Here is a 1,153,433-nt window from a genome sequence, read left to right as displayed (position 1 = left end):
ACTAAGTAGTCAGCTGTACGCAGAAACCAGATTTCCCAAACACCAGTTTCGAAATCGCTTCGGATAAATGAGGTAATTTTGTATCATCCGCTTATTTTCGTGGAGTTATCTTTGAGTCCCGAGATTTACATAGCGGTAATCTGTAACGGACGGCCAAAAAGTTTTCGTTCTAAGGCTATACAGTCCAGAAACGGTACATCAATAAAGCAAAATCTCTGTGAGTAGTGAGGCAATCATGCCTCCGACGCACCAAGCTGAAGATACCGTGTCCTGCTGTGTGAAGAAACCCATAACTGCCTGCAGCACATTCTTGTCCGACAGAAATCGTCAACCCTTCAAGATATTTTTTGAGGGACCGAAGGCGTCATGTGGAGAGATCGGCACTATAGGGCGGGTGCTCGAGTGTCTCCCGTTTGAGTTGGCGTAACTTCTGCGTTACATTTACGATATGGGGACGGGCATTATCATGAAGTGCAGCACCTCTTGTCGGCAGTTTTCATTCCACACCACTTCAAATCGTTCCGCACGCATACTCCCAGATATTTTACAGAAGTAACTGCTACCAGTGTTTGTTCCGCTATCATATAATCATACAATAAAGGATCCTTCTTTCTATGTATTCGCAATACATTACATTTGTCTATGTTAAGGGACAGTTGCCACTCCCTGCACCAAGTGCCTATCCGCTGCAGATCTTCCTGCATTTCGCTACAATTTTCTAGTGCTGCAACTTCTCTGTATACTACAGCATCATCCGCGAAAAGCCGCATGGAACTTCCGACACTATCTACTAGGTCATTTATATATATTGTGAAAAGCAATGGTCCCATAACACTCCCCTGTGGCACGCCAGAGGTTACTTAACGTCTGTAGACGTCTCTCCATTGATAACAACATGCTGTGTTCTATTTGCTAAAAACTCTTCAATCCAGCCACACAGCTGGTCTGATATTCCGTAGGCTCTTACTTTGTTTATCAGGCGACAGTGCGGAACTGTATCGAACGCCTTCCGGAAGTCAAGAAAAATAGCATCTACCTGGGAGCCTGTATCTAATATTTTCTGGGTCTCATGAACAAATAAAGCGAGTTGGGTCTCACACGATCGCTGTTTCCGGAATCCATGTTGATTCCTACATAGTAGATTCTGGGTTTCCAAAAACGACATGATACTCAAGCAAAAAACATGTTCTAAAATTCTACAACAGATCGACGTCAGAGATATAGGTCTATAGTTTTGCGCATCTGCTCGACGACCCTTCTTGAAGACTGGGACTACCTGTGCTCTTTTCCAATCATTTGGAACCCTCCGTTCCTCTAGAGACTTGCGGTACACGGCTGTTAGAAGGGGGGCAAGTTCTTTCGCGTACTCTGTGTAGAATCGAATTGGTATCCCGTCAGGTCCAGTGGACTTCCCTCTGTTGAGTGACTCCAGTTGCTTTTCTATTCCTTGGACACTTATTTCGATGTCAGCCAGTTTTTCGTTTGTGCGAGGATTTAGAGAAGGAACTGCAGTGCGGTCTTCCTCTGTGAAACAGCTTTGGAAAAAGGTGTTTAGTATTTCAGCTTTACGCGTGTCATCCTCTGTTTCAATGCCATGATCATCCCGGAGTGTCTGAATATGCTGTTTCAAGCCACTTACTGATTTAACGTAAGACCAGAACTTCCTAGGATTTTCTGTCAAGTCGGTACATAGAATTTTACTTTCGAATTCACTGAACGCTTCACGCATAGCCCTCCTTACGCTAACTTTGACATCGTTTAGCTTCTGTTTGTCTAAGAGGTTTTGGCTGCGTTTAAACTTTGAGTGAAGCTCTCTTTGCTTTCGCAGTAGTTTCCTAACTTTGTTGTTGTACCACGGTGGGTTTTTCCCGTCCCTCACAGTTTTACTCGGCACGTACCTGTCTAAAACGCATTTTACGATTGCCTTGAACTTTTTCCATAAACACTCAACATTGTCAATGTCGGAACAGAAATTTTCGTTTTGATCTGTTAGGTAGTCTGAAATCTGCCTTCTATTACTCTTGCTAAACAGATAAATTCTAACAGAGGACGAACGAGTGTAGTGTAAGCTGTCTCTTTAGTGGACTTGTTGCATCTTCTAAGTGTCCTGCCCATGAATCGCAACCTTTGGCTCGCCTTCCCCACAATATTATCTATGTGGTCTTTCCAACTGAAGTTGTTCGTGAATTTAACACCCAGATACTTAGTTGAATTGACAGCCTTGAGAATTGTACTATTTATCGAGTAATCGAATTCCAACTGATTTCTTTTGGAACTCATGTGGATCACCTCACACTTTTCGTTATTTAGCGTCAACCGCCACCTGACACATCATATAGCAATCTTTTCTAAATCTCTTTGCAACTGATACTGGTCTTCGGATGACCTTACTAGACGGTAAATTACAGCATCATCTGCGAACAACCTAAGAGAACTGCTCAGATTGTCACCCAGGTCATTTATATAGATTAGGAACAGCAGAGGTCCCAGGACGCTTCCCAGGGGAACACCTGATATCACTTCAGTTTTACTCGATGATTTGCCGTCTATTACTACGAACTGCGACCTTCCTGACAGGAAATCACGAATCCAGTCGCACAACTGAGACGATACCCCATAGGCCCGCAGCTTGATTAGAAGTCGCTTGTGAGGAACGGTGTCAAAAGCTTTCCGGAAATCCAGAAATACGGAATCAACCTGAGATCCCCTGTCGATAGTGGCCATTACTTCGTGCGAATAAAGAGCTAGCTGCGTTGCACAAGAACGATGTTTTCTGAAACCATGCTGATTACGTATTAACAGATCGTTCCCTTCGAGGTGATTCATAATATGTGAATACAGTGTATGCTCCAAAACCCTACTGCAAACCGACGTCAATGATATAGGTCTGTAGTTCGATGGATTACCCCTACTACCCTTCTTAAACACTGGAGCGACCTGCGCAATTTTCCAATCTGTAGTTACAGATCTATCGGTGAGCGAGCGGTTGTATATGATTGCTAAGTAGGGAGTTATTGTACCAGCGCAATCTGAAAGGAACCTAATCGGTATACAATCTGGACCTGAAGACTTGCCTGTATAAAGCTATTTGAGTTGCTTCGCAACCCCTAAGGTATCTACTTCTAAGTAACTCATGCTAGCAGCTGTTCGTGTTTAAAATTCTGGAATATTCCATTCGTCTTCCCTGGTGAAGGAATTTCAGAAACTGCGATCAATAACTCCGCTTTAGCGGCACAGTCGTCGGTAACAGTACCATCGGCACTGCGCAGCAAAGGTATTGACTGCGTCTTGCCGCTTGTGTACTTTACATACGACCAGAATTTCTTCGAATTTTCTACCAAATTTCGAGACAATGTTTCGTTGTGAAACCTATTAAAGGCATCTCGCATTGAAGTCCGTGCCAAATTTCGTGCGTCTGTAGCGTAGCAGCAGCGCGGCTCCGGTCTGGAGAGCCTAGAACCGCTCGGCCACCGCGGCCGGCACTTTCTGAAAACATATGGACATGGCCTTTTGTAAAAGTGGTTTATTTGTTATAAATATTTTAGTTATGATAATCCATTGATAATGTGCTGTTTTTTATCCACTTGAAAACCTGGTGTGAGGTTCAGCGTAAAATGATCACGCTTTACAACAAAAAGATTAAGGTATGTAAATGTTCAGTTCCCCTTCCGATTTCATAATGCCAAATTAAAACTCTTGTCTCAAATGTCAGGCTTAACTCATGTTATGGGACACTGGAAGGTAGGAGACCAGGTACTGGCAGAATTGAAGCTGTGAGGAGGAGTCGTGTGCCGTGCTTGGGTAGCTCAGTTGTCAGACGCGCGCCCACTACTGCTTGCCAACACGGTAGCTCAGCGTGTTCGGTCAGAGGGTTAGCTGCCCTCTGTAATAAAAACGGATTAAATGGATCAACAATGAACTTCAACGGGCTTCATGGGACATCCGCCCCGAACAAACGCTACGAACCATACCGAACAAAATAAGATAAAAAAAAAAAAAATGTAGAGCACTTGCCTGCGAAAGGCAAAGGTCCCGAGTTCGAGTCTCGATCCGGCACACAGTTTCAATCTGCCAGGAAGTTACAAGTACTCTGTTACAGACCTGAAAATAACAGCAATGTCTGTCGAAACTGATTGCCTTAGAGAAAACCGAGCGAGGTGGCGCAGTGTTTAGCACACTGGACTCGTATTCGGGAGGACGACGGTTCAATCCCGCGTCCGGCCATCTTGATTTAGGTTTTCCGAGATTTCCCTAAATCGCTCCAGGCAAATGCCGGGATGATTCTTTCAAAGGGCACGGCCGACTTCCTTCCCTCTCCGTCCCTAATCCGATGAGACCGGTGACCTCGCTGTTTGGTCTCTGCCCCCAAACAACGCAACCCAACCCCTTAGAGAAATATTTTATGCGATCTAGGCTGTTGAATGTTTTTTTTATCAAGTTCCACGTTTACCACATGCACGCCGGAAAGACACAAATGGCACACTGATCTCTTGCCCGCATGTTGATGCTTATATAACCACACCGGAGTTGCACATCGTTGCATCTACGGTGCAGCGACGCCCTCAAATGGGAACTTCTTGATTGCCCTCGTATCTACATTATAAGCTTAAAAGAATTATTCTATGTATTCATGTATGTACATTGCACTGGATCGACTTCATCCAAACTTGGTACAAGTATCATTTACTATCTGGGAAGAAACACCATAGGAGTAGGAACTCAATACTACCTCATGGGGAGGGGGTGGAGAAGCGTAACTCAGAAACTTCTGGACGAGTTTCGACCAAATTTTGTAAATACATGACTTATTATTTGTATCGTTTGTACAAATATGTGAAGAAAAATACTGGAGATGTAATATACTCTTACCACCCCTACTACATCTAAGGGTGGGACATGGGGTGAGAAGCCATGACATGTAAAAATATTCGATAACGATTGATATTAGTGTCGAATCCATATGATTCCCATACCGCTAGGCTCCTTGGTGAGAGCCCCGACGACGTTTCAGCGTTATGCGTGTGGGGTGGACCGGTGGGGTGGGCTGAGGTGGGAGAAGGAAGCGCTGCAAAGACAGAGACATAAAGACGAGGACAGTATATCTCTGTAACGCCTGAAGTCACTTGCTACCTGGAAAGAAAACGGTAAGACTCCCGTAGCAGCAATATGCCTGACGATGGGCTAGGGATCGTACACTTTATAATCGAACTATTCGGTAAGAATTTAGAATAATTCAGCCGCTGGTTTACGTCTCACGAGCAGCGTAATATATTATAAAAGTAGAGGAACTATACTTGCACCTAACAACTGATATTTGTGACATTGCTTGGCAGAACAGCGCAACAGCAGAAAATACTGGATTGCAGCTGGTTTATAGCTGTAATAAATCGCCACCGCATTAGTACCGCTCCCAACTGTGCCAAATTAAGTGAGCCGCAATTCTGAAGAGAAAAAAACGCAATGTGGTAACCGAAATTTGAAATTAGACACTATTCTAACATCCCCCCTCTACTTACGCGTGCCTTCATGCCATAGCAACTCTGATTCTTCATGAAATAAAAAACAGAAAAGCTACTGGCCTCGATGGTATTAACGCTGAATTAATCAAGTACGGAGAAACCATTTTAGGATTTTGCTTCCTCCATTTCCAAGTTGTGTTGGAAGAACTGTTCCGCACGTGAAAATGAAACACAGTCACGGCAACAGAAAAGACACAGAAAATTATAGAGGAATAAGTTTACTAGCTGCAGGATATAAAATTTTACCGAAAAGTCTTAATGAAAGACTGCAAACCATTGCTGATGCAGTAATCTCAGAAGAACAATCAGGCTTCAGGAATGGAAGTTTATGTAATGGTAATATATTTATAACAAGACAGATTATTGGAAAACATCTCGAAATTGGCTAAGAAACGCGTTTAGCATTTATTGATCATGAGAAAGCCTTTGATAAGATAAAAAGACCCCTTTTGTGGAAAATACTGGAAATAAAAGGTTTCCGTAAGCACATTATTAATACTGTAGAGAGTCTATGAATACAAAAGTAGTTACAAGTTCAGGTTCGAAAATGTCAGATGAAGTTTTAGTAAATCAGGGTGCTCGACAAGGATGCAGTCTATCACATACGTTATTTAATTTATGTATTGACGACCTAGTTACGAAGTGAAGAATGAAATACATTTAGGAATCAAAATAGAATCCAACGTACCATTGAATACTCTGTTATACGCTGATGACCAAATAATTATACAGGAAACAGAAAATAGGTTAAAAAGAGTAACATATAGATTGAGGAAAAATGAGGTATATTACAACTTAGCTATATCTGCAATTAAAGACACAGATAATGGCTTTCAAAGGAAAGAATCCGGTTAGATAGAAAATAATTATAAATGAGAAAATTTTAGAACAAGTATTCCACTTCAGTTATCTAGGATCTGATATTTGTTTTAACTATGACAAAGACATTGAGAAGAAATTTAATAAATATCAAGCTATCTGCGGAACGACTCCAAAATCGTGAAAAGAAAAAGAAGGAAAGAAACACAATGAAATTCTATTAAGTTATGGGTGCACCTATACTTGTGTATGGTTCCGAATCATGGACAATAACAAAAAATGAAAAATCACGCACACAGGCAGCAGAGGTGAAGTTCATGGGATACGTAAGAGGCTGTAGTAAAATGGGTAAAATAAAGAATGAAAAAATAAGATCATATTTAAAAATCTTTTCAGTTAATGACAAGACAAAAGAGAACAAAATGAAATGGAAGAATGACGTTGACACACTAACAGAAAACAGATTGCCTAAAAATATAATGAATTATGGGCCGGCTGGAAAGCGAGAACTAGGTAGGCCTCGAAAGAAATGGGTGGAGTGATGGATGGGTGACAGAGACAGGAACAGGTGACTACAATGCCTAATCCTAGAAAGCAGATGATGGCGAGGAACTGTGACTTTATAACTTGTTTGTGTATTAACATACTTTGTTTTCCATTCGATATTTGCAGTACAACCAATTATGCTCAATGTTTTTCCCGTCTTCACATACGGAAGTAATATTTTCTCTGCCAAATTACATGTTCGCTTTGAGAGCACGAAGTAGATAAGAAAAACCGATTGCAGAGCATCCTGAAAAACAGTGTGTTGTAGCAGTGAACGTATTTTTGAGTGGGTATAGTGGAGTTTCACGAAATATTTAGTGCAGTTCGGAGTGTAATAGGTCTCTCACCGAAACAAAATGTGTTGGAGCAGAACAGAGGAATATAATACACTACTGGTCACTAAATGGCAACATGAAGAGGATGGCGTGCAACAAACGTCAAACTGGCACGAAGTCAGTTACATGCTTGGATATACAACTGATTAGCACTTCAGGCAACTTCACAAAGTACCTATGGGTAACGGCACCTTCATTATGTATGTAAGGGGCGGAGTTTCTGATTCAAAATACCATTACGATATTGTTTGTTAGTGGGAAGATCGTGTTATGCGTCATGTAAGAAGAAGAAACCTCTATAACTTGTGGCTGTTCATCTATCAGGCGGTCTTGTAGTCTGCTTCAGGAGTAGTTGCTCTGTCCACTATCCGAGCTACTTGAAACCTGAGGGCTTCTAGCTGTAATTATCGCGTTAGTGGGAGCCCACACAACCAGGCACTCAACTGCCGAAATACAATCTCCTGCACCTAGCCGATGTTTTGCTAGTCGTGAACAGGTACTGACAAAGTCTGTCTAATCTGTTGAGTATAAAACGTCACTATCCTAACCACGACTAAGGAAAAAACCAGAAAAGTCAAGGAATAGCTCATTTTCGCAGAATAAACCAAATACAATTCGTGAACTGATTACTAATTCATTTATCATGGGTCATTTCATTAGCATCATACTGAAAAACCCTGATGTACTATGTCGCCCATCTCATATGGCTACATCACTATGGTGTAAACTACTAGGTCACGTTCAAAGGCGGTTTATAATAACACCGTTGTTCAGGGCGTTGGGAAATTCCCGTGAAAAACTTACAGAACTTGTAGAGTGGATCGAGCATATAATACTTTGAATAAGAACCCGTGTAAACGTACCGTTTCTGTTCAACGGCGGTTTCAGTTCAGATGTTCATCTCATCCACTTCTCCTTCAGGAATTAGGCGTGACATAGTACAATTATCAGGTAACACTTCGAAAGGAAACACAACAAAACATCCATTTATCACTTAAGCACGTTTGTGTGTAGTAACACTCGAACATTACCAACTGTACGTACAGTACGCGTTTGGAATAACGTAAACACGTTATAAATACTTGTTTTGTAAATAAAACTGCCTTTTCCTGCTGCTAGTTACTTTATTTATTCCATACGAGTTTCGCCTTCTCCTGTTCTAGGGCATCACCAGTGGGATCTATAACGATACAGTTTTTTTTATTTCGCGATTTTTTTTTGTAGAAAAAGTAATTAATTACGATTTGCTGATCTGCGTTTCCTCACATCTAGTCGGCAGGTCGCACTACCACTTTTATCACTGCCATATAATCACATCTTTCTGTTCTCGCCTTCCACACACTGTTCACCATGTTTCTCACTCTTTTTTGTTGTGGACTATTGTTCTTTTGTCACTCGATACAACTATTTCGTCGTACACTGTTTTTCATAACGTAAATATTGCGACTCCATTACGTGTTTTATCTTCTTTGGTATGTTTACCTATTTGTTGCCAACCTACCCAAGCATATGTTCGAGACTAGCTTCTATTTATGATCCCAGAATGACATTCTCACTCTGCAGCGGAGTGTGTGCTGATATGAAACTTCACAGAAGCTCTCCTGCAGGAGAAGGTAGGAGACGAGGTACTGGCAGAAGTAAAGCTGTGAGGAGGGGCTGTGAGTCGTGCTTGGGTAGCTCAGTTGGTAGAGCACTTGCCCGCGAAAGGCAAAGGTCCCAAGTTCGAGTCTCGGTCCGGCACACTGTTTTAATCTGCGAGGAAGTTTCAGATCAGCACACACTCCGCTGCAGAGTGAATATCTCATTCTGGAAACACCCCCCCGGCTGTGGCTAAGCCATGTCACTCTTCCAGGAGTGCTTGTCATGCAAGGTTCGCAGGAGAGCTTCTGTAAAGTTTGGAAGGCAGGAGACGAGGTACTGGCAGAAGTAAAGCTGTGAGGACGCGGCGTGAGTCGTGCTTGGGTAGCTCAGTTTGGTAAGTCGGCCCTCGGCGGTCGTGGCGAGCGGACGCGCGCTGGTGTTTACATCTCTGCTGCTGCCGCCTGGGCGCTGTTTACGGTGAGTTGACGCAATTGTAGCGTACACAGTTAAGGGTTATTGTGTGAAAAATGTCACGAATTGACTATGAATGAACTAGCACGAAAATATACTTTGAAATTAAGTTTCGATCCGAAATATGCACGACCTAAAGCTTACAAACTCGAAGCATGGATTGAGAATTTTTTGAAACGATCTTTTGATGAAATAATTGGTGTACATCTTTCGATCGTTAGCAGTACTGAGCACATAAAGTTTAAAACTGCTGAAATATGCGATCAAATTTTTCAGTCATGCGGTGGTAGTCTTAAATTTACTCACAGCGGTGGTAATATTTGTTGTGGACTGACAAGACAGCCAGTCCACAGTGACGGGTAACCGAAAGGCACGCGCTTAAACTCACGCAGGCTGGCGTGAGGTCTGAAACAGGATACGCAATGAATGCTATAAAGAAAAGTACGTAGCTGCTGGAATACTTAACTTTAATCCACAACTGGTGAACATTGGTCTTGTTACTGTACATGCTTCATTAGATACATAGCAAAGGATTATAGCGCCTTGCTAGGTCGTAGCAATTGTAGCTGAAGGCTATGCTAACTATCGTCTCGGCAAATGAGAGCGTATTTGTCAGTGAACTGTAGCTATGAACGTCGGCTGTACAACTGGGCGAGTGCTAGTAAGTCTCTCTAGACCTGCCGTGTGGCGGCGCTCGGTCTGCAATTACTGACAATGGCGACACGCGGATCCGTCGTATACCAGCGGACCGCGGCCGATTTAAAAGCTACCACCTAGCAAGTGTGGTGTCTGGCGGTGACACCACAATATTGGCCAAGTTCAGGTATCTCGTGCAGGATTTAGTGTCCGCACAGTTAGAATTTTCGAACTACCTTTTGAAGTTCCTGCCGACGAAATAAATGCAGTTTTGAAAAATTATGGCACGGTTATCAGCAATATTGCGGAAAAGTGGATGTCCTTCAAAGTTCATGTCTTGAACGGTGTTCGACAGGTGAAAATGGAACTGGAGAAACACATTCCATCATATATTACGATCTGTGGATACAGGGCCATTGTTATATACGATGGACAGCCTCGCACTTGCTCTGGGTGTGGTGCAACTGATCATGTTCGCGCACAATGCGTACAGAGACGAGTGACACAGTTGCCACCAGGCGAAAGTGTTCCTAGTAACAAGATGTCATCAATGCCTCTAACTTATGTGGCGGCAATACGTTCGACCATGGCAGCGATGGAGGTCACTCACATGGACACAACTGTCAACACCACCGAAGCTGAGCAGACACCAATGGAGACTGCCACCCCAGAGGGAAACGCTGACACCACCCCCGACGTGACGATGAAACTGAACGATCCGGAGGCTACGTGTTTGGTTAGCGCCCAGGTTGGCGAGAAAACCCAAGATGTTGAGAATGATCCACGCACCGACAAAGGAGCGGATTCTAAATCAATGGGAAGCAACGACAACTCCGGATTACCAATCTGCAGCTCTTCCTCAGTGACTGTGGCAAATGAAAGGGCTGACGTTTCTCCTAAAAAACACAAAAAGCGACGGATCGCTCACAAAGATGCTGAGAAAACAGGTCCACTGCTGCGCGAGAAAGGTGCGCAAATTGCCCGCGAATTAACGGACGCAACTCTTGGCAGGACAGATGCGAAGCAATCGAGAGGCCACGACCAGGCGATAACAGAGACCACGCGGAACTCTGGGTTTGGAAACCACGCTGCAGCAGACGAGGATCGGGTCTCTCAGCAGCTTCTCAGTGAGGGGCGAAAAGAACAGTGTCCAACGGGAAAGGGCTCAGAACCACCAAAGAAGGCATTGCTAGCCGGGAGAGCGGAATTACTTGTGACACGACAGCTTTCAACGAACCTGAGAAAGGATGATGATTCGGATACCTATTAATTTCCTCACCGACATCATGCTTGTGCTGACTGGTCAGCGACTTTTAACATAGAGAACTTCATGCCTCCTTTTCAGGCTACAAGATAGTCACTGTAAACACAAACAAAATAACTTCAGAGCAGAAGATACACAGTCTCCGCGATTATTTGTATAGCTGTGATGCAGACATGGCGATGCTGCAAGAGGTGGCTCACCATTTCCTACCTGACTTCCTGGGTATGACGTACTGACAAATACCATCTCAGATAGCTCCTCAGGCACAGCTCTGTTATTCAAAGAGGGTATTATTGTCTCGGACGTGGAAACACTAGAGTCTGGCAGAGGAATCTCGTGCCTTATTAATGGAGTTCGATTGATAAACATCTATGCTCCCTCGGGGAATCAAAATAGAGCTGCCAGAGCACATTTTTACGTTACTGACTTATTGTATCTTTTACGGAGGAATGTGGAGGACGTGATCGTCGGCGGGGATTTTAATTGTATTTTAAAGCCTAAAGACCAGTGGCCGAATTTTAACGGTTGTGCGACACTTGCCGAAACTGTTCGACTGATGGACCTAGAAGATACCTGGGAAATCCTGAACGGGGACCGACAGTGTTTTACGTGTTTTACCGCTCAAACTGCCAGCCGAATAGACAGAATTTATGTAGGAAAACGCCTGCGGGACAAGATCTCTGCAACGGAGACGTGGCCGTTGTACTTCTCCGACCACGACGCATATCACTGTACAGTCCGAATGGTACGGCAGGGAACGTACCGTGGCAGAGCAGGTTGGAAGCTGAATGTTTCAATACTCAATGATCAAGGTTTAAGAGAACGGGTGCAGAAGTATGGGATCTCTGCTCACGCCGCCAACAAACTTTCCCGTCGGTCACGCTGTGGTGGTGCCGCTGCGCAGAGCCCAAACTTATTAATTGCCTGAAAGGTTACAGCTATGAAAGGACCCGGCAGCAGAAAGAGCTTTTCGAATTTTATTTTCGATGTCTCCGTGAGCTGTATTCTGCTCCTCGTGTCTCACAGGAGAACTTTGTACACATCAAAAGGATTAAGGCGAAGCTAACACTATTGAAACGAAGACAACTGGAAGGAATTAAAATACGTTCTCGCGATGGTAACAGCGCCTATGACGAAAGCCCATCCTCCTTCCATCTTGCGAAAGAGAAACGCCGCGCAAGACAGAAATTGATTCACAGATTAAAAACAGAAGATGGCAGTGTCACCACAACCCAGAATGAGATAAAGGAATATATAACCGACTATTACCGACGGCTGTACATGTCAGAGCCCATGAATGACGAGGCAATTACAACCATGAAAAACTACCTTACAGCGACCCTCGACGAGACGGACAGACAACCATTACTTAGTGATGTCACTGAGGAAGAACTTCGGGAAGCTTTGAGGAAGGCTCAGGGTAATAAATCGCCCGGGGAAGATGGACTACCCATTGAATTCTACAAACAATTCTGATACTTACTCGAACATTGCTTTCTGAACATATGTAATGAATTGAAGCAGGTCGACAACTACCAGCAGGATTCAATGATAGTCTAATTGTACTCGTCCCCAAAGAATACCCACCAGATGATGCCAATAAATTTCGTCCTATTTCCCTCCTCAACTCCGATTACAAAACTGTGGCTAGCAGCGAGAATTATCTTTTAAATAAAATCATACATGATAGCCAGACAGCAGCCGTCCCTGGTCGAACGATCTTTAAAAGTCTCGCAGATTATAGGGAGATCATCTCCTTTAGTGCTATTACCCAACCGGAGGCTGCAATTTTAGCTCTAGATCAATGCAAAGCCTTTGACAGGATCTCGCACAGCTACCTTTTCCAAACTATGAACCATTTAGGTTTTGGTGACGGTTTTATTACGATGGTCAAAAATATGTACACCTCTGCTTGCTCTAGGATCGTCATCGATGGGCAACTCTCCCGCCAAATAACTATTGAGCGATCTGTACGACAAGGGTGCCCCATGTCAATGCCTCTTTTTGTCATTGCCATTGAGCCACTTGTCCGTTTGCTGAACTGTACACTTGAGGGCTTAACCCTGTATTCGACGACTGTGAAATGTGTGGCATACGCGGATGACGTAAGTGTCATCATACGTTCGGAGCGAGACCTACAAGAAGTCACTAATAGTGTACGGGAGTATGAACGAGCCTCATGCTCAAAGCTCAACTATCAAAAGACTAAACTAATGCCGATCGGCAGAGAGTTTAGAATCGATGATAACTGTCCATATGTAGTACACGAGAGTATCAAGCTGTTGGGAATACGAATGAGTCGCTGCCCTCTGAAAACTACTACGGACAAGTGGAAAGAGCTTCTGGCTATGACGAGAGGTTGTCTCCAGCAAAATAAAGGCAGAGAACAGGACCTCATACAAAGAACACAGTTTATGAATAAAATGATACTTTCGAAAATATGGTATATAGGGCAGACAATCCCTGTGGTCAACAGCATTTCCAAGCAAATAATGACGGAAATTGGTTGGTATATTTGGAGGGGCGAAATATTCAAAGTGGGAATTAATGTTATTACTCTCCCACGAGAGAAAGGGGGCCTAGGGCTAATAGATGTTGAAATTAAATGCAAGGCTCTTCTTATATGGAGAACTATTCAGCTGTTTGCAGACTACCCAGACAGCGCACTACATATGGCCCTACGGATGTATACACCTACTAATATGGCAATACCGATAAACCTGGGGGAAACCCACTACAAAGCCAACCACATCAGGATGTTTCTGCTCCAAGTTAGTTACTTCCGAGCGAAACTGAGCGCACCACTACAGGACCTTACAACCTCCCAACAATACCGGATAATGAACACTAGTGGAAGAGTAAACCGCATGGAAACGAAATATCCACTACGGGATTGGGCTCAAATCTGGAAGAACATCTACAACAAAGTACTCGGAACAAATATCAGATCAACATGGTATAAAGTAGTTAATGTGACCATACCTACGAAAGAAAAATTACACAGAATACGATTGTCGGCAACTGACAGATGTGGGGAGTGTGCCCTCATAGACAACTTGCAACACAGATGTGTCTGCGGAGAAAATAAATTGGTCTGGGAATGGTGCAGAATGAACCTTGCCTCTATCTGCAGGACAGCTAGACAGACATTCTCCATCACATCGGTGTTGCAACCTGATGGCACTTACTACCCCATGACGAAGAAAAATATATGGACATTGCATGGGGGCTTAATTATTTAGTTTGAAAATATTTTTTGGTAGCTGTTTGTCCGATTACGCTGTTTCGTAAACGGTTGGCCATGACTAGTATTATTACGCTATCTGACTGCAAAGAACAACAACAAAGAATGAAATGAAAATTTTCGTTAACACAATTAATTAATTAAGTCCCCAGCAACTATGAAACCTACGAAACCAAGCACAAGTATAACTGTTCTGTATGTGGAAGTATGACTCAACGCACATCTGGCACGGTTCTTCTTCAACAAGACAAGAATTTTTAAATACCAATTTTACTGACGTGATAAAAGAAAATTAGAAATACTATAATTGCGTAAGGAAAGCAGAATTAAACTCTAATACAAGAACACAAGCCAGATGCTTTGTTGACTGAACCTGTAATGACGCATTATTCAGGACATTGAAATAATGAAAAAAAAAAGAAATGGAGTTTGTTACCTCATTTATATTGATGAAAATCGCTCTAATCCTTACAATATATCTCCACACCGACTCTCTACTACCACATCTCAACAAGACTCGTCAGTATCACATCTCAGCAAGCACTGCCTACTAGCACATCTCAACAAACACTCTCTGCTACGAGTTCTTAACAGGCACTGACTATTACGAGTCCTCGACAGGCACTGACTACTACGAGCTCTTCCCAAGCACTGTGTAGGCGGCTTAATAATACTCTTTGGCGCAGTGGCTCAGTGTAGCCACCTTTCATATGCCCCTCCTCCACAGGCCAGAATTTGATGGTATTTTTGCCACCATTGGTGGTGAAAATACGACCAAATTCGTCCACAAAAATACAGACAAAACAAAAGACAATATTAATACCTAAATATCACATAATTAGTTAAAATTTTGGCTTTGCACTGACCTTTCAATAACCTAATATATAAAATACAGTAGGCAATACAAATTCATTCATAAATGTGGCTTTACATAATTCTTTACACAATACACAAAAAATCAGTTTATACAAATGTTCACATACAATGCTTTCAATGATTAGTTCCAGTAGTAGCACCCAGCGATGGTCAACAGGTGCAAACACCAAGTGACATCATTTTAGTAAAAGCAGTTTCATCAGTGGCACCCAGTAAAGTTGAGCAGGTACACACAGCAACAAGTGACATTATTTCAGTAGAAGCAGTTCATCAGTGGCACCCAGTAAAGTTGAGCAGGTACACACAGCAACAAGTCACATTTCTCAGCAGAAGCAGTTCCATTAGTGGCACCCAGCAATGTTGAGGAGGTGCAGACACCAACAAGTGACATCATTTCAGTAGAAGCAGTCCATCAGTGGCACCCAGCAATGTTGAGCAGGTGCAGACACCAACAAGTGACATTATCTCAGTAGAAACAGTTCCATCTGTTGCACCTAGTGGTGTTGAGCAGGTACACACAGCAACAAGTCACATTATTTCAGTAGAAGCAGTTCATCAGTGGCACTCAGTAAAGTTGGGCAGGTGCAGACACCGACAAGTGACATTATCTCAGTAGAAACAGTTCCATCTGTGGCACCCAGCAATGTTGAGGAGGTGCACACACCGACAAGTGACATCATTTCCATAGAAGTAGCTCCATCTGTGCACCCAGTAATGTTGAGCAGGTGCAGACACCAACAAGTGACATCATTTCCATAGAAGTAGCTCCATTTGTGCACCCAGTAATGTTGAGCAGGTGCAGACACCAACAAGTGACATCATTTCAGCAGAAGCAGTTCATCAGTGGCACCCAGCAATGTTGAGCAGGTGCAGACACCAACAAGTGACATCATTTCAGTAGAAGCAGTTCCATCTGTGGCACCCAGTAAAGTTGAGCAGGTACACACAGCAACAAGTCACATTTCTCAGCAGAAGCAGTTCCATTAGTGGCACCCAGCAATGTTGAATAGGTGCAGACACCAACAAGTGACATTATCTCAGTAGAAACAGTTCCATCTGTGGCACCCAGCAATGTTGAGGAGGTGCAGACACCAACAAGTGACATCATTTCCATAGAAGTAGCTCCATTTGTGCACCCAGTAATGTTGAGCAGGTGCAGACACCAACAAGTGACATCATTTCAGCAGAAGCAGTTCATCAGTGGCACCCAGCAATGTTGAGCAGGTGCAGACACCAACAAGTGACATCATTTCAGTAGAAGCAGTTCCATCTGTGGCACCCAGTAAAGTTGAGCAGGTACACACAGCAACAAGTCACATTTCTCAGCAGAAGCAGTTCCATTAGTGGCACCCAGCAATGTTGAATAGGTGCAGACACCAACAAGTGACATTATCTCAGTAGAAACAGTTCCATCTGTGGCACCCAGCAATGTTGAGGAGGTGCAGACACCAACAAGTGACATCATTTCCATAGAAGTAGCTCCATTTGTGCACCCAGTAATGTTGAGCAGGTGCAGACACCAACAAGTGACATCATTTCAGCAGAAGCAGTTCATCAGTGGCACCCAGCAATGTTGAGCAGGTGCAGACACCAACAAGTGACATCATTTCAGTAGAAGCAGTTCCATCTGTGGCACCCAGTAAAGTTGAGCAGGTACACACAGCAACAAGTCACATTTCTCAGCAGAAGCAGTTCCATTAGTGGCACCCAGCAATGTTGAATAGGTGCAGACACCAACAAGTGACATTATCTCAGTAGAAACAGTTCCATCTGTGGCACCCAGCAATGTTGAGGAGGTGCACACACCAACAAGTGACATCATTTCCATAGAAGTAACTCCATTTGTGCACCCAGTAATGTTGAGCAGGTGCAGACACCAACAAGTGACATCATTTCCATAGAAGTAGCTCCATTTGTGCACCCAGTAATGTTGAGCAGGTGCAGACACCAACAAGTGACATCATTTCATCAGAAGCAGTTCATCAGTGGCACCCAGCAATGTTGAGCAGGTGCAGACACCAACAAGTGACATCATTTCAGTAGAATCAGTCCATTAGTGGCACCTAGCAATGATGAGTAGGTCCAGAGAGCAGTCTATAATATTCACTATCACTAATCACACTGTTCATCAGCAGAAATTAAACATGTCCTAGTGGCACCAATCATGTAGAAAAAGTACAAGTAACAGTCCATAATATTTACTGTCACTGATCACACAGTTCATCAGCAGAAATTAAACATTTCTAAGTGTCACACATCATGTTGAAAAGTGCAGGTAACAGTCCATAATATTCACCATCACTAATCAGACAGTTCAGGCATGAACAATAGTTTGAATACACATACAAATGCTTTTACACACTAAACATATAAATTCTAATAAACACACAAATGATATCAGATAATTGTCATATTAACTATTACAAATACACAAATACCAGTAAACCTATAATATCTATGGGTGTCAGTGCAAGCCACTACAAAGAAATAAAATAATATTTAGGAGATAGGTGGGTAGGATTAGGAAAGGAAAACACACAAAACACACTCACTCATCTTTCATCCACATTAAGTACTACTGTGTAATTGAATAGTGTTAACTGTGTAAATGTAACTCTGTCCAAGATTTGATGTTCATCATGTGTATCAAGTAGTAGTGGCAGCAATGTATAACAGTCAATAATAGTTAAGTCAACGTCATAGTCATCAGGTCAAGACCAATGTATGCCAAGCCAGATCAAAATGTACGGTTGCTGAACAACTGTCAGTGAGCCAAGATATGCAATTACTTCCTCTCTCCAAAAAAAGTATATACCGCTTAGCGATTTAACAAAGTGTATGTAGACAATCTTCCTTCCACTTTAGTATTCTAGTCTGCAATCTTCATCTTCCTTGTTCCATATAGACCAACAAAAAAAATATGCACCTCACTTACTTCACCTCTTATACACCAAAACTCCAATAATCATTAGCATCACATAATCTCAATACTTCAATAATACCTCTTACGTCGATACACATAAACCTTATCATTAATAGCATTTACCTTACCTCTTGTCCACCAAAACTCCAATAATCATCAACTTCACATAATCTCAATAATACCTCAATAATACCTCTTCAATACGTCGATACATATAAACCTTATTACCAATATCATTTCACTTCCATAACAACTCTCTCCTCTAGTCAGTCTCCTCGAACAAGTACAGATAAAATCCTAATGCAAACCTCATCATCCCATACAATCCGAAGACACATTGTCAACACACAACCTCTGTGTAATCCATCTAACCCAAATCTTCTACTCATTATGAATTATAAACAAAGAAATGCATACATGACCTCTAACAGACTTAGTTCGGATAACTCTCAGTAATTAAGTACGATTACGGAGTGTGAATGATCATAATATTTCACAGTGTGTACATCACTTCAAGAATTATGGCAAACAGAAGCAAACATTTGGACTATTTTTTGTGTCAAGTGTCACTTACTATTTCAATTGCTCACGAAAAATGCAGTGTAATGACTGTCAATGGTCTAAACCTAGTGTTGGTATGTCATGTCGTTAGCTTCCTTCCTATTAGCATAAATTTATACAGCTTCCATAAAACCTCCAGCTCATGTGACTTCTATGAAGTTTCTTGTACTAATGTTGTTCGTCGAATTATAGCAGTTCATTTTCTTATCTTAAAAATATAAGGCACTGAGCGTAATCAAAACGTGCAATAACGAGTAAATATACCAGTAGAGAACAGAATGTCAACTAGTGGATGCAGCACAATTCTTACAACGAGGCTCTGCCAAGCGAACAATCTATAATTAATCCAATAGTGTGACCTAAACTCTCTGTTTGTACACAGTATATCAGCATTTCTATATACTAAATTAAAGAGTAGTTGTGACGACAAACAGAAATGTATAAATATGCAATCCATACGCATAGCACCAAACAGGTCATTAGCATCATATCAGCAAAAGCAAATAAATGTTCATATGTAATCTTAATAAGTAAACATGAAGGCGCAAGCAGATAAATCACAAAGTATAACTTACATACCTAACCACATCAGCACAATTAATCAGGTTACAATTATAATTTAAATAAATAAGCACAGCAGCCACATAATAGAAAAATATGACATCAGTGAAAAAGCAGTGCAGCCAAGCGATGCATAACATACACAAGTTACAACCCAGTTCATTAATAATCATTGTCAAAATCAGTTAACGTACGCAAGCACGTCGCTTCACAAGTAAATTCATAGAACATGAAATTAGCACAAAGTATGAATCACGTAATTGCGAGCAGCAAATTACGTCTAAAGTACGTACCTAAGTGGAAATATGTTACCTGAAAAATAAACTCAATTAATAGTTACCTTTTTAGTTTATTAGTTTCTTCTTCGAAATTACATTCTTCCTGAAAATTTCTCGATAGCAAGTCGTCTTAACGTCGGACACGCACAGAATTTACCTGAAGTTCTTAAATATTTTATACAACCGTATCCTGAAAAATACTGAATGTTAATAACATAATTCATCAAGTCACTATAGCTTTATACTGAATTTAATCGGAGAAATTAAACTGTATATTTGTTTACAGCTGTCAGTGCATTCGCACTGAGCGCTCGATCAGCTGTAGGCGCGTGACGTAGGAAGCAATTGTTTTCGGTCAACGACTGCCTTGTGCGGCGCGCAGACTTGACTGTTGCTTTGAGTATATGCCGCCGCCAAAACACAGCGCGGTATCCTTGTACTCTCTGCGTGTTTACATGTAGCTGTTAGTTTCTCAAAAGTATGTCATTCCACAAAAATTTTGACGTTAGATATATGATGTATTCCCTTAGAGCGTCGAGATTTAAGAGTTTCTACTTCAACAATGTTATCATGAATAATTTTACGAATTCTATATGGACCGTTATAAAGCAGAAAAAATTTGCGACACAAGCCTTTTCCTTTGTGAGACAAACGATGAGACTTAATTAATACCTTTTGACCAACTGACAAGATTTTTAAACGACCAGGACGCTTAGCTGATTTCTCTCTTCTAGCAGCCGCAGATGCAATATTTTGCAGAGCCATGTTGACAACTTCAGAATGCCGTAGTTTCCGTGAAGGCGGAAAAGGAACGATTTCAGAAATGCGATTTGTCGGTGCTTTGTTTTTTAATATCAATATAGGCGGTAAAGAAGTTGAGTCATTAGGAAGTTCATTCAGGATGTTTTGAAAAATATGAAGATACTGATCCCACGTTCTGTGATTCTGATGACAATAAAGACGACACAATTTATTGATTTCCTTCATCCATCTCTCTGAAGCGTTAGATTGAGGGTGAAAAAGTGAAATGAAAATTGGTTTAATTTTACGACGCCGTAGAGTATGAAGCCAAATTTTAGAACGAAACTGTGATCCATTATCTGATATAACCTTATCAACATGACCAACTTCTTTAAGAAAATGTTTGATGAAAGCATTAGATACTGAACGAGCTGTTGCTTTGCGTAACGGTGTAAGACACACATATTTTGACGTCAGTTCCACTGCTACGAAAATGTACGCAAAACCATTAGTAGAACGAACCACTGGACCGAACAAATCGACTGCAGCCATGTCCTTTAATTTCGCTGGAATGATAGGAAACAACGGTGCTCTGTGAGAAACTGTTGGCGGCTTAGCCTTTTGACATAATTTGCATTTGGCCAGAACAGATCGAATACGTTTTTCCATATTACTGAAGTAGCAATTTTCTCGTAATTTATGAAAGCATTTTCTGGGACCAAAGTGTGCATAACTGAAATGCGTATACCAAATCAGCTTATTAACCCACTCATCAGGAATGCAAACTAACCAAACAGAGTTGTCGACCGATTTTCGTTTAAAAAGAAGTTTCCAGATAGTTCGCAAAAACGAGGTGTGGCCAAATCGTCCAATTTAACAAAGCGTCGAAGAAAATTACAGACACCAAGGAAACTACGAACATCACGTTTTGTAGTAGGAACAGCATAATTACGAATAGCGTCTAATTTTTCTGGATCAGGGAGAATACCTTCTGTAGAAATAATGTGACCGAGAAATTTCACCTGAGAACGACCAAATTCAGATTTTTCCAAGTTCACAGTAATGCCAACTCTTGCAAAAATACGTAATAATGAATCCAAAATTTTGTTGTGCTCACTCCAAGAACGTTTAGCAATAAGAATGTCGTCAACATATGAAGTAATATTGTTACGAAGATAAACAGGTAAAATTTCGTTTAAACTAGGAATGAATGCTGCTGAAGGTACAGTAAGTCCAAATGGTAATTTCCGAAATCACTTTTAGGTAAAATAGTCATATCAGGTTATTGTTTACTTACTCACTAGATAGACTGATAGTCGAAGAGTTGTTTTGACAGATGCAAAGAATAGTAAAAGAGTAGGCAGCGGTACAGAAAAATAAAAGAGAAATAGCACCACTACAGTTCGGGGCCCTATGCTCGCTACGGCACATATTCACTTAGAGTAGTGAATCCCCTGAGGACATTAATAGCTGCACATAATTTCTAGTTTGTGACTTTGTGGCACAACTGGCGGAAGTGCGTACGTAAATTGATCTAACCATGCACATTCAGAACAGTTAAGAAGTGTGTATAGTCAATGTTTTCGCCTCGTGGCGACAAAGACCTACCGCGTCTGTCCCAGTCACAATGACGATTATTGTTAAATTCACGCGCCTGGCGCTCTCTTGTTGCATCCCGTAAATGAAACAAATTATTTTCTTCAAACCCCTCTGGTATCTCTGATTCTAAATTTCTTTTGCCGTCTTTTTCTACGATTTCGCCTTCAATTTGCTTGACTTGCTTTCGTAATGCCTCAACTTCCCTTTTAACGCGTTCACTAAATTTTCCCTGGTTTTCAACATGCTTATTTATGTTCTGATACTCTTCGGTTTCTGCAAATGGCAATGGTGCTGTATCATCCGAATCTCTGTCCCCATGTAAACTAAGATTTGTCAATTTGTCTGAAATCTCCTCAACTCTTTCCGATAAGTCACCTATTTGTTCTTTCTGTTTATTTACGTCTTCCGTAAGTGTCGCGACTCGGGTTTCAGTATTAACACATTTAGTAGTTAACTGTTCATACTGTTGTGTTAGGTTATTTAATCTGTCATTTGGTACGGATTCCTCAATTCTCTCAAATATTTCTTCCTTATCTTTTGCACGTTGTAAATTTAACTCTGAAAATTTCTGTACTATCACGCGATCTCTTTGTTCCTGTTCTCTATCCTGTTCCCTTTGTCTAATCTCTACTGCAACTAATCTATTATTGTGAGCATTCAAAATCGGTTGTGCTTCTTCTCGAATTTCTTTCTTTAATTCATCTTTCATGTTTTTGAAACATGTCTCTATTCGTGAGTCTAACCGTGTTTCCATTGTTTCCATCTGTGTTTTTAATTCAGATCGAAACTGTGCTTCCATTGTTCCCATATCAGTTTTTAATTCAGATCCCAAAGCTCCCATCTCGGTTTTAATTGTTCCTATTTGTGATCCCAGTGAGTCTAACCGTGTTTCCATTGTTCCCTTTTGTGAGTCTAACCGAGATCCCAAATTTAATATTGCACTCATCAACTGCTCCATATCTTCTGTCGTTAATCTCGGATTCTGTGAATTTTCTGATTGAGAAAAATTTTGAAATGGTTCCGGACTATTTTCCCGACTTATTACATTGTTTTCCACTTCATTATTCATGATACTGTTTTCCTTTGTTGGCGAGTTCGCCATGTTAACAATTTCGTCATTCTCACTATTCATCATTTTCGCCTTCTTCATCGATCGCGTAATCATTTACAAAACATACAAAACTCGTCACTGTACGAAAATTACACACAATGACTCCTTATCTCTAACAATACCATTCACACGAGATGTTTCCCTCAAACACGATTAACGAACAATTGAAATAATTGCATTAGATTGTCAAACGCGTATACAAGACAACAAAATTAAATTATGAAATACCATTAGAAGAATGACAATTACCAAATCTACACATGCAATATAGACTACAATTACTAAACTACAAATTACTACAACAATACTACTGTCTACTATTTTTACAATCAGAATAATTCCAAGGGACGATCCGAAGCAGCGGTCGCCACGTGCATGGGGGTTTAATTATTTATAATGCAAATATTTTTGGTAGCTGTTTCTCCGATTACGCTGTTTCGTAATCGGTTGGCCCTGACTAGTATTATAACGCTATCTGACTGCAAAGAACAACAACAAAGAATGAAATGAAAATTTTCGTTAACACAATTAATTAATTAAGTCCCCAGCAACTATGAAACCTACGAAACCAAGCACAAGTATAACTGTTCTGTATGTGGAAGTATGACTCAACGCACATCTGGCACGGTTCTTCTTCAACAAGACAAGAATTTTTAAATACCAATTTTACTGACGTGATAAAAGAAAATTAGAAATACTATAACTGCGTAAGGAAAGCAGAATTAAACTCTAATACAAGAACACAAGCCAGATGCTTTGTTGACTGAACCTGTAATGACGCATTATTCAGGACACTGAAATAATGAAAAAAAAAAGAAACGGAGTTTGTTACCTCATTTATATTGATGAAAATCACTCTAATCCTTACAATATATCTCCACACCGACTCTCTACTACCACATCTCAACAAGACTCTTCAGTATCACATCTCAGCAAGCACTGCCTACTAGCACATCTCAACAAACACTCTCTGCTACGAGTCCTCGACAGGCACTGACTACTACGAGCTCTCCCCAAGCACTGTGTAGGCGGCTTAATAATACTCTTTGGCGCAGTGGCTCAGTGTAGCCACCTTTCAACATGGCTGACAGGACATACTCTGCATTACCTAATTCAAGCCGAAGATGCGCCGTCTTACCAGGGCTACACAGTATATCTAGCCACACAAGCTGATGAAGGATGACAAATATAGACAAAAGTTCGCGAACTATATACCAGCATTGAGAATAACGACACTATGAACGACAAAGACGATGAAAAAAAAAAACGAACAAGGAACGACGAAGTAGATGTATGCACTGCGTCCGACTGTTAATAAAGTTGATGGCAGTGTTTTTTTTTCCCACGTCCGTATACTCCACATCACAACCAGTGTGTGGCGCCCGGCAATTGGGCACTCAGTGCTAAGAGAAGACAACTGCCGACATAAGAGATCACATACAAACGGGGAAAAAGAAACGACACCAAGCTATATGCTTGGGGTATACCATAATAGGCAACCCTCGAGAAGACGAGCGTTGAGTGCCGTCAAAAAGCCGAGACGTCTCACGCAAAGAATAGTGGAAACAAGCAATTAGAAAAAAACCTTTTTGCATACTAAAAAAGTTAAAAAATAAAAAAAACAAAAAAAAAACAACAAAACAAGATGAAAATAAAAGTTTTGCAGCAATGAGTCATCAACAGCAATGAAATGTTTCCTTTGCTGCAGAAGCAACGCACCTTGAACATTCCACTGCAGTGACAACACGTTTTCTTTTCTTGATGCAGAAGAAGCATCCTTTGTGTTAAACGTTCTTTTAATGGCATAGAAGCCAAGCCGAGAAGGCAGAAATTGGTGAGCGCAAGGATGGGTTGAAGGGGAGGAAGGAGACCCAACAAAATTAAAAATAAAAAAAGGTAGCTCAGTTGGTAGAGCACTTGCCCGCGAAAGGCAAAGGTCCCGAGTTCGAGTCTCGGTGCGGCACACTGTTTTAATCTGCGAGGAAGTTTCATATCAGCACACACTCCGCTGCAGAGTGAAATATCATTCTGGAAACATCCCCTATGCTGTGGCTAAGCCATGTCACTCTTTCAGGAGTGCTAGTTCTGCAAGGTTCGCAGGAGAGCTTCTGTAAAGTTTGGAAGGTAGGAGACGAGGTACTGCCAGAAGTAAAGCTGTGAGGACGGGGCGTGAGTCGTGCTTGGGTAGAGCACTTGCCCGCGAAAGGTAAAGGTCCCGAGTTCGAGTCTCGGTCCGGCACACAGGTTTAATCTGCCAGGAAGTTTCTATTTATGATGTTTATACCGTGTGCATGTGGGTGGTTCGAGGATTTGGGAACGATAATGTCCGTTGTTGTGGGTTTTATTTACAAGAAGATGGATTGCCAATGGGGTCCCCAGTTTCAGGAGCCTTAGCAAATTTTTGCAAACCACATTGAACAGATCATTTTCACAAAAATAGTAGCAAAAGAAAACAACGTATTATATTGGTTCAGGTATACGGATGACATCCTTTGCTTACTAGATGAACCAAAAACAAAAATTGAAAAACTACATACTGACATCAACAAGGTACATAATAATATAAAATTCACCATTGAAAGAGAACTGAATAACCAAATTAACTTTCTGGATATAACAATCAAAAAACAAAACAATAAGCATATGTTTGAAATTAACCGTAAACCTACAGCAACGGACATTATCATTTCTCAGTCCTCGAACCAGATACTGCACATGCTGTTCTGACCAACCATGATGGGGAGCATGTTCGATTGTTCTCCAGATTCTTACCCAGCGAGACAATCTGGTCGTGGGGTGCCGAGAGACTGGAACTCACCTCACGCTAGCTCACTGCAATTGATGAACTCTGATATACCCTTACGACAAGATGGAATGACACGCCCAAATCTGTCACCGAAGCTCAGTTCAAGTGGATGCCCAGCAGAGGTAGAGGCATTTTCGCTAAAAGCGGTGGCAGCTCTCTATATTAAATTACCCCAAAACCACCTACAAATTTAACATGTGTCCTTCCTACTATACTGAATGCGCACAATAAGTAAAATTTGGTTATCTGCTTTCCTTCCTGAAGTAATTTCAATAGCCAGCATTGTGACACGAATACGCAGTTCACTTAAATGTTTGCAAAACCGTTTACGATATTGTAAGTTTTCTTTCTTATTTCGGAAAAATTGTGAGAAATTCCTCAGTAAACGTCGTATACTCTCTTTTCACGTTTACATTAACTGCAGAGATATCAGTATCAATTTTACTTTTCAAAACAGAGCTATAATAATGTATGTAGCCTGCTTTGGTGCTGATAGAGACATACCCAATGACGTGACATGCTTCAAAATCCGGTTTCTACTTAGTTTCGAAAAAAATAAACTATTAGAGCTTAGGCTTTATCTGATTTCAATATAAAACAGATTGCTGTCTTATGCAGAAGTTCTTATGATTTCGTACCCAAATAAGAAAATGTGTCACATCTGATACCGAGGAAAGAGTGTTGCTGTTATGAGGAAGTTTATTGCCAAACTGTCGTGTAAACTATTTTATAATGTAACATGCACATCCCAGTAGTCAGTATAGTCGATTCTTTAACGTACTACAGACAGTATTCACTACTGCCAATGACTGCACAGCTAATTATTTCTCCATTTTCTTTCCCTTTATTGCAGTGAGATTGAGCTGAAATTTTCTGCAGCCTTGGCAATTTTCTTTAGCTCGGTTGTGGAAGACTTAGAAGACCAGAGTCCCATAAACTTGTTCAACATTGAACGCCGCCTCTAATCAGGTAAAGAATAGGGAAGTAATAGTCCCCATCTCCGCACAGCAGATATAGGAGGGTACCTGCATTCCATGAAACTGCATTGTGTGAGACACTAGAAGGAATCCTTTTTCACGAGATAAAAATGTGAAAGCCAAGTGAAGCACTCCAAACTTGACAATGTAGAGTGGGCCATCGTCTGCAGCTGCACCATGAAGGAATGTTCATTTAAATCCGAATAAGGGCTCTGAATGGCTCACAATAGTTATTTCTGTAGATGCATTTCTTCCCGTGACTGCGTGCAAATCTAAAGGCTGCCTTGGATTTGAAACTTTCATGTATTGGGGAGAGACTTTCTGTTTTGCTTCGTATACCAATGAATTATTGTTTAACTATGACAAAACCTGTGAGAGTAGGAATTTGTTGCAATTGTTTATAAAATTATTATTAGTTGGAACTCACAAGGTGCGCTGCAGTGGGCAGCGAGATTCATCCCTTGGCAAAACCATCTAACTTTTGGAGACTAAAATCAAAAACCACTTGCTGTAGGGACATCGAAGAGTTGACTTGCTTCAGATCATTGCAGAGTAGTGCGGAGATTGATGTTTCCGATTTAGAGCAGGATACAGGGCTTGAGCTGAGCTTAGAATTTCCAGCTCCTGCTGCACCCGCCTTCCACACTTGTTTCGTCTAACGGCCCCTACAAACGACCAAGGTGTTTGAGAAAATCGCTGTTGTACAGCCACGTGATAGGTGTCATGTATGATTTTGGTATATGAATTTTTGGTCTCTGAATAGATTGTGAGCGAGCAGCTATGTTGTAAGCTGTACCGCAGAAGTTAAGTGAGATCTTTGAGTTGCACGAGGGAGCAGTGGCGCAGACAAGGTTTAGGTTTGGTAGAGACAGAGTCGAAGTTCAGCTGTGTTAAAGGTAGCGTGGTAATGTTAACCAGTGTCAGTGAGGAAGCTATGGCAATATTATGACTCAAATTTAATGTCTCAGTTTATCATTTTGTTCTATCAACTTGATTATGAAACTGATTTCTGAAGGAAGAAATCTAATGGAAAGTCAGGTAAATACAATAATAATTCTGTTATTTTTTTCACAACTGCAGCGCTATCTACATCTACATCTACATCTACATTTGTACTCTGCAAATCACATGTAAGTGCCTGGCAGAGGGTTCATCGAACCTCCTTCACAATTCTCTATTATTCCAATCTCGTATAGCCTGCGGAAAGAATGAACACCTATATATTCCCGCACGAGCTCTCATTTCCTTTATTTTATCGTGGAAGTCGTTCCTCCCTATGTAGGTCGGTGTCAATAAAATATTTTCGCATTCGGAGGAGAAAGTTGGGGATTTGAATTTTGTGAGAAGATTCCGTCGCAACGAAAAACGCCTTTCTTTTAATGATGTCCAGCCAAAATCCTGTATCATTTCTGAGACACTCTTTCCCATATTCCACGTTAATACAAAACGTGCTGCCTTTCTCTGAACTTTTTAAATGTACTCCGTCAGTCCTATCTGGTAAGGATCCCACACCGCGCAGCAGTATTCTAAAATAGGAAGGACAAGCGTAGTGTAGGCAGTCTCCTTAGCAAGTCTGTTACATTTTCTAAGTGTCTTGCCAATAAAACGCAATCTTTGGTTAGCCTTCCCTACAACATCTATGTGTTCCTATCAATTTAAGTTGTTCTTAATTGTAATACCTAGGTATTTAGTTGAATTTACGGCTTTTAAATTAGACTGATTTATCGTGTAACCGAAGTTCCTTTTAGCACTCATGTAGATGACCTCGCACTTTTCGTTATTTAGGGCCAACTGCCACTCTTCCCACCACTCAGACATTTTTTCCAAATCGTTTTGCAGTTTGTTTTGATCTTTTGATGACTTTATTAGTCGATAAACGACAGCGTCATCTGCAAACAACCGAAGACGGCTGCTCAGATTATCTCCCAAATCGTTTATTTAGATAAGGAACAGCAAAGGGCCTATAACACTACCTTGGGGAACGCCAGAAATCACTTCTGTCTTACTCGATGACTTTCCGCCAACTGCTACGAACTGTGACCTCTCAGACTGGAAATCACAAATCCAGTCACATAAGTGAGACGATATTCCATAAGCACGCAATTTCTCTACGAGCCGCTTGTATGGTTCAGTGTCAAAAGCCTTCCAGAAATCCAGAAATACGGAATCGATCTGAAATCCCTTGCCAATAGCACTCAACACTTCATGTGAATAAAGAGCTAGCTGTGTTTCACAGGAACGATGTTTTCTAAACCCATATTCAAATGGTTCAAATGGCTCTGAGCACTATGGGACTTAACATCTAAGGTCATCAGTCCCCTAGAACTTAGAACTATTTAAACCTAACTAACCTAAGGACATCACGCACATCCATGCCCGAGGCAGGATTCGAACCTGCGACCGTAGCGGTTGCGCGGTTCCAGACTGAAGCGCCTAGAACCGCTCGGCCACACCGGCCGGCCAACCCATGTTGACTGTGTGTCAATAGACCGTTTTCTTCGAGGTAATTCATAATGTTCGAACACAATATATGTTCCAAAATCCTGCTGCATATCGACGTTAACGATGTGGACCTGTAATTTAGTGGATTACTCCTACTACCTTTCTTGAATATTGGTGTGTCCTCTGCCACTTTCCAGTCTTTAACTACGGATCTTTCGTCGAGCGAACGGTTGTATATGATTGTTAAGTATGGAGCTAATGCATCAGCGTACTCCGAAAGGAACCTAGTTGGTATAGTCTGGACCAGAAGACTTGCTTTTATTAAGCGATTTAAGATGCTTCGCTACTCCGAGGATATTTACTTCTACGTTACTCATGTTGGCAGCTGTTCTTGATTCGGATTCTGTAATATTTACTTCGTCTTCTTTCGTGAAGGCATTTCGGAAGACTGTGTTTAGTAACTCTGCTTTGGAAGCGCTGTCTTCGATAGTATTTCCATTGCTATCGCGCAAAGAAGGCATTGATTGTTTTTTGCCGCTAACATACTTCATATACGAGCAGAATCTCTTTGGATTTCCTGCCAGGTTTCGAGACAAAGTTTCGATGTAGAAACCGTTATAAGCCTCTCGCATTAAAGTCCGCGCTAAATTTCGAGGCTCTGTAAAAGATCGCCAATCTTGGGGATTTTGCGTCTGTTTAAATTTGGCATGTTTGTTTCGGTGTTTCTGCAACAGTGTTCTAACACGTTTTGAGTACCAAGGAGGATCAGCTCCGTCGTTTTTTAATTTATTTAGTATAAATCTCTCAATTGCTGCTGATACTATTTCTTTGAATTTAAGCCACATCTTATATTATTAATTTGGATTGAGTGGAGATTGTCTCTCAAGAAGGCGTCAAGTGAATTTTTATCTGCTTTTTTGAACAGATATATTTTTCGTTTATTTTTCGAGGATTTGGGGATTACAATATTCAGTCTCGCTACGAGCAGACCTGTGTTCACTAATCCCTGAATCGGTTTTCATTCTCGTTATTAACTCAGGATTATTTGTTGCTAAGAGGTCAAGTGTGTTTTCACAACCGTTTACTAATCGCGTGTGCTCATGAACTAACTGCTCGAAGTAATTTTGAGAGAATGCGTTTAGCACCATTTCGAATGACATTTTATACGTACCTCCGGAATTAAACATGTGTTTTCGCCAACATGTCGAGGGTAAGTTAAAGTCACCACCAACTATTATCGCATGAGTTTTCCTTGAATCTTTCAGCAACTGTATTATCTGAAATGGGAGGTCGGTAAAAGGATCCAATTAGTATTTTATTCCAAACTAACTTGGTTATTGTACTGAAAGTTGTTAGATTTGAGGGTTTGGAAAGCGTATTGTTTGGATGTTGAGAAGTTCATTAAATTTAAAATCCGCCTTGAGCACTTTTTCTCAATAAACTAAAGACAGAGCAGTACTGCAACGCGTCATCCAGATTTGCGCAGAATGGAGGTAAAGAAAAAGTTTATGATGTTTTTTTATTAATTCAATCAGGGCCAACTTACGTTATTCAGAGACAGTTTTTGTGATCAAATTTTGGAAAGCCAATTACTCTAGGTTTCATGTCCAAGTTATTCAGGCAGTTTATACTGTTCAAAATTCTTGCAGTCAGATTGCTAAATTTTACTGTGTTTAAAACTTCCCTTTTCATTACGACAATTAATTATTTTTCCAGTGCTGCCTGTCTTTCACATTACAAGAATACAAGCTCAATTACGACACTTCATTTATCATCACAGCGCTGGCTTACAATCTGAAACAGAGTGCTTTAGACACATTTTTATTTATTTAGATAACTTTCACAATATTTTTATTTATTTAGATAACTTTCACATGGATCTGCCAAGCAAGCCCATACACATTCTAACAATGAGACTTTCTGGCAGATTAAAACTGTGTGCCGGACCGAGACTCGAACTCGGGACCTTTGCCTTTCGCGGGCAAGTGCTCTTCCATCTGAGCTACCCAAGCACGACTCACGACCCGTCCTCACAGCTTCAATTTCGCCAGTACCTCGTTTCCTAAGAGCACTTGCCCGCGAAAGGCAAAGGTCCCGAGTTCTAGTCTAGGTCCGGCACACAGTTTTAATCTGCCAGAATGTTATATCTCAGCGCACACTCCGCTACAGAGTGAAAATATCATTTTGGAAACATTCTAACAACGTTCGTCAGTTTAACCTCACCTTGAACCAGACACTAATCGTGTTAGTGTGTATTTTGAGATTAGTGAGAATTGTCACAAATGCAGCGAAAGCAGTCCTGCCATTGACTTCGGCACTGTGTTCGAAGAAGCAGAAGAAGGAAACAAGAATCTGGTGTAGGTAGTTGCTTGAAATGAGAGCTTCACCCATGAAAACAAAGGAAAAAATTACTCTCAGAACCCGATTATTACCTCAAGTTTCTTCGAATGAATGTTGTAACTTTTTAAAACTTATTAAGTCTCTCCTAAAAGAGCAAACTTGCCTGTCCAGTTTGCACTTATCTAGCCATGCGTGTGTCGAACAAGCCCGTACACGTTCTAAGAAAGCTTGTCAATTTAACGTTACTTTTTACGAAGACGCTTTCCGTGTATAATGTGTATTTTGGTACTAGTGGGAATGGCAACAAATGGAGATAAGGCATTTGTAACATTGCCTCTATTGCCCTGTTTAAAGAAGAACAAGAAGACGCTGGTCCAGGAACTGGTTTAAAATGACAATTATGCAAGTGAAAACCTGTTATTGGAAGTGTTTCACTCTGAACCTGATGATTACATCAGTTTTTTGCGGATGGATGGCGAAACATTTAATAACTTGTTTAGGGTTACTTCACCCTCACATTTAAAAAGAATACACAAGTATGTGAAAATTTATCCTCTTCTACTTGGTCCTCTAATGACAGCATAGCCCACATCGTCCTTGGAAGAACCGGAGAAATTCGATTTCTTTTATTTCATTCTACTCCACTTTTATGCCATTGTATGCCTAAAATGCCGGCCGCGGTGGTCTCGCGGTTAAGGCGCTCAGTCCGGAACCGCGCGACTGCTACGGTCGCAGGTTCGAATCCTGCGTCGGGCATGGATGTGTGTGATCTCCTTAGGTTAGTTAGGTTTAAGTAGTTCTAAGTTCTAGGGGACTGATGACCACAGATGTTAAGTCCCATAGTGCTCAGAGCCATTTCAACCCCCCACTTCGTATGCCTAATATATTGATTTTTGTTCGTAATGGGAAAGATGTGGTACCTCTATCATTTTGATAATTGTTAGTGCTATTATGTTTTTATACTTGATCGTAGTTTCCATAGTAGTGGAAGCTCACAATACAGTGAGATAAATTGTAATAAAACAATTTTTCACTAACCATAGGCGGCGAAACGTCGACACAAACAAAGTCCACCATTTTGTCAAACTTTTATGTCAATCAAAATTTCTCGCAAACACGATCTGTGTTTGACAAACACGTCAAACAGCACTGTACACAGTCAAATATTTGGCAGGCATAGTTAAGTTTGACAAAATGTTTGATCGTTTACGGGGGTATTAAGAGGGCTAAGCACGAGCTATCGATGCAATCGTCGAACCGAGGCAACGGACGCTATACCCAGATCAGGGTAACAAAGTGACTCAAAAGCGAAACACAGTGGAGTGTCGAAGAGGGCGATGTTGTCTTTCGCCAGTGCATGCGCGCACAGTTTAGCTGCAGCAGCAACAGCTGTCCAGTTCCTTACTACCTTCTCAAGGCGCCTTTTAACATGCGGTATTGAGTTCGCTTGTAAAGCATCGTAACATCCTTGTGTCTTAACAAACGCACTCCTCTGTGTAAAATGACTTCGTGTTCCTATGATTTGTATATCTCGACAAATGCAACAGGAAATGCACTCACTTCAGTTGTCGTATTCGATACAAAAAGGATGCCAAAATGTATTTGGATCGTTCATGTAAATACAATAGCTAACAACATTGAAAGAAACATAAACTGATTCAGTACTTAACAACCACTTTAGTGCGCATGTAGACTATCATTCCTGTCCAGAGCAGTATTCCTTAATAACGAGATGAGATTTTTTGTACAAATGCAGTACACGCCATTCAGTCAATAATATGAAACTCAGAGACAAAAATATAGGCGAACTATGGCAAAGGGTAGATGTCACTTGGTTCGGAATCATTTTATTCCTTGACTCTGCCGTTATCTGAACTCTGGTCCGTGGGAGGGTCACTGGAGTTGCTCAACGACTTGATGATATATTCAGTTTTAAACAGACTTCACTCTTCCCTGCTTCCTTAGCAACCGTTTTGTGGCCTACAACATTACTCCACTTTTCTGGCTCTATTTGTGCCTCTACTTCCTCTAAGAGTTTTTAATTTCTGCAATAGCAGAGCTTTTGTCATTTATTGCCACATAATGTTTTATCTGCACCCAAATTATTTCGATGATGTTGAAGTGGAAGTGATATGGTGGAAGCCTAAGAACCCTGTGGACATGTTATTTAGCTATCTCGTCCACAATATACTGTTGAAACAGTGGCTTTTTTTTTTTCACTGTTTCCATTAGGTCCGCCTTACATAAATCTTACTGAATTTTCACATTATGGAGTTTCAAACATTCAACAATGTCGGATTTTTTCGTTTCCATAGTCAGAGCTTTATCTTGAATAAGTGAATGATCTGTGGAATTATCCATTACAATGACAGACGGTCGATTTAAGTTTTCCAGTAGTTCCCTCTCAGACCAATTCATAAAACTATCGTGCTTCATCTCGCCGTGGTAGTCGCTTGGTTTCCTCGATTTGTAAACGAGGAGATAGGTACGAAACCAGATGCAGCTCCAGCATGCAAGGCAATCATTCTTGCGTCCTTTACTACGGGAACAACAGAATTTCAACATACGGCGTCATCTGTCCAGTCTTTCCTGGATGAGTTACCGGCTTTTATCCAGGTTTTATCGGGACGCACAGTCTCTTCGAACAGCACTTTAATTAAATTTCTTAAAAATCTACAACACTACGCTACAATGTACTTACCTCGATTATAACTTTCCGTTCACTATTTTTTTTTTTTTGCATCGAAAACCGAGGGCTCTGTTAAATGTTAACAAAGACGTCTTTCTGGCACTGAATTATACTGCCTCGCGGAGAGTAAAGCACAGGTTTGTTTTAATCTTTTTATGGTTGCATATCCATGTAAGTGGAGACAAACAGCACCTGGCTGAAAAGAGTAAAAGTTTGTTACTCGTGATTATGTTCTCTTTCTAGCGAGTCTCCGTAGCGTAGATGAACCACGGTCTTCTCCTTCTGCGTGGTATTTTTCCCTACAAACTCTGACGACGGTGTTTTTATATGTTTTCAAAGCGTCTGGAGGCAGTAGAATCGCACTATTGTCTCTTTCCTTCTCGAAATGTTCCTGCACTGAGCACAAAAGCACACGTGTCTGACCCGGCAAAACATGAGCAGATCGCTGAACTTTCCGTTTACCAACCACACTTTTTGCACATCTCCGGTGCAAGTTTCAGACATTCCGTAGGGCAAAATAAACTCGCCGCATAGAGAAATAATGCACGCAACGAAACGGACCACAATTGTTTATGTTACCGGCCGTTAGTGTCGTCGTCAGCAACTGGCTACAATAGCCGCTACCTGCAGCAGCAGAGATATTTGACAACGGTGAAAGGAATAGAACGCGCGACGAAGAGCGTTCTCTGATTGGCTGTTGCTATGGTAGCAGCCGTGTAAACAGCTAGACATCAATCACTTTGTCACAAACGTGTAAGTACGTGGCATCACGTAACATTCCGCCAGTGCGGACGGTAGTTGCTTCTTGATACATTATCCATGTTAAAATGGACCGTTTAACAATTGCGGAAAAGGTCGATATGGTGTTGATGTATAGCTGTTGTGATCAAAATACCCAACGGGCGTGTGCTATGTATGCTGGTCGGTATCCTGGACGACATCATCCAAGTGTCCGGACCGTTCGCCGGATACTTACGTTATTTAAGGAAACAGGAAGTGTTCAGCCACATGTGAAACGTCAGCCACGACCTGCAACAAATGATGATGCCCAAGAAGGTGTTTTAGCTGCTGTCGCGGCTAATACGCACGTCAGTAGCACACAAATTGCGCGAGAATAGGGAATCTCAAAAACGTCGGTATTGAGAATACTACAACATCGATAGCAACCGTTCCATATTTCTATGCATCAGGAATTGCATGGCGACGACTTTGAGCGTCGAGTACAGTTCTGCCACTGGGCACAAGAGAAAGTACGGGACGATGACAGATTTTTTGCACGCGTTCTATTTAGTGACGAAGCGTCATTCACCAACAGCGGTAACGCAAACCGTTATAATATGCACTATTGGGCAACGGAAAATCCACGATGGCTGCGACAAGTGGACCATCAGCGACCTTGGCAGGTTAATGTATGGTGCGGCATTACGGGAGGAAGGATAATTCGCCCCCATTTTATCGATGGCAATCTAAATGGTGCAATGTATGCTGATTTCCTAGATAATATTCTACCGATGTTACTAGAAGATGTTTCACTGCATCACAGAATGGCGATGTACTTCCAACATGATACATGTCCGGCACATAGCTCGCATGCGGTTGAAGCGGTATTGAATAGCATATTTCATGACAGGTGGATTGGTCGTCGGAGCACCATATCGTGGCCCGCATGTTCACCGGATCTGACGTCCCCGGATTTCTGTCTGTGGGGAAAGTTGAAGGGTATTTGCTATCGTGATCCACCGACAACGCCTGACAACATGAGTCAGCGCATTGTCAACGGATGTGCGAACATTACGGAAGGCGAACTACTCGCTGTTGAGAGGAATGTAGTTACACGTATTGCAAAATGCATTGAGGTTGACGGACATAATTCTGATCATTTATTGCATTAATGTTGTATTTACAGGTAATCACGCTGTAATAGCATGCGTTCTCAGAAATCATAAGTCCACAAAGGTACATGTATCACATTGGAACAACCGAAATAAAATGTTCAAACGTACCTACGTTCTGTGTTTTAATTTAAAAACGTACCTGTTACGAACTGTTCGTCTACAATTGTGAGCCGTATGTTTGTGACTATGACAGCGCCATCTATCACAAAGCGAAAAAAGTGGTCCAACTAAAACATTCATATTTCTTTACGTAGTGCACGAATATTTTATAAAAATGAGGCTTCCTATTTTAAAAAAAAACCAGCTGATATCCGTTTGACCTACGGCAGCTCCATCTAGCGGGCCAACCATAGCGCCGTCTGCTTTCCCCCTTCAAGCTAGACAAGTTTCGTTCTTTGTAGTTTTTTCGTTTGACGCTTATTTCGTGAGATATTTGGCCCTGTGACGATCAATGGACCACCCTGTGTAGGTGGCTGTAGTATTATGTAGGCCTACACAAGGTATAAAAGGGCAGTGCATTGGCAGAGCTGTCATTTGTATTCAGGTGATTCTTGTGGAAATGTTTGCAACGTGATTATGGCCGCAGGACGAGAATTAACAGACTTTGAACGCGGATTGATTCTTGAATCGAGACGCATGGGATATTCCAGTTCGGAAATCGTTAGAGGTTCAATATTCTGAAATCCATAGTGTGAGGAGTGTACCGAGAACACAAGATTTCAGGCATTGCCTCTCACCACGGACAACGCAGAGGGCGACGGGCTTCACGTAACGACTGAGAGCAGCTTCGCTTGCGTAGAGAAGTTCAGCGTTAACTGAGAAGCAACACTGCACGAAATAACCGCAGAAATTAATGTGGGACGTACGACGAACACATCAGTTAGGACAGTGTGGTGAATTTTGGCATTAATGGGCTATTGCAACAGACGGATTACGCGAGTGCCATTGCTAACAGCACAGCATCGCCTGCATCCCCTATCCTGAGTTCGTGTCCATATCGATTGGACCATAGACGACTGGACGAGTCCCGGTTTCGAATGGCAAAAGCTGATGGTAGGCTTTGAGTGGGGCGCGGACCCCACAAAGCCAAGGATCCAAGTTGTTAGGAAGGCACTGTGCAGGCTGCTGGTGGCTCCATAATGATATGAGCTGTGTTTACGTGGAATCAGTTGGGTCCTTTGGATGTTCGGCTGCTTCAAGACCACTTGAAGCCAATCATGGACGTCATGTGCCTAAACAACGATGAATGTCACTAGGCCACAGTTGTTTGTGATTGATTTGAAGAACGTTCTTGACAACTCGAGCGAGTTGTTTGGCCACCCCGATCACCCGACAAAATCCCATTGGTCATGTACGGAGCATAATAGAGAGGTCAGTTCGTGTACAGAATGCTGCACCGTCAACACTTTCGCAATTATGGACGGCTAGAGAGGCAGCGTGGCTCAATATTTCTGCAGGGGACATCCATCGGCCTGTTGAGTCCACGCCATGTCGAGCTACTGCATTACGTCGGGCAAGAGAAAGTCCGACACGATATTAGAAAGTATACCATGGCTTTAAATCATCTTGAGGTTGAAGCTCCTTTGTCCATGTCTGCTTTAACAATACATATGTTTTTGGATGGGGTCCGCCTTTAGCAAAACACAAATTTTTTAATCCGAAACACATTTCACTGCAGTTGCAGCATCATCAGTGTGCTTTTATTTTATGGGCGGCTAGGCAGTTCCAATGCAGTCCTCATTGCGTGTTCCATTGTTGAAGCTGCCATTAACAAAACGATATAAAGCGTACACGCCTTTTGCATCGTAGCATATTAATGCCCTTTATAGATAAATGAATACTAAGGTAGTTCCTCCAAACTGTAAGAAGGAGAGATTTTGATGGTAAGCAAGCCAACAAGTTGTCTCCTGAGTGATATCGTATAGTTTTAACATTCACAGCCATCATGAACTTTGATCGGTCTATTGGTGTTTGTACTTGTTTTCCCTGGGTTCTTCTTTCAAATCACTTACCCATTATGCTGTCATTCACTGTATCTGAGATAGAGTTGCACAGTACCTCCTCGTGTGTCCACTTAGCCGTGCGAAGGCTACATTTCTTCCATTGTGTTTTGCTAAAGGCGGACTCCATCCAAAAACATTACAATCTTTTTTCCATGTACCAAATGTTTATATAATTAATTTAGTGGAGATATCATTTTATGTGATATGATAGATATAGATATTCAGCGATCACAGGCCCTGCAGACTACGCGCTGCTTCCACAAACTGCCTCCATTCCTTCTTGTTTTGGGCCCGGTTCCTCCAGGTGTCTAATTCCCAGAGCTGCTAGGTCCTTCACCAGGTCGTTTATCCAGCGCTGCCTTGGTCGTCCAGTGGGGCGTTTGGTGTTTGGTTTCCTCGCTAGTGCCATCTTCCCCTGTCTTCCATCTGGCATACGGGCTACATGGCCCTCCCATTGCATTCTTTTGTTCTTTACCTTCTGTAGGACAGTTGGTTGTCGCATCAGAAGGTAGGTTTCCTCGTTTTTGCTCCTCCTCCATTCTCCGTTATCTAAAACTGGTCCCCATAACTTCCTCATTACTCTTCTTTCAAATATTAATAAGTGATATTAATATTAATATGTAATATGTGATATGATAAAAAACCAAAATATTACAGTGACTGCTAGTTTCCTTTGGTAGTTAGATTCCGTCATTAATGTATCCGTGTGAGGTGCGGAAGACATTTTATGCTTAAATTGGCCACCCCTGGTAATTTTCATGCAATAAGACGTTATTCGTTGCGTGACATTGTTCCTTTTAAATTAGCGTAGCTTTATAGGGAACTTCCTCTCGCTGTACGCTACCGAGCATCAGGCCTGCAGTATATTAGGGGTACGCCGAACAACTCAATTGACACCGCACGTTACACCAACGCGATACCGACATTTCTTTTTCATGTGTTACTTCACCAACGGATTAACCCGTGGCCTCGTAGAAGACGAATGAAATCCTGTCGCTCGGTTGTCGTGCGAAATCAGGACAATAAGTTCTTTCTTCAAAGAATTCTCGTTACTGATAAAGCTATCTTTAAAAATCATGGAAAGCTGATTGTAAGACATATGCATTATTGGGCTCCCGAGAATTCTCGGTGGTTGAGACAGGTTGAACATAAGAAGCAGTAGAGTCGTATGTTTGTTGTGGGATTAGTCGAGACCATGTAATTGTGCTTCGGTCACTGAAGGAGCCGTGTTGGGTAAAGGACACGAAACATTTCTTACCGAAGTGCTACTTGTAGTTGATGTGGAGATCTAACCACGTATGTAGCCATGTGTGATTAGTATCAGTTTCAAGTTAAATTTTGTCCACTATTCGCCTTTCCAACATTGACCCTCGTGGCTGCGTCGAGCTGGAGCACGCCATCAGTCTGGCGAGACAACTCCGCATAACAACACGAATCTATGCGTAATACAGCATGCTTCATAGCAGTTACTTTGTAGCAGGGATGGAATCCCAGTGGTTGTAAGTGGTGCTAAGTTGAGAGTGACTACACCAAAATTTAGACATCACTAAAATCATTTATTAAAATGCGTCCATTAGCATAATGGAATATACATAAAGCTCCAACAACAGGTCTGTTGCGTTTGTATCTTTCTGTGCCGAACTTCGTTACTTATACGTGCGTGAGAAACTTTACATTCATTCAGATTCCTCAAAAACTTAAATAGGTGACACTAGAGCAGAAGCAGCTAGGACAGAGAACATTTCTTTCACATTTAGTTAAAGTAACAACTACTGGACCTTGTCATCCAACAAACACACCTAGTCCTTTCCCTTACCGACAACAAGTCGCAAGAATTCAGCTAACGGGCACGACTAGTGACACCAGACTACTTCAGATCGCACTTAGCATAGTCAAGAAAGCAATGGACTGTCGCCCGTAAACGAAGAACAGGTAACCAGTTACATATCGACTGACAGGAAAGTTATGAAACCGCCATAAGCAACCTACGATTTTTAAGAAGCAACGATGGCAATATACGAGGGCAGTTCAATAAGTAATGCAACACATTTTTTTCTGAAACAGGGGTTGTTTTATTCAGCATTGAAATACACCAGGTTATTCCCCAATCTTTTAGCTGCACAACACTATTTTTCAACGTAATCTCTATTCAGTGCTACGGCCTTACGCCACCTTGAAATGAGGGCCTGTATGCCTGCACGGTACCATTCCACTGGTCGATGTCGGAGCCAACGTCGTACTGCATCAATAACTTCTTCATCATCCGCGTAGTGCCTCCCACGGATTGCGTCCTTCATTGGGCCAAACATATGGAAATCCGACGGTGCGAAATCGGGGCTGTAAGGTGCATGAGGAAGAACACTCCACTGAAGTTTTGTGAGCTCCTCTCGGGTGCGAAGTCTTGTGTGAGGTCTTGCGTTGTCATGAAGAAGGAGAAGTTCGTTCAGATTTTTGTGCCTACGAACACGCTGAAGTCGTTTCTTCAATTTCTGAAGAGTAGCACAATACATTTCAGAGTTGATCGTTCGACCATGGGGAAGGACATCGAACAGAATAACCCCTTCAGCGTCCCAGAAGACTGTAACCATGACTTTACCGGCTGAGGGTATGGCTTTAAACTTTTTCTTGGTAGGGGAGTGGGTGTGGCGCCACTCCATTGATTGCCGTTTTGTTTCAGGTTCGAAGTGATGAACCCATGTTTCATCGCCTGTAACAATCTTTGACAAGAAATTGTCACCCTCAGCCACATGACGAGCAAGCAATTCCGCACAGATGGTTCTCCTTTGCTCTTTATGGTGTTCGGTTAGACAACGAGGGACCCAGCGGGAACAAACCTTTGAATGTCCCAACTGGTGAACAATTGTGACAGCACTACCAACAGAGATCTCAAGTTGAGCACTGAGTTGTTTGATGGTGATCCGTCGATCATCTCGAACAAGTGTGTTCGCACGCTCCGCCATTGCAGGAGTCACAGGTGTGCACGGCCGGCCCGCACGCGGGAGAACAGACAGTCTTGCTTGACCTTGCGGCGATGATGACACACGCTTTGCCCAACGACTCACCGTGCTTTTGTCCACTGCCAGATCACCGTAGACATTCTGCAAGCGCCTATGAATATCTGAGATGCCCTGGTTTTCCGCCAAAAGAAACTCGATCACTGCCCGTTGTTTGCAACGCACATCCGTTACAGACGCCATTTTAACAGCTCCGTACAGCGCTGCCACCTGTCGGAAGTCAATGAAACTATACGAGACGAAGCGAGAATGTTTGAAACTATTCCACAAGTAATTTCCGGTTTTTTCAACCAAAATTGGCCGAGAAAAAAAAATGTGTTGCATTACTTATTGAACTGCCCTCGTATATTTGTCAAGAATTTAGCTTATGGTGTCAAGCCGCACAATTACAAGCAATTTCTAGCTCACACTGAGGCTCTGTGGGCTCAAAATTTAAATACAACTCCTTAAACTAAACTAGTTATAAGAAAATGACAAGCAGTAAAGATCCATGAAAACCGCGTGCCTAGACTGATTCCTTGCCTGGAATTTACTTGCACAAGACAAGCCATCCGTCAAATTCAGTTAGCCTTCCGCTTATTCAGTTTCCTGTGCCATATGTAAGTACATAAATTCCTCAAACTCCGCAATTCCTATTCCACACAGTCTTTCCTTCACTCCTGCCAATTGTCTACTAATACTGATCAAAAGCACGGTGTAGATTCCACCACAGCACCACGGCCGTGTACCCGTGACCATCTCCCCTTCACTCTGTGGTAAAAACTCAAGACGAAGACCTCTCCAGATTCCCACTTAGTTCCACCGCTGGCCACCGCAACGCCCTCATTCAGACGCGGACGGGGCGGCCTCGTGGAGCAGAGTTGCGGTGCTGTGCAGCCGCCCACTGCACCAGGAAATATAAGCGGGGACGTGGAGGGCGACGTTGATAACGCCACTTGCTCATGAATTTTCAGCTGTTAATACTGTAGTCACTCCGAAACTAGTAATCCCATTTTGAATAGTGAAACTCTGTCGAATTCGGCTCTTCTAGAAGGTCGACCTATAGCTTGAGCGGGTTGTTGTATGTCCTCGTAACGAATATTGTACCAAATTCTGTCGAACTGGCGAGTTAGATTGCGAAATCCCTGAGATGGTTGGGAGACCCTGTCCACACTGCTTGAAGTGTTGTGGATTGGTGAGATACCCGGTGACCTTGCTGGTCAAGGTAAGATTTGACGAGCGCGAAGGCAAGCAGTGGAAGCCCTGGCCGAGTGAGGGCGGGCATTATCTTGCTGAAATGTAAGCGCAGGAGGGCTCCTACGAAGGGCAACAAAACGTGGTGCAGAATATCTCAACGTACCACTGCAAGGATGCTGCGGATGACAGCCAAAAGGGAAAATTTGGAAATTTTTGGTAAGCTCTTACGGGGCCAAATTGCTGAGGTCATCGGTCCCTAAGCTTACGCACTACTTAATCTAACTTAAACTAACTTACGCTAAGGACAACACACACACCCATGCCCGAGGAAGGACTCGAACACTGGACTCGCATTCGGGAGGACGACGGTTCAATCCCGCGTCCGACTATCCTGATTTAGGTCCTCCGTGATATCTCTAAATCACTCCAGGCTAATTCCGGGATCATTCCTTTGAAAGGGCACGGCGACTTCCTTCCCCATCCTTACCTAATCCGATGAGACCGATGACCTCGCTGTTTGGTCTCTTCCCCCAAACAACCCACCCACCCCAGGACTCTAACATCTGACGAGGGTATCCGCGCGGACAGCCAAAGGGGTCCTGCTATGAACAGGAATAGCAACTCAGTCCGTCAGTCCTGGCTGTCGGACCGTACGGCGGGCGAGAGTCAGGCTGGTTTTATCCCACCGCTGTCCAGAGCGCCTCCAGTCCCGTCTTCGCTGGTCATTGTGTCTCACACGTAACCCCTTCAGTGCGAGGACGCAAGTTCAGTCATTAGTAACTCTCGATTGGAAGTTATCGTATGCACTGAAACTGGTCAGGTGCACTTCATAATAGGTATATATTCTTGACATGGTTTCTGAATTTCCGGAAATACCATTTTGACTATCTTTTACGACGATTTGAAAATGGGTCCCGGCCCGAAATTAGTGAAAGTAAATAAAAAAAAGGAGACGAGATACTGGCAGAAGTAAAGCTGTGAGTACCGGGCGTGAGTCGTGCTTCGGTAGCTCAGATGGTAGAGCACTTGCCCGCGAAAGGCAAAGGTCCCGAGTTCGAGTCTCGGTCGGGCACACAGTTTTAATCTGCCAGGAAGTTTCAAAAAAAGTGAAATTTGCAACCTTAGCTGGTTTTTCATTGAACTCATTTGAAACTATTGTGTTAACAAATATGACGGGAGAAATATTAGCTGCTAAGACTCACCGCGTTCATCAGGAGGGCGACAGAAAATGAGTGCAGAGCTTAACCCTCTATGGGATGTACGTATTTCATTCGCAAAATGGACATCGTCGACACTCAAGAAATGTTCAAAACAAACCATTGACTTGCACCATGAACACCGAATGGAAAAATGGGGTGCCTCAGTGGTCACAAAGGTTCCCACCATCGAGATCGAAGGCGGACTCCTTGGGAGTTACAAACCGTGCACGACGTTCAGCTAGGTATCTGCTGTTAAAATATTCGTTGCAAATATTACAATCACCTTGTCTCTCGTGCAGTTTACTATTTTTATTGAGAAAAATGTCAAATTTAAATTCATCCCATACAGTAATCATATTTATAAGATTAAAAAATTTAAGAGATTATTAAAATTTTATTTTGTGTTAATGGATACTCTGCTCAAGAATCTAAATAATGCTAGTAATTCTAATTTAAAAAAAATTAGTGAGCTAAAAATAAATAAATGGTATTACATTAGAGGTTGTGAACGTTTAAAAACTAGATATGGGGAGAAAACTTGTATGGAGCTTGATGATAGATTTAAAATTATTTTGCCAGACTAATTTAGTAAAATAATAACTAACTGGGACATTCAATTTTATAAAGAGTGTGATATGAAACTAAGGAATAAAGGTAAGAAGAGAACTAAAAATAATGATAATGAATTTCACGATCTAGAATTCATTATGTGATTAATTTTTTATTGATTTAATTTTGTAATTTAATTTTTTATATCTTATCTTAAGTGAGCAAACAATTTGATAAATCCGGCGTGTGATGGTGTGCGACGGGGAGCTTTTATTTTTTAGTACAATACGATTTTGGGCTAAATTTAAATATAAATTTTTAGGTGCGCCAGCAACCCCATTCTCCTACTATCTTATTGTATCTTTTTATATCCTATTTTTGTGGGTGGGCTGGGTTTGCTCACTGAATTATCCCCAATTGCATCCAACATACCCACTTACTACTCAAGTGCTGGTGGCATGAGAGTTTTTGTTTTCAGCTTTTTGTCTTTGCTATTTCTGTCTCATGTGGGATTAGTTTTGAGTCACCTGTTCAAACTTTTATTGAATTTATTGAACTGAAAGTAAAAATAAAATTTGCGTTACGAATATTCATTTAGTGGAAAGGATATAATCTCTACTTAAATTATTTATGCAACTTCTTTTGAAAAAAGAAAAAAAAGAGATAATTTTATTTGCAAGGTATTCAAAAGCGACAATCGCAAAGATAAGTCATTTTTCAGTAGTGCCAGAGATGACAAAACAAGGAGAGTTATTATTGTAGTTATATTAAACTATGGGAAATGTTAATTAAATACTGGAAAACATTTTAATAAAAATTTAAATTGAGTGACATAAGAAAAATAATAACTCTGCTAAGTAAAATGTTATTCCAAAAGTTTAAAAAAATAATGACCATAAGTTTACAAATGTACAATAGGAGTAAATATTATATCAGTGGTAGCCAACTCGCCATCGCTGACTGCATCGGTCGGAATTCACGTGATAAAATACGAGTTTTGGATTTCATGTTTGAATATTCTATTTAAATGGCAGTAAACATCAGTTATATTAGCAGCATCTATGTTTAATATTTAGAAAGTGTGTTAATATGTGCTGAGTTTAATAAACTAATTTAACGCGCTCTGTTGTATCTCAACGATCGCTAACATTTGTCTGTGATAAAAGACCAGCAGTAGACGAACTTATTTCGCACAGAGAAGTTAAGAAATATTTTATTGTATTGGAAACTTCAGTTGTCCTAGTTGAGAGTTTGCATAGTACTGTGTGAAAATAATTCCAATACTGTTTGTTGATATGACAATTACCATAACAATGTTCTGAATAACTGAAGTAGAGTTCGTGATTAAGATTCATTTAACGAGTGGCAGGGCACAAGTTTTGTTTAAAACATATTTATTATCAGAGAATATACTAGTTCCAACGTGTAATACCTGTATACCTCTTCCAATCTGCCTCAATTTTACTGACAGAAACAGTTAATTGCATTCATAGTAGTTTGACGTTTCATGCACATACTGGCGGCTCATGCCTGTGTTCTTCTGTATTGCTATAGCACAGGCGTTAATTACGTGCAGCCACCAGGACATAAACGTAATAAACAATCCTGGATTAAAATTTAAGTTTCCGTTTGTAGTTGGAATGAAGTGTTGCTAATCATAAAGAGAAGGATAAAGTCTTATTGACAGGGTAGCATAGCATCAAATGTTCAAATGTGCGTGAAATCGTATGGGACTTAACTGCTAAGGTCATCAGCCCCTAAGCTTACACACTACTTAACCTAAATTATCCTAAGGACAAACAGACACACCCATGCCCGAGGGAGGACTCGAACCTCCGCCGGGATCAGCCGCACAGTCCATGACTGCAGCGCCTTAGACCGCTCGGCTAATCCCACGCGGCCGTAGCATCTTGCCACGACACAGTAAAGACATGATGTATATGTATATTTAGCGAGAAGGCTAGTTCTACAAAACAGTGGGGAATTAGGTCAGAATCAACAGGGTCAAATGAAACAATAGCCCAAAATAATGCAACCATTCGTCGTTTCCTAATGTGAGCGAAGAAATAGGCATGAAACACCGTAAGCAAAAATCAACATCTTATAATAAACTATTTTTGGAACTAGAATATAAGATATGTTGTAAGTATCTTATGTTACAGACAACGATGTTTTATTCCAGTAAAAGGAAACTTGTTTGGTGACAAAATACGCATTTTCTTGTAATTGTACAGAATTCAGATACCCCCAATACTTGTAGTTCTGTTATAACTGAATGCATAATACTATTATATGATGTGATCTCCTATTCCTTCAATCCTGAATTTTCTATTTGCCAATTCTTTGTATGAAATTCTCTCCATTGACCTTCAGTAATTATATTTAGTTCTGCAGTATGTTTCTCTGTTTTATTTAAGGGGGTAGACCAGAGTAGAAATTCTATTAACCCAATTACTTAATTGGCTTAAAACGGTCTTAAGAGTATCTATATTCAAGATTCATTCAGACAAAGTGCGCCATAAACGTTAAAATATGTTAAAACCGTGATTTACTGCATGCAGGTCTGATGCATCAGAGCGCTAGAATGTAACCGATGTTATACTATATAATAGCTACCGAAAGAATAGGGATGCTGTTAGTTTTGGATAGTACCACGGAGGGCATTAGTATCAACTAAAATACTATTCTTAACAAGATTTCTCTTTGTAATATGATTTGTTTGTGGTAAGCTGTCTGAAAGCATGTACTTGTCTCGCGTCTGCTTAACTTATCATTTCACTTGTTTTTTTATACTAAGAAAAACGTGAATGCTTGAGAACGACAGACAAATGTATTCGCGTGGATGGAAAAGATTCGAAAATTAATCCCAATCGTGAAAAAACGCTTCTGTTGGTAAGCAGAAGCGAGTTAATCGATAATATTGGAACGTTAAAATAAGAGTGTTTAAAATTGGCGAAAAGAAGGCCAACTGTACCCTGCTGACACTGCCGACTGAAGATTTGTTCAATTTCAATAAAGACACAAGCTGAAGAACATTTTACAAGTTGGCGGGAGCTGTAGCTCATGAAATATACATGGAATTACGTTATACCTTTTTCTAGCCTGTGAGTCGGCATTTTTTCTACTGAACTACGTAGGATTTTTGCGATACATTTTAATTTCCATTTTTGGTACATCTTTTTCTAACGGCTTTTTTGTCTAAAACGTTGACTTTTGTTTCAGTGTGTCCCCATATTGTGAAAAAACATTTTTTAAAAAAATATCCGTTCTTATACATAACACAATATCATCAGTTTTTGAAATTGTGTTCTAGGTTGAAAATTGTGCCACTCAGAGCTCCTACCAACCGACCTCGCACTCGGCGAAGGCCTTTCGTCGATGTCGTGTAGTGTCCTCTGTATAAAAGATTTTTACGTAACAGAATCTTAAGGGTGTACAATAACGGTCTAAAGTCAGTTTTGTAATTTGCTTGTTAGTTAACTGAGAAACAAACCACGGATATCGGTTCGAAAATCGAGCGTCACCTTGGTCCACCCCATTAAGTGACCGGTAGTTTAAAAGCAAAAGTTTGTCTCCTACGACTGTCCTGTTCTACTTTAGTTATAAAACGATCCCACGACTTGGTATGCTATCCTGGTTGTTTATTTGCTATGGTTACGTTTTTACTTATACTCGTCATCAGTTTCTGTGTGTGGGGAAATGTAAGGGGGACCAATGCTTGACTACAGTAAACTGTAACAAATGGAAGTAGCTTACATATAGTCCTTATTTGACAGGTGAACAGACTTGTACAGGATACACTAGTGAGGTGAGCTACATCGTACCAGTTCTGGAGTGAAGACCACAACAACGAACAAGTGAATTTCACAGCCATGGCTGAGTGTGCGGCCCGTGCAGCCGACCCCCTGCAGTGTGGATTACTGCCGGACCAGCGGGTGAGTTGGACGCGGGGAGAGGAGGGGGAATGGGCCTGCGCGCCCTAAGCGCTTTATCGCCTTTCGGAGCGCTCGTTTGGTCTTTATTGGAGTATCGGTAGGCAGCGGCGAAGCGTGCCTGGAAGCACCACACCGACCCCCTTCTCCTCTCTCCACTGACCCCTCGGTAGCTCTGCCTGCTGTCTGACGGCTGCAGGGGTGTCCTATACCATCGGAGTATCGATACCTACTCAGCAAATGGTACTCGAAGTATCGATACCTACTCATATCGATACACTTTTTAATTATTTCATAGAAATGAAGTAATGCTGAGTTTATACTATGGTATTTCACTTGATTGCTTATTCTATGTGTGGTGTCACCGCCAGACACCACATTTGCTAGGTGGTAGCCTTTATATCAGTCGCGGTCCGTTAGTATACGTCGGACCCGCGTGTCGCCACTATCAGTGATTGCAGACCGAGCGCCGCCACACGGCAGGTCTAGTCTAGAGGGACTCCCTAGCACTCGCCCCAGTTGTACAGCCGACTTTGCTAGCGATGGTTCACTGCCTACATACGCTCTCATTTGCAGAGCCGACAGTTTAGCATAGCCTTCAGCTACGTCATTTGCTACGACCTAGCAAGGCACCGTATTCAGTTACTGTAATCTGAACAGATAATATTGTGAATCATGTACCGTCAAGAGTGACGTTCATCATTAATGGATTAAAGTTAAGTATCAAACTAATTACTTCCGCTTTCTGAATTCTCATTCCTTGTAATGTTCCAGACCTCATGTCAGTATAGTTCATCCCTCCTCACGCCAGCCTGCGTGAGCTAAAACGCGTGCATTTCGGCCACCACTAGTAACACGGTGTCGGCTCTTCTGCCAACACAACACTATGAACCCTAATAAAACATTCCTTTATTAATGATAACCCTTAAACAAAAAAATCACATTTCAGAAGGTTTTGCAAAAGGAGCAATCGCTGTAAATATTTGGAAGACACCATACTTCTATTCTGTGTCTTAGTTGCACTGGCTTTTAAAATGAACATTTGCTTGGCACATATGTAGGACAAACAATAAGATATTATGGAGCATATTTGTACAAACAAATAAAAGCAGCTTTCAAATCTTCCATTGTGCAAATGGGTTGCATTTTAAAGATATTACAAGGTCAACAAATAAAGAGATACTTCTCGTTTTCGCAGGCGCGCACTAGCTGCCTATGACGTTTCCAAAAGTCAAATTCCGGTGTTCCAATAGATGAAACAGTATCTTCCCCTGATTCATTTCGGCTACTTTGTTGCTCATGAACCATACTTTTGAGTTATTTCACTGCTCGTCAGCTTGCCGTCGGTCTTGAAACTTTAGGTTTTTAAATTTTAGATCCGTGGCTGCATGGCCATTTCATTCAGTTAACCCATACCTTTTCTTCAACTCTCTCAATAAAATCTTGCATTGTTTTACAGTTGGTGAGACTGGTGTGATATTGTTCAAGTTCTGCTGAAAAACAGATGTTCATTGGTATAATTCCAGATACTGTAACGAATGTGCAATTGGTTCAATACAAATACTTTCCTTTCGATGCCGAGTAAGTATCGAAAGAATTATTCAATTCTAAAAGTACTCACTATTGAAACAAATATATCGAATACTTTCTTGTATCTACTTGCACCAGAACAATCCTGAGCTTGCACTGAAGTCGCTCTGCAGTGTTAGTATAGTGGGCAGTGAACACAACGGACAAACATTATCGATGATATGCAAGTCGTGGATACTCAGTGACGTATGAAGTTTTGGTCGGTCCTGGAGGAGAGCTCAGATAGCCAAAGTGCATGGGCGTCCGCTTGTGTAAAGCGGGGAATCTGAGATCGAGTCACTGCGCAGCACAAATTTTTATTTGTCACCAACACATTGTGCAGCTACAATCTAATTATATTCGCAGTTCTGGATTCATTTCTTCAATTTCATATACCTGTCGATCGTGGCAGTGTCTGTTACTTCAGACATGCTTCCAAGTCAATAGGACACAGTAAAACACAGCAAATGAGACAAACATTAGTCGGCTCCATATGGTGGCTACACACGTAACTGCGTACTTAATAAAGCACGTATCGTCAAGTGGTTTGCGCAGGCGTGCTTGAGTGTCTGTAGAACAAATCTGTATAAGCGTCGGACTGTACAAGCTCAAGATGCTTGATCAGTTTCAGTTATGTAGGCTTGTGCAAGCATACTATCCTGAGCGTGCTTGGGCGTGTTTACTAACAGTAGGGAGGCTTGTACAAGAATACGTCAGTTGCAAGTTTTCATAGCAATCAAGTCAGAAACCTGAAACTTATCAGTCGCGAATTGTTGAAACATTTTGTCCGTGCTAATGAAAGTCAGCCTTCCCTTTAGAATACCCGATCACAGGCGTATCATGATAAAACAGGAAGAAAGATTACAGTTTAACGTCAGTCGTTAACGAGGTAATTAGTGACGAAGCAAAGGCTCGGGTCAGGGAAAGATCCGGAACGAAATCGGTGGCCTCCTTTCAAAGAAACCATCCCAGAATTTGTCTTAAGCGATGTAGAGAAATCACAGAAATCTAAAACTGGATGACTGAATCGTCGTCCTCCCGAATGCGAGTCTTGTGTGCTAAACACTGCATCACCTCGCTTGGTTCGTGTAATGACAGAGCATAAACGGACTCTGTGTGTGATGCCCAGCTTATTAAATTTAAACCAATTTACCCTGCAGAAAATAATGATGCAATAATAAAAAACTGGCTTGGCGCGAGCAGGACTCGCAAACTAAGGGCTCCGTACAAACTTTATTACGTATACAGAGAGTTTTTCCATTCCTGTAATGGAAGATATTGACGATTTTTTCCTGTTATCGACATTGATACTGGCAAGATATGGCACCAGAGCTTCCAAGATTTTCGGGAAGGTTTCAATTTCAAGTTTGGAGTCGGATAAAAATGAGAGAAGAAATATTTCCTTTATCATGTCATGTAATTAAAAGTTAACAATTTAGGATTTTTTCCTTTACTTGTAGTACGAAACCTTGCTCCTCGCCAAAAAAAAAAAAAAAAAAAAAAAAAAAAAAATCATGATTCTGGGTCAACTTGTAGTACCCTATAGGTTCTTATCAGAGTTTTCGAGTATCAAGATATGCGACTTAAAAGGTCGCATCTTGTGATGGCACTGACTTAGAAGCTTAAACTTTTTACGCCGGCAAGGGACCATACACCTTAGTATGTGACAGAAATTTGAACGTGATACGTCTACTCATTCCCCAGAGAAGGGATTCTTAATAGTCGAACAGGCAGATAAACAGGCAGACCGACGAATTGACGCCAAAGCGATCCTACAGGGGTTTCGTTTGTACAGACAGAAGCACAGAGCATAAAAAAAGAAATTCACCGAGACCGAATTATGCAGGGGAAAGAAGAAAATGAAAAGTGGTTATAAATTAGAGACTGCTGCACGTCAGGTGTGTAAACCACTGCTATGGTATTTTCATTTGGTTAGCTTCCTCAAAGAATAGGAGACATCAAGAAATTTTACAACTACGTTAAATCAAAGAAAGTAATGATATAAGGTTTCAAGAACACTGGCAGTTAGTTACCATACTACTTTTACATTAAAGATATTTTCCTTGTTTCGTTGGCAGTGAACTTCCATACATACAGTTTTATTTTACTTATTCTGATTTTCTTTTAGTGAGCAAGGAGCTTGTCCTTGATTTACAAAGTAGTTAATGAAATTGTTATTAAGATCTTCAGCACCGAGCGGGGTGGCGCAGTGGTTAGACACTGGACTCGCATTCGGGAGGACGACGGTTCAATCCCGCGTCCGGCCATCCTGATTTAGGTTTTCCGTGATTTCCCTAAATCGCTCCAGGCAAATGCCGGGATGGTTCCTCTGAAAGGGCACGGCCGACTTCCTTCCCCATCCTTCCCTAATCCGATGAGACCGATGACCACGCTGTCTGGTCTCCTTCCCCAAAACCAACCAACCAATCTTCAGCATCTGCTACGGCAAGTACTCGTAGAACCATATTGTTGGCATGTTTGTAATTAAAATAAAATGCGAGCACATCGTCGTCTGAGCTCAACATATTTCAGGTACGTTGTGATGGTTGTACAACCGTGCTTGAGATGTGTGTGGAGGCATGAGAGATCTGTGCATGCCTGTGAAAAACGCTTGATCATGCGTGGCTGTCAAGCATGCAGTTACAGGAATTCGACAAAAATATGTAAGGACCAGAACCACAACACATTACGATGCCGTTGTGCCCCAGCGGTTCTAGTCGCTTCAGTCCGGATCCTCGCTGCTGCTACGGTCGCAGGTTCGAATCCTTTCCCCGGTTGTCCTTAGGTTAGTTTAAGTAGTTCTACGTCTAGGGGACTGATGACCTCAGATGTTAAGTCCCATAGTGCTCAGAGCAGTTTGAACCATTTGATGCCTAATGCAATGTAGGGAAGCCTCTGACATTCAAGATAGCTCCCAATCGCAGATTCCAATCTTAATGGATATATACAGGTCCTATATGGTTTTCAAGGGAATCTTACACTATTCTTCTTGCAAAATAGTGTCACGTTCGAGTAACGATGATGGAGGTGAGTAACGATCATGCACGCTTTTCTCCAAAACAGAGACTCAATAATATTGAGATCTGGTGACTGTAGTGGCTGGGGAAGATGCGACCATTCATCCTCGTGATGACAACACCAGTCCTGGATACTGACCCAAATCATCACCAACAATGAATCCCCTCCCCCCCTCCACCCCCCCCCCCCAAATCCCGCATCCCATATGTTCCACTCTTGTTGGCACATAAAGTGGGCCAGAAGTTTGAAACCGTGGGCAACAAGCAAAATACCCACTCAAACAAATGACATCCTTCCTTTGGCCCATATTCTAGTTTTTATAGCTTCAACATCACGTTTTTCTAACATGGGTATTTGCATCACTGACGAGTGGTTTTGGAATTAAAACTAGCTCTTGAACTTCCTGCTTTGGAGCTCTTTTCGTGTGTTTTGATGCTGACAGGCTTCGCCAGTTCGACATTCTGCTCTGCAGTGACTTTTGTACCTGTCGTCCTCTTATTTTTCGTCACAGTCCTCTTCGATGGTCGTCGGTCACACACCCTTTGGTACGCATTGTGTCACAGCGGATGATGTTTTCCCTCTTCTGAATGCGCTCTAAATCTTCGATACGGTGCCTCTTGATGCACCAAACCCTTTGGCTCCCTTGGCTACAGAAGCAACCACCATTCGAGCACCAACAATTTGCCCAAGTTTGAATTCACTTAGTTCCGACGTAATACACTTAACAACTAAACAGAGCTCTGTTCCGACTACTATTGACACTTGCAAAGAAAGCCTATTGAGGACATTACATAGGTTCCATTGGTGGTCAAACACATCAGTGTGTATCTCGTGATGCCTAACTATCTTGTCTAAACCCTGTACGTATGTATCCAGCTTTAAAGAGTACACTGCCCCTTTTGGAAGCTGTGAATGGTTTAGAACTAGTACCAGGCAGTCATGCAAGCTTCCATCACCGATGCATCTCATCACAGTGAAGTCCTAGCCAGTCGGTAGTATGGAATCAAAGCAATAACATAGGTCGACATAACGAAGTGACAAAATGCCAGATAGGATTGCGAGCCGGTGTGGCCATGCGGTTCTAGGCGCTTCAGTCTGGAACCGCGTGACCGCTACGGTCGTAGGTTCGAATCTTGCCTCGGGCAAGGATGTGTGTGATGTCCTTAGGTTAGTTAGGTTTAAGTAGTTCTAAGTTCTAGGGGACTGATGACCACAGATGTTAAGTCCCATAGTGCTCAGAGCCATTCGAACTATTTTTGAACCAGATAGAAATTATCGAGTTTGGACGTGCCCATGACCACACCGGGAAAGAAGTTGTCCGATTTGTTGGTACGAGGACATCAGTGCGGTCTGTACAACGTGCCCGCAAGGAATGTTCTACAGATAGCAACCAAGTAACTGCGTTAAGACCAATGGGCGCAGGAAAGGTCGCAGTTGACAAGGACGACAGACGAAAATCACGAATTGTCAGTGACTCTTTCAATCCCGACAGGAGACGCTGTTGTCTATGAATGCACAGTGTTCTGAACTAGTTTTCGAAAGAAAGCTGTAATAGGAATTCTTTATAATTAGCGATGGATGGTGAAAGCCATTTCTCAAATCGCATAAAGCCTCACGTCCGTAACAGACAGTTTGTCCCAGAGTTAAGTCATTAGCTAAGACGTCAGAAATTTATTTTCTGTCCTGAAATATGTGTGCAGCATCATATACATTCTGAACAGACATATTCCCACCGTTTATCTGCGGTGGTAACATCGCCGTTAGGTAGGTCTGCGCCTCCCGATGCAATAATATTATGTTATTCACTGCGCTTTCTCGGTTTGAGGCCGTGTACAGCTTAGGGAAAAGAATGTTCCCGAAACAAGCAATTGAATGTGCCGTTTTCTAGAAACTAAAGAGGAATCGGTTCCGCATAAATAGAGCAGTAGCCGAAATGAAAGGAATATAACATTAGAACAAATTTTCAAACGACAACTGGTCTAACTAAGGAAGAAATAGTCGCTACGTACTTCCAGTCTCCTCCTTGACCCTGTGGCAGTAGTAGTAATGGTAATAGTAGTAGTAGTAGTAGTAGTAGTAGTAGTAGTAGTAGCAGCAAGTTATTCGTGTAACGATCATTTCAAAATGATAAAGGATTGTCAGTTTTTAATACAAGGAAGACACAGTGAGACGTGGTATTTACTGGTATTAAGGAAAACGTGGAAGGGAGGAGGCACCAATGTAACTTTCTTTTCGCACAACGTGTTTATTTAACAATATATATTCATACATTTGTTTCCTTTAGAAATTAAAAAATTTGTGAAATGAACAAGCTTTTATAAGAGAAAACAAGAACAACATGACAATAATTACAAGGCCCCGGACCTGCAGCCCGCTCGTTACCGGCCAAAACAGCAGTGTTTACTATCGCGCTGGACACAATTTCTCTTATAAAATGTCCTTCGGCAACGGATGAAAACATATAAGTAATATTGATGACAAGAGTGTTTCCATTACTCAAACAGATGACGTATTTTTTTTTAAATTTGGAAACTGTGTGACGAAAGGTTCGGGGATAAGATACGCACCTATGCTCAAGAGTTAAGCAAATTAGGAAACTATTAAGACAATGATAAGGCTCACTTAAAAGCAAGCAACCTTTTCATTTCATTCAGCAAACAAGGTGCTACTGGATCCCAACCCGTCCCTTTTGAGAATCTTATTCTGACTAAATCCCTGGTGACAGTTGGCTGTTAATATGTCAAAAGTTAAACTGCTTCTGAGCTATGAAGGAACGTTTTAAAACATTACGTATGAGCACATATTACAAGAGAACTCACTCGGCGGAACTACGAGATCCAGTTAAAAATACACCAGTAATGACCCGGTCTTTCAAAGACTGGAACGCACAGCTTAGTACAACAGGTAGTTTAGATTATGTCAAATATAATTACAATCAAGGAATTGAACCGGTTAACATAACCACAAAACCCATGTTCGTTTAATGGCAAATTGTGCCTCGGTACAATTGTTTCGACAGTATTTCCGACCAGGTGTTGAGTCATTACAACATTAATGATCGTTTATTATCTAGAAAGGAACGCCAATATAATATCAGAACAAATTTGCAAACGAGAACTAGTGTCTAGTACAATACTACGGCCTGTATTTACGACCAAAGAGCCGACCGAGTAAAACTCTGAGGGTCGGGTACAATCTAGAAAATAATTAGGAGGTCAGATAGACACTTACACCAATCACCACGAGGATTACAGAAAGTTACTCCCCTTTATGAGCAAGCAGCTCCATGGAACCAGGGTGCGTCGCGGCGATTACTGAGTGGTGCCGATGACAGCCAGGTAGAAGGGGGCAGCCATGCCACGAGCGGTCGTCCGACACAAATGTTGCCAACCAACCGACGGGATGTTGGCCTGCTGCTTGTAGTCGGCGCTGACCCCGATGGAGTACTTCAGTATCGTTACTCTGAGCAGGCCCTCCTTGCGTAGCTCGTGGCATTGGCCACTCGGACCTCGTGATCGCCTCTTGTCGCGACGCTACCGCCAAGCCCCAAATTTGGTGCCCAGGACTCGGGTTTTTTTTTTTTTTTTTACTTTATTGTTATTTTAAAACCTGTACAATTCAGGTAGGCTGGCAGCGGCACACTACGCCGCTCTTCAGCCATAGCGTTTTACAAGAGTATGAAACATGGTGAATGACAATGAACAAAGTGACGGGCAAAAGAGAGAGGTCACAGAGACATAAAAAACACGGAGTCGTTCACAGGTGACGATAACAACACTGAAAACACGTTGGCACGGCGCACAAAACACTGGTGAGTCCGACGGCACAAGTGAACGTAGGAGTGGGACGGCGGACACCAAAAACACTATATGACGACACACACACGAAGCACAAAAGGCGACGATCTCCGGCGCGCGAATGTTCACTATACGTGTGCGAGTCCGGGGACCTGCCAAGAGAGGAGGAGGAGGGAGGGGAGTGGGAGAGCGAGAGGGGAGAGCAGAGATGCCACGGGCAGGGGAGATAGGGGGAGGGAGGAAGGGGGAGAGGAAGCCCGGGGGAAGAGGGGGAAGGGAGGGGACAGGGAGATGGGAAAAGAAGGGAAGAGAAGAGAAGGGAGGGAGGGTGCCGAAAGGAAAGGACACGGGAAGTGGGGGGTGGGGCAGGGTCAAAGTGGATAGGAGGGGTAGATGGAGGGGACGAGGACATCATCAGGGAGAGGGAGCCGGCGGAAGCCACCTTGGGAGAGGGCATGGAGGGTGGAGAGATGGAGACCGGGTGGGACGTGCGAATACAGGCGCGGCAGCGGGCGGGGGTGGGAGAGGAGTGGGGAAACGAGCGGGTGAGGAGGATCAAGTTTACGTGAGGTGTACAGGATACGAATCCTTTCAAGGAAAAGGAGGAGGTGGGGGAAGGGGATGAGATCATACAGGATCCGCGTGGGGGAGGGGAGACGGATGCGATAGGCAAGGCGGAGAGCATGGCGTTCAAGGATTTGGAGGGATTTATAGAAGGTAGGGGGGGCGGAGATCCAGGCTGGATGGGCGTAACAAAGGATAGGACGGATGAGGGATTTATAGGTGTGGAGGATTGTGGAGGGGTCCAGACCCCACGTGCGGCCGGAAAGGAGCTTGAGGAGACGGAGTCGGGAACGTGCCTTGGCTTGGATTGTCTGGAGATGGGGAGTCCAGGAGAGGCGACGGTCGAGGGTGACGCCAAGGTACTTAAGGGTGGGAGTGAGGGCGATAGGACGGCCATAGACGGTGAGATAGAAATCAAGGAGGCGGAAGGAAGGGGTGGTTTTGCCTACAATGATCGCCTGGGTTTTGGAGGGATTGACCTTGAGCAACCACTGGTTGCACCAAGCGGTGAACCGGTCAAGATGGGATTGGAGAAGGCGTTGGGAGCGTTGCAGGGTGGGGGCAAGGGCGAGGAAGGCGGTGTCATCGGCAAACTGGAGGAGGTGGACGGGGGGCGACGGCGGCGGCATGTCCGCCGTGTACAAAAGGTACAGAAGGGGGGAGAGGACGGAGCCTTGGGGCACACCGGCGGAGGGGAAAAAGGTGTAGGAATCGGTGTTATGGATGGTGACATAGGAAGGACGGCGGGAGAGAAAGGAACCGATCAGACGGACGTAGTTAATGGGAAGGGCAAAGGTTTGGAGCTTGAAGAGGAGACCGGAATGCCAGACGCGGTCATAAGCGCGTTCGAGGTCAAGTGAGAGGAAGATGGCGGAGCGACGGGAATTAAGCTGTTCGGAAAGGAGATGAGTGAGGTGAAGGAGAAGATCGTCGGAAGAGAAGGATGGCCGAAAGCCACACTGGGTGACGGGAAGGAGGCGGTGCTGGCGGAGATGCTGGTGGATGCGGCGGGTGAGAATAGATTCTAGGACCTTGCTGAAGACCGAGGTAAGGCTGATGGGACGGTAGGAGGAGACTGCGGACGGCGGTTGGCCAGGTTTTAGGAACATGAGGATACGGGAGGTTTTCCACAGGTCGGGGTAGTAACCGGTGGACAGGACTACATTGTAGAGCCTGGCCAGGGTGGAGAGGAAAGAGACAGGAGCTTCACGAAGGTGACGGTAGGTGGCACGATCGTGACCAGGAGCGGTGTTGCGTTTTGTGCGGAGTGTATCAATGAGATCCTGTGTAGTGATAGGGGCATTGAGTTCCGTGTGTGTAATGTTGTCCAAGTACTGGAAGCTAGGAGCGAGGGGAGGGGAAGAGGTGTCAGTTCGATCGCGGACATCGGGGAAGAGGGAGTAATCGAACTGGGGATCATCGGGGACGGAAAATACATCGGAGAGGTAGGAGGCAAAGTGATTGGCCTTACTAAGGGAGTCAGGGAAAGGGTGATCATCATGGAGAAGAGGATAATAGGGGGAGGGTTTAGTTCCGGTAAGGCGACGGAAGGCCGACCAGAACTTGGACGAGTTGATTGGTAGGGTTGCATTTAAACGGGTGCATGTCTGTCGCCAGTCCCGGCGTTTCTTAGCCGCGAGCAAATTACGAACGTGTCGCTGGAGTTGCCGGTGGCGTCGTAGTGTGTCCGGGTCACGCGTGCGGAGGAAGGCACGGTAGAGACGACGGGATTCACGGAGGAGGAGAACGGCCTGTGGGGGTAAGGGAGGACGGTGGGGTTGGATGGCGACAGTAGGAACGTGGGCCTCCACGGCCTCAGACAAGGTCCGCTGGAGAAAGGAGGCGGCATGGGTGACATCGTCAGGGTGGTGGTAGGTGAGAGGGTGGCTATCGACCTGGGTGGAAAGGGTATCCCGGTAGGCATTCCAGTCGGCTCGGGAATAGTCGTGGACATACTTAGGGGGAGGGTCAGTACGAGGGTCGGGGCGAGGGCGACGACCGTCTGAAACGGTGAGGAGGACAGGGAGATGGTCGCTACCAATAGGCTCCAGGACATCCACCGTGATGCGGCCAAGGAGGTTGGGGGAGGAGAGGATAACATCAGGAGTGGAGTTGGATTCAGGACGGGTATGCCGGGGGATGGGGACGAGGTCACCTTGAAGGGTGGAGAGGAACCGATGCCATCGCCGTAACTGGGCAGCGGAACGACTATGGATGTTGAGGTCGGCGGCGATCACGTAGGAGGAAAAGGTACGATCGACGTGGGAGAGGAAGTCGAAGGGAATAGGAGCGTTGGGGCGGACATAGATGGTGGCGCAGGTAACGGTAAGGCCGGGGAAGAAGAGACTAAGGATCAGGTGTTCGGTGGGGTCGGGAAGGAGAGGTTGGAGCCGAACGGGGATCTGGCGGTGGTGACCAATGGCAACTCCGCCACGCGCAATCGGGAGGGGATTATCGAAGCGGTGGAGGAGGTAGGGCGAAGTGTGGACTGTGTGTTGGGGTTGCAGGAAGGTTTCATTGAGGAGGAAGGCATCCACGCGGTGGGTGGCAAGGGTGTGCAGGAACAGGTTTTTGTTGGCAGGAAGGGAGCGTATGTTGTTGAAAAGGATACGTTGCTGTCGCGCCATGACTGGGATTTAAACGAGGGTGTCAAGACGGGAGAAGGTGAAATGGGCCTGGTTGTTGGAGTAGGTGGCGTACATCTTGAGTTGGAAGATGGAACGGGCAGCAAGGGAGATCTGCTGGAGGGTGTGAGGGCGCTGAAAGGGATGAACATTCTGGAGGACGATGGTGAGGAACCTGATGATGTCCTCAGCGGTGGGTGGGGGACGAAGGGAATTGCCAAGGGGGGTGGGGGCGTCCAGAGGACGGACAGGTACGGTGAGTTCAGGAGTGGTTGGAGGGGGTCGGGCTTTACACTTTTGGGAGTAGGTGGGATGAGGGAGATTGCAGGTATTACAGGAGGGAGGGGATTGGAGGTTAGGGCACTGCCGGAGGAAGTGCGCCTGCCGACAATGCGGGCAGGTGGGGGCCTCGCGGCACTCAGCTGTGGGGTGCGCATTATAGCGCAGACATCTCTGGCAGCGCAGGGATTGAGGAGGGGAACGGGAAGGGTCGACCTTGTACCGCTGGTGGAAGAGGAGGGCACCCTCCTTCAGGAGACGGTCAATGGAGGGGGCGTCCTCAGAGAAAACCCGCATAAGGCGGGTGGGGCCGGCCGAGTTGAAAATGCGGCGGACCGCCCGCACCTCCAGCGTGGGATGGGCCTGGAGCTCCGCCAACACCTCCTCCTCCGTGATCGACGGACTGAGCCGCGTGATCACGGCGGTGAGGGTCGGCGGGCGACGCGGGGGTTGGGGTTGGCGGGTAGGAGATGGAGAAGGAGCAGGGGTAAGGGAGGCGTTGGGACCAAAACGGGTGATGGGGAGACGGGAGAGGATGTCAGTATGGAGGGTTGGGCTGGGGGAGGAGATGAGAACAGAATCTCGGCGAGGAGTGAGGAGGGAGATGGGGGCACCAGGACAATGCTGGCGAAGGAAGAGGGTGAGGTTCCGGGCTTCAAGGAGAGAGGGATCAGGACGGGAGAGGAGGTAGCGGTAGGAGGAAGGGAGAGAGGAGGAGGATGAGGGGGCAGGGACAGGCGGGGAGACTTCCATGGCATCAAGGGTGGGGGAAGGAGGACGAGGTGCAGCCTTTTTGGAAGCAGAGGAAGCAGGGGTGCCACCGGGGCGCTTGACGGCGGTGGAGGAGGTGTGGGGGATGGGAACAACGGGAATGTGGCGGGGAGGGGCAGGTCCCGGGGCCGGAGTCGGCGCCGGAGATGGTGACGGTGACGGTGAAGGCGACGATGACGATGACGGCGGCAGAGGCGGCGGTGATGGCGAAGGTGACGGGGAGAGCTGGGCGTGGGCAGTGGCCCGACGGGCCACCACCCGAGCTGGAGCTGCAGTGACAGGCTGGGGGAGTGGGGGGAAGGGATCAGAACGAGAGGAGCGGGAGGAAGAAGCGGGAGAGGGGGCGACAAAGATAGAGGGTGAAGGGAGAGTGAGGAGAGGTGGAATGGAAGGAGGGAGGTGGGACTGGGCACACCAAGTTATAGTGGTGGAGGCGGCGGAAGGGGAGGTATAGACAATCAGGACTCGGGCCAGCGAACCCGTATATGTACTGGCAAGCAAAGAGCTTCTGAGGACACAACCCACAGATACCAACTCTTCCTCATAGATATTGGCGAGAGGGATAGTCGATACTACCCTTGAGCTAGTGGCGCCAGACAGAACATTTTACCAACTTAATGGCGCCACGGTTCACATAGTCATCAGATATAGGGCGTTCCATATATACTGCAAGAATCGATATTAGAAAAATGGATGTACAAATATTTGTATGTATGTTCCACACAGCCTTCTAAACCACTGGATCGATTTCAAACAAACTTGGTAAACATATCACTTAACTCTCTGAAAATAATCGCTCTGAGGGTAAGAACCACCTACCTGTCAAACGGTTGGGATGGAGGTGAAACAGTAGTTCTGTCACAATGCGCGAATAGCCATACTTTAGTTGTCCAGTATTTGTGAATGAGAGCACCTAGTGACTTGGAACAAATTTTGCACACAATTTCAAACCTTTAAGAAACTTTTTCTCCCTCACAGCCCCTAAAAATATTGAAAGGAAAAAAGGCTTATCGCACACCACATTTTCGCTGTTCATGCAGCAAAACTGCTGCGCGAGGCATGACGTTTTAATTGGTTACTTCTTCACTACCATCTGTATTTGCGACAGATTTTGTAAACAGTATTTGCATATATCTCTGAATGTACCAGAAAAATTATGTCAGTGGACAACACACAGTTCACGAGACATCACGTCATAGACACTCAGATGCGCGAAAAACTTCCGCATCATCAATGGCGTTTAAACATATTACTTCTTTACTACTGATTATATTCGCAACACATTTCACAGAAAGTATCCACATATGTCGCTGAATCTACCTACAAAAATAGACTCATGCGCCAAAGAAACTGGTATAGGCTTGCGTATTCAAATACAGAGATACGTAAACAGGCCGAATACGGCGCTGAGGTCGGCAACGCCTGTATAAGACAACAGGAGCCTGGCGCAGTTGTTAGGTCCGTTACTGCTGCTACAATGGCAGGTTACCAAGATTAAAGGGAGTTTGAATGTGGTGTTGTAGTCGGCGCATGAGCGATAGGACGTAGCTTCACCGAGGTGGCGATGAAGTGAGGATTTTCCCGCACGACTATTTCACGAGTGTACCGTGAATATCAGGAATCCGCTAAAACATCAAATCTCCAACATCGCTGCGGCCGGAATAAGATCCTGCAAGAACGGGACCAACGACGACTGAACTGAATCGTTCAATTTGACAGAAGTGCAACTCTTCGGCAAACTGCTGCAGATTTCAGTGCTGGGCGATCAACAAGTGTCAGCATGCGAACCATTCAAAGAAACAGCATCGACTGGGCTTTCGGAGCCGAAGGCCAATTCGTGTACCCTTGATGAGTCCACGACACAAAGCCTTACGCGTCGCCTGGGCCCGTCGACACCGACATTGGACTACTGATGACTGGAAACGTTGCCTGGTCGGACGAATCTCGTATCAAATTGTATCGAGCGGATGGACGTGTACAGGTATGGAGACACGAATCCATGGAGCCTGCATGTTAGCAGGGGACTGTTCAAGCTGGTGGAGGCTCTGTAATGGTGTTGGGCGTATGCATTTGGAGTGATATGGGACCTCTGATACGTCTAGATACGACTCTGACAGGTGACCGTATGTAAGCATCCTGTCTCATCACCTGCATCCATTCATGTCCATTGTGTATTTAGACGAACTTGGGCAATTCCAGCAGGACAACGCGACACCCCACACGTCCAGAATTGCTGCAGAGTGCCTCCAGCAACACTCTTCTGAGTATCAACACTTCCGCTGGCGACCAAACTCCCCATACATTAACATTATGTTGCATATCTGGGATGCCTTGTTAAGTGCTGTTCAGAAGTGATCTCTACCTCTTCGTACTATTACGGATTTACAGACAGCCCTGCAGGATTCATGGTGTCAGTTCCCTCCACCACTATTTCAGTCGTTAGTAGAGTCCATGCCACGTCGTGTTGCGGCACATCTGCGTGCTCGCGGGGGCCCTACAGGGGATTAGGCAGGTGTACCAGTTTCTTTCTGTCTTCAGTGTATATCATTGGCCGTCCGACATATAATTGAGGAGATGCGACGTCAAACACTGAGATGCGTGGAAAACTGCGCATCATGAGCACCTGAATACTTATTGCCCCTCTGTATGTAGGCCTTCTTACGACACTCTTTTGTTTTCACTAGTATAACCGTATTTCTCAGCTTCCATAGTGTCACTATAGTTCGCTTGGGTGCTCAGTCGGTCGCCCATGCTGCAATAACTTCCGTGTTTGCCGCAACGCGTTCAGAATTTTCCCCTACTGGTCATTGACACAGATGGTTTGACGTCTGGGAGCTGCCAAGGTAGAACTTGGACGTATTTTTTGTGTGCGCTGGGGAGACCATTCTCAAGCGTAACATCTTCCCCTTCCTTCAGAAAATTCGTCCCGAATTTTTCGGTTTCTAGCACTTGTAATAACCCCGTCCCACGTATTTTGCACCAGTAGTTAAGTATTAGACAACTTTAGTTATTCTTCCATTACCTCCCAGCTAATTTACACGATTTTCGGGATATTATATCGATGCTATAACGTAGATCCTTACAGAAGTCATTTCTTACTCACTAACACAATAATTCATATACTTATAGATTCATCTATCAGTTTCATGTAATGACCGTACTCTGTCTGAGCTTTATTTACACCCCAATCAACAGGTATCTGATGTATAGTAACCCTCAACAGTACGGTCTCTTTCGTTTAAAACGGAAGTAGTTAACGCAAATAGCTATCAGAACTACTAAAACTCTGGTAGATGGAACACTGTGATGTTGTCTATCGCGGTATACTTGTACATGCTGAAATATTTTTTCGGCTAAACACAAGTGATGAAAAATGCATGCTGACGCTGACAGTTTGAACAGAGGAATTGCATCTCTACAGACTGTTGATGCTGACTGTCGACTATTCAAGTCACTATGTCGGTTTGTCATGCACAACAGCTGGCTGTGCAGAACAACAAAATGCAGACTACAAATGGTAGTACCTGCAGCTTTCTGAAACAAACTCTTGGGACAAGCACATGACCATTGCCGGCCGGAGTGGCCGTGCGGTTCTAGGCGCTACATTCTGGAACCGAGCGACCGCTACGGCCGCAGGATCGAATACTGCCTCGGGCATGGATATGTGTGATGTCCTTAGGTTAGTTAGGTTTAATTAGTCCTAAGTTCTAGCGGACTAATGACCTCAGTAGTTGAGTTGCATAGTGCTCAGAGCCATTTGAACCATTTGAACATGACCATTTACTGTCAGACCATGGTAGGTGAAGGCCAAATGACAGATGAATTGCTGAAAAATTTAGGAGGAGGACAAAAAAACGAGGTGTCGAGCAATTCATTAAGAACTGCATACATCGTGTGCAATGAGCTGATCCTAGCCACTGACCGATTCCATTACGATATCTACTGGCTATTGGAAGCATCTAAACTGTTTGAAATGCTTGGGATGAACATTTTAGGTCCTCTTAATAGAACACCAGCAGGAAATAAATACATATTACCTATAATTAACCATTTCACGCGTTATATAGCATTTGTTGCATTACTGGCCAAGAAAAGGGTACAGTTGCTCAAGTGTTAGTAAGTAACTGATTGCCCTCATTTGGTAGTCTTGACATATTACTTACAGGGCAGGGTACAAATATCATACTCGATCTTATGAGGCAATTGTGTCGATTTCTCTGAATTCACAAGTTGCAAACAAGCTCCTTCCAACCGCAAGCTAATGGGAAAAAAGACAGAGTGCATCGCATGATTTCGAAAATGTTGAGTATTTCGTTAGCAGTGATTATAAAAATTTTGATGTATATTTAAATTTCATAACCGCTGCATACAATTCTAAAGTCTACATTGTTACATCCATATGCTTACCTGTCGTTCGACATACTAGGTAATATATGAGAGAAAAATGCTTTCACCTTTTGAAGAGATTAAGCTGAAGCTAGGATCCGAAGTGGAATCAGGCAAAAAGTTTGCTAAGATATTACGAGATATTTGGCAACAAGTAAAATACGCAAATACATAAGCCTGTGGATGACAAAAGCAGACAGAAAATAGTGTAGGGAAGAAACCACAATACAGGGTAGGCCAGTGGGTGTTAGTGACGATTTCTTATACGCCAAAAGTCAAAACAAAGAAATTGTTGACCCGATATCATGGACCATACGAAAAAGTGGAAATGATATCACCTGTCAATGTTAAAATACAGATGCCAACGAAGATTTCGATTATTTACCTTGGATTATTTGTCCGCAGCTTGTGGTCTCACAGTAGTGTTCTCGCTTCTCGAGCATGGGGTCCCAGGTTCGATTCCCGGTGGGGTCAGGGATTTTCACCTACCCTGAGATGACTGAATGTTGTTGTGTCGTCTTCATCATCATCATTCATCCCAATTGCGGTCGGAGGAAGGCAACAGCAAACCACCTCCATTAGGACCTTGCCTAGTATGGCGGTGCAGGTCTCCTGCATCATTCCACTATGCTCTGTCGACAAGCATGGGACTTCATTTCCATTTTTCCATCTGGGATGTTTTAGGCCTTTTAAGGCAGGTGATAGTTAAAGTAATCACTATAGCAAGTATCTACTAATACCAGTAACGCTGGCCCCTGTTTAGATCACAACGAGGTAGATTCTTCCTACACGTCAGTCAGGGGCCTGAAGATGGCTTAGTATAACGCTGAAACTGGTTGCCAAATAAAATAAGGTGGGAAATTTGACAGCTGAAAGGTGTTTAATTTGACATCCTCTATCGAACAGTCGAGTGCCTCAACCATCTCTAAAAAGATGGAGATACAGAGACTTTTAAGGGAGCTGTTGATGCATTGTCACATGTCTACATCTACATCTACATGATTACTCTGCTTTCCACAATAAAGTGCCTGACAGAGGGTTCAATTAACCACCTTCAAGCTGTCTGTCTCCCGTTACACTCTCGAATGGCTTGGGGGGAAAAAGAGCACTTAAATTTTTCTGTGCATTTCCTGATTTCTCTTATTTTATCGTGATGATCATTTCTGCCTGTGTAGGTGGACGGCAACAGAATGTTTCGTAATCGGAGGAGAAGACTGGTGACTGAAATTTCTCACCATACCTACTGAAAAGCTGTACAGTGCTGTTCACAACATTGTCCCTCAACTAAAGGTATTGTTGATGAATGACGGCCGACATGCTGAGCATGTGTTGCAAAAAAACATCGTCTTTGCTACAGCCTAATGGTGACGCTACTCATTTCTTTTGTACCATATGAAGTGTTATCAGTTGGTCATTTTGATCACTTTTTTTCTTTCAGTAAAATCACATGTCATTCCAAACATGTGTGTCAATTTTTAGCTCTCTACCTACATTATTCCTTGAAGTACTGATTTTTCAAATGTTAATGGTTTATTGGGTCACCCTGTAAACGCGACAGCACCACAGAGGGTGAAGACGCTCCATAGCCATTGCTTTGCCGCTACCCTGTGCTCACGCTTCTTCCATCAAATATGCACATGTATCAAACAAAGAGAGCCCAGTGGTAAGTTCTCTGCTTAAATACTATATAATTAACATTTTTATATCAACATCTTTCATTGGCTTGAGAGTAGAAAGTGTAACATGTTACTCTCAATCAACAACATGTAACACCTCACTCCACATTTCCGCGACATTAACCCCACTTTATGCCATTTTCACATTTATATAATGACTGAGATATTACAAATAGTTCAGTTGGCGAAACACAGCAGTTGCTGCGACGAGTTTTTAGCTAACCATATCCATTCTCTTTCGATCTATCTAATCATCAGTCTGCATAAAAGAAACTGCAACTCAATGGTCTCTAAGGAATAAGCCGATAGTTCTCAAAGACGACGAGAAGGCCGTGGCAACGGACAGACATATATATTGGTATCTAGAACGTGAAAGGAAGTTTTAATGGTTCAAATGGCTCTGAGCACTATGGGACTTCACATCTGAGGTCATCAGTCCCCTAGAACTTAGAACTACTTAAACCTAACTAACCTAAGGACATCACACACATCCATGCCCGAGGCAGGATTCGAACCTGCGACCGTAGCTGTCTCGCGGTTCCGGACTGAAGTGCCTAGAACCTTTCGGCCACCGCAACCGGCAAGGAAGTTTTAATACAAAGGAATAAGAGAGTATTGAAAATCTGAAACAAAGATATTTAAATATCGCCATAGCAGCAGCAACATAGAAAAAACTTAGAGGAACAAAATATTTAAACAATTTCACAATAATTTACAGTGGAGGCGGACAAACACAATGGGCAGTAAGTGTAGTAGGTATTCTTACAGATGAAAACTGGAAAAGGATAGATTCTTATTACTATATAAATGAAAGCATAATGGAAATTCCAGGTAGGAAGATCAACAATGGAGGAAAAGACAGATTGCTAATTACTATAAAGAAGACATGTTAAGCTGCAGACAGGCACAATTAAGAGATACTTTTAATTGTGCCTGTCTCCAACTTAATATATCTTCTTAACAGTAAGTAGCAATCTGTCTTTTCCTATATTGTTAAATGAAAGGATAGTAAGCGCTAGATTTAGTACTGACAGAGGACATTTATGTGTCATAGGAATACATGCACCTTGTAATCTTTCCCCTCCTTCCATCTCCCATCTATTGTCCACATTAAACAATGCCCAGTCTAAGTAATTAATAAGCAAAATCTTTTATGAAGATTTGACAGGAGTGAAGATTACAATAATCTTTCAAGTTTATTTAGCTTGTCATGTTGAGATGGTTCCAGTTCTTCTTGTCTAGGGGTCTGATTCTTGAAGCTGAAAATCTAACATCAGGTCCTCACAGTTGGTTTGACTCAAATAAATTGGAAGATTGTTGTTGCAGAATTTTTTACCTAAATATATTTTCCACTGATTTTCTCACGTTTTTGTATATCACAAAGTATTTTGATTTTTCGCATTAACAAAGTCGAAATTACATTGTTCGCACCTATTATACAAAAATACGTCCGATCACATCAGAGTCAAACTTACGACTCTCACACTCTGCGGAAATGACAATATTCCAAAGGGTTTAAAATTTTTCTTAACAAATGAATTCCTACTAGTTTTCGTTAAATTTCGATTATTATTTCATAAATGAATCCAGAAATAAATATGGTAAACAGTACAGGATTGCGTAATTAATAATCGAAATCTGAAGTGTGCAATAATTCGTGATTTCAAAGGTTAAAAAAAATAATTTTAACTGTACATTCAGAACTAGTACTTATCGATTTTAACATCCAAACTAAAATATTTTATAAAGTAATTCCTTCTCATAAATTTTAGGTTGAAATACAACACTGTGTATAAAATTATATGAAAGTTTTCAGAAAAGCAACTGAGATAATACTGAACTGTCAAAAAATTGAAAAATAATACTGGTATCGACAACTACTGTTGAGGAAAAGTAATGCTAGAGGAGGATGTCCTGTTACAATCTGAAGAAGGAAAATGTGAAGATTCTAAATCTTTTTTTGAAAAATTGAAAGAAACTAAATAAGTCCGATAAAACTGGTCAAGTCCATTCTACAAGACTTAAATACAATAATAGCAAAAGTACCAATAGCATATACATTAGGAAAATCTGATAAAATAAGTTTAAAGGAAAATGGTAAGACATTAAGAGATTTTGTTACATCTAATCACTTAAAAATTACAAATACTTATTCAGAAGGAAATAAATAAAGAAATGTACTTTGTATGAAAGAGGTTCACGATCAATAATTGAGTATGTAACATCTGATAAAAAAATAAGGTGTTAAGTTTGAGATATTCATGTATTTATTGTACAATATTGTGTTTAGTTTGAACTATTTGCATTTCATTTGCATGTCTTTGTTGATATAAATTACTTATGCTTTCTTCCTGTACATTTGTTTATTTCCTCGATTTTGTCCACATTTAATCTTTCAAATTACTAGGAAGTGATCAGAGAATATAGTCTCTGATCAATGAGTGTAGTGCCACGTTTATTTGTATGACTAATATAAAGTTAATTTTTGGAATCCCTAAAGACCCTTGAGAAACGAGCCATTGGAGACTTAAAATATGTTTGTGTTTTTATTGTTATTTCTGTGTTTTCTGCTGTATTTATTTTATTAGGTTAAATGTAATTTTTCACTTTTCTTTCCTACTGTGTTTTTCATGAGTTACATCATGTTCATATGTGTACTGGGATAAAAGGTCACTCTCATCTAAAATGTAAGATAGAGAAAAGATCACACACAATGAATACATTATTATTCAAACCACTTTTTGAAACTGACACGTTTTTATTTTGTGTTTGTGATTTGTGTAATGTCTCACTATGTTTAACATGCCATTTAAATGTTGCTTATTTTCTGTTAACGTCATTTACATTCTTGAACTAAAAGAACAGAAAGACACCTTACTGTGAAATAAGGTAAATAGATGACACATTTCACAAGAACACACACTTGACTTACCTAGATTTGCTGAACGCTTGGATAGAATTTGTCGTGTTATTTAGAGTCAGGAGTCCACAGGAACAATTTTAACACCCAGCAAATCACAACTTTTGCAGTCATGCAGGAGTAATTGTGTGTATAATTCCTGGTTGAATGAGGTCAAGACTGGGTGTGGTATTTTTGGTTGGCAAAGCTGTGATGGTCCAGCATTTTGTTCTCAACGACCCAGTTAAAGAGTCATAATTTCTTCTGTTTGTATTGAAGTATGACACCACCCATGCAGAAATTATTGGGTAACGGAGAGGTAGTGAGAGATGGCACACCACTCTCTCACTTTAACAAAATTGTCAGTCAGATTAACATTCATATTTTAAGTCATGATCTCGGTGCTCCCTGGCACTACATTTGCTATGTGTGGTTAATGATTTTTTCTACGTAAGGAAAACATGTGGGCAGAATGTTCTTGTAACTGCATGTGTAATCTGTTGAGAGCGGGAGGGGGGGGGGGGGGTTGGGGGGGGGGGTGGCAGTAGCGCGGAGGCGATCAAGGACAGGGAGCGAGATGAGTTGGGGGTCATAAAGCTTAGCAGAGCGACCAGCTGTGCTAGTAATTCTGGGAAACATTGTGCTGTGGTTCTTACATTCAGAGGGACTTCTGGCTGTAGCTTTCTCCTCGTTCCACTTAGAGTCAGAGAGAAGGGCTCCAGTTCGCCAAACATTTTACCTGGGCCAGGCGCCAGTCTGTCATGGAAGACAGCCAGATTGGCTGTAAGTGGGAGGAGGAAGCCATTTAAAAGAGCCTGCTGTAAACTGAGCTTTAGTGCAAATGGTGATAAGATCTTAAAACTCAGTGCATTTATGTCTAGTGGAGGCAGGACTGTTGACTCCCCCCCCCCCCCCCCCCCTCTGATACCATGAAGTCGCCAGGTTCTCAGGTTCTTTTAGTAAGTAGCAAAAATATGTATTTCAGGGTATGTTGACAGCCTTCTTTCAGAAATTGGAAAGATAAGATCACTCGGTGAATTAGGGACTGTGGTCTCATCCAGATAGATGGTTGTTGCCAAAATATGGCCCTGTTTACCGTGAGAACGAGGCATCTTCTTTTTTCAGACAAGAGAGATCTTGAGTCGCTGATTCGCCCCTCTCAGGATACCGTGGGAGCCCCAACGCTGTGTTGATATTGGCTATCAGGCCAACAGAATAGTCAAGAAGGGAGATTCAAGGAGTAGAGGATAGTTCTATTGGTTTTTGAAATGTGGCGGCGGTTTCATTTTGCTAAATCGCTTCCTGTACCGAGGCCTGGTGGAAAGTGGTGGTGATTCTTCGAAGCCTTCTTCTTCTGATCCTCCCATGGTGGAGAACTTCAGGTCTTTACGTAGTGGGTGAGACTTGGGGCCTGTATTTTGTGGCGGACTAAGAGCCTGTGACAGTTTCCAACTGTACCGAAAAAGGAACTGCATATCATCTCAGACATATCGTGTATCACGCGGGTGAACTTATTTGTCCTGAATCGCCGGTCTGACGTTTGACAATTTCAATACGCACAGTGTCTGTGAGTCAAATTGGTTTGGCCAGGCGAGCAAACGGGTGCACCTGACACTGAAATCTGCCGAGATTTCGGGGCTCCGATAGGGAAATTCCTGCATTCTGATAATGAGAACGCCAGACCGCGTAGTTCTAATATTTTCGTGGACACGTCAGAACATTACAGCTCCTGCAGCGGTTCCTCTTTGTCCTCAGCACGCCGTTTTCTGCTGCCGTTTGAATCAGGGTGAAAGGGTAAAGTACTGCTGCAGAGGAGTAGGGTTGTTAACTCATACTCACAGCTCCCTGTTCGCAAGTGAACCATAGTTGATTCCATTTGAATAGAGTTGGGTCTCAGTAGATGCATATAAACAAAGTCATAATGATTGTAAAAGCATTTAATTCAGGGGAGAATTTGTATAGGTTCCACCACAATGTGTGCTTTGCCTATCAAACACGTTCCTTATCCGGTTTCTGTTTGTTAGTCTTGTGTAAGATTTATCAGCTAGTTGTAGTTTCTAAAGGTTTAATAAAACTTGTTATTATTTTGTAAACTTAAATACGCCACTATTCTCATTCATACTCCTTTTACTGTTCACTGTTTTTATTTTATTGTGGTAGCACACAAGTAGCTTTACACAGACATATATTTATAATTAAAACAAGCGACGGCTTGCAAAGTTGCTAACATCGAAAGAAACCATCTTGGCCCTAGGGGAGATCTGCATGTCTTTTAACTTGGTCACTAAGTCGACTGAATTAAGGGTCCCATGACTGAGTTTGAACTTGGTTTTGATCTTGATCAGGTCATTTAACACTCTGGCTAACTTATAACATGGAACGGAGGAAGAAGACACCACAGGACGCATTGGGATATTATCTTTATGGAGTCTGGGGATGCCATAAAGTCTGGAAGCTATAGGATTCATGTTCATGAGGGAGTAGCCATCTGAGTCTCATATTGTACTATTATATGGTTTGATATTTCTAATTTTATTATTATACGATTGTGTGAGGTCTGTTAGTTGGATGGTCTAGGTAAGGGATCCCCTCTCAGTCTAGTCTTTACTGAAACCTTCATGGCCAATTCTGAAACAAAGTTTTTGGAAAATAATCCAATCTCTTCCTAGGCTGGATACACCTTTAGGTATGTTGATGATGTGATGTTCTTATGAATAGGTATTACTAGACAACTCCAAAAATTCCTCTAGCAACTAAATTCCAAACACAACGGTAATCCACAATTGAGTTTGGAGGTAACTGCATACATTATATTTAGATCTAACTATAGATATCAGTGACCCTACTCATACTTTCAAGATTTGTAGGAAACCTACCACCACAGGTATAGTGATAAGAGGCCAATTCTCAACACCCAGGGACCCATAAATCTGCTGCCTTTCATTTTATCATGAATTGCCTAATATCCATCCCCATGAGTGAAGGTAAAACAAATAGCATCAAACAATGGCTAGCCGCCTATTTTAGTGGATTCCATAATGCACAAAAAGCAGAAATAACAGCTGTACGCTCTTCTTTACCCTGTCCTTAATCCACAAGCTCAAGAGTGCAACAAATGGTGCACAATATGATATTTAGAAGTATCATTGGATGTCTCCAGAAAGTTTAAATCCAGGAGCATAAAAACATCATTTTAGGCGCACAACACTGTTGTTACCTGATTATAAAGACAGGAACACTGCTTTGGAAAAGAGGGGAATATATGAAATCACTTGTAACTGTGGCAAGTTCTATATATATGTCAGTATGGCAGGGCAATTATTTACCGGCTTAAGGGAACAGCACAGAAGTTGTAAACTAAGAAAAAGAGACTCTGCCTTTGCAGACCACATGCTTAAAGAAGGCCATAGTTAAAATCTGAAACATGAAGTGTTTCATCATTTCCATAAATGAATAAAGATGAAATATCATGAAGTAAGGGAAATGTATAAACACATGTGACTGCAGATACTAAGCATAATCCCATTCAGGCTGACTTGTAAATTACCCTTTTACTGGCATTTCAGATACTATAATTTCACTCTTTGCGTTAAAAGATTTTTACCTTGCGTAATCACAACTGCTTCAATCACTTGCTTAATATCACTATTATATCTTATTGTTTGTTATTTAGGACCTATTAAAGAAAGATTATTTTGTTCAGCCACATCTTTAGGATATGTCAAAAATGGCTCTGAGCACTATGGGACTTAACTGCTGAGGTCATCAGTCCCCTAGAACTTAGAACTACTTAAACTTAACTAACCTAATGACATGACACACATCCATGCCCGAGGCAGGATTTGAACCTGCGACGTAGCGGTAGCGCAGTTGCAGACTGTAGTGCCTAGAACCGTTTAGGATATTTCGACGAAGTTTATAGTTCAATTATGTTCTTCTAGATACAACTGCTGTAATTTTTCTGCAGTTCATTAGTTAATCTGTCACAAATTTTGTCTTAGCTAAATAATCTTACGTTACATGTACACTGAAACAATCTAGCATTATTCGTAATTCTAACATAAACAGTTTCCATTCTGGAAATGAAGATACTTTGTACATTCAATAGTTTAAAATCTTTGAGCCAACAAAATTTTACTGCACCACATATTTACCTTTGTACCTGATGTTGGCGTAACAGCCGAAACCAGTTCGTGTATGAAATTTGGAAATTCGTGGTAAGGTCTTACGGCACTAAACTGCTGAGATCATCGGTCCCCAATCCTACACACTAGTTAATCTAACTTAAACTAACTTACGCTAAGGAAGACACACACACACACCCATGCCCGAGGGAAGATTCGAACCTCCGACGGGGGAAGCCGTGCGGGCCGTGACAAGACGCCTAAGATCGCTCGGCTACCCCGCGCGGTAGGGTACTGTGGCAAATAATGAATATTGTAGTGTATTAAAGAATTGTTGTGTGTATTTCATTCATAATGTACCAGATGTTCTGCCAAGAAGTGACGAAACATTCAATCAATGCAATTATCTTAATAAATTTCTGTATCATTCCAAAGTTGTAAAGCCCCTTTTGACTCACCTTGGCTAGTGGTCCATTTAGGAACTTGCAAATGGCCAGCGAGGAGTCTTGCAGTGACGGTAATCGTATACAAATATCCTTTATCTGTATTGTTACATATCATTTCAATAAAACAAATGGTTCAAATTATATGTGGAACATGTAACTAAGTAACCATAATAAAACTGTGATCTGGAATGTGTCGTTGAGGCAATGTTTTTTTTCTTTTTTTTTTTTACCTCTACTACAGCAATTAGAAGAGGTCACTAGGATTCCTGGCGGGTGCCACAGCCGAATACACTGCGCGACAGAGACGTCGATGCGTAGGCAGTCTTGCCGAGACCCTCCTCCTCCTGCTACGCTTCTGAGGCTGCTTCCGGGAACGGCTCTACACGGAACCACGTCCGCCGATTGTACAGAAACTCTGCCAGCCGATTATACTCTCTCTGCTTTTACCTCTGCTGACCTTTGGATTATCCAGTGTATAATATTTGGCGTGTTATTCTGCGTGGGAAGCCCTTATGGAAGCGTCGGTAATGTCAAGCACTCACTAACTGTAAGTAGCTTACAGTTAGTGGATACAAAAGATATGGACGGGCGATATTGTAGCAAACGTGGGTGGCTCCCAGAAAATACCTGCTGAAGCTGGTCTGAGAGGTCGGCTACTTTATTCCATCAATAGATTTCTTTGAAATTTTCATTTTTCTCCAGCTTGATATTCCAAATTTCGATGAATCAGTTTTTGTTGTGTGTAAGAATATGTTTTAGTGTTACGGATTTGGTGGACGCAACTAAAAATGTTTGGTCTTCCACGTCACTTACTAGTGATTACTCAAAGTTCTGCTAAGATTTGCAATTTTATCAACAATTCTATAAGTTACAAGGTTGTGTATAAAACATACAAGGTTAACTTGCTAAGTCAAATTTGGGTAAAAATAACGATCTTTCGACGAAATCTTCCATCGTGTTCGTCAGAAACAGCTCAACAACTGACTGTCGTGGCTGATGCTGTTGTGGTGACAATTTTAGCCCATAGATGGCTTGTGGCTGGTCAGCGTGTGTCTTCATTACTTCATGTTGCAGGAGACTGTGCCCATATCTGCACTGGTGGCGCCTCTGCTCACGTAGGAACGTAAACAACTCGGTGCATTTCTCTGTCTCTTTCCAGCGTCAGCATCAAGGGCTTGTTTCCATGCCCCACGAACATTACCAGCGCTGTCGGTCTCCTTAGCTGAGTGGTCAGCGTGCCTGCCTGCCAGCCATGCAGTGTATCTGGGTTCGATTGCTGTCCGGATCGAGGACTTTCTCCACTAGGAGGCGCGGTGTTAGGGTGTTGTGTGTGAAATCTTATGGGACTTAACTGCTAAGGTCATCAGTCCCTAAGCTTACACACTACTTAACCTAAATTATCCTAAGGACAAACACACACACCCATGCCCGAGGGAGGACTCGAACCTCTGCCGGGACCAGCTGCACAGTCCATGATTGCAGCACCTTTAGATCGCTCGGCTAATCCCGCGCGGCTGTTAGGTTGTTCTTCTCATCATTTTATCATCACTGACACATAAGTCACCCAGTGTGCCGCCAACTGAAAAGACATGCAACTTGCCGACCGAACTTCCCCCAGATGGGGACTCCCGGCCATCAGTGTCATTGTGTTGTATTGTATGGAACTGGGGACCTAGAAACGACGGAGAGGCTTCGTCCTCGCCGTAGCCTCAGTGTTACACAACCCCACAACAGGCTACAGCAGTCCACTCACCGCTCCGCCGACCCACAACGAACCTAGGGTTATTGTACGGTTCGGCCCCCAGTGGATACCCATCGGGAACGTTACACACCAGACGAGTGTAACCCCAATGTTTGCGTGGTGGTGTACGCGTACGTGGAGAAAGTGTTCTCGCAGCTATCGCCGACGTACTGTAACTGAGGCAGAATAAGGGGAACCAGCCCGCATTCTCCGAGGCGGAAGGAAAACCGCCTAAAAACTATCCACAGTCTGGCCGGCACACCGGACCTCGACACTAATCCGCCGGTTGGATTCGTGCCAGGGACCGGCGCGCCTTCCCGTCCGGAAAGCAGTGAGTTAGACGGCACGGCTAACTGGGTGGGCTATCAGTACGATACGATAATTTCATTTCATTTCTTTGCAGGCGCTGTACTGGATGAAGTTATTCTAGCACATTACCATTTCTACTGCTTCTTTAATAACGGAATTCCAGGATGTGGAAAAGAGCGACGAAATTTTATTTGTGTTAAACACTGTTCTGTATTTACTTGCAGCACTCTTCAGCAACTGGCAATTTCTCGATTTCTCAAGTTCTCGACACGACAGGTAACGATAGTATTTTAGCACGCAATACAAATGAATTCTGGATAGTTAAGTTGGTTACTGAATCAAACACAAGACGGCTCCGAAAACCACAACTGGGAAGCAGTAACCGGAGGCAATATCAAGCCAGTAGCAACTTTCTAGCCAAGCGTACCGTTGCTGATATGTAGCGTAACCAAGAGAGAAGTCCAAAGAGCTTGGCGTACCCAAAGCTCGGGTACAGCCAGATAGGATAACAGGGAACAGCACGACGAAGAATGATGATTCCATCAATAGTCTGAATATACTTATTCCTTGCTGCATCACCACAGTAACATTAAGTCCCACATAAGAAAATAACCAAATAACCAACCCCCCCCCCCCCATGAAGTAGGTGCAACCACAATAGAGGGGTATCTGTTGAGAAGCCAGACTAACGTGTGGTTCTTGAAGAGGGGCAGCAGCCTTTTCAAAAGTTGCAGGGGCAACACTCTGGATGATTGACTGATCTAGCCTTGTAACATCAATCAAAACGGCCTCGCTGTGCTGGTACTGCGAACGGCTGAAAGCAAGGGGAAACTACAGCCGTAATTTTTCCCAAGGGCATGCAACGTTACTGTATGGTTAAATGATGATGGCGTCCTCTTGGGTAAAATATTACAGAGGAAAATAGTCCCCCATTCGGATCGCCGGGTGGGGACTACTCAGAAGGACATCGTTATCAGGAAAAACAAAACTGACGTTCAACGGATGGGAGCGTGGAATGTCAGATCCCTTAATCGGGTAGATAGGTTAGAAAATTTAAAACGGGAAATGGATTGGTTTAAAGTTAGATATAGTGGGAATTAGTGAAGTTCGGTGTCAGGAGGAACAAGACTTTTGGTCATGTGAATGCAGGGTAATAAATACAAAATTAAATAGGGGTAATGCAGGGGTAGGTTTAATAATTAATAAAAAAAAACAGGAATGCGGGTAGGCTACTACGAACTACACACTCAACGCATTATTGCAGCCAAGATAGACACGAAGCCCACGACTATCACAGTAGTACAAGTTTATATGCCAACTAGCTCCGCAGATGACGAAGAGAGTGATGGAATTTATTATGAGATAAAATAAATTATTCAGATAGTGAAAGGAGACGAAAATTTAATAGTCATTTGGGACTGGGAAAGGAAGAGATGGAAAAGTAGTAGGAGAATATGGACTGGGAATAAGGAATGAAAGATTAAGCCGCCTGGTAGAATTTTCCAAAGAGCGTAACTTAATCATAGCTAACAGTTGATTTAAGAATCATGGAAGAAGGTTGTGTACATGGAAGTGGCCTGGAGACACTGGAAGGTATCAGATAGTTTATATAATGATAAGACAGAGATTTAGGAACCAGGTTTTAAATTGTAAGACATTTCCAGGGGCAGATGTGGTCTCTGACCACAATTTATTGGCTATGAACTGTAGATTAAGATGAAGAAACTGCGAAAGGTTGGGATTTAAGAAGATGGGACCTGAATAAACTGAAAGAACCAGAGGTTTCAAAGAGCTTCAGAGAGAGCATTAGGAAACGGTTGACTGGAACAAGGGAAAGAAATACAGTAGAAGAAGAATGGGTAGCTTTGAGAGATGAAATAGTGAAGGCACCAGAGGATCAATAGGTGAAAAGACGAGGGGTAGAAGAAATCCTTGGGTAACAAAAGAGATATTGAATTTAACTGACGAAAGGAGAAAATATAAGAAAGTAGTAAATGAAGCAGGCGAAAAAGAATACAAACGTCTCAAAAATGTGATCGACGGGAAGTGCAAGATGGCTAAGCAGGGATGACCAGAGGGCAGATGTAAGAATGTAGAAGCATATATCACTAGGAGTAAGATAGATACTACTTACTGGAAAATTAAAGAGACATTTGAAAAAAAAAGGGAACGCCCTGCATGAATACCAAGAGTTCAGATGGAAAACCAATCCTAAACACCCACAGACGGGAAAGCAGAAAGGTGGAAGGAGTATATAGAGGGTCTATACAAGGGCGATGTACTTGAGGGCAATATTATGGAAATGAAAGAGGACGTAGATTAATATGAAATGGGAGATATGATACTGCGTGAAGAATTTGACAGAGCACTGAAAGACGTAAGTAGAAACAAAGCCCCGGGAGTAGATAACATTCCATTTCTCGTTGGGGGACCCAGTCTTCCATCTGGTGAGCAAGATGTATGAGACAGGTGACATACCTTCAGTCTTCAAGAAGAATATAATTCCAATCCCAAAGAAATCAGGTGTTAGCAGGTGTGAAAATTAGCGAACTATCAGTTTTATAAGTCATGGCTGCAAAATACGATAGCGAATTCTTTACAAACAAATGGATAAACGGGTAGAAGCGGACCTCGGGGAAGATCAGTTTGGATTCCGTAGAAATGTTGGAACACGCGAGACAATTCCGACCCTCCGACTTATGTTAGAAGATAGGTTAAGGAAGGGCAAATCTACTTTTCTGGCATTTGTAGATTTAGTGAAGGCTTTTGACAATGTTGACTGGAATACTCTCTTTCAAATTCTGAAGGCAGTAGGTATAAAATACAGGGAGCGAAGGACTATTTACAATTTTTACAGAAACCAGATGGGTGTTATAAGAGTCGAGGGGCATGAAAGGGAAGCAGTGGTTGGGAAGGGAGTGAGACAGGGTTGTAGCCTATCCCCGATGTTATTCAATCTGTATATCGAGTAATCAGTAAAGGAAACAAAAGAAAAATTTGGAGTAGGAATTAAAATCCGTGGAGAAGAAATAAAAGCTTTGAGGTTTGCCGACGACATTGTGATTCTGTCAGAGACAGTGAGGGACCTGGAAGAGCATCTGAACGAAACGAACAGTGTGTTGAAAGAAGGATATAAGATGAACATCAACAAAAGCAAAACGAGGATGATGGAATGTAGTCTAATTAAATCGGGTGATTCTGAGGGAATTAGATTAGGAAATGAGACATTTAAAATAGAAAGTAAGTTTTGCTATTTAGGAAGAAAATAGCTGACGATGGTCGAAGTAGAGAGGGTATAGAATGTAGACTAGCAATGGCAAGGAAAGAGTTTCTGAAGAAGAGAAATTTGTTAACATCGAGTATAGATTTAAGTGTTAGGAAGTCTTTTCTGAAAGTCTTTGTATGGTGTGTAGCCATGTATGCAAGAGAAAAATGGACGATAAACAGTGTAGACAGAAAGAGAACAGAAGCTTTCGAAATGTGGTGCTACAGAAGAATATTGAAGATTAGATCACGTAACTAATGAGGTGGTAATGAATAGAATTTGAGGTGGTACTGAATGGAATTGGGAGAAGAGGAATTTGTGGCACAACTTGACTAGAAGAAGAGATCTGTTGGTAGGACACGTTCTGAGGCATCAAGGGATTACCAGTTTAGTATTTGAGGGCAGCATGGAGGGTAAAAATCATAGAGAGGGCTCCAAGCGCTTTGGGACTTAACATCTGAGACATAGAACTACTTAAACTTAACTAACCTAAAGACATCACACACATCCATGCCCAGGGCAGGATTCGAACCTGCGATCGTACCAGCAGCGCGGCTCCGCCACCGGAACTCAGCCACAGCTGCCGGCCGTAGAGAGGGACCAACAGATGAATGCACTAAACAGACTCAGAAGGATGTAGTTATTCGTAGATTAAGAGGCTTGCACAGGATAGAGTAGCATGGAGGGTTGCCTCAAACCAGCCTCTGCACTGAAGATCACAACAGCAGCAAGACAGTAACCACAGAAGCCATCGTTCTTGATAAGAAATAAGTATAAATCAAAGTCCCAAGAAACGTCTGTCCACTAATTACCGTAGCATAACTACACGTTCGTACTGAGTCACCAGCGCGATTGTTGGTTGCTGCTAGGCGACAGAGTTGCGCGATGTGATGTGGTGGGGTGCAGACACTGTTGAAGCTGCAGTGAATGGAATACCATAGACAGCCGGCACAAATGGGATGTATAAGAGCTGCGACTACAACTGCTTTGTTCATTGTTTTTACACTACTGGCCATTAAAATTGCTACACCAAGAAGAAATGCAGATGATAAACGGGTATTCATTGGACAAATATATTTACTAGAAATGACATGTGATTACATTTTCAATCAATTTGGGTGCATAGATCCTGAGAAATCAGTATCCAGAACAACCACCTCTGGCCGTAATAATGGCCTCGGTACGCCTGGGCATTTAGTCAAACGGAGCTTGGATGGCGTGTACACGTACAGCTGCCCATACAGCTTCAACACGATACCACAGTTCATCAAGAGTAGTGACTGGCGTATTGTGACGAGCCAGTTGCTCGGCCACCATTGACTGGACGTTTTCAGTTGGTGAGAGATCTGGAGAATGTGCTGGCCAGGACAGCAGTCGAACATTCTCGGTATCCAGAAAGGCCCGTACTGGACCTGCAACATGCGGTCGTACATTATCTTGCTGAAATGTAGGGTTTCGCAGTGATAGAATGAAGGGTAGAGACACGGGTCGTAACACATCTGAAATGTAATGTCAACTGTTCAAAGTGCCGCCAATGCGAACAAGAGGTGACCGAGACGTGTAACCAATGGTACCCCATAGCATCACGCCGGGTGATACGCCAGTACGGCGATGACGAATACACGCTTCCATTGTGCGTTCACCGCGATGTCGCCAAACTCGGATGCGACCATCATGATGCTGTAAACAGAACCTGGATTCATCCGAAAAAATGACGTTTTGCCATTCGTGCACCCAGGTTCGTCGTGGAGTACACCATCGCAGGCGCTCCTGTCTGTGATACAGCGTCAAGGGTAACCGCAGTCATGTTCTCAGAGCTGGTAGTCCATGCTGCTGCAAACGTCGTCGAACTGTTCGTGCAGATGGTTGTTGTCTAGCAAACGTCGCCATCTGTTGGCTCAGGGATCGAGACGTGGGTGCACGATCCGTTACAGCCATGCGGATAAGATGCCTGTCATCTCGACTGCTAGTGATACGAGGCCGTTGGGATCCAGCACGGCGTTGCGTATTACCCTCCTGAACCCACCGATTCCATATTCTGCCAACAGTCATTGGATCTCGACCAACGCGAGCACCAATTTCGCGATACGATAAACCGCAATCGCGATAGGCTACAATCCGACCTTTATCAAAGTCGTAAACGTGATGGTACGCATTTCACCTCCTTACACGAGGCATCACAACAACGTTTCACCAGGCAATGCCGGTCAATTGCTGTTTGTGTATGAGAAATCGGTTAGAAACTTTCCTCATGTTAGCAGTTTGTAGGTGTCGCCACCGGCACCAACCTTATGTGAATGCTCTGAAAAGCTAATCATTTGCATATGATAGCATCTTCTTCCTGTCGGTTAAATTTCGCGTCGGTAGCACGTCATCTTCGTGGCGTAGCAATTTTATTGGCCAGTAGTATACAACATGCACAAGAGCCAGCAGTGAATAAGAAGGGTGGAAGACCAAGAACGTAGTGCTCGGATTAAAAGCGATGTAAGACATGGATGCAGTCTTTCGCTCCTACTGTTCAATCTTTAAACATAGAAGATGCAATGGTGGAAACAAGAGAAAGGTTCAAGACAGGAATTAAAATTCAACGTGAAAGGGTATCAATGTTAAGATTCGCTGATGACATTGCTACCCTTAGGGAAAGTGAAGAAGAAGTAGATGACCTGTTGAATGGAATGAACAGTCTAACGAGACCGATGAGTGAAGTCTCAGAGCAAATCGAAGAAAGACGAAAGTAATGAGAACTAGCAGAAATGAGAACAGTAAGAAACTTAACATCAGGAATGATGGTCACGAAGTAGATTAAGTTAACGAATTCTACAGCTAGGCAGCAAAATAACCCACGACAGACGGAGCAAGCAGGACATCAAAAGCAGACTAGCAATGGGAGAAAGGGCATTCTTGGGCAAGACAAGTCTACTAGGATCTACGAACATAAAAAAAAGTTTCGCATCACCACGGTTCACCCACGAACTCCTGAAGACAGACGTTGACCATGGATATTGTATCACAGACACAGTCCCTTTGACTGTTCAGAGATGTCACTAAATACGCTTGAAGATGTAAACAACCATGCATGTGCAGTGTCTATTAGACGGAGTTCCAGTCCACCAGGAAGGAGGTACACGGCTCGTGTTGTCTGTAGTTCAACCATGTCTAGACGGTCAACACCGCGGTTCGATCGCGTCCGCATTGTTACTTTGTGCCAGGAAGGGCTTTCAACAAGAGAAGTGTCCAGGCGTCTCGGAGTGAACCAAAGCGATGATGTCCGGACATGGAGGAGATACAGAGAGACAGGAACTGTCGATGACATGCCTCGCTCAGGCCGCTGAAGACCTACTATTGCAGTAGTTGACTGCTACGTACGAATTATGGCTCGGAGGAACCCTGACAGCAACGCCACCAAGTTGAATAACTCTTTTCGTGCAGCCACCGGACGTCGTGTTATGACTCAAACTGTGCTCAATAGGCTGCATGATGCGCAACTTCACTCCCGATGTCCGTGGCTAGGTCCATCTTTGCAACCACGACACCATGCAGCGCAGCACAGATGGGCCCAACAACGTGCCGAATGTACCGCTCAGTACTGGCATCGCGTTCTCTTCACCGATGAGTGAAGTCCAGACAATCATCGGAGACTTTTTTGGGGGCAATCCGGTCAGGCCGAAAGCCTTAGAGACAGTGTCCAACGAGTGCAGAAAGGTTGAGATCCCCTGATTTTTTGGGGTGGCGTTATGTGGGGCCGACGTACGCCGCTGGTGGTCATGGAAGGCGCCGTAACGGCTGTATCATACGTGAATGCCATCCTTCGACCGATAGTGCAACCATATCGGCAGCATATTGGCGATGCTTTCGTTTTCATGGAGCACAACTGGTGCCCCCATCGTACACATCTTGTGGATGACTTGCTTTAGGATAATGTCATCGCTCGACTAGAGCGGCCAGCATGTTCTCCAGACATGAACCCTATCGAACATGCCTGGGATCGATTGAAAAGGACTGTTTATGGACGACGTGACCCACCAACCACTCTGAGGGATCTACGCCGAATCGCCGTTGAGGAGTGGGACAATCTAGACCAACAGTGCCTTGAGGAACTTATGTATAGTATGCCATGACGAATACAGGCATGCATCAATACAAGAGGAAGTGCTACTGGGTATTAGAGGCACCGGTGTGTACAGCAATCGGGACCACCACCTCTGAAGATCTCGCTGTGGTTCAACATGCGGCGGAAATGATGTTTATGTTAATCTCTATCCCAGTTTTCTTTACATGTTCTGGAACCGAGGCGATGCAAAACTTTTTTTGATGTGTGTAACATAGGCCTTAATTTGAGGAAGAAATTTCTGAGACTGTGCGTTTGGAGCACAGCTTTGTATAGTAGTGTAACATGCAATGTAAGAAAACGGGAACAGAAGAGAATCAAAGCATATGAGGTGTGGTGCTACAGACGGATGTTGAAAATTAAGTGGAGTGGTAAGGAATGATGAGGTTTTGCGCGGAATCAGATAGGAAATCAATATATGGAAAACACTAACAAGGAGAAGGGACAGGGTGATAAGACATCATTTAAGACATCAGGGAATGACTTCCATGGTACTAGAAGGAGCTTTACAGAGCAAAAACTGTAAAGGAAGACAGAGATTAGAATACATCCAGCAAATAATTGAGGATGTATGTTGCAAGTACTACTCTGAGATGAAGTGGTAGGCACAAGAGAAGAATTCGTGGTGGGCCCATCAAACCAATCACAAGACAGATGGCACAAAACAAAAAGAAAGTAGGACTGGGACATAGCATCGATGGTGTAAGAGTGGCTTTTGGGACAGAAGAGGTGATGGAGTGGAGGAATTATTGGTGAGACTAAAAGTTGTTGGGAAAAGGGTGGTGGGGAAAGAAAGGCAGACAGGGAGAAATTGGTAAGGAAATGTGGGAAGGGCAGGGAGAAGTAGCCCTGATGATTTGGAGTGGGTGGGTTGGACTTACAGCTGATAGGATGGGTAAATACGAGGGCGAAGTTCATGTCCTGGGACAGAGAGACGATGGAAGTTTCTTTGGGAGAGTATGTGGAGGGTGTGTAGATGTAGGTTCGGTGGGTTTGTGTTGGTGAAGGCTCAGCAGCATACAAGGATTGGTAAACGGAGGGCAAACTGCAGGATTATTCGAGTTGATTTTGCGGATGGTATAGATTGTCCGGAGGTGTTTAATGTGAGATAGGAGATGTGGGAGTTTGATGAGTTGCTGAAGGATCCTTGTGGGGGAAGGTAACCGGATGCAGAAAGCGAGGTGGAGTGTATGGTGTTTGAAGACCTGGAGGGATAGGTGGGGAAGTGTTAAAGTTGTCAGGAAGGATAAATACCGGGGTGGATGTCATTGTCTTGAAGAGGGAATTGGTTGAAGTTGCGTTAAGATAGGATATGCAATGTGTGTAGACGCAGGGATGTGTTTGTGAAGGCGCGGCAGCATACCAGGGCTGATGATGAGAGGCGAGGCAATGGATTATTTGCGGATAGGTAGGAGATGCGGAGGTGTTGGAGGTGTAGGTCGGAAGGGGTTAGAGTTTGGTGGGATAGTAGAGGATCATTTTGGGGAAGCCTCCTGGACGCTGCAACATGGCTTAAATACAGCGCAGGCAGAACATGGCTCCCCTCCCACCTCCCCCTCTCCCTCCCCCCCCCTCCCCCGACAGCAGGCAGCGTCACCGTGGATGCAGAACGCTTGCCTATGAGCTATGATGGTGGATCCTTGTGGTGTGGTGTCTGTTAACATTAAGCCTGTGTGTATAATGTTTGTAATCAGCATCGAATCCAAACATGCGATCTAATAGCAGGGCGCGTGAACAATCTCCCAAGGAGGAGCACCTACGGATGAAGAACGGGCAACCCGCAGGACGCAGACGTCATGCCGGAAACAGGAGTGGCCGAATATGCGTGGGTCCAGCTCTGCATACTCTTTGCATGTAGTTATACTGGGCATTTTAGTTACTTCCCTAGTCAAAACGAATCCTGGTAATTCCAGGGAACCTGATAACGGGACTGTTATTAACTGGGCACAGCTTGACGTAATCAGATGTAGACGGCCAGTTACAAGGCGTCTATGGCCCCTAAACGGTCACCCCAACAGCAGCCATTACACGCCGTTGTTCCTAACGGAGACGTTGTAGGATTTCACCGAAAGATGGAGGTTTTACACGTATTCGACGCGACAGCTAAAACGAGACTGCTTTGTATGAGATGGTCGTGACGAGTAACTTCTCGTCGCCCCTGCAATTCCATCTTCACTCTCGTCCGTCATCATTCTGTGCAATGCCGTGTCTTTGTGTGATAACCTCAGTTACATGAGAAATCCTATCTGGAACACGATTCGCACTGTTGTCACTGCGTTGTAATATCAATAGACTTCGACAGAAACGACGCATCATGTTGTAGACGGAATTTAAAAATGTAATCAATGAAGCTCCTGTGGGATTAAGACGAACGAGAGATGGGTAAGCTAGCAATGAAGAGAAATAGTGGAGCATGTTTGCGTGTTGCGTATCCTGTAGGCCGCAGCATCTCGTAGTGTCGTGCCGACGGTGGGTGGTGGTTTTCCATGAGATCTTCTGTGACGGTTATGGACGCTACATGTTGTCTGCTCCAGGACGCCGTGAGTGATCCTGCTGGTTTTTTTTAAAAACTCCTTCCCAGCAAGAAAACAGTTGACTGTCAGATTAGGTAGCATTTTCTACTGCCACCCTAAACGGTGTTCACGCAATGGACATTGGAGGATGACATTGCGACAAAGTCGGCAAAGTAACATTTTGCATCGAAATTAGTAAAAAAGATCCGAAGCCTCAGCCACAGTGCTGATCTACAAAACATATATATTCACATATTCGTAGGTGAACCAAAGAAATATAACCACCAGCTTAATAACGTAATGGTCTACTTTTCAATGACAATACACCAGCGAATCTACAAGTCCTTGATAGGTCACGGTAAGTATGTGGCACTAAATCTCTACTAACAGCTCACGCAATTCCCATAAATTACGGGCCGGTGATTTGTGGACCGGGAGCTGGCGCCCGATACGTCCCAGATATGTTCGTATGGATCATATGAGGTATTTTGGTGGTCAAAACATCAGTGTGAGTTCACTATCCTATTCCTCAAACCATTGTGGCACGATTCTGACCTTGTGACATGGACAGATTGTGGTGCCACATTATTTCGTTAGGGAATTCAGTTATATTTAATATAAAAAATAATAAAAATAAACAATGCTTCCCCGTTTTCTGAGCGTCCCCGAGACGAGAGTGAGACGGATATTTAATATCATCTTTCCCTTTGTAGACGAGTAATTTTGGGCAAAGTCAATTTTAAGGTAACGCCTTTCCAACCATAAGGCTTCGTGTCCATCAAGATGGTGGTAATCGTTGGAAAATCTTCTTGATTTGAAGAAGGCACCAAGAGAGCATGGATACATTTTTGGGAAACAGTCGGCAGTGAGGATGTGTCAGGTAGCATTATTATTTTCTTATTCAGGACAATACACTACACTTATTTACAAATTCAGTACATATCTACAACATATACACTATACTTTGTACATGCGAATCTGATTCTAACGCCCAAAATTCAGCAGTCTTGATTACTGGAACATTTGCTGAAATTGGGTACAGCCTGAAGGCAGCCGGCCGGGGTGGCCGAGCGGTTCTAGGCCCTTCAGTCCGGAACCGCCCGACTGCTACGGTCGTAGGTTCCAAACTTGCCTCGGGCATGGGTCATTCGCAGGTTACATTTTCAGTAATGTAGCCACACAGCTTCAAGTTTTGTTTGCACCGTGTCACTTCAGTTCGTAGTCTGTTCAAAGTCTTCGACGTCTGGTAGGGTAGCTGGAAACCAGCAGTGGGCTCTTCGTTTAAAAATATAAGAAAGGCCATGAAGGCCGCATAAAATATTTTATTTTAGAAAACGGTGACCGGTTTAGATCAATGTATGCTCATTCTCGGACCGTTACATAATCCTTGCTGACTGCTGGGGCTGGTGATATAGAGTAGCAGCTGCGCTAGGCTGGCCTAAAGAGCAACTGATGTTAGTGCACATGACTGGACTTCAACAGTCAGTATTTTCATTTCTCCTTCGGCCGTTAAATCCATGGGTAGGATATGAAGGTCCGGTTTGAGAAATATTTCACTTCCATTTTGAGCGTTTGGTCTTTCAGTGATGTTTCATTCCATTTACCTTTGATTTCCAATAATCAGAGTTTCTACGGGTCTCTTATATCATCAGAACGTCACAGTTTGTGTGTTTGAAGACATATGATAGCAGAGCTTCTGACTCATAAGGTATTTCTACAGTATTGATGGAGATTTCTTTCAGAGCTGGCTTTGAGTAAAGTCTTTTGGAGTCATTATTGTCGTTATCTTGGTGGTGGAAGTTTCTGCCGCTAGGATAATTCATAGCGTTGCCCAGGATGCGCACGAACGACTGTGGTGGTATATTATTAGCGGAACAATCTTCTGAGAGGCACCTTCCTTGTACCCCAGTCAGGAAATGGCAGCCCAACAGATGGAGAGGGTATCCTCGGCAATTGCTAGTTAGACAGGCAAGGGTTTTATACGAACGGCCGTTTGGGGTGGCAGTAGAAAATGCTACCTAATCTGACAGTCAACTGTTTTCTTGCTGGGAAGGAGTTTTTAAAAACAACCCAGCAGGATCACTCACGGTGTCCTGGAGCAGACAACATGTAGCGTCCATATCCGTCACAGAAGATCTCGTGGAAAACCACCACCCACCGTCGGCACGACACTACGAGATGCTGCGGCCTACAGGATACGCAACACGCCAGCATGCTCCACTATTTCTCTTCATTGCTAGCTTACCCATCTCTGGTTCGTCTTAACCCCACAGGAGCTTCATTGATTACATTTTTAAATTTACATCTTAATTGATACCTACAACATGTGAACTTGATATTGAACGCTAGTGTACTCTTTCTTGCCGGTTTCAGCTCATAACATTCGCTCACGTTGTTTTTTAAATTTTGAAAGCAGGAAATATCGCAATTCAGGAGCAAATTTGGGCTTTAATTGTTATGACTGTGGAACTGTCCTTCCTATTTGCCTACATCTCCCCCATTAGCTTCAATTAATCAGTGGTCAAGCTGAGTTCTTGATTCACACTTGCAAGTACTGTAGAGTTAGGTACTCCAAAGGCCACATGGAATGGTACCAATTTCATTGGGTTCCATTTGTTAGCGGAAGCGGCGGACAGGTGAGATGTAACACCACAAGCGACCCCGCTGGAAGATGACATTGCTGTCGTGGAAAACATCAAACATGAAGTAATGGAGTTGGTCCATAATAATGTCCACGTAATCCACAACGATCACAGTGCCTTCGATTACTACCACAGATCCTATAGAAGCCCAGGTAAGTGACTCACTTTGCATAATACTGCTATCACCAGCCTGTGTCCGTGGCTCAACGTACTCTCCTAGCAGCTGTTCACCTGGATGACGACTAACCAGTAAATAAAGATTGACCTGATATAACAAGAAACGTGGTTTATCTGACCAGCGGCATGTTTCCATTGGTCCACGATCCAATCTCGTTGATCCCGTACCCACTGAAATCGTAGCTCTGCATAAAAACACGAAGGATTTATCTGCTGCGGAGCTCCATTTTCAACACTGTATGCTGAACCGTGTGCCCAGGAATCTGCCTGAACCAAGCGTCAAATCTGCAACAGATCGTCGCCTATCGTACTTGACAGAGCAGGCAAAGCTCCGACGTCTAAGTTCTGTGATGAGACGTGGACTTCCAACACTTTGTCGCCTACGCGTGGTTTCACAACAGCTAACCAGCTCGCGCTCTTTCCCAGGCACCAGGCCAACACAATCTGCCCTTTGTCAAAGTCGATTCTATGGGTGGATTTCCACATTTTCGGCCAGTACTGTCTCCAAAATGAGTCCTCATTCGTATCTGTTCCCAGTACTGTCTCCAAAATGAGTCCCCATTCGTATCTGTTCCGCTCGTATTCTGCCATTATCACGTGATTTGGTCGTAACCTCCAGGCGGCATTAGATGGCGCCGGGGGCAGCGTTCGTAATGTCTTGGTTGGTTAGTGTAGATCAGTTTTTACATACTGTGTATTGTGAGTTAACGAGCATTTCGCTCCCATTTAAGTATATGGCCGAAAGAGTCAACCTTCAGGAATTGTGAAACGAACCCCGTCGTCCAGGACTGGATGCTACAAAGAGCGTAGATTCACCAACAGATGGGGAAACTCACGGGCGTCTATTGAGGCCTGAGCGCTGTATAGTGCGAATAAGACAGACGAGAACCTACGTCATAGGGAAACCCAGTAGAAGACGGACCTAAGATCGGCTATAAAGGCAAACATTTATGGAAACTATTTAATTCTGTAGTAATGCAGGGAATTGAGCCACAGTTATTTTAATCTACCATCCTTCATAAATTTTCATGGTGGTCCCAATAAAACTATAATATTGATCATATCTATAATAGTTTAGGATTTACTGTTAAAGTGAAATTTACAAGTTTTGTAACAAAGACCATAATGCTAAAATCTGAACGCTTTGGCCGACCTTAACGATCGACGTTTCATCTAGAAGCGCATCATTACAATGAAAAACTTTGTAAATATCAACACTGTAACTTCATTTATTTAAAAGGTATAGTAAATTTAAACTATCAGTATTTTCAGTTAAGCATCAGATCATCATTTCCTCCACACAAAACACATTGAACGATGACAGCACGACACCTTATTGAACCATTAGGTAATAGAATATTTGTTGTGAAGTTTAGTGCATAATAGTTACTTTTTTTCTTATTTATTTATCAGAAACCACATTGGTGAAAGGCTACTGGCCGTGACATTCAAAGTTAAGAAGGAAATTGTATTGGTATTATTTAAAAGAATTTAATGTTTATTATGCAATGGATATTATTATTACTTTATTTAGAACGTGAATACGGTCAAGCTTTGATTATTTAAATATGTTAAAATGTAAAATATTGTAGAATAAGCTGTAGCCGATCAGATGGACGGCTTCAGGAAAGGGAACTGCCTTAGTCAGTAGAGTGACGATGTTCGGCGCGAGGGAAAACGCAGCCGGAGACGGGCAGAGACGGACAAAAAAATGGTTCAAATGGCTCTGAGCACTATGGACTTAACATCAGAGTTCATCAGTCCCCTGGACTTAGAACTACTTAAACCTTACTAACCTAAGGACATCACACACATCCATGCCCAAGGCAGGATTCGAACCTGCGACCGTAGCAGCAGAGCGGTTCCGGACTGAAGCGCCTAGAACCGCTCGGCCACAGTCGCCGTCTCAGAGAGGGACAGTTCTGGTCGAGACACCAAAGGAGAGACGCGAAAACGAACAATTCGGCTGGAGACACTAAAGTGTACAATTCGGATTGAGAAGCGAAAGCGGACAGTCGGTCTTTAGGCAGCTAGGAAGTGAAACGACTTAGAAAATTTCACGTTGTGTGGTATCGCGGGATTAGTCTCTGAGCGGTGAGCAGCCGAGCGCCTGGGGTGAACTCTAAATTTTCGCGCAGATTACCTTTATTTCGCGAAGAGATTGTGAAAGATCGAACTGTGTCAAATGGATATGCGTTCGAGTGTAACAGTAACTATAAATGCGACCACTTTCGCTATTAGTTTGCTTTCTGAATAAATATTATTTGAACCAAAGTGAAATTGTGTGGCCTACATCATTTATGGGTCGTTAATTTAGTTCCCGATATTATTATTACTGTTGTTATATGTTATGTTAACTTTATATTTCGCAAACGTGCCATAGCCAGGCAATTTAACCAAAGGGTCACAAGTGTCGAATTTAGGGCGTGTAACGCAACACGTGCGGTTCAACTCCTAGATGAGTTTGAGCCAAGACATTTTAAACGAAGAGGAACCGCATGTGATCCTAAACATCTATGGGATATTAGCACGCAGTATAAAATGAAGAGCCGGCCGGAGTGGCCGAGCGGTTCTAGGCGCTACAGTCTGGAACCGCGCGACCGCTACGGTCGCAGGTTTGGATCCTGCCTCGGGCATGGATGTGTGTGATGTCCTTAGGTTAGCTAGGTTTAAGTTGTTCTAAGTTCTAGGGGACTGATGACCTTAGAAGTTGTCCCATAGTGCTCAGAGCCATTTGAACCATATAAAATTAAGAAATGCCTCCTTTGCTTTTGTATGACTAAACAATTCATAGCTACGTTACAAATTTTCTCACTCACTCCGTGCACCAAAAGCGCATGCCATGTAAAACAGACCTGAGCCAAACAACCCACAGAAAATAATAATTCCAGAGGTCAGCGAGCGCTCTGGAGGCTGCCGATATCAAGCGACAAACATTACAAAAATTTAGTACCGCTTGTAACAATACCACCACTTGGAAAGTAGGTTAGAAATCAGATTAATAATGTTGCTCACGCAGCATATATTCGGTTTATCGGGCAACGACAAAGTTATTGACTGTGGATGGTATCGTCAGAAAGGAAATAATGAAGTCACTGTAAAAAAGTCATTAATTTTGGCACTTGTCTTGAATGGATTCCCACGTAGATTTCGTCGAAGTTGTTGTGGCACATCTGGCTGATTCTAGGGTGATTCCACTTTGACTGCTAGAAGGTCCAGATCTGCATTTTAGCAATATTTGAAGACCTAACAAATGCGTTTTTCAGGAGAGTCTTAATGATCAAACAATCCCAGATCAGAACAATGGTATGGTAGAAATAATTTTTGACTTGGTTTTCACGATCCACATTTTTATTAAACTTCTTCTAAATTCACATATACTTCTTCTTAATTGTCCCATCATCAAGAAAACAGTTTTGTATCAATCTTCATATACTTAATTTCCACTTTAACCAAACACAAGACTTGGCTGTTCTTTTACAAAGCGAAATAACAACTTAACTTCTGCAAAGTGAAACAAAGACTGCTCTGTGCGCATTCGCGCCAAAACGGTTACAAGTAAGTCAAAGATTATGACAGTCTCATAGAAAAGAATACACACAAGAACCATATCACTGTAATTTATCGGTACCTTGAAGTACCTATACATTAATAAAACCAAATGCGAATATAGTCAACAAATATGTCTGTTACTTCGCAGAAAAGTAGTACGACATTACTGGTATCGAGAACTGGGGCTGGAGTGCCGTAATGGTCACGTAAATAAAGAACCATTACACGCTCTTCACCTTCTTTTTTACGTGACTCTACAAACAATTGTTTCCGAATCAGAATCTCAGAGTTTTGTACAAGATGGCGCAGAACATTTCTTTCCGTCAATGAGCATTCGTACTCAGTCCGGAGTCTCTTAGAATTCCCTGAATTGTCCTGACTTCTGCAATAAATTTAATATCCAGATAAATTTCCACCCTGCTCTGTGAAATACACAGGACCTTTCCGTGATGATGATGATACCTGAAAAGACGATGGAGAAAGACAGGCCTATTGCTTTAGAATAGGGAAGCGTGCTCTGGAAATGACTTATACGGAACGTCCAGTCACATTAACGTGACCAGTTACTCGTCAGAAGTCTGAATGACGATCTTTTGCAGCGCGGAGCGTTGCGAGACATGAAGGAAGAGTGTCGGAGAGATACCAACTGCGGTACTGGCTTGCAAATTGCAGTCTTCGTCGTCGATGCCTGCTGTGGAGCCGATATGCAGCAACATTCGCCGAACGGTCGTTGAGGAAGCATGGTTCGTAGATCCTTGGTTCATTGGGCGGTCAGTTCCTCAACAACCGAATGTCTATTCGCCGGTACACATCTCTGCAGCTATTGTTCACCTATGTTATCTATGGCCTGTGGTGTACCACAGTTACTTCGGCAACGGTTTCGATAGCTCCAGTCTGCCATGCACGGCATACTTTAATCACGGCGGGACGCGAACAGTTCACAAACTAAGCCGTTTCGGAAATGCTTCCACCCTTGGACGTCTGATAAATCGCTCAGTTTCCACATTACAACGGCTGAGCTGTTTTCCACGCCCCCCCCCCCCCCCCACCCCCCTCCCAGGCACGCTTTAAATTCCAGCGGCTGGCCGGGGTGGCCGAGCCGTTCTAGGTGCTACAGTCTGGAACCGCACGGCCGCTACGGTGGCAGGTTCGAATCCTGCCTCGGGCATGGATGTGTGTGATGATGTCCTTAGGTTAGTTAGGTTTAAGTACTTCTAAGTTCTAGGGGACTGATGACCTTAGAAGTTAAGTCCCATAGTGCTCAGAGCCATTTGAACCATAAATTCCAGCCACTGATAGTGCTACTGACTGCCGTTTGTGAGTGATTACTGCACGCTGACGTCGAAAATAGGCGGTGGTCACATTAACTCGTAATCAACTGATTTCATACGTCTTAAGACTGTGTAACACTGCTGGTTGGGAGAACTACACAAAAAAATGAGTAAATGATAGAGGAGAATGTTTCGCATTTCTTTATGCACAGTTCGACAAAATAAGTGGAGCACCCAGAAGACGTGGTCGAATTGAGCGTAACTTCGCAAACGTGCACTCCATCGACACGCAAGCAAATCATTAAAGTTGTAATTTTCTGTGACTGAGTACATTACTGTTGTCCGTGTTTAGTGTCAAGGTATTTGGTCAGTACCAGATACTGAGCAATCACTCTGAAGAACACGAAGATCTCGTATTCTCGTGTGAGTCTTGCGTTTGTGGGTCTACATTTGACCGGCTGGTCGAGTCGTGCAATATCTAGATTTATGGGGCAATCGGATGTGGCACTGTATTGGACTGCACTGAACTGTGAGGGCAGGCAGACACATCGACAAGATTCCGATAGCCAAAAAGGAGGACCGCAGTATTGTGCACCAAGCGCTGCGGTAACCCCTTTACATTTTGTGCCGCCATCCGAGAACAAGTAACTGTGCCCCTGAAACATTCTGCGTCATCCTATACCATTGGTCGGAGACTAGCAGCAGCCGGGTATCGAACCACGCATAGGCTGCTGGTAACACCACAACACACACGGCTGCGTTTGGAGAGGTGTCGCGATCAGAAAGTTTGGATGGCCTCGCATTGTGTTCAGCGAAGAGTCGCGGTTCTGCACTAAGCTGGATGACCATTGTCGGCGAGTATGGCGGTGATCTTGGGATGGGTCTCATTCTTCCAGTTGTTGGGGAAGGCACAACGCTGCTACCCCTAATGTGAGGAACCATCGAGTATGCCTTCTGATCGCAGCTGGTAGTGATTGCGGGAACTCTGAGAGTACAACAGTACTTGATGGATATCCTGAGTACTCATATTCCTACTTCTGATGCGACAGTGACGTAATGTCATTTTTCAATAGGATAACAACTTGGATGTCAACTCCGGCCAAATGTCTGTACCCAGAACACCAACCACAAGATTTATGGGTTAATTTTCCTTAGGAGAGACTGCAACGATTTTATGACAGCCTTCCAAACGAATTAGTGCACACACCCAGGCCCTGAACTTTCATTTAGTTTCCTCCTCCCCTTGTGAATGCTACATTTTTTTAGTCATGCAGTGCATTATGAGATATTTTGATTTACGCTTCCCCTTGTATCAGCTATCGAGATCACGTCAACGACCTGGGGGCAGCAGTGTCCTGTACATAAAATCATCATAATCATCATTTTGACGGTGAAAACAGGGGATCTCCCTTCTTCCAGCTTAAAAGAAGCATTTACAGAGGAAATTACGAGGCATGTTCAGAAAGTAAGTGTACAAGATTTTTGTATGATTTTAAAAAAAAGTGTATCTGAAAAAAAATTCAGGATATTGTTGAAACACTTGTTGACTATTTTTCCACGTCTTCATCCATTTCATTGCATGTGGTGAGCTGTGGTACAAGCTTCTTTGTGCCCTCCTTGAGGAACTCTTCCGCCAGCCTCTTGCCCCACTTTACAGCCTTTTTGTACAACTGCTCGCAGGTCGAAAATTTAATTCCACTCATGTGAGCCTTCAGGGAGGTGAAAAGATTATAATCTGAAGGCGCCAAGTCAGGGTAATGTGGAAGGTGGTTTCAAACATCCGAACCACATGAATCCAAGTGAGTCCTAGTGCGCCTTGGTGGCTAAGAATTCTCGTCACCATTCCCCTCATTTTGTAACGCTCGCTTTGAATTCTTTTAGGATATCACAATAACTTTGTTCATTGATGATTTCCTCCTGAGTCGGAAATTCTACTAACATGATTGGTTTTTCCCTTCCAAACCATTAAGTCTAGGATTTTTTTGCCTGTGACAGATTGGTAACTGGTATGACATCACCGTGACGACTGTCTTTTCGTCTCGGGCTTGTAATGAGCCACTCAAGTTTCATCTCCACAGTAGAGCTATCCCTACCTTCCAATTCAAGTCGCTCAAGGAACTCTAGGGCCCTACTGACCAGATTTTTCTTGTGCTGCTCTGTCGGCTGTTTAGGTAACCATCTTGCGCACAGTTTCCGGTATCCCAGAGGTTCTATGATCATTAGGTGTAAGGTAGTTGTGGGAATATGACTAAAATTTCATCACTGTCAGTCAGCGTTCTTCACGAACAGTTTCCTTGATTTTTTTGCACCAATTCGTCAAAATGGAATGTCTTCCACTCCTCTGTTCGTCATTTACTTTTCCTCCACTAATCTCCCTACACCACTTAGACACACTCGTTCTGTTCATAACGTCTTCACCGCAAACCGTTTGATTCGCGAAAAAATTCTATGTTATTCCTTCCGCGAGTGGGAAGCCGATCACAGAAGGCGGTTCGCCCTTGGCGTGATTTGTTACCGACATCTTTCATGCAACTGGACACCGAGACGTGAGTTCACGAACTATCGTGTACCTGCGACGCTCGCTCTTATCAAGATATCCCCTCTACCAATCAGTGTTGCCAACCCTCAAAAAGCAAAATAAAAAAAATAAAAAAAAAAATTAAAAAAAAGACAGAGACATTTATAGAAATTCTTCCAGTCCATATGTGGCATAACAGCAAACCAGTGCTTAACAGTGTTCGTTAAAAACAGTCTTGGTTGCAATTTTACTTTTGTTATTTTTCAAACTGAGTTTAACGAAGCCAATGTTGGCCTGATATATTCGACAATGCCCTTTGGCTGCACCGACTAAAGGATTCTTACGAAATACCAAATTAAGATAACTTGAAGATGCCTAAATAAGGCGAAACGCGTCGTTGAAAAGTAAAAAAAAAGTAAAATTGCAACCAAGACTGTTTTTAACCAATAGATACATTTATTGTCATAGTGCACTTCATTTCTGAACATGCCTCATAATAGCGAGCACCTTGAGTAGAAAAAGGAGCATAGTAGCTGGTACAATAAATAAACTATTGACATTTAGCGTGGTAACTGGGGTGCAAGGTATGGAAAGACAAACTCCGTCTACATTACGTTTTTATTTTGTTGGGTAACCGGCTGTGACCTTATTTGGGTAATCCTAAGAAACATTAATTAGGAATTACAGCGAAGCGTGGATCGTGAGTTGTCGAAGATTTACGACTGCCGATCTTTGCCGTGCAGTAACTCGCAATTCATGTATTTGAAGGATAATCTAAAAAGGGATCGAAACGTGTTATAGAATAAAATAAAAATACGACCTAGTCACTGCCCGCCTTCTTATACATTGGAAATGGTCACAGATCCCAGTGGAGATTATGTCTTTAGTAATGTGTCCTGTGTTGAGCGGCACGGGCGTTTTCCTTGGCAGCAGAGATCATGGTCATTGGTGTGCGTGGTACTGGTTGCACCAGAGGGCGACTGCGCCAGACACGTGATGGATGCGAGCGTTGCCGTGGCTGAGCTGTATCCACTGAGAAGAGCAACATCTCCCGGAGAACAGCGCCAATGTGCATGGCCAATGCTCGTAGCGTGTGGTCGACGGTTAGTCGACGGCTAGTGTGGGGCTCAGGCTCGGCTTGGCTATGCGTGGACGATTGGAGTCAGTTCCTAAAGCCCTAGAGTAAGAGGGAAGGAGACAGGGAGACAGTTGTTTTGGAGCCAAGTCCAAGAGCCTGAAGGAACTTCTTTTTTTTTTGGGGTGGGGGGGGAGGGGGAGGGGGGGGCGCTGAGCCATGGCAATTCTTCAGTTCTTCTTTATTTTCGCGTTGTCCCACGACCTTGTACATGCTACTATTTAAGTAAAACCGTTTTGTGAGTCAGCTGGTAGCTCTGGAGTTTGACAAAAATAAATTAATAATTGAAAAATAGGATCATCACTGTGCTTTAACACCTAAAAAAAGAAAGAATTAAGTTCTGCTGCCCTTCATGTCTACGTTGCAGCTGCAATCAACTTTCTTGATCATATGTAACGATGACACATTCGTACTACACATCCACATTTAATTTAAATACGTTTACTACTACGTGTTGACAAAGAGAAAAGTTAAGTTGCTGCTCTGATGTAGACACGAAAAGCAGCACAACTTACTACTTTATTTTGTAGGTGTTAAATACGAATGGCGGCCCTGTTGTTCAACAATTAATTTATTTTTAACATATTCCAGAACTACCAGCTCACTCGCAGCAGGGCTTTACTTCAATAGAATCACGTACAAAGAGAAAAAAATATCTTAGGTAACATACAACACGTGAATAAATAAATAGCTAATCTGGAGTTTCATCCATGTGTGCTACCACACTTCCATGGAGCTTACAACGAGGCAGACCCACAGAGCCCCTAGTGCATGCCTTCACTCTGTCAGATCCGATACCATTTGCGTGACATAATCTGGTTTACTGACAAGCCGAAAACAGACGAAGCTGCCGTAGCCGGGGTGTAATTGTTGCAGCCAGGACTGGACAGCACTATCTCTCTAGCGAAGTTGGCTGCGATATTTCAGGTGGAGACATTTGCTATGAATCTGCGGAGCAAGTATCGTAGCATCTACATTAATTCAGACAGTCAAGTATGTCTGAAATTGCTATCAGTCCCTACAATGAGATCAGAGTTCGTTGCATAATGTTCTTAAACTTTTCTGAAGATAGCGGCAAGCAACATGGTAAGCCTGCTGTGGGTCTCTGGTCACTCAGGAATTAGTGGTAAGAAACAGGGAGTACAGAGCTGGGAAGCTTCTACCGGAATCCTTTCTATCCGTCACCAAGGCGATGGTAAAATCTAAATTACGTATCTGGATCCTTAGGCAGCACATAGAACAACGAGTAAAAACCGAGAAACAGAAACATGGCAAGCTAATAATGCTGAAACCATGTTTTAAGTGAAGTTCTTTAATATTGGGCTTGAACAGTAGGGACATGAAACTACTGATAGGTCTAATGACTGGCCATAGTAACTTTAATGGTTTAAATGGGCCTGAGCAGACTTAACATCTGAGGTCATCAGTCCCCTAGAACTTAGAACTACTTAAACCTAACTAACCTAAGGACATCACACACATCCATGCCCGAGGCAGGATTCGAACCTGCGACCGTAGCAGTCGCACTCGCAGGTTTTAATCCTGCCTTTTGCATGGATGTGTGTGTTGTCCTTAGGTTAGTTAGGTTTAAGTAGTTCTAAGTTCTAGGGGACTGATGACCACAGCTGTTAAGTCCCATAGTGCTCAGAGCCATTTTTTAAAACCTGCGACCATAGCAGCAGACCGGTTCAGGACTGAAACGCCTAGAACCGCTGGACCACAGCGGCCGGCCATCGAAACTTCAAAAAACACCTGCACACAACGGGTGTAGAGGAGTGCAGACTATCTGGTCTGGAGGATGAAATCATACCATATTAATATTCCAATGCGAGGCACCGGACGCTAAAAGACACAAAGTAGGGTTATCAATTCCTGAATAAACTGTGGCTAGCGGGGATCTAGCAAAGGGACTCGTACTGCTCCTTGAGGGTACTGTTTGGCTTTTCTAGTATGATGACGTTTGGCGGACAAGAAATGTTCACATTTATTTGGCAGAATAAAGATTATTTAACAAGAGAGGATCTGTCTGCTCCAGTATATGTTAAGTACAAAATAGGAATTAATCACTTGTAGAAGACTGCACAGTAGATATCGAGAAGCCTTTTGACACCCTTCCTGACAAAAGACGTCTAATCAGTACCGTTGCAGTTGCATCACTGGATTCGTGGTTTTCTATTTGAAAGGTCACAGTAGTAATTGACGGAAAGTCGTCGAGTAAAACAGAAGTGATATCTGGCGTTCTCCACCGAAGTGTTATGAGCTCCATGCTGTTCCTAATACATATGAACGATTTAAGAGACAATGCGCCCAGCCCTCTTTGATTTTTTTGTAGATGATGCTGTCAACTATCATTTAGCAAGGTCGTTACAAGATAAAAACCAATTCTAGAATGACTTAGACGCAATATCTATACAGTGCGAAAAGCGACACTCGACTCTAAATAATGTGAAGTCATCGACACAAGTTGTAAATAGATTTTATTAAATTTAGATTTCACGATAAATGATAAAAAAGTCTAAAGACTATCATTTCAAGTAAACACTTAGCGACTACAGTTACAAATAACTGAAACTGGAACGATCACTTACACAGCGTTGTGGGGAAAGCGAAGCAAAGATAGCGTTTTATAGGTGGAACACCTAGAAGATGCAACAGGTCTAACAAAGAGACAGCTTACACTACTTGTCCGTCCTCTTCCCGAGTACTGCTGCGCTGTATGGGAATCGCATCAGATAGGATTGACTGAGAACTTCGAAATGGTGGAACCGTGGAAACATTGGAAGCTGGCAGCTAGCTTTCTACTATCGCGAAATAGGGAAGTGTGTTGTTGCCGCCTGGTTTGGTGGACATTAAATGTTCATATAGATTTGGAGAACAAAGTTTATTTAACAAGAGAGAAAATGTTTGCTTCGACATGTGTTAAGTACAATTTGAGAATAAGTCACTTGACAAAAACAATTGCTTCTTGAATAAGAAATAAACAGTACTGAAAAGAAAAACTCTTCTCAAGTGTTGAAATAACAGCGATATTTATGGGAAAGCCGAAGGCCAGATCAAACAGTCTCTTCTTGTAGAAGAACGAATAAACAATATTTTCTAGGGCTGAGGACCACAAGGATGAAAACTAACACTGTTAGAAATGTCACCGACTAAGAAATATGCAATGCACTAAGCTAGCTAAGGCTCAAGTTCTGAGGGGACAGTCCTCAAGTAAGGTTTTGTGCTCTTCGACATAGTGCGAGGTAAAGTCCCAAAAGGACAGTTTCAAGTTCCAGTATAAAACACAGTCATCCTGGGTAGAATCAAAGACAAGAAATCTTACAAGTCTGCTACTTGATAACTAGCACAAAAAACAGCGCCGTCCTTGTGGCGTCTCCAAAGTGACTTGCTGAATGGTAGAATGGCGCTCGGCCCAGGAAGCCCACTCGGAGTGAACTGGTCGCCGTGGCTCGAGCACCGGCCTAAATAGGGCCCGGGCACCAGGGTACCGTATGCACTACTTTCAGTCACGTGGCGCAAGGAGGAGATTATGTCAGTGAGGCCACTGACCTCTGTCGGCTCCTGAGATACGGTCTGGTGGTCAGGCGGGTCATGATTGGATTGTGTCTGTCTGCGGGAACGCTGGCCCCAGTGTATTGTCACCGCTGCCCTCAGGTGTATTGTTGGTTGCCGGCTCGGTAGGCGTAAGAAGTACTCATAGTAGAGAGCGTCTCACAGACACGACACCCGACTTGCCGTGCCAGTCATTAAAACCAAGACGTCGAAACGCGATCTTTCCGCGAAATTTCAGCTACTAATATACTCCCAGCAATTTGAAAGTATATTAATGGCACCAACCCACGTAGGGAGAAATGATCATCGTAATAGAATCAGAGAAATCAGGAAGATTTAATTGTTGAATTTTAACACGCACTGTTGGAGAGTGGAACGGTGTGGAGGTGGTTCGAAGAACGCTCTGCCAGGCACAAGTGTGAGCCGCGGACCTGTCTTGTATATGAAATTGTAGTTAAAGTTAGTTTCAGTATTGGCATCAAGGAGCTAGGACCACTGTAATTTGGTCTACCTTGTTAAATCAAATCAGATCAAAATCAAACACGTCACAGCAAGGAGTGGTGTCCTGCCTCGCACTTAATAACACGATTTTGAAGTGAGCCAATTGGCATTCGCCATATTCCCCACCGCGACTCATTCTCCCTCTACTTGTTGCAAATAGTGTCTTACACTACTGGGCATTAAAATTGCTACACCAAGAAGAAATGCAGATGATAAACGGGTATTCATTGGACAAATATATTATACTAGAACTGACATGTGATTACATTTTCACGCAATTTGGGTGCATAGATCCTGAGAAATCAGTACCCAGAACAACCACCTCTGGCCGTAATAACGGCCGTGATACGCCAGGGCATTGAGTCAAACAGAGCTCGGATGGCGTGTACAGGTACAGCTGCCCATGCAGCTCCAACACGATACCACAGTTCATCAAGAGTGGTGACTGGCGTATTGTGACGAGCCAGTTGCTTGGCCACCATTGACCAGACGTTTTTAATTGGTGAGGGCAGGGCAGCAGTCGAACATTTTCTGTATCCAGAAAGGCCCGTACAGGACCTGCAACATGCGGTCGTGAATTATCCTGATGAAATGTAAGGTTTCGCAGGGATCGAATGAAGGGTAGAGCCACGGGTCGTAACACATCTGAAATGTAACATCCACTGTTCAAAGTGCCGTCAATGCGAACAAGAGTGACCGAGACGTGTAACCAATGACACCCCATACCATCACGCCGGATGATACGCCAGTATGGCGATGACAAATACACGCTTACATTGTGCGTTCACCGCGATGTCGCCAAACACGGATGCGACCATCATGATGCTGTAAACAGAACCTGGATTCATCCGAAAAAATGACGTTTTGCCATTGGTGCACCCAGGTTCGTCGTTGAGTACACCATCGCAGGCGCTCCTGTCTGTGACACAGCGTCAAGGGTAACCGCAGCCATGGTCTCCGATCTGATAGTCCATGCTGCTGCAAACGACATCGAACTGTTCGTGCAGATGGTTGTTGTCTTACAAACGTTCCCATCTGTTGACTCAGGGATCGAGACGTGGCTGCACGATCCGTTACAGCCATGCGGATAAGATGCCTGTAATCTCGACTGCTACTGTTACGAGTCCGTTGGGATCCAGCACGGCGTTCCGTATTACCCTCCTGAATCCACCGATTCCATATTCTGCTAACAGTCATTGGATCTCGACCAACGCGAGCAGCAATGTCACGATACGATAAACCGCAATTGTGATATGCTACAATCCAACTTTTATCAAAGTCGGAAACGTGATGGAACGCATTTCTACTCCTTACACGAGGCATCACAACAAAGTTCACCAAGCAACGCCAGTCTACTGCTGTTTGTGTATGAGAAATCGGTTGGAAACTTTCCTCATGTGAGCACGTTGTAGGTGTCGCCACCGGCGCCAACCTTTTGTGAATGCTCTGAAAAGCTATTCATTTGCATATGACAGCATCTTCTTCCTGTCGGTTAAATTTCGCGTCTGTAGCACGTCGTCTTCGTGGTGTAGCAATTTTAATGGCCAGTAGTGTACTAAGTAATATTGTAGTACTTGTAAAATGTTCCTTTCCCTCTGATATGAGTCCTCCTAGCTTTGGAATTTCTTATTACGTTAGATCGCTCACTGTGCTTATAGTTCGTATTACAGAATTCGTTATTTCCCACCAAAGTCGGGGGAAGAGTGACGCCCGTTCTTCAGCAGCTATTTCGAAGATTGGTGATTGTCATTTCAACCATCAGTGTTCTGACTGATTTGGTACAACTAGCCACGAATTGCTCTCCTGTGCCAGCCCAGTATCTTAATCTCAGAGTAGCGCTTGCAACACACTTCCTCAATTATTTGATAGATGAATTAAAATCTGTGTATCTGCGTATTCCCCTACAGTTTTCACCCTTTACAGCTCCCTCAAGTCCCTTCTTCTCATCAGTGTTTTCCGTACTTCCTTTCCTTCTCCTGTTCTGCCGAGTAACTCTTCATTTCTTATCAGCCCTCCATATTTTCATCTTCCCTCTATAGCATGTGAGGTAACAGGCGAGTTGTGTCGCCCTGGAAATATTCCAAGTTCGGAGTTGGCTTGGCCGCGCTGGGGCCTCTCGGTGGGTCGCGGCCAGGCAGCAACCACGTGGAGCCGAACGTTAGCTGAGCATAAGGGGTAGCCCCAGTGCGTGGTGCTGCCACGTGGCTGGGAATTCCGTACTGACGCTGTGTCGATGAAGGAGACATGCCGAGAGTGCCAAAGATGGTGGACTTTGTGAAATCATCATGGCAGACATTTCACAGTTCATATAGAAATTAATAGTAGTCAGGTGAATAATGACATCTCAAAAAGAAAAATGTACAGTACCATTGTTTGCACGACGATTCTGATGGTGTAATCAGATTTCCAATATCTTTATTAGTTTAAAGTTTAGTATCTGAAGATAAATTACACAAGTAACATCGAGCAACGAATTTCCAAAATCTGAATGCTTCATCCGATTTCGTCAATCAACGTGTCTTTGGAAAGCTATTAGTGTAAACCTAAATTGGTATGAATTAGGCATGTAACTTGAATAGTACATGAGTTGTTGGAGGTCAAAGTGGCCGATTACTACCGATCGCGTCAGGCCGTAAGTACTGCACAGTTACACGAAAAAACGGTAGCAGCATGATTATAAATATATTGATTCATCTATGTCTTTGTTTATATGTGATATACGCTATTCATGAAGAAAGTGGTCAATTATTTATTGTGTTTTAGAAAGCACAGAGACGTTAGGCTACTGGCCTACTTTTTCTTGTTATTCCTTTGATATATGTCTATTTAATTTGTTTGTTTATTTATTTAATAATGTGTGTCAGAGCGTGTTTATGGTCAAGCCGTAGAAAAATTTATTTAATTTCAAGTTATTTAAATGTAAATCCAGTATTTCTAATATGTTTAAAAATGTTTGCGAGTGTGCGTTGGCTTGAAGACATGGCGCGAGCGCTGTCGCCAATCACAGCGCTTGTTACTAAGGGAGGCGACTACTGAAGTGAATGGCGGGGAGTTCAGAACAGTGCGGCGTTAGGGGGAGTACGGCGCAGGACACGGGAAGTGCTGGGCGCAACGGCACGTGGGACGCAGAGTCGCAGGAAAGACTTGGAATGGAGCAGTTTGCGCGTGGTCGCGGAGATAGAAACATTTCGTAGTGCCGACTTGTGTACTTGTGTGATTTCTGTGGCTTCTGTAGTGAAGACGTAGTACGTGTTTAGAAGTGAATATCTCACGAACAGCAGCGCGGGATTAGCCGAGCGGTCTAGGGCGCTACAGTCATGGACTGTGCGGCTGGTCCTGGCGGAGGTCCGAGTCCTCCCTCGGGCACGGATGTGTGTGTTTGCCCTTAGGATAATTTAGGTTACGTAGTGTGTGATCTTAGGGACTGATGACCTTAGCAGTTAAGTCCCAAAAGATTTCGCACACATTTGAACATCTCACGAACTATGTTGTTGTTCATAATTAATTACGTGAAGTAAGAATCTATTGTTTTCCTGTTATTCAACTTGTATTTTATTTAACTGCTGGACCATCGACACCAATAAGTGTTTTGCAGAAATATAACACATTCCCAAAAGTACTTCTACTATTGTACTCATCATTTGAAGTCGTTAAGATAGTACCCGCAGATTTTATTTAATTGCAATCCTCCATTTATAAATCCCTACATTATATTCACAATTGCCGAGTGGTAGGAACCTTTGATCATTCGATTCACGTGTATATTGATATCGTATAGTACAGACTCAGCAGTATTTGGCTTGTAATGCGGCAACTACGTATCCCAGCCCCTAGACAACGAAACCAGCCAAAACTTTTAATATTTAAACTCTGAGGGTAAATAGTGGAGGGCCACACCACTCATCAATTCATTATTATTTGAAAGCCCGCAAGCACCACATCTCAAACGCTACGAATCTTTTCTTTCCACAACCTGCGATTGACTATCACACAATTCTGTGTCCCTATGTACATGCTTTGAAATTTCTCTAGAAGTAGAGGCTTATCAAGCTTTTCTTTCATATAGGGGGTGTTAGCCCTTCTACGGGCCCTCCTCTACCTATTCCCTCGCCGTCCATCCCCCCCCCCCTCCCCCGCCACTCCTCTAGAATTCGCTCTCGTTGCACTCAGCCATTTTGAGGCAAACTGAGAAGCTACTTCTTGAAGAGGAGGCGAGGTACTGGCAGAAGTAAAGCTGTGAAGACGGGACGTGAGTCGTGCTTGGGTAGCTCAGTTGGTAGAGCACTTGCCCGCGATAGGCAAAGGTCCCGAGTTCGAGTCTCGGTCCGGCACACAGTTTTAATCTGCCAAGAAGTTTCGAGCTACTTCTTGATTGAGAAGTAACGGCTCCAGTCTTGTAAACTGACAAACAGCAGGGAGAGCAGTGTGCTGACCACATACCCCTCCATAGCCGAATCAAGTGACGCCTGTGGACTGAGGATGAAACGGCGGCCGGTCGGTGCCGCGATCTTTCATGGCCTGTTCTGGGGAAAGTTTTTCTTTTCCTTTTTTGTGTTATTGTTCCCTTCTCTTTGGTTGTTACACAGACGATGAATTAGGACTGATCTATTTGAAGGACCTAAAGATTATCACCTCCATGATGAGTTAGTTCCTCTCAGTTCTTCTGTAGTATCAGCTTGCTACTGTTATTGCCACTGACCGACCATGAATACAATACTTTAACATATTCCGCCTGTCCGGAACAACATCCGTTGCCAGGAACTGTCTAGTTGATAGCCATTAACAGTGCCACACCTTTTATTAACTGATTTCCCCCCCCCCCCCCCCCACCCTCCGCGGCCGCGTAATGAGTAGCCTCCAGGCCAATAATCGCTGATATTCTGTTATTCACAACCTTCTCCCTGACCTTAATCATATGAGCGGCTCACTTTTTCTGGGTGCAAAGTGATGTGGGGGTGTTGGAGAGTGGACATCCTGATTAGATAAGCAGTTATTCGCCCAAAAATTTGCTTTTAACATCCTAGCTGTGGGTTTGCGTCGGCAGATAAAATCTCTACTGATTCAGAGATGGAACAACTTCTGCCCCCCCCCCTCCCCCCTCCTAACAGAAACCTCGCCATCAAGGAGATTCGGCTACGCAACGTCCCTTCTTCAGTTTCTCTCAGAAGCAATCTATCTTCCCGTCTGCATAGGTCATTCCAGATTAACTCGTCATTTTATTTTATGTGATGAATCACCTCCACGTTCTGGTTCCTGGGCCTTACGGACAATATCACACATTCTAAAGGAATTCTTTCTGTCCCGTCCAGCCCCCCTCCCTCCCCCCCCCCCCCCCTAACACACACACAGAAACAAGGTCGTCCGTGATCTTTTCCTCTAACCCTGGAGGACGAGAAAGTGCTTCTTATTGCACTTCCAACTTTCTGCATTCGATGCGGGATCGAAGTGGTTGGAATTGGTGTGGGCGCAGGGAGCACTCGAATGTACCTCCGTGTCCCGTCCTGGTCACCCCTCTTTCAATCTGTTTTTAATTACACTTAGTCTTTTTTCCACCGCACCCTATTTCACTTCTTTAGGAGTGCCCCTTCAGACGTCACTTCATTGAAGACAAAACTTCAAAGATTCCTTTACTCTTGACACTAGCTGAGAGAGTGGATTGAATTCCCATTTTTAACACTCTGATTACTGTTAACTGTGGATGGCTATGGGAGGAACGGCGTCGCATCGTTGATGAATCCTAAACTAACAACATAACAGTTTTCACTACGTCCTGCGAGCGATTTCAAGATGCCAGCAAATAGATGTCGGATCATTTAGCAGAGGCTAAAACGCAGAAGACTAAAGCTAGAATTTTCACATGATGAGAACTCGGATGGAAAAATAGGAGATTTTGAATGTAATGCAAGAGAAGAACTAGTTTTGATACAAAAAATCTTAATATACCGAATAATGATCACACTTAGGTTCTCTTATGTAGGGACCGGTTCTACTCATTTTCATAGATTTCGTCCACATTCATTCAGGACGTGGTCAGAAATGAAAGTGATATGAATGGGAGCTAGAAACTGTAAAGCGTTTAGAAAATATGGTGTTTTTGGCGCGGGTCGGGCAAGGCATGAGCAGTTTATGTTGGCACAGTGTCAGGCAGCAGTTAGCGCAGAGACAAGAATCCCGAATGGTAACCAGAGGGTCGTTGGATCGAATCCACCCGCGGAATGTTTTTTTTATTTTTTTTATCTTCAGTTTGTAGTTACTCTGCAAATGATCCGAAATAATGCTCATTATGTTTTATTTATTGGTAATTCCGTAAAAGATGCGAAAAGGAATGGCAAAGTAAAATTTGGGATCGCAAATATATTTCCTGGAAGGGATTGTAAGATGTATCATACGAGGCCTTCGTATTCAAAATTAGATATTTCTATGATCTGGCATTTGGCGATTTACACGTGCTGGGATAACATTCATTGTAAAGACAGGGGAACCAGTCGTTATTTGTGTGTCTTTCACCTATCAGGATGTCTTGCACACATTATAACCGCCGCACTTTTAGTATTACATGGTAGTTTCTGTACAAACACAAACTTGGTTTAGATTCATGAAAGTTTCTCTCTGATGATACACTTTGGCAGCAAACAACGTGAGACGTATTATATCGTCCAGTACTGGTGAGGATAGCTGGTAATGTACAGTGGAATGACTTTTGACTTAGTGTTCTCAGTATGGAAATGTTTTCTCCTCTTACGATGGCATAAGAGCAGTTTTGAATTTTTTGTTCAAATTATTTACCTGACGACAAAAGTAGACATTATACGTAAATTGAAGGTGGAGGGGATAAGGAAGGAAAGGAAAGGTAGGGATAACTGCTGTCAGCTGCATTTGGGCATTACGCGGAATCAGCGGCGACGAGTGAAAATGTGTACCGGACCGGGATTCAAACCAGAGATCACATGCATACTAGCAGACGCGGTAACCAATACGTCATCCTGGGCACAGCGTTACCGCAACTGCGCGGACTATGTCGGCACGCCTCACGGCCGATCCACTCTCCCATCGAGTGCCACCTACCATAGTGTCTGCGGATTCTGCGAGGTGTCTATTCTGTCGGACATCGCAGGGTTGCACTAGAGGAGTGTATTTGAGGAGACAAACTGTAATACTGCTCAATGGTAGCCCTTCTTCATCTTCAAGAACTCCGCCATCAGTTGTGCTTTTGTTTGTTCCTCAAAGGTAATTTAACAAACATACTTCGAATAGTTGTTCTGTACTCTTTCCTCTTCGCTAACGTAAATGGCTCCTGCCTCGCCCAGCCCTCCTTTTTCTGAACGCTTGGCCATATGGGGCTCCCACTTCTCTCTTTCGTTTCTAGCCATACAATATCATAAATGTGGACGAAATCGGTGATGACGAGCAGTCGAGGTCACCTTATTAGTCGACCTATGACTAAGTCAAAAACTTAAGCGAAGAGTGAATACAGTCACATACGTAATACGGCTGAGACTATCATCTTGAGGCTGAAATAAACTCTTGTGTCTCTGTTTGAAAATAAATAATATTTTTTGAGTGGGTTCCACCTTCGGCAAACACACAGTCTGTTCCCACACATATTTTGCTGAAGTTCCAGCACCATCAGTGGGCTTTTAATTTCTTTCCTTGTATCACATGTTGTGTTTTTACTTGTACTTTGTCTTATAGCAGTTTTTGTTATAAAAATTTGTAATGTCAAGAATAAAATTTTAAATCTACTTTGAATAAAATTTTAAATCTGCTTTGAATCTGCAGTTTGCCTTCTGTCGTCAAATGGCCAGCCGTGATGAATTTCCCCTAAAACTCCAAAATTAATTCTGGGCAGTTCACCTGCTTAAGAACTAACCTTTAAATGCTTACGACTCTAGGCATAGCTTAAAGTAGGAAATTTGCGAAAGAAATATCTCACCCTGACTACTGCTATCTATCTAGAGTAATATGTTGGAGATGATTTTGAGCTATTACTAATATCTTCCAGAGTACAGATCAGAAGCCTTAATGTGTGTGAAAGGGTCGAAGACAAACAATTATTAAGCTTATGTTATTCATCAACACAATTATGACATAAACATATTAATGAATAATCAAAACCTGTAATAATTAGCTCTATCCAAATTTATATAAAGATTGAAAGGAAAGCAGTGTCGTTCCTCTATCGTTATTCCTCCTAAGAACTCACTCTCTGTCGACGTTCATTGTTAACGTACAACTGTTAAATCCCGTAATGCTTGATCAGAACAGTGACTGGAAGTTTGTGACTAAAATCCAGAAGCCCGCACATACATTACCAGTGCAAAAGAGAGGAGAGATCGTCCAGGATTCTGCAAGTGTGAAATCAATTCAACTGCTTCGTCGGTGCTGTCAGTTATGCTCACCAGTGGTACGACTTGTAAGTTTTCTATAAAATATGGTCTGTATGTGAGAAAACTGAGTACATTGATTTAAAAAGTTTCTCCACACGTAACGTGAACTTTAGATACCGTATTCTACTGCTGAGCAAAACTGACGTTTGGTTGGCCTGTGTTGTGCATGTGAATAGTGTCGTGAAATAAAATTTTAAACTTCATGAAATAAAAAAAAACTGAAATAAGGAAAATGAACCTAATTAAATGCAAAAGGGAACAAATTGTGTGCTCAGTGACATTTATATAATTAAAACTCAGTTCCGAAGTATATTATTAGCGTTGCGTGATATGAAGTGCAAAATTCGACTTGTAATATCCACAAAAATAAATTACTGCTCTATCTGGAAGAAAATAACTCTTTGAAATTACCAATACTGAGCAATGAAAATTGATCTGCTTGCAAGCACGACACGTGACAGTCCCGACTACACACTGTTTGCTCAAGAATGCAAGGTGAGATCTGCCCTGGAATAAAAGTGACTTACTTCTTGCTCGGCATATTGGTTGTTGTGTCTGGAGAACTGACGTTCTCGAAAGAAAAGACGGATCAGCAGATGCAGCAGCTAAAGATAAATGATCTACTTTACATTTCTTTGTCAGACACAATGTGCAACGCATACACGACAAAAATCTTAACAACTTCAGTATGAGTCATGGAAGTGGATTTTACTCTAAGGAACATCGTTCTTGAGCAATCGACCTCTGGTAATTTTGAGAAAGACCAAACATTGAGAAAGACCGCACAACATTAGAAGACTCTAACAATTACAAAATTATCTCATGACAAAAATTACAAACATAACTTTAAAATACCCCCAAAATTTTGTCCATCAATATAAAGAACAAGAAAGTATTGCAAATGAGTTTTTATGTCCGTAATAAAGTATTCCAAATAGTTTCTCCCAGATTCACAAATAACAAATCTCTCTCTCTGAAAACTCAGCTGTTTGCTACTATGCCTCAAACAAGAATGCATCAGCGCTGCACAACTGACAGACTAGCAAGTGAACCGCAGATAAAACTAAACAAAGAGTGAAGGATGTTATTCACTACTCATGCAGTACAATCATAGATGTTTGTCCCAGTACAGTAAAGGTGAATTATTTGTAATAGCCGAAAACATGAGAGAATCTTACAATCTGTGATGCACCGAGTTGCACAGTGCAGGCGTGCAGTCCCCTTCGAAAAGACGAAGCGTCAGCACCTGAGTAGGTCTCCAAGATGTGGCACCTTCTACCGCGCTGCTACGCCAAATCTATTCGGACACTTTCGCATCCTGCCCGCAAGAGCTTCTCCGATGCGGACACCTTCACGTCCTAGCGTCAAGTACTTCTCATGTGACGCTCACTCACGCCCTGTATATTTCTTGCCCCCAAAATGGACCAGTCGTCAATCGCAAAATCATGAACCACTGCAGTCCAGCCATAAGAAATCCCTCATATAGAGAATCCCGCCAAAAATAGCTTGTCTCCGATGACAACATCAACACTGCCCCCTACCACCAAAAGGCACTCGTTTCAAAGTTAACATCTGAAGTCACACTTCATTACATGACCTGCACTTTCTCCCGCGAATGTCCATAGCCTCACAACAGGATTCGATAAATTTCAGAGGACCTCTGCGAGGCTTGGGTTTGCTACCAACAGCCTGCGCCTTTTACGAGTGGCATCTATTGACCCTTAACAGAAGTCAGAAGAGATGGGATAGCGCACCCGATACCTGCACGCGGCGACGTGTCGCCTGTGCCATGAATTTTGCTGCCAGCAGTCTTTGTGGGAGGACAGTGCTTGCCGCCCCTTGGGAGTTATAGCCAGTCCGCACTTCCCGGAGTCTAACGCCATCCGGCTGCTGTCCCAACCACTGGTCACTGATCTTCTCGCGGAAGCGTTTCCTGTCATTCATTCACGAGTCCAATACTCTGCACATTCCCACGCGCCCCAGACATTCATAATCCATTAAAAACCGTCACCGAGTTAAATGAGAGCCATGCACATTACATAGGGCACCCTACTGCCAGTCACAATTTTTTTTTCTTTCTTGTGTCATCAGTCTTCTGACGTTTGACGCTGCCCGCCACGACTTCTTCATCCTGTTCCTTCTCCCTGTCAGTGTTTTCCATACATTCCTTTCCTCTCTGGTACTGTGCAGAACCTCCTTATTCTTTACTTCAGCAGTCCACTTAGCTTTCAAGATTCGCCTGTAGTACCACATCTCAAATGCTTCGATTCTCTTCTGTTATGGTTTTCCCACAGTCCATGTTTTACTACCATACAATCCTGTGCTCCAGACGCACATTCTCAGAAATTTCTTCCTCAAATTAAGGCCTTTGTTTGATACTAGTAGACTTCTCTTGGACAAGAATGCTCTTTTTGCCAGTGATGTCCTCCTTACTCATTGGTTATTTCGTTGCCCAGGTAGCACACTTCTTGAACTTCATCTACTTCGTGACCATCAATCCGATGTTAAGTTTATGACTGTTCTCATTTCTGCTACTTCTCATTACTTCAGTCTTTCTTCGATTTACTCTCAATCCACATTCTGTACTCGTTACATTGTTGATTCCATTCAGAATGTCACATAATTCTTCTTCACTTTCATTCGGGGTAACATTGTCATCAGCGCATCGTATCATTGATATATTTCACCTTGAATTTTAATTCCACTTCTGAACGTATCTGTTATTTCAAACATTGCTTCTTCGATGTACAGATTCAACACTAGCGGGAAGCACTACATGCCTGTCTTACATTCTTTTTAATCCGAGCACTTCCTTCTTGGTTGTCCACTCTTATTATTCCCTCTTGCCTCTTGTACGTATTGTATATTATCCGTCTCCCCCTCTCCCTTACCCCTATTTTACTGAAAATTTCGAACATCTAGTACTATTTTACATTGTCGAACGCTTTTTCCTGGTCGACGAATCCTACGAACGTGTCTTGATTTTTCTTTAGTCTTGCTTCCACTATCAGCCCTGTAGGCATTCAAATAATAAAAAATGATGTGATGTGGTGTGGTCCTCATCTACGTAAACTCAGAGTCAGAGTTGAAACATTAAAAGGTTTTGGCTGGTTTCGTTGTCTAGGGCTGGGATATGTAGTTTCCGCATTACAAGCCAAATACTCCTGAGTCTACAGTATACAATATGAATATACACATGAATCACATAGTCGAAGGTTGCTATCACTCGGCAAATGCGAAATTTAACGTAACATAGACATTTATACATGAAAGATTGCAACTAAATAAATTCTGCAGGTACTATTTTAACAACTATAAATGATGAGTACGTTAGCAGAAGTACCTTTAATAATGCCCTTTATTACTGTAAAACACTTACTGGTGTCGATGGCCCAGCAATTAAGTAAAATATAAGTTGAATAACAGGGAAACAATAGATTCCTACTTCACGTAATTAATTATTAACAACAACATAGCTCGCGAGATATTCACTTCTAAACGCATACTATGTCTTCACTGCAGAAGCCACGGAAATCTCACAAGTGTACAAGTCGGCACTACGAAATATCTCCTGCGATCGTCCGTCACGCCTTCGCGTCCAGCACTCCCCCGTGTCCCGTCGACCCGATGCTTCTCTCCCTCGTACCGCACTCTTCAGAACTGCCTCGTGTTCTCTCCTGAAACGATGCCCCTCCCCAACCTCCATACAGTCTCTCCACGTGTCCTTCTTGGAACGATTGCTGTGATTGGCTAGAGCGCTCCCCCCCCCCCCCCCCCCCCCCCCCCCTGTCTCCAAGCCAACACTAACTCACAAACATAATGAATCACCTTCGAAATACAGGATTTACATTTAAATAACTTGAAAGTAAATAACACACATTATTAAATACATAAACAAATAAAATAAACATATATCAAAGGAATAGAACAGAAGTAAGCCAGTAGCCTAATGTCTCTGTGCTTTGTAAGACACAGTAAATAATTGACCAATTTCTTCATGAATAGTATATATCGGATATAAACAAAGACACAGACGAATAAATATATTTATAAGCATGGTACTACCGTTGATTCGTGTAACTGTGGAGTACTTACGGCCTGACGCGATCGATAGTAATCGGCCACTTTTGACCTCCAATACCTCATGTACTATTCAAGTTAGATGCCTGTAATTTATACCAATTTAGATTTACACTAATAGCATTCTAAAGGAATGTCGATCGACAAAATCGGATGAACAGTTTATATTTTGGAAATTCGTTCCTGGGTGTTACTTGTCTAATTTATCATCAAATACTAAAGTTTCAAGTAATAAAGATACTGAAAATCTGATTACACCATCAGAACCGTCATGCAAATAAAGGTAACGCATATTTTTCATTTTAAGTTATCATGATTCCTCTGGCTATTATTAATTTCTATATGAACTGTGAAATGTCTGCCATTAAGGTTTCACAAAGTCTTCCGTCTTTGGCATTCCCGGCGTACAAGTCTGTTTCATCGACACAGCGTCACCAAGGAATTCCCAGCCATGCAGTCGGCTATCAACCACGTGGTCCAGCTATTGTGCGGCATCACGCGGTTGCTAAACGAGTCCCGGTTTGCCGAGCGGCCCGTGCGGCCACGCCAACTCCGAACTTAGAGTACACTCCTGGAAATTGAAAAAAGAACACCGTGAATTCATTGTCCCAGGAAGGGGAAACTTTATTGACACATTCCTGGGGTCAGATACATCACATGATCCAGTCCCAAACATGCTCAATGGGGGACAGATCCGGAGATCTTGCTGGCCAGGGTAGTTGACTTACACCTTCTAGAGCACGTTGGGTGGCACGGGATACATGCGGACGTGCATTGTCCTGTTGGAACAGCAAGTTCCCTTGCCGGTCTAGGAATGGTAGAACGATGGGTTCGATGACGGTTTGGATGTACCGTGCACTATTCAGTGTCCCCTCGACGATCACCAGTGGTGTACGGCCAGTGTAGGAGATCGCTCCCCACACCATGATGCCGGGTGTTGGCCCTGTGTGCCTCGGTCGTATGCAGTCCTGATTGTGGCGCTCACCTGCACGGCGCCAAACACGCATACGACCATCATTGGCACCAAGGCAGAAGCGACTCTTATCGCTGAAGACGACACGTCTCCATTCGTCCCTCCATTCACGCCTGTCGCGACACCACTGGAGGCGGGCTGCACGATGTTGGGGCGTGAGCGGAAGACGGCCTAACGGTGTGCGGGACCGTAGCCCAGCTTCATGGAGACGGTTGCGAATGGTCCTCGCCGATACCCCAGGAGCAACAGTGTCCCTAATTTGCTGGGAAGTGGCGGTGCTGTCCCCTACGGCACTGCGTAGGATCCTACGGTCTTGGCGTGCATCCGTGCGTCGCTGCGGTCCGGTTCCAGGTCGACGGGCACGTGCACCTTCCGCCGACCACTGGCGACAACATCGGTGTACTGTGGAGACCTCACGCCCCACGTGTTGAGCAATTCGGCGGTACGTCCACCCGGCCTCCCGCATGCCCACTATACGCCCTCGCTCAAAGTCCGTCAACTGCACATACGGTTCACGTCCACGCTGTCGCGGCATGCTACCAGTGTTAAAGACTGCGATGGAGCTCCGTATGCCACGGCAAACTGGCTGACACTGACGGCGGCGGTGCACAAATGCTGCGCAGCTAGCGCCATTCGACGGCCAACACCGCGGTTCCTGGTGTGTCCGCTGTGCCGTGCGTGTGATCATTGCTTGTACAGCCCTCTCGCAGTGTCCGGAGCAAGTATGGTGGGTCTGACACACCGGTGTCAATGTGTTCTTTTTTCCATTTCCAGGAGTGTATATGAACTGTGAAATGTCTGCCATTAAGGTTTCACAAAGTCTGCCGTCTTTGGCATTCCCGGCGTACAAGTCTCTTTCGTCGACACAGCGTCACCAAGGAATTCCCAGCCATGCAGTCGGCTATCAACCACGTGGTCCAGCTATTGTGCGGCATCACGCGGTTGCTAAACGAGCCCCGGTTTGCCGAGCGGCCCGTGCGGCCACGCCAACTCCCAACTTGGAGTATTTTCAGGGCGCCACGACTCGCCCGTTACCTCACAGCCGCAACGTCAAAATTTCCCCTCTGGTGCCTCTGCCTTTCCTAAAGCCAAACTGATCGTCATCTAACACATCTTCAATTTTCTTTTCTATTTTTCTGTTTATTATTCTTGTCAGCTACTTGGATGCGTGAGCTGTTGAGCTTGATTGTGTGATAATTCTCGTACTTGTCAGCTCTAGCAGTCTTCGGAACTGTGTGGATAATTTGTTTGCGAAAGTCGGATGGTATGTCGCCTGACTCATACGTTCTGCACACCAACGTGAATAGCACTTTTGTTGCCACTTGCCGGCCGCGGTGGCCGTGCGGTTCTAGGCGCTCCAGTCCGGAGCCGCGCTGCTGCTACAGTCGCAGGTTCGAATCCTGCCTCATGCATGGGTGTGTGTGATGTCCTTAGGTTGGTTAGGTTTAAGTCGTTCTAAGTTCTAGGGGACTGATGACCACAGCAGTTGAGTCCCATAGTGCTCAGAGCCATTTCAACCATTTTGTTGCCACTTCCTCGAATGATTTTTAGAAATTCTGATGGAATGTTATCTATCCGTGGTATCTTATTTGATCTTAACTCCTCCAAAGGTCTCTTAAATTCTGATTCAAATATTGGATCCCCTGTCTCATCTAAATCGACTCCTGCTTCTTCGTCTATCACATCAGATAGTTCTTCCCCCACATAAAGGCCTTCAATGTACTCTTTCCACCTATCCGCTCTCTCCTCTGCATTGAACGCTGGAGTTCCCCTTGTTCTCTTAATGTTACCTCTCTCGCTTTTCATTTCATCGAGGGTCGTTTGGTCCTTCCCATTTGCTGAGTCAGTCTTTCCGACAGTCATTTCCTTCACAAGCTGCGACACTGTCGCGAATAAAACAGTGACGTGAATATAGAATAAATTTCCTTTACTTTACGTTTATGGTCACAGATTTTTTTTGTAATTAGATTACCGGTTTCGGTCTATAATGACCATCTTCCGATGTAGAATGAGATTTTCACTCTGCAGTGGAGTGTGCGCTGATATGAAACTTCCCGGCAGATTAAAAGTGTGTACCGGACCGAGACTCGAACTCGGGACCCTTGCTTTCGCGGGCAAGTGCTCTACCATCTGAGCTACCGAAGCACGACTCACGCTCCGTCCTCACAGCTTTACTTCTGCCAGTACCTCGTCTCCTACCTTCCAAACTTAACAGAAGCTCTCCTGCGAACCTTGCAGAACTATCAAAATGGTTCAAATGGCTCCGAGCACTATGGGACTTAACATCTACGGTCATCAGTCCCCTAGAACGTAGAACTACTTAAACCTAACTAACCTAAGGACATCACACAACACCCAGTCATCACGAGGCAGAGAAAATCCCTGACCCCGGCGGGAATCGAACCCGGGAACCCGGGCGTGTGAAGCGAGAACGCTACCGCACGACCACGAGATGCGGGCAGCAGAACTAGCACTCCTGAAAGAAACGATATTGCGGAGAAATGGCTTAGCCACAGCCTGGGGGATGTTTCCAGAACGAGATTTTTACTCTGCAGCGGAGTATGCGCTGATATGAAACTTCCTGGCTGATTAAAACTGTGTGCTTGACCGAGACTCGAGCTCGGCACCTTTGCCTTTCGCAGTCACAGCTTCTGTAAAGTTTGGAAGGTAGGAGACGAGGTACTGGCGGAAGTGAAGCTGTGAGGATAACGTGTGAGTCGTGCTTGGGTAGCTCAGTTGGTAGAGCACTTGCCCGCGAAAGGGAAAGGTCCCGAGTTCGAGTCTCGGTCCGGCACACAGTTTTAATCTGCCAGGAAGTTTCATATCAGCGCACACTCTGCTGCAGAGTGAAAAACTCATTCTGTTGCCGGTGGAGTATTGGAGCCATAGCGGCAACGTCAAATGTTAAACACAAAATTAGCACCAGCATCGTCAAGCATATATAAATAACAGCATATGCAAAAGTCATCTTGCCAGCGGCACTACACAAAAAATTTGTAACCATAGACGTAAAGTAAAGGAAATTTAGACATTTCCTTTTCGACTTCATCGCGTTTACCATGCAGCCATTTCGTCTTGTATTCCCTGCACTTCCTATTTATTTCGTCCCTAAGCGACTTATACTTCTGCGTTCCTGACTTTCAATGAACATTTTTGTACTTCCTTCTTTCATCGATCAACTGACGTATTTTATGATATCAACAACGTTTTCCGTACCGAATTTCCTTCATGTCAGCTTAAGTATGATACATACAGTCAAATTATTAATGAAACCGATATGGAAATGCTTCGCCTCGTTCCACGTGTAAGGCTTGTAGACCGGTGCAGCGTTCCACCGGGGCCGTCCCCCTTGAGCGGCTACCCAGCGCGGCTGCCAGCGGCTGACGTCGCCTGGCGAACTCGCCGAAGGGCACGACAGCGCCGGCCCGCTGAGTGCCACCCGTCACGAGGCGGTTCTTTCCCGGAGGCCGAGGTTCCGCACCATTTCAGTCCCCGTTTGCGTCTTCCTGCGGTTGACAAGGGAGCAATAAATCTTCACACAGACAGTCTGCTTCGTACTGCGGTGGTGCCGCTTTCTCTAGCACCTAGGGTGACAAGACTTACGGATAAATCAGGCCATGTCCTCTTTTTACCTCTCCGTCCGGGGTCCGGGCGGATTTTTACATTGTCCTCCTTTCTCGCAAAGTTGACCGTAAAAATAAATATATTTGCAACCACCCCCGTTCTATTGCTCTTTTCTGAAATACGTTATCTACAGATGGCAGCAGGATCGTCGATTTTATCGATTTTCCACTACTGATTACGATTAGATCCATAAGCAAGTGCAAATATCTATTATTTAAAATTTCCGTTCCGTACTTTCAGTTCAGTATTCATGCTCTCTTGGCTTGGCATTATACACTACTGGCCATTAAAATTCCTACACCACGAAGATGACGTGCTACAGACGCGAAATTTAACCGACAGGAAGAAGATGCTGTGACATGCAAATGATTAGCTTCTCAGAGCATTCACACAAGGTTGGCGCCGGTGGCAACACCTACAACGTGCTGACATGAGGAAAGTTTCCAACCGATTTCTCATACACAAACAGCAGTTGACCGGCGTTGCCTGGTGAAACGTTGTTGTGATGCCTCGTGTAAGGAGGAGAAATGCGTACCATCACGTTTCCGACTTTGATAAAGGTCGGATTGTAGCCTACCGCGATTGTGGTTTACCGTATCGCGAAACTGCTGCTCGTGTTGGTCGAGATCCAATGACTGTTAGCAGAATACTGAATCGGTGGGTTGAGGAGGGCAATACTGTACGCCGTACTGGATCCCAACGGCCTCGTATCACTAGCAGTCGAGATGACAGGCATCTTATCTGCATGGCTGTAACAGATCGTGCAGCCACGTCTCGATTCCTGAGTCAACAGATGGGGACGTTTGCAAGACAACAACAATCTGCACGAACATTTCGACGACGTTTGCAGCAGCATGGACTATTAGTTCGGAGACCATGGCTGCGGTTACCCTTAACGCTGCACCACAGACAGGAGCGTCTGCGACGGTGTACTCAACGACGAACCTGGGTGCACCAATGGCAAAACGTCAATTTTTCGGATGAATCCAGGTTCTGTTTACACCATCATGATGGTCGCATCCGTATTTGGCGACATCGCGGTGAACGCACATTCGAAGCGTGTATTCGTCATCGCCATACTGGCGTATCACCCGGCGCGATGGTATGGGTTGCCATAGGTTACACGTCTCGGTCACCTCTTGTTCGCGTTGACGGAACTTTGAACAGTGGACGTTACATTTCAGATGTGTTACGACCTGTGGCTCTACCCTTCATTCGATCCCTGCGAAATCCCACATTTCATCAGGATAATGCACGCCCGCATGTTGCAGGTCCTGTACGGGCCTTTCTGGATACAGAAAATGTTCGACTGCTGCCCTGGCCAGCACATTCTCCAGATATCTCACCAATTGAAAACGTCTGATCAATGGTGGCCGAGCAACTGGCTCGTCACAATACGCCAGTCACTACTCTTGATGAACTGTGGTATCGTGTTGAATCTGCATGGGCAGCTGTACCTGTACACGCCATCCAAGCTCTGTTTGACTCAATGTCCAGGCGTATCAAGGCCGTTATTACGGCTAGAGGTGGTTGTTCTGGGTACTGATTTCTCAGGATCTATGCACCCAAATTGCGTGAAAATGTAAGCACATGTCAGTTCTAGTATAATATATTTATCCAATGAATACCCGTTTATCATCTGCATATCTTATTGGTGTAGCAGTGTAGGTTACATGTCATGTACTCAGTACTCATGTCCGAGTGTGATATGCTGTTTATTGTAACCGAGTGAGTTCTGCAAAATATCCGACATTGTGGCGATCATTATTCCTTTTTCTACTTACGCTGTTAGAAAGGAATAGCATGTGAAAACTAGGTTGTTGCCTATTTTCCCAGGCATTGAAAGGCTACTGGAAATGTATCCTGCTCTAAAATTTTAATTTCTGTCTGAAACCAAGCCAAAGGGTTTCTTTTTAAAAAATTTTTTTGAGAATAGGTTAAATGAAGCATACCTTGGTACTTGCATTCATTGATGTGTGTGTTCAGTTCAAATATTCTGCAAGTAAACAGAGATGGCAATTCTGTGCTTGATGTGACTGTATATAAGGTGCTTGAGAACCGATTAAATAAAACATTCATTTGCCTAAAGGTTAAACAGATGCTGCAAATTGCAACAGAAGAAGGCTTTGATAAAGAAGTTAAACTTTTTATGGAGGAAGCATATGTCGCCACGAACATTTAAAAGGCAGGTTCTGTACGTTTGACGACTTCTCCTGTTTCAACTGGATTTCTATTAAAAAAGATTCTAACTAAAATGATGTTAAAAAAGCCTTTTTTGTGTTTACAAAATAAATGTAAAGCTTTTGTTATTGAAGGTGTAAAATGTTTTGACGAATTTAGTAATTTTAGGCAATTTCTGAAACAAAATGGTAATGATACTCAATTTAGTGGATTATCTCGCAGCTAAAAATGAGCCAAGTATTTTTGTAAAAGTAAGTCTGTTGACTGTCATTCAGAATTGTTAAAACTTGCCGAATACTTTTTCTGTATCAGGGCACAACGCATATGCTGAACAAGCATTTCGCTCACTGCGACACTGCGGACTGATGACTGGAATAGGCTGAACGTTGACTCTGTTAAACGTGTTTGATGAACCAGTATAATATAAAAGAATGAACCAGTATAATATAAAAGAATTTTCCTGTGTATCTTTTACAATTATCTGCTGAGCAAGCCTAAACTTATACAGAAAGTTGGATCTTCAGAGAGGTACCATTAAAAGTTAAGGAACGTATGTCATACCTAATTTTTTCGAACTGTGTCCTCCTTTTTGAAGCTGTTTGTCCTCTTTTTAGTACGTCTGCATATGGTCACCCTACTAATACCGTACATGGGGTGACACGTCTCTCTTATCTGAGATACATTTCCTTACATCATATACACTGTTAATCATAAGTTCAGCGATCAGTACGATTCCATAAATTTCTTAACCACCGACACCCAGCAAGCAAAACAAGTTTTTTTAAATATTTTTCCGGGGAAAATCTGTGGCACTAGACCGTTAACGGAGCAATTGGTCTGATTGCAGGTTGAGTGGAGCTTTTCTTCGCCACAGGACGAGGAGGTGGAGAGTGACGGTCCCAGTGCAACCGGCCACCTTTATACCCGAGAAATATCCCCAGTGCTCATTTGGTAGCAGGCTGAGTGGACATCGGGCAGTCCTGAAGGGACTGGAACGAGGAAAGTTTCTACTCCTTTCGGTGATTGGACCTGGGACCTTCAAGATAGGGTCTAGTGCTCTAACCGCCAGACCACTGCGGCCAACCGGTAAGACATATAAATTATTAACAGTTCGACAGGACACTTAAAACTGCGTAGCTGACCGACAGTCGAACCTGGGATATTTGCTTTCCGCAGGCAAGCGCCCTACCAAATGAACTACAGAGCACGACTCACGAGTCTTCCTCACAGCTTTACTTCCTCCAGTACCCCGTCTCCCACTTTACAGAATTCGCAGAAGCTCTGCGAAACTTACAGGACTAGCGCTCCTGGAAGATAGCATATTGCGGATTGTTTCCAGAACGAATTTTCACTCTGCAGCTGAGTGTGCGATGGTACGAAACTTCCCGGCGGCAGATTGTGTGCCAGATCAGGACTCGAAACTAGGACCTTCACTTCTCGCGGGCAAGGAAGTAAAGCTATGAGGACAACTCTTAGAGTTGTTTTCGATCAGATTAGTTGGTAGAACACATGACCACTAAAGTCAAACGTCTCAGGGTCGAGTCCTGGTCACACACTCAGTTTTGATGTCCCAGGAAGATTCGTACCTGCGCACACCTCGCTGCACAGTGAAAATTCGTTCTCGAACCTATTCAACAATTTATTTTGCAGGCAGCAAAAAGTAATATAACTTGGGTATATTTCCCAATGCCACTGATTTTATTCTAACTTTGATCCTACCCTACTTCATTCAAATATTAAGACGGTTAATACATTATTAACAGAACATTTCCGTCTTTGGTGAAGAACTTTACTGTTGGGCGAGCATAAAATTCCCTATGGTGTACCATTGATTCTCCTAGAAGAACATCAGAAAACGCTAATTTAACTTCTATTTTTACTTCATAATACCATCCCACATATACGAAATACATCGCTCAGTTCACGTACTGTACGACTCAGAGAAATGGGAAGATTTGGAATACCGTTAAAAACAATGACGCAGCGTTAGAAAACTTTGTCACGTAGAAAATACGTTGGACTGAAAATTTCATTAGCTATAAGTTTTGAAATTTACATGAGTCAAATGCTATCCATTTTGCCACACACATACTGTACGTCGTTACCTCAAGTTTCGCATAGTGCGGCACAATGTGCCATTTTGGATGTTTGCAACGGGCTGCGCTGCCGTTCTTCGTCTAGTTTAGTACACTGGTACACCAAACTCTTCGTATGTCCCCACTGAAAGCAGTCACATACTAAAACATGTGGATATCGGGTGATGAAGCGATGTTAGTATTCCCTGAAACTGTCTGAAACTGGCGCAAGACATGTTCAGTATTCTTTCCACCGTTTTCTGCCACAAATTGAAATCGAGAAACTGCATGTTCCACAGCAGGTCGAAGTGTCTCGGGGGTCACGTTCAGAATGCGTTCCTCTGCCCTTCAGCAGTGTTTGTGGTTAGAGTACCGAACATAACGTCTTTCAGATAGCCCCACAGTTAGGAGTCACACGGATTAAGATTAGGTTATTTTGGGGGGCCGGGCTGTAGGGAAATGACTGCTGATAATTCTAGCATTTCCGAAATGCCTCTGCAGCAGCTGCTGCATTAATTGCGCAAAATATGGAGAAGCGCCCTCTTTCACTCTATTTGCTCATCCATTTTTTTGGAGGGTTGGAATGACGTTTGTGCGAAAAAGACTCTCATAGCCTTTACAAGCGACTGTACACACTGCATTACAAGTAATAATAATAATACGGCCATACGGTAAATGATGCCGTCAACTCGCACCACACAGTCATCTTTGCAGAGTGAACTGGTACCAGTTGATGTGAGTGTGCAATTTTGGTTGGCCATATTCTTCAATTCTGTGTGCTGATATGTCCTTGAAAATAGAAATGAGGTTCGTCCGTCCAGAGAATGTTCCATAGCCACTCGTTGTCCTCTTCCATGAGAGCAAGAACTTCCAGAGCGAACATTTTTCTTGCTGGCAGGTCGGCAGGTAGCAACATCTGAACGTGGGTGGTTTTCTACGGATAACAATGCAGGATGTTTCGTAGTATTTTATGCACCGTGCTCGCAGCCATGTCCAACGTTCGGGCAATTCCCTCTACACTGCATGTTTCCAAACCACCGTTCGAGCCCTCCTGCAATGCTGTGGTCACATCTTTCGCAGATGTTCGGCCAACTGCTTTTCTTCCCCTGCCACATTCCACTTCGAAGGAACCTGTCTTCTAGTATTTGAAATGGGTTTGTCCAGACTCTTCGCAGACATCAGACCAATTCCTTTTTCACACCTGCGAGTGTCCGGAATTTCTGCAGCGCTACTGGCACACAGTCATCGTTCATGTAAGAGCTTTACCAGCAATGCGCGATCTTTTATGGAGGCAACTATGTTCGGCGTCTCGAACGCAAATTGAGAAACAGTGGTGTGCTGCGCCTCTGTTGGTGGCATTTTCTAAAGCTTAAAGTTCCATCTGTTGATCAAATTTTCGTCAATTTTTTTTTCATGACGTTTTCCCTTGCTGTTCAAATTTGACGTCATTTCGAGCAGTGTTTCTAAAGCGTTGTGAAACTGGAGCTTTAATTATGGGTATTGTATTGTATTGTATGTTAACCGGGGCCTAGAAACGACTGTGAGGCTCCGTCCCAGCCGCAGTGGTCCACAACCCCACGACGACTACCGCAGTCCACTTCACCCCTCCGCCACCCCTCACCGAATCACATTTTCAGGGTTATTGTGCGATTCGGCCCCCGGTGGAACCCCCCAAGGACGTCTCACACCAGACGAGTATAACCCCTGTGTGTGCGTGGTGGAGTAATCGTGGTATACGCGTACGTGGAGAACTTGTTTGCGCAGCAATCGCCGACATAGTGTAGCTGAGGTGGAATAAGGGGAACCATCCCTCATTCGCCGAGACAGATGGAAAACCGACTAAAACCATCCACAGACTGGCCGGCTCACCGAACCTCGACACAAGTCCAGGCGGATTCGTGCCGGGAACCAGTCGCTCCTTCCCAATGCGGAAAGCCGTGCCTTAGACCGCACGGCTAACTGGGCGGGCTATGTACCGGGTAAACGTCACTGATAAACTTTCTGAGACCGCTCAGGGATACTTTTGATATGAGGGACCCACGGCCTCCGGTACATGGATATTCTGTTAACTTGCCTATTGTACGTTGAACAGTCTTCATTGCAATTACTTTGTTTGCTGTGGCTGATCCAAACACGCATGCTTGACTGTTAGTCAACCACTTACGAATACGGATGGTTTGAAAATGGACACAATGTCCGAAACTAGTCAATACCAATAAATACTGGCTACTTCTCTAATGCAGGTTACGACAGTATTCCAACTATTTTTTTCAACAAAGGAAACGTTGCGGTCCATTTCCACTCCACAGGTTCGTAAGTAAAGACTCTGTTTACTGTACTCACATATCTCAAATGATGACAGAATCTAACGAGAACAGTTTATCACTTTGTAATTTACCCATCACATGCGTTGCGGAGTTTCGAAATAAACGTAGCCATTAGTAACATTCGCATGGCTGCATTTGCGCATATGTAATACCAGGGAAACCAGTATTTTCCGGAACTATGTTTGTTTATGGGATTCGATACGTTTGCATCGCTATATTTCGGGAGCTGGCGGCGATGCTTTGACTTGGATTTCTTTATCAGCCCGCAACAGCATGCTGTTTCTGGATGGACGGTCTGGAGACGCCGCGCAAACGCAAGAGAGAGAGAGAGAGAGAGAGAGAGAGAGAGAGAGAGAAGGGCTCCTTAGGTGGTAAATCTGAAGCAGTCAGCCAGGAGCGTCTAGGACAGAGGCGAGTGTAGCCTTGTATGACAGACAGGATGTCCTGTTTGGAGCTGGCGAAGTGATGTGTACTCACGTATGGACCCTCGGTAGCTGAGTGGCATTTACTTGTTGGTTTGGAGCTTTTGCATGGGAAAGGCTGCTTCTGTTTCCACAGTGAGATTACGTCACTGAGATGTACTTGCTGTGATACCATTGTGATAGTTACCATCACAATGTTGACTGGAATACTCTCTTTCAAATTCTAAAGGTGGCAGGGGTAAAATACAGGGAGCGAAAGGCTATTTACAATTTGTACAGAAACCAGATGGCAGTTATAAGAGTCGAGGGACATGAAAGGGAAGCAGTGGTTGGGAAGGGAGTAAGACAGGGTTGTAGCCTCTCCCCGATGTTGTTCAATCTGTATATTGAGCAAGCAGTAAAGGAAACAAAAGAAAAATTCGGAGTAGATATTAAAATTCATGGAGAAGAAATAAAAACTTTGAGGTTCGCCGATGACATTGTAATTCTGTCAGAGACAGCAAAGGACTTGGAAGAGCAGTTGAATGGAATGGACAGTGTCTTGAAAGGAGGATATAAGATGAACATCAACAAAAGCAAAACAAGGATAATGGAATGTAGTCGAATTAAGTCGGGTGATGCTGAGGGAATTAGGTTAGGAAATGAGGCACTTAAAGTAGTAAAGGAGTTTTGCTATTTGGGGAGCAAAATAACTGATGATGGTCGAAGTAGAGAGGATATAAAATGTAGGCTGGCAATGGCAAGGAAAGCGTTTCTGAAGAAGAGAAATTTGTTAACATCCAGTATTGATTTAAGTGTCAGGAAGTCATTTCTGAAAGTATTCGTATGGAGTGTAGCCATGTATGGAAGTGAAACATGGACGATAAATAGTTTGGACAAGAAGAGAATAGAAGCTTTCGAAATGTGGTGCTACAGAAGAATGCTGAAGATTAGATGGGTAGATCACATAACTAATGGGGAAGTATTGAATAGGATTGGGGAGAAGAGAAGTTTGTGGCACAACTTGACCAGAAGAAGGGATCGGTTGGTAGGACATGTTCTGAGGCATCAAGGGATCACCAATTTAGTATTGGAGGGCAGCGTGGAGGGTACAAATCGTAGAGGGAGACCAAGAGATGAATACACTAAGCAGATTCAGAAGGATGTAGGTTGCAGTAGGTACGGGGAGATGAAGAAGCTTGCACAGGATAGAGTAGCATGGAGAGCTGCATCAAACCAGTCTCAGGACTGAAGACCACAACAACAACAACAACAGTTACCATCATACAATGGAAGGTAATGGTGAGCTCCCGTCTGCAGTATTACGTCTTACAAGGGGTTTAGACGCCAACCGCATTTTTGTAATTTTTTGTTTATGGTACAAGAAGTTCTGAACTGAAATATTATTCTTACAGAATGGTTCGAGGCAACTCTCAAAAATACTTGAGAAAACTCTGAAGTTTTCCGACCGTCGTTAATATGTTAAAGCAAGGTGCGAGGTGTGAGTGTGTTAGAATACTCAGCTGCCAAGAGGGAGTTTTAGGTTCGATTCCCGGCTGATACAAATTTTTAAACAGAGGAGTATGTTCTACTAGCAATTCTGTGAAGGTTAAAATAGGTACAGATGGGAAAATAGTCAGTAGCACTCGAGAATATTAGCCGCTGGTTGGAATCTCGTTTCCTTCATTATTATTTAATTTTTTATAGTTCGAATTACTACGTTATTAAAATATAAAACGTATCAAATAATCACTAATTAACAGATATTTAACTGATTCTTATGTGAAAAATGTACCTCTTTTTATTTCTAATTACATATCTCACACAAATATCTACTTTTTTTGTTGCAAATGTCTTTTGTAAAATATCTTTTATAAAAGACTGTGTAAGTTTAAAATATCACAAATTAAATTCTTATTCATACTTACGTATTTTACGGTTCAGGAATACGGTATGGAACATGTAACTTCGTTCAAAAATTTGCTAGGGCTGGGTAATTAATCCTCGTTGCACACGTGGTAGGTGAGCATTCTGCCACACAGCCACATACCCTGCTCATAGAAGTCGACCATTTTTAGCATATTCTGCGTTTGAAAATGTAATAATATTCCCAAATAATGCACGTTTGCAGTAAATATTCGCGAATCTCTATAAACTTCAACATGTCTGATTCGCCGTATGAGATGCGAAGGACACTGGAACACAGAGTGTCAAAGTACGTTCTTTGTCTTTCGTCAAATGACTGCATCATCGGTTTTCAGACCGCGTCCCATGACAGTACTGAAGCTAACAGGAAGAAGTGCACCAGTCGAAAACTTTGATTTAGCCGCCAGGTAACAGCGCCATCTGTTTCCTACAGAAAGTCCCCAGTTTGCTCGTCGTCTACGAAGGCACTTGAGCTAATAGGCGGCAGCACTCTATCGGAAACTTTACGTTACTCGCCAGTGAACCGGATAAGTTAACAAGCGCTAACACCGACTCTTCGTCTCCGCTACTCATCCAGCAGGATATACAGCAGTCTAGAGACAAGCCGGCCTTACGCGCTTCATACTCTAGTGAGACAAAACACTAATACCAATGTCCACCAGGTGTCTGAAAGTTGCCTAGTGGCGTCGCAGGCACGTCACGCGGTAAGGAAAGTATACAGGTTGTCCTTCCTAAGATGTTTCGACAGAAATTTGCAATTTAGTTTCTGCAATGTGGAACCTGACTCAGCCGAAACAAATACAGCTCATCACCTCTTTCATGCGACGCACAGCATCGACGTAAAGCGTGGGTTTGTTTCCCGTTACAAGCAAAATTATTATTAAAGTGGAATATTACGGGACCATTCGATAGATCTGTCCCAATTAATGCGATATTAATTTTCTCGATATGTTTGAATAGGGACAGTAAAGCACGAGAATAACCACTACTCCAGAAGCGTCTCGTGTGCTGTCCTGGCCCGCGATGCCTGCTACCGCCATGCGACAGCACTCCGGCGTGGTGGTCAGACGTGGTCGGTTGGAACCTTGACGAGAAGCATGGCTACCCTCACCTTGCCATGCTGTCCAAAATTGGATCTCTGTCACATTCGAATGCCCCATAAAACTGTATACTGCACGATTTGGTCACCTGATCAAATATGAGGGGTGTTTGAAAAGTCCGTGCGAAATCCGAGAGATGGCACCACCGGCGCGTATCGAGGTCATGTTTAGTTAGTAGCATCTTTGGAAAGAACGCACACCAAGTTTCAGACATTTTGGTCAATTTCTTTGTGCTTGACATTCATGTGAATCAAGGAAGTCGAGTGATTGCCAAAAAAATGGACGAAAAGGAATTTCGTGTGGTGATTAAGCATTACTTTATGAAAGGCAAAACGCCTCAGGAGACTAAAGAGAAGCTTGATAGACATTACTGTGACTCTGCACCTTCGATTAGAACAGTTTATAAGTGGTTGCAAAATTTTCGGAGTGGCGATATGGGCACAAGTGCTGCTGAACTTTCTGGACGCCCTGTGGAGGTTACGACTCCAGAAATCATTGATAAAATCCATGATATGGTGAAGGATGACAGAAGAGTTAAGGAGCATGTGATTGCTAGTGCTGTGGGCATTTTCAGTGAACGGGTACATAATATTTTGCATAAATATTCGGACATGAGAAAGCTACCCGCAAGATGGGTTCCGCGATTGCTCACGCTTGACCAAAAACGGAATCGTGTGAAGTGTTGCAAGGATGGTTTGCAGCTGTTCAGGAAGAATCCGCAGGATTTTAAGCGTCGTTTCGTCACTGTGGATGAAACATGGATACATTACTATACTCCTGTGGCCAAACAACAATCTAAACAATGGGTTACCAAGGGAGAATCTGCACCAAAAAAGGCGAAGACCATTCGTTCGGCCCCAAAGGTTATGGCGGCTATCTTTTGGGATTCGAAAGGGATAATCCTCATCGACTATCTGGAAAAGAGTAAAACTATTACAAGTGCATAACATTCATCGTTATTGGACCGTTTGAAAACTGAGCTACAAGAAAATTTTCAACTCGTTTCACTTCCCCCCCCCCCCCCTCCCCCTATTCTCCAGACTTGGCTCCCTCGGACTACGATTTGTTCGCCAATTAGAAGAAATGACTGGCGGGACAAAGATTTTATTCAAACGAGGAGGTGATTGCAGCAACTAATAGCTATTTTGCAGACATGGACAAATCCTATTATTCGGAAGGGATCAACAAATTAGAACAGCGTTGGACGAAGTGTATAAGTCTAAAAGGAGACTATGTCGAAATATAAAAAAGGTTAACCCCAAACACGTAAGTAGTTTTTATTTTTGCATGGACTTTTCAAATGCCCCTCGTAGAGACCCAAAATGACTATTTCAAATTCCTTCAGGTGCTGTTAACGCGGCTATGCGGCGACTCCCTGTCGTTCACAGTGATCGCTCCACATCTGACGCTGTTCACGCCCATTATATAATCTACCAAACCTCTCTTTTACATAACCGCCAATGAAGTGCGAAGTTACGAGAAATCTTAGCGACTTCCTTTTGCACCATTATAGTGTTTAATGTCGCGGACTATTTTCCACTGAATTCTTATACCGTAAAGACAGGGTTTGTCTCCTTCATGCTAAAAATGGTGCATAATCGTCTCTGGGAACTATGTGTTAATGCGTCACCCAACTAACACCCTACTAGATACTCTATAAAAGACATCATATTCGCCATTGATTGCAGAAATATTTTATCTTCCGGTCTTAAGATCATTATCAAGTGGAGCACTATAGACGCCTGCCCTTCAGCACATGTCAAACACCAAAATCCTCCTAGCTGTATGTGTGATATTCGATGACATGTGTACGCCTCGAAGGACTTTAATGTTTGACATGTGCTAAAGGAGCGTCGTCTGCACTACACGGCTTGGTTCAAATGGCTCTAAGCACTATGGAACATAACATCTGAGGTCATCAGTCCCCTAGACTTAGCGCTACTTAAACCTAACCAACCTAAGGACATCACACACACCCATGCCCGAGGCAGGATTTATACCTGCGACCGTATCAGCACCGCGATTCCAGACTGAAGCGCCTAGAACTACACGGCTTAATAATGGCTTTAAGACCAGAGCTGCAATTGGGAAAACAAAAACTTCTACAGTCAATGGCGAATATAATATCTTTCAAGAATTACTACATGTATGTGAATCCCAGCCATGAGAATCTGTCACTCCACTAGAGGACGCCCCAAACATTTAAGATGTAAAATGTGTGGTATCGATAGCTAGGATGCCACTACGTAGGTGCGCTCTGCTGGGTTGGCACTACGGCACAGACACCGACGACAGCGCCCTCTGGCTGGCGCTGTGAAGATGTAAGAACTGCGCTGCAGATTTTGCCCATTTGATCAAGAGCAGACGGCCGGGACACTTCGCTTCATATACTTTGCTCTACTTACGACAGGTTTAAGGCTTGCTCATCATTACAAACTTATGTATGCTCTGTATATATTCATGCACCAGTAAACCACTTTTACTTTCTTGCAGTACCGACGTGTGCTACTTTTTCCTGCTCCTACTCACTTCTTTCATTCGGCCAACCTTTCAGTTTTCAGGAGCAGACCCCACAAAAAAATGTGTCGAAGAAATTCTTGAAGTGAAGAAACGCAATATCAACATGCCCTTAGATATTATCTTCTGGATCTGATGAATAAACAGTGCAAGCTGTGTTTCACACGGTCTGCGTTGGAGTATTCCGTGGTTTCTTGAATGAAAAGTGTTTGGGTACTAGGCCGTGTCATTTTGAAATAGAAATTATAACCAACTATAAAACCTACGGTTCCAATGTTCTTGCAATTATTCACGTTGGGGAGACTCAACACAACGTAGCAACAAAGACAGTCGGGAAGTCAGTTTTGTTGTTTTGCCTCTGTTTCAAAGTGATGTAGCGCAATACCCAATACGACTACCACTGGTCGTGGAAGCCTATGCACGTTTATTCCTACGTCGGAAGGACGATGAAAAGAATTGTAGGGTTCAACGTCCCATCGACGAGCAGGTCATTACAGCCGGAACATAAGCCTACACTGAGTAAGTATGGGGATGAAACTCGACCGTGTGGTTTTAAAGGAACGGTTCCGGCAATCGCCTTAAACGAAACAGGAAATTCACGAAAAACACAAATCTGGATGGCCTAAACGGAGATTTAAATCGCCGTCCTTCAGAATTCGAGTCCGAGGCCTTAACACAGTGTTACCTTGTTCAATCCCTACGTAGTTGTTCGGTCTCCAGAAAAGTTAACAAACGCGAGCACGGTATAAAGTGTGTTTCAAAATAGAGTGATATACATTCCTACAGGAGGACAAGTTACTCTAATGCTACTTGAAGAAAACCAATACCCAGAGGTGATCCTCTCATTCCCAACTCTCTGTTATCTGGAAGCAGACTGTATAGGCACCGCTGCATGTGGTTACCACGCACGCTGACTCATCTATCAGCCATTCTTCGCAGTGAACCATGTGCTCTATCAAATGCACCTGGCTCCATTCGGATCGTGGTACATGCATTGGACATATGATCCTGCAACGTCTGAACGTTGTCGATAGTTTGGGTATACACCAATGACTTCAAATGGTTACATATCGAGAATTTAACGGATTCAAGACAGGTGAACGGGGAGTTCGAGCTATCGGACATCGACAAATCCATAGGCCATGCCAAGTTGCCGTGAGGTACTGTTGCACGACCCGTAGAAAATGAGGTGATTCCCCAACGTGAATAAACCACGGTTCTCCTCCTTCAAGGCTAACGTTCTCCGAGCTTTGGTATTCTAGTCGCAGAAATCGGTCATACACAGCACTTGCTAATTTGTTTGGTAAAGAACAACGACGCAAAACACATCGCAACACCAAGAAAGAGTTGTGGAAGGGAAACGAAAGTTGGTGGGAGCGTTGCTATATCCGAAACATGATGTCTTTCAAATTTCGCGCCAGTCGCTTAACAGTAGCGGTTGTATCGCTCCTGTGAGAATGCGAATCAGGTTTGTTTTAAATACACACTGCAACGGTCGTGAGCGTTAGTTTCCTTTGAGATACGACTTGGTGAATTGATGTTATTCAAAACCGCCTTTAAGGTTACACAGACGCCATTAACAACGCCTCACTGAGTTTGAACGAGATTGTGTAATGCGGCTACGAAAAGCTGGTTGTTCCTTCTGCAATACTGCAGAAACACTTGGCAGGAATGTGGCCACCGTACATGATTGCTGTCAGAGGTGGTCGCGGGAATGCCGAGCCAGACGCCCTATAGCGTGCATCCCACCGACTCTAAACCACCGTCATTAGCGACTTAGTCCGCCCTGGTAGCTGAGTAGTCAGCACGGCGGAATGTCATACCTAACGGCCCGGGTTCTATCCCCGGCTGGGTCGGAGATTTTCTCCGCTCAGGGACTGGGCGTTGTGTTGTCCTTATCATCATCATTTCATCTCCATCGACGCGCAAGTCGCCGAAGTGGCGTCAACTTGACGCACCAGGCGAACGGCCTACCCGACGGGTGGCCCTAGCCACACGGCATTTCCATTTCCATTTCCGACTTCAGTGGTGTCAAGCGAGAGCTCATCGGAGGGCAGTGTGGAGATCTGTTGTGTTTTTTGATGACAGCTGTTTCTGCCTCGGTGCCAGTGACTGCCGTGTCTTGGTTAGAAGGAGGCCAGCTGAATACCTTGTATGTAGGCTGTTTAGGTTTTTATGTTGGTAACGCCACGTAGCGCTCTGTATGAAAAGTGCTGTGTACAGTCTGTGGCTGGTTGGACTCATGGTTGGATTATTCGCTACTGTAGCGTTGGGCAGTTGGATGTGAACAGCGTGTAGCGTTGGGCAGTTGGAGGTGAGCCGCCAGCAGTGGTGGATGTGGGGAGAGAGATGCAGGAGTTTTGAGACGTTACCATGAGCGGACGATCTGGACGTGTGTCCGTCAGAAACAGGAAATTTGTAAGATGGATTTCATGAAATGATATATGTATTATGACTTTTGAACTCTATTAAGGTAAATACATTGTTTGTTCTCTATCAAAATCTTTCATTTACTAACCATGCATATCAGTCGCTTGTGCCTTCAGTAGTTAGAATCTTTTATGTAGCTGGCTTTATCGCAGTAGTTGGAGTAACGAAGATTTATGTGAGGTAAGTGATTCATGAAAGGTATAGGTTATTGTCAGTCAGGGCCATTCTTTTGTAGGGATTTTTGAAAGTCAGACTGCGTTGCGCAAGAAATATTGTGTGTCATTTTAGTGATGATCAGAATAAGTAAAGAGAGAACTGTCTGAGTACGTTCAGTTTTGCTCAGCTGTTTGAAGATCAAATAACGTAAGAGTTTTTCCAGCGTTGTCATTCTTTACATACAAGGGGGAAGTTTCAACTTGCAACCAACCGTCTGCATGCTAGATATACTGGATTTACACCTGGTCTTATGGTCTGGGTGCGATTTCGTACGACAGTAGGACCACTCTTGTGATCATCCCTAGCACCCTCACAAATTTCCGCATCAGTCTGGTGATTCGACCTGTTGTGCTGCCTCTCATGTACAGCATTCCAGGGCTGTCTTCCAAGAGAATAACGCTCGCCACATACCACTGTTGCAACCCAATAAGCTCTACAGAGCGTCGACATGTTACTTCGACCTGCGTGATGACCAGATCTGTCTCCAATAGAGCATTTGTGGGGTGTCATCGGATGACAACCGCAACGTCATCCACAAACAGCATTAATGGCCCCTGTATTGATAATGAAGTGCAACATGCATGGAAGTCCATCCCAGAAACTGACCTCTGGCACCTGTACAACGCAACAATGCACGTTCCATGCATTCAACTTTTGGCGGTTACACCGGTTGTTAATGTACCAGCATTTCAAATTTTCAATGTCATACCACGCCCTTCCATTAACCTGTGGTCTTGCAATATTAACCGCTTAAATATATTTCCCAGACAACTGTGGTCCCAAAACTTCATTATTCTCTACATTTATTATTTGTAGGGTTGCGAACTTTTTCCGTCAGCACATCTGTAAATGCTGCACTTTAGTCGTCGCAGGTAAAAGGGTCCATACACCGATACGTATTTGTTTCTGGACTTTCTTCCAGATTCCCTCAGTACTACCTCGTGTAGGAATATGTGATACTTTTTTAAACACTCAACATATTTGTACAGGTATTCACCATGAGCTGGCAGTTCTATGTATCCTTTCTATAGATTGGCAAGGTCAGCAAGTTTTTCCAGTTCGGCACGTTTATCACGCTATGTCCTATGGGTCCACAACCGACAATTTTTACACCTACATTGATGCCTCACCTCCACAATTGTTCAATGATTTGCATCTGCCCACATTTGCATATTGTGTTAATTTATTCTTGTGAATCCTTCCTGATCTGTAAATGCTGCACTTAAGTCGTCGCAAGTAAAAGGGTCCATACACAAATACGGATTCGTTTCTGGACCTTCTTCCAATTTTCGTCAGTACTACTTTGTGTAGGAGTATGTGATACTTTTTTAAACACTCAGTATATTTGTACAGCTATTCACAATGAGCTGGCAGTTCTGTGAATCCTTCCTATAGATTGGAAAGGTCACCAAATTTTTTTCCAGTTCGGCACGTTTATCACGCTATTCGCGGAAGGTGTTGTTATTGTGACTTACCAGGCAGCGTGGGTGGCGCGGGAGGCGCGCCCCCGTGACCGCGTCTCGTCCCGGGCCGAGTTGTGGCTGCCCACGTATGACCTGGCCGCGACACGTGCACGACTACAAAGGTCATGAGCCAGCTGCCAGCCGTGGGCCGTGAGCCGTGGGACGAAGGCCGTGGGACGCTGGCCGCGTGGAACCGTTCGCAGGGGGGAGGCCGCCCCGTGGTCAGCGATACTGAGGCGAGGCGGTGGCGCTGCTTGCACAGCCAGCCAAAGTCTACTTGTCTCTCCAGTCTGTAATCGTTACCCACTCGCCACGATATGCAGCAAGTAACTCTCAGAGAGAAATCGGAATAAACTCAGTGAAGAACAACTCAGAATAGACTGACAAGGGCAGGCCACGACGTTTGAAACGCGTTATTGAGAAAATCGCAAGACAATTTCGGTCGTCAAATATATACCTGTGCGTGGCCATTCTTACAAGGGAACCTCCCCATCGCACCACCCTCACATTTAGTTATAAGATGGCACAGTGGATAGGCCTCGAAAAACTGAACACAGATCAATCGAGAAAACAGGAAGAAGTTGTGTGGAACTATGAAAAAATAAGCAAAATATACAAACTGAATATCCCATGCGCAAGATAGCCAACATCAAGGATAGTGTGAACTCAGGAGCGCCGTGGTCCCGTGGGTAGCGTGTGCAGCTACGAAACGAAAGGTCCTGGGTTCAAGTCTTCTCTCGAGTGAAAGTTTTATTTTCGCAAAGTTATGATCTGTCCGTTCGTTCATTGACGTCTCTGTCCCCTGTAATGAGTTTAGTGTCTGTGTTTTGCGACCGCACCGCAGTACTGTGCGATTAGTAAACGAAAGGACGTGCCTCTCCAATGGGAACCGAAAACATTTGATCGCAAGGTCATAGGTCAACCGATTCCTCCACAGGAAAACACGTCTGATATATTCTATACGACACTGGTGACGGCATGTGCGCCACACGACAGGAATATGTTGTTGACCAACCTAACTTACACACTTCGCGAATGGGTAAAAAGATTCTTCTACCCTGCCCGATTTAGGTTTTCTTGTGGATGTGATAGTCACTCCCAAAAAAGTGATGAAAACATAAGAGTTTGTCATGTAAACCGAAAATAAAAAATTAAAATTTTCACTCGAGTTAGGGCTTGAACCAATGACCTTTTGTTCCGCAGCTGCTCACGCAAACCACGGGACGACGGCGCTCCTCTGTTCATATTTGCCTAGATATTGCCTATCTTGCACATGGACTACTCGGTTTGTATATTTTGCTTATTTTTTCATAGTTCCACACAACTTCTTCCTGTTTTCTCGATCGATCTGTGTTCAGTTTTTCAAGGCCTATCCACTGTGCCAACTTATAACTAAATCTGAGGGGGGTGCGATGGGGAGGTTCCCTTGTTAGCAGGAAGCGCCGGTAGGCGAGTGGTTAGCGTTCGAGTCCTCTAATCGCTGGGTCGCTGGATCGAGACCCGCTCGTAAGTTTTTTTTTATTTCTAACACATTCACTATCTTTACTATTTATATTACAATTTATGTAATGGGAAAAATACGTGTAATCAGATGAACTTTTATTTAATTTACAATGTTATTTGACAGTCTACAAACTTTTATTATCACAAATAATATAATATTCATAAGTACGTACTATGAAGAACCAAACGCATAAAGTGATACTGAAAATGTATGCTTGTCCGTGTCTTCAAAATTGTTCGTATTTAATCGAAAGAGAACGAGAAATTGCTTCTCCTGAAGACGCTATTAAAATACACTTCATACTGCATGACCACTGATCAACGCCGCTATTTAATTAAATGCCCCGTTATGCATGGTTTGCTTCCAAATTATCGGCAGAACGAGAGGCTTTTGAAAATGTTAACGAGGTTTGTTTTTCCACGGAAAACCTCAAAAGACCTTGCGTGTGCGGAAACATAGCATTTATTCAATGCAGCTGGTGCCGTTTAACTTTGTTTTTCATGTTTTTACGAAATATACCATTCCGCGACGATTAATTGTACATCTTTCGAAAGCCGCCTGTGCCGGTCAAAACTTGGAGGTAACAAGTCGTTTCGGGCTTCTTCCAGCTATAAGGGATTTCTCAAATGACGGAGAAGCATACATTTTCAGTATCACTTTATACGTTTGGCCGTTTAATAGTCGGTAGTTATGAATGTTATACACTCCTGGAAATGGAAAAAAGAACACATTGACACCGGTGTGTCAGACCCACCATACTTGCTCCGGACACTGCGAGAGGGCTGTACAAGCAATGATCACACGCACGGCACAGCGGACACACCAGGAACCACGGTGTTGGCCGTCGAATGGCGCTAGCTGCGCAGCATTTGTGCACCGCCGCCGTCAGTGTCAGCCAGTTTGCCGTGGCATACGGAGCTCCATCGCAGTCTTTTAACACTGGTAGCATGCCGCGACAGCGTGGACGTGAACCGTATGTGCAGTTGACGGACTTTGAGCGAGGGCGTATAGTGGGCATGCGGGAGGCCGGGTGGACGTACCGCCGAATTGCTCAACACGTGGGGCGTGAGGTCTCCACAGTACATCGATGTTGTCGCCAGTGGTCGGCGGAAGGTGCACGTGCCCGTCGACCTGGGACCGGACCGTAGCGACGCACGGATGCACGCCAAGACCGTAGGATCCTACGCAGTGCCGTAGGGGACCGCACCGCCACTTCCCAGCAAATTAGGGACACTGTTGCTCCTGGGGTATCGGCGAGGACCATTCGCAACCGTCTCCATGAAGCTGGGCTACGATCCCGCACACCGTTAGGCCGTCTTCCGCTCACGCCCCAACATCGTGCAGCCCGCCTCCAGTGGTGTCGCGACAGGCGTGAATGGAGGGACGAATGGAGACGTGTCGTCTTCAGCGATGAGAGTCGCTTCTGCCTTGGTGCCAATGATGGTCGTATGCGTGTTTGGCGCCGTGCAGGTGAGCGCCACAATCAGGACTGCATACGACCGAGGCACACAGGGCCAACACCCGGCATCATGGTGTGGGGAGCGATCTGCTACACTGGCCGTACACCACTGGTGATCGTCGAGGGGACACTGAATAGTGCACGGTACATCCAAACCGTCATCGAACCCATCGTTCTACCATTCCTAGACCGGCAAGGGAACTTGCTGTTCCAACAGGACAATGCACGTCCGCATGTATCCCGTGCCACCCAACGTGCTCTAGAAGGTGTAAGTCAACTACCCTGGCCAGCAAGATCTCCGGATCTGTCCCCCATTGAGCATGTTTGGGACTGGATGAAGCGTCGTCTCACGCGGTCTGCACGTCCAGCACGAACGCTGGTCCAACTGAGGCGCCAGGTGGAAATGGCATGGCAAGCCGTTCCACAGCACTACATACAGCATCTCTACGATCGTCTCCATGGGAGAATAGCAGCCTGCATTGCTGCGAAAGGTGGATATACACTGTACTAGTGCCGACATTGTGCATGCTCTGTTGCCTGTGTCTATGTGCCTGTGGTTCTGTCAGTGTGATCATGTGATGTATCTGACCCCAGGAATGTGTCAATAAAGTTTCCCCTTCCTGGGACAATGAATTCACGGTGTTCTTATTTCAATTTCCAGGAGTGTATAATAAAAGTCCATCCAATTACACGTATTTTTCCCATTACATAAATTGTGATATGTACAGTAAAGAAAATGACTGTGTTAGAAAAAAAAAAACTGACGAGCGGGACTCGAGCCAGCGACCCAGCGATTACAGGGCTGCCGGCGCTTCGTGGTAAAAATGGCACTCACAGGTATATATTTGACGACCGAAATTATCTTGCGATTTTTTTAATAACACTTGAGAACTACGCACTACTGCTTACACAATTTGTTGTCCCCGTGGAGTACTACGAGTGTACGAAGTTTGCAGTAAATCCGCGTTCCAAACGTCGTGGCCTCTCCTTGTGAGTTCACAAAAGAGACGTGGTACAACGACATGCACGTATACATGCACACAAGGTATAAAAGGACAGTGCAGTGGTGGCGCCGTCATTTCTGCTTCGGCGATTCATGTAAAAATGTCTTCCACTTGATTATGGCAAATCGATGGAAATTAACAGACTTTGAACGCGGAATGGTAGTTGGAGCCAGACGTGTCGGACATTCCATTTCGGAAATCGTTATGGGATTTAATATTTTGAGATCCACAGTGTCAAGAGTGTGCCGGGCATTATCTCTCACCACGGACAACGCTGACGGCCTTCATTTAACGTCCGAGAGTAGCGTCGTTTGCGTAAAGTTGTCAGTGCTAAAAGACAATCGCCGCTGCGTGAAATAGCTGCCGAAATCAATGTGGGACTTACGATGGGGCGAAATTTGGCGTTAATGGGTTATAGCAAAGACGACCGACTTGAGTGCCTCTGCAAACAGCGTGATATCGCCTGTAACGCCTCTTTTGGCCTCGTGACCGTATCAGTTGGACCCTAGACGACTGAAAAACTGTGGCCTGGTGAGATGAGACCTGATTTGAGTTGACAAGAGCCGACGGCAGGGCTCGAGGGTTGCGCAGACCTCACGAAGCAATGGACTCAAGTTGTCAACAAGGCACTGTGCAAGTTCGTTGTGGCTCCATAATGGTGTGGGCTGTGTTAACGTGGAACAGACTGGGTCCTCTTGTCCAACTGAAACGATCATCTACTGGAAACTGTTATGTTCGGCTATTTGGAGACCATTTGCAGTTATTCATTGGCTTCAAATTCCCAAACAACCATGGGATTTTTACAGATAACAATGCGCCATGTCACCGAGTCACAATAGCTCGCGATTGGTTTCAAGAACGTTGTGGACAATTAGAGTGAATAATTGGGCCACCGAGATCTCACGACATGAGCCCCATCAAACATTTATGGGCTACAATCGAGAGGCCAATTCATACACGATATCCTGCACAGGCAACACTGTCGCAATTATGGACGGCTGTAGAGAGAGCATGGCTCAATACTTCTGCAGGGGATTTCAAACGACTTTTTGAGTCCATGAAACGGCGAGTTGGTGCACTAAGAAGGGCAAAATGAGGTCCGACGCGATATTAGGAGGTAAGACATGACTTCTCTCGCCTCAGTCTATGACACACACCACCTACATACCTTTAAGGAGAAGGGACTTGGTTAAACTGACTAAACCAGAGGTTGTAGAGAGTTTCAGGGAGAGCATAAGGGAAAAATTGATAGGAATGGGTGAAAGAAATACAGTAGAAGAACAATGGGTAGCTCTGAGGAATGATGTAGTGAAGGCAGCAGAGGATCAAGTAGGTAAAAAGACGAGAGCTAGTAGAAATCCTTGGGTAACAGAAGAAATATTGAATTTAATTGATGAAAGGAGAAAATATAAAAATGTAGTAAATGAAGCAGGCAAAAAGGAATACAAACGTCTCAAAAATGAGATTGACAGGAAGTGCAAAATGGCTAAGCAGGCATGGCTAGAGGGCAAATGTAAGGATGTAGAGGATTACCTCACTAGGGGTAAGATAGCTAGTGCCTACAGGAAAATTAAAGATACCTTTGGAGAAAACAGAGCCACTTGTATGAATATCAAGATGGAAACCCAATTCTAAGCAAAGAAGGGAAAGCTGAAAGGTGGAAGGAGTATATAGAGGGTCTATACAAGGGCGATGTTATATTATGGAAATGGAAGAGGATGTAGATAAAGATGAAATGGGAGGTACGATACCGCGTGAAGATTTTGACAGAGCACTGAAAGACCTAAGCCGAAACAAGGCCCCAGGAGTAGACAGCATTCCATTAGAACTACTGACAGCTTTGGGAGAGCCAGTCCTGACAAAACTCTACCATCTGGTGAGCAAGATGTATGAGACAGGCGAAATTACCTCAGACTTCAAGAAGAATATAATAATTCCAATCCCAAAGAAAGCAGGTGTTGACAGATGTGAAAATTACCGATCTATCAGTTTAATAAGTCACAGCTGCAAAATAAAAACGTGAATTCTTTACAGACGAATGGAAAAACTGGTAGAAGCCGACCACGGGGAAGATCATTTTGGATTCCGTAGAAATGTTGGAACACGTGAGGCAATACAAGGAGCGAAAAGCTATTTACAGTTTGTACAGAAACCAGATGGCAGTTACAAGAGTTGAGGGACATGAAAGGGAAGCAGTGGTTGGGAAGGGAGTGAGACAGGGTTGTAGCCTCTCCCCGATGTTATTCTATCTCTGTATTGAGCAAGCAGTAAAGGAAACAAATGAAAAATTCGGAGTAGGTATTAAAATCCATGGAGAAGAAATAAAAACTTTGAGGTTCGCCGATGACATTGTATTTCTGTCAGAGACAGCAAAGGACTTGGAAGAGCAGCTGAACGGAATGGACAGTGTCTTGAAACGAGGATATAAGATGAACATCAATAAAAGCAAAACGAGGATAATGGAATGTAGTCGAATTAAGTCGGGTGATGCTTAGGGGATTAGATTAGGAAATGAGACACTTTAAAGTAGTAAAGGAGTTTTCCTATTTGGGGAGCAAAATAACTGATGATGGTCGAAGTAGAGAGGATATAAAATGTAGACTGGCAATGGCAAGGAAAGCGTTTCTGAAGAAGAAAAATTTGTTAACATGGAGTGTAGATTTAAGTGTCAGGAAGTCGTTTCTGAAAGTATTTGTAAGAGTGTAGCCATGTATGGAATTGAAACATGGACGATAAATAGTTTGGACAAGAAGAGAATAGAAGCTTTCGAAATGTGGTGCTGCAGAAGGATGCTGAAGATTAGATGGGTATATCACATCGTTAATGAGGAGGTATTGAAGAGAATTGGGGAGAAGAGGAGTTTGTGGCACAACTTGACATGAACAAGGGACAGGTTGGTAGGACATGTTCTGAGGCATCAAGGGATCACAAATTTAGCATTGGAGGGCTGCGTGGAGGGTAAAAATCGTAGAGGGAGACCAAGAGATGAATACACGAAGTAGATTCAGAAGGATGTAGGTTGCAGTAAGTACTGGGAGATGAAGAAGCTTGGACAGGATAGAGTAGTGTGGAGAGCTGCATCAAACCAGTCTCAGGACTGAAGACCACAACAACACATACATTGGAAGACAAAAAAAAAAAAATGGAACGCCGAGAAGGTGTGATCCGATGCCAATATAGATTCGTGCACGTACACACCTCGGTGTGTATGGAAATGTTTACAACTGCAATTCTCCGTGACAGGTGGAACGACCAACAGAATGCATTAGGGTTACTCGTATTTAGGGTTGTTAGAAGGTCATGCAGAATAGATAGTGCCTAAAGAGAATGAGGCGTCCAGTGATCATTGTGGGGAACAAGGCAATGCCGCGTAGTCGTTCGAGACAGCATTCTCAGGTCCCGACAGATTCTCGCTGCTCTCATTTCTGCTACATCTCATTACTTTCGTCTTTCTTTGATTCACCCTCAATCCATACTCTGTGCTCAATAGAGCAACTCCAGTGAACAGATCCTGTAATGCTTCTTTACTTTCACTGAGGACGGCAATGCCAGCAGCGAATCATCACCCATACCCTTTCACCTTCTATTTTAATCCCACTCTTGAACCTTTCTTATATTTCCGTCATTGTTTCTTCGATGTAAAGATTGAACAGTAGAGGCGAAAGACTACACCCTGCCTTACAGCCTTTTTAATAGCAGTTCGTTCTTGGTCTCCCGGTCTTATCGTTTCCTCTTGGTTCTTGTACATACTATATATTACTCGTCTTTCCTATAGATTACCCCTATTTTTCCTACAACTTCGAACACATTACATTTTACATCATTTTCGCTGTTGATTCCTATTTCTTCATTCACCACATCATCAGGCAAGTCCTCACCCCCATATACCTCTGATGTACTCTTTCCACATACCAGATCTCTTCTCTCCATTCAACAGTGGAATTCCCATTCCACTCCAAATGTTAACGCCCTTGCTTTTAATTTCGCCAGGTGCTGTTTTGACTTATGTTTATGCTGAGTCAGTCCCTGTGAGAATCGTTTCTTTCTTGATTTCTCCACATTTTGCAGGTAGCCGTTTCACTTGCGCTTCCCTACACTTTTTTTTTTCATTCCTATGTGACTCGTAGTTCTATACTCTCGAATTTCCGTGAACATTTTTGTACTTCCTTCTTTCATCGATCACCTCAAGTATTTCTTGTGCTACCCATGGTCTCTTCTTAATTACCTTCCTTCTACCTAAGCTTTTTTTCCATCTTCTGTGACTACCCTTTTTGGATGTGTTCATTCCTCTTCAGCTGAACTGCCTACTGAGCTGTTAATCGTGGCAGTATCTATAGCCTAGGAGAACTTCAAGAGGATCTCTTCATTCCATAGTACTTCTTTGCGCATTGATTCTTCCTGATTGCTCTCTTAAAATTCAGCCTACTCTGCAGCATTATTACATTGTGATCTTAGTCTATATCTGCTCCTGGGCTTACCTTACAATCCAGTATGTGATTTCGGAATTCCTGCCTGACCGTGATGTGATCTAATTGAAATCTTCCGGTATTTCCCGGCCTTATACAAATGTACCACGTCCTCTTGTGATTCTTGGACAGAGTATTCACTATTAATAGCTGAAATTTATTCCAGAATTCAATTAGTCTTTGTTCTCTCTCATTCCTTGTCCCTAACCCTTTCTTCTACTCTTTCCCCTCGCTCTATTTGCGAGTGGAAGGGGAAACGAAATGACTAGCAGTGGTACACGGTACCCTCCGCCAAGCTGCGTACGATGGCTTGCAGAGTATGATGTAGATGTAGAAACAGGTATCAGATTGAAGAGAAAACAAACCACTCACTACGCAAGTAATGGGAGCAGTTCATATTACTTTCTATCTCTTGGCTTAAACATCGTCGTCAGTGTTAGTTAATTTTGGTTACGAAAAACTATAAACATTGATGAGCAAAAGCGGTATCACCACTTGCTCAATAGCGTATTGATCCATCTTTGGAGCGCAATTCAGCAGCGAGCCTCCGTGAAGTGTATTATAAAGGTCCTTGGTAAATTTTCCGGAGATATGTGGTACCAGATGACTACGCTCAGTCACACTATTCCAGCATGTAACGGACCGTTGGCGTGTGGGTGCGGAATTGGTGCCCGATAGCGTCCCAGATGTGTTCCATCGGGGTCGGATCTGGCGAATTTGGTGGCGAACCGAAGAACTTGAGTTCACTATCATGCAGCTCAAATAAATTGTAACCCGAGTCTGGCCTTGTGACACGGAAAGTTGCCCCTTGAAACTGCTATCGCTCCCGGGAAAGGACATCTGAGACGAAGGAATGCACTGTGTCCGCAATGACGTTCACTTAGTCCACAATTGCCGTGGTGCCTTCGATTACTACCACAGATCCGATGAAGGCCCAAGTGAATATCCCCACCGACCTACGTCCGTGGCGTGGTGCATGTTACGAGGAAGCGTTCCCTCGAATGGTGATATATCCAGAAATGATTATCGAAATGATGTAACAAGAAACATTACTCTTACGACCAGGTGATACGTGTCCTTCGCATCACGGTCCAATCTCAATGATCCCGTACCCACAGCAATGACGATGTTATTTCAGCAAGGGAGCCTGTAGGTGTTCTAAGCTGTGGAGTCTCGTGTTCAGCATTGTACGCTGAACGGTGTGATATGAAACACTTATGCTTGCACCGGCATTGTACTCTATCGTCCTATCTGCCACATGTCGTCAACTATCTTGCTGTACTCTACCGTTATATCTGCCACATGTCGTCAACTATCTTGCTTTACAGAAAGAGCAAGCGTCCGACCTGCGCGTCCTGTGACGAGACGTAGACGTCCATCACCTTGTTGCCTCGTCGTCTGTTAACATTCGGCAAGTGATAGTCGAAGGATCGACATCTAAAAAGTCTACAGATGTCAGTCACTGAATGCTGCCCCCTATTTTGACTGGACCACAGGTAGGGTTCTTCCTACAAATCAGTCAGAGGGCTTGAAGTTCGTGTAATGTGGCGCTGAAACTGGTTGCTCAAATAAAATAACAATTGGAAATTTAGACAGTTGAAGGTGTTTTGATTCGAAATTTTATACTAACCAACAGAGGTCCCTTAGTTATCAGTATAAAGATGGACTCACAGACTTTCTATAGATGTTCACGATAACAGCACGCGAACAGGCAACAAGCTTCGCCGTTTCCAAGATAATCATTCTCGGGCGCCGGACAGCAACAATCTGCCCTTTCTGAAAGTACGTGATGACAGTGGATCCATCAGTTTAGAGCGCATATCGTAGCGCGAATCATTCGCTTTTGTCCCACTCTGCATATGCTTCACTTACCGCAAGGCGTGCCCGCAACGCCACAGCGCGGCGTTCACTGCCAGTGGTCGTAATGTTGTGGCTCATCAGTGTCCTTTTGTCAGGATAACTGCCTTGGCTTGACGAAACAACTCTTCGAAGGAAGCACTTGGAATACGAATACACGATATCCAGATACTGATGGCTCCACTATACCACTATCGACACAGTTGAATGTCTATACATGAGATGCATATGAAGCCTAAGGATGGCATACTGAATTGCCGAAACTGATTGTGAAAACAAAATAAAATAACTTCTCAAATCTAACGGCTGTTTGGCTATTTTCCTTGTTGAATATTTGAGCTGCCGCTGTCTAACGTCCACAATGGATTAATAACGACTGGTACTAAGGGCGTTCAAAAAGTTTTGCACAGTCGTCTCTAATTTTTTTTAATTTTTTCCAAGAGGAGAATGAAATTTTTTGTGAACATACTTAGAACATTTAGCTATAAGTTGGTATATAAAAGTATTTTCTTTTATTTACAGGTGAGCCATAATGGACCATAAAGTAGATATCACGTTGCGACAACGGTCGGTGATGGAGTTCCTCTTCAAGCCCGGCGATGACTCTGCCACATCGATTCACAGGAAATTGCTCCCTGTTTATGGGGAGTACACAGTGGATTGCAGCAGTATCTGGCGGTGGTTGCAGGGGTTTAAAGAAGGTGACTTTCACGAACAGCAGGCCGAAAGGGGATGGCCTCCTTCTTCTGGGATCAGTGCAGTGTCATTTTCATTGACGTTTTGGAACCTGGCTCCACAATTAACCGGGACCATTACTGTTTATCATTGGACAATCTACGACGTGCCATCAAGACCCACAGCTTCAGGGTCAGGTCATCAGACTACCCCATGACATTGCCAAACCACATACAGCTCTCATGACGCAAGACAAAATCAGGAAAATGGGTTGGAAAATTTTCCCTCGTCCTCCTTACAGTCCGGACTTGGCTCCGTTTGATTTTTACCTCTTTGGTCGTCTGAAGGCCCACCTGCGCGGTAAAACATTTGAAAGTGAGAAATACCTTATTTCATGTGTCAAGCGATGGAGTAAGAGTCAATCCCCAGAATTTTACCAAAGTGCATTTACATCATGGAAAGATCGCTGGGCCAGATGCGTCACAGCTGGTGGAGGCTACATTGAGTGGCTCAATCTATAGCAAAATTTTCCAAGCATGTGCACAAAAAATTTCATTCTCCTGTCGCAAAAAATAAAAAAATTAGAGACGACTGTGCAAAACTTTTTGAACGCCCTTTGTATATAATTGGTTATCACCAGCCATCACTGATTCGACGATGACGTCTCACCCGACATTTTTTAGATTTCAGATGGCACTTAACAATGGTTATGAATCCGAAATCACAATTGTGTGAAATAAATTGGTACAAACCTATAGTCAAACGGTCAGAAATTTCTTTCAAAAAAAGGTACAAAGTCCATTGATATTTTCCAACTCGCACATGTGGAAAAATAATTTCTCTGGAATATATCCCGCCTCTCTTGTGTCCGTTCCATGACGAGGCTGTGACAACTGCACGCGAGGACTCTACATGCTGAGCTGTCAGAGAGACTATTTACACTTCTGTAAAAACATAGTTTGTTTAATTGCTAAATTCTCTAGACTCTACGTTTCATTACGGCTGCCAACGATTCAAAGAAGTATTCGATTGTGAGGCGTTCGTGTAACAGGACATTTATGCCACTATTTATGCTGTCACGTGACTGCGTTCTCTGGAACAACAAATGGTTTGGAATGTACGGGAGGTAATGGAATAATTCAGAATTAGGTGGGATTGTGGAAGGCATCTAAAAAAAAAAAAAAAAAAACTGACTGAGGACAGGAAACCATCCACACACTACGCGTGTGAAGTCGTGGGGGATCACCGCCTGCTGCTAAGCAACCCGGTTGCCAGCAATGGTGCGTCTGTACACTTCGCGACAGTCGACGAAAGACACAAGGAACACAGAAAACACACCGCACTTAAGCAACCAACAACATCGGCGGGTTGCAGGGCATTGTGTGGCTACAAGGGACTCAGGAGGTATGAAGAAACGGAAGTGTCATTCATGATCAGCCTTTTCTAAAAGCATTTTCTTCTCTGAGTAACAGGGCGTCAGCTATTCCTTTCAGTCTGTCATTAATTATTTGTGCAGATAATTTGTTGCGGATGTTCAACAATCTTATTCCCCTGTATTTTTACAAACATTTCTAGTTCCTTTTTTGTAGAATGGTATTACTTTCGTCACTCTCCAAGACTCGAATATCATATTCAATTTCCGACATCAATTTAATATATGCAACAGCCTCAGTTCTAACATTAATTCTCCACGTTTGATAATTTCCGCATTAATATTGTCTGGCACTGCTCCTTTCTGTTCTTCATTTGCTTTAATGGTCGTTGTATTTCCTCAAGTGTATATTTCATCATCTTGTTCTTTTTCTTGCACTATTGTCATTAATTCTGTTTTATCGTTATCTACCAATGATATCGTTTTATCCAAGTTTGTTTGACTATTATGCGTAATCGTGCAGAATGTTTTTCCTGTGTATTACGTTCTTTTAGGAGTTCGTAAGCTATCTACCCTATAGATCGTTTTCAATGTTTAATATCATTCTGTCCCAGAATTTTTGACGGACTTCTCTCACTATTCTCTTGGCATACGTTTTTTTTATATTTCTTTATACATTTTGTAATGTAAGATTTGATCTTTTTTAATTGCATTTGATGTACCTTCATTCCATATTTTGACATTCTTTCTCCTCCTAAATTTATTATTCTTCCCTACTGCCACCAGAACCGCTGGATCACACATGCTTTTATGTTTTCTCGAGCTGTAATTATATTATTATATGAAAATTTTATTTTGTCAATAACGTGCGAGTCGCAGTTGAAATTGACTTCTTACGCTATCTTGTTGGAGAAGGTGGATTTAGAAATTTCATTTTCCAGTTAACTCCTCGTAATAGTTGGTTTCTTTCATCGATTAATCAAGTCTACATTGACAATCACGAGGAAGTGATCGACTCTATGCCACTACATCTTGTACTAGTTCTCCGAGATTTCTGTTCACTATGAAATTTTCAATAATCGATCTATAGTCCGCTGCACTCCATGTGAATGTATGAATATCCTTTTTTCTAAAGAAACTTGTTAATTTTAGTTTCGTGATATGTTGTAAAGTGACGTAATTCATGTGGTATCGATAGCTACGATGCCACAACGTGGTTCCTCTCTGCTAGGCTGGCACTACGAGAGACACCGACAACAGCACCCTCTAGCCGGCGCTGTTGAGGTCTACGCGCTCCGCGACTGCTTCAGCCCATTTTGATCAGGTGCAGCCAGCCAGGACACTTCGCTTCAACTTCGCACCACTTTGCAAGTTATGGAATATGTTTGCATATGTTATCCGCTAGTAAAGGTGCTTAACTGTATCTGCAGTACCGAGAGATTAGTACCTTTTCCTGTTCCTTACCCACGCGCCGCCTCCCAGGCGGGATAAAAAATTTCATATCCATTGTTATTTACTACCTGCTCTCCAAATGTTCCTATTGTCTCCGCTTACAATATTTCTTGTTTTACTCCTCATTGAATACTTGTCTCTTCTCATCTTCATTCTTCAAGGGCACATGGACGGATTATTGTGTGTGAAGAGACTCTCTGTTTTCTAGCCTTACTGGCACTGCGATTCTTGTTCTTCCATCTGTTGTCAGTTTGCTCCAGTTGGTGGACTGACTCCACTAAAAGCCTTATGTAATCATCTAAATTCTTTATCGCTTTTAGTTTCTTTTACTTTTTAGTTATTGCTGCCACGCTGATGTTTCTGGCCTTTAATTGATTGTTGAGTTGTTGCTCTTTTTGTCTCAGACCTCGTACTTTCCAGGGTCCTATTTTTATCCATTTAGAGATTTCATATAGCTTGTCTCTGCAGTGCTTTGGCTGTTTCCTTTGAGATACTTCCGGTTTTCTTTTGTGAAGATTGCCAGTGTGTTCAAGTTACTCCTAGAACAGAATACCATTCTACTGCTAGCGTAGTCAGATGGTGTGGGTGCAACTTTGAGGCCTCCACACCAGTCTGTTTTCTGTTTAAGTTTTCTCCCTCACTCGAAGGTCCCTGTTTTAAGGCGATAGGAACTCGTCTTTCGCCCTCTCCCGTCTACTGGAGACCTAATGAGCGAGTGCACTGCGTAGGGGCTACGCGGTTTTCGCCTTCGTGGACGTTGGAACAGTGTTCACTGGTAGAGCTGATAAGTGATTGCAAAGGCCTTACCCGAGGCTTTACTTTCTCAGCCTATTCGGCATCCGAGACCGTGTCAACTTTTATCAAAAATGGTTCAAATGGCTCTGAGCACTATGGGACTTAACATCTGAGGTCATCAGTCCCCTAGAACTTAGAACTACTTAAACCTAACTAACCTAAGGACATCACACATATCCATGCCCGAGGCAGGATTCGAACCTGCGGCCGTAACGGTCGCACGGTTCCAGACTGAAGCGCCTAGAACCGCTCGGCCACCACGGCCGGCCACCTTTTATAATTTTGGTATAATGCACCTTATTGAAATTTAGTAATACCTGCTACTGATTGCCGCGCCAATAATAGCTTATAGTTCAAGCAACCTTTTTGTTTTCATGTTTGTTGCTGCTTAACTATTCAGGCCGTACTACTTCTTGGTTGTTAGCGAATCAACAAATTCTAAAATTAAAAAAGTCCGCTATACAACAGGATTCGGTAATATATGAGGGTTATTCGGAAAGTAAGGAACGATTGTTCGCGAAATGGAAAATGCATTGCTTTGCACAGATGCCTCGGGCACTTTGTGTAGTATGCCCATCGATCGCATCACGTCGCTCTTTTGCATTCTGAGCTCACAGTGACAACGTAAAGGTGTCTAGAAATTAGCGTCTCCCGGCAAGTATGAGGGCCTGGCGAAAGATTTCGCCTGAAGCTATGCAAACCACATAACATAACTGTCACGCGGTTCGCTCTACACGACAATTCTCGGCTGCTCTCTGCAGGGGCAATGAAGAAGCTCCTGCAGCGTTTTCGATGTTGAAGTGTTTGCTCACCCACAATAGAGCCCGTAATTGGCTATCCCTGAGGTTCATCTCTGCTCAAATGAACTGCTGGCTATGAAGACAATATTTTGACACAGACAACGAGCTGCAGTCCAGAGTAGAGAAGTGTCGAAAAGCACTGGCGGCTGTCTTCTATAACGACTGAATTGAAAAGTTGGTACAACGCTACGGCAGATATCTAAATCTGAGCGGCGACTGTGTGGAGAAGTAGCTAGAAGGTGTAGTAGCTAACCGTTGCAAATAAAACAGTTTGGATTTTCACTGTGGTTTCCATTTCGCGACCTATAGTTCCTTACTTTCCGAATAGACCTCGTATGAGATCGTGGTGAAGAGTAATCCCTCTGAATTTTTAATGTAAAAACAACTAAAGCTTTTTAAATGAAGCAAATGTTATTAAGATCCGATACAGCAGACTCACAAACGGTAAGTTTACGTATCAATCATATCCAAGTCATGACGACTCATCGTAAATAAAATCTCACGTGGTAACACATTGACATTACGGATAACAAACAGTTAAAATGAGCTTGCTGCTTACATTCCCATGTAGTTAATCTCGATATGTGACGACAGTAGCAACTAGCGCCCTCTTCATTACAGCCATTTGTATACTACATTTTTCAAAAAATTGTTTAAAAAATGAGGTGTAGTACCTTTACATTAAATTACTACAGCATTCTTAAATACTAAAATTCATTCAGTAATCTTGCGCCAGATATATGTGGAGTTTTACTTATGGTTTTGTATGGAGGCAATTCGGAAAAGAAGATCCGTTTGGTCGCGAAATGGAAACCACGGTGAAAATCAACAGTTAGCTACACCCTCCAGCTACTTCTCTGCATAGTCGTCTCTCTTACTTAGACATTTGTCGTAGCGTTGTACCAACTTTCCAATACCTTCCTCACAGAAGGCAGTCGCCTGCGTCTTCCACCAACTCTCTAAGCTGGTTTACAATTCGCTGTCTGCGCCGAAATGTTGTCTTAATAGCAAGAGGTTAATGTGAACAGCGTTGAAACTCAGAGGGAGTCAATTGTGGCTGATCAAATTCCCATCAAAAACGCTGCACGAGCATCTACGTTGCCCCCGCAGACTGTGGCTGAGAATTGTCCTGAAGAAGAAGCCGCGTGAAAATTATGTTATGTGAGCTGCCAGACGTCAGGCGAAATCCCTCACCACACCCTCATACCTGGCAGGAGACAATTACTTTCTATGTGCCTTTACAGTGCTCACGGAGCGCTCAAAACTGAAAGGAGCGAAGTGACACGATCGACGGGCATGGTAGAGACACTACCAAACACACCTGCTCAAAGCTTCAAACGGATTTTAACTGTGGTTTCCATTTCGCACCCGATTGGATCTTACTTTCCGAATAGCCCTAATTTCTTAGTATTAAAGGATGCTATTGTAATTTTATGTAAAGCTACTACATTTTATTTTCTTAAATAATTTAAAAAAATGTAGTATACAAATAACAGCAGTCAAGAGGCTACTAATCACTATTGACGTCACATACCCAGGTTAATTACACGGAAACGTAAGCAGCAAGCTAAGTTTAACTGTTTGCTACCCGTAATGTCAATGTGACATCATAGTCGATTTTATTTACGATGAGTCATCGAGGCTTCGATATAACTGGTATGTAAATTTACGGTCTACGAGCTGATGTATTTGTGATCTGGTTTTAATTTATTTCTTAACGCCTGATTCTCATTATGTTCCTCTATTCATGAAGCACTGAAGATAACTACGCAGTAGATGAAATTGATCGACAGTAAGCAGATGAAAAATTTACGGTCGATGCTGCCCTTCCTCTCGTTTTGGATCTCGTTAATACAGCCGTGGAGCACACTGTTCCTAATGGAGACAAACCTGAAGAAAGATATTAACGTTCTACAACTTTATTCTTCATGACTATATAATTATTTCTCAACATAGTCATAATGACGACGAACACACTTCCCCCAATGAGAGACCGGTTTGTTGATACCACGATTGTAGAATGTTCGACTTTGTTGATAGAACCACAACCTCACCTCTACTTGCACCGCTTCATCTTCTTTTTTTTTATTTATTGAGTTCCGATTCCTCCCCTAAGGGGGCGGGTTGGAAGCAGCTTAGTACGCCTTTCTCCAGCCTACAGAATTTGTTTTAAAATGATGAAGATAATAAATAATAAAAGCTGGCGATAAAATCGGTGACTTAAATAGTAAAATGCCGGAAAATTGTGGCACTTAAAACATAAAACAAAGGGTTGATTATGCTAATAAAATACACAGGAAGCAGAAAAATAATAGTCAGACAATTAAAAAACACGGCGACAGTCTGGTTTCTGTTCCCAAGAGGTATAAAATTCACACCCAGCGACAGCATGATTTCTGTTCGTAACACTTTGGAAAGACGCACAACACTGAACACACTCTTGAACACTGCACTAAAAATTTGACACAAATATGACATACCACAGCAGAGGGCAAACGGGGGGGGGGGGGGGGGGAACTGGACAGATGATGGGAAATAAAAGGGGGAAAGGAGAGGAAAGAAACGAATTGGGGGGGGGGGAATAGCCGATGGAGGACGAGGACCCAGAAGAGACGGGGGGGGGGGGGGGGGCTTGGCAGACGGAACAGGGAGTGGGGAAAGGCAGAGGAAGGGAATGCAAAAGGACTCAAAGGGGGGGGGGGCAGAAGGGAGACAGAGAGAGGTTAGGCAGGGAGAAAACAGGATGGAAGGGGGGGGAGAGGGAGTCTGTGGAAAAGACAGAGGAAAGGAGGGGGAGGATCAGAGTCGATAGGAGGGTATCATTTGGGAGGGGAAGAAGATGGAAGTTACCTTCGGAAAAAAACCCGCGGATGAGGGGGATCAAGGCGGCGGGAGGTGTAGAGTATGTGGATATGTTCGAGGAATAGGGGCAGATGGGGGAAAGGAATCAGGTCATAGAGGATCCACGTGGGGAACAGGCCACTTCGTCACTATCAGAGTTAAGTCCTAGAAGATTTTCTTTAACTTTTAACAACAGAGGAAAACCAGATGGGGCTAAGTCGGAACTGTGTGGAGGATGATCGATGACAGTGAACACAAGGCGTCGGACTGTTGCAGCTCTGGCAGAGTTCGTGTTCGGTGTGGTTTTGTCATGATGTGCATACCTTACAATTCGTGTTTCCAGTTTACTGAGCGTTTTCTCACACACTGATACAGTTACATTACACACCGCCATGCTACACGCTACAATTCAGAGTCCTCTAGCGGCAGAGGGTTGCAACTTGCGTCAGCGAAGCAGGAAAGTCGACCGAGTATTATGCGTGACATATAATACCTCAACCGATATCGAGAACCGAGTAAAATATTCAGTGCCATTACTTTTCAGCACGCTCTCGTATGTCTCTGTAAGACTTGTAAAATCAAGAGACATCTTGTAATGTAGACAGCACAGAATGACTGGGCGGTATTGCGACGCAACCAGACTATGTTCAGTATGTGATAGTAACACTTTGTACTGCCATGGGGCCTTTTACAATTGCACAAACGGTACTAGGAAAGATTTGCAAGACAAAGTTATTCATTTAATTATTTCGAAGTAATTTCCGTCACATTGATAACACTTTTCTATCCTCCGAAACCAATCCTTAATCCAGGTCTCCGAAGATTCTGGGGGGAGTAAGGCACAAACGTTGTCCCAAGCCCTCGGGAGGACCTCATCACTTGACAACTGCACTCCTTTCAGCTTCTTTTTCACATGCAGGAACACAAGGAGCAAAGCCTGGACTGTAAGGAGGGTACTCAAGGTATTTCATTCCTGTACCCCGCAAATATTCGATGCATGCTGTGGTGCGGTGAGTTGGAGTGTTGCTGTGATGGAGGAACCAAGTGTCCATTCTTGACTTCGGTTGCAGTTTCTTAAAAGACTGGATGACTTGCTACAGGCACTGCTCAGTGTACCACTTACCCGTGACTGTCTTCTGTGTGTCCAAAACAACATGCTCCACAGTCCCTTTCGATTTGAAACAAAAAATGCTATCATTTTCTTCTTTATTGATCGGGATTTTCTGACAGCTACTGGTGTGTCGTTACCTTCAAAGACCCAGACTTTGTTTTGAGTCGTCGTCGGCACGTCATAACTACTTGTGGCAGATTAATCTACCAAGTCCCGTACGAATTGGGGCATAGCACATGCGTTCGCACAAGAAGGTCAATGGCCCGGTAGCCATATTTTATCTATGTATGAAGGTTCCCGAAAGAACAGATACAATAGGTGACCGTGCAGCTTCTCCAGAATGAGATGATAATTAAATCGACACTCTAGCTGCAAACAGGCGTTGATATACATCATTAGGGACATGTTGAAAATGTGTGCCCCGACCGGGACTCGAACCCAGGATCCCCTGCTTACATGGCAGACGGTCTACCCATTTGAGCCACCGAGTGCACAGAGGATAGTGAGCTTGTAGGGACTTATCCCTTGCAGACTCCCCTGAAATCCACATTCCCAACATGTCCACACCACTATATTCATAGTGCGCCTAATAGAGTAATGAAAGTGCTCAAAGAAATGTTCAAATGTGTGTGAAATCTTATGGGACTTAGCTGCTAAGGTCATCAGTCCCTAAATTATCCTAAGGACAAACACACACACCCATGCCCGAGGGAAGGCTCGAACCTCCGCCAGGATCAGCCGTACAGTCCATGACTGCAGCGCCCCGACCGCTCGGCTAATCCCGCGCGGCTAATGAATGTGATGGGCAAACATCTATTAGGCGCACTACGAATGCAGTGGTGTAGACATGTTGGGGATGTGGGTATCATGGGGAGTGTGCAAGGGATAAGTCCCTGCAGGCGCACTATCCTCTGTGCCCTCGGTGGCTGAGATGGATAGAGCGTCTGCCATGTAAGCAGGAGATCCCGGGTTCGAGTCCCGGTCGGGGCACACATTATTAACATGTCCCCAATCATGTATATAAACGCCTGTTTGCAGCTAGGGTGTCGATTTAATTATCATTTCATTCTGATTCATTACTTCAGCTTCTGTCTTTGATTGCGTGATCCTGAGGTTCTACCATAGCCAGTAAGATCTCCAGACCCGTCCCCGACAGAACATTTACGAGACTAGCTCAGACGTGATACTGTCGCAGTGCCAATATCCAGGATATCAATGACCAGTTACAAGAGTCGTATGGTAGCATGTCTCAAGAGAGGATGTCCATCCAGGCAATACATAGTGCAGTTTCGTACCGAGAAAGAGGCTCATACCACCAAGCGCTTTGTTAATTTTGTGGTGTGGGATGACGGAACGAGCAGATATTGGCTAGGGTTGTGTAGGTATAGACTCTTAATCAAATGTAATTGAGCAGTATAATAAATCAGTGGGTGTGGATCAAGGGTCAAACCAGGAAATAGAGGTCAATTACCAAACGACCTTGATATTTATTATAATAAAGTCAAACTCTATAAAACTCCTGCCCCACGAGAATAATCAGTTTGCAAAAGGGGCACAAACAAACAGAATGAGAAAATCTAAACCTAATGCATGGGATCAAATACCAATATTCCGCCACACTCAGATTAAAACTTACAATAAAGGGGACACATATTGTCGCGTAAAACACCAACATACGTATCAACAGGAGAACATAAGGGCAGCCAACCAAAGACCTTGTTCCAGAACTTAATAATAAAATACACCCAACCAAGACTAGCACTTTAAGCAGACACAACAGAAACAGAAACAACCTAGAATAATACATAAATCAACTAACTTCGTATAATAAGGACGCAAAGGAAAGCAAGATCAGTAACTGGCAAACTTATCCCTGAAATATAAAGGGAGTGAAGCAACACTTTTTTTCTGGAAGCAAGTTCATTTTATTCAGGATTTCAATACAGCATATTATTCCTCAACTCTTTTGGCTACAAAACCCTATTTTTCAACATAATCTGTATTGAATGCGACGGCCTTACGCCACATTGCTGGGACGACTTACATGCCCGTGTGGTACCACTCTACTGCTCGTAGTCCGAGACAACGTCTTGTTGTATTAATAACCTCCCCGTCATTCTCCTAACGCTTCCTGCGGAGTGCAACCCTCATTGAGCCAAACAGATGAAAGTCGGAAGGTGCGAGATCCGGGCTGCAGGGTGAGTGAGGAAGGACAGTCCAGTTAAGTATTACGAGCTCTTCTCGGGGCACAGACTTAAATGAGTTCTTGCGTTGTTATGGAGAAGAAATTCGTGTGCATCTTTGTGGAAACGAACACGCCGAAGTCGTTTTTCCAATTTCGTTAAAGCATCAGAGTTGAGCCGGCCGATGTAGCCGAGAGGTTCTAGGCGCTTCAGTCTGGAACCGCACGAACGCTCCAGTCGCAGGTTCGAATCCTGCCTCGGGCATGGATGTGTGTGATGTCCTTAGGTTGGTTAGGTTTAAGTAGTTCTAAGTTCTAGGGGACTGATGACCTTAGCAGTTAAGTCCCATAGTGCTCAGAGCCATTTCAACCATTTGAACCTCAGATGTTGAGTCCCATAGTGCTTAAAGCCATTTGAACCATCTTGAAGCTGAGTTTATTGTTACTTCATGGGGGAATATATTAAACAGAACACCACCGTTGCCATGACTAGGTGTTTGACTGATCCATCGTCAGTCACCTAGAACGAGAATGTCAGCACGTTCCAACATTCCAGGAAACACAGCTGTGTGCGCCCGGCTTGTACGCGGGAAATGGGACAGGTTTGCCGACCTCGTTGCGATGATGACAAAGCCCTCACCCAACGACTCATCGTGCTTTTGTTTACTGCCAGATCTCCGTAGACATTCTGCAGTACCCTAAGAATACATGTGATGCTCTGGTCTGCCAAAAGAAAATGACTGCTCTCTTGGTGCAACGCATCTCCGTTGCAGACACTATTTTGAAGACTACGTATAGCGCCGTCACCTATCGCAACTTCATTAACTATAGGGGCTGAAGTGGGCATAGTACACGATGTCCTACAACAAATTCTGCATTTTTAACCGAAATTGGAGGAGAAAAAAACTGTTGCATTATTTGCCGAATGCTCCTGTTAGAACTCAATCGCGTAAGACAACGGTCCACAAATTCCGGACCTAACAGCTGCCTCCACTTGTTTCACTAGCGGAAGCTTCTGATTATTTAATTATGCTAGCACTGGTTTAGCTGTATGCAAAATATGATAGCTCAAATTACCACTACACAGTAACAGCCACTTTTTGCTAAGGAAATCAAACATAAGCTAGCACTCTTCCAGCTGTATTGCGTCCCCTGGACTTAGGAGGGCCAACACTGTCCGCTGCCCCAGCCGAAACGACGCCTTGTGTTGACAGCAAACAACTGCGAGCCTTGGCTGTTCGACAGCCCGACAGATTCGCTACGTTGTCGCCCTTCTACCTCTGTCTATAGGTGGCCACCTTCGAGCTCCAGCTTGCTGGCTGTTTCCACTGTAGCTTGCCGAATCTAACTGCTCTCTGCACCACTGCAGCTCCCCCATACCAGTGGTCACAAAAGCCGACTGTCTATAGTGAACAGTGCCGACACGGCCATTCCCTCTATCAGCCACATCGATATCCCAACTAGCTCAGCGTTTGCTTCTTGCTTAGCGATGCAGCGAAGACTTGTCAGCTTTTCAAATTCTTACTAGCCATGAGGCATCCTGCACAAAGGACATCTATTAATACCTAATACCGCTTCATTGGTATGTAACCATCATAGAGCTCACATGTATTATTTGACAACAAATACTTTTTAACGGAAATCTACACCGGTGTTCGATATTTATACACCTATCAAGATTTGTGTAACCGGATTGCGAAGATATATAATTTGTCTCTCATTTTATTAGATGTAGCAAATTGCGAAGTCTGAGTAAATGTACATTATGATGTATATAAGTTGTTATCTTCGAACAGTTTGAAAGTTTTCCTTCTGGAGGCGTTCAGGACGTAATAACTGCTTCAAAGGCTCCCAGACGTTGCGTCGGATGGTATTGTCTACACTGCACAATAGTTCTGTGAAGCAGCTGCTCGTCGACTTTAGCTGCAACAGCCGCGTAGAAATATTGTGCAGTTTAGCCAATACCATAAGAAGCAATGCCCTAGCACCTGTCAAGCAACTGGAAAGCTTTTATCCATTACAAAGTTATTGTGTTACCCTTATAATACCATTCATTAGCAGCAGTGCATATAAGTAAAGTAACACTGTGATATCTCGCGCAATAAAGCAACATAAGCGGAAATATTACTTTGATGTTCTAATGTCATTTTTTCGCATGTCTCGATTTACGTTTACGCTGAGGATGCCTCCCAGCAACAGCATGTAGCCTTGATGACGAATTTATGCTTCGGAATGAACAGTGGAGAACAAAACAAAACATTAATTTATATTAGTAATATAATGAATTATTTAACCAGAAAGTCATGTACCGATCCTGTCTCGTCCATATTTAAGTACTCAGCTTTACTTCGTTTGTTTAAAACAACGGTACAATACGCAATACGACATTTTCATGTAGCAGTATAGATTTCAAAACAATATTACAGAATTATCAGATATTTGTAGTGAATAGCACAGACAAATGTTTGAAACTTAAACTATATCCGGCATCACATACTACATACAGCAATAACGAGGAGATGACTACGCTACCGCCTGTACTGTAGGGTTAGCGTTTTCGTCCAGTAATCAAAACATCTTCGGTTCCGGGTTCGAACTCCACGAATGTTTCCATGTTAAATAAAATTAATCAGCTATGGTGACCGAAGACATCCGGCTTAAGAAATTATTCTCAATTTCACAATGTCCTTCTCAAAGTGGGAGGAGGAGCGGATGCCGTTTCAGGGAGCTCTCTTGTCTCCCGGGACGGAAAACTGCCCGTAAAAGGCGGAAGAATCAGCAGTGATGTATGAGGATGTAGAAGGCAATGGAAACCACTGCATTGAAGTCACATAATGTATACACAGGACATGTGGCCTGCAATTGAAAAAGTGTCATGATGATCTCTCCATTCACAAAAGATTCCGGAATGAAAACTTCCTGGCAGATTAAAACTGTGTGCCGGACCGAGATTCGAACTCGGGACCTTTGCCTTTCGCAGGCAAGAGCTCTACCAACTGAGCTACCCAAGCTTCTGTAAAGTTATGAAGGTAAGAGACGAGGTACTGGCGGAAGTAAAGCTGTGAGGACGGGGCGTGAGTCGTGCTTGGGTAGCTCAGTTGGTAGAGCACTTGCCCGCGAAAGGCAAAGGTTCCGAGTTCGAGTCTCGGTCCGGCACACAGTTTTAATCTTCCAGGAAGTTTCATATCAGCGCACACTCCGCTGCAGAGTGAAAATCTCATTCTGGATTCCGGAATAGTTCCCCATTCGGATCTCCGGGAGCGGACTGCCAAGTGGGAGATGACCATGTGAAAAATATTGGATAGCCAAAGAAAGGATAACATTCTCCGAGTCGGAAAGTGGAATATCGGAAGCTGAACCTGCCAAGGAAACTAAGAAAATCTGAAGAAGGAAATGGTAAGGCTCTGTCTAGATGTAATGGGGGTCAGTGAAACGAAATGGAAACAAGAGAAGGATTTCTGGTCAGATGAGTGTAGGAGAATATCAACAGCGACAGAAAATGGTATATGGGCAGTAAGATATCCTATGAATATAAAGGCAGGCAGAGAGTGAGTCAATGTGAAGGGGCAAGTGTTAGGTTTGTTCTCATCAGAACAGACAGAAAACCAGCACCGATAACCATAGTTCAGCTATATATGCCGACGTCGCAAACTGAAGATATAGGGAAAATATATGAGGATATTGGATGGGTAATTTAGCACGTAAAGGGAGGTGAAAATCAAGTAATGGGGGACTGGAATGAGGTTTCAGAGGTGGGAGGAGAAGAAGAAGAAGAATATGGGCTAGGTGCTAGGAATGAGTGAAGGACTAATTGAGTTCTATAATAAATTTGAGCTAGTATTAGCGAATACTCTGTACAAGAATCCCAGGAGAAGGAGGCATATTTGGAATAGGCCGAGAAATAAGGGAAAATTTCAGTTAGATTACATCATGGTCAGGCAGAGATTCCGAATTCAGATACTGGATGGTGAGGCATGCACACGAGCATATATAGACTGAGATCACAAATGAGTAATGATGAAGAGTAAGCTGAAGTTTAAGAGACCAGTCACGAAGAATCAATGCGCAAGGAAGTGGGATATGGAAATATTAAAGAAGGAAGAGATGCTCTTGGAGTTCTCTAAGGCTATAGATACTGTGATAATAAATAGCTCAGTGTGCAGTGAAGACACGATACAGTATTAGAATCACAATTTAAAAGGGCTTTGGTCGACTTAAGATCCAATAAGGTAGAAGAGATAGGTAACATTCCATAGAAATTTCTAAAATCATAAGAAGGAGTGGCAACAAAACGACTATTCACTTTTGTGTGCAGAACGTATGAGACGTACAATCAGAATTTCGGAACATATCATCCACACAACTCCGTAGACTGCAGGTGCAGATAAGTTGAAAAATGGTTCAAATGGCTCTGAGCACTATGGGACTTAACTGCTAAGGTCATCAGTCCCCTAGAACTTAGAACTACTTAAACCTAACTAACCTAAGGACATCACACACATCCATGCCCGAGGCAGGATTCGAACCTGCGACCGTAGCGGCCGCGCGGTTCCAGACTGTAGCGCCTTTAACCGCTTGGCCACCACGGCCGGCGAGCAGATAAGTGAAAGAATTATTGCACAGTCAGCGTAACACCTCATGAATCCAAGTTGCTCACAAGAATAATGTACAGTAGAATGAAAAAGGAGATTTAGGGTCTGTCAGACGATAATCAGGAAAAGTGAAGGCACCAGAGGGGCATTTCTGATGTGGTTGATAAAGGAAGCAAGAGCGAAGAAAAAGAAAGTCACTTTCATTCGATTTGTCGACCTATAAAGAGCGTTCGACAGCGAAATAATTGTGCAAGGTGTTCAAAATTCTGAGGAAAATAAGGGTAAGCTATAGAGAACGACAGGTAACACAATATATATAATAACCGAGAGGATATGATTTCGGAGTAGATCGAAAGAAGGCTAAAATAATGAGAAATAACAGAAAGGAGAACAGCGAGAAACTTAGAATCAGAATAGGTGATTACGAAGTAGAAAAGTTAAAGAATTCTGCTACCGAGAGAGCAAAATAACACGTAACGTACGGGGAAACGAGGACATAAAAAACAGACTGGCACTAGGAAAAAGGGTATTCAAGGCCAAGAAAAGTCTACTAGTATCAAACATTGGCCTTAATTTTAGGAAAAAAATTCTGAGAAAGCACGTTTGGAGCGCAGAACTGTGTTCTAGTGAAACATGCACTGTGGGGAAAGCAGAACGTAAGATTATCAAAGTATTTGAGATCTGGTACTACAGAAGAATGTTGAAAATTAGGCGGACTGACAAGGTAAGGAATAAGGCGGTTCTCCCGTAGAATCGGGGAGGAAAGGAATATGTGGGAAACACTAACAAGAAGAAGGGATAGGGTGGAAGGACATCTGGTAAGACATCAGGAAATAGGAAAAAAGCAACACCCATCGCAGTTTTTTATTGAAGCTGGAAGTACAGGGCTATTACAAATGATTGAAGCGATTTCATAAATTCACTGTAGCTCCATTCATTGACGTACGGTCACGACACACTACAGATACGTAGAAAAACTCATAACGTTTTGTTCGGCTGAAGCCGCACTTCAGGTTTCTGCCGCCAGAGCGCTCGAGAGCGCAGTGAGACAAAATGGCGACAGGAGCCGAGAAAGCGTATGTCGTGCTTGAAATGCACTCACATCAGTCAGTCGTAACAGTGCAACGACATTTCAGGACGAAGTTCAACAAAGATCCACCAACTGCTAACTCCATTCGGCGATTGTATGCGCAGTTTAAAGCTTCTGGATGCCTCTGTAAGCGGAAATCAACGGGTCGGCCTGCAGTGAGCGAAGAAACGGTTGAACACGTGTATCTGGACGTGCTGGAAAATTGGCTCGTGCCACAACTGGAGACCGACAGCACCGACTTCATCTTTCAACAGGATGGTGCTCCACCGCACTTCCATCATGATGTTCCGCATTTCTTAAACAGGAGATTGGAAAACCGTTGGATCGGTAGTGGTGGAGATCATGATCAGCAATTCATGTCATGGCCTCCACGCTCTCCCGACTTAACCCCATGCGATTTCTTTCTGTGGGGTTATGTGAAAGATTCAGTGTTTAAACCTCCTTTACCAAGAATCGTGCCAGAACTGCGAGCTCGCATCAACGATGGTTTCGAAGTCATTGATGGGGACATGCTGCGCCGAGTGTGGGAGGAACTTGATTATCGGCTTTATGTCTGCCGAATCACTAAAGGGGCACATATCGAACATTTGTGAATACCTAAAAAAACTTTTTGAGTTTTTGTATGTGTGTGCAAAGCATTGTGAAAATATCTCAAATAATAAAGTTATTGTAGAGCTGTGAAATCGCTTCAATCATTTGTAATAACCCTGTATACAGCTGTATCATTCACAGTTTTGGTAAACTTAAAAGTTTCTGCCAACTTTTACTTATTTTCGTACAATTTGCCGTAAACTTTATTTTATATTATTCGTATGATCTCGGAACAAACCGCCAAACGAGAAATTTTAATTACGTATGCACAAGTTCTGTTCCATTATTAATTTGATAGTTCTTTGGAAAATAAAAATTTTGTGTTTCTGTGGGTACGTTAAAATTTACCAAATTTTCTCATTTTATTCACTTACAAGGTAGTGTTTTCTGAAATCCAGTTAATCTTCCTGAAACTCCTTGCAGTGCTACGTATATTTCCATAGGAAGCACTACCATGGGGCAGTGGTGTAACTTCGCTTTTGTCGTTATTGTGGAACATTGAAAGACATCTACAAGAAGGGAATGCGAATGTGTAAATACGTCTCTTCAGGAAGGTAAACAGCACCTACCTGTGAGATCCGTCGCTCTAAATGTGGTGGTATCGCACGAAAATAAATTTGCTGTATGGAGCAATCCACAGTTTCAAAGAAACTGCCCTTTTTGTGATGTTCGCTGATACCTTGGGGTTTCAGATCGATTCCGTATTTCTGGATTTCCGGAAGGCTTTTGACACTGTACCACACAAGCGGCTCGTAGTGAAATTGCGTGCTTATGGAATATCGTCTCACTTATGTGACTGGATTTGTGATTTCCTGTCAGAGAGTTCACAGTTCGTAGTAACTGACAGAAAGTCATCGAGTAAAACAGAAGTGATTTCTGGCGTTCCCCAAGGTAGTGTTAAAGGCCCTTTGCTGTTCCTTATCTAAATAAACGATTTGGGAGACAATCTGAGCAGCCGTCTTCGGTTGTTTGCAGATGACGCTGTCGTTTATCGACTAATAAAGTCATCAGAAGATCAAGACAAATTGCAAAACGATTTATAAAAGATATCGGAATTGTGCGAAAAGTGGCAGCTGACCCTAAATAATGAAAAGTGTGAGGTCATCCACATGAGTCCTAAAAGAAATCCATTAAACTTTGGTTACACTGTAAATCAATCAAATATAAAGGCCGTACATTCAACTAAATACCTAGGAATTACAATTACGAACAGCTTAAATTGGAAGGAAGACATAGAAAATGTTGTGGGGAAGGCTAACCAAAGACTGCGTTTTATTGGCAGGACACTTAGCAAAAGTAACAGATCTGCAAGAAAACTGCCTGCACTACGCTTGTCCGTCCTCTTTTAGATTACTGCTGCGCGGTGTGGGATCCTTACCGGATAGCACTGACGGAGTATATCGAAAAAGTTCAGAGAAAGGTAGCACGTTTTGTACTATTGCGAAATGTGGGAGAGAGTGTCACAGAAATGATGCAGGATTTGGGATGGACATCATTAAAAGATAGGCGATTTTCGTTGCGACGGAATCTTCTCACGAAATTCCAATCACCAACGTTCTCCTCCGAATGCGGAAATATTTTGTTGACACCGACCTACATAGGGAGGAACGATCACCACTATAAAATAAGGGAAACCAGAGCTCGTACGGGAAGATATAGGTGTTCATTCTTTCCGCGCGCTATACGAGATTGCAATATTTGAAGGTGGTTCGAGGAACCCTCTGCAGGCATTTAAATGTGATTTTCAGAGTATCCATTTAGATGTAGCTCTAGAAAGTTTTTCGTGATGATCCATCATTTGAGAGAAGACTGTTGTTTTCCATTTATGACATTTTTCATAAAATTCAGCAGAACTTAAGTGACCGTAGATTATGTGAGGCAGGTTGCAACAGCTTATAAAATTCGACTCATTTAAGAAAGCTGAAATTATCTTTCGCTCCTCCATTGAATACCATCGAATCTATTTAAGCTCTAGGGATTACGTGAGGGACATAGAGATAGAGAGGGAGAGAGAAAGTCTGTTGGTGGTGGGTCGGACCGACACGAGAAAGGACGTTGTTACCGCACAATTGGTCCATGTCTATCCGTGTGTAAATGTTAGCAAATATCTGTATGCAACGGTATCTGAATTCTATCGGCCCTAAGCGTGGGCTTACGTAATCTGTTTTCCGATAAAACTCATAACACCAAACAAATCGAATCACAGATTTTATGACTTGTAGAGGCGATCGACCTTGAACTGCCCGAAACGATAACAGTCACGTCTGGATGGAGAGATGGTGGTTATCGTTGAAACAACCGGTTTTAGGCTATATCATTTTTTTCATAAACAGTCCAACCTGAGTGTTAAAGACGCTCAAAATAATCAGTTTCTGAAATAACCGATTTTCGGTTTTTTTATTGCTACTATTTTCAGTAATAAACGTTCACATCGAACAAAAACTGAAAAATTCGAAGACTCACTCAGGATTACACATTTCAAGACACATAAAAAAACATCAGTAATGAGGGAAGAAAGCTTAATTTATCCGCCGTTTGCTACTCTTCTCGAAAAGTAATGAGGGGTTGAATACTATAAAAAATTACCAGCATATATTGACCGTCTGTTGAGGTATTTTACTGTATCATAGCACTATTTGGGCGATGCAAATAGTCATTGCAAAAGGGCTAAAACTGAGGACGGAAACCGATGTTTCGAATTAAGTTGTCAGTTTCCAAGGGCTTCAAGAAGATGAAGGCGTGTCATGTAGACACAAGCCGTAGATCAGTTACTTTTTGTTTTTATTGTAATATATGAACTGCTGAGTTTTTAATTTATTACTATTGCCATAATATCCCTTTCCATTCGTTATTCTCTAAAAATGGTAGACAAACAATAAGCTTTTATGAAACTTTTGTAGTATTCTTTTTCATTAATTATTTCGAATGAAAAACCCGCTTTGTTGTTAAATATACTGTATTTCAGATAATTGTAGACCTGGTGGGGTAAGTCTTGCACACAGCACGGACGTTACCACTGATCGCTTTTCCCATTTTCTGTAATACCAGAACATTTGATAAAAATAGAAATTTTAGGAATAAAGATTCCTCTTTCTTTTAAAAAAGTTTTATTTAATTAAAATACTTCAGCACTGACGCTATGAGAAATTGGTATGTTGTTGTTGTTGTGGTCTTCAGTCCTGAGACTGGTTTGATGCAGCTCTCCATGCTACTCTATCCTGTGCAAGCCTCTTCATCTTCCAGTTCCTACTGCAACCTACATCCTTCTGAATCTGTTTAGTGTATTCATCCCTTGGTCTCCCTCTACGATTTTTACCCTCCACGCTGCCCTCCAATACTAAATTGGTGATCCCTCGATGTCTCAGAACATGACCTACCAACCGATCCCTTCTAGTCAAGTTGTGCAACGAGCTCCTCTTCTCTCCAGTTCTATTCAATACTTCCTCATTAGTTATGTGATCTACCTATCTAAACCTCAGCATTCTGTAGCACCACATTTCGAAAGCTTCTATTCTCTTCTTGTCTAAGATATTTATCGTCCATGTTCCACTTCCATACATGGCTACACTCCATACAAATACTTTGAGAAACGACTTCCTGACACTAAAATCAATACTTGATGTTAACAAATTTCTCTTCTTAAGAAACGCTTTCCTTGCCATTGCCAGTCGACATTTTATATCCTCTCTACTTCGACCATCATCAGTTATTTTGCTCCCCAAATAGGAAAACTCCTTTACTACTTTAAGTGTCTCATTTCCTAATCTAATTCCCTCAGCATCACCCGACTTAATTCGACTACGTTCCATTATCCTCGTTTTGCTTTTGTTGATGTTTATCTTATATCCTCCTTTCAAGACACTATTCATTCCGTTCAACTGATCTTCCAAGTCCTTTGCTGTCTCTGACAGAATTACAATGTCATCAGCGAAACTCAAATTTTTTATTTCTTCTCCATGGATTTTAATACCTACTCCAAATTTTTCTTTTGTTTCCTTCACTGCTTGCTCAATATAGAGATAGAATAACATCGGGGAGAGGCTACAACCCTGTCTCACTCCCTTCCCAACCACTGCTTCCCTTTCATGTCCCTCAACTCTTATAACTGCCATCTGGTTTCTGTACAAACTGTAAATAGCTTTTCGCTCCCTGTATTTTACCCCTGCCACCTTCAGAATTTGAAAGAGAATATTCCAGTCAACATTGTCAAAAGCTTTCTCTAAGTCTACAAATGCTAGAAACGTAGGTTTGCCTTTCCTTAATTTAGCTTCTAAGATAAGTCGTAGGGTCAGTATTGCCTCACGTGTTCCAACATTTCTACGGAATCCAAACTGATCTTCCCCGAGGTCGGCTTCTATCTGTTTTTCCATTCGCCTGTAAAGAATTCGCGTTAGTATTTTGCAGCAGTCACTTATTAAACTAATAGTTCGGTAATTTTCACATCTGTCAACACCTGCTTTCTTTGGGATTGGGATTATTATATTCTTCTTGAAGTCTGAGGGCATTTCGCCTGTCTCATACATCTTGCTCACCAGATGGTAGAGTTTTGTCAGGACTGGCTCTCCCAAGGCCGTCAGTAGTTCTAATGGAATGTTGTCAACTCCGGGAGCCTTGTTTCGACTCAGGTCTTTCAGTGCTCTGTCAAACTATTCACGCAATATCATATCTCCCATTTCATCTTCATCTACATCCTCTTCCACTTCCATAATATTGTCCTCAAGTACATCGCCCTTCTATATACACCTTCCACCTTTCTGCTTTCCCTTCTTTGCTTAGAACTGGGTTTCCATCAAAGCTCTTGATATTCATGCAAGTGGTTCTCCTTTCTCCAAAGGTCTCTTTAATTTTCCTGTAGGCAGTATCTATCTTATCCCTAGTGGGATAAGCCTCTACATCCTTACATTTGTCCTCTAGCCATCCCTGCTTAGCCATTTTGCACTTCCTGTCGATATCATTTTTGAGACATTTGTATTCCTTTTTGCCTGCTTCATTTACTGCATTTTTATATTTTCTCCTTTCATCAATTAAATTCAATATTCCTTTTGTTACCCAAGGGTTTCTACTAGCCCTCGTCTTTTTACCTATTTGATCCTCTGCTGCCTTCGCTATTTCATCCCTCAAAGCTATCCATTCTTCTTCTACTGTATTTCTTTCCCCCATTCCTGTCAATTGTTCCCTTAATCTCTCCCTGAAACTCTGTACAATCTATGGTTCTTTCAGTTTATCTAGGTCCCATCTCCTAAAATTCCCACCTTTTTGCAGTTTCTTCAGTTTTAATCTACAGTTCATAACCAATAGATTGTGGTCAGAGTCCACATCTGCCCCTGGAAATGTCTTACAATTTAAAACCTGGTTCCTAAATCTCTGTCTTACCATTATATGTCTATCTGAAACCTTCTAGTATCTCCAGGGTTCTTCCATGTATACAACCTTCTTTTCTGTTTCTCAAACCAAGTATTAGCTATGATTAACTTATGCTCTGCGCAAAATTCTACCAGGCGGTTCCCTTTTTCATTTCTTAGCCCCAATCCATATTCACCTACTATGTTTCCTTCTCTCCCTTTTAGTACACTCGAATTCCAGTCACCCATGACTATTAAATTTTCGTCTCCCTTCACTACCTGAATAATTTCCTTTATCTCATCATACATTTCATCAATTTCTTCTTCATCTGCAGAGCTAGTTGGCATGTAAACTTGTACTACTGTAGTAGGTGTGGGCTTCGTGTCTATCTTGGCCACAATAATGCGTTCACTATGCTGTTTGTAGTAGCTTACCCGTACGCCTATTTTTTTATTCATTATTAAACCTACTCCTGCATTACCCCTATCTGATTTTGTATTTATAAGCCTGTATTCACCTGACCAGAAGTCTTGTTCCTCGTGCCACCGAACTTCGCTAATTCGCACTATATCTAACTTTAACCTATCCATTTCCCTTTTTAGATATTCTAACCTACCTGCCCGATTAAGGGATCTGACATTCCACGCTCCGATCCGTAGAACGCCAGTTTTCTTTCTCCTGATAACAACGTCCTCTTCAGTAGTCCCCGCCCGGAGATCCGAATGGGGAACTATTTTACCTCCGGAATATTTTACCCAAGAGGACGCCATCATAATTTAATGATACAGTAAAGCTGCATACCCTCGGGAAAAATTACGGCTGTAGTTTCCCCTTGCTTTCAGCCGTTCGCAGAACCAGAACAGCAAGGCCATTTTGGTTAATGTTACAAGGCCAGATCAGCCAATCATCCAGACTGTTGCCCCTGCAACTACTGAAAAGGCTGCTGCCCCTCTTCAAGAACCACACGTTTGTCTGGCCTCTCAACAGATACTCCTCCGTTGTGGTTGCACCTACGGTACGGCTATCTGTATCGTTGAGGCACACAAGCCTCCCCACCAACGGCAAGGTCCTTGGTTCACGGGGGGGGGGAAATTGGTATATTGGTAACTTTACCCGGTTGTTAGTAAAAAATAAAAAGGTAACTATTATAACCAAAACTAAGAAAACGCCGAAAAATGTTGGTTAAACAGGAATAAAATACCGGTATTGGTTTTAACCGGCCCGTTTTTGACATGTCTGTCTGTCGGTACGGTTGTGGGAGGTGCCAGAGTTTCAAGTCGTTCAGAAACAGTAATCTATGACGACTAATGATTTATCTCATACACAACTGGCCATTAAAATTGCTGCACCAAGAAGAAATGCAGATGAAAAACGGGTATTCATTGGACAAATATATTAACTAGAACTGACATGTCATTACATTTTCACTCAATTTGGTTGCATAGATCCTGAGAAATCAGTACCCAAAACAACCACCTCTGGTCGTAATAACGGCCTTGATACGCCTGGGTATTGAGTCATACAGAGTTCGGATGGCGTGTAAAGGTACAGCTGCCCATGCAGCTTCAACGCGATACCACAGTTCATCAGGAGTAGTGACTGGCGTATTGTGTCGAGTCAGTTGCTCGGCCATCAGTGACCAAACCTTTTAAATTGGTGAGATATCTGGCGAATGTGCTGGCCAGGGCAGCAGTCGAACACTTTCTGTATCCAGAAAGGCCCGTGCAGGACCTGGAACATGCGGTCGTGCATTATCCTGCTGACCTGTAGGGTTTCGCAGGGATCGAATGAAGGGTGGAGCCACGGGTCGTAACACATCTAAAATGTAACGTGCACTGATCAAAGTGCTGTCATTGCGAACAAGAGATGACCGAGACGTGTAACCAATGGCACCCCATACCATCACGCCGGGTGATATGCCAGTATGGCGATGACGGATGCACGCTTTCAATATGAGTTCACCGCGATGTCGCCAAACACGGATGTGACCATCATGATGCTGTAAACAGAACCTGGATTAATCCGAAAAATTGACGTTTTGCCATTCGTGCACCCAGGTTTGTGTTTGAGTACACCATCGCAGGCGCTCCTGTCTGTGATGCAGCGTCAAGGGTAACCGCCGCCATAGTCTCCGACCTGATAGTCCATGCTGCTGCAAACGTCGTCGGACTGTTCGCGCAGATGGTTGTTGTCTTGCAAACGTCTCCATTTGTTGACTCAGGGATCGAGACGTGGCTGCACGATCCGTTACAGCCATGCGGATAAGATGCCTGTCATCTCGACTGTTAATGATACGAGGCCGTTGGGATCCAGCACGGCGTTCCGTATTACCCTCCTGAACCCACCGATTCCATATTCTGCTAACAGTCATTGGATCTCGGCCAACGCGGGCATCAATGTCGCGAACCGCAATCGCAGTAGGCTACAATCCGACGTTTATCAAAGGCGGAAACGTGATGGTACGCATTTCTTCTCCTTACACGAGGCGTCACATCAACGTTTCACCAGGTAACGCCGGTCAACTGCTATTTGTGTATGAGAAATCGGTTGGAAAGGTTCCTCATGTCAGCACGTTGTAGGTGTCGCCATCGGCGCCAACCCTGTGTGAATGCTCTGAAAAGCTAATCATTTGCATATCACAGCATATTCTTTCTGTCGGTTAAATTTCGCGTCTGTAGCACGTCATCTTCGTGGTGTAGGAATTTTAATGGCCAGTAGTGTAGTTCAGAAACGATCAACAGCTGTACGAGAGTCAACTTCAGTACCACATCTATTAATAAATGACTGCACTTCAAATATGGGACGAGTTTGACTGTCGTCTGGATGTATCTCGATCGTTAGGTGGACTGCACATTGAACTTTAGTGAGTGGCAAATAAGAACTGTAACTGTGAACGTAATTGTAAAATGTACCTGAGGTTGTATGTGCATCCAAGTAAAATATTTTCCTTGCGTACGCGGGTATTCTTTGGAGAATAAAAATTTTGTAGTCTTACGGGTAAGTTAAAATCAATACTTAGTTTTCATTTATATTTATGTACAAGACATTGATTAGAGAAGATAAATATCTTTGGGAAGATCGCTAATAATAGCCTTTATTCTCGAAAAACAGCTTCGGTAATTAGCGTTACCAACTACAGATCTCTACAGACAGTTTGTTGCATATCTATTAAAAGGGCACTAAGAGTAGTCTTTCTCAAGGATTGGCAGCTACGTAACAGACTAGAAGACTGATGCATCGGCATGTCAAAAGTAAACCAGCAATACACACAGTTGTTCACCACGTAACATCTGTCTTATACCACTCACAACAAAGGATATCATTGCAGCCAGGGCGCAGATAGGCTAGCTGCAGTGATGTGTTCTGTTGTTGCTCTGTTGTGAGTGGTGAAAGACACATGTTATATGGTGAATAACTGTATATATAGTTGTTTTAATTTTTACATCAGTCTTCTAGTCTGTTCCATACCTGCCAATTCTTGAGAAAGAGTGGTCTTACGGCTCTTTTAAGAAATATGTAACGAACTGTGTGTCGAGATCTGAAGATGGTAACACTAATTACCGAAGCTGTTTTTCCAGAATGAAGGCTATTATTAGCGATCTTGGTAAAGACGTTTATATTCTGTAATCTACTATCGCAGATCGTCCCTTGCGGCTCCAAATGGGTAAACCAAAAAATACAAGATACAGTTTTGCGAAATCAAATTAATTTTTTCGAAACTCCTAGAACATTATTACGTTGTAACATGAAATGAAGTTGAACGTGATACTACTTACAGAAATAGCTGCAGAGGATTTACAATGCATATGTAAAAAGATTTACTAAATAAGAGACAACCATAAAAGTTGAACAGCTCTAAGGATATAAGATAGAAACACCAAATTTTTGTGAACCATAAAGAAGGTACGCGAAAACTGCACCTATACCTGCCGCGCTGAGCTGTAAATCAGGAAAATAAAAATCAGCATCACCAGAATTTTTTTGTTGTAAGGTTTTTGACTACAAGGGCAAGGGTAAGTCCATATGCTGTAGCTATAGACTTAGTCCTTGCCCATAGCACAAGGATATTTGTGTTTATTTTATCTTCCGTTAGTAAGCCACCTAAAACAGCGATAAGTGTACAGACATTATGACAGTTATTCTCGATTTTTGTTTTTCTCGTTTAAGCCAGATGTTTTTTCAGCAGTACGCTGGGTCTGCAGCATGGTGTTCATCCGACAATTTAGCGCCCGTTGTTCGTTTAACGTGTCGGAATGCCTCAAACGTCAGTACAGCTGTTCTGAAAATGTTTCAATGGCGTGTCTTTTGGTTGTATACTTACACTGTGTACATCTTTTTTGACGATCGTGTACCACGCCGTTCTCATGTTCGGTGTAGCGTCAGTTTCGTCCGTTTGCAGATAACTCATCCTTTCTACGTAGCCATAAACCCTGATTTCGTGTTTTTGCATTGTATCCGTAATCTTTCTGCTTTAGAATATATATTTATTACATTTTATGTAGATCTAGTTTTTAAAATTTTACTGCACTATATGGACTCCTGTATGGAGAAATATACACATAAAAGAACTCCCCATAGATGTGCCCATTGAATGGTATGAGGAGCAGGGGACACTATCGTTATTAGGAATAAGAGGTTTAAAATATACCTAGCAGTCACGCCTTACTGGAAGGAATGTCAGGTCGTGGATTCAGTCACACATCGTTTTACCTGCAAAGAACAGTTTCCATCCCGAAATTGGAATAGGCTCACATAATGGACAGAAGTCACAAACGTTGTTTCCGTAGAAGAAATAAGGATACCGGATTAGTGATCATTAATGTACACAATAAACAACAGTCGTGCGTGCTTATTGAATATTTAGTATCCCATATTTGTAAAAGCAACAAGCCATCGAAAGAAGACTGGGTAGATTATCTGCTCTGACGGAAAGAATCTCGGCAAGAAGGAGTTGTGCGACGTAAATGAAAGTTAGTAGGCGTGTTTCTACAGCTGAAAGATAATGTCTATTCAAATTTCGCGCCAGTCGCATAGAAATGGCGCTAGTAACGCCACCATGGGGATGCAAATCAGGTTTGCCTTAAATACATTCTGTAGCGGTTGTGAGCGTTAGTTTCCTTCGAGGCTGAACTAGTGAGTTGATGTTATCCAAGAATGTCTTTAGGGCGACGAAGATCCCAGTATCAGCATCTCATTGAGTTTGAATGGAGTCGTGTAATAGGACTATGAGAAGCCGGATGTTCCTTCTGCGATAATGCAGATAGACTTGGCAGAAATGTAGCCACTGTAGATGGTTGCTGATAGCTGTGGTCACGAGAATGTACAGTAGCAAGATGACCGGGCTCCGGACGGCTACGTGGCACTACCGAGAGGGAAGACCATCGTGCTCAGCGTATAGCTCTGGCGCATCGTAGTGCATCTGAAACAGCAATTTGAGCAACATTTACCGCAATAGCGACACAACGAACTGTTGCAAATCGGTTACTTCAAGGAAATCTCCGAGCCAGACGCCCTGTAGCGTGCATTCCACTGACCCCCAACCGCCGACATTTTCGACTTCAGTGGTGGCAAGCTAGAGCTCATTGGAGGGCAGGATGGAGTTCTGCCGTGTTTTCCGATGAACGTCAGTTCTGTCTCGGTGCCAGGGATGGCCGTGTGTTGGTTAGAAGGATGCTAGTTGAAAGCCTGCAACCAGCCTGTCTGCGTGGTAAACACTCTGTTACTGCATCTGAAGCTGTGGTCTGAGTTGTGATTTCGTACGACAGCAGGAGCACTATCGTGGCTATCCCACGCACCGCGACTGCAAAATTTATAGGTCAGTCTGGTTATTCGACATGTTGCGCTACCGTTCATGAACAGTATTCCAGTGAGCGTTTTCCAATGGCATAACGCTCGCCTACATACCGCTGTTGTAACTGTCGCGTCCGTCGGCCGTCGTAATTTAATAACAGGAATTGATTGGTAATGTTGATTGTTGCCGTCTTACGTTGTGGGCCTTAATCAAAATGATATTTCATTCAATTTTGATTTGCAATTAAATGCTTTTGTGAAGTTCTCTTTTTTTTTAACAATATTAAACTTAGTCAAAATATCCACGGGTGTGCTGCCGGTCTACAGTGTCCAACGGGCACAATATTTCGGCGATCATACATGTCGCCATCATCAGGTGAACTGACGAACTGAGCTCCTGTGAACGTGCCGGCACGGAGATCCGTACGCTATGGCTGCTCAGAGGGAACTGGGTTCGGTCGCGGCGGCGGCCGATTTAAATACCCTCTGCCCGCGGCGCGCTCCCTCCGCCGTCCGCGCTCCGCGCCACGGTCGCGCGGTGGAACAGATTGCGACGGCGTCTGAGATGACGTCGGAGTGATGGCTCTGTCCGCCGTGGTCGTCACAACTATACGTTTGCTCGATTTACTCTTGATTAACCCGATCGCTGGTTCCCAAGCCTTGCTAAGATTATAGCCACAGTCACGGTTTATGAGGTCGTCATTGGTGCGAATTTCGATGGCCTCTCTAACAACGCTGCCCCAATATCTCGACGTCTGTACCAGAATCCTCGTGCGGTCATATTCCATGGCGTGATTTTCCGACAAACAATGTTCAGCGACCGCCGACTTGCTCGGATACATCAGACGAGTGTGCCTCTGGTGTTCACGGCATCGATCCTCGACGGTACGCATCGTCTGACCAATATACGACTTGCCACATTGGCACGGAATCTGGTACACGCCGGCCTTCCTCAAACCGAGGTCATCTTTGGCACTCCCCACCAGTGCACGAGTTTTATTTGGAGGACAAAACACAGTTCCGACCCGGTGTTTCTTCAGAATGCGAGCGATTTTCCCCGAGAGTGCGCCTGTGTAAGGAATAAATGCAGTGCCTACCTCCTCCCTCGTGACTTCATCCATCTCAAGAGGTTGTGCTGCAGTGGTTGGGCGGAGAGCACGTTGAATCTGCCACTCTGAGTACCCATTTTTTCGAAATACAGTTCTCAGATGTTCCAATTCCTGGGGTAGACTCTCTGCGTCAGAGATAGTGCGCGCCCTATGTACTAGAGTTTTAAGTACCCCATTCCTCTGTGAAGGGTGGTGGCAGCTGTCTGCGTGCAAATACAGATCAGTGTGCGTAGTCTTCCGATACACCCCATGACCTAGGGTGCCGTCAGCCCTTCTCTTGACCAAGACGTCAAGGAAAGGTAATTTACCCTTCGTTTCAGTCTCCATAGTGAATTTGATGTTGGGGTGTATGGAGTTTAGATGTGTAAGGAAGTCAAGGAGTTTATCCATACCATGTGGCCAGATGACGAACGTGTCGTCCACGTAACGGAAAAAGCAAGTAGGTTTCCATACGGATGACGACAGGGCTTCCTCCTCGAAGTTCTCCATGTACAAATTCGTTACCACCGGTGAGAGTGGGCTACCCATGGCGACTCCCTCCGTTTGTTCGTAGTATTCTCCATTAAAAAGAAAATACGTGGAAGTCAAGACATGCCTAAAAAGTTCAGTGGTCTTCTCGTCAAACTTCTGACTAATCAATTCTAGTGACTCTCGCAGGGGTACCCTCGTAAACAAGGAAACGACGTCAAAACTCACCATGATATCTGACTCATCCAACCTGAAGCTGTCAAGGCGTTTAACAAAATCCACGGAATTACGGATGTGATGAGGGCATTTACCCACATAAGGACTTAATATTCCCGTCAGGTATTTGGCCAACAAATATGTAGGTGCCCTGATGTTGCTGACAATGGGGCGTAATGGTATCCCCTCTTTGTGAACCTTCGGGAGTCCATATAGTCTAGGCGGTACCGGACCTTGGGGTAACAATTTCTTAGCGTCACCCTCCGGTAAATCTGCGTCCTTGAGAAGCGCCCTCGTCTTGTTCTCCACCTTCTTTGTAGGGTCAACGCTGATCTTCCGGTAGGAATCGTCATTTAGCAGGCTCTGCATCTTATCAGTGTAGTCCTTATGGGAGACAACAACTGTAGCATTGCCTTTGTCAGCCGGTAAGACAACAATTTCAGAGCGCTCCCTCAGATCACGGATGGCCGCCCTCTCTTTACTGCTGATATTTGACTTCATCGGCTTGGATTTCGTCAACGCACGACAAGTTTCACGACGTATTTCCTCGGCTGATTCTGGCGGAAGTCGAGCTGCAACCTGTTCAACAGCACTAACAATTTCTGCGACCGGAGTGAACTTGGGGGTGGGAGCGAAGTTGAGAAGAAATTTGAAAAGTTGCGCCACCGTAGATGTCGTTTGCTAAGTACTCTTGCCTTTCTAAAGAGATGTCGTTCCGAGAATGTTGTTCCAAATTTTGCTAAGGTTATGCATCACATCGATTCTGCAGCAGCTAAGAGAATCAAGAAACGAGCCAGCCTCGCATTGGTACGTGAGTGAGTGCAATTCACCCGCCGGAGCCTTGAGTTTATCTCACAGGAATTACTCAAACTACATTTGCAACTGGCTAGTAAGTTTACTTCTTGTTCCTGGGATTGGATTGATGGTGTCACCTGGGTGTCAGCTGATTCCGCCCATAAGAAGGCTACGGGACGTCAAACAGCTAAGTTCTCACGTCTCCTTGACAAACCATCTCTACAGGTTCCGTGCAAGACTGTCATCAATTTGAGTGGCATGGTGTTGAGTGAGGATGCAGTCTCGGTTTTGCAGAAAGGTCTCAACTTCGCTCCCACCCCCAAGTTCACTCCGGTCGCAGAAATTGTTAGTGCTGTTGAACAGGTTGCAGCTCGACTTCCGCCAGAATCAGCCGAGGAAATACGTCGTGAAAGTTGTCGTGCGTTGACGAAATCCAAGCCGATGAAGTCAAATATCAGCAGTAAAGAGAGGGCGGCCATTCGTGATCTGAGGGAGCGCTCTGAAATTGTTGTCTTACCGGCTGACAAAGGCAATGCTACAGTTGTTGTCTCCCATAAGGACTACACTGATAAGATGCAGAGCCTGCTAAATGACGATTCCTACCGGAAGATCAGCGTTGACCCTACAAAGAAGGTGGAGAACAAGACGAGGGCGCTTCTCAAGGACGCAGATTTACCGGAGGGTGACGCTAAGAAATTGTTACCCCAAGGTCCGGTACCGCCTAGACTATATGGACTCCCGAAGGTTCACAAAGAGGGGATACCATTACGCCCCATTGTCAGCAACATCAGGGCACCTACATATTTGTTGGCCAAATACCTGACGGGAATATTAAGTCCTTATGTGGGTAAATGCCCTCATCACATCCGTAATTCCGTGGATTTTGTTAAACGCCTTGACAGCTTCAGGTTGGATGAGTCAGATATCATGGTGAGTTTTGACGTCGTTTCCTTGTTTACGAGGGTACCCCTGCGAGAGTCACTAGAATTGATTAGTCAGAAGTTTGACGAGAAGACCACTGAACTTTTTAGGCATGTCTTGACTTCCACGTATTTTCTTTTTAATGGAGAATACTACGAACAAACGGAGGGAGTCGCCATGGGTAGCCCACTCTCACCGGTGGTAACGAATTTGTACATGGAGAACTTCGAGGAGGAAGCCCTGTCGTCATCCGTATGGAAACCTACTTGCTTTTTCCGTTACGTGGACGACACGTTCGTCATCTGGCCACATGGTATGGATAAACTCCTTGACTTCCTTACACATCTAAACTCCATACACCCCAACATCAAATTCACTATGGAGACTGAAACGAAGGGTAAATTACCTTTCCTTGACGTCTTGGTCAAGAGAAGGGCTGACGGCACCCTAGGTCATGGGGTGTATCGGAAGACTACGCACACTGATCTGTATTTGCACGCAGACAGCTGCCATCACCCTTCACAGAGGAATGGGGTACTTAAAACTCTAGTACATAGGGCGCGCACTATCTCTGACGCAGAGAGTCTACCCCAGGAATTGGAACATCTGAGAACTGTATTTCGAAAAAATGGGTACTCAGAGTGGCAGATTCAACGTGCTCTCCGCCCAACCACTGCAGCACAACCTCTTGAGATGGATGAAGTCACGAGGGAGGAGGTAGGCACTGCATTTATTCCTTACACAGGCGCACTCTCGGGGAAAATCGCTCGCATTCTGAAGAAACACCGGGTCGGAACTGTGTTTTGTCCTCCAAATAAAACTCGTGCACTGGTGGGGAGTGCCAAAGATGACCTCGGTTTGAGGAAGGCCGGCGTGTACCAGATTCCGTGCCAATGTGGCAAGTCGTATATTGGTCAGACGATGCGTACCGTCGAGGATCGATGCCGTGAACACCAGAGGCACACTCGTCTGATGTATCCGAGCAAGTCGGCGGTCGCTGAACATTGTTTGTCGGAAAATCACGCCATGGAATATGACCGCACGAGGATTCTGGTACAGACGTCGAGATATTGGGACAGCGTTGTTAGAGAGGCCATCGAAATTCGCACCAATGACGACCTCATAAACCGTGACTGTGGCTGTAATCTTAGTAAGGCTTGGGAACCAGCGATCGGGTTAATCAAGAGTAAATCGAGCAAACGTATAGTTGTGACGACCACGGCGGACAGAGCCATCACTCCGACGTCATCTCAGACGCCGTCGCAATCTGTTCCACCGCGCGACCGTGGCGCGGAGCGCGGACGGCGGAGGGAGCGCGCCGCGGGCAGAGGGTATTTAAATCGGCCGCCGCCGCGACCGAACCCAGTTCCCTCTGAGCAGCCATAGCGTACGGATCTCCGTGCCGGCACGTTCACAGGAGCTCAGTCCGTCAGTTCACCTGATGATGGCGACATGTATGATCGCCGAAATATTGTGCCCGTTGGACACTGTAGACCGGCAGCACACCCGTGGATATTTTGACTATCAAATACGCCGGGAGAAACTCAAGAATCACAATATTAAACTTGAGTGAAAATTATTTTTTTACGTTAACGAACGTTAGACTCACTGAATCTTAAAGATTGAACATGTTGTTGTTGTTGTGGTCTTCAGTCCTGAGACTGGTTTGATGCAGCTCTCCATGCTACTCTATCCTGTGCAAGCTTTTTCATCTCCCAGTACCTACTGCAACCTACATCCTTCTGAATCTGCTTAGTGTATTCATCTCTTGGTCTCCCTCTACGATTTTTACCCTCCACGCTGCCCTCCAATACTAAATTGGTGATCCCGTGATGCCTCAGAACATGTCCTACCAACCGATCCCTTCTTCTGGTCAAGTTGTGCCACAAACTTCTCTTGTCCCCAATCCTATTCAATACTTCCTCATTAGTTATGTGATCTACCCATCTAATCTTCAGCATTCTTCTCTAGCACCACATTTTGAAAGCTTCTATTCTCTTCTTGTCCAAACTATTTATCGTCCATGTTTCACTTCCATACATGGCTACACTCCATACGAATACTTTCAGAAATGACTTCCTGACACTTAAATCAATACTGGATGTTAACAAATTTCTCTTCTTCAGAAACGCTTTCCTTGCCATTGCCAGCCTACATTTTATATCCTCTCTACTTCGACCATCATCAGTTATTTTGCTCCCCATATAGCAAAACTCCTTTACTACTTTAAGTGCCTCATTTCCTAATCTAATTCCCTCAGCATCACCCGACTTAATTAGACTACATTCCATTATCCTTGTTTTGCTTTTGTTGATGTTCATCTTATATCCTCCTTTCAAGACACTGTCCATTCCATTCAACTGCTCTTCCAAGTCCTTTGCTGTCTCTGACAGAATTACAATGTCATCGGCGAACCTCAAAGTTTTTATTTCTTCTCCATGAATTTTAATACCTACTCCGAATTTTTCTTTTGTTTCCTTTACTGCTTGCTCAATATACAGATTGAACAACATCGGGGAGAGGCTACAACCCTGTCTTACTCCCTTCCCAACCACTACTTCCCTTTCATGTCCCTCGACTCTTATAACTGCCATCTGGTTTCTGTACAAATTGTAAATAGCCTTTCGCTCCCTGTATTTTACCCCTGCCACCTTTAGAATTTGAAAGAGAGTATTCCAGTCAACATTGTCAAAAGCTTTCTCTAAGTCTACAAATGCTAGAAACGTAGGTTTGCCTTTCCTTAATCTTTCTTCTAAGATAAGTCGTAAGGTCAGTATTGCCTCACGTGTTCCAGTGTTTCTACGGAATCCAAACTGATCTTCCCCGAGGTTGGCTTCTACTTTCCATTCGACTGTAAAGAATTCGTGTTAGTATTTTGCAGCTGTGACTTATTAAGCTGATAGTTCGGTAATTTTCACATCTGTCAACACCTGCTTTCTTTGGGATTGAAATTATTATATTCTTCTTGAAGTCTGAGGGTATTTCGCCTGTCTCATACATCTTCCTCACCAGATGGTAGAGTTTTGTCAGGACTGGCTCTCCGACGGCCGTCAGTAGTTCCAATGGAATATTGTCTACTCCGGGGGCTTTGTTTCGACTCAGGTCTTTCAGTGCTCTGTCAAACTCTTCACGCAGTATCATATCTCCCATTTCATCTTCATCTACATCCTCTTCCATTTCCATAATATTGTCCTCAAGTACATCGCCCTTGTATAGACCCTCTATATACTGCTTCCACCTTTCTGCTTTCCCTTCTTTGCTTAGAACTGGGTTTCCATCTGAGCTCTTGATATTCATACAAGTCGTTCTCTTATCTCCAAAGGTCTCTTTAATTTTCCTGTAGGCGGTATCTATCTTACCCCTAGTGAGATAGGCCTCTACATCCTTACATTTGTCCTCTAGCCATCCCTGCTTAGCCATTTTGCACTTCCTGTCAATCTCATTTTTAAGACGCATGTACATATAAGTTGAATAATGGAATAAACTTTTCATATCGATTTCCTCGGCTAGTCAGTTCCGTTTAAAGCAAAAAAACTTTAGTTATTAATTACAATTGCGGCCCACACACGCGAGAGACTATTCCTTCTTACCTCCGTTAACCACTGCATTGTAGTCGGAGTCCTGGCTCTGGCTCTCGGCTGTGGTACTGAAAATAAGAACCTTAAAGCTACGTATTTTCTGCAACGTCGGGCGGCTGTGGAGAAAAATGTATATTATGTTAATAGCGGGCGAGTTTTTCGTTTCCGCTAATTTTTATAAGTTAGAATCGCCACGTAATGGCGTCGTTGGCTGCATCGACGGCTGCTATTCTTGCACTGTACATTACTCGAACGCAGGTTAATTCAAGGAAGGCGAACATGAAATCGGGATCACCTTTTACAAATTAAAAGTGCACAATAATATTAAATCAATATATTACTTGCTTAATTAGTACAAATATGCTTACATTTGCCAGCACTCGCATGATGTCCGTCTACACACAACCAAGACAAGAAAAGAAGACGACTAAAATATTAACAAAAGAGCGTATCTTGTCGTCTCTTTAGATCATTTTGTTATATTTCTTTGCCTTCGAAACTTACACATAGAAATTATTATAATAGGGAGAAAAATGTACGTTCGCCTGAGCGGCTAGTGTCCACTCATTATTCAAATTTTAAATGTCTCTTCTTTAAAAATACTGTTTTAATAAGTATTTCCTTATTATTTCTCTGGGGACGCTATATAACCCAACAAGCTTTAAAGAGTGTAGAGATGTTGCTTTGGCCTGATCGATCACCAGATCTGTCTCCTGCCGAACACATATGGGACATAATTGAACGACAACTCCAGTGTCATTCACAAACAGCGTAAACTGTCCCTGTATTGACTGACAAAGTGCAACAAGCATGGAACTCCATCCCACAAACTGACATCTGGCACCTGCAAAATACAATGCATGCACTTTTACATGCTTGCAGTAAAAATTCTGGCGATTGCACCAGTTATTTATGTATCATTATTTAATATTTGCTATGGCTTATATCGCACTTGCATTAACCCGCGATCTTGCAGTGTTAGTCACTTAAGTATGTTATCTGGACAAATCTGTTCAAGAAATTTCATAACATTAATTATTTTTTCTTGTTGCGAATTTTTTTCATCAATGTATTTTAGCAGCACTGATAATGTAAACAAAGTTTAGAACGCAAATACAGCAAAATCTTTAAATAATTTCTATCACTTGCACTCAGCATTTTGGATAGACACTGAATTCAATTCGAAGAAGCGCATAGGGGCCTCTAATAGAAAATATATGATTAATTGATATTACTCCGCTTTTAACAGGATGTGCGATACCAACATTTTGACATAGGGCCGGGATACTGCGACTCACATTTTTTTTATATATGGTTTTACTTGAATGCTTGTGCAACAGGGGTAAAATTTTGGAGACAATAGCACTCAATACAAGTTAATTTTATTTTGTTTGCTGCTTCTTGTTTGGATCCGGCAATGGTGTGTCATTGTTGTTACGCATATATGTGTATGTGTATGGCCGTAGAATCAGTTTTCCTTAACTAAAGTGCATGTTCGTTTGACCGGAAATTTAGAAGTTGCCACATCTATTACTTTTTTGTTTGGGTATTTTAATCATTATATCACTGAGGTCCAAAGGAAAAATTCCTAGAGGAAAGCAAAAACGAATTACTATTGGTTAATGGAAACCTGATTGGCAATAATAATGCATGGCCTTAGAGGAAGATTGATGATACTTCCTCCATCCTTTTCCAGGAAAAGTACTGTCCATGATCAATGACCAAAGCGTCCTTGCTTCTAGGTTCGATCCCAGCCATAGCTTAAATTTTGAGTAAAAACCATCAGCAATGGCGGCCGTAAGATTTTTGATACAGGCCCTCACTCCCGTTTTGCCAAAAGACTTGTAAAAGAGGGCAGAGGAATGGACAGAGGTTGGTGGCACGCAGGGCACGAAACTGTCCCTGAAGGCGGAAGAATCAACTACGACCAACCACGAGGATGCAGAAGGCACTGGGAACCACCACACGAAAAATACTTACTGTGATTTTTGAATAGTGTATTCGCTATTATTTATGAAACGTATTGGACAACTCCATCTTTCCTATTTCTCATTTCTTCTGCCGATCCTGTATTCTCAAGTAACTCTTTCTATTCCTTCCCATACTACGAAGTTCCAGTCACCTACAAACTGATGTGCACAGTGAACATCGTCATATACTTTCTCCATCTCTTCATCTTTTTCTTGTGACGTAGGCATAGTTTGCCGTATGTTCTACTGAGAATCACAAAACTACCCTACTTTTCTAGTCATAACGAATCCTAACACTGTTGTACCAATATCTGCTTCTGCTGGTATCACCCTATATTCTTCCGACCTCAAATGCTCATCTTCTTTCAAATTTACTACACTGACCCCCACAGTATTTAGAGTGAGCATTTGCATTCCCCTTTTCACTTTTTCTAGCTTCTGTACAACATTAGGACTACTGACACTTAAGCACCGATTCGGAGAATGTTACTTCATCGTCTGTCATTCATTCTTTTTTCATGGTCACATCCTCCTTAGCAGTACTCTCTCAGAAATCAGAACGAAGAACTGGTCCAAAATACTGTCTGGACTTCTTTCTCAATGGAGAAATCATGGTGACGCATTTTAAGTTACGGGCCCCATGTGTAACTTTTATGAATATAAATAAATGTTGTGAACTGTAACTCTACTGCACTGAACCGGTTTCCTGTCCTAACATTCGTGTGTATGTTTACTCTGTAGTCCTCAACAATGCAAGTAGTGTAATTATGAAACGCTATCTAATATAACGAATCGCCAAATTTCCTGAAATTTTATAACTGTATTTGAATAACCCAAAAGTTCTCAAAAATAGTGCAAATCATGAAATGTAAAAAACAATAAACGACGAAAAATATACAGAATTCTTACAATAATATTAGCCAGCAAAGCACAGCGTGCTCAAGGTTTTTATACAATGTGGTTGTTGTAGCCTCGCTATCGAGACAAGACCTTCATCTGACTACTTCGCCATCGAGACAATACGTTCATCTGACTACAAAATTGCAGAGTTCCTATAACCTCGTATCCTGGGCAAAGGGTTCGCCAAGTGTAATTTTCTGACTGGTTTTCTGAACCATAACTGTGCTGAACTGAACAGGTTACCTACTTTATTTCGTGTGTACGTCTGCGCTGTAATCCTGCGCAATGCAAGCGGTGTACTTACAAAACGGTATCTGATGAAATTATATTTACATACCATATGGTACTCTAGTAGGTATATAAAATAACGCATGTATTCGAATGTAACTTTGTGTCAAAATTTCAGAGCAGTCGATGAAGAACTTGCGAAGGTTTTAGATTTAGAACAAACGAACATGAAGTTTTGCTAACAAAGTGTTCCTTCAGATATTACGCACGTACATTTATGTACTATAAAGCGCTAGACTTACTAAGTACAAAAACTCTAGTATTTGAATGCAACGTTGTGTCAAAATTTCAGACCAATCGGTGAAGAACTTTCGAAGATATACGATTTTGAACATTTGCATTTTTACTGGCTGGGGTCAAATACAATACCCATGACGTTTTGATTACTTGTCAACGACGGTACACCTGCACCACGGTTTCTTTACGACGTGTTTTACGGAGTTCAAAGGCAACGAATTTACGTCGTTGTACAAATGTTGATGCAAAACTTACGCACAACCAACATATTCAAATTACTACATTCAGCAAGGAATTAAAAAAAAGGGAACACCAGAAAACATTTCTTTTCGTGACATTATTAATTGATGTTTCACTTCTTCTGGAAGAACATTTCCTCTGAGCTATGTTGATGTATACTTTGAACTGGTTTTAGATGTGCGCTACAGAAAGTAATGAGCGGAATTGTAAAACTACCACCGAATATTTGTTTTTTTCCTAAAATAAGAATTTCACATGAATTACAAGAAAATGAACACTTATTATTTATGTTAATGATACAAATGTTTTGTTAAGATTTGTTGTAGATTGAAGTTCTTTGTTTATATGTTTTTAAATATGTTATACACTTCATAAAATTACACATTAAATGCAAAACATATAATTTGCTTCACTTTTGCTGAAAATAAAGATCCATAGTTGCATCCAACAATAATTCGTTTCTATATGTGTAGTCGCGAACATCTGCATTTTAATCTGGTTTCTTTGTATTTTTACATGATTTTCCCAAATGTGTTGTCCCCTTAGGTGATCGTATAGCTGGCTGAAATGCAGAATTTTTATTGCAATATTCAGTTCTTAAACCGTCGCCAGAATCAAACGTAGATAATTGTCCACTGACAGTCGATATATGGATCCTAGATGAGATTGGAGACTCCAGTGTCGCTATAACAAACGGTCGACAAATTGAGACCTATCAGTGTCGTTGAGTTTCGCGAGAAAAAAGTCATACGACCGACAAGTCAGACAAAGACATTGCGTTCAGCAGAAGAGAAACATTTTCAGACTGTTCGCAAAACTTGGTAAGAGTTTAACATATCTATGTGGTTCTTCCGATTGTAGAGAGTTTCCTTCTCACCCAACCTTAAATGTTAATCAGTTTCTTGCATACATATATATGTGCCATATTCGCTTAAACACTACACACTTCGCATAAAAATGAGTGGATCATTTGATTTCATGTTTTTCAGGAAAGGCTGGGTAGGTTTTAGAAACACCGTCTCGCAAAATAGATCTAATATTTGTGGGTAAAGTTATTGCCTGGACATTTGTCTATGTACGTGACTAGCTCGTATGAGTATATTCGAAATGTAGGGAGGTAAAATCTGGGAGTGTTAAGATGATGAGCATAAAGAAAATAATTGCTTGAACACCCTTATTTACCACAGAGGCGAGATTAACCGTCCACAAGAATGAGCAATACTTATTCACCATGGAGGCCAAAATTTGAATTACAGTTTCTATAACGGTACAGAGAAATTAAAAAAAACACTGTGTACTCTGTAATATTAGAAAATCTCCTCAGGCGCACTTACTGGGCCACACAATAGTTTTGGCTGCAAAGAGCACAATCTGCATACACTTTAATCAGTAAGGGGGAAAAAAAACTTTCAAGATAATTGATTGTCCAAGATAGGAAACACTATTTTGTTACTTTACACTAAAAAATTTAATTAGATTCGCTTCAATATTCATTAGATTCTCAGTTCATATGTTTCTTGAAATATTCCCCAAGGATTTTTCAGTTTTCTTCATTTGTCGTTGTTAATGTTTTACCTGTTGTTTGAAAACAAAGGAGGGAAGTTCGTATAGGTAAAGTTTCTTTTTCAGATACAGGTAATGTTCCCAGGACTCATTTCGTTGATAATTTTGTTCTATCTTGTTCAACAGTTTCATTTTATAACTTCGCTCCTCGATGCTTACTTCCTTTGCTATTTCCGTTCGCCAGAATTGAAGTGTGTCCTGCCTTTTTCTTTCTCGGACTTGTGGTATTTTCTACGAGCAGTTAAACGACCCTTCAAAGCTCGACCTCACTTACTACTCAACTACGAGTGTTTATTTCTGTTTTTGTTCCCAACCGTTCCTTTTGCGGCCTGCACTAACTGTATTTTTGTATTTCTCTGCTGGTCGAGCTTTGAATTAATTTGCTTATTCTTTTTTGTTCTTGGTATCGAATTCAGAGACAGCTATTAAGCTATTCTTTCTATTAGAGAGGTACAGGTTTGAACTTCATTAGTGAAACACAGACATCAGTGTTTATATCTTTCCCCATTTTTCTAAAATTATCATTATTACTAAGCCTCACAAGCCACAAGGTGTCTTCCATGCAGAATAAACATTTTGGTCTCCACTTTTCCAAATCAATTTTGATGTTAACAATTAAAAACATAGTCGCATTGCTATGGTACGAATGATCCACCGAAACTTATGTCAAAATTACCATTTGACGGTGAAAAGGAGCTGGTGAGGCCAAAAGGCAGAAAGACTTGTCTAAAACGAGCTTACCGAATTACTATTAGACTTCCGATTTCAGACAGCCCAAAAGCTGGGACATAATACACTAGACATCAGAACTGTGAAGGAAGAGAAAGTGTGGATCGTTGACATTGCCATCCCAAGTGATAGGAAGATCGACAAGAAGCAACTTGGAAAACTTGGCAGATACGATCGCCTTAAAACGTAACTACACCGACTCTGGCGTCAACCAGTGACACTGATCCCAGTGGTTCTCAGCACACTGGGAGCAATGTTAGAAGATTTAACACAAATTGCATTAGTGCAATATCCATCTGTCAACTACAAAAGGCCACTACACTGAGATTTGACGAATTATTTGGTGAAAAATCACGCAATAGTAGAAGATTTTTTGGTGCGCGAATAGCGATAAAATACGAAATCCATCATGGTGGCGTCATTTTCTGTATACTGGTAATAGTGATTATGATTATTATTATTATTATTATTATTATTATTATTATTATTATACTGATTACCAGTGTTGCTGGCTTGTTTAATGTCAACACATTCCCAGTCTTGCTATTCCATTAGGGATGAAATGTCATCGAAACTCTCAGCAATCAGCCTATGGATATGACACTAAGATCAATCATATAGCTTTTATTCCACCTCTCCACCTTAAAACCTCCGACGTCACCCCCATAAAATTATAAAACTGTTATCCACGGTGTCTTTCAGGTAGTAAGTCGTATTCGTGCAAATTTTGGTTGAAATTGCTCCAAACGTTCAAGGGTAAAGCGTGCATGTCAACATTTTCCCAATACTTCCCCCCACAAATAAAGGTATCAGTATTGACTTACATCTACGTATTTTTTTTCTATACAATAATCCAGCATGAACTAAGTTTGGTTGAAATTTCCCCATGTGTTACAGAGTTATGCCGACATAAGCCTCGGTTTCCTCCTCTACCCCCGCACTATCCGTTGAAGACTATGGTTGTCCCAACACCATAGCTTTTTATGAACAAATTTTAAACTAAAATACAGGGTTGTTTCCAGTACCGGAGTCAGCTGTATGCGTCGTTTCATCTCACATTGACTTTTTCCGTCTAGTAAGTCACATTCGTGCCAATTTTGAAATTTCTCCGGGTGTTCCAGAGTTGAGTATTCGTGTCACCACTTTCCCACTCCTCACAACTTGTAGAGGTCCTAGGGACATCTAAGCCACACCCCTCCAGCCTATGCGGTAGTTTCCTCCTTGCAATAAGGCATATATATCTGAAGGCTTATTTAGCCTTGAAGGGTCTTAATTCGGAGCACAGAAATTACGTTCACTCTCACAATATAAAATAAGGTTCGCACAGAAATACTTCAAAAGAGCACGGTAAAGAGGATTAAGTCATTTATGAAATGTACGACTAATATTTTTAAGCTGATATTGAATAGAAAGATTGCTGGACACATATCCAGCCATGCGCTGTTCGTTTACTTTGCATGGTGGTCATCGCGCTTCGAGCAGTTTGAAACTACAGATCTCCCACAACGCATTATAATTGCAGGAGGAAAGCTGGTTTTATGTGAGAGAGAGCAAAGCCTGATCTGGCAGAGCGCAGCCACTACGTTGAAAAGATTAGCTGGGCGTTTGCAGGAGAATTCATCCGGAGTGTGCTTCATCTCCCGTCTCAGTGGCCCTGATATTACGCGCGGCAATGAGAATTACGGCCAGCTAATTTCATCAGAGACGACTAAGCTATCTCTGGCAGTGTGGCTCGCTACATGAATTTGACGAGATCAACATAACTGCTGAGGTCCGCGTTACGTAGACCCTGGCTACATTCGAGAGAGGAACTATAACAAGATTTAGGGTGAATGACACCAGAGATTCGAATGAAAGAAATACATTTTTGTTGATCTTATGAGTACATTTGGCCCAGAGCAAAAACACGACACAGATAGAAAAAATTCCATTTCTATAGCCAACGTGATCAATTGTTACTAAAAATGTTTAGTCCCTATCAAGTAACGAGCTTCAAGAAAACGGCAAAACGCAGCCAGATTACCACCCTCCGTCAGATTCAGACCACAGAAACGTCTCTGATATGACGCCTTCCAGCACCAGGCGGAACAGAGGCACACAAAGACTGCTTCCTGTACTTATTATCTGTCATCGTAACAAATTGTATCAGAATATGATACATACTGTGAGCAGTAAAAGTAGCGGCCCCGGGAGGTAGATCAGTTCTCTCACACTTGGCTGCCCTCAATTTGTATGCAAGGTGCTAACGTGCAGCCTTCGGCCTTGTCTCACATGGTCGACGCACTGTTGCCAATGTGTTCTTTTTCCTACAGGTGTCGTCTGGGTATCATCGCAAGAAGCAATGACTACCAAACAGAAGAAGCGTGGCTATAGCAGCTCTGGTGCCCTTTGCAGTAAAATCACCTTGAAAAGTGCAGGTGCTACTGCAGGTTAGATACATTCTGTAGAGAATCGTTACATTTCACTATGTCCGATATAGATCCATTCTACCTGAAACAGAGCTTATCTCTGAGTGATGAATTAATATCCTTTTCCTAATGTATCCATTTAAAAAAAGAGGAAAAGAAAGAACAAACCACTAAAGTCTTCTTCCTCTATCTAACCATTTTTTCTTCCGGCTGCCATGCAGTAAGGTCACATATGTTTTTTTATTCTGCAATCTTAATTGAATAATGTCAGATTTGAGCATTACTGTGTTCTTATTCTCTAGTATTGCGATTGATACTTTTTGCTAATAATGTTTAAAGCTTGTGTTAATGTTTCAGTTTCTTAAATTCCTTGGAAGCTGCTCGTTTGGTGACACAATCATCGCGCGCCATTGCAATTTCATTTCTGGAAGTCGAACTGGAATCTAATATTCTTCATGAAGTCTAATTATCATTGTTGTTACCATGAAAAGCATTTCCTTTCATTTAAACTAAACACAGTTTTGAGTCAGCAATCTTTTCCGCTATCCAACAACGACTTCTGGGCCTGATGAGTCATTTATGTCAAGATAACAGGTATTTTATCATTTAAACGGATTATACGTAGCAGGAGAACTTGATTCTGATTCATGAATTCTAAAACTTTCGTAATTTCAATATTCTCTTGTTGTCATCAATGTGATGTGGCCTTGGCGCGCAATCATTTTATTTCTAATTTAAAAATCGTTAAAAAATGTCATACCTGTCGAAACAAAAGCAGTGTTACACTATCGACACCATGACAGGACCAACATCTGGTAAAGATATATAACTTTATTTTCATTACATTATCACAGATTTTCTTATGCTTGTTTCATGAACCATAAAAAATCGACAAGTAATAGGCAAATGAATGAGCAGCCAAACGTCAAGATGATTATAAAAAGGAAATTACTATTATAACAGTGATTGCAAACAGTAAAGAAAACAAATTTATGAAAAATTATGGACATATTAGATTAGGCTATATTAATACTTGTTTTGTAGATTATGAGTACAACTCGGTGTAATGGTGTGGAACATGTCAGTATAACAAAAGTTTCTTGTCATGTCATAATTAAAAGGTGTTTTTCCGAATTGTATGATTGCTATATTACATCAGAAAATTCGTATACTTAGTAGAATGAGTTGTCGTTGAGAAATTCCTTTAATTTATTTTTAAATGTCGCCTGGGTATATGTCAGTCTTTTGATGCTATTTGGTAAGTGACCAAAGACTGATGTCACAGCATAATTCACTCCTTTCCGTGCCAAAGTTAGACATAACGCAGAATAGTGGAGATTGACCTTTCTCCTAGTGTTGCAGCTATGCACGTTGCTGTTGCTGTTGATTTAGAGTTGTGATGGGTTATTAATAACAAATTTCATAAGTGAATGCACAGTATACTGTATATTCACTTGTGTTCTGTGCGTGCTCTTGTATGTGCAAGTGCTGAATAAGCCTTCGTTAAGTGAAGTGGTGTTCGTCATTAATCTAATTACACCTTCTTCTATATATATATACACATACAAGAGCGTGGACCAAAATGCCTCCGGCCAGAACACATACGGTATATATACAGTTACAGAACATTCCAGTACACTGATTCTTGATATTTGTGAATACTTCTAGAATGTACTCGAACCGAATATAGAAATTAAAATTTTACGCTTCAGGTGAGAATGTACTCGAACCGAATATAGAAATTAAAATTTTACGCTTCAGGTGAGTTATGAACTCCAAAATATGATGTGATAAGAAAGCAGTGAATGAAAATAGGCATAGTAAATTAATCAACTGGTATGTTTATGACAAAAATTTCCTGTAACTCTGATAGCATAAGTAGCTGAACTCAAAACGTGTCCTCCAACATCAAAGTGCACACCCAAAAATGTGGAATATTCTGCCTTAGTGACAACATGTACTAGAAGCCACCAGTGCCTCCACAAGCATTGAAAAGAGGATTTGTTCGTAGATTGTGTACATTCTGCGCGATAAAGGCATATGCTTTGCGTTGATCTCGAGCTAATTTTGTAAGGTTGCTACTAATGTATTCTCGAAGCTCGTTAATGTTGTATCAATTTTGTGAACGTGATAACATAGAGGTTTCCATTACGCTAGATATCACGTACCGGCATTGGTATTCCAAAATCATACAAGTATTTTTCACCAAGACGTCGAACTTTGTCTTCAGTTTCAATAAGAGCCTTATTAAAAATATATCGTAAATAGGCAATACCATCATTATTATTGTGACATCAAGATTCATAAACGAAATCCTCACTACAGTATGTTTTTACAACTCGCAAAAAGCAATTAGTTGACATGGATGGCAAATACGAAAATGGCGGCGAATAAATTCCTAAATTTTGATGGAATCTGTGAAATTGCCACACCTGCTAAAGTATCATTCCCATGATCATCATTCTTTATGAGACTTAATCCACTGCAAGCTACTTGGATAAACAATGCACCAGTCAGAATGAAATGTTCAGTCTGCAGCAAAATGTGGCCTGTTATGAAACTTCCTGGCAGATTAAATCAGCTTTCTGGATGTTGATAATTTTTATTTGTTTTATGTAAATTGTGTTAGAAATTATTGATTATATCTTGAATCGAAGTTGCACAAGCCACGCGAAAACCGGAAATACGAGGGCATTCGCAGTTGCGAGGTAACAGAATTTGCTGGACGGGCCTTGTTCTACGAGAAAGTAAAGGACGCACATGCCTCGAAACTGTGTCAAATTGATTGCGAGGAAGGAAACGAAACACCACGTTTTCACAGCACATCGGTAGTGTTATGTGGTAGAAGTTAGTGAAAGTCCACATACAATTGACAATGTAAAATTATTCTGATCATAAATTTATTCCAACGTATCTGAGTGTCCGATCTTGAATCTTCTTTATTGTTACTGCAGATGAAACCTTGATTTGTTTAAACTGAGTGGTAAATCGCTTGGGATCTTTGATATACTGGGTAAGAGCGAGTAGTTCTGAAAATTCGGATTGCGAAATAGTATTCTTAACATACGCCGACAAGCCATAAATACAACCTTCGTAGTATACAGGTTTCCTGTCGAAACCGAAAATGTACCACAAGGTTGTGTATACAATTTTCGTTTAAAATTATACATACGGAGAAACAATTTGTGTAATGGGTTAAAAGTTCCGTCATCTTTGTTAAAATTGACTATGAAAAAGAAAATGAAGAGCACACTTTCACAGCACAACACACCACAGGATTTACTTTCTCGCAGTCGGTTTAAAAATATAATCTGTACCTTCTAGTCTCAAAAACAAAAAGATATTTGACATTGTGACGATCATAATTGCTTTTCTGCTTGCGCTGTTAGAAAGGAACAGCATGTGAAAATTAGGTTGTTGCCTGTATTCCCAGACGATGAAAGGCTACTGGAAAAAAAGGCTAAAAGTGGGCCAAGTATTTTTGTGAAAGTAAGTCCGTTGATTGTCATTCAGAATTGTTAAAACGTGAATACTTTTTCTATATCAGGGCACAATGCATATGCTGAACAAGCATTTTCGCTCGCTGCAACACAGCGGACTGATGACGGGAATATGCTGAACTTTGAATCTGTTGAACGTGTTTGATCAACCAGTATAATACAAAAGAATTTTCCTGTAAATCCTTCCACAGTTATCTGCTGAGCAAGCCTATACTTATACAGAAAGTTGGATCTTGAGAGAAGTACCATTAAAAGTTAAGGAACGTATGTTGTATATAATAATTAATTAATTAATGTACTTTGAACGTATATTTGTGTGTCCTCTTTTTTCTAACATTGTCCTCCTTTTTGAAGCTGTTTGTCCTATTTTTAATACGTCTGCATATGGTCACCCTACTCATGGTCCATATCGGTCCGAATGTTTATACGAGGGCAAATAAAAAATTCTTTGCCCGAATTTTTTACTAACCAAAATAAGGTACATACAGGGAATGACAAATATACATCCTAATCTACGTACTCTACTTTTCCAGACAGTCCCCACACACCGGTTCAGACATTTGTACCATCGCAGTGCTAGATTTGAGATGCACCTGGGGTAGAATTCGGCCGGCTGCCTATCGAACCGCCGTCGGACTGCTGTCTTGGTTTCATCGTAAACTGTGAATCACTGTCCTGCCATGAACTTCTTCGGTGGTCCAAAGACGTGGAAATCACACGCCGATCTCCTTCCACCACGCATCCAGGCGGCAAATGATGTCTTCAGTCAGCGACGAACGCAGCATCCCCGATTGTTCATTGTCAAATAGTTCAAATGGCTCTGAGCACTATGGGACTTAACATCTTAGGTCATCAGTCCCCTAGAACTTAGAACTACTTAAACCTAACTAACCTAAGGACATCACACACATCCATACCCGAGGCAGGATTCGAACCTGCGACCGTAGCAATCCCGCGGTTCCGGACTGCAGCGCCTAGAACCGCACGACCACCGCGGCCGGCTGTTCATTGTCATGCAGTTCTTAAACCGAGTCAGTTATCGCCATATGTGGGCTGCATTTCCCTGTAGATCTCGATGGGCGTTCGTCCCTTGTACCATAGAAAACGAATCACACTTCGTTGGTCTAACGCCGTGGACGTGTGGAGCTCAACCTTAATAATTGACACCAGCGCCGAGCGGCTGAGCTACCGGCAGATGAAGCCAGCGCTGGGAATGGATATGCTGACTTCGCATTTACACCGTATTTTGACTAAAAAAATAGGAGCAAAGACGTTCTGATTTGTCCGAGCAAAAATACCGTGCAAACATTTGAAGTAAGTCGATCAAGAACTTTTCGAGGATTTTGCTGCTAACGTTTCGCACAGTATCTACGAATTGTTTTTGAAAATGTTTTATAGGTTGAATTTAGGAGGCTAAGAGTAGTTACAAGTAAAATATGGCCTTTCTGATTTTCTGAACTGGGAACGACAAAGTGGAAGTGAACGCAAGCAGCAACGTAACGAGATTAATGGTTCAAATGGCTCTGAGCACTATGCGACTTAACATCTGAGGTCATCAGTCGCCTAGAACTTAGAACTAATTAAACCTAACTAACCTAAGGACATCACACACATCCATACCCGAGGCAGGATTCGAACCTGCGACCGTAGCAATCCCGCGGTTCCAGACTGCAGCGCCTAGAACCGCACGACCACCGCGGCCGGCTGTTCATTGTCATGCAGTTCTTAAACCGAGTCAGTTATCGCCATATGTGGGCTGCATTTCCCTGTAGATCTCGATGGGCGTTCGTCCCTTGTACCATAGAAAACGAATCACACTTCGTTGGTCTAACGCCGTGGACGTGTGGAGCTCAACCTTAATAATTGACACCAGCGCCGAGCGGCTGAGCTACCGGCAGATGAAGCCAGCGCTGGGAATGGATATGCTGACTTCGCATTTACACCGTATTTTGACTAAAAAAATAGGAGCAAAGACGTTCTGATTTGTCCGAGCAAAAATACCGTGCAAACATTTGAAGTAAGTCGATCAAGAACTTTTCGAGGATTTTGCTGCTAACGTTTCGCACAGTATCTACGAATTGTTTTTGAAAATGTTTTATAGGTTGAATTTAGGAGGCTAAGAGTAGTTACAAGTAAAATATGGCCTTTCTGATTTTCTGAACTGGGAACGACAAAGTGGAAGTGAACGCAAGCAGCAACGTAACGAGATTAATGGTTCAAATGGCTCTGAGCACTATGCGACTTAGCATCTGAGGTCATCAGTCGCCTAGAACTTAGAACTAATTAAACCTAACTAACCTAAGGACATCACACACATCCATGCCCGAGGCAGGATTCGAACCTGCGAGCGTAGCGGCCACGCGGTTCCAGACTGAAGCGCCTTTAACCGCACGGCCACACCGGCCGGCGTAACGAGATTAAGGCAGCCGTGGCGGTGAGCCATGTGCGCCGTTTCCGTGAGGGCGCGGTATTTTCACGGCCGTAAGAAAGTAAGACACGACCAGCGAAAAATGGATGAAGGAATGCTAAGAAGAAAAAAAGAAGAAAAACGGGAATGACTGGAGAGCAATAAAATGAGAAGGGGTGGAGATACATGAAAGGGACTCAAGAGGAGCTTCGGATTGGATTCTGCCGAGCAGAATTTCTGCAACTGCTGCCTCTCCCTTTTATGGAGTTGAGACGTTCGATGATCATCACTATTTACAAAATAAAGATGAGAAAATATCGATCACCGGTGTTGGTAGAAAAATAGGCAACTTGTTACCACTTTCAACGATTTTCTTGTCATGTAGAGGGATCTTTTTTGAACGTATATCATAATGACATCTATGGCAGCGGTTAAAGGTGTAGAAATAGCATTTGAAAGACAAAGTAAAATATCGTGTTTCGCCAACACACCCAGTTTGTAAGGAAAAAGTCTATTGAAAATACTGACAAACTGCCTGAGTCGATAACATCTGTGACAGGGATTGTGATGCGTAAATCAAGTGGAGCAGCAAGTGATCAGACAAGAAAACAGTCAAACATCAAAATAATTAAAAAAGAATGAACTAAATGGATCTCAACAATCTATATGACTGAAACATTTTTGCATTTGTGTTCAGTTTTTAATAATATCATTCAGTGGGTTCCAGCTACACTGTCCCTTCTAGCAAAATGACTCTAAGCACTGTGGGACTTAACTGCTGAGGTCATCAGTCCCCTAAACTTAGAGCTACTTAGACCTAACTAATCTAAGGACATCACACACATCCATGCCCGAGGCAGGATTCGAGCCTGCGAATGTAGCGGTCGCGCGGTTCCAGACTGTAGCGCCTAGAACCACTCGGCCACACCAGCCGGCCCCGCCTAACACTTGCGGGTATTGTATATCTGGCAGGTAACTGTGACATTTTGCGGCCTATACAAGTGGATACGGCTGAAATTTGCGTAGAAAAGTACGTTGCAAAAAGTAAAGTAATCCCAGTAACTAGTACGTTGAACATCAAAGTATCTATCCTGCAAACAATACAGGTTATTGAAGACAATCTGAAAAGTAGTATCGTAACAGACAACAAAAATCGCTTACCATCGACTGTAGCCTTATCAGCATTGTTCGATCCTAGATTCAAGTATATACCCCATCAAGATGCTTTATCATGTTCGAAGGCAACGAAGACCATCAAGGATGCGAAATACGTTATTACATTACACGAAAATAGGAGAGCCAAATTTTATTAATGGAGTAAACGTTGTAAAGTTACGCAAGAAGAGAATAATTTGGAAATTGAAGTAGGAACTGACCTATCATCACTGTTCATTTATTATCTGAATCTTCGTCTCCTAGATGTTGAATAAGATCCAATAGAAGTATGTAATGACGTTGTTGGCACTACCTCTCCGAAATGTTGAAAAATACACTGAAGGAATTAACCTGTATAGCTACACTCTTAGCTTCCGAAAGACTGTTCTCAAAAGCAGTTTATCTTCTCTGTCAACCTGGTGGCGTCGGCGTGGTAAAGAAAGTACATTAGTGGAGCAGAGGTGAATGGGAAATCATTTTAGTGACGCTACTGACAAAAAATGGAAAAATTCATAGAGACAACCAAGTCTGACAAAGGGCAGATTCCTACGGACCGGCGCCTAGAAACGAACACCTCGGAAACTGCAAACCTGGTCGACGTTTCGTGGTGTACAGCCGTGAGCATTTACGAAAAGTTTTTGAAGGACTGCGAAACCACGAGTATGCGACAAGGACTTGGACGTCCACTCCTTATCCAGGGTTGCCACAAATTTCCCCAAGGGAAATTCCCTGATATCTCCCTGATCTCCAGACAAGTTTTAGCATTTTCCCCTGACAAATTCTGATATCTCAAGGGTAAGTAAAGACACAAGTTGACAAAAAATGTAAGGCCTTCTGTATTTCTAAACGTATGAGTAAAAATCTTAAGTACTGTCATTACAATCTTTTGTCATGAACTGTTTTTAGATGGAGAAAGCAAGCCAAATGGTATATATGTTTCGTTAAGACCACTGATATTATTTTATTTCAATTAAACGAAACGCATTTGGCGACAAAAATACGTATTTCATTGGAGCTGCAAGACATATTTGAAATACCTTCACTGATTTCAGAAATAACCTTCGAAAAAAAAGAGGCACTTGAAAGAAGTGTATAATGCAGAGAAGAGTTGTGTAAACCGACCTGCGAGGCTTAACGACGGAGGCCAGTGTGCCAGCCAGCCTGGATGTGGTTTTTAGGCGGTTTTCCACATCCCCCTAGGTGAATACCGGGATGGTCCCCACGTTCCGCCTCAGTTACACGGCTCGCAGACATCTGAACACATTCGCTCTATTCCATGGATTACACTAGACACAGACAATTGGGGTGCACTAATTCCGTGCCAGGGGGTGCGGGGTGGCGGCAGGAAGGGCATCCGGCCACCCCTTAAATTAGCCTTGCCAATTCCTATTAACCATACTGACCCTGCATTATTGTGGGAATAAGGCACAAGCAAAAGAAAGAGAGAAAAGAAAGTTTTGTAAACCAACACCATAGGTGCCTGCAGTGAAATGTTGGTAGGACCATGTTTGTTAGTGTCGGTTATTACCTGTTATGTCTATTATTTTACAGGTATTGTGTGGTTTCAAGACATACGCGTGTACATAGTGTACAAAGTGCCAGCGAATGCCACAATTTTCTTCTTCTTATTGTCCATACTTTCTAATACATAAACTACTTTCAAAGTGCCAAGATGTACCAGAATAAATAAAATGTCTACAAAACGCCGCACTGTACAATGTACTTGGTGTGTGACATCCATCGCCTTTGCGCCCGTGGCCTCTGGTCTGCCGAGGAACGCCGCAGTCTTCGCTCCACGGAAAAACTACGAAAATTCCTACACTACGTCACACACAAACATACCAGGCCTGTGGGCAGATCGGTGAGACTAGATCCGATGGGCAGGGCCTGCACATTAATGGGAAACGATGGGCTTCAGAACGGCAGACCCTATCCGTTAGAGATACTCACAGAAACGGCCTGCGGTTTTGGCCCGTCACGGAAGCCCACTCACAAGGCCAGCTATTCACGTGTCAGAGACACCTTATCGACGAAATGAGATCGCCGTGATCAATCCATGTGCAAATACTCTCAGAATCAATACTAATGAGGATAGGTAGCAACTTAAAGACGATCGCTGAGCCGCAGACAGGCACACAGAAAAGACAATCACACTCTCACAACTAAATTTTGGGCCATAGCCTTTGTCAGAAAACTAGAGAACACACACATTCACACAATCACTCATACGCAACTCACGCGTACAAGATCGGCGTCTCCGGCAGTTGCGTCTACAGCCAGAAGGCAAATACTTGTTTATAAAGAATGATTAATGTGGTGGAATTTCCTAAATAATGTAATTCGTCGTCTTTGGACGGCAACATAAACAGAAGAATACGGATAGATATGGGATCCTTCACTTTTTTGTTCGCTTGAGAACAAATGAAGCCTTGAGCGCTGAACATTTGTATTGTTTTTCTTAAGTAAGACGGACGTAGATTTGTGGCGGTCTGATCTAATTTTTTGCTAGATGTATAAAAACGTGTTCCGTCTAAGTTTTAGTGAAGTGTAAAAAGAAGAACTGCTATAACTCATCGTGACGACGCGCGAGCGACTCAAGAGGACAATGGCTATATAAAAGAGCGCTCAATGGACATGTAACGGACATAAAAATCTACCGTCATTGTAGTACTAACCATAAGGTACGATATATGTTTTAGTTATAATAAATGTTCTGGAAATATTGAATCAGTTATCGCTGCTCATTCCTATCATCTCCTCAGTATTATTTTCATTTTAATTATGGGGGTTGGGTTGTTTTGGGGAAGGAGACCAGACAGCGAGGTCATCGGTCTCATTGGATTAGGGAAGGACGGGGATGGAAATCGGCCGTGCCCCTTCAAAGGAACCATCCCGGCATTTGCCTGGAGGATTTAGGGAAATCACGGAAAACCTAAATCAGGATGGCCGGACGCGGGATTGAACCGTCGTCCTCCCGAATGCGAGTCCAGTGTCTAACCACTGCGCCACCTCGCTCGGTTTTTAATTATGCATTTTGCTAAGATTATAGACACCAAGATCAGCAGTCCAATGTACGTGTTACATTGACAAAAAGAAAACTGTTTTATCGTCTTCTTGCATCAGCTTTAATATTGAATTTCCCTTTTATGTGATGTTACAGTTGTTTTTGCGCCCTTAAGAATTTTCTGGTCCCTTAGGAAATTGTTTTGTCATAACAATAACTTCACGACCGGGTATGATCGTATCTACGATCATGAAGTAATTAGAAAGATGATAATAAAATTTCTTAATCAACAGCACGCTAGCTGTGACTGCTTCAAGCCACGCGAAACTGCAAGTAAAGACTATTAACATTTCATAATGCAATAGTTTATGACAATGGTCAATCCATGGTTCTTACGCCAATTGTGACTGATAAAACAGTAAGCGAAATCTCAATTTCCAACTTTTCCATTGAATAACAACATCACTTTTATTTTTTTACATCACAAGCTGCACCCAGCCAGCGACGATACATGACACTCAGTAAACAAACCATTTCATCTACTGAGACAAAAACGAGATTTTTCCAGTATTTTTTTAAAAATTTCCCTGATGTTTCCTGATTTCCCTGACACGTTTGAAATTCCCTGATATTCCCTGTCCACCCCGATTTCCAGAACTTCTGGCAACCCTCTTATCACAGAACATGGAGATCGGAGGCTTGTGGGCTCTGTACAGCACGTTAGGCAGTAATTTGTGTCAGGTTTCTCGATGGAGTACAGCAGTGGTACAAGCTCATCTGTTTCGGAGCACAGTCAATACACATAGCAGACGACCTCATCGTGTTCCAAAGCTGATCCACCGATATTGTCAGTTACGACGGCAGTGGGCACGGGGTCATCGAGACTGAAATTTGGTCGGATGAATCACGTTTCTTGTTATAGTGGGTCGATACTCGTGTACGGATACGCCGGTATTTAGGCGAATAGATGCTCGAGATGCACAAGGCCACAGATGCAGGCTGGTGCGAGCAGTATTAATAACTGATGGGGAACATTCACTTGGGCTTCTTGGGAAATTGTGGTACTAATTGTAGGCCTCATGGCAGATGTCGATCCCTTCATGCTTGATGTCTTCCTTGCTAGTGATTCTACACTCCTGGAAATTGAAATAAGAACACCGTGAATTCATTGTCCCAGGAAGGGGAAACTTTATTGACACATTCCTGGGGTCAGATACATCACATGATCACACTGACAGAACCACAGGCACATAGACACAGGCAACAGAGCATGCACAATGTCGGCACTAGTACAGTTTATATCCACCTTTCGCAGCAATGCAGTCTGCTATTCTCCCATGGAGACGATCGTAGAGATGCTGGATGTAGTCCTGTGGAACGGCTTGCCATGCCATTTCCACCTGGCGCCTCAGTTGGACCAGCGTTCGTGCTGAACGTGCAGACCGCGTGAGACGACGCTTCATCCAGTCCTAAACATGCTCAATGGGGGACAGATCCGGAAATCTTGCTGGCCAGGGTAGTTGACTTACACCTTCTAGAGCACGTTGGGTGGCACGGGATACATGCGGACGTGCATTGTCCTGTTGGAACAGCAAGTTCCCTTGCCGGTCTAGGAATGGTAGAACGATGGGTTCGATGACGGTTTGGATGTACCGTGCACTATTCAGTGTCCTCTCGACGATCACCAGTGGTGTACGGCCAGTGTAGGAGATCGCTCCCCACACCATGATGCCGGGTGTTGGCCCTGTGTGCCTCGGTCGTATGCAGTCCTGATTGTGGCGCTCACCTGCACGGCGCCAAACACGCATACGACCATCATTGGCACCAAGGCAGAAGCGACTCTCATCGCTGAAGACGACACGTCTCCATTCGTCCCTCCATTCACGCCTGTCGCGACACCACTGGAGGCGGGCTGCACGATGTTGGGGCGTGAGCGGAAGACGGCCTAACGGTGTGCGGGACCGTAGCCCAGCTTCATGGAGACGGTTGCGAATGGTCCTCGCCGATACCCCAGGAGCAACAGTGTCCCTAATTTGCTGGGAAGTGGCGGTGCGGTCCCCTACGGCACTGCGTAGGATCCTACGGTCTTGGCGTGCATCCGTGCGTTGCTGCGGTCCGGTCCCAGGTCGACGGGCACGTGCACCTTTCGCCGACCACTGGCGACAACATCGATGTACTGTGGAGACCTCACGCCCCACGTGTTGAGCAATTCGGCGGTAGTCCACCCGGCCTCCCGCATGCCCACTATACGCCCTCGCTCAAAGTCCGTCAACTGCACATACGGTTCACGTCCACGCTGTCGCGGCATGCTACCAGTGTTAAAGACTGCGATGGAGCTCCGTATGCCACGGCAAACTGGCTGACACTGACGGCGGCGGTGCACAAATGCTACGCAGCTAGCGCCATTCGACGGCCAACACCGCGGTTCCTGGTGTGTCCGCTGTTCCGTGCGTGTGATCATTGCTTGTACAGCCCTCTCGCAGTGTCCGGAGCAAGTATGGTGGGTCTGACACACCGGTGTCAATGTGTTCTTTTTTCCATTTCCAGGAGTGTATATTTCAACCGTATAACTGTCCGTGTCACAAAGCCAGGAGCACGATTTGAAGAGCAAGACAGCGGATTCACGATGGTGTCGTGGCCACCATTTCACCAGGTCTGAACCTAATGGAACACATTTAGGACACTATCTGGCACCAGTCCCGCATCTACAAACCATCAACCCATAATTTACGGGGACAGAGCAATCTGTATGTAGACATGTGTCGCCCTACAAAGGTATTGTGAGGTCCATGCCACGCAGAATCGCTGCCTTATTGCGTTCAGAAGTGGATCAACACGCCATTAGGTTGTCATAGTGTTTAGGATTTGCATTGTACATAAATAACGTAACTTATAAAGTCCGTGCAACTTAAAGACGATCAATGGGGCAATAACAGCTGATTCTATTGTATATGATGAAGTAGCATCGCTAGAATGACCAGCAGAAGGCGGACACTGTCTAGGTGTCAACGGATGTCCTTCAACACAAACAAATATAATATGCTGTGCTAAAATAGTTGTTGTTTGATTACGCCATACCAAGTAATCTTTGGTAACACCTTCGTTAAGTACGAGGGTGAATCAAATGAAAACCTTAAATACTTTTTTTAATATTATTTATTGTTCAGAAGTGGTACAAAGCCGTATGACTTTTCAACATAATCTCCCCCACGCTCAAATCAAGTCCTCCAGCGCTTACAAAGTGCATAAATTCCTTTAGAAAAGAATTCTTTTAGTAGTCCGCACAACCATTCATGCACCGCGTGGCACACCTCTTTCCTCCCATTGCGTCTTTGAGTGGGCCAGACATATGGAAATCACTCGGGGCAAGGTCTGGTGAGTATGGTGGATGAGGAATACACTCAAAATGCAGGTCTGTGATTGTTGCAACTGTTGCAACGTCGCTTTGATTTGATTGCTGTAGATGATTTTTTAGGAGATCTGTGTATGATGCACTGGTGACAGTTGTCCCTCTAGGCATGTAATGCTCCAAAATGACGACTTTTTCGAACCAAAGGAGAGTCAGCATAACCTTCCCTGCTGATGGTTCTGTTTTAAACTTCTTTGGTTTTGGCTATGAGGAATGACGCCATTCCTTGCTCGCTCTCTTCGTTTCCAGTTGGCGGAAGTGAACACAGGTTTCGTCCCCAGTAACGATTCTTGCAAGGAAGCCATCATCCTCTCGTAGAAAGCGCCGAAGAAGTTGTTCACAAGCATCAACACGTCGTTCTCTCATTTCAGGAGTCAGCTGCTGTGGCACCCATCTTGCAGACATTTTGTGAAACTGGAGCACATCTTGCACAATGTGGTGTGCTGTCCCATGACTAATGTGTAAACACGCTGCAATGTCATTCAGTGTCACTCGACGTTTTTCCTTCTCTATGGCTTCAACTGCTGCAATGTTCTGTGGAGTCACAACTCGTTGTGCCTGACCTGGACGAGGAGCATCTTCCACTGAAGTCACATCATTTGCGAACTTCCTACTCCATTCGTAGACTTGGTGCTGTGACAAACATGCATCACCGTACTGAACCTTCATTCGTCGATGAATTTCAATAGGTTTCACACCTTCACAACGCAAAAACCGAATAACAGAACGCTGTTCTTCCCTGGTGTAAGTAGCAAGTGGGGCGGCCATCTTTATACTGATACTGCAACGGTATGTGTGCATCTGTACTATGCTGCCACCTGCAGGCCATTCTGCACGCTCTTTGCAGCACGCTTACCAACTTACAGGATAACGGCGTAGTGATGTTTGCCAACGTCTTACTTCCTTCGCACCATTCACGACTTATAATAAATGGGGGAGGGAGGATTGTGGTGGTACGGGAGTATCCTGAGCCACATGACTGTAAGGTGCCCAGCACACTGTATATACAGATGTAGGAGAGAGGAAGAGGACAACAGAGTATTCCCATAAGACCTGTAACTAATCTCAGGAATAAAGGGCGATGTTTTTCGAGTCAAACAAAGAGCAGAATGAAAACTTCTTGGCTGATTAATACTGTGTGTCGGACTGGGACTGGAACTGAGATGCATGCCTTTCACGGTCAACTGATGTACTGACTAATCTATCCAAGCATAACCCGCCCTCACATCGTTATTTCCGCCTGAACCTCTTCTCTTACCATCCAGACTTCACAGAGGTTCCTCTGCATAACTTGTGGTACATGCATTTCTGGAAATCATTTGTCCACAATATCCTTTCTTCCAAGAGTGTTAGACAAAGTATGCAGGATAATTTCTGTGAAATATATGAGTAGGAGAGAAGGCAATGGTGGAATTGAAACTGATGGCAGGTTGTGAGTCATATTTAGATAGCTTTGTCGGTGGAGCCCTTGTCCACGGGATGGAAACGTCTGGGGTTCGAGTCCGGTCGGGCATACAGTTTGCTAGAAAGTTCAAAATCACCACGCACTCTGCTGCAGAGTGAAAATTCATTATGAAGATTACAATGGGCTTAATGATGGCCTCTCCTTCAGTGTTTATTTTAGTAATATGGTATAGCTTTTAGTAATGTTCAGCATGGTATTCATGGCCATCAACAAATGGCATATAAAGCTCTAAAAATAATAAATAAAATAGAAAACGATACAATTCTTTTGAACAACATAAAAAAGAGTGAATTATATAATATAAATGTCTATGATATGATACTAACATCGAAGAGAAGGAAGTAAAAGAACTAGAAATGGAAGTAAAAGCTCTGGATGATATAACAATAAACTCAATGCAGCTCAGGAAGACATCAGATTTAGATGTAATTCATTAAATTACACTAAACCTTAAATTGTTCCATTTGTTTAACATGAACTGGAAGAAAAAAGACTGTCACGCAACTGAAAAAAGAAGAAATAATATCGATGTATATGAAAGGAAAAAGAGGAGAGGGAGATAAGCTTGCTTGATAAACCACATAAAATTCACGCAAGAATTTTAAACACAACACTGAAAACAATACCAGCCTGTTTAATGTTGGAAGAACAGGTTGGGTTTGGAAATGGTGCGATCATCGACTGATGCAGTTTTTTATTTTACAACAGGTTATTGAAAACCAGCGAGTTATTTTACGACAGCTTCTTGAAAAGCAGAGAAAGTTTAATAAAAATACACGTATTGCTTTTTTAGATTTTGAGAGGGTTTTTATTAATGTGGCTAGAGAAACGTTATGGAGAATAATCGAGCACGGAACTTACCCTTGAAGCTAGTATAAGATATAGAAAATCAGTATGAAAGCCAGTAATGTTAGATACAGAAGGCACAAATACAGAGCCGATACAAATAAATTAAAGAGTGAGACAAGGTTGTAGTTTACCTCATACACTCTTAGGTATTTGCAAAGAGGATGTAGTTTGCAGATGTAATTCTAAGATCAAAAGTTTGGTACAACTAGACAATTTGGTAAAACTGTACGCTAGTGATTTTACACAGATTTTTTCAAGAGAGGATGATGTACAAAAAGGAGTGTATGAACTAAACAATATACGTTCAGAAATACGAAAATATCCTCTAGTAAATCTAAGTAAAGGGTCTTTTGTGGAAAATATTCTGTAAGAGCTTAGGCAGTAGTTACTGAAAAAAATTATTTAACAGGAAAATCGATTCAACTACGTTGACTGTAAACTATCGTATATCGTATGAATAAGAAGGGAAGATATGCAGATAAAGTTAGATTTGAATGTATCTGTGGGATAATTAACAGAACTTTAAAGTATAAAACAACGTAAGAAACACTACCGAAATTTTATAAAAGTCTCATCCACAAATCTAATACATGAAAATTGATCGTAGCTTTTGAATAAAAGACAAGAAAAGCAAATACAAGGAATAGAGATGAGTGCTCTTAGAGAGGTGAAGGTATGTAAGAGAATAGATAAAATACGAAATGAGGATATTCGTAAGCAGCTGAAAATCTGGAGTGTGGAAGTTAAACTGGGTGAAAAAAAAAAATGGAACGAATATCTACAAACAATGAATCCAGAGAAATTATCACGTCAAAAATGATTCAAATGACTCTGAGCACAATGGGACTTAACTTCTGATGTCATCAGTCTCATAGAACTTAGAACTAATTAAACCTAACTAATCTAAGGAAGTCACACACATCCATGCCCGAGGCAGGATTCGAACCTGCGACCGTAGCGGTCGCGCCGTTCCAGGCTGTAGCTCCTAGAACCGCTCGGTCACTGCGGCCGGCTATCACGTCAGCTAAAGAACTTTAAGCCGAAAAGTGAAAAAGATCCTGGCAGACAGAGAAGAAGATGCGAAAAAATTGCAGAAAAGAAAAGAAAGTGTAATACGTAAAAAAGATTCTCGGCGCAAACCAGGCAAGGGGAGAAAAAACAAAACTGAACATCCGACAGATAAGGAACTTGTCAGTTTGAAATGGGTAACAGTGCTGTTTGTTTTCAATAAAGAGATTTATTAACTGTTGCTGCTGCTGATTTTGTAAGAAGTAAGCAGTAGATTATCAAGGACGTGGTGAAAAATTAGCGCAAGTAGATAGACATAGAGCTCAACGCCAGAAATTTAAACCAAAAGGGAAAAGATAACCTGACAGACAGGGAAAAAGATGGGAAGAGTAGCAGGCCGCAGTAAGCCTAATACGTCAAATGAAAAGAAAAAAAGGAAGGGATGGTGAACAGGTAGTTGCTTGTGTTGTGTCTGCAGCGCCGTCGTGTATGACAAGAGAGCAGTAACCGGCGCGCGATATGAGGTAACGGGCCGTGGGCCGGCTGCGACCCCACAGCTATATTTGTCAGCTCTCTCCTCTGTTCCTCTCCTCTCCCCCAGTCCTCTCGCCCTCGCATCAGCGTCATGCAGCAGCAGCAGCAACAGCGGCAGCATCCTCGGCGCAGGCGCAATACTTGCCCCGGCCTGACGACATCGATTACCTGCCGCAGCGGACTCCAGGGCTGCCAACCTCCGTCCCTCGCTGCCCGCCGCCGTGACGTCAGGGGGGCTGCGCGCATGAGCAGTAGCACTTCGCTGAGCGTACTCGAGGGCCTCCGCAAATCAGCGCGTATTCTCCCCCGAGACCGTCCAGGTCGTCGTCGTTTCCCGTACCTCTGGCAACCGAGATGGTCGCCTTGACTTTGACCCCGTCTGCCTCCCTTACTCCCGTGAGGCTCAACATTCTGTGCGTCACGGTACCTCACGGTTCCAGGGTTAGTTTCTGGAGTGGGGGAGCCGGGCGATGGAGGGAGAGAGACACACTTTCTTACTTTCTCTTGCCCACCCTTCTTCAAATATAATTTTCTGTCACTTCCATTTTTAAAGTAGCACAGTCTCTTCACTTCTGCATATACATCTACATCTACATTTATACTCCGCAAGCGACCCATCGGTGTGTGGCGGAGGGCACTTTACGTACCACTGTCATTACCTCCCTTTCCTGTTCCAGTCGCGTATGGTTTGCGGGAAGAACGACTCTCGGAAAGCCTCCGTGCGCCTCGAATCTCTCTAATTTTACATTCGTGATCTCCTCGGGAGGTATAAGTAGGGGGAAGCAATATATTCGTACCTCATCCAGAAACGCACTCTCTCGAAACCTGGTCAGCAAGCTACACCGCGATGCAGAGCGCCTCTCTTGCAGAGTCTGCCACTTGAGTTTGCTAAACATCTCCGTAACGCTATCACGCTTACCAAATAACCCTGTGACGAAACGCGCTGCTCTTCTTTGGATCTTTTCTATCTCCTCCGTCAACCCGACCTGGTATGGATCCCACACTGATGAGCAATACTCAAGTATAGGTCGAATGAGAGTTTTGTAAGCCACCTCCTTTGTTGATGGACTATATTTTCTAAGGACTCTCCCAATGAATCTCAACCTGGGACCCGCCTTACCAACAATTAATTTTATGTGATCATTCCACTTCAAATCATTCCGTACACATACTCACAGATATTTTACAAAAGTAACTGCTACCAGTGTTTGTTCCGCTATCATATAATCAAACAATAAACGATCCTTCTTTCTATCCATCCATACGTTGGCGTCCACAACGGTGCTGCTTTGGGAAGTAAACCAACTTTCACGCGTAGAACAGGTCTCGCAAGCTTCAGTATTCTTTCAGTAAAGCTTTTGTGCAGGCTGCGTAGATCTCTTCTTCTCAGCACATTATTTCACACATGTTCTCGCTAACTGATCGTCAAAATTTGCCTCGCGCAATCTTGGTGAATAACATTTGGCTTGTATGCACATTTTGCAGAGGGTTTCGATGTTTGACGTGCATATTTAGCTATGGATAGGATAGAGGCGGAGTACAGCCGAAGCTTTGTGGATATACGGAATCTAACTGCCATTTGGATCGAATTCGTCGGAAGACTGCAGAAGCGCTGAATAAGAAGGCCCGCTGCTACTGTTTAAAATCATTATTCAAAGGTACGGCAGGTTTTGCAAACTATATTTGCATCATCAGGTTCAAGAATGGTTCTAAGCACTAGGGGACTCAACATCTGAGGTTATCAGTCCCCTAGATTTAGAACTGCTTAATCCTAACTAACTTAAGGACAAAATGGTTCAAATTGCTCTGAGCAATATGGGACTTAACATCTGAAGTCATCAGTCGCCTAGAACTTAGAACTACTTAAATCTAACTAACCTAAGGACATCACACACATCCATGCCCGAGGCGCCAGCCAGAGACGAATCGACTGCTTTGACTGGATGACAACGTCTGGAGTGAAAGGCACCATATTCTCTTACAGTGCACGACACAGTTGCTGCGGCGTGTTCTTCCATCTGCCTACAGGAACGTGCCTGTAGCCATACTCAATGAGCCGGCCGGGGTGGCCGAGCGGTTCGAGGCGCTACAGTCTGGAACCGTGTGACCGCTACGGTCGCAGGTTCGAATCCTGCCTCGGGCATGGTTCAAATGGTTCAAATGGCTCTGACCACTATGCGACTTAACTTCTGAGGTCATCAGTCGCCTAGAACTTAGAACTAATAAACCTAACTAACCTAAGCACATCACACACATCCATGCCCGAGGCAGGATTCGAACCTGCGACCGTAGCGGTAGCGCGGTTCCAGACTGTAGCGCCTAGAACCGCTCGGCCACTACGGCCGGCCCATCCACACTGAAGTGAGACGTTGCACCGTCATGTTGTATCCACAATCGCTCGCGAGCAGCCAAGAGTTCGTCCTCTTAACAATTCATGTAGAGCTCTCTGGGCGAACCTCAAGAACAGGTGGCCTTTCAGACGACTCGGTAGAACATATGATCCAATGAGACTGTCCCCTATAATGCCGACGCAGAAATTCACAGCAAAAAGTACTTGATGGTGCGACTATTACAGCATGAGGGTTTTCCTCACCCCACACAAGGCTATTCCTTCTGTTCGAAATACAGTCACGATCAAACACGCCTCGTCTCTAAACAGCACAATTTGGAGGAAATCTGGTCGATCAATCCATTGTTGGAGAAACCAATGACACAGTGCTGCCGTTGGTGCAAAGTCAGTCACAAGCATTGCAGGGACTATTCGGGGGTGATATGTGTGTAATTGTTGTTGCTAGTATGTGCAGCGTCCATTTCACGTGCAATTATCGACGAGTACTTGCTGTGGGGTCCGCATCTTATTTCTCTGTGCTGCAGAAATATTTATACAGCATTCGATAGTAAATTTATACGAGTTTGAATTCCTATTCTATTTTCCTTAAAGCACTGCGACTGTTCAAAAATGGTTCAAATGGCTCTGAGCACTATGGCACTTAACTTCTGTGGTCATCAGTCCCCTAGAACTTCTTAAACCTAACTAACCTAAGGACATCACGCACATCCACGCCCGAGGCAGGATTCGAACTTGCGACCGTAGCGGTCGCGCGGTTCCAGACTGTAGCGCCTAGAACCGCCTGGCCACTCCGGCCGACACTGCGACAGTAAAATGGTTAAAATAGCTCTAAGCACTATATGACTTTGGGACTTAAATCTGATGTTATCAGTCCCCTAGAACTTAGAACTACTTAAACCTAACTAAGGACATCACACACATCCATGCCGGAGGCAGGATTCGAACCTGCGTCCGTACAGCAACGCTGTTCCGGACTGAAGTGCCTAGAACCGCTCGGCCACAGCTGCTGGCACATCATCATGTGTTTATTTGTATATAAATGTATAAAACAGTTTATTACAATTTTGGCAGTGGCAGGTATTGGAAAATAAAAGCGATTAAGTTTGTGCCTAATCCATAAAAGCTATTTGTTTAACAGTCGGAAAAAATTTAATAAATTGTTTTATACATTTAAATACAGAAAGCATCTAGTGATACAAATATAGTTTGCGGAACTGGTTGTGTCTTTGAATAAAGACTTTAAACAGTCACAGGGAGCCATATTATTCAACATGGAATATTTCGAGTGTGAGGGTCCTACATACAATGGGTTAACAGTGTAATGGTCTGGAATTCGGTATAGCCTTACAATACTCCTCAATGTTTCCCGGTGTATACTGCCGAAAGCGTTTTCAACAACAAAGTTTAGGTGCAGTGGACAGTTGAATCGTATGCGCTGTTCTGTTATGTTTCGCACAATAAGTATTTCTTCAGAGCAGGGTCTCCCAGTTCGAAGGTCACGCTAGCTATTCTCGTAGTCTACAATCTCTTGCTTCTTAAATCCTTCTCAGATGATTACTCGCAAACTGAACGGGGTCAGAAACGAATCAAACTAAAACAAAATTTTAAAAGGACCTCCTTTCCTTGAAAGTAATCCTGAACCAGTGAAAGCACTGGAATGATGAAGCAATAAGCACAATTAACGCAAAGTCTTCATCGAACAAGTTCTTCCAGAAATGTTAGAGGATGTAGCACTTAACACGAGTCGTCAGATGTGGATGCAACTAGACGGAGTACCTAGACTGTTTTCCGTGCCAGAACTTATCGTACTCAAACCCCCAGTCCGCAGCTCCTGGTCTAGTGGCTAGCGTTGTTGCCTCTGGACCAAGGGGTCCCGAGTTCGATTCCCTGCCTGGTTGAGGATTTTCTTTGCTCAGGGACTGGGTATTTGTGTTGTCCTCATTATTTCATCATCATCATTCGTGATAGTGGCTCTTGGACTCTGAAAGAATTAGGACTTCGTACGGGTGCTGATGACCGCACAGTTGATCCCCCCATAAACAAAACATCATCATCAACGCCCCAAATACCGGAGTTGGATCAGAAGGTCCATTTGGTTGGCTATCTCGCTCCCCTGATCTGACACCTTTTTATTTTGTGGGAACTATTTCTATGACCATTCACATTAATTTCTTACGTCCTCTGCACCTTTGATAAACAGAAATTCTTTTTCGTTCACCAATGAAAATGAACAAACACAGTTTTTCTTTGCTTCATCCGAGTCGTAGACTTCAAGGTATATGTACAAAAACTGCCTCAGCTGCTGCTATAGTTTCACTTTACAATGCTGTAAATACTTCTTATCTAAAGACGTTCATTGGACGTAATCGGTAGTGAAAGTTACAGTATTTTTTTAAATGTTGTAGTACCATGCAGAACATCCATCAAATTATTTAGTGTTTTAGATTCATTCATCGATACTGTACTTCGCAAAAGGTTTCAAATTGGAAATTTGTGGTAAGTTCTATGGGGACCAAGCTTCTGAGGCCATCAGTCCCTAGACTTATACACTACGTAACCTGTCTTATTCTAAGGATAACACACACACTGGTTTAAAAATTAATGTATTTATAATGTGGCATACATGCCATAATAGTTGCTCGGTCTGTGTCTGCTTTCCCGATAGGTAGTTCTAAGTGGTTGTTACCGTGTGATTGTTACAGTGTGACAATATTTTCGAGCATACTGCCGCCTTTGCCGACTAAGTGACGCTAGGTAAATACTTCTTCATATGACATATTTAATGAATTTTAAGATGTATCATTTGGGAAATAATTACAAAGTATTTATTTTTTATGTTTCTTGTTGAATGAACGAGGATCGGAGCAACGCGGTTTTGAATGCAGTTACATTCGGAGTGGAAAATCGCCGGGCCTACCAGAGCGACACTTCTAGCCGACGGCCATTTCATGCAGTCATTATTACTGCAATTGAAACTGATAGATAAAGAAAAATGACATGAAAACAATGTGAATTTAACCTTGTAATGTTCAGTTTCATCTTGTATCTGGTAACAGAAAGTTGTCAATCTTGTAATTTATCGGGAAAACTTATAACGTTAATCACGATAGTACTTCATTCATAAATGTGAATAGATATCACTCGAAGGTGTAAAAATATATGGCCGTGCGGTTAAAGGCGCTGCAGTCTGGAACCGCAAGACCGCTACGGTCGCAGGTTCGAATCCTGCCTCGGGCGTGGATGTTTGTGATGTCCTTAGGTTAGTTAGGTTTAAGTAGTTCTAAGTTCTAGGGGACTGATGACCTCAGAAGTTAAGTCCCATAGTGCTCAGAGCCATTTTTTTGTAAAAATATATATATTAAATGCTAAAGTCTTCAAATAAATTGCGCTGTGTAGAGAATTTATTTTGACAGACGTCCCATGTTGTATTGGTTCCTTTAAAGGACAGACGAAGAGAAAAACGTATTTCATACAGTACGAGATATGAAACTTGTGTTAGCAGAAGAGCCAACACCGTGTTACGAGTGGAAGCCGAAATGCACGCGTTTTAACTCACGCAGGCTGGCGTGAGGAGGACATAATTAGTTTGATGCTTAACTTTAATCCATTAATGATGAACATCGCTCTTGACGGTCATGAGTCACAATATTATCTGTTCAGAATACATGACGTAGCTGAAGGCTATGCTAAACCGTCGTCTCTGCAAATTAGAGCGTATGGAGACAGTGAATCATCGCTAGCAAAGTCGGCTGTACAACTGGGTCGAGTGCTAGGGACTCTCTTCTAGACTGGACCTGCCGTGTGGTGGCGCTCGGTCTGCAATCACTGATAGTGGCGACAAGCGGGTTCGACGTATACTAACGGACCGCGGACGATTTAAAGGCTACCACCTAGCAAGTGTGGTGTCTGGCGGTGACACCACAGAAACAGTCAACGATAATTTATTGCTGAACTACTAATGTGTAAAACTTTACCGCCGAAAAGACTTACAATGATTCAGATATTTAAAAGCCTATTTAAAAGATAGCGAGAAGGATATGCAAGCACTGAATGTACGAGAGGTCTCCAATAAGTAACGCAACACGTTAGTTTCGAGGCCAGTTTCGGTAGAAAAATGCGGAATTTATGTAGGAAATATTCCTGTTTCAGTACCTATAGTTTCATGAAGTTCCGATACGTGGCGGCGCTACAGATAGCCTTCAAAGAGGTGACTGTAACGGAGGTGTGTTAAAGTAGAGAACTGACTTTCTATTGGCGACCAATCAGAGCATCGCAGATATTCATAGGCACTACCAGAGTGTCTACAGACACCTCTCTACAAAAGCACGGTGAATCGTTGGGCAGGGAGTCGTCGCCGTCGTCGTCGTCATCGTCGTCGTCGTCGTCGTCTCGTCGTCGTCGTCGTAAGGCCGCGCAAACCTGTACGATATCCGGCGTGCCAGACGGCTGCACACAGCTGTGACTCCTGCAATGCTGGAACGTGCGGACACTCTCATTTGAGGTGATCGACGAATCACAATCAGACAGCTCGCTGCTTAACTGGACGTCTCTGATGTAGAGCTGACGCACTCGTCCACCAGGTCAGATACTCAAAAGTGGGTGCGCGCTATATTCCTTGCCTCCTAAAAGAAGACCATAAAGAGCAACGAAGGACCATCTGTGCGGATTTGCTTACACGTTACGAGGCTGATCGTGACAATTTTTTGTCGAACATCGTTGCAGGTGATAAAGGGTGGGTTCATCACTTCGAAACGGAAACAAAAAATCAATCCATCGAGTTGTGCCACACCACTTCTCCAACGAAGAACAAGTTCAAAGCCGCATTCTCAGCCCGCAAAGTCATTCCGATGGTCTTCTGGGACTCTGAAGAGGTTATGCTGTTTGATGTTCTCCCTTATGGTGCAACAATCAGCTCTGAAGCGTATTGTGCTATCCTCAGGAACTTAAAGGAACGACTTTGGCGTGATCGTCGCCACAAAATGCAAACGCACTTCTCCGTCTGTGGCAATAGAAGGCCTGACACAATTCTGCGCATCCCATAGGTGCGCACAAAACTTCACTGGACTTTTCTCCTCATCTACGCTACAACTGGGTTGGGGAGGTTGATGCAGCAAGACGTTGGATCCGAGGTCGACTAGTAGAGTGGTACCATACAGGCATACAGATCCTTCTAGTAAGGAAGCCTTAGTCCGTCGCATTGAATGGAAATTATGTTGAAAAATGCGGTTTGTAGCCGAAAGTCTAAGGAATAAGATGGTGTGTTGGAATCCCGAAGAAGACCAACATGCTTTCAGAAAAAAATGTGTTGCATTACTTATTGAACGCCCTTCGTATTAAAGATTACGAAACTGCTTTCAGAAAGTAACACAAGTGTCCAGTTAAAACGTTCATCTCTAGATCACAACAGCAACTGGGGAAAAAATCCAACAAACGATGACACGTCGCCGAACAAATTGTAATAACATCCAGACGATAACAAAGTATTCATGGTTCAAATGCTTCAAATGGCTCTGAGCACTATGGGACTTAACTTCTGAGGTCATCAGTCCCCTAGAACTTAGAACTACTTAAACCTAACTAACCTAAGGACATCACGCACATCCATGCCCGAGGCAGGATTCGAACCTGCGACCATAGCGGTCGCGCAGTTCCAGACTGTAGCGCCTAGAACCGCTCGGCCAATGAGGCCGACAAAAGTATTTATGGCAAGTACCTGCCACTACAGAGAAAATACATCGGGTCCTCTCGGGTCCATTCACCTTGTCGTGGTCATTATCATGCGATTCTCCGTGTTCCAGAAATGCGCCAATACTACGTTTCCTTAGGACAGAGGAGGAGAGTTTCAGGCGATGTGACGTGTTAGAACGCAGAGCAAGCCTTTCAGTTTGTGTGACATCGAGCGAGAGCTGTGTACTGCAATGTTGCCTAGAGAAGCAGCGCTCAGGGTACGGAATTGTAAGGTTTAGGCACCTGTAGCGCTGTCGATTACAATAACATGGCGAGCGGAAGTAAAACGGCGCAGCCGGTTTTTCTGTCTGTATACGAAATCCTTTTCTATTTGTGCGATGCGACGAAGTTGGAAGGTGTTCACTATGTAATAAAAAAGTGTGCAGTATTAAGAAACGTAATTTACAACGTCATTCTTCTGCGTACAATGCAAATGAATATGAGAAATGCGAAGAAGAAGAATATGACGCAGTAATATCGGAAGTGAAGGAACATGCTTATGTGGAGGGCTATCAAAGTAGCGACGCATCTGTCAATCTGTTCTACGGAAAAGCTCTTCATATAGCCAAGTAACTAAGGCCAATTATTGAACGAGGCGTTGTGAAGGATGTCATTATGATGCCCACTGAAGACATGTGTCCACATGCGGTAGAATGCTTTGAAAGGGTACGTTTGCCTCCTAAAACTATTATGCGATGTATTCAGGAAATGGGTGCAAACGTCCAAGAGGAACTAAGTTTGCACACTATTCTTTATCTGTCGATGACAGTGGTGCCAAGTACTGCGCAATTAGTTCTTTTCATTAAGGGCTTCGATGAAAAGTTGAATGTCGAAGAGGAATTTTTTGATTTAGTTCCCCTTCAGGACACCACCACGGGTTTGGACATTTTCAAAGTTATTAAAAGAGTTCTTGAAAACGCCGGACTGATTTGGAATAAGCTTGTGACTGGCGTAACATAAGGAGCTCCGTCTATGGTGGAAGTCAGTCTTGGATTAATAGCACGAATAAAATAACACATGGAAGCTGTTGCTGATGCAACGTATGATCTCACTGCAATCCACTGCATTCTTCATCAAAATGCTCTTTGCGCCAAATTCATTAAACTTAAACATGTTACGGATACCGGGTTACGAATTACAATTCCATCTGGTCAAGATGCCTTAGAGACAAACAGTTGAGAACGTTTCTTGAAGACTGTGAAAGTCAATATGGTACACCTCCCTAATTGTAGCGTGCGCTGGTTGAGCGCGCGTAGGGTGTTGGATCCTTTCTTTAAGAGACGAAAAACTATTGTTTGTGATTGATCAAAATCATTCTGATCCTCAGTTGCAGAAAAAAAACCTGAATTTGCGATTTAGCTTTCCTTGCAGATTTAACAGCTCACTTGATTTAAGTACCTCCTTCCAAGTCAAGGGCATCATCATAACAGATACGTGCTACAGAATCAAAGCCGTCAAAATTACATTGGGTCTGTGGAGGAATCGATTGGTGGCTGGAAAAACTGTGCATTTTCCCAAGTTATCCCACGTGCGTACTACAAGTATTAGTCTCTCTGAATAACAGAAGCAGATATTACAAAACTGTAACCAGTTTGAGCCCAGGTTTCAATATATAGAAACATTGTCTGTTACGTCTGAGCTCTTTGCAACCTTGTATTCAGTGGTTATCAGAAACCTTCCTACGAGGTACCAAATGAAACTGTTATTTTTTTTTTTTGTCATCAGTCTACTGACTGGTTTGATGCGGCCCGTCACAAATTCCTTTCCAGTGCTAACCTCTTCATCTCAGAGTAGCACTTGCAACCTACGTCCTCAATTATTTGCTTGACGTATTCCAATCTCTGTCTTCCTCTACAGTTTTTGCCCTCTACAGCTCTCTCTAGTACCATGAAGTCATTCCCTCATGTCTTAGCAGATGACCTATCATCCTGTCCCTTCTCTTTATCAGTGTTTTCCACATATTCCTTGTCCGCAGCTCGTGGTCGTGCGGTAGCGTTCTCGCTTCCCGCGCCCTGGTTCGATTCCCGGCGGGGTCAGGGATTTTCTCTGCCTCGTGATGACTGGGTGCTGTGTGATGTCCTTACGTTAGTTAGGTTTAAGTAGTTCTAAGTTCTAGGCTACTGATGACCATAGATGTTAAGTCCCACAGTGCTCAGAGCCACATATTCCTTTCCTCTCCGATTCTGCGTAGAACCTCCTCATTCCTTACCTTATCAGTCCACCTAATTTTCAACATTCGTCTACAGCACCACATCTCAAATTCTTCGATTCTCTTCTGTTTTGGTTTTCCCACAATCCATGTTTCACTACCATACAATGCTGTACTCCAGACGTACATCCTCAGAAAGTTCTTCCTCAAATTAAGGCCGGTATTTGATATTAGTAGACTTCTCTTGGCCAGAAATGCCTTTTTTGCCATAGCGAGTCTGCTTTTGATGTCCTCCTTGCTCCATCCGTCATTGGTTATTTTACTGCCTAGGTAGCAAGATTCCTTAACTTCATTGACTTCGTGACCATCAATCCTGATGTTAAGTTTCTCGCTGTTCTCATTTCTACTACTTCTCATTACCTTCGTCTTGCTCCGATTTACTCTCAAACCATACTGTGTACTCATTAGACTGTTCATTCCGTTCAGCAGATCATTTAATTCTTCTTCACTTTCACTCAGGATAGCAATGTCATCAGCGAATCGTATCATTGATATCCTTTAACCTTGTATTTTAATTCCACTCCTGAAACTTTCTTTTATTTCCATCATTGCTTCCTCGATGTACAGATTGAAGAATAGGGGCGAAAGACTACAGCCTTGTCTTACACCCTTCTTAATACGAGCACTTCGTTCTTGATCGTCCACTCTTATTATTCCCTCTTGGTTGCTGTACATATTGTATATGACCCGTCTCTCCCTATAGCTTACCCCTACTTTTTCAGAATCTCGAACAGCTCGCACCATTTTATATTGTCGAACGCTTTTTCCAGGTCGACAAATCCTATGAAAGTGTCTTGATTTTTCTTTAGCCTTTAGCCTTGCTTCCATTATTAGCCTTAACGTCAGAATTGCCTCTCTCGTCCCTTTACTTTTCCTAAAGCCAAACTGATCGTCACCTAGCGCATTCTCAATTTTCTTTTCCATTCTTCTGTATATTATTCTTGTAAGCAGCTTCGATGCATGAGTTGTTAAGCTGATTGTGCGATAATTCTCGCACTTGTCAGCTCTTGCCGTCTTCGGAATTGTGTGGATGATGCTTTTCCGAAAGTCAGATGGTATATCGCCAGACTCATATATTCTACACACCAGCGTGAATAGCCGTTTTGTTGCCACTTCCCCCAATGATTTTAAAAATTCTGATGGAATGTTATCTATCCCTTCTGCCTTATTTGACCGTAAGTCCTCCAAAGCTGTTTTAAATTCCGATTCTAATACTGGATCCCCTATCTCTTCTAAATCGACTCCTGTTTCTTCTTCTATCACATCAGACAAATCTTCACCCTCATAGAGGCTTTCAATGTATTCTTTCCACCTATCTGCTCTCTCCTCTGCATTTAACAGTGGAATTCCCGTTGCACTCTTAATGTTAACACCGTTGGTTTTAATGTCATCAAAGGTTGTTTTGTCTTACCTGTATGCTGAGTCTGTCCTTCCGACAATCATATCTTTTTCGATGTCTTCACATTTTTCCTGCAGCCATTTCGTCTTAGCTTCCCTGCACTTCCTGTTTATTTCATTCCTCAGCGACTTGTATTTCTGTATTCCTGATTTTCCCGGAACATGTTTGTACTTCCTCCTTTCATCAATCAACTGAAGTATTTCTTCCGTTACCCATGGTTTCTTCGCAGTTACCTTCTTTGTACCTATGTTTTCCTTCCCAACTTCTGTGATGGCCCTTTTTAGAGATGTCTATTCCTCTTCAACTGTACTGCCTACTACGCTATTCCTTATTGCTGTATCTATAGCGTTAGAGAACTTCAAACGTATCTCGTCATTCCTTAGTACTTCCGTATCCCACTTCTTTGCGTATTGATTCTTCCTGACTAATGTCTTGAACTTCAGCCTACTTTTCATCACTACTATATTGTGATACGAGTCTATATCTGCTCCTGGGTACGCCTTACAATCCAGTATCTGATTTCGGAATCTCTGTCTGACCATGATGTAATATAATTGAAATCTTCCCGTATCTCCCGGCCTTTTCCAAGTATACCTCCTCCTCTTGTGATTCTTGAACAGGGTATTCGCTATTACTAGCTGAAACTTGTTACAGAACTCAATTAGTCTTTCTCCTCTTTCATTCCTTGTCCCAAGCCCATATTCTCCTGTAACATTTTCTTCTACCCATTCCCCTACAACTGCATTCCAGTCGCCCATGACTATTAGATCTTCGTCCCCCCTTACATACTGCATTACCCTTTCAATATCCTCATCCCGTTATATTTACAAACTGACTATTTGTTGAAGGACAAATTTATGATTTCTACAACAATATTCCCCATAGCAGGTTTCCGAGGTTAGGTGCACATTATGCACAGAGTTGTGTGTGTTCGGTTCAACATTTGCATGTGAACAATTTTTTTGTGTTATGAGATTAGCAAAGTCCAAATCCCCAGCCACCTTGTCGTATCACAACCTAACACGTAGTCTTCGATTACAAACATCCCAAACATTAGTTCTAACGCTGATAAACTATTTAAAAAAAACGATACACAACATGACAGAAAAACGGCATAGGAGGAGTATATGCACGACCACAGCAGTGAAAGGGCTAAGGTCTCACACACCTCTAATATTTGTGAGAGCATCTGAAAATCGAGTATGATGTATAGGATTAGCGAGGCGTGAATTGTCTACGTGATTCGCGTCATCGAAAGACAACTCCCGGGCACATGGAAATGGAAAAAAAGAACACATTGACACCGGTGTGTCAGACCCACCATACTTGCTCCGGACACTGCTAGAGGGCTGTACAAGCAAGGATCACACGCACGGCACAGCGGACACACCAGGAACCGCGGTGTTGGCCGTCGAATGGCGCTAGCTGCGCAGCATTTGTGCACCGCCGCCGTCAGTGTCAGCCAGTTTGCCGTGGCATACGGAGCTCCATCGCAGTCTTTAACACTGGTAGCATGCCGCGACAGCGTGGACGTGAACCGTATGTGCAGTTGACGGACTTTGAGCGAGGGCGTATAGTGGGCATGCGGGAGGCCGGGTGGACGTACCGCCGAATTGCTCAACACGCGGGGCGTGAGGTCTCCACAGTACATCGATGTTGTCGCCAGTGGTCGGCGGAAGGTGCACGTGCCCATCGACCTGGGACCGGACCGCAGCGACGCATGGATGCACGCCAAGACCGTAGGATCCTACGCAGTGCCGTAGGGGACCGCACCGCCACTTCCCAGCAAATTAGGGACACTGTTGCTCCTGGGGTATCGGCGAGGACCATTCGCAACCGTCGCCATGAAGCTGGGCTACGGTCCCGCACACCGTTAGGCCGTCTTCCGCTCACGCCCCAACATCGTGCAGCCCGCCTCCAGTGGTGTCGCGACAGGCGTGAATGGAGGGACGAATGGAGACGTGTCGTCTTCAGCGATGAGAGTCGCTTCTGCCTTGGTGCCAATGATGGTCGTATGCGTGTTTGGCGCCGTGCAGGTGAGCGCCACAATCAGGACTGCATACGACCGAGGCACACAGGGCCAACGCCCGGCATCATGGTGTGGGGAGCAATCTCCTACACTGGCCGTACACCACTGGTGATCGTCGAGGGGACACTGAATAGTGCACGGTACATCCAAACCGTCATCGAACCCATCGTTCTACCATTCCTAGACCGGCAAGGGAACTTGCTGTTCCAACAGGACAATGCACGTCCGCATGTATCCCGTGCCACCCAACGTGCTCTAGAAGGTGTAAGTCAACTACCCTGGCCAGCAAGATCTCCGGATCTGTCCCCCATTGAGCATGTTTGGGACTGGATGAAGCGTCGTCTCACGCGGTCTGCACGTCCAGCACGAACGCTGGTCCAACTGAGGCGCCAGGTGGAAATGGCATGGCAAGCCGTTCCACAGGACTACATCCAGCATCTCTACGATCGTCTCCATGGGAGAATAGCAGCCTGCATTGCTGCGAAAGGTGGATATACACTGTACTAGTGCCGACATTGTGCATGCTCTGTTGCCTGTGTATATGTGCCTGTGGTTCTGTCAGTGTGATCATGTGATGTATCTGACCCCAGGAATGTGTCAATAAAGTTTCCCCTTCCTGGGACAATGAATTCACGGTGTTCTTATTTCAATTTCCAGGAGTGTATTTCTCTATATTTCAGTCAGTCCTATAGTGACTTCTTTGATATCATTTAATAACTTTCATTTTCAAGTAACGCTTGACTACATGTGAAAGCCGCTATTGAATACTCGTGCACTCTTTAACCTAAATGTCAGCGATTAAAATTCGTTATTTCTATGTAAATATTAAATGGATAATACCGATCAATAAGTCAAATTCGATCTCCTCCCATTGTTATAATTCTACAAGGCTTGTTCAACAAGCAGTGCAACACTTCTTTTTCCTTGGACAGTTTCGGCTGAAAAAAATGCCGAATTTACTATGGGACATCGTGGAATATTCCCACTTCAGCCCCTATAGATCCATTGGTGGCTATAGTGTACAAAGTCTTCAAAATGGCATCTGTAAAGGATGTGCGTTCCAAGCAGTGAGCTACAATTGGGTTTGTTTTCGCGGAAAACAAGAGCATTGCAGATGTTCATACGCACTTGCAAATTGAGGCTGATCGTGACAACTTTTTGTCGAACATTATCACAGGCGATGAAATATGGGTTCATCACTTCGAATCTTAAACGAAACGGCAATCCATGGAGTGGTGACACACTACCTCTCCTCCGGAGAAAAAGTTTAAAGCCGCACCCTTCGCTGTTTAGTTATGATGACAGTCTTCTACGCCTCTGAAGGGTTTATTCTGGGTGTGTCATGGTGAACGATCAATTCTGAAATGTTTTGTGCTACCCTCAGGAAACTGAAGAAAGAACTTCAGGGCGGTGTCTCCATAAAAATGCAAACGAACTTCTCCTTTTTCACGACAATTCAAAGTATCGCACAACACTGTACACCTGAGAGGCGCTCACAAAACTTCACTGGCTGTTCTCCTGATCCACCCAACATCGCGGATCTTTCACGTTTCGAATTCCATCTGTTTGGCCCAATGACGGAAGTACTACGCGGGAAGCAATATGTAAATGATGGGAAGCTATCGATACAGCAAGACTTTGGCTCCGACTCGACCAGTAGAGTGATAAGACCGTCGCACTTACAAGAAATTATGTTCAAAAATAGGGTTTTGTAGCCAAAAGAGTGAGAAATAATGCAGTGTATTGGAATCCTGAATAAAACCGATCTGAGTTCAGAAAAAATATGTTTCATTACTTACTAGCGCCACTTGTAGTTGCCACTCCCAGTTGACGTACACTACCATGACAAACTTTTTATTAATTGATCTTGAAGCTGACTACTTGATTCACGCCTGTCAGCACGATCGAGTCAGATACTTCCAACACCACGCGGTAATACATCACCTTCTTTGTGTTTCATGTGTTACAGGTAGTGCTGGCCAAGCGAGGTATATGATCACGATCTTGACCATATAGGATTAGTTCTGTATACTAGACACTGTCTTCATTTACGTCAGCTTATTGTCTGGTACTCCGTGTTAACAAATTTAACTGATCTGACGCGATAAAGGGCAATTCTTCCGAAAAAGACTATATGGGTTAGCAATCTGTGAGTATCTGAGATGATGTGTGTCTCATCGCAGTTCTGGAATCATGCATCGCTTCCCAAGTTAATGACCCATAAAGTATAATTAAAAAAATTGCGTGATGTGTACAAAGATTGTTCCTAGATGTCGTGAGGTTCTTACTGAATGAGTACGTAATGTGCCCCGCAGAGTAAATCGACCTTACGACGGACAGGAAGGCGCTGCTGGCCGAACGAAGCCTACTGATGTGCGCCTCGCGTCGCTCAGAAGCAGCCTTCGTGGTTAGGCTACCCGCACAACACATCACAGCTGAATGTTACAGTAAAAGTTGCTCAAAACGGAATCGCCTGGAACTAAAATAATTTTCCAAATTGGATAAGTTTCCGGATTACACACACTCACTGGGCTACGTAAAATTTGTAAGGTATCTTGGACAAAAGTATGGTAAAAATTTTTAATTATGCATATTGATCCGTGGTAAAAATTTGCTGTTTTGAAGAATGCGCCGCAGCGCGTTGTGTGAAGCAGTCGCCATCCGTTTCTGGCGGTGGCGCCGCTGTAGCAATCGCAGCTTTGGTGTTTCCCTCCGGTGGGAAAGGTTGCCTGTTCACGTGCATTTAAGGGGCGCTATCAGCTCGGTGGTTAGGACGACCTTCTCCTTCACCTCACACATCTCCTTTCCGAACAGCTTAATTCCCGTCGCTCCGCAATCTTCCTCTCCCTGGACCTCGAACGTGCTCATGACCGCGTATGGCATTCCGGTCTCCTCTTCAAGCTCCAAACCTCCGCCTTTCCCATTAACTACGTCCGTCTGATCGGCTCCTTTCTCTCCCACCGTCCTTCCTACGTCACCATCCATAACACGGATTCCTACACCTTTTTCCCTCCGCCGGTGTGCCCCAAGGCTCCGTCCTCTCCCCCCGTCTGTACCTTTTGTATACGGCGGACATGCCGCCGCCGTCACCCCCCGTCCACCTTCTCCAGTTTGCCGATGACACCGCCTTCTTTGCCCTTGCCCCTACCCTGCAGCGCTCCCAACACCTTCTCCAATCCCATCTTGACCGATTCACCACTTGGTGCAACCAGTGGTTGCTTAAGGTCAATCCCTCCAAAACCCAGACTATCATCGTAGGCAAAACCACCCCTTCCTTCCGCCTCCTTGATTTTTATTTCACCATCTATGGCCGTCCTATCGCCCTCACCCCCACCCTTAAGTACCTCGGCGTCATCCTCGACTGTCGCCTCTCCTGGATACCCCATCTCCGGACAATCCAAGCCAAGGCACGCTCCCGACTCCTTCTCCTCAAGCTCCTTTCCGGCCGTACGTGGGGTCTGGACCCCTCCACCATACTCCACACACATAAATCCCTCATCAGCCCTATCTTTTGTTACGCCCATCCGGTCTGGATCTCCGCCGCCCCTACCTTTTATAAATCCCTTCAAATCCTCGGATGCCATGCTCTACGCCTCGCATATCACATCCATCTCCCCTCCCCCATGCGGATCCTGTATGATCTCATTCCGTTCCCCCACCTCCTCCTTTTCCTTGAAAGGATACGGATCCTGTACACTTCCTGTAAACTCGATCCTCCTCACCTGCTTGTCTCGCCCATCCTCTCCCATCCCCGCCCGCTGCTGCACCTGTATTCCCACATCCCACCCGGTCTCCATCTCTCCACCCTCCTTACCCTCTCCCAAGGTGGCTTCTGCCAGCTCCCCCTCCCTGATGATGTCCTCCTCCCCTCCATCTACCTCTCCTCTCAAATTTGATCCTCCCCCACTTCCAGTGTCTTTTCCTTTAGGCACCCTCCCTCCCTTCTCTCTCCTTTTCCCCCCCCATCCCCCTTCCTCCATCCCTCTTCCCCTGGGCTTCCCCTCCCCCTTCCTTCCCTCCCCCTATCACCCCTTCCAGTGGCATCTCTGCTCTCCCTCTCCCACCCCCCTCCTCCTCTCTTGGCAGGTCCCCGGACTCGCACACGCTCAGTGAACATTCGCGCGCCAGAGATCATCGCCATCAGTGTCTTGTGTGTGTGCCTTCGTTTTGTGTTTAGTGTTCTTTCGCCATCACGCCACCACTGTTCACGTGTGCCGTCGCCGTCATCCATGTTATGTGTGCCGTGTCAACTAGTGTTAGTGACTTTTCTCGTCCAGCGTGAACGGTTCGAAGTTTTTTGTTTTTCGTGTCTACAATTTTTGCCCACCGTTTTTATTGTATTATCTGTGCCACCTATATGTAATACTTATTGTACCACTCAAGGCTGAAGAGCGGGGTAATATGCTGCTGACAGCCCGCCTTTGTATAAGGTGATCAAAATAACAATAAAGAAAAAAAAAACTCGGTGGTTAGTGAGTCCGAGTGAGGCTGGGTCAGTCTCGCGTCACCAGTTGCTGGTCTGTCTCTCGTTCGCATGTGTGCGGCATAACAGAAGTCAGCTAGTGGTGGCCCGGTCGGGGCTGTGTTCCTGCATCTGAGTCTGCGCGCTAGGCCGCCAGTCCGCTCGAGTCGCTTGGGCAACAGTTATTGCTGGTTGGATCGTTCGGTTCGTCGGTCTCACACTGAGACACAAGATGGTTGGTCCGCCTTGAGCGTCGGCGCATGTGAGGTCGCCACGGCAGTCCAGTGGGCCGCGCCGTATAGCGAAGGGTAGTGGCTTCGCTGCCCATACGAGAGCAACAGGAGTCAACACACGACATCGGGCTGGCCGGGATGAGCTGCGACGCCGTGAGACGGGAGATCGGCGCGCCTTTCTGTGTCCGTTGGAGCGGCTGGCAGCGGACGGTTCGGGAGAACGTTGGGGGTGCTGCGCCAGGTCTTCGCCAGAAATCGCAGTGTATTAGAAGTTAAGTGATTCTTTATGTTTTTCAGTTACTTGTCAAATTCTACTTGTTTTCTTGATCAGTCTCTCGTCCCCAGCTTGCTCGTTTGTCTCTCGTCCGCATTTGTTAGGCAGTTAGTTTCTGTCTGTCGGTCTGCCATACGTTAGTAGCTGCCTCTGTCATGTTTGTCGGATTCGGTGTTAACGAACATATTGCTTAAAGTGCAAAGGCCGAATTCCTAAAATATGTTTTTATCTCATCTATGTGTAACGTAGAGGATGTTGGTACATTTTATGTAAACTGCATTTCATGGATTTTATTTAAATGGTCACTTTAGTATTAGTATATAAAGTGCCACCCTTCCACCGTAAGAGTTCTTTTAAAAACAAGTTGCACTTTCGGTGGCAAATAATTTTTAATGTGACTGTTTTGTACCATGTCCATCCCTCTTACGGGGTGCATAGTTTATTTGTTTGGGTGAGTTGTTAAATTTTTTTTAGTTTAAAGTAATCTGGTGTGTTGCGGATTTGCACCAGTGTAGTCTTTCAGAGGTGGTTGTGAGCGGTCGTGACTACGGCCGTGTTGAAAGGGAGCGGCAAGGTTCTCAGCCCGAAAGCTCATACTATAAAAAAAGTTATTTCTGCCTCTGAATAAATTGTAACTTGATATTTACAGGATGCTTTACGATTATAACTTTAAATTTGTTTAAATAAAAAGGGGGGCTTTTAGGAATAAAATTTCCATTTATTGAAAAAAAAATTGTTCCATCAGTTACCCATTGGCAACTACTTCCACGCTTACATAGTGTGATTAAATGTGTTAATATTCTTGATGAATCGCTAGTAACTTAAGTAAATTCTTTAAGAAAAGGTTTTGAAAGTAAATTCACGGAAACATATACTGTACTTACGTACCTTCACTCCAGCACAGTAGATTTCATTTACTGTATATTGGACAGTAGAACACTGGACTATTACACTAATTCATAATTAACTTGGCATTTCTATAATTTACTCGAAACTTTAAATTCGATTATTGTACGTACATACATATTATTCCCATGTTAATTTGTTTTACATTTCATTTTTTTCGTCACATATCAATGAGGGAAACTTGTTTTAATTTCCTGTTCAAAATTGTTTCTTCTGAGCAATGTTTTTGCACCATACAATAGTTTCAACAAGTTGGAAGAATTTGTGTGTGCTGCAAATTGCACAACATCGTTTATGCATGCATTGGCTTCTTCAGGCGTATTAATTTTTCTAGCGACATCATTTTGCTCCTCTTCTTTTCCCATTGTTTCTTCATCATCATTATCCTCTGTGTTTCGGATTTCTATTAACTCTGTTGCTGAAGTGGAGTGAGATGACAAAAAGTCATCACTTCGAATGTAATCATCTGCACCACATTAAATGTTTCGCATTTTCATTAATTCAGCAATTGCTGCTGCATTTTCTTGAACTTCGATGGCCACAAAAGCGCCTTGTTCTTGAGCCCCAAACCCTGCTTTGTTGGAGCACTTGGTGACAGTTTCGGGTTTTATTTACTGCCAAGCCAATCCAATTTACTGCATCAAGGACAGAAACCGACAGTGCAAGAGCAAATGTACTTTCGGCTTCTTCAACACTAAGAAAAAGAGACTGAATCAGTAATCGCCTATAATGACATTTGAACCTGGAGGGAACGAAGCCAATTTCACGTTTGATAACGTTACTTTCGGTGGCAGTTTGCATTTTCTAAGAAAAGGAGAACTTCGCGATTTCCTTTTTTTCATTTTGGCATTCAAAGTGCCCAGCCATTCTTCCATAAGACCACTCACCATCCAACGCCTTTTTATTGCTTTCCCATGTGACTGGACGCTCACTGACGTCTACGTTTTTGAAACAACGTGGTTCTGCAGCCTTTCCAATCACCAGTGTCTTCGCCATTTCACCGAACATGTTTCCACGTAGCTGTACAGGGAATCTTTCCTTGTAGATTTTTCCTCCAGTGCACTTTTCACCTCGAATTGCTAGCGATTTTGAAGATAGCAAGCGCTAAAACAGTCCCGTTTCATCGGCACTAAACATTTCCTTCGGGTCATAATTCACAATTAAATTGAACAAGTATTGTCTTCCATTCTGTTGCTTTACTTTCCCACACATCCTTAGCTTCCCTGCACACTGCATTCATCACAATGCTTTTAAACTATCCACCTATCCTGTGGATGCCTTAAACTCCGTAATTCCAAGCTCTTTAGCGGCATTTAGAGCCTCACTCTCCAACATGGGTCCAGATAAAGTTTTTTGTCCGCACACTTACGAACCATTCCCACACTATTTCGCTAATCTCTTCGTTCCCAGTCTACTTCGCCTTTCTTTTCACTTGCCCGTTCCCTTTCATCCACTCGTCCCTAATCTTAGCATTGTTTCTTAAAGTCTCATAAATTTGTGTTTTACCGTATTTGAAACGCAACATAATTTCGCGCACAGAGAGTTTATCTTTGTCACTCGCCCGGATTACATTAATCTTTTCGTTAAGTGTTAACGACACATACCGTTTGTTCGACATCATGTTACTATTCCTCTTAAAGTGCTACTAGTCAACTGAAACTGGCAAAAATATTGACCTTGCCGGATAAAACCATTGTTTAACGGAACAATACCCACCTCTCCCACTGCGCAGATTGCAGCTGTTTTAGTAGATGCGCAACAATGTTGCTGTATGCGCCGGAGTGCGTCAATAATGAGGAAAACGAGAAAGTCCACAGACAGGGCGCTGAAACTAACTGTATCCTTTGATGTACTGTACACAACTTACGCGTTGTTGCACAGATCGGCGCGCTTTTAGGTCCATACCAGCAGCGCCGCTCTGCGCTGGACCTCTTTTCTTGGTTTTGCGCCGCTTAACAGAGGTGTTGAAAGTAATGCACTTGTAGAGTCGTGAATTACTAATGAACTGTAATACAGTAGCACTGTATAGGCTCTTTTCCGCTTTACACAATGAATTGTTAAGAATGTTCTAAGATTTGCTTTCCGTTTCCGCGTTAGGCACGTTCCGCTTTTCGCAAAAAAATCTGCATATAAAAGTGCACTGAATGCGTCGGGACTGAAATATTTGTATGGTTTGGGCCGATTTCCGAACCACACACGTACCGATCTGAGCAAGTTTTACTGTAGCTCCAGTCATCCTAGTAGTCAGAATGTCTACTCTGTGTGTCCGCACACAACTGGAGATGCATCCGCTAGCAGAGGCAACGGAAAATTTCTCAATCTCTACGAACGAGTTTCTACTGAGAGTTAATCAAAGAAAGACAAAATTACTGAATAGTGAGAGATATAGGATTAACAACAAACTTGACACGAATATTGGAACTCAAGTAGTAGACAATCTGAAGAAATTCTACTACACTGTAAGCAAAGTAACGCACGACGGACGAGGCAAGGAGGACGTGATAATAAGACTAGCACAGACAGAGAACGTATTCTCGATAAACTACATCTACCCGTATCAAACATGGACCATAATTTGAAAAAAGAAATATCTGAGAACCCCGTGTCTATAGCACAACATTCTACGTAAGTGCATCATGGACTTTGGCAAAACCGGAGAAGAAGCGAATCAAAGCACTTGAGTTGTCATGTAGCTGAAGAGTGTTGAATGTTAAAGCGATTGAGAAGGAATGATGGTTCAAATGGCTCTGAGCACTATGGGACTTAACATCTGAGGTCATCAGTCCGCTAGAACTTAGAACTACTTAAACCTAACTAACCTGAGGACATCACATACACCCATGCCCGAGGCAGGATTCGAACCTGCGACCGTAGCGGTCGCGCGGTTCCAGACTGAAGCGCCTAGAACCACTCGGCCACTCCGGCCGGCGAGAAGGAATGAGAAGCCTCTTCTAACAATCGACAAGGAAAGGAGACGTGTGCTTTGCCACAAACTGCCTAGCTCAACTTCTAGTGTACTCCTACAAGTCGTAATTTTCTGTCATTTCAAATGTTAAAAGCCATTGAGTACCCCAGCTGACTGGTGAGGCTTTAATCCCCAGTGTTTGGTGGGCAAAAATTTAGCTCGAAAAGGTTCTGTGATGTTTTGGAGATATTGATTGCACTATAGTGAGTCCACTGAATGAAGTTACAAATGACGCGCTAAATCATCCGCTCTTAATCCCATAGAAAACGTCTGCAGCAGCGGGTGAAAGGTTGCAATCAACCTCCCCTAATTTGGTAGCTCTGCCGAGATCTACTCATCAATAAGTGGCTTCCGCCTGACGTAGCACACCTGAGGAAGATTGAAACTGACTTCCTAGCCCAACTGAGGCCTTTATCGAGGCTACACAGACGTGTGCTTAATAATAAAGGAATGTAACTGAAAACAACTTTTCTTCAAGAGTATGTGTGATGCGTGGGAGCTAGATGGTTTTGTTGGACTATCACGACTGCAATGGCCCCTTAGTGACAAAGAATTTGGCTGTTACGTTTCAACTACGATCAAAAATGTTCACTTTTCTTGAAGAATAAATGCTTGAACATGTCAAAGCTTTATGAAAATGGATTAAGATGTAATGTAGAGGCACTAAAGTAACAAAGAAAATTTGATAAATTCGTTTTTGCTAGCAAAGGCTGTACTCGTAAAAAAATCGTATCGGCAGAAGCAGAACAATGTCGTTAAGTTTTTAATACACAAACCGAAATCAGTAATTTCAGACAGCCTAGCCAAGTAAATTCAATGTTACTTTGTAGTAGTAAGGATAATATTCTGGCACTTCATTCTGTTACTGACATGGATACATATGTCACTAAGTTAAAAAAAAAAGTTAATGTGCCACTTTTTGGATCTTTGGTGGAGTTTTTTTTTCCAAACTAGCATTATTAAGCGAGATCTTTGAAAAGTTAAGTACGTAACATTTCATGTTATAAGCACACAAAGCGCATATTAAAAAATTAACTGAGAATATTCCAGCTTCCAGAAAATAGTTTCTCCTATAGAAATGAAAACTTAATGAATATGTACATATCAATGGTTGTTTTTCCTGTTATCATAAATGTGCAATCTCCAAATGTGTTGATTTGTCTTGAAACATAAAATAAGTCTGAAGGTTACTTTTCGGAGCTTATCAGATGATTCAACAATACTATCAAGCAGACAATAACGACATATACGATCTCTTTCCCTTGCTTGGCGAGTTGAATTACATAGTTCTCATGTTTCCAAGCGAATACTTCGTACTAATATCGATGGATTTACTTATTTAATTGTTTTGCAACAGTAAAATAACAGCAGTTTGCTGCATAGAACTCCATGGTTATTGGATATTAGTAGAAGATGTATATCCGCTGCTTAGTTCTAATGTCAGGTGAACACTGATACCATCAGCAACACCATCTTTCCGCAAAGCTGTGTTTCCAGCAGTCTATGAACAAAGGGTAATTATGTTGGAATTTTAGCATGGAACATAAAACGAGGTTAAACACATCCAGTTTAGCACAACATTTGAGGAGCTGTTTAGTAAACAATAAAATCAACCGTCGCAATACCATGTTAATGATGAATTTGTTCAATAAGCTGTTTGTAGGTTTGAAATACATGTTTTGATTATCGTTACACTTCGAAAGTAACTGTTGTGTCGATAGTGGAGGGCAGTAAATAAACACAGACATCTACAAAAATGGCTCAAATGGCTCTGAGCACTATGAGACTTAACTTCTAAGGTCATCAGTCCCCTAGAACTTAGAACTACTTAAACCTAAGTAACCTAAGGACATCACACACATCCACGCCCGAGGCAGGATTCGAACTTGCGACCGTAGCGGTCGCGCGGTTCCAGACTGTAACGCCTAGAACCGCTCAGCCACCACGGCCGGCAGACATCTACAAAACGAGAACATATTAATAAGTTTATTAGTTTGCTAGTTAATTTCATGTTCCATGTATCATTTTGCGCAATAAATCGTTTTTATGTGCAAAGAGTCATTTTCCATCCATACTGAAAAGTAATTTGTACATCTATTTGTTCTCTAAACATCACCATATAATAATTTTTTCCCCAAAATGAAAACAAGATATACAGATTGAGTTAGTAATTCCAACCCACCACCTTTTCACATTATAAACATAGCAATTCTTCTACAGAGTAGAAGGAGTTGTCAAGGAGGAACTTTTTCAATTTGTTTTCAAATTTTACCTTCCTGTCAGACATTTTATATCACTGGGTAAGTGGTCAAACTTTTTTGTTGCAGCGTTGTGCACCTCTTTCTGTGCTAAAGACAACCTTAATGTTGAGTAATGAACGCCATTTTTTTTTCTTCTAGTGTTGCACTGTAATGGATTATTTACAACAAACTTCATGAGGGAATAAATATACTGTGAATCAGTAGTCAGAATGCCCAACTCCTTAAACAGATGTCTACAAGATGATGGCAGTGCACACCAAATATTATTCTTAAAACACGTTTTTGGGCAATGAAGACCTCCTTTCTTAAAGATGAGTTACCCCAGAACATTATTCCAAATGACATTACTGAATGAAAATAAGCAAAATATGTCAACTTAATGATTTCTCTCTCGCCAAAATTTGTTATGATTCTAAGTGCAAATTTCGCTGAAAATAAGTTGTTTTAGGAGTTCCAAAATGTGTTTTTTCCAGTTTAAATTCTCAGCAAGAATTTTGAAGTTTCCACCCTATGTATTATTTCATCACCATGTGTTACACTTATCACTTGTGCAGTACCCCTAGAAGTGCTGAACTGAATATGATGTGTCTTTGTGAAATTCAGGGTGAGATTATTTGCAGAAAACCAGTCAACGATACTTTTGAGAATTTTGTTCACTATTTCTTCAATTTCTGTCTGTATACTGGGAGTGATTACAATACTGGTGTCATGCGCAAAAAGGAACCAATTCTGCTTGTTGTACATTAGACAGTAGATCATTAACATATATAAGAAACAGTAGTGGACCTAATATTGAGCCGTGGGGAGCTCCATACGTGATTTATACCTAGTCAGAATTATGTCCCTGGATTTTGTTGGTTGAACTACTAGTAAGTACAACTGTCTGCATACTTTTAACCAAAAATTTATCTAGGAGTATACTATGATTCACCCAATCAAATGGCTTGGATAGGTCACAGAAAATACCTACCAGTGCTATTTTGTTATTTAATGGTTGTAATATCTGACGTGTGAACATGTAAATGGCATTCGCAATAAAGCAAACCTTCTGAAACCCAAATTGTGATTTGCTGAGGATATTATTGTTTCCAAGGTGAGATACCATTCTACATTACATCACCTTCTCAAAAAATTTTGGAAAATGATGCCATCAGTGAAATAGGTCATTGTTACTGACGTCTTTCTTATCACCTTTCTTAAAGAGGGGGTTAACAATGGCATATTTTATTCTCTCTGAAAAAATGCATTGAGTTAATGATGCATTACGTATTTCGGACAATACTGGACTTATTACATGGAAACAATACTTTAGTACTCTGTTGAAAATACCATCGAAACCAGAATAGCTCTTATTCTTGAGAGAATGTATGAGCCTCTTAATTTCAGAAGTAGAAGTTGATGGTACATTCATATGATGTAATTCTATGATAGTTAATTCTTCAACATATTGCTGTGATCTTTTTCTTAAAGTGTTGGTCCCCATGACTTCTACTATGTTTAAGAGGGGCTTATTAAATACATTTGCTACCTGTGACTTGTCATTTATAACCCGTCCATTCAATTCAATAGTAATGTTATCCTCCTATTTGGTTGGTTGTCCTGTCTCTTGCTTCACTATATTCCATATTGCCTTAACTCTGTTGTCAGATGTACCGATTTCTGACATTATGTGCATGTTTCTTCATTTTCCAATAACCTTTATTAGTTTAGTAGTTTTTGTGCTGTAAAACTACTGTGGGATCTCTACTTGTTCTTGCCAAAAGACACATTTCCCTTTTCCTTTCAAAAGATACTTTTATTCCCTTAGTGATCCACGGTTTTTTACATGGCTGTTTAATTTCCCTTCTGATTACCTCATGCGGAAAGCTATTTTGAAATACTGATATGAATTTATCATGGAACAGATTAAATTTTATATTGCATTTGTTTTTTTATAAATTTCATCCCAAGTTGTTTCTTGTAAATTACTCTAAAAACATTTGCCCTGTAGTCATTAATGATTGTAACTTCCACTGAGGTGTATCCACAGTGTAAGGCACTATGTCATTTATCCTTACTGACTGTGCATCATGATCAGTGAAAGCATTTGTCACTGGCTAAACAGTTTTTTTTTTTGCTTTGGGCCTCATTAAAGAAAACATCAGGTACCTACTGTCTTTATCCACCTGTGCTGGGAAGTTAACTACTGAGAGCAAATTGTAGGATCCAAATAAGATTTTCATATCATTTTTCCTATCAGAATCCTTTAGAAAGTATACTTAATTGCTGGTTGCAAATGGAACTTACTATTTTTAGCGTCGTACGAAGAATTAATCAAAGTCCCTTGGTTTTGGAGGCCAGTGAATGGTCTCAACCAGAAGGTTCCATCTTGGCTGCAGATTTTTGAACCTGCTTTAGGTTGGAAGATTTGTTGGAATCACCTAGACGGATCTGAGTGCACTATATAGAGGAAGCAGCTACTCTGCTACCAAAATACATGTGGAGTGCAAACGGTTTGTTTTTCTTTACGCTAGGCAATAGTCTGTAGTCCTCTCATGAACACTCCCACACAATATACAGGGATCGAAATCAGATTTCGAACAAGGCAGAGACACTTGAAATGCCAAGATTTTAACAGTAAACTGCCTAAGTATTTGTAACAAAGTTCCTACGTTTACGCACTACAAGAAAACTGTCGCATTCCAGTTATACTCGAGATTGAGAGCTGGATGGAAGCCGGGACAGAAAGCTCCAAAATATTTAACGGGTAATGAAACGTGTATCGAAAAGACAGTTTATACGCCGTGTAGGGGAGAGTGTTCATTGCAGTCTCCAAAAATATTATCTCTATGGAAATCAAAACTGAGAGTGACTGCAAAGTTATATGCACGCGGTTAAAAGGTGTAGGTATGGATTTACTGGGCACCTAACTTCCCTTGACAGCGTTCTTGCTGCAGTGGTCCCGTCAAATCACCGAAGTTAAGCGCTGTCGGGCGTGGCTAGAGCTTGAATTGGTGACCGCGTCTGCTGAGCGCTGTTGGCAAACGGGGTGCACTCACATTTGCGAGGCCAAAAGAGGAGCTACTTGAATGAGAAGTACAGGCTCTGATCACGAAAACTGACAATGGCCGGGAGAACGGTGTGCTGGCCGCATGTCCCTCCACATACGCGTCCGGTGACGCCAGCAATTTGAAGTTGACACGACCGTCGGTCAATACCGTTGGGCCTTCTGGCGCATGTTCGGACCGGGTTTAGTTTCTAATTCCCCTGCTACAGTTGCGGAATCTCTCAAAGAATGTCTTTAGTTAGTTGCGCTGAAGCACCCCGATCAGGCAATATTAGTTGGGGCGATTTAAGCTACGGAGTGTAGACTGATGCGTCTATGGAGTCGTTGGTGGTAGTACAGACAGACACTCTTGCGAATTAGCTCTGAACACCTACGCCAAAAATTGTCTTAAGCAAGTAGTTCAGCAACCCATATATATGCAATGGAAGTATATTAGACCTCGTAGCTACCATCAGGCCTGACCTTATCGACAGTGTTAGCAAAGAGACGGACAAGCGATCGCAACGTCTTTTTTGTGAATAAAACCGTCTAGACCGCTTCATACAGTTCTTTGCTTATTATGCTGCAGATCAAAACTTAGAACTTGCGAAAGAAGTTTCAGCGTCAGTATACAAGACCTATGCATGATCGAGCCATCTGCAGTTGTAGTTAACAGCTGAGGCCATGAGTAGACGTAGCTTGTACATACTGACACTGAAACTTGTTTTGCAAGTTCTAAGTTCTGATACGTTGATGACAGTAGACGAAACGGAGTAATACATGAATATATTAAGCCACCCAGACGGTTTTATCCATAATATATTCACGACGATCCCGGACTTAATCATGGAGGTCGCTAAATTCAATAAATCCATCACGAAAGCTAGAAGAAATTTAATGCTAGAAATAGATAATAAGCACCTGTCAGTATTCCTCTCAGAACGTGAATGGATATCATTTCCTTCCAATGTGTAGAGGAGTTAAGGGATCGAAGTCTGAGTTAATAATAAATCGCCCTTTGGAGAAGTATGTGCCAAGTAAGTTGATTAAGGACGAAAAAGCCTCACGGTGGTTTAATGCAAAAATTCGAAAAACCCTAAGAGAACTAACATTGTCGCAATCCCGCTTCTAAAAGTTACGCCGAAACGTCGATAGGCGAAAAATACTACAAATTTGTGGGGCTATAGAAAGATCTATGCGCAAAGCAATCAAAAACTTCAGCCTTCACATGTCAGCGAAAGATGTTGAGAATTCTAGGAAATTCTGGTCCCACGTACGATGGTGAGTCAAATGAAAACCTGAACTTTGTAATAACAAATCGAAATTTCTCGCCGTTATCCTGTAAGTTGGTAAGCGTGCTACAAACAGCGTGCAGAATGGCCTGTAGGTGGCAGCACAGTGCAGATGCACACATATGGTCGCAGTATCAGTACAAAGATGGCCGCCCCACTTGCGACTTGCACCAGGGAAGAACAGCGTTCTGTTATTCGGTTTTTGCGTAGTGAAGGTGTGAAACCTATTGAAATTCATCGACGAATGAAGGTTCAGTACGGTGATGCATGTTTGTCACAGCAGCAAGTCTATGAATGAAGTTTGCAAATGGTGTGACTTCAGAGGAAGACGCTCCTCGTCCAGGTCAGGCACAATGAGTTGTGACTCCAGAAAACATAGCAGCAGTTGAAGCCATAGTGAAGGAAAACCGCCGAGTGACACTGAATGACATTGCAGCAAATGGCTTGGTTCAAATGGCTCTGAGCACTATGGGACTTAACTTCTAAGGTCATCAGTCTCCTAGAACTTAGAACTAATTAAACCCAACTAACCTAAGGACATCACACACATCCATGCCGGAGGCAGGATTCGAACCTGCGACCATGGCGATCGCGCGGTTCCAGACTGTGCGCCTAGAACCCCTCGGCCACCCGGCCGGCCATTGCAGCATGTTTACACATTAGTCATGGGTGAGCACCCCACATTGTGCACGATATGCTCCAGTCTCACCAAGTGTCTGCAAGATGGGTGCCACGGCAGCTGACTCCTGAAATGAGAGAACGACGTGTTGATGCTTGTGAAGAACTTCTTCGGGGCTTTGAACGAGAAGGTGATGGCTTCCTTGCAAGAATCGTTACTGGGGACGAAACCTGAGTTCACTTCCACCAACCGGAAACATAGAGAGCGAGCATGGAATGGCGCCATTCCTCATCACCAAAACCAAAGAAGTTTAGAACAAAACTATCAGCAGGGAAGGTTATGTTGACTCTCTTTTGGGACGAAAAAGGCGTCATTTTGGAGCATTACATGCTTAGAGGGACAACTGTCACCAGTGCACCATACACAGATCTCCTAAAAAAATCATCTGCAGCCTGCAATCAAATCAAAGCGACGTGGATTGTTGTCAGCAGGTGTCCTTTTGCAGCATGTCAATGCAAGGCCCCACACTGCCCGTACAACAGTTGCAACAACCACAGACCTGCATTTTGAGTGTATTCCTCGTCCACCATACTCACCAGACCTTGCCCCAAGTGTTTTCCATATATCTGGACCACTCAAAGACGCAATGGGAGGAAAGAAGTTCCGTTCTGATGAAGAGGTACGCCACGCGGTGCATGAGTGGTTGTGCGAGCTACCAAAAAAATTTTTTTCTAAAGGAATTTATGCACTTTGTAAGCGCTGGAGGACTTGCATTGAGCGTGGGGGAGATTATGTTGAAAAGTGATACAACTTTGTACCACTTCTGCACAATGAATAATATTTAAAAAAATATTTAAGGTTTTCATTTGACTCACCCTCGTAAAATCGCTAAGCGAGCGAAGGCTTTTACTCAGTTACTCGTGGACCAGTCTGGAGTGTTAAAAGCAGACAGCAAAAGGAAAACTGATGGTTTAAATTTCACGTTTAAAAAGAAATCATTCACGCAGGAAGATCGTAGAGACAATTCGTCACTTGATCGCCCGATAGACAACCATATGGAAGACGTAGAAACCGTGATTCCTGGCGATGAAAAGCAGCTGAAAGATCTGAAAACAAATAAGTAGCCAGGCTCGGGTTTAGGGAGAGGAATTGGTCCCACACATAGCTTGCATTTATCGCAAATCGCTCGCCTAACTGAAAGTCCCGAACGATTGAAAATAAGTGCAAGTGACTCGCTTATATGAGAAGGATGAAAGAACGGATCCGTAAAATTACAAACCAATATCCTTAACGTCGATTTGCTGCAGAATTCGTTATCATATTCTGAAGTCCGAATAAAATAAGTAAGACTCTAGAGAGCATTACTCTTGCGAAACTTAACTTGCAGTTTTCTCGCACGAAATCCGGCGAACCATGTGTTAAGCCCAAAAAGACAGATTCCACATTCACATATTTCCCGAAAATGACGTTCCCCACTGCAGACTGTTAACGCGGGCCAGAAAAGACGGAATAGGTTTTCGGATTTTTAAGTGGCTCGAAGACTCCTTCAGTATTGAAACCTAGTAAGCTGTTCTGGATGGAGAATGTTCACCGGAGACAAAGATATCGTCAGAAGCGTTCCAGGAAATTGTTTTCCGCGTACATATTCGGCCTCACGAACAGGATTATAAACGATCTGCGAATGTTTGATGATGACGCTGTGGTGCGGGGAAAAATGTTGTTAGGTGGCTGTGGGAGGATACAAGATGACTTGGATAGAATTTTTATTCAGTGCGATAAGAGGCAGTTTTCTCTGAATGTGAAAAAATGTAAGTTAATGCAGACAAGTACGTAATAAAACCTTATAATGTTTGTATTGTGACGTCTCCTGGCAAAACATTTACGAAATCATTAGAATACATGAAAAAATAAAAAAAAACATTTATCTGTATTATTATTATTATTATTATTTCATTACTGTATGAATGGTTGTAGATTATGTATAAAAGGAAATAATTTTTCACTTTTTATGTTTGTGCAATATTTATGTACCTACATTTCACAAATAACGTCTGTGGTCGGCGAATGTACGTATCAAAGCAGATAATGAAAAATAATTACAAAGATGCTTATTAAACTCCCTATAAATAGTGGAGGTTAAAACATTACTCTCTCTGTCTTCTTGTAGCCGTTAAAGTTGTTAAGAGCCTGTGGTGCTCGCTTGAATGCGTAGGTAGCCTTCGTTTGTCCTTTGATCGAGAAAGACGCCATTGGAGGTTGATACTTGTAAAAAGTGTGTACTTTCAATTTATGTTGATTTTTTGAATATAGAAATTGTTAAAATTATTACCTGTAATAATATATTGCTAGCTTGCCCAAGATTTAATTCCACATTCTTAGCAGTTTTCAGCATTCTAGGAATTTTTCATGACGCAGAGCCGTGCACCGATCGCGAGAACCGCTGCCGCGGAAAATTCAAATTAAACTGAAAGAAAGCAGTTCTCCCGCAATATAGCGGGCACGTAACGGTACATTAAAATTCTCTCTTTCAGCTTCCTGGAGACTTCAGACAGAAATTGTGGATTTTATTATGTCATTTTCAGGTGGATATGGGCAGCTATTATGTTATCAGTTACGCAAATAACTCATGAGTGATAAAATGTTACTTGTGTGTGATCAAAGACTGCTGTGCAAAACCTGTTCTGGCTAATAACAAAATAATCAAATTTCATTTTTTTTTAGTTTCATGCTCTCACGTTAGTCGTGGTAGTTAATAGGGTCCATATATTTAAAAAAAAATTCCACTGCAGCTTTTATGTTTAGTGAACATAACATACTGTAACTTCCGTACAGGTAATAAGAGTAATTTTCTGTGCATTCAAGAGATGAAAGTAGTGAAGAGCATTTCTTTAATCCATAATTAGTTACAATAATGATACCATGTTCCATATCTAACAAGCCAGATCAGTGTTATATAAAAATAGTTTGAAAATTAAAGATCGCACGTCCACAGCAGGAAATCTTTCACTGTTGTGCGTATCCCCACATAATAGGTCAAAGCGCATAAAGTTAAAATATTTTCAACTGCAGAAACTAATAGTGAGAATCGTATTTTATCAGTCGTGCCCGCAACAATAAGCAATATAACATTAATTAAAATGTTATGCCATATAAACTGCATATAAAGTAAAAAGAAGTGCTGTGGGGATTACGCGACAGTGTACATTATTAATCGTTACTGCTTCACAACCATACCTAGAAACAGCGTTGCAAAGCGACATGAAACTGAAGTACCATATCAGGACACTTATAGGGAAGGCGAATGGTCGACATGGGTTAATTGGAAGAATTATCATCTGTAAAGAAGACACTTGTGCAACCCATTCTTGAGTACTGCTCGAGTGTTTGGGATCCCCATTACGTCGCATTGAAGAAAGACTTCAAAACTACTCAGTTGCTTACTGTTACAGTTGTTGTCGATAAGTTAGAGTATTACGGAAATGCTCCGCGAACTCAACTGAAAATCTGTGAAGGCAAGATGATGTTCTTCCGCGAAACACTGTTGGGAAAATTTAGAGATCCGGCGTTTGCGACTGACCGCAGAACAATCCTACTGCCACCAACATACATCTCGCATAACGACCGCGAGAATAAGACAATGGAAATATAAGTGCACATAAACTACCGTTTTTCCCTCGCTCCATTTGCGATTGGATCAGGAAATGATATAATTAGCAGTGTTACAATATACCCTTCGCCATGCACAGTATGTCCGCTTGCGAGATATGTATATTTTTGTAGGTCCGACCTCCAACATGATGCTAGTCACTTCACTGTACCATTAATGTTTCGTAAGTTGTCTTGATTCCACGTGTAGTTTAGTGCACGCATCCCAGTCAAGTGACTAGGGACTTCCGGAAAATCAGTTACGTCGCTCTCTCACTGCACACGGGCTGGGCTCGGATACTTCAGCTCTATACAGACTCCGGACCTCCTACGCTACCATGTCCACGCTAGTCATGTTACCAACTTCAGCGTCTCCTGATACTCCCAAAAGCCTTCTCAGAATCTAAACAGAGCAGCTTGAGCGTTGAGTGGGATTCTTTAGCTAGTTTTAGAAAAATGCTAAATTTGGTGATCGGATCTGAACACCTGTGGTTGCCTATGTAACGTTTTTCAAATCTTTTTTTACAAACTGGTGTGCACAAGTTGTCAAAATTTGAATTGTGCTCACCAGTGATTACAGGTACACCGTAATACTCCCACGTGTCTCCTCGTAAATCCTTTCTGAATCAATTGGCTGCACTCTGACCGGTATGGCGAGTAGCTGGTGAACATGTATTTAGTGTCGTGGTACCAGGAGTTTGTGGTTTTGCGATGGCTGACCTGAAGGAGCAGAGTGTCCGTATGAATTTTAAAACCAAACTTGCGAAATTCGCAGGACAACGCACCAAGTGATGGAGCAAACTCCTGTAGATGGGTCTAGGTATTTCAAAAACGGACCAAGAGAGAATGATAATGGCAACCGCACCGGTCGACCATCAGCTGCCATCAAAGCAGAAAACTTCCAGAAAGAGAGAATTCTGATTCTTGCGTGCTAACATCCCATAGACGTTCGGGCTCACATGCGGTTCCTCGTCGATGAAATGTCTTCGCTCAAACTCGTCTAGGGGTTGAACCGCATGTGTCTCATTACAGGCCCTAAATTACACTACTGGCCATTATAATTGCTACACCAAAAAGAAATACAGATGATAAACGGGTATTCATTGGACAAATATGTTATACTAGAACTGACATGTGATTACATTTTCAAGCAATTTGGGTGCATAGATCCTGAGAAATCAGTACCCAGAGCAACCACCTCTGGCCGTAATAACGGCCTTGATACGCCTGGACATTGAGTCAAACAGAGCTTGGATGGCGTGTACAGGTACAGCTGCCCATGCAGCTTCAACGCGATACTACAGTTCATCAAGAGTAGTGACCGGTGTATTGTGACGAGCCAGTTGCTCGGCTAGCATTGACCAGACGTTTTCAGTTAGTGAGCTATCTGGAGAATGTGTTGGCCAGGGCAGCAGTCGAACATTTTCTGTATCCAGAAAGGCCCGTACAGGACCTGCGACATGCGGTCGTGCATTAGCGTGCTGAAATGTAGGGTTTCGCAGGGATCGAATGAAGGGTAGACCCGCGGGTTGTAACACATCTGAAATGAAACTTCCACTGTTTAAACTGCTGTCAATGCGAACAAGAGGTGACCGAGACCTGTAACCAATGGCACCCCATACATCACACCGGGTGATACGCCAGTATGGAGATGACGAATACACGCTTCCAATGTGCGTTCACCGCGATGTCGCCAAACACGGATGAGACCATCATGATGCTGTAAACAGAACCTGGATTCATCCGACAAAATAACATTTTTGCCATTCGTGCACCCAGGTTCGTCGTTGAGTACACCATCACATGTGCTCCTGTCTGTGATGCAGCGTCGAGGGTAACCGCAGCCATGGTCTCCGAGCTGATAGTCCATGCTGCTGGAGACGTCGTCGAACTGTTCATGCAGATGGTTGTTGTCTGGGAAACGTCCCCATCTGTTGACTCAGGGATCGAGACGTGGCTGCACAATCCGTTACAGCCATGAGGATAAGATGCCTGTCATCTCGACTGTTACTGATACGAGGCGGCCGTTGGGATCCAGCACGGCGTTCCGTATTACCGTTCTGAACCCACCAACTACATATTCTGCTAACAGTCATTGGATCTGGACCAATGCGAGCAGCAATGTCGCGATACGATAAACCGCAATCGTGTTAGGCTACAATACGATCTTTATCAAAGTCGGAAACGTGATGGTACGCATTTCTCCTCCTTACACAAGGAATCACAACATGGTCGGCGCGCGGGTAACGCGGTCTGAGACGGGCACAGGGCAGTTCTGGTCTAGACACCAAAGAGTATAGTTCGGCTGGAGGCACCAAAGGGTACAGTTCGGATTGAGACGCGAAAGCGGACAGTCGGTCTTTAGGCAGCTAGAAAGTGAAACAACTTAGAAAATTTCGCGTTGTGTGGTATCGCGGGACTTGGTCTCTGAGCGGTGAGCAGCCGCGCACCTGGTGTGAACCCTTAACCTTCCACGTAGTCAAGGAGGGGGAGTATTGGACTTGTGTTTCGCGATGAGATTGTGAATGAACTAACTATATAAAATGGATATGGGCTCGAGTGTAAGAATAACTCTAAATACGATCACTTTCGCTATTAGCTTGTTTTCTGAATAAACATTATTCTAACCAAATCGCAACTGTGTGGCTTACATCATTTATAGGTCGTTAATTTAGTTCCCGATATTATTGTTATAGTTGTTATATGTTATATTAACTTTGTATTCCGCAAATTCGCCATCAGCCAGGCAACTTAACCAAAGCGTCACAAGTGTAATTAAAATTAATACACCACGCAGTTGACGCGCTACAGACGCGAAATTTAACCGACAGGAAGAAAATGCTGTGATATGCAAATGATTACTTTTCACAGCATTCATACAAGGTTGGCGCCGGTGGCGACACCTACAACATGCTAACATGAGGAAAGTTTCCAACCGACTTCTCAGACTGCCTGGTGAAACGTTGTTGTGATGCCTCGTGTAAGGAGGGGAAATGCGTACCATCATGTTCCCGACTTTGATACAAGTCGGAGTGTATCCTATCGCGATTTCGATTTATCGTATCGCGACGTTGCTGCTCGCGTTGGTCAAGATCCAATGACTTTTAGCAGAATATGGAGTCGGTGGGTTCAGGAGGGTAATACGGAACGCCGTGCTGGATCCCAACAGCCTCGTATCAGTAGCAGTCGAAATGACAGGCATCTTATCCGCAGGGCCGTAGCAAACCGCGTACAGCAGTGGATTTCCACTTTTGCAGCCCCTATGTTCGCTGTAGTGATTGCCCATTCGTCTCTCTTCCGCTTACATTCTTTCTTTACAGCATCACGTGCCAGCAACATCGCCGGAAGGCATTTAACTTCGGGGTTGGCAGTGGTTATAATGGCATGACTATGTACTCATCAGTGTACATAGTCCAACATTACACTCTCTGCAACCATTTGTTCGGATTTCTTTCCTGATTTACCTGCCAGAGAATCCTTCATTAACTACGAAAATAATTCGATAAACGTGTAATCTGACACATCATCAAATGTTTCGTTTTCGTCATCTGCATAATCGTCAAAAACTTTGTAAATCATTTGCTCTAGACGTTTCCCCTCTACGCTGCAGATTTTGAACACAAAATCAGCGCTAAGGCACACATACGCATGAAACACAGACAGCCTGAACGCCAGGTAAGGCTTATGAAACAAGAGAAGGTAACAAAGCTTTCAAAAACGACGAATTTTTCCAACGATACTGTTTCTACCATCTAACAGAAACTAAAAGCCTGCAGATCTGACAGACATTTGCGGGAGCCGTAAATATAGGCCTACACTACTGGCCATTAAAATTGCTACACCAAGAAGAAATGCAGATGATAAACGGGTATTCATTGGACAAATATATTATACTAGAACTGACATGTCATTACATTTTCACGCAATTTATGTGCACAGACCTTAGAAATCAGTACCCAGAACAACCACCTCTGGCCGTAATAACGGTCTTGATACGCCTGGGTATTGAGTCAAACAGAGCTTGGATGGCGTGTACAGGTACAGATACAGCTGACCACAGTTCATCAACAGTAGTGACTGGCGTATTGTGACAAGACAGTTGCTCGGCCACCATTGACCAGTCGTTTTCAGTTGGTGAGAGATCTGGAGAATGTGTTGGCCAGGGCAGCAGTCGAACATTTTTTGTATCCAGAAAGGTCCGTACAGACCTGCAACTTGTGGGCGTGCATTATCCTGCTGAAACGTAGGGTTTCGCAGGGATCGAATGAAGGATAGAGCCACGGGTTGTAACACATCTGAAATGTAACGTCCACTGTTTAAAGTGCTGTCAATGCGAACTAGAGGTGACCGAGACGTGTAACCAATGGTACCCCATACCATCACACCAGGTGATACGCCAGTGTGGCGATGACGAATACACGCTTCCAATGTGCGTTCACCGCGATGTCGCCAAACATGGATGCGACCATCATGATGCTGTAAACAGAACCTGGATTCATCCCAAAAAATAACGTTTTGCAATTCGTGCACCCAGGTTCGTCGTTCACTACACCATCGCAGGCGCTCCTGTCTGTGATGCAGCGTCAAGGGTAACCGCAGCCATGGTCTCCGAGCTGATAGTCCATGCTCCTGCAAACGTCGACCAACCGTTCGTGCAGATGGTTGTTGTCTTGCAAACGTCCCCATCTGTTGACTCAGGGACCGAGACGTGGCTGCACGATCCGTTACTGATACGAGGCAGTTGGGATGCCGTACGGCGTTCCGTATTACCCTCCTGAACCCACAGATTCCATATTCTGCTAACAGTCATTTGATCCCGTCCAATGCGAGCAGCAATGTCGCGATATGTTAATCCGCAATCGCGATAGGCTATAATCCGACCTTTATCAAAGTCGGAAACGTGATGGTACGCATTTCTCCTCCTTACACGAGGCATCACGACAACGTTTCACCAGGCAACGCTGGTCAAATGCTGTTTGTGTATGAGAAGTCGGTAGGAAACTTTCCTCATGTCAGCACGTTGTAGGTGTCGCCAGCGGCGCCAATCTAGTGTGAATGCTCTGAAAAGCTAATCATTTGGATATCACAGCATCTTCTTCCTCTCGGTTAAATTTCGCGTCTGTAGCACGTAATCTTCGTGGTGTAGCAATTTTAATGGCTAGTAGTGTACATTTGACACCACTGAAAATCGCCGTAACTGGGGTGACGTAATATTACGTGTAGCACATTCCCATTTCTCAAAAGTGCCGTAATATTATGTCAGCCGCCCGTTAAGAGTTAAGAGACAAAGTTTTTTGTTATTTGATAGAGATCGTTGAAACAAATAATCTAAAGAAATAACAGCGTGGCAGCGGGCATCAGCGTTTCACGTCACAGTCATTTCTAGGTAGCTGCCGGAATTACTGGGCAAGTACTGTCCTATTTCCGTCCCTGCCCGGATTTTTACGTATGAACCGTCACCTATTGTAACATCGGTTGTCGTTTTGCCTTCAGTAATGCCACTACGTCGACAAACAATGTTCTGCACCAGATACCTATTAGTTGTGTTTGTTTGTTAGTCGTTTATATGCACCTTTCACAATTACTTAGTATATTTTTCGGAATTTATCTCATCCACAACTTCTTTTGGGAATCTGGTGCTCAATGCAGGAAAAGACGAGAAACAGAAGGGGAACAGCTTGCTAAACTAGCTGGAAGCCTTCACAGATTTATTGTGGAAAATTACTGATACCTCCACCTCTGTACAAACATCATGATTTACATGTTCACATAATCCAGAGTCCGTAAGCTATTCGGTATGTACAGTGCAAGCACAGACACGTTTGCCTGAAAATACTTTGTCTGCTCACGAAATTACTCTCTCTGAGCAGACTGATTTGAAAGTTTCCACTAATATTAGTTCTAGGCCGGAAAAGGTAAGCGAGGCTTTGAAATATTTCCTTCTGAACTTGTTAAGAGAGAGAGAGAGAGAGAGAGAGAGAGAGAGAGAGAGAGACATGTGAACTACTGTACAACGATGCATTTTTTCTACAGATAACACTGACAGATCATTTTCTAAGGACTGGTGTGAAGTTAGAAAAAGGTGAGAAAGTTTTTAGGACAATGTGATTGTATTCTCCTGTGAAATGTGCTACATATTGTTTTACTTTCATGCTTTAAAAAATACACTCCTGGAAATGGAAAAAAGAACACATTGACACCAGTGTGTCAGACCCACCATACTTGCTCCGGACACTGCGAGAGGGCTGTACAAGCAATGATCACACGCACGGCACAGCGGACACACCAGGAACCGCGGTGTTGGCCGTCGAATGGCGCTAGCTGCGCAGCATTTGTGCACCGCCGCCGTCAGTGTCAGCCAGTTTGCCGTGGCATACGGAGCTCCATCGCAGTCTTTAACACTGGTAGCATGCCGCGACAGCGTGGACGTGAACCGTATGTGCAGTTGACGGACTTTGAGCGAGGGCGTATAGTGGGCATGCGGGAGGCCGGGTGGACGTACCGCCGAATTGCTCAACACGTGGGGCGTGAGGTCTCCACAGTACATCGATGTTGTCGCCAGTGGTCGGCGGAAGGTGCACGTGCCCGTCGACCTGGGACCGGACCGCAGCGACGCACGGATGCACGCCAAGACCGTAGGATCCTACGCAGTGCCGTAGGGGACCGCACCGCCACTTCCCAGCAAATTAGGGACACTGTTGCTCCTGGGGTATCGGCGAGGACCATTCGCAACCGTCTCCATGAAGCTGGGCTACGGTCCCGCACACCGTTAGGCCGTCTTCCGCTCACGCCCCAACATCGTGCAGCCCGCTTCCAGTGGTGTCGCGACAGGCGTGAATGGAGGGACGAATGGAGACGAGTCGTCTTCAGGGATGAGAGTCGCTTCTGCCTTGGTGCCAATGACGGTCGTATGCGTGTTTGGCGCCGTGCAGGTGAGCGCCACAATCAGGACTGCATACGACCGAGGCACACAGGGCCAACACCCGGCATCATGGTGTGGGGAGCGATCTCCTACACTGGCCGTACACCACTGGTGATCGTCGAGGGGACACTGACTAGTGCACGGTACATCCAAACCGTAATCGAACCCATCGTTCTACCATTCCTAGACCGGCAAGAGAACTTGCTGTTCCAACAGGACAATGCACGTCCGCATGTATCCCGTGCCACCCAACGTGCTCTAGAAGGTGTAAGTCAACTACCCTGGCCGGCAAGATCTCCGGATCTGTCCCCCATTGAGCATGTTTGGGACTGGATGAAGCGTCGTCTCACGCGGTCTGCACGTCCAGCACGAACGCTGGTCCAACTGAGGCGCCAGGTGGAAATGGCATGGCAAGCCGTTCCACAGGACTACATCCAGCATCTCTACGATCGTCTCCATGGGAGAATAGCAGCCTGCATTGCTGCGAAAGGTGGATATACACTGTACTAGTGCCGACATTGTGCATGCTCTGTTGCCTGTGTCTATGTGCCTGTGGTTCTGTCAGTGTGATCATGTGATGTATCTGACCCCAGGAATGTGTCAATAAAGTTTCCCCTTCCTGGGACAATGAATTCACGGTGTTCTTATTTCAATTTCCAGGAGTGTAGTTCTTTTGCAAAGCAACATGCTCTCAAAACGTGGAAAAAGCTTAACCCCAGTGTATTTGATCATGAAAAAGTAGTCCTCACGTTGAAGGACTTCAGAACTGGAAAGAGCTTGAAAGGGGATTTAAAAAATGTGAAACGAACGATGGGGCTGTTCATTTAAAACAACATAAGTCATTTGCTAAAAGGAAGACTATATAACAAGAATTATTCTTGACTGTGTATTGCGTTTAGCTAGACAATCCGTACTCTTGCGTGAACACTAAGGAGATCTTCGTGAAAGTGATAAACGTGGACATTTTCTTCAAACTGCCCAGTTTGACCCAACTGCGTATCATCATCTACACAAATTTCAGCAAGCAGGCGATGATGTTGCGTCTTATCTTTCTCCACGAAGCCAAAATGAATTCATCAAACTGGTGGTGATTATTTCAGAATATAAACATTTGAGAAAATTTCTAAAGCTAAGTATTTCTCCATCTTGTTTAATAGTACACCTTATACATCGCATATCGACAAATGTCTTACGTTATTTGCTTATATATAAATATTGAAAGTTCACAGTAGAGGAATCCTTTATTGACTTCATTCTATTACATGGGAAATCAGCAAATTAAATTACGGAACAAATTTGTTACAAGTTACTGGAGCACCACGGTATGATAACGCTGCGGCCATGGATGGACGAATTAGTGATGTTCGAAGAAGTATTTTGAATATAGAAGCCAAATCAGTGTTTGCGCCATGTAACAATCACTCAATGTTGCTGGAGTACAAGCAGTTACTGTTGCAACAAAGTCGGTGACCTTTTTGGCACTGTGCGAAATGTGCACACATTTTTCTCAAGCAGTAAGTTCCAATTACTATGAAGAGAGACTGCAAGAAACCGCAGAAAGCAAAGGAGAAGCAGACAGTTTGTTGGTTTGCATTATGACTTATTTCTTTGCATTCCTTTATTTTTGAATGAATGATACTCGAATATGTCTCCAACAAAGAGGATCCGTGAAACTGCCTTAAGTCACAAAAGCAGTTGAGAGAGAGATGGAGATATGCAGTATATTTGATATTTTAACAGAAAGAAGAACCACAAGACGAAATAATTTGTCTGGTCAGAAAAGTATCGACTCTGGCTTCAATTTAATTCAAGAAACTTGTGGGGAATAGTTTAAGGCAGTACATAAGCTAACATCAGAATTTAAAGAAAACTGCCATTATAAAAAAAAGCCTTCATGAGCTGTTCGCCTGCCTTCAAATTCAGATGCCATTGTATGCAGAAAATATGAATGTATTGTTCGTAACATTCAGAATTAATGCAAAAAATTTCCGAATTGATTGGTTCAGCTATGATTGCTGAAGTATGTCGTATTAGGGGTCCCGTTTCTTTATCTACAGAAATTCATCCAGACGAGAAGATATTTGCAAGGACATTTTTAGAATCATTAACCTAAATAATTAAATGGAATATTCAAGAGGATTTAATTAACATTGTTGTAGCAATAAGAATTTTTTTAACAACCAATGTATCAATGCAACTTGTAAACGAAGTTTTCCAAATTAAAGCTGATAAAAACCTGTCAAAAGATGGACTACGAGCCATGAAGGGTCAAGTAATCTTGCAATTTTATCAATTGGAAGAGAAATAAATGCCAGCATTAATGTTTTAATTGAATAAATTGCAAGGATAAAATCCAGAAGTGTTTAAATAAATGCAATTTGTGTACTGAAATTTCTCATATTTATTGCTTTCTGTTTCCCTACGTTGTTATACTGGCTTGTTGCATAAGTTCGTGGCGTTTCTGTTTTGGATGTTGCTATTCCGTTTCCTATGGCCTTATTTATCGATTCTCATTCTTTTATTTGTAGACCAGTGTTGCTATTTGCGTTTTCATATTGTCTATTTGTCAGTTGGAAATAGTGACTGGAGCTGTGGATGTTAGAAAATGGAGTATGAGTGGAGAAATTGGAATACTTCCAACATATTCTTCTGCCTCAGTTCAGCAGAGGGTTGACAGCAGCAGGGTAACCAGAAACAGTTGCACCGTGTATGGGGATAACGTCACTGGTCAAAGCACGGCAGGAAAAGGGTTTTCTCGTTTTACGGAGACCCATTTTGACATCAGGAAGACATTCGGCGGTTGACGAAAATCGTTTAACAGCATTAATCCAAAATGGTCCCTGTCAGTGTACTCGAGAACTGGCAAATATGATGAACTGTGTTAATTTCACCAGTTGTCAACATTTTAGTGCAGTGAGGAATGTTAAAAAATCGGATGTACGGGTACCGCATCCTCTAAGTAAAAATCACAAAAATCAGCGGGTGGCCGAGTGTGCATCTCTGCTTGCTCGTCATGAACTGGCTCGTTACTGACGACGAGAAATGGTGTCCTTTTGCCATCATAAGAAAATGAAAAGTGTGGTTGAGCCCAAACAAAGAAGCAACTCTCCATACAGAGACCTACATGCATCCACGAAAGATAATGGATACAAAGATAATGGATAATAATGGATAATAAGGTAATAGATAATAAGATAATCTGGTGGAACAGCGACGGTGTGGTGTACCACGAACTGCTTCCTCGAGGTAACCATCACTGCTGACATTTACTGTCAAGAATGAGACATGTTGCGGACGCAATCCAAGGTCAGCGACCCAATGAGACCGTCGCTACTGTACTATAAAGCCTGCCCGCATTCTGCTACATTGAAACATAAGGCTATACAGGAGTGAGGTTTTCAAGTGATTTTGCACACATATTATTCACCTGACCTTGCTCCCTCATATTTTCGCCTTTTCCGCTATCTACCGAAAAACCTTCAAGGAACTTCCTTTTCAGATGAAAACGCTCATCCGAACGCGGCTAGACGAGTTTTTCGCCTTTGCAGTCGCGGAAACTGAAAGTTAATCGGCTTTGGTACACTGTTGTAGGCGAAGGAGAATATGTTATTGATGAGTAAAGTCTCTGTTAATAGTGAAGGCGAACATGTTGTTGATGACTAAAGTCTCTGTTTTGTGCACCTTTTCTCCTTATTAAACTTATGTAAAAAAGCTAATGACTTATACACGGATGTATTAGTAGATACGTTTTGATATTTGACAGCAAAATAACTCACAATGGCTGAAGAAATGATGGTATAATGGAAACCAACAAACTGGCTGCATCTCCTTTGGTTTCTGGTTGTTGTTTCTTTCTTTCTTTCTTTTCTGATCCATCCCTGACGATATCCAATCTTCTACCATGCCTTCAATGTGCTCAGCAAACAAGTAGAGATTCATGGTTCGAATTCCGTTTTTGTCGCAGTATCGCTTCACAGTAATTGGAACATGTTTGAGGACACCCACCTATGTGTAGAACTTGAGAAAAATGTGTACAAGGCGCTTCAAATGGTTCAAATGGCTCTGAGCACTATGGGACTCAACTGCTGTGGTCATCAGTCCCATAGAACTTAGAACTACTTAAACCTAACTAACCTAAGGAAATCACACACATCCATGCCCGAGGCAGGATTCGAACCTGCAACCGTCGCAGCAGCACGGCTCCGGACTGGAGCGCCTAGAACCGCACGGCCACCGCGGCCGGCTAGGCGCTTCAGTCTGGAACTGCACGACCGCTACGGTGGCAGGTTCGAATCCTGCCTCGGGCATGGGTGTGTGTGATGTCCTTAGGTTAGTTAGGTTTAAGTAGTTCTAAGTTCTAGGGGACTGATGACCTCAGATGATAAGTCCCATAATGCTCAGAGCCCAGAGAAACCCCCAATGCAAAAATGTGTACACAGTTTACACAGTGAAAAAAAAGATCACTTATTTTGTTACAACAGCAGGTGCATGTACTCCAGCGTTATTTCACTTAGGACGGTGAAAGCAACTAGGTACCTGTCGTGCACCGCACTCTCAGAAGATATCTGATCAGTGATACGACAGCTGTGGTAACTCAGGAGGAGGTTGATATGAATATTCAATAATTGTACTTTTTACATGTTATCTCATGTCATAAGGAAGCTTGTGGAGTATAGATGTAGATGTACAGATACACGCTGCAGGCCTCTGTTTAATGTATAGCGGAGCCTACGAAGTGTTCAAACATTATTTTCGTCTTTTACTGTTCCGTACACGTGTTATTTTCTTGCATCATCAGTTCTGAATGCTTTAAGGTGACTTGCCACTAGTCAACCTCTTCGTCTCAGCGTAACACTAGTGCCCAACTTTCTTTCTTTCTTTCTTTCTTTCTTTCTTTGTCCTCGCCTTTTTCCGTTACTCGAGGTCGAATCAATCATGTGACACCATCTAACCCAATGACAGACGTCGCCTTCACTAAGGCTCAATTTCTTCATATAACTTTGGATATTCATTAACTAACTAGTTTGAGGTCTTCATCTCCTACATCTGTTTGTAACCAAGGAAAGGCACTTTCTCATGACAAGTTCAGGTCTTCCTTTTCTCAGGCCTGAAGCTCAGAATTTTTTATTTGGGAAGTGGTGGGCGACTTTAAAACTATCTCTTAAAATTCATTGTGGACTTTGGCTTTTAGTGTTACTCCTCTTAACGATCATAACATGTGTATATATGTTGTAGTATGTAGTATGTCTATTTTTGATGCTACAATTGTTTACATGGGTGCTTTTGCGTCGCACAGGACCTATAAAACACACACCTCTCGTCCCACACACCTCTCGTCCAAATCAGGTGTTATCCTATTGCCTAAGCCTGCTTCGATTGATCTGTCCCCTGGTACTAGTGATCCCAGATATTTATAATTTTCAGGTCTTGGAAGTGCGATGCTATCAAGTTCGTTATTTGCAATTTTTGTGGTCTTCACTGAATGTATTCCAAAGTCTCTCGCTATAGTTTTTACGCTCTAATATACCATGGAAGTTGTTTCAACAGATAGTCGTTTCTGCGGAGAACATCCTCACTTTTACCTTATCAGTCAGCCTAATTTGCATCCTTCTAAAGCGTGGGCAAAATAAAAACTTGCTAGGAAAATATTACATCATATGCCCTAGCTGCGTATTTGTGTAATATGAGTTGCCTGTCTTAAGGGGCACTAAATTTTCCCAGGAAATTTTATTTTGCTCATTCTGTGTGTCACAATTCCTCAAACCCTTCGATTCTTTTCTTTCCACTTGCGGATGGAATGCGGAAATAAAATACTGTCGATGTCCCTCTATATGAGCTCGAATTTCTCTAATATTTTCGTTGTGGTCATTAAGAGAAATATATGTTGGAGAAGTTTTGGAACGTGGGCTCTTGGAATTTTGGAAGGCTCTCCGTGATACCCGTCATCTTTCTAGTAACGCTACCATTACAGTAGTTGAGAATCTGTGCGAAAGTCTCCTACCGCCTAAAGCCATGACCAGTGGTGCAGCCTCCGTTGAATCTTTCTTGTCTCTTCTGCTAATCTGCTTCCCAAAGAGTTCGAGAAAGATGAACAGTGTGAAAGGCTGTCGAGTGAAGGCTTTGTAAGAGGCCTTAGGATACTTCCATTAAATATTATCCGTTCATCTGCCTCCACAACAGCTTGAATTGTACTTCTGTTACACCTTAAATTGGTTGAGATCCTTTCTTTTAATTTCTATACTTTTCGAGACTTTTACATGGCCTTATTGAGACAACTACCACGTTTTCCTTAGCTTGGGAATATTATAAATGACAATGCCACTGTTAAATTTTTATAAATGGGATCTGACCCGTGGTCGGCTCGCGTTAATGCCGTTTTTCCTTTTTGTGCACTTTATCCCCATCGCGTGGCGTCTTATTCCTCCCTCAGTTACTATCTGAACGAGTTGCTCACTTGCCTCCATCACTGGCAGCAGCAGCGTTTATCGATACTAGTAGTGCTGTAACTTCTTTGGTGTGGCAGTTATTAGTCCATGTCTTGGTGTGTGTGGCAATTGGTCGGTTGCGGTGGAGCAGCGAGGAAGTTTCTGCCGTATGTGATCAGTCCGGGTCCGCTGGCGGCAAGCATGCGTGGTTAGAGTTGTGTGGCACTTGCTGCGAGAACTGCTACGTTCGTCGCCCAACACACCTGCATACTGGAGTTGAGTAACAAGTGAACCTGTCATGAAAGCTCAACCGTTGTGACATCTCTTCCTTGATTGCTGGTTGTTGCATCCTGGGCTGTCCCCGCAAGCAGCAACGTGATGGTGTGTTGGGGTTGGTAAAAGTTTGCAGCCGTCTTCCTGTATGGTGTTTAATCTTTGAAATGATTATAATTTATTAATGAACTGCACCAGCGGTATCTTCGGCCTTGTGGACGTTAACGTTCCGGTTACGTGCCATGATCGTTTGCATAGTTTTGTGGCAGTGTGTTTTCCTCGCCGTGTTGATGCTGTCTAAAATGGTTCAAATGGCTCTGAGCACTATGGGACTTAACATCTCAGGTCATCAGTGCCCTAGAACTTAGAAATACTTAAACCTAACTAACCTAAGGACGTTACACACATCCATGCCTGAGGCAATATTCGAACCTGCGGCCGTAGTGGTCGCGCAGTTCCAGACTGAAGCGCCTAGAAACACTCGGCCACCAGCGGCCGGCTTGATGCTGTCTGGCAAGGCGGATATTTCAACAGCTTGGTGTTGTTCTCCTTTTATCTTAGAGTATTTATTGTGCCTGGACTGTGTTTATATACCAATTATTAATACATAATCCTGCTGCGATCCTCTTCTTTGCTGATACTTTTGGTTGTCGTGCTGGTGGACAGATGGAAGGGAATTGATTGGTCGGTTGGTTGGTTCCTCAGCCGTCCGTAGGTCGTACTGCAACCCGATTGTTTAGTGTTACGCTTGACTGTCTGTCCCACCAAAACTGTGGTTAGAGTTTCCTTCCCAGGCCGACCCTTGGAACACTTCTGAGCACCACTGGTTGTTGTTTGTGATTGTCATTTTATTCGGTCGCAGGTACTGTGCCAGGCCTTCAGCCGTGTGTTAATATTGTCTGTTTTATGTTTAGTATATGGCCTTCAGCCGAACTTCATAACAACTTTAAGATTAGGCCTTCAGACGTGTTCCATTTAAAATTCTTGTTGCTCTGCATTTAGGCCTTCAGCAGCGTTTGTTTCCGAATCTGTGGATTTAGTATGTAAATCCTTGTCTGTAAGGTTTCTCTTTAATTGTCTTGAATTCTTGAAACGGCCTTCAGCCGTGTTCTGTAAATATTGATCTTAAGGTTGTCTTTAATTATTCTTGAGTAATTGTTTGGGCCTTCAGCGGACGAGATACTTCAAGTTTTCTTAAGATGTTTTTCTGTTGTACTGTGTAAAGGCCTATCTTTAAAGTCTCTCTTTTATTATGTAAAGGAATCTTTTTTTTAACTTGAATTTTCCTTAATATGACCTTTAGCCGGAATTCGTAAATACTTGACTTTAAAGAATTTCCTTAGCTGATCTGAAATATTATTTCGACCTTTGGCCGCGAAGATATTGTAATTTTACTTAAGTAAGGCCTTCAGCCGTTACTCTAATTCCCAGTGTTTTAAAAACAATTGTTTAAACTTATCCTGGAGGAGTTACTTGGGCCCTCAGCCGTGAACTGATCTTTGTTGTTTTAAAGAGAAAACTGTGCATAGGTTTGAGAAATAAAGTTGTGTGTGTTCTTGTATAACTAACAGTAATTGACCTTGGTCCCTTTCCACGACCTGATCCGCTCTGTCCTGCGAAACCAGATTTCAGGGTCACAATCGCTTTTGTAAAAGTTACACTGCCTGAGAAGAAAAGCGAATCACCCAGTAGGTATGGTCAGAAATACATTTACACAGCGTCAATGGGTATGTGAATAATTAGTTACAAATCTCTATAGCCGGCTGGATTGGCCGAGTGGTTCTAGCCGCTTCAGTCTGGAACTGCGCGACCGCTACGGTCCCCGGTTCGAATCCTGCCTCGGGCATGGATGTGTGTGATGTCCTTAGGTTAGTTAGGTTTAAGTAGTTCTAAGTTATAGGAGACTGATGACCTCAGCTGTTAAGTCCCTTAGTGCTGAGATAGATTTTGAACAAATCTCTATAACCAGTAGAACTGCTATTAAAGGGCATTATTTTGTTCATGTTTAGTGTTGTTACCAAGCCTGGTAGGGTATATAAGCGGTGTGAACAGCGTCAGATGTTCGGAGGTCAGGAGAAGATTTGAAGATGTGACACAGCATTATCAGCATGTGACAGCTTTTGAAAAGCGGTCTCGTTATGGGTCTCCGTTTTGTCGGTCAGTAGAAACCGTAGTATCTGGTATGCAGGGCATTCGGTGATGACAGTGGACCAATACTGGACTGCATAGTGTGAGGTGTCAGTTGAGCTGTTTAGTATACCACTAATATGCTTCAGCTCTTATCCCCAGTCACCTACAGGGAAGGGAAGCTCCGCATACGATCATGCAAATTCACAACAAAGGAGGTCACACAGTAGCTAACATCTAACAAAGGTGAGGGTACCACATCTCACGAGGACCTATTAATGAAGGGAACTAGTGGTCACTCCAACAATTTGGTCTATTGCCTTAAGGGGAGTACGTATCGCGGAACTGGTCAAAAAGTGACATTTTTGGATTGTTATCTCTTATTAATATTTGATCTCTCCTGAATAATTTGATGCATTGTTTGTGGAAAAATTCCAATTGGAAGTGTAGTTTTTATCATTTGGTTCAAATGGCTCTGAGCACTATGGGACTTAACATCTGAGGTTATCAGTCCCCTAGAACTTAGAACTACTTAAACCTAACTAACCTAAGAACATCACACATCGATGCCCAAGGCAGGATTCGAACCTGCGACCGTAGCGATCGCGTGGTTCCAGACTGAAGCGCCTAGAACCGCTCTGTCACACCAGCCGGCCCTTTTATCATTTCAAAGTTAATAGTGCGTGTGTAAAATTATCTGGTCGTTCTGCACTGACTTGCCTAAGTATCTCTATCTCTTGAACTATTCAATCTAGAAGGCTGTGGTTTTCAGCTATTTATTCCTTGAAATCATGTTAATGCTCGTGTTAAGAGGTTGGATGCACTGTGTAAACAGAAATGGCAGTATAGCACATGCATTTTGTTTATTTATTTTGTGGTTGTCGTGTTTCATAAGTTTTGAACTGAAAACATAGCGGTTTGGTGTGTTATTATACGCTCTTATACATCTTTTCAACATGACGAAAAGAAAAGGTTGTTTTAAGAAGCGACGTTTCCATGGAAAGCAGCATATCACAAAAATCTGAATCCAATGTTGATCCTGAAATAGATTTTTGACAGACCCGTGATAAGGACACGCCTAGTAGTGCTTCGAAGAGTAATCTTGGAGACCATGAGGATTTATTTATTGGCAAAGATCAAAACAGTTTAGGTTATGTTCTTTTAAATTTGAGTGTGTTAGGACAAGTTTTGCAAGATGCTGTGTCATGTAAGGTTTGTGGTGGGCAAATTAGCATCTCTGAGGACTCATCTGCAAGGACTGGACTGACTAACAAACTTGATATTCAGTGCGAAGTTTGCAGGCTCTCGACATCATTTTGGACTTCTGAAAAGTGCAAGAATGACGAGCAATGTTAGGTTCCTGTATGGAATGAGGTGCATTGGGAAAGGATTGACTACAGCTGAAGTATTATGTGCAACGCTGAACTTGCCAAACCCACCAACCAGATCAAGTAAGTACACAGAAGTAATTGGCGAATGTGTCAGATCTGTTGCTGTTGCTTCTATGAAAGCTGCTGCTAAAGAAGCAGTAGAATTAAATAACACAACAGATCTATCTGTGGCAGTTGATGGCACATGGCAGAAGAGAGGTCACACATCAAAAAATGCGGTTGCCACTGTCACTAGTGTTGACACGGGTAAAGTTTTACACATTGAAGTGCTAACTATCAAAATACTGTCATCAGTGTAAATAAGTTGATGAAACAAGTGAAAGCCATAAAACAAATTGTGCTAAGAATTGTGAGGAAACTAGTGGGGGTATGGAGGCTGCTGCAGTTGTTTCTATGTTCAGACGTTAACAACAGGAGAGAGGTGTGTGTTACACTGAGTACTTCGGGGATGGTGATTAAAAAGCTTACAAATCAGTAGTGGAAAGCCAACCTTATGGTAATAAGCAGATTGTTAAGATTGAATGTGTGGGCCACGTTCAAAAACGGATGGGAACACGTCTCCGAAAACTGAAGCAGACAAAAGGAAAAGAGAAGTTATCAGATGGAAAGACTCTAAATGGTAAAGGAAGACTTACAGACTAAAACGTTGATGAACTCCAGCATTATTATGGAATGGCAATAAGAAACAATACACATGACCTACAAGGGATGAAACGAGCAGTGTGGGCTGCATTCTTCCACAAATCTTCCACTGATGATACACCTATACATGGTCTTTGTCCACCTGGTGCTGATTCATGGTGCAAGTACCGCAAAGCTCAGGCAGGGGGTAGCGATGAACCATTTAGGCACAAAAATAGCATACCATCTGCAGTGATGGAAGCTATTAAACCAATATATAGAGAATTAGCTCATCCTAATCTTCTTTCCAAATGTCTCCACGGTCGAACACAAAACCCGAATGAGTCTTTCAATAATGTAATTTGGACTCGTATACCAAAAAATATCTTTGTAGGAAGGAAAACTCTATGCCTGGGTGTTTGTGATACTGTGATAACGTTTAATGGTGGTATAAAGGGAAGAATTAGGATACTAGTGGAACTTTGTAGCACCCCAGGTGCCAACACACTGCAAGCCTTTCAGCGAATGGATCGACTTAGGATCATGAAAGCCCAGCGTGCAGCAGAGGAAATGACTAAAGAAGCAAGAGGCAGGAAAAGAAAGAAGCTTCTAGGTTTGCTGGATAGTCAAGAACAGGATCCAGATAATGCTGATTATGGGCCTGGCTGTTTCAAGAAGCAGGCATGCCTCCATGTGTAAGTTAATATCAAATAAAATGTTTGAACTTGATTTGCTGGAAATGACATTTTTAAAATTATTTGACTTATTATCTCAGGAACTATTGCAGATACATATATTTAATTTTACACTGTTACCACTTAGTATACTGCAGCTATTGAACCTCCCAAAACATCTCTACCTCTGACGGTTTTTTACTTACGAAAGAAAAAGTGGACTTTTAAAAGAAAATATTGAACAACATTTTAAAAAAATCATAACTAGCTAATTATTTCTCTGTAAATTTTGATTCTGGTTCAGTAATCAGAAAAGGAGTGATACTATACATCCCACAAATTTCAGATCTCTATCTGTCACAGGTTCTGAGATAATGGGTCATCAATATTGCAAATTTAACACTGTGGGTATAGGACGTAATTACTCCCCTTAAAACAGCGAACAAAATGTTTTATACATTGAATCAAGTATACTACCGTTTAACAGGTGGATAAGGCATTTATAATACGATATGTAGCCTTTGCATGTATGGGTGGTGCATAGAAGAACAGAATAAAAACAATGTTGCTAATATGGCCAATGATAACAAAAAACAAGGTTGGTGATTTAAAGAAAAGGTCCAAGAAAGTAAAAACGACCATCGATACTTTCGCTGATACACATGATGGGGTAAATAGCTGGTTGTGAAATTAGATGCATAAAATGAAACTCAGGTGTAAATTAATTAACTTTGCTCTCCTTCCGCATTGGTGATGGCAACGACGATGCATGCTTACAATTCTCAAGCTGTGTAAGTGTAGAAGACGGCTGTAATAGTGGCCTCTGCGCTCTGCTCTAAGCTGGAGACTTCTCTCTCTCTCTCTCTCTCTCTCTCTCTGTCTCTCTGTCTCTCTCTCTCTGTCCCTTTCTATCGCTCTGTTTCTCTAGTTTACTAAAGCTCTGCTTCAAGCCATGAAACAAGTACCATTTGCGGTGTACCCAAAGGAAGTACGTGCTCAGTGGAATCCTTAAGTGAATTGTCCTATGACTTTACTCCCCAAAACATAACTGGTTCTGCCAGCGTGGGAATCTCGCCAGCATGTTGCAGCACACCTTGTTAGTTTTGATAATTTTATAATCAAGTTTAACAATTTCCTAATCTTCTAGACTGTGTAATTGCTAACTAGTAAGGTGTGGTACAATAAAGAAGGCAAAAATATCTCTCCACTACATGACAGATTTTCAGTCATGGTCAACCAAAAGCCTTGCATGTCCACGTCCATAGGAACTCGCCCCTTCTACTGAAATAATAACTAAAAACCACTCACAGATTCCCTTACTATAATTTGAACAATCATTCTAGCAAGAAATGCCAGAGCTCAACGACTCCCCCCGCATTAAGAAAAAAATGGTTCAAATGGCTCTGAGCACTATGGGACTCAACTTCTGAGGTCATCAGTCCCCTAGAACTTAGAACTAGTTGAACCTAACTAACCTAAGGACATCACGCACGTCCATGCCCGAGGCAGGATTCGAACCTGCGACCGCAGCGGTCTCACGGTTCCAGACTGCAGCGCCTAGAACCGCACGGCCACTTCGGCCCGCCCGCACTAGATGGATCATTTTTTTCACCTGGTCTTCATACTCTTAACTACCTAAAATGAATTCCTTTTCTCTTCCTGTATAATACAGATCTTATGGCGAACTGCCTAGCCATCTGGATGCTCCAGGTCTGCAGACACGGCAGACTATTTTCCCCTGTTCTATACCTGTGTTAAAAATGGCTTTCATGCCAAACAACTTTATGACTACTGTTAATTTCCCTTCTGTGAGCCAGCTAAAAGCCCATACAAGCCTGCCAAAATAATAAGACTCCATCGCCTTACCCATAGGGAAGCAGAAGTAAAAGTATTTTACAATGCAATCATTGGCAGTAATAAATATTGCTTGCAGTTTTCATACAGCGTAAACGATATGACTATTCTGACAATATGGGTCTGCATATTATAAATCAGGTTACATGACAATTTGGCGTAAACTGCTTCATAACAACGGGAGCATGAGTGCAGGTACACTATTCGTCAAGGTTCTGGTCGACCACATTTGACTACCACAAGGATAGATCAATACATTCTGTGTCGTTCCCCACCATTAGTTGGAGACCAACAGCAAGTGGACTAAATTACCAACCCATGCCTAGGCTACCATTAATACCACAGACATACGGCTGTGTTTAGAGTGGTGCTGTGGCCAAGATGCACGGACTGTTGATGACTGGCACTGTATTGTATTCAGCGATCAAACGTGGGTCTACATTATCGTAGATGAACATCATTGGAGAGTAAGCTGATCATCATTGCAAAGCATGGTGATGAGCTGGAGAAAAGTTAGATTCCTCCAACGTTTTGGAGGGGTACAGCAGTGATGCTAGTGGCATCATTATGTGGAAAGCCATGAGGTCATGGCTGGTAGAGACTGAAGGAAATCTGATGGCCAGCAATATGTCACAGATATCTTGTGTCCTGATGTGTTACGTTTCACTTGACATTATTGTGTGTCATTTTTCAAAGTATAACGCTCATACAAACATGGTGTGTGTGTGCTGTGTGCTGTGTGCTGTGTGCTGTGTGCTGTGTGTGTGTGTGTGTGTGTGTGTGTGTGTGTGTGTGTGTGTGTGTGTGTGCTGTGAGTGTGTGTGCGTCTCCCTAATTTTCAACATTCGTCTATAGAACCACGTATCAAATGCTTCGATTATCTTCTGTTCCGGTTTTCCCCTAGTCCATGTTTCACTATCATACAATGCTCTGCTCCAAACTTACAATCTCAGAAATTTCTTCCTCAAATTAAAGCCTATGTTTAATACTAGCAGACATCTCTTGGCCAGGAATGCCCTTTTTCCCAGTGCTAGTCTGCTTTTGATATCGTCCTTGTTCCGTCCATCAATGGTTATTTTACTGCCTAGATGGTATAATTCCTTAACTTCATCTACTTCGTGTCCATCAACCATGATTTTAAGTTTCTTGCTGCTCTCATTTTTTCTACTTCTCGTTACTTTAGTCTTTCTTCGATTTACTCTCAATTTATATTCTGTACTCATTAGACCGTTCATTCCATCCAGTAGATCATGTAATTCTTCTTCACTTACACTCAGTGAATCTTATCATTTATATCCTTCCACCATGAATTTTAATTCCAGTCCTGAACATTTCTTTTATTTCCATAATTGCTTTTTCGTCTTACAGATTAAACAGTAGGGGCGAAAGACTGCATCACTGTCTTACAGCCTTTTTAATCAGTGCACTTCGTTCTTGGTTCTTCCACTCTTACTATTCCCTCTTGGCTCTTGTACATATTGTATTTTACCTATCTATGTCGAGCGCTTTTTTCAGATCGACAAACCTATGGTCATGTCTTGATTTTCCTTTAGTCTTGCTTCCATCATCAACCCCAACGTCAGAATTGCCTGTCTCGTGCCTTTACGTTTCCTAAAGCCAAACTGACCATCATTTAACACAATCTCAATTTTTTCCATTATTTTATATGTGATTCTTATAAGCAACTTGGATGAATAAGATGTTAAGCCGATTGTGCGATAATTCCCGCACTTGTCGGCTCTTGCAGTCTTCGAAATTGTGTGGATGATAATTTTCTGAAAGTCACATGGTATGTCGCTGAGTTCATACATTCTACGCACCAACGTGAAAAGACATTTTGTTGCAGCTTCCCACAAAGATTTTAGAAATTCTGATGAAATATTATCTATCCCTTCTGCCTTACTTCATCTTATGTCCCCCAAAGCTCTCTTAATTTCTGATTCTAATACTGGATCGCCTATCTCTTATATAACGACTCCTGTTTCTTCTATTTCATCAGACAAGTCTACCCCCTCACACAGGCCTTCAGTGTAGTCTTTTCACCTGTCTGGTCTCTCCTCTGCATTTAACGATGGAATTCCCTTTGCGCTCTTATTGTTAGCACCCTTGCTTTTAGTTTCACCGATGGCTTTTGATGCAGCTTTTAACTGAATCAGTGCTTGCATTGAGGACAGAAGGAGTGCAATCTCATACTGATAAATGGGCTCATTCTGCCAAGTTCTTTCTAAATTTAACTTGACCTTGTGATCACTGAAAACCATCACCTACCCTCTTAACTCATGATGTTTCATTTCGCTTTCTCCTCTCCTTCTCAGTGCTTCACATTTTTTGTCAACCTCAATTGTAGTTCCGTCTGTATGGCCATTATCAGGAGGTAAAACTGTCCTTTTGCGTATAAAAAAATCTGAAAATATTTGAACATGCAAGCATGCAACCATGGGAACTTTCAGGTTCTCTCTTCTTTTCCAGTTGTCAGTCATGTCTAGTTTAGTTGTCACTCGATTTCATCTGATGACTGAACCTCAACTACGAAAATCTAATGAATTATTATACGATGCGAGTACCAAGTTCTTGCGGGACGTTCAAAACCTTCAATATTCATGGTTAAAATTTCATATTTTGTAGCATTGAGACTTGCTGTACTCTTCCAAATACAGATGGCTAGAGAGTATATTTCGTTCCATCTATGGCATAGGAAACTCACCATGTACTTTTCTACTAAGCAGCAGCTGGAGCGTAATTTGCTTGCTGTCACGGTGAGGCTGTGTTTCGCAAGTGATAAATCTCCTATGAACTTCTTTACTAGATCTAAAGCGATTTTGATGTTATGAATCGTGTCTAATTTAACAGCATTTGGCTGTTCGTCATTTTGTTTAGCTCATAGCTATTACCCTGAGTTGCTTCCACAAATGTGGAAGTTGCTATTTATCAAAGGGCCTCTGACAATTCAAGTAACGATTATGATAGGCTGGAGGTTCTAAAACTTCCTAATTGGATGTTTAGGTGCCTTGGCGCCAACATATGAATTAGAATATGGTTTCATCAACTCTGTCTCAATTTAAAAGCTTTTTTTAAACCAATCTCGGAAAATGATTACTTATCGTTAGATGTACCCGCATAAATCGTAGTATTGGTTCTGGGAAACCTTTGATATCAAATTTGTATGCTGATTAATTAAATTGATGATGTATCCCTTAACCTATTGTTGTGTTAATTGATTTATGAGTCTCTGGGGATACCTATTGTTGTGCTAATTGATTTATGAACCCCTGACGATAATCTATACTTCTCAGAAATCCCCCTCCCCATCCTCTTCCTCCTTCCACAATTCTCTGGGAAAAGGGATACGTTTTTTTGTCACCCCTCCACAGTTCAGTTCTGAGACACATTTTCCCATCTTAAGAAATCCCCCCAGCCCTCCTCCGACCCTCATTCCTCCTCTCCCACTTACTCCCCCCCCCCACTTGTGAAATGGTGGGAGAAAGACTGTGCTGTAGAGGAAGGATGTTACACCAAGGAAATTCAAAAACCGTCTATAATATAGCGTTCAATTCAGTTTGCACATTCTTTATTTAATCAGTTTGTGGGAGACTGGGTTCCCCCCACCTAGGTAGAGCTCATGTTTGCACCCCCTCCATGCCCCACTTACCATGAGGGAAGGAATGGAGTGCAATACGTTCGCTGCCATTTTGGGTCACTCAAGCATTTGTCTGTGATCTAGGTGCCGTCACAGAGATCTAAAACCACGCAATGACCTATTTACAGATCACAATACTAAATACCACTCACCGCTAACTGGAAGTCGGCGTCCTTTGATATTAGATACCCAGAAAAGTCGTCTGTACGCCTCTCCTGTCTCTCATGTGGCTACCCCCTGTTGCAACACCTGTGTCTCAAACCTGTAGAGCAAGATAGGTGCCTCACCACCCAAGGGAATTCCATTTGCTCTCACAGCCCCTGCACAAAGCATCAGATAGCAGCATTCCTTTGATCAGACTCGCTTCCTGTTTCTACCCCTTTCAAGTGTAACTTCCTGTTTGTGTGAACACATGCATGAATCAAAGAGTCGAAACATGCAGATGCAGGTTTCCATCCCTCCTCAGCATACTGTGCGCCTATTGGCTAATGCTGGGGACGACGGAAGAGCTGACGCAATTATGATAGCAAAAATGGCAGGAAATAATCCATTTCCTCTACCCTATTAAATGAATTGTTTAACAGTTTGCAGGAGTCAAACAGGTCAGCTAAAACATTCATCATCACCTTGTGATAAAGTGTTAGAGAATAACATGCTAACATTTCGCAAATCAACGAATTCCCACAACAAATAGATATTAGCACTAGAAATATGAGGTCTTATATGCAATGACGTTTGAGAAAACAAGAATCTTTCTGCACCACAACATTCCCACCATACACTATACATCTCTGGCGCAAAAAAAATTTCCAGTTGCACACACTCGCAATCGAGACGCATGCACTGTCTGCTGACAGCTGGGGAGCCGTGGCTGCACCGGCCAGGCCGGCAGTGGCAACCCCCATCTCCAAATATGCTCACTCTAGTCATACTACATGTAGAGGGCCTGGTGAGACTGTCACAGTGGCAGCCCAGCTGCCAAACAATCAGCTTGCATGGAAAAGAATAATCGCACACTGCAAACACTTGTCATATTGAATATTCTCAAATTTCCAAATAAAAATCGGAGAAGTCACACAACCCACACATCAGCTTCTGTCACCACTCCACCACCATATTGGCTAGGTCACTATTCAACTATTCAGAGGGCGCTCGAGGGCCATCGCTGGAACTTGCTGCTGAATCTTTCTTTTTACCCGCTGGCTGTGCCAGGCTGCCACGACTTCCGATCGGCTGCTGGCAATAGACACAGTGAGACAATCAGGTGTGGCTGGGACATGCAGTTCTAACTACAAAAAATGGCTCTGAGCACTATGCGGCTTAACTTCTGAGGTCATCAGTCGCCTAGAACTTACAGCTAATTAAACCTAACTAACCTGACATCACACACATCCATTCCCGAGGCAGGATTCGAACCTGCGACCGGAGCGGTCGCTCGGCTCCAGACTGTAGCGCCTAGAACTGCACGGCCATTCCGGCCGGAAGTTCTAACTACAACTCCACCCTGACATAAGCTAACGAGTTTACAAAAATAAAGTTTACCCAATCAAAAACTGGCATGATGTCGTTTGTACACTCGAATTTCTCACTCAGAATGTCGATTCCTCCCTTTTATACAAGTTATTTCTGAAGACAGAAGAAATCGGACAATACATGCGTTACCACATCGTTAAGGTCTCCTTACTTGCTGTGAAAATCCTGAACAACAATATGGCACAGGCTATATTTCCTCCAACTATTTTCTCATATGGTAAAAAAATCTGTTCTTATCAGCTTAAGATGCGGTACATCCTGCATCACATGACTAGAATACTAAACTCGTTTTCGGCTCATGACATAATGATAAAGCATGCCCTACTATTAGGTTAATACTACGCATCACTTTATAAATACGGTATTATAGTTGACCATCTCTTCCTGTGTAGGTGGGAGATTGCAATTTCGTTGAGAGATCTCACCACAACGAAAAAACGCCTGGCTACCGCTCCATCTCGCGAATCAAACGCGTGATACTATCGCACTCGCTTCCAACTGCCTGGCAGTACGCCACTGATGTGAAATTGATTGACTAATTAATTAAATTGGTCCTGAGAGCCCCTTTGCATGGTGAGTAATATATTTTCCTGCACTCGGATTACAGTCGCCGGGTAACTCAAATGGAAACCTCTGGAAGGTAGAGAATATTTTTTCCAAGGAACACTGTGAGAACTGACATTTGAAGCTGACTGCAAAAGAATTCTACCGCCGCCAACGTACATTTCATGTAACGACCACAAAGATAAGATATGAGAAACTAACACTCATATGCAGCGATATAGACAGTCTTTCTCTCCGTCGCTACATTTCCGAATGAAACAGGAGAGCAAATGAAAATGGTGGTTCAGAGTATCCTCCAACACGCACTACACAATGACTTGCAAAGTATGTACTATCCATGCTCTATGGGAATAGAGTTAATGTCGGTTTAGCACCTGGTACAGACCTCAGCGTCCTGGTAGGAAACAGACTGTACGGCTGTGTAAAAAAGCTGTAGTTACACACTGCTTCGATGTGTTACAGCAAAAAAATACAATGCATCAAACGTCTTATGAGACAACAACACAATAACGCCCTGTTGTGATTGACAGTCTGTGGAATATGGTATTCCTCCAATATAAGCAACATAACTTTACACAGGTCCATGAAAGTAGCTTCGATCTCTGGCCATCTGCTCCAGTAGATGAATATGTGTATATTAAACAAAATCACCACGTATGGTCGATGCCAACACGCAGACAGTATTTGGTTTTGATGTACTGGAAGAAAGAGATATGGTATAATCTTATCAAGTTCTCTACCAGGTGGAGTTGGCGAAGTTTTTATAGTTCGTAGTTTTACTCCACTGGATGTTGTAAAAATTACTGAGAGAGAGAGGGGGGGAGAGAGAGAGGGGGGGGGGAGAGAGAGAGAGAGAGAGAGAGAGAGAGAGAGAGAGAGAGAGAGAGAGAGAGACTGTGCTGTCAATGAAGACTCTGACACCCTTACACTGTCGTATTTCTAGTGTAGTAATCGTAGGAATACGATAAAATAGATTAGGACATATGCAGGGGGATATTTACAGACCATCATTAGAACATGATGGTGTTTCGAGAGAATTAGCAGAGATCTATGACTTGCTGTGGGACATCTCCAGCTCATCTAAATCAGGTGGGTTCAAATCATAGTCATTTACTTTCCTATTCCACTCGCAAATACACCGACGGAAAAAATACTATCATTATATCTCCATATGAGCGTTAATGCGTCGTACGTTACGCAAAATGTATCTTGGCGGTGGTAGAATCCTTCTCCAATCGGCTTCAAATGTCGTTTCTTATAGGATCCTCGAAAAGAATATCGTCTTCCCTTCAGCAATTCCCATTTGAGGTACCTGGTAATTGTAAACCGACTGCAGTAAAAAATTTTACTCACCATGCAAGGAGGTGCTCATGATCAATCCAATTAATTACTCAATCAATTTGATATCAATGATGTACCACAGAGCAAGTGGAAGCGGGGACGAGAGTACCATGCATATGATTCGCGAATTGGAGAAGTAATCAGGTGGTTTTTCGATGCACCGAAATCTTTAAATTTCAGTCTCCCATCTACAAAGAAAGAGATAGTCATAGACTATATTACCGAATTGTAAAGTGAAATATAGTATTAACCTGATAACAGAGCATACTCTTAGCACTCTGTCATGAGCCAAAAATAGTTTAATATTTTAGTCCTGCGATGTAGGTCGTAACAGATCTTAAGCTGATAAGTAGAAGTAGGCTGTTTAGGTTTTTATGTTGGTAACGCCACGTAGCGCTCTGTATGAAAATCACTGGCTGTGCTGTGTGCAGTCTGTGGCTGGTTGGCATTCTTGGAATATTCGCTATTGTAGTGTTGGGCAGTTGGATGTGAACAGCGCGTAGCGTTGTGCAGTTGGAGGTGAGCCGCCAGCAGTGGTGGATGTGGGGAGAGAGATGGCAGAGTTTTGAGAGCGGACGATCTGAACGTGTGTCCGTCAGAAAAACGAAATTTGTAAGACTGGATGTCATGAACTGATATATATAATATGACTTTTGAACAATATTAAGGTAAATACAATGTTTGTTCTGTCAAAATCTTTCTTTTGCTAACTGTGCCTATCAGTAGTCAGTGCCTTCAGTAGTTAGAATCATTTATTTAGCTGGCAGTATTGGCGCTCGCTGTATTGCAGTAGGTCGAGTAACGAAGATTTCTGTCAGGTAAGTGATTCATGAAAGGTATAGGTTATTGTTAGCAAAGGCCATTCTTTTGTAGGGATTATTGAAAGTCAGATTGTGTTGAGCTAAAAAAAATATTGTGTGTCAGTTTAGTGTTGATCAGAATAAGTAAAGACAGAAATCTCTGAGTACGTTCAGTTCTGCTCAGCTATTTGAAAATCAAATAACGTAAGAGGTAAACCAGTACAATCGTTCATAAAATTTTTCTAAGGTGATGTTTCATAATAACAAATTGTTTTACCATATGAGAAAGTGTAGCGTGTGCCATACTGTTGTACAGGATTTTCACAAGAAGGAACGATACTTAAGCAATGTGTCTGTCATCGAAAATAGCTTGTACAAAAGGAAGGAAACTATTTTATGGGAGACATTAGAGGTGTATGAACAACAACATCTGTTTTTTGGGGGAAAGCGAGTTTTTTCATCTGAAGCTTCTATATCGGGTGTAACTGCAGTTAGAACTAAACATCCCAGGCGCATCTGCTTGTCTCGCTGTGCCTGGGTTCAGCAGCCAACCAGAAGCCGTGGATTAGCCAATTTGCAACCGGTAGTACAAAGAAAGATGGCACCCTCTGAATGGCGCACGCTGGAAGGGATGCGACGGAAGCAGACGTGTTTTGCATATGTTCTCTGATTTTTACGTGGAAATTTGAGAAGGATCAATATGGTGAGTGTTGTGTTGGCTGAAGAGCCAACACCGTGTTACTAGAGGAGGCCGAAATGCACGCGTTTTAGCTCACGCAGGCTGGCGTGAGGAGGGAAGGACTATAACGACGTGAGGTCTGGAACATGACAAGGAATTAGAATTCAGGAATCGGACGTAATTAGTTTGATACTTAACTTTAATCCATTAATGATGAACGTCGCCCTTCACGGTACATGGTTCACAATATTGTCTGTTCAGAATTCATTCTAATTACTGAATACGGCGCCTTGCTAGGTCGTAGCAAATGACGTAGCTGAAGGCTATGCTAAACTATCGTCTCTGCAAATGAGAGCGTATGTTGGCAGTGAACCATCGCTAGCAAAGTCGGCTGTACAACTGTGGCGAGTGCTAGGGAGTCTCTCTAGACTAGACCTGCCGTGTGGCGGCGCTCGGTCTGCAATTACTGATAGTGGCGACACGCGGATCCGACGTATACTAACGGACCGCGGCCAATTTAAAGGCTACCACCTAGCAAGTGTGGTGTCTGGCGGTGACACCACAGTGAGTGTTTGCGCTGGACGATTATTCTCCCTCATGTAAATTGATCGGTTGATGGCTGGGTGGCCAAGGTAACAGTCCTTCTGGCCCCTGAGCGTCTTGTATGGCTGGCGCGTGGATGTCTGGAGATGGGCTCTCAACTGTCAGTATGGCTGGCGCGCTCGCGGCTCCCCGGCAGTTGAAAAAAAAAGGGTTCAAATGTGTGTGAAGTCTTATGGGACTTAAGTGCTAAGGTCATCAGTCCCTAATTTTACACACTACTTAACCTAAATTATCCTAAGGACAAATACACACACCTATGCGCGAGGGAGGACTCGAACCTTCGCCGGGATCAGTGGCACAGTCCATGACTGAAGCGCCTGAGACCGCTCGCCTAATCCCGCGCGGCGACAGTTGGAAGAATGCGCACACTTCGCGATAGCAAGTGTGTGTATTCAGAAGGTTTTCTTTTTGCGCCAGAGATGTTTAGTGTAAGGTAGAAACGTTGTGGAGGGAGAGATGCTTGTGTTCTCAAACATCGGTTCATGCAACCCCTCAGATATATTTTGTGTAACGATCTACTTGTGGCGGGAAATTTAATTAATTGATTTGCAAAGTTTTTGGAGGATGTCCTCAAACATTGAAAATGTGTTTTATTACACAGAAAAATCATCGTAAGGTGGTGGTGAGTGTTATAACCAATCTATTTGACTTCTGCAATTTGTTAAACAATTAATTTTATATGGTAGTGCAAATGGACTATTTCCCACCATTTTTGATATCTCAATTGCATCAGCTCTCCCTTTGTTCCCAGCATCGGCTGGTAGGAACACAGTATTCTGAGGACGGATGAAAAACTGCGTCTACATATTTGGACATGTTGGTTCATGCATGTGTTCATGCAAACCGGAAGTTACCACTTGGGAGAGACAGAGACAGGAAGTGGGTCTGGAATTTCCCGATCAAAGAAATGCCGCAACCTGGTACTTTGTTCAGGGGCCATGTGAATAAATGGAGGTCCCTTGGTTAAGTAGTCACCTCACCAAGGTCTACAGGTTTGAGGCACAGGTGTTACAACAGGAAGTAGCCACCTGAGTGTGTGGAGGTGGTTTCTCACGTATCGAATATCAAAGGACGCCGACTTCCGGTTAGCGGTCAGTGATATTTAGTATTGTGATTTGCAATTAGGACATGGGGGGGGGGGGTCGGCCTGTATGGCGGCGCCTGGACGACACATACTTGTGGGACAACCCAAAACAGTGACTGATATACTGCAGTTCATTCCATTCCTCGGTGCTTACATTTATCACATCATGGGAAATGGGGACAGGATGGTGTAGACATGAGCTCTATCCAAGTGCAGGACCCCTCTCTCCCATAAACTAATTAAATATAGAATTTGCTAACTGAATTGAACAATATATTATGGACATTGATTTGAAATTCGTGGAGTGAGATTCTTTACCTCCAGCACAGGGGAAGTGGTGGAGGGGAAGGGGATTGGGGGATAGGAAATGAAGGTTTGTGTAGTATTTTCTAGGAGGGGGAAAAATGGCTGAGAAGTGAACTAGGCAGGAGTAGCAAAAAAAGAATTCCCTCTATTCCCACAGGGGTGGGGAAGGAGAATGGCTTTGGGGAGGGGGAGAGATGGGGATTTCTGAGAAGGGGATCATAAATCAATTAGCTTAGAAATAGGTGTCCCCAGGGAGTTATAAATCAATTAACATAACTATAGGTTAAGGGATTACATGATTAATTTAATTAAGTAACAAACCAATCCGATATGAAAAGTGACCCAGGACCGGCCTTATCCCAAGACATGCATTTAGTATTGAGCTAAATGCAACACTATCTACTTAGGTGTATATGCAGCTAGATTAACCTTCTGGACAACTGCAATAACACTGATAATCACGTTGCGGCAAAGATGGAGTTGGGTAACTTGTTCCACGTTTTAAACCTCTTCTTTACCCATATTGTAAATGGTATTTATTCACACATCATGCGTGAGTACCAGAATGAACTACTCCATTTACCAACAACTGTGCTATGTGGACACCATGTCGACTATATCTCAAGCTGTTGATAATCAGTTTACTTCCACAAAAGATGTATAAAACTGCTATTATGACTGCTTATAAGGTGTACAAACACATTAAGAGTCAAAGTATTCAGAATCCTTCATACTGATGATCTTGAATAGGGTCTTATTTCGAATTCAGTCTACTCCACTTCCTGCTGGATGCTGTAAGGGGTACACTATTTTAATACAGACCACGAAATGTCAGAATTGTGTCTTTTCTTGTAGGTAATGGAGGGCATAGTGTGTACACTGTGTCTTGTGTTAATAAAACCAGCCCAGTCATTTAGAATAGTTTCACTTAATTTAGCAAATTTTATCATGTTCCAATTACTGTTATATTTGATTTAAATCCTGCTAGCCGATATTTGTCTACTACAGTTCCTGACGTTTTTGTTTGTGTTTTATTGTAGGAAATACATGTTTAACAGCACCATCTCTTCATGATAAGTGGATAGAGAAGCTTGTATTTGCCTACTAAGGCACGTGAAAGACACTTGCAAGAGACGTAACGTTTTATGACACTATTCGCTAGGACATACTATGCTACGAGGGGTTTTGTGGCATATGGGGTTGATCCGTACTGCTGATAATGAAGATTGGAGAAGCGAGAGCGCGAAAACAAATCCACCAACGAATGAACTCAGGAATGTAATACCTTTAGTTTTATATCTACGGCGTCAGTTTAATCAGCTGGCAGCGTGATTATTGTGGACTTTTTAAATGTATCATACACTACATTTTCCCAGTTCTTACCGATGAAGTAATAGATTTCATGGAAGCCGTAATTTGTTGTGAAACGATATCACTTCGAGCTCGCAATATGCCTTAACACCTGGCGAGACAATGTTGTTGCGCCTGTGTAAGCAGAACCGGTTTACGCCTCTGCTCGCACGCACGAGGCCAGAAATATACGACAATTCGTGTGTACTCATTACGTCTCGGGCAGAGCTCATTTTCTACAAACTGCTCTAATTAGCGCTTAATTCAACGTACGGCGGATAATTTATTGAGTAAATGAAGGAATTATCTTCATTAGCGGCTCTGCGTCGCGTTATTAGTGAGCTGAGCAGTGTGCGCTGTGATCCATTATTATTTAATTTGTCGGAGTGTCGTACAGGAAAAAACAAAAATGCTGGTCATATAGCATTTTAACACAGTCTAGAATAGAAGCATTGCAGAAAAACACCGATTTATAGACTGTGATAACACACTCCAAGGGGAAAAAGAAGACTCACCACTAAGGAATTATTCACACGGGACCGAAGTCGGTAGATGTGATGTACATGTGTAGACGAACAAATGATTACAGTTACAGAAATAAAGGACGGTTTATTCACGATAAAGAGCTTTATAAATTGAGCAAATACATTAGTGGCCATTAAAATTGCTACACCAAGAAGAAATGCAGATGATAAACGGATATTAATTGGACAAATATATTACACCAGAACTGACATGTGATTACATTTTCATGCAATTTGGGTGCATTGATCATGAGAAATCAGTACCCAGAACAACCACCTCTGGCCGTAATAACTGCCTTGATACGCCTGGGCATTGAGTCAAACAGAGCTTGGATGGCGTGTACAGGTACAGCTGCCCATGCAGCTTCAACACCGTACCACAGTGCATCTAGAGTAGTGACTGGCATGTTGTGACGAGCCAGCTGCTCGGCCACCGTTGACCAGACGTTTTCAATTGGTGACCCGTACAGGACCTGCAACATACGGTCGTGCATTATCGAGCTGAAATGTAGAGTTTCGCAGGGATCAAATGAAGGGTAGAGCAACGGGTCGTAACACATCTGAAATGTAACGTCCATTTTTCAAGGTGCCGTCAATACGAACAATAAGTGACAGAGACGTGTAACCAATGGCACCCCATACCATCACGCTGGGTGAGACGCCAGTAAGGCGATGACGAATACACGCTTCCAATGTGGGTTCACGGCGATGTCGTCAAGCACGGATGCGACCATCGTGATGCTGTAAACAGAACCAGGATTCATCCGAAAAAATGACGTTTCCCCATTCGTGCACCCAGGTTCGTCGTTGAGTACACAATCGCTGGCGCTCCTGTCTGTGATGCAGCGTCAAGGGTATCCGCAGCCATGGTCTCAGACCTGATAGTCCATGCTGCTGCAAACGTCGTCGAACTGTTCGTGCAGACGGTTGTTGTCATGCAAATGTCCCCATTTGTTGACTCAGGGATCGAGACACGGCTGCACGATCCGTAACAGCCATGCGGATAAGATGCCTGTCATCTCGCTTGCTAGTGATAAGAGGCCGTTGGGATCAAACACGGCATTCCGTATTACCCTCCTGAACCCACCGATTCCATATTCTGTCAACAGTCATTGGATCTCGACCAACGCGAACAGCAATGTCGCGATACGATAAACCACAATCGCGATAGGCTATAATCTGACCTTTATCAAAGCCGGAAACGTGATGGTACGCATTTCTCCTCCTTACACGAGGCATCACAACAACGTTTCACCAGGCAACCCCGGTCAACCGCTGTTTGTGTATGAGAAATCGGTTAGATACTTTCCTCATGTCAGCACGTTGTAGGTGTCGCCACCGGCGCCAACCTTCTGTGAATGCTCTGAAAAGCTAATCATTTGCATATCACAGCATCTTCTTCCTGTCGGTTAAATTTCGCGTCTGTAGCACGTCATCTCCGTGGTGTAGCAATTTTAATGGCCAGTAGTGCAAATAACGTGTTGGTAAGTTGAATAAATCAGTAACGTGTTGGTCCACCGCTGGCCCTTATGCAAGCAGTTATTCGGCTTGGCATTCATTTATAGAATTTTTTGGTCTCCTCCTGAGAGATATCGTGCCAAATTCTGTCCAATTGGCACGTTAGATCGTCAAAATCCCGAGCTGGTTGGAGGGCCTATAATTCTCCTTAACTTCTCAATTAGATCCAGCAAACTTGCTGCACAATATAGGTTTTGACAAGCGCGTTGACAAGCTGTTATCCTGTTAAAATTTCAAGCCTCGGATGGCTTCTCATGAAGGGTAACAAAACGGGGTGTAGAATATCGTTGCCGGACCGCTGTGCTGTAAGGAAGCAGCGGATGACAACCAAAGCGATAGTGCTATGAAAAGCACTTCTGGTTGTCAAGCCACATGGTGAGCCACAGGCAGGCTGGTCTCCCACCACTGACCAGGGCATCTCCAGTCGCATCGTCGCTGGTCATCGAGGCTTAATTCGAAGCAAGACTTACCACTGAAGACAGTTCTACTCCAGTAAATGATATTCCAGGCTGAACGCGTCCGACATCAGTGCAAACGGGATTGTTGGTGTACAGAAGTCATTGGTTGTCAGTGAAAAGGACGCCATGAGCTCAGCTCCCGTTCTGTGAACCGCTTGTCAATGGTTTTTGTTGGAACTGAAATACCAGATGATTAATCTTTGGCTCTAAGTGATGCTCTGGTCTCGGAGGAGGTTCGAGTCCTCCCTCGGGATGTGTGTGTGTGTTTGTCCTTAGGATAATTTAGGTTAAGTAGTGTGTCAGTTTAGCGACTGATGCCCTTAGCAGATTTCACAAACATTTGAACATTTTTTTATGCTCTGACGAATGCTCGGTCGCCACATTCTGCCGTCTCTCTATGTCAACCTCTTCCTTCTTGCTGCTTTGTTGAGCCATGGTTCACCCAGTCCTGCCAACAGCGTCACTACTCCTGTTCAAATGTCAGGCGTTTCACCGACCGCTCCAACCGGCTTCTTTGAGCTCATGTCCTCTCTCAAATGCAAACATCTGCGTAAATTGTTCGCTAGCCTGTTTGCAAGCATAGTTTCTGTTCAACTGAGTACCCGGGATGAAATTTGCAAGGAATTTACGCCCTGGTGTCGACATGAACCCTGTTTACTATCCTTGCCTGGTGTGTGGTAATATGCTGTAGCGTCACACATTGATCTATAGGCTGCCAAAGTTTACCGTTTTGCATTTTCTATTAATATTCGTATGTTTTTTTTCCATGATATATTCCGATTCAGTAGCAGAATAGCTGCAGTGTGTAACAGTGTCGAAGACATTATAAAATGACTTTTATCTTAATAATAGGAATATTTATATATGTGTTTGGAGAGAAAGAGATTGATTTTTGATTGTGACTTTACTTTAAGTCGTAACTGGTACCTGAATTTTGGTCGCTGCCTTCTTAAATGATACGGCTTCTGCACCAGTTGGTGACGTATTATAATTTGGAGGAAGTTATTGCTCTTTAAGATTTAAAGTAAGACTCTGTTGGTTACTTGGCCGTATTGCGGATAGCTTTGAGCCCAAGTTTTCTTAGCTTTTGATACCTAAGGGACCACTGTTGTAAGTACATAAGATCAAACAACAATGTACTTTTCGTGAGAAAAGGAGATTGCTTGGCACACAAACTTCTTTCAAACTACACGTCCTGCTACATCAAAATTGGTCAGTGGAGTTCAGCACCGTACTGTTATACAAGAACATAATCCAGTTACTGTAATTAAGAACTTATGAGAGATCGTTACGTATTGAATGACAATTTTGTCGACTGATAGCCGGCGACGACAATGAAGTTCACCTCTTTTTCCAAAAAGAAGTATTTCTATTCTTCACTTCCAGAAAATTTGTATTATGAAACGTCCTCTTTGAACAATTATACATGACTGTGCTTAAACTGACACACAATATTTTTAGCGCAACGCAATCTGACTTTCAAAAATCCCTACAAAAGAATGGCCCTGACTAACATTAAACTATACGTTTCACAAATCACCTCACAAAAGTCTTCGTTACTCGAACTACTGCAATACAGCGAGCGCCACTACTGCCAGCTAAATAAAAGATTCAAACTACTGAAGGCACTAACTACTGATAGGCACAGTTAGCAAAAGAAAGATTTTGATAGAGAACAAACAATGTATTTACCTTAATATTGTTCAAAAGTCATATTACATATATCAGTTCATGACATCCAGTCTTGCAAATGTACTGTCTCTGATGGACACACGTCCAGATCAGCCGCTCTCAAAAATGCGCCATCTCACTTCCCACATCCACCACTGCTGGCGGCTCACCTCCAACTGCACAACGCTACGCGCTGTTCACATCCAACTGCCCAACACTACAATGGCAGACAACAATGCAAACTAGCCACAGACTGCACACATCACAGCCAGTGATTTGCATACAGAGCGCTACGTGGCGTTACCAATAAGAAAACCTAAACAGCCTACTTACAGTATAATAAATGTTTGGCAACTCTGACACATACTCTACTCAGTTTTATCACTAAAATAGCAATTTTCATTAAATGTAACAATACGTTCTGAGCGACGGCCTAGCAACACGCCCTCTTTCCACAAGATACAGATTAACAGCCTTATTTTTTTAATAAATCGTCTTTTTTTTAGAGTCCATGCTGAAAGAGTCACAACTACTATCGTTTCGGGGATTACGCGCTTAACAGTTTCTTGCTGTCCAGCTGCGCTTCACTTGGTATTTACACACATTACTGAGCTTCTCAGAATAAAATTAGGCACAATTTAGTTTCATTTTGGGATTGTTGAAGTTGCCTCTGTACCTGAAACTTTCGTTTCGTTTACAACAATGCGTTGGGCGTCAACTTCTAGGAAATCCAGATACAGTCATAAAATCGGTCTAGTATTTTGTAAGCTCTGATTTTGTTCACTAAGCTGTAGAATGAAATTGTATAGAATGCCTCCCAGAAGAAAAGAACACTGCATTCAGTCTGGTCGCCAATGTCGACGGCTCTATGGACCTCACGAATGGCGATAGCGATACTAGTTTCATAAGATCTAAGTTTGCGAAACCTATTTTGATTTTTACAAGGAGTAGGAGGGAAATGCTGATTAAAGTTACAGTATGACCTTGAACACTGCCATTGAACTTGGACACATGCAGGGGCATTCCAATGAACCTGAACCGTCGTCTTGACCTTGAACTCAGGATGTCATCACGCACGTCCCTTCCCCAATCACAGCCCTGAGTCTTAAGAGCCATTTAAACGAAACAGGGATGTGTTTACCATACCTCCTGCTTGGCAATAAGTGAGGTTCGATATTTGTACCCCACTTGGTGCATGGCAGAATGGACCATCAAATTTAGTATTTGCCACTGAAATTGTCTGTATTATTTATCAAAACACACATGTCTCATTTATTAGCAATTTTGATCTAACTTTCGGGTTAAGGTGCACATGGTGTCAACAATAGTACAATATGTCTACCCCAGTTGGTGCACGGTACAATGCATCACAATGTTATACTCATACGAGAAGCTGACAGCCAAAATCTGACAGGAGTTGTAAGGTACTGAGAGAGTGCAGTTGCTGTGTAACGTTCAGGTTAAGATGTACTTGGCACGTAAAACATTACTGTGGATTCACAGATTAAGTTGTTTGCTCTGCATTCTATGACTGGGAGGCCTTTTCCGGCAGTTCGGTCTCATCCTGTTCTTAAAATTATGTATTTGATCCAAGCTCTGTATCATCATACGATAAATAATAAACAGATTAAGTGCTAAATGTTACTTCCACATCTAAATTTGCTGTATTGTTATTCCATAACAGTACATAACACCTGTGGCTAAAACAATATGCTAATCAGACAAACCAGTAATAGTTGAAAGTTCATCATAGGCTTATATGAGGCTATGGTACTATGGTGATTCCCCTTGTCTAAAGTTATTTCTTAAGTCACTTTAAGCAAATACTGTTGTGAACAATCAGTTGATTTTTAAGGCATTACTTTTGATTACAGAGTTTCTTTTGAATTTTTTCAGAAGTTATTTCTTATCAGTTAAAATTTCCAATCTTCATTTAGTTTATTATATACATACGAACGTTGCACTTAGTGATACGGAATTTTCGGTCGTAGTTTTTAATGTTGTTTTGTTGCCGTATACTGTACGTTGCCTTAGAGAAATCTGTGAAGATATTTTTCAAGAAAATGGTTCAAATGGCTCTGAGCACTATGGGACTCAACTGCTGAGGTCATTAGTCCCCTAGAACTTAGAACTAGTTAAACCTAACTAACCTAAGGACATCACAAACATCCATGCCCGAGGCAGGATTCGAACCGGCGACCGTAGCGGTCCTGCGGTTCCAGGCTGCAGCGCCTTTAACCGCACGGCCACTTCGGCCGGCCTATTTTTCAAGACGTGAGATAAGTGGAAACACAGTTTAAGACCAGGAATTTCTTTGTAAGTTCAGTTGCGTATTTATTTCAGAAGTCAGGATATATTCGGGGTAGCGTTACATTTTTTATAGAAACGGCTTCAATTTGTAGACAGTGTTGATCAAATATAAGTCTGCTCCGCTAACTGCTCCCTTAAGCATTGTTTCTCGCAGCAGTGAAATAAAGCGTAATCTCTTTGGACCGAGAGCACACACTTATAACTTTACATTTCGCTTTGCATTTGCACTTCCAACTACGTGACGCGGATTAATTAGCAGCATTTATCGATTTAGTTGCCTAACAGTACAAAGAAACTTACAAAAGTCAAACAGGATATAATTTCACAGTTCACACAGTGTCGCTTTTTATCTTTTTCACTGTTCATACATTATTGATTCTGGCGTTTTATGATAATCATTACAGTTCACTGTTCCCACTATGATTTTCACATCTCACGCTGTTCACAGCTCTCGTTAATGGATAGTAGCTTCTTCTTTAATTACACGTTCCCCAACAGGGATGCCATGTGTTAAATTATGCGCTGTTGTGTTGGAAGTCAGATCTGGAGGCAGGAGACATCTGTAGAGACTGAATAAGAGTCCCAAACCGTTCTTTACACCGACCTGTCATGTTCACAAGTTGTGTCCCCAGCGCAGAAGACAGCTCGTCAGTCGTAGGATCTTCTTCGGCGAAGGCTGCAATGAAGTCATCTCGAACTTGAAGTTGAGTTTGTGCTTTTTTTTTTGTGGGATGCCACTTGCCCAAGTTAGTCTCTGTATCTACAGAGGGCAAGATCTGTAGTGCGTGTAGTAACCACAACCAACAGAGGGAACGCCTTGGGCTGCGGATGGGAGCCGCCAGGCGGGGAAGCCGCCGGCGGTGGAGCACACACCACCGGGTAAACACAGGACGAGTCGGACGACAGACCAACGACAACTGACAACAACCGACCACGACCGACTATGAGCGACACAACGAGGAAGAGATAAACAACGGAGGCTTGTGGAAACCACAACACCAAACTTAAACCCACTCGGAACCAGAGCCAGGCAAATGTCAACAACGAGCAACGACCAGAACGCAGTACCGCCGAGATAGAAACGAAATCCAGAGCGAGTACCAGACTGTCTGGACTAGGCTTTCTTTTCCCTTTATTGTTATTTTGAAACCTGTATTACAGGCAGGCCTGCAGCAGCATACTACGCCGCTCTTTGGCCGCAGAGAAACACAAATATACAAATGATGACATTTAGAGAAAAAACATGGTGGACATAGAAACGGAGACAAACACTGTTTAAAATACAAGGTGCCGTTCACGGGCGTAGAGTCCGAAATAAAATTGTTCAGACACTTGGACACAGACAGAGACGAAAATTGTCGCACGTGAACGTAGGTGCACAAAACGAATAACACTTAAGCACAAAACGACGGCACACACAGAACACGAGGCGTTGATCTCCGGCGCGCGAATGTTCACTAACCGTGTACGAGTCCGGAGACCTGCCAAGAGAGGAGGAGGGGGGTGGGAGAGGGAGAGGGGAGAGCAGATGCCATGGGCAGGGGAGATAGGGGGAAGGGAGGAAGGTGGAGGGGAAGCCTGGGGGAAGAGGGAAGGAGGGAAGGGATAGGGGAAGAGGAAAGAGAAGGGAGGGAGGGTGCCTAAAGGAAAGGACACAGGAAGTGGGGGCGAGGATCAAAGTTGATAGGAGGGGTAGATGGAGGGGAGGAGGACATCATCAGGGAGGGAGAGCTGGCGGAAGCCACCTTGGGAGAGGGTGAGGGGGGTGGAGAGATGGAGACCGGGTGGGACGTGGGAATACAGGCGCGGCAGCGGGCGGGGGTGGGAGAGGATGGGTGAGACAAGTGGATGAGGAGGATCGAGTTTGCCGGAGGTGTACAGGATCCGTATCCTTTCAAGGAAGAGGAGGAGGTGGGGGAAGGGGATGAGATCATACAGGATCCGCGTGGGGGAGGGGAGACGGATGCGATAGGCGTGGCGGAGAGCATGGCGTTGAAGGATTTGGAGGGATTTATAAAAGGTAGGGGGATCTGGACTAGGGCAGAGCGGGTCCCTATATACGAAACCGGAGGGAGCGGCTATTGGCCGCTGTCTGCACGTGGCTTAGCGGTGGCGCCGTCGCTGCGCGAGAGCCGCTGCACGGAATAGCCGCCGCGGAGGCGGAGCCCTCTATGGGCTGACCACGTCCATTTGTTCTGCCGCGTGTCCGACTTCCGCGGCGAAAGGTACTAGAGTACTGACAATGATGGTAGGCACACCTCTCATTATGGTATCCTGTTCGTTTATATTTTAAAATATCACTTTTTACACTGTCTTCTACAACACTCGACATAGCCTTCTTAATAGTACGGTTACTTTTCTGGCAGCTTCTGTCGTAGAGTACGACATCTCCATCTGAAACAGATATACACGTCCGGCTCTGAAGAACGCCAGAAACAGTGACTAGCACAGCCCCAAAGTGATCCGAAAGTGTTCGAAACACTTCAGTTGTAATATCATTACTCTTAGTTTCTCAAAAACTAGTTAAATTTAATAAGCAAAAATTGTAGACTCGTAGGGTAACCATGAGAGACTGGCATACTGAAAACTGGGTTAAATGCGATGAAAAGTATATTAATAATTAATAAGAGAAGTTAGGCGTTTTGGCACCTAATACCCGAATGTGCCGACCAGTGAGAAGCAAGTTCAGTACAATTGGCGGACTCTCCCACGGGAATAGTACTTTCTGTACCATCTGCTGCTTGTACACCACTCGACTTTTGTACCATATGCTACTTCGCGTGTTTCAAACTGCATCAAGGCGAGTTTCTAGCAAGATAAAATACTGGCGGCCACAACCAGGAATATCACAATAGTCAGAGTTTTGCACAGTTTAATTTAGGCATTAGTTTTGAGTAGCTTTGGTAGACAATTTTAGGAAGATTCAATGAGGTAAAGAAAAGCAGACAAGAGGTTAAGTCACAAACAAGTCTCAAAAATGGTTCAAATGGCTCTGAGCACTATGGGACTTAACTTCTCAGGTCATCAGTCCCCTAGAACTTAGAACTACTTAAACCTAACTAACCCAAGAACATCACACACATCCATGCCTGAGACAGGATTCGAACCTGCGACTGTAGCGGTCGCGCGGTCCCAGACTGTAGTGCCTAGAACTGCTCGGCCCCCTCGGCCGGCAACAAGTCTCAACTTCTCTGAGAAAGTGTATGTGCATTTATGTCGACTAGGTGGAATATGAGGGTCAAAGGACTTCTCGCAGTGGTACCAGCGGTTCCCGTCAAATCACCGAAGTTGAGGGCTGTCGGGCTGGACTAGCACTTAGATGAGTGACCATCTAGTCTGCCGTGCGCTGTTAGCAAGCCTGGTACACTTAGCCCCTGTCAGGCAAACTGAGGAGCTACTTGATTCAGAAGTAGCGGCTCTGGTCTTGTAAACTGACATACGTTCGGGAGAGCGGTGTGCTGACCATGTGCCCCTCCGTATCCACATCCAGTAACGCCTGTGGTCCGAGGATGACACGGCGGCCGGTCAGTACGGTTGGGCCTTCCAAGGCCTGTTCGGGTGGAGTTGTTTTAAGTGGAATATGACATGCGTGGAGATTGTGTCAATGCGCATGTGCAGGCAGCAACAAGTGACTTCTGGTTATGCCTCATAAATTAAAACTCGACGCATTTGAGGGATTGCGGGCTAAGCATATTGTGACATAGTCGCATATGCCTATTCAATGTTTTTTTAGTTATTTTCCATTTCCGTATTTTCTTAGCTATGGTGGCAGAGTATGCCACTTGTTAGCTCAAGAATAAAGTTTGATGGAGATGAGCTGGTCCAAGTGTGCATTTCTTCTCTAGGTGGCTGTTTGCCAGGCTCTCTGAGCACGGGAAATACCTCCCAAGGGACTGCTCTTGTTGACACAAGCGGTGTTAGCCTTTATATCATATGCTACGCCACCGCAGTTCAGAGAATCATTGAGTATGGTTCAAATGGCTCTGAGCAGATTGGGACTTAACTTCTGAGGTCATCAGTCCCCTAGAACTTAGAACTACTTAAACCTAACTAAGATATGGACATCACACACATCCATGCCCGAGGCGCCAGCCGGAGTGGCCGTGCGGTTCTAGGCGCTACAGTCTGGAGCCGAGCGAGCGTTACGGTCGCAGGTTCGAATCCTGCCTCGGGCATGGATGTGTGTGATGTGCTTAGGTTAGTTAGGTTTATTAGTTCTAAGTTCTAGGCGACTGATGACCTCAGAAGTTAAGTCGCATAGTGGTCAGAGCCATTTGAACCATTTGAACCATGCCCGAGGCAGGATTCGAACCTGCGACCGTAGCGGTCACACGGTTCCAGACTGTAGCGCCTAGAACCGCTCGGCCACCCCGGCCGGCTCATTGAGTATGGCTACAGGCACGTTCCTGTAGGCAGATGGAAGAACACGCCGCAGCAACTGTGTCGTGCACTGTAAGAGAATATGGTGCCTTTCACTCCAGACGTTGTCATCCAGTCAAAGCAGTCGATTCGTCTCTGCGCTGTGGCACGAATGGCAAAACCAGTGGGCCACTGCTATTAACCAGTATTAAGCTCTTGCATGTTTGCGTATTAAGTCACGTTCTTTAATCGATGGGTGGGACACTTCGTCAGGGTTCTCGTGCAGTTATGTGAATTTAGGGAAATTCTCGCTATCGCTGTGGTAAAAGGTGGGATTCCTCCCATCCATGTAGGGTGTTTTTGGCGTCTGGTCCAGCTTCGATCCGGAGCGCTTGCTGAATTTTCGAGTAAGTTCGTGCTGACTCTCACCGCTTTCTAAGCATCCCTTCGCGTGATATACTACGCACCTTGTGTTGCCTCATTAAGTATATTGCTCCATGAATCTTGAAGCTGTTTACTTCGCAACTGCGAGCTGTACAGATTAGGAAAGCTTATTGCATTTCCCAAACAGTCTTCCAGTATCCTCCAAAGTGTTAGCGGTACATTCAGTATGCATTTGAGCTGCGGTACAGTCAATATGCAACTGAGCTTCTAGTGAGCCAACCTTTGCTGCAGATTATGGGGGGATTAATGTTCTTTTCACTAATTACCAACCATTTTCATCGTGGCTCATGTCGAACGTTAAGTCAGTAAATCAAAACTGTTAACTGGAGACTTGTTTTGCATTTCCAACCTAATTGTTCTACAACTGATCCTGATTAGGCGACCCTTAAATAATGAATATTGGTGCATAAGTTCGGTGCGTGTTTCCAAAAGCTTAACAAACACAACAGACACATATAACAAAGAATTTAGTCGTCAAAAACATATTCTCTTTCACTATTTGCCAACGCTGGGGTAGCTTTTAGATTCCGAGACTGCAGGAATCATTTGGTTTTGAGGAGAAAAATTCATCGAGTCATGTTGGGAGCGCATTTTCATCAGGAAAGGGAGTTCCATGAAGGTTGTTTGAAAGGGAACGGAAAAGATGAAAATCTGAGGGCACAACATCAGGTGAATAAGGTGGGTGCGGAATGACTTCCCAACCCAGCTGTTGTATGGTGATTTTTGTTAGTCTAGCAGAATGCGGGCGGGCATTATCGTGGGGTAGCATCACTTCACACAGCCTTCTTGGTCGTTGTTCTTGGACTGCGTCTGCAAGACATCTCAGTTGTTGACAATAAATGTCAGCACTGATGGTTACACTTCCGGGAAGCAATTCGTAGTACACCACACTTACACTGTTCCACCAGCTGCATATCTTTTCTGGATGCGTGCAGGTCTTTTTACGGGGAGTTGCTGCTTTTTTTTGCCTCAACTATTCCTACCTGTCCTCCTTTTTAGCATAAAGGCGCTATTTCTCGTCATCAGTAACGATACAGGATAGGAATGGTTGGCGTTGTTCACAGGTCAGTTGATGAGGAGCAAGCGAAGATGCACATATTGCCACTCCCTGATTTTTGTGATTGTAATCTAGAGCGTACGGCACCCACACGCCCCCTTTTTGAACGTCCAACATTGCTTGCAGATGTCGCACGATCGTGAAATGATTCAGAACATCACATTTAGCAGTTCTGGAGTACTTTCACCTGGATCATTGTGGATTAATGCGTTAAAAACGATCCTCATAAAACCCCGAACTGCCTGAGCGTGGGATGTTACCTTACGGCAAATCGATACTCTTCAAAACGAGAAACACCATTTTCTTGCCGTGTTCTGCCCATTGGCGTTATCCCCATAAACGGCGCAAATATTTCTCTCTGCATCCGCTGTTCTAACCTCTCTATTGAACTCAAGAGTATCTCTTGTTCCGAATTCTCAGTGTGGCACTCCATTTCTTAGCGTCTACAGCTCCGCTCACCCTCTAGAAGTGATAAAATGACAATATTTAAACTCAAATAGCAACAGTGAACTAGGAGTAAAAAACAACAATTGACAAATAAACCCATAGCAACCTCAATACCAGCATTCAAAACAAAAACGCTAAATCTTCTCTGGTTAATAGCCGAATCAATGCTTTATTCTCCGGTAATGATTCAGCAAGTTTCTTACTTCCATCTTCAGGCGAAGTATCGGGTTCACGGAGCGGCTTCACCTTTTACTTTCCCCTCCTTGGGGAAATGTATGGAGGAGTCTGTAGCCTGTTGGCTTTTACTCCACATTGTATGCTTGTGTATGTGATTACCTTGGATAATTTTGGCTGTCTCTGTATTGTGATGGCGTTCTGATTATGTTTTGTACTTGCCTGAGGTGGGCGAGATGCTGAGTATTTTTAGGATTAAGGATTGGTATTAGGACTTGGAGATTTTGTGATTTTTCTCTTCGACTTAGTTGTCTAAGAACGTCATAGATTGTGCTTATTGCGGGACGTGTCATACCGACCTAGGGAGTGGATGATATTTCCAGATCTGGAAGGGCTCTCATAGAAAGCCCTTGCTAGATCTTGGATTATTTATTTGAGGAGGAGGATTTCAGCAGCAGCGTGCAAGTCGTCTGTTGGAAACCCACGGGGGAAATGCAAAGCCCTCCTGACGGCGCGGTTCTGCAGCCTCTGGAGCTTGTCCAGGTGCTGCTTCGCCGCATATCCCCTGGCAGTCCACGCATATTCCATTATTCAACGTATGAGTGATACGTATACATTCACCCCTATCGAGCAGGAGAGGGAGCTGGTTGTGTTGTGGATTGGGTATAGAATGGACTTTCTGGCACAGACCTTCCTATGGACCTCATCTATGTGGGGCTTTCACGTTAGTCTAGAGTTCAAAATTACGCCGAGATACTTGGCAGATCTGCGCCAGGGGAGTCGGGATCCATGTAGGTATAGGTGAAACGGGGGGGGGGGGGGGGGTGTTCGTTGACGGGGGTCCGCATCTCTCGAGCCTCCGGGTGATCAGCACAGCCTGTGTCTTTTCAGGGTTTATGGTGGTGCGCCAGCGACGGGCCCAGGTTGCTGTGTCACCTAAATGCTTTGTAGCCTATGAATGACCAGGTCCTTATTCGCGTTATGAGTGTAAAAGGCTGTGTCGTCAGCATACTGTGCACCAGGGGGGGGGGGGGGGAGGAGGGGGGGGGCGTGGGAATGTCCGCAGTGTACAGACTGTACAGAACGCCTCAGGACCGATCTCTGTGGCGCCCCAGAACGAATACCCCTTTTGGTGGAGCTGGCTGTTTCTACCTTGATAGAGAAAGTTCTGTTTGTGAGATAGCTTTAAACCTGACTAAGCTCCCGTGGAATCCCTCTGTGTATAACTTGTATAATAGCCCTTTATACCATACTGAATCGAAGGCTTTGGCTATATCAGCTAGCACTGTCCCGCAGTAGCCTCTGCGGTTGAAGCCCTCTGTGGCTGCTTCCACCACTATCATGATCTGTTGTGGGGTGGAGTGCTTCTGTCGGAATCCAAACTGGAAATCCGGCAGAAGTCGCTCGTTGACGATTTGATCTCGTATGGGTATTAGCAGGAGGGGCTCATAGAACTTGCTGAGAACTGGCAGGAGGCTAATCAGCCTGTAGTGCTGCGGAAATAAAGGGTCTTTCTCTGGTTTGTGTATCGCAACAACCTCCGCGTGTTTCCAGTGAGCTGGGAACTCGCGGGTACGAGTAATCTCGTTGAAGATGTTCGCGAGGTGTTCGATAGCCGAGGGCGGAAGGTTTTTAACTAGGTGGTTGGTGACACTGTCGTGTGCTGGCGCCTTTTTTGTAGGGAGGGACCTAATTACTTTTGTCACATCCGCGGGGGCGAAAAGTGGGGGTTCGTCCTCTGGGTCATCATCAGCATTGAAGAAGACAGCTAGTTGACGACGGACTAACTCTTCATGTTCGTCATCCTGCGGTTCTGGCTCTTGAAACTACTTCTCAGAGGAGTCGGCGAGGGCGTTGACCTTTTCAGCATGGCTGTAGGCTAGACCCCGCTTGCTGTGCAGTGGAGGCATCCTAAAGCGTCTTTTGGTGAATTGCTTGGTTGCTTGCCAAAATGTGTGATCGTGTACTTCGAGAGCTGTGAGGCGGTTTTGCCATTGTTGGTTTCTGTACTGATTGAGCGCTACCTTCAGACCTCTCTGTAGACGATTGAGCAGTTTCCTGGTGGCCTGATTTTTGGCGATCTTCCACTCTTTTGCCCTTTGTGTTATTGTGTTGGATTTGGGCTAGCAAATGTTTCGGGAGTTGTACTAGCGGGGGCGGGCCGTCCCTTTGTGCGTGTGTGTGGGGGGGGGGGGGGGGGGGGTAGGGGGGGGCATCTTTCGCTGCCTGCAAGGTCTTGCAGCGCTTGTTCTACTGTTTCGGCAATAGGTGGCGGAGCGCGAGCGGTATCAGAGGCGACAGATTCTCGGTATCGCTCCCAGTCTGTACGTCTGTAAGAAGTCTGGTACCGAGGGAGTCCTACCCATTCTCCCACATCGACCTCTAGAATCACTGAGTTGTGATCGGAGGACATTCTGTTGGTTGTCGATGCGGCCACAAACCTTGTGATCCTCCTAATGAGTGAGGGCTATGTCTAACACGTCGGGCCTACCTCCATTTTTTGGAAAATGTGTGGTCTCGACCAGATCCAGTGTTTCGATGTGGTTGTCGCGCGATAGTTGTTGCAGTTTGGCGCCAGCTCTGGAGGCTATTCTAGATTTCCAATCGGGGTTTTCGGCACTGAAGTCGCCTCCCATTAGGAGTTTGTCTTCAATTTGCCCTAAAGCAGCTACGTCTCCCTCGTCTATCTCGTCTTGTGGGTGTTGGTGGATTGCAACAATTGTTAGGGGTCTAGTGGCAGTGATTACTTCGACTGCCACTGCTTCGATTTTATTGGTAGATGGTAAGTATACCTGGAGGTGGGGGATCCCTCTTTTTGTGTATATGGCAAATCCTCCACCTTGGGTTGGCCTGTATTTACGGTAGCTAATGTAGTTGGGAACTGTCGCTTTTATTCCCGGTTTTAGGTGGGTTTCCCACATCATGCGTATATCGATGGAGAACTCCTTCATTAGTTCTCTGAACTCGACCTCCTTATTAACAATGCCGTCTGCGTTAAAGACGCACACTGTCAGGCCTTGGATATTTTGTCGTTTATCCATGAGGGGGTTTTGAAACTACTGAGGAAGTCGCAGAGGGGAGCAACTGTTGGACTGCTGCCTGAAGGCCAACGAGGATCTGAGTGTTCTGCCTCAGGGCCTCCCTGAATTCTTTCATCATTTCCATGACAAAGTTCATGGTCTGGACCATAATGCCTAACAACTGATCCGATGGGGTCAGCTGAGTGTGGGGGTCCCTAGAACTTCCTCAGTCCTGGTGGACCTGGTCGTTGTTGTGTTTTTCCCAGTGTTGTTCTTGCGTGTGTATCTGGTGTTGTGGTGACTGGGCTTGCTTCGATTTCTCGACGTTTCCGTGACTTTTTGGTGGAGAAACCACTTACGCATATGTTGCCCTTGGTGTCTCGGGCCTTGGTTTTCTCTGTGTGTATTGTCCTATTTTGTCTCTCTGTGTGGTTTGATGGGGTGGTGCAGTCTTGTTTTCTTGTGTGGGGGGCGGCCTTCGCACCCTTTACCTTCTGTGTATGTTTGATCTGGACCTCACAACCTTGGTATCCTTCCATTGGTTTTTCCTATACAGCACGCACCTTATATGCGGGTCCATGTGTTTCATTGTGCAAGTTCTGGTGTCATAGGGTTCGATGAATTTTCTGCAGCGCACGGGCATCTGGCAATGGGCGGCTATGTGATCCAGTCTCTGACACATGACGCATTGCACCACCTTGTTCTTGCAGTGGAGTGGCTCTGTGGTGACAGGGACTGCCAGAACAACGTTGATCTCACGCCTGTTCTGGGGCATTTCTGGCAGAGTGACTTGAACAATGGCCACTTACTCTCTGCCCCATTTGAGCCCATCTGCTCAACGGTTTTTACAACATATCCCTGGGTAGTCAGGTCTGTCTTGACTGCCTGGAGGTAGAGCCGTCTGGGGAGGTCCCAAATAACGATGTTTTTGTTTCTTGTCTTGGTGATGGGGAAAGTGTAGTGTGGTATATTTTTGTCAGTGAGGGCCTTCTTTATGGTGTTGTAGTCTTTTATGCTGTGTAATGTCATTTTGACTTTTATAGCCGCTGGACCAAGGGCTTCTCTGCATCCTCGGCGCCGCTCGGGCCAATCAGGCGCGAGGGGAATCTGCGCTGCGGCGCGTGATGATGGGGAGGGGGGGCGGGGGGGGGGGGGGGGGGGAGAGCCGTGGGCCCCGGGTCCTCGCGTCTCTTCTCGGTTCGGCCTGTTTATTCCATCCACCTCCACCGACCTGCCTCCATCGGTGCGCTCTCGTCTTATTCTTGATAATGTTGTGTTCCACGCGGTGCTGAGTTGGAAACCGCTATCACAGTTCACCACGTTAACACTGACCCGTATCTCCACTTCCAACACTGCTGTTTTTGAGGCCCTCCTTGCTCCGTCCATCACGGGTTACATTACTGCCTAATGAACGGAACTTCTTAACTGCATCTCTTCCGTGACCATCAGTCCTGATCTTCAGTTTCTCACTGTTTTCATTTCTGCCATTTTCGTTACTTTCGCCCTCTTCTTCGATTTACTGTCAATCCATATTCTGTACTCATTAGACTGTCCAGTCCATTCAGCAGATCAAGTAATTCCTTTCCTCTTTCACTCAGCATTGCAACGTCAGGTGAGCGAATCGTATCATTGATATCGTCTCACCTTGTATTTTAATTCCACTACTGAATTATTCTTTTATTCCCTTCATTGCTTTTTCGGCGTACAGATTGAACGGTGGGGGCGAAAGACTACATCCCTGCCTTACAGTCTTTTTAATCTGAGCACTTCGTTCTTGGTGGTCCACTCTTATTATTCCCTCTTGGCTCTTGTACGTACTGTATATTACCCGTCGCTCCATATGTCTTACCCCTATTTTTCTCAGAATTTCGAACATTGAACCATTTCACATCGTAGAATGCTCTTTCCAGGTCGACAAATTCTATGAGACTGGTCCCACCTGATGGAGGTAACGAGCTACGTTACCGTAACATCGTGCAAATACGACGCTGATATCCGGGAGAACACCCGACAGCCCAAGATGTCAATAATAACATTGTTTCATGAAAAAATCTGTAGTCGCTTGAATATCGAGGTATATATGGAGGTTTCGTATACCGGGTGATCAAAAAGTCAGTATAAATTTGAAAACTGAATAAATCACGGAATAATGTAGATAGAGAGGTACAAATTGACACACATGCTTGGAATGACATGGGGATTTATTAGAACCAAAAAAATACAAACGTTCAAAAAATGTCCGACAGATGGCGCTTCATCTGATCAGAATAGCAATAATTAGCAAAGCAAAGTAAGACAAAGCAAAGATGATGTTGTTTACAGTGAATGCCTAATATGTCCACCATCATTCCTCAATAATAGCTGTAGTCGAGGAATAATGTTGTGAACAGCACTGTAAAGCATGTCCGGAGTTATGGTGAGGCATTGGAGTCGGATGTTGCTTTCAGCATCCCTAGAGATGTCGGTCGACCACGATACACTTGCGACTTCAGGTATCCCCAAAGCCAATAATCGCACGGACTGAGGTCTGGGGACCTGGGAGGCCAAGTATGACGAAAGTGGCGGTTGAGCACACGATCATCACCAAACGACGCGCGCAAGAGATCTTTCACGCGTCTAGCAATACTTTGTTCTTTTTTTGTTCTAATAAAACCCCATGTCATTCCAAGCATGTGTGTCAATTTTTACCTCTCTATCTAATTATTACGAGGTTTATTAAGTTTTCAAATTTATACTGATTTTTTGATGACCCGGTATTTATAAAATGGCAAAACACTCTAATCTTTGCGCGCTATCATTTGCCAAAATCTTGTTTCGAAATCTAAAACTATTTAGAGATACGAGGAATCATGAATATTTCATTCTAGTTTTTTCACTGATGCAAGAGTTCATGGGGGAGTGCTTTACATACATTCCATTTTCTCGAGATTGGAAACATATAACGATATCCTTCCAATCTCAAAGAATAATTCAGTACATTATCTACATTTAATACGCAGCAGCATGCAACCTACCACACATCAAACACAAATTCATAGCGACGCCTGTTTTTCACTGCAAACTAAGAATTTGTTGCAGTAATTTATCTACTATAGATAACAGTAACTACGACCATTAACGAAATGACAGGCAGAATCAGAGTTTATTCCGACTAGTGTCTTTAAAATCTTTTGAGAAAGTTCTCAGATCGGCCGACTTGCTGTTCCGCGCCGAGAAGTCAAATACCAATTTTCTCGGATATAGCTTTACAAATTCTTCACTGTGTTTTTAATAAATATTTATTTTCAAATAACTTTTCATCCACTGTTTCCGCCCATAGGGGTTAAATTTCCAAAACTGCTGACACACGTATTTCTTTATTTCTAACCGGGAAACAAATACCAATTTTTGTAGGTCTTTCCTGAATACCGTCTTAATAGAGACATATTACCAAAAACATTTCATCCTCCATTTCACAACCTTAAGTGTGGAATTTCAAAAATCCCTCCTTAAACGATGCCTACAATATAAGGTCAACACCCTCTGAAAATTTCAAATGTCTGGACTTAATGGTTTCGCCTCAGAGATGATGAGTCAGTGAGTTAGTGAGTCAGTCAGTTGGGACGTTACCCTGCATGTGCAGAGATGAAGTAATAATCACTGCCGATGATGTGAGCAATGAGATAGCAGACAGTTACACTTCCAGCGATTGTGATGCACATGTTAGCATCCATATACTATACTAGCTAACCAAAGCAAATGTCTGCCCCGGGTCCGTTCTCCATGAAGTGAGCAGGCTTAGGGCGCTATGAACGTTCCTTCACTCTTGTATAAGGTCGATTTGTTGTGGTCAATGTGCGGCCTAACTCGGTGACGGTCGTTCAAACTCCTAAAGTAGTGGACGCCGATTCGCACGCAATTCGCGTTCTTGCATCGTTCGAACGAATCGCTTTAAGACGCGAGCATCCACGTCTCAGTGGTATGTGGAAGGGGTTCCTTTGCGTGCCAAATGGGCGTGACCATTTCTAGAAGGCCTGTGTCTTGCTAAAATCTTGCGCCTCTTCCCACTACAGTACAGTCCTGTTGTTGCAGTTCAATTAATAAAACATTTGACACTCATAACCCTCTTGTCTCTAATAGTCCACAAGCATGTTTTCCAACAAATCTTCATCACACCATCTCGTCGTCTTCTCAAAGTTCAATAGTGCCAATTAATTTGACGCATTATGCGTTTTTCTCGGTAAGTCTCTCAAATTCCATTGCTGGTATAGAGGCCGGGGCAGCTAAAACAGAGAGAACAAGGAAATACACGTTAAAAAAAAGTTCGCACCACGAAGGAATTATCCGAATGACACGAAAAATTTCAGGCGCTCTGGCTGAGCTGTTCTTAGCGCTTCAGTCCGGAACCACGCGGCTGCTACAGTCGCAGGTTCGAATCCTGCCTCGGGCATGGATGTGTGTGATGTCCTTAGGTAAGTTATGTTTACGTAGTTCTAAGTCAAGGGGACTGATGACCTCAGAAGTTAAGTCCCATAGTGCTTAGAGCCATTTGATTTGAGTGTTTAGGATCCATACCAGATCGGATTGAAGGAAAACATCGAATCAATTCAGAGGAGGGCTCCTAGATGTGTTGCAGGTAGGTTCGAACAACACTCACGTGTTATGGAGATGCTTCGGGAACTCAAATGGGAATCCATGGAAGGAAGGCGACACTCTTTTCAAGACAACGCTATTGAGAAAATTTAGAGAAAAGGCATTTGAAGTTGACTGCCGTACGATTATACTGCCGCTAGCATACATTGCGGGTAAGGACCGAGAAGTTAAGGTTCGAGAAATTAGGGCTCACATGGAGACATATAGACAGTCATTTTTCTCTCGCTCTATTTGCAAGTGGAACAGGGGAGTGAATGACTTTTAATGTACAGAGGCCTGCGCATTATCTATATAGACGTAAAATGGAAGAATTCTCAGGAAATGCAGCCAATCTACAAAGGAAGTAGCTCAATAAAGAACTGTTCGACCAATAATTGAATGTTTCTAATCCGTGTGGTATTCATAACAGACAGGATTAATGCAGGAAATAGAGAAGATTCGAAGAATAGCAGCACGTTTCATTACACATTCATTTCGATAGCGTTACGGAGATGATCAACGAACTACAGTGGTAAACTCTGTAAAAGTGGCGTTCTGCATCAAGGTATGCTTTCCTGTTTAAGTTCCGAGAATATACGTTCCTAGAAGGGTTAAGAGAGACATTGCTTCCTCCCATGCAATTTGAAGAGGTTCGGGCCCACCATGGGGCTTCCCAGCGAATAATTCGCGACTGCAACAGAAAAGGGGGAAGCTACAGTGGTAGAGAAAGTACCCTCGGCCATGCACCCCAAGGTGGCTCCCGGAGTATGGATGTAGATAAACATGTAGATGTTTTCACATTGCATAATCCATATACGGATAAGGATAGTTACTGCTATTGAGAAATTAATCATCCACAAACGGACAGCGCTATACTTCGTTAAATAATTAGTGTCACAAGTTTTGGGTTGTTGCTGAGGGTGGCAGAAATCTTGAAAAGAGAATAGCTGACACGAGTGTTCTGAATGTTGCCTACTTTTAAAGGTCAGTACTTGGTGGCTGGAGGCCAACAGTTACTGTAGCCAGTCAATTGGCGTCTCATAACTTATTAATTTATGTAGATTACCAGTTTATTACAAGATCGATGTATATGCGGCCTGACGTGCCAGCCCACACAGCCAGTATTACTCTTGAGCAAAGAGGTTTGACGACTACTATCTCAACCCATCTTCTACGGCAGGGGCGGCCATAGCGCTCAGCTTCGTTGCACATTGCGCCCCCCCCCCGCCACACACACACACACACACACACACACACACACACACACACACACACACACACACACACACACACATCACCACCATCCCTCCCCCGTCATGCCACCACCAACAGGTCACACTCTCTGAGCGGGAGGAAGTGGGATATGGGAAATCTGCGAACGCACTGCATTTAAATGGCAATGCAGTCGCACTGCATGCGATTTGGCTTTATACTTCACATTTCTCAATAAAATTGATCACAAGCAAATGTTCGATATTATTTAATTACTTTTGCCGCGCTGAAGACATAATTTTTATCTGGTGCAAACTGTCGACACACGGACAAATGCCGATATTCGTACTCAGGTTGCCACGTAATCGTGACTTATTTTGTATCGTAATCGAAAGAAGGGTCTATCACACAAATATTGAGAGGCACCCACATGCCTTGCTCATACTGTGGCATCAAGCAGTCAGGCCTGCAAGATGAGTGGTCTGCCAAGTGAGTGGATTCATTCTTATTTGTAGAGTAACATGAACTCTACTACAATTAAGTTACAAATTATTCTCCTGTATGAATATTACGCAACGAAAACGCACTTCTGACTATTGGTAATCTACACTACTCTGACTGTTCACTACGCACTGGCAATACCACATTTTCTTTTTTTTTATTTAACGGCTTTTACCAACACGCGGCCATCGCACTGAATATGAATGGCGCACATATTATAAATTCTGGATATCATGACAACATACAATTCGAAGGAAAAGGCCACCAATCTTTTTCTTTTCACTATCTTATTTATTCCGATAAATTCTATAACCTAAACACACAATTCTATAACCTACAACAATAACACATGAGAAATTCCGCCCAGTGGGCATGGCTTTACATTGGTGATTCTCTATCTTATGGTCTCGTAATTATTTAATGCTACAGTGCACTTTCTGGATAGGATGGTGGATATTTTTTTTTTATATCTCACACTTCGACTCTCACAACCATCATCACGAAACTTTCCTCCAGACCAAGCGGTAGAAGAGGAACATGCATAACCCACTACCTCTGAAACTACCTTGCTACTCTCCCATGCAAACCACACATACTTAAATTACATGACATACATCACACTGCAACATGGAATACCACATGAGGAATAGTCACAACATTATAATCACATCACTTTCAGCTTTCCCACTTCAATTAGTATTCATCCCAGTTTCACACGACACTGCCCCACTTCGTAACTTTTCTTTCCTACTACGAACTCTGGACGATATACGCACGTCTTCCTGTGCAATGCAAACCAAGTGGCGTTGCTGGATAGACGGCTGACTCACCTTGCTTCTCTCTCAGAGTATTATAGTTTGAATCAAGCGTCACACGGAAACATAACACGCAAAGTAAAATTTAGAACATATTCATCACACACGCGAGTCCTCAACTGATACCATAGACGAGTACTTCTCTTTATCCTTTGTCACATACACAGATTGAGACTCACACAGTACTCACCACGTGGAAGTACTCATCTCTAATTTCAAGTCCTGCACACGCCATTTCTTAAATATTTCCAACTTATAGTACACACGCTAGTAATTTCAGCTTAACTTAAGCACTCGGAAGTATTTCAACTTATTGCTACACATGGTTTCATTGTGACCGTTGGTCACTTCCGAAGATTACTACGATCCCCTTAATATTACCTGCCTGACATTTAATTCTCCCCACAAAAGTTCCTGAAATAGAGAAATTATTATTCTAAACTACTCTTAAGTATTTCACATGCATACCATGTCTCCGCTCTTTTGTCCTTACGGAGCACGCCTAAGACAGGTCTTACCAACACTAGATCCAGCGGCAGAGTGCTGAAACATGGTCGTTCTTCACGTCCTCTCGCACCTCTGCCGAAGTGGGGGAGCACCTTGCTACCGTATTGGTCAGCCACATTTCAGGCGCTCAAAGCTCAGGTAAATTTCATCTCTTTGGTCCCACCAAAGGTGACCCAAGTACCGTCTCAAAGATGATCATATATTCACATTCACTATCTGCAGTTAGCAGACGACCATACATTCATTCATTTCACAGATCTCACCAAACTGGATGTAGGGATTTATTTTATGGGAGTGCACATGTGATCAATTAAATAAATAAATTGTCATTCTTGCCCACACTGGTATCCGGCTTCGCTGTATTAATTGAAATTGAGTTATTATTAGAAAAAATATGTTGTTCTGACAAGAATAATGAAGTATGTTGTACCTATTTTCAATGTCGGGCGGTACTGTACCCTTTCAATATGTCGATCGAAATAATGTAGCACTTGTGCAACTTCATCATGGAGACGAGGAAACTCTACCTGAGGAAAGCACTGGAAACATCCTGGACAGTTTTTGATGTAGCAGAATGTGCCATTAAGCTGGAATTTCCTTGCAGGTCAATCGGTTTCATCTGCACATGCGCAGGAGCGCTCTCAACTGAAACGGCAAACAGTCTCGAAAATAGATGTAGGACTGACAGTGTCCTTAAAACGTTTAGGAAGCTAAGAGTATCTTTGAGCTTATGGAACGGGACTGTGTTTGTCGAAATACAGCTCTTCCATAACACGATTTTCTTTTTAAATGCATCCCTGTCAAATCAGGAAGAAGTTATTCCTCGCCGTTCCGTGCCTTACTGTGGACTGTGTGTCAGCAGCTCGTGGTCGTGCGGTAGCGTTCTCGCTTCCCACACCCGGGTTCCCAGGTTCGATTCCCGGCGGGGTCAGGGATTTTCTCTGCCTCGTGATGACTGGGTGTTGTGTGCCTAGATGTTAAGTCCCATAGTGCTCAGAGCCATTTGTGGACAGTGTGCATTCAGCTCCACTTAAAATGGGAGGTCTGCAATCCATTCCAGATGTTCTAATTTTCGTTCCTGCACTCCTTTTTGCTTCATAAATTTAACAACAGTGGGTTTCAGATCGAAAAATTGCTCCAAGCTTTCCCATTAACTTAGGCATCGTGCTTTGCTGTAATATATAAACTATCCATACTCTTCGTTAAGTTCCATCAGAAACAGTTGCAGCTGACAGTGGAAAATAATGCGGGGAACGTCAGAAATTTTGCTTTCATACTATCAGTATCTTCACAAGCTGCATGCCTGGCAATTTAGCGTAAAGTGCTTCTTGATGTACTGTAGAACGAGTCCCGTCTGTCGATCGTTGTAATTCTTTGTTCTTTCAGTGTCAACCAAATCTTTAAATTCTTTCTGCGCGGTATTGTAACAAGCTACTGCGTGATATGTATTGAGAACTCTCATCCCTCTCTTCTGTCATTTCCACTCATTTTTAAAGGCTCGTGAAGATAGATCATTGGGTTGTTGTAACTAACCTGTTTCTACGGGTTATTACGTTAAGATTAGGGTCGCCACAGACTCTAACCATACAACCAATCAAAGGTTTGGCCGGATCGGAAAATAAATTGATTTGATCACAGACCAAAAACTCATAAAAATGCATACATTGCGATGTCGCTCATAGGGGATGCGATGTAATTAATAGTATTGCACGTGAACTGTTCACGAGAATCAAACATTTAAAATATAATAGAAAATGCATGAACACTGTGCATAAGATCAGCTCCCAGCAACACACCTGAAAATAAGACTTAATCTAAAGCATTTGTTTTAAAATAAAAGGGGAAACTAATCACTGGACCTGTGCCTAAGGAAACACATTGGTGTGCTAACGGGAAAGATATGAGGTCAGTGCTTAGGTGCAAAAACGTAACCTCGGAATACAAGATAAAATTGTGGATAAAATCATTTATTCCTAAGATATGGATGTGAGGCATGTACACAATTCCTGATAATATCAATTCCTAAAACATTAAAGAAAAGCATCGATACATTCACCGTTATAATCTACACCTAAAAGTATTGGTGTGAATCATTCATACAACAGCTGTTGCCTGATAACTGATCGCAATAATTCGTGAAACGGTACACGTTTCGCAGTACACCCGCGTGCCCACGTGGTTTGAGGAGACGCAATTTCTAGGTATCGTGGCCAAGTTGCAACAATACCACATCACACAATCATGAACAGTTAACATTCTTTAAAACAAACATGAGATCGGACAGTTAGTGATGACGGTAGCCCAACAAACTCTAATGTTCAACCACGTGGTTGACTCTCCACGGACAAAAGATACATAAAGGGAGGAACATTTAGAGAAGGCAAAGCTATTAATATTTAGAAAAATGAAAGCTTATACAGGCACAGCTGAAGGCAAACAGACATTCATACAGAAGCGACTGCTCACTTCTTATCGACACCTTTGTGTGGCGCTCTTCCGGTGGATCCAAGTCTGCTATAGAAATTTACTAAAAGAAAAATCTGCCAAAGTTTTGCATTCCTTGCTGCGACAAGGCAAAGCAATATTTCAGAGTTGAAAAGCGAGATCAAAAGCTAACAGCTCTCCTCTCGCCAAGTAACAATGAGCCACGCGGTCAGTCTAACTGACCTTTCTTCGACTGGGGCACAGCTGTTGACGCTGCCCGTACCGGCGGCAGACTGCCTCCCTTTTTCTTCTCCAGCCTCTTTCACACTCCACGTGGACCGGAAAACCCAAAGATGCCATTTCCGCCACCAACCTAACGCAGGTGGATTTCTCACAAGTAGCGCAAACCTCTTTGCCTACTTGACCACTACGAGAGTTGGGTATTCTGTACAACTGTTGCTGAATCCGTATGACTATCGCAGACTTTCTGCAGCAGACTACGCCACCGTCTAGCAACGTGACACACAACTACATTCATTCAATCACACCACTATGAGAGTTATGAGAAAAGAGAAAAAAATGGAAAGAAAGAGAAATGCTAGTGAAAATGGGCTATCGGACTAATGAAAGGTGGCTACAGGACTCTTTCATCGTCTCCTTTTGTGCAAACATCTACTGGACATGTAAACGCCATTCGCACAACGAACTAACCGCGAATTGTAAACAGCTCTGACACCAGGATTCTGAGGAACTGGAGAGAATTGTGACGACCGAAAAATGCCACACCGCAATACTAAATGCAATGGCGAGCTGTCCTGGGTACTTCCGCGAAGTAATGAGCATGCTAATACAAGCGGAGCGTTGACCCGCCCGTGGCGCACACTATCGACTCGCGTGAAGTTTAGCACGCCGTGGCCGGCCCTGTTCTAAGGTAAGTCGTAGGGTCAGCATTGCCTTGACCTTTCATACATTTCTCAGGAACCCAAACTGACCTTCCCCGAGATCGGCTTCTGCCAAATTTTTCCATTTTTCTTACTAACAAGCCGGCCGGAGTGGCCGAGCGGTTCTAGGCGCTACAGTACGGAACCGTGCGACCGCTACGGTCGCAGGTTCGAATCCTGCCTCGGGCATGGATGTGTGTGATGTCCTTAGGTTATTTAGGTTTAAGTAGTTCTAAGTTCTAGGGGACTGATGACCTCAGAAGTTAAGTCCCATAGTGCTCAGAACCGTTTGACCCATTTTTTCTTACTAACAGCTGCGACAAACGTGCAGCTACATAAACGTGATCATTACCATTTCGAAAAGAGTTGCTGTTAAATTTGTCAAGCATCACCTCTGGAATCACTAGAAACCAAAAGGTGTGAAAGGACGAGACATTTCTAAAATAAGTTAAAGTTATTTTCCCAAACAGCAATTCTGGAAGAACTATCTTTTCTATCCTCACATTAAAAATGAGACGAAGTCCTACCCCGATGAACGCGACGCGTTGACAGTTTTCGCCAGTTCACTACCCCGGCTCTCCTTTATGGGCGCTAGTGAAAGCCCCTCTGTTCGGGTGCTCATTCCGAGGGAACTAAAGCCCCTTTCGTCAGCGGCGGCGGCGGCGGCAGCGGCAGCTCGGAGCAGCAAGATGTATGGCGCGACTGAACAATAGCCGTTGTGTTCTGTCCGTGTGCCCCACAGATGACAGCCAGCTCGCAGAAATCTGTCCGCCCTATCTGCGCCCCTGCTGCCTCTCCTTTCATTCTCGTAATTACGCATCAGCCCCGAACACTCTTCGACTGGAATCTTTTGCAGGGGCGTCTAATGACATAGGGTTTCACTGAGTTTTGCTGCCAGCGTAGTGGGCCAACTTTCATCATCCTCAAATACAGAAAAATTTGACAGGTGCACAGATTTCCCATGTTCACCCGTTCATTACAGAAAACTCAAAAACGAATTATATGTTGCAAACAGAGCCCCGGAGAAGTTTGTAAATCACAAATATTCATTTACTTTTTCAGTCATTGTGATTATTACATAATGTGAAGGACAATCAAATAATTTAAAATCAGAGGTGGTAAAATAGCCTATATTAAAATGAGTGAAAGTTCAAATCCGCAATGGCTCTATATCGTATTTTCACTGGACGACTATCGGTGTGCGACTAGCGTCGTAACTTGCAGTTCTATTTGACGCCTGCCAATATACTGTAGTATAGTGACCACTCCTAGGGACTGAGTGTCTTTACCCGCGGACTTTGACGATGGTTTCACTCTGTCATACGTGGATTGTCACGAGCTGTCTGGGATCATCTTTTGACTGTGTTTTGGAAATGTATTACTGATCATGCGTGACTCGGATCGGATACCCATCTTCCGTTTTATTCATGGTTTTACCGAGGAGTGACATGTTTCTACGAATAATTGTACCTTGGAAGTCGTGGTACATCAAGTGTAGCTGTATATGACATAAAGATAAACCTCCATGGAATGAAACCGATCGTCATACGCTGGAAATAGAATAAACAGCTATTGCGGATTTCGACTTTCACTCGTTTTAATATAGAATATTTTACTATCTCTGAGTTTAAATTGTTTGGTTGCTATTCACATTATGTGCTTGTTTTTAGCTGTGGTTGCCTAACGTATAAGGTTATTTACTGCCAATATTGTCACCGAATTAATACTAGCTCTACGCCGTCAAAAGTGCGAATCAATGAAAAGAACTGTCGGTGTGTGAGTTACGTTCTTGTTATCTATTTCAGTCCACCCTTTAAATGTCGTTGAGACTAAATTTTACGCTGGAAAGGATTTATATACACCATTTAAAGGGGGGGCAATCTGAATTGGGCTCCTAGTAATCATCAATTTAAATCAATCCTTAATGTTCCTCTTGCGCTCTTTTTATTGGTTGTGTTAAGGTTAAGTATAAGTCTCGATCAATTGCTTCCTGCTAACTTGTTGATTAGTAGACTACCCATTGTTAATTCCTGCTTAGTCTGTTCAGGTCGACTCAACCTATTTGTGTAACACTGCTGAAGTTACTACATGCGTAGCCCGGTGTCTAGGTCGATTAAGCAGAGCAGCACGCGATCAACATGTTATACATTGTTCTAATATGGTGAGGAGTTGCCTCACATCTAAATTTTGAGTAAAGTTGTGCATGTATGTGCATATAATTTTGAAGGATCTCAGTTTTCCTCATTATTATTGGCTTGAGAATTTTTAGTTAAATTCCGTTTTAAGTAAGCTATGTTTGCCCATCCCGCTAGCCGCCCAATCTAACCCGCTGCTTCCTGAGCGGAAAAGCGTGACGGTGCCCAGCACGAATCCGATTAGTGTCAAGATCATGTGTGCCGGCCAGCCTGTGGATGGTTTTTAAGGCGATTTTCCATCTACCTCGGAGAATGCGGACTGGTTCCCCTTATTCCGCCTCGGTTACACTATGCCGGCAACTGCTGTACGAACACTGTCTCTACGTACAAACACACCACCATTACTCTGCCACGAGGGGTTACTCTCGTCTGATATGAGGCGTTCCCGGAGGGTGTGGGGGGGATGGGGGAGGGGGTCCACTGGGGGCCGAACCACACAATAACCCTGGGTTCGGTGTGGGGCGGCGGTGGGGTGGGTGGACTGCTGTGGCCTGTCGTTGGGTTGTAAACCACTGATGGTTACGGCCGCTCTCCATCGTTTCTAGGTCCCCGGTTTAAATACACAATACACAAGCTATGTTTAAAAATCGGACAGGACTCTGCTTTGCTATTGAGATTGCCGAGCTTGCCTGTCAAATCAAATTTTGCTTAATTGTTTCAAATAAATTTTGCTTTACTTAATGCGCCTAAAAATTTGTTCAGATTGCTGAGTTTGTAAACAACACAGCTACTCTAACGGCCCATGTCCTGCTATCCTGCCATATAAGAATGTAATCTGGCAACGTTCATCCTCTTCGATCCTTAGGTACGCGTCCATCGCGGTGCTGCACGCAAAAGCCTCACCGTCGCGAAATGACGACATAATGAGAACCCTGAGTCCAGCGCTATCAATGGCTGCACGAATGTTGCGAACCTCTTTCTGCTGCCAAGCCAAGGGACACCGCAACGGTTGTCGCCATTGTGAGCGTCCATGGTTATACAAGTGTTGTTACACTGTGCCTGCAGTTGTACGTCTTCGCCTGCCGAAGTGGCCGAGCGGTTCTGGGCGCTACAGTCTGGAACCGCGCGACCGCTACGGTCGCAGGTTCGAATCCTGCCTCGGGCATGGATGCGTGTGATGTCTTTAGGTTAGTTAGGTTTAAGCAGTTCTAAGTTCTAGGGGACTTATGACCCCAGCAGTTGAGTCCCATAGTGCTCAGAGCCATTTTGAGCCATTTGCACGTCTTCCTGTAAGCAAGCCCATTTCCTGATTCAGAAAACCGTAAATTTCTGCATGTCAGAACCAAAAATACGCGGCCGGCCAAAGTGGCCGTGCGGTTAAAGGCGCTGCAGTCTGGAACCGCAAGACCGCTACGGTCGCAGGTTCGAATCCTGCCTCGGGCATGGATGTTTGTGATGTCCTTAGGTTAGTTAGGTTAGTTAGGTTTAACTAGTTCTAAGTTCTAGGGGACTAATGACCTCAGCAGTTGAGTCCCATAGTGCTCAGAGCCATTTTGAACCAAAAATACGCGTGCTTTCTAAGAAGCTATCTACCCATATAATATACTTAATGCCAGTTCGACATCATGCTGTGGCAAGCAATGTAATAATCCCTGTTGTTTATAACCTATGTCGACGAAACAAACGGAGAAAGCAAAACAGAAAATTCAAAGCAGGAATTTGTATTGTGTGCTGCGCCGTATTTGTTTTCCCCGTCACCGGTGGGGTATGTTCGCTTTGATTCTGTGGAGGGCACACATCCCCAAGTCGCCAGCAATTATCAGTGAGCGCTGCAAGCGACTTCTCTAGTCAGACCGGAAAATTACAACATTTATGAAAACTGTTAATAAACAACTACAAATTACTTTAGATGCAGAACTAGAGCGAAGCCGTAGCCTGCTGAACCTGCTGCATGACTCCCTTTCTCCCTCCACAGCATATGCTACTGGAACAGGAAAAATAATACAGTGTGTTTGAAAAGGATTCCCTAGCTTTAATGTGTCCTAGAATCTGTACAAAGTTAAATACACTATTCTAGTTTGTGGTGTTTGATCCAAAACTCTCCAAGTTTGGCTCTCCTGCAGTTGGCAGGTCTGCTTGACCTTAAGAGGGCACTAGTGCTGTCTCCCCTCCCCCCCCCCCCCCCCCCCCCCCCTCCTCTGTTCCTTCGGTTCAGTCCGGGCGTGCGTGCAGCGCAGTGCAGAGCAACTCAGCAACAATGTGTACTCTGCAACAGAAAGCGCTGTGTGTTATTTGGCTTCTGAAAACTGAGTCAGTTATAACAGTGCAACGTAATTTTAGACGTCAGTACGGTGATGAACCACCTACAGCAAAAACTACCTGCCCTTTGCTAAAGTATATCAAGGAAACTGATAGTAGACAGAGAACGTCTGGAGATGTTGTTGAAAAGATCAGTGTTTCGTGTGTTCGGAGCCCAAACACGTCATTAGCCAGACGTAGACTAAAATTAGGAGTGCCTAAGGGTACTGTGTATGAAGTTGTGCATACAAAGGTTACGTGCCTACAAATTGCAGCTGTTACATATGAAAAAAAACTACTGATAAAATCGAAAGATATGAGTTTGCTGTTGACTTTCTACACAGAACTGATGATGATGTCAATTTCTTAAAAAAGATTCTCTTTTCTGATGAGGCTACATTTCATGCCAGTGGAACAGTTAACGGTCATAAATTCAGAATTTGGGGGGCAGAGCCCCCACATGAAGTTATTGAGCATCAACGTGACTCACGCAAAGTTAACGTCTGGTTCGGTTTGAGGGAAGATCGTGTGCTTGGTCCTTCCATTTTTGTATAAAAAACAATAAACGGGGACGTTTACTGCGACATGTTGACAGAGTACGTCTTTCCCCAAATGGACGATATTGAGGTGGAAAACGGGCTTGTGTTTTTCCAACAAGATAGCGCTCCACTTCATTATAGCTACTATTTGTGTACGGCTCTCGCTTTCCAGGAAGGTGGATAGGCAGGGCTGGCCCATTACCTTGGCCACCACGCAGCCCAGGCTTAACCCCACTAGACTTTTTCTTTTGGGGCCACATAAGAAATCTTGTGTACAATGAAAAGATCAGAGATATCAATCATTTACGGTAAAGAATCGTCGCAGCGCTTGGGACAGTTACACCTGAAATGTTGGTGAACACGTGGCGAGAAGGGGAATATCGTCTCGGCGTGTGCAGACAACAAATAGATTCCACATTGAAGTCTCATAACATTAAACAAAACTTGAAGATATTCTCTTCCCATGATATGTACTCATTGATGTAATTTTTCATTAATTTCCCCACTAAATTTATACGTAAAACTAAGAGTTCTTTTCAAACACCCTGTACATGTAGTACCCTCCGCCACACTTCGTAATGTGGACGTCAAACAGATGAAGCAACAAGAAGATGCCATTGAGTGGCAGTGTCAACAGATCTGCACAACATCCACAGGATCTCCCAGTCGCGATCCAAACATACAGATACCTTGTCTGACGCTGGTTCGACACTCATGCCAACCAACATGAGTAATCCAGGTGAGCAATCTGCTAATCGCCTTCGTTCTATTGATGTTGGAAGAAATAGTGGCTGCAGTACACACAGCTGTCAGGGCAAACACCAGTGCACAGTCTCCAGAATCAATGGACTGGCTTTCAACACGTTGTTTGGAAACAACAGGACCATGCAGGATACACATTTCAGACATTTTTTTCGCAACATGTCTCTGCAGTGTGATACGCACTTCAAACAATGAGTCAACATGTGATCAGCTAATTAAAATTGTTATCCCACTAAATGAATGACTTGTAGGTGGTGCAAAACCCTAACTTCGCAACGGTCTACACTACCACCAGTTGCATCCTCCTGTATTAGAGATGCTGAGGAGACATCACATGAGCGAATTACATTAGTTATTAATGGACTATTGTGACACATCTACAGAAGAACGGCCAATGACTTTCGATGACGATTTGGTGTGTCAAGTGTGAAGCTTACAGGGCAAGAAGAAAGCTAGGAACGAAGAAGCACGACATATAATTAAAATGATAATACGTTTAGCCGAGGTAACATCGCCACCATCTAAACAGGCACATCATGTCCACTCATGGCTACTATCATCATACCTATTAGATGCCATGGACCACAAACTTCGAAATTATTGCGAATGGTAGCCAACTCGAAATCATGTGATAAGGTGGTTGCTGTAGCTCGAATGATACAAAATTAAAGACATTGTTGATGAGCACCCGATTCTGAAAGTGGTTACCAAGGTCTCTATACTGAAGAGGACAACACAGCCCGGCAGACGAAAGAATCCATCCTCCACCGACATGAGGTCACCGTCTCCCGTTGGTGAAGATTCTTTAGCGAGCCAGGTCTGAAGGTTATTGCACTAGTGGACATGGCCCTCGCAAATTCCTCTCCAGTCGACCAGCCAGGTTGCCGACTGCATACCGCCAGTCAAGAGTGCCAGCGACGTTTTCTGGTTGCGCATCACACCGACGACATTATCGAGACGATTACTGTAGGCGAAACATCAGCTTCGCCGCCTTGATACTAGAAAGGCACCATTGGCTGGTCATCTCACTAAACGACCACTGTTTGTTGAAACGGCAACATCCAGAAGAAATTTATGAAACATTGCAGGGATGAAGAGTATCTGACCACAAAGCTATATCAAAAAATTTGGCAGAATTTGAGTACAGCACTGCCTGTATGAGGATCGTTCAATAACTATTGAAGCACGTTTTTTCCTGTCCAGTTGCGGTCTAAAAAATGCGTAATTTGCTGTGGGGCATAGTGGAATATTCCAGATTCACCCTCTATAGTTCCATGAAGTTCCAGTAGGTGGTGGCGCGATAGGCAGCCATCATAATGGCGTTTGTAACGAAGGTACGTTCCAAGCAGAGAGCTGTCATTGAGTTTCTCCTGGTGGAAAAGCAGAGCATTGCAGGAATTCACAGGTGCCTGCAGAATGTCTGCGAAGACGTAGCCATGAACAAAAGCATGATGAGCCCTCGGTCGAGGCGTCTGTCAGGATCGCAACGAAGTCTTGCAAACCTGTCCGATCTCCGCATGTCAGCCGGTCACACGCACCTGTGATTCCTGCAATGTTGCAACGTGTGGACACTCTCACTCAAGGTGATCGACAGCTCACAATGAAACACCTCGCTACTCAACTGGGCATCTCTGCTGGACGTGCTGACACAATCATCCACTTGTCGGGGTACTGAAAGGTAGGTGTTGCGCTGCGTTCCTCACCGCCTAACAGAAGACCATAAAGAGCAAGAAAGAACCATCTGTGCGGAACTGCTTGAGCGTTACGCGGCTGATAGTGACAATTTTTTGTCTAACGTTGTAACAGGGAATGAAACACGAGTTCATCACTTCGAACCGGAAACCAAACGGCAATCCATGGAGAGGTGCCACACGACCCGAAGAAGAATTTGAAGGCCGCAGCATCAGCTGGTTATGATGGCGAAGGGCCTCTGGGACTCTGAAATAGTTACTCTGTCTGATGTCCTTCCGCATGGCGCGACGATTAAATCTGAAGTGTATCGCGCTACGCTCACGTGATTGAAGAAACGATTTCAGTGTGTTCATCGCCACAAAAATGCAAACGAACTTCTCCTCACACAAGTCTGTGCACCCGAGATGGGCTCATAACATTTCAGTGGACTGTACGTCCTTACCCACACTACAGCTCGGATCTCGCGCGTCCCGACTTCAATCTGTTTGGCCCAATGAAGGAAGCACTGCTGTGGGAAGCAGTACATGGATGATGGGGAGATCTTTGCTGCAGCAAGACATTGGCTCTTCCGACTTCGATCACTTGGGTGGTAACAAGAGAGCGCAAAGGCATTCCCCGTAAGGTTGCTTAAGACCATCGCATTGAACGGAGAATGTAGCCAAAGAAGTGGGGAATAATACGATGTATCGGAATCCTGAATAAAACCAACCTGTTTTCAGAAGAAAATGAGTTGTATTATTTATGGAATGGGCTACCTGCTTATGAAAAGAATAATAAGCGTCCTATTTAGCAACATTGTCACTCCTCTAATTTCTTGCCCCTTTTTAGTAAGTAATATTTCCTTCTGTTGCATGTGATCTACCTGGTTTGAGGTGTCAGGTCAGAGGGGTGTTCTGAACACAATTTCGACACAAATCAGCTCAATAGGCTGTGGAGTGGAAGGGATAGGCTAGCAATAGAACAGTGCATCACCATTGACTAGATACTCATTTATTGAACACATAAGTCAGGTATTACCCAAAAGGAACAATCATTCCAAATTACAAAATAATATTCTTTTCCTTTAAGTCGCTCAAACATTTAAACAGGCAAATAGCAATCATTTAACTGAAAGCCTTTTAAGAAAGCAAGACTAGAAAATTTGAATGATGAGTTAAAATCATATTTAAATAGGCTCTGACCGAGCACATATTTTAAATCGAAATACTTCCTTTAAGGAACCAGCGATCAAAATTAATTACATAATCCTCAACAACCATATTACATCCGAGACATTTAAGATTCAACAGTAATATGTAACGTCAGAGAGCTGCAGTCCCAAGTTTTAAGCAGCATGTTTCAGATGGACTGCACTGGAACAGTACAATACAAGTCCCTCAGAGGATCTCCCCACACAGGAAGTTATTGCCGCAATCGACAAAATATGAACATCATTCCATGTACAGATCTAAAACAAACTAAACGCTCTCTTAAGTTTGGTACAGTTAATTCCCTTGCAACATAACATACATCACAAGTCTAGCCCTAGGACGGCACCGACACCCCGCAATTTAGCACGCGAAAAACTACAGCGATGCACTCATCACGTATCCTTACAAAATCCAAGAACATCTAGCCAGCTCCCCAATAGCGCAACATTTAACCACGCGCAGCGTGCGGGTTTGCGGGATGCTGATCTCGCCGTTAACCTCAACACCAGTTCAAATACTAGTCAGCCTACAATCTTGAACCACCATATACATTCCTTCAGTTACTGCGTAGAAAGCCAATGAGACAGGCGAACAGACCAGCATATGATAAAAGCTTGAACAATTTCCTTACTAGACAACCCTTACGAATAGTAGCCGTAATTTTTTTTAGACGTGTGCACACCCACAATCAAAAGACAAACAATGCCAATCACAAGGACAGTAGCACATAAGCAAGAAGCAATGGTAACTTCTGCTTAGATTGGTTACAAATCAGCGCGTGATTTAACACGCCAGAGAACAGTCTTTACAACATAAGCATCAATACGATAGCAAATTACTCACACGTGTACTCTCCACGATTTTGATTCGCAAAGCCATAGACAAAACGTGGAGAACGTATCACTTAGACCAAGATAATGGTGCTCCCTCAGTTACCCCAAATAACTGACTCCCTTAGTTGCACAGCAAAGAACCAGACCTAATGAAACCACCGCAGTTTTCGCCTCTAAATTGTCGCAGTACAAGTGAGACTCAATCACAAATGTAATTTCACATCACCAGTTCCCGTATAGTCAATACAAGGGCCTGATTTTCACCCGTTTATAACGGCAGGCGGCAACATCGTACGGAAAAGAGCGTAGATACAAGCTCCTACCAATTCTCCTCTCCGAAAGCAGCCACCGCAACTCTCGGGAACCACTGGGACATCCAATGCAAAAATCGTTACTCCTTCACACAAATTACAGGACGCCTGCTTCCCGCTGCTTGCTACGGCGCCTTCCGTTCAGAGCCAACTTGTATATCTCCATGCGATAGGTCCGGTCCCACACTCGCTGCGTCAACCCGACAGCCCTCTTCCACCACGTACCGGTGCACCTCCCCCACAGGACCTCGCCTCGTTACACGTCGCGTAGGCCCCAGAGGGCGCTGCTTACCACCCTGACGACCGCGGCAGGAAAGATAAACCACCAGAGTGTCACTATCGATATGAGCCACCACGGCTCATGGTTTTGCTTTGGTTATTTATTTCTTTAAGCAACTACTTCTTTGTTGGTCCTCCATTGAGAAACTGTTGACTCTGAACGTCTGTTTGTCGAATTATTGGTCGTACTGGCATAATGTCTTAATTGGATAGAATGTAGACTCTGTTTGTTCCCCTTACAAGTTGTGGATTTTATGTCTAGGCTTTAGTAATCGAATTGCTTCCCCCAAGCATGAGGCAGCGTCTCACAATCTATGTTTTTAACAACATCACAGTGGATGATACATTATGCTACCTGTTTGATCAGAAATGGGATAGACAGCATGGTTGTCGAAATGCGCAGTTGCATGCTTCGTATCCAAGGAATGTGATTTCAGTGGTTTGATCTGTCCTAACAGTATCATTCACTGACAGTTTATAGCAAATTTATTGACGTTAGCCGAAGTGAGCGTCGCCAACGGAGATTTGGTTGAAGCCTATGAAAGATATTTTGTTCGTATCTTCCGATATCTTCGTTTTATGATACAATTCACTGTTCAGACACACTGCACCTTGTGGAATAGTTTAGATAGAAGCGTTAATCACTTTTCCCAAATCAATCGACATAATTTTTTTAAAATCTGATATCCGGTGATGATGTATGTAGAAAGCAAAGCAATGCGGCAAACAACTGAGGTGGCACAGTGGTTAAGATATTAAACTCGCACTTAGAAGGCCCGAGGCTTAATTTCCCTTCCAGACCCACCGATATACTTTTCCGAACGTTCCCCTAAATCTGTCAACGCTAATTTAAAATTCTTTGAATAGGTTGCAACTGATTTCCTTTGTCAAGAAAGAAATATCGCAGTTAACCGTAGCAATACCAAAGCCTTTTCCGCAACGCGTGTTGCGAAAGGATGGGGGAGAGGGGGGGGGGGGGGGGGTAGGGACTTTGTGGCCAAATTAAAAAAATTTTAAAAAATGAAAGTCGTCAATTGTTGTTAAATTGGAGTAACAACACTGGCGCGGGGTGACAGCTCTATGTATATCGACGTTTGCCCTCTGTTCAGATCTTCGGACGTCGGTTGCGACTTGAGCGCGAAATGGCGTACTCAGATGAAGAGAGGTGAGGCCAGTACCAGCCTAGCAAGTGCCTCCGTATGTGTTCGTCGATCTTCCGGGCGTCGGCAGTGCTTTGTGTGTTGTGGACTAGCCGCGGTACCTTGGCACTTGGGGGCCGTTGACGGCTGTTGCTATGTGGACCTGGATTGCTCATCCGCCAATTGGAGAATTTATTCTGTTAGACATGGGCCCTTGCAAATGTTTTAAGGTGATTTTCCTTTGCTGCATCGTTTAATCTGTACATATTTCCTGGTCCCTATATCTCCAGATGTGTGTACCCTGAAATTGTTTTAAATGCCGTTTGCTGTTTGCTCCTGAACTCTGAATTCATATTCATGTCTTATTGCGTGGACTGATGTTACAATGAGTTAAGATCAGAGTAGTTCTGAACAGAAATTCATGTTATACTCGAGATGGCTTACTGAAATTGTTAGCCTAAAAATCTTGATCATTGTGGGTATTTGTTGTTTTACCCTCTCTCAGTGCTGGCATTTAATCTGTTCCAGGCAGCGCCAAGTATTGTGGAGCAGAGGTTGTATTTAAAAGCCTTGTTATTCCGTCAAATACTTTCTGGGGAGTTTTCGTGTTGCCTTTGCACCGGATAAGCAATGACTGCAAGGCAGATTTATAACTGGATAATTTCTGAACTATTTTTACGGCAATTTTGATGTGGTTTTGACCGCAGCGTTTTAAGATTTAAATTTCTTGGTCACTTGATTTGGCTATAGCCCCCTGTGTGTTCTTAATTTATATTTTGTACTCTTAGTTGAAACTGTGGGACCCCATAAAGGCTCCTTGAGGATTTCTGGACTTGGTTGTGTCAAATTTGATTTGATGTCTACGCGGTTGGGAGGTCTGTAATTTAATGTGTACTAATACATATGTAGTAATGCAGCTATACTAAAATTGATTGTTTGTGGTTTTTATACTGCTGTGCACGGGCGGGAGCGCTGGTTAGAATTTTGCACGTGGTATTTACTGGGCGTCTCTTATCCCCGGTAATAGCGATTATCACGTATTGTTTAAAATTATTTTAATGAGCAGAGGTTGTGATCCCCTTACTTTTCTGGACCGAGTTCTTGTATTACCGTCATTTGGTTCTTTCTAGGGGAAAACTACTATTCGTATCGTTGGCGCCCATTGGTTCAAATGGTTCAAATGGCTCTGAGCACTATTGCACTTAACATCTGAGGTCATCAGTCCCTACACTTAGAACTACTTAAACGTAACCAACGTAAGGACATCACACACATCCATGCCCCAGGCAGGATTCGAACCTGCGACTGTAGCAACAGCGCGGTTCCGAGCTGAAGTGCCTAGAACCACTAGGTCACAGCGGCCGGCACGCCCGTTGGGACTCGTTTCATGTTGTAAATAAATTTTGGGAATTATCATTCTTTCGACCATTTGTTAGTTCTTAAAATTGTTATTGATTGGTTCATGTGAATTGAAATGTCACTAACTGATCTCTTACCCACTATGGGGCAGTTTTTAAAGTCAATCAAACAAAATTTGAATTTCCTTGAAGTTAAATCATAAAATTAAATCATCTGAAAGTTTTATATTGCCGAATTCTTGTTTTGAAATCGTAAACTTTGAGTTTAGAAAAACTTTATATTTTCAAGTAAAGTTCATTGTTTTAATTCTGAAACTTTTTTTGAGTAAATCATTGTGTGTGCAATAAATAGTGTACGATTTTCCAAAACCCTGGGGTCTAGTTCTTCCATTAAAATCCTTACTGGCGACTTTGGGAAGCCGAGACTTTCCCCATTAAAAACATTATTTTTAGAGATATGATACATGATTTTTTATTTTTATTTTTTATTTTTATTTTTAGAGATATGACGTGTGATCAGGTTCCAGAACCAGAAAATATCTTTTAACGCACTGTTAGCGATACTAACATACTTTCAATAACGTTTACTACCGACGTAATGACCACCACAAAAAATTATAAAAAAGGACATTTCGTTCATTGTTGTTGCCTTTTACTCTAAAAACAATTTCTAAAGAGATACTGATGAGCAATTAAGGCCTTGACCTGGAAATATGAATGACATTTACTGGGGAAACTGACAACTGCTACCGAGACTTAAATTCTTGGGTTGAGTTTAACTGAAAATTTTAAAACATGTATGGAATGTGATAGAAGAATTCATTAAAAACAATAAATATTTTTTTTAAAATTTTAAAGTATAAAGAAACTGGCTAGATTATTAAAGTACTTCCAAAAAGTGGGCCGGAGGGCCCCCCCCCCTTTCCTTGCGTGGGTGAATCTTTATTGCTCATTAATATATAGTGCTGGCCATCAAAATAGAAATCCAAGAAGGATAGCAAATAACGAAATTTTAGTTGTACATAAACAGTATAGTAAGAAAGATACGTAGTTAAATTTGTAAGTGATTGAAGGGCATACAGGGTGGAAAATTTAGTACATATAGCTTTGGAGGACTTAAGATCAATTATGGCAGAAGGGATAAATAACATTCCATCAGACTTTCTAAAACCATTGGGAGAAGTGGCAATAAAAAGATAATTCACGTCGGTGCGTGCACTGTACGAGTCTGGTGACAGACACACCATCTGACTTTCGGAAAAGCATCTATCCACTCAATTCCGAAGACTGCGAGAGCTGACAAGTGCGAGAATTATGACACAATCAGCTTAAAAGCTCATGCATCCAAGTTACTGACAAGAATAATATACAGAAGAACGGAAAAGAAAATTGAGGACGTGTTAGATGACGATCAGGTTTGCTTTAGGAAAGGTAAAGGCACGTGAGCGACAATTCTGACGTTTCGGTTGCGATTGAAAAGTCGAGTTCGTAGGATTTGTCGATCTGAAAAAAGCGTTTGACAATGTAAAAATGGTGTAGGATGTTCGAAATTCTGAGAAAAGTAGGGGTGAGCTGTGGGAAGAGATGGGTAATATACCATATGTACAAGAGCCAAAAGGAAATAATGAGAGTCGACGACTAGTAACGAAGTGCTCGCATTAAAAAGTTGGTAAGACAGGGATGTGGTCATTCAACCCTGATGTTCAATCTGTACATCGAAGAAGCAATGCTGGAAATAAAAGAAGGATTCAGGAGCGGAATTTAAATTCAATGCGAAGGTATATCAATTATAAGATTCTCTGATGACGTTGGTATCCTGAGTGAAAGTGAAGAAGAATTACATGATCTGCTGAATGGGATGAACAATATAATGAGTGTCGAATATGGATTGAGAGCAAATTGAAGAAAAACGAAAGTAATGAGAAGCAGCTGAAATGAGAACAGCAAGAAACTTCACATCAGGATTGATTGCTATGAAGAGTAATGTACTGGTATCAAGACTAAGCCTTAATTTGAGTAAGAAATTTCTGAGAATTGTGTGGCAATGAAACATAGACTGTGGGAAAACCGGAACAGAGGAGAATCGAAGCATTTGAGACGTATTGCTGCAGAAGAATGTTGAAAATTAGTAGGACTGATAAGGTAAGGGATGAGGAAGCTCTGCCCAGAATCGGACAGGAAAGGAATATATGGAAAATGCTGACAAGGAGAAGGGACAGGATGATAGGACATCTGTTAAGACATCTGGTAATGACTTCTGTGGTGCTAGATTGAGCTGTTGAGAGCAAACACTGTAGAGGAAGATAGAGACTGGAATACATCCAGCAAATAATTGAGGATGTATTACAAGTGCTACTCTGTGATGAAGAGGTTAGCACAGGAGAGGAATTCTTGGCAGGCCGCATCATACCAGGCAGAAGACTGATGAACCAAAAAAAAAAAAAAAAAAAATAAATAAATAAATAAAATAAAAATCGTTGCCACCTGGGCAATATCAGTGACATCATGAGCAAAGAGTCGAACACAGCTGGAGAGCGGATGCGTTAACGCCTTTCGAGGCTGCTCCAACTCTGTGCCAGAGCCCGTTATCTGTACTGGCTGGCGGGATGTGGTGTCGCAGCCACTCGGCAGGCCGTAACAATCTTTTTCAGTGGCTGGGACACTACTGGAAACAGGCGGTATCTTTTTGAAGGATAACGTCGATGTAACGACGAAAATAGGGTACAGCCATCAGCCTTGTTGTTGTTGTTGTGGTCTTCAGTCCTGAGACTGGTTTGATGCAGCTCTCCATGCTACTCTATCCTGTGCAAGCTTCTTCATCTCCCAGTGCTAAATTTGTGATCCCCTGATGCCTCAGAAAATGTCCTACCAACCGATCCCTTCCTCTTTTCAAGTTGTGCCACAAACTCCTCCCCAATTCTGTTCAATAACTCCTCATTAATTATGTGATCTACCCATCTAATATTCAGCATTCTTCTGTAGCAGCGCATTTCGAAAGCTTCTATTCTCTTCTTGTCTGAACTATTTATCGTCCATGTTTCACTTCCATACATGGCTACACTCCATACAAATACTTTCAGAAACGACTTCCTGACACTTAAATCTACACTCGATATTAACAAATTTCTATTCTTCAGAAACGCTTTCCTTGCCATTGCCAGTCTACATTTTATATCCTCTCTACTTCGACCATCATCAGTTATTTTGCTCCTCAAATAGCAAAACTCCTTTACTACTTTAAATGTCTCATTTCCTAATCTAATTCCCTCAGCATCACCCGACTTAATTTGACTACATTATCCTAGTTCTGCTTTTGTTGATGTTCATCTTATATCCTCCTTTCAAGACACTGTCCATGCCGTTCAACTGCTCTTCCAAGTCTTTTGCTGTCCCTGACAGAATTACAATGTCATCGGCGAACCTCAAAGTTTTTATTTCTTCTCCATGGATTTTAATACCTACTCGGAATTTTTCTTTTGTTTCCTTCACTGCTTGCTCAATATACAGATTGAATAACGTCGGGGAGAGGCTACAACCCTGTCTCACTCGATTCCCAACCACTGCTTCCCTTTCGTGCCCCTCGACTCTTGTAACTGCCATCTGGTTTCTGTACAAATTGTAAATAGCCTTTCGCTCCCTGTATTTTACCCCTGCCACCTTCAGAATTTGAAAGAGAGTATTCCAGTCAACATTATCAAAAGCTTTCTCTAAGTCTACAAATGCTAGAAACGTAGGTTTGCCTTTCCTTAATCTTTCTTCTAAGATTAGTCGTAAGGTCAGTATCGCCTCACGTGTTCCAACATTTCTATGGAATCCAAACTGACAAATTTCTTCCCCCGAGGTCGGCTTCTACCAGTTTTTCCATTCGCGTTAGTATTTTGCAGCTGTGACTTATTAAACTGATAGTTCGTTAATTTTCACAGCTGTCAACACCTGCTTTCTTTGGTATTGGAATTATTATATTCTTCTTGAAGTCTGAGGGTATTTCGCCTGTCTCATACATCTTGCTCACCAGATGGTAGAGTTTTGTCAGGACTGGCTCTCCCAAGGCCATCAGTAGTTCTAATGGAATGTTCCTACTCCCAGGGCCTTGTTTCGACTCAGGTCTTTCTGTGCTCTGTCAAACTCTTCACGCAGTATCGTATTTCCCATTTCATCTTCATCTGCATCCTCTTCCATTTCCATAATATTGTTCTCAAGTACTTCGCCCTTGTATAGACCCTCTATATACTCCTTCCACCTTTCTGCTTTCCCTTCTTTGCTTAGAACTGTGTTTCCACCTGAGCTCTTGATATTCATACAAGTGGCTCTCTTTTCTCCGAAGGTCTCTTTAATTTTCCTGTAGGCAGTATCTATCTTGCCCCTAGTGAGATAAGCCTCTACATCCTTACATTTGTCTTCTAGCCATCCCTGCCTATCTATTTTGCACTTCCTGTCGATCTCATTTTTGAGACGTTTGTATTCCTTTTTGACTGCTTCATTTAAGACGTCGTAAATGTAACACTCGCAGTCCAGATTATCGGATATGCGCACCAGACGTGGTCTTGTTGCATACCCAGTGGCATTCCAAAGCATCGTGGGAAATGCTGGACCCGTATCAAAATGACGGGTTCTGTCCTCCTCGAGCCTGCACAAAGGAGTATGTCCATCGTGAAGCTTTATGCAGAAACGCGGCGAAGTGGCTCCACTCCTGTGGCCAGTACTGCCTTTGGGCGTACCACTACCAAAGTGCTTCTCTCAGCATCCACATCAAAGGAAGCTGCGGTAATTGTTGCTGGCTGACAGTGTGCTCCAAATGTCATCACGCCGTCCATACGGATACTTGTCTTGCTGTGAACAGACCCATTTCGCGGCTCAAGGTACATGACGTGATTGTAGGATCCTGCTCTGCTGAGCGAACAATATGTCTGTCCACTCGGACCCTGGCCGCAGTGAGACCGTTTCGATTCTGCATGGCGTAGTCCTCACTTTGGCTCTCCTGTACTTCTCGACCTCATATTCGCATAACGGTCGTGGGACCCCGACTAACGCGAGTAGCAATATTCCGTATCGATTAACAGCAGTCTCGATAGGCTACGATACTGCTGCTGTCGAATTCCGACACGTGGCGGTAGACGTTCTACTTCACAAACAGACAACACTCAAATACGATTTCAGAATTAGAAACGTGCTGCATAGCTTCGCTTACAAAGGGTGATTGAGCTGCCCCTAGCGATGTCGTTTTATGCAACCCGCAATGTTATATCCGGCTTTCGAAACGACACGCGAGATTTCCATATTCTCCCCCTCACTATATGCTATTAGTCCTACACATAAAGAATTAACAGGAACTCTTTGTCGGAAATTTGATGTAGTTAAATTTTTAACGTTTTCTCCAGAGGCCGTAGTTTTTGAGTTACTCAAGAAAAACATCCAAAATGACCTTCAAACGCACCCCCACTCCCACACTCATACCCACCGGTCAGTGTTTCTAATATGTTGCTCGTTACAGTCCCTCCTACCGCTACACAGAAATTTGCGACTGAACGAGTTGTTTCCCATATTCGTCCTTTCCTTGATCTTCGCTGTTAGCCTTATTGCCACAGGCTTATTCGAGCACATAAAAACTGTAAGATTAACATTCGTGTGAATTTTACCTCATTTACCTAAGTGAATTTTTACACCATAAAATAAACAATTGCGTCATTGTATTCGTTAAGCCTGCTGACTACGAAACTACTGTGTTTGTAGGGTTTAAGTTTGAATAGGATTTTCAAATTTTCAACGTAATTAGTTTCAGTGTAACGTTTACAATAGTCATTTCTCTTTCATTACCCTCACGGGCACGTTTAAATTAATTATGTTAAGGAAATGGGCGACTATGCTGGTGGCATAACAGCCAACAGAGGTCAAAAAACGGCCGAATATCGGCAATACTTAGTGTAGTCGGAAATTTTTGTTCATTGGCAGGAATGAGGAATATGGAGAGCATTGTTGATTGTGTATTGAACCGGAGACATAGAAACGACGGAGAGGCTTCGTCCCGCCGTAGCCCTCAGAGGTTCACAACCCCACAGCAGGCGACAGAAGTCCACCCGCCCCACCGCGCCCCATACCGCACCCAGGGTTATATGAACAGCATACTACACATATTGTCTGGTGAGGGATGCTTGTGTGAGTGGAGGAGCATTTGTAGGTCAGCTTTGTACGATTTCTTGAATTACTCGAAGCTGATTCTTGTTGTATTGTTGATTACGTTTACCTAAACTTATGGAGTGACTTTTTTCGAATTCATTTTATTTTTATGTGTTATTGCTTTTATGCTGTATTTTAATGTACTGACACAGTCTATGACCTTGGAGGGCATTGCTCCTCAATTTTGTCTTGCAGAACGTGACGTGCAAATAAATAAATAAAAACACCTTGGCCTCTGGTGAAACCGTCTCTCAGTACAAGGGACTGTGAAAATCTCACCCCTGGTTTTTAAAAGTCAGATAGAACATTGCAGGTTGCTTGAAATGACATAGATGTATATCGAATCCAGTTGAAATGCTAATCATTTACACAGTGGCAAATGTAGTACACTTCATGACAAATTTCACACTTGTTGCACGCCGCCCTCGCAGACCTTCAGTTTTAAATATCAGCAGTGCAGTTCCAGTCTTCATTGAATCTTGCTAAAGTGGGCAAGCTAAACAAAATTACAATGATCCACTTTGTTAGTGAGATCGTAAACAGCATCCTGCAGTTATTTCCATTGTGCACAACATTCCTCAATACAAATGCTTAGTTACACACGGCTCTTTTGGTGTTCGACACGAGTATAGCTGCTTTTCCAAGCAGTGCCATCGAGAATGATCGACTTGTGGCCACAAGTATCTTATATTTGTGTAACAGTTGAATCTTTATTCCTGAAATGTATTTGCTTGCAGGATAGTTTACAAAAATTCGTGTGCTGACCACATTTGAAGGAAGAAGTGAAATTATACAAGCAGCGCGTTTGAGGGGTTACGGAAGAGATTACCAAAGACGCGATACTGGGGGAACAGTAGCTCGCTGTGTGTCGGAGGGTGCCCTCAGATCAATGGCGTACTGCAGCAGTGAGTTACCACGCACGGGTTTCACCCAAGTCAGTGCGTCCCGTGTATGGAAGCTGATAGCTGTTTGTCCCGAGTGTCATATGCACATCATACTAAATGGTACTGTAGCAAAAGTGTTGAAAATTAAAATCTGGTGATAAAAAGTGCACACACACACACACACACACACACACACACACACACACACACACACGCACACACAAATGAAGCGTTCAATTGGCGTTTTATGCCAATAGAGGGGATTTAGATTTGACACGAAAAGTTAATACAATGTATTGTTGGCCTAACTGGGAGCGTATGAAAGAGTGGACAGAAATGATTAACATTTAGTTCACATTTTGTTCTAATCAATAAACAATTAAATATACAGTGTAATAGAACAGAATTATAACGAAAGAATCTCCATTTTTAAAATCCGCGAAGCATTGTGATAAGAGTTAATGAACCAAATGCCAAGTGAATCTACAGGGTGACAACGAACTATATGAAATGAAATCGTCATAACTTCTGAACTTGGCCGCGGGACATTATGGGAATTAGTATGCGCATGCATGGTTTGGTTTAGCGACGAAGCCCACTTTCACTAGGATGGGTTCGTCAATAAGCCAAATTGGGGCATATGGGGTTCTGAGAATCTCGTGATTGATGGTACAGTGATTACCGAACGCTACGTGAAGCGTTTGGAGGATGATTTCATCCCCATTATCCAGTGACCGTGATTTCGACAAGATATGATTCGTGCAAGACGGGGCTCCATTCCATCGAAGCAGGAGAGTGTTTGATGTCCTGGAGGAGCACTTTGGGGACTGCATTCTGGCTCCGGGGTACCAGGAGGCGTCTGGAATGGGCCTCGATTAGCCGCCATATTCTCCAGATCTTTTTTGTGGTCCTATATTGGAGACAAGGTGCACAGCAATAACCACAAAACCTGAAAACAGCCATTTAGGAAGTCATCGACATCATCATGTTCCGACTCATCAGTACGTCATGCAGAAATTCGCTATTCGTCTGGCCATATCATCGCCAATTATTGTAGGCATATCATACATGTCATAACCTAAATCTGAAAACATGTAATGACATTTACATGTTGAATAAAGTGTGAGCTCGCCGTAGTTTCTAACTAATTTACGTTTTTTTTTTCATATAGTTCATTAATTTTCACCGTGTAGATGTGAGAAACGGAACTGCATGAAAAACGGAAAAGAAGGATTGTATGACATAATGCATGCGTCTCAAAGGCTGGTCAATAAATGACTAAGCCGCACTGCTTCTCCGACAAAAATGCATACGTAATATAAAAAATCATTTGGAAAAGAATAAATATCTTGCACTACTTTCCCAACCCGTCAGTATTTGATCTATTCATTGATCTGCAGCTGTTCTGGTTTATACCAGAATGTATTTCTTCCCTGGCTACGTTACAACAGTCGAAGATAAGAATGCAAGGATATGCAGATGAACCTCTCAGATTAGACAAAATCTCTCTTAAGGGGGCTGTCGACGCGGTCAAAGTCTGAAAAAAACAGAAAAGCAGCAGGATTGGACGGGATTAATGCGGAGTGCAGGAAATATGGTGGAAGCTTCTTTCTGATTACCGATGCAACAGCTGAATATGTGCTGGAGACAAGGAAGAACACCCGAGACTTCGTTAAATGCCATCATCATTCCTGTTTACAAAGAAGGTGACAGGAGTCAATGCGAAAATTATAGCAGCTTTAACTTGCTGGGCAGTGCGTGTAAAATGTACTCTAGAATAAGCAACAGTGGGCTTAAGGGCATAGCACACACTATCAACAGCGAAGAACTCATGAGTTTAGACGGGGGCCGCTCTGCAGTAGATGGAATTTATATAGTCAAACAAATGATTAAGAAAAGAAGGGAATTAATTCTGGAAACTCATGGATGAGATTAATGTTTAACATGCAGTCGACAAAAGGTCGTTAGAGAGGGAGCAAAAGCTCGTATTAGGGAAGGATGAAGATTGAAAGCGGCCTTTCCGCCGTTTCTAGTGAGTCATCCTGGCATTTGTATTAAGTGATTTAGGAACTCACGGAAACCTAAATCAGGATGGTCAGATGCGGTTTCGAACCGTCATCCTCCCGAATGAAAGTCCAGTGTGCTAACATATGCGCTACCCCACTCGGTTTCGAAACTCAGATCGCCTTCGTCGAATTTCGAAAAGGCGTTTCACAAAAAAATGTTCAAATATGTGTGAAATCTTATGGGACTTAACTGCCAAGGTCATCAGTCTCTAAGCTTACACACTACTTAACCTAAATTATCCTAAGGACAAACACACACACACCCATGCCCGAGGGAGGACTCGAACCTCCGCCGGGACCAGCCGCATAGTCCATGACTGCAGCGCCTTGGACCGCTCGGCTAATCCCGCGCGGCAGGCATTTCACGACCTTAATAGAGACGTGCTGCGGTAAATTTTGATCACATAAGTTTTACCAGATAGTCTAGCAATAGCATCACATCTGTGTTTATTGACACAGGAAGGCAAATAACAGTAATAGTGAAAACAAAAATGATATAGGCGAGGATATTCTCTCCCCCCCAACGCTTTCTAATATCTATGTGGACGAAGTCCTAGTAAAATGGAAACGATTTTTCAAGCTGGTATAATCCTCTCGCCGGAATATAGTTTAAGTACTCTTTTATATGCAGACAACATTGTTATTGTGCAACAGACAAGCCAGTTGACAAAGAGGGTCATATCTACATATCTCTTCAGATGTATAGCAGAAGAATATAGATTGATAATATCTCCACGTAAATCAAAAGATGTTGCATTTCTAGGGAAAAACGTAATAAGTTCCAAATGGCAAAATATTGGAGCGGGTACCATCCTTTAACTATCTTGGATGTGGAATATCCCCATAAATGTATCACGACATAGAAATAAGACTTTGAAAATTTAAACATATATAGGTGGAAGAATTCACAGAACTATGAAACAGCAAACCGGAAAAAAAAACTGAACAGAAACTTTATAAAGCAGTGGCGTTTCCGGTAGTATTATACGGAAATGAGACGTGGGTATTCTCAAAGAAAGGCAGAAGGAAAATTATGTCAGCTGAGATGAAATTTCTCAGGCTGTCAAAGAGTGCAGACAGATGCACAAAACACGGAACACAGAAATAAGACAGGAGCTACAGATTTTTGATTTCGAAAGCAAGATTGAGATCGTTTGCCCCGGAATCACCGTGGACTACAAGCGCACTCGAGAGCGAAAATCGGACGTCCGAGAACAAAATTGTTTCCGAACAGGTTGTGCAGCCTACTTCATGAAGGTGATAATGATGATCTTATATTGTCACAATTTTGCACTAGTTCTTCTCTTCTATTGAAGAAGTGCGCTCCAGACACTGTGGAAATATGTTGCGGTCCTTTTCAGTACATACATGTTGCTCTGAAATCAATATTCTAAAACTTTTAAATTTGATTACATGAGTAAGTATTACTCCACGCAGTTTGTTCACATTTAATGCTTTTCAGGCTCATTGCAAAAGGAGTCAATTGAGCGAGTAATCTATATTTGATAACCTAAAATTACAGAGTGTTTGTGTAAAGAATAGGTAAAATGAAGATTACCCTCCAGCAATGTATCATTACAATCCTCCTGATAACTTTGTAAAGACATCTGATGCGTACGAATGAATTTAAAATTAGTGAATTTAATATTATTACACAACAATAAGGATGTAATGAAATGAATGCCTGTAACTTTAATGTCAGTTAAAGTGTATGATATAAATACGGTGCGAAGAAAATTTTATACCTACACAAAAAGCTGTAATCAAATTGCATTCTACTTTCGATGGCAAAATATTTAATAATAATGAAGCGTACGTGATTAAATATAGAAAGAAGTATTTTACGAGGGCGTACTGAAAAGTAAGCCTCTGAATTTCTATGTGGAAAACGTCTAAGGCTTTCTAAATAAAACAAATTTTATTACAATTCTACATTTTTATTCTTCATGTCTGTATATTTGCAACCCTGTACCACTAGAGGATCCGAACTGTAGAGTGTACCATGTCAGTGTGTAACATAACTATATCTGTGAGTGAGAAACAGCCTGCTCTAATAGAGTTTCAAATTCGAAGAGTTCATACACACACTGAGCACTCCCTCCTTCAACATGATAATTCCAGACCACACATGAGTGCTGCGACATCCGTAACAATCCGACGTCTTGGGTTCGCTACCCTGCATCGCTCTCTATACAGTCCCGTCCTGGCCCCCATTCGATTTTCATCTGTTTCCAAAACATAAAGAAAACTTTCAAGGACCTAACTTTGATAGTGAAGAAACGGAGCAAGCGGAGGTGAGGTTGTGGCTGCATCAACCAACGTTCTATATTGACGGTATCAGCAAGCTGGTCTCTCGTTCAGGGAAATGTTTTAGAAGCCGGGAGGATGACGTTGAGAACTAGATACGTACACGTGAAGAATAAAGAAGTTGAATGTAAATAACGTTTGTTTTATTCAAAAAGCTTTTAGAGTTTTCACACAAAAAATTCAGCGGCATCGCTTTTCAGCACTACTTCGTACATACGATGCACTCTACTAAATATTAATTGCAAATTCGCGATTTTTATGTTATAGTAACTGTATATTACTCTACTGTATGAGTAAATAAATTTTATAATTCATTTCCTTAACCCTACATATTGCCTTTAAGAACCTGTTTATATCTCTCCACCTTGTAATTACTGTAACTTTTTACAGTTGTAATGCTTTAAGGGAAATAGAATAGGAATTCAGACTCGTATAAATTTACTATGGGATTCTGTATAAATATTTCTGCGGCACTGAGATATAAGATGTTTTGGGTTTCTTAAATATGATTTCGCTTTGGAATATTCATGAACTCGTATCAAACGTTTGCTGCTTACAAACTAGTTCACGCGGTGTTTAGAGTCACTCTAATATCTAAATCTATAAGATCCTGTATTTCTAAATTTCCATCACATACTTTTTCTTCAGCTTAGGATCTATCAGGTAAAAATAGGAACCAGCCTGGAAACGCACAACTTCCATACCGTTGGAGCAAACTTAGAGACAGGTGAAATAGTGATGACGGCTTTCAACAATCCTGATAAGTCATACATGGCTGCCTAGCTCTTTCAGTACAAATGTCAAATCCCAGTATTTAAGTAATAGTGGAACAGATTGCAGACAGTCTGTTGAAGAAAAAATGCCAAGTGTATAATCTGAGGCACGAATACCATACATTTTGTTTGTCCCTCACCATCAAGAATTCTTACCATGTTAGTAAGTTGGTTTACTAAATGCCATAAGTTACAGACTCATAACGAGGTATCACCGGTCATACAACCAGCGGAGAAAGAGGAATATGTTGTTTTACATGAGTGCTCCTGTAGCGCAGAAATGATGTCGTGTGCTGACATAGGTGGAGAGGGAGAAAAAGGGTTACTGGTCAGTCTGCGCTCCCGAGAGGTATAGAGCAGAAGGCAGAAGGACAATACACAGTGAATGTTTTCTTCTATCTGAGGCACCACTGGTACAGGCAGGCATTTACTAGAAACGCAGGTGGTGGGACTCGGTAGGGAACTCGTTGTGGAGACTCTTGGACAAACAGGGTTTTGAAATATTTATTCCAGACAGGACTAACTAATACACTGGAGGCTAGTTCTAGGGTTAGAAAATTACATGTTAATTCCTTGAAGATTAACTAGCGTCCTGGGACCGCGTGTGGGGGCGTCTGAATTTTCGCAGGGCTCTCCCCTTACGGTTTACTTCACGTAACAATATCTCTCCTAGTTTCGTCTGCCCTCAGCATCGCCTCTGCTCCTGCGCCTTGGAGTGCCTGTCCTCCTTTCTCACAGCTTCAAGATAACACTACAGTAGCAAGGAATAATCAATATACAGGGTGATTCAAAAAGAATACCACAACTTTAGGAATTTAAAACTCTGCAATGACAAGAGGCAGAGCTAAGCACTATCTGTCGGCGAATTAAGGGAGCTATAAAGTTTCATTTAGTTGTACATTTGTTCGCTTGAGGCGCTGTTGACTAGGCGTCAACGTCAGTTGATACTAAGATGGCGACCGCTCAACAGAAAGCTTTTTGTGTTATTGAGTACGGCAGAAGTGAATCGACGACAGTTGTTCAGCGTGCATTTCGAACGAAGTATGGTGTTAAACCTCCTGATAGGTGGTGTATTAAACGTTGGTGTAAACAGTTTACAGAGAATGGGTGTTTATGCAAAGGGAAAAGTTCTGGACGGCCGAGAACGAGTGATGAAAATGTAGCACGCATCCAGCAAGCATTTGCTCGCAGCCCAGGAAAATCGACTCGCAGAGCTAGCAGAGAGCTGCAAATTCCACAATCAACTGTATGGAGAGTCCTACGAAAAAGGTTAGTTATGAAACCTTATAGTCTGAAATTGGTTCAAGCACTGTCTGCAGCTGATAAGATTAAAAGAATCGATTTCTGTGATTTTATCCTTGCTCAAATGGAAACAGATGAATCTTTCGTTTCAAAGATTGTGTTTAGTGATGAAGCAACTTTCCACACTAACGGGAAAGTCAACCGTCACAATGTCTGTATATGGGGCACTGAGAATCCGCGGGAAACAACTCAGTATGAACGTGACTCGCCTGAGGTGAACGTTTTCTGTGCCATTTCAGCCAATAAAGTTTTTGGTCCCTTTTTCTTCGAAGGTGCTACTGTAACTGGACTACAGTATCTGGAGATGTTAGAGAATTGGCTGTTCCCTCAGCTCGAACAAGAAGCACAACAATTCATATTTCAGCAGGATGGAGCGCCACCACATTGGCACTTATCTGTCCGTAACTACCTGAACGTCAACTACCCGAGGCGATGGATCGGCCGCCAGGCAGCCCGTGACAGAGCACTTCATCACTGGCCTCCAAGAAGCCCTGATCTTATCCCCTGCGATTTTTTCTTATGGGGGTATGTTAAGGATGTGGTGTTTCGGCCACCTCTCCCAGCCACCATTGATGATTTGAAACGAGAAATAACAGCAGCTATCCAAACTGTTACGCCTGATATGCTACAGAGAGTGTGGAACAAGCTGGAGTATCGGGTTGATATTTCTCAAGTGTCTGGAGGGGGCCATATTGAACATCTCTGAACTTGTTTTTGAGTGAAAAAAATCCTTTTTAAATACTCTTTGTAATGATGTATAACAGAAGGTTATATTATGTTTCTCTCATTAAATACACATTTTTAAAGTTGTGGTATTATTTTTGAATCACCCTGTATTACAGTGATACGTTTATGAACTTAAGCTCCTATTCAAAATGATACCTAGTTGCTATTCATTAGAAGTACTGAAAATATGTTCTGGGAACTTTAAACACCGTCGCCATACATGGTGACGAAGGAGGATATCTTCGAGCCAAGTATGTATTAACGATTAACGTATTAAGTATGTATTTAAGTGTAACAACTACCTCTTACTGTTCTAACTGGTTCACGTTTTGGACACCTTTGTCGTGTTGTTGCAGTTTTCACAAACAATAGTACGTCACTAAACTCTATGATAGCGTCCATGTGTAATGTACGTATTTTGTATAACAAATATTACGCAGCCCGTACCAAGCGTTTGAACCCTGAACGCAGATGGAGACTGTCGCTGTGCGTTGTTGCTGTAATATCTTCTCGAGTTACCAGCCGCATCAATTTATACGCATAGCCTGTCAACTGAGACGACTGAAATCCGAGAACCATCTGTTCAGGTATTCAGTCATGCAAACATGGAAACGGTAACCTTTTGTAATATGAGACTTTAATTACGCCAATTACGAGCCTTTCGGGCGGAATATTGACTACGGCATTGATGAAAGCGTAGGTAAAAATTAAATGTGGTATGGAAGCGTTTCCGTTACGTTGCTGCAGAGAAACGTTGCAAAACTGACTCACTGTTTGCAAAATTTTGCTAAATACTGTTTCGACGGTTCCTTCAGAATATATGTCTCGTTTTGCAGTTGGTATGTCCTTACTTTTTTTTGTCAGCGCTTCTTGACTTCTGTGAGAGACAAGAGTGGATTTTTGTGGTGTGTGGAGGAGAGGCAATAACAGCTGTGAAGCACAGGTCGATTCATTGACTGGATTGGTTGTGTGTATGACGTGAAACCAAATGCGCACACGCCACATTCTAATTGGTGTCACGAAACAATGCAGAACTTTGATAATATGGAAATATATTCTACCACTCTCGCAGAAATAATTTTGTTCTTCTAGTACGAGCAGGCAGACACTAGTTGTAGAGAATGTGCGACGCGTCATAGTTAAATTTTGTGACTCACGTAAGGTCTTCGGTGTATTTGAGTGTCACCTTAAAGTAAAGACTGACCTAATTCTTTTTTAATTTGTTTGGTATCGCCGGCCGGAGTGGCCGTGCGGTACTAGGCGCTACAGTCTGGAACCGAGCGACCGCTACTGTCGCAGGTTCGAATCCTGACTCGGGAATGGATGTGTGTGACGTCCTTAGGTTAGTTAGGTTTAATTAGTTCTAAGTTCTAGGCGACTGATGACCTCAGAAGTTAAGTCGCACAGTGCTCAGAGCCATTTGAACCATTTGTTTGGTATCATATTTTCTGTTCAACAGAGATCAAGAATTTTCATTTCGTTGATAGTAGAGCTTTATTGTAATTATCGGAGGCCTCTGATGTCAACTAGACTCTGCCATAGTGTAACCGAGACAGCGATGTAAGGGCTACAGTATTACCATCAGCTTCAGTACTAACAAGGAACATCTCGCATACCTACCTATTTTCTGATAATGTTTTACCCCCTGCTCGTTACAATTACATCGAATGTGTTTAACAGAAGGTTAAACAGCGAAAGGGAAAATCGTCAGGGAAAACAAGGAAAGCCGATAACATAGATGGATCTGCATTAGTCAGAAAAACATTTAAAAAAATTAATTAGATCGGCTCTGATGCATCTCAATTTCAGTGTACGTTAGATGTACGATCAAAGACTGTACAGCGTGGTAAACAATACGATAGAAGTTGCAACTCCTTGTGCAATATATTAAGTACTTTGTCTATTTTACACTCCTGGAAATTGAAATAAGAACACCGTGAATTCATTGTTCCAGGAAGGGGAAACTTTATTGACACATTCCTGGGGTCAGATACATCACATGATCACACTGACAGAACCACAGGCACATAGACACAGGCAACAGAGCATGCACAATGTCGGCACTAGTACAGTGCATATCCACCTTTCGCAGCAATGCAGGCTGCTATTCTCCCATGGAGACGATCGTAGAGATGCTGGATGTAGTCCTGTGGAACGGCTTGCCATGCCATTTCCACCTGGCGCCTCAGTTGGACCAGCGTTCGTGCTGGACGTGAAGACCGCGTGAGACGACGCTTCATCCAGTCCCAAACATGCTCAATGGGGAACAGATCCGGAGATCTTGCTGGCCAGGGTAGTTGACTTACACCTTCTAGAGCACGTTGGGTGGCACGGGATACATGCGGACGTGCATTGTCCTGTTGGAACAGCAAGTTCCCTTGCCGGTCTAGGAATGGTAGAACGATGGGTTCGATGACGGTTTGGATGTACCGTGCACTATTCAGTGTCCCCTCGACGATCACCAGTGGTGTACGGCCAGTGTAGGAGATCGCTCCCCACACCATGATGCCGGGTGTTGGCCCTGTGTGCCTCGGTCGTATGCAGTCCTGATTGTGGCGCTCACCTGCACGGCGCCAAACACGCATACGACCATCATTGGCACCAAGGCAGAAGCGACTCTCATCGCTGAAGACGACACGTCTCCATTCGTCCCTCCATTCACGCCTGTCGCGACACCACTAGAGGCGGGCTGCACGATGTTGGGGCGTGAGCGGAAGACGGCCTAACGGTGTGCGGGACCGTAGCCCAGCTTCATGGAGACGGTTGCGAATGGTCCTCGCCGATACCCCAGGAGCAACAGTGTCCCTAATTTGCTGGGAAGTGGCGGTGCGGTCCCCTACGGCACTGCGTAGGATCCTACGGTCTTGGCGTGCATCCGTGCGTCGCTGCGGTCCGGTCCCAGGTCGACGGGCACGTACACCTTCCGCCGACCACTGGCGACAACATCGATGTACTGTGGAGACCTCACGCCCCACGTGTTGAGCAATTCGGCGGTACGTCCACCCGGCCTCCCGCATGCCCACTATACGCCCTCGCTCAAAGTCCGTCAACTGCACATACGGTTCACGTCCACGCTGTCGCGGCATGCTACCAGTGTTAAAGACTGCGATGGAGCTCCGTATGCCACGGCAAACTGGCTGACACTGACGGCGGCGGTGCACAAATGCTGCGCAGCTAGCGCCATTCGACGGCCAACACCGCGGTTCCTGGTGTGTCCGCTGTGCCGTGCGTGTGATCATTGCTTGTACAGCCCTCTCGCAGTGTCCGGAGCAAGTATGGTGGGTCTGACACACCGGTGTCAATGTGTTCTTTTTTCCATTTCCAGGAGTGTATTTCACAGTGTAGCTTAGGACGAGTGCATCGGTACAAGCTACTTTTTGTCAGTTCTAATCTGTCTAAGGCAGATGTATGAAACGCGATGCTCTTCTTTGGATTTACTTTGTGGATTACATTTAATAGAGATCCAGACGGACGAGCAATACTTACGTATTGGCCGAAGAAGACTTTTGTGAGCTACCTGCTTCATGTGTGGACTATGCATCCTTAGGATTTTTCTGCCATTCCTACGATTACTTTTAAGTGCTCCTTCTATTGTAAATCGTTCCATGGACATACTACCAGATATTTTATGGACGTGGCTGCTTCCAGTAGCTGCTCGGCAATCGTTTAATCATAAAATGTTGAGAATTTACGCAATATCTCACGTTTGTTTGATAATAAAGAAAATAAATTTCCTGACTGAGTCTACTGTTATTGTGGATATTTTGTGCCTAGATCGTTTACTATATTTCTTTATTATAAAATTCCATTAGAACTACTGGCGGCCTTGGGAGAGCCAGTCCTGACAAAACTCTACCATCTGGTGAGCAAGATGTATGAGACAGGCGAAATACCCTCAGACTTCAAGAAGAATATAATAATTCCAATCCCAAAGAAAGCAGGTGTTGACAGATGTAAAAATTACCAAACTATCAGTTTAATAAGTCACAGCTGCTAAATACTAACGCATATTCTTTACAGACGAATGGAAAAACTGGTAGAAGGCGATCTCGGTGAAGATCAGTTCCGATTCCGTAGAAATGTTGGAACACGTGAGGCAATACTGAGCTTAGGACTTATTTTAGAAGAAAGATTAAGGAAAGGCAAACCTACGTTTCTAGTATTTGTAGCTTAGAGAAAGCTTTTGACAATGTTGACTGGAATACTCTCTTTCAAATTCTAAAGATGGTAAAACGCAGGGAGCGAAAGGCTATTTACAATTTGTACAGAAACCAGATGGCAGTTATAAGAGTCGAGGGGCACGAAAGGGAAGCAGTGGTTGGGAATCGAGTGAGACAGGGTTGTAGCCTCTCCCCGATGTTATTCAATCCGTATATTAAGCATGCAGTAAAGCAAACAGAAGAAAAATTCGGGGTAGGTATTAAAATCCATGGATAAGAAATAAAAACTTTGAGGTTCGCCGATGACATTGCAATTGTGTCAGAGACAGAAAAGGACTTGGAAGAGCAGTTCAGCAGAATGGACAGTGTCTTGAAAGGAACATATAAGATGAACATCAACAATAGCAAAACGAGGATAATGGAGTGTAGTCAATTAAGTCGGGTGATGCTGAGAGAATTAGATTAGGAAATGAGACACTGAAGGTAGTAAAGGAGTTTTGTTATTTGGGGAGCAAAATAACTGATGATGGTCGAAGTAGAGAGGATAAAAAATGTAGACTGGCAATGGCAAGGAAAGCCTTTCTGAAGAAGAGAAATTTTTCAACTTCGAGTGTAGATGTGTCAGGAAGTCGTTACTGAAAGTATTTGTTTGGAGTGTAGCCATGTATGGAAGTGAAACATGGGCGATAAACAGTTTGGACAAGAAGAGAATGGCTTTCGAAATGTGGCGCTACAGAATAATGCTGAAGATTAGATGGGTAGATCACATAACTAATGAGGAGCTATTGAATAGAATTGGGGAGACGAGGAGTTTGTGGCACAACTTGAAAAGAAGAAGGGATCGATTGGTAGGACATGTTCTGAGGCATCAAGCGATCACCAGTTTAGCATATTCATAAAATGTAGGTTGCAGTAAGCACTGGGAGATGAAGAAGCTTGCACTGGATAGAGTAGCACGGAGAGCTGCATCAAACCAGTCTCAGGACTGAAGACCACAACAACAATAACAACATCATTTCGGCTACTGCCGTAATCACATTTGTAGGTTCTGTTAAAGGAACGTGCCAACTGCCTTGCCTCTGTGGTAACACCAGTTTCCGTCAGATCACCGAGTTAACAGCTGTCGGACTTTGCTAGGACTTGGATAGGTCACCATCTGGTCTACCGAGCGCTGTTGGCAAGCGGGATCCACTCAGCCCTTGTGATGCAAACTGAGGAGCTACTTGGCTGAGAAGTAGCGTTCCGGTCTCGTAAACAGACGAAACGTCCGGGAGAGTGGTGTGCTGACCACATGCCCCTCCATATATGCATCCAATGACGTCTGTGGGCTGAGGATGACACGGCGGCCGGTCCGTACCGTTGGATCTTCATGGCATGTTCGGGCGGAGTTTAGTTTGTTAAAGGAACATTCGAGAGGCGTTTGTTATACACTATGCGATCAAAACTATCTGGAAACCTGTTAGCGGACGTTAATATGGAATGAGTCCACCCTTCGCCCTTATGATGGATTGAGCTCTGCTGGGGACACTAGCAATGAGGTGCCTGAAAGTCTGAGGAGATATGACGGCCCATTCTTCCTCAAGGAACGAAACCAGAAATGGTGGTGATGTTGAACGCTAGGGTCTAGAGCAAAGTCGCCGTTCTAACTCAACCCAAAGGTGTTCCTTTAGGGTCAGGTCGGGGCTCTCAGGTCATTCCAGGAATGTTATTGCCCGGAAACATTGTATCACAGATGCTGCTTTATGACAAGGCGATTATCATACTGATACAATCGACGTCGCCGAATTGTTCCTCTACTGTACGCAGTCCACAATGCTGCATTCAGCGTTTTCTTAAGCGCAGTGAAGAAGCCACATCTTAACCACGTAGAACACCCATACATCGTAACTTTATCTCCGCTGTACTTCACTGTTAGCACTATTCATGTTGGCAAAGTAACTCTCTCACGGCATCTGTCAAACCGAAACCGTTACACTGGATTGCCACAGGGTATAATAAAATCACTCGTTTATAGTTATCCACGGTCCAATGACGTCGCTCTTTACACCAACCCAAGGGTCGTTTAGTATTTATTGAATATTGTGACTTACGAGAAGCTGCTAGACCCCTGCACCCCATTATTTTTACATCCGAGTCATTCTGCTTACTAGACTGTCGGTAGCACGATGGAACTCATAAATGATTTCTTCCGCTGACCTTATGTCATTTTTCACAATCACCATCTGGATTCCTCGACGATGCCTGCCAATACCAATTGGCAAGCAGTCTGCCTTGTCTTGATTTACATCTACATCTACATCTACATCCACACTCCGCAAGCCACCTGACGGTGTGTGGCGGAGGGTACCTTGAGTACCTCTATCGGTTCTCCCTTCTATTCCAGTCTCGTATTGTTCGTGGAAAGAAGGATTCTCGGTATGCTTCTGTGTGGGCTCTAATCTCTCTGATTTTATCCTCATGGTCTCTTCGCGAGATATACGTAGGAGGGAGCAATAACTGCTTGACTCTTCGGTGAAGGTATATTTTCGAAACTTCAGCAAAAGCCCGTACCGTGCTACTGAGCGTCTCTCCTGCAGAGTCTTCCACTGGAGTTTATCTATCATCTCCATAACGCTTTCGCGATTACTAAATGATCCTGTAACGAAGCGCGCTGCTGTCCGTTGGATCTTCTCTATCTCTTCTACCAACCCTATCTGCTACGGATCCCACCCTGCTGAGCAGTATTCAAGCAGTGGCCGAACAAGCGTACTGTAACCTACTTCCTTTGTTTTCGGATTGCATTTCCTTAGGATTCTTCCAATAAATCTCAGTCTGGCATCTGCTTTACCAACGATCAACTTTATATGATCATTCCATTTTAAATCACTCCTAATGCCTACTCCCAGATAATTTATGGAATTAACTGCTTCCAGTTGCTAACCTGCTATTTTGTAGCTAAATGATAAAGGATCTATCTTTCTATGTATTCGCAGCACATTACACTTGTCTACATTGAGATTCAATTGCCATTCCCTGCACCATGCATTTACGTATGCCTATTCCCTCCAGTTTCTGTTTTTTACATCACCAACAGTCGACTTGGGCAGCTTTATAATGGTTGAAATGTCTTTCGTGGATTTTTAACTCAGGTGACACCCAATGGCTGGTCTACGTTCGGAGTCATTGAGTTCTCCTGTCCGGCCCGTTCCTGTATGACCGTTTTTCTCCTGATAGTACCACTTTTATACTGGTGGGTCCATCTCTCGTGGCATCCAGTGGCCAAATCCCCATTCTATACGAGTTCCGGGATACTTTTTATGAGCTGGTCTACATATCAGATACAAAAGTGCTGTGTCGTCCGAACAAGACGCAGCCAGGACAAAAGCACCACAGGCGCAAAGATGCGAGCTGGTGCCGGTGCCACAGAGCCTCGCCACTTGCGAGAGTTCCACCAGCGCCACGGGCGGCGATGAGGATAAAGATATCGACTTCGTCTCGGCCAGTTTCCGGCCGAGTACAATCCGCCAATGACAGGACGACAATGGACAGAAGCCTTCTCGGAAGACAGAAGAGCAGCTGTCTCCCACTTATACACTCATGCTCATAAATTAAGGATAACTGCAGAATGTGGTGCCACACAACGTGGCGCTAGTAGTATACATACATAGGGAACACAAACAACACAGATCTGTAAGTCTACAGTATTGGTGATAACTTGAGAAAACCGTCCCGAAATACATGTGCTACAAAACGCCACTGTTACCTGCGCATGTACCCTGACATCAATATGGGATATGATCACCATGCACACGTACACAGGCCGTACAACGGGTTGGTATACTCTGGATCAGGTGGTCGAGCAGCTGCTGGGGTGTAGCCTCGCATTCTTGTACCAGTGCCTGTCGGAGCTCCTGAAGTGTCCTAGGGGTTTGAAGACGTGCAGCAATGCGTCAATCGAAAGCATGCCAGACGTGCTGGATAGGATTCAAGTCTGGAGAACAGGCAGGTCACTCCATTCGCCTGATATGTTCTGTTTCAAGATACTCCTCCACAATGGCAGCTCGGTGGGGCCGTGCATTGTCATCCATCAGGAGGAAGGTGGCACCCACTGCACCCCTGAAAAGGCGGACACACTGGTGCAAAACGACGTCCCGATACACACCTGTTACAGTTCCTCTGTCAAAGACATGCAGGAGTGTACGTGCACCAACCATAATCCCACCACACACCATCAAACCACAACCTCCATACAGGTCCCTTTCAAGGACATTAAGGGGTTGGTATCTGGTTCCTGGTCCACATCAGATGAAAACCCGGTGAGAATCACTGTTCAGACTATACCCGGACACGTCTGTGAAGATAACCTGGGACCACTGTTCCAATGACCATGTACTGTGTTCTTGACACCAGGGTTTACGGGCTCTCCTATGACCAGGAGTCAGTGGAATGTACCTTACAGGTCTCCGGGCGAATAAATCATGTCTGTTCAGTCGTCTGTAGACTGTGTGTCTGGAGACAACTGTTCCAGTGGTTTCGGTAAGGTCCCGAGCAAGGCTACTTCCAGTACTCCGTCGCAGTCTGCGGGCACTGATTGTGAGATATCGGTCTTCTTGTGGTGTTGTACACTGTGGACGTCCCGTACTGTAGCGCCTGGACACGTTTCCTGTCTGATGGAATAGTTGCTATAATCTTGAGATCACACTTTGTGGCACACGGTGGGCCCGTGCTACGACCTGCTGTGTTTGATTTCAAATGGTTCAAATGGCTCTGAGCACTATGGGACTTAACATCTGATGTCATCAATCCCCTAGAACTTAGAACTGCTTAAACCTAACTAACCTAAGGACATCACACACATCCATGACCTAGGCAGGATTCGAACCTGCGACCGTAGCGGTCGCGCGGTTCCAGACTGTAGCGCCTAGAACCGCTCGGCCACTTCGGCCGGCTGCTGTGTAGTACCTGCCTCCAATCGCCCCAGTATTATACCCCTCATAACGTCATAAATATGTGTTCTTTGAGCCATTTTAAACACACAGTCACCATTAGCACATCTGAAGACGTCTGCACACTCACTCGCAGCACCGTACTAACACACCTCTGCGTATGTGGCCTGCTGCCAGTGCCACCGTGCGACGACAGTAGGTCAAATGCACCGCATGGTCACACCCTGACGTGGTTTAAGGCCGCAAACCTCCCACCAGAGCGTTGTTTCACCATGTATCAGCATTATCCTTAATTTATGAGCATGGCTGTAGATCATCGTCCAGGGCTGACTTAGACGGGGAATGTCGTTTAGTGAACTCTTAGAAGTGAACAACCAGTTGCTGTAAATTGCATTTGCTATGTACTGTGAAGTTTACCTACGATCATTTGCACTTAGCCCTTGAGGACCTATTATGTGTTATATTAAAAGCAGAGTTGCAGACTTCATTATTCAACAAGTCACAAAGATAAGTAAACCTTTTAACTCATTTGTGTCACTTGATTACTAATTTGTCGGAGAGTTGTAGAACCTTTGTTCTCCTATCCCGTTACCTGACCCTGAGACATAGCTATGCAATAGTGGCAGGGAGAAATTGTCTCAGCGGTGTACCGCACCAGAAGCCTTTTCATGAACTCACAAACTCGGCCTGCCGTAACTACAGTGGCAGCTCGGCCTCCACAGCAGTACCTCTACATCTACATTGATACTCCGCAAGCCACCCAACGGTGTGTGGCGGAGGGCACTTTACGTGCCACTGTCATTACCTCCCTTTCCTGTTCCAGTCGCGTATCGTTCGCGGGAAGAACGACTGTCTGAAAGCCTCCGTGCGCGCTCGAATCTCTCTAATTTTACATTCGTGATCTCCTCGGGAGGTATAAGTAGGGGGAAGCAATATATTCGATACCTCATCCAGAAACGCACCCTCTCGAACCCTGGCGAGCAAGCTACACCGCGATGCAGAGCGCCTCACTTGCAGAGTCTGCCACTTGAGTTTGTTAAACATCTCCGTAACGCTATCACGGTTACCAAATAACCCTGTGACGAAACGCGCCTCTCTTCTTTGGATCTTCTCTATCTCCTCCGTCAGATCGATCTGGTACGGATCCCACACTGATGAGCAATACTCAAGTATAGGTCGAACGAGTGTTTTGTAAGCCACCTCCTTTGTTGATGGACTACATTTTCTAAGCACTCTCCCAATGAATCTCAACCTGGTACCCGCCTTACCAACAATTAATTTTATATGATCATTCCACTTCAAATCGTTCCGCACGCATACTCCCAGATATTTTACAGAATTAACTGCTACCAGTGTTTGTTCCGCTATCATATAATCATACAATAAAGGATCCTTCTTTCTATGTATTCGCAATACATTACACTTGTCTATGTTAAGGGTCAGTTGCCACTCCCTGCACCAAGTGCCTATCCGCTGCAGATCTTCCTGCATTTCGCTACAATTTTCTAATGCTGCAACTTCTCTGTATACTACAGCATCATTAGCGAAAAGCCGCATGGAACTTCCGACACTATCTACTAAGTCATTTATATATATTGTGAAAAGCAATGGTCCCATAACACTCCCCTGTGGCACGCCAGAGGTCACTTTAACGTCTGTAGACGTCTCTCCATTGATAACAACATGCTGTGTTCTGTTTGCTAAAAACTCTTCAATCCAGCCACACAGCTGGTCTGATATTCCGTAGGCTCTTACTTTGTTTATCAGGCGACAGTGCGGAACTGTATCGAACGCCTTCCGGAAGTCAAGAAAAATAGCATCTACCTGGGAGCCTGTATCTAATATTTTCTGGGTCTCATGAACAAATAACGCGAGTTGGGTCTCACACGATCGCTGCTTCCGGAATCCATGTTGATTCCTACATAGTAGATTCTGGGTTTCCAGAAATGACATGATACGCGAGCAAAAAACATGTTCTAAAATTCTACAAGAGATCGACGTAAGAGATATAGGTCTATAGTTTTGCGCATCTGCTCGACGACCCTTCTTGAAGACTGGGACTATCTGTGCTCTTTTCCAATCATTTGGAACCCTCCGTTCCTCTAGAGACTTGCGGTACACGGCTGTTAGAAGGGGGGCAAGTTCTTTCGCGTACTCTGTGTAGAATCGAATTGGTATCCCGTCAGGTCCAGTGGACTTTCCTCTATTGAGTGATTCCAGTTGCTTTTCTATTCCTTGGACACTTATTTCGATGTCAGCCATTTTTTCGTTTGTGCGAGGATTTAGAGAAGGAACTGCAGTACGGTCTTCCTCTGTGAAACAGCTTTGGAAAAAGGTGTTTAGTATTTCAGCTTTACTGGCGACAAGGGTTTACAAATAAAGAAGAAAATTTTAAAATTAAAGAATATTAAAACACTGTTTCGCCAAAATGTAAAACTTGTCTGATCAATAAATTTTATGTGTAAGCTGTTCGTCAACTGCCAACTCGATTCAAAACATTTACAGACATTCGCCAGTAAATGTACGATACCTTCAGTTTTCAGCACAAAAACATGAAATGACAGCTTTTGAAATTATAAATGTTCTGTGTTAAATTGTAAAACATGATTTAAATGATTCGATTTTCACGTTCGTGAAATTAATGTCTCAGATGACAAATTCCTGTAATCAGAAGATCTAAGACTGACCTTGAACAGATCTCTCATTAACTGCTCAATTTCATTCATGGATAAAATATTTACAGTAGCTTTACACGATTCCCTGTTCCTACTAACTACCATAATTATGTGAGCCTTCTAGTCTACAGGTGATAGTTTGAAATCTTCGTGTAACCTTATAACGTGACCATGCAATCCATACTCAACTTGGTCCTAATTTTCCATGGAGTGGTCCGCCACTTCTGCTCTTGAGGCGTGGGCTGTATAAAAAGAATCGATTGTCAGTTTTTATCAACCTTTCATACTTATCTTCACCACTATCGTTTTACGTAAGATATTACCGAATTATTTGTGGCTCTAAATATGTACGTCTCCATCATATGCGTACATCATAAAGTGGCGATGTAGAGTGCTATTATCAGGATTTAAAATTTCATTGCCATTAACATCTTGTTTCCTAGTACTATGTGAGCATTATTACTGGTTAGAATCGAGACTAGTGCCAGGACATTTTCATATACGCTCCTGCAGTTAAATAATGTATCAACACTTTCTTTCTTTGATTTGCCTTGGCGAATGCTGTTGTAATTATTGACTCTAATGTTCTTCCACTCTGGAACCAGGAAGTAATTTATCGAGTCTGTTGAGGGATTTATCTACGCTAAAAACACATGTGCATGTCACATACATCCTGGTATCCTAGTATCCGCTTCCTGTGTCTAGTGCACTTACGAGCTACAGAGAGGGATTCTACAGTTCTCCATCCGATAGTGGAGGTCGATAACTCTCCAGAGAATAGGTTCTGGGAACGATGGTGCAAAACGCTAGGTCCCTTACACCAGAGTAGGGTCGATAGTAGAGTTCCAACAATGCCACGAGTCACGTCTAGGAACCGAGGATCATTTCTTAAACTAGGCATCATTTTTGTCACGGAGGTTCACGTTTTACAGTCTAGTGAACTCAATAACCACTGACATAGCCTCCTCCTCATTTCGGACGAGATCCTTCAGTAAGTGCACGGAGCAGATAGTGGCCCTCCTTCCCGATCTGCCTGCTACCTACTGCAAATCCACCCTGTGTAGAAAGTGAAGAGCAACTGTCGTTAAAAAAACGACGCCTTCCTCACCAGCGCAACGAAATCTGTCAGCCAGTACGAGGCAATACAATTCTTACTGTTTATAAATATAAAACTCATGCCGCAATATAACAACCAGAAAAGTAAAATGTTGGCCATTAAAACTGCAAAACCGAAAAGGAAATCATACAACAGATTTTACTTATTGTTCGTACGCAACATACTAGCAAGGATGCATTGTTAGATTTGTAGGTATTTAAGAGTGTACAGTCACGCGGGATTAGCCGCGCGGTCTTAGGCGCTGCAGTCATGGACTGTGCGGCTGCTCCCGGCGGAGGTTCGAGTCCTCCCTCGGGCATGGGTGTGTGTGTTTGTCCTTAGGATAATTTAGGGTAAGTAGTGTGTAAGCTTAGGGACTGATGACCTCAGCAGTTAAGTCCCATAAGATTTCACACACATTTGAACACTTTTTTTCAAGTGTGTACAACACGGGAAATTTATTACACCGTGCAGATACCTGCTGCTGTATCCACGGCACCGATAATCGGTCGCAGCCGGCTGGCTAAGAGGAGGTACGGATACGTCATCCCAAGGTGGCGTAACCATCCATATTACCAAACGAATAGCCCAGACTACAGCCCGAATTGCATGATGCCTATCTAATGGCTTTCAGGGACAACAGAAGCTTGATATTTAATATTTCATATAATTAACGGCTGAATTTAAAAATTTAAAGTGTCATGATCTACTCAAGAAATAGCAGAACGAGATTAGTGCTAAACATCCCATCGATGGGGAAGTCATTAGAGACGAAATCTACTCAATAAGAGATTATAATCTAATGTTTAAGGTTTAACACAGTACGACAAGAATTACTGTGTTTATGTTGCGAGGCAGAGTAACACATAGTGCACAAGTTTCCAGAATATATTCATCCAGTATTTGAGAACGAGAACACTTACCCACTTCCAGGAAACGTTACACATAAATTCAAACCTTTACGATACTTTGTCAAGGTAACACCCTCTCCTCCCCCAATCCCTGCACTGGTAAATTGACGACACATATCGTCGAGAGCAGTTGAGGCTTCGTCATCGACTGCATCTTTGACTGCTCGCAAAGAAAGAAATCAAGAGGAGTCAAACCGGGGGATCTCGGACGCCATTTGACAACAGAATTTCGTCGTATCCAATGTCCAGAAAATTCGCATTCAGTATTTGCGTTGTAACTCGGGAAGAGCGAGGTGCACAACCGCCGTGTTGTAGCCACATACCCTGTCGAATATCCAGTGTTACCTCTTGTAGAAGAACTAGCAAAATGCTCGTCGGAAAGTGTGAGTACGGATGTCCATTTCGAACGTCTGATATGAAGTGAGCCGCACCATGCGTTTATTCCTCGCGACCGTTAATGTTGAACCTGACGAAGAGTTTTGATACCCAGTAGTGTATGTTATGCAAGTTTACATTATCAAATGGTTCAAATGGCTCTGAGCACTATGGGACTCAACATCTTAGGTCATCAGTCCCCTAGAACTTAGAACTATTTAAACCTAACTAACCTAAGGACCTCACACAACACCCAGCCATCACGGGGCAGAGAAAATCCCTGACCCCGCCGGGAATCGAACCCGGGAACCCGGGCGTGGGAAGCGAGAACGCTACCGCACGACCACGAGATACGGGCTACATTATCGTGGTTAGTAAACGTCACTTCATTGGTATAGAGCACACAGCGGAAAAACGTAGAGTCGTCACTCAGCTGCTAGGCAAACCGACAACATTCTGTTCCACGTTCGAAATGAAGGTCGTCGAGTGCCTCATGTAGCTACAGATGATAGGGATGGCAATTCTGACGGAGCATGATACGCAACACACACGTCTGGCCCATTCCAAATTCCTTGGTAATATGTCTCGTATCACCGTGCGGATTCATTAGCGTCATAGCCAGGACAGCATCTTAGTGTTCCCTGTCAACTGGAGCCTTCTTTCGTGTCCTCTTTCTGTCGTTCAAACAGCCTGTCCGCATGAGCGTCTTAATACACTGAAGCGCCACAGAAACTCGTATAAGCATGCGTATTAAAATACAGAAATATGTAAACAGACGTAATACAGCGCTGCGGTCGGAAAAGTAACAAGTGTCTGGTGCAGTTGTTAGATCAGTTACTGCTGCTACAATTGCACGTTATCAAGATTTATGTGAGACTGAACGTGCTGTGATAGTCGGCTCACGAGCGTTGGCACACGGCATCTCCGAGGCACCAAGGAAGTGGCGATTTTCCCGTGCGGCCATATCACGAGTCTACCATGAATATCAGGAATCCGGTAAAACATCAAATCTCTGACATCACTGTGGCCAGAAAAAGATCCTGCAAGAGCGGGACCAAGGAATATTGAAGAGAATCGTTCAACGTGACGAAAGTGGAACCCTTCCGCAAATTTTTGCAGGTGAAAGGAAGAAATGTTTAACGCTTACTACTCTTTCGCTGTACATGTAGTCCAACTTTAGCATCAGACATGAGGTTTTAATTTATAAGGGGAGATCAAAAAGATTCCGTTCGAAGACAGTACGGTCCAGAACCGATAGCCAATCAGGCGAAATTGCCATGAGCGTTCAGGCAATTACCCCACCGACGCACCAGGTTGAAAAAGATCTCGTTTGGTAAAGCACCGTGTCTTCTGCTTTAAGAAGTCCTTAACTGCCTGCTGCACATCGTCGTCCGACAGGAATCCTTGACCCTTCAAGGCATATTAAGGGACCGAAGGCGTGATAATCGCATGGAGAAAGGTCAGGGTGGGTGCTGGAGCGTCTCCCACTTCAGCTGGCGTAACTTTTGCTTTAAGACACTTGCGATATTAGGAAGTGCTTTACCATGACGCAGCAGCACCCTTATCCCAGATTTCCCGGTTTGCGACAGACATGTTGCCCCAAACACATGCTTCCTTCTCCGTTGGTTGTCCAGCGGCGTTTGTCCTTCGGCGGCGAAGAAAAGAGTAACAACACGTTGGTCATGTTTTGACGCATTTCGTTGTAACTTTGCCAAGCTCATGCTTTTGCATTTACGGCAGGCACGTCAGAAAGAAACAAATGCAATGCTAATCCCCTGCCTACATGTCGCTGCTTATGTCGACATAGGAGTCACGCTACGTTGCCTATACGCTGTGGCAACGCCCTCAAACGGAAATTTTTTGATCGCCCGCTATATCACTTCTTTACTACTACTCGTAACTGTAGTCGCAGTTTCTATTTTGCAACTTATAGCACTGAATGTTTCTGCAGAATAGTATCATTACACAACACAGTTCAGGATATTTCACGTAATAAACAATAAGAACCGAGTAAAACTAGCTTTTCCTTAAGGATACAGGGTACTTTCCCTACTCAATATTATGTAGAAATCGAAATCTATTTCTTACAGGCACTGTTTCTAATGCATATGTTTTACAGATTTTTTGTTGATATCAGGTAATGCAACACACTTCCTAAACAAATCAGAAATATTTTGAATATTTTTGAACCTGCATAATGTTATTAAAAAATTACGAAGAACTGATGCAATTTTTTTTCCAAATTGCTTCCTCATATTGAGGTATCATTTAATTCAGTATTATACATTTGAAAGAGACCAACTTTTTACCAGATATAGATGACATGACGGCTGAGGTACTAGACCTAATTAATGCCACCTATTATGTATATTGCAAGGATAAAAAGTATCACATCTTAAATTTTAATTTTTATAATTTTTTCCTAAAAATGTTATTTTTTCTATAATTTAGTTGATTCTGCATAAAGCTTAGATCCACTACACAAGTATGAACTATTGCAAGTTACAGAAAAAATTAGAGCAATGCTTTATAAACTTTAGGAAATTTTTTGACCTTAATTCTGAAAATACAACTTATGGAAAATTGCGAATGAAGATAAGAGTTAAATTAAACTGTGCCTCAGAACATTCTTGAAGCATTTCTTCATCTTCAAGCTTACTCTTGACATTCCTTTTAGCACTTCTTGCTTCTTTGGTAACTTGAAGAGCGAATGTTTCAGCTTCATGCACCCGTTGTCAGTCACATGCAAGCAATTGATCTTCCATATTAGACCCACATTTTATGTCTAAATTTCCCAACACTTATAACCTTCCTATCACTCCATTACTGAAACATATCACTGCATCTTTTACACCAACTTTTAATGTATTTAATCCTATAAAAATTGTTGGGTAATCTTTCCCATATGCAATGGTTAAAACTTTCATGTGTATTCTGAGTGCCCCCATGAAGACATTTACTAAGCAAAACAGGGTCACTCAGGCCTCTAAAAATGAGTTTTATTTCATTCATAACAGAAAGTTCAGGTTTTTTTTTCGAAATAATAGTGGTTTCTGTAACAGTAGTAAAGGGGGCTTGGCGGCACACATGACCGTAACTTTAAAACTTTGTATATATAGGTCATTTTTTATTTGAAAGCCTATAATGTATATATCAATGTAATCAGGAAAGACTATAGAATTTAGTAAAGTCATAACAAAAATTTCGATTTTTTCACTGTTTATAAGTAGGCTACCCTGTATCCTTAAAGCGCAGTGCAAATTCCGCAGCTATATTGATCTACTGTTTGATAATGAAAGCCCTTCGAGACTTCCCACTAAAATTAATTTCAAACTTTTTCTTGCTTGCATGCATAACTTCAAATATTTAACACACACACTACTCATATGAAAAGTAATGAGACGTTTGAAGCTACGAGGAGCGTTCAATATGTAATACAATTTTTACTCGGCCAGTTCCTATTGAAAATATGTACAATTTGTTGCGGGACCTCGTGGAACATGTTTGTTTCAGACGCTATAGTTTCAAAAGTTGCATTAGGTGGCGGCGCTCTTTATAGCATTCAAAACGGCATCTGAAACGGAGGTGCGTTCCAAGCAGAGAGCCATCACTAATTTTATTTTTGTATAACAATAAACTGGTAGCCAAGATCGCAGGAATTCTTTTTATTCCATGATTACCATTTCCGGCGAAGCTAAAGCCGCCGTCATCGGATTTAGGGAGGACAGAAAACACTATAAAAGTAGGCTTAGATTCCACTTATGTAACATGTAATGCCGACCTCCCCCCAGAAAATTGATGAAATGGCTTTGCGTCTTCATCATTGCAAAAACGCAACCCATTCCTTCTCCATGGCCGGCCGCGGTTGTCGAGCGGCTCTAGGCGCTTCAGTCCGGAACCGAGCGACTGCTACGGTCGCAGGTTCGAATCCTGCCTCGGGCATGGCTGTGTGTGATGTCCTTAGGTTAGTTAGCTTTAAGTAGTTCTAAGTCCTAGGGGACTGATGACCTCAGATGTTAAGTCCCATAGTGCTCAGAGCCATTTGAACCTACTTCATGATGACGCAAGGCCTCCCACAGGAGTGTGCACTACAGAGGGGCTTAACTTCATTGGACTGTTCTTCCTTATCCATCCTACAGCCCGGATCTATGTTGATGAGGGGAAGGTAATTGGTGGAGGAAGACGTTGGCTCCGACGTCGATCAATAGAGTGGTACCATGCTGGCATACAGGCCATCCCAGTATGGTGGTACAATGCCGTCACGTTGAACGGAGATCATGTTGAAAAACAAGGTTTCTAGCCAGAAGGCTGGGGAATAATACCGTGTATTGGAATCCTGAATAAAAACAGGTGCTTTCAGAAATAAAGATGTGTTGAATTACTTATTGAAACCCTCTCGTATTTCGATAGTGGCAATCTCTTGACTTATTTGGTCGTCATTTCAACATAATCCATCCATTTTACATATGTTTCCGTGTAATGAAGTACCTGAAAGTGCCGCCTGAATTAGAAACGAAAGAAATAAATCGAGAACGAACATCAACCAAAGTGTGAACCAATGACACAAGTCAACTGTTTTGAATGTATAAAAATCAGTAAATGATCAGGATACAGCGGAAAACGTTCATGGTTTAACGATATTTAACAAGCAGAGAAAAATCACGGTACTAAATTCAAATCGACGGAGCTAAAGTGAAATTTCATGCAGTCACTGCGTGCGAAATTTTATAAAAGGAAAATGAAGTGCAGAGAAATCAAATTAAGATATGGGAAAAAGGACGTTTCTAGAAGCCAAAAAGTTGATTAATGACTGAAACAAATGTTTTCTTCGACCGCAACATCTGCAAATATTCCACGAGGTCACGCAACAAATTCTACATGTCTTCAATCGGAACTGGCCGAGAAAAAATTATATTGCATATTGAACGCTCCTCGTAGCTTCAGACGTCTCATTTCTTTCCATATGAGTGTTTGTGTTAAACATGTAAATGAGAAAAACTTTGAAATTAATTTTAAAGTTAGTGGGAAGTCGTTGAGGGCTTTCATTATCAAACAGTAGATCAGTATAGCTGCGGAATTTGCGCTGTGCTTTAAGCAAAAGCCAGTTTTACACGGTTCTCATTGTTTATGACGTGAAATATCCTGAGCTGTGTTGTGTAATAATACAATTCTGCAGAAACTTTGGATACTGGCTGCAAAATAGAAACCACACGACAAATAAGTTGTCTTCAAATCGTGTAAAACGTTGAATTGAGCTGTCTGAACAACAAGCAATGGAGAAATAAGTAAATACACGGATTTACTAACAGAAAGTATTTTATTTTGAATATTAGTAACAAATATCACTTTCATTGTACAAAAATCGGTGTCGTTATATACAACACGGTTAACTGTAAAATATATAAAAAACAGATACCGTCTTTGTCAGACTTCATTTTACAAAACTTCTTTGAAAACAATGTTATAATGTGATCCCCTTCCACCGGAGGTTCGAGTCCTCCTCGGGCGTGTGTGTGTGTGTGTGTGTGTGTGTGTGTGTGTGTGTGTGTGTGTGTGTTTGGTGTTGGTCTTAGCATTAGTTAGTTTAAGTTGAAGTTAGTTTACATAATGTATAAGTCTAAGGGCCGACGACCTCAGCAGTTTGGTCCCTTAGGAATACACAAACACTTGAACATTATGTGATCATCGTTTACTTTTTTGCTATATGTACAGCATCTTCAGAAAAATCATTAACATCATTGACTCCGCGAAATCGTGAAAAAGCCACATATAACTGTCCATGCAGAAAAACCGGTTCTGCTAAACACTATCTGCCCTTAGAAGCGTCTGGGCTAGCGTTTTATTAACAGTCATAGCGAAGGTTACTTCTATTGGGAACTTTTTCCTTATCATTTGGGGTAGGCGCGGTAGGATCAGAAGGCATGAGGCTAATGTGGGGTATTAACACAGATTTATCTGAGTCAGTGAATTTAACTTTAATAATGTACTCGCTTAAGTTTGTTACTATTAACCTTGCACCATTAATTAGTCCCTGATTTTCATTAAGATTAACGGGACGGTTTTAAAGAGTACAGGAATTCTACGGCGTACAATTGAACGTTGTTTATTAATCCAAGTTGAGCAGAAACATATTTGAAGTGACTCTTTGCCTCTCCACGTAACGAAGTGGAAATGACAATGACTGAATGTTGTACAATCTTCATTTTTTTGGACAAAGAATCGCCGTTGAATACAATGGCGAAACATTTTGTTCGTTGTTTTCTGTGGGATTGAATATGGTCAGACCGTTGTGCTTCTGGCAGTGTGGGAACACGAAGTACAGAAGGAAAGAGTTACTAGACATTTGAGAGTTTTTGCTTTGTAATTATTCATTCGTAAAGAAAAATTAATAAGAAACAAATATTCCTGGCAGTAAATGTTTGTTTTACCTTTGCTGATGATGCAGATTAATGACACTGACTTTAACAGAAATGTAACGCAACCACACAAAAACTGTAAAGTAGTGACAAATTAAATGTTAAATATATGAAGTTATAAATTAACTTATAAACGTAAACCGTAGTATCATGAGACGACAAACGGTGATATAGTTCGGTTCATTCGTGCAGTACTCTACGCTTGCTTATGGAAAGTTAAATAGCAACTTTTGTTATATATACTAGTAAAATTAGATGGTGAAAAGATGGAGCATGCTAAATTCTTTACACAGACTTGTATGACCAAACTCGCGTGATAGACTACACTTGCGTAAAGACTCTAAACAACTGCAACATCTGTAGTGCATTTTGGTTTAAGAGATTGTCGGCAGATGGCACCTGCTATAATGTTTTCATAACAATATTTTAAAAATAAATTTTAACGAAAATATCTTTAATCATTAGTGGAGAATTGTCTTGACAATGATGTCTCAGTCATTAATTTTGATTAAGTAACACGGGAGATACTGCGTACCGACAAAAGAACAGGGTTGAGAAATAATATGCAGTGTGATTCAAAAACATGTTTACAAACTGAATTGGCACAATAATCAGTAATCAATAGGAACCGGGGGTTGCGAACACCACTAGAGGGCGCTACGGTCACGAGACCGAAGCTTCGCAGCGAGTGTCCTCTTCACCGATGAGGCTGCATTCTCACTCGAGGGACTGATAAACGTTTACAACCTGCATACACTGGCGGATGTTAACCCATATGCTACACTTACTCATGCCACAGAGCAAATTTACCTTTAACATGTGGTCTTGCATCGTCGGAGACTGTTTAACTGGGCCGTACATTCTCCAAATGGTTCAAATGGCTCTGAGCACTATGGGACTTTACATCTGAGGTCATCCGTCCCCTAGATTTAGAACTACTTAAACCTCACTAACCTAAGGACAAAACACACATCCATGCCCGAGGCAGGATACGAACCTGCGACCGTAGCAGCAGCTCGGTTCCAGACTGAAGGGCCTAGAACGCTCGGCCACAACGGCCGACTTGATGGTCGTACGAATCTCGTAATCCTGCGAGAAGTTCTGCTGGACATGCTTATGTGAGGTCGCATTCGATTTCAGCACGACGGAGTACCCGTGCATTTTAGCAGACAGACGAGGACACACCTGCAGGCAACGTTTCCCGGTCGCTGGATTGGTGGCCGTGGGTCAGTGGCACGGCCGCCACGATCACCCGATCTGTCCTCAATCGATTTTTTCTGTGCTGGGTATCTGAAGAGCCTTCTGCGCGAAACATCTGTTACATCGCCAGAGGACCTAGTGGGCGGGATTGTTGCATCAGCAGGGTGTTTTCGAGATACACCAGGTATGTTTGAGGAGGTGCGCCGTTCAATGCAGCGTCGAAGTCAGGCGTGTCTCGATGCATCTGGACGAAACTTTGAGGAGATCCTGTAGAGGGCGTCCATTTGTAGCAATTAACTAAATAGCTGCAAGGCCATTTAGTAGCCCCGGATGGCCTTTGCGAACCCCGGTTCCTATTTGATTACGGATCCTTGTATGCCCAATGTGCCTGGTCAGTCTTCGAATCACCCTGTATATGACGGTGATAGTGGGCTTTCTTTGTTTTATTTGCTCTTGCTCCAATTCCAGTTCTTTTAAATAGAACGATGTTCCAAAAGTGGTTACAAGAACGAATTCACTGCTTGATACATGTTAAAGCAGATAAATCTGCAGTACCCATCCACTTCTAAAATAGAAGACACCCACTTTAGAGAAATGATCTCCAGACATTCTACATTATTCAAAAAGTGTGAAAGGCTGGACGTATTGTGGTAACAAGAAGCACAGCCGGAGCGCTATGCCCGTCCGCTTAACAGCGTGTATCACAGCTTCTGACAGATGGCAGCCTCCCGTAAAATTCTCTGCGGACCGCTCGTGCCCGAAGTTACGAGTAACTGTGCGCAGTCCCGCGTGTGCTCCCCACAGTCCGCAAAGATCTCCGGAAACTTCACACATTTCACGCCGTCAGTTTACTCCGGTAGAGACATCCTTATCGTAGCAAGTTCCTCGCGGCTGTTACTCTTCAGAGCACTGTGGTGTGGTGATTTTTTCACACGACTCTGTGCTCGCAGAGCAGTTTCATGTCTGAAGTACGCCACACAGCGGAGTAATGTTTTCGCTACAACAATCGTCCAAATACACCTATGGCTTGATGAGTCAGAACGTTACAATCACTTAATAGCGTGTTGGTCCAACTTCGGAAGGCAATGCAGCAACGATTCACCGTGGCATGTGCAAGATCCCCTCCTGCCAGCGAACCACAGTTTAGCCACGACTCCTTAGAAAGCGGTATAGGTGATGCACATACAACTGGTCATGCCTTCCCGCAGGAGACTGCGTGAGTTATGTTACCTCTATCCTGGATTATCTGAATGGATTGGCGAATAGGACTTCCTCCTACCTGTTCTCCGTAGATCTCTCGTTGATTTAGGTCAGCAAAGCAGTTCTGGAAGCACACTGCATTCGTTCGGAGATGCAAGCAGGCACCCTGTGTGTCTACAATTATGGTCTCATACAACTTTTTAATATGGGCCGCGACAGCCGTTCAAATTCGTGATAAATTGAACTTTCATAAACCACAAACAGCTGTAGGACATAGAGAATGCTGCACTGTGGTTGGAGAAGCCACCTTAAGGAGATATGGAGGAAAACTTTTCTACCTATTTGTCTAGCATTACTGTTCTCCAGCTTATCTGCAACTAGCGTGCGTTCAAGTTCACACGTTGTGTGCTGTTTATTTACATGCACATTATTATTTCCTGCAAGGAAACAAAAAGGACGAGCCTGATTCCTAGGAAGTTGTAATGCAGGTTTTGTTTCCTTTACTTATCCGTAAGTTGGCTGTGTTGTACCGTATTTACATCGTCCCACGACAGAACGTGCTATGAATCAACTACAGACCCATTCATTGCTCAGTGCTATTCAGAGATGTACAGTATAATGCGATAGAGCAGTACCGGCAAAGTTTCCCACAAGTCACTGATATGCGTCTTGTGTCTGGGTAAGTGAGGAAGTACACTGCAATGCTCTCGCTGCTAAAAGGCTGTACAGGAAATGATTTCCTAACAGGCATCTTCCGTCACGACCAGTGTTTATTTCTCTCGATCCACGAATGCGGGAGACTCGTTGATTGAAGAAACGAGAACATAGCAACAGGACGACCACTTGCACACCCGATTTTGAAGAGGTGGTGCTGGAATGCGTTTCAATGGACTCCATTATGAGCACTCGTCGTATTGCACGTGAAATGGGTGCTGCACATACCAGTGTGTGGCGAGTAGTCCAAGAACAATTACACACATATCACCCCCAACTAGTCCATGCAATGCTTGTGACTGACTTTGCACCAAGGGCAGCACTGTGTCAGTGGTTTCGCCAACAATGGATTGATCGACCAGATTTCCTCGAAATCGTGCAGTTTAGTGACGAGGCGTCGTTTGACCGTGGCTGTATTTCGAACAGAAGGCATAGTCTTGTGTGGGATGAGGAAGACCCTCACGCTGTAGTAGTCGCACCATCAAGTACGTTTTGCTGTGAATATTTCGGTCGGCACTGTAAGGGACAATCTCATTGGATCAAATGTTCTACCGAGTCGTCTGAAAGGCCACCTGTTCTTGAGGTTCGCGCAGAGAGTTCTACACGAATTGTTAGAGGACGAACTCTTGGCTGTTCGTGAGAGAATGTGGATACAACATGACGGTGCACAGCCTCACTTTAGTGTGGATGTCCGCAGCCATCTCAGTGCTCTGTTTCCTGGTCGCTGGACTGGAAGGGGAGGTCCTGTTCCATGGCCTGCGAGGTCACCTGACCTGAATCGCCTTGATTATTTCCTTTGGCGATATCAAGTCACTTGTGCATGAGACCCCAGTGAATACAGAGATGGAATTAGTTGCCAGAATTGTAGCCGCCTGTGATGTGATCCGAAACACACCAGGGATGTTTGTCAGAATCTTGTTCATCGATGTCATGCTTGCATTGAGGTTGACGGCTATCAGTTCCAGCACATTTTATAAGATACAGTACAAATTGTACGTTCATTGTGTGGCTGATGGCATTTGCAGTTATCTGTAACTAATGTAAATGAAAAAGTACCCAAAGACGTTATTTTTTCTTATTATCTTCTTACGCCGATTTCTCCGACCCAAGTTCTCTACGTCAGATTTTCTTTGAAACATCTTCTATGTCCTATTACATTTTTGCACGCTCTTACGGGAACACTTTGTATAGTGCTGTGGTGCAAACGAATAAAACGATGCACGAGGGAATCAATAGAATTACACTACTGGCCATTAAAATTGCTACACTAAGAAGAAATGCAGATGATAAACGGGTATTCATTGGACAAATATATTATACTAGAACTGACATGTGATTACATTTTCACGCAATTTGTGTGCGTAGATCCTGAGAAATCAGTACCCAGAACAACCACATCTGGACGTAATAACGGCCTTGATACGCCTGAGCATTGAGTCAAACAGAGCTTGGATGGCGTGTACAGGTACAGCTGCCCATGCAGCTTCAACACGATACCACAGTTCATCAAGAGTAGAGACTGGCGTATTGTGACGAGCCAGTTGCTCGCCCACCATTGACCAGACGTTTTCCATTGGTGAGAGATATGGAGAATGCGCTAGCCAGGGCAGCAGTCGAACATTTCCTGTATCCAGAAAGGCCCGTACAAGACCTGCAACATGCGGTCGTGCATTATCCTGCTGAAATGTAGGTTCTGCAGGGACCGAATGAAGGGTAGAGCCACGGGTCATAATACATGTGAAATGTAACGTCCACAGTTCAAACTGCCGTCAATGCGAGATGTGTAATCAATGGCACCCCATACCATCACGCTGGGTGATACGCCAGTATGGCGATGACGAATACACGCTTCCAATAATGCGTTCACCACGATGTCGCCAAACACTAATGCGACCATCATGATGCTGTAAACAGAACCTGAATTCATCCGAAAAAATGACGTTTTGCCATTCGTGCACCCAGGTTCGCGGTTGAGTACACCATCGCAGGCGCTCCTGTCTGTGATACAGCGACAAGGGTAGCCGCAGCCATGGTCTCTGAGCTGATAGTCTATGCTGCCGCAAACGTCGTAGAACTGTTCGTGCAGATGGTTGTTGTCTTGCAAACGTCCCATCTGTTGACTCAGGGATCGAGACGTGGCTGCACGATCCGTTACAGCCATGCGGATAAGATGGCTGTCATCTCGACTGCTAGTGATACGAGGCCGTTGGGATTCCGCACGGCGTTCCGTATTACCTTCCTGGACCCACCGACTCCATATTCTGCTAACAGTCTTTCGATATCGACCAACGCGAGCAGCAATGTCGCGATACGATAAACCGCAAGCGCGATAGGCTACAATCCGACCTTTATCAAAGTCGGAAACGTGATGGTGCGCATTTCTCCTCCTTACACGAGGCATCACAACAACGTTTCACCAGGCAACGCCGGTCAACTGCTGTTTGTGTATGAGAAATCGGCTGGAAACTTTCCTCATGTCAGTGCGTTGTAGGTGTCGCCACCGGCGCCAACCTTGTATGAATGCTCTGAAAAGCTAATCATTTGCATATCACAGCATCTTCTTCCTGTCGGTTAAATTTCGCGTCTGTAGCAAATCATCTTCGTTGTATAGCAATTTTAATGGCCAGTGGTGTAATTTTTCAGTGGGCGAGGCAGTTTTACTGCCCCTCCACTCAACATTAGTCCACAGAAGCCTCAAATAATGCCATATTATCGTTAGTAACCTCAGAAAATAAGACAGAAGCGATAATAGCCTATCTGGATAATAATGACTCACAATGAGTCACAATACACAGATGAACCAAAACATTATGACGACTGCCAACGCAGGGTTGTATGCTGCCTGGTGGTGCTAACGTTGCGTGACGCAGAAAGAGAACATTATGAACGGAGTAGAGATGAATGTGGAATCATTCTAGCCACAATCGGTGCCGCAAATTCGGAAATCCGCTAACTTCAGCGATATTGACAAACCCAGAGTGTTGTGGCGCATTGCTTGGGAGCGAGCATCTCAGAAACCACAGAGCTCGTCGGGTGTTCCCATGCTACTGTCGTGAGCATCTGTGGAAAGTGGTTGAAGAATCCTGAAACCACGAGTAGGCGACTAGAAGTTGGACGTCCATATCTCTTCACAGAAAATAGGGATCTGATGTTTGCTCATTCTCCAAAGCAGTATAGGCTGCAATCTGTGGTCCCATTTTGACCCAATAACATCGTCAGTTATGATTACAGTGGGCACGCGATCATCAAGAATGGAATCGTGTCACCTGGCCAGATGAATCCCGTTCATTGTTAAAGCAGGTCGATGATCGTGTACAGATACGCGTGTGCAGGAACGGCTCCGTTGGGAGCGGTCAAGGCGTATTGAAAGGCAGTGTTTTTTCTTGAAATGAGGCCATTTATTGGCAGACAAACCGACAGAATCGAATGTAAATGGGCAACATGAGTCAGTCCTGGGGAGGCGAGAGTGAGCCAAGATGTAGTGATGGGCAAAACATAGTTCACAGCAAACTTAGGCGAAGTTAAAGAAAAGCGGTGGCTGCCATTCGGACATGTCCGAATGGCATGGCAGCTACAGAAACAAAGTCCTCAGTGCCGCACTGGGAAGAGAATATGGTGTTCACAGATACAGGGCTAGGGTGGCAGAGAGAGAGTTTTGGCTGTTGGGCGGCAGGGTACCTCCAGCACAGCCACGTGGCTTCCACCGCCCTGATTGGTCAGGAGCCGAGATAACTGTGGGGGCAGCATGGAAAGTTCTGAAGCGTTGTCTGGTCATCTTCGTCTAAGCGGCGTTACCTCATCAGCACATGTGGGAGGCTCGTGATCGAGATTGCCCACCTCAGTGCTGATGTGCTGCTACCAGTTGGGTTGCGTTGTTTGGGGAAAGACCAGACAGCGAGGTCATCGGTCTCATTGGATTAGGCAAGGAAGGGGAAGGAAGTCGGCCGTGCCCTTTCAAAGGAACCATCCCGGCATTTGCCTGGAGTGATTTAGGGAAATCGCGGAAAACCTAAATCAGGATGGCCGGACGCGGGATTGAACCGTCGTCCTCCCGAATGCGAGTCCAGGGTCTAACCACTGCGCCACCCCGCTCGGTCGTGCTGCTACCAGCTCTTGGGACGCGAAAATTACAGGCAGCTGAAGCTACCTTCTAATGTTTGACCATAACAAGAACATGAAATAAACTTTTTGAAATGAAATAGAAACCCCTACTATCTGGCTCAGCCTTACACGCGTCATCCAGGTGAATGGTTGCTCGGAACACGCTGCATGCCATGGACACAGGTGGGTGTGAGCAGGATTATGTTATGTGAGGGGGCCTTCACTTGGGCTTCCACAAGATATGTGGTAGTAATCGAAGTTAATATCCAGAACATTATTAGGGACCACCTGTAACCCCTTGATGTCTTCCTCAACAGCGATGCTATTTTCCCGCATGATAACTGTCGGTGCCAGAATCGTGCTGCAATGGTTTGAGGAACGTTAAAGTGAACTCGCGTTGATGTCTTGACCATCAAAATTGGCTTATCCGAATCCGATGAGACCCAACAGGGTTGCTATCAGGCGCCAGCTCTGCGCTCACAAACCATCCGCCCGAAAATTGCGGAAAGTGTGTGACCTGCGCGTAGGCATCTGGTGCTACAAACCTCTGGAAACCTATCAAGTACTTTTAGAATCCGTGGTACGCAGAATCACTGCTAAATTGAATTCCAGAACTGGACCACCACACTTTTCAGTAGGCGGTCATACTGTTTGACTTCTCAGTGTATGACAACAAATTCACACTAATGAAACACACATGTCACAGTAATAAGTGTCCAAACAATCGCATCAATATAGATTGCACCCCTCCCGCCCCCCCCCCCCTCCTCTCTCTCTCTCTCTCTCTCTCTCTCTCTCTCTCTCTCTCTCTCTCTCTCTCTCTCTCTCTCCCTCTCTCTCTCTCTTGTGGCAGCGCAGGCGGTATATTCTCACATGCAAACGATCATCAAAGTTTTATAAAAGAAAACGTGGTCTGTTGTAGGTTGTACGTCACACGTCACTCCGTTCAGTAACACGAACAACATATACTCACTTCACACATACACAACAATTTAATGTTTGGCTACACATCGAAAGACGTTACCCATAAATAAATTCATATGATTCCAATCCTCTGGTTTCGAACAAGGTTTTCGAGAGATTTCCCTTGGCTGTTAGGTGTTTGCCGCAACCTGGAAAACCCCTCCCATTTACTCGCAGCTGGGATCCAGATTTTCCGATCAGTCTTTCTGATATTTGGCTGAATAGAATTGCGACTCTCCCATGGGCCAGGTATCGAACAGCCCGCTCCACTCCTAGGTGTGGAGACTGAAAGAGCGAAAATTAAACAAAAAAAGTTGAAATGTTGTAGACTGTAAGTAAATATTCTAATTAAATCGATCGATTAGCTAATTTCAACCATAAGTCATTTTGAAACCCTTCTGTGATTTCATGTATTATTACGTATTTAATATTGTAATTATCAGATTATTTTATTGTACACATATGAAACCAGACCCTTATAACTCTTTCGAAATTACCTAGTCGCAAAATTTCAATAAATAACGTTTACATACTGCCTTCAACGGACCATATTTTATTTTATAATTTAGAGAGTGTGGATACTAACAGCAACAAAAACTTTTTTAATCACAAAAGTATCGGATAACATTCTGCAACATATTTTCTCAAACATCTTACATGCTTTGTTGCACTTCGGAAATGGTTCTTACAGGCTCTGGAGAACAAATAAGTTCCCAGTTCATCATGTCCCATACGAGTTCAATTGGCGATAGATTTGATCTTGTTGGTCACGGCAGTTGTTGAACAATACCAATCAGACATTGCTTCGCAGCAGCGGTGTGCGGACGCACAATGACCTGCGAAAAAGCCCATCACCTTTCTGTCTAACAAATGACAGTAGCACGGAGATAACAACCGGCATAATGTTGCAAGTACTGATTACTTTATCCTGCAGAAACACCAATGTGACCGCAAGATGTAACATTTCACCTACACCATGAAGCCTGGGGTGGGATCTGTGTGTTGTGGGCGAATGCACTCGGGGAATAGGCGGCTCAGCGCACACGCATAAATCCATCACTCGCATAGATCAGAACACACTTTCATCACAGACGATAATAGTGAGCCATTCTACATTCCAATCGACTCCTTCACGACACTAAAGTAGCCGCGGTCCGCAGTGTCGAGATGTCAGTGGTACGCTGCACAGAGGCGCTTGTGATCTTAATCCTGCTGCAAACAGTCTATTCTCAGTAGTCCTTGGTAATGCAAGAGGTGCAAGATGTGGCCAGTTTGCTTCCTTGAATGCGTCGATCCTGATGTGCATCCACTCTACGTGGACGTCTAGAACCTGGTCTACGGTGTGCAGGTGTTCCACACGCCACTGCTGAAAGCAGTGACGCATTACCTATACACCGTGTAGCGACCCATCGATATGGTCATCGTGCTTTCCGCAGACGTACAATGCGACCACGTTCAAATGTGATGTGGGATACCAACACAAGTACAAGGATAGCGTACCAATAGGGACAAGAAAGAAGACATGAAGGGCGCCAAAAACAGAAATAACAATCATCCATTTATTGCACCATTACACACGAACGTCATGATATATGAGACATTACAATTGGCATACTCAAATCTATTATAACACAAATATGTATCACGAAGGGCACACACAATTACAAAGGGACATGACAAACAGTGTGCATAATGAAGGCCGCACAATTTTACCGATGTAAGAAATAAAAATATTAGCATAAAATTAACTAAAATGCCATGAAGGAAATGTTTATGAGAAGAACACGACGGGGCCGCATGGGAGGACGCAATACAATACTTAACTCAGGTGCATCGCCGGCCGGAGTGGCCGTGCGGTTCTAGGCGCTACAGTCTGGAACCGAGCAATCACTACGGTCGCAGGTTCGAATCGGGCCCCACTCGGCGTCCAGACGCAAACAACCCGAGCCGAACTGTCTCCACGCCAAGGCAGCCACCTCTTTCCTCCTCACACGCCTCCAGCGATCACATACGGAAACACACGCCTCCAGCGATCACACACGGAAACACACGCCTCCAGTGATCACACACGGAAACAACCGCCTAACGCCAAAGCGCCGTCTCAGTGAAAACTCAGAACTAAGATCGATGCGGACTTGGAAATAAGCGAGCACCGTAACGAAATGACTGGTGTTGTTCAGCAGGACTACCTAACTGTCGGCGGGGCATGGATGTACCCTAAAATGAATGCTGCAAACACTGTTCACCTCTCAACCCAGCACCGTCATTGTCCCAGATTCAAAACAGGAGGCATACAGACAGGCTTACTGAGCTCCATCTGATCTATGATGACCGCAAATCGCAAATAAAAAGGAAATATGTAATCACAAAAATAATTCGAGATATGAGTGGGCGGGCTGCCGTTACCAGGGAGAAGTGAACGCCTGACCTTAGGTTGCTTCCGCACCCACCGTCTTAGCCAGTAGATCCCAGTATGGGGTAATTACCCGTGAGGAGCAAAATGAAATTTTCTAAGGAGTAAAAACTAATCATTTCGATTCTGTTTCAGTATCGATACTAAATTATTTTCAAAAGATCCTTAGCTTTATCGTAGTTTTGTAAGACCCTTATATTGATTATTTAAGTTATCAATAATTACTTTTTCTCAGTTAGCAGCATTAATGTGGTGTAGGTCACAGATGCCTCGCATTATCCCCGCATTACAAATATCTGTTGTGCTTTGTTCTGTAAATCATTGACGGTAAAAGTGAGACATATACGTAACCAATGTTCAATATCTGAACAAAATGTCTTCATCAAGTCGTAGTTAGTACCTGCAGTAGTCCAGAAATTACTTCATTACTCGCTTCAAAACAGATAAATGAATTAATTGACAGCACGACAAAGCAGTAACTACTTAAGGGTTACTACAGTGCTGTATACAGTTATTATTATTATTATTATTATTATTATTATTATTATTATTAGAGTGGTTCGACGCAAAGCATTAACACCTGTAGTCGTCCAATTTCTGCCTGCTCGGAAGGAAGAAGTGCAACAGTGAATTGATTTACGAACAGTAAGTATAATGCACGCATCTGAACTTACTTGACTTTAAATAGGGTTGCTGTGCGCAGATCACGCAAGTGCCGCAAACGAGAGGAGTAATGCACGGGAAGCATGTTTTGTAACAAGTGTGTACCCTCGCTGTGGATAGTTAGCTTCTTTTTTAAAGAAGGAGTTGTGGGTAGCACTTGTGATGCTTCACGAATTTCTTCACCATTCGATATAACGGACACGCACAAACACAAAGACACACACACACACACACACACACACACACACACACACACACAAAATATCATTCATCTTTCATCATTTCAAAAACAAAATTCTTCCAAGAAATATCTTTCCTTCTACAAATTAGTTAGGTGATACAGTTGGTGGCAATGTAGGGGAGGGGGAGGGGCAACAGTTGGCAGGGGGAGGGAGAGGGGAGAGCCAGGGTACTAACAAATGTCTGATAGTACTCAGTATAAGAATCGTTGGGAACCACTGGTCCTACCAGTCTAAACAAAGCTACACTTCCAGCAATGGTGCATTCGAGCGGTTGCAGTTTTGTGCTATGCTACAAACTATTAAGTACAGTATACTGTACATTAATGTACAATAACCTTAATAATGTAATTTTAGCTTCGGTAAAGAATATAAGCGAAGCCTACAAAGAGATTTTTTATTCATTTGATCTTCACACCTTTCAAAAATACTTGCAATAGAAAATACTGTAGTACATATCAGATGTCTATGGCGTAACCGAAAAATTTATCATCAGAAAAGAATTCCCACCCCTTTTCAGTCAACCGCAGTGTACTATACTTCCTTCCATAAAAATCTCACGAAATCACTACAACGAGAAAATCTTTGAACTGGAACCCATTTGGAGGCTTACCGACAGTCATTCGTCCCACACGAATGGAACAGGAAAGGAGGGGGATGATAGAGGACCAGAAGTACCCTCCACCACACACTGTAACGTGGTTTACAGATTAAGAGGAGTAGGACGTCAAACAGGCCGACTTGGAGCAGGAGAGACACCACAGGACATTTTAATTTCCACTGTCTATACTTTTACAAATAAATTCTTAAAACTTTAACAGCATGACCAGGAAGGATTCAGGATTCATTCTCAGAACAGTGGAAGCTCAAAAACGTAACAAAACACATTTTTTTTACATGTGAAATTTCTTCATTTTTTCACTTACTGCTGGCTGCATTTGTTGCTATAAGTACACTTTTCTTCCTAAGTAAGAGAGATTCTTCGATGGTTTTTGCACAGCAATCAAACCATAGTTACAGGTGTATGAAACTCTAGAGGTTATTTAATTTATAAAAAAATGAATGAACTGTTACATTTTAAACTTCATGTTTAGAAGAAACTCAAGTTTTATAGTTAATTATCTCAATTCTTCCACAGTTTTTTAATAGATTTGGAAAATTCTAGAGTTTCATACACCTGTAACTACTGTTTGTATGCTATGAAAAATTCATCGAAGAATCTCTCTTACTTAGGAAGAATACTGTGCCTATAGCAACAAATGCAGCCAGTAATAAGGGAAAAAATGGTGAAATTTCACATGTAAAAAAAGATATTTTGCTACGTTTTTGAACTTCCACTGATATGAGTGTGAGTCCTCAATCCTTCCTGGTCATGGTGACAAAGTGTTATGAATTTATTTGTAAAAGTATAGACAGTAGAAATTAAAATGTCCTGTGGTGACTCTCCTGCTCCAAGTCGGCTCATTTGACGTTCTACCCCCCTTAAAGGTGTAGACGTAGGTATCAGAACAAGGATCGAGCAGACGGTTGCAACCGTCACGGGCTGTGACCTAGTAGCGTGGGCCGCTCGAAAGACAAGTAGGCGCTGCTCGCGAAATGCCGGTTGGCGCGACCGCGCGCCGGCGGCGGCGCGAGGTTGGCAGGCCTGCGCGGCGCACCGGTCGCGTGCCCGGCGGGCCTGTGCGCCGGCACTCGGTGTGCGCACGCCGGCCAGTGAGCACCCGCCAGCGCGCACCTGCCGCAGCGCCGCCAACTCCGCCGCACCGCTGCACCGGTTATTTCCGTCGCCGGCAGTTCGCGACTCTGCCACCGAGTCGCTTCAGGTCGCCTCCCCAGTGTTAAGTGTGGTCGCGCGCTCCGGATACAGACAGTGTTGGTTTGCGACGCTGAGCGGATCGTGACCGCTCTTTCTCCGGTACCGAGTTCGAGTCCAGTGACGGCATGACGGACTGCAGCGGCGGCGGTGACCGGTGAGCGACGAGTGGGCCCTGAGGCTCTCTGGCTGGCTGCGACCAATGCAAGTACTCCTCCTTGCAGGTACTAAACTGTTACTACTTTTAGTCCTGTCCTAGATGTTCTTCTATGATCTCAGTCGTTTATCCAAATGAAATCTGAAATGTAGGCCCAAACACTCACAATATAAAAGCACTAAACTATCGTGTTTGGAAAATATGCCCACAAAATAAACTACACTCCATGAAAAGGATTTACATATGTTAATGCATGCAAAGTCTTCACAGCGGTGTCAACACTGTATAAATATAAAGTGGTTAAACGCACAAACAAAAGTAAATAAAAGCTTCTTGGTTGCTTTAGTTGTAACCCTGTTCACTTCTTAAAACGGAGCTCAGAAGAGGATCTAGTTATAACGGAAGTGATCACGAAATTTTTATTTGTATTTGTGTGTGCTTTTATCTTCATACAATAACACAGCTATTAGGGGCTGCACGCATGGACATTCGTAAATGATTCAAATGTGATGCAGATTCTAGTGTGTAGATATTTATGATGAGGAAAGCATGTACCTTCGAAATGCGACAAATTAGATTTTTTGCACTGTGGGTCCGCTAGCCTACTTTTTCAGCTTTGAAGCTGAGTATAGCCACAGTCTCACATACAGTCATGGATAAAATAAAATTTTGTAGTCTGTAGAACGTCATATAAGGAATGCACTGAAGGGATTGGAGCGTTTCACGTGTATATATACAACAATATCTGTCAGAATGGGTGCTAGATTCTTGTAAGGTATTTTTTAAATATTTCTGTCAATTCTTCACACTGATCGGTTGACTTTTACGTCAAATACGTTCATGACATTTGCATAATTAGTGTTTCTGGAGTAATTTTTAATTGAATGGTAGTATAAGCTTTTTTCTTTTACATTAAACAGGATGTTTACAGCAATAACTTGCCATGTCTCAAGTTGGAAGGGACTATCAGAACATTTAATTAATATACTGGCTTTAAGGTTCTCCAAGTTTCGTAAGAAATATTGTCGTCTCAAAATTAACCTATATATCATTATCTAAATTTTTTGTACATCAATACTTTCAACTGTTCTCCCAATAGATAAAAAAGCTTCGCTGGAAACGAAAACAATTTTTTTGTGATTCCTGGTGACTGTACCGAATTTCATACTATCTTAGTTTCTGTTTGCATTCACTTGTCCATGAAGAAAAGTACAGAGACGAAGCATCATCAGTTTGCTTCAAAAAGGCGTGAAAACAAATCGTTGTAATAAGAACTGTTCCTTCCCCGAACATGACATAAAAATAAATGTGTGGTGAGGTGATAGTTCTGCTGTGTGAGCCGCGTTTTAATAGATTTCTCTGCAAATTAAACTTTTTGATGATGTCATTGGGGGCAATAATGTTTCTAAAGCATAATTTCTTACTTGATTTTACTTTCATTAATTTACTAATTATACAGCCTTCCCTCGGGAGGGGAAATCGGTTTTTTGTCGTTCCTCCAATATATGAAAAACTATTAGGAGTTAAATAGCTTTATGATTCGAAATAGATCTTTTTTTTCTTTTTTTTCTTCATTGGATGTCGGCGGTTCCCGAAAACTTTTGACGAAAGTCTAGTATCGTAGTAAATGATACTAGTGCACAAATCTTTCTCAGTCTTCCTTTTTATCAATATATATATATATATATATATATATATATATATTGCATGAAACACTGTTGTTCAAGCTGCGCCAAGTGTTTTGAATGGTGCAAATTTTAAGGTTCTGTGAAATGTCCAACCTGATCCCTAAAATATTAGGGTAAAAGCTTTCAACGTACCATCAGGGTCGCTGACTTATCCGTGCCTTCTTAAAAGGGAGCCAGCCAACCATTCGTATGTCACCATTTTATAATCCTTCGTGTATTACTCAGTACTAGAAAAAAGAAAAAAATCTTCGAACATTTGGCTGAATTTACAGGATTTTGCAGATTGTGTAAATGTGCAAAAGTGCGAGTTGACGCGATTGAGATTGAGAAGGATGGGTGCTGTTTTAAGCAACATTGGATATCATACCTTTTAATCTTGCACATATTTTAACCTCATTCGCCTCTAGTTTAGTAAGTATAATGGTAACTCCATAGTTGCAGCGTTCTAAATCACACACACACACCTTCTTTTGACAATTTTTTACTTTTACAGCAGGTAAGAAGTAACATTTCTCTGCTGATGTTTCTGTAATAATTTTCTATTCTAAATGTATCTTTTATTCGTTTTCATCTAGGTCATCAGCAGTAGTTCCTCGTAAAAAGTGGTGACAGTCCAGATCAAAAAACCTGTTAGTCTACAGGTCTGCGCCATTAGCTTTTACGACATTGTAAAACTTTCATCGTGTGCTGTCTTCTTTTAATCTCGGCGGCTGCTTTTCTCTATTAGTGACAGAAGTAGACGTGGACGAGCTGGACAAGCGCCAGCGGTTAACAAATACAAGATTTCTTCACTTTGCTAACGAAACGTGGAGAGGAAATATTGTTTCCGCGGTTCCGTACATTTCTCGTAATGCACGACTGTGGTACCTGCTGGCAGCAGAGAACGTACTACTGCGATGATACCTAGCCAGAATGCGCAGGTTCATGCCGACCTGTTTTATTTTATATCAAGTATTAAGGGGAGCAACATACCTGTTGAAATTCGTTCTATATTCCACAGGTATTCTTTCTCCTCCTCGGTCGATTTACATCCCATCCTCACTCCTAACAAGTTGAAAGAGCTTTTACGCTTGACGTAATGTTTATTTTTCCTTCCTGTGTGGTTCTGTGTGACACATCGGAGAGTTAATGCCTTTCAGCTCATCTTAAAGGGAAAGAGACTAACTAGATGGCAGAACTTTGCGCGAGGGGCAGAAGTGTTCATGAAATGTATATAACGTGACAGTTTTGTCGTTGCTAAGCTGAATAAATGACATTTAGAAAGTTACCTCATAGCTCCCGCTGAGAGATTAGTGGAGCAAAAGCACTTCTCCAAGGCAGATGAAAGAATTTTCTCAGCGAGTTAGGGAATGTTTTAAAGGAAAGGTACTCGAAAGGAGCACAAGGAATATAAAATAGCAACATCCAGCCGACGGAAATCACAAGAATAGGGACTGATGACAACGGAGATATCTGGCCGATCATCAGCCTGAAACAATCATCGTGTGTTGCCTACTGGGAGCCCCAGCGTCACTCTAAATAGAAATACGTTACATAATTTAAAGTATATACCGGGTGGTTGTAACGAACGTGCAGCTACTATCATAGATCCAGTGTGCGCTGTACTTATCGTATGCCAACGAAATTTGGTACATATGCTACTGCAGAGCCGATTTTCAATGGAAAAAATTCCTCCAATTTTGGCCACAGGTACAAACCTGGAGCTATACAGCATTTTGCTGACTTTTGCGGTGCTCATATTGAACAAACTGTTTTTAGTGGTTAATAATATCAACATTATGCATTTCACGTTTGTTGACCTTTACTGCCGACGTCCCGCTCCTAATTCATTACATTTGGAAACATCTCTATACGACTTTCTTGCATTCACAGCACCAGATTGGCACCTGGTGGCCAAAATTTAAACTGTTTCTTTTTTTTTTTTCAGCGTGAAGCATATCTACCAAGTTTCGCTGCCATATGATAATACAACACACACTGGACCTCTAAGAATAGCTGCACTTAAACTGTAATATACACACCTGTCATTATAGACACTTTTAGCTAGCTATACGCAACGAGCTAAAAAGCACAATCGACAGATAAGTATTCTTTTCTATTAAGTGCTCGTTAAGCTTTTATGTCACATCACAAGAAGGGGAGTACATACAAATGACGTCCATTTTCCACACACAAAAGTGATGTGCCATTACACTACTTCTGTCGTACATAAGGATGTTTCAAAATAGACCAGCTCGTTTAGTGTAAAGCACAGCGCACTAGCTTTCGAGACAGGGAAGTGAGCCAGACCGAGCTCGAATCCGCGAGGCAGATTAACGACGATGGTTTGGTACACCGGTCCACGCATGGTTTTAGTCAGTTCTTTTGTTCAAATACTAGGCTAATTTCCAAATTCCGTCTCAGAGAATACGAAACACTTAACAGTTAAATGCAGTGACGTACGGAACAACGTTCACTCGATTTACAAACTGCGCACTCGACTTCACTCACTTTGTTTGCCTGACGACTTTAGCGTCAGAAAGGGAATCTTACCACAAAAGTTACATAATAAAAATAGAATTTTCCAAACCCCGGAAAAACCGGACCCCGTACTAGACGGATAAAAACTATGAAATATCGTGTATATTATTCTTCTTTTTCATAGTGGTAACGAACAGCTCCACAATATATTGTAGAGAGCAGCTGCAAGGGAACGTCGTGCATGACAGTAATGACATAAATATCACGTTGAACGAAGGTACACACTGAAAACTCATGGGATAGCGATACGCACATATCCAGATGGCGGTAGTATGACGTACACAAGATAAAAAAGGGCAGTGTCATCTGTACTCATGTGAGTCATGTGAAAAGGTATCCGACGTGATTATGGCTGCACGACCGGGATCAACAGACTCTGAACACGGAATAGTAGATGGAGCTAGAACTATGGAACGTTTCATTTTGGAAATCGTTAGGGAATTCAATATTGCGAGATCCACGGTATCAACAGAGTGCCGAGAATAACAAATTTTAGGCATTGTAAGTAGGCTGTTTATGTTTTCGCTATGTAAGTAGGTTGTTTATGTTTTCTCTATGTAAGTAGGCTGTTTATGTTTTCTCTATGTAAGTAGGCTGTTTAGGTTTTTTATTGGTAACGCCACATCTGTATGACAATCACTGGCTGTGCTGTGGGCAGTCTGTGTCTGCTTTGCATTGTTGTAATACTCGCCATTGTAGTGTTAGGCAGCTGGCTGTGAACAGCGCGTAGCGTTGCGCAGTTGGAGGTGAGCCGCCAGCAGTGGTGGATGTGGGGAGAGAGATGGCGGAGGTTTGCAGTTTGTCATGAACTGATATATATATATTATGATTTGTGATGATATTAAGGTAAATACATTGTTTGCTCTCTATTAATATCTTTCATTTGCTAACTACCCCTATCAGTAGTTAGTGCCTTCAGTAGTTTGAATCTTTTATTTAGCTGGCAGTAGTGGCGCTCGCTGTATTGCAGTAGCTTGAGCAGCGAAGATTTTTGTGAGGTAAGTGATTTGTGAAAGGTATAGTTTAATGTTAGTCAAGGCCATTCTTTTGTAGGAAATTTTGAAAGTCAGATTGCGTTGCGCAACCGAGGGCAGAGAGGTAACACTGCGTGAAATAACCGCCGAAATCAGTATGGGGCGTACGATCAATGTATCCGTTAGGACAGTGCGGCGAAATGTGGCGTTAATGGGCTACGGCATCAGAGGAGCGTCCAGAGTGCTTTTGCTAACATCACGACATCGGTTGCAGCGACGCACCTGAGCTCGTGACCATATCGGTTGGACCATAGACGACTCGAAAATCTTGACCTGGTCAGATGAGTCCCAATGCAGTTGGTACAGTATGAGTATGATGCAGACCCTACGAAGCCATGGACCCAGGTTATCAACAAGGCACTGTGCAAGCTTGTGGTAGCTCCATAATGGGTTGGACTGTGTTTGCATGCAATGGAATGGGCCCTCGGTTATGTTCGGCAACTTTGAGACTATTTTCAGCCTTTCGTGGACTTCAAGTTCCCAAATGGATGACAAGGCGCCATGACACCGGGCCACAGTTGTTCGCGGTTGGTTTGCAGGACATTGTGGATAATTCGAGCGAATTGTTTGACCACGCAGATCGCTCGGCGTGAATCCCATCGAACATTTATGAGACACAAAATCCTGCACCGACAACAGTTATGGACGGCTACAGAGGCAGTATAGCTCTACATTTCTACAAGGGACTTCCAACGATTGCTTAGTCCATGCCACGTCGAGCTTCTTCATGACGCTGGGCTAAAGGAGGTCCGACATGTTATTAAGAAGTATCCCATGACTTTTGTCACCTCAGCCTGAATCAGGGAGTACTCTTATACTGGCCCAATGACATCGTATTTATATACATTACACTATCCGAACAGGCCTCCGAAGGCCTACCGGTACCGACCGACAATCGTATCAACCTCAGCCCAAAAGAATCATCGGGTGCCGATATGGAGGGGCATGGGGTCAGCACATCGGTCTGCCGCCCACTGTCGCTACTTCTCATTCAAAAAGCTCCTCAAGTTAGCACCCTTTGCTAAGAGGGCACGGCAGACCTAGACGGTTACCCATCGAAGTGTTGGTCACGTCATCTGGTGCTTAACTTCGATCAACAGATGGGAACCGCTGTATCCACGACTGCATGGCCGTTGGATAACTACGTCAGCTGGTTGCTGTGAAATCATTTTTAATACATATTAACTAGTATCGTTGTTTTGTATACCTGATGTTATGACTGTTGCGTACAGTGGAGGGTTAAATAAATGTAGAGCAACACCATGTTTTTTACACTGCCATGTACTTTCATTTATTTTTCCTCTGCGAGTGCAGCTTGTCATTTGATGTGAATGGATTAAGAGAAACGTCTATGGGCAGGCCTACCAACCCTGCTGTTCTTTCTCTGAGGCTGTTACAATGCTGTAGCTTCTGAAACAGAAGAGTCTGACAAGGACGTGGTTTGACAGGATACGCACATCTTTTAAAAATGTTCATGCAGTAAGGCATCTTCACATGTCCGCGTCAGTTGACTGTACACTAGTATCAGGATTACTACAAGGCTGGAACTGACAGGTCAAACACTACCAGAATTCTGTTTGTTCCTTTTACTGTGAACTTAATCAATAATATCTATTGAGACAAGCTTGTTTTTTGTGTCCTGGCAACAACAGCTTGTAATTTATGTCTCCATTATTTTACTTTTCTATTTGTGTTTCTTTTCTCTCCATTGAAGAACATTATCGACTACTTCAAAGCTGTATTATCACTTACGGATGTCAAGTAATTGTTGCCACGTCCTGTATGGACGATGGTGCCCCGTAACTGCACTCAATTTATTTCCACAGTTTTCCATAACATTTTGACGTGGCCTGTGTATTAGAGCGGGTGAGAGACTGGAGAGGAGGTTACGACAAAGTAACAACCCACTCATCCAGTACACTGAACACGTTTTTTCTGCTTTTCGAGACCACAAGAGGTAGGACTGTAGCTATAGCTACAGGAATAACGAGCTAGGAATATATAGGATGTCCCTCCTACGAGCCGTCGGGCTCATTTTCTCTGATATTTCGGCAGATGTTTGCACTTTCATGTTTGCAGTGTGTTAGGCAGCGGACGAGTTATGGCGCCTTGAAAATATTCTAAGTTCGGAGTTGGCGTGGCCGCACGAGCCGCTCGGCAATGCGGGGATCGTCAGCGGCTCATCAGCAACTGCGTGGCGCCGAACATTAGCCGGAGCAAGAGGAGTAGCCACAGCGCGTGGTCCAGGCCGACCGCTTGGCTGGGAATTCCACGTTGATGCTGTGTCGAGGAATGGGCTTTGCGTTGATGAAGGAGAGTTGTATGCAGGAAGTGCCCAAGATGGCAGACTTTGTGAAACCAGAATGGCAGACATTTCACAGTTCGTGTAGAAATTAATAATAGCCAGAGGAATCATGATACCTTAAAAAGGAACATGTATATTACCATTATTTGCACGACGCTTCTGATGGTGTAATCAGATTTTCAATATCTTTATTAGTTTAAAGCTTAGTATCTGACTGTAAATTATACAAGTAACACCGAGCAATGAATTCCGAAAATCTAAACAGTTCATCCGATTCTGTCGATCGACGTGTCTTTAGAAAGCTATTAGGGTAAACCTAAATTAGTATGAATTACAGGCATGTAACTTGAATAGTCATGAGTTATTGGAGATCAAAGTGGACGATTACTGTTGATTGCGTCAGGCCATAAGTAGTACACAGTTACACGAAGAAAAGGTAGCAGCATGCTTATAAATATATTTATTCGTCTATGTCTTTGTTTATATGCGATATATACTATTCGTGTGAAATAGGTCAAATATTAACTGTGTTTTAGAAAGCACAGAGACATTAGGCTACTGGCCTACTTTTGTTTCTGTTCCTTTGATATATGTTTATTTGATTTGTTTATGTATTTAATAATGTATGTTAGAGTGTGTTTATGGTCCAGCTATAGGAACATTTATTTAATTTCAAGATATTTAAATGTAAATCCAGTATTTTGTATGTGTTTCAATATGTTTGTGAGTGTACATTGGCTTGGAGACATGGCCGGAGCGCTCTAGCCAATCGTAGCACTTGTTACAACGGTAGGCGACTACCGAAGTCAATGGAGAGACTGGGTGGAAGCGGCGGAGGAGCAGCGGGTCGCACGGGACACGGGAGTGCTGGACGGGAAGGCGCGAAGGACGGCCGTAGGAAATACTTGGAGAGTGTTGAGCAGTTTGCGCGTGATCGCGAGAGATGGAAATATTTCGTAGTGCCGACTTGTGCACTTGTGAGATTTCTGTGGCTTCTGCAGTGAAGACGTAGTATGCGTTCAGAAGTGAAGATCTCGCGAGCTATGTTGTTTCTCACAACTAATTACGTGAAGTAGGAATCTATTGTTTCCCTGTTAAAATGGCTCTGAGCACTATGGGACTTAACATCTGTGGTCATCAGTCCCCTAGAACGTAGAACTACTTAAACCGAACCAACCTAAGGACATCACACACATCCATGCCCAAGGCAGGATTCGAATCTGCGACCGTAGCAGTCGCGCGGTTCCAGACTGAGCGCCGAGAACCGCTAGACCACCGCGGCCGGCGTTTCCCTGTTACTCGACTTATATTTTACCGGGTGATCAAAAAGTCAGTATAAATTTGAAAACTGAATAAATCACGGCATAATGTTGATAGAGAGATAAAAATTGACCCACACGCTTGGAATGACATGGGGTTTTATTAGAACAAAAAAAAAACAAAGTTCACAAAATGTCCGACAGATGGCGCTGGACAGCAAAACGTCAGTGACTGTTCATGTCAATCGTCATGCTTGACCTCCCACGTCCCCAGACCTCAGTTCGTGCGATTATTGGCTTTGGGGTTACCTGAAGTCGCAAGTGTATCGTGATCGACCGACATCTCTAGGGGTGCTGAAAGACACCATCCGACGGCAATGCCTCACAATAACTCCAGACATGCTTTACAGTGCTGTTGACAACATTACTGAGGAATGATGGTGAACATATTGAGCATTTCCTGTAAAGACCATCATCTTTGCTTTGTCTTACTTTGTTATGCTAATTATTGCTATTCTGAGCAGATGAAGCGCCATCTGTCAGACATTTCTTGAACTTCTGTATTTTTTTGATTCTAATAAAACCCCATGTCATTCCAAGCATGTGTGTCAATTTGTACCCTCTATCTACATTATTCCGTGATTTATTCAGTTTTCAAATTTATACTGACTTTTTGATCACCCGGTATTTAATAGCTGGACCATCGATACCAATAGGTGTTTTACAGTAATAAATGGCATTCTTAAAAGTACTTCTGCTATAGTACTCATAATTTAAAGTCGTTAAAATAGTACCTGTAGATTTCATTTAATTGCATTCTTTCATTTATAAATTTCGATGTTACATTCAACATTCGCGATTGCCGAGTGATAGGAAGCTTCGACCATTCAATTCATGTGTGTATTCATATTGTATATTCTACACTCAGCAGTATTTGGCATGTATTGCGGCAACTACGTATTCCAGCCCCTAGACAACGAAACCAGCCAAAACTTTCAATACTTCAACTATGAGTCTCAGGGTACGTAGTTGAGGGCCACCATTTCTATATTTGAAAGCCCGCAAGTGAGTAGCTGGAGTGATTCCAAAAGATTTCAGCTGATCACGTCTTTCATGCGACACCGAGTGTAGACGGAAAGCGTGGGTTTGTTTCCCGTTACAAATAAAATGGTTTTTAATGCGAAATTTTACGAGCCCATTCCATAGAGCGGTCCCATACTAGTCCAGCGCGACGTTCCTTTTTTGTATTAACAGGAGCAGTAAAACAGGAAGAACAACCACTACTCCAGTGCGACTGAACAATGCACAACGGTGGCAGTCTGTGCGACCCAGGGCGGTGTTGGAGTACTGGTTATTCTTCATCTCTTACTGTTGCTGGTAAAGGAAACGAATAACGCAGTAAACTAATTTGGTTTCACTCTATTGAATGGACACGTAAAATTCCACTGTAAAATCATTTTATTTGCAACGGGACGACAGTGGGCGCCGCACGAAAGACATGATGAGCAGTGTTTGCTTTGGGCTGACTCCAGCTACACATTACAAAAACGAAATTGCAAATATCTGCTGAAACACCTCAGAAAATGCGCCTGACGACTCTTAGCAGGGACACACGCTGTATTGAGTGGACCTCAGATTTTCAAATTCCTTTAAGTATTCAATGTTCCATCACATACAGAGATGTATCTCACTGTGGCAACGATAGCATAAGCAGTGATACAGTACTTAAAAGAAGATAAAAATCTAATAGTCTTGGGGGACTGGAATGCAGCTGTAGGGGAAGGAGTAGAAGAAAAGGTTACAGGAGAATATGAGCTTGGAACAAGGCACGAGAGAAGAATTGAGTTCTGCAATAAATTTCAGCTGGTAATAGCGAATACTCTACTCAAGAATCACACGAGGAGAAGATGTACTTGGAAAAGTCCGGGTGATTCAGGAAGATTTCAATTAGATTCCGTCATGGTCAGTCAGAGATTCCGAAATCAGGTACTGGATTGTAAGTTATAGCCAGGACCAGATCTCAGATCACAATATAATAGTGATGAAGAGTACGCTGACGTTAAAGAGATTAGTCGCGAAGAATCAATACGCAAAGAAGTGCGATACAGAAGTACTAAGAGATGACGAAATACTTTAAGGCTATAGTTACAAAAATAAAGAATAGTTCACTAGGCAGTACTGCTGAAGAGGAATGGACAAGACTAAAAAGGGCAGTCACAGAAGTTGGAAAGAAAAACATAGGTACAAAGAGGGTAACTGCGGAGAAACCTTGGGAAATAGAAGAAATACTTCGATGGAAAAAGGAAATACAAAAATGTTCACGCAAATTCAGGAATACAAAAATAGAAGTCCCTGAGAAATGAAATAAATAGGAAGTGCAGCGAAGCTAAGACGAAATGGCTGCATGAAAAATGTGAAGACATCGTAAAAAGAAATGATTGTCGGAAGGACTGACTCAGCACACAGGAAAGTCAAAATAATCTTCGGTATCAAGCGTGGTAACATTAAGAGTGCAACGGGAATTTTTCTGTTAAATGCAGGGTAGATTTGTCTGATGTGAAGAAGAGGGAACAGGGCTCGATTTAGAAGAGATAGGGGATCCAGTATTAGTCAGAATTTAAGAGAGCTCTGGAGGACTCAAGATCAAATAAGGCAGAAGGGACTATTCATCCTGGTGTGTAGAATGTATGAGTATGGCGACATACCATCTGACTTACTGCAAAATATCATCCACACAGTTCCGAAGACTGCAAGAGCTGACAAGTGCGAGAATTATTTCACAGTCAGCCTAACAACACATGCAGCCAAGTTGCTGACAAGAATAATGTACAGAAGACAGGAAAGAAAATTGAGAATGCGCCAGACCAGTTTGGCTCTAGATAAGGTAAAGCCACCAGAGAGGCAATTCTGACGTTGCGGTTGATAATGGAAGCAAGACTAAAGAAAAATGAAGACACGTTCGCAGGATTTGTCGACCTGGAAAAAAGGTTCAACAATGTAAAATGGTTCAAGATGTTCGAAATTCTGAGAAAAATAGGGGTAAGCTGTAGGGAGGGACGGGTAATATACAATCTGTACAAGAGCCAAGAGGGAATAACAACTGCGGAAGACCAAGAACGAAGTGCTCGGATTAAAAAGGGTGTAAGATATGGTGTAGTCTTTCCCTCCTGCTGTTCAATCTGTACAGCTTAAAAGCAATGATGCAAGTAAAAGGAGTGGGATTAAAATTCAAGGTGAATGGATATCAGTGATATGATTCGCTGATAACATTGCTATCCTGAGTGAAAGTGAAGAAGAATTGCATGATAAGCTGAAGGGAATGAACAATCTAATGAGTATTTCTGCTACCTAGGCAGCAAAATAACCAATGACGGACGAAGCAAAAAGCACTGCCAAAAAAGGCATTCGTGGCCAGGAGAAGTCTACTCGTATTAAACATATGCCTTAATTTGAGGAAAATAATTCTAAGACTGTACGCCTGTAGCACAGCATTGTACGGTAGTGAAACATGTACTGTTGGAAAATCAGAACGGGGGAGAATCGAAGCATTTGAACTGTGCTACTACAGGCGAATGTTGAAAATTAAGTGGACTGATAAGGTAAGGAATGAGGAGATTCTGCGCAGAATCAGAGAGGAAAGGAATATGCGGAAAACACTTACAAGGAGAAGGGACAGGATGATAGGACATCTGCTAAGACATCAGGGAATGATTTCCATAGTACTAGAGGGAGGTGTAGAGGGCAAAAACTGTAGAGGAAGACAGAGATTGGAAAACATCCAGCCAATAATTGAGGGCGTAGGTTGTAAGTGCTACTCTGAGATGAAGAGGTTGGCGCAGGAGAGGAATTCGTGGCGGGCCGCATCAAGCCAGTCAGAAGACTAATTAAATTATTGTGCGATTATTGTGCCTATGCCTGACTCCAATTACCGTTCCCGTGTGAATACTAGGTGGCAGGCCATGCACTCTACACTTCTTCATTTACAGACTACAATCCCTTAGTATTCTTCTTTCGTCAGTGGTGTCCATACAATGCGATCATCACGTTATGACATGACTGGTGGATAAAAAGAACTGTACCGGAAGGTATCGCAAGGACGGAAAGATTTCTGGACGGCAGCAGCTTCCCGAACGTGAGGTCTTCTGTGATAACTCCTCGTTTCATTATGGGAACTGTCCAGCCATCAGAACAATTATCGCATCGAACGACCTATCTGTCTGCGAAAATGAACACTAATGAGCCAAAACATGGTAACCACCTGTTTAATTCCAAATAAAACTAGTCATTTCCAGAAAGTTTTTCAAGTCTCAAATATGTGTCATGTATATGTGGAGACTAAAGAGACGAATGAAAATTTGTACCAAGACCAGGGTTCGAACATTGGTCTCATGCTCACTAGTGAGGTGTGCTAACCATTTACACCAGTGGGAGGCGGAAATAGGAATTTTGAGCCGGGGGAGGGGCGTCCTAGGGTAGCCAATGCAGTTGTGCAAGCTGTTCGGCTTTAGGGGGAATACCAAGTGGGCTGAGTGGTGAATGGAAATTTGGAGTACCGTATAATTGGAAAAGTGTCGCCAGTGCAGAATTTTTTGCACCAACTGACCTCTCAATTAGGTCTCATAAATGTTCGATAGGATTCATATGGGGCAATCTGGGTGGCCATATCATTGAATTGCACAGAATGTTCTTCATACCAAACGTGAACAACTTTGGCTATACTACATGGCGCACTGTCATCCCCAAAAATTCCATCGTTGTCTAGCAAGTCCATGAATGGCTGCAAATTGTCTCCAGGTAGCCGAACATAACCATTTCCATTCAATAATCGGTTCAGTTGGACCGGAGGAAAGTCAATTCCATGTAAACACTTTGGACACACCACCACCTTGCACAGTGGCTTGTTGACAACTTGGCTCGCTGCCTTCGTGGGATCTGCGCCATACCCGAACCATACCAGCTATGAAATTGGGACACATCTGAGTAGGCCACTGTTTTTCAGCCGTTTGCCGATATGCGATATGGACACGAGTCCAGTTGTGTTTACAGAGCTTTGAGCTGGGTGCAGAGCAGATGTGATCTATCGTTCGATTCTGGAGGGCGGGGGGGGGGGGGGGGGGGGGGGAGGAGGTGACATCATTCATGACATCAGTACTCAGTACATCGCTTTAGCAAAGCTTCCAACAAATAGTAATTTAGAGAAATTGTCTCTTGAAAAGCAGTTATCCAAAAATTTGAGAAGTCCTGTGCCACGCAGTTGATTTAAGAAAGAGCGAGTGGCCAACTGGAAGTCGTGCATTTTCATTTGAATACTATGAGGTTTAGCGTATACTTACGTTCATACACCTTACACACGACTGTTCTAGATAAACTGTCGTTACCTAAAAGTCAAATATAAGTTCATTTTTTAAAAAGTACATCAGACAGTTGGCTACCATCATTGCCGATGCTTTGCTGAAGACGATCACGGGAACTCCTCATCACGCTCTCAATCATTTCTTAAGGACTGGCGTTTATCCCTTCCCGAAATGCGGCTTTCAACTCATCAGTACTGTTGAGTCACTTGAAAAAACTTTGTTCTTGAGACCTGAGTTTCTCCTGGCTTACAAAATTTTCAAACATCTCACGGGAATTCAGCCAGGTAAAGTTTACAGCGACCTCCGGTATTTGTTCTTGAGGTTACCCCGTAAAAAATATCAGGACTGAGATATCAGGTGATCACGCCGCCCATGGGATATCAACCAATCGTGAGCGTATTCTATCTGGAAAGCTACACTTCACTGTAGACTTTGAATTGCGGGATGTTTGGGCTGTAGCCATATCGTGCTGAAACCACATTGCGTAACAATGCAATGTCTCTGCAGCTGTGGAATGAAGAAACAGTCGATCGTGGTCGCATACGACTCTAAACTCGAGCTGTCCAGCCGTTGTTGTCTTCAAAACAATATGGTCCAACGATTCTTCCAATGGACTGTTGAATAGCACACCACAATACGACCTTTGTGTTGAAGGTGCCCTTTTCATGAATGAGATGCAGCTTTGTATCTGAGTGAATCGCAAGTTGTATTTATTAACAGACCAATTCAGATGAAAGTTTGCCTCATCATACATTACAAGATTTGTCAGAGATGCGTCATTCTGATCAGCTCTGTCCAGTCACGTTGGGTCGAAGTTGCCCCTACCAACTTTATCTCTCGGCCGTAATTTTTAACGAATTTAGAGTTCATAGGAATGAAATTTTAAATCCTGTTTCACAATGTAAGGTGGCTTAATTATTCACGTATTGTAATCCTACATATTTTACTCATATTTTTTGGTCTAATACTACTCCCCAGGTCTAGTAATGTAATGAATGGGTAACTGAGATATTCATTTGATAATTCGTACTACTAGTTGCTAAATGCATATGTAATTCCACGTATTGCCTTCGGACAAGTTAGGAACTGAATTAGCTGTTCACTTTGATTTGTGAGAAGTTGTATCTTTCCGTATATTCGGCGCACTAGCCTAGCAGAGAGAAACGGTGGAGGGACGCAAGCATTCGTCCTTCGCCACAGCCATAAACAAGTATCTTTAACTGGTCCTCGGGGCAGAAGCCGCCTCCACCCTTGAAATTCCATCGACTTGAGGCTGGCCATGTTGACACGATGGGAGGTGCGCACCGGACGGCTTGAAAGTGCTCGTGCAAAGGCGGAATGCTAACTTGAAGGAAAGTCTCCTTTACTTAAAGAAAGCGACAGTCGGAAGTTTTCCATGGGATCCACAAAACACAGCATCTCAACGGCAGCTCTGGTACGTGGCTACAAAGACAGTTACCCTCTGCCCACAAAATAAACAAAAAGTCTCACTCTTGCTGGCGCTCTGTCGAAATCTTGAAATTTCATTGGGGACAGTGGTCGCAATCTCGGATGGCGTTCGGAATCATTACCGTCACGGTTGGATGACTTGGATGACCTGGAGTTTTTCCAAAAACTGAGAGAGAAGTTAGAATTTTTGTTTTTCACACTCTCTGCCTCCTGCCTCCTCGAACGACTGGCTTGCAGCACCTCTCGAGCCGCACACGCGAAGTTGTGTCCCGTACGCTATTAACTGTAGCTCACAGCCGGCGCGCACGCACCCAACTACTGGAAGTTTATTTGGTGCGATTCGGCCAACAATGCTTTTCCGGGGAATAGTTCAGGGAGCGCACTATTTGTTAACTTTGCGGAGTTAGTCGTTTCGGTAACTGATGACCGCAATTAGTAGTCTGATTTGCAAGATGCTGTTTGCATCTCTGAATGGTGTTTGTTTGTCCCTATTGACTTTTCATTTGCACTTTCTGATATTCTCTCCGCTTGACTATTGGAAATATTCTTTTAAAAGTATGCATTTTCATTCAGTAGTTAGATGCCTCCATTAACTAATGTGTTGACGTGGGGTGGCTGACCTGTGTGTTTCATGCATGACTAGAAACTTTCTGGTGTGATTACTCCTGTCATAAGACATTATCCGTTGCGGGACATGTTTCAGTACCTTTTTTTAAAAAAAATCGCATAATGGCAGAGGGTGCTTTAATTTTGCATCTAATGGGTACACAGACCACAACCGCAACCACCCCATCTCACAACAGTCCTCCGCAAAGGCGTATGAGGGACTCCTAACATTCTGAAGCGGCGACGGATAGATCGCTGTGGATATCGTTGATGACTGCAAGAAATCGTCGGATGCTTTCCGGCGCCATTTCAAGTCCCTTATGTTTCACTTTGTTTACGGAACCCCTCTCACTCATTGTTTTGTCCATCTGGAGATTGTTCTTCAGTCTGAAGTACGGAACTGACGCTCTCTTCCACGACACCTGTCGCTTTGGACAGCCGCAACGCTCTGGACAAGACAAAACTCCTCCACTTACTCCATTCGTTTCTACAACGGCCACAGTGGGCCACCCTGTACAAGAGCAAGACTCTTTTATAAATTAGCAAACTTCATCATTTATACGGTATACCAGTGAATTGTGCGCTCACTATTGTTAGTGCTCCTCTTAGCGCTACAATTCCTAACGAAGGTCTGCAGACTACGGCTCTATCAGCATGTAAACGCGGCAGTGGTGCGTCTTCGAATCTTTTCCGCCTGCATTAAGGAAGTTGATTTTATTTTAAATATCTTTCTCTTTCTGTCTTGCCTCACTGCTATAGTTTGTCTAATCTAATTGCAGCCTCACGAATTGCGATTACTTGTTAACAGCATGTTCAGTCAACATAAAAGCGAGCCCTTTCCTGACTGGAGAGTTCTTTGCCGCCGGTTAAGCCGCAAGCGCATACATGCGAGTTAGCCCTCAGGAAGTTCCTGTAATGTGTTTCAGAATCTCTTGCCAAGTTTCAAGACTTAGTTTTATGCTACTTTCTTCTTCGGAAATAAGCTGAAAAACTGGAAATTAATATACAATAAAATACAGAAACTTTTAATGTGAACATTTTTCGTTAGGCTTTGCCTTGAGTGTTACTGATATTGAATGAAACAAGTTTACTCTTGCCAGTCGCTGTTTAATTCCACAACGAGTTTCGTACGTTTAAACCTCCATCATCAGGTGGATTTATGTGGATTAGTATGAGAGGTTTGTGTTGTGTTCCAACAATGAGATAACCTGTGGCACTAACTAGTAAAAAAAAGGGGGGGGAAGGAAGATTAGAGTCATTTGAAACGTAGAACAACCTCGGATTACGAAAGGATGGGAAAAGAAATAGGCCATTCCGTTTCAGGGTAACCACACACGTATTTTCCTTAAGCAATTTTGGAAAATCACGGAAACCTAAATCTGCATAATGGGACAGGGATCTGAACCGTCGTCTCCCGAACATGTCTAGTGTGCTACCCAGTGGGCCATCCCTCTCGGTCACTATTTCAGTATACGTCTTATAGTTTTGTGGAAGTCTCTGAATGAAAGGGTGAGCGAAAATATCAATGTGAGATTAAAATAAATAAAAATAAAAAACCTCGAATTGTCACAGGTTTCTTTATCTGTTGTGCTACATCACAGACGACATTATACTCTCAGAGCACTGAAGGGCGCAAGGATAGCATCTAGCATCCCTGCAGTGTTTATGAAGTGTTATGGTGTATGTGATGTAACACGAAAAGATACGAACGTATGACCACTTGAGGAATTTTGATATTTATTTACGTTATTTTCGCGTATATATTTTTGCTCATCGTACCACTCAAAAACCTGCACAGAAGTAAGAACCGTGTATTGAAATAGTGTTTTCTTTTTCTCTCTTCTAGACATTGCCAAGTCTTAGCGCAAAATGTACATGCCATATTAATACACATAAATCCCCCTGGGGACAGAAGTTGAAACCTCCGAAGGGTGGTGTAGAAATAAATAGTGGCTGATGACAGTAAACTTCTTGTTTCCTTCGACAAACCAGTCAAACATTCTCTGAGGAAGGCGGAAGTGAGTATCGTAACCCCCTAGACTCCTCCTTATTCTTGGCATTTGTACCTGTAAACTACAATGGAAGTATAAGGATTATATTATCAAGGAAATAAGGAGACACAAAACATCAAACAGTGGGAAAAGGCGGGGAAGTATTTTTGAGGACAAGAGCTCTCCTGGCTTTGAATTATGCCATGATTTCCAGGAACATATGTGAATTTGAGAAAAGAATGGGCTACTAAGGGGTGTTAAACATGAATTATTTTATAGAAAAACGTAGGGAAAACGAATCCATTAAGATAGGATGGTCCTCAACAGTCCAAGAATAGACAAGCAGGAAATGGAATGAGCATTAGACCTAAAATATCACGTAAATGTGTGGCGTTGGCTACAGTGACATACAGAGATTAGTTCAGGATACGTTGAAAAGAAGAACGGCATCGAATCAATCGGAAGACTAACGACATAAGAAAAAGGAAGGAGAGTCTTTCACATCAGAGATCCATGGATCATTACAACATGCTCAAAAATGCGAGGCTTCATCCGTTTGTCACAATTGCGTATGATGCGTGTGAAAGATATCAAGGGGCATCAAGGAACTTCACACACAAGCAATGTAGTAAAACACACGTTCTGAGATAGCGGACATTTAATAAATTACTCCCTGCCAGAGCTTTTTCTGGGATGTGAAACAAATTATAGATTATGCTATATTACCTGCCAAGAAAATAACTAAACAGGCTGATGTTATGCAGCGAAGAGCTTTCGTGTGCAACACGAAAGAAAGACTGCAGAAACGTTGTACAAGAGGATGAACTCAATGCAGCTAATTACCCGTTATATTAGTCCTGCACGACATATATCGATGGTCTTGAAACATGTACCGGTATCATGCTGGGGGAAATATTGTGATGGTTCTGCCACTTGCAGTATGCAGGGCGGTCAGAAACAGACTGAAAAGCTTATAGGGATGTTGCAGGGTAGGTTGTGCTGAGAAATAATCGTTACGAAACAAACTCGATACGATGCTCCGTTTCCGAGTGAATTACCATTGAATTTACCCGATTAGGCCGTTGCGCGTAAATCCAAGCGGCCGGCAGCAGACGGTGTCGCCAAACGCGTACATCGTTTGGTTTCCTAAAACCCGACAAGAGAGTGATACAAAAATGGCACATGGGACAATAGTGGGGATAGAACTAGAGCCAAAAGCTGAGCAGTCTCGTGCACTGTCATCTACGCTACGAGAACAGCTGACACTAATAGTATCTGGCGTACCGCTTGGATTTGCGCGCGCAGCGTCCTGAATGGCCAATTTCAGCGCTAAACAACTCGCAAACAACGCAATGTGTGGAATTTGTTTCGTCACAGCTATTTCTCAAAATAGTGTAGCCTGCAACAACCTTACAACGTTTTCAGGCTGTTTCTGACCACTCTACATACCCACCGTCTACCTCGCCGTTATGATGTAGGTCCCCTGTAATAACGGACATCATTGCGAACTTGCACGCACGAAACATTTGTTGTAACTTCTATTGATATAAGCAAGGCAGCTTCGTTGACTTCTGCTAATATTTTCATTCGCACTTTTGGATCTCGTGCGAGTGGTTTCTTGGAAGTGGAATGCGCACGTCCGTCAGGTCACCTTTCGCGTCATGGCGTGGGCGGCAGCTTGCGTCATAGATTTCGATTATCAGAGTTCGCATCCCAAGGCTAGAACCGGTGCGCGAAAGTGACGCGTTAACAACTTTGCCCCTCCGCCGCTGCCATCAGTTTATTGCACATAACCTTATATGGTCTCATACACCGAACCATTTCACTTTCACAGAACCGCACGTAAAATAATCTGATTGCCTACACACCTGACTTTTGAATATGATTAAACAATGCGGGGACTGACCTAAGGGCCGATCAAAAAGTTTCAGTTTGAGGACGTTGCTGCAAAATATGTGCATCGTCTTCGACGCGGGTGTATAAGCACCGACTTTTTGGTAAGGGATTAGTGTGGCCTTCGTGTCTTTCCGACGTGTGAGCGGTAAATACGGGAACGTGAACTGTGGTGACGTTACCAAATGCGTCCAGACAGGACCAGCGTGCTGGTACCATTTCCTTGGCTGACAAATGGAAAGCACCGGCAGAAATCCATCGGAGAATCAAGAACGTATATGGGGCATCATGTCTATGAAAACCACGGTTGTGGAAAGGTGCGCCAATGGGTGCTGCTGTTTCAGGTAACGAACATTCCCATAGCGCGGATGTCGTAAAGGGGAAGTATAGCCACCCCAAGTGGGAGACACCGCAGCACCTTCGATTCCTTAGAAAAGGCGTTGAAGTGTCGATGATTCCTGTCGGACGAGGATGTGATGTGCAGCGGGCGATTTCGGACTCCTTCACGCTGCAACACACGGCCATTTTACTTGATTGGCATACAGATTCTGGACAGAACGGCATCCGGAAGTAAGCTTCTTGATCGTCCCTTACAGAAGGAGATGTGTTGAACGTGACCACGACTGATGCGTGAATGAATTACACGATTCGTTCGCGTATCAACACCAACTGTCCAACGCGCCTGCAAGGAATACACTACCACTCGAAATCATAAAACGAAGGAAGGAAGATAGAAGCTTGAAACCTGGCAGTTAAGGGAAGGCAGGATTCGGTTACGATTGTGGACAGGGCCGTAATCACTAACTATTGGTTGCCTTTTACAGTTACACACAATTTATTTTAAACCAGTAATTTCAGACTCAACAATAAATAAAAATATCACACGTTATTAATAAAGCCATAAATAACTTTGTAAATAAGTGTTTTCAGTGAGTTACAATTAACCAAATCACCATTAAATACAGATACAGCAGATAATGTTTTAAAAGAAAGCCACTGTGATCTGGGCAGAAGGCCTTACACGCCAAGAATGGCAATAAATGAAGAATTGTTTAAGAATTCGCTGCAATTTACAACTTATCGGAATTTAAATATTATAAGTAAGTCGCCACAAACACAGTAGAAGGAAGCAGATGCCAGGAATGACAGTAAATAAGGTTTTAAGGCTTACTGCTAAAATACAAATACTAGATGAGAATTTTAAGGCAAATGACCACAATCACGGCTGAAGGCCTTACACGCCGGGAACGGCAATAATATATAAAAAAAATTAGAAACCTGCTGTAAAACAGCAAATACCATAGCAAAGGTTAATTTAAAAAAAAAGAAGCAAGCAACTGATGACCAAACGGGTGAAATAAGATGATAGTAGCCTGCATCTCGTGGTCGTGCGGTAGCGTTCTCGCTTCCCACGCCCGGGTTCCCGGGTTCGATTCCCGGCGGGGTCAGGGATTTTCTCTGCCTCGTGATGGCTGGGTGTTGTGTGCTGTCCTTAGGTTAGTTAGGTTTAAGTAGTTCTAAGTTCTAGGGGACTTATGACCACAGCAGTTGAGTCCCATAGCGCTCAGAACCATTTGAACCATTTTTTTAAGATGATAGTAAACTCTGTAACATAACCCTTGACATCAACTGAACACTACACAGCTAGATTTATTCCATAAGGTGACCGTAACTATTAACTAGACATATATAACCTTCAATGTAGGCATTACAAGGTACTGTAATAAATAATACAATAATAAAACACACGAACCTGTACATAAGTTCCTTAAAGGGTACTGAGGCAGATTATACCCGCAGAAGGCGTGGACTGAACTACTGGCCATCAGACCTCCTTTTAGAACACACATGTCTTACAAGAACCAAGGGACCACAGACGGTGCTTCAGGAATCGACCTCTGAGAAGGTCCGGCAACAAACACTTTCCCGGCCGCGCGAGATTAGCCGAGCGGTCTCAGGCGCTGCAGTCATGGACTGTGCGGCTGGTTCCGGCGGAGATTAGAGTCCTCCCTTGGTCATGGGTATGTTTGTTTGTCCTTAGGATAATTTAGGTTAAGTAGTGTGTAAGCTTACGGACTGATGACCTTAGCAGTTAAGTCCCATAAGATTTCACACTTATTTTTATTAAACACTTTCGCGAGTGATGAGATAGGCAGCCAAGAGTTGCATTCACTTCATAAGATGGTAACTCAGACTAGTGGCAGTCTAACGAATGACCAATAATTATCTTGCTGAAGCTACCTTACGTCCTATAAACCAAATGCAATGATGGAACAATACGCCAAACCCGGAACCGTCGGTTTGCACTACGTCCCCAGAATACTGTCTTTAGAGCGCTCAGAACAAGAAAGAAATCTCTGCCACCAGAGTAGAAGAATCACCAACCGGCCTGCAATCAAGAAAGCTGTCAAAACTACACGCCTCACCAGACAGCAGCGGCAAGGCGAGGAAACGTACACTGCTATTACAGGGTGTTCCAAAAATGACCGGTATATTTGAAACGGCAATAAAAACTAAACGAGCAGTGATAGAAATACACCGTTTGTTGCAATATGCTTGGGACAACAGTACATTTTCGGGCGGACAAACTTTCGAAATTACAGTACTACTTAAACCTAACTAACCTAAGGACATCACACACATCCATGCCCGAGGCAGGATTCGAACCTGCGACCGTTGCGGTCGCAGACTGCAGCGCCTAGAACCGCTCGGCCACACCGGCCGGCTCCCGGACTTACTTTTCTGCATGATATTGCCATCCCGCACTGCTTGTATCATACTTTGGCCAGCAAGTCGCCGGATCTCTCCCCAGTTGAGAACACTTGCGGCATTATGGACAGGACCCTCCACAACCAACTCGGCACCGATCTAACACGTCAGTTGGATAGGATTTGTACGATATCCCTCAGAAGGACATACAATAACTATATCAATTAATGCCAAGCCGAATAACTGCTTGCAGAAGGGCCAGAGGTGGAGCAACGCGTTATTGACTTGATTAATTTGAGAAGCTCTTTCTCTTAAATAAATCATCCAGTTTTCTGAAAGTATAAACATTTGGTGTCTCTACATGTACATCGCATCTACCAATTTCCGTTCCATTCAGATGATTCCTTCCTGGTGCATCAGTCTTTTTTTTTCGTAGTGTATATTTGATATGAAAGATGCGACAGGTGTGCAATGTAACAGAAAGTAACTATAGTTGCACAGTGAGTCCAAATACCTTAGAGGTAAAAAGGTTCCTGGTGGCGAATGGCACTCTGTACGATATATGATTTCTTTTTGTAAAAATACGGAGATGCCATACATTGTGGATCAAACTGTAAATCAAAGTCTGCTAGACCAGTCCTCCTGCAGGACAATCTTCAATACTGGATTGACATGTGGTAGTTTGTACTCGACTGTGCTTTGCCAGTGGTAATATATACATGTTTTATTGGTCTAAAAAGTGTAGTGATCAATTGCATTCAGTACTAACGAACTAAAAAATTATCACCACTGCCAACCACTAGATTAATTGCCCCCTGGTGCCAACGTGAGCACGTGGCGCGGCAATGAAAATAGACAGGGTGATTCAGCTGGCTCAAACTATGGGTTTTATTCAACCTGCAGTGCCTTCAAAAACCACATGTGAGCTTTCCATATTCTCTCGTTAGATACGCGCCAGCTCCAGGCAAAATGAACAGAACGTCTTTGTAAGAAATTTAATACAGTTAAGTTTCACACTGGTATACGTTCTAGCTGGAGGCCACGTTTTTCGAGTACTCAAGAAAAACGCGTTTCAAGGTCACTTTTGTACGTTTTTCTTTAATAATTCGAAATCTACGGCCTCTAGCAAAGACGTATCTCGGTATGAAATCCAACTAGGTTATATTTCCTACAGAAAGATCCTGTTCATTTTCTTTTTTCAGGACTAACAGTTTGTAGGTACCGAGGAAGAGAATATGAAAATCTCGTTCGTGGCATTTGAAGGTGTTGCGGGTTGCATAAAATCTATAGGTAGGGGCAGGTGAATCTCCTGTATAAGCGGAGCAAAGACGAAGAGGGTATCATTGACGACACGGACTGCAACATAGGTGACTTTGACAAAGGGCGGACTGTCATGTGTGAGTGCCTGAAAGACTCTCGTGTACAGACGGAGATGGGGCGTTGTCGCGCCGTAAATACTGCATCTTTAGGCTGTGAAATTTTTCCTGACGTCCCAAACATTATTCTGACATGGCACTTTCCTCTGGTGAGTCTTGATTGCCAAAATGCGATCCTAATGATTAATTTCGCCCTCTTAATTCGTCATGTCGGGAGATTTGGCTGTGGCAGGATGTCCCTAAAGTGACAGATAACGGAGCTCAGTTCCTGCACTTCCTGGCGCTCTAACTTTTTTATCAACCGCCGAGCGGTATTCCTTTCAACTGCGTTATTAGCGTACAACATAGTACGTCAGGCTGGGATCCGCAGGAGATAGGGTTGATAGAGAAGATCCGAAGAAGAGCGGCACGTCTCGTTACAGGGTCACTTAGTAAGTGCGAAAGCCTCACAGAGGTGCTTAGAAACAGCTGCAGTGGCAGACGTTGCAAGGGAGGCGTTCTGCAACAGGGTGTGATGTAGTGTCCGAGAGTGTACTTTCCATGATGATTCAACTGGTATATTGCTTTCGCCTACGTATATCTCGTGAAAAGCCCATTAAGGTAATATTAGATAGATTCGAGCGCACAAATTGGATTACTTGCAATCGTTTTTCCCGCGAGCCGTTCACGAGTGGAACAGGAAAACGGGTAAGTGACAGCGGAACACAAAGTACCCTCTGCCACCTACCGTAAGGTGGTTTGTGGAGTACAGGCGAAGATACGCTGCACACAAACAGTTATGGATGGGTTCACCACCGTTTCTTTTTACGCAGTCAAAAATAACTTACAGCGCATTGTTTAAGACGAGTGTATTGCAGAGACGTCATTTTGATGCTTCAGTACGCCTCTGCCATCTGTCGGCATCGTTGTAAACTTTGCAGACGTGCAGAAGAAACATCAGATTTGAAGCACCTGAGAGGATTTTCTCATGTTTATTAAGGGCTGTAGAAAAACAGTTTGAGTCATCTTTTATTGAGCGATCCTCGTAATTAACTGATATCGTTTCTTTAGTATCCACTCGAAAGCTGGTAAATGTAGTGTATAGAAAGTAGTGTACCAAGTTCTTCGCGTTCTGCATAGAACGGTGAAAGTGATAACTACAACACGGTTTCCTCGAGAAGACACGCTACAATATCACGCTCCTCTATAATACTATATCAAGCGGAACAATCAAATCAGTTGTTTGACGAACTACATCAAAGAACCCAACTGATAGTGGGAGAGAACATTTTTGTGTAAGACATAAAAGTTGATCTGCTTTGGGCGTACGGAACAGCACAATACTGTGAAACGTAATGTCCACTCCTGAAAATGGAAAAAAGAACACATTGACACCGGTGTGTCAGACCCACCATACTTGCTCCGGACACTGCGAGACGGCTGTACAAGCAATGATCACACGCACGGCACAGCGGACACACCAGGAACCGCGGTGTTGGCCGTCGAATGGCGCTAGCTGCGCAGCATTTGTGCACCGCCGCCGTCAGTGTCAGCCAGTTTGCCGTGACATACGGAGCTCCATCGCAGTCTTTAACACTGGTAGCATGCCGCGACAGCGCGGACGTGAACCGTATGTGCAGTTGACGGACTTTGAGCGAGGGCGTATAGTGGGCATGCGGGAGGCCGGGTGGACGTACCGCCGAATTGCTCAACACGTGGGGCGTGAGGTCTCCACAGTACATCGATGTTGTCGCCAGTGGTCGGCGGAAGGTGCACGTGCCCGTCGACCTGGGACCGGACCGCAGCGACGCACGGATGCACGCCAAGACCGTAGGATCCTACCCAGTGCCGTAGGGGACCGCACCGCCACTTCCCAGCAAATTAGGGACACTGTTGCTCCTGGGGTATCGGCGAGGACCATTCGCAACCGTCTCCATGAAGCTGGGCTACGGTCCCGCACACCGTTAGGCCGTCTTCCGCTCACGCCCCAACATCGTGCAGCCCTCCTCCAGTGGTGTCGCGACAGGCGTGAATGGAGGGACGAATGGAGACGTGTCGTCTTCAGCGATGAGAGTCGCTTCTGCCTTGGTGCCAATGATGGTCGTATGCGTGTTTGGCGCCGTGCAGGTGAGCGCCACAATCAGGACTGCATACGACCGAGGCACACAGGGCCAACACCCGGCATCATGGTGTGGGGAGCGATCTCCTACACTGGCCGTACACCACTAGTGATCGTCGAGGGGACACTGAATAGTGCACGGTACATCCAAACCGTCATCGAACCCATCGTTCTACCATTCCTAGACCGGCAAGGGAACTTGCTGTTCCAACAGGACAATGCACGTCCGCATGTATCCCGTGCCACCCAACGTGCTCTAGAAGGTGTAAGTCAACTACCCTGGCCAGCAAGATCTCCGGATCTGACCCCCATTGAGCATGTTTGGGACTGGATGAAGCGTCGTCTCACGCGGTCTGCACGTCCAGCACGAACGCTGGTCCAACTGAGGCGCCAGGTGGAAATGGCATGGCAAGCCGTTCCACAGGACTACATCCAGCATCTCTACGATCGTCTCCATGGGAGAATAGCAGCCTGCATTGCTGCGAAAGGTGGATATACACTGTACTAGTGCCGACATTGTGCATGCTCTGTTGCCTGTGTCTATGTGCCTGTGGTTCTGTCAGTGTGATCATGTGATGTATCTGACCCCAGGAATGTGTCAATAAAGTTTCCCTTTCCTGGGACAATGAATTCACGGTGTTCTTATTTCAATTTCCAGGAGTGTATATAAAGTGCTAGAAAGTAATGGCGAATACGTGGTGGAAAGCAGCAGAGTGGTATGCGTACAAATGACAGGAAAAATCTCAACACAGATACTGGGAAGCCCTGAGAATAAAGAGCCAGACATCTGTTCAGACCTGATGGACAATACAACTTGTCGATACCGAATATGAAAGAGTGAAAGAATTATTAAAAAAGAAACCAGTCATCTTTAAGATATTACACGAAATAATTACGCCACTTGGAGAAGAGTTACCAAGAATCTACAAACAACTTCAATTATTAAGATACCAGAAATTACGCTGTGCAGTACTATACCACGAAAGGAAAAGGTAAGGACAAGCACAAGAGAGCTCCTACTCGACTGAACTGTCTGCCTTTCATTGATAAACTCTCCACTGCCGCGAGAAGAATAAGGACCGTGTAAGCTGCTTAGGACCAAAATAACCGACGTCACTGATGAAAGACGGACCCTCAAATCAATGAAAGATATTATTGTTTGGAAAATAAGACTACACTTCGAAGTTGCGGATCAATTCTACTAACATGCAAGAGAATTTTTGAGAGGTTTATATGTCCAACGAAAATTACAACTGTCACTTGGCACGATAAGTGGACTCCGGGTTGTATTAGATCAACCGACTGCTGAAACTGCTCATTCATAACAAACGTCACTTTTGGTTTTTCTTCAATGAATGTGCCGTCCGCGAATACCTTCGTGTTGCGTGACAGTTCAATGAAGCAGGAAATCGAGCAAAATATGCATGTAACTCATTTCAAATGTCGATGAACAGACGAGCCTACCATACGAACTCGTTTATATCATACACCATTAAAGATGTTAAGGCGATGACAAATGAGAAGCTAATTTGGTAGCACAGTAGATGTTGTACGATGGTAATAGCTGTGCTATGAATACATGCATTAATAAATAGATAAAGCGACGTGCAATTCTTTTTTGAACGGCATTTGACAGCTATTTAAGCACGACCTAAGTGGAAAGCTTTATACAGAGGCCCGTAAATTTGCAAAATACATTGATTAATTGTCTGTTGAACTGCATTCGCAACTAACATACAGTGGCAGTTGTTTATTTCACATTTTGTGGATATCTATAAACATTAGAACTGCAATTATCGGAGGTGGTCTGGGTCAACAGCCAGATAACCGGATAACTGGAAAATGAAGAAAATAGAAATGCAACGTACACATATACATACATACATACATACATACATATAAACAAGTATGTGAAACAAAAACCTTTAAATGTCTGAAAGAATTGATATCTGTGCATGTACTAATAATAATGAACCTTTAATGTCTGAAAGAATTGATATCTGTGTATGTACTAATAATAATGAACCTTTAATGTCTGAAAGAATTGATATCTATGTATGTACTAATAATAATGAACGATCATTAACTTAATAATAAATCGGTTAAATTCATACTTACATTATATGCATTAGTTACAAAAACTTGGTGAGCTAAACACAAAATTGTGAGTTAGAAACCTTTATTTTGCATGGGTAAATATCACTCAAGGAGGACGCGCCAAAAATATTCAAGCAGTCTCAAGTTCTTCAAAGCCTTTTTTGACGCAATCTTGTCTGCGGGAATATCGTCGTCTCTAGACTCCACATCAATCTTTGCTCCGCCATCATATACTATATCAAATATCTCCAGCAGCTATTCGGTGTTAATTGCGAAATCTACATCCTGTGTCCGAATTCAAGCAATGACGTCTTTCTGAGTGACATCTTCAAGTTCGAGAATATTGTTTTCCATATTAAAAAACAGGTTGTCTTACCATTGCCTGGTCTCGGGTTACATTATCCTCTTCAGGGATCAGCCAGTTATTTCACTATGATTTGCAGATGTTCCCCAAACTTCAGCTTCGCATTATATAGTGTGTTAGATCTCGATGGTGCGTATACGCTTTTGAAAAGTAGCCTACGTCATTGTGATTTAAAATCACTTCCTAAAAGGACATGTGAAGATCTGAGCAACTTCTTGAACCTTGGTCTGAATCAAGTTTGTAACGATGGTCGAAATAAACTTCGATATTGTTTTCCCATTTTGAAACTGTTTCCGCTGAGTCGGATGGGGCATTTTCTTTGAAATTTGGGGTAAGGTCTTATGTGACCAAACTGCTGAGGTCATTGGTCCTTAAGATTACACACTCCTTAATCTAACTTAGACTAAGGACAACACACACCCGTGCCCGAGGGAGGACTCGAACTTCCGCCGGGGGGGGGGGGGGGGGGGGGGGGAGCTGCACGATCCGTGACAAGGCACCTAAGACCTTGTTGAGGGCTACTCCGCACAGCTCATTTTCTTTGACAACCCCTTACATGACAGGTATTTTCCGACTCTTAGGACAAACTCACCGTGAAATGAATCACGAAAGAGGTCTGTAGACATCCACATACTTCGATTGCGAGACAGGACAACATTTCCAGAATTCTTGGCTTGTCATACATACCAGTGGCCATAGTTGGTAAGCAGTAAGTGCCTGGAGCCATAACATGCATCATAACAGACAATTGCTGTTCATTCACTGAATGGAAATGTTGGACTTTTGAAATCGATTCATAAGTAAATATTTAAGAGTGCATTTTAAGTATAAACATTGTACTTTATAGTGACAAAAGTCATGTATAGCGATATGTACAGGGTGACAGTTAACGAGCTGTCTGAAATAAAATCATCATAACTTTTGAACGATATGCGTTAGGACTTTCAAACTGCACTGTTGGTCGTGGAGCATGATAGGAATTAGTATGCCCACTTTCTTTGGGATGGGTTCGTCAATAAGCAAAATTGGCGCATTTGGGGGACTGAGAATCCGCATTTCTCTATCGAGACGGCTCTTCACCCTCAACGGGTGACTGTGTGGTGTGCAGTGTCCTGTCACGCAATACTCGGTGCGATATTCCTTGATGGCACGGTGACTACCGAACGGTAGGTGAAGGTTTTGGAAGATGATTTCTTCCCCATTATCCAAAGTGACCCTGATTGCGATACGATGTGGTTCATGCAAGACAGAGCTCGACCCCATCGTAGCAGGAGAGTGATGTCCTGGAGGAGTACTTTAGGCACCGCATTCTGGCTCTGGGGTATCCAGAGGCCACTGGAATGGGCCTCGATTGGCTAGCATATTCTCCGGATCTGAACACATGAGACTCCTTTTTTGTGGGGCTATATTAAAGACAAGGTGTACAGCAATAACACAAAAACCGCTGCTGAGCTAAAGACAGCCATTCAGTAGGTATCGACAACGTCGATATTCCGACACTTCAACGGGTCATGCAGAATTTTGCTATTTGTCTGCGCCCCATCATCGCCAAAGTTGGCAGGCACATCGAACATGTCATCTGTAGTAACATTTACATGTTGAATAAAGTGTGTGCACGCTGTAATTTCTAACTAATTTACGTTTTTTTTCATATAGATCAACAATTGTCACCATGTACATATACATATGGCGGGAGTATCGCCTATACAGGGAATAAAAGACCAGTGCATTGGCGCAGCTGTCATTTGTACTCAGCTGATTCACGTGAAAGGTCTTCCCACATCACTATGGGCGCACGCCGGAAATTAACAACTCTGAACGGTAGTTTGAGCTAGACGCATGGAACATTCCATTTCGGAAATCGTTAGGAAATTCAATATTCCGAGATCCACAGCGTCAAGAGTGTGCCAAGAATACTGGGCTCGTGGCCATATCGGTTGGGCCCAAGACGGTTGGAAAACCGCGGGCTAATCAGATGAGACCCATTTCAGTTGGTAAGAGCTGATGGTAGGGTTCGGGTAAGGAGCAGACCCAACGAAGCCATGGATCCAATTTTCAACATGGCACTGTACGAGCTGGTGGTGGCTCCATGACGGTATGGGCTGTGTTTACATGGAATGGACATGGTCCTCTGGTCCAAATGAACCGATTACTGAGTGAAAATGGTTATTTTCGGTTATTTGGAGACCATATGCAGCCATTCATGGACTTCATATTCCCAAACAACGAAGGAATTTTTGTGGATGACAACGCGCCATGACACCGGGCCACAGTTGTTCGCGTCTGACTGGTTTCAAGAACATTGTGGACAATTCAAGCAAATGATCTGGCCACCCAACTCGCTCGACTTGAATCCCATCGAACATTTGTAGCACATAATCGAAAGGTCACTACGTGCACAAAATCCTTCCACGATTATGGACGGCTATAGAGGCAGCCTGACACAACATTTCTGCAGGGGACTTTCATCTACCTGTTCAGTACATGCCACCTCGAGCTGGTGCACGATATTATGGGTATACCATGCCTTTCGTAACCTCAATGTAATACCATGACTTCAACTTATCAACAGTAATTTATTGACTACCAAGATAAAACAGCTGAAACATGTACGATTTTCGGTCATTATCTCTTAACCCTATTACTGTAAGATTTTAGCCGGAAATTTACTTTAACGTATGGAGCACAAGCTGTCCATTGCATCTATAAAAATGAATGAACGTCTGTAGAATTGACTGGCGACTCCATGGGGTGCTGTGTGCACAACGACCATATATACGTGAAATCAGAAGGAAGGTCAGCGTTGGCCGTAATATTGATGGTTTATTGATAGCGAAATCGATTTTCAATCACATAGTGATCATCTTCAGTGCTGGAAGTTAAAAATTTCCCATAGCGATCAGTGAATAAAAAACAAAAGACCATACCTGTGGGGTATAAATTAAACTCATAGGCACTGGTACCAAGATATTATCAGTAACAAAAGCTATGGAACGATCACAATAACTAAAGCCTCTGTTTACATTCATCTATACAGCAGACCTCGGTGTGACAGGCTCTTGGAACGCCCTCTATGTGGCGTGTGTCACGTGAAGATTTAACAATACTTCATTTGGCAAGAGATTACCACAAAATACAAAACTGCATTTGAAAATCATTAATCGAACGTTTCAAATTTAAAATTGTACATAAAAAACATAGCAAAAAAGAAAGGGTAAAATGCACATCTTGCCAACATACTCTGGCGTGTTATTTTCAAACAAGTTGAAAAACATGTAAGAATAAAAATCAAAAGGTAAAATTATATGGTGTCAGATTACAGGACTATTAAAGAAGAAAAATATGCAAATAACATGGCATCAAATATAACAGAATTTGCTATAGCACAGTAACCGCCATCTGGCGTAGGAAGTCAGAGATACAAAGTTCTTGGTTTCAATGTAATATTACACGTAAATTAAGAAGTCAAATACATAAATAGTGGTAATTATACAATGTATGTCACAATACAACAGGTCAAAATGCTATGAAACACAATACGTGTTATAAAATTTTTTTAGGGTGGTGCAAACTTGTTAGTGTGGCTAGGGTCTCCCGTCGGTTGATCGGTCGCCTGGTGCAAGTCTTCTTAGTTGACACCACTTCGGCGACTTGCATATCCATGGGGATGAAACGATGATGAAGACAACACTACACCCTGTCCGTGAGCGGAGAGAATCCCCGTCCCAGCCTGGAATCGAACCCGTGCTCCTTTGTATTGCATTATGCCGCACAGACCACTCACCTATCGAGGCGGACCTCTACTCATATAAACAGTTGTTTTCCACTGCAATGTGATTTAAGTTGCTTCACTACTCCGAAGACAGGTTACTCATGTTGGCAACTGTATTTAGCTTATCCTTCCGGAACACCGTTAGGTCGTTCGCAAAAATTTCGGCTGAGCTTATCTCCGGGTTTATCTAGCTTCCAGCGCATATAACGATTTGATCGTCAGTGCTTTTTATTAGCGCTTGGAGCTCCGGTACTTTCCCATAACAGCTACGACAATTTACTACTGTCACGACGATGGTTCCCAGATCTACCTTCTTCCTGTTTTCGACCTGCACCCTTTGAGACTGAAGCTCTTTTTGTGTTTCCACGAGGCCCTCTAATGTAAAAAAATCGCCCAGTCCACGCCACACAGCCCCCGCTACCCGAGCAGCCTCCTCCTGCGTGTCATGGACTCCTCACCTATTCAGCGGAACCCGAAACCCAACCACCGTATGGTGCAAACCGACTAATCTACAGCCTACACGTTCACAGAACCGACTGAGCCTCTGATTCAGACCACTCTGCTCTGTACCAGAGGTCTGCAATCGGTCCTATAGACTATGCTGCAAATTTTGAGCTCTGCTTTCATCTCGCAAGCAAGACTGGCAGTCTTTACCACTTCCGATAGCAGTTCTAAACCAGAGAGAATCTCTTTTGATCCAAAGCGACACACATCATTGGTACGGACATGAGGCATCACCTGCAGCTGGCAGCACCCTGTACTCTTCATGACATCAAGAAGGACCCGTTTCATGTATGGAATGACTCCACCTGTACACATGGAGTGTACATTGACTTCCTTCCCCTCCTTGGCCGCCATATTCCTAAGGGACCTCACAATGCGTCTAATATTGGAGCTCCCAGCTACCAATAATCCCATCCTCTGTGAGTGCCCAGATCTTTCAGACTGAGATGTTTCCTCTGAAACAGGACATGCGATTGCTTCTGGCTGAGGGACAGTGTCAGACACAGACAACGCCTGGAACTCTATTGTCAAACAAACTGGGGAGGCCTTACGTTTGGCCCAAGGAAGTCTTTCGCTCCGAGGCCGCCTCCCACTCGATCACGGATGAAGAGTCAACCTCAATGCAGGTAGTAACTTAGGTGGCCACTTCCTGTTAAGGAACCCGTAAAAGTCACAAAATCGTTTACTTCTCTGCTGTTGCTTGTACCTCTGCCGGCTGCTGCTACCTGACTGATTCTTTTTTTTCCATTCATTTTTTCTTAAGTGTGACTTCTCTCTTAACTCTGATATTCATGCCCTCGTCACGATATAAGTTCCCATATGCACTGAAGAGCCAAAGACATTGGTACACCCGCCTAATATCGTGTAAGGCCCCGCGAGTACGCAAAAGTACCGCTACACAACGTGGCAAGAACTCGACTAATGTCTGAAGTAGTGCTGGAGGGAAGCGACACCATGAATCCTGCAGGACTCTCCACAAATCTGTAAGACTACGAGGCGGTGGAGATCTCTTTTGAACAGTACGTTGCAAGTCATCCCAGATATATTCGATAATGTTCATGTCTGAGGAGTTTGGTGGCCAGCGGAGGTGTTTAATCTCAGAAGAGTGTTCCTGGGGCCACTCTGTAGCAATTCTTGACATGTCGGTTGTCGCATTGTCCTGCTGGAATTGCCCAAGACTGTCGGAATTCACAGTGGACATGAATGAATGCAGGTGATCAGACAGGATGCTTACGCACGTGTCGCCTCCCAGAGTAGTATCTAGACATATCAGTGGTCCCATATCACTCGAAGTGCACACGCCACACATCATTAAAGAGCCTCCACGAGACACGTCCGACTAGCCAACATGTTTCCAGTCATCAAAAGTCCAACGTTGGTGTTTAAGGGCCCAGGCGAAGCATAAAGCCTTGTGTTGAGTAGTCGTAAAGAGTACACGAGTGGGTCTTCGGTTCCGAAAGCCCATATCGATGACGTTTCGTTGAATGGTTCGCACGCTGACGCTTGTTGATCGCCCAGCATTGAAATATGCAGCAATTTGCGGAAGGGTTGCACCTCTATCACGTTGAAGGATTCTCTACAGTCGTCATTGGTCCCGTTCTTGCAGGGTGGTTTTCCTGCCGCGGCGATGTCGGAGATTTCATGTTTTACCGGATTCCTGAATTCAAGGTACACTCGTGAAATGGTCGTACGGGAAAATCCCCACTTCATCGCTCCCTCAGAGATGCTGTCCTATCTCTCGTGCGCCGACTATAACACCAAGTTCGAAGTCACTGAAATCCTGATAACCTGCCACTGTAGCAGCAGTAAGCTATCTTGTTAGACATTTTTTGGCTTATATAGGCGTTGCCGACTGCAGCGCCGCATTCTACCTGTTTACATATCTCTGTATTTGAATACGCATGCCTATACCAGTTTCTTTGGCGCTGCAGTGTATATCTGTCGCATCGAACCTGGTATCGATTCCTTTCCACTCACTAGGGCTCATCTTCGTTTTCCAGAAGCTACTTTGTATTTTATGATGAATTCTTCTCCTATATCCCACACCATTAAATCTGTCTTAATCCATTTTGTACGAGAGCCAGCCACAAGCAATCATCTTGAATAATAACCGCTTCGCAGCTCTTGTAAATAATTTATTTAACGACCGGTTTTGTAGCTTATAAGCCCCATCATCAAGTTAGCTCTGTTAAATTAGAAAAACTGTGTTCTACTATAATTACAACCAGTACTAAGAAACAGAGAAAATTACTTACATCTTAATTCATTACATTGAACTTGCAATATAGACGGGATCAAACATACCGTATGAATAAATGACGCAATTTGCAATTCGTCACGCAAGCAGAAAGCGTAAGTCCAAGATTCCTCGAGCGTGCCAGACAATTTTTTTAAAAACTATAAAAACTTTCAAGAAATATCCGCCCACCCTACTGTCACGTGAAACCGATAATTATCTGGAACACCCAGTCAAAATTAAAAATATCTAGCATGAATCCTGAAAGGAGGACATTAGGCCACAAAAAACCGGTTAACCATTAGATCGGGGGTCACAGTCCATCAAAAGTGCCTAGAAATTAATAAAACGTTTTTTTGCGATTTAACAGATCGACCCGGTGATTTATCTTCTAAGCTACGAAGCCAGTTGTTAAATTATTTAAGAGCCAAGAGGTTAAACCGAGCGAGGTGGCGCAGTGGTTAGCACACTGGACTCGCATTCGGGAGGACGACTGTTCAATCCCGTCTCCAGCCATCCTGATTTAGGTTTTCCGTGATTTCCCTAAATCGTTTCAGGCAAATGCCGGGATGGTTCCTTTGAAAGGGCACGGCCGATTTCCTTCCCAATCCTTCCCTAACCCGAGCTTGCGCTTCGTCTCTAATGACCTCGTTGTCGACGGGACGTTAAACACTAACCACCACCACCACCAAGAGGATAAGCTACTTCATCATATTCCACCTGTTCTCAAGGCGCCTTACTTCGCCTTTTCAAACAATTTATTCGCACAACAAGTCACGTTTGACCTAACAACAGCGCTACTCCTTCATCAGATATCGACAGTACAGGGCAGCACCGTCATTTACGCAGCTCGACTAACTAGCTCACCAGGTGACACCATCACAAACTGAAAATCGTGTGACATCACCATCACAAAGCACACACTATCTCACTATTTTTAAAATTAACACATTCCTTGTGTAGTATATACTTTTAATTATTTTTTATATGTCTGATGTCTTGCGGGAAGGAAAGTGAAGAAAAACGAACAGCAGACCCACGAAGGTCCATGCTTCCTGAGAGTAACGTGATGCTCGCGAGTCGTGATATCTATACGCACATGCAGATATAGGCCACGGATAAAACTCTTTCATCATTCGCAACGTCAACAGCGATCGATAAATTTGACATGTAACAGATCCATCATAATCTGTCCCCTAGCGCAGATGGAAGACATAATCATGATGCGAGGGTCCTTCTGCAGGGACACCCTCAGTCTTTCGCGTCAGTTTCCCACTCGAGAGCGTACAACAATATCCCCTGATCGCTCTCCCGGAGTAGCAGTCTTTGTGAACCTCAAGATGTGACCCCAAAAAAAAATCCATTTTAGAACTTCCAAGCTGCCTGTGGTTCTGAAGTTAACTTAGTGAACAATGAAATCCCACTGAAAATTGCTCTCATGAAAACACCCTCTTTTCTTCAAGAATATTGACCAACCAACAAAGGTACTATTATAAATCAGTCTGACTTCATCTCCATGAAAACTTTAACACAGACAAATACTTCACGTAACATTTAAAACGAGCTTCTGTATTAATTAGTTTCCCTGTAATAATTAAGTTTTGCATCAAAAGAGCTAACACTTTATCCTGCACATAATTTCATATGTCGTACTTTATAGGCAAAATACACTACTGGGCATTAAAATTGCTACACCAAGAAGAAATGCAGATGATAAGCGGGTATTCATTGGACAAATATATTATACTAGAACTGACATGTGATTACATTTTCACGCAATTTGTGTGCATAGATCCTGAGAAATCAGTACGCAGAACAACCACCTCTGGCCGTAATAACGGCCTTGATACGCCTGGGCATTGAGTCAAACAGAGCTTGGATGGCGTGTACAGGTACAGCTGCGCATGCAGCTTCAACACGATACCACAGTTCATCAAGAGCAGTGACTGGCGTATTGTGACGAGCCAGTTGCTCGGCCACCATTGACCAGACGTTTTCAATTGGTGAGATATCTGGAGAATGTGCTGGCCAGGGCAGCAGTCGAACATTTTCTGTATCCAGAAAGGCCCGTACAGGACCTGCAACATGCGGTCGTGCATTATCCTGATGAAATGTAGGTTTTCGCAGGGATCGAATGAAGGGTAGAGCCACGGGTCGTACCACATCTGAAATGTAACGTCCACTGTTCACAGTGCCGTCAATGCGAACAAGAGATGACCGAGACGTAACAAATGGCACCCCATACCATCACGCCGGGTGATACGCCAGTATGGCGATGACGAATACACGCTTCCAATGTGCGTTCACCGCGATGTCGCCAAACAAGGATATGACTATCATAATGCTGTAAACAGAACCTGGATTCATCGGAAAAAATGACGTTTTGCCATTTGTGACCCAGGTTCGTCGTTGAATACACCACCGCAGGCGCTCCTGTCTGTGATGCAGCGTCAAGGGTAACCGCAGCCATGGTCCCGGAGCTGATAGTCCATGCTGCTGCAAACGTCGTCGAACTGTTCGTGCAGATGGTTGATGTCTTGTAAACGTCCCCATCTGTTGACTCAGGGCCGTTGGGATCCAGCACGGCGTTCCTTATTACCCTCCTGAACCCACCGATTCCATATTCTGCTAACAGTCATTGATCTCCACCAATGCGAGCAGCAGTGTCGCGATACGATAAACCGCAATCGCGATAGGCTACAATCCGACCTTTATCAGAGTCAGAAACGTGATTTTACGCATTTCTGATCCTTACACGAAGCATCACAACAACGTTCCACCAGGTAACGCCGGTCAACTGCTGTTCGTGTATGAGAAATCGGTTGGAAACTTACCTTATGTCAGCACGTTGTAGGTGTTGTCACCGACGCCAACCTTGTGTGAATGCGCTGAAAAGCTATCATTTGCATGTCACAGCAACTTCTTCCTATCGGTTGAATTTCGCGTCTGTAGCACGGCATCTTCGTGGTGTAGCAATTTTAATGGCCAGTAGTGTACATGCAGTAAGCATACTTTTCTACAAAGGAATACAATATCGAATATTCGAAGAACATTGCGCGGAACATCACATAGTAAGTACAGATCCGAAGATGTCGACGGATGCCAACTAAAAATGTGTAGAAGCAAACTCACGCTATAGTAATCTCTTAATTCTCATTGAGGAGATAGCGGTCCTGATGGCAAAAGATCGCAGTAAAATCCCATTGCCCAGGGCATATGGCACCTTGACAATAACCAACATATTCCTATTTAACGAGGGGCAATATGTAAATAAGTGTAAGAGACTTCGTATGACCCGATAATTACTGAAAACCAAAATGTATAAAATTAATGTATATAAAACACGATATTAATGTTAAAAAAGCCACTTGGTAACCATGCCACTGAAACGGAAATACTTTGTTTATAAAAAGTTTTCGTGAAGACAACGAAAACGCAAAGAAAGTTTGGTGAATCAAGGACGTATTTACTCATTTCGGTTACGAAACGGATACAGCGTCTGGACAGAACAAGAAATGCACCACACTAATCGAAACTGCATGTCCCACTTCGTTACCCATAGTTCCTCAGTACAAACAAGTAGCTCTCGCCTGAATGTGGCTTGCTAAGGAAGCATTTGTAGCAACTGTTATGTTGTTTCCTTGCGGTCGTCCACAGAGAACCACTCTTCGCAATTCTCATAATAATGTCACACATACAAACCCCGGCTGCAGTCGTACATCACTCTGCTACCTTCTCAGTACAGTCCAGAACAGATATCATAGCACACATAAGAGCATATGAATCTTAGTTCGTTTCCAAAAACCACAAACCAAGCTAGCAACTCAACCGTTGGCTGTAGCTCCCATGCCATTCGGACTTGTCTGAATGGCAGCCACCACATTCGGGCGAGAGCTTCTTGTTTGTACTGAGGAATTATGGGCAACGAAGTGGGACATGCAGTCCCGAAGATCGTAGTTAACACAAACCAGCGTAAATGATACAGGAATGAGTAAACAGACATCTACTAGTGGGCACAAGATATCACAGCGAAGACTACTCGCGAGTAACAGATGCAAAAAACTTGATACCCTGGAAGTTAACGATTATGATAGTCAACTTTCAAATGCTGAGGATTAACTCATGGCGGCCGTTGTGGCCGAGCGGTTGTAGGCGATTCAGTTTGGAACCGCGCGACCTCTACGGTTGCAGGTTAGAATCCTGCCTCGGGCATGGATGTGTGTGATGTCCTTAGGTTAGTTAGGTTTAAGTAATTCTAAGTTCTGATGACCTCAGGTGTTAAGTCCCATAGTGCTCAAAGCCATTTGAACCATTTTGATTTGATTAACTCATTCCCAATATTGCTATTAGATGAGACGTGGATGACGGACAGTTAAAAGGTTGATATCGTAGATAATCGCTCACAGTATGACTTGCTCTTTTACTGGGAGGTACAGCAATACAATTGAGTAATATTCCAACATTGTGTTGATAGAAGGGTCAGCAACTGAAATCAGTCTTATTGTTTCTTTATATTTCTGTCTCGGTAGAATCGACAATTTTGGTTTATAGTGACTAGTTCCGAATGTGTCCGTTCATTATGGAACCTCTACCTGAGCGATTCTGAAATGATTAACGAAATAACATTTGTTTTCACTTTGAGCATTTTGAGCTATTCACAACGGTTTAACTTCGAACATACTGTGCCCTCAATGCTTGCTGTACACTCATCTGTCTGTGGACTTCCGCTCGCGTTACGCGTGTCCACAGCAAACACATTGTCTAGAGCAGCGTGTTGTGTACCGTCTCTCGTGAAGAGCTAACCACACATTTGATGTGGGACTAATTCCTTTAACAGGTGTCAATTTTATAGCGATCTCGAAGCATTAAGAACCCTGGAGAAATCTCGATTTTATCATTATTCCATATCTTCTTTGTTCTTCAAATGTATGCTTCAGCCGGCCGAGGTGGCCGAGCGGTTCTGGGCGCTACAGTCTGGAACCGCGCGACCGCTACGGTCTCAGGTTCGAATCCTGCCTCGGGCATGGGTGTGTGTGATGTCCTTAGGTTAGTTGGGTTTAAGTAGTTCTAAGTTCTAGGGGACTGATGACCTCAGAAGTTAAGGCCCATAGTGCTCAGAGCCTTTTGAACCTTTTTTTTTTGTATGCTTCACAACGGCGACAAGACTCATTCATTTCAATGTACAGCTTTACGTTTGACTTTATTATTTTCTGCGAATGTAAAGTAAATATGATGCATCTGGTCTACGCATCATGGTCACTGACGTTAAATTTTATTTATTTATTTATTCATCCAGTGAAAATGTTATAGTGAAATAGGGTTTTTCATCATAAGAAATGAAAATAAATAATTTTTTATGTACACAATGGATATAAGGGTATGTTTTCACAATGAGACAATTGGTCGGCCATGGCCTTGCTGAACGAACCATCCCATCATTTGTCTGAATTGGGTTAGAGAAACAACGGAAAACCTAAAAGGGAGTAGCCGGGTGGAGCAAACTCCATTCTCCTGAATATGAGGCCTTTTTGTTGACAATTGCACTGGCTCATTCGGTTGGTCTCTATTGCACGATGCTCTTTTGATCATATACAGTTCGTACCACATAACTTTTAATCTGAAACTAGGTGAATTTGCAGACTCATCAATCGTCAACATGCTGCTATGCCTCTTTGTATTCCTTCAATCTTCATCGTACTCTTATGCCTCTTTTACTTCCTTCAGTTTGTTCGGAAAACTAACTGCAGACCCGTAAATATGCTACTATGAACAATGAACGTCTCGTTCCAGTACGTCTAAAAAACTGAGACAGCATCCCCCCACAATGACAGAGATGTTGAGCTTAGGAGAATGACAGGACACTGCCGTGATCGAAATCCTTTTTGTTCCTCAAATTCACTCCGACGACAAGACATTCATGTCAATGCACGGTCTTACGTTAGATCTTGCCACATGATTTTCTTATCAAAGTGTCACACTATGATCAAGTAATGCAACGTGACATAGTATTGTGGTTGGCCTCTTTCGTTATTAACCTCTACTCGGAATCCTTTATCTTCAATTGTGCAATATGTATTACTTATGAAGAAGATTTAGCTTCATTTTTAAACAGAGGTAATTCAGTAATCATTTAATCTTTCTGGACAGCTTTATACAGTTCACTTCCTGAAAGAAAATAGTGTTTTTAGTTTTTTGTTTGTTTTTCAAATTTCCATTTGTTTTTCAAATTTCCATTTGTTTTTCAAATTTCCATTTGTTTTTAATTTCTATGTCTACACTTGTACCTCGAAAATGACGCAGGGTATGTGTTTTTCAGTGACAAGGGCAATATAGGTTCATCGTTGTATCAGGTTGCATTCATCTGGGCTGACTGAGATAACCCACGCAAAAAAAAACCGGCGTATGTACGACGAGACTTCTACTTGAACTCGATTTATCTTAGATACGAGTAACATTTATTTCTTAGCTTACTTCCTACCGTTTGAGTCTATGAGATGGAAATTCATCTACATCGTCGATGTACGGAGAAAGAAAACAATGAAGTCTGGTTACATCACGATTGTATACATTCATAGTACAGTATATGGTAGACGGCACTTCCTAAGGTTTTAGTCAAGTTGTTGCTCTAATCTAGTCCCTCTTACTTATGCGCGTCTTCTTGCCAACGAAACAGTTTGTTTTTCATTTTCGTGCACTAGTCTTCAACACTCCTTCAAATTCTGAAGGTAGTAGGTGTAAAATACAAGGAGAGAAAGGCTATTTACAATATGTACATAAACCACACTGCAGTTATTAATCGAAGCAGTAATTGAGACCGAAGTACCAGATAATTGTAGCCCATCAGCAATGTTGTTCGATCTGTACGTCTAGCAAACAGTAACAGAAACGATAGAGAAATCAAGAAAGCAAATTGAAGTTCAGAGAGACGTATTAAAATTTTAAAGATATGCCGATGATACTTAAATTCTGTCAGACACGCCAAGTGACTTGGAGGAGCAGTTGAACTGAATGGGTAATGCCTTTAGAAGAGAGTATAAAATGAATGTAATAAAATAAAACAATGGTAATGTCAAACTACAGGAATTAAATGAGGCAACGTTCAGGGAATTAGATTATAAAATCTGACAATAAAAGTTGTAGATTAGTTTCTCCGTTTAGACAGCAACTGACAATGGCTGAATTAGAGAGGATATAAAATGGAGACAGCCAACTTCAAGGAAAGCGTTTAAAAAAAAAGAGAAATTTGCTAAAGTGAAATATAAATTTAAACGCTAGGAAGCCTTTTCTGAAAATATTTGTCTGCGGTGTCGCCTTGTACGAAGTAAAACGACCCGATAAACAGCTCATACAGGAGAGAGTAGTCGCTTTTGATATGTTGCCAGACAGAAGAATGTTGAAGGTAAATGGGTGGATTGGATTACTGATGAGGAGGTACTGAATCGAACCGGAGAGGGAAGAAATTTATGGAGCAACTTGAGTGAAAGAAGAGCTCAATTATTAGGACACATCCCTAGGCATCAAAGAACAGTCAGTTTGGTAATGGAGGGAGGGAAAATTATATGGGTGGGATGGGGGTGGGAGGGGGGGGGGCAGAAAGAGAGGCGGGGAATTGGAGACAAGCCTTACTACAGCAAGCAGTTCCAAGTCATGTAGGCTGCAATACTTACGCTGAGATGAAACGCTTTGTACACTTTTATAACTGATTAGGTTTTATATTACGAAATTTGTCCCATATTCCAATATTGTGTTCAGATAAATGTCCTGTTTTAGCGTTGTTAAGTCACATAACTGTTCAGTATTTCTGAATGACAACCCCAATTATGTCAACAAGTAATTTCACATCATATCTGCTTAAATGAGATTTATCTCAAACCAAAAATTAAATGTAGTTTCGATCTATGATGCCTGTTTACCTGTACCATATTTATACATGTTGCCTTGACGTGACTGAAATACTGAAGGGGTCGGCGGCAAAAAGTACTAACCCACGATTTCATGGTTTTCGGTCATTGCGTGTTGTACGTTTGGTTACATCTCTAAATCGTAAAGCACAATGATCCTGCTTGTAATGTTTCCTATGAATTGATACAATATTTGTTGATCTATGTAATCTCTTAAATGAGAAATTCTTAGTAAGTCTTAAAAAATTGTTTACGTCAAACATTAGTGATTAGCACTGTCTTCATTGGAAAAGTTTTGAAAACAGCTATGTGACTTTTACCACCTAACATCAGAGAGTATTATACAATAGTCATTAAACATATTAGGCAGAAAGTTATTACCATAAGACCCTTAAGACAGTTGAGAGAGGACAAGTTACTCTCTCACCTATTTTTCGCATACAGAAAGTTATTAAACATTTTATTAGAAACTGAAGGACCTTGAGCGAGTCTCTAGAAAGTTAACGGCCTGAGCAGATGTTGATGGAGCCTGGTAGGGCGCTAAAAGTATGAGGTATTTATATGGTTCTTAGCTCATAGAAACAGCTTGTTGGGAGTTGAAAGCAATTAGCGACGAGCCCATCACTTAGTAAATATTGCTGGACAGGCCCATAGCCATACAGGGCAGACAGAACAGCCCCTCATTAAGACAGGACTCCAGCAGAACAATGCTGTGCTACCTGCTGTGACGCCAGTGTAAGCCTGAGCTGGGCGACAGTCTGAAGGAACGTGTCTACACAGTGGAGTCGAAACCGGGTATTGTGTGCAGAGCCACATGTAATAAAAGTTTACCTGTTTTTGTGTTCACCAATAGTGCAAGTAGGCCAGTGAACCACTTGCCCAGCCGTCTCGGTTGTATAAGAAGAATTTGGCGTCTGAAAAACGTTTGGGGACAGAATCTTTATTACACCTCATAGCTAGGACTAACAAGCTCCAAGGCACAGGCGATTTAGATAAAAATCTTTGAGATTATATTTGTTTGCTTGTTGCCTTGGGAAGAGATATGACTTTGGAACAAATTATCCTTTACCCCTCTGTGAAAACTTAAAAAAACAACAGTTATTGGCGTTTTCTTTTTTTCCCAGATATTCGGGTTTCTTAACTCTTGCCCTGGTTTGACATGAGTTTGTGTTGTCGTGTGGGAGGGGAAATTTAGCACCTCTAGAGCCCTGTGATTGGCTCAAGACATCGTGAAGGCAGCGTTGTTCATGCACTTTGCTGGAAAACGGAATTTTTTTCTGGAGAGGTATGAAGCACTGGGTTTGGTAAGCACTTCTGGTTGAAGCTCTGGCATGTGTGGTTGGTACTTGGGACCTGTCCTGATTGACTTCACTTGTGAGTAGTTTAGACTGGGGAGCCTGTGGTGAAGTTCTTACTGTACTGACAGTGTGATGTCCAATGTTGCGGTCTACTCATTTGGTGAGGGCACACTTATTCGTTTTTGGTTTACCAGTCTTGACGTTTGGTATCGTTGTGCGCTCTGTCGTATAAGTGAGCCAAATTGGTCCTTTGTACGACCAACGATCGGGTGTGTCACACGCTAAAATCTACTGAGAATTGCGATCCGTCAGCCTGATCGCTAGACCGTGAGATTTTTACTTTTCTTTCGCGGCAGCGATCGATTCACAGGTGCTGCCTCCACGTCTCACCTTCGCCACACACATCTCGCCAGTTGCAAGTCACATGGCTGCATGAAGTACACAGGGTAACGAACTGCCGCTCCGACATTGCCAGGGCGCACAGATTTCAGTCGCCACTTGCTTTCAGCTGCACCTATGTAGAGAAACGTCAATAGATTTGATCAGTCAAAGTCTGCTCAGATAAATTCAGTTTGCGTTATCCACATTTTTTAGGGCCAGATACTTCACTCATGTATCACCTAGTTAAACTGTCTCTTCTACTCAGGATCCTTGCCAGTGTGGTCTTAAATCACCTGTTAGTTGTTTACGGCATTCAATCAATAACTTGTTTAGCATAATCTGTCTGTTTTGGGAAAATAAGTGTTGTTAGTACAGTAACCTTTGCCTACATTCTCAATCATTTTATACAGTCCCTGCGGGGTTACCTTTCACAGTCACAAAGTAGTAGTGTCAGATTTTCTGTAGTGACTAAGTTAATACATAACGCGTTTTGAAACTTTCGTGTCTATTTTCTTTTGCATTTAAAAACAGAATATGAAGAGTTAAAACCTGTTCCACAAATAAACTGCAATTCAGTATTCGTAAAGCACTCAAGAAAGAAACTATGTGAATTTTTGTTAAGTACAGTTACGACGCTAATAAAGCAATTCTGAATCTTAATTTTCCTCTTTATTCATCTGAAGTCTTTCAAAACCATAATGAGTCAGAGGTGGTAACTGTTTATACAACATTCTTTTTCTTGATAGGGTAGTATAAGAGTCCCCATCACTTAAATGGCCGACTGCGGGCAAACACCGTAAATGCCGGACATATGGATCAAATCGCAGTATTTAACAGACAACAACACAAACTGTCGACGATGAGTTGGCCAATAAGGAAGTATGAAAAGTAGACCGTCTAACAATGCTTTCCACTGTTTTTCAAGGTAATTCAGTGAATTTTAATTAAGGTTTAATAAAATCTATGTAGGTTTGGTCAATCTAATTTCTCCAGACACAAAAAAGGTACTGGTTCACCACAGACAGTACATAAAATCTCCGCGGGATTCCCTCGGATGGCTTCAAAACTTGGAAAAAATTGGGGAAACCCGACATGTGGCAAACCTAAATAGGGGCCATCATATTTTCTCGCTAACTATAAGATGGTAGGAATTGGCTGTCTATTTCTTTTTTTGTAGTGAAACATTTAAAAAGTCTGCATTCACTTGGTGATTAACGCTCATTGGCATGGGCTTCATATGTTCTCGTTTAAGGCAAATATCATGTTTGATGTTGACACCATGGTCATCATCAGAGTGTTTCTTTGTTGTGCTCAAAAATGGCTCTGAGCACTATGGGTCTTAACATCTGAGGTCATCAGTCCCCTAGAACTTAGAACTACTTAAACCTAACTAACCTAAGGACATCATACACATTCATGCCCGAGGCAGGATTCGAACCTGCGATCGTAGTGGCCCCGCGGCTCCAGACTGTAGCGCCTAGAACCGCTCGGCCACCCCGGCCGGCTGTTTCGTTAACATGACCTCTACAGTCAGCTATTAAAATTCTATTATTACTTTGTCTTTAAGTTCTGTAATTTACAGTTACATTTGGTTGCAGTCGTTGCAAAAAGACTCTGCAGGAAGTACGGTGTGGCTGAGGAACGAGCACAAAAAGAAGTGCGGCTTCAACATTTCCGTCTGTTTCCTCCGCTGGCGTGCAAGAATGAGGCCCGCCGGAGCCTGAATGGAAGTTTCGAGGCCATGGCGCGCAGCTTGCCGCGCCAAGTCCGGAACTATCTCCGGAAGTTTCTTTGACGGGACGCAAGTAACTCGCGGCGCCGCCCCAACCCCCGCGCAGGCGCCGGAGCGTCTGGAAACTTTCACTTCATTACAGCCGAATCGATCTGCGAGTCCTCTATTATATCACGAGTAACGCCCTGTAGTCTGAATGGGACAGGTTAACTTATTTACTTCATTCTGAAATGGCAAGTGTAGCTACTGAGGAAGCGGGCAAAGTGCCGTAAAAGCACTAACAAACTAATAGTGGTGCATACTTTTCGCCTCTTGGCCGTACACTACCTGATCAAAAGAATACGGACAGTCTTAGAGGTCACAAGAGGCGGAGCAGCGAGTTTAAAGGGGAGCGTGAAGTAATATGTCGTCGGGAGTGAAGCAGTAAAATCAGAATGAGTCGGCCAGGAGAACTCTGTTATTTCTAACTTGGACTAGTCATTGGATGTCACATGACTAATACGTCTAGCAGGGACATTTCAACCCTCCTGAAGCTGCCCAAGTCGATTGTTGGTGATGTGATTGCGAAGTGGAGACGCAAAGGAACAATCACACCTAAACGAAGACCTCACGCATTGACAGACAGGGACCGTCAGCACTGCGAAGGGTACTTGTGTAAAAAAAGGTGTGGCGGATTGGGGAATGTGATTTGACAGGTAAGCATTGTGAAGCTTCGGGTAAAAGAATAGGATCTGTGTGTGTATGTTGTAGGGTTCGATTTCGGTAAGAGTGGAGACGCTGCATTTGGTAGGCATTTAGATGACATACGAGATGAGCTGCCAGTGTGATTTTTTTGGAAGATGTGAGGTCGGTGAAAAGGTGGACGTCTTGTGAGGACAGACCAGACAAAACGAATTTTATCTTCAATAGTGGGTGACAGGATGTAGAAAGTTGTTTGAATGACGTGTGGAGGGCGATGAATGTGGACTGTTGTTTTAGATTTTGTAGGAGGATGTGCGTTGCACTTGTAGGAGTATCTGCAGTGGGCCAAGAGAAAGAGATTACGCTGTGGTCGGGATTCCAGATTGGGATTAATTTTATGACATGATGGGAATTTACAATGCAGACAGGTGGGTGAGTAACTATGTTTTGGGATTAGACAGTCGTTTGATTCAAGGAAATTTTGGCATTAGCATGCGTGGGCTCCGGTACGGCAAGGTTCTACATACGGTCGATAGTGTCGAATGAGGATGCTATGTGTAATGAGACAATCAGAAATGATTCTCTGGAAACATTTGGTGTTTCACGAACCCCGCAAGCACCGTGTACGGTAACCAGTAAAGGGGATATGTATGTGGTGTCAGTTCTCTAGGACATGTCCGCCAAAAAGAACGGAAACCACATATAAACAGGTTCAACATTAATAAAACCAACAAAGTGCAGGGACAGATTCCTGACAGGAAATGGAGGAGGAAAGGTCCTACGAACATGGGTCCGGGAGTGCATCGTTGCCATGGTAGATGACCCTGGCCGATGAAAGTTCCTCTGACCAGGTGCCGCGTGTTATTTGTGCGCTGTAGGCTATGTGATAGACACAGCGAACGGTAAGCAGCAGAATGGCCCGGTGTTCTTCTCGGGAACAAGCCGAGGTGGAGTTTGTGTACGCTCAAGCAGATGGAAACGGTCGAGATGCAGCACGTTTATACCAAAACTAGTACCCTTTGAGCCGTGGTCGCCTCATGCTATGCATTGGATTAAACCTTCGTTGCGATTCTGTGTTTAGTCTCCGGCGGTTATCGTGATTATGCTGTTATCCTCTCCCTCCGCGGATGGCAGCAGCGGTGTGACTCGATATTCGCACCTTGGACTATATTTGACCTGGCGCTTATAGTTTCCGGCTGGCCGGTGTGCGACCAGTCGGTCGGTTGGCGTGGAGCAGCGAGGAATTCTCCGCGGTACGTAGTTTGGCAGCGGCCGCTGGCGGTCTCAACGCGGTGTCGGAGTGTGTGGTGCTGTTTCCATTGCTACGAGGTCCGTCGCTCACCGGCCCTGGACACGAAAGTTGAGTTTTGATTTAATCAACCGAGAAGTCAAGACTGTTCACATTATGTCGTTTGGCGTTCGTTGTCGCTGCTGGGATATTCCCGCGAGCAACAACGTGCTTTTCAAGTTGGAAAATTCTAGCCACCCTCCGGTGGAATTTCACTGTATTTGCTTATTTGAACTGAAGAGCACCAGCGGAATCTACTGCCCTGTGGCCGTTAACGTTCCTGTTACCTGCCCTGGTCGTTGACGTAAATTTCAGGCAGTGTAGTTTCCTCATCGTGTGGTTTTTGTCCAGCACGGTGTGTAGTTTGACAGATCCATGTATGATTGGTTGTGGGCTCCAGTATCTTGTGTTGAACTCCCTGTTGTCCCCTGGTCAGGTGAGGTAGAAGTTATTCTGTCGGTGGGTCTGTAGACTGTCGGTCGGTTGGGTTGTCGTCGGATCATGAATGGTTGGCCCGACTGCCTGTCTCACCTAAGCGAGCGTTAGTGTTCGAATTCCAGGCCGACCCTCGAACATCTGAGCACCCTTAGGTGCACTGCCTTTTTTAAAATTTGTTCTTGCTGTTTGCACTTGTATGGCTTCTAGCCGATTTTTAAAAATTGAAGGTTGTTTTGCCCTTAAAGCGTAAGATTCTTTAGGCCTTCAGCCTAATTTAAAGAACTGTTTCAAGTAAGACTGGCATTTTAAAGTTTTTAATGTTGTTGATTTTCAAATGTTGGGCCTTCAGCCGATATTGAGTTGAGTTGATTTGCTCTTAAGGCCTTCAACCTAAATTAAAGAACTGTGTAAAAAAAGGCCTCTGGTATTTAAAAAGAAATTAATATTATGCAGTTTTAAGTGTTAGGCCTTCAGCCGATTTGAATTTAACTTGTTTACTCTTGAAGTGTCTGGTTCTTTGGGCCTTCAGCCTAACTAGAAAACTATTTTAAGATAAGACATTGCCTTTTAAAATTCTGTTTTGGTTGAGTTTTGCCTAATTAAGAACTTTTACGTAAGGCCTTTGTTTTTTTTAGAAAAAAATTTAATGTCGTTTAGCCTTAAGTGTTGGGCTTTCAGCCGATTTTGAATTCAAATTATTTGCTCTGCTAATCTCAGATTCTTGGGGCCTTCACCATAAATAAAGAACTGTTGCAAGATAAGGCTTGCCTTTTAAATTTCTGATTATGCTTGCGTTTTAACTTATTGGCTTTCAGCCGTTTTTAAATTAAAGTGGTTTTCAGCCAGTAATTAAGTCCCAAAGATTAAAGCTGTGTGTTTTCAAAAAAATTGTTTTGGGGTCTTAGAATGTTTGAACAAATAATAAAGTGTAACTGAAAGCCCCTTGTTTCGGCCCCTTTCCACAATTTAAACTACCTGTCCTGCCCTGCGGGTTAAGCCGGGCGTCTCACCCTTACAGACACCAACCACATCACACATTTCAAGCCCTTTTGGGGCGTTTGTGTGGTCATGGGTCCCTTCAGACAGACGAACGTGCAAGGAGGCGGTGGAATGTGCGTACACCAGATTTGGAGGATCGAGTTCTACAGGATATTGAGATGAACCCTAGCTCCAGACAAATGGCCCACCAACTTGGTGTAAGCCAAAGTACGATTATATGTATCCTGTATGACAACCGCTATTTATCCCTATCACCTGAAATCGCATGGAGGCCACTTTGAACATCTGTTTTGATGCGATGCACGTCTGTACTATGTTTGGGGACGATTGGTTGTCGTTTCACGCACACAGTCTGTTTCCAGACACAAATTCATAGGACCTTGCTTCCTCCATTTTGAGTGAAGAATCCGTCCCTGCAGTTTGTCGGTTTTATTTATGTTCGCCCTATATAATCTGGGAAAGACAGCCAACGTTCTTTCAGTGCAGGTGCATTAAGAAGCGTTAATTTCTACGGGAATCAGAGATCGCTGCGAGTAGTGAAGGTCATGGACAGGGGCACCACCGTAGTGTGTGGGTAAAGTTGGGAATTTGGGTCAGTCAGGGACCGTGTCTGGATGACCGAAGCGGTCAAGGCGACCGTTCGAGATAAACAGAAAAATCCTTCTGGTTCGAGTCTCGGCTCAGCACTAATTTTCGACTTTCCCCATTGATTAATTCCAATCCCCAATAGCTGCTAAAGTCATTATTCCTTTGATTAATACAGTAATGGAGAGTCTGGCTGCGATCGCCAGTAACGCTGCGGTCCTTCCTCTGACACTGGCAGCTGGCTTATTGGTTTTGCTGAACTAAACGAGCTAGCATCAGCTTGGGAGAGCAGGAAAATCGTTGCGTTATTTATAAGGGTAGGCCAAAGAAAACCGAACATCCATCATAGTACACAGTCCGAGGAAAGGGTGTCGCCACTGTTGTTATGTTTTGATACTGTCACCGCTGTGGTAGCCGAACGGCATTGTGCTACATCACAAATGCACGAAATTGTTAGGTTATGACCCCTATTGTTGGCGGACTGGTCCAAAGTTCTCTTCCAGTCATGGGATTGGAAGCAAGCAAAGAAGAAGAGTGAGGTGTGGTTCACTTTCTGCTGGCTGAAGGTGGACTGCAAGACGAACGGCGCCCAGAACAGGCCCACCGAGCCATTGTCCCTGCTGTGCTGGGGCTGATAGATGGCCTTATCCGGGAGATCATGGAAGATGAAATTCGTGTTCAAGTCGACATTAGCCATGGCTCTATGCATGACATCATGAAAGACCATTACATTACAGCCTAATCACATGACGGAGGAACAAAACGATGGTCTTAATGGCGTGGAGCTGCGGTGTCACGTTGAAGGGCATGTGTTTCTGTCCTGTGTCGTCACAGGCAACGAAACGTGGTGCCACCATTTAGAGCCTTAGGGTAAGTGGCAAAGCCATCCCTGGAAACATTCCACACCTCATCCGCCAAAGAAATCCGAAGCTGTTCCTACACGTTCCGGTAAGGTCATGATGATCTCCTTCTTCGATTACTAAGGATCTCTGCTCGTCGAGTTCTGAGCACATTTTGTAGAAACTGCGACGCGCCATAAAGTCAAAACGCCAAGGAATAATCATCTTGTGGTGCAGGAATCATCGTGTTGCGATAACGCCCACCCTCACACTGTCAGTCGTACGAAGGCTAAGTTTCAACGTACAGCCCGGAGATTTTACGTGTGCTTCTCGCAACTCATTGCCCAGTCGGATAAATGTCCTTAGTCGTGTGCTGATTAGTTCTGAGTGGAACCATTCCATCGTCCGGTTGAGAGTGGCCGGTTTCCATATGACTACCTCTCATAGATCCAGACGCCAGTCTCGTTGATTACTACTTTGAATATGTCTGGAGCTACATCGTTTTCTGCTGTTGCTATATAGTTGCAGGTTGTTGGAAGAGGAGGCACAAATTCAGGGTCTTTCACAAACCTCCCAAAAAGGGTCACATACCGTGAGATCTGGTGAGTTGGAGGCCAATGGTGCAATCCGAAATCCATATTCCTGTTATGGCCGACTCATCGATTAGGCAACTGACGTAAGGACGCTCTTACGTGCAGGTATCGCTGTGGCTCCGTCCTTATGAAAAACGAAATTATCAGTATGGTCTTGCAATTATGGAGAAGCCATATCTTCAACAAATCCACTTTCGTGGTTCATGTAACATTGGGCCACAAGTCGTTTCTCCGGATGAGAAAACCAGATGAAACGTTGGACAATCTGTCTTCTGCTCGACAACGGTAATATGGCTGCTGGGTTTCCCATAATCTTACTTTGTCACGGATCACTTATCCACTTCAATGGAAGGTAGCTCCACCAACTAACACAAAATATGAAGAGAAATTGTTGCCTTCCACTATCACTTCTACAGTGAATTCACAAAACAGTACACGTTGTTGTTTATCACATCATCAAGGACATATAGCAGTTGAATCCGGCTGGTTTGAAACACAAACGTCGTCGCAAAACACACCACGTAAACACGTGATGAATGGCTGACTCGTGGCTAGCACAAGAAGCAGACTTACGTGGTCTACGTGCGAAACTCCGTTGAATGCGCTCTACGCTTTGAACGAGCACACAGTGGAAGCCTGTGAACATATCCTTACACAAACAACCAGCATCTTGAGACTGCTGGTATACAGTCGACTGCCTTAATCTGTAGGAGGTGCACTGCCGTTCTCTCAGTGAAAATCACTCGGCACAGTTGTAACTAAATCCTACCTGAAGAAACGTAGAAGAGAAAAAACCTTGTGTTGCTGTGCTATCTCCTTCACAACTCGATGCACATTGGGTAGCGGACGAGCGAATTGTTAGGGGGAGCCCTTCCGCCCACTGTATCATGTACCGGCGACTTACAGCTGACGCTGTATTATACTTTTAGTTACGACGTGTAAGGTAAAATTTATGCTTCGCTTCAGTCTTAATTTCCTTAGAATTGTAAATTAGGATGAATCATTTTAAACATCCTGTATTTTCTTGGAGACATTGACGGATGAGGTACCGGCCGCGGTGGTCTAGCGGTTCTAGGCGCTCAGTCCGGAACGGCGCGACTGCTACGGTCGCAGGTTCGAATCCTGCCTCGGGCATGGATGTGTGTAATGTCCTTAGGTTAGTTAGGTTTAAGTAGTTCTAAGTTCTAGGGGACTGATGACCACAGATGTTAAGTCCCATAGTGCTCAGAGCCATTTGAACCATTTTGAACGGATGAGGTAAAATGTAGAGTGGAAGATGAACTCAGCAAAATTAGAATGGATAGGAAACACAGAAGACGTCTCATTTCAGGGGAATGTCAGTATATAGATGTGGATATTAATGACATTGACAAAAAGGTTAAGGTAGGAAGAGAGTCGAGACGGAGTCTCCTCTTTTTCGAAGCCTGTTAAATTTGTTTGAAGGATATTCAACAGGCAGTGAGAAATAACCCAAGACGCAAAAAAGTATCGGTCAAAAAAGAGATTGTAATCGTGACATTCTCGAAAAAAACATGTACTGCATGTTACAGGTTTTGGTGGATATCCTAGCCAACTACAAGTCATAAACAGATAGACTGGAAATCAAAACTATGTTTATAGAAAAACTAAACAAGCATCTGTGAACGTACATCGGAATAGGAGACACACAGCTGAAACAGGTGGAGTAGTTCTGCTATTTGGGGGGGTACTTATGAAGATGGGAAACTACAAGATATGAAAAAACAAATCCCATAACCAAATAGACATTAAGAATCGAAAAGTATCCGTTGACGAACAGCCATCTTAATATGGGAACACTTAACGAATTGTAAAGTAGCTTATCCAGAGCGCTTTAAGCTGAGGCAGTGGATCGTAGATTCATGTGAACTTGGAAATGAAATAAATTAGTAAGTAGTTATGGAGGCGGGTAATGAAAACAACGCGAGTGAAGATCTAATAATACAGTATTAAGAAGACACTCATTAAGATAATATTAACATAATACAAAACAGAAGAGGAACATGAATAGGCACCTAATTTGACACGAAGATTTCCTAAACAACTTCGTCAAAGGAAACATCCTGGGAATAAAATCTTGCAGCAGATCGAGAATATTAATGCTGCAGAGTGTCGCCAGTGGAAAGAACTATAAAAACCTACCAAGAGTTACATATGTGCAAATAAATGAGGAAAATGCATGCACCAGGAAGGCATTGCCTTTAGTGGCTGATAATGATGATTCACGAGTGGGGCCGATAAACCAACAAACAATTTGTGAATGGGGTGACGCGATATTTGGTCACGATTGTTCTCGTATGCAGTAATAATAACTTCCGCAAATACAACGCAAGCGACTTCTACAGCACCTTCTTGCTTCCCACTGTTGAAGAGCAATTCGGGGATGGCGATTCCTTCTTTCAAAACGATCGAGCAACTGCTCAAAATGCACGCTCTGTGGTGGAGTGGTTACATGACAATAATATCCCTGTAACGGACAGTCCTGCACATACTCCTGACCTGAATTCTACAGAACAACTTTGGGATGTTTTGGAACGCCGACGTCGTGCCAGGCCTCACCGACCGACATATACGTCTCCTCAGTACAGCACTCCGTGAAGAATGGGGTACCATTCCCTAATAAACCTTCCAGCACCGAATTAAATGTATGCCTGCGAGAGTGGAAGCTGTCATAAAAGCTAAGGGTGGGCCAACTCCGTATTCATTCCGGAATTACCGATGGAGGGCGCCACGAATTTGTAAGTCATTTTCAGCCAGGCGTCCGGATACTTTTGATCACATAGTATATTTTCTGCTTGTCGCTGCAAAGAGCGCTTTCAGCAGGACACTATTTTTATACACCAGGTCACATGCCCTCTCAGCGCCACGCGTGTATCCATCCGCTCCCGACAATTTAAGCCACTGCTGGACTGTGCGGAGTGAGTTACGCCCTACGCCTCATCTCGCCACTACCAGCAGTTCTGTAGTTTCGTCTCAGCGTTCCGCGCCGGCAGACCCGATCCAGTTCGTCGTGGCCTCCACCATCAGTACGTCAGCAGCACCGGTCCAGTGAAGTCCTAAGTTTCCACGCCGCCGCCTACCGCAACCCTGGGGTTCATCGTGCAGGCAGACCACAGACGATGTCATAGGGGTAACATTTCTGTTTTATGTACACAGGTGTCCAAAATTGAAACAACAACTACTTGCCGGATCTTCACAACAGCTATACCTGGTTTTCGGGGGCTGAGTGGTTCACGGTGCTTGATCTCAACCAGGCTTATTATCAGATTCCTCTTACCGAGGAATCTAAACATGTCACCACATTCTGCACTGATTGGAACCTTTATGAGTTATTACGGGACCTGTTAGGTTTGTCCACGGGAGGGGGAGGCGAGGCGGGGTGGGGTGGTTTTGTCTCGTTTGTTGGACCCTCGGTGACTTGAAGTTTTCTTGTGTCTTTAATTACCTTGATGATGTTGTCTTTTTTACTCTGAGGACCATATTTCCCATCTTCGGGAGGTCCTCTCCAAGTTTCCGGATGCGGTGTTGACCGTTAAAGAGTCCAAGGTTACACTTGCTAGGAAACAAGTGTCCTTTCTGGGCCATTTAATTTCCGGGGACTGCATTAGGATTGACTAGGAACGAACTAAGGTGTTGAAGAAATTTCCTCAGTCTCGAAATAGGAAGGAGATTGCCAGATTTATTGGAATGTTGAATTATTTTCGCCATTTTGTCCCTGATTTTTCCCAGAAGACCGCTCCCCTGAATAAACTACGAAGGAAGGGGGAGAAATTTGTCTGGGCTGAGAGTCACCAGGCGGTTTTTGAAGCTATCAAGACCGCTATCACCGACCCGTCTGTCTTAGCCGTCCCGGATTTCGGTAAAATATTCAAACTGATGCCTCCATTGCCCAAATTGCTACAGTTCTGTTGGAGGAGGATAAAGGTATAAGACTGCTATTAGCTTTCGCTTGTAGAAGATTGCCTGGTCCCGAGGTGAATTACTCCGTTTATGAACGCGAGGCGCTAGCTATGCTTTTCGCCTTAAAGAAGTTTCAGTTATATCTTGAGCATAGGGAGTTTAATCTCGAGACGGACAACAGGCCCTAAGTTGAGTATTGACTCGACCCATAAAAACTGGTAGGATTTCGAGGTGGGCCGTCCGCATCTCCGCGTTTCACTTCAAGGTGCGACATATAATAGGATCTTACGACGTCAACGTGATTACTCTGCTATTCACAACAAAGTGCCTGGCAGAGTGTTCAATGAACCACCTTCAAGCTGTCTCTCTACCGTTCCACTCTCGAACGGCGCGCGGGATAAACGAGCACTTATTTTTTTCTGTGCGAGCCCTGGTTTCTCTTATTTTATCGTGATGATCATTTCTCCGTATGTACGTGGGTACCAACAGAATGTTTTCCCGATCGGAGGAGAAACCTGGTGATTGAAATTTCATGAGAAGATCCCGTCGCAACGAAAAACGCCTTTTTTTCATTATTGTCACTCCTGTTAACGTATCATGTCTGTGGCACTATCTCCCCTATTTCGCGATAATACAAAACGAGCTACTCTTCTTTGAACTTTTTCGATGTCATCCGTCAGTCCCATCTGATGCGGATCCCACATCGCACAGCAATACACCAGAATAGGGCGGACAAACGTGGAGTAAGCAGTCTCTTTGGTAGACCTGTTGCACCTTCTAAGTGTTCTGCCAATGAATCGCAGTCTTTGGTTGACTCTACCCACAACACTATGTCATCGTTCCAATTTAGGTTATTTGTAATTGTAATCCCTAAGTATTTAGTTGAATTTACAGCCTTCAGATTTGTGTGACTTATCGCGTAATCGAAATTTAGCGGATTTATTTTAGTACTCGTCTGAACTTCACACTTTTCTTTATTCAGGGTCAATTGCCACCTTTTCGCACCATACAGATATCTTACTTAAATCATTTTGCAATTCGTTTTGGTCATCTGATGACTTTACAAAAATGGTTCAAATGGCTCTGAGCACTATGGGACTTAACATCTATGGTCATCAGTCCCCTAGAACTTAGAACTACTTATACCTAACTAACCTAAGGACAGCACACAACACCCAGTCATCACATGACTCTACAAGACTGCAAATGACAGCATCATCTGCAAACAATCTGAGGGCTACTCAGATTTTCTCCTATGTCGTTAATACAGATCAGGAACAATAGAGAACCTCTAACACTTTCTTGAGGAACGCCGGATGTTACCTCTATTTTACTCGATGACTTTCCGTCTATTACTACGAACTGTGACTTTTCTGACAGGAAGTCACGAATCCTGTCCCACAACTGAGGCGATATTCCATAGGCACGCGGTTTGGTTAGAAGACTCTTGTGAGGAACGGCCCTCAGTCGCATGTTGCAGGAGGAGGGGACTGTTGCGAATAGCGGGCTGGTGTGGCCGTGCGGTTAAAGGCGCTTCAGTCTGGAACCGCGTGACCGCTACGGTCGCAGGTTCGAATCCTCCCTCTGGCATGGGTGTGTGTGATGTCCTTAGGTTAGTTAGGTTTAATTAGTTCTAAGTTCTAGGCGACTGATGACCTCAGAAGTTAAGTCGCATAGTGCTCAGAGCCATTTGAACCATTTTTTGTTGCGAATAAGGGCGTTAGCCTCGAATGCTTTTTTTCGTCGCTGACGCCCTCAGTCGCATGTTTCAGGAGGAGGGGACTGTTGCGAATAAGGGAGTTAGTGAGTTTCACTCAGTTGTGGATGCCGTTTTAGCTGAAGTTTCCCAGTTGTTTGTGGACCTTAAAACCAAACAGGATCAAGATCCGTTGTGGGGTCCATTAAGAAAGCAGCTCTTATCCGATGGTGAGGTTGGTGACTGCTCCATTAGAAATGGCGTACTATGTAAACGAGTTAATAAAGCCGGGGACTTTAAAATTTATTTGCCTCAGGAGCTGGTGCCTCCCGTTTGCTATTATTTTCATAATTCTCTAGTGAGAGGATATCAGGGCTTCTATAAAACCTTTGAAAAGGTTAAGGTTCACCTCACCTGGTCCACATTGCTTAAGGATATCAGGCGATCACTGGGTAAGTGTGAAGCCTCTAAGAAGGCTAAACCCAGAAATAGTCCTCTGAAGGAATTGTTACAATACGACCGCGAGGAGTACCCTGTGGACAAACTGTTTATCGATTACGTAGGACCCCTCCTCGTACCAAGAAGGGGAACCGATATACTCTGGTGGTTATTGACGCGTTTTCCAGATTTGTTTGGTTAAACCTAATCACGGCGGCCATTATCATTGCACATCTGACCAATATCTTAGACTAGTTTGGCCCCCCTAAGGCTCTTATTAGCGATTTTGCTTGGACGTTTGATTCCGAAAAGTTTAAGCAGTTTTGTTTTCATAACGCTGTTAAGCACGTAACCAACACGCCATATTATATTCAGGCATCTCCACGAGAGGGTGAATCGCAGCCTTCAGAGTTAGAGGGATACCACGTTGATTGGCTCAGTTTCGCATTTAACACAGCGCAGCACGAAGCTTCCAAGGCAGTTCCTACCTCTCTCTTGTTTGAGTGTCCCATCAATTCCCGATCCAACTTGTGGGATATCAACAACCTCATGCCTTCGTCTGTTACTCCTGAAAATTTTAGGGGAAATTCGGAACGGGCCAGGAATAACATTAGGTTAGCCCACCGCCGCCATACATAGCGCTATAACAAGAACAGACGCCCCTTTCAAAGAAAGCTGTGCCGGTCGGGTGAGGGGTGGTGCCAAGGTCGGGATGCTCACTCCTAGATTCATAGGCCAATGCTCTATCATCAAGTTCTGGGTCCTGTTAACTAGCTTGTCAGGCATCTGGCCACAGGTAAGGTGCTCTGGGTGCACCTTAATCAGCTTAAGCCCGTTAATTAACCTTCCTCTTCTTTCATAGGCTGGACTGGGGTCCATTGGTTTAACGGGGGGGGGGGGGTGAGGTTGAGCCATGGCGGGGTTTCAGGCGACGCCTTTCGAATTCCTTGCGCCACTAGCTCGATCTGTCGTGTGTTGTCCCTCTGGTTTGATGTCACTAAGATCTCTGCTCGAGTTTGTTGATGTGGACGGGGCGTGTTGTGGCGTGGCGAGTCGGTGAGTAGCAAGGGAGCGAGGTGGACGGAGTGAGAGGTCCGCCCGGCAAGTAGGGCGAGCACTTGAGCAAGTGTCTTCGGCACGGAGGCCGGCAAGTAGTTGCTGGGCATATTTGTAGGCCGATTTGAATCCGTGCCGTCTTCGTGCGTAGCCTGGCCAGCCAGCTCTGGGACATGGCACACCAATGAGAGAGTTGAAGTCAGTTTCGCTGTGCTGAATTGTGGGCCATCTTTGGAACCGGCAAGCTTCAGCTTCGATTTGTGAACTTCAGTTAAGTTTTTGATTTTGAGGTCTTCACTGTTATTTTCTTATTGATACCTATAGGTCTGTTGCTATGTTGCTATCATTGCGATTTCTTAGCTGATCTCTCGTGGTCGTGCGGTAGCGTTCTCGCTTCCCACGCCCGGGTTCCCGGGTTCGATTCCCGGCGGGGTCAGGGATTTTCTCTGCCTCGTGATGGCTGGGTGTTGTGTGCTGTCCTTAGGTTAGTTAGGTTTAAGTAGTTCTAAGTTCTAGGGGACTTATGACCACAGCAGTTGAGTCCCATAGTGCTCAGAGCCATTTGAACCATTTTTTTCTTAGCTGATCTGTTTCACCATCAGTTGGTTCCTTGAATTGTGGCTGTTGTTTTCTTTTCCTGAGTCGATACTGACTTGGTTGTTTGTTAAAGGATACCTTAAACTGCGTGAGCCAATGGTGTTTCCTTATCCGGAGTGACAACGTGTTTCTTCCATGCTGTGGAAGGACCCATATGCCCGCCCCCCCCCCCCCCCCCCCCCGCACGCACACACACACACACACACACACACACACACACACACACACATCCCTGTTATCATTGAAGGGCTGTGAAGGGCTGACTCCTTTGCGTATGGCAATTTCACTTAACTGAATTTAATTAAGTTAACAGCTATTTCATAATTTGGATTAGCTGAAACTCTTATTAATCAAGGCCTACCTGTTTTTATTGTCCTATTATTGAGACCTGGTATCTTACTCAATCTGTGTTGTAATTATCTAAAATTGTGACTGCCAAAGGCCTACCTGTTTCAGAGGTACTTTGTGTCAATAAGGTAGTAAATGGGAATGACACATGGCTGTGCATGAGCCGTAACCTTTCGCCTTACATCTCTTTATCCATAATTGTGGGTTTCACTGAGCACATTAGTTGTCGGAATGTGTGTCTAAGCTGGAAAAAACGACGAACATATTTGCCTACCGTTACGCATGTTGCAGTTGTTTACATTTTGAATCCTTTACATTGTTTCATCCTGTTTTCTGGCAAAATAAACGCAACTTCGCACATTTTCTGTATGTTGCTTTCATTTCGGACGCCATTGTAGTTGCGAGGACACTCATCCAAATATATTGTAATTGATACTTGTTTTGTAAATAAAACTGCCTTTTCGTGCTGCTAGTTCCTTTATTTATCCCATACGCGTTTCGCCTTCTCCTGTTCTAAGGCATCATCAATGGGATCGATAACGATACAGTTTTGTTAGTTATAGATTATCAAACAGTTCACTTCGCGATTTTTTGTAAGTAAATTAATTACTTACGATTTGCTGATCTGCGTTTCCTCACATCTGGTCTGGAGGTCACACTACCATTTTTATCACTACCACACAATCACATATTTGTGTTCTCGCCTTTCCCACGCTGTTCACCATGTTTCTCATTCTTTTTTGTGGTGGACTATTTTTCTTTTGTCACTTGATACAACTATTTCGTCGTACATTACTTTTCATAGCGTAAATATTGCGACTCCATTACGTGCTTCATCTTCTTTGGAATGTTTTCCTATTTGTTGCCAACCTAACGAAGTATATGTTCGAGACTAACTTCTATTTATGATATTTATACTGTGTGTGTGTGTGTGTGTGTGTGTGTGTGTGTGTGTGTGTGTGTGTGTGTGTGTGTGTGTGTGTGAATGAGTGGGGGAGAGAGGGGGATAGAGCCGACGAGTTTTTTTGTACTAGCTGTTGGTGAGTGGTTGAAAACTTTCGTGACAGCTGATTTGATTTTTCGTTTCAATATTCTGTGGAGGGGTTTATGGATGAGTGAGTGTAAAGCTGTTGGGTTGTATTATTACCACATTGGACAGTATTAATACTTTTTGCGAACGTTATTCTATTCTTTATCTATTAGTGTAAATAATGAATTGTTTGGCATGTGAACTTGGTTATTCAACAGGATTTTCCCCTCTGCTTTGGTTTTCTGTATGTGGTAATTTTCTTGCATGGTCAGGAGGTGTTTTTTATTTTTGATTCTAATTATTTTCATGTCATCTTCTCTAGTGGTTGGTTTGTGGTCATTTTCTCTTAGGTGTTCTGCAAATGTGGCCAGAGTGGCCGAGCGGTTCTAAGCGCTTCACTCTGGAACCGCGCGACCGCTACGGTCGCAGGTTCGAATCCTGCCCCGGGCATGGATGTGTGTGATGTCCTTAGGTGAATTAGGTTGAAGTAGTTCTAAGTTATAGGGGACTGATGACCTCAAATGTTAAGTCCCATAGTGCTCAGAGCCATTTTTTTGTCCCACATTTCCAGGCTCTCATGTGTTCCTTGTATCTGACATCAACTCTTGCTGCGGAGGATGGCCACACAAACAAACTTGTTATTGTAACTGAATTTCGTTTTGTTAATAAAGTTATTCTTTTAAAAGTATTTTCGATCACTACCTTTAAAGGATACGTTAAATAATAACACGTCTCCTAACGTTGGTAAAGAAGGAACGGACGAGAATAGCGCGAGGTGACAGAGAGGATGTGAGTGGGTGAAGATCCTGTGAGGAAACGGGTAATTAGGTGAGCAGACGGGGATTGCTACTGCGAAATCGGAGCATTTCATCCCCGGCTGAGGCGGCGGCAGGCCTTGATGGCGACCGAGATTAGGTGGCGGCTGCGCCGTCGGCAAATTGGCGCCCGGATGAGGAGGCGCTGGGCGCTGAGCTCGCAGGGGAAGGCCGGGCCGCGTAGGGGCGCAGCCACCCAATTAGGCCCTGCTCTGCTCTACCCTGCTCTCCGCCCCTTCCACTCTTCTCAACCTGTCTTTTTCCCTCCTCTTCTCTCCTATCCCCCCCGGATGCATCCTCCAAAGAGCCTCGCTCGTGCAGTGTTACACTTTCATCCAAAACGTTTCCTAACGTAATCAAATCAAACTATATGGTTCCAGAGACCTTTCCAAGTCTGTAAGATCTACGAGGTATTATGCTGACTGAAGCGATGAATGAAAATTTGTACCAAGACTGGAGTTCGAACACAGGTCTCCAGCTCACTAGCCAGATACGCTAACCACTACACCACCTGGCAGAGTAGCTTTGCACTACTGCACGGACTACCCTAGCATGTCTCCCGCCTCAGTTCAAATTCCCGCTCACGCCTCAGACCACTTGGCATCCCCCCCAAACTCAATAGTATTGCAGAGACTCTCCAGCTGTATTCCAATGGCATGTCAGCATTAAAAGAAGCGTGGAATCTTGCCTGCACCCTGGCATATATGCTTTAATCAACCTAAAACTATGTAGTTGCAGAGACCATTTCAGGTCTATCTATGATGTATACAAGGTGGTCCATTGATCGTGACTGGGCCAAATATCTCACGAAATAAGCGTCAAACGAAAAAACTACAAAGAACGAAACTCGTCTAGCTTGAAGGGGGAAACCAGATGGCGCTATGGTTGGCCTGTTAGATGGCGCTGCCATAGGTCAAACGGATATCAACTGCGTTTTTTTTAAATAGGAACCCCCATTTTTATTGCATATTCGTGTAGTACGTAAAGAAATATGAATGCTGAATATTGTCTTGATGTATGGCTATTGTGATCAAAATGCCCAACGGGCATGTGCTATGTATGCTGCTCGGTATCCTGGACGACATCATCCAAGTGTCCGGACCGTTCGCCGGATTGTTAAGTTATTTAAGGAAACAGGAAGTGTTCAGCCACATGTGAAACGTCAACCATGACCTGTAACAGATGATGATGCCCAAGTAGGTGTTTTACCTGCTGACGCGGCTAATCCGCACATCAGTTGCAGACTTACTGCGCGAGAATCGGGAATCTCAAAAACGTCGGTTTAGAGATTGCTACATCAACATCGATTGCACCCGTACAATATTTCTATCCACCAGGAACTGCATGACGACGACTTTGAACGTCTTGTACAGTTCAGCCACTGGGCACAAGAGAAATTACGGGACTATGACACATTTTTTGCACGCGTTCTATTTAGCGACGAAGCGTCATTCACCAACAGCGGTAACGTAAACCGGCTTAATGTGCACTATTGGGCAACGGAAAATCCACGATGGCTGCGACAAGTGGAACATCAGCGACCTTGGCGGGTTAATGTATGGTGCTCCATTATGGGAGGAAGGATAATTGCCCCCATTTTATCGATGGCAATCTAAATGGTGCAGTGTATGCTGATTTCCTACGTAATGTTCTACCGATGTTACTACAAGGTGTTTCACTGCATGACAGAATGGCGATGTACTTCCAACATGATGGATGTCCGGTACATAGCTCGCGCGCGGTTGAAGCGGTATTGAATAGCATATTTCATGACAGGTGGATTGGTCGTCGAAGCACCATACCATGCCCCGCATTATCGATGGACCACCCTGTATATGCAGACTGAGGCACTGAATGAACATTTGTACCAAGGTTACGATTCGAGCCCGTGTCTTCTACACTATAGCTTTGTTTGATTAAAGCACCTATGCCTGAGTTTCGTTCGATGGTGAGGTGCTATTCCAGTACAGTTGAGATCCTCTGGAATTCTATTCGAGTTTAGGGGGGATTCCAGTTGGGCTGAGGTGTGAATGGAAATTTGGACTGAGGAGGGAGGCATTTTATGGTAGTCCATTCAATTACACAAAGCCAGTGTGCCATGGTGCCGTAGTGGTTAGTGCATCTGTCTACTGAGCAGGAGATCCAGATTCGTATCCCGTCCTTGGTACAAATTTTCAATCGATGTGTCGGTCTGCATAATGTGACTCACATGGAAGACAGGGCCAACATGGCGTGACGATCCACCGAATTCGACAAGATTCGTCTTCTGCTTGGGGCCACACCAAAGAAATCCCCGTTAATAAGGTTTTACTACTGTGGTTCCGTTTCTCAAAAATAAAATCCAGGTAAAAAGCTATGACACAGGATCCGTTTCGGAACAGGCGGAATCGTCATAACATACGAAAGAAGGAATTTATTTACTAACCAGCTGAGAAACCGGCATTAATATTGGCAATTTTCTGTCAGAAACGAAAACAAAAAATCAACTCTGTCTGTAATGTAATACGGAAAACACTTTTGAATAGTCGTACAAGGAAATATGCGTGTTCTATAGAGGTATAAGTATAATATTCCGGACAGTTTCTGTACACTGGGCGCAGCTGCTTCTTGTGTCTACAAAGCGATTTTGTAAACGTCTGTATGGTAACGGCTCTTCATAGCTCTATACTCGTAGGCGACGAGTGTTTTCGCCTACAGCCGTTTGCTCTTCTTAGTTGAGAACTGTCAAAAGCGCCATTAGGTGTCACGAATTGTGAGAGAGTTTTAGCACAAAAGAAAAATGTATTACAACTTCATGCATGAACGCCGGCCGCGGTGGCCGAGCGGTTCTAGGCGCTTCAGTCCGGAACCGCGCGACTACTACGGTCGCAGGTTCGAATCCTGCCTCGGGCATGGATGTGTGTGATGTCCTTAGGTTAGTTAGGTTTAAGTAGTTCTAAGTTCTAGGGGACTGATGACCTCAGCTGTTAAGTCCCATAGTACTCAGAGCCATTTGAACCATTTGAGCCATTTCATGCATTATGGTGAATTTTTTCAGCATCTTTGTGTTCATGACGTCATCTCTCTTGAATGGTGTGTCGTACAATGATCTACTCGTATGTATGTAGGTATATTCAGCGGCACATGTGGACACTGTCTGTGAAAATGTTGCGTATGGAGTTGCTAGTAAAGAAGTAATAAATTTAAATGTCAAGCATGATGTAGCAGTTTTCCACGCATCTCGGGGTTTGACGTCATATCTATTGAACTGTGGTAGCTACGTACTTCTTACTCGCACAGCGGTTTGTGCTTGACAGAAAGAGGCATGTGTACCAAGTTTTGTTAAAATCGATCAAGTGATTTAACAGGAGCTGTGGAACATACATACATATACACACACACACACACACACACACACACACACACACACACACACACACACACACACACATTTTTATAATATGTACAGATACCTAGAATTACTGTATTCAGTTACGTGATATTGACCTTATTCTTGAACTACGCATCTGAGAGAACAAGTTCCCAGTTTTAAATTCATTGCACCGGGACAACGTTTGCGTCATCCGGTGTGGCCGAACGGTTCTAGGCGCTTCAGTCTGGAACCGCGTGACCGCTCCGGTCGCAGGTTCGAATCCTGCCTCGGGCATGGATGTGTGTGATGTCCTTAGGTTAGTTAGGTTTAAGTAGTTCTAAGTTCTAGCGGACTGATGACCTCAGGTGCTATTCCCGTAGTGCTCAGAACCATTTGAACCATTTGCGACAGCATTTATAGTCAGTGTCGACTGTCTTACGAACCATCTGTAACGGTGTCGTGTTTGTCTTGACTGCTACGCTATTTATCTGAAGACTGGTATGGTCCCGACGGTCATAGCCAGTACAGAACAAGCTGAGGCACCAGAAATCGGGATATGGCCTCTGCTATCGTTGTGCAGTTCCGCCAGCAAATTCTGCTCCCACGCCCACGGGCGTGAAACCCCCGTAGCTCGTGGGCAGTGCATTCTCTCGTTAGGAGTGTAGCACACAGGAGAGGGTGAAAGACGAGTTTCCGGCGCTCTCTGACTGGTTTGTTGCCGTCCGCCACGAGTTCAGTGAAGTCGAGTCTTCCGCCTACCTTCACTGTTACTGCAGTGAGTACCTGTTCAGAAAGAAGGTGAATATTACTGTTTTTCATGTCAATTTATTGTCCTAGGATTCTGGTTAATGTTTTTGCAGCTTAGTCTATTCGCTCCTCAGAAGACAACAGCGGCTTGAGCACTTTATGGTGCTAGTCGTATGGCGTGTGCTCAGTCATCGCAGATGCGAAAGTTACTACACTACTGGCCATTACAATTGTTACACCAAGAACAAATGCAGATGATAAACGAGTATAAATTGGACAAATATATTATACTAGAACTAACATGTGATTACATTTTCACGCAATTTGAGAAATCAGTACCCATAACAACCACCCCTGCCCGTAATAACGGCCTTTATACGACTGGGCATTGAGTCAAACAGAGCTTGGATGGCGTGTACAGGTACAGCTGCGCATGCAGCTTCAACACGATACCACAGTTAATCAAGAACAGTGACTGCCGTATTGTGACGAGCCAGTTGCTCGGCCACCATTGACCAGACGTTTTCAATTGGTGAGAGATCTGGAGACTGTGCTGGCCAGGGCAGCAGTCGAACATTTTCTCTATCCAGAAAGGCCCGTTCAGGACCTGCAACATGCGGTCGTGCATTATCCTGCTGAAATGTAGGGTTTCGGAGGGATGGAATGAAGGGTAGAGCCACGGGTCGTAACACATCTGAATTGTAACGTCCACTGTTCAAGTGCCGTCAATGCAAACAAGGGGTGACCGACACGTGGAACCCATACCATCACGCCGGGTGATACGCCAGTATGGCGACGACGCATACACGCTTCCAATATGCTTTCACAGCGATGTCACCATACACGGTTGCGACCATCATGATGCTGCAAACAGGACCTGGATTCATCCGACAAAATGAAGTTTTGCCATTCGTACACCCAGGTTCGTCGTTGAGTACACCATCGAAGGCGCTCCTGTCTGTGATGCAGCGTCAAGGGTAACCGCAGTCATGGTCTCCATGCTGCTGCAAACATCGTCGAACTGTTCGTGCAGATGGTTGTTGTCTTGCAAACGTCCCCGTCTGTTGACTCAGGGATCGTGACGTGGCTGCACGATCCGTTACAGCCGTGCGGATAAGATGCCTGTCATCTCGACTGCTAGTGATACGAGGCCGTTGGGATCCACCACGGCGTTTCGTATTACCCTCCTGAACCCACCGATTCCATATTCTGCTAACAGTCATTGGATCACGACCAACGCGAGCAGCAATGTCGCGATACGATAAACCGCAATCGCAATAGGCTACAATCCGACCTTTATCAAAGTCGGAACCGTGATGGTACGCATTTCTCCTCCTTACACGAGGCATTACAACAACGTTTCACCAGGCAACGCCGGTCAACTGCTGTTTGTGTATGTGAAATCGGTTGGAAACTTTCCTCATGTCAGCACGTTGTAGGTGTCGCCACCGGCGCCAACCTAGTGTGAATGCTCTGAAGTGCTAATCATTTGCATACCACAGCATATTCTTCCTGTCGGTTAAATTTCGCGTCTGTAGCACTTCATCTTCGTGGTGTAGCGATTTTAATGGCCAGTAGTGAACAAGTACCAACATGGCCCTGGGAAGTGCGTTGGGAACCTTGCTGTTCATGCTGAGCGTTAATGTCCTGGCAGACTATGTTCATGGCATACTCAGACTTTTTGTATATGACGCATTTATCTGTAATGAACTACTATCAGAAAAATTGTGCAAAGGATGTAAGCTCGCTTTAAATAATCAGAAACACATAACTGAACAATAATCGCTATTTCCGCATGAACAGATATCTGAGCAGTAATTATTATTATATTAGCAACGAGTAATAGGGCAGAGGCATTGTCTATGCTGACTCCCCTCTTTTATTGCTTATAACGACGAAAGAAACGTAAAAACTAAAACCAACTAATACAGTACAAATCTCTGGCTTGAAATCTCGTAGAGAAGAGGCGTATGTTTTTCGAACACCCAGATCCACATGTAATATTGTTATGCGAGCAACGCCGAATTAATACAAAGAAAAAAACTTGTCAGTTTCATAATTACGGGACGATTACATTATTTATTTTTATCTGATGTCTGATTATTGTGCTATATCTGTGGTGACCACGACAAGAACCTTTGTGTCAAACGATGCAGGGTAATTTTTTTCTTGGTTTTTTGCGTCATCATTCTTCTGATTGCTTTGATGCGGCCCGCTATGAATTCCTCTCCTGCGCAAACCTTTTCATCTCAGAAATAGCTCTTGCAACTTACGTCTTCAAATGTTCAAATGTGAGTGAAATCTTATGGACCTTACTGCTGAGGTCATAAGTCCCTAAGCTTACACATTACTTAACCTAAATTATCCTAAGGACAAACACACACAACCATGCCCGAGGGAGGACTCGAACTTCCGCCGGGACCAGCCGCACAGTCCATGACTGCAGCGCCGAGACCCCTCGGCTAATCCCGTGCTGCCTTACGTCTTCAATTATTGCAGTATGTATTCTAATCTCTGTCGTCCTCTCCAGTTTTTACCCTCTAGTACCATGGAAGTTACTCCCTGGTGTCTTAACACATCTCTTATGATTCTGTCCCTCCTTCTTGTCAGTCTTCTTACCTTATAAGTTTACATAATTTTCTACATTCTTATGTGTCACCACATTTCAAATGCTTCTATTCTGATCTGATTTTTCCCACACTCCACGTCTCAATTCTATACAATGCTGTACTCCAAACGTACACTCTGAAAAAAAATGTTTGATACTAGTAGACTTCTCGTAGCTAGGAAAGTCTCCTACGAAAATGCTAGACTGAATTTTATGTCCTCCTTGCTTTGTACGTCAAGCGTTTCTCTCCTCCCTAGGTCCTAGAATTTCGTAACTTAATCTACTTCGTGATAACCAGTTCTGCTATTGAGTTCCTCTCCCTCTCATTTATGCATCTCATCATTACTTTCGTCTTTCTTTGATTTACTCTGTCTATATTCTGTACTCATTAGACTGTTCATTCCGTTCAATACAAGCAGTAATACTTCTTCACTTTCAATGAGGATAGCCATGTCATAAGCGACTCCACGCTGAACAGTTCGAAGGCTGTACTCTACTCTCAAATTATGTGTCATGTAACTTGTAAGCTATATCTAGCTAGTCCGTAAACGAACATATTAACATGTTTTCTCAGCAGTACCAATAATTCGACAAATATAAATGTTCAATATTTTCCACCAAAACGAAATAGTCATGTAAAAAAAAAGAAGCAAGGTTCGTGTAAAACAAAGCACATGTGTAACCAGTTCAGCAATACTACCAAAAATTTAAAAAAATCTCTTCCTTCGTTCACATATTTCCAACACAGTGAAGCCTTGGAATGTACTTGCAGCTATGTTCCCTGTTTCCTGTTTCTTCTCTTTATCGAGTAGTCAGAATAGCTAGCAGTTGCCGCAACCTGTTGAGGCAAGGTTTTTAATGAGATTGTTGGTTCTTCGTATCCATTTTCCGGAAAAAAATTTAATAAAGTCAAAGAAAGCTTCTGATATAAAGCTTTTTATTGCCTTGAATGCGTGTATGCACACTGGATTACTAGTTTCAACAGGCTGTAAGTTGGCTTCCTCCTCCGCCAACTCAAATATTTTAGACTTTCGTTACCAGAATGTAGACTGTGGTACCTGAATGGTGTTGCGTGCGGCGCAACAGAGGGTGTGGACCGGTTGAAATCGAAACGGACTCAGCTTCATTTCATGACCTGTGCTCTGTGCATCTGAAGATGGCAGCTTGGTCATGTAGAAACTAGGAATTCAGTGCACATACACACGATCAGAGCAGTAGAAAACTTCTTATCAGAAGCTTTCTTTACACTGAATTAATTGACCGCTGTCCAGGCGACAGTGTCAGGTATTTATAAAAATTTAATAGCACTGCATGTAACATACATGCCTGAATACGAAAAACTTTCTCTGAACCTCTGAGACACGAAAAATGCGGTGCTATTCTATACAATAAAGAGACAGCAATGAGCACAATCGAGTTGTGCAGGTTAGTAGGTGACAGCCAGCAGAAGCGGCCGCCCTTCGGACCAGTGATATGGAATCGCCCAGCGCCCATGACGAGAATGCCTTTCTATGTCGGTGGCACGTTTGTTCTCTCCACGTATGTTACTCTTGACAGAGAGGGCATCCTTGCTTGATTACAGTACACAGTGGACGGAAAGTTTCTCCCCTTTTTTTAATTAACAGAGCCACCGAGTTTTAAAGCTCTTTGGAGATAGTACCATTGTGCACCGAAAAATGGTGTTGGTTGTATGAACTTTCTCATTACGTGGTGAATCACACTGAACAAACTGCCACAGTTATTTGTTTGCTGCAGGCAGGTGTTTCTGTGGAGGGCACATCTTAGCAGATCATTTTCATAAATTTAACACACCTGTGCTTTGTACGTTAACAAATATCGTCATTCACAATTATTTTTTTACATATTCTTGTGTTTTCAGCTGCTGAAAGAACAGAAAAATAAAATTAACTTATCTTTAAATTTTAAATAGGAAGATAAAGAGTGTTGTAAAAGTTAAATTTTCTTCAGTTTAATGGAATTACACATTTCTTATTTAAATTGATTTTAATTTTTCCTTTATACTGCTCTGTGGTTATCTGCGTTTTACATTTTTAAGGGTGTCCTTTACAAATGGGACCAAAGCGCGAACATTTTCGTTCCCTGATTCAAGACCTGCGTGCCAGTAGAATATCTAACACCAAAATTGCTCAATTAATGGGTATTGATCTAAAATGCCTTATACTTTGGATTAATTGAGATGATGGTGATGTGAGCGACAGGAACAGGTTGGACGACCGACAGAACTCATACCAAACACTAAAAATAAGATGTATGGTAAAGAATAAAATTACGCGGTAGTCGGGCAACTGACAGACGGCTCAGATGACTTCCAGCAGACTTTATTCATAGACAATTCTGGGAAAACATGCTTACGTCCAACCACCACTACCTCCATCGTTAGAAAAAATATTGTTGATCGTCAGGCGTTTTCTGAGAGAATAATACCTGAAGGTTCTTCGTTGCCAGCCCTGAAGGAAAGAGGAAAATGAGGCACATTTTGTTTACAGACGAGTCTTCAGTAGAACTTTATCCAGAGCTCAACAAACGAAATTCTCTAATCCGTTAAACTTTCCCCAGTACACAGACAAAAAGCTTCGATTGGAGATACTGGTCGCTGGTGATGTCTGTGGCTATGCAAAACTGAACTGTACGTAGTTAATGCAGCTCATACAACCAAAGAAACAACAGCACTTCTAATGAGAATATTCCCTGTTGTTTGGGATGACTCACCTAGAAACATTCCAGAGCTAAACACTGTATGGTACCTGTGGACCAAACTACAGGATGCAATCTTCAAAGAACCTCGCCCATGCAACAGTTTACTGCACGACTTCAGGAGGAAGCGAACTCAGTCACCTCTGAAGAGACAGCAGTACTCATGGACAACTTCGGTTCACGAGTTGATGAATGTCTTCATAACCAAGGGTTCTATATAAAATACGCGAAAGTGAATAGATTGCCCAATTCATTCATTCAAATGCAGAGATATATTTTTGTAAAAGAAGTCTGTGTAGCAAAACTATTCTAAAAAAACTTGAGAGAAATTTTCCATCCATTTTTGCGATACCCCATAACTCAAACAGTACGCGCAGCCCTGAAAATTCGAGATCTTGCTCGGACTCTCCGTATCAGCAACGTTACACATTTTTTCGACATTATTGCTACACCTTCTACTTCCTAACAGATGGACTGGAGCCCTCTGTTGGTGCGTAATTTAGGAAATACAAAGTGAGATACTGTAGTGTCCTTTGTCGTAGGATGCTAATGTTTCTCCCGGCGGCCAGTGCCTTTAGTTCTGACTGGTGGCTTCCCTGTATATCAGAATGCCTCGAAAACGCCAACCTCCGACACAAGCCTCTGCGGACCGCTAGTGGCCCAAGTTAGTAATAGCCATCTGCAGTCCCGTGTGACCTCTCCACAGTCCGCCGACGTCTGCGGAAAGTTCACACATTTCTCGCCGTCAGTTTACTCCGGCAGAGAGATCCTTATTGTGCCAAGTTCCCCACGGCTGTTACTCTTCAGGGCATTGTGGTGCGGTGATTCTTCCCGCAACTTCCTGAACTCACAGAGGAGTTTCATGTCTGAAGGACATCATATTACGGAGTTAATGTTTCGTTAAACAATTGGTCACTTATTTTCCATTACAAGTGGACAACACAGAAATTTTTATTCTTACTCTCCCATCCAATACGCCTTGGATGTAGAGAAGAATTGTTCCTACAGCATAAATGAAAACTGTTATACCATTCGGCCGTGTACGTTCCGGACAAGAGACTTGGAAGATAGTCGAAAGGTTTGAAGATATTTCTTTTCTGGGACAGCACGCCGAAACTTAATGGCTCAAACTACTCACACTGTCCGTCTAAAAATTAGAGAGATTAGAATTTTTCCTTAGGGGAAGGTCCGGAACGGGGTGCACTCAGCGTCGTGATGCCAGTTGAGGTGTTCGACCGTGTAGTAGCGGTCCCACATAACGAAAACAGACGACGACCAGAGAGCGGTGTGCTCACCCTACTTCCCTTCCAATCGCACCCAGTGATTCCTAGGCAAAGGATGACACGGCGATCTATCGGTAAACTTGGTCCCGCAGGGCCTGTGGAACGAAGTTTGGTAGTAGAGTTATGGCAGATGTTTGTGGTACCCTTTCTCCTGACGGCAGAAAGTGCTTTGGTGGCACTATGATCTTGCTACTATTTGATCAAGTTTCACTTACGTTACGCCACCAAAATTTGCTTCAAAGGGTCCTTCCCATGCCTGAGAAAAAGTATATAGTACGATAAAAAGAGTCGACGTCATAATGCAGCAGCTACAATCGTTAAAAAACGTTTTTGTATGTTACAAAATTCGTCCGCTGTCATTCAGTTAAAACAGCACCTGTATTTATTTACTCGTTTTTAACATATTTCGAGAGACTTTGGCTGCCATAGCTGTGTCAGCTTGCACATATCTTCAGGAAGGTACGAGTTGTATACTGAATGGTAGGCTATAGGAAACGTTTTATCATCCTTTCTACGTTCACTGCCGCACTAGTTCGCAAAAAACGTAAATACTGCACAACTTCCTGTATCCTCGTGACAATAGCGTGGTCCTGTGTTTATCGTCTTCAAAATATTCTCCCCTGACAGACCTTTCACAAAATCTTGAAAGAAATCTTGTTTCCGTCCCGTCTAGAGTCAGATGAAGTATTGGATTCGTACGTGTATCGATTGTTTCCTTCCCTTTTTCCGAAATGAGTTAAACATTCCTTTCAGTGTTCTTGTTTAATCATGAAGTAATTTATGATGGTATGATTAGTATTTCTTTGCAGATCTATCTGTGTACGTAAGATAAAAGAAAGAATGCTAGATTTTCACATCCTGTAAATACCGAGGATTTCATCAAACATACACAAAGCACTGGGTACCTGTTGGAGGAATTGTCTTAGCATCCGATTGAAGATGGAGAAAGTTCTGGAAAACGTTCTCAAAATGATAACATAGGATCTGAATAAAGTCCAACTTCTTATCCACCAGGCTACTTCGCTTGGTCGGTATGAGTAGAGGGATTATAGTGGCGTCCTTTAGGTAACCTGAGAATACAATAAAAGTAAAACGATCCAAGAAAGGATTAGAAATTTCAGAACTTGGGGGAGATTTTGAAAGACACTTCGAAGCTAGTGCGCCAGTTGCGCACTGTCCTAAAACACAGCACGTTTCGACAAACTAGCTGAAGTTGTACGACACACACAATTTCGACGAACTTCGTTCTATAATCTGCTGCAGCTGTTCAGGTACATACAGAAATCTACAGAATTACCGTGAAAATAGTAAAAATATTATGAACCGCTGAATATGCCTATAGTATGTAGCATCGTGTTGACAATGGACCTAGACTATGATAGTTGTTGCATATGACGCTTTTTCGTTTTGTTTGTATAGATTTTTATAGAATATGCCTCATACATATCTTAAATTCATACACCGTTTAGCTTGTTAGAATCCCCTCATGTAGTAAACGAAGCTTTACACAGAGTCGCAATGCGATAATTCTTAGATAAACAGATTTGAAATTGTTATAAGGCGCTACCCAGCAATCAATGTAATTAATGGCTATAAATATTATATTTGAATGCAACGGAGGAATAATATTCGTAGCTTAGTTGAAATTAAGTTCTTGCTCTATTAGACCCTCTATTGCATTAAACGATCAGTTAATACTGCAGAAATGACTTAATAATCAGTGCTTTCGACACAAGGAAATAGCTTAGTTTGACATTATCGGATCAGCTGTTTATGTTCACAATATCTTATCGATTTCACAGTTGTATTATTCTATCTTTAGACATCCAGATGACTGTGCGATCTACTTTACAATACAGCTAGCAAATCAAGTTGCATGCATATCACACACCTCTGAAATCGATATCATTTTTACATACAAGCAACAAATGTAAAGCGAGTTGAATGAACCGCGTAAATAAATATATATATATGTATAATTTCAGCTTTATTACGGTAAAAGGTGAGATAATCAGTGGTTAGTGACATATGTTGATACTGGTCCAAATGGCTGATAAGGTACCAATATTTGTAAAAAAAAGTGAAGCACAGTAAATACTTTCTTTCGAAAATGTAGCTCGCATATCGCTGCCTGTCTAGAAATAAATATTTGAATTTGCGGTCAATAGAGACTGACAGATAACTCAGGAAAATTTTAGTAATAACTTATGTTAGTGTGAGAAATTTTGTATTTTTCTTTTATCAGCTGAAAATAAGGCTGTGAAAAGGTCTATTAAGTTATTGACTGATTCCTCAGTTTGCCCTACTGCTACGAATATGAAGACGTCATGAGCATCTAGACCGAATGTGACACCTTGAGGTTAGCCATGTTAAATCCCATGGTGCTTAGATCTATTTGAACCATTTGAGAACCTAAAAACCATATCCAATGTAGCCGGTTCACCAGCCCTCATCGTTAATATGCGATTCGGATTCCATCAGGGCCGGTTGGCCTCCCCGTCCCCCGGAAGCTTGGGCATTGCCAGTTTTCTGTTAGCAAGAAGCCAATTTTAAAAAATCTTTATCAATTGTGCCCTCCTAGGGGCAAAGAAGTTATTTAAACAACGAAACCAAGATTAAAGCATGAATAAAACGTAAAGGCCGCCCTTCCGGTGGAACAAACATTAGACACTACACTCGCGGATCCTTCTAATCCGCCACTGGCGCCGGGCACAGTCTTCAGAAACAAAATATCCATATGGTTCTGTCATTTGATCCGGTCCATAAAATTGACATGCACATAAGGTTAACTTCTCATACCCGGCACACCCCAAGGGCGAGGAGGATCCAAGAAGACACTGCTCAGATAATTATCAAATCATTGGCGGTAGCTCGGGTAGCGTCAGAGACGAGTGAATCACTCCAATAGAAAGTTCCAAAAGTAAAGAAAGTTCTTGTCACCATCTCGGTGAAGATACAATACGGTCAAATCTATCATCCATAGCACTGCATATAAGTACATAGATAAAACGTCATATCCGTGATAAGAACGGATGTCGGAGTCACTGTAGTTGCAGTCGTGGGCTGAACGAGGGCCAGCGTAAATCTCATCAGCCTCCACAGGAGACCCACATTCCAGACAGTGTTCTTTCCGCATCAGGTAGATGGCACTGGAGACTTCATGGAGTATGTACTGAAACGCCTGCTTAAATCCGCACGACAGAACAGGTAGTTGGCATTGTGGAAAGGGGCCAAAAATGAGCGGCTGTCAGTTACACTCGAACACATATAACTTTATTTAGTTGCCCAAACATTACAGCGCAAATTTCCGAGCTTAACTATCGACTGAATACGTCAATATTATGGCTTAAGGGCACAATCTCTCTTAATTTTAAAACGACTGAAGGCCCATAATTTGAAAACACAACAATAATAAATTTTCTAAAGGCAGAAGGCCCAAGCTTTATCCTTAAATAATTTTTAAAAAGTGATCTGATGCCCAAACAATCTACGACTTAACAATAAGGAATTTTACTTTTAAAACGGCTGAAGGCTCATGATTCAAAACACAACTACAGTAAAATTTTACAAGTCAGAAAGCCCAAGGCTTAATCCTTAAATTTTTTTTTTAATGAGGCTGAGGACCCAAATAATCTAAGATTTAACAAGTAAGGAATTTTAATTTTAAGACGGCTGAAGGCCCATGATTGGAAAACACCACTACAATAAATTTTCAAAAGGCAGAAGGCCCAAAGCTTCATCCAGAAAAAAAATTTCTAAATGAAGCTGAAGCCCAAACAATGCAAGACTTGACAAGTAAGGAACTTTCAATTTTAAAACGGCTTAAGTCCCATTATTTAAAACCCAATAAAAAGCATACAAATTCAAACTATCGGCTACGAACCATTAAAATACGCAATCAAACATCAATGAGAAAAGGCAGCCAGTGGCGGTCAGAAGTTTCCTGGGATTGGTCTGCACTTGAAATATTAACGTTCGCTTAGGGGAGACAGGTAGTCTGCCCAACTATATCCGATCCGACCGCAACCCAACCAAGAAACAGTCAACGGACCCACCGACAAAACGACTTGCTTTCCACCCAACCATTACTCAAGAAACTCCAATGCCAAAACGTAAAAGGCGTAGCCGCCCACAACCAAGTATGCATAAGCTGTCAAAACTACACACATGTGTTGGACAGTCACAAGGCAGAAAATTCCGCTGGTGCACTTGGACTTCAAATAACCAAAATACAGTTAAACTCCACCGGATGGTGGCCAAACTTTCACCAACTCGAACATTCGCTGTTACTCATGGGGATACCCCCCCCCCCCCCCCCCCCAAAAGCGAACCATGCAACCATGAAAACCAACGGCACAATGTTAACAGACTGGCTACGGTAATTACATCACCACCCAACTTTGATGTCCTGGGTCAGTGAGCCACGAACCTCTTAGCAATCAGAACAGCTCCCACACACTCCGACACTGTGTAGAGACCGCCAGCAGGCCCGGCCCACTGCGCCGCGCGGAGATTTCCTGGCTGATCCACGCCAGCTGACTGGCTGCCGCACACCGGCTAGCCGGCAACTATAAGCACCAGACCAAAGGTAGTACGAGGTGCGAATATCGATACACACCGCTGCTGCCACACGTAGAAAGAGGAAGAACCACGGCATAACCGCAATAACCGCGGGAAACCAAATGCAGAGTCCGCCCCGGTAGCTGAGTGGACAGCGTGACACTGTCAATCCTAAGGGCCCGGGTTCGATTCCCGGCTGGGTCGGAGATTTTCTCCACTCGGGGACTGGGTGTTGTGTAGTCCTAATCACCATCATTTCATCCCCATTGACGCGCAGGTCGCCGAAGTGGCGTCAAATCGAAAGACCTGCACCAGGCGAACGGTCTACCCGACGGGAGGCCCTAGCCACACGACATTTCCATTTACCAAATGCAGAGTAACAGTCAAGGTTTAAACCAACGCACAAGCCGGGGCCAGCACAGCTCATCTGCCTTACGTATGGAATGGAATCTCTGGCGATTCATATATTAGTGGTTTACCACCAAATACCAGGCTGCTCGGGCGTCCTAACTGAGGAAAGCACCGCTCACTGGACACCAGACCACCGACCAAGTAACCAAGGGTAGAAGGCTTTCTCTCGGATTTCGGGGATGACCTCGCACCATCCAACAATAAACATCATGGGGCCTGCGCAAACGCTCACTCGGCGGGGCAGCTTTGATGTAACTGAAGTCCACAAAAAACCACTTAGGGGCAGATGTAGGAATAAATTGAGATAAATTCTGATTTTTTCTTAATTACGTAATTTATCAGACTGATTCTTTAAGAATAAACTCACATAGTTTCACAATCGAATTCTGGCTAGAAATCTGTTTTTAAAAAGATTTCAACGTCTGCTCCTGTCACTCCCCCTCTTTCTATGCTGTGATCCACACTTTCTTCACGATAGAAATTTTTGTGTGCTAATTTTTCGTTCACACAATCGAAACAAAACTGCAGATGAGTCTATAAGGCTGTGAGGAAGATTATCTTTGCTGGTTCCTTTGCTTACAAAGCATTTTTTAATAGTACGTGCTACAAGCTTATTTCATTTTTTAGTTTTGCATATATCAACGTGTTTTGCTCGAAATCGGTCCTAGCAGTGGATGCATATTCAAAATAGTGATGAAATATCGAATTTCACTTGTGAAAGGTACAGGAAATTTGATCAACCGTGTTGCAAATGCTGTTCCTAAGTGTAAAGAACAATGTTCGACAAAGCCACTGAGTTCATTGAAGAAGGAATTGATGACGCTATGTACACTGCCAAAGACGAGTTTTCCAGTGGACTTTGGTTAACTGACTTAGAAATACTTGCCCATATGATTAATATTTCACTTGCATGTAGTAATTGGTGGTCAAAGGGCCTTCGACTGTATGATGGAAGTGGCAGAATGGGCATTGTAACTAGTACACATATTTTGTGTACAGTTTGTAAATATGACGCTCAGCTCAAGAATTCTGCTCTCCATATCATGATGTGTGAAGCGAATACAAGACAGTGTTACGCCATGATATGCTTAGGTGTAGACAGAGAAGGCATAAATTTGGCTTGTGGCTCGATGAGCGTGCCTTCACCTGTGACTGGATTCAGTGATTACAACAGCACACTCCTCAGTACTCTTGAAATGGAGTGCAAGGATGACATGAAAGCAGCTGTTGAGAGAGCTGTAGAAAAATATGGTTCAAATGGCTCTGAGCACTATGGGACTTAACATCTGACGTCATCAGTCCCCTAGAACTTAGAACTACTTAAACCTAACTAACCCAAAGACATCACACACATCCATGCCCAAGGGAGGATTCGAACCTGCGACCGTAGTGGTCGCGCGGTTCCAGACTGTAGCGCCTTGAAACGCTCGGCCACTCCGTCGGCGGAGCTGTAGATATTAACAATGAAGTTGAAGGAGGACACTGTAGTGAAGACAGATCTGTGTATCTCTTGTGAGGGAACCTGGATAAAGATGGGCCATCCACCAATTCATGGTGCATCATCTGTCATTAGTGTGGGCACAGTCAAAATCTTAGACTTCCAAGTAATGAGCAAATATTGCTCTCAGTGTGACACAAGAAAGAACGATGATGGCAGTGAAGAAGAAATGAGGCAGTAGGAACACAAAGCGTGCGGCAACAATTACCAGGGCTCAAGTGGTTGGATGGAAGCAGCTGGGATGAAACTAATATTCCAAAGGTCAGTTGAACAATTTGTGTCAGAAATGTGAGGTGTCTACGTGATGGAGATTCTAGTGCTTTTAAGACGATTTTAGAGAGCAATCCTTATGGCTCACAAACAAAAATTGAAAAACTGGAATGTGTGGGGCATGTTCAAAAGCGAATGAAAGACTTCTCAGAACGAAGAAAGAAATGAAAGGCAGGAAATTAGAAGATGGGAAGCGAAAACGAAAATTTCTGTTCCGACACTGACAATGTTAAGTGTTTATGGAAAAAGTTCAAGGCAATCGTAAAATGCGTTTTAGACAGGTACGTGGCGAGTAAAACTGTGAGGGACGGGAAAAACCCACCGTGGTACAACAACAAAGTTAGGAAACTACTGCGAAAGCAAAGAGAGCTCCACTCCAAGTTTGAACGCAGCCAAAACCTCTCAGACAAACAGAAGCTAAACGATGTCAAAGTTAGCGTAAGGAGGGCTATGCGTGAAGCGTTCAGTGAATTCGAAAGTAAAATTCTATGTACCGACTTGACAGAAAATCCTAGGAAGTTCTGGTCTTACGTTAAATCAGTAAGTGGCTCGAAACAGCATATCCAGACACTACGGGATGATGATGGCATTGAAACAGAGGATGACACGCGTAAAGCTGAAATACTAAACACCTTTTTCCAAAGCTGTTTCACAGAGGAAGACCGCACTGCAGTTCCTTCTCTAAATCCTCGCACAAACGAAAAAATGGCTGACATCGAAATAAGTGTCCAAGGAATAGAAAAGCAACTGGAATCACTCAATAGAGGAAAGTCCACTGGACCTGACGGGATACCAATTCGATTCTACACAGAGTACGCGAAAGAGCTTGCCCCCCTTCTAACAGCCGTGTACCGCAAGTCTCTAGAGGAACGGAGGGTTCCAAATGATTGGAAAAGAGCACAGGTAGTCCCAGTCTTCAAGAAGGGTCGTCGAGCAGATGCGCAAAACTATAGACCTATATCTCTGACGTCGATCTGTTGTAGAATTTTAGAACATGTTTTTTGCTCGAGTATCATGTCGTTTTTGGAAACCCAGAATCTACTATGTAGGAATCAACATGGATTCCGGAAACAGCGATCGTGTGAGACCCAACTCGCTTTATTTGTTCATGAGATCCAGAAAATATTAGATACAGGCTCCCAGGTAGATGCTATTTTTCTTGACTTCCGGAAGGCGTTCGATACAGTTCCGCACTGTCGCCTGATAAACAAAGTAACGGAATATCAGACCAGCTGTGTGGCTGGATTGAAGAGTTTTTAGCAAACAGAACACAGCATGTTGTTATCAATGGAGAGACGTCTACAGACGTTAAAGTAACCTCTGGCGTGCCACAGGGGAGTGTTATGAGACCATTGCTTTTCACAATATATATAAATGACCTAGTAGATAGTGTCGGAAGTTCCATGCGGCTTTTCGCGGATGATGCTGTAGTATACAGAGAAGTTGCAGCATTAGAAAATTGTAGCGAAATGCAGGAAGATATGCAGCGGATAGGCACTTGGTGCAGGGAGTGGCAACTGACCCTTAACATAGACAAATGTAATGTATTGCGAATACATAGAAAGAAGGATCCTTTATTGTATGATTATATGATAGCGGAACAAACACTGGTAGCAGTTACTTCTGTAAAATATCTGGGAGTATGCGTGCGGAACGATTTGAAGTGGAATGATCATATAAAATTAATTGTTGGTAAGGCGGGTACCAGGTTGAGATTCATTGGGAGAGTGCTTAGAAAATGTAGTCCATCAACAAAGGAGGTGGCTTACAAAACACTCCTTCGACCTATACTTGAGTATTGCTCATCAGTGTGGGATCCGTACCAGATCGGTCTGACGGAGGAGATAGAGAAGATCCAAAGAAGAGCGGCGCGTTTCGTCACAGGGTTATTTGGTAACCGTGATAGTGTTACGGAGATGTTTAATAAACTCAAGTGGCAGACTCTGCAAGAGAGGCGCTCTGCATCGCGGTGTAGCTTGCTCGCCAGGTTTCGAGAGGGTGCGTTTCTGGATGAGGTATCGAATATATTGCTTCCCCCTACTTATACCTCGCGAGGAGATCACGAATGTAAAATTAGAGAGATTAGAGCGCGCACGGAGGCTTTCAGACAGTCGTTCTTCCCGCGAGCCATACGCGACTGGAACAGGAAAGGGAGGTAATGACAGTGGCACGTAAAGTGCCCTCCGCCACACACCGTTGGGTGGCTTGCGGAGTATAAATGTAGATGTAGATGCACTGGGAGGCTATAACAGACTGGCAGACAACGAAATTCACACTTTACAAATATATTATGGAAAGCTATCAGGGATAGCTTACACCGTGTGAAAACAATGCAGTAAGCTGTGTGGGCGACATTCATTCACAAACTTTCCACAGACAATAATTATCAACATTCCCTTTGCGACATACCATGGTGCAAATATCTTCAGGCAGAAGCCAGTGGAAAACCTACACCCACAAACATGGTTTGCCCGTTGCTCTTTTAGATGTTATAAAACCAACTTTCAGATACCTACTTAATCTTGAAACGTTCGAAAATATGTACGTGGGGAAATGCAGAATACAAGTGAGAGCTACAATCAACATATATGGATGCGTTGTCCACAAAAATTACTTGTGTCCTCAATTTTTGTGAACATAGATGCATGTGATCTCTGTCTGGCGTTCAGTAGTTGAAATGCATGTAGGATTAAGTACCTGCAGCAACTAGGCTTCCATCCTGGTGGATTCACCCTGAAGATACTCAGAAGCATCGATGAAGCGCGACTGGACAAAGCTCGGGCAGTAGAAGAAAAAACTGCAAAAGTTGGCTAGGCAAAGGAGGTAAGGGAAGAGAGAAGTCCAGGAAGGCGAGACAGAGAATAATGATTATGCATGTGGACAGCATTAGTCACTAAAGTTATAATAATATTACCGGCCGGTGTGGCCTAGCGGTTATAGGTGCTTCAGTCTGGAACCGCGCAACCGCTACGTCGCAGGTTCGAATCCTGCCTCGGGCATGGTTGTGTGTGATGTCCTTAGGTTAGTTAGATTTAAGTAGTTCTAAGTTCTAGGGGACTCATGACCTCAGATGCTAAGTCCCATAGTGCTCAGAGCCATTTGAGCCATTTTTTATAACAATGTTATCAAAAACTGAAATGAAAACTTTAAATTCGGATTGGCATAAATTGACTTTTTTACGCTATAACGTACCTTCTCTCAGGATCTTAAAAAGCTAACACCCTGAAATTTGGCATAGTTCTTAAGAATTACGTACAAAATAACCGTGTGCAGCCCTTACGAAAAAAGGTACATTACAGAAACAACGGTAATTTATAATTCAAATCCTTATAAAATGTATGTCGATGGATATTTTCAAACAAAAACTGCGCAGAATATAAAACGTTATGTTGTACACAACAGTCTCAAGTTATCTGTAATTTTTGGAGATACACTATGTGATCGAAAGTATCCGGACATCTGGCTGAAAATGACTGAAAAGTACGTGGTGCCCTCCATCGGTAATGCTGGAATTCAATATGATGTTGGCCCACCTTTAGCCTTGATGACAGCTTCCATTCTCGCAGGCGTACGTTCAATCAGGTGCTGGAAGGTTTGTTGGAGAATGGCAGCCCATTCTTCACGGAGTGCTGCACTGAGGAGAGGTATCGATATCGGTCAGTGAGGCTTGGCACGAAGTCGGCGTTCCAAAACATCCCAAAGGTGTTCTCTGGGATTCAGGTCAGCACACTGTGCAGGCCAGTCCATTACAGGGATAGTATGGTCGTTTAACGACTCAGCCCCAGGCCGTGCGTAATTAAGAGCTGATCGATCTTGTAGAAAGAAGCAATCGCCATCCCCGAATTGCTCTTCAGCACTGGGAAACCAGAAGGTACTTAAGACATCAATGTAGACCTGTGCTGTGATAGTGCAAATAACAAGGGGTGCAAGCCCCCTCCATGAAAAATACGACCACACCACAACACCACCGCCTCGGCTTTTACTGTTGGCACTACACACGCTGGCAGATGACGTTCACTGGACATTCGCCATACCCACACCCTGCCATCTGATCGCCACGTTGTGTACCATGATTCTTCACTCCACACAAATCCCTTAATGTCCTCAGAGTTCTTAGCGGTTCATCTTGGGGAGCGGATCGCACTGTCCTGCTTCGCTTGTATCGGTCCATAGTCCGATCGAAGCTGGATTATGGGAGCTTCGTCTACTCGTCCGCTCGGCCATCCCTCTTACGCCGGCTCAACTCCATCCACCATCGGGGGATACGTCTTGCGACCGGAGCCTTCTACACTAGTCCTGTCGAGAGTCTTTATGCTGAAGCTGCCGAGTTACCATTGACCTACCGGCGCGACATACTGCTGTGTCGGTATGCCTGCCGGCTGTTGTCTATGCCCAAACACCCCTCTTACAAGTCCTTCTTCGCCGATTCTCTCGACCGTCAGTACGGGTTGTATGTGTCTGCCCTGCTGCCCCCCGGAGTCCGCTTCCGTCGCCTGCTTCGACAATTGGATTTTGCCCTCCCTACCACCTTCAGAGAGGGTGAGAGCCCGACACCACCTTGGCTCCAGGCTCCGGTTCGTATTTATCTCGACCTCAGCTCACTCCCGAAGGAGGGTACTCCGGCTGCAGTGTATTGCTCACGGTTTGTCGAACTTCGTGCTCGACTTGCTGGTCACACCTTTATTTACACCGATGGCTCCAAAACTGACGATGGTGTCGGCTGTGCCTTTGTCGTCGGGACCGCCACCTTTAAATACCGGCTCCTTGACCAATGTTCCAGCTTTACGGCCGAGCTTTTTGCTCTCCATCAGGCCATTCAGTATGCCCGCCGCCACCGCCATTCATCGTATGTACTCTGCACTGACTCATTCAGTGCTCTTCAGAGCCTTGGGGCTCCCTATCCGGTCCATCCCTTGATTCAACGAATACAGCAGTCCCTCCATTCTTTCGCTGATAATGGCGGTTCTGTCAGCTTTCTGTGGGTCCCCGGACATGTGGGAGTGCCTGGGAATGAGGCTGCGGATGCTGCAGCCAAGGCTGCAGTCCTCCAGCCTCGGCCAGCCTCCCATTGTGTCCCGTCATCTGACGTTTGTGGGGATGTATGTAAGAGGCTTGTGTCCTTGTGGTGGGATGCTTGGTCATCCCTCCAAGGAAACAGGCTCCAGGCAGTAAAACCGCTCCCAACTGCTTGGACAACTTCCTCCCGACCATCTCGGCGCGAGGAGGTCCTTCTGACCAGGTTGCGGATTGGGCATTGCCGGTTTAGCCACCGCTACCTGCTCTCTGGTGACCCAGCCCCGCAGTGCCCTTGTGGTCAGGCATTAACGGTGCGCCATGTTTTATTGTCGTGTCCCCGTTTTAGTCAATTTCGTGTTGTCCTGTCCCTGCCATCTACCTTACCGGATGTTTTAGCTGATGACGCTCGAGCAGCTGCTCGTCTTCTGCGTTTTATAACTTTAACTGGCTTGACCAAAGACATTTAACCTTTTTACTTATTTAATCTGCATCTTTGTCAGGTCCTTTTGATGTCCCCCCATCCCCTTGAGTTTTAGCAGGTTCCTTGTGCTCTAACACCAGCGACTGGGCGCTAATGACCTCAGCAGTTGAGCGCCCTTAAACCCTACCAAAAAAAAAAAAAAAAAAATCACTCCACACAACGTCTTTCCACTGCTCAATCGTCCAATGTTAACGCTCCTTACATCAAGCGAGGCGTCGTTTGGCATTTACCGGCGTTATGTGAGGCTTATGAGCAGCTGTACGACCATGAAATCCAACTCTTCTCACCTTCCGCCTAACTGTCATAGTACTTGCAGTGGATCCTGACGCAGTTTAGAATTCCTGTGTGATGGTCTGGATAGATGTCTGCCTATTACTCATTACAACCCTCTTCAACCGTCGGCAGTCTGTCAGTCAACAGACGAGGTCGGCCTATACGCTTTTGTGCGGTACATGTCCCTTCACGTTACTACTTCACTAACAAATCGGAAACAGTGTATCTAGGGATATTTGGGAGTGTGGAAATCTCGCGTACAGACGAATGACAAGTGACACCCAGTCACCTGACCATGTTCCAAGAGAGGAGCGCCCCATTGTGGTCTCTCACGATGTCTAATGACTACTGAGGTCGCTGATATGGAGTACCTGGCAGCAGGTGGCAGCTCAATGCACCTAATATGAAAAACGTATGTTTTTTTTGGGAGGGGGGGGGGAGGGGGGCGGTCCGGATACTTTTGATCACATAGTGTATGTGTTTAAGTACAAGAATGCATTTTATCCTGCGTCTGTACTTACGGTGAGATAGTGTCGCGTTAATATGCACCACTGAAAATAAGGTGCGTGAGAGGCAGGGGCCAGTTCTTCGATCAAAGTTACTGTCAAGCAGCGTTGGAGAGGAGTTCATATCATCGTGATGACATATAAAGCAGCTGCCCTAAGCCGCACACTGCGCATTATGAGACAGCCCACGGTGGTAGGGAAGGTAAGCGTATCGTATCGTAACGTATCGCACGTTCATGATCATTCCCTTACTGGCAAAGTAATCAGAGACTGCCAGTAAGTTGCGTGCTATCGTCCTCGGCAGTGGCAGGACCGTAGCCAGAAGGAGTATCCTGGACACGAGATAGACGTTAAGATACGCCTCCCACGGGACACGCTCTCGGGTATCCAGGCGGGTTTAATCTAAATGACAATAACATGACGACAAAAAGCGTTTCGCGTTCTCTGTTCCAACAGCCGCACTCCCGTTTCAATTGTACAGCGCGATTTTGGTCGAGAGTACGGCACTGTACCCCAACACATTCGACGACGGCACCGGCTGGTTGAGGACAAAGGTTCTGAAGTAGATTCGCTTCATCTCACGATAAGTGATTTCTTTTCGGTTGGGAGGGGGAGGGAGGTGGTCGTGAAAGACCCCAGTATGTGCCTCCCTGTTAAACCATGGCCGAACTGCGACCGCGCATAACAGTGGTAACGCAGACATGCTCGCAAAAGTATGGGACGAGTCTGACAATCCTTAGTTTATTGTGCGTCTGCTGGATGGTGCATTGAACATGTGAGTGATAATGGAACATTTTATCCTTAACGTAGTTGTACAAAGTACCCCACTGGAAAGGTCTTTTGAAAATAAAAACTTAGTAGTCCTACGTAGCTTGAGTTCCTCTAATGTTCAAATGTGCCTAAATTCCTAAGGGACCAAACTGCTGAGGTCATCATCGATTCTTGGACTTAACACACTACTTAAAGCAACTTATACAACGAACAACACACACACCCATTCCCAATGGATGCCTCGAGCCTCCGGCTGGAGGGGCCGCGCAATTTGTGGATGGCGCCTCAAACCAGGCGGCCTTTCCATGCGGCTGAGTTCCTCTCTTCATTCATGTAGAATATATAGTCTCTTGAAATTCTATGCATCTTTTGGAAACTGCAGTCTTACTTTTTGTTTATTGGCTTCTGTTATTGTTTACTTTTCATCATTTTTATGTAACTTCGTTAGCTTCTTAAGCTTGTATGATTTTGTTAATACTGTTACCTAAAGTTATCGCCGTAGTTTCGAAGACTCACGTATTTCTATTCACTCATTTCTACTTGATTATTAAAAATACTCAGTCACTTTACGATCGTCTTGATGCTGTCGCCTAACCTACACTATATTTTGTACTCGATCGAGGATACGAGCCAACAATACATATATATACACACTACGTGATCAAAAGTAGCCGGACACCCAAAAAAACATACGTTTTTCGTATTAAATGCATTCTGCTGCCACCTACTGCCAGGTACTCCATATCAGCGACCACAGTAGTCATTAACATCGTGAGAGAGCAGGATGGGGTGCTACGCGAAACTCATGGATTTCGAACTTGGTCAGGTGACTGAGTGTCTGTACGAGAGATTTCCACGCCCCTAAATATCCCTAGGTTCACTGTTTCCGTTGAGTTAGTGAAGTAAAAACGTGAAGGGACACGTACAGCACAAAAGCATACAGGCCGACCTCGTCTGTTGACTGACAGAGACCGCCGATAGTTGAGAGGGTCGTAATGTGCACTAGGCAAACATCTACCCAGACCATCATACAGGAATTCCAAACTGCATCAGGATCCACTGCAAGTACTATGACAGGTAGGCGGGTGGTGAGAAAACTTGGATTTCATGGTCGAGCGGCTGCTCATAAGCCTCACATCACGCCGGTAAATGCCAAGCGACGCCTCGCTTGGTTAATGGAGCGTAAACAATGGACGATTGAACACTGCAAAAACGTTGTGTGGAGTAACGAATCACGGTACACAATGTGGCGATCAGATGGCAGGGTGTGGGTATGGCGAATATCCGATGAACGTCATCGGCCAGCGTGCCAACAGTAGAATTCGGAGGCGGTGATATTATGGTGCGGTCGTGTTTTTCATGTATGCTTGCACCCCTTGTGGTTTTGCGTGGCGCTATCACAGCACAGGACTACATTGATGTCTTAAGCAGCTTCTTGCTTCCCACTGTTGAAGAGTGACTTGGGAATGGCGATTGCATCTCTCAACATGCTCGATCACCTGTTCATTATGTACGGCCTGTGGCGGAGTGCTTACACGACAATAACATCCCCGTAATGGACTGGCCTGCACAGAGTCCTGACCTGCATCCTGTAGAACACCTTTGGGATGTTTTGGAACGCCGACTGCGTGCCAGGCCTCACCGACCGTCATCGATACCTCTCCTCAGTGCAACTCTCCTTAAAAAATGAGCTGCAGTTCTGCAAGAAACCTTGCAGCACTTGATTGAACATATGCCTGCGAGAGTGGAAGCTAAGGGAGTGCCAACAGCATACTGAATTCCAGCGTTTACTGATGGAGGGCGCCACGAACTTTCAAGTCATATTCAGCCAAATGTCTGGATACTTTTGATCATATAGTGTATATCTTATTCCGATGCCAAATCTTCTAATCATATTAGAATAATACGAGCATAATACTTAATCCGCTTTATTCAGGTATGTTTAGTCTATTTTTAAGGTTGTGTTTTCTATAAACCTTATATTAACAAATTTTCATTATTTTATAGTTGAGCACCTGCCATTGATTTTTATTCCAGTTCTATTAGTCCATATTCTCCTCCCGTCTCCGTCTGCCTCCTGCACCCCCCCCCCCTTCTCTCTGTCCACATCCTCCAACCACCACCCCTTTCCCATCTCCTACTGCCCCTCTCTTTGGTCATCTGCTAATCCCCTCCCCCCCCCCCTGTCTCTGCCCATCTGCTCCTCCCCACTCTGTCTATCTGCTACTCCCCTCTGCCTATCTCCTTCTTCCCTTCTACATCCTCATCCTCCTTACCCCTTCCTTCTCTTCCCCCTCTTCTCTCTGTTCATCTCTTCCTTCCCCTCTCTTTCTCCCCATCTTCCTTATCCTTCCTTTCTACACGTTTTCACCCATACTCCTATAGGAGACTGCTGGTTCTTACCCCCCACAGTATTACTCTCCACACAGTAAGTGATATATGTACCTAGTTCTATTTAAAGCGACCCAGGAGGAGTTTATTATCGACAGATTTTCTAATGTATAGACATGTAACACTATGTATTTTTATATTTGCTACACTAATATGTACACACGTCAGTTTGTTGGTTGTTTCTCTCTGTGTGTCAAACAATCTTCATACAAACAAGTCACAAACTTTATGACTGTTTTCTTGTGGCCTTACCTGGACCACCAAGTGAAAGACATATATATACATATATACTGAAAAACGACTGGCTCGCTGCTGTGCTTGTTCTTGCCATCTGGTTGACGCATTGAGCAACACGAAGAAGAGACAATCGTACTTCATACCCTTAAGGTATTCCTCGTTACTAAATACAAGAAAGAAACTAACAGGTCCTTTTAGAACGTTTTTACAGCCCACGCTACTGCTAGGGGGAGTAGAGCTATATTATTCCAACAGCATGCTTATAGAAATAATGAGTCATGTATAAACTTGAAATTGCTCCAGGCATTCCTGATTTAAGCCTTTATGCCACCACCTTTCATCCCCCACCACAGCTGTGGGGATGTTACGGATGTCTTACTGCCACAGTAATACGAGAGATACGAGTACCATGTTTGGTAGAAACTGTTTCAGTTAACACTGAGATTTTGTACGTCTTTGTAATTCCCCACCGCACTTGACCTCGCTCTTAGCGGTGCAAATTTCTCGGGACTGTCACAAATTAGCCTAGCGACTCCATAAACTATGGATTCGATACTAATACCGGTCGTTATCGGATTATTATTATTATTATATTATTATTATTATTATTATTATATTATTATTATTATTATTATTAGTAATAATAATAATAATAATAATAATAATAATATTTTACTTTTACACATCTTCTCACTCCAATACTCACCCATACAGATGGGACGGTTAGATTATTTCCACAGTAGTTTTATACAATTGATGAGTCCTCTATGATACTCCCGAGATATGTGGGTAGTTCTTACTCCCTCAGAATTCTTCCAGGACTTGCTCACGGGAATTCACCGAAGTTTCGTCTCAATCGAATGAATGGTACAGGAACGTATAGAAGACAAACAACCAAATATTCATTTTTGTATATTAGATTGTAGTAGGTTTTATGATCATCAAAAGTTTAGCAGTGGCAGTAATTGGTTTCCAACCGATTGATGATAGAATAGCGAATTGTTATAATAATATTTATAAAAGGTGGCAATTTTATTTACGCACTGTCTTTTAAATAGATATGATGGTATCTGATACTCAAGTACTAATGCAAAGAAACGTAATGATGCTAAAATGCTTTAAATTCTTGCTATGATTTAATATTTAACATTTAATAATTCTCTTCCTGTTAATATTTAATTAACTTACGTCGTTCAGATTTCGTAACGCTGACGGCGTCAAAATTCAAAGCTGTTCAGTCCCTGTTTTGTCTCTTTCAATTGTTGCGAGCCAGCGATGGTGCAATGCTGTTCGCTTTCAAGTCTACACATTTATAAAAATCAGGTCCAGGAAACACTTTTGTGATCACGGTTGCGATTTAGACGGTATTCGCGTAATTGCACTGATTAAGAGTTATCGTTTCCGAAAGATGCAGGTTCGATTGAAGCTGCGTGCACTTTTGCGCGTATAATGAAAATATTCCTAACACGTCGCGTAACAAAAAGTAACATGCGAATCACAACCGTGGTCAAACGAAGAAAATATATGATGACATAACTGTTCTTCACTGTTATTCAGGACAGGTTTAAATTAAACACCGCAATTTTCAGTCTTTAGAAATCACAAGACGATACACTTTAGAGATATTTGTTTTGAATAACTTGTATTTACCTTCTCTTATTCAATATGGTGATTGTCCGCAAGAATTCTCTCTCTCTCTCTCTCTCCTTTTTATAGCCTTTATACATTCACATTACATACATCGATTAAGAAACTTTTCTTTCTCTACCGACCAATACGAGAACAAAATACGCCCCGACAAAATGTCTTACATAGAATCAGTTCTCACTTAACAATCATATATAGTTTCTTAGTACAAACAATGCTAGTTTATTCCGTGCACTAGAAAGTCTTTGATTCACTGAGCACAAAAATTAAAATAATAAAATTATGATCACATTTTTAATATCGTCAATTCTTCTTTATATCATGAAAATAAGGTTTGAAATCGTCGTAATATTATTTTTGATCGTTGTAGCACTATAATAGCTGTCATGAAACTAAAAGGTAGATTCACAAATATAACAATAGTTGCACTGTATGTTTCGACCGAGGAAGCGGAGAACGAAAAGAAAGGCAGTGTTTATGAAATTCTCGAAGAGGTAATAGTAAGATACCAGGATATGATATGAAGCTCGTTGTGGGAGACCCCAACGCTGAAGCTGGAAGCGAAATCATCTGTAAAGGGATAGCTGGGACTGAAAGCCTATATGTTGAAAGTAACGATAATGGAGTGAGGCTACTAAGCTGTAAGTGCACCCAATCTAAGAGTTATGACTACACACTCCCACATTAGGACATCCACAAGGTAACTTGGGTATCACCAGACAGAAGAAGGAAAAAGCAAATAGACCATGTCCTGGTAGATCAAAGATATACGAACAGTGTAATGAATGTGAAAACCATAAGGGAAGCCGAGGCAGCCACAGACCATTATCTAGTCGTAGGAGAGATATTCCAAACAATAGCCATAGAAAAGCCATGGGGGGATGGGGGAGAGAGAATAAAAGACCATAACATTGTCATAGGCAGATTAAAGGATAATGGCAAAGCTCAGGAGTCTGTCATTAAGCTGCAAAACAACCTCGACATTGAAGACCACTGGGAAATGATAAAAACAAATGTGGAAGAAGCGGCACTCTAAGTCTGCGGAAAAAGAAAAAGCAGGAAGAGATCCATTGTTTATAGAAGAATGTGAGCAAAAAGTGAAAGAAAGAAGAGCAGGGAAGGACAAACCACTTATAAGAGGATTCCAACGAAAGTAAAGAAGCATATGAAAATGTTAACAGAGACACTAAAAATCTTCTCAGAAGGAAAAAGGGAGAAAATGTGGATAGTTTAATTAAAAAAGAGCACAGATTAAAACCGCAGGGAATGCAAGAGAGTTTTACAAATCAGTCAGGTTTTTCAGAAAAAGATATAAATCACGGATGTATGGCATCAGAGATAAAAGTGGCAATACAGTTCTGGGAAGAGTCAAAGGTATGGAAATTTGGAGAGAATATTTTGAGGAGCTTGTAAATGTTGAAGACAGAAGTGCAGAAATGGGGCAACAACATGATTATCAGAATGCAGATCTCTTCGTCGAACCGCCGACAGTGAAAGAGATAACAGAATAAATCAAAATACTAAAAACCAACAATGCTCCAGGGAAAGATGGCATTAACAGCTCAATTTTTTAAGAAGGAAGAAATAAAAGCTACAAAAAAATACACAAACTTGTTACGAACGTTGGGATGAAGAAAGAATGCCAGAGGAGTGGACAGAAGCGATAATAATACCAATTTATAAAAAAGGGTGACAAATAACAATGCTGTAAATACAGAGGCATCTCATTAGTTAGCTCTGCCTATAAAGTATTCCCCAAGATCCTCCAGAAAAAATTAGAATCTTATTTAAAAGAGATAGTAAATGAGAAACAAGAGGGCTTTACGAAGACTCGTTCAACTACTGACCAGATATTCGTACTGAAAGAAGTCATATCCAAATACTGGGGTATAGCGAGCAATTGCAATACTGTTTGTTGATTTTAAGAAAGACTATGACAGTATATTGAGAGATAAGTTGTGGGAGAAAATGCAGAAATTTGGAATACCGAAGAAGATTATGAATCTTGTGCAAGTCACATTAAAAGGCTCGAAAATGGTAGTGAAAATGGATGGAGAATACTCCAAGGCGTTTGACAAAAAACGGAGTCAGGCAAAGAGATGGAACATCACCCCTATTGTTCAACATTGTAACACAGGAAGCCCTGGACACAGGAAGTGGAGCAGAAAAGGGAACAAAAGTAAATGTGCTGGCCTTTGCAGATGACGTAGCACTAATAGCTGAAAACGCGGATGACCTTAAAATACTGGTAAACAGACTCTTTCAAAAAGCAAAGAAAAGTGGATTAGAAGCAAATGATAAGAAAACAAAACTCGTGAGAGTAGAAAGAAACTACAGAACAAAAAGACGGGAAGCTCTGCAGATCGATAACCACACGTTGAAGAAGTAGATGAGTTTAAATATCTGGGGCTAGAAGTAAGCACCAAAAAAGATGAGAAGCAAGAAATAGAGGTGAGGATCGAAGCTGAATCCAAAGCATCATACTCACTCAACAAACTACTATCATCTAATATTTTGTCAAGAGGAACCAAAGTAAGACTACATAAAGCCATAGTCGGACCATTATTACTATATGGGGCATAAATATGGAGAAATGATAAATACACGGACAGAAAGATAAGTTCAAATGGTTAAAATGGCTCTGAGCACTATGGGACTTAACATCTATGGTCATTAGTCCCCTAGAACTTAGAACTACTTAAACCTAACTAACCTAAGGACATCGCACAACACCCAGTCATCACACAACACCCAGTCATCACGAGGCAGAGAAAATCGCTGACCCCGCCGGGAATCGAACCCGGGAACCCGGGCGCGGGAAGCGAGAACGTTACAGAACGATAAGAGCTTCTGAAAACAAAATCCTGCGAAACATATATGGACATATCTATGAGGGCGGAGAATTGAGAAGAAGAAAGAACAGACAACTAAGGGAGCTATATATTGAACCAGATGTAGTTGCGGAAGTCAAGACAAGAAGACTAAGATGGGCCGGCCACGTCTATAGAAGAGAGCAGAGATTTTTACTGAGAAAGGTCTCAGAAACTAAACCGGAAGGACGAAGACCTGTAGGCAGGCTGCAAATAAGATGGAGAGACCAGGTTACCAAGGATCTCAAGGTACTGGGAGCAAGGAAAGAAGATGCCGAAGACAGAATACTGTGAATGAGGCAACTTGACGAGGCCGAAAACCGACTGCAGTTTGTGAGGCCAGGAAAGTAACAGTAAGTAAGATTCTAGAATGAAATTTTCACTCTACAGCGGAGTGTGCGCTGATATGAAACTTCCTGGCAGATTAAAACTGTGTGCCGGACCGAGACTCGAACTCGGGACCTTTGCCTTTCGCGGGCAAGTGCTCTATCAACTGAAATACCCAAGCACGACTCACGCCCCGTCCTCACAGCCTTAATTCCGCCAGTACCTCGTCTCCTACCTTCCAAACTTCACAGAAGCTCTCCTGCGAACCTTACAGAACTAGCACTCCTGAAAGAAAGGATGAGCTAGAGCACTTGCCCGCGAAAGGCAAAGATCCCGAGTTCGAATCTCGGTCCGGCACACAGTTTTAATCTGCCAGGAAGTTTCAGTAAATATGATTGTTTACAAGACACCATCCCTGACAGTTTGGGCACACGTATTCCATCCCAGGGGTAACGTGGTGGTGACAGAAAAGCTATTCCATTGCCCCTTCAATTAATCATCCCACTTCCGTTAATAACCATGTCGACCCTGCACTGATGCGTCAAAGATGCACAAAAAAGAAGAAGAAAAAGAATGTTTACAAGATGTTTATCGTCCAGTAGTTTTATTTGGTTTCCGTTCTCCCGGCAGATCTGAAGATGATATGAATCGGAATCTGTAGTCTGATGACAGTTTGTTTGTGATCACTGACTGTAATTAAGGGCACTTCTTTATTCGTGATTACTTGGTAGCTTGCAAAACGTTGGAATACGGTGGATGTTACACGGTTCTCGAAGTTTGCGTGGAGAACGTTCTGCTTTGTTCTAATGACAGCCGTCTCTGGTAACTTCATATGCAAAATTATTCTCGTGTAGTACTCAATTCATAATGCGGAGTCTTCTTAGTGCCTACAGACGAGCTTCATACACGTCCTCTGGTAGAAAAGGTTTCACTAGAAGACACCGAGCAAAGAGGTCGCCGAAACTGCAGCAAGACGACCCTCACGCTTTGCTGATAACTCGAGCAGATTTCGTCAACATTCTTCTGCTTCACCACAATAGCATCCACTGAGTCAGAATTTGGCAACACACACGCATCTCCGTTTGACGTCTGTGCCGGCGTTACGTCAGAGGTACGCACTTGGCACTGAAGCCGAGCGACAAGCGTCATCTTTATCCGAGTATTCCCGCCGACATCGTGACGTTCGAGGCCCGCCCCGTCAGTGCCAACCTGGCTGTTGAGCCAAGGCTGGTGCGACGTTTAGGAAGTGCTACACACATTTCCCGTCGGCATTGTTCCACCGTGTAAAACAGTGGCCTCCAAACTTTTTAAGGACCGCACTGGCTATTACCCTCAGTCCCCAGCGCCAAGACCTAGTTAAAGTATTCTTGAGGCTTGATACCGTAGTACTGCTCGGAACTACTCGGTACGATTCAGAAGTTTTCAGGACGCTTATCACTGCTGCCAATCTTTACGAGACGACGCTCAGTGGCTCTTCAGTAGTCACTGCGCAGTAAACCTCTTATTGTTTGCCGTTAATTTCATTTGACATACCCAGATACAAATAAATTCCACTCGCGATTGCGTTGTAACGCGCTTTCTCGAAAGCCTGTTGATTTCGTGCGTCATTAACATCACAGCAATTGGTTGGTTTCTATTAGAAATGAAACTCCTCCAGTTGTACTTAAGATTTTTTATTTATTTGGCTACTAGTTTCGACGTTGCGTCAACGCCATCTTCAGGCCCGTACACTTTGATGAAATCAACTGTGTGTGGCTGAGTACTAGAAATCCGCGTTGAGACCAACACGTGCTCCACATGGATGGCAGGTAGTAACTTATGGTTTCGGCGCTACGGGACAACTTCCCACCGCAACATTCTTCGCCATACGACGGCAATAGTAGTTACCTCTTCGTTCCCTGCGGTCAAATGTTCAAATGGCTCCAAGGACTATGGGACTTAACATCAATCCCCTAGACGTAGAACTGCTTAAACCTAACCAACCTAAGGACATCACACACATCTATGCCCGAGGCAGGATTCGAACCTGCGACCTTAGCAGCAGCGCGGGTCCGGACTGAAGGGCCTAGAACCGCTCGGCCACAGCGGCCGGTCCCGCTGACATGTCTCAGTAAAAGTTGGACGGACTATAATTCTTCATACCAACATACTGCAGTCTTGCATTATGCGCAATAGTAGTGTCGTCTTCCAGAGAGTCGAGAAGTTAAGTGCCGTAGTACAGCACCAGCTTGTGTGTAGCGGCAACATACGCGTTAAATAGTGGGACAGCGCGTTTTGTTACTACAATTTCTTACTAAGTGTGTTTAACTGTGAGTATTTAATTCGATTAATATCGCCTTAATGATAGATACGTTGCAATTCTTTACTCAGAACCCTTGCACTTTATTCTATTAACTGGCATCATTTTGATTTGCAGTTACTTTCCTTTTGTGCGTATTTGTACAAATGTGGAAAAGAAACGGAAGATAGTGAGAGCAGAAATTTTAAACAGTAATGGGGACATCACTATCTTGCAATTAAGACAAATAAAAAGGCAAAGAATAGAATTATGAGACTGGACATTCCCAGAGTTATCGCAGATTTACAAGAAGTAGAAGGCTGGAAATTAGTGCGTATTTGAAACGCGGTTTCAAATCTCAGCAAATGTTGTTTAAGGAAGTAAATACTGGAGAGGAAGCAGGAACTCATGCTAGATTCCGCATCACTCACTAAAGGGCAACACGTTCAAACCATTTACTGACAGCGAATTAATGAATGGTTGCACGATTATGTCCCTAAAAAGATAACTTTTTTTAAATCAATCTGTCGGCGAATACGGTGGTTCGAAGAGTAAATGATACTGCTGAAAATATATTAATTTAGTAAACTAGACAGAGTGGTTCTCTTTGGCTCTGGATGAGCCAACAGATGCCTCAGATACGGCACAGATGTTAACGTTTATTCGAGGAATGAAAGAATGAATTATATGAAAAGCTTCTTGAAGTTCAGAGCATTTCGGTACGGCCAAGGAAGAAGAAATTTTTCAAGGAGTAGAAAATGCTGTTTTTATAAAAACATCTGTGGAAAAACTTAAGGTGTATCACAGCTGATGGTAACAAAAACATGTGTGGAAAAAATATAGGTGTCATTGCTCTCGTGTCAAAGGCGGCAGAAAATGACGGTGGATCAAAGCAGTCTTTGTGCGGAAATTGCCTGAATATGTCGGAAGTACTAAAGCTAGTCATAATAGCAGTTAATTGTAAAAGATCACATGCTCTCAGTCATCGTCAGTTCCGCGAGTTAATTGAAGATATTGTAGGAAACGACTTACCATGTTATACATCAGTACGTTAGCTTAGCTGTTGACAAGCTCTGACTATTCTCGTCTATCATTTACAAAACAGTGAGTGCTTATGGAAGTTATCATTTTATACAGACTTAACCAAACATATGAAACTATAATTTAAAATTACTAGGAGAAAACCAGGTATTGCCTGATTTGTACACTCATATTAAATCCTTTCGACAAAAAATTGTTTTGTGAACAAAATATGACTCCCGAACTTTAATACATGCCAAACATTCATTCAGCAGTCAGAGACTCCATTTCCGGTAGTAGATTTCGCAACTGAAATTGAGTGCTTTAAAAATAAATTTGGACTCTCAATTTTCAGATTTTGATGCAGCTGAAAACGATATCACGATTTTTTAAAATCCTTTTAACACCAGTACAGAATGTCATGCCCGAAAAATCAAATAGAAATCTTTGATTTGCAATGTATCAATTTTTGTATAGGTAAATGTTTAAATTCATTATTGATAGAATTTGTAAGAGTTTTCTACTTTCACAATTTGATCCGTTTCATAAGTTTGATCGTGGCTTTTTTCCACTTTCGACATTACTTATGTGTGAAATAACGTTCTCAAAATGAAATATACAAAAGATATTTACAGATTTAAACTAACTGTTGGCATTTGAAGCCGTTGCTGATAATTTCCAGTAGCAAATTCGATGCACAGCTTCAAACAGTTGTAAGTGGGAAGTTACAACTACATAAATCTCATTAATCATAATTACAGGGCTTAATTCCATTAGGTGTTTTACCTACGCATGCCACTTATGTACAGTAAATTTCCAGGAAATCACATAATTAATAACAATTAAAATGTTTAGTTACATTATATATGTGAGTTAATGCGTATTAAAACAAGCGATTGTTGTACGCATTTCAAATCATTTATTTGCATTGTAAATTGTGCACTTTGGTGTTACTTCGCTTAATGAGCATTCGTTAGTGAGTCTTACTGATAATTAACATTCGTTAAGTGGGTCAGTTTTTTTTCCATAGGAATCCATGTAGAATAGGTCAGTGCGTTTTATGCCTGCGCATCAAAATTTGGCGAAAAAGGGACAAAGCGCTATCGTTAATTAAATCTGTAATGTGCATAGCTACTGCCTTATGAGCATCTTTAATGAATTCGTATCAGTTAACGACGACAAATCAGAATTGGGATTCATGGAGACATACTGCAAGGGAAAGGGTTACCATGCGCCGCCAAAGGCAAGATCTGCAACATCGTTACAGAGAATTTACTGACTGAGTACAGCTTCTAGTTTACAGACCGGTACTTTAAAGGAGTATGCGTGTGTTATTGTTCAGTTATAGTGGCCATAGAGACCGATCCAGGCCAGCAGGTGGTTTCTGAATTGGTTATTCAAGACTGAAAAAAGTAACACTAACAGATTCTTTACGCTGAACATCGTTCGTTAAACGGCTGTATTTCTAACATTTTCTTCTACACGTTGTGCGAATCACTCGTCGTGGGATATGCTCTAGAAGTAAGGTTCGACAGTAGCAAATCAAATTACGACGGGACGGATACCAAGTACATTGATGTGCCAAAACATTATGTCCACTTGCTTAATAGCTTGTTTGTCCGTCTTTGGAACGAAGTACATCACTTATTCTGCGTATCAGGTTTTCGACAACTTGTTGGTAGTTTTGTGAAAGAATGTGGCATCAGATGTCGATGCGCAGGTCACGTAATTCGCGTAAATATCGGGCCGCTGATGTGCGTACTCAATTACGGCGCCCGATAGCGACCCAGATGGCTTCCACAGGATTTACACAAGACAAATTTGGTGGCCGCGACATCAACATCAGTTCACTATAATGCTCCTCAAATTACTGTAGCTTAGTTCTGGCTCGGAGACACGGACAATTATACTGATGAAAGATAACATCGCCGTCGGGGAAGACATCAAGCATGAAGGGATGCAGCTGGTTTGCAGCTAAGCACATGAGCACGTCTCCCATAGCATAATAATGGTCCCATCAGCCTGCGTCTGCGGCGCGCAGCACGTTTCGTGCCGCCGTTCACCTTTATGGCGGCGTTTGTAGAAACGGCAATCGACTAGCGCAGCAAAAATGTGATTCCCCCGAAGAGCCGCACGTTTCCATTGATCGACGGTCGAATCCCTACGGTGTCGTGGCCGACGCAATAGTAATTGACGATGTCACTGGGCTAGCATGTGAATCCGTGGGGGCGCTCCGCCACAGAGCTCCATGTTCAACCGTGCACGATGAGCAGTGTGCGCTGAAACACTGGTGCGTGCACCAGCATTGTCCTCTTTCGGCAGAAATGCCACAGAACACCATCTGTTCTACCTTACAGAGCAGACAAGGTTCCGATCTCCATGTTCTGTGAAGAGTCGATGACTTCCAACCTTTTAGCGGCTTGTGGTAATTTTACTGTCTACCACTTTCCGTAGATGTTCACGACACTTCGCCGTTTTCGATATGCTCGTTCACAGGCTTTGCGTAATAATAATCTACCCTTTGTCAAAGTCGCTTATCTCAATGGATTTCTCCATTTACAGCAAACATCTTCAATAGGGTGATCCACCGTCCGTGTCTACTCCGCTTACATACTTTTGCTACCACGTCACGTGCCCGCAACGCCACCTCGCGGCATCCAACGTCGCGGTTGGTAATGGTCATAATGTTCTGGATAATCAGTGTATTGTCTGACCCGTTACCGTGGGCCGGATAGAGGGTGTTCGCGGGCACGTGTTGTCCCGCAGGCCGTAGTTTGGGAGGATCTTCGATAAAAGAAAGCATTTGGAACACACCCAGAACTCTGAACTATGAATATTTCTCTTGAGACTGAGTCCAGGAAGAAATCACATAGCAAAATTTTACTTAATGCGCATATACCATGTAGTAGTGGTAGTAGTATCCGGATCCAGCTCCAGCCATTGTCGGGTCTAGGTGCTGACGAGTCCTCTCCATTTGTCTCGGTCCTCCCACCACTTTTCTACCTCCACCTGCTGCCAGGGCACACCTCTCCTTCCCACAGATATTCTCCCGTTTTCCACCGAGTTCTTGGGCGCCCTCTAGGTCTTTTTCCATCCATCTTTAGTTCTTCCATAATTCTGGGAAGTCTCTACCCACGCATCCCCTTAACATGCCTGTGTGGTGTCACCGCCAGACACCGCACTTGCTAGGTGGTAGCCTTTAAATCGGCCGCGGTCCATTGGTATACGCCGGACCCGCGTGTCGCCACTGTCAGTAATTGCAGACCGAGCGCCACCACACGGCAGGTCTAGAGAGACGTCCTGGCACTCGCCCCAGTTGTACAGTCGACGTAGCTAGCTACAGTTCACTGACCAATACGCTCTCATTTGCCGAGACGATAGTTAGCATAGCCTTCAGCTACATTTGCTACGACCTAGCAAGGCGCCATATTCAACTGATATTGAGATTCTATTAATGTATCATCAAGAGCGATGTTCTAGAAATGTGGATTAAAGTTAAGTATTCCAGAAGCTACGTACTTTTCTTTATAGCATTCATTACGTATCCTGTTTCAGACCTCACGCCAGCCTGCGTGAGTTTAAGCGCGTGCCTTTCAGCTTCCTCGCATTGTGTCTAGGCTGTCTTGTCTAGACGCAACAGCCTGTACCATCTTAATCTCTGATTTTCGATTTCTTCTCTCATACTTTCTTGTATAAGTTCCTTTCTAATATCTACATTGCCGGCCGGAGTAGCCAAGCGGTTCTAGGAGCTACAGTCTGGAACCGCGCTATCGCTACGGTTGCAGGTTCGAATGCTGCCTCGCGCATGGACGTGTGTGATGTTCTTAGGTTAGTTAGGTTTAAGTAGTTCTAAGTTCTAGGGGACTGATGACCTCAGAAGTTATGTCCCATAGTGCTCAGAGCCATTTGAACCAACCAATATCTAAATTCCTTACTCTGTCCATTCTTGTTTTTCCCTTAACTGCTCTGAGGGGTTTAATTTCCCTTGCTTGCAGTCTACTCCAGTCCCTTTCTGTCACCGTCCATGTTTCTCCTCCATAGGTGACAATAAGGAAGTTCAAAAATGGCTCCAAGCACTATGGGACTTAACATCTGAGGTCATCAGTCCCCTAGAACTTAGAACTACTTAAACCTAACTAACCTAAGGACATCACACACATCCATGCCCGAGGAAGTATTCGAACCTGCGACCGTAGCGGTCGCGCGGTTCCAGACTGAAGCGCCTAGAACCGCTCGGCCACTGCAGCTGGCCAACAGGGAAGTAATAACTCTTATACACAAGGAGCTTTGCTTTTTCTGAAACTTCCTTATTCCAAATCCGATGTTTTATTGTTTGGTAGAAATTGCCTCCCTTCTGTAACGTCCTATTAATTTCGTTAGTTATTCTTCCATCACTAGATATTTCACTCCCTACATAAGTGAAACTGTGTACCACTCTCCATTCAAAGTAATATTTCCGTTGATCCCTTTATCTCTCCCAAATACCATTACTTCCCTCTTATCTTTATTTATTTTTAATCCATACCTTTTCATTATTTCCTTCCACGCATCAAGTTGTAACTATACATCTACCTCTTTATCGCCCCATATTATCATGTAGTGTGAAGAAAACACTATTGAGATTTGTGGCTATACAGGGTGAGAAATTCAGTATACAGAGCTGCCACTTCCGGCAACAACAATGGCGCTGAGCTGTCTGGGCACCTATTGAAACTGAGTTAGTATGACACGCCGGTACGTCTATCTGTATTGTGTCATTTCTGTGCTCAAGTTCATGAATAGTACTGGCTGACTAATGGGCAGTGTGTCAGTCTCTCAGCAACGAAAGGGTGAGAGATCTGGAGAGCTTGTTGACCAGTGAAACATGCCAAAATCCTTTGTCTCTCATGCATAAAAAGTAACATGCCGTCTTACGCTTTTGTGTTGAAAGATAATGTCACAGACACCTCGAAGACAAGGCGCAGTCACTGTCTCTAACACGTCTGAAATATAATGCCAACAGTGGTCGCCCTGCTGGCGGTCCACCGTGCTCCTCATGTCGTGTACTGCCCGTGTGGCTACTTGTCTTGTTACAAACAAGCCCAAAGCCTGACTAAAGGTCCATGACGAGGCTGTACAATCCTTAAACGTACAACGAACAATGTATCTGTCTTTTCGGGCGCTAGTCGCGAGTGGTCTTTGATGCAAAGTGTCCAGTGCGGCGCCCCTGATACCATCGATTCCATATTCGGATGACAACGTGAACAGCAATATTACAGAACGATAACCCCACACTCTATGACCGTGCAGGTGGCACAGTGATTGGTACACTGGACTCCCATTCGGGAGAACGACGGTTCCAATCCGAGTCCGGCCACCCTGATATAGGTTTTCCGTGATTTCCCTAAATCGCTTCAGGCAAATATCGGGATGGTTCATTTGAAAGCAGGCCGAAGTGGCCGTGCGGTTCTAGGCGCTACAGTTTGGAACTGCGGGATCGCTACGGTCGCAGGTTCGAATCCTGCCTCGGGCATGGATGTGTGTGATGTCCTTAGGTTACTTAGGTTTAAGTAGTTCTAAGTTCTAGGGGACTGATGATCGAAGAAGTTAAGTCCCATAGTGTTCAGAGCCATTTGAACCATTCATTTGAAAGGGTACGGCCGACTTCCTTCCCATCCTTCCCTAATCTGATAGGACCGATGACCTCGCTGTTTGGTACCCTCCCCCCCCCCCCCAAACCAATCAACCATCACTCTCCGCAAGAAAACCTCCTACCGCCGTGGAATTCCAAGATGTATTGGAAGACGTCTCTCCTTCTGACACAAGGAATAACACGATCTTCTTTCTCACAACTAATATTAAAATTCGATTTCTGAATAAGAAAACTGCTGCTTAAGCTTTTCTTGTATGCAATATGTAGATGACGTCACTCGTGCCTACTCTGTGTAGTTGCGCTGACATGCTGATCACATCCGAGCAAAATAAAATAAAATAAAAAGCGATTACTACGGCAGAGATACGACTGTAACGTTCTTTTATGCCATTCTAGCGCATATGCACATTTTTGTACAAATGCACAAACTTTTTTATGAGAGAGGACTGCGTCAACGTCAGGGCGTCACATGTGGCGTTACCTCCAGTCTCTCAATGATGCATTCTGTGGGAAGGATTCTCAAAGGGGCGACGTTAATTAATAGCTGACAATATACGAGTATATGACTGCGTAACTCGACAGTCGCGACCTGGAGGCAACCCATGTTGATGATGGACACACTCTTTTGGTAGCACCATGCAGTGCAACTGGTTGAAACTTCTCTTGCTTTAACTGAAACATCACCTTATTATGGTCCATCATCAGAACATTGTCTCGTAATTGGGACTGCATCAGCTCATGGAGCAGGAGGACCGGTGTCATTTTTTGAAGTCTGTAACCGAGCAGATCATTGCATATCTCACAATGACATATTACGTAAAGTAAGGGAAATGATCGGATAAAATGTGTCAGGAGACAGCGGGGTTCTTGCTTTCTATTGTAAAGCAGTTAACAAAAGAACGCGGAAAGTGTTCGATCGTCCGCCTCCGAACAACCGCCGTCAGCCTCTGCTCTTTTTCCACTGAAACACATTTGAAATAGATAGAATATAAATTGAGTAATTGCTATGGATACAGGATGGCTGTCCTTACAAAATTATGAACTCAACTAATTATGGCGAAACAATGATGTTAAAAAAATTAAAGTCAGTTCATATTATACTTGTCCTGTGCGAGCAACCATCAAGGGAAGAGAAAATGGAAGTGAGAAGACATGTGAAATCGTTTGTTTCCTTTCCTTAGTAACATTGGTTTAACTTATGCTACAGTTCTGAAAGATTGGCCCAGTAGGTATGTTCATTGGTTTTACAAAAGTGCTCATTGTTTTATAGTTAACGCCACATTTTATCCGATACGTTTAGTGGTACAATTGATCTTTACGGACATTAGATAGATATTAAGAATGAAAGGAAACGCTTCAAGTTCTGCGCACCTGCTCGCTTCGGGTACGTTTATTTTAATCGTCAGTCTCCTGACTGGTTTCAGGTGGCCCGCTACGAATTTCTTTCCTGTTCCAGCCCTTGCAATTGACATGGATTCATTTACATAAGTTTTATAGCACCGTCCTGCAAAGCTCTTTCCTGAGTGAAACGTTTTGGTTGTGTATCGATCTCCTGACTGAAATTAAGGAAATGGCCGACGAAAAATAAACAAACCTTCGCAACCGCCATGAATTGATTTCCGCCAAGATATCGCAAGTCCACAAACTTTTGTCCGAATACCGGGCCAACACGGTACTTTATCATTCACAATGACAGTTTTCACTACATCACAAAGTCACTTCTGAATTGTTCATGTTATTTGTGAACACAGAATAAGCGTTGTACTAAAATTGTCGCTACGTAAGAAGTCTGACATTGGTAAAACTATTAGAGGACACGATTGATTATGCCTTAATGGAAATCTTAACATCCGACAATCCGGCAACATCTCAGATGTAGCGAATGAAATAGTAAATCACTTAATCGTACGAAGTTACAGTTGGAGGAGACATGAAATGAATCTGAAATGAAATTATTGCATTAACTGAATGGTACGTTTTTGTTACTGAATAGGTCTCTACGGAACCAAACAGTTCCTCAGCGACACACATTCTTTTTCGCAGTCCTGTTTGCCAAAAAAATGAACCAACATCAAATCTCTTGCAGTAGCTCACTGTGCATCTTGTTTATCGTACAATATTTTCTGATACCTACTACTTGACTGTCAGATCCTCAAAGAAACACACACACAAACTTTTAAATTTTCAATGAGGCAGACGTCAGTGCTTAAATGTGAAAATACGGCCTCTTCATTTGACTAGGATCGAAAACGAAGAAAGGCTAGACCGATGGGGATTCGGCACAGCTCATTCGCTGGTGCAACACACAAATTTGTTTTGCGTAGAGTAATTACATTAAATAGAGTTAAGAAATTAATTAAACAACGATTATTTGACCACTGATAAATAATCAGTGTCGGCAGAAAATGTCAATTGTAACTCTCACGCAATCACTTGTTTGCCAAGCCATAAGTTACAAATTTCAATCAAAATTTATACGACCATAAAAATTACCAAAACTTCAAGAGTAGAAGATGCAAATAAAAAATTTAATAAAACGCAATAGGTCACATAATAGACCACAGCTAAACAATTTTCATACTAAAATACAGAGTCGCCAAAGAAGGAGAAAGAAGATTTAAAACCTCAACGCAGACATGATAGCATGGCTTACAGGGTTCCACAACAATATTCAGTTCAAATTTACATTAAATAAGAAAGACCGTTGAGGTCTCAACTACTAGTAAAAAGTTTCAATAACTTAAAGAAGCAGTAATGCTTTTAAAAGGGAACCTCTTTTCATTAACTAATAGAATTGCTCTAAAATTTTAACATTAAACAACAGCATTAAAACTCACGGCTGCGCCTAGAAGAAGTAACACAGTAGAAAACGGACAGCGCGAGCTTTCTCTTCAGCACAACTAAAGCTCAATTCTCAGCCGAGATTGTAATAAACAATGGTTAATGCAATTACTTACGGAGCTATACTCTAAATTTAAGCCTTCTAACAAGCTAGCGGAAAATTTAAGACACCACTTATAGTTGGCTTAAGGAAATCCCAGAACTATATAGTTATACCAAATCCTCCTGGAAGAATGGCTAAGCCTACCCCTAGCCAATTTCCTTAAATTCTGCGGCTCCTGGTCACGTAGACAGTCCAGGCCAAGTCCAGAAAGGGCAGTGTGTCCTAAAACGAAGAAAAATTTCCTTATAAATCACTTAAGTAAAATAAACACACTATATACATGACCTGAAGCAGAATGAGCAGTCCATTAGCTTCGATAAATAAGACACATTGGAACCAAGTCCAGAAAGACCGCTAATGTTCCGCCAAACAACAACTTCAAATTGAGCACGACATTTATCCAAAATGTTCAAATTAAACGTAAATTATACGTTTCTAACGCAATAACATCCGCACAATACCCAAGTCCACTTTCACACCAGGAATAGACAATCTGTGATACTATTAAACATCGACCAACACCTTGCGCCATAACTGCCACTTGCCGCAAGGAAGGCGAGAGTTAGTAACAGGCAAATAGAAGCACTTAAACGCATATGAATAGTACACTGCCAATGAAATTCACAAGCAGCTTCCTTGTAGGGGCACATACTACCACTAACCCAAATTAAAAGAACCAAGCATGGTTAACAAGTCACAGATCAAACTCCTAATAAGATGCAGTATACAAAGCTCTAATTAAAATATTTAACAGACAAATTAACACAAATTCTTGCTCATACGGTTCAGCCTGAAAATTCCATCGAGACGCGGACTTCTGTACCAATAAACAGAACCGGAGCATCCAGGAATTCTGGTAAACACGCCTCTGACAGCTCGACGGATTTTCAATGATTCCCTTCTGATGTTCCTCAGCACTGCAATTCGAACACAAGCCCGCATGTCCCATGCGTATCCTTCCCAGTTTACGTCACACAAAGAGGGATGGGGGTGGCGGCGAAGAGCCTTCTTCCCACTTGGTTGCTCTAATGATATTGCCTTTATCATACTGTCACACTCGATTGCTGGCCTATCAAGGCGGTTCTCCAGGCCTCGCCAGAGGGAGCTGTGCTCGCTGGGAAACATCTTAGAGCCAAAGAGAAGAGCATATCGATACAGTACGACGAGCTGTCACGGCTCTAATACAGACTCACAAATAATCCCAAATAAAGAGGTGTGGAAAATCTCGCCTCAGTGGCCGGACAGTCTGCATCAGGCAGTGGCGCGGTTCAGACGTCTTGTCCCGGCCGTGAGGGCGCATGTAAGAGGAAGTGTTTACGCCGCTGATACCAGCACGTGTTATTATCTTAATAGATCGCCATGGGACATAATTTCAGAAAGAATACGATCCAATTTAAGTTTGAATACGCCAAGCCTAAGGCTTTTGAATGTGTTCAAATGTGTGTGAATTCCTAAGGGACCAAACTGCTGAGGTCATCGGTCCCTAGACTTACACACTACATAAACTAGCTAAAACTAACTTATGCTAAGAACAACACCCACACCCATGCCCAAGGGAGGACTCAAACTTCCGGCGGGAGAGGCCACGCAATGCGTTACATGGCGCCTCAAACAGTGCTGCCATACCACGCGGCCCAGGCTTTTGAAATAGGGCATTTTTTTAGGGATGAAGTTCGTTTACCTGCTTCAGGCATAGTTGGGATGCATCTATCCATTGTAAGCAGCACGATGTAGGTTAAGAAGACAGATGAATCTGGATGTGAAAGAACTATCGCCGCTGCTCAAAGTGGACTTAAATTTCGACATTCTGAAGACCAAGTGAGCAATGTAACAGTGGCTCCTTCAGGCTTGGGAATGAGGCTCGTCTGGATCTCTGAACAGCCGTTGAGGTATCAGAATCGACGATTATTGAATCGCTGCGACCATCTGGGCGGTATTCAGTCACATGCCTGAATCCTGGGCGAGTTTTAGCACGTATCCCGTGTTAAATGGCGTTCGAAATTTTTCTTCATACTGTGATTTACGATATGTTCTCGCTGCAGTGGAGAAGGAAATATCTACTCGAAGTGCGTACAATGCCGCATCATGCAACTGCCAAGTGGAGAAGCGTCACAGAAAGGAGTTCCCACTAAACTGACAATGACATATGTGTCGGTGGGCCACCGGTAGGTGGTACAGAGTTGAGAGCATAACGCGGACATGTTGATGGAAGAGCGGACGCAGTTGGGGAGCAGAGAGGAGATGGCGAGAGAGGCAGATGTGGCAGGAACCTTACGTAGCCTCACAAGTTGCACGCGGCGTGCATGTGGAGGTCGAGAATGTGGCGGCAGCAATGGATCACCCAGCACCCGATGGAGGGCTTGAGGCGTCGCCCGCGGCCAAGGGCAGGGTGCGAAAACAACTCTAGCCGAAGCGTCGCAAGAAGCGCTGCTATATTTCAGGCGACACGACCCCCCCCCCCCCCTTCCCCCTAGCCTAGGGAGACACGGGAGAGAACTTCGATCCGAAGAGACATCTGACATGGAACACGTCGGAAAGATTTCTTCAGATGGTGACCAGATGTCCTACCTTTCAGACAGTCCCTCTTCACTGACGCCGACTGACGTGCTAAAACCGATGTGGCAGTCAGCTTTCCGGCAATCACATCTAAATGCAGCAGGGGGCGTTTCTGGTATTGATGACCAATGTGACTGGGCAGAGCAAGTCGATGAGGTACCAGAACTGGGACCCCCCCACTTGACGAGCGCTCCCTTACAGGACGCACACCACAGGACGAAAACAATGGAGGGAAACCCGATGGCGGGCAACCATCTGAGCACTAATAATGGACTATAGTCTTTGGATTTTATAATGACACGAGCATGACGACGACAACGAACCGAGCATATAACGAGGGGAACAGTGAACATTAATACCGTACGATCGCTTGCGAAGCTGCAACTTTTTCAGGACAGGATCTGCGCCACGGAGGTAGATATGCTGCTGGTGCAGGTAACCTGCAGTGCTGCCCTTGCAGACATGCGTTATTACAACACTTTTCTAGCGCTGACTCCAGACTTAGGACATGACACAATGATCTTCGACTGGGAAGGGATCTACATCTACATCTACATCCATAGCCCGCAAGCCACCTGACGGTGTGTGGCGGAGGGTACCTTGAGTACTTCTATCGGTTCTCCCTTCTATTCCAGTCTCGTATTGTTCGTGGAAAGAAGGACTGTCGGTATGCCTCTGTGTGGGCTCTAATCTCTCTGATTTTATCCTCATGGTCTCTTCGCGAGATATACGTAGGAGGGAGCAATATACTGCTTAACTCCCCGGTGAAGGTATGTTCTCGAAACTTCAACAAAAGCCCGTACCGAGCTACTGAGCGTCTCTTTTGCAGAGTTTATCATCTCCGTAACGCTTTCGCGATTTCTAAATGATCCTGTAAGGAAGCGCGCTGCTTTCCATTGGATCTTCTCTATCTCTTCTATCAACCCTATCTGGTACGAATCCCACACCGGTGAGCAGTATTCAAGCAGTGGGCGAACAAGTGTACTGTAAACTACTTCCTTTGTTTTCGGACTGCATTTCCATAGGATTCTTCCAATGGATCTCAGTCTGGTGTCTGCTTTACCGACGATTAGTTTTATTTGGTCATTCAATTTTAAATCACTCCTAATGCCTACTTTCAGATCATTTATGGAATAAACTGCTTCCAGTTGCTGACCTGCTATATTGTAGCTAAATGATAAAGGATCTTTCTTTCTATGTATTCGCAGCATATTACACTTGTCTACAATTAGATTCAATTGCCGTTCCCTGCACCATGCGTCAATCCGTTGCAGATCCTCCTGCATTTCAGTACAATTTTCCATTGTTACAACCTCTCGATATACTACAGCATCATCCACAAAAAGCCTTAGTGAACTTCCGATGTTATCCACAAGGCCATTTATATATATTGTGAATAGCATCGGTCCTACGACACTCCCCTGCGGCACACCTGAAATCACTCTTACTTCGGAAGACTTCTCTCCATTGAGAGTGACATGCTGCGTTCTGTTATCTAGGAACTCTTAAATCCAATCACATAATTGGTCTGATAGTCCATATGCTCTTACTTTGTTCATTAAACGACTGTGGGGAACGCCTTGTGGAAGTCAAGAAAAACGGCCTCTATCAGGGAACCCGTGTCTATGGCCCTCTGAGTCTCGTGGACGAATAGCGCGAGCTGGGTTTCACACGATCGTCTTTTTCGAAACCCATGCTGATTCCTACAGAGTGGATTTCTAGCCTCCAGAAAAGTCATTCTACTCGAACGTAATACGTATTCCAAAATTCTACAACTGATCGAAGTTAGAAATATAGGTCTATAGTTCTGCTCATCTGTTCGACGTCCCTTCTTGAAAATGGGGATGACCTGTGCCCTTTCCCAATCTTTTGGAACGCTACGCTCTTCTAGAGACCTACGGTACGTCGCTGCAAGAAGAGGGGCAAGTTCTACATCTACATCTACGTGGATACTCTGCAAATCACATTTAAGTGCCTGGCAGAGGGTTCATCGAACCACCTTCAGAATTCTCTATTATTCCAATCGGGTCTAGCGCACGGGAAGAATGAACACCTGTATCTTTTCGTACGAGCTCTGATTTCCCTTATTTTATCTTTGTGATCGTTCCTCCCTATGTAAGTCGGTGTCAAAAAAAATATTTTCACATTCGGAGGAGAAAGCTGGTGACTGGAATTTCGTGAGAAGATTCCGTCGCAACGAAAAACGCCTTTCTTTTAATGATGTCCATCCCAAATCCTGTATCATTTCCGTGACACTCTCTCCCACATTTCGCCATAATACAAAACGCGCTGCCTCTGTTTGAACTTTTTCGATGTAATCAGTCAGTCCTATCTGGTAAGGATCCCACACCGCTCAACAATAATCTAAAAGAGGACTTACAAGCATAGCGTAGGCAGCCTCCTTAGTAGGTCTGTTACATTTTCTAAGTGTCCTGCTAATGAAACGCAGTCTTTGGTTAGCCTCCCCCACAACATTTTTTGTGTGTTCCTTCCAATTTAAATTTTTAGTAATTGTAATTCCTAGATATTTAGTTGAATTTACGGCTTTTAGATTAGACTGATCTATCGCGTATGTGTAAAATCGAGCTGGTATCCCATCAGGTCCAGCGGCCTTTCCTCTTTTGTGACCTTGATTCAGCCCGGGATTTGGCGATGACCGTGAACGTTATTCGTATTGTAAATATCTATGTTAAATCCAGACATGTCAGTGAACGGGCGCATGCGCAGTTCTACTCGGAGGAGATTGCGCCCCTATTCCGTGGCAGATTTGATCACATCTTGGTAGGAGGAATTTTAATTGCGTTCTCATACCGTAGATTCAAACCCCAAATTTTAACTCGTGCTATGCACTGCGCTCTATCTGGCGAGACATGATATTAATGGACATACAGGAAAAGATCCATGGGTAGCGCGAGGGCTGCACGTTTTTTACTAGTCACGCGGCGATCAGACTGGATCGTATTTGTGCTTCTGACGTATTAAGAGACCATGTGATGGCTGCTGAACGTTGGTCCACACCTTGCATATTTATGCACATGAACCCTCTCACAGCAGCAGGTCTGTCAGAGCCGTAGTGCGTAGAAACTTAATTCATCCCGAATGTCGCTTGTGGATCGAAAAAGGTTGGCAGACCTGCACTCGCCATCTCCCAATGCACCTTACGGTACTTTCATGATGACTGCAATCTTCAAAAGTGGCGATACGAAGGGCTCTCATAAATTAGGGCAAGGAAATAGCGACGTGGCTCCGAAATACACATGAATATTGCTACACGGTGCTTCGAAACCTGTTCTTCAGTGCTCCATCACCCGAGCGTCAAGCGGAAGTCCATTGTATTCAGGCGTGCACTTCATCGATCGCGAGACGTCAATTGGAGGGACTTTAGATCCGCGCTCGGTGCTTGGAAAACGTCGACGGAGAACGTATTTCCATGCATCACGTGACCAGCGGACATGCACGTAATCGCCAATCGTTGATCACAGTATACCATGATGATCGGCCCTTGAAGTCACAAGAGGACATAGCTGCTGCATTTCTGAAGCATTACTGCCTCCTTTTCGCCGAGACGTCACTGGATGATTGAGTGGGAGAAGAGTTTTGCGATAGGTGCACGCGTGGGTGGATGGTTCGGATACAGCGGCGTTGCTGAAACCCGTAATGATGGCACTCGAGAAGGGTGAGGTACACAAATCCCCAGAGTCAAATGAGTTGACATCCGAATTTCATCGTCAATTTGCAGATCTAATGATGTCCCGATGGGTATTGGTATATAAAGAGTTACTGCGAACTGACATGGACGTCATGGCGGGATGCTTATACAAATACTGAAATCGGCAGGGAATGTCAGCGCCCATTAATTTCGACCGCTCGCGATGCTCAATACTGACAACAGAATCTTTGCGCGAACGTTGGCGGCAGACCAAGCTTGTCTAGGGGTTTGGAGATGAATAATGTGACATCATTGCCCTGATGGAAGCATGTCGCATAGGAGCGGCGATCGTAGCAGTGGATTCTGATCGTGGCTTTGAGAAGATCAACCATGATTTCCTTGATTCGACCATGCGACGAATGGCGATACCACAGGATTTCATTAACGTCTTCATGCGCCGCCTTCGCGGCGCCCCTTAGACGGTGAGATTCAATGGCAAGGAGGCAGGTACAATTCCTGTTCACGGCTCGGTTGGGCAAGGATGTCCTTTGTCAATGGTACTGTTTGCAGCAGCGCTCGAACCACTGAAGCGGAATTTTCGACGGACTCTTACAGGCGTCCGGCCGTGTACGAGCTCCGTTGTGTGTTGGGCACATGCCGATGAATTGACGATATTTGATTGATCGGAGAACGAAGTACGTCAAGTGGTTGCTCTTCTTACTAAATACTGCGTGGCAGCGAGTAGCAAGGTCAACATGAATAAAGCCAAAGATTATGCACATAGTACGACGGCTGCGGGCTCTGCACAGTCCGTTCACGACGGTGGACTTGAGGTTTTGTTCACTCAATCGCTATAGCAATCGGTGGCGGTGAGCTACCGGTGACTGCTCCAGCACGTCCGACCGCATATATGCAACAGTCTGCTCCGAACCCACAACCTGCTCCAAAGGATGGAATGTACTAATGTTAATCTTCACTCACGACTGCCCCATATGGCACAGGTACTGCCAATGCCATGTGGTATTGCTGACACGTTAATGGCAGCCTTAGGATACTGTCTCAGTCGAGGAATGCTGTTTAAGGTCAAATACGAGACTAACTCTCCCAGACTATTCTGGAGGTCTTAATCTCACGAATCTGCAGAACAAGGCTCTCGCTCTATACCTGCGAGCGATGGAGCGTACCTGGAACCAATGGCAACATGCCATCATACCGGCGATCCTAGACCTTATGCCCCCATCCTTTGAACGGCCCATGGCCGTAGGCACAATATCGACTTTTTAACCATGCCGCACAATTCTTAGTTCATTCTAGTTACTTTCAGTTACAAATAGCTCCCATGAGGATCCCCACAACCTGTGAGATATATCGATACATGAGGCGTCACTCACGACAGCAATTTTGTTGAACATAACTACCAAACGAGGGACTGGCAACAGATCTGGCGAGCTACGACAGCGAGATCGTCTTGATATAAACACATCAAAAAACATTTTGCATCACCTCGGTTCCCAGAACTCCCGGAGATAAACGTTGACTGTGGATATTGTACCACAGACAAAATCTCTTTGACTGTTCAGAGATGTCACTAAACCCGCACAAAGATGTAAACAGTCATGCATGAGCAGCGTCTTAGACGGAGGGGTCCGTCAGCGATCAGTTCCAGTCATTCCACCAGGAAGGAGGTAAACGGCTCGTGCTCTCTATAGTTCAACCAAGCCTAGATGATTAATACCGCGGTTCGATTGCGTCCGCATTGTTACTTTGTGCCAGGGAGGGCTCTCAGCAAGGGAAGTGTCTAGGTGTCTCGTAGTTAACCGAAGCGATGTTGTTCGAACATGGAGGAGATACAGAGAGACAGGAACTGCCGATTACATGCAACGCTCAGGCCGCCCAAGGGCAGTGGATGACCGCTACCTACGTATTATGGCTCGGAGGAACCCTGACAGCAACGCCACCATGTTGAATAATGATTTTCGTACAGCCACAGGAATTCGTGTTACGACTCAAACTGTGGGCAGTAGGCTGCTTGATGCGCAGCTTCACTCCAGAGTCCATGGCGAGGTCCATCTTTGCAACCACGACACCACGCAGCGCGGTACAGATGGGCCCAACAACATGCCGAATGGACCGCTCAGGATCAGCATCACGTCCTCTTCACCGATGAGTGTCGGATATACCTTCAACCAGACAATCGTCGTGTTTGGAGGAAACCCGGTCAGGCTGAATGCATTAGACGCACTGTCCAGCGAATGCAGCAAGGTGGATGTTCCCTGCTGTTTCGTGATGACATTATTTGGGGCCGACGTACGCCGCTGGTGGTCATGGAAGCTGCCGTAATGGCTGTACGTTACGTGAATGCCATCCTCCGACCGATAATCCAACCATATCGACAGCATATTGGCGAGGCATTCGTCTTCATGGACGACAATTCGCGCCCGCATAGTGAACCTCATCGGAATGACTTCCTTCAGGATATCGACTAGGGTAGGCAACATGTTCTCTAGACATGAACCCTATCGAACGTGCCTGGGATAAATTGAAAAGGGCTGTTTATGCATCACGTGACCCACCTACCACCCTAGGGATCTACGCCGAATCGCCGTTGAGGGAAGGGACAATGTGGACCAAGAGTGCTTTGATGAACTTGTGGGTCGTATGCCACGACGAATACAGGCATGCATCAATGCTAGATGACGTGCTACTGGGTATTAGAGATACCGGTGTGTACAGCCATCTGGACCACCACGTGTGAAGGTCTCGCTGTATGGTGGTACAACATGCAATGTGTGGTTTTCATGAGCAGTAAAAAGGGCGGAATTGTTGTTTATGTTGATCTCTATTCCAATTTTCTGTACAGGTTCCGGAACTCTCGGAACCGAGATGATGCAAAACTCTTTTTTACGTGTGTACATTCGTTAAACTCGTCTCTGTCCGCAAGCGTCGCCTAACTGAAGGACCAGCACAGGGGGAGGTTTAAAGACGACGAGCTGCGACTGATAATAAGCGTGCCGAATGACGGCACACTACAGTCCGATTAAAGTTACTTGATAGTCGGTGTCTGTAATTGCTGCTACAATGTTGCCACATCCGTTGCCGGCTACTGCTCGGTTATAGGCTACACACAGATACGGCCGGTCGCTTCACAAATACTGTTCCTGTGGAACACGAAGCAGCCGCCGCGAGGTGTGACTGTCGACAGCTGATTTTAACTGACCGGTACCTGCACTGCGACGGGTTTTGTAGCCCTGAATTAAAACCCATGTCCTAACCTAAACACAACGTCGTGATGCGCAGTGTACCCGAGAAAACGGTGATCAAGAAGCTGTGGTGGAACTAAAACCACGATCGGCTTTTAAAGCTTATCACTACGAGCACACTGAAGGCAGAAAAAGTTTCATTTTCAGTGCTAAAAGCAAATATTTCTGGTTGTCGTTAGTTACATCAAAGTGTTCTCCCAATGGCTACACTGGATCTTGCGTTACGAACCGATGGACAGTACTGGCTGGCACTTGGTTGTAGATTATAGGCAACACATGCAGATTCCACACGAAAATGAATGATAGAAAGAAAAATCAGAGAAAATAAAACAGACTGAAAATTACACAGTCAAGTATTCGAAATAAAAAATTACATTTAAACTATTTGAGGGGCTCCGGAACGCCCTATACTTGCAATGTTAAAATAACGCTTATAAATTACATCTTTCCTCACAAAGTATTTGAGGTAGGAAGTTGAACTTTTTACAGATTATTTATTGGAATATGGGCTACAACTTAACACAGGGATTTTACAAAATCTTTGTTCAGTTATTAAAGATGATTTTTTTTCAATTGTAATGAAAATTCACAACATTTTTTTGCAATTTTTTATTTATATATTCAAAAATATACAGTTTTTTGGAAAAAGGCTTTGTTAAATTATGCAGAAGGTACTGTGTAACATTTACTGAAAGTTTGAAACAAATATGTTTGGAAGAGCCTTAGAAAACATGTAATTAGTATGAGAAAATAAAAGTTTTGGGAATCGAGCCACAAAGATTGGATTAACTTTTTAGTGCATTCCAGGTCCATAGGATGGATTATCTTCATCCTCTGCAAACTCCGCCTCCAGCTTCCTCTTGTTCCTCCTCCTGTTTACTCTTGCTTGTATTTCTAGACTCTTTACAGCCCTGTCTGCAGCCCGAAGGCGTTCCTTGTCTAAAGCAAGCATCGCTCGTTGTTGTGTTCGTAGATTTTGCTACCATTTTCTTCAGTTGCAGTTACTGCAACACTGTTCCGAAAGGTGGTCATGTATGAACACTTATCACATTTCAGTTGTATTTCACTAGAAAGTCCTACGTGCTTTATTATGGAGAGTTCCAGACCAACTTCACTACAATGAATACATCTTACACAGTTTGAAAAAATTCCTTTGAGAACCGACATATCAAATATTTCATTCACATCCGATTCGCCCATAAAACATTCATAGTTTTCACTCATTGAACCAAGCTTCTTCTGTGAAGTATTTTCTTTCCCACTTTGACTGCTATGGGCAGGTGTACTTGAGAGGTTAGGTTCACTCACTTGGTTATCGTCTTTATTGTTTACAGTAATAACACATACCTTTGGCTTTCCAACATTTCTCCTTTTCTTAAAAGCCTTCAGAGGATTTCTAATAACTTTACTTTTACTCATTATTATACTTCAACAAAACAGAGACTCAAGAAACAGAATTAATTACGAATATTTTCGAGATAACGACAGAGTAAATAAACATGAAACAATCGACAATCACACCAGCGATGTATATTGAACCATCACAGGTTAGCCACAACACATACTTTATCTCACATCACTAAAATGTACCTGATGAACACGGACGTTAATAATAACACCATTTGACAGCAGTTTAACAGCGCCACAGTGGGTCACGCCCATGTAGAACACATTTAAAAAAAATAATTAAAAATAGTTGTAGTCTTCGGAATTGAATAAATTATATATCTATTAAAAGGTTCAGAAAACGCAAAAAAGTAAAAATTGAACTTTTCATGATTTTGAGCCTTTCCGGAGCCCCTTAACTGAACAAAATTAACTATCAAAGTCTTTTAGTTAGATTTAGAAAAGTTAAATAAATTAATTTCCAAACGTCACGTTTATATGCAAACCACTGCGATACGCCATTACACTGCGTAAGTCCATTATAATCATGACTCTGGAGACCCAGTCACAAACTTAATTGCAGCCTCCAAAAATTAGGCTTCATGCAATGTCCTACGAAGCTTACCTGAAGTTAGCCGAGCTTTATGATTATAATCACTGTGTATGTGACTCTGAATCGTGTCTGTTGAAGAAGGATCCAGAAGTGTTTGGTTAGTGCTGTGAATGAAACATTTATCCGTCCTTACCATCGTTGTGTGTGTTGTTTTGGAGCGGTTGTCATGTCTAATTAAATACGAAAGAAAATATCCAGTGTTTCGTGATACAAACATATCAAGAAAGAAAGCCAGACATGGATGTGGAAGTGAACTCACTAATTGTTGTGTCAATTTGACAACAGCAACCAGTTCGGGTGTGACGTTGAACGATGTGATTGGAGGAAACTAGCTACAGAGACTAAAGGGTCAACTATCAAGTAATTTTAATCAGACTATAGCAATAAAGTTATCCCTACTTTTTGCTTTACCCACAAGTGAGCCTTTGTGCTTATATCACTTTTTGCACCTGCTCTTTGTTACTAAATGGTAAATACGAGCGCTATTCGAAAAGTAAGGAACGATAGGTCGCGAAATGGAAACCACAGTGAAAATCAAAACTGTTTTATTTGCAACAGTTAGCTACAACTTCCAGCTGCTTATCTCCATAGTCGCCGATCCGACTTAGACGATTGTCGTAGCGTTGTACCAACTTTCCAATACCCTCGTTATAGAAGGCAGCCGCCAGTGCTTTCCGCCAATTCTCTACGCTGGCCTACAGCTCGGTGCCTATGCCAAAATGTTGTCTTCATAGCCAGCGGTTCATGTGAGCAGAGATGAAACTCAGAGGGAGACAACTGCGGGCTGTATTGTGGGTAATCAAACATTTCCAACAGAAAACGATGCTGGATCATCTTCATTGCCCCTGCAGAATGCGGCTGAGAATTGTCGTGAAGAAGAAAACGCATGACAGTTATGTAATGTTGGTTGCATAGCTTCAGGCGAAATTTCTCACCAGGCCTTCGTACTTGGCGGGAGACACTACTCTTCTAGGTACCTTTATGTGCTCCCTGTGTGCTCAGAATTAAAAAGAACGACGTAACGCGATCGATGGGCATACTAAAGACACTGCCCAACACACCTGCCCAACACACCTGCGCAAAACATCATCGGATTTTCACTGTGGTTTCCATTTCGAGACCGATCGTTCCTTACTTTCCGAATAATCCTCGTATCATAGGCCGTCTTTTGGAAATATTGTTAAAACGACAAATGCATGTTTTTCCAGTGGCGAGAGCAACGTGACACATCTGTTTCATTCTCGTGAAATTATTTAGGAAAGTGTCCGAAACTATGATTGGACTAGGATTCGAACCTTTCTTGAGCGAAGGAGGATCCAGTGGTTTAACAAGTAACAAACAACGTACCGCAGCGGTCTTCACGGATTCATCCAGACCTATTGGTGCTCACTTCGATGAATTTTTGATTGTTAATGTTCTTACTGAACCATTTTGCGCATTCTGCATGCGATCATATGTCCTCTCCAGGTGGAGCTTCACATTTAGCCACAAAACGGAACGCTAACCGTTACATGAGACCCTCTATTTTGCAAAGCCTTGCCACTGTGGTTAGAAGCTGTTCGACCTATTCAAGCTAATAGGCTTCTGTCCGCCATGTTAGCGGCGAGTCACATTACGTTAGGTAACCGTCGCGTTGCTAATGTAATACGCCATAGGCAGTGCGTAATCATTAATGGAGATTGGTCCTCCGGGATATCAAATTGCGGCTTCGCGGCCATGTCCGTGGCAGGCAGCATTAGGGACAGCCTATCCCATTAATTAGAGTACTGGAGAATTACGTTTGTAAAAAGCAGACGAGGACAAAGAGGACGAAATGTCAGCATTGGTAAATTTATTCCGGTCATGGTCGATTAACACTTGCTACAGCGCCTCTGAAAATCAATTGAAACAAAAGAAGTTTACAAGAAGTACTCGAAAAACAAATTTTACAAATTTAAGACATTTGAGACCTAGACCTAGAGGAACAAAAACAGAAAAACATAAAAGTAAGTCGGTCTCAAAATGCAGTTTCAGTAAAGTAAGCAGGATTTTCAAAACTAACTTTCGATGTGTCTGAAACGCATAGTATGCTATCAGTGAGTAGTATTACTTAAGACCTATACCAACGAGACATGGACATTTAATGCGAAACCATTCAAAACCTGATAATTGCTAAAAGGGAATGGAGAAATGCAGGTTCCTCAAATAGATCAAGCTACCAATTGGAATGGAAGCATTGAAAATGAAGTGGAGGTGGAGGGAAGATGCACCAAGGATGTACGAGGATGGTTTAAATGAAAATGTTAATTACAGAGTCATTTCAAAACTTCTGTACATTGTAAAATTATGGCTCAAAATTTTCATTTTGTTTCACATAATGTCTTTACAGATCTTCAATGTAATCTCTATTCTTCTCAATAACAGCGCCACAGTGCTTCAGAAAGCCTGAAATTATCTTTGTTGATCTGTCTGCTTACTCGGGTCACTGCATAAGAAGCGTCCTCAGTTCGCTGAAAAAGATTTCCTCGGGGTATTTCTTGATGTCTGGAAAGGAATCAAAGTCTGGTGGCCTCGTGTCAGGACTGTTGTGGGAATGAGGAAGGATTTCCCACCCATAATTCTCTAAAACCCTGCGTACTTGTTAGGCTATTTGCGGTCATGAATTATCATGCACAATGACTGATCTTTGGCCTCAAAACATTTCCCAGAAAGTCCATGTAGTATGACCCTATTACTATGGTTCCCTGGGACAGTCTGTTGCTATCATTTCATACTTATCATAAGACATAATCATCATAGGCCTGACATTGGAGTGTCAGCGGTGGCATTTACTTGCCTTCGCGGAAACGGAAGCCCACGGTGACATTGAGATTCGATCCTGTGCTCTATCACGGAAAACTTTGAACTCTGATGGAAGACTGCTGCTCGCTACGTGAGATTATACCTGAATTATTTTCTGCCTCCATTTCAATCAGAATATATCACTCAAACCACAAATTACCACACCAGAGAAAACATATGGCGATAACTAAAAGTCTGGCTCAAACTTACATTTCGCGTGCAGGAATCGTTACAGATGTACATGATGATGATGATGATGATGATGATGATGATGATGATGATGACGGTGTTTGGTTTGTGGGGCGCTCAACTGTGCGGTCATCAGCGCCCAAAGACAGACCCCTTTTTTCACACTCCAATTTTTTACGCAGTCCTATCTAGCCACTATCACGAATGATGATGAAATTATGAGGACAATACAAACACCCAATCCCCGGGCAGAGAAAATACCCAACCTGGCCGGGAATCGAACCCGGGACCCCATGATCCAGAGGCAGCAACACTAGCCACAGACCACGACCTGCAAACACGGATGTACAGGATCTCTGTGCAGAAGCTTAGAAATGGTCCCCATATTTATTATTACGCAAACGAAGTAATACAGGAAAACTACATATACACTCCTGGAAATGGAAAAAAGAACACATTGACACCGGTGTGTCAGACCCACCATACTTGCTCGGGACACTGCGAGAGGGCTGTACAAGCAATGATCACACGCACAGCACAGCGGACACACCAGGAACCGCGGTGTTGGCCGTCGAATGGCGCTAGCTGCGCAGCATTTGTGCACCGCCGCCGTCAGTGTCAGCCAGTTTGCCGTGGCATACGGAGCTCCATCGCAGTCTTTAACACTGGTAGCATGCCGCGACAGCGTGGACGTGAACCGTATGTGCAGTTGACGGACTTTGAGCGAGGGCGTACAGTGGGCATGCGGGAGGCCGGGTGGACGTACCGCCGAATTGCTCAACACGTGGGGCGTGAGGTCTCCACAGTACATCGATGTTGTCGCCAGTGGTCGGCGGAAGGTGCACGTGCCCGTCGACCTGGGACCGGACCGCAGCGACGCACGGATGCACGCCAAGACCGTAGGATCCTACGCAGTGCCGTAGGGGACCGCACCGCCACTTCCCAGCAAATTAGGGACACTGTTGCTCCTGGGGTATCGGCGAGGACCATTCGCAACCGTCTCCATGAAGCTGGGCTACGGTCCCGCACACCGTTAGGCCGTCTTCCGCTCACGCCCCAACATCGTGCAGCCCGCCTCCAGTGGTGTCGCGACAGGCGTGAATGGAGGGACGAATGGAGACGTGTCGTTATCAGCGATGAGAGTCGCTTCTGCCTTGGTGCCAATGATGGTCGTATGCGTGTTTGGCGCCGTGCAGGTGAGCGCCACAATCAGGACTGCATACGACCGAGGCACACAGGGCCAACACCCGGCATCATGGTGTGGGGAGCGATCTCCTACACTGGCCGTACACCACTGGTGATCGTCGAGGGGACACTGAATAGTGCACGGTACATCCAAACCGTCATCGAACCCATCGTTCTACCATTCCTAGACCGGCAAGGGAACTTGCTGTTCCAACAGGACAATGCACGTCCGCATGTATCCCGTGCCACCCAACGTGCTCTAGAAGGTGTAAGTCAACTACCTTGGCCAGCAAGATCTCCGGATCTGTCCCCCATTGAGCATGTTTGGGACTGGATGAAGCGTCGTCTCACGCGGTCTGCACGTCCAGCACGAACGCTGGTCCAACTGAGGCGCCAGGTGGAAATGGCATGGCAAGCCGTTCCACAGGACTACATCGAGCATCTCTACGATCGTCTCCATGGGAGAATAGCAGCCTGCATTGCTGCGAAAGGTGGATATACACTGTACTAGTGCCGACATTGTGCATGCTCTGTTGCCTGTGTCTATGTGCCTGTGGTTCTGTCAGTGTGATCATGTGATGTATCTGACCCCAGGAATGTGTCAATAAAGTTTCCCCTTCCTGAGACAATGAATTCACGGTGTTCTTATTTCAATTTCCAGGAGTGTATTTCATTTTCCAGTGTAATCCGCACACATGTAATACACGCACTCCATATCTCCGGAAGTCCACGGACACATCGTGGGAAGAATTCTTTTGGTTTTGTACGCAGCCATTCTTGCTCCACGGTTTTCATCTTTTCATTTTCTCTGTAATGCTTGCCACCGAGCGTTTCTACGAAGCTCCGAAAAAATGAAAATAATTCGGGACGAGGTCTGACGAGCAAGGTGGTTGTTCGAGACATTCAGATGTCATATCCTGTGTTGTTGTTACGGTTCAACGGACATACGCAGACGACCATTGACGTATTGGAACGAGAAACTTGCACCCGGGAGTCCTCATTGTTAACTCCTGACAACATAGTGAAAGTGATTTCGCAGTAGACTTGAGTACGAATTATTAGCAACTGTTAACCGTTTTCCATGTAATGCTCTGAAATTACCCCTTTTGATATCCCAAAAGAGGGTTATGATATCTTTCCCTGCCAAGGTTTAAGTGCGGAATTTTTTGTTTTGGTGAATAGCTATAGCGCAAGTCCTGCTCTATCTTTTCGTTTCACTTTAGTGATATTGCATCCAGGTTTCATCTGCAGCAATTCTGTACAAAAATCTATTACTTTCGATCAGGAAAAGGCGCGAAAGTTCCTCACACACTGTCGAGACAAACTTCCAGTTCTGCAGTCAGCTGACATGGCACCCATGAAGCGAACATTTTTATTTTCACTGCACAGTGTGTCTAGCCCGGGCGCTAAGCGTCTTGGACAAAAGTCACGTCTCTTTTAAAGTTTGTGTGTCACTCTTATCCTTCTGCAGGGACACACACGAATCACTGTGCTCTTCCTTCATCCTGAGATGCATTTCCACAAGTTGAACAGCTTCATTACTCGTAAAACGTACCACAGACACACAGTGGAAATTTGTGGTAAGATCTTATGGCACCAAACTGCTGAGGTCATCGATCCCTATGCTTACACACTACTTAGTCTAAAATAAACTAACTTACGCTAAGCACAACACACACACCCATGCCCGAGGGAGAACTCGAACCTCCGATGGGGGGAGCCGCGCGAACCGTGATAGGATGCCCAGACTGGGCGGTTACCCCGCGCCGCCACAGATACATCCGCCAGGTACACAGATCTGCAAGACAATCAGAAGTACAATCAGAATTTGGGTGGCAGTAGAAGTAGTACTGGCGGAAGTTAAGCTGTGATACGACTCCCACTCCATCACAGTTTCAATTTTCCCAGAAGCTTCAAATCAATGTACACCCCGTTGCAGAGTGAAAATTCATTTTGGACAGTTATAATTTTGTTTTTGATTCTCTATACAGGTCTGCCTTGTTGATTCCCTGACTCTGGGCAATAAGGACTTCAGCTGTAAATTACTTTGTTTTGACGCACACTGACTGTTTAAACATTGATTTTACACTCGGCTGTACTTTTTGCTTATTTACAATGGTTTCGGAAGCCTTTTACGGCAGTATATTCAGGCACTCAGGCATAGTTCAAATGGCTCTGAACACTATGGGACTTAACTTCTGAGGTCATCAGTCCCCTAGATCTTAGAACTACTTAAACCTAACTAACCTAAGGACATACACACATCCATGCCCGAGGCAGGATTCGAACCTGCGACCGTAGTGGTCGCGCGGTTACAGACTGTAGCGCCTAGAACCGCTCGGCCACCCCGACCGGCTCAGGCATAGTCATCGAACTGAAATACACTAGCAAGCGTATCTTTTGGTTTGGCGTAGCAACGTCTAAATGGTAACGACTCTTATATGTACTACATTAGATGATGTTATGGTTCAGCAGTAAGATACACTTGAAGGTGTAGTTAATTTCGGTGACTGTAATTAGGTGCCTGAGGTTGTTGCCATAGAAGGTTTCGAAGTAGAAAATAGAGTAAGCAACAAAGACAACTGAGTATAGAACGTATAAAAGTAGCCCATGTGTGTGCTAAAACATGTCTGTTCAATGTAAATCTTCATGTCAAGCGACTGTCGAGATATAACACTACATACTGAGGTGATACGTCATAGGGTGCCACCTGTTATCTTCTAGGACCTCCTTCGGCGTGGTGCAGCAACTCGACACGGTGTGGACTCAACAAGTCGTTAGAAGTCCCCTGCAGAAATTTTGAGGCATGCTGCCTCTTTTGCCGCCCATAACTGTGAAAGTGTTGTCCATGCAGGATTTTGTGCACGAAGTGACCCCTAGAGTACGTCCCAAAATGACCGACAGGACTCACGTCGGGCTATCTGGGTGGCCAAATCACTCGCTCTAATTTTCGAGAATGATCTTCAAACCAATTGAAAAAAAGTTGTGGCCCGGCGATAAGACGCATTTTCATCCATAAAAATGGCTGCAGATGGTCTCCAAGTAGCCGAACATGACAATTTGCAGTGAATGATCGGTTCAGTTGGACCAGAGGACCCAGTACCTTCCGTGCAAACAGATCCAACACCATTATGGAGCCACCACCAGCTTGCGAAGCGTCTTGTTGACAACTTGGGTTCATGGCTTCTTGGGATCTGCAGCACACTTTAAACGTACGTTTAGCTCTTACTGAAATCTGGATTCATCCGAGCATGCCACGGGTTTACAGTAGTCTAGGGACCAACGGATATGGCCACGAACCCGGGAAAGGTGCTACTGGTGACCTTGTGTTAGAAAAGGCACTCGCGTTGATCTCTGCCACCGTAACCCATTAAGGCAAAATTTCGCCACTCTGTCCTAACGGATACGTTCGTCGTACGTCCCACATTGAATTCTGTGGTTATATCACGCGTTGTTGCTTGTCTGTAATCACTGACAACTCTACACAAATGCCGTTGCTCTCGGTCATTAAGTGAAAGCCGTCGGCCACTGCGTTGGATGTGGTGAGAAGTAATGGCTGGAATATGGTATCCTCGGCACACTCTTGAAACTCTGGATCTCGTACTATGGAATTCCCTAACGGTTTCCGAAATGAAATGTCCCATGCGTCTAGCTCCAACCACCATTACGCGTTCAAAGTCTGTTATTTCCCATAGTGCAGCAGTAATCACGTCGGAAACCTTTTCACGCGAATCATCTGACTACAAATGACAGCTCGCCAATGACTTGCCGTTTTATACTTTGTCTACATAAGACCACTGCCATCTGTATATCTGCATATCTCTATCATTGTAAATCTTTTCCGTTACTGTTTTGAAACAGTGCTAACAAGGGAACCTCCCCATCGCACCCCCCTCAGATTTAGTTATAAGTTGGCACAGTGGATAGGCCTTGAAAAACTGAACACAGATCAATCGAGAAAACAGGAAGAAGTTGTATGGAACTATGAAAAAAATAAGCAAAATATACAAACTGAGTAGTCCATGTGCACGATAGGCAACATCTAGGAGAGTGTGAGCTCAGGAGCGCCGTGGTCCCGTGGTTGGCGTGAGCAGCTGCGGAACGAGACATCCTTGGTACAAGTCTTCCCTCGAGTGAAAAATTAATTTTTTTTATTTTCGCAAAGTTATGATCTGTCCGTTCGTTCATTGACGTCTCTGTTCGCTCTAATAAGTTTAGTGTCTGTTTTGCGACCGCACCGCAAAACTTTGCGATTATTAGACGAAAGGACGTGCCTCTCCAATGGGAACCGAGAACATTTGATCGCAAGGTCATAGGTCAACCGATTCCTCCACAGGAAAACACGTCTGATATATTCTATACGACACTGGTGACGGCATGTGCGTCACATGACAGGAATATGTTGTCGACCCACCTAACTTGTACACTTGGCGAATGGGTAAAAAGATTCTTCTACCTTGCCCGATTTAGGTTTTCTTGTGGATGTGATAATCACTCCAAAAAGACGAACAGATAATAATTATCTGAAAATAAAAAATTAAAATTTTCACCCGAGGGAAGACTTGAACCAAGGACCGCTCGTTCCGCAGCTGCTCACGCTAACCACGGGACCACGGCGCTCCTGAGCTCACATTATCCTAGATGTTGCCTATCGTGCACACGGACTACTCAGTTTGTATATTTTGTTTATTTTTTCATAGTTCCACACAACTTCTTCCTGTTTTCTCGATTGATCTGTGTTCAGTTTTTCAAGGCTTATCCACTGTGCCAACTTATTACTAAATCTGAGGGGGTGCGATGGAGAGGTTCCCTTGTAAGGAGTAACGTAAAGTAGCACTACTTGGGAAACGTAGACAAGCAGACAGGAATGGCAGTGGCCCACTGTCATCTGTGTTGCCGGCAGGAGTGCTGAGGTGTGTGTCGTTTGTTGCAGACGGTGATCATCTGAGCGAGCGGCAGCCGTAGCCATGGGCAGCAGCTGTTCCTCGGGCCAGGCGCACAAGGACAAGGACTCGGTGTCCACCCGCTCTGAGGAGTGAGTACCGCTCTCTTTTTCTGCCGGCATCGCTTCTGGATACCTAGACAATCTAGTACCAATGTGACTTCCCGATCCTCGAGCTGTGTGTTTACATCCCAGCGGCCATGCATATTTTCTTATAATTTCTCAAATAGAGTTATGATACAAAATAAAGGTAAATAGAACTATTGTTGCCGTGAAAACTGGTGAGCCAACAAAATTGAATTTTCAAACAGCTGTTGCTTTTTCCGCTGTTGTGAAACATATTTATCGTCGGGTGTGGAAAATATTTTCGGTAGATTTTTCATGTTCGTAGACTTTTTAGGTGCTTTTATAGAGGATGTTTCACAATGTTCTGGCGATTTCAAACGTGAATAGGCCGGCCGCTATGGCCGAGCGGTTCTAGGCGCTTCAGTCCGGAACCGCACGGCTGCTACGGTCAGAGGTTCGAAACCTGCATCTGCTATGGATGTGTGTGATGTCCTTCGATTAGTTAAGTTTATGTAGTTCAAAGTCTAGGGGACTGATGATCTCAGATGTTAAGTCCCATAGTGCTTAGAGCCAGTTGAACCAAACGTGAATATCACACAAATTAACCACGAAGCAAAGTTTAACATTTTACGAAAGGTACATTTATTCAAGTTTACTTATGAAATGCTACATCGGACAAATAACGACCATTCGCGGATATGCAATAGTCATGGCGTTTCACCCAGTTTTGGAACACATCTTTCGTAACTGCTGCGGGAATTCTGGAAATTTCATAGTGAATTCTGTCTTTTAACCGTTGGAAGCTTCTGGACACGTTTTCGTAACGGACGACAATGGCTTGACCGTGAACTGCTACGCACACATTCTCCTGAGTCCGGACGGTTTTCCGAGGGCCGATTCACTTTCAGTTCGATCCATTGGCAGTTGCACCGAAGTTTCTTACCTAGTTCAATATTGTTCCACGTGCAGGAATTGGATATCGCAGCTGAATATTGAAAGGTGCGTTGCACGCGCATGACAGATTCGCCGTAGTGGAAATAGTACTTCAGCGCGAACGCAAGATGTTGCTCCGACCAGTCCAACATGGTTATTGACCTGCATGTGGGATGAAACTTGACACTCCGCTCTGCTAACAGAGCGCCACCGTCACTCTGTTATTCAAATTTGAAATCGTCAAAACACTGTGAAATACACTTGTTGTAGCTGGGATTCACAGTCATAAAAATTTTTTCGAGGGATATCCATCATCTTTACGCCGGTGACTGCTATAAGTTTCTATTACACTACTGCAATTTCGGCCTTAGGCCATTATCAAGTGCTGATATTATGGCTTTAAGCCATGTCAGCGCAATGTAAGGTGACACATTTGTGTTTCGCTGTCGAAACTGCAAGAGTGTAATAAAAAATTATCACACTCACAGGCGTAAAGATGATGTCGTTCACTGTGAAATAGGTTTTAGAAAAACATATAACTTTGGTGCTACATTTAAAAAATGAATACGTTACCTTGTTTGTTAAAATCTGATATTACGATAAAGATACTACTGATTCAGTCTCCTTTGCGCAGCTGTACACGTATAGAATAACCCTGTAGCTTTTTCTTACTCCTATAGTCGCACAATGTGATGTTACTGTAGTTCCTGTCATCATATATGGTTAAACCACTCATTAGAAATTTTATATATATTGATCCTATCATCACATATGGTTAAACATCCATTAGAAACATTCACACATATGAATTTTTGACAATATGTGATAATAGGAACAACATGTAAATACAATTCGGAAATGGCGGTTTAATGTGGATAAGTAAATGTTTCACAGAGGTCAATGATTTTTCTTTTGTGTGGAGCCACATTCATATAAAACATTTAGAAAGATATAACCGCCATTTGAATGCACCGCCTGACCTTAGGCGATCATCAAGTGTCACAAGTACTGAAAATCATTAAACTTTAGTAAAACACCCGTCATCGTCAAAACATGTGTGTTCGGTTATATAAACTAATTTTGTCAAACGTAAATATAGAAGCAAATGTTGTAGTATTTACTTTTGGCAAAATTGGTTTATATAACCGAAGATACATGCTTTGACCATGAGTCGCGTTCTGCTCACATCTAATGACTTTTAATACTCGTAAAACTTGATAATGGCATAAGACCGAAATCTAGATTGTGGAATAAAACCACTGTTACAGTCATATGGCGGTTATATCTTTCGAAATGTTCACAGAAATATTTAGCACTGAGTATGAAGTTCGGTAAAGCCGATCAGATTTCATAGCACAGACGCTTGGACGGAGCACTCAATAATACTGAGAATAAAAAGAAACGAAAACGGGAGAAGAAAAACAAAACAGAAAAGAAACATACCGTAATACTAGACCACTACGTTGCTACACTTAGTCGTTATCGGAAACACCCGATGATGTCACAGTTAACAAATACAGCGGTGCCTAAGGTGACTGAGCTCTTATGTCAGTTGTGCATATGGTGTCAACCCCATTACATGTTGTCTCACGATAGGCTGACGGAAGCGCCTTCACTTCCAGGTGCAACAATACTGCGGTCGACTAACCACGGGCGTCACAGAGTACATATTCAAAGTCGTTGTCGAAGGAAGTGAAGTGTGAGAAAACCTCACGAGAACGCTATTGGACGTCGTAAAAATTCGTTTGGTTATACAGGGACTGCACGCCAGATGGTGACGCTGCTTCTCACGGTGTGGAACGCCCTGGTTATTGTGCGTCTTCAGGGGTTTCGGCCTTTTGTTCGAACCTCTGGTGATCAGCTGGAACTTCTGAAAGCACTACCACCGTCCAACACTTACCTACACTAATACTCGTGCGTGACATACGCCCTCATCTACATCTACATCTACATGGATACTCTGCAAATCACATTTAAGTGCCTGACAGAGGGTTCATCAAATCACCTTCACAATTATCTTTTATTCCAATCTCGTACAGCGAGCGGAAAGAATGAACACCTATATCTTTCCGTACGAGCTCTGATTTCCCTTGTTTTATCGTGGTGATCGTTCCTCCCTATGTAGGTCGGTGTCAACAAAATATTTTCGCTGGACAAGCAAAGTGTAGGTAGTCCCCTTAGTAGGTCTGTTACATTTTCTAAGCGTCCTGCCAATAAACGCGGTCTTTGGTTAGCCTTCCCCAAAACATTTTCTGTGTGTTCCTTCCAATTTAAGTTGTTCGTAACTGTAATACTTAGGCATTTAGTAGAATTTACGGCTTTTACATTAGACTGATTTGTCGTGTAACCGAAGTTTAACGCGTTCCTTTTAGCACTATGTGGATGACCTCACTCCTTTCGTTATTTACGGTCAAGTGCCACTTTTCGCATCATTCAGATGTCTCTTCGAAACCGTTTTGCAGTTTGTTTTGATTTTCTGATGACTTTATTAGCCGATAAACGACAGCGTCATCTGCAAACGACCGAAGACGGCTGCTCAGATTGTCTCCCTATTCGTTTATATAGATAAGGAACAGCAAAGGGCCTATAACACTACCTTGGGGGAAGCCAAAAAATCACTTCTGTTTTACTCGATAACTTTCCGTCAATTACTACGAACTGTGACCTCTCTGACAGGAAATCACAAATCCAGTCACAAACTGACACGATATGCCATAAGCACGCAAATTCACTACGAGCCGCTTGTGTGGTACAGTGTCAAAAGCCTTCCGAAAATCTAGAAATGCGGAATCGATCTGAAATCCCTTGTCAATAGCACTCAACACTTCATGGGAATGAAGAGCTAGTTGTGTTTCACAGGAACGATGTTTTCTAAACCCATGTTGACTGTGTGTCAGTAGACCGTTTTCTTCGAGGTAATTCATAATGTTTTAACACACTATATGTTCCAAAATCCTGCTGCATATCGACGTTAACGATATGGGCCTGCAATTTAGTGGATTACTCCTGCTACCTTTCTTGAATATTGGTGTGACCTGTGCAACTTCACAGTCTTTGGATAAGGATCTTTCATCGAGCGAACGGTTGTATATGATTGGTAAGTATGGAGCTAATGCATCAGCATACTCCGAAAAGAACCTAATTGCTATACAGTCTGGACCAGAAGATTTACTTTTACTGAGTGATTTAAGTTGCTTCACTACTCCGAGGATATTTACTTCCACGTTACTCATATTGGCAGCTGTTCTCGATTCGAATTCTGGAATATTTGAAGTCTTCTTTTGTGAAGGCATTTCAGAAGGTTGTGTTTAGTAACTCTGCTTCGGCAGCACTGTCTTCGATAGTAACTCCAGTGGTATCGCGCAGAGAAAGCATTGATTGTTTCTTGCCGCTAACATACTTCACGTACTTATTATCAGGCTTCACTTTGGAGAAGTCTTAATGCTTATTTTCAGCGATAATTAGCTACTATCTGAATTTGTTGTAAGCCAACGCACGACACATGACACTAATACCGTGTGAAATAGCCTCTTGCCTTGAGAGCTGCATGCCACATCCAGCTGAAGCCACTCACTGATGGATGGATCCTGCACAGCCACCAAATTACGAGGGTGTTGATTGCAGTTGCGAGCGCTATGTGACCATGATTCACAGTTTCCTAATTCTACATCTGCGTGAACATGGCCGCCTAAACGCGACGTGGCTTCAGAAAGACGGGACTGCAGCCCGTTGTTGTTGTTGTTGTTGTTGTTGTTGTGGTCTTCAGACCTGAGACTGGTTTGATGCAGCTCTCCATGCTAATCTATCCTGTGCAAGCTTCTTCATCTCCCAGTACCTACTGCAACCTACATCCTTCTGAATCTGCTTAGTGTATTCATCTCTTGGTCTCCCCCTACGATTTTTACCCTCCACGCTGCCCTCCAATACTAAATTGGTGATCCCTTGATGCCTCAGAACATGTCGTACCAACCGATCCCTTCTTCTAGTCAAGTTGTGCCACAAACTCCCCTTCTCCCCAATCCTATTCAGTACCTCCTCATTAGTTATCTGATCTACCCATCTAATCTTCAGCATTCTTCTGTAGCACCACATTTCGAAAGCTTCTATTCTCTTCTTGTCCAAACTATTTACCGTCCATGTTTCACTTCCATGCATGGCTACATTCCATACAAATACTTTCAGAAATGACTTCCTGACACTTAAATCTATACTCCATGTCAACAAATTTCTCTTCTTCAGAAACGCTTTCCTTGCCATTGCCAGTCTACATTTTATATCCTCTCTACTTCGACCATCATCAGTTATTTTGCTCCCCAAATAGCAAAACTCCTTCACTACTTTAAGTGCCTCATTTCCTAATCTAATACCCTCAACATCACCCGACTTAATTCGACTACATTCCATTATCCTCGTTTTGCTTTTGTTGATGTTCATCTTATATCCTCCCTTGAAGACACCATCCATTCCGTTCAACTGCTCTTCCAAGTCCTTTGCTGTCTCTGACAGAATTACAATGTCATCGGCGAACCTCAAAGTTTTTATTTCTTCTCCATGGATTTTAATACCTACTCCGAATTTTTCTTTTGTTTCCTTTACTGCTTGCTCAATATACAGATTGAATAACATCGGGGAGAGGCTACAACCCTGCCTTACTCCCTTCCCAACCACTGCTTCCCTTTCATGTCCCTCGACTCTTATAACTGCCATCTGGTTTCTGTACAAATTGTAAATAGCCTTTCGCTCCCTGTATTTTACCCCTGCCACCTTTAGAATTTGAAAGAGAGTATTCCAGTCAACATTATCAAAAGCTTTCTCTAAGTCTACAAATGCTAGAAACGTAGGTTTGCCTTTCCTTAATCTTTCTTCTAAGATAAGTCGTAAGGTCAGTATTGCCTCATGTGTTCCAGTATTTCTACGGAATCCAAACTGATCTTCCCCGAGGTCGGCTTCTACTAGTTTTTCCATTCGTCTGTAAAGAATTCGTGTTAGTATTTTGCAGCTGTGGCTTATTAAACTGATTGTTCGGTAATTCTCACATCTGTCAACACCTGCTTTCTTTGGGATTGGAATTATTATATTCTTCTTGAAGTCTGAGGGTATTTCGCCTGTTTCATACATCTTGCTCACCATATGGTAGAGTTTTGTCAGGACTGGCTCTCCCAAGGCCGTCAGTAGTTCCAATTGAATGTTGTCTACTCCGGGGGCCTTGTTTTGACTCAGGTCTTTTAGTGCTCTGTCAAACTCTTCACGCAGTATCGTATCTCCCATTTCATCTTCATCTACATCCTCTTCCATTTCCATAATCTTGTCCTCCAGTACATCGCCCTTGTATAGACCCTCTATATACTCCTTCCACCTTTCTGCTTTCCCTTCTTTGCTTAGAACTGGGTTTCCATCTGAGCTCTTGATGTTCATACAAGTGGTTCTCTTATCTCCAAAGGTCTCTTTAATTTTCCTGTAGGCAGTATCTATCTTACCCCTAGTGAGATAAGCCTCTACATCCTTACATTTGTCCTCTAGCCATCCCTGCTTAACCATTTTGCACTTCCTGTCGATCTCATTTTTGAGACGTTTGTATTCCTTTTTGCCTGCTTCATTTACTGCATTTTTATATTTTCTCCTTTCATCAATTAAATTCAATATTTCTTCTGTTACCCAATGATTTCTACCAGCCCTCGTCTTTTTACCTACTTGATCCTCTGCTGCCTTCACTACTTCATCCCTGAAAGCTACCCATTCTTCTTCTACTGTATTTCTTTCCCCCATTCCTGTCAATTGTTCCCTTATGCTCCCCCTGAAACTCTGTACAACCTCTGGTTCTTTCAGTTTATCCAGGTCCCATCTCCTTAAATTCCCACCTTTTTGCAGTTTCTTCAGTTTTAATCTACAGGTCATAACCAATAGATTGTGGTCAGAGTCCACATCTGCCCCTGGAAATGTCTTACAATTTAAAACCTGGTTCCTAAATCTCTGTCTTACCATTATATAATCTATCTGATACCTTTTAGTATCTCCAGGGTTCTTCCATGTATACAAACTTCTATCATGATTCTTAAACCAAGTGTTAGCTATGATTAAGTTGTGCTCTGTGCAAAATTCTACCAGGCGGCTTCCTCTTTCATTTCTTAGCCCCAATCCATATTCACCTACTATGTTTCCTTCTCTCCCTTTTCCTACGCTCGAGTTCCAGTCACCCATGACTATTAAATTTTCGTCTCCCTTCACAATCTGAATAATTTCTTTTATTTCATCATACATTTCTTCAATTTCTTCGTCATCTGCAGAGCTAGTTGGCATATAAACTTGTACTACTGTAGTAGGTGTGGCTTCGTATCTATCTTGGCCACAATAATGCGTTCACTAAGCTGTTTGTAGTAGCTTACCCGCGTTCCTATTTTCCTACTCATTATTAAACCTACTCCTGCATCACCCCTATTTGACTTTGTGTTTATAACCCTGTAGTCACCTGACCAGAAGTCTTGTTCCTCCTGCCACCGAACTTCACTAATTCCCACTATATCTAACTTTAACCTATCCATTTCCCTTTTCAAAATTTCTAACCTACCTGCCCGATTAAGGGACCTGACATTCCACGCTCCGATCCGTAGAACGCCAGTTTTCTTTCTCCTGATAACGACATCCTCTTGCAGCCCGTATAGCCCTTAATTCAGTGAGCACTCTGAGGCGCCGCTTTACACGTAGATTACTCTCACGACACAATGATATCACATGAAGGATATCCCATGGTCGGCGAGATCACCTCACCTTTCAACTCCTGATTTATTCTCTGGGAGCCGGCCTGTGTGGCCGAGCGGTTCTAGGCGCTACAGTCTGGAAGCGTTCGAATCCTGTCTCGGGCATGCATGTGTGTGATGTCCTTAGGTTAGTTAGGTTCAAGTGGTTCTAAGTTCTAGGGGACTGAAGACGTCAGAAGGTAAGTCCCATAGTGCTCAGAGCTATTTGAACAATTATTCTCGCGGGAGGTCACCTTAAGATTTTTTATTTCAACTCCGCAATATTGATTAGTGAAATCCACAATCCGAGGAGGCCATTCCTCAATAATTATTGGAAATTTGTGGTAAGTTCCTATGGGACCAAACTGCTGATGCCATCGGTCCATAGGCTTACACACTACTTCAGCTAACTTTAACTTTCGCTAAGGACAACACACACAGCCATGCTCGAGGGAGGGCTCGAACCTACGTGGGGGGGGGGGGGGGCAGTGCGAAAAGTGGCAAGCCGCGTAAGACCTAAGCGAAATACTGGAGAGCGAAATGAGGAACTTCCACAAACATCTTCATCGCTAATGAATTTGTGTAATGTTCTTTAAGACATAAAGTTGTTTTCGGCTTTTCAATAAAGGCAAAGTTTGTAGAACTATTACCTATAAGATATATTGGTGTGAATATACGCTAAACACAATAACAAAACAAAAATTTTCTGCTTGTCGTGGGCCACTCTATATAAGCAACATCTTCGACCAGCAGTGCTGGCTTCATTTGTAGCTTTCTGCACACAAATACCAACAGCACTAACGAACATGAACCAGTGAAAGTAATGTCGGTAGGCCGCTATACGTTACGCCCTAGTCACGAGAGCGACGCGATGGAGACATTCGCCATTTCTCAACTGTTGCGACGAATGGAGCGCCAGCGCTAAACTGGTCGGCCCTTGCCAACTGGGTTAATGGCGTCGCGTCGCCAGGCAGCGGTGGCGGGGAACTCAAGTGCAATACGACGACATCCACCGAGAGTGATCTGGAAGCACGGCAGTTAATTACTCCTGATGGCGACCTACAACTCATTCCAGTTACACCCCCGCGATCGAGAAATACGAGCCAAGGGACCAACGATACACTTCCTCCTGCCTTCATGTCTGTTGGTCTGTGCCTCTCGGAATGCCGGCCGGAGTGGGCGACCGGTTCTAGGCGCTACAGTCTGGGGCCGCGTGACCGCTACAGTCGCAGATACGAATCCTGCCTCGGGCATGGATGTGTGTGACGTCTTTAGGTTAGTTAGGTTTAAGTAGATCTAAGTTCTAGGGGACTGATGACCTCAGAAGTGAAGTCCCATAGTGCTCAGAGCCTTTTTTTTTTTTTTTTTTTTTTTTTTTAACGTCCCGGAATTCTGCCGCCGATAATCTGCAGCTATATCTAAACTCAGCAGACCACTGTTAAGTGAATAGCAGACAATACGTCCTATTGTACCAGTTATTCGTGCTTTTTCCCGTTCCATTCAGGTATGGAGCGCGGGAAGAATGCTTAAATGCCTCCGCGCGTGGTGTAATTAATCTAATCTTATCCTTACTATCCCTACGGGAGCGGTACGAAGGGGCTGCAGGACTATTTAGGGCTAGCTCTTGAAGCTTTGTAGATAACTAAGCTTTCTCGGGATAGCTTATGTCTGTCTTCAAGAGCCTGGCCAGTTCAGTTTCTTCAATATCTCTCTGACACTCTCACATTGGTCAATCAAACCTGTGACATTCGTTCTGTCCTCCTCGATGTACTTCACTATCCTCCGTTAGTCCTGCCGGAAAGGTGACGTCATGAACAGTTGTGAGATGGCGAGCCGCTAAGGCCTGCTCGTACTATGGACGAGTCTCGTTGCAACCCTTGTTCACAGTACGAGCAGCCCTTAGTAGCTCGCCATCTCACAACTGTTCATGACGTCGCTTTCCCGGCTCAGATCTTTCTTAATATGTGACTTGTAAGCACTGCATCTTTTCCAGTCAGTACAAACTTTAATTTTATTAATGTACTATATACCTAATATGTTTTAGAACAGTTAGTCTAATTCTGAAGACGACGCTCATACTAGCGTCGAAACCAGGTCAATTTTGACTTAATATTTGTGACCGAGGGCTTATTTGTTACAATATAATTCTGACACGGTCACTGAACCTTAGCAGCTATGTTCAAAGTGTTAGTAGACTGGTGTTATCTATTGGGACAGCAAAATAACTGATGATGGCCGAAATAGATTATTTGTTTAATTTTATGGCGGACTAGCAATAGTACGAAAATACTATTTAAAAATCGGAATTTGTTGAAGTCTAATACGAAATGAAGTATTAGCAAGTATTTTCTGAGGGTATTTGACACAGTGTTGCCTCGTACGAAAATCAAACGTGGAGGATAATGTGCTCAGACAAGAAGAGAATATATGCTTTTGAATTGTGGTGCTGTAGAGGAGTGCTGAAGATTAGTTGGTATATCGAATAACTAATGAGGAAGTACTGGAGAAAAAGAAACTCATGGCACAACTTGATTAAAAGAAGGGATAGGTTGACAGGACAGATCCGGAGGCATCAAGGAATAGTAAGATTGATAATGGAGGAAAGTCTTAAGAGGGGGAGGGGTAAAATTGTAGAGGGAGACGTAGGCTTGAAATATTGACCATATGCGAGTAGTATTTGCACATTGAGGGTTCCATATAAACTTAATTATGCATATAGAAAACCTATACAATCCGCGAATCGACAGTATCGACCTTTTTTGTCTATTATCGACAGGTACTCCAAGATTTTTGAGAATGCTTTAATTTCAAAAATGGTTCAAATGGCTCTGAGCACTATGGGACTCAACTGCTGTGGTCATCAGTCCCCTAGAACTTAGAACTACTTAAACCTAACCAACCTAAGGACATCACACACATCCATGCCCGAGGCAGGATTCGAACCTGCGACCGTAGCAGTCGCACGGTTCCGGACTGCGCGCCTAGAACCGCGAGACCACCGCGGCCGGCCTTTAATTTCAATAATATAAATGTGACAAAGTCATGCAGGATGCAGGCGACCATTGTTATAACGATCACTAGTTCTCCATTCAGGCTGACTGTACCTCAATGGTAAAAGTGAAACATCAGGCAAGGAATGACTTCGTTGCTCGCATAACGCGTTTCAGAATTTATCCATCATCAAATATCCAGGAGCGATTACTGCAAGCAGATATGGCGTTACAAGTTTTATGTGAAACGAGCGTTCGCAGACTAGTCATTCCTTGTCTGATGTATGACTTTTACCATTGCGACCCAGTCAGCCTGAATGTAGAACTATTGATTGTTTTAATTTCAAGTCTGACGTTGGATAACAGTTGACAAAAGAAATATTTCTTTTTCGTGTGATATAATTACATATTAACAATTTTCGAATTTTTTCTTTGCTTGTACTGTGAAACCTTACTTCCTGTCAAATTTCTTCGTTGTAGATCAATGGAAAGTACCCTATAGGTTTTGATGACTGAGATTGCGAGTATTAAAATGCGTCACATAATTGGCCGTATCTTTTGACTGCAATGACTTAGAAGCTTCAATTTTTGCGCCACCTCAGTAAGTGACAAATTTCAAGGTGATAATTACTGAGGAGGAGGTCTTCTAACAGTCTGGCAGACAGGCAGATAGATAGACAGACGGACAACAAAGCGACGCTGTAATCGTTCTGGGTTTGTTATATCAGTACCTTAACTGTTCTTTTAAGCTGCAAAGAAAAAAAATATTATTACTGTCGGTTAGATGTGGATCGAAAATGGCAGGGAAGGTTACAGTCGGACCGTGTCTATCAATAATACATCTAGAAGAATTGTGCGTTATTCTCGACAGTGAAATCTATTATTTTCTGTTCAGAAATATGCAGCGTGATTTACACGGACTGACTGCGTCAAAAACACGAATGTTGCATGTAAGTTTGATGGAGTGGTCTTTTTCCGCTGCAGCTATACACCTATTCGTGTTTAAACTAAACGTCCTTTTTTTGGTGCGACATTGATATTTAATTTCCCAGACCTGTTTCTCCTTTTGTACGAAATGTATCTTCAGTGTGTCTTCTTCAAAACTATACAGTTTTTTTAGTTATAGGTTTAACGCCATTAACCTCATGACGTTTTCGTATGAAATATGGAACTTGCCTATACTAGCAATGTCTGCGTTTCCTTTCATATCATCAGAAGTTAAAAGACGCGCTCGTACTTCACTTACGACACGCGTTCTCGAAGCGTCCTGCACGCAGACGCACGCACTCACGCGCTCACACACAGGACGAAAGGAAACCAAACTGCTAGACAGCAAGGTGGCAAACCAAACAGACGCCAACAGCCAGACACTTCTTACAGAAAAAGCAACGCAAATTTCATGTTGTCCACCGTGATTACCAAATTACCGCTGAAGTGCTTCACATGCTACCTTCTACTGGATATCCAGCAAGTAGTGATAGGTATATACCTCCAGAGGATCTCGATATGAAGGCGGAATCTTTTTCTCAGGTGGAGCGTGTACACTGAGCCGCGCAGAGGCAGAGGTCACCAGAAGATGAGGCTCATACAGGCCAATCCTTTGCTTTCTGGACCGCTTTAAAGAGAACGCTCGGTGGCGGGAAAACTCAAGCACTCCATTACGTGTCATCGTAGTACCGTGTTGCTTACTTCGCTGTGGACTCTGTAATCAAATACCAAGTTTGGTTTATTACGTACCATGCCCCAACAGAACAAATAGTCCTGTCACGGTCGCCACGTAAAACACTACCGTCTGCTATACCATAACCTTAAAGTTGGAGGCAGTTCATATGATAAAATTATTTTTATTTAAACAATTATGGAATAAGGAAACAGAGCAGTGTTACCCTCTGAGAGGAATTTCGTTATGTTGACCGTGTTGTACATAACGGAGGAAGTGAAAGTCGAAATTACGTAAATATTTACACAGTAACAAACAAATTTTACCTATCTACACTGTTCAAAGAATAACGAAAACTATAACCAGCCTAATTAGGCAAAATAATGATTGACATTCTTGTTCAAGAACATAGGTATGAGTAACTTGAACGGACAAACACAACGTATACTTGCCACACGCGAGTGCAATGAACTCTGGCACCTGAATACATTATGTTCACATTAAGGTTGGAGCTAACAGATCAGAACAAACTATTTGCGTAAATATAACAGATAACAAAACACACTGTTACCTTGAGGACTTAGTCAAACAGAATGGTCTCAATAACGTTACTATTAATATTCACTGTAGAATCGTAAATTGGACATAAGTTTAATATTACTTTTCAAACAAATTCCTATCTGATATGAAATATGGATATGGTCCACGCAAATTTAGTTACTGTGCATAGATTAAGTCTTTCACTACTAAACACCTTTCTACTTAGAATGAAAATTAAATGGAATTCACTAACAGATTACTTCTCACTGTCTTTTGAATAAAGAAGTTACTGTTTGCATAGATAGTTGTCTTTCTATTAATCGTTACGTAGCAGAGCACAATAGACAAACTATGGATCCTGTTACAATATTAATATGCACTTTTAATACACAAGAGGAACCCAATATTGTACAGAATTTGACTTGAATAGCAAGAGTAATTGGAACTTTCTATAATTAAGTATTTTTGTGTATTTGAACTACTTTCAATGGAGGGGGGCCTTAATCTTGACCACTGTAGCAGAGCAAACTAAACACACTTTCATTAAATCAGTGAAACAAGCACTTAGCAAGCATGAACATATAACTCAACAGTTTTAGTTCTGGACTTTTACTGCATTGAAACGCAAAATTGAGATATTTGTAAGATTCTTTCAACAAACAATATTAAATTTAGCACACTCTATTGCCATATTAATTTTAATATGCTTTCCATGAAGGACACTCGGTAATCACTTAAGTTCAAACGGAGAGGAACCTGAAAGGTGTTATGATAAGGAAAAAATCAAGGTAGGTACATAAATTCATTTATAAATTACCTTATATCTGAGTATACTATAACATCCTTTGAGCTGATCCTTTACTGTGCATTACCGTAGTGTTCCATTACAGTGATTGCGCAATGTGGTGGCAATTGCATATTGGTAGGTGGATTTGCAGGTAGAATTGCTGGACTCTGTCATTTCTTGGTGGTGATGATAGATACCAATTCCAGAATAGTTCCAGCTATTTATCCATCCGTCCGAGGTATTGTAAAGCGTCAGGAAAAGCCTCTCTCGGAACCAGCACAATACACAACTTTTACATGAGCAGTTGCTAGTTTAGTAGCTCGTCCCCGATTGGCTCTTGGTTGCACCTTTTCTATGTAAGCCAACCACAATTTGCGCGCGCTACACAGTTCCGTTCCTGAGGGGAACCACAACACCTTTTACATACAAAATAACTAAGAACCCTAAGTGAAGATCAGCTGTTTACATAACAGCAACCAAACATATTAAATAAAACAGAACATTTGCATATATTGGTAGTTCTACACAAAATTATTTATATAAAATTATTTAATTTTAAAGATAACCAAAGAGATTATATGAGGAAGACAAAACATATAATTTGCTCATATTGTACATATTAGGGGGATTACACGGCCTATACTCTAAAAGACATCTAAGTTTTTAACAGAAAAGAATAAACACTCTCATGGTATCGATTCAATCCAACAACATTTACAGAAACTCAACGATATAACACTAAACAAAACAAAAGGCAAAATAAATCAGTACAGCATTAGAGCTATGGTATTACAACTCCAGTATCGATTTGGATACAACTGGGATTGTTTGTACGTTGGTTACGAGTGAAAAGTTATCCGTTCTGGAATTTATCGAAGGCCGCTGTGGCCGATCGGTTCTAGGCGCTTTAGTTTGGAACAGTGCTGCTGGTGCGGTCGCAGGATCGAATCCTGCCTCGGGCATGGATGTGTGTCATTTCCTTAGGTTAGTTAGGTTTAAGTAGTTCTAAGTTCTAGGGGACTGATGACCTCAGAAGTGGGTAGAGCCATTTGGAATTTATCATCTTGCATCGTTTTCTTCTGACTTGTCACTTCGCCGTGTGTAAAACATCGCGAGGCTTCTTACGCAACTGGTCGAGAACCCATTGCTCCTCAGAACACTTGCCAGATGTTACATCTGGCATCTGGGCTGCTGCTGCTCATATATTCGTCTTGCGCGCGTTACGAGCGTATTAGTTATGGCCTTTTCCTGGCTCAGGTAATAATTTGGTCCTTTGTGCAGGTATCTGGCTTTACGCGTCGTTAGGAAGAATTCCGCTGGCAGGTGGTAAAATTGTTTTTTATCCCCTCCGGTTTTCAAGCCTAAAGCCGAATCATCGGGCACAACAACGTTAAGATTATAGGTATACCCATCGCTTCCTGTGAAAATTTACCAGTTTTGACTAGCAGCCATGGGTGTGCCTATGATCTTTCAACGTTTTTGCACCTGACAATATGGCTTTATGTCGTGAGAATCGGTTGTGTTTTAATAAATAACAATTGTATCAGTTGTCTGCGAAATTCTTCCTAATGTCATGCCGTTTCAACAGCTGAAGATTCCCGGAATATAAAATACTTTATGTGTCGGTTTTCCATACACGCCGTTCCCAGGTCTTACAATCCCTTGTAGTGAGCACGTCTAGAAAGGGTAGTTGTTGGTTCTTTTCTACCTCAGCAAGGAGACTGTTCAGGTGTCCTCACCATGGCTCCACGCGACGAACATCATCGACGTTCCTGCAACACATCTTTGGTTTACAAGGTGCCAAGTCCAGCGCAGGTCTTGCTTCTTGAAGAAATTGACCACCACTGGACTAATGTTCGCATAAATCGGCGTTCAGCTTTAAGTGGCTCGTGGTAAGACATCCACGTAAAGGAATGGTAATGTCATGCGCGAAAGAACGGAGCCGATGTGCTTCTGAGAATCACTGAGAACAGAGAAACAGCATCAAATCTGACCAGGCGGGACCGGTGCGTATGATCTCCGGCTCCGGCCTAAACTCCAGTCGGTACCAGCAATGGAGGATGAAGCTTTCACAGTGCCAGTCACTCGTGCTAGCGAAACGTCAGTCGAAGTACCCAAGACAGAAGGTAATAGGTAATAAATCAACAACCCACCACAAAACCTTCAATAATTTTGTTATATAGTATTAACCTTCGTCATGCTCGCGCTAATCCTACTCCTGGTGTTAACTTTCAAAAAAAAAGTTACAGCGACAATTTGCAGTTGTCTCTTAAACTAGTAATATAATCAAGAGCGAACGACTCACTGGTAACATTTCCCCACTAGACAGAAGATGAATACTTAATTACAGCTCTCTCTTGCAGTTTTATATCATCACAAGCGTGGATTTACAAGTATTTCGGCAAGAAATTTCACGATTCGATTGACCGTATCCTCGTAGGCCGAAGAATTACAACGTTCAAAAATTCGTTACTTCATCACGTGGATTTGTTTAGCCATGAAGAGACATGATGGTCCTTCGCGTAATGATTACTGCCGACAGACAACCATAATAAATGTATTATCTTCGTTTACATAAACAGTTGAAATAAAACATATTTTAATGACTTAGCGTTGTGAGGGAAGCCTAACAACCATATAGTTTATTTGTAGCAGCAAATCGAAACAGGTGTAGCGTCCAAAAACATTACTGCACACTGCAAATACCCGAGTATGTGCTGTTGTTTCGTGTGAGCCGTTGGTTTTAATAGATATACACCGAAGAGCCAAAGAAACTGGTACACCTGCCTAATATCGTCTAGCGCTACCGCGAGCACAGAAGTGCCGCAACACGACGTGGCATGGACTCGACTAGCGTCTGAAGTACTGCTGGAGGGAGTTGATACCATGAATCCTGCAGGACAGCACATAAATCCGTAATAGTACGAGGGGGTGGAGATGTCTTCTGACGTTGCAAGGCATCCCAGATGCGTTCAATAATGTTCACGTCTTGGGAGTTTGGCGGCCAGCGGAACTGTTTAAACACAGAAGAGTGTTCCTGGAGCCACTATGTAGCAATTCTGGGTGTGTGGGATGTCGTATTTTCCTGCTGCAATTGAACGTCGGGATGCACAATGGACATGGACGGATGCAGGTGATCATGCAGGATGCTTACGTACGTGTCACCTGTCAGAGTCGTATCTGTGGTATCGATAGCTACGACGCCAAGGCGTAGGTACAAGTTCTTAAGTTGGCACTACGAAAGCGGACGATCCACACCGACGATAGCGCCCTCTAGCCGGCGCTATGCAGCTCTACGAGCGCCGCTCCAGATTCAGCCCATTTGATCACGAGCAGACTACCGACCAACATTGTTTCATTTTCATAGTGGGCGAGCCACTACAGATTTTGCTGTGTAACTTCTGTTAGATTTTATACATCCGGCTTTGCACCTAAATGCTCATCATAGCCAAAGTTATGTAACCATATTTTATTACTTGTCTTACCTATAGTAAAAATCTTTTACATTACTTTACCGTATTTCTACTTCACCTGCTCCTCCTAGCTTCCTACATTCGGCCTACCCTCCAAATTACAGGAGCAGACCCAGGCACCGCCTTCCAGGCGGGATATAAAACAGTATCAATATGTATCAGGGGTCCCATACCACTCCAGCTGCACACGCCCCATACCATTGCAGAGACTCCACCAGTTTGAACAGTCTCCTGCTGACATGCAGGGTCCATGGATTCATGAAGTTGTCTCCATACCCGTACACGTCCATCCGCGCGATACAGTTTGAAACGAGACTCGTCCGACCAGTCAACATGTCTCCCGTCATCAGCAGTCCAGTGTCGGTGTTGAGGGGCCCAGGCGATGAGTAAAGTTTTGTGCCGTGCAGTCATCAAGGGTACACTAGTGGGCCTTAGTTTCTGAAAGCCCATATCGACGATGTTTCATTGAATGTTCCCAAGCTGACACTTGTTGATGGCCCAGCATTCAAATCAGCACCAATTCGCGGAAGGGTTGCACTTCTGTCACGTTGAAGGATTATCTTCAGTCGTCGCTTATCTCGTTCTTCAAGGTTCTTTTTCGGGCCATAGCGATGTCGGGGATTTGATGTTTTACCGGACTCCTGATATTGATAGTACACTCGTGGAATTGTCGTACATAAAAGACCCCACTTCATCGGTACATCGGAGATGCTGTGTCCCATCGTTCGTGAGCCGACTACAACACCACGGTCAAACTCACTTAAATCTTGATAACCTGCCGTTGTAGCAGCAGTAACCGCTGTAACAACTACGCCACACACTTGTTGGTTGCCGACCGCAGCACCGTATTCTGCCTGTTTACATATCTTTGTATTTGAATACGCATGCCTATACCAATTTCTTTAGCGCTTCAGTGTATTTCCGTTTACATAAATAGTTGAAATAAAACAAATTATAATGACTCACATTTGTGAGGGAATCATGACAACCATGTCATTTGTTTGTAGGTAACAGACAGTGATACGTGTTACAAACCGGACACAATAGGAAGGACCAGGCCCCTTTGCTTGTTTCATTTATCACTCGCTTATTACATCAGAGAAATGCACATTTTAAGACAATATTTAACTAAATGAAATATTGCTCCCAGTAAAGGTTAACATAAGCAGTGACAAAACTTAGTTCTCTTAAGGGTTTCTGCTGGCAACAAATTTTAAGTAGGCAATGTAAGGTTTATATCAATTTAGCTCAAACACGTAGCTAGTGATTGAATCACGACACAGACAGTTTAACAATTTCGGCAACAAATAAATAGCGTGAATTTGTACTCACAGCAACCAACTAATCAAAGCCTTGCCATTGAATAAGTATTAGGCTATTTAGAACGAATTAGCAACACCCAGCAACCAGGGGAGTTAATACCAACAGTCTTTAAATGTCTTGCTCCCCATTAAATAAACAAAATTACAGTAATTAAATGAATAACAAATCAAACACACTATGCTCCACTCAAACTCTTTAGTGGAAGCCAAGCCAAAATGAAGATTCCATCAACTGACTAGCACTGAAGTCACACTAAAGCTCATCTCTGTATTCCCAGACACACATGGGTCAAACTTATACAAGACAAGATTTTGAAGGGAGCACATCAGTAAAACCGGTAGTGGAGCTAACTTGTGACACTGAAAATTAAGGTACTAGACCGGGGCACAAGGTGGTATACAATGAGGTTGCCTTAGTGCTATACTGCGCTCCAAAATATTAATTCAAATGGCCAATTCAAAATTAAGTACACATAAACCAGCATTAATTAACGAGGAGTGACACCAGGTCGCTCTAAGGGATGACAACACTTAATTGAAAAGACGAATGCCGGAGGCGGCAGTAACATCAAACACCTTCTTCGAGTTTTAACCAAGAGTGACTTCCCGCTATACAAGTAAACATTTAACCAATCACAAGGAAGGAACCCCAAAGAGAAAATGAAAATAAAACCCCCAAAAGATTATAAAGGACAGGGAACCCCAACTATTTAAATTTAAAAGAATTAGCTCTCCCCAAAGGCAGTGTAACGCTAAGGCCACACTTAAGAGGCCACCAAAATTGGTTACAAAAGGTCTTCTACATTTGCTCCTTTTCTTTAAAAGAAACACAAGGCTGCTTAACTTCTGCTGGACGTCCGGTATGGCTCGTGTAGGATACACCAGACAGCAACCCAAGCTAGGTGGTCGCAAGGCATGGCGAGCAAAATCAGGAGAGCAGATAGGCAGGCAGCCAACACATATCCTCCATCCTGAACCGGCAGACCGCGTACAACCAACTCCACATATACTTGGTTGCTTCCCACCTCGTACCTCGAGGCGTCTCAGCAGGTAGCCCGAGCAAACGTCAACTGCCACTCGCCTCGCGAATGCGGAAAACAACAAGGCAAGCAAAGATAAGAAACATCGAAGGATCGATAATAGACATCCAAGAGACTGGCGCGCCAGTAACGAGCGCCACGGCTCAGACAGAATCAGACGTAACGTCGAAAACGATTAGTGTACATTCCAAATACCCGAGTATGTTCCGTTGTTTCGTGGGAACTGTTGGCAAATCAAGATGTTTCAAAAGCGGTAGCTGTTTCGGTAGTTCGCACGGAAGCGCAACATAGACCGACACAGGCGGACACGTGATACTTGAGGCCGGGCAGTTTGTGGCCTGTGGCCGGCCGCCGGCTGTGTGGTGAGCGCCGGCTCGCGTGACGAGGCCCTGTTGGCAAACCGCAGGCAGCTGTTTTCGCCAGCCGAGTAAGTATACTCACAGACGACTCGACGCCGGCCGGTGCTAAAAATACCGGAGCGTCCGCGGCTCTCAGCACAGATTTCCTCTCAGTCGCCGATGCTCCTAGATCAGAGGCCAAGTGTCCCAGGCTACTCGCGCTCGCCACTCAACTGAGAGGATTTGCGAGTAAATGTGCCCGCTTTACACTGAGGTGGCAAAATCTATGGGACACCTCTTGATATCGTGTCGGACCACCTTTTACCCAGCGCAGTGCAACAAGTCAACGTGACATGGACTCAACAAGTTTTTGGAAGTTCCTTGCAGGTCTATTGAACCACGCTGCCTCTATAACGGTACATAATTGTGAAAGTGTTGCTGGTGAAGGATTTTGCGCACAACCTCACCTCTCGATTATGTCTCATACATGTTCGATAGGATTCATTTCGAACGACCTGGGTGGTCAAACCATTTGCCTGAACTGTCAAAGAAAAAATGGTTCAAATGGATCTAAGCACTATGTGACTTAACATCTGAGGTCATCAGTGCCCTAGACTTAGAACTACCTACACCTAACTAACCTAAGGACATTACACACATCCATGCCCGAGGCAGGATTCGAACCTGCGACCGTAACAGCACCGCGGTTCCGGACTAAAGCGCCTAGAACCACTCGGACACAGCGGTCGGCTCTGAACTGTCCAGAAAGTTCCCAAGCCAATCGCGAACAGTTGCGGCCCAGTGACATAACGCATTTTCATTCATAAGAATTCAATCGTTTTGTCTGCAAATGCTCTCCAGCTAGCCGGACATAACAACTTCCAGTCAATGATCGATTCAGTTGGACCAAAGGACCCAGTCCATCCCATGTAAACACAGCCCACACCATTATTAAGCCACCACTAGCTTGCACAGTGCCTTGTTGACAATTTGGATCCCACGGCTTCGTAGGTGTGCGCCACACTTGAAACCTTCCATCAGCTCTTACGAACTGAAACCTAAACTCATCCGACCAGTCCACGGTTTTCCAGTCGTCTGGAGTCCAACCGACATGGCCACGAGCCCAGGAGAGACGGTGCAGCCGACGCGCTGTTAGTAAAGACAATCGCTTAGCCGGCCGGAGTGCCCGAGCGGTTCTAGGCGCTACCGTCTGGAACGGCGCGATCGCTACTGTCACAGGTTCGAGTCCTGCTTCGGGCATGGATGTGTGTGATGTCCTTAGGTTAGGTTTAAGTAGTTCTAAGTTCTAGGGGACTGATGACCTCATACGTTTAGTCTCATAGTGCTCAGAGCCATTTGAACCATTTTTGAACAATCGCTTTGGTCGTCTGGTGCCATAGCGCATTAAAGAAAAAATTTCGCCAGATTGTCCTAATGGATACGTTTGTCGTACGTTCCACACTGATTTCTGCGGCTATTTCACGCGGTGTTGCTTGCGTTTCAGCACTGTCAGTTCTACGCAAACTCCGCTGCTCTCGGTCGTTAAGTGGAGGCCGTCGCCCACTGCGTTGTTCGTGGTGAGAGGTAATGCCTGAAATTTGATGTTCTCGGTACACCCTTGATATTGCGGATCTCAGATTACTGAATTCTCTAACGGATTCCGAAATGAGATGTCCCATGCATCTAGCTCTGACTACCACCCCGAATTCAAAGTCTGTTGATTCCCGTCATGCGGCCATTATCATGTCGGGCACCTTTTCACACGAATCACCTGAGTACAAATGACAGCTCCGCGAACGCACTGCCCTTTTATACATTGTGTACGCAATATTTCACATGTGAATAAACCGGAAAAGAAATGATTGACGGCAGGACTGAATCAGCGTACAGAAAAGTCAAAAGAACCCTCGGTGAAATTAAAAGCACGGGTAGTAACATTAAGAGTGCAACGGGAATTGCACTGTTAAATGCAGAGGAGATAGCGGATAGGTGGGGAGATTTGTCTGATGTGATAGAAGAACAGAACTCGATTTAGGAGATGTAGGGTATCAAGTATTACAATCAGAATTTAAGAGATCGGTATTCGGTTGGGCCTGCCGCGGTGGCCGAGCGGTTCTAGGCGCTTCAGCCTGGAACCGTGCGACCACTATGGTCGCAGGTTCGAATCCTGCCTCGGGCATGGATGTGTGTGATGTCCTTAGGTTAGTTCGGTTTAAGTAGTTCTAAGTTCTAGGGGACTGATGACCTCAGAAGTCCCATAGTGATCAGAGCCATTTTTTTTTATTCGGTTGGAATGCTGTTCATGAATGACAGCACAACAGGTCGGATCACCAGACTGATGTACGGTTTTCCAGACAGGGTACATGGGATAGCCACGAGACTGCTCCAGCCGTCACAAGAAATGGTACTCGAGACCGTAACTTGTTGTTGGTTGTTTTTGGGGGGAAGGAGACCAGACAGCGAGGTCATCGGTCTCATCGGATTAGGGAAGGAAGTCGGCCGTGCCCTTTGAAAGGAACCATCCCGGCATTTGCCTGGAGCGATTTAGGGAAATCACGGAAAACCTAAATCAGGATGGCCGGACGCGGGATTGAACCGTCGTCCTTCCGAATACGAGTCCAGTGTCTAACCACTGCGAGACCGTAACTCCAGGTATAGGTTCAGCGTGGCTAGCACGCAGACAGACAGGTTTCAGGCTGTCAAATGGCCTTCTTCTAACCAACACACGGCCGTCACTGGCACTGATGAAGAATCAGCTTTTAAGAGGAAAAACAATTGATCTCTGTGGTATCAACAGCTACGATGCCACGACGTAGGTGCGCTCTGCTAGGATTGGCCCTACGACAGACACCGACGACAGCGCACTCTATCCGGAGCAGGAGGGCTCTAAGAGCTCCGCTCCAGATTCAGCCCATTTCATCAAGAGCTGACGGCTGGGACACTTCGCCTCAGCTTCGATTCAGATTGAGACTGTGTACTACCTCAGTGCAAAGTTATGTAACCATTTATTAACTTGTTTTTGCGTGTAGTAATCATCTATAATTTGACACGCAGTACCGACGAGCCTTACCTTTTCCTGCTCCTACTCACTTCCTACATTCGGCCTACCCTTCAGTTTACAGGAACAGACCCACGCGCCGCCTTCCAGGCGGGATACAAAAATCTCCATTCTACCCTCCAATAAGCTCTCACTTGACAACAAATGGCTGAGGTTTCCGATCAGTGGAATGGACGCTAAAGGCGTCTGTCTCGGAACTATCGAAGTAATCGTTTTGTAACAGTTATATGTATCATTGTAGTGCAACCTGCTCAAATTGCTGCTGCAGATCATGGACTGTGCGGCTGGTCCCGGCGGAAGTTCGAGTCCTCCCTCGGGCATGGGTGTATGTCCTTAGGATAATTTAGGTTAAGCTGTGTGTAAGCTTAGGGACTGATGACCTTAGCGGTTAAGTCCCATAAAATTTCACACACATTTGAACATTTGCTGCTCCAGATACAATATGATGTGCCAGAGCCATACGCCGAATATGATGCTCTTTCCTCTTGGTCGTGCCACTTGGCCGTCCAAAGCTCGGTCTTCTTGTGACTGTACATTCTACGGCGGCTGCATTTCTGCCAAGTCTTTCTGGAACATCGCAAAAGAAACGTCCAGCTTCTCACAGCCCTATTACTCGACCTCGTTTAAACTCAGTGAGGTGATGATAATGACGTCTTTGTCATCTTAAAGGCATTCTTGACTAACATCAACCCACCATGACCAATCTCAAAGGTCTTGTCACTGATGATAACATCTCGTAAGTCATTAGGCTGCGTCACATTCCTCTTTAAACTTCTCCACTGCTTGACGTTCCGCTCTCTCTGCTAGAAAATCATTCAGTATTCCACTGGTGTCGCTGGATGGCCTAACACTGTCGAAAGACAGTGTCCCATTCACTTATAAGAAGTTTATTTTGCCACTGTTTTTCAGACTAGTCTTAAAATCTTACGGCTGCCACCGGACGCCTACATAGTTCGGCGTCCGCGTCAACTAAAGTATGGAGAGAAATGCTCGACACCTCAATGGATCTTAGTTCTTGGTTGGAGCAAATTTCTATTCTCACTAGCGCGTAGCGCGGGTGTTGCCGCCATTTTCATGTTTGTGCGCACGTTTCCTGTACTTGGTACCAGTCAATGACCGCGTAGCTCGTGATAGTGCAGCTTTGGGCAGTACCACAGATGCGAATATTTCGGTTGTGATTTCACAGTGATGCAATTGTTAGCTTCCTGCTAGGTAGGCTTGATAAAGCTAAAAGGGCAAAGTTCGTACGCTTCTGTTGTAAACATACTTTCGTCTGCTGTCCCCGCGTGGGCTTCATTCATCTCAGTTCTCTTCGTTACTAACCATTTTATCTCTCTCTCTCTCTCTCTCTCTCTCTTTCTCTCTCTCTTTCTCTCCCCAAACAGGGGCTGGAAGAGTTACTCAGGCGCTCATTTATTATTCAGTTACAGTTACTTGTTTTATTTAACTTGACCTGCAGCAAGACATTTTCAAGCCAGTATTGATTACGTTGTGGGTCGAGTAACCGTTTTTATATTGTACCACGCTATCTCGCATTTCAGTTCTTCCAACAATATACTTAAATTCTTACCAAATCTGTCTGCCTTGTAATCTGTAGACATACCCTGCTGTCTCTCATAAATATACCTTATAGCTATCAGAAACCCCTGGTAGACGAAACGGCGTCTGTGGAAAGACCTATGCGCGAAAAATACTACAGCTATCACCGTCATACCTTAGAAAAAGATCTGGAAGAGAATCCGAGAAAATTCTGGTCTTCAGAACAATCGCTAAGCCGGTCTATGGCTTCCATCTGGTCACTCACCGACCAGTCTGGTGTGGCAGCTGAAGATAACAAAATGAAAGCCGAAGTTTTAACTTACGCGTTCAATAAATAGTTCACGCAGGACAATTTACAAAAACACCGTCGTTTGACCATCACGTAGAGCCCCGTAAGGATTATATAGCATCCCTGGCGTATAGAAACAACTGAAAGAATTGAATACAAATAAATCAGCAGGTCCGGATGGGATCCCAATTCCGTTTTACATGGCTCCTTACTTCGCTTGCATTTATCGCAAATGTCTCTCGCCCAGCGCTAAGTCCCAAACGCCTGGGAAAAAGTACAGACGACTCCTGTGTACTAGAAGGGTAAAAGAAAGGATCCGCAAAATTACAGACCAATACCCCTAACGTCGGTTCGTTGTTGAATTGTAGAGCATATTCTGAGTTGGAACAGAATACATGCGAGACATCGAAAAGCTGAAGTCCGGGGATCATCACGTTTTTGGAAAGCTTCGGTCGTGTGAAACTCAGCTTGCCCTTTTTTCCATGATGTACTGCGAACTATAGATATTGGTCAATAGGCAGATTATATATGCCTAGATTTCCGAAAAGCATTCGACACAGTAACCCACTGTACACTGATAAAAAAGGTACGAGATTATAGAATAGGCTCTCGTACATGTGAGGGGCTCAAAAACCTCTTAAGCAACAAAAACCAGTACGTAGTTCTCGACGGCGAGTGCTCATCAGAGATAAGGGTGTCGTCACGAGTGCCGCAGGGAAATGTAATAGGATCGCTATTACTTGCTATATACATAACTGACCTGACCGACAGAGTGGGCAGTAATCTGCAGTTGTTTGGTAATGATGCTGTGGTGTATGGGAAGGCGTCCTGGGATGAGTGAGTGTAGGATGATACAAGATGACTTAGACAAAATTTCTAGTTGCTGTGGCAAATGTCAGCCGGCTCTAAATGTAGAAAATTTTGAGTAAATGCGGATGGGCAGGAAAAGCAAACCCGTAATCTTCGGATACGGCATAAGTAGTGTCCCGCATGATACAGTGACATCGTTTATACACCTGGGCTTAACGCTTAAAAGCTATATCAAATGGAAGAAGCATGTGGAGATTATGGTAGGGATGGGAATGATCGACTTCGGTTTATTGGACGAACTTTAGAAAAGAGTGGTCCACATGTAAAGGAGTCCGCTTATACACTCCTGGAAATGGAAAAAAGGACACATTGACACCGGTGTGTCAGACCCACCATACTTGCTCCGGACACTGCGAGAGGGCTGTACAAGCAATGATCACACGCACGGCACAGCGGACACACCAGGAACCGCGGTGTTGGCCGTCGAATGGCGCTAGCTGCGCAGCATTTGTGCACCGCCGCCGTCAGTGTCAGCCAGTTTGCCGTGGCATACGGAGCTCCATCGCAGTCTTTAACACTGGTAGCATGCCGCGACAGCGTGGACGTGAACCGTATGTGCAGTTGACAGACTTTGAGCGAGGGCGTATAGTGGGCATGCGGGAGGCCGGGTGGACGTACCGCCGAATTGCTCAACACGTGGGGCGTGAGGTCTCCACAGTACATCGATGTTGTCGCCAGTGGTCGGCGGGAGGTGCACGTGCCCGTCGACCTGGGACCGGACCGCAGCGACGCACGGATGCACGCCAAGACCGTAGGATCCTACGCAGTGCCGTAGGGGACCGCACCGCCACTTCCCAGCAAATTAGGGACACTGTTGCTCCTGGGGTATCGGCGAGGACCATTCGCAACCGTCTCCATGAAGCTGGGCTACGGTCCCGCACACCGTTAGGCCGTCTTCCGCTCACGCCCCAACATCGTGCAGCCCGCCTCCAGTGGTGTCGCGACAGGCGTGAATGGAGGGACGAATGGAGACGTGTCGTCTTCAGCGATGAGAGTCGCTTCTGCCTTGGTGCCAATGATGGTCGTATGCGTGTTTGGCGCCGTGCAGGTGAGCGCCACAATCAGGACTGCATACGACCGAGGCACACAGGGCCAACACCCGGCATCATGGTGTGGGGAGCGATCTCCTACACTGGCCGTACACCACTGGTGATCGTCGAGGGGACACTGAATAGTGCACGGTACATCCAAACCGTCATCGAACCCATCGTTCTACCATTCCTAGACCGGCAAGGGAACTTGCTGTTCCAACAGGACAATGCACGTCCGCATGTATCCCGTGCCACCCAACGTGCTCTAGAAGGTGTACGTCAACTACCCTGGCCAGCAAGATCTCCGGATCTGTCCCCCATTGAGCATGTTTGGGACTGGATGAAGCGTCGTCTCACGCGGTCTGCACGTCCAGCACGAACGCTGGTCCAACTGAGGCGCCAGGTGGAAATGGCATGGCAAGCCGTTCCACAGGACTACATCCAGCATCTCTACGATCGTCTCCATGGGAGAATAGCAGCCTGCATTGCTGCGAAAGGTGGATATACACTGTTCTAGTGCCGACATTGTGCATGCTCTGTTGCCTGTGTCTATGTGCCTGTGGTTCTGTCAGTGTGATCATGTGATGTATCTGACCCCAGGAATGTGTCAATAAAGTTTCCCCTTCCTGGGACAATGAATTCACGGTGTTCTTATTTCAATTTCCAGGAGTGTAGGACGCTGGTGCGACCTATTCTTGAGAACTGCTCGAGTGTTTGGGATCCGTATGAGGTGGGATTGAAGGAAGACATCTGAAGTAATTCAGAGGCGGGCTATTAGATTTTCCGCTGGTAGGTTCGAACAACGCGCAGGTGTTACGGAGGTGCTTCTGGAACTCAAAAGGGGACTCCTGGAGGCAAAGTGACATTTTCTTCGAGGAACATTACTGAGAAAATTTAGAGAAAAAATGGCTCTGAGCACTATGGGACTCAACTGCTGAGGTCATTAGTCCCCTAGAACTTAGAACTAGTTAAACCTAACTAACCTAAGGACATCACAAACATCCATGCCCGAGGCAGGATTCGAACCTGCGACCGTAGCGGTCTTGCGGTTCCAGACTGCAGCGCCTTTAACCGCACGGCCACTTCGGCCGGCAATTTAGAGAACCGGCATCTGAAGGTGACTGGATAACGGTTATGCTGCCTCCAACATACAATGCCCGTAAAGACCACGCACCGTACGGTGTTTTGAAAAATATATACCGGGTGACCAAAAAGTCAGTATAAATTCGAATTTTATTAGAACCATCCCATATTGCTGGACGCACGAAAGATCTCTTGCGGGCCTCGTTTGGAGATGATCGTGTGTCAGCCGCCACTTTTGTCATGCTTGGCCTCCCAGGTCCCCAGACCTCAGTCCGTGCGATTATTGGCTTTGGGGTTACCTGAAGTAGCAAGTGTATCGTGATCGATCGACATCTCTAGGGGTGCTGAAAGATAACATCAGACGCCAATACCTCACAGTAACTCCGGACATGCTTTACAGTGCTGTTTACAACATTATTCCTCGACTACAGCTATTGTTGAGGAATGATGGTGAACATGTTGAGCATTTCCTGTAAAGAACATCATCTTTGCTTTGTCTTACTTTGTTACGCTAATTATTGCTATTCTGATCAGATGAAGCGCCATCTGTCGGACGTTTTTTGAACTTTTGTATTTTTTGGTTCTAATAAAACCCCATGTCATTCCAAGCATGTGTGTCAATTTGTACCTCTCTATCTACATTATTCCGTGATTTATTCAGTTTTCAAATTTATACTGACTTTTTGATCACGCGGTATGTAGACGCATGTGTAGACCAAGTGTTCCGGCTAATTCGGAATTAGAGGACAGTCTGCTTTAGTAATTCATCAATCTTATCGCCATGTTCGGCTAGCGAAAGTAACAGTATCTACAGCACATTGCGGGTCTAGCGTAGGTGAAACTGTACTTCAAATCGCTTGAGAATCGCAGCGCACATGGACTGCATTTATTACATCGAAGTATGTACTACAAACGCTCGAAAAATGAGAAGACTCGGAGAGCCGTTGCTTCCTACGTCAGTTAATTGTTACCTTTTTTTTGCGGGTGCTTCGTCGCACGCCAGGTGATTCTCCGCGCTTCAGTTTGCAGGAAGCCAGCCCCTAATAGAGGAGGCCTTCCCGTGGGACAACTCGGTCGGCTATCGGCGTGTCCGCTAGTAGGCCGTGTTGACAAGGGCAGCCGCTGCACTATCTCGGGCCGCACAGCTTATCTGGCGTTCCGTGCGAGCGCGCCGCGCGGCACCGCTGAGCGACGCTGCGCCCGCCAGATGGCGCCGTCACGCCCCACGCACTTCTCAAGGGTACAGCGCGCACTGCCAACAGACCAGCTTATTACGGCGCTCCCAGCCCAGGGGCAGCCCACAGAACAACAAGAAAAGAGAAGCGCAACTCCCGTGTTAAAAGATGGCAACACTGACCGATAGCAGCGCCTCTAGTGGTATGGAGATGAACTAAAAAAGGATAAACATTGCGGGTTGCATCCCTCTTAGCTTATGTACGCTGTTTTTTCCCCATTATCTCAGTTTTCTGGGCGTGCTATGTAATTATTTTGGCTAGCATCATAATAAAATAATATAAACACAGCTATAGCACACTGCAATACAGCAGTGACAACCTATTATTCAGGAATATTTGCAGTCCAATTTAGCTGCAACAATTTTATTTAGCTTCAGCTATTTAAGCTACAAGCTTGTTTAGACTTACTGTCAAGTGTTGTGTCTAGTTTTTATGACGCACAAAACATCCTGGAGCTCTTATATGTTGATAGAAATCAATATAAGTGTGTCAGTTTACAAGTCTATTCTTGACGTTTGCGTCTGACAGCCGCTGCTTCTATGATCTTTTCTTAAGCGCAAACATCAAGAATAGACTTGCAAACTGACACACTTATATTGATTTCTATCAACATATAAGAGCTCCAGGACGTTTTGTGCGTTACGAAAACTAGACGCAACACTTGAAACTAACAGTAAGTCGAAACAAGCTTGTAGTCTAAATAGCTGTTACAAGCGAAAAAAATTGTAGCATGTAAATTGGACCACAAATATCCCTGAATAATGTCATACTTTGACATCTTATAAGCTGTGGGGTCAATGGAAGAAAAAAACTATTATTAAGAGAATAATCGGCAGTTAAAGAGGTTCAATTAAGAAATCTTTGTCACTGTGTTAATGAATGAAGAACTCTAAAATTTGTTACAACTATGTTTCAGGACTGTAATTCCTGAGTAATTGCCCAGGAAACGTGAACTACTAACCATTAATTTCTTAAAAAGTTCCTACATGTTATAACTGTAAACGCTTCAACACAAAAAACGATACATCAATATTAAGTACCAAAAAAAGGAAAAGTAGATAAAAACAGTGAAATGAAAACAAAACTTACTTTTTATTTGTTAAGCACACTATAAAAATTTCACTATGAGCAACAGTTTCACCTGATTTACTACTGATATTAACAATTTCACATGGAACACCTACCACATGTTATGGAAATTCACTCCTGTTTAGCCTATGCCTAGTTTTATTCATAAAATCTTCCTCGAAAAAATGATCTTCACAAACAAAATAAGTAGCACTATTCACGTCAGGTCACAGTTTACAAACACTTTTCCGCTTCAGAAGCAATCCTTGAAGTAGTTTTAGAAACCTGTTGAAATGCTTGTTCCTAACTTTCTCCGTTGAACCGACGTAATATCCAAATGAACTGGAGCATTTCTATGTCAATTTGTTGTGTTGAATATTCTGAAAAAAATAAAATTCGTCATCAAATAAAACTACTACTGACATATCAAAGTTATTTAAGTAAGCAAACAGAAATCACACAGCTTCATTCACGACAGAAGAGAATACCTTTCATTTATAGGCTACGAGATTATTTACTGAAAATTAAATGTCTTCCTTAGGATTAATTGCGGACATTTTTTCTGCAGGAAATCTCTTCAGTTCCACAGCGAACTTCATGAAATTTAAAGTAATAAACCTGTTTATAATGAAGATGAGTAGTATGTAAATATGAAACATATACAAAGACGACTGTAACCGTGGACTTCAGTACAGAGCATGACGATATAATATCAATAACCGCCATTGGACAGTTCTCATTGGTCAATTGCAGCTTCGTTTGACCCATAGCGCCTCTAGTGGTCTGGAAGGAACTACCTGGCTTGTTGCCTCTTCTCCAATATAGCTTTCACCCCCGTGGGACAGCCGCCAGCCGTGCGACCGCGGGAGTGGGTGTAAAATTGTGTAGTCGACCAATTTTAAAAACGAAATGTGTGCAAGACTTAAGGCCGTGTCAGTGGCAAGTAAAACTGGGCGATGAAATTTGTATAACACATACGCTGACAGGAAAAAAAATTGCAACACTAACGAATAATTAATGTAGAGAAAAATATTTCAGGAATACATTGCTCTAGATAACAAGTGGATAACATGGCAAAATCACAGTTCAGTGTAAGCACGAGATAAGCCATTGCAAATGTAAAATGCTGGTACATTAGTGAGTGGTGTAACGGCGAGAATGCTGAATGCAGACGTGCATGCATTGCGTCTAACAGGTGTCGGATGTCAGTTTGTAGGATGGAGTTCCATACTGTTCGTGGAAGACAACATTTCGACATCCACAGAGCATGTTGAGGTACTGCAGCGGTATTTGGGCGAGCGTTATCCTGTTGGTAAACACTCTCTGGGATGATGTTCACGAATGGCAGTAAAACAGGTCGAATCACCAAAGTAACAAGCAAATTTTGAGTGGGGGTGCGTGAGATAACCACGACACTGCTCCTGCTGTCGTACGAAATCGCACCTCAGTCCATAACTCCAGGTGTAGGCCCAGTAGTACGCAGACAGGTTACTTGCTGGCCCTCGTCTGGCCTCATTCTAACCAACACACTGCCATCACTGGCACCGCGGGAGAAACAGCTTTCATCATACCTCCACGCTACCTTCCAATAAGCTCTCGCCTGATACCAATGAAGTCGCAAGCAGTGCTACTCTAAATCACCAGTGATCCAGTATTAACGGACTAAATACAGCCAAAGCGATTATTAACCCTTAGTTAGTAACATGTGAAAAATTGACGTTTACGGTAACATCCGCCTGGGAGACTAAGAAGACCAAATTTTTCAAAGAATGTCCACTGTGATGAATATCGTGGAAATGAAACAATGACGTCCACACAGTAGAAAGTTCAACTCGTGAATGAAGCATAGCTGAAATATCAGATCCAATGCATGTCTGTCAACGGTACATTGAAAGCTTGTATACCCACCTAAGAGATGGATGTTACCAACTGAGGGTTAATACCCAAGTTTCGCTAGTGACGGCCCAAACTGTTTTCCTGTCAGCCCTATGGATTCTCTCAGAGGTACCCTTGTAAACAGACCACCTTGAAGCTCAGCATGCGGTCTTCTTCGCCCAGTGGGAAGTTCTGGAGCTGATGCATGAAATGCGTCGAATTCCGTATGTGGTGCTGGTGCATTCCCACAAAGGCCCGGAACATCACTATCATACGTTGGTGTGACGATGTTGCTGACGACTGGGCGGAGTGGTATTCTTTCCTTGTGGGCTTTAGGTAGGTTACAGATTTTTGACTTTGGTGGAGGAACCCTGGTAAGTGTACAGCACGTTTCACGTCGTATTTCCTCTGCAGCGTCTCATGGAAGTGCAAGAGCAACCTGTTCCACCGCCTGATAAATACATTTGTTGGCAGGGTCGTCGGTGTGAGTGCAGTATTTGGCACCTTCCCTGGTGTAGATAAGTTAGTGTCGTCGATTATTCTTTCCGTGAAAATGATTGCAGTTCACAGAGGTTCTTCTTGCGGTAATTTAGCCGTAAGGCGTTCTTATTTAGCGGCTGGCCTGGAAGTGGCCTACTGCCATGCTTTGTTGGCATAAGACCAGCTACTGCGTCTGTCCACTACCACGAGTCAGGTGAGCGCGTTGACGTCAGCTGCAGGTGGAGTGCCAAGAGTTTGCTTGAGGTCAATGTTATTAAAATTAATTTGTGTGTAGCATGGAGACCATGCTAAATAGCCAATACACCAATAGAATAAAATTTTCTTGGATTTCCAATCGCGCCAATTGCTTAAAACTACACGAGCTTTCGGCCAAGCACTCTTTGGCCATTGTCAAGTGGTATGACCGCCAGTGGGGTGTTGGTGCGCCCTTATATACGCTAGCTGCCGGCTGTGACGTCACTGGTCCCCGTGACATTGCCACATACGGGCGTATTTTGAGTCGGCGTTCGATGTGCCCTCTTCAACCGTGCGATCGCTGGATCCCACGCAGGGCTGAGCTGCAAGCCACCGTCTCTATTCAGGGTGTATGCGGTAATTTTTATTTGAATAGCTTACTTTATTAAACTGTCCCAGAAGCCGTTAGTACGAGCCACACAGAGGTATCGTCAAATTTTATGTGGTGACCGTTCTCTAACGCATGCTCAGCTAACGCAGATGTCTCTGGATAGCGTAGGCGATAATACCTCTCATGTTCTTTCCTGCGTTGTTCCACAGTGCGCACTGTTTGTCCGATGTACTTCTGGCCACACTCACAAGGTATTTCGTAGACTCCAGGTGCTCTGAGACCTACTGCGTCTTTAACTGGTCTTAGTAATTGACGGATTTTCGTTGGAGGCCTGAAGATTGATTTGATCTTGTGTCTTTTCAACAGGCGGCTTATCTTGGCCGACACAAAGCCACAGAATGGCAGCAAAGCAAGTTTCTCTTCCTCCTCTTCGTCGGTGGTCTTATTCTGATATTTCCCAGAAATCACTTCTTTCACTTGATGGGCGCTGTAGCCGTTATTCTCGAAAACTGTGCTTAGGTGGCTCAGTTCATGGGCAGGTTATTGTCGTGCGATATTACTCTTGCACGATGCACCAATGTTTGCAATACTGTGCGCTTCTGTGCTGAATGGTGATGGCTGGTGGCGTACAGGTCTGTGTGGGTGGGTTTTCTGTACACGCTGTGGCCAAAGCACCCATTTCGTTTACGGTGGACAATGTAATCGCCGCGAGACTCTGCATTCATACAATATAATAATACGTGTCCCATTGTTACTGGCCTACACTCAAACAATCCCATAAAATTCCACCAGTAAATGTCCCATTTGCCTGAAGGAATTGAAGAACAGGAACACTCTGAGTCGAATATTAATATAATGGGCTCATTAGCGATTCCTTTCCTATGTATGACCAAAAGAGGTCCTTGTTTACCGCAAGTTTTAAGAGTAAATTCGATCACTTTATCTATGGTCCACAATAAAACATAAACTAATGAACCAAAACATTAATGAATGGCGATGATGGTGTTAAGGGTTCGTGAGGCAATAACGGAGCGGAGCACATGCAAATGGAGCATCATTGCAGCTGCTTTGGGCGGCAAGAGACTCTGATGAAGGGCAGTGTTTGGCAACAAGCATCCCGAAATGCGAAGCTAGTCGGCTGCAGTGAGCATCCATGGAAAATGATTGAAGGACAGTGAACCCACGAGAAGGCTACAGTACGTCAGATACCCTCACCGCGTAGAGGTGTTTGTTTGTGGTCCGTCGATCACCTCCAGTGAGAGTGTCCGCACGTTCCTACATTGCAGGAGTTACAGCTGTGTGCGGCACGCGGAAGATCGGACAGGTTTGCGTGACCCCGTTCCGATGATGGCATAGTCCTCGCCCAAATACTCTCCGTGCATTTCATCACTGCCTGGTCTCCGCCGACTTTGTGCAAGCGCCTACGAATATCAGCGAAGCCCTGGTTTTCCGCCAAAAGAAACTGTTTGGAATCCACCTCCGTTACAAACGCCATTTTGAACGCTACGTACAGCGTCTACACCTATCGAAACTTCATGACACTATAGGAACTGATGCGGGATATATTCCACGACGTCCCACGACAAATTCCGCAATTTTTTTACCGAAACTGGCCGAGAAAAAAAATATATGTTGCGCTACTTGTTCAATACACTTGGTATCTGGTACCACATACCTCCAGAAACCTACCAAGGACTTGCACGTAAAATAGCTACTGTACTGCGTTTCAAGGGTGCGTTAACACGTTGGTAAGTAGTTAGTCATAAAGTTCTGACTCATCAGCGTAGTTTGTGGAAATACAAGGAATAAAAATAGACTTTAATTACTTTCTTGCAGACGGGCACGTATTCTTTGCACACGATGATAGTGTCACACTCGTGTGCAACAGATTACAGCTAAAAAAATTTCGATTAACACACAAACACACATTAATTTCCCAAGCAGAGTAACATAATAAAATCCGTCACCACACTAATTAGGTTCTCAAAGTGTGCCTGACAATGTCATCGCTTCAAGTTCCAGCGCCAATTTTTGAAGACTCCGCTTTCAGTAGTTATATGGTAATGAAGGGAAATTTACGGAACCTACAGAAATGAAGGACGATACAAAATCAGTCAAATTAGCGCACCGTAAACTAGCGGTAAGCACGCCTACCCGACGCTTATCTCTTCTTCTACCCTGACGTAACTTCCAGCTAATTTTCAGAGCCACCAGAGGTTTCCGGTTGCCTTCCACATTTACTCCTCAGAGCTGTAGCAGCTGCGTCCTTGAAGACCTTCGGCGCGAAACGAGGCTTCACTGTTGACGTCTACTTGATCCCCCTGCTCTTAATTGACGACGCAAATTCGCGGAAACTGCGCGGCGTGCGCATATTTTGAGAATGTGCCGCTGGCATACGAGACGCGAACGTCTTCTGGGAACGAGGAAGTCGAGCCGTGACTGCTCTGATGAGTTGGAGGCTCCTGTTTTGCTCATCACGTTGTCACCTCCTCCTCTGTGAGCTTTTTCCTAAAAAGAAATGTTGTCCTCGTGAAGCATTTGGGACGCAGTTTTAGAGATTGTGAGCTTAACGAACACTGGTTAGCCCCTACTAATCATTCGAGTGTACTTTCAAGATAAAGATACTTCTGAAATACACGTATTCACTTTACCAATTGCTGGCAGAATGTTCTGTGAATCGGTTCGTGTGGTTGGGGTTGGATTGTTTGGGGGAAGAGACCAGACAGCGAGGTCATCGGTCCCATCGGATTAGGGAAGGACGGGGAAGCAAGTCGGCAGTGCCCTTTCAAAGGAACCATCCTGGCATTTGCCTGAAGCGATTGAGGGAAATCACGGAACACCTAGAACAGGATGGCCGGACGCGGGATTGAACCGTTGTCCTTCCGAATGCGAGTCCAGTGTGCTGACCACTGCGTCACCTCGCTCGGTGGTTCGTGTGGTGTGTGAGGGAGAGTGGCAGGACATTTGCCTGCGACTGAGCCTCTTCATTGACTTATGTAGTTCATTACTACTCCATAGAAAATTATTTACAAATGCTGTTTTTCTCTGTCGTATTGCAGATCCGAAGATGACAGCAAAGACTTGTTGAAACCGGTCATCAATCCAAAATAAATATTTAAGAGCGATCTTGGCTCTGAATTATTTCTTCTCTAGCAGTAAATGTTAGATAAGAAACGGCCCTTGCACGTCAACGTTGAGAGGACACTGGTAAGTCTCGAGTCAATTGTACATCTGAAGATATGCTACGTATCTATATGTATTCTCTAAGAAAATACACTACTGGCCATTAAAATTGCTACACCAAGAAGAAATGCAGATGATAAACGGGTATTGATTGGACAAATATATTATACTAGAACTGACATGTGATTACATTTTCACGTAGTTTGGGTGCATACAGTAGATCCTCAGAAATCAATACCCATAACAACCACCTCTGGCCGTAATAACGGCCTTGATTCGCCTGGGCATTGAGTCAAACAGAGCTTGGATGGCGTGTACAGGTACAGCTGCCCATGCAGCTTCAACACGATGCCACAGATCATCAAGAGTAGTGACTGGCGTATTGTGACGAGCCAGTTGCTAGGCCACCATTGACCAGACGTTTTCAATTGGTGAGAGATCTGGAGAATGTGCTGGCCAGGGCAGCAGTCGAACATTTTCAAGGCCCGTACAGGACCTGCAACATGCGGTCGTGTATTATCCTGCTGAAACGTAAGGTTTCGCAGGGCTCGAATGAAGGGTAGAGCCACGGGTCGTAACACATCTGAAATGTAACGTCCACTGTTCAAAGTGCCGTCAGTGCAAACAAGAGGTGACCGAGACGTGTAACCAATGGCACCCCATACCATCACACCGGGTGATACGTCAGTATGGCGATGACGAATAAAGACTTCGAATATGCGTGCACTTCGATGACGCCAAACTCGGATGCGACCATCATGATGCTGTAAACAGAACCTGGATTCATCCGAAAAAATGACGTTTTGCCATTCGTGCACCCAGGTTCGTCGTTGAGTATACCATCGCCGGCGCTCATGTCTGTGATGCAGCGTCAATGGTAACCACAGCCATGGTCTCCGAGCTGACAGTCCATGCTGCTGCAAACGTCGTCGATCTGTTCGTGCAGATGGTTGTTGTCGTGCAAACGTCCCCATCTGTTGACTCAGGGATCGAGACATGGCTGCACGATCCGTTACAGCCATGCGGATAAGATGCCTGTCATCTCGACTGCTAGTGATACGAGGCCGTTGGGATCCAGCACGACGTCCCGTATTACCCTCCTGAACCCACCGATTCCATATTCTGCTAACAGTCATTGGATCTCGACCAATGCGACCAGCAACGTCACGATACGATAAACCGCAATAGCGATAGGCTACAATCCGGCCTTTATCAAAGTCGGAAACGTGATGGTACGCGTTTCTCCTCCTTACACGAGGCATCACAACAACGTTTCACCAGTCAACGCCGGTCAACTGCTGTTTGTGTATGAGAAATCGGTTGGAAACTTTCCTAATGTCAGCACGTTGTAGGTGTCGCCACTGGCGCCAACCTTGTGTGAATGCTGTGAAAAGCTAATCATTTGCACATCACAGCATCTTCTTCCAGTCGGTTAAATTTCGCATCTGTAGCACGTCATCTTCTTGGTGTAGCAATTTTAACGGCCAGTAGCGTAAGATCAATATTTCAGAACTTAGACAATTAGGTGATGAAGACGATTGATTAGAAAGGAGGGGGGGGGGGGGATATAAATCGGCCTTCTTATTTCAGTGATACCATTCCCAAATTATTGTTGCGCAGGTTAAGGAAATCACTTCCCACATGTGAATCTACCAGGCTCGGTCAAAACGCTCCGTATAACCATTCTCGTTGCTTATAAACAGTACATAAAAAGTACACGTAATTATTAAATAGTAAGTTAGTAAATTGTTTAATAGTGCAGTAAATTCTGATTTAGACTTTTTGTGGCAACAAAAACGCGTCCAAGATTACAGGCCGCCTCTCGCAGAAGAGTTAAGGAACGCGCCCAGGAAATGAGGCGTGTTTCGGAGTATACCGAAGCTGCGTGATCCGCTAGTTTATTTTCCGCGGCCTTAATAATAGAGGTGGCTCGCGGTTGTACGGGCAGGCGGGCGCACGCAAGGCGGCTGTCTGCCCATAGCCGCTCCCGCCGCCACAGCACGAATTGTTATGACCGCAACGTAAGTCAGCTACGTATTCTCCTTCATAAACAGGCGCACTGTTTTCTGGCGAAGAAATAAATAAATTAAGACACTGTCCATTATTTCTCTTGGTAAAACACAGGAAACGAAAGCTTATCTACAACCAGTACAGAAACCAGACACATTATAACCCGAATGTTAATCAATCTGTACATAGAAACCAAAAACGATTTGAAGCTCAGGAAATTTGAGGAACCTACCTTTTAATTTATTTATTTACTTATTTATTGGCCCCTTGGCTATTCCTCAAGGCTGCATTCCTGCCAAGGATTATGTGAACATTTTGGCTGACGAGGTGCATCTCGGGACACAACATTTGTTTCCCAATGCTGACGCTATGTTCAAAGAGATAGGGCACCTTTTCAAACAGCTCAAACCGTCCACGACTAATGTTTTGAGCACGATGAGAAATTTTCCCATCTCCACTGGCCACTGTAGTCATCAGATGTCAATATTGTTGAGCCTTTGTTGTCTACTATGGAGAGAAGGGTGTCTGATCACTATCCACCTCCAATCATTGTTATCTATCTTGGAGGAACAATGGCATAAGATTCCCTTGAAAACCGTACAGGACCTGTATTTATCTATTACGAGACGACTAGAACCTGTTTTGAATACCAACGATTTCCTAAACTTTGTTAGACATGGCAGTGCGTTGTGGCTTTAGTTTTCCGAAATTATTGTCCAACCTCCGTATCTGTCATGGAAGTTCAGTCAGAGAAGCTGCCCGCCAACTTAGAGCCACCGGGAAAGCTCTGTGAGCTAAATTTCCCACCCAATTCTGCCCCTTTTTCAGTAGCCATCAGTCTTTTACTGGTTTGATGCAGTCCGATACGAATTTCGCTCCTGTGCCAACATCTTCATCTCAGAGTAGCACTTGCAATCTACGTCCACATTTAATTGCTGGATGTATCCCAATCTCTGTATCCTCTGCAGTTTTTAACCTCTACAAAATTTATCATCAATTTTTCCGACAGTACTATACAAGCACAGTAAATAAATCTTGTTACTTGCCATCCTTCCTCCTGCAGCAGTTTTAACGGTTAGCAGCGCAGTAATGATTCTAAAACTAACAGTTCAAATGATATTTTATACGCTGGACGGGATTGGGGATGTCAGACGCAAACAGTGAAGGATGATTTGTTATTATCCTAGACGGGAGATTGTGAACAGAACGAGCCACTTTCACAGTACTGAACACAAAATTGTATACTAGTAGAATTTAGCTAAGCGAGGTTTTTTTTTTTTTTTTTTTTTTTTTTTTTTTTTTTTTTTTTACAGCAACAGATTAACACCCGCCATCCGAATAGCTATCAACCTCCATTCTGTTAATCGCTGAATTAATATGTCGTTTACGCATCAAAATAAATATTCCTTTCAATTACTATTTTGCAAGTTATAGAGAAAAGCGCCTTATCTGAAAAGAACTGTATCTGCATCCGCGAGAATTTTTGTGACGTAACTGACTCTAGCTGTGGATCATTACTTCTGTACACAAATGATACTTAGTTTGCCAAGCATCCCAACTTTCCATTGCTGTATATTTGAGCTGTGAGTCTATGCTCCATGACGATGTTATACCGAGATATAACTGGACAGTACTGCAGATTCTATGAAACAGAATTTCATTACCACTAGCGAAATCCCTGAGACAGCCAATGATGCTACCCACAGAACCATAGACGAATAAATACTGCACTTACCTGGGGCACACCAGGTATTATTCCAATGTGCATGGATGATTCTTCATCCAGGATAAAGCACTTTGTTCTGGCTTTGGGAAATTGTTGATCAGTTGTAAACCTGGCTATAATCCTATTGGAAGGAATTTTGTTTGGAAGACGTCGAAGTGTTGGGTAATAAAAAGCTTTTCGGAAGCCTAAAAACACAGAACCAACTGGATTTTTAGGTTAATTCGAGTTATAACTCCTCAGACTTTTTTTTCTCAGGACTCGAAACAGATAGAAAGATGTGGTTTGTTTTATTTTAAAATACGCCTACACCCGTTGTGAATGTGTGACAGATGGCAGCACTGTACGGAAAATGGAACTCTAGCGACAGCAGCGATACTGAGGACTGTTTTTGATACTTAAAATGGCGACTTTCTCGTTACAAGATCAGCGTGAAATCATTCGTTTTCTCCATGTGCTTAGTGTGACACACGTTCTGAAATTCATCACCAGTTGAGTGAGACATGTTCTGATGACGTCAAGGATGTCTCTAATGTGCATTCGTGGATGCGACGATTCAAAGAAGGCGGATCATATCAAAACGATCCAAGACAATCACGGCCCCGAACAACCGGGATTGTTGGCATGATCGAGAAAGTGGAAAAAATTGTTGTCGAGGATCACCGGATGAATGTGGAATACATCGTTTCAGAAGTTGGGATTTCCTTGAGATGTTTGCACACAGTCCTGCATGAAGACCTCAAAATGCAAAAAGTGTCCTTCAGGTGGCTGCCACAAACGCTGTCGGACGACCACAAGACTGCGCGCGTGGCATATTGCCAGGTAATATTGACAGCTCAAAAATGTTCAAATGTGTGTGAAATCTTATGGGACTTAACTGCTAAGGTCATCAGTCCCTAAGCTTACACACTACTTAACCTAAATTATCCTAAGGACGAACACACACACACCCATGCCCGAGGGAGGACTCGAACCTCCGCCGGGACCAGCCGCACAGTCCATGACTGCAGTATTGACAGCTGATGACGGCACATATGGCACTTTCCTTTCATAGATAATGACAAGGTGTGAGACATGGATGCCGTTTTTCAATCCTGAAGCGAAGCTCCAGACTGCTCTATGGAAGCACGTAAACTCACCATCACCAAAAATACTTGGGGTAAGACAAGTGCAGTGGACATGTTCTGCGATGGTGATGGCGTAACCCTTGCTCAGTGCACTCCAAAGAGCACTTTGGTGACAAGCGCATCTTTCCAAGATAATCTGAAGAACAAGCTCCTAACAGTATTATGTGAGAGACTGTCGGAAAAGGCTGCACGTGTGCCCTTTCACGAAGACAACGCACCAGCGCATCGGGCCATCGTGAAGATGCAGTTCGTTCGTGAGAACCAGTCAGAAGTGATTTCTCACGCTCCCTACTCAACTGACCTAGCTCCCAGCGACTTCTGGCGGTTTTCAACGATGGAAGACACTCTGCGTGGTCGCACATTCACTACCCGTACCGCTATTGCATTAGCTGTTTCCCTGTGGTCAAACCAGACCCCTAAAGAAGCGTTCGCAGCGGCCGTGGAATAATTGCCTCGAATTTGTGAAAAATGTGTGCCATTGCAAGGAGATTACGCCGAGAAGTGACACAAGTTTCACAGACTACGGGTGATTAGTTTGTGAGAAAGAAAATCGGAAGTTGTCTAACTTGAATACACTTCCTACATACAGGGTGGGGCAAATAAAGGTGGCCCGTACGATGGATCCGAGTGGACGTGAATGTATGCATGTAACCACATCGCATGACGCGCAGCCACGTGTTCTCTCGCCACGTGATCCACACCGGTTCAGAGTGTAGTGCGGGCTGTGCTAGTGTGAGTGTAGCAGAGCAAAGGGACGATGGCATTCACAGTGGAGCGGCCGGTGCTCGTTGTGGAAAGTTACGTGAGAACAAAGTCATGGAAACGGTGTGGTCAATTGTTTGCTGAGAAGTTTAATGGTCTCAAAGTACCAGCAAAGAGCGACATGCAACGCTTGGGCCGAAACTGTCGTCAGACAGAATTTGTTCTGAACAAGTCAAGAAACGTGATTCTTCAGTTTGACCTTGTTTCACTATCCACCAGGGCGCCTCTTCAAGAGTCAGCTATGCTTATTGCACAGAAATTTGACGAGAAGACGAACGACCTTTTCAGCCACATTCTGACCTCCACGTATTTTCTCTTTAATGGAGAATACTGTGGAGAAAGAGAAGGAGTCGCAGTAGGAAGCCCACTCTCGCCTGTGGTCGCGAATTTCTATATGGAGTACTTCGAGGAGGAAGCTTTGGCGTCATCCAAATGGCAACCTACTTGTTTTCTCCGTTATGTGGATAACATGCTCATGATCTGGCCCCATGGAAGGAACATGCTCCTAGACTTCCTTACACACCTGAACTCCATACATATGAACATCAAATTCACTATGGAAGGAAGATTACCATTCCTGGACGTCATTGTGAAAAGAAGAGCGGATGGCACCCTGGACCACGGGGTGTACAGGAAGAAAACGTACACTGACCTGTATTTGCATGCTGCCACCACCCTTCGCAGAGGAATGGGGAACTAAAACCACTGTTGCACAAGGCACGCACCATCTGACGCAAAATAGTTCAAATGGCTCTGAGCACTATGGGACTTAACTTCTGAGGTCATCAGTCCCCTACAACTTAGAAATACGTAAACCTAACTAACCTAAGGACATCACACATCCATGCGCGAGGCAGGATTCGAACCTGCGACCGTAGCGGTCGCGCGGTTCCCGACTGTAGCGCATAGAACCGCTCGGCCACTCCGGCCGGCTCTCTGACGCAGAGAGTCTGCCCCAAAAGCTGGACCACCCCTAACTGTATTACAGAAAAATGGGTACTCGGAATGGCAGATCAGACGCGCTCTCTTCCCTACCTCTACAGTACAGCGTGTGGGGACGGAAGAAGTCACGGAGGAACAGATACGCACTGCCTATATACCTCATACTGGCGCACTATCGGGGAAATTAGGACGAATATTGAGGAAACACCGAGTAGGAACTTCTTTTGCTCACCCAATAAAACACGAGCATTATTGAGAAGTGTCAAAGACGATCTCGGTTTGCGGAAGGCCGGCATATACCAGATTCCGTGTCACTGCGTGAAGACTTATATTGGACAGACAGTGCACACCATCGAAGATCGTTGCTGAGAACATCAGAGGCACACTCGACTAAGGTACCCCAACAAGTCGGCTGTCACAGAGCATTGGTTGTCCGAAAATAACGAAATGGACTACCAACATACCAGGGTCTTGGCCCAGACTTCTAAATACTGGGACAGCGTCGTTAGAGAGGCTATCGAAATTCGTACCAGGAATGGACTCATCAATTGAGATTGCAGCTATAACCTCAGCAAGGCATGGGAACCAGCATTAAAAAGACGCTCAGCAAAGAAAACGAACGGGCGACCAGGGCGGACGAGGAATTACCCTAACGCCACCACATACGTCGACGCCAGCATCTCAGCGACCGCTGACGCGCGGCCGAAGGCGCGGACCTCAGCGAGAACGCCACGCAGGTGGCGAGGATTTAAGACGGCCGCCTGCCCTCAGGAGCTCAGTTCGCCAGCGTACTTGACGATGGCGACATGTCTGATCGCCGAAATATTGTGCCCGTTGGACGCTATGGGCCGGCAGTACGCCAGTGGACTGTTCGAGCAGGTCAAGAAACATTCCGAAAAGTGACCGCACACTAGAAAATGTTGCTGCAGTTCACCAGAAAAATGCTCGAGTCCTACCGACCCCTGTCGCCAGAGACCGGTACATCACATCGATCATGTATCCTAGAACTCTGTTCTCCGGACCATTTCTTTTTTTTTTTTGTCCCACCCCGTACAAGGTGTTTGCTTCAACTGGAGACAGCTAAACATCTCGAAAATACAAATAGGAAAAAAATGTTCTTGGTGAAAAGTTAGTATTAGTAAAGGGTACATCCGTCTGTGCTACAACTGCTCCCCTGCTAACCACCCTCCCGTGTGGGCGGGATCAAGTTTTTATTTTTTGACGGGAACCCCTCATTTTGTTGCATGTTCGGATTCTTCCCCAAAAAATGTGTACGGGTCACTCAGACCATTGTCTCTCATTAGTAGTAGATAGCGCTGTAATCTATTAATGTCAGCTGTACCACTTTTGGAATTAAGAAGCTACGCATCTGATTCTACATTTCATTTACAATGTTAATGTAAACTTTTGTGTTCTAGTGGTTGATACTGTTGTTTAAACGTTACTTGAGTGTTGCAAAATTGATTGTACAATACAAATAATATCGCTATACATTGATATTTCTGGCAAAAAAGCATCTTGTGAGGTAATGTAGTTTTCTGTTTCCTATGGCGTTGATTGTGGTGAGTTCCCAAACCATCGGAATGCTTGATTTCGGTGGCCGCCTTCGAACCTCGCCATCAGGGTTATCGATTACTGTGTGCGTTGTCATACGACCGCCTTAAATCTTGCACTGGCCGCTACTCGGCTACCGTGGCACCTGCCATGATGGATACACATCAAAATGAAGCGCTCTAGAAGTGGGAGACAAGGGTACTCATCGAAACAAGGCACCTCGGTGAACACAAAACTAATACAAACAGAATTAGAATTATATATTAATACCTTCAGCTGCTGACGGGCGTTGATATATATCAACGGGTATTATATCTCTTAAAAAATAATGTAACTATTTATTTAGAGGGAACACTCTCCTAGTAAATTTGTTTGTCCTTTGATTTATCGTGATCTGTTACTGATTTTTGGTGAAGTTAGTTTCTACGTTTAGCTTACAAAAGAGATGTAATAAGCAAAATAATGAATTTCGTAGGTTGCCAATTACGTATTACATCTGGTTTTATCGAGCGCCAGGCTCCCTACGAATTACTGTAAATGCAATAGCGTGGTATTACTCAGCTGCAGTTCACTGATCTGAAATTATTACTATCACAAAAAATAGACAAGTTTTAATAAAATTATTTCACTGGATTCCTTCAATTAATCTCACTGAACATTTTTACATAATTTCTTCCGCTCCGGCTATCAGACATTGTGCTGTGAAGAAATATTTTTAAATGTACCGCGTAATGGCGGCTAATTGTTAAGTCAGAGATCACTGTTACGCGTTCCGCAGCAGCTGGAAACATGCTAAATAATTTTCATTAAATATTCTTTTCATAAGATAAATGTGGCGTGAGTTCTTGAAATAGCACACGATCACTTTATACTAATATATTCTTACTAGGACACAGTTTACACCATTAAATATTTGCAATTACGTTAAGACAGAAACAAATGCTAGCGCAGCACAATAGCTTGCGTACCTTATTCCACCTAACACCAGAACGAATAGAACAAAAAAGACTAGACAGAAGAATGAGAATTACATTGTGTTTTATATTCATACAAAGATAATACTACTACTTTTAACTACTTACACATTATAATCTCATACAATAAAAATGTGTTTTCTGCATCTATCGATCTACACTCCTGGAAATGGAAAAAAGAACACATTGACACCCGTGTGACAGACCCACCATACTTGCTCCGGACACTGCGAGAGGGCTGTACAAGCAATGATCACACGCACGGCACAGCGGACACACCAGGAACCGCGGTGTTGGCCGTCGAATGGCGCTAGCTGCGCAGCATTTGTGCACCGCCGCCGTCAGTGTCAGCCAGTTTGCCGTGGCATACGGAGCTCCATCGCAGTCTCTAACACTGGTAGCATGCCGCGACAGCGTGGACGTGAACCGTATGTGCAGTTGACGGACTTTGAGCGAGGGCGTATAGTGGGCATGCGGGAGGCCGGATGGACGTACCGCCGAATTGCTCAACACGTGGGGTGTGAGGTCTCCACAGTACATCGATGTTGTCGCCAGTGGTCGGCGGAAGGTGCACGTGCCCGTCGACCTGGGACCGGACCGCAGCGACGCACGGATGCACGCCAAGACCGTAGGATCCTACGCAGTGCCGTAGGGGACCGCACCGCCACTTCCCAGCAAATTAGGGACACTGTTGCTCCTGGGGTATCGGCGAGGACCATTCGCAACCGTCTCCATGAAGCTGGGCTACGGTCCCGCGCACCGTTAGGCCGTCTTCCGCTCACGCCCCAACATCGTGCAGCCCGCCTCCAGTGGTGTCGCGACAGGCGTGAATGGAGGGACGAATGGAGACGTGTCGTCTTCAGCGATGAGAGTCGCTTCTGCCTTGGTGCCAATGATGGTCGTATGCGTGTTTGGCGCCGTGCAGGTGAGCGCCACAATCAGGACTGCATACGACCGAGGCACACAGGGCCAACACCCGGCATCATGGTGTGGGGAGCGATCTCCTACACTGGCCGTACACCACTGGTGATCGTCGAGGGGACACTGAATAGTGCACGGTACATCCAAACCGTCATCGAACCCATCGTTCTACCATTCCTAGACCGGCAAGGGAACTTGCTGTTCCAACAGGACAATGCACGTCCGCATGTATCCCGTACCACCCAACGTGCTTTAGAAGGTGTAAGTCAACTACCCTGGCCAGCAAGATCTCCGGATCTGTCCCCCATTGAGCATGTTTGGGACTGGATGAAGCGTCGTCTCACGCGGTCTGCACGTCCAGCACGAACGCTGTTCCAACTGAGGCGCCAGGTGGAAATGGCATGGCAAGCCGTTCCACAGGACTACATCCAGCATCTCTACGATCGTCTCCATGGGAGAATAGCAGCCTGCATTGCTGCGAAAGGTGGATATACACTGTACTAGTGCCGACATTGCGCATGCTCTGTTGCCTGTGTCTATGTGCCTGTGGTTCTGTCAGTGTGATCATGTGATGTATCTGACCCCAGGAATGTGTCAATAAAGTTTCCCCTTCCTGGGACAATGAATTCACGGTGTTCTTATTTCAATTTCCAGGAGTGTATATTGTATATTTTTACCGTTAGTGTTATTACCTTTCGCAGATAAATCAATGTTTGCAGTTCGTTTTGATTCACATACAGTCATTTTTATTTATGTTTCACCTCGATAATGGTGAATATTGCAAAAGTGACACTACACAGGGACAGAGCAAAATGTGTGCCCCGACCGGTACTCGAACCAGGTATCTCCTGCTTACATCACAGGCGCTCATGACATCCCTCATGAACGTCACATGTCATCCGTTAAAGTGCGTTTGGTGATCCTTCCACTCAGTTTTTTATTACAGAGGCCAACCAGCTCTCTGACCGAAGGATGGTAGATTAAAATTACTGTGGCTTCAGTCCCTGCATTACTACAGAATAAAATAGGCCATAAAGGGAAACATTTATGGAAACTATCTTAGGTGCGCCATATTTAACTCTGCTACGTCTCCTTGGCCACAAACGGCTTCTACTGTGTTTCCCTATGACATTGGTTCTTGTCTGTCTCACTCACACGCTACAGAGCTTAGACCTCAATAAACATTAGATGCCTGTGAGTTTCTTCATCTCGTGGTTAATCTGCGCTCTTTGTTGTAGTATCATTGCCACAGATACTACTACAACGCCGCGCCAACACAAGGTTGGCAGCCCGTCGTCTGCCGAGCACATCGCGCTCTAACCGGCTGTGCAGCTCAACGGAACTGGAGTGTGCTCGTTAACTTCTTAGCTAGATTTCAACCTAGGCAGACGCACTTTCATAATGGGCCCTCAGCCAGTTCTGTAATGTTTGCATTGATTCTCTGAGGAGGGCCCATCAGGCTTAGTCCCTGAAAATATGTTGTATTTGTTCATGGTATTCCATGTTACGAGATTGTCAGTTCATAGCCGCAGGTGCAGTCCTACAAACTACTGAAGATAAGTAATTTCATTGTACTATGTGTTTCTTGAATAATAATCCTTCTCTCCAACAGTGTGCCGTACCGCATTTTATTGCAACCTGAACTCCTTCAGCTCCTATCAACTCGGCCTCCAACTTAAATGCATTTAGTAACGAGCTGAAAACACCCACTCGTTTTGTGCCTCTAAACAGTGAGACACAATATTTGTAGCACACGGTCCTGGACGACAGGCATCGTTTCACAATTTCTGAAGGCTGACCATATATTTAAATGAGTGCGAAATGCTGATTAACTCACAATGTTTTCCTCTTGTGGTGGTGGCAGGATGATGTGTTTATGTCCAGAGCTGGTGACAGTGACGGTCTTAGTAGTGGAATGACTTCTTGTCCCCCTGCGTTAAGTGACCTGGTAACTGGGTCGCTGAAGTCTCCTACTGTACTGTGCGCATGCGCTCCCGGACAGGGGGAGTGGCTGCTGCCACGACCGCGTCGCTGTGAGCATGGCTGGCCATCGCGCTTGACAGCGCAAAGCTCTGGCGGATGAACTTTTCAGCGCCGCATAAAGGCGACCAAAATACGGACGTGCGCGAACTCTCGGGGGGAAAAAAAGCTACCAAGTAGGCACTGTGTGGACCTCACGTGCCGCGTGGGCGAGGACAGACTTAAAACAGATATCGTGATGGACGCAAAAACGTTCCAGTAACCAAGCCTCCGCAAATAAGCCGTTTGCGAGGTAACTACAAGCCGACACTGGTTTCAGCATGGGGTTTTGTCATAGGTATTAAATGTATTTTCTGTGTAAACGTTTCTACAAAGTTCTCATATAATTGGACTTAAATTTCACCCATGGCTCTTCGTTTGGAAACGTGGTAGATCCACGATGGGTCACCAGCACAATTTGTTGCTGATGTAAGATGATATTTAATGCGCCAGTATTGTACAAGATAGGGACGGGAAAACTGACCAGCTAAAACAGTTTAGGAGCTACAGTCTGGAACCGCGCGACCGCTACGTCAGCAGGTTCGAATCCTGCCTCAGGCATGGATGTGTGTGATGTCCTTAGGTTAGCTAGGTTTAAGTAGTTCTAAGTTCTAGGGGACTGATGACCTCAGAAGTTAAGTCCCATAGTGCTCAGAGCCATTTGAATCATTTGATAGTTTAGTTTCGAATAACCGGTGTTTTTCAATATTTGTTTGGTCCTAATAAATTTCCTAAATTTTTACTGGTAACTAAGTAAAGCAACCGGTGTATCAGTTTGTCATAACAAAGGTCCTAATTTTTTTAATAAGATATTTTTAAAACGAGTAATACTTATTCATAAGGATTAGGAAATGAGACGCTTAAAGTAGTAAATGAATTTTGCTACTTGGGGAGCGACGTAACTGATGATGGTCGGAGTAGAGAGGATATAAAATGTAGACTGGCAATGTTAAGGAAAGCATTTCTGTAGAAGAGAAATTTTTTAACATCGAGTACACATTTGTCAGGAAGTCTTTTCTGAAAGTATTTGCATGATGTGTATGTATGGAAGTGAAACGTGGTCAATAGTTTGGAAAAAACGAGAACAGAAGCTTTCGAAAGGTGGTGCTACAGAAGAATGCTGAAGATTAGATGGGTAGATCACATAACTAATGAGGAGGTATTGAATATAATTGGGGAGAAGAGAAATTTGTGGCACAACTTGACTAGAAGAAGAGATCGGTTGGTAGGACATATTCTGAGGCATCAAGGGATCACCAGTTTAGTATTGGAGGGCAGCGCGGAGGGTAAAAATCGAAGATGGAGACCAAGAGATGAGTACACTAAACAGATTCAGAAGGATGTAGGTTGCAGTAGGTACTGGGAGATGAAGAGGCTTGCACAGGGTAGAGTAGCATGGAGAGCTGCATCAAACCAGTCTTCGGACTGAAGACAACAATAACAACAAGATATCCATTGATTCGAAATATTGGGTTATTATAGCAATTGGGAAAGCGATCATCCCTATTTTAATAAGAAATCCGACTGCTACAAACGAGCTGCAAACGCATAACATACAGCGTTTCTGAGACAACCATGTACCCGTTAGTGCGTGCGTCGTCTGTTAGACGGTACGCTCATCCGTGCTGTGTGGTGTGTGCAATACCTCGTCTATACGGCAGTTTCTCGATAGAAATTAAGAAAAATCGAAATAAAAATGTATCAGTGGTATTGCAGAATGACACCATCCCTAGTCTGGACGTATTGAATTGCGCTGATTCGTTACCATAAATATTCGAAATTTTAATGTCCTTCGCCGAGGCCAGGAAGGAGTTTATAGAAGCGAGTACATTACAGGCAGTCTTGGTTTTCGTCCGGCGATCATTCTCGAAAATGTATTAAGAAATCACAATTGTAAACATATTGCAGCCAAAGTTTCACCTCATATTCTTCTAAGCAGCCTTGAAGACAGTCGTGCAAAAGTATTACAGAAGTCTCTGCTAAACAGCTCTATACTGTCAGGTCCACAGTTTAAAAAATCGTGAACCTCATTACCAGCAAAGCCGTTATAAATTTGACTGATGAGCTAAATAACTATTCGGACGAAATCGGTAAAGTTTCACCTACAGAAACGGTTACTTCGGTTAGCTACGAGTGATCTAGTGGAGCTGAAAGTTTATTTCCGAATGAAATTGAGTTTTCCTTACAGCACTCTTTACTACCGAGAAGCAATGATTGATCGTTTCTGTTTTGGAGAAAGAAGCAACAAAACGACTATTCACGTTGGTGAGTAGAATATATGAGACTGACGATATACCACTAAACTTTCGGAAAAACATCATGCAGACAATTCTGAGGATAGCAAGAGCCGACAAATGTGAGTATAATCGCACAGCAGCTTAACAGCTCATGTATCCGAGTTGCTCACAAGAATAACATACAGTAGAATGGGAAGGAAAGTGGGGTATAGATTAGATGAGATCAGTTTGGCTTGAGGAATAGTAAAGACACTATGGAGGCAGTTCAAACGTTGCAGTTGATAATGAAAGCAAGATTGAAGAAAAATCAAGGCACGTTCACAGGGTTTGTTGATCTGCAAAAAGTGCTCGCAAATGTCAAATGGTGATGATGATGGTGTTTGGTTTGTCGGGCGCTCAACTGCGTGGTCATCAGAGCCCAGACAAAGTCAGTTTTTACACAATCCAAGTTCTTTCACAGTCCATTGCCACAAATGAGTGTCAAATGATGCAAGATGCTCGAAAATCTCAGAAAAATAGGGGTAAGATGTAGGGAGAGACGGGTAATATAGGGAATTATATACAAGAGCGAAGAGGAAACAATGAAAGTGGGAGACCAAAACGAAGTGCTCGGATTAAAAAAGGTGTCAGATTGGAGTGTAGTCATTCGCCCCTACTGTTCAGTCTATACAACGACGAACCAATGACGGAAACAAAAGAAAGGCTCATGAATGAAATTAAAATTCAGGGTAAAAGAATACCAGTGATAAGACTCGCTGATGACATTGCTGTCCTCAGTGTACGTGAACAAGAATTACTGGATCTGCTGAATAGAATGAACAGTCTAATGAGCACAAAAAATGGTTCAAATGGCTCTGAGCACTATGGGACTTAACATCTGTGGTCATCAGTCCCCTAGAACTTAGAACAACTTAAACCGGACTAACCTAAGGACATCACAAACATCCATGCCCGAGGCAGGATTCGAACCTGCGACCGTAGCAGTCACGCGGTTCCGGACTGAGCGCCTAGAGCCGCTAGACCACCGCGGCCGGCTTAATGAGTGCAGAATATGGACTGATAGTAAGTCGAAGAGAGACGAAAGTAATGAAAACTAGCAGAAATGAGAACAGCGAAAAACGTAACATAAGGATTGAGGGTCAAGATGTAGATGAAGTTAAGGAATTCTGCTGCCTAGGCAGCAAAATAACCGATGATGGACGGAGCAAGGAGGGTATCAGAAGCAGACTAGCACTGACAAAGAGGGCATTCCTGGCCAAGAGAAGTCTACTATAAAATATAGCTGTTAATTTGAGGAAGAAATTTCTGACAATGTACGTTTGGAGCACAGAATTATATGGTAGTGAAACATGGACTGTGGAAAAACCAGAAAGGAAGGGCATCTAAGCATTTAGATGTGGTGCTACAGAATAATGTTGAAAGTTAGGTGAGCTGATAAGGTAAGTAACGGGGAGATTCTGCACCGAATCAGCTAGAAAAATGACCTATGGAAAATACGGACGAGAAGAAGAGAAGTAGGGACAGAATGGTAGGACAGCTGTTAAGACATCTTTTAATATCTTCCTTGGTACTAGAGGGAGCTGTATAGGGTAAAATCTGTAGAGGAAGGCGTGACCGGAATGCATCCAGCAAATAGCTGAGGATGTAAGTTGCAAGTGCTACTATGAAATGAAAATTTTGAGCTAGGAGAGGAATTCGTGGCTGGCCGCCTCAACCAGCCAGAAGACTGAAGACCAAATTAGTGTAATGGATTTGTCGTATGATAATGATCACAGAAGGTAGATAGTGAAATTAGGTGTGGGCAAATAGCGTATTCCTCTCGAATAGCACCAAGTGAACCTCCGAGCTTGACGAATCCGTCTGACGAACGGATGACCGTAAATAGTGTCACATGACACGCTGCGGTGGCGTTTGGAATTTAATCCACGATGCTGGCGCAGAGGCTGGTGATCAGAAACTCCGCGCCATCACCTCTACTCACCTTGCCGGCCAAATACTGGGACTCAAAATTTTTCTCCACCAGAATTCGTACCGGCTTATCTGCAACTCGAGCGCCTCAGCACAGACGTGTGTTAGCGATGGCAGCTGCGGAGGCAGTTAAAGGAACCCATAGAAACATGTAAGTATCTTGTCGCTCAATACTAAAGAAACGTTAGGAGACAATTTCTGTTCACTCATATTTTCCAGTTTTTATTAAAAAAAGTCTGCCGCATTTAGCTATGTATCGCTCTTGGCCAAGCCTTCGATCTCCTTCCGTAAATAAGGGATGAATTCGTATCTGTGTCGATCGAGAATTCCTCCCCACGAACTTAAGGCGGCACGATGTACAATCTGAAAACATTGCTCAGCTCGTAATGCTGCCACCAGGGGCTCGTGTGCTCGCAGAAATTGTTAGAAGGGGATTGCCGCCCGTTGTCCCTCGCCTGACGCGCCAGCATCTGCCCGTTCGACGAAGCAGAAAACGGAACTTAGCGGGAGGGGCAACGCTTCGCCAATCAGCGGATATCGAATTCCAATACCAACGTGCAAAACCAAAACCTTCTCTGCTAGGCGCCTTCATTAGCGTAGGAGCAGTTTCAGAGCTCGCACTCACCGCGACATTCGATGTGCAGTTGCCTCAGACTCGTTTCTGATAGCCCCAAGATATACATCGAAAAAATTTCATAGGTTTCTCAGGGATACCTTCTTAGTATTTTAATATAAGGCTCCCACGGTATCCAGCGACTCGTTGCAAAGTAAGACTGTAATCATTCCAATAACAGCCAAACAGTTGCAGGATAAAGACTTGCCGGCCGGTGTGGCCGTGCGGTTCTAGGCGCTAGAGTCTGGAACCGGGCGACAGCTACGGTCGCAGGTTCGGATCCTGCCTCGGGCATGGATGTGTGTGATGTCCTTAGGTTAGTTAGGTTTAATTAGTTCTAAGTTCTAGGCGACTGATGACCTCAGAAGTTAACCGCATAGTGCTCACGGCCATTTGATAAAGGCTTATTAAAATCCAAGACCACGGTTTCGGTATATCTAAATATACCTTCATCAGAAGTAAAATACACTAAAATCACATCCTGCAGTGGAGATACATAAAACAATCGCGCCAAAGGCGTCGTCTGTAGTTAAAACATCATTTACCGTGAAGAATTTCGACAGTTTCTGTTTCGGCCATGTTTAAAATCTTGAAATGTAATAATTATTAATTCAGTTAAACCTTTGGTGCATCAGTCAGACAAATTTTGCTTTTGTGTTATTTCTGATCTTTTCATTGCGTCTTATCGAAACTATTACAACTAGCAGCAAACATGATTATATAATTCCCAAGTGTGGGTGTATATGTGTGTGTGTTCTCATGATTTTTAGGTAAGTGGTATTATTTCATTTTTGTTGATTTTTGTAGCTTCACCACTCTGAACCAGCTTTGTCTCAACTCATAAACGTTTTATTACGGGCACTAACCACATGGTTATCGTGCATGCAAACTAAAATATCAAGTGCAAGTACATTAGTGATTTAAAGTGTTGTTGTTGTACAATGCTTGCTCTCGAATATTCCGTAACTTTTAACCTGTGATGATCAGTTGACAGAAATCTACTCCCCCCCCCCCCCCCCCAACCATCACCACCGCCGCCCCGTCCCCGTCCGCACCAATACATTAACCTCTTGGTCCTGATGCGCTAACAGTCGCATCCAACACACAGTATATTGCATTATGAACAACATCAGCAGAGACTAGTAAAACAACAATCTACTGGGTTCCCGAAACGAAACATGGAAAGCTAAGCCAGGATGAGACTGTTTTTATTGTGACTGGCATAGCCACTTACAACATATTTTCGCAGAAGCGCTATTTATGCCTTACACCACCAATATTTGCACTACAGCGGCTAGGCTACGAATTCTTTCTGGTTAGGGGAAACCAAACGTGTTTTATTGTTACCAGATCGTGATTGCCGCGAAAGGAAGAATGTCTGTACAGCCAATCATGGACCGATATTTCCTTCCAAGCTACTGTAGTTCTTAATGTAATTTTATATTAACTTCAGCTTTGAAGAAATAATTAATCTTTCAGGTTACTGTACTTACCTATACACAAACCGATCAAAAATACAGTACTGGCCATTAATATTGCTACACCAAGAAGAAATGCAGCTGATAAACGCGTATTCATTGGAGAAATGTATTATACTAGAACTGACATGTGATTACATTTTCACGCAATTTGGATGCATAGATCCTGAAAAATCAGTACCCAGAACAACCACCTCTGGCCCTAATAACGACCTTGACACGCCTGGGCATTGAGTCAAACAGAGCTTGGATGGCGTGTACAGGTACAGCTGCCCATGCAGCTTCAACACGATACCACAGTTCATCAAGAATAGTGACTGGCGTATTGTGACGAGCCAGTTGCTCGGCCACCATTGACCAGACGTTTACAATTGGTGAGAGATCTGGAGAATGTGCTGGCCAGGACAGCAATCGAACATTTTCTGTATATAAAAAGGCCCGTACAGGACCTGCAACATGCGGTCGTGCATTATCCTGATGAAATGTAGGTTTTCGCAGTGATGGAATGAAGGGTAGAGCCACGGGTCGTACCACATCTGAAATGTAACGCCCACTGTTCGAAGTGCCGTCAATGCGAACAAGAGGTGACCGAGACGTGTTACAAATGGCAGCCCCTCCCATCCCATCATGCCAGGATGGCGTTGACGAATGCACGCTTCCAATGTGCGTTCACCGCGATGTCACCAAACACGGATGCGATCATAATGATGCTGTAAACAGAACCTGGATTCATCCGAAAAAATGACGTTTTGCCATTCGTGCACCCACTTTCGTGATTGTACGCATTTCTCCTCCATACACGAGGCATCACAACAACGTTTCACCAGGCAACGCCGGTCAACTGCTGTTTGTGTATGTGAAATCGGTTGGAAACTTTCCTCATGTCAGCACGGTGTAAGTGTCGCCACCGGCGCCAACCTTGTGTGAATGCTCTGAAAAGCTAATCATTTGCATATCACAGCATCTTCTTCCAGTCGGTTAAATTTCGCTTCTGTAGCACGTCATCTTCGTGGTGTAGCAATTTTAATGGCCAGTAGTGTATATGGAAACATATTACTGAACAGTAACGTAGCAAATGTTCACTCTTTGCCTTTGTGGTGGCTTAAACTCTGCTGGGACACTTTCAGTGAGATTTCTGAACGTCTGTGGAGTAACGACAGCCTATGGTTCCTCAAGAGCCGAAAATAATCAGAGAAGGTAGTGCTTTTGGACGCTGGGCTGGGTCTGGAACAAAGACACGTTCAAACTCACCACAGTGCTGTTCCATTGGGTTGAAGAGTGCACTCTGGGCAAACCAGTCCATGTCAGGAATTTCATTATCCACAAAGCATTGCCTCATAGATGCTGCCTTGTGACAAGGTGCATTATCACGCTGATACAAAAATCATCGTCTCCCAATGTTCCTTTACTGTGTGTACTGGACAACGCCGTGATATCTGTTCATATCCTTCTGCATTTAGCGTTTTCTTAAGTGCAGTAAGAGGACCACATCTTAACTACGAAAAACACTTCCACTCTGTAATATCATCTCGTTCGTTGAACTATGCATTAAGACAGGTAACCCGGAATCTTCCGTCCGATTATCACAGGGTAAGATTAAAACTGTGTACCGGACAGAACTCGAGCCTGGAATCTTTGCGTTTCGCGGGCAAGTCTCTACCAACTGTGCTACCAAAGGGCCATTCATGACCCGACCTCGTAGCTTTACTCCAGCCAGTATCTCATCTCCTACTTTGCACACCGTTTTAATCAGCCAGCAAGTTTCATATCATCGCACACTCCGCAGCACAGTGAAATTTCATTGTGTATACTGTGACTCATCACTCTCAATCGCACGTTTCCAATCATCCACTGTCCAGTGGCGTCGCTCGTCACTCTGTACACCACCTCGACTGTTGTTAGCACTGACTGCAGAAATGTGTGGCTCATGAGGAGCTGCCTGACCACTGCAACGCCATTATCTATAATTGCCTACACTCAACCATCGTGACTGCTGGAAATTGTGGTAGCACTGTGAAACTGACAAGTGATACCTTTCGCTAATTTCATCGGTATTTTTATAACCATCCTCTGCAATGCTCGACCGTCCCTTTTCGTCAGTACATGTGGTTTGCCTGGTCCTGGGTTAGTTGCGTTATAAATATCAAAAAGGCCGTTAGCTCTAAGTTCATCTCCACTTCATTTCGTAGGCTACCCGTTTCGGAAGTATAATACGCCATCGTGACGCTCTGATCAACAAATGTACACCAGTATTAACAACAACAATTACATAGAATAAAGAAGGATATTACCTGTACCTTCATGAATCATTTTTGTCACTTGATAATTTTCTCATATTTTCGGGCCACAGTCATGTATAATATTTCAATAATATTTCCGCCATTTGACTGTACAAACTTCTTTATTTTACACAGTATGATCAAAAGTATCCGGTGACCCCCAAAATCATAAGTTTTTCATATAAGGTGCGTTGTGCTGCCAGGTACTCCATATCTGCGACCTCAGTTGTCATTAGACATCGTGAGAGAATAAACTCCGAGGGGAGCTAGTCATTGTTCGCTGGGAGGTGGTAATATCAGTTGCTCATAAGAGATTCTCCTCGATCGTTTAGCTACTGTTGGAATTTGCGCAATTTTTCAGCCTAGCTGAAACGCAAACGTTTTTCTGTTATAACTTTATTACTTCGTGTGACAAATTTCATTTTAGTATCGTGAGTTAGAATACCTTCAAATTAGGTGATTTCTTATGCATTGTTTGATTTCATTACTCATTTGGACACGTGGAAGTATAAAAGAATGGGTAACGCTTCAGTTCAATCAGCTTCTCATTTTTCTAATCCCGAGTGCATGTGCATTGTATGATACAACTTTCATTTAGCCAATGATTTTTCAATCCATTTTATACCGCACCTTCCAGTGTCCGTACTTGCTTTTTCCTTTACCGCCACGTGTTAGTGTTCACGTTTTAAGAACCTTCAGCTCTCACGTCTAGTTACTTTTGCGACAAGTTCAGTGTAGTTCTAATACGTTTATTCTGAAAATCGTATTGGTTAGGTACTTGCTCTGTTCGCTGTCACCACGTGCTCGTGTTCGTCTCAAAGAGCCTTAGCTGCTCTAGCTTTCGTAATCTCCATCTTACACGGTGCAATCAAATTAAACGTGTTTTTTAGTTCTTGTTTTGATCTTCATTTGTGTATTTCAACGGTAACTTTACGTATTTATTTCGCGTGTTAAAATCAACGGAGCAGCATCTCTTTGCTAACCACGTTTGGTCATGGTGGAGGGCCTTTGTTGTTTTCATGAACTGCTTGTGGGTGTTAAGTGCGTGTATGGTTAACCCAGTCTTTGATTACTCCCGTTCCATAAACCACAAATTTAACAGCGGACTTAGAACCGAGGCTTAAAGTTTATGAAAAATGGAGCTTAATATACAGGGTTATTACAAATGATTGAAGCGATTTCAGAGCTCTACAATAACTTTATTATTTGAGATATTTTCACAATGCTTTGCACACACATACAGAAACTCAAAAAGTTTTTTTAGGCATTCACAAATGTTCGATATGTGCCCCTTTAGTGATTCGGCAGACATCAAGCCGATAATCAAGTTCCTCCCATACTCGGCGCAGCATGTCCCCATCAATGAGTTCGAAAGCATCGTTGATGCGAGCTCGCAGTTCTGGCACGTTTCTTGGTAGAGGAGGTTTAAACACTGAATCTTTCACATAACCCCACAGAAAGAAATCGCATGGGGTTAAGTCGGGAGAGCGTGGAGGCCATGACATAACTGCTGATCATGATCTCCACCACGACCGATCCATCGGTTTTCCCTTACAGAGGCATCCAGAAGCTTGAAACTGCGCATACCATCGCTGAATGGAGTTAGCAGTTGGTGGATCTTTGTTGAACTTCGTCCTGAAGTGTCGTTGCACTGTTATGACTGATTGATGTGAGTGCATTTCAAGCACGACATACGCTTTCTCGGCTCCTGTCGCCATTTTGTCTCACTGCGCTCTCGAGCGCTCTGGCGGCAGAAACCTGAAGTGCGGCTTCAGCCGAACAAAACTTTATGAGTTTTTCTACGTATCTGTAGTGTGTCGTGACCATATGTCAATGAATGGAGCTACAGTGAATTTATGAAATCGCTTCAATCATTTGTAATAGCCCTGTATATCACACACCAACAATCATCACTTTTCATTAGGATCACAAGTATTTTTAGTTAAGTTATCAAGTCAATAAGTTTTCATATTTATATTCAGGTGTTTCATAACTGAAATTGAGCCCACGCCGTACGCACCCATGATCCAGGCCGCGTCCTGCAGCCTGAAGTGTACAAATTCGCATAAAAGCCTCCCTACCTTTATCTCTTCCGCAGTCATCACAGCAGCTCAAACTGCCGTAATGGACCCAAGAGTACATACGTACCGAAGTGCTGTGATTAAAAAATGGTTCAAATGGCTCTGAGCACTATGGGACTTAACATCTGAGGTCATCAGTCCCCTAGAACTACTTAAACCTAAGTTAACCTAAGGACATCACACACATCAATGCCCGAGGCAGGACTCGAACCTGCGACCGTAGCAGTCGCGCGGTTCCAGACTGAAGCGCCTAGAACCTCTCGGCCCCAAGAGCCGGCCTCTGCTGAGTAATTGAGGCAGCCTACCTACCCAGCCAACAGGCGAACATGAGCAGGTTGAAAGCGGAATGAGTTCACCTCTGCCTACAGCACTTCCTTCAGCAGTAGTAGAATACACTCCGTTGTTTTTCATGAATTATGAATTCTTTAAATTGGCCCGTGGTCAGATAGGTTGGATCTTACATTCTTAAGTGCACAGCTGTTGTGCCAAACCAGAGCCAAGACTTTACAGGCTACAGCCGCAATCTTTAAGTTGGCAAATTCTCGCGAAGAACGCAAGGTAGCGATAGGATCAGCGGTCCCTGTTTCTCTATGTAATACATCAACCCATTGCAAGTAACTTAGCAGTCTTTCAGCAGCGGAAAAATTTGGACTCGTCACCGCCGAAAAACATGAAAACCTAAACTCAAATGGGCAAGGTGCTGCTACTCGATTTTTCAGCGTTTTTTTTTTTTTCTTTTTCTTTCCAGAGCATACTACTGAAATTTCCTGACGAGTTTATGAGAGGCTGCCAAAACAAAGCGTCGGGGGGAACCTGCCCAAGGGGATATTTATGTTTCACGATAACGTAGTTCCGTTTGCATCGGCCATAGTCCCCTTTATTCTCGACTGGATTTAAATCCGTTGAGTTTGGTAGCCAGGGGTTCGGTACACTCATCCTGGTGTTCTTTGAACAACGCACGTACACTGAGAGCTGTGTAAAACATTGCATAATCCTGCTGCCAGGAGCCACCGTCCCGAGGAATATCAAACTGCGTATAGAGGTGGACATGGTCCCCAAGGATAGACGCCGATCTATCGTGCCTTCCTGAAGGTCGAAATCACGCAGGGAATTCGGCGAAAGCATTCCTCAGATCATAACGCTGCGTCCTCCGGCATGGATCCTTCGGCTGCAGACGTTCCACGCCGTACACGCCAGTGGCCATCTGTCCGATGGAGAATAAAACGTGATTCGTCCACTCAGCTGCGGCATTGGCGTGCAGATTCAAGCCTTTGTTGCCGATGAACAACAATCCGTATGGGTACACGAACCAGGTGCCTGCTGCCAAAGCCCATACGCAACGACGTTCGTTGAGGAAACACTGTTGGTAACCCCTTGGTTAATCTGGGGGGGGGGGGGGGGGGGGGGTCAGTTACTGAACATTGCACGTCTGTTCGCCCGTACACATCCTCGTAACCGTCGTTCAACCCTGCCATCTATGGCGTATGGTGCACCGCAGTTGGCCGGCCGGAGTGGCCGAGCGGTTCTAGGCGCTACAGTCTGGAACCTCGCGACCGCTACGGTCGCAGGTTCGAATCCTGCCTCGGGCATGGATGTGTGTGATGTCCTTAGGTTAGTTAGGTTTAAGTAGTTCTAAGTTCTAGGGGACTGATGACCACAGAAGTTAAGCCGAGCGGTCTAAGGCGCTGCAGTCACGGACTGTGCAGCTGGTCCCGGCGGAGGTTCGAGTCCTCCCTCGGGCATGTGTGTGTGTGTGTGTGTGTGTGTGTGTGTGTGTGTGTGTGTGTTTTTGTCCTTAGGATAATTTACGTTCAGTAGTGTGTAAGCTTAGGGACTGATGACCTTAGCTGTTAAGTCCCATAAGATTTCACACACATTTGAAGATTTGCACCACAGAAGTTAAGTCTCATAGTGCTCAGAGCCATTTGAACCATTTTATGCACCGGAGTTGACTCGCCGCTGGTTTTGTATCGCTCTATTTTGCCATCCACGGTGTACTTTCAACCACAGCGACACGCGAACGGTTTACAAACTATCCCGTTTCGGAAATGCTTCCCCCTTGGCCCGAAAACCAAAAATCATGCCATTTTCGACGTGGACTGTTTTCCGCATCTCCTCCATCGCCCCCTTCCGCCTCCCCCCCCCCCCTCTCTCTCTCTTACTATTCCCTCCCCTCCCACTCACCGCCCCCCACCCCCCAACTGCTCTACTACTGCCATCTGCCGACCGTGAGTGATTACTGCACGTTGACATCCAACATAGGCGATGGTCACTTTAATGTGACTGGACCGTGTTTTAGCATACGAATTTTAAGGCCTTCGGTCACCGCATACCGAAGTTCCTTGGGATAGCAAGATACTGCCGTTCGCGACTTGGGGCACAAAGCAGGCTTGCGTACTGCGTGCGGCCTCAGAGGGCTAGCGTGCGTGCGTGCGTAGCCTACATGCGTGCGTGCGTGAGACAGCGGGCAGTGTCGCGTTGCGGCTGCAAGCCGAGCGCGTCGGAACCACGGGCCGGCGTGCAGATCGATGGCGCAGCACGGCGTGCTGGCTGCGCAGCCTCCAGCCCACAGCTTCCAGAATCCCGCCACTGCACCGGCAGAGGGCACTTCCCACATGGCCGTGGCTGTACGCGTGTTTCTACCACTGTAGTGTTTCATTTCTGGAGAGCGCAACTTACCCACTCCTGTGTGGGGACCAGCCTAATCATAACATCTACATCCACACTCTACAAACCACTGCTAAGCGCGTGATAGGGGGTACTGTGTATTAAAGTCTTCCCAATTGCTTTCGCGTGTGGACTGTGGGAAGAATAACTGCTTATATGCCTTTCTGCTGGCTGTAACCAGTCTGATTTTCTATTCGTACTCACTATGGGAACGATAGGTAGAAGACTGTACTACAGTACGAAGCCATAAAGTATAGAAAACATCCAAAAAAATTGTAGTTCTTTTTTGTTTGTTTGTTTGTAAAGAACGTACGTGTGAATACTCATTATACACAATGAATTTCTTGCTCCAAAGTACCACAGATAGGCCCTAGAGGACTGAAAAAAAGTTTGGAAAAAAATGTTGTGTGACAGGACCTGTCTGAAAGCAAGAAATAAAAAAAGACTAGGGAAACATTTGGCGCACCTCTGAATGTTCAAATGCTCAAATGTGTGTGAAATCTTATGGGACTTAACTGCTAAGGTCATCAGTCCCTAAGCTTACACACTACTTAACCTAAATTATCCTAAGGACAAACACATACACCCATGCCCGAGGGAGGACTCGAACCTCTGAATGATGCTGAAAATCATGTACAGCAATTCAGCTACAGATTTACAAAACATTAGACTTTTGTTCGAAGCTTTATACGTTCGTCACTTTTATAACCCATTTGGACTTTCTCATTCTTCGTTTAGCTATGAAAATTCTGATAAAAATCCGTCGTAAAATTTTCCCTCAACTAAATACTTAACTTTTTAATATCCTAATGCTATAAAATCAGCGGCTGCACCAAAGTGAACGTGGAGAGGTTGAAAAATCAGCCAACCAGTGGCACATAAAGTTTCACTGGAACACTTGACACATGTTTCGACACTTTTAAAAATGCTATTGCCTTGTCCTGAAGAAGGTAATTTTAAAATTGTTGATATCAAGGATTCCAGTAACCCTTTATTAGAAACTATTTGGCAGATTTTTCAACCTATCCAGGTTTATTTAAGTTTTTTCTTAAATACGCACATTACTTTCCAGAAAGTAAATATTTTTCCGCAAAACTAGATCTCACGCGGCTCATTTGTTCATTTCCTGTTCTTCGTTTGGGTATGAAAATTCAGGCAAAAATACACTGTGTGCTTTCTAGGTAGTCGTGTTTTCGCACAACTAAACATTTGACCAATAAAAAGGGCCAGTTTATCTCCGCTTTAACAGCACACAACGCCATTTTTTTTATCTACTGTAGCGGGTTGTTGCGGTACTGTGATGTGGGGATGTCAGCGTGTACAAGGACTACGAACATGAACCTGAACACAGACTCAGAATTAAGTAATTTTACTTCTGAGATGTGATAATTTTATGCCTACGCCTCGTACACTCCTAGACTCCTCACTTAGTTCTAGAAACTTTCTAAGCATGCTTCCGCTGGATATTAGGCGGTTATCTTCAACTGTCTGTCAGCCAAAAATTTTCAGCGCTTCCATGACACTGTCCCGTCCCCTTCTCTGCATACGCTTAAAATTACATTTTATACAGGTCCCACACATTTGAGTAACATTCTATGACGTGTCGTACGAATGTTTCGTAAGCATTCTCCTAGGTAGAGTCGTTGGTGTTTTTCAAAATCCTACCTATGAAGCAAGCCTGTAATCTGCTGTGAGGCTATGTGACCATCCCACTTTATGTCCCCATAAATCATTACGCCCAGATATTTGCATGAGTTTGATTCAGTTGTGACTCAGTGATCCTAAAGTCACAGCACACTACGTATTTTAGTTTTGTGAAGTGTACAGTACTTCAGTTTTGAACTTTTTAAGCAAGTTGCCACTCCAAGCATCACTCTGAAATCTTACCAACCTCGGACGGAATAGCTGTGCAGGTTTTTTTTTTTTCATGTAGTTTCTGCTTCATTAATTGCGTTACCTGAAAAAAGTATCCAGTTACATTTTTATTATTGTCTGCCAAGATATTAATAGGCATATTTAATAGCGAGGACCCGAAAACGCTTATCTCCGCCAAGCCTAAAGCTACTTCTACTTCTGTCGATAAATCTCCATCTCAATCCATTCACAAATTTCGTTTCAGTCCCCAGTTTATTGTACCTTCCTTAATAGGAATTGATGTAATAGTGTGTGGCACATAGTTCGGAATCCTAGAAATACTACATTTATACTGTTGGCTATTGAAACTGCTACCCCAGAAAGGACAGCTAATAATGAAATTTTAATTATATCGCGTAAATCGTACAGTAGAAGTGATACATGATAAAATTGTAGGTGATCTTGGGGTGTAAAAGATATGAAATTTAGAACAGGCAGGTAGATTTCCAGAACGCTTTTGACACGGTACCTTACAGGCGGCTTGTACTCAAATTGCATGCTTATGGAATACCGTCTCAGTTATGCGACTGGATTCGTGATTTTCTGTCACAGAGATCATAGTTCGTAGTAACTGACGGAAAGTCATCGGTAAAAAAAGAAGTGATTTATGGCGTTCCCCAAGGCAGTGTTATAGGCCCTCTGCTGGTCCTTATCTACAGTATATAAATGATTTAGGAGACAATCTGAGCAGCCGTCTTAGGGTGTTTGCAGATGATGCTGTCGTTTATGGTCTGGTAAAATCATCAGATCATCAAAACAATTTCAAAACGGTTTAGAAAACATAACTGTATGGTGCGAAAATTGGCAGGTGACCCTATATAATGAATAGTGTGAGTGCTGAAAGGAATCCGTTAAACTTCGGTTACACGATAAATCAATCAAATCTAAGGCCGTAAATTCAACTAAATACTTAGGAATTGCAATGACGAACAACTTAAATTCGAAAGAATACTCTGAAAATGTTGTGGGGATAGCGAACCAAAACCTACGATTTATTGGCAAAAGAGAAGACGCAACGCATCTACTAAAGAGGCTGCCTACACTACGCTTGTCCGACGTCTTTTGGAGTACTGATGCGCAGTGTGGGATCCTTACCAGATAAGATTAACGGAGGACATCGAGAAAGTCAAAGAAGAGCAGCACGTTTTGTATTATTGAAAAATAGGAGAGAGCGTGTCACGAATATGATACAGAATTTGGTGCGGATACCATTAAAACATAGGCGCCGTGTTCTCCTCACGAAATTTCAATCACCAACTTTCTCCTCCGAATGCGAAAATATTTTGTTGACGCCGACATAAACAGGGATAAACGATCATCATAATAAAATAAGGGAAATCAGAGCTCGCACAGGCAGATGTAGGTGTTCGTTTTCTCCTCTGGCTGTTCGAGGGTGGAATAACAGAGAATTACTGTGAAGGTGGTTCTATGGACGCTCGGCCAGGCACTTCAGTGTGATTTGCAGAATACCAATGTAGATGCAGACATACCAGCCAGTATCAATGGTTCTAACCCGGCTACACATCGAGTCGGACTGAGCTTGGCATGATCAGATGTTTTCAATTGGGGAGAGGCCCGGTGAACATGTTGACCAGGCAACAGTAGAACGCCCTCGGTATCGCGGTAGTTCAGAACAGGACGGCCACAAGCGTTATGCTCTTGAATGGTAACATTACAGAGACAAAGAAACAGCACAGAGCCATCGGTCTTAAAACGTCAGAAATGTATTGCCGTTGTCCAAATTACCTCCATGAGGAAAACAACTGATAGTGTTGTGTTCCCAAAGGCACTCCATACTATCACGACATGTGTTGTGCCCGTCTGACGATGACGAATGCAATTTGGCAACGTTAGTTCTGTTCGGAGTCTCCACTCACGGTTACATCCACCGTGAGGTCTTGCTGGGCGCACCGGCGTCTGTGGGCCTCTTTTTCCACGTAAGTGATCTGTGCTTTCTGTTGAGCACAGGTTTTTCGTTCGCGAGATCTACTGTCTCTTGTCATTCAAGGAGCAACTAACTTAGGCACAAATTCTGTATAGAATGAGATAGGGATTCCACCTCCCAATCAGACTGAAAACATTGTAAAAAAAATTGAAGTTTATTCCTCTAATAGGTGTAAATCTACTACCTAAAACGACATATGAAAATTTTTGCCGGGTCGGAACTCGAACCTTATCGCAAGCGGTCGCCTTATCACATAGAATATCCAAGCACGCTCCTCGGACCGACCGTTACTTTCATCAAACATCTGTATATTTCTTCACATACATTATTAATTCATTTACCCCCACTCGTGTATCTCGTGATTTTCCGTGCAGTGTTAATAACCAATGGGAAGAAAAAGATAGGTGTGTGACATGTGGAAGTTTGGGTCGGTCCAGAGAGGGTGACTAAGTGATGATGCGACAGTTGGCAATATGCGGGAAATCCGGGTTCTAGTCCTGGTCTGGCACAAGTTTCCATGTGTCGCTTTATGTAGTAAATCCTTACCTATTGCTGATAAGTTGAATTTCAGGAATAACGTTTGGTAAGTGTAACTATAGTTCATCAGCTATAAACATATTTTAGGCGTAGACGGGCGTGCGACTAAAACGACGACTGACTGTGACTTCTCGCTGTCCTGATTCTAAAACTTGCACAGGAAGCAGTAAATGGAATTAGTAATCTACGATTAGATACATGTGTGAGATTTTGAAGTTTGAGTGGGTCTGGGGAGCGTGCCCAGGTGACGTAAGTGGCGAGGCGACCGCTGGCGATAACCGGGGAATCTGGATTCGAGTCTCGGTCCAGCACAAGTTTTCGTGTGTCTCTTTATGTAGTATATCCTTACAGTTAAGTTGAATGTCAGGAATTAATTTTTATACGTATTTAAAACTACAGTCCACCCTCAAACACAAAAAAATGAAAATATGTTTGTATAAATGTTCAAATGTGTGTGAAATCTTATGGGACTTAACTGCTAAGGTCATCAGTCCCTAAGCTTACACACTACTTAACCTAAATTATCCTAAGGACAAACACACACACCCATGCCCGAGGGAGGACTCGAACCTCTGCCGGGATCAGCCGCACAGTATGTTACTAGAGCTATTGCATATACAACTTAACTATCTTGGATGCCATACTGGTCGTTGGGAAGGATTGCACACTATTCCACTGTATTATTAGCCACCTTAATTTATCTAAGTCGGCTCGCCTGCCTACTGCATAGAAAATACCATATAATTTCAGTTATTAATAATAATAATAATAATAATATCAATAAAAATCTAAAAAAATATCAGTAAATTTTGTTCACAATATGAAGGATTACCTCCTAAAACAAAAAGTACGGCCGTAAATATACACTTGCTTAAAAGGAGGATTTTATTTCAACCTTCGGATGGAGCCAATATAACTATCAAACTTGAACTTAAAGAATCACGAGAATATCTTCAATATCATTCAATACATAATTTCATTTAGTGAGAGCCGGCCGATGGGGCCGAGCGGTTCTAGGCGCTTCAGTCCGGTACCGCGCGACCGCTACGGTCGCAGGTTCGAATCCTGTCTCGGGCATGGATGTGTGTGATGTCTTTAGATCAGTTAGGTTTAAGTAGTTCTAAGTTCTAGGTGACCGATGACCTCAGATGTTAAGTCCCATAGTGCTAAGAGCCATTTGAACCATTTAGTGAAATCTCAAAAAATGGTTCAAATGGCTCTGAGCAGATTGGGAGTTAACTTCTGAGGTCATCAGTCCCCTAGAACTTAGAAGCACTTAAACCTAACTAACCTAAGGACATCAAACACATCCATGCCCGAGGCAGGATTCGAATCTGCGACCGTAGCAGTCGCGCAGTTCCGGACTGAAGCGCCTAGAACCGCTCGGCCACTGCATTCGGCAGTGAAATCTCCATGGGAGGTATCGACGGTTTTAAGAAATAGCGTCACTGACAAAGGGGCAGTTCTTAATTTGTAAATTTTATTTCATTTTTCATTCTTTTGAAATACATATGCCCTCATGTCTCATAACATTGAAATATTCATGTGTCAATCGTTCTCTGGCCATTCCCGTTAGATACCTGAGTCCATTTTTGTCGATATTTAAGATTTAAAATATAAGGAACGTAGCTGAGTGAATTCCCTCTCGAGATCGTTTTCTGATTCTTGCATTACAATTTTGTTGTCCGTCAATAAAAGAACTGAGAGTCGTTTAAGATTTTTTGGGACTGTCCCGGCTTTAATCTGTTGACATACATAAGTAATGCGCCACTTATTTTATAATGACAACAAACACAAAACAATTCAAAATGATATTACTTCCATCCGATAATTTAAATGTTTGATGTATATTCATAATCATGTGTTTATTTTAATATAAACAAGCGAATGATACATTAGGAACCGTACAATCCCTTCACGTATTGATTTCCTCTTACATAAAGAAAAATTCATAAGAAAAACTGTGTCTATAATAATCAATTATTTCACCTCTATACATTTTTATTCCACGTATTTAAAATAATGATGAAGTTTTAAAATAAAATTCAGTTTTATTAACTTTGCTGAATATGGACCAGCAGTTGTTCCTAACAAAGGTGTAAACTCTTTGGCTTGTATAGAATCTCTGTTGTTCTTCAGTGTGTGGCGATTCGGTGGTAAGTGAAAGTCGAGTCATTTTGTGAAGCTACAGAAGGCAAATGTATTTTTTATTTTGTTTTTTTCAAATTTAGCTGTCATAATATGTTAAATGTTGGAGAATACAAACGTTTGAAGGTTCAGACACTTTACTTCATTTAGTATTTGGAGAGGTACCCGATTTTCGTAATCCTTACGTCAAATAATTTTCTCCGCACAAGAAGAAAACCTGCGAACGGCATCATGCTTTCAAAGGAGACAACGAAGCCAACTCAGTTTACTTTCTTTGTTTTACGTAGCGTGTGTTCCATTTGGTATCGGTTCGCGCGGCTGCCCCGTCGGAGGTTCGAGTCCTCCCTCGGGCAGGGGTGTTTGTGTTTTCCTTATCGTAAATTAGCTTAAGTAGTGTGTAAGCCTAGGAACCGATGACCTCAGCAGTTTGGTCCCACGTGAACGTACCACCACCACCATTTGGTTTACTGTCCGACTCTGTGACGATTCTTGTTGCCTCCTCTGTTTTATTTGTAGGAAGTCATATGGTGTCCACTGCCTCAAATAAACTGGTAACTGCGTATTCAGATTTTTTGTGATTATTGTGGCAAGAAAATAACCGAAGGTTTCAGCTGTATATTAAATGCACAACATGAAAATTAAAAATCATTCCTAAAATAAGCTTCTGTTGTTAATAATGTTTTACTCTGTCTTGGTATTTCTTTATTTTCTAAGTCCTTTTTTCTCGTTGTTTAAACAGCAGGTGAAGTAGTATTCCTGTTTTTGTGTTATTAGGCACAGGAGGTCCCTATTTACCAGACTAGTTTCCTGATTAATTTCCCCGTACTTCTCAATTTATACGCTTCAAATGGCTGATACTTTCACAATAATTCCTAAGATCCTGATCTCGCCATTTAAAATTTTCTTATTATCTTTATCGTCTCCAATAAACAGAAGTTAGAAGTTACCCTACTTGCACACGTAACATACACACGCAAAATCCGGTGTGAAACGAAATCGAAATAATAAGTAACCACAGCTCAATTTTCAACGATGTACTCTCGAGGCATTTATTTAGAGGTTCCCTCTCCCCGATTTCAAATATATTTTCCCCTTTTCAAAGAACAACACAAAGACTTGGTTTCTGGGTACCAAAACCGAGCCGCGCATACCAAGATGGCTATGCAAATACAATGGGTGTAATTTTCTTATTATATTCCTAACCTTGAAAATTTTCCTTATCTGTATGCGTTTCCGAGATACAGAAGTTCAAAGTTACCCTACTTGTACACGTAAAAACCGGTGTGAGGCGAAAACATAGTTTATAAAGTGACGCATCACGGAGAAATATGCTAAAAGTGTCTCCGTTATCATCCAAAAGGTTGCGTGGGGACCGCAATTGGTTGTAGTACTGAAGCACATGTAAAATTTTTCTGCACATAAAATCCGGTTTGAGGTGTGAAATTATATAGTTTTCCGTTATTTTAGTTTGACATCTTCATCTACAAGGATACTCTGCAAATCACTTTTAAGTGCCTGGCAGAGGTTTCATCGAACCACCTTCACAATTCTCTGTTATTCCAATCTCGTATAGTGCGCGGAAAGAACGAACACCTATATCTCTCCGTACGAGCTCTGATTTCTCTTATTTTATCGTGGTGATCGTTTCTCCCTGTGTAGGTCGGCGTCAACAAAATATATTCGCATTCGGAGGAGAAAGTTGGTGATTGGAATTTCGTGAGAAGATTCCGTCGCAAAGACAAACGCCCCCCTTTTAATGATGTCCAGCCCAAATCCTGTATCATTTCAGTGACACTCTCTCCAATATTTCGCGATAATACAAAAGGTGCTGCCCTTCTTTGCACTTTTTCGATGTACTCAGTCAGTCCTATCTGTAAGGATCCCACACAGCGCAGCAGTATTCTAAAACAGGACGGACAAGCGTAGTGTAGGCAGTTTCCTTAGTAGGTCTGTTACATTTTCTAAGTATCTTGTCAATAAAACGCAGTCTTTGGTTAGCCTTCCCTACAACGTTTTCTGTGTGTTCCTTCCAATTTAAATTGCTCGGAATTTTAATTCCTAGGTATTTAGTTGAATTTACGACCTTTATGTTTGACTGATTTATCGTGTAACCGAAGTTTAACGGATTCCTTTTAGCAATCATGTGGATGACCTCACACTTTTCGTTATTTAGGGTCAACTGCCAGTTTACGCACCATTCAGTTATGTTTTCTAAATCGTTTTGCAGTTTCTTTTGATCTTCTGATGACTTTATTAGTCGATAAACGACAGCGTCATCTGCAAACAACCTAAGACGGCTGCTCAGATTGTCTCCCAAATCATTTATATAGATAAGGAACAGCAAAGTTCCTTGGGGAACGCCAGAAATCACTTCTGTTTTACTCGATGACTTTCCGTCAATTACTACGAACTGTGACCTCTCTGACAGGAAGAGAGAAATCCAGTCACATAACTGAGACGATACTCCATATGCACGAAATTTCACTATAACCGGCCTTTGTGGTACAGTGTCAAAAGCCTTCTGGAAATCCAGAAATACGGAATCATATGAGTGACACCCCCCTCTGTAGCAGGGAACCAGCAGAAAAATGCTCGTATCAGAGCGCAAAAAATGCGAATGTGCTCCTGTTTATCAAAGGAGTCTGAGAAGTGGGGTACTAGCCGCCTATTTCTATCTTCGTTAGCAACTTTACAAATTTTCCCAAAAATTTTGTCATGTGAATGTATTCTCACGTTTTGAATCTAAGAGCGAAGAAGACAGGCGCAGTAGGAAAGAAACGGAAAAATAAATACCGGAAGATAGCAGACAGTATTTGTGGTATAGAAAGAGCGAAGGAATCAAAGACAATGTGGGAGAAAGAGGCGGACACACTGGCAATGGAACATAGTTGACAGTGATAGAACAGTGCTATAAAAAGAGCGAAGGAAGCAAAGTCAGTGGTACAGGAATAAGGAAGAAAAAGGGAAAATAGAAGTGAGTGAGAGCCAGGGATAATTAGAGAGAAAGTCTATGACAATGATAACGAGGAATATCGTGACAGCGAGAAGAGATAGCAGGAGTGGGAAGGAATGAATGAGCAGCAGAGGAAAGAGCATGACGGAGACAGTAGTAGTAGGACAGAACGAAGATGACTCTGGCTGTGAGACAGAGGACAGTGACAGAAAGACACAAAGAGATAATGGCAAAGAATTGGGCTGAATGAGTGACTGAGAGTAGACAAGTGGGAGTGGATGGTTATGAGCGACTTAGCGATGGATTAGTGGGTGTGAGCGAGTTGCAGTTCGGGGAGCTTGTTGGAGTGAGAGGGGAGTTGCGTGTTAATAAAAGCGTGAATATGTGGGCATGCCAAAATTTTGGAGAAAAGTTTTAAAGAAAAGTGCTGAGGAAGATAGAATGAGGCATGAGGTAGCCCACTTTTCAGTCAGAGTCTTTTAATATACAGGAGCATATTCACATATTTTCCGCTGGTTGATGTATAGCTGCTTTTCTGTTGTTCTGACAAATTAGTTGCGTAAGTTACTGGTGTAAAACTGCTGTTATGACTATAATCTAACCTATATTTTGCGAGGCCTAGTCTAGAAAATATTTCAACCTGAACAAAGGATGCAGCTCCACGTGTCTGAGGGTGCAGTCTAACTACCGCTAAGAAGTGAATGCGGCCGAATCTCCTCGTTTGCGTAACAGGCCGGCTCCTCGTGGCAAAGTAAAAATACTCTCTTTTAAGGGAGTGAAGGCAGGAAGCGGTGACGTCACCACGAGTCGCTGCAATTGGCGTAATTCGCGGCCGGATCGATGCGTCTGCAGGCTAAGCTAATGCTTCTGTTTACCCCGACGGGACGCCCGCTGCGCTAATCGCTGCCCGCTGTCCACTGCACCGCGTAACGCTGTCCCTTCGCCCTCCAATGAAAACCCGACTACTCCGCCTCATTCTCGCACGCTTTCTTCCGCCGCCGGTTGCACTGTTCTTTGCTGTAAAATGGCTCATCACCTCAACTTATTTTGATGTAAAGGCACCCGTAGACGATAAAGCAATTTGGCCAACTTCACGTGTGATCAAAGTATTTACCAGTGCGCTGCTTTGTTTCATTTGTTTGTCAAACTGTGTTTGACGCTTTTGAGAGAAATTTTGACCGACGACCGGTTACACTAGCAAGTCTATCCGTCTACGCATGCATTCGTCAAGCAACAGGCAGTAGCTTGCCGGACTGTTATCTATAACTTTGAGGTATCTGGCTGCTGGAGCAGATTTCGAAAATTTACTGTCGGTATCTTGCGTTGCACTTCGTACAAAGCCTCTCGTCCCGATACTCACAGCGTGGAACCAGCTCCAACACTGAGGTTAAATTTGACATGTATGGTTCGCTTGTTTGGTAAACCTGAGGACAGCGTACAGCAAATTTGACATAGAAGTTTGGTCGTTAACAGGCGGCTCAACATAGCTCCTTAGGAGCTCAAAATGGCTCTGAGCACTATGAGACTTAACATGTGAGGTCATTAGTCCTCTAGAACTTAGAACTACTGAAATATAACTAACCTAAGGACATCACGCACATCCATGCCCGAGGCAGGATTCGAACCTGCGACCGTAGGGGTCGCGCGGTTCGAGACTGAAGTGCCTAGATCCGCTCGGCCACAGCAGCCGGATCCTTAGGAGCTGAAGATTTCTATCACATGTCAGCTGTGACGAGTAATTATGCAATTACACCTCGTCTGTTCTCCACTTCCCCCTAGTAAGTGCATCCCAGAGGAGGTGAAAGTACAATTTACATGCCCAAAGGTAAAAATATATAAAATTGTTGTTGTTATTTTCTACTCAATAGAACGTTCTTCATCACAATCAAAACCAGAGTTTCCTGTTATTACTGATAAATACGAAAGTTGTTTGTGAACAACATAACCAGGTTAGTATGTAAGCCTGACGAAGTGCTGAAGCGATGTTTATATATTTTTGTTCTGTTTTTTTTTTCTTTTTTTTTACGATAAATCTCTATTATTTCCTTTATTTTTACTATAAAATGTCTCTGTGTAACATTGCAAACCAACAATTTTCGAACAACACTTGAAAACAAACGGTATTTACAGCAAAATTGAGATTGTCAATGTTTAATTCAAGTACCAGACAGAAGGATAACTGCGTAGGACAAAACTGTTCTGTAGGCTACCCACCCCTTTACGTATCCTCACTCAGTTTCCAGACGCTTCACCGGTTCTGATTTTTTAGAGGACTCCAGAAAGACACTGATCGCATAAGAAAGAAAGCCATCACTGTAAGATTACACCCGACAGGTAGGCAACACACCTAACGTACAGGTAATGCGGGTACCACCTTAATTCATCAAAGCTACTATGAAAACTACCTTCGCCTACTCTTACTTGTGATAGCCTGCAACTGCCAACAGTAGTTTTATATCTCTAATCATGGGTAAATAGTGTGACTGTTCGTGGCTGAATAGAGTAACTGTTGATGGCTAAATAATGTACTCTCTCTGGAGACCAGAGAAAAATAAGAAAATCTTGGAGACGTGCAGGGGTGGGGCCGTTCGCGCTGAGAGCCGCAGCTCCGCGCGACACGTGACGCGAGGCCACTCGGAGCACTGGTCGACCTGGCGTCGCGCCCGTGTGACGTGTTCCACCAACATCGAGCGGCCCGCCCGCGATGACACGTTATTCGAGTGCCGCCACAGCGCCTCGATCGATCAACAGGTCATCGCAGCGTCGCACTGCCAAGAGTCTTTTGTCTTTCTGTTCTGACACGAACCTCTGACACGAGTCCTCCGTTCTTTTCGCAAATTAAAGATTGAACGCTAGCATTCGATCTATACCTGATCAATTTCAAGCAAGACCCTTTGCTTATTGTTTTGTTGTTGTGAAGGCTGATTTGATGCAGCTCTCCTTGCTATCTGACGCCAGCCTCTTCATCTAGTGGTCCAACTAAAACATTCATACTTCTTTACGTACTACACGAATATGTAATAAAAAATGGAGGTTGCTATTTTTAAAAAACGCAGTTGATATCCGTTTGACCTATGGCAGCGCCATCTAGCGGGCCAACCATAGCGCCATCTGGTTTCCCCCTTCAGTCCCGCGGGGGTTCCCGAGCGGTCTAGGGCGCTGCAGTCATGGACTGTGCGGCTGATCCCGGCAGAGGTTCGAGCCCTCCCTCGGGCATAGGTGTGTCTGTTTGTCCTTAGGATAATTTAGGTTAAGTAGTGTGTAAGCGTAGGGACTCATGACCTTAGTAGTTAAGTCCCATAAGATTTCACACGCATTTGAACTTTTTTTCCCCTTCAAACTAGACGAGTTTCGTTCCTTGTAGTTTTTCCATTTGATTCTTATTTCGTGAGATAATTGGCCCGGTCGCTATCAATGGACCACCCTGTATATTGACGAAACTGTGAGCAAGTTAATCACATCTAAAGATGACAATCAAATTCTGATATCGGTAATGTGAACATATTATGTTTCAAGTTTTCTTGGATGTAATAAATTACTGTAAAAATTATATCTGACAATATGTCATATTTTAAGTGCTGTTGGAACAGCTCAACATAGCACTGTTGTTCCATCCTTCCACTGCATCAGAGAATCAATACAAGAGGTTGACATCAGCCACCGCCTCATCAGTAAACCTATCCATACTGTTATCTATCACTGCGTGTAAAATTAAAACCTTTGCTGAAACAATAAACGTAAGACAGCACTGAATGGAAACCTTGAAAGTGAAGAGTAACGTGGGACTCTGTTTCAACAGTGCCGGCCGCGGTGGTCTCGCGGTTAAGACGCTCAGTCCGGAACCGCGCGCCTGCTACGGTCGCAGGTTCGAATCCTGCCTCGGGCATGGATGTGTGTGATGTCCTTAGGTTAGTTAGGTTTAAGTAGTTCTAAGTTCTAGGGGACTGATGACCGCAGATGTTAAGTCCCATAGTGCTCAGAGCCATTTGAACCATTTTTTTTTGTTTCAACAGCAAGTTGTAATGTTGTGTGTGCCTCACTGCTTTTTTTAAAACTAATTTGTGCCTGATTTTATTGTCAGAAGCTCAGTAATGTATCTAAATACCGTGATTGATAATGTGATTCAAAAAGTAGTTGAAGTGAAATGAAGCGCAGCTGGGCAGCAAGAAACTCTTTAGCGCGAAATCCCCGCAAGGATAGTATTAGAGAACCTTTGAGTGTGGACTCTAAAAAAAAGACGATTGATTTATTTTAAAAAAAAAAGAGAACTGTTAATCTATCTTGTGAAAAGAGGGCGTGTTGCTAGGCCGTCGCTCAGAATGTATTGTTACATTTAATGAAAATTGATATTTTAGTGATAAAACCAAGTAAAGTCTGTAAGAGTTGCCAAACATACAAATTTTCTGGAACTGACGAATAGAAATATCTTGTTTTTGGAAAAGGAGGTTGACTTCATTGTCGTCGCTGTCTAAAAATCGACAGAATTGTAAATGTACAAAGTTCACTAAAATACAGGAAAAGAAATGCATTCTCTATAGTTTTCATTCAATAAGTAACAACCTCTCATAATATCTTAATTACAGTAATTGGATTATGTTCTTGTACAATAGTATGGTGCTCAACTCCACTGACCAATTTTGATGTAGCGGAACGTGTAGTTTGAAGGAAGTTTGTGTGCTAAGCAATCTCCTTTTCTTACGAAAAGCAGATTGCTGTTTGATCTTATTTACTTACAACAGTGGTCCCTTAGGTATGAAAAGCTACGAAAATTTGGGCTCAAAAGTATCCGCAATACGGCCAAGTAACAGAGATGTATTTTAAACCTTAAGAACAATAACTTCCTCCAAATTGTAATACGTCACAAACTGCTGCAGAAGCTAGCTGATCATTCAAGGAGGCATCAACCAAAATTCATGTACCAGTTACGACTCAAAGTAAAAATCTCAATCAAAAATCAATCAATCAATCTCTCTCTCTCTCTCTCTCTCTCTCTCTCTCTCTCTCTCTCTCTCTCTCTCTCTCTCTCTCTCTCTCTCTCTCCAAACACATATATAAATATTCATATTATTAAAAAAAAGTCATTTCATAAAGTACCCTAAGTCAATGGCTAAAGTTTGTTTACACACAAGACACACAATGCATAACATCGACTTTTGCACTTATGTGCTGATATTTTGAGTGTATTACAGATACAAGGATAGATGTAGGTAAAAACCCAACCGAAATACAATTACTCTGTGACGAGCCACTGGAGACCACAGATATATTGCACAAAAATTCTCAGAAAATAATAATGCTGAACAGCCCCCCAAATATTATCGGTAGAGTTTCGTTTCAGCCTGTGTATCATATCCAACATGCGACCGGACAAAACAAATATACGATAAAATAGAATCTGAGGTCAAGATAATGTGACAAGTTATGGAGAATACAACCTCACGGAATAAGGGGGAAACGCTACAGAAATAGGCGTACTGGTAGTTGGTAAGTGTGACGTTGCTTTGTTATTGAATCCGCAGACATCGTGTGTCTTAGGTGCCTTTTGTTCACATCGAAACAAATCTCGATGGTGAAAAGTTATTGAGGCGAACGTTTGGTAGGAGAGAAGGCGGTCGCTCACAGCGTAACGTAACACGTGCTGTGCGAGTGCTTCGAAGCGTATTTTCACGACTGTGCACCCGCTTTCAAACAATGGCAGCCATTTGAAGAAGATCAAAGGTGGGCCGTTCGCAAACAACTACAGCCAGTGGCGTTCGTTACCAGCTCCTCCCAACCCGACCGAAGAGGCGACCGTCTGAATTTCATGTAGAGTGATCGTTGTAAACAGCCATTGGACGCAGTATATCAACCCAAACTGTATCTACCAGTGGACCAATAAGTGCTCGGTGATACGGAAACGGAGTCCTGCAATATTTTATTTTACTTTATGGTGATACCATTGGCGATTATTAACCTCTACCAACCACAAAATCTGTTGACATACTTGAACGAAGTACAAACCCCAGTTCCGGACTATAACGTCAATACAAGAGCATTTAACAAAATTACACATAGATAATAAAATTGTTCTTTACACTCTTGGAATATGATGTGTTCATCCTGCTGAGAAAGAGAAGGGGAATTTCTCGTAATTATTAAGAGAGAAATATTTAAATAATCTTTCAGTTTCTTCATATGAAATGGCTGTGTCCTTGTGGCGTGTTAGTTACTTCAATTGCTGTAGCTTCTCGGACTGTGTTAACCACTCTTCATAAACTCGCAAAGGACATTTAAAACACGACATCACCATCAACTCTACTGTGCAGAAGAATCTAGATGGCGGTCAAAACGGAGCTTGTTTTGATTTAACTTTAGATGTTTCAATGCTGGTGTTATTTGTTAATTGCAATGTCTTCTGGATATCTTGCTGCTGCATCTCCGATATTGGTGGACGAAATATATTACATTAAGAGAGTCTGTCACAATTTGATGTTATAAATGACAAAGATACTGCCAGTGAATACATTACACGTATTCTTAATCGTTACGCAATTTCTATTTTAACTGTACTGAACTGAAGTTGGTGAAGGTATATGAGAACTTGAAACGTGTCATCCTCAAAGACGTCCATTTTACTACTGTAAAGTATGCAGTACTTTAAGATCGTTGTCTATTGCAATAACGTGCCCTGTGTCGTCTATATGCTTCGCTATAGCTGATTTGTTAGGTTTATCAAGTCTGAAATAGTCAATACGCTCTCAGAAAGAGTATTAAGATTTCTAGACGTTTGGCCATTGTCGTGTTTATTGCTATGACTGCATGTTACTTCGTAAATTCCTGATTTTCTCGATTTATTACCTGGTTGTGAACTGTCATGCACCAGTTTCTTCCTTGATTCGTTAGTGGTAGCAAAAATGATTCTGATGCCTGTGTTTTTAAACAGTTTGACTATTTTGTCTGAAATGACTCCTCATTGTGGTGTAGTTACATAGTACGTTTTTATTTACTGTTGTGAGTGGTAGCCTTGTCAGTTTGTTTGCTTTTTCTTCTTGTTATGTTTTGTGAAAGGGCATCTATTTTATGTTTATGATATTCATATATTTTAAACAGTGGCGCTTGACTAACAGCTAGTATGGCTTTAAATTGCTAAGAAACTAAACTATCATATTACAGTACGAGGGGTATTCGGAAAGTAAGGAACGATCGGTCGCGAAATGGAAAATACAGTGAAAATCTGACGAAGCTTTGCACAGATGGTTGGCCACTGTGTCTAGTACGCCTGCCGATCGCATCATGTCGCTGTTTTCAGTTATGAGCTCACAGTGAGAACGTAAAGATGGCTAGAAATTAGCGTCTCCCGCCAAGTATGAAGGCCTGGTGAAAGATTTCGCCTGAAGCTTTGCAGTCCACGTAACGTAACTGTCATGCAGTTCGTTCTAAGCGACAATTCTCGGCCACACTCTGCAGGGGCAATAAAAATGCTCCTACAGCGTTTTCGATGGGAATTGTTTGATCACCCGCAATACAGCCTATAATTGGCTATCCCTAAGGTTCCTTTCTGCTCAAATGAACCGCTGGTTATGAAGGCAATATTTTGACATAGACAACGAGCTGCAGTCCAGAGTAGAAAATTGTCGGAAAACATTGGCGGCTGTATTCTATAACGAGGGAATTTAAAACTTGGTACAACGCTATGACATATGTCTAAGTCTGAGCGGCGGTTGTGTAGAGAAGTAGCTGGAAGGTGTAGCTAACCGTTGCAAATAAAACAGATTTGTTTTTACCTGTGGTTCCCATTTCGCGACCTATCGCTCCTTACTTTCTGAATAGCTCACGTATATCACAGAGCCTCTAAAAGTTATTCTGCTATCTATAAATCATATTGAGAGATCTTCTCCCCCTTACCGACGTCTTTGGATAACGGTTCTGGTCGGTCAAGAAATGGAAACCACTGTGAAAATCTAATAAAGCTTTGCACATATGTGTTTGACAGTGTTTCGTGTATGCCTGTCAGTTGCATGACTTTCAGTCCTGAACGCATGGTAAGCACATAAAGCTGCATAGAAAGTAGTGTCTCCTGCCAAGTATGAGGGCCTGGCGAAAGCTTTCGCCTGAAGCTATGCAATCCACATAACATAGCTGTTATGCAGTTCGTTCTACGCGACAATTCTCGGTCGCAATCTGCAGGGGCGATGAAAATGCTCCTGCAGCGTTTTCGATGGGAAGTGTTTAATCACCTGCACTACAGCCCGTAATTGGCTCCTTCTGTGTTTCATCTCTGCTCACATTAACTAATGGCTATGAAGACAACATTTTCGCACAAACAATGAGCTATAGATGAGCGTAGAGAATTGGCGGGAAGCACAGGCGTCTGTCTTCTATGTCGAGGGTATTGGAAAGTCTGAGTGGTGACTATGTAAAGCAGTAACTGGAAGCTGTAGCTAACTGTTGCAGATAAAATATTTCTGATTATCACAGTGGTTTCCATTTCGCAATCAATCGGAACTTATTTTCCGAATAGCACTAGTAGTTCGTTACGTTAGATACGCAGTGTGCTATTAAACTGAACCGTGAGCTTGAATCAACATGCATGCTTAAAAAAAAAAAAGGTTCAAATGGCTCCAAGCACTATGGGACGTAACATCTGAGATCATCAGTCCGCTCGACTTAGAACTAAGTAAACCTCCCAGAGGCAGGATTCGAGCCTGCGACCGTAGTAGCCGCGTGATTCCGGACTGAAGCGCCTAGAACCGCTCGGCCACAGCGGCCGACCTGCGTGCTTCATCTTATATGTGTAGGGCGCTATATTAATGACTGTTCTGAGTAATAAACCACAGTTTATTTGTTCATTTGTAGCAAGTTCATGGCCCCTCATCAGTCTCTTATTCTAACATTGCTCCTACTGTTTAGCACATAATTTAGTTTCTTTCAACTACATCACAGAATGAACATTTCAGTGCTTTAGTTACTTAACCCAGATTTATTCAAGACTGCGTCTTATACGAAATTTTGTACACTGTCGCCTAAGGAATTGTTCTGCCATGTGCCACTAATGGCAGCCACACACATGTCATTCTACGATTTTCATACTGCTCAAAATTCACGGTTCTATACACTTATCGCTTCATAAAATTAGTTCCCATGAATATTCAATCACTAACACTACTGTAACACATCTCCTTATCACTTCAAGACTTATCGTTCTTCAACATTAAACTTTCCAAGTACCTGAGCCGCAGGGAGACCGTCATCATTAACCACTTACCTAGCAGTCTACTCGGATTCATCGACCTACAGTGCCTAACTATATCTTCCAGAAGCTTATAGCATATCAGCGATATGTCACCAGGAATTAGCGTCTAATAGCGATCTTTAGGAACGATATCATAGTAGAATGTACTATATCGTATCTCCTCTGGTTCTAAATGTGATGCACTGAGATCCATGAGGACCCAAAGCACAGTCAAAAAGTTTCGAGAGAGATAGAATTTTCGAAAATTAAATTTTTAGACAAATCAACAGACTCATAGGTCACACATTATTTTTAGCTGAGTCTCAACATTGTATGTTTCCCATGAAAAAATAATAATAATAATTAATTTTAAGATTATACTTATTATTAACGTTAATTTACACAATTTTAGTACATATGCTAACGATAGTGTCTTTTGGAAATTGTTTAAGTTTCTAACTGATGTGAACCTAGGATCATAACGTAACGAATACGTACTAAAAGCAAAACACACACACACTTTTACGACCTACTCCAACACTTCATGGTCCTCATTATCATCATTTTCATTAAGCACATTTTGTAGCTTGAGTTTCAGATACAGTTGCTGATATATCTCTGATTACAAAGTATTGTTATCACGTACGTGATGCAGACACTAAACTACGTTGCTAATCCTACATAACAATTCAGTAGTGCAGAGCAACAAAATTGTGGTCTGTGCTTTGGGCCCATATGGAGATAAAAATCCATAAATCGGTGAGACAGCTTCTTATGAATGTTCATATATACAATGTGGGCCTATAGATATAGGTAAAGGCGGTTCAACAGAAATTAAACAGACGACAGGAGCATGCACAGGCCTATCGATGACCGTGTGCTTTAGGCCTTAGGATTCCCGGTTACTCTATTGCTTAAGATGCGTTATTTGTGTCTGTCAGAAGATAACATGCATCGTTTCAAAGTTGCGATTGTTACAGTGCATCATTCCAGCATATAATAAGGACTGTGCTAAGTCCAGTTGCTTACAAATTATATAGGGTGTTGCCGTAAGAGCGTGCAAAAATTTAACAGGACGTAGAGGATGCTCCAGTGAACAATTTGAGGGATCGGAGAAGCCAGGTTAAGTGTATAACAAGAATAGAATCACATTACTGTGAAGTTTTTTTATTTACATTAGTTACAATTAACCGTAAATACAATCACTGACACAATGAACGTACCATTTCTACCATATCTTACAAAATTTGCTGAAACTGACGGCCATCAGCCTCAATGTTAGCATAACATCGACGAACAAGATTCCGACGCACCTTGACAAATACTCCTGATGTGTTTCGAATCATATCACACAAGGTTACAATTCTGGCAACTCCGTATCCATTGGGATCTCATACACAAGTGACTTTGTACATCCCCATAGGAAATAATCAAGGCCATGAATAGGAGCTCCCTTTACGATCCAGCGACCAGGAAATACAAGGCTGAGATGGTTGTCGACATCCACACTAAAGTGAGGCGGTCCACCGTCATGTCGCACCCACATTCTCTCACAAACAGCGTACGTTCTCCAACAACCCAGGTAGAACTTCTGCACGAACCTCTAGTACAGTTGGCCATTCAGACGGCCAGGTAAAAGATACGACTCGGCCTCATTTTCTGGCAGGAAATAAGGAATGTACATAAAAATAAACAGCACAGTAAGTGTGAACTTGTAAGCACGTTAGTTGTAAATAAGCTGGAAAACAGTAATGCTAGACAAAGCGGTAGACAAGTTTATTTCCATATCTTCTTAAGCTGGCTCCAGCGACCCCAGGTTCGCTACCTGAAATTGTTCAGTGGAGCATCCTCTATATTCCGTTAAATTTTTGCACGCTCTTATGGAAATACCCTGTATATTTAAATAAATAATAGTTGTACATACCGATTGCCTTGTGCCGGCCAGGGTGGCCGACCGGTTCTAGGCGCTACAGTCTGGAACCGCGCGACCGCTACGGTCGCAGGTTCGAATCCTGCCTCGGGCATGGATGTGTGTGATGTCCTTAGGTTAGTTAGGTTTAAGTAGTTCTAAGTTCTAGGGGACTGATGACCTCACAAGTTAAGTCCCATAGTGCTCAGTGCCATTTGAACCATTTGAACCATTGCCTTGTGTTTCTAATAACTGTATCTCTTAAACTTAGTACATATAATTTCATTATGAGAGAAACTTCTACATCAAGAAGTTTCGCTTACAAAAATACTGGTATAAAAAGTGTTTTATGGAGTTTATCTAGTGATGGTAAACAAGATATTCAGGGCTACATCTTAAATGCCACTGTACATAGATCAATAATCATTGCAGAAAGTAATTATCAGCTATGAACATGAAAATTCTTAGAACATAAGCTAATTTTTAATCAAATACTGGCAATACCAGCTTGAAATTTCGGCTGTGCTGTACACCGAGGTGATAAAAGCCTTGGAATAGCGATATGGCGGTAGTATCACATACACAAGGTATAAGAAGGCAGAGTACTGGCTGAGCTATCATTTGTGATTCGCGTGAAAAGCTTTCCGGCGTGGTTATAGTCGCACGACGGTAATTAACAGACTTTCAACGCGGGATGGTAGTTGGAGCTAGACGCATGGGGCATTCCATTTTGGAAATCGTTAGGGAATTCAATATTTCGAAATCCACGGCGTCAAGAGTGTGGCGAGAACATTCAAGTTTCAGGCTTTACGTCTCCCCACAATTAACCCACCGGCCAACGGCCTTCACTTAACGACCGAAAGCTGCAGCGTTTTCGTAGAGCTGCCACTACTAACAGACAAGCAACAATGCCTGAAATAATATCAGAAATCTACGTGGGACGTACTACGAACATATCCTTTAGGACAGTACGGCGAAATTTCGCGTTAATGGGTTATGGCAGGTGACGAATGACGAGTGCCTTTGGCAACAGCACGCCATCCCCTACGGTATCTCTGCTGGACTCGACCTTATCGGTTGGACCCTAGACGAATGGAAGACCATGGCCTCGTCACATTACACCCGATTTCAATTGGGTAACAGCTAATGGTAGGGTTCGAATGTAGCGCAGATCACATGAAACCATGGACCCATATTATCAACGAGGCACAGCGGAAGCTGGTGGTGGCTCCATAATGGTGTGGACTGGTATTTACATGGAATGGTCTCATGGACCGATCATTGACTGGAAATGATTTTGTCCTCACCTACGCGGAAGACCATTTGCAGCCATTCATAGGCCTAGTGTTTCCAAACAACGGTGGAATTTTTATGGATGACAATGCGCCACGTCACCTGGCCACAGTTGTTCGTGATTGCTTTGAAGAACATTCTGGATTATTCAAGCGAATGATCTGGGTACTCAGATCGGCGAGATATGAACTCCATCGAACATTTGCGGGACATAATCGAAAGGTCAGTTCGTGCACAAAATCCTGCACCGGCAACACATTCGCAGTTACGGTTGGCTATAGCGGCAGCATGGCTCAGTATTTCTGCAAGGGACTTCCAACGACTTCCAGAGTAAACGCCACGTCGAGTTGCTGCTCTACTTCGGGCAAAGGGAGGTCCGACATGATATTAAGAGGTATCCCATGAATTTTGTCAACTCGGTGCACGTTCTTTCATGTAAGCGACAAAAATCTGTGGGTGCACAGTACAACTGAACGGAGTGGACAGTGCACCCGGCCGTACAGGTAACTAAAGTAGTGGCGTGGCATGGCACAGTCACGTCCAATTGAAAATAGTGCGGAAAATTCCTTTGTGGGCAGGCGCGAAGGCTTGCTGTTCACTACGTCAAATTCATTGTCAATGAGGAGGTGAAAGGTATAGTAATGCTGACGTATTATATTTTTAAATAAAAAAGAAAAATCAAAATTAAACCTACCGGACGAATCGTGCAAGCACGCTATAAAATTTGACCCAGTACCCAGAAGCAAACATTAAACAGTTCCTGCGATCTAATGAACAGTACAAAGAAATACCAGCTTAACGAAAACTTCACGCTTTTGGTTTGCTGTCTGCCTAGGAGCTCAGTATTCAGCGTATTTGACTGCTATGCAGTGGATCTGGGATCGATTCGCGGTATTGCTACATGGTGTAGTCAGCCTGGTGATTCTGGCTGAGTAGCTACTACAGTGAGAAGAAGCGGGTCTAAGGTGAAGAAAACCGGCAACTGCTGGGAAAGTTGTGTGCAGATCGCACGCTCCTCCGTATCCCATCCAATGACGCCATTGGTAGAACGTGACTCGGCAGTCGGTGGCTCCTGCTTTGCCCATTAGGTCGAAAACGCCGAGGTTTTTGTTAGACTGAATTGGTCTTTCTGGCTGGCAAGAAAAGTAAGCAATAAATTATTCTGAGTAATTTCACTTTGAAAAAGCGCCAGAATAAATTAGTCATCCTGTTTGCGAAAGAGACTACATACGAGCCCTGTTAAGAAAGTAAGGCCCGATCGGCGGCGAAATGGAAATCACACTGAAAACCAAAAATGTTTTATTTACAAGTTCCAGCTAAATCTCTACATACTCGCCGCTCCATTTGACGTAACATTGTACCAACTCTGCAATACCGTCATCATAGAAGGCAGCCGCCAGTTCTTTCCGCCAATTCTAATGGTTCAAATGCCTGTAAGCACTATGGGCCTTAACATCTGAGGTTATCAGTCCCCTAGACTTAACCTAACGACATCACACACATCCATGCCTGAGGCAGGATTCGAACCTGCGACCATAGCACCAGCACGGTTGCGGACTGAAGTGCTAAGAACCGCTCGGCCACAGCGGCAGGCTTTCCGCCAATTCTCTGCCCATATCTGTAGCTTGTTCTCTGTGTCAGAATATTGTCTTCATAGCCAGCGGTTCATATGAGCGGTGATTAAAATCAGAGGTAGCCAAATTCGGGTTGTATGGTGGGTGATTCAACAGTTACCAATGAAAACGCTACAGGAGCGTCGTCATTGCCCCTGCAGTGTACGTCCGAGAATCGTCAAGGAGAAAGAAATGCATGACAGTTATATTATGAGGGCTGCATTAAATCAGGTGAAATCTCTCACAGTCACTCATACTTGGTAGGAGATAATATTTTGTGTGCATCTTTACGTACTCATTGTACGCCCAAAACTGAGAAGAGCGACGTGGTGCGATCGACGAGCTTGCTAGAGACACTGTCCAATTTCACCTATACAGAGCTTCATCAGACATTCACTGGGACTTCCATTTCGCGATCGATCGGACCTTACTTTCCCCACAGCCCTCTTAGCTTCAAAACAGACATACTGCATGAATTTTGTGAGTAAAATTTAAATGTCAGAATGACAGTGGCTGGAAAAATGCGAATTTATACACATTTCACTGCGAATATATGTTATCAAAGTGTGCAAGACGCTTCTCAAACAAAACTGCACGCTTACATATAACGGTTGTGCAATGCTGGCCACTGGCATATAAACGTGTAGGTTGTGAAAACGCTCCACTATTAAGAATACTGCTGGTTATGCTTCCCTTTCTGTCCCCAGGCGTAATCGTAATAGTTCTGCTAACATAGTGAGGGTAAGACGAAAATTACTGTCTCCATAGTTTATCACTTCATCACTGTTTCTCTCTTTGTCTTTTTCTCTGTGTGTGTTCTTTTTCCACATTTTTTCTCTCCTTGGAACTTGCGCTACTTTTCCCTTAATCTGTCCTTCTTTCACTCTCTCTCTCTCTCTCTCTCTCTCTCTCTCTAACACACACACACACACACACACACACACACACACACACACACAGAGAGAGAGAGAGAGAGAGAGAGAGAGAGAGAGAGAGAGGCAGTCAAATGGGGGACGAACGTGAGGCGGAGCACGAGAGGTGGCGCAGCATTTTATCCTCAACGCTCTGGCAGAGTCAATTTCTGCGAAGCGATAGCTGGCTCAACGTGTTCTCGCTGCCTTTTGAACGCACAGTGAAAAATAGGGGTACTCATTAACGGGGATTATCCGGCGCAGAATGGGAACCCCATTGACGCCGGACCGAGCGCTGCCCGCCTCGCAGCTGCCAAGTGGGCCGTAATTTAGTTTGCGACTCGCCGGCCGTTAACACGGCGTAACGACGTACCGATGCGAAAAGTAATTCGGACAATTCATGTGCGTCGCACTGCGCGCAGGACGTCCTCAGAGAACTAAACTATGGATGCGTAATCCGAAATGCTTCTTTCCTTCATCTCGCTCTCTTCCTGCAGACTGAGGAGGAGGCAACGGAAGTAATCTGTTGCCTAGAAACTGAAATTATCTCGTTCAAGAGGAAGCACAACATTGCAGTAAAAGAATTTCAAATCAAAATACTTGAAAAAATTATCTTTGTGTATCTCGGGTCACAGAAATGGAATCATTATCAGTTTAGACTGCAGAGAAATTCAACATCAAATGGTCGAAATAAGTCATATTGTAGCTCGTCAAAAGGATGCATATAACACTTGGATGTATTTACGTGCGCTGTATCGCCGAAATTATGTGTAATACGGAACTGGAGACATTTAACTGCATTATGTACTGCATACATTTGAGGAAAAGACGCAGCATCCAAGAATAACAAGGAAGACTTCACGAAGGCATTCAACGACAAGTCAACATGCTGCCATCCAGGCTAGACAACACACTCTGCAGATGCAGAGAAGATAACTGAGGACGGCAACCACATAATCAAATAGTGTTCCAAGAATCAACATTGAGTTGGCACAAGTGATCGTGGAGGTGTGGACTTTAAGGCATAAAATTGATGGGTGGAATTACTTGCTCCAGTGGAAACGCAGCCCACGTGCTGCCTGACGCCCTAAGAATCGAACAGACACTGGCTGTTGACCGAGATGGTATAAGGCGGAGCAAATAGCGGGAACAACCGCCTACAGATTGAATGCACCAGAATGAATGAAAAAACAGGAAACTGATTCTGTAGGGCGGTTAAGGGTTTTATCGTAGTTTTGTATTAGTAGAAGTAGTTTAAAAATTAAGTGTCAGAAAGAAATCGTTAATATACAGATTCATTATTATCCAAGGAAACGTCATTTGTTTGGTCTATTTTAGCTTTGCAGATAATATGCTAAAATTATGAATAATAAATAAATAAATACATACCTTTTCTGGTTTAGGCTCTTGAGGAAGAATAGGCTGCCATTTCTCCACAGACATTCAGAAACCTCATTCAAAGTGTCCCCAGCAGAGTTCAAGCCTTTACAAAGGCGAAGGATGGACATACACCATATTAACATCCACTAATCGGTGTCCGGATAGTGAAAGTTGTACTTAAAGAAAATTGTACATAAATAAAACTACAGTTGCTTACAGACCATATTAATTGAATTTTCTCATTTTAAGAGTACTGAAGGGCGATCACCTTTAATGGTAAAGCCATTCAAGAACCAAGACCGCTTAAAATATTTTTTTTATTTAAGACAACCTGTTTCAACGGACTTTTCTGTGATCTTCAGATCTTAAAGTCTTGTAAAATACGTCCATTTTACGCTCAACCTCTCGCACAAGACGTCAAGTGCTGCTTTGTATCCACTTGACATCTTGTGCGTGAGGTTCAGTGTAAAATGAACATGTAATACACACAAGATTTTAAGACTTGAAGGAGAGCAAGTCTGATGAAACCGGTTGTCTTAAATAAAGCAATATTTTATGCGATCTTGGCTGTTGAGTGATTTATGCAATTAGTCCATATTACACTGAGGCATGCCTATGTCCATCACCACTATAGGGTTATACAATAATTGGCATGTCGAATGATAGTGAAGCACAGCGCCTGGAACAACGTGCGATTGTAATTAGATTCTACACCTACATCTGCTTCTGTACTCTACAAGCCACCGTGTGATGTGAAGCGTAGGAACACATCATGCGCCGACATCACTTCACTCTCGGATATTTCAGTCACCGATGCTTCCGAATATCCACGAAATACACGTTTGTAGCTCCTGTGAGGCTGTTCGCAGACGGGGTAATTAGGTACAGGTGAGGTCGTCATAAACTTGTTAAGAAATGCTTGCACACCGGCCTCTGTCACACGGATTCGCAGCTGACCCTAAGCACACGAGTAAATACATGTCCCCGTAATGCTCAGCAAGGCTTTGAAAGAGAAGATCTTGTTCAGACAGTATTTTCAACCGAAAGCCTCCACGAGTGGGAGGAATTGTTTGGTTACACGATACAAGAAGAAACAGGAATTTATATGGAAGACATAGGGGATTCAGTAGTACAGTAAGCTGTACATAGCGTTGGAAGATTTATGACCAAATGAGATGGAAGCATAGAAAACATTCCTTCGGAATTTCTAAAAATCATTGGAGGAAGTCGCAACTAAAGGACTATTCATGTTGGTCTGTAGAACCTATGAAACTGGAAACGTATCGTCACACTTTCGAAAGATATCATACACCCAAACCCAAATAGAGCAAGGGCAGGTTAGAAGGCAAACTACCGCATAATCAGCTTAATAGCTCATGCATCAAAGTTACTGCTAAGAATAATACACAGGGTGGAAAAGAAAACTGAGGATCGGTTAGATGACTAACAGCTTGGCTTAAGGAAAGGAAAAGGCACCTGGGACGCTGTTTCTGACTTTGAGTGGAAGCAAGACAAGAAACAAAACATATAAGGGGCGTTCAAAAAGAAACGAGCCGGAGGCATAATTACAGAACCAGTACCTGTATGTTAGAAGTACTGACGCTGGCTGTTGAGACACTTGTCCCACTGTGACACAAGGCGGTGAATGGCTGTCTCATAAAATTCCCAGTGCTGCGATGTTAACCAGTTCCTCACGTACAGCTGGACATCGTCGTCCGAGGTGAATCTTTTGCCCTTAAGAGCATTTATGCTGACGTTCATCTTTGACCAAGATGGCCCCCTTCTGATTCACTTCCTGCAGCACTCGACAACAGTGAATGCCCAGCGTTACTCGCAAACCTTGACCACCGTTCGCCAAGGGATCAAACCAAAGTGACCAGGTAATCTCACCCGTGGGGTCATTGTGCTCCACGACAATGCAAAGTCTCACACGGCCAACACAGTGGCGGCACTCTTGTAGAAATTCAAATGGGTCAGCCACCCTCCATACAGTTCGGACCTCTCTCCCTGTGATTACGCCATTCATTCATTTATGCATGTCTATGTACATGTAACTTGTATAAGAAAGAAGTGTAAAATTAGTGTCTTCGATTCGAGAGCGAATCTTTCCTGGGTAAGGAAGGTGTAAAGACCGAATCATCAAAGGTCTCCAGAAAAAAAGAGGAAAATCATGTAAGTATGAATACTAGCAGTACGCCTTGTAACTTAGGTAGAAACGTAAAGTGCAAGGCGGTTTCGTCAACCCTGTAAGAGGTCACAAGCATTACGAAACAGTTTATATCACGATCACTGATTGCAAATAAAGTAAACAGCGACGCAGTCACGTATCATCTACAAGTAAACAGCCTCAAACACCAAGTGAGTTACAGTTCGGCAGAGTTCGAGAGTTCCAACGAACGACAACAGCCCCAGATGAACGAACCTACACTAGTTACCATGTAAGTGAGCAGTCAGTCTCTATTAGCTTTGCGCACTAAGAAAGACTTGCAAAGCTTGTCTGCACGTACCTCTGTGCTAGGGCTGTTGGCTTCCATCGTATATTTGTCTATATGTACCTACGTCTGTATGTCAATTACACGGTGAAAAATACTTTATAAGGGTTCGATTAAAGCAACAGAATTTGACATTTCCACGGTTCGTGTGGTCTGCAATACCATACATTAGTGTCCATACCCGAATCTTAAGGTTATAGGCCGGGGGGCCATTCGTCTTGGCAACTAATTGAAGAATCTAGTAAATTTTCTCCGTTTTTTTTTTCCAAATCAGTGACTGTACTGTTTTGCGTGTTGTTCATTGTTAATACGTGAACAAGCAATAAGAAGCAGACCAGTAAGCCAAGTCAGAATCTCATTTCGTATCACCATATCTACTTCCTTAGTCTAGCAACGACGCCTCTAGTCACTTCACCCCACTGACGTTTCACTCCCGCACACAGCCGCTCATGTACCAACAACAGAATGATCTCAAAATCCCGCGTCACCTCTTGTTTAAGAGTAAGCTTCTGAAGTAAATACGTAGCGACCCGCGTCAGGTTACGACAATATGAGCTCATAAGTGACATCATTCTTCGCGATTTCAATGTGGATGGGACGTAGACGTCTTTATCACTGTCGGTGCAGACGGTCTACCGAGCACGGTCATGGGAAAAAAATCGTTCAGTATTAACTTCAGTTTCCTACTCAACTCCATTCTTGGAATCAGACGTTGCGAAGTTTGCTGTAGAACTCCCTGTGCTGTTGATGCAGAAATGACTTTTCGAGACATTTTCCAGACACACTGTTTTGTCTGTTCACATCTCTCGTTACTATTTTCGAAACGCATACTACGTCCTCGCATTAAAAAGTTTTATTGATACAAATAAAAGCTTAGATGTTCTCTGCTTTCCACACAAACTGTTCGTCAGTTGACCACAGAATACCTTAACGCATGGCACCTGGGGCTCCAGAAGAAAGCACTGTTTGACACGAAGACCATTTGCCACCTAGTAGTGAATGTTTTAAACATTTCCTCCATGATTTTGCGCTTGGAACAAATCTAGGAACAATAGCACTGAAATTACGTTTTGTGAAGGAGAAAATGGAATTTAGAACACTTGATATTTCCACTCTTCAAATGTCGTTCAGCTACCAAGTAGACATTAACCAGAATGCTTGCTTTCTTGTAACTTTGTTTGCTTCGACAATAATAATAGCAGTACGTCTTTTAAACAGAATTCTGTAGTTTTTATTTGCTACTCCATTTCCTCCGACAATACCATTTCAAAAACCTATCAGGTAGTCGCATAAACACAACATTCAATTTAATAAGAAACAGAAACACGGGTAATTAGAACGATTTTGTAGTAGTATAATCTATTATGGGCACAGAAAGTTGAAGAGCATTATAAAGATGTTCACATTGGTGACCATGAAAAGTGATACACTGGTCAGAACGTTGGATAAAGAATGCGTCGCTACTTCCAGTTTTGCCTGCTAAAGTGAATTATAACATAGACACGTTCCTGCATGTTCTCTGGAGTTGTTGTAATATTGCAACAGACAATGTGTTTTGTGCGTCCCCAAAGAAAAAAGTCCAGAGGAGTTAAGTCGAGCACGCTAATACACTGTTCCTCCACCTGCAGGATACCTCTACTTCAAAGCACGACATGCATGCAAGGCCTTACGTACTGGACATTTATCGTGTTGGTAGCACATGAGCAAACTGGTTTTTAGCGGCATCTCATCCAGAAGGCCGGCCGCGGTGGTCTCGCGGTTCTAGGCGCGCAGTCCGGAACCGCGCGACTGCTACGGTCGCAGGTTCGAATCCTGCCTCGGGCATGGATGTGTGTGATGTCCTTAGGTTAGTTAGGTTTAAGTAGTTCTAAGTTCTAGGGGACTGATGACCACAGCTGTTAAGTCCCATAGTGCTCAGAGCCATTTGAACCATTTTTTTTCATCCAGAAGACAAGAAACATTTCGTGTGAGTAAGATGGCATATGCCCTGCCGTTTAAGCTATCACTGATGAAATAAGGGCCAATTATTGTAGCACCAAGCAACGCACACGAGACATTAACCCTTCACTGACGCTGATGTTCCACCTATCTATGCCATCGTGGGTTTTCGCTGGACCATTGATGCCTTTTCTTTGTATTTACCTGTCTTTTTATGAATGAACGTACGTCTGTAAGAAGAACACCGGAGAAGTAGTTGTGGTTCACAAGGATTTGCCGCTGGGGCCACGGAAAGAACTGTAAAAATTCTGAAAATCATTTCCATGCAATTCTTTGTATGAGTGTACATGGGAAGGATGGAATAGGTGTTAAAACGCGATTTATGTTGGTATTAGGACTGCAGATCTCCTGTTCAAGCTGTAGTGTGTTTACGAGTGGATTCATTGCAACAGAAGCGAGAAACGCAATTTCGGTGGCTTCTGCGACGATTGCTTTGCCTTGCATTGAAACTTCCGGTTTCCTGAAGCGTCACATCAAGACGAAAAAGATCCATTGGGAAGATGGTCTCTTTCAGGATATCGCTCTCTGTAGAGTTTGAAAGCATCTAATGAAAACTATTTAATGATGGGAAATTGCAGAAAAAGTATCTAATAAAATGAAAATTATTTTATCTGTAAATTTCTAGTGAAAGGTACTTTGAACATTGACAGTACTAAATAGACTAACCTCGTCGAGGAAATGCTCACTCACAGTGACTATACATTACGTGTTAAGAATATGTTCACATCTAATTTATTTCACTGCACGCAATAAGGAAATGTCCTTCCAAATGAGTTCTGTAATTAGACACAGATTGTGTCGTACCTGGAACGACACTGGGTTCCATAACGACGTATCTGCCAATGTTAATGCTTAAACTTGTTGTAGCTAGGATTCACAGCCATAAAATTTTTTTTAGAACATAATCTTTCCGCCAGTGACTGTTATAAGTTTTTATTACAGCATCGCAATTATGGCCTTAGGCCATTATCAAGTGCTGATTATCATGGATTTAAGCCATGTCAACGTAATGTCAGCTGACAGTCGTTGTCAGCTCCTTCAAAAAAAAAAAAATGTTAATGCTGTTGCGACGTAACAAACTGCAACAGGAAAGTGCTGCCCTGCGTACCGCTTTTCAAGAAAGACAACACCCTATCCAATCGACGTTCTGTTCATTTACTAACACTGCTTTTAGTACTGATTGCATTCAAACCGTGCGTCATTTAAGAAAAGGTAGCTGGTGGTTATAAATGAAAAGTTAAATTTAATAACAATTTATTTAATTTTCTCACAATTGCAAATATAGCATTTGAACACCTTTTAATAAAATTGCTCATTGTTTTTAACCTTATCAGAGACACAAAGTATTATTCAAGGAAAAAGTTACTATCAATTTTTGCTTTTTAAGTATTTAATCAAAATCACCTTTTAATTAACAGAAGTGGACGTTTGGCTGATAAATCGTCTCCTTTATGTCACACTCAAAATCAGTGAACAATGAAAATTAAACTCCAATAATCGCTAAATGCACACAAAGCAATGCGGCAAATAGCTTTCGATTGCTGAGTCGTTTCTGTATCAAAATCGAATTCCAAAAAACTTTCCTCCAATAGTATTCAGTTCTACTACTCTCTGCTTCTCAAAATTACTCACCATCAGAAGATAACCACTTACTCGAACCCATCGCTCCTCAGATAACCCAACCGATCACCACCACACTCGACTACGACTCGCTCCCCCTGCTGCCGCTGTTCTGCCTACCACGCGCTATTTTATTCAAGAAAGTTTTTCTTAATACTCAGATACAATTTATCCTTTCACGTGCCCAAACTTTACGAATGTATCTACGAAGCTTAAAGTCGTTGCAATCGACCTGCTACATAAATATCTGATGAACTCGTTCTATGGAAAATTATATCTCAGTAAATCGATACAGTCGAGAAACTATTTTTGTAAATAAAACTTCTTCGTGATATAAGTGGCAGACAGTGTGTTTCTCTAAGACTTTTCTATAATACAAGTCAAATTGATCTATAAAACGTTTCTATAACAAGCAAAGTTGTTGGTTTCCTCCTTGCGCGAACGTTTCGAGGTCTTCTGTTTGGGCGGCATTAAATTTACCTTCAACGACAATAACAGATTAATCAAGATGATGCAGTCTTTTATCAAGTACAATATATCGATTAAAAGTACTGCATTATTGTACTTCATGTCTCCACATTGTAAATAAGTAAACAATACTGCAATTACAGTTCTGCCAATTTAACATTCTCCATAGCTGAGTGGCATTTCTAACTTTTCTTCATTGATGTATATTGTACCCACATGTTCCTTCAACTGAAGACGACATACTGAATGACTGCTGTGCATTTTCCTTGTGCTACTATTCGTTTACTGGGAACTCTACCAAATGCACGAATTACCTCACCCCGGATACCTGCAGTATATCATACAACCAGAGAGACAAGGTCAGTATTGTGTGAGGTTTTTAATAATTTGTTTACGTGAACCGTACACAGTGATATGTTTTTGGATAACGCCTTGAAAACAGGGAGTGTACTTTGAAGAGTGGTTGAGAGGAAAGCATAATATCTCGAAAAAAAAAAAAGACTAGATGATGAACATCAAAATTTATTAATAAAAATGGTAAAGGGATGTAGTCTAATTACACCAGGCGATGCTGAGAAAATCAGATTACGAAATGAGACACTAAAAGCAGTTGATGTGTTTTGCAGTCTGGGCATCAAAATAATTTATGATTGCCGAAGAAGAAAGGTTATAAAATTCAAACTGGCAAAAGCTAGAAAGGTGGGTTTGTAAACATCTGATATAAGTTTAAACGTTGGGAAATCATTTCTGAAGGTATTTTTCTGATCTGCAGCCTTATTAGGACCTGAAATGTGGACGATAAGCACTTTAGAGAAGCAGAGAGTAGAAAGATTTTAAATACGATACTACAGAAATATGTTGATGATTAGAGGGTTACATCGAATAACTAATGATGAGGTACTGAAACCAATTCAGGAAGAAAAAATTTATAATAAAATCTGACTAAAACAAGGGGTCGTTTGGTAGGGCACGTCCTGAGACATCAGGGAATTGTCAGTCTGGCAGTGGAGGAAAGTGTGAGGGTAAATATTGTAGAGAGAGAATCAGGCACAAATACAGTAAGCAGGCTCAAATGGATGTACAGGCGGTGGACAGAACTATGGAAACACAAGAAACGCAACACGTTACAATGCGTAATACAGTGCAGGAAAATCGTTGGCATTCAAAACTGCTCCAAGTCGTCTCAGAATTACTAAATACGTGTTCAATATACTGCAAAATAGTGACGAATTCGTGTAGCGATAATGGAGGATAGCGATCACGTACAATTCTCTACAAAGTAGACCGCAAAGGCTCAACGATATTGAGATATGGCGACTGGGGTGGCCGCAGAAGATACGACAGTTCATCCTCGTGCTGACAAATCCAGTCGTAGATGATGAGTATTGTGTGAACTGGTGTCCATTGGATGGACCTGATCAGTCAATATCGCCACATGATCCTCGGCAGTTATGCGACCTTGTAGAGCAATCACGGTATCCCTACGGAACACAACGACATGGCTGCTCATTTCATGACCTAATCCCAGACAAGTTTCCCTAATTACGGGCGCAGGTTCGAATCCTGCCTCGGACATGGATGTGTGTGATGTCCTTAGGTTAGTTAGGTGTAAGTAGTTCTACGTTCTAGGGGACTGATGACCTCAGATGTTAAGTCCCAAAGTGCTCAGAGCCATTTGAACCATTTTTTGTTCCACTAATGGGATGTAAACTCGACCAGAAGCTGCAAATAGTGCGGATGAAGATTCATATGACGATATGACATTCTTTCATTGATCCACAGTCCAGGTTTTATGGCTACAGTGCCATGTTTTCCAGTTAGGGGCATTTACAACAATGATGGGCAGCATTGGGATTCCAGTTCCTCCTGCAGTTCCGTGCCTATGGAGCTCCCTACGCCTCGTTTTGATGCAGCCAGGGTTTGAATATGCAACACTCAGTTCTGCAGTTGTAGCCATATTTTAGTCACAATTGTCTTCAATGACCCTCTGTCAAGATCACTCAACACACACTTTGGTCACAGATGTTGCAACACTGGTTACGGAAGCCTCCACCTTACAATCACCAAATGGTTCAAATGGCTCTGAGCACTATGGTAGTTAACATCTGAGGTCATCAGTCCCCTAGAACTTAGAACTACATAAACCTAACTAACCTAAGGACATCACACACATTCATGCCCGAGGTAGGATTCGAACCTGCGACCGTAGAAGTCGCGCGGTTCCGGACTGAAACGCCTAGAACCGCTCGGTCACCGAGGCCGGCTTACAGTCACCAACAATTTGCCCACGTTATAGTTCAGTTAGCTCCGACATACTGCACTCACAGCTACACAGAACACTGTTCTGACTACGACTGACACCTGCGTCGTATTGAGATGATGATGATGATTGGTTTGCGGGGCGCTCAACTACGAAGTTATCAGCGCTCGTACAATTTCCCAACCTTTGCTCAGTCCAATTTCGCCACTTTCCTGTATGATGATGAAATGATGAGGACAAAACAAACAGCCAGTCATCCCGAGGAAGTGAAAATCCCTGACCCCGCCGGGAATAGAACCCGGGACCCCGTGTTCGGGAAGCGAGAACGCAACCGCAAGACCACGAGCTGCGGACGCGACGTATTGCAGTGGTACCATTCGTGGTCAAATACAATACACCAATCTGCTGACAGCTGGCATCTGCATTAATATTCAAGCATGCATTCTCGTAGTTTTTCCATATTTTTGTCCTACCCCTATGGACTGCAGTAGTTATGCTGTAACGAAGAGGCTTCTAGAGGATAATCCAGCTTGGAGAGCTACATCATATCATTCGTAATGCTGACCACAATAGCACATCATGTACGAGGGTTGACTGAAATGTAATGCCGCCAGCTTCATAACTCTTCAACAGTTGGCAGCATTGGTATGCTGCAGGTAGTGGCTTGTTCCGTATCCTCTTCCATACACCTCCAATTGGCGGGAATCCTTATCATTGAACAGTTGTGTTATTACAGTGTGAATTCAAAATTGTTGAGGCTTTCGTGGCCACTTGTTGACAAACTGCCTCCTGGCTTCTGTCTCGGGTTCTTCGGCCGAAGTTCATCTAATGATTTTTCTGACGTTTCGCCAGCACGAGTGGCTCGCATTGTCAACGCTTCACCCTCCATTGCCGGCAATGGAGGGTGAACCCAATTAACGATGGTGGAGGCATTTTTCATTCAAACCTCGTAGATACGATAGTCATGAAAGAGAAAGAGAAATACAGGCTAATATTTTCTTGTATTAGTTTGTTAGTTACATCTTCGATAGATCATCTGAACGATTGGCCGGCCGGTGTGGCCGTGCGGTTAAAGGCGCTTCAGTCTGGAACCGCGTGACCGCTACGGTCGTAGGTTCGAATCCTGCCTCGGGCATGGTTGTGTGTGATGTCCTTAGGTTAGTTAGGTTTAATTAGTTCTAAGTTCTAGGCGACTGATGACCTCAGAAGTTAAGTCGCATAGTGCTCAGAGCCATTTGACCCATTTGAACCATTTGAACGATTCTCTTGTCGAAATGTAGAGTTAACATTAATGAATACATTATTATTTTTAGTCCTACTCATGGAACCCCATTCTTTCAAATGGTTCAAATGGCTCTGAGCACTATGGGACTTAACATCTGTCATCAGTCCCTTAGAACTTAGAACTACTTAAACCTAACTAACCTAAGGATATCACAGACATCCATAACCCAAGACCGGATTCATACCTGCGGCCGTAGCAGCAGCGTGGTTCCGGGCTGAACCGCCTAGAACCGCTCGGTCACAGCGGCCGGCACGCCATTCTTTTTACTGGCTACCAGTTTTAATGAATAAATCCGTCAACAGAATAGGAGCTGTCCAGCAGAAATTATTTTACATAACAAAACATTTTACATGGCTTGCTTCGGTACCTTGTGAATCATTTTATATTATTTGCTAAATGATCAAAAAATTTTATTGCAGTATATTGACCTCCTCTCAGAGCCACAGACACCTTTAACAGTGGGTAATGAAGGTCAATTTTCCTTCTCGTATTGTAGGTATGGACATCACTCTTCTTCTCAGGTTTTGATGGATTATTTATGGCGAATTTCAATAGCGAATATGTGGATCTTCAAGACGCAGTTAAATTGCGTAGCTCTTTGAAAAGGGACCTACATGAAGTCTGTGAGAGAACTCCACATATTATTCTAGCTGCTCGCTTGTGCATCAGCAACGCTCTGTGTTATCCTAGAAAATTATTCCGTATGACATTACTGAGTTGAAATAAGCAATATATGTCAGGAGGTTGATACGTTTGTTTCCAATATTTGCAGTTACACGAAGAGCAAAAGTAGCTACACTTAATTGTTTGGTAAGCTCAGTAATATAATTCTTCCAGTTCGAGTCTCCATCAGTATTTACACCTGAAAATTTGTACCATTCTACCCTACTTACTGAATCCTGTTCATGTCCTACATCGATTGTTGGTATGAATATTCGTTATTATGAACTGAAGTTTAGGGAGAGTTCATTTTCAGAGAACTATTTAATAATTCTTTGAAAAAATCATTCACGAACTCTTCTGTTGCTTTGTCTGTAATGGGATGTATTAAAACAGTAGCACTGTCTAAAAAATGTACCAATTTCTCTGGTTGAATGTTAAGTGTAAGGTCATTCACGTATACGGGGTGGTACAAAAAGGTACGGCCAAACTTATAGGGAACATTCCTCACACATAAAGAAAGAAAATATGTTATGTGGACATCTGTCGGGAAACATTTACTTTCCATGTTAGAGCTCATTTTATTACTTCTCTTCAAATCACATTAATCATGGAATGGGAACACACAGCAACAGAACGTACCAGCGTGACTTCAAAAAATTTGTTACAGGAAATGTTCAAAATGTCCTCCGTTAGCGAGGATACATGCATCCATCCTCCGTCGCATGGAACCCCGATGCGCTGATGCAGCCCTGGAGAATGGCGTATTGTATCACAGCCGTCCACAATACGAGCACGAAGAGTATCTACATTTGCTAGCGGGGTTGCGTAGACAAGAGCTTTCAAATGCCCCCATAAATGAAAGTCAAGAGGGTTGAGGTCAGGAGAGCGTGGAGGCCATGGAATTGGTCCGCCTCTACCAATCCATCGGTCACCGAATCTGTTGTTGAGAAGCGTACGAACACTTCGACTGAAATGTGCAGGAGCTCCATCGTGCATGAACCACATGTTATGTCGTACTTGTAAAGGTACATGTTCAACATTACCTTCCTTCAATTGGGACAACTGGCGGTGAATCGAGGAAGTACGGTACAGACTGACGAAACTAAAATCAGCTCTAACATGGAAATTAAGCGTTTCCGGACACATGTCCAGATAACATCTTTTCTTTATTTGTGTCTGAGCAATGTTCCCTGAAAGTTTGGCCGTACCTTTTTGTAACACCCTGTATAAGGAATAGGAGTGGACCCAGAATTCAGCCCTGTGGGAATCCCTTTGTGATTTTTCTTTCCCCCTAGTCATCAAAATTTTCTACCTTTCCAACATTGTCTGAATTATTCAGCACAATCTTTTGCATTCTGTTCGTCAAGTATGATGCAAACCAGCTGGGTGTAAAGCCATCAATTCCATAAAATTTGATCTTTTCTAAGGGAGTATCATGATCTACATAATTGGAAAATCACAAAAAATACGAATTTGCGATATGTTACACTGAGAGACGTACGTGTTCAAAATGTCATTTGGGGTGGTTATGTTAACGGTGGTAGGACGTCGAACGGGCCGACATGGAGCAGGAGACGCACCACAGGACATTTTAATTTCCACTGTCTATACTTTTAGAAATAAATTCATAAAACTTTAACAGCATAACCAGGAAGGATTCAGAATTCATAATCATAGCAGTGGAAGCTCAAAAACGTAACAAAACGCATTTTTTTTACATGTGAAATTTCATCATTTTTTTCACTTACTACTGGCTGCATTTGTTGCTATAGGTACACTTTTCTTCCTAAGCAAAACAGATTCTTGAATGACTGTTGTACAGCATACAAACCATAGTTACAGGTGTATGAAACTCTAGAAGTTATTTAATTTATGAAAAACTGAATGAACTGTAACATTTTAAACTTCATGTTTAGAAAAAAACTCAAGTTTTATAGTTAATTATCTCAATTTTTTCCACAGTTTAATAGATTTGGAAAATTCTAGAGTTTCATACACGTGTAACTATTGTTTGTATGCTATGAAAAATTCATCGAAGAATCTCTCTTAGGAAGAAAAGTGTACCTATAGCAACAAATGCAGCCAGTAATAAGTGAAAAAATGATGAAATTTCACATGCAAAAAAAAGGTATTTTGCTACGTTTTTCAACTTCTACTGCGATGAGTGTGAATCCTGAATCCTTCCTGGTTATGCTGCTAAAGTTTTATGAATATATTTGTAAAAGTATAGACAGTGGAAATTAAAATGTCCTGTGCTGCCTCTCCTGCTCCAAGTGGGCACGTTTGACGACCTACCCCCTTTAAATGGGAGACTTTGCGTGTCTTCCGAGATATACCGTAGCGCTGCTTTCCAAGTAGAGATGTTGTTGTTGTTGTTGTTGTTGTTGTTGTTGTGGTCTTCAGTCGTGAGACCGGTTTGATGCAGCTCTCCATGCTACTCTATCCTGTGCAAGCTTCTTATCTCCCAGTACCTACTGCAACCTACATCCTTCTGAATCTGCTTAATGTATTCATCTCTTGGTCTCCCTCTACGATTTTTACCCTCCACGCTGCCCTCCAATACTAAATTGGTGATCCCTTGATGCCTCAGAACATGTCCTACCAACCGATCCCTTCTTCTAGTCAAGTTGTGCCACAAACTTCCCTTCTCCCCAATCCTATTCAATACCTCATTGGTTATGTGATCTAGCCCATGTAATCTTCAGTATTCTTCTGTAGCACCACATTCCGAAAGCTTCTATTCTCTTCTTGTCCAAACTAGTTTCACTTCCATACATGGCTACGCTCCATACAAATACTTTCAGAAACGACTTCCTGACACTTAAATCTATACTCGATGTTAACAAATTTCTCTTCTTCAGAAACGCTTTCCTTGCCATTCCCAGTCTACATTTTATATCCTCTCTACTTCGACCATCATCAGTTATTTTGCTCACCAAATAGCAAAATTCATTCAGTACTCTAAGTGTCTCATTTCCTAATCTAATTCCCTCAGCATCACCCGACTTAATTCAACTACATTCCATTATCCTCGTTCTGCTTTTGTTGATGTTCATCTTATACCCTCCTTTCATGACACTGTCCATTCCGTTCAACTGCTCTTCCAAGTCCTTTGCTGTCTCTGACAGAATTACAATGTCATCGGCGAACCTTAACATTTTTATTTCTCCTCGATGGACTTTAATACCTGCTCTGAATCTTTCTTTCGTTTCTTTTACTGCTTGCTCAATATACAGATTGAATAACATCGGGGATAGTATACAACCCTGTCTCACTCCCTTCCCAACCACTGCTTCCCTTTCATGTCCCTCGACTCTTATAATTGCCATCTGGTTTCTGTACAAATTGTAAATAGCCTTTCGCTCCCTGTATTTTACCCCCGCCACCTTCAGAATTTGAAAGAGAGTATTCCAGTCAAGATTGTCGAGAGCATTCTCTAAGTCTACAAATGCTAGAAACGTTGGTTTGCCTTTCCTTGATCTATTTTCTAAGATAAGTCGTAGGGTCAGTATTGCCTCACGTGTTCCAATATTTCTACGGAGTCCAAACTGATCTTCCCCGAGGTCGTCTTCTACCAGTTTTTCGATTCGTCTGTAGAGAATTCGCGTTAGTATTTTGCATCCGTGACTTATTAAAATGATGGTTCGGTAGAGATGTAGATGGAAATATACACCCTCTACATGAAAAACACATGCCCTTATTTATCTTCCAGCGCTGGGATATAAGCTAAGACGTGGAATCAAATATTTTTAAAGGAAGAGGAAATGGCCAGCGTAATTAAGCTGCTCATTTCGAGAACTTTAATACTGGTGCGTATACAGCTGCTTCCCGCACGAAGTGAAGCAGGGTGGAAGTACGGTGGCGTGGCGCGGGGGAGCGGCTGCGCTGACGGCCGCACCGCTGCCGCCGCCGCCGCGATAAGCCAGTGGCCGGACCCGCCGTCGAGTGGCGGAGCCGCGCGCTGCGGCCGGGCGCGGGCCGGCTCTCGTGCGTCACCGCGGGCCGCCGCCTACGTCACCGTGACGTCACAGGCGCCGCCGTCGATACCGGCGCTAGCGCTGGCTGTGGCGCTCCGCTGGCAGCCAGCACGCCGCCGCTGCCTGCTGGGTGCAGGTGTGCACCGCGTGTGTACCGCTGACATCACAACACACGTCACTTCCCGTCTCGGAATCACTACTTTTCCGGCAAGCTGCAGATGTCTGGCATTCCGATACTGCTTCCCGCAACGCGTGTATACAGGGTGTTACAAAAAGGTACGGCCAAACTTTCAGGAAACATTCCTCACACACAAATAAAGAAAAGACGTTATGTGGACATGTGTCCGGAAACGCTTAATTTCCATGTTAGAGCTGATTTTAGTTTCGTCAGTATGTACTGTACTTCCTCGATTCACCGCCAGCTGGCCCAATTGAAGGAAGGTAATGTTGTCTTCGGTGCTTGTGTTGACATGCGAATCATTGCTCTACAGTACTATCATCAAGCACATCAGTACGTAGCATCAACAGGTTAGTGTTCATCACGAACGTGGTTTTGCAGTCAGTGCAATGTTTACAAATGCGGAGTTGGCAGATGCCCATTTGATGTATGGATTAGCACGGGGCAATAGCCGTGGCGCGGTAAGTTTGTATCGAGAAAGATTTCCATAACGAAGGTGTCCCGACAGGAAGACGTTCGAAGCAATTGATCGGCGTCTTAGGGAGCACGGAACATTGCAGCCTATGACTCGCGACTGGGGAAGACCTAGAACGACGAGGACACCTGCAATGGACGAGGCAATTCTTCGTGCAGTTGACGACAACCCTAATGTCAGCGTCAGAGAAGTTGCTGCTGTACAAGGTAACGTTGACCACGTCACTGTATGGAGAGTGCTACGGGAGAACCAGTTGTTTTCGTACCATGTACACCATGTACAGCGTGGTTCAAATGGCTCTGAGCAGTATGAGACTTAACTGCTACGGTCATCAGTCCCCTAGAACTTAGAACTACTTAAACCTAACTAACCTAAGGACAGCACACAACACCCAGCCATCACGAGGCAGAGAAAATCCCTGACCCCGCCGGGAATCGAACCCGGGAACCCGGGCGTGGGAAGCGAGAACGCTACCGCACGACTACGAGATGCGGGCTGTACAGAGTGTGCAGGCACTATCAGCAGCTGATTGGCCTCCACGGGTACACTTCTGCCAATGGTTCATCCAACAGTGTGTCAACCCTCATTTCAGTGCAAATGTTCTGTTTACGGATGAGGCTTCATTCCATCGTGATCAAATTGTAAATTTTCACAATCAACATGTGTGGGCAGACGGGAATCCGCACGCAATTGTGCAGTCACGTCATCAACACAGATTTTCCGTGAACATTTGGGCAGGCATTGTTGGTGATGTCTTGATTGGGCCCCATTTTCTTCCACCTACGCTCAATGGAGCACGTTATCATGATTTCATACGGGATACTCTACCTGTGCTGCTAGAACATGTGCCTTTACAAGTACGACACAACATGTGGTTCATGCACGATGGAGCTCGTGCACATTTCAGTCGAAGTGTTCGTACGCTTCTCAACAACAGATTCGGTGACCGGTGGATTGGTAGAGGCGGACCAATTCCATGGCCGCCACGCTCTCCTGACCTCAACCCTCTTGACTTCATTTATGGGCGCATTTGAAAGCTCGTCTACGCAACCCCGGTACCAAATGTAGAGACTCTTCGTGCTCGTATTGTGGACGGCTGTGATACAATACGCCGTTCTCCAGGGTTGCATCAGCGCATCAGGGATTCCATGCGACGGAGGATGGATGCATGTATCCTCGCTAACGGAGGACATTTTGAACATTTCCTGTAACAAAGTGTTTGAAGTCACGCTGGTACGTTCTGTTGCTGTGTGTTTCCATTCCATGATTAATGTGCTCTGAAGAGAAGTAATAAAATGAGCTCTAACATGAAAAGTAAGCGTTTCCGGACACATGTCAACATAACATGTTTTCTTTCTTTGTGTGTGAGAAATGTTTCCTTAAAGTTTGGCCGTACCTTTTTGTAACACCCTGTATACACATCCTCGTTAGCAGGTGTTTCACATTACTCAAGAGCAGACATCATTAACAGTAAGGCTACTGACGTGATTTCACTGGAGTATACTGGTAATCGTTTTAATAATAACCATCTTCATGCACGTGAGTTAGTGGTTTGCTAAGTCAGTTATTTTTGCTCATCACACAACAAACAATACGAGGGGGGATCGTAAATCTTTAACTAACACCTCGAAAAAAATCATGCTGCGATCTTAAAAATGAAAGCAAGTTTTCGTTATGTACAAAGCCCGTCCCACAGGATAGGCGATTTGTTTCACACTCGCCTAACTACTAGGACCATCTGTAAACGGAAGTATGAATTATTTACTGAAGTATTTCGATTACGTTTCGTTTAAAATGTAACAGCGCTGGTATCACAGACTGCTCGTAATACCCGATATTTGAACAGTATGTTTTGAACTTCGGTCGTGAAAGGAGCACTGTGCGAAAATTAAGTTTTGTTTTGAAATGTTTATGGTGGTGAAGTAATAAGTTGTAAAAACGTTTTCCTTGGTGGTAGAGAGAGCACTGAAGATGATCGGTTTCCAGGGGTATAATTGACAGATGAGTCGAAGAAAATGTTCGAAAAGTGACAAACGTTTTTCGAAATGATAATTATGCATCTACCACGTCGAATGTGGAGCTTACTGGAATTTCTAAGACAACCTTGCATAATATTCTAACTGAAAATTTGGTCAAAAAGGAACTCTGTGGTCGCATTGCGCCACATTCACCCACTGACGATCAAAAAGAGTGCAGGGTGTAACACTGCAGAGACGTCAACTCACAGATCACGTCTTGCATCGCAACTGGTGATGACACACGCCGTTTTCAGTACGAGCCACTTAATAAGCACCAAATCACGGAATTTAAAGGTCCAGAATCTCAGAGACCGAGAAAAATGCTCACGCAGAAAAGCCTTATCAAGACACTGCTCATTGTTTTCTTTGACACAAAGGAAATTATCCACACAGAATTCGTCCAGAAGGTCCAGTGGTGAATGTAGATTACTGTTTGAGTATTCGAAGTCGTTTACGGGTGAGAACTGTTTGGCTTCGACCTGAGTGCCTATATCAAGGAAGATTGTGTTCGGCACACAAAGGCAGGATACTACCCGATTTCTTAGCTCAAAAATGCGTCGTGATGCTCGAACACCTTTCTTACACGCCTGATTTGTCTCTGGAGACCTCTGATTATTTTTGAAACAATAAGGTAATGAAGGGAAAGTGTTTCGACACCATTTTAGATATCCTGAAAGCTACGGCCATGCTGCTGTAGACAGTTTCATAAGTTGAATATTAGAATTGTTTCTAACAAATGGTTCAAATGGCTCTGACCACTATGGGACTTAACTTCTGAGGTCATCAGTCCCCTAGAACTTAGAACTACTTAAACCTAACTAACCTAAGGACATCACACACAGCCATGCCCCAGGCAGGATTCGAACCTGCGACAGTAGCGGTCGCACGGCTCCAGACTGTAGCGTCTAGAACCGCGCGGCCACTTCGGCCGGCTATGGGACATCGGAGGTCATCAGTCCACTAGAACTTAGAACTACTTAAACCTCACTAGCCTAAGGACATCACAAACATCCATGCCCGAAGCAGGATTCGGACCTGCAACCGTAGCGGTCGCGCGGTTTCAGACTGAAGCACCTAGAACCGCTCGGCCACACTGGCCGGCTGTTTCTAACAATTTCTCTAACGGGTCAAGTTGTGTATTGAAAGACAAGAAGGCTATTTTGTATATAAAGTCATGCGGACTTAACAACTAAAGACCTCTTATATTTTTCTTCACATTAGTCTTCTATTCTGTGGGGCGGAACTGTGTTTTGTCCCTACAAAGTAACACATTATTAACAATGTGGAATAACTTGTTCAGACTTGGCAATTGACGTTTGCGTTGTGGCTGTTCCGGAACTTCATCACGAAAACGTCCGCCTGCTTAGCCGGGTGGTAACGTGCTTGCCTCCCATGGAATGGGCCCGGGTTCGATTCCTGCTCGGGGACTGGATGTTGTGATCATCATTTCATCCTCATCACCGGTCGCGCGTCGCCCAGCGTGGCGCCGAATGAAATAAGACTTACACTTGGTTGCAGAACCTCTTTGGAACATCCCGGCCAACAATGCTATACGATCATTTCCTTTCATTTTTATCCGAAAATAAACTCGTCGTCATTCTGGAAATTGAATGAATTTCAACAGAGGAAATACGTGACAGCCATTAGGTGCTAGGAGAATAAGTGAGGTCGGGAAGGTGGAGAGGGATTTGATAGTACAGAGAAGCGGCACGTGCTGAGCAAAATGCGCTGGGGCGTTGCCGTGAAGCAAACGCACACCACACGACACTTCGTCTTGATTTCCTCCCATAACCTCATCAGGAGAATTCGGATTTCGGTAGTATGTTTCTGTTATGAACTTGCGAGGATAATCTGTTCTTGTGACATTACGGCAATGGCAAAACACTCAATTACCTTATTCGTTGGTAGTTAGATCATCACCTTTTGTCGCCATCAGTGAATCCACGTATTTCCGCTGCTCCCTGTATGCCTTTGAGAATCATAATGATACATTCAGCGGTCGACAAACGTGATTAGATAACTAAATAAGGCATCTGAATTGACATGATCAACATCGGTTCGACAACAGTTTGCCACACAAGCGACATTTCAGTTGACAGCCCCCTCTCCCTTCCTCAATCCAACCCTCCACCTCTCTACCTCTCTCCCTGTCCCTCAAGCATTAGTTGCCTTTCCTCGGTTTCTTGGTAAGAAATTCAAATCACATTTAGTGATCTTGGAACAAGTGGTTTCTTCCTTTAAAGTAAGTACTACGTAGAAACTTCTCTCCAACAGGAACAAATTTTGGAATTTTATTCTAGTGATAAATACTAAAAGAAGAAACAATTCATTTCCATTCAAGGCATTTCCTGAACTCTTTAACGGCTTGCATTGATGGTTGGTAAAACTTGGCATGTCTCTCGGCTTCGCCTTCGACGTAGCCAGACCGCAATGCATCTGTACTTACAAGGGAAACTCCTCACTGCACCCCCTCAGATTGAGTGGTAAGATGGCCGAGTGGATAGTTCAGTAAACCTTTTTCCTGCTTTCATGCTTTATCTGTGTTCAGTTTTTGAAGGTCTGTCCACTGAGCCCACTTACAACTAATTCTGAGGGGGTTGCGATGGGGAGTTTCCCTTGTTAGCAGGTTATCGTCAGCTCAATTCATGCGATTAGGCTGCTTCCTGCGGTATCAGACTCAGTGCGAGGGCCTCCCAGTACTAGGCAGAGAGTGCAGAAGATAGCAACAGGGGCCGCTCCAGACATGCACTTCTTGTTGCGTCCGCGGCAGCTTCGATAGCAGATAGGAAAAATGTAATCTTCCACCGCGAGAGTATTTATGCCCGCGCTGCTCGTGAAATATAACCTGAATATGTACTTCGTTTTGAAGACAGACTTTTATTGGTCAAGAGAATGTAATCTACTCTGTCAAGGACCTGTTTTCGCTTCGTTGAAGAGCAATTGTTAGAGACGAACTTTTCCGTCACATTACTAAGAAGAATTTCTTTAAAACGTTTATTTACTTTTCTTGCACCGAATCGGAAATAGCAGACTGTTTGTGTTCGAAGTTTACTTGTTCAAATAAATAAAGTTAAATTTCATCTACTTGTGGTCTTGTGGAAGTATTCCGAGTGAGAAATACTTCAGAACTACACTTATTTTATTGTTCTTGATTCAATGGGAAGGTACTATCTATTGAACTGAGTGGGAAGAATGAAAATATAACGTTTCTCTATTATTTCTTTAATTTAGCAATAGGGATTTTTATGTCCATAGTTAACAAATTATTTCACTTCCCATCACAAAAAGTGAGACATAAATATGGAAAATATCATTCCATTTAATGCATAAAATGCGTGAATTGTGTGTCACATCTGCACCAAACTCGCTAATAAGTGGTTAAATTTTAGAAAAGCAATGCAAGTAGTTTAAAATTGATAAACATGCTCAAAATTCTTATGTATGCGACAGAAAAGGAAAACAAAAATTTGTGTGTGATGTCATGGAGATATTTTTTATTCATAAAATCACGTAGAATCCATTCAGTTATTGAGTGTCTGTACTGACGATTTTATTTTAGATATAATGACAATATTGAAAATTTTCTAGCCTTTAACTAGCAGCTTGCAGTCGTTTGCTCTTAACACGACTAAATCAACAGATTTGAAAGTAATTACGACCCTTCACGATGAAACAATTACGGGAGATTGAATTTAGTATTTCGCTGTAGACAACGGCGCCCAGATTGACGTAATGTTGCTTGACTTTCGGAAGACGTTCAATACGGCTCGTACTGTCGTTAAGTGACTGGATTTAGGACTCTTAGAAATTTAATTCGTTTCTTTACAAGTAGGACAATACTTGATACTGTAATCAGTGCCGGCTCGTAAACACACATCTCAACTATCTAGAGAACTGCTCGTTTGCGGTCCCGTGGCCACTGGAACGTTTAATATAGTGTCAGTGAACGTAATGAGAACTACACAGACGAAAGAACATTGTTTTATCTACACACCCTACTTTTGCACGTAATCTTCATCCCGTTCTATGGCCTTCCTCCAACGCGAAGAAAGGGCGTGTATGTCCTGTCGGAACCAATCCTTGTCTTTGTGTCGAAGCCAGCGCTTCACTGTGTGAAGCATCTCCTCATCGTCCTCAAAATGTCTTCCACGAATGGCATCCTTTAATGGCGAATGACAACATCAGCTCGCTCCAGTACGTCAGGTGTGACAGCTGTGGATGGTCTCCCCGACCGCTGCAAATCCTGGAGCTCCGACGAACCGCCTTCTGATGACCTCACTATCCACCCTCCGTGCCCAGTGACTAACTGTACTTCGGTCGACAGCAGATGCTCCATAGACTTTGCACAAGCGTTTGTGAATATTCCTCACAATTCCTTTCCCTGCAGTGGGAAATTCAATAACGGCACGTTGCTTGTAACGTACATCACCTACTCACTCCATTTTCAAACTGTACTGCAGCCACGCTATCTGTCGGAAGTGACGGAAACTTTGCGTGCTCACTCAGGAGACTTCAAATAATACATACGTAACGTTTCGCATTTGTAGCATTGTTTTCGACCGAGAAAAAAGCCATGTAAGCCACTTGGTTTGCAAAAACCGTTTTGATACGTGCTGTGTTCTGGGCGAGAAAACTTCTGTAAGGTAATTATTACTCGATGGGACTTTGCGTCATAAATTTTCGTTTATTCTTCTCCTCTGCAGAGAAATTTCTGCACCACAGCTTCTTTAGTGATTACAAAGTGGGCGGACGGGCGTCCCATACACTGATGAGGAGAAATTTTATGCTCCCTGACATGAGGTGTTACTCGTAGTCACGCCAGAGGTGTGCGCCCATTTTATGAATTAGAAAGGAGAAACAGTGCTGATATGGACGCTGAATAAGAATTTTTGTTTCAAAATTTTAAACATGTCTAAAGCCGCAACTGTTGAAAATCTTCACGGTACATGATAGCAGCCAAACAGTTGTAGGATAAAGATTTATTGAAATCTCGTCATAATTATGCTGTACAGATGGAGGTGATATAATTTTAACTACTGACGACGCCTTTGCCACGACTGTTTTATATATCTCCACTGCAGAATGTGATTTTAGTGTATTTTTGCTTCTGATGAAGGTATATTTAGATATACCGAAACTGTGGTCAAGGATTTCAATAAATCTTTATCCTGAAACTGTTTGGCTGTTATCATTTACCGTGAAGAACTTTTTGTTTTTATAAGTTATTGGATGCGAGCTGATGATCTGTGAACGTGTTTCGATTACAATCATCATCATCATCAGAAAATCAGTGCAGGGTGAAAAATTTCATATGTACGTTATGAGGTCACGCAAATGAAACTTCTTGGAATGTGTCGCATTCACATGACCCCAAACTGTGTGTATAAAGCTATTCGCGCTGTACTGATTTTTTTATTATGACTACTACTGAAACGCCTCAATAAACCAGTCGCCTCGCATCCAGTATCTTACAAAAACACAAGCACTGATAACCTCGCCGTTGGGCGCCTATAAGATCCCAAACCACAAAAACAGAAATTTTTATTCATTGTCCATATCAGTACTGTTTCTTCACTTTAATTCACGCCCACTGCTTATTGCGACAATTGAACGCCGGCTGATGATGTTGCGGGCAGGTGACGCGGTAAGGAAAGTACACAAGCGGAACAGAGAGGGATGGGGAATAGTTCCAATGTCAGTACGCATTGTTAATGGAGGACTCGACTAGCGTAAGTGGTTCTGACCATGCGGAAATTGTTATGGCCCGGCGCTATGTAAAACAGCGTAGCAGAATGCTGGTACAGGCGGCAGTGTTTCGGAGCACACTGTTCGGCGCAAGCTGTTAAACATGACAAATAATCCTGTCGGAGAAACATCCGCAACTGAGCGTTATACCGGACGTTGAAAACACTGCTACATTTGTAAGGTTCTTTTATTTAGAACACCACCGGTTTCGGGCTCTTATACGCCCATCTTCAGGTGTCGCAACTTGGTCCTGTGACCCCGAGAGCCGCGGTGGACGAGTACAAGATGCGGCGTCCTACCAGCAAGCGCTGGAGAAAGTTAGTTCTAATTTTGGTCACCAGGTGCAAATCTGGCGCTGTGAATGCAAGGAAGATGTATAGAAATGTTTCCATATATTCTATGCTCTGCGCTCGCTGGTAGCACACCGCGCTTTGTACTCGTCCACCGCGGCGCTCTAAGTCACAGCACGAAGTTACGACACCTGAAGATCGGCTTATAAGAGTCCGAAACCGCTCACGTTCTAAATAAAAGAACCTTACAACTGTAGCGGTATAGTCAACCCCTGGTGTTAAACATGGGGCTCCGCAGTAGACGACCCCGTATGTGTTTCCAGGTTGACGTAACGACATTGTCAATTACGACGCCAGCGGGCAGTGGAAACATGTCGCTTGATCAGATGAATGATGTTTCTTGTTACACGACGTCGATGGTCGTGTCCAGATACGCCGTCATTCAGGAAAACTGCTGCTCGAAACAAGCAAACGCGCCACGAACGCAGGCCGACTGGGCCACTATATTTTAGAACAAATATTGTGTCCTAACATTATGAATTACCTCTAAGAAAACTGACTAATCAAATGGTTCAAATGGCTCTGAGCACTATGGGACATAACATCTGAGGTCATCAGTCCCCTAGAACTTAGAACTACTTAAACGTAACTAACCTAAGGACATCACACACACACATCCATGCCAGAGGCAGGATTCGAACCTGGGACCGTAGTAGTCGCGCGGTTCCAGACTGTAGCGCCTACAACCGCTCGGCCAACGCGGCCGGCAAAAACTGTCTATTGAGACACAGTAAACATGGGTTTAGAAAACATTGTTCCTGTGAAACACAACTAGCTCTTTATTCACATGAAAAGTGCTATTGACAAGGGATTTTAGATCAATTCCGTATTTCTGGATTTTCGGAAGGCTTTTGACACTGTGCCACACAAGCGGCTCGTAGTAAAATTGCGTGCTTATGGAATATTGTCTCAGTTATGTGACTGGATTTGTGATTTCCTGTCAGACAGGTCACAGTTCGTACTAACTGACGGAAAGTCATCGAGTAAGACAGAAGTGATTTCTGGCGTTCCCCAAGGTAGTGTTATACGCCCTTTGCTGTTCCTTATCTATATAAACGATTTTGGAGACAATGTGAGCAGCCGTCTTCGGTTGTTTGCAGATGACGCTGTCGTTTATCAACTAATAAAGTCATCAGAAGATCAAAACAAACTGCAAAACGATTTTGAAAAGATATCTGAATGGTGCGAAAATTGGCAGTTGACCCTAAATAACGAAAAGTGTGAGGTCATTCACATGAGTGCTAAAAGAAAGTCGTTAAACTTCGGTTACACGATAAATCAGTATAATCTAAAAGACTGAAATTCAACTAAATACCTAGGTATTACAATTACGAACAACTTAAACTGGAAGGAACACATATAAAATGTTGTGGGGAAGGCTAACCAAAGGCTGCGTTTTATTGGCGGGACACTTAGAAAATGTAACAGACCTACTAAGGAGACTGCCTAAACTACGCTTGTCCGTCCTCTTTTAGAATACTGCTGCGCTGTGTGCGATCCTTACCAGGTAGGACTGACGGAGGACATCGAAAAAGTCCAAAGAAAGGCAGCACGTTTTGTATTATCGCGAAATGTGGGAGAGAGTGTCACAGATATGATACAGAACTTGGGCTGGAAAACGTTAAGAGAAAGACGTTTTTCGTTGCGACGGAATCTTCTCACGAAATTCCAATCACCAACTTTCACCTCCGAATGCGAAAACATTTTGTTGACACCGACCTACATATAGGGAGGAACGATTACCACGATAAAATAAGGGAAATCAGAGCTCGTACGGAAAGATATAGGTATTCATTCTTTCCGAGCGCTATACGAGAATGGAGTAATAGAGAATTGTGATGGTGGTTCGATAAACCCTCTGCCAGCCACTTAAATGTGATTTGTAGAGTATCTATGTAGATGTAGATATTCACCTGGGCTTTACGGGACGTGTGTGAGGTATTTCTCATTCGGAATACTTCCGCAAGATCACAAGTAGATGAAATGTAACTTTGGAAAGTTCTCCAGAAATCCTTCTTAGTAATGTGAAGCAAAGTTTCGTCACAAGCAATTGTTCTTCAACGAAACGAAATTAGATTCGTGAGAGAGTAGATTACGTTCTCTTGACCAATGAAAATTTATCTTCAAAACGAAGTACGTACTCAAGTTGAATCTCACATGCACCACGACTTGTCCACGGCGCATAACAGCAAGGCCCTGAGCACAGATCCAGGGAGCGCAGTAGTAGTACGGGTGACGAAGGCGGCGTCCGATATTCACGCGGCGGAAGGTTACAGTTTTCGTATTGGCCATCAAAGTTGCGGTGGGTGCAACAAAAAGTGCATGTCTGGAGCGCCCCTTTTGCTGTCCTCTGCGCCATGTGATTGGCTACCGGGAGGGTCTCTTGAGGCTGAGCCGGATACCGCGAAACCAACACGATCGCAGGAGTTGAGCTGGCGATAACCCACCAGGTGTAGATGCGTTGCGGGTTGGCGGCGTCGTAGGCGAAACCGAGAGAGACCCCAATGTGATAGTCATCGAAGGCAGCGTAACGGGTGTGGAATGCGTGGGCTTTATTGCGGACCACATGTTTCGCTTCAAACTTGATGTCTTCACCTGCGGTGACGGCAGCTTTCAACAGCTGTCCGTGTTACGAGCACGGAATAGTGCTATAGTGGTTCGAGAATCGCGATAGCGAACTCTCGTTGATGTCTTGCCTACAAAATCCGCTTGGTCTCAACAAGACTGAACACACCTAAAAGGCTCTCAGGCGCCTTTTCCGCACTCCAAAATCAGTAGCCCATAAATTACGCGAACTGCGTGATGTGTGTGGACGCATCTGGTGATTATAATTAAGGTGCAGCTACTCAAGGAGGACAAGTTTGGAGTGCAATTATCCTATGTCAGCAAAACTTGGTTGATATTCTAATGCGTTAATGCGGAACCGACTTCCCGAGGAAAAAATTAGTTCTAATTTTGGTCACCAGGTGCAAATCTGGCGCTATAAATGCAAGAAAGACTTATAGAAATGTTTCCATGTGTTCCAAATGTGTTGTATTAAGAACGGGAAGTAGGCAGAAAAGGTCAAACAATTGAGAATGACATAATGTTGATTTTATTATTAACCGCCGTTTAGTCAGTTTGTTTCAGTACGAGCACAGGAGTCGTCGACGAGGTGCTGTAAAGCCACCTGGCGGCCAAAATTGGAACTAATTTTTTTCAGCGCGAATTGGTTCCGTATTAACGCAAAAACGATTCTACCAAGTTCCGCTGCAGTACGATAATTACAGCTTACACCGGACCTCTGTCAGTAGCTGTATTTTACTTATAACTAGCTAGTCCTTCTGCAAACCTACCAAATACTTTTAAAACCCTGCCACTCATAGTCGTTGCTGTATGGACAGGGATGGATAAAAACTTTATTAAGCAGGTGGTGATAATCTTTCGCCTCATCAGCGTGATCCCGTTGTCTGCATCATTTTTAATGAAACTCTTCTGGCCATTACTCCACGTCATTCTGTAAACCTGGATAGGATCTATACCACAAAAATAAGCGTCTCGACAAACATGCAGTGGTGCTCCTGAGAACAACGAGAGTGATGGGTTAAGTATAAGGTCTTCCCTATCTTACGTCCTTTGCTAGTTATAATTCGAAAACCGACATCGCAGTTCTGGTCGACATTAGATTACCTAGAGCCATGTTACCTCTAATAGAGTGGCTAATGAAACGAGAGATCATTGCTTGTATTACTATAGTGAGTCATAGGCAGTCAAGAACGAATCGATATTTTGCACCGGAGTTCACTGTTTTCCTGTAGGTAGACACGGGCGCCATACGGAAATTCTCATATGGCTTCTTCTTCATTCAAATGAAATACGAGAAAGAGTGTAACATGTGAGGAGAACTTCCAGCAGAACAGTAATTTCGACGCCCAGAGGAGGAACTCTGAAATTAGATCGAAACTTTGACTTTTGTACTATAAATCCGATATAATTCCACAGAGTGATAAGGCCTAATGCCCAAAAGAATTGTACTCTAACTTAGTGCAGTACCCCACTCCCAGTTTGCCTAAATTGTACCGTGTGCTTCATGGTATCTAGCTGGAGCTGTTTTACAAGTTAGATTTAGGTGTTCCATATCAGGGTAATCTTTTGTTTACCTGCGGCGCTCCGCCGTGATTGGGTCCGAAATTAGTTGTCAGCATGCAATAACACGTGCTGTCGAGGTGAAATATGACAGTCGTAAACAACATAGGCTTAAGTAAAACTTGCCGCCATTACCAGCGTAAGCTAGTAATTACGTGGCTCGACAACGCAAGCCTTTTGTTTTTTCTCCTCGCCACACAGAAACCATTAAAGAGATTCACATCACATTCCGGTGATCGTTAGATCGCAAATGATCAGCTGTTCTCGTAGACTCATAGTACAATTTTATTTTCTGTATTTGGTCCCTCACTTAACTCTATAGAGAAGAAAAGACAGTATATTCAGTTCTATAAAACATTACCGTCATGCATACGACATGGTCTTCTGTGTTAGCACTTCGTATGACAGAAACAGTAACATAGACAAGAATTAATAACTGAACATATTTTGCCTACACACTGAAGTGCAAAACTCGTGGGATACCTCCTAATATCATGTCGTACCTGTTTTTAGCAGGCGTAGTGCAGAAACTTGACTTGTCGTGGATTCACCAAGTCATTGGAAGTCCCCTGCAGGAATATTGAGCCATGCTGCCTCCATAGACGTCCATAACTGCGATAGTGTTGCCGGTGCAGGATTTTGTGCACGAAGTAACATCTCGATTACGCCCCATAAATTGTCGATGGATTCGTGTCGGATGAAATGGGTGGCCATATCATTTGCTCGAACTGTCCAGAATATTCTTCTAACCAGCTGCAAAGAATGTGACCCGGTGACATGGTGCATTGTCACCCATAAAAATTTCATCGTTGCTTGGGTACATGAAGTCCATGAATGGTCCAAATGGTCACCAAGTAGACAGACATACCCATTTCCAGTTGGACCAGAAGACCCATTCCGTTCCATGTAAACATAGGCCACACCGTTACGGAACCACCGCCAGCTTGCACAGAGCCTTGTTTACAAATTGGGTCCACTGCTTCGTAGTGTATGCGCTACATTCGAACCCTACCATCAGCTCTTACTATCTGAAATCGTCCAGGGTCCAACCGATATGGGCACTGCCCAAGAGATGCTCTGCAGGTGATGTCGTGCTGGTGGCAAAGCCACTCGCGTCGTTCGTTTCCTGCCATAGTCCATTAACGATAAATTTCGCCGCACTGTCCGAACGGATACGTTCTTCGTATGTCCCACATTTATTTTCGCAGTTACTTCACGCACAGCTGCATGCCTGTTAGCACTGACAACTCTACACAAACGCCGCTGCTCTCGGTCGTTAAGCGAAGGCCATCGGCCATTGCGTTGACCGTGGTGAGAATGATGTCTGAAATCTGCTACTCTGGGCACACTTTTGATTTCGGAATATTGAATTTCGTTACGATTTCCAAAATTGAATATCCCATGCATCTACCTCCATCTACCATTCTGTGTTCGCACTATGTTAATTTCCGTTGTGTGACCACAATCACGTCGGGAACCTCTCCACGTGAACCACCTGAGTACAAATGACGGCTCCGCCACTGCACAGCCCTTTCATACTATGAGTACACGACACTACCAACATTTGTATATTTGCTCATTGCTATCCTTTGACTTTTGCTACCTCAGTGTATAATGGAATGAGAGTTTCGAGTACGTCACCTTTTGAACTCAAAAATTTTTTTCAACAAAAGGCGAACATGAGAAGCCCATCAGCGTTAATTATGTAGATTCTATATTACAACAACAGATCACTATGCAAGCACACCTAACAGAATATTTTCCACCCCCTAGAACAGCACACTGGATGCACTGCAGTGCTGTAGACGGTGAGGCACTGCAACCAGTAGGTCGTATTGCCCTCCACTGATGACGTAAAGCATTGTAATGCAATGGTGTGAATTTTCCGGTCGGTTGTATGGAATCAACGCAGTAAGACGTGCCGAAGCGGAGGGACGACAGAATGGAGGAAAGCAGCTGTCATTTGGACGTGCTTATGACTACACCATGCATGAAGTTTCTTTGAGTACAAACGCAGACCATCCAAAGCGTCTACAAGAAATTATGTATCATCCACAGCCATGCAACTTAAGGGGAGGTTTACTATCTTTGGCCCGAAAAAAGCATATTCTTTGAGAATTTTTTCTCGAGATGTGTTATAGATATCAATGTCAAATTTGGTCAAAATGTTTATTGATATTTCCTCTACAAACCGGAATTTTTTTGAGTTAAATGTCGAAGAGCAATTGCGGGAGTGCCGTCGGAACGAAAACAAATTTCGATGTAGACCTCCACGCGCTGTATGTCACAGGTCAGCCAGCTCGTCTGAAATCAAAATTGAGTTGACGTTAGCGAAGTATATAAGATTCTATAGGAGTTGTACCTCGCTTATTTGGACCATAGGAAACAAAATGGCGGCCATTTGAAGAAAATTGGGTTCCTTCATTGATTTTTCGACTTCGTTTGCCAAGTAAGAATATTTATAGTTGATGGATCGGAATAAAAGTGGTACAACTCCTAGACAATTTAGTTAGCTTCGTCGGAAACAAAGAATCATGCCAATCGGTTCAGTAGATTTGAAGTTACCATACCGCGCGATAAAAAAAAGGTCATTTCGAGAAAAACGTGTTTGAAGTTTTGACTACATATAAATGCAATATCATGCAACGTACATTAAATCTGCTACTCCGGATCCATAATCTAGTTCTTCCTCTTCCTCATAGAGGGCGTTCTGCTCAATCTGGGCGATCCTGTGATCTTCCAGAGCCGCTCGTTCGGCCGGTGACACGTGGTTTTCGGTCGCTTGAATCCGGTAATCGTCCGAATTCTTGGCGAACTGCGTCGAATAGAGTCCCAGGGTGACGTCCGTCGTTGTCATGGTCTTCAGAATTACTGAATACCCTTCGTTGAAGCTGCTCACTGCCAGGAAAGTCGCAATCTCCACAGTCTTCGCACCAGGAATGCAAATGCTTTCATTTGAATTTGTGTGTTTCCAACGAAGCACCGGTACAATAACTCGTCCTCCGAAAGATAACAACTGGTGCGTGAAAAAAGGCCGAAATCGGGCAGGTGCATTTTTTGTTCAACAGTGAATAACAAACATTTCCGTTCCGTATTCGAAAAAACTGTTTCAGGGGTGGATTCTAAACACTTTTATGGATCCAAAAACGCAATTGAAAAAAATCGATTGTTTGAACCAAAAGATAGTAAACTCCCCTTAAAAGTGTCAGTCTGTAGACAGCCTAGTGCTTCATTCCGATTAGTCATATTTATTGAGTTAGTAAAGCGACAGTACATCTCGTTCTCAAGAGTGTAATGTATACGAAATGCAAGGCATGATTCTCAAGCACCACGAGTGATGATTGCTGAGTTTACCCATGCCTAGTTTTAATACAGCTTGCTGCATTGAATCTCTGCGCTGTTAGAGGAAAGAACAGCAGAGCGATGACAAAGGATGGGATGGGGCGCAGGGGAAATCAGACCAGTATTCGGGGAACAAGCCCCCACAAGCCATTGTATATGCGAGGGCTATGGGCCATTTCGCTACGGTAATTCAGGTGGGCCGGCGACCTCTGCGTCTGAAATTAACGTTTCCTCGAACTGGCGGCGCCTGGGCGGGCTTGGTCCCCTTTCATCTCCGGCACATCTGTGGGGCCGCGATATTTTCTATACAGCGTCTGCCAGCTGTCAGTGACAAACCACATAGTGGGCGGGGTCGGCCGGAGCGTCGGACTATGGAACGTGTGCGACGCCGACACCTTCATGAGAGAGGACGGCTTCGTAATGTGGAAAGACTAGGACCTGCACTGTAGCCTGCTGTATAAATCTACTACACGGTGCCTCTTGAAACACCAAATATACTACTGCCCACTAAAATTGCTACACCTAGAAGAAATGCAGATAATAAAGGAGTATTTATTGTACAAATATAGTATACTAGATCTGACATGTGATTACATTTTCATGCAATTTGGGTGCATTGATCCTGAGAAATCAGTACCCAGAAAAACCACCTCTGGCCGTAATAACGGCCTTGATACGCCTGGGCATTGCGTCAAACAGAGCTTGGATGGCGTGTGCAGGTACAGCTGCCCATGCAGCTTCAACACGATACCATAGTTCATCAAGAGTAGTGACTGGCGTATTGCTGCTAGCCAGTTGCTCGGCCAACATTGACCAGACCAGATCTGGAGAATGTGCTGGCCAGGGCAGCAGTCGAACATTTTCTGTATCCAGAAAGGCCCGTACAGGACCTGCAACATGCGGTCGCACATTATCCTGCTGAAATGTAGGGTTTCGCGGGGATCGAATGAAGGGTAGAGCCACGGGTCATAACACATCTGAAATGTAAGTCCACTGTTCAAAGTGACGTCAATGCGAACAAGAGGTGACCGAGACGTGTAACTAATGGCACCCCATACAATCACGCCGGGTGATGCGCCAGTATGGCAATGACGAATACACGCTTCCAATGTGCGTTCACCGCGATGTCTCCAAACACAGATGCAACAATCATGATGCTGTAAACAGAACCTGGATTCAACCGAAAAAATGACGTTTTGCCATTCGTGCACCCAGGTTCGTCGTTGAGTACACCATCGCAGGCGCTCCTGTCTGTGATGCAGCGTCAAGGGTAACCGCAGCCATGGTGTCCGAGCTGGTAGTCCATGCTGCTGCAAACGTCGTCGAACTGTTCGTGCAGATGGTTGTTGTCTTGCAAACGTCCCCATCTGTTGACTCAGGGATTGAGACGTGGCTGCACGATGCGTTACAGCCATGCGGTAAGATGCCTGTCATCTTGACTGCTAGTGATACGAGGCCGTTGGGATCCAGCACGGTGTTCCGTATTACCCTCCTGAATCCACCGATTCCATATTCTGCTAACAGTCATTTGATCTCGGCCAACGCGAGCAGCAGTGTCGCGATACGATAAACCGCATTCGCGATAGGCTACAATCCGACCTTTATCAAAGTTGGAAACGTGATGGTACGCATTTCTCCTCCTTACAAGAGGGATCACAACAACGTTTCACCAGGCAACGTCGGTCAACTTCTGTTTATGTATGAGAAATCGGTTGGAAACCATCATGTCAGCACGTTATAGGTGTCGCCACCGGCGCCAACGTAGTGTGAATGCTCTGAAAATCTAATCATTTGCATATCACAGCATCTTCTTCCTGTCAGTTAATTTTCGCGTCTGTAGGACGTCATCTTCGTGGTGTAGCAATTTTAATGGCCAGTAGTGTACTTCGTCTAAGTTGCTTATAGAAGCACCCTCAATATGAGCAAAACGGCCTGCCCAATTTCGAATTCACTCAGCACTGAAACAGTGGATTCACTACTAGACAGAACATTTCTGTGACCACGACTGACCTTGCAACATATTGAGGACAATGAACAGGTACTGTTCGTGGTAAAATACAACAGCGTAAACAGCAGTCTTGCCTATTATCTGTGTTTATGTTCTAGTATGCATTTCTCGCGGTGTTTTTATCCAGAGCCTGTTTATTTTTGTGATCAGCATGCCGTGCACACTCCCGTCTTCCAATACTACAACGCCTGCGTTCACTGGGCTGCAAGCTTGCGTTCCTGGTTTGACGAACATTCAGGTATCCTAAGGACATCGATAGGCCCGACTTTAATTAAGTAAAATATTTGTGGGCCTAACTGGAAAGGGGGTGAAACGTAGTAATCCCACTGGCGCAACTTGCTAAGTAGGCTGTGGTCATCAATGGCTTCAGCTGGATATGTCAATTATAGGTCATTGTCGTGGCTACAGGCACTGTTACGCTGTAATAGCGTGGTGCCTCTGTAGGGATGACGAATGTTTTGTCCGATACACTTGTATTCTCCCACGAACTATTATAAATAATGACAACTGAAATGGGATGATGGCGACCACAACTTCGACACTAGGTGAAAAAATTACTTTCATTACCAATCTTTAAATTTGGTGCAAAATGGGGCTCAATTTGTGTTGCAGTTTTAATGGCAACAGTGGATGTCCCCTAACAGTGGCGTTTTACGAGAAAATTCAACAATTTCACGTCATTATTGCATAATAGTAGGGCTGGTTTATTTAAGAAAACCTGCATCATTAGCGTCTCTACGGCCCTGTTGACGCTCATTTTCCGAACACCTTGCGTAATCTTGTAGAAAGAATGTGACCGTATCTCTTAGAGGTATCACTTGTAATGATTTAAATTACCTTCAGTGCTGTTCTGACACTTTCCCTCCAATCTTTTTTCGAGTATAGATGTCTCAAGTTTTGAGTCACGATATTTACCCATGTTAGAACCACCCTTACGCATAACGTTCTCCATCTACGAGCCCGAAGTAAATCAAGACGAAAATGTCTGCAGTAGGAAACAAACAGCTGTTCTCCATCCTCAGAGTAGAATGGATACTTTTTCGGAGAAATGTCTTTGTTGTAATCAAAGATGAGAATCCAGTACCTCGTTAGTGACGGAATCATCGCATGAAGTAATTTTGAAATTTATCAACTTTATGTCGTGTTTCGAACTAATGAAAATTGGCGCAGATAACTCTTTATCAAGGAAACGGCTTAAAATGCACACTTCCCCTTGAATTCTACTGATCTGCGCATAAAATGGAAGGAGGTGCTCTTTTTTTTTCTTTAAACTAATGTTGAACAATCATTTGAGACACATTCATCAAATTTACTGGACTATGCGTACGGGCTCATTTAAAGAAGAACGACCATATGAAAGTTATTGTAGACAATGTGGACTTCGTACTAAGAATGCTGATGAAGTTTAGTCCCTCTGCGAAGGATGTATCGTATCTCCCATATTAGACCCTTGCTCCTCAGTCTAGATTTTTATTCCATCAGTTTTCTGAATGGTTTAGTGAACCCTGTCACAACCACTTCTCCTCTGCCAGCCTATTAATCTCAGAGTAACACTTACAACCAACGACCTCAGTTATTTGTTGGATGTGTTGCAATGTCTATAGTCCCCTACAAATTTTACTCTCTAAAATTCCCTACAGTACCATGAACGTATTTCCCTTATGTTTCAACACATGTCCCGACGTTTTGACCGTTATTCTTGTCAGAGCTTCCGTATGTTCTACCCCTCGCTGATTCTCCGGAGAATCTCATTTTTTATCTTCTCTTTCATCTTATTTTCAAAGTTCTTGAATAGCACCACTTCTTAAGCGCTTCGATTCCCTTTTTTCCCCATTTTTCCACAATCCATGATACGCTTCCATACAATGCTGTGCTCCAGATGCACATCCTCAGATACTGCTTCCTGAAATTAACGCCCATCTTCATATTGCGCAGGGTACCGGGCTGTGGGGTCCGAATGCATGAATTTGGTTCACACTCTGTATTTTGAACAAGCAACGAAGTAGGTTCTGAAAGGTAACAAACATGTTGTTAATTCACTGATGAACGTAAACGCTGACCTAACAGTTTCAATAATACACCCAAGCTGATTAAAAGAGAATAAGTCTTGTTTCCAAAACGCTAGCATAGTGGTGTAAACGAAAACAGTTAGTCTTATTTATTCTTCTGTGACTGACTTAGCAGATTCTCCATTAAGAAGACCAAATTCTGCTACAGAACTACCAAAGACTGGTATCTCTTTTGAAGTAGGATCACAGTGAGTACAGACGACAACATAACACGATGATCCTGCTTAGCGCAGACTTCCTTTCTTGCCGGAGCTCTTCCCCTGAAAAGCCGGCCAGCCCGCGTAACGCTCACGCAGCCCTGGCTGCAGGCACGCCGGCGTAGTATCGACCGATCGCAGCTAGCTCCCTCCCCCACCTCCCCCCCCCCTCTGGCCCCATCCCACTTACCCACACCACTCCACAGCCTGGCGCGATAGCTCGCTGTGGGGTTGGCCGCTATCCCGCGCTCTCCAGCGCGACTCAGATATTTGCAGACCACTCGTGACACAGCAATATGACAGCGCCGAGTTTCGTAATGGTCGTGCTCTGCTTCCTATCTCTCGCGCTTGCATGGGTGGTACCTTATTTGCACTGTGACCAATCATCCTCCCTGCAATCACTTCACACTGTAGTAGGGCTCGCATCAGTTATTTGAAGAACAGTGTTACTAATTTGACTGCGCAATTTGACGGAAATTTGTTCCAGTTGCTACAATCGTCACCTCCTTTCGGATGAACTTACCGACTGACTCTAGCCTTTCACAAGCACGACGAACCCAAAATTAGTCACCACAGCAGACATCACATCAACAGAGTTTAATTTCAGCCTACTCTCTCGCAGTTCGGCGAGGAGGAGGGTCAACAAGTTCCTTCAGGTAAGTCATATCCAGCCGAAACCATTCACTGAAGATTAGATACGGTGGAGCTACGAAACCGCGGGGATAGTTACACTTACATTTTCCAAATAACGCCAGAGATTCGTGATGGGATTAAGATCACGAGGTTTACCGGGCCAGTTAAGGTGCAGTAAGGTGTCTGGCTGTTCGTCAGTCCACGAACGTATAACGCCAGTGCTGTGAACACGGCTGTTCTCATCTGGGAAGACAGAAATAGCCACGGCATATGAAGATAGAGAAAATTGACAAACTGTTCTTTTTAAGTCATCAGTCTTCCGATTGGTTTTGAAGCGGATCGCCACGAAATCCTCTGCATGTCAATCTCTTCAGCTCAGAGGAGCACTTTCAACAATTATTTGCTTGATGTATTCCAATCTCTGTCTTCCTCACTGCCCTCTAAAGCTCCCTCTAGTACTATGGAAGTCAGACCCTGATGTCTTAAAAGTTATCACCTTGCCCGGTTTTCCACATATTCCTTCCCTGTCCGAATCTGCGCACAACCTCCTCATTCCTTGCCTTATCAGTCCATCTAATTTTCGACATTCGTTTGTAGCAACACATTTCAAATGCTTGATTCTCTTATGTTCCGATTTTTCCACAGACCATGTTTCACTACCATACAGTATTGTGCTCCAAACGTACATTCTCAGAAATTTCTTCCTCAAATTAAGGCCTCTGTTTGTTACTAGTAGTCTTCTCTTGGTCAGGAATGCCCTTTTCGTAGTGCTAATCTGCTTTTGATGTCCTCCTTGCTCCGACCGTCATAGGTTATTTTGCTACCGAGGTAGCAGAATTCTTTACATCTGCTTCGCCATCACCAGTCTTGATGTTAAGTTTGTCGCTATTCTCGTTTCTGTTACTTCTCATTACTTTCGTCTTTCTTCGAATTAGTCTCAATCGACATTCTGCATTCATTAGATAGTTCTTTCCATTCAGCAGATACTGTAATTCTTCACTTCCACTGAGGATAGCAACGTCATGAGCGAATCTTGTCATTGATATCCTTTCACCCTGAATTTTAATGCCACTAGTGAAAATTCCTTTGTTTCCGTCATTGCTTCTTTGATGTGTAGATAGAAAAGTACGGGCGATACGCTACAACCTGTTTTAATCCTAGCATTTCGTTCTTCTTCCCCTCTCTTATTGTTGCCGCTTGATTCTGGTACATACTGTATATTACCCACCTTCCCCTATAGCGTACCCGTATTTTTCTCCGAATTTCGAACATGTTGCACCATTTTACACTGTCGGACGCTTTTTCCAGGTCGACCAATCCTTTGAACGTGTCTTGATTTTCCTTCAGTCTTGCTTCCACTGTCAACTGCATCATCAGAAATGGCTCTCTGGTGCTTTTACCTTTCCTAAACCCAAAATGATGATCATCCAGCAGATCTTCCATTCTTCTGTATATCGTTCATGTCAGCAACTTGGATACATGAGCTGTTAAGCTGATTGTGCAATAATTCTCGCAAATTCAGTCACTAAGAATTTTGGAATAAAAATCCTGTCACGTTCACGGTAACATGAATGTCTGGGCTCAAGTCATGATACGGAAAACATGCTTAAAATATTGCAGTACCACGTTAAATGACTTATTGTGCCGCAGGTGCATTCAGAGGATTGCGTTATTCTTACACCGTATTACACGTCTGAGAGCGGTACACCATTCCTAGTGGGCACGCTAGATATGGTCACTATCACATCCAAACCCGATAATTACTTTCTGATATTCTGTTGCGCCTCCACGTCGAACCATTTTACTGTGCTGGTTCCATATAACCTATTGGCCGCACACCAATTCACTGCCATGACTTACGTCACATGACCGCAACTAATGATGAAATGAAATGAGCGTTTGGCGTCATTGTCCGGTAGTCCCCTTATGGGGCAGGTCCGGCCGCCTTGGTGCGGGTCTTATTACAGTCGACGCAACACTGGGCGACCTGCGCGCCGGATGGGGATGAAATGATGATGAAGACAACACAACACCCAGTCCCTGAGCGGAGAAAATCCCCGACCCAGCTGGGAATCGAACCCGGACCCCTTAGAACGGCAGTCCGTCACGCTGACCATTCAGCTATCGGGGCGGACACCGCAACTAATGATGAATTTCGATAAGTGTTTATGGTCTGTGGAGCACTACCTACTATAAATACTTCGCACTATTGAGCCAAGTTATTTTTAAAAGCAGAAGACTTGTGAAATGATAGTGCTTGTCCAAAGACGAAGAGAACTTGTAACAATACAACTACATCAAAGAGTATAAATCAGCAAATGTCACCGTAATTGCATGACAATATGGATGTTAAACAAGGTGTAGTAGTGCCGATTATTTTCTTAACATAACAGTTGTTGTAACGAAATTATTCGGATGGGAAAAATGTGACTTTGTAATAGTGAGAAAAAAATTTTGTTTTGTTGTTATTGGTGGTAGTGGTGGTGTTATTGTTGTTGTGGTCTTCAGTGAGGAGGCATTTGATGCAGCTCACGATGCTACTCTATCCTAAGCGAGCCCCTCAGTCTCCAAAACACACTGTAACCAACATCCATTTGGAGCTGCTTGGTGTATTCATCCTAAACTGCATCTGTAATATTTACCCACACACTTTCTTTGTTGTCAAATTCCTGAATACCTCAGGAAGTGTCCCGTGAACGGATCGCTCCTTTTACTAAAGTTGTACCGTAAATTTCTTTTTTCTCCAATTCGATTCAGTACATCCTCACTAATTATTAGACTTATCCATCCGATAACTTTAGCATTCTTATGTAGCACCGCATTTCAAAGGCTTATATTACCTTCCTGTCTCAACTTCTTACTGTTCATGTTTCAAAACCGTACGTAGTTAAACTCTAGAAATATACTCTCAGGAAAGACGTCCTAACACTTTTCAGAAATGTTTTTCTTGCTGTTTCCAGTCTGCGTTTTTTATCCTCTCTATTTAGGCCATCTCCTACTATTCTGAAGCTTAAATAGCACTACTTTTACTCTCTCATTTCCTGATCTAATACTCTCACGATCATCTGATTTAATTGTACTAAATTCAATTAAGCTTGTTTTACTTCTGTCGGCGTTGAAGACGCTATCCGTTCCGTTTAGTTGCTCTTCCAAGCTCTTTACTGTCTTCGACAGAATTATAATGTCATCGACAAACCTCAAAGTTTTTATTATCCCTAAATATTTGATTCCTTTCCCAGAATTCTGTTTAATTTCGTTTGCTGCTTGCTCATTGTACAGATTAAATATCAGTACACATGATACACACGAGAAACAGCTGAGAATGACGCCGTCGCCCGAAGACCAACATGACTGAGGAAACTATTCGCATTGTTGGCCAGCTCATGGAAGTCGATCCCAGAATATAGTTGCTGATATTTCTACTGACGCTGGCATAAGCTGCAATAATGTTCGGGCGATGATTACTGTCCGCATAGTGGTGTGTCGTCTTCTCACCGGAGAGCACAAATTTCATCGTCTAGACGTGCACCTACAATGAAATGCATACGCGGCAACGATGAGGGCAAAACTACAACCGTCCATGTCCGCACAGAATGGATAAACAGGGAAGTGCAATTCCGTAGGAGGACACCGTAGATACGGTAGTGTGATTGCCACTATCCAAAGAAGTGACAGGTCGATCTCGGCACAAACAGTAAAAACGGCCGAAGAAACCGTTGCGCGGGAAAACCCCTGCGTGACACCCTTACGCTGCCTTCTGATAAAAGCACTCATAGGCAGTGTCGAAACCTAGGTCAAAAGACTTCTTTTTTGCGACCGAGAGATGCTACTGCTTTAATTTTACCTTAATTGGTTCTGAAATATAAACAAAAGTTTTGTACACTGGACTCGCATTCGGGAGGACGACGGTTCAATCCCGCGCCCGGCCATCCTGACTTAGGTTTTGCGTTGTTACTGTTGTGGTCTTCAGTCCTGAGACTGGTTTGATGCAGCTCTCAATGCTACTCTATCCTGTGCAAGCTTCTTCATCTCCCAGTACCTACTGCAGTCTACATCCTTTGCTTAGTGTATTCATCTCTTGGTCTCCATGTACGATTTTTACTCTCCACGCTGCCCTCCAGTACTAAATTGGTGATCCCTTGATGCCTCAGAACATGTCCTACCAACCGATCCCCTCTTCTAGTAAAGTTGTGCCACACTTCTCTTCGCCCCAATTCTATTCAATACCTACTCATTAGTTATGTGATCCACCCATCTAATCTTCAGCATTCTTCTGTAGCACCACATTTCGAAAGCTTCTATTCTCTTGTTGTCGAAACTATTTATCGTTCATGTTTCACTTCCATACATGGCTACACTCCATACAAATACTTTCAGAAACGACTTCCTAACACTTAAATCAATACTCGATGTTAACAAATTTTTCTTCTTCAGAAACGCTTTTCTTGCCATTTCCAGTCTACATTTTATAACCTCTCTGCTTCGACCATCATCAGGTTTTGCGTGATTTCTCTAAATCGCTCCAGGCAAATGCTGGCATGGTTACTTTGAAAGGGCACGATCGGCTTCCTTCCCCATCCTTCCCTAATCCGATGAGACCGATGACCTCGCTGTCTGGTCTCCTCCCCCAAACAACCAACAAATGTTTTGTATACCTTTAGACCGGATGCGCTGTGATTGTAGTGTGAGTGTTGAGTTAAATATTAAATATATTCATGTTTCCTGCTTGTGCGTTGTAAGTGCTCGATTTTCCCGCGCGCCGTTCGAGAGTGGAACAGTAGAGAGACAGCTTGAAGGTAGTTCTTTGAACCCTCGGCCAGGCACTTTATTGTGAATAGCAGAGTAATCTCGTAGACGTTAACTTTCTGCGATGCAATAAATTAGTCAACTATTCTGCTGAAGCTGGACTCATTTATCACAGTCTATCGCCGAATCGTATGGTCTTTCATGGTAACCAAACCAGGGTTTTGTAAGTCTTCATCTCGCTGTTTGGGGCAGAAGTACCGAGTCCAGAGAGAGACCGCACGAGGAGTGTTAACATCCGTGCGAGAGAAACGAACGTGAGCGCACTGTTCGAGACGTGGAGTGACAGTTGACTGTGCGCCGAGTGACGGATCTGGTGCCTCCTCCGTATCTGAGAGTGGCCCGCGTCAGCGACAGCGCCAGTGCTGAATAATTATGGCTGGCCGGCCATGAATAATGCAGCAGCCAGAGGCGGAGCTGCGAGCCGCTGCCGGTGGCAGGGGGCGGTGTGGGGCAGGCGGCCGCGGTCTGCGTGTGTCAGCGGCGGGCCTCTGGCCCCGTCGCGCCTCTGCGCGCTGCCTAGGCGCGAGCTAGCGCGCTCGTTAGCGGCTCCTAGAGTCACACGCAGACACAATACCGCCAACTCTCCACTTTCCTCTCAGCTCTACTGGCGTCTTGTTTGAACAACAACGTAGTCCGTGTTTTTGGACGTAATTTTGCTCTGCCTACAAAACTTTCACTACATTTGCCAAAGACTAAGATTGTATCCTTTAAGAATTACTGAGACTCTTGGGAGCACCCACACTGACAGAACTGTGAATACATGCCGAAACAAAGAATTATATACTACTGGCCATTAAAATTGCTACACCACGAAGATGACGTGCTCCAGACGCGAAATTTAACCAACAGGAAGAAAATGCTGTGATATGCAAATGATTAGCTTTTCAGAGCATTCACACAAGGTTGGCGCCGGTGGCGACACCTACAACGTGCTGACACGAGGAAAGTTTCCAACCGATTTCTCATACACAAACAGCAGTTGAGCGGCGCTGCCATGTGAAACGTTGTTGTGATGCCTCGTGTAAGGAGGAGAAATGCGTACCATCACGTTTCCGACTTTGATAAAGGTCGTATTGTAGCCTATCGCGATTGCAGTTTATCGTATCGCGACATTGCTCAAAAATGGCTCTGAGCACTATGGGACTTACCTTCTGAGGTCATCAGTCCCCTAGAACTGAGAACTACTTAAACCTAACTAACCTAAGGACATCACACACATCCATGTCCGAGGCAGGATTCGAACCTGCGACCGTAGGCGACATTGCTGCTCGCGTTGGTCGAGATCCCATGACTGTTGGCAGAATATGGAATCGGTGGGTTCAGGAGAGTAATACGGAACGCCGTGCTGGATCCCAACGGCCTCGTATCACTAGCAGTCAAGATGACAGGCATCTTATCCGCATGGCTGTAACGGGTCGTGCAGCCACGTCTCGATCCCTGAGTCAACAGATGGGAACGTTTGCAAGACAACAACCATCTGCACGAACAGTTTGACGACGTTTGCAGCATCATGGACTATCAGCTCGGAGACCATGGCTGCGGTTACCCTTGACGCTGCATCACAGAGAGGAGCGCCCGCGATGGTGTACTCATCGACGAAACTGGGTGCACGAATGCCAAGATGTCATTTTTTTCCCATGAATCCGGGTTCTGTTTACAGAATCATGATGGTCGCATCCGTATTTGGCGACATCGCGGTGAACGCACATTGGAAGCGTGTATTCGTCATCGCCAACTGGCGCATCACCCGGCGTGATGGTATGGGGTGCCATTGGTTGCGCGTCTCGGTCACGTCTTGTTGGCACTGACGGCACTTTGAACAGTGGACGTTACATTTCAGATGTGTTACGACTTGTGGCTCTACCCTTCATTCAATCCCTGCGAAACCCTACATTTCCGCAGGATAATTCACGACCGCATGTTGCAGGTCCTGTATGGGCCTTTAGAGACACAGATATATGTTCGACTGCTGCCCTTGCCAGCACATTCTCCAGACCCCTGACCAGTTGAAAACGTCTGGTCAATGGTGGCCGAGCAACTGCCTCGTCACCATACGCCAGTCACTACTCTTGATGAACTGTAGTATCGTGTCGAAGCTGCATGGGCAGCTGTACCTGCACACGCCATCCAAGCTCTGTTTGACTCTATGCCCAGGCGTATCAAGGCCGTTATTACGGCCAGAGGTGGTTGTTCTGGATACTGATTTCTCAGGATCTATGCACCCAAATTGCGTGAAAATGTAATCACATGTCAGTTCTAGTATAATATATTTGTCCAATGAATACCCATTTATCATCTGCATTGATTCTTGGTGTAGCAATTTTAATGGCCAGTAGTGTAATTTAAACCAAGGCCGGAATTCGACCCTGGATCTCCTGCTAATTAGACAGGTGCACTAGCCACTGCGCTAAAATGGTATTTCAGCTAAAACAGCTGCACGAATTATCATAGTACGCCTCCCTCCCTAATACAAACTCCAGTTCATGCCTCAACCCTTCCTCATGTTTGCCTCCTTAACTCATATCAGTATTGCACTGGCTCTTCATATAATTTCATCTGATTAAGATATCACCTACGCCTGAGGGGCAGGCAGAATTATCCCCATATGTTCAATACTACTGTGCTATCCCAGTGTTGGAGAGTCTACGAAATATTGATAAGATGAGAAGGGTACCATCGTGATGGGCTGAGGTGTGAACTGGAGTTTGTATTAGGCAGGAAGATGCATAGAGTAATCTGTGCAGCTGTGTCAGCCGCAGTGCCATGGTGGCACAGTGGCACAGAGCCTAGCGCTCATCCACTCGCACCACTGCCGACGAACCTTCATGGGATATCTTAGTAGCGCCTTTCTTGACCCCCATACAGTAAGGATGTGCCCCGTCCCCCCATTTCATGACACATCCACCTTCACCTCTCATCGTAATGTGCACCAACAGGTAAAGGCCAGCGAAACAATTTAAAATGTATTTGTTTTAGGGTTTCTGGGATTTCCAACCCTTACAGATTGTCGTCCGAACGTTTACCCCATTTTAGTTATTTTCCTTAGGTTTGAGTGGGAGGGGGGGGGGGAATGGCAACGCCTGGAGAGGGGTCAGTTTATTTTTGTTGGTAGGGTCACAAGTGTCGGTGCCCCGTGGAGTTACTCGTGCTTTTTGTTTTCTTTCAGGTACCCTTAACGCACCAGTCCGAAAAAAAGTGGTTAGCGTTCAGGCTCCGTAATCGGCAAACTACACTCATTTCTTTTAAATGTATATTTTTTCAATGTAGGTCAGAAAGAAGTGAGCAGAAGACCCGGGTTCGAATGCCAGTCTTGGTACAAATTTTAATTCATTGCTTCAGCCTGTATTTATCATCATAGATAGTTGAGACGTAATATGTATCTGGTGCACATAATATCTTCTGATTAATGACGAAACTATTCCAAGACACTATCTATCTATATCCGAATCCCGCTCCAGCTACTGCCGGGTCTGGGTGCTGACGAGTCCTCTCCATTTGGCACGGTCCTCCCACCACTTTTCTTCCTCCACTTGCTGCCAGGTCACACCTCTACTTTCAACAGATATTCTCACTCCCATATTCCACCGTGTTCCTGGGCACCCTCTAGGTCTTTTCCCATCCATCTTTAGTTCTTCCATAATTTTGGGGAGTCTCTGCCCATGCATGCTCTTGACATGCCCATACCATCTTAATCTCTTTCTTTCAATTTCTTCTCTCATACTTCTTTGTTTGAGGTCCTTTCTAATCTCTACATTCCTTACTCTGTCCATTCTTGTTTTTCCCTTAATTGCTCTGAGAAATTTCATTTATCCTGCTTGCAGTCTGCTCCAGTCCCTTTCTGTCATTGTCCATGTTTCTCCACCATAGGTGACATTAGGGATGTAATAATTCTTATACATATGGAGTTTTGCTCTTTCTGAAACTTCATTATTCCAAATCAGATGTTTTATTGTTTGGTAGAAATTGCCTCCCTTCTGTAACCTCCTATTAATTTCGTTAGTTATTCTTCCATCCCTAGATATTTCACTACCTAAATAAGTGAAACTTTCTACCACTTTGAGGGGTTCTCCATTCAAGGTAATATTTCCGTTGATTCCTTTCTCCCTTCCAAATACCATTACTTCACTCTTATCTTTATTTATTTCTAATCCATACCTTTTCATTATTTCCTTCCACGCATCAAGCTGTAACTGTAATCTACCTCTATCACCCCATATTACCATATCATCTGCAAAAATCATCTTTTTGTCTTTTTCTTTTACTATATCTCTAACTGCCCTATTCATTCCCTCCATTACAACATTAAAAAGCGCAGGAGATAGAATACTTCCTTGCTTAAGTCCTTGTCTTATTTCGAAGTATTAAGAGTTCCCCATGATGTTGTCCTCTAACATGTTATAAGCCGTTTCAAAATTTCAGACAGTTTTATGCCCTCTGTTGTGAGAAACTTGGTTATAATGTGTTGCGCAACAGATGGTGGCAACTCTTGCATCGACGTGGCGATTCTGACTGAAGAAGCTAAACGACAACGTTCACAATCTGGAGAAACGAAAGCAACAATGAACAGAGATCGTGCCTCTCCCCGTTTATTGAAAGGTGCGTAAAACAAAAATTCCGGTTTATATTTGATTCACCCTCGTATACTGTCACTCCGCAGAGATGGTTTACTGGTAGCTGTTAGTATTCTTTGCGTACAGCGCACGGGTTTTTACTTCCTTGACAGAGAAGCCACGAAGCTTATAGCCGTCATCTCGACTTACTTTCTTCCTGGAATTCTCAGTTACTTTCCTTCTATAATGCTGCATTCCATGGCTACGATTCGTACGTTGTAGAAATCTGCATATGTTGGCCGCAGTTGTTCTGCAGCTGCGCTGACCCATACTTCATACTTTTTCTAAACGTGTGACGCCATGCTTTTTAATACTTCCTTTTACTGCCTCAGTTTCCATGTAACAAACCTGTTATCCATGGATCGAACAAGACAACTTTTTAGTGGAACATTATTTATAGGCTATTGTTGCATAAAAATGTCTGCTGTTACTGGCGACAAGAGGAACTGCTTCGCTTACATAATTTCCTTACTGTCTCTGTGTTTGTTTGTTCTGTGGACTTAACAATTATCTGAATGGTGTCCCCACACGGTACGTGCCCGTCAACGTGATCTTTAAACGCAGAGGTGTCCACTGATGACAGTTCTCGCATGTACACTCTAAGACAAAAAAAAGCGACGCACAACGAAGGAGACATCCAAATTGGACGGAAATCGATAGATGTCATGTAGATGTACAGACGAACTAATGACCACAATTTTTTAAAAAAATGGATGATTTATTCAGAGAACGGGCTTCACAAATTTAACGGGTCAATAATGTGTCGGTCCACCTCTGGCCCCTACGCATGCGTGTCCTCGCTGGTCAATTCTACTCCAGTCAATGAGATTCCAGGCCGAGGAAGGGTCTGGAAACACCCGGAAAGTGGTGGGATACCTAACTGACTGTCGCCCGCCATTTGGCCCCAGGAGTGATGGTCTGGAGTGTCTTCTTTTCTTAGTAGGACCTCTTTGGCTGCTATAAGCGCCATCCTTACAGCACAGTGATACGTCGACGATATTCACGGCCCCGTTTTGTTGCCCTTTATGGCAAGCCATCCTGGGCATACATCTCAAGAAGATAATGCCCGCCCGGGCATGGCGAGAGTTTCTGCTCCTTGTCTTGTTGCTTGTCAAACCCTATCTTGTCCAGCAAGGTCGCCGGATCTTTTCCCAATTGAGAACGTTTGGAGCAGTATGGTAGGGTCTTCCAACCAGCTCGGGATTTTGACGATGTAACGTGCCAGTAGGACAGAATAACTACTTGGATAAGAATGAAATTTTCACTCTACAGTGGAGTGTGCGCTGATATGAAACTTCCTGGCAGATTAAAACTGTGTGCCAGACCGAGACTCGAACTCGGGACCTTTGCCTTTCGTGGACAAGTGCTCTAACAACTGAGCTACCCAAGCGCGACTCATGCCACGTCTCCACAGATTGGAAGGTAGGAGACGTGGTACTGGCGGAATTAAAGCTGTGAGGACGAGGCGTGAGTCTTGCTTGGGTAGCTCAGTTGGTAGAGCACTTGCCCGCGAAAGGCACAGGTCCCGAGTTCGAGTCTCTGTCCGGCACACAGTTTTAATCTGCAAGGAAGTTTCGTACTTGGATAAGGGCCTGAAGTGGACCAACGCGTTATTGCTTCGCTTTAAATTTGTGAAGCTCTTTCTCTTGAATAAACCATCCAGTTTCTCTGAAACTGCAATTATTTGTTTGCCTATACATGTACATCACATTTAGCGATTTTGGTCCCATTTGGATAATTCCATTATGGGTCGTCTTTTTTTGTCACAGAGTGTATCTGGCGAGCATAATGCACAGAATTTCTTCTCAAAAACAGAAGCTATCGTATTAACTTTATGGGCGAGTGTCGAAGATTGGTGTAAGATACCCGAAGGCGATTTTCTAGGTCAGCGGTTTCGAGGAGAGCAAATAGTGGGTGTTACAAAAAGATTCATCCGATACCACAAGGCCATGTCTTCGATATGAATGACCATAGAAACATGAAGTTAACTTTACCTTACACGTAAGAATACAAAGTTTCTATTTGCAAAGGTTCTTCAACTTTTACAAATGGTTCAAATGGCTCTAAGCACTCTGGGACTTAACATCTGAGGCCATCAGTCCCCTAGCCTTAGAACTACTGAAACCTAACCCAAGGCAGGATTCGAATCAGCGACCGTAGCAGCAGCGCGGTTCCGGACTGAAGCGCCTAGAACCGTTCTGCCACAGCGGCCAGCTCAAACTTTACAGGGGCACTTCTTTTACAGGCATGCACAAAGAACAGAGAATTACGTTTACGACAAAAGTGTGTCCTCGACCGGACGCCGACATACACTCACGCAAGAGTCACACTCGTCCCACATTTCACCGAGCATTTCTGTAGTTGCTATAGTACGTACGAGAGGCGTCCGTATATAATGCAACGTATTTTTTGTTCTCGTCCTATTTCAGTCGAAAAAAAGCAGAATTTGCTATGGAACATGGTGCAATATTGCCGCTTCAGCCCCAATAGTTTCGTGAAGTTCCGATAGACGGAGACGCTATATGTAGCCTTCAAAATGGAGTTGGTACCGGAAGTGCGTTTCACGCATATGGTTGTCAATGAGTTTCTTTTGGCGCAAAACTAGAGCTTCGCAGATACTCATTGGCGCTTGCAGGATGTCTACAGAGACCTGGAAGCGAACAAAAGCAGGGTGAGTCGTCGGGCAAGGTGTCTGTGATCATCCGCACAAGGTTGCGTAGATGTGTGCGATCTCCACCGTGCCGGCCGCACACAGATGACTCCTGCAATGCTGGAACGTGCGGATACGCTCATCTGAGGTGATCGAACACCTCGCTGGTCAAACTGGACGTCCCTGTTGGTAGTGCTGCCACACTCCACCAGTTGCGATGTTCAGAAGCGTGTGTTCGCTGAATCCCTGACTGCGCAGCGGATCAAAAATAGTCTGGGCATAATGAAGGATGCACTCCGCGGGAAGTAGTACATGGAAGATGGGGAGGTTGTTGATACAGAAAACGTTCCATACGACGTCGACCAGTAGGGTGGTACCATGCGGGCGTACAGGACCTAGCAGGCCGCGGTGGCCGAGCGGTTGTAGGAGCTTCAGTCCAGAACCGCGCTGCTGCTAAGGTCGCAGGTTCGAATCCTGCCTCGGGCATGGATGTGTGTGATATCCTTAGGTTAGTTAGGTTTAAGTAGTTCTAAGTCTAGGGGACCGATGACTTCAGATGTTAAGTCCCATAGTGCTCAGAGCCATTTGAACCATGCAGGATCTGGCAGTAAGGTGGCGTAAGGACGTGCATTGAACGCAGATTAAGTTGAAAAACATGATACTGAAGCCAAAAGTTGGGGAATAATATGGTGTACTGCAATCCTGAACCTACCTTCAGAAAAAAACGTGTTGCATCCATACCTTCGCAATTTACTCAAAGTTGTTGGAAGGGGAGCCACATAGACGACTCTTTCACAAAAAAAATCACATACCGTGAGATCAGCTGACCTTGCAGGTAATGAGAGATCCACCGCTGTGGCAGCGCTTTAAGAATTGATCCTAAATGGAAGTGTTGAAGAATGTAATTTTCAGCGTCTCGTAACTGTAGAACAACCTAAATCTCAAACATATCCAGTACCTGATACCTGTAACCGTCTTTTCCATAAAAAAAAGAACGGGCCGTAAATCTTTTGTCGGGAAACTACGCAAACACATGAAGCGTTGGACTCTTTCGAGTGCTCGAATATGGTATGTGGCTCCTGTGTTCCCCATGTTTTACGTTGCGGCGGTTCACTTTTATGCTCAGCTGGAACATAGCCTCATCACTGGAAATCAAATGTGAAAGGAAAGTGCTGTCTTTTGTCTCCACGTCCGGGTTGACTTTGCATCGCTGTACGCGTTGTTATTTATCGTCATCGTAAAGAGCTTTCAGTAAATGAGGACTGTCTGTATTGAGACACTAACGTCACCGCAAAGCACGCGTGACAGACTATACTTGCAGTCACGAAATATGGTGGTAAAGGTTAGGCTTGTTCCGCGCACCTGAGTCATGCTTTCTCCAACAGTCAAAGAACGTTCAGTTGTGTTCTGAGCGCTCTTCTGCAAATGTCGTAGCCAAAGCAAAGTGATCGTAGCGAGGCATTTCGTGAATTTTTATTCCATTTGTTGCGAGTTTTCAACGCTGATTGTGCTGTTAAAAGTTACAAATTCTACATAAGCAAACGAGACACATAATCTGCCGGACACGCTATCTTCAAAAGCAACTGTCTACCGAAACGGGCAAAATTAATTCGTCATCCGCGCCTCGACGCTGCGCGAACCCTTATCGTTCGTGAATTGCATTACAGCGGAGAAGGTTAACTTTTTGCTAGTTCGGCGAGCAGCGTTCTATTGATTACGTGCAAAACACTGTTCAGTGCGTTCTCTGTCTTGGCCGAGCACATGGGGCGACCTGTGGATTTCCTCAACTTCAACAGCCAGTGTCTTGAAACAGCTGGTGCCATAGTAAAACGCTATGACATGTAGGAGGTGCACTACCGGACTCGCGACGTATATCACGCGGCACAGTTTTAACGGAATGACCCCTGTGGCAATCGAGAACACAAAAGGCCTTTCGTTACTCCGCTATTGCCTTCTCGACTCTATGTGACAAGCAGTGAGCTAGCTTTATCAGGGAGACTCATACCGACAACCACGGGAACCACCAATGTATTGATGGCGCCAACGAAAACCTAGAGTCTCGGTGCTGAAGTTAAAATTAACCACAAGTTTCTGTCCTCATGAATGTAGGAGATTTAATCTACTTAAACGTGATGAAACTTTTGTGAAACTGTGTCGTAGAGAAAATTCACGTCAGCAGGTGTGAAGGAAAAATATTTTCAGTAATCGTGGCTAGTTAAAATTATGCAGCAAGTTTATTTCCAATAACTGTGCTTGTATGCCTTGCATATCGATTCAGAGTTTTAACTTGTCACTTATTTACCCCCATATCTATTCAACTTCCGTCAAACAAAGTTTTCCACGTTAGGTGATGAGGTGGGCACAGCCATTGCTAGTGTAAGTTTTCTAGTTGTTTCTATTGCTACCCAATTGTTTGAATTATGACGCCTCGTAGAACGCCTAACAACCGGTCTACAATTTTCGAATTTTACTATAACAAATCATTTAAAGAATAAAATTTTTCTGACAGATCTTTAATATGACAGTTCTTTGATAACACCACATTTCTGTAGCACGTACATACTGATTCATAAACTACCAAATACGGGAAAGTTAAATTTAATCCAACAAGGTGACTTATCCTGAATTCTACTGTTTCACGTGAGACAGCGCTTTTGGAAAATCTGAAAACTTGATTCTGCAGTCTACGGTCCCCTGAAATTCTGCGTTATGACGCCTAGCATCCCAGGTCAACGTTTGCCCTCCAGTACTGTATGAGGGCGGCTTAACTGGATAAAAACTTAGCTACCCACAATGGACTCTCAATTATTAATGTTTCTGGCAGTATACTGCACTCTGGATTTGGAATAAAGTAAAGACCAGTCGCAAAGTACACTGGCGGAAAAGAAAAACGGCAACACCAAGAAGAAGTTATGCAACATAAAAGAAAGTTTGTAGGCGTGTTTTTACATCTGGAAGATGATTATACAAATTTCGCGATAGACGCATAAGAGTGGCGCTAGTAGCGCCACTATGATGACACAAATGTAGTTTGCTTTAAAATAAATGCTATAACATTAGTGAGCGTTAATTACCTAGGATATTTGATGTGGTGAGTTGATGTAAATCAAGAACGCCTTTTAAGATGCCGTTGTCAATACCTTACTGACTTTGAAAGAGGTCGTGTAACAGGGCTACGAGAAGCTGGATGATCCTTCTGCGATACTGCAGAAAGGCTTGGCAGGAATGTAGCCACTGCGCGTGACAGCAGGCAGTGGTGGTCACTCAGTGACGCATCATTGGACGGTCGCAAGAAAACCAGGCACTGGACGGCCATGTAGCACTATCAAGAGGGAAGACGTCGTGTTCAACGTATGGCTCTGGCACTTCGTACTGCATCTGCAGCAGCAATTTGAACATCAGTTGGCACCACAGTGACACAACGAACTTATGAATGTTTGCAGTTGGTGATATTCATCCGCCAAGTAATTGTTAAAATTCGTGGTGAACCTTCAGCTATACTTTATTTTGCACAATTCATTTCTCTACTAGTTTCGGACAAATGACCATTATCAAGCATAAGCTGGCATAAACGACTGGAAAGTTATACCGTAATAAGAGTAATTTGCTGTTTTGAGTACTTTGCTTCTTCACGAAAACTATTGAGTAAAGCTATTTCTGTAAAAAACTTTTATTACTATGGTGGGCACAAAAAAGCTTTGTTGTTATTGTGCTATAACTTTACAGCCGTTTATGCCAGCTTATGCTTGAAAATGGTCATTTGATCGAAAGTGGTAGCGAAGCAAATTGTGCGAAGTAAAAGATTGCTGAAGGTTCACCATGAATTTTAACACACAACGAACTGTTACAAATCAGTTACTCCGCGTACAGCTCCAAGTCAGTAGACCTGTAGCGTGCGTTCCACTGACCCTACACTACCGCCATTTGCTACTCCAGTAGTGTCAAGCGAGGGCTGATTGGTGGGCAGGGGGGGGGGTGTGGGGGGGGGGTCTGTTCTATTGTCTAATGAAAGCTGGTGCTGCCTCGTCGCCAGTGATGGCTGTGTGCTGGATAGGAGATGGCCAATGGAAGGACCGCTACCAACCTGACTGCCTGCTAGACCTACACCTGGAGTTATGGTCTGGAGTGAGATTTCGTACTACAGCAGGAGCACGATCGTGGTTATCCCAAGCCTGACTCCAAATTTGTATGTCAGTGTAGTGATTCGACCTACTGTGCTGCCATTCATGAACAGCATTCCATCGGATGTTTTCCAACAGGATAACGCTCGCTCACACACCGCTTTGATACCCAACGTGCTCCACAGTGTGTTGATATGCTGCCTTGGCCTGTTCGATCACGAGATCTATCTCCAATCGAGCACTTACGGGACATCATCGGACAACAATTCAAGCGTGATACACAAATAGCATATTGACGGATCGAGTGCAACAGGCGTGAAACTCCAACCCACTAACGGACATCCCTCACTTGTACAACACAATGCGTGCACGTTAGCATGCTTGAATTCAACATTCTGGCGGTCACGCCGGCTCTTAATAGACTGGAATTTCACATTCTGAGTAACTTATCTAGCGCTTACGTTACCCTGCGATTTTGCAGTGTTAATGGATGGTTTACTATCTTTTGGTTCAAAAAATCGATTTTCTTAAACTGCATTTTTGGATTCATAGAAGTGTTTAGAATTTACCCGTGAAACGGTTTTTCCGAATACGGAACGGAAATGTTAGTTATTTGCGGTTGAACAAAAAAATACACCTGCCTGAAATCTGTCTTCTTCATGCACCAGTTTTTTTCTTTCGGAGGACGAGTTGTATCGGTGCTTGAGAGGAAAGTTTGAACACATGTGTTTGGAAGTGAGCCCCCAAGCATTTGCATTCTGGTGCGAAGACTATGGAGACTGCGGCTTTACTGTCAGTGAGCAGCTTCAACGAAGGGTATTCAGTAACTTTGAAGACCATGACAACGATGCACGTCACCCTGGGACTCTGTTCGACGCAGTTCGCCAGGCATTCGGACGACCACCGGATTCAAGCGGCCGAAAACCGCTTATCACCGGCCGTACGAGCGGCTTTGGAGAAGCGCAGGATGGCCCAGATCGAGGAGAACGCCCTCTATGAGGAAGAGGAAGGACTAGTTTATGGACCCGGAATACCACATTGAACGTAGGTTGTATAATATTGCATTTATATGTAGTCAAAACCTCAAACGCGTTTTTATCGAATGAGTTTTTCTTATCGCGCGGTATGGTAACTTAAAATCTACTGAGCCGATAGGCATGATTCTTTGTTTCCGACGAAGCTAACTAAATTGTCTTGGAGCTGTACCACTGTTATTCCGATCCATCAACTATAAATATTTTTACTTGGCCGACGAAGTCGGAAAATCGATGAAAAAACCCTATTTTTTTCAAATGGCCGCCATTTTGATTCCTATGGTCCGATTAACTTAAGCGAGGCACAACTCGTTAAGAATCTTATACACGAGTACTTCGCTAACATCAACTCAATTTTGATTTCGGACGAGTCGGATGACCTGTGACATACCGCGCGTGGAGATCTACATTGAAATTTTGTTTCGATCCGACGGCTCTTCCGCCTTTGCTCTTCGATATTTCCGGTAGAAAAAATTCCAGTTTGTAGAGGAAATATCAATAAACATTTTGACTAAATTTGACACTGATATCTATAACACATCTCAAAGAACATGGTTTTTTTTTCGGGCCAAAGACAGTAAACCTCCCCTAACCTCACAAATGTTACCAAGGCAAATGTATTACTCTACATTAATTATTTTTGAGGACTGCGATTTTTTTCCGTCAGTGTATTTTCAGTCCCATCCCAGCAGAAATTTCATTGCGTGGAATACTTAATAAATTCGAACTTCCCGATTATTCTGGCACAGGGCCATCTAGCAACTGAACTCATTCCGTCCACATGTTGCGCAGCGGACGAGTACGTTTCCGTTGCCGCATAAAAATAGCTCGAAACGTATTAATAACTAACCGCTCAAAGGTACCGTGAAATTCAAATTCCTTCAAATTTAAGATATGTGTAGATGTCTGCAGTGATGAAATTAATGAGACTAATTATTTCCGTGCCAGTGACAATACGTTTACCATCCACACGTTTCAGTTATACTTGGTCTACATTTAAACCTGCAAACATATTCCGCAAGACACAGCATGGTGCGTGGCGGAGCGAGGGAAAAATCACTGTCTGTATGCCTCCGCACGAGCCCTAAATATCTTCCTGGTCCTTAAGCGATGAGTTTGTTGGCGGCAGTAGCATCGTACTTCAGGCAGCTTCATATGCTGGTGCTCTAAATTTTCTCAATAGTATTCCTGTTAAAGAAGGTCGCGTTGTCTCCTGGGTTTCTCATTTGGATTCACGAAACATATCCGTAATACTTGCATGTTTATCTCCTAGCGCTAACAAATCTGCCGGCCTGCCTTTTAATTGCTTCGATGTCTTCCCTTACTCCTATCTGGTGGGGTAAAAACACTAGAGCAGTACCCGAGAATGAGTCGCACTAGTGTTCCATGCGCCGGCCGGTGTGACCGCGCGGTTCTAGGCGCTACAGTCTGGAACCGCGGGACCACTACGGTTGCAGGTTCGAATCCTGCCTCGGGCATGGATGTGTGTGATGTCCTTAGGTTAGTTAGGTTTAAGTAGTTCTAAGTTCTAGGGGACTGGTGACCTCAGATGTTGAGTCCCATAGTGCTCAGAGCCATTTGAATCATTTTTTGTTCCATACGTGCTCTTCCCTATAGACAACCAGATTTTTCCTTAAATTCTCTAAGCAAACCGAATTCGACCATTCCCCTTCCCTACTGTAAGTCTTACATGTTCGTAGTATTTCGTATGGCTTTGCAGTGTTGTGACTCGATATTTAATCGACGTGACTGTGCCTAGCGACACACTACTAACACTGTACTCGTACACTACGAGATTGGTTTGCTAAATCCCTTGCATTAATTTTCGTTTTTCTAGATTTAGAGCTATCTCTCATTCACCACATCAACTAGAAATTTTGATGAAGTTATCTTGTACCCTCCAACGGCCACTCGACACCTTCCCATATACCACAACATCAGCAAAACAGCCGCCGATTGCTGCTGTCCGTCAGATCATTTATGTACAAATAGAATAATAGCGGTCTTATCACACTCCTATGGATATTCTTGACGATTTCCTTGTCTTTGATGAACAGGATAACGTACTGGGTTCCATTATTTAAGAAGTCTTCAAGCGTGTCATATATCTGGGAATCTGTTCTGTGTGCTCGTTCTTCGTTAACAGCCTCCAGTGGGGCACTGTGTGAAGCGCTTTCCAGAAAGGAAGGGTGTTGATATTGATAAGTGTGTGCTAGATGATACTTTCAAGTTCTGGATCCTACCTATACGTCAGCACCTCTTTAAAAAGTATTTTGCCTGTTGCCGTTCATCCTTGGTTCGCAGGATATCATGTGAGAAAAAGGCAAGTTGAGTTTCGCACGCACTCTTTCTAAAACCATGCTGATTTGTGAACAGAAGCTTTTACATTTGAAGAAAATTTACTATATCAGACTGAGAATATGTTCAAGAACTCTGCAGCAAACCCAACAAGCCGATGTTATGGATATTGGTCAGTAATTCTGTGGACCGAGCTTTTCCGTGACTTGAACTTTTTGCAGTCACTTGGGACTTTGCGCTGGGTTAGGGGATCCGCTATAAATCCAAGCTAAGGAGCCAATGCCGGAGAGTACTCTTTGTAAAATCAAATTGGGATTCCATCCGGACTTCGAGAGCATTTTTTTCAACCCTTTCAATTGCTTCTGTACGTCACGGATGCGTATTACTACTCCTTCATACGGGAGTCTGTGCGATGGTCAGACGACTGTATGTCTGGACGATGCTCCTGTCTGAACAATTTTTTAAAAGCTAATTGTAAAAATATAACTTACTCCTTGCTTTCTTCTATTGCCACATCATACTGGTGACGAATGATTGGATAGAATTCTTCCACCCCCCTTAGGACACGAAATTTCTCGGGTAGTCGGCAAAATCTTTTGCTAAGGTATGACGGTGGTAATTTTTGTATTCCACTTTTTAAAGACGGACGAATCCCTATAAACCTTTGCTTCTCATTACCTCCCCCCAAAAATTTTCAAAGCTGTGCCCTCAGCAGCCCAGATGACGCTCACCGCCTTTTTTGACGTCCGAGGTCCGATACTCATCGAATTCCTCGATCAGTAAGAAGTATTAACACTGACGTGTACTGCGAGACAATACGTAGCCCAGGAAGTCCATCAGCAGCAGACGGCCTGGGATGCTCACGAAGGAGGTGATTCTTCCCAATGACAACACGCGTCCACATGTCTTCAAGGTCACAAGAAGTGTAATGACCAAGTTCAAGTGGGGACAGCCTGAGCATCCGCCCTACAGTCCAGAAGTTTCGGCCTGCGGCTTCCATGTGTTTGGTCCGTTAAAAAAAAAAAAGTCTCGAAGGGAAGCGCTTCAACTCGGATGACGAATTAAAGGACACAGTGGAGGACTGCCTCCTGTAACAGCCACAGGAATTCTGGCAACAGAGATTTGTTCAGCTCGTGAAATAGTGGGATGGATGTGCTCAGGCCGCTGGTGATTATTTTTCCTTATACCCACAATGTTTTTTCGTACCGTTTATTTTGCACACCCCTCATATTTCGTTTCATCTTCGTATCCGAGGTAGTGCTGCGCGTTAACTGATTTGATTTGCTTAGTTGTTTTAGTTGGGTGTGCCGCTAATGTTCCTTGAATCTATGTGCGACTATTCTAATATTGCGCCCCACGTGAATCAGGGCACATCCGCATTTGAAACACAGAGGATGTGCTCTTCACAGAATATCAATGCCGGCTCTGAAACAAAAAGAGCGTTGAAGTGCGTAGGTGTCCTTGGGAGTCGACCTCAGCTATAAATAACTGCACAAATCCAACAGTAGTTTATAATCTGATTGGAGCCCAGGTATCTATCACACATAATAGGCCAACTCGCAACATCTGATGACAGTTAGATCTGTTGTCGAAATATTATGCATAAAACGGAAATAACTCGGCGGAACATATTGAAGCACACCTTTAAGTCCTTTGCCTCTTAAATGAAAATCTGTATAAGACCTTTTGACTTATTCGACAATCGTGAGGACCATTTCATGCTGAATCTGATGAAAAATCATTAGTACATGTCTTTTATTGTAAACTAGCCTTCTCCCAGCAGTTCTCCTCCCCCTACATGAGTTCGACATGTATATTGAACACACCTCCCCCTCCTCCTCTTTGTGTCCACCTTTTCTTCCCTCTGTCTGTCCACCTCATCCTCCTGTCTCTGTCTTCTGCTCCACATTTTCTGCCTCTTCATCTGCTCCTCTCTCTTCTTGTCCATGTGCTCCAAACCATCTCTGCCCCCACCCTCTCTCCTTCCATCTCTGACCCCCTTCTTCCTTTTCCTCCTGCCCATCCCCCCTCTTCACTTTCCACCTACCTCAAGCATCTCTTCTCTGTCCACTTCCTCCTGCCCATCACTCTGTCCATCCCCTCCTCTATCCATCTCAACCTGCCCCAGTCACTTTATTGGCATGTGTATCTCATGAAATACAGTTCAGTAAAGCAGGTCAATATTACTCACACAACACGCCTGTATTGAAGGGCAGGCTATAACTTCAGGGCTCGAAAATCATTTATTTCCGCCTGACATACAGGCCACCTTGCAAAACAGGTCAATACTACTCCAACACAACTCACCTGCCAAGCAAGTCAGCCTATGTGCCAGGACTTGGAAAGCTGTTTTTTGCCCATGACATATAGACTGCCCTGTGAAACAGGTTGATTTGGCAAGCCAATCCTGTTCCTATGTAACATGCCTCTCATGCAGGGTAGTCTACATGCCAGGACCTGGCAAAAGCATGGTTTTCCCATATCTTTGCTCCTATTGAGACTAGGTTATGAACCCAACAGAGCTAATACTCATGAGGCCTGCTGTTTCTGGTCCAGATTTGGTTCAAATCGATCCACAGGTTTAGATACGCTCTGTTTTATATACATAGGGTGCTCAGAAGAAAGGGTCAGATACTTTTGAGAGGTGATAGTGCTCATCCAAACTAGAAAAATAAGTCCATTAAACATGGGCCCAGAAATGAATAGTTTCTCTGATAAACAGGTGTGTACAGTAGGTCTTCAATGTGGCGTGGCAGTGCAACCCTCTGCCCTCTGGCGTAAGGAATGACACACCCTTTGAAGCAAACCCAGTTATTGTAGCTGCAGGCACGATTTGAAGACACGACCCTGTAGTGTCCACACTTCATTGATTTGCGTGACGTCCCCATAACCAAAAGTCTAGCAGATTGATGCCTGGAGAACAAACAGGCCAAGGTGTGGGGTGCATCTGACCAATCCAGTGGTCCTGAAATGTCTGTCAGATGTTCGTGCACATTGTAATGAAAGTGTACCAGTGCGCCATCACGCATCAACCACAATTGTATTCGTTCGGACAATGGCACAGCCTCCAGCAAGGTAGGTAATACATTGACGAGAAAGTCCAGATAATGCACCCCAGTTAACCTTTGTGGTAGCACCTATGTCCCTATTAATACATCGCCAAGAGTGCCTGCCCATATCTTGACTGAGAATCGGTGTTGATGCCTTCTTTCCTGATTTGCACCTACCCATACATGCTCGTTACTGAAATTCATAACACATCTCTTGTGAATTTTGCCCCATCTGTAAATAAAATCTTGGATGTGAACGGTGCATTTGCGGCTCACTTCTGCAACAGCCATTGACAGAACCGCCGTCTTCCGCGGTAGTCCTATGGCCTTAGGGCCTGATCGCGCTGTAAATGATACAGGTACAGCAATTTTTCATGAAATAACCCCCAGATAAGAGAGTGAGACATGCTTTCTGCTGCTGCCAATCACCTTACACTGATCCCAGGGGATTATTCCACCGAAAGCAGCACACACACACACACACACACACACACACACACACACACACCCTGTTAGGTGTGCGGGACCTTACACGGTCAAAGGTGCAAAGGTACCACTGTCCCTCAGGCGCTGAAAAAGTCAGCCAAACAGCTTATCAGAAGGCACTCTGCACTGTGGAAGTTTTTCAGCAACGTCAATTTCCCATTTGCTAAACCATAGTGGAATATCATTTCCGCCATTTCACTTGACAAGTAGTAGGCTTCCACGAAAACAAGTGGTGGAAGAATGAAAATGTAAATGTACGACACCACATGTACGCACAAGCAGCGCAATAACAGTAAAAAACGTAAATAAATCCGCACTTGGGAGAATGGAAAATACCATGATACGTACCCAGGATTGACAGTACTGTACAATAAGGCACACAAACACGACTAAAACTAACGTAGCCTATAACAAGACTAACCACACACTAGTAGGTACGGTACTGTGAATAACACATCGTAATACCCTGGCGGCGCATCTGACGGAACACCAATGCAACGACTGTGCTAATATCCGCAACCAAGAGTCGCGCAGGCCATCCTATAAATGTGTGTATCTATGAAAGTATGCATTTCTGTACCCATGTTCATAGGGGCTTATTTTTCTTGTTCCGATGAGTGCTACTACCTTTCAAAGTATTCGACACTTTTTGAACAACCTATATATTCTTGTTTTGTGACATACTAGCGACCCACCCCGACTTCATAAATATTAGCACTAACTACAGCTGGACGACTTGATTATAAGATGTATAGATATTCACAAACCTTCCTTGTGAATCAATCTATTAGTGAAACTGCATCGAAATTCGTTAAGTAGTATCTGAGATTAACCTTCACAGGCAGACAAAAAGTCGTAGTGGGGGGACTAACTTATAATACGTATAGATCTTAGTCAGGTTTCGCTGGTCTCTAGAATGGTGGCGGCTGTGATTTTACTGCGTTTTCCCTCCACAGGCCGCCACCTCTCTAGAAAACCAGCTTGTACCTCCCATGACTGCTACGAGGTTATCACTCCAATGCCTATGTTAATCTGTATGCTTGTAACCAGAAAGTCTAATAAAGTTCTGGCTCCCGAGAAGCACTAGCTCATTCAGCAACACCCGTGGTGCTTGGGCGGTATTTTACTGCTAGATTTACATCCCAGGCCTGTTTCCAGGAGAACCTGAAAACCTCTGTGGCATTTGTTGACCTTATGGGAGCATATGACGCCGTCTGGAAGGAAGGGATGATTTACAAATTGGGCAACAACAAAATTATTGACTGTGGATGGTATCGTCAGAATGGAAATAATGAAGTCACTGTAAAAAAGTCATTAATTTTGGCACTTACCTTGAATGGATTCCCACGTACATTTCGTCGAAGTTGCTGCTAGAAGGTCCAGATCTGTATTTCAGCAATATTTGAAGACCTAACAAATGCGTTTTTCAGGAAATTCTTAATGATCTAACAATCCCAGATCAGAACAATGGTGTGGTAGAAATAATTTTTGACTTGGTGTTCACGATCCACAATTTTATTAAACTTCTTGTAAATTCACATATACTTCTCCTTAATTGTCACATCATCAAGAAAACAGTTTTGTATTAATCTTCATATATTTAATTTCCACTTTAACCAAACACAAGACTCGACTGTTCTTTTACAAAGCGAAATAACAACTTAACTTCTGCAGAGTGCAACAAAGACTGCTCTGTGCGCATTCGCGCCAAAACGGTTACAAGTAAGCCAAAAATTATGACAGTCTCACAGAAATGAACACACACAAGGACCATATCACTGTAATACAGCGATACATCGGAGTACCAATACATTAATAAAACCAAATGTGAATATTGTCACAAAAATATGTCTGTTACTTCGCAGAAAAGTAGTGCGATATTATTGGTATCGAGAATTGGGGTTGGAGCGCCGTAATGGTCATGTAGATAAAGAACCATTACAGGATTACCCTTATACACTCCTGAAAATGGAAAAAAGAACACATTGACACCGGTGTGTCAGACCCACCATACTTGCTCCGGACACTGCGAGAGGGCTGTACAAGCAATGATCACACGCACGGCACAGCGGACACACCAGGAACCGCGGTGTTGGCCGTCGAATGGCGCTAGCTGCGCAGCATTTGTGCACCGCCGCCGTCAGTGTCAGCCAGTTTGCCGCGGCATACGGAGCTCCATCGCAGTCTTTAACACTGGTAGCATGCCGCGACAGCGTGGACGTGAACCGTATGTGCAGTTGACGGACTTTGAGCGAGGGCGTATAGTGGGCATGCGGGAGGCCGGGTGGACGTACCGCCGAATTGCTCAACACGTGGGGCGTGAGGCCTCCACAGTACATCGATGTTGTCGCCAGTGGTCGGCGGAAGGTGCACGTGCCCGTCGACCAGGGACCGGACCGCAGCGACGCACGGATGCACGCCAAGACCGTAGGATCCTACGCAGTGCCGTAGGGGACCGCACCGCCACTTCCCAGCAAATTAGGGACACTGTTGCTCCTGGGGTATCGGCGAGGACCATTCGCAACCGTCTCCATGAAGCTGGGCTACGGTCCCGCACACCGTTAGGCCGTCGTCCGCTCACGCCCCAACATCGTGCAGCCCGCCTCCAGTGGTGTCGCGACAGGCGTGAATGGAGGGACGAATGGAGACGTGTCGTCTTCAGCGATGAGAGTCGCTTCTGCCTTGGTGCCAATGATGGTCATATGTGTGTTTGGCGCCGTGCAGGTGAGCGCCACAATCAGGACTGCATACGACCGAGGCACACAGGGCCAACACCCGGCATCATGGTGTGGGGAGCGATCTCTTACACTGGCCGTACACCACTGGTGATCGTCGAGGGGACACTGAATAGTGCACGGTACATCCAAACCGTCATCGAACCCATCGTTCTACCATTCCTAGACCGGCAAGGGAACTTGCTGTTCCAACAGGACAATGCACGTCCGCATGTATCCCGTGCCACCCAACGTGCTCTAGAAGGTGTAAGTCAACTACCCTGGCCAGCAAGATCTCCGGATCTGTCCCCCATTGAGCATGTTTGGGACTGGATGAAGCGTCGCCTCACGCGGTCTGCACGTCCAGCACGAACGCTGGTCCAACTGAGGCGCCAGGTGGAAATGGCATGGCAAGCCGTTCCACAGGACTACATCCAGCATCTCTACGATCGTCTCCATGGGAGAATAGCAGCCTGCATTGCTGCGAAAGGTGGATATACACTGTACTAGTGCCGACATTGTGCATGCTCTGTTGCCTGTGTCTGTGTGCCTGTGGTTCTGTCAGTGTGATCATGTGATGTATCTGACGCCAGGAATGTGTCAATAAAGTTTCCCCTTCCTGGGACAATGAATTCACGGTGTTCTTATTTCAATTTCCAGGAGTGTATAAACCGTATATCATACGCACAAACCTCCCTTGTGAATTGAGGATATCTATTAGTGAAAACCGTATCAAAATCATTGCACTAGTTCCTGAGATTAGCCGTAAGACACATACAGAAAAACGCGAGACTTTGATTTGTAATACGTGTACAGGGTGTTACAAAAAGGTACGGCCTAAGTTTCAGGAAACATTCCTCACACACAAAGAAAGAAAATATGTTATGTGGACATGCGTCCGGAAACGCTTACTTTCCATGTTAGAGCTCATTTTATTACTTCTCTTCAAATCACATTAATCATGGAATGGAAACACACAGCAACAGAACGTACCAGCGTGACTTCAAACACTTTGTTACAGGAAATGTTCAAAATGTCCTCCATTAGCGAGGATACATGCATCCACCCTCCATCGCATGGAATCCCTGATGCGCTGATGCAGCCCTGGAGAATGGCGTATTATATCACAGCCGTCCACAATACGAGCACGAAGAGTCTCTACATTTGGTACCGGAGTTGCGTAGACAAGAGCTTTCAAATGCCCCCATAAATGAAAGTCAAGAGGGTTGAGGTCAGGAGAGCGTAGAGGCCATGGAATTGGTCCGCCTCTACCAATCCATCGGTCACCGAATCTGTTGTTGAGAAGCGTACGAAAACTTCGACTGAAATGTGCAGGAGCTCCATCTTGCATGAACCACGTGTTGTGTCGTACTTGTAAAGGCACATGTTCTAGCAGCACAGGTAGAGTATCCCGTATGAAATCATGATAACTTGCTCCATTGAACGTAGGTGGAAGAACATGGGGCCCAATCAAGACATCACCAACAATGCCTGCCCAAACATTCACACAAAATCTGTGTTGATGACGTGATTGCACAATTGCGTGCGGATTCTCGTCAGCACACACATGTTGATTGTGAAAATTTACAATTTTATCACGTTGGAATGAAGGCTCATCCGTAAAGAGAACATTTGCACTGAAATGAGGATTGACACATTGTTGGATGAACCATTCGCAGAAGTGTACCCGTGGAGGCCAAGCAGCTGCTGATAGTGCCTGCACACGCTGTACATGGTACGGAAACAACTGGTTCTCCCGTAGCACTCTCCATACAGTGACGTGGTCAACGTTACCTCGTACAGCAGCAGCTTCTCTGACGCTGACATTAGAGTTATCGTCAACTGCACGAAGAATTGCCTCGTCCATTGCAGGTGTCGTCGTCGTTCTAGGTCTTCCCCAGTCGCGAGTCTCAGGCTGGAACGTTCCGTGCTCCCTAAGACGCCGATCAATTGCTTCGAACGTCTTCCCGTCGGGACACCTTCGTTCTGGAAATCTGTCTCGATACAAACGTACCGCGCCACGGCTTTTGCCCCGTGCTAATCCATACATCAAATGGGCATCTGCCAACGCCGCATTTGTAAACATTGCACTGACTGCAAAACCACGTTCGTGATGAACACTAACCTGTTGATGCTACGTACTGATGTGCTTGATTCTAGTACTGTAGAACAATGAGTCTCATGTCAACACAAGCACCGAAATCAACATTACCTTCCTTCAATTGGGCCAACTGGCGGTGAATCGAGGAAGTACAGTACATACTGGCGAAACTGAAATGAGCTCTAACATGGAAATTAAGCGTTTCCGGACACATGTCCACGTAACATCTTTTCTGTATTTGTGTGTGAGAAATGTTTCCTGAAAGTTTGGACGTACCCTTTTGTAACACCCTGTAGATTCTATATCTTCGAACATTTTCTCACCACCGAACTTTGGAACAGAACGAATGTATTTAACGCATTTTTGTGTCAGGCTTTGTATGTCAGTTTTTTTCCTGTAGCGTTGCGTTTATTTGGCCGTAGCTGGTGTGTGAGTCTGACACGTTTGCTGTAGAATGTAGGGAAGCAGCGAGCGCCGCAGCCGCCACGCTGCCGTGTGTAACGCGCTGTTGGCGCGCGCCGTGTTGCAGCTCGCCGAGTTACCAGGCGGCGGCGAAGCGCAACCACAGCGGCGCAGGGCTCGACCCTTACGCGGGTTCTGCGCCCACCTCCGCCGCCGCCTCGGCGCAGCCCCCGGGGTCCGCCGCCACGCACTCCGGCGTCATCCTCGAGCCCGCCAACATCGACACGGTCAAGCTAGGTAAGGCGCACCGCAAAGTCCCTTTGTAAGAGTTCGCACTTGGGCTGTCCACGAAACGTTCCACCTCGAAAATCTCGCCGTCGTCATTGTAAACATGTTTTTCATGCAACGGCTTTTTTTTTTATCTGAGGGAAGAGGAAGGGCTCACTGGGTATGGTAACACAATAACGGAGAGTAGGGAATGGGGAGGTTGCAAAAATTTGATAGTCCAAATAAGCATCATAATGTTACTGTGCCCTGAGCCCCCTTTCAAAAGCTTCCCACGAGGTTTCGTCTTAAAAGCTTACCCTGATTTCATCACAAGGCTTCGCTAATATGCTCCTGTGACAGTTTGCCCCTTATAGGCATAATCTGTTAGTATGTACCACATTATCTGGTTCAGTGATTCATTGGTGGTCAGCACAGAAGCTCAGCTTGTTTCGTCAGGAGTCAGGCCACTCTCCGTACACAGGCTGATTTAGCTGCCGCTACCAATGTCGTTTCATGCAACCCGCACTACGCCTGTATCAGGAATGGTATCCAGGTAGACGATATGGGTTACCACTCAGAGGTTTGGGTGACTGTTAGTGTTGTGTACATAGTCCCGAGTAGTCAGTGCATACACAACTATCCCACTAGAGCGCGCCCCGCTAAGCACAACAGCGCAGGCGCAGCGCTCGTCCGTCTCCGCACTACGAGATGGCGCTGCCATAGAGACAGACCAAATTCTGCTTTCGCCGATCCGCGTATTAATATGTAACACAGCCAATGAGATTGCTGCTAACGTAGAACCTTATCTCCTCGCGGATCACACTCGCGTAGTGATACATGAACACGCGAGGTATTATAACGAGTCTACAGACCTCCGATTAGTCAGTCTGCATTTGTCTGCACCAGTCTGTACCACTCTACCTTTATCTGTACCAGTCTATAGTCAAGTTTCAGTCTGCGCCTAATAAGATTACCATATTCCTGTACATAGCCATGAAGATAAATGGATAGACACTTTTGTCAAGTATCAGAGATATATGTGAGAATAAGATTAACGTACCAGTACCAAAGGAACTTCAGATTGTCAGTTGTAAATAGTATCCCGAACCAAGTTAAATAATTTTTATGCATGTTATTTTAATAAATGTGTGTGAAAATTAATCAATTTCTGTTTAAAGTTGGTCACCGTCAATCTGCTACTCTAAGTGTGCAAGTGGCATTTCTATCGTCTGACCTAATGGCAGAAGATAAACACGCCACGATAAGACCACGAGACATATTGCTGACACTTGCCTACTTCGTTAGAGCGACAAGTCAAATAATCTGATGGTGTGTGTACTGAGGGTCTTACAGTACGCACACCGCAGTAAGCAAACGTAATTGTACTGTAATTGGTCATGAGTTACACGGTATTTTTGGACCTTACTTCTACCGCACTTATCCAAGTGCCCCCACTCTTCCTTTTTGTAATTAGCGGTGTAGTCATACAGGTTTCGGACGTCTCTGTAAGTTTTCTTCCGTTTGTACTGGTTAATCTTTCATAAGTGATCCAGAAACGTTGCCCTATAACATGTGTTTCACCATCGGAAACAGCGGTATTGAGATATCAAAAACTAAAGCATGGAAGTAACAACTTTCCAATATGTGGCCCAAAGATTAATATACAGGTTGTTCGGAAATTCCCGTTACAGACTTCTAGGATTGTAGAGGGGAGTGAGTACATCGTATTTTGAATAGGAACCCATGTCCGGAAACGTCATCCAACGAGACTACAGAGCGTCAGAGTTATAGGCGCGGGCGTCTGTAAATGTACGTATACACGGGGTGATTCCGTGATGATGTTACATACTTTCTAGGATGATGGAGAAGGACAGATGTATTAATTTCAAGTAAGGATCCCTCTACCGGAAACAAACGAGTCGAAAGTTATAAACGAAAACTATCCTGATACCTCTGACATGTACCGGTTCTTGTGTTTTAAGAGTGTAGGGTTGGTAACTTTCAGTGGTGGTAGTGTGGACAAAAACTGGAAAAACGTCCAATAAACGTGGACTCTAAACTGTGTACCTTAACAGCTATGAACACTTGCTCAGTAGAGGAGATGCGTTTCACATTAACGAAGATCAACGAATGGTCATAGCTCCTCAGGTATGCGATTTAGACCTCACGTTTATTGGACATTTTTTCTCGTTTTTGTCCAAACTACCACCACTGAAAGTTACCAGTCCTACACTCTTCGCAACACAAGAACCGGTACATGTATTCAACTGTCAGAGGTATCAGAACGGTTTTCGTTTATAACTTTCGCCTCGTTAGTTCAAATGTTCAAATGTGTGTGAAATCTTACGGAACTTTACTTCTAAGGTCATCAGTCCCTAAGCTTACACACTACTTAACCTAAATTATCCTAAGGACAAACACACACACCCTTGCCCGAGGACCAGCCGCACAGTCCATGACCGCAGCGCCCCAGACCGCTCGCCTAATCCCGCGGACTCGTTAGTATCCGGTACAGGGATCCTTACTTCAAATTAATACATTTATCGTTCTCCATCATCCTAGAAAGTCTGTAACATCATCACGGAATCACCCCGTGTATACGTACATTTACAGACGCCGGGGCCTATAACTTTGACGCTCAGTTGGATGACGTTTCCGGACATGGGTTCCTATTCAAAATACAATGTACGCACTCCCCTCTACAAGTCCTAGAAGTATGTAACGGGAATTTCCGTCCACCCTGTATGACTCGCAGTGTTAATATGCTAAAGTCGTTTCATAAACCAAATTTGTACGATAGCTCTTAAATGTTTTCGTATAGTTCAACAGTCATTCTGCAAGATTTTGACAATGTGCTGAAGTAGTTTCTCAAACAAAATTATTTTGTATAAGAGGTCTAAGATGCCTTCTTACACTTTATCACCTATTCTGCGATATTTTGACAGCATGTTTCACTTCTCCAGAGTGAAGTCGCGATTAAACTGATAAATGATGTTCACTCAAGGAAAAAAAAGTGGTAAAATGCCAGACTACAAATCCAAACGTCTCGGGTTCGATCCCCAGTCAATCCTAGATGTTTTATGTGTCACTTATCACTACATACACCTCTTGAAATGTTAATGATGTGAAAAATAGCCAGTTAAATCGAGGTTCGGAATCCACATTCAGCCGCAGGTCCCTTTATAACTGGCTGAGTGAGTCAGTTCAAAGATTGGAGGAAGGCAATGGCATACCGCCTTGTAAAGCACTGTGCTGTTCAAAACAGTCTTCGGACTGATGACTGCTTTACATTTTAACTTTTACACAATGACAGTTCCAAAAAACACCTTGCCGCATGATGGATGGGCCGACTGTTTCGGCGGCAGTGAATCCGCAGGTTTCCACTGCTGTGTATGAGGTTGGTTTTTTTCTGATTTGATGCGGCTGAAAAATACTTCGTCGCCTCTACCGACCTCTAGCATTTGCACAGTACGTCCTCGGTCTCTCTTGTAGCACCATCCAAGTTATTCCCTGATGTTTCAACAGAGACCCTTTCTTCTTAGTGTTTTCCATACATTCATTCCTTCGCCGATTCTGCGGAGAATTTCTTCATTAATTGTTTTATCAGTCCACCTAGTTTTCAACGTCCGTACATAGCACCACATCTCTCACGCTTCGAGTTTCTTCTCCGGTTGTCTCACTGTCCCACATTCACTACACACAATGTTGTGCCCCAAACGGACATTCTCAGAATTTTCTTCCTCCGTTTAAGGCCTATATTTGAAGCTTTAGTCCTACAACACTTCTCTTGGCCACGAACGCCTTCTTTACCTGTGCTAATCTGCTTTCTATGTGTTGCTTACTACGTCTTTCTTGTATTATTTTCCTTTCAAGGTTGCAGAATTCATTAAATTCGTGGCCCCAGTTTTGATGTTAGTTTCATCGTTAATCTTATTTTTCCTACCCGTCGTTGCTTCGGCTTACTCTAAAATCAGTATTGTGCTCTGGTCAGTCTGTTCAGCGTGCCCCGTTTTTCTTCCTGGCTTTCACTGAAGATAGAAACGTTATCAGTGAATCTTATCATTAATATCCTTTCACCCTAAATATGAATCCCACTCCTGAACCTATTTCTACATTCGTCACTAGTGCTGAGCGCATGAAAGGGTGGAGCGAATTTCGGTGAGCATCTGCCATTTTAGTTGATGACGAAACAAGTGTGGCAGAGGTTTTAAAAGTTTCGTGAAATGTGTTGCAGAGTGGGTTGCACATCCTTTCTATTCCACTGATCAGCCAGTCACAGCTTCTAAAGTATCCTTTTAATTCTTTTCTCTGTTATTTTGCTATGCCTGTTGGTTTTCATTGGGACAACGTACGTGACTTTCAAATTTGCTTGTATGTATTTATGTGTGTGTGTGTGTGTGTGTGTGTGTGTGTGTGTATGTATTTGTGTGTGTGTGTGTCTGTATGAGTGTGTGTGTGTGTGTGTGTGTGTGTGTGTGTGTGTTTGTATGAGTGTGTGTTTGTATGAGTGTGTGTGTGTGTGTGTGTGTGTGTGTGTGTGTGTTTGGCTCTGAGCGCTATGGGACCTAACATCTGAGGTCATCAGTCCCCTAGAACTTAGAACTACTTAAACCTAACTAACCTAAGGACATCACACACATCCATGCCAGAGGCAGGATTCGAACCTGCGACCGTAGCGGTCGCGCGGTTCCAGACTGAAGCGCCTAGAACCGCTCGGCCACACAGGCCGGCTGTGTGTGTGTTTCTAGGGTGCTATTTACGTCTGTCCTTGTAGTTGCAGCATTTAACAATACTGCGCCCTTTATCCACATTCATCTCATAAAATTCATTAGGATGTCACTTCCCTCCACGATTTTAGAAATTCTGTTGTAATATTATCCATGCTTTCTGCCTTATTCGAGTCTTTTAAAATCTCTATCAGACTGTAACTGCAATTCTAGATCTCCTATATCTTCCAAATCGACTTCCATTTCTTCTTCTAACACGTCAGCATACAGTTCCTCCCCCTCCTACAGATCCTCCGATGTCCTCTGTCTACGCATCCGCTCTCTCCTCTACGCTTAACAGTTGACTTCTTCCTGCAATCTTGACGCTCACACTTTTGCTTTTAATTTGCTCTAACGTTGTTTCTACTTTTCTATATATGCAGAAAATTTGCTTCCGACGACCATTTCTTTTTAAGAGTTCTTCAGGCTCACAGTGATGCACCAAGCACTCTTTTATGGTGATTAGGCGGCTAAGAAAGTTATCTGACAACATACCCGTTGCTGAATCGGTTTGGCTAGCTGTCTGAATGAGTGTAAACTGTCTCGTAACCTATCTCAGTTCAAAATATTGCAATATTTTTTAAATCGATCCATGGTTGATTCTCACTTTTTCCAGTGTCGCCTCGACTGTGACACGCAGGCCTTCCAACACCAAGGCCTCCACTTCTTGCAGTCCCCGCTTTTTTACATTTTTTTGTCATTTAGACTTGTCTGGCCACAATGCAATTGTCTGCGCAACCTAACCACTGTCTCATATGATGGCTCACTGTCGCCGTACGCTTTCACCAACTCAGCATGAACGGTTGCAGTGTTGTTCCCGTTTAAATGTAGAAAACGGATTACCGCACGACACTTCACTTCATCCGTAGACTAAGCCATGTTGTTTTGCTTCCTCCAGCAGCGTATTACTTACTTTGGCGTGGTGTTGCATTGTATACCAGGACTGCAGTATGCACTGTCAAACAAACAAATAGTTAATTATGTAACATTAAGTCCGTAGGCGAATGGTTAGCGTCGCTGCGTTCGGCGCGGAAAGACTTGGCTTCGATTCCCAGTATTTCCTCGCATTTTTCTCTGGCAGGAAAGTCTGAAACGTCGTCCACTCCACATAGTTAGTTGCTTGAATAAAGAAGCAGCGGCATCATCATGATTCATGTACTGGGAACAAAAAGTGCAGGGGTGGCGACATGCTTATAACATGCACCACGATCATACGAGGGGCATACAGTAACATGAAACATTTTTTTAAAAGCAGATTGGTTCTGTTCAGAATTCCAGTACACCATATCATTCCACCATTTCGACTATAAAACCCTATTTTTCAGCATTGTCTCTGTTCAGTGCGACAGTCTTACGCCATCTTCTTGGGAGGGCCTCTACGCCCGCATGGAACAACTTGTGGTCGACGTCTGAGCTAACGTCTTGCTGCATCAATAATCTCCCCCTGCAAATGGAGATGAGTATTTGGCGTCATTGGCCGGGAGGCCACTTACGGGGCAGGTCCGGCCGCCTTGGTGCAGGCCTTATTACATTCGACGCCACATTGGGCGACCTGCAGACCGGATGGGGATGGAATGATGATTAAGACAACACAATACCTAGTCCCTGAGCGGAGAAAATCCCCGACCCAGCCGGGAATCGAACCCAGGCCACCTAGGACGGCAGTCCGTCACGCTGACCATTAAGCTATCGGGGCGGACAATCTCCCATCATCCACGTACTGCTTCCCGTGTAGTGTGTCCTTCACGGACCAAACAGGAAGATGCGAGATGGAGGGCATTAAGATGGATGAGAAAGAAGAGTCCATTGAAATTTTGTGAGCTCTTCTCTGATGGACGGACTTGTATGAGACCTTGCATTAATTTGCATTTCTTTGGCGACGAGCACACTAAAGACTTTTCTTCTATTTCCTGAGGGTAGGGCAGTACACTTCCGAGTTGATCTTTACACCATGAGAGAGGAAATTAAGCAGGATAACTTCTTCAGAGTCCCAGAAGACTGTGTCCATGACGTTACCGTCTTTGAACTTTTTCTTCGGAGGAGAGGCTCTCCGTGGATTGCCGTTTCGTTTCCAGTTCGAAGTGATGAAATGCGTCATCGCCCGTGGCAATGTTCCACAAAAAGTTATCTCGAGCGGCCTCGTAAACCGCAAGCAATTCCACACAGGTGATCCTTCGTCGCTCTTTGTAGTGTTTTGTTAGGCGGTGAGAAACCCAGCGGCCACACACCTTTGAGCACCCCAACTGGTGGTCGAGTGTGTCAGCACTACCAACAGAGACATCCAGTTGAGTAGCGAGGCGAATGAATGTGATTCGTCGATCACCTCGAATGTTCGTGTCCACACGTTCCAACATTGCAGGAGTGACAGCCGTGTGTGGCGGCCGGCGCATGGTAGGTCGGACAGGTCTGCGCGACCTTGTTGCGATGATGACAGACGCCATGCCCAACGACTCACCGTGCTTTTGTTCACTGCCAGGTCTCCGTAGACATTCTACAGGCGCCCTTGAATACCTCCGATGCTCTGGTTTTCCGCCACAAGGAACCCATGAAAGTTCTCTGTTTGGAATACACATCATTACGGACACCATCTTGAACGCTAGACATAGCGACGCCACCTATCCGAATTTCATGAAACTATAAGAGCTGAAGTGGGAATATTCCGCGATGTTCCACAACAAATTCAGAATTTTTTCAAAAGAAATTAGCCGAAGGAAATGTGTTCCATTACTTATTGAACGCCCCTCTTAGATCGCTCCTCGTACTGTCTTGTAGTCATCAGTCGACCAGTCAGAGCGGACCTAAGGCTTTTTGTGGGAGTGTAACATTGACCATCGTAAAAACTTGACAAATGAAACGAAGTATTTGAAATGTTACACTGTCTTAGATTGTTCCAGATTACGTGGACGTTTAAATACCAAGAATAACACGTGGGAAAGAAGGTCTATCAAAGACACCACAAGAAGGGACATGTAGTGGGACTTCTACTGTTCCATTAATTAACAGACAACTTTTCTCTTGAAAGGGCGATGGAGGGGAAAAACGGTAGCAGCGGGCAGAGGCTGGACTAAACAACAGATTATAGAGGACGGTGTAGTGATTGCGTAGATATGGAAGCATTAGAACAAGATAGAAGAAGGCGTACAGCATGAACCCAGGAGAAATTATAAACTGATTCCAAGCCAGAGAATATGTAGTGTAGCACTTGCGCACGCAGTTACCAAGCCACATTGTCTTAAGAACGTCGTAAAAAGCATAAGAAACATTAATACCGAGGAGCGTCAGAAACCACATGAAAAGCACCAATTCTTTCGAAGCTCCTCAACGTATCCAGATCCACGGAAGTTCCTTGACCAAGTAGTACAAAGAGACAAGTGTCAACACCAAGAAAACTTAAGCATTTCACAAGCGAAGCCATAAATGTAACAGGCCGGGTTTCAAGAGGAAGGTCACTACCTCCCAACAAGCTAAATCACTGTATTAGGCACTGATATAAATAATTTATTATGATTGTAATATATTATGTACGCAGGTTAGAACTTAAATAGTGGCAACTATTTATTCACAACCGAAACAAAAGTGTTACATACACTCCTGGAAATTGAAATAAGAACACCGTGAATTCATTGTCCCAGGAAGGGGAAACTTTATTGACACATTCCTGGCGTCAGATACATCACATGATCACACTGACAGAACCACAGGCACACAGACACAGGCAACAGAGCATGCACAATGTCGGCACTAGTACAGTGTATATCCACCTTTCGCAGCAATGCAGGCTGCTATTCTCCCATGGAGACGATCGTAGAGATGCTGGATGTAGTCCTGTGGAACGGCTTGCCATGCCATTTCCACCTGGCGCCTCAGTTGGACCAGCGTTCGTGCTGGACGTGCAGACCGCGTGAGACGACGCTTCATCCAGTCCCAAACATGCTCAATGGGGGACAGATCCGGAGATCTTGCTGGCCAGGGTAGTTGACTTACACCTTCTAGAGCACGTTGGGTGGCACGGGATACATGCGGACGTGCATTGTCCTGTTGGAACAGCAAGTTCCCTTGCCGGTCTAGGAATGGTAGAACGATGGGTTCGATGACGGTTTGGATGTACCGTGCACTATTCAGTGTCCCCTCGACGATCACCAGTGGTGTACGGCCAGTATAGGAGATCGCTCCCCACACCATGATGCCGGGTGTTGGCCCTGTGTGCCTCGGTCGTATGCAGTCCTGATTGTGGCGCTCACCTGCACGGCGCCAAACACACATATGACCATCATTGGCACCAAGGCAGAAGCGACTCTCATCGCTGAAGACGACACGTCTCCATTCGTCCCTCCATTCACGCCTGTCGCGACACCACTGGAGGCGGGCTGCACGATGTTGGGGCGTGAGCGGAAGACGGCCTAACGGTGTGCGGGACCGTAGCCCAGCTTCATGGAGACTGTTGCGAATGGTCCTCGCCGATACCCCAGGAGCAACAGTGTCCCTAATTTGCTGGGAAGTGGCGGTGCGGTCCCCTACGGCACTGCGTAGGATCCTACGGTCTTGGCGTGCATCCGTGCGTCGCTGCGGTCCGGTCCCAGGTCGACGGGCACGTGCACCTTCCGCCGACCACTGGCGACAACATCGATGTGCTGTGGATACCTCACGCCCCACGTGTTGAGCAATTCGGCGGTACGTCCACCCGGCCTCCCGCATGCCCACTATACGCCCTCGCTCAAAGCCCATCAACTGCACATACGGTTCACGTCCACGCTGTCGCGGCATGCTACCAGTGTTAAAGACTGCGATGGAGCTCCGTATGCCACGGCAAACTGGCTGACACTGACGGCGGCGGTGCACCAATGCTGCGCAGCTAGTGCCATTCGACGGCCAACACCGCGGTTCCTGGTGTGTCCGCTGTGCCGTGCGTGTGATCATTGCTTGTACAGCCCTCTCGCAGTGTCCGGAGCAAGTATGGTGGGTCTGACACACCGGTGTCAATGTGTTCTTTTTTCCATTTCCAGGAGTGTATTTGCACCTGTTAGTGTCCTTCGAAGTAGTTGGGGGTTGGGTTGTTTGGTGGAAGAGACCAAACAGCGAGGTCATCGGTCTCATCGGATAAGGGAAGGATGGGGACGGAAGTCGGCCGTGCCCTTTCAAAGGAACCATCCCAGCATTTGCCTGGACCGATTTAGGGAAATCACGGAAAACCTAAATCAGGATGGCCGGACGCGGGATTGAACCGTCGTCCTCCCGAATGCGAGTCCAGTGTGCTACCACTGCGCCACCTCGCCCGGTTTCGAAGTAGTCACCAGCGTTGTGTAGAACCCGTTGCCAGCGATGGGGAAGGCGTAGTATACCGTTAGCAGAGCCCGTTCTGTTGATGGTGCGAATGGAGCGAATGTCACGAAGTGGTTCCTTCATCTTCGGAATCAAATCAAAGTGACAAGGACTTACGTCCGGGGAGTATGGTGGATGGTACAGTACTTCCCAGTCCCATCGACCGAATAGAGGAGCCACAGCTTGCTCTGTATGCACCCGCGCACTGTCATGTAAAATGATGGGTGGGTTGCACAGAAAGTGTCGCCGTTCCTTTTGCAAAGATGGTTGCAGGTGATGCTCCAAAAACGGTATACAACGTCTTCCACATCACTGGCAACGGGTTCTACACAACGCTAGTGACTACTTTGAAGGACAGTAACATGTGCAAACATGTAACTCTTTTGTATCGGTTGTGAAGAAATAGTTGCCACTATTTAAGTTCCAACCATCGTATTTTATTATTATTAAAATCCTAGGCACCAGTGCCACGCTAAGCAAAGTTGAGATGGAAACAGCAAAAAATTATGAAACCTGCCCCCGCCCCCCCTCTCCCGCTAAACTACGTCTCTTCGGGGTACGACGTTACAGCCAGTGGCAACTAAATAAATGTAAATGTCGTGTGACATTATTGGCTGGGGTTTCCCACGTGTTGGATTCAGCCGCAATTCCGAAAAGGTTGTTCTTGCTCTGCGCACAATTACCCCTTTCTTTGAGAATGTTGAGAATTGTATCGTATTCATATTTGTAGAGTGTAGGTGAGTGTATTGGATGCGTGTAGAGTGTATTGTTATGTTTGTGTTGCACGATGATGAGAGAAAGAAAGGGTCGAACTCGGTGTCAGGACATTGTCCACTTTTCTCGATAGCACCAGCGGCCGAGCTTAACGTCCCCCTTCCGATGGACGAATCGTCAACAGTGTTACATGTCCTCACTTCACTAGACACTACGCAGACTTCTGGAATTTAATCTAGGATATTGGCATAAAGACTGGCGATCAGAAACTTTAAGCCATCACCTCTTCTCCCATTCTCCCCTTGCCGGCCATATACTGGCACTGAAAATTTCATCCACCATCAGGATTCGAAACGACTTATGACCGAGCAGCGCCGCACAGGTGTGCATGATCGACCTCCACTACGAAGGCGGCTCGGTAAGTCTACGAAAAGGGCCCACATACCCACATTTCTGGGATTTCACAGAACACAGACCATTTTCTGTATGTTAACCGCATCGAGATACGGTAACATGACCGACGTTTCGCTTTCTATTGCAAGCGACTTTGATCAAAGTGACTGTCACCGTGATTAATGCTGCCAGAAGCAATAGCCGAATGTCGTTTGTTTTATCATGTCAAGACATCGCGACGCGGTCACGTATACCCAGAATTATTTTATTGCAGTGGGCCCTGACCGCGAAACGCTACGCTCATCTAGAGAGTACCTAATTTCATAGTATCTCCTTCACAACATTGCTGAGATTTTGCACCACAAACGAATGTTGTGATGTTTTCCACTTCCATCCTACCGGAATTTTCTAACATCGGTGCAAAATACATATCTGGTGTCATTGTTTACTTTTTACTGTGTTACGTAAAGTTGTGAATGATGGGAAAGACCTACCATTTTAGAAAGAGGATCCGAAATCAAAGATAGTTGCACTACAAATGTAAACATAGCCAATACCTTATAGACAAACAAAACCTGAATGGACTCAAAGTTAGCCATGTGTGATGCGCTCAACGAAATTGAAAGTAACATTTTGCCTGCATGCGTGACAAAATAAGAAGGTTTGGTCTTCAGCTACCTCAGGAAATGGACCGAAGCCATCTGTACAGACACTCTTCAATCATACTGGTATCGAAACGGAGAATGACTGTTGCACACAGGAAGATCGACCTGCGGTTCGTGTTTTAAAACCGCACGAACGTTAAAATGACAGATATTGGCGTATGTGACCGCAGGATAGGAAATGAATTGAAATCACTCAACAGGGAAAAGGTCAACGGACATGATACAACTGTACAAAGAGTATGGGAAAGAACCTGCTCCGTTTCGAGCAGCAGCGAACAGTAGGTCGCTGGAAGAGCGAGGCGGTACTAGTGCTAGGAAAAAAGCCCAGTAGTTCCCGTTTCTAGAAGGGTCGCCGAACAGCCATACAAAACTGTAGATTTGACGTCGGTCTGTTGTAGAATCTTGAAACATGTTCTATGCTCTTTTATTGTGAAATTTCAGGAGACCGAATGGAGAATCAACATGGATTCCAAAAACAACATTCGTGTCAAACCCAGTTCGCTCCATTCGACCACGAGATTGAGAGAGATAGAGAGCAATAAATACTGATTCCCTGGTTGATGCCTTGTTCGTTGACTTCCAGGATGGCGTTCGGGACAGCTATACCCCGCCCACAAATTAATAAAATACGAGCATACGAAAAATCAGAACAGCTATATGACTGAAGAGTACCTAGCAAACATAACAAAGCCTTAGCTTTCCGCAAGACGGGGTCCGGGACTGGTGGGCGGAGAGGAGGGGGGTGGGGGGGGGGGGGGAGGGGGGAAGAAATAGGGGCAGTTCCCCAACTCCTGGAATCTGGAGCTCAGACATTTTATTCTTTAGAGATTTAGGATTCTTACACTGTGTTTCTGCAGCGTATATCTAGCACTATAGCACTGTTAAGTGCGACAGGAAATATTGTTTTTGTATGTCCGTCCTGTGACGGAGGCCTAGGGGATTCGGCCGATCGCTTACGTAAGAAAACGGAACGCCCATAGCTGTCCTTATGATGTCATTTATTGCATGGCTACCGGTTTCGGTGCTTCAGGCCTATACGCATAAACAGTAATAATAGCATCATCAACTTACAAACCACGCAATACAAAGATACACTCCTGGAAATGGAAAAAAGAACACATTGACACCGGTGTGTCAGACCCACCATACTTGCTCCGGACACTGCGAGAGGGCTGTACAAGCAATGATCACACGCACGTCACAGCGGACACACCAGGAACCGCGGTGTTGGCCGTCGAATGGCGCTAGCTGCGCAGCATTTGTGCACCACCGCCGTCAGTGTCAGCCAGTTTGCCGTGGCATACGGAGCTCCATCGCAGTCTTTAACACTGGTAGCATGCCGCGACAGCGTGGACGTGAACCGTATGTGCAGTTGACGGACTTTGAGCGAGGGCGTATAGTGGGCATGCGGGAGGCCGGGAGGACGTACCGCCGAATTGCTCAACACGTGGGGCGTGAGATCTCCACAGTACATCGATGTTGTCGGCAGTGGTCGGCGGAAGGTGCACGTGCACGTCGACCAGGGACCGGACCGCAGCGACGCACGGATGCACGTCAAGACCGTAGGATCCTACGCAGTGCCGTAGGGGACCGCACCGCCACTTCCCAGCAAATTAGGGACACTGTTGCTCCTGGGGTATCGGCGAGGACTATTCGGAACCGTCTCCATGAAGCTGGGCTACGGTCCCGCACACCGTTAGGCCGTCTTCCGCTCACGCCCCAACATCGTGCAGCCCGCCTCCAGTGGTGTCGCGACAGGCGTGAATGGAGGGACGAATGGAGACTTGTCGTCTTCAGCGATGAGAGTCGCTTCTGCCTTGGTGCCAATGATGGTCGTATGCGTGTTTGGCGCCGTGCAGGTGAGCGCCACAATCAGGACTGCATACGACCGAGGCACACAGGGCCAACACCCGGCATCATGGTGTGGGGAGCGATCTCTTACACTGGCCGTACACCACTGGTGATCGTCGAGGGGACACTGAATAGTGCACGGTACATCCAAACCGTCATCGAACCCATCGTTCTACCATTCCTAGACCGGCAAGGGAACTTGCTGTTCCAACAGGACAATGCACGTCCGCATGTATCCCGTGCCACCCAACGTGCTCTAGAAGGTGTAAGTCAACTACCCTGACCAGCAAGATCTCCGGATCTGTCCCCCATTGAGCATGTTTGGGACTGGATGAAGCGTCGTCTCACGCGGTCTGCACGTCCAGCACGAACGCTGGTCCAACTGAGGCGCCAGGTGGAAGTGGCATGGCAAGCCGTTCCACAGGACTACATCCAGCATCTCTACGATCGTCTCCATGGGAGAATAGCAGCCTGCATTGCTGCGAAAGGTGGATATACACTGTACTAGTGCCGACATTGTGCATGCTCTGTTGCCTGTGTCTATGTGCCTGTGGTTCTGTCAGTGTGATCATGTGATGTATCTGACCCCAGGAATGTGTCAATAAAGTATCCCCTTCCTGGGACAATGAATTCACGGTGTTCTTATTTCAATTTCCAGGAGTGTAGATTAAAAACAGAATAAGAATCAAGGACAAGATTCTATAAGTAAATTTACAGTAATCATTTGATAAAACCAACAGCTACATAGATTGTCACATTCCTAAAGTATACTGTAATGAATTTCCACTCTATACATTGTAAAAATGTACTATTTATTAATAACGTCATTAATTCGGTATTCCATGATTTTTATTTGCCAGTTGGACGATATACTTTCTGCACAGCCCTGAAATAAACTACTAAACGACAAAAGTAGCTGTAGAAAATGATAAATGTATGAATGAAACTACAACTTCAGAAATAAGTAAACCAAAGAAACATGCATCTGTGCGCAAGTAACCTTGCGTAAGGGCAACTTCACGGAAGAGTTATAAAATGCTAAGACGAAAGCCGAATATAGGCATATTCATGTCATATGTATAAAATGAATGTACATACACTTATCAAGAGGTCAAACAGAGAATCGCCTGTGTCATACCATACCATATTATTGCTTCAGCAATCACTATTTATGTTGGATATCTTTGGTTGTTAGGCTTCTTAAGGGGAATATTATACCTTTTCTTTTCGGCACTGTGCTGAAATCAAGGCGAGTGTGAAGATTTGCAGAACATTGCCAAAACAGCCCGCAATCCACTCTCTACCACCTTTCATAGTCTTTATCGAGCTACAGAATCGGACCATTCCAACACGCAAGTGCTCGTATTCCGGCTCTTATTCCCAGCACAAACTAAATATTGGTGTAGTAATCCTACCCAATATCAGTCTCCTATTTCCACAAGGTCGTTCCCTTCTGCTGTTGGACAACTTGATCATATTAGTCGTTTACCATATGTGTGATCAAAGCGAACTAGTCACCACTTTCTGCGTCACATTCTGTTTTACAATCACAGATCGATCGTTCTAGAATCTAAAAGCTCGGTTTTGCAATTCCGCAGGTGTGTTCATCTATACTACTTCTGTGGACCCAGAACCATCTGTTTGGGCTGGAAGAAAGGAAAATAACTATAAGTTTTAACGTTGATTGATTGAGGGGAGGGGACCAAACAGAGAAGTCATCGGTCCTATGCGATTAGGGAAGGATGGGGAAGGAAGTCAGCGATCCCCTTTAACAGGAACCATCCCGGCATTTACCTGAATCAGTTTAAGAAAATCACGGCAAACCCAAATCAGGATGACCAGACGAGGGATTGAACGTCGTCCTCCCGAATGCGTGTCCAATGTCCTAACTACTGCGCCACCTCGCTCGGTAAGTTTCAAGGAAGAAAATCCTCCGTCCCAGGAATCGGGATTTTCTCGGGCTCCGTGGAGTGGTGCACAGCTCAAGATTCAGTTATAGGATTGAGCGTCGCACAATAGAGTCTCAATCTGGGATTAGCAGGGCCACCTTAGTTCAGTCCTGGGCTGTTAGGAATCGGATGTACCAGCCAACATAATGTTATTTTCGAAGATTTCCCACGTTCAACTCTTCTAATACTGGCCGACGTGACGCTTCACGAAAACACCCCAAAAAATAAAGCTTTGAAAACTGTCTTTACTAAACAAAAACATTGCATTTCAGAAAAACAGAATACGTCAAAATAGCTCAAAAACCCTGTTAAAATGATGTAATGTGAAGTTTTGTAAGCAAATGAAATGTTACAGATGGTATCAAAGCTGAATAAATGTTTCCAGGATTTATATTCTGTTTCCCTGCTTTGAAGAGTGACATTTCTGCTGGTTGGTTTTTTAATAATCAGCAGGATTTTCTGAAGTTTTTAAGACTTTTTGTGTTTCAGATTCTTAATTTTCAGCATCAAACTAACAGTGTTGCTATATAAACAAAAATATTTTTGAGCGTTTCTAGCTTTATTTTCAAACTCTCAGGAAGTGTTGTATTTAATTATATGGTCGATGTAACTTCACACTGCTAAATCCGAAATGTGGATAAATTCAGAATGATAATACAAAACGGTGTAGGTTACTTTGAATATCAAAGTAATCTAACTTCAAAAACTGTTGAGTTGAAACTATTCGTCGTTTGACATACTTTACACGCAGAATACTTTATGTGAAATTTAGTTCTTAAACTCTTGGAACCAGTTATATAACAGTTGCAACCTTGAAATGTTGCCCATTCCTAGATAAATATCTGCGGTCGCCCATGAACACAGCATGTCATTCTTCACGGACGGAAATCCTCAGTCTAAAAGTAACTTCAGGCGTACGCCAAGGGAGTGGCATAGCGCCATTACCTTTCACAGTAAATGACGTAACAGGTAATGGTGGAAGTTCCTCATTGAGGCTTTCCGAGGATGATGCTGTTGTATACAGAGAAATCGACACACTATAAAATAAACAGTCCCGTCACATTAACGACGTTACTACCTACGTTCAACGTTAACGTGCGGCACGTGGCAGCACTAGCAGTTCTTTTCAGAGATCGGATCAGAACTGCTCACTCACATGAATAAACTAGCTCTTTTTCTTGAATCGCCACTCACCAATTAAGTCACAAAAATAAATAAAAGAAACTAATCTTGTCTTTTTAACGTAGGTCATTATACCTGTATTTTTAACTCATTTAGTTCTCTTTTGAAAGATCAAGAGGACAAGTAAGAAGTTAATGTTATCTCCGTAGTAGTTTTGAGATTTCAATTTTCTGCATTTCATCTAGTGTAAAAATTAAAAAATTACAACAAAATCCTAAATATTTTTTATCAGAAAGTAAGACTGTTTCTTGTTATGTTTTCATACTTTCATTGGAGATAAAATACAATATAAGAAACACAGCGTAATTGTAATTAAGTATCTACAGTCATCATTCACAATCAGTACGACAGTATATGGTCCCAAGCAAGAAAAATTAATCGATATTATGATTTATAAATAAAATTTGAGCTATTTTGCTCGAAGTAAGCAAGTTTCTTTCCTCGAAGAATATTGCTCTGCTTTTGAAAAGATACACTCACAGGGCACTGATGTAGCTGGGACATATTATCTTCAGAACCAATTGTATAGTGTTGGGTACAGAATTTTTCTGTTTTCCCACCAGCTTAAGGGCTCGCTGTTTCTAGGCAAATAAGCCTCAGATAAGTATTTGTCTAGTGCGACAATCGCCTCACATCCCAGGTCAAGACTTCCTTGGAGCTGAGAAAACGCTCCAGACAGCTATTAATATTTTATCCACAACCACCAGGCGATATAATCTGTTTGTATCTTCAAAGATAACGGGGGTTTTGGGTTTCATGGGCCAGGAACCAAATATCATTCATGAAAGAAATGCACGTGCAAAACAAAGTATAAGCATTTAATAAAGTTAACAGATTAATGTATTGACCTTGCAGAACTAAAGTAAGAAAGGAAACGCTACCTAAGTTCTACAGAACGATGTCAGACCGAACTACAAGGGTACTGGTACTGGAGATGGTACACACTATCTGACAGAAGGATGAATGCTGTCAGCAGAGGAGTTCAGGGAGTGAAAAGCTTAAATAAGAAGATTAAGGAATAAAGGAGCAACCGAATGGACTGTATCACACGAATGGGAGATGACAGAATATGCAAATTAATAAAGAATTATTACCCAGTAGGCGTAAGACCTTTAGAAAGACCAAGTAAAAGGTGGAAAGATCAATCATGTCAACCAAGAGGGTGTAGCAGGCAAATGCCTGACACGTGTAGATAAAACAAGACATCTCATATTTAAAATATTACAGATTTTTAAGTAACTGTGATGTAATAAGTTCTGTCTGCTGTTAAGTGGTGTCCTCAGAGCATTAATCTGATTGGGTTTAAAAAACAAATAATTAATACAAACAATATATACACGAGGTATCATATATGGAAAACTAAGTATGTAAATATATAATGTTATTATGATAAAAAAACAAATACCCAGTAAAGCCAAACTTGGATGGAGAGGCACAGAGTCAAGTAAGCGAACTGCATGCTAAATCAGTGAGTGAGCCAAGAGTGCAGAGAATAGAATAACTCCAGAGTAACTTTTCATCCACTCCATGCTTTCGGCCGGCGATCGGAATTTGACGCTAGCCCCTGTGGAGGGTCGCTTTGCAATCTACTCCATGTGAGTGAGGGCTAAAGACTGCTGCTCATGCGACCCACAATATCGTCAACAACATACTCGAAAATGAAATTTTCACTCTGCAGCGGAGTGTGCGCTATTTGAAACTTTCTGGCATATTAAAACTGCGTATCAGACCGAGACTTGAGCTCGGGATCTTTGCCTTTAGGGAGCAAGTGCTCTACAAACTTGCAGGACTAGCACTACTGGAAGAAAGGATATTGCGGAGGCATGACTTAGCCACAGCCTGGTGGATGTTTCCAGAATGCAATTTTCGCTCTGCAGCGTCTCTGCAATAGCCTTTCTTCCGGTAGGGCAAGTCCTGCAAGTTTTGCAGGAGAACTTCTGTGAAGTTTGGAAGGTAGGAGACGAGGTACTGGTGGAATTACAGTTGTGAGGACGGGTCGTGTGTCGTGCTTGGATATCTCAGTTTGTAGAGCACTTGCCCGCGAAAGGGAACGGTCCCGAGCTCGAGTTTCGGTCCAGCACACAGTTTTAATTTGACAGGAAGTTTCAACATATTCCGAGTCCAATGGTACTTCGATGGATTAGAAGTATCGACTCATTTAACAGCACATCATAAACGATTATTGGGGTTCTGAAATTTGAGATTTTCTTTTCAAATCGAGAGCGGATAGAGAGGGTGTAAACGGTAACTGTAACCTACGTGCCACTATAGTGTAGAGGAAGTCGAGACGAACAACTTGATACAGGAGACTTGTGGTCTTTCAAGTGGGGAAACTGTCTCAGATGGACCCAAAAGAAACTAAGCTAAGGTGCATGAGCGCTGCGCAACATTTGCAGTAATCTCGCGCTCTCTTGACGTAAATTGCTAGTCCTAGACATAAAAAAGTTGAAATTTTATTTAGTTTTCGCTAGAAGCCACATTTTTCGAGTTTTTCAAGAAAATCTTTCGTAAGTGACCTTCAGACACCCCCACTACTAATTCCCTACCAGTCATGATTTCGCTGGCCACTGTGGCCGAGCGGTTCTAGGCGCTTCAGTCCGGAACCACGTGACCGCTACGGTCGCACGTTTGAATCCTGCCTCGGGCATAGATGTGTGTGATGTCCTGAGGTTAGTTAGGTTTAAGTAGTTCGAAGTCTAGGGGACTGATGACCTCAGATGTTAAGTCCAATAGTGCTTAGAGCCATTTGAACCATCAGTCAGGATTTCTAGTATGTATTTCACAGCGCTCGCACCTGCCATTGTACGAAAGTGTGAGACTACCTAAATATTTTCCGTATTTTGCAGTTTTTGGTCTTCATTGACTGGGCTACTGTGCCACAGACTTAGACGCCTCCTTCGTTAATATTAATTTAATATTTCTCGTGAAAGTAAAGAAAGAAAAAAAGACTTTTTGAACGTTATGCAGAACCTAATTAAGTTTACAGTTCAATCTAAACTTAACCTTTATAAGCAAAGCAGTTTCGTAGCAACAAGGACAGATAAAAGGAAACGATTTAATTGTTACTCTACTATTGCTAAAATTCACAAGACTGTGACGTAAAATTTACTCAAACGTCCATTTTACAATCTGAAAGTGCACCGCTAAGCTAGCGGCTTAACAGCAAAATCAAGAAAGACCAAAAAATGTGGAATACGGGAAAGAATTCCGGTGGTCACACAATTTTGTACATTGGTAGGAGCTAGTGCCATCAACAACATACTAGAAATGCCGACGTAAGGGATGAGAGAGTGCGTGGAGGAGCATTTGAAGGTAGCTTTTGTACGTTTTTCTTAGACAACTTTGAAAAGGAGGAGTGTAGCATCCCAGTACAAAATTAAACTACGTTAAATTTTCTACAAAAAAATTTCTGTTCATTTTTTCTTCAGGACTAATCTTTTTCACGAATATAGGGAGATAATACTGAAAATCCCTCACGACGTGCATGCACTGTAGCTTAGGTAATCTTTGTTGAGCAATATGAGACCGTTTCCTGACTTGATAGAACACAAGTGTCCTCTAGCAGATTGTTTCTTCTCTACTTCCCCTACACCAGTGTGGTATGTTGTAAACTGTTATTGTTTTACACTCAGTATAAGGCTCAGTGTGTGCTCTGTGTTAATGCAGTGTTCTGAAGAACTTATCGCCCTTCTTTTCTATTTTTTTTCACGGCAGATAAAAGCTGCACGCTTAAGTAATTACTCAAATCCATACATGCAGATGTTCTTCATCACATTTCTTTGCAACCTGTGTAATTTTTACTCCTCTATGTAATTATGTATTTATGTAGCTCTCAATTCGAGCAATCAATCATTCATAATAGGAAACAGTCATAACTCAGTGACTCAAAATGATTCAGAAATTTTACTTGTTAGAACGAAATCGGGCGATGATTCTTCTCTGCAGGCTCGTGCTTTGCGGCAGTCTGCTAATCTGTACAAATAAAATGCCTCGTATTTTTGGGAGCGTCGGGAAACCTCACATCAAGCGGATATTTGGCTTTGATGAAGTTTAACCTTTCGAAGAAGTAATGGAGCAATTGGATTATTAAATGCAGGTTCGTATCCAGTCTTTCGGAAGTTCCCTTCTGATTAACAACTACGCAATATATCGATGAATATCATTAATTCTCAAATGTCAAATAATGTAAATTGTTACACACCTTTTGTATGAAGGAGCAATATATATATAAATATCCCTTTTAATCGCCGGCCGGGGTGGCCGAGCGTTTCTAGATGCTACAGTCTAGAACCGCGCGACCGCTACGGTCGCAGGTTCGAATCCTGCCTCGGGCATAGATGTGTGTGTGTGTGATGTCCTTAGGTTATTTAGGATTAAGTAGTTCTAAGTTCTAGGGGACTGATGACCTCCGATGTTAAGTCCCATAGTGCTCAGAGCCATTTGAACCATTTTACAACTACTTAAACCTAACTAACCTAAGGACGTCACAGACATCCGTGCCCGAGGCAGGATTCGAACCTGCGACCGTAGCAGCAGCGCGGTTCCGGACTGAAGCGCCTAGAACCGCTCGGTCACAGAGGCCGGCTAGGAGTCAGGGGTGAATCGTAGCTGAGGAGATGGGAACAGACGAATAGATGTGCAAGTGTTGAACAACTGACCGCCAAGAAGAACCAAGTGGCTACAAACAGTGTCTCCTCGACGACAATTCAGTAACGTTGCTACAATGGAGCCTTGGCAGTAGGCGCCTGGTTCATGCATCCATGCTGACTGCTGTTCATCGACGATAAAGGGTGTAATTCTCACGCCTTTTCAAATAAATCACGTTTTATGCTCCATTAGATGGTCGTTAGCGAGTACAGCGTGAAACGCCTGAAACCTAAAGGTCAAGGCCTGAGGTGTGCGAGCTATGGTGAATATTTTCGTGACATTCCTTGGGTGAGTTTCTCATTCTGGAAGACACAATGGATCAACACAAGTATGCATCCATTGTTGTGGACCATTTTCACTCCCACATGCAATTCGTTTCTCCCTGACACCATAGTATCTACCAGCAACTCGCAGCCTACGTGCGTGGAAGAGCACCAGAATTAGTTCAGCTTCTCTCCTGCCCGCCAGACTCCCCAGATTTAGACCCAATCGGATAATCTGTGCGACCACTTCTATCAGACTGTTCGCGATATGGATCCTCAATCGAAAAATCTAGCGCAACTATCGGCAGCACTTCAGTTGGCGTATCTCCACATCCTTGTCGGTATCTTCCGGAACGTCACTGACTCCCTTCCTGCACGTCCCGCTGCGGTTCTCACTGAACAAGGTGGTTATTCAGGCTTTTGGCAGTATAGTAGCGAAACACAGGAAGGCCAGCAGAAAATCGATGTTTGGTGCAGTGATTGGCAGTCCACCCTTAATATAGTCAAGTGTTGCATATTGCAATTAAATAAGCAGAACGATCCATTATTGTATGATTAAACGATTATAGAACAATCAGTGGTAGCAGACACTCCCATTAAATACCCAAGAGGGTGCAATGGAGCCTCTGAGAGTAGAACTACCACGTAAAACTAGTCATAGGCAGATATATTGGAAGAATCCTGAGGAATTGTTGTCACACCCGTTCGACGAGTACTTGAGTACTGCTCGTCTGCCTGGGATTCGTACCAGACAAGATTCATAGATCAAATAGAGAATATCCAAAGAAAACAAGAACGGTTCAATACAGGTTCAAATATTAATCACAAAAGCGTCACGGAAATGCTCAACCAGCTCGAATAGTAGACATTACAAGAGAGGCATTGTACATGAAGGTGTGGTTTACTGTTAAACATTCGATAATACATGTTCCAAAAACAATCAACGCCGGCTGTTGTCGCCGAGTGGTTCTAGGCGCTTCAGTCCGGAACCGCACTGCTGCTACGGTCGCAGGTTCGAATCCTGCCTCGGGCATGCATGTGTGTGCTGTCGTTAGGTTAGTTAGGTTTAAGTAGTTCTAGGTTCTAGGGGACTGATGACCTCAGATGTTAAGTCCCATAGTGCTCAGAGCCATTTTTGAACAATCAACGAATATATTTCTTCCTCCTACGTATATCTCACGAAAAGACTATGAAGGTAAAATTGTGGATATTCAAGCTCACACAGATGCTTACCAAAAATCATCCTTCCCGTGGACGATTCGAGAGTGGTACACAAAATACTCTCCGCCACAATGGTGGGATGTGGAGAATAGATGTAAGTGTATCGATTATAACACTGGTCAACACTCATTTTCTTGCCAAGGATATTTGAGTGGCTTTAGGATGGGTTAGTGGTGCTGAGGACGAATATAGCAACCATTTATGCAGTTTGGCTCTAGTTTTTGAGATAATGCATGATTTATTCAAAAAATTAGAAAAAATTGCTAATACTGAACTCGAGCGCTACAAACTACAATGAGAAAAGAAAATAATCTTTATAAATAGCTTCTATGAAAACCTGATAGGCATTTGTCCACGTATAAAACATAATTGAAAAGTTTCTCTATAAGTATATCATTTTCCGTCCATGACGAACCGCTTCCTGCACGCTTTCCTTTTATAGGTCTCTTCAGAACAGTCACGTTGCAGATTCCAGCAATAATCTGCCATCATATGCCTGTCCCATCTTCCTTTATATCTTTCCTCTATTCCTTTCATATCTTGATGGAACCGCTCTCCTTGTTCCTCACTGAAATCACCTAGATTACGAGGAAATCGATCCAAGTGGCTGTGAAGGAAGTGCAATTTTATGCTCATGTTAGCTCCTAAGTTTTGAAAGTTAGTGAGCATGTTTTTGACCAGTTCCTCGTAATTGGGAGCTTTATGATTGCCCAAAAAACATTTTACAATAGCGACAAAACTGTTCCAGGCCGATGCTTCAGTGACAGTCATGACACTTGTAAAATTGGTATCGTTGATGAGCCTGCGAATTTGAGGACCATCAAATATTCCTGCCTTAAGTTTTTCACTACTGAGTCCAGGGAACGTATTGCAGATGTATGTGAAGCAATTACCATTTCTGTCTAAAGCTTTGGTGAATTGCTTCATTAGTCCTAACTTAATATGTAATGGTGGAAGAACAATCTTGTCCCTACTAACCAGAGGTTCATTAATGATGTTTGCTTCACCAACAGCCATATGTTCCCTTGGAGGCCATTTTTTCTGCTTCCAATGTTCGTACTTTGCCCTACTATCCCACATGCAGATAAAACATGGGTGCTTTGTGTATCCACTTTGTTGTCCAAGCAAGAAGTTCACCATTTTCAAATCAACACAAATCAACCACTGGTGCTGCATATACTGAATTTTCTGCAGAACCATCTTGATGTTAGCATATGCTTCACAAAGTTTTGTTGAGTGGGCAATTGGAATAGATGCGTAACGATTGCCATTGTGTAGGAGAACACATTTTAAACTTCTAGTGGAACTGTCTATGAAGAGACGCCAGTCCTCTGGTCTATATTCCGGCAGCCCCAATTCAAGTAAAAGTCCAGGTATATTGCTGCAATACACTATAACCTCTTCTTGGTTGAAGTATGGAAGAAGGTTTTCTTCTCTCGTCCGGTAAGCTGTTATTTTAACACTTGGATGAAGACAGTTCTTTTCCTTAAGCCTGGATGCTAAGAGTTCTGATGCTTGCTTTGAAAGATTGAGTTCTCGTATCAAGTCACTGAGCTCCTTCTGGTCGAACTGCTGGGGTTGTGTCTCACGTCCTTCGTATTCCGAACCACTACTTGTACATTCCTCGCCGTGCACATCGTCATCTGATGATGTTAGCGTGGGTAATGTTGTGAAGGTTGGTACAGGAACATCGTTGCTGTGCACCACCGGTCTTCTTGCTGACTCCAAATCGGGATATTCCCACTTTCGTTTTTTGAACCTATTAAAACCTTTCACATTAACAATGCAAAAATAGCAATCATCTGTATGGTTCTTCTGCTCTCGCCATACCATAGGCACTCTGAAGTTTAAGCTTTTCCTTTTTCGTTTTGTCCACTGCCGTAAGCACTCCCCACAGCATTTACAAACTTTATGGGGTGCCCACGCCTTGTCTTGATCTCCAAGTTTAATTCCGAAATATGCCAGATACGCTTCCTTCACAAAAGGAGTGATATTCTTCCTGTTCTTTTGAAGAACGTATTCACCACAAATGTAGCAGAACTCATCTGGATGGTTCACGCAAAGACGGCGTGAAGAACTCATGTTTTCCTAAAACAAAATTGCACAAATACTACATATTATGCAGAACTTTCTTGTATTTGCATGTCAATCACATCCAACAAACATCATTAATTGTTTTGTGTGAAATGGATACTCACCTCGTATTTGCTACGTCACGATGAAAAGGTTCTATCTCCTTGAAGCTGCACTGCACATGTGTGTGACTTTCGACCACCGCCATTTTTCTTGTTTACACTGAACGCTACCTATCGGCTGTTGCGGGGATTACCTCGGCCAACAAATGAATGTCGAGTACCGCCGAATTCAAATCTGCACAACCCTCAATATCTTCAACACACGCACCGCACAACAGGACTGAACACATGCTGACAGTGTGATGTTTGCATGATGTAATCCTCAACCACACAGATGCACTCCCTGAGCACAATTGTTTAATAAAGATAGTACAATATCACTAATTAAAAAACAGGTAGCAGATACATTACACCATATATGGACCCTGCAGTCGATATTATCCACATGAAACTCTCATTTCCACAAATAACCTATATCTCAAAAACCAGAGCCAATTTGGAAAAAGTACAAATATACTCGGAATGAGTATCATAACAATATCCCATTTTCGTTCAAACTTCCCTGGCAACGAAAAAAAAAAATTATTTTGTAGAGCTGTGTAATATTACAGGAGGTGTTGCAGTACTCTTTCTGTCGTAGTCGCTGCCGCAGGAATTCGAAGTTCAAAACTGGTGTGATATGTTGACTTTTTCAGTACCAGAATGGTCTGGTGGCGATCTTCGCCACTGTGTTCGGAATCAATTCCACTTGAAAACCGTGAACGAACACTTCTCTCATTCGGTCACACTGAATGCATTCTGGTGTATTGTTGGCACTTTTCAACTTAAGTCCTGCTGCCTTCTAGTTGGTTACAAAGTGTACAACTGATGGTTCCACAGTTTTGTATTTTACTTATCCTCATGTGACGAGAAATAATGAATGCAATATGTGTCTCCAGAGTTGTGCTGTGTTCCAACCAACGTTAAGTGAAGAATCTACGGCTGTCTGTTCAATGACGGAGTGTTGGTGTTGTGCGCTGCGCAGGGAGCGAGTAGCTAGGCAGCATGAAATATGTACCACATGAATTACCGGGCTACGAGCTTCCGATGGATGATGGGCACTAAAGGTCACAGACAGTTTTCCGAGGACGGAGGCGACTCGCTGCTGACACGCAACACTGGGGTGAGCACGGATGTAATAAACTTGGTGGACGCACCAAAGTCGTGAAAACTGACTGACGTGGGAACCGGTCGAACTTCACTTCACCAATTTGATTCATATTGGCAGGGCTGTAGAACACGACTGGGACTTTAATATACGGGGGTTGGAACTTTAATAGTGGCAACTATTTATTTACAGCTCGTACAAAATAGATAAGTGTTTCAAGGTTTTACTGACAGTCAAAGTAGTCACCAGCACTGTGCATAGTCCGTTGTCAGCGGTCTCTAAGTCATGGGATACTCTTAGCAGTGTCACTTGTGGTGACAGTTCGAGCGGCGCGGTCTATTGCCCGACGAATTTGTGGTAGTTCTGAAGCGAATGCCGTGAAGTGTTTCCTTCAGTTTAGAAATCGAGTTGATCTCACGAGCTCTTAAGTCAGGTGAGTGCAGTAGGTGGTATAGCACATAGCAGCCCCATCAGTAAAAACAAATCAGTAACAGCTTGCTACAGATTCGTCGGGCAATAGACCGCGCCGCTCGAACTATCAACACAACTTGCACTGCTAAGAGTATCCCACATCTTCCAAATCGCTGGCAACGGGTTATGCACAATGCTGGTGACTACTTTGAAGGTCAGTAGAACTTTGAAACACGTATCTATTTTGTATGAGTTGTAAATAAATAATTGCCAAAAAAATGGTTCAAATGGCTAGGAGCACTATGGGGCTTAACTTCTGAGGTCATCAGTCCACTAGAACTTAGAACAAGTTAAACCTAACTAACCTAAGGACACCACACACATCCATGCTCGAGGAAGGATTCGAACCTGCGACCGTAGCGGTCGCGCGGTTCCAGACTGTAGCGCCTAGAACCCCTCGGCCACCCCGGCCGGCTGGGAGCGGAAATGTTTGTGCCACATAGTATACCTTACTGAAAATGAAGGAATCTAAGATCCGTACTTTGTAAAGAAGGCTAAGGGAATGGCGTTAGTTTTCACGAATTGTCCCTTTAATTCGATCCGTCACCTCCCACAAATTGAATGCAGCCATTTTCATGGGGCAGCCACCCACAGTAATCCCCAACGATTTGTGGCAAGCAACCACCGTTTCCCACAGAATGGAGAAAACCCCGCAACGATAAAAGGGTACATTTCCGTTCATTAATGTGGGCCCCAGAGGGAAAGAGAGAGAGAGAGAGAGAGAGAGACAGAGAGAGAAAGAGAGAGAGAGAGAGAGAGAGAGAGAGAACAAAAGGAACGCAATATGTCCTTGGGGAAATTTAAGTCTAGGACATGACCTAGCAATACCGTAAGATCATCCACGTACCCTCGTACCTCGAACATTTTCCCCAATATCTTTCACCCATATAATTGATCAGCAACACGGCGAACCGAAGATTTTAGGGACAAGACAAAAAGCGCCTTGGAGAGCGGATTTCACTGCTGTAAGTCCGTCGGATGGTGATCACGGGAATATCAGTAAGAAGACTGGATAATACGTGACACAGAGTATGATTGACAGTGTTCGCTTATCGCACCTGCAGCGAGAAACTGTGACGGACCCAGACAAATGCCTTAATAAAATGAATAAAAGGCTCCAGAAACAGAGATCGCTGCAGTTACCGAGATGACGTCCCGGCATTCGACTATAGAAGTCATAATCGTGCGCCCAGGCATACAGCTTTAGTGAACAGCAAGAATATTCTCTGGCAGTATCGACAAACGGTTATTAACCGCCCGGGCGACAGTTTTATGGTCGAAATTAAATAGTGTTATCGGGCTGAATTTATCAGAGTCTGGACGTCCAGTTGTCTTCGGAATTAGAATGATTTTAGCAACCTTAAGAAGGGCAGGAATGAAACCCCCCACCCCCTCCCTCGCCCGTAATCAACTCATCTACCAGTGACGTAATAATATCAGCTGTAAGAGGTCAAAAATGTACATAAAGTTCCTGAGAAAGATCGATGATACCCGGCAATTTTTGCGATGGTGAACCATCAATAAGGCGATATATATCATCTCGAGAAAGGCTGGAGGCTTTTGAGATCTGGACATGGCGGAGGATGGAAAGAATAAGTTGGATGGACAGAGTAAAAAATGAAGAGGTACTGAGAAGAGTGGGAGAGAAAAGACAGTTACTAGATGTAATAGAGAGAAGAAAAAGGAATTGGCATACATTAAGAAAGAATGACGGACTGGAAAACAGTTTTAGAAGGTTATGTAGAAGGGAAAAGGAAGCGAGGAAGGAAAAGATTCCAGATACTGGTTACACGATGGATGGCACAACATACAGCAGCCTTAACAAGGAAGCAATGGATCGCAGAAAATGGAGAGGCGAAGGACCTGCTAATATAGCAGATAACTGATGATGATGATGATATCATCTCGAGTAAAACCAGTTAGAAATTCTTTTTTTTAATGCAGGAGTAACCACGCTATCCAGGAGAGGAGTAAATGTATCAGAGGCAATCGTATCAGTAGCACGGTCGTCATAAAGGTCTGTAGAGTAATTGTAGATAGCTCTGGAAATGTCACACTGGGACGTCAGCACATGAGTAACGGTTTGAGTAAGGGTCGCGATACATGCTGTTTCACGACGCACCCACAAGTGAGTGAGGTGAATTCATGCAGCAGAAATGAGCGGGATTTTTGATCCCACCCTGCGTCCTTCCATTTGTTGTCTCTTCAACAGAAGACTCTTCGCCTTAACATGGCGGACACCCATAATCCGTAAGCACCGTCATAAAGTCGTCGCAAGGCGGAACAATAAAATTTCTGGGTCTGCTGGAGATCCCCCGCCCCCTCAGTCCCGTAACGCATTAACGCTTTCCGGAGCAGTGATTATGCATGCCCTGACCGTCATTCCATAAGAGAAGGACAAAGGTCCCGCTGACGCAAGCTACGGGCCCAAACCTCTCGTACGATAATCTCGAGGGAAGCGTTCTTTAAGAGAGATGTACTGCACATCCAGGGGAGGCGATACAGTTTTACAGGTTGCGGCACCTGATTTAAGGTTACAGCTACGGAACAGAGATCAGTGAAACAAGTGAGTATCACGTCTATCGCTATTCCCGCTGAACCGTGATTTATTTTCAAAGAATATTCTTAAGAATTTATTTTATTTACTAGCGATTCATCAAGAACATTAACACATTTAATCACACTATGTAAGCATGGAAGTAGTTGCCAGGGAGTAACTGATGAAATCATAACCAAATTCCTTTTAAAAAATGGGAATTTTATTCACTTTAATAGTGCCTAAAGCATTTTTTTAAAAGAAACAGATTTAAAATTATAATCGGGCAGCGCCATCTAAATATCAAGGTTACAATTTATTCAGAGGCAGAAAGAAACAAGTTCAAAAATGGTTCAAATGGCTCTGAGCACTATGGGACTTAACTACTGAGGTTATCAGTCCCCTAGACCTTAGAACTACTTAAACCTAACAAACCTAAGGACATCACACACATCCATGCCCGAGACGGGATTCGAACCTGCGACTGTAGCGGTCGCGCGGTTCCAGACTGTAGCGCCTAGAACCGCACGGCCACTTCGGCCGGCAAAGAAACAAGTTTTGGCTGTATGAGCTTTCGGGCAGAGAACCTTGCCGCTCCCTTTTGACACGGCCATAGTTACGATCGCTCACAACAGCCTCTGAAAGACTACACTGGTGCAAATCTGCAACACACCAGACAACTTTAAACTAACAGTTTTAACAATTTACACAAGCACAGAAACTATGCACCCCCGTAGGACGGATGGAAATGGTACAAAACACTAACAATTAAAATATTAACCTTGCCACCATAGGTGCAACTCGATTTTAACTTCTAAGAAAAGTCTTACGGTGAAAGGGTGGCAACTTTGTATACTAAAATGATTTAAATAAAAGCCCACGAAATGCAATCTTATATAAAATTCTACAAGGTTGGCCAAACAATAGTTAAGATGCTCTACAGTACACAGATACCGCCTCTCAAGATCATAGGCAATAATATCAAAGTTTCCAAAGATCAAAACATATTTCAGGTATTAGGCCGTTACACTCCAAGCAATAACTTCGTTAACACACCAAATCCGACAAACATGACAGAGGCAGCTACTAACGTACGGTAGATTGATAGGGAGATTACCGAACGACCCGAACCGCAGGTTGCTCTAACCCGCCCCTACTCCACAAGGGAAAAACGGACCACCCAATTTATAAACAACCACCTTCCCGCGGGTGGGCAAACGGAGAAGAATGGTGGGACGACCCCAAAGCAAAACGGCTAGTGACATCACCAAGAGAACAAGTAGAATTTAACAAGAGTAAATCAAACAACATATCACCAATCACTTAACTTCTAATAAACTGCGATTTCTGGCGAAGATCTGGCGCAGCACCCCCAAATCGCTCTCCCGAACCGTCCGCTGCAAGCCGCTTCAACGGACGCAGGAAGGCGCGTCGATCTCCCGTCTCACGGCGTCGCAGCTCTCTCCGGCCAGACCGATGGCGTGGGTTGACTCGACACCCCGGGGGTGTCGGTTGACTCCTGCTGCTCTCGTGTCGGCCGCGAAGCCACTACCCCTCGCTATACGGCGCGGCCCCCTGGACTGACGTGGCGACCTCACATGCGCCGACGCTCAAGACGGACAAGTCATCTTGTGTCTCAATGCGCGACCGACCAACCGATCGATCCAACCACCAATGACCATTGCCTGAGCAAACTCGAGCAGACTGGCGGCCTAATGCACAGACTCAGATGCAGGAACCAAGCCCCCACCTGGCGACCACTCGTGGAGTTCTCTTACTGGCGGAGTGGAAAGACTCTCATTTTGCCGGCTTTAAAAAGATACTAGCACTCCGAACGACAGACAGACACTAACTGCCTAACAAATGCGGACGACATACAGACTAGCAAGCTGGGGACGAGAGACTGAGCCACTGGCGAGTTTTTTTTTTTTTTTCCTTTATTGTAATTTTAAACACCTATACAGGCGGGCTGTCAGCAGCATAGTACGCTGCTCTTCAGCCTTAAGTGGAACAATAAACAGGACAGAGAGGTGATATATACAATACAAAAAACGGCGGGCAAAAAATGGAGATACAAAAAAACAATAAACAAGAAGCCGTTCACGTTGGATGAAAAAAACACTAACACTTGGAGACACGGCGCACAAAACACGGAGAACGGCGACGGCACATGTGAACAGTTGAGTTGTAACTGCACGAAACACAAAACGATGCACACACACTAAACACTGATGGCGATGATCTCCGGCGCGCGAATGTTCACTGAGTGTGTACGAGTCCGGGGACCTGCCAAGAGAGGAGGTGGAGGAGGAGGAAGGGGAAATGGGAGAGGGGAGAGCTGAGATGCCATGGGCAAAGGAGAGAGGGGGAGGGAGGAAGGGGGAGGGGAAGCCCGGGGTAGAGGGTAGGAGGGAGGGGGGAAAGGAAAGAGAAGGGAAGGGAAAGGGGGGGAGGGAGGGTGCCTAAAGGAAAGGACACAGGAGGTGGGGGGGAGGATCAAAGTTGATAAGAGGGGTAGATGCAGGGGAGGAGGACATCATCAGGGAGGGGGAGCTGGCGGAAGCCACCTTGGGAGAGGGTAAGGAGGGTTGAGAGATGGAGACCGGGTGGGACATGGGAATACAGGTGCGGCAGTGGGCGGGGGTGGGTGAGGATCGGGGAGACGAGCGGGTGAGGAGGGTCGAGTTTACGGGAGGTGTACAGGATCCGTATCCTTTCAAGGAAAAGGAGGAGGTGGGGGAAGGGGATGAGATCATACAGGATCCGCGTGGGGGAGGGGAGACGGATGCGATAGGCGAGGCGGAGAGCATGGCGTTCAAGGATTTGGAGGGATTTATAAAAGGGAGGGGGGGCGGAGATCCAAGCCGGATGGGCATAACAAAGGATAGGGCGGATGAGGGATTTATAGGTGTGGAGGATGGTGGAGGGGTCCAGACCCCACGTACGGCCGGAGAGGAGCTTGAGGAGACTGAGTCGGGAGCGTGCCTTGGCTTGGATTGTCCGGAGGTGGGAAGTCCAGGAGAGGTGACGGTCGAGGGTGACGCCAAGGTACTTAAGGGTGGGAGTGAGGGCGGTAGGACGGCCATAGATGGTGATGTAGAAATCAAGGAGGCGGAAGGAAGGGGTGGTTTTGCCTATAATGATCGCCTGGGTTTTGGAGGGATTGACCTTGAGCAACCACTGGTTGCACCAAGCGGTGAACCGGTCAAGATGGGATTGGAGAAGGTGTTGGGAGCGCTGTAGGGTGGGCGCAAGGGCAAGGAAGGCGGTGTCATCGGCAAACTGGAGAAGGTGAACGGGGGCTGACGGCGGCGGCATGTCCGCCGTATACAAAAGGTACAGAAGGGGGGAGAGGACGGAGCCTTGGGGCACACCGGCAGAGGGGGAAAAGGTGTAGGTATCTGAGTTACGGACGGTGACATAGGAAGGATGGCGGGAGAGAAAGGAGCCGATCAGACGGACGCAGTTAATGGGAAGGGCGAAGGTTTGGAGCTTGAAGAGGAGACCGGAATGCCATACGTGGTCATAGGCACGTTCGAGGTCCAGGGAGAGGAAGATTGCGGAGCGACGGGAATTAAGCTGTTCGGAAAGGAGATGAGTGAGGTGAAGGAGAAGGTCGTCGGAAGAGAAGGGCGGCCGAAAGCCACACTGGGTGACGGGAAGGAGGCGGTGCTGGCGGAGATGCTGGTGGATGCGGCGGGTGAGGATAGATTCCAGGACCTTGCTGAAGACCGAGGTAAGGCTGATGGGGCGGTAGGAGGAGATGGCGGACGGTGGTTTGCCGGGTTTAAGGAACATGAGGATACGGGAGGTTTTCCACAGGTCGGGGTAGTAACCGGTGGACAGGACTACATTGTAGAGCCTGGCCAGCGTGGAGAGGAAAGAGACAGGAGCTTCACGAAGGTGACGGTAGGTGACACGATCGTGACCAGGAGCGGTGTTGCGTTTTGTGCGGAGTGTAGCAATGAGATCCTGTGTAGTGATAGGGGCATTGAGTTCCGTGTGTGCAATGCTGTCCAAGTACTGGAAACCAGGAACGAGGGGAGGGGAAGAGGTGTCAGTTCGATCGCGGATATCCGGGAAGAGGGAGTAATCGAAATGGGGATCATCGGGGATGGAAAATACATCGGAGAGGTAGGATGCAAAGTGATTGGCCTTACTAAGGGAGTCAGGGAAAGGGTGATCATCATGGAGAAGAGGATAATAGGAGGAGGGTTTAGTTCCGGTAAGGCGACGGAAGGCCGACCAGAACTTGGACGAGTTGATTGGTAGGGTAGCATTTAAACGGGTGCATGTCTGTCGGCAGTCCCGGCGTTTCTTAGCCGCGAGCAAATTACGAATGTGTCTCTGGAGTTGCCGGTGGCGTCGTAGTGTGTCCGGGTCACGCGTGCGGAGGAAGGCACGGTAGAGACGACGGGATGCACGGAGGAGGAGAACAGCCTGTGGGGGTAAGGTAGGACGATGGGGGTGGATGGCGACAGTAGGGACGTGGGCCTTCACGGCCTCAGACAAGGTCTGCTGGAGAAAGGAGGCGGCATGGGTGACATCGTCAGGGTGGTGGTAGGTGAGAGGGTGGCCATCGACCTGGGTGGAAAGGGTATCCCGGTAGGCATTCCAGTCGGCTCGGGAATAGTCGTGGACATACTTAGGGGGAGGGTCAGTACGAGGGTCGGGGCGAGGGCGACGACCGTCTGAAACGGTGAGGAGGACAGGGAGATGGTCGCTACCAATAGGCTCCAGGCCACTGGCGAGCTCATAGCGCCCCTTAAATGCACGTGATGAGGCAACCTTTCCCCTTTCCCACCAGGGGGAGACACCAAAGCTGCGACTGTCACTACGGCGCCACCGCCAGAAACGAGGGCGACTGCTTCACACTACGCCCCGCGGCGCGCTCTTCAAACAGTAATTTTTACCACGGCTCACCCGCATAAAGAATCAAAAACCATCGAGTCTGCCGCTGGAGGCAGCCATAAAGCGCGTGTACCTGACGAGGGTGGGAGAGTGACATACCTATGTATCGTGTGTTTCCCAAGAGCGCACCAGGTGGTCTAGTTCCTTCCTGAAATTAAAACTGGGGGTCTCATTCACAGGATGGAAAACGCAATTAAAATCTCTAGCTATCAGAAGTTTCGGAGGAGTTTTACGAAATAAACTGTACCCTCCCTGTAAAATTGTGCCCGGTCTGTGGAATGGCCAGATTCTGAAGGGGCATAAGGAAGAATTAAAGTAAGGTTAGAAAAAATGCAGCCTAAGCCCTCGGCGGTTATCAAGAACATTGAAATCAGTCAGTGCTATTCCTTCTGAGTAAAGTAATTTGGTATCGACTGTTAGTTCAGGGGCCACATTAAAGAAACAGGAAAGCCGGGAGTAGAAAAATGGTCAAATAGCACTTCTTGCAGAAATACCACGTCTGCACTTGAATCTATTTATTGTCGCAGCATCGCAAATCTAGGATCGGAAACTATTATGTTCACATTCAAGGTAAGAAAGGTATAGGCCTTCGGTTCTAGGCGCTACAGTCTGGAACCTGGCGACCGCTACGGTCGCACGCTCGAATCCTGAGTCGGGCATGGATGTGTATGATGTCCTTAGGTTAGTTAGGTTTAGTTAGTTCTAAGTTCTAGGCGACTGATGATCTCAGAAGTTAAGTCGCATAGTGCTCAGAGCCATTTGAACCATATAGGCCTGCATCCAATTATTACCAAAACAATACAGCTGATAACTTGCAAGTGCCTTTAAAGTCGCATGGCAGAGTCAACATATGAATCTGAGTGCAAAGTTCTGGATCCATCTCTTCCACCCTCTTACCGGAGGGAAGGGATCCTACGGAAATTCAGTATCAGGTGCAGAGGATCCAACCCTCTCTTCGCCAAGCGGGCCGTGCGGCTTCTGAGAATCAACGGAAATGAAAAGTGACGATATATCTTTCACCGTTACCAAGTGTTCCACAAGCACGCTTGGACCGATCTGCGTCTGATCAGCAGTGGCCTGTGGCATACTTTCCCCATCCGCGTGCGCGGAAGTAGGGTGGGAATACATTGCAGACTCAGGGATGCCCAAAGTCGGTCGATATACACTCCTGGAAATTGAAATAAGAACACCGTGAATTCACTGTCCCAGGAAGGGAAATCTTTATTGACACATTCCTGGGGTCAGATACATCACATGATCACACTGACAGAACCACAGGCACATAGACACAGGCAACAGAGCATGCACAATGTCGGCACTAGTACAGTGTATATCCACCTTTCGCAGCAATGCAGGCTGCTATTCTCCCATGGAGACGATCGTAGAGATGCTGGATGTAGTCCTGTGGAACGGCTTGCCATGCCATTTCCACCTGGCGCCTCAGTTGGACCAGCGTTCGTGCTGGACGTGCAGACCGCGTGAGACGACGCTTCATCCAGTCCCAAACATGCTCAATGGGGGACAGATCCGGAGATCTTGCTGGCCAGGGTAGTTGACTTACACCTTCTAGAGCACGTTGGGTGGCACGGGATACATGCGGACGTGCATCGTCCTGTTGGAACAGCAAGTTCCCTTGCCGGTCTAGGAATGGTAGAACGATGGGTTCGATGACGGTTTGGATGTACCGTGCACTATTCAGTGTCCCCTCGACGATCACCAGTGGTGTACGGCCAGTGTAGGAGATCGCTCCCCACACAATGATGCCGGGTGTTGGCCCTGTGTGCCTCGATCGTATGCAGTCCTGATTGTGGCGCTCACCTGCACGGCGCCAAACACGCATACGACCATCATTGGCACCAAGGCAGAAGCGACTCTCATCGCTGAAGACGACAAGTCTCCATTCGTCCCTCCATTCACGCCTGTCGCGACACCACTGGAGGCGGGCTGCACGATGTTGGGGCGTGAGCGGAAGACGGCCTAACGGTGTGCGGGACCGTAGCCCAGCTTCATGGAGACGGTTGCGAATGGTCCTCGCCGATACCCCAGGAGCAACAGTGTCCCTAATTTGATGGGAAGTGGCGGTGCGGTCCCCTACGGCACTGCGTAGGATCCTACGGTCTTGGCGTGCATCCGTGCGTCGCTGCGGTCCGGTCCCAGGTCGACGGGCACGTGCACCTTCCGCCGACAACTGGCGACAACATCGATGTACTGTGGAGACCTCATGCCCCACGTGTTGAGCAATTCGGCGGTACGTCCACCCGGCCTCCCGCATGCCCACTATACGCCCTCGCTCAAAGTCCGTCAACTGCACATACGGTTCACGTCCACGCTGTCGCGGCATGCTACCAGTGTTAAAGACTGCGATGGAGCTCCGTATGCCACGGCAAACTGGCTGACACTGACGGCGGCGGTGCACAAATGCTGCGCAGCTAGCGCCATTCGACGGCCAACACCGCGGTTCCTGGTGTGTCCGCTGTGCCGTGCGTGTGATCATTGCTTGTACAGCCCTCTCGCAGTGTCCGGAGCATGTATGGTGGGTCTGACACACCGGTGTCAATGTGTTCTTTTTTCCATTTCCAGGAGTGTAATACTGAGCACCACAGGAATCTCCTCATGCGATCCAAAGGACGGGCTCTCGGGCTCGGGACGCTAATGAATCTTAGACAGCAGCATCTGGTCTGAACTCGGGGAGGGGAGAGGCCTCTTCCAAAGGACAAGGAAAGAGCAATCGTCTGGCTCATCATCATCTCGTGTCTGTATACCCTTGTTTTGAAGAAGAGGTGGTGAAGACGCGGAAGCTACAGTGGTTAAGTCCCTAAGCGAGGTTAACGGCGAAAATGCACTAGAGCCATCAAGCAATGTCTCACGCTGCTCCTCTGGAACTTGGTTAGGCATAATGACTGTCACTTGGCGAACGAGGTCCGCTGTAGTTATCCTTTTACGATGTTCACTAGTGGATATAAAGACCGTGAAACGACGCAGGAAATTTGTGTGGAGTTGTCCACTCTCATTACATAGAAAACAGGTCCCTTCTCGTCCTGTGTAAATTACGTGTATCCAGTATCCACACACCTGCAAAGAAGGGGGGATATTCCGTTTTACCACCATATCCATGGATCGAAAACCATTATGAACTTCTAAGCAATATTGAGCGGATTAGTGTTCCGGCGTACATTCCGCGTGTCCCCAAATGGAATCAGGACAGTCTTGACGAAATTCTCATCAATTTCGGACTGAACGTTAATTATCCTGCGACTCGTATATTCCACCTCCGCGTTCGCCGGAATCACAATACTATTAGAACCATCGTGATGAATGAAAGAGTACAGCGAAAAACCAGTCAAAAGCTGCAAATTACACTTTTTTATTCGCTCCATGACTAGTTCAGGGCCGAAAGCCATTTTCCAATCGTCATAACATAGTCAAAAAAGGTATTTCGGAATATGTGAAAACCATTTCAAAAATGTGCAACGAACAGTTACAGTGCCTACAGATAACTCGTCATTGCGCATTTTTGACATCATTTTCACATATTCGAAAATACCTCTTTTGACTATGTTACGATGATTTGAAAATGGCCCTCAGACCGAAACTAGCCATCGAGTGAATAAAAAAAGTAAAATTTGCAACTGTTGACTGCTCTTTCGTTGTACTGATTAACAGAAGTTGCTGACCCACAGCTATTCCAGCATGCTGGAAGTTCATGAAGGAGACTTGTCCGTGTGCAAAAGGAGGCTGTCAACCTGAAGAGGATCTAAAATCTTGACATTAAAACACATAAGATTCAATATCGATGCAAGCCTTGTGAACTCGTTCTGAAGTTACAGTACCTTAATCTTGTCTAGACGCAATCGTGGCTTTCTAACAAACTCGGCTGTACACACCGCGTGAACATGTCAAAACTAAAACTGACGGTACCTGTATGTGGAATATTCCTGGGAGCCACGGACAATATCACGGCGCAAGACAAGGCCGCATCAAAACTGAGTCACAAACATGAAACGCTGACAGACAAACAACGATGCGACGCGCACAATGACTCCCACGACACTGAAGGAAAATAATGAAGCTGTCGCAGCACTATGATAAAGGCGGGAACAGGCCGAAACTTCTCGCCTGACGATCGAAGCTGGAATGATACCACTCGGCTGGCAACTGCTTGAATACTATGTATGTCCGCAGCTGGTGGTCGTGCTGTAGCGTTCTCAGTTCCCGCGCCCGGGTTCCCGGGTTCTATTCCCGGCTGGGTCAGGGATTTTCTCTGCCTCGTGGTGACTGGGTGTTGTGTGATGTCCTTAGGTTAGTTAGGTTTAAGTAGTTCTAAGTTCTAGGGGACTGATGATCATAGATGTTAAGTCCCATAGTGCTCAGAGCCATTTGAACCACTTGAATACTATGTACCCTACAAAGTGTATGGGAACGCCTACAATTTCCAAACTCGATTTTCTCGAAAATCGAGAGTTCCCGATTACATTTGTGGAAGTACTAGTCGTGATCCGAGCGCACTGTCAATATGAGGGGGAACCGGCCACTGTGGCCGAGAAGTTCTAGGCCCTTCAGTCGGCAACCGAGCAACTGCTACGGTCGCCGGTTCGAATCCTGCCTCGGGCATGAATGTGTGTGATGTCCTTAGGTTAGTTAGGTTTAAGTAGTTCTAAGTCTAGGGGACTGATGACCTCAGATGTTAAGTCCCATAGTGCTTAGAGTCATTTGAACCATTTGAACCAAGTGAGGCGAAGTTCATACGATCTCCTTGTGAGAAGAATTGGATGTGTAAGACAGTTTCTTTGAACGTTATTAAAATTTCTGTCTTTGTGAGCATGTTCAGTATGGGTCTGCTGTAATTTTTAGTGCCTCAGCGTAACCTCCATTACACCCTAATTTAAATTGTGGAACCCGACGTGTGTATATTGAAGTTACTTATTGACACCTCAGCATTTTATTCAGATCGATGGTAATATTACGTAACAGACTATATGTTACACGAAATTTATTCATTACGACATACTGATGTTATTTATTTAATATTTTATCTGGAATGTAGGATCCTTGTAAGGTAGAATTATGAGTCTGCGGAAGGTCATATTGCAGTGATTTACTTTCGTTAGTGTTCTGCATGCACATTTTACGTTCTGTCCGACTAGTGAATCTTTTACAAGGAGGATGCTATATTGGTCCCAACAAATTTTTACTAACTTCTGTCGAAGAATAAGACGGTCTATACAATCCCTTAATAACAGGGCCTAACAGTATTGAAATAAATTTAACCTGTTTCCAGGTTCCAACCTCATCATCCGACGACTAATACAAAACAAAGATTTCATTTGAACACAATGAAACTGCCATACAATTACTGCTGTGCGCTGTGGAACGCATACGATAAAGGGAAAAACAATATGAGAGAATGCAATTCCGTTCGATGTTCTGCTGCTTATACGATCCTAGCTCTTGTAAACCTCTTGCTTTCTGATTAAAAACGTCGGATTCCTCCTCAAAGGAAAAGTATACCACTTCCGAGCAGCACAGCCCTTTGTTTTTAAAAACAACTTGTCGGAGTGCCATCTATTTTATGTCACTCCCAGTTAAGCAGAAATACTTGTTTTCTGTACTGATTCAATCATTAAAAGCATTGTTTCTAAATTTACAGTCAGCATTGGTTATCCATCGAGCTTATTTCTTCCTGCTATAATTAATTAATTTTCTTCTTCGTTACGTTTTCTAACGTAACATCGAATGTTTGACTTTGGTACTCGAAATCATTTCTCTGCTTTCAGCGTTCCCATTTATTTATGAACAGCACGACATACAGCCTGGAAACTGATGTAGACTAGGTCTGCCTGCCCATCTGATAAACTGGGCGTCCTGGAATTCTCACCTATAAAAAAAATAGTCATGTCTACTAACACTCCAAAGCTCGAAGTTGACCGCAGGGAAGCAGAGTTGGCCTGTATATTGCTCTTATAAGGGCAGTTATTATATTAGGCAAAGGAACAATGTTTCGCACACTCACTCTATGGTTTCAGTTATACCATGCAAAACTAGAGACTTACTACACAGCAGAATATTGCACATCTATAAAACTAAAGTCCGACTTCGGGAAACCAAATATAACGTCCCATACAAGGGAAACTCACCATCTTTTATTAGCACCAAACCACCAGCAAATTTTTTAATTCAGTTATCTTCCCCGTTTTGTGTTGGAAGCGTTTTGTAACCAAATCATCTGAATATTATACAGACTTTGTCGTATCATCTGCCGTTCTTGCTGGGTCATATATAAATTGCTTTTTAATCTCCTCTCTTTCTGACAGTGAGTGCATGGAAACACCATCACTGCTATCACTCCACTTAAGAGCGTAATATTGCGTTATAACTCTGCTTAAGAGATTTGATAACTTTTGAAGAAGTACACTGTTCATCAGACAACAAATACGAGGGTTATACCAAAAGTAAGGTCCGGTTATAAAAAAAAAATCAAAACTAAAATGTTTTTTTCAAAACAATTGTTTTATTTACATTCCTTACATCTTTATCTATTTTTCTACATAACTTCCATACTTATTTAAACATTTGTCACATCGTTCAACAAGCTTTTGAATGCCCATGTTATAGAAATCGGCCGCCTGTGACGATAACCAGTCCTTAACTGCTTCTTTCACTTCATCATCTGTGTCGAAGCGCTTGCCGCCGAGAAACTCCTTTAAGTAACGGAACAGGTGGAAATCACTTGGCGCCAGGTCCGGACTGTAAGGAGGATGGTCCATCTGTTCCCATCCAAATTTCTTGATCAGAGCTTGCGTTTCATTTGCAGTGTGGGGTCTGGCATTGTCATGCAACAACAAGATTCCAGACGAGAAAAGACCACGTCGCTTATTCTGGATTGCACGTCGAAGTTTAGTCAGGGTAGCGCAGTAGGCGGCTTTATTAATCGTTGTTCCTCTCTCCATAAAGTCGACTAACAATACTCCACGTCTATCCCAGAACACAGTCGCCATAACCTTACGTGTTGAGATTGTCTGCTTTGCCTTGACCTTGACTGGCGATGACGTGTGACGCCATTGCATTGACTGACGTTTAGACTCTGGAGTGATGTGAGAAACCCATGTCTCATCCCCTGTGACAACATTGTCTAAAAGACTGTCACCTTCCTTATGATATCGCTCCAAAAAATCAAGAGCAAAAGCCATTCTTTTCATTCGTTGGGGCTCAGTAAGCAGCCTGGGAACCCAACGGGCACACAATTTGTGAAACGTCAAATGTTCAGACACAATTCTGTACAAAGTTGTTCTACTCACATTCGGAAAATGCATGTCTACGTCTGTAATAGTGAATCAGCGATCTTCACGAGTTTTTTTGTCAACCGCATTGACCAAATCGTCTGAAATCACTGATGGTCGGCCACACCGTGGTTCATCGTGCACATTATCCCGTCCTTCATTAAAAGCTCGCACCCACTTGCGCACTTTACTGTCGCTCATTATGTTAGGACCGTACACTTCAGTAATCTGCCGATGGATTTCCGCCGCTGAATTGTTTCTTGCAGACAAAAACCGTATCACTGCCCTTACTTCACAATCGGCGGGCTGATCAATTGTCTTAAACATTGTAAAGTGACACTGTGAACTACACTCAGCAACAGTAACAAAGCGAATGGCGGCGTTTGACGCGCAAGGCTTGCCGGGAGTCGGCGCACATGCGTGTTTTGTCATTGGCGCCAAATTTCAATAGTTACGGCGAATCGGACCTTACTTTTGGAATAACCCTCGTACTTCACCCCTTGCTGAAAAGCTCGATTCGAAATGACGATCCGTTTATGAAGTATTAAGGTTTTCAATCCTAACAGGTTGAGGATTGATGGACAGCATTGTTACGAACAAAACTTACAAGGAGACCATCAGACCTGTTAATAATGGATTTTTATGAGTTCAGTTATGCTGCCGATGGACATGTTCTGAGTACCTGGTTAGCGGCTCTTCATGCGACCGCCCCTAGTTTCCGAGGAAACAGATGTTGAACTGTTATGCGTACCTATTATACCTTTAACGTTCATTGCGTTTCGACCGAGCGAGCGTAGCGTAGGGGCCAAGGTTCGCGGCAGTCACACTGGCGGTGCTGCCTCAAACCCTGACTTTGTACCTTTTTTTCCAATTTCATCGCACAGAATATGATTAAATAGTATACGTCATGGAAAATGTATCAAAAATTGTGATTTTCGCTGTAGTAATTTCATTAATAAATCAGTCATACAGAAATGATTTGACGGACTGGGTGGGCAGCAATTTTATGCTGATGATACCGTGGTGCACGGTAAGGTGCCGAAGTTGAGTAACTGTTACAAGATACAAGACAACTTAAACAAAATTTCCAGTTGGTGTAATGAATGGCAGCTGGCCACAAATGTGGAAAAATGTAAGTTAATGTGACTGAGTAGGAAGATCAAACCTGTAATGCTTGGATACAGCGTTACTAGTTTCCTGCTTGACACAGTCAAGTCGTTTAAATACCTGGGCGTAGCACTGCAAAGCGTTATGAGAGGCAACGGGCATGTGATAACTGTGGTATGGAAGACAAATGGTCTATTTCGGATTATTTGGAAAATTTTAGGAAAGCATCGTTCACCTCTAAAGAGACCGCATATAGGACCCTGGTGCGAGCTACTCTTGAGTACTGTTCGAGTGTTTGGTATCCACACCAGATCGGTTTAAAGGAAGACATCGAAGCAATTCAGAGGCGGGCTGCTAGATTTGTTACCGGTAGGTTGGAACAACACGTGAGTGTTATGGAGACGCTTCAGGAACTCAAATGGGAATCCCTGGAGGAAAGGCGATGTTCTTATCGAGAAGCACTACTGATAAAATTTAGAGAACAGTCGTTTTTCCCTCGCCCTGTTTGCGAGTGGAACAGGTCAGGAAATAACTGTTAGTGATGTAGGGGCGGTGGATTGCGTAGTATCATCGTAGATGTAGAACACCGGCAAAACAGGCTGCTAGTACCAATTGGCGTACTATAGAACCCTTGCGGGACAAGGAGCGGAAACCGATTTTAACACGATTAGCCATTACTTCATAGCACAGTACGCTGTTAATGCGTTAGGAAAGGTATTCTCTGAAGTCTTCTTATGTACGCAAGAACCATCTGGGAAATTTGGTTGGATCTTCAAAAACGAGTCATAGAGTTCACTCATAAATTAAAAAACGTAATTGTGACCCGTATGAAACAAGGGAGGTTCACGAAAACGCTGCACGAAGAATTTTTAAAATCCGTCATTCTTCCGTTCATGGAACGACACTAATTTCTTCACATTTTTTATTCGTGGGGATGGCAGACTGATCAGACACTTTACGATCAAATTTTTGTAGATGAAAGACAAGAATGCACCTGCACTACAAAAATTATCCTCTTAAATGTACCCCACTTCGCCAAAACTAATGTTTATTTTTGCTGAAGACTAATAGAGAAACCGTTTCGAGAAAATATTTCAGTAAAACACATTTTTAAATTCTGCATTAATTTTGTGCCTCTGATTTCAGAGAAATGGTCAAAAATGCATAGTTTGCATCGAAGCTGATCGAAGACAGAATATTCCTTTTTAATTTAAACGAACTGTGTTGTCCGATATTACTTCTCAATAATCTGTGTGTCTGCAAGGCTTGCTTCTGCAACAGTTACCATCTGCAATTCTGTTCCAACATGGCAAGCCTTAGCGAATAAGACGAATCTGTAATCTATTCTGTAACAAACTGAATTCACATCTGAAGAAAGTGTTCTGTAATAACAGATTTATTAATGAAACTGTTACCTGTAGCTGTACTCACCTTTTAGTAGTTTTATTACGATGAGTGACGGTGAGTAAGTAAGCTACTGTACGGGCAATAACATCAGCTACCCTCACGTGGGTAGGCATGACTCGTGATGTGCCACCCACTCAGTCCCCTACCGAGGTGCCTCATCGCACAATGCATCGGCACGTGCAGCGTCGCTACCGAGCAGTGTATGCAGAGGGGCACTGGCATCAATTCACATCTGTGCATCATGCTACTGAAGCAGCTGTACACTATAAAACGTGTACATTATGCAACAAATAGTGTGGAGGTAAGGTTTAAGCACAGTGAACATTTGGTACGCATTGTATTCGTTACTTTACTACTGTCATGTACCACATATCAACTAATAAAAGCGTTTTCAAAAATACAATAAAGATCAAAAGTCAAAGAGTAAATAGCTTTTTGAAAGAGTAAATGTTTTTTCTTTAATTCTCTTAATATTCTTTAAATCTTAAACACTTGTTTGGCTGTGATCCAGCAACCATACACTATTTAATTACAGGACGTATATACAGCCACTTCGCTTGCACAAAATTTTGTCAGTTGAGCACGGCTTCGATTGCACTAGTGCAATCTTCATCAGAATAAAAAGTTGCGTTCAGAAGAATTTGTGGATGCTGTTTCGAATGACTATTGTAGAAAGCCCATAAGTCGCATACAGGATATTAAATGATTAAACTACCATTCCCTTTGGAAATGATGTCCATCTTCAACAATCTGACGTGTGACTCCCCCCCCCCCCCCCTTACACAGGCACACACACACACAGGAAGTATACGCTCCCGTATTCTCTGTGACAGGGAAGGCAACAATCTCCTAATGTTGTCTTGAGGAAACTTTGTCATTCCTAAAATATACACCTGTCACTTCATTTAGGCTGCTGGCTGGTACCAAAGTATACGTCTTCCCATAGCATCCCAGAGATGTTCTACGGGTGACAGATGTGGAGACTGGACAGATCAGTAATGCAAAGTGTTTGTAGTAAGAACTGCAGTGTAGGATCTTGCATAATCTAGCTGGAATTATCATTTGTTACCCAGGACATGAAGAGTACAGAAAAATGTTAACTATATATTATGTAAACTAGCGTGGATTCATCCTCCTTTCATCAAATCAGTCGTCCGCCACGCCATGTTTCCAGCAACTGGAGACGTACGGGACACGAGAATCGCTAACTTCTGTGACCTGTTAGGTCGTCTTAGGACGCGTTGGTGTCCATCTGAACGCCACCGCAAAGAGAGAAGCGAGAATCTCGCTGAGCATCACTTAATGCCACTCAGTATCTCACTAGAGTCTAGTCTGTGATATGATGATGTTTGGTTTATGGGGCGTTCAACTGCGCGGTCATCAGCGTCCGTACAAAGTCCCAGTTTTTACACGGTCCATTTTATGACACAGTCCAATCTAGCCACTGTCTCGACGATGATGATGACGATGAGGAGGACAACACAAACACCCAAGTCTCCGGGTAGAGAAAATCCCCAACCCGGCCGGGAATCGAACCCGGGACCCCGTGATCCAGAGGCAGTCTGTGATATGATGCCAGCACGGCTACTCCAGATCTGAACCTAGTTTCCAGCAATTTATTCCTGACGATTCGTGGTGGCACTCTGCTCAGAGCCTCTGCCCACAGTTCAGCTGTTGTCATCCGTCTATTCGCCATAGTCAGTTGAACAAACCTATTGGTGTAGTCGTTCTGGAAGCACACGTGTGCACCCCTCTTGGCATACTGTTGCCCTAAAACCAACTATCTCTGTGGTCAGTCAGTATGATGGTCCAGTATCCGCCAGACCAGAATCCGAGTATTGGCACGCTGTATTGTGGTCTCCACGTGAAAATTACCATCAATATTGGCACACCCAGCAGCTTTCATGCACTCAAATGATTCTCCATCTGTGGGTACGTGGCTCATTCCTACTAAAAACACTGAAAATAAGCATTCATAACGACGAAATTTAATCAACATATCCCAAGGGTTTTGAAATGAGTATGAGTTTTAAAACTATCCAAGTTCTCATCTACATCTACATACATAGCTCGCAAGTAACGGTACGGTGCATGGCGGAGGGTACCCTGTACCACCACTAACCATTTCCTGTCCTATTCCACGACTGCCTTGAAGCCTTCGTACGAGCGCTAATTTCTCGTGTGCTATCTTCTTGTTCCTCACGGGAAATGTATGTTGGTGGCTGTAGACTCGTTCTGCAATCAGTTTAAAATCCCAGTTCTCTAAATTTTCTCAGTTCAGTTTTCGAAAAGAACGTCGCCGTCCCTTCAGGGATTCACATTTGAGTTCCGGATGCATCTCCACGATACTGGCGTGTTGTTGGAACCTACCGGTAGCAAATTAATCAAGCCGCCTTTGAGTTGCTTCGATGTCATTTTCTAATCCGACCTGGTGCGGATCACAGTCAATCGAGCAGTAGTGAAGAATAAGTCGCATTAGCGTTCTATGTACGGTCTCGTTTAGAGATGAAGCACACTTACCTAAAATTCCCCTTAATAAAACGAAGCCGACCATTCACCTTCCCTCCCACAATCCTTACATGTTCGTACCATTTCATGTCGCTCTGCAACGTTACGCCCAAGTATTTAAACGACGTGACTTTGTAAAGTAAGGCACTACTAATGCTGTACCCGAAGATTACGGGTATGTTTTTCTTACTCATCCACATTAAGTTACATTTTGCTATATTTAGAACAAGGTCGCATTCATTACATCAACCAGAAATTTTGTCGAAGTCATCTTGTATCATACTATAGTCATTCAACTTGCACACATTCATCAGCATCACCAGAAAACATTCGTCGATAGCTGCTCACCGTGTCCACTAGATTATTTACGTTTATATCTACAACTACATCTACATGGATAGTCTGCAAATCACATTCAAGTGCCTGGCAGAGGATTCTTAAAACCACCTTTACAATTCTCTGTTATTCCAATCTCGTATAGTGCGCGGAACGAATGAACACCTACATCTTTCCGTACGAGCTTTGGTTTCCCTTATTTTGTCGTGGTGATCGTTCCGCCCTATGTAGGTCGGTGTCAACAAAATATTTTCGCATTCGGAGCAGAAATTTGCTAATTGGAATTTCATGAGAAGAATCCGTCGCAACGGAAAACGCCTTTCTTTTAATGATTTCTATCCCAAATCCTGTATCATTTCTGTTACACTCTCTCCCATATTTCGCGATAATACAAAACGTGCTGCCTTTCTTTGAACTTTATCGATGTACTTCGTCAGTCCTATCTGCAAGGATCCCACACCGCGCAGCAGTACTCTAAAAGAGGACGGACAAGCGTAGTATAGGCAGTCTCCTTGGCAGGTCTGTTACATTTTCTAAGTGTGGTGCCAATAAAAAGCATTCTTTGGTTAGCCTTCCCCACAACATTTTCTATGTGTTGCTTCCAATTTAAGTTGTTCGTAGTTGTAATACCTAGGTATTTAATTGAATTTACGGCTTTTAGATTAGACTGACTTATCGTGTAATCGAAGATTAACGAGTTCCTTTTAGCACTCATGTGGATGACCTCCCACTTTTCATTATTTAGGATCGACTGCCACTTTTCGCACCATTCAGATATCTTGTCTAAATCGTTTTGGTCTTTAGGTCTTCTTATGACTTTATTAGTCGATAAACGACAGCATCAACTGCAAACAACCGAAGACGGCTGCTCAGGTTGTCTCCAAAATCGTTTATACAGAAAAAAAACAGCGGCCCTATCAAGCTTTCTTGGTGAACTCCTGACACCCTTGTCTCTGATGAACACTCGCCGTGGAGCCACACGCGTACCTGAGCACCTAGTCTGTATGCGCGGACGTTCAACAGTCTGCAGTGGGGCACCCTGTAAAATTCTTTCCGGAAATCTATAAATGTGGAATCTACCTGTTGCCCTTCATCCGATGTTGACAGGATATCATGTAAGGAAAAAGTAGGCTATGTTTTGCAGGAGCGATGCTTCCTAATTCCGTACTGATTTGTGGACAGAAGCTTTTCTGTGTCAAGAAAGTTTGTTACATTCGAATGCAGGATGTGGTGAATTCATGGCGGAACACTTTCCAATTGTGTTAGTGTAAAGCCTCTTGCTACAGGTCATCATAATTAAACGTCCGCCCCGATAGCTGAGTGGTCACATTGACGGATTGCCTTCCTACGGGCCCGGGTTCGATTCCCGGCTGGGTCGGGGATTTTCTCCGCTCAGGGACTGGGTGTTGTCTTCATCATCATTTCATCCCCATCCGGCGCGCAGGTCGCCCAATGTGGCGTCGAATGTTGTAAGACCTGCACCAAGGCGGCCGGACCTGCCCCGCAAGGGGCCTCCCGGCCAGTGACGCCAAATGCTCATTACCATTTCCATGATAATTAAAGGAAAGGAGGCAGGTTACAGATTACTTACTGTCTCCGCTCTCCTGAAAGTCCTGTCGAAGTGTCGATCTAGTTTCACAGCGCTCTAAAGCAAAGGGGTGATAATTCCCGCGACAGCGTCGGGGAAAAAGCCACGCGGCGCCCGCCGCCGCGACGCCGACGCCGGGGCCTTGGCCGTGACCTGTGACGGCGCGGCGCCGCCACCTGTTGCCGACGCCCACGCAGTACGCCCGCAGTGCTGGCGTCGGCGTAGGAAATAACGCGCCGTGGCCAGCGCAGTGGGCCGATACGAAACCCTCACCCACTGCCGCGTACCTAGACCACGTGGGCAGCAGACTCCACTCTAGTAGAACATGCTGAAGAGATCATAACAGCACGCTATACATGGTCAAAAATGTCCGGACACCCGTCTCTCATGCGTAACTGACCGTCAGATCTCACGAGAGGCGGACCCGCCAACATAAATGGGAGACTAGGCGTAGTCTGCGAAATGATGGATAGGTCGCTGAGGGGAGAAAAAGAAAAATGACCTTATTAATGAACACTACTGGCCATTAAAATTGCTACACCAAGAAGAAATGCAGATGATAAACGAGTATTCATTGGACAAATATACTATACTAGAACTGACGTGTGATTACATTGTCACGCAATTTGTGTGCATAGATCCTGAGAAATCAGTACCCAGAACAACCACCTCTGGCCGTAATAACGGCCTTGGTACGCCTGGGCATTGGGTCAAACAGAGCTTGGATGGCGTGTACAGGTACAACTGTCATGCAGCTTCAACGCGATACCACAGTTCATCAAGAGTAGTGACTGGCGTATTGTGACGAGCCAGTTGCTCGGCCACCATTGACCAGACGTTTTCAATTGGTGAGAGATCAGGAGAATGTGATGGCCAGGGCAGCAGTCGAACATTTTCTGTATCCTGAAAGGCCCGTACAGGACCTGCAAAATGCGGTCGTGCATTATCCTGCTGAAATGTATGGTTTCGCAGGGATCGAATGAAGGGTAGAGCCATGGGTCGTAACACATCTGAAATGCAACGTCCACTGTTCAAAGTGCCGTCAATGCGAACAAGAGGTGACCGAGACGTGTAACCAGTGGTACCCCATACCATCACGCCGGGTGATACACCAGTATGGCGACGACGAATACACGCTTCCAGTGTGCGTTCACCGCGATGTCGCCAGACACGGATGCAACCATCATGGCGCTCTAAACAGAACCTGGATTCATCCGAAAAAATGACGTCTTGCCATTCGTGCACCCAGGTTCGTCGTTGAGTACACCATCGCAGGCGCTCCTTTCTCTGATGCAGCGTCGAGGGTAACCGCAGCCATGGTCTCCGAGCTGAAAGTCCATGCTGCTGCAAGCGCCGTCGAACTGTTCGTGCAGATGGTTGTTGTCTTGAAAACGTACCGATCTGTTGACTCAAGGATCGAGACGTGGTTGCACGATCCGTTACAGCTGTGCGGATAAGATGCCTGTCATCTCGACTGCTAGTAATACGAGGCCGTTGGGATCCAGCACGGCGTACCGTATTACCCTCCTGAACCCACCGATTCCATATTCTGCTAACAGTCATTGGGTCTCGACCAACGCGAGCAGCAATGTCACGATACGATAAACCGCAATCGCGATAGGCTGCAATCCGACCTTTATCAAAGTCGGAAACGTTATGGTACGCATTTCTCCTCCTTACACGAGGCATCACAACAACGTTTCACTAGGCAACGCCGGTCTACTGCTGTTTGTGTATGAGAAATCGGTTGGAAACTTTCCTCATGTCAGCACGTTGTAGGTGTCACCACCGGCGCCAACCTAGTGTGAATGCCCTGAAAAGCTAATCATTTGCATATCACAGCATCTTCTTCCTGTCGGTTAAATTTCGCATTTGTAGCACGTCATCTTCGTGGTGTAGCAATTTCAATGTCCACTAGTGTATTAGATCTACAATTTCGCTTCCGCTGTTTTCCAATAGACGGCAGTAGTGAAAAATAGTGGTGCAAGTCGTTGGTCATAAGTGACACACAGTAAGCTTAGGCATTTGAGAACATAACGCCATCAAAATATCAGTCGATTTTCGATTGCATCATAAAGTTATTCTCGGCTAAATACGTCAACTTATGAGCCCAATTCTTGTCATCTGCGGGAGGTTTTAATTTTCTGGTTTGATATGAAGAAATCTGCGGCTGAGTCTCATAAAAAGCTGGGTAAGATCTATGATGAGACACCTGTTAGTGACAGAACTTCGCAGAAAATGGTTTCCATGCCTCGAGACTGGTGATTTTGACGTTGAAGACTGGCATGGTTGTGAAAGAGAGAAAACTTTTCATGCTACTGCAACCGACGGGAGCAATCACAGGAGATAGTTATCGAAAGCAGTTGATGTGTTTGAGCCGAGCACTGAAAGACAAAAGGCCAACTGTTTGTAACCGCGTGACCGCTACGGTCGCAGGTTCGAATCCTGCCTCGGGTATGGATGTGTGTGCTGTCCTTAGGTTAGTTAGGTTTAAGTAGTTCTAAGTTCTAGGGGACTGATGACCTCAGATGTTTAGTCCCATAGTGCTCAGAGCCATTTTTAAACAAAAGGCCACACTACAGCGATAGACATGGAAAAATGATTTTGCAGCATGACAGTGCACGACCCCATGTCGTAACTCCCGTGAAAACATACTTGGAAACGTCGAAATGCGAAGTTCTACTCAAACCGCTGTATTCTCCAGATATTCCTCCCTCTGACTGCCACCATTCTCGATCCATGACACACGACCTAGCTGACTAGCACTTGCGGTCATATGAACAAGTGCAAAATTGGATCGGTTCAAGGCTCCCCTCGAAAGATGCCCAGTTTATACACTGTGGGATTCGTATGCTGCGCTAAAGCTTGGAGAGAGCAGTGGCCAACTATGGCCAATACTTTGAAACGTAAATTTTTTTTTAAGTTTTTCACAATAAAGTCTCTAACTTTGAGATAAAACGGCGGAAGCAAAGTTGCAGACCTAGTAATATTATGCGTTACGGTTTTTGGCATCATCAGACATCCTGGAATTTCAAGTAACCAATAGACATAATAGTTACAAAGTAAATGTATTCGCATTTGCGGATAGTGACAACCATCAGGAGCGGCTCTAGGCGCTACAGTCTGGGACCGTGCGACCGCTACGGTCGCAGGTTCGAATCCTGCCTCGGGCATGGTTGTGTGTTACGTCCTTAGGTTAGTTAGGTCTAAGTAGTTCTAAGACCTAGGGACTGATGACCTCAGAAGTTAAAATTTGTGCGGGACCGGGACTCTAACCCGGATTCCCCGCTTATCGCGAGCGGTCATCTTATCATTTTTTTATCTCATTTTGTTCGTCGCATTTGTTTGGGGCGGACGTCCGATGACACCCGTCCAGGTTGTTCGTTGATCCAGTCACTCAGGTGTTTTTTTTATTATTATTATTACAGAGGGTAGTTAACACTCTGCCATTTGGCTACCGATGCACTACGCAAGGCCAGACCCAAACTTCCATATGTCGTGAAACGTGCGTCAACGACCTGTACTCGTACACCCGTTATGTATATTCCTGTACAGCTCAGACGTTGTACTTGAAAGTCGCTTGCCCGCTATCGGCACAGAAATACGATATTCCAGTGCCTGTGTTCTGATAACGATGCAAAGTTCCTTTGGACATGCATGCATGCCCAAAGCAACAGACGCAAGGTTGACGACAAACGTATGGAAATTTGGGTTTGGCCGTCACTCGTGCACGGATAGCCAAATGGTAAGGCGACCGCTCGCACTAACCGGGAAATCCGGGTTAGAGTCATGGTCCAGCACAAACTTTCAGTGGCGTCATTCCATTCTACAGCTGATGATTGTCATTATTCGCAAATGCGAATGCATTTAGTGTATTTCACAACGGCAGCAGTCGCAGCAGTCTCTGTTCCTTTGTCCAAGGGAACTTTGCATCGTAATCAGAATAACACATGCAGTGCAATATCGTATCGTATAATAGTTACGTGTTTTAGTGGCAATAAAAGTAAACAGGCTCTGCTACTGAACTAGTAAAGTCATTCTGCATTTAGTCAATGACTCTTCCCTTAGCGACCTATCCAGCATTTTGCAGACCACACATATTGTTCAACATGTTCGCTTACCTTCTTCACGTGTACGTAACACGGCTGGTGCGGGTACTGGTTCGCCTTTGCATGATATTTTCTGGCAATACAAGCTCAGCCACTTTGTTGCCACAGACGGCCTCATGATATCGTAATGGAACGCCGAAACCGGCTGCCTCTGGAATAAACCAGAGATGAAAATACAGTCGTTGGTTGATTTATTGGCGCTCTTCCGACGAAGAGCAGCGCGCTTCGTTACAGGATCATTTAGTAATCGCGAAAGCGTTACGGAGATGATAGATAAACTCCAGTGGAAGACTCTGCAGGAGAGACGCTCAGTAGCTCGGTACGGGCTTTTGTTGAAGTTTCGAGAACATACCTTCACCGAGGAGTCGAGCAGTATAGTGCTCCCTCCTGCGTATATCTCGCGAAGAGACCATGAGGATAAAATCAGAGAGATTGGAGCCCACACAGAGGCATACCGACAATCCTTCTTTCCACGAACAATGCGAGACTGGAATAGAAGGGAGAACCCATAGAGGTACTCAAGGTACCCTCCGCCACACACCGTCAGGTGGCTTGCGGAGTATGGATGTAGATGTAGATAAAAATTGAAATTTGACATTATAGAACCTCTATTTTTTAGAAACGTATTTTTTTCTGTGGCCAGTCTACATTTTATATCCTCTCTAGTTGGGCCATTCACAATTACACTCCTGGAAATTGAAATAAGAACACCGTGAATTCATTGTCCCAGGAAGGGGAAACTTTATTGACACATTCCTGGGGTCAGATACATCACATGATCACACTGACAGAACCACAGGCACATAGACACAGGCAACAGAGCATGCACAATGTCGGCACTAGTACAGTGTATATCCACCTTTCGCAGCAATGCAGGCTGCTATTCTCCCATGGAGACGATCGTAGAGATGCTGGATGTAGTCCTGTGGAACGGCTTGCCATGCCATTTCCACCTGGCGCCTCAGTTGGACCAGCGTTCGTGCTGGACGTGCAGACCGCGTGAGACGACGCTTCATCCAGTCCCAAACATGCTCAATGGGGGACAGATCCGGAGATCTTGCTGGCCAGGGTAGTTGACTTACACCTTCTAGAGCACGTTGGGTGGCACGGGATACATGCGGACGTGCATTGTCCTGTTGGAGCAGCAAGTTCCCTTACCGGTCTAGGAATGGTAGAACGATGGGTTCGATGACGGTTTGGATGTACCGTGCACTATTCAGTGTCCCCTCGACGATCACCAGTGGTGTACGGCCAGTGTAGGAGATCGCTCCCCACACCATGATGCCGGGTGTTGGCCCTGTGTGCCTCGATCGTATGCAGTCCTGATTGTGGCGCTCACCTGCACGGCGCCAAACACGCATACGACCATCATTGGCACCAAGGCAGAAGCGACTCTCATCGCTGAAGACGACACGTCTCCATTCGTCCCTCCATTCACGCCTGTCGCGACACCACTGGAGGCGGGCTGCACGATGTTGGGGCGTGAGCGGAAGACGGCCTAACGGTGTGCGGGACCGTAGCCCAGCTTCATGGAGACGGTTGCGAATGGTCCTCGCCGATACCCCAGGAGCAACAGTGTCCCTAATTTGCTGGGAAGTGGCGGTGCGGTCCCCTACGGCACTGCGTAGGATCCTACGGCGTGCATCCGTGCGTCGCTGCGGTCCGGTCCCAGGTCGACGAGCACGTGCACCTTCCGCCGACCACTGGCGACAACATCGATGTACTGTGGAGACCTCACGCCCCACGTGTTGAGCAATTCGGCGGTACGTCCACCCGGCCTCCCGCATGCCCACTATACGCCCTCGCTCAAAGTCCGTCAGCTGGACATACGGTTCACGTCCACGCTGTCGCGGCATGCTACCAGTGTTAAAGACTGCGATGGAGCTCCGTATGCCACGGCAAACTGGCTGACACTGACGGCGGCGGTGCACAAATGCTGCGCAGCTAGCGCCATTCGACGGCCAACACCGCGGTTCCTGGTGTGTCCGCTGTGTTGTGCGTGTGATCATTGCTTGTACAGCCCTCTCGCAGTGTCCGGAGCAAGTATGGTGGGTCTGACACACCGGTGTCAATGTGTTCTTTTTTCCATTTCCAGGAGTGTATTTTGCTGGCCAAATAGCATAACTCTTCGATAACTTTTAGTGTCTAGTTTCCTAATCGCTCCAACTCCGCCAGGTTAAATTAGACTACATACCATTACCTTTTTTTTTCTTTTCTTGGTGTTCTGTTCTAACTCCTTTCCAGGATAGTGTCCAGACTTTTCACATCTTCTAACTATGGATATCTGGAAAATTTTGCTCTGTTAGACATCCCCTAACCTGCACTGGTGTTATTAGGTTGCTTCCCTCCACTGTGTACGAGCAAATCAAATCCTTTTGTTGATGTTCATCTTATTTCTTTTCAAGACGCTATACACCTCCAGTCCTTTCCTATGGCTGTCTGGAAACTTTTACATGGTTCTGCGTGCCCTACCTACCCTTCCTTGATCTTACCAGGATGTTTTCCGCTGCCCAGTATACACAAATTAAATCATGGACATTTTTAGTAGATAATTTGTAGCACGCCGAACAGACACGAGGTTGCGCTTACAGTGTCTGAGTGTTTGGCTGGCCTTCACCTGTCACGGTGCTGTGTGTGTTACAGCGGGCGGGGACCAGTGGACCACAGGCATCTCGACGGAGAGGAAGCTCAGCAAGGATGGGCTGGCCAAGGTACGCGGCGTCGCCACCTCCAGCATCTCAGGTGAGTACCTCCCTCCGTATGAGTCACTATAAATTAGTAGTTTATAGCTGCAGAGTAAGGCCCGCCAGAAAAATTTGACAACTTGCCAAATACTAGATGATCCGTGACACTGAGTTGCTAAAATGGTCACCCAGAAACAGTTTCAGGTATTTGTCTAACAGCTTTCAGGGGTAACAAAAATATGTTTTGCAATATGTTATATAATTATTGGCCTAATATAAAAATTTAAAATTCTGGAATAATCTACTCATCGATAGGTGTAATACTTAAATTGAATAACGTTTTATGTACTTATGAGATCGTTGTATCTATAAACCGCAAAAAAAAGTTATGGAAACACATAAGAAGTGCAAAAATAGTAATGAACAATAAAATAATAGAACAGATAAATTTGTTTGAGTACCATGGGATAAAGATATAAACACACAAAACTAATTCAGATGTAGTTCAAAATATACAAAACTATAATGCTATAAATGATGGTTTAACGAGGTGTCTTGGTAGAACTAAGAGGAAACAGATGGCGCTATGACAACACAACATAGTAGTTAAGACTGCTCTCAAGTATGTTAGTGAGAACTGGATCCTTAAAAAAAAAAATGAAATGAACGAAGAATTCAATTCTGATCTGAGATAATGTTTGTGAGGTGACTTCTTGGGCTAACGCTAAGAAACAGATTGCGGAATGAAGACACAGCTAGGCGTAAAAATAACAGTGCCAGAAGAGATTAGATATTACCAAAAAAAGAATATGACCACATAAAAAGGATTCCAACCGAGCACCTGCCGCGGCAAGATTACACTTACACTTCAGCTAAACTGGAAAACGGGATATAGGACCACCAATGACGAATTGAGGACAGAAGTTTTGTTAAATTCCTGTGGTTTCAGGACGGGCCACCGCTCGCGCCTTGAAATGGCAGAAGAAGAATATTGTGCCAAACGTTTAACAAAACAAGTCAAATATTAAACTTAGAAACCTGAGGCAGCGTAACTTATGGCATGCAAATTACCCAGACCCTATTTATCCATTATTTGAGAATGAGCCGACTTAGCGACTTCCTACGTATACAGAATCTCAAACCTTCAAAAAACTTTCTCTCAGAGATACCGTCTACAGAATAATGAATAGAAAACATTTTTATCGCTTACCACATTTTCACTGTTCATGTAGTACAACTTCAGCCTCAGGGGTGACGTTTTAATTTCACTTCTTTACTACTAACTCTATTTGCTACTCATTTTGTAGACATTATTCACATGTGCCACTGAAGGTATCTGCAAAATCATATCATTATACAACGCATAATTTGGGAGAAAACTTAGCTTTTCAGACAAATGTTCTCAATATCAGTTGCATAAATGTTTATAGCATTACGATCAGCATTCATTTACTTTTGAGCGAAGATAGCTGTAAGAATTACCAAATGACGTGTATTACATAATCACTTCTGGACGCCTTGTCATTTCGCCTTCTATTTCCACCTGGACAATAAGTGTAGAGCCTAAAACTTTCAAGATATAAGAAAAAAAGAAACCAAAATTGAAGTTTCATATCTACAACCATGAAGCTGTGTTATAAATGAATATCGGGACTTTAACGCTTTATAATATTTATTATATTAAACTTACAGTTATAAATCATATGTCAAATGAAAGAGTAACTCAAACAGTTTTACCAAGAACCTTATAAATGTTCACTGTGAGAACCATTTGTCACATGGCACACATCAAGTCTATAGCCGAGTTCTTCCCAAACGTTGATAAGTGTGTCTTCAGTGAATGTAGCAAAAGTTGCTTCAATCCAGTTTCTTAATTCAGGGAGGTCTGCTGGTAGCAGAGGCACGTACACACGATCTTTGATGAAGCCCCAAAGGAAAAAATCGCATGGTTTCAGGATAGGTGAATGTGGAGGCCACACAAAGAAAGCCTTGTCATTGGGCCCCTTGCGGCCTATCCAGCACTGGGGTACAGTAATGTTCAACCAATCACAGTCGACACGGGAACATGCCAGAAAACAAGAATATAAAATAAATATTTACAAAATAAGTACAGATATGCTAATGTACCTTCAACGGATCCCAAATACAATTGCACTTGTCGATGTAGGGGATCGGTCAAAAAAAAATCTTAAGCATTTTTATATTTAAAAGGATGTAAAACTATAAATCGTCAATATACGTAAGTGCATATCATAATTCTTCGGGTATTGTAGCCATGCACCATCAAATAAAAATAATAAAATAAAAATATTTTACAGCCCTTATTTAAATGATTGCATTACTGCAGAAAAATTTGTACAGAAGTCAGATTGTACGCAATATTCAAAGTATGTGATATTATTACAACACACACGCATCAGTCGGCTCTGCTAACTAATTCATCAGTGGAGTAGAAAGAGTTGGCTACCAGTAAATCCTTTAGACTCTCCTGAAACTGAATTTTATTTTTAGTTAAACTTATTACGGCTGCTGGCATGATATTGAAAATGTGTATTTCTGAATAGTGGACACCTTTCTGAACCAAAGTAAGCGACTTTAAATCTTTGTGAAAGTTATTCTTATTTCTAGCATTAATTCTGTGGAATGATATGTTGGTTTGATAAAAAGATATATTTTAATGATAAATTTCACTAAGAAATAAATATACTGGGAAGCGGCAGTTAGTATCAGCAGCCCCTTAAACAGCCCTCTGCAGGACGTTCTTGAGTTCACACCACAAATAATTCGTTTTTCGTGTTTTTGTGCTCAGAAGACTTTAGCTTGGCTTGATGAGTTGTCCCAGAAAATAATCCCGTATGACAATATAGTATGAAAATAAGCATAGTGCGCTAGGTTTTTTATTTTTGTTTCACGTATGACTGACACATTCAGATAGCAAATAGAGATTTGCTTAGGCGCTTCAGCAGTTCTGTGGTATGCTCCTCCTAGTTAAATTTATTTTCGAGCTGTAGTCCCAAGAATTTAAAACTGTCCACTTCATCTCTCTGCTTGTTGCCATATTTTAGGCAATCTTTTACAACTTCTTAACTGAGTATAGTACAGGGCGTATCAAAAAGAATCATCCGATTTGGCACATCTGTATTTCTGAAACTAATAAACATAAACGATAATTTTTGTTTTTTATGAAGGGGAAACTCAGTTTTTTTTGCATATCTTTTCATAGGTGTTCAATATGCCCTTGAGATGTGCGGCATATGTCAATGCGATATTCAAACTGTTCCCACACTGCAGCGAGCATGTCTTCAGTTGCGGCTTCCACAGCTGCTGTTATGCCATGCCTCAGTTCATTCACTGTTGTTGGTAACGGAGACAGATAAACAGTCTTTTATAAATCCCCACAAGAAATAATCACATAGAGCCAGGTCCGGTGACCTTGAAGGCCAGTAACGTAAGGCTGAATCATTTGGTCCAGTGCGGCCGATCCATAAATCAGTAAATTCCCGCACTTTCAGATGCCAGTGCGGCGGTGTCCCATCCTGTTGGTAAATGAAGCCATTAGAATCAGTCTCTAACTGTGGAAAAAGAAAGTTCTCAAAATATCGTGATATGTCCCTCCTGTAACAGTGCTTATGCTTCGTCTCTAAGTACCTCGTTGTCGAAATGTCAGTAAACTCTAATCTTCCTCTCTTCCTACCTAGTCGGAATGATTCGTTACAAAACATAGATTTCTAAAATATTTTGATGTCCAAGAACATTTCTAGTCGTTCAAGGTTCACAAGGAGAGTTTATTTTGCAGAAAACTTCAGCTGCAATCATTACATTCCGAAAATATTTATTTTTGAAAATATTCCTACGATATTTTATTTTGTAGAAGAATTATGAGATTGGAAAATTTTATGTCTCAAGTAGAATTCTAGTCTACAAGAATACTTTGGCTACCAACAATAATTTTAGTTTCTAATAATATTTAAATGGCCTTCGGTGGTGGAGAAGAAATTACTATTTTTCACGCTTCCTTTTCGACGCTAGAAAACCAAGCTCCGCTTTTTTCAACTGCGTACATTAAAAAGTGTAACTATCAGATTAGAAATCTAAGGCTCTGACTTTGTCTGTTATGTTTTAAAAAATGTCCTGATCATTTCAACAGAACTGGACGATCATCAAAAAATGAATAGATATTTGAGTGGGGGGTGGGGGTGGGGGGTGGAGGGTGGAGGGGGCTGAAGGGACCAGACTACAAAAGCTATCGGTCAGGTATTTGAGTCATATTCCTTATATGAGGGGTGACATGGTTGCCTTGAAGGTAACATCGAACCAAATTTTGGCAATAGTCTATAGTGTTTACATAACGATATCCTTTACGTTCTAATTTGCCTTTCGAGTTCATCTCTTCCTCTACACCCGCAGGTCTGCCATCTATGTTTGCTTGAATGCGAGGATTAATATACAACGGGCGTTCAATAAGTAGTGCAACACGTTTTTCTCTGAAAGCAGCCTGGTTTACTAAGGATTACAAAACACCACATTATTCTCCACTCTTTTGGCTACAAAATCCTGTTTTTCGATATAATCTCCGTTGCATGCTTGCATGGTACCACTCTACTGGTCGACGTCAGAGCCAATGTCCCGTTGCATCAACCATTTTTTCATTAAAAAAATGGCTGTAAGCACTATGGGACTTAATATCTGAGGTCATCAGTGCCCTAGAAGTTAGAACTACTTAAACCTAACTAACCTAAGGACATCACACACATCCATGCCCGAGGCAGGATTCGAAGCTGCGGCCGCAGAGGTCGCGCGGTTCCAGACTGAAGCGCCTAGAACCGCTTGGCCACTCCGGCCGGCCCATTTTTTCATCATCCACGTGCTGCTTCCCGCAGAGTACGTCCTTCATTGTGCCAAACAGAAGGAAGTCGAAAGGTGTGAGATCCGGGCTGTAGGATCGATGAGGAAGAACAGTCCAATGAAATTTTGTGAGCTCCTCTAGGGTGTGCAGATATGTGTGAAGCCTTGCGTGGTCATGGAGAAGAAGTTGGTTTCCAGTTTTGCGGCAACGAACACGCTGAAGTCGTTTCTTGGATTTCCTGAGGGTAGCACAATACGCTTCGGAGTTGGTCGTTACACCGTGAAGGAGTCTGCGAGGACCGTCAACATGTCTTTACTGGTTGAGGGTGCAGTTTTGATTCTTTTTTTGAGGAGAGGCAGTGTGGCTCCACTCTATAGACTGCGGTTTTGTTTCCCAGTCCAAGTGATGAAGCCATGTTTCATCGCCTGTGACGATGTTCGACAAAAAATTGTCGCTATCAGCCTCGCAACGCGCAAGCAATTCCACACAGATGGTCCTTCATAGGTCTTTATGGTCTTCTGTTAGGCATCGAGGAACCTAGCGGGCACACACCTTCGTGTACCGCAACTGGTGATAGAGCGTGTCAGCACTACCATCAAATTGTGACGTCCAGTTGAGTACCGAGGTATTTCATTGTGATCTGTCTATCAAGTCGAATGAAAGTGTCCGCGAGTCCCAACTCTGCAGGAGTTACATCTGCCTGCGGCCGGCTGGCACGCGAAGATCGGGCAAGTTTGTGCTAGTTCACTCTCAGGTCTGCGATGCTCTGGTTTTCCACCAAAGGAAACTCAATGATAGCTCTCTGTTCAGATAGTACCGCAGTAAAAGACGCCGTTTTGAAGGCTACGTGTAACGCCGCCCGCCATCTATCGGAAATTCATGAAACTATCGAGGCTAATCCGGGACTACTCCACGATGTCCCACGATAAATTATACTTTTCTCTAACTGAAACTGGCCAAGGAAAAGGATTGACTTACTTACTGAAAGCTCCTTGTACAAGTTAGCTTCATAAAATACACAACACCTCTCGGCAGCAGCAATGGTCGCTTAATAAGTAGGCATCACAAACTCTAAAACATGGAACAGAATTAATTAAACCATGAAATAAGAACAGCATTAATCTCTTACATTTGTTTTATTATCGCAATCTGACGTTAAAATTTAAATATGATTGAAAATTCAAATACCGTACTGGATCAGTCATCCAGTATCTGATATTTTCCGATGCAATAACTTAATTTCAGGAGTAGCAGCCTGAATGCATATCGCCCTTTCTAGCCCATAAAGATCCAGACGACTGATAAGTGCGTAATGAATTTAGAACAAGCGCCGAGAAAGAGGTTGGCCTCACCGATATAATATCTTTGTAGTCACGACTCGCTATTTTGATTACAGAGATATAATTTCGTAATGAAAATAATAATTTGGAATAAAATTTCAATAAATATAATTAAGTGCTTCGGTATGGACACTGTAAGTCCGCTATCAGTTCCAGGATCTTTTTCTGTGTTTATCGCTTATCTTGCTTCTGGTAACCATTTTTATGTGTGAAGCATTAATAGTAAGCTCTAGCTCAACTACAACTTGCTGATTAAGTCAGTTCAAAAGGTGGAGCAAGGCAACAACATCCATCCATTGAGACTATGCCTAATAAGTTGCTGTTCTCAGACAGAGGAATGTTTTAGGCCTACATCCAAAGTAGAATACTACAAGTTTCCGTTTTCTCCACAAAAATTGATTTTGGACTTTCATATGTTCTCTAAATATTATTTCAAAGTCGCAGCCTATCTCACCTATATAAAACTATCACGATGCTGACATTTTATGTTATGTATGCCACATTTCGGAACAATAACAGACCAGCATAGCCCAACTCGGTAACGTACCGCTTCCGCGATTCTGGGCGGCGAACCTGTCCAGGATAAAAACGCCTCGCGAAATAACGACTGCTGTTGCAGAGCCGACCAGTCTCGTTTTTAGGCTGTTTCCAACATGCACCTAAATAAATACCAGCCTGGTATCTACGTCCCGCCTCAGATACACTATGCGATCAAAATTATCCGGACACCTGGCTGAAAATGACTTACAAGTTCCTGACGCCCTCCATCGGTAATGCTGGAATTCAGTATGGTGTTGGCCCACCCTTCGCCTTGATGACAGCTTCCACTCTAGTAGGCATACGTTCAATCAGGTGCCGGAAGGTTTCTTTGGGAATGAGAGCCCGTTCTGCACTGAGGAGAGGTATCGATGTCAGTCAGTGAGGCCTGGCACGAATTTGGCGTTCCAAAACATAACAAAGGTGTTCTATAGGACGTCCCTCGCCGCATGTGCAGCGGTTGGGCTTGATTCTGAAGGGTCTGATTGAGTGGTGTAATACCTGCATTGGAGAAAACGGTACAAATTTCGAATACCTCCAGCAAATGTGATCTATCGTAAAGGAAGAAGTTACAAAATTATTGTCCTCGCTGTCACCGAAGAAAATCTGTTTTTATTTTGTATTCCTTCCTTATATCGTTTCACTTTCTTGTTACAGACATTCTCTACTGAAGAAAACGTAGGTCATTTACTGGAGACGAAGCATTAGGAAGCTAAACTGGTTGCGTAAATGTGACACAATACGGTAGGTTTTTCTTTTGCTGTATTTTGCAAATCCAACGGAGACAGCGTGGCCGGTAAACAAAATAATAAGTCTTACCTCAGTGTAAATACCGGTACATAAATTCCTGACGCAATGAAAAAAAATACTGCCTGTCAGACGCAAGACTCGAACCCTGAGCTCCATGCGCTAAAGTCACGCGCATAGGCTCAGAGCCACACCGACATGAATACCTGTCTTGGGTAGACATGAACAGGTGAGACAGACTGATAGGCTCTAACTGATGTGTTGGCAGAAGAGCCCACACAGTGTTACTAGAGGAGGCCAAAATGCACGCGTTTACGCTCACGCAGACTGGCGTGAGGTCTGGAACAGGACAATGTAATTAATATAGCCAATAAGGTACGTTGCTGCTGGAATATTTAACTTTAATCCATAATTGGTGTACATCGCTCTTGACGGTACATTAATAACAATCTCCATATAAACTGGTAATGGCGCCTTGCTAGGTCGTAGCAAATGACGTAGCTGAAGGCTATGCTAACTATCGTCTCGGCAAATGAGAGCGTAGTTTGTCAGTATAGCATCGCTAGCAAAGTCGTCTGTACAACTGGGGCGAGTGCTAGGAAGTCTCTCTAGACCTGCCGTGTGGCGGCGCTCGGTCTGCAATCACTGACAGTGGCGACACGCGGGTCCGACATATACTAACGGACCGCGGCCGATTTAAAGGCTACCACCTAGCAAGTGTGGTGTCTGGCGGTGACACCACACTAACCACCACATGTGCGACGAGGTACGTCATCTGGTGACGTCATATGTTCAACATTTGACATCCACTTCTAGGAATTTTTCCGATATTTGCGGACCCATGTGTCCTATACTAAATTAGTTGGTGAATGACGTAACCAGCCATAAATAGTTTTTAAATGTCTTATTTTAGTGTCATAACCGGTTTTGGGCTACCAAGCCCATCTTCAGATGTCTAATATTTTTCGTTACACAGATTTTTGATCAATAGCGTGTCGCCTACTCCATATTGCACAAGAATATTTGAGTATTTAGCGACAATTTATCAGTTGTTTTATTAATGACAATACACTAAAGTGCTTGCAACTGATGACTGGTGCTAAATACTCAAATCTTGTGTATTGTGGAGCAGACGACATGCTGTTGATCACAACATCTGTGTAAAGGAAGTATTAGCCATCTGAAGATGGGCATGGAAGCCTGAAGCCAGTTATGGCACTAAAATAAAAAAAAGTATAAAAAGTATTTGTGGTTGGTTGCGTCATTCAACAACTACCATTAGATTTACTCTCTGCCTCGTGATGGCTGGGTGTTGTGTGATGTCCTTAGATTAGTTAGGTTTAAGTATTTCTAAGTTCTAGGGGACTGATGACCATAGATGTTAAGTCCCATAGTGCTCAGAGCCATTTTTTGAACTACCATTAACGGCCGCCGAGGTCACAAGATACAACATGCGTAAAATAACCTTATATTAAATTATTTGTTTCAGCGTCGTCTACGTACAGGGTAACAATTATTGAACTATATGGGAAAAAAACCTAATTAGTTACAAACTACAGCGTGCACACATTTTATTGAACATGTAAAAGTAACAACAGATATTCGGATTTAGATTATGACATGTTCTAAATGCCTGCCATCATTGGCGATGAGGAGGCACAGACAAATATAGAAATTCTGCATGACCCGCTGAAGTGTCGGTACATCGATGCTGTCAGTGACCTCTTGAATGGCTGTTTACAGTTTGGCATTCGTTTTGGGGTTACTGCTATACACCTTGCAATTAATATAGCCCCCACGAAAACGAGTCGCTTGTGTTCAGATCCGGAGAACATGACGGCCAATCCGAGCCCATGCCAGTGGACTGTCGGTACCACAGACTAAAAATTTGGTTCCGAAAGTGCTCCTCCAGGGCATTAAACACTTTCCTGCTTCGATGGGGTCGAGCTTCGTCTTGCCACATCATGTCGAAATGGCTCTGAGCACTATGGGACTTAATTGCTGAGTCCCCTAGAACTTAGAACTACTTAAATCTAACTAAACTAAGGACGTCACACACATCCATGCCCAAGGCATGATTCGAACCTGCGACCGTAGCGGTCGCGCGGTTCCAGACTGAAGCGCCTAGAACTGCACGGCCACCCCGGCTGGCATCTTGTCGAAATGAGGGTCACTTTGGATAATAAGAATCATTTTCCGAAACCTTCAGATACCGTTCGGTAGTCACCGTGCCATGAAGGAATATCGCACCGCCGGCCGTTGTTGCCGAGCCGTTCTAGGCGTTTCAGTCCCGAACCGAGCTCCTGCTATGGTCGTAGGTTCGAATCCTGCCTCGGGCATGGGTGTGTGTCATGTCCTTTGGTTAGTTAAGTTTAAATAGTTCTAAGTCTAGGGGACTGATGACCTCAGATGTTAGCCGGCCGTGGTGGCCAAGTGGTTCTAAGCGCTACAGTTTGGAACCGCGCGACCGCTACGGTCGTAGGTTCGAATCCTGCCTCCGGCATGGATGTGTGTGATGTCCTTAGGTTAGTTAGGTTTAAGTAGTTCTAAGTTCTAAGGGACTGATGACATCAGCCGTTAAGTCCCATAGTACTCAGAGCCATTTGAACCATTTTTGAACCTCAGATGTTAAGTCCCATAGTGCTTAGAGCCATTTGAACGATATCGCACCGCTTATTCCGTGACTGGTCATTGGACACAACACGGACATTGCACACAACACAGTCACCCATTGAGGGTGATGAGACTTCCCTATAACAAAACGCGGATTCCCAGTCCCCCAGATGCGCCAATTTTGCTTATTGACGAACCCATCCAAATGAAAGTGGGCTTCGTCGCTAAACCAAACCATACAGCGCATACTAATTCCCATAGTGCCCCGCGGCCAACCGCGGAGTTTGAACGTCCTAACGCAAACCGTTCAGACGTTATGACGATTTTTTCATATAGTTCAATAATTGACACCCAGTAACTTCGGATGTTTTGTAAACGTTAACAAGAATCACCCTCTATAAGGAGTAGGTGTGGACCTAAAAATGAACCTTGTTGCACTCCCGTCTTGATATGTCCCCAATCACTAAAATTTTCTAGCCTTGGAACATTGTTTGAATTATTCAGACCAACTTTTCGCATTCTTTTGTTGAGTATGATTCAAACCAGTTGAATGCAAACCGAAATTTTTCGAAGAGAGTAGCATGATCCACACAAACGAATGCCTCGTAAAGGAAAGGCAGGGGGGCGTAATACTTTAGTACGGAAATTTTATCGAAAGTAGTTGGAGAAAGTATTATAGAACACTCAGTATAATGTCGTTTATTGAAACTGAACTACACTTCTCGAACCATCACTATACGCCCACAAAAACAAATAACTTGTAGACGACCATTCATCAAGAGCGTCGGTGAGGTCCATCGGAGCTGGTCCTAGCTCGGCGAGGAACTGGCTGTACAGCTGCTGCGCTGGCCTTATAAAGCCGGCGGAGGTCGGCGGAGTACTCCAACTTTCCCCGTATCTGTGAGGCGACCTCTGCAGAAAAAGTTCGCATTAGTCTCTAGCAAGTTCTGTTTGTTTTGAAGAATTGTTTTCCTCTTGGTTGCGCCTGCAAGTGCTTGTGTATGTTATATGGTACACAGGGGTGTCTCGAGTGTAGTCTGCCTGTCAGGGGCCGTCTGTGGCAGACGTAACAGTAGTGGATGCTGTTTTTTGCTGGAGAGGAGCGCCGGCAGTGACGGCGAGCTGGCTGTTGCAGCGGACTCGATGTCGCTGTCGTCGCCGCCGGCGCAGAGCCCGCGGGACTCTGAGCGCGGGCCGCCGTCCTCGGCGGCGCCCTGCTCGGCGACGCCGTCGTCGGCGGCGCTGCAGCTGCCGCCCGAGGTGCGCCGCCTGCCCGAGGGCGCGCGACACCTGCTGCTGGGACACGTCGCCGCCGCCAGGGTCGCCCCGCGCTGCCGCAAGATCGCGCTCTACGTCTGCGCCGCCGACTCGCAAGGTAAGCGCCTGCTCGCTCTGATCCTACAAGATCTTTTGCAAACAGAAGACCCCATCAGAGCCGATCGTGCCAACGAGCCACTTCCTGGACACGGGCGAGAGATGGCGAGTCTGCCGGCCTGAATGTGGCTTTCAGGTTGTGATGGTTGTACACTTGCACAGAGTATTATGTCTGCTTTCCTGATAGCCGGTATGTTCACCTTTGCCACGGATAACAGTGGCGAAGCGTCGTGGCATGGAAGCAAAGAGACCTTAGTAGGCCGCTGGTGGTAGTTCGTGCAATATGTCACCTAATTCCTGTAAATTCATGGGAGGAAGCTGATGAGCTCTGACGCCATGTTCAATTACATCCGAGATATATTCAATCAGCTTCAAATCTGGCGAGTTGGGGTACCAGCACATCAACTGGAACTCGTCACTGATTCATCACACTCCTAGCCCTGTAAAATGGCACATTATCTTGTTGAAAAATGTACATGGTCTACAACCAGTGTACGATACTGCTTGGACATCATGGTGCCTTGCACGAGCTCCAGTGGATTCACAGATATCCACGTGAATGTTCGCCAGAGAATAGTCAAGCCGCTGGCAACTTGTCTCCATTCTGCAGTCCCACAGATTAGGTGGTAAGGAGCTCTACCTCTGGAAGACGATGGATTCGCGCCCTCCTATCAACATGATGAAGAATGTACATGTATTCATTAGACCATACAATGCTCTGTCACTTCCAGTGCTGATGGTCATGTGCCCATTTCAGTCATACTTATGGTGTTGACATTGGCACATGCATGGATCATGGGCTGTGGAAGCTCTTCGTTAGGAGTGTCCGGTGCACTGTCTGTTCAGGTACACTTCTAGCCTGCGTAAGGTGGCGTGGTCTCCTGACCTTCATTTCTTACATATTCCGACCTCACCATCGTATTCTGCGTATCAAGACGTTTCATTCGAGCCCAAACTCGATAGAGTAGAGTCAATTTTACGTATTTCCACTTAATCGATATACAAATCTCATAAATAAATTACAAGTGCCCACCAAGATTAAAAAGTCGAGGCTGGCGTACACAAACATTCAAGACACAACAGCCACAGGAGCTTTTGTCCGGTGGAGGCAACCAGCCAACTAGAAAGTCCGTAGCAGGGTGGGTTAGCATGCAGGTGTGCCGCTGGGCAGCCGCCCATGGACCAAAACAGTTTTTACCAGAGAAAAGGGATAATGGCCCGTGTGTTCACCTTAAAAGCAAAACCCGCTGGATTGTTTGGGAGAGCCCCAGCATACGCATTTTTTTTTTTTTTGATGGACCTAGTGCACAGTTTCAAAAATCTCACAAGTGAACAGTAAACGCCTAATGCAGATGCTATATATTTCCGAATTGGTCGGCTTAGCCATTCTCCCGTTTGTAAGAGTAGCGCTGATTGGTGGATTATTTCTGACGCAATGAGCCCGAGGAGTGAGGGAAAGACAGCGGACGATATACCCTTTTGCTTTTTGCGTGGAAGGAAGCCGTTCCAGTGACACACTTGCAGCGGAAACATGTAATGGGAGTGAGTGCGCTCGTGCGTGTACGCAGAGAGCGAGAAACAAAGTCTCTACTCAGTACTGCACTGAGAGAGCGCCTCTGTCACTAGCGAATTAGAGTGATACTCTATATCGAGTCGCTCGCGATTAAGCGTTTGTTAACTGTGTTGGCCGTGACACTTAATGTGCCGTGTGAACACAGACAGAGTATTAGTTTGCACCTGCGAGTGAACACTGAGTGACATCGCGGTGGACTGGTTATCTGACTGGTGTACCACACCAGTGGTTAGACTAGGGGCAGATAGGAGTCTTTGACTGCATCAAGGCGTAGTGAGAGTTCAATTGACGAAGTTCAATCCAGATAGAAAGAGATAGTTTTGTTATTTTTCAGCAGTAAATGGCGCAAGCAGCAGTCATCGCAGCTCACACTATTGTGCGGTTACAGCATAGGCGAGCCCCAGCTTTCCTCCATTAGAAATAATATACTTCATTCACATCACTCCATTACATTTCTCACGTGACAGCCACGACCGTACTTAGAAAAATTAAATCGGATAATTATTCAAGTTGAGTAGGTGCAGCTCTCAGCCATTCTGCCGAGTAAATAATATTCTTAAAGAAAAGGAATAAAAGAACTTTCCCACACTTTGTACATAAATCTCATTAACAGGATTAACTAGCAATACTCCAGTACCCAAGTATCCCACTAATTACATAAGCAAATAGAACGTTTTTGTGTCTTTTCCTTACAGCGGACGACTCCAGAGGATATTTATTGCCGAAAGTGTTTCAGGCATTTCTTTTTGTTATGTTAGGAGCGTCTGTCTGACTTCTTTAGTAGTGTGGGGTGGAAATTGCTTCTTGCTGGAGCCAAAGGGTACTTGTCAGATCAATCCGTCAACAAAACACCCACACACTGACACCTGTCCATCATTAAAGTCTGACGTTAGTTCCGCCATAGTTCTTGAGCCCTCATGTTTTACCAGTCCGCCCAGACCACGACGCCCAACATCCGTAATAAGGGGTGGCTGCCCAACCCCATGACGCCTGGATGCGGTTTAACTTTGATTTTGCGCATGCTGAAGACACTCACCACAAAGCTCCTCAAACACCTGACGTTTCCGAAATGCTCGTGCTGAACCTCCAGGCCATCACAATCTGCCATCAATCATACTCAGATAGATCACATGCCTTCGCCATTCTACACAGGGGCAGCATGCTCACTAATACTACATGCACTGTGTGTGTCTGACTAGCAGTCATTCCTCGCCAGGTGAAGCTGCTGTCACCTGGACGAGTTTATATCGATAGTAGGTCGGCAGTCATAACGTTCTGGCTGATCAGTGCAGTTTAACTGACGGTGTTCCAAGTGCTGCAGTATGGCCTGTAGACTTGTGCACCGCAGGATGCTGAAACGTCGGTAAGTACGTTCATTAATCGGTGCGTTCGGGGAGTATGCCGAAAGATAGTAGTTCCACTTTCTGTCACCAGGTGAAAATACGGAGCTGTTAACAATTAGAATGCGGTGTGGGTGCAGAAAAAGGGGAGAAACCATCACAAATGGTAACGGTGGTTCTGGAATGTTTATTAAGATATGGCCACAATTTGCAATATATTTTCAGTATCGTCTCCCGACTCAGCAACGTGCTGCGTCCATAAACAACGTGGTCATCAGTTGCTCGCAGCGTATCCCGTGTAATCAGGGAGAGATGTCGTTGTACATTAGCCTTCACATCAGGAAGAGACCGGACACATCCCTGATAGACACGATGTTTCAGATATTCCCACAATCAGAAGTTACGCTGATTTAGGCCGGGGGATCTTGAAGGACTCATGTATTGAAATTGCCTTTAGATTATGTGGTTTCTCGAAGGAAATCTCTTACCTGCCAAGAGACTTGGGGTGTCGTCGAATCTTGCACTAAAAGAGAGGGACAGGGCTGCAAAGCTGGAAGCAAGTGTTGCACAGTGATGTCCTTATAATGTGCAGATGTCACTGTAACCCTAAAAAGCCCGTGATGTGTCATCTCCTCGAAGAAAAACGGACCGAGAATAAAGGAGCTTATGAAACCAGACTACACAGTCCCATAAGCTGTTTGGTGTGGATGTTCCACTACAACCACATATGTAACAATTCTGTGCATTCACGGCACCGTGCCTCGTCCGTCCAAAGAATATTCTCTGGCCACACGTCATCCACCTCCATGCGTGCCAAAAAGGAAGGGCCAAGTCACGGTATTGGCTCAAATGGCTCTGAGCACTATGCGACTTAACTTCTGAGGTCATCAGCCGCCTAGAACTTAGAACTAATTAAACCTAACTAACCTAAGGACATCACACACATCCATGCCCGAGGCAGGATTCGAACCTCGAACCTGCGACCGTAACGGCCGCTCGGTTCCAGACTGTAGCGCCTAGAACCGCAGGGCCACTCCGGCCGGCCTCACGGTATTGTAACCCAACTTGGGGATTCATTTGTTGCACATTCTCAGTCTTCTAGGGATATCAGCGTAAAATGCGCCGCAAAATATTTTGAACTCTTGGCCAGGGAAGAGGCAGTTTCCGTGATACAGCTCGAGCACTGACTGTGCTGCATGGTCGGCTACAGCAACTCCACCAACAACTGGCATGGGAATGATCCAGGTCCCTCTCCGTGCTTCCCCGCCTAATTCACCTGTTTCTTCAAATTTCTTCATCATATTTTTTAGCCAATTTATTATGGGGCCCTTTATAGCTGTTTCTGTCTTCGATGTTCCCTCAATGCAGCGCTACTATTCCTGTCGTTCTGCTAAAAACATGGTCTTTCTTCTCAATAGCATTGCGTTTCGTAAGGAAAACGTCAACCTTCTTATCCCTTTACACCAACAGTCACTTTACAAAAGAAAACAGCACGTGTCGCCAAGCCATGAACAGAATAATGAAGTCAAAGCTGGAAATCATTTCACATTCTGCTTACAGCGTCATATTTTCACTCGGTGGCAGAAAGTGAAACTAATATTTTTTCAGCATACCTAGCGAGCGCACCAATTAATGACCACACCTACGATGTTTCAACGTACTGCAATGTATACATCCCGCACTGCAGCACGCGGAACATCGTCAGATTAATCGCAGCCACCCAGTCGATAAATGCTAGGCTGGCACCAAGTATACGTCCCAGTTACACTGATGGCAATCACTTAGAAAACATAACCGCCACGCGGGGTTAGCCGAGCGGTCTGAGGCGCTGCAGTCGTGGACTGTGCGGCTGGTCCCGGCGGAGGTTCGAGTCCTCCCTCGGGCATGGGTGTGTGTGTTTGCCCTTAGGATAATTTAGGTTAAGTAGTGTGTAAGCTTCGGGGCTGATGACCTTATCAGTTAAGTCCCATAAGATTTCACACACATTTGAACATTTCAAAACATAACCACGCTTGAATGTGTGACCTACACTAAATGGAGGCAGATGGTGTAAACCAACTCCTCAGCAGAGGGAGTGATAGTGTCGAAAAGGGCATCCAGTCACCAGTTGCAACTAAACATTGCCAAAAGGATGTAACAATGTCGACCCTCTAGTAAGACGGGAAAAGGCGAAGAAGAAAAAAAGAATATCTTGCAAACCGTACGGGCAGGTGAACAAGTGAATTATGTCAGTTCAGAGATTCGACATCCGTTCGTTAGTGAACCATACCGCCATTAACAACAAAGAGACAACCAGACGTAGTTCCTTCGCGGATATAACATTGGCTCGATGAAATTATTATTAAATTCCTGTTAATATCTGACAGAGCGGCACTGAACGGAATGGATCGGTAAATGACTCCACACTGCATTTCAAATTATGGCATTCACACATGCCCTCGATTGAATGGAACGCCAACGCCGAGGTTTCTCAGAAATAAAGTTTTGACTTTGAACTTCTTGGAAGCCGCTGGCGTCTCAAGTTTTACTACTGCGCTTACGCATGTTACAATAGCGGACTCTGAAGTGCCATTTGAGGAGTAGCTTAATTTCTTTTATTGTAGCAGACAATAACTATGTTTAAAAAGATCTCGATATTAATTTATATGTGAATTATGCAATACATGTGAACACGTGTAAGTAATTAGTTCTTTCAGCATAAGTTGTAGATAATAAAAGCATTTCTTTTAATCTTTAGTCAAGTATGGCACGTACACTGATGAGCCAAAGCATTATGACCATCTGCTTAATCTATTGTTTATCCGTCTTTGGAACGAAATACGTCACTTATTCTGTGTATCATGGATCCAACCGTTTGTTGGTAAGTTTGTGGAGGAAGGTGGCTTTAGATGTCTACGCAAAAGGTCATGTAATTCGTGCCGCGGTGGTGGCCCCCCGATGGCGATCCATATGGGTTCCATAAGATTTGCATCAGGCGCATTTGGTCGCCGAGACATCAACGTCAATGCACTACAGTGCCCCTCAAACCACTGTAGCATGGTTGCGGCACCGAGAAACGGATAGCTACACTGCTAAAAGAAGGCGTCGTCGTCGGAGAAGACAGCAACCATGAAGGGACGCAAGTGTTTCGCAGCTGTCAGCTTGTCTTCGGTTGCTACCACAGGTCCCATTCAAGAGCAGGAGAATGTCTCCAGCGCGCCACGGACGGATCCTGATGAGAGGATTATTATGCTACTCCATAGCATAATAACGCTCTCATGAGCATGCGCTGCACATTTCGAGACGCCAGTCATCTCGATGACGGCGTTTGTGGAGACGACCATCGACCTGGTGTAGCAAAAATGTGATTCACACGAAGAGCGGACGCGTTTCCACAGATCTACGGTCGAATCCCGATGGTCCCGTGCCCACTGGCCACTGCAGTCGTAACTGCCGGGATCGTTGGGTCAACACGTGGGGATGGTCCGCTGCGGAGCTCCGCGTTTAACAATGAACAGTGTGCTCCGAAAGACTTGTGCGCGCGCCAGCATTGTACTCCTTCCGCACAGATGCCACAAATCGTCATCTATCCTACTTTAGAGAGTAGGCAAGCCTCCGAACCCCACGTTCTGTGAAGAGTCGTGGACGTCCAAGCATTGGCGCCTAGTGGTAGTTTCACTGTCGTTCTACCTCTTTCCGTAGATGTTTTAGTCATCACATAACAAACCTGGACTTATACAACGAGTAACAAGCGTAAGAGAAAGATAAATAAAACGCATTTTGATTGTAATTATTACTCGTAATGATAGTGAAGCCGTGAAAGAATGATGAATGAAATATTATACCTAAGTGCACTTACTTTGTTGGACGTTTAACTTTACTGCACACTCACTGGGATGGAATATCACAAGCCGGCCGAAGTGGCCGTGCGGTTAAAGGCGCTGCAGTCTGGAACCGCAAGACCGCTACGGTCGCAGGTTCGAATCCTGCCTCGGGCATGGATGTTTGTGATGTCCTTAGGTTAGTTAGGTTTAACTAGTTCTAAGTTCTAGGGGACTAACGACCTCAGCAGTTGAGTCCCATAGTGCTCAGAGCCATTTGAATATCACAACTGCGAAGTATTCACGAGGATTTGAATGTTTCTGTAATAGATTTTCTTACACAAAAGAGGACACAAACCCGAAAGCGAAAAATTGTTTAGGTTCTAGAATACCAGTACAAAGAAACAGCCTACAATATTGATAAAGATGAACATAAATTGATGAAATAAGTTTTGAACATACACCACTGGCCATTCAAATTGCTACACCACGAAGAAGACGCGCTACACACGTGAAACTTAACCGACAGGAAGAAGATGCTGTGGTATGCAAATGATTAGCTTTTCAGAGCATTCACACAAGGTTGGCGACGGTGGCGACACCTACAACGTGCTGACATGAGGAAAGTTTCCAACCGATTTCTCATACACCAACAGCAGTTGACCGGCGTTGCCTGGTGAAACGTTGTTGTGACGCCTCGTGTAAGGAGGAGGAATGCGTACCATCACCTTTCCAACTTTGATAAAGGTCAGATTGTAGCCTATCGCGATTGCGGTATATCATATCGCAACATCGCTGCTCGCGTTGGTCGAGATCCAATGACTGATAGCAGAATATGAAATCGGTGGGTTCAGGAGGGTAATGCGGAACGCCGTGCTGGATCCCAAAGGCCTCGTATCACTAGCAGTCGGGATGACAGGCATCTTATCCTCATGGCTCTAACGGATCGTGCAGCCACATCTCGAACCCCGAGTCAACAGATGGGGACGTTTGCAAGACAACAACCATCTGTACGAACAGTTCGACGACGTTTGCAGCAGCATGGACTATCAGCTCGGAGACCATGGCTGCGGTTACCCTTGACGCTGCATCACAGGCAGGTGCGCCTGCGATGGTGTACTTGCCGACGAACACGGGTGCACGAATGGCAAAACGTCATTTTCTCGGATGAATCCAGGTTTCCAGGTTCTGTTTACAGCATCATGATGGTCGCATCCGTGTTTGGCGACATCGCGGGGAACGCACATTGCAAGCGTGTATTCGTCATCGCCATACTGGCGTATCACCCGGCGTAATGGTATGGGGTGCCATTGGTTACACGTCTCGGTCACCTCTTGTTCGCATTGACGGCACTTTGAACAGTGGACGTTACATTTCAGATGTGTTACGACCAGTGGCTCTACCCTTCAATCGTTCCCTACGAAACCCTACATTTCAGCAGGATAATGCACGACCGCATTTTGCAGGTCCTGTACGGGCCTTTCTGGATACAGAAAATGTTCGACTGCTGCCCTGGCCAGCACATTCTCCAGATCTCTCACCAGTTGAAAACGTCTGGTCAATGGTGGCCGAGCAACTGGCTTGTCACAATACGCCAGTCACTACTCTTGATGAACTGTGGTATCGTGTTGAAGCTGCATGGGCGGCTGTACCTGTACACGCCATCCAAGCTCTGTTTGACTCAATGCCCAGGCGTATCAAGGCCGTCATTACGGCCAGAGGTGGTTGTTCTGGGTACTGATTTCTCAAGATCTGTGCACCCAAATTGCGTGAAAATGTAATCACATGTCAATTCTAGTATAATATATTTGTCCAATGAATACCTATTTATCATCTGCGTTTCTTCTTGGTGTAGCGATTTTAATGGCCACTAGTGTAAATTGATGAAATTTTTCTTAACGGTCAAGAAGTCAGTTCATTGAAGGACATAAACGCAGTGGAACGTAGAAAGAAAAGACACAACGGAAAAGGCAAAAAGGCTATATGTATTGGCTTTTAAATATCGTTTGATGTCGATGTATTGAAGTATTTGAACTACTTCTTTGCTCAGCACTTTACCTTACAAACTTTGTCTATAGCGTCTAAAGATTTTTTCTTTAGCTATTGATAAGCCACACAGCGTAAGAAAACAAAAGATGTACGCAGAAGAGAAGGACGTTCATGGAGTATATGACGTTGTTTCAATGATTACAAAATCGAGTCACAATTACAAAGAATTTAGCAGTATGAGCCCACTTGCCAGTAGGACGTTGCATCCTATCTGGCATGGGAGCATGAACTGATTCGGTTCGTAGGCTGTTGTAATTTCTCTTGGAAGAAGCTGGCCCACAATTGTAACTGGTCCTTGATACCTTGAATACAGGCACTGGGACAGAGCTGGCGTGCGAGCTGATACCGAACATTTATTGGGGACAGACCTCGGGATCGTGCTGGCCATGGGAATATCTCAGCACCACGCAGACAGTTCGTAGAGCTAGGTGTCATGTGTAGATGCCCATTGTCCAGTTGAAAAGTGGCACCACGATATTATAACGTGAGAGATAACTCATGAGAAAGCAGGATGCCGTGTCGTACCGTTGTGCCACCAGTGTTCCCTCAATAATTCCCTGCCGTGATCTGACATCATATCCGATGATTCCACACACCATGACGTCAGGAGTAGTACAGCACCGCTCTACGTTTTCAAAACACTGGAGGAACGCGACCTCCCCCCCGGGGCACCACCGTACAGGCCGTTGGTGGTAATCTAGCTAAGTGCTCAGCCGCGATTCATAGCCAAACATAATGTGGCGGCCATTCATCAGTAGTCCACGCTTTCCGGTCACGGCACCATCCTAAACGCAGCCGTTTGTGTTGTGGGGATCACGGCAGCCTAAGCATGGGACAGTAATTCCTTAGAGCGGTTGCTGCTAGTCTCAGACCAATATGCCGATCCTCCCTTACGGTGGTCATATGCGATCTACCGAAACCTTGACGACAAATACGCTTGGCATTCCATTCCCATGAATACCACTATCACATCTGCGTGCCTCACATATCTTTATACTGAACGATTCGACAAACCAGCCAAATGGAGACCCACGACGAGGCTCCTTTCAAGCTGTCAGCTGGTGTCGTGTGACCAGGGCCTCCCGTCGTGTAGACCGTTCGCCGGATGCAATCTTTCGATTTGACGCCACTTCGGCGACTTGCGGGTCGATGGGGATGAAATGATAGTGATTAGGACAACACAACAGCCATTCCCTGAGCGGAGAAAATCTCCCGGGCCCTTAGGATTGACATTTCGCGCTGACCACTCAGCTACCGGGGGAGGGGGACAGCTGATAATAATGGTGCCTCACACGAGTACGCGGCATTTCCGTGTTCTTCACAGTGATCACTCACATCCGACTCTCTTCGCACCCCTTATATAAGCTGCCAGCCCTGGTAACAACACTAAATACGAACAATACAAATACACTCTTTTGGCCAGTCTACCTATCACAGGGAATTGCAGCTGAAGTTACGTTGACAATGGACTGTATCTTTTGCGTGCTTCAGTTCCTTCGTCAGTCATTTCTCATCATTGCTTAATCTTTGATTCTGACACAGTAGTTCCTTTCTTTGGTGCCTCTTAACTTCATTTTCACTGTTCGGTAGTGGGCTAAGAGAAGAGACTTCGTGTTAACGTTACATATAGCATTACGACACGACCACGTCAGCTTTGAATCGATGCTAACAGAACCCAGCATGTTGTACTGACCAGTGAATATTCAAGAGAGGCGAAATTAAATTTGGGTGTGACTGAAGGAAGCGAATATCAGTTGTTTCTGATAAGATAGTATCATATTATAAGATCAGTGTCGAATTTGGTGCTATTCGAGACAAGTAGGCTCCCTTCACTCCTTCCATTATCACAAGCTCAACCCTACCGTGTACACACACTTATCACAGCCAACAAAATGACACACATACACATGCAATTCATAGGTCGGAGAAAAACAGTGGCAAACCATCTCCACTAGAATCTTGCAAAGAGTCGTAATGCAGAATTCCTGTATCTCCTCCTCTTTCTCATGCCCTGAGTACAGCACCACTGCGAAATAACAACGAATGAGGTGAAGACATAAATTAGCACTAGGGAAGCCACATGGAACAGTTACACTAATCAGCCAGAACATTACGACCACAGACTTGCTATCGATATAAAACTTTTCAGGCGATAGCAGCGTCACCTGGTTAGGAATGACTACACACACACACACACACACACACACACACACACACACACAAGGTGCATGTAGTATCAGTGACCGTGTTGACGGTGTGTAGAATGAGGAAGACGCGCGATCTATTTGAGTTTGACTGAGGCCGGATTGTGATAGCCCAGAGGTTCAGCACAGACATTTCTGAAACAGTTGCATCAGGACATTACGCGGAATCAACGGCGACGAGTGAAAATGTGTACCGCACCAGGATTCGAACTCGGAATCTCCTCGTTACTATGCGTGATAACCACTGTGCCATGCGGGACACAGCGTTATCGCAACTGCACGGGCTAACTCGGCACGCCTCATCCCCGATCTACATTCCCATCGAGCGCCACCTATCAGCAGTTCCTGTCAACTTCCTCCACATTCGCTCTCTGAGATTGCCACACGAGGTCGGAGGTATTTCTGCATCCGCACTGAAGAAGGTGGATCCGTTGCCCAGCTAGGCCAATCAAATTATATGAATGTGTGGTGTTTGTTCTTTCGGACATGTGTGAGAGATATGCTGTTATACATTATATGTAAATTGAAGGCGGAGGGGGGAAGAAAGGAAAGGAAAGGAAAAGAAGTGGATCATAGATGTCAGCTGTAGTGGGACATTACACGGAATCAGTGTAAATATTGGCCTAGCTGGGCAATCTTCAATGCAGATGCAGAAGTATGTCCGGTCTCCTGTGGGCATCTCAGAGAGCGAACGTGGAGGAAATTGATAGGGACTGCGGATAGGTGGCGCTCGTTGGGATTGAAGACCAGCGGTGAGGGGTGCCGAGATAATTCACTCAGTTTCAATAACGCTGTGTCCCGTATGGCGCAGTGGTTAACGCACCTACCTAGTAATCAGGAGATCCCGGGTTGCAATCCCGGTCCCATACAAATTTTCACTCATCGCCCCTGATTCCGCGTAATGAACTGCTGCTGCTGACGGTAGTGATCCCTTCCCATTCTTTCCCTCTCCACTTTCAGTTTGCATATAATGTATGAAAGCTGTGTATTCTGCTCGGTATCTGTTCTTTCAGACATATCTGGAAGAGCAGACAACATGCATCCATTTAACATCTCGTTTCACTTGCAACAATATAAGCTCTCTTCTTAAGTTCCTGACTGTCCACATACTCGGAAATCGCCGCGTTTTTGGAAATAAACAGCCAGATATTTACTTCTACATTCGTTTTCCAATCAGGCGGAAGTCACGAAACAGAAGAAACTCATTCTTCAGAGAATATTGCAGAAAATACTTGAATTGCACTCATAAGAAAGTCCCAGAGTGGATTAAAAGCGCTAATATGAAAAAAAAATTAGCATATAGCGCGACGTGAACTTACTTCCTTCGATTCTGGAATCCACGTACTTACTCATTATGCCATGCCGAAGACATGCGATTTTTCTCGTAGTATCTCTTGAAGGCTTATATCATTTATGCGTCGTTAACTAACAGTTAAATATAAGTAATACTTTCTACACCTAAAAGAAAGTGGTATAATTCTGCCGTTAGCGTATCCTCTTCCAGTGTACTCAGGCATGCCTGAATAACGAAGAACAAAGTGGCAGATCATCTCTCTGTTAAGAAACTGGAATTGCAAGTGAAGTGGCAGCCGTAGTACCAGGTTACCGGCATATCACAGTCGAGGCAATAGTGGAAAAGTGAAGATTAGCCATGCATCAGTTTTAAACATCTCGCATGAGAGCTTCAACTGATCACACCCATTCAAACAGGCCATCAAACTGGCGCAGGATCGAAAATTTTGCACCGTTGTATCAGAGCAATCCAGGCTCTTAGTCAGCAAGGGCGAGTGCTAGGTGTATCAATATGACCCCAAGTTAAATGAGCAAAGCAAGTATGGGAAAAAATTGTATCCGCCGAAATTGTATCCTACCATCATAGGCAAAGATAGGGCTGAGTACTTCTTGGGACTTCCATGGTATAGTCCGATTCTTTTTTTCTATGCTGACTGCCTTGATGCAAGCCCCCACGACTTCCTCTCCTGTGCGAACCTCTTCATCTCAGAACAGCAAGTAGACCCACCGTCCTCACGTATTTGTTGTATGTATTACAATCTCTGTCTTCCCCCAGACGATTTTACCCTCTACAGCAACTTTCTGTTTGTCAATGTTCCCGCATATTCCTTTCCTCGCCGATTCTGCGGAGAACCTCCTTACCTTGTCAGCCCACCTAATATTCGACGCCTCCTATAGCACCACATCTCACATGCTTCGATTCTCGTCCGTTCCGGTTTCCCCACAGTCCATGATTCGCTTCCATACAATGCTGCTCTCCAAACGTACCTTCTCAGAAATGTCTTCCTCAATTAAGGCCAGTTTGATACTTGTCCACTTTATTTAGTCAGGAATGCTCCTTTCCCTGCGCTAATTTTTTTTATGTGCTCCTTGCTTCTTCATACGTTGTTTTACTTCCAGAATAACAGAATCCCTCTCTTCGTCTGTCTCGCTGTCACCAATTTTGATGTTTACTTTTATTGGTAATCACCTTACTGCTACCGATCATTACTTTTGCCTTTTCCCAACTTACTCTCAGTCAATATTCTACATTTCGTACGATGTTCGTTCAGTGCAGTATATACAATACTTCTTCCTCGTTTTGATCGAGGATAGTAATGTCACCAGCGTGTGTTATTATTGACATTTCTTCACCCTGAATTTTAATTACACTCCTGGACCTATCTTTTACTTCCCTGATTGCTTCTTAGAGGTATCGACTAAACAGTAGAGGAAAAGACTACTTCTCTGTCTTATACCCTTCTTAGTCAGAGCGCTTTGCTCTTGGTCTTCCATTCTTATTGTGCCTTGTTGGTTCTTACGCACATAGTATAACACCCGTCTTTCCCTACAGCTTACACCTACTTTTTCTGAAAAATTCGAACGTCTTGTACAATTTTTCAAGGTCAAACTCTTTTCTTGGATCGACAACTCCGATGAACTTTTCGATGTTTCTTAAGTCTTGCTTCCATTATCAAGCGCGACGTCAGAAGTGCCTCTCCGGCAACTTTACATGATCAAAATCCAACCTGCTCACCAGCTAACAGATTCTCAATTTTCTTTCTATTCTTCTATATAATATTCTTGTCAGCAATTTGGACGCAAGAGCTGTTAGGGTGTTTGCGCGATAATTCTCATTCTGAACTGAGTGGATGATACTTTTTTCTAGAGTCTGATGGTATGTCTCAGTCTCGTAGACTGTACACACCTATTTGAATAGTCGGTTGGTTACCATTCCCTCCAGTGATTTTTATATATTCCTAAGGAACGTTATGTAAGCCCTCTGCTTTATTTAATTACTAGACTTATAAATGACTAGCAGCTTGTGAATCTAGTACCGGATCCCTCGTGTCGTCCAAATGGACTTCCATTTCTTCTTCTATCACGTCATCCGACATAACCCACCTCTCCCACCCCTTTCCCCACCTCCTCGTAGAGGCCTTCAGTGTACTCTTTCCAGCTGTCTGCTCCCTACATTTAACAGCAAAATCCCTGCTACACTTTTAATGTTGTTACCTTCGCTTTTAATTTCATCGAAGTTACGTTACTGTTAAAGAATCTTTGGTCTTGCTGTGGCACAGTCTTTGCCTCTGGGCAGTCCGATACATTCTTAGTTGAAGTGTGGTCGGTGATGGACGTATTCAGTATGTTGTGTTGATTTGTCATTGTGTCTGTTAGATGAAGATAGATTTATTGAAAAGGACAGCAGGGGTGAACATGATGTATGTACTGAAAGGCGAAATGAATATAAATTTTGAAGTCTGAGGTAAGATTGCAACACTGCGCAGCTAGTGTGTCGGAGTGATTCTCGTCAGTTAGATAATGTCGTTCAGTTGCTCAGAGCTGAAACAAAGACCACCCCACTTCCTTGAGTCATGCATTAAAATATCAACTGATTAAGCTGTTTGCTTTTTATAGAAATTCTCTGTTAACATTGTACCCTTTTCAAATCATTGTTCACTTTGTTAAGCATAGTATTGTTCAGGCCAATGATATGTGTGAAGATTAAGAGAAGTTTATTCTGTCTCTATGAAAACATAATTCATTCTAAAATCGTTGTTTTGAAATATCATTTCATAGGCATGGTTACCCTCCCCATTCCACTGTTTAAAGGTTTATATTACGGATTAGCACACTGCATCATGTGGTATGCAACAGTCTGAATATTAATTTACGAGGGTTGGAACTTTAATAGTGGTAGCTATTTATTTATAGCTTGTACAAAATAGATACGTGTTTCAAAGTTTTACTGACCTTCAAAGGAGTCACCAGCATTGTGTTTAACCCGTTGCCAGCGATGTGGAAGTCGTAGGATACTCTTAGCAGTGCCAGTTGCGTTGACAGTTCGAGTGCTGCGGTCTATTGCCCAACGAATTTGTAGCAGTTCTGAAGCGAATGCCGTGAAGAGTTTCCTTCAGTTTAGAAGTCGAGCTGAACTCACGAGGGCTTAAGTCAGGGGAGTGCAGTAGGTGGTATAGCACTTAGCAGCCCCATCAAACAAACAAATCAGAAACAGCTTGCTGTACGTGCTTGAGCATTGTCCTGCAAAATGATGGTCAGGTCCTGCAGAAAGTGTCATCACTTCTGTCTCTAGTCTGGTCGTAGGTTGTGTTCCAGAAATGAGCAGCATATAGACAGAAGTGATGACACTTTCTGCAGAACCTGACCATGATTTTGCAGGACAATGCTCAAGCACGTTCTGTGCAAGCTGTTACTGATTTGTTTGACTGATGGGGCTGCTAAGTGCTATACCACCTACTGCGGTCCCCTGACGTAAGTCCTCATGAGTTCAACTCGATTTCTAAACTGAAGGAAACTCTTCACGGCATTCGCTTCAGAACTGCTACAAATTCGTCAGGCAATAGACCGCGTCGCTCGAACTGTCAACACAACTGGCACTGCTAAGAGTACCCTACGACTTCCACATCGCTGGCGACGGGTTATACACAATGCTAGTGACTGCTTTGAAGGTCAGTATAACTTTGAAACACGTATCTATTTTGTACGAGCTGTAAATAAATAGTTTCCTTTATTAAAGTTCCAACACTCGTAGAAATAGAAAACTAACTTAGCCGCTTCCTGCTTGCTGTTTACTGTTGTCCTTTCAATAAATTTGCAACAGTGTTGTCAAGATGTGAGCTAAGTGAAAATTTTCATTAGGGTCAGATAAATTTTTTACTTCAGTTGCGCATTTGATACAAAGGCAAGTCGCTTTCATACCAGTTACAGTTCAGTTCAAATCAGGTTCTGTTTAGTCAAAGGTTAGCATACGGGTTGAGTTTGAATAACAGTTTGTGGGTAAATAGTTTTGGTAAAACGTAGACTTTTTGACTAATAGGTAAATTTGGGCTAAATTTCATGCAGAAACACATAGTGGGGAACATACGCTATCTCTTGACAACGTTACCGATAGCCATAAAGACGAAGCGTCGGGAAGCCAAACTAGGAGGTGACTCTTCTTGATGACAACGCCCCTGCTCTCTCTACACAGAACACAGGCACTTAAGCTGCCTCTTGTGTTTATTATATTGTGTCTAACTCCCTTGTTCTGTTGACATGATGCCCAGTGAATTCTTCCTCTGTGGGTGGACGAAGAAACCATTTTGTCGCGGGCAGTTCCAAAATGACGACGAGGTGATTTTCTAGGCAGACGTTTTCCTGAACAGCCCAAATGCAGACTTTTAAATCCAAGTTCTCCGCCAAATCATCCACCTTTGGGAAAAATGTGTCACACTGAACAGTGAGTGTCTACTGAAGGACGAACACCATCACAAAAATCGTGTTCGCAGTATAATGATTTCAAAATAATGACTAAAACTTTATGATTATCTCTCCTACGTTCTTTATTTAACGGAATTATACACCTTTTGAAAAGAGTAGTACAGTGTTGTAACACATTCCAATGCTAACATCAAAACTTTTCACAAAAAGGAAACCCGCACGCTGTGATAAATGTCAGGCAGCATCCTGTCGGCACAGCACTTTTTCGACTCCACCTCTCTGTTAGCACTGCCCAACAGGGTTGAAATTTCGCTGACTCCCGATTCATATTTAGCAGTTTCACCGGTATTTTGTTTTTCATCTTGTGAGCAGTTTCACTTCTAACGTTAACTGTGACTGTATCACTGCAATCCCCTTCTCACAAGATAATGAAAGCAATTAAAAAGTACATACTTTCAATTGTTAAAACATTGGGTCTTTCTTGGTGGATTAAGGTAACTGAATTGCTACACTAAATAATTATTTTTAATGTACTACAGTTTTAAAACGAAATAGAAAGTATAAAATGATTTCTCCTAGCCCCATACAGATTCCTAATTCCTTGTGGATAGTCATGAAAACCTGCAGTTGCGAATTTGTAATAGCTATAGGGTTCCCCAAGGTTCAATCTTAGGTCCACTATTGTTCTTCATTTATGTAAACGACCTTCCACCTCATATACGACAAGCTGATTAGTTCTTTTTGCAGATGACACTGATATTTTAATCCACACAAACATGCATACAGAAACAGATCAAATGGTATACACAGTTGTTAAAATTATCATTGACTACTTTCCTGCACTACAACATACACAGTTTTGCACATATAGGGCTACAACACCAGTGATAATTGTAACACATGGTGAGGAAACTATAAATAGGGTGGACACTTCAAAATTCGTAGGTGTCCATATTGATGAGATGTTAAATAGGAAAAAAAAACACATTTCAGAACTACTAAAACAACGTAGTTAAGCCTCATTTGCACTTAGAATTATTGCAGATCTTGGGGAGAGACAAATCAGTAAGCTGATATGTTTTGCATATTTTCATTCAATAATGTTATATGGAATATCATTCTGGGCTAACTCATTTTTAAGAAGGAACGTCTTCATTGCAGAAAAATGTGCTGCAAGAATAATATGTGGTACACACCCATGATCCTCTTGTTGACACCTGTTTGAAAAATTGACCATTCAGATTACTGCTTCACAGTATTTTTATTCCCTTATCATGTTTCTAAAGTAATTGACTACTGTTCAAAAGGAACAGTGATGTACATAATTACAACACAAGAAGGAAAAATTACATTCATTATTCCACATCATGGTTGTCTCTAAAAGAGTTGCACAATGCTGCATAAAATTTTATCACTTGCCCAATGATACAAAATACCACACAGACAAAGTAAAATTTGAAAACAAACTGAGAAAGTTTGTCCCTGACCACTCCTTCTATTCTGTAGAAGAATTTCTATTAGTGTAATGTGTAAAAGGTGGTGCATAGGATGTACTCATACAACATTTGTATATCTTTTCTCTATTTCGAAAAAAGCTTAAAATTTTTCAGAATGTAATATGTGTACAAATTAATTTGTGATGTGAGTGTAAAATGACTCATCCCACATGATTATGATATCCATGGAACATGGAGCGAACGAACTACTAACTAACTAACAGTACTAATATGATTTAAAACGTAAAACGTGGGATGCGTGCAGTAGATAATAGTAAAGAGTACTGAAAGTAACTGTCCTTGAGAAATCTCTCACAAGATGTCATATCATTTGCAATGCAACGAAATTGTAAATGATTTAAGTGAACTTTTCATGAATCAATTATTTATTGCGTGTGCCGTACATTTCTCGTTTTAAATCTTTCAAATATTGCCGTAGCTATTAAAAATTCGCAAGCACAAATTTTCAGGAATATCTATCATGGGATAGGAATCCTTATAGGCCTATTAGAAATTATTTTATCCGAATGTCATCCAGAAAGTAAAGAACGTTTTGACATAACTAAACAAAAATAGAAGAGATAAACAAAAAACTTTATTTACAAAGTTGTAGTACCTTACCCTATTTTTCAAGCTGCAAGGCACTTATTGTAACGTAGGGTAAATTTTTTAATTCCCATGTGTTTCTCCTCTACCACCGAAGATCTGAGCCAGGATGTCACCGCCTGTTTGATGTTTTCATTGTTTGCAAACTGTTTTCCAACCAAAGATTCCTTCAGTTTCAGGAATAAGTGAACACCACTGGGTGCCACGCAAGACAGTGAAGTTCTTGTGTCCGTATTGATGCCATAATGACTGACGACTGACCACTCCGAACTTCGTTGAGCATGCTGGTTTTCTTTGATTAAACATAACCACTATTTTCTCATTGAAGACCTGTTCAATGGCCTATCACCATAAACATTGTTTATTTACCAGTAAATTTCGATAATCCGAAAATTTTGTGCATTCATAAACCAAATGATACTCCACACTGCGTATTTACGAGATTTTCGGTGGGTGCTGCTATGTCGAAAGGTTACAGAACAGGCTTGGTCGCTTGAATCATTAATTTAAGGCACTATTTTGGATGACTGTTTCACATTACTGTATGGTGCTATGTCATATACTGTAACTAGCTGTGCATCGTGATCAGAACAACCATTCCTAACAGGAAAAGTTTTTATCTGGTTAAATTTATCTTGGTGTATAAAAACATTATCCATCACTGTGCTATTTTCTAGTACTGCGTAGGTAGGAAAATCAGTAACTGATGTCAAATTAAAAAAAACCAAGTAATACTTAAAGGTGATTCTTTTTGTCAGATTCTTTCGAAAAATCGACATTGAGATCCCCACAAACAATAATTTTCGTCCCTCTGACAGATAGCACAACAAAGAATACAAGTTTTTCAGAAAGAGCTGTAACATCTCCAGCACCTGCCTGTCTGATCTTCTCATTAAGCTTAATTTCGTTGAATGTTGAATCAATGGTCACTCATCTTCGCCTAAAAAAGAGGTGCTCCCTTGAGTTTCAGTGTCCCCCGTTAAAGATTTTGCTATCATCCCGGCCAACTTATCCTTCCTTTTCCTACTGAGATGTAGGCCATGCCCTGTGACGTCCCACCTACCAATAGTATCAACAGGAACAAAACCCATGCCTGACAAACTAGCCGCCAGAAACAGCTGATCTAACTCCACATTGTCCTTAGTGACAGAGCTGTTCAATATGGGCAGATCATACCGCATGAAAGCAGGAACCAATCCAAGACTTGTATGGTTCGTTGCAGATGCTATTTTTATCAGGTCACACTCAATACTGTAGCAATGGTCCCCCCAATACTGTTTCCTGTTCCACCCATTATCACAACATGATCCTGCATTGTAAAACTGTTGCAGAATAAACTTTCATCCTCTATCATTTGGCTAAGATGTGCACAGGGCTTCAAAGAACTTGTGACCCGGTAACTGTCACCTAATTTTTCCTGCACCATCTGGCCCACACCTCTCCCACGGCTACTAACTAACAACAGAACTTTCCTCGTACTTTCTACTTTTTTCGAAAGAGTTGATTTCCTGGCGAAATTCTGTTGAGTATTAACTACATTTACATCTACTTGAGCTTCTTCCGTATTTAACTGAAGTAATAACGCAAATCTATTGTTTGTGTCAATTATAAAAATTACAGCACTGTATTAAGAAAATTTACTAAAAATTCTAGAAGTACGTGCATTATGTCTGAGATTAGCACCTCTGACAATAAAATTAAAACAGTTTGGAATATTGTTAAAAGGGAAACAGGGCAACCAAGAGCACATAAAGATTGTGCTTCTATTAAACTCAGGGAAAAGTTTGTTAACAAAATTCACAAATAGAAAATATTTTAATAATCATTTTTTTATGTTGTAGTGAAAAAAAGTATCCGACTGTTCATTAGAAAATTCAATGCTGTATTTGGAAGAGGCAATACCTACGCAATTTGCTAAAACTGAAATTCAGCACACCTCTCCTGCTGAAATTAGGAAAATAAATTCACTCAAAAAGCAAAAGCTTGCATGGACTTCAAATTTTTGGTAACAATTTCGGGAAACAGCGATCTTGTAAGCTATATAAAATCAGTGAGAAACAGCCTAGATCGCGATGGTACTTTAATAAAATGACCGGTTTCGGCCGAGGCTTAGACCATCTTCAGGCAGAATCCTCAGCTGAAGTTGACGACGGAGCTGATCCTCCTTCATACACAAAAGGGTGAGAACACAGTTGCAGAAACAAAACAAAAAAACCCGCCACCCTCAACGGACGCAAAATCTCCAAGACTAGCGATCTTTTACAGAAGCTCGAAATTTAGCACGGACTCCAGTGCGAGATGCTTATAATAGTTTCCACAACGAAACTTTAACACAGCCTTCCGAAAGTCCTTCCCCAAAGAAGACGAAGTAAATAGAAAATATTCTAGAATTCTAATCAAGAACAGCTGCCAACATGGGAAACGTAGAAGTAGATATCCTTGGATTAGTAAAGCTACTTATATCACTTAACAAAAGCAAGTTTTCCCGTCCAAACTGTATAACAGTATGCTAATGCAATAGCTCCAAACTTAACAAACGTATACAACCGTTCGCTAGACGAAAGATCGTTACACCAATATTCAGGAAAGGTAGCAGCAGTGATCCACTAAATTACAGGCCCATATCATTAACTCGATATGCAGCTGGAGTTTGGAAAACATTTTGTGTTCGAACATTATGAGTTACCTCGAAGAAAACGGTCTATTGACACAATCAACTCGAATTTACAAAACATCGTTCTTGTGAAACACAGCTAGATCTTTACTTGTAAAAAGTGTTGAGTGCTACTAATAAGCTGTATTTCTGTATTTATGGAATGCTTTTGACACTGTACCACACAAGTGGCTTCTAGTGAAATTGCGTGCTTATGGAATATCGTTTCAGTTACTTGCCTGGATTCGTGATTTCCTGCTAAAGAGACCACAGTTCGTAGTAATTGACGGAAAGTCATCGAGTAAAACAGAAGTGATTTCTGGCGTTCCCCAAGGTAGTGTGATAGATCCTTTGCTGTTATAAAAGATTTGGGAGACAATCTGAGCTGCCGTCTTAGGTTTTTTTGCAGTTGACGCTGTCGTTTATCGACTAGTAAAGTCATCAGAAGATCGAAACAAATTGCAAAAAGATTTATAAAAGATATCTGTATGGTGCAAAAATTGGCAGTTAACCCTAAATAACGAAAAGTGTGGGGCATCCACATGAGTCCTAAAAGAAATCCGTTAAACTTCGATTACACGATAAACCAGTCAAACCTAAAGGCCATAAATCCATCTAAATACCTAGGAATTATAATTACGAGCAACATAAATTTGAATGGTGAAGACTAACCAAAGACTGCAGTTGGCAGGGTACTTAGAAAATGTAACAGATCTACCAAAGAGACTACCTACACTACGCTTGTCCGGCCTCTGTTAGAATACTGCTGCGCAGTGTGGGATCCTTAGCAGATAGGATTGACGGAGTACATCGAAAAAGTTCAAAGAAGAGCAGTACGTTTTGTATCATCGCGAAATCTGGGAGAGAACGTCACTGAAATGATACAGGATTTTGGGTGGACATCATTAAAACAAAGGCCTTTTTCACTGCGGAGGAATCTTCTCATGAAATTTCAATAACCAATTTCCTCCTCCGAATGCGAAAATATTTTGTTGACGACGACCAACATAGGGAGAAACGATTACAACAATAAAATAAGGGAAACTAGAGCTTGCCCGGAAAGACATAGGTGTTCGTTTTTTCCGCGCACTATACGAAATTGGAATAACAGAGAATTGTGAAGGTGGTTCGATGAACCCTCAACCATGCGCTTAAATGTGATTTGCAATATATCCACGTAGATGTAGATGTCGAACAAGCAGTTGAACTCAGTCGCTGAAACTGCTAATGGAGTTGATGTCATTTCCAGCAGAGTGCTAAAAGCTCGTTCCCAACAAACAAGTAGGGCTCTCAGCGAGTACTAGCTCACTGAAACAGAGCATTTTTCTGGACTGGTCAAATATACTATTGTTAAACCATTCCATAAAAAGGAGGATAGGTCTGATACTAACTACTGCTGCCCAATCTAACTACCGAGAGCTTTATCCAAAATTCTTGAAAAAGTAATGTATTCAAGAGTAGCCTCACATATTTGTAAAACTGAAGCACAAAAAAATTTCAGTTGCATTTCCAGAAAGGCTTTTCAATAGAAAATGCGATGTATGCTTTCAGTGGTCAGATATTAAAAGATCTTAGTAACCGAACACCACCCATCGAGATTTCTTGTGATCTCTCAAAGGCTTTTGAATATGTGAATCATGAAATTCTTCTCGATAACTACTGTGGTAGAGGTCGGACAGTGTACAAATGGTGTGATTCATATTTAACTGGAAGAATTAGGAATGTTCAAATTAACAGTACAGATAGTCTGCAAAAATTCGCGAAGCCCTCTGTCTGTTGTGGTGTCAACAACAGTGTCCCACAGGGCTTAGTCTTGAGTCCCTTATTGTTCTTAGTACATATTAATGACTTGCCATTCTATGTTTGTGAAAATGCAAAGCTAGTTCTTTTTGTTGACGATACAAGTATAGCAATCACACTCAACAAATGAGAATTAGCTAAGAAAATTGTGAATAATATTTTCAGAAAATTATTAAGTGGTTCTCTGTAAATGAACTCTCACTAGATTTTGAGAAAATACAGTAAACCATTGAGAAATATAGACTTTGAACGGAAGTCTGTTGCTAAGGCAGAATATTAAAAATTTCTGAGTGTGTGCTCTGATGAGAAATTGAATTGGAAGAAACACATTGATGAGCTGCTGAAATGCTTGAGCTCAGGTACTTATGCTGTTAGGTTTAATGCAAATCTTGGTGATATGCATATCAGTAAATTAGCCTACTATGTCTATTTTCATTCACTGTTTTCATGTGGCATCATATTTTGGGTAATTCATCGTCAGGAGAAAAAGTATTCATTGCACAAAAGCGTGTAATCACAGTAATAGATGGAGCCCATCTGAGATCACATGGCAGATACTTATTTAATGGACTAGGGATATTCGCAGTATCTTCACAATACATACATTCACTTATGAAATTTGTTGTTAATAACACATCCCAGTTCAGAAATAATAGCAAAGTGCATAGCTACAACGCTAGAAGAAAGGATGATGTTCACTGCTCTGGGTCATATCTGACTTTGGCACAGTAGGGGTGAATTATCCTACCTCAAAATTCTTTGATCATTTACCAAATAGCATTAAAAGTCTGACAGATAGCAAACCAGCATTTAAAAACAAATTAAAATAATTTCTGAATGAAGCTCCTTCTACTCAATAGATGACTTTTTAGGTATGAAGTAGTAATTGTAAAAGAAATTAATTAAATAAAACAAAAATTTAATTATATTGTGTAAAGACACATTGTCTTAAACTGATACGTTTCACATAATTACGAAATGTCGTATTCATGATCTATGGAATAAGTGTTAATGTAATATAACAAAACTTGGATCACACTGAAATAGGGCAAGGTGCTGTGGGGGATCGGCGTCGAGTTTGGGGCGCAATCATTCTGTACTTTCTGGATGAATTTCGTACTTTTTACTTCGTTATAAAAACTCACATATTAAAAAATTATTTAAATAGGTATTTCCTGATTTTTTGACTTGTGTCCGCGTGAAATTTGAATCATACTTCAGTGAAACCAGCGGTTAATTATCCGATGGTGTCATCCAGTGGTGTTCATACCTTAGATTCCACATAGTCGGAACACGTCTGTTAGACAGTGTTATCCGCTGTCCTAATGATATTTTTCTTGGACGTCAGTCGTGAAGCAGGAGGGTAGTGAGCATATAATGGGTGTTTATTGGAGGTAGATACTTTATATCATTCTCTCCATACAGCCATCTCACGCCAGATGTCTGGAGGAGAAATTCCAGCCAAATAGTAATATTTTTGCCGCGCTTTATGTTTCGGACATCCAGTATTAATTTACATGACTCATTAACAGCAACACCTACTTCTTTTGTGTGGGCAAAATTATACCACAAAGGCCTAGCATATTCACCTGCAACGTAACACAAAGATAAAGCTTTAGTCCTCACTGCTTTTTCTGCAGCACCACAGGATGTTGCCGAAATTTTACGCAGTATGTTAATTTTGCAGGTGCTTTATGGTTTACATTCAGACATTGCTACTTGAAAGTCAGTCTATGGTCACGAATGAGCCCAGGATATTTGGGCTACAAACTGTGTTTCAGCTGCACTCCTCTCCAAGTCAACTGTAGTTCCACGATGAATTTTGCATGATGTTTATATTATACTTATAGAGGTACAATTAACATGTTATTAAAATTCTCCTATGCAATATAGTCAAAGAATCTCATGAGGGATTAGACACAGAGAATTTTGTAGAAATCTCTTACACAATTTCTGAATAAAAATTACATGTATTACTTTTTTTTAAAATATTTTTTTTTTAATTTCATAAAAAAGTTGAAAATACGTATTCCAAGTACACTACTGGCCATTAAAATTGCTACACCACAAAGATGACGTGCTACAGACGCGAAGCTTAACCGGCGGGAAGAAGATGGTGTGATATGTAAATGATCAGCTTTTCAGAGAATTCACACAAGGTTGGCGCCGGTCGCGACACCTACAACATGCTGACATAAGGAACGTTTCCAACCGATTTCTCATACACAAACAGCAGTTGACCGGCGTGGCCTGGTGAAACGTTGTTGTGATGCCTCGTGTAAAGAGGAGAAATGCGTACCATCACGTTTCCTACTTTGACAAAGGTCGGATTGTAGCCTATCGCGATTGCGGTTCATCGTATCGCGACATTGCTGCTCGCATAGGTCGAGATCCAATGACTGTTAGCAGAATATGGAATCGGTGGGTTCAGGAGGATAATACGGAATGCCGTGCTGGATCCCAACGGCCTCATATCACTAGCAGTCGAGATGACAGGCATCTTATCCGCATGGCTGTAACGGATCGTGCAGCCACGTCTCGATTCCTGAGTCATCAGATGGGGACGTTTGCAAGACAACAACCATCTGCACGAACAATTCGACGACGTTTGCAGCAGCATGGACTATCAGCTCGGAGACCATGGCTGCGGTTACGCTTAACGCTGCATCACAGACAGGAGCGCCCGCGATGGTGTACTCAACGACGAACCTGGGTGCACGTATGGCAAAACGTCATTTGTTCGGATGAATCCAGGTTATGTTTACAGCATCATGATGGTCGCATCCGCGTTTGGCGACATCGCAGTGAACGCACATTGGAAGCGTGTATTCGTCATCGCCATACTGGCGTATCACCCGGCGTGATTGTATGGGGTGCCCTTGGTTACACGTTTCGGTCACCTCTTGTTCGCATTGACGGCACTTTGAACAGTGGACGTTATATTTCAGATGTCTTACGACCCGTGGCTCTACCCTTCATTCGATCACTGCGAAACCCTACATTTCAGCAGGATAATCCACGACCTATGTTGCAGGTCCTGTACGGGCCTTTCTGGATACAGAAAATGTTCGACTGCTGCCCTGGCCAACACATTGAAAACGTCTGGTCAATGGTGGCCGAGCAACTGGATCGTCACTATATGCCAGTCACTACTCTTGATGAACTGTGGTATCGTGTTGAAGCTGCATGGACAGCTGTACCTATACACGCCATCCAAGCTCTGTTTGACTCAATGCCCAGGCGTATCAAGGCAGTTATTACGGCCAGAGGACGTTGTTCTGGGTACTGATTTCTCTGGATCTATGCGCCCAAATTGCGTGAAAATGTAATCACATGTCAGTTCTAGTATAATATATTTGTCCAATGCATACACGTTTATCATCTGCATTTCTTCTTGGTGTAGCAATTTTAATGGCCAGTAGTGTAACTCAAGAGTAAATGTGTTAATTTTATGTAAAGCACGGTATATAAAATTTCTTTGCCGTATCTTCAGATTTGTGGATTGGTGCATTTTGTAAATAGTGTGCGTTTTTCATGAACATCCCTGTTCAAAGGTCTCTGTTTGGGAACAGAGGGAGAGATCGTCAGCATAAATGAAAATTGTTGTATTATTTGGCAGAGGTCAACTGTTGGTAGAAGTATTAAATAACAGAGCCAAAACACACTACCATTATGGTGTAGAACGCAAGATAAGCTGCAGGTCTCGCTATAGCCGGCAAGGGTAAGCCTGTGTTCAAACGTCGGAGGAAGACGGGGGCATACCTTGTGAAGCACTGTGATGTGCTGTACAAAACAGGCTTTGAGTTGAGGTCATTTAGCGTTACTTATTAAATCCGCGTCGCACATCAGACACTGGGTGCCGCTTTGTGTGGTGCAAATGACACCCCATTACCTCTGTCACAGGAAGTAGTGTTAGTAGTAACGCAACGGGTCGTTATGGGCAGCAAATTTCGTTAAACCTGTGACAGCAGCTGTTAACTTAGATCTGTGTGATGAGTCTCAGACATGTCAAGATGAGAAACACTTGCCAAATACCTCTTTAAGTTGTTGTAGAGTAGAGGTAATAAGTTCTTCCGGAGCAGTGCCGTATCAAAGAGCACCTTTCTCAAAGTAAAAGGAAAATTCTTGAAGAGAGTACAATGTAGACCTAAATGGATCGTCAGAGATGAATAGAGCTTTATTACGATAAGATCTAAAGGAAACTGGAGCGTTAAAGAGAAGCAGTAATGGGTTCCGTGTAAGAATCAACATTGCGCAGAAACTGCTGAACAGATCGACTTTTTAAATATTTGGCTCGAGTTACTTGAAAAAAAAAAACATACAGCGTGGGATTAAAATGTATCAAATAAGCTAAATACGGTGGATGTTTTTTTCTACAAATTACAATTGTACCAGCCACAAGCAGCAGGCACCCTAATTGCTTCATAGCTTCTCACAAAACAAATTATAATTTTCTAGGGACTGATTACTCCGTTAATATTTTATTTTGATTCATACCACACACTATATCAACCGGTGCGTTTGTTTTAATTAAAACAGTATATCATCATAAAGAGGGAACTCTTACAGGTACCCGTCGTCTACGTTATATTATTAGCTTGTACAGGTAACTTGCGATGAGTGTTGAATATTTGATGAAAGCATTTTTATAGCCATCAGTTGTACACATTCAATTTCATTCTTTACCGGTTTCGGTTTTACAGAGATCGTCACTGGAAGGCAGGCAGTGCATCAGATGGATCAAAAAAGCAAGTTTCTCACATAAGACTCATTACCATACCATGTGAAAAATACTGAGTAACCAACGAAAGGATAACGTTCTACGAATCTGGGTGTGCCACGTCAGAAGTTTGAACGTGGTAGAGAAGCTAAAAGATCTGGAAAAAGAAATGCTAAGGCTCAATCTTCTATAAAAAGCGTTTGACAATATCAAATGATGCAAGATCGAAATTCTCAGAAAAATAGGGGTATTTTTTAGGGATCGACAGGTGATATACAATACGTACAAGAGCCAAGAGGGTACAATGAGAGTGGAAGATCAGGAACGAAGTGCTAGGATTAAAAATGGTAATTCTTCCAGTCTACATGTGGCATAACAACAAACCAGTGCTTAACAGTATTGGTTAAAAACAGTCTTAGTTGCAACTTTAGATTTTATATTTTTCAACGACGCATTTTGCCTTATTTAGGCATCTTCAGGTTATCTTAATTTGGTATTTCTTAAGTATTTCTTAAGAATCCTTTAGTCAGTGTAGCCAAAGGGCATCGTCGAAGGCGATGTTGGCCTCATATATTCGACGATGCCGTTTGGCTACACTGACTAAAGGATTGTTAAGAAATACCAAATTAAGATAACCTCAAGATGCCTAAATAAGGCGAAACGCGTCGTTGAAAAACAAAAAAAAACTAAAATTGCAACCAAGACTGTTTTTAACCAATACTATTAGAAATGGTGTAAGACAGGGATATAGTCTTTCGGCCCTACTATTCAATCTATATATCGAAGAAATAATGAGGGACATAAAAGAAAGATTCGAGAGTGAAACTAAAATTCAAGGTGAAAGGATATCAGTGATAAGATACGGTGATGACATTGCTATCCTCAGTGAAAGTGTAGAAGAATCACAGGATCTGCTGAATGGAATAAACAGCCTACTGAGCGCAGAATATGGACTGAGAGCAAATCGAAGAAAGCTGAAAGTAATAATAAATAGCAGAAACTAGGACAGCGAGAAACTGACACTCTGGACCGGTGATCTCGAAGTAGGTGAACTTAAGGAAGTCTGCTATCTAGGAAACAAAATAACACATGACGGACACAGCAAAGAAGACATAAAAAGCAGACTAGCAGTGGCAAAAAGAGAATTCCTGGCTAAGACAAGTCTACTAATATCAGACATACGCCTTTATTTGAGGAATAAATTTCGAAGAATGTACGTTTGGAGCACAGCATTGGATGGTAGTGAAACATGGACCGTGGGAAAACCGAAACAAAAGAGAATTGAAGCACTAGAGATGCGGTGCTAAAGAAAAATGTTGAAAATTAGTTGGACTGATAGTGTGTTCTCACCTGTAGGTTATGAACGAAGTATCGCTTTGTTAAAAAGAAGTCTACAGGTACCACATGTTGTACGGTGGACCGTATTTTGATTGTACAAGAGGTGGGATTCTTTCTGCACGTAGGTCAGATTGCATAGTGCTAGGCTGGAAATTTAGATTGCTGAAGGTGTATTGACCTTACATTTTATATTGGACAACATAACCGTCCAGATAAGATAGACTTACAGAGTCAGCCTGGTATCCCACCGCTGTCTGGGGCGTCTCCAACCACGTCTTTGCTAGTCACTGGGGCTCAGTTCGAAACGAGACTCATGACTGAAGACATTTCTACTCCAGTCAATGAGATTCGATGCCAAAGATGTGTCTGGAGACGCACCGGATAGCGGTAGAATACCAACTTCACTCTCGCCCGCCATACTGACTGACAACCAGGAGTGATGCTCTGGGATGCCATTTCATTTCATAGCAGGACCCGTTTGGCTGTCATCCTCAGCACCCTTACAGCGCAACAGTACGTCGGCTATACGCCCCGTTTTGCTGTCATTTATGACAAGCCATTCTGGGCCTAAACTTCAGCAAGGTAATACCCCGGAAACCGGCGAGAGTTTCTACAGCTTGTCTTCATTCTTGCCAAAACCCTACCCTTGGACGGGAAGATCGTCGGATGTCTCCCTTATTGAGAAAGTTTGTATCATTGTGGGCAGGGCGCTCCAGCCATCCCTGGCTTTTGACGCTCTAGCGCGCCTAATGGACAGAATTTGGCACGATATCTCTCAGGAGTACATCCAACAACTATGTCAATCGACGCCAAGCAGAATAACTGCTTGCATTAGGGACAGAGGTGGACCAACAAGCTACTGACTTGCTCAATTTGTGTAGCTCATTCTCTTGAATAAGTCATCCAGTTTTTGTGCAGTTGTAATGCTTTGTTTCTGCACGCACGTCACATCTACCGATTCGGATAAATCCTTTGTGGTACGTCCTTTTTTTCCTCTATAGTATATATTCACATGTTAAAATTAAAAGGTTACCAAAGACTCAATAAACATTTTAAATAGCGCTGAAGGCTCCAGGAGATACATTAGAATTTCTGTAATACAAGCCATCTGATATACCTCAGTCTTAGCGACAGGTGTGATGGCACAAAGGTCCACAATGTAACGTAATGTGCCAAGTGCTCCATTTCTCACAAGCCTCAGAGAGGTCAGTACAAGATGAATCACATGTGGTCAGTGGTGTGACTCCCAAGTGATGCTGACAGATCTGCCCCTACATGCCTGTACAGTATTTCATTAAGCGTACCGTAACTAATAGCATCTCGCAGATCATATTCAATATGCAGTTCTAAAACAAGCACTGTCACTCAAGAAGATGTGTTTTCGTTTTTACCTTTTTGTTGTTGTTGTTGTGGTCTTCAGTCCTGAGACTGGTTTGATGATGCAGCTCTCCATGCTACTCTATCCTGTGCAAGCTTCTTCATCTCCCAGTACCTACTGCAGCCTACATCCTTCTGAATCTGCTTCGTGTATTCATCTCTTGGTCTCCCTCTACGATTTTTACCCTCCACGCTGCCCTCAAATACTAAATTGGTGATCCCTTGATGCTTCAGAACATGTCCTACCAACCGATCCCTTCTTCTAGTCAAGTTGTGCCACAAACTTCTCTCCAATCCTATTCAATACCTCCTCATTAGTTATGTGATCTACCCATATAATCTTCAGCATTCTTCTGTAGCACCACATTTCGAAAGCTTTTAATCTCTTCTTGTCTAAATTATTTATCGTCAATGTTTCACTCCATACAAATATTTTCAGAAATGACTTCCTGACACTTAAATCTATACTTGATGTTAACAAATTTCTCTTCTTCAGAAACGCTTTCCTTGCCATTGCCAGTCTAGATTTTATATCCTCTCTACTTCGACCATCATCATTTATTTTGCTCCCCAAATAACAAAACTCCTTTACTACTTTAAGTGTCTCATTTCCTAATCTAATTCCCTCAGCATCACCCGACTTAATTCGACTGCATTCCTTTATCCTCGTTTTGCTTTTTACCCTTCGTATAATACGCACTAGGCCATAAAGGAAAACCAAAAGAAATACCTTTTAACTCCGAAAATGAAAACCTTCAACGTTTGTCAGTCAACCCCTTCTTCGCCTGGCATCTTCCTCAAAACCTCACGGCGAGGACGAAAATAGATGATATCTTGTGACGTCAGTCGGCGATGGAAATCAGAGAAATCAGGTTGCTGTCAGCGGATGTCCTACCGAAATTTCCATTTCCGCTCTCTGCCCCGATTCCTCTCGCCCTCCATCGCAGTCGTCTACTTCACAACAGCGTTAGTAAAGCTTCGCAGCTACGTTTCAGTACGCCTATTGCACAATGAAGCGTGATCTACCCGTTTGTGGAGTTTTAGCTGAGGGATGCGGTTTGAAAGTGTTTTAAGTACAATTTTGGTATTACGAGTTCTTAAAAAAGGCGGTTGACACCTGATAATGATGATTATATAATGTGCTTAAAGCCTGAGTATGTGTGTGTACGTTTCGTTCACTCAATGTCGAGCTTTGAAAATTTCCTACATCTGTTGCATAGTTTCTATCTAAATTATTTTGAAAAAAGACATATTGAGTGTTGTGAATTAACTTTATCAACTGTTAGCCATGCGACATCCTTGGTCTAAAATTTCTGTCCATTAATTGCAGATGAGGTCAGCTGTACATTGTTTTCGAGTGTAACACTGCCGTCATGCAATGTCATTTGCATTAGATGCTGATTCACTATTTTCGTGATCACTACCGTTAGTACTAATTTCCTCATCGACACTTGATTTCACTTTTACTGTCAATAAAATGTACACACTGTAATTGAATTACTGAAATATAACAGAAACTCAGTAGTTGTAGAAAATTTCAGTCGTGATATACGTTCCCGACTAGATGGTTTCCAATTATTGTCGCTGTTACGCATATGAGTGTTTACTATCGCAATGAAAAATCACTTTTACCATAAATACTCTTGCTAGAAAAAGGATTTCGATCAGGATAAGGATCTGGATACTGTGGCGAAAAAGCTTTTGCGTACTATGATCAAAGAAATATTCTTGATCTTACCTGTGGTTGGCGTACTTCTTTCTACATTCCGTAATGTTCAATTTCTTCACATTCTCCTTTTCTCATTATATCCTCATTGTTCAATATGAGGAGCAACGACAAAATACAAGTCGTTTTTCAACAATCACTGTTACAATTACTTTACTTTGTACTTACGATCCGAAGATTGTGGGATCTGATCTCTGTTCGGTCACCAGTGCATTTTATTCTATTTTTTACTACTGGCTGGAGAATGACTTAGAGCTTTTAAATTGGAAATGTTTCCTGACATTTAACTGCCGAAGCATAAATGGAAGTTAATGAAGTACTTTTACGGCTGGCTGCCGAACAGACGCCATCAAACATATCTGAAGTAAACTTTCTAGGAAATTTCATAGTAAATGTTCTTAGCAATATTTTCTTCTCAGTGGAAAGCTTTACATCTTCTTTCTGCTGCGACGGTCGTCTCGAATACAGCCGCCGCAGAAGTTAGTAATTGCTGATCCTGTCGCCAAATGAAAGAAACACGTATTTCTATGCGGTGAGATGAACTGTTTGCCAAATAGACAGGCACTGCAATTCACTTCGTGGTATTTATATTAACCCAAAATCCAATATTACTTTCAAAAGTGTTACAATGGGAAGACCGATGAAATGTTTGCGTCCTTTCTTGATCAACACACACCTCAGACTCCTCTCTTTTGGTCGACGAAAAAAAAGTGACATTCACATCTCTATCATTCATCCATCAACATCTCTGGTGCAACGCATTGCTTCCTTTTTTATCGTATGTATACTCTTTGGAAACATCTAGCGATAGCCATTGTGGATATTCGGAAAAAAACGTCTGAGCTCATATGAAACATTATGAATTAATGAATGCGAACACATCGGAAGTTTACTTAATCTACAGAAGAAAATTAATGCCATTTTTACAGGTCAGGTGAGAAAGAATAAGGGGAAACAAGGGTGAATATAAAGGGACGCCTGCTTTGTCTTAGGTACCAACAATCAAACGTTTTTTAGAAAGTGACTGTCTGTCAAAGTTTTCATGCTGCTTCATCAGTTCATGTGCTGCATTAAACAAAGTTTCGAATGTTTGCGCTTCATGTTCAAAACCAGTAGTGTTTATTTTGTCACTGAAGTATGTAACGGCAATATTTTCCTCAAGATCGAGAAATGCTATGGGATTACTGACAAAAGACATAAGCGTTTCGAATCTTATTAAACGAAGACTTTATCAGCATTAATCTTGTGTAGCCTTATAGAATTAACATCAATTGAAAATAAAAGACGTATAAATTCTAGTATTTCATTGTTTGCTTTCATTTTTTACTTTTCACTTCAAGAAAACTAATGCAGTCTCTAGGGTGATATGTCATAAAATATTAAAAGCATAAAAATTCAGAACTCGTGTGAGGGCACATATACCACAGTCAGATTTTTAGTGTGAATATCATTAACATAAACAACCTCGTTAACGCTGCTGATACCTCGTACTCTAGCGATAATTTCGCGGCAAATCAAGCGTATCAAAGCATTTCCTCGGAAGGTGGAGCCTGCGACTGATTACTGATGCAGGCGTGTATGTCATTAATTACATCGCTTTTACTTACGATTTACGTTTTTTGAACGGTTAAAAAAAAGGTGGATTATATTCGTCCATTACAGAAGTGCCCTAGGCAATGCAATTAGTAGGAATTGCAGGCAGCAAAGGCGAATGGAAGCAGGCGAAACTGAAGAAATGGAAAAAGAAATCATCTTCAGAAGGATTGACTACGGATATAGAAAAGTCAGAACACTCCTCGGTGAAATTAAAAGCAGGGGTGGTGACTAAGAGTGAAATGGGAATTCCACTGTTAAACGCAGAAGGATGAGCAGATAAATGGAAAGAGTACAGTGAAGGCGTTCGACAGTGTGAAACAGTGCAAAGTATTCGAAGTTCTGAGGAATATAGGAGCAAGAAGAGTGGCAGGAATGATATAAAATTAGGTTTGCCAGATTAAATTGACAAAATTACCATATATTGTCAGACGAAAGAATATTGTGAGCTTAGCAAACATTAAAAATTATGTTTATTATTGCTAGTTTCAGCTTTCAAAAAAATTTTGTTGCCTTTAATTATTGTGGGAAAGATCGTTCCACGTTGCAACTTCAAATTACAACGAATTCATAATAAATCTGCTTTCACCATACGGTCACTCAGTTTGTTTCTAGTGTTAGACCACGAATGATTCACGAGACTGAAGACACTTTCCATAGAGGCTTTGCTGTAAGGCACCCCCATTCTTCTTTTGACAATTTTTCAACTCAGTAAATAATTTGGTACTATGAAATGAATTCTAAAAATACCAAATCAATCGTACTTCGATACTGAACACCGAACATGGGTTTGGAATACCAAACAGTTCGGTAAAAAACCGAACACCTGGCCACACTGTTTACATGTACAAGAACCAAGACGGATCAATGAAATTGGAAGACCAAGAACGAAGTGGTCAGATTAAAAGGGGTGTAAGACAGGGATACAGTCTTTCGCCCCTGTTGTTCAATATATAGATCGAAGAAGCAATAAGAGAAACAAAAGAAAGTTTCAAGAATAGAATTAAAATTCGTGGTGAAAGGATATTAATGATAAGATTCGTTGATGACATTGCTGTCCTCTGTGAAAGTGAAAAAGAATGCAGGATCTGTTGAATGGTGTGAACAGTCTAATGAGTACAGAATATGGATTGAGAGTAAACGGGACATAAACTACTGAGTAGTTAAAAATGGGAACAATGAGAAACATAACTTCAAACTTGGTGGTGAGGAAGAACACTCCTGGAAATTGAAATAAGAACACCGTGAATTCATTGTCCCAGGAAGGGGAAACTTTATTGACATATTCCTGGGGTCAGATACATCACATGATCACACTGACAGAACCACAGGCACATAGACACAGCCAACAGAGCATGCACAATGTCGGCACTAGTACAGTGTATATCGCACTTTCGCAGCAATGCAGGCTGCTATTCTCCCATGGAGACGATCGTACAGATGCTGGATGTAGTCCTGTGGAACGGCTTGCCATGCCATTTCCACCTGGCGCCTCAGTTGGACCAGCGTTCGTGCTGGACGTGCAGACCGCGTGAGACGACGCTTCATCCAGTCCCAAACATGCTCAATGGGGGACAGATCCGGAGATCTTGCTGGCCAGGGTAGTTGACTTACACCTTCTAGAGCACGTTGGGTGGCACGGGATACATGCGGACGTGCATTGTCCTGTTGGAACAGCAAGTTCCCTTGCCGGTCTAGGAATGGTAGAACGATGGGTTCGATGACGGTTTGGATGTACCGTGCACTATTCAGTGTCCCCTCGACGATCACCAGTGGTGTACGGCCAGTGTAGAAGATCGCTCCCCACACCATGATGCCGGGTGTTGGCCCTGTGTGCCTCGGTCGTATGCAGTCCTGATTGTGGCGCTCACCTGCACGGCGCCAAACACGCATACGACCATCATTGGCACCAAGGCAGAAGCGACTCTCATCGCTGAAGACGACACGTCTCCATTCGTCCCTCCATTCACGCCTGTCGCGACACCACTGGAGGCGGGCTGCACGATGTTGGGGCGTGAGCGGAAGACGGCCTAACGGTGTGCGGGACCGTAGCCCAGCTTCATGGAGACGGTTGCGAATGGTCCTCGCCGATACCCCAGGAGCAACAGTGTCCCTAATTTGCTGGGAAGTGGCGGTGCGGTCCCCCACGGCACTGCGTAGGATCCTACGGTCTTGGCGTGCATCCGTGCGTCGCTGCGGTCCGGTCCCAGGTCGACGGGCACGTGCACCTTCCGCCGACCACTGGCGACAACATCGATGTACTGTGGAGACCTCACGCCCCACGTGTTGAGCAATTCGGCGGTACGTCCCCCCGGCCTCCCGCATGCCCACTATACGCCCTCGCTCAAAGTCCGTCAACTGCACATACGGTTCACGTCCACGCTGTCGCGGCATGCTCCCAGTGTTAAAGACTGCGATGGAGCTCCGTATGCCACGGCAAACTAGCTGACACTGACGGCGGCGGTGCACAAATGCTGCGCAGCTAGCGCCATTCGACGGCCAACACCGCGTTTCCTGGTGTGTCCGCTGTGCCGTGCGTGTAATCATTGCTTGTACAGCCCTCTCGCAGTGTCCGGAGCAAGTATGGTGGGTCTGACACACCGGTGTCAATGTGTTCTTTTTTCCATTTCCAGGAGTGTAGATTAAGTTAAGGAGTTCTGCTGACTTGAAATCATAATAATCCTTGACGGACGGAGACAGCACGATTTAAAATGCAGACTTGCACTGTCAAAAAACCACATTCCTGGCTGAGAGAAGTCTACTGTTATCAGACATAAGCCTTAATTTAAGGAAGAAATCCCTGAAAGTACAAGTCTGGAGCACGGCATTGTATAGTAATGCGAGATGGACTGTGGAAAATCCGGAGCAGAAGAGAGTCGAAGCGTTTGTGATGTGGTTCTACAGAAGAACGTTGAAACCCAGTTGGACTGATAAGATAAGGAATGGGGAGGTTCCTTGCAGAATCGGCAGAAACAGGAATATGTGGAAAACACTGACAAGAAGAAGAGACAGAATGATAAGACATGCGCTAAGGCATCAGAGATTAACTCCGTGGTTCTAAAGGGAGCTGTAGAGGGTAAAAAATGCAGAGGAAAGTGCTACTCTGAAAAGAAGAGGTTGGCGCAGGAGAGAAACTGCGGCGAAGCGCATTTAATCTGTGCGAAGACCGAGGATTCAAAAAGAATGGAAAGGTCATTTAGGCTCAGTCGTAGATATAACAGGCGGCACACTTCTGTTTATTGGTAGGATACTGAAAAAACCGCAGTCATACTATAAAGGAATTTTGCTTCATAATACTCGTACGATCAATCCTAAAAAATGCTCGTGTGTGTGGACCCCTCAGTAAATAGGCGTAACAGGGCGTACTGAACGTACAAAAAGAAGGACTACACGAATGGTCACAGATTTGTGTGACCTACATGAGAGCGTGTCGGAAATGCTGGAAAACGTGAGCTAGCAGCCGCAGGAGTTTACTGCAGCCCTCTACGTATCGTTCCCGCAGGGACAGCGACGACACTGTTAGACTAATTACAGGAAGCACAGAAGCATTTGAAATGTAAATGGAACGGCGAGAAACATTAATACGTGGTACAATAAGAATGCTCTGAAATACAGTTCCCAGTTTGCAGGGTATGCACGAGGATGTAGATGTAGACGGTATTGTATTGTATTTTTAATGGGCGTAGTTTTCTGCTTTTGGCTGTAGAAGTTTTTATTCCGTTATTGTAGTGCGTAAATGAGACTGTTATATTTTAACCTTCACGTGGATAGCATACGTTTAGGCGTTATATTACTCATGTCAGTAATCACAGCTGTTGTCTCAATTGCCACAAAGTGGAACAATCGTAAAAGGGTTCTATTATTCTTAACTTCCGTGTATTTCTGGGCAGTGACATGTTATCAAGTATTTATGTTTCACAATGGCTCCCGTGCCCGGGTTCCCGGGTTCGATTCCCGTCGGGGTCAGGGATTTTCTCTGCCTCGTGATCACTGGGTGTTGTGTGATGTCCTTAGGTTAGGTTTAAGTAGTTCTAGAGCACTGATGACCATCGGTGTTAAGTCCCATAGTGCTCAGAGCCATTTTTTCACAATGGCGTAACGTCGATATTGCAATAGCAAAATAAAAACATGTACACCGAGGCGTGATACCCTACTAAGATCAAACCTCCATCGGCGCATCAACCTTAATAATTTTTGACAATTTGCGTAATTTTGAACCTAGGCCTGCCAAATTTGATAAATTATTAATCTGGTACTTAGCTAGTATTATGTTGGCTTTGTTGCCTTCTTCACGGTATGACTGTTGTATTGAGTTTTTGCTGTGCAAAGAAGTGCGGAACTTCCCAGAATCGTAACAATTTAACGAATTACTTTAACTACTAAATAATAAAAGTTCATTAACTTTACCTTCTGTACTTTTAAACGCTCAGACCAACCGTTCACAATAATCATTCAACTTTGAAAGTAATATCATTTCTATCTACTCACAAGAGCTACAAAATTGCAACTATTCCCTACGACTGCACACGCACACACGTCTAACTTTATATCGTCTGTTCCCGCCAGGCGCGTCAGATCAGAGATTAAAAGTGGAGACAAAGCCTCTAACCATTTACGCTGCTGGCAACTAAAGTATTTAAATTGACTTTACACATATTTTTTACGTAAATTACGAAATTTAATGAAAAGATTGTTGTAAATAAATCTGCAAAATTTACTTAGGTTTATGTCTTGATAACTAACTTCGAAATTTTTCTATTCATATCGAATAAAAGCAGAATTCACAAAAAGTATCGTTTAAATAGAAATCGAGTTACATAAAATTATTATTTGTAAATCGAGTGATCGATATCCGAAGGTTCCTAATATAAGTTGGACCTGACGACATCGCAACATCTAAAAACAGAAAATCGTGTTCTTTAAACAATTCATACAGGCTGCAGACCACATTACAAAAAATTAATGTATTGCGACTGGCTGCAGTTTAAGTTGACCTTGACACAGAAAGTCAACGTGTTCACTTTTCCTACATTCACAACTCGATAAAACCGGTTTAATGCAATTTATATCCTGACTTATGTATCTGGTTTTTTGATGTAGGTATAAGTTGCTCATTACATAAGACGTAACGGGAAAGAGGGGGACGCCTTTGTTGGTGTTGGACGTGTGCCCTTTCTGCAGTACACTGGATCTTCTAATTAAATTTAGGGTAAGATTAAAACAGAATTGTATATATAAACGTATTTCGTTGTAATAATATTGTTTGTTGAGACGAGATACTGGCAGAAGTAAAGCTGTGAGGACGGGGCGTGAGTCGTGCTTGGGTAGCTCAGTTGGTAGAGCACTTGCCCGCGAAAGGCAAAGGTCCCGAGTTCGCACAAAGTTTTAATCTTCCAAGAAGTTTAATATTGTTTGTTGCATATTTCTGAAAAATATTTGGCGTTTTGCCTGTTTGCATTAGTCAGTCATATTTATCTACATCAAGAGATGCCGTTGTTGTCGGCCGTGATGCGACTGAATTCCAAAACTGCATCTTGTCCTGAGGGATATAGACAAAAGATTTCTTGCTATCATCCATTTCGTTTTTATTTATAGGTGGTACAAGTATGTAGGCTTTCTTTGAAGGGAGTGTCAAAGTTTGTACAGCTTTTCTCAGCCTGCAACTGTCCATCATCATGTCAGCAATATCCGTGTGGCACGTAACATTACGCGGATTTGCAGTTGAAAAGGTCACCTCATGGTATTTTGAAACAACGAGAACGCTTTTCAGGTGTCTAGGAACGACTATACCATACGGATCAACCCTCAGGCAGTTTCCTTTATACAGTGCGCTCTAAAATCCCCCTTACAAACTTGCAGAACTTGTAGATGGGATTGAATAGACAGCGTTTTCAATCGGAACCCATGTCCGCAAACGAACCGTTTCCGTGCTACATCTGTTTGAAAACATGTTTGCAAGGTAGGTATGCAACAGGGTAGTCACGGTGGAGGGTGCTTACGTCGGATCAGCTGATATCATTTGACGTCTGCCCTACCTATCCGACCTGGTTCGAGCCTTATTCACTTGTGTGTGGCGGTTAGAGCAACATGGTTGAGTACACGTCTGCAAAATACACCAACACGATCCTACTGTATGACATAGCTCACGACAGTGGAAGAGCTGTTCGTCGCTTTTATCAAAATCGTTACGCAGAACGTCTGGCTCCATAGCATACCCTTTCCGCCAGAATTACGGAAAGGGCTCCTTCCCCGTCGCTGGCGTGACTGTGGTACTCCAAGGGGACACTGCAAACCCAAATCGGGAGAGGGCTTACTGCATCATATTGAAGGGAACCCGTCAACGAGTACTTCGGTCCGGTTTCTTTAGTTATTAATGAGTGGTATTGAAAAACTACTGATGTACTCTGTCACGTCTAATAAATTATTTGTAAAAGTGGTCACGTTACCAGCGTGTTTTCAAATGGATGCAGCACGGAAACGGACGTGGGATCCAATTCAAAATATTGTCTACTCAGTCCCTCTACAACGTCATAAAAAGTTTGTAATGGGACTTTTAGAGCACCCTGTAGAAATGGAGGGCAAAATATTGTCTACTCAGTCCCTCTACAGTCATAAAAAGTAATCGATAAAAAATCCACCTTCATCTGAACAACGGAAAACTTATCATATTTTGACGAATGTTTTATGAGTTCAACAATGCCGTCCATTGTAGAGTATCTTTCCTCCTTCCACCTAGTTTCCCACCTGCGGCAAACAGAAAACTGAAGGCGTTGCCAGGCACTTTCTGTCCTTTAAGCAGCTTTCCTGTTTGCAGTAAACAGTGCATTGAACCGCTTGGATCATAATCGAGAGAAAACGGAAATTTATAAATTTCGGACTAGTAGCCTTTTTATAGTATGCTGGGAACAAAGCCTTTGGTGTCATCTAGGAAGTCAGGGCTGAGGGTTCGAACTAGTGACATATCATTGAAAGCAGCTCCGACGAAAGTACTGTAAAATCGCGGAAATATGCTAATTACGAGTTCGCGAAGTAGTACAAAGTGTATTTAAGTGAACGGTATAGTGGAAGTCGTGTGGAATTTCGGACGGAATATCAAAATTATTGCTTTTGGCTGTTAGTTAAAACCGCGTGGCATGTTGTGCTGTCTAAGACTGGAACAGGTATTACGTGTAGAGCAGAGGGCACAGCATTTGAGCGAGCATTTTCATAACTAAACGATCTAGTCAACTCTATTAACTTCGGTAACGGGTGTAAATACCATAAACTGGCTGCGTGTGTGATTGTGGTGTGCGTGGGAGCTTTTCATTGTGTAGGCACTTAGTACGGACTTGGCAGTATTAACTGTGATCTTTATCGTAATAATACACCTGAAAATTTACATTGCCAAGTTAAAACTTTTATTTCAGTACTAGCCAAATCCCGTTTACAGGATAATTCTATGTATGTTGCGACCTGCAGTAGACAGTAGTGGTCTAGTATTTTCTACTACAGCTATTAGCTAGACAAATGAACATTGCTGGACACTGGCAGGGCGGTAAAAAGTAACGTGCCGCGCCGCACCTTGTCTCAGATTTCCAAAGATTTAACTGGTGTTTATCTGTAATATTGTCCTCCGTGATGTCACATACCTTCTCCAGTCTTCCCCACTCTACCGAGTGCACCCTGGGTGACTGGTGGACCGATGTCCCCTGTTGCAGACTGCTGCGTGGAGAAGGGCGCGCTGCACAACAAGGTGTACCCGGCGGTGCGCGCGCGCTGTCGACAGCGCGGCTATGAACTGCACGTGGTCGACCTGCACTGGAGGACGGCGCTGGAGAAGCAGCAGGACCACGAGTTCCCAGAGCTCTGTCTGGGCGAGCTGGCACGTGAGTACAGCCAACAGGCACACACTTCCTCCCCACACTGTGTCTCGCTTAGCACTCGGCTAGGCGCAGCCCTGGTATACAGGGTGTTCCAAAAGGGTACGGCCAAACTTTCAGGAAACATTCCTCACACACAAATAAAGAAAAGATGTTATGTGGAAATTTGTCCGGAAACGCTTAATTTCCATGTTAGAGCTCATTTCAGTTTCGTCAGTATGTACTGTACTTCCTCGATTCACCGCCAGTTGGCCCAATTGAAGGAAGGTAATGTTGACTTCGGTGCTTGTGTTGACATGCGACTCATTGCTCTACAATACTAGCATCAATCACATCAGTACGTAGCATCAACAGGTTAGTGTTCATCACGAACGTGGTTTTGCAGTCAGTGCAATGTTTACAGATGCGGAGTTGGCAGATGCCCATTTGATGTATGGATTAGCACGGGGCAATAGCTGTGGCGCGGTACGTTTGTATCGAGATAGATTTCCAGAACGAAGGTGTCCCGACAGGAAGACGTTCGAAGCAATTGATCGGCGTCTTAGGGAGCACGGAACATTCCAGCCTGTGACTCGCAACTGGGGAAGACCTAGAACGACGAGGACACCTGCAATGGACGAGGAAATTCTTCGTGCAGTTGACGATAACCCTAATGTCAGCGTCAAAGAAGTTGCTGCTGTACAAGGTAACGTTGACCACGTCACTGTATGGAGAGTGCTACGGGAGAACCAGTTGTTTCCGTACCATGTACAGCGTGTGCAGGCAATATCAGCAGCTGATTCGCCTCCACGGGTACACTTCTGCGAATGGTTCATCCAACAATGTGTCAATCCTCATCTCAGTGCAAATGTTCTCTTTACGGATGAGGCTTCATTCCAACGTGATCCAATTGTAAATTTTCACAATCAGCATGTGTGGGCTGACGAGAATCCGCACACAATTGTGCAATCACGTCATCAACACAGATTTTCTGTGAACGTTTGGGCAGGCATTGTTGGTGATGTCTTGATTGGGCTCCTTGTTCTTCCACCTACGCTCAATGGAACACGTTATCATGATTTCATACGGGATACTCTACCTGTGCTGCTAGAACATGTGCCTTTACAAGTACGACACAACATGTGGTTCATGCACGATGGAGCTATGGAACTCATGCACATTTCAGTCGAAGTGTTCGTACGCTTGTCAACAACAGATACGGTGACCGATGGTTGGTAGAGGCGGACCAATTCCATGGCCTCCACGCTCTCCTGACCTCAACCCTCTTGACTTTCATTTATGAGGGCATTTGAAAGCTCTTGTCTACGCAACCCCGCTAGCAAATGTAGATACTCTTCGTGCTCGTATTGTGGACGGCTGTGATACAATACGCCATTCTCCACGGCTGCATTAGAGCTTCAGGGATTCTATGCGACTGAGGGTGGATGCATGTATCCTCGCTAACGGAGGACATTTTGAACATTTCCTGTAATAAAGTGTTTGAAGTCACGCTGGTACGTTCTGTTGCTGTGTGTTTCCATTCCATGATTAATGTGATTTGAAGATAAGTGATAAAATGAGCTCTAACATGGAAAGTAAGCGTTTCCGGACACATGTCCACATAACATATTTTCTTTCTTTGTGTGTGAGGAATGTTTCCTGAAAGTTAGGCCGTACCTTTTTGTAACACCCTGTAAACGTAGATAGTCGCTGTTGATCTGAGAGATACGAGGTGCGACAATAAAGTAATGAAACTGATGTGAAAAAAAATGTTGCTTACCGTTTTAGTCAAGTTTAGTGTTGTCTCCTTCAAAGTAGTTCCTTCTGGTTGCACGCACTCTCACCAGCGCTTTTGCCATTGATGGTATCATTTCTGGAACTGATCTTCTGTAATATCCTCTAAGACCCTCGTCACAGTTTTTGGACATCTTGTGTTGTTTGAAAATGCTGTCCCTTGACCGCCGTTTTGACTCTTGGAAATAGAAATAAGTCACCCAGAGAGATATCTGCTGAATAAGGTGGCTGTGGTAATACTGAAATTTGTTTTGAGGTTAAAAATTGCTGTACTGACAGAGCAGTGTGGGATGGCGCATTATCGTGATGCAGAATCCAATTATCAGCAATGTTGGCACAGAAACGAAGAACTCGTTTACGAAGACTTTTTAAAATTTCTTTGTAGTAACATTCGTTAACTGTTTGTCCAAAAGGCACTCACCCAAGTTGACATCCGTCCGTGAGGTTGATGGTCGTCCATTGCCGTCTTTATCTTCAACATTCGTTCTGCCTTCACTAAACATTTTATGCCAATGAAAAACTTGAGCTCTTGACATAACCTCCTCTCCAAAAGCCTTCTGAAGGTTACCGTAAGTTGTCTTCGCGTTTTCACCCAGTTTAACGCAAAAAGAAATGGCCTACCGTTGCGCAATATTATGCGCTTCTATTTCCGTGACGAGAGACACAAACATGTGTTAACTTATTACAGCACAACTCACGACTGAGCAGTTGCATTGATGTGCCTCTTGGACTAGAAGCAGCTTATGGACCAAGGCCAAAGATATTGTGCCTACGCAAGCCTGCAAGGTTGCCACATCTTGCAAAGAAAATCAGCCTCATTACTTTCTTATCGTAAAAATGAGAAAAATGGATAATTTTGTATTTAAAAAAAAAACTAGTGAGTTTCACATTCAAAAGGTGGAACACGAGAAACGACTGTCGTTCTTCACATGTTTATTGGAGACGTGGAACAGAAATAGGATCGGGCAAATAAAAGTGGCTCAGACTAGTGAATACGATTGCACGTGAAAGTATGCATCTAAGCACACCCCATGACGTGCTCACCACGTGTACGCCTGCCGCGTGGTCCACGCCGGTTCAGAGCGTAATGTGTGCTGTGTCAGTGTGAGTGGAGCAGTGCAAAGGGGACGATGGTAGTCACAGTGGAGTAGCGGGTGTTCGTTGTGGAAAGTTACGTGACAACGAAGTCGCGGTAACTAGTTGTTTGCAGACAAGTTTAATGGTGTCAAGGAGTGCCACGCAACGCTTAGTCCGAAAATGGCGTCAGACAGGATCTGTTCTGAACAAGTCAACAAACATTCAGAAACGTGCCTGCACACCAGAAAATGCTTCGGACTCTACAATATCAACCTGATGCCTGTCGCAAGAGATCGGCATATCACGTAATACTCCACCTGCACCTGCAGATGAATCGCTACCGAATGTCTGTTGTTCACGCAGTAAAACTAGCAGATGCTCCTCAGCGGTTCCAGTTTTGTGAGTGGCTGTTCGCTGAGATAACAGTAAATGGCTTGGACATGGACCTGTTCTTTATGACTGGTGAAACCTGGTTTCACCTGGCCGGTTACGTCAACTCACAGAATCACAGGTCCCAGGCAGTGGAGAATCCGCATAACTTCCACGAAACACCGTTGTTCAATCAGAAGGTTGGGTTTTGGCGTGTAGCCTCTGCACGTCACATTGTTCAGCCCATCTTCCTTCATCAGACGCTGACTTCAGCGCGTTAGATTGCCAACATTTTGAAACCAGCATTAGCGGAGGAGAAAAAGACCTAACTTTAGTTTCAACATGATGGAGCAACTGCGCATACAGTCGACCGAAGCTTGGAGCACATTTACATAATCTTCGCACCCGACAGACTTGATAGCAGAGGTCAGTCTAGTTGCGGCCCTAGCTGGCCACCCAGGTCACCTGACCTGTCAGTACACGATTACTTTGTTTGAGGAGCTCTCAAGCCCAAGGTGTATCACAACCAACCTCATAGTCTTCAAGAACTGCAGCGGAACTTTTCGGATGAGACTGCAGCAGTTCCAGCAGTCCAGCTTCGATCTGCCTTAAGCAGCTTGCTGATCATGGCCCAGAAGTGTCAAGAGATGAATGACGGTCACTTTTAATATCTGCTACAGTCAGATTAGTACTGGACTTCCTCTTCTCTGCTGTGTTTCTTTGAACCCTGGAACTCTGTTCTCCAGGCTATTTTATTTGCACCACCCTGTATGCACATGAAAATAAATTCTGTTAAAATGCTTTAGGAACCCGAGTGTCACAACATATAAACTGAAAGGAGTATACTGTGGCGCACTTGTATGTGGCACCGGAATGAGATAAGAATGTTAATAAAATAAACTAGTATACCATAAACAATGAATATCTCTCATAGGCTCGACAATGTGCGCGACCGCAGAGCCAAAGATACTGCTTTGTTGGAGTAAGAGAGCGCTGGGCGCTTCGTTGTAGGCAGCTGTCAGTGAGGGAAAGACGATGAAGTAGGCAGTCTTTGTGGTGTGCTGCCACCAATAGTTAGATTGATGTAGGTATGTCAATATTGTTGAACATGGAAGCAGAAATCTTCATGGAAATAAGGTAAAAGTGTTAAATAATTATGATTTCTGTTTCTGCCAGTGCGTTAGTATAGATGAGTTGGCTGATAATGTGTAATTGTTGAGCAACCCCAGAATATACGTAAATGTTTTGAGAAAAAGACTAGTTAGATACTTCATTTTTGTAATGCTTTTAAGATTTGTTAACAGAGCTATGTGTAATTTGACGATTCGCGTTTATGTTGGATTAAGGAAATTAGATAATACTTGATGTTTAAATGTGAATCAGTTGTGAGTAATGTAGCTTCAATAATCAGATGTTTTTGAAAAGACAAACTCAACATGCAATATAATTTTGCTAAAAAATCTGTGAGTTAGTAGTTCACCGTAATCAGTACCGCCTCCCAGTCCAGGTCATATATGGATATTCTCAAATGGTCTCGTTTATCAGACAAATGAATTCCATGTGCATTTCCAGTAGGCCTATTATGGCCAGCATTGCACACTACTGAGCCTGTAGCTAGCATTCACATTTTTTATGAGAGACCAGAATATATCGCGTTACTCCGTTGCTGTTTTAGGGGTAAGACAATTTAATTTATTTGTCATGTGCAGAGGGACCAAAGTTATCAGTTTTGAAAAGGGCCAGATGATTCACTGCCTACGGGGCTGAATATATTTTGCAGCTACTATATTTCGTTATTGGTACTGGGAGTTGCATTGCCCACTCGATTCGTGTAAAGTTTTGCTAACAATAACACAGAGCAAGCACACCACTTGCAGTTACAACACGCAACACGACATTTCGAGTTATGTATCCATTCCACAGATCAAACTTCATTCAACATAATCGTAAAGTTTATTATTTCATTTTTAAAGAACGTTACCAAACGACAACGTGCATAAATAGCTACGAAAAACAAAACTCAAATCAGTCAGAATATTTACAAAGTTCAGTCGCTGTGGATCTCACAGGTCCATTAGATTTCTACAGCATTCGGAAAGTGGAACCAACTACGGAGTGTGACGGCTGACTATTTAGTACGATACTGGACGAGGGACCTTCTCACTCCATGACACTAGCACTGTACGGCCAAAAACATCAAGAAGTTCCAGAGCGACTAACAGAGTGTCAAATGCTTTTACTCAAGAATTTGTAGTAGTAATTTCACTTCCTGACAAAATAAAAACGTCCAGGAGGAAATGATGAACCTTCACAAATTGAGAGGATGTTGTCGTTGTGGTGGTCTTCAGTACAGATACTGGTTTGATGCAGCCCTCCATGCTGCTCTATCCTGTGCAAGCTTCTTCATCCCCCAGTACCTGCTGCAACCTTCATCCTTCTGAATCTGCTTCGTGTACTCATGTCTTGGTCTCCCTCTACGGTTTTTCCCTTCACGCTGCCCTCCAATACAAAACTGATGATCCCTTGGTGCCTCAGAACGTGTCCTACCAACCGATCCCTTCTTCTAGTCAAGTTGTGCCACAAATTCCTCTTCTCCCCGATTCTATTCAGTAGCTCCTCATTAGTTACTTTATCTACCCATCTAATCTTCAGCGTTCTTCTGTAACACCACATATTTCGAAAACTTCTATCCTCTTCTTGTCTCAACTATATAGTTATCGTCTATGTTTCATTTCCATATATGGCTACACCCCATACAAATGCTTTCAGAAAAGACTTTCTGACACTTAAATCTATACCCGATGTTAACAAATTTCTCTTCTTCAGAAACGTTTTCCTTGCCATTGCCAGTCCACATTTTTTATCCTCTCTACTTCAACCATCATCAGTTATTTTGCTCCCCAAACAGCAGAACTCATCTACTACTTTAAGTCTCTCATTTCCTAATCTAGTTTCCTCAGCATCACCAGATTTAATCTACATTCCATTATCCTTGAATTGCTCTTGTTAATGTTCATCTTATATACTCCTATCAAGCCACTGTCCATTCCGTTCAACTGCTCTTCCAAGTCCTTTGCTGTCTCTGACAGAATTACAATATCATGGGCAAACCGCGAAGTTTTTATTTCTTCTCCAGGATATATGATGTTATTTCAGGGATTACAAAATCGAGTCAAATGTAAAAAGCAAAATAACTGTGCGATAGGGCACCACAGCTGCGTATCTCTATGTTAGAAAGTGAAAAACTGCTTCAGCTGTATAAAGATTCTTTTTATTGGATTCACGACTGGTTTCGTGGCACTACAACCATGCGTATCTTCCAGCGATCATCTAGATGTAAACATATAACCATTATATTTACCCTGTAATATAAGTCCTCAGTCTTAAAATGTAGCTGTAATAACATATCTCAGGTCATAAGATGGGCAACACTGGGGTTATATGGAACATCCAACATTCATCATCAGTTTAGAATAAAACTGCCGGAGAGGCGATATGCCAAAAATAAAAGTTGCACGTTGTGATCCTATTCCCTGATTAATTGGTAATACCTAATAAAGACTATAAAATGCTGTGTGACAACCGACGAAATCACACGAACGTTATATATCTAAATAGCAAGTTAAAATATAGGACCAAATAGAAACAACTCACAGAATGTTCTAATCTGATGCTACAATGTCATCTGATTCGAAAGATAAATAGTGGAAACCAGTGATAGGTCCAAAGCTGGATTCCAAATGTAGAAAAAGCAGTACCTAGAAATATAACTGTGCAGAGTATAGAAACGATACATAAAATATGGACACGGTTCTATGGTCACTTCAAAAGAAAGGACGTTAACAGGCTGACGGAAAAGATATATTTTGAAACAAAAACCCAAAACCACATGTTCTGCTTTAGCAGACCAGAGTAATCGACACGAAGACGCGCTGCTCCGTGGACAGCGGACCGCAAACAATCCCGCTCAAAAAGGAATTTTGCACGGAGAGCAAAACTAAGATCGTTGCCAAATACATAAAGCTTATACCGATCGAATCCTGTCTCATCGAGTAATAATGATGATAATAATAGTATTACTACAATAGTAAACAATTCATGCCACAGGTCTAATCCGAAGAACAACAGATAATAATACCATATACCATTGTTTTATTAGCTTGAATGAAAAAAAAGAATACAGTGAAGAAACCAATACACTGAAATGCTTTTGTGTTTACAGCTCTATAAAACACTACATGATAGAAGCTGTACATAACCAATCTACACTTCTGACTATTAAAATACGAGGGTTGGAACTTTAATAATGGTAAATACACTACTGGCCATTAAAACTGCTACACCACGAAGATGATATGCTACAGACACGAAATTTAACCGACAGAAAGAAGATGCTGTGATATGCAAGCAAATGATTAGCTTTTCAGATGATTCACACAAGGTTGGCGCCAGTGGCGACACCTACAACGTGCTGAAAAATAGGAACGTTTCCAACCGATTTCTCATACACAAACAGTAGTTGACCGGCGTTGCCCGGTGAAACGTTGTTGTGATGCCTCGTGTAAGGACGAGAAATGCGTACCATCACGTTTCCGACTTTGATACAGGTCAGATTCTAGCCTATCGCGATTGTGGTTTATCGTATCGCGACATTGCTGCTCGCGTTGGTCGAGATCCAATGACTGTTGGCAGAATATGGAATCGGTTGGTTCAGGTGGGTAATACGGAACGCCGTGCTGGATCCCAACGGCCTCGTATCACTAGCAGTCGAGATGACAGGCATCTTATCCGCATGGCTGTAACGGATCGTGCAGACACGTCTCGATCCCTGAGTCAACAGATTGGGACGTTTGCAAGACAACAACCATATGCACAAACAGTTCGACGACGTTTGCAGCTGCAAGGACTCTCAGCTCGGAGACCATGGCTGCGGTTACCCTTGACGCTGCATCACAGACAGGAGCGCCTGCGATGGTGTACTCAACGACGAACCTGGGTGCACGAATGGCAAAACGTCATTTGTTCGGATGAATCCAGGTTATGTTTACAGCATCATGATGGTCGCATCCGCGTTTGTCGACATCGCAGTGAACGCACATTGGAAGCGTGTATTCGTCATCGCCATACTGGCATATCACCCGGCGTGATGGTATGGGGTGCCCTTGGTTACACGTCTCGGTCACCTCTTGTTCGCATTGACGGCACTTTGAACAGTCGACGTTATATTTCAGATGTGTTACGACCCGTGGCTCTACCCTTCATTCGATAACTGCGAAACCTTACATTTCAGCAGGACAATGCACGACCGCATGTTGCAGGTTCTGTACGGCCCTTTCTGGATACAGAAAATGTTCGACTGCTGCCCTGGCCAGCACATTCTCCAGATCCATCACCAATTGAAAACGTCTGGTCAATGGTGGCCAAGCAACTGGCTCGTCACAATACGCCACTCACTACTCTTGATGAACTGTGGTATCGTGTTGAAGCTGCATGGGCAGCTGTACCTGTACACGCCATCCAAGCTCTTTTTGACTCAATGCCCAGGCGTATCAAGGCCGTTATTACGGCCAGAGGTGGTTGTTCTCAGGATCTATGCACCCAAATTGCGTGAAAATATATTCACATGTCAGTTCTAGTGTAATATATTTGTCCAATGAATACCCGTTTATGATCTACATTCCTTCTTGGTGTAGCAATTTTAATGGCCAGTAGTGTAGATCATTTATACACACTGTAAACAGTAACGGTCCTCTCCCACCTACTTGAAGTATTCCTGAAATTACCTTTATATCTGTCGGTTTTGTTCCGTTAAGACCGACGTGACGAATTCTGTCTGCAAGGAAGGCTTGAATGCAGTCACCAATCTGATCTGACACTCGGTAAGCTCGTATTTTTTCACTGAACTACAGTGAGGAACTGTATTAAATGCCTTGCTGAAGTTATCGAACGCGACATCAACCTGAATATCGTTGTCTACTGTGCTATGGATGTTATGGAAGAACACGGCGAACTTAATTTCGCAAAATATAGGGCTACAATTATATGCATGTCCTACGACCTTTCTTGAAACGAGAATGAGGTTTTTTTTCCAATCGTTATGTACCCTTCGTTGCTCCAGTGACCTACGAAACAGTGCTGATAGAAAGGAAGTAATTACTTTCGCATTATCTCTGTAGAGTCTTAAGATTTGTCATCTCTTACAGACGCGTTTCCACTACAGTGTGTTAAGGGGAGTACGGGGAGAGGAGTAGGCAAGCATTGGCTGGCGGGGGCAGAGGAGCCGAGGGTGGGGGGGGGGGGGGGGTTGACAAGGCACGCCTACCAGTTGCAGTGCTGGCACTACAAATTGCGCGTCATGCTTACACGAAAGCAGACGAAAGGCTTGGAAGTAAAACTCGCTTTAAATGTTATTCGTAAACGAAACTGAAATCGTCATGTACATTAAAATGTATGTTTGTCTACTATGCGCTCACAAACCATTCATCCGATTGCAAAGTACTGTAATATGAATGTGTTTCGAAATAATACAGTAACCAGTGGTGTTCCCATACAAAGCAATACGGTAGCAAGGAAAAATGAAATATAAGATAATTCGGACGAAATAGGAGGCTCCTTCAAAGTGTTCGCGAACAAAATATCTGAAATGGAAACTCGCCTTTTCTTGCCAGGCGTTTGTGGTGATACGCCAGGATGATTCTTGGAAAACAGTTTGAATCTTCCAATGCTACGCATGCTTTGTCCTGTGTATGTAGCAGCTCTCACTGAAGATTTGTAAATGGGTGAAGCAATTTTTTCTGCTCCCTTTCCCTTTCGCAGCATTCAGTCACACGCAATATAATTTTGCGAGCATCGCTACGTAATACTGGTTTCCTTCTAACCGTAGGCCTACCGGTAAGGGTTGTCGGCGATTCCCGAGATGGGCCAGCAACTGCCTCTTCACTCATTTTGATAATGTTTAGCACAACTGCACAATAAAAACACGCAGAACAGTACAGCGCAAAACAATAACGAAGCAGACGACAATGGCTACCTTGTACAACACAGTCAGCTACGTAATGTTGGCAGCAGTCGAAACTGCGTCCCTACCGAAGCCTCCCGACGTTTACCGACTTCTACCGATTCAGGACTAGGGAGAGGTCTGCCATCTAAAAGTTTACACACTGTACTAAGCGATTGCAGTTGCTTTTCTAGTAAATGATTACTTATCTCAGCATGTCGGCCTTCTTGCGATGATTTGAAGTAGAACGTATCACGATCTTCCGCAGTGAAACAGTTTTGGTAGAACGAATTCAGCATTTCGACCTTCATCTTCCGTTCCGCTGGCGGTAAGGTCACTGAGTGACTGAATACATGATTTCGATCCGATTTCACGTTATACCAAAATCTTTTAGGGTTTTTAGTCGGATGGGTTGGCAAAATTGTCCTTTCAAAGTCACTGATCGCTTCTCTCATTGCTCTTCTTATGCTCAATTTCGCCTAGTTCAGCTTTTGTTTGTCGACTAGGTTTTGACATCTCTTAAATCTATGAGGAAGCTCTCTTTGTTTACATAGCAACTTTCTAATACGGTTATATGTTATCCAAGCTCAGTTCGACGCTTTGCCTACCCGTGATAAGGCCATTTTGACCGCTGAAAGTGACACTCCTTGCACTACATTTGCACCGTTTATACCTCTGTATCACCTAAAAATTTATTCAGATGTTCTCCCTCCTACACAGTAAGTAAAATTACGCTATTTGGTGTCCTTCCTGGTGTAGCATTTTTAATAACTCAAGAGTAGTCGCGTTCTTAAGTGGAAATTATTTACTTAGCGTATCACAGTTCGGATTTCAGAAGGATTACTCGATCCAGAATGCTGTTTTTAAATTCAGTGATCAAATACCAACGTATTGCTAGTTGGTACTTTTGTGATCTTTCCAAGGCGTTTGATTGTACAGATCATGTTACTCTCGTAGAAAAACTAAATTTTTGTCGAACTGATGGCATTACACACAGCTGCTTTGAATACACTTAAAAAGAGAATGCAAAGCGCTGTCCTGAATAATTTAAACAACATCAGAAAGGTAAAAAACTGTACTGCCTGGGCAGGAATCACAAAAGCAGTCGCACAGGGTTCAGTTTTGGGTCCCCTCCTATCCCTTGTATATGTGAATGACCTCCCACTTAATATTCAACAAGCAGAATTATACCTTTTGTAGATGATACTAGTCTTGTAATAAATCCCATTAGAGAGAAAACAACAGGCGATATGGTAAATGATACGTTCCACAGAATTACGAGTATTAAGTGCCTCTCAGAAAATGGACTCTCCCTAAATTTTGAAACAAGAAAACATCACAGAATCACACCAACAATTGATGCTGCACATGAGTAGGAGTCAGTAAATAGGGCAGAATGCTTCAAATTTTTGGATGTACATACTGATGTAAACTTGAACTGGAAGAAGAATATTACTGAGCTTCTCGAACAATTAAGTTCAGATACCTTGCTAATCTTGGAAGCAAACCTAGCAACCTCCTGACATATTCTTCAAGTTTCCACTCAATAATGGCTTAAGGAATAATTTTCTGGGGTAACTTATCACTTAAAAAGAAAGTATAGATTGCACAAAAGTGAGCAGTCACGGAAGTCATGTGCGTACGTCTTCAAGGTCTAGGTGTTTTAACTGCGTATATTTACTAACGAAATTAGTGACAAATAATCCGTCACTATTTGAGAAGATCAGTGATGTCCATATCTGAACAATAGAGGGAGAAATGATCTTTATCACCCATTATTAAAGTTGTCTGGGGCTCAGAATGGAGTTCAACACGCAGCAACAAAACTTTTTTTATCATATGTCCAGTAACATAAAATCTCTGACAGTTAGCAATGGAGCTTTTAATTCTATCTTAAAATCACTTCTCCCGGACAACTCCTATTCCATTGACTCATTTATATTTAAAAACTGGTAGGCAGCAAAAAAATAAAAAAAATAAAAAGGAAAAGGCGAATAGTTGCTTGAGTAGGACTGAAAGTAATAATGTATTCATTAATGTTAACACTAATTATGTATTCATATCCTGTAAACTGACTCGTTCCACAACGTTTCGATAAAAAGATCGTTCAAATTATCTATGGAACTAACTAATTAACAATAGAGCAGTGCAATTTTTCTATGGTGTACAACAACATTCACGCAGAATAAACGCACATACACACACGCAAGTGCACCCACTGGTACGAATATAACACTCCGATTCACTGTGGAGAGAGTAACAACTGATTACGCACCCGCTGTCGAAGCGTAGGCCGATCGTAGGATACAGCTGCGAAATTGCTACACGATTTGGAGTGACGAATACCCTACAAACTCTAATTGGATTATTCCGCCGCATGGCAGATTTCCGTGCCGAAGTTGCAACACGCTCCAGCTTGCTCGCATTAGCTCGGAGATAGCGTGGCGGCAGTTTGCGGTTGTGCCAGTTTGCCCTCACTATGGCCTGAGAGTCTGGGGAACAGTTGTGATCGCTTTCTGAGGGAATTACTGAGGATAGATTCACAAGTCGAACTCGAGGTAGGTGTAGTGTCAGTTCGACAAACGGTGATCGATTTGAGGAAAACGCTTAGCGGGGTTTGCCCGTCATTTCATGTCGAGCTGGAGGTGGCGGAGAGTAACTTTTGCATTCTGAAGCTACCCCATGTGTAAGATCGCGTTACTTCTAGGAATTATGTGACCATTTTCGGCTGATCAGGCCCACCCCATGAAATAACGTTTGTTCCCCAGTGGTGAAACTGTCTTCAAAGACTGCTCACACAGTTTGCTACGTCCCTGACTAGTTTTGTGAGCACGAGGCTGAATTATCGCATGTCCCCTGGTCACCATAGTCACCAGATCCACAATATTATTGAGCATTTGTGGTCTACTTAGGAGAGAATGGTGCGTGATCGATCCCCACCACCATCATCGTTACCTAAATCTGCAAGTATTCTGCAGAAAGAATGGTAAGATAACCTTGCAAATAATAAAGGACTTGTATTTGCACATTTCGTAACAACCAGAACTCGTTTCGAATCCTAACGATTTTCCTACACCGTATTAGGGATGGTACTGTTTTGTATTTTCGAAGTTTCCTTATTTTTGTCGACCTCTTCCACATTACAAGTCTTGCGATCAAGATCAGTGCCAAACGGTGAAGTGGACTGTCACCAGCTTTGGGCAGCACAGAACTGGGTAAAGTCATCAGACAGTGGAGAGCAATAAGCGAGAAAATGGGAATATCAAAGACGTTACTAGGTGACTAAAAGGATACTAGGACACAAGGGGACTGACTAGCCCTTGTGGATGACATAGCGACAGTAAGTGAGACAAAAGGAGGCGCAAACACACAACTCGACAACCTAAGCAAGACAGTCGGAAGAGTGGGATAGAGCATCGCCCACAACAAGATGGAAGCACTGAATTCTTCTGGGGATTGGAAAACACCAGAAGGAAAAAGGTGGACAGATTTATATATCTGGGAGAGTATGTACCATCAAGAAACAGGAGCAGATAGGGAATAACAGAGAGATTGAAGAAGATGAGGTCAGCCAGCTGTGCAGCCAAAAATACATAAATACACACATCAAAAAAAGTTTTGCATCACCCCGGTTCCCAGAACTCTTGAAGATAGATCTTGACTGTGGGTATTGCATCACAGATACAGTCCTTTGACTGTTCAGAGACGTCACTAAACCCGCCCAAAGATGTAAACAACCATGCATGAGCAGCGCCTATTAGGCGGAGGGGGTCCGACAGCCGATCAATTCCAGTCATTCCATCAGGAAGGAGGTACACGGCTCGTGTTGTTTGTAGTTTAACCATGCCTAGACGGCCAATACCGCGGTTCGATCGCGTCCACATTGTTACTTTGTGCCAGGAAGGGCTCACACCAAGGGAAGTGTCTAGGCGTCTCGGAGTGAACCAAAGCGATGTTGTTCGGACATGGAGGAGATACAGAGAGAGACAGGAACTGTCGATAACACGCCTCGCTCAGGCCGCCCAAGGGCTACTAATGCAATGGATGACCGCTACCTACGGATTATGGCTCGGAGGAACCCTGACAGTAACGCCACCATGTGAACAATTCTTTTCGTGCAGCCACAGGACGTCATGATACGACTCAAACTGTGCGCAATAGGCTGCGTGATGCGCAACTGCAGTCATGGACTGTGCGGCTGGTCCCGGCGGAGGTTCGAGTCCTCCCTCGGGCGCGAGTGTGTGTGTTTGTCCTTAGGATAATTTAGGTTAAGTAGTGTGTAAGCATAGGGTCTGATGATCTTAGCAGTTAAGTCCCATAAGATTTCACACACATTTGAACATTTTTGATGCGCAACTTCACTCCCGACGTCCATGGCGTGGTCCATCTTCGCAACCACGACACCATGCAGTGCGGTACAGTTGAGCCCAACAACATGCCGGTTGGACTGCTCAGGATTGGCATCACGTTCTCTTCACCGATGAATGTCACATATGCCTTCAACCAGACAATTGTCGGAGACGTGTTTGGAGGCAACACGGTCAGGATGAGCGCCTTAGACACACTGTCCAGCGAGTGCAGCAAGATGGAGGTTCCCTGCTGTTTTGGGGTGACATGTGGGGCCGACGTACGCCGCTGGTGGTCATGGATGACGCCGTAACGGCAGTACGATACGTGAATGCCGTCCTCCGACCGACAGTGCACCCATATCGACAGCATATTGGCTAGGCATTCGTCTTCATGGACGACAATTCGCGCCTCCACCGTGCACATCTTGTGAGTGACTTCCTCCAGGGTAACGACATCGCTCGACTAGAGTGGCCAGCATGTTCTCCAGACATGAACCCTTTCGAACCTGCCTGGGATAGACTGAAACGGGCTGTTTATGAACGATGTGACCCACCAACCACTCTGAGGAATTTACGCCGAATCGCCGTTGAGGAGTGGGACAATCTGGACCAACAGTGCCTCGATGAACTTGGATAGTACTCCACGACGAATACAGGCATGCATCAATGCTAGAGGACGAGCTACTCGGTATTAGAGGTACCGATGTGTACAGCAGTCTGGACCACGACCTCTGAAAGTCACGCTGTATGGTGGTACAACATGCAATGTGTGGTTTTCATGAGCAATAAAAAGGGTGGAATTGATGTTTATGTTGATCTCTATTCCAGTTTTCTGTATAGGTTCCGGAACTCTCGGAACCGAGGTGATGCAAAACTTTTTTTGATATATGTATATACAATAAAAAGGAAGTATCTGTAAATATCAGACACTACAAGACAACGGTGAGGAAGTGGTACTATATCTGGATGAAACGATAACACTAGGAGAAGATGGTGCACAACAACTAGAGAAAGTAGAGATAAATTAGTGAGTAAAATATTAAGTCCTCAAGGAGATAGTGAGAGATGGGTACGAAGACCTAGGGAAGAAATGTACTGGAACATGAGAAGAATGTCGGGAGAAATCTGACTCAAAAGGGCTAGGTTTACCGGACACATAATCAGGATGAATTTGAATAAAATGGCGAAAAGAGTATGAGAAATAACAGGAAGCATAGGAGAAAAGACAGGAACCAAGTGAGTTGTTGAACTCTATGATTGGTCGGAATTCAGGATGAAGATGAAGGAAAGGAATATTGGAGCAGCAAGTACATATCTACCAAAATGTCAGAGATCGTCGACAGAGTGGGATACAGGGCAAGGATAGTGTCACCAGCAGGTCAGGAAGAGAGAGGATGAAGAGGTTCTGGGAGCAGAAGAGGAAAATATAGTCCATGGAGAGGCTACCCGCAGTCCTACAGAAGCTGTAACACAAGAAGAAGAAGACGAGATTCTGTGAGTCTACATAAATATTATGAAGTGGAACCAGGTGAAAATTCGTTTCTTTATAGAGAAATATAGAGAATGGTCTATTCTCTGGGATTCCTCCCAATCAGAATATTGCCGTAAAGTGAGCAAAGAAGACACCCGAGTCACATTAACTGGAGAATAAGACCTTCAGCTAGTCGAATGCAAGAAAAAAACTGACGTGATAACTTGCCTATTGGCCTCTTTGAGAAGGAGGAAACGGAAAATAAAAATGTCTATGAACACAAGAAAAGGTTAGTACTCACGACATACCAATGTTCTTTTTATTGAAAGGTTCAGAATTTTCGGAGTTTTCATTGCAAATAAATTAAGAACATATAATAACGCAACTAGAATGTATGTGCAACACAATATGGCGAATATTTTGTGTAGAGGTGACAGGGGGAATATGGATATGCTTCCTTCAACTCTTGATACAATACTTCTCTTTGGTATACTTCTGCATAAACTAACCAATCAATCAATCATCAGCAAGGTATTTCCCTTGTGCCATCGACTTCAAAGGCAACAGTTCGCGTCTACGAACCGCCTCAGTACATGTATCTGACATTCGGTCACTAGCGTAAGGGATTCACTTCAGGATTTCGTGACTTAATTAACTAGATTGAAAATGACGCTGTACAACATAACGTGTTATCACTGTTGATATCCTCTTAATTAAAAATAAAACTAAATCAGTTTGGTGGTTTTTCTTCTCACATTAACATATTGCTTTAGCACTATAACATTTGCTTAGCTTACTTCTTTCACCGTGGACCCATCTCACTGCAAGGAAATTCTGGACAATTACAGGAAACTTGTAAATGAATTCCGGTTACACAGAAGCCAATTGCAAAGGCTAGTCCTTCAGTAACCGTTGAACTTCTTTGTAATGCATATCTTGCTTACCGACTTTTGGCCATATTAATGCTCCCATTGTTAGTATTGGGGCTCAACATTGTCACAACCTGTAATGTAGAATTAATATCAGTTGCACCTAAATGTACAATAAAAAGGTACAGGTTGAGTCAAAAAGGACTTTACAACTTTGGAATCATGTAGAAATTTATTGAGACAACTTACAGATGTGTCATTTTGTAGCAAACAATCCGAAGTTTGATTCACGTAGTACTTCAGTACCCTATTCCTCTACCAGAAGCCCCAATGTAGCGCACAGTTAAAATGGCTAATTTCACTTGTGCGGAGCGTGCTCGCTGTTTGTTTTGGTTTCGTGAAACGAACTCTGCCGCAGCTGTTCGGCGTAAATTTCGCACCGAATATGCAAAATAACATCCATGCCGGCCTACATTTTAGTCTTGGCACAATAACTTTTTTGAGACGTGTTGTTCACTGCGACATTATAAATCACCAGGTCGCCTCCGTGTTGATGTTCATGTCAAACCATGTCACTCCCCAAACTTGACACCATTGGATTTATTTCTCTGGGGTTTCATTAAAGACCGTGTGTATGTTTCTCTCCTACCAAACAATTTTAGCCGACATGGAAAATCGAATCTACACTGCTGTTGCACAAGTTTGCCCGTTTTGCTGCAACGAGTGTGGGAAGAAATTAATTACCGGTGGGATGTTTGTCACATCACAAATGGTAGTCACATCGAACCAAACTGCGTTTGGCATATGTGAAACTTGAGGTTGTTTGCTACAAAATGTTACATCTCCTGATTCTGTATATTATCTCAGTAAATTTCTATATTATTCCAAAGTTGTAAAGTCCATTTTAACTCAGTCTGTAGTATTACGCACTTGCAAACAAAATACAACACTCCAAAGTTCGTGCGCAGAAAAACTCGCTAGGAAAGAATAACTTCTTGCTACTCCGAAACGCAGTACCGTTTTGACTTATATCTTGTGAGCTGTCTTGTTCCTCCATAGTTCGCACTGCAGCGCATCAACAGGTGCTGCCACCAGCATCAGAGTTTAGAAACGCTCTCCGGGCGCTGATGACCGCGCAGTTGAGTGCCCCACAAACCAAACATCATCATCATCAGAAACGCTCTTGTCCGATACATTCCGCTGTTAGATACTACCCTGCCTTGCCGTGCTTGTAATCTATTGCCCATAAACCCAAATTTCTGAACAGCGTGATAATAGTGGCAGTTATAAACTCTTTAAAATACCAGTTACCTTCGAAGGTATTTATTACTGTAGTAGAATGTCGTCTTTTCATAAAGATACATCTTTTGCTACACAACTACGGCAAGCGACTAATGAGTTTGGGACTCTTACTATCTTGGTTAACGGAAGAAACAGAAAAGATTCAGGATTCACCACTGTTTCGTTTAGTCAGCATGAAAACGTCAGGGAAAATGCACCATTAACTGCAGCGGAAGACGTTGCAATAATGATGTATACGGCGATGTATCCCCACTAACACGAGTGTAATTAGTGTACACTGTCGTCGCTGTTGAATATGACTTAAGTCAGTCATAAGAGAGAGTGCGTTTGAGGACGTACAAGATGAGCGAGAAGTCGCTCCTAGTTTTAAATGTCAATAATTTTTTTACTAATGAATATTTGCGTACTGATTAAGTTATAGTCGGTTCTCAGGACCATGATAATATGTGCACTACTCTACAAATCCACATATGCTCTTGCGTCTTAAACGCTTAGGAATGTCGTCAATTGATTTCTGCAGGAGAGTCACAGGTACATTTCCAAGGACAACTGTGATCGTCTCCTCAAACAACAAGAAAAATTAGCAAACATTCACAAACGTGGATTACATAATGTACCGCTTGATCAAAAAATCAGTATAAATTTGAAAACTGAATAAATCACGGAATAATATAGATAGAGAGGTACAAATTGACACACATGCTTGGAATGACATGGGGTTTTATTAGAACCAAAAAAATACGAACGTTCAAAAAATGTCCGACAGACGGCGCTTCATCTGATCAGAATAGCAATAATTAGCATAACAAAGTAAGACAAAGCAAAGATGATGTTCTTTACAGGAAAGGCTCAATATGTCCACCATTACTCAACAATAGTTGTAGTCGAGGAATAATGTTGTGAACAGCAATGTAAAGCACGTCCGGAGTTATGGTGAGGCATTGGCGTCGGATGTTGTCTTTCAGCATCCCTAGAGATGTCGGTCGATCACGATACAGTTACGACTTCAGGTAACCCCAAAGCCAATAATCGCACGGACTGAGGACTGGGGACCTGAGAGGCCAAGCATGGCGAAAGTGGCGGCTCAGCACACGATCATCACCAAACGACGCGCGCAAGAGATCTTTCTCACATCTAGCAATATGGGGAGTTTTTTTGGTTCTAATAAAACCCCATGCCATTCGAAGCATGTGTCAATTTTTACCTCTCTATCTACATTATTCCGAGGTTTATTAAGTTTTCAAATTTATACTGACTTTTTGATCACACGGTCCATGTGGCAACCAATTCACACGTGGACAGAATTAAGCTGGTATCGCAAAGTTTGCTAACTGAGCAGAACTATGACTAGATTCATTATAAATCCCATAAGTCATTTCCTCCCAGTCTGAAGACTCTCAACTCTCAACATTGGTTGAATTATCAAGTAGAACCTTTTGTATTTTTTTATACTACGCTGTCTATTGATTGGCTATACCATAAATCTCGTAGAGCTTCAGTTTGTCTAGCAGGATACTATGGTTCACACAGTCAAATGCCTAGTGAGATAACACACTAGTGAAGGGTGTGATACAGAAAAGGTGTTTGTGCCGCAGGCGAGATGCAGACGGCGTACGTGGTGCCGGTGCTGTTCCTGAGCAACTCGCTGGGCACGCCGCTGCTGCCCAACACGGTGGAGACGCAGGACTTCGAGATGGCGCTGGAGCGCGCCGACAACAAGGAGCTGCTGCGCAAGTGGTACCGCCTCGACAGCGCCGCGCAGCCGCCCTGCTACCGCCTGCAGCCCACCGCGCTGCACATACCCGGCTTCAAGGTACGACCCCAGAATTAAACTACTGGCCATTAAAATTGCTACACCAAGAAGAAATGCAGATCATAAACGGGTATTCATTGGACAAATATATTATACTAGAACTGACATGTGATTACATTTTCATGCAATTTCGGTGCATAGACCCTGAGAAATCAGTACCCAGAACAACCACCTCTGGCCGTAATAACGGCCTTGATACGCCTGGGCATTGAGCCAAACAGAGCTTGGATGGCGTGTACAGGTACAGTTGCCCATGCAGCCTCAACACGATACCACAGTTCATCAAGAGTAGTGACTGGCATATAGTGACGAGCCAGTTGCTCGGCCACCATTGACCAGACGATTTCAATTGGTGAGAGATCTGGAGAATGTGCTGGCCAGGGCAGCAGTAGAACATATTCTGTATCCAGAAAGGCCAATACAGGACCTGCAACATGCGGTCGTGCATTATCGTGCTGAAATGTAGGGTTTCGCAGGGATCGAATGAAGGGTAGAGCCACGGGTCGTAACACATCTGAACTGTAACACTCACTGTTCAAAGTGGCGTCAATGCGAACAAGAGGTCACCGAGACGTGTAACAAATGGCACACAATACAATCACGCCGGGTGATACGCCTGTATGGCGATGACAAATACACGCTTCCAATGTGCGTTCACCGCGATGTCGCCAAACACGGATGCGACCATCATGATGCTGTAAACAACCTGGATTCATGACGTTTTCCCATTCGTGCACCCAGGTTTGTCGTTGAGTACACCATCGCAGGCGGTCCTGTCTGTGATGCAGCGTCAAAGGTAACCACAGCCGTGGTCTCCGAGCTGATAGTCCATGCTGCTGCAAACGTCGTCGAACTGTTCGTGCAGATGGTTGTCTTGCAAACTTCCCCGTCTGTTGACTCCGGGATCGAGACGTGTCTGCACGATCCGTTACAGCGATGCGGATAAGATGCCTGTCATCTCGACGGCTAGTGATACGAGGCCGTTGGAATCCAGCACGTATTACCCTCCTGAACCCACCGATTCCATATTCTGCCAACAGTCATTGGATCTCGACCAACGCGCGCACCAATGTCGCGATACAATAAACCGCAATCTCGATAGGCTACAATCCGACCTTTATCAAAGTCGGAAACGTGATGGTACGCATTTCTCCTCCTTAAAAATGGTTCAAATGGCTCTGAGCACTATGGGACTCAACTGCTGAGGTCATTAGTCCCCTAGAACATAGAACTAGTTAAACCTAACTAACCTAAGGACATCACAAACATCCAAGCCCGAGGCAGGATTCGAACCTGCGACCGTAGCGGTCTTGCGGTTCCAGACTGGAGCGCCTCTAACCGCACGGCCACTTCGGCCGGCTTTCTCCTCCTTACACGAGACATCACAACAACGTTTCACCAGGTAACGCCGAACAACTGCTGTTTGTGTATGAGAAATCGGTTGAAAACTTTCCTCATTTCAGCACGTTGTAGGTGTCTCCACCGGCGCCAGCCTTGTGTGAATGCTCTGAAAAGCTAATCATTTGTATATCACAGCATCTTCTTCCTGTCGGTTAAATTTCGCGTCTGTAGCACGTCATCGTCGTGCTGTAGCAATTTTAATGGCCAGTAGTGTACATCCCAAGTCTACACTGAGGGACAAAAGTCACGGAATATCTCGCATTATAGTGTCGGACCTCTTTTCGCCCGGTGTAGTGCAGCAACTCGGCGTAGCACGGACTCAACAAGTTGCTAGATGTCTCCTGCAGAAATACTGAGCCATACTGCCTCTACCTCCATTCATAATTCGAAAGTGTGGCGGGTGTAGGACTTTGCCCACGGACTGACCTCTAGATTATGAGCCGTAAATGTTCGATGGGATTTATGCCGGACCATCTAGTTCAATAAACCATTCTTTCGAACTTTCCAGAATGTTCTGACAGGGCGCACTATCGTCCATAAAAATTCCATCGTTTTTTAGGAACATGAGGTCTATGGAAAATGGAAATGAGCGTTTGGCGTCATGGGCCGGGAGGCCCCTTGCGGGGCAGGTCCGGCCGCCTTGGTGCAGGTCTTATTACATTCGACGCCACATTGGGCGACCCGCGCGCCAGATGGTGATGAAATGATAATGGAGACAACACAACACCCAGTCTATGAGCGAAGAAAATCTCCGACCCAGCCGGGAATCGAACCCGGGCACATAGGACGGCAATCCGCCACCCTGACCTATCAGGGTGGGCATGAACGGCTGCAAATGTTTTCCAACTAGCCGAAAATAACCATTTCCATCAATGATCGGCTCAGTTGGACCAGGGTACCCAGTCCATTCCATGTAAAAACAGCCCACACCATTGTGGAGCCACCACAAGCTTGCACAGTGCCATGTTAACAACTTGGGTCCATGGTTTTGTTGGGTCTGCATCACTTTCAAACCCCATCATCAACTCTTACTAACAGAAATAGGAACTCATCTCACCAGGTCGTCCGCAACTCGTCGTTAGTAGCTAGCGTTGCTGCCTCTGGATCAAGGGGTCCCGGGTTCGATTCCCGGCCGGCTCGGAGATTTTCTCCGACCGTGGAGAAGATTTGGAACTTGTACTGGCGCTGATGACCGCGATGTCGAGAGCGCCACAAACCAATAGCATCATCTCACCAGGCCACGGTTTTCCAGCCGTCTAGGGTCCAACAGATATGGTCACGAGCCCACGACTGGCGCTTGTTGCGATGACGTGCTGCCAGCAAGAGGCACTCGCATTGGTCGTCTGCTGCCATAGCCCATCAACCCCAGATTTTGCGGCACTGCGCTAACGGACACGTTCTTCGTACGTCCCACGTTGATTTCTGCGGTTATGTCACGCTGTGTTGCTTGTCTGTTAGCACTGACAACTCTACGCAAACGCCGCTGCTCTCGGTCGTTAAGTGAAGACCGTTGGCTGCTGCGTTGTCCGTAGTGAGAGGTAATGCCTGAAATTTGGTATTCCTGGCCCACTCTTGACATTGTGATTCTCGGAATACTGACTTCCCTAACGATTTCCAAAATGGAATGTCCTATGGTGTCCAGCTCCAGCTACCATTGCGCGTTCAAAATCTGTTAATCCCCGTCATACGGCCATAGTCACTTCGGAAACCTTTTCACATGGATCAGCTGCTTACCAAAAACAGTTCCGCTAATTCACCACCCTTTCATGCCTTATGTACGCGATTCTACCGCCATCTGTGTGTGTGCAAATATCTGTCCCATGACTTTGATCACTTCAGTGCAAAGACTCCTGGTAACGGTGAAATTTGTTTTTCAAATTCCTTGTTTCCTATTCACTGGTTTTTCAAACAAGCGCACAGACCTACCAACCAACTGTGTCAAATTTAATCTCACATTTTAAGTAGGTGTCATGCTAGGCGATCGTGTCACGAAGTATTTTGACACTGGCGAGAATAGCTACCAATACAGACCAAGCGATTCTCGCATTGACTTTAGCGCTGTGTATAAAGAAGAAAACAACCACCGGAAAAATGATCCTATGGGAAGACATAAAAGGCTAATGTGCTTCTTCTTAATAAAAAATTCTGACTGGAAAGTGCGGTAGCAGCTGCCAAATTCTACCTCCCACAGCACCTTAAAAATTTTCCCAAAAATTTTGGGATGTGAACATACTCGCGCTTTTCTTTGCTAAGACACGAGGAGAAATTAGCAGCGGGAAAGAGACGGAAAAGTAATAAATACTGAAAGATAGCAAACAGTAGTTGTGATATAGAAAGGGCGAAGGAGACAATGGCAGTTTGAAAGAAACAGAGGGGCACAATGTCAGTGGAACATAGTTGACAGTGGCAAGACATGCTAGGAAAACAGAGGAGGACCTCTGCCTGTGAAAGAGGAGTAAAGAAGAAAGTGGAAGTGAATGAGAGCCAGTGATAATGAGAGAGAGAGAGTTTATGACAATGGCAACGAGAGGTTACAGCAGTAAGAACGAATGACTGAGATAGTTGCAGTAAGAGAGCGCATGAGGCAGGCAGTAATAGTGAGAAGATCCAGCAGTAGTAGTAGCACACTGTGGCTAAGAGACAGGAGACAGTGACAATTAGAGACACAAAGAGACAATGACAACGAGCTGGGCTGAGAAAGAGAGAGAAATAATGGGCAAGTGACAGTGGATGCGTATGAGCGACTTACAGCGATGGACTAGCAGATGCGAGCGTGTTACAGTGATGGGAGCTTGTTGGAATGAGAGGGGAGTTGCATGTTAAAAAGAGCGTGCCTAAATGTTTGGGAAAATTTTTAAAAGTGCTGAGGAAGGTAGGATGAGGCAGCTGGCATCTCACTTTTCAGTCAGACTCTTTTAAATAAACAGGAGCGCAGTCGCCTTTTTTGTGCTCCGATAGGAGCAATTTTCCGCTGATTCCCCTCGCTTCCCTGCTGCGGCATTGCATGTCACTCATACGAAAAGAACTTCATGGATCAATAAAATTTTGATAGTTTACTTATGTTCAAAAACGGCTCTGAGCACTATGGGACTCAACTGCTGTGGTCATCAGTCCCCTAGAACTTAGAACTACTTAAACCTAACTAACCTAAGGACATCACACACATCGATGCCCGATGCAGGATTCGAGCCTGCGACCGTAGCAGTCACGCGGTTCCTGACTGCGCGCCTAGAATCGCGAGACCACCGAGGCCGGCGTTTACTTATCTGAAACAATGCAAAACTAATTTTATTTCCGCCTCAGGCCTGATTTTACGTGCAAAATGATTTTGCATGTGCTTCAGTACTACGACTTGGTGTTCCATGATGGTAACGGAGACACTTTACAACATTGGTTTTCAAACTGTGGGGCACGACCCCGAAGGGGGACGTGTGGACGTATAAAAGAGGACGTGGCCGAGGCCAGCGATATTTAAAAAGTAGCTTTTTAATCAAGACAAATGTGTTAGTACTTATGACGAACTGTTTACTGGGTACCCAGCACTTTCCCTGTACTCTGTGATTCGTTTTCTTCGTAGATCATCAGCCTGAATGTAACCGCAGTAACTGACCGTAGCCAATATGACCACTAAAATTCGTAGCGTACAAGTACAGTAAACATGCGGAAACTTGGCTGATTGTCGCACGTCATTCCGATTCCGAAACAAGCATTGCTGTCGCTGAAGTCTTAGTTGGACTGGGTTGTTCATTCATTATCGATCAAACATGCAGCTTAGTCGTGTGTACTTTTGATGTGAACTGACGACTTGCGAAACTGTTTCTTTCCTTACTTCGTCATGAGTTTGTTGGATAAACACAAATACAGTGATGATTACATTAAATACGATTTTGTTGCTGTACAAAACAATGGTGTCGATTAGCCGCAACGTGTTATTTGTTACGAAGTATTGGGCAATGATGCCATGAGACCTTGCCGTCTCGAACGGCATTTGCGCACTAAACATAGCGCTTTAAAAAAGTAAACCGATGCAGTTTTTTGCTGCAAAATGTGCGAGTTTGAAACGTATGAAGTTAACTAGTACTGGATCCTTTGCTCGGTTTTCTGAAACAGCGCCGGCCGGAGTGGCCGAGCGGTTCTAGGCGCAACAGTCTGGAACCGCGCGACCGCTACGGTCGCAGGTTCGAATCCTGCCTCGGGCATGGATGTGTGTGACGTCCTTAGGTTAGTTAGGTTTAAGTAGTTCTAAGTTCTAGGGGACTGATGACCACAGCAGTTGAGTCCCATAGTGCTCAGAGCCATTTGGACCGTTTTCTGAAACAGCGATCCTATCTTCCTATGAGTTACCGCTACTCATCGCAAAGACTAGGAAAAGTCTTACTGTCGAAGAAACACTTGCCAAGCCCTGTTGATTGAAAGCAGCTGATATTGTTCGTGGACCAGAAAATAAACAAATCTTTCACAAATACCGATTTCTGATAACTCTGTGAAACTTCGGATTGATGATATGGCCGAATACATAACAAATTAGTTAGCACAGGCCGTGAAGGAGCAGAATTTTTCACAATACAGTTAGACGAAAGCAACGGTTGCAAATAGTTGTTAACTTGTTAGTTTTCGTTCGATACATACAAAACGAAACACTTCAAAACGAGATGCTATTTTCTACAGAGCAAACGCCTACTTCAAAAGCAATTCATATAATGACAGCGATATCTGAACTCTCTTGCAAATATGAACTGTCGTAACAAAAGCTGATCGCCGGATGCACAGACGCAGCCACGTCAATGCTTGGATCTCGCTCAGGCTTCGTGCAGATGATCAGAGAAAATTTCAGTTCACTTGTGTTATGCACCGTCAGGCCATGGCAGCTAAGACACTACGAAACGAACTTAAAATTGTGCATCAAAATTGTGAATCATATGGCGTCTTTTTACGTCACTTTGTAAAGATTTGGCAACAGAATCTAAAGTAATTGCTATTTCACACGGAAGTAAGTTGGCTCTCAAAAGGAAAGATGTTAGCTAGATTATTTGAACTTACAGATGAAGTGATTCAGTGTTTGGAAATTCAAAACCAAACTGAATTGTGTGTAACTCCGAAAGTCAAGTGTTCAATTATGTTGGCTTATCTGTCAGATACATTTTCGATTAGTTGAACTCACTGAACTTGAAATTGCAAGGTGTAGATTCGAACAAATTCTTCGCGGTGCCATCACAGCGTGTACTGTTAAGTTGCTACTTTGGAAACGTAAAACTGTAACCTGCAATTATTTCTCTTTTCCCAGATTATTTGGAATCCTGGAAGAAGCACTCTTTATGGAGGTCTTTAACCAAACATATTACGAATAAAATATAAAATCATTTGCTGCATCTAACTAACGAATTCAAACGCTACTCCCCTTGCTCGTGTAATAATAACATTCACATATTGGCAACAGATCCTTTTACGTAGGCATAGATGTGCTGTCGGAAACACTGCAAAAGCAAGCTTTGGAAATTAAAAACGATTCTGCAGCCAAATATGAATGTTTAAATGTGTGTGAATTGCTAAGGGAACAAACTGCTTAGGTAATCGGCCCCTAGACTTGCACACTACTTAAACTAACGTACGCTAAGAACAACACACACCCCCATGCCCGAGGGAGGACTCGAGCCTCCGGCGGGAGGGGCCGCGCAATCCGTGACATGGCGCCTCAAACCACACGGCCACTCCGCGCGGCCCCAGCCAAATATGACTTTCATTAGATGAATATGCCATTATTTTTGGTTAAAATATCTGAAATTTTATCTCAGCACAGCAAAGTAAGCAATTGTCATTTTCAAACACTTTGTGCGAAAGAGCGTTTTCAGCAGTTCTAGCAATGAAAAGGAAATACAGAAGCATACTCAATATTGTTAGTAATTTACGTTGCACACTTTCTTCTGTTCAACCAAGAGCTGAAAGTCTTTGCAAAAATAAAGCTCATTCATCACATTGATTTATTTTTTACATCCAAATGCGTATACAAATAGTGCATGTTTACAATAAAATATTTATAAAAGTTGATGAACTTTTTTTGCCCTTATAACCCTTAGCCGCAAAATAGTTGCGACAGGCTATATTTCGGTCGATCAGTACCCTCCCAATTCGAAGAAATTTGTGTGACCTATCTTTTGTTTCACACTGCTCACAGCCGTACCGACCTGTCAGTAGTCGCCATTTTTCTTCTGTTCATTGCGATGTACTCTAACAGACTTATTTTCACAATGTTGTTGTTGTGGTCTTCAGTCCAGAAACTGGTTAGATGCAGCTCTCCATGCTACTCTAACCTGTGCAAACTCCATCTCCGAGTAACTACTGCAACCTACATCCTTCTGAATCTTCTTTGTGTAGTCATCTCTTAGTGTCCCTCTACGACTTTTACCCCCCCCCTCCACACACACACACACACACACACACACACACACACACACACACACACTTCCCTTGATGCCTCCGAACATGTCCTAGCAACCGATCCCTTCTTCTAGTCAAGTTGCGCTACAAATTTCTCTTCTCCCCAATTCCGTTCAATACCTCCTCATTGGTCACGTGATCTACCCATCTAATCTTCAGCATTCTTCTGTAGCATCACATTTTGAAAGCTTCTATTCTCTTCTTGTCTAAACTATTTATCGTCCATGTTTCTTTCCTAGAAATAAGCGCCACATTTGAAACTGGCCATTTCTGTAATGAGTAGAGCCCGAATTTCCATGCAAATGGGTGTATTGACCATTTAACCATTTAGGGAATAGTTGCATATGTCGAAGAATTTTTTTATGTAATGTCCTTTATTTAAAAATTCATAAGGGATACAAATAACTTTCCTCGCTTCAATGTACATGTTACAGTAAGTTGCATAGGCGTAACAGGTACTCTCTTTACTCATGTGAATTATGACCAAATTCAAGATTATGCAAAATCTGTGGTAATTTGGTTGAACTAATTATTATTTTAGAAATGAAAAATTTTGCCAATTTTTGGACGGTTCTGTTTCATAGAATTGTGAGTAAACACATAGGCCTAAACCATTTTCTCCCCTTTTCTTTGTTTTTAGTCGTCAAAGCAAAAGTGTTTCCTTGACATCCACAAAGGAAAGTGGCCGAGAGTGGTGCAGTACGCATATTTTTAGTTGTTCTTCCCGTGGCATATCAGAAGAAGTCGGAACGTTTCGTATCGATAAACCTCTTTTTCCCCACTGGCCTCATCGTCAAAATCTTGCTGTTGTGGCATTAAAGATGCGAGAGAAGTGATGCTGTGTCGTGGTGTATTTTCTGGTGTTGACATTTAAATATTAACGAAATGAGCGGTTAACTACGAGTGCTGTTAATAGTATTTCTATAAAACTATCTGACACGACCTGGAACGCTCAATACGTTTTGAGTTGTGTTTCTCTACAACTTTCTTAGTGCTACAACACCTTTAAAACAGTTTCATTTTCCCTGATGCCAACGGCCATACCACGCTGAATACACCAGTTCTCGTCCGAGTACCGAAGCTTTTTTCCCTGATGCATGTGAGCAACGCATTTCAAGATGAGCGTCTATCTGTGTAATGCGCACTCTCGAATCTATGTTTCTTTCGTGTCAAATTTATACCACTGCAGCCTTTTGGTATAATGCGCGCGAACTCGCCGGTTGGCAGCTCCGAAACGGAGACAGATAAGGTACTCTCTCGCTGTCCTCCACCTGCACGCCCTTGAGATAAAACACTAACTTCAAATTTTCGCACTGTAACAAATACTCTACCGCTCATGATCCAATGAACGCTTGAAGCCGCGCGGAGTGGCCGTGCGGTTAGAGGCGCCATGCCATGGATTGCGCGGCCCCTCTCGCCGGAGATTCGAGTCCTCCCTCGGGCATGGCTACATGTGTGTGTGTGTGTGTGTGTGTGTGTGTGTGTGTGTGTGTGTGTGTGTTGTTCTTAGCATAAGTTTGTTTAAGTAGTGTGTAAGACTAGGGACCACTGACCTCAGCAGTTTGGTCCCTTAGGAACTCACACACTTGAACGCGTGCTTCATTGTGCAATTTTGTTCTTGTGGCAGATACTGAATGCAAGTATGTTTAAAATATAATAGTGAATGGAAATTGGGGCTCTAATAACAGGTCTTCACTAATCTATACTACTTCCGTTCGGTATTTACACTATACCGACTGATCGATACAAGGCGCACGCCTCACCTTCATATTCCTAGTGCCGAGGGAGAAATCATACATGCGCGTTTGTCGTTTCTCGCTCACCAAGTGCTTTCTACTTTCTCTTTTAACCACCAACGCCAACACAATGAGCTAATCGGTTGCATTTTCAGGTGCTTGTTGTGACAACACGGTATTATTATTGTGAAAGGGGAAGCGAAGTTTCCATTTTTGGCAGTAGAGGGGCGCGACAAACAAAAGTTAACAGCATACTTCTCTGTGCTACGTCACTTTAGGAACTACGTTTTCGCCCCGTAACAGATTTTACGTGCACAAGTAGGGTAACTTTGAACCTCTATATCTCTGAAACAGATAGAGATGTCACGGAAATTTTTAAGCTTATTCCAGAACAGCACCGAGCGAGGTGGCGCAGTGGTTAGACACTGGACTCGCATTCGGGAGGACGACGGTTCAATCCCGCGTCCGGCCATCCTGATTTAGGTTTTCCGTGACTTCCCTAAATCGCTCCAGGCAAATGCCGGGATGGTTCCTTTCAAAGGGCACGGCCGACTTCCTTCCCCGTCCTTCCCTAATCCGATGAGACCGATGACCTCGCTGTCTGGTCTCCTTCCTCAAACCAACCGACCAACCAATCCAGAACAGCGTTTTAGAAATATGTCGTAAAAAATTCAGGCATTTGCCGTGCGTACCTGTCTTGGACTCCTCGACTGGTTTGTGATGCCCATAAACCATGTTTTTGATGTATTTCTCGACTTCGGATAACGGTTTTCGAAAACGGGAAGGTGACACTTCTACATAAATGCCCCGAGAATGTACCATTGAAATTTGAGCAATTTACTGCGATAAGTTATTTAGATATTCGATGCTGACGCCGAAAAAATGGCGAAAAACGTTCGGATTTTCTCAGGAACCGCCTAAGAACCAAATTGTACCTTCATAAATCCGTTGAGGTGCACCGCAGACAACGTCTAATGCAAAAATAATTAACTGATTTGCTCCGTCTGCCTAAACAGCGGAAGTGTGTAATACTCAAACTTTGAACCTGTCCTATATGATAGTCACAGCAATACAATCCATCTCTTTGCTATACGAAACATCCCCATTCCTAGGGCTATCCAGAACACTTGGCCCTACCTTTCCAGCAGCAATAGAACCTGTGGTATGAACTCCGAAAAAATTCCGTTTCTATGCCCAGCATTTTGGAACGTAATGGTAGCGCATGCTGTCGCATGCGTACCGAAAACTAGGACGCTGGTCCGGGGGATGGTCAAAAATCTGCTAAAGGGAACATTACACTCAGAACTTGATTATTACATGAAACTTTTCCGAATGGACAGTCAAACTTTTAATAGAACTGCTTTGCAATCACTTTGAAAATGGAGACATACACTTACACGAAAATGTATTCTGTATGGTCCATAACGAAAGTTCATTAAATACCACAACTTGGGAACATACACATCGTTCGTGGAAGAACCAGAGAGATTCGATATTTCTAGTAGCACTCCCACTTTTTCGTTGTGCGTAGAATATTGATTTTCTTCAACATCTTCCTGCGTAATGTGTGGCTGGGAAAGACGCAACATCTCTACCATATTGGTAAATGCCAGTACTTATTTGTTTTTATCGTGCACTGTAGTTTCCACACACAAAAAACATCCGCCATCATGTTAAATATACCGTCAATCAAAATTTCTCTGAGACACGAACTATACAGCGTGTTACAAAAAGGTACGGCCTAACTTTCAGGAAACATTCCTCACACACAAAGAAAGAAAATATGTTATGTGGACATGTGTCCGGAAACGCTTACTTTCCATGTTAGAGCTCATTTTATCACTTCTCTTCAAATCACATTAATCATGGAATGGAAACACACAGGAACAGAACGTAGCATCGTGACTTCAAACACTTTGTTACAGGAAATGTTCAAAATATCCTCCGTTAGCGAGGATACATGCATCCACCCTCCGTCGCATGGAATCCCTGATGCTCTGATGCAGCCGTGGAGAATGGCATATTGTATCACAGCCGTCCACAATACGAGCACGAAGAGTATCTACATTTGGTAGCGAGGTTGCGTAGACAAGAGCTTTCAAATGCCCCCATAAATGAAAGTCAAGAGGGTTGAGGTCAGGAGAGCGTGGAGGCCATGGAATTGGTCCGCCTCTACCAATCCATCGTTCACCGAATCTGTTGTTGACAAGCGTACGAACACTTCGACTGAAATGTGCACGAGTTCCATAGCTCCATCGTGCATGAACCACATGTTGTGTCGTACTTGTAAAGGCACATGTTCTAGCAGCACAGGTATAGTATCCCGTATGAAATCATGATAACGTGCTCCATTGAGCATAGGTGAAAGAACATAGAGCCCAATCAAGACATCACCAACAATGCCTGCCCAAACGTTCACAGAAAATCTGTGTTGATGACATGATTGCACAATTGCGTGCGGATTCTCGTCAGCCCACACATGATGATTGTGATAATTTACAATTTGATCACGTTGGAATGAAGCTTCGTCCGTAAAGAGAACATTTGCACTGAAATGAGGATTGACACATTGTTGGATGAACCATTCCCAGAAGTGTACCCGTGGAGGCCAATCAGCTGCTGTTACTGCCTGCACACGCTGTACATGGTACGGAAACAAGTGGTTCTCCCGTAGCACTCTCCATACAGTGACGTGGTCAATGTTACCTTGTACAGCAGCAGCTTCTCTGACGCTGACTTTATGGTTATCGTCAACTGCACGAAGAATTTCCTCGTCCATTGCAGGTGTCCTCGTCGTTCTAGGTCTTCCCCAGTTGCGAGTCACAGGCTGGAATGTTCCGTGCTCCCTAAGACGCCGATCAATTGCTTCGAACGTCTTCCTGTCGGGACACCTTCGTTCTGGAAATCTATCTCGATACAAACGTACCGCGCCACAGCTATTGCCCCGTGCTAATCCATACATCAAATGGGTATCTGCCAACTCCGCATTTGTAAACATTGCACTGACTGCAAAACCACGTTCGTGATGCACACTAACCTGTTGATGTTACGTACTGATGTGCTTGATGCTAGTACTGTAGAGCAATGAGTCGCATGTCAACACAAGCACCGAAGTCAACATTACCTTCCTTCAATTGGGCGAACTGGCGGCGAATCGAGGAAGTACAGTACATACTGACGAAACTAAATGAGCTCTAACATGGAAATTAAGCGTTTCCGGACACATGTCCACATAACATCTTTTCTTTATTTGTGTGTGAGGAATGTTTCCTGAAAGTTTGGCCGTACCTTTTTGTAATACCCTGTATAAGCAAACGAGTCAGACTAAGTGGCAGGTTGTAAAATAATTTGAGAAACTAGTCAAGCTTGATAAATTGTTTGATCGGTTACGGAAGGCCTTAAGGGCTCTGTCAAACAGGGAGCGGAAACTTCGCCGCGGTCAGCTTCCTGTACGTTGTAGCGTCGTTCCGACCCGATTAAATAGAAGCCCGGAGCTGTTGCTCACTGTGGGTTGTGAATTTCTACAGAAATTGAGGCGGGCAAGTGCGATAAATGTCAGAAGCAACCTAAATATTTATATGGTGGGCGCAAACGTATTTTTGTGTGTTACATGCCATAAGGAACACAAAAATATTTCGAAAATGGCGGCAGCGCGGCAGAAAATAGGTGCAAGATGAATCACACAGTATTATTTTATCCCACATTCTGCTTCTTCTCTTCGTCCTGTTCATGTCCGGACGACGCTATTTCGTCTGATCTAGTGCCTGGGCATTTAACTTTAGGACTGGAATATCGCTTAACAAAAGGAGAGTTGGGGTCCTCCACCGACAAATTGGAAGAACTTGGTGTTGCTTAAAGTAGTTTTTGGTACTGTCTTGGAGTTCAGGGTAGAAAATGTGTGTTAAAAATAATAAGACGCCCATTTTAAGTTAAATGATATGTACTGGTTTACGTAGTAAGCTATTTGCCGCTCTTATTCTTTCGTTAAAATGTGTTTGAAATAGATTGCAACCTATATTGCTACATAATTATTAAAAAAGATGATTGAATCTGTTGGAGTAATATATTCGTTGATTTCAGAAGTCATTTTATCCAGTGTAATATGATAATCCATTGGGGGAGGGGGAGTAGGGCTATAGCCCCCATGCCCCCCCCCCCCCCGCCCCCTGCAACCGCCCCTGAGCCCAGCGTTAAGTCCTAAGCGACAAGAAAAAACGCAGGTAACTTCTGTATATAAGAAGGGTAAAAGGACGGACTGGCAAAATTACAGACCAATATGATTAACAAAGGCTTGCTGCAGAATTCTAGAACATGTTCTGAATTCGAATACAATAAATTTTGTACAGACCGTTAACACGTCCATGGATCAACACGGTTTTAGAAAGCATCGTTCGTGTGAAACTCAGCATACCCTTTTCTCGCATGATATACTGTAAACGCCGGCCGTTGTGTCCGAGCGGTTCTAGGCGCTTCAGTCCGGAACCGCGCCGCTGCTACGGCTGCAGCTTCGAATCCTGCCTCGGGCATGGATGTGTGTGATGTCCTTAGGTTAGTTAGGTTTAAGTAGTTCTAAGTCTAGGGGACTGATGACCTCAGCTGTTAAGTCCCATAGTGCTCATAGCCATTTGAACCATTTTTTTATACTGTAAACTATGGATGAAAGGCAATGGCAGACTTCATATTTCAAATTTTCCGACAAGCATTTGAGGCGGTAACTCATTACAAACTGTTAACGAAGGTAAAACCGTATGGAATAGATTCCCACATATGTGAGTGGGTCGAAGACTTCTTAAGTTACAGAAACCAGTATGTTATCCTCGACAGCGAGTGTTCATTGTCTTCGACGACGAATGGTTATCAGAGACAGTGGTATCGTCTGGAGTACCCATGGATGAGGACAGCCATTTATTTATTTATTTATCACATGGCAATACGTATACAAAGATTTAAAAACTACTAGAGCTCTCCAGCATAAAATAACACAAATAACAACAGCTATAGAAGGATATCAAGGTCTTTTATGTATTTTATTACATCACTCGTCGCTGTGAGAAAATCTTCGAGAGGACCCTTATAGGCACGCGCGGGACATGTCGATACAGCATGAGCAACTGTCTGTCGTTCCGCACCACCGTCACACAATGGTGATGAAGATCTGCCCCACTTGTAGAGACTGCACGTCGTCCATGGCCCGTTCGGATGCGGTTCGAAACACTCCAAACTGCCCGAGCCTGGTCAAATCCAGGGGGTTTCTTCCGGCTGCAAGGCACCATCAGGCAGTGTGGGAAAGTTTTGTTGCCACCAGCGTTTCCATTTATCGATGGGATTGAGTTCAGTTTCCATGGGAGTCCTGGCTGTGATGAGAATCGGGTATCTTGACCTTAGTCTCTTTCGCTACGCAGGGAATACGTCGTCCATTATTGGAAGGTCGGTGTTCTTAGCAATCTTGTGGTATCGACGCAGTAGCGCGCTCTTCCGTCTGATATCAGGAGGTGGAATGTGGCTCACGATAACTAGTCAGTATGTGAGAGTATATCGTACTGACCCACTAACAATGTGCATGGCCTCGTTAAGTTGTACTTCTATCTTTTTTATGTGTGCATTGTTAAGCCAGCAGGCGCACAGTACTCTGCTGCTGAATATACCAAACCGAGTGCTGATACCCGCAGAATGTCTGCTGACGATCCCCAGTGAGAGCCGCAGGTTTTATGAAGGACAGCTGTTGCTTTCTCTATTCGTAATCGATTTGGCAGACAGGGTGGGTAGCATTCTATGGTTGTTTCCTGATGTTGTACGGGAAAGTGTCGAAGGTGAGTGACTGTACGATGATACTAGGTGACTTAGACAAAACCTCTAGTTGTTGTGATCAATGGCAACTAGCTCTAAATGTAGGAAACTGTAAGTTAATGCGGATGATTAGGAAAAACAAACCCGTAATGCTCGGATACAGCATTAGTAGTGTCCTGGTAGACAGTCAAGTCGTTTAAATATCTGCGAGTAATGTTGCAAAGCGATATGAAATGAAACGAGTATGTGAGGATTCTAACAAGGAAGACGAATGGTCTCCTTCGGTTTACTGGTAATATTTTAAGGAAGTGTGGTTCATCTGTAAAGGAGACAGCATATACGAGGTGCGACAATAAGGTAATGTGAGTGATGTGAAAAAAATGTTGCTTACCGTTTTAGTCAAGTTTAGTGCTGTCTCCTTCAAAGTAGTTACCTTCTGATTGCACACACTTTTTCCAGCGCTTCTGCCATTGATGGTAACATTTCTGGAACTCATCTTCTGTAATATCCTCCAAGACCCTCACCACAGCTTTTTGGACATCTTGTGTTATTTGAAAATGGTCTCTCTTGACCGCCATCTTGACTCTTCGAAATGGGAAAAAGTCGCACGGAGCAATATCTGGTGAATAAGGTGGCTGTGGTAGTACTGAATTCTGTTTTGAGGTTAAAAGTTACTGTACTGACAGAGCAGTATGGGATGGCGAATTATCCTGATGCAGAATCCAATTATCAGCAATGTTGGCACGGACACGAAGAACTCTTTTATGAAGTCTTTCTAAAATCATTCTTCTGCAATCATTTTCACGGATAATCTTCGGTCTCAAATCAAATTTTAACATGGCAACAAGAGAATTGTGTAGGTTTTACACTAAATTCCCCACCTGTATCACTTCTCTGAAAGATATAAATGGTTAACAAACCAGGCAAAGGTCGAATCTATCTTCTTTAATCGCCAACTTCTCTCATTTTCACGTAGCTGAATTGCCACAGCTCTGCCTGACTGACCAATATACACTCTTTTATAATGCTTGCAAGTGATTTTATATGTACCACTCTCTGACAGGGTTGCATTTTGTCTTCGCTATCGAAGAAAAATTTTGACACATTATTGCAAGATTGTCTGAAATGTTGCCAAGCTATGGAATTTTGCATCTGGCTTTGAAACGAGTGATTGTTGTTGGACAGCGTATAGATGTGGTGTAATTTTATTCATTTTCCTTATTCGTCGAATATTATCAATCAGGGCAGAAATATAGCAATTGCTGGAAGCAGTTTGATGGTTTGTAGCTCTGTCTGAAAGGTTGATTTGAATAATGGAACATACATAAGGCGATGCGCCACTGAATGGGAAGCAGCATGTTTGTGGCAGTGTGGATGCTGGGAGCTTTCAGCCACATTTTTCAGTACATGCTAAATACATACACTCCTGGAAATTAAAATAAGAACACCGTGAATTCATTGTCCCAGGAAGGGGAAACTTTATTGACACATTCCTGGGGTCAGATACATCACATGATCACACTGACAGAACCACAGGCACATAGACACAGGCAACAGAGCATGCAAAATGTCGGCACTAGTACAGTGTATATCCACCTTTCACAGCAATGCAGGCTGCTATTCTCCCATGGAGACGATCGTAGAGATGCTGGATGTAGTCCTGTGGAACGGCTTGCCATGCCATTTCCACCTGGCGCCTCAGTTGGACCAGCGTTCGTGCTGGACGTGCAGACCGCGTGAGACGACGCTTCATCCAGTCCCAAACATGCTCAATGGGGGTCAGATCCGGAGATCTTGCTGGCCAGGGTAGTTGACTTACACCTTCTAGAGCACGTTGGGTGGCACAGGATACATACGGACGTGCATTGTCCTGTTGGAACAGCAAGTTCCCTTGCCGGTCGAGGAATGGTAGAACGATGGGTTCGATGACGGTTTGGATGTACCGTGCACTATTCAGTGTCCCCTCGACGATCACCAGTGGTGTACGGCCAGTGTAGGAGATCGCTCCCCACACCATGATGGCGGGTGTTGGCCCTGTGTGCCTCGGTCGTATGCAGTCCTGATTGTGGCGCTCACCTGCACGGCGCCAAACTCGCATACGACCATCATTGGCACCAAGGCAGAAGCGACTCTCATCGCTGAAGACGACACGTCTCCATTCGTCCCTCCATTCACGCCTGTCGCGACACCACTGGAGGCGGGCTGCACGATGTTGGGGCGTGAGCGGAAGACGGCCTAACGGTGTGCGGGACCGTAGCCCAGCTTCATGGAGACGGTTGCGAATGGTCCTCGCCGATACCCCAGGAGCAACAGTGTCCCTAATTTGCTGGGGAGTGGCGGTGCGGTCCCCTACGGCACTGCGTAGGATCCTACGGTCTTGGCGTGCATCCGTGCGTTGCTGCGGTCCGGTCCCAGGTCGACGGGCACGTGCACCTTCCGCCGACCACTGGCGACAACATCGATGCACTGTGGAGACCTCACGCCCCACGTGTTGAGCAATTCGGCGGTACGTCCACCTGGCCTCCCGCATGCCCACTATACGCCCTCGCTCAAAGTCCGTCAACTGCACATACGGTTCACGTCCACGCTGTCGCGGCATGCTACCAGAGTTAAAGACTGCGATGGAGCTCCGTATGCCACGGCAAACTGGCTGACACTGACGGCAGCGGTGCACAAACGCTGCGCAGCTAGCGCCATTCGACGGCCAACACCGCGGTTCCTGGTGTGTCCGCTGTGCCGTGCGTGTGATCAATGCTTGTACAGCCCTCTCGCAGTGTCCGGAGCAAGTATGGTGGGTCTGACACACCGGTGTCAATGTGTTCTTTTTTCCATTTCCAAGAGTATATTTTGTTGTACTAATAACCATATTAAGTTCCAACGAATTTATAGAAGAGCCTTCCCGCTCCATTGTAAACTGAATTTTCGTATGTCGTGAATTTCAATGCTCTAGTAATGCACTTTTTCCATTTTGTTTCAAAACCTGTTGAGTGTTGTTGACGTGCTATCTATATAACTTTATTATCGAAAGAAGTCCGACTGTCCTCTTTTATTCATCGTGTAACGTCAACATAGGTCGGACCATTTCGTGTCGACTACGTTCTGTTTACCATGCGCCCAACATCGGCAGTCTAACTTAATAGCGTGGTTACGTGTGTGAAAATTCACAAAAAATTAATGTAACAAGTGTGTTTGAACATGAGCGTCTCTATGATGTTCTTTCACCAGCACTTGTCACTTCGGTAATTTATTCCATAGCTGCTTATCGGTATGAGGCTGATAAGCCCATGAGTTGTCAGCGCTGGACGGAAGTAAGTGAACATTCTCCCTTTCAAGTCCACACACCACACAGCAGTGGCCACAATGGCATTCTTCCTCCACACCCCGCCCGCCTATGAGCCGGGAGGACTTCCATCCACAGCCAAACCTTAGTGTTATGTCCACTTTCCAAGTTACTATGTGTTACTTATGAAATACTGTTTTAAAAGACAGGGGACACAGCAACAGCTCGCCGTTCGAGACTCAGTGGTGGGTACTCGTTACGATGTACACTACAGAGTCTTTGTTAACAGAGTAATGTTATTTTTGGTAGAACAAACATTTTTATTGTAAAAAATAGTTTTACGGGGATGTTTAGTAGCTATAAAAATAAAGATTTAACATGGTAATTGCTCGAAAATCGATTATTAGCATACAGTTAATCGATATGATAATGGTAATTGAAAAAGACCAGTTAATCGACTCTTTCTTATAATCGTCCATCGCTACCACTCGGGCAGCTGTTTGAGTCAGCTTTAAGGTGTAAACATATTTTGAAATTTTGTCACAATCGCGAACATCTTTGACATCATCTACATTACGTATGGAAATCATGCATGCATGCTTGATAGAACAGACATTGTAATAACAGATATTACAATGTGGACGTATAAAAGGAGGATAATACTAATGTCGAACGCATCTGTCTCATTAGCCCCGTTGCGGGAATCCAGGTAAGCTGAGAGCAATGGTGGTGTAGACACTATGGTATATGGAAGTTTACGTTGCTCCTGGAAGCGTGCACGGATAGCCGAGACAGTAAAGGTGAAAGCTCGTGATAACCTATAAATCCGGTTTCGAGTCCCAGTTTGGCAAAAATTTTCATGTATTACCAGATAGGAGTGATTTCCATACCTAGTACATTTGATGTCAAAAATATTCGCAACCACAACAAAATTTCGTAATATTACTATAGCTGCAGATCGTCACCAGTGTTTTGATATTCTGTGTGCTGCATCTGAGGCAGTTTCTAGCAAAAGTAAAGTGTAATCTTCGGTTTAGACTAGCGCAACGACGAGTATCTCAGGAGTGACGTGTGTCGCTGAACAATTTATCGATTGGCGGTGAGGGGTTAAGGTACACGGTGATATCTCTCACCTCACTAGTTTCAAATTGATATGAACGTCTGTTATTGCACGGATACTATTAGCATCATCTACAACTATTTGTCATCCACCTATGAATAAACATCGCTTCAGACTTCCCCACACATTATGAGCTTCAGCTATATGAACACAGTCGGCCGGTGTGGCCGAGCGGTTCTAGGCGCTTCAGTCTGGAACCGCGCGACCGCAACGGTCGCAGGTTCGAATCCTACCTCGGGCATGGATGTGTGCGATGTTTGTTAGGTTTAAGTAGTTCTAAGTTCTAGGGGACTGATGACCTCCAATGTTAAGTCCCATAGTGCTCAGAGCCATTTGAACCATTTGTTAGATCACTAACGTTGGCAACGGCCGCACACGTAACTCTGGTCTCTCGAAGTCCACCGACTTCTACAGCCTTTAGCCGATTCAGAACTAGGGAGCTCTCGTTCAGGGTGTTGTGAACAAACTATAGATGGAACACAACTTCAGCCAACCTCAATGCTTTTCCTCAACACTTTTTTCTGCAAATGTTCATTTCACTGATATCCGTAATGAATAAAGTGAATGCATAGCAGGTGGAATAACTGATCAGCATATTAGGCACTAGCTACTAGCGTACGGAAAGAGTATGTCATCTTTGTGTATTTCTAATTTCTTTCAGGAGAACTGTCCAGATGAAAAGGAGAGGGCGCTCAGCGAATGGCGCTCTGAAATTGAACGCACACTGGCTGTCATGGTTAACGTCTTCCCACAAGAACTCCGAGACACATACCTCACAACGGTTGTGGAACAAGTAAGTTACATTCTTCTGTTTACATTACACATCCAGCATTATGACTTATATAGGCTTGACTGTACGATCTATAACACACACACTTTTCTCACATGATCGACACAGAGGAAGCTTGAGATCATCACATTGTCTGTGTGTTCCACATCTCCTAAACGACTAGATCTCTTTCAACCAAATTTGAAGACATACTGTGAAGGCAGGAACAACCTATCTCTCGTAGAGATGGGGGTGAAAAGTATTGATAAGCACTGGCATCTTGGCTGCCTTGCATGACAGGCATGTTGTGCCCTGAATGCGTTCCAGGGGCTATATGTGCACAGCGCTATGGGTGCATGACTGAGGAGAAAGAGGGGAGTGTAGGGGATGAACTGTGAGAGGGGGAGGATGATGGGAATGAGAAAAGGGGAGCAGGTGATGGATTAAGAGGGGTAGTAAGGGATGGATAAACTCAAGGGGAAAATGGTGTCAAAGAGAGAGGTGAGCAGGAGACAGAGACAAGAGTAGTAGGAGGGGAGGTTTAGGAGGCAAGTGGAAGAGCGAAGGAATAATGAGCAGATGGAAAACCAGGAGGCCGGCTGGTGTGGCCGAGCAGTTCTAGGCGCTTCAGTCTGGAACTGAGTGACTGCTACAGTCGCAGGTTCGAATCTTGCCTCGGGCATGGATGTGTGTGATGTCCTTAGGTTAGTTAGGTTTAAGTTCTAGAGGACTGATGACCTCAGATGTTAAGTCCCATAGTGCTCAGACCCATTTTTGAAAAGCAGGTGGAGAAGGAGGCAGACAGAGAGGTGGGGATGTGTAGGAGATAGACGAAAGATGAAGAGGGCTAGTAGGCAGATGGAAAAGGAACAGGGGGAGAAGGTGAACAGTGAGAGGTTGGAGGAAGAGATGGGAAGAGAGAGAGAAGATGAAATATATGGATAGGGGAAGGGAGAAGAGGATATGTTCATAGAAGCAATGAGAATATGGACAGAGAGATGGAAGAGGAGATGGATGGTAAGGTGGGGAGGAGGAGATGAAGTAAGAGGGGGAGGCGGATATGGAGAGATACAGAAGGATGGGGATGTGCACAGAGAGTAGGGAAGAGGAGATGATCAGAGAGAGAGGGAGGAGGATATGTACATAGGGAGGGAGAGGAGGAGATGTTTAAAGACAGGGAGGATGAAGAGGAGACAGTCAAAGATATGAGGAGGAGAAGGACATGGAAAGAGTGAGGGTGGATTAAGAGATGGAAAGAAATAGGGGGAGATGGATAGGAAGAGGGAGTGAGGAGGAGGTGAGGAGAGGAGGTGATGGAAATAAGAAAGGTAGGAGAAGATTAAGAGAGGGGGAGGAGGAGACGTACAGAGAGAAGGGGGAGGACTGAGAGAGGGGGAGGAGATGTGTGCGTGCATGCACGCATGCAGGTGTGCGTGCGTATGTGAGCGAGCGCGAGCATGTGTACTTGTGCATGTGTACATTCACGTTCCAGCATGGTAAAGAAATGCCAGTGGCTATTTCTAACAAATTTAGTACCAGCTCGCAATAAACCCAAAACCACATTACTTTGGTCGTGTGAGTAAAAAAGTGGTGACATGTAAGCGTAACTCTGAAATGTCTGGAATACTGTCAGACAAATGTGGAACACATATGATCCACTATCTGGAAGAATATACTTTTGGAATAAGACACCCAGCACCTTTAGCAGTGTGGTATGGTTGTGAAGAGTTTTATGGCTGCCCGGGCGTGGCAACCATAATGTGGATATGGAGTAGGATGTGACCAGGTGGTGACTAAAATCGTAGATACAGTTCCAGTTAGTATCCAAAGAATATTCCTGATTCGTGGCCTAAGTCGTTATACAATACTGAATCACACAGCGAGGTAGTTAACCAGACAACGAACGACGGCACTGACAACTGCAACGAGCTGTCTGCCAGACTCCAGACTCGGGGCCAGCGCCCCTGTTATATCGTGTGGCCAGAGGGCGCTGTAGGCCCCAGCTCAGCAATGGCGCGACGTCTTCGGTCGGCGGCACGCCATGCGCCGCCCGCGGTCGCGACGGGAAACTGTGGCAAACGATGCGACGGCAGGGCGCGCGCGCTATTCGGTTGGGCCCGCGGATACACCAAAGAGGATGACATATAAGAGTAATTAAAAAAGAGCTCTTCTACTGCTTTTATCAATGTCTTATAAGTAGGCTATGCTAGAGACATGCGGTGTGTCGTCTTGTTGAATGTTATTGCAAGCTTTCTGAATATTCTTTCAAGCTCTGTGCAGAGTGGTGGCTGGCTGAACTACTAGTCCACAATCATCATCTAGCAGCGAAAGTTAGGTCTGAGTCTCACTGAGGCGATATGATATATCATACGCTATGCAATGCAACTGGTGTCACGATGCAGAAGCAACCCGCATTGGTTGAGACCATAAAAAAGTAATGAAAGTAATGTAACTGGTTCCAACTGGGACGTCAACAATGCAGGACCAATACAATTCTGTGTTGTACAGCCCGTCGCAATATAGTGTGTCGGTTGCTCCACGTAACTGTACTGTACAATACACGCAGAGAGAAATTTCAAGTTGTCAAGTCAACAATGTTAGTGTTGCATCCACAGTTTTTGTATGTTACCAGGCTGACTGGTGGCATTCACGAAGGCAATTAAAACCTACAAATGGGGCAGCACAAGGAAAGTCCAATGTGTAAAGCAGAGCCTGGAACACTTCAGATGCATTTTTATGCAACATACACGTCTGATGTGTCTCAAAAAAATTGTGTTATGTAGACGAAACAATGGCACAGCTGTCTCTGTAGTTAGTTTCTCAGTAAAACTTTTATTTTTCGCATAAAACTTTAATAACCATTGTTATGAGAAGCGTGCATTCTCCTCTATGTGATCAAAAAATGGTTCAAATGGCTCTGATCACTATGCGACTTAACTTCTGAGGTCATCAGTCGCCTAGAACTTAGAACTAATTAAACCTAACTAACCTAAGGACATCACACACATAGATGCCCGAGGCAGGATTCGAACCTGCGACCGTAGCGGTCGCTCGGCTCCAGACTGTAGCGCCTAGAACCGCACGACCATTCCGGCCGGCGCTATGTAATCTTTCTCATTCTATTATGAGGAGATTGTCTCGTAAAAAACATTGCTCTCACTTTGCTTCTTATAATCTGATATCACAGTTTGATAATGAACTGGTTTTCTTTTCCCTTTTGCCCACAGTTACTCTGATACGACGAAATTAAGTAAATCACAGCATATATTTTGAGAAGTTGTGCAGTAGTAATGTAGTCTCTGGGTCTTTACACTTGGTGCATTTTAGGTACCAAACGTAGCTGACATTTAATGCTGGAAGGAGAGCCATACCTCATTCGAGTATTGAGTAAATGTATGACATATGTGGAATTGTCCACGGTAAGTCTGGCAGCAGTGTGCCACACACGAAGCTACTTCCGCCTGTTGCGTCTGTTTGCTTGTGCGACCTTTATTGCAGTGTGTCATATCGCATATCTTTTTTTTTTTTTTTTTTTTTTTTTTTTTTTTTTTTTTTTTTTTTTTTTTTTTTTTTTTTTTTTTGCGGCATCAGGCTTCTGACTGGTTTGATGCGACCTGCCACAAATTCCTCTATGCCAACCACTTCGCCTCAGAGAAGAAGCACTTGCAACCTACGTCCTCAATTATTTGCTGGATGTATTCCAATCTCTTTCTTTACAGTCCCTGTCGTCTTGAAAAATGTCCCTTCTCCTTGTCAGTGTTTTCCACATATTCTTTCCTCTCCGTTTCATCGCAGAACCTTCTCGTTCAGTAACACCACGTCAAAAATGCTTCGATTCTCTTCTATTGCGCTTTTCCCACAGTCCATGTTTCACTACCATACAATGCTGGGCTCCAGACATACATTCTCAGAAATTTCTTCCTCAAATTAAGGCCTGTGTTTGATACTGATGGACTTCTCTTGTCCAGGAATGCCCCGTTAGCTAGTCTGCTTTTTAGGTCCTCCTTTCCCTCATTGGCTATTTTCCTGCCTAGGTATCAGAAGTAACTTCGTCTACCTCGTGACCATCAGCCCTGATAAGTTTCTCGCTGTTGTCATTTCTGCTACTTCCCATGACTTTCGTCTTTCTTCGATTTAGTCTCAATCCATATTCTGTACTCAATGCACTGTTCATTCCATTCAGCACAGCTTGTAAGTCTTCTTCACTTTCACTCAGGATAATAATTGTATCACTGATATTCTTTCACCGTATTTTAATTCCGCTCCTGAACCTTTAATTTCCATCATTGCTTCTTCGATGTACAGACTGTACAGTAGGGGCGAAAGACTACATCCCTGTCTTACACCCTTTTTAACCTGAGCACTTCGTTCTTGGTCTCCCACTTCCATTGTTTGCCGGCGGCGTTTCGGAGGTTCCCCTCCCCCCTCCCCCTCCCCCACCCCTGTCATCGAAGTCAGTACATTCTCAGATATTTCTATCTTCTCCTTAATCCGAGTAATGGGTGGTTCCCAAGCTTGGTTAAAGGAATAGCCGCTGTCACGAATCAGTTCAGGTTTTCTTACCCTGATATCTATAACTTCTTTGATGATATAGTCCCCAATATTTCGTAGTTTATGTTGGGACTTTGGTCTTGTCATAATCCATGCCGTGAAGTTCTGACAGGCAATGCTCGGTGATTGCAAACTTATTAGGCTGTTGCAATCTCGTGTGCCGTTCGTATTCACGACATCGGTCTTCAATGGTGCGAATTGTCTGTTCTATGTATTCCTTGCCACATTGGCACAGTGTTTTATAGACCCCTGATTTACGTAAACCAAGTTCGTCTTTAACACAGTCAAGAAGTGTTCTAGTTTTAGTTGGAGGGCAGAAGACGGTTTTTACTTCATATTTACGTAAAATGCGTCCAACTTTTCCCGATAAGGCCGCACAAAATGGAATAAATGCCATGGTCGACTATTCCACAGGTTCTTCATTAGTTTCCGCCGGTTGTGTTGCGAGTGTCGGACGTAGAGCATCCCAGATTTGCCTTTCCTCATAACCGTTCCTCAGAAACACGGACTTCAGATGGGCCAACTCTTGTTGGAGACTGTCCCTGTCAGAGAGGGTGCGAGCTGTGTGTACAAGAGATTTAGCACGCCGTTCTTCTGAGCAGGGTGGTGGCAGCTCTCCACATATAGGTATAAGTCGGTATGAGTTTTTTTTCTAGATACGCTGTGCCCCAACCTGCCGTCATCTCGTCTTTTGACGAGATCATCCAAGAAGGGGAGCATCCCATCCGATTCTACCTCCTTAGTGAACTTGATATTCTCGTGTCTTGAGTTGAGATGTGCGAGAAATTCCGTCAGCTTGTCTCTTCCACGTGGCAAAATAACAAGCGTGTCATCCACGTATCTGAAGAAACAGGTAGGTTTTAGATGCGCTGGCCGGCCGGTGTGGCCGAGCGGTTCTAGGCGCTACAGTCTGGACCCGCGCGACCGCTACGGTCGCAGATTCGAATCCTGCTTCGGGCATGGATGTGTGTGATGTCCGTAGGTTAGTTAGGTTTAAGTAGTTCTAAGTTCAAGGGGACTGATGACCTCAGATGGTAAGTCCCATAGTACTTAGAGCCATTTGAACCATTTTTAGATGCGCTGACTCCAAGGCTTCTCCCTCGAAATGTTCCATGTACATGTTAGCGACGGCGGGAGAGAGAGGACTCCCCATAGCAACACCTTCAGTCTGCTCGCAGTAGTCACTGTCAAATAGAAAGTATGTTGACGTTAGAACATGTCTGAACAGATCGGTGGTTTACTCGTCAAATTTCCGGCCGATGAGTTCCAGAGATTCGGGTAACGGAACCCTAGAAAACAGGGAAACCACTTCGAATCTCACAAGTATGTCAGATTCCTTAATCGTGAGGTGGTTGATGCGTCGCAAGAAATCCGAACAGTTACAGATATGGTGTGGGCATGTCCCAACGTGAGTGCTAAGCAGCTCCTTGAGGTACTTGGCGAGAGGATACGTCGGGGCACCAATATTGCTGACAATAGGACGTAACGGGACGTGTTCCTTGTGGACTTTTGGTAAGCCGTACAGCCTCGAAGGAACAGAGGCCCTGGGTCGTAACTTCTTTATGATCTCTTCAGGGAAGCCGGTATCTTTGAGAAGCGCCAAATTTTTCCTTTCGACCCTCTTGGTAGGATCGGTATCAGTCTTGTGGTATGCAGTGTCATCTAGCAGGTCCCGCATCTTCATTGTGTAATCCTGGTGGGACAAGATTAACGTAGCATTACCCTTGCCTGCCGGTAAGACCACTATGCCTGGATCTTCTCTTAGCTTCCGGATGGCCGCCCTCTCTTTTTTGGAAATATTCGGTTCCATAGATCTAGTTCTAGTTATGGCCCTGCAGGTTTGGCGACGCACCTCTTCTGCTGCCTCAGGTGGGAGTCGAGCCGCTGTCTGTTCAACTGCACTGATGATGTTGGCTATGGGTACATCTTTAGGTGTCGGAGCAAAGTTCAGTCCTTTCTTGGGAACCGAGATCGCGTCATTATCTAGTTCTATATTCTTGAGATTGAACGTATATCGGAGAAACGGCCCTCTGAAGATAGGGGGAAGACCATTATCAATCTCACGAACATTGTATCCTTTGTACACTCAAACCAGGCTGTTCACCCGAGATTTATTTCGTCATGAGATACGCCTGGAGAAATAGAAGAATCACAAAATAATTATAAATAAATATTACTTTATCCAGTTCCTGTATAGATCTGAGGGGGAAGTGTAAGGGGGGAGGGGGGGAACCACATCAAGATTTGTTTGTTTTTATAAATACAGTGGAGGACACCTGACATATTAAATAAAAGCAAGGTAGATGAAACTCGCTGTGAAATCACACCCTTTGTCAAATGATAGCATAAAGCTACTGAGCTCAAAATCCAATTAGTAGGAATCACCATAAACAACACTATTATCTACGGTGCAATCGCCGACGCATTAGTGCGCTACAGTGATTTCGGTTGTTGATAAGTTAATGAAGGTAAAGCTGCCCACAATACGAAGGTTAGTTTGTGTGTAGCTTACATGATATTCCCATGCCTTCCTTTGTCCTCTGAATTAACTTACACAGCCTGTTATGTGGGGCATACACTCTAACATGGTTTTCTGAACCTTGATGCGACTTGCTATTTCTGCATCAACAAAGAACGCCATAATTATACTTCCATTTTAAAATGTGGCTAGTATATACATTAATTGGACAAATTGGTTTCTGTAATTAGCCTTTGGGAAGTACAATTATAAAGTGTGTCTATGTTTTACATAAAACTTCCTGCAATAAAGATGTGGTAGTTCTCAGCAACTGAAAAAAACTTCTTAGATCCTCATAACATTTCTGTAATTATCGAATGAACAGATTATATAATCATACACTGGAAAAAATTGTACTGGAGTACAGCGTGTTTTCTTGTTGGCTTATGGTTGGAAACAGCTGTCATGTAAATAAAATTGTACTTTCGTGCAGGTTTTTAATCGCTCAAACACTTTCCAACAATTCATTTCCTGTAAGAGTTCTCTGTCCCCTTTGACACCATGAAATTATCTAGAAAAATCAATAGTTCTTACCTTCTGTACTGAATTTATCTTGCAAGCAACTGGGCCATGAACCTAAGAGGGCAGCTTAAATTGCTGTGAGTGAAACAAGGAACAATAGCAGTCATATCCTTCCCTGTTACGAATACTTCACTGTTTCTTTCTGAATATGTGGCTCTTTCCTACTGTGTGGTTAGACAGCAGCCTAGGACGACAACTTAAAATTGCTGCGAGTGAAATGATGAGCAGTTGCATTCATATTTTCCTTGTCACGAAAATTACATGGGTAACACTCTTCTCACAAGGGTTCCTGCCAAGCAATGGCACTTCCAGTTGGTATAGTTCTGCCGCTAACAACATATATGCAACACCACCTACAATACATCAGACCACAACACAGAAACCAAGATGGCGGCCATCGTAGGCCAAGTATTTCAGCGCTACCCTAATACGAATAATTCACAAACTTCATAAATGGAAAGTAGATTCTAAATTGCGTAAGAAATGTATTGTTATGTATTTTTCTATCTTCAAACTTAAATAAAAAGTTGTCACTAAAGCCACAAATTACGTAATAAGAACTATGACGTAGTAAAATTATGAGATGCAACTCAAAATCAAATCCAAAAAACCTCTACAAAACACATGTAAATGGCATATTTGGACACTAATAATAATTTGCATAATAGAAGCTACATAGCAATAATAAATGAAACGTGTAACTAAAGCTCAATATGCACTTAATTCTAGTCACTGTCATTACGTGATATGTTAGAAGTGTTTGATTTTGAGTACCTGTTGGATTTATTTGCTGCTCAGCTTGGCCACTTTGCGTTTTGTTATTCTTGCTGCAATGTCTTCGTGAGTTCCTCTTTTTTGTTTGGCTAGTGTTCGAGCAATTTCCTTTGAAACACACTTTTCATTCAACAGTTTTGTGTAATTATTAATAAAAATATTTTAAAGCACTTTAATACTTTTCTTGATTATTGTCTTTCGAGGAATGCCACATTTGCACACATCACTGAGGTTACTAACGGCATTTTCACACAATTCAGTTCCTAAGGCAAGTACTGCATCTCTCTGATTTTCAAGTTTTAGGAATTCTGGTTCATATGTGCTGCTAATCAGAACTTGGAAAAAGTTTATGTATATTACAACACAAGGAAATCATTATAGAAGAAGGACACTTCAATCCCCCATGATTCAGTTGGTTGAAATAGGAAAGGAGTTCTTTGGTTTCACACTGCAACAAAATTTCATCCTGTGTCTGCAACATTTCTTCACAGCCTGAACATTTTCCACCTTTTTGCAGCTTCTCAAGCACTGTTTTGATGGTGTAGCTAGCAATACAAACCAAGACTTTCAAGTCTTCATCCATCATGGGAATGTTTGCTAGTTCCTCTAGAGCAAGTTCTAATTTATCTAAATTTTCATACGTTTGGTATTTTATGCTGTAATTTATTTTTGCTGCAAAATCATTTAATGTAAATTCACCATGTTTAGTAGATCTGAGATTTAGTAGACTTATTACTTTCAGTTTCCTCTCAGATTCCAAGATTTGCTCATCTGAAAGATTGTATGTGCAGCAACTTAGCCTTCTATAAGCTCCAAATCTTTCTTCTAAAGTGTTGGTATGTAATTTTGCTGTAGGGCCAGTTGTAAGTGTTAAAAATGTATCTGCATGACTGAACTGTTGTTGCAAGTGTGTGAGAGGAAGCAGTATATGTTTCATTAGTTAATTTTCCATGAGTAGGCAATGCATGCCAGATATCAAGAAATGTTTTCAAATTTTCAAGAAACACAAGTTTGGAGTCAGTAGGTCCAGTGATTGGACTAGAATTATCATCTGATGTGTATTTGCCTTTCATGGGATGCTGTACATTAGAAACTGTCCACCAGTTAATGATTAATTTCAAAAACTGAATAGTGCCATCAGAAATCTCAATCCCCTGACTTTTCAAAATTTGTAGTACTGCCACATTTTTAGAATCAAAAACACTGAGAGCAAGGGTAACATTCTGTCTCTCAATAGAAGTTGGATATACTGCCTTTCTCACTAGCTTTGGGGCAAGTTTCAACAGTTTATTTTTCTCAGAATGAACAGGTTCCTCAAATCTGAAAACTTTGTTTCACTGACAGTATATTCACATGCAGCATTCCCTTCATCACTGTGTAGAAAGGTATTGATGAAATGTATCCTCAATATTTGGCATTATGAAGGATTCATTTTTTCCGTTCAACCAGTTATTTCTGATACACTTAAGCAAGTGCACATTGTCAAACAGAAGAAAGAGAAATCTGGATGGAGCGACTGGATTTGTAATACACGGCTGTAAAGTGCCACCACACACAAGCTGATACATTTTTCTATTAGTGCTATGGTTATCTGTTACCAGGCATATAACATCATACTGAAGCTCATGCATTAACTTTAATACATCAATTGTCATTTTCAGTAGAGTATCAGAATTAACATTTTTTACAGGAAAGAGAGCTATCACTTCTTTATAATCAGAATGTAAAGATGATGCCATGAAAACCTGCATTGTACCTGCTGTTGTAGTATCTGAAGTATTCTCAGCAACACCAAATATCTTTCCTGCCTTATAAGAGAATTTTGAATTACCATAAACTTCATCTAGCATCACTGAAATTACCTTGTCACTTCCCTGAAGAAATTTATTTTTTTCCCTCAAAAAAGCTACCTGTGATGGACCAATACAAGGTTTATTTGGATCCATTTTGCATAGAAATTGCCTTAAATAGACAGGATGAGGTAATGTTAACACATTTGTTTCTCTCAAGTGATGGTAGGCACCAGGAAATGAAAAGCAAATGGTTGCTGCCCATATCAAAAGCCCAGGAGAGTATCTACTTTGCTTTGTTATTGCGAGTTGTAATTGCTCCAAAACAAATTCTATTTTAGGTGCTATTTCAGCGTCAAAATCACTACCAGCTTTTAGTGCTTGTTTGAGAACATTGACTAAAATTATAATTTTGTCAATGGTGCCAGTAGAGTTATCTGTGAAACCATTTAGGTGACTCACCAGATTATCAAATTTCCTCCACTTGTCACATTTCAAGTTCTCTTCCTCCCCAGACTGTAGTATCCATTTCAAGGTTTCCATAGGCAAACACACATTTTTGTGAAACACTTTTACTTCCAAGGAACTTGATATCTTGAAGCGCACTGAAACTAATGGCACATCACTGACTGAATCATCCTTTAATTTAATGAAAGATACGTAGTCATCCTTTACTGAAATTGTAAATGGACAAACATTCTTTTTCTGCACTTCACTTTTAAAATACTGAAAGTCAGGTATATTGTCATTTTTGCACCACTTACTGAAACTACATTCATCACGTTCCAGTAGCTGTTGAACACGATCTTCAGGATTCTTCCTTCGCTTAGGAACTGGTACTGTGTGATAAGGAGGTTGATTAGGAAAGATGGTTGGAAATGCATCATTTGTTACTTTTGGTATTTTTCGTGGCACACGTATTGGTTCACTATTTTCCACAGGAAAAATGTCTTCCCTAACCACAAACTTAGGGTCAAAATGCTTAATGCATACCACTGCTTTATCGTTCACTTCAAAATTATCCCTATGAATTAGTTTAATCCATTTGTTCCTCAATGCTGTTTCCTTGGGAAACTTAAATGTTGACGTATCGTATGTTTTGCCGTAATTGGATTTACATCCTGGTACACAACAGCTACGACCCATCGCAAGAACGGTTTACACTTTAAATTATGCAGAACTTACTACAGAATCTAGAAAATAAATACTAGCGTAGCACTTTTGACGACATTCACAGCATATAGCATAAATAACATCTAGTAATAAATGCTTTCGCTTCTCTTGAACGTCACGTATACAATGTTACACACACGCGTTATGGAAACACAAGCGTGCTGGTTTGTTTTCCCCACGATTGCCGCCATATTGTCAACTATCAATATCTGCCTTAAGGTCTGATTTATTGTAGGTGGTCTTGATATATGACCTCGTACACATGCGAGTGAGGCCCACATCGAACGGTAATGGAAGTCGATAGCAGTTCCTGCTGCTGTCGATATTGCTCCACATGTGCAGGAAATCATGTGAAATGAGCGTTACCCCTGAGCAACACTGAGCACAATGCCCTCTATGGAATAATTCATTATGCATTTAACTCTGGTGCACCGTGCACACGGATTTTCCGGACGATACTGTGAAGTGATAACATACAAAAACGTCCCTGAACTGTGAAGGATTGAAGACCAAACCTTTGGATGTGTATTCTGACACTCATCGTAGGTGCAGATCTAGGGTTCGATTCTGGCGGTTACAGTTTTTCACTGTTTCTCCCTCCCCCCAAACATAACCTCCAGTCTCCTCTACATTTAACATGTCACAGGTGCCTATGATTTTAATACTAAAAACTATAAAATGCTGTATATAAAATGACTGAATGTAATCACAATAATTTGTTTTCATTGGTGGTTAGTATAGAACCGCCCTTGGGCCCATGCCTGACTATGATACTTTAGCATTGAGTCATAGTCAAAAAATGATTAATAAATTAAAATATCTTTTGGGTATCCCCTTCATTTGGCTTAAAACTATTTTTCTTACAAGAACCATGAATAATCTCTCATCACATAGTTAGTTTGCTACTCAATTTGGCTATTGTCTTTTTTTAACGTCCAGTGGGTAGGTAGCAACCATCTCCTATTCCTTGCTGAGTACGCTAATAGTGACACAATTGGCAGGCAGTAGTCACGACTAGTATACTGGTACCACTGCTAAACTTAAATACATGTCAGTGAAGTATTATGGTCACACAATGATAAGTCCACATTTAGAGGGGTTATGTGCACAGTAAGGGCTCCACACACATGTGGTACATTGCAGCAATCCATCACACAGGCATGCAGTCGCTTTGTAGATCAGACGAGTGTGAGCAGATCACAGCAGTCGATTACTGATCACATAGAAAGGCCAGGAAATCTGATGGATCACATGTTATTTTTGTATGCAATATGGCTGCCGGGATGTGAACCTTTTGTCTGTTTGTTTAGCATTGGTACGTAATTTTCTTTAATTTCACTTTTCTCAAGTTGGCTATAACTTTATATTAGAATTTGTAGTTATTCAGGGAGCACGAACCACCCTAAGAAGCGAAGCGGAAGCCAGAGTTATCACTTATATTGAAAAGGAATACAAATACAAAAACATTGACACCATCAGATTTTGAAATATTTAGCATTTGGATGCTTGTGCTGCAGATAAAGAAGTTCGAGGGAAGCTAATAGTAATAGTCACGATATACTGTGCTTCATCTGGTGAATATGAGTTATTTATGAAACAGCAAGATGCATTATTAAAAGTTACTTACGGAATGAATAATGGAACTCAGCAGTGCTGCTGTTGATAACATTACCGTACATACATTGAGATTACAGAACTATTATGTAAACATTTACAGTTACACTACAACACTAATGAATAAAAAAGTAATTGAGGACTAATAAATCGACATTTATTAGCTCGCTAAAAAAATGTATCCAAGTCACTTCGTGCCAATGAAAAATGTATTCTGGAATGTAACCTACAGTTCTCAGGACAAGTGTTTCAAAAAAAGGTTAATAAATTTCAATTTACGTTTGTTTTTATTCATGTATGTTGCAAATATTAGTGGAGATCAACTGCCACTGCTGTTAAACACAAATGGTTTATTTTCCATATCAGATCTTCATGACACAGTGGCTTACATAATACTGGTTCTGATAGTTTGACAAAATGTGTGGCAGGGACAGGGTGAGCGACTGATTGCAACGATGTCGGTTGTTTCGGACCACTGCTGTCGGCTTGTGTGTGCGGCCCTGCACATGCGTTACATGAGCAGAGAAGTTCTTGTGGAACATTAGTCACCTGATTGTTAGCTAATTTTTTTAAGTGGGTCGATGTTGGTAGTTCAGACTGTAGTGCCGTAGTCAGCTATACTCTACAAACTGCTGTGACTTCTGGGTTAGGGATAGTACCATCTGCACTCTAATTAGCACGCATACGCAGGCTACTTCTGCATGCTACACATTATCTGAGAGACAAAAAACAAATTTTGGAAAAAGTTTTTTGCTGTTGTGTTACCACGTTAAGTTGGATTCACACTTGCAACTAATGTGACGCCACAGCTTGAGGTTTTCTGTAGTTGCACTGCGCTGTTCAATTTGCACAGGACGCCATAAACTCTACGTAGTTGCACACCTTTCAACACAGTGTCAACTGAAATCATATGGGCAGGTATTAGTGGTATAGTGCAGGCTATGGCATTAGAGCTGTGACAAGAGTTAAATACAAGGAAGACGAAACCCAAATGTTACAACCGTAGATATATTTCCTGCAGGGCTGAAACAGGGGCCACAAACACATTTATAAAAGAAATATACTTGGAGACGAAAATGCTCTCTGCTATGGTAAATTAACCAACTGTTGGCATGAAAATATCGTCTGCAGACAAGTCACTCTTCCAAGGTTTTAGAAACTAATGGTATTCGATGATGTAGGCATTCCGAATTACTGATTTTTTAACAGCTACCACATCACACTCTGGTGGCTATTTCGTGCATATAATCCACAATTTATACACTGCTTGGTCTCACAAATCACGAAGTTTATCCAACTCCCTTTTTTGGTTGGATATTAAGTGTATTTATTTATTCATCCAAACATCTTTCGAGATAGTGTGATAGGCCTACATCATTGGTTTCCACACACACACACACACACACACACACACACACACACACACACACACACACACACACACATTCCTAAATTAAACACAAGTTATTGTTCTTGTAGTTCCAGAAGCTGTGGCAATGTACCTGCTGACCATTGTTCTCACTTTTTCATTAATGAAATGAAACCACACTGAAATTGAATGGAGTACAGCAGCAATTCTTTTACGATAACTGCAACAGGATACTCGTGTTTTGAAATACAGCCACCAGGAAGCAGTCATGGAAGGAAAGCGGCGAAACAAAGTACAACCAAGCTGAACTTTCTGTGGCACGACAAAACAATCATCTCGTAAGTTGTGCCTCTGAAACTAGGATTTCTTACATGCAGACGTGGCAACGCTTTAGTTGCATCTGTGAAAACGGATTTAACGTCTGAAGTAGGTTTGCTAGCCTAGTTAATTAATACATCTAGAAAACAGTTGTTCCAGTTTATGAATTAGTCAGCAGTCACAGTTTATCATTACTTAAATATTTAGCATCATGCCCAACCTAACATTTCTTGTTCCCCTTCGCTGAACAATGATTCACTCTGTCCACATTAGCTAAATATTTTGAAAACAAGATGTAACTTGACAATCCAAGCGCGTTTCAAAAACGGTTGTGCATTTACATGGGAGCAAAAATCAGTTGTGGAAGTAGAAAACCATCAGCTAGTGAAAGATTTATCATCTTTGAAATCAGTAATGTACTTGAGAATGGGTTTATAACCTGAAACCTAGGATGTGCAATAACCATAATAAAATTTGTGAAACAATGGAAGAAACAGTGTTTGTTTTGTTAGGCTTCTCACAGAGGGTGCAGTTGTCTATAATACAGCACTGTCTGAATAAGAACTCCATAAACATTCAGTCAGATCTTGATAAGATTTAAATAGTGCAAAAGTAGGCAACCTGTTTTAAATGTTTCAAATGTGAACTTCTGCACTCCACAAAACGAAAAAAACATGGTGTCCTATGGCTACAGTATCAACAGGTCACAACTGTAATTGGTAAACTCATACATACAGCACAATCATACAGGTATAACAATTTGGAGGGATATGAAATGGAATGATAATACAGTCTCAGTCATAGGTAAAGTAGGTGGCAGACTTGGTTCACTGATAGAATACTAGGGAAACACAATCATTCTGTGAAGACAAAACACTCATTTCCAGAATGAGATTTTCACTCTGCAGCGGAGTGTGCGCTGATATGAAACTTCCTGGCAGATTAAAACTGTGTGCCCGACCGAGACTCGAACTCGGGACCTTTGCCTTTCGCGGGCAAGTGCTCTACCAACTGAGCTACCGAAGCACGACTCACGCCCGGTACTCACAGCCCTACTTCTGCCAGTACCTCGTCTCCTACCTTCCAAACTTTACAGAAGCTCTCCTGCGAACCCTGCAGAACTAGCACTCCTGAAAGAAAGGATATTGCGGAGACATGGCTTAGCCACAGCCTTGGGGGATGTTTCCAGAATGAGATTTTCACTCTGCAGCGGAGTGTGCGCTGATATGAAACTTCCTCCTTGAGACGAGGTACTGGCAGAAGTAGGGCTGTGAGTACCGGGCGTGAGTCGTGCTTCGGTAGCTCAGTTGGTAGAGCACTTGCCCGCGAAAGGCAAAGGTCCCGAGTTCGAGTCTCGGTCGGGCACACAGTTTTAATCTGCCAGGAAGTTTCATATCAGCGCACACTCCGCTGCAGAGTGAAAATCTCATTCTGGAAACATCCCCCAAGGCTGTGGCTAAGCCATGTCTCCGCAATATCCTTTCTTTCAGGAGTGCTAGTTCTGCAGGGTTCGCAGGAGAGCTTCTGTAAAGTTTGGAAGGTAGGAGACGAGGTACTGGCAGAAGTAGGGCTGTGAGTACCGGGCGTGAGTCGTGCTTCGGTAGCTCAGTTGGTAGAGCACTTGCCCGCGAAAGGCAAAGGTCCCGAGTTCGAGTCTCGGTCGGCCACACAGTTTTAATCTGCCAGGAAGTTTCAAAACACTCATTTGACAAATACTAGAATATTGCTAGAAGTGTGGGACCCATACCAAATAGAACTAACAGGGAATATTCAGTGTGCACAAAAAAGGCAGCATGAATGGCCACAGGTTTTTTTGACCCATTTGAGAGTGTCACAGAGATGCTGAAGAAATTGGACTGGCAGACAGTACAAGGTAGACATAAACTTTTCTGAGAAAACCTACTAACAAAATTTTAAGAACCATCTTTAAATGACGAATCTACGAACATAATACACCCCCTCACATATCACTTCCAAAGGGATCATAAGAAAAAGGGGAAGCAGCACTAATGAGTGGTACAGTGTGGAGTGCCTTCAACCTCGCATTTCAGTGACTTGCAGAGTAGAGATGGGTCGTTCGCGAACTAATGGGTCCAAAGGAACGGTTCATCAAGATGAACGGAACGAGCAATGAACGAACTCTAAGGAATGGTCTTTCATAGTTCACTTCAGTCGCGGCTTCCCGTAATTGCACATCGACCAGTCTCGTTCCAGCCTCGGTCCCGTTCAAGTCGGTCTCAGTCGCAGCTTTCTACTTAAAGTTCCCGGGAACGGGAAACGGTCAGTCTCGTTCCTGCAACAATACGTCAGCCAGTCTCGTTCCAGCCTCAGTCCCATTCCCATCTGTCTCGGTCTCGCTGAGCTGGACACGTCCTTCACGTGGCCTCTCGTCGCAGTTCCATAGCCGACTGCTCACAGGTAGTTCAGTATGGAGTTGTTTGTTTCGACCACTGTGCACGCCCATTCTAGATCTGTTTCAAACCTTTTTTGAACTCTGAACTTCTTGTTTTTCTCGTATTCTATTCAGTGTCCATGACCAGTATTTTATAATTACCTAAATTACATACAATTACGTGGTATGTGATATGTACATCTTTTCAGGTAACAAAACGGCATATCAGCTTACTTCACTATTTCGATAAACAGAAGAAGAAATGCTTGTAAAAAGGCAAGATTTTTTGTTATTACATATGCAAGGGAAGTCGGCACGGCACACACGAGTGACAATTTTCCATCTCTTTTTTATTCGGGGTAAAAGAGCATGTTCGTTGTTATGGAAGGCAGACTGACTAACAACCAAATGAGTCGAGTGTCCGGTGTCACAGAATATGATAACTTCTACAATATTATTTCAGTGGTACAGGGTGGCGCACGAAAAATCGGCCCCTAGTACTAGACTGCTCATTGTCGCCTACCAATCGTCATCTATTGTTTCGAAGTTGTTGTTTGCATTAGTTTATTTTTTACTTCTTCACTGCCTAATTGTTACATGTTTATCCATTCTGCTCGTAGCAGTCAACAAATCCTGCGCAATTGGGCCGGTTTTTCATGCGCCACCTTATATTATTTCACTGCAATCAGCCACCTAAGCTACAGTTGGCTAAACGAGAGAATGTGCAGTATCGCAAAAATTACTTCTACAATTGTGTGAGAATTCTGTTATGAATAAAAACTCTGTACTCCAGGGTGGAGGCAAGTGTCCCCTCTTGGTGCCTTCCATCTTCAGTCACCTATGCTACTAATTTTCAATTTTTCATAAGAACTGTATATCACGCACAAATGAACAGTGAATGAGTAAAAATGAACATTTCCCAAAAAAGAGTGATCACCAGTGAACTAGTTCCCACGGATGAATGAGTTTGGCCATCTCTATTGCAGAGTATGGATGTAGATGTAGATGCATTGCCCACTGTGCCGGTAATGATTATGTCAGTTTTGATCTGAGTGCTGTTTGAAGTTGAACATTTATTCCAAGCTCTCAAATAAGTTGCTTAGATTACTCTAGTTAAAATGAATGAACCCTTCAGAGTCACAGCTCATGTGAGTGAAACACATTCACCTTTTACCATTATAGTTGTTTCATCAAGACTTTGCAAATGATAGTAACCTAAAATTTCTTGCTGTTAGCAAGCAAGAAATTTGCCTAAACATTGTAAGAAAATAGCAGCTGTCATGTGTGCCTTTTGTTCATTGTGGAGTTTTATGTTGTGGTGCAAAGTTAGGCAATTGCTAATGAAATGAAGACGGGATATTGTGGTTTCACTCATATTCGCAAATTAGTATTGGCAATTTTTGTAGGTAAGGTATGCAACCAGGCAGTTTTTGAATTAGTATGATTTATTGTATCATTAACTTGTATTTGAGCCACTGCAGGCTTATCAGCTGAATATGCTACAGAAAGATTATTTTCTGGACCATGTGCAGTTAGACAGTAGGGTCATGGTGATATTACATTGGTATCCAAGACAAGTTCATTCTGATAATATACATTTTAGCCAGCTTAGCACATGCATGTGTGCCTATACACACACACACACACACACACACACACACACACACACACACACACACGCAAAACACATGTGCATGCAGCAACTTCCCTTGACACTCAGTTTATTACGCACTGATTGTTTCAGGAAGTTCACAACACTGTCTGTATGAGCCAAGAGCTTGCACGTCGCTGCTTGTGGCTGTATAGACTGTATACACACACAGGACCAACCACAGAGCCATCAACCCCAGGTGATGTGGAGCTTCTGCGGAGACTTGACACACTGCACAAAGAGTTAAAGGTATGGTACATAGCTTTTCATAAATTTTTAAAAGCTTACTGTACTTCTTGAGGAATCACATAAATGGCAGTCACCTTGTAATGTTTGTTCTAACTGATCAGCTTGCACAAGAATCTTAAGGCATTTTTTTGGTTACTATTTATACTGTATTACGGTATAACTGTATGAGAAAGTGCATAATATTATACAATAGTCAAATAAAGATAAAACTAAAAATCTAGACTTGCCGTCAGCTTCCACTGGATATATTTTCCTGAAAACTATCTAAGGTAGTTGTCTGGCTGCTTGCACCAGTAGACAGTATTGACAATTTCAAAAGTTAGCCTTTAAATCATATGTTAACTTTTTAGTTTCTGCACTCACAATTAGAAACTTGTATTGGCTTTATGTTACTTCTGCATTATGTAGGTTTCAGTGCTCAAAAAACTCTGATAAGTGAAGCTAGCATACCACAGACTGCTAAATCTACACTAATTGGCTACACATATATTTTGATGGTAGTGTTCAGCACATAATGTTTGTCATGCCACTGATATGTTCTGAACTTATCTTTACTTTGCTTGAATGCTAATGTAAATGTCATAATTACTTTTGAACTATGCTCCAACATTTGATACTGACATGTATTTTTTCAATGCTTTTCAGACTCAGTTAAGTGAAAAACATATACTGCGGATTCCAGTGCGATGGGTAGAAGGAGGCCTCAACACTCAGTTGCCAGAGCACGCACAGTATGTTTCAGAAGTGGTTACGCAGCTCACTACTCATCTCAATTCTGTAATTGATTCCATCATTGAGGAGGATCAATCCAAGGTGCAAAAAGCTGTACTACTTGCACACAATTAATCCTGAACTTAGTATTACTTACTGCAAGGCTTTGAACTTCTAGTACCCCAATTTATGAAGGAAAAAAGGAGATTTATTTCCTGGAGATTTACTAAAAACAGGAAGAACTGGAGCAGGCCTCTTAAATATCCTCTGACCTTTAGAATAAGCAGTTCTTTCCTCACAAGGAAGAGTTCATTGGGAGAATTGAAAATATTGTAGAAAAGATATAGCCTATACATAATGTAGGAAATTAAAGGAGAATTCACTAAGTGCTTAATATTGGCAAATCCCTACCGCACAAGACAGAAATCTTAAGTGGAAATGAACTGTAACAGTCATTGTCCAAATTACAGGATTTTTTTATGTTAATGTGAATTGTTACTTCAAAACTCATCCTGATGATTTATATTTTAGGAATGAAGTAAGTTCTGTCCCACATGGTATCCTTGATAACCCTCTTGTTTCTTTTTCCACTCATTGATTTAGAATTTGTGATGAAAGAATTTCCAGGTCTGAAATTAGTTTCAGCATTGATTCCTTTTTGTCTTTCCCTGACTCTTGTTCCAAGTATCCTTTGTTCAGCAGGTGATGAAATGTGCTGTCCTGTGCCATGTAGTACAGATCTTCATTTAACTGTGGTATTTTTCTCTTTTATTATAGTTTTACATATGCATCCTTACATCTGTTGATATGAATGACTGTTAAAGGAAAGAGTATAAATTCAAGTCCTTCCTTAAACATTATGTGAGATTTAATATTCTTACCTGTCCACTATGAACATGCTAGTCCATTTACTTTGCTTCAGACAGACTGTTGGTAATTTCTGCTCAGTGCTTTAATCTGTAATTTTTGCACCAGGATATTGATCTCCAATTTGAACCCTTGACAAGTATTCTCAGTCTATATAGAAGTTATTTTTACTTCTGTTGATCTAGTTGTGAATTTCACAGCTCATCACTCTTAATTATTAATTGCAAGTACTACTAGGGAGACAGAACCCGAAGTGAAAATCATGGTCCAAATTACAGTTCTTCCCCCCCCCCCCACCTCCCCCTTCAGTGAGTTGTTACTTCAGAACTCGGACATGAATGTAAGAGTGCCAAGGTCACTGGAGAAACTTTTCCTAAACATTTGGTTCTCAACTTAACTAATATTCTGACTGCATGCTTCTGTAGAATAAATACTTTTTTCTTACCTTAGCTCCATTATCCCCAGAAGATTTGCCATAGGACAGTATTGATTGAAAGTTTGTTAGCAATATGGTCCATAGATCAACACAGTGAGAGACATTTCTAAGTTCAAAGCAGGCAAGACTGATCTTTATGTTTAATTATCCATATGCTGTCACCACCTCAGTTTGCTCTTTTTTCACACAGGAAGTTTAATTTAATGTGTGCCTATTGATCTCTATTACTGCTACCTGTAAGTCATATTTACTTGCTTTGAGTTGCTTGGTGCAGTAATAATAAAAGTTCAGCTGTCTGCTCCAATCAGTTATTAGCCTGTTCCACTCTTAACCTGTCTGTTTCTGGTATGGATGTGTATGGACACTTTATCAGCATACTTGTGTGGCTTTGGACCCATAACATAATTTGAATTACGGCACTCATCTACGTAATTTGGAAATTGGAAAAGTTCCTATGGGACCAAACTGCTGAGGCCATCAGTCCCTAGGAGGCTTACACACTACTTAATCTAACTTAAACTAACTTACACTAAGGACAACAAACACACACACACACACACACACACACACACACACACACCCACACCAACGTCCGAGGGATGACTCGAACGTCCGATGAGGGGAGCCACGCAAACTGTGGCAAGGTGCCCTAGACCACACAGCTACCCAGCGCGGCTCTTGGCAGGATTACAGAAAATACCAACAGGTTAATTTTTCTGGACTAGTCATACCACAACTAAGTTTCTGAGACAAATTTTAAGTGAAATGGCTATATATAATAATTTCATAATTTGTATTCAATTAACAGCTTTTGAATACCACGTTGCTTTCAAACATTTCTCTTATCAATTCTTCATTGTATTTTCTTGCATCCTCTTTGAGGGATTTTCCAACAGTTTTATGCAATGCCACACATATTTCCAGTTGAAGTAGTAAAGGTGATCTCTCCCTCTACATTACACTATGTGATGCAACCCCAATATGCTTCCAAGTTCCTGTTATTTGCCTGAAACTCTCATTTTTTATTTTATTTCATTTTTTTAAAGGTTGTGTTATAACCCTCACTTATGGTCAACAAACATTTATTGAACACAAAAATAGCATTCTGTAACAACAGATTAAATCATCCACTAGTCCGCAAATTTGAGCAATAACAGTTTCTGACTGAAACTAATGTAAGCCCAAATGTAACTACACCATTATACATACATTCTGCAGTTTTAATATTAGGCACAGTTTCAGGTAAACCGAATGCTCATCAAATAGTAGTATTGTACAGAAATGTTGTACCACTTTATGGAGTGTAGGTAACAGGCTCATCACTCTGCGGTAACTAGAAAGCTTGACAGTTACTATCGAAACACAAGTCCAATCCAGTTTAGGTAAACAGTAGTGGTGGTCATAGATCAGTCTATAAAGGCAAAGTCAGATAATAGTAGCTAGCAAAGGAAGAACTGAAATGTGAGCAGCTACCATGCATCCTCGTATTTGTTCACTATGAAATTTCACATGACTGCCCTGCAAAACAGTGGCTTCTCCACAGGAGGCCCCTTCACTACAAGTGAGTGATGTTAAGTATATTGATATGCTGCTTATCTTCCATTTGCATGTCCTATTTTCATTTTCAAGTCCTATAAGGTCACTAAAGTTTTTCTTGTTTCATCTTGTATTTTACTTATATTTGCCTTCTTCATACTTGCCACATATTTTCTGTTTGTCTAAACGGTAGGTCACCAGATTATGGTCATGCACACCCCTCATATAGATCTGCCAACTGAAGAATGAGCAAATGAGTACCCACTCTTATCACCAAAGGTACTACAAGGTGCATTACGAAATTATACTGACCCTTCCACAGTGTGCCTTATGAATCACTGGCAATGCAGTATGCAGACACGCCGGAGGAGAGGAGGCCATTATTTTCCAAAAAGTGTGTTAACACTACAATGAATACAGGTATGAGTTACCAATAATACTAGTGCTAGAAAACCATATAGACAGATTCTACGTAAATCTCTGTACAATGTTCTACACTGCTAGGAGGGAAATTGATTCTTAGTCAACCTTCATGGCAGTTGTACTGTTCTATGGAGAAAGGAAACTTCCTCCACCATGAGCAATGCTCACTTTTCAATTTATGAACAGTCTATACTTCCTCAACCTTTCCAGTCCCGTTCATGTTTGTAATTACACAAAATAAATTCACTGAGCTCATGTTTACATTGTGGAGGTACTTTCAGTTTATTAAGTGAGTACTTGTTTTCTTTTGTTAAATGAGCTTTTGTGTAAAATGCATTGCCATAAACAATGGCTGAGATGTGCTTAATTTGTAAATGTGACCTATGTAGTGTTAGTGGGAGAGGAATTGGATTGGTAAATATGACATCGTGTTGCTGTCCATCATTGACAGCACAATGTGAAGGCTTGCAACTGTGTTCTGTGTTGTAGTCACTTACTCTGAACAACCGTGAAAGGCCCATCAGTACCGACGAACTGTCATGTCATCCTGAACGAATAGGCGTCACTGGATGTAGAAATGGAAGGGAATGTGCTCAGTACATTGCTGTTGAAGCTGTTGTCAGTTTTTGCTACCAGAGCTGCTACTTGTCAGTCAGGCAGCTCCTCAGTTGCCCTCATAAGGGCTGAGTGCAACCCACTTTCCAACAGCACTAGGCATACCTGGACGCTTATACTTCCAGGTGCTAGCCAAGCCTAACAGCACTTAACTTCAGTGATCTGACAGGAATCAGCATTACCACTGTGGCAATGTTATTGGCATTGTGGTCACTTGGTTGTGAAATAGTGAATGACCAAAAAGTTTCTGCAGTTCTGTTACCATTAATTGTGTTACTGATCGGCTATGTAAGTCTCTTCCATTCAAGAATTGCTGTCATTTGTAGAATGGGCTGAACTGATTGAAGCCACTTATCACACAACCACTGTATATCTTGCAAGATGGACGTCAATATGTGTGATGGAAGAGGAATGATCAAGTTCAAATGTAGAACAGTAACCTGATGTAATGCATTGCTTTACTTATGGTACGAAATGTGAAGTTCCATAACAGCTAAGTGACCTACTACTGTATAGAGGGAGCCAACTGAAGTTTCTATGCCTCTTAAGATGTTGAGAGGCTTGATGTGTTTTATACCTCTCATGCTGTGAAACGTGTTCTAGCCCTTTATAGTGAAGACTAGTAAGTCAACATTGTCGAATATGTATTGTCAGCATTGCACACTTCGGACAGGCCCTTCATTGTAATAGATAATTAACAGCTCTGGCTGTGAAACTTCCTTACATACTAGCTCACTAGACAACCACAAGTAAGTAGTCACTTACTAAACTGAAAATAACTTCACTATATACACATGAGCCCAGCAAATTTATTTTGCCTGTTCATATTGGAGAACTGGACAGCAATGTTGGGAAGGTTTAGTCTGTCTGTGAACTGAAAAGCGAGCAGCACACATGGTGGGGAAAGTTACCTTTTCTGGAAGAATCCCATAGCTGCTGTACAGGATGACTTAAGAATCAATTTCCCCTCTAGCAGTGTAGAACAACCTGCAGAGATTTACATACATTCTGTTCATATTCGCTTCTTGCATTACATTGTTAGTAACACATTTCTGTATTCCATGTAGCATTAATGCACTCTGTGGAAAAATAAACTTCTCCTGGCATTTCCACACACTTTGTTACCAGTGATTCATAGGGTGAACTGCAGAAGTTTTGGTATTACTTTATAAAATATCCTGTAGTTGTTCTTTTGTTATTTCATGTGGTAGAGAGAGTGGGGAATCACCTCCTCATGATTCAGTTTGCAGACCGGTGAAGGAGAAAAGTGCATGACCACAATCCGGCAACCTTCCATCCCTCACACTTCTACTCTCCACCCCCTTTCCACTCTTTTACACCCCCAGAACACAACTTATGCCTTAACACCATTTTACTGCACATAGATGTGATACACACAATTAACATTTGTTCTTAATCCACTTCATTTAACAATAGACATTAATTTTGCACCATTAAAACACTACTTTTTAATAATCTGTGAATTTTCCATCCCCTACAATATGGAAACTATTAGTCCTTGAAAAAAAATTAATATGGCCATTTTTGTAGGAGGTTTGATGTAGTTCCATTTTATACTGGGAAACATTTTTGGTAGAAGCTGCAGTTCTCATTTTAATTAAGAAAAACTTAAACTGATCTTCAAAAGCACCTCCACACCTACACTCATACCTTACCAGTCAAGATTGTTAGCATGTCCTTCACGTTGCACTATCCTACCACTGGAAAAGAAATATGCAGCTACAGGAACTTTTTCCTCTATTTTTCATTTTCTGACTGGACTTCTGACTCTGACCACAATGGGCAAAAGTTATAGCCAAATCTCAACGTGGCACACAGTGGTACAACTCTGTGAACTTTAAGCCATTGTTCTTCCCAGAAGAAGAACCAATACAGATTTATATTCTAAGTCCGGCATTCCTAAGTCTGTTTTGTAGTTAATACGATAAGTTATCATTTGGTCTCAATTCCGTAGAATTCTGTGCATTTTTGTTATTAAGGATACTTAAGTGCTTCTCTAAATACTCAATAATATATTGCAGATGGTGCTTAAGTCCAGCTATGGCATCAGTGGACAGCTTTTGCAGGAGCTCATGTTACAAACTGGTGTGTGTCAGCAAGCTGCTCAGAGCAGTGTGAACCGTGAAGCTGTGCTCAATGATATTAGAAGGTGAGTTCTTTCTGAGGGAACAACACTCTAACAACAGTGTGCTTCATATGCATGTATATTTATAGTTCAGTGCAGTGTTGCAATTTCCATGTTAAATTATGGAGTGATAGCCAGTCACTAGCCAAGTGACAGTAAGCAGACAGCTGTTGATTGTCATAAGTTGCAAGTAATTGCCAATTAATCCACATTATCTGACTGTTTGTGTAGTGAATATCGGTTATTGCTCACTCACATAGTTAATTTCTCAATTTTAAATGCTTTATGTACATATGTAGATAAGGAGTGACAGATAAAGTGCCTAGGAGCAGGGAGTGTGGGAAGCAGGAGATTAATAAATGACCAACATGAGTGAGAGAGTGATTGACTGACTGTCCTTAGAACATATTCCTTGGCTGTGAAGAAGTATGGCTTCTTGTCGCGTAATGAAGTATTATGATGAGTAATCCTGGCTCAAGATAAATAAATGTGATATATATTTTTTGTTTTACTGAAATTATATTATTTCCTGTGGTATTACATGTCTGTAAAACAATCTTAGAAAAAATTTAAGTACTGTTTCTTGAAACTCTACAGAAGATTTGAAACTTACGGCTACATCACTTAATAATGAAATGTTCACTTTGTTTAGCTCTTAGATTTTTGGTTCCTCTTTATGGAGCTCGACATCATATTTCAGCTACCTGACAGGTGATTATCGACAGCCACTGATTCTGTCTGGATGCCATGGCTGCGGGAAGAGTACACTCATGGCTCGTGCTGCTCAGTGTTGCCACACTTGGCTACCTGAAGCAGTGCTTGCAATCAGATTTGTGGGAGTGTCATCTCGAAGTAGAACAGTGGAACAGCTGCTCTCTGGAATTGCTGACCAGATATCTGTTGTGAGCGTGGGTCACCAGTGTTGGGCAACACAGGTAAACTGGCTTGACAAGTTTAAATTACTGTCTGCTATATTTCTAATGTTCTGTTGAAAGGATATGGGATTTTTTTTTTCTTAAGAGATACTTGACTCTGTGTAACTAACACTTGATGAGTTATTTGTGTCTCATACCATATTTCATCTTTCTATATCATTAATCTTTTTAAATGCTTTCCTTTGTTTCTGAATTTAGTAAGCCAGTCTAGCCTTTTACCATTATCATTACTTTAATTTATTATTTTCTGTGATCTCCTCTGTTGTTTTTTGTGTAGTTTTATTAAATCTCTAACATCATCTCCTGCCAATTACCATACACATTTTATCTCTGTATAATATTGTCATATTGAAATAACAATCAAACCGAAATATGACAGCAGGTTCATCAATGAAGTACAGCACTTAGAAGCGAAAGTACACTTATTAGTGACACCAGTGTAGAACCAGCACAGAACACAACTTGTGCACAGCCTTTGCAGCTATGTAAACAACCATTGAATATTCCAGAATGCTGGTATTTACACACACAAGGAATTTCCTAGAATATACACACATTCAAATAATTGCTGGTGGTCATATTTGAACTGTAACCCACAGCACACAATCCAGTGATGGTAACCACTTACTGCATGTGTCATTATTCCCTCTCCTGAAGAAACAGCAAGGTGCTGTTTCAGAAATTCTCCTTGGAGCCAACTACAGCACCATGGATCCAAAACCTGCCAGTGGTCTTGTGTGTGATAACACTGGAAGATCTTCATATTATACTCATGTTCTTACAGCCTCTTCACTATGATGAGCATCAAAGATATCCCCTCCCTCAAAGCTTTGTGATCATTGGTGGATCTTCAGTTTCCTTGAATCGCCTTTCACAAATCTTCGTCTCTGTACTGTAGCAGGACTTCATACAGAGAATATGCATGATGTCTCTGCACCTCTGTCTTCTTGATGAAGGGTCATAATCCCTGACTTCATATGTGACATTCAAAAAGGACAAAGGATGCATTAGGACCCAAAGTAGGCTTTAGTAATTTTTCTGATGGTCCTCATTTCCACAGTGGTGTAAAAATCCGAATGAAGTCCCCTGGTCTGTATCTCACTGGTCGCTGCTTGGCATTGTGGCACTCTTGGTCCTTTTCCTGGGCATTCAGGGCCCATATACCTCTTTGATCCTAGTGACAAGGTGTTCCCCGCAGTCATTCTGAGTACCATTCGGTTGAAACAGGTACAGTGTATACATGGCCATTTCAGCATCATGACTGTGGAGCAGGAAGTGTGAAACGTGTAGTGTCTGGCTTCACCATGTTGTATGTGCATGTCACAGAGACCAGTATTGTATCCCAGTCTCCCTTCCTGACATCAGTATATATGACAGCATATCTGCCAGTGTCTTATTAAAGTGTTGATTGGAAAACTTTTCTACAATTGGATATCATAACATGGGGTACTTTATGCTGCAGAATTATGTCTTCTAGAAGGAACTTTCCAATTTTTGGAGCTTCAGCAGTTGGTACAGCTTTGGTGACAGCATAGCGGATGAGGAAGTCAGTGCAGACTATTATTGATTGATTCCCATTTGTCGATTTCAGGAACCTCCCCAAGAGGTCAATTCCAGTTCAGTGGAATGGTGCTGCTGCAGGCAGGAGTGATACCAGATGCCCTGGAGGTAACTACGCCACATGCTTCCATCATTGGCATTCCTTACAGTGGTTCACTTAGTGCCCAACAGATCAGTAGAAACCGGGCCAGTTATACCTGTGTCTGATTCTGTCCTGATAACCAGATATTGGATCATCAAGGAAATACTTCAGGATAGCTGGCCTGGGATGACGAGCACCATTACTGCCCCATTGGATTATAGTTCCTCTTTACTCTGCTCCATTTATTAATTGGAATTCTACTTTGGTTGGTCCCTCCATCTTCAAGGCTTTTATGGGTTTCAGCAGGGCTGGACCATCCTTCTGTTCAGCATCACTGCCATTTAATGCAGCAATGACTGATATTTTATCCCTACAGCTGTATTTCACCAAAGAATTCCTTGGAATGCAGTGAGCATCCTTGTGCTCGTGCCCACTTTTTTATACCACTGTGGCGTCATATGCCTGTAGTTTCAGTGCCCATCTCACCAGTCGAACTAACAGATCCACATGGTTATTCAGCCACCATAGAGAAAGGTGGTCCAACATAGTGGTTGATGGTTTGCGGAATAAATTTGGCCAGAATTTGTTGATCAGTGTGAAGCTCTGTGTCAGCATTCTTGTCATACAGTGTTAAAACTGGAGAACATGTTAGCACCTCCATGAGGACAAGGAAAGGTTTTTGTTGTGCCACATTCCAAGAAAATGCTTTGTCTCCCTGCAGTAGTTCTTCCAAGGCATACGCCTTGGTACAGATGTCCTTTTTGAATCACTGTTAATATGAACACATTCCTAGAAAACTTCTCACATCATGAATGTGCCAAAGAGCTGGAAAATCTGTGATTGCTCTTATTTTCTCTGGATCAGGCCAAACTCAGTCTTGGGTGATGAATTGGCACTTTTTCAGATTTAGGCAGAGATTTTCAGTCTGGACAGAATTCGACACTGTTGTTGGGCAACTTAGGTATTCTTCAAATATCTTCGATAAATGAGAATGTTACCCAGATAGCAAAGACACATAATCTACTTAAGGTGTTAAAGCAGGTTTTCGTCATATGTTCAACAGTGGCTGGAGCATTATACAGTCCAAACAGCATAACCTTAAACTCATAAAGGCCTTCAGGAGCTATGAAGGCAGTTTTTCTTGGTTGACCTTGTCAATCTCGATTCACCAATAGCCTGTCTGCATGTCCACAGAGGAGAAATACTTTGCTCCTTTCTGTTAGTCAGGGGTGTCAACAGTGTATGGCAGTGGATACATATCTGTGGGGTCTTGCCCACTCATCCCTAGTGGGGTGCCTACAGGATGCAGCATTCTTGGAATGGTATACAACTCAGACAAATACCATTATTAATTTTATTTCCAGAAAGCAAATTGACAATACTTAACTTTATTACAGCAAATGTCGCTAGCGAGAGGAAACATGAAAACAGTACCATTCTGGCTGCACAGTGAGTCCAAGGAAACGATACAGCTCTGACAGCATAGCACTAGTCACATTGCAGACTCGGGCTGATATGAGCTGCTGAGTCTAGCAGGAGTGTCGTTTATATGCACTTGTTGCAGGGGGTGCACCTAGTGCAGCGCAGTCTGATTCCACGCACAATTGGCCGCCGTTTCCTCACAGTCTTCTCTGCTTTTTCATGCCGCCTCTTCGTTCCAGTGTTTATGGTTACCCCAGAACAAAATCCTTCTTTGTGATTTTGTTCAGTCACTGGTAGTCAATGCAGAAATGCCATGTGCCATTCTTATTCTTCGCAAGGACCACAGGAGAGGAACAAGGACTCTGAAAGTTCAGAGATGCCATCTTGCAGCATCTTCTCGACTCGCTCCCAGTTTATCCATGACTGAGGCAGCAACACTGTACAAGAGCACTGGCTAATTGGTGGATGGTCCCCAGTGTTGATACATTATTTTACTGTGGGCCACTTGGTCTGTCTTTTCTCCACTCTGGATTTGAAAGCAGCCAAAAATTGTCACAAAATGGCTATCACTTGCTGATGATATTCCTCATTCAGGCCATATTCTATTGGCAGTGTGATAGCACCTTCCTCCATTGCATTGTCTTTAGTGGATTTTGAGCATTGCTCTTCATTGATGACATAAAGCTGCCCTACCTGGACTTTCAGCTGTCCCTATGTAAATACCTTTACGGATGAGTTGTGGCTGCTCTTGACAACTAGTTATCCAGAGTTCTCCCTAGCCAACCTACAGTGCTTGTGATAATTTACTGGAATACTTTTGTGTACACATTTAACAAAACATTCCTAGCATGAAAGATCAGCTCGATTAACAACTGAAACTCGTCTTGGTGCTGATGATTTGATAACAACATCTTCAAAGCAATTCAAAACAGCTGCTTCGGTTCTATGTGCATGTTGGAATAGCTTTGATAGTTTAGAGTTCTTATCTATCACAGTCTACAACATTGTGATGCTTTCAAGAATTCCCATCCAAGAGTAACATTATGATTACATTCTACCAAAACACCAAGCTCAAAGGGGTGCATTTGATCATTGATAGTTATATATATATTTCATCCAAAGATGCCTTTTTCACAAATAGACAACAAGCATGCGTACACACACACACACACACACACAAACACACACACACACACACACACACACACACACATATTCACTCACTCAAATGCAACTCACACTCACATGACTGCAGTTTCTGGCAGCTGAAGCCACACTGCAAGCAGCAGCAGCAGTGCATGATGGGAGTGCAACTGGGTGGAGGTAAGGAGGAGGCTGGGGTGGGGTGGGGGAGGGATAGTAGGGGTGGGGTGGGGGAGTGATAGTAGGGTAGGGGTGGGGGACAGTGAAGTATTGCTGGGGAGCACACAGGGACAAGGTGGAAAGAGGTTGGGCAGCTAGGTGCAGTCAAGAGGTACAACAGAGGGCAGGGGAGGGGGGAGGGGGTGTTAGTGGAAAAGGAGAGAAGTAAAAAGACTGGGTGCATTGATGGAATGAGGGCTGTGTTGTGCTGCAATGGGAACAGGGAAGGGGTTGGACAGTTGAGGGCAGTGAGTAACAAAGATCGAGGCCTGAAGGGTTACAGGAACATAGGATATATTGCAGAGAAAGTTCTCACTTGTGCAATTCAAAAAAGCTGCTGTTGGTAAGAGGGGTCCATATGGCGCAGGCTGTGAAGCAGTCATTGATATGATGGATGTTGTGTTGGGCAGTGTGCTCAGCAACAGAGTGGTCCACTTGTTTCTTGGCCACAGTTTGTCGGTGGCCATTCATGCAGACACACAGCCTGTTGGTTGTCATGCCCATATAGAATGCAGCACAATGCTTGCAGCTTGCTTGTAGATCACATGACTGGTTTCACAGGTAGCCATGCCTTTGAAGGGATAGGTGATGTTTGTGACTGGACTGGGATAGGTGGCAGTGAGAGGATGTTTGGGACAGGTCTTGCATCTAGGTCTATTACAGAGATATGGGCCATGAGGTAAGGGGTTGGAAGCAGGGGTTGTGTAAGGATGGATGAGTGTATTGTGTAGATTCAGTGGATGGCAGAATATCACCACCTACTCCAGTCCTGTCACAAACATCATCTATCCCATCAAAAGCCGGACTACTTTTGAAACCAGTCATGTGATCTACAAGCTAAGTTGCAACCTCTGTGCTGCATTTCATATGGGAATGACAACCAACAAGCAGAATATCACCACCTACTCCAGTCATGTCACAAACATCATCTATTCCATCAAAGGCCGGACTACTTTTGAAACCAGTCATGTGATCTACAAGCTAAGTTGCAACCTCTGTGCTGCATTTCATATGGGAATGACAACCAACAAGCTGTCTGTCCGCATGAATGGCCATCGACAAACTGTGGCCAAGAAACAAATGGACTAACCTGTTGCTGAGAATACTGCCCAACACAACATCCTTCATTTCAATGACTGCTTCACGGCCTGCGACATATGGATCCTTCCCACCAACACCAGTTCTTTTGCATTGCGCAGGTGGGAACTTTGCCTGGAATATATCCTATGTTCCCGTAACCCTCCTGGCCTCAGCCTTTGTTAGTCATTGTCCTCACCCATCCAACCCCTTCCCTGTTCCCATTCCAGCACTACACAGCCCTCATTCCACCATTGCATCCAGTCTTTTTACTTCTCTCCTTTTCTGATACCCCCACCCTTCCCCACCTCTTCCTTGCCCCCTGCCCTCCGTTGAACCTTCCGACTGCACCTAGCTGCCCTAGCCTCTCTCCACCTCATCCCTGCATGCTCTACAGCAGCACTTCACTATCCCCCACGCCTACCCTATTACCCTCCTCCTCCCTGCCTCATCCTTGTCCTTACCGCCACCCATTTGCCACTCTCATCATGCACTGCTGCTGCTGCTCGCAGTGTGGCTTCAGTTACCAGAGATTGCAGTTATGTCTGTGTGAGTTGTCTTTGTGTTTGTGTGTGTTGTCTATTTTCAACAAAAGCAATGTTGGACTGAAAGATTATTTGTGGCAGTTTTTTTGTTGTGCCTGTCTGCAACTCAGCATCTCTGTATATGGTGGGTAGCAACTTTCCTTTTCGTAATATTGTTATATTCCATCCTGAATTTTCCATTGTTTGAATTTTTCTTTTCAGCTTTTTTGGTATCTATTTGTATTTTGGCTGTTGAAACGGAGGAAGATATCTCTCAAAGGAAAACTTAGACTTTTGGTTGCTCTGACTTAAGAAGAAAGTGAGATACTTTCAGACATTGAAATGTGTTAAATGTTCTCTCATTGTTTGTTGTTGATGTACTTCCAGTCTATCTCTTTTATCTGAACAAACAGTTTTTGTGAATGACAAACGAAATCTTATTCATACTTGTTTTTTTTTTTGATCCAATATATATGGTGTTTTTTGTAGTTTGCATGCAAATTTGATGTTACAGCATCTGAAACATTCAGTATGTGTTTGTCAACACAGTAGTTCATCTTTGTATTTTCCATCTGTGTTCAGAACTGACCTAGTTAAAGGCCTAAGTTAATTTTGCTTTTATTTTAATGGTATGCACCTTTTAAATTGGTTTTAGATAATAACCTGTCTCATCCTTATTGTGCAAACTCCTATGTTCTCCAATTCTTCATTATGGAATAAGCCTAAACATTTGATAGAACTCAAATTGGTATGTTGCAAGTTTTTGCCTTCATATCAGGTTTCTCAGCATACTTTGTTTTCCAAGCAGACTTCTTCTCTATCAGTTTGTGTAGTTTTCTTGTGTCATTCATTTAAATGAAAATGCACCCCAGAAAATGTCAGAGAATTATTATCAAATCCCTTGTCTGCTAAGAGTCTTTTCTCTTCTGTTGCATAATTTTCTACAAGACACTCATCAAACTCCATGATCGATACTTTTTATTATATTATTGCACTGCGGAGGGTATGAGCATTTATGTCACACAGAATCAAAGTATGAAAAAGAATGCTTCTTTCCCCCATCAACAATATTTCACACTCATCTGTGAGTCAAAAGCTTGTGAGATTGATAAATAGCCACAGTATTTTTTGCAGTAATCTCAATCTCTTCTCAGTTTTTCTGTCAGTCTTTTCCATATCAAACATTTTTGCCCTGTTAAAGATTATTTCCATCCACAGTTATATTTTTATAATGGAAGGAAACATTCCACATGGGAAAAATTATATATAAAAACAAAGATGAGGTGACTTACTGAACAAAAGCACTGGCAGGTCGATAGACACACAAACAAACACAAACATACACACAAAATTCAAGCTTTCGCAACAAACTGTTGCCTCATCAGGAAAGAGGGAAGGAGAGGGGAAGACGAAAGGAAGTGGGTTTTAAGGGAGAGGGTAAGGAGTCATTCCAATCCCGGGAGCGGAAAGACTTACCTTAGGGGGAAAAAAGGACAGGTATACACTCACACACACACACATATCCATCCACACATACAGACACAAGCAGACATCTGCAGACATCTGCTTGTGTCTGTATGTGTGGATGGATGTGTGTGTGTGTGCGAGTGTATACCTGTCCTTTTTTCCCCCTAAGGTAAGTCTTTCCGCTCCCGGGATTGGAATGACTCCTTACCCTCTCCCTTAAAACCCACTTCCTTTCGTCTTCCCCTCTCCTTCCCTCTTTCCTGATGAGGCAACAGTTTGTTGCGAAAGCTTGAATTTTGTGTGTATGTTTGTGTTTGTTTGTGTTTGTTTGTGTGTCTATCGACCTGCCAGCGCTTTTGTTCAGTAAGTCACCTCATCTTTGTTTTTATACACAGTTATATTTTGTTACACTACTTGATGGCAGTCTTTGTATCAGTTGACATGACATGGACTTTTTTCCTTTCAGTGCCTAATTATATTTTGACACATTACACTGTTCCTGCAAGCAGTACAACATTCTGTTCTTCCATGATTGTGAAAGCAAAGCAATGAGTCTGAGCTTCAGTGCCAGTCATGGACATTGGTTATACACCTGCTATAAACAGATCCTCATGGGTGCTGCCACTGTCTCACTTTGGTTTCTGAGTTGTAGAACCAAATTTCTCTAATTACATTTTTACCTATACACCTATTAAAATCAAGGGCACAGCCAATATGACAGTTGTGTAGCACATGAAATTTTATTCTAAACCTACTTTGCATGTCTGAAGTAAATGGTTTAAAAATTAATCACCATTTGAACAGTACAGAGCACTTGCAAATGAAACACACTATGGTATGATGTCTAACAACTTTCCTTATTTCAAACAAGCTGTCTACTTGAGTAACTGTGTAAAGCTTAGAGAGACTCAGGGTGTGATATCATGTCACATGTTATAGTTGCAGAGTGTGATAACATGTGGCAGCTAATACAGACAGAGGTCAGCAATATGCAGATCACAAGAGGGCCTGCATATGACAACAGGAATTAGGAAGAAAATGTTTTCAGCAATGGATATGACACCTGTAATTGAAGTAGGTTTTGGTTGGATACACAGCCCATATATGAAACTAGAGAAAATGCAATGAGTCAAGTTGGAGGAAATTCATGTGTTAATCATCACAATAATACATTTGCCAATACACAGTCATCCAGAAGGTTGTATCATAAATTTTCCTGTCAGAGAGGATGTTGATCATATTCAACTCAGCATCAAAAACTTCCCTACAAACTGTGAAAGCTTTGAAAAAAATACCCTACTTGATGTTTTCTTTACAAGGAGGAAGAAGACACTGTGTGTGTACGGCATACAGCAGATACTACAGACATAAGGCATAAGCAGTAAATGTTTATGATCACAGACTGCAATGGCTCCACAGCTATGTGCTCAGCAGGTACCTTGCACAATGCAATGGTAGTGTCAGAATGCAGGAAAGTTATATCGTAGAGGTTTGTTTTTAACACCATAAATGGCTCATGCTTGTAGAGTGGTATACACATTTCCACATTAACTGGTCTTAATTCAATGTAAATTGGTTGCCAGCTATATACAATGATGTTAACACACCTAAGACAGAAAATATTACTGGCTTATATTTGGTTTTGACAAAGAGTAATCTCTCTCTCTGATGTTACTTATGTTAATGTAATGAAGAAAGAAGAAAAAAGAGAAGAGAAAATAAAGACTAACAGAAATATTTTGATCTTTTTTTTAATTCTAAGAAATATTAGAGTAGTAGCATCATTTTCTTTCGTTATGAAATATATCCACAGAGTAGAACACTGCATACATAGTTTTACATGAATAAAATAATTGCTTTCCAGTAAATCTGTTTTGTAGCCTTTTTTTGATGATTCCTTTCTAATATTATCTTACATTATTATTTAAGCTGTAAGACATATTTGAGTACTGATGTAGTTAATCTGTTCTTTCATTCAGAATGTGAAAAGCCTGTCTGAGAAGTTACCAGCTCTTTTAGCTGCAGCTTGTTTACAGCGTCCCCAGATCATCATGATAGATGGTATAGATCAGGTTAGTCTCAATTACTGCACTTGCAGATTTGATGGCATTTCAACCAAATTATGGAAATCAGATTCTTAAAATATGCTGGACAAGCTGTAAAAAAAATCAATCAATCATTGCTGAAAACCAATGGCATCTTGCATACTATGAACTTGCAGCATGCTGCAGGTGAAAAATAGATCTGCAACTTGTTTTATAATTGAAATAAATGCTCATAGCTCTGTCATGAGTTGCATTGAGAAGCATCCATCAAGAACTAAAAAAATATACTTCTCAGTGCACCTTATGACAAAGCTACAACCATTTATTTCAATCTTGCACAGTAGTTTGTAATGTGGTTGTGCTTTGTAGAAAAATCTCAGTTACAACCTGTTGGTATGACCGTTACTAACATAATTGCTCTGAACCAATAGGGTGGAGCTTACCTGTAAAAAAAATATGTTTTTTTTTTTGTTTTTATGTTACCATAGCAATTTCTGCAGTTTATGGAATAGCTTTAGGGTCTTTCTATGTTGGAAAAATAAATAAATAAATAAATAAATAAAATTAAAAAAAGAAAGTTACAAAAGCGTGAAACTTTAAACATCTTTTGTCAAGAAGTAAATGTGCTGAGATTACTTATGTACTATACTTGTGGAGTTTCCTCAACTGAAAACATCTAGTTTAATTGAAATGAAAGTCTTTGTTTCTCTCAGTCAGGAGTGAGTGTTTTGATTTGAATGCTTTCATGTGTCACTGAAGTACTGTGTTTCAGTGCAAAAATCATTAAAAATTGCCAATTGGCTTGCAATAGAAAGTTTGTCATCTCCAAACATTTGAAAACAAATTAAAAACATCGTGTATCAGCATTTCGTCTATGGATTTACCTGTAGCTCGATACTGAGTGTGAAGTAAATGTCAGTTCCTTAAGCATGTCACTAATTATTATCCATTTACAAGTATCTGTACACTAAAACCATTAAAGTTAAAGCAAATTGTAGAAACAAAACAATTAGAAACAATGAAAAAACTGCAAATCATTAAGAAGGTGAACCTCCTAACTGTTTATCCCGAGAGAACTCGAGTTAAACTGCTGAAACTGTTTTGCTGAGAAATATCTTCCCAAGATAACTCAGGCTCTGAAATTCTGCATCTTCCTGTACCACCATTCCGATTACAATCACTGTAATTCCTTCTGCTGATGCTAGTTAGCACCAGCATCCTGATTATAACGGTAGTTCCTTCTGATGCCACTAGTTAGCGGGTTTACTGTCATGTGTTTTGTTTCAGTGCATTGTTACCGGCTTGTGATTGTGAATCCTGTAGAAGGCTTGGGAGATGAGGGATATGTTTCCAACAAGATTAGACTCACATTGTCACTGCAACGTTGTAATGTTCTCTGGTAGCATTTTGGTGCAGCTGTTGCAGTATTATGTTTGCTTGCAGTTTTCTAAATTGAAAAGTGGTTATTTCAGTGAGGAAGAGCAGAGGGAAGACCTCTCTATTTCATAGTCTAGTGATGACTCTTTTTGAACCTTCATCAAGTGAGGGAGAATGTGAGGAAGACAGAGATATAGATTGGCCCAGGCGAGAGTATGTCATATTGTTGATCCAAATACTGATTGTGCTCCCCCAAGATTTCCATTGTCTGCTAATCACTACCATGCAATTCCTTTTTCTGATGATGAACCTCAAATACCTGAACACTTTTTTATAAGAATTTGCTGACAATTATACTCTTGTAAACAGACAAAGCTGGGTGCAGACTTTCAGATTTTCCAGTGTCTTCACAACTAAAACTGCTCCTGATGAGAGGTTACCGTCTGAGGACAGATAACTTCTACACATCCCCACAATTAGCGAATTTGCTGCTTTTGAACCCCGCTGTGGTTATGGAATAGTAGAACTGAGCTTGAAAGAGATGCCGCAATCTCTCTGAAATCAAAAATTACGAAAGAGGGAAACTGAGCTGAAAGACGAGGAAAGGTTCCAACATGTGTTGGAAGGACAAACAGGACCTAGTATTCCTTCAATTATCCATACTATGGATATGGTGCTGATGACTGAGAAGGTGTCAAATAAAATAATAAAGCCAAAGCTTGTGCCTGACTACAATGACACTGTGGGAGGAGTGGATTGAGCCAATCAGAGACTGGCATTATATCCAATCCCCAGAAGAATTTTGATTAAGAATGTTTGACCAAATGCACAAACATATGAAATTTTGCAATAAAATTAATTTATATTTTTCAATATTTTTATGATGTACTACCTTCTGCACCACCAAAGAACGTTCCCTTATAACAGTATTATGGAAAGGAAAATTGCTACTCACCATATAGCAGAGATGCTGAGTCGCAGATAGGAACAACTAAAAGGCTTTCACAATAATCTTTCAGCCAGCATGGCCTTTGTCAAAAATAAACGACAGACACACACACAAATGCGACTCTCACACATGATTGAGTCTCTGGCAACTGAAGCCACACTGTGTGGAGCAGAACCAGTGCATGATGGGAGTGGCGATTGAGTGGTGGGTAAGGAGAAGGTGGGGGAAGGAGGGGGAAGGATAGTAGGGTAGGGGTGGGGGACAGTGAAGTGCTGCTGGGGAGCCCGCAGGGATGAGGTGGAGAGAGTGTAGGGCAGCTATGAACTATGTACAGTCAGGAGGTTTGATGGAGGACAGGGGAGAGTTGGTGGTGAGGAGGGAGGGGGCATAGCAGAAAAGGAGAGAAGTAAAAAGACTGGGTGCATTGATGGAATGAGGGCTGTGGATAGGGGAGGACAATGACTAACAAAAGTTGAGGACAGGAGGTTTACGGGAATGTAGGATATATTCCAGGCAAAGTTTCCACCAGTGCAATTCAGAAAATCTGGTGTTGGTGGGAAGGATCCATATGGCACAAGCCATGAAGCAGTCATTGAAATGAAACATGTCATTGAGGCAGCCTGCTCAGCAACAGGTCCACTTGTTTCTTGGTCACAGTTTGTTGGTGACCATCCATATGGACAGACAGCTTGTTAGTTGTCATGCTTTCATAGGAGCATAGTGTCTGCAGCTTAGCTTGCAGATTACATGACTGGTTTCCCAGGTAGCCCTACCTCTTGTCATGCCCGGAAATGAGAAATGTCCACCGCTCCCACAGGGGTATTCTGCCGTCCACTGAACCTACACAATACACTCGTCCATCCCTACACAACCCCTGCTCCCAACCCCTTACCTCATGGCTCATATCCCTGTAATAGACCTAGATGCAAGACCTGTCCTATACATCATCCCACCACAACCTACTCAAGTCCAGTCACAAACATCACCTATCCCATTAAAGGCAGGGCTACCTATGAAACCAGTCAAGTGATCTACAAGCTAAGCTGCAGCCACCGTGCTACAGTCCATGCAGGCATGACAACCAACAAGCTGTCTGGCCGCATGAATGGCCACTGACAAACTGTGGCCAAGAAACAAGTGGACCACCCTGTTACTGAGCATACTGTCCAACACAACATCCTTCCTTTCAATGACTGCTTCACAGCCTGTGCCATATGGATCTTTCCCACCAACACCAGCTTTTCTGAACTGTGGAGGTGGGAACTTTCCCTGCAGGTTATCCTACATGCCTGTAGCCCTCTTGGCCTCAACCTTCATTGGTCACTGTCACCTATCGAGCCGTTTCCCTGTTCCCATTCTGGCACTACACAGCCCTCATTCCACCATTGCACCCAGTCTTGTTAGTTCTCTCCTTTCCTGCTACTCCCTACAAATTTCTTAAATCACAGAGCGTTTGACTCTCATTTAAAAATCAACTCTTTGGGGACGACCATCTGAAGAATTTCGAGCCCAGAAGATCAGACATTTACATCGTTATTAAAATTTTTATTGCCACATTTACGTGATGTATGACATGCAAAAAAGATCAACATTATATGTGGAAGCTTAGCTTCTCTTGCAGCTTATTAATCTGCGAGACCAATATTACATGTGAAAGCTTTGCTTTTCATGTAGCAACAATATGTATATTAATTTAAGCCATTAACTTTTCTTATTTGTGTGTTCACGCTACTTAAAAGTGATCTTGCTATTGGTTGACTACATCACATGTCAAATGCTGTCATCAGCTGGTGAGATCACATCACATGAGCTGTGACTGGCTTACAAAAGTGCGTCGCAATTTTTGGATTGGATTTTTTTGGGGGAAGAGACTAAACAGCGAGGTCATTGGTCTCACTGGATTAGGGAAGGACGGGGAAGGAGGTCAGCTGTGCCCTTTCAAAGGAACGATCCCGGCATTTGCCTGGAGAGATTTAGGGAAATCACGGAAAACCTAAATCAGGATGGCTGGGTGCGGGATTGAACCGTCGTCCTCCCGAATGCGAGTCCAGTGTGCGCATCGCAATCTCGATTTTAATGCTTCGGAAAGTAATATATGGTGTTTGGTGGAATTCGAATTTATACCTTCGTAACACGAAAATATGCAGCGTACATGTTGCTGCACATCAAAGATCTGCTAACATGTGATTCTCCTTCCTATTGGGGTGTAGGATTGCGCTATGTGACAAGTATTCCCACTTCCTATTTCCAGTCTATACTAATTCAGATATATATAAACTGAATCTCATTTGATATAGTCCTTTGTTAATTTTTACTTCTGTTCCACTGTACTCTTTCCTGTGTGCTGTAAATCAGTGAAATAGAAAAGTAATTAAAAAATGTCCAACACTTTTCAATTTCTTCCACTCTGATCCTATTTGTAATTTAATAATAATTTATTTTTTGTCTCCAGAGCAAAGACCATCTGAAAATTTTTCTAAATTTTATTTAGTAATAAAATTTATTTTTAATTTGTCTTTACCACAATAATACACAATATGTGTTGTTCTTATAGATATGTAAATGCAACTTAACATTATTTTGTTCTTGAGGCAGTAATATTCAGTGTTTTTTTGTTTAGATAAGAGAGTATGGCTCCAAAACAATAGACTGGCTTCCGCTTACTCTACCAGAGAGTGTCAAGTTAATTGTGTCTGTAGCTGATGACAGTCCTCTCTTCACAGAACTAAAGGAGAGGTTTGGTGCAAAGGCGCAGTACATAAAAGTGAGTGAAAATTGATGTGTTTAATTTTTGATATACATCATTCTGTATTTTGTTAAGTTAATGATGAAGTTCTAAATGTCTTATTTCCTATTATTAACTGTTTGTTAAATAGAGGTAATGTCTACACCAATTACTTATACCCCATACTCAAAGACAGGCGTTCACTGTTTAATATCTGGTAAGGTTGTCAGGAAAGCTAACCAAAGGCTGCAGCTCATTGCCAGAACACTTAGGAAACGGAACGTGTCTACTAAAGAGACTACTTGCGTTATGCTTGCTCATCCTCTTCTGGATTACTGCTGCACAAGGTGGGATCTGTATGAGATATGATTGATGGAGGACATCAGAAAATTTCAAAGAAGGGCACTTCATTTTATATCTTCCTGAAACAGGGGAGAGAGTGTCATCGATATGATATGTGAGTTGAGGTAGCAGTCATAAAAACAAAGGCACTTTTTGTAGCAGCAAAATTTCAGGCTCTAAGTTTCTCTTGCAAATATGAAAATATTTTGTTGACAACCACATACATATGGAGAAATGATCATTGTAATGATTTAAGAGAAATTTGAGCCCGCACTGAAGGACTTAAGTGTTCATTTTTCCTGCACACTGTTCAAGAGTAGTATGAAAGAGAAATAAAGTGGTTCAATGAACCTCTGCCAAGCAATTCATTGTGACTTGCAGAGTAGTGATGTAGATACAGATAGTAGTCTTTTTCATCTCTGATAGTTTCTGATACTGATCGTGTGACTAAGTAGCACAGTTTGTAGGGCTCTCACCAATGTGACCAAGGCTTCAGACGTGTTACAGCAGATACAATTCACCCCAAAACAGAAACTTTGTATTCAGTTGCACAAAAAGAGAGGCATCCCAAACAAATATCTCAATGAATGTTTTTAACAATGAAGATAATCAATTTTTGACACTATAATGTAACTGCATAGATAAAAAAATCTGCTCACCAAGCAGCAGCAAGAGGACCCACATAGAAAAAGGTTTAACTTATGGAAGCTTTTGGAGCCAGTGGCTCCTTCTTCTGGCAGAAGAGTTAAAGGGGGAGGAAGAGGGGTGAAGGAAAAGGTGACTTGGTGACTTTTCCAAACTGTATCCCTTTTCCTAAACCTCTCCGCTCCTTTTTCTTTACCCCTCTTCCTTCTCCTTCAACTCATCTGCTGGAAGAAGGAGCCACTGGTCCCAAATGCTTGTGTAAGTTAAAACTTTCCCTGTATTTGTTCTTTTACCACCATCTGGTGAATAGATTCGTTTATCTACCCTGTTATATTATATTGTCAATGAATATTTTGTGTCACTCCCCATTTTCTTTTGTAATTACATATGCTACATCAGTCTCATAGTACTAGTATCAGTTGCATATAAGATGAAAAGATCTCAGGTTTCCAGCTTGGTGACAGTATTGAGATACCACAGTGTTTCGATGAGTGCCACACTCTCCATCTTCTGGTGAAGAGTGGCTTCACCAGAAGGTGATGAATATGGAATTTGTTGAAACGTGTTACATCACCAATGCCTACATTCAGACAAATCCATAATCATTGTTATTTCAGTTTTGTTTCATATCAGCAATAATATTGTGTTATAGGAGTTTCACTATTAAAGCAGCCACCACATCCAGTGATGGAAATAAACCATGGTATTAAAATTTTAAACATACAGTGGTATATAAATTATTAAAGACACTGTTGCCCTCCTGAAAATATGAAATGTGATTTATTCACCCAGTCAGTGAAATGTGAAATGATTTAGGTGAAGGTCACGGTTAAAGCAGGCTCAGACATGGTAACTGGATGTCTCTATAGGCCCCCTGGCTCGGCAGCTGTTGTGGCTGAGCACCTGAAGGATAATTTGGAAAATATTTTGAGTAGATTTCCCCACCATGTTATAGTTCAGGGTGGAGATTTTAATTTGTCGGACATAGACTGGGAGACTCAAACGTTCATAACGGGTGGCAGCAACAAAGAATTCAGTGAAATTTTTTTAAGTGCTTTATCTGAAAACTACCTTGAGCAGTTAAACAGAGAATTGACTCGTGGCGATAACATATTAGACCTTCTGGTGACAAACAGATCCAAACTATTTGAAACAGTTAACGCAGAACAGGGAATTAGTGATCATAAAGCAGTTACGGCATCAATGACTTCAGCCGTAAATAGAAATATTAAAAAAGGGAAGAAGATTTTTCTGTTTAGCAAAAGTGACAAAAAGCAGATTACAGAGTACCTAATGGCTCAACACAAAAATTTTTGTCTCAAGTACAGATAGTGTTGAGGATCAGTGGACAAAGTTCAAAACCATCGTACAATATGCGTTAGATGAGTATGTGCCAAGCAAGATCGTAAGAGATGGAAAAGAACCACCGTGGTACAACAACCGAGTTAGAAAACTGCTGTGGAAGCAAGGGGAACTTCACAGCAAACATAAACATAGCCAAAGCCTTGCAGACAAGCAAAAATTACGCGAAGTGAAATGTAGTGTGAGGAGGGCTATACGAGAGGCGTTCAATGAATTTGAAAGTAAAGGTCTATGTACTGACTTGGCAGAAAATCCTAAGAAATTTTGGTCTTATGTCAAAGTGGTAGGTGGATCAAAACAAAATGTCCAGACACTCTGTGACCAAAATGGTACTGAAACAGAGGATGACAGACTAAAGGCCGAAATACTAAATGTCTTTTTCCAAAGCTGTTCACAGAGGAAGACTGTAGTTCCTTCTCTAGATTGTCGCACAGATGACAAAATGGTAGGTATCGAAATAGACGACAGAGGGATAGAGAAACAATTAAAATCGCTCAAAAGAGGAAAGGCCGCTGGACCTGATGGGATACCAGTTTGATTTTACACAGAGTACGTGAAGGAACTTGCCCCCCTTCTTGCAGCAGTGTACCGTAGGTCTCTAGTAGAGCGTAGCGTTCCAAAGGATTGGAAAAGGGCACAGGTCATCCCCGTTTTCAAGAAGGGACGTCGAACAGATGTGCAGAACTATAGACCTATATCTCTAATGTCGATCAGTTGTAGAATTTTGGAACGCATCTTATGTTCGAGTATAATGACTTTTCTGGAGACTAGAAATCTACTCTGTAGGAATCAGCACGGTTTTCAAAAAAGACGGTCATGTGAAACCCAGCTTGCGCTATTCGCCCATGAGACTCAGAGGGCCATTGACACGGGTTCTCAGGTAGATGCCGTGTTTCTTGACTTTCGCAAGGCATTCGATACAGTTCCCCACAGTCATTTAATGAACAAAGTAAGAGCATATGGACTATCAGACCAATTGTGTGATTGGATTGAGGAGTTCCTAGATAACAGAATGCCGCATGTCATCCTCAATGGAGAGAAGTCTTCCGAAGTAAGAGTGATTTCAGGTGTGCCGCAGGGGAGTGTCATAGGACCGTTGCTATTCACAATATATATAAATGACCTGGTGGATGACATCGGAAATTCATTGAGGCTTTTTGCAGATGATGCTGTGGTGTATCGAGAGGTTGTAACAATGGAAAATTGTACTGAAATGCAGGAGGATCTGCAGCAAATTGACGCATGGTGCAGGGAATGGCAATTGAATCTCATTGTAGACAAGTGCAATGTGATGTGAATACATAGAAAGATAGATCCCTTAACATTTAGCTACAAAATAGCAGATCAGCAACTGAAAGCAGTTAATTCCATAAATTATTTGGAGTACACATTAGGAGTGATTTAAAATGGAATGATCATATAAAGTTGATCGTCGTTAAAGCAGATGCCAGACTGAGATTCATTGGAAGAATCCTAAGGAAATGCAATCCGAAAACAAAGGAAGTAGGTTACAGTACGCTTGTTTGCCCACTGCTTGAATACTGCTCAGCAGTGTGGGATCCGTACCAGATAGGGTTGATAGAAGAGATAGAGAAGATCCAACAGAGAGCAGCGCGCTTCGTTACAGGATCATTTAGTAATCGCGAAAGCGTTACGGAGATGATAGATAAACTCCAGTGGAAGACTCTGCAGGAGAGACACTCAGTAGCTCGGTACGGGCTTTTGTTTAAGTTTCGAGAACATACCTTCACCGAGGAGTCAAGCAGCATATTGCTCCCTCCTACGTATATCTCGCGAAGAGACCATGAGGATAAAATCAGAGAGATTAGAGCCCACACAGAAGCATACCGACAATCCTTCTTTCCACGAACAATACGAGACTGGAATAGAAGGGATAACCGATAGAGGTACTCAGGGTACCCTCCGCCACACACCGTCAGGTGGTTTGCGGAGTATGGATGTAGATGTAGATGTAGATACAGTTTCCAAATCATGTGATTTGTTGTACAGGTGACATAACAAGATTTAAAATGAGAAATTTTTAAGAGGAATTCAACATTATTTTTGTATGCAGCACTGTGATTCAGCTGCTCAGTACTCATTATAATGTTCAGTAAATAAATAAATAAATAAATAAATAAATAAGATATGCAATTCTCTTGTTCAAACTGTGAAACTGTTATCTGTGAACTATTCAGTAGAGTATAACTCTTTCCTGTTAGCAGAGTAAAGAGCAATATTTTTAGTAAACCAAGCTCCATGTTGAACAAAATTATTGCCTTTCAGTTTATTGTAAACTTTTAACCCCATGTACTCTGGCATTTAGAGTATTAATCAGTTTGGTGTAAGTTAAAAAATGCTGTCTATAGCTACTGTTGTAGTGCTGAAAATGAAAAGTTTCAAGTGTGAGTTGTTTTTTAAATAAGAAACTCATACTTGTACTGGAAATGAATTGATAGTATTTTTAAACTTTGTAACAGTGTATGACAAGATGTCTTTTATTTGGTGATACACATGTTCCTAATTATTTTATTTTGTGGTACTAGGAGCCTTGTGACATTTGTTGAATTCATCCATACGATTATTCCATAACAAATGACCAACTGAAAGTAACAATGATAGACTATCACTTTTGGGCCGATGTTCATGGCACCTGACAAAATGAACATTGCAAATGCAAAGCTATTTGGTTTTTTCACTTAGTAGCATATGTGTAACTTCTGCTGTAAAATTTTGTCAAGATTTATGCCTAGGAACCTTACAGTTATTGTTTCTGTGTTTTCCTGATCATTTCAAGTTATTTTTATATCTCTCCATTGTAAAGATTTAGTTTCAAATTGCATCATTTTGGTTTTAGTGACATTCGGTTTTAGTCCATTTTGAGGAACCTGGGTTTCAAGTTTTTTCTGAAGTATTTCCATCTTGTTCTTGAATTTTTTCAGGAATCTCATTTTCAGTCAGAACTTAATGTATCATATGCATATAAGATTGGATGAACATCTACAGTAAGTGGGAAGTTCTTTACATCAAATAGGAACAGATGGGGAACCAGTACTGAACACTGTGGCATTCCTTGGAAAATTACTTTCCAGTCAGAGGAGTAATCTGATGTTATGATCACACTTTTCTTGAAATATGTTAAGTGTGAGGAGAACCACTGTAAAGCATTGTCTCTGATACCATACATATGAAGGGCTTATTTCAATAGTGGTACAAGTCCATTACCTCCACTTTTTTGTCTATAATGCTTCTGACATTAATGGTCCAAACAAACAGGAAGAAAGGTTCATCTAGCAAGAACCATATGCTTGAACATTTCTGGTATCTCAACTGCAAATTTTTCAGCGCTCATTTAACTTTAGGACTATGTATCTCAAAATGAACAAAAATGGACTTGTACCACCACTGAAATAAGCCCTTCATATGTAATTTGCAGAGAGGTGAGGAATGATTCACTGAATGAGATGCCTTATCAGATCACAGATTATTCTTGTGATCATATAACCCATATCTAATGAAGGGCATATCTTTTAAGTAAACTGACTAATGGCATTCACAAAGATTTTCCCCTTGCTGGCAGATAAGCTGGTTTTTAAAGACATGTCTCATATTGTAACATAGTTTTGAATTTGTTTTGCTACAATATTTTCAGACATGTTAGAGTAGACCTGCAGAAGAGACATAGGCAGTAATTTTCCAAATCTGCTAATTCTTTTCAGAATACGGTAAATGTTTTATCTCAGCATATTTTAGAAATGCCCTTGCTTGAAGACCTGTTTTGTAAAAATTGACATTGGTCATGAAATAATATTCACACACACACATACATACACACACACACACACACACACACACACACACACACACACGATAATTCAAGTTTCAAGGAATTTCAGGTGCTGATAGGTATGAACATTACTGAGCCACTAGTTTATTTTGTCATTCTTGCAAAATATTGACGCAAACTATACACATAAGAATGGAAAGAATTGTGGTAGAAGCCAAGCTTGGGAAAGATCATTTATTTCTTACATATTCACACAACACTTTGGAACATTTTATCCCAGAATAAATAACTTTATGTTGTACCATTGGTTCTGATACAGAGTCATTTGGAAATTAGTTTTGTATCTACTGTGTGTATCACAAAGGCAGATGAGTTCCTTGATGCATGCGTCAATGGATGTCAGCACCACTGCAAGTTTACTTGTATGATGAATTATTGTTGTGACTTCTGAAAAGCATGACATAAAGCAAGACACACAGAAAGTATGACAGAGTGTAACACCACATGTTAATGAACCCTCCCAACACCACAATCTGTCAACATGCACATTTGGGTGGCTACACAAGAGAGAAAACAAAGAATAAGTTGAGCATAAATCATTGAGTAATAGATCAGGTGACAGATTCAGAACCCTTGGACAATGAACAACCCACCAGTGAATTCATAATTACATGTCATTTTGCTTTGAGGTACTTAAAAATTCAATCAAGAGTTAAGCCATCGCAGAAATTTCTGTGAGAAAAAGTTTTATGATGCTGGTTTCTAGCATAGGTTGCCGTCTTTTTGAGAGATGTTAACAATTTACTCAAGAAGGGAGCAACTATTAAAAATGGTTCACTTTTTAAATGAGAGTCTTCTTGTTCTTGGGACTCATATAAATACAGAAAAACCTGCTGTTATGATGGTCAAAACTGCACCAATGTAGGCAACCTCTGGGGCAAAAACAAAGTGGATCATTTCTGTGTTAGAGCAGGAAGACTCCACATTGTTGGCAATGATGGTATTTTTTAAGTCAGAGGCTTACCAGAGTGTGGTGATAGTCAGCCCATAAAAGGTCTACCTACTGCAATGACCAGTCCACTCTGTGTGAGCTACAAGATGATCAGCAGCTGCAGCCTACACACCATACGTGACCTCCTTTAGCTGTAGGCATTCACCACCATATGGTTGCAACAGTTCATTACTTTGATTAGAACATTGCAATGTCATCTGATTATGCTCACCATTTCACTTGGTGATCACAAATATATTTTGATACGGCTGCAGACCAGTGGCACCAGCTATGCAGCAAGGTTCAAAGACTTACTGTAGTTTACCACTCCCCCAGCCTCTCTTTTTCCACCCTGATCTGCTGTTCATGGTCTAACAGTCTCTCTCTCTGATTTGTTCTACATTGTATGTGTCTAGCTATGGTTAAATACTTGTTGTGTGTGTCATTTTGTTATTGCATAGTATCAGTGAAGGCTACCTTGGGGTCAGTAGTATTCTGTTCCATTCTGGTTTCAGAATATATCTCTGTTTTTATTGTATGGCCAATGCTACACAATAAACTCTCTGATTCTTGATGTTGCCTCTGAACTGAAGACATATCATAGATACAGATGGCTCTTACAGTCTTATGACAACATATCATAAGTAATAATTTATGTATCTGAAAACAAAGATGATGTGACTTACCAAATGAAAGCGCTGTCACGTCGATAGACACACAAACAAACACAAACATACACACAAAATTCTAGCTTTATGTTATGTTTAGCAAATAAATTGTATTTGTGCATGACTTTTGTAACCTGATGTTTGTTACTCATGTGCTGGAATGATATATTGACACACCATAAAAGTTTAATTGCCCACCAGAACGATAAAATGTATATTATGTAAGTTTTTGCGTCAGCCGTACCGCATTGTTAGCTGTAACAGGCAGAACACATGTTTTGTCGGTGCTGCACATTTTAATGATTTTGATCAAGTTAAACTTATGCTGCAGTGTTCTTCTTCAGCACTCCAATGTTGGAGTGTGCACAAAATCAGATAGGTGAAAAATCCGTTCAATATGCACATTTATTTATATATAAAAGCCGACTTACAGATTTTCCCATGTGGGAGACCACATGTACAAGATCATGTGCTGATTTAAAGTTCTAGATTCACATATTTTTCTGAGCAATCTTTCATTGATGGTATTAGTACCCGTTTGTATTGTGAGGTATTTTGAAATTTTGAACATTCATGAGCGCCACAATTGTAGGCTTAAACTGAATTGCACTCTTTTAAAATTTTTGAGAACAGTAGGCCTAACCTTGTTCAAAACAATCATTCTCTAATTTCATTGTACAATTATGTGAGAATTTTCAAATGCTTACAAAACTACGTTTTCGTAAATCACCAGTACAAGTGTTTTGGATATGTAATTTAGTTCATAGCAAATCAGTGTTTGTAGTTTACAGTTCAGCCAAAGAATACATCACCCCTGAATTTCATTGTAAATCAATGCAAATAAACATATCTAAAAACAAAGATGATGTGTCTGTCGACCTGCCAGCACTTTCATTTGGTAAGTCACATCATCTTTGTTTTTAGATATATTTTTCCTACGTGGAATGTTTCCCTCTATTATATTAATGCAAATAAACATGCGTTTTTGAGAATTTTGGTAAGCTGCTGTTGCGCTTTGCATATTGTACGAGCAATTTGTAGCAAGTAGGCTTTTGTGATTTAGTTATTGTAGCAGATTTTCTAGCTAACATATTGTGTTGCATATAAATTTGCCCTTAAATAGGAGTATCCATATATATTATGTGCATTAATCATATATTAATTCTGTTTTCAAGTTTGTTAACAACAATAATTAACATCAAAACATTATGGGAAACTAGTAATTTTTACCACAGGTTGCCTTAATAGAAATGTGTATCTGCTTCAATTCTTATAGGGAATTAGGAATTTTTTAGCTCAACAGATTAAAAGATGATCAGTGGGCTTAATTTAAAGTTATTTGTTCACTGCCTTGTAATACAGTGCTCTAGCCAAAATGCAGCCCCAATGTGAATGCTGTTCTCAAACACAAGATGAGTCAGTTGATGTTTATAAGCAGCTAGAAATTGCCCTGACTATTGTCAAACAATTGGCAGCAGCTGTAAATTGGCATGTCGGGAGAGTTCTCAACAGTTGTGTACATGTAATACTTGTACCAGAGGTACCTCAGGTACTATGCTCTCCTGTGGATCCTATCTTCTCTGCAGGAAGTATGGGATCTGTCACTACCTGTCCACTTGACTGTGAGTGATGTGTCAATGGTAGATCTAGGTGTCCTGTACAGGGTGGATCAGGACCAGAGAGAACTCATGGTGTTGTACTGATCCCTCTAACCAACAAGTTTGAGGTGCTGCCTTTCACTGAAACTTAAACTGAGCCAGTGGGACTCACTTCATCTGTTATGGGGAAACCTGTTTTGTCCGGTGTCAGGAGGAGGCAAACTGAACTAGAGACTTAAAAGGTTCTGTGACAAGCTTGACTTAGACTGCCTGGATTTGTGCCATAGGGTTGAGAACTGTAGGGTCCCTTTACATGGATCAAGTGTGCACCATACATCAGAGGCTGCTACTCATGTAGCTGACTGTTTGTGGGATGCACACAAGGGTTTTTTAGTTTAGACGACTCTCCATCCAACTGAGATAATGATAGCTGTGAGAAACCTAGAAGTATCAGTACAATATGAAAAGAAATGCCTCCGACAGGCGAGAGTATTAAAATCCTAATAGTAAACTTCCAAAGCATTCGCAAAAAAGTGCCGGAGTTTGAATTGCTCATGAAAAGCAGTGAAGCTCACATAATTGTAGTTACAGAAAGCTGGTTGTAACCAAAAATTGACAGCAGTGAGAGTTTTGGGGAAAATTGAAGCTACATGTGAGATTGTTTGGGGAAGACTCAGTGTCAGGGTTGGGCATAAAATTATAATTGAATCGTTGTATCGCCCACCAGACTCATCTCTGATGTAACCAAAAACATTAAAGAAAACCTCAGTTCACTTGTACGTAAGTTCCTCAGTCATACTGTAATCCTCAGTGGAGACTTGAGTCATCCAACAGTTAATTGGGAAAATTAGTTTTGTTAGTGGTGCGCATGATAAGACATCCTGTGAAACTTTACTAAATGTCTTCTCTGAAAAAACAGATAGTTAGGAACCCCACTCATGATGGAAATATGTTGGATCTAATGGCAAGAACCCCCCATGAACCATGGACCTTGCCACTGGTGGAGAGGCTTGCATGCCTCAGCGATACAGATAGCCTTGACGTAGGTCCAACCACAATGGAGGGTTATCTGTTGAGAGGCCAGACAAACATGTGGTTCCTGAAAAGGGACAGCAGCCTTTTCAGTAGTTGCAGAGGTAACAGTCTGGATGATTGACTGATCTGATGTAATATTAACCAAAAAGACGTTGCTGTGCTGGTACTGTGAACAGCTGAAAGCAGTAGGAAATTACAGCCATAATTTTTCCCAAGGGCATGCAGCTTTACTGTATGGTTAAATGATGATGACATCCTCTTGGGTAAAATATTCCAGAGGTAAAGCAATCCTTCATTCGGATCTCCGGGCAGGGACTATTCAGGAGAATGTTGTTATCAGGAGAAACAAAACTAGCATTCTGCAGATCAGAGTGTTAAATGTCAAATCACTTAATCGGGCAAGTAGGTTAAAAAATTTAAAAAGGGAAATGGATAGATTAAAGTTAGATATAGTGGGAATTAGTGAAGTTCAGTGGCAGGAAGAACAAGACTTCTTGGCGGGTGAATACAGGGTTATAAATACAAACTCAAATAGGGTTAATGCAGGAGTAGGTTTAATAATGAATAAAAAATTAGGAGCGTGGGTAAGCTACTATGAACAGCATAGTGAACACATTATTGTAGCCAAGATGGACACAAAGTCCACACCTACCACAGTAGTACAAGTATACAGTGTATGGAATGGGGGTAAGGAATGAAAGAGGAAGCCGCCTGCTAGAATTTTGCGCAGAGCATAACTTAATCATAGCTAACACTTGGTTTAAGAATCATGAAAGAAGGTTAGAAACTGCAAAAAGCTGGGAATTTAAGGTGATGGGATCTGGATAAACTGAAAGAGCCAGAGGTTGTAGGGAGTTTCAGAGAGAGCATTAGGGAACAATTGACAAGAACAGGGAAAGAAAAACAGTAGATGAAGAATGGATAGTTTTGAGAGATGAAACAATGAAGGCAGCAGAGGATCAAGTAGGTAAAAAGACAAGGGCTAGTAGAAATCCTTGAGTAACTGAAGAGATACTGAATTTAACTGATGAAAGGAGAAAATATAAAAATGCAGTAAGTGAAGCAAGCAAAAAGGAATACAAATGTCTCAAAAATGAGATTGACATGAAGTGCAAAATGGCCAAACAGGGATGGCTAGGGGACAAATGTAAGGATGTAGAGACATGTATCACTAGGGGTAAGATAGATATTGCATGCAGTAAAATTAAAGAGACCTTTGGAGAAAAGAGAACTACTTGTATGAATATCAAGAGCTCAGATGGAAAACCAGTTCTAAGCAAAGAAGGAAAGGTGGAAGGAGTATACAAGGGCTAGGTGCTTGAGGTCAACATTATGGAGATGGAAGAGGACATAGATGAAGATGAAATGGGAGATATGTGACTGCGTGAAGAGTTTGACAAAGCACTGAAAGACCTAAGCTGAAAGAGGCCCTGGGAGTAGAAAACATTCCATTAGAACTACTGATAGCCCTGGGAGAGCCATCCATGACAAAACTCTACCATCTGGTGAGCAAGATGTATGATACAGGTGAAATACCCTCAGATCTCAAGAAGAATATAATAATACCAATGCCAAAGAGAGCAGGTGTTGGAAGGTGTGAAAATTACCAAACTATCAGTTTAATAAATAACGGCCGCAAAACACTAACACGAAATCTTTACAGACAAATGGAAAAACTGGTAGAGCCCAACCTCGGGGAAGATCAGTTTGGATTCCATAGAAATGTTGGAACACATGAAGGATTAATGACCCTACAATTTTTCTTAGAAGATAGATTAAGGAAAGGAACACCTCTGTTCCTAGCATTTGTAGACTTAGAGAAAGCTTTTGACAATGTTGACTGGAATATTCTCTTTCAAATTCTGAAGGTGGGAGGAGTCAAATACAGGGAGTGAAACAATTTGTACAGAAACCAGATGGCTGTTATAAGCGTCAAGGGGCGTGAAAGGAAAGCAGTGGCTGGGCAGGGAGTGAGACAGGGTTGTAGCCTATCCCTGATGTTATTCAATCTATATATTGAGCAAGCAGTAAAGGAAACAAAAGAAAAATTTGGAGTAGGAATGAAAATCCATGGAGAAGAAATAAAAACTTTGAGGTTTGCCAGTGACATTGTAATTCTCTCTGAGCCAGCAAAGGACCTGGAAGAGCAGTTGAAAGGAATGGGCAGTGTCTTGAAAGGAGGATATAAGATGAACATCAACAAAAGCAAAATGAGGATAATAAAATTTAATCAAATTAAATCAGGTGATACTGAGGGAATTAGGTTAGGAAATGAGACATTTAAAGTAGTAGATGTGTTTTGCTGTCTGGGGAGCAAAAGAACTGATGATGGTCGAAGTAGAGAAGATATAAAATGTAGACTGACAATGACAAGGAAAGCTATCTGAAGAAGAGAAGTTTGTTAACATCAGGAATAGATTTACGTGCCAGAAAGTCTTTTCTGAAAGACTGTATGGAGTGTAGTCATGTATGGAAATAAAACATGGACAATAAGTAGTTTAGACAAGAAGAGAATAGAAGCTTTCAGAATGTGGTGCTACAGAAGTATGCTGAAGATTAGGTGGGTAGATCACATAACTAATGAGGAGGTACTGAATAGAATTGGGGATAAGAGGAATTTGTGGCACCACTTGACTAGAAGAAGGGGTCTGTTGGTAGGTCATGTTCCGAGGCATCAAGAGATCATCAGTTTAGTATTGGAGGGCGGTGTGGAGGGTAAAAATCATAGAGGGAGATCAAGAGATGAATACACTAAGCAGATTCAGAAGGATGTGGGTTGCAATAGACACTTGGAGACGAAGAAGCTTGCACAGGATAGAGTAACATGGAGAGCTACAAGAAACCAGTCTCTCGACTGAAAACCATGATGACAACAACAACAATGGCAAGAAATAGACTTGACCTCTTTGAGGATGTTCACATCAGAAGCGATATTAGTGTCCATGATGCAGTTGTGACAACAATGATTATCAAAGTACAAAGTACAACTAAAACAATATTTCAGTGAGGAACCTGAAACTTTCAGTGCAGTGCAGGAGCATGTAGCGGAACCCTGGCTAAAGTTTAAAAGAATAATTGACCATGCATGGTTGGATATGTACAATTCATAATGGGAGGGAACCTCCATGGCATACAGTCATACTGTAATCATTGGTGGAGACTTTAATCATCCAACAGTTAATTGGAAAATTACAGTTTTGTTGCTGGTGGGCATGGTAAGCATCCTGTGAAAAATACCAAATGACTTCTCTGGAAACTGCCTAGAATAGAAAATAAGGACCTCACTCATGATAGAACATATCAGCAAAAATAGGGTTAAAGGGTTCAGTTGAAGAAGCAAAGAAATATGTTAAAAATGTCATTCCCCAGGACTTTAGGCCTTTAGAAATAGCATGACATCCCCCACTGAAATTAAGGGAATTATAAATATACTAAAAAACAAGAGCTCATGTGGTTTTGATGGAGTCTCTAACAGAATTTTGAATTGTTGTTCTAATTTAATAAGTGGAGTCCTTAGTGATATACGTAATGCTTCGCTGGCACAGGGAATTTTTCCAGACAGATTGAAATACGCAATTGTCAAACCTATTCATAAGAAAGGGGACAAGAGTGGCTTAAATAATTATAGACCAATCTCGTTGCTGACTTCATTTTTTAAAATATTAGAAAAAGTTATGTATTCAAGAGTAGTCTCACATTTAAGTGAAAATAATTTACCCAGCATGTCACAGTTTGGATTCCAGAAGGGTTACTCAACTGAGAATGCTATCTACACATTTACCCATCAAATAGTATGAGCCCTAAATAACAAATTATTGCCAGTTGGAATTTTTTGTGATCTATCCAAGGCATTTGACTGTGTGGATCATGTCACACTCTTAGAAAAACTCAGGTTCTATGGAATTGAAGGCTATACACACAGCTGGTTTGAATCATACTTAATGTACAGAAAGCAAAAAGTTGTGATGAATAGCACAAATAATGTTGGGAGTGTCGTAAATTCTAGTGAATGGGGAGTTATTACAAAGGGAGTCCCACAGGGTTCAATTTTAGTTCCTCTACTGTTCCTTATTCATGTGAATGACCTCCCACTTAACGCTCAGCAAGCGGAACTAGTACTTTTTGCAGATGACACGAGTGTTATAATAAATCCCATTCCAGAAAAAGCAGCTGAAGTTACTGTTAAGAATGTCCTTCAAAGAATTATTAAGTGGTTCTCAGAAAATGGACACTCCCTTAATTTTGAAAAAACTCACTATATACAGTTCTGACACTGAATAGAGTCATACCAACAATTGATGAAGCATATGAACAGGGCTCAGTTAACAGGGTAGATTTCTCCAAATTTTTGGGTGTTCACATTGATGACAACTTGAACTGGAAGAAGCATATTACTGAGCTTCTCAAACAACTAACTTCAGCTTCTTTCTCTCTTCGTACAATCACTAGTCTTGGTAATAAACAGATCAGCCTCCTAACATAGTTTGCATATTTCCATTCAATAATGTCTTATGGAATAGTTTTCTGGGGAAACTCACCACTTAGACATAAAGGATTGATTGCACAAAAGAGAGCAGTGAGAATAATTAGTGGTGTTCAACCAGGGGCGTCATGTAGGCATCTTTTCAAGGAGTTAGTTATTTTAACTGCATCATCAGAGTATTCGCTAATGAAATTTGTTACAAATAATCCATCTCAGTTTGTGAACAACAGTGATGTTCATACATACAATACTAGAGGGAAAAATGATGTTTCCTATCTGTTATTGAAGCTGTCAGTTGCTCAAAAAGGAGTACATCATTCAGCAACAAAAATCTTTGATCATTTGCCCAACAACATAAAGTGTCTGGCAGGTAGCAGATCAAGTTTTAAATCTTGCTTAAAATCATTTTTTTCGGACAACTCGTGCTACTCCATGGACGAGTTTCCGTTTCAACAAGGGTAAAAAAAATATATATATATATTAATATTAGTACTAATCATGTGTGTATATATATCTTGTAATCTGACCTGTTCCACATCATATCGATAAAATAATTGGGAAAATGATCTATGGAACATGACACAACTAAAACTAAAACTGTTGGGTCTAATGGCAACAAACAGACCTGACCTGTTTGATGATGTCGACATCGAAACTGGTATCAGTGACCATGACATGGTAGTGGCACTAATGATTACCAAAGTACGTCAGACAACTAAAAAGCCCCCCGCGGGTCCGGGGATTAGAATAGGCCCGCGGTATTCCTGCCTGTCGTAAGAGGCGACTAAAAGGAGTCCATCCCCCTCACGGGGGTAGTTCGCGCCTGCGTCCGGAGACGGACGGTTCCACGACCTATCATCGTGGTCCTTTTGGTTTTTTCACTTCTCGTTTCTTCCTTCCTTTTGCTGGTTCCTTTCTTTGCTCTTCTCCACCTCACTGTCTTCCTTACTCTTTCCCTTGCCTTCTCCTTGCCTTCTCATTGCCTTTTTCTCCTTGCCTTCTCATTGCCTTTTTCTCCTTGCCTTCTCATTGCCTTCTTCTCCTTGCCTTCTTATTGCCTTCTTCCCCTTGCTTTCTCATTGCCTTCTTCTCCTTGCCTTCTCTGGTCTCCGCCTCGGCGTTTGAGACAGTCTGTCCTCTTTCTCCCTCTCTCTCTTCTTTTTCCTCTTCTTCCTTCCTCCCTGTGCGTGTCTGAAGGCCGACCCACGCGTTCGCACGCGTAGCCGGTGACGGGGTAACGCGTAAGTCCCCGCCCTGGGTAGACATGTAAGGCACGCGCGTACCCCCTGGTAAAGGCCAGGCCCGGGGAGGGGTGATTGCCTGAGCTGATACCTTCTGACCATGCCGATTGGTCCCTCCGTCTGTTTCTCGGGAGGTGTGACCTGAGGTGTAAACATTCACCTAAGGCGGGAGTGCCCTCTGAGAGGGTCCCCACAAGGAAGGAGCGCGCCATCGGAGACGCTGGCAATCATGGGGGATTCCTCCGCAATGGATTCTACTCCATCTCTTTCGACTTCGACCCAAAAACGGAAACGTGACCAGCCAACAGTGACAAAAGTACTACCGCCTGCCCCACAGTTCCTCGTAGTTTCTCGAACTGAGGACGGAAAGGATTTTTCCTCTGTCAACCCTTTCGTTATTCAGAAGGGCGTAGATGCCATAGCCGGATCTGTCAAATCCTGTACCAGGTTGCGTAACGGCACCTTATTACTGGAAACTGAGAATGCCTTTCAGGCACAAAAACTGCTTCGGGCCACCCTCCTGTACACGTTCCCTGTCCGGGTGGAGGCCCACCGAACTTTGAATTCGTCTCGTGGTGTGGTCTATACTGACTCCCTCGACGGATTGACTGACGAGGAGCTTCAATCATTCCTCGCTGAGCAGGGCGTGACGGCTGTCCATAGGGTCATGAAAAAGGTCAACAATGACCTTGTACCGACCCGGACAATTTTCTTGACCTTCGATAGTGTTAAGCTGCCATCGCGCATCAAGGCGGGCTACGAGGTTATTTCTGTTCGCCCCTATATCCCGACACCTACGCGCTGCTTCCAGTGTCAGCGTTTCAATCACACTCGACAGTCTTGTTCCAATGCGGCTAAATGTGTCACCTGTGGCAGGGATGCCCATGAGGGTGACTGTCCACCTCCGTCTCCTCGTTGTGTGAACTGTCAGGGTGACCATGCAGCATCCTCCCGCGACTGTCCTGTCTATAAGGAAGAACGCTGTATCCAGGAAATTCGGGTCAAAGAGAAAGTGTCCACCTCGGCTGCTCGCAAGCTATTGGCTAGTAGGAAGCCCACGCTGCTCCCAGCGGGGAAATACAGTACTGTCCTCGCCTCTCCTCGGACTACCCGGGAGGTAGCAACCCAGACATGCGATCTGACCTTCAGCACCACGGTCGTCCGTTCGGCCAGTGCTAAGATCGCGCGGTCGACGTCTCCTCTTCCTCCCATCACCCCACAGACACGAGCACCTTCTTCAGCTTCTGCTAAAACGAAGACACCGAAGTCAGATGCACGGGCCTTCAAGAAGGAACCATCCCGTGCAGACTTCCTCCGTACCTCGACCTCACAGCCTTCGACCGGTACTTCCACTACACGTCCTTCCAAAAAGGCGCATAGGAAGCACAGTTCTCCTTCCCCGCCACGGCGCATTTCTTCTCTTGCGCCACCCAGCGGCTGCCGCCCCAGGCCGTCATCCGTTTCGCCTGGCCGCACCGCTGGTCGCCGTACATCTGGCCGTTCACTGGCGGAGGAAGCTCCCCCTCCCGGCCATCCTCCCGAGATGGCCGATGACCCTATAGACCCAATGGACGATGACTGTCCGCCTACTGATAGCGGCGGCAGTGCTCGCTCGAAGCCAGGCCCTAAGCGGCCTTCGAGGTGACCACTTCTCGCATCTTTCTTTTCTTACGATGGCACTTATTCACTGGAATATTCGCAGCATTCGCTCCAACCGAGAGGACTTGAAGTTGCTGCTCCGCTTGCACCGTCCGCTTGTCGTAGCCCTCCAGGAAACGAAGCTACGCCCATGCGATCAAATTGCCTTGGCACACTACACCTCTGTGCGTTTTGACCTACCCCCTGTGGTAGGTATCCCAGCTCATGGAGGGGTTATGTTGCTGGTCCGGGATGATATTTACTACGATCCCATCACGTTGCACACCGGCCTGCAGGCAGTTGCCATCCGCATTACTCTCCCCACTTTTACGTTTTCCTTTTGTACCGTTTACACTCCATCGTCATCTGCCGTTACCAGGGCAGACGTGATGCAACTTATTGCTCAGCTACCTGCACCATTTTTGTTAACTGGAGACTTCAATGCCCACCATCCCCTTTGGGGCTCTCCAGCATCCTGCCCGAGGGGCTCCTTGTTAGCAGACCTTTTCAACCAGCTCGATCTTGTCTGCCTCAATACTGGCGCCCCTACTTTTCTTTCGGACACATCTCACACCTATTCCCATTTAGACCTCTCTATATGTACTCCCCAACTTGCACGCCGGTTTGAGTGGTATGCACTTTCTGATACATATTCGAGCGACCATTTCCCGTGTGTTATCCATCTCCTGCAGCATACTCCCTCTCCGTGCTCCTCTCATTGGACCATCTCCAAGGCAGACTGGGAGCTCTTCTCTTCCAGGGCTACCTTTCAGGATCAAACCTTCACAAGCTGCGATCGTCAGGTCGCACACCTCACGGAAGTCATTCTCGCTGCTGCTGAATATTCCATCCCTCACCCTACTTCTTCTCCACGTCGCGTACCGGTCCCCTGGTGGACCGCAGCATGTAGAGATGCTTTACGTGCTCGTCGACGTGCTTTACGCACCTTTAAGCGCCACCCTACAGTGGCGAATTGTATTAATTATAAACGATTACGTGCTCAGTGTCGTCGTATTATTAAAGAAAGCAAGAAAGCCAGCTGGGCTGCTTTCACAAGCACCTTCAACAGTTCTACTCCTTCTTCTGTTGTCTGGGGTAGCCTGCGCCGGCTATCTGGCACTAAGGTCCACTCCCCAGTTTCTGGCTTGAAGGTCGCGAATGAAGTCCTTGTGGCCCCTGAGGCTGTCTCCAATGCCTTCGGCCGCTTTTTCGCCGAGGTTTCGAGCTCCGCTCATTACCACCCTGCCTTCCTCCCCCGCAAACAGGCAGAGGAGGCTAGGCCACCTGACTTCCGCTCCTCGAATTGTGAAAGTTATAATGCCCCATTCACCATGCGGGAACTCGAAACCGCACTTGGCCGATCACGGTCCTCCGCTCCAGGGCCTGATTCTATTCATATTCAGATGCTGAAGAACCTTTCTCCTGCGGGTAAAGGTTTTCTTCTTCGTACATACAATCGCATCTGGATTGAGGGACATGTTCCCGCATGCTGGCGCGAGTCTATTGTTGTCCCGATTCCTAAGCCGGGGAAGGACAAGCACTTGCCTTCCAGTTATCGACCTATCTCGCTTACCAGCTGTGTCTGTAAAGTGATGGAGCGAATGGTTAACTCTCGATTGGTTTGGCTGCTCGAGTCTCGACGCCTACTTACCAATGTACAATGTGGATTTCGAAGGCGCCGCTCTGCTGTTGACCATCTGGTTACCTTGTCGACCTTCATTATGAATAACTTCTTGCGGAAGCGTCCGACCGCGGCTGTGTTCTTTGATTTGGAGAAGGCTTACGACACCTGTTGGAGGGCGGGCATTCTCCGCACCATGCATACATGGGGCTTTCGCGGTCGCCTCCCTCTTTTTATTCATTCCTTTTTAATGGATCGACAGTTTCGGGTACGTGTGGGTTCTGTCCTGTCCGACACCTTTCGCCAGGAGAATGGGGTGCCACAGGGCTCAGTTTTGAGCGTCGCTCTCTTCGCCATCGCGATCAATCCAATAATGGATTGCCTCCCAGCTGATGTATCAGGCTCCCTTTTCGTGGACGATTTTACCATCTATTGCAGCGCGCAGTGTGCACGTGTCCTGGAGCGCTGTCTTCAGCGTTCTCTTGACCGTCTTTACTCCTGGAGTGTCGCCAATGGCTTCCGTTTTTCTGCCGAGAAGACGGTCTGTATTAACTTCTGGCGCTACAAAGAGTTTCTCCCACCGTCCTTACGACTCGGTCCCGTTGCTCTCCCACTCGTGGAGACAATCAAATTTTTAGGCCTTACCTTTGACAGGAAACTTAGCTGGTCTCCACATGTGTCATATTTGGCTGCCCGTTGTAACCGTTCTTTAAATGTCCTCCGTGTTCTCAGTGGTATGTCGTGGGGAGCGGATCGAACCGTCCTACTTCGTCTATATCGGTCGATCGTCCGCTCCAAGCTGGATTATGGGAGCTTCGTATACTCCTCTGCACGGCCATCCATCTTACGCCGCCTCAACTCCATACAACATCGGGGTTTACGACTTGCGATTGGAGCATTTTATACCAGTCCCGTAGAGAGTCTTCATGCTGACGCTGGCGAATTGCCACTCACCTACCGGCGCGATATACTGCTTTGTCGGTATGCCTGTCGGCTACTGTCAATGCCCGACCATCCGTCTTATCGTTCCTTTTTTGACGACTCTCTTGACCTTCAATACGGGTTGTATGTCTCTGCCTTGCTACCCCCTGGAGTTCGCTTTCGTCGCCTCCTTCAACACCTTCATTTTTCACTCCCTGCAACCTTTCGAGTGGGCGAGAGCCGCACGCCACCTTGGCTCCAGGCTCAGGTCCGCGTTCACCTCGACCTCAGCTCGCTCCCAAAAGAGGTCACCCCCGGTTCGGTCTACCACTCCCGTTTTTTGGAACTTCGTTCGAAGTTCAACAACATGACTTTCATTTATACAGATGGCTCTAAGACCAATGACGGGGTCGGGTGTTCCTTTATTGTCGGGGCACAAAGTTTCCAATACCGGCTCCATGGCCATTGTTCGGTCTTCACAGCTGAGCTCTTTGCCCTCTACCAGGCTGTTCTTTACATCTGCCGCCACCGACATTCTGCTTATGTCATCTGCTCAGATTCCCTGAGCGCCATCCAGAGCCTCAGTGATCCGTACCCAGTTCACCCTTTCGTACACCGGATCCAACGCTCTCTTCAGCAGCTGGTGGACGTCGGTACGCCGGTTAGCTTTATGTGGGTTCCTGGCCATGTCGGTATCCCTGGGAACGAAGCTGCAGATGCCGCGGCCAAGGCTGCGGTCCTCCAGCCTCGGACAGCTTCTTGTTGTGTCCCTTCGTCCGATTTTAGCAGGGTCATTTGTCGGCGCGTTGTGTCGCTGTGGCATGCCGATTGGGCTGCACTTACCGACAACAAGCTTCGGGCCTTAAAACCTCTTCCCGTGGCTTGGACGTCCTCCTCACGCCCTTCTCGGCGGGAGGAGGTCGTTTTAGCAAGGTTAAGAATTGGACACTGCCGGTTCAGCCATCGCCATCTGCTGACGGCTGCGCCGGCGCCGTTCTGCCCATGTGGGCACTTGCTGACGGTTAGACACATTTTAATGTCCTGTCCTGATCTTAACACACTGTGCCTCGATCTTAACCTGCCTAATACTTTCGATGCCATTTTAGCGGATGACCCACGAGCAGCTGCTCGTGTTCTTTGTTTTATCAATTTGACACACCTCGCTAAGGACATTTGATGATGTTTTTTAATCCTATGCCTGTCAGTCTGTCTTTTATCGTGTTTTCCCTTTTAGTTGTTGTTGTCAACTTGTGCCTCGCGGTGCATTCTTAGAGTAGTCAGGGCGCTAATGACCATTGAAGTTGTGCGCCCGAAAACCACAAAAAAAAAAAAAAAAAAAAAAAAAAAACAACTAAAACAAGCAGAAAGATATGTATGTTCAGTAAACCAGATAAAAAATCAGTAGTGTCATATCTCAATGAAGAGCTTGAAACTTTGAGCACAGGGCAGGAGCATGTAGAGCAACTCTGGCTCAAGTTTAAAAGAATAGTTGACAATGTCCTGGATAGATATGCACCTGATAGAATAGTTGATGGGAGAGAACATCCATGGTATACAGTCACTGTAAAGAAACTTCTAGAGAAACAGATATTACTGCATAATAGGTGTAATGTAGGGATATAGATAGAGAGATACTAAATGAAATTAATTTGAGTGTCAAGAGAACACTGCATGAATCCTTCAATGACTGCCATGACAGAGTATTGTCAAGTGATCTTTCACAGAACCCAAAGAAATTCTGGCCATATGTAAAGGCTATTAGTGACACCAAAATTAGTGTCCAGCCCCTAGTGAATGAGGCAGAACTGAAACAGAGGGCAGCAAAGCAAAAGCTGAAATGCTTAACTCCATTTTCAAATGTTCCTTTGCAAAAGAAAACCCAGGAGAATTGCCCCAGTATAATCCTCACACCACTGGAAAGACAAATGAAATAAGTATTAGTGTCAGTTGTGCTGAGAAACATAATTAAAACTGAACAGAGCTCCAGGCTCTGATGAAATCCCTGTCAGATTCTATACTGAAATTGTGACTGAGTTAGCCCCTCTTCCAACTATAATCTATTGCAGATCTCTCAAACAAAAAACCATGCCCAGTTCTTGGAAAAATTCACAGGTGACACGGAAGTGATCCACAAAACTGCCCTACAGTACCGTTGATATCAATTTTTTATAAAATCTTAAAACACATTCTGAACTCACATATAATGAGGCACCTTGAACAGAATGACCTCCTCTGCATGGATTTCAAAAACGTCAATCATGTGAAACCGAAGTCACACTTTTTTAGCATGACATACTGAAAGCTTTGGATCAAGACAACCAGGTAGATGCAGTATTTCTCGACATTGTGTTGAGATTGTTGTTCATCTTGTGTATTTATGACCCTGCAGACAATATTAATAGTAAATGCAGATGGTGTTGTTATTATAATGAAGTACTATCTGAAAGAAGTTGCATAAATATTCTCTCAGATCTTGATAAGATTTCAGTGTGGTACAGAGATTGACTGCTTACTCTAAATGTTCAGAAATGTAAAATTTTGCATTTCACAAAATGAAAAAAAAAACCTAGTTCCTGTGACTACAACATAAATAAGTCACTGTTGTAATTTGCCAACTCATACAAATACCTAAGTGTAACACTTTGTAGGGATATAAAATGGAATGATCACATAGGTTCAGTCATGGGTAAAGCAAGTGGTAGATTTCAGTTTGCTGATAGAATACTGTGGAAGTGCAATCATTCTACAACAGAGATTGCTTACAAATCACTCATGCAAACATTTCTAGAATATTGGTGAAGTGTGAGGAACCTTTACCAGACAGGACTAACAGGGGGTATTGAACGTATACAGAGATAGGGCAGCACAGATCCTCACAGGTTTGTTTAATCTGTGGGAGAGTGTGACAGAGATACTGAAGGAACTGAACTGGAAGACTCTTGAAGATAGACATAAACTATCCTGAGTAAGTGCGTTAACAAAGTTTCCAGAAGTGGTTTTAAATGATCACTCCAGGAATATACTACAACCCGCTACACATCACTCATGTAGGCATCATGAGGGTAAGATTATAATAATTACTGCATGCACAGAGGCATTCAATCAATCATTCTCCCTGCACTCAATATGTGAATGGAGCGGGTAGAAACTGCTACAATGGGATGTTCTTTCTGCCATGCACCTCATGGGGGTTTGCAGTTGTAGATGTAGATGCAGATGTACGACCATTTATGAACAGCTGCATCACTTAATCAATGTCTACTATGACAAACATACAGAATCCTGCAAGCACTGGCTTACCAACAGCAAAGCGATCCTTAGTGTAATTGTGGTGAAAATCCTGTCCTCTTGTTGGATAATCTGGTATTGTGGTTTGCCCAAGTTGTGAGCCAATTTGTCTTGGCCCACATTATCTCAGATTAAACTAAATGTAGTAGTTTCACTTAACAAGAAAATGGCTGTGGAAGTTCAAGACATACTACCTTTGCTGCCAAGAACTTTTTCTATGCTTGTCACAGTCAGAAAATAAGCAACTTGAAAAACTGCTCTGCACTGAAGGACTCTGCAACCACACACCATCTCAACTACTTTGTTGTCTTCATGCACTTGCAGGCAACACCATTAACAATGATATTCTGTGGAATGTATGGCTGTCATGCTCACCTGCGCATGCACAGAAAATACTCACAGTTTTCACTGGTAACCTCGACACACTCACTCAGTCTACTGACCAAATAGTCAAGCTGTATCCATCAACATATATCACAACTGTCTCTGTCAGAACAGATACTTTTCTGCAAGCACAAGTAACTGAACTTTATAAGCAATTTGTGCCCTTACAATTGTGGTGCACCACACATGTGTCACAACAGTGACTTCCAACAGGAACAGACATTCTCCCATTGCAGAGAATATCTACAACTACCACAAAAAGTTTGGAATTGCATCTTGGCAACTCGCCTTATTTGTTCCAACTCGCCTTATTTGTTCCAACTCGCCTTATTTGTTCCAACTCGCCTTATTTGTTCATGAGACCCAGAAAATATTAGATACAGGCTCCCAGGTAGATGCTATTTTTCTTGACTTCCGGAAGGCGTTCGATACAGTTCCGCACTGTCGCCTGATAAACAAAGTAAGAGCCTACGGAATATCAGACCAGCTGTGTGGCTGGATTGAAGAGTTTTTAGCAAACAGAACACAGCATGTTGTTATCAATGGAGAGACGTCTACAGACGTTAAAGTAACCTCTGGCGTGCCACAGGGGAGTGTTATGGGACCATTGCTTTTCACAATATATATAAATGACTTAGTAGATAGTGTCGGAAGTTCCATGCGGCTTTTCGCGGATGATGCTGTAGTATACAGAGAAGTTGCTGCATTAGAAAATTGCAGCGAAATACAGGAAGATCTGCAGCGGATAGGCACTTGGTGCAGGGAGTGGCAACTGACCCTTAACATAGACAAATGTAATGTATTGCGAATACATAGAAAGAAGGATCCTTTATTGTATGATTATATGATAGCGGAACAAACACTGGTAGCAGTTACTTCTGTAAAATATCTGGGAGTATGCGTACGGAACGATTTGAAGTGGAATGATCATATAAAACTAATTGTTGGTAAGGCGGGTACCAGGTTGAGATTCATTGGGAGAGTGCTTAGAAAATGTAGTCCATCAACAAAGGAGGTGGCTTACAAAACACTCGTTCGACCTATACTTGAGTATTGCTCATCAGTGTGGGATCCGTACGAGGTCGGGTTGACGGAGGAGATAGAGAAGATCCAAAGAAGAGCGGCGCGTTTCGTCACTGGGTTATTTGGTAACCGTGATAGCGTTACGGAGATGTTTAATAAACTCAAGTGGCAGACTCTGCAAGAGAGGCGCTCTGCATCGCGGTGTAGCTTGCTCGCCAGGTTTCGAGAGGGTGCGTTTCTGGATGAGGTATCGAATATATTGCTTCCCCCTACTTATACTTCCCGAGGAGATCACGAATGTAAAATTAGAGAGATTAGAGCGCGCACGGAGGCTTTCAGACAGTCGTTCTTCCCGCGAACCATACGCGACTGGAACAGGAAAGGGAGGTAATGACAGTGGCACGTAAAGTGCCCTCCGCCACACACCGTTGGGTGGCTTGCGGAGTATCAATGTACATGTAGATGTAGATGTAGACCACCCTGTGACAAGGAAAATGTCACCAGGCATCAACAGTGATGGTGACTGATTTCGAAATGGCCAGCTGTCAATTGCTTATAACAGAGACATCTAACAAGCTACAATTTCTCATTGATGGTGCTGATTTCTCAGTTTACCCTTCTTCTTATCTTTCCCATTGAAAAACCAATAGCAATTACTTGTCTACTGTGAATGAATCTTTGATTAATACTTACAGCTGCATCAACTTACATCTAAACTTCAGTCTTCCACATGAATTCATATGGAGATTCATTGTTGTTGACATGCTATACTGGATTGTTGGAGCAGGGATCAGTTTCCCTTCGAATAGTAGACGTGTCTCTACACTCCATTTAGTCCCTAAGAAGAATAACAGTGGGTACACAAGTGGCAACTGTTGTCAGTTTAATGCCAGAATGAATGCCGATCATTGCCCCCTGTCACATGTTGACAACATTGCTGTGCATATTCATGGTAAGGTAATTTTCTGCATGATTGACCTTGTCTGTCCTTTTTTATCATACACCAACTGCAGCAGAAAATATACTCAAAGTCATTGTTTACACTCGATTCAGACTTAACAAATTTGTGCAAATACCATTAGGATTGTAGAGTGCTGCCTTGACTTTCAAGTGCATTGTGGGCAAAATGACTAAAGAGTTTTGTTACATCTCCATTGGTGACTTACTTGTAATGTCGTCCAACAAGGCAGAGCACTTACCAGCTGTTCACTGGAATGTGAGAACATGGCTTAGTGATTAACCCACAAAAAATGTGTCTTTGAAGTGATGGAAGTAAAATTCTCAGGGTACCTTATCAATGCACAAGGAATCCTGCTACTCTAATGTTTTTGACAACTAAGAGTATGTGAATTGTATGTGCAAACTTCCCACTTATATGAGTCGACTTACTTGGTGTATACAGCCAATCTGCTTTTCTGGATAGCCAAATTCTGGAATCTCTATAAACTTCTTCTCCGAAGAATGATGCTAGTTACTGGAACCTTAAAGACTCTCTCACCACTTGCGAAATAATTCGGTACTTGAAGAATACTTTTCAGTAGCTGCAGATATGTTTGAACTTCATAAAGAAGCAAAATTATTACTTCACACATAACATTTAACTTCTTGTAAGTAACTCATATCGTCTCACAATAGAAACACATTTAAGTCCATTTAGAAAATAGTTGACTTAACAACCATGTCTCTACTACAAACATATAAAATACGCTTTGCCTCCAGCAAGCCCAAGATAAGAGTTGTTTCACAATTCTAAATCTCAATTGTTCTTTTGTCACTAACAACAGTCACAATTACAAACAGCATAGAATAACACAGAATTTCCTTGGTTCTTCTGTGTGCTTTCTCTAGAACTTCCATGGATCGCCCGACAAGTACTTGTCGGTGCTGTTCAACCGCCGCTTCAACCTTTTGCTTGTGACTGATTCCACACCTGCAGACACAGGCATGTGACATGCAGTAGACAGGGTTCCTTTCTCTCACTCACATCCAAAATATCCTGTGTTCGAGACGGTGGAAGGCTGAGTGGTTCTAGAATTTACATGGAAATTCTCGAAACACTACTTATCCCCCTCCCTCGGATCGGACTTGCAATATTTTATAACTAATCATTATGTACATAACATCACTCACAACAACATTTCATATCATAACAATGTACTTTTCTCATACATGTTTCTACATACATGTTTCACTTCAACAGCAATCTTTTTTCTCTCTAGAGCAATCTTTAGTTGAGTGTTCTATTATTATGTTTTTATTTCACCTTGACATAAAGACCCAAACATTTTTTCGTTTTTAGTCATCATTTATAATATTTAAGAGCTGTGAGAACTCTTTCCTTATTTCCAATCATAAATTGCAGGTGTTCATGACAATTGAGTATTCTATTATTTCTATCCTTTGTACTATCTTTTCTTTAGTATGTACTAGCTTCATTATCTGTTGTACTTTGGAGGAACTCTGGGCAAAATGAAAGCGTTCTTTTTGACACTTGTGAACTTACATAAAACCTAATAATGCTCATTGTGCCTAGAGTTCATACTTTTCAGAATAATCCCTACAAAATTTTGTGACTTTTGTCACAATACTGTCCCTTTTCCCTAGGATCAGTACCTATACCTTGCCTGTGGGTTGACCATATGAGAGCACTTCCTCTTTCCATTTTTTGGTAGGTACGCCCCTTTATAAAACACTCCTATTTTTTCAGGCCACTATCTCCAAGTACGTATGCCTGCCCCATATACTTAGCAAATGCCGGGTATGCCCCCCTTATCCTGTCTGAGTAGACCTCATGATTCATTATCCCAGTATACATTCCCATGCATACTATAATTAAGTATTTTCTGGTAAAATTACAAATCTACTCTGCACTTTGCATATACTTCTTAATACTTCATCTAATCCCTAGAGTCCTCCTCCTACTTATCAACTTCTATACTTCCAGTAGATACCACATCTATATACACCATTCAGTAGATAATAGGCTATTTGAGTTCCACTATCCTACAATTCATCATTGTATCAGAGTATTTATTATACTGACTTTTCTTAGATGACTACCATTACCAATTTCGCTCTTGCTTGCTTGCATTTTTTTCCTTCACCCACGCCTCCTTGTTATGTATACTTGATGAAGAATCGTTCTAGTTTTTAGATACTTATGTATATGTGTGATAATTTTCTGTGTGTGTGTGTGTGTGTGTGTCTTGTGTGCATATTTTCTTATGTATCTTGCGTACACCCATTCTTTCCCCTACAACACCTGGCGGTTCTCGCATCACAACAGGTCTCTAGTCCGTAATTTCAGTGTTTGTGTATAAGGATATTCTTGTGTGTATGCGAATGTGTGTTTGTGTAGTCTGATTCTTCAGCTTTCTTATCGAAAGATGGGATGTAGGTTATTAGAAACCACAGAAAGTAGGAAGGACTTCTGCGATAGAAGTATGTGATTATGAAAAGAGGGAAAAAATAGATAGGTCCTCAAATGAGAAGTAAGAAAGGAAATAAATAGAAATGGTTGATAAAATTGAAGAAGATAGCCCCAAAGACAGGAAACACTTCCCACCCCACTTCCCCAGTATCCTTACCTCGCAGGTACTTGAGTGAGATGCCGGAGGAGGTTTGGTGTTAAATCGTCTCCTACAGAATGGACATTCTCACCTTCACCCTTGAGGTCCCTGAAGGAAATCTTAGTGACCCTATGGAAACAAGCAAGTGATGAAGAATCAGACACACTTGTTTGTGACAGTTGTTTGAAAGGTGTGATGAGTGTGTTGTGTTGGTCATGATTGTGTGTTCTCGTAAATCATCAATAGCCACTCCTTTCAGAACTGATATAAACCCTCCCATCTACATCACATCTCATGAAGGGTATAAATATTCTACACAAAATAGAAAATCTATATCCTATGGTATATTAGTTGTTCAACTAGTCACACAATGTTATATTTTCTACAAACATAATATTCCATTCAGTTCACTTTATCTAAATATCACTTTTTACCTGTGATTCTCTAGGATTGTTTTTTATTTGACTGTCATATCTGGTTTTCTGAGACATTAGATTACAGGATAGTTTAAGATTTTAGGAGTAAATGACAGAATAATTTAAGATTTTAAAGGAATTCGGTACAGGACAACTATTTTGGAAGAAACACTGAAAACAAATCATGATCCGATGGTCGTCACTCTGCCTGTTAACTCAGAATGTTAACGTCCCTGGGGAATATATAACAGAATTGTTTGATAGGAATTCAGTGCAGCAAAACTATTATGGAAGCAGCATCGAAAACAACTTGGGATCTGACAGTTCAACTATTTTGGAAGAAACACTGAAAACAAATCAGGATCCGATGGTCGTCACTCTGCCTGTTAACTCAGAATGTTAACGTCCCTGGCGGATATATAACAGAATTGTTTGATAGGAATTCAGTGCAGCAAAACTATTATGGAAGCAGCACCGAAAACAACTTGGGATCTGACAGTTGTCCCTCCACCAATTAACTCAGAATGTTAATGTCTCTGGGTGACATATGACCCCACCCGGGTCACGTGGATCTGATATTAACTTTACTTGTGCACTGGCAGACCAGTATTTCTCTTTAAATTTCTTTTGAAAGTCTCCCCACTGCAAATCGGTCACCACTTCACTAATTAACACAACATTTTCTACTTTGTCTTGAATAAGTTTGAATTCTTTCCGCAGGTCATCTAAATCCTTCTTAGTATCACTAAGGTCTGAAGATAGGAGATATATTCCCGGATGTCACTATCACAGCAACTTTTCGGTCTATCATTTCCTCCACCTGTTCCTCCAAACCAGTTACATTTATGATGTCGGAGATTTATGATGTCAAGGTTCGCTAATTGCTCTTTGAATTTCCTTTCCACATTGTCTACTCGTGTATTAACACCTGTAATTTGCAATTGAATGACAGGCATTAACTCACTCTGCTTATGTACACTTTCTTTGAAAGTACTCAGTCCCTGGTTTACAGCATTAAATTTAAAGTTACACACATTTTCGAAAGATCCTAATTTTTCATTGATTTCTGATTCTACGTTATTGCATCTGTCCTGAGTCTCAAATTCTAACTTTTTGCTAAATCTTGTAATTGATCATTATGTTTCTGACTAAAGTCAGTGAACAGTTGATTTACATGAATGTCCATGGAATTGGTTAATTCTTTCTTTAAGTCTAATTTAAAATCCTCTACTTCACTATTCAAGATGTCAAATTCAGTCTTTAAAGCATCCATGCCTGCGCATAGATTACCAGATTCTTTGCTCTGTGAGTCGACTTTGGCATTTAACAATCCTAAAGTTTCATTCTGAGCATTTAAACTGGACTGTACTAAGCTTAATTCTTTTCTCAGAGTTGCATTTAGTTCCTTACTTAGAGCAGCATTTTGAGTTTTGATTAGATTTACTAACTCAGACCAGTCAGGCCCTTCTTTAGCGATTCTCATAGCTATGGCTGGTTCTGATGTCTCTTCAATTTGCTGAATGTGATCCATAATTTTACAATCTTTAGACCTTGTGACCATTTAAAAATTAACTTTAAATATAATAGCTACATTAATCAAGTTCTGTAGTTACTGGGAGATGAAGAAGCTTGCACAGGATAGAGTAGCATGGAGAGCTGCATCAAACCAGTCTCAGGACTGAAGACCACAACAACAAAAACAACAATAAAGTTCATTAAATAGTTTGTATCACTTCTTGCTAAGGTACTAAAGTTCTTCTTTGCACCCACCCAGCGTAGAATTCTCACAGCGTAAGTGAGCGAATGTGACAGCAGGTCGGCACCAGTGAACAGCAGCTGGTGCTGGCGTCGTCGGATGTAGGCTGATTTCCACATCTGCATCCCCGCGACGTGTGTGAGAGCTGTATACTCCCCACACCAGATCTTCTTAGTCGTATCGTTTTAGGCATATCTCTTCTTAGTCTAATACGTTGAGATCTCCTCTCCGGTTTTTCATGTTGTGACTTTCTTACGCTTTCTCCCTTATTTTCCTTTACAAATTTTCTCCCGCGGATAGTCCGGCAAAATCCAGTTTCTCTTAATGGTTCTCTTGTTATGTTATGCTTGGTTGCTATGGCAACACTCGGTAGCTTTTTCTCTCTTTTTCATCTCAAAATTCCTGTTTTCTTCAGTTCTTTCATACCGGTTGCCACGTTCTAATGTTTTTAATGACTAAGAGTGTGTGAAGTGTATGTGCAAACTTCCCACTTATACGAGTCGACTTACTTGGTGTATACAGCCGATCTTCTTCTCTGGATAGACAGTTTCTGGAATCTCTATAAACTTCTTCTCCGAAGAATTATGCTAGTTACAGGAACCTTAAAGACTCTCTCACCACTTGTGAAATAATTCGGTACTTGAAGAATACTTTTCAGTAGCTATGGATATATTTGAGCTTCATAAATTAGCAAAATTTACACTTAACATTTAACTTCTTTTAAGTAACTCATATCCTCTCACATTAGAAACAGATTTAAGTCCATTTAGAAAATAGTTGGCTTAACAACAATGTCTCTACTACAAACATATCGTAAAATACGCTTTGCCTCCAGCAAGCCCAAGATAAGAGTTTTTTCACAATTCCGAATCTCAATTTTTCTTTTGTCACTAACAGTAGTCCCAATTATAAACTGCATAGAATAACACAGAAGTTCCTTGGTTCTTCTGTGTGCTTTCACTATGACTTCCAAGTACTTGTCAGTGCCGTTCAGCCACTGTATCAACCTTTTGCTCACTACTGATTTCACACCTGCAGACACAGACATGTGACGTGCAGTAGATAGGGTTCCTTTCTCCCACTCATGTCTAAAATATCATGTGTTCGAGATGGTGGAAGGCTGAGCGGTTCTAGAATTTATGCAGAAATTCTCGAAACACTGCACTACCTCAAGGCAGAGTGGAAGCTATTTCTCAGCTCCCCATCCCACCACAATATGAAAATTACACCATTTATTGGGATTGATGAAATTTGTCAACAACCAAATGCTAAAAATTTCACCGAAACCTTGAGAAATGCTAAGGTGGATTAATGAAAAGAAAACACTCTTGGCCAGATTGAAAGCTACTATTGCAATGGTTTATTGTTAGCTTATCCTTTTTCTGATTTACCTCTTACAGTTACTGTGGATTCTTCATCTTTGGAGTTGTGTTATACAATGTGTGCAACATGTCTGACAAATTTCTGGAATTTTTCATCAAAAAACTGTTAGCTTCACAAGCAAATTGGCGAACATATGACAGGCGAGCTCTATGGCATGTCAATCAAAAAGTTTAGGCATATTTGAAACAGTCATTTTACACTTCTCACAGATTAAAAGCACTTGTGTTCACTTTCTGTCAGAAGCCAGACAAAGCATAACTGCACCAATTGCAGTAGTGCACAATTTATTATGGATGTTCAAAATGTTGATGGTTAGCAGAACAGTCCAGCAATGCAATATCTTGCATTGACACCATTGTGAAGGAACCTGACTTGCTAGCACTTGCCAGTGCACAGGGAAGAGACAACAAACTGAAAGAATGCCTTGAAACATTGTCTGGCATACAACTCAAATGTTCTTGAATACTGAGCTCGAATGTAGCACTATATTGTAACAAGTCAATGCAAAAAGTGCAACCTTTCATTAAGGCAGATTTTCACAAACATGCAATTTCCTTCCTTCACAGCCTCTCCCTTCTAGAAGTAAGGGCTACTGTATGACTTGGGAAGAAGGCATTTGTTTGGCCAAAATTCAAGAAAGATTGCAGGGCATTTGCTTGCCAGTGCAATACTTGTCAGCACAACAAAATAACTTGACACATCAACATCATTGGACCTTTACTACTGTTAGTGGGATATCAATACTGCCTTATAGAGACTGATAGTTTCTCTCATTGGCCTGTAATGCTTAATGGCGTGAGTGTATCCCACACTTCAGAATTCCCCTCTGCATCACTACCAATCAGGGCAAACAGTTAGAATCTTACTACCACTTTAAAGCACTGTCAGCTTTGCCTGCTTCAAAACTGTGCCTAATACCCTACTGCTAATGGTCTTATGGAACAGCTCCACTGACAATAAAAGGCCTCACTCAGATGTCATGCCACAGAGCATTGGACTGAAAGGCTCCCTATTGTACTATTAGACCTCTGGAACAGCTTCCAAGGAAAATCTCAATGCAATAATAGCTGAATTAGTGCAACGACAAATACTTTGACTATCAGGTGAGCTCTTTAACTAACACATCCAACAGTTTTAGTGGAGTCTCGGACTTCGTGCAACATCGTCACTCTCAGATCTGCAAGCTCCAACCTACCATTTAAAAAGAGCATTCTACTCAGTGACCATTTGTTTTCTCCAACTTAACAGTTCTGCAAGCAGATATTTGTCTCCATAGTTTTGTATGTTATATCAGTGATATGTTTAGACACTCATATCTTTTATACAACACAATAAGCTTCAGCTAGTGTTAATATATTTGTTAATTGTAGTTCTTGTGTAGCAATGGACATGATGAATAACTGAAGGATATGAACACATTCGTTCTAGATGCCTGATTTGGGAAAAGAAGAAGCAGAAGCTATCCTGATGGCATCTGTTATGCAATATAACCATAGTGTCAATAGCCGTGTACATGACTGTGTTCGTTCATCAGTGCAGAGCTGCACATTGCCACTGTATGTAAAGGTGAGTGAATAATTGTCTTAATACTATGTTTTATTTGTAAGGATAGTGGTAGATATTGGTTTCTGGTGTTATTTCTGAAACTGATTTTTGGACTCTTTCCAAGTACTAAATTTTCATCAAAAATAATGAGGAAAAGACTGTCTGAGAGAAATTAAAGTTAACTGTTTACTTAATACTGTCTTAGTGAACCAAATGTCTGGACACAAGAAACACACGTGATAATGAAGTCTTTCGTGTTGGCACTTATACATAAAACATTCTTGGTTTTATTGCTGCATCAGTTCGGGATAAAATCTCAAGCTTGTAACAGTAGCCTCCACCGTCATCGTCATCAGGAGCAACTTACTGCCTTCACCACTGCTGTGGTAGCCTTATATAGCCTGTGGACAGCTTTTGATTGGTCGGCTTATGATTGGTAGGCACTTAAGTATTGCTGTTGCAGACGGTGTCAGTGTCTGCACTGGTGGCACCACCGCTTACCTGGCAATGTAAACACTGCAAGAAATGTCTCTCCTGCTTCTCTGTGTTGAGTGCTTGTTCCCATGCACCACTCAGGTAATATCTGCTATCACGGTTAAAGTTCTTCTCACTCATTCTTATTTCAGCAGCCTCCTTAATAACAGGATCCCAGTATGTGGAGGCATGGGACAAAATTTTTGTTTCGTCAAACAGAGTTGACATTTTAGACAGTCTAGATGTGGTATTACTGTTCACAAAGGTTCCTGTGGAGGACTCTTTGAAAATGCTGGTGGATCTTTCTCTCTTGCAACTATAAAGTTGTTTCGACATGTGATGATGACCACCTACTTCTTGTATGGCAGTAAATTTAATGAAATGACGGACAATGTGGTGGTGGGAACTCCATTATCTCCATCATTGGCTAACTTTTTTATGGAGAATTTTGAGGAATGTGCATTAAATTCAGCTCCTCTCCTTCCATCCTTAATTTATCATTATGTTGACGATATATTTATGGTCTGGCCACACTATGCAGAAGCTCTTGAACAATTCATGGGACAGGTGAACAGCGTACATCCAAACATCCAGTTCACTGTTAAGATGGAGCAGGAAGGAAGGTGGCCATTCTTAGACGTTTTAGTACAATAACATCTCTGTGTACTGCAAGCTGACACATATCAATTTATATCTTAATACACAGAGTGTCCATCATCCTGTTTAGAAGAGAGCTGTTTTTAACACATTAGTATATGGAGCAAAAACTCTTTCTGATGAGGACCACTTGAAGTCTGATATTAACCATCTGAAGTACGCATTCTGAAAGAATGGCTATAGTGCACGTGATATAAAGGCAATATTCACCAAGAAAAGAAAATGTGAAAATGCTGCACACTTACAGGAGAAACCACTGATTGCCGTTCTTCCTTGTTGTGGTGCTATATCCAGTGAAATAAGAAGAGTCCTGGGTACACATGGTATAAGACTGATTTTTCGACCTAGTGACTCCTAAGAAAATTAAGGAGATCGCTCTGTTAAGGACAGTCTTGGCCTCAGTGTCCCTGGAATTTTAACAGAGTCCCAGTATGTGGAGGCATGGGACAAAATTTTTGTTTCATCGAACAATCAAGAAGCCGTCCACAGGCTATATAAGGCCACCACAGCAGCAGTGAAGACAGTCAGTTGCTCCTAATGATGACAATGGAGGCTATTATCGAAAGCTCAAGATTTTATCCCAAACTAAGGGAGCAAGAAAACTGGGAATGCTTTATATACAAGAACCACACATGAAAAAATGAAGGCATCATAGAGAAAAGATTTTTCTGCATAATGTAATGCCAGTGTCAAATATTCAAGAGTGAGAATTAGTATTGTGCAATATTTCATGGGATTATATGTGTTATAACTTCAAGTTGAACAAATATATTTCATGGATGACACAATACATGTAAGTCATAGATCAAGTAAACAAAGTAAGACGTGTGTACACTTTAAAAGTCAAATCAGAACTGAGTCCGAGTCTAGCGGCCGCTGGCTGGCTGGCCACATAGGTGGCGCTGCTGCTGCTGCATGGCTGGCAGACAGCACCACATGTAGAGGACGCACGTAACTGCGCGGCGGCGTTTTGAAAGATCGGCGAGTCACACAATATGTTTTCTGTCTTGTACCCTATCTTTGTTATTATTTATTTTAGTTATTGATGAGTGCAAAACTTTATTCTCATTTAAGATTATTCCGGTTTTTACTTCAACAATGACATATCTGTTACAGACAGTGTACACATAGGGATGACAACAGAATACCATTGCTAAATTGTCTGATGTACATTTTTATATTTACATCTATTTTTGAAATTTCATGTAAACATAATTAGAGTGTTGTCCAGAAATACATAATTGCTGTATTACATGGATTTCAAATAGATCCATTTGAAAATGGCATGAAGTCAAAATTGGCAAATTGTATGCCAATAAATGCTTGTTCACCAATAAATACAGCCTAGGAGGAAGATGAATACTTCCTTCATGTAATAAACATACGAATAAAGTGAGAATGTCTTCTGTAGCTGCATAAAACTGCCAAAACAGTATGAAATTAGAACTGCGTGTGATTTAGCCTTCAGATCATTTCTGTGTTTGCTGCAATAAAAGGAACTGAAATTGTTATAGTCAGAAATGGAAAATGTGTGTAATGTTCTAGTTTAAAATTTAAATAAGTAAATAAAAATACAAGTTAAGTGTCACAACTAAGAACTTCAGGACACTTGTAATACAAAAATTAAGGCATGGCAAACAGAAAATATTGCAGTCAGGGCAACTCTTAAAAAAAAATTATAGAGAAGCATAGCAGTTCATGTCAAGAGAATGGATTGCAATTAGAGTGATGGATGTGCCTTTATGTGTATCTATGTTCCACAAGTTATCCTTTGTTTCATTCGGGACATCCTCAGTACCTCCCTAGTTGTGTTTTATACTACTGATCACACGTTCAAAAGATATTTTGGTGTGTGTGTGTGTGTGTGTGTGTGTGTGTGTGTGTGTGTGTGAGGGAGGGAGAGAGAGAGATGTAACACTTTGTTGTGATCTGCTTATTTGATAAATTAACTTTTAGAATAAGGCTGTGTAATTTTGTCCCATTATAACAGTATTCAATGTATAAAGGTGCTGGCATGGCAGACATCGTGGTGGTCACACACAGACCACAATGTTGCTCCGACAGGTGATGTCATCAAACAGATAAATCAAATGCTGGAAGAAATAGAAAACATACTTGGGCAAGATATGGTAAGAAACTTAAAGTGATACATTATTATTTGTGTACAACCATTTCCCCAATTTTTTAAATTATTTTTTGCTGTACTGTTTGAGAAGTATCAAACAGCTGTTAAAATATATTTTTGCTTTAACATTCTGTTCTACTTGCCTATTTTTGTTTTGTTATTCAGTGTGAAAGACTGAGTTTTTACCTTTTGAAGGGACTGTTGTCAACGGACATATTCTGTCATGGCAGGTGGAGCATGCGTTGTCTCTCATAACTGCTGCAAAGACTGGTGTTACAGACTCTGAGATATTGGACATTCTGGCACATGACAGCATCTTCCATAGCACAGCTACATACGGTACCAACATTTTTACTAACTTCAGTCTACTTTCTCTAACTGTAACTGTTCCTTTTTTATCAGGAAACCTCACACTGTAGTTGATTAGACAGAATATTTATTTAGCCTTTTAGAAAAAAACTAGTTATGAGTGAGTTTTGCATATTAATTGTCTAAATAAGTTAAGCTAAAAAGTCCATGTCTTATTATCTCAATATCTATGAGATGTCAAATTCCAGAAAAAGCCACAAATTGGAATTCTTATGGGGGAATTGAAAAACTTTACTCCTTCTAAAATAAATGTACAGTAGATTCCCGTTTATCTGGGTGTGGATTATCCAGCTTGCAAATTATTCATACATAGATCATCAGTTTCTAAAAAAATAAAAAAAATAAAATGTCTAAAATTTTCTGTTATAATTAGAATGAATACTTTTGTTTAGAATACAAATTTATGGTTGTAAAGACATAACAAAAACACATGCAAATGATTAAATATCAATGCCTATGAATTGGGATTTGATCAACTAGGTGACACAGAATTAGTGAGAAAAGTGTATTCAGTAGGCGAAGTGAGTGAGGATGAGGCAATTTAATAACAAGTTATCATGCACACCAAGGTACTGAAATGCATTAATCTAGTATGAAAGATAAAATTTGCTTGATGGTACTAAAGGTTTTACTCTCCAGAAAATGTGAAGCATTACAAGAGGGAAAATAACCTGGATGCCATTTTGCATAAATGAACTGAAAATAAGTGACAACAAAATCGGTATTAGTCAGTACTATTTTGTAAATAAGTTGTCAGCAGATTCCAGTAAAAACATATATGTTTTAGATTATACATGTTTTTTTTCCCATGCAGTTTGGATCTGCACTGACCAAGATAAATGGCAGTTTGCTGTATTATTTACTATTAAGCAATAAATATGAAACTTTTAAATATTGGTAGTGAATCTAAATATTAATTTTCCACAATATATGAATGAGACTATAGTTACTATATCACATCAAGAACTATTCTAAAATGTTTTGATGATTGACTGTTAAATAATTCAGTATTTTGGAACATTACTGCCTTTCCTCCCAGCTTACAACATTTAATATATGCGGGCATGGCTTTTTATTTCAAATAATTGTTGAAACTCTATGTTGAATTTAAGGGATGTGGCTGTTTGCCAGTTTCTGAAACAGTAGCAATTTAAATAGGTTCAGCAGACATGGAAATTGAATAGGGATTTCCCTAGGTTTCAGAACTTACTATACTGTTTCTTTATCAGAATATAGAGACAGGAATAAATAGCAAAAGTGCCAAGAAAATGTGTGTGCAGAGGAGGAGAGAATAAATTGTTCTGAATGTTATTTCAAGACAGATGTAAATTGCAAGACAGAATTTTGACATAACAATTCACAATAACAAGACACACATTCTAAGGCATAACTAGCTGCCAGCAATCAGTAAGGCAGAAAATAACAGAGATAATTTTTTTTGCTCCATAGCTAAACCATGCAAATGCTAATAAAAACCACCAGAACTCTATTTCAGGTATGTTTATTGCACCGGACATGCCATAATAAACATACCTGAGGTATAGCTGTAATTTTTTTGCCAACATTTACAATAAGCCACACATGGGTAGTAAGTCTTGGACAGAAACAAGAAAATAACAAAACAGGTAGTGTTCATCATTGAAATTAAATAAGTAAAAAAGTAACGTAACTGATATTATACTGAAATAATATTAACATGGATACTAAATCAAACAGTGGAAAGTCCAGGATGGAATAACAACAGCATTATGTAAAGAATAGATTGCTGACCACCAAATAGAGGAGATGCTGAATCACAGACAAGCACACAAACAGACTGCATACATAGAGCTGTCTCTCACTCTCTGAGAGGGGCAATGGTCATGTGATTTTATCAACAAAAAGGTTTTGACTATAATGAAATGTTCAGTCCTGTTGCTAGATACGATGCAATTAGAGCAATTTTGAGTGTTTCTGCTGGTGAGCAACTTCAGTTGGCACAATTCGATGTAAAATCCGCTTTTTTGAATAGCTTCTTAAAAGAAGAGATATATATGGAGCAGCCTGAGGTATTTAGTGTTGGAACAGATAGGTATGCAAACTTCATAAAAGTTTATATGGACTAAAACAATCTCTAAGGTGCTGGAACCAATGGTTCCAGGACTTCCTAATAAATCTTGGGCTTGTGAAAAGTAAGGCAGATCCATGATTGTTCTATAGAGAAAACTGTGATGACTTGTTGATGTTAGTTCTGTATGTTGATGATGGATTAATATCTGCAAGTAAGGAGAAGGATGTTGAAGTTTTCCTAAAGGAAATTCAAGATGAATTTAAAATTACTGTTGAGCCAGTAGGATATTTCTTAAATATTGTATGTCATGATAATGGATCAATAGAGATTAATCAAGAAAGTTATGCTAAAGATATTCTTCGACAGTTTAAAATGACAGAGGCAAATCCTGTGTCAGCTCCAAATCTGCAGTCAAATGAGTTAACCAGTGATAAACCAACTAATGCTCCATATCGAGAAGCAGTTGGCTGTCTTATGTATTTAGCTGTTGGTACAAGGCCTGATATAGCATTTGCAGTGCGCTATGTGTCAAAATTTTTAGAGAATCCTCGAGAAAATCACTGGTCTGTGGTAAAAAGAATCCTAAAATATATAAAGGTTCATTGTCATTGGGTATAAAATATGATGCTAGCCATCCAAACAGAAGACTGGAGATATATACTGATCCTGATTATGCCAGTGATCCAGCAACCCCATGCTCAGCTAGCAGAGTGGTTGCAAGATTTTGTGGAGGAGTACTTACCTGGGCTAGCAGGCGGCAACATTGCCTATCACTGTCAACAACAGAGTCGGAGTATGTGGCCGCCAGTGAAGGGGCAAGAGAAGGAATGTGGCTATCTAAGCTCTATGAAGAAATTTCACCACTGGAGAGTGTTCCTGTTCTTATAGTTGATAATGCAAGTGCCATTAAACTTGCCAAAAATCCTGAATTTCACAAGAGGTCAAAGCATATTAATGAATGAGATTTTCACTCTGCAGCGGAGTGTGCGCTGATATGAAACTTCCTGGCAGATTAAAACTGTGTGCCCGACCGAGACTCGAACTTGGGACCTTTGCCTTTCGCGGGCAAGTGCTCTACCATCTGAGCTACCGAAGCACGACTCACGTCCGGCACTCACAGCTTTCCTTCTGCCAGTATCTCGTCTCCTACCTTCCAAACTTTACAGAAGCTCTTCTGCGAACCTCGCAGAACTAGCACTCCTGAAAGAAAGGATATAGCGGAGACATGGCTTAGCCACAGCCTGGGGGATGTTTCCAGAATGAGATTTTCACTCTGCAGCGGAGTGTGCGCTGATATGAAACTTCCTGGCAAAGGTCCCGAGTTCGAGTCTCGGTCGGGCACACAGTTTTAATCTGCCAGGAAGTTTCAAAGCATATTAATGTTCGCATGCACTACATCTGTATGAAGATTCAAGAAGGCCAGCTAGCCATTGAGAATGTACCAGGTAATCAGCAAGCTGCAGATATTCTCACCAAACCATTGCCACATGTCCAGCTTAAATATTTAAGCCATAATTGGAATGTGTTAAGTACTGCATTTAGCAAGATAAACATTTAGGGGAAGTGTTGAAGTGAAATGTTTATGTTAATCTCTCTGCTGTGTACTATATCTATGTCTTTGGTTGGTGTCATAAAGTAAAATACTTGTGTCTTGTTATGGCAACTACATCATGCATATGCTTTATGTTGTGCCCTTTAGTTCTTTCTTGAAGTTTCTGCAGTCTATTGTACTGAATTTATTTGGTCCAGTAAATCTTACATGTACAGTAGAGCACATCAGATATTGGACAGGACAATGCAAATACATTTTCATGTTTCCAATAATGAATACATTTTTTCAGCTCTGATTTATAATTAAGTCACTAGCTAGAAAATTACAACTGAAAAAAATATGTTATTAGTTCTTTCAAATTAATGTGAATCCTGGATTAGAATATTGCAGTTAAAACCTTACATTACCTGCTGTTACAGAAATTTTAATTAGATCAACAATCTTTCACAGAGGAGTAGGTCATCTTCCAAATAAAGTAGATAAAAATAAACAGAAATAAAACAAAATCTAATAGCTATCTCTGATATTTATTATATACAATTGCAGTTCCATGGGCTCCAGCCTGTCTGTTCTGGGCTAGGCTCAACAAGTACATGGGACCTTTCTTGCGGTGGTCAGCTACAGCAGACTGCAGCACTGCTCAGTGGAATGATGAGATGCTTCTGCAGACAGCTGCAAAACGGTATTCACACAGGAGAAAGTGGGCTCATGAGACACTAGTCCAGTATTACCAGGTAATTTATTCATTTACTATAGAAATAAGTCTGCGTAATAATCCCAATAAAACAACAATCAGTATACTATGGTGGAGCTGAACTGATGAATTACCCAAAGCATCCAAGTTCTGGAAAAAAAGAGAGATGGTGATTGACTTACTGTAAAGTATTATTTTCTTTATTTTTGTCTCACTCACTTTTTTATGATACTAGAGACAGTGCACAAGCTCAGGCAGGGGAGAGAAATTGACCGTGATTTTTTGCCCCCTCTCAGAGGAACCCAGACAAAATTTTCTGTAATTAATTTTGGGAAATCAGATGAGGATTTAAATTTTGTTTCACACATTTGTGAGTTCAAATTGTTTTGTAAGAAAGATCTGTTTTTACAATCTGAGAAAAACTTAAGAGCCAAAGAAGAAGGTCCTTTCCAGAAATATTAATAAAATATGTCCCATGAATTGAATATAGTTATTAATTTTGTCACTCATTTTTGCTCTTATATTTTCCTTTTGTAAATAACAAGAAATGGCATTAGAATTTTTGTCTATTTTATTAAAAAAAATTTTTTCCAATAGGGCATTTGGTCAGAGAAGGAAAATCCACAGCTGGTTGCACATCTTTTAACACAACCTAATAATAGTGATGGATGGTAAGTCATCTAAAAGTAAAATATTTAATGCTTCTAAAGAAAATAAAAAAGTTTTATAGTTTGCATATAAATTTGTCTTACATTGCATGTGAGATATTTTATATGGAGTTTCCATTCTAAAAACAAGTTGTGAATTTCTGAGCACTTCCAATGAAAAGCTGAATGATTTTTTGTATATTTAAATTATCGTATTCTGCTACTTACAATTCTCAAACATGTAATGTGCTACTGGCTTTGACTTTGGAGTAGAGGGGATGCTCTAGTTTGTATTACAGATAAAATGATAGAAACTCATAATTTATTTCAGAAATGCCCTTGTCCAGAATTTTCATTCCTTTTCCTGCTTGTAGAGAAAATGGTTAATTTTAAACTTTAATGTAGAAGTCCCACTTGACAAAGGGACCTTCAGCTAACAGGAAGTATTTCTGGCATAAAAGTTTCCTCTCGTATTTTGTCTGTAAGTGACTCTTGTAAGCAAAATTTATACCACATTTCCCTTTACACAAATATAGATAATTTTATCTTTTACTGCATAAATAACATTCACATCTCAGTAACCTTCTCTTTAGTCAGTGTCCTATGGAATTGTCTATACATACAGTCACTCAGTTGTCTAATATCCAATGAATACTCTTCCCTTATTATGTTCTGTGGGTATGATATGTTTTCTACAGTCTGCCCCTTAGTTCATGTTAGTGCCAGTGATAACAAAATCCCATAATTTACCAACAGCGTTTTCACGCCTTTTAAATATCTTCATGTTTATTTTCTATCATGTTATATACTTCATTGTTATGCCATGTGTATGTATTAACCTCAAATTAGCAAAACAAAGTTGTGTTTAATTTGCACCACAACTTAACACCCCAGATCTCTCACGAGCTTGTCATGTAATATTGAATAAATTTTTTTCTCTCCAAATCTTTCAATTTAGATTATTTGTTTTTTTATCTCCAGAATGAGGCTTTTACTCTGCAGCAGAGTGTGCGCTCTTTAGAATCTTCCTGGCAGATGAAAACTGTGCTCGACTGTGACTCAAATTCATGTCTTTAATTTCTACAGGCAATGTTCTTGCCATCAGAGCTACATGGATAGGACTTGTTATCCACCCTCACAGCTCCAAACGGCTAATCATCTTGATTTATTTTACCTTGCTTCCTCTTAAACTGAACCAAATCAACAATAAAAATTTTGATGTGTTTTTCAGGAACTAATTTACTTCAGTTAAACTGAGGTTTCTCCCTCCTCCCTTTCTTTGTGTCTCTTCCTTTTACATTTGCAAGATTTCACCTTATTATCTTTCCTGTTTTTGTTTGGGACCCATTGGCCTACAGATGTTCTTGTCTCAGGTATTTTGCGGTTCCCATAATTTAAAATGTATAATCAGTATTAATATTTCTATATGCAGATTTTACACATTTTTTGAAGTACAGAATATCCTGCCTCATGTAGCCTACCTCATTTTCATTCTCCACTAACTCATGACATAAATACAGCTGTTAATATGAGAAGTACTTATGCTTTGGAGGGAAGAGATGGGAACCTCACAACTCTTATGTTTAGACCTACTCAGTGTTCTCTTTTCCCTAACTTCATTATTGTAAACATTGTCATATTCTTTGTCCCCATTTACACAAATGATCTAACTGCCTCCATGAATTTATTATTCTTAGGGACAGGAAAACTTCACAAAACCAACACTGCAGAAAATATAACCAGTTTTTACATGTTATAAAATTTGACATTTTCACATATAAAAGTGTTATAAATCTGAGGATGTCTGTTTACTAATATTTGTAACTGATAGTTATTGAATATTGAAATTGGCTTTTGGCTTTTTTGGTATCAGAATGTTTGCTGCTGGCACTCCTATAGGAACAGTGGCACCACCAGTGTAGATGGTGTCAACTTCTACACTGGTCAGCAGCTGCACTGGTGGTGCCACTGCTCCCATAGGAGTGCCACAACAATGTGTATTGACACCATCTATGGCAGCATGATTTAATTGCTGACCAGTCAAAGGTTGTCCATGGGCTATACAAGACCACCATAGCAGCAGCCACCAAGACATTCAGATGCTTCTGACAAAGGTGACAAATCATTGAAATCTTGAAGTTTTTCCCTAAATTGATGCAACAAGAAGTCCAAGAATACTTATACAAGACTTTTGTTGTGAAAAATTTCAGTCTTCTAAAGCACCATATTTGGTGGTTTTTGTATTTGTATTTGTGTGCTACCTTCAAGCCATTTTTTGTATGCTCTGTTGCACAAAAATAACACCAAAACTGGTAAACAAGTAACACCTAAATTGGTCATAAAATAAAACAGTTTTTCCCCACCCCCACTTATTCTGCATTTCTAATTCTTGACTTACGAGCTTGTTTAAATTCAGTAACTTCCTTAATGCCATCATGTCATGGGAAATCATTTTTTGCTACATAGCTATCCTACATTAATCAAAAGCTTTCATTCTTATTAATTTCCCTGTACACTTCACTCTGTTCTATAAAAATGGTCCTCACTTAACCTGTTTTATTCACTGCTTATCTACTCTGATTACATCTTCCTTCAAATTATAGTTATTCATTTTTCTTGAAAGTTACTCATTTAGTACAGTCAAGTTATATTTGATAATGTTTTTCACAGTTTGATCTGTTTTTTCTTTTACTCTCCCCACCCTCTCAACCTGTATGGAATTCAGCAAATACATAAGCTGTGTGAAAAGCCCTTTGTCCCTATAGCGCTTTTAAGAGATGTGAAAGCAAAAGCTTCTAATATCGTTTAAACAACACAGAATTAAAAATAAAATGAAATTTAATAAAAGTAAATAAATTAATTTCCTGTGGTAGCAACTTAAGGCCTCCGATTTTTTTTCTAATTAACTACTCACCCGAAATCGATGAAACTGGCATTACTTCTTGACGTAATCGCCCTGCAGACGTACACATTTTTCACAACACTGATGCCATGATTCCATGGCAGCAGCGAAGGCTTCCTTAGGAGTCTGTTTTGACCACTGGAAAATCACTGAGGCAATAGCAGCACGGCTGGTGAATGTGCGGCCATGGAGAGTGTCTTTCATTGTCAGAAAAAGCCAAAAGTCACTAGGAGCCAGGTCAGTTGAGTAGGGAGCATGAGGAATCACTTCAAAGTTGTTATCATGAAGAAACTGTTGCATAACGTTAGCTCGATGTGCGGGTGCGTTGTCTTGGTGAAACAGCATACGCGCAGCCCTTCCCAGACGTTTTTGCTGCAGTGCAGGAAGCAATTTGTTCTTCAAAACATTTTCGTAGGATGCACCTGTTGCCGTAGTGCCCTTTGGAACGCAATGGGTAAGGATTATGCCCTCACTGTCCCAGAACATGGACACCATCATTTCTTCAGCACTGGCGGTTACCCGAAATTTTTTTGGTGGCGGTAAATCTGTGTGCTTCCATTGAGCTGACTGGCGCTTTGTTTCTGGATTGAAAAAAGGCATCCATGTCTCATCCATTGTCATAACCGACGAAAAGAAAGTCCCATTCATGCTGTCGTTGCGCGTCAACATTGCTTGGCAACATGCCACACAGGCAGCCATGTGGTCATCCGTCAGCATTCGTGGCACCCACCTGGATGACAATTTTCGCATTTTCAGGTCATCATGCAGGATTGTGTGCATAGAACCCACAGAAATGCCAACTCTGGAGGCGATCAGTTCAACAGTCATTCGGCAATCCCCCAAAACAATTCTCTCCACTTTCTCGATCATGTCGTCAGACCTGCTTGTGGGAGCCCGGGGTTGTTTCGGTTTGTTGTCACATGATGTTCTTCCTTCATTAAACTGTCGCACCCACGAACGCACTTTCGACACATCCATAACTCCATCACCACGTGTCTCCTTCAACTGTCGATGAATTTCAATTGGTTTCACACCACACAAATTCAGAAAATGCATGATTGCACGCTGTTTAAGTAAGGAAAACGGTACCATTTTAAGTATTTAAAACAGTTCTCATTCTTGCCGCTGGCGGTAAAATTCCATCTGCCGTACGGTGCTGCCATCTCTGGGACGTATTGACAATGAACACGGCCTCATTTTAAAACAATGCGCATGTTTCTATCTCTTTCCAGTCCGGAGAAAAAAAATCGGAGGCCTTAGAACTTGAATGCACCTCGTAAACTCTGAAGCAATTATCACAGCACTTCACCATTGCTATTCAGTGCACTGCGAAATCTTTCTCCATGCTTCTCATACTTTGCAGATATCCAGAGACTTTTCATGGTGCGTGTACAGAGTCCATGCCTTCTTCTCTTCATCTCTACTTCTGTGTTTGTCTGAGTCAGTACACCTCATCTCAAAATGACAACCTTCAATAAGCTCATAGTTGAGGCATTGAGTGATCAGTGCGCACATATATAAGACTGAAAACAGTGCTAAACTTTCAGATAGTGTGGTCACCTGACTGTGAAGGTGCACTGCCATGAAAGTTTAGCATTTTTGTTGTATGTGTATTCTGTAGTTATATTTGAAGAAGAACATTGTCCAAATTCTTAGCAATGTTTTCAATCTTGTTTGTTTGTTTGTTGACATTTGCACACTTAAAATACAGAATTAGTTGTTACCTTAATGTATTCCATTATTTATGGCCCACCAAGGACTTTACTTTAATGTAAAGACTTAGATAAAAAATTGACAGTATACCTTTATCATGTACTACTGTAGTTTCTTAATAAATTTAACAATAAACAATTTATCTCTGAAATAGTACATAAACATCAGCATCATTCATTCATTCTCTCATTCATTCAGTCAATATCCATGTTCAGTCAGTGTTGTGTGTGCATGTAGCCCATTCTTTCTTCTTCTCACATTGGCTTCTGTTTATATGTGAATCAGTGCAGTTCCACTCCAATGGAAGCTTTCAGTAGCACTGCAACATGACATGTAGATACAAAATCTGCCACAATGCATTAGTCCCATACAACAGTTTCTTAGCAAACCTTAATAATAAATAGCTTACCTCAGAAATATTTAAATCATCACTGTCAGTCTTTCATCCACTGTCCATGTTCATTCAGATGAACACTGCCAGTACTGCATTTCTGCAGGCGGAATATGTGGTGTAGGTTACATTGCGTGGAATGGGTAGAGTGGCAGACATGCATGAGGCAGGGAGAGGGAGTGGGATGGGTCACTAGTAGCTCAGAGGAAGGCAGCCGGTTTGTTGACTGGAGATGTAGGAGGGTGAGGCACAGTTGTCAGAACTGGTGGGGAGTGGTCCACACTGAATGGATGTGAATTACGTGAGGCTGACTGGACAGAGGATGGGAATATTTTTGGGAGAGGGGTGGGGCCAATGGACCACCAGAGCATGAGAGGAGAATGTCTTGTAAGGATAATGCCCATGTGCATAGTTCAGAGAAGCTGGTGGTGGAGGGAAGGATCCAGATGCCCCAGGCTGTGAAGTAGCCACTGAAATTGAGCATGCTATGCATATTTTGCCACCAGGAGGTCAACTTTGTTCTTGGCAACAGTTTCGTATGGCTATTCAACCTAGTGGACAGCTCGTTGGTAGTCATTCCCACATGGGATATGATCCCTGTGGCAAGGGTTGCTTATGGCATAGGGGTGGACTAGGATGTTGTCTAGGATGGTTTGGTGATGGGACGCCACTTTAGGAGGGGTAGGAAGGTTCTTGGGTATGATGCCTCTCGCGTCAGGGCACGATGAGGGATAATCAAAGCTCTAATGTTGGATATGGTTTTTATGTGGATGGGGGGGACTCCTTTGTAGCTGACTCGTGCTGTTGGTGGTGGAACGATTGGGGGGTAGTGTCTGTCTGTGAAAGTCTTTATGAGACCTTCAGCATACTGGTCAAGATAGTTCTCATCACTGCAGGGACATCAGCCACAGGTGGCCAGACTGTATGAGAGGGATTTTTTGCTGTGAAAGGGATGGAGGTGTCAAAATGCAGGTAGTGAGGTGGTGGTTAGTGGGTTTAACCTGGACAAAGGTGTGAGTGGAGCCATCAGAGAGGTGAAGTTCAGTGTCAGGGGATCACATATTGGTTGAAGACCAGATAAAGCGAATGGGAGAGAAGGTGTTGGGGTTGTGACGGACTGAGAATAAGGTGCCTTGGCCCTGAGTCCAGATCATGAAAATATTATCAGTGAACCTAAACCAGACTAGGGGTTAGGAGTTTTGGGAGGCTAGGAAGGTTACCTCTAGATGCCACATAAATAGGTCAGTGTTGGAAGGTGTTATGCCCTATGCCATGGCACAGTCATAGGCATCTGAATGGCTCCCTCCTGTGCCATCCTGTTTGTGGGCCATCTAGAGGAAACTTTCCTAAACTCCGAACCCATTGTCTGGTCCAGGTGCACTGATGATATGTCCATGATCTGGACTCAGAGACAAGACACCCTGTCCTCATTTCTTCACATTATCCACATCCTCTTTTCCATCTACTTTACCTGGTTCTTCTCAACCGACGTGCTACGTTCTTAGAGATTTGCCTCTGCCTTTCCAATGGCTCCATCTGCATCTCTGTCTGCATTAAACCCATTAACCACTACCTCACCACCTGCATTTTGACCGCTTCCATCCCTTTCATGCAAGAAAATCCCACTCACACTGTCTAGCTTCCTATGGAAGACATACCTACAGCAACAATAACTATCTTTCCCAGTGTGGTGTGATGAAGGATTCATGAAGGCCTTCACAAAAAGACTCTACCACCAAACCTCATCCACAAACAGATTTTCCATGCCATATCCTGAAAAACTGAAAAACACCCGAGTCATCAGACCACCACAAGTCAACTACAAAAGGGACCCCCCCCCCCCCCCCCCGTCAGCCAATGTCACCCTGGACTGGAACAACTGAACCATATCCATTGTCATTGTTAGGGCTTCGATTATTTTTCATCATGCCCTGAAATGAGAGACATCCTACCTAAGATTTTCCCACTCATCCTAAAGTGGTGTTCCATCACTCACCCAACTTACACAACCCTTGCCACAGGGATCACATCCCTGTGAAGACACACGTGCTAGACCTAACCAATCCACCCACCCAGCACACCCTACTCCAGTCTGTTACAGGGTTCTACCCCATCAGAGGCTGGGCCACCTGTGAAAGCAGCCTTCTTCTATACCAGCTCTGCTGCAAACACTGCACAGTTGTTTATGCTGGATGGACTACCAACCAGCTGTCCACTAGGTTGAATGGCCGTCACCAAACTGTTGCCCAGAACAGCCACCCCTCCCACCCACATTCCTAGCTGACAAATGTGCTGCCTCCCTCTGAGCTGCTAGCCACTCACTCACACTCCATCTCCCTGCCTTGTGCATGTCTTCACATTTCATCCACCCCACCCGACACAAACCCCACCACAACATAGTCCACCTGCTGAAATGCAGTACTGGCAGTTTTCGTCCAGCCAGCACCACATAGGGGCATGGGTGTGTGTATGTGTGTTTGTGTGCTTTACTCTATCCCAAAAAAGGATTATTCAGAAAGCTAGAAAATTTTCTATTTTTGTGTCTGTGCCTGTTGGTGACTCATTGCTTCTACCTTTCAGTGAATGGACTCCATTAACACAAAAGTATTATAACCTTAAGTGACGCCACTCAAAACATCATGTCGCTGCTACTCACCTGTCATTTTGCCACCTAGACTACATTCCATGTTCAGCTCCATCACATATGTTGTTATCTTTGATCGTCAGAGCACATCTTCAGTATTTGAACCAAAATGTCAATTTTTATGGGTTATTTAGCCTACCCACATCCGTGTTCACAAGTAATATAAAATAATAATATATCTTAGAATCAAATAAATCGATTGAACAAGATTAAATATATCTGTGCAAATGGTCTTTTGCTACTCATTGACTTTTTAATCTGTTTTTACTTTGTATTAGTCATCCATAGTAAATGCACGCAAGTAATACAAGATATTATCACAAAAAATACTCTTAGAAAATTAACTGAATTCAGATAATTCATATGACAACATATGTTCGTTAACACCAAGAGGATTAATATTAAAACAAATTGTTAATATCCACTGCAAACAAACCTCATTTTCTGTTATTCCAACTGCAAGCCAAAGTTAAAATTATCGCACACCAGTGCTGACAAAACTACTTCAGTTTACAAGACTCAAATGCTGGACATTTTAATAATGAGCTGTATGACAGAATTTCTCAATAAACACAGACTAAAGTTTTGGAAAAAAACCACATTTTGTCTATGGAGTGTGTGATTGATTATTTTGTAAAAAGTTTTTTATTTGTTTATAGATGCAGTCACATTTATGACACAGTCATAATCGGTTTCTGCCATACAATGACCATCTTCAGATTCTAAAGGCGGCCTACACTGAACACACATTCATGCGTTGTCATTTTTAAAGACTAAAGTTTCAGGAATTTGATGGTTTGACATGAGGAACAGACTAGAAACAACATTCAATCAAAAACATAATTGAGGTTGAGAGATCATAAAGTAATGTTAATAATGTAATAATAGTAATAACAATATTAATTTTCCAGTGCATTCCATTGTATGTGAAAGAATAATAAAGAAAACAAGTGTAATATTGGAGAAGAGGGAGAGCAGAGGAGATAAATGTTTCCAAGTAAGAGAAGAAAAGGGCACTTTCAGTAATAAAACTAAGACATTAAAAAATTCAAAGCTGAGGTTGTATGAGTGCTAGTGATGAGAGAAATTCAACAAAGCACCCAAGTTGAAAGTAGTTTATTTCTACATATAAGGGCAAGCAGCATAATATTCCATTAAGATTTGGTGACTGTTATATGTAAACATTTCCAAATGTAATTATTTATATCTCACTTTGTCATTTTTTCAATTTTCACAGCTATAATGATCGGAAATTGGAGGAATTACCGTATCAGCTGTACAAAGTGAAAGGTTCCATAAAGGAAGAATTCTTATTAAATGATAAATGGCTTTATGACAAACTGTGTGGTTCTGACGTTCATCAGGTAGGAACATATTTTGAATATAATTAAAATTGTACATTGCAAGAACAGAGAAGCTAGGCTTTTGTCATAAGAAATACTTGTTATGAAATAATCCAGATATCAAGCAGTTTCTCCTCATTCACCATAAAAAGTTTTGCTTGAAGTGTATGTGATTTCTGTGCTATAAAGGAACCCAAGAGTTGTCATTGTGAGACCAAGAATTCCACATTGTGTCAACAACATGAACTTTCACAAAAATTTTATCGTAATTTTACATAAAACGAGTACATATGTTGCACAGGCAAACATCAAAGCTTTAATCTCCTCTTGCTGAATTTCAGTTTGCTTTCCAAATTTCTCTTAGGCTTCATAACTTCCTAAATGTACAGATTGAATAGCATTATGGATACATCACAGCTTTGTCTCACTCCTTCCTCAACTACTGATTCAATTTCATGTTCTCACAACTTGCAGGCTGGTTTCTATACCTTTTACACCCTGTATTTTATTCTATATACCTTCAGAATTTCAAAGAGTGTGTTCTAGCTGATACTGTCAAAAGCTTTCTCTAAATCTACAAACTGTATAAACATACGTTTGTCTTCCTTCAATATATCATCCAAAATAAGTGACAGTGTCAGTATTTCCTCGTGTGTTTCTAAATTTCTCTGGAACCTAGCGTAATCTTCCCTGATGTTGGCTATTATCAATTTTTTTCGTTCTTTCATAAATAATTCATGTCTGAATTTTGTGGATATGATTTATTAAACTAATGATTCAGTAATTTGCACATTTGTTAGTACCTGCCTTTTATGCAATTGGAATCATTACATTCTTCTTAAAATCTGATGGTATTTCTCCTGTCCCATATATCTTGGGTATTAGATGGAATGGCTGGCTGTCCCAGTAATCTCATAATTCTGAAAGAATGACATCTAGTCTAAATGCCGTGTTTCAACTTAGCTCTTTCAGTGCTCTATCTTTTCTCATTATGACACCACTCATCTCTTCATCATCTATTTGCATTTATATCTCCATAATACTGTTTTGATATTTCTGCTTTGTATAGTCTTTTTATATACCAGGAAGTTATAATTAAACTTTCCCTATCTAACACATTATAACACAGAAACTAATTACGGTATTAGTTCCAAACTTCATAGCATTAATGTCAAGGACATGAGGAAGAGAAATAATGCAGAATCAGTTCAATGAAACACTTTTAATGTACTGCTATGGTACATCATACCACTACATACCAGTACCATCACAGCTACAAAATGGGCTCAATATGATGCCCATCAGTGTTCAGAAGAGTCTGAAAGTGCAGGATGCATTCTGCACGGCAGAACGAAGCATGTCCGTATGTATGCTGGCTACCCCTCTTGACATGCTACACTTCAGATCAGCACATGTGTGAATGTTCCCCTGGTAAACCCTGCCCTTCAGGTAGCCCCACAACCAGAAATCACAGGGAGTGATTGTGCCGGCCAAGCATTTGGAAACTATCAGCTGATAATTCAAGCATTTCCAAATGTGTTTTGGAGAAGCAAGTGAGCTTCATGAGCGATGTGCGGTAGGGCCCCATCTTGCATGAAAATGTTGAGTTCAATGTGTCTCTCTCCTGTAGGGTGGGTATGACATGCTGGCAAAGCATATCACAGTAATGCTGGCCAATCACACTGCAGTCTTTCGTCCTTGAGGGCCACCCTGTCCATAGGATAGTCCAGGGCCAGCCCTTATCAATTTCAATCCTTGCAAGAAAGTGGAGAGTGAAGTCAACATGTCGTTGTGCATCCTGTAGTGCAAGCTGCTCTACAATATGGATCTTGTACAGATAACATTTGAGAATTGTTCTAAGCACATTCTGTTCAGTGGACCATGGGATGTTCAACTGTTGTGACACAGCATACACACTGCCTGACAATCAGGAATTCCATGCAGCATTGTCTGCCATAGCAACAGCGATTTCATCAACCACCTGTGGCGCAATCAGTCATCAGCCTCTTCCCAAAGCGACACCCAATTCTCCAGTTGATTTGAGCTCCTTCAACATGCTCCGCATAGCAGGTGGAGAAAGAGCACTCTTCTGTAATCCTTTCAGCTGGCAATATTCTCGAAGTGCAGCAACAGCGTTATAGTTGTTTTGATAATAGAGTTTTACCAATAATGCCCTGCTCCTTTCATCCAAGCTCATGTTGACACATTAACATGTGCACTGCAACTGGTCAGATGTGTGAGACTATGAATTACGATGAGTGATCATGGCACCTGGTGGCCATAGTTGGAACTAGATGATGGCGCTGTGATACATGGAAATCATGCACTTCATACTCTGGGCATTAATGCTACCAAGTTTGGAACTTGTAAGGTAATTAGTTTCCCTGTTGTAATGTGTCAAATAGGAAAGTTTAATTATAACCACCTGGTATATAACTTCCAACCTTAAGCTTTCCCTTCTTTGCTTAGTACTGGCTTGCCATCTGAGGTCTTAACATTTCAAACAGATGCTTCTCTTTTCTCCACAGGTCTCCTTAATTATTCTATAGGTAGAGTCCATCTTTCATATAATCATGTATGCTTCTAGCTTGCATTTTGTCTCTAGCCATTTCTGCTTTGCCATTTTGCACTTGCCCTCAATCTCACTTTTTTTTATATCTGTATTCCCTTTTGCCTGCTTCATTTGCTCAATTTTTATACTTTCTACTTTCCTCATTGGGCAATATTCTGTGTTATCTGTGGATTTCTACAAAGCATTGTGTTATTGCTCATTTGATCCTCTTCTCCCTTCATTACTTTGTCTTTCAAAGCTACCCATTTGTCTTATATTAATTTCCCCCAATTTCACACTTACTTCTGTAGCACCAACATTTGTGGCCACTCCAACATACTTCCTTGTTTGCTCCTTGTTTCCACGTTTATATTTGCACTCTGCAACAAGAAAAGCCTGTTCTTTCAGCAGTAAAACTTCATTGGATGATGTGTTGATTTCACTTTCACTACTGCTAGAAGCACTGTCACTTTTTTCAGCACTGTTTTCGTTTCCTTGAAAATCTCGGCCAGTGATTGATTTTCCAGGTTGAACGTCTAGATTGTGGCGGCGTCGGGAGCTACCAAGCTTATTTAGAGGATAACGAATTTCTTTGAGCATTTCTTCAAAAGTGGAAGACCATGCATCTGCATTGCTTTGCTGGCTACCCTTATTATCAGGCAATTTTCGTAAGACATGGCCTGAATCAAAAGGGACTAGGCCCATGGTGCGAAATCCACCCTTTATGTTTTCCTTGGAGTTTGCTGAAATCTTAGTCAGTGTCTGCTTCAGAAGAGATGGGAAGGCATCCCTGGAATTAGTCCCATGAGTGTGTTTCTTCCAGTCAGTCAATACAGTTCGCCAAGCTGCTTTCATTGGCTTGAAGAAGCGTACATCAAGCGGTTGGAGGAGGTGCGTGCTGTTGGGGGGAAGGAGAAGGAATGAAATTTTGTTCTGCTCACATTCTTCAATAACACGTAAAGACATGTGACTGGATAAGTTGTCTCCAATCATGACAGTTGGCCCGTTTTGACTCTTCAAATAGGGCAAAGGGATTGTAAAGAACCAGTCTTCAAATACTGGCAGCTCAAATCACCCAGTTTTTCCTATTGAAATGGGTTCCTTGTGGTCCACCTTCTTGCCATGTGTCCCACAAATGCTCTGATTTGTAAAGGACATATGGAGGAAGCAGTTTACCATTAACACTAGCTGCCATCATTATTGAGACACTAGATTTTGATGAGTCAATCACTTTTCTAGCATGCTTACTCCCTAGTTTCGTAATTAATCTGCTGCTTGCCTGGATCATCTGACATGTTGGTTTCATCGTAGTTGATCGTGTTGCTAGGTGGGAGATTTTCCAGCTTTGCCTTGATATTGGAGAAAAACATCTTAACAGTCTCTTTGTTCACTTCAGCACAAGCTTGTTTAATATTTTCGCTTAAGCGAACAGAAAGATCTTCTGACTGTTGTTTGAGGAATAAATGTTCCCATTCTTCTCCTGGCAAATTATTACGAAATTTCTTCTCTTTTTGGCCAGATTTGTAAAGGCAGCCTTTAATTAAATAACTAATATCCAATTTAGTGAAGGGAAATCCCCAATGTGCAGCCCTCAAGATGCCTTGCTGCAACATTTCTTCTTCTTCTTCTTCTTCTTCTTCTTCATTTAGCACTGGCTGTCCTTCCATTTTTTTCGGATGTGTTTCCTGCATTTTATTTTGTAGGGTTGATTTAGGTATACCATACAAATCACATGCTTTTCTGTATGATAATTTACCACTCTGAATATCACGAACAGCTTTATCTAAAAGTTCTGGGTCATAATTACACCATACTGTAGCACCTCTCCTGCTCTTATACGTTCATGGCATTGTCTGAAATCACCACACACAGTACACAGTTTTACAAAAACTGCCATTATTTTATAACCTTGCATGAAAAACTCGACAAACTTGTACAGAAATTGTCTCAATGCTGTTAGCTACTGGGTGTGTCAACAATTATGCTTACAATAACTTCCCGCTCGGCGCAACAATAGAAAGTTTCCACTTTATGATAATGCATGGATATTTAACACTGAGACTGTTCATCAATTATTCACATAGGGAAACAATTGATGCAAAATAAAAGTTGTGGAAAGCGATAAATGTAATCTCTCGCTTAAAATAACTGGCACACGGATGTTAAAATAAGCAACTCTTTGTATATGCAATGGCAAAGAGCAAATAAGCCATACTGTCCGAATTTTCCCCCGTGTCTGAAATCACCCCATTTGACGGTAACTCCCAAAAATAGCACTACTTCATCTTAAAGAAATATTATATATCTAAGTAGTAGTATTTGTCATGAATGACAGTAAGCTCAGTAACAGAGCATTTATCCTCAGGTTCAGAGTAAAACCAGTCTCCAAAAATATTTCCTTTCAAGTAGCTGTTTTGTGGTCACAGGTGCTGGAAGATTTTGCTTTGGAAGAATCTAACCCAGAAACATGGGATGTGGAGCTAGAATTGCTGCAGCAGTGCCTACAAGAGTGTGGTTCTGCACTTCTGTACGATGGAAGACAAATGTACTCACAACTGTTGTGGAGGTTGCAGAACCAAATAACCAGTAAAGGCGAAGTTGGGATGCCGCACCTTTCAAACCTTCTGCAGATCTGTCGAGATCCTCCTGTCCCATCATTACTTCCTGTCAGCAATGAAGGCTTATTATCTGAAGAAGAAGAACAATGTTCAGACACTTGCATTGACTTGATTGCACGCCTTGGGAACTGTGCTGATTTTGTAGCCACAGTGAGTATTTGAGACTAGTTTCTGTTATTTCTTCTTTCTTTTTCAGAGAACTACATCACCAGAAGTCACCTAGTATGATGTCGTACACTTTGTATAATAAAATCAATGTTTTGAGATGTTAGAACAAAAACAAAAATACAAATATCTTTCTTCAACTCAGTTGTACCACAGTGTTTTACATGCAGCAAATTGTGACAGTTTTCTCATTAGTCCATTTTGACAGTAAGTCCAAGTTATTTGGTGAAAGATATGTGATCAATGAAACATATATATTATAGGATTTCTAAGTCTGATTATTTTGTCAGAACAGATCTGGAATGAGACTATTCAGTGCCAGCAGCATTTGAATAATTTTACTTAGTCCTCTTTCTGTCAATATACCATACTTTAAATAATTGCAAATCAAACTCTTCAGATATATCAGCTATGGAACATAGTACAGTATGTGTGAGGTGGGCAGGGAATTTTAGTGGAGAAATGAAAACTGCTGCTTGGACAATGTGAAAGTTAAAAATAAAAGTATTTCTTCTAAATGTAGGAAGCATTTTAAATAAGAAAGTCAATTTTATTGCATCACTGCCAGAAACTGAACAATCAGTAGCTATTTTTACAGATGCGTTATGTGTAACACATCATCATTTGAAATTGAGCAACACTACTGAATGGATAAAAATTAATATCATATTACTGTAGGAAAGGGAGATTGGCTGTACACGCTTGAAGTGGAATAAAGTATCAGGCCCTAGACCTAAATAGTTCACTCTTTCAATGATGTACTTCAGTATTAGACTTGGAAATGTACAAAATGGTACTTCTAACCATGTACATGCCCCTGCTAGGAATATTTACATCCACAAAATAGTAAAATTAATTGCCAACACATTGTATGTCTTGATTTTGTCTCTAATAGTACTGAAAGAGGACATCTAGAGTTATTGACATCTCCATAGTCACATTCCTAACAAGAGTAGAAGGCCGTAATGCAACAGTAATTAGAAATAAATTTTCTAATTCCAGCTGTTTTCTTTGAAATGAATGTGAGCCTAACAATAAAGTATTTCCCTGACACTGGTGGTTAAACGACAGCAGTAAAGCATCCTTATCAGTCAGCTGTAGCTAAGAAGGGAAAACTACAGTTTCATATAATTATAAATGCTAGTTTGTTTCTGAGATCATTAGCATCACTAGCCAGAGAAAATGATTCTCAGTCTTATCTCTGATGGTTGAAGCAGTTCAGTTTACTCTGTGACTCAAGTGTGTTATGTCATGTATCCTTGTATGAATCAATTTTCTATGAAATAAAGTGCATTGTGTACTCCATACCACTGTATCAGCTGTCATTTGCTATCACTATGTACCAGAGTTTCACACTGGTGACTCCGAACTTTGAGTGAATCCTAAAATAATGCAAATTCACATTGTGACAATGTGGCCATCACACCTACATTGTGTTATGCTGATCACGAATTTTGTCATCTCTTGTGCCCCTTGCTATCAATAGACATGAACAGTGCTTTGTATGGTGCGCAAGTGTTTAAAAGTGACAGTGACATACATGCTGCATGATGGGCCATGCCATCTGTCCTCTGATCCATGCAGCTGCCTGCATTACCGGCCACTGCCCACCCACAATTCTCCCCGTGCTGCGCAGCCATATTCCAACCGCTTTATCAAACTGCTTCATGACTCATACTACTGCTATTCCGTACAGACAACCCACACCTTTGGTTCGTGATTGTCAAAAGCATGTTTGCTTCCAACACCATCGTCACAGATGACACGAAGTGTGGCACTCTATTCAACCACCTTGGCACCCATGCTGATGTTATCTGTGACATCATCCTGGCAACACTGTCTGCGGAGAAATATGAGACCACCAAAATGGCACTCTTACAATGCTTCTCCTGGAGCCCCAAAGAGCAACCACTCCAGGTACTTTACAACGAACATTTACAGGATGGGTCTTCCTCTGAACTGTTTCAGCATCTTTGCATTAAAATAGACCCATGCATCATGCCTGATGAGGCCCTGTGGACAATATGGATCATTAAGCTTCCATCTCAGGTGCAGATGACTTTACTCGCCACTAGTAACGAGTCTCTCGGTGCCTGCATGTCCCTGGCCGACTGCTTTTTCACCATTTCTCAACATAAGCGAGCATCAACAAGGCTCCCAACAATGGTATGGATACACATGCTGCACTGTCACGCATGCGACCTCCTGCAGCCACTGACAGTCGCCGAGTACTTCTGCCTCTACCCAAAGCTGACATCACTGTGGCCACCACCCTCTGTGTGTATGAAACAAACTCAGCTTCAGCTGTCGATCGTGGTACATCGGCCGCCATGCATGCACAGTCTCACCACTGTTGGCACCAAGCCCACTTTGACGACACTGCATCTCTGTCGTCAACCTCATGCGTTCCCAAAACACGCCTGACAGCCTGCAAGAGGTGCCCTAAGCATGCATGAACAATGCATAAGCCACCGTGATATACACAAAGTTGGCGCCTGTCCACCAGCTTCCGATGTTGCTCCAAGCACCGTCTGTATGTTCTCAACCGCATCAGGACTATGTTTCCTAGTCGACACCAGATTGCAGGTAAGCAAACATCTCACACACCTGCCTACACCTGAAGACTGTCTCTTTACTTGACAGCTGCTAACAGCTCTCATATCACTGTTAGGTGTATCCAGACACAGACTCTAGACCTCGGCTACAGCATGCCCTTCATGTGTGCTGATTGCCAACAGGTCTTTCCCCTTGTGCCCTTACTTTATGCAAACGAACTCACCTACATGCTCCTTGACAGTACACGCATCCCTGCCATGACAACAAGATGACGCCAACATTCCTTCACCCTCAACTCGTGCAACAGTACATACTATAATGTGTGGATTGCACTGACTGCTTACTGCATTTCTGTTAACAGCATATAGACATGCAAGAGACACTTGCTCACCTCTGCCAGGACAACATGTCCCTAAGCAGTTGCATTCAAACAGCATGGGCAGATCTCACAGAGGTCCGCTCCACCCTCAAGCACCTCTGTTCCTCACTTATTTATTGCCTATGCTTACGGACCTGAACCTGTCACCCAACACCTCAAGTCAACTCATGCTGTGCTTGTGCTATGACCACTCACCTTCACCACCTCTGCACCTCTGCTGGACAATGCCTGCTCACAGTAAGTCACTGTCCACACCAAACCAGCACCTGCACCCAGTGCTACCTGTCACGCTGCAAACAAACTGCCGCAGCTCGTCAACCATGCCACACACGTGCATGCACCAGCATCACCCAGGCATACTAGCTCCAGTCTGCAGCTGCCATCTAATAGTGCTGCCTCAGAGGCCAAGCCAATGCCTGCACATGGCACTGCCTGCTGCACTGTGTCCGAACTTCCACAGCTCGCTGGCTGCGCCACCTATGCACAGACTACCACCTTGCTCGGGCAACCCACCTCCAGCCTACAGCTGACATCCAACATCATTTCTGCTGCTCAGGACACCGACTCAATGTGACCCACACTGACAAACTCTCAAGCAGTGGCTCTCCCACCGTGTGATGTTTTTATCTTGTCAGACATCAACTACAGCACAGTGTACCTTATCAACACTACACCCAGCCTGTCAGTTAGTCAGCACCCCAGATGTCTACCCTCTGACCACCACCACACGGCGAAGGCAGTGGTGGACAGGATGTTACAAGCTGGAATAATTTGCCTGTAAAAGTTTGGCCTGACTCATCCGTGTCAACCCTAAGAAGGACGGCTTGGGCAGATTTAGTTGGGACTATCGTGCCCTGAATGCATGCAAAATCGTGGACAATTACGTGGTCCCTAATATTCAAGACTTCATACACTTCCTTGTCAGCACTGAAGTGTTCAGTGTAATTGATTGTAAGAATGCATATCTGCAGATAACGATGTACAAAGGTGACATTCACATAACCACACCTTTTGGATTGTTTGAGTTCCTTTTTATCCCTTATGGACTAAAAACGCTGAAAAAACCTTGAAACACTTTATAGGCAGCCTGCTTTTTAAATTTTCTTTCTGTTATGCATATCTGGGCAATATCCTCATTTTTATGCCAGATGTAGACTCACACTCTGCCCACCTTCAACAAGTTCTCAGCGCCCCCAAAGCCAATAGTGTAGTGATCAACACTGACAAATGTCAACTCTGTCAGGTGGAAGTCATGTTCGTGGGCCACATCTTTAACACTTCTGGCATCCACCCATTTCAGGGCACACCAAGCTGATTTGTAACCTACCACCACCATCCGACTACCACAAATTCCACCATTTCCTCAGGATGGCCAGTTTCTATCTCCTTCACTTGCCCCATGTTGCTGCCCTGCAGGAACCCTTAACATAAGCCCTCAGAGGTAAAAATACAATGGATCACAGGATGCTCACATGGACCACAGACATGTGGCACACCTTCCAAGCAATCAACAGTGATCTGGTTCAGGCAGCCACCTTACCTCAACGAATTCCAGGTGTTCACACATCAGTCACTGCTCACACTAGTGATTTAGTGATAAGAGCCATCCTTCAGCAACAGCTCCAGTCAACACTTGCATTTCTTCTCTCATAAACTGACTGAGGCACAGTGCACTTGGTCAGCCTACTACCAGGAGCTACTGGTCATTTACGAGGCCATGTGGTATTTCAGAGAACATATTGAAGAATGCCGCCTTGTCATTTACATGGACCATGGGCCCCTGGCTGGTGCAATCTGTAGCTCACCCACGGATGAGTTTTACTGCTGTTACTGTCACCTCAAATACATCGCACAATTCGCTATGAACGTCCATTGTGTGAAAGGTGCAGACAACATAGTCACTGACTGCCAGTAATGCATTGGTGCCATTGTGGCCATGATTGAGTTTGACAAACTCACACAGGCTCAGCAGGACAACCCTCAGCTACAGGACCTCTTAAAGAATGCCTCCTCTACCCTCATCATTGAGCCAAAGTTTATCTCCGACACACCCCTGGGACACACATGCCTGCTCATCACACAACAATTCCACAGAACTATTTTTCAGCTGTTTCACAACCTTGCCTACCCCACTGTCAAACCTACTACTTGCCTAATAACTGACAGATACATTTGGCCCATGTTTAGCTATGAACTAGGGCCTGTGTACCATGACAGCAATGTAAAACCATCTGGAACACTCAGTCTCCACTAGGCACCTTCCAGATACCGAAGGGATACTTCCTACACATTCATGTGGACATGGTTGCCTCCTTCCCTCATCTGGCAACTATTGCTATCTCCTCCCAATTTCTGACCAGGCACTGGGTAGAGGTTACTGCCATCCAAAATATCAGTGCTGAAACAGTTGCCACAGCTCTCATATCTAACTGGTTTGTGCAGTTTGGCTGCCCTCCCTTAATAACCACATTAGCAAGGTAGGCAATTTTGAGTCCTTGCTGTTTGCCAATCTCTGTAAACTATGCGGCATTTCTTGTTATTGAACCATCACCTACCACCCTCAAGCTAATGGGCTTGTCAAGAGGCGGTGTTGCACCCTAAAATCCATTCTTACGTCCCATGGGGGTGACTGGTGCATGGTGCATAACCAAGACCTCCAAGACCTCAATTCCTCACTAGCCGAGATTTTACGTGGCAAGACACTATCCCTCCCCAGTGATTTCATTCAGTGATTTTATCTCTTGTGACTGCACCCCCACCCCCGTCACCACCCATGCTAGCCTTGATTCCCACCATGGTTGACTGCATCTGGCATCACACTGGCAACCTTCATGTTCCTCCCCTTCCCTCCATACCCCTCCTAAAATTATGCTCCAAAGACCTAGCCATGTGTGAATACATCATAACCTTGTGATGATACCATCTGCCCCCACACTCCAGCACTTATTCTCAGGCCCACACAGAGTTCTTCGACATGGCTCCAACACCTATGACATTCTGCCTAACAGCAAGCCATTCAGAGTCTCTCCTTCACCTGACTGAAACCTGCCTGGTATTGCTTCAACAAGCCCCCTGACAGGGACTCTACCATCACAATGTACCATCACAATGGCTTCCCCCCCTACTCCTGACCCTTCTCCCCCTGGGACTGTGTCCCATCCTTTCCAAACACTAGACATCTGCTGCTTCTGCCCTGAGGATCTTAGCCTCATGGTTACAGACAAGGAGCTTGTAGCCACAGGGACCCACAGTGACTGCACGGTCTCACCTGAGTCCCTGGTAAATCATTTCTGGGTAGTTCTCACTTTGTCAGGTAACGTTGACCCCACAACTCTGCTTGCATGTTTCACCGATGATTGCCATCTGGCCATCTCTACTACTCACGCTACTTGCCTGGCTCCTCCAAACAGTGAGCTCCCCTGGACCCATCCGACTTACACATACTGGGGGTACATATTCTCATATTCTCCCCTTCCCCCCCCCCCCCCTCTCATGCTCATCCACAACAACCAGGCCATTGACACACCTGCCCCATTCCATGGCTATCATCTCTACACCCTGCACCAGACCACCCTTGGTCATGCCTCTGCACCACTGGGGGAGAGGGGAGAGGGAGGGAGGGGCCCTCTATGAGAACATGTTAGCATAGCTGGCTGGAGAAAATGACTTGTCGTCTTACCTCTGACAGTTCATGGTGGCAGTTCAGTTCACTCTGTGACTCAAGTGTGTTATGTCGTGTATCCTTGTATGTATCATTCCCTATCACTATATACTGGAGTTCCACATGTACATACCATTCAGAGATAATTTACTGGATAGATCATTGGAATAAGTTTACCAAGGGAATAAAGTACATGACAAGTTTAATTCTTTCCTTATTCTTAAATTCTTACTGCATCATGCATCAAATTTTCTGTGATAGTGAATCAGGGATCTAAAAAAAATGGGTAGCTTATATCTACATCTACATTTATACTCTGGAATCCACCCAACGGTGTGTGGCGGAGGGCACTTTACGTGCCACTGTCATTACCTCCCTTTCCTGTTCCAGTCGCGAATGGTTCGTGGGAAGAACGACTGTCTGAAAGCCTCCGTGCGCGCTCTAATCTCTCTAATTTTACATTCGTGATCTTCTCAGGAGGTATAAGTACGGGGAAGGAATATATTCGATACCTCATCCAGAAACGCACCCTCTCGAAACCTGGCGAGTAAGCTACACCGCGATGCAGAGCGCCTCTCTTGCAGAGTCTGCCACTTGAGTTTGTTAAACATCTCCGTAACGCTATCACGGTTGCCAAATAACCCTGTGACGAAACGCGCCACTCTTCTTTGAATCTTCTCTATCTCCTCCGTCAACCCGATCTGGTACGGATCCCACACTGATGAGCAATACTCAAGTATAGGTCGAACGAGTGTTTTGAAAGCCATCTCCTTTGTTGATGGACTACATTTTCTAAGGACTCTCCCAATGAATCTCAACCTGGTACCCGCCTTACCAACAATTAATTTTATATGATCATTCCACTTCAAATCGTTCCGCACGCATACTCCCAGATGTTTTACAGAAGTAACTGCTACCAGTGTTTGTTCCGCTATCATATAATCATACAATAAAGGATCCTTCATTCTATGTATTCGCAATACATTACATTTGTCTATGTTAAGGGTCAGTTGCCACTCCCTGCACCAAGTGCCTATCCGCTGCAGATCTTCCTGCATTTCGCTACAATTTTCTAATGCTGCAACTTCTCTGTATACTACAGCATCATCTGCGAAAAGCCGCATGGGACTTCTGACACTATCTACTAGGTCATTTATATATATTGTGAAAAGCAATGGTCCCATAACACTCCCCTGTGGCACGCCAGAGGTTACTTTAACGTCTGTAGACGTCTCTCCATTGATAACAACATGCTGTGTTCTGTTTGCTAAAAACTCTTCAATCCAGCCACACAGCTGGTCTGATATTCCGTAGGCTCTTACTTTGTTTATCAGGCGACAGTGCGGAACTGTATCGAATGCCTTCCGGAAGTCAAGAAAAATAGCATCTACCTGGGAGCCTATATCTAATATTTTCTGGGTCTCATGAACAAATAAAGCGAGTTGGGTCTCACAGGATCACTGTTTCCGGAATCCATGTTGATTCCTACATAGTAGATTCTGGGTTTCCAAAAACGACATGATACTCGAGCAAAAAACATGTTCTAAAATTCGACAATAGATCGACGTCAGAGATATAGCTCTATAGTTTTGCGCATCTGCTCGACGACCCTTCTTGAAGACTGGGACTACCTGTGCTCTTTTCCAATCATTTGGAATCTTCCGTTCCTCTAGAGACTTGCGGTACACGGCTGTTAGAAGGGGGGAAATTTCTTTCGCGTACTCTGTGTAGAATCGAATTGGTATCCCGTCAGGTCCAGTGGACTTTCCTCTGTTGAGTGATTCCAGTTGCTTTTCTATTCCTTGGACACTTATTTCGATGTCAGCCATTTTTTCGTTTGTGCGAGGATTTAGAGAAGGAACTGCAGTGCGGTCTTCCTCTGTGAAACAGCTTTGGAAAAAGGTGTTTAGTATTTCAGCTTTATGCATGTCATCCTCTGTTTCAATGCCATCATCATCTCAGAGTGTCTGGATATGCTGTTTCGAGCCACTTACTAATTTAACGTAAGACCAGAACTTCATAGGATTTTCTGTCAAGTCAGTACATAGAATTTTACTTTCGAATTCACTGAACACTTCACGCATAGCCCTCCTTACGCTAACTTTGACATCGTTTAGCTTCTGTTTGTCTGAGAGCTTTTGGCTGCGTTTAAACTTAGAGTGAAGCTCTCTTTGCTTTCGCAGTAGTTTCCTAACTTTGTTGTTGTACGACGGTGGGTTTTTCCCATCCCTCACAGTTTTACTTGGCACGTACCTGTCTAAAACGCATTTTACGATGGCCTTGAACTTTTTCCATAAACACTTAACATTGTCAGTGTCGGAACAGAAATTTTCATTTTGATCTGTTAGGTAGTCTGAAATCTGCCTTCTATTACTCTTGCTAAACAGATAAACCTTCCTCCCTTTTTTTATATTCCTACTAACTTCCATATTCAGGGATGCTGCAACGGCCTTATGATCACTGATTCCCTGTTCTGTACATACAGAGTCGAAAAGTTCGGGTCTGTTTGTTATCAGTAGGTCCAAGATGTTATCTCCACGAGTCAGTTCTCTGTTTAATTGCTCGAGGTAATTTTTGGATAGTGCACTCAGTATAATGTCACTCGATGCTCTGTCCCTACCACCCGTCCTAAACATCTGAGTGTCCCAGTCTATATCTGGTAAATTGAAATCTCCATCTAAGACTACGACATGCTGAGAAAATTTATGTGAAATGTATTCCAAATTTTCTCTCAGTTGTTATGCCACTAATGCTGCTGAGTCGGGAGGTCGGTAAAAGGAGCCAATTATTAACCTAGCTCGGTTGTTGAGTGTAACCTCCACCCATAATAATTCACAGGAACTATCCACTTCTATTTCACTACAGGATAAACTACTACTAACAGCGACGAACACTCCACCACCGGTTGCATGCAATCTATCCTTTCTAAACACCGTCTGTACCTTTGTAAAAATTTTGGCAGAATTTATCTCTGGCTTCAACCAGCTTTCTGTACCTATAACGATTTCGGCTTCGGTGCTTTCTATCAGCGCTTGAAGTTCTGGTACTTTACCAATGCAGATTCGACAGTTTACAATTACAATACTGATTGCTGCTTGGTCCCCACATGTCCTGACTTTGCCCTGCACCCGTTGAGGCTGTTGCCCTTTCTGTACTTGCCCAAGGCCATCTAACCTAAAAAATTGCCCAGCCCACGCCACACAACCCCTGCTACCCGTGTAGCCGCTTGTTGCGTGTAGTGGACTCCTGACCTATCCAGCGGAACCTGAAACCCCACCACCCTATGGCGCAAGTCAAGGAATCTGCAGCCCACATGGTCGGAGAACCGTCTTAGCCTCTGATTCAGACCCTCCACTCGGCTCTGCACCAAAGGTTCGCAGTCAGTCCTGTCGACGATGCTGCAGATGGTGAGCTCTGCTTTCATCCCGCTAGCGAGACTGGCAGTCTTCACCAAATCAGATAGCCGCCGGAAGCCAGAGAGGATTCCTCGGATCCATAGCAACACACATCATTGGTGCCGACATGAGCGACCAGCTGCACATGGGTGCCCCCTGTACCCTTCATGGCATCCAGAAGGACCCTTTCCACATCTGGAATGACTCCCCCCGGTATGCACACGGAGTGCACATTGGTTTTCTTCCCCTCTCTTGCTGCCATATCCCTAAGGGGCCCCATTACGCGCCTGACGTTGGAGCTCCCAACTACCAGTAAGCCCACCCTCTGCCACCGCCCGGATCTTGCAGACTGAGGGGCAACCTCTGGAACAGGACAAGCAGCCATGTCAGGCCGAAGATCAGTATCAGCCTGAGACAGAACCTGAAACCGGTTCGTCAGACAAACTGGAGAGGCCTTCCGTTCAGCCCTCCGGAATGTCTTTCACCCCCTGCCACACCTTGAGACGACCTCCCACTCTACCACAGGTGAGGGATCAGCCTCAATGCGGGCAGTATCCCGGGCAACCACAGTTGTAGTATGATCAGGGGATGCGTGGGACGAGCTGGCCATCCCCGACAAACCCCCATCCGGAACCCGACAGTGATGCCCATTGGCAACAGCCTCAAGCTGTGTGACTGAAGCCAACACTGCCTGAAGCTGGGAGCGAAGGGATGCCAACTCAGCCTGCATCCGAACACAGCAGTTGCAGTCCCTATCCATGCTAAAAACTGTTGTAAAAGAACATCTGAACTAATCTACAGAGAGCGCAAACAAATCGACACAAAATTTAAATGGCTATTAAAATACAAGATTGCCTAGTAAATGCAGTAATGCTGCTCCTTGCGCACTGCTGACACACTGCTCAGAGCATCTGGCACCAAAGAGAATGCTTTATTTAATGCAGAGGACATGCTGGCTACACCACAAGCAATTCTGGACAGTCTCTCACTAGAAAGAAAGTGGAAAATGTGTGAACAAACCAAATGCAATCTGGTTCAATTTTAATTGTGAAGTGAAAAACTTGATAAGGCAAATGAAGTAAGTTTCAAAATGAATAGCCGCAAAATTCAGTGATTTTTTCTAACAGTAGCTGAAGATCAGAAAATGCAGTGCCAAAGAAATGAGCCATTGAAAACAGATCTATTAGATTTAGTTAGATGCCTTTAAGAGGTTCCACAACGAAACATTGTCTCAAAATTTGGTACGAAATCCAAAGAAATTCTGGTCGTATGTAAAGTACACAAGCGGCAAGATGCAGTCAATACCTTCGCTGCGCGGTGTCGATGGTACTGTTACTGATGACTGTGTCGCTAAAGCAGAGTTATTGAATGCAGTTTTCGAAATTCCTTCACCAGGGAAGACGAATGGAATATTCCAGAATTTGATTCACGAACAGCTGGTAGCATGAGTTTCTTGGAAGTAGATACCTTAGGGGTTGCGAAGCAACTCAAATCGCTTGATACGGGCAAGTCTTCAGGTCCAGATTGTATACCGATTAGGTTCCTTTCAGAATACGCTGATACAATAGCTCCCTGCTTAGCAATCATATACAACTGCTTGCTCACTGATAGATCTGTACCTACAGATTGGAAAATTGCGCAGGTCGCACCAGCGTTTAAGAAGGGTAGTAGGAGTAATCCATTGAACTACAGACCTATATCATTGACATTGGTTTGCAGTAAGGTTTTGGAGCATATATTGTTTTCAAACATTATGAATCACCTCGAAGGGAACGGATACGTAATCAGCACGGTTTCAGAAAACGTCGCTCTTGTGCAACGCAGCTAGCTCTTTATTCAGACAAAGTAATGGCCGCTATCGACAGGGGATCTCAAGTTGATTCCATATTTCTAGATTTCCAGAAAGCTTTTGACACCGTTCCTCACAAGCGACTTCTAATCAAGCTGCGGGCCTATGGGGTATCATCTCAGTTGTGCGACTGGATTCGTGATTTCCTGTCAGGAAGGTCACAATTCATAGTAATAGACGGCAAATCATCAAGTAAAATTGAAGTGATATCAAGTGTTCCTCAGGGAAGCATCCTCGGACCTCTGCTGTTCCTGATCTATATAAATGACCTGGGTGACAATCTGAGCAGTTCTCTTAGGTTGTTCACAGATGATGCTGTAATTTACCGTCTAGTAAGGTCATCCGAAGACCAGTATCAGTTGCAAAGAGATTTAGAAAAGATTGCTGTATGGTGTGGCAGGTGGCAGTCGACACTAAATAACGAAAAGTGTGAGGTGATCCACATGAGTTCCAAAAGAAATCCGTTGGAATTTGATTACTCGATAAATAGTATAATTCTCAAGGCTGTCAATTCAACTAAGTACCTGAGTGTTAAACTTCAGTTGGGAAGACCACACAGATAATATTGTGGGGGAGGCAAGCCAAAGGTTGGGTTTCATTGGCAGGACACTTAGAAGATGCAACAAGTCCAGTAAAGAGGCAGCTTTCACTACACTTGTTTGTCCTCATTTAGAATATTGCTGCGCGGCGTGGGATCCTTACCAGGTGGGATTGACGGAGGACATCGAAAGGGTGCAAAAAAAGGGCAGCTCGTTTTGTATTATCACGTAATAGGGGAGAGAGTGTGGCAGATATGATATACAAGTTGGGATGGAAGTCATTAAAGCAAAGACGTTTTTCGGCGCGGCGAGATCTATTTACAAAATTTCAGTCACCAACTTTCTCTCCCGAATGTGAAAGTATTTTGTTGAGCCCAACCTACATAGGTAGGAATGATCATCAAAATAAAATAAGAGAAATCAGAGCTCAAACAGAAAGGTTTAGGTGTTCTTTTTTCCCGTGCGCTGTTCGGGAGTGGAATGGTAGGGAGATAGTATGATTGTCGTTCGCTGAACCCTCTATCAAGCACTTAAATGTGAATTGCAGAGTAATCATGTAGATGTAGATGTAGATGTATACTGCACCATCAGACATTAATTTTGCAAACTTAGCTATTGGAGAGACCATAAAATAGGTTTGGCCAGTGAAATGCTCTTGTGGCTATGACTATATTTTAACCAAAATATGAAATCTTGAGCTGACTTGGTACCATCTCCCCTCCCCCCCCCCCCCCCCATTAATTACAGTCATAATTAATCAGTAAGTCACTGTATTTCTTGAAAGATTGAAATATTCAATAGTAACACTCAATTATGAAAGTGGAGAAAAGCTAGTGATCCTTAATTATAAATCCACCTCCTCTAAAACATTTTTGAGAAGGTAGCTTATATTAGATTATTGACTCAATTTTCTGACAATAGCCTTTTAAGGTCAATTCAGTGTGGCTTCTATAAAGAGTTCTTCACAGAAATGGGAAAAGAAATTCAGTCCTGTAGAAATAAATAAACAAACATGGGTTCATTATGAAATGGTACCACAAGAATAAAACTAAATTAAGAGTGGAGAAGCATCCTACATAGTCCAGTTGTTGTTCCACTCCTGTTTGCAACCCACATATAAATGCTTTACCAACGACATGTGACAGAAAACCTCTATTTTGCTTTCTTTGAAGTTATAAATTTCTCTAGTTGTGTTGACCTGCAAATGAAGTCGTTAATCTACTTTACACATTTTCATTCAACATTGTCATGTGAGATAATCTTCAAAGTGTTAATGTAAATAATTTTAGAAAGATATTTGTTCTTATAGATGCATGCAGTAAGAATATTACATAAAGTAATAACTGAATATCTTGTAGAAGCCTCTTCAGAGATCGTGAGATTTTTACACTCACATGCCAATACATTTATCCCTTTCATTAATGGTACTTTTGGCTAATAATAAGAGCGAATTTAGGAAATATTAGAAGTAAAAATAATTTCCTTATAGACTATTTATTACTATCTAGGGTTCAGATAGAAGTTCTAACTTCAGATGAAACATACATTACTTGCCATATATCAGTTTATATGTATTGATATAGTGTATCAGTTGAGAGTGTTTGTGTGAATAAAATGCAAATAAACATCAATTTCAGTAATGTTGAATTGAATTTGATAATGAAAACCTATTTTTAGACTATGTTTTCAATGCAAGTAGGATATGTTGTAGCATCAACAAGCTGTCTAGTGGTACTTTTCATTTGATTGTCTCCTGTAGCATTTTGTATTAATCATCAATTAATTTTATGCTTATATAGTAAAATAGGAAGCTTACCCAACCAAACCACACTTTCCTACAATTTAATGGTGCTGGTATAAGTTAAGTCATAGAAGTTGCCTTATAGGTATATTATTATCTGTGTTGTATCCCTTGGTGTCTTAAGATTTTTTATCATATTATTCTGTACAACTAACTAATTTGATACTTTAGTACATAATAACGCCCATTGAGTTTTTCAATTTAAGATTCACTTGGCTTTGCTGCTTCATGCTTTTAGCAACTGTTGATCTTAATAACTTATTGGCTATTGTCTGTTCCATTAGATAAACTATACCTTTGATAGTGTTTATCGTATTATTAAGTGGCCTATATCACTGTACTCAAGTCTCAGTTACATGTCTTTTTAGCCATTGTAGATTGAAGGAATCACAAATAATTACAGACTGTACTTGGAGCATATGATAATTGAATGCATGCTTTGTGTCAGCACAAGGAAGTCATCTCACACGAACCAGTGTCTACCTGTTACTGTGGGGCAAAACCCACCAGTAGCTCAGTTCCTCAGTATCCTGTGATATTTCATAGCTGCCTGCTCCATCACCTAGCTTGATGAAGTCCCCTGATATAGCTCTCCTGCTCACACAAGTATGGCTTTTTTTAAATGTAGTCTTACCAGTTTTGCATGTTGTACCAACATTTCCAAGCACCCACTTGTGTAACATTACAGTAAATGATTTGATTCATCCCTCATCTCTGAGTGCTCTCTTTCATGATGGGAATTATGGAACGCTAGATCTCAAGGAACAAATTTGTCAATTGTCTCATTTGTTTATTGTTGACATGTTGGATAGTGTGATAGTGTTTTAATTTCATAATTATATCATACGACATTACATTACAATTGTTATTTGAAGGTAGTGTGTGTCAAATATGCAGTTTACCAGTTGTTTAGCAAGGCCTAAACATGGTACAGTAAATTTAATTCATGTCTTTGTTGCTGGTTAAGTCATATTCTCTATGTGCATGTGAGTCATACGTATTTTTGTTTGATGAATTTGTCATTCTGCTCTATTATAAATACAAGGGTTGTTTTTTAAGTAAGGGCCGTTCGCACGTATAGTCCCGTAGCTGGCGCGGACGCCGCAACAAGCCACCGCGCCACTTGCCAGTATCCTTCCCGTTCACACTGATGCAAGTCGCAGCTCTGTAGCTGACTTGAACGCATCGCTGTGCTACTTTATAATGTTTACGATTATTGAATCGCCCGCCGCGTGTGAGATACATTCAGTGATACGTTTTTTGACCGCGAGAAGCCTATCAGCTGCAGAAATTCATCATTTAACAGAAGTTTATGGCTTGAATGCAATGAGTGAAGGTAAAGTGCGTCAATGGGTTAGAGAGTTTAGAAATGGCCGTCAAAACGTCCATGATGAAGAACGCTCAGGCCGGCCCTCTGTGATCACTGATGATTTGGTGGCTGCAGTCGAAACAAAGATTCGTGAGGACAGAAGATTCACAATTTCCACTCTTTCTTTGGAATTTCCACAAGTTTCAAGATTGGTTTTGTACAAAATTGTGTCTGAAAACCTAAACTTTAAGAAACTGCGTTCTTGGTGGGTACCCAGACTCCTCACAGAGGACCACAAAGGGAAGAGATTTGCCACTTAATTTGACTTTTTGATTCATTACGAGGAAGAAGGGGATGATATGTTGAGTCAAATTGTCACTGGAGATGAAACATGGGTATCCCATATCATTCCCGAAAGCAAGCGACAATCGATGGAATGGCGACACACACAACCTCACCCGTCAAGGTCAAAGCCAAATAGACGCTGTCAAAGCACAAGATTGTGGCAACTGTGTTCTGGGACCGGCGCGATGTTTTGCTAGTGGACTTTATGCCACGAGGAACAACAATCAATTCAGATGCCTACTGTGCAACTCTAAAGAAGCTCCACAGAGCAATTCAAAACAAAAGGCGCGGCATGCTGACAAAAGGAGTTTTGCTCCTGCACGATAATGCTAGGCCTCACACCTCTCAAAAGACTCGGGATTTGATTGATTCTTTTGGCTGGGAAGTTTTGGACCATGCACCATACAGCCCCGACCTTGCTCCTAGCAATTTTCACCTTTTCCGGTACCTGAAACACCATCTTGGCAGGCAGCGCTTCAATGACGACGATGAAGTGAAAGCGGCCGTGAACTCTTGGCTGTCGGAGCAGGCGGCCGAATTCTTTGAAGAGGGAATTAAAAACTTAGTTGTACGGTATGACAAGTGCTTAAATAAACAAGGCAACTATGTAGAATAATAGGTAAAAGTGTGTAGAATCAGAAAATAAAAGTTTTTTTTTACAAAAGTATTTGTATCTTTTTTTAAAAATAAAAACAGCCCTTACTTAAAAACAACCCTCGTACATTGCTATAAAAACTGGGCCACAACAGTGTGAAAATGAATGTAAACTTGTTAATGATATAAAAGTTGTTTATATTGAGTTTCTGATTTTTCTGTTGATTGTGTTAATATTTATGTGCAGGTGGCTACAGAACATGAAGAAATTGCTGTATGGAGTGTGAGAACAAATAAGAAGGTACGAACACTACAAGGAGTTACTCGACCAGGGGGTCTGCGTGCCATTGATTGGCGGCGGGCGGTTGTCCTCTGTCGGCGAGAACTGAGAGTTTATGATCTAGATGCTGGTCGTCTAATTGTTCGTCTGAAAGGAGTCATGAATCAAAAAATGCCATTTTTTGGACTACATGATGATAGTCACCTAGTGGCTCTCTCTCGCAATCGCATGTATGTTAATTTGATGGATCTACGAACTGGGGACTGTGTGACAACATTCAAGGCAGGAGAAGACCGCTTCCTGAACTCACTTCTGGTTTCTGGTGATGGCAGGTAATTGAACTGCAATTGTCTTATGAAGAGGTTCTAAAGAAACCCTGACTTCTCAAATTTTTAAGTCACTAACACACAGTTTATTGTCAAAATATTTTTCTATTACCTCAGAACTCAAAATATAACTTAGTTGTACCTGCAACAAAATAACCTATAGTGAAACTTCTCCTATATGCCTTACTGACCTAGCATTCATGGCAGAAAGAATATGGCAAATATTTGCTTTACGTCAATTTGGTTGTTTACCATGCTCAAATCAGGGTCTTTAGGCCATGGAGGAAAAGAGAGAAAGGGCCAATGAGCTAAAATGTGTGTCAGGCATTGCATAACAATCTTGACAGTGCAGATTTTTATGTATATCGATGCAGTGAAATGTAAATGGAAACATTGTTTTAAGAGATATTTGCTTATTTTAAAAACTGGGAAATTCCTCACTTCTTCTCCCTGTTGATAACTTTTTCCATGGCCTTTGAGAAATTGGGATTCAGGAGAATTTTGACCACCTGAAAGTCATAACCTTCTCAGTAATGTCAGTTTGGTTTCCAGCAAAAATAGATGCTGTTATTTTCTCCTTCACCTGAAATCTCTTACAGTTAAAGGGCACCAGTTAGAATCCTATGTGATGTATCTAACGCTTTTGTCTGTTTGGGTCATAAAATTCATCTAAATAAATCACACTTCTGTGATGTAAGTGGAGTAATGGCCACAAGGCTCAGTGCTGGTCACTTGTGCTCTTTCTTGTATTTGTAAAGTACGCAGTAACTGTACTGCTATTGATCAGTTGAACTCATTATAAAATAAGAAATTGCAGTATGATGAAGTAAAGCAAGTAACTGTAAACTTTAGAACCAAATGTCGCATGAGTGGTATGGCAGTGTAGAAGTGCTATAATTGAGGAAAGAAATTTGAGCTTATATTATTGAGGAGTCGACAACAACAAACAATGTACACTGTATTCACTGCTTTGGACTTCATGTAACCAGAAGAATTGTCTGTAGAAATGGTTAATGTGGCCATACAATGTACTTCCTTGTGTCTCACATTAGAGTGTGGGGCAAGATCAAGACAGTGAGAGCTATTACTGCTCGGATCTTGTAAGATTTCACAGAAGTTGACATTTTCTTTTTGTTGTCAAAAAAAGGTGCAGGTGTTCTCTGTCTCTCTCTCTCTCTCTCTCTCTCTCTCTCTCTCTCTCTCTCTCTCTTTTTTGATGGAGTGACAATACAACTTTTGACACACAGATGATTAGTATCTGTGGTTGATTAGCTTTCAGTGACTTGGAAAAACATGTGTTTTGAAAAGGCAGTCTACACCCGCAAACAATGGAACTTATCCACAACAAGAGATATACCTGGTGATTTCATCAAAATAAAATATTAAATAAAAAATTAAGTACTAAATAATATTTGCCTGAAATTTGTTTATTTTCAAGATACACAGAGGAGAAGGGATCGCAAGTGCGCCACAAACAACACAAAATTAATTCTTGGTGTTTCAAAAGTAACTGGACACATCTTTGGTGTAATGTATGCATCATAATAAGCTTAAAATGTTAAATAAAGTTTTGTTTGAAATTGCTTTATTTCAGAGTTATACAAGAGAGTAGGAATCACAAGTGTAACACAAATAACAGAAAATTAATTCTTCTCAGAAACAACATGAAGGGATCCAAAATTCAACCCAACTTCATACTGCACATTTACCCCAGAACATGTTCAAAATGATGCAAGCAAAGACAACATGCCAAAAGTCTGTGCTGGCCCATGTTGTAATGCCTATGATAAATGGCATTATGCATCATAACTTGGAAATAAAGCAGTTTCAGACAAAACTTTTTTTGATGTTTTGATGCTTACATAACACCCATGAAGTGTGTACAGTTATTTTTGAACCACCCTGTATATAGACATGGTGCTACTAAAAACAATCCCAGCTGTCTTAAGTCCATATTCCCAAGCAAAGTCTAGTCCAAGCCATATCAGAGTGCTGTGTATTATAAATAGAGTCCACCATAATAACACCGCAGATAATGCAGTGGTGTGCACTCCACTACTTGCATTAACAGTGGCTTATGCTAACCCCAAGCCAGCTGATATGCTGGAGTTCTGTGTGATGCCATAAGAGGGAGCACCAGAGGATCAATGCCCCCCCCCCCCCCAAAGCAGCACAACTACTGGGAGAGAACCAACTCTGAGAAAGGCAAGGCATAGTGGGAAATTATGGAGTGACCATGGGACCAGACGTTCAACTGGTGGTGGAGAAGCAGTTGGCTGCTGACAAGGATGGTTTAGGTGAAGTTGATTTTGATAGCACTGCAGAAGTCTGTGGACAGATGCCACAGTATACAATGTAGACCAGTGGCAGGCGGAGAGTGTCCTGCAGATCTAGGTAGCATGACATTGAAACTTACGAGCCCACTCCTAATGCCCATTAGGAAGGAAGAGGCTTCAGTGATGACATGCACACAGCATATTCAAAAAGGTGTGGTGAGGGTGACCCTGAAGCTGCTGTTGTGGGCTGCAGTTCTCCATCAGTGTGGCCCTATAAGTTGCTAGAAAGCTACAGAGCTCATTGGATGCAGTGTTTTACATCATTTCGTTCTGGAGCTGGATTTTAAAGGTGCAGACCTAGTGCCCACATGACTGTTGGAGGCTGGGTGAAAAGGCACAGTGCAAAGATTATGAATTCCATTACAAGTGCAACACTATTTGAATTCATAGGAGATAAGTGGCATCCTATTATCAGAAACAAAGGTACATGAGGTGCCCTCAAGGGCAAAGACTTTTTCTGAGTGATGATAATAGCAGTAGTATTGACTTTAGACAAAGGGAACACAAAATGGAAATGAGAAGAGGAATCAGTCATGGCCAGTGCAATGGAGCCCAGAAATGGACCGTTAAGATCTAAGTGAATATGCTCTCAGAGTTCCAGAGCTAGAAAATTGGTAGACCTGGTCCACAATGTCAGAGTCAATATTTGGCCACAAAACATGTTATTGCACCAAACTTTTCATCTGGGACATGCCCTAGTACACAGTATGCAGGAAGCACCGGACTTATGGCCTCAGATTGGGAGGAATCGGGACATGGCAGTGGTCATCCTCTGAGACCCACAACAGAACTATTTGATTTAGGTGTAATTGATGCTGCTGTGGCCGATGGGTATGAAATTTGGGCCCGGGAGAAGTGTCCATCTATCCATTTTGTACAAAGTCATTGGGTTCTTGTGGTTAGTGTCCATGATGCCACATGATGTTAAGGAAAAGGTGTAAATGGCAGAATCCAGATCTTGATCGATATGCAAACACTTCAGTTCATGTTGGTCAAAGAACGGGTCAGGTTCCATGAGGAATCAGGACAGCATGTCTGCATTTCCATAAAACATCACTGCTTGATAGTGTATAGAATAATGAAAATTATGTAAGTACAGCAACCAGTGGTGGAGGCAATGGGTTGCCTGGTTTGGTAAGGGATGCTTGGGGACAAAAACAGTGAGCAGTGGGTGGTGATCCATGACAAGATGAAATTTCTGTAAATAAAGGAACAATTTAAACCATAAGTACACCAAGCAATCTGATGGGTCTTTTGCCATCTTAAAGACTCTCTGTTATAAGTATGCTCAATTTTTTTTCATGTGGACATGGGAAGACAACTGATTTTGAAGCTCGTGTCACATTTAAAATGATAGTGGCTCCACAATTTTTCAACTTAAATAGCAGTGAGGGCCTCCCACTCTGTTTGAGAATACTGTTGCTGAGAAGCAGATAATGTCTTAGAAGCATAGGGAATAGGGCACTTGGTGCTGTCAGGGTATTTTTGGGATAGGACTGCACCAATATCATAGGGGCACATGTATTGCTACTATCAGAGGCAAACCAGGACTGTACTTCATTAAGCATAGTGCCCATTTAAGGTACTCGTAACATGTACAGCTTGTTGACAGCAAGGTGATCTTTCAAAAAGTATGCCTTGGTAGTTGTTTCATTGGGTAAGATATTTCTGATAATTTTGGCACAATAGTTTAAAACTTTACCTAGAAATATCTGGAAGTCTTTGTCATTCTTGGAGGGCTGTATGTAATTAATAACTGTAACATAATCCTTCATTGGTTCCAGTCCATTTGTTGAAAGTTTAAACCCTAAGTATATCAAGGAAGGTTACATAAAAGAAAACTTCTGCATGTTATGCTTCCAAGTCCACTTGTTGCCAGTCTGGAAGAAAAGCTCAAGGTTGTGAAGGTGGTTTCCCTGAAGTTGTAACTGTGAGCAAATGATTGTTAAGGTATGCAACATAGTTAGGAATGTTCTGTTGTAGTGCATCTGTGAAATGCTGAAATATGGAAGGGGCTGGATAGATTCCAAAAGGCAACCATTTATAACAGTAAAGTCCATATGGCATGTTCACCTCTAGATAATTTTGTGATGCTGCAGCCAAAGGAATTTGAAAAATATGCCTCTGTGAGTTCAGTTTTATGGAATGAAGTGCCATGGTCTAATTTTGCAAAGAGTTCATCCTCCAGAGTTGGTAGAGGATAAGTTTCTATTTTGACTTGTGCATTGATTGTTACTTTGAAGTCACCACGGAGTCAAGGTGCTGTTGGGTGTGCACACAGGGTAGGGGTCCATTGACAGTGGGGAATAGATGTTAAGCAACTTTATGAGTTAGCCTATGTGAGCCTATCTAGCTCTGTTTCAAGGCCATCCATAAGAGCCAAGGGTCCCAGGTGAGCTTTGAAAAAATATGGGGATGCCATCACTTTAAGAGAGACATGAGGACCTTCAAAATCAGTTGTCTTTCCTAGCCAGATGAAAAAAATTGAGCATTTTTATAACAAAGAGTCATTAACATGCCGCAAGGCCCTTCAGATTGCTTGCTGTGATTTTTTCATATACCTTAAATCAAAATCATGGGAAAATTCTAGCCAAAAACCATTTTCCACTTTGGGGTGAGCTGCTACCAGAATTATAAAATTTATTGGAATAAGTGACTTGGTTATAAGTAATTACTTGAAAATTTCCTAGTAAGGGCACAAAGATTTGTCTCAGCTACCTGGAAGAAGCATGACCCCAAACTTAAGTAGACTAGTTTAGCAATAACACAAATAGATTGGTTTAGCAGTGATACAGAAGCATTGGTGTGCAAAAATAACCTCATAGGTTGTTTGTCAGTGAATGCATCAAAGCACATTTTCTGGTTTGTGTTGTGGGAGTTCGACAGTTCTGTGGCGTACTCACTCACTTGGTTTGTTCCCATAGGTTGGGATGTGCTCTCATTGGAACTGCTGTAACATACCTCATACAAGTGCCCTTTGCATGTCAATGGGGACACACAGTGTGTGCAGGGCAAAGGAAATTATGTTTACATCCAAGCAAAGACACTGCTCCTGAAGCGACCAGTCGTCCTTGGTGTGGTTGTTTACTAGGTCGTGCTGGTGAAGGCCTCACCAAAGGTGGCATAACATCCCGCGTGATGTTTTCTTCCACCAGAAACAAACCACGGGTTGTGTAAAACAAGCCCTGGGTTGCATGGGCAATTTTGTGAGCTTGAGCTCTTCGCATAATTTCCATCAAAGATGGATCTTGTGGTTTCTCACTTCTGAGTCAAGGATAAGCTCTACTTTAATGTCACCGATTACAGAGCCTGTGTAGTCCTGCTCACACAAAAGTTTAAAACAGCAACTCTGTAGGTCAGCAGCCCAGTCTGCATATGATTGATTGGGACTCTTTTTCTGCTAAAATTCTAATCTGGTTGCAGTGATATGTTTCACTCTGCAGCTGAGTGTCCACAGATATGAACTTTCAGGCAGATTAAAACTGTGTCCAACAAAAACTCACACTCAGACTTTTGCTTTTCATGGTCAAGTACTCTGCCAACTGAGTTACTCAAGCATGACTCATGACCCCTTCTCACAGATTTACTGCCACCAGTACCTTATCTCCTACCATTCAAACTTACAGAAGCTCTGCAAATCTTGCAGAGCTGCCATTCCTGGAAGAAAAGATATTATGGATACATGGCTTAGCCACAGCCTGGGGGGATGTTTCCAGAATGAAATTTCCACTTTGCAGCAGAGTGTGCACTGATATGAAACTTCCTGGCAGATTAAAACTGTGTACCAGACCAAGACTGAAACTGGGGACCTTTGCCTCTCATGAGCTACCCAAGCAGGACTCATGACCTGTTCTCCTCACAGGGCAACTTGTGTAATGTTTGGAAGGTAGGAGATGAGGTAAGTAAAGCTGTGAGAACAGGTCGTGAGTCGTGCTTGTGTAGCTGAGTTAGGAGAGCACTTACTTGTGAAATGCAAAGGTCTCAAGTTTGAGTCTCAGTCCAATTCACAGTTTCAATCTGTCAGGAAGTTTCATGTCTGCGTACACTCCACTACACAGTGAAAATTTCACTATGGAAACATCCCCTATACTACAGCTAAGCCATGTCTCCATAATATCCTTTCTTTCAGGAGTGCTAGTCGTGCAAGCTTCGTTGGAGGACTTCTGAGAAGTATGGAAGGTAGGAGAAAAGGTACTGGCAGAAATAACATGTGAGGACAGGTCACATGTTGTTCTTGGGTAGCTCAGTTGGTAGATAACTTGCCCATACAAAGCAGAAGTCACAAGGTTGAGACTTGGTGTGGCACACAGTTTTAATCTTCCAGGATGTTTCATATCAGCATGCAGTCCATTCTGGAAACATGCCCCAGGCCATGAGTAAGCCATGTCTCAACAATACCTTCTCTTCCAGAAGTGCTAGTTCCACAAGTTTCACAGAACTTCCGTGTTGTTGGAAAGGTAGGAGAGTGTGATGACGTTTGCTGTCTTTTATTTCTTCATTTGTTGTCCTTATTGTTGATGTATTGCGTTGTGATACTGGCTGAAAAATGGGTATGGAAGTGCAGTACAAGGAGCGGTGAGATAATGGGGGGGGGGGGGGGGGGCAAAGAGGTTTGTGGGAATGGAATATTACTTAACAAAAGGAGAGTTGGGGTCCTCCACTGACAAACTGGTAAAATTTGGTTTTACTTAAAATAGTTTCTGGTAACTGTTTTGGAGTTCAGAGTAAAAAGTGTGTATTAATACACTACTGGCCATTAAAATTGCTACACCACAAAGATGATGTGCTACAGAAGCGAAATTTAACCGACAGGAAGAAGATGCTTTGACATGTAAATGATTAGCTTTTCAGAGCATTCACACAAGGTTGGCGTTGGTGGCGCCACCTACAACGTGCTGACACGAGGAAAGTTTCCAACTGATTTCTCATACACAAACAGCAGTTGACCGGCTTTGCCTGGTGAAACATTGTTGTGATGCCTCATGTAAGGAGGAGAAATGCATACCATCACGTTTCTGACTTTGATAAAGGTTGGATTGTAGCCTATTGCGATTGTGGTTTATCATATCGCAACATTGCTGCTCGCATTGGTCGAGATCCAATGACTGTTAGCAGTTAATCAGAAAAATCGTTATTCTTTATCCTGTTATTACCACTTAAATTTCACAATTCCTCAGAACACAAATAGAGATCTTCAGATAACCTATAATCCAATGATGTAGCATTATATGACTTCTACCTCACAAAATTTTGCTCTTTCTTTTCAGTTCTCATTCCCAGTTGCAGTATCATGAATTGCACAATATGAACAGTACCCAATGTTGCCTAGTTCAAAGTTTCATCATCAATACTGTTACACCACATTTGTTTGTATACAGTTATCTTTTTTACTACTTAAACACATCTGTCAGCTCCATTATTTTACTTACATTTCTTACCTCGTTAACTAGTGGAGTGCATTATCAAAAATATCCCTACTGCAGATACAGGCTCCCTAACCATTAAGACCGTAACATTATTCATTATTTTATTATTTCATTATCTCATAAATAAACACCTGCTCTGCTTATCTAACGCACAATTAACTCTCATAAATGATCAGACAAAATTATCACTTAGAAAAACTATTATTTCACTGTATTCTGTCAAATTGCTAAAGATTCCAGCCTGAAGGGTATTGTACAGGGTGACACACGGGAGACGGAGAGTTTTTAATGAAATAATACTCAGCCAACTTTAAAATTAATGCATGTTTATTTACACAAAATCTAAACTCATTATTTGCTATTTTAGTTAACAAAGTTATTTGTGAAAAATAATGTCATTCAAGGTGAAGTCCATCATTTTGAATGCAGGACTCAAGTCTCTTCTCAAAATCCTCCCATCACACGGACTAAAATCTTTTGCAGGGATGGCAGCAATTTCTTGAATTATTGCATTCTTCAACTCAGCCAGATTTCATCATTTGTGGTTATAGACACAGTTCTTAAGGTACCCCCACAGAAAAAGTTACATACTGACGAGTCAGGAGACCTGGGAGGCCAAGGAACATTGCCAAAACATGAGATAATCCAGCCAGAAAACATGCGTCTAAGAACTGTCATTGAAGTGTTTGTGGTGTGCAATGTTGCCCCATCCTGCTGGAACCAAACACATTTTAAAGGGATTTATCGTCTTCTTAGTTCTGGTTTCAAGACTGTTTCAAGCATACGAATGTAATGAACCAAATTAACAGTAACTGTGGCCCCGTTCTCTTAAAAAAAAAATAAGGTCCAATAATGCCAACAGCCAAGAGCACACCAGACTGTTACTTTTTCTGAGTGTAGAGGACGCTGGTGGAAAGGTGTGGATGCTCTGGAGCCCAGTAACATAGGTTTTGCTTATTCATGGTCCCGTTTAAATGAAAATGAGCTTCATCGCTCATCAATAAAATTTCATTTTCATTCGGTCCCAAAATCACTTGCATTCTGTAAGCGAAGTCTCTCATACAGCAAAATCAGTTTCCTTAAGTTGTTGGACAATGAGCATTTTGTAGAGATGGAATTTTAATTCTTTATGCAAAATTTGTCTTACTGATTCATGATTGATTCATAACTCACTAGCAGGACGTCTAGCTGACCGTCCTGGGCTTCTGACTGCCGCTTGCCTTACCCTTTCAACATTTTCTGGTGTTGTTACTCTGTGTCTTGGGCCAGGATGCTTCTTATCCAGTATGTTTCCAGTTGATCTGAAGTTTTCCACCCATCTGAGGATTGTGTTACGGCTCAGAACAGCTCCATGTTGACCGACATTAAACCACGCACGAAATAATCGCTGTGTAGCAATAATAGACTCACCACTTTTGACAAAACTGTTGTAGACAAACACTCAATGTTGCAAGTCGCACTGCTCCATAGTGACTGAGTAAATGAAATGGCATCTTGTGTGGACCAGAACTGTAACCACCACGACCACCTCCCACCACCACGCCCTCAGTAGTATGCAGTTCAAAACCATCCGTCTCCCGTGTGTCACCCTGTTCATACAAACCTTGCTTATTCTTTCCACATAAATTACTCCAGGCAACTATGTTTAAAGTTGTAAATTCTTAATGTTAAACAAGGCTGTACCATGACACAGATAGATAGTTATCTCCAGATTCTGATCGCAGTGAACACAAACACTTCTATTATACCACAATCAGTATTAAGATCTCGTATTTAAGATGGTTTTTACTGCACATTGCCACTGCTACTACACCCTGAGCTGATTACTTCAGATGTTAATTATCCTCCACATATGTTGACACCTTTCATTTTCTGTTTACCTTATCTCTTTCTTTGAAATAAATTATTTAATCGTGGTACCAATTTACTTTCATCCATCCTCTTATGACTCCATTACTTACAACTAACACAACATAATATATATATATATATACACACATAGAAACCCTGGAAAAAACTTTTCTAAAATATCCTTATACTAAAGTATCCTTCCGTACAAAATCACATAAAAGTCAAAGATAAAATGTGTGTGATTCACTTATAAACTACAGATACGATAGGAGAAGAGTTTGACTGCCTCAGGAAACATGAAAAATGAGACAGACACTTGGGGTTAGCATTTTTGCCACATAATGAATCCAACTTAGAATGTTTAACCCCCTACTTGCTAGTTGCACAAGAAATTATTCCCAAATAATACATCAATGCTGAGATTTAGGATCACCAACAAATTGCACTCCAACAGCTCTCCTGCCAATTCCATAGTTAATATTAACTCATGTTTCACACTCTTTGATAGCTTAACATTAGCACCAATAATTTTTATTCCAGAAACATGCATCACTACTGTACCCTCTGTCTTCTTAATAGATTCAAAGATGCTTGTGAAATGCGATTAAAATCACTACCACTGTCCAGTAAACAATTAACATGTATACTTTGTACACTTGCTGTTATTACAGGGTGACACACTTCCTTTTTAGTTACCATATTGCCATCATTATCAATAATAAATTAAAATACCCCATCACTACTGTATTTGTCATTGCTATTGTCATTACAACTACTATCAGAATCAGACCTACTGTCACTTTTTCTACGCTTTAGATTTTGTACTACTTCCACCTTAGTCTCTATTTCAGACAATTTGGAATCTACATTTTTATTTACTTTTACCAGCTTTTCCTCTACCACTACTGCTTACTTGGTTTCTACCTCTGCTGCTAAATCATTTTTAATATGATCGTTTTGGTTCTCAAGTTTAACCCTGTTTTCAGCACATTGTTGCTCGGAAACCTTCACCTTCTTACTATTGTCATCACAAAGATTCTTTTTCTCTTCCACACATTTACAACTCAATGTTAATTTCTCATTAGTATTGTCACAATCTTTAATTACCACAACAAACTTCTTATTTAATTCTGAAAGATTAGAGCTGACTACCGGAATCTCCTTTTTAATTTCTTTCTTCAGCTCATTCTTTAAGTTAACCATGTCAGTTCTAATGCTATCAGTTTTCTTTTCCACCCTACACATACTACTCATAATTTGCCTTAGCATCGCTTCCACTTTTCCGTCTGCCATAAACTTTTGCCCTTGCTGATTTTTGCTACTAGGTTCCTCCTCCTTAACCTTAACTATCTCATGCACTTCAGTACCATTCTTGTCCACTTCATTCACCTCAACATACACTGTCATGTTTGTTAAAGCCACTCATTATATATCACTTATTATAAAACAGCTTTTGCTATGAAATTATCTTATTCTTATTCACTCATCTGCTTCTGAGGCTGCGGTTCTCGTCTGGATCCATTGTCTACATGGCTGCTACAAGTTGTAAATCTCTCGGCAAGGCATCTTGTTTATCTCCGGTCAGCTGTGTCCACCTACCTGCTGATTGGCTGCTCCTGTACTTAGTGGCTGCTTCCATAGAACCCACTTGGTAATTGGTTGCTGTTATACTGTGGCCATGGAACCCATGTGCTGATTGGCTGTGGCACCACTACACTGTAAACTGCTGTTGAGTTCATTGTTCAAAATTCGTGAGTCCTAATTTATTGTGCCCACATACAAAAGTCCTCACATCAGGGCAACAAATGTGACAATGTTCGCCCCCTTTTTATTTCTTCGTTTGTTGTCCTCAGTGTCAAGGTACTGTGTTGTGATACTAGCTGAAAAATGAGGTGTGGAAGTGCAGTACTGTCTACTGTAAATGATGTAGCTGACAGGTGCACATTTGCATTTCACAGTTGTTTACTTTCACTTTTCGCAACCGCCCATATACACATTTAATATGGCCAGTGCACTATTGTTTAACTTTCTACAAGCCTCAATAATAGTTTTCAGGCGAACTTCCACATACTGTTACAGTATGAGTATCTATGAGCAGTAAAAACCTAACCACAAAGTTCACAGTTCTTAAAGAATAGAAAGGTACGTATGGAGCAGACACTGTCATTGTTGTAACACATGGCCTAATTGTGTAACACTTATCTCACAGTTAAGTTGATGCATTGTTGTCATTCTAACCAACACAGGTTCCTCGTCTGAAACTCGGCCATGGACTGACCATCTCGGATCCAAAAATTGGGCCCTTGTACATGATCACAATAACTGGTACTGAAATACACATTGTTTGAAATTTAATTTACAAAAATTACAATTAAAACTTAGCTCATTAAATTAACAGAATACATCAACAAATTCCATCTTTTTAACAGTTTCTTTTACTACAAGAGTTAGGCCAAATTATTTGTTTAAATCATGAAATTAACATATATAGTTACACAAACAATACTTTTGACAAAACTGTTAATTACTTTGGAATTAATTAAGGGCTTGCTTTGTTAAAATGTTTTTGAATAGAGCCAAACAGATACTTGAAGATTATTATTAGTTGTTCCCCCAAATATTAATAATTGGTACAGAGTTTATGTTCATTTATGCATCAGCAATAGAATTTAAGTGTGAAACAATTACTGATTTCACCCTATAACAATAGTATTAACTATGAATAGTTGAAATAAATTAGAAAATCAGTTACATATATAAAACTAAGCACAAAATTAGACCTGGTGTTATAGTCCTTAAAACTGAGGGTCAACCTTTCTCTTTTATGAAAATGCAGATCATACTGACATATGTTAATGACAATAAATTCAAAAATGAAAAACCAGGCTGATGTTATCTCTGTTAGTGAAAACAGTGAAAAAGTTAAAAAGATATATGATAAGGTCAATAAGAGAAGCATATCTCCTAATCAAAAAGGAGAACCCGAATTTAAAATTCTACTCTTTATGACCAAAATGGATAAAATGTCAGCCAGTGAAGGAAGTATGCACATGTATTTACTGCACTAATTAGAAATTTTTTTGTTTCACCATAAGCAGTGTCACAGGAAAGAAGTACACAGAGATGGACCTGATGCTTTTGTGTATGTATCAAGAACTGCAAGATAAATGTTGGTTGCAGGAGAGTGCAATGTGTCCTGGTGTTGAAGTGATGTCTGTTGAAGCATACTGACAATTACATAACCTATGTATTGTGGGAGTAGAAGAGTTGGTGAAGAAGATAGTAGACCCAGAGAAGTTTGTTACAGATTTTAGGCATTGTGTCATGAAAGGAATAGCTCACCATCATATCTGGAGGATACAGAGACAGGCCACAGCAGAAGTAAAATCAGCCACATCAGAGAATACTGACCACATTAGTTCTTCATGTGCACTTTGTGAGAACTGGTATCTTGCTTTGCAGAACAAAATTCGAAGTTACCACTGGCACACATCACAGGTATTCACTTGTGTGGCTCACTTCCTTGGAACATCACAGTTTTGCTATTGTCAGTGATAAACATTTGTATGTGACTGATGGTGCAGCATCTCATTTTAAAACCTCTTTCAGCTTTATGAGCTTAGTCAGCACTGTAGTACAGGATTTAGAAAAAAAATGGATTGTTTCAGCAACAAGTCATGGAAAAAGTGTGCGTGATGGGGCAGGAAGTCTCGGTAAACATCTTGCAACAAGATGTAATCTGCAGCACGATGCTGTTGATACTATAAGAGATTCTACTGGATTTGTACACACCATATCAACATTAGTAAAAAATGGGAAACTCTTAATTCTAAATGAAAGTACATTAATGGAATTCTGTTTAAAAAAGAGATAAGTGTGTCTGCTACGAAGCCTGTGGTAAGTATTCAATCACCTCACTTCTGGGTTGCATCCCAAAGTGGCACATACTTCGCGAGAATTGTTCTCCATGAAATGCAGCCTGTTACTGTGTGTGGAATACAGAGACCACAGTATACATTAAAAGACTTTGTAGTGATCAGTTCATTTCTTGTGCGTATGACAATCAGTCGTGGTTGGGACAGAAAACAAGTCTCTCTCATGAGCTGCAAGATATGACCATCTTCTTTATGATGCCTCATGGTCCTGCTAATGCTTTCAAATGGCCATCATCAAGATATCAGTGAGCAGTTCCCATTTCTGAAGTACTGCTCTTGTTGGTTCATCTTTGTCCAAGCACAGATTCAGCTAGGCTATACAAGTTCAGTGGCAAGCAGATGAAAAACAAATGAACTCTTTTCAAAAGTGCAGTGTTAATTGTTACATTGTAGACAATTTTAGTTCATGGAAAGTCGGGAAGAAGTAGAATCATGATGGAAGACAATAATAATTTGTGAATTATATCATAAAAAGAAAAGTGGGTATAAATATTCTGTATTTCATTTTTGTTGTAAAATGTTTTTGAACAAATTTATGAATTGCTTTCCCACTTACTTATACTATTGTTAATTAATTATCTTAATTCAGAAATACCAGTGTTGCATGAAATTTACTTAAAACCAGTGATCAGTTTAAATATTTAAGTGTCCCCTGTGATTGTACATTCTCTTAAGTACAGTGACAACTGAACATACCATGAAATTTTTATAACATTTAGGATGGGGATTTTGGAGAAAATAATGTCTAAATAAGCAAAAAATTTCAGATTCTTTCATTTTCATGTACAAATATTTTGACAGTTTAAAAATTTCATGCATTAATGTCATAGCTGACAGTTAGCAGTCCTTCCACTTTATCATGTCACAAGACAGTTAACATACTGTGGCTACTCATATTTTCAAAACATAATTCTGAAATTCACAAAAAGCGTTGAGATATGTAAATCGATATAGACAGGTTTTTTTTTTACTCCATTGTGTTATAATTACTCGGTGGTTATTATGTGTTCTGTTGTTTGTAGTAGTTGTTAAGCATGAACTGATTAATTAATAAAGCATTATTTCAGAAAGTTTTCACATTTATATTAAAAAATGCTCAACAAAAGGTTATGGGCCCAGGCACAGATGTTAAAATAAAATTTTTTAAGTGTTAAAATGGAAGCCATGTTGTGACGTAACAAGACTGTTACGCCACACTGAAGTAGCCGAAAGAAAGGCACGCGTACACACACGCCGACTGGCGTCAAGTCTGGAACAAGATACGTTATGACTGCTATCAAGAAAATACGTAGCTTTGGAATATACTTAACTTTATTTACTCCTTGTGATACATCTCTCTTGACTATACAAATGAGACTCGTAAGATACATGCACTGTTACAATTGGCGCCTTGCTAGTTCGTAGCCATGGACTTAGCAGAAAGCTATTCTAACTGACTCTCGGCAAATGAGAGGAAGGCTTCGTCCGTATTGTCGCTAGCAATGTCGTCCGTGCAACTGGGGCGAGTGCCCTATCGTATATCGAGACCTGCCTTGTGGTGGCGCTAGGTCTGCGATCACACAGTGGCGACACGCGGGTCCGACATGTACTAAATGGACCGCGGCCGATTAAGCTACCACCTAGCAAGTGTGGTGTCTGGCGGTGACACCACAAGCCATGCATGGAAATCCAGAGCCAGTTCAGAAGTGTGTGTCGATCATTCATATTTTGCCAGTTGCTCATTCTTGCATTCAGACTGCTGATACTTTTTCTCTCACTCAAAGCTAAAAAAAATGAGTGGTTCAACCTGAAAGGACTTCCAGTGGTTGAAAAGTTGATTGGTCACGAAAATTACCTGATGTGGACATTTGCCATGAAAGCATATTTGGTCCATGACAAACTGTGAGACAAAAAGACACTTTCCCAGATCATACTTTTCGTCAACAAGATAAATTATTCCTATACAAGAGACACAAAGATGGCAGCAGAAGCCTGGACGGCCTTGGGATAGGCATTTGAAGACTCAGGACTCACACGTAAAGTGGGTTTGCTTAGATCATTAATCATTAACAAATTAGATAACTGCAAGTCGGTAGATGACTACTGCAATTGTATTTTATTGACTGCATTAAAGTTAAACAAAATGAAGTTTCCAGTGAGTGAAAAGTGGATTACGTGACCATTATCAACCTATGATCATGACAATTGAAAACAGTGGCACACGTATCACGGGAGATTCTATTAAAGTCAAACCTGAAGACACAAATGGAAATGTAGGATCTGCTCTACATACAAATCAGAAGAGGCCTATAAACATATTATTAAATGTTACAAGTGCAATAAACCAAACAATACTGCTAAATATTGTACTAGCAAGAATGAAAAAGGAGGGAGCTCATCAAAAAATAACCATGATGGATATGCATTTAAGAAACAGACACAACAAAAGAAAGCTTTTCTTGCTGCTGATTGTAAGGAGTCTCATGGAAAGGATATGTGGCGTTTAGATTCCTGCACTTCGACTCACATTACTAATGATGGAAAGAAGCTTCATAATGTCAAGTCACTAATAATTCAGTGACCAGCATGGGAGGTGATGCTTAGTAGCAGAAGTTACAGGATGTGTTGATCTGACCTTCTATACTGGTGATAAAACAGTAGAAGCATCTGACTTCGTTCATATCCCAAACTCAGCAGTAAATTTGCTTTCATTTAGTAAAATTGTAAGAAAAGTGCATGAAGCGACTTTTAAGAAGGAAGGTGGATTCATCTACAATGAAGAAAGTGAACTAATTGCCACAGTATTGCCTAAGAATGGCATCTCTTCCTTAAACACAAGTGAAATGACACTGTGCTACTATACAAAAGACAGTGGATTCTTATGGCATCACAGGCTAGGACATATGAATTGCATACATATGCTGAAGTTGTTAAAAGTCTCAACAGAACTAAATAAAAATATTGTGGTTAAGGATCCCTGTGAGTTGTGCATTGTGGGAAAACAGTCACATCTTCCATTCAAACTTAGCAAAAGGTATTCTAAACACATCTTAGGCTTAGTACATCCTGATTTGTCTGGGCAAATGGAGACAGCATCTATTGGTGGAAATCATTACTTTCTCATGTTTATTGATGATTTTGCAAGATTCAAGTTTGTTAATTTTTGAAGAAACTTCAAAGCTACAGTGGAAAAGCAGACAGGCAGAAATATCAAGAAGTTGCAATCTGACAATGGAAAGGAGTATTTTCAACTATGAAGTAAAAAGATTTCTGGCTTCTGAGGGTATCATCTACCAGCTTACAGTTCATTACAGTCCACAGCAAAATGGTGTTGCCAAGAGAGCTAATAGAACATTGGTTGAAAAGACTCGTACTATGATGTTTGATACTAACCTACCAAAGGAGTATTGCACTGAAGCAGTGTGGACATCTGCATATGTATCAAACTGTTCACTGTCCACTACACTTGGAGATAAGATGCCATATGACCTTTGGCACAGGAGGAAGCCTTGTTTATCACATCTGAGAATTTTTGGCTGTAGTGCAATAGTTCACATTCCAAAACCCCATCACAAGAAGTGGGATAAGAAGTCACCGAAGTTGACATTTGTAGGTTACTGTCAGGCAACCAAAGGCTGTCAATTCATCAATAGGGAGACTGGCCAGATAATTGTCAGCAGGGATATAAAATTTCTGGAAGATGAAAGTTTTTCAAGTTCAAAGACAGAGGAACCTAAGACAACAAATGTTTTAGGACTGGAACAAGAAGCAATTCTTCAGGACATCAGTACTTCACAGACTGAAGAAGTAGTGAAATTAGAAGACAGTGATAATGAACATTTTTATGGCTTTGACAGTGATTAAATAGAATCTGAAGCTCAAGACTGGGGTCATGAGAATCAAAACATATCTCGAAGGCCAAACAGAGAACCAAAACCCAAGAGGTGGGGTGATCGTGTTACTTACAATTTAAAAGAAGGACTTCCAAATGAGGACATTGATGTCAAAGAAACTTTGGAAGGGGCAAATAATGAAGAATGGAAATAAAAACAATGAAGAAAGAATTCTCATCTGTAGTTTGTAATAATACATTTGAGGAAGTACTGCCCAGAGGACACAAACCACCCAAGACTAAGTGGATATTAAAAATAAAGACTGGAACTAGCAGTATACCAGAGACATTTAAGGGATGCCTAGTGGTAAAATGACGCACTCAGGTGCAAAGTGTTGATTATCAGGAAACATTTGCGGTCAAGTATGCATCCATTTGATACCTCTTGTCTGTGGCAGCTCAAGAGAACCTGGAAATCGATGGTGTTGACGTCACTACTGCTTATCCTATGGAGACTGAAATGAAGAAGTTTCTGTCCTTCCACCAGAAAATTTTGCAACTCCTGGAAAAGTATGGAGTCTGAAGAAAGCTGTTTATGGACTCAAACAGGCTAGTAGGAATTAGAATCAGAAAGCTGATGAGGTGTTAAGAAAACTGAAACTGAACAGACCAAACAGTGATCGATGTGTCTATTTTCACAGAGATGGCGCCAAACGAGTCATCATAGCTTTAAATGTTGATGATATGTTATTGTTCTCAAATGGCAGAAGTGTTTTGGATCAATTCAAAAGATCTTTGAAGAGATTTCTTGAGATAAAAGACTTAGGGCAGATATGCCAATGTCTAGGCATGCTCCATTTTGTTATAATTACTCGGTGGTTAGAATGTGTTCTTGGGTGTGTAGTTGTTGTTATGCATGAACAGATTAATTAATAAAGCATTGTTTCAGAAAGCTTTCAAGTTTATATTAAAAAATGCTTAACAAAAAGTTACAAATTTTCATAGTTTATTTTTTAAAAAAAATACTCAGAAGTTTGTATTTATTAATCATGTCGTATAGTATTGGGAACAAAGTATTTCTTGAAAATAAATTCAGGTCTCTACCACTTTTGTTTTTTCATGACAGTATTTCAATTTCCTCTTTCATTATGACATTTTCACAAATAATCTCATTTAGAGAGGTCTGTAGCATTTTAACAAATCATCATAAAAGCAAAATATTATAGTTTTGAAGAGGTACCACACGGAACTTCAACATATATTTTTTTCGGCAAACTTTGAAATAGTGATGTGACACATTCACTCTTGACCTGTATGATTTGAGATGATATAGTGCTTGAGCTTTAACTCTGATTTGACACAATCTGAACACCGATTAGTCTTTACACAAAATAAAATGTAACCAAGACTGTTTATTCTATGATTTATTTACTTTTATGAATGTTTAGGCAGTAGTGTGGGTTCTCATACAAACTCAACACAAAAAGCAACTAATTTTCAAGTAAAAGCAAACAGTGGGAACTCCATGTAGTAATATCAACAATGTAGGAAAATATAAATTGCTACTTATCATAAAGAAGACATGTTAAGTCGCAGACAGGCACAGTTTTGTAATTTTATGTACCCTGTAGGTCATACAATGTGAGCAGAGAAGCACATGATGATATAGGACAAGTCAAAAATGAAGATAAGATTATACTTGGTTAAAATTATTATGACATGCTATTATAATGATACAAATGTTCATATAATACATATTAATGCCCAGAAACAGAAAAGCATGTAGGTGGATATCTTGTAAAAAATTCAGAGTTGCACAATATTTCTAAACAATTTCACATTATAAGGGAAAGAAACATATAAGCAAAAAACATGGAAATTAAAAAGTACCGTATACATTTACAAATTCATTACTAAAGTAAAGCAGTAGGTGACACACTTCTGTATTAAAGTGTTCAGCTTTACATACAACACACAGAACTTGGACGAACAACTAACATGGAAATTCAAAGAATATATTAAAAAAGCAATTAAAATGTAAATACAAAAGTACCATATACATTTAAAAATTCATTATGAAAGTAAGGTAGTAAAGATGACGCACTTTGTATAAGGTGTTCAGGTTTACATGCAAACTACAGAACTTGGACAGAATAAAGAACATGGAAATTGATAAGTACACGTTAAAAATACATGGCAAAAGGGAAGACTGGCTTCTGTACTATGAAGTTTAGGTTTACATACAAATGCATAGAGCATGGACAGAAAAAGTAACAATTTAAACAGAGTTATATTGCATATACGAAGATGAGGAGGAGTTTTGTTCCAAGAAATGCAGTAATGGAATAAATAAAATTTAATTTAGTGTTCTTCTCATTTCCTTCAGATTATTAATGGTCTTGGTACCTGATGGGAGATTGTTACAAATTTTTATGCCCATATATTTAATGCTGCCAACATATAATTTAGTGATGTGTGCTACAGTTCTTAACTGAGACTTGTTTCTAGTGTTGTGTGTCGAGCAATTTAGATTTCTGTGTAGGGTTCCCAAACACTGAACTACAAAACAAACCAGTTCCATTATCTAAAGACATGGCATTGGCAGAATTTTTAGTGCTTTAAACAATGACTTGCAGCATTCACTTCTGTTTTTTGATGACATGATTCTGATCACTTGTTTTTCTAATTTGAAAATTATATTGTATTCAGAACTATTTCCCCTGAAAATTAGGCAATAGCTCATAATGGAGTCATACAGAGCATGATATATGAGCTTCCAAGTATTAATGTTGGCTGATTCTTTTATTGACCTGAGAAGGTAGCACACTTTGCTGAGCTGCTTTGCAACTATCTCTACATGTAGTTTCCAGCTAGGGTGCTACTGACAGTTATTCCAAGGAATTTGGTGTCATGCACACTGGCAATTTCATCTTTGCCAATATATATGTCTGCATCAAATTGAGTAACATTCTGCCTTGTGTGAAAGTTCATGCTTAGAGTTCTCTGAGTGTTTATTAGTAGTCTGTTTGCCTCAGACCAAGATTTTATGTCACAGGAAGTTTCATTGACTGTTTCTTGAAGCACATCTCCTCTATTCAAAATTAAACTATTTATATCATCAGAATACAAAAAAGAATTAGCATTATGTCATTGATGAACAATGTGAAAAGGACTGGGCCAAGAACAGACCCCTATGGAACACCACAAGCTTTCTAATCTTATGGAAACAGTATTCAAAAAATTTTGAAAATGTGGATAATATTGCAATAGGCCTATGATTTTCCAAGGCAGTGTTCTCTCCTTTCTTGTACAGTGGTATAATTTTAGAAATTTTTAAATGGCCATGAAATGTTCCCTTCTCAAAAAAGGTGTTAATGATAGTAGACATTTACAAAAAACTTTCAACCACAGCCTTCATCAGCAAAGAAAAACAGAGAAACACACATCATTCATACACACAAGTAAGCACATCTCATCCACATATGACTGCCAACTCTGGCATCTCAGGCCAGAATGCAGCATTGTGGTCTGAGCTGCTGGAGTTGGCACTCATGTGTGCTTGAGGAGTGTTTCTTTGTGTAAGTGTCTTTTAATTGTGCCTGTCTGCAGCTTAAAATGTCTTCTTTACTCGAAGTAGCAGTCTATCATTTCCTATGTTGTTCTTAATTTTCAAGTAAACTTTCATTGTCTAGAGTTGACAGGAAGGTTCTTTATTGTAGATATGTAATGCATAGTTTTACCAGGAGTGAAGGAAAGAAATGTAAGTCCTTACAGATTCAGAAGAAAATCAGAATTCAACAGTTTTTTTGCTCCTTCTACAAACTATGTAATTATCCAGATTAAAAAACTGAAGAATCTTTTTAGCTGTGTAACATTTAGCAATGTTTATTGTAAACAGGCTTCTGTTGCTACAAACGTGGGCAGCTGTCATTCTGTGGTTAACAGCAATTTGATCATGTAGAATGTAGATAATAAACTAACAGTAGGAGGAAGGCATCTTATTTATTACGACTGGGAAAGTGACAGCTTTCCTGCTAATTTTAATGTCTTGGATTTACCTTAAGAAAGAACAAATCATTTGTATCATTGATTAATAATGAATGTAATTTACAGTAGCTTCATTCTGCTAATGTATAACTTGACTCATTCCATATCTCCTGAGCTTCTCTTTCACAATGGAATGTATGGAACATGATGGATGAATGAATCTTTTCTATAGTTTGTTATATAATCAAGTGAAATTATAGAAACAAAAACAATGCTTATTAGCTTTGTTTATGCATAATACATTTTCTGAAAGAAAAAAGGTGAGTTGATCTTTATACATACAACTGGTGAACACAACAATACTTCACAATTGCTAAATATGTATAGGAACTGGATATACATCATAGTCTTCGATATCCGTGTGAATTGTGTCACTTTACAAATTTCGTTCCGTGCTATGACTTTGCCCACTTTATAGGTATGGAACTCGAAATTCTATTAAATTATATAAGATATGAATTACGAAGAGCCTTTTGTTTTTGTTTTTGGTTTTTATTGCTTTTAAGATCTTTTTAATTTTTTGTGCACAATAAAATTACAAAATTTCAGAATATTTTTTAAAAAATACTTGGTGGTAAGAGTATGAACTGGTTTTCTGTACTACCGCTTTACAAAAGGGCAACATACGACTGACCATGGTAAAACCACTCTGATTGTAAATTAGTTCCAATGTATTTGAATGTCCAACCTTGGATGTTCTTTATTGTTACTTCAGATGTAACCTTGAGTCACTTAAACTGAAAGGGTAATCGGAGTATGAAAGAGATCTCTTCAGCTGCTGGATCTGTGAAAATAGTTGCTTCAGTGACATTATTTTTGCATAATTTTAATTTCATAAATACAATTTTTCTAATATACAGGTACAGTACCTATAGACTTGTTGTTTAAAAAAATATGTAGCATGTGTCTGTCCAAATATTTATTAGAGTATTGTGCAAAACTCTGAAGTAAATTGATCAAGAGATTTATGCTAATAATGTTTCAGCTTTATATGTTGGTACATATTAGAAACTCCAAACCAAGAAAATCTCTTCTAATATGTTTCATGGATTTTCTTGTGGCTGTGGTATTATTCCATTCTGTTAACTTCATAGACTTGCTGTTTTATTTTCAGGGTTTTAGTGTGTGGTGATGAAACACAAAAGCCATTTCCACTACTTGTATGGAACCTAGCATCGAGGAAATTGCTTTATGATCTACGTATTCCACATCATGATTTCATCACAAGTTTAGCTGCAATAACACATGAAGGACATTATGTGTGCTGTGTAGCAAAGGTAAAAGTCACATGTGTCACATTTGCAAACATATATATATTTTGTATTTCTATTCAAGAAATAATGAATGATTTATACCCCAACTTTATTTTTAGGAAGTGGATGAACCATCTCCAAATTTCATTGTTGTGTATGATTTACAAAGTGGCACACTATTCAAGAAATGGAAGCCTGGTGTGGATACAGTTTCACTAGATATATCTTCTCGTGATGGCTGTGTGATCAGTGGATTGGAAGATGCTCGTATTTTGGTCTGGGACCTTGTCACAGGTTATCCTATTTTTCTTTACAATTCCTATCAATATTGATTTTGAAACATCTAGTGCTGGAGTTGTACATGTGATGTACAGTGCAGGCAATGATTAATCATAACACATTTATTACAATACTAAAAATTCCTGGGTGGAACAATAAGTAAAATACAGGAAAGGAACATCACCTGTAGTGGACTGACATGTGGAACACGCAACAGAAGACTATTCACACTAGCTACTGAACTAGCTTCTAGCAAAAAGACACACATTCATGCACACACAACCACAGAGGCACCCAAATGCAGTCTCCTGTGGACATGATGAGAATTATGTGTTATTTGTTCTTTATTATATAAAATAAAATCAGTCTATGAGGCAGTAGTCATACTGTATGATCATTAATATGCCACCAATTTTTTGTAGTTGCAGAAACTGCAAGAATCTCATGTACATTTGGAACATACTTAAAAAGAAACTGACATCAGATCATTGACAAAGATTCTCTTACACAAACTCAGCAATCTCTGAGACATGACTGCAAACAAATTTGAAAGTAAATATGTAGCTTAAAAATTAGTATTTGGCTATGATGTAAGGCAGATAGAAATAAGAAAAGTTAAATCAAAAGTGTAGTTAATGAAAGAAATATAACTTTGAGCTCCATAACATGAGGGGGGAAAAGACTGTTATGCCCAGGAGAGTCATAAAAATGAAAGATTATTTTGATTTGTTGATGATATGCAGCTGTTCAATATTGATACCTTATCACAGCTAACCATAAAATAATCCTAAATTTTACAGGAGGGGACAGCTCTTTGTATCACAAATGAATGATAGTATATATTATGCGACTTGATACTGAGGAGTAGGACCCTCAGTAGCTACTTACCCCTTTTGTTCGGCATCTTTTAATTTAACTGTATCCTGTTGTTATAATAAAGTGGCAATTCAAGCACCTTTTCCACATCATGTATGATTTGTAATTGTAAATCATGATCTGAAGATGACTGGTTATTTGCCAACCTCAAAAAAGAGAATTTTAAAACTTTTCAGTATTGAAAATTAGCATAAATAAGAATAAGAGCAATGATTAATGAACATAAATTAGTGGGCTTTTATAAATTAGTTTACAATTAGTTAAAAATCATATAACAATTCATTTTTCTCATACTGCATCCATGGAAGGAACCACCCAGGCAGCACTTACCAAATAATGATATATTAACAACACCCTTCTTGAGATACATAAGACACTAATGGTTCCACATTCATTAATATATTGTAAATGAAAACTATATTTTTTATAGTATATGGGTTTTATATTTGGTTTTATTTTTACTATAGATCATTACACTTAATTTATAATAACATGCAAACATTTCATAAATTTTCTATTGATTTTCAGGCAATTGTCGCTGGAATCTTTGTGGCCACACAGCTCCTGTGACATTCCTGCGACTTGATCCCCTTGGTGGGTCATTCTTATCAGCTGACAGTAGTTGTCGTGATCGTTCCTTGCGTCTCTGGAGTCTTAGTAAAGGTCAGTATACACATGTATTTCTCTCTCTCTCTCTCTCTCTCTCTCTCTCTCTCTCTCTGTGTGTGTGTGTGCGTGTGTGTGTGTGTGTGTGTGTGTGTGTGTGTGTGTGACAGAGAGAGAGAGAGAGAGAGAGAGAGAGAGAGAGAGAGAGAGAGAGAGATAGTAGGAAAAGAAGAAGTAAAAATAGTAGATGAACATGTAATGGGAGAGAGGCTCACAGTGTTCACAGTGGAGTACGTATGATAGAGACCTGACCAATGATCCCTCCATCTGATTTTGTCAAGAGTCTTCATGTATTCCAAGTGGTTAAATGCTGGAGAATTACGAAAGTGCCATGGTGTGCTCCTCTGTAAATGTACTGGGTTGACAAGATGCACTCTTTCTAGTGAATTGCATATGATACAGACATGGCCAATGATTATTGCATCTGATTCTACCAAGAATCTTCATGAATTTCAGGTGTTTTAATGTTGGAGCAATATGGAAGTTTTATGGTATGTTCCTCTGTAAATGTACTGGAATGACAAAAGCCATATTCACCCATTTTAAATCCTTTTATCTATTGTTCTGTCTTCAAATAATTATTTTTCATTGACTGTTTCTTCCCTTTCCAAGACGTTTATAATCTTGAGCCATGTTAAGACAACTATTTCATCTGTAGGAATGTATGTCAATGTAGTTATGGTTGGTGTATGATCCATGCTGAAGTTTCCTTCAAAGGATTTTTCAAAAGAAAAACCTTATTTACGAGGCCTTCATACTGCCGAAAATGCTTGATCTTCCCTTTGTTCAGCAAGAAACATTAGTCATTCAAAGATGTCAGGTGAATCATTCAGATTTGAATTTTTGTCAAAAGAATTGCTCGAAAGACATTCAGTGTCCTTAGGATTGTGTTGTCGTTTACTTCTGTGATAACCATACTGTTTGAAGCCCCAATGTCCTCCATGCCAGTCATTCTGACAGACCTCCAGACTTGTCAGCTAATGTGAAGAATGATGGTCCATTATAATTGTGAATGATGTGACAAATAAGTATGGTCAGAGCTTACTGATTGCCAAAATAATTGCTAGACTTCTTTATTAGCTACTGAGTAATTTTTATTTGACTTGGAAAGTTCTCTGAAAACACATGCAGTCACTTTCTGTGTCTTCCTAGATGTGCACCAGAACTGCACCTATTCCATAACAGCAGTAATCTGTGCAACTCTGATTCAGCATTATCATTATGCAGTACCTGATATAGAAAAGATTTCAACAACACATTAACAACAGAGAAAGAGCATTATTGTCCCTCATTCCATGAAACTATGAGGTCTCCTTGCAGCAGCCCTTGTAGAATTACCTTCCGGATGCTGAAATACATTATGAAGTACTTGCAGGACAAGTATATTCTGAGAAAACGTCTTGTACCATAAATCTGCTGAGGAATTGGAAAATCTCTCCTGGGTCTTATATTTTACTACATTAGGGCAAATTCAGTCAATATGAACTAGTCACGCAAAGATTTTTTTTATGATGAAGAAGTGTTTCACAAATTCAGGTAAAGACTTGAAATTGAGTAGTTAAGTAGGTTAGATTCTCTTCAAAAAGTGACTTGCTAATGATAGTTGCAAAAAAAACATATGGTATTCATTTCTGGAACTGAAGCAAATTGCCTACCATATATATAAAGGGAGCTGGAAAGCTACAAAACCAAATGACATTACTTTAAGCTTGTACCCAAAGAAAGTGATGAAATGGTTGTCAGTGGACCTGCATCTGGGAGGAGTGTGTTTCAGGTCTTAGCTTTCCTGTAGTTTCCCTAAATCGCATAAGGTAAATGCTGGACTGCTCCTTTTGGAAAGGGTATAGCATAGAATAAAATGCAAATAATTGTACCTATTAGGATGCTCATACTACATTTTGAAGACACTATTTTGTCATTGAGGGAACAGGGAGAAACCTGCAAAAGATAGTGGCTTGTCTTGGAATGAAATATGTCTGTTGTACGGGCTCCAAGATAATACTGGGATCATTCCAGTGACTGACAGAGAAGACTGAGAACAACAGCATTGTTCACAGAAATTCAACAAATGATTGTCCCCACAACAGATGTAGACACCGTGGAGTTGAATCGACTCAAAGGCTTGCACCAGAGACATTGGAATTTCTGTGACAACCTAGATTGTTACTTCCTATACTTGCACCATAGAGTTTGAAGTGCAGAGTACTCCTTAAATGAGTCAGGAGGGTGCATCAAATCGGATGCTGCTATTCAAATATTTGACTATGTGTGAGTTGCACATTAGGGTTTTTTAGTGATTGAACAGCCCACAGTTGTACCACTTGTTCATAGTGTCCAATGACGCAATATTTTGACACTCAGACATGTTGCCATTTTCAGGTTTGCTGACGAAGTGAGCTCCTGAGGCGGACTCATGTCTCATCCCCCTGCAAGCCGCTCACTCTGTGGTCCATGCCCAGCCGTGCTTTGGTGGTCACAGAGATGTTAGCATCAGTGTTTGTGATAGTGTTGTGGTAGATGCTCTGTCTGCCCTGGTTGCCAGATCTTTTTGTTTGCTGAATTAAACTCACTACTGGGTCCCAAGCCTTACTAAGATTATAGCCACACTCCCAGTTGATAAGATCATCCTGGTGTGAATTTCTATGGCCTCTCTAACCAGTATTTGGAACTCTGTACCAGGACCCTGGTATGTTTGTACTCCATCATGTGATTCTCAGACAAACAGTGATCTGCAACTGATGCCTTCTCGCCATACGTCATTCAAGTGTGCCTCTGGTGTTCCCACCAGCATGATCTTCAGTGATGTGCATTGTCTGTCCAATATATGTCTTTCCACATTGAAGTGGAATGTGCTATATGTTGGCCTTCTGCAAACTGAGATCATCTTTGATGCTTTCCAATAATGCTGCTGTTCTATTGGGTGGCAGAAGGTAGTTTTTGCTGAGTGCTTCTTCATTATGCCAGTGTATGGTGTAAAGACAGTGGCTGCCTCTTCCTCTGTGGCTTCTTCCATCTCCACAGGTTATGCTGTTATGGTTGGGCAGAGAGCATGTCTGATCCACCATTCTGGGCACCTGTTTTCTCAGAATACAGTTCTGAGGTGTTCCAGCTGCTGGGGAGATTTTCTGTGTCCGAGATGGTATGCAGCCCGTGTACTAGGGTTTTTAGTACTCCATTCCTCTGTGTAGGATGGTGGCAGCCATCTGCATGCAAATACAGGTCAGTGTGTGTTTTCTTCCAATACACACTGTGGCCCAGGGTGCCATCAGCTCTTCTCTAGACCATGGTGTCCAGGAAAAGTAATCTCCCTTCTGCTTCAGTCTCCACACTGAATTTGATGTTGGGATTATGGAGCTCAAATGTGTAAGGAAGTCAAGGAGTTTTCCTCTTCCATGGGGGCTGGTAACGAATGTGTCATCCATATAAAGAAAAAAACATGTGAGCTTCCATTTGGGCCAACAAATATGTAAGTGCCCTAATGTTGTTGACAATAGTGCCCAACGACACCCAGTCCATAAAGTCTTGTCAGCACAGATGCTTGAGGTAACAGTTTCCTGGTGACTCCCTCTGTTAAAACTGCATCCTTTAGAAGTGACCTAGACATGTTCACCATCCTCTACTTGTCAAGAGTCAGTATCAAAACTAGATATTAATTAATTGGGTAATTATACCGACCACTACATTCGACTACAAATGCAGCCAAAACCTTTAGAAGAATACCACAGCTCACTATGACATATTTTTCTAAATCATACTGTCAGCATTGGAGGAGACTTTAATCATCATACAACCAACTGAGAAATTTGTAGTTTTGTATGTGCATGTGGTGGACTCAAGACAGTACTACTTGCTGTATCTGTTAATTACTTCAAGCAGTTTGTTCAGAAGGCCACTCATCATGGAAATTGGTTAGATCTAATGACAGCACTAAATCTCACCTTTTTAGGATGTCCACATTTAACCTGATGTCAGTGTAGCAATAATGATTACCAGAGTACAAATGGCAACTAAAATAAGTCAGAAAATCAACATATTCAATAAATATGATAAAAACACAGTAGTATCATATCTCATGGACGACCTGGAAACATTTGTCTCTGGGCAGAAGCGTGTAGATGTTTGTCATAATTGTCAAACGATGTATAGAGCTATAGATAGATACTAAATGAAACAGATGTGACTGTCAAAAGAGTGTTGCATGGTACGTTCTCCAACTACCACTGCATAATCATATTGAAAGACCTCTCAGAAATCCAAGGAAATTCTGATCATAGACAAAGGCTGTTTGTAGGACCAAAGTCAGTGTTCAGACATCTAGGGTGACGCAAGGACTAAAACTGATGATAGCAAAGCAAAAGGGAGATTCAAGAATACTGTCCCAATTTAACCTCAGATCACTGTTAAGACAAGTAATATTGGTGTTAGTGTCTGTGGCATTGAAAAACAGCTAAAATTTCTGAAATTGAACATACCCCAGGGGTTGATGGAATCCCTTTCAGATGTTATATAGAGTTTGTGGTTGAATTAGAACAGAACTCTTGTGTCACCCACCCTAGAATATTGCTCAAGTATGTAGGACCCATACCACATAGGAGTAACAGAGGACGTAGAACACATATATAAAAGGGCAATACCAATTGTGACAGGTCTGTTAGACTCACAGCAGAGCATCACAGAAATTTAAAAAAAATCAGTACTGGTAGATGCTGGAGGATAGACTCTAAGTATTACATGAAAGCATACCTACAAATTCTCAACATCCATTAAAAGGGGAATCCAAAAATATATTACAGCACTCTACAAATTGTTCCCATAGAGATTGTGAAGACAATATTAGACTAATTACAGCATGCACTGTGCGATTCAAGCAGTCATTCTCCCTGTGCTTCAAACATAAATGCAATGGTAAGAAATCCCAAACTCTACTACTATGGAAAGTATCATCTGCTGTGGTCTTCACAGTGGTTTTGCAGATAGTGGATGTAGGCATCTGCTGCACTATGTCTTTGCAACATATATATTTACTTCCACAGTTTGTGGGTTCCTATGAAATTCATGAAAGAAACCTCTTCTATTAACCATAGGGCCCAGGCACATTAATGTGAACACCACAGATGTTTGACATCAATGTGCAATAGCCACTCACAGATGGCAGTTAGGATCATTAGCAGTGGAGGGAATATAAAGTGTGTCGAGGATTAGATTAGATTAGATTTACTTTCATTCCAATTGATCCGTAGTAAGGAGGTCCTCCAGGATGTAGAACATGTCAGAAAAATAACAATACATGACAAATATTTACAACTAAAACAAATAAGCTAATTTATCATTCCACAGGTTCCAAGTGGAATGATTGTCATTTTTTAATGAACACTATATGAAAAGTCATTTTACAAATACCAATGCACTGAATCTAAAATAAAAAGTTTTTTATTTATTTATAAGGTAATAAATGTGTAATACAACTACTATAATACTTATTTACAATGAACACATTAGTGCACTGAAATGGTACAGAAGTTAGATTGTACTTACACACACACACACACACACACACACACACACACACACACACACACACACACACATATTTACAATGAACACATTACTGCACTGAAATTGTGCAGAAGTTACATTGTACTTATATATATGGAGTTGGCCACCAATAAATCCTTTAAGCTTCTCTTAAACTGAATTTCATTGGTTGTTAAGCTTTTAATGGCTGTTGGCAAGTTATTGAAAACGTGTGTTCCTGAATAATGCACACCTTTTTGTACAAGACTAAGTGACTTTAAATCCTTGTGAAGATTATTCTTATTTCTAGTACTGATTCCATGAATTGAGCTGTTGGTTTGTTTGTGCCCGGAAAACTTTAGCTTGACTCGATGAATTACCCCAAAAAATAATCCCATATGACATTATGGAATGAAACTAAGCATAGTATGACAGCTTTTTCATTTTTATATCCCCTATGTCTGACACAATTCGCATTGCAAATAGAGATTTTTTAAGATGCTTCAGCAGTTCTGTGGTGTGCTCCTCCCAGTTGAATTTATTATCGAGCTATAACCCACTTCTTCTATCTGCTTGTCATCGTATGTTAGGCATATACTTGTGGGACACCCCTTACAAGTTCTGAACTGCATTTAGTGTGCTTTTTCAAAGTTTAGTGACAAAGAATTGGCTAGGAACCAGTGATTAATGTCCAAAAATGTTTTATTAGCTGATCTTTCTAAGACTACACTTGATTTGCTATTTATTGCAATGTTTGTATCATCGGAAAACAAAGTGAACTTGGCATCTGGTAATGTTACTGATGAGAGGTCATTGATATACATAAGAAAAAGTAAGGGCCCCAAAATGGAACCTTGTTGGACCCCACATATAATTAGTTCACAGTTGGATGATGCCTGATAGCTTGATACATGTCTCTTTCCTAATAACACCCCTTATTTCCTGCGAGATATAAGATTTGAACCATTTTGCAGCATTTCAGGAAATATTCCACTAATAAATGACTGGTTACACACACAGCTTAATATGTTACTTAGCTCAGAATCACATTCTTTTACTAACTTTGTTGATATTTCGTCATACCCAGTAGATGTTTTTGATTTTAAAAATTTTATGATGGACATTATTTCTGCTGGGGTAGTGAGGGTCAAATTCATATTATGGAAGTTACTTGAAATGTCTGGTCTGAGGTATTCCATAACAGCATCTACAGAATCTGACAACCCTATCTTGTCAGTAACAGTTATAAAATGTTTGTTAAAAAGTTCTGCAACACTATACACATCTGTCACCAATGTATCATTTACTCTTAATGCTATTTGTTCCTTTTCATGCCTGGTTCTACCAGTCTCCTCCTTCACTATATCTCATATTCTCTTTATTTTGTTATCTGATATGACTATCTTTTCCTTGTAATATATTTGCTTTGATGTCCGTATTACAGTCTTTAGAGGAGGGGTGGAAAACAATGCAGTCCTTGCCATAAAGCAGAAACAGAGAGATTTATCTGACATTCAAAAGGGTATGATCGTTGGCTTTTAGGCCAAGGGTGAAAGTATTTTAGAAATGGCTAAGTTTTTTAAACTGTTCACATACTGACATGGTTAAAGTATAATGTCCATTGCAAAACAGCACTATCCAAAACTGGCACCAAGGCAACTATGCTGCACCACGGGACACAGATGACAGGGGTGAGCAATGACTGCAGAGATTTGTAGGGGCAAATAGATGTGCAGCTGTTGAGCAACTGACCACTCAGATGAAAGAAGGGGATGCCAAAACAGTGTGTCCTCAATGACTGCTCAGCAACCATGGCTGCATGTAGGCCTCAGCAGCAGGCAGCTTGTCCATTCACTCATATTGACTGCTATTCACTGGCAACAAAGGATGGACTTTGCACACCAGTTCTACAACTGTACATTCACTGAGTGGCAGCAGGTGGCCTTTTCAGATGAATCACATTTTATGCTTCATCAGACAGATGAGCTAAGTAACATATTAAGCTATCTGTGTAACCAGTCATTTATCAGTGGAATATTTCCTGAATGGTTGAAATATGCTGAAGTTAAGCCACTGTTTAAGAAGGGAGATAAAGAAATAGCATCAAATTTCTGTCCAATTTCACTGTTGCCAGCATTTTCAAAACTTTTAGAAAAAGTAATGTACAGTCGGCTTTATAACCATCTTATCTCAAATAACATACTGTCAAAGTCACAGTTTGGATTTCTAAAGGGTTCTGATATTGAGAAGGCTATCTACACTTACAGTGAAAATGTACTTAATTCATTAGACAAAAAATTGCAGCTAACTGGTATATTTTGTGATCTGTCAAAGGCATTTGACTGTGTAAATCACAATATCCTTTTAAGTAAATTAGAATATTATAGTGTAACAGGAAATGCTGCAAAATGGTTCAAATCTCTGGCAGGAAACAAGGGGTGTTGTTAGGAAAGAGACATCTATCAAGCTATCAGGCATCATCCAACTGTGAGCTAATTACATGTGGAGTTCCACAAGGTTCCATTTTGGTGCACTTACTTTTTCTTGTGTATATCAGTGACCTTTCATCAGTAACATTACTAGATGCCAAGTTCGTTTTGTTTGCCGATGATACAAACATTGCAATAAATAGCAAATCAAGTGTAGTCTTAGAAAGATCAGCTAATAAAATATTTGTGGGCACTAATCACTGGTTCCTAGCCAATTATTTGTCACCAAACTTTGAAAAAACACAGTACATGCAGTTCAGAACTTGTAAAGGGTGTCCCAAGAATATATGTCTAACATACGATGACAAGAAGATAGAAGAAGTGGACAGTGTTAAATTCTTGGGATTACAGCTTGATAATAAATTCAACTGGGAGGAGCACACCACAGAACTGCTGAAGCATCTTAACAAATCTCTTTTTGCAATGGGAATTCTGTCAGACATAGGGGATATAAAAATGAAAAAGCTGTCATACTATGCTTAGTTTCATTCCATAATGTCATATGGGATTATTTTTTGGGGTAATTCATCAAGCCAAGCTAAAGTTTTCTGGGCAAAAAAACGTGCAGTAAGAGTTATATGTGGTGTGAACTCAAGAACATCCTGCAGAAGCCTGTTTAGGGAACTAGGCATACTAATTACTGCTTCCCAGTGTATTTATTCCTTAATGAAATTTGTCATTAAAAATATATTACTTTTTCAAACCAACAGCTCAATTCATGGAATCAATACTATAAATAAGAATAATCTTGACAAGGATTTAAAGTCACTTAGTCTTGTACAAAAAAGTGTGCATTGTTCAGGAACAGACATTTTCAATAACTTGCCAGCAGCCATAAAAAGCTTAACAACCAATGAAATTCAGTTTCAGAGAAGCCTAAAGGATTTATTGGTGGCCAACTCCTTCTCACTCCATTGATGAATTTCTCAGTAAAACCAACTGATTTGTGTATATATATAACAGAGGGTAACATTCCACGTGGGAAAAATATATCTAAAAACAAAGATGATGTAACTTACCAAACGAAAGCGTTGGTATGTTGATGGGAGACACTAACAAACACACACACAAAATTCAAGCTTTCACAACCCATGGTTGCTTCATCAGGAAAGAGGGAAGGAGAGGGAAAGACAAAAGGATGTGGGTTTTAAGGGAGAGGGTAAGGAGTCATTCCAATCCCAGGAGCGGAAAGACTTACATTGTGGGGAAAGAGGGACTAAACACACACAGAAAACACAAATGGCAGGAACTCCTCTTCAGCACGCCACCAGGAACCTAAAATAAAACTGTCGGAGATGGCATTGCACATAAAGGCGCATGCTGAGAAAACCCCTCTTTATCCAACAACTGAAGCAGAAACTAAAGAAGACCTACAAGAACTTGATAAAACTCTGAATGATGATACATTGCTTTCGTTCCCATTTAGCAAAGAGGAGATCAAGGGTGTGATAAAGACCTTAAAAATACGCAAAACGGCGGGATTGGATGGTATATTCCCAGAATTTATAAAACACCTCGGACCTAATGGCAAAGCATGGCTAAGAAACTTTTACACCAACATTTTAAACACTGCAATAGTCCCATCACAATTTAAAATAGCCCATACGCTAGCAATCCTTGAACCTGGAAAGCCACCAGAAGATCCAACTAGCTACCACCCCATCGCCCTCTTGAGTGTATGCTTTAACTTGTTGGAATGCCTAATACTTAATAGAATTCAGGACATCGTGGATGGAGTAACTCCTCCACATCAGGCAGGTTTTAGAAACAAGCGCAGCTGTTGCAAACAAGTTTTAGCTCAACATCACATATAGAAAGTGGATTCCAAAACAGAATGAAGTCAAGTGTAGCTTTTGTTGATCTGTCGTCGGCATACAACACTGTGTGGCTCCAGTGTCTTATGCTTCAGTTCAAGAGAGACATACCTAGTTTAAAACTGGCAACCTTAATGAACAACATGCTGATGAACAGGTCTTTCATAGTGAGCATTGGCCACAACACCAGCAGATCATATAAAATAAAACATGGCATTCCTCAAGGATCTGTGTTGGCTCAAACCCTATTTAATTTGTATATTAGCGACTTGGCAAATACAGCCAGCAGGAAATTTTGCTGCGCTGATGATTTGGTACTAGTTGTACAAACTAAAACACATGGGGAAGGAGCGAACGTACTCACAGAAGATCTGGAGTCCTTGAATTCCTATTATAAAAAATGGCAACTCTGCCCTAATCCAACCAAGACTGAGGCATGTGCATTCCACTTGAACAATAAAATGGCCCACCAGGAACTGAATGCGAACTTCTGTGAACAAAGAGTCAAACACAACTCCAACCCCAAATACCTTGGCTCGACTTGGGGAGCTCAAGCATCCACCTTACGTACTGCTGCAATAGCCCTGGTATATCCTGTTGCCGAATATTGCTCTGCTGTCTGGAATTTGAGCACTCATACTAAGAAAATCAACGTCCAGTTGAACGAGTGTATGAGGCTAATAACGGGTACTATTAAATCCACCCCAGTCCCTTGGCTGCATACTCTAAGCAATATCCCACCCCCACAATTGAGAAGGCAAGAAGCAGCAGCAAGAGAGTGATCAAAAATTCATGACTCAGATTACCCACAGAATCTACCAATCCATGATGTTTTGAACAAAATACCATCAACTCGCTTGAAGTCACGGAAGCCTCTATGGGTTAATTCACAAGAACATCAACCCGACATCAAGGAGCAATGGCGGCACTTTTGGAATGATTCTGGAATTAATAACCAAGGTATCCAAGATCCTACTCTGGAATTACCGGGCTTTGACCTAAAGAGATGTACCTGGGCTAAATTAAACCGTATCAGAACATGCCATGCAAGATGCATTGCATATAAGTACAAGTGAGGTCTATGCCACTCACCAGCCTGTGACTGTGGAGCACCAGAACAGAACGTCCGCCATATTATTGAGGAATGCCCCTTAAGAAGATGCACCAGACCTGTCTCTGAGGTTATATATGTGAAACCCTCTGCTTTGTATTGGCTGTGCAATCTAGATATTGAGCTTTAAATATATGAATGAGTTTCTAGTCAGGCTTGCCAAGCTTTTAACGTGTAGTTATTTTGTCTTGAGTGTTTGTACTTTATCCTTTTGTGCTATTGTTTGTTATTTATACATGTACTATTTACACATTGTTTTGTTTTATACGTTTTGTTTACATATTGTTGTACTTATATAAAATATTGTCGCTGTGTTGCCATATGCAAAATAAAAAATAATAAAATAAATAAATAAGTACATATGTACCTTGTTCACATTGTTACAAACAAATGTGGGATGTAACATGTTCTTCAGGTGAGCTGCTGGCAGTCTACACCCCGGAGAAACCAGTGACGTCCTGTGAAGTGACAAGTGGGGGTTGTACTGTAGTGCTGGCGCTACGTGGCTGCTCCCACATACTTACACTACAGCTGCACGGGCCTGGTATCCAGTCACCAACAGATGGCGTGGTGACTTGTTACGGTGATCCTGGACTGGAAGGAAAGGTTTTTAATGTGGAGGATGAAGAGAGGTGATGCTCTGTGAACACAGTGAAAGGCAAAGACAGTGGTCTTATAGGCAGCTGCATTGCCGAAAAACAGTGTGGACAGTGAACTGTTAAGACAGAGATCTGCAATCATGTTGATAATACGCTAATCATGGTGAGACAGTTACAGTGCACAGCATGGAGTGCATGACACAGAGTTGTTATCCTTATTCTGAATCGTGAAGTGTTTTTTTTTTTTTTTTTTTTTTCTGATGTTGTCACTTGTCTTGTGAAGCAGATATTATTTGGGATTACATTCTTGTGAGACCACCTGGACTGTTTTAACTCATTGCTTGATGCAACTGAACCTTTTGTGTGTGTGTGTGTGTGTGTGTGTGTGTGTGGGTGTGTGTGTGGGCGCGCACGTGCGTGTGTGTGTGTGTGTGTGTGTGTGTGTGTGTGTGTGTGTGTGCATGCATGCATGCACACATACAGAGAGAATTTTATACATCTTCATTAACAATGGACTCATATTATTTGACGGGCACAAACATTTCAGGAATATGATATATGTAAATGTTCAGCTCCTGGTGACAAATATTTCCATAATTTGATATCTGTAACATAACTAGCTCTTCCTGTAATAGAAATGTATTTAAACTTCATTTTCCTCTTTTGACATTCTTTGCTGAAATTTCTTCATCACAGAATTGAAAATTTCCTCTTGACCTTCTTAATTGGATCTAGTTCATCACAGAACTCAACTCCATTTCTCATTAGCTTCTTCTCACATTTTTGGAAAAGCCCAGCAGAATGAATCTTACAGAGTTAACTAAGATTGCTGAATCAGTTTGTTGTTGAATCAGATGCTGACCAAGAAATAGCCAAAATTCCTGGAGGCTGACAGAGGTTATTGTGGTGATATCATGATACTAGCACACATAATTTATTTGTACCTATACTTTTCTATTATTTTTTCATATTTTTTGACTGCTTGCTCTGAATTTATCTAAATTGTTAAACATTTGGAATAATTTAAGGAATGCTACTGAGAATACTGGTTATATTTGAGCTCACAGGAACAATGCTATTAACTGAATGGTTAACATGAACAAAGCAGAAATCCATAAATAGCAATTTTATTGAACGTTGTAATATAAGTACAATATTTTATTTTTGAAAGTTGATGAAAAATACTGATATTAGTTCCACAGACACCAAATGGAAAATCATTTATGACATGTTACAAAGGGGGAGTTTAACAGACTGGTTTTAAAGATTATTTAATTCATTCAGTGTTTCAAATTACAAATGACATTGGAAAAGAAATGAGTATGATCTTTTTAATATTATTGTTATTAATAATAAGTTAACACATTACAGTTGTGTTTGTGTGTTGGTTCTTATAAAAGCAACTCAATTGCCTCATTTTATTTATTGTTCTTGGAAACTTTCTGTTACACGTAAACAGTGTGAGTGAATGTTATCTACAAGGGTCATTCAATAAGTAATGCATCACCTTTGTCTGTGACCTCATGTCACCTTAATGTGACAGCCTGTATATGACCATGCTATCACTTTACTTCTCTGTGCCTTAGCCAAGTGTTTGCTGCGTCAGTAACTTTCCCATCATTGCTGTAATGCTTCCTGTGGAATCCATCCTACAAAGGGCCAAAGAGGTGGAGTTCAGAAGGTGTGAGATCTGGGTTGTAGGGTGGATGAGGAAGAAGAGTCCACATAGTTTTCTGATCTCCTCTTGGCTACACAGACTTGTATGTGTCCTTGCGTAATCATGGATAAGGAGGAATGTCTTCGCATTTTTGGGGCAATGAACTTGCTCTAATCATTTGTTCAGTGTCCTGAGAGTCTCCCTGTAGATTTTAGAGCTGATCATTTGACCAACAAACAACAAAATAGTCCCTTCAGGCCTTTCTTTATCAGTTGAGGGTACTGTTTTGAACTAATTCATCAAAAGAGATGGTGTGTATTGCCATTTTGTTTCAGGTTATAAATCGTGAACCGATATTTTGTCAACTGTGACCATGTTCAACAAGAGATCTTCATCATCGGCCTCATAATGAGTTGCGCATGTTCCTCCTTTCTCTTTATGCTTTTTATTTAGTCTTTGAGGAAGCAAGTGAGCACAAATCTTTGAATACACTAACATGTGGACAAGTGTGTCAGTACTACAAACAGAGATGTCAAGCTGAGAACTTGGATGCTTGTTTGATATTCATTGATCACCTCAAATTATAGTGTCTGCACATTCTAACACTATAGCTGTCCTGTAGATGAGAAACCAGACAAATTTATTCTCCTTGTTGTGTTGACGACAAATGCTTTGTCCAGCAACTTACTGTGGTTTTAGAATGAGACCAGTATCTGAAAAAAAATCTTTCAGTGCTTGTGAACTTTTGTGATGGTCTGGTTACCACCAAAGAAATTCAATGACTTCTCTTTGTTTGCAATGCATCTCAATTGCGGACACCATTTTAACCAGAATTGGTCAATAAACAATATGTATTGCATTACTTATTGAATGCCCCTTACACCATTTTAAATTTTTATGAGTGGGAGCAGCAACATTTCTTGGATGTCATATCAAGGTAACATTGCAAGTTAATTTGTGGAAGTTAAAGATTAGAAACAGTCTCGATCACAACCTTTTATTTTTGCTCTGAGCTGGCAGAGTTGGTGGTCATGTGTGTGTGGGGCACGCTTTCTTGTGTGTATGAATGGTGTGTGTTTCTTTGTTTCTCTTTTGCAGATGAAGGCTGTGGCTGAAAGTTTTGTGCAAGTGTCTTTTAAAAATAAAAGGTTGCGATCAAGACTGTTTTTAATCTTTAAATTTTAATTTTAGAGATCGCTGACAATGTTTTCAAAAATTTTAATTTCTGGAAATGCATAAACTGTAAAGACTGTGGTGATATAGCCAGATTTACAAATGAAGGTGGATGAATTTATTTCCCAATAACCAAGAATTGATAGTTTACTTTGTGAGGACTCTATTTAGAAGGGTGTTGGCAATGCAAATTCTTTAGTGAATTATTTTCCATAGAAGTGCTGGAATTGTTCCAAATGATCATGATTTCTGGTGGTGGTAAATAGCAAAAAATATATACACAAGTAAAAGATATCATTCATAGACTACATGCTTCCTTGAAGAGCGAAGCAGAGAACAGCAGTCTGACTGTTTATTTTGCTGCCTCTCAGGAAAGCACTGTCTTCAGAAACCACTACTTCCATAATTTCAACAACTGCTTGTCTTCACCAACCTTCTTTCGTGGCTCTGACTATGATCAGTTGCAGTGTTTCTCCATATTACTGTTCATTTTGCATGACTGTACATACCATCCAAAGTTCAACACAAATTCATAAGGAAAATGGTTAACACAGATGTATTTGTTTATTTTTATTTTACTTTTGAACTTCTGAATTTATAGAAAAGAGTAAGAACAAAATGAGGCTTGATTAAAAAATAAATATTAACCAACATATAAATGCCAGATGACTCTTCAACCAAAATCAAATAATGTGTTCATGTTATGTGTGAGATAAACAATAGAATAATTCATTAAATTACATTTTAAAACTTAACTACTTATCATGCAAGAAATTCACCTATGCATGTCTGAATTCAGTTAGAAAATTAACTGGCATATAGCACTTTTCACATATTTTTATTACTCATTCTGACATATCCATTATCATATACAATCTCATTTAGCGTGAGGCTATTTTCTCTTACATTGCAAAACTACTGACTTTGCCTAAAACAGAGTTGCTCAATAAAAAATCACACATACTTCCCAAAGAAGGTGCCTGGAAAAACAAGTAGTAGTATCCCTGACAGTTGTACTTTGAGTGACTTTGTACATACTAAAATCATGTGAAGACAACTTCCTAAGAAAATGATGGAAAATCCATGAAGGAATGTCAACAATGAAGGAAAAGACAGAGTGCTACTTACCACAAAGAAGAGCATTTTTGCTCTGAGCTGACAGAGTTAGTGTTCATGCGTGTGGGGGGGGGGGGGGGGGCATGCTTTCTTGTGTGTATGAATGGTGTGTGTTTCTTTGTTTCTCTTTTGCAGATGAAGGCTGTGGCTGAAAGCTTTGTGTAAGTGTCTTTTAATTGTACCTGTCTGCAACTAAAGGTGTCTTGTTCATGGTAAGTAGCAGTCTGTCTTTTCCTACATTGTTGCTAAGAATTCAAAATCATTGAAGGTATAATCAGTGCATCTGGAGGCTAAAAAGTACAATAAAAGAATTTTGTTAAACAAGTTAGTCAGAGTCTACAGGAGAGAATGTTACCCCAAAAATTTTGACATCTTACAAGATCCTAGTTTTGAATAGTACTTGCAAAACATAAAATCAACCCAGTAACAAGAATTGATTGAAAGATGTAAACATAAGCCAAGTACATTATATTCCTCATAGGAAGACCTGACCATGTGTATGAGTGACAAATGACAAAGTAGTTAAGAGCAGAATATGAAACACAAGATAATTCTACAGGATAATTACATCATATGACTTGCTTCATAGATTTAAAAGTATATGTCAGTGTGCAACTCAGTCTTAGACCTCTGTGTTGTTTACAGTACCTTACCACTTATACCTAATCCATAACTTCAATCTGTTAGTGCTTTTCTTCAACAGTTCTCAACTTAACATACCAGTGGTTTGATTTTTGCCATGAAACATTATCAGATAACTCAATTTATAAAAAAACAACAATAGTATGAAAAGGATAGATTGTTACTTGCTATATAGAGATGATCTTGAGTTACAGACAGCCACAACAAAAAGACTGTTATATATGGAAGCTTTCAGTCAAAAGGCTTTCTTCTAATGAAGTCACTGAACACCCATTTAGATTAACCAGGAAGGAATGATAAGAGTTCTTGTGCCCCTTGTATTATTATCTTACACCTATGAGAAAAAGCCTTTCTCTGTCAGCAACTAACTGCAAGCTCTTATTCCATTGTCATATAGTCCAAAAAGCATCATAGAGAAATGACTACTGCAGAACAAATGTCTGCCGCTAACAAGGTGTTTGTGACAACAGTGTGCTTGGTTCACACAGTTGCTGCCTAGGTAGCTCGCCCATGTTCAACTGTGGAGTGCTTGCTGCTACTTCACTATGGTATTGTAGGGTCTCAAAGGTCAACACGTGTGTGCTGAAGCAAATATATTATTTGACCGAAGGCTTCCAACTTATATTGCATTTAGTGACAAATAAATAGACTCTAACATAATCTGCTGTAATATCTCATTTTTACTATTGGGGGGAGGGGGGAAGAAGTAGTTTTTCCACTGGAATTTAGAATGAAACACTTGGCAAGGATTAGAAAGGATGATGCATGGATATTTTCTGCAGGTGGCTTCTGTTGTGTGAATGTCTCCAGTAGCTTGCAGATAAGTTGAGCTAGAGGACTTGAGGATGTTCCAGCCAGCTTACTGTAGTGTCTCAATGACTCATGGGAACCCTAACATAATAAGAGAGGGCACCACACAATCGCACAAGAATGAGGTGACAACTTCAATGGCCACACTTTGTCACGTGGGCATGGCCATTCGCCTTGTACCTGAGATAATCAATGGCCACACTTTGTCACGTGGGCATGGCCATTCGCCTTGTACCTGAGATAATCAGAGGCCACTACAGCTCATTAGCACTCTCATGATACTATGCCTATGCTATTTATCATCTGTCAGATAGACTCAGAGATGCTGAATGCTACTGCAATGGTTGGTTTTCTCTTACACACTCTGCTCAGTTTAGTGGTGGTTATGATGTTAATGGCTCTTGGCTATGAATTGCCTTCTAAAGTGTATTGCACTGTCAAGTGAACTCAGTGTTCCATCCTATCATTTATCATATCATCTGTTTGTGCAATAAAGGCATCCAAAAGCCATCATAAAGAAAGTTATTACCTTTGAGTGTGAATGAATAACGAGTAAATTGGATTCAGAATTCCTAAAGCTGTAGCAACAACTAATGGATTTATAAGATTAGCAAATGGAACAACAACAGTAATAATAACAATAACAGTTTGAACAACTTATTACTAAAAAAAAATAGCACCCTTGACCATTCTCTAGCAGCAGTCCAGCAACCTGAAGTCTTGTCATCTGCATTCCCAGCATTCAGTGACAATAAAGAGAACTGGGAATCCTATGGCAAATGTCTGTAACAGCACTTTGCAGCATTTATAGTAAAACAATGCACATGTCTAATAAGCATTCTTCCTCTCTTGGAATGCTAACATCATTTTGTTGAAAGTAAACATACAGTGTAGCAGTTAAACTGAATTTTTGTCTGTCATGTTAAAAGGCAGATCAGACATTTGCAAGCTAGGTAGTGGATTTTTGTGGTTTAGGTTGCAAGTGGTTATTTAGTGCAGCCAGTTCAAGCATCACATACAGTGAGAATTCACTAATTCATGACATCATGCTGCAGAATGTGTCAGATGGAGAAATCATTCATTAAGCTTTAAAATTACCAGAGCCACCATGTAGCAAGTGTTACAAATAATCCAGCCACTGAAAGTTTTTCAATGGGATGATGTGCAATTAGATCAACCTTCAGAAAAAGTGAAAATGAGTAAACCAAGAACCTCATCTTTGGCTAGTTCGAATATTAGTGTGCTTTCAGACCCAAGCAAATAGGATTTTGGCATCAGAATCAAATTGAGACTTTTCTTCTCTGCCAAATGCAGCAGAGATAGTCAACAACACTTAGACTCTACCACAACTGTGCTCTTGCTTCTTGCTCTCAATATTGTCTCTGCATGATCAGTCTACCTGCCACTTCCACAAAGCAATCTGTCAGTGCTGTGGAAAAGAACTTAATTTAGATATTATGTGGAACAGAAAGCATGTGCAGTAGTTCTGAGAATATTCAGCTAGCAAAATGGATATTAACACACTATAAGCTCAATATTATTCAGGTTAAAATAAACCCCATAAAATACCATGGAATGCAATTATAAATCAGCACCCATTGTGTTTCCTGGCTGATATCAATGCTGCAATGACTTAAATCAATTTAGAAACCTATCATAAATCAATTCCTCATTATTACAAGACATTTACTAAATTCCTGCTCTGGTAGTGATTCAAAACTTAGTAACAAATATTTTTGAGTTCAATACATTTACAGCTTTTGATCCACAACACAGGATGCAGTAGGTTTAATTGAGCAGCAAATTCGATTGAATGCCCTTGAAAACTTATGTAAAGAACTGTTTGTACCAGATCTAATATGCACTAACATTTCCACAGCATGTATAAGTTTGAAATTTGCAGCAACACAAAATTCTGTAGTGTGTGTCCAGCACCAATTGCAGTAAAACAATTGATTAAAGGAGAACTTGATCACCTACAAAGTTTGAGTGTCATTGAACCTGGGATGTCAAGTGATTGTGCTTCACCTGCAATTCCCACTAGGCAAGGAATTTTAAAATATAATATTAATTGATATGCCCTACAGCTTGTGTGCCAACTGTTTGGTATTGCAAGTTCACTGAAATTTTTCAGCATCAACATGAGGGACTGCATCAAACCCATGTTGTACAAATTCCATTGACAATATCATAGTGACTGGTTACAGCAAACTGAGCACTTGATGAATTTACATGCAGTGTTTTCTTGCCTAGAGGAAGCTGCCCTGAAGAGTGAACTTGACAAATGCAAGTTTTTCAAGGAAACCATAGAATATCTCAGATATGTGCTTAGTGCAAACGGCATCATGCCCACAGATTGTCATCTAGCCACTACTGATTCTGTACTGCACCCCAAGGACCTAGCTTTCTCAGGGAAAGTCAATTATCATGCGAAATTTTTTATGCAGGCAGCTGATCTCATGTATCCACTCAGCAGGCTACAAAGCTAATGTGTCACATTCAGTTGCTCAGAGAAATGCAAATGATCAATTCAAATGCTAATATGGAAACTTGTGTCAGTACCATGTATATCTATTTACATGCCTGGAAAAACAGTAGCAGTAGCAGCAGATTTGTAGGCGTGGTGCTTACATATCAAAATCCTGATGGGTTAAAGTAGCCCATTTGTTTTATGACAAAGAAATTACTCACAAATTCAAAAAGAGGCATCTGCAGTAGTCTCTGAAATAAAGTGAGTCCACATGTATGTGTGTGATATTTATAACTATGACTTCTACTACAAGCCTGCAGGGGAACATGCAACTGCTGGCACTCTTCAGTTACCTATGGGACAGGACCCAACATTTGATGAGGAGGAATTCCAACTGGTTTCAGAATTACAGCAAACAACATTTTCTCAATGATGTCACAGACCATTGCCCAAGCTACAGATGATGTCCCAGTCTTGTGAAGGATGGCCACATACATACTCAAAGGATGGCCAAAAAAACATTCTGCCAACAAGCAAATTCAACCCTTGTGCACCATCAGTTACAACTTGTAAATGGTGTAATCATTTCCACCATTTATATAACAGCTTTGTGTCATCATTCTGACAGTACTGAGACAAAGGATTCTTGCCTTGTTTCGTGAAAAGAATGAAAAACTTGTCCCACCACTGTTTCTACTTGCCAGGGCTCAATAGTGACATAGAGGTCTTGATCCACCTCTGCACCAATTGCATCAAGGTGCAGCAGGCTGCAAAGGCCACTTTTTCATCTTGGCTTAAGCCCATGTAGCCATGGGGATGGTCCCATATTGATTTTGCCATGCCGTTCCACCAATTCCAAGTGACTGGAAGTAGATGTGTTGTCAAACTTCCGTTATATTGTTGCAATGTCATCCACCATCACAAAAACAACAGTTAAGGAATTGACCAATGTCTTTTTCAGTAGTGTCTCACAGTAGACCACAATTTAAACTGAAGACATTTGAGGATTTCTGGCCAGGGTGCGATTTGCGCTTTTACCAGTGGGTGGATGTCTTAGGGGGTTAGTAGAATTATATATGTTACTAGCTTGGACCGTGGCATTATGCATGGTTAAACAGCTATTTATAAATAGATGTTAATGCCGAAACTCACTATTCATGCGTATGCACTATCAGAAAAGCCATCCCTTGTTATATCTTTAAAAGTACATTATAGGTAAAACTTCTTTACAAAATCATCTACATACAGGTATATGAGAGGAATTCAAGAAGTAGAGGAACATTTGTGAAAAGCTGTACTTATTCTGATGTTAGAAAACTGAAACATATTAGTAGTATTAATAGTAAGACTTACTAAAAACTTTCAGTGTTCGGCTCCACAAATTTAAATTATATGTAAAGTTTTACTCCAGTGTGTGGGAAATCAACATCCCGGGTTGGGATGCATAAACTAAAACCAGAGGAGGGGATGATCTGATGCAGAGGGAGGGAAATCCCCCCCATCCCCCCTGCAAATTGCACACTGTTTCTGGCATAGAAATGGTATACAAAACCTGGTATCAACACTGTTTCACCTCGAAAGCAATGCCAAAGCCAAAATAATGTTCAGGATATTTAAACAACATATGTTAAAAACTGTGAGTGAGGCATCTACACAAGTGGCTGTCTTACAAAGCATTTTCAGTATGGTGTAATCATTTACACCATTTATGTTCAACAGCCTTGTGTCATCATTCTGACAATGCTGAGTCAAAGGATTCTTGCCTTGTTCCATTAACAGAAGGACATGAGCGAGTGCATTGCTCTACATCATATTTCTAGAGACAAGAGCACCATGAGCCTCATATCCATCAAAGACATATTTAATGCCTGGCAAGGTTTCATCTTCACAACGCTGCATCATGTATGACGTTAACAATAGGGACACACTACAGAGAAAATAGCAAAACCAGTTGAAGCCCTGGTAGTCAAATATCCCACCTCCTTCCTAGCAGTCACCCTTGAGATGCTGGAGCCTATGCCAGGACAGCCAGACCTGCAACTGCATCGCCAGCCACTGCCAAGGCATCCAGCTGCCAAGTTCAGCCAAGACTGGGGAAGACACAGGATGGTGAAGCATGGTACATAGGAACTTCACTTCTGAACAGCATAGGCAAGTGCATCTGCCATCCAGACAGACAGTATCACTTCATTTGTAGCTTGGGTGAGGACATTCTCTATTCGGAGGACAAAATGGACAGCCTTGCCCACGCTGCCACCACCTGCAGTGCAGCAAATGTCACCAGCTCAGCACTGTTCGACTTGGAGTATAACATTCTCACTCCTCATATCCCACACAGCACTACTGACGTCATTCTGTGCCCTACATCGCAAATCCATGGTTGAGGCTTTTTGTATCCAGAGGGCTATCAATACAGACTCCCCAGAGATAGCTACACAGTTGTGGATGGTCTCTCACCAGAGGACACCAAAGCATCACATAAGAATGAGGTGATGCCATCAAAGACCATGCTATAACGCACAGGCATAGCCAGTTGTATCACACTTTGGACAAAGGAGCCCCCATGGGAGCATCGGCACTCTCGTGGCGCTATACCTACGCTGTTCACCATCACACTCTGCCGGACAAACAGTGCTACAATAGTTGGTTTCCTGTCATGGAATCAGTGTGGTTTATTGATACTTGTGCTGTCAATGACTCTTAGCAGTGAGTGGTTTCCAGTGTGTGTGAACTTGTGTTACTTACACTGCTGAGTGAACTCAGTATTCCACCTAGTAATGTATTGTATCTTGAATTCATGATACAAAGGTAGCTGAGATCTGGCATAAAAGAGAAAATAAATGTGATAGTCCTATTTTTTCGTGTGTTTATGGATTGTAAATAAAGTCATAGTACTGAAAAACAAAATAAATAAATAAATGTAATAAAGCTTTTGTTATGTGGCCATTTGGATGTATTCATGAGCACCAAATTGTAGAAGTGATAATATAATAAATGCTAAAAGGAAAATAAATGTATTACTGATATGAAAACATATCAGAAATGAGTTCCAAACCATATCAATATGTCACTTATATATCATCTTACTACATCTTTACTACATTATTTACTCCTCTATTATGTGCCCTTGGTTAACAAATTTCCGTTGTTTGTCTAGAAAACTCACTCTGAATGTAACCGAATCAGCATTTATGATACTGTGAAAGTATTCTTTTTTCTTTCTTACAGTGCACAATCCAGGATGAAATAACAAAAATATGAAAAGTGTTGGTGTCTCTTCTACCTAGTGATTAGCAAACTATCCTCTTCATATTGTTGCTTTTCACTTCCAAGCTAGAGTTTTACTGCTATCATTTGTCAGTCATGGAGGATATGCAAGCCATTTATTGTGGATTCACATCTATTTCATGAAAGACAGTAGGAGTCAGAAGTAAACTATCAACTGGTGCTGTGCTTTGTCTTTTTATTTTTATTAGAAATTTTAATGTGGGGTACAACTCAAAGTAACTCTAGGTTCTCTCTGTCATAACTATCCAAGATGAAATCCATGTTTAAATCATCACATGCAACAACACTCAATTATTTCTACTAAATCTCATTAATGAATTTAGATTTTCCATTTCCTAAAGTAAATGTGAGAAGCTCTTCTTTCTTATTGAATAGGCTTCTTAAGTTTGAATGATAAGTCCAAAAGTTTTGCTATTTTGAATTTAAGCCTTTCTGATATACAAGGTGCCATTTTTTTTCCACTTATCGCTTGTATTGTGTCACTGCTTATTATTCAGTTATGTTTTTGAGAAACATTTATTCTAAACATTCTAATGATAACAATGAAAATCACTGCAACAGGACACTTACTGTTCTGATTACACTGCATGCTTCCAGAAATTATTCATAGAATTGGCCTATTAACAAAAACACCTAGCTGTAAAACCAACCAAGATTTTGTGTGACTGAATAAAGAGTGAAATATAGATCACAGTCATATGTGACCATCCAATCCTGTTCAGTGACTCCTAAAGCTTTGTGTTTGCATGTTTTAATAGAGGAGTCATCCAGGGCTTTTTGTATCCCTCAAAGAGTAACAAGTTCTTCACATTAGTGGGAGGACCGTATTCAGCAATGTGCCCAATGTCATCCTCAATTGTATAACTGAGGTTACAAATACTGCTCCCTTTCCCCAGCCACACTGAAGTTACCTTTGTTTTCACTGCCTGCCAGTAGGGGTGCCAATCATAGTGTGAAGCCACTACCTGCAAATTTTTTGTTTTAGCATGACTTGGCAAGCAATGTAATTAATAAAACACTTGAATCAACCACAATCTCCCAAAAACCACATATGAGATCTTAGAATTAATATTGGGTTAAACTTATCAGATTTTCAAGTGGATATCCACATAAAGCAACTGACAGTTGCAAAACCCAATCATGACATTCTAGTACCTTCTGCCACAGAAGTCGAACACGCACCAGAACAAATAGACGTGGTTGGCCCATAGAGGGCTCCGCCTCCGCGGCGGCTATTCCGCGCAGCGGCTCTTGCGCAGTGAGGGCGCCACCGCTACACCACGTGCAGACAGTGGCCAATAGCCGCTCCCTCCAGTTTCGTATATAGGGACCCGCTCTGCCCTAGTCCAGTCAGTCTGGTACTCACTCTGGATTTTGTTTCTATCTCAGCGGTACTGCGTTCTGGTCGTTGCTCGTTATTGACATTTGCCTGGCTCTGGTTCCGAGTGGATTTACTGTTGGTGTTTGGTGTTGTGGTTTCCACAAGCCTCCATTGTTTATCTCTTCCTTGTTGTGTCGGTCATAGTCGGTCGTTGTCGGTTGTTGACAGTTCTCGTTGGTCTGTCGTCTGACTCGTCCTTGTGTTTACCCAGTGGTGCGCGCTCCACTGCCGGTGGCTTCCCCGCCTGGTGGCTCCAATCCGCAGCCCAAGGCGTTCCCGCAGTTGGTTTTGGTTACTACAGAGATGACCTCTGCAAAACTCTGTGTATAATACTTGTCAGTGCCACTCTCCAGATTTCCTAGAAAACTATAGTGCTCTATTAACACTAATAATCACTAATAACCTTCATAAGTATTATAATGCAGATTTAAGAAGCAATTATGAGATATATGCAACTGAACTATGGAAGAGCTGCATGATATGCGCACTCCACATTAAATTTGGTGAGCCGTAATTATGGAAGTGTTTTCCACTGCTGTGTCCTGTTGTGCGTGAAAGTATAAACCCAGAGTAACAAGATAAGTAGGAGATACAGGCTGAATACTGATGATAGTGTACTCGCTGCTGGATCCACACTAATTTTGGTGATCCATAACTAAGGAAATTGTTACTGTCACCACATGACACTTGTCACCACATGGCACTTCCTCCACTTATCCAAGTGCACTTCTGGTCCTATGTGTGCAAAAATGAACCCAGATTAACTAGCTAATTAGAAGATAACCGCAACTGAACTGTGGCTTAAACACTAGAGTTGCAGATTATGCACTAAGTTTGGAGAGCTATAATTTAAATACATATCTGCTGTCTCCAAAAGTCACTTCCTTTATCTGTAACAATGGGCTTCTGCAACTATGAGCGAAAAAAATAAACCAAAATTAATGAGCCCACTATGACATACAGGCAATGGAAAGACCACAGAGTTGTATTCGTAATGAATCGCTTCTGTCACTTGCAACTTTATCCACCAAATGTGCTACTGGCATTTTTCCACAGATGGTGGAGCAATGAACCTCACAGCCCATGTGATGTGGTTATTACAAAACATCTCTTCAATATTAACTGATTAAACAGTGTTGTTATGAATTACTACTGTACAGCAACTGTTTTCCAGGGCCATGAGATCAATTGGTAAATTGTATTTCTTATATTTGACAACATATTGCATGGAAAAACTTCATTAATTTTGTATTTTCAGTCCATTTCATGCAATCAAGAATCTTTTGTGTATATTTGCAGGTGCACTGAATGGAAAAGAATCGTTACATTTTGATTTATTTGAATAGATGAACAGGAAGCAAAGGGAGTATTAATCTTCAGAAACCTTCGTTTATCATTGAATTGGAACTAATTTCAACAAAATGGACTAGCAGGGGTATTAAGTTGGTTTGTTAGGAACATGCAGAACAGAAAATGTGTATATTTGTTGTTAATTATGCAGTTAACTTGTCTGTAGAGAAGCAACTCTCGGATGAAGTAAATCTGCATCAAGTAATGTTGTGAGCTTAATGGGGGATACATATATAAGACTATGAAATAAGGAAGTGGAGGTTTGGATCAAGCCAGGGATAGCCAAGATGACTGCTTAACAGGAAATCTGGCTTTGAGTCCCAGTCCAGCACATATTTTCAAATGTTACAATTGGGTAATACATCTATACTCATTGCAATTGATGTCATGAAATTTGCATTCAGCAAATAATTTGCAATACTATTTCATACAGCTGCTGATTGTCAAATCATGTTGTTGTTGTTGTTGTGGTCTTCAGTCCTGAGACTGGTTTGATGCAGCTCTCCATGCTACTCTATCCTGTGCAAGCTTCTTCATCTTCCAGTACTTACAGCAACCTACATCCTTCTGAATCTGCTTAGTGTATTCATCTCTTGATCTCCCTCTACGATTTTTACCCTCCACACTGCCCTCCAATGTTAAATTTGTGATCCCTTGGTGCCTCAGAACATGTCCTACCAACCGGTCCCTTCTTCTTGTCAAGTTGTGCCACAAACTCCTCTTCTCCCCAATTCTATTCAATACCTCCTCATTAGTTATGTGATCTACCCATCTAATCTTCAGCATTCGTCTGTAGCACCACATTTTGAAAGCTTCTATTCTCTTCTTGTCCAAACTATTTATCGTCAGTGTTTCACTTCCATACATGGCTACACTCCATACAAATACTTTCAGAAACGACTTCCTGACACTTAAATCTATACTCGATGTTAACAAATTTCTCTTCTTCAGAAACGCTTTCCTTGCCATTGCCAGTTGACATTTTATATCCTCTCTACTTCGACCATCATCAGTTATTTTGCTCCCCAGATAGCAAAACTCCTTTACTACTTTAAGTTGCCAAATCATATATGAGTAAAAAGATGATATATAGCTACATGCTATTCATTTATAGGGTATTTTAGTTTAATTAAGAACCGTGAGGTACAGGAGGAGCTGTTAAGTGAAACCTATGGATCCGTGTTTGGAAACATTGTTGCTATCTGTCAGACATTTTATTTTGACACATCCAGTTGCAGACAGACACAGTTCAACAATATTTACACATAAACTTTCAGCCACAGCCTTCACCAGAACCAGAAAGGGAAACAGACATCATTCATTCACACAAGCAAGCACACCTCACACACTAAAACACATACACACACACACACACACACACACACACACACACACACACACAACCGATAACCTCGCAGTTTGGTCTCTTCCCACAAACAACCCTACAACACACACACACACACACACACACACACACACACATATATATATATATATATATATATATATATATATATATATATATATATATATAACCACCAACTCAGATCAGAATCCAACTTTCACATGGAATGGAAGTAGCAATCTGGAGAGGATGGGGAAGAGGAAGAGATAACGCCATATCTGTGAGGGCAGAGAAGAGTGCTGTCTGGTGGAGTATGCAGGGACTAGACTGCCAACAGGTACAGTGCCAGGAGGTTATGGGGCATGGAGGTGGGGAAAATAGAGCAAGAGAGAATAGGATCAGGGAAAAACGGGTGGGTGCAATGGCAGAGGGTGGGAGAAGAGGATGGGAGGAAGGGGACAGGACAGATAGGGTAGAACCTGTTGGGTTGCGTCTGTCGGGGCAATATGTTACTGTAGGATGAGGCTGGAATAATTATGGGAGTGGAGAATGTGTTGTAAGGATAACTCCCATCTACACAGAAAAGCTTATGACAAAGGGGAGAATTCAGATTGCTCAGGTAGTGATGCAGCTGTTGAAATCATGCATGTTGTGTTCAGCTGCATGTTGTGCCACAGTTGGTGGTGACTTCATGCTTGTGGACAGCTTGTTGGTATTCATTCGAATATAAAAAGGTGTGCAATGATTGCAGCAGAGCTGGTATATGACATTGCTTCTTTCACAGATGGCCCACCTGCTGTTGCCATCAGACAAACCTGTGACAGGACTGGAACAGGAAGTGTTTGGTGGATGGATTGGGCATATCTTGCACCGGGGTCTTCCACAGGAATATGATCCTGTGGCTAGGGTTTGGGAATGGGAGATGCGTAGGGATGGATTAGGATGTTGTGGCAGTTGGCTGGGCAACAGAGCACCACCTTAGGAGTGGTGGGAAGGACCTTAGGTACGATGTCACCCATTTCAGGAGGCTAGACTTCTCAATTACTATCCATTCTTTCTCTTCTTTCCTGTGTTTATTCATCACCTTCCAAATTGCATCTGATTCTAAGCCATAGTGTATCAACCATCATCAATGTATGAAATATGGCTTCATGACCACATAAACTGTTGATGCAGCATCTGATGCCCCAGATTCTTTCCTCTGGTAATTATAATTACTCCTACTGACTCCACTTCATCATTAATCCTGAGGTGCTTTAGCTTTCTATTTTCCACATCTGCCCGTCCCACATGAACTTGTGATCCTCGATGTAACCCATCCCCCTTCCCCTGTCTTCCCTTATCGCAACACACACATACTCCCTATCTTATATGTTCATTTTCTCCCATGTTTATGTACATTTTTTATGCCTTTGTGTGTATTTTCACATGGTTTCACACAATTTTGTGTATTTTTATGAACTCTGGGCGTTTTTGCATATCTGTGAGTGTTTTGCTTCTGTACGTATCTTTTCTATTGTCCAGCTCCACTCACAACCATCAACACCTTATTTTGCCCATTTCCACATCACTCCCATTTTCTTTACATGATCCATGTCACAATGGACCTTTGCTCCATCTTTCTGCACCAGTTCAGGAAAGTATCCATTTCCATGGCTGAAACTCAGTCCCACATCTTATTTCTTAAATGCCACCTTAACCATGGAATCCTCCACAAAGGTCTAACCACAAAAATTTCTTTCTCTGGGTCCCAAGCCTCCTTTCACAATGACCTTCACCTTTTCAGATTCTGCCAATTCCTGCACCTCATAGACCTGGTACTGCAAAAACATATCTCTGTGGCACAGGCATCCCAGAACCGTGTCTGCTACCTTGGCAAGATACTGCTACTGTGCAATCCCTGCTTTGTACATCACAGCTCTGAAACTGGATCCCTTGCTCTCCAGCACATGCAGGAGCATTCCAGATACCAGCTCCATAAGTTAGCGAACCTGCTGACTTCTTACTGCCATCTCAAAGCACCACTGTCCCACCCTTATCCTAGCCACAGCGTTCCTCCTTGTCTGCCTCTCATAACATGTAAACCTTGCCTACTCCCCTTCTTCTGACTCCTGCAATGGAAATACCTATTTTCTGCCAATCCTTCCACCCAAAGCCAACCTAATTCCAATATTGAACCCTGCTACTCCTAGTTCATACTACCATCCAACCATGATCCTCCTCCCCTCCAACCTAACCACCTACTGGTCATCTTTCAGGAATTCCTTACATCACCATGCTTCCCCAGGTCCCTTCCCCAGAACACCAATCTTCCAGCAGAAGAAAGAGTAGCCATGCACAACCTCGAAACAAATCCTGACGTAATTGTCCTTCCTGCAGTCGAAGGTTCTACCACTGTCATTATGACTCACTGTGTCTACCTGGTGGATGACCTCTGTTGCTTATATGACTCCTCTACCTACAAAAATATATCATATCCCTGTGAAAGACACAGATGCAAGACCTTTCCAAACCATTCACCCAGCATTTCTTATTCCAGTTCTGTCACAAGCTTATCCTCCCCATCAGGGGCTGAGCCACCTATGAAAGCAGCCATGTCATATATCAGCTCTGCTGCATCTTTTTCTATCCATATGACTACCAACCAGCTGTCCGCAGAAATGAACAGTCACTGCCAACTGTGGCCAAGAGCAAAATAGACCACCTGTGGCACAAGATGAAGCTGAACATAAAATGCATCATTTCAATGGCTGCTTCACTACACCAGCCATCTGGATCCTCCCCTCTACCACCAGCTTTTCTGAACTAAGCAGTCGGAAGTTACCCTTACAACACATTCTCCACTCCCGTAATTATCCTGTGCTCAATCTATGGTAACAAACTGTCCCCACACCCTTTAATCAACAGTTTCCATCCACTCTGTCCTATCACATCCTCTCCATTCTCTTCTCCCACACTCTTTGTTTACTGCCTTCTGACAATGGACACACCCATCTTTCAACACTGTTCTCCTTTCGGCTTCAGTTTGCCCTCTTCCCTGCCCCGCAGCTTCCTGACACTGCACCTGTTGGCAGTCTAGTCCTTGCACACTCTCCCAGACAGCACTCTTCCCTCTCTCTCTCTCTCTCTCTCTCTCTCTCTCCATCTATACACTGCTATCCTTTCCCCTTCCCCACTCTTCCAGGCCACTGCTTTCATTCCACATATAAGTTACATTCTGGTCTGAGCTACCGGAGTTGGCAGTCATATGTGCGGGAGGTATACTTACTAGTGTGAGTGAATGGTGTGTGTTTCACTTTCTTGTTCTGACAAAAACTGTAGATGAAAGCTTCTGTGTTAGTGTCTTTTAATTGTGCCTGTCTGCAACTTAACCAGTCATCTTTATTGTAAGGAGCAGTCTATCTTTTTCTACACTGTTGATACTCCAGCCTGAAGTTTCCATTATTAGACATCTCATATTCATGGGTAGACTGTCAAAGGGTTTTATAACTGTACCAAAGTCAGATTTATTAATTGTAATGCAGATCATTTTTCCTTTTAGTGTTGTACTTGCAAAAGTCTCTGTTATTCTCAAATGTGTATGGAATTTCATAAGTGAATATATATATATATATATATATAAAAAACAAAGATGAGGTGACTTACCGAACAAAAGCGCTGGCAGGTCGATAGACACACAAACAAACACAAACATACACACAAAATTCAAGCTTTCACAACAAACTGTTGCCTCATTAGGAAAGAGGGAAGGAGGGGGGAAGACGAAAGGAAGTGGGTTTTAAGGGAGAGGGTAAGGAGTCATTCCAATCCCGGGAGCGGAAAGACTTACCTTAGGGGGAAAAAAGGACAGGTATACACTCGCACACACGCACATATCCATCCACACATACAGACACAAGCAGACATCCTTTCGTCTTTCCCTCTCCTTCCCTCATTCCTGATGAGGCAACCGTTGGTTGCGAAAGCTAGAATTTTGTGTGTATGCTTGTGTTTGTTTGTGTGTCTATCGACCTGCCAGCGCTTTCGTTCGCTAAGTCACCTCATCTTTGTTTTTATATATAATTTTTCCCACGTGGAATGTTTCCCTCTATATATATATATATATATATATATATATTTGAGACTATGGTTAATATCCCCAGTTGCTTAAAGAAATAGCTGCAAAATGTATCTGTGGGAACTCCATACATAATTCTAATTATTGGCTTTTATTAATGAATACTGTTTGGGTACATTCCAGCAGCCTCAAGTTTGAGGTCCGGAAGAAGTTTCCTCAAGATCACTTGTCTTGCAAACAATAGTAGCTACAGTAAGAAAACAATTGTGGATCTCATGATGTGAAAACATCTCTATTTGGGCTCTACCTTTTGTAACTCTCCCACATGGCCATGAACAGAGGTGGATTGTGCGGAGATTACTCAGTGCGGAGATCACTCTATTATCTTCAGCCTGAAGTTAGAAGATCCAGGATTAAACTCCAGAAATGGCACTTGAGCTGGATTCATTCAACAGAATTTTATTTAATCCTTTAGAATTGCACATGTAATATAAGTCACGTCAAAAATGAAAAACATTCATTATCAAGCACTTCCTAAACATTTTTCTTACATTCTAACATCACTGGTTATAAGTAACAATATACACAAATTTAATGTGATGCATATTCTCCAACACTATAAAATTCCTTTTTCCTAAGGATATTACCAACTGCGGCCAGGCAGAATTGCAGATCATGGAGGACCTACAAGATTGTCTGCTACACCTTGCACAGAAGATGCAAGATTTTGATCAAGAATAGTGTAACTAGATAATTCTTTCTTTCATTTGTTTGTAATGGTAATTACCATGCATTGTATTTGTTTCTGACTTGAATAAAAACATCCCATAAGACATCAAAAAATTAAAATAAGCAAAATATGTTAACTAACTGATTACTGTTGTCTATCCCTAAAGTTGGCAGTTATTCTAATGACAAAATAGTTGAATTTAAACATTTTAGCAGGTATGCGCTATGGTCTTTCCAGTTTAAGTTTTCATTAATATTCTACTCTGTTTCTTGTTAGTATAATAGGTTAATAAGTTTTTTTAAAAAAGTTTAAAGCTAGTCCATTTGTATGAAACCATTCAGTGACTTTCACAGAAACATATATACTATTTTCTCTGCTGATGCTTCTTTGCTCAACTTAACAACAACACTCATATCAATTGCAAACAGGACTAATTCTGCCTCCTGATTGTAATAAAATGGTAGACCATTAACATAAAGCAAGAACAGTAATTGCCCAATAATCAAACACTGTTGAACTCCCATTGTAATTTCTCCCCATTCAGATAATGTGGTGTCCCTCTTTGTATTACCCAGCCACCCTAGGGTAGCTTCCTGCGGTCTGTTTCTTAAATAAAAGCTGAACTAAATATTTGCTGAACTAGGTGTTCCATAAAAAATACTTCTCTAATAGAACACTATGACTGACAGCATCAAAAGCCTTCAGTAAGTCACAGAAGACCCCAGTTAGTAATTTTTACCATTTTGAGATTTTATTATGTGCTCAGTAAATTTATGAATAACTAAAATTATGTAAGGAGTGATAATGGATAGTAGATACTGACATCTGTGTAGTTTCCCTTTTTACAGAGAAGCCTAATAATGGCATAGTTCAGTCTTGCTAGGACAGCACACTGAGTTAATGATGCATTGTGTAAGTGACTAAGAACTTTACATATTACAGGGCCACAACCTTTAAGTGTCTTATTGGAGATATTATCCACTTTATATGTACCCGCTGTCCCTAAACTGTGGACCTTACCATCGGTGGAAGGGCTTGCGTGCCGCAGCAATACCGATAGCAGTACCACAAGTGCAACCACAACAGAGGGGTACCTGTTGAGAGGCCAAACAAATGTGTGGTTCCTGAAGAGTGGTGACAGCCTTTTCTGTAGTTGCAGGGGCAACAAATCCTTGCTGTGTTGGCACTGTAAGTGGCTGAAAGTGAGGGGAAAATACAGCCATAATTTTTCCTAAGAGCATGCAGCTCTACTTTATGGTTAAATGATGATGGCATCCTCTTGGGTAAAGTATTCCAGAAGTAAAATAATCCCTCATTTTGATGTCCAGTCAGAGACTACTCAAGAGGATGTCATCATCAGCAGAAAACAACTTGTGTTCCCTTAAACAGGCAGGTAGGTAAGAAAATTTAAAAAGGGAAATGGATAGGCTGAAGTTAGATACAGTGGGAATTAGTGAAGTTTGGTAGCAGGAGGAACACGGCTTCTGGTCATCCGAATACAGGGTTATAAATTCAAAATCAAGTAGGGATAATGTAGGAGTACGTTTAATAATGAATAAGAAAATAGGAATGTGAGTAAGCTACTATGAATGGCATAGTGAATGCATTATTGTAGCCAATAAGACACCAAGCCCACATCCACCACAGTAGCATAAGTTTAATTGCCAACTAGTGCTGCAGATGCTGAAGAGATTGAAGAACTGTGAAATGACACAAAAGAAAAATGTTAAGGAAGGGGAAAATTTAATTGTGATTGAGAACTGGAACCTGATAGTAGGAGAAGGAAAAGTAGGAAAGATATTTTGTGAATGTGGACTCCAGTAAAGGAATGAAGAGGAAGCCTCCTGGTATAATTTTGCACAGAGCATAATTTAATCATCACTAACACTTGGTTTAAGAATCGCGAAAGAAGATTGCTTATGTGGAAGAGACTTGGAGACACCAGAAGGTTTCAGATTGATTATGTAATGGTAAAACAGAGATTTTGGAACCATATTTTAAACTGTAAGACATTTTCAGGGACAGGTGTGGACTCTGAGCATGATTTGTCAGTTATAAACTGTGGATTAAACTTGAAGAAATTGCAAAAAAGCAGGAAATAACAAGATGGTACCTGAATAATTTCAAAGAATGTGAGGCTTTTGTAAGTTTCAAAGGAAGCTTTAGGCAACGATAGACTAAAACAGGGCAAAGCAAGACAGTAAAAGATGAATGGGTAGCTTTGAGAGATGAAATACTGAAGGCAGCAGAGGATCAAATTGGTAAAAAATACTTGGATAAGACAGAAGATATTGATTGTAGTTGATGAAAAGACAAAATACAAAAATAGAGCATGAGAAAGCAAATACAAACACTGAAAAAATATTGACAGTGAGTGCAAAATGTCTAAACAGGGATGGCTAGAAGACAAATGTAATGCTTGAGAAGCACATTTTACTAGGAAAAAGATAGATACCGCCTACATGAAAATTAAAGAGGATTTTGGAGAAAAGGGATGCAGCTGTATGAATATCAAGAGCTCAGATGGAAGACTTGTATTAAGAGAAGAAGGTAGATCTGAAAGATGGACAAAGCAGATATAAGGACTATATGAGGGAGATGATGGCAATATTATGGAAATGGAAGAGGACATAGATGAAGTTGAGATGGTAGATATGACAGTGAGAGAAGAATTTGACAGAGCACTGAAACAAGGCACCTGGAGTAGATGACATTGAGTCAGAGCTACTGACAGCCTTGGGAGAGTCATCTTTGACAAAATTATTCCATCTGATGTGCAAGATGCTTGAGACAGGCGAAATACCCTCAGACTTGAAGAAGAATGTAATAATTCCAATTCCAAAAAAAGTGGGTGCTGGCAGGTGCAAATATTACTGCACCATCAGTTTAATAAGTCATGGTTGCAAAATACTAACACAAGTTGTTTATATAACAATGAAAAAACTGGTAGCAGCTGACCTTGGGGAACATCAGTTTGGATTCCAGATAAATATAGGAACACATGAGGCAATATTGGCCCTATGTCTATGACAGGTTTAGTAAAGGCAAACCTACATTTATAGGATTTGTAGACTTAGAGAAAGCTTTTGGAGATGGTGATTGGACTTTTCTGCTTGAAATTCTACAGGTATAAGGGGTAAACTACAATGAGCAAATGGCTGTTTACAACTTGTACTTAACCAAGACACAGTTATATGAGTCAAGGGGCATGAAAGGGATGCAGTGGTTGAGAAGGAAGTGAGATAGGGTTGCATGTAGCCCAATGTTATTAAATCTGTACACTGAACAAGTAGTAAAGCAAACCAAAGAAAAAATTCAACTAGGAATTAAAGTTCAGGGAAAAGAAATAAAAACATTGAGTTTTGGCAATGATATTGTACTTCCGTTAGAGACAGAAAAGGGCTTGGAAGAGCAGGTGAACAGAATGAACAGTGTCTTGAAAGGAGGATGTAGATGAGCATCAGTAAAAGTAAAATAAAGATAATGGAATGTAGTTTAATTAAATCAGATGATGCTGAGGGAAATAGATGAACGTTAAAGTAGTAGATGAGTTCTGCTATTTGAGGAGCAAAATAACTGATGATGGTCAATGCATAAAGGTTTCAAATGTGGACTGGCAATGGCAAGAAATGTGTTTTTGAAGAAAAGAAATTTGTTAACATCGAATATAGATTTAAGTGTTAGAAAAACTTTTCTGAATGTATTTCTCTGGATTGTAGCCATTTATGGAAATGAAGCATGGATAGTAACCAGTTTGCACAAGAGGAGAGTATAAGCTTTTGAAATGCTGTGTTACCAAAGAATTTATTTATTTATTTAGCATCCAATAGATCACACATGTGATATAGGATTTGTCATTTGATTACACGTAACACATAACAACACATACTCATAATAAATGGACTAACATATACAAACAGCAAAACAAATTACATACACATAGTACATAAGTAGTGTACAAGAACTTATTACACAAAAACAAAAGTACGTGCTCACGATAAACAATTATAGATCATGAACTACATCTTATACACAAAACGTATTATGCATATTTAACAGATTTTTCATGAGTACCATAATTATGAAGTTGAAAACATAATTAAATTAGTTTGAATTTTTTAAAAATAAGTACAGGTTTCAATCCACAGTCTGAGACAGGTATTCATTTACATTGTAGTAGCATTTTTCCATCAAGTATTTTTTTACTTCACGCTTGAAATTATTTTTGCCTTTCAATTCTTTAATTTGAGTTGGAAGTGCATTTAAAAGCATTATTCCTAAGTGGCTAACATGTTTCTCACTTCTAGTTTTTGCTACATAGGGAATGTGGAAGTCTTTACAATGCCTTGTATTGTGATCATGGTAGCTTGAGTTCGTTTGGAGATCGCAGTTATTTTTACTGATAATTTCCAGGCATTTAAAAATATATATCGATGGTATTGTCAGTATCTTTAGTTGTCTGAACAAGGGTCTACAGTGAGTTTGTGGTGGGCTGTGTGTCATGATACGAATAGCTCTTTTAAAATGTCATTTAGGCTTGACCTGGTTTTCCCCCAAAAACTTATGCCATAGCTTGCAACTGATTGGAAATAACTAAAGTACACTGATCTAATACATTCTTTGCTACATACCTTGGAATTATTCTTAAGGCAAAACATGCTGAGCTAAGTTTCTGAGTAAGATGTACACCGTGTTCATTCCAGTTTAAATCTTGGTCAATTCGCATTCCCAGAAACTTCGTGGTGCACACTTTTTCTATTTGTTTGCTATCCAGCATAAGGCACATATTTTCCCCTTGACACTTGCTTCCATTCTGTATAAAGTTTGTTTTCTTTGTATTTAATGTCAGCTTATTTGAATAAAACCATGACTGTATGTATGAGAGCATTTTTTTCTGCTGCAGTAAACAATGATTCTTTTATATCACTAATTATGATACTCGTGTCATCTGCAAATAGTAAGATTTTGGCTGAGCTGTCTGGAGCCTGTATATCATTGATATAAATTAGAAATAACAATGGGCCCAGAATGCTGCCCTGTGGAACACCTATTTCAATTTGTTTTGGTTCAGATATGAGTTTAAAACTGTGAAGATTGTTGGATGACCTCAGCTCAACAACTTTTGACCTGTTTTGCAGATAAGATTCAAACCATTTTTTAACAGTACCCCTAATGCCTATTGCTTCAAGTTTCCCTAGTAATATTACATGGTTCACAGTATCGAAGGCTTTGGATAAATCTAGGTTAATTCCAACAACCTGTTTATTTGACTCCAAATTTCTTACTAATTCTGTTGTGTAGTCCAATATGGCTGTTTCTTTATTGTGCCCTGCTCGAAAACCATGTTGACTGTTATTTATTAGTTTATGTTTTTCTAGATATTTTGTAACCCTGATTTTCATTAATTCCTCAAGTATTTTGGAGAAGGCTGGGAGGAGAGATAAAGGTCGCTAATTTTCTATTTTATATCTGTCAACATTTTTGTATAGAGGTTTCACTTTAGAGATTTTAAGTTTATCTGGAAATATCCCTTCACTAAGGGACAAGTTTGCTATGTGCACTAAAGGTTTGACAACAAATGGAGCAATTTTCTTAATTATTGATACAGGTACATCATCCAACCCAGAGGACATTTTGAATATCAAGCGTTTAATGACTTTTAGAACTTCATGCTCATCTGTTGGGATTGCCATCATGCTGGTATTTACCATTGGAGTCGTCACTGTTGGCTGTTGCTTAAATTTACTACTTAAAGTAAGGGGAATATTTACAAAATAATTGTTTATATAGTTTGCCATGGCATCTTTTTCTATGGGGATGTTTTCATTATTTTTAAGATTAGATGGGTAGATTACGTAACTAATGAGGAGGTACTGATTTAAATTTGAGGAGACAAGAAATTTATAACAGAAGAAGCAATAGGTTGATAGGACACATTCTGAGACTTCAAGATATCACCAGTTTAGTATTGCAGGGAAGTGTGCAGGGTAAAAATTGTAGAGGAAGAGCGCCAGACATCAATGTAGCAGATTCAGAATAGTGTAGGTTGCAGTAGTTATTCAGAGATTAAGAGGTTTTCACAGGACAGAATACCATGGAGAGCTGCATGAAACCAGTCTTTGGACTGAAGACCACAACAACATAAACTTTCACTTTTAAGAGTCATGATGATCTTCCCCATTTCAGATGGGAACATGAGATAAATTTTTAATTCGCTAAATTTCCTGTGGATTGGTTTTCTGTGTACTGTTTTGCTTTCTTTTCTGAACTATTTGCATCAACTTACTCACCTTTTTTAATAAGCAATAATTCAAAAATCTTGAAAAGATTAGACTGCTACTCACCATATAGAAGAGATGTTGAAACACAGATAGGTGCAATAACAAGACTGTCAAAGAAATAAGCTTTCAGCAAAAAATGCCTTTATCAGAAGTAGACAACATACACACACACACACACACACACACACACACACACACACTCACACACACAAATATGACCACAGTCTCTAGCTGCCGAAACCATAGTTATTATTCCATCCTGGATTTTCCATAGTTTAATTAAAAATATCTGCTGTGCATGAACTTTCTTTCATAATGCTGCCATTCTCTTTCACAGAAATAATGTCATCTATGGCCTATTTCTTTGTCTCTCTTTTTAGTGATATTACATATTGATTTGATTTTATTATCTGATCTGTCAATTTCAGACAAGACGTGCATACTCCTGGACCTTTTCACAACTTTTACTAATATCTTAAAGTACTCTCTATAATAATACACAATTTTTGGGTCATTAGTTGCACTGGCTACTTAGTACAAGTTCTGTTTTCATTGTGGAGAGACTCCAGTACCTTAGTGATCCAATGTTTCTCTACTGATTTGCCATTATTACATTTAATTATCTTTTTAGAAAAACTACTTTCAAAAGTGGATACAAACTCATTAATAAATATGTTGAATTTAATGTTAGCATTAGGTTCATTGTAAACTTTGCCCCAGTCAACATTTTTAAGCTTTCTTTAAAATGTTCAGTAGTTTTCTCATTAGTCAGCGTTACTGTTTCCTCAGAGTCTTTCTGAACTGCACATTCTCCTTGATGAAGGAGTGCCTATAAGGGCACTACTACCTAGAGCACCTCAGGTAGGGAAATTTAGAACTGATTCCAAATTATAAGTGGTCAAAAGCACCTCTAGATCACTTTTTCTGTCAGATTTCTTCAAGAAATTTACATTTAGATCATCACAAATTAATAATCCCTTCCTTCTGTCTGACAGAGAGCACAATAATTCATGAAAACTTTTTGTGAAAATTTCGCAGTTACTCAGTGGAGACCAGTATACTGTAACAGTCACTAATATCGTATTTCCTAATAGTAACTCACAACCACATGCTTCTGTATCCTGATCTACAAAGAATTTACTTATTTCCACATTTTTTATGTACATCCTTTTTTGACAAATGTGATAACTACTCATTTATCCACATTGGATCTACATAAAAATGCAGCTAACTTATAACTACTTACATTAAGAGTTTCTATTCCTGTGGTTATAGTTTTCAGACAGGCAAATGACATCAGTTTCTCCACTGCACAGCTCACTAAGCTCTTCCAAAAAAATTAACATCTCATTTACTTTATTTTTTACCACCCTAATATGCTGATGAAGCAAACTGATTTTACTTTTCCATCTACCATGATCTGGGAGTCTCTATCACTTTAATATTCCTTAATGCTGTCTGACTGAATTTGACCTAATGTCAGTGTCTCACCTGACCCCAATGACAACAAGGATTTGCCTTTGTGTGCTTGTGCCCTCCTTACGTTTCCTGCTAATAGAGCTGCTAACTTGTCCTTAAACCTCCTATTCAGGTGTAGGCCATGAGAAGTATATGCCCATCTCTCAACAGCAACAACTGGTACAGCACGAATATGAGATTTTGCAGCAACCTGAAGGAGCCCTTTTGTGATGGAACTGCCCTGACTTTCACAGTCTCTCCTCAGTTGCATCAGTCTGGATCACCTTGAAGTAGAAAATCTAGAAAAGTGTGGAATGATGTTCATTTAAAAATGTATGTGACACCAACATTTGGATTTCATAAACACACCTTTATTCCTTAAGAAGTTGACTTAAAAATCAGTTCCCACAGTGCTCAACAGTCACTCTCTAGTGACAAAGTATTCAATTGTAGCTCAAAATAAACAGTGCAGACAGTTCACATTTAGCACAGTTCTTTAGTAATACATCAGATATAATTACAATGGGACAGTTCATTTAAGTCAATCCATAACTAACATCAGTGTGTCCAACAGTCACTCACTTTGATGACATTAATCTTTCACTTTGTTCATAATAATCTTTCACAGTACTTATTTACCATACACAATTCAGTCACAATGTTCATTAATCAGAGGTACTGTAATACTCAAACGTTTTTAACATTAAAGTTATTGAGTTTTGCAGTTACCAGAGAGTGTAATGTCACTTATAGGACGTACATAACTGTGAGATGAATGAACGCTGTGAGCGCGGCCAACACAGATGTTACTTCTCTACTTTCAAACTGCAGACCACCAATTCTGGGTTACAGCTCACTAATTACAGACAGGAATAAGAAAAAACTGTCATTTTGAAGACTACATAAATCTTAAAAAATGATGAGGTTGGAATTTACTGTTTTTGATAAAGTACAAAAAGCAATAGAATTATTGATTTCACAAAATGTTGCTGGTTACAGATTAATTAAAATACATTGTCATAATTTTTATTCTTCAAAGTGAATCTCCTTGTTTGTGTCTATGAACAACATATTGCAAATTAGAGTGAATTAGATAAAATTATTAATAGTGAGATAATCAATCAATTCTGTGTGTGTCATACTACACACAAAAATGAATTCAAAGTTTGGAATCTAATAGTGATTCTGACAAAATCTGCAATGGAAAATTGAACTGCTTGTGGACTTCAGGTATATATATTGTTGAAGATAATTGGTTGTAGGTAATTACAGGAAAGTGGGACTGCTTAACTTTTCAATGGTGTAGGTCACTTTTTACAAGTATATTGATTAGCTCATAGATTTTTCATGTACCGAACTATTATGCTAACTTTAATTAGCTATAACTTTTAATTAACAGCTTGAAATGAGAATATGAGTGACAAATTTAAGTGAAATTAAGTCTAAGTGGACCCTGAGATTTCCATACACATATAAATGTACAGAAAATCAGATAGAAATTAGGGAAAACATTTGCTCATTTATGTTAGTATGAAAACACAACAGATTGGATGAATCCATCTGTTATTTCACACTATCAACACCATGTTTTATCATTTTGCAGGAGAGTTAACACAGGGAAGTTCATAGTGCCACAGAGCCTTCACAGAACCCACATTTGTGTGCTCAGTAGCTGCTCTTGTCCAGGTGTCCAGGTCATCCTCAATACTGTATTTTTCATTTTTACCTAGGCTTTTTCCAGTTTCCCCATTTGTCAACACCTAACCTTATTTGTTGAAATCTTTGCATATTTGTGTAAATTGAATAGATAAAAAAAGAAAAGAAAAACACATGCAGAATAACGTGAAAGCATGTCACTGCAAACCATTCTAGAGGACGCCTTTATACAGAGGTGGAAGTCAAGTTGATGGTGAAGATGACTATAATGGTGCAAGAATCAGAGCGAAACAGAAGATCATAACTCATGGTAACAATGAAAGCTTCAAAATTGATTGATTGTATGGCAGTGCCCACTGTGTTGAAGAAACTGTTGCAGCATTTGCTATTGCTATTTTGTAGGCAGCAGTGTTGCTGACTTTTTCCAACACTCAGTGTAACTTTGCAGAAAGGCTCTTCCATGAAATCTGACGATGGTCCATTGCCACATTATATATAGTGCTCTGTGAAGTGGCTTCCCACCTATCATTCTGCCTCACTCCATGTGCAACTCTGCTGTGATCTGGAGATAAGTGAAGGAATTTATTTTTTTGATGAGCGAAATACAGATATGACCATTTTGCTTGATGCCATTCTGGACACTTACTCCTGCATATATTTAAATGCCTTATCCCATTTATGTAAGTAATATATGAATAAATGTAAAACACACATACAAACACACTCACACATGCAGCTATAGTTTTGCTATGTGGCTGTACAGAGAGTGTGTGTGTGTGTGTGTGTGTGTGTGTGTGTGTGTGTGTGTGTGTGTGTTTTCCCTCTACTCCCACATTTCTACTAGAACTTTCCACCAACACATTTATACCATTTCTCGTCAATTAATGTCTTGAAGTTCTTAATGCGCTGAAACAAAACAATTAACACTTACTTAAGCTTTACTGGTAGGTGCCAAACACTATGTCCTCCTGTCATCATACCACAGTAAGACTCAATTATCAAACAGTTGTACTGCAGTAATCTTTCATTACAGACAACTGAACAACTGCACCGTCTACAAATACCAGCAGGCATCATCTAAAAATACCAGTAGGAATGGCCACTGATCATTACAGGCTGTAGATCGTTAAGATGTCTCACATCCACTCATTAAAATGTCAGGTTACTACTGTCTCTCTATTATTCCTTGTTTGGTAATGGGTTACGGCAAATATTGATCACATGGGTGATTATAAAGCAGAATGTGTTTCTTTCTTTCATAAGCGTATTACTATTCAAAACTGATGAAACAGACTATAGATGAAATATATATAGACACTGTTTTGCATGTAAAGAGTAAAGAGTGTACTGTCATATAACTAATACCTGTCACAGCCTAAACACAATAATTGTTTGTATCCTCGAGCTGTTACATAAGATGAAGAAAGTTTGTTCATTTAAGATTCAAGTAAATGTGAAAAGTTCAGCTTATATCAACTGAAACTGTTGAGAATTATTGTGGAAGGTATAAAAAATATATATCTATAATACAATAATTGTTGCTTTCCATTAAGTCTCTCACCATCTTCTCTAATTTCCACCTTATTTTTCGCAATTTTTTAAAAATGCAATGATCTATAATTTTATTTTTTACTTGAAATACTTATCCAATCCTGCCTCAACTGTCTGGTGTTATGAATGATAAATGTATATAAATTATTGGAAATCAAAACACAGAAAATATTTCTTTAGTCATTTTATGCACTTTTATTTTCAATAATAATTTTAATGTATCTTATTCACACAATACTTGGAAATATCTGTACTTGAAATATTACTGCATACATCATCTGTCAAATAATAATTTGTTTTCAGAACAGAACTGGAGAAAATCCAAATAACACATTTTGGCAGTGTTGAAATAACTATTTAATATGTAAAACTGAAAGGATATTAATAGGAAAAAATAGACTTTTTCTGCAGAGTAAACATTAATGGTGAGAGCAAATATAGCACATGCTTCTTTTAGCCACGCAGTTCTTCACTTTAAATACTGATTCTCTCTCTCTTTCTCTCTCTCTTTTTCTACACTGATAATATTAGCTGTACAGGATACATCTCAAGAAAATTTCTCTTGCCCTTTATACTACAATAAATATTTTTTAAAATATGATACACAATGAATATTTACAGATGGCAGTGTTTGAAGTATTTACATATGTATGATGTCTGCATATCTTCATTTCCTTTATCTTCCTTATCTCCTTGCTAATTTCATCCTCCATGCAGAAAATCACAATAAGCACCCAATAACTATAGCTCAATGTCATGAAATCTGATTACCAGTTTGTGTTGTAATAATTTTCAGACCTATACTGTTGTCACCTGTAATATAAAAATTAAGGTGAGAAGTATATATCAAATTACATTTGTATCACAGTCAGTCAATATGGGAGCAAATACAACAATAACATGAAAAGTATTAATTCCTTGTGCTCTTGGTACTCTTCTTCACGAATTTATTTATTCACAATGTTCATGGCCTTGTGAAAGCCTAACAAGTTGATGCCACATATGCATCTTGCACCTTAAGTGTCAGCAAAGCAGACTTTTAGCTCATGAAAAATTCATAAAGAAATATTTTAAGGAGAACAGAGTTACAAATCAACATGAAGAAAACTGAGTACATCTTCATGAACAAGGCTCCCAATGATGGTCTCCATCAACAGTTGATGAACTCACTTTTGAAAGAAATGGACATATTTAAATATTTGGGAACAATTTTTAGCAAGCAGAATAGAATGGAAATTGAGATTAAAGCAAGGATGCATTGACAAATAGAGTATATTTTGGCCTAAGGGTTGTGCTGTGCAGTAGGGAAGTTGCAAGATGTTTTAAAATCAGACTATACCAGAGCATAATTTTCCCAGTAGCGCTATATAGGTCTTAAACATTGACAATAAGGAAAATAGATGAACAAAAACTGCTAGTCATTGAGAGGGAGATACTAAGGAAAATATATCGCCCCAAGAGGGTCCCCCAGTAACAGTAGAGGATATTAAAACATTAGGAACTGGCAGACTATACTCACAATCTGATATTGGCCAAAGGATAAAGATGGAGGACTGATGTGAGCAGGACAAATAATTAGGATGGAAGAGGAAACACTACAGCTAGTAGCTGTGTTAGTAAATGTACATGCTTATGCAGAGAAAGTACATTTAAGACAAAAGGAAGAAGAATACTTTAATAAATTTGAAAACATTTCAAGTTGAAGATGTAGAGAAAACTATGTTACAGTTAAAAAACAAAATTTCTGCTGGGCGGGATGGCATACTTACCAAAGCTGTTAAAGCAACTGCCTGGATAATAGCTCACCCTCTTTGCTCAATAATTAATAAATAATTTGAAGAAGGCCATTTTCCAGGTGTCCTAAAGTATGTGGAGGTAAAACACTTGTTTAAAAAAGGCTCAAGAGAAGATATGGGGAACTACCACCCAATCTCTATTCTCCCAACTGTTTCAAAAATATTTGAAAAAGTGGTGGTAACACAAATGAAAAAAAATTATAGAGAAATCAAACATAATTTCAGATAATCAACATGGCTTTCAAAAAGGCAAGAGTACAATAAAGACAATTAATGAGTTTGTGAAAAAAATTGGTTCTACCGTAAACAAGTCAAGAAAAGTTGCAAGATTATTCTGTGATCTCACAAAAGCATCTGATTGTGTAAACTATCACTTGTTCCTGTATAAAATGGAAAGATATGGAATTGGATTTGTGCTTTAGAGTTGTTTAGGTCATACCTTACGAACAGAAAACAAAGGGTAGTCATACCAACAAGTAAGGAAAATTGCTTCGCTGAATGGGTGATTATCCCGCAAGGCATTCCACAAGGCTCAATTCTAGGCCAATTTTGTTTTTACTTTATATAAACGATCTACCCTTGAACATAAACCACACTCAGTTTTATTCGCTGATGATACGTGTGCTCTTGTCGAAAGCAATGACCCAGGACAAATTCCTTCAACTGTCACAAAACTATTAGACAGTTTGGAAAACTGGTTCCAACTAAATGGGCTAAAACTGAATAATGTGAAAACACATTTGCTGGCTGCAGTTTAAAACTAAAAACTGTAAGGTAAAATATCATAGAAACCAATAACTGAAAAAAGTGGACTGTGTTAAATTTTTATTCATGCATTTGAACCAAAATGTATCCTGGTCTTCACACTTAAAGTATTTATCAAGTAAATTAAACAGCCTGACATTTGTAATGAAGATTCTATCATATTCAACTAGCATGGAGACAAGAAAAATAGTTTACCACAGCTACTTTGAATCAGTTATAAAGTATGGCATTATTTTTTGGAGAGGCACAAGCAAAATGACTAGAATCTTAAAATTAATAGTTTGAAATATGTTTAATGCAAAACCAAAAGTATCCTGTTGCCCACTGTTAAGAAATTTAAAAACATTAAGTGCTCCATGTTTGTACATTTATGAACTGATTATTTTTTAGTGCAGTAACCCCAAGTTATTGATGGACAATAACTTTAAAAATCAATCCAGCACTAGGAACAAGGAGAATTTCATGCTTCTCACTCATAGATTCAAGCTGTTTGCACAAACCCCAGAAATTTACAACATTCTAAAAAAGAAACAAATCCCCAGCATGAAGATGGGGCAACTAAAGCAAAAACTATGACAATCGTTAATACAGAAATGTTATTATTCCTTAGAAGAGTTTCTTAATGATAATATGGAAATCTGAGCAAGAAAGCAAGTGGCTGAAATGTTTTGTTAATTGAGCTTAGAAGTTTTATGTCTAATAAATGACTGTAATAATTATTCTGTTTTCACAGCAATATTGTTGTTAGGCTACACACAGTATCTGTAAATTATAAATTAATAATTATTGTTTCTGCAATACACATAAACTGTAATTGCAGTATTGATGAGTCCCCTGTACATTAAATCTTGTGACTTAACTCTGTATGTTATGGGACAATAAAAATTCAGATTCTGATTGAAGGTATAGCATATAGAGACTCTTGTAGGCAAGCTTTCAAAGAATTAAAAATCATGACACTACCATCTTTATACATATATGAAAGCATATGTTTCTTAAAAGAACATGAGGAATTTTCTACATTAAACAGAGAATTTCACAACTACGAAACAAGGAATAGGAATGATTTCCACAGAGAAATTCATAAAACAGCTATGTATCACAAAAGTGTACTATACCAACCCAAAATCCTCTACAGTGCTCTCCCCAAAGAACTAAAAATAATACAAAAACTGTACATATTTAAAAGAGAATTAAAAAACATGTTATTGAGCAATAGTTTTTGCAGTATTGAAGAGTTTGTGAATTGTTGACAATAAAAGCGCAGTTAATATTTCCCTGACATAATAAATATGTGTAATTGCTCACATTTAAATACTTGCTGTTTCTATGAAAGTGTGAAACTGTTAATGTAAGAATGTAAATAATCGTTGATGTGAGAATCACTAACTTTTTTTTTTTTTTTTTTTTTTTGTACGTTGTTATCCTACTTGTATATTTTTATGTTAATGTTCTAAAAGTTCTATTAAAATTGTAATGTCTAAGTGACAAGTAAATTCAATTACAAATTTTCATGTATATGTATTTTAAATTGTAATGTTTTTTGACAAGTCCTATATCATTTCGATGGTGTACTACAAGGACGCTAATAAATTGAATTGAATTGAATCATTCTTAGGATCAGTGGAGGGCAGAAGGGGCTGATGAAGGCCATGGACATGGTAGATGGTGAACAGGGATATAGAGGCAATGCTGCTGAGAAAAGAAGAATTGCACAAAAGCTTGGAACAGAAATGATTGTTTTAGGAATGTAGAGAATGCATTTGGCCTCCCAGGCCAAAGCTACCATTAAGAAAAAGAAAAAGAAGAAGAGGAAAAGAGAAACTTTGTGAATGTGTGTATAGTGTGCTAGGTGTTTGTATTGTTAATGATGATTACAGAAGGTGGTAAATTGCTGTAGCAACAGCACAAAGGAGGCCACCAAGTTTAATGACCCCATCCATCAAGAATATCATATGACCTCCTTCAATTATACCCTGCGGTGAGCTTTGAGTTAACCAATACAAACAAACTAAGCCTGGTAACAAGCCACCAGCTCTCCTCCCCTTGAAAGTCAAATTTTGGAGAGATTAAAACTAAAATAAGTAAGTGAATAAACTAAGTAATGGAAAATCCAGGAGGGAATAATGACAATAAACTGAAACAGCCTGAATTCCAAAGAAATGTGCATTGATTAAACAAACTGAATAGTAAGGAACATAGAAAGGACAGTCAGAAAAGACTGTGAGTGGAAAAACATACGTAGATGATCAAGAGTCTCCTGGATATACAAACTGTTCCAGATACAGGTGCAAAAAATCTAACATTTGAAAAGTATGAACTATTATTGTTGCAAGAAAATGTGCCTTTATAGCCAAAACAAGTCATAGTGATAAACAGAGATGTGTGAAGCATGGTGGCGACAAGTTTTGTAAACAACACAGCAGCAGAGCAAACAAAACTTCAGCTAGAGCCAGTGACAACAGAACCAAGAATATGCTGGATAAAAGGTACAGTGTTCTTTTTTAATGGAAAGCCATGGCAGAAACCTGGCAAGAACTTTACAAGATAATAACAAAGACTTTCAAGCAGTGGGATTAGTAAAACCTGGTGCAAGCATGAAAAACGATATCGATATTTAACCTGCAGGGAAAAATGGAAGACGAAAATGAATATGTTGTATACATATCTGGTACCAACAACATTGCAAGAAACAAGGTGCAAAATTGCTTAGCAAGCCTGGAAAACTTCCTAGAAATTAATAAATCTCATAACACAATAGTTACAACACTACCTCATAGGTATGATCTAATATATAATTCATGAGTCAACAAGGAGATTTGAAAAATGAACATCAAAATGAAACAGTTGTGTGCTTCATTTGGAAAATGTAGCGTAGTTGATATAGGTAAATTGGACAGATATCTTCATACCAAACATGAGTTGCATCTAAATTTCGAAGGCAAAAAGTTTTGTGTGACAAAATAAGCAAAACTATCACAGAAAAATGCCACTTTAAAAAAAATCATAAATATCAGAGGTATTAAGAATGCTTTTTTAGAGTAAATGGTAGCATAGATCAACATTCAAGCAGCCCTGAACGAGAAAAAACTGGCTTAACAGCTAATGGTCATATGCAAATTAATGTATGTAATGCAGCTAATACTTCTAGTAGCTTAAGCTTAAACAATGCATTTGTTTCTTGTGGCAACAGCAGTGAAACACTTCACATAGGTAGCTGTGCTTTTGTAAATAAAGTCAACACTACAAATACAATTAAAAGTCTAACAGTGTTCCATCAAAACATTCAGTGTATCAAAAACAAAGTGCAGCAGCTTGAAGTTGAGTTTGAAACCCTAAATAGCTCTGTTTTATGCGCTACTGAGCACTGGTGGAAGAAAAGTGAAATTGCCTATGTAACTTTACCCTCATATAGACTAGCATCTTCTTATTGTAGAGTTTCAATTAAAGGGGAAGGTCATATATTTATATTAAGAATGAACTCCAGTATAAGGTAAGAGGTGAAATTGTCTCTCTTGGTGAAGAAAAACACTTTGAAGTGTCAGCAATAGAGGTATCATCTCAAAATGTTTCCAAAAAAACTTGTCATATTATGTCTGTATCACCCTGCTAGAAGTGATTTTGATATATTCTGTGCAAAATTAATACAGAATCTAGAACAGGCATCAAACACTAAAAGTAACATCGTGTTATGTAGAGATCTTAACATAAACACAGTAAAAATAGATAATGTTACTAATGCTTTCCTGAGAATTTTATGTGGCTTTGGAATGACATCACTAGTCAGCTGTGCAACAAAGATAACAACACACTCAGCCTCTACTACTGATCATATAACAACTGATATTGGCACAGAAAACTGTGACTTAGTACTAAAAAATCTGGGAATCATCTTTGTCAAATTGCACAAATAAATTTTCCTATGGGAAAAGCAACCAAGCTACGTGTATGTAAAAGAATCAACTCCAAATCATCCATGCAAAATATTACTGTACAGTTAAGTCACAAAACCTGGGACAAAGTATATGCACAAACAGACGCCAACAAGAAGTTCTGTAATTTTATGTCATTGTTTAAGCTCAAATTTGAAGAATCATTTTCCAAAGTCCTACTTCCAGTTGGAACACAGAGCAAAATGAAATGGATTACCAGTGGGATTACAAAATCTGCCCAAACCTTCAGACAACTCAGCTCTGTAAAGAATACATGCAGTGACCCTGTTTTTTTAAGATATTACAAAAACTACAAAAAATCTACAGATAGTTACTTCAGGCAGCTAGAAAGTCAGATAATGACAAACTGATAAAACATAAAAACAACAAAAGTAAAGCTGCTTGGACTTTATGAAACGTGAGTCTGGAGATAAAAAAAAAGAGGCACTCAAACACTAAAATCAAGAAATCAGGCAATACAATCTGTGATCAGAAAGTGCTGGCTAACTTCATAAAGTCATAATTCACCAGTATTGCAAAAGACCTGCAGAGCAAACTCCAAAAAGATCTGATATTCCAGTGGAAAATTACACAAAAAATTCAGTGGTTCTGCTCCCCACTACTGAGAGAGAAGTAAGCAGTACCATAAAACAATTAAAAAACAAATCCTCAACAGCACTGGGCGAAGTCCCAGTTTATGTGTTAAAAGAGTGCATAGACAGCATTAAAGCCCCTTTAACTGACATCAGTATCCAGTCTTTTAAGACTGGCTGCTTCCCAGACTACCTTAAACTAGCTCTTCACAAAAAAGGTGATGTTGAAAACGTAGGAAATTACTGGCGAATTGCTTTACTTCCAGTATTTTCCAAAATAGTGGAGACTTTAATGAAAAATAGACTTATGAGCAACTTAAATAAACATAATCTTCTCTGCAAGGAACAACTTGGCTTCAGACTGGGCAGAAGCAATGAAAACGCAATAGCTCAGTTTACAAAAATTGTTCTTGAATCTCTAGACAAGGACAGTTATGTAACTGGAATTTTCCTAGATCTATCGAAGGCCTTTGATACCATTGATCCCAACATTCTTCTACACAAGTTGGAGTCTCTGGGAATCAGGGAAGTGGTAAATAAATGGTTCAAATTGTATCTAAATAACAGAGTGCAGAGAGCAGAAATTTCATATAGGATATCCAAATATGTGGTAAATCACTTATCTGACACACAGTATGTTAATATAGGAATCCCACATGGAAGTGTTCTGGACCCAATATTGCTCTTAATGTATATTAATGATTTTCCACAATGTATGGAGCATGGAGAAAAAGTACTTTTAGCTGATGACAGTAACATACTGATTACCAGCAAGACACCTGACCTGCTATTGGAAAAAGCCAGTGAAGCACTAGCAGATGTTTACAAATGGTCTACAGAGAACAGAATAATTCTCAACATTAAGAAAACAAACAGCATGTACTTTAGAAGAAACATGAAGCACAAGTCCATAAATATAAAACTACACAACACTTCAATAACAGATGTAACTAACATTAAATTCCTAGGACTGCACATTGACAGCCAACTAAAATGGAATGAACATGTCATGATTATCTCAAACAGGACCTCCACAGCATGCTACGCACTTAAGAGTTCTTGCATCAGTATGCAGTGGCATCTGTGTAAGGTCAGCTTACTTTGGTTATGTGCATGCCATCCTTAGCTATGGAATAATCTTTTGGGGAAATAGTACCCAGAATTTACAAACATTTTTCAGATTACAAAAGAGAGTGGTAAGAATAATGACAAAATGAAATAAAAGGGCTCATTGCAAAGAATTATTTAAAAATGTGGGCATTCTGACTGTTCCTTATGAGCTTATTTTTCAGACCATAAAGTATATCAGAAAAAATCATGACAATTACAGCTTGAATAACATTATTCATTATCGTAACCCCAAGGTTGGGTCATTGCCTCCATTTAAATAGAAAAAATAAGCTAAAAGCTCAGAACAGTCTTGAGATCGAGGTGTGATAATCTATAATAAACTGCCACAGAATATAAAAGAAATTAGCAGTATGTATTATTTAAAAAAAAAAAAACTGCAAAACTTTTTTGTAAGAGCATTGTTTCTATGCCTTGGATGAATATCTTAAATGAAAATCAAAGAATTGTTGGGATCACCTAACATAAGTTATATTTTTTTCATTCATGTATTATGTGTTTATGCCTATGTATTTATGTCTGCTAGTTCCATATCAACACATCTAGTATATTTTGTAAACAATATAAATTATCTTTTTTTATTTGTGTAATATGTATGCAGGGATGTGTATTTATGTACATTAGTTCTACATCACAATACCTATGCTTATTAAACAATGTAAATGGTATTTTTGAAGAAAATATTTAGACTTCATACCATAATTTGTACATTCACTGGTGACATCCATATAATGTACATTGTCTAAGAATGGACAAAAAATAAATAAATATATATCTACCAGATGAGACAAATGAAGCCAAGAGATGCTTAAAGAACTATGGTGTGGAGGGGCTTCAAGAAAACTATTCTGAGTGGAATGCATTAAATCTTGAGCAGAGTATTGTTATTCCAGAACATGACTCAATGAAATAAAAAATCTGGTTACAAATTACAACACATAGTAGCATTGCTTGCAATGGGAAATGTTTCTATGATCTTGACTTGCAGTGTAGTGAAGACAGTATCTTAGATCCATTTATGAGTAAAATTGGTTCAGTAGATATACTACATAAAGATGCTACCATTCAGTATCATGAAGCCACTTCCGGATAAAATTGGTGCAATAGCTATGATATTTAAAAGTGCAATAATTCAAAGAATCACTGTTTTACAGATATTTCTTCCATTTAAGAGTACTCTCTAGGATAAATATTATTTCTGGTTGAAAGAATGATGACACCTTAAATTCAAATAATTCTGTGTCTATTGGCCTTCAGTGAGGTATAAATCTGTACTGAGGATGGTAACATTCATAAAGTTGTTGTTGTTGTGGTCTTCAGTTCTGAGACTGGTTTGATGCAGCTCTCCATGCTACTCTATCCTGTGCAAGCTTCTTCATCTCCCAGTACCTACTGCAGCCTACATCCTTCTGAATTTTCTTAGTTTATTCATCTCTTGGTCTCCCTCTATGATTTTTACCCTCCACGCTGCCCTCCAATACTAAATTTGTGATCCCTCGATGTCTCAGAACATGTCCTACCAACTGATTTCTTCTTCTAGTCAAGTTGTGCCACAAACTCCTCTTCTCCCCAATTCTATTCAATACCTCCTCATTAATTATGTGATCTACCCATCTAATCTTCGGCATTCTTCTGTAGCACCACATTTCAAAAGCTTCTATTCTCTTCTTGTCTAAATTGTTTATCGTCCATGTTTCACTTCCATACATGGCTACACTCCATACAAATACTTTCAGAAACGACTTCCTGATATTTAAATCCATACTCGATGTTAACAAGTTTTTCTTCTTCAGAAATGATTTCCTTGCCATTGCCAGTCTACATTTTATATCCACTCTACTTCGACCATCATCAGTTATTTTGCTCCCCAAATAGCGAAACTCCTTTACTACTTTAAGTATCTCATTTCCTAATCTAATTCCCTCAGCATCACCCGACTCAATTCAACTACATTTCATTATCCTTGTTTTGCTTTTGTTGATGTTCATCTTATACCCTCCTTTCAAGACACTGTCCATTCCGTTCAGCTGCTCTTCCAAGTCCTTTGCTGTCTCTGACAGAATTACAATGTCATTGGTGAACGTCAAAGTTTTTATTTCTTCTCCATGGATTTTAATACCTACTCTGAACTTTTCTTTTGTTTCCTTTATTGCTTGCTCAATATACAGATTGAATAACATTGGGGAGAGGATACAACCCTGTCTCATTTCCTTCCCAACCACTGCTTCCCTTTCATACCCCTCGACTCTTATAACTGCCATCTGCTTTCTGTACAAATTGTAAATAGCCTTTCGCTCCCTGTATTTTACCCCTGCCACCTTCAGAATTTGAAAGAGAGTATTCCGATCAACATTGTCAAAAGTTTTCTCTAAGTCTACAAATGCTAGAAACGTAGGTTTGCCTTTCCTTAATCTTTCTTCTAAGATAAGTCGTAGGGTCAGTATTGCCTCACGTGTTCCAACATTTCTACGGAATCCAAACTGATCTTCCCTGAGATCGGCTTCTATCAGTTTTCCATTCGTCTGTAAAGAATTCGCGTTAGTATTTTGCAGCTGTGACTTATTAAACTGATAGTTCGGTAATTTTCGCATCTGTCAACACCGCTTTCTTTGGGATTGGAATTACTATATTCTTCCTGAAGTCTGAGGGTATTTCGCATGTCTCATATGTCTTGCTCACCAGATGGTAGAGTTTTGTCAGGACTGGCTCTCCCAAGGCTGTCATTAGTTCTAATGGAATGTTGTCTACTCCTGGGGCCTTGTTTCGACTCAAGTCTTTCAGCACTCTGTCAAACTCTTCACGCAGTATCATATCTCCCATTTCATCTTCATCTACATCCTCTTCCATTTCCATAATATTTTCCTCAAGTACATTGTCCTTGTATAGACCCTCTATATACTCCTTCCACCTTTCTGCTTTCCCTTCTTTACTTAGAACTGGCTTTCCATCTGAGCTCTTGATATTCATGCAAGTGGTTCTCCTTTCTCCAAAGGTCTCTTTAATTTTCCTGTAGGCAATATCTATCTTACCCCTAGTGAGATAAGCCTCTACATCCTTACATTTGTCCTCTAGCCATCCCCCCTTAGCCATTTTGCACTTCCTGTCGATATCATTTTTGAGACGTTTGTATTACTTTTTGCCTGCTTCATTTACTGCATTTTTATATTTTCTCCTTTCATCAATTAAATTCAATATATCTTCTGTTAGCCAAGGGTTTCTACTAGCCCTCGTCTTTTTACCTATTTGATCCTCTGCTGGTTCGTAAAGAATAAGGTTAAATTTACAAAATTGTTGTGTTTTTCCCCTTCTTCTTTGTCCTATGCGAGTGAATGAGGTACTTTTGACTATGAAATTTAAAGAATTTATCATCATTCATGTTAGTCTTCTCCATATAGCACACTGTCTGTTGAAGAACAGTACTGACAATTAACTGAAACTAACTAAGAATGTGCATATAAATTAAATAGCTACACAAGCTACTTTCAGATATGCTTTAATAATTATTGTCAGGCACAGTCATAAGCTTATTAAAATTCATATAACTGATAGCAAGTGCAGTTTACATAAGAAGTCATTTGCCGCGCGGGATTAGCCGAGCAGTCTAAGGCGCTGCACTCATGGACTGTGCGGCTGATCCCGGCAGAGGTTTGAGTCCTCCCTCGGGCATAGGTGTGTGTGTGTTTGTCCTTAGGATAATTTAGGTTAAGTAGTGTGTAAGTTTAGGGACTGATGACCTTAGCAGTTAAGTCCCATAAGATTTCACACACATTTGAACATTTTTTTTTGAACTCGTTTCACATCATTATAAAGTTCATTAAAAATAAACTGACAGAATGAATGATGAATGAAATTTTCCACTAAAATTACTGATAAATTTTCAGTAAACTGAAAGTCTCATAATTTGTAATGTGTGCCACTGTTCAATAGTTGTGTCCACAATATTTATCACTTTGAGCAGCATGCTAGAGGCACTCAAAAACAGTAAGTGATCAAATACACAGTTATTACTCATACTGTGCATTCTATTCTCAATCATCACAATGACATGCACTGTAAGCTCTGATAATATCTCAGTCGTATGTCATAATTAACTACCCCAATTGTTTTGATGACAGGACTGGTCTCTTATCTCTAATTCACACAGTGAAGGGATACTGCCTTAAGGGAACACAGTTACTATCTCGTAATTAAAAGTAAAGTACCTCTAATTTAAGTATTCATGAGCCAATACACTGCCATGTGAGTATAAATACCTTGAGTCTTCAAGAAATCCTTTAGGGTTCTTACTAATAATGTTGTAGATCAGGCTTAGTGTTCATTATTGTAACAGAAAATGCTTTTTCAGTTTTTATAGTATTTTCCTGGAATATAATTACACAGGAAAGAATGAATGGTTTCAGACAAGAATAGCTACTCTACCAGTCAACAGACTCCTTGTAACTTTTTAAAAATTAAAATCACTTTCTTAGATACTGTTTCCTTAATGTGGTACTATTAGAATTTGACTTACATGCATAAAGCAACTGTGGATCACTGTAACCCCTGTGCACGTTTTATGCGACAGTTAAAGAGGTGTATAATACTATGATTACTGCCACAATATAGCCAAACACCAGGTAAATAAGAATGGGCATGTTTCAGCATCAACTTCTTAATTGGAATTATGGAAGATTTGATTTTTGTTCTTTTTGTCAGTGGGTCACTAACTTACAAGGAGAGTTGACAGAATAAGTTTCACTATTTGAAATTTCCCACATCACAAGATATTTAAAAAAAATGAAGAACCAAAAAACTAAAAAAAGTACTAAGAAATAATAAAAAGGTAGGGGATAACTTGCAGTCAGTCCACTGCCTGTGAATTGGTAAGCATACATTTTCTGCATTGATACTTACAAAGAGTGCCCTCCACTGCAACAAACCCCAGAACAGTGTCCTTTTATATTACTTTATGTCTACTCACGCATTGCACAAAACTGCTGCTAAACAATGATCTATTTCCAGGTGTTATGCCTAGCTGTTGTTTACATGATGAGAACAACAATTCAGCAGAACATGTGGAAGCACATCATTAAAGTGTTGCCATCAACATGTATAAGTATTGTCAAACTAAACAGATCAGATTAAAACACATATGACTAAATTGATTTTTCTTTTCTTTATGTTCTCATAAAAGTTGCATTAAATTTTACTGACCTTTTTCTTTTGGTTTCTTTTCTTCTGAATGGTCATTCCAAGGCTGAATTTCCCCTGAAGCTGTCAGAGCAAAGATCAAGTTTGTTGCTAATAATACAGCCACAGTTATCCAGAACACCATTCTCCATTGCAACACAGTGCTCTGTAAGAAAGCGAGAAAAACAAACACTTTCAGATGAAGGTTTGCTAATGAATATGTGCCCCAATTATACTGATATAATTGGAAAAGATTTAATTCAGCCATTGATTGACTGAGATTATTAGAGTATTGTTAGTGGAGGATCTATCATGTGGAAGACTATTTACAAAGTTTCAAGAACTGGTGTTACGCAAAAATGCTGGAATACACATACCATTCACATTTGGACTGTAAAGACAAGATTAGACTAATTACAGAGTTATTTAAACAGACATTCTCCCCACTTTCCATATGTGACTGGGATGAGAAGAAACCATAATATTTGTTACACAGGGAAATTACCTTCTACCATACACTTTATAGTGATTTTCAGAGTCTGGATGTAAATGCATAATCAGAAAGAAGACTACTTTGTACAGGCACTGTGAATCTCATGAGGCAGGAGCTTCAGGTGTCAAAAAGATCCATGTGAACAAATTTCAAAATAATTTTTGAGAAACAGTAGACCAATGAAAGGTAGACAGTTGCAGTAACCAAGCATTTAAATTAGATTTCCCTAACCTTTCATTATGCAGCTTTGTTCTGATGGAGTAAATTAATGAAAGGGACTGTTAAGACTGTAGAGAATAGGAGGGTATAGGGGAGAGATAACCTACAGCCCTTATTAAAATCTTAACATACAGAGAAGCAAAGGAACTGACATATAAATTAAATTCCAGTAATCAAGAATCTATAGAAGAAACTGTCAGTAGAAGGAGACAGTACTTGACATACTTTAAGCATCTCAAGTATGCTATTCAGAGTATCACAGTAGTGACATGTACTTTCATCAACTTTTAGTCATTCACATGCATGCTTTCACTTTCTGTTGGCTTATAGAATCAACTTTTGGGGTAGTTCACCTAAGTAAATAAAGTTTTTATGCAAAAGACCTGAGCAGTAAGAATATAACGTAAAGGAGATAACCTTGCTTATGGCAGAAGCTTTTGGAATTCTTACACTCACTTCCCAAAAGAGCACTACAGAATTTCTTCAGGTTTTGTGAGAGATATTTCGATAACATTGTGCTATGGTAGTTTTGAAGGCTTCACACACTAATCTCCTAACTGCCAAACACGTTTCATTGAACATCTCTCTGTCTATAGTCTCATGCTTTCTTTTACGTCAATTACATGTAGTGTCTGTTTCTTTAGAAGGGCCTTTACAGTGAGTGTATATTGTGAGGGCCCACCTATCAAGAACTGTTCTAGGTACATTGTAACAAGTGCAAGATCCTCTTTTAAACTCAAGCTAGAGTTTCTCTACATGCTGTCTTGAGCTAAAAGCCATAATACTCACTGAGTTATGGTACCACTGTCTCTTTATGTAGTTTAGTGAACATATAATTCTTTCCATTTCTTTTAGACCTCCTTTGTATCTTGTTAATCATTGCTGCTACCATTGTTTTATGGACAGTGATACCAGTTTCACTGTGGACATCCTCAAAGAGTCATGTCTGTTTGTTGCCATTACATCTAATATATTTCCATTATGACTGGGGTTCTGAACTATTTGTTCTAGGCAGTTTTCAGAGCAGGCGTTTTCTAATGTTTCACAGGAGATCTTTTCACTCCTACCACTAACAAAATTATAAGTATCCAAATTGACTGTTGAAAATACCATTATGCAAGAAAAATTCCAGCACCCTAATGCTGAGAGAGGAAATAAAAATAAATAAATAAATAAAAGGCTTCAATTTGTGTTTGTTTGTGTACACTATCCATTGCATATATCAGTGTTTAAGTGCACTTTTGAATGGTCAACTCTGGATGGATGTTAGACCTCCAGGGATAATGACCAAGTCACTTTACCCAATTTGTAACTTGTCTCTCACTTCCACAGTTATATGCCCTTGGAAAGACCAACATGTTACATAAATAACACATCAGCGTGATATTGCCAAACATGTGTCACCCAGTCAACCACAAGCTCATTGTCCACCCTCTCTTTTGGAATCGCTCTCACCAATGTGCCTTTCACTAATATTTTCAAAATAGCTTTCTTTTTAAATATCATGTAAGGTGGCAGCTTTGTCCATCACTAGTAACACACATCACTATACACCCTTGTGTTTCATTGCTTCCAGTTTGTATCACGACACTGGATTCCCTTTTTAAACCACATTAACAATTTATGATAATACATAGGAGTGTTCACATACAAATCGATCATGTAGCAATGAAAATTCACTACTTTTTTCTAAAAATTTCCTGGTAGCCTTTGTACAATAGTAATTTTCTGCTGAAAGTGTAATCCATTTTGATTGAAAAATCTTCACAGCCAACCCTGTCTAGCTTTGAAACAGATGATGACTAGTTCTTTGGCTAAAGCCAGTGTTTTGAGTTGGCACATTTCACTACTCATTACGCACCCATATTATTGCTCCTCATTTAACATAATCACAGAATCTTTTTTCGAGATACAGATTGTTTGGGCACAAAGCTGCATTCTGTTTTTTTTCCCCCCTAGTCACAAATACAACCCCGACTCACAATGTACTTTCTTCCTGTTGCACTGTTTCCAATGTTTTCTGCTTCTTCAATATTTATAAGTTTTTCTATGTGGTTAGTACATTGGTGTCCAAAATAAAAGAAACAAATGGACATTTTGCAAGGTTGCATTTATTTTGCCATAAAACAGTTTAAACTGGTGATAATAAAGTAGAAACAATGTAAATAACACAGAACATGAACAACTGCAATATGCATAATGGTCGACAAAAATGTTAGTCATTTTTTCCAACTTAACGGCTTTGTGCACACATTCTGGCAACTATTTAATGTGCTCAGCATGGTGTGCTACCACGTCTGGCTGCAATACAGGCCTGAAAATGATGGGGTGTTTTGTGAATGATGTTAAGTCTCATGTTGAGGCAATAAAGCCCATCCTTCCTGCAGAGCTACTTGCAAGTCTTGGAGACTGGTTGGTGGATACTGATGTGATGCAACCTGTCTCCCTAGCAAATCCCAGATATGCTCTATGGGATTCAAACTGGAACAGTGAGCAAGCCAGACCATATGTGCATTATCCTCCACTTCCAAGAAAACGTCAACCACCCGTGCTCTAACAGGTCGAGCATTACTGTCCATCAGTACAAAGTCTGGGTCCACAACACATTGCAACAACTGCATATGAGGTCCCAAAATCTTGTCATGATACCTGACAGCAGTTAAAGCTTGTCAATTCACCCATTCAGTTTCATGAAGAGGTGTTCGAGTGGTCAACATAATCCCTGCCCACACCATGAACAGTCCTCCTTGATATTGGTCTCTTTCCATAATGTTTGGATTCCAAAATCATGTTCCACATTCCCCCCAGATGTAAATGTGCCGAGAATCACTCTCCAGACCAAATCAGGGCTCATCTGAGAAAAGAACATTGGCCTAATGTTTGATCATCCAGGTGGCGTGTAGCCAAATCCACTCAAGACATTCCCTTCTGTGAAGACACATCAGAGGTACACATACACAGGTCTCTGACAATAAAGGCTACCCTGCCAAAGCCTTCTGCACACTGTTTGTCTCAATACAATACATCCAATGGATGCTATAAGGTCAGATGCCAGTTGCTGTGCAGTGCTAAGGCTGTACTGTCATGGCCTTACTGCCCAGTAACGGTCCTCTCTTTCTGATATCACACATGGTTGGCACTGCTGTGGCCTTCAGGATACTGTTTTGGTTTCTATAAATTGTTGCCATGTCTGAGAAACAACAGAATGATTCACATTAAGCCTTCAGGTAACATCAGGTTGCAACTGTCCTGCTTCCATGACTCTTATGGCACTCCACTGCAGAGAATCTGGTAGGCATCCTCTTGTGCCATACTGCACAGTTTGTGACTGTACACACAGTTATTGTGGATGTGAGTCTAGCCAGTAAACACTACCCCGTTTGATAGGTGCCCTGACGCCATTGTTGACATGTTTGTCCACTGACTGGAACACCATATTCTGTGCATAATATGATTGTATGGACATCTGCTGACATTTTGTATGATTATACCATGAATTAGACACAACATGGGCAATAGCAGTTTGTTGTTTTAATTTTTAACACCAGTGTACTTCACTTCTAACATGCTATTCTCATATCATAGACTGATGCCACAACAACACTACAAAATAACAGGATCTATTGTTGGATGTGAAGCAGTACTGATTTTATTGCAATTATTCTGTGCACCCAAATTTTTCATGCTGAAATTCTGGAAAAAATATGTACAGATTATTCACATATATATGGTATAATAATAGTAAGCGGCTAGATACAAAAATCTACTTACCAAGTGCTGACAGGAGAAAACATATAGAAAGTTTAAGTAAATTTGCAAGCTTATGGAGCCAGTGGTTCCTTCTTCTGCCAGAAGGGTTGAAGGAAAAGGAAGAGGGATGAAGGAAAAGGAATAGCGAGGTTGAGGAAATGGTGAGAGTTCGGAAAAGTCAGCCAGAACACTGGGTCAGGGGAGACTTACTGGATGGGATGAGAAGGAAAGTCTTCTCTTCTTATCCTGTTCTATAAGTCCACCCTGAACTAGAGTTCTGGAAAATTGTTTTGAACTCCCTCCATTTCCTGAACCTCATCAATCCTTTTCTCTTATCCCTCTTGCTTCCTCTTCAGTCTTTCAACAAAGCAGAAGGATCTACTGGCTCCAGAAGCTTGCACATTTGCTTAAACTTACATATGTTTTCTCCTGCTACTGCTTGGTGAATAGATTTTTTATCTATGAAATTATATTATATTTTTAAAATTGATTATTTTGTTTATATATAATTTCTTGTTTTATATTAAATGGGAGCTTGTTGAATACTTTTGTACAGACATACATAACTCCACTCTGGACCCTAGACAAGGAAAAAAATCACAGTCCTATTGAAACTGATTTTTATTGTCAGTAACAAAGAGCATTAAGGAGTAAAATGAACTGTGAAGTGCATACAAGAATTTCAAGGTCTTAAAGCAACCCATCAGCAAGATGTGTGTATACCTATTTTACACAGTGTTATGACTGTTCACTTCTACTGAATAAATAATTTATTCACCTTAAGTGAAGAGACCCATGAGATAATTTCTCAAGACAACAAGAAGTAAAAATATGTAAGATAAGCTAATATTTTGAAAGGTAACATGCTGAAAAGCCTTCCATCTGTCATGTTTTCAACTCCCATAAATAAATTAAATTTTTTCGCTTTTTCCTTCTATTTTCAAGACAGTTGCACATGTAATATGTCATATGTATATGAACGTTCTAGAATGTTATTTAAGCAAAGTTCCATTTAAATTTATAGTCCATTTGATTATATTTATCTTACTAATTACATTGATACAGTTGGTTTCACTATAAATTTAATTAATGAAAAGTTATGGTTAATTGAAATTCTGACTACCATAAGTAATGGGGAAATTTGTTGAGCTAAGGGTAGAATATGAAGCACTGTTATCATTCATTCAAAATCAGAGATTTTACTCTTTCTGAGAACATACATTAAATTATCTGAAACTAATTGACTTACAAAATAACTGACATTAAACATTTGGACACTTACAGTTTTGACTACATATTTTGTCTTAATGCCTCAAATATTTTGTTGCTGTATTTTGTTCTGTATTGGAGAACACATTTCTCTAATTAATTAAGATACTGATTAAGATTCTGAATAATTTATGATAATAAAAAATTAATTTAAAGATGGATTCCATACTCGTAAGTAGGAGTTTTCAGACAACGGAGGCAGAATAAGGTTCCATATACTTTCATGATTTACTAACCTCTAACATTTTTCGTAAACCAGATAGTATAAAGTCTTATAGTCCACACAAAATGGCAAAATCTAACCTGGCCAATCTTAAAATAATTAAAAAGTTTCAAAAATCACATGATATTCTTATGGCTGTCTGTAAATAGTCATCCCTTGCCCAGGAACTGCCAGTCTCATGTGCACTACTAAACAAGGAGAAAAGTCCACAATTGGCAAGTATTCATGTAATACGTATTAGTATGCCAAATAAAACAACAGAGTCAAAGGCTTTGGCAAGTCAAAGAATATACCAACAGAATAAATTTTCTTACTGAGCTCTGGTTGAATTTCATTTCTGAAGTACTGGCTTCCACATGGAGAATCTTTTGTAAGAGCCTAATTGACAGATGGTTAACAAGTTCTGCTCAGGTAATTTCGTCAATAAATTTGAAAAAGACAAGAATGAGTGAAATAGGTTTGTAATTATAGTGGTTTGCACAACTTTATAGATGGATGTTACAACAGCAAATTTAAGTTGTCACAAAATATATCCTGAAACATTAATTGATTATGAAGATACATTGGTGAGCCAAAAGATTACAACCATACTGCTTGATAGTGTATTGGTCTACCTTGGAACATAATACAATAGTGATTCTGCATGGCACAGGAAGTCTTTGGTAGTTTGCAAGAGGTATGTGGCACCAGATGCCTATGTATGGGTCAGACAATTCTGATAAATTACAGACTGGTGGTTTGCGGGCACAGAGCTAGCACCTGATAGCATACATTACACCCACCAGCCAGCATCCATGGCACATTGCATGTTTGAAGCAGCCACTCGCCTGGATGACAGCATATCCGTATATGATCATCAACGTGGTGTAACAAGAAACATGTTTCATCCAGTCAGGTGACACATTTCTATTGATCCAAAGACTGATCTCAAAGATTATGTACCTATTGCAATTGTAACTGATGATGTTGTTAGATCAACATAGGAAAAGGTAGGGATCCGCAGCAACTCCATATTCAACAATGTGTGCTGAATGGTGTGCTCCAAAACACTTGTCCCTACACAAGTATTGTACTCAGCCACCAGATTTTCCACAAGTTGCTGTCCATCCTGATTTACTGGTCTGGTAAGCTTCTGACCTCCACCTTCTGTGATGTGGCATGGACATCCAACGCAGTGTCACGTACTTGCGTATTCACTGCCTTTCAACCAATTTTGCATAGATGCTCATGACAGCAGCACATGAAGAGTCAACCAGTTTCACTGTTTCTGAGGTGCTCATCTCCAGGCCATAAAAATCTGGCGTTTGTCAAAATCATTTACGTCAGTGGATTTCCCCATACATGGCCCATATTGTGACTAGAATGTTCCCTATTCATCTGTGCTCTGTTTATATACTTTTCTTACCACATTATGCGCTGTAGTGCCATCAGGCAGCATCCATTTTTGCAGTGTGCAGTGATTATAATGATTTGTTTCAACAGAATTATTTCAAGGATAACTCTATCAATTCAGCACAAGATTTTAATATTCTTCTAGGAACACCCTCACAGTTAGCATAATTACAATTTTTTGTGACCTGAAAAGTTTTGTAATCCCCCTTTTTCTGGGGACTCAGTTTCATTTGGAGCATTACTTTTTTTTAATAATGTCCTAAATAGTTTTTGCGTTACCTTTAGAGTGTTTTACTTTCTTGAGCAAAGTATATTAGTTTTGCTTTTTTGGTGATGGACTGGTATATTTTACAGTACTGGTAGTAACAGAGTTTCAACTTTTGACTATCTCTTGTCCTCTGAATTGAGGTCTTGTTTACTACAACAAGATACTTTAATCCCACAAGTTACCCATCCTTTGTAATTACTTATGTTCATTTTTATGCACATTTGCTTTAGGTTAAAATAAGACTTAAAGTTATATAGGAATATGTTTAAGGAAGAGTTAAATTTCCTATCTACAATGTCTACCTGAAAAATCTTTTCCTAGCATTCTTTCCATAATTTCTCTCTAAACACTGAGTGAGTGGTTCTGATACTGTGATAATTTTTTTCTGTGTTCTAAATATAACTGGTCAGTGTAATAAATTGTTAACATTTGATCATTATTATCAGATAAATCATTGTCTATTGAATTTACATCTAAATCACTGAAGGCAATTGCATCCAAAAACAAATTATCATTGGCTGTTGTGCTATCTCTTTTAATTTTCACAGGCAGTTTTCAACTCTTGCCATGGAAAACAAACCATGTAGAATTGTTTTTGTACATTATCTTATGGTTGTGTGGATCAAAGTTAATTCAAATTGATCTTTATAGTTAAGCAAAAATTTCATTAAACAGTTATTTTACAACCATTTGAGTTTACGAGTGTGGTTCTTGAAGAGTCCTGTATGCTTACTGACTTTGCATTGTATTTTTGTCATTCTCTTTTCAGGAAAAAATATTACAAAATATGGCTAACATTACTGCAGAACTATATCACCTTAACCTATAATATCTGAAGTAACAGGTCTAGTTAGAGCAATTCATTCTATTTCAATTGAATTTTTTATTGTAATAAACCTATTTTGGCTATAATTTTCAAGCTATCTGAGAATAATATGTAGAATTTCATCATTATTTGCTCAGTTTTATATATATTGTGTGTGTGTGTACTGGTACCTATGTCTAGTTATTCTTGACTTCCATTGCACATACGTAGTGGGAGAGGGGGATGAGGGGGTACTGTCTCTTATTAAATTCCTGTCTACAATTTTGGAATCTATGTTTGTAGTTCAGCAAATTTGGGGTAGCTTGTTATCCTTTTTCACATCAGTGGATGCTGTCCAATGTACTTTAGTTATATTTATATGGTAACAAATTTCTGACAGCATATTTGACAGGTGCACCAACAATGCTATATTGTTATAAAGTTGCTTTATATAGTATACAAAGTTAGCTGACTAACTGTTTGATCTTTGTTAATCAACTAACTTCATAGACTATATAAAGTAATTTTGTAACCATACACCATTATTGGTGCAACAGCCAAATGAGATGTCAGAACTGCGTTACCTTATAAATACAAACCAAAATATGCTGGACAGCATTCATTGATGTAAAAAAGGACAAACAAGCTGACCAAATTTGCTAAAAGATAAATGTGGATTACAAAATCATAGACAGCAGTTTAATAAGTGACAATAACCACAAATGTGCAATAGAAGTCAAGAATAACTAGATGTAAGTACCACTGCATATATACACACCATACAGACATAAAATATAAATAAAAATATTAAGCAAATAATGATAAAATTCTAAGTATTATCCACAGACAGCTTGACAATGGCAGTTATAACCAAAATAGGCTTGTTGCAATGAATAAATTCAATATGACAAAACAAAATCAAGACCTTTTTTAAAAACATGAGATCATAAATATGAATCCAAGTATGCTGCTTCAATATATAGAAGCAGTGTACTTGGATTCATATCATATAGTAGAGATAATTAGAAGCATGCAAGTTTAAATGGGTATACATTATCATATCTTCTTTTAAGTGATGTCAGTTTATAATAATGTAAGTGAAAATTGTAAACTGCTTGCTAATAAATAATTATTTAGTTTAACCAAGAATATATGGTCAAAGTAACTGAGTAGACTTTAATTCTAGTAACTTTAGTATTTACTTACATTTGGAGTTAATAAGCCAACTACATATGGTACAATAACACCTGTGATTGCCCCAATTCCATTAACTAGAGCCATGACAGATCCAGCATAATTCGGACTAAGGTCCAAGCCGTTCACCTTCATACCAGCATAAAATGTTCCCATCAATGCCATACCAAGTGTAAACAATGATACCACAGTTACCCTATCACAGCTTGCATATGATGCAGCTATAATACCAACTGCAGGTCCTACAGAAGCTGTGGAAACAAAATTTCGTACTTTATTAAATTATGTATTAAAATGTAGTGAAGTGTAAAATGTGTAAAAAGCTTTACAACAATTCTTATATGAGAAATTTTCTGATAATTTAAAAATCTAAATGAGATGTAAAAGCATCTATCATAAACAGCAACTGTCGTCAAATAAGAGAACTTAGAGTATAGACAAGAACTCATTTCTTCCCTACAAATAACTCGAACATAAATATTTTAAAGGTACCTACAGATACTGTGCATTTCAGGCAGTAGTTTGACAGAATTGTATTTAACTATTTTTATAATATTCACTAACATATTGAACATCTTATTCAGATGCAGGAAGTGCTGGGGAGTGAGTACCAGGTCACCAGCATTGTGTGACGTCATAAGCGAGTGACTGTGTGTGAGATCGCTCTCGAAGTTTTTATATATTTTTAGGTTTCAGATACATATTTTAACGGTTTTTGTGATAATATTTACTATATAAGTGACTTATTAGTGGTTTCTTCATTCACCTCTGCCTTTCTTGTGTTGTGACCTGATATTTGTGAGTGTTTCGTATCGAGCAACGTAACCTCTTACTGTGTTTACATTCCACGCTGACCAGTTGCAGCTGTAGCGGCGCATTGAAAGCTAAGTATTAATTAATTGTTTGTGTATAGTGGTTTATTTAGGAACTTTAGTAGTCTTCAACCGGTGTTTTTTGTGTTTTCTGGTGAAATAATTTCAGAAGAAACTTTTGGGAACTGTTTTCAGCTTCATTACTGTGTCATTAGACGTTTGATTCTCTTTCTGTATTAGTCTTTTGTTATATTCACATTTGTTGTTTATTAATACTGTTAATAATAGTAGTTACTTCCCTTGTAGAGTAAATTTGTGATTATTGTAGTCAGGTTTTTAACATCTTATTGTAGTAGCGGAACATAGAAAAAGTAAAATTTTACCATGAGTGAGAAGTGTGGGCTTTGCCGTAGGTTCGTGAGTAGTGGATTGCGGTGTGAGACTTGTTCAAAGTATTTTCACCGGGGGGGAATGCAGTGGGAAAGCCAGTGGGCATTCTGGTGAGATCCTCTCCTGGAACTGCAGATTATGTAGTAAGAGTAAGTTGATAGAGGAGCAGGAGCGTAAGATCTGTGCCCTTCAGGTGCAGTTGAAAAACGCACAGGAGGAGCTAGATAGGATGAGGAGGTGAGGAGGAAGAAGGGGGTTGGGGAATGGGAGCTGGCTGTTGGCAAGAGATCTGCTAGGAGAAGAAGATTTTCAGATAGTTTTACTATTGGTGTTTACAATAGATATGACCAACTCTCAGAGTCTAGTGGAGAGGTATCTCTAGTAGCTGTAGATGTAGGAAGTATGCAGCAGACCTCAGTAGTTACGGTGGCTAGAACAGTTCCAAAGTCGAAGAGGAAGAAGAAGGTTCTGCTGTTAGGTAGTTCTCATGGCAGAGGTGTAGGCCAGCAGTTGCAGGAAGTGCTGGGGAGTGAGTACCAGGTCACCAGCATTGTGAAGCCCAATGCAGGATTGGCTCAGGTGACTGTTAACATAGGGGGGTTATGTAGGGATTTTACTAAAGAGGATCAGGTAGTGATTGTGGGTGGGGCTGGTAATAGTATTGATAGGGATGGGGAGTATGACATAGATGGTGACCTGGAAAAGATAGCCACTCAGACTGGCAACACGAATGTGCATTTCGTGGAACTGTTTCAGCGTCACGATCGGCCTCATCTTAATACAGCCGTCAGGAGTAACAACATGAGACTTGGGGGTGGGCTGATGACAGAAAGCATGGGTCACATTTCAGTGGTGTTGGCGGAGTCTATCAGCAGGACGGGTTTCACTAGACATAGCCTGCACCTCAACAGGTATGGGAAGGGGAGGTTGGCAGAGCTTATAGGTGACAGCATAGGTGGGGTTGGTGGGATCACTCATGGGAAAATTCCTGCAGTAGTGGGTGTTAGAGCTGCACCTTTTTTAGATTGAAGTCAGCTGATAGGTATTCCCGCTTAAGGGAAGTCTCTCTAACAAAGGAACCACTTTTGACAAAGCTTAGGTATCCGAGTAATGAGGGAATCAGTATGTTTCATTACAATATACAAGGTATTAGAGATAAAGTTAGTGAACTGCTTATAGATGATGACTCTGAAATTATTGGTATATCTGAATACTTCTTAAATAAGGAGATAATTCAGAGGCTTCCTTTACCAGGATACAAGTTCGTTGGCAGCTTTTCGAGGAGCTCTTTGCGGTGTGGGGGAGTAGCTATGTATGTGAAAAACGGCATCCCATTTGAGTCAATTGATGTTTCAAAGTACTGCACTGAAAAGGTGTTTGAATGTTGTGCAGGTGTGATTAAATTTAATGGAGTTAAACTTCTAACTGTTGTTATTTATAGATCCACAGACTCTGATTTCACAACATTTTTGCTAAAGCTGGAGGAGGTTCTTGTTTCACTGTATAGGAAATACAAGAAGTTAGTTATATGTGGTGACTTCAATATTAATTGTATAAGTGATTGTGCAAGGAAGAGGATCCTGGTAGACCTCCTTAATTCATATAATCTTATGCAAACCGTATTCTTTCCAACGAGAGTGCGAGGGAACAGTAGAACAACCGTAGACAACATTTTTGTTCATTCCTCATTACTAGAAGGGCATTCTGTTAGCAAAAAGGTGAATGGCCTTTCAGATCATGATGCACAAATTTTAACTCTAAAAGATTTTTGTGCTGCAACACGTGTTAAATATAGTTATCAGCTGTTTAGGAAAGCTGATGCAGTTGCTGTAGAGATCTTTGTAAACCTTATCAAGGAACAAGAGTGGCAAGATGTTTATAGCGCTGATACAGTAGGCGATAAATATAATGCTTTTCTCAAGACTTTTCTCATGATCTTTGAAAGTTGGTTTCCATTAGAACATTCAAAACAGGGTACTAGCACAAACGGGCAGCCTGGGTGGCCGACTAGAGCGATAAGAATATCTTGTAGAACAAAGTTGCAATTATATCAAAACATTAGAAACAGTCAAAATCTAAATGCAGCAGCCCATTACAAACAGTATTGTAAGGTGCTTAAAAATGTTATTAGGAAGGCAAAAAGTATGTGGTATGCAGACAGAATAGCTAAGTCTCAGGATAAAATTAAAACCATATGGTCAGTCGTAAAGGAAGTGGCTGGTCTGCAGAGACAGGTCGAGGATATAGAATCAGTGAGTAGTGGGAATGTCCGTGTTACCGATAAGTCGCATATATGTACAGTATTTAATAATCACTTTCTGAATATAGCATGTGAACTAAATAGAAACCTGGTCCCAACAGGGAATCATACAGCGCTCTTAGAAAAAAGTGTTCCGAGACTGTTACCTGAAATGCTCCTCCATGATACTGACAAGAGGGAGATTGAGTTAATAATTAAACCACTAAAGACGAAGAACTCTCATGGATATGACAGGGTATCTAGCAGAATACTGAAGTATTGTTTTATGTATGTTAGCCCAGTACTTAGCCATATCTGTAACTTTTCCTTTAGGAGTGGTCGGTTTCCTGACCGATTAAAGTACTCGGTAGTGAAGCCACTTTATAAAAAGGGAGACAGGGATAATGTTGACAATTATAGACCTATTTCTATGCCATCGGTGTTTGCTAAAGCTATCGAGAAGGTTGTATATACAACGTTACTGGAGTATTTAAATTCACATAATTTGCTGTCAAATGTTCAGTTTGGTTTTAGAAATGGTTTAACAACTGAAAATGCTATATTCTCTTTTCTCTGTGAGGTTTTGGACGGATTAAATAAAAGGTTGCGAACGCTAGGTGTTTTCTTTGATTTAACGAAGGCTTTTGACTGTGTTGACCACAAAATATTACTGCAGAAGTTGGACCATTATGGAGTAAGGGGAGTAGCTTACAATTGGTTCGCCTCTTACTTTAAGAACAGAAAGCAGAAGGTAATTCTTCGCAATATTGAGAGTGGTAGTGATGTTCAGTCCCAATGGGGCACTGTTAAGTGGGGCGTTCCCCAAGGATTGATGCTGGGCCCATTGCTGTTTCTTATTTATATAAATGATATGCCTTCTAGTATTATAAGTAATTCAAAAATATTTCTGTTTGCTGATGACACCAGCTTGGTAGTGAAGGATCTTGTGTGTAATATTGAAACAGTATCAAATAATGTAGTTCATGAAATAAGTACGTGGCTTGTGGAAAATAATATGATGCTAAATCACAGTAAGACTCAGTTTTTACAGTTTCTAACTCACAATTCAACAAGAACCGATATTTTGATCAGACAGAATGGGCATATGAGATGGAACAGTTCAAGTTCCTAGGCATTTGGATAGATAGTAAGCTGTTGTGGAAAGCCCATGTCCAGGATCTTGTTCAGAAACTAAATGCTGCTTTATTTACCATTAGAACAGTATCTGAAATAAGTGACACTTCAACACGAAAATTAGTCTACTTCGCATATTTTCATATGCTTATGTCATATGGTATTATTTTTTGGGGTAATTCTTCTGATTCAAAAAGGGTATTTTTGGCTCAAAAACGGGCTGTTCGAGCTATATGTGGTGTAAGTTCGAGAACCTCTTGTCGACCCCTATTCAATATCCTGGGAATTCTGACATTGCCCTCACAGTATATATTTTCTTTAATGTCGTTTGTTGTTAGCAGTAGTAGCCTATTCCCAAGAGTTAGCAGCTTTCACTCATTTAATACCAGGCAGAAATCAAATCTGCATGTGGAATGCACTTCCTTGACTCTTGTGCAGAAAGGAGTGCAGTATTCTGCTGCATACATTTTCAATAAGCTATCACAAGAACTCATAAATCTTAGCAGTAGCCCAAACTCTTTTAAGTCTAAACTGAAGAGTTTCCTCATGGCTCACTCCTTCTATTCTGTCGAGGAGCTCCTGGAAGAGCTAAAAAATTAAGCAAATTCCAGTGTTACATTGTTGATTTTCTTTATTTAAACTTACGACTTGTCACCTGAATATGTTTTTTTATATTTCATTTTTTCTGTTTCTAATATCGTGTTATAATTTCATGTATTGACTCGTTCCATGACCATGGAGACTTCTCCTTAATTTGGTCCCACGGAACAATAAATAAATAAATAAAGACAAAAATAAGAAAACAAATAAGTTTTACATTCTTTGTAGAGTCTTACCTATAGTAGTGAACAGCTTTCGTGTGTTTGTGGTGGAAAGATATCCGTGTGTTATAATCCAGTCTGCCACTCGTCCACTACCAATTGAAACAAGCCACATAGCGATGTATGGTAGTGACGACAGGAATCCATTCTGAAAAAAGATTTTTATGAGTGATTTTCCTGAAATATGCTTACAGTAAGGTCTTCAAAAAAATACATAAATTTTCTATCTCATGGAACTTGGTGAATGTAATTCTGAGCCTAGTATTCCTTCTCAAATGACTTTGAAAATAAATTTCATGAAATATAATGGAACTACAGTTTTGTTTTTCCTAGCTCTGCCTAACTGCTATAGAGGGAATTTAATAGAATGTCTCCTGTTCTAACATGAGACAGTAATGGCAAAAGCAAAACAAACTTTATAAGCATTTACTTATGAAATTTGTTATTAATAACTCATCCCAACTCAAAAGAAATAGCAATGGGCATAGCTACAACATTAAAATGAAGGCTGATCTTCGCTACTTTGCATTAAGTCTAACTTTAAGTCTGACAAATAGCAAACCGACTTTTAAAACAAACTAAAGAATTTCTGAATGACAACTCCTTCTACTCGATAGATGAATATTTATTTTAGATTTTTTGGTATAAATTAGTAATCTTACAAAACTAAATGTGTAAATAAATAAATAAATAACTTAAATTATGGCATGTAAAGAAGCCTTTTGTTAAACTGGCATGTTCCACATCATTACAAAGTGTTGTATTCATGATCTATAGAATAAGTATTAATCTAAAATCTAAAAATAAAAACCTACATTACAAACACATGTCTAGAAGCAAATATTTATTGAGATAGGGTTCATTCTGTCTTGTAATTGTGTTCTGTCTATTGATACAACAGGAGGTGTTCAATGTGTTTAGCAGTCATTGTTAGACATACTTCAGGCCTCCTTCTCAAACAATCATGAACTTGTGTGAACACACCTGACTGTACTGCTCACATGCTTGAGAGACATGTTCCAGTAATGTTACTATATTGGCAATGGGCGTGCTGTTGATCAGTCCCTATTAGTGTTTCTGTAACTGTAAGTCTATGGGATTATGATCTGGTGAAAGAAAATGCCACACTGCCTTACCTCCTCAACCACTCCATGGTCCAATAACATTTGTGTTAAATACTGTCATATAAGGCATAGTAAATTGCATAGTGTCCCATTGTGCATGAACTACAATGCCTGTCTTTATGCAAAGGTACTGTGTTCCAGTAGCAGGGTAATATATCATGGGTGATAAACATAACCTATCAATTTGCTTTGTAAAGTGTATGGCTCTATGAGTCTGTCATCCACAATTAATGCTGATACGTTGAAACTAAATATCTCACTTCATTCCATTTCATTTCATATGCCTACGAAGTATTACACCCAGATATTTTATGTGAGTTGGCCAATTCCAGCAGTGACTCAATGATAGTATAGTCATACATTTTTTTCATTTTTTGAAGTGTAAAATTCTGCATTTAGGGCAAGTTGTCAATCTATACACCACTTTGAAATCTTATCAAGATCTAACTAAATATTAATGCAGCTTCTCTCAGATAGTACACCATTATAGATAACTGCATCATCTGCAAACCGTCTGATTTTACTATTAACATCATCTGCAAGATCATTAATATACAACTGAACAGCAACAGTCTCAAAACACTTCACTGGGGACCACCCAAAGTTACTTCAACATCTGACAATGATTCTCCATTCAAGATAACGTGCTGTGTCCTCCCTACCAAAAAGTCCTCAGTCCAGTCACAAATTTCACTTGATACCCCATGTGATCGTACTTTTGACAATAAGCAAAGGTGCAGTACTGAGTCAAATGCTTTTTGGAAATCAAGAAATATTGCACCTACCTGGTTGCCTTGATTGAAAGCTTTCAGTATGTCTGGTGGAAAAAGTGCAAGTTGGGTTTCAAATGATCGATGTATTCAAAATCTCTGTTGGTTGGCATTAAGGAGGTCATTCCATTCAAGATACTTCATTATGTTTGAGGTCAGAATGTTCTAAGATTCTACAACAAATCGATGTCAAGGATATTGGACAGTAGTTTTGTGGATCACTTCTAATATCTTTCTGAGCCTTTTTCCAAGAACTGGGCATGGTCTTTTGTTCAAGGGATTTACGATAGATCATAGTTGGAAGAGGGGCCACATATTCAGTGTAGAATCTGACAGGACTTCCATAGGGCTCTGGAGCTTTGTTCAGCTTTAACAATTTCAGCTGTTTCTCAACACCAATGACACTAATAGTTGTTCATTCATCTTTTCAATTGTACAAGGATTAAATTGGGGTGGTTCTCCTGTGTTTTCTTTTGTTAAGGAACATTTGAAAATGGAGTTAATCATTTCAGCTGTTGCTTTGCTACTTTCAATTTCAGTTCCTGTCTCATTCGCTAGGGATGGACACTAACTTTGGTGCCACTAACAGCCTCTACATACGACCAGAATTTCTTTGGGTTCTGTGGAAGATCACTTAACAATATTCCGCTATGGTGTTCATTGAAGGCATCACACATTGCTTTCTTGACAGCCAAATCCACCTCATTCACCATCTCTCCATCTATAATCCTATGCTTTGTTTTACACTTATTGCGTAGTAATCTCTGTTTCCTTGGAAGTATATTTATATTTACTGTTTACAATGGAGGTTCCCTCCCATTCTGAACTGTACATATCCATCCAGTGCATAGTCAATTATTCTTTTAAACTTGAGTCAGGGTTCTTCTACATACTCCTGCACTATGCTGAAAGTTTCAAGTTTCTCATTGAGATATGACATTAATGATTTTTTACCTAGTTTACTGAACAAATATATTTTTCTGCTTGTTTTAGTTTTCCTTTGTACTTTAGTAATCATTGTTGCCACAACTGCACCATGGTGACTAATACCAGTTCTGATGTGGACATCCTCAAAGAGGTCAAGTCTCTTTCTTGTCATTAGATTCAATATATTTCCATCATGAGTGGGGTTCCTAACTATGTTTCAGTAGTTTTCAGAGAAGGCATTTAGTAAAGTTTCACAGGATGTCTTATTATACCCACCACCAACAAAACTAATTTTCCCAATTAATTGTTGGATGACTCAAGTCTCCACCAAGGATTACATTATGCCTGAGGAACTTACGTACAAGTGAACTGAGGTTTTATCTCAAGTTTTTGGTTATATTGGGAGATGAAACTGGTGGGTGATAGAAGGATACTGAGTCTTGCCCAAACAATATCACTTGAAGCTCCAATTTATATCTTGTTGGATATGAGTTTCATGTCTACTGTTACAAATACACCACCTCCATTTCCCATTTGCCTATCCATTCGATTTACAGTTATATTTCCCCCAAAATCCTCACTGATAACAATTTCAGGTTTCAAATGGCTTTCTGTACCTCATATTATGTGAGCTTCACTGCTTTTCATGAGCACTTCAAACTCTGGCACTTTGTTATGAATGCTTCAGCAGTTTACCAATAGGATTTAAATACTCTCACCTGTGGGAGACATTTCTTTCGATATTACACTGATACTTCACGGTTTCCTACACTTCCATGTTTGTTTAAATGTTAGAATACACTCCATATGTGAGTATTGTGGTAATTCATTATCCCAGACTGCGTAAATCCTAACTGATCCGTAAATAAAATGCAAGCTGGGAACTACGGATATTCAGCAACAATGGATATTCAGAAATCTGTATGCAAATCCATTTATAGAACCATAACCTGCCACAATGGTCTTGTGGACTGAAAGCTTGCACATGCTGGAAGTGTTATAAATGAAGTAACTGTTGAAGCAGAACTGACCAAGCAACAGCATGGCTTATGCCTTCAGCTCCAATTCCTTGCGTACCTGTTTCAGAATCATCATCTGTTTGTTGCAACAGTCACTCCTCCATATCCAAGCTGCAAACTGTGTGAGGCTAACAACAAGCCTTTGTCCTTGTAGCACATGATGTCATGTGTGCAACATACTGAAAACTTTATCAGATGGATTTTTGTGCAGAGGATGTCATTTGGTGTGCATGACACATAATGATGATTAACAGTAAAGGCTAAACCATGCCAGAATACCATTTCCCACATGGAATAATTGATGTATTTATCCCCAGTAAAAACAGTTCTGACAACAGAAAAATTGTTTGGTCTCTGAAGTCATCCAAAGAATCTGAAGACATGAAGACAGCACTGGAAAATGAAACACTGTTCACACATTCAAAACCCAGCGCCCCTATTGGACTTCTTGTCGATGCCAGCCAGGCAGTAGTAGGCACATTTTTGAGGGCCAACATTTCACAGTTTTAACAGACCACCAACCATTCTCTTCTATTTTACAGCAATCAACTGAACTTGTTTCACAAATGGAAAAACAAATTATGTCAGAAAATTCAGTCAGAAAATTCATAGTGTAAGGAGAGCATTTAAGCTATGCGTTAATATATGTAAAAGTAAAAATGGGGTGTTAATAACTGATCACCAAGAGATATTGGAACACTGGGTAGAATATTTTAGTAAACTATTGGATGCTCCAAAGCCTCCTACTGAAGAGATCCTAATGTACCCCGAAGAAGATGGCGAGACCACAGTCCCCCACCCCCTCTCTCAAGGAGAAGTAGACAAAGCAATAGCCCAACCAAAGAACAATAAAGCATCAGAGACTGATAATATAATACCAGAGCTATTGAAAGCCAGAGAAGTTGAGTTAAATTGCAGGGTATACAAGATTTTGTGCTGTATCTGAGAAAAGGAAGAGCTACCAGGAGAATGACACGTAGGGATAGTGTGTTTGACACACGAGAAAGAAGATATACTGAAATGCGGCAACTACAGAGGCATAACACTCCTGATTATTGCGTATAAGGTACTGTCAAATATCTTGTTCAGTAGATTCTCACCCATAGCTGAAAACATTTTTGGAAGTTATCATGTGGGTTCACGCCAACAGCCTAGCTGCAGTGGTAACTCCAATTACCATTAGATCAACGAAGTTAGGTGCTGTCATGCTGGGCTAGCTCTTGGATTGGTGACCGTCCAGTTTGCTTAGCGCTGTCGGCAAGTGGGGTGCACTCAGCCCTTGGGAGTCTAACTGAGGAGCTACTTGACTGAAAAGTAGCAGCTCCGGTCACGAAAACTGACAACAGCCGAGAGAGCAGTGTGCTGACCACATGCCCTTCCGTATCTGCATCCAGTGATTCCCTTGGGCCAAGAGGATGATACGGCAGCTGGTTGGTACTTTTGGACCTTCTAAGGCCTGTTCGGACAGAGTTTTTTATCATGTGGGTTCAGATCAGGAAAGTCAACTGTGACCCAGACATTTACTCTCCAGCAAATAGGAAAAAAGACAAACAAATTTAATGTTGGTATGTACCATCTTTTCATTGATTTCAAATCTGCATATGACACAATAAATTGGGCTAAACTTTATGAGGTAGTGTAGTAATTTTGGGTGCCATTGAAGTTGGTGCATTTGATAGAGGTCACCCTAAGGCACGCCCATTGTACTGTGTGAGTGCAGTCTAGGCTATTACCTGAATTTCCCACATGAACTGGGTTAAGACAAGGGAAGGGCTTTCCTGCCTACTCTTCAATTTGGCTCTTGAAAAAGTGATGCAAGACTCGGGTATCCAGACAAGAGGGACTATCTACTGTAATTCCATACAACTGTCAAGATATGAATGTAATCTGGACCTAGTGAGTAAAACATTTAGAGGTCTACAAAGTGCCTTCTCATTTCTAAAACTAAGGGAAGAGAAGATGGGCCTGAAAATTGATGAAGGGAAGACCAAATATATGTATAACTGTACAAGACAACCTTTATAGCCCACAGTAACACTTGCTGGAATGACTTTCAAGTGAGTGGAATGTTTCACTTCTCTGGGAGCAAAGATAGAAAAAAATGGCAGCACTTCGACTGAAATTATGACCCGCATAAGTGCTTCTAATTGATGTTATTTTGGAGTGCTGCAACATATTAAATTCAAGCTTCCGTCACAAGAGACTAAGTGCTGTCTCTAGAAAATGCTGATATGCTCAGTACTTATGTATGGTTCAGAAACATGGACGACTACAAAGCAGGGGGAAAATAGAATGAGATCATATGAAAGAAGTATACTGAGGAGAATCTTTGGACCTGTGTATGAAAATGGAAGCTGGAGGAGGTGAAGGAATGACAGGCTTTTGACTGCTATAAGAAAGATGATGTGGTCAAGTTCATAAAGTTATGTAGATTGAGATGGACTGCACATGTAATACAACTTTATGAGATGGATCCTGCAATGAAAGCCTGCTGCAGTGAACCTGGTGATAGAAGAGCAAGAGGATGACCAAGGTTGAGAGGGAGTGATGAGGCTGGGGAAGATGATGTCTGAGTTGGTTGCTGTAACTGGAGGTCTACAGCAAAGTCCAGAGAGGAATGGTAGAAAATTATCAAGGAGACAAGTACCATCCTGGGATGTAGTGCCAATGGAAGAAGAAGAAGAACTAAAGTTGTATCGTTACATCAATGCCACCACGCCGAATTTATAACTCAGTTTTCTGTAAACATGACAACAAGGGCAAGGACAGCACTGTGGCAGGTTGCCTTTACAAGAGCATTGCCAGTGTAACAATTGTGGACTGGGCTAAAATTGTAGATGACCAACTGACAGATACATTCATATAACAGATTGTCTGTGACAATGCATCTCCATCATTTCATTTGGCTCATGTGGCAGTTGATGTAGCTGTTGCGGTGGTCGTCTGAGGCCTTTAATCCTGCAAAAACATCACCATGAAGTCTTTAATGTCATTCACAGCTTGTATTACCCTGGCATCAAAGCAAGATGATCTGGTCTAGCGTTAAAAAAGATAGCCACATGTGCACCCACTCCTGCATCCTGTGCCCGAAAAACGAAGTTTCGTGAATGTGCACATAACAATTAAGGATTTTCCTCTCCCAATGGCACCTTTTGCACATACACATCTTTACCTCACTGCCCCTTACCCTGTACTAATGGTCACCATTACCAGCTCACTATCATTGATCATTATAACAGATGGCCAGAGACCTTACCAGTTGCAGATACCACAAATGAATCTGTTGGCATTGCATTTGTGGGTACCTGGTTTTCTAACCATAGAATTCCTCTTATAATCACCATGGAACACAGCCATCTGTTCAAGCTACTTAACCTCTGTGGCAATCATCATGCTCATACAATAAGCTAGCATCCCAAAAGTAAAGACATGGTGAAAAGCATGCACCACTCCCTGAAATCTACTCTCATGTGGACATTGAGCTTAGATCAATTCATTGCCATGGGCTCTGATAAAACGATGACTTGTCATGTTAACTGGTGTAGTTCGTATTCAGCAAATAGTTTCATGTTCCTCTCTACAATTCAGTCATCCTGTGACCACATAGGCTTTCTACAAAATCATGAGCTGCTCCTACAAGAATTTTGGTCACATAACCTGCAAATCATGTCATTCTTTTATTTTCAAAGATTTGAAAACTCCTACAAAAATTTTGGTCACATAACCCGCAAATCATGTCATACTTTCTTTTTCAAAGATTTGAAAACTGCAACACATTTTTGGCTGCATTATAACACCATATGTCCACCTCTGACTCCTCCACATTCCAGCCCATATGAAGTTAATATCAAGAGGAATGAACACCTTCATCATCCACAAATATGGAACACATAAAACTGTGTCCATTGAGTGACTTAAGCCTGCTTTCCTCGACAGTTTGACAAACGAGCGTGAGAGCAATTCTCCAGCATTAGCAGCAGTTGTCGAACAACATGCAGTGGCTGCATCACTCTCCGCTCTAGATCTGGCAACACAAATGCAAGGCCAGTTGCCTTTCCTCTCCCCCCTCCCCTCCCCTCTCAAATTCTTCTCCTGTAATAACTCACATGGGCAGATTGATCACTTGCAAGTACCCCAGGCTATTGTATGGACAGACAGCAGCAGGACACTGTCACAAAGCTGAGTGGTCAATATTTCTGCACTGTGCTCTCTGTTGGTTGCTCCCTTCTACCATCATCAACTGGTTCTGAATGGTCCAGCCTCCAGTAGCCTGCCACGGACATGTGTTGGTTTCCTGTCCCAAAAACCCCAAAGAGAGTAGAAGAAAGCTTAGGCACAACAAGCAATTCAGTCTACCTGTACAGGGGGTGGAGGGGTTAGGGGCAGAGGGGAACTACTGTGGTGACCATGAAATTGACTGATTGAAATGTGTTGTGCAGTGTGGTGCAAAGTGATATCTTTACCTCTCTGGTGTCTTTTGTGTTTGTAATGTGCTGAATAAATTGTGGCTATATATTATTGTATACCATTTAATCATTCGTAGTTATGGTAACACCACAAAAGGAATCCTGCAATGTGCCCTTCCTTTTTAAGCTTGCCAAATCTATTCCTTTCCCCTCCCTAAGGAAAGAACTATTTGTTCCAAATACTAGGATAGTGTATGTTCTTTTGTATGTGTTTCTCTGTAGTACAGACATTTTTCATGAAGGTTAAGTGCTGGCCAGAAATTCTATCTCACAATTTTATGACATAATATTTCAGCAGCCAAGCTAGTCATCATCTCCAGACAAGATCAGCAACATTGTTTCATGTGCTCGACTGGTTTGATGCAGCTCTCTATACTAGCCTATCCTTTGCAAGCCACTTCATTTCTTCATGTCAGACCACAGCAGCTGGAGACAGTGGTCAAGTGTGTGCAAGCTGTGCTTGTGTGAATGTTTGTTTGTGTTTTCTATTTCTGAAGAATGCCTTTTGGCCAAAAGATTAAATGTTTAACTGTTTTTTTCATTGTACCTGTCTGTGACTTGAAAGCTCCTCTTAGCTAAAGCTCCTCTTAGCAATGGGTAACAATCTATTCTTGTCATAATATTGTTGTCATTCCATCTTGGACTTCCCAGTATTTGCAGTAAGTTATTCTAAATTTGTATCTAGATCATGTCGTACATTAGTGCATCAAAGTTACAGAATAACATTTTCCATTTTGTATAACTTGGGTGCTTTCCTGTATTCTATAACTTTGATATGCAGATACTAACAGCCTTCTAGTACACACTTGGACTCCTGGTCTAAGTGTTAATATTCTGTTGTACAGAACAATATGGACTTATGTGTCCACAAGGGAAGGCAAGTCGGTTCACTTGCCACTTACCTAGAACCCACAGTACAAAGCTTTTATTCATATACTGAGAGTATAACCATCAGCCCTCTGGGATGTAGTAAGTTGTTTTGTGTCACCTACAAAAATTTGGGTCTCATGACATGGCATGTCTCAAAAGAGACCAAATCATTTATATCAGATTTGACATTAAGAAAAGGATAGAATGTTATTCATCATATAGTGGAGATGTTGAGTCCCAGACATAAACACAAAAAAAGACTGGTAAACAGTGAGCTTCCAGACAAAAGGCTCTCTTCTAAAGTACACATCACACACATACATACACACAAGTGCAACTCACACATATATGACCTGTCTATGGCTACTGAAGCCGGTCTCTCTGCTACTCAACATGTCCGTTATATGCAAAGTAGCAATCTATCCTTTTCAAAATGTTATCATTATTCTGTCCTTGATTTTCCATTATTTTATGTCAGATATGGCAATTTTAAAGTCTTCCCCTCCATTCATCCCCTGGAAAAAATATCTGCGGATGCCCAGGCTACTCCCCACTTGGTACATGACCTACTCATATAATGGTACGCAGCTTCAATTCATTATAGTTGACTCAACGGGATGCTTTTGCCAATAATGTACAGCCTTATAAAATGTCTCAAAATATACCTGATAAATATTTCTTGTTGTCCATTATAGATAGAAATTCACTTGGAAACAAAAAGCTACCAGTCTCAGAGGATTTCCCTTACAAAAGCCATACTGACTGCTAGAAAATAAATTACTATTCCCTGTTAAGAGTTCACAATGTTTTATTTAAAAAAGTCATTTACTTTGGAAGAAATAGCTTATAGTGATACTGCCCTTTTAGTTTTAAACATTTGTTATGCATCTTTTTCTGAAAGGAGGCTTCACTTTTTGTCATTTTTCACCTTCTTGGAACAATGCCATCAGATAATTCACAAGGAGAGAAATTTATGAAGGTAGTCCACTGTTAAGGAAGGACATTTTTAAGAAAATATTTGGTATGTTATCAACACTAAAGCAGGGCTTTTACTTAAGTTCTCTGATTGTGTCTTATCAACATAAAGGTCAGATAATACACATTAAGTTTTTTAGTAGCTTATGTTCTCACATTCAGCTGTTTCTCCAACAGTATTAAGACTACTTTAATACCCAAGTGACACAAGTGGCTGCTCAGGAAGCCAAGCTGAGGGGACAGCCAGAGGCCTGTAAGTGCAAAATTTGTGCAGTGAAAACAACTCATTTCCATGATCACTTGATGCAAATTTATTTATTTATTTTAAAGATCTAATCAAGAGCCCAAGGAACAGTAGTTAATGTCTGAGGAACCAGGAGTGGGACAAATAATTTGTCACCAGAACACTCATGCCCAGTGGCTTTTCCTACCACATTTAATACAGCTTTCAATTTTTTCAGGAATTGGGTTGTTTATCATCTAGATGTATCTGTCTGATGTTGTGAATCCTAAATTATATTCCAGTAATTATTAACATCTGCTGATTTCCCAATAATCTTCAACAAACCCAGTTTAATATTAGACATTCATCTGATTTATTTACTTATTTATTTATTTTTAATGAGACTTCTTTTGGTTTGAAGGATGATGCAAAATTGTATTTATATGGTAGTTTGCACATTTCCCCATTTTGAGAACAGAAATTTTCATGAAATGTGTGGTGAAAGAAAATAATTAAGAGATTTCTATGTGTCATTACATTAAAAATATTGTTTGCAAATGAGGATTAATTAACAACAACAGCCTTACATAAAATTTAAATAATGATACACTGCTATATATTTGTTAACAAAATTGTAAAGAATATTATTTATGAAAAAAATATTAAACTATTTAGTGACAGTAGTTTGTTAGGACTAAAATATATGGTTGATGAATATTATTCAACACATAATAACATAACCGGTTCTAAAAAAAGAACTGTGGGTTCCTCAATACAACAGATCTAAAATGTTAATGGGCAAATGTTTATAAATCTGATTAATAAATGGAAAGTTACCTGAGCAATACTGAATTTGAGGACACTGCTCATATATTTTGGAAGGTCCGTAATCATTGTAAAAAATCCCCAGTCATGTCCAATTTGTGCACAAATGAGACCCCAGAGAGGGACAGACATGGCCATTTCTTTCCACGGAGTTGGATGCCGTTCCTAAAACATTGCATGTAAATGTTAAGCAAGCTTCATTCACAAAATATGCATCTGGTCAATCTTGCATCTATATTTGCATAAACATGTTCTGAATCTTAAAAGTGGGTAAATTACTTTTAATTCTATCAATAAGTCTTACAGCCAACATGAAAAGAAAAGGTAACAGTGTATGTAATGCTGTCTTGATTTACCTTATCTTTCTCAAGACCACCTATTGTCTTGTCAAGGAATATTGCTTCCTCTTCAGAAATGAAAGGATGAGATGATGGAGAACTGTAGCAGAGGTATTGCCAGGCAATGAACCAAAGCACACTAATGCCACCAAAGACATAGAACACACTCTCCCAGCTTTGTGTCAAATACAGCAGCAATCCACTCAATGAATTTCCTACTACAGTTCCTATTAATGAACCTGTGGATACAGAGAAGATACAGTGTTTTCATTTCTTTAAAACTTCAGTATTTCATCCTTTGAATATCTGCTGTAGATGGATCTACCTAGCAGTAAATGACACTTCAGTTTTAACAGTGATAGACTGAGAAGCAACAAGAAATAAAGGGAAAAATATGGAGATACCAGGTGAGTGTTACAGATATAAAGTCACATCCATATACAGTGAGAACGTGGTATCCATTATGGACACTATACATTTGCACTTGATTCCAGATGATATGTGGGCTTCCTCAGATTCATTCACCCTTATTTCTAAAGTAAATTATGGGCAACACTGCTTCCAGGTATGTGGTCTCAGTATAATCTATTTTAGTTGCATCCACATGTTCTGAGAATGAAAATACTTTTATGCAAATTCCACAGATTGAGTCTAACGAGCTGACTTTTGACATAGTACAGCTTTTTGACAAGAATTAAAGAAAGTACTCTTTATATTTCTCTTTGGTTTGAGTGTCATATCTTATCTATTATTAGAAAAAGCTGTCACATACCAGAAAAGACAAATGATCCCAAAGTTCCTCTTTCACTTGCTGGGATCCAATGCGCTAACAAGGCATTGATTGCAGGAAATGTTGGTCCCTAAAACAAATATGGCGTAATTATATAGTTCTTTGGCAGCTTACTGTCTACCTATAATGTAGCACATAACTCTTGCATAGTATGCATTCTTTAAAATTTCCTAATTCACAGCAGTTATCCTTCAAAGATCTCACATGGAGCAAAACAGATTTTACATTGCACAGGAAGTACTGCAGCAAACAGGTTATAATACATGGAGTGTTTAGGCCCACTAACAAGCTTTGCAGAACAACATTCCATGCAAAAAGCATAATATTTTGTTGTCTTTTTCACTCCTCTAACTCATCATTTACGAATTAACATACAGGCATTGTTCAATGTATGCAATATTCCATAGCCAGCCCATTGTTAGTAATTGCTCTGCTGTGGAGCCTTCTGTGTGTGGTACCAGTTGCTGTTTACATTTATGTTCTAAATCCAGTGTGAATTATGAAATGGTTGAATTAACTGATATGAAAATGTGCTGTGAGGTGAGTGTTAATGAATGGTATCTTTGTCATGACTACACACAACAGTTTTCTAACAGGGTACATCCATATCACTCTATTAATGCCTTCAAGAAACAGGAAATCTGACACCAGATAGTTCTTGAAACTTTTAAAGCAGGCTTCCACATGATGGTAGATGTTACTCTTCAAGCATCTGCCAGTTTGGATTTTTCAGCATTTCTATGGTGTTGCACTTCTCTACTCAGACTTGTCTATTGGTCACATTGGGCGTGGGTTCCACCCATTTAAGCAGTATTCCAGGACTGATTGCCCAAGTCCTTTATACGCTGACTGTATCCTACAGTGAACCAAAATCTGCCACCCACTTTACTTACAACTGAGTCCATGATCACTGCACTTCATATACCCACAAGTGTTTGCGTCTAATGATGCACATTTCAGTAAATATGAGCTACTCTCAGATGGCGTCTACTTTATTTTTATTTCATTTTAACAGTCAGAACAGTCACATTTGGTACTGTGTGACTGGTGTTAGTTAGCTATATGTTTATGGCCACAATAAGTTATTAAACATTATTAATTCAATTTATTTATTGGTTATATGTGTAGGCCTACATCACTAGGCATTTCAGACTTTCATCCTTTATCTGGTGCCTTATTTGCATAATCTAAGACATCTTTAGTCTATACAATAAAATTAAAAAATGCTATCCTAACTTAACATCTTGTAGCAGTCTCTTTACTCTTGTTGATGTCTGTTCTAATTTAGAAGCAGCTGGATATATTCCACTGCTGCACAGATCATACATGTTTAAGAAACCAGCTATTTCATCCGAAAATTCTATGTAGATTCTGTAAGAGATTTCATCAGATCATGAAGCCATGTTCAGTTTTAATGTTTTCAGCTGTTTCTTAATGTATCTAATGCTAATATCTACATCATTCATTTTTACAGAGGTGCAGCATTAAATTGGGAGAGTTCTTCAGGATCTCCTTTTGTAAGCAGTATTTCAAAACAGAATTCAATTTGCTTTTCTATCTTCAGTTTCAATTCCTTTGACATCAACTTTGGTGCCACTAACACCCTTAATATACATCCAGAATTTCTTTGCAGTTTGTGAGAGATCTTTTGATAAAATTCTATTGTGACATTCACTACAGAATCTATGCTTTGACAGCCAGACATACTTCTTTTAGAATCTTTCTGCCTACAGCCATATTCTTTGTTTTACACCAACTGTGTGGTAGTTGTTGTTTCTTTTGAAGTTTATTTAGAAAGACTGTAAGCCATGGAGAGTTGCTCCCGTCATGACCTGTTATACCAGGTACATGTGTGTCCAACATTTGTTCAACTATTATTCAAAAGTCAAGCCACAGTTTCTCTACATTGAACAAATGGCCCATCGTGTCTATTTTTGTAATGAATGACTTACAAAGTATCTGTTATAAACAGTTTTCAGAAAAAGGATTTAGTACTGTTTTATGTGGTGTCTTCTCATGTCTATAACTTATAAAACTATAATTAAGCCAATCTGTCGTTGGATGATTAATGTTTCCATCAATGATGATGGGCGCACATATGTATTACCTAGTGGACGTTGTCTCTGAAGCTTGCAGGTACATTTGGAGTTGAGTTTGGTGGTCAATGGAAGGATCTGATTTAAGGATTATGCCCACCCATGATACTGAGTCTTATCCAAAAGCAATCTCACATGCAGCTTCAACTTCTATTTCAGCAGATTTGAGTTTCTTGCCTACTACAATAAGTACAACACTTCCATATCCCATTATTCATACTTCTAATATATGTTTAGATTTATTCCAAAAATCTCATTGCTGTCAATTTTATGCTTTAGTCAGGTTTCTGTGCCTAGTCTTAAGCGAGCAGTTCAATGTCTGGCATTTGTGGCAAATGCTTTAATGGTCCCACCTGTTTTTCACTTCTTTCGATCATACATTAATACACCAGTTTCTTCTACAGTGTTAATAATTGCATATGACTCAATGGCCTGGTGAAAGTCTTTTGACTGGTGGCTGCTTTTGCAACTTGCACGTCTCTTACCCACACCAGTTATCCAACTGGGGAAGAGCTCAAATATAATGAGTTATCTGGAACAGAATGGTTACTCAATGTTAACCAGCATGAACTCTGTTGACATTTGTCTTGCAAATCCCAGCTTGCATTTTTCTGATATGACATCCAGTACGCATTTTGATGTGGGTGAGGTTGTATGTGAATATGTGTACTTTTTGGCAAAGGAAGAGCCAGGACTCAATAGGTAGTTAATACAGTTGTCTGTTACATGCACCTATGCACCACACATCACTTGGCTAATGTGGGAAGAGGCTTTTCCTTTCCTTTATGTAAGAGATAAGTATGGGTTACTAGGAGAAATAATAGTAGATTTTACAACAGAATGGCTATGCACAGGCCATGGAAAGAAAACATAAATAAAAAATGCTGCAATATTCAATAGCAGAAGTTTCTTGATTGGAAGAAAGCAAATGCAATTAGCATGAGAGAAAAAAGTGTACAATTAATCTAAGAAAATAAAAGTTACTCACTACCTGTGATTAAGGATGTTGTAGTATGCAACAAATCAGACTAAAGTAACAGTTTTTAAGTTTACAGGCACTGTGTGAAGAGAGACACAATGCAAAAGAATGGATCCTAAGGCAAAAATTATTACCGCACAAAAAAGTTGATATGTTACAGGTAATATTGGGTACCGCTGTTGAGATTTACTATGTGTTAGAAATATTTTCATGTCAAACAGTATGCACTAACAGTTAAAAAATCTTTCATGAGAAATATTTTGCTGACCTCTCCTAATCCTTCAGCAGCTCTGACAATGATGAGCCATGTGGCTCCACCATATCTGGCTGCTAAAGGAGTAAGCAGTGTGAACGCAGCAGTGCACAAGATGCCAAGTCCAAGTGAGTACTTGCCACCAAATTTCTCTGCCAGCATTCCTCCAGGCAGATGGGTAAGAATGTAACCCCAGAAGAAAGAACTCAATATAAGGCCTTGTGTTTCTTCATCCCAATCAAATTCAGCTAATGTACCCTGTAAAACAAGACAAATAACAATTCTATTTATTATAATATCAATGTTAATTAAGTTCAGTATTTTTCTACAAATTCTAAATTTGAATTTACATTCACTATAAAAAAAGACACATCAGAGAAGAACAAGTAATTTTTCTTTGGGAGTTTCTTATGTTCCTATTTATTTATTTATCGCCCATTCATTCATTCACAAAACATCTTACACTGATACATTGTAATTCTCTGAAAATAAATACCTCAAATATATATTTACACACAGAATACACAAATACGCTTTATTTATTTTAAGGCTATGAAGCAAGGTTGGTCAGAGCTTTTTGATGACGGCCACACAAATGCAGCCAAGTTTATCTGTGTGTAATTCATACCAATCTTTTGAGTTCATCTCTGTTTGCACACAGTTCATGTTTACATGCTACAAAGTGCAAGTATTTTTTTTCCTGGGATGTACACTACTGCTGGCCTCGCTTATCTTCAGGAGGCAAAATGTTTGGTACTGCTGACAGCCACATACAAAAGTGATGACACTGTTCTAGCTTTCAGAACTGTTAGTTCCTTCCTTGGGAGGAGAGAAGGATAGTTAGGTTGGGGAGGCCACTGAGAGGGACCCACCTGAAGTGAGGCTGAGGGTAGTCAAAGATCAATGGCATACATTGAAGATATGCTTACACTCTTCCTGATGTGAATGAAAAATACAATGTATTTATTTATATAACAAAGTCCTCACTTTACATGAAAACTGTTCTCCCCAAAAGTAATTCATATTATATAAGAGGCTGCCAAAAAATATATAGATTGCTCAAGGAATAAAGATAACTCATACACAAAAAGGAAAATATCTATATGTCAGGAACAGCTCTTACATTGATACTGTACCTCATTACAATGCGTTTTAATGATATTGAAGAAAGCAATCCTGACATCAAACCAAATGCAATATGAGAAGAGGATAGCGACATCAGAGAGCAAAACAAAGACAATACAGAATGTGGTGAAGAAGAGCAATAAGAGATAGGAAGAGGAGTTCACTTTCAGAGTTAATAATAAAGTAACATATGTATGTAGTGTAGCAAAACTCTATGAAAAGCACTTTACATAAAGGGCTGTAAGTTCAGTAAATGTTGCCCTGGAACACCTCGGATTATCACTTACCATTAAATCTTTATAGGAGGCATACGATCCTAAGTACACCTGTGAAAGTAGTGCCCATCATGGAATCTTTAAAATTTACAAGTTGTAACTACTATGACAAAATACTGTTTTATTTTAGGGCCTAATATATTTCAAAGCAGCATGGTTGACTCCTGAATCTATCCTAAAAAGTTGTCATATCTTCAAAATAGCACATTATCTGCCTACGAAATGAATGAGGGCAGAAATGCAAGGGCAATCCAGAAAACAGATTATGTTTCAGTATAAAAAAAGTGTAAGAAATAATAATGTTTTATTTATTTGAAAGTGACTACTTTTCAACATAGCCTCAACACAAACATAGATGCTTATCATAGTCGTGAACAAGCTTTGAAATCCCACTGTCACAAAATTTTGCCACCTGAGACTTCAACCAGTTAGTCATGCCCCTCCGCCCTCTCCTTCTCCACAGTTCCATGTCATCATCAAACTTCTGTGTTGCAAACCAGGTATTCATCATTGGAAACAGATGGTAGTCACCTGGTGCAAGATCTGGACTGTACAGTGGATGAGGAAACACCTCCCACTTGAAAGCAATGAGTACTTCTCAACTGTGATTTGTTGTGTGTGGTCAACTGTTGTCCTGCAAGAACAAAATGCTTTGGCTCAACTTTCCTCTGTTCTTATTCTGAATTGCTCATTTTAAGTTTTCCAAAGTTTGACAATACTTCGCAGTATTTATTACTGTACCATGCTCAAGCACACTTTTTCTGTAAAAAAAAAAAAAAAAAAAAAAAAAAAAAAAAAAAAAAAAAAAAAAAAAAGTTGTTTGCAAGTGTTTTCTTCTCTTTGGGTGGGAATTTGTGTGCCCCACTCCATAGCTTACAATTTGGTCTCAATTCACATGTTTGACGCAAGTCTTGTCTCTAGTTATGATTCAAACAAGTAATGAGTCACCATCTTTTTCTTACAAATCAAGAAATATCAATGATGTAGTGATAAGTTGGTTTCAGTCAAGGCTTTTGGTACCCATGTTGCACAAAATTTGTGATAATCTAGCTCCTGTGCAACAATTTGATGAAGAAAACATTGTGAAATTTGTTAAAAACTAACAAGAGCTCCACCATTATATAGCAGAGGTTTTTTTGAGTCTTCTCAGTTACTTTTGTGACCAGTTCATCAGTCACAATGCTTGATTGTCCACCTCACTCTTCATTGTCAATTTTAGTTCAACCACTTTTAAGACTAATGGACCACTGGCGCCCTCTACTTTCAATGATTATGTTGTTGCTGAACACTTCACACAGTCACTGATAAAATTCAATTGGTCTGTGGTTTTTTGCCTACAAAAACATTATTACTGATTGCACTTCACAACTCATGGGATTCTCTATTGCAGCACACACTTAAAACTTTTATTGTGAAATAAAGGGAAATGAGATGAACCTCATGGCCACACAACTAGGTGTCGACTGAATAGACAAATGCTTAGACAACAGTATGGCTGCTCTAGGCCCAACCATTATTGCTGCAGTCAAAAATGTAATCTACTTTCTGAATAGTCATTATATGGTCTTTTGCATTAGTTTTTATGGCAAATTATCACTAGTTCAATATTTCCAATAACTGACCTTCAAATCGGTCTCACAATCACAGAGCGCACTTACCATTCTTTTTGGTTCATGTGTTGGATAATCTCCAGGACATCGAAGGTCATCCGGATCTTGACCACTGATGTCAGTGGCATTACTGTGTGTGATATTACTGTTGTAACTTTTTGGTGTTTGATGTGGAAGCACCATCTCTGTTATGGCAACAGAAAGACATATGCGCATTGTATAGGCATTGGCTACGGCCAGGAAGCTCATCACTGCAAGCACATATCGCTGTCTCACACAACCTGTAACAAAAGTTTTTGCATCAGTTTTCTGACAAATGGGGGTTACATCTGATCATGTTTTGCATTCAAAATAAACAAGCCTACTTCAACAAAGAAGAGGCAACCTGCAAGGGAAGAGGTTTGCATAACACTTTTAGGAACTAAATTATGATACTGTGACTATATTTACTGTAAAAGCTTGAGTGGCAATGTGATATTAGAGTCTCAAAACTGAAAATATCAGTTTTTAAGTGATGCACATTTTGATATTGAGATTTTTAATGATTTTTCCCTTCATTCCTCTCTAAACAAGACATTCTAGAATAAGTATAGATGTATTCAATTCTTCAAAAATATTTTTAACCAAAGTCTGGTCTCTCTTGTGGATGCTAGACCAATATAATAGCCTCAAACTGAATAAAGCACAAGGATAAGCTGAATATTGTGATCAAAATAATATGTCTTTTTGGACGGGTGCATTAAACAATTTAGCTAAGAGAAAAACAAAAGTTATCCCACTCTCTTCTGCTCATAACTAACCAATGATTGCATTGTTCATGACTGATTCCATGTACATCTTCCACAAAAGCAAAAGAGAGAGAAAGAGAGGGGGGAGAGAGAAATTACAGGAAAATGGAAGGGAGTTCAGCAATAAAATGACTGCAGCGCATTTAGCACTGATACATTTTGGTGTTTGATATCTATCACTTTGCCACACTGATCTTTGGTACTGTAACAAATTGTCTGCTTGGGAAGTTGGACAGTTCACACATTACATTGTCTTGTAAAGTATTTTTTCACACTGAAACATGGTGTATGATAGTATAAGTCTTAATAACAGGAGGCTTTTAGCCACATTAAAATCTATTGATGTGTTTTCAGAATACATATTATTAAATAAGAAAGCACTTTGTGACAATAAGAATCAAAATCAAACTTCCATCGAAGAAAAAACATACATGTAGAACTTTAACATGAAAAAGAGCATAGAACCCAACGTAAAGCAGGAATAGGAAAAACAAGCAACCCCTTGGGAAGAACTCCATAGAAAGATCACATAAAAAGCACAAGAATTAAAACTATGGAATAAGAACACTAAACACCCATGGTGGGACTCAGAATGCGAAAATGCACTAGAAAAATGCAAACAAGCTTCCCAAGAATACAGCAGTGAAAAACCCTCTAAAGCATATACTGTTTTAACAAGTACAAAAAACAGGGTGTAAAACATATGCACACCAAGTGCAAGTAATTGAAGAAGCAACTGTGCACTATGGAGGAAAACTTCTGCAACCACAACATAAGAGAATTCTAAGGGCCTCCTCAAGGAAGGTCCGCAGGTACACACCTCATAACTCATGCTTCAGAAAACAAAACAAAAACTCACACTAACTAATCAGGAGAATTGTCAGAAACTTGTCAGTTATTTCAGTCAACATAGGGCTGAACTGCATTTACCAAGAATCACTTTCACCAACATGGGAAGAGATCTACAAATTTATAATTAGAAAAACAACAGGACATTCAGTGAAGATGGCATCATTGCAGAACTACTAAGAACATCAGGTCAAAGTATCTAGAGGAACTTACACAAATAATCACAACCATCTGGCAAACAGAAAAACTTCCTAGTGACTAGAAATCAGCACTTATCCATCCACTGCACAAAAAATGAGATGAATGTGAAGAACTACAGAGGAATCTCCTTGCTACAAGTGATCTACAAACTTTTTCAGTACGCTTACCCTGGAGGAAATGAGAACAGTGAGAACACAAAATTATTGAATATATTCTGCCCCAGTCATTCTGCAAATAAAAAATCTACAATATGAAAACAATTCTAGAATACAAGGCCATCAGCACTGCTCCAGTCTTCTGAACCTTCATAGATTTCAAGAAAGCTCGATTCTGTTGGTTGACAATTCTTGCTCTACATCTTAAAAGAACAGAGACTTAACCCATAAACACTACCATTAATCGAACAGAAAATGACTGCCATGACACCAAACGTTATATTCAGGGGTGAAATCTCTGATCCCTTTGTAATAAAAACTGGTGTAAGTGACAGACTATCCACACCATTGTCCAATTTAGTCCTGGAGAAAGTAATGAGGGATTGAGAAAAAGAGCTGTAAATCCAAGGACACTGGAAACCAACATGACTAGGATGACCCTGAGACAACATAGATATCTCAAACCTAGCTTTTGCAGATGACCTGGCAATACTCACAGATAAAGTAGCAACAGCAACCAAACAAACTGAAATTTTAAAAGTTAGCCTGCAAATTTATTTCCAGAAGTCTGAATTTTTCTGCTCAATACTAAACATACAAAAATTAGACACAAAATATGTCAAGATAAACAGAGTTACACATTTCAAATATATAGGTGAAATCCACTAACCTACAGGAAGAGAAGTCTCAGCCAAGACACAGGACATACAAAACAAGAAATGCATGTCCATTGACACAAAGCTTAAACAGTACAACACAGTAATCAAATATGAAATACGATATGCAAGTGAGACACTAATACTTCATATAAAAGTGACACGGAAAGCATACTGATAAAGAATGCAAAATCATGAGAAAAATTCTTGGCCCCAAGCTAACAGAAGGGGGATGCAGATTACACTTTAGGAAAACCGTAGAGAAGAAGTCAGTCAAGTAGCAGACATCAAGAAAAGAATGTTAAAGTTCTACAGGCACATCCCCAGACTATCACCAACAAGACTCAGTAGCAGAATACTGGCACACGTACAAGAGGTCAAGTCAAGAGTACCGTGGATCATACAAGTCAAACTTGGCCTAGAAAAAGCACAAATTGATCCAATAGAAAGTGAAGACAGAAACATATGCTGAGACAAAATACACAAGTGAGTCTGAGAATGAAGTCCCAAAGAAATCATGCACAAAGTGAACTGAAGACAGAAAGAGACTCCATGAAAAATAAAATGAGAGAATCATGCAAGATCAAAAATAATGCTCAAATGAGACAGATTGCTTTGCATTAGGTCTCAACACCACCTCCAACGGACTGTGCTTAGTGAAGTGCTATGGTGTTCAAAACAATTTTAAGACTGATGACAAATGTACTGAGATATTTTGGATACTCGAAGCAACACTGTACCCTATCCTTGAATTAAGATTTGCATGCTTATAATTCTAGTAACAGGAGTGATTATCATATTACAAGCAAAAGACTGAAACTAACAAGTAATGATCCTAAAGAAGAAAGGTGTATTTCTTACAGTAAGCTTCCACAAGATATAAGGAGTATAAAAGCATTATCAGCAATTACCAAAGGAGCCCAGAACTGAGCCTTGGGCACTCCACATGTGACAGTACCCCATTCTGAAGTAATGGGACTTCATTTTGACTCTCCACTACCACTTTTTGTTTCCTGTTTGACAGGTACGAGTCAAGCCATTTCCCTGATGATTACTTATACCGTGATGTGCAGCTTTTTGTAAAAGAATCTGGTGACTGACACAGTCAAACGCTTTTGTGTGGGTCACAAAAAATCCCAAACATCTTTAGTTTTTGTTGATAGGTTAAAAGACTTTGCCAGCAAATGCAAATATTGCATCTTCTGTTGACAAACATTTCTGAAATCCAAACTGACTTTCACTGAGGATATTTTGATCCTTGAGATGCTTAACTATCCTGGCATGCATTAGTTTCTCTAAAACCTTTGAAAAACTTGTCAGTAGTGATACTGGCCGATAGCAGCGTCTGTCTCAGCTCCTTTCTTATACAGCAGTTTTACAACTGCATACTGAAGCCTCTCAGGAACTATTCCTTGCTTAAGTGATGCATCAAGAATGTGGCAAGGGACTTTACTTACATGGCTGCAGTAGCATTTTAATAATTTGTTAGAAATATTGCCTATCCTGGTAGAGTTTTTACTTTTCAGAGATTTAATAACTCTTTCAATTTCTTGAACAGCGACTGTTGTTAGCTTCATGTGTTGTACTGAGCTAGGTACTCTGGATTAGATTAGATTGGATTAGTACTTGTTCCATAGATCATGAATACGACACTTTGTAATGGTGTGGAACATGTCAGGTTAATAAAAGGTGTCTATACAAGATATTACATTACACAAAATATTACGTGACACTTAATATTTTTAATTTTTGTTGTGGGGGTTGGGGAAATTACTCACTTACTATATCCAAAAATTCATCTAATGAGTAGAAGGAGTTGCCATTAAGAAATTCTTTTAATTTCCTTTTAAATGCTACATGGCTATCTTTCAGACTTTTGTTGCTGTTAGGTAAGTGACCAAAGACTTTTGTGGCAGCATAATTTACCCCCTTCTGAGCCAAAGTTAGATTTAACCTCGAGTAGTGAAGATCATCCTTTCTCCTAGTGTTGTAGCCATGTACACTGCTATTACTTTTGAATTCATTTGGATTGTTAATAGCAAATTTCATAAGTGAATATATATATTGTGAGGCTACAGTGAAGATCTCTAGCTCTTTAAATAAGTGTCTGCAGCATTATCTTGGATGAGCTCCAGCAATTATTCTGATTGCACACTTTTGTGCAATGAACACTCTTTTACTCAATGATGAGTTACCCCAGAATATGATGCCATACAAAAGCAGAGAATGAAAATAGGGTGGTAAGCTAATCTACTGAGACGTATATCGCCAAAATTTGCAATGACCCTAATAGCATAAGTAGCTGAACTCAAACGTTTCAGCAGATCCTCAGTGTGTTTTTTCCAGTTCAACCCCTCATCAATGCCTACACCTCGAAATTTTGAATATTCTACCTTAGCTACCGATTTCTGGTTGAAGTCTATATTTATTAATGGTGTCATTTGATTTACTGTGTGGAATTGTATATACTGTGTTTTGTCAAAGTTTAATGAGAGCCCATTTGCAGAGAACCACTTAATGACTTTCTGAAAAACATCATTTACAATTTCAACAGTTAATTCTTGTCTGTTGGGTGTGATAGCTATACTTGTATCATCGTCAAAAAGTACCAGCTTTGCATCTTCGTGAATATAGAATGGCAAGTCATTAATATACATGAAGAACAGCAGAGGACCGAAGACCGAACCTTGTGGCACCCCATTCTTGATTGTTCCCCAGTTCGAGAAATCACCAATTTTTTGCATATTATGTGAACTGCTTATTTCAACTTTCTGCACGCTTACCGTTAGGTATGATTTAAACCATTTGAGCACTGTCTCATACATATCACAGTAGTTGAGCTTATCTAGAAGTATTCCATGATTTACACATATCAAAAGCCTTTGATAGATCACAAAAAATCCCAACAGATGACTTCTGGTTACTCAGAGCATTTAATATTTCATTAGTGAAAGTATATATAGCATTTTCCGTTGAAAAACCCTTCTGGAAACCAAACTGACATTTTGTTAAAACTTTATTTTTACAAAGGTGTGAAGCTACTCTACAATACATTACTTTTTCAAGAATGTTGGATAAGGCAGTCAGAAGAGGGATTGGACGGTAGTTGTTGACATCAGACGTATCCCCTTCTTTATGCAGTGGTTTAACAATGGCATACTTCAGTCTATCTGGGAAAATACCCTGCTTCAGTGAGCTATTACCTATGTGGCTAAGAATCCCACTTATTTCTTGGGAACAAGCTTTTATTATCCTGCTGGAAATGCCATCAATTCCATGAGAGCTTTTATTCTTGAGAGAGCTTATTATTTTCCTAATTTCAGAAGGAGAGGTGGATGGAATTTCAATTGTATCAAATGGTGTGGGTAAGGCCTCTTCCATTAACTGCCTTGCTTCTTCTAATGAACATGTAGATCCTATTTTCTCTAGAACATTCAAAAGATTGATGGTTTGGTTCATGGAGCCTTGTAAACCTTACCTTTTTTTTCGTTTTTCACTCTGCACTTCTACAGTTAACCCTCCATCAGGCGCGCCTACTATTGTCACATGAGCAAGCGTGCGTTGTAAAATTTACAACATGGTTATTTGTCAGTAAAAACAAATCTGACTTAAGAAAATATTATATTTATTGAACAAAGCATATTTACTATCTTCAACATATTTACTATCTTCAACATTTATAACAAAAGATTTTACTCTTCTAGTTCTTTAAATAACAATTTAGCCAGTTTTTCTGACATATGTTCAGTTTCATAACACCTTTTGCAGACAATTTGTTTGCGAATTAATTCTGGCAATGTCCAGAATAATGAAAAAGTAGGCAATGAGCATGTCCTTGTAGTTCTTTGAAATGGTGTATCAGGCACACATTTTAGCTACAACGTCAACACCACCTTTCGTCATGTTGTACTCAATTATGATTTCAGATTTGTGTGTTTCTTCATCCACTGTCGCCATGTCATGCACAACAGACAAAAGTACGATAGCACAGTTTTTACAAGGAACATATGAAACTAAGGTCTTATCCTACTGAAACCTAGACATTGCACTTCCAATTTTTTTGTTATGTTTGGGAGAAATTCTGGAAGAATTTCACGTCTGTTCTTCCTCATTGTACCAATGCAAGTTATAGTCTTCTGCAGCAAATATTCAGAAAGGAGGTAGCCTGTGTACCAGTTGTCAGTTGTAAGATTCCTGTCAGAATTTTCTATAGGCACCACATATCTTTTCATTATGCCCTCAGGAGCATTAGAAACCCGATACTGTCCAAACCGCATACAACATAGAAAAAGTAGAAATCTGTTGTAACTCATTGGAGTCCTAAGCAGTAGCATTCCTGTTCCACCTGCTGCCCAGAGTTCCAGTACATTAGCATGATGGCATTCTCCTCTTCCTCTTCTTCAAAAAAATTCCGAAGACAGCCATTATTTCGTCACTTTATTACCGCACCTCTTTTGCGCGAGAATTGATGTGTGTCTCGGTCACTTACTTTCAATAAAGCACTAACTTAATCAGTTATACCATAAACTTTCTCTTCGGATCTGGTGGAATTTCTACAATGTTTTTTTCAGTTGGTTTTGATGTTTTAACACACTCGCTTTTACATCAACTTTGTCTTTTCAATAAAGAACACTCGTAGACCTACATCTGCTGTCTCTTTGGGATCATCACTATCCTCACCTTCAACTTCAGATTCACTGCCATGGTCCTATTCAGTGTTTTCATCACTCAAATCTACTTTACATTCCTCTAAGTCTGAAAAGTTTGCGAATTTCTTTGCCTGATACACCCTTTGAATTGGGACAAAACATCAAAGAAATGAAATGAATAAATATATTCCGATGTCGGTGTAACCAAAGTAACGTTTACTGTGCATCTGTGAAAACTAAAAAAAAATACAAAAACAAAAACGAGTAGGTATAATTAAGTTTTAGTTCAGTTACCTCTGGACATTGCCTGCTGGAACAAAGCCTTCCACTGTCACACCAGCAGGCGCGCGTTGTACTTTTTACACCAATCGACACGTCGTTGGTTGCAATTCAGAATTCAAACTGAGAAGGCTGACCAAATGAACGGAAGTCACTTTAACATTGTCGAGAAAACATCAGCAATGGAATACATGGTAAAAATGGCGCAACAGCTCAAGGTTAAGGCATCGATTAGCCATAAAAACTGCTGATGATGTACTTTTTACAAAAGCGGCCTGCTCGAGGGTTAAACAGTGTAAAAATTCAGCATATGAAAGCCGGGGGAGGGGGGGGGGAGGAGGTCCACTCAAAATAGAAAAAATTAGCACATGGTCTGTGAGACAGAAAACCTTGGGGCCCTTCGCCCTAAACAGCCCAATAACGCAAAGCCCTGCGAATTCTTGACGTTTTAAGCCATGATGTCACGTAAAATGATATAAGAACAAACAAACAAAATTAGAAACAGCTGTAAAATGTTCAACCTTATGAGATAACAGGGCGATAGGGTGACCAAACGTCCCGGAAAACCAAGATTGTCCCGGTTTTCATCCCTGTGTTCCGGTGTCCCTAAAATTTGTTTCGGGACGCTCGTAAGTCCCGGAATTAAGTTTTTAAATACAATTCGTGAAACTTTCTCAAAATTTTGGGTTTTCGCTATATTAAAGGAAATACAACACAAGAAATTAATATATTTTAGCTTATTTGTCTAAAATCTCCATTGTTCCATACTAGTAATCGCAGTATCAGTAGTGATACACTCAGGCAATAATTTACTTTGAGCGGTACTTTGGCCAACAAGTAGTAAGTTGTATTATTGTAACAGAGCTATGAAACCGTCCGATTGTCGCGCCACTTACACATTCATTGTCAGAACAGTGTAGTAGTTGATGCTTTGTCAGACAAACTGCAACAGTTTTTTCTCATATTATTGGTATTATTGCTGCAGTACTGTGAAACGCAATGCCGAAACGTGCCTGCAAGTTCAGTGACTGTTATTCCAAGGAATTTAATTTCATTAAGAAAGTTAGTTTTGATTACGAAGCAGAGTGTTCCGTATGTAACTGTTTTATTAGTATAAGTCATGGTGGACGTTCCGACATAGTTGATGACATCATGTCAAAGAAACACATTAACAGATACAGTGCACCGAGCTGCAGTAAAACTCTACAAAATTATTTTGTGAAACATCAGTCAAGTGAAGAGACGAAAGTTCGAGCAGCCGAGCTTACACTAGTGATTGTACTAATAAGCTTAACAGCATTATATTTGATGATTCTTCCATTGCAAAAAAGTTTAGTTCTGCAAGAACTAAAGTATCAGCCTTAGTGAAAGGAGTTATTGCTCCCCAGAGTGTAAAGGAAAGCCTTGAATACATCAAAAAGTCTTCCTTATACGGGATATCCACTGATGCCAGCAATCATAAGGCCACTAAAATATTTCCGTTTGTTGTTCGGTTTTTCGATATTAATCAGGGAATTTAGACCAAACTTTTGAAGGTGAGTTCCCTACCTAATGAAACATCTGACGAAATTTCAAGATTTTGTATGAATACTATCGAAATGTTTGATCTTGAGAAAAATAAATGTGTGGCATTTTGTGGAGACAACACCAACACAAACTTTGGTGGTTTAAAAAGACAAGGCAAATGCAACGTACTTACCAAATTAAAGGCAACATTGCATGAAAACATTGAAGGCATAGGGTGCCCTGCACATGTTTTACACAATATCGTGCAGATATCTGCTGACAGTTTAAACTGTGATGTTGAAACTATCGCCATGAAGGTATACTCACACTTTGACATATACACTGTTAGAACAGAGAGGCTTAAGGAGTTCTGTGATTATGTGGGAACTGAATACATGAATGTAACGTGTCACTCGAAAACTCGCTGGTTACCACTGTTTCCAGCAGTTGAAAGAGTAATCCACCTGTTTGAACCGTTAAAAGATTTTTTCCTAAACGAAGACAAAGCCCACAAAATATTGGTTCAGTTTTTCAGTAACCCTTTAAGTGAAGCCTACTTATGGTTCATTCACAGTCAGCTTAGCACTTTGCAGCATGGGATAAAGGAAATTGAGGGAAGCACGAAAAGTGTAATTGAGGTAAATGATGTTTTGAAAAATACTCTGGAAACTGTTACTAAGAGAAGAGAACTGCAGTTCATTTCTTTTAATGTTAAATCTGTCCTTGAAAGAGCAGAAGTATCAGAAGCAGCGGAAAGGAATTTTAGAGAAGAAGTTAACAAGTTTTATGACACTTGTGTAGAATATCTCAGCAAGTGGAGCGCCTCATATTTACCCTCATCGCCGGTGTTTGATTGGATGTTACTGAAGAGCGTGCCAAAATGGGAAAGTGTTGAAGAGACAGTTTCTTATTTGAAGAGTAAAGAGATTGAAATCGATGATTCCATTCTCTTTTATGAGTTCGGCGTACTGACAAATTTTGTTGAAGAAAGTCTTCACAAGTGGAATGATGAAAAAAAAACACCATTGTAATGTCATGAGAAGTGGGTGAGTTTTTTTAAAAGCTGTGACTGTCTTGAGCATTACTCTGAGTTGGTAATAATTGCAAGGTATTTATTTGCAATCCCAGCCCATAATGCCAATGTGGAAAGAATATTTTCGTTCACGAATATTCAGTGGACTGATGAAAGAAACAGAATGGAGATGGACTCTCTTGAAGCTCCTGCAGATCCTGTACAACTACAAAATGGATTGTGCCGAGTTTTATCACTGTGTCTCAAAGAACAAAGACATGATCAAGAAAAGAAGGCTGGAGGCAGTGAAAAATACCCTTTTCTCCAAGGACAGTCAATTCCATCGACAAGTGCTCAGTAATATTAAAGCTCATGTTAATATTAATTGATTAAAAGTTGAATGGCTGTAAAATTTTGTAAAATCGTAATACATTTCTTTTTTACTGTATACGTTTATTAAATGTCATTAATTATACAGATAATCTAGATTATATCAATATTTTGTATCCTTTTATTAGTTATAATAATCGGGTTAACAAAGTGTATCAACAAAACATTAATATTTAAAACTAAGAAACCTGGGTACATGTGGAATGTATCCTGGTTTTCACCGAAAATAATTTGGTCAATAACTTTATTTCTGTTCCACTTTTGGGGAACGTATCATACAACATAAGGAGACTTCTATAGAAGCAATACGGTTACAGAGTTGCCTTTTCCGTAAATAATAGCTTAAAGCAAAGAGTGATTCATATTATTGGGGCACGAGAAGAACTTGGCACAAAATGCGGAGTTTACAAAATTACTTGAAACGACTGACCCAGCTATTACGTTGGACAGACAGGTAGACCAATTAAAGTAAGATATAAAGAACACATGCTAGGTAAAAATGGGGAAAACATGTACAACTCCACGTTTGTTGAACATCTATTGCTCTTACAGCATACGAGACGTAAACTGGATGACGTAGAATGGCTACACGAAGTGAGTAATGGTTACAAACTGGACCTGTTCGAGGAATTAGAAATTTTCAAACATCTATCTCAGAAAGATGGAGTTATTCCTAACGAACAGGTGCAGCTTATAAATAAAATTTTTTTGGATAGTTTCAAACCCCTTCTTGCTCTAACGTAATATAGTTTGGCTCACTAGAAGTTAGTTTTCTTGTCTGCTGATGCTGGTGAGATGCTTCTTTCCTGTCTTGTTGGGATTTTACGGATTTTTGATGGTTATTGTTCGCGGTTCTCGATGTGTATGTGTGGTTTAAATGACTCCTTTTCATTCATGACGACAGATGGTTTCGATTTACTACAACATTTTGTTCGTTTTCGCTAGTATGTATCCTAGTCTTTAATTTGCGCGAGATTCTCGCGCTTAACACTAGTGCCCTCTCTCGTTAGATGTCTTCTTTAGAGCAAGCTTCAGCTGCTTCACACTAGGACACAGGCAAATTGGTATTCATATTTTCTATTGTATGCAGGTGTTTTAAATGGTTCTGATATGTTTTATTTATTAAGACAGAGGGTTTGAATTAGCACCACCTTCAAAATTTTGACGCGCATGAGTATGTATCCCTGGGTTTTAATGTGCGCGAGTGTCTCGCGCATACTGCAAGTGCCCTCTCTCGGTGAAATTGTCTGCCCTAGTGCTTCCACACCCTCTTCACGCTAGTTCACAGGCTAAGTACTGACAATATGTCGTGTTCGCAGCGACCATCTCTTCATAATTATGCTATAGAGATGGAGGTGATATTTTAACTACTGACGACGCCTGTGGCGCGATTGTTTTATGCATCTCCAATGCAATGCAGGATGTGATTTTAGTAAGTGACTAAAATTTTTGTGCTTCTAAAACTTTGGTAATTTTCATGGTTACTTAAAGCTCTGGCGCTGGATCAAGCTTTATGCATCTCATAATGTCAACTTATACACAAACCGATAAGAAATACAAATTTATACAGCAGTTACGACAAGCGACATTAACAATCGCCCTTCATTTGAATTCAACAATGAACCAAACACTACGATAGCAATATTACTGCTGGTTTGTAGTTGAAACCATTCATTAAAACAGCATATTCCCCTTATCACACCATCGAGGTCCAACAATGCGGTAACGAAGTTGCAACAAGAACTCCCATTAGTGATCAAGAGCGGCACCGGCCGCTGTGACCGAGCGGTTCTAGGCGCTCTAGGCGCTTCAGTCCGGATCTGCGCTGCTGCCTCGGTCGCAGGTTCGAATCCTGCCTCGTGGATGGATGTGTGTGATGTCCTCAGGTTGTATGTCGTATGTTAACTGGGGACCTAGAAACGACGGAGAGGCTCCGTCCCCGCCGCAGCCGCAGTGGTCCATAACCCCATGACGACTACTGCAGTCCACTTCACCCCTCCGCCGTCCCACACCGAATCCAGGGTTATTGTGCGGTTCGAACCCCGGAGCCCCCCCCCCCCCCTCCTTCACCCACGCCCTTCGCCCCCCCCCCCTCCCCCCGGGGGGAACGTCTCACACCAGACGAGTGTAAACCCTATGTTTGCGTTGCATGGTAGAGTAACGGTGGTGCACACGTACGTGAAGAATTTGTTTCCGCAGCAATCGCCGACTTAGTGTAGCTGAAGCGAAATAAGGGGAACCAGCCCGCATTCGCCGAGGCAGATGGAAAACCGGCTAAAAACCTTCCATAGACTGGCCGGCTCGCCGGACCTCTACATAAGTCCGCCGGGCGGATTTGTGCCGGGGACCAGGCGCTCCTTCCCGCTCCGGAAAGCCGTGCGTTAGACCGCCGTCCTTACGTTAGTTAGGTTTAAGTAGTTCTAAGTCTGTGCGACTGATGACCTCAGATGTTGAGTCCTATAGTGCTTAGAGCCATTTGAACCACTTGATTTGTAGGCGGCAACTGCGTGAACCAAGCGTCCTGTTGGCATATAACCTACGGACGTCTGTTCTGCAGACGTTTCCTTATGACGATACTTGGACGAGATGACTGTAGCAACAGCGTGCGTTTACAGTCGCGGGCTAAGAGAAAAACTTCTTGTTCTTCTTCTTCTTGTCGGAAGATAAGGAACGCTAGGGATAGGAAAATCCACGTACCTCTCCCAGTTAATTCTTAAATTGTCTTTCTTTCTAGTTTTTATTATCAGTTTTTGCAGTCCTTGTGTGTCTGCGCCGATGGCTTCGTGACGCCTTCGGTGTGAACTTAGATACAAGCACAAAATGCATGGAAACACTAGTATACGATTCTGTTGACGTACGCAACGTTTATTGCATCTAGTGATTATTGGGTTTCACATTTTTTGATTCTATTGATTTGACATTTTATCATTCTATGGATTCGATAATTTTCTGTTAAGTCGTCCACACATATACTTTCTGCAGAGATTCCTCCTGTGCGTGTAAAATACACAGGAAAACTATCTGAATAAGAAGCCTGGCATCCTGACGTCGCAGCGGACGGCATTGTTGAACAGCCAAGGACGTCGCCGTGCTGGGCCACGGTTTGCGGTTAACACGAGGACGCGTGGCAACTGCAAGGGCGCATGCTGCAGCCGTGAACGACAGAGAACAATGTGACAGCGGCCTCGCGCCGACCGACACCCAGCTACGTAAACAATCAAGCGCCAGGAAGAGCACGTGGCCTACCGTGGTCCAGTCTCAATTGCTTTTTAAGCAGATCAGACACTTGTCTCTTAAGGAGCGGTTCAATAACGACACTCGTACGACGAACCACTTTTACAACAACAGGTTTGTGATTTTAGCAGTCATAATTTATAGAATTAACTACAATTCAAGTCAATAGCTTCTCTGAGTTAAGCACTTTCGCAGAAATTATTAGTGAAACGTGAAATACAGAGGAGGTAAGATACGACAAGTTATAAAAAAAAAAAGGGTCGTCTGCATCTCCAAAAAAATTGTTCAAATGGCTCTGAGCACTATGGGACTTAACATCTGAGGTCATCAGTCCCCTAGAACTTAGAACTACTTAAACCTAACTAACCTAAGGACATCACACACATCCATGCCCGAGGCAGTATTCGAACCTGCGACCGTAGCAGTCGTGCGGCTCCAGACCAAAGCGTCTAGAACCGCTCGGCCACACCAGTCGGCTTGCATCGCCGAAAAGACGCACATGGGGACGCAGTATGTGTCATAATAACATGTTCAAAGCCGCGCGGGATTAGCCGAGCGGTCTAGGGCGCTGCACTCATGGACTAAATGGTTCAAATGGCTCTGAGCACAATGGGACTTAACTGCTGTGGCCATCAGTCCCCTAGAACTTGGAACTACTTAAACCTAACTAACCTAAGGACATCACACACATCCATGCCCGAGGCAGGATTCGAACCTACGACCGTAACGGTCGCGCGGTTCCGGACTGTAACGCCTAGAACCGGACGGCCAGTCATGGGCTGTGCGGCTGGTCCCGGCGGAGGTTCGAGTCCTCCCTCGGGCATGGGTGTGTGTGTTTGTCCTTAGGATAATTTAGGTTAAGTAGTGTGTAAGCTTAGGGACTGATGACCTTAGCAGTTAAGTCCCACAAGATTTCACATACATTTGAATTTTGAATTATTTTTTTTTAACATGTTCTAAAATTGGTTGGTTGGCTCATTCGGGGGAGGGAACCACACAGTGAAGTCATCGGTCCCATCAGATTAGGGAAGGATGGGGAAGGAAGTCGGCCGTGCCCTTTCAAAGGAACCATCCTGGCATTTGCCTAAAGCGATTTAGGGAGATCAGGGAAAACCTAAATCAGGATGGCCGGACACGAGTTAAAACTCTCGTCCTCCCGAACGCGAGTCCAGTGTGCTAGCTACTGCGCCACCTTTCTCGGTGTTCAAAGATTTGAGGTCGGTATGTCTATGTAACATTATGCATTTCCACAACATAACACCTAGACCACCAAAACGATAATGCATGGCAATGCTGGGCGTAACCTCATGTGGCGAGAGGTAAATCACCCAAGACGATTGCCGAATTTGATCGTCTTGTTGGTGCAAGTGTTGTGGGGAGGCATAATTTTGTGTTGGCTCACTAGAATCCGAATCTCTGAACACGAAACACTCACCAGTCAACGCTATTGTGACACTGTACTTCCTCCTGTGCGTGGTTTCAGGGCTGCAGTCACACATTACTTCATTTTTATGGATGACAATGAGCGACCGCATCGAGCAGTGCACTTGTAGAAACACTTGGAACGATGGCGAATAGGCTGACTTGCCCGTTCCCCCGACATCGATCTATCAGAGATCACTGGAACAGCGGAAACTTCCACGGGAATGGAAGAAGACCCATGTCAGAGCAATCTATGAAAAGGGTAGAAAATCGGATGCACATAATTATTGGCCAATTTCACTGACATCGATTTGTTGTAGAATCATGGAACGTATTTTGTGTTCAGACCTTTCCGCCGGCCGGGTGACCGTGCGGTTCTAGGCGCTCCAGTTTGGAAACGCGTGACCGCTACGGTCGCAGGTTCGAATCCTGCCTCGGGCATGGATGTGTGTGATGTCCTTTGGTTAGTTAGGTTTAAGTAGTTCTAAGTTCTAGGGGACTGATGACCTCAGAAGTTAAGTCCCATAGTGCTCAGAGCCATTTTTTGATAATGACCTTTCTAGACTCTGAGAAGCGCATCTGCTGAAACCAGCACGGTTTTAGAAAACAGCGGTCATGCGAGACACAGCTGGCCCTCTTTTTACATGATATACAACAGGCTCTAGATACCAGCTCCCAGGTTGATGCCGTACTTCTCGACTTTAGACAGGCGTTCGACTCAGTTCCGCACTGTCGCTCCAAAAAGTGCGCGCTTACGGTCTATCCGATGTCATATGCGGTTGGATAGGAAGTTTTCAGACAGAAACAAGAGTAACTTCAGGAATGCCCCAGGGCAGCGTAATAGGTCCGCTGTCTCTTACGATTTATATAAACGATTTGGGTGATGGTATTGATAGCGGCATTAGACTGTGTTCTAGCAGTAGTGAACACCAAAAGATCCTGAGGAAGATTTCAGCAGACGGGTCGAAACGTCGAACATTTTAGAAGAAACATGACGCGGCCTAATAACCCAGAAGATTTTAACTTCAGTGACAACGGCCACGAAAGCCTGCAGACTTACATTAGACTGTTTGTTTAATAAATGCGTGATGTAATGACTGACAGTTATCTCTCAATATTAGTAAGTGTAACCTACTGCGTATAACAAGGCGAAAATCCCCATTAATGTACGATTACAAAATAAATGCCCAGTCTTTGGCAGCGGTAACATCCGTTAAGAATGTGGGTATGGCTATTCGAAATGATCTCAAATGGAATGATCAGATTACACAATTACGGGCAAGGCGAACTCTAGATCGGTAGAATCCTGAAGCGATGCAGCCCTTCAACAAAGGAAATTGCTTACGATACGTTAGTTCGTCCAGTCTTAGAGTAGCCTACTGTTCGTCTGTTTGGGACCCTTACCGGTTGAGTCTGATTGAGAAGGTCCAAAGAAGAGCGGCAAGATTCGTGACTGGTACATTTAGCCATCGCGAGAGCGTTACAAATCTCATGGAAAGTTTGAAGTGGGACACACTTGCAGATAAACGACGCCCTAAACGGAACGGGCTGCTCACTAAATCCCGAAATCCGATCTTTGCCGAGGATGTAGAGCATATATTATTGCCACCAACTTTCAAATCGCGCATTGATCACCATTCAAAGATGAGGGAATTAGAGTTCGTATTGAGGCGTTCAGACAGTCAATTTTCCTCGCGCGATCCGCGAGTGGAACAGAGTGGGGTGTGGGGGGGAAGGGGGGGGGTGGATATGACGTTGGCACGAATTGTGCCCTCCGCCACACTTCGCTTGGTGGCTAGCGGAGTATATAAGTAGATGTAGATGCAGAACTCCTCTCCAACCTTTAGTCAGCATGGGAGCACGTTGCACATAATGGCTGCCGTTGGTGGTAAGAACCATGTCCCGCTTTTTTTTAAGGTTCAGCGGACCGTCATGAATCGCTGTGACTTCAGAGTAATTATTGTCTCTGAATAAAAGTGTCATTTCTGTTCGCCTCACGACGTACTTCAATCAGTTACCTTCTATGCTACGCTGTAACAGTTCTTTCTATGCATGGTCCAGGTTCCATCGAACTATGTTACTTTCGTCTTTGAGTTCTGTACACCATTCTAAACCGTATCATGAAGATAATGTGTTTTTAGTTCTTTTGGTCACTTTTCTATGGCCCATGACGAGTACCAGAGCTACTATTTTCAAATTAAGATGAATCACTTCTGACCTTTATACAAGTTTTAAAATACCTAAGCCAATGAAATAATATGCAGTAATTATGTTTTTTTGTACAGTACAGTTTTTAGATCTAAGACAGAAACGTAAAAATTTACTATTCAGACACTTTATTCTGTGATCAGCCCATACTATTTTGCTCGGATTGACTTTTAAGCTTAAATTATTAACACCTCCAAGGGATCGTAGACCCTAGTATGTAATATAAATTTCAAGCGTTCCTGAGAAAACGGAGTCTTAAAAGCTGGAAAGACAGACGGAAAACAAAGTGATCCAATAAGCGTTACGTCTTTTTTTTTTATTTATTTATTTATTTTTTTTTTTTAACAGACTGAGGTACTGGATCCTAAAAATGAATCATCGCAGACCGAGGAAATAATAGCTGCTTCAAAACAATCACAAGAGAAAGGTGAAATGAGAAAGAAACGTTGTACAGTGCCTAAGACCATGGAAATGAGCGTTTGGCATCATTGGCTGGGAGGCCCCTTGTGGGGCAGATCCGCAGCGAAGGTAGGGGAAGGGGTGTAATTGCAAAGGGCCTATGTTTATCATTCACGAGATCCGAGCATTACTAGTGGTTTTGAGATACCTGCCTAACTTTTAATACTTTTTTATTGTGGAGGAGGTAGGAGTACACATACGAATAGAATAGTAATTTTCGTACGGGCAGAGAAATCCAGTAATTACAGAGTAGAGTAGGCTGTTCTCAACGGAACTGCCCACTCTCTTCCGAGAAGAGTTGCGCGCTTGCTGAATGGTAATGCTTAAGACGCGATTACAGGCATCGCTCGACCTTGAATTGTTCTAATGACTCCAAGAAATTACTGTACTTACCGAAAATTAGAGGCAATGGTACACACAATTACTGGAACCGGTTCCAACTGAGCTGCTGCAGAAGACTTTAGGACGCCTTGTCCCAGTCGAGGCTTTGGTTTAATGTCTGTCTTCGATGTTGTCTCTCGACGTATTCGAGGAACCTAATGCTACACTCCTGGAAATGGTAAAAAGAACACATTGACACCGGTGTGTCAGACCCACCATACTTGCTCCGGACACTGCGAGAGGGCTGTACAAGCAATGATCACACGCACGGCACAGTGGACACACCAGCAACCGCGGTGTTGGCCGTCGAATGGCGCTAGCTGCGCAGCATTTGTGCACCGCCGCCGTCAGTGTCAGCCAGTTTGCCGTGGCATACGGAGCTCCATCGCAGTCTTTAACACTGGTAGCATGCCGCGACAGCGTGGACGTGAACCGTATGTGCAGTTGACGGACTTTGAGCGAGGGCGTATAGTGGGCATGCGGGAGGCTGGGTGGACGTACCGCCGAATTGCTCAACACGTGGGGCGTGAGGTCTCCACAGTACATCGATGTTGTCGCCAGTGGTCGGCGGAAGGTGCACGTGCCCGTCGACCTGGGACCGGACCGCAGCGACGCACGGATGCACGCCAAGACCGTAGGATCCTACGCAGTGCCGTAGGGGACCGCACCGCCACTTCCTAGCAAATTAGGGACACTGTTGCTCCTGGGGTATCGGCGAGGACCATTCGCAACCGTCTCCATGAAGCTGGGCTACGGTCCCGCACACCGTTAGGCCGTCTTCCGCTCACGCCCCAACATCGTGCAGCCTGCCTCCAGTGGTGTCGCGACAGGCGTGAATGGAGGGACGAATGGAGACGTGTCGTCTTCAGCGATGAGAGTCGCTTCTGCCTTGGTGCCAATGATGGTCGTATGCGTGTTTGGCGCCGTGCAGGTGAGCGCCACAATCAGGACTGCATACGACCGAGGCGCACAGGGCCAACACCCGGCATCATGGTGTGGGGAGCGATCTCCTACACTGGCCGTACACCACTGGTGATCGTCGAGGGGACACTGAATAGTGCACGGTACATCCAAACCGTCATCGAACCCATCGTTCTACCATTCCTAGACCGGCAAGGGAACTTGCTGTTCCAACAGGACAATGCACGTCCGCATGTATCCCGTGCCACCCAACGTGCTCTAGAAGGTGTAAGTCAACTACCCTGGCCAGCAAGATCTCCGGATCTGTCCCCCATTGAGCATGTTTGGGACTGGATGAAGCGTCGTCTCACGCGGTCTGCACGTCCAGCACGAACGGTGGTCCAACTGAGGCGCCAGGTGGAAATGGCATGGCAAGCCGTTCCACAGGACTACATCCAGCATCTCTACGATCGTCTCCATGGGAGAATAGCAGCCTGCATTGCTGCGAAAGGTGGATATACACTGTACTAGTGCCGACATTGTGCATGCTCTGTTGCCTGTGTCTATGTGCCTGTGGTTCTGTCAGTGTGATCATGTGATGTATCTGACCCCAGGAATGTGTCAATAAAGTTTCCCCTTCCTGGGACAATGAATTCACGGTGTTCTTATTTCAATTTCCAGGAGTGTATGATTTGGCAGAATGCTAAGAAGTTTATGACTTACACGGTCCTTTCTCGATAATTCGAAGTTAACGGGACCAAACAAACAGTCCGAATAACTGAGAGTTCATTTTAACTAAAATTCGACTGATCGATGCGGAATCGGAATTCCGATGGACTTGGGCAATTCTAGAAGGACAGTTCGACACCCCACACTTCCAGAATTGCGACAGAGTGGCTCGAGGAACACTTTTCTTAGTTTGAACACTTCCGCTGGCCAGGAAACTCCCCATAAATGAACATTATTGAACATATCTGGGGTACCTTGCAACTTGCTGTTCAGAAGAGATCTCCACCCGTTCGTACTCTTACGGATTTATGGACAGCCCTGCAGGACTGACGGTGTCATTTCCCTGCAGCACTACTTCAGACATTAGTCGAGTCCATGCCACGTCGGCCGGCCGGAGTGGCCGTGCTGTTCTAGGCGCTACAGTCTGGAGCCGAGCGACCGCTACGGTCGCAGCTTCGAATCCTGCCTCGGGAATGGATGTGTGTGATGTCCTTAGGTTAGTTAGGTTTAATTAGTTCTAAGTTCTGGCCGACTGATGACCTCAGAAGTTAAGTCGCATAGTGCTCAGAGTCATTTGAACCATGCCACGTCGTGTTACAGCACTTCTGTGTGCTCGCTGGGGCCCTACTCGGTAGTAGGCAGATGTACCAGTTTCTTTGGCACTTTCACAAACCTCACGCTTCGGCATTTCAACAGATGGTGAAACCGAACCAGCAGCAATTAGAGCGTAGGGAATTTTACTGGAGGAACAATGCTCAATGAGCTTCACTATTTCCTTTTTAAAATCCAGATTCAGACTTGTACACTCCTGGAAATTGAAATAAGAACACCGTGAATTCATTGTCCCAGGAAGGGGAAACTTTATTGACACATTCCTGGGGTCAGATACATCACATGATCACACTGACAGAACCACAGGCACATAGACACAGGCAACAGAGCATGCACAATGTCGGCACTAGTACAGTGTATATCCACCTTTCGCAGCAATGCAGGCTGCTATTCTCCCATGGAGACGATCGTAGAGATGCTGGATGTAGTCCTGTGGAACGGCTTGCCATGCCATTTCCACCTGGCCCCTCAGTTGGACCACCGTTCGTGCTGGACGTGCAGACCGCGTGAGACGACGCTTCATCCAGTCCCAAACATGCTCAATGGGGGACAGATCCGGAGATCTTGCTGGCCAGGGTAGTTGACTTACACCTTCTAGAGCACGTTGGGTGGCACGGGATACATGCGGACGTGCATTGTCCTGTTGGAACAGCAAGTTCCCTTGCCGGTCTAGGAATGGTAGAACGATGGGTTCGATGACGGTTTGGATGTACCGTGCACTATTCAGTGTCCCCTCGACGATCACCAGCGGCGTACGGCCAGTGTAGGAGATCGCTCCCCACACCATGATGCCGGGTGTTGGCCCTGTGTGCCTCGGTCGTATGCAGTCCTGATTGTGGCGCTCACCTGCACGGCGCCAAACACGCATACGACCATCATTGGCACCAAGGCAGAAGCGACTCTCATCGCTGAAGACGACACGTCTCCATTCGTCCCTCCATTCACGCCTGTCGCGACACCACTGGAGGCGGGCTGCACGATGTTGGGGCGTGAGCGGAAGACGGCCTAACGGTGTGCGGGACCGTAGCCCAGCTTCATGGAGACGGTTGCGAATGGTCCTCGCCGATACCCCAGGAGCAACAGTGTCCCTAATTTGCTAGGAAGTGGCGGTGCGGTCCCCTACGGCACTGCGTAGGATCCTACGGTCTTGGCGTGCATCCGTGCGTCGCTGCGGTCCGGTCCCAGGTCGACGGGCACGTGCACCTTCCGCCGACCACTGGCGACAACATCGATGTACTGTGGAGACCTCACGCCCCACGTGTTGAGCAATTCGGCGGTACGTCCACCCGGCCTCCCGCACGCCCACTATACGCCCTCGCTCAAAGTCCGTCAACTGCACATACGGTTCACGTCCACGCTGTCGCGGCATGCTACCAGTGTTAAAGACTGCGATGGAGCTCCGTATGCCACGGCAAACTGGCTGACACTGACGGCGGCGGTGCACAAATGCTGCGCAGCTAGCGCCATTCGACGGCCAACACCGCGGTTCCTGGTGTGTCCGCTGTGCCGTGCGTGTGATCATTGCTTGTACAGCCCTCTCGCAGTGTCCGGAGCAAGTATGGTGGGTCTGACACACCGGTGTCAATGTGTTCTTTTTTCCATTTCCAGGAGTGTATTTCTGACACGGTCACTGAACCTTAGCAGCTATGTTCATAAAAGGATCAATTAAAATATCGAGTGGAAAAACATCGATGTCGAGATGAGAGCACTCGACAATAACAAGTATCGATACTTTTACCGTGTCCCTAGATACGTAATCAAGCTAGTTCTCCTTAAGGCCGCGTTTACAGTTCGCTTTGTCGGGTAACAGATGTAGAGGCTTACTGTTACCATTATCTTCTCCTCAGACTGGAAATAAATAAAAAATGGGACGTGTGACAGCGTAACAGACTCAATAATGAGGCTGGGTAACCACAGCGAACCCCCACAGCTGACGGAGCTCACAAGGGGGGGGCCACGACGTTGGAATCAAAGATTTTCTTCTAACTTTGTACACCTACAACACGCCATTAAAACTACATAACGGGCAAGTAGTAAGGTGCACTATCTGGCAATTGTGTGAAAATCCCAAGAGAGGTTTTAAGCGTCTATTATGTGGCTTCCGTATCTGTGAGTAGGCACTGGACGTTAGAGTTGATGGTCAAGTGATAGCTGGCACGGTAGCTCTCAGCGTGTTCGGTCAGAGGGTTAGCTGCCCTTTGTAATAAAAGAAACCGAGTTAACGCATCAACGATGAACTCGAACAATTGTTACGGGACGTCCGCCCCGAGCAAATAAACGACGAATGAGGAAACAAAACAAACAAAAAAGGTGGTGGTTGGCGTTCGAGCTTCGTAAGACGAGCGTGGATGAGGCGACGCGGTTCGGCACCCACTCGAAATTAATTTTTAATCTATAAAATCGGAAGAAAGAGAAATTTTTTAGTGCCAGTGAGGTGTGTTTTCCATTAGAAACTCTGAACATTCCCTTTAAACGTGGGAAAACTGCATTCATTCGATGTTGCAGATGCCGTTTCAATTTATGTTTTCCATGCCTGTATGACAAATATCATCCTGAAACGTGTGATGTCAAGACCACATCCGACGAGTGAGTGTGCATTACTCTTGTGGGCTGGCGCATTGTGTATTCCTATGTCATTCGCATCATTATTTAACGAGGTTTACTTGTGGTTTCCAGGCAGGTCCTTCGACCTAAAAAAATTAATTAAAAATAGTAAATAGTCAAATAACATATGAAATTCGTTATAAATTTATGAAAATGCACGTGAGTTTTTTTTTTTTTTTTTGCATCATTTTACCTCTCAAACGTCGTATACACTGAAGAGCCAAAGGAACTGGTACAACTGCCTAATATCGCGTAGGGCCCCCGCGAGCACGCAGAAATGCCGCAACAAGACGTGGCATGGACTCAACTAATGTCTGAAGTAGTGCTGGAGGCAACTGACACCATGAATCCTGCAGGGCTGGCCATAAATCCGTAAAAGTACGAGGCGGTGGAGATCTCTTCTGAACAGCACGTTGCAAGGCATCCCAGATATCCTCAATAATGTTCATGTTTGAGGAGTTTGGTGGGCAGCGGAAGAGTTTAAACACAGAAGAGTGTTCCTGGAGACACTCTGTAGCAATTCTGGGCCCGTGGAGCGTCGCGTTGTCCTGCTGAAATTGCCCAAGCCCGACGGAATGCAAAATGGGCATGAATGGATGCAGGTAATCAGTCAGGATGCTTACGTACGTGTCTCCTGGCAGAGTCGTATCTAGACCTCCACGCCATTACAGAGCCTCCACCAGCTTGAACAGTCCCCTGCTGCCAGGCAGGGTCCATGGATTCATGAGGTTGTCTCCACATCCGTACACGTCCACCCGCTCGATACAGTTTGAAACGAGACCCGTCCGACCAGGCAACATGTTTCCAGTCATCAAAAATCCAATGTCGGTGCTGACGGGCCCAGGCGAGGCATAAAGGTGCAGTCACCAAGGGTACACGAGTGGACCTTAGGCTCCAAAAACCCATATCAATGATGTTTCGTTGAATGGTTCGCACGCCGGGACTTGCTGACGGCCCAGCACTGGAACCTGCAGCGATTTGTGGAAAGGTTCCACTTCTGTCACTTTGAACGATTCTCTTCAGTCGTCGTTGGTCCCATTTTCGCAGGATCTTTTTTCCGACCGCAGCAATGTCGATTTGATGTTTTACCGGATTCCTGATAATCACGGTACACTGGTCAAATGGCCGCACGGGTTAATCCCCACTTCAGCGCTACCTCGGAGATGCTGTGTCCCATCGCTCGTGTGCCGACTTCAAATTTGGTACAAATGTGCTCCTTTGGTCTAGAGGTAGTGCCTTTGACTAGTGCTCAAAATGTCCTGGGTTGAAACATCGCCACTGCTTAAATTTTGCTTAAAAATCATCAGCAATGGCGACTGAAATTTTTCTGTATAAGAAGTCACCCTCATTCTGCCAACAGCCTAGTCAAAGAGGGCAAAAGAGCAGCCAGATTCAGGACACACTCCTGTCCTTGGGGTGGGAAACTGCCCCTGAAAGATTGGAAGAATCAGCAGTGATCAACAGGACGAGGATGTAGAAGGCAATGGAAACCACAGCAGTAATGATACAATGTATATCCATAGTGCATGTGGTCTGTAATCGAAAAAGTGTTATGATGATCTCTCCACTGGCAAGAAATTCTGGGATAGTCTCCCACTCGGATCTCTGGAAGGGGACTTCCAAGGGGGAGGTGATCATAAGAAAAATACTGAATAACTAATGAAAGGATAATGTTCTATGAGTGGGGGCATAGAACGTCAGAAGTTTGAACGTGGTAGGGAAGCTAGAAAATCCTTAAAGGGGAATACTGAGGCTCAATATAGATAGAGTGGATGTCAGTGAAGTGAAATGGAAAAGACAAGGATTTTAGGTTAGAAGAGTATAGGCTAACATCAACAGCAGCAGAAAGTGGTATAACGGGGGTAGAATTCATTACGAATAGGAAGGTAGAGCAGAGAGCAAGTTCTGTGAACAGTTCAGTGATAGGGTTGTTCTCATCAGAATGGACAGCAATCCAACACTGACAGCAATAGTTCAGGTATAGATGCCGACATCACAAGCCGAACATGAAGAAGAGAGGAAATATATGAATGGGTAATTCAGTATGTAAAGCGAGATGACAATCTAATAATCACGGATTGGAATGTAGTTGAAGGGGAAGGAGCAGAAGAAAGGGTTACAGCAGAATTTGGGCTTGGTGTTAAGAATCCGAGAGGAGAAAGACTAATTGAGTTATGTGATAAATTTCAGCTAGTAACAGTGAATACTAATGATCAAGAATGACAAGAGGAGGAGGTATACTTATAAAAGACCAGGAAATATGGGAAGATTTCAATTAGATTACTTCATTGTCAGGCAGAGATTCTGGAAGCAGATACTGGATTGAAAGGTGCACCCGGGAGCAGATATAGATTCTGATAACAATTTAGTAATGATGATGAATAGGCTGAAGTTTAAGAGACTAGTCAGGAAGAACCAATGCACAAAGAAGTGGGATACAGAAATAATAAGGACTGAAGAGATTAACTTGAAGTTTTCTGAGGCTATAGGTATTGTGATAATGAACAGCTCCGTAGGTACTTCAGTTGAAGAGGAATGGACATCTCTGAAAAGGACAGTCACAGAAGTTTGAAAGAGAAAAGTGTGTACAAGGAAGGTAATTGCGAAGAAACCATGAATAGCAGAAGAAATACTTGTTGCTTAGGAATGAAATAAATGGGAAGTGCTGGGAAGCAAAGGTAAAATGGTTGCATGAAAAATGGAAAGAAATTGGAAAAAAGACAGTCAAAAGGACTGATTCAGCAATTAGAAAAGTCAAAACAGTCTTCAGTGAAAATAAAAGTAAGGGTGGTAACATTAAGAGTGGAATGGTAATTCCACTGTTAAAAACAGAGGAAAGCGCAGATAGGTAGAGAGAGTACGCTGAAGCTCTCTATGAGGGGGAGGACTTCTCTGATGATGTGATAGATGAAGAAGCAGGAATCGACAGGGAAGACATAGCGGACCCACTATTAGAATCAAAATTTAAGACAGCTTTGGATGACTTAATGTCAAATAATGCAGAAGGTATAGATAAAATCCCATCAGAATTTCTAAAATCATTGGGGTAAATGGCAACAAAACAATTACTCACACCAATATGTAGAATGTGTGAGACTGGAGACGTACCCTCAGACTTTTGGAAAAAATCATCCACACAATTCCAAAGATACCAAGAGCCAACAAGGTTTAGAACCATCACACTGTCAGCTTAACAGCTCATGCATCCAAGTTGCTGAAAAGAATAATGTACAGAAGAATGAAAAATAAAATTGGGGATACGTTACATGACAATCTATTTGGCTTTAGAAAAATGTAACAATACCAGAGACGCAACTCTGATGTGGTTGAAATGGAAGCAAGAAAAATCAAGGCACATTCAAAATTCTGAAAAGATGGGGATAAGCTATAGGGAAAGATGGGTAATACAGAATATGTACAAGAATCAAGAGGGAACAATAAGACTGGAAGGTCAAGAACGAAGTGCTCAGGTTAAAAAGGTTGTAAGACAGGGATGTAATCTTTTATCCCTATTGCTCAATCTACACAGCAAAGGTGCAATGAGAGAAATAAAAGATAGGTTCAAGAGTGCAATTAAAATTTAAGGTGAAAGGATAACAATGATAAGATTTTCTGTCCTCAGTGAAAGTGAAGAAGACTTACAGGATCTGTTAAATTGAGTAAACAATCTGAGTACAGAATAAGGACTGAAAGTAAATCAGAGGAAGTCAAATGTAATGAGAAGTAGCAGAAATGAGAATAGTAAGAAACTTCTGATCAGAATTGGGGGATGATGAAGTAGACAAAGTTAAGGAACTCTGCTAGCTATGCAGCAAAACAACCCGTGATGGACAGAGCAAGTAGGATATAAAAAGCAGTATAGCACTGGCAAAAAGAGCATTCCTGGCCACGAGAAGTTTTCTAGTATCAAGTGCAGCCCTTAATCTGAGAAAGACATTTCTGAGAATGTACATCTGGAGCACAGCATTGTATGGTAGTCAAACACAGACTATTGGAGAACTAAAATAGAACAGAATCAAAGGATCTGAGATGTGGTGCAACAGAAGAATGTTGGAAATCAGGTGGACTGATAAGGTAAGGAATGAGGAGGGTAACACCAGATCCAAACTCAATTAAATCTTGACATCTTGATAACCTGCCATTGTAGCAGCAGTAACCGATCTAACAAACTGCGCCAGACACTTGTTGTCTTATACAGGGGTTGCCGACCGCAGCGCCGTATTCTGCCCGTTTACCTGTCTCTGTACTTGAATACGCATGCCCATACCAGTTTCTTTGGCGCTTCAGTGTAAATTAAATAATGTGACCAGTGATGAAAAAAATGATTAAAAATTTCGTATCAACGGGATTCTAATCGTCGTCTAGTCCACTGTTCTGTCGCACAGCGCGAACGCCAACCAGTTGACCACAACTACTTCTTACAGCTAGCTCTTTCGCACAGGTACATCAAGTACATAGACGATTAAAATTTGTATTGCGATTTTCTCGACATTGTCAGAGAAGTACACCTTACTACTTGCACATTATGCTGTTTTAATGGCCTACTGAAGGATTACAAAGTCTGAGGTAAATCAGTGAATCCAGCGTAATGACCTGCCCTTGTCGGACAGCAAACACGGTGTCGGGAGATACGGCCTGTACACAGAGCAAGGGCGGGCGAGCGGGCCCACTCCCTGGTCGCTGGTTTGTGCTGACGCAGGGGCGCCAGCGTGGGGCAGGGGCAACGATCCAGGCCCGCCACAAGGCAAACAGTCGCCACACGACACGGGCACTATTCTCAGAAATCACGTCAACCACATGTTGGTACACTGCTGGGAAAAAATGTGGCACCCAAGGACAGTGCGATTTTACTGACAAGTGATGTGGCAGGGAATAAATCATCGTAGGAGTATATGATAACAAATCCAAACCAAACCAAAGAGACATGTCACAGTAAAAGGTGTCCAAACAGTCTTATCGACATACAGTGTATCCCCCTTTGGCGTCAACGCAGGCGTGTATTCTCGCATGCAAACGCTCATAAAGAAACGAATGACATCCTGCAATAGACTGTTCCAAGCATCTTGCACTCTTTGTGGCAATTCGGCAACGGTTCTTTCACGGTCTGAAGGAAGAGTTAAGTTTCCGCTTCACTAAGTCCCATACGTGTTTAATTGGCGAGAGGTCTGGGGCTCTTTCTGGACAGGAAAATTGTACGCTGTGAAGAGCACTTTGCGTCGCAGCAGCCGTGTGCGGAAGTGCATTGTCCTACTGAAAAAGCATATCATCTACCTGTCGAAGAAATGGCTGTAGCATGGGGATAGCCACCTCCACAGTGTAACGGGCGCTCGTTACTTTACCTTGCAGAAATCGCGAGTTGTAACTGGTGCCTCTGACCCCATTCATGCACTTTTTGGTAAGGGCCGGCCGAAGTGGCCGTGCGGTTAAAGGCGCTGCAGTCTGGAACCGCAAGACCGCTACGGTCGCAGGTTCGAATCCTGCCTCGGGCATGGATGTTTGTGATGTCCTTAGGTTAGTTAGGTTTAACTAGTTCTAAGTTCTAGGGGACTAATGACCTCAGCAGTTGAGTCCCATAGTGCTCAGAGCCATTTGAACCATTTTTTGAACTTTTTGGTAAGTTCTTATTGGACCAAACTGCTGAGGTCACCGGTCCGTAGGCTTACACACTACTTAACCTAATTAAACTAACTTATGCTAAGGACAACACACACCCAAGCCCGAAGGAGGACTCGAATCTCCGACAGGGAGGGGGAAACCGCACGGCTACCCCGTGCGGCCATTCGTGCACTCAAGAATAGGCCACTGACCGGGTCTACGCCAGGAATCCCCAAATTTTTCCTCTGACGGAACGCGTTGCGAACCCTAGTGCTTATTTTGAACACCTTGTTTATTTTGAAAGTTAATAAACATAATAAAATTTAAAAAAGTTGTTTTATTCAGTGATTACTTCAGTTTTAAATCATAACTAATGCCACAGAAATCATGAAAATTAAAAAATAAGGAAAATGTACAATAAACGCCATGTTATTAATAATATTTCGTGGAATAGTTATCCACCTTCCGCCGAGCACCAGATTTCCGCCTTACACGTGTACGTCCATCACTCGCCTACAGACAGAACCTACTCTCATAATGAAGACGACAGAGTCACATGCCACTCTCTAGTCAACTCTTTCATGACACCAACGTCGCCTTGCTTGGTGGTTTTGTCATTGCGTCAGTGGTTACATGACCAGAGGCACACGTGCACGTGGTCTTAATGCTGCTGCAAGCAGACTGTTGTCAACGAACGCTAATGACACAGCACGCACAGCATGTGCCCGAATTTCTGCCCTGGACGATGTTCGGTCGGCCACCGCTGCTCGAATAATGCATCGATCTTGTCGAGCATCTGTAATACGTGGACGTCCAGATTCTAGTCTACAGGTGCGGGAATGTTCCACAGACTACTTCTGGGAGTAGCGACTCACAAGCGATACATTGTGCCCGACAGCTTCAGAAACCCGTCGAAGTGTCCATCCAACTTCCCATAGGCCCACAGTACGACCCAGTTCAAATGGTTGCAACTGTTCAAAAGGAATACGTACTCGACGGTGGAGTATTGTTATACACCGTAGTGCCTCTAAATACAGCACAGCTTCTGTTTACCTCTACATCTACAGGATGTTTCCGTAAGAACGTGCAAGAATGTAACAGGACATAGAGAATGCTCCACTGAACAAATTGGGGTAGGAAATCTAGGTTCAAAAAATGGTTCAAATGGCTGTGAGCACTATGGGACGTAACTTCTGAGGTTATCAGTCCCCTAGAACTTAGAACTACTTAAACCTAACTAACCTAAGGACATCACACACATCCATGCCCGAGGCAGGATTCGAACCTGCGACTGTAGCGGTCTCGCGGTTCCAAACTGAAGCGCTTAGAACCGCACGGCCACACCGGCCGGCAAACCTAGGATCAGAGAAGCCAGCTTAAGGAGATATAGAAATAAACATGTCTACTGCTTTGTCTAGCATTACTGTTTTCCAGTTTATTTACAACTAACACTCGTACGACTTCACACATACTGTGCTGTTTCTCTATTTCATGCAAGGTGATTGCGCGGCCCCTCCTGCCGGAGGTTCGAGTCCTCCCTCGGGCATTGGTGTGCGTGTTGTTCTTAGCATAAGTTAGTTTAGGTTAGTTTAAGTAGTGTATATGTCTAGGGCTGATGACCTCAGCAGTTTGGTCCCTTAGAAATTCACACTCATTTGAACATTTTTCATGCAAGGAAACAAGGAGGACGAGCCTGATCACCAGAAAGTCCATGATGCAGGTTTTGTTTACTTTACTTGTCGATAAGGTGGCTCTGTTGTATCGTATTTACTTTATTCAGCATCAGAACGTGCTATGAATCAACGACAGACCCATTCATTACTCATTCCTATTCAGAGACGTACAGTAGAACACGATGGGGCAGTACCGGTGCAGTATTTACTGGTCGCTGGATTGGAAGAGGAGGTCCTATTCCACGGCCTGCGAGGCCACCTGACCTGAATCCCCTTGATTATTTCCTATGGGGATATCTAAACTCACTTGTGTGTGAGACCCCAGTGGATACGGAGGTGGAATTAGTTGCCAGAATTGCAGCTGCCTGTGATGTGATTCGAAACACATCAGGGATATTTGTCAGGATGCGTCAGAATGTTTTTCGCCAATGTCACGCTTGCATTGAAGTTGATGACCCTCAGTTTCAGTACATTTTGTAAGATACAGTACAAGTGGTAGTTTCGTTGCCACAGTGATGGTATTTGCAGTTAACTAATGTGAAGGAAAAAGTACACAGTGATATGATTTTGTTCCTATTATCTCCTTAAGCTAGCTTCTCAGACCCCGGGTTTCCTACCTCAAATTGTTCAGTGGAGCATCCTCTATGACCTGTTAATTTTTTGCACGCTGTTACGGAAACGCCCTTATGTATGTATATTCTACGAGCCACTGTGAAGTGCACGGGAGAGGGTACATCCCACTGTACCGGTCAGTAGGACTTTTTCCCGTTTCATTCACGAACGGAGCGTGGGAAAACGTTACTATTTAAATGCTCTATGCGTGATGTAATTAATCTTATCCTTACGGTTCCTATGGGGACGATATGTACGGAGTTGCAGTATATTCCTAGAATCATCATTTAAAACCGGTACTTGAAACCTTATTAACAGACTTTCTCGGGATCGTTTCCGTCTATCTTCAAGAGTCTGCCAGTTTAGTTCTTTCAGCTTCTCAGGACCACTCTCCCGCGGATCAAAGAAATCTGTCACTATTCGTGCTGCCCTCATCTGTAGACGTTCAGTACCACTGTCAGTCCCATTTGGTTGGATCCCACGCACCCGAGCAATACTCTACGATGGATTGCATGATTGATTTACTTCAATCTCCTTTGTAGAGCCGGCCGGAGTGGCCGTGCGGTTCTAGGCTCTACAGTCTGGAGCCGAGCGACCGCTACGGTCGCAGGTTCGAATCCTGCCTCGGGCATGGATGTGTGTGATGTCCTTAGGTTAGTTATGTTTAATTAGTTCTAAGTTCTAGACGACTGATGACCTCGGAAGTTAAGTCGCATAGTGCTCAGAGCCATTTGAACCATCCTTTGTAGAGTGATCGCATTTCCCTAGTATACTACCTATAAACCGAATTCTGCTACCTGCTTTCCCCACGATTGAACCTATGTGATTGTTCCACTTCATGACCCTACTAAGTAATAATACACAAGTATTTGTAAGAGTTTACAGATTTCAACTGCGACTCACTAATATTATTTTTTGTAGGATACTATGTTTTTTTGTGAAGTACGCAGTTTTACATTTTTGAACATTTAAAAGATGCTGCCAATCATTGCACCTCTTTAAAATATTATCAATGTCTGACTGAACATTTATATAGCTTTGTTCTCACTGTGTTTGATTGTAGCTAACTGCATCATCTGCGAAATCTGCATGATCATAATGTACAACATGGACAGCAAGAAATCCAATACGCTTCCCTGAGTTGCACCCGAAGTTACTTTCACATCTGCGAATGACTCTCCACCCAGGATAAAACGCTGTGTCCTCTCTACCAAGAAATCCTCAGTCCAGTCAGATATTTCGTCTGATACCGTATATGATTGCACTTTTGATAATAAGCGTAGGTGTGGTACTGAGTCAAATGCTTTTCAGAAATCGAGAAATACTATATCTATCTGACTGCCTTGAACTATGGCTTTTAGAATGTCGCCTGAGGAAAGTGTGAGTTGGTTTTCACACGATCGATGTTTTCGAAATCCATGCTGGTTGGCATGGAGGAGGTGGTTCTGTTCGAGACACCTCATTATGTTTGAGCTCAGAATGTGTTCGCAAATTCTACAACAAATGGATGTCAAGGATATTGGGCGGTAGTTTCGTGGATCACTACCTTTCTTTTGGCCAGGTGTGACCTGTGCTTTCTTGCAACTACTGGGCACAGTTTTTTGTTCTGGGGACCTAGGATAGATTATAGTTAACAGAGTAATTAACTCAACTGAGGGCGCGAAGATAAGCTTTCTGAACGCCATCTGATCGCCGATAACTGTGAAAAATAAACCACTAACAGTACAGCCCCTGAGTATGTACATATTATACTCTGATGCCACTGAACACAGTGGCGTTGCATTTTTTTTTTCAATGGTGTAGTTTCTGAAGATGAAGAACTAAGGGGAATGAAGTAGAGAATTTGCAAAAACTATCATGACTTCAATAATACACATAGGCTAGATATACGGGGTGATATTGCTAAGTAGGAACAAACTTCAGGAAACGATCCCGAGAGGATAAGGAGAAAAAAAGGTCATGTGGGCATATGCTGTGGCGTATGTGTGTAGGTTTCAATGACTGAAAACACACATGAGAAAACGGCAGGCAAGTACCGGTTGGCTACAATTAAAGTGCGGTTAATTACAGAGGTCCATTGTGGGCCGTAATTATCATCTGACAGCGAAACTTAGTAGATATGCTAATTCGTTGACGCGGAACCGATTTACACTGGAAAGCCGATTAGTGCCAATTGTGGCCACCAGGTGCAAATCTGGTGCTGCACACTGTATGACGGTATCTACATCTACATCTACATCCATACTCCGCAAGCCACCTGACGGTTTGTGGCGGAGGGTAGCTTGAACACCTCTATCGCTTCTCCTTTCTATTCCAGTCTCGTATTGTTTGTGGAAAGAAAGATTGTCGGTATGCCTCTGTGTGGGCTCTAATCTCTCTGATTTTATCCTCATGGTCTCTTCGCGAGATATACGTAGGAGCGAGCAATATACTGCTTGACTCCTCGGTGAAGGTGTGTTCTCGAAACTTCAACAAAAGCCCGTACCGAGCTACTGAGCGTCTCTCCTGCAGAGTCTTCCACTGGAGTTCATCTATCATCTCCGTAACGCTTTCGCGATTACTAAATGATCCTGTAACGAAGCGTGCTGCTCTCCGTTGGATGTTCTCTATCTCTTCTATCAACCCTATCTGCTACGGATCCCACACTGGTGAGCAGTATTAAAGCAGTGGGCGAACAAGCGTACTGTAACCTACTTCCTTTGTTTTCGGATGGCATTTCCTTAGGATTCTTCCAATGAATCTCAGTCTGGCATCTGCTTTACCGACGATCAACTTTATATGATCATTCCATTTTAAATCACTCCTAATGCGTACTCCCAGATAATTTATGGAATTAACTGCTTCCAGTTGCTGACCTGCTATATTGTAGCTAAATGATAAGGGATCTATCTTTCCATGTATTCGCAGCACATTACACTTGTCTACATTGAGATTCAATTGCCATTCCCTGCACCATGCGTCAGTTCGCTGCAGATCCTCCTGCATTTCAATACAATTTTCCACTGTTACAACCTCTCGATATACCACAGCATCATCCGCAAAAAGCCTCAGTGAACTTCCGATGTCATCCATGATGAGATCCACGCTGCCATCTGACAAGCCATAACGTGCGTCAACTATGCGGCTGTCGAGAACGGAGTCCGTGCAGTTTTAGTGAAACTGTTTTATGCGAACGGCAACTACAGTGCTGCACCGAGAGAGCGTCGCCGACTGAAAGGTCTGAGGAGACAACCGATGTCAAATGGTTTAAAGAAGATGATAATGAAATTCGAAAACACGGGTGAGCTTGGAGTGGTACCTGGAAGAGGAAGGCGTCCTACCCCGGTGGAAGTTACTGACGAGGTTGCTTTTGCTGTAACTGACCATGCATCACGTGACCCGGGTAGTACTAGTGCAAGGTCACGAGAATTATCCATCCCATGGTGAACAGTACGGAAAGTTTTGTGGTCTATTTTACACTGGTACCGTACAAAATCCAAAGGATGCAGCAACTGAAACCTCATGATCCACAGCAACTCTCTGAATTTATTCTTCGGTTTCTGGCACGGATCGAAGTTGTTGACATGTGACCAGGCAATATTCTATAGCGTGACGAGGTGCATTTTACGTTCCAGGGTGCAGTGAATACACAGAACTGCCTCGTGTTGTGCATAAAGAGCCACTGCACTCGCCTTATGTGATTGTGTGGTGTAGATTCACAAGCACCATTATTCTTCTTTGAAGAGAACACACCCAGAGAGCTCTCATGTATACTGTGACGTCTGCACGTTATTGAGAGTTTGTTGTACAGCTTGTGATTCCGGCTTTGGAAGAGCGCAAATGTGTGGAAAGCACAGTTTTCAAGCAGAATGGGGCAACACATCATGTCGCTCGTCCAGTGAAAGATTTGCTTAAGCAACCTTCCACGAATGTGTTATCTCCAGAAATTTTCCAGATGCACGGCCTGCAAGGTCACGTGACCTAAATCCACGTGACTGTTGGCTTTGGGGATGTCTAAATGAATGAGTTTACCAAGGACACTTTCCGTCTCTACCAGTGCACAGGAACACATTGCTCAGATTCCACCGGAACTGATGACCATGTCGCTATGCGTGTGCACCATCTAGTCGACGTTTCTGGTGCTCTTATTGAACAAATTGTGTAAGTGCCGGCCAATAATAATGTCAACGTTACGCCTTTCTCACTTTTCTGTTCGCGTCCCGTTCCTAATCCGTTAGACATGAAAACTTTTTTATGCGTCTTTCTTGAATTGAGAGCATAAGATTTGAACCTGGTGGCCAAAACTGGAACTTCTTTTTTACGACGTAGATCGGCTCCGCATTAACGCATTAGAATATATATACCAAATTTCGCTCCCATAAGATAATTACAACCCACGCTTGGCCTGTGTGAGTAGCTTCACTTTAATTATAACTACCTGGTAGGAATGTTCTGTCTGTACTAGTATCTTAGCTCTACGCCCGAGAGGGCAGTATGTTGGCCACGACGGGGACGCCCTCTCACATCGCTATTAGTGGACATACGCTTCACTACTGTTGCCGTGTCTCTCTGTTGTCTACGCGTGTCGTGTAGCGCAGCGCTGAGAGGCGATGGCGCAGCATACCAACCAGGAACAGACCGACATTATCTTTATACACGGAGAAGCAAATGGTAATGGGCGGGCGGCAGCACCACTGAAGTCGGAAAAATATCCCAGCCGACAGCATCCGCATCATAAATTGCAACAGTGTTTCTTCAATTGTACGAGACAGGCTGGTTCTAGGCGCTCCAGTTCGGAACCACGCTGCTGCTACGGTCGGAGGTTCGAATCTTGCCTCGGGCATGGATGAGTGTGATGTCCTTAGGTTAGATAGGTTTAAGTACTTCTAAGTCTAGGGGACTGATGACCTCAGATGTTAAGTCCCATAGTGCTTAGAGCCATTTTTGAACTACTGAAAGATGACATAACCGTCGGGGAAGACATCCCAGGAAGGGATGCAGATGGTTCGCAGCTGTCAGCGTGTCTTCGATTACTGCCGCAGGTCCCATTCATGCGCAGGAGGATATCTCTCATAACATAATACTGCCTTAACCAGCCTGCGTCCGTGGCGCGCTGCACGTTTCAAGCTGACATTCTCCTCGTTGACGGCGGTTGTGGAGACGATCAGCGACCTAATGTAGCAAAAATGTGTTTCATCCGAAGAGCTGACACGTTTCCATCGATCGATAGTCGAATCCTGAACGTCCCGTGTCCACTTCAATCCCAATGAAATATGTGACAGTCAGCATGCACAAAGTTTAAGCGTGATATTAATGCCTCATCACCAATAGTAAATTCATTAGACAAAAATATAACCAGCCCTCTGTGTTTTATAACCATTCCCGGCTTATTTTTAACATTGACAGTTACTGGACGTCCTTCGATAATACGTTTCAAAACAGACGCATAAGGACGCCAATGAATTTACTATTGGTGATGAGGCATTAATATCACGTTTGAATGTTGTTCATGCTGACTGCCACATAATTCATTGTTTACAAATGAAGGAGGAGGTGGCGTCGGACACGTCGGACGTGGAGGCCGAGGAACAGATTATATGCATATCGTCGGACGAGGATGATGAACCGGGCTCGCCGTGCACGCCCGAGGCGTTGGATACGCCGACGGAACATTCTGACTAGGCCATATTTCGGGAGGATGTGTAAATGGCGTACGGAGTATACACAGTCTGACGGTTTACGATTTGAATATGGGAAAATGGGGGCAACAGAGAAGTGTGACGAGAATGCACAGAATTTCAGTACACTAAAGCATTATGACATTAAGGACGGCAGGATGCGTAAGTGGCGAGTATACACAGTCCGACGGTTTACGATTTGAATATGGGAAAATGGGTGCAACGGAGAAATATGACCCAATATCATTGGGTCAACACGTGAACACGTAGGGGTGGTCTGCTGCGGAGCTCCATGTTCAACAATGTACGATGAACAGTGTGCTACGAAAACTTGAGCTTGCACCAGCATTGTACTCTTTCGGCAGAGATGCCACAGATCACCATCTGTCCTACTTTACAGAGCAGACAAGCCTCCGAACACCAAGTTCTGTAAAGAGTTGTGGACGTCCATTCATTTAGTGCCTAGTGGTAGTTTCACTGTCCTTCTACCTCTTTCTGTAGATGCTCACGACAGTAACACGCGAACGTTCGACAGATTCCGCAGTTCTCGAGATACTCGTTCAAAGGCTCTGCGTAATAATAATCTGCCCTTTGTCAAAGTTGCTTATCTCGATGGATTTTCCAATTTGCATTTCATATCTTCGCTAGGATGATCACTCGTCGGTGTCTGCTTCGCTTACACACATTTGCTACCGCGTCACGTGCCCACAACGCCACCAGAAAGCATCCAACGTCGCGGTGGGCAGTGGTCATAGTGTTTTGGCTGGTCAGTGTATTTATGATCAAACATCCACGCGACCTTTCTTGTTCTTTATCTTCCCAGAGATCGTTTCCTACGATCTGTCCGCATTTAGCAAAATCACCCTATGTAACCAAAACCCGTCATATACACTTGGGAATCCTTGAACCCAGAGAACAACATACTTAGAGAACATAAGGAATAAAATTATAAATAAAATTGGGTATTGTTCTGCAAAGAACACATAAAAAGTGTACTCTAGAATAAATCTCCCTCGCCCTTGCTGCCACGTCAAACAGTTAACCACCTCCGCCACAGTGAAATGGTGACTGTTGTGCGGCTGCTGCTGCCGTCCTTATACAGAGTATTGATTTTAACATGAGACAACTAAATACCTGGAAAAAGACGCATCATACGATAAAGCTGTTCTAGGTGAAAAGTCAATATTAGCAAAGAGGACATCTATCTCTGCTACATAACCATCCCTCCTGCGTGGGCGGGGTAAACTTGGAGGTGGAGGAGCAGATTAGCGTATATCGTCCCGTCGAGAACGAGGTCATTAGAGACGGAGCACAAGCTCGGATTACGGATGAATTGGGAAGCAAATCGACTGTGCTCTCTCAAAGGAACCATCCCGACATTTGCCTGAAACGATTTAGGGAAATCACCGGGGTCAACTTCATATTTTCAAATGTGACCCCCTTATTTTCATTGCATATTCAGATTCTGCGCCAAAAAAGAAGTACGGTTTACTCAAGTCTTGTTTCCCATTCTTGCAGAAGACGCTGTAGTTCACTAATATCAAGTGTGCTTGTTTTTACGATTAACAACCGACGTATTTGATTCTACGTTCCCTTTACATTGTGAATGTAAACCTTTGTGTTCTAACGGTTATATTGACGTTCAAATGTTTGTACAGTACAAATAATAAGGCGAGACATTGATATTTGTGTCAAATAAGCCAAATGTATGGTAATGTAGTCTTCTGTTTCCAGTGGGGTTCGTTGTTGAGAGTACACAAACTATCGAATCGCTTGATTTCGGTGGCTGCTCTCGAACCCTGCTATCAGGGTGAGTGCTTTCGGTGCGTGTTTCCATTCAGCCGCCGCCATACAAACCACAACCACTGTAATAACGTAAAATATCAATGAAGTGATAGTGACAGGCGCACCTGCCCTGGGACTCATCGAAATCAAGCACCCCGTTGGTGAAAGGCAAGGAGACTTACCGAAACCAAGCCTCCCGATGAGACTACCACATACAGGTCGCTGTTCCTGGATCACGCTAAACATAGTTTCTAGTCAGACACTGAAACGGCGAACAATATTGCACTGAACAATCAAATCTGGAACACTCAAGTAAATTTCGAATACAAAGATTTACGTGTACGTCGAGAATGGAATGCAGAACCAAAATGCAAAAACAGCGCCATCTGCCACGAATGGAAGGCAATAGTTTGAGCAATCGGCACGAAATTTTTGGAGTATAATGCGAATATGCAATAAAAATAGGAGGTTCCCACTTGAAAATACAAAGTTGATCACCATCCCCACGCAGCAGGGGTGGTTTGGAGGACGTCAGTTGTAGCACAGACAGATGTTCTCTTGAAACTTCCTGGCAGATTAGATCTGTGTGCCAGACTGAGACTCGAACTCGGGACCTTTGCCTTCCACGGGCAAGTGCTCTACCATCTGAGCTACCCAAGTACGACTCACGACCCGTCCTCACAGCTTCAGTTCTGCCATTACCTCGTCTCCTACCTTCCAAACTTCGCAGAAGCTCTCCTGCGAGGAAAGGTCCCGAGTTCGAGTCTCGGTCCAGCACACAGTTTAAATCTGCCAGGAAGTTTCATATCAGCGCACACTCCACTGCAGAGTGAAAATTTCACTCTGGAAACATCCCCCAGGCTGTGGCTAGGCCATGCCTCCGCAATATCCTTTCTTTCAGGAGTGCTAGTTCTGCAAACTTCGCAGGAGAGCTTCTGCGAAGTCTGGAGGTGCTGGCAGAATTGAAGCTGTGAGGACGAATCGTGAGTGCTTGGGTAGCTCAGATGGTAGAGCACTTGCCCGCGGAAGGCAAAGATCCCGAGTTCTAGTCTCGGTCCTGCACACAGTTTTAATCTGCCAGGAAGTTTCATATCAGCGCACACTCCGCTGCAGAGTGAAAATCTCATTCTAGATGTTCCCTTTGATAATATTAACTTTTCCCTATAACATTTTTTTCGTATGATGCGTCGTTTTCGATATATTTTATGTCTCAAAATAAACAGCCTGCATAGTCGTGCTACTGCCTGTGACGTCATTAGTGCCCAGTCCAGCGTTATATAAATGTTTTGGTTGCATGTTGTTGGAGGTTGAAGAATGAATCGACTTTGCGCCTGTTTAGGAGCCGGCTATGTTTCCTGTTAGTGAGCGACAGAATGGGTAAACAGCACTTTCGTGTCCTCCTCGGAGGCCTTCATAACACTACTGCGTATTGATGATTACCAAATTTGGTTTAAACTTGCATTAAATGTTACCCCTTGGGAGGATTTATAAAAGTTTGATCGTGTGTTACCTAACAGACAGAGGGAATCGAACATAAAGTTCGTAATAGTAGCAGTTGGTAGACAACAGAAATACTAAAATTTTGTAAGAAAAAGTAACAGAGTTCCTGTAAATGAAATATAAAACGGTCGCCAGCCTAATTAGGCATAATAATGTGGACACATTATTTTTAATGAACCTATTTTTACTCTTGCAAAAGTAACTTTCATAAATCCTTTCTTAAACAAGTGTAATGAACACCTACCATAACCAGACGAACTATACAGTGAGTAGCAGCAGTTAAAAACAGCATACGTAAGCAATCATAAAAAAATTTGGACTTTATCGCTGTTGACCATAATCTTCACTTTTACATTTCACTACTGTAGATTTAAATGTCAGGAAGTCGTTTCTGAAAGTGTTTGTATGGAGTGTAGCCATGTATGGAAGTGAAACATGGACGATAAATAGTTTGGACAAGAAGAGAATAGAAGCTTTCGAAATGTGGTGCTACAGAAGAATGCTGAAGATTAGATGGGAAGATCACGTAACTAATGAGGAGGTATTGAATAGGATTGGGGAGAAGAGGAGTTTGTGGCACAACTTGACTAGAAGAAGGGATCGGTTGGTAGGACATGTTCTGAGGCATCAAGGGATCACCAATTTAGTGTTGGAGGGCAGCGTGGAGGGTAAAAATCGTAGAGGGAGACCAAGAGATGAATACACTAAACAGATTCAGAAGGATGTAGGCTGCAGTACGTTTTGGGAGATGAAGAAGCTTGCACAGGATAGAGTAGCATGGAGAGCTGCATCAAACCAGTCTCAGGACTGAAGACCACAACAACAAACAACTGTAGCACAGAAATTATTTCCAAAGGCTTACACAAGATTAAGTGGCATCTGATGTTTCTTTAGCTAAAAAAACAACTATTTAGTTTGGTTTCTTCCTGATGTAAGAGAATGAAATGGAGGCCCTCAAATCATCCCTTCTTTACATAAGCAAACTATATACACTTTTCAGATATATTTTGCATTATGATAAAAGCTGCATTACTGCCCCACTTCAGATCATTTGTCTTGCAAAGTTTTAACATTATTTGTACTGACAATATTCTCTACAACTTCAGAATGACTTCAAGTAAAAGTTCAACTTCAAATAGCATCAAAATCTAATGCTTTATGACACCACTTGTGAAGCAAGAGATTTTCACTGACAACTCTTATACTGCTGAACATTAAAACACTGATATTTGTAAAATAGAAGAAAAACAAATCACATTGGAGATTTTTATAAATTCATCAGTAAGTGTCTCCCTTGATTTCAATGGAACCATTAATCTGACTCTACATTTATACATTTTTGCACTGAGAAATTAGCCATAAGCAAGTAACACAAATTATTGTCAGTTTTCACACACAGGATACTCAGTGTTTAATAATTTTGAGGAAAGGACCCTGTTAGGTACCATAAAAGGAGTAAATTCATGGTTCGAGCACAAAGTTCAGCAATATTTGAATTATTATTGCAAATTAAATCACACAAACACTCTGGTTCATACTGTTATACAGTTCTAAACTCTTGGATCTGGTGAAGTAGTGGCGCAATAGTGGTAGCGAGCAAGCGGTGACTACCTAGTCTCTCCTTTGGCAGTAATATGCTATATTTAGTTCTTCTTGGCGGCGTGAATATCATTCTTAGAGCCATTTCCAATGTGAGAGCACCATTTTACAGCCACAATTACACCCGACGCCATTCCATCTCATATTAGATACTGGATGCCTCGCTCAGCACCTGCGCTGTTGACTGGCCGGCTGCTGGCTACTGACTGCCTTCTGTACTCTCTCGCTTCCCGCCCAGCCGGACCGCCACTTACAGCTTTTCTTTGGGCGCCAAACCACTTCCGTAGGGGAGGGGAATCACCATGTCTTTTATATTATACAATACAAAATTCGCAAGTATGAACCAGTTTTCACATTGCAGTTTCTCATACATAAACAACCATATTTAATAAAGTTTCATTATTTAAACACACAGCTATAATTCCACAAAAGATATTTCGCTAACTCCATTTCCTTACAGTAATGCAAAGACATTAAGCAGTAAAGAGTAAATACTTTATACTTCACATAATAAATTACACTGTATAAGCTACTCACTATCTCTTATGGTGTTACACCTTCTACTTATGAGTCTTCGGTGAAATGGCTTGCAGAATTTATCGGCTGATGCAACCGTTTTCTTGGCTCAGCTCTTTCGGCAAGTTTTCAGCGTCTGAAACGGCTTCGTCTCGATGCGCGAAGGTCCTCAGAACAAAACATTTCTGTGCTGGATGGTGATAGCTGTCTGAGAAGCCCGTTTGCTTTTCGGCGGACAAGGATATCGAGGAACGGAAAGACAATGTTCGTCCCTAACTCCATCGTGAAACTGATGTGATCATGGGTGTTATTGATGTGGCCAAAGATCTGTTTCAGATTTTCACGTCCAACATATCAGGCAGCGAATGTGTTGTCGACGTAACGACAAATGCAAGCAGGCTTTGCAGCAACCGTGGCCAAGGCGATGTCTTCAAAGTATTCCACATTAACAGGCTACATGAGATAAGTTGGTCAGTATACAACGCCATGAAACAATGTTTCCTTATATAGACTGCAAGAATTAGGATAAGATCGTGCCCGTTTTTTTTCTTCTGTGCCTGGGCTGCGTTGCTGGCGGAATATTCAACAATTTCTACCTCTCCTGTCTTCTTGATTTTCTCTGCTTAAGTCAGTCACCATTGTTAATTTAGTGCCTTTTCTATTTCTCATCTGGTGTAAATTTAAAAGTTTTCATAAAAATCTGCGAAGAAAATAAGAGCTTCGAGGCATATCTGTAAAATGTATGACCTATTCTACAGTCTCTAGGTAACTGATCAAACAATTTTATCGGAATAAATAAATAATTTACATAACAAATGGCAAATAAAGTTGCAAAGAAACCGTCTACAAGATCTCAAAGAAAGAAAGATAGAATCTGAAATGTTGAAATATGAGAATCCTAGCGGTTAGTACAACGAACTAAACTCTTACCAAATTTCAGTTTTCGGCCCACCTTCTCCTCCATGTGTATGTTATTATGATATTCAGTCGAAAGAATGGTTCGATGCAGCTCTCCCACGGCTATTTTGTGGAAGACAAACGTTGATGGTGTTGAGACAGCAACCAGCCACAAATTTATTTTCAGTTCCTTTATTCAAAAGGCACCGTTACCGGTTTCGAATGATTACGATTGATCTTCAGACAGTTTTCATGCTTTCATTACAACATGCGGTGCGTTGTTTTTACAGAATAACTATCGTGAAATGCCGGTTTGGAGTGTTTGTTTTCATAGTTTTCGTCCAACAAAAAATGTTCAAATGTGTGTGAAATCTTATGGGACTTAACTGCTAAGGTCATCAGTCCCTAAGCTTACACACTACTTAATGTAACTTACCCTAAGGCTTAAGGACGAACACACACACACCCATGCCCGAGGGAGGACTCGAGCCTCCGCCGAGACAAGCCGCACAGTCCATGACTGCAGCGCCTAGACCGCTCGGCTAATCCCACGCGGCTTTCGTCCAACAGATGTGAATACATTGCCACTGCATTCTTATCGTCGCACACGTAAATTTTTCTCACTGAGTACTTTAGATTTGTCACAGAATAGATTTCTAACATGCACCACATGCTTTGATACATACAAAGTGCTTACAAACATACGAGTGTCCTATGTTTGTAAGCACTTTGTACACTACTGGCCATTAAAATTGCTACACCAAGTAGAAATGCAGATGATAAACGGGTATTCATTGGAAAAATATATTATACTAGAACTGACATGTGATTACATTTTCACAGAATTTGGGTCCATAGATCCTGAGAAATCAGTACCCAGAACAACCACCTCAGGCCGTAATAACGGACTTGATACGCCTGCGCATTGAGTCAAACAGAGCCTGGATGGCGTGCACAGGTACAGCTGCCCATGCAGCTTCAATACGATACCACAGTTCATCAAGAGTAGTGACTGGCATATTGTGACGAGCCAGTTGCTCGGCCACCATTGACCAGACGTTTTCAGTTGGTGAGAGATCTGGAGAATGAGCTGGCCAGGGCAGTAGTCGAACATTTTTTGGATCCAGAAAGGCCCGTACAGGATCTGCAACATGCGGTCGTGCATTATCCTGCTGAAATGTATGGTTTCGCAGGGATCGAATGAAGAGTAGAACCACGGGTCGTAACACATCTGAAATGTAACGTCCACTGTTCAGAGTGACGTGAATGCGAACGAGAGGTGACCGAGACGTATAACCAATGGCTCCCCATACTATCACGCCGGGTGATACGCCAGTATGGCGATGATGAATACACGCTTCCAATGTGCGTTCACCGCGATGTCGCCAAACACGGATGCGACCATCATGATGCTGTAATCGGAACCTGGATTCATCCGAAAAAATGACGTTTTGCCATTTTTGCATCCAGGTTCGTCGTTGAGTACACCATCGCACGCGCTGCTGTCTGTGATGCAGCGTCAAGGGTAACCGCAGCCATGGTCTCCGAGCTGATAGTCCATGCTGCTGCAAACGTCCTTGAACTGTTCGTGCAGATGGTTGTTCTCTTGCAAACGTCCCCATCTGTTGCCTCAGAGATCGAGACGTGGCTGCACGATCCGTTACAGCCATGCGGATAAGATACCTGTCATCTCGACTGCTAGTGATACGAGGCCGTTGGGATCCAGTACGGCGTTCTATATTACCCTCCTGAACCCACCGATTCCATATTCTGCTAACAGTCATTGGATCTCGACCAACACGAGCAGCAATGTCGCGATACGATAAACCGCAATCGCAATAGGCTACAATCCGACCTTTATCAAAGTCGGAATCGTGGTGGTACGCATTTCTCCTCCTTACACAAGGCATCACAAGAACGTTTCACCCGGCAACGCCGGTCAGCTGCTGTTTGTGTCTGAGAAATCGGTTGGAAACTTTCCTCATGTGAGGACGTTGTAGGTGTCGCCACCGGCGTCAACCTTGTGTGAATGCTCTGAAAAGCTAATCACTTGCAAATCGCTGCATCGTCTTCCTGTCGGTTAAATTTCGCGCCTGTAGCACGTCATCTTCGTGGTGTAGCAATTTTAATGGACAGTAGTGCATGTATCAATACATATGGTGCATGTTAGAAATCTATTCTCTGATAAATCTAAAGTATTCAGTGGCATAAATTTACGTGTGTGATGATAAGAATACAGTGGGACTGTATTCACATCTGTTAGACGAAGACTATGAAAACAAACACTCCAAACTGACATTTCACGACAATTAATCTGTAAAAAAACGCACCACATGTTGTAATGAAAGAATGAAAACCGTCTGAAGATGAATCGTAATGATTCGAAACCGGTAACGGTACCTTTTGAATAAAGGAACTGAAAATAAATTTGTGGCTGGTTGCTGTCTCAACACCATCAACATTTGTCTTCAAATAACAGCCACGGTCTCCAACCATGTCATCACATGACAAAACTGCATCAATTTTGTGGAAGGTTTTGATATCTGCACAATTGCTGCATCCTAGATCAATTTGATACTTCTGACTATATTCAAGCAATGGCCAACTCTACAATTTTTACCCTCCCTTCTTTACCCGTTCCTGTTTTTCCTCTACTGCCAAACTGACTATGCCTTGAAGCCTCGGGATATGTCCTATCTACGTATCCCAGTTATAAATCTGTTATAAATCTCTTTTCTTCTCATTTCATTTCATTGAGATCAAATAAAACAGGAGGCGGAGAATATTTGGTTTTCAGTAGAGATGCAGCAACAGCAGCCGGCCGGAGTGGCCGTGCGGTTCAAGGCGATACAGTCTGGAACCGAGCGACCGCTACGGTCGCAGGTTCGAATCCTGCCTCGGGCACGGATGTGTGTGATGTCCTTAGGTTAGTTAGGTTTAATTAATTCTAAGTTCTAGGCGACTGATGACCTCAGAAGTTAAGTCGCATAGTGCTCAGAGCCATTTGAACCATTTGAGCCAGCAACAGCAGAATGTGTCGCTCAGGAGACAGCAGTGACTTCGAACGTGGAGTAGTCATTGGATGTCACTTGAGTAAGAAATCCAGCATGGACATTTCAACCCTTCTAAAGCTACCCAAGTAGACTTTTGGTGATGTGGCTGTGAAGTGGAAACGCGAAGGAACAACAGCAATTAAAGCAAGACCAGACATACCTAATGTACTGTCGGACAGGGACGGAGGAGCGTTGCGAAGAGTTTGTGCAAAAAATCGCCATAAGATCAGCGAAAGAAATCAGCCGTGAGTTCAGAAGTCGTATCAGTAGTCCAGTTAGCACAATGATTGCGAGTAGGGAGTTAAAAAAGAATGGGAGGGACAATGACCGAGCAGCTCCTTTTGAGCCACACATTCAGCAGGCAGCAGCGACATTTGATATAGTGCAAAGAGCGGGGCCAATGGACAGTGAACTGAATCATAGTACATTATGTGGCAATCCGATGGAAGTGTTTTGATTGGGCGAATGCCTAGGAAACGTTACCCACCATCACGTATGGTGGAAACAATGTTGCACGGAGACGGTGGTGTACAGTATGGGCGTATGTTTCGTTGGTGTGGTCCCTTATTGGGCTGAAGGAAATACTAGATGAGGAAGGATAAGGACAGCTTTTACAGCATTGTTTATTGCGTGCAGTAGAAGAACAATTCGAAGACGACGATTGTATCAGCATGATGGTGCATTCTGTCCTTAAGCAGCATCTGTGAGGCGATGGTTTCTGGACAGTAGCATTTCTGGAATGGACGGGCCTGTCCAGAGTCTCGACCTGAACGCAACGGAATACATTTTGGTTGGCTCAGAAGTCCGTGCTCCAACATCCAACTCCATTACCTTCTCTCGTTTCGGCTGCTTTATCTCCACTGGCATTCAGACACCCTACTGAAAGCGTCCCCAATCCGTCATAAAGGCGAAGGGTGGATATGTCCCATATTATTGTCCACTAATAGGTGTCCGGATGTTTTTGATCAGATAGAGTATCATGCGTGGTGGCAACAACGAGGCACGGAAATGGTGGTGAACAGTATGGGAGTATGTTTCGTTGGTGTGGTCCCCTTATTGGCCTTATTGAACAGCATGTGGGATAGACTAGAGCCCTGGCTCGCTTAATCTAAACAGAAAATCGGAATGTTCCTTAGGTAGGTCCGAAACGAACCGGAAACCAGTTCCAGCAGTCGGGTTGTGCATTCCCGCTTCCGCACGGCTGCTCCCGGCAACGACCTCGTGGCTCCGATTCTGCTTTCTCCTCGCGTCTGCAGATGACCTGTCTGACCCTCGCGTCCTGGTAACAGGTGCCTGAGTAAAAGTTCTCTCCCTCATTTCGTTTGCTGAGACTTTCCAGGCCACTTTCTACTGTTTTGGGCTTAATGACACGTCAATAAACCGGACCACACGAAGCACGAAGGTGGGTAAGGAAGGAAGAAGTCAGCCAGACATTCGCCTGAAGCATTAGAGTGGAAGGCTGGGTGGTTCAAAGATGGTTCAAATGGCTCTGAGCACTATGGGACTTAACTTCTGAGGTCATCAGTCCCCTAGAACTTAGAACTAGTTAAACCTAACTAACCTAAGGACGCCACACACATCCATGCCCGAGGCAGGATTCGAACCTGCGACCGGGCTGGGTGGTGATCTGTGACTGACACTTGACGAATTACAGAAAGGTACTCCACCACTGCAGTACCTTCATGAGAACATGCCAAGTTAATGTGATCCATATGATCCACGTATCGATAATTGCCTTAGGATCCTTTAGAACATTCCGAAGCTTATCTGAATCAGCAGTCCCCTTGCTGATTGTCGTATCGCAATTTTTTTGGATGGGTGGATTGATGGATTAGCAAGTCAGCAGATCAAAACTCCATCGTGCGTCAACATGTTGTGTTGCTTGTCTAGAATTTTCCACTTTAGTTCCGCAATTAGCTTCAACTCCCAGGAGCTCCGGTTTTATATGCAAGGTCATTCAAAATGAAAGAACAGATTTCGATTGTTTGTTGTAGAGAAATTGCGAAAGATAGAAACACATTGCTCACATCACTGGATAGAAGAAAGCTCATAGTTTTATATACACTATCCCATACACTCAACAAAAGCGCCATAAGTTGGTCGATAAACATCGTAACGTTAGGCCATTTCATTCCACACACAAGTCTACAGGTCCCTGTTTATTGAATCGACAGCTGTGAAGTAGCTCTGAGCACTATCGGACTTAACTTATGAGGTCATCAGTCCCCTAGAACATAGAACTACTTAAACCTAACCAACCTAAGGACATCACACACATCCATGCCCGAGGCAGGATTCGAGCCTGCGGCCGTAGCGGTCACGTGGTTCCAGACTGTAGCGCCCAGAACCGCTCGGCCACTTCGGCCGGCACGACAGCTGTAACTACTCAATTTCTCAGCTCTTAAACAGTAGCTGCCACAGACGTAACAAACGCTCTCTCTTTCACGAACCCCCACAGAAAAAGCTAGATGTGAGGTCTGGTGACCTGAGAGGCCAAAAGCAGCGAACAGATCTTGTTGTCCACCTCTTCCAGTCCAACGTTCTGGGATAGAGTTATTAAGATAACGCCGGACCGCAAGATGAAAGTGAGACAGGACGAAAAAGATGGCTCTCAGCACTATGGGAGTTAACATCTGAGGTCATCAGTCCCTCAGAACGTAGAACTACTTAAACCTAACCAACCTAAGGACATCACACACATCCATGCCCGAGGCAGGATTCGAACCTGCGACCGTTGCGATCGCGCGGTTCCAGACTGTAGCGCCTAGAACCGCTCGGCCACACTTGCCGGCGAGACAGGACGCCGTCATACATAAAAATGAAGTCATTGGAATATTCGTGAAGTTGAACAAACAACTAGTTTTTCTGTGTGTCCAGGTATGAGATTCCTGTCACATTTTCCTCCACAAAAAGAAAAGATTCCTAAACTTTCTGAACAGAAAACACATTGGAGTTTCAGCGAGTCTCTTTCATTTTGGACGACGACGCCAGGCTTAGTGAACCCCAGGTTCTTAGATAATGGGGGTTTGCTTTACCTGATAGATGAAACTATGATTCGTTCGAGAATATGAGTCTTCCGGAAACTGTTCCCTCTATCATATCCTGGAAAGATGAAATACCAAAATCGTACCTTCTGGTATTGTCGTCGGGACGCAATTGCTGCAGTAACTGCAACTTGTAAAGTTTCATATGCAAGCTTTGTTTCACACCACGCCACACCGTTGTTCGAGGAAGCTGCCCGTCTTGCGGACTTCCGCGGGCTCCGTGTGAACGCATCGCAGACGCGCTCAACACTTTCATAGGACGCGTGTGGCCAACAGTATTCTACCCTTTGCATATGCAATCAACTTTCAACAAATTTGTATGCCATTCATAAATCTGCTTGGGCACAGTTGGCTTCTTGTTGAACCGACGACGGAATGAGCATTAAACTTCAACAATGGGTTGATTTATCGCAAATTCCAACACACAAAATGATTTCTCTTGTGGTGTAGTCGCCATTTTGCAACAAACAAACAACAGCGCTGCTGTGTCAAATCTTTGAACCTTCCTCTATCCAGAATCATGCGCAGCGTGCTTCCGTCTTTTGCAATTTGTCTATATTAAACGAAGGAAATCTGTGCTTTCTTCTTGAATCACCCGATATACAGTGACATGCAGAGATAAAATGTAAGTAGTTCTACGCAAGGGGTTGCGTGGTCGCTATGGCAAAGAGGCCGCAGAAGAGCGGTGGCAAACCACCTCTATTAAGGTCCTGTTCACGAAAACGCTGAATATTTATGCACGGTCTCACGACAGATACAGCCGAGTGAAACGTCACCCGAGTAGAGTGAAACGTGGAGAGTTCCAGGGCAAATTACACAGAACAACACTGAATATTTACTCGTACGCTAACACCTACAGACAGCTGTCCCAGCAGGTAAAATTACACCATGATTTCCGTTAGATACTACCGAACAGCTCAACAAGGGAACACATTCACGCTTCGAAATTAGACTAGTGACAGATGCACTTTAAAGATGTGTAAATGAGAGGAAAAGAACTTGGTTGGAGAAATCTGATACATAGTCAATGTGGCAGTGGAGATTCTTTTGACACAAGTCGTAAATCTAAGTTCGTCTGCAAAGATGAAGCCACAATGTAAATTATTCATAATGTTTTATTGAACAGACTAATGACCTCAGCAGTTGAGTCCCATAGTGCTCAGAGCCATTTGAACCATTTTTTTATTGAACAAGGCCTAAGTTGTTACGAAAGTGACTATCTAGCGAGAAAGTTACAATTCAATAGTGCGAAAGTGTGTGAGAAAGAGTAAAGCTAAGAATTTCAAGCCCTAAATACCTATGGCACTAAAATAAATCATGTTTGCAGACGGCAGGACATTAATAAAAGAAAATGAGAAAGTCTTGAGACCTTCACTAAAGAAAATGAATGACTTACTAAACTAACAAATGTTGCATGAAAACAAGAAAAAAGTCGCAGCGATGAAATTCATACGCAAAATCGGAGCAGAATGCTAACATCGGATGTGAAGAGAAAACACGTGCAAGTTAGTGAGCACAGGTAATTAGGAAGCCTTACTTCTACTGGTAGAATAAGCATGAGAGACGGCCACGCTAAAATTTTCAATGTTGAATTAGTATTCAATAAAAAAGCGCAAGCTGCTGACATATTGGAATATCCCACTAAAAGTGAAAACATATTTCGTAAGTGGTTTTATTTGGAATGCGTCGACATATGGATAGCAAACAGTACTTACTGAAGGAAGATAATAAGTGAGTGACAAGAGAAATTTGAGGTGTAGTGCTGACGCCAGATACTGCGCATATCCTGGACAAATAGGAGAACGGGTGAAGAGATACTGAGAAATGTAACAGTAGACTGTAATGACATTAACGGAAAAGGGACCTCATAATTGGAGCAGATATTGACATCACTACTCATCTTAGCGCTTTGATACAAAACCAAACGAGGAAGGACAGGAGCTGAATTATAAGATGACATCACAAGATGTCGCCAGTACTGGAAAATAAAACGACTAGCTCGGGGAAGATTGGTATTACAGCACGACGCTGACCACCAATCGTAAAGTCGAGGAGAAGAAAATAAGGCGTGAATACAACACGTGCTTGTGGTTAGAATGACGTCGCATTCTGTGCATTCCCCTTTCAGTGAAGTAATGAACATCTTCGTTATCATAAGGGAAACAGGCTTCATATTGAGTAAATTTCGGAGGAAATCTCTCGTCATAATTATGAGAAGAAAAAGCCACTAGCTTACGCAATTATTGTACATTACTAAGCCGTACTCATATCCATAGACGTATTCTGAGAAGCAGGAATAGCTCTTGATGTTTTCGTACTCTCGAATTAGACGTCATCTTGAATGACACTAAGAAATTCACGTAAGACCGTGACTCCGAGTATTAGCTAGAGTAAACAAAGGTAGAAAGAGAAACTGCATGTATACCAGTTCAGTATACACTCCTAGAGCACAGAAAAAGACAATGAATGTAAAGCGTTATGTCCGTGCAATATGAAAACATCGTTTTCATTTCAATTTTTTAACGTTCACTTCTTCTTTTTCCCGGCGTTTGTCGCGCAATGTCCTTTCAGTTCTCTGTCTCCACTTTGCGAGATCTTGTGCTTGGTAGGGTGACGTCCGATTTCTTGAGGCTTGTATCGACGGTATCTAGCCAAATTTTCCTCGGTCTCCCAGTAGACCATTTACCGTCAACTTTCAACGAAAACCCGCATTTCGCTATTCTTTTTTGCTCTGTTTGAAGTGCGTATCCGTACCACCATCTTCTCAATCACAGGTGCCACTCCACACCTCCTGTGAATTTCATCACTGGTCACTTCATTTTTAAGTGTCGGGCCAGATGTCTACCAAAGTATTTTGACATCCTTCATAGCAAGTCGATGCACCGCTTCTATTGTTGCGTGCCAACATTCTGCGCCGTACAAGGCAATTAGGCGGCAGAGCAGTATATTTTCGACTCTAATCGCTCCGGTATCTTCTTATCACAAAGCACACCAGACATTGTCCGCCATTTAAGCCACGCATTGCTAACACTGACAGCGAATTGTGAGCCAAGGTACTTAAAGAATATTTGTCTTTCGCAGGTCTGTACCTTGGATCTTAATGGTGTCCTTACTATTTGCATCTTATGAGGGATATTCAGTCTCCTTACTATCCAGTCGAAGTCAGGACTTTTCAAGGCGGTTATTCCACGCTAGTAGGCGAAGGTTGTTTTTCTCTTCAGCAGCCAACAGATCCTCATCAGTATACAGCAGTGTGCAAGTTGCAATGTTTCTGTAGCTCTCTGTGACCGTGTTCACTATTATGATGATGAGAAGGGGGCAGAGGAACAGATCCCTGATGACACCCACATAAACAGGGAAGTCACTTTATGGCCCACCAGGAGATGATCTTCCAGGATTGTGATAGAAAAGTCGGACCCGTTCTATTTATTCGTCAGGAACTTCAATCATTCGGAGGGCGAACTGTATGAGATTACATGATTACTTGGTCAAGAGCCTTTTCCAGGTTCAGAAAAGAGAAGCGAAGATGCTTAGACTTGTCACAGTGTTCCTTAATAAACAAGCGAGTAGCACAGATAGTATCGGTGATCCCCCAACATATCACAAAACCACACCAATCTGTGGTAATACTGACATCCTTACGTATTTTTCTGTCTATGATACGCTGTAAAATTTTCATTTTGTGTGACAAGGGACGTTAAGGAAGATAGATGGAAAATTCAAGTAGGCTCCAACACTAATTCCAAATTGGGACTGTAGGGACTGAGCCACTCTTTTGGTATCTTCTTCTTCTGAATAATTTGGTTGAGGAAACTCAGCCATTCAGCTGCCTCCCAGCGTAGTGATCTCTGCTGGTAGATCATCCAGCCCAGTCTCCTTCTCGAATTATCTTCCCTAGGGCTTGTGGAACTTTGGGCTTGGTGGGCAGCATGACGGGTTCTTGTATGGTTGCCAACTGTTGTATTGCAGAATGTGAGAACTCTTCATTGGAGACTGTTCCGAAATACCGCAGCCAGCACTCTGCTGCCTTCTTTCAGCCAGTTGATGTGTCATTGATGCCTCAGAATTTCTCTATGACTCCATGCACCCATTCCGCTCCTTTGCTAGGCAATAAACACCGTCGCGCGGGGTAGCCGCGCGGTCTAAGGGCGTCATGTCACGGTCCGCGCGACTCCCTCCGTAGGAGGTTCGAGTCCTCCCTCGGGCATAGGTGTGTGTGTTGTCCTTTGTGTAAGTTACTTTAAGTTAGATTAAGTAGTGCGTAGGCTTAGGGAACGATGACCTCACCAGTTTGGTCCCATAAGACCTTACCACAAATTTCCAATATACACCACGCTAGCTATTTTTATGAATACCAGGAAGGACAGCAAATAACAAAGTTTTATTTATTGTGAGTATAATGTATAGCAGGAAGAACACATGATTGCAGGAGATTTGGGGGTGCACAGTGCGTGAGATTTAGCACAGAGCTAACACCCATGGTAGCAACAATGGCACAAATCGGGCTGGGCATCGAGTCTAACTGATTTTCTTAGGCAGGTATCCGTACGTCAATCCGTGCTGCTTCGCTTTATGGCAGAGTTTATCAGTTGTAATACTGGGCAAGTTGTGCTATGCCGCTGTCTCGGCAAACTACGACCGGATAATTACAGTGACAGAGAGGTGCGCTCGCCCACGGTATCGAGATAGGTCAGGAAAGCATGGGCAACATGCGGCCTTGCGTTATCTGGCTGAAAGATTATGTCAAGGACGCCACGAAGATAAGACACAGCCAACAGCCTTAACACAGCTGCGGCCGCTGTCCAACTTATCGGCTACGAGAACCAAATGTGAACTTGTAGTTTACCCAGCGGTTCAAAACTAGTTCAAATGGCTCTGAGCACTATGGGACTTAACATCTGAGGTCATCAGTTCCTAGAACTTAGAAGTACTTAAACCTGACTAACTTAAGGACATCAAACACCTCCATGCCCGACGCATGATGCGAACCTGCGACCGTAGCGGTCGAGCGGTTCCAGACTGAAGCGCCTAGAACTGCTCGGCCACACTGGTCGGCTTACCCAACGGTATTCTACACCATCTCGAAGGTGTTTGACACGTATGATGATGACGAATGTAGTCTAGAAAAGTTTTCCACGGAGCCCCCACACACTGACAAGTACATCGTGATTTGGACTGTTGACATTTTTAAAAATGTCGGGTATCTGAAACATCGATATTCAAAAAATATCATTTTCGGCTGCCGATATATCGAAGAAACATACCGATATACCACTGGAATAAATATCGACGTACCGGCTTATAAAAATATCGGCTGCACACTGTAAATATACTGCCGGTTTTAGAGCTGTATATTTAAGTATTGATTTATTATTACATATTCTTTACATCAACAAGCTAGCAGCCTGCCTATCCCCCTCACAACAAGAACTGAAAGGAAAACGCTTGGCGATAACCACTTTGCGGACAAAAGTAACAGCATATAAAAGGCACAACAAAATGTGTCTAATGGGTCCGTCGTTCGGTTTCGTTACGTATCTGATTTGTCCGGAAAACTTCAGTGCGACTTCCCCGTTTTTTTTTTTTTTTATTTATCCCGACGCCACCGACACCGGAGTTGCAGTGTCATAACTGTGTGGTGAAGCTAAACGTTGCAGTATCTGTTGGCAGCGACATGCGCCGGCTACATCAGCATTTCCCCTCAGGCGTCTCCGCCCACAGCAAGGACCAAGCTTGTTATTTACATTTGTGTTCACGATATTCAGCAACTTTTTCTTGAAGAATGCCGATGTGAGGTAATAGCACACTAGTTGCGTTAAAAATTGTTTTTAACGCAACTTGTATGCTGTTTAATCACATCGGAAATCTTGTTATTGCATTCACACGATCCCCCCCCCCCTCCCCCCCCCCCACCCCCCCAAGTTCAATCGGACTTCTTCTTTCGTGCCACATAGACTTGCTTCACACAGTCAAAAAAGAGAAAGATTGGACATGATGAAAGTTCAAAAAGTAGTAGTAAAAGTAGTAGTAGTGAAAGTAAAATTATCTTCTACTGCAATTTCAAAAGAACGTCACGTATTTACCGAAAATTGTGAAAAAATGTAATATAAAATAAAAATATCGGCACACGGTATTGCCGTTTTGATATCGATGTAGTCGGGGACAAAATATCACATCAATATCTTGTCAACAGCCATAATCGTGATGCTTTGCACAGAACTAGGGCTCTTCTAAAAAGACGACGTGTTGCCATTCTTGTGTCCAGTGTTGTTGTGTTGTTAGGCACCACTGGCCTGCTGCCTCGTCAACAGTTCAAATGGTTCAAATGGCTCTGAGCACTATGGGACTTAACATCTATGGTCATCAGTCCCCTAGAACTTAGAACTACTTAAACCTAACTAACCTAAGGACATCACACACACCCATGCCCGAGGCAGAATTCGAACCTGCGACCGTACCAGCAGCGCGGCTCCGGACTGGAGTGCCTAGAACCGCACGGCCACCGCGGCCGGCCTCTCGTCAACAGTAGTGGCAACAAAGGTCGCCTTGCTGACCGTTCATGATTCTCCAGATGTCGTCATACTGTCCACTTGGATACTTGAGTTGCTGCAAAGCAGCTTATCATTTCATGACTCAAGGTACGTGACGTGGCTGAACAATCCTGTGCAGATGACGGAATAATATGTCTGTCCTCTCGGGCGCTAGGTGCATGGGGCCGCTGAGACTTTACAAGGCGTTGGGTAAGGCTTTCCTGAAACCTCAGATTACATATTCGCATGACAGTCGTGGGGTACTGACCAACGCGAGCAGAAATGCCTTGAAACGATGAACCAGTCTTCATAGGCCAAGAACCAGCCGTTGTCGAATACCGCCACGTGCTGGTGGATGTTTCTCCTTCTTACAAGGGGCATAACATGATCTTCGTACAAGCACTCTGTGGAACTTATTTCCATCCGAGACTCACCAGAGGACACTTCAGCCGAAAGAGCGACTTCGATTCCGAGTTCTGAGGGAGAGTAGCCTTTGGTGCAGGCCAGATGACGTAGAATTTTCAACCACTGCAGCGACCACCACAGGCACCGGTAATGGGAAGTGTGGTGAGCAACTGCAGCATTAGCAAACCAAAGGCTAGGATGTACGTGATGTTTTCAGAATGACGTTAATTCATGTACGTTTATTAGCAATCTCTAACTCAACATCCGCTCAATCAAGATAGTGAGAACATGCGTGATCCTTTCTGTAGTTCTTTCTTTCTTCCGTCTGTGTTTAACATTCGGCAGTCACTGTGAGTCTTCCATGGGTTATTCCCTGACGTGTTGTACTGACTTTAAAGTATTCACCTTAACGTCATTGTCCGCAGCTTGTGATCCAGGGGCTAACGTTGCTGTCTCCGGATCCGGGGGTCCGGGGTTCGATTCCCGACTGGGTTGGGGATTTTCTCTGCCCGGTGACTGGGTGTTTGTGTTGTCCTCATCATTTCATCATCATCATCATTCGTGACAGTGGCTAGATTGGACTGTGTAAAAATTGGGACTTTGCACGGGCGCTGATGACCGCACAGTTGAGCACCCCACCACCAAACATCATCATCATCACATTAACGTCATTATCAGATCTTTCCCAAGGTGTTGATATTCTGTTGTAAACTTAGATAGACATAAGGATTTCATGTCCTTGTGTTTAATTTGAGGTCCACAGCAAATTGTAATATATACGGTTTTATAGTGTTCACTGTTTCATTCAGTAGTTTGATGAAACTCTTCAGTTTTTCACCTTGTGAGTTACAGCAATGATGGTCACGCATGCTAGGGCCACCCCTGTTCAGTAAATTAAATTTATTAAGTTATCCATTGCGCGATACCTGTAATTAGATCCATGTGATCCTATGTGGAGCAATCTGACTATTGCTGAGGTCATCCGGTAGAGATCTTCTGGCATCCACAGGCTATGAGGATTTCGCAGCCGCAACCTCATAATGTGCTTAATTAAGATCCATATTAATTTCATTGTTCGAATTATGCAGGCTGAGAATGAGTATAATAAACGCATATTCTTAGAGGATAAGACCGCTTTAGCTGTAAGTTCGTTGTTTATAGGCACGGTTCCACTGCATTTTAGTTACATCATCAGGTGCAATAAAATGAAATCAAGATCGGTTCGAAAAAAAAAATGGTTCAAATGGCTCTGAGCATTAACATCTACGGTCATCAGTCCCCTAGAACTTAGAACTACTTAAACCTAACTAACCTAAGGACATCACACAACACCCAGTCATCACGAGGCAGAGAAAATCCCTGACCCCGCCGGGAATCGAACGCGGGAACCCGGACGCGGGAAGTGAGAACGCTACCGCACGACCACGAGCTGCGGACGGTTCGAAAAAAGAAAGTGGGACGACACAGTGTTCATAATCAGCAAATTTGCCCTAGGTAGCGGACGTCCAAAATAAAATCACATAGAACGCTCCTGTGATGCCATGAGTAACACTATTTGGTGAGCCAGCGGAGTCCCCATGTGCCGAAATGGTGATCAAAGTACAGATCGCATCTGATCATTTACGTAGTAATGTAAAAATTGAGCAGCTAACGGTCACTCATTTGCCAACAGCAAGCGCGAGCACGGTATTATGCGCTAAACAGGCAGCATGTTGGGATGCAACTTCGGTCACGCTTATAAATAAAGGACTTAACAGCTAAGGCGGTCTTATTTTTTCAGAATGATGTATCTAGGCGGTGGCTGTCCAGATTTCAAAGTCTGCTGGAAACATAGATTCACTTTGGCCAAGATGTTAGTTCTGTAGTTACCGAATCCCTTTTCCGTGCAGTATACTGTTAACGATTTCGTGAAGCCCAACGCCCAGTATTTATTTACTAGGGCCACACCTATATCGTTAAATCTGTTACGCACAGTTCTTAATTTAGCGTCTGAGTTCATTGGAGAACGATCCGTCTTTCAGTAGCCCTGCTGTTGCAGATCATTGCAGCAGCGAGAAGACTCGCATTCATAGCTTGGTTGGCACTTCATGACATGTTTTATGTGACACTTAGCTTTTGCGGTCAGCTGCGTCCTTCTCCATTTACGAGACAACTGACCTCGCAGGTGCTTGAACAAGTTCTGCACATTTGCCCGACATCTTCCTACAAGTTTTCCAGCGCCCAAAACATGTTTATCTTCCTCGCGTGATGACTCAGAATAGCCATTCATTTTCCTATTGTTTTTCCTCCTTCTTATGTCTTCATTTCTAGTTTCGTGCACGTAGTCCTTTAAACCACTCGAAACGCTGCACGTGCAGCAGCTGCCCGATGCTGTGGAAACTGACCGCTTTCGATCTGCCGTGTTATTTTCCTCGTCAGCGTCGTGTGCGTGAATACATTTGTTCAGGGTCGAGAACGTAAGAGCAGGAAAATGTCTGGGTTCCAGCCTGTTATTTTCTGTGACTTTACGTGTATAAAGTACTTAATTTAATTTTCCTACCATGTTTATTATGTGTAAATTAGAATTATTAATCCAAGTACAGCAAATTGCGCTGTGTTGATAAACATTTGTCCATTAGTATAGATCTCCAGACATCGCCAGATGAGTTCCTTGTGTAGGAAAGGTCAGGTATATATCCCTGCACATGGTCGAGAATCCATTTAAATATAATTTAATCCTTTAGACGTTAGTGGCATTACACAAACACGCCTCCTTTTTCTTTACTAGTTTGAAATGCACCGCAGTCCACCAAAGAAAGTTAGGCAGGAAACAAGACTACACACGCTGAAGGAACGAGATATACAAAACTAAAACATAGAGGAGTATCTGGCGATGTACACTTGAAAGTGAACCGAGTAAACGTGACTCATGATCTTTGACCACCGTTGGGCTGGAAACCAGACTGTGGGGGAATTAGTGTTCACACTGGCTATATGTTATTCTGCTGTTTCATAGCGCAAGAGGTTTGCATCAGTTGCTACTTGGCACAGCCTTTTAGTGATGGAATTAAATAAATTTGTAAGGCACAACGTATTCCTATTATATCATATTAATTACTTTATTATTTTTCTACTGATTTCAATTTAATGACTTCTTTGGATATAGCTCCAAAATACGTGATGCTTCATGGAATAGAGCTTTAATGCGTGCACTGCACCGCTGTGTAATTCCAAATCCAGGAGAAATATTCATCCAGACATGAGAGCCTTAACTCCCTCAATGCTTCCAAATAGTCATCAGTTCCTGAGAGCTGTTAGTTTAAAAATAAGAGTTCGGCGTTTCCAAACTATAGAGATGTACGACAAGTGTGTGTATGGTCGGATACAACATTATTGTGGTCGTTAGAACAATGCTTGTGTACTTCACCATTTACGAAATAGTGAAATATTCATAAAGAAACAATTTTCGTTTTTTTTTTTTTTTTTTTTTTTTTTGAGAGAACTACGGCGTTTGGGCTGTGTAGCCATGCTCAGGCAATTGCATAAATGTAAGAAAAGCCATAATTAGAATACAAATAACGAAGCAACCATTGGTTATTAATTCAGTCAAACTAAATCAGAACAGAAAAGCACTTGCAATGTTTAACCCGTTAACACGTATGTATTTGGGTACTGTATTATAATGTTCTCCTCTTGTGTAGTCCTGATACACAGTACAATAACATAAAAATTAAAAATAATTCAAGTACAGGTAAAAATAATACCCAGACAGTAGTCGAAAAAGGCATATAATAAAATGATTTATCAAAGTTGTAGCCATTACATTCCGTTCAACAGAAACAGTAGCAGACAGCCAAACTATTTGCTGTTGAGCAAGCGTTAGGCAATGTACAGCGCAATGGCTGCTTTATAATTTGGTTACTAACTAAGTTTTTTTTCTGATATGTATGCAATTGAAACTCCCTGACAGATTGAAACTGTGTGGCGGACCCAGACTCGAGCTCGGAACCTTTGCCTTTCGCGCGCAAGTGCTCTACCAACTGAGCTATCCAAGCATGACTCACGACCCGTCCTCACAGCTTCAATTCTGCCAGTACCTCGTCTCCTACCTTCCAAACGTCACAGATGCTCTTCTGCGAAGCTTGCAGTACTAGCACTCCTGGAAGAAAGAGTATTGCGCGGACATGGCTTAGCCACAGTCTAGGGGATATTTCCAGAATAAGATGTCCTGAGATGTCAGGTTCATGATGATGAGTCCATCATTTCCTTAATGGTCATAGTTATTGTGATACTCACATAAAAGTAAGACACTGCGGGAAATTTGAAAAAGTTTTCAATGAAACATAGCAGTCGCTGTGATTTTGCGTTTGGTGCATATTACATAATAAGTTATTGCATATGAAATTTAGCTAACATACCGAATTTTTCTTTACACTTGGGTGGAGTTCTCTATCTGTCACAGATTTCGAGAAAACTGATGTGACGTCGCACACCCATTTGCAATCATGTTGTGCCAGCGATAAGGCTAGAGTGAAATATCCACAACATTCCTCATATTTTATGAACGGTTTGAGATATCAAAATGTAATTTTGGCAAACGATAGCACATGAAGACAAGAGTCTTTTGCCCTATGGTTATTATGCAAAACTTCATTGTTTAATGTGTTAATTCGCTAACAACAGACTTTTCCGATGAAATAATATAATTTTTAAGGGCCATCGATAGCTGCTGAAATGAGAAATGCTGTGGGTTTTGGAACAGCATAAGTGAAGACATTACACGTTTATTTGGTACCGAGAATATACTTTTCATAAGATACCGACCTTACTTTTCCTCAGTTCCCCACTCCGCTGTGTTTTGGCAAAAAAAGCAAATTTAAACATGGCAAACAGAGAAATGTGTAGGTTTTACTCAAAATTCTCCACTCATGATGCTTCTTTGAAAGTTACAAGTGATCAACAAGTCAGACGAAAATAAATCGCTGTATTTTCGGCGGAATTGTTTTTAGATACTAATCAAAACAGAGGTGACAGATCTTTTTGAATGTTCACCATGCAAGTATGGGTGTGAAGGGGCCCCACTTTATATTTACAAAAACTGGGAGCATAGGCTTCAGTCTAGAGTGACACTTCCCCTCCAGTGCTCGGCATTTCCCCTACAGTGCCTGCCCGTAGCCCCAATCACTACTGCTCACCCCATACTTGTCGTGCCATCTGTGCATCTGTTGGCCGCAGTATTCTGTGCGAACTCTACAATGCGGCGATTCTCCATTGTCGTGGTCCCACATGGTCTACTGGAACCTTGAGAATGAGTATGCCTGCTCTTACATTCCCAAACACTCCTATATCAGGCCACTGTCACGTCTGAATTCCCCCCCCCCTCTCCCAAAAAAACTGAATATTGCACCATTCTTCCAGCTGGTCAGATGGAAATCTACAACACTGCCTCTTTAAAACTCTCTCAGGTGCTGATAACGGTGTCTTACATCATTACGCGTCATCTCTGTCTTCTTCACAGATATCTCTCAACATCTGGCTCTATTAACAGCACTTATGCATCCGACCAGGCCTGCTAATAACACTAAACATGGACAGCAAAAAATGGTTCAAATGGCTCTGAGCACAATGGGACTTAATTGTTGAGGTCATCAGTCCCCTAGAACTTAGAACTACTTAAACCTAACTAACCTATGGACATGACGTACGTCCATGCCCGAGGCAGGATTCGAACCTGCGACCGTAGCGGTCGCGCGGTTCCAGACTGTAGCGCCTAGAACCGCTCGGCCACTCCGACCGACCATGAACAGCACTTATGCAGTCTGGTGGCTGTTCTGTCACAGGCCATTGCAACTCTACAATCATTTACAAATCTGACGACAGTGTGTATGTGTATGAAAACACACTGATATTCGACCACGTCTTGTGGGTGTTTAACTTTGTGTCAGTAGAGTATTTGTAATGGCAATTTGTGGTAAGTTTATGTGGGACCAACCAGCTGAGGTCATCGGTCCGTAGACTTTTACACTACTTAATCTAACTTAAACTAACTTACGCTAAGGACAATACACACAACCATGCCCGAGGGAGGACTCGAACCTCCACCTCCAACGGGGGAGCCGCGCGAACTGTGCCAAGGCGGCTGAGACCACGCGGTAACCCGCAGGTTATTTATAATATTTTACGTATTTGGTTTCAGAACTTTTTTTTATTAGAAACCTTTATTAGGTTAGTAAGAAGAAATATTTTCGAGCTCCGAGCGGTTCTAGGCGCTTCAGTCTGGAACCGCGATACCGCAACGGTCGCAGGTTCGAATCCTGCCTCGGGCTTGGATGTGTGTGATGTCTTTAGGTTAGTTAGCATTAAGTAATTCTAAGTTCTAGGGGACTGATGACCTCAGATGTTAAGTCCCATAGTGCTCAGAGCCATTTGAACAATTTTTTATTTTCGAGCTGACATGGCAACACACACAACCATGCCCCCCGAGGGTGGGCTCGAACCTCCGAGGAGGGGGGGGGGGGGGGGGCGCGAACTGTGGCAAGCACCTAACAGCAGGACCTAATAGCGCAAGTGCAGAAGTCGCTGATCGTGTGGGTATCTGTCAGGATCGTCTGGAGAAAGACCCTTAGTAGCCATCATTATTGTAGTTCGACCAATGGCCCTTAGAAGCAGTGAAATCTACACTGTAATCCTCCTTGTTCTTATGGACGAATGGCATGCTCAACACAACATTTCATCTCGGAGTCAGAACGTAGCTCAAAAGTGAGAAGTGTATTTTTTTTTCAGCCATCAGTTGTCCCCCTTGTCGTATTCGCCGTCTTGAATCACCATATCCTAGGCGCTAATAATGCTATTACTATTACCATTCTGCTGCTGTTACATTGTTCTTTAGTTTTTATACACGACATACTGACACTGAACTGCAAGAAAACAAAGGCGCGTGTTCGTTTGTCATGTACATCCGTTACCCTAATCAATAAGCTAAGTAAGACCGGTTCAGATTGCGTCACACGTCCGTATTGGAACCGCGGTCTATTCCTGGCTCGTTAAGCCAACATCAGCTGCCTAATTAGAGAAGCTCTTGTGTATATTTTAAGTGCAAATAGCCCTGAACACGAGTAATGTTGACACACAAGCTCAGGTGCAAGGAAAGAAGAGTTTAGGGTCTCATTCCTAGTGAACACGTTGCGGAGACGTGATCTTCCCTACTGTATGAAAATAGTGTCTTATAAATGAGCCTTAAAAAGCAACAAGAGCTTCTGTATTCCTAAAAAAGAATTTAGTTGCTGGCTTGAAAGAGCACTTTCTTTGAGAGAGCGCTACCGTATGTTTCGCGTTATCTCCAATGGTTGGCAGTCCTTCTATAGTATTTTATTCCAACGAATTATATTTTCAAATCTCTTGACTTTATACTCAGCCGGAAACTTCTTTGATACACCCCTTTTGATGTATGTGGTGTTAGTGTGATCATAATACTCTTTACCTCGTGGCATCCGCGTTACTGCAATGACTACAATGGATAAATATTAACGTTTAATTGCATGTCGCTAAAATGTAGTGGATTTACCCATTTTTCATCTCGTATATTTGATATGAAGTATGTAGTGTAGACAATCCGTTTGTACGTGCATACGATGTGTGCCAGCGTTGTTGTGACACAACTCGCTAAGGAGCAACATCTCTAAATCAACTGTTCAAAACATTCTCCGAAATGTACTGAAGAAGGGAAAATTTTGAACAAAGTTTGTACCGCACATCGTGTCCCGAAATAAAAAGAAAGGAAAGAAAAAGAAAAGCCACGCATGGGCGCGTGCCGCGACTTCATTTAAATGCATAACGCGGACAATTCTTCTCTGGAAAAAATCGCAATGGGCTCCGAGACTTAGTGTTATCAAGCCTACCACAAACTGACAAGGTGCAAAAATACGCATTAAGGATCAATGCTTTGACGACATAACAGGCATTCGAGCCAATGTGACGGGCGAGGTCAATAACATCCCAAGGACATCGACAGTTTCACATGGTTGTATCAACGTTGTGTGCGATGTACTGAAGTGCGTGGTGACTATATAGAACGCATGAAGCATTCAACCACACCTTTAACATTTTTCTATTTTTTTATTAGTCCAGTCTCGAAACTTTTTATTCTGACAGGGAGTAACTGAAAGGAATTCCGCCGGCATTTTGGTTAAGTGCTTGGAATATACGTGTGCATAGGTCTCAGGTAGATAAAACGAAAGGATCTTCTGGGTGTGTGACTACGTCGTCATGTAAAACGTGCGATCTTTTCACGATTTTGTTGTTGATAATATACCGGGGTTGGAAAAAATTGCCGTGCCTATAGGGTATAGAAAACCCACTGACAGTCAGAACAGCTTCCAGTCCTCTCGGAATATCTACATCTACATCCAACCTCCGCAAGCCACCTGACGGTGTGTGGCGGAGGCTGCCTTGAGTACCTCTATCGGTTGTCCCTTCTATTCCAGTCTCGCATTGTTCGTGGAAAGAAAGATTGTCGGTATGCCTCTGTGTGGGCTCTAATCTCTCTGATTTGATCCTTATGGTCTCTTTGCGAGAAATACGTAGGAGGGAGCAATATACTGCTTGACTCCTCGGTGAAGGTATGTTCTCGAAACTTCAACAAAAGCCCGTACCGAGCTACTGAGCGTCTCTCCTGTAGAGTCTTCCACTGGAGTTTATCTGTCATCTCCGTAACGCTTTCGCGATTACTAAATGATGCTTTAACGAAGCGCGCTGTTCTCCGTTGGATCTTTTATCAACCCTATCTGCTACGGATCCCATACCGGTGAGCAGTATTCAAGCAGTGGGCGAACAAATGTACTGTAACCTACTTTCTTTGTTTTCGGACTGCGTTTCCTTAGGATTCTTCCAATGAATCTCAGTCTGGCATCTGCTTTACCGACGATTAATTTTATATCGTCATTCCATTTTAAATCACTTCTAATGCCTACTCCCAGATAATTTATGGAATTAACTGCTTCCAGTTGTTGACCTGCTATATTGTAGCTAAATGATAAACGATCTTTCTTTCTATGTATTCGCAGCACATTACACTTGTCTACATTGAGATTCAATTGCCATTCACTGCACCGTGCGTCAATTCGTTGCAGATCCTCCTGTATTTCAGTACAATTTTCCATTGTTACAACCTTTCGATATACTACAGCATGTTATCTAGAAGGTCATTTATATATATTGTGAATAGCAAGGGTGCTACGACACTCCCCAGCGGCACACCTGAAATCACTCTTACTTCGGAAGACTTCTCTCCATTGAGAATGACATGCTGCGTTCTGTTATCTAGGAACTCTTCAATCGAATCACAGAATTGGTCTGATAGTCCATATGCTCTTACTTTGTTCCTTAAGCGACTGCGGGGAACTGTATCAAACGCCTTGCGGAAGTCAAGAAACACGGCATCTACCTGGGAACCCGTGTCTACGGCCCTCTGAGTCTCGTGGACGAATAGCGCGAGCTGGGTTTCACACGATCATCTTTTTCGAAACCCATGCTGATTCCTACAGAGTAGATTTCTAGTCTCCAGAAAAGTCATTATACTCGAACATAATACGTGTTCCAAAATTCTACAACTGATAGACGTTAGAGATATAGGTCTATAGTTCTGCACATCTGTTCGACGTCCCTTCCTGAAAACGGTGATGACCTGTGCCCTTTTCCAATGTTTTGGAACGCTACACTCTTCTAGAGACCTACGGTACACCGCTGCATGAAAGGGGGGGGGGGGGGGGGAGTTCCTTCTCGTATTCTGTGTAAAATCGAACTGGTATCTCATCAGATCCAGCGGCCTTTCCTCTTTTGAGCGATTTTTTATTGCTTTTCTATCCCTCTGCCCTCTGTCATCTATTTCCATATCTAGCATTTTGTCATCTGTGCGAATAGGTCCTGTACGGTTTACAAGAGAGTCTTATACCATTCTTCTGGCATAATAGTGGCAACTTCAGATAACGATAATGGAGGTGGATAGCGATCAGGCATCCTACTCTCAGAAAGTAAACCGCAGAGGCTCAATAATATTGAGATCTGGTGACTTGTGGCCAGGGGAGATGCGACAGTTCATCATCGTGCTCGCAAAATCAGTCTTGGGTGGTGCGAGCTGTGTGAACAGGGACCCTCTCTTCTTGGAACACAGCGTCACCATTGGACAACAAACATTTTACGATAGAGCGGATCTGATCAGCCATAATGGTCACACAATCCTAAGCAGCAATGCGACCTCCTTCCATTGCTTCATAGTCCAGATTTTATTGTTTAGACACCATGTTTTCTTGTTATAGGCATTTGCATCACTAATCAGAGGTTTTAGAATTCCAGTGTGCCCTCCAGTCCCCTGCTTCAGGAGCTCCCTTGGTGTTGTTTTGGTGTTTTCAAGGTTCGTGAATGCGTCATTCAGTCTGCAGTAACCTTCGCAACTGTCATCCTCTAATTTTTAGTCACAATTCCCTCCGATGACCGTCTGCGCGATCGCTCAAAACACACTTTTGTCCGCGCTGTGACTTAAGGGATGATATTTTTCCGCTTTTCCTATATACGGCATAAATCTTCCAAATAATTACTTTTAAAACAACCTTGGTTACAGAAACACCCATCACTGAAGCACCATCAATTTGCCTACTTTCGAATTCACTTAGCTCCGACATAACGCACTCACAAATACTCAAAACACGGTTCTGAGCGCGACTGACACTTGAAACATAACAAGGACATTGCATAGGTGGTGTTCGTGGTCAGATACAAGACCGCAGTCTGCAGGCGTGGTTAGCATCTGCATTTATGTTCAAGCACGCATTTCTCGCGGTATTTCCATACTGTTGTCCAGTCGACTGTACTATGTTAGCGGCTGTGATATAGTAGCGTACATCGGAACCACGATGGGAGCCTCTTGAAACGAGGATAAAGCGATGGAAAATTTTGCAATATAATGCCGTCAAATTTCCAGGATACTCATATCGAAGCTAAACGGGGAAATACAGAAACGTAAATGAAGCTCTTCTCTAAGTACGGAGCGGGAGACGACCCTCGCAAGGATACACTCATTTTATATTTGTATTGCTATTTTTGCTGTAATCGTCCTAGGTTGAAGGCTAAGGGATTTATCTCTTCATTTATTTTGTTGATAACAACAGTCGACTCTCACATATGAAGTTACATTTACGTAAATCATAATGATAATCATCTCAAGAGTGATTTTTTGCCACACTGAATCTTAAATTAAGCTAACAGTATTTGTTATTATAAGTCAAGTACCCTACTGGAAAACACGATATACGACAAGGGGACATGTCCGAAAGAAGACAATACATACACATATAATTAAGGCGAAGACGGCCAACGATCTCTTCAGTGGAGATGCGCAAAAAGCTCCAATTCTTACGGGGATCGGCGAAATGGCAGAATTAATGAGGACAACGGGCAAGGAGCACTACATCCATACTGTGTGACTGAGAAGTTGGGTTTGACGGGGAGCGTGCTAGTAATAGTCCATACAGGTGGGATGACCACTGTATCCAGATGGTTTAGCCGGCACGGTAGCTCAGCGTGTTAGGTCAGAGGGTTAGTTGTCCTCTGTAATAAAAAAAACTTAGTCAATGGATCAATGATGAACTTTAACAGGGATCATGGGACGTCCATCCCGAATCAATGCAACGAACGAAATACGATTAATAAATAAATAAATAAATAAATAGAGTGGTCCCAGCAAATGCCTAATAAGCCGGTGACACGGGTTCGAATCCCGGTCCAGCACAAATTTTCAACTTTCTCCATCGATTTCAATCAGAGCTCACTCGCAGCTAATGTATGTAATTCATTTGTGTTTTAATACAATCGTGGGCATAATCAGAATTCTGTTTTAGCGTTTCTTTGTGCTCTCGTAGGTTTCATTCACTGGGAAAGGACTTTTTTCCGCTCGTCAGATCGAGCTGTTCCGGTCTTCTTGCGTTTTTCTGTTAGGCAACTTTCCATTCCTGAATTTTCTACCTAATTTTTTTTTCTGTCTGGTGTATAACGTTGCGTTATTTCTTCAGGTCTTCTTTATCTGCAGTGATCCATTTTATTCTTGCAGTTTTTGCTTTATTGCTAGTTTCGTAAAATTCAGCAAACTTTCTACTTAATCTAGTTAGTTCCATTCTTTTAATATGCACGTAGAAATTTCGTCTGTGTCTTTCATATCCGAATAAACATTCCTACACTTTCTAATGTCTTTATTTGGATCTAAAATTTTCTTGATTATTTTCATTCTCTCTCTCGAATTTCTTTACTGTTGCTCCTTGTGTTTAAAATCGATGTTTTAGCCCCATAAAGAATATTTTGATGACTGTGTCGCGTTTTCTCAGTTTGGTGTATTTTGAGATACACTTTTTGTTGTAGATGTCTTTTGTAAGCCTGAAAGCTGTTTACATTTTGTGACAACGAATTTCGTAAAAATCTTTTCAAGACAAGTTTCCTTAATCGTTGCACCTAAGTAGTTAAATTGAGAAACTCTCTAGATTTGCCTGTATTCAATTTTTAGAATTACGTGTGCCATGTAGCTGTTAGATATGTATTTGTTTCTACAAACGATTTTTGGTGCCCTACACTTTCTGCTGTTTCTTTAAGAACTTCTATTTGTCTCTGCATTGTTTCAGTTTCCTGACATAGAATCGCTGGGTCGTCTACAAATGTTAAGCAGTCTATGGTAATATTGATTCTTCTTAATTTGATGGATTTGTCAATTTCAAGTTCTGCTTCAGTTTTTTCCATTCTAGGATTACTTACTCTAGCAAACAATTGAAGAGTAATGGAGAGCGTCCTTCACCTTGTCTCACTCCTGTTTTAAATTCAAAATTTTCTGAAATTTCCTCCTAGAATTTTATCTTCGCCTTGTGCAAGTTAGTGTTACACTAATAACTACAACTGTTTTGAGGTCCAGACCATGTTCTTTCAAGATTTGGAAGAAAGACTTACAGTTCAATGAGTGATACGATTTATTGTAATATGTGAAGATGCAAACTACTTTTTTATTCTAAATTTTTTTATGCATGGATGCTACGCTATGCAGCCCCCAGATGGAGCGTATCTCCAAGGGTTGTTTTGTGTGCTTCATTTCTGAGCCGTTTGCAATTTCCAGTTTTTTTAATTTCAGGACTAAAATCTGTCCGGGGCAAGATTTTTTTGGCCTGAAATCTGCTCGATGCTCACTGACTTGGCGTTCAAGTTGTCATGTTCGGTCTAGGGTACTCAGAAAGAACTAAATACTGGACAGGGAAAAAGGAAATTACCTTTTTAATTATTAACATCCCTTCTGTCTTCCTGTGTATATAGCAGACGCCTCAATGAAGTTTTCCAGACATTCGGATTTTTCTCTGTTTACCACCTATTTTGTGTCATCATTGTAATTCATTGTAACCTCAGAAGTCCTGCAACAATTCCATCTTCACCAGATGATTAGTTGATTTTTTAACCTTTAACCTTGGTCTTGCCTCGCATTATCCTCTTCATGAGGATACGATGTGGGGTCTGAATAAGGCGCAGTGCCTCATTCAGATCCCTAGGGGTGCCCCAGGGATCAGTGCTGGGGCCTCTCCTGTTCCTTATTAATATAAATGATATGACTTCTAGTATTACAGGTGATTCTAAAATATTTATGTTTGCTGATGATACTAGCTTAGTAGTAAAGGATGTTGTGAGCAACACTGACACTGTTTCAAATACTGCAGTTCATGACGTAAGTTCATGGCTTGTAGAAAATAAACTAGCACAAAATCACTGTAAGATTCAGTTTTTATAGTTTCACAATTCAACGATACCTGACGTTCTAATTTACAGAATGGGCATATGATTAGTGAAACTGAACAGTTCAAATTTCCAAGTGTTCAGATAGCTAGTAAACTGTCATGGAAAGCCCACGTTCAGGATCGTGTTCAAAGACTTGATGTTGCGATTTTTACAATGCGAACGGTATCTGAAGTAAATGATAGTTCGACACGAAAAGTAATCTTCTTTGTTTATTTTATTTGCTTATGATGTATGATGTTATATTTTGGGGTAACTCTTCCCATTCTCAAAGGATATTTTTGGCTGAGAAACGGTGTCAGCTCCTGTTCACTAGTCTGCATATTCTGACATTGGCCCCTCTCTCTCTCTCTCTCTCTCTCTCTCTCTCTCTCTCTCTCTCTCTCTCTCTATATATATATATATATATATATATATATATATATATATATATATATTCTTTACTGTCGTTTCTTGTTAACATTATCGGCTATTGTTTCTGTAACAATATCAGCTTATTCCCAAGAATAAGCAGCAGCTTTCACTCAGTTAATAGCAGGCAGAAATCCAATCTGCATTTGGATCACATTTCCTTGACTCTTGTGCAGAAAGGTGTGCAGTATACTGCTGCATCCACTTTTAATAAGCTACCACAAAAATTCAAAAATCTTAGCAGTAAACCACACGATTTCAAATCTAAACTGAAGAGTTTCCTCATGGGTCACCCCTATTCTGTCGAGAAGTTCCTTGACAAATTAAGCTGATCCCTGTGTTATATTGTTGACTGAGTTTACATAAACTTATGGCTTGTCTTTTTTTTGGGTTCATAAGCGTTTTATTTTATCTATTATTACTTTTATGTTGCAATTTCATGTACTGACACGTGCCATGACATTGGAGATTTGGTCCTCAGTTCGGTCCTACCTAGCAAGATGTGTAAAGTAAATAAAATAAAATTTGTTACTTGAGAATCTGGAATGGCTTTTAGGGGAATTTCTGGTAGGTAACTTTCTCTGGGCTTAGGGAAATTTAGAAGTTTTTAAAATATTTGCAGAGTTCTCGTAGTTTTCATGGATGTTAAATGCCAGTTGTCTCTTTCCCTTTTTGAGGTAGACGTTTGGGGACGGAATACTTCTAGATTTTTTAACGTATATAAGAAGTCATGATGTTGTTTTCTGGAAATATTCTTCAGTTTCACGTAGCTGACTGATCTCTTACTGTGTTTTAGTTTGTCTAATTGGTTTCAAAGCTTTCTTTCCAGTTGCCAGGAAAATGTCAAGTGCGTTCTGTGATTTGTTACTATTCATACTTTTAATGCTTTGTGTCGCGTTTTTACTGCCTGTTCACGGCGTTTTCCCCACATTTTTACAGGAATCTGGTTTTGAACAGTTTTAATGAACTTGTGTCTGAGTTGCCCACAATACTGTGCTTGCTCTTTGTCGAGCTCGTTTGCTAATTGCTGTGGTTGGAATTTACTTGTATCAGACTTAGGAATTTCTCGCGGGTTAGGTAGCGGTCTGTGTCAATATTTTGCTGGCCTGATCTGTGAGGTGGATACGAGACTGAGATATGATATTCACCTGTATCCTTGTTGAATGATCCCCATGCTTTTTTTTCCTGAAATGAACTGATATAACTTCGAGGCTGAAATTCGTCCACAGTTCTGCCAGCCTCTTTCCATTTGATTTGCCCACTTGAGCGCAGTGAAACTATAGTTGCTTTCCTGCATTTTGCCTCTCTCGCTCAGTGTGCATCGTCCATTAGAATTTTCACATGACTTTGTGGAATTTTAGAGATTGTATCTTCTCTACCATCTCCCATGACTTTTACTTTTACTTCGTTTGTTTTGTTGTCTCGGCTGATCGGAATGTGTGTAAGTTTTATACGCACATTTCAGGGAAACTGTCATTCATATGTTGTTCAGAAGTTTTACTTCGATTGCGGAACTTATAATTCTTTGGAAACTGCGATCCAGCTCCCAGACGGGCGTTCCTCCAAGGATTCTTTTGTCTGTCTTGCTTCTGAAGGGCCTGAAATTTCAAAATCCGTGGTGTTCTAATGTCGCAGTCTTCTTTCTTGCATGTCTAAAATTTTAATTTTTTTGTTCTTTGAACGTTTCCCCAAATTTGTGGAGTTTTTCTGGCCTAAAGGAGTGAATTAACGCTGACTGACTCAAAGAAATTTTTGATTTTGGGCTCGAATTCGCCAGAGGACGCCGATTTCGTCTTATTTGGGACATAACGTCACAGCTTAGTCTCCCCAGGCTCCGACAGACTAGCTGCGCCACTGTTGGCAGAGGATTTGTTACCTACTGGGGTGATTTTGTAATTACGATAATACTGCATGGTGTACTTGGAATTATAGACATGAGTTCCTAAGAAAAATTCAGTAGTTAAGATTGGAGGACTTATTCCCAGAATTTTAAGTTCCGGCCCCACCTTTGGAGAAAAGATGCTGACCAGTCGACCACATTGTCACATGTTCGAAGTCAGACGCAAAGTGGATTTTGTTAAATGTGATGCTCTTTCCGATAGTTCCGTCGTACCGACATCCATTCCATCCACCTTCACTACCGTTGATGCCTTTTCTGTCACTTTGGCAAGGGGCTCTTACAGTGTTCTATGACCCGTGCCGTATGTTGCAACAGGATTGTTACTTCCCTCGTCTTCATTTGCACGATGAAGCTTTGGGCTTGGGATCGGTAAAGCGGAGTTTACAGACTTTTCTTACTAACTCAATACCTGGCGTTGTCCGTGTGCGTATTTATTCTAGTCTTCTACTAGTCCATCTCCTCCTCCCTCTCTCTGTCCATCTGCTTCCTCTTCTCTCTGTCCATTCCCTTCTCTCCCTCTCACTGTCCATTTTCCCACCCTCCCACTCTGAGTCTGTCTCCTCTTGCACCTCTGTCTGCCCATGTCCTTCGCCATCTCTCTGTCCATTTTCACTTCCTCTTCTCATTGTCCACATCCCCTTTCTCCCACTCTCTGTCCGTCTCCTCCTACACCTCTCTCTGTCCATCTCCTGGTCCCACCTATCTGTGTCCATCTTGTCCTTCCTCCTCTGTCTCTCCATTTACTCTTCCCCCATCCTTCTCTGTCCATGTTACATATGGTTCACATATATTTTACACATTTCGTACATACGTCTGTTCCATGAAATTTCACATACTTACACATATTTCTTCACGTTTGTCTCCAGCGAAATTCGCCCTTTAGTTTCAGCTTCACGCATGTTCAATCTTCAGGACATCTTATCTGCTTGACTACATGTCATAGAGTGATATAATTTTGTACGTACATCCAGCGGCTTATGGTGATAATGTCTGCGATACATATTGGGAACAGAGTTAGTAATCAACAAGCAATAAAATAAAACATCATGCATGATGCGGTAGTTTTTCACGCATATCAATGTTTGTGACGTCATATCTGCTGTACTATGTGTCGCACAATGATGTAGTTTTTCAGGTACATCCAGTGGTATATGTGAATACTGACTGCAAAATGTGTAGCGAATAGAGTTAGTAATAAGAAGTAATAAATTAAAACTTCATGCCTAATACGGCAGTGTTACTGCATGAATAGCGAAAATGTAGTATGCTATAACCTTTTTTCTTTCGTTATTTTTGAGGGGGGAGAGAAGTCAGCGGGAAAAAGTTTCGTAAGGATTTGAAATTATGTATAAAGTGGCTAAGTGGTCTCATTGTCAAATACTCGATGTATTAAGTCTGGGTATATTCGCGTCGTGGGTTACATTCCTTTATCACCCTCATCTCTTGGATAGGTGTTACCTACACAGCTCTCCTTTCAACACAGTTAATGACTACCAGGTTTGGCTCAGACCGATCCAGTAATTTGGGACGAGATGCGTGTACATATGTACATACATTTTTATATGTATCGATTACTTTTTCGCCGGCCGGGGTGGCCGAGCGGTTCTAGGTGCTACAGTCTGGAACCGTGCGACCGCTACGGTCGCAGGTTCGAATCCTGCCTCGGACCTGGGTGTGTGTGATGTCCTTAGATTAGTTAGGTTTAAGTAGTTCTAAGTTCTAGGGCACTGATGACCTCAGAAGTTGAGTCCCTTGGTGCTCAGAGCCGTTTGAACCATTTGATTACTTTTTCTTTATTTCTATCACTCGAACACATCGACGGCTAACCATAGGCTATGTGCAGTTATCTCACGACATCTTTTTCTCCTCTCCGACGGCTGTTGCTTTAGTGTAACAAAAAAAAACCTGTTTCTTTTCTTTATGTTCAATCTTTTATTTCTGCTTAGTGTGATCTTTAATTGAAAAGCAATTAAGCGCTACTTTTCCTCCTCCAGACTTGTTTTAGAGGAATAACATGAACACCGACCATCTCCAAGGGAATTTATGACGTATTTGTTGTAATCCCCTTCTCCATACTAGGTTGATATACTGTTTTGTTCAAGCCTCCTAAAGTTGCAGATTAACAGATGGTGTTAGCTAGTTGTTTTAGATGTTCATCTGCCCCGAAAGTTCACTGTTGGACCTGTTTCCCCAATATTTCAGATATTCGTCTGAAATCGACCGTTGGTCCATGAACTGCTGGCTGTAGCATTGTGGCCTGTACAGCTCAACACAAGGCACACAATGTAGCGTACTATATGCTTCTGGAGTGCGGAAATTACTTTTCGTCTGCTACCCTATGCGGTCTAATACCTCTTATCATTACGACCAATCTTTAACGGCCTGCGTTTTAGACTGCAGTTTATGCGACATTCCGCTGTTTATCCAAATACCTCATAAAACAGCGCACTTAAGCGTAGTTTTTTCTCCAGCTTCATCAAATTTTTCTGAGATTTGTGTGTGTGTGTGTGTGTGTGTGTGTGTGTGTGTGTGTGTGTGTGTGAGCACTGATGAATTCATAATAACTTCGAAAAGTACCTAAGTATTCTCTAGAGATATTTCCACAAACTGAAAATTGAAGACCTAAGTTTAAAATATTGAGATTTAGTGCTCTAATTTTGCTGTCTATCAAGGAACTCTGTAGCGTAGGGAAAAGAGGTCGCTTTAGAATTCAGTTACGTATCATTTAGACAGTTACGATGTCAGTCGAATTAATCGTCTTACTGTGAAATTCCTCTCTTTCAGTAGCCAGAAGAGGCGCCAAGCAAAAGCGTCTTTAGAGCGAAGTAAATTTTCAAGAAAATGAATATACACCTATGAAGGATTGCTTCGGCAAATTAGTTACGAATAATCTGTGTATATACGTGCCCGAAGATTAAATGGTTCAAATGGCTCTGAGCACTATGCGACTTAATTTCTGAGGTCATCAGTCGCCTAGAACTTAGATCTAATTAAACCTAACTAACATAAAGACATCACACACATCCATGCCCGAGGCAGGATTCAAACCTGCGACCGTAGCGGTCACGCCGTTCCAGACTGCAGCGCCTAGAACCGCACGGCCACTCCGACCGGCCCCCGAAGATTACTTCATGCTATAGCGCTCTCCACAATCATTAAGCTGGCAATCAACATCGCAGATTATAGTACTGGAGAATGTGGCGTTGGTACATCCACAAAATGCACATGTGAACAGAAAACTAGGGCACACAGGTTTTTCGGAAGATCTTTCCATAAGATAATAACTTCTGTTTTGAGAAAATATTTACTTCTGTTTTAAACTGAAAATCCGGTCTATGACTGCTTAGAGTGTCTAGTATTAGTGGGGTAATAATGAATTCTAACCCGTGAACCATGGAACCGTCGAGGTGAGTGGCCTGTGATCCTCAACGAAACAGATATCCAAACCGTGGGTACAGACACAACGGAGGAGTGTCTAAGGTGAGGCCAGATTAAACCGTGGTTCACGAACAAGAACAGCAGGCTTTTCAATAGTTGCAGAGCAACAGTCTGGATGATTGACTCACTTGGACTTGTAACGTGAGCCAACATGACCCTGCTGTGTCAGTACTACGAACGGCTGAAAGGGAGGGTAAACTACAGCCGTTATTTTTCCTGAGAGATTGTAGCCCACGTGTATGACTTAATGATGATAGCATCTCCTTGCGTTAAACATTCCGGAGGCGTAAAGCAGTCCACTATTCGGATCCCCGAGCGGAGACTACTCAGGACTTTGTCTTCAGGAAAAACAAATATTACAGCCCTTAATGGGGTTGGTAGGTTAGACAGTTTAAAAAGGGAAATGCTACTTACCGTAAAGAAGACACATCATGCTGCAGACAGGCATTCCGGCCCGAGATGCTGGAGTTGGCAGTCGTGTGTGCGTGACGTGTGCTTGCTCGCGTGTGAGCGAATGGTGTGGCTGTGTCTCTCTTTTAGTGACGAAGGCTGCGGCCGAAAGCTTTATGTGACTGTCTTTAAATCATGCCTGTCTGCAACTTGACGTGTCTTCAAGCAGCAATCAGTCTTTTCCTACATTGTTGATACTCCTACTTAGTGTTTCCATTGTTTGATTTGTGAAAAGGGAAATTAGATAAAGGTTGAAATTACATAATAATTGGAATTAGTGAAGTTCTACAGGCACAAGAACAGGGCCTCTGGTCACCTGAGGCAAGTTTTTTAAATCAGAGAGGGATAATGCAGGAGCTGATCTAATAGTGAGTAAGAAAATAGGATACAGGTAACCAATAAGAATAGAATAGTCAACGTATTATCGCAGCCAAGACAGACACGAAGCCAACAAGTTTAATGTAAATGGTACAGGTTTATATGCCTACTATTAGTTCCCCAGATAATGAAGAGATTCAGGCAATGTGTGGTAAAAGAAAAAAATGGCTCTGAGCACTATGGGATTTAACATCTGAGGTCATCAGTCGCCTAGAACTCAGAACTACTCAAACCTAACTAATCTAAGGATATCACACACATCCATGCTCGAGGCAGGATTCGAACCTGCGACCGTACCAGTCGCGCGGTTCCGGACTGAAGCGCCTAGAACCGCTCGGCTACCGCGGCCCGCTGGTAAAAGAAAACAAGAAAGTATTCAGACGGCTACCGGCAGACAGAAATTTAATTGTGGTGGAGGACTGGAATGGAGTACTTGAAACTTCCTGGGAAATTAAAATTGTGTGCCAGACCGGTACTCGAAAAACATGCAACAAACTGGTTTCACTAAAATGCGAATTTCTTGAAGTTAACGAACCTACCGGACGTCGACGGATGGTGTTTGCAGATACGGTGTGGTTCCTATATTCCACCCAATTCTGTGATTGTGTGGGTAATGCGCCATACCACAGCAGGAACTTCGACAGAATGCCTAATAAATATGATTTCATGGGTGTCAGAGCGGTTGCAAAACAGGCAAATAAACTGCAACGACTCAGCGAGGAAGGTTGAACTGTTGTCTAAAAATGAAAACAAACCAGCCGTGAAAGTGTACGACGCGAATAAAATCGCTGAGAGCAGAACCCGTAAAATAGACCGTTTGCCGCCGCACAACTGTGATCTAAATCCGATAGAATTGGCATGGCCAAAATGAAACGCAATTTCAGTGAGAACAAAGTCACTGGTGACATGCCAAAGAAGAGATTGCAGAATCTTGTTAATCTACATCTACATCTACATCTATACTCCGCGAGCCACCTTACGGTGTGTGGCGGAGGGTACTTATTGTACCACTATCTGATACCCCCTTCCCTGTTCCATTCACGAATTGTGCGTGGGAAGAACGACTGCTTGTAAGTCTCCGTATTTGCTCTAATTTCTCGGATCTTTTCGTTGTGATCATTACGCGAGATATATGTGGGCGGTAGTAATATGTTGCCCATCTCTTCTCGGAATGTGCTCTCTCGTAATTTCGATAATAAACCTCTCCGTATTGCGTAACGCCTTTGTTGAAGTGTCCGCCACTGGAGCTTGTTCAGCATCTCCGTAACGCTCTCGCGCTGACTAAATGTCCCCATGACGAATCGCGCTGCTTTTCGCTGGATCTTGTCTATCTCTTCTATTAATCCAACCTGGTAAGGGTCCCATACTGATGAGCAATACTCAAGAATCGGACGAACAAGCGTTTTGTAAGCTACTTCTTTCGTCGATGAGTCACATTTTCTTAGAATTCTTCCTATGAATCTCAACCTGGCGCCTGCTTTTCCCACTATTTGTTTTATGTGATCATTCCACTTCAGATCGCTCCGGATAGTAACTCCTAAGTATTTTACGGTCGTTACCGCTTCCAATGATTTACCACCTATGGCATAATCGTACTGGAATGGATTTCTGCCCCTATGTATGCGCATTATATTACATTTATCTACGTTTAGGGAAAGCTGCCAGCTGTCGCACCATGCATTAATCCTCTGCAGGTCCTCCTGGAGTACGTACGAGTCTTCTGATGTTGCTACTTTCTTGTAGACAACCGTGTCATCTGCAAATAGCCTCACGGAGCTACCGATGTTGTCAACTAAGTCATTTATGTATATTGTAAACAATAAAGGTCCTATCACGCTTCCCTGCGGTACTCCCGAAATTACCTCTACATCTGCAGATTTTGAACCGTTAAGAATGACATGTTGTGTTCTTTCTTCTAGGAAATCCTGAATCCAATCAGAAACCTGGTCCGATATTCCGTAAGCTCGTATTTTTTTCACTAAACGTAAGTGCGGAACCGTATCAAATGCCTTCCTGAAGTCCAGGAATACGGCATCAATCTGCTCGCCAGTGTCTACGGCACTGTGAATTTCTTGGGCAAATAGGGCGAGCTGAGTTTCACATGATCTCTGTTTGCGGAATCCATGTTGGTTATGATGAAGGAGATTTGTATTATCTAAGAACGTCATAATACGAGAACACAAAACATGTTCCATTATTCTACAACAGATTGACGTAAGCGAAATAGGCCTATAATTATTCGCATCTGATTTATGACCCTTCTTGAAAATGGGAACGACCTGCGCTTTCTTCCAGTCGCTAGGTACTTTACGTTCTTCCAGCGATCTACGATAAATTGCTGATAGAAAGGGGGCAAGTTCTTTAGCATAATCACTGTAGAATCTTAAGGGTATCTCGTCTGGTCCGGATGCTTTTCCGCTACTGAGTGATAGCAGTTGTTTTTCAATTCCGATATCGTTTATTTCAATATTTTCCATTTTGCCGTCCGTGCGACGTCTGAAGTCAGGGACCGTGTTACGATTTTCCGCAGTGAAACAGTTTCGGAACACTGAATTCAGTATTTCTGCCTTTCTTCGGTCGTCCTCTGTTTCGGTGCCATCGTGGTCAACGAGTGACTGAATAGGGGATTTAGATCCGCTTACCGATTTTACATATGACCAAAACTTTTTAGGGTTCTTGTTTAGATTGTTTGCCAATGTTTTATGTTCGAATTCGTTGAATGCTTCTCTCATTGCTCTCTTTACGCTTTTTTTCGCTTCGTTCAGCTTTTCCTTATCAGCTATGATTCGACTACTCTTAAACCTATGATGAAGCTTTCTTTGTTTCCGTAGTACCTTTCGTACATGATTGTTATACCACGGTGGATCTTTCCCCTCGCTTTGGACCTTAGTCGGTACGAACTTATCTAAGGCGTACTGGACGATGTTTCTGAATTTTTTCCATTTTTGTTCCACATCCTCTTCCTCAGAAATGAATTAATGTTGCTTTCCTTTCAGTATTGCACAGGAATCGCAAGGTTACAGCAGGAAAGTGCACCAGCTGCAGCGAGAGTATTGGACATGAAATAATGGAAATGGCCATCGATGTTATCATCACTACCACGGTCTTGAATGAAACACAAATGACAGTGATCTTTAATGAACATCATTTTGACAGTTCTTTCAGGCACAGTTAATTGCACTTGCTGTGCAGTGTTTAGTAAATACAATGTGCGAACAGATTCAAAAAATCTGTGTGTGACTTTCGAATCGTAGTGTCGTAAGTTGTACATTCATCTTCTTTAATTTTCCATTATTTCCGATGAATAAATAGTACATAAGTTGTAGGTAAAGCTCTCGAGTATGAATATGTCAATAAATTCAAAGGTGATTTCCGATCCGGCGGAAGTGTCACATAAGTGGGCAATATTTCCGCGAGAGCTGCCTTCGTTTTCGTGTTACGCGCGAAATGCGGGTAGTTGTGCCAGCACTGCTACGAGCAGCCGACGCTGTCTTTCCTCCGCCGCTCCTCTTCCCTCGGCAGCCGTAGTGGTAGGAGTGAGAGAGGGCGCGGGGGGGGGGGGGGGGGGGGGGCACGGCCGTTCCCGACGGCCACCGCGCCAGTCAACTTCCCTTGGATAAACAGTAGTACATAAACGAAGACAAGAAAAACGGTGGGCAAATATTGCCTGGGGAAAAGGAATGAAGGTGGAATTCACTTGGTAGAATTTTGCCCAGAGCATAATTTAATCATTACTAGTACTTAGTTAAGGTTCTATATGTGGGATGGACACAGAGACACAACAAAGTTTCAGACAGATTACGTAATGGTAAGATGAAATCTCTGTATCAGTTTTTAAACTGTAAAACATTTCCAGAAGCTGATGTAGACTCTGACCACAGTTTATTGGTTATGAACTGCATATTAAATTGAAGAAACTGGAGAATAGCAGAAAATTAAGAATATGGGACCTGGGCATATTAAAAAAAACTGAGGTTGCTGAGAGTTTCAGAGACAGTCTTAGGCAAGGAGCTACAGAGGAAAGGAATACCACAGAAAACGAACACATGACTTTGAGAGATGGCGTAATCAAGGCACAAGTGGATGAAATAATTAGAAAGACAAGGATCAATAGGAATCCTTGAATAACACAAGAGATATTGAATTTAACTGTGGAAAGAAGAAAACATAAAAATTCAGTAAATGAAGCACCAAAAGTGATCACATATTTACAAAAATTGAGAATGACAGAAAATGCAAAATAGCTATGTCGGTGTGGCTAGTGGACAAGTGGGAGGCTGTAGATTAGCGGAAAGATAGACGCTGCCTACAGAAAAATTGAAGAAACCTTTGGAGAAAAGAGAAACAGCTTATGAATACGAAGAGCTCAGGTGGGAAACCAATACTCAGCAAAGAAGGGAAAGCTGAAAAGTGGAAGAAATATGTAGAGGAGCTTTCAAGGGAAATGCTCTAGACGATTGTTATAGAAAGGGAAGAGGATGTGAATGAATTTGAGCTCTGAGATTAATACTAGAATTTGATAGAGAACTGAAAGTAGTCCAAACAAGGTCCCTAGAGTAGAAGGCATTCTCTCAGAATTAGTGAGATCCTTGGGAGAGTCATTCATGAGAACCCTGTTCCATCTGAACATGAAAGTTTATTCAACGGATATCCACAGCTAAAAAGCTTCATGTTGAGTAAAAAACCTTCGCTGCAGGTGCATGCTTACTTTATTTAAAAAGCACGATCGGTTTCGTTTCCTTCAAAATTTTTTTGTAGAATGAAGTAATTCCCAATATATCACGAGTGCTACCTTCAACTCCTCCTCAGAAAAGAAAGTTAACTATCCAAACTGAGGGCAGACACTCGTTACACAACATGCTTCCCCTCCAGCACTCCTTTCTCTAGCGACACTTACATCTCACACACTCTGCAAGCCCCTTCCCCCCCCCTCACGCCACACTTGAGATCAAGTTAATTTGTCTGCGCTACACTTACTGTTAGTAAATCGCTTGGTTGCTGGATTCCTTACTTCTGAACTGGCAGAAACTGGAAGACTTTCGGCTGCCAATGCTTCTCCCTGACTACTGGCGCTAATAATAATAACAGTAGTAGTAATAGTGGTAGCAGAGTAGTTGCGATACCAACTGGTTCGTCCATCTGTTGCGAAGCGAAAAATCAAGCGGTTTCTGTTCCATTGTGGGAGCTACCTGTAACGCGGCGAAGGCATTTTCACGAGGATTTTTCGTGTGTGACGTATTTGTCTCACTTTTACTGTCGTAAATGCGTTGTACAAAGTACGTGTATGATGGGAGCACTACGCGTGTAAGACGTTGCTCGTACATTCATTTCACAAGCTGTAATCTCCACCACATTTATCAAGCGTTAAGTCTACTTGTGACAATATGTAATTGGTGGTAACTTAAACAATCAGTATTACAGTCTGACGGAATAGAGATAATAGTAATGATCTCTTTAAAATGAAATGAAATGATCGTATGGCATTGTTCGCCGGGGCCGGCCGGAGTGGTCGAGCGGTTAAAGGCGCTACAGTCTGGAACCGCAGGTTCGAATCCTGCCTCGGGCATGGATGTGAGTGATGTCCTTAGGTTACTTAGGTTTAAGTAGTTCTAAGTTCTAGGGGACTTATGACCACAGCAGTTGAGTCCCATAGTGCTCAGAGCCATTTGAACCATTTTTTGTTCGCCGGGTGTCGTAATACTCTTTAAAATAATGCAGTATTACGACAGAAGCTTATGTAAACCCTTTTGTTTTTATTCCTTAAAAAATTTAATTGCACTCCCTAGGTGATCGTTTCTCCCAGACAGGGAAGAACTGATCTCGATGATGATGATAATGAAGTGGCATACTCCTTAACAGAGCGTAGGGGACGATGCGGGAGACCCACACCGCCGTACTAGGCAAGGTCCAAGCGGAGGTGGTTTGCCATTGCCTTCCTCCGACCGTAATGGGAATGAATGATGATGATGAATACGACACAACAACACCCAGTCATCTCGAGGCAAGTGAAAATCCCTGACCCCGCCGGGAATCGAAGCCGGGACCTCGTGCTCGGGAAGCGAGAACGCTGCCGTGAGACCACGAGCTGCGGACACTGTTCTTGAAGATATTATCAAATGAAATCTGTTGAATCTTTTGGGGAGAAGTAGGGAGGATGTAAAATGTAGACTGGCAATGGCAAGGAAAGCGTTTCTGAAGAAGAGAAATTTGTTAACATCGAGTATAGATTTAAGTGTCAAGAAGTCGTTTCTGAAAGTGTTTGTGTGGAGTGTAGCCATGTATGGAAGTGAAACGTGGACGATAAATAATTTAGACAAGAATAGAATAGAAGCTTCCAAAATGTGGTGCTGCAGAAGAATGCTGAAGATTAGATGGGTAGATCACATAACTAACGAGGAGGTATTGAATAGAATTGGAGAGAAGAGAAATTTGTGGTACAACTTGACTAGAAGAAGGGATAGGTTGGTAGGGCATATTCTGAGGCATCAAGGGATCACCAATTTAGTATTGGAGGGGAGCATGGAGGGTAAAAATCGTAGAGGAAGACCAAGAGATGAATAGACTAAGCAGATTCAGAAGGATGCAGGTTGCATTAGGTACTGGGAGATGAAGAAGCTTGCACAGGATAGAGTAGCATGGAGAACTGCATCAATCAGTCTCTGGACTGAAGACACAACAACAAACAATCATGTTCTGTAGACTAGGGTGTCCATTCGTCCCGTTTTCCCGGGACAGTCCCGTTTTTTACCAAAATGCCCCGCTGTCCCGAAAGTTTTTTTGGGGACGCTCAAATGTCCAGTTTTTTTATGATTCCGCTTGGCTAGAGTATTTTACGCTATTTCTGTTTGACTTGCTATTAACTGCGCAATTATTTACGCTAGGAAGCGTTTAATGACTTTCAGCATACACCCAACATGTACCGAACTGTCAAAAATCGCAAGTAATTTTAAACGCACTATAGGTTACGAATAACAACGAAGATTATTCTCCTCCAAACCGATCCACTGAATCCGTCCTTTCGGTCCGGAGATACTCTACACCACTGATACTTGCTCTCTGGCTTTCGTCGCCAAACTGTTAATATTTTGCACTGTGCAATCACTGTTTCATTTTGCCAAAACGAAAGTGTAATTTTAACAGCAATATAAAAAGCGAGTTTCCTTTTATCACTGGTAGTGGAGAAACTGTAGAATGTACGTTGTGCAGATCAAAATTTGCTATTGGTCATGGTGGCAGATCTGACATTGTGAATCACATTAAGACGAAGAAACATCGCATGAGTGATCAAATGAAAAGAGTAAATAAATGCGTGAGTGACTACTGTGTAAACTTAAAATCAGTAATAGAAATAGATGGGCAGTTGGCAGCACAAGAAGCTACGTTTGCATACCACAGTGCAATGCATAACCATAGCTTTAAGTCAATGGACTGTACTACAGCAGTTGTTAAAAGACTTTTCAATCCTAAATTCACATATGGACACACAAAATGTAATGGAATCATTTCAAATGTTATTGCACCGTATGCAGCTCAGTAGGTTTTAAATGAACTGAAGAGTGCTCGATTCATTTCTGTAATGATTGATAAATCGTATCATCTGGATTTGAAGTTGGTTCCTCTCCGTATCAGGTATTTTAAGCCTGAAAATGACATCACGGCGAAAGTACTCGAATTGGATAATTTAGCTGGAGAAACTTCAGATTTACTTCAGATTTATGTGCTGGAGGTTTTAAAGAAATATGATCTTGAGGGAAAGCTGATTGCAGTTTCTGCAGACAACACTAACACCAATTTTGGTGGTAAGCAAAGGAAAGGAAAAAAACAATTTGTTCTATAAACTACAACAGAACACAGTGAATAATATAGTAGGTGTTGGCTGTCCAGCATATGTGGTGCACAATTCCTTACAAACTGGCTCAGATTGCCTACCCATCGACTGACAATTAATTGTAAACAAAATCTACCAGCATTTCCACATATATACAGCAAGGGTTGACTCTCTGAAGTCATTCTGTAAGTTTACTGAAACTGAATACAAAACTGTACTTGGGCACAGCAAGACAATGTGGTTGTCTCTGCTACCAGCATTGGAAAGAATTGTAGAGATATTTCCTGCTTTGAAAACATATTTCATTTCCCTTGATAAGTGTCCTGTTATCCTTAAATAATTCTTTGATAACCCTGTGTCTATTGTTCTTCTACATTTTCTTGTTAGCCAGCTAAAACCTTTCTTCACAACAATTAAATGTATTGAGAAGCAAGAAATCACAATAGTGGAAGTTTATCAAGAAATAAACAAATTATTGGGCAAATTACAATGTAGAAAATCTGAAAGATTTCTCACATCCTTTGTACATGAGACTCTAAGAAAACTGGAAGAAGAGGGTGAAATTACTGTAGAACAATTTCATAATTATGCTGACATCTCCTATGACTCTTGCATTGAGTATATTAAAGAATGAGGTTTACCATTTCTCACACCTTTTAAAGCATTTGACTGGGTTGATACTGAAAAGGAGCAGCTACAGTGGAAGGATATTCAGGACTGTTGTGTTTTTGTTAAAAGTATTGTACCAAATTTCCCGTTGATGAAGACGAACTGTTCGATGAATTTTCATGTGCACAGAACTTCATAAAAAGTGAAGAAGGAGACAAAGAAAGTGTTAGTGCAACGTGGTGTAAAATATCTACTTATTTCAAAAGTAAAAACGTTAACATGAAAAACATAGAATGAGATTTTCACTCTGCAGCGGAGTGTGCGCTGATATGAAACTTCCTGGCAGATTAAAACTGTGTGCCCGACCGAGACTCGAACTCGGGACCTTTGCCTTTCGCGGGCAAGTGCTCTACCATCTGAGCTACCGAAGCACGACTCACGCCCGGTACTCACAGCTTACCCGCGAAAGGCAAAGGTCCCGAGTTCGAGTCTCGGTCGGGCACACAGTTTTAATCTGCCAGGAAGTTTCATGAAAAACATAATTCGTTTGGTGGAGTTTTGTCTGGCAATTCCTGGGTCAAATGCTGCTTTGGAACGTGTGTTTTCGTTAGTGAACTCTTTGTGGTCAGATGAAAAAAACAGAATGAAAGTTGAAACAGTGAGGGCCGTGCTCATTGTCAAAACACACTTTAATGGTGTATCGTGTACTGACTTTTATGATACAATTTCATACGAAAATGCACTTCTTGATAAGGTACATAAAAGGGAAAAGTACGGTGATAGTGTGGCAGAATAATTGTAAAAAGTGATTTGGGATCATTTGAGTGCACGTTGTAAAGGTAAACTTGTATGTGTATTACATTTAGTCAATACAATATTTATGTCCCGTTTTTTTCCTTCATTGTCCCAGGTTTTTCTCTAATTTATTTTAAATATCCCCTTTTTCAATAAAAATGAAATGGATACCCTACTGTAGACCCTCTCATGAAGGAGTACTGTCGAAGATTTGGAACCAGCTAAGTGACTCATTAATACAAGAAAATGCCTATTGAATTACTGCTGTAAGAAAGACGTCCAAGCAACCAACTATAACTAAGGTAGCTGCTCCACGCTCTAGGTACATGTGCAACCTATTCGTGGATTTCGCATCGCATCCCGTCATGCCGTGCAAGGCCTCGTGTGCCTGGGCAGCAGGTGATGGGACGCAGGAAGTAGCATAACGGGGAAGGACGCGCTTCGCACGACAATCACCTCGGCTGACATCACAATACTCGTACGGTTCTGCTCCGCGTAAACGGGGAACCTTCTCCTCCACAGCAGATGAGGATACTGCCACACGTAACAGTGCAATGGCAGAAAATAGAAAATATTTTTCCGTCCTACAGACACGTACTAGGAACAGATCGTAGCTAGTCTTGAGAACTGGAGACTACTGGGTTGGAAAGGCAGGCGGATGTCAGGGTTTGTTAATAATTCGCCAGTAATAACAGTAACGCTGCGTCGTGCAAGGGTTCATCACAAAATTATGTGACACAATGGTTAAGAGCGGACATTTTAAGCTGGGGGTATTTTGAACCATGATTGCGTTAAGATGTCGGCAGAGGTCGGGCCTGCACTACTTCGTTTACGATACTGCCAACCTCAGAAAGCAATATTGCGCAGTAACCATTGTTAAGAGCTTTGTGTACTACGCTTTATTTTAGATGTTTCGATGAGCGTTGTTTTCTTATTTTGAGACGACTAATCGTGGTCCAACAGGGGTTAGGTTACGCAGCGAGGATGATCAAATGTCGGTTCTGCTCAAATTACATGTGTAGAATGACAGGCAGGTGAGAGGTAGGCGAATCTTGTTCCCTTGTTTTGTGTCCCACCTGGATAGGCGGCGCATGGATGTGCTCCTGTGAACCGCTTCTGCAAAATAGGCCGAAAGTGAAGGACGCGAGTAGGAGCAGAAAAAGGTGAAGTACTTCGGTACTGCGTATGGGTTAAAGCTCTTTTACTGGTGTATGAACATATACATATTATAGTATTACTTAACTTTGTGTACAGATGAGCGCGTAGGTGCGAAGCCGTTCATGTATAAAAGCTAACAGTTACTAGTAGTTGGACAAACTATCATTGAAATAACAAAGGCAAAGTCTGTCATGAAGTAGAAGCTAAGTTGCTTGGTCGTCTGCTCTTGATCAAATGGGCTGAATCCGGAGCGGCGTTCGTAGAGCTGCACCGCTCCGGCTAGAGGACGCTGTCGTCGGTGTCGGTGTCGTAGTGCCAACCTGAGAACTTGTACCTACGCCGTGGCATCGTAGCTATCGATACCACACCTTGCACCTATAATATACTAAAATTTTATTTCGAGACACTGTAAATGTTTTCCGTATCTTTGACTGTTGGTCGAATTACATTCCAGAGAAGTTTAGCGCGTAATTCAGACATCGCTGTTCCCTTTTTCGTTCTACTCGCTGACTATTGAAAAGTATGAAAGGTATAGCTGCCATTTTATGAACCCCATTCTACGGCAGATTTTGCCTAGGCCGTAACAGAGTATAAGGAGCTTACTGAATTGATTAGATAATACGTATATTGAGAAATAGTTCAGGACAAAAACTTAATTTGTCTTTGCGATGCACCTATGCGTGCGTTTTCTAAGCTGGCTTAAGTTTTACTGTGAATGAAAAAAGCTTTCGATAATTAGAACATTTTTTACTGCCAGTTAGGGCCAGATAAGACGGGTGTTGTTGTCGTACTGAATGCTAGCATTCGCTACTGCTGTGGCAGACGGAACTTTACAATAGTACCTGACAATCGCTATTATACACCTCTCCTCACCTATCCTCCCCGCGGCAGTATTAAGTTCTCATTTGTTTAATTTGCCTGCGCACTGTAACGTTAAAGTGACTGCACTATAAGCCCGTTTCATTTATAAGCACATCGAGCAAGAACTCACGACCCTCCCAGGTGACATGACGCTAGTCACATAAGGCCACCTAAAGCCTTGATATGGGCTTGTGGAAGAGATTCCACAAACTTCTTCAGGTATCCAGCATCCAAAGGAAGTCACCCACTGCTGCTTAAATCCCACTACCAAACCTAGCAATGCTATGCAATTGCCTGATATGTGTAGGAATTGGATACGTGTACTAATCTTCTCCTCCCCCTTGTAACACTACATCCTAGAGCCTCACGTATTTTTCAGCTACTTTATTTCTCGAATTTATAATCAGTTTTTGTAAATATGTGTATTAATGAGTTTTTACAGTAATTAGTGTTTATGAAAATGTAATGTATGTTGATAGGATAAAAAAGAATTATATATGTCGTTTGCTGGCCATGCTAGAGAAGTTTTTATTTATGAAGCACAGAGAATATCCTTCGCGTAACAGTAATATCGCTGCGAGTCCTAGAGGTGAAGGCAGAGAAGTAGTTGTGCAGTGTCTGTGGTGTGGGACAGACACAAAAAAAAAATAAAGCCAGGCAAATTATGATGGGCGAGAAAATATATAGGCACAGAGAATGGTAGCAAGAAGATTTTGGAAGTAATAAAGAGTAAAGTGTGGCCCACATTTATTCAAGCCAGTCGCTAATCAAGAAAAGCGTTTTGCCAATAACGGGCCACGTAACAAGCTCTACTTCGCGGCACAAGCAGTGCATCGCAAAGTAAGATCCAGCTAGTATTTTGTAGCTGTATGATAGGCATGCCAGCGTCTTAGTAACTTTCTAGAACATTATAATGTGTTTAGTTTAGTCAACGCACAAACGTCGAGAGAAACTTCATTGGCCCGAGGCTTTAACCATCAGCATGGTCCTACTACTGCAAACAGTCAGCTCAAATTAAAAGAGACTGAAAGTGAAATTCATATTCTATGACAAAAGCTTGCTGGATTTCATGTAGTCAAAGAAATTTTAGTATTTTATGTTGTATTTTGCAAATGATATTATGAATATACGTCTACGCAACGTTAGTACTGAAAAACAGTTGTTGCAATGACTGTATTAATCTGTGACGCAATCATACGCAAATTCATAACTACAGAATGATAAAGAGTTTTTGTCACTTTCAGACATATTTTTTTTCAAGCAAGTATCATTATTGTGAGTTACGTAACGCAGTACGGTTTTCATAAAGCGCTGCTAGTCATTGCTTATTACTAATGATCGTTAAAGTGGCCAACATCATTGCATTCCAGATTAACGTCTTTGTGTTCACGTTACACGTGTCTTTTACATGTAAGTTAGCGCGTGTGCAATTTGTTCAGTTGCTCCCTTGTCTTTGCCGCATTATATTCGCGTGATTTTAAAGTGATTACAGTCATTCACCAAATTTAAATTTTTGGTCGTTTTGGAGCTGGCAAGCATCTTATCTTCCAACCTAAGTTCATTTAAACTAAATTCTGACATTCAAAATTGCGGCTAACCATTGTGTGATTTTAATTTATAACCAGCTTTTACATTTCGATCGTTGTTGTTCGTAATAACAAACACTCGTGCGATAGGAATCAGGTTATAACTATCTGTACTCTACCGGCAAGCACTGATCTTCGGATTCGATGTCTTGTTTCCACTACCAGCGGAACCTTAGGAACAAGCGTCACAATAAAACCCGTAAACTGTAGAGTGTAGGTGCGTTATACCCTCTTTATGTCAATCTCTTCCTCCCCTCTCTTTGTCTATCTTCTCCCCCTTTCACTGTCCATCACTTCCTCTTCCCTCTCTCCATCCATCTCCTCCTTCTCCCTCTCTAGCCCCATTTCCTCATCTCCCCCCCCCCCCCCAATTTCTCTCTCCTCTGCAGCCTCCCTCTCTCTCTGCTTGAGTATTATTATTGCAAACGAAACCTTGTTTGGGGATTGAGCTCGCTTAAAATGAATGAGTAAATTGGTCGGGATCCTTGGTATACGGAGTATGAGGAGAACTGTCCAGCTGCTTAATCAATGAGAATAGTAGCTTCAATGAAAAGCTGCGGACGATTCATATTCCGTAGTAGTATTCTAATCACAACCTCATAAGCCAAACATACCAATTTCCTGTTTTGTTAAAACCGACTGCCAGGAAGAAAGCAAGTCATCAGACCACTGTGCACACAAGTTTTGTTTAAAATTATATATAAGGAATATAATTATATGTGAGACACAATTCGTTTAATTGTTTAAATGTCCTGCTATCATATTTAAAACTGACTGTGAGAAACAAAACGAAACCGCTAATTTTCACAGCACAGCACAAAATTTTCTTTTTTGCAGTCATTTTTAACAGGAAACATGTATATTGGTGTTTTAAAAAATATATATCCTATGTCCATCTGCCGGCCACTGTGGCCGAGCGGTTCTGGGCTCTTCAGTCTGAAACCGCGCTGCTGCTACGGTCGCAGGTTCGAATCCTGCCTCGGGTATGGATGTGTGTGATGGCTTCAGTTCAGCGAGGAAGAAAGTTTACACATTTATCCACATGTGCCACATCCAGCTGAAGAACTCATTCATGATTAGAGTCCGAAGAAATATGGACTACTATGTTTCATAGCTGTTTCAAATTTTCCCCGACATTTTCTGTGGGATAAAGATCGAGTCATTTAGTTGGCCAAACGAGGTGTCCGAATGTTTGGCAAACAAGAATCGTATGCATGAAGCACTGTTAACTCACCATGAAAACACACACACACACACACACACACACACACACACACACACACAACACAAAAAGGTCCATCCTTCGGGTGTCAGACGGGCCAACCGGAACCGACCGACCACCATCTCATCCTCTGCCAATAGCATAATATGGATGCAGTATGGAGAGGAGATGACCTCAGATGTTAAGTTCAATAGTGGTTAGAGCCATTTGATTTTTTTTGGACTAGAGCTCTTAACTCACGAGTTAACTTTTCTGTAGCGAGTGTTACGAGTTTGGGTCTCTGGGACTCCTGTGTTAAAACCGACATTTAAGGCATAAGCCATTTGAAATATTCAGTATAAGTTAGATAACATTTCACTGTAGTATTACTGAAGTGTTGTTTAAATACTCCTTGTTGCTCTTATTGCAATAAATTAAGACTGCAGGAATTTACTTTGTATCACACAAAATCAAACATTTTGTGCGGTTTTTTGACAAAGTACACGTAAACGAACTGTTAGATTACTGAATTTTACATGCCGAAAAATAATAGTATCTCTGTAGCAATTAAATCTTCACATAAAACTAAATTCCACGGTTTAAACTCACACATAAAATTTGCTCTCGGTAGGCACATAAAGGAAGTTTGCAGAAGTTCCATTAATCGCTGGCATCCACAGTTTTCTTTATCACATCAGAGAACACATTTGATATTAATTAACACTTTAATCATTTTATTGGAGAAATAGAGGATCCCACCGCAATTGCCTTGAAATTCTTCCTCTGAATGGCCCTCCGCTAGCAGAACTGTGATCACTGCCCGTCGTCTTTTCCAAGTGTTTTTTGCTCTATATCACTGACATCTTTCTCCATCCACCGACAAACAGTTGCATCAAACTTAGGTTCGCTGATACTGGCTCGTTCCTGCGAGCACATTTTGTACTACACTAAAAAAAACAGGCACATAGTTCGCAACATGTGCCAGCAATAAACAAAAAAGGCCATAAAGCGACTGGCAACAAAACATATTGAAGGATTGGCGATTTAAAGAAGATAGGGGGGATACAGAAGCATTCCACCAGAACTGACCTTGGAGAGGGAGTTCGAAAATTTTTGCGCGGTTTGAGAGGTCACACGTCGTAAGGTCTAGGAAAGGGGAAAAAGACTGTGGTACAAGGTACCTCCCAGATTGTAGGTGTCGAAGTAGACAATGATTTCAAAAGAAGAGCGGCGGAAAGATGTATGTCTGTTTACGCAGGCAGGAGGCCTATTAACACAGGATGCACATATCATCAAGGCTTCCGCTACGTCGTGAGCAGCACGTGAAGTATCGTAAGTTGCGTCCGCCGTGATGTCACCTTCCTGCAGCAGCTGTCTACAAGGTCGGCACACCGAGTGACGTTGGCATCAGTCGTGACGTTTTGAACAGGCCTGTAGCTCAATGACGTCTGTTTCCAACTACGCACAGCCGAAAGAGCTGCTTGTTACGATACATTTCCCCGTAAATAGACAGAAAGACCCAATGCTGTATGATTACTCGATTGTCACAATCGCAGAACAATCACCGGAATCCATAAAATATCTGAATGTATGCGCACGGAACGGTTTAACGTGGAATGACGGCATAAAACTAATCGCAGATAAGGCAGATTCGTTGGAAGAATCCTCAGGTAGTGTGATATACCCTAGTTTGACCAATACTTCAGCACTGTTCGTCAGTCTAGGATCCGCAACCCAAAGAATTCATGGAGGAAATAAAGCAGTTCCACGAAGAGGGCCGTATTTCTTCATAGGTCCACTTAGTAAGAGCGAAAGCGTCACAAAGGTGCTCTTTCCACTCCAATGGCAGATGCAACGAGAGAGACGCTGTGCATCACGATGTAGTTCGATGTGGTTTATTGTTGAAATTCCAAAAACGTACGTTCCTAGAAGAGTCAGACAATAGAGAAACTATGTGGAGCGAACTTTCTGAGCTTGCTTAACATTGCCGACGGCTTATAAGCGTAGACCCTGAGTATGAGGGAAGCAAAGTATGGCGAACGTCATCTCAACTAACCTTGTATTCGTATTATTATTACTGCATTGTTTCCTGCCACGTATATCTCGTGAAAAGACGATGAAGGTAAAGTTAGAGAAACTGGACCTCACACTGAGGCTTACCGGTAATCGTTCTTCTCATGGAGCATTCGCTACTGGAGCAGGAAATGGGAAAGTGGAGACAAAGTATCCTCCGACGCATACCATAAGGTGTCTTGCAGAGTGTAGATTTAGATGTAAAACTAGAATCATTGCCACTTTTTTCTCGTAGAAACGTTGCTGTCTTTCGAACCCACAATAACTTCTTAATAAGTTTTTTAAATGTTAAATTTTGCTTTGCATCAACAGTGTGATTACCGGAGAGGTGAGCCGCTAGGTTTCGTTCAATTTGAAGACGTGCATCATCTGTAGAAAGAATTGCCCTGGCTTAGTCCAATTTTCAACTGCAGTGGACATGTATCTCGTCGGAGCTGATGAGTGTACCGTTGAGGAGACTACTACTCTCGACTCTTATGTTTGAATACAGTGAGGTATTTCGCTCGTTGTGTTTACTAATACAAGTATTTAAAACAAAGCTGCACACTTTACACACATCGGCGTAGTATTTGTTTACGGCTTTAATAATGGAAACGCTCTTGCGCCTTGTGGAGAAAAGACCGTTTCCGACGCATAGAGAAACAAATTGTTGGATGTTAGCCCTGTATACAAGAAATGTTGTAAGACTAACGTATGCCGACGTTTGTGGCCGAGCGGTTCTAGGCGCTTTATTCCGGAACCGCTCTGCTGCCACGGTCACAGGTTCGAATCCTGCCTGGGACATGAATGTGTGTGGTGTCATTAAGTTAGTTAGGTTTAAGTAGTTCTAAGTCTAGAGGACTGATGGCCTCAGATGCTAAGTAAGTCCCATAGTGATTAGAGCCATTTGAACTAATGTATTTATTTCAAATACATTTCTTGTGAAAGTGCAGCTGAGCACAATATGGACAAAATAAAAGTGATGCGCAGTCGATAGAATATAATTTTACGTCTCTTACACGAAGAATTTCAACACGCGTGTGTTTTATACGTGGCAAAGCACGGCTGAAATCAATGTCAACATAAACCTTGTATTGGTATCATCATTATCGGATATAAAGCCTCCATACAGGCAGCGAAGCTCGATGATTAGAATTTTGTCGATGGATAATTGCTAATCCCCGATTAAGTCCGTTCATAAGTAGCTTTCACTGATAACAGCATCAATGAGGTCCATAACTCACATCGGTGGTGAAAGGAAACTCCATCCACCATTGTGGAAACAAGTTTTAAACGTTATACCTCTGCAAAAGTGATGCGTTGCGACTGACAAGTGAGTAATTAAAATCTTACAAGATTGCACATGTGTAGACTCCAAAATGAGTTGCGTTCTCATAGAAAACTATTGTTTCGGCTACGAAGTTTTGTAGCCGAAACAACAGTTCTTTCAGGTTAAGGGAGATCCTACACATTCTGTTCATAAAGTAAAACATCATCTGATTCCAGCGTTCCCAGACCGATTCAACTACCACACCAATAACGTATACTGGCAAGAAACTTTATCGGTGCTTACCCCGTCAGATTTTTGTCAGTGCAGGCAAATTAAAAGAAATTACCACAGAGTAAAATAAACTCAAAAGGCGAATCAACTGCTCGCATTGGCGCAGTCCTCCCGCCATAAATGTATGCCAACGCTTCCTCAGGACCGCTACACGTAAGGCTGCGAAGAGATCCGAAGAGTGTGTCGATGTTGGTGTTTTTCGTAAATAAATTATTTCGAAACAGTATCTGATTACTTTCGATCACTTTCAGGAATTTTCATAACACTGAAACTGTGTAACATCCAAGTTCCATTACATTATGAACTTTCTACATCAAAATTGTCCATATTACCGGTTCTTAAAATATTCAATAGCTCTTCTCGAACAGCCAGTACTCATCAGGTTTCCTCCACATGAAACGTGACTGATGTCCAGTTGCGGAGAAGTTCCTCACCTTTTAGATAAACAGACACGGCTACAGTCCGAATTCCAGCATTCAGGCATGCTAATAGATAAAATACTCACCTCCAGTACGCCTAGCAAGGAATTTCGTAAGATAAAAAGCTGTTTGTCGAAAGAACACTTTTTTGTGTTAACCACAACTATTTTATCTGTCACACACATCGCCAAAAGGACCTCTGTCTAAGAGATAGGTCCCCCATACTCAGAGTCTACGCTTATCAGCCGTTGACGATGTTAAGCAAGCTCATAAAGTTCGGTATGAATGATTTCCTTCGACATATGAGGGCGTGCTGAAAAGTAATGTCTCCGAATTTCTTATGCGAAAACTTTTAAAACTATTTTTAAAAAAAGAAAATTTATTACAATTTTACAGCATTATGCTCCATGTATACTTATTTATTTCTCAAGTCAGCCTGGCGACGAACACATTTCTCTCAACAAGAGACCTCTGTTGATACTGTAAGTGTACAGTGTTTCACTTTGTTGATTGAGCCATGAAAGTGATGTCGTCGATCGTGTTTAAGTTTTGGAAACAGATGAAAATCGGATGCAGTCAAGTTGGAACGGTCGACGATGATGATGATGTTTGGTTTGTGGGGCGCTCAACTGCGCAGTTATCTGCGCCCTTACAACGTCCCAATTTTTTCACAGCCCAACTTTTTTCACAGTCGAGTCTAGCCACTGTCATTAATGATGAGGATGATGATGAAATGATGAGGACAACACAAGCACCCAGTCCCCGGGCAGAGAAAATACGCAACCAGGTCGGGAATCGAAACCAGGACCCCGTGATTCACAGGTAGCAACGGTAGTCACTGGACACCGAGCTGCGTACAGTGTGATCGATGACAGCGAAGACAGACGTCGGCTTGCTGCAGGTGTCACAGCGCTCGTGTGTGGTCTGTCATGCAGTGTGGTCTGTGATGCTCCATGTGTGGACGAACGAATTCGTGCTTTCAGTTTTCTGAGGGGCTACGGCGCACTGTTTCTCATACACCGACACAGTTACGTTACACACCACCGTGTTACACGCTACAATTCGGAGCCCTCTAGCGGCAGAGAGTTGCAACTTCCGTCAGCGGAGCGGGAAAGTTTTTTTTTTTTTTTCCTTTATTGTAATTTTAAACACCTATACAGGCGGGCTGTCAGCAGCATAGTACGCTGCTCTTCAGCCTTAAGTGGAACAATAAACAGGACAGAGAGGTGATATATACAATACAAAAAACGGCGGGCAAAAAATGGAGATACAAAAAAAAACAATAAACAAGAAGCCGTTCACGTTGGATGAAAAAAAAAACACTAACACTTGGAGACACGGCGCACAAAACACGGAGAACGGCGATGGCACATGTGAACAGTTGAGTTGTAACTGCACGAAACACAAAACGATGCACACACACTAAACACTGATGGCGATGATCTCCGGCGCGCGAATGTTCACTGAGGGTGTACGAGTCCGGGGACCTGCCAAGAGAGGAGGTGGAGGAGGAGGAATGGGAAATGGGAGAGGGGAGAGCAGAGATGCCATGGGCAAAGGAGAGAGGGGGAGGGAGGAAGGGGGAGGGGAAGCCCGGGGGAGAGGGTAGGAGGGAGGGGGGAAAGGAAAGAGAAGGGAAGGGAAAAGGGGGGGAGGGAGGGTGCCTAAAGGAAAGGACGCAGGAGGTGGGGGGGGAGGATCAAAGTTGATAGGAGGGGTAGATGCAGGGGAGGAGGACATCATCAGGGAGGGGGAAAAAGCGGGAAAGTGTACCGAGAGATATACATCACTTGTAATACCGTAACCGATAATGAGAAAAATTAGGAAGCATTACTTTTTAGTATGCCCTCGTATTTACTCCAGTGCAGTTTAAAGAGGCAGTTAAAAACATAAAACATTCGTACAATTGTTAACGTAATTCACTTCAACACAACGGCATTGCTGCAGTGATAACACTGGTTCCCGTCAGATCACTGAATTTAAGGACTGTCGGGTTTGGCTAGCCCTAGGGTGGTATGCTGAGTGCTGTCGGGAAGAAAGGTGCACTCAGGCCTTGTAAGGCCAATTGAGGAGCTACACTGGTCAAAACAATTTGGGGATCACTTGAGATAACTGCACTGCTGGCCATTAAAATCGCTACACCAAGAAGAAATGCATATGTTAACGGGTATTCGTTGGACAAATATATTATACTAGAACTGACATGTGATTACATTTTCACGCAGTTTGGGTGCACAGATCCTGAGAAATCAGTAACCACAACAACCTCCTCCGGCCGTAATAACGGCCTTCATACGCCTGGGCATTGTGTCAAACAGAGCTTGGGTGGCGTGTACGGGTACAGCTGCCCATGCATCTTCAACACGATACCACAGTTCATCAAGAGTAGTGACTGGCGTATTGTGACGAGTCAGTTGCTCGGCCACCATTGACCAGACGTTTTCAATTGGTGAGAGATCTGGAGAATGTGCTTGCCAGGGCAGCAGTCGAACATTTTCTGTATCCAGAAATGCCCGTACAGGACCTGCAATATGCGGTCGTGCATTACCCTGCTGAAATGTAGAGTTTCGCAGGGATCGAATGAAGGGTAGAGCCACGGGTCGTAACACATCTGAAATGTAACGCCCAATGTTCAGAGTGCAGTCAATGTGAACAAGAGGTGACCGAGACGCGTAACCAATGGCACCCCATACCATCAAGCCGGGTGATACGCCAGTATGGCGATGACGAATACACGCTTCCAACGTTCACCGCGATGTCGCCAAACACGGATGCGACCATCATGATACTGTAAACAGAACCTGGATTCACCCGAAAAAATGACGTTTTGCCATTCGTGCACCCAGGTTCGTCGTTGAGTACACCATCGCAGTCGCTCCTGTCTGTAATGCAGCGTCAAGGGTAACCGCAGCCGTGGTCTCCGAACTGATAGTCCATGCTGCTGCAAACGTCGTCGAACTGTTCGTGCAGATGGTTGTTGTCTTGGAAACGTCCCCATCTGTTGGCTCAGGGATCGAGACTTCATGCTCGATCTGTTACAGCCATGCGAATAAGCTGCCTGTCATCTCGACTGTTGGTGATACGAGGCCGTTGGGATCCAGCACGGCGTTCCGTATTACCCTCCTGAATCCACCGATTCCATATTCTGCTAACAGTCATTGGATCTTGACCAACGCGACGGCAATGTCGCGATACGATAAACCGCAATCGCGATAGGCTACAATCCGATCTTTTTCAAAGTCGGAAACGTGATGGTACGCATTTCTCCTTCTTACACGACGTTTCACCAGGCAACGCCGGTCAACTGCTGTTTGTGTATGAGAAATCGGTTGGAAACTTTCGTCATGTCAGCACGTTCTAGGTGTCGCCACCGGCGCCAACCTTGTGTGAATGCTCTGAAAAGCTAATCATTTGCATATCACAGCATCTTCTTCGTGTTGGTTAAATTTCGCGTCTATAGCACTTCATCTTCGTGGTGTAGCAATTTTAATGGTGCAGGTTCTGAGGTATTGTCAGCGCCAGAATGAGCTAAAATGGTTCGATGTATTTCTGTCGGTTCTACAGAGTGGCGACAACAACACTACGGTCACCGAGATGTGGTAATAACGGGAAGTTGCTACAGAGGGGATTGGTGTTAACTTGTGTTTACTCTACCAGACGAATTACACAAGCAGTTGAGTTCAGGTAGTGTAGTGAGCAGGTAGTGCAATGCAACAACAAGATGACTTAGCTGAGGCTATGACATGGAGAGCCATAGGACGGTTGGAAGCGAAACAGACACAGAGGGAGGTGGCTGTAGCTATTGGAGTGCTCCAAAGTGTAATTTACAGGAACTGGACGCGATTCCAGGCAACGGGAACCGCTAAAAGAAGGCAAGTCCAAGGTCGTCCACATGTAACATCAGTAAGAGATGCCCGTTATCTCCGGTTAACGCCCCGTCGAGGCAGGAGGCTGAATGCAACTCAGCTGCAGTGCACCCTCCAGGTAGCAAAGGGACGCGCAGTATCAACGCAAACATTCCGAAATCGGCTTTGGGAATGTGGCCTCTATGCACAGAGGCCTACGGTGTGTGTCCCATTAAAACCACGACACCGTTTTGCTCGGGTTTAGGAACATCAGGATTGGGGTCGTAACGAATGGCGCCGGAAGTTGTTCACAGATGTGTCAAGATTTTGTGTTCAGCCGCAGAATCGCCGTTCCCTCATCTGGAGAGAACGTGGAACTCGGAACAATCCTGCTTAGGTGCAGGAAACATTACCATATCATGGTGGTGGACGAATGATGTGGCAGTAGTCTGTATCGGCGGACGTACGGTCCTCTATGCCATTCAGAATGGCGCTTTGGCTGCTTAGAGGTATAGAGACGAGATCCTTCAAGCTTCTGTTGTGCCCTACGCTGGTGCCATAGGAGACGGATTCCTTCTGGTGGTAGGTACCGCTCGTCCCCACAGAACTGCACTGGTTTACAACATGCTTGAAGCTAAAGGAATTGAACAAATCAAATGGCCAGCTTGTACACCGGAGTTAAATCCGATTGAGCCTGTCTGGGCTGCACTTGGCAGATGCATTGCAACCAGACCAGCACCTCCCACAACGTTTGCAGAGCTGGATATTGCACTAATGGAAGGATGGCCTAATATCCCTCAAGAGCTGATTGATAACCTCATACTGTCCATGCCACGCAGGTGCGCAACTCTACTGGCCGTCCGAGGATATCATACACCAGATTAGAGGGCAACGAGAATGACTGTTTCACTATTATGGTAGCCCCATGGCGCCTCGCTCCACGTGGACACGTAAACCTTAAGTAAAGAGTTGGGATAGCAAAACATCGTACTTTATCACACACAGATTAAAATTACAACCGATATCTGAATAAAATACGTTCCCATATGTCTACTGTGTGATATCTAACCTGATCCACTAACTGTTTTGAGCAGCGTACTTGATTGAGAAGTGGCGGCAACGGTCACGAAAACTGAGAACGGCCGGGAGAACGGTGTGCTGACCACATGCCCCTCCCCTAAGTTACGCGAGCCTGCAGTTTTAGGTGTATGAACGTCTCCAGACAGTAAAAGTAGCACTGGTTGTGTAACGAGCAAGATAACATTTCCATATAGACTTCTCTAAAACAAAGACACTATAGCTAGCAAGTTTTTACATGTGTACAGTACCTTGCGTACTTTCTGGACAAGTAGTAGATTTCCAGAACTGACATCGACTTGGTCCACTTCCTCTCAATTTTTCCTCGTAATGACCACAAATGAAAACAACAATGTAAATCGTAGCATTTTCAAAATACAGGAATCTTTGACGTGACTGGTTGATTTCAGGCAATATAAAACCAAGGAAAGGTCTCGTATCCGTAGTTTAGTTTCTCAATAAAAGGCTGTACGTTGCCTAAAATTCTCCAACTCTATTCTCCCACTCTAGTGGACTTCGGTTAGTGCGAGTTGAATACCTTATTATTTAAATACTTTCGCGGAAAGCATTGTTGTATTAGGACAGTGACATAATATTGGAGCAAAATTTTATGGACAGATGTGGCGAAAAACGACCATCAGATCTCCGGTAGCTCAACCGAATTTAGAGCCACTTCACTACCACAAAATGAAGTACCAAGGCATGTACGGATCCGGAACACACTGTCCACCTGCGGAAGAAAGTAGGGAAGCAAGCGTATTGTATCAGCGTCCTCTGTCACAGTAACGTCATTCCTTCAGTATCGTTGCAGAGCACATGGCACAAATGTCGTCGGGAACTTACAGTCCAAGGGATAGGAAACAGTTCTTCAGTAACAGTTAATACCTTTCCAAAAATAATACTGTAGTCAACTAAGGATACAGGTAGGTTTCTCCATGGCCGGTTCGAGAACATTTTTAAACACAAGCGAAATAATTTTGCCTGTACCCCCCCTCGGACACTGGTTGTCTTTTCTTGGACTCTTGGAAAGATAAAATGATTTTGCTCCCCGAGCGACCGCTTGTGTCGCTTGGACCTTAAACCGGCCCTAGGATTAGCCAAAGAACACCCGTCATACTGCTGTTTTCCCGAGATGTCAATTATTTGAACAGTTGTGTCTACCAGCCACTGCCGTCATGATGGAGGTTGACAGGAACAAGGCCGTACTGTCTGCCTCTTACGTACTTATACAGAACCAGTCTCCAACAAAGCGTTTCACGGTACCAGCATATTACTTGAATTCGGCATAGAATATTTCTCAATGAATAAAATATGAGGCAGTCTTGATTTTCGTATTATTCTTCCTCTTCACCGATTGCTGTTAACATGTTCAGCGAATTTTCTGTGTTGCAACTCAACAAACTGATTTCGTAGTTATTGTTTCGTGTATGGGGATCTATATTAGAAAAGTTAATTTGTTTTTGAGTCTGTTTCAGAAACGGTGGTTTCAGTTCTTGAGCTATCGACTGTGCATTTATGGAAATTACGCTTAGTTTACATCGTTCACACAGTTTTTTTAGTTTGAATGTTGTACTCATTGTTGAATTCTACGCCACCTTAAAATAAATACATATCACAATGATAGATTTTACCTACCACGCTTACATATTCGTCTTCGGATCGACACCTGACACACAATATTTCTACTCATACCGATTCTTTCCATTACTTTCTATCTGAATTGTGTGTATTGAGTCAACCTCAAATACTTTCGGAGCCTTTGAAGATGTCGTGATCATCCGTATAATCATCATTTTTCAGATAGAACTATACCAATTTCTGATGGAGTGTAGTAGACCTCAAAGGAATTAAACCGACGGTGTGTCATTGTTCGAGAGCCGATAAGTGATCAGTAGGAATTAGAACTAGCATATCTCTCCTGCGAAGCAGTAACAGAGAATGGCTCCGTCAGGAGAGCTGGGCGACTTCGAACGTAGACCACTCATTGGATGTCACCTGCGTTAAAATCCTTTAGCGATATTTCAATCCTTCTAAAGCCGCCCAAGTTGACTGTTGGTGATATGACTGTGAAGTGGAAACGCGAAGGGACACCGCTATAAAACCAAAACAAGGAAGTACTGACGGACAGGAACCGTCGACCGTAGCGGAGGGTGTCGAAAAAGCAGATGAAATCAGTTGAAGGAATCACTCGTGAGTTTCAAAGTGGTGCCATCAGCCCAACTAGCACAATGACTGTGCGTATGGTCCGCCCGTGGTAGCTGAGTGGGTGAGTGGTGCCGGCACGGTAGCTCAGCGTGTTCGGTCAGAGGGCTGCGTGCTCTCTGTAATTTAAAAACAAACTGAGTCAAGGAATCAACGATCAACTTGAACGGATGTCTTGTGGTGTCCGCCCAGACCAAACGCAACGAACTACATCGAAAAAAAAGGTGGTCAGCGCGACGGAATGTCGTACCTAACGGCCCGGGTTCGATTCCCGGCTGGGTCGCAGATTTTCTCCGCACAGGGACTCGGTGTCGTGTTGTCCTTACAATCCTCGTTTCATCCCCATCGACACGCAAGTCGCCGAAGTGGCGTCAACTCGAAAGACTTGCACCAGGCGAATGGTCTACCCGACGGGAGGCCCTAGCCACACAGCATTTACATTTTTTACTGTGCGTATGGAGTTAAAAAGTACGGGATGGAATGGTCAAGCAGCTTCTTGCAAACCAAACATTTCTGTTCTAAATGCTAAGCGACGCTTGAGCTGGTGTAATCAGCGACGCCACTGGACAGTCGATGCCTGGAAACAAGCGATTCAGAATAATGAATGATGCTACACCCCGTGGGAATTCGATGGAAGGGTGTGGGTATGGCGAATACCTGGATTAAGTTACCTGGCTTCATGACTCAGTGAATTACAGAGGTGTTGTATTTTTCCTCGTGGTTAAGGTGAGGTTCCCTTACCGCGCTTAAGAAAACGATAAATGTGGAAGAAAAAGAACGTATTTTGTAGCATTGTGTGATGTGTACAGTAGAAGATCATTTAGGAAACGATGATCTTTTGTATCAGCATGACAATGCACTATCATAAAGGAGCATCTGCGAGACAATGGTATGTGGACAATAAAATTCCTGAAATGGGCTGGCATGACCAGAGTCCCGACCTGAACCCAATGGAACACCTTTGGGGTGAGTCAGAACGTTCGCTCCAGACTCAAATATCCAACGTCTCTTTGATTTCGGCTCTTGAGGAAGAATGGGTTGCAATACCTCCACAGACAAACACACACGAAATTAAATGTGTCTCCAGCAGGACCCAAGACGTCGTAAAGGCGAAGGTTGGGTACACCTAGTATTAATGTCCACCAATAGCTGCCTGGATACTTTTGATCAGATCGTGTAGTAGTTATCAGAATTCGGCTAGAAAAAGCAGTAAACTCTGCGACCATTGTTATCAGCAAGTAAATGTTAAGAACTGCATTATGCAATACGGTATATTTTATTACAAACGATCAATTTCGGTCTAGGATCAGACCACGATTGAGTCCAAGACCATCTCAGCTATGCATCTGTGTAATTATAGTATCAATCATCAGATGTACAATGTTCCATCATTACTATTAGCTGCATAGCGCCTTTCTTAGCAATCGTATACAACCGCTCACTTGACGAAAGGTCTGTTCCTAAAGATTGGAAAGTAGCAGAGGTCACATCAATATTCAAGAAAGGAAACGGGAGTAACCCATTGAATTACAGACCCCTATCGCTGACCTCAATCTGTAGTAGGATTTTGGAGCATATACTGTACTCGAACATTATGAATCTCCTTGAAGAAAATGACTTATTGATACATAACCAACACGGATTCAGAAAATATCGTACTTCTGTAATACAGCTAGCTCTTTATTCCCATGAAGTAATTAGAGCTGTCGACAAGGGATCTCAGATCGATTCCATATCCCTAGATTTCCAGAAGCCTTTTGATACCATTCCTCACAAGCGACTATTAATCAAATTGCGTGCACGTGGAGTATCGTCTCAGTTGTGTGACTGGATTCGTGATTTCCTCTCAGAGAGAGCACAGTTCGTAGTGATAGACGGTAAATCATCGAGTAGAACAGAAGTGATATCTGGCGTTCCGCAAGGTAGTGTCATAGGCCCTAGGTGATAATCTGAGCAGCCCCCTTAGATTGTTTGCAGATGACGCTGTAATTTACCGTCTAGTAAAATCATCAACGATCAATTCCAATTACAAAATGATCTAGAGACAATTTCCGTATGGTGCGAAAAGTGGTAGTTGGCACTAAACAAAGAAAAGTGCGAGGTCATCTACATGGGTACCAAAAGAAATCCGATAAATTTTGGGTATTCGATAAATCGCACAAATCTAAGGGCTGTTAATTCGACTAAATACCTAGGAATTACAATTACAAGCAACTTGAATTGGAAAGACCACATAGACAATATCGTGGGGAAGGCGAACAAAGACTGCGCTTTGTTGGCAGAACACTTTAGAAGATGCGACAAACCCACTAAAGAGACAGCTTACATTACACTTGTCCGTCCTCTGCTGGAATATTGCTGTGCGGTATGGGATTCTTACCAGATAGGATTGACGGAGAACATCGAAAAAGTGCACAGAAGGGCAGCTCGTTTCGTGTTATCGCGCAATAGGGGTGAGAGTGTCACTGATATGATACGCGAGTTGGGGTGGTAGTCACTGAAACAAAGGCGGGTTTCTTTGCGTCGAGATCTATTTACCAAATTTCAATTTCTCTTCCGAGTGCGGAAATATTTTGTTGGCGCCCACCTACTTAGGGAGAAATGATTATCATAATAAAATAAGAGAAATCAGAGCTCGAACGAAAAGATTTAGGTGTTCCTCTTTCCCACGCGCCATTCGAGAGTGGAATGGTAGAGAAGTAGTGTGAAAATGGTTCCATGAACCCTCTGCCAGGCAGTTAAGTGTGAATTGCAGAGTAACCATGTAGATGTAGACGTAGGTAGATATGTATAACATTATGATCATTTACCCTTAAAGCCGTTAATTAACTACAAGGTATCATTCAAAACCATTCGATAAAATTCGAACAGGATCCATAGTAGCAAAGGGTGCTCACACTTTATCAGCCCTCCTGTTCTGCGCCCTCCTGTGACGTGATCATGAAGGGATGCGATATTGGTATATGCGTGAATAAAATTGCAGAGTCCCTCCAAGATCCCCTAGTTCGGCAACACACCCAGTGTCACCCGACCATGTTTGTTGAGCATTTAAAAATGTACCTGTACAGAGGAAACCCATGACGAGAGTCCTAAGCACCTGAGTCGGGCGACCATTTGTCACCTCTCTGTTTTGGCATGCCTACTAGCAGGTGGCCAGCACTCTAGTCGTGGGTTTTATCTGTGCAAGTACATTTTTAAAGTGCCCAGCAAATGTGAGAGTGTGGCTCTGAGGGTGTTGCAGGACTAGAGGTCTTAGAGGAACGTCTTGCCCTTTCGTACGACATGCGTCAATATCAAACTCCTCTGCGATCACGCCACAGGAGGGTGCATAACAAGAGAGCTGAAAAAGTGTAAGCATCTTTTACTGGTTAGGATCGCGTTCATATTTCATCGAATGGCTTTGAACGGTCCATTGTGGTTCCACACTGTGCACCAGAGCAAAAATTGTAGTCGCATTGCACTCCAAAGGTGTGTGCTCACGTTCAGTAGGGTAGCAAGCCCCTGATGTCGTTAGAGAAGAGATGAAGGTATTTTAAACCCGTCTTTGTGACTACAATAGAATGCACATTTTGGTCATCAAACGCGTTTTGTTCTATTGAAAGAAAACATCATCAGTGGTCTGCAATGAAATGTATTTATAATCTTTGTTTCTAAATCTGGAAACAACTAATTACTAAAGATGTTGATTTTACGTACGGATTTTCGATCACGTCAGGAAAGAGCATCTATTTGATCGTTTTTGAGGTATTCCCCTATTTAAAAGTGTTGTTTTGCGCGTAATTCTACATTGCTTTGCAGGATTATACATTTTTTTGTTGTAAAACGCGTTACCTGAACTGAGCGAAAATCGGAGATAAAACACCCTAAGTTTTAGTGTTCGCAGCGAACTGTTTTTACATCTAAAAAGCAAGCCAAATTATAAATATTTCCATTACAGAACACTGATGATGGTTCATTTCAATAGAACGAAACGACTTTGGTGACAAAAATACACATTTTCTTATAATTGCGAAGACGGATTTAAACTACTCGTACGTTCAATAATTATAAGGTAAGTACGAATAACGTGGCTACACAACTGAAGAATTTCTTTTCTGGAATTTTATTTCAAATTTTGCTCCTTAGATTTTTCTTCTTCTTGATACACAGTTGGAATACCGTCTAGAAATGTTTCAGCCATCTCTTTGTGCGCTCTATTTTTTACATTCGTGTAACGTTCAAATGTAGATTTCCACAAATAAATTGTTTCGCGTGACAGCTGTATTACTTTTTCTATGTGATCATTGCTCCACTTTTTCGCTGTATTTGTAGCGGCTAATACGTGATGTCACATGGAAACCACAGGAAAACTCATAGACGTGGCCTGTCATAGAAATCCGGTCGTGTGTACTCAGCTGGGGTCGCTAGATTGTCCTGAGAACGACCTGCGGTTTGTGCCTCTGCTAACGCACGGGCGGGTCCTCAGGGTTTTGCAGAATCAGTCGGAAATATCCGTCGCCCGTCGCTAAAAGCCGTTCCTTATGGCCAGCTAATCCCTGCGCCGTGAGTCGATCCTCTGCAGGTCTTCCGGCATTTCGCTACAGTTTTCTCGCGTTGCGACTTTTCTCTATACTACAGTAGCATCAGCGAAAAAGTCTCGTGGTTCTTCAGACCTTATCCCCTAGGTACTTTATGCACACTGCCTGACAAAAAATGCTTTTATGACAGTTATGTCGTCAAAACGCTGATCCTTCATGTGAATTTCTGTACTTTGTCGTCGTGTGGTAGTTTCATTTTGGTAACACCAAGTCTCGTCACTCGTGATGACGTTTTCCGGAAAATAAATGTCCACGTTTTGCATGTCAGTCAAGACGCGGCAGGTGTCCACGTGTCGTTGTGTTTTGTCCGGGACAAACTTTCCACACACTTTTCTATTTCTCAAAGCATTCTAAAAAAGAGACGTCGCTTCTTGCGACACAACAAATTTGACACACTATGTCTGCACGTCCACTATTGAACACTTTCTGCTCAGAACTGACTGGTCCAATGTACATGTACATGTGTTGTTTACGGTTGTTAGTTCAAGGTACCACCGTAGCTACAGCGCTGACGACGCTTATACTATTACGTGGTTTCAAGAAACTTCAAACATCTTCACTTGCCACTGATAACATCGCTGCTGAGCTCTCTTATCTGACAGTAACAGTCATTTAGTCTACTTCGTCGACTTTAACATTAAATTAAAAAAAAAATGTGCCAAACTGTTTGGCTTGACGAAACAAAATGAAAAGGTGTTGCCGTTGAAATATTAAATTCAAGCAGCTGATGTAGTTCCCTGTATGTGTTCTTTCTGGAATATTTCGTTGGTTCTGCTGTTACGAAACGTGGAATACCACGGCCTTAGTCAGTCAAACTGCACATCAGAAGGGTCATACAAAGACCCAACACTCCTTGACTGCGGCTGCGGTAGTTACGGTAGCGATGGCGTTTTTACGAGTGTTTTGGTACTCTTGTTCAGAAGCAAGATGCAGCAAAGTTCGGCCGATAAGGGCAAACAACAATGGCAGTTTGTCTGCAGTCCTCGCTATATCCAGCGCCTTTATGGGATTAGCAGTGATTTCTGTGTCGAGTCGAACGTCAAGTTCTGGACAGAATCAGGAAAAAAAATCCTACTTTGAACTCTGTAACGAGAATAATAAGTACGACGTAACGCGGATCTAGTAGTGAGGAAAGTAGACATAGAGGATATCTTACAAAGCGTTCCATAAAAGGTGCAAAATAACGAGATGGCTTGCATAAGAAAGAATCAGTTTCAAGTGTCAAACTGCTGAACAACTGTCGCTATATTAAGTGCAGTCTTATAACTTGCACATACCGCTGGGCTATTATTGTTTCGTCCTGAAAACTTGAAAACAGTGCTCCATAAAATGTTAAATCAGTTAGATGAGAGACATGACGAGAGAAAGTCGCAGATCTCTCGTGACAACAGCAACTACGACAAATTCAAATGGCTCTGAGCACTATGGGACTTAACTGCTGTGGTCATCAGTCCCCTAGAACTTAGAACTACTTAAACCTAACTAACCTAAGGACATCACACACATCCATGCCCGAGGCAGGATTCGAACCTGCGACCATAGCGGTCGCGCGGTTCCAGACTGTAGTGCCTAGAACCGCTCGGCCACTCCGGCCGGCCAACTACGATAGATTCATCTGGTATCGTCAGATCGCTCTTCTTAAGCTCAGTGAATTCCCCATCCGCTCAGAATCCGACAATAAATTGTACTCGTCCTTGTGAAATTTATTATAATGGCCTTCAATACTAAACTTCCGTTGACCAGCGAGAATACTGCCACATATTAAACATTTCGAATTTTCACGTTTTTGCACAAAGAAAAAATGATTCTCCCATTACTTTTTAAAAGATAGCAAATCTCCACTTCTCCGTTTCTTGAAATACAACGTTCACTACATAGTGCTCGCTTCGCATCAACGTCCGCAGCTTAGCCTGGCACTGCACTGTCGCAACCAGCCGGCAATCGCCTCAGCCCCGGTCGACGCCTGCACGCGAGCAGCACACGTGCAGCGCTGTGTGCTCATGAGCCGCGTGCAACGTTTGCCCGCCCCTGTGTTAGGGGGTGCACTGGACGAGGGTAGTCCGTGCAGAGACATTGCTTGTACTGCTACGGTGGTGTAATGGCTAGAACATCCATCAACAAAACAGCGGACCTGGGTTCAAGCCCTGATTGCAGTATAAATTTTAATTCATTTCTTCAACTTCTGCGATGTGTTAACCATGAACCCAATTAAATGCATGGCACACAGTCCCAGTTGCGTGTTGCCTATTTAACGGATTCCACGGACAACAAAAATCTGATTTTCAGTAACTTTCAAAGCGATAGGGTCCGCAGCTGCGATGAATTTTTTGAAAGATTTCTTGAAGCCTTCAGCTGCCAATCTCTTTGTTTGATGTACGATTGTACAATTTCTACCTTAGGCCATTTTCAAGTATCTAAAACGAAAGTATCGTACATTGGATACATTAGCGACACCTATCATTTTGATATAGGAACAAGTCATATGTGTAGATATACTAGGCGCTTTATAACTCCGAGATGTTCACGCTATTTTAGGAGCACGTTGCTTGCGAGCAGTTGTTGGAAAATGGGGTATTTGTGGTAAGTTCTATGGGACCAAACTGCTGAGGTCTTACACACTACTTAATCTAACTTAACCTAACTTATGCTAAGGACAACACATACACCCATGCCCGAGGAAGGACTCGAACCTCCGATGGGGGGAGCTGCGCGAACCGTGGCAAGGTGCCTAAGACCGCACGGTTACCCCGCGCGGCGAAGTTGTTGCAAGGCTCTTACGTATACAGGGTGAGTCGCTAACTATTGCCACCAAGAATAACTCCTAAAGTTTGATAGGAGCTGAAAAAATTATGGGACAAAAGTTACACAGGGCAACGGGGGCCATAATATTACGTTGGTTTCTTGTTGCTAGGTGGTGTAGCTTCAGAGATATGAAGGTCAACTTTGCTTTTTTAAAGGGATGCTATAGTTTGGTATTTATTTTCTGATAGTGGCTATCGAGACGAATCCAATGATGTGTAACAGTAAGGTCTTTGAAGGTCGAAGAAGGTCAAAAAGGTGGCATGAACGTCGATTTACAGAAGATGTTCGAAGTGATGACCACTGGTATCAATGCAGTGCTGCAATCTTCTTATCATGGATTGAGTGGTATTCCTTATCACTTCGGCACTTATCGAAGCACATGCTCTGACAATTCTCTCTTGTATGTCGTGCAAATAGTAAGCATTCGCCGAAAACAGCGTATCCATCCAACGTGCCATTGACACGTACACCATTTGACGGTTTCGTAGTACAACACTAATAGGAACGTAAGACTAATATCGTCGAATCAGGCGAATGTGAATGATGTATTTCTTCGAAGAACAAGTCGATATGCTTCTCATTTACGGAGAATGCCAACGAAATTCAGTGAGAGCTAGGGACTTATACGCTGAAAAGTATCCTCAGCGTACTCACCCTACGCGTCGTACATTTAAAAGTCTTTATGATAAGCTGAGAACAACTGGATGCTTAACGCATCGGAAACAGTTACGGAAAAGGAAAGTTACTAACGAGGAAACGGAAATTGGTACTCTTGCCTTGTGTTAGTTCGCGTCAAATCGCAAGGGAATCTGACATGAACCAGAGTAGTGTTGTTCGTGTTCTGCATCGCCATAAATATCATCCTTACCATATCAGTCTCCACCAAGAATTAGCTGGTACGGATTGTATGCGTCGTATTGAATTCTGCCGATGGGCTCAATTTCAGATTCAGAGGAATGGCACATTTATTAATTTGATTTTATTACTGACGAAGTTACATTCACAGACCATGGAAATGTTAATTTGTATAGCGTGCATTACTGGGCAACTGAAAATCCACGTTGTCTGCGGCAACTTGCACACCAAATCCCGTGGTCGATGAATGTATGCTGTGGGACTCTGGAGGACAGAATTATAGGCCCATATTTAATCGAAGGAAATCTTAATGGTAGGAAGTACACCACATTCCTTCAAGAAACATTAGGTCTGTTATTGGAAGAAATACTTGTAGGAACATTGAATAGAATGTGGTATCAACACGATGGTTGTCCGATACATTTTCCGGTGATGACTAGAAATGAGTTGCAGAGATAATTCCCAAATCGTTGGATTGGACGCGGAGGAGACGTGTCGTGGCCAGCTCGTTCGCGAGACTTGACGCGTCTGGATTTTTTTCTTGTGGGGATTAGTAAAAGACATTGTTTATAAAGACGTTCTAACTGCACCTGAAGATACACGAGAGAAAATTGTCAGAGCATGTGCTTCGATACGTGCCGATGTGATAAGGAATATCGCTCAATCCATGATAAGAAAATTGCAGCACTACATTGATACCAATGGTCATCACTTCTGTCACAGAGGTAACAGTTCGTAGTAATTGACGTGAAGCAATCGAGTTTCTGCCGTTCCCCAAGGTAGTGTTATAGGCCATCTGCTGTTTTATCTATATACAAGATTTAGAAGGCAATCGTCTTAGGTTGTTGCTGTCATTTATCGCCTAGTAAAATCATCAGAAGATCAAACCAAATAGCAAAACGATTTAGAAAAGGTATCTGTGTGGCGCCAAAATTGGTATTAGATCCTAAATAATGAAAAGCGTGAGGTCATCCACATGAGTGCTAAATGGAATTCGTTACTCTTCGGTTACACGATAAATCAGTCAAATCTAAAGGCCGTTAATTAAACTAAATACCTAGGAATTACAATTACTAATAACTTAAATTGGAAAGAACACACAGAAAACGTTATGGGGAAGGAAAACCAAAGACTACGTTTTATTGGCAGAGCACTTAGAAAATGTAACAGATCTACTAAAGAGACTGCCTACACTAAGCTTGTCCGTCCTCTTTTGGAATACTGCTGCGCAGTGTTGGATCCTTACCAGATAGGATTAACGGAGTACATCGATAAAGTTCACAGAAGAGCAGCACGTTTTGTATTATCGCGAAATAGGGGAGAGAGTGTCTGACATGATACAGCAATTGGGGTGGAAATCATTAAAAGAAAGGCGTTTTTCGTTGCGACGGAATCTTCTCACGAAATTCCAGTCGCCAAATTTCTTCTCTGAATGCGAAGATATTTTGTTAACGCCGACCTACATAGGGAGAAACGATCATCGTAATAAAATAAGGGAAGTCAGAACTCGCACGGGTCGATACGGTGTTCGTTACGTTAGTAGACCGCAAGGAGGATACGAAAGAATGAAGAGGAAAGCAGAGGACAGAGAACCATGGAGGGCTATGAAGTCTAAACTTGCCGCAAGGCAGATAACCAAATTACGGTGAGTGTCAAGTGACTATTTTAAACAAGTCAACAATATTTTATTTTAATAAATGAGAAGCGCTAGTTTGCTACATTATGTGATAAAAAGTATCCGGACACCCCCAAAAAGGTACGTTTTACATATTAGGTGCACTGTGCTGCCACCTAATGCCAGGTACTCCATATCAGTGACCTCAGTAGTCATTAGACATCGTGAGACAGCAGAATGGGCCGCTCTGCGGAACTCACGGACTTCGAACGTGGTCAGGTGGTTGGGTGTCACTTTTGTCATACGTGTGTAAGCGAGATTTCCACACTCCTAAACATCCGTAGGTACACTGTTTCCGATGTGATAGTAAAGTGGAAACATGAATGGGCGCGTACAGCACAAAAGCGTACAGGAGGACCTCGTCTGTTGACTGACAGAGACCGCCGACAATTGAAGAGGGTCGTAATGTGTAATAGGCAGACATCTATCTAGACCATCACAAAGGAATTCCGAACTGCATCAGGATCCACTGCAAATACTATGACAGTTAGGCGGGAGGTGAGAAAAGTTGAATTTCATGCTCGAGAGGCTGCTCATAAGCCGCACATCACGCCGGTAAAAGCCAAACGACGCCTTGCTTGGAGCGTAAACATTGGACGACTGAACAGTGCAAAAACGTTGTGTGGAGTGACGAATCACGGTGCACAATGTGACGATCCGATGGCATGGTGTGGGTATGGTCAAAGGCCGGTGAACGTCATCTGCCAGCGTGTGTAGTGCCAACAGTAAAATTCAGAGGAGGTGATGTTATGGTGTGGTCGTGTTTTTCATGGAGGATGGCTTGCACCCCTCGTTGTTTTGCGTGGCATATCACAGCACAGGCCTACATTGATGTTTTAAGCACCTTCTTGCTTTCCGCTGTTGAAGAGCAATTCGGGGATGGCAGTTGCGTCATTCAACAAGATCGAGCACCTGTTCATAACGCACGGCCTGTGGCGGAGTGGTTACACGACAATAACATCCCTGTACTGGACTGGCCTGCACAGAGTCCTAACCTGAATCCTATAGAACACCTCTTGGATGTTTTGGAACACCTACTTCGCGCCAGGCCTCACCCACTGACATCGATACCTCTCTTCAGTGCAGCACTCCGTGAAGAATGGGCTGCCAATCCCCAAGAAACCTTCCAGCACCCAACTGAACGTATGCCTGCGAGAGTGGAAGCCGTCATCGAGGCTAAGGGTGGGCCAACACCATATTGAATTCCAGGATTACCGATGGAGGGCGCCACGAACTTTTAAGTAATTTTCAGCCAGGTGTCCAGATACTTTTGATCACATAGTGTAGTTTATGTCTTCATTATACACCGGTCTGTTTTAATAATTTTAAAAACATGTAGCCTACAGATTTATATTCTTAAACACTTATATAAACTCTGTATGTTTTATTAATGCTGTCGACAAAAGCCGACAATGTACACCATGTGATCAAAAGTATCCGGACAACTATTAGTAGACATTGATACGAGGTGTGCTCATCCTTCGCCTTTATGACGAACTCAGCTGGAACACTTTCAGTGAGGTGAGTGAATGTCTGTGGTGGAATGTCAGGCTATTACTCATCAAGAGCCAAAACCAAAGAAGAATATGATGTTAGACGCTGGCTTCCGTAGCGAAGTCGACTTTCTAACTCATTCCAAAGGTATTCCAGTGGGTGCACGTCGGGCCGCTGGGAAGGCCAATTCATTTCAGAAACGTTGTTGTAAACAATCACATTGCCTCACAGAGGCTGCTTTGTGCCAGGGAGAATTGTCGCGCTGATACAGTCATCGTCTCCGAAATGTTCCTCTACGGTAGGTGGTAAAATGTATTCGTTTCCTTCCCAGTTAGCGTTTTCTTAAGCACAATAAGGGGACCGCACCCTGAACACAAAAAATATCCCACTACCGTAACACCATCATCTCAGTACCTCACTATACTTGATGGCCGGTAACGTGCTCCAGGCATTTGCCAAATCCAAACACTTCCCTCGGATTGCAACAGGGTATAGTGTGGTTCATCACTCCAAATGACTCGTTTCCATTGGCGTTATTCTTTAAACACCTCAAGCGTCTGTGGCGTATGAGCAGCTGCTCGACTTTTATACCACATACTTTTTAACTCCGTACGCCCAGCCATTATGCTAGTTGGAGTATGGTAGTACACCAGACCTCACGTGTGATTCTTCGCAGATATTTCATGCGGTATTTAACAGCCAGCCTTCGCAATGTTCGACGGTCCCCGTGCGTCAGTAACGAGGTCGGTTCGTCTTGGTTTATCTATGTTGTCCCTTTGCGTTTCCACTTCACAATCACATCAATAACAGTCAACGTAGCCAGTTTTACAAAGATTGAAATGTCCGTGATGGATCTGTTAGTCAAGCAACTTCCAACGACTGTTCCTTATTCTAAATCAACGATCTTTCCTGACCGACACATTTTGCTGTTACTGTTTCTCTACTGTTAACACAATACTTCCCACCTCCTTTCATACTAGCGAGTCTGCCTCTCTTGACATCTAGCGGTCAATTTCGCATTGTACAGGGTGGAGAAAATTTTAACCATGGATAGGTGATGCCAGTAGGAACCGAAATTACTAATGTTGTGTAGGTCTACAACGCACAGTTTTTAAACTACGGAAACTTGGCGCCACGCGCTCCGATTGGCCGCGTGATTGACCTGTTGCCGGATGCTCTGGACAACGCTTGACCGCGATTGCTTTGCCTCCCAGAGGCCGCGATGTACTCAAGGCGGCCCGCACGCTAGGTAGTAGCTCTTGGGGCCTGGGGGCGAATCTGCTAGGGTCCCGACACATCCTTTCTAGTTTCATGATAAGACATAGCGGTAACAAACCCGGCAACAGCTGTTAGTTCGCGTACAGAAAGTCTTACAAATTGTGTCGGCCCTGAAAAGGGCCTTTTTTATGGCTAGGATGTTGTTTACTTAAAGGAGGTGCTCGGACTGGCGACCCTCTGACGCCACACAAGCTTGATAACGTCGAACGGTGTTTTACCGAACTCTTTCAAAGATTCCTGGCATTGCCCTGATGTGACTGGCGGTATGTTGAATGCAATCCATTAATTCCTCTTCCTTTCTAGGTGGTTCGCGTCCGGGTGGGTGAACTAGAACCTTGAAGAATCCCCACAGGAAAAATTCGGTGGCGTGAGGTCTAGTGATCGCGGGGACCACGTCTTACGAGCACCTCTGCCAATTACCCGGCCGTCGGAGAGTTTATTTAAATATCCGCGCACAGCACGACTGTTATGTGCGGGCGCCCCATCATGCTGCAACCACGTTTCGAGTGTTGTAAATGCCATCCCGATGGAAGGTGCACTCATCGGTAAACAACACAATGGCGGGGAAGTCGGAATCTCGTGCAACACGTCACAGAAACGACTGGCAAAATCCTAGCCTCTGTTCATAGTCCGCTACAGGATTTAGGTCTTGGACAGGGTGGAAACTAAATAGATGCTGGTTGTCATCCCTCAAAACCTCCCAGACTAACCGATGAGTGACCCCCATGTCGTGTCCAACCGCTCGAGTACTTGTTATAGGTGCTTCTTCGAAGTGCTCGAAAACACTCTCTTCTAATGCAGCGTCCCGTCGCGATTGAGGTCTTCCAGTATCACCATGATATCCCGCTAATGAGACCGCCTCGCCAAGTCGCCGGTGAATTGCTGTAAATGTTTACGGTTGTAGGTGGCGTCTTGCTGCGTACCGTTCCTCGTACAACCGTCGAGCTTCATGAACATTACCGTCAGCTAATCCATAAACAGAAACCATATCTCGTTGTTCTTCAAAGGAATACCTTGCCGTCATGCTTAACGTATGACTAAATCGCAGGTGACGTGTGTGTGCTCCAAAGCGAGGCTTACATGTGAATACCTCTGACGTGATATGGAGACAAACAGCAAGACCTATTCGACACGTATGCGTATCACGTTGGGGCAGTTACGGGGCGAGGCATGTTTGTATGTGTGAACCGACAGCCATAGCGCTGCCCGTCAACCGCCGAATGGCAACAGGGCAACCCCGCGCCCAATCGAAGCGCTTGGCACCAAGTTTCCGTAGTTTAAAAATGGTGCATTGTCGACCTACACAACATTAGTAGTTTTGGTTCCTACTGGCATTAGCTATCCAGGGTTAAAATTTCGTGACAATTTGTCTTCACCCTGTATAAACGTGTCCATATATTTTTGATCAAAACGTGTCCATATATTTTTGATCAGTTTACCTAATGCGCAAGGGAATTAGATAACAATAAAGGAGCCGGCTGCTGTGGACGAGCGGTTCTAGGCGCTTCAGTCTGGAACCGCGCGACCGCAACGGTCGCAGGTTCGAATCCTGCCTCGGGCATGGATGTGTGTGATGTCCTTAGGTTAGTTAGGTTTAAGTAGTTCTAGGTTCTAGAGAAATGATGACCTCAGATGTTAAGTCCCATAGTGCTCAGTGCCATTTGAATCATTTTGAACAATAAAGGAAAATAAAATTATAAACAGACGACCAGTTGCAATGGACAAAGAAATTCTTTACCTAGGTTTCGACAAATACAAATTTGTCTTCTTCAGAAAGTAACAATTTTACATTAATAAGGACTAATGTACCATCGCCGTTCTTACAATCATCGGCATAGATCCATGTGTCAAAAATAAAATAGAGCCCTAGAATTAGGGTTTGTCACGTTAATATAAAATAGCTTATGGATCTTGCAGAGCTCACAACCGACCATGAGCTATTTTATATTAACGTGACAAACTCTAATTCTAGGGCTATATTTTATTTTTGACACATGGATCTATGCCGACAATTGTAAAAACGGCGATGGTACATTAGTCCTTACTAATGTAAAATTGTTACCGTCTGGAGAAGATAAATTTATATTTGTCGAAACCTAGGTAAAGAATTTCTTTATCCTTTGCAACTGGTCGGCTGTTCATAATTTTATTACGTGAAACCGTTGCTGTTGTGCAACAATGTTTAAAATAAAGGAAAAGCAATGAGCACATCGTTTATTTTCTGTGCACAGTTACCAAAGACGAGTAACAATATTTACATTATTTTTGGCGATAAAGCATAACAGCTTGTAATTGACCCCATCCGATTAATATTTGTATACAACGCCCTCTCTGCAAACGTTCATATTAAGAGAGAATTTTTTTTCCAATCCATTTTAACAAGACAAGACACCAGATATAATTTGGCGTTATCTGGTTGTAGAATATGATGTCTCGTTTTAAAGTGTTCTTGCGCCATTTTTTCTCTTTAACCGGGAGCGTCTGCGTATGCTGAATGACAGGTTTTTGCAGCAGTAGCACACTGATAAAATCTAACGAATCCTTACATCAAAGAACTTTTTATGTGACCAATAAATCAGCTATGCTGACTTGTGGTTTGGTCTCTTGTAGCTGCGAAGACGTCGTGAGGCGTGCACTTCGCTGCGCAGGCTCCACAGACCGTAGAAGTTAAACGATTATTGCTTTTCTGCTGAGCTGAGTTATGAGAGGTGACGTCAGAACGTCTCCACCTGTGCTCAAATTGCAACTCGAACGCACTACGCTTATCATTTGTAAAGGGTGAAACCGAATTCCACCGATATGATTGAGGGATATTTTCTCAATATTTTGGTATAAGAGACACGTCGTCTCCGGTGGCTCGTTGCACAATAAATGCATTTTCTTTGATTCTTTTTGCACTCATTTATCTTGTATCTGTAGTCCAACTGAAAATAGCTGCACAACAGTACAGATTTCAACTGTATGCACTATGTGCCTCGTTTGGAAACAAACTATTCCATTCACTCAAGGTACTTGCTGTCGCCTACAATAATAACCAGTTCACTGTTCGCCCTCCAGATGGCATTCAGTACCGACCGATTCTGACTCGGGTTTGTTTTCGCGGCAATGTCACACTCATGCTCATAAATTAAGGATAATGCTGATACATGGTGCAACAACGCTCTGGGGGCGGTTTGCGGGTTTAAATCACCTCGAGGTATGACCATGCGGTGCATTTGACCTGCGTCGCACGGTGACGCTGGCAGCAGTCCACATACGCAGAGGTGTGTGGGTGCTTATCACGATTGCGGTTTATCATATCGCGACATTGCTGCTCGCGTTGGTCGAGATCCAGTGACTGTTAGCAGAATATGGAATCGGTGCGTTCAGGAGGGTAATACGGAACGCCGTGCTGGATCCCAAAGGCCTCGTATGACTAGCAGTCGAGATGACAGGCATCTTATCCGCATGGCTGTAACGGGTCGTGCAGCCACGTCTCGATCCCTGAGTCAACGTTTACAAGACAAAAACCATCTACACGAACATTTCGACGACGTTTGCAGCAGCATGGACTATCAGCTCGGAGACCATGGCTGCCGTTACCCTTGACGCTGTATCACAGACAGGAACGCCTGCGATGGTGTACGATAGGCAAAACGTCATTTTTTCGGATGAATCCAGGTTCTGTTTACAGCATCACGATGGTCGCATCCGTGTTTGGCGACATCGCGGTGAACGCACATTGGAAGCGTGTATTCGTCATCGCCATACTGGCGTACCACCGGGCGTGATGGTATGGTGTGTCATTGGTTACACGTCTCGGTCACCATCTTGTTCGCATGGACGGCACTTTGAACAGTGGACGTTACGTTTCAGATGTGTTACGACCCGTGGCTCTACCCTTCATTCCATCACTGCGAAACCCTACGTTTCAGAAGGATAATGCACGACTGCTTGTTGCAGGTCCTGTACGGGCCTTTCTGGATACAGCACTTTCTCCAGATCACTCACCAATTGAAAACGTCTGGTCAATGGTGGCCGAGCAACTGGCTCGTCACAATACGCCAGTCACTACTCTTGAACTGTGGTATCATGTTGAAGGTGCATGGGCAGCTGTACCTGTACACGCCATCCAAGCTCTGTTTGACTCAACGCCCAGACGCATCAAGGCCGTTATTACGGCCAGAGGTGGTTGTTCCGGGTACTGATTTCTCAGGATCTATGCACCCAAATTGCGTGAAAATGTAACCACATGTCAGTTCTAGTATAATATACGTATTTATCCACTGAATACCCGTTCATCATCTGCATTTCTTCTAGGTGTAGAAATTTTAATGGCCAGTAGTGTAATATATAAGCAATGTCTCAAGGCAATGCGCACACCTCCACAACTTGACATATGCCTCTTTGCAAGATTCTCAGAGTTTCGAAGTTTATCAACAGTGTGTTTGCTGTCTCTTGTGATTGCATGCAAGCAATATATCCAGCCGTTGTTGAAAGCGATGAGCACTACACTACATCTCTAGATTTCTTAAGACTACGAAAGGAAACGCCATCAAGCAAATGCGACCAAATTTTTCCTATGTGATAAAAGCTTCACGATGCAATCTTCCTATTAGCATCAGCTGTGTAGCTAGTACAGTAAATTTGTTACAAGTCTACAGTATTATAATACTGACACTGCTGTTTGAGAAATTTGGTTTATTAATATTGTTACATATGTAAATTAAATACGGTTTTCTCTTCCAGTATTGTCCAATGTGATACCACAGTCTGTCGTGAACTTTGCATGACGTATATAGTTCTAGGGACACATGATTCTTAAAAGGTTATTAACAATGTCATGCGAGTTGTATTTCAAAACGTGTGACCTACCCCATAAATATTAATTCATTTCGGATTTTTTTGGAATTGTAGAAGAATTTTTCGCAGTAATTCTTCCAAGACAAATTTACACTGCGTTATTAAAACATTCTGTTTTTCTTCGCTCTGCTGAGAGAAATGCGTGTCTTGGCGTGCAGGGAATAGTGGATACGATACTACCTGGACGCAACACTCGCGTAGTAAGGTGCGTTGCCAAGAATTTTTGTAAGAAATTTTGACTGCCGTCGAAGGTATTGAGGAGGAAACATTTCCTGTGCTGTGTACATCTCATTCTCGACTCTGAGTTGCATGCCCCAGTTTCGGAAAAGAAACGCTTACAATACTCTTGCGGTGCTACCGCTGTACAGACTTCCAAAAAGCATTCGCTATTGTTCCCAGAGACCATGACTTTACTGTGATTCGATGTGTTTTGTTTTTTCCGTTTCGTTCTACAACACTGACGCCTCGTAAATCAAATCGGCTTCGGTCGACTGTTCAGAGTATCCTTGACCCAGTAACCTTCCTTTAAGACCTTACGTCAACATTTCATTATAAATTGGTAACCAACGTAACATTTTTAAATTGAAGCCCTATTAAAAGGTTGTCTTTCTGCACAGGGTCATCCAGGCATGTGACTACCTCGTAAATAAGACTGTTTATAAGAATCAGCATGCACTTCGTGATTACTTACCTAGTAGGCTGTGAATAGTGCCTGAAATATTCGTAAGAGTTCTGTATTTTAAGGAATATCTGTTTTCCCGCTTCTAAAACACTCAGAAATAAATTCTTTGTTTCCTAGTTACACATCAGTGACGAGACGCTGACGGCTGAACTACTACGACGGGCGTCGTGTGTGTATTTTGTCATTATATCAAACAATGCAAAATCCAGGATGGAATGTAACATACAGGGTGTTTATAGTCCGCCCCGGTAGCTGAGTGGTCAGCGTTCAAAAATGGCTCTGAGCACTATGGGACTCAACTGCTGAGGTCATTAGTCCCCTAGAACTTAGAACTAGTTAAACCTAACTAACCTAAGGACATCACAAACATCCATGCCCGAGGCAGGATTCGAACCTGCGACCGTAGCGGTCTTGCGGTTCCAGACTGCAGCGCCTTTAACCGCACGGCCGTAGTGGTCAGCGTGACAGACTGTCAATCCTAAGGGCCCGGGTTCGATTCCCGGCTGGGTCGGAAATTTTCTCCGCTCAGGAACTGGGTGTTGTGTTGTCCTAATCATCATCATTTCATCCCCATCGACGCGCAGGTCGCCGAAGTGGCGTCAAATCGAAAGACCTGCACCAGGCGAACGGTCTACCCGATGGGAGGCCCTAACCACACGACATTTCCATTTCCAACGCTTTATAATATTTATTACATTGAACTTACTGTTATAAATGATACGTCAAATGAAAGAGCAACTCAAACAGTTGTGTTTGGCTCCAGTGCGCATGCGCAGCGCGCAGGGTTTCCGTCGCAATACGCTAGATTGGTTGAGCATCACTGTACCCAAGCGCCGGATAGGCCGCAAGGGGCCCAATGACAGGGCTTGCTTTGCATGACCTCCACGTTCACCCGACCTAACGCCATGCGATTTTTTCATTTGGGGCTTCATGAAGGATCGTGTGTACGTGCCCCCCGCTACCAGCAGACCTCCCTGAATTAAGAAACCGGATTGAAGCAGCTGTTACTACAATCACTGAAGACACATTTATCAACGTTTGGGAAGAACTCAGCTATAGACTTGATGTGTGCCATTTGATAAATGGTGCTCACATTGAACATTTACAAGGTTCTTGGTAAAACTGTTTGAGTTGCTCTTCCATTTGACATATCATTTATAACTGTAAGTTAAATATTATAAAGCGTTAAAACCCCGATATTCATTTATAAACACCCTGTATTATGAAAACGAAAGCTGATGCTCACCATATAGCGGAGATGCTCAGTCGCAGATAAGCACAATAAAAAGACTGTCACAAATAAAGCTTTTGGCCATTAAGGCCTTCGTCAAGAATAGGCGACAGACACACACACTATTCAGTCACCACCCTATTATTTTGGTTTTCTGAGGTTTACGTAAGGAACGTCACGCGAATGTCTTGATTGAGCACACCATAGCGGCATCCAGTCTGCACCCATCGCTAACAGAACTAACATTCGCCTCTAATAACCCCAACAACGACGGGGCCATAAACTCTAATCTTTCATTTTTCTTCGTATGGAAATGCTGCTTTCGTAGACGATTCGCCTTTCTGCCTTCTCACAAGGAAAGTATGGAGCACAGCATTATCGACAGTTGGGAAACCGGAACAGAAGAGAATCGAGATATAAAATGTAAAATTAAAAAATCTACAACCGTCTTTATTTTGAACGTAACTGATTTATGCTATCAGTTTCTGTGTTTCACTACGCCATCTTCGGGCGCCCTGACCAACATGCAGGAGGAATCCAACCTCATATGCAGGCGAAATACAAACCGGCATTAAGCAACTGGCATCTATAGACCTCTAGTTTCAACAACGCTATCCCTTCGTCCATCAGTTGATAAATTACGTTTAGAATATAGACGGCTGAAGGTGGTGTTAATTTTACGTATGGAAAACACTGGCAAGAAGAAGGAACAAGATGATAGGACATGTGTTGAGACATTAGGGATTAACTTCCATAATACTAGAGCGAGATGTAGATGGCATAAAATGTAGGGGCAGGTAGAGATGGAAATATATCCAGCAAATAGGGTAAAATTGCTATTCTGGGAAGTGCTAATCTGAGATGAAGAGGTTGGCGGAGAGGAACTAGTGGCGGGCCGCATCAAATCAATCAGAACACTGTTGAGTAAACAAAAATAACTTTCCTATCTTACACAGTACTGACCATAAGTGAGAATCCGAGTAAAATGTTGCGGAACATGGCGTGATGATTAGCGATTGTGTATCATTATTCGCACCTATTTGTACGACGTCATCTCCAAATTTATAGTAGATCTTCTCGATAAGACTGCAGACTCAAGAAACTCAAAAATGATTCATTAAAGAAAACAAATACAACCTGTAGCACATATTACCTTTGAATACGGAATTCAAGTGGTCATTTGATAATAATTACATGTACAAATAAGAAAATTAAATATAAACGTAAAATCTAGATTCGTTTTGTCAAAACAATAGCTTTTCGTATTCGAAACTATCGCTCCAGGATGGTTACATTTACGGTTTTCTACAAATAGGAAGTAAATTTAGAGTGGGCCTCCAGTGCAACTGAATAAGTCGACAAATGAATAAACATATGAACTTCTGAAAATGGTTATTCTGAAGGTTAAAATATCTGCACCCTTATGCGTCAGTTGAACCCTTCTCAACAGCGAGGATAATGCTGAGATTTCTTTTGAGGCTCAGGAGATACCATTTTCTAAGAAAGTACGTCTATGCAAACACTAAGGCAGTTTGAGAACGCCTCTATTAACACTTAGAGTTTGAGAAAAAAATATCACTTGAGGAATGGATACATGACCACAGCTGAACACCTGTAGTCTACATCTAAATTTGTGTCAATACTCCGGAAGCCACCGGACGGTGTGTGGTGGAGGGTACTTCTGGTTTTACTAACTGATACCACTTCCCTTTTCTACTTGCAAACGGCTCATGGGAAGAATGATTGTCGTTAAGCCTCTCTATTAGGTCTAATTTCTCGAATTTTCTTGTCTTGGTCATTTTGCAAGATGTATGCGGAAGGAAGTAATATGTTGTCCGACTGACCCCGTAAAGTACTCTCTCGAAATTTCAATAGCAAATCTCTCCGTAATGCACAACGTCTATTTTTGGTTGAGCGCCTCTCTGACGTCTAGCACCGACCAAACGATCCCGTCACGAATCGCGCTGCTGATCGTTGGATCTCCTCAATCACTTCTATCAGTCCTTTTTTTTTTCCACTACGGGACTTAACACCTGAGGTCATCAGTCTCCTGGAACTTAGAATTACTTAAACCCAACTAACCTAAGGACATCACACACATCTATGCCCGAGGCAGGGTTCGAACACCTGCGACCGTAGCAGTCGCACGGTTCCAGACTGTAGCGCCCGGAACCGCTCGGTTACAGCGGACGGCTCTATCAGTCCTACCTCCTAAGGGTCACAGACTTAACAGACTGATGAACAATACTCAAGAATGAGTCGAACAAGCGTCTTGTAAGCCAATTTCTCCGTGGATGAGTTACATTTCCTTATGGTTGTTCCCATGAATGTCTCTAGCATCTGATTTTCTACTATTTTTTATGTGATCATTCCTCTTAAGGTCACTATGGATAGTTGCTTCTAGATATTTTTCAGTAGATACACTGTTTCCATCAACTTTTCATGAGTAGTGTGGTTGTACAGTAGTGGATTTCTTTTCAAATGTATGCGCAATACGCTACATTTATTGATGTTCAGGGTCAACTGCCAGAGGCTGCACCGTTCATCAACCCACTGTAGGTCGTTCTGCAAACCAGTACTGTCTTCCGGCGATGGTTCTTTCTTATAGACATCCACTTCATCTGCGGACCGTCTTAAAGACCTCCCAACACATTCTGCTAGATCATTTGCATACACTGTAAACAGCAGCGGCCCTCTCACACTCCCTTGGGACACTTCGGAAATTATATCTATCGATTTTGTTCCGTTAAGAGCGACGTATCGAGTTATATCTACAAGAAGGTCTTAAATCCAATCGCAACTTTAATCCGATATTCGGTAAGCTCGTACTTTTTCAATTAAATGGCAGTGGGGAACGGTTTCAAATACCTTCCCGAAGTCTAGGAACGAGGCGTCAATCTAAGCCTCGTTGTCCACAGTGCTATAGATCTCATGGAGGAACAGAGCCAGTGTTTCTATTTACGGGATCTCCGCTCGCGGAATCCATGTTGATTTCTGTGGTGGACATTTTCGTTCTCCAAAAATTTCTTACTTTTTGAGCATACAACATGTTCCACATACTATATAAGATTGACGTCAACGATATAGCTTTATATTCATGTGCATCTCTCCTACGGCGCTTCCTAGAAATGGGAATGACCAGCGCTTTTTCCCAGTCGCTGGGCACACTTCGTTGTTCTAGTGAGCTAGAAGAGGAGTAAGTTCATTCGCATAATCTTTGTACGATCTCACAAGTATCTCATCCGATCCTGATGCCTTCTCACTAGTAACTGATTGTAGTTGCTTTTCTGTCCTACGATCGGTTATCTCAGTATCTGCCATTTCGACGTTCGTATGATGAATGAAATGAGGGACCGTACTACGATCTTCCACGGTGAAACAGTTGCTGATGATCTAATTCAGTATGTTGGCCTTCTCTCCGTTATCTTCTGTTTCGGGGCAGTATTATCATTGAGTGACTAAATAGATGATTTAGAACCGCTTACTGATCTCAAGTAAGATAAAAACAACTCTTAGGGCTTTTAGTCAGATCATCTGACAAAGTGTTACTTTCAAAGTCATTAAACGCATGTCTTATTGCTCTAGTTATGCTCATTTTCGCTTCGTTCAGCTTTTGTATATCAGGAAGGTTTTGATTTCTTTTGAATCCATGATTAAGCTCCCTTTGTTTACGTAGCAATTTTCTAACACGGCTATTAAACCACGGTGAGTTTTTAGCATTCATTAAGACCTTTTTCGGAACGTACTTCACCGATTGTACATTGAACGATGTTTTTGAATTTGTTCTATTTGTGCTCCACATCTTCGTCCTCATCACTAGGATGTTGACTACTCCGGTACTCTGCAGTTTGTATCCCATCACTACTGTCAAGCACAAATATTTTCCTATCTTTCTTAACACCCCTTACAATACTCCCCGTCATAGTTGTCAACACAGTTTTATGATGACTCATACCTTCCTCTACGTTAACTGATTCGATAAGCTCAGATCTGTTTTGTTGTTAGGAGGTCTGAGACGTTACCTTCACAAATTTCTTCTCCAGTTATCTGCTCGAAGAAATTTTCGGACTAGTCATTCGAAATAATGCCACACGAGTCCCTGTCTCTGGCACCAGTTTTGATAGCATGACTCTCCCAAACTGTACCTGACAGGTTGACATCACCCCTTATTACAGCGGCATAAGCAGGAAAGTTAATCCAAAGGCCAAAACAATTAAACCAGAAAATACGACTGAAAAAAAAAAGACTGGTAGATGTCGGAGACATGTAGGATAACGACCGCAACTGATACTGCCCATTCATTGGAAAAAAACAGAGCAAGCAACCAGTATTCTATAAAGCCACAGAATTGCAACGTCTGCCTGTACGGCAGGTAAGCCGTGTATGAATGATAACAGACAATTACTGTGGCACTAAATTAATGATGATAAACTACCCAAGCCCGGAAGAGAGTGGACAGATTTCCCACAAATTTTCGGGTAGCACTTGTCTCTCGACCTACTATTTACGTTGTCACGCACCCAGACGAAGTTATTAAGTTTTTATGACAGGGGAACCGAATGGAGATTTTCGTAACAAACTTTTAAGTTCTTCGTTTCATTCAATGACTAAAAACTTTAGTTACACGTTTTTTTAAAGTGGAACTGCGAATGGAATGTACGGCACGATTGACTCTCATACTCTTCTTTCTACGAATTTCCTACACCATGCGGCGCCTCTCACATTCACGTTTCCATCTCTTCCCACCTTGCCAGTCCTCTTCTTGCATGGCCCTGTCCTGCATCGCACCCCTCGTTCCATCGTTCCAATGTAACAGGGACCATCCTCTTTTTTTGTATCATACAGAGCTCCAGTGCCGTAGTTTAGAAGGTCATCTTTCCTGTGGCATTCTTCTAAGATGGCTCTACCATATTAGCTGTTTATTTTCAGTTATGTATACAATATCCTTTGTAACTCCAATCTCCTCTCGTAACACTTCATTTCTTACTTTGACTCTTCTTGTTACTTCACAAATTCTTCTCCAAAAATCCATTTCCATTGCTTTTCATTGACCCTGGTGACTTTCCACAGTTCAGCACCGTACAGACCAATGCTCTCAAATATAGTTTCGTATATCCCACTTTTCAAATTTTTTCATCTACATCTACGTGATTGCTGTTCTATTCACAACAATGTGCCTGGCAGAGGGTTCAATGAACCACCTTCATGCTGTCTCTCTATCGTTCCACTCTCGAATGGCGCGCGGGGAAAACGAGCACTCAAATTTTTCTGTACGAGCCCTGATTTCTCTTATTGTATCATGATGACCATTCCTCCCTGTGTAGGTGGGTGCCAACAGAATGTTTTCGCAATCGGAGGAAAAAACTGGTGATAGAAATTTAATGAGATGATCGCGTCGCAACGAACAACGCCTTTGTTTTAATGACTGCCACTCCGATTCACGTATCATGTCTGTGGAACTATCTCCCCTATTTCGCTACAATACAAAACGAGCTGTCCTTCTTTGAACTTTTGACGTAGTTTCATTCGACATAGTGTAGTGTAACTGTTTAGTTACCACCGTTTGCTTTCCCATTCTGAGCTTTATTTCCTCGCACCTTTATCATATAAATATTCAGGGACACTCATTTAGTATAGACTACACTTTACTATAGATCCAACATACACAACAAGATCTCTTTCTATGCCTCCGACGGCCAAGTATTCAATCTTTGTAAAGCTAATTTTTAAGCCCCACCGCTCATATTCTTCTTTAAGTTTTCTTAACATAGAAAACACATCCTCTTCCTTCTCGGTAAAGATGACCTTATCGTCGCCGAAATTTAGGGAGAACAGGATCTCATTACCTACTCTAATTCCCATGTTTCTGCAGTTCGTTTTCCAATTTTTCAGTGGTTCATTGAAAAATATTTTAAGGAGGATAGGAGCTAAGCAGCATCCTTGCCTCAGTCCTTTGCTAACCTTAAGTTTCTGTAATAGTAACTTCCCAACTTTAACACGACAAGTATCGTCTGAATATAACATTATAAGGGCCTGTACACAAAATTTATGAATTTTCTGGTTGTTAATTGCCTCACAAGCCCTAGAAAAGTGGTACACTGTCATAGGCCTTCTGCAAGTCTATAAAAACCATACGCGTCTGCAAGTTATGGGTCATTCTCTTGTCAGTCACCTGTCTAATGCTGGAAATATTATCGATACAAGATATTTCTGCCCGACAGCCTCTGTTCTTCTACTTTTTCAATTTTTCTCTCAGTTCTATTTTTTAGGACCTTGCTATGTAGTCTCTGTATAGAACTGAGAACTATGATGCCTCGACAATTTGCGCAGTCGTCCTTACTTTCCTTTTTAAGTATGTCTGTGGTGAACCGTTCTTAAATTCAACAGGGACTTCTGTAATTAGAGATCTATATCACATCGATTACTTCTAACTACAGGCTTTTTCGTTTTCAAACCTAAATTTTCTATGCACAACATGAGTGATATGCGCTCAACTTGACACTGACCAAACATTCTGTGTGTTCATGGTACCTTTATTTCTACTGTTTGTTTTCCTATAATCTGTTGTCTCTTGTGAACGTTAGTCAGTTGTTCGCTGACAAGGACCCAGTTAGCTGGAAATTGGTCCGAAATCAACAAATATTAGAGAAAAAACTCATTTTTTTGTTTGTCTCCTTTAGCTTCTAGAGTCTTTGTTTATCGTACAGGTTTCACTTCCGTACAAGGCAAAACTCAAGACGAATACCTTCAGAAAATACTTCCTAACACTTGAATTTATATTCACTGGTGTTGACACTCTGCATTTTATTTCGTCTCCACTTCGGCTATTGTCATGTATTTTGCAGCCCAATAGCAAAATTCTTATACTACTTAACTTGCAGTAAAATGTTATATATGCCACGCGATCAAACGAGTATACCAGAGAACCTTCATCAGTCAATACATGTATACGTTTTCGGGTGATCGTTAATAGGGAATAAGACGCCTCATCGGATTCCTCATACTGATTGACATATCACCACCTCCCTACTGAATGGAGAAACGCAGGAAGTCCGACTATTGGCGGGAATACTATATATACGAGGATTATTCGGAAAATGAGATCCGAATCGCCGTAGCTAATCGAACGGTTCGCGGAAATTAAAACGCGCATGCGCACCGACTCCCGGAGTGCCTTACACGTCAGACGACGCCATCTGTATTGGTACTGTCACAGTGTGTTACTTACAGCGTCACTTCAAAGTGTTTAAAACAATTTATCAGCCCACCGAAAGTGACATACGCTCATTGATCATGTAGACAAATAAGAGAGATGTATGGCCCCAATGCAATCAGTGACAGCGAAGTACGTAAGTGAGTGAGAGCTTTGAAGAACGGACGGGAAAATATCCATGATGAAGCGCGATCAGGCCAACTATCAGTGATCTCAGAAGATTTGGTCAAAGCTGTGGTTGATTGGCTGATTTGGGGGAGGGGACCAAACAGCGAGGTCATCGGTCCTATCGGATTGGGGAAGGATGGGGAAGGAAATCGGCTGTGCCCTTTCAAAGAAACGATCCCGGCATTTGCCTGAAGCGATTTAGGAAAATCACAGAAAGCCTAAATCAGGGTCGCGTGAGGGTGTTTGAACCATCTTCCTCCCGAATGCGAGTCCAGAGTGCTAACCACTGCGCCACCTCGTTCGGTAAAGCTGTGGAAGACCGGCAATTCATAATTTCAACTTCTGCACTGAAATTTCCGAGTGTGGGTACATCAACTTTGCAGAAAATCGTCTCTGAAGCTTTGCGGTTTCACAAATTCTGCACGTCTTAGATTCTCAGGCTGCTTATTGAGAATCACAAAAAGGAAAGAATTTCTTGTGCTCTTGATTTTTTGGGCTCATAACGGAGGTGATCAGTTTTTTATAGAAGATTGTCACATGGGACGAGACCTGTGTTTCCTACATGACCCCAGAGTACCTGCGTCAATCAATAGAAGGGCCTCACACGGCATCATCAAAGTCAAGCAGACAATCTCAGCATGCAAGGTTATGGCAGCCGTGTTTTGGGATAGACATGGAGTCTTGTAAGCCGAGTTTATGCGACAAGGGTCAACAATTAACGTAGCCGCTTACGGCACCACCCTGACTAAACTGCGACATGCTATACAGAATACGTAGTTTTCATACTTCTGGAGTTTTGCTGCTGCATGACAATTGCAGACCCCATTTTGTCATTCGCATCCAAAATCGATCAGATCTTCTGTATGGGACCAGTTTGTCCAACCACCGTACTGTCCCGACTCGGCGCCGAGCGAGTTTCACTTGTTCCGCTACCTAAAGGAGTTTCTCGGCGGCAAGCGCTTCGCAACAGATGATGAGGTGAAACAAGCAATGAAAGACTGGTTTCGTCACAGGCGGCAGACATCTACGACAGGGGTACAAACGCTTGTAGAACCTTATGACAAATGCTTAAGAAAATATTGAGACTATGTAGAAAAATAGAGAAACGTGTAAGAGATTAAATAAAAGTTTTTCGAAGAAAGTCTGTGATATAGGCTTTTACGTTTTACAAGAAATCAGACCTTACCTTCGGATTAAACCTCGTACTATACACACACACATACACATATACATATATATATATATATATATATATATATATATATATACACACACACACACACATATATATATATATATATATATATATATATATATATATATACACACACACACACACACATATATATATATATATATATATATATATATATATATGAGGGTGGTCCACAAAGTAAGTTTCGTTTCTATTTCTATCCGCGGCAGCGCTACGATCGCAGTTCCGAGCATGCGCGGCAGTTGCTCTGACTCAAGTAGAAGACATGGACGCCATTTTCAGATCGCTGCTGCCGATGTGTGCTTTGTAGTGCTTCTTTATAATATCAGCCGTAATTGAAAATGCCGCCGCGTGTGAAATCAGATCCGTGGTTCGTTTTCTAAATGCAAAGAAAGTTACCAAAGGAAATTAATTGGCAAATCTGCGAGGTTTACCGACAAAATGCTGTGAGTGATTCAATGGTTAGAAGATGAGTCAGACTGTTCAATGAAGGACGTGATCAAGTGCACGATGAAGAACGAAGTGGACGCCCGTCTGTGTTTACTGATGAACTGGTTCACACGATTGAATAGAAGATTAATGGTTCAAATGGCTCTGAGCACTATGGGACTTAACATCTGTGGTCATCAGTCCCCTAGAACTTAGAACTACTTAAACCTAACTAACCTAAGGACAGCACACAACACCCAGCCATCACGAGGCAGAGAAAATCCCTGACCCCGCCGGGAATCGAACCCGGGAACCCGGGCGTGGGAAGCGAGAATGCTACCGCACGGCCACGAGATGCGGGCTATAGAAGATTAAGCACAACCGTAAGTTCACACTTAGTGCCATTGCTATGGAAGTTCCGCAAATCTGACCATCACTAATTCATGAAATTGTTACTCAAAAACTGAAATTTTGAAAACTTTGCTCACGTTGGGTACCCAAAATGCTTACTGGACAACACAAAAACAACGGATGGGCAGTGCACTTCAGTTTTTGACACGATACAATGAAGAAGGCGATGGCTTTCTTTCTCGGATAATCACGGGGGATGAAACTTGGGTATCGTACGACACCCCTGAAACAGAACGGCAATCATTGGAATGGAGGGACACTTCCTCCCCAACGAAGGTTAAGCCTAAGCAAATCTTGACACCGTGAAAAGTCATGTGCACCGTTTTTTGGGACAGAAAAGGTATTTCTCTTACCATAAGGCCAAAAAATCAATTCACATGTTTACTGCGAGACCATTAAGAAATTGCGCCGTGCAATACAGAAAAAGCGCAGAGGATTACTATCAAAAGGTGGTTGCTTTTCCCACGATATTCCACGATAATGCCCAACCTCATGTTACCAAACAACTCTTGCGGGAATTTCACTGAGACGCCTTTGATCATCCTCCATACAGCCCGGACCTCGCTCCTAGCGACTTTAATCTCTTCTTATACCTAAAATCTGTCCTTGGTGGTCAACACTTCAACGATGATGACGAGCTGAAAGAACGTGTTATCACGTTGTTGAATACACAGGCGGCAACCTTCTATTGGCGGCCGAAGTGGCCGTGCGGTTAAAGGCGCTGCAGTCTGGAACCGCAAGACCGCTACGGTCGCAGGTTCGAATCCTGCCTCGGGCATGGATGTTTGTGATGTCCTTAGGTTAGTTAGGTTTAACTAGTTCTAAGTTCTAGGGGACTAATGACCTCAGCAGTTGAGTCCCATAGTGCTCAGAGCCAGAGCCAACCTTCTATGAAGAAGGCATACAAAAACTTGTGCCACGCTATGACAAGTGCCTACAAAATTTCGGAAGCTATGTATAAATGTAGTTTAACAGTTGTAGATTTTTGTACAATAAATAACAACTGCGTTTTAACCAAGTGAGTGTAGGTTGAAGTTTTCTCCGTTTTCATGCATATAAATTGGCTAAACATTGAGAAGATTCGTTCGTACGTCCTTCGGTGAGGATTGACAAGCTCGTGATATCATCCGAAATTGTGCTAAACGCGTTCTCTGAAAATTATTTCGAGCAGTTAGTTCATGAGCCTACGTGAATAGTAAACGGTTGTGAAAACACACTTGACCTCTTAGCAGCAAATAATCCTGAGTTAATAATGAGAATCAAAACCGATACAGGAAGTAATGAACACAGGTTTGTCGTAGCGAGATTGAATATTGTAATCCCCAAATCCCCCAAAAATAAACAAAAAACGTACCTATTCAAAGAAGCAGATAAAAATGCACTTGACGCCTTCCTGCGAGACAATCTCCACTCATTCCAAATTAATAATATAAGTGTAGACCAGATGTGGCTTGAATTCAAAGAAATGGTATAGGCATCAATTGAGAGATTTATACCAAATAAATTAACAAACGATGGAGCTGATCCTCCTTGGTACACAAAACGGGTTAGAACACTGTTGCAGAAACAACGAAACAAACATGCCAAATTTAAAGAGACGCAAAATCCCAAGAATTGGCGATCTTTTACAGAAGCTCTAAATTTAGCGCGGACTTCGATGCGAGATGCTTATAACAGTTTCCACAACGAAACTTTGTCTCGGAACCTGGCAGAAGAACCAAAGAAATTCTGGTCGTATGTGAAGTATGTTAGCGACAAGAAACAATCAATGCCTTCTCTGCGTGATAGCAATGGAGATACTATCAATGACAGTGATGCCAAAGCAGAGTTACTAAACACAGCCTTTCGAAATGCTTTCACAAAAGAAGACGAAGTAAATATTCCAGAATTCGAATCGAGAACAGCTACCAACATGAATAACGTAGAAGTAAGTATCCTCGGTGAAGTGAAGCAACTTAAATCACTTAATAAAAGCAAATCTTCTGGTCCAGACTGTATACCAATTAGGTTCCTTTCGGAGTATGCTGATGCATTAGCTCCATACTTAACAATTATATACAACCGTTCGCTCGACGAAAGATCCGTACCCAAAGACTGGAAAGTTGCATAGGTGACACCAATATTCAAGAAAGGTAGTAGGCGTAGTCCACTTAATTACAGGCCCATATCGTTAACGTCGATATGCAGCAGTATTTTGGAACATATATTGTGTTCGCACATTATGAATTATCTCTGAGAAAAATGTCTAATGACACACAGTCAACATGGGCTTAAAAAACATTGTTCTTGTGAAGCACAACTAACTCTTTATTCACATGAAGTGTTGAGTGCTATTGATAAGAGATTTCAGATCGATTCCGTATTTCTGGATTTCCGGAAGGCTTTTGACACTGTATCACACAAGCGGCTTGTAGTGAAATTGCGTGCTTATGGAATATCGTCTCAGTTATGTGACTGGATTTGTGATTTCCTGTCAGAGAGGTCACAGTTCGTAGTAATTGACGGAAAGTCATCGAGTGCAACAGAATTGATTTCTGGCGTTCACCAAGGTAGTGTTATAGGCCCTTGGCTTTTCTTTATGTATATAAACGATTTTAGAGACAATCTGAGCAGCCGTCTTAGGTTGTTTGCAGATGACGCTGTAGTTTATCGACTAATAAAGTCATCAGAAGACCAAAACAAACTGCAAAAAGATTTAGAAAAAATATCTGAATGGTGTGAAAGGTGGCAGTTGACCCTACATAATGAAAAGTGTGAGGTCATCCACATGAGTGCTAAAAGGAACTCGTTGAACTTCGATTACACGATAAATCAGTCTAATCCAAAAGCCGTAAATTCAACAAAATACCTAGGTATTACAATTACGAACAACTTAAATTGGAAAGAACACATATAAAATGTTGTGGGGAAGGCTAACCAAAGGCTGCGTTTTATTGGCAGGACACAGAAAATGTAACAGATCTACTAAGGAGACTGCCTACACTACGCTTGTCCGTCCTCTTTTAGAATACTGCTGCACGGTGTGGGATCCTTACCATGTAGGACTGACCGAGTACATCGAAAAAGATCAAAGAAAGGCAGCACGTTTTGTATTATCGCGTAATATGGGAGAGAGTGTCACAGAAATGATACAGGATTTGGGCTGGAAATCATTAAAAGAAAGGTGTTTTTCGTTGCGACGGAATGTTCTTACGAAATTCCAACACCAACTTTCTCCTCCGAATGCGAAAATATTCTGTTGATACCTACTTACATAGGGAGAAACGATGACCGCGATAAAATAAGGGAAATGAGAGCTCGTACGGAAATATATAGATGTTCATTCTTTCCGCGCGCTATACGAGATTGGAATAATAGAGAATTGTGAAGGTGGTTTGATGAACCCTCTGCCAGGCACTTAAATGTGATTTGCAGAGTATGCATGTAGATGTAGATATGGTACAGTCAGACTTTAATACATTTACACCTGTCTTGGTCACTGTGTTTTTCATAACAGCTGGAATCAGTTTTTATCTCTTATTTACTATTTGTCCAGATGCGGTATTCAGTGTGTACAGATAGTGCATAGCACAGACCTATCTATTTATGGTTACATAGGTTTTAACAGACTTGTCCTATGAGACTCTCTGCCCTGGTCAGCGGTTGCACGTTTATTTACTGCGACAGTAGCGTTCGACACGACCAGGAAATGAGGCTGAGACGAAGTAACACCGCACCTCACACGCAACTGATGGAGGAAATTGTGTGATGATCGTATTTACGTGTATTTTAAAGAGATGGTCATTCTCATTCCGTTTAGAGTTTCACAGTTTCATGATATGCACACTCGGCTATCTGTTTACTGCAGAGGTAAGACACTTTCTTTCTACGAGGAGGTGACGCTCTATGCCGTGGTCATATAGATATGTTTATGTACAGGGTTATAATTACGTTTTGCATATTCACGGGGTTTTTATGTTTTCTAGTTCGACGTCATTTATAGTCATGATAAGGTTTTACACTTGACAGACACATCGTTTGATGTAGACGTGCGCAGTATGTAAGTAATCTTACGTCCCTGCTTTAGTCTATAGAAAGTTTTCTTCTGTAATCGAGTTAAATACGAATGCGTTTATTTGTTTTACTTGCCATTGCACCAGAAGCGACTAACGACGGGCTACATGCCCGGATACTGGTTTGGCAACGAAATAGCTTTGAAGTGCAGTTCACAGTGTACGACAAGTTGTTCTTAACCAAATACAATCAACTCTTAGTAATTAGAACCTCTGCAGTTGGTATCCTCGATAAATCGCACTAACTGTCCTGTCTTTTAAAGAAAAAGAAATCTCGATAAATCGAAGAAACTCCGTATGTATTGGTGGTCTTGATAAATCAAAGCGATTGTGATGACTGAGCATCGACAAACAAAATATAATTCGAAATCACCCGATTTGACATCGGTAGTTCACATGTTTAGAGATTCAGCTCTTCTTTACATTCCTATGTTTAACCAAGAATGAATATCTTAGGAGAAAATGTTGCATTTGATGATTTCGTAGATTTTAACAGTTATGTAGAAAGCAGAAGAAGGAAGGCCGATTCTATCTGTATCTTCAGAAGAGGCCAAGTCATCGTAAGAGCACATTTACGCCACCCGTCCGAAAATTTCTGAGACTGATGTTATTCGTGGCGTACAAGCGTCAGCGCAGTAAGCTAATGCGGTGGCAGCTTGAACTAAGATCTGTAAACAAGAGATGTGCATTCGACCAGTCCTTTGTAAGCAGACAGCGTCAAGTAGTGGGCTTGCAGCCGTATCGTCCTAACTGTCCTGTATCACACATCTCTAAATCAAGTGTTCAACATATTCTCCAGATTGTTTTGAAGACGAGAAAAGTGTGTACAAAGTTTGTCTCGGACAGCTTGACCCATGAGCAAAAACCACATGTGTACACCTGCCTCGATTGAAATGCAATTCTTTCCTCGAAAAAATCTTAATAGGTGACGAGACCTGGCATTATCAATAAGATTTTACCACCCGAGAACAAACTGCAGAATTCACATGAAGCTGGCGATGTAACCGACATTGAAACCAGCGAGACGCGCGAGCTCAAAATCATCACAAAGAAGGACTTTCACGATTGTTTCACGTGTTTGTATGAATGTTCTACTTTGTATTCAATTGGTGGGAGACCACAAGCATGAAAACCACTGGTTTAACTTTTCTCAATTTTTTTGATCCAGTCTTGAAACTTTTTGTACTAATGGGCCCGTCTTTAGAACGGTAGCAGACGACGGACTGCGGTCCCGCTAGAAAACGTAATTACTCAAGCATGCCGGGGGTCGCTGAAGCAGAAAAGATCATTGATTTTTAACAGTTTTGTATCAGAAATTCTTATTTCGACTATTTCTTGAAACAACCTTGATCAGTCAGATTCTCGTTACATCGAACCCATACTTCATCGAACTATGTCTTATATCCCTTAAATTTTGAATTATCAAGAGTCGAGTGTACATGTAACTTGCAGAGCACCCAGCATGCAAGACTTCCTCAAGCTCGATTTTTTATTTGTATCGGAAAGCCTCCTTTCGACTATTTATTGGCTGGCTCTGAGCACTATGGGACTTAACTTCTGAGGTCATCAGGCCCCTAGAACTTAGAACTACTTAAACCTAACTAACCTAAGGACATCACACACATCCATGACCGAGGCAGGATTCGAACCCTTTGACCGTAGCGCTCGCGCGGTTCCAGACTGTAGCGCCTAGAACCGCTCGGACACACCGGCCGGCTTGGGTGTATGACTCGACCTATTTCCATATATTCGGTTTTCTCTTGGTTAATCAAAAGCCCCATTTTGCTGGCACTATGCCTAAGAGATCTGTACATGTCTTTCAGTTATTCTTCAGTTTCACTCAGCAACACTATATCATCTGCATAAGCCAGGAGTTTTACTTCAATGTGTTCGAATCGGAGACCATTTATTGATTTCTCCTTGAGCTACATCTGACTCCCCGTTAATCGAACTATTTTTGATGTCCCTTGAACACTGAATTATCGAGAGTCGAGTGTACATACGAGATTTTTATGTTGTCTCGATCGCAGTAATCCTGGTGGCAGCTTGAACTAACAACGGTAAAGCACAGATGTGCATTTGACCTGTCAGTTGTGGGCAGCCAGTGTTAAGTAGAGGGCGTGCAGCCGTAGTGTGTTTATATTGCTGCGGAGCGCCCAGCATGCACAGATTCGCACAAGCTCAACACTCTTTACTGATTGGATGTGGGTGTAAGTCACCGCGAGTTCATGGTGATGTTACGCAGAACGCTTGATGCAGCCAGTTCGAGGGTTGCCGTAGGGACCCACCTGCCAGTCTCGGTCTACGGCGGCGGTCGCTGGTGGCGGCGGCGGGCTGTGGTGCTGAGGCGGCGGCGGCGGCGGCGGCGGCGTCGTCCATGTCAGCTTCCGGAGGCGCCACGGCGGTTTCTGGCCGCCAGCGGTGGGTGCCGGTAGGTGCCTCAGCTGCCGTGAAGCGCCGTGGTGGGGCGCTGGCGCTGGCCAGTCGCGGCGGGGAGGTGCGCACGCCGCCTGGTCACTTACCTCTGCCGGCAGCCGTCCCACGTCACTGTGGGCTCATCCAGGAGGACGCTCTCCCCTCCCCTCGTCCATTTGGGGATCCACGGAACCGGTGCTGGTTTAAGGACCGGGTGATCAAAAAGTCAGTATAAATATGAAAACTTAATAAACCACGGAATAAAGTAGATACAGAGGTAAAAATTGACACACATGCTTGGAATAACACGGGGTTTTATTAGAACCAAAAAAAGACAGAGTTCAAAAAATGTCCGACAGATGGCGCTGGACAGCAAAACGTCAG

At 42.6% G+C, this 1,153,433-nt stretch overlaps 2 protein-coding genes across 2 annotated transcripts; one reads left to right on the top strand and one right to left on the bottom strand.

Moving 5' to 3' along the window:
- Positions 1-360,001: 360,001 nt before the first annotated feature.
- Positions 360,002-938,478, top strand: LOC124619443 (NACHT domain- and WD repeat-containing protein 1). Its single transcript, XM_047145830.1, has 26 exons — positions 360,002-360,330; positions 486,580-486,681; positions 638,240-638,409; positions 693,525-693,623; positions 704,784-705,023; positions 746,707-746,874; positions 766,671-766,888; positions 787,309-787,440; positions 806,182-806,337; positions 806,983-807,150; positions 812,968-813,095; positions 813,772-814,006; positions 823,480-823,572; positions 828,492-828,635; positions 862,176-862,313; positions 865,430-865,552; positions 865,779-865,887; positions 870,066-870,253; positions 870,811-870,884; positions 879,748-879,874; positions 884,831-885,172; positions 901,863-902,227; positions 924,742-924,904; positions 925,000-925,174; positions 926,564-926,698; positions 938,045-938,478. Exons 2-26 carry the CDS (start codon positions 486,614-486,616, stop codon positions 938,263-938,265), a joined length of 4,179 nt encoding a protein of 1,392 aa, XP_047001786.1. The 5' UTR covers positions 360,002-360,330; positions 486,580-486,613; the 3' UTR covers positions 938,266-938,478.
- Positions 938,479-969,436: 30,958 nt separating this feature from the next.
- LOC124619663 (putative inorganic phosphate cotransporter) lies at positions 969,437-1,153,026 on the bottom strand. The gene is made up of 10 exons (XM_047146194.1): positions 1,152,923-1,153,026; positions 1,016,299-1,016,531; positions 1,013,256-1,013,498; positions 1,009,895-1,009,982; positions 1,009,141-1,009,361; positions 1,008,797-1,008,949; positions 997,601-997,733; positions 992,202-992,440; positions 982,601-982,742; positions 969,437-970,006 (listed from the first exon to the last, which is right to left on the bottom strand). Exons 1-10 carry the CDS (start codon positions 1,153,011-1,153,013, stop codon positions 969,948-969,950), a joined length of 1,602 nt encoding a protein of 533 aa, XP_047002150.1. The 5' UTR covers positions 1,153,014-1,153,026; the 3' UTR covers positions 969,437-969,947.
- Positions 1,153,027-1,153,433: the final 407 nt, after the last annotated feature.

The sequence above is a fragment of the Schistocerca americana genome, chromosome 6 (genome assembly GCF_021461395.2).
Source record: "Schistocerca americana isolate TAMUIC-IGC-003095 chromosome 6, iqSchAmer2.1, whole genome shotgun sequence".
Lineage (NCBI taxonomy): Eukaryota > Metazoa > Arthropoda > Insecta > Orthoptera > Acrididae > Schistocerca > Schistocerca americana.
The sequence above is the reverse complement of the archived record's forward strand: the minus strand, read 5'-3'. Positions and strand labels throughout refer to the sequence as shown.

Excerpts from the sequence above, each read along its gene's own strand:
- LOC124619443 (XM_047145830.1), top strand. The coding sequence starts at position 486,614 with ATGGGCAGCAGCTGTTCCTCGGGCCAGGCGCACAAGGACAAGGACTCG. Across the intron at positions 814,007-823,479 it reads ACCAGTGTTGGGCAACACAG|AATGTGAAAAGCCTGTCTGA; the intron begins GTAAACTGGCTT and ends TCTTTCATTCAG. Across the intron at positions 870,885-879,747 it reads CCTAATAATAGTGATGGATG|CTATAATGATCGGAAATTGG; the intron begins GTAAGTCATCTA and ends CAATTTTCACAG.
- LOC124619663 (XM_047146194.1), bottom strand. The coding sequence starts at position 1,153,013 with ATGGACGACGCCGCCGCCGCCGCCGCCGCCGCCTCAGCACCACAGCCC. Across the intron at positions 1,009,983-1,013,255 it reads CTGCTGAAGGATTAGGAGAG|GGACCAACATTTCCTGCAAT; the intron begins GTCAGCAAAATA and ends TATTTGTTTTAG. Across the intron at positions 970,007-982,600 it reads AAAGAAACCAAAAGAAAAAG|GTGACAACAGTATAGGTCTG; the intron begins GTCAGTAAAATT and ends TTTATATTACAG.